Source organism: Castor canadensis, chromosome 2 (assembly GCF_047511655.1).
Source record: "Castor canadensis chromosome 2, mCasCan1.hap1v2, whole genome shotgun sequence".
Classification (NCBI taxonomy): Eukaryota; Metazoa; Chordata; class Mammalia; order Rodentia; family Castoridae; genus Castor; species Castor canadensis.
Window position 1 is genome coordinate 133953951 of NC_133387.1, and position 1110533 is coordinate 135064483.

General features: G+C 39.8%; 23 protein-coding genes, 2 long non-coding RNA genes, 4 other non-coding genes and 4 pseudogenes across 104 annotated transcripts; 17 read left to right on the plus strand and 16 right to left on the minus strand.

Moving 5' to 3' along the window:
* Positions 1-21513: 21513 nt before the first annotated feature.
* Lcmt2 (leucine carboxyl methyltransferase 2) lies at positions 21514-24082 on the minus strand. Its single transcript, XM_020157424.2, has one exon. It carries the CDS (start codon positions 24080-24082, stop codon positions 22022-22024), a length of 2061 nt encoding a protein of 686 aa, XP_020013013.2. The 3' UTR covers positions 21514-22021.
* A 19-nt stretch (positions 24083-24101) lies between these two features.
* On the plus strand, positions 24102-55320 carry Mapda (N6-Methyl-AMP deaminase). 9 transcript variants are annotated; one of them, XM_074065825.1, is made up of 11 exons: positions 24102-24440; positions 25987-26211; positions 26622-26752; positions 27255-27315; positions 30633-30720; positions 42509-42590; positions 45213-45339; positions 46941-47021; positions 48814-48952; positions 50743-50843; positions 51351-55320. In XM_074065825.1, the coding sequence occupies exons 2-11, from the start codon at positions 26095-26097 to the stop codon at positions 51543-51545; spliced, it is 1122 nt and encodes a 373-aa protein (XP_073921926.1). In that variant the 5' UTR covers positions 24102-24440; positions 25987-26094; the 3' UTR covers positions 51546-55320. The 9 variants fall into 9 exon arrangements, with proteins under 9 accessions (XP_073921926.1, XP_073921927.1, XP_073921930.1 ...); XM_074065826.1 differs by having other exon boundaries at positions 26109-26211; XM_074065828.1 differs by lacking the exon at positions 26622-26752 and having other exon boundaries at positions 24153-24440.
* A 2238-nt stretch (positions 55321-57558) lies between these two features.
* Positions 57559-66799, minus strand: Zscan29 (zinc finger and SCAN domain containing 29). 3 transcript variants are annotated; one of them, XM_074065823.1, is made up of 6 exons: positions 66713-66799; positions 65362-65803; positions 64694-64889; positions 62260-62958; positions 60258-60728; positions 57559-58476 (listed from the first exon to the last, which is right to left on the minus strand). In XM_074065823.1, the coding sequence occupies exons 2-6, from the start codon at positions 65677-65679 to the stop codon at positions 57596-57598; spliced, it is 2565 nt and encodes an 854-aa protein (XP_073921924.1). In that variant the 5' UTR covers positions 65680-65803; positions 66713-66799; the 3' UTR covers positions 57559-57595. The 3 variants fall into 3 exon arrangements, with proteins under 3 accessions (XP_073921924.1, XP_073921923.1, XP_073921925.1); XM_074065822.1 differs by lacking the exon at positions 66713-66799 and adding an exon at positions 66149-66263; XM_074065824.1 differs by lacking the exon at positions 66713-66799 and having other exon boundaries at positions 65530-66263.
* A 76-nt stretch (positions 66800-66875) lies between these two features.
* Positions 66876-112326, plus strand: Tubgcp4 (tubulin gamma complex component 4). 7 transcript variants are annotated; one of them, XR_012445437.1, is made up of 20 exons: positions 66879-67123; positions 71308-71436; positions 73220-73342; positions 73728-73781; positions 74225-74281; positions 76659-76738; positions 81172-81373; positions 90865-91030; positions 91243-91367; positions 98658-98708; positions 99083-99188; positions 100779-100886; positions 101457-101598; positions 102828-103005; positions 104577-104711; positions 106194-106310; positions 106882-107021; positions 107618-107780; positions 108198-108264; positions 110715-112326. XR_012445437.1 is itself a non-coding variant. In XM_020178902.2 (18 exons), the coding sequence occupies exons 1-18, from the start codon at positions 67046-67048 to the stop codon at positions 107628-107630; spliced, it is 2004 nt and encodes a 667-aa protein (XP_020034491.1). In that variant the 5' UTR covers positions 66879-67045; the 3' UTR covers positions 107631-107920. The 7 variants fall into 7 exon arrangements, 4 of the variants coding, with proteins under 4 accessions (XP_020034493.1, XP_020034495.1, XP_020034491.1 ...); XR_012445438.1 differs by lacking the exon at positions 108198-108264; XR_012445436.1 differs by lacking the exon at positions 110715-112326 and having other exon boundaries at positions 108198-109415.
* On the minus strand, positions 109267-209734 carry Tp53bp1 (tumor protein p53 binding protein 1). 10 transcript variants are annotated; one of them, XM_074065795.1, is made up of 29 exons: positions 209662-209722; positions 209349-209415; positions 190644-190828; positions 190235-190328; positions 189914-189995; positions 183722-183849; positions 182444-182614; positions 181996-182122; positions 180415-180581; positions 179031-179157; positions 177830-177924; positions 174732-174940; positions 167130-168456; positions 154633-154752; positions 153663-153866; positions 150616-150673; positions 147859-147951; positions 133415-133892; positions 130755-130907; positions 122444-122715; positions 121629-121778; positions 120910-121340; positions 118079-118270; positions 117483-117701; positions 115539-115754; positions 111635-111729; positions 110741-110940; positions 109910-110055; positions 109267-109609 (listed from the first exon to the last, which is right to left on the minus strand). In XM_074065795.1, exons 3-29 carry the CDS (start codon positions 190818-190820, stop codon positions 109422-109424), a joined length of 5919 nt encoding a protein of 1972 aa, XP_073921896.1. In that variant the 5' UTR covers positions 190821-190828; positions 209349-209415; positions 209662-209722; the 3' UTR covers positions 109267-109421. The 10 variants fall into 10 exon arrangements, with proteins under 10 accessions (XP_073921896.1, XP_073921895.1, XP_073921894.1 ...); XM_074065794.1 differs by having other exon boundaries at positions 209349-209734; XM_074065793.1 differs by lacking the exons at positions 209349-209415; positions 209662-209722 and adding an exon at positions 191404-191531 and having other exon boundaries at positions 182444-182602.
* Positions 209735-209931: 197 nt separating this feature from the next.
* Positions 209932-230524, plus strand: Map1a (microtubule associated protein 1A). Its single transcript, XM_020156207.2, has 7 exons — positions 209932-210206; positions 211208-211309; positions 219469-219551; positions 219788-219928; positions 220136-228386; positions 228531-228751; positions 228948-230524. Exons 1-7 carry the CDS (start codon positions 209969-209971, stop codon positions 229101-229103), a joined length of 9192 nt encoding a protein of 3063 aa, XP_020011796.2. The 5' UTR covers positions 209932-209968; the 3' UTR covers positions 229104-230524.
* A 952-nt stretch (positions 230525-231476) lies between these two features.
* Positions 231477-269427, minus strand: Ppip5k1 (diphosphoinositol pentakisphosphate kinase 1). Of its 21 annotated transcripts, XM_074065821.1 has the most exons (34): positions 269376-269427; positions 264730-264824; positions 264281-264458; positions 263626-263821; positions 263095-263185; positions 262785-262870; positions 262331-262485; positions 262091-262192; positions 261713-261874; positions 261486-261607; positions 260034-260135; positions 259689-259775; positions 259473-259548; positions 259232-259341; positions 259063-259145; positions 258765-258896; positions 258485-258606; positions 257943-258125; positions 255725-255866; positions 255312-255535; positions 254858-254985; positions 254532-254646; positions 254254-254361; positions 253523-253639; positions 252952-253113; positions 251001-251150; positions 250287-250377; positions 246727-246852; positions 245975-246037; positions 242095-242277; positions 240485-240622; positions 236098-236211; positions 234798-234846; positions 233317-233445 (listed from the first exon to the last, which is right to left on the minus strand). In XM_074065821.1, exons 3-34 carry the CDS (start codon positions 264428-264430, stop codon positions 233442-233444), a joined length of 3873 nt encoding a protein of 1290 aa, XP_073921922.1. In that variant the 5' UTR covers positions 264431-264458; positions 264730-264824; positions 269376-269427; the 3' UTR covers positions 233317-233441. The 21 variants fall into 21 exon arrangements, with proteins under 21 accessions (XP_073921912.1, XP_073921903.1, XP_073921910.1 ...); XM_074065811.1 differs by lacking the exon at positions 234798-234846 and having other exon boundaries at positions 231477-233445; positions 254882-254985; XM_074065802.1 differs by lacking the exon at positions 234798-234846 and having other exon boundaries at positions 231477-233445.
* Positions 269428-272033: 2606 nt separating this feature from the next.
* Positions 272034-277983, plus strand: LOC109681439 (creatine kinase U-type, mitochondrial). Of its 4 annotated transcripts, none has more exons than XM_020156216.2 (10): positions 272034-272155; positions 273002-273328; positions 273943-274141; positions 274344-274439; positions 274801-275022; positions 275151-275236; positions 275353-275476; positions 277069-277203; positions 277395-277520; positions 277736-277983. In XM_020156216.2, the coding sequence occupies exons 2-10, from the start codon at positions 273180-273182 to the stop codon at positions 277850-277852; spliced, it is 1254 nt and encodes a 417-aa protein (XP_020011805.1). In that variant the 5' UTR covers positions 272034-272155; positions 273002-273179; the 3' UTR covers positions 277853-277983. The 4 variants fall into 4 exon arrangements, with proteins under 4 accessions (XP_020011805.1, XP_073921938.1, XP_073921936.1 ...); XM_074065837.1 differs by having other exon boundaries at positions 272060-272155; positions 273006-273328; XM_074065835.1 differs by having other exon boundaries at positions 272071-272234.
* Positions 277984-278080: 97 nt separating this feature from the next.
* On the minus strand, positions 278081-297513 carry Strc (stereocilin). The gene is made up of 29 exons (XM_074065834.1): positions 294732-297513; positions 293533-294318; positions 293422-293446; positions 291408-292659; positions 290534-290596; positions 290326-290466; positions 289990-290156; positions 289617-289803; positions 289376-289491; positions 288956-289088; positions 288334-288519; positions 288034-288072; positions 287702-287869; positions 287446-287511; positions 286840-286965; positions 285923-285981; positions 284799-284922; positions 284571-284683; positions 282714-282849; positions 282093-282289; positions 281816-281906; positions 281456-281612; positions 280788-280957; positions 280065-280220; positions 279533-279675; positions 279222-279370; positions 278779-278876; positions 278540-278687; positions 278081-278339 (listed from the first exon to the last, which is right to left on the minus strand). The coding sequence occupies exons 1-29, from the start codon at positions 294781-294783 to the stop codon at positions 278251-278253; spliced, it is 5337 nt and encodes a 1778-aa protein (XP_073921935.1). The 5' UTR covers positions 294784-297513; the 3' UTR covers positions 278081-278250.
* A 5267-nt stretch (positions 297514-302780) lies between these two features.
* Positions 302781-310656, minus strand: LOC141420793 (cytochrome c-like; annotated as a pseudogene).
* Positions 310657-310803: 147 nt separating this feature from the next.
* Catsper2 (cation channel sperm associated 2) lies at positions 310804-325197 on the minus strand. Its single transcript, XM_020156220.2, has 13 exons — positions 325000-325197; positions 324034-324180; positions 323178-323351; positions 322934-323002; positions 320505-320677; positions 319871-320026; positions 319486-319610; positions 317186-317364; positions 316876-316975; positions 316488-316544; positions 313333-313538; positions 311995-312162; positions 310804-310961 (listed from the first exon to the last, which is right to left on the minus strand). Exons 2-13 carry the CDS (start codon positions 324176-324178, stop codon positions 310930-310932), a joined length of 1584 nt encoding a protein of 527 aa, XP_020011809.1. The 5' UTR covers positions 324179-324180; positions 325000-325197; the 3' UTR covers positions 310804-310929.
* Positions 325198-325335: 138 nt separating this feature from the next.
* Positions 325336-347553, plus strand: Pdia3 (protein disulfide isomerase family A member 3). Its single transcript, XM_020156221.2, has 13 exons — positions 325336-325650; positions 332769-332847; positions 334537-334654; positions 337509-337616; positions 339387-339516; positions 342545-342661; positions 342955-343080; positions 343693-343875; positions 344713-344821; positions 345555-345683; positions 346437-346516; positions 347012-347069; positions 347282-347553. Exons 1-13 carry the CDS (start codon positions 325487-325489, stop codon positions 347393-347395), a joined length of 1515 nt encoding a protein of 504 aa, XP_020011810.1. The 5' UTR covers positions 325336-325486; the 3' UTR covers positions 347396-347553.
* An 802-nt stretch (positions 347554-348355) lies between these two features.
* Ell3 (elongation factor for RNA polymerase II 3) lies at positions 348356-351834 on the minus strand. The gene is made up of 11 exons (XM_020156204.2): positions 351632-351834; positions 351367-351402; positions 350912-351015; positions 350604-350787; positions 350440-350519; positions 350243-350318; positions 349923-350106; positions 349799-349841; positions 349522-349693; positions 349270-349314; positions 348356-349077 (listed from the first exon to the last, which is right to left on the minus strand). Exons 1-11 carry the CDS (start codon positions 351761-351763, stop codon positions 348967-348969), a joined length of 1167 nt encoding a protein of 388 aa, XP_020011793.1. The 5' UTR covers positions 351764-351834; the 3' UTR covers positions 348356-348966.
* A 14955-nt stretch (positions 351835-366789) lies between these two features.
* Positions 366790-368548, plus strand: Serf2 (small EDRK-rich factor 2). Of its 2 annotated transcripts, none has more exons than XM_020156224.2 (3): positions 366790-366923; positions 367487-367595; positions 368189-368548. In XM_020156224.2, the coding sequence occupies exons 1-3, from the start codon at positions 366917-366919 to the stop codon at positions 368472-368474; spliced, it is 402 nt and encodes a 133-aa protein (XP_020011813.1). In that variant the 5' UTR covers positions 366790-366916; the 3' UTR covers positions 368475-368548. The 2 variants fall into 2 exon arrangements, with proteins under 2 accessions (XP_020011813.1, XP_020011812.1); XM_020156223.2 differs by having other exon boundaries at positions 366791-366923; positions 368212-368408.
* A 248-nt stretch (positions 368549-368796) lies between these two features.
* Serinc4 (serine incorporator 4) lies at positions 368797-374644 on the minus strand. Its single transcript, XM_074065850.1, is given in 12 exon segments — positions 368797-369559; positions 369562-369680; positions 369864-370017; positions 370164-370212; positions 370624-370696; positions 371536-371747; positions 372157-372250; positions 372489-372562; positions 373224-373263; positions 373266-373407; positions 373560-373736; positions 374175-374644. Coding segments are annotated over 12 exon segments (1314 nt in total). The 5' UTR covers positions 374277-374644; the 3' UTR covers positions 368797-369481.
* An 86-nt stretch (positions 374645-374730) lies between these two features.
* On the plus strand, positions 374731-376292 carry Hypk (huntingtin interacting protein K). 2 transcript variants are annotated; one of them, XM_020156222.2, is made up of 4 exons: positions 374731-375032; positions 375316-375371; positions 375925-375976; positions 376126-376292. In XM_020156222.2, exons 1-4 carry the CDS (start codon positions 374871-374873, stop codon positions 376219-376221), a joined length of 366 nt encoding a protein of 121 aa, XP_020011811.1. In that variant the 5' UTR covers positions 374731-374870; the 3' UTR covers positions 376222-376292. The 2 variants fall into 2 exon arrangements, with proteins under 2 accessions (XP_020011811.1, XP_073921950.1); XM_074065849.1 differs by lacking the exons at positions 375316-375371; positions 376126-376292 and having other exon boundaries at positions 374810-375032; positions 375925-375984.
* Positions 376293-377476: 1184 nt separating this feature from the next.
* On the minus strand, positions 377477-390574 carry Mfap1 (microfibril associated protein 1). The gene is made up of 9 exons (XM_020156205.2): positions 390361-390574; positions 386026-386245; positions 383677-383806; positions 383140-383327; positions 382527-382635; positions 382264-382424; positions 380257-380416; positions 378995-379084; positions 377477-378901 (listed from the first exon to the last, which is right to left on the minus strand). The coding sequence occupies exons 1-9, from the start codon at positions 390437-390439 to the stop codon at positions 378719-378721; spliced, it is 1320 nt and encodes a 439-aa protein (XP_020011794.1). The 5' UTR covers positions 390440-390574; the 3' UTR covers positions 377477-378718.
* Positions 390575-390611: 37 nt separating this feature from the next.
* Positions 390612-432180, plus strand: Wdr76 (WD repeat domain 76). Of its 8 annotated transcripts, XM_074065839.1 has the most exons (15): positions 390644-390676; positions 391353-391475; positions 392035-392772; positions 393292-393678; positions 396220-396312; positions 397581-397636; positions 401508-401634; positions 404921-405022; positions 405116-405159; positions 406119-406272; positions 410299-410457; positions 413452-413669; positions 414890-415042; positions 416310-416363; positions 430145-432180. In XM_074065839.1, exons 3-15 carry the CDS (start codon positions 392671-392673, stop codon positions 430395-430397), a joined length of 1902 nt encoding a protein of 633 aa, XP_073921940.1. In that variant the 5' UTR covers positions 390644-390676; positions 391353-391475; positions 392035-392670; the 3' UTR covers positions 430398-432180. The 8 variants fall into 8 exon arrangements, with proteins under 8 accessions (XP_073921944.1, XP_073921941.1, XP_073921940.1 ...); XM_074065840.1 differs by lacking the exon at positions 391353-391475 and having other exon boundaries at positions 390629-390676; XM_074065841.1 differs by lacking the exon at positions 391353-391475 and having other exon boundaries at positions 390645-390676; positions 392200-392772.
* Positions 394483-394589, plus strand: LOC141420982 (U6 spliceosomal RNA). The gene has a single exon (XR_012445690.1). It is a non-coding gene; the product is annotated as a U6 spliceosomal RNA (small nuclear RNA).
* Positions 432181-433530: 1350 nt separating the features above from the next.
* Positions 433531-747923, minus strand: Frmd5 (FERM domain containing 5). Of its 3 annotated transcripts, none has more exons than XM_074065848.1 (15): positions 747642-747923; positions 481800-481904; positions 476519-476561; positions 476204-476282; positions 466213-466310; positions 463764-463887; positions 460270-460357; positions 451202-451290; positions 448230-448293; positions 447630-447721; positions 444798-444872; positions 444199-444267; positions 443157-443263; positions 436750-437093; positions 433531-435876 (listed from the first exon to the last, which is right to left on the minus strand). In XM_074065848.1, the coding sequence occupies exons 1-15, from the start codon at positions 747741-747743 to the stop codon at positions 435811-435813; spliced, it is 1545 nt and encodes a 514-aa protein (XP_073921949.1). In that variant the 5' UTR covers positions 747744-747923; the 3' UTR covers positions 433531-435810. The 3 variants fall into 3 exon arrangements, with proteins under 3 accessions (XP_073921949.1, XP_073921948.1, XP_073921947.1); XM_074065847.1 differs by lacking the exon at positions 433531-435876 and adding an exon at positions 435932-436570; XM_074065846.1 differs by lacking the exon at positions 433531-435876 and having other exon boundaries at positions 435932-437093; positions 747642-747921.
* On the plus strand, positions 500445-516791 carry LOC141417476 (uncharacterized). The gene is made up of 3 exons (XR_012442051.1): positions 500445-500606; positions 511597-511661; positions 516500-516791. It is a non-coding gene; the product is annotated as an uncharacterized lncRNA (long non-coding RNA).
* On the minus strand, positions 663621-665927 carry LOC109680891 (protein phosphatase inhibitor 2 pseudogene; annotated as a pseudogene).
* On the plus strand, positions 730627-730779 carry LOC141421084 (small nucleolar RNA SNORA57). The gene has a single exon (XR_012445769.1). It is a non-coding gene; the product is annotated as a small nucleolar RNA SNORA57 (small nucleolar RNA).
* A 6375-nt stretch (positions 747924-754298) lies between the features above and the next one.
* LOC109674836 (ribonuclease kappa pseudogene) lies at positions 754299-754590 on the plus strand (annotated as a pseudogene).
* Positions 754591-813570: 58980 nt separating this feature from the next.
* On the plus strand, positions 813571-881258 carry Golm2 (golgi membrane protein 2). Of its 2 annotated transcripts, XM_074065856.1 has the most exons (10): positions 813572-814200; positions 834602-834656; positions 838150-838252; positions 840211-840301; positions 845346-845496; positions 846140-846220; positions 852154-852252; positions 853650-853820; positions 872504-872671; positions 879076-881258. In XM_074065856.1, exons 1-10 carry the CDS (start codon positions 813874-813876, stop codon positions 879144-879146), a joined length of 1317 nt encoding a protein of 438 aa, XP_073921957.1. In that variant the 5' UTR covers positions 813572-813873; the 3' UTR covers positions 879147-881258. The 2 variants fall into 2 exon arrangements, with proteins under 2 accessions (XP_073921958.1, XP_073921957.1); XM_074065857.1 differs by lacking the exon at positions 872504-872671 and having other exon boundaries at positions 813571-814200.
* LOC141420794 (uncharacterized) lies at positions 818670-892530 on the minus strand. The gene is made up of 4 exons (XR_012445439.1): positions 892393-892530; positions 851109-851189; positions 823503-823605; positions 818670-821863 (listed from the first exon to the last, which is right to left on the minus strand). It is a non-coding gene; the product is annotated as an uncharacterized lncRNA (long non-coding RNA).
* On the plus strand, positions 872147-872249 carry LOC141421060 (U6 spliceosomal RNA). The gene has a single exon (XR_012445753.1). It is a non-coding gene; the product is annotated as a U6 spliceosomal RNA (small nuclear RNA).
* A 111-nt stretch (positions 892531-892641) lies between the features above and the next one.
* Positions 892642-974050, plus strand: Ctdspl2 (CTD small phosphatase like 2). Of its 5 annotated transcripts, none has more exons than XM_074065852.1 (13): positions 892642-892800; positions 919094-919303; positions 928855-928993; positions 931454-931600; positions 942017-942232; positions 945575-945653; positions 946356-946467; positions 950363-950491; positions 962193-962255; positions 962359-962438; positions 965541-965667; positions 966481-966576; positions 969207-974050. In XM_074065852.1, exons 2-13 carry the CDS (start codon positions 919118-919120, stop codon positions 969270-969272), a joined length of 1440 nt encoding a protein of 479 aa, XP_073921953.1. In that variant the 5' UTR covers positions 892642-892800; positions 919094-919117; the 3' UTR covers positions 969273-974050. The 5 variants fall into 5 exon arrangements, with proteins under 5 accessions (XP_073921953.1, XP_073921956.1, XP_073921952.1 ...); XM_074065851.1 differs by having other exon boundaries at positions 892643-892800; positions 931451-931600; XM_074065854.1 differs by having other exon boundaries at positions 892643-892800; positions 950405-950491.
* LOC109702972 (stress-induced-phosphoprotein 1-like) lies at positions 908328-909740 on the minus strand (annotated as a pseudogene).
* An 8166-nt stretch (positions 974051-982216) lies between the features above and the next one.
* Eif3j (eukaryotic translation initiation factor 3 subunit J) lies at positions 982217-1003721 on the plus strand. Its single transcript, XM_020163747.2, has 8 exons — positions 982217-982374; positions 982455-982558; positions 992046-992100; positions 992559-992650; positions 998367-998481; positions 1000796-1000957; positions 1002219-1002292; positions 1002640-1003721. Exons 1-8 carry the CDS (start codon positions 982329-982331, stop codon positions 1002769-1002771), a joined length of 780 nt encoding a protein of 259 aa, XP_020019336.1. The 5' UTR covers positions 982217-982328; the 3' UTR covers positions 1002772-1003721.
* A 564-nt stretch (positions 1003722-1004285) lies between these two features.
* Spg11 (SPG11 vesicle trafficking associated, spatacsin) lies at positions 1004286-1080223 on the minus strand. Of its 12 annotated transcripts, none has more exons than XM_074065858.1 (40): positions 1079910-1080223; positions 1078362-1078546; positions 1076332-1076556; positions 1073765-1073966; positions 1067029-1067166; positions 1066062-1066510; positions 1064357-1064502; positions 1054596-1054728; positions 1051087-1051242; positions 1050533-1050708; positions 1048191-1048367; positions 1047312-1047383; positions 1046641-1046768; positions 1046152-1046327; positions 1045294-1045507; positions 1042389-1042592; positions 1040951-1041057; positions 1038404-1038549; positions 1037341-1037502; positions 1036098-1036164; positions 1034824-1034989; positions 1032401-1032606; positions 1031757-1031865; positions 1030367-1030526; positions 1029576-1029848; positions 1028812-1029012; positions 1027646-1027753; positions 1023205-1023367; positions 1021117-1021331; positions 1019960-1020710; positions 1013001-1013140; positions 1011968-1012214; positions 1011527-1011664; positions 1010233-1010366; positions 1009461-1009568; positions 1007781-1007949; positions 1007289-1007377; positions 1006947-1007102; positions 1006017-1006168; positions 1004286-1004836 (listed from the first exon to the last, which is right to left on the minus strand). In XM_074065858.1, the coding sequence occupies exons 1-40, from the start codon at positions 1080164-1080166 to the stop codon at positions 1004656-1004658; spliced, it is 7386 nt and encodes a 2461-aa protein (XP_073921959.1). In that variant the 5' UTR covers positions 1080167-1080223; the 3' UTR covers positions 1004286-1004655. The 12 variants fall into 12 exon arrangements, 9 of the variants coding, with proteins under 9 accessions (XP_073921959.1, XP_020019333.2, XP_073921960.1 ...); XM_020163744.2 differs by having other exon boundaries at positions 1012016-1012214; positions 1079910-1080222; XM_074065859.1 differs by lacking the exon at positions 1027646-1027753.
* LOC141420955 (small nucleolar RNA U3) lies at positions 1069265-1069472 on the plus strand. Its single transcript, XR_012445669.1, has one exon. It is a non-coding gene; the product is annotated as a small nucleolar RNA U3 (small nucleolar RNA).
* Positions 1080224-1081180: 957 nt separating the features above from the next.
* Patl2 (PAT1 homolog 2) lies at positions 1081181-1095945 on the minus strand. The gene is given in 17 exon segments (XM_074058853.1): positions 1081181-1081760; positions 1082148-1082297; positions 1082721-1082818; positions 1084181-1084321; positions 1084707-1084866; positions 1085003-1085136; positions 1085234-1085287; positions 1085489-1085586; positions 1085668-1085788; positions 1092224-1092365; positions 1092580-1092648; positions 1093123-1093265; positions 1094025-1094067; positions 1094069-1094094; positions 1094639-1094817; positions 1095374-1095464; positions 1095907-1095945. Coding segments are annotated over 17 exon segments (1707 nt in total). The 3' UTR covers positions 1081181-1081741.
* Positions 1095946-1110533: the final 14588 nt, after the last annotated feature.

Below are 1110533 nucleotides of genomic sequence, written 5' to 3' on the forward strand. Positions count from 1 at the left end.
TATGCTTTAGGTTAAAAATGAAGCTGACAAAGTTTCTGATGATAATAGAAATATGATGTTAACTGACAGGAAAGTGGATACAAAAACAGTACAGTGCAGCTTATCTCCATGGTATAAAAAATGTTATTTGCACAAATAGACCTGTTTTTAAAAGATGGAAGAAAATGTAAGAAACCACAAATGTCTAAGAGCAGAAAGATTACGAATGAGCTTGATTTCCTTTTCTACTATTTCACTGAATAAAAATACCCCACAGTGAAAGATGGTTTAATTGGGAGGAAAAAACAGTTTTTAAGAGAAAGTGAGAAGAGGAGTAGGAAGACCATGGCAGGGCATCCAGACTTGTGTGTGTGTGTGTGTGTGTGTGTGTGTGTGTTGACGGTGTACAGGGAGGTAGAAGTGTCCCTTCACTTGGTGCCCCTGACTGAGGAACTTAGTTTGGTCAAAGAAGAAGGGATGCAGAAAAAACACAAGCTACACACAGGTTCACTGATCATTGTCAAAGGTATGTAAGAGGTACATAATCAGTGATTCATTCAAAATTTCTACATCCATCGCAACCTAAGCTTTCTGTCATCCCTGTGCCCCACAACATGTACTTTTTTTTTTTGAGACAAGGTCTCCCTATGAAGTTCAGGCTGGCCTGGAACTGGTTGTGTAGCCCAGAATGACCTTGAACTTGAGGTCCTCCTGCCTACTGCTTCTGCCTCCCAAATGCTGAGATTATAGGGGTGCCATCCTCTGCTTTTTGTAACCTGTGGGGTGTATTGGGGAAATGCCTTTCTCTCTCTTCCCCTTAGATACAGTAAACTCACTCATTAATAAATGCTTACTGCGTACTCCACAGGCATTATTTTATCAAAGTTTCTCTACTTTGGTTCAGAAAAATAACTGCTTACTGGTGCCAGGAACATATTTTTTTGTTTTTTTGGGTTCCATTGAGATGGGGAGTCATTTTGAAACCAGGCTCACATTGTACTCACCATCCTCCTGCCTCCAGCCTCCCAACGGCTGGGATTACAAGTACCACCAGGCCCAGCCTGGAGACTATCTCATCATAGAAATACATGCTCCTTTGCAGAAGGCAGAAATTTTATGAATTTTTTTTGGAATAAAAGTCCTAATTCCACATTAAATATATTTTGAATACAGATTTTAAAAAAAATTTCTTATTATTTTGCTTATGCACAGGTAGGGTTTTTCCCAATCACTGCAATTATACTGTACCTTGAAGACAAGATTTTTTTTAAGGAGAATTTCCATATAAGACAATTTACCATTGTCTTTGGAAATAAAACTATAACAATATATTGACTTTTGCTTTGGCAAAACAAGCTTTCACATTCCAAATATTGTTTGTTTATTTTAACCCTTTGTTTTTTATTTGGGGAATTAGATGCTGTGGTTAGAATGTCCTCATCAAAACTCATGTTGAAATTTAATCACCATTAAGGTATTAAGAGGTGATTAGGTGATGAGTGGAATGGATTAATCCATTAATGGATTAATGGATTAATGGATTGTCTCTCCATGTGTCTGTTATAAAAGGAAACTTGGCTCTGTCTTTTTATGCATCTCTCTCACCATTTGAGGCTCTCACCACCATAGGGCTCTGCAGAGTACCCACCAGCAAGAAGGTCCTCACCAGATGCAGTCCCTCAACTCTGGACTGCCCACCTTCTAGAACCAAGAACTGAACAAACTTTTATTCTGTATAAATTTCTCAGTCTCTAGTATTAGTTAAAGCAGCAGAAATGGACCAGGACAGATGGGAAGAGCAATTTCTCAATGTCAAAATAAAAGCAAACACAACATTATTATCTGGGTTAGTTGGAGAAATGCCATTCGGTCAACCTTATGGGCCCCATTATAAAACTGAGTGTCCCAAGTTCTGTATACAGGTGGCCCTCCATAGCCACAGCTTCTGTGTCCTCAGATTCAGCCAAATGCAGGTAGAAAGTGTAGTTGGGCCTATGATGGTTGCATCTTTACTGAACATGTGCAGACACTTTTTTCTTATAGTTATTTCTTAAACAATACAGGAAAACATTTATATAGCATGCATTCTGTATTAGGTACTATAAGTAGCATAGAGATAATTTAAAGTAACTGGCTGATTTTGGTAGAGAGGGTGTCCTGGAACCAATCCCTCTCAGTTACCAAGGGACAACTGTTGTTTTATTCCCTCTTTCCTTCATTTTATAGGTCTTAGATGACTATGATGTTGAAAACACCATAGCAGAAGACTTAAGGCACACAAAATGAGAGCTGGTCTTTAACCCCAGGGAGCTCAGAATCTATTGGTGGAGACAAAATGCACACAGATACTCTCTTATGAAGGAAACTACCTTATAAAATAATGGGAGTTGGGGGACATCCCAGGAGGAGCTCGGTGATGTACCAGTGAGGATGGATAAAGAGGATTTTAGAAAAGAGAGATGTAGTGAGAAAGGCATTCCAGGCTGAAGGTGCAGTGTGAGAGAGGACAGGGGAATTGAGAGCAGCAGGGACTGCTTCTGACCCAAGAACAGAAATTGCCATAGCAACCAAACTCATTTCATAAAGCAATTATTTTCAACAGGGGGACAAAGGAGTCAGAGGTTTGAGAGTTACAGATTTGCAAAGTCAAAGATGTCTTTCCTGCACTGCTTTAAATATTAGCTTTATAGCTGTAGGGGATCAATTTTATTATTTAGTTTTTACTTATTTATTTATTTTGTTATTTTGGCAGTATTGGTGGGGGAGGTTGAACGCAGTGCCTTGCTTCTACACTTGAGCCACACCCCCAGTCCTGTTTGCCTTAAAAAAATAAGATTAGGTCTTGTGGTTTTTGTCTGGGCTAGCCTCAGATCAAGGTCCTACTGTCTCTACCTCCTGAGCATCTGGGATTATAGATGTGCTCTACTATGCTCAGCCCTGGATGATGGGTTTTAAAACCTAAACATTCCTTATCATATAGAGCTTTTGATTACTCCTATCTTTTTTTTCACTAAAAGCCTCTTCTAGTGGCTTCTTACACATTATTATAAGTGCCACTTGGCATTCTAGCTAATCAGCTGTATCAGGCAACTAATTTTTAAATTAAGTTATGATCAGTTGATTAAAGTATCTTCAATATCACCATGGCAGTACAATTGTTCTTTAACTGATCATATGTATAGTCATATAAATTTTTCCCTATATGACACATGCCCAGTACAATGAAATCTTAAAAATGGCTTCCAGAACAAAAAAGAGTTATATAGAATCATCACTGTGTTGACAATGGGCTGAGAGCTGTGATGTTAATTAATCCATTAGATATGTTCCAAAAGAAGACAGCATGCTCTGTCTTGTACAGACATACTGAAATCTTCCCATTTCCACACCCTTATATGTGTCTACATGTTTCTCTATTGAAGATCCTGCAGTCACCTCAAATTCAACAAGTTCACAATCAAACTCATTAACTCCACCCACCAACCCCACCCTTGTAAATACTACAAAAATTCATTAGTTGTTTAGAACCTACTATTTGAAGGTCATGTGGCCAAAGGGACAGAGTGTAAGGTTTTTTTTGTTGTTGTTGTTCTGGCCTCTCTAAACTGTAGTACTTAATTGACCATGAGCAAATTAATCTCACTGAGCCTCACTTTTCTCCCATATAACACGGGGCTAACAGCAATGCCTAGTTTATGAGGTTGCTTTCAGAGTAAAATAGATAATGTTTTTGGAAGCCATAAAATGCTCTGTAATGGTAATATTTATGATCCTTCAGAATGGGAGACTCATGTAGAGTGAGAGAATTCATGTCATGCTTTACTATTGAGTTGCCCAAGGAGACATTCCTAACCATGGAGAATTTGCCATAACTCAGAGTCCAGCCTCATTCTCACTTATTCTTGTCAGTGTTCCCCACTTGATTATTCTCAGGGAACAAAAGACATCATCTTTGACTGAACTGATAAGGTCATATCACTACTTACATCTTACCAATGGTTTGCTTTACCTCAGAGCCCAAAATCTTATTATATCCACAGATTCTGGCAACATATTTTACACTGACCACATCTCCAACCGCATCATACTCAATCCTCCCTCTTGCTAGCTTGCTGGTTTTTTGCTACCAATTTCCAGATTGAAGTTTTTCCCCAAGCCATTCCCTTCCCTAGCCACTCTTTCTACATCCTCTCCAGATCTCAGCTGAAATGTTCCTCTCTGACAGAAACTTTCCCTGGAGAACTGAGGTCCCCTCCCCAGAACTCCTAGAGAATCTTCAGGTTGCTTACTTTTGTCCATGGATCAGTCCTTCTCTCTCAGGACAGCTGGTACCTGTTTGTAGAATGAAAACTCTGCCACATCTTCAAGGAAGACTTGATAGGGTATGTATCTTGACCAAGTCCACAAACTTAGGAGGTTTACAGAGGGTTTCAGTTATATAGCCAGGAGTGGAGGGCAGGAGGAGTTAATCAGATATGCCACACCTACTGCCTGGAATCAGCCCCTGCACCCCTACTGTGGAGCCTTAGATTTCCATCCAGAAAAACCTCTTCTTGGTGAGCAGACATACCCTTTTTATCCTTGCCTGCTGTGGTGATTAATGGGATATGTGGAATGAGTGAGGAAGAGGAGTGTTAGCATAGGCAGGTATTTAGACATGAGTAGGAAGCAGGAAATGTCCTAGGCCTTTCAAGGAGGAAGATTCATAAAACCCATAATGGCCCACACCTGTACCAACAATTAGCATATGGCCTGCCCATGAACCAGTGATGAGGATAATGGCCCAATATTTTTATGAAGCCCATTCCCCCTATCCAGGTTAAACAGAGAATGGCAAAATGGGTCAAATGGGAAATGCAAAGAAGATCAAATGTGTGGGAGTATGACATCCCATACCTGGCAACATTTACACTGTCACAAAAACATTTGGGGAGGACTAAGAGTGAAGGGACATGAGTTCAAGACATTCAGTAACCTCACTGGAAAAAACCCTATTGTATAAAAGCCCAACTCTGATAGCTTCCATGCCGTTGGCCTTTTCCAGCTGCCCACCTCCTCACTTGAGGTGTTGGTCCCCATTTAGGCAGTTGCCTCTTATTCAACTCATGCCTGGAGGTATGCTTATGTTTTGCTCATAAATCACTCTTCACTTTCTACTCTTCATGGTTCTTTTTCCCGCATTGTCCTTTTGCTGTACCTGGGGCAGTGTCTTAACCTTAGATGCTATACCTAAGAACTGAGACCAATCACCAGTAACATTTTGGTGCTGTGATTCACATTGCTAAGAGGTAAGTCCTGTTTTTGCCTCCTCTGGTGATCAATTCCTTTCTGATCTCTTGCCTTTCCACTTTCTTTTAAGTCATGTCTCCCTCCCTGCCTCTCCTCTGTGACACCACCAGTACCTTCCTAGCTTTCTGGATTAGTGATGGGTTGCCAACCTTGATGAGACCTTGTCACCATTCCTGCTCTACCTGTTGATTCTTTGCATGGTTCATGGATATGACTGCTTTTCCACCTAGAATTGGGACCCCATTCAATCAGATTTCTCACTATTTATCTGTCTCCTTAGTTATCTCCTCCAAGGTCACAAGGTGGAAACTAAGGGAATCTATAGGGAATTATACATTTTAGTTCTACCTGTATGGAATGATAATCAGAGGACACATAAAGGTTGCCTCTAGAAAGTGAGGAGACCAAAGCCAAGTCTCCTGGACCTCCAAGAATGAATACTTCAAGCTTGTATGGCTGGTTATGTGCTCTCTTTCTCTGTCTTCCAGAAATGGGACTCTAGTCTTCCATACCTCAGGATTCACCCCTGGGCTGTATTCTACACCATCGGAAAGAATTTGTCCCCCAAGTCCACTGCTGACCTCAATACACCCTAGGAATGGGACGTTCTGGCCTACCAATGGGTCCCTAGATGAGAATACCATCCTACAATCAGACCTATTCTGTAGAAGATGGGAAAATGATCAGAGGTCCCATATGTCCAAACATTCATAGCTTTATGCATGAATCCAGGGATAGATCATAAAACCCAAAACAAAGTTTCTGCTCTGACCATTCTCTCAGATCTGATCCCTTCACTACTTCCTAATATAGAAATCCCTCACTTCTAAAGGAGGCAAACCAGTTTCTTCATCAGAGAGATAGACCTCCTGCCTCAGTTCTTCCTCTAATTAAACATAAGCTCATGTCTGTACCTGGAAGAGGGACTGAAATACTTACGCTGGCTCTTCCTGTGGCGGGCTCACACCTCGTAATCTCTTTCTTCCACCCTTTACCACTACTCATCTCTTTGGCATATTGGGGTGAGTAGTTGGATCTGACATGTTGGAAGCCCCGGAGTTGGACCTCTGACCCAGAACTCCAGTGATTTTGTGCTTTATCAAGATAATTCCTTGTATTTTCTGCTGATTTTGTCAGACTTTTGACTATTTAGAAAACTGAGTGTCAACAAAATCAAGGTTCATTTAAATATCTGTTTATGTCAAAGTCTTTTAAATGACCACTTTATAACTATAGTTTAACAAACTACTTTAGGTGACTGTAGTATACATCTGCACTAAAAATATGTAGAGCCTGTGTGTCTGAACTTTATCTAGATGTTATACAAAAGTATGTAGAGTTTGTGGGTTTAATAATGCAAAGTAACCAGCAAGTTCTCTTTTATACAATAAGCATTGCATTTGGACCTTAGCTTATAAAAATTGTCAAGATACTTTTGGCATTCAGGTGAAAAAAAGTCCTAACATTTGGATAGTCCTGTCATTTAAAACCTGGCCTACACTTATTTGACTGTATATATGAAATGCACTTGTACATCAGGAAATAAAGAAGTCACTGGTACTGTCTCTTAACCTTGTGAGAGCTCTAAGACTTTGATTTTTGTCAGTGCTTTATACCTATTATCCTACAAAGTCTCAGACAATCCAATATGATAGCTGCTTCATTTCATTAACAACTGTGGTCCTGCTGATCGAACAACAAACAGAGAGACAATTTTTCTCAGCAGCCATCTCTGCCCAAACCTAATCAATTTGCCCCTGGCCTGGCCAAAACTGTGGACCCTGAGTATCCCATCACCCTGTGTCATCAGGAAGCAGCCATATGATCTCACCATCCAAAGTCCTGATTCAGGGTCCCAGCTCTCAGGTAAGATGGGGGTGATGTTAGTGAAGGCAGTTGTTAGAGATGAGCAGGAATGAGGAAGTGTCTTGGGTTACTTCTTTTCGAAAAAGCACAATCACAAAACTCACAGTGGCCCACACCTGGATCAACTACTAAGCTGATGGCCCTATATCCTTATGGGAGCCCACTCCCCATATCAGTGTTAAAGTGGGAAGGGCAAAGAAGATCAAATGTCCAGAAGTATGACTTTCCACACCCAGGCAACCTTTACATAGTCACTAAACCATTTGGGGAGGGCCACATGGGAAGGGTCCTGATTTCGTTAAGTTTAGTAAACCCCTATTGGATAAAACCCCAAGCTGTGACAGCTTTCATGTGATTGGCCCTTAGCCAACTGCCCGCCTCACCCCTTGAGGGGTACTGTCTCCATATAGACAGTTGACTCGTATTCAACTGCTTGCCTCACATCTCAAGGTGTACTTACATTTTGCTAATTAATCACTCTTTACTTTCTACTCTTCATGGTTCTTTTTTCTTTTCGTCCTTCTTTCCTTCCTTCCTTCCTTCCTTTCTTTTTTGGCAGTACTGTGTTTTAAACTCATTCTTTCAGGGAGAGAGGGTGGGGAGCAGGGGAGAGAAATGACCCAAACAATGTATGCACATGTGAATAAATGAGTAAAAAAAATAATAACAAAATAAAATAAGTAAACTCATACTTTCTAGGCAGGCGGGCATTCAATGACTTGAGTCACACCTTCAGCCCCTCTTTATGATTCATTTGCTGTGTAATCCCTTTGCTGCACCTGGTGTAACATCCTAATCTTAGACTGTATCCAAGAACCAAGGGACATTGGACACGCCCTGACCACCAATAATAGAGATGTCATGCTTTTTTTTGAAATAAGAAATGCTGGATGAGGACCAAGTTTGAGGAGCTAGAGAGTCAGATCACAGGTCAAGTTAAGTGTATGTGCTTGAGTTTGAGACACCCATGAGACACATAGCAGGTTGGTTAGGCTGATGAAAAGATGATCCTGGAGCTTAGAGGAAGGGTCAGGGTTAGAGACACAAATAGATGGTCACTGGTGTTGAGGGTTTGGCTGAGGGCACCAGGGAAACAGTGACCGAGGGAGAAGAGAAGAGCCTAGGACATGTCCTTTGGGAATTCCAGTATTTAAGGTTGGGTAGAAGAGGCTGGAGGCAATGAAGGCTGAACAGCAGTCAGAGAGGTGAAAGAAAGACCAGGGATGATTGTTCCAAGAAGCTGAAGAAAGAATACTTCAGGAAGTAGCATGTGTTTGTTGGTATGAAAAGCTGCCAAGCAATGGAGTAATGAAAAGTCTGAGAAGCATCCATCATTTTGAGGTCTAGAGACTATTGGTAACTTAGTGAGAGAGATTTTGATGGTGTGGTAGCAGAATAGGAAAGGATCTTGTAGTGAGGACTTCTTTCTTTCTTCTCCAAATGTCTGAGGAGGTATGAATCCCTCACTTTACAGGAAAACACACACACACACACACACACACACACACACACACACAGGCACGGTTCTCACACCAGGGTAATTCCTTCAAAGAGAGGATGAAGGCTGAAATGAGGTATAGCCTTATTGTTGAATCTAAATCCCATTCCCTCACCTGGGGCCTCTTCAGTGGGTAGGTCCTGGACTATTTTAAAATTCTAATATAGAAAAACAAGTTGGCATGATCCCAATGGAGCTTTCTTGCCAAAATTCTGAAGAATTACATTTGTGAAAACATGAGAAATGTATCCTATGAGAATGTTGTAGCAGATACTGTTATAACTTGCTCTGTTTCTTTTGGTTTTTTTTCCCAAAGAAATAGAAAAATATTCTTATCTATATGGTACCAGGAGAAATTCAGACATGTAAGGAAGAATTCACCAACAGTATTCGCAAATAACAAGTCTCTTAAGAAGTTTGTTTGAGGGAAAGATAGTACCTAGAAAAGTCAAAGAAAGAAGTTTTCACTAATGTTCAAGAATTGTACATGATTATATGTGATAGGAAAGAACAAGTAAGAAGAGACTGATTTAAAATACAGGAAAGAGAAGATATAATCCAGTGTCATCACACTCAAATGTCCAAGGGACCAGGTAGGTAACTACATGAGTCTGGCTGGAGGAGTGGCTCAAGTGGTAGAGCACCTGCCTAGCAAGTGTGAGGCCCTGAATTCAAACCCCAGTACCACCAAAAAAAAATACATAACTACAGGAGTCTGGCAATAGGATGTAAAGAACAGAGTGACATGGACTGCTCCTTCTAAATGTTAGCCCAAAGCACAGGGAATTCTGGGAGTGATGCAACTGTTCTTGATTGTGATGATCGTATACACACAAAAGGCAGTGTTTATCAAAACTTGTAGAAATGTACCAGGCACCAGTGGTTCCACCTATAATCCTAACTGCTCAGGAGGCAGAGATCAGGAGGATTGAGGCTTAAGGCCAGCCCAAACCCCAGTACCACCAAAAAAAAAAAAAAGCCTTCTGGAATTGTACACTATTTTTAGTGAATTTTACCTGTATGCAAATTATTGCTTAATTTAAGTAAATTAAAAATTAGAAAATTTACATGGGTCAAATCTGTAACCCTAGCTATTTAGGAGGCTAAGATTGGGAGGATCATGGTTTGAGGCCAGCCCAGGCAAATAGTTCTTAAGAACCCCACCTCTAAAATAACCACAGCAAAACAGACTGGAGGTGTAGCTGAAACAGTAGAGTGCCTGCTGCATGAGCACCTGCAAGCATGAAACCAAATTCAATCCCCAGTTCCACAGTCCTCCCCCACCCCCACACCAAAAAAAAATTATGGAGGTAAGACTATGTAGGGCCTGATGTATAATCACATCAAGGATCAAAGCGTCTTTTTGCTTCAGCATCTTTGCTTGTGGCTTCGATCTTCAAGGTCACCTAATGATAGCCACAGGAACTGCATCAGAAGGCAGAAATGGGGCTGCTGAGTCAACAAAAAATTGGCCACTGAGCCAGTTCTCTGTTCTCTCTTTCCTGCAGCAACCCTCAACATTCTTCCTCACTTGCTGGAACTTTGTCAGGCCTGCATAGAACGGCAGCTGGGAAATAGTTTTTTGTCCTAGAGAACAATGTGTCCAGCTAGACATGTGTGTCCTATTATTAATGACTGCTGGTCATCACTACCACAGGGAGCTCCTGGTCATCTGCTTCCCCCACCTCAGTCGGGCTCATCTTGAGTATAACCATGGAGAGATCTGGGAGGTGATTTCACAGAGGCTGGTGTTTTATCAGATGAGATATGAAAGTACCAAAGGGCAAGAGTCTTAGAACTGTCTTGAGAGTGACTAAAATTAAGGACCATGGATTTTAAACTGGATTTGGGAGAAAAGGGAGGGCAGGAGGAAGCTGATGGATGGAGAGAAAGTAGAGACCTTAATTACCTGGACATCCTGAAATTGGATGGGCAAGCTTCAACATGAAATTGTGGTGAAGAGGGAGAAGGTAGGCTGTGGACAAGTACTTGCTGAGAGAGAGAGCGAGAGCGAGAGAGAGAGAGAGAGAGAGAGAGAGAGAGAGAGAGAAGAAAACCTTAATCATTGGAGCCAGGATTTGGTAAGTAAATGCCCACCACGACCTCTCTCAGGGTGGACAATTCTTTTTTTTTTTTTACTGAATTCTAGAGTTTATTAAAACTTTATATGAGAAATGACTTGGTAAATGAGGCCTTACTCTTTAATGTGTTATAAAAGGTAACTAGCTGGAGTTTCTCCTACTGGATACTAGTTTTTTTTAATTTTTATTTTATTCATATGTGCATACAATGTTTGGGTCATTTCTCCCCACTTCCCCCACTCCCTCCCTTACCCCCTCCCACTCCCTCCCTTACCCTATAACCCCTCGCTACCAGGCAGAAACTATTTTGCCCTTATCTCTAATTTTGTTGAAGAGAGAGTATAAGCAATAATAGGAAGGAACAAGGGTTTTTGCTGGTTGAGATAAGGATAGCTATACAGGGAGTTGACTCACATTGCTTTCCTTCTAAGTTAATTCTTCTCAAATTAACCTTTTCTCTAGTTCCTGGTTCCCTTCTCCTATTGGCCTCAGTTGCTTTAAAGTATCTACATTAGTTTCTCTGCTTTGAGGTCAACAAATGCTATCCAGTTTTTTGGGTGTCTTACCTATCCTCATACCTTCCTTGTGTGCTCTCACTTTATCATGTGATCAAAGTCCAATCCCCTTGTTGTGTTTGCCCTTGATCTAATGTCCACATATGAGGGAGAACATAGGATTTTTGGTCTTTTGGGCCAGGCTAACCTCACTCAGAATGATGTTCTCCAATTCCATCCATTTACAGGGTAGACAATTCTGAGGTACATTCTCCCTGGCTCCTCAAGGGTCTTAGCAGGGCTGAGCTTCATGTGCCCTTAGCAATGACCAACTTGATAACATAGTTTTTAATTGTACTATCACCGAACATAAAATTTATCATCTTACTAATTTTACAATGTATTTACCGTGGTATCTAGTATATTTCCAATATTGTGTCACCATGACCACTATCAACTTCCAAAACAGTTATCATCTCAAAAAGAAACCCCATAATCTACCAAGCCACACCCCATCTCCACCCCTCCACAACCACAGGACATCACTAATGTTTTCTGTGTTTATGAATTTGCCTATTGTGGATATTATATATAAATGGAATCATACAATATATGCATTTTGTGTCTGTATTCTTTCTCTTAGCGTTATGTTTTTGAGGTTCATTCAAGTTGTAGTATGTACCAATCTTTATTCCTTTTCATGACTGAATGATAGTCCATCGTATATGATACACTATATTTTGTTTCTCTGTTCATCAGTTGATGGACATTTGGGTTATCTCTACCTCTTGGCTATTGTGAATAGTGCTGCTATGAATGAGGGCACATTGTCATATTAGCTTCTCCTCCTGCCCTGTCAGCACAGGAGATGGAATGGCGTGGGGATAATCCAAAAGCAGTGAGGCCACTGCGATAGTCCAGGTGGAGAGAGGCCTTTTGACATCTGGAAAAGGCAGAGGATAGAAAAGCCTAGGTCTGAGTGACAAGCAGAGTTAGAACCAATGGGATTTGGTGACAGTATAAGAAAGACAGGAGCCTGATAGGGAAGGAAAATAAGAATGATACTAGAATTTTAACTTCAAGATACTGTTTTAAATTATTACCATTTTTTTAAAAAACTCAGCGCCTGACACTTGTTAGGCAGGTGCTCAACTAACCAAGCCATGCTCTAGCCTTTTTTACATTAATTTGTTTTTCAAATAGTTTTGCACTTTTGCCTGGGCCAGCCTTGGCCATCAATCCTCCTATCTCCACCTCCCCAGCAGCTGGGATTACAGGTGTGAATCATCGCACCAGGTCAATTGTTGCCATTTTTTAAAACTTAAACATTTGATAAAATTTTAATAATTTGATGGCTTGTATATTAATGACAACTAAAGCCCACATACTTCCTATGAAGACAGTTGTTTTCAAGTTTCCAGAAGCAGAGCTCCCTTGAAGTTTGCAGGGTCTCTGGGCAAATATTTTTTGCAAGGACTCTGTCTAAGTAAAAATTTAAGTCACCCTAAGTTGACATGTCACCCCTATTCTGATAACTCAGTCTTGCAAGGAGAAGTATGTTGGCCAGTTACAGTTATCTGTTCACCAGGCTGCTCTTCTGGAACTTGGTCCTTGTCACCATGCACAAAGATGATCCCATAAATGTGAGTCTAGCATCTCTTTGGGGCTTCTGATCAACCCACATGTATTGGAAGGAGGAATGTTGAGAGTCAGAGTGCCCAAAAGAGAGAAAATTGAAATGAGCGCCTATGTGGGACCACTCCCAGGGTCAGATAGCACTGCCAGCCTTCCTGGAGAGGGGTTTAGAAAACTTGGGGGAAAGTTTCTCCAATGTGCTGGGCCCTCTGAGGTGCAGGAATTCACTTTCCCAGGCCCCTTGGTTAGTAATTCCTAGATGATCTGTGATAAATGTGAACTTCAGAAAGCAGAGTAAGAGATGGAAGCCAGCATTTGTTTTGAGTGCCCAAAGTACCATGCAAGATACTTGCTTCACTTGACCCTCATGAGCACCTTGGGAAGTAGGTAATATTTTCACACCTATTTTACAGATGTGAAAAGTGTATCCCAGAGAGATTATGTGACTTCCCTCTGGTCACCCAGTGGTGGATCCAGACTCTAAAGTGTATTATCTTTCTCTTTTGGGCAGGATTGGGGTTTGAACTCAGGGTCTCATGCTTAGTAGGCAGGTTCTCAATCACTTGAACCATGCCCCCCAGCCCTGTGTTCTCTTCCAATACTTCCGTCACTGCCAAGAAGGGTCGTGCCTTGTCCACTCCTGATTACAGGGCATGAATTACTTCACCATAAGAAGTATGGCAATATAGCCTTTTCTCTGATTGTTGGACACCCTCTAACTGAACAAGTCCATTACACACAGAGTTTCTGTGACTAGGTTTTGGCCATGGTCCCAACACACTCTGATTTCTAGACAGACAGAGGTAGTGAGCACCCTTCCTTGATTCACTTCCCAGTGCTCCAAGGCTCCTAAGTCCTTGTCACAAGACTAAGATGCTACCTGGACCTGACGATTCCCTGCCTGTTTGGGGAAGTTTCAGCTCACATGTGGAATGAAACTGAAGCAAACTCCCTGAACAACTTTTAAGCCAGAAGAAAAGCAATTGGGCTAGGTGACTGAAAGTTTATTTAGAACCTGACAAGAAATCAGGTTAAGATCATCCTGCGTCAGTTTTCAGAGTTGTTAATGAGTATTCTGGCTTGGATTCTTGTTGGTCAGGACAAACTTTGGGCAAAAATCATTAAGGTGAGGTGTGGCTGTTCTCTTACCTTGACTGATGAAAGCCTGCACCTAGGCAAGGGGCCAGGCTAGCATTTAAAGATGGCTACATGGTTAAGTTATCATTTCAATACTTTAACTAGAATTCCTGAGTAAGAAATAGCTTCATCTCTTGAGACGTGTTGGTTTGGGGTCAGGAAGGAGTTGCTTGATCTGTGTTTAAGTCTCCATCTTTTCCCATGTTGCTTCATTTATGACCCATAAATAATTACAAACGAAGCTCCCACAAAGGCAGAAAATCAGGATTCCATGAGAGGAAGAGGAATGGGAAGCCCCATTTCCTTGTAAACAGAGCATCCTGACAGAGAACATCTGAACAGTATTTAAGAGTGAGACAAGGTGTCAAGGATATTCTTTGGTTTCAGCAGCACTTCATAGCTGAGGTGGTAGCCAGGTGCTGTGTTAAGGATCATTAAGCAAGTTTCCAAGATTCCAACAGCTATTTCTATTCAATTTCAGGCCAGAGATTTACTTCATCTCCATGCAAATGAGACTTCCTGTGGTCTTGAGAAGCGTTAAAGAAGGGTCTAATTATTGGGCAGACATCATTGCTTCTGTGAGGGTGGTCATTCCAGGATCTGAAAGTCAGTGCCCATTCTTAACCTGTGACCCATTGCAAATAGAGTTACAGATCGGAGATGGGAACTTAGAGAAGTCTCGTTTCTAGGTCATTTGGTAGAACAGCACCAAAATTTCTGGATGAGAGAATAATTTTCAGATTAACTCGCTTCCTAGCACCAATCCCAAAACCTCATCATATCCCAGTTCCAGTTAGGCTCTTTTTTAGACAGAGTCTCACTATGTAGCCCAAGCTGGCCTCTAACTCATGATTCTCCTGCCTCTCCTTCCTGAGTACTGGAATTATGGGTGTACACCACCATGCCTGGCCTAATTAGTTTTTAAGTTAAGATGTAGGCTGAGCATCTGTGGTTATTGCCTGCAGTACACCAATCCCAGGAAATACCACCCATTTCTACCATAGCTTCATGCTTGGGTGGTTGCTCTGCACGAAAGGATGATAGTTCTTCTTAAGGCCTTGTGTTCAATTACTGTAAAAGAAACCAGTGCCTTGATTGTTTAATTTCAGCGTGGCATAAAAATGTGGGACTATAAAAGACTAGAAGCAATAAAGGGTTATGTAAGGTTTAGTTCTCAAAGTCAACAGAAATTGGTGTCAGGTTGCTGGGCTAACAGTGTGGGAAGGGAGTTTGGCATTTCGGAGGCAGAGTCAACGCTGCCTGTATGGCCAGTCTGACCGGCAGCGTGTTCTCCGGAGTATTTCTCTCAAACACCAGCTTGACTCTTCCAGTCTAGAAAATATGGTGGTGTTTGTTCTTACCAGGAAAATTAGTGTAAAGTCTTTGGACTCGGTCCACACCTCAGTGCTACCTTGACATTGGATTACGACAGGACTCTTCAATCCTGAGTCTGAATCCTGTCCCTACAATTTGCCTATGTCAATTAACTGTCATTCTGAGTTGCAGTTTCCTCATCTTCAAAAGGGGACATGATATTAGTACTTCTTTTCAGGGTGGTGAGCATGACAAGAGATCTTTCACATGAGCAATTGGCCCAGTTCTAGGCCTGGAGTCAGCTCTCAGTAAATAGAAATGATTATGACTATTTATACATCTGCCTTTTTCTTTGCTTTTCCTTCCTTATTTTTGCTGAAGGAGCCCATGGCTAGGACTACAGAGGCTGGCCACTGACAATGTACTTCATTGCACATTGTCCCATTCCATTTGGAATTTCATCTCCTGTCCAGTCCTAAGGTGGTTATCTGTGGTGATCACCTCAGCAAAAGACTCAGGATTTTTGATAATGAAGAAGGGAGGATTGGTCTGAGAGATAAGGAAGGTAAAGCTGCTTTTTGAGTAACGACAAGCCTGAGAGCAACATTTGGAAATGGCTGAGCCTCACAAAGGATTCAAGTCACCACAAAAGTTTCCTGCTAAATGTGGAACAATGGTTATAACTTACATTCTGCTTTATATTTGTAAATTCACTTGTCATCTAATATAAATGTCTCCAATGTCATGGCGAGAAAACAAGTTACTTTTTCTTATTTGTCATAGTATAAATGCAATAAAGAAGATTCAAATTAATGAAAATAATGCATTTCTTTAAATTTGCAAATTGGCTTTACTCTCTCCTATGCATTAACTGAAGTTTTGAATATATAGATTGGAGTCTAAAAAGCTCACTTAAGTTAAATCCCATCCTGGTACTTGGGAAGTTGTTTGTACATGATATAGACATATTCAAAATATTCCAAATTAAATTAATTTTCTTTTTTTGTTTTGTTTTTTGAGACAGGGTCTCACTATGTAGCCCAGCTTGGCTTCTAACTCTCAATCCTTCTGCCTTATTCTCCTGAGTGCTGGGATTACAGGCATGTACTACTATACCCAGCTAACTAGATTTCCTATAAGTTAATTTTCTCTTAAACTGCATTGCCTTTTAAGCTATCCATTCCTTTCAACAGCATTACCATGTTCTAATATCCAAAGCTAGGGATCTTAATATGATCAAAATTCTTCCTTCTGTGGTTAGGAGCTATCTTGTCCTGTACATGGCCAAGCAGAGGGATTATGATCCTGGATTCTACCCTCAGACATTTTGGGTTTGATGTGTTGTTCTACCACTTAGAGCCATGTGGCCGTGAGTCTATTGCTTCACCTCCCTAGTGCTTCTTTTTCTGTAAAATAGGGAGAATACCAGACTTAAAATAACAGACTAAAAATAACAGTTGCTGTGATAATCAAATGAGATAATTTATCACAATGCTGGCACAGTCTGCTACTTATTTTATTACTACAGTTAGTCTAGGAGGTGCTCCTCTCTCTGTTTTTGCTGCAACTGCTTGCTGTTAATTTTATCCTGCTTTCAGACTATCCTCATCCTATCAGATGGGTCTTCTTTAAAAATCATAGGAGTCTCCAGCTCAGAATCTATAATGGGTCCCTGACACCAATGGTTTCCAATCCACTTCTTTGGGCAGCTTCCCAGGCTCTTGAGAATTCTCCCTACCAAGTGCTTGTTCAGGTGTTGCATAGTGACTGATGGCACAGGTTCCCGGGCTCTACCATCTGCTAACTGCATAACCTTAGGAAACTGTGTACCTTTGATTATTTAAAAATTTAAACTCTCTATCAAGGCTGTTTTTCTACTCAAGACATTTCTTGCTCCCTGCCTTCTTCCTAAGATGCCAACATTTTCTGAAGTAATATGTCTAAATATGAATCAGACAGCGCTTGGGTCTCTAATGGAAAACCTAAAAATGTGAACAAAAACTACCATTCTGCTAGGTGCCTAGCAAGTATGAAGACCTGATTTCAAACAACAGTGCTGCAAAACAAAGAAACAAACAACAAACAAAAAGAGAATGAAAGAATTGGAATGTTATGGAATATTCTAAAAGTCATTCTCATTTATTTACTAACATTACTCTGCCAATTAGGTGGCAAATGACTTTTCACATAAAAATTAGGGCAAGGTCTTTCCTCTTCCTCTATGAAACTTACTTTGAGAGTTACACACCAAGTCATGCCCAGTGAAGCATCACAGAATCCTAGGAATATCCTGTACATGTGTGCTCACAAACACATTCAATTGCATATTCCTGCTCCTTTAGATTAGCCTTTTAGCCAAGTTAACGGATTTCTAAAAACTATGGGGGTAACCATAGATAAGTATTGTGCTCTTAATCTGGGAGAAAGTTTGGGTCTATTCCATAAAATAGGAGTGACACCAGGAAGTCTGCCACCTTTATCCGGGTCAAGGCAGTTGAATTTAGAGGAATTTTGAACTGTAAGTCTTTAGAATTTTGATAGTTACCACTCCCAAACCCCCATACAAGTAATAGGAAGCATTGATATCTGTTTGTGCATGGTAACACTATGCTATGCTATGCTATACTTTCATCCAAGTGTTTATTGAACGTCTGCTCCATTGGAAGTAGAGAAACAAACTGAACAATTTCTTCCCTCAGTCAAGAAATCGTCTCTTCCCAGCCAAGTGCTTTACACTAATGCCTATGATGGGTAAGTAAGCAATCTTGAAACTAAACTGTGGAATGGCAGAACTCTTTTGTTTCCTATGTAAATTTTTCTTTTTTTTGCTTTGTCCTATGTAATTATTGACATCCGAGAAATCTCAGCCTACTCAAAAGCTGAGTATAAATTTTATAGTTGCTGATCTACATATTCCCTTTCTCTTTTTTAAATGTTGAGTTCAAATATGATTAACCAGGATTCATGACCTAACTTGCTAATTTCATACTATTTTTTTTGATGGAACTGGGGTTTAAACTCAGGAGTCTCACACTATTTTATGTTCCCTTTATCATTATTACACCCAAAGGTTTAGTATAGGAAGTGTGGTTCAGGTGGTAGAGCACTTGCCTTGCAAGCACAAGGCCCTGTATTCAAAGCCCAGTCCCACCAAAAACAAAAGGTTTAGTATAGTCCTTTTTTTTTTTTTTTTTTGGTGGGACTGGGCTTTGAACTAAGGGCCTTATGCTTGCTAAGTAGGCAGCCCTTTTTTGTGTTGGTTATTTTCTAAATAGAGTCTTAAGAACTGTTTTCCCAGGCTGGCTTCGAACCATGATCCTCCTGATCTCTGCCTCCTGACAAGCTAGGATTACAGGCATGAGCCACAGCAACTGGCTTTAGTGTAGTCTTTTTTTTTTTTTTTTGCGGTACTGGGTTTTGAACTCAGGGCCTTCACCTTGAGCCACTCTATGAGCCCTTTTTTTGTGAAGGTTTTTTTTTGAGATAGGGTCTTGTGAACTATTTGCCCAGGCTGCTTCAAACCATGATCCTCCTGATCTCTGCCTATTGAATAGCTAGGGTTACAGGCATGAGCCACCAGCACCCCACATTTAGCGTAGTCTTAATGACAAAGTAGATGCTATTGGATAGCCTCCATGATTAAGAACCCATTCTAGTAACAAGTTTTTCTTTCTTTCTTTCTTTCTTTTTTTTTTTTTTTTGGCGGCACTGGGGTTTGAACTCAGGGCCTCATGCTTGCTAGGTAATGTTATCATTTGAGCCACCCTGACAACCCACAAGTTCTTCTCTTATTCACCAAGCCCCCCAGAGAACAGAGGTTTCTCTCATACAAGGGGACAGTGGTGGCTACAGTTGGGGATGCTACATGGGAATAGTCCAAGAGTAGGCACGGGTTGCTCAAGGATCACAAAATGTATATGGAATGACCCAGGGCTTCAAGGGTTGGGTTCAAAGAAGAAAAAAACATTCAGGAAACATCTGATACATGTTATCTCCCTAAGACCACTAAGAAGGATTAAAACTGCAAAAAGATGGAAGATGGATGTTCAATTGTAAAATTGAGAAGGCACACAAAGAAATAACAGCACTGGCTTTTTTGTTTGTCTGTTTGTTTGAGGGCCTCACTGTGTTGTTACTGCTGGTCTCAAGCTTGTAATTTTCCTTCCTCAGCCCCCCAAATGCTGGTTTAAACTTGTTTTATCTTTTTTTTGGGGGGGTGCAACACTAGGGTTTGAAATCAGGGTCTCACGCTTGCTAGGCAGGTGCTGTACCACCTGAGTCACTCTAATATGTTTGAAATTCGGAGCAGAGATTCAAAATAAAAAATTCTTTTCCTTCCTTAACTAGTTATTCTGGTCTATAAAGTAGGAAGGACAATCACTAAAATAACTCTCATAATTATCCCAGAGCCTGATACTAGAATTCAAAAACAAAAACATTCAAAGGTGAAATTATTCACCTTCAATTCTCAATGTGGTCCACATCTTCAACTGCTGCAGTTTACTGTTAATGAAACTGTGATCCAGCACCACTATATAACCAGTACATACCGAGTGCTGCTCCAAAGACACAGGATAAATTTTGCTGACAAAACTATGTGTTCTAAGAAGCAGAGCTTGAGAGATTAGTAATTTCTTAACTAAGCATGTTGCAAAAATAGGGTTAGATGTGAAAAGCATTCTTAATCTGATAATCACTTATAGAAAATGTTGGTGATTTCTGTAGGGAAAACAAGCCCAGTTACTCATAATGTGCCATCCTGGACAGTACTCAAGAGAACAGGCATACTGCACTACTAATTTGGGTCTGACACATATCCAATGACATTTGGGAAGTCATTCTCTTGATGACTTCCCCCGACTTGTTCCCCCAAAGTAATGAAATTATAATGGTAAATGGAACAATCTAAACAGAAGCATAAAGTTAGTTTGTAACCTGGGCTTGGAGTCAGACTAAATTAGAATTCTGGTACTTTCCAAACTCAGTACCTCCAAAGCCACTACCTTTTGTAATATGAGTTTCACAAGGTCTACACAGCTTAGATACAAATTAAAGGCTCAGATTTTAAGGATGAGTCTCTAACATGTCTCATTGATCTCACAAAGCTCACCAGGAAACAGATTGTCCAATCACTTAAAGGAGATAACTGAGGATAATTTAATGGATGTACCAATCATAAAGGAGTGAGCAGGGTTAAAGAAAACCAAGTCAAGATGACAAAGTACTTCAGCAGAGGCCACTGGATCTTTCTGTAATGATGGAAATGTTCTATCTCTACACTAATACAGCAGCCATTAACCTTATTTGGCTATTGAGCACTTAAAATGTGGTTAGTGCAACTAAGCCTCTAAATTCACTTAGTATCTTCTTCACTCCCTCCTTCCCTTTCATTTGCACGCACTATGCCACTGAGCTACATTCTTATTCCCAATTTTAACTAAATAGCCACATTGCTAATAGTTTCTATAAAGAGAAGTGCAGCTATGTTTAACAAAGACCATCACAACCCCTAGCCCTGAAAAGGTTAAGGAACAATTACTGAAACCTGGAGTAACGCAGTGTTACAGCTCTACCTTATAGAACAGGGCTACGCGACTGGAGCTTGTAGCCTTAGAGCGTGCAGCGGCTGTCAACCTGCAGATTATCAGGGGAATAGCTGGGAATACCTTCACTCTTCTTGCCCCCATTTCCTTCTTATAGTGCCTCTGAGTAGTGGCACTACTAGAAACTAGAGGCCAAGAGAGCTGACTGGTGCAGTCCACAAAAATAAGCTGCTTGGGGCACAGAATATAGTGATGGCTGGATAGTGAAGGGTAGATTTGGAACAAAACACTTTACCATGTACAAAATAAACTGAAGCATCAAATGTTTGGTTTATTGGCATTTCTAAATATAAACAAATATAAAATTAGAAAAAGTGATCAAAAACATGGTCTTTAATAGTTGTACAAATATTTCTTAATGTTGGATTTCAGTTCTGTGTGTGCTTAAGAGCACAATGCTTTAATTACATTGCATCAGAGTTTCAGGTTTCATACACAAAGAATTAGGTCAATACCACGTTCCTTCAACTATATTCAGCCCTGTATTCTTTTTTTTCTAAGAAACTTTTTTTATTGTTTTATTATTCATATGTGCATACAAGGCTTGTGTCATTTCTCCCCCCTGCCCCCACCCCCTCCCTTACCACCCACTCCGCCCCCTCCCTTTTCCCCCCCCACCCCCTCAATACCTGTCAGCCTTGTATTCTTACCAAGGATCTGTGTGAAACCTTTTCTAAGGTATAATCTCAAGTCACAGGCCCAGGTTTGGGAAATTTTTGACTTGATTTAGGCTAAAGGCCATTGTAACTCCATAAATGGATTAATCTTGGATTTAGAAATTGGTGGAAGTTCAATAAACTAGACACGAATGCAAATTGCCTACTCTAGGACTGTATGGACAGTCTTCTAGGTATACTTTATTTTTGTACTGTGTCTCTGATTGTTGGTAAATATTTTAATAACCTTTTCTGTGCTCTTGACAGTACTGGGGCTTGAATTCATGGCCTTGTGCTAGCTAGGCAGATGCTCTACCACTTAAGCCGTCCTCCCAACCTTTTTTTAGTGCAAAGGCAAAAAAAAGAGGGATGGGGGAGGCGTGACAATATTTATAGCTAGATTCAAGTTCTATTTGTGGAAACCTTTATTGTCTACTTTAGTGTGTCCTGAAAGTATCCAGTCCAGTCTTTACTGCCCTGCACTTGAGGAAGAAAGGTCTAATGTCACTGTATGAGGATTGAAATAAGTGCCAAAGGAAAAGCAGTTCCCACCACCTCCAAGGAGCAATAGCTGCTGCTCTTCAGGAAGGAGGATGCTGGTATGGTTGTGTAACATTAATGGCCATGGCACACACGTTGTGTCAATCTGATACTCAGAACTCCATCCTGTAGTTAAATTGATAACAGTCACTCCAGGAACTGAGGAGGAATGAATCCAGACCCCTCCAACCAGGAGAAGCTTTCCATTGAGTACGTGAGCTGTGTGGGAGTACCTTGGAGTAATGGGAGGCTGGACATCTATTGGTTCCCAGAGGAATCCACAAGACATTGGTCTCAGAAAGAACACAGAGTTCAATGGCTCCTCAGAAGCCCCAAGACCTCCAGCAATAAGGGCTCCCCCTTGCCAAGTGCAAGCACTGTGGGAATGTCGAGCTTCAGGTGCTTCCCCTTCCACCGGGATATTGACCCAAGCCATTGTCCCTACGTGTAGGAAATGCAGGTCACTTAGAACAGGTTCCACCACACCTCGACCCCCATACACAAACAAGTATTTCTGATTCTGATAGTATACTTCTGTTGTTGAATGCCGCCAACACGACAGAATGGAATCGTCTTTGAAGCCAATCTTTGTTACAGTCACATTCAGGTCCTCAGGGCAATTACCCTCCCTTTTATATAAATGAAGTTGGAGAGCCCCCGAAGCTGGACTTACTGGGGATAGTCTCCCTCCCAGAACCAGAACCTGAGTATCTGAGAGTCTTGTCATGGTGTGATAAAGGCGTCCATCCCACTGAGTTCCGGTACCCCCGCTGCATATTTGGCTGCCTTTCCATTTCAAGCCACAGTATCTGGAGAGCAAATGAAACTTGCTCACCCGGCAGTGCCGACCTTCCTGCTCTCCAAATCCTCCTGCACTGAGAATAATGCCTGGGCTCAAGAGGACAGAGGCGTGGCCATATCGCTTAAGGTTTGAGCCCTGACTGTCACCAGGCACTACTCTGGCAAGGAAGACCCCTGCCGGTGAAGCAGGATCTACCCGAGAAAATGAATCCGAGGGTGGAAACACCAGAGTCTGGGTTAGGGTGTCTCCCCTAGACGCTGCCAGAATAAAATAGTGGGCACACTTCAGGTGCCACTCCTCAAACTCATCAAAGGGTTCGAGATTTTCCATCCGCCGGCGTTCTTCTGCGGGGAGAAAACAGCGATAGAACTCATTCATGTCTAGGGCACTGCAGGCCGTCCAGCCAGCTTCAAGGAAGCGGTGCCGCTGGGCCTCCACGTCGGGAAAGAGGTCCAGGCCATGCAGGGGAGAATTCAGCTGCTGAAAATGTTGCAGCATGACCTGCCCAAACGCGTCTCGCGGCTTCATTTGCTCGTAGATCGCGAAAAGGGCATTAGGAAAACGCTGGGCTGCCCAGGCAATGAGGGCCGCGGCACTACTGGGCTCCAGGTAGGTGAGCACCGCCTCGGCCAGGAGCAGGGTAGGTGAGGCGGCGTCCAGGCCCGCGACGTCCAGGGCCTCGTCCAAGCGCTGGAGGTGCCGCAGGTCCAAGCCCAGGATGCAGTAGTCCGAGCTCTCAAAGCACAGCGCTGACCCGGGGCCGCCGATCCGGAAGCGCCCTGTTAACGCGCACAGCTCCGGTGTCTCTCCAATCCGCTCGGCTTTGTGCCGCGCCACATCTGGGAAATCCACTTCCCACACGGCAGCCCTGGCCAAAAGACCAGCAGTTTTGAGACGAAAATACAGCGAATCCGACCCGGCACCGAGAGACAGAATCTGGGCGCTAGGCGCGTCGGAGGTCGTGGCCGTGCGCATCAGGAAGGCGTGCACGCAGTACCGCACGGCGCACGCGCGGACGTAGTAGCCCCGGTGAATGAGCGGTACACGGCGTGCAGTCCCCCGAACCAGCAGCCCGGCAAAGGCGTCCTGCACATACCCGCGCGCGGCCAGGGAGCTCTTGCTGAGGGCGCTGCTGTCATTGGTGCTCTGTACTGCTCCTGCCCGACGTTCGCGGTTTCGCGGGCCCATGGTCGCCAGAGACTCGGGAGCTACGCCTGTCTCGGTCGTGAGCCACTCCGCCGTTCCATAGTACAGCTCACATAGCCCTCAGTACGGAAGACTCACTCCTCCAGGACATCAGCTTCCGCACACGAGTGTACGTCACTTCCGGGCTGAGTGCACACAGCCAATCAGGATCGAGGGGGGTGTTGCTAGTGCGAAAATTCAACAGCGAGTGACCTTTCTTTGATTCCCGGATTACGTTTTCTCAAGAAGGCAACCCCTTACCTCTCTGACAACGGATGCTTCCGAACACACTTCTCTGCAACTCTTTTGGTATAAGGGGGAAAACTTGCCTAAGTCCTCATATTTGAGAAATTACTAAGAGGTGAGTTCTGGGGACTGACGACCTGACTTCCTTGGATGGCGAAGGAAGGGTTTGGTAGGGGCAAAGAAGGTCAGCATCCCCGACCTTTAATGGGCAAGAAGAGGACGTGCCTTGGATACTAACTAATAATAGTTGCTAATTTATTTAAATGATGTCATCGTGGCAAAAGAGAACTCATTCAAATCTGAAAACAAATCAGGCCAGATGGAAAGGAAGAAATAGACTTTCACAGATAATTTACAGATAGTTACAATAATTTTCCCCCCACGGATACATACTGTGTATTCCTTGTATTCTCAGACCTGTGCTAGGTCGACAATAACTAAACCAGTCACCTTCTGTTTCTCAACTGTAGAATGATATTCCCCTCCACTTCCAAAATTAGGTCCTTGAAAAGTCTTAATGGAAGACAGGTGATTATTCCCTATGTCATGTTATGAGTTTTTTTAAAAAGAAAGAATCCTAGCTTGGAGATGTAAGTAGCCATAAAGTTTCTAAATTGGGTATGTAAGAATCATCAGTTCTTTCTAATTTGAGTGTGTCTGAGATGGAGAAATGATTAGTATCTTTCAATTCCAGGGATATTTAGCAAATTAAGAATTTATGAATTTGGTATCTGGCTGAAATAGAGAAGGAAGCCAGCATGACTTTATGGTTAACTCATAGTAGTGCATAATGGTAAAGAGCAGGCATTTTTGGAGTCCAGCCGATTTGGATACCAGAGCCAAGAAAAAGCATGGATCAAGATGAAGATTTGATTACTGACCAATGTCATTTAGCTTTGGTATTTCAAGAATTCATTAATGGTCTTAGATTAATGATCAATTTCTATGGCACAATGAAGGCTGAATCCATGGGAGATAAGTAAATGGAGGTACCTAGTCTAAATTATACTTTCAAAGGGCTTAGCTTTGAAGGAAAAGAGAGACAGTGCAGTAGCTAAAGGAGAATATGAGATAAGAGTCTTGTTTTCAGGTAGAAGCAAATCCATGCTGCACATGCATGTTGTTACGCTAAGGGAAATCAGCCAGTGGAGACAGAAAAGTTAAAGAGACAAAAATGAGAAGATAACTCACTGGATGGAGTGACAGCTTGGAATATACATGAATAAATGGGATCATGGGTATTTGACTAATTCAGGTTTTAATACACTTCTTTCTAGCTTGAAGCCTTTTCCTATTTATTGTCCCTTATTGTTTACTAATCATTCCCCCACCTCAGACATACTTAAGTTAACTTTGGAGGGGTTTTTGCCTTTTAAAGAATAAGTTAGTTGGGCTCCAGTGGCTCATGCCTATAATCCTAGATCCTCGGGAGGTGGGATCATGATTGGAAGCCAGCTCAAGCAAATGGTTCGCAAGACCCTTGCTGTAAAATACCCAACACATAAAAAGGCTGGCAGAATGGCTCAAGTTGTAGAGTGCCTGCCTAGTAAGCGTGAGGTCCTAAGTTCAATCCCCAGTACTGCAAATAAATAAGTAAATTACCAGTCTTTCTTCTTTACTTATATATTAGCATCTGAAAATACTCACATTTGTTAAAATAGGTGAACTTGAGCCCAGAGTGACATTAGAGACAATTTTATCAGAATGTGTGGAAGTAAAGAAATCTGAAGAAAATCCAGGACCTCACTTTACTGACTGAAATACATTGTATGTTTAAACCAAGAATAAGAGTGGAAAAAGATCATTATTTCCCTGCTAAAATCATAATGGAGGCAGAAGAACAGCAACCTTGGAAAACAGACTTTTACTTGGAATTACCAAAAGTGGTAAGAATTCTTGAGTTGTTGCTAATTGTAATGACTTAGATTGTTTCTATACAAAAATGTAAGTTTATGGGTGTAATTGTAAATGTTTGAAATTATACCGCTAAATCTGCTAGGCAATTTTTTTTTTTTGTGGCACTGGGGTTTGAACTCAGGGCCTTCACCTTGAGCCACTCCTCCAACCCATTTTTGTGAAGAGTTTTTTCGAGATAGGGTCTTGCAAACTATTTGCCAGGGTGGCTTGGAACTGTGATCCTCCTGATCTCTGCCTCCTGAATAGCTAGGATTACAGGTGTGAGCCACCAGCACCCGGCTTCTATTAGGCCATTTGCCTAGTACAAATATCCAGGTATGATGTCATGAATCTAGTGGATTCTTGATAACTTTTCACTGATTGAATTCTCTTGTTTTAGGAACTTCATGCCCACTTGAATGGGTCTATTAGTTCTAATACCATGAAGAAATTAATAGCCAAGAAGCCGCATCTTAAAATCCAAGATCACATGACTATGATTGACAAGGGAAAGAAAAGAACTTTAGAAGAGTGAGTTTGGGGAGGTTTCTATCAGTATTTTGAGACTGTAATAATTGAATGTAATAAGAATTCAGATTTTCAGAGTTAAAACAAATAGAGTAGGCAGCTGGCATGGAGAATACAGCATTTTTTCCAACTGTTCAGGCTGTTGACAGTATTTTTTTAATGATTTATGTTGTCTGGTGAGGTTTATTTAAATCAAGGTGTTCTTTAGAATTGAAAATTCAGGCATATTGATTTTTCCAGGTGTTGATTCTGGCAGCAAGGGAAAGGTTAAAGAATGGGAATTATGATTTCACACTTAAAAATAGAAGTTACTTTTTATTTTTAGTCATTTGATTATTTTTCCAGATCAGTGTAATTTTTGAAAAACTTATTCTGTAGTTCTTTGTATATCTAAATATATACCTACTACTAGCCTAAAATGTATTAATACAGCCTTAGGCATTGTCTCTTGAGTGACAAGTTTTTGATGACTAGAGTACATTAAAACTTTTAATTCATGTTGCAGATGTTTCCAGATGTTTCACATTATTCATCAGCTTACTACTAGCCCTGAAGATATTCTAATGGTGAGATATGAAGGAATTTTTAAATGATTTAAAAATTATGAATAATTTATGATCTTCTTTTGTTGTATATCATCAAAAGGCTGATGAAAATGTTTTCTTTTTTAGTGACAACTCTTCAAAAGCAGTGTAAGATATTTTCTGAACAGCTAATATAAAAAAGATTGTTCTTTGTAAAAGATATGAAGGAAGAAGCAAAAACCCTATCCATCTTCTATTGGATAGGGCACAATATGGAGGGGAATATCAGGTCCTGTTTCCCATATGTAACATATCGTATGAAATGTTTGATCTCAGATGGGATGTCCCTGATGAGGCTTTATCTGTATCACATAGAAGGCTTAACTGCTTAGGTGGACATTGTAGAGAATGAAGTTGATGGAGTGCTTAGAGACTGAGTAATTGACCCCTAGGGAAATTGTGCCTTCCCCAGGGGGGATGAAGGACTAGAGGACAACACTATGTTCTCTTATCTGAAATTCCAAGATATTAGAGTCTGACATGGAAGACTGGCTTGTGTAATGTTGATCTCAGAAAGATAACATTTACAAATGCCCTCTTTGTAAATGAAGGGAAGAAAAATCTTGTCCGTATTTTTAACTATTAGTTAAGAAGTGGCGTTGGGGTTGTAGTTCAGTGGAAGAGTCCTGGCATAGCATGCGTGAGGCCCTGGGTTCTATCCCTGACGCCGCACAAAGAAAAGCAAAGTAAGAAGTATAATCTGTGTTTCTGGAGAACTAACTTTTTGAGTAGTCAAGAGAAATTTTTCCTTTTTGGCCAGGACTTATTTTTATGATAAGTAGTAAGAACATCAATTAGCCTTTAGAGGAGAGTTAACTCTCATAATCTAATTTAGCAAAAGTTGACTGAGTGGCCACAGTGTTTCAGGCACTGTCCCAAAGGCTTGGAAATACAGAGATAGATACAGTCTTTTGTTCCAGAGTGATTTATAATTAGGTTGGAGAGACAGACCCATCGGCAGATAAAGTCAGTGTAATAGCTCAAGTGATAGAGCACCTGCCTAGCAAGTGTGAGGCCCTGAGTTCAAACCCCAGCATCGCCAAAAAAAAAAAAAAAGTCAGTGTAATGTGGTAATCTCTGTGTGGGAGACATGCCTACGCATTTATAAGCATTCAAAAGGACACTCTGTAATCAGCCACTTAACAAATACCTCTGAACCACTGCTAGGAATGTCCACCACAGGGGCTCAGGACTCACTTGGTTGATGAGTGTTACAGGATAAAAATGTTAAAATCTTAAATGTCAATCACTAACAATAATACCATGCTCACTGCTTCATTAGTTTTGAAATGAAGGTTTGTGAAAGCTCTTAAACGAGGTGAGAAACAGAGATTCTGTGCATTGGCTTAGAGGTACGGGGATGACCTTCTGTAGGTATTTAGATAATGACATCTAATGTGGCTGAAATAGTAAGATTTGCTGTTACGTGTGCCAGACGCTATACTTAGCAATACATTCTGAAGTATTTTTTGTTCCCTTTTTGTGGATGAAAAACAGACTTAAAAGAGGTAAAGTATGAGCTGAGAGTATAGCTCCTCAGGAACCCCCCCCCAAAAAAAAGAGTCTAAATGTAATTTGTTTAGGGTCATACACAGAGAGTAGCAGAACTGACTGTCTCTGTGTGGTACAGAGCCCATACAGTTTTCCTTTCGGGAACTTAACTGATTGTGATGTACTCTTTTCTGGAGAAGAAATGGAATAGATATTTCCAGTCTAGAGCATAGGACAAGAAAGTTCAAAGAGTAGTTTTCATGTACCTACTACATGGAACAGAAAGGGCTAAATCTAGCAGACAGATACATACCCTAGGGAAGGGTTCATGAATGTGGACTAGGGTTAATGCCATAGGTCCTATTGTGACCTACATAAATCTTCCTCTCTTTGCTCTTGTCCCACACTTGCCAGCAACATTGATCATTTGGTTTCATATGTACTGAATCACACAGAAAGAGAGGGGCTGGTACTTCAAACCATCACTCCTATGAACTGCTGGCTCTCAAGATGTTTTTGTGTTATTCTTAAGTGAGCTGGGTATGTTCCCAGAGTGACTTGGTCCCCCTGGGTCTATTCAGATCTGGGGCAGTGATAAGTTTCAACTTGTAAAGATGAGGCCCACATATTGGTGGTGGCAGTGGCAGCAAGATGAGTTCCTGGGAGTAGCAGCCACAAGGCCAAGTGCCAGCAGGGATGGCATAGAGGTCTCATGGCCATGCTCAGTGGAGAAGACAGTGGTGGCATCTTGGTCTAGGAGTGTCACATGCTTTTGAATGCTGTAATGCTGTTTTGGGCAGTGAACTCTTTATGTCTGGTTTCTAGCCCTCCTAATGAATCTGAGCTACACTTTCCATTGATTTACATTGTAAAAAAATTCCTGCTTGGCTTTCATGGGATAAAAAACAAGAGGCCCAGACCTTAGATTACTATGAATTCACCAAGGTAGTGCCACTCTGTTAGGCTCTGTGTACACAACCAGCCAACCCTCATTCCCTTGTCAGGATACTACATGTGCATGCTTTTGTGCATGTAGTCAAAGAAGATTAAGATTAGGATACCCTGAAGGCTTAACTAGGGCAGTCTGTTGCAGTGTTCTTTACCTGGTCTTTTTTTAATCTAGATTTGATATTTCTTAGAATTGATAGTGGAAAAGGAAAGCATACCTTTAGCAGTTTTTGGGTTGTTGAGATTTGTACCATGTTAGACATAGTTATACTCTTATTTGTATTCTTATTTGTCACCTACTTTTTTTTTAATCTAAGAGGACTTTCCCTAAACACTTCTTGTGAAAATTTAACTCTTCAAGAATTTGTTGAAAAATACTAATTCCTAAATAACTGGGAGAACCATAGCCATGACTTTAGATATTGCTGATACACTATTTAATCATTACATTAGCAATAGCCAATCATTTTAGCTATTTATTTCTGTTTGTACATTTCCTAGCACTATTCACATATAAATGGCTCCAATTGATTTTGCCTTGTTTCTGTGTTTATTAATCTGCTATTCTGAACACTAGAAAATAGTAAAATGGTTAAAATGGGGAAAAGAAGAAAAGATGTGTCTGATGGATTTTAGTGTGGGGATATGGGGGGCGATGGGAGCTGTTTAAAAATGTTGGAGCTCTCTCATGCTCTCCATTAGAGAGATGGACAAAGTCTGTGATCTCTTCCATGTGGAATACTTTCAGCATTCCTTGAAAATCAAATTTAATAAGCCAAATGAAACTGTAGCACTTGGCACTTTCATTGGGACCCTTACTCTAACATTATCAATATTGTGTACATTGCCTTTATTATCAGGTCACAAAAGATGTCATTAAAGAATTTGCAGATGATGGTGTCAAGTACCTGGAACTGAGGAGCACCCCCAGAGGAGAAAACGCTACTGGTAGAATTGAATTACTTGTCGCACATGGACCAAAACTCTTCCCATGTGCTTTGATCATACCCAAAAATTCATGTTCCATTTGTGTTCAGTTCCCCTAGTCAACAGAAAAATTCTATGATATACATTAATGATGTACATTATTACTCTTTTTTTTTTTTGGTGGTTCTGGGTATTCAAGCCCAGGGCCTTGCACATGTTAGGCAAGCTCTGTACTATGCCCAATGATGTACAGTATTAATGAGTAAGTTACTTTTAAGTAAAAAGTAGAAAGTCCAATCAGGCGTTATCTGTTTAAGTGGGGGAGGGAGAGCTGGGCATCGTGGTGCATGTCTGTGATCCCGACTGAGGCTGAGGCAGGAGGATCATGAGTTCAAGAGCAACCTGAGCTACATAGTAAGACCCTGTCTAAAAAAAAAAAAAAACCAAAAAACAAAACAAAATGAAAAGAGAGGAGGCAGGGAGGCGTGCACACATTTCTTTTGTTCTTCCTTGTTTAGTTTTTTCCACTTTGAGAAAAGGACACTTGCTCATTATATTTGCATTGTTTCAAGCAGAGGCTAGTTCTTGCTCCTTGCACTTGAGAGACAATGTCACTAAGTGGATACAGAATCACATTTTATGGCAGTCATTGAAAGGTCAGTTATTCAGTTACTCCTCAGGCACTGGTAGTATTAGGCTCAGAGCAAGCCCTCTCTGGACAGAGATGAGCAGATCCGGATATAGTCTGAGGAATTTCTGAGGAACCTCCTTCCATTAGAAGAGTATCAGAGGACATAGTATCATTGGGTATCTCTTAACCTGAAAAGATCTAGGTCATTCTGCACCCTGATGTGTAGCTTAGTAATCATCGGGGTAAAATTAAAGTGTGGAAATGGGACAAAGAGATTCTTTCCTCACATTTTAAAGCTATAGACTCAATTCCGAGTTATGCTGGTCAGGGTAGTGAAAATGAAGGAGAAAAAACCTGCCAGTTAGGAGAACTTACTTACTCAAATGAAGATTCACAAGTTGGATAATTGCTTTTGTTTTTTATTAGCATATATTAATTGTACAAGGGGTTTCATTGTGATATTTTCATACAACAATGTAATTTGATCAAATTCACCCTCTCTGATACTCTATTATTCCCCCTCCCCCTTTTTAAATAATCTTAATGGTTTCATTATTCTATTTTCTTTTTTTATTTTTATTTTTATTTTATTCATATGTGCATACAATGTTTGGGTCATTTCTCCCCCCTTCCCCCACCCCATCCTTACCACCCCTCTTCCCTCCCTTACCACCCTTACCTCTTGCTACCAGGCAGAAACTATTTTGCCCTTATCTCTAATTTTGTTGTAGAGAGAGTATAAGCAATAATAGGAAGGAAAAGGGTTTTTGCTGGTTGAGATAAGGATAGCTATACAGGGAGTTGACTTACATTGATTTCCTGTGCGTGTGTGTTACCTTCTAGGTTAATTCTTTTTGATCTAACCTTTTCTCTAGTTCCTGGTCCCCTTCTATTGGCCTCAGTTGCTTTAAACTATCTACTTTAGTTTCTCTGCGTTGAGGGCAACAAATGCTATCTAGTATTTTGGGTGTCTTACCTATCGACATATCTTCCTTGTGTGTTCTTGCTTTATCATGTGATCAAAGTCTAATCCCCTTGTTCTGTTTGCCCTTGATCTAATGTCTGCAAATGAGGGAAAACATATGATTTTTGGTCTTTTGGGTCAGGCTAACCTCACTCAGAATGATGTTCTCCAGTTCCATCCATTTACCTGCGAATGATAATATTTCATTCTTCTTCATAGCTGCATAAAATTCCATTGTGTATGGATACCACATTTCTTAATCCATTCGTCAGTAGTGGGGCATCTTGGCTGTTTCCATAACTTGGCTATTGTGAATAGTGCTGCAATAAACATGGGTGTGCAGGTGCCTCTGGAGTAACCTGTGTCACAGTCTTTTGGGTATATCCCCAAGATGGTATTGATGGATCCTATGGTAGATCAATGTTTAGATTTTTAAGAAGCCTCCAAATTTTTTTCCAACGTGGTTGTACTAGTTTATATTCCCACCAGCAGGGTAAGAGGGTTCTTTTTTCCCCCGCATCTTCACCAACACCTGTTGTTAGTGGTGTTGCTAATGATGGCTATCTAACAGGGGTGAGGTGGAATCTTAGTGTGGTTTTAATTTGCATTTCCTTTATTGCTAGGGATGGTGAGCATTTTTTCATGTGTTTTGGCCATTTGAATTTCTTCTTTTGAGAAAGTTCTGTTTAGTTCACTTGCCCATTTCTTTATTGGTTCATTAATGTAAGGAGAATTTAGTTTTTTGAGTTCCCTATATATTCTGGTTATCAGTCCTTTGTCTGATGTGTAGCTGGCAAATATTTTCTCCCACTCTGTGGGTGGTCTCTTCAGTTTAGAGACCATTTCTTTTGTTGAGCAGAAGCTTTTTAGTTTTATGAAGTCCCATTTATCTATGCTGTCTCTTAGTTGCTGAGCTGCTGGGGTTCCATTGAGAAAGTTCTTGCCTATACCTATTAATTCCAAAGTACTTCCTACTCTTTCCTGTACCAGCTTTAGAGTTTGGGGTCTGATATTAAGATCCTTGATCCATTTGGAGTTAATATTGGTATTGGGGGATATATATGGATCTAGTTTCAGTTTTTTGCAGACCGCTAACCAGTTTCCCAGCAGTTTTTGTTGAAGAGGCTGTCTTTTCTCCATCGTATGTTTTTAGTTCCTTTGTCAAAGATAAGTTGGTTATAGTTGTGTGGCTTTATATCTGGGTCCTGTATTCTGTTCCACTGATCTTCATGTCTGTTTTTGTGCCAGTACCATGCTGTTTTTATCATTACTGCTTTGTAATACAGTTTGAAGTCAGGTATTGTGATACCTCCAGCATTGTTCTTTTGGCTGAGTATTGCCTTGGCAGTTCGTGGCCTCTTGTGTTTCTATATAAATTTAATGGTAGATTTTTCAGTCTCTTTGATGAATGTCGTTGGGATTTTGATGGGAATTTCATTAAACATGTAGATTACTTTTGGGAGTATAGACATTTTTACTATGTGGATTGTACCAATCCATGAGCATGGGAGATCTCTCCACTTTCTAAAGTCTTCCTCAGTCTCTTTCTTCAGAAGTTTATAGTTTTCCATGTAGAGGTCGTTCACATCCTTTGTTAAGTTTACACCTAGGTATTTGATTTTTTTTGAGGCTATTGTAAATGGAATTGTTTTATATATTCTTTCTCAGTTTGTTCATTATTAGTGTATAGAAATGCTAATGACTTTTCTGTGTTGATTTTATATCCTGCTACCTTGCTATAGCTATTGATGGTGTCTAGGAGCTTTTGAGTAGAGTTTTTTGGGTCTTCAAGGTACAGGATCATATCATCTGCAAATAGGGATATTTTGACAGTTTCTTTACCTATGTATTCCTTTTATTCCTTCTTCTTGCCTAATTGCTCTGGCTAGGAATTTCAGTACTATATTGAATAGGAGTGGAGATAGTGGACATCCTTGTCTAGTTCCTGATTTTAGAGGGAATGGTTTCAGTTTCTCTCCATTAAGTATAATGCTGGCTGTAGGTATGTCATATATAGCTTTTCTAATGTTGAGGTACTTTCCTTCTATTCCTAGTTTTCTTAGAGCTTTTATCATGAAATGGTGTTGGATCTTATCACAGGCTTTTTCTGCATCTATGGAGACCACCCCTGCGTTCCTGGGATGAAGCCTACTTGGTTGTGGTGAATGATCTTTTTGATGGGTTGTTGAATTCGGTTTGCCATTATTTTATTGAGGATTTTTGCATCAATGTTCATTAAGGAGATTGGCCTATAGCTCTCCTTTTTGCTGGCTTCATAGAATGTATTAGGCAGTTTTCCTTCCCTTTCTATTTCGTGGAACAGTTTAAGGAGGGTTGGTATCAGTTCTTCTTTAAAGGTCTGATAGAATTCAGCAGAGAATCCATCAGGTCCTGGACTTTTCTTTTTGGGGAGACTCTTGATTGCTGTTTCAATTTCATTTTGTGTTATAGTTCTATTCAGGTGATTAATGTCCTCATGGTTCAGTTTTGGATGATCATATGTACCTAGAAATCTGTCCATTTCTTTAAGATTTTCAAATTTATTTGAATATAGGTTCTCAAAGTAGTCTCTGATGATTTCCTGGACTTTCATGGTGTTTGTTGCTATCTCCCCTTTTGCATTCCTGATTTTACTAATTTGGGTTTTTTCTCTTCTCATTTTAGTCATGTTTGCCAGGGGTCTATCAATCTTGTTTATTTTTTTAAAGAACCAGCTTTTTGTTTCATTAATTCTTTGCATTTTTTTTTTTGGTTTCTATTTCATTGATTTCAGCTCTTATTTTTATTATTTCTCTCCTATTTGTTTTGGGATTGGCTTGTTCTTGTTTTTCTAGGAATTTGAGATGTATCATTAGGTCATTGATTTGAGATCTTTCAGTCTTTTAAATATATGCACTATGGCTATAAACTTTCCTCTCAGGACTGCTTTTTGCTGTGTCCCATAGGTTCCAGTAGGTTGTGTTTTCATTTTCATTGACTTCCAGGAACTTTTTAATTTCCTCTTTTATTTCATCAATGACCCATTGTTCATTAAGCAATGAGTTATTGAGTTTCCAGCTCTTTGCATGTTTTTTGTCTTTATTTTTGTTGTTGAGTTCTAGTTTTATTGCATTGTGATCAGATAGAATGCATGGTATAATTTCTATTTTCTTATATTTGCTGAGGCTCGCTTTGTGCCCTAGGATATGATCTATTTTGGAGAAGGTTCTGTGGGCCGCTGAGAAGAAGAATGTATGTTGTGTAGAAGTTGTATGAAATGTTCTGTAGATAACAACTAGGTCCATTTGATCTATGGTATATTTTAGATCTAGGATTTCTTTATTGATTTTTTGTTTGGATGACCTATCTATTGATGATAATGGGGTGTTAAAGTCTCCCATGACCACTGTGTTGGAGTTAATATATACTTTTAGGTCCTTCACAGTATGTTGATGAAATTGTGTGCATTGACATTGGGTGCATATAGGTTGATAATTATTTCCTTTTGGTCTATTTCCCCTTTTATTGGTATGGAATGTCCTCCTTTATCTCGTTTGATCAATGAATATTTGAAGTCTACTTTGTCAGAGATAAGTATTGCTATTCCTGCCTGTTTTTGGGGGCCATTGTCTTGGTAAATCTTCTTCCAGCCTTTCGTCCTAAGCCTATGCTTATTTCTGTCAGTGAGATCGGTCTCCTGTAAGCAACAAATTGTTGGATCTTCTTTTTTAATCCAGTTCATCAAACGGTGCCTTTTGATGGGTGAATTAAGTCCGTTAAGATTAAGTGTTAGTACTGATAGGTATGTGGTGATTCCTGTCATTTAGTTGTCTTAGTTGTTTGAAGGTTTGATTGTGTGTACCTAAGTTGAGGTTACTCTCTACTTTCTTGCTTTTTCTTTTCCTGTAGTTTAGTACTACCTGCCCTTCCATGGTTATGTTGGGTTTCACTTTCTGTGTGCAGAATCCCTTGAAGAATCTTTTATAGTGGTGGCTTTGTGGTCACATATCATTTTAGTTTCTGCTTATCATGGAAAACTTTTATTGCTCCATCTGTTTTGAATGATAGAGTATCCTAGGGTTGAAGTTATTTTCATTCAGTGTCTGGAAGCCTCACCCCAAGCTCTTCTTGCTTTTAATGTTTCTGTTGAGAAGTCTGCTGTGATTTTGATGGGTTTACCTTTGAATGTTATTTGTTTTTTCTGTCTTACAGCCTTCAATATTCTTTCTCGAGTCTCTGTACTTGTTGTTTTAATGATAATATGCCATGGGGTAGTTCTATTTTGGTCTGGTCTGTTTTGTGTTCTGGAGGCCTATTGCATCTGTATGGAAATAGATTTCTCTAGATTTGGGAAATTTTGTTATTATTTTGTTGAATATATTATGCATTCCCTTTGCTTGCACCTCTTGTCCTCCTTCAATGCCCATGATTCTCAGGTTTGGTGTTTTGATGGAGTCAATGAGTTCTTACATTTTCTTTCACAGGTCTTGAGTTGTTTAACTAATAGTTCTTTGGTTTTTCCTTTAATTACCATTTCATCATCAAATTCTGAGATTCTGTCTTTTGTTTATTCTATTCTGCTGGATTGGCCTTCTTGGTTTCTCCGTTTAACGTGGAGTGGGGATGCTATGCATGGCCTTGGGTGTGGAGGAGTCAAAGTTTTGCCTCTTCTCGGTGATTTTTCCTGTAAGGTGTATCTCCAGTGTCTCTCCAAGATTTTACTTTAGGAAGCACACTTTCTGCTTCCTCCCTCTAGCCACCTTCTTGGAATTCCTTTCAGAGGGTTTTAAAGGGCTATTCTCCAGTCCTTCAAAATAAGATGTCCCTCCCACCAGCTCACAGGACCTTCACAGCCAGGACTGAAGACTCACTTTGGTGTTTATACAGTGCTTCTATAGTTTCTTTTATTTGTTCTTATGCTTTCTCAAATTCTCATTTTTTGTTGTCTTGGAATTTCTTGAGTGTCTCCTGTACATTTTGGTTGACCATATCCAGTATCATCTCTATGAAATTCTCATTGATTACTTGCAGGATTTCTTCTTTCAGGTTGGTCTTGTGGGCTTCATTGGTTTCTTTGGCATAGTTTATCTTCGCATTGTTGGAGTCTGGATCTGGGTATCTGTTTTCTTCATTTCCCTCTGGTTCCTGTACTAATTTATTGCTGGGGTGACTGGTTTCCCTCTTATTTCCATCATCCCATCATTGCCCTTGCTATTGTTAGTCTGTGTACTGTGTGCAATTACGTATTTTCTAGCTTGTAATAATAACAATGGTGATATATTGAATCGAAGGGTGAGAGGACATGGAAAGCAAAGAAGGTAAAGAAAAAGGGAAAAACAAACAAACAAGTAAAAACAAAACAAAACAAACAATAAACGGAGAGATAGTGTACTAATCAACAGTAAGCTAAACAGGCATTAGAGAGACAGAGGATTAAACAAAAATCCCCAAATTCAAATGCAATAAAGTTTCAGTCTTAATAATTTTGGTGTTAGTCCCTCAGCCTCCAATCCTGGAGATGGTGTCTCAGAAGTAGTTCTGTTGTTGTCTCATCAAAGGGGAAAAAAAGCAAAAAACCAAAACAAACAAAAAAAAACAAAACAAGAAAATATCCCAAGTTCAAATTCAATACAGTTTCAGTAAGTCTTTCAGCATTCATTTGTAGTTCAGTTGTTGTCTCATCAAAGGAATAGAAAAAGAAAAAAGAAAAAAAAAAAGGGTCTGGAGACAGTTCTGTGATAAGCTATCTGAGGCTGCAGCTCAACTGCCCGCTGCTGTCAGCCTGCTGTTGCTGGAGGCGTTATTTATGCAGATCTCAGGAGTGAGCTTAACACTCACCTGGCTCCCGGCAGGCTTTGTTTATTTAGAATTCTCCTGGGTGCCCCCGCCAATGTTACAAGTTTTCCCCTCTCCAAGCACATTGGGGGAGGTGAACTGCACTGGCTTTCTCCAGCGGACTTGTTTATTTACAGTTCACATGGGAAGTGTCCCTTCCCACCTCTCCAGTAGAGTTTTCCTCACACAGCCACTTTTACAAGCTTTCCTGCTCCAAGGTTGCTGGGTGGGGGCCGCTGCTCCTGCCTTCTCTGGCCAGCTTGTTTATTTGCAGTTCCGTGAGGGATTGCCCCTCCCCCCTTCAGTGCTCAGGGCACCCCGCCCTCTTTGCTGTGTGTCTTTTGTTGTTTTTGTTTATTCAGTTTGTTTTCTTTCTCTTTTTTCCCCTGGGTGGGGGTCAGTCTGTCTAGGGGGCTATGCTGATCTGGCCCAGGGTTGTTCGTGGGAGTACCGCGTACCACTTAGCTCACCTGGTGGTCTGCGTCTCTCCAGCGGGTAGGAGCTGGCGTCTGGCGTCGTGGGAGCCTTCCTGGTTTCTCCATTTAACGTGGAGTGGGGATGCTACACGTGGGCTGGGGGTGTGGAGGAGTTGGAGTTTTGCCTCTTCTCAGTGGTTTTTCCTGTAAGATGTCTCTCCAGTGTCTCTCAATGATTTTACTTTAGGAACACACTTTTTTATTATTATTATTCATATGTGCATTCAAGGCTTGGGTCATTTCTCCCCCCTGACCCCACCCCCTCCCTTACCACCCACTCCACCCCCTTCCTCTCTCCCCCACCCCCTCAATACCCAGCAGAAACTATTTTGCCCTTATTTCTAATTTTGTTGTAGAGAGAGTATAGGCCATAATAGGAAGGGACAAGGGTTTTTGCTAGTTGAGATAAGGATAGCTATACAGGAGTTGACTCATATTAATTTCCTGTGCGTGTGTGTTGCCTTCTAGGTTAATTCTTTTTGATCTCACTTTTTCTCTAGTTCCTGGTCTCCTTTTCCTATTGGCCTCAGTTGCTTTTAAGGTATCTGCTTTAGTTTCTCTGCATTAAGGGCAACAAATACTAGCTAATTTTTTAGGTGTCTTACCTATCCTCACCCCTCCCTTGTGTGCTCTCAGTTTTATCATGTGCTCAAAGTCCAGTCCCCTTGTTGTGTTTGCCCTTGATCTAATGTCCACATATGAGGGAGAACATACGATTTTTGGTCTTTTGGGCCAGGCTAACCTCACTCAGAATGATGTTCTCCAATTCCATCCATTTACCAGCAAATGATAACATTTCGTTCTTCTTCATGGCTGCATAAAATTCCATTGTGTATAGATACCACATTTTCTTAATCCATTCGTCAGTGCTGGGGCATCTTGGCTGTTTCCATAACTTGGCTATTGTGAATAGTGCTGCAATAAACATGGGTGTGCAGGTGCCTCTGGAGTAACTTGTGTCACAGTCTTTTGGGTATATCCCCAAGAGTGGTATTGCTGGATCAAATGGTAGATCGATGTCTAGCTTTTTAAGTAGCCTCCAAATTTTTTTCCAGAGTGGTTGTACTAGTTTACACTACCAACAGTGTAAGAGGGTTCCTTTTTCCCCACATCCTTGCCAACGATGGCTATTCTAATGGGGGTGAGGTGGAATCTTAGTGTGGTTTTAATTTGCATTTCCTTTATTGCTAGAGATGGTGAGCATTTTTTCATGTGTTTTTTGGCCATTTGAATTTCTTCTTTTGAGAAAGTTCTGCTTAGTTCACTTGCCCATTTCTGTATTGGTTCATTAGTTTTGGGAGAATTTAGTTTTTTGAGTTCCCTATATATTCTGGTTATCAGTCCTTTGTCTGATGTATAGGTGGCAAATATTTTCTCCCACTCTGTGGGTGTTCTCTTCAGTTTAGAGACCATTTCTTTTGATGAACAGAAGCTTTTTAGCTTTATGAGGTCCCATTTATCTATGCTATCTCTTAGTTGCTGAGGAGCACACTTTCTGCTTCCTCCCTCTAGTTGCCATCTTGGAATCTCCTCGTTATTCTGTTTTCTCATATGCTTATGAAGAACTTTGATCATGTTCACCCCCCTTTCATCCTCTCCTTTCACCCTTCTTCCTCTCATTAGTTCCCCCACCCCCACAAGCAGTACTCCTATTTTACACTTGTGCCACTAATTTTTTTTTAGGTCTTCATTCTGCATATGATAGAGAACATGTGGTATTTGTCTTTCTCAGTCTGGCTTATTTCACTTAACATAATTTCCAATTCCATTCATTTCCTGCAAAAGACATTATATCATTCTTTATGTACTACTTCAGTATATATAAATATATGCATGTATATATGGTATTATAACATATATATAATATCTATTTATTTACCTAGCTATCTACCTGCCACATTTTCTTTATCCATTCATCAGTTGATGGACCCACAGGCTGATTCTTTAGTTTGACTGTTGTGAGTAGTGATGCTATAAACGTGGGTGTGCCAATAGCTGTATTGTATGCAAACTTAACATTCCTTCAGATGCATCCCAGAAATTGTATAGCAGGGTTATGTGATAGTATGATAGTTGTATTTTTAGCTTTTTGAGGAATCATCCTACTGATTTCCATAGTGGCTGCACTAATTCACCTTCCCTGCAACAATGTATAAGGGTTCCCCAATCCCATCTCTGCATCCTTGCCCACATTTGTTGTTGTATTCTCTTCTTTCTCTCTTTTCTTTCTTTCACACTGGGGATTGAACTCAGGACCCCTTGTTTTTTTTCTTTTTTTTGATTTTATTATTCATATGTGCATACAAGGCTTGGGTCATTTCTCCCCCCTGCCCCCACCCCCTCCCTTACCACCCACTCCACCCCCTCCCTCTCCCCCCACCCCCTCAATACCCAGCAGAAACTATTTTGCCCTTATTTCTAATTTTGTTGTAGAGAGAGTATAAGCCATAATAGGAAGGAACAAGGGTTTTTGCTGGTTGAGATAGGATACTATACAGGGAGTTTACTCACATTAATTTCCTGTGCATGTGTGTTGCCTTCTAGGTTAATTCTTTTTGATCTCACCTTTTCTAGAGTTCCTGGTCCCCTTTTCCTATTGGCCTCAGGGGACCCCTTGTTTAGTCGGTAGTCGCTCTACCACTTGAGCCATGCCTTTGGGTTTTTGGGGGGGGGCTAGGATTTGAACTCAGGACTTTGCACTTGCAAAGCAGGCACTGTACTGCTTTAGCCACACCTCCAGTCCATTTTTCTCTGTTTATTTTGGAGATGGGTCTCATGAATTGCTTGCCTGGGCCATAATTGTGATGATCTCAGATTCCTAAGTAGCTAGGATTACAGCCATGAGTCACCAGTGGCAACCTGGTCCCTTTTTTGTTTTCTTGTTTGATGATTTTTTTTTGCGGCACTGGGATTTGAATTCAGGGCCTCATGCTTGCTAGCCAGGCACTCTTACCACTTGAGCTACTCCACCAGACCTCCTTGTTTGTTTTGGTGATTGCCATTCTGACTGGAGTTAGAATCTCAGGGTTCTGATTTTCATTTCCTTTATGGCTAAAGATATATTTATTGGCCATTTGTAAAAAGTTGGCTATTAACCTGAGTATACAGCAGTAGAGAAATGATTAAATAAATATAGGCTAATGGAATACTAGGCAACCATGAAAAGCATTTGCAAAATTTCATGGCGTGTGGAAATACTCAATGCAGTGTTTACTGAACAGGGTCCATGTATAGCTAGCAGCTTCTCATCTATTCAAAATGTATATATGTGTACTTACAAAAACAAAGAGGTAGCTATTTATGGGTGGTGGGATTATAGGTTATTCTTGGTTTTCTGTGTTTTACTAGAGGTTTTCTATCAAAAGCAAATATTTTATCATCAGGGTAAAGGGTATTTTGGAGGCAACTGTTCTAAAGAGCTCTCTTGCAGAGCCCCCAGAAGAGGGCCTGAGCACTCAGACTTGGGAGAACATCTCATGCCCTGGGTAAAACAGCCTGAACAGGACTGAGGGAAAGGAACCCAAGTTAAAAGAAAATCGCCTTAGGAGAAAAAGAGTTATCTTTTTTATTTTTTTTAAAGGGAAGGCTGTAAAAAAGTTTGTTCTTATTTTATTGGAAAGAACATTTAAATTTTTCATAGCCATTTGTGAGAATAATTTTTTATGTGTGGAGTCTAGAAATAATTCACAGATGACGTTTGTCATTTTGGGTTTTTCTTCATTTCACTTTTTTTTTTCAATTTTGTTAAAAGTACAATTATCATTTACTAAAATGTTTCCCTGAGGGATGTTTTCCCTTATCTTTAACCATGCCCCATTGCAGTTACATAAAGTGAAAGTATAATTGTTTATATACAGCTGCTGAAGTTGAGGGGAGAAATAATTGGTCATGTCTTTATGTATGTTTCCTATGTGTTCTTTCCAGGAATGACTAAAAAGACTTATGTGGAATCCATACTTGAAGGTATAAAACAGTCCAAAGAAGAAAATTTAGACATTGATGTTAGGTAAGAAGATTGTACCTTGATAGTTACCATTTTAAAAACTAGAATGTAAAATTTTACTGTTCTGATCACAGGTGTAATAGAGTTTTGTTTTTGGCCATGTTGAGTTTGAACTCAGGGCCTTGCACTTTTTAGATAGGTGTTCTACCCCTTAAACTATGCCCCCAGCCCTAGGTGTAATGAATTTTTAAAATCAACTATTAACTGATTTCTACCTATATTGGAAAAAATAGAATCAATAACCTTGTTGTTTAAGATAAGAATATAAATCTTAATTTATCCACCTGATAATAAAATTCTTAGTATTTTTGCTCAAGTGGAGTATGGACTTCTTATAATGCCACGTGATCCCACAGACCTGGCTGCCTCCCTTGCTTCAACAGCTCATCAAGACCATGCCTCACCTACTGTGCACTGCCTCCTCTCTGTTCCTAAGATAGGCCAAGATTGGCTCACCTCAGCACCTCCTACTTCCTTCCCCTTCTGCAGTCCACCAAATCCTTGCACAGCTGACTTCCTCAGAGGTGCCCTCTTTGACTGCTTTGTCTAACATGTGCCCTGCCTCCAAATCCTCCAATCACCCATCTGGTGCCTTTGTGGCATTTGTTTATAACAAGTTAAAGGAATTTTGTGGGGGGGGGGCGGTGGTACTAGGGTTTGAGCTCTAGAGCCTCATGCTTGCTAAGCAAGTAGTTTATCATTTGAGCCATACCTCTAGCACTTTTGCTTTTAGTTATTTTTCAGATAGGGTCTTGTGCTTTTCCCTGGATTGGCCTTGGACTGTAATCCTTCTACCTATGTCTCCTGCATAGCTAGGATTTCAGGTAGGAACCACTACACCTGGTTTCTTTGTTGAGATGGGGCCTTGCCAACTTTTTGCCCAGGCTGGCCTTGAGCTGCGGTTCTTCCAGTCTGGGTTTACAGGCATGCACCACCACACCCAGAAAGATAAAGAATTACCTTATGTTGTTTGAGTATACATATCCACTCACTAGAGTGTAAGTTCAGAGAGGTAATAGACCTTGTCTTCAGTTCACCACTGCATCTCAAGTACTTTGAACACATAGTACTTTGGCACATAATAAGTGCTCTGCAAGGCCTTAATTGAAGCAAGCAAGGAAGCAGCTGTATCATTTCAGGCTATAAGAATCTAAAAAAATAAGTAGAAGACAAGAATAAAATACAGAAAAGAAGACATACAAATGGTCAGTAAACATAGAAAAATATTTCATCTCATTAATCAGATAGCTATAAAAGGAGATGTTACCATGTCGTTTCAGTAGTTTAAAATTACAAGTGTTGGGGATGAGAGAGATGGTGGGGACAAACCTAACCAATGTACTATGGGAACATATTCAGAAATATCACAGTGAATCCCCTGTACAACTAATGCATGCTAATAAAAATGCTTTGAGGGAAAAGATGACCAGTATTTGTAGGACTGAGGATGTAGCTCAGTGGTAGAGCACTGCCTAGAATGCACAAAGCCCTGGGTTCAATCCCCAGAACCACAGAAAAAAACATACAATAAAACCCAGTGTTTGTGAAGTTACACACTGATGGTGTGAAACATACCGTTTGTAATTAATGAAACCTCTCTAAAGAGTAGTGTATATCAAGATTTTTTAAACTTTTTCTCTCCAACCCAGTAAATTCTTTTCTAGAAATGGATTCTAAGGAAATAGGTTGATTTATGCATATGTCTTTTTATTATAGTAGAATTCATAACAAAAAAATAGAACACAGCAATCAGAGCAATTCTGTTACGGCATGTTCATATGATTTTATATTATTTTCTGACATTAATTGCACAGGAAATTGAGTGCAAAAACCCTACATATTTCTGTTATAGTTGGTCCAAAATTTGAAAATAAATAAACAAATGCTGAAGGAATTCTTTTTTGAATGAATAACCAAAGTAATAAATGCCAAAGAAAAATCACACAATATTAATAGGGGTTCTTTGGGTATTTGAGTTCTGTAGCATTCCAGCTAATAAATGAAGAATGAATTTCTATTTGATATACTTTAGAATTATAACATAATGAATTTTATAATCCTGTAATGAAATAATGAATTTAAACCTCCTGAGAACATACCAACACCTATTTATTCTTGCTGAAAAATTTAATCTAATCTAATTAAGCCTCTAGACTAGATCCAATTATCAATTTATAGAAAACACAAGAGCCAAGAGAACATGTAAACACAGAGGTACAATCAACAGAATCCTGACTGTGGGAAGCTTTGTAGGACAATCAACCTAATTCAACAAATAAGTTGCAAGAAAAGAGGGGTGGGATGGGGTACGAGGAGTGAGTGGCTATAAACTTTTGAAGGGACTTAAGAGATACATTATGTGTTGGAGATGTGGACCATATTTGGACCCTGAATCAAACTGTAAAAAACAAATACATAAACAACAGAATGTGAGATAGTTGGAAATTTGGATACTGGCTAGATATTTGATGCTATTTAGAAATTCATGTCTCATTCTGTCTGACAGAGTAAAATGTCATGTTGTGTAGACTCAGACTGTACCTTTGCTTGTAAACTATATTACATATAGCCTGCCATTCCCTCTCTAGCCATACTCAGAGTTGTCTTTCATCTCATTGTTACCAGGTATTTGATGGCAATTGATAGAAGAGGTGGCCCTTCAGCAGCCAAGGAGACTGTTAAACTTGCTGAAGAGTTCTTCCTTTCTACTAAGGATACAGTACTTGGCCTTGACCTCAGTGGAGACCCTACTGTGAGTTACTTCTTTTAAATATATTTCATTTCTTAAAGTTAGAACCAGTCAGTGGGTTAAGGGTTAGCTTGGAGCATCCTGCATCCCACAGAGGATTCAGCAGACACTGCGTAGATGAAGCCCTGGATGAGCAGAACGTATAGAGTAACTTTCTCAAGGGTTCTGTGAAAGAATTAAATACCCTAAGGGGAAGAAAAAAGATTGTCTTGAGCGTCTGATCATTTTCTCCATTCCTTTAACGATAATGCACAACTAGTAACAGTCTGTATACACGGAGAGACGTCAATTGATTACATACAGTGAGTACATGTCTTAGGTTACTAGGGGTTTCATAGAACCCCTAGGTTTGAAATCAGCCTGAGCTGCTTGGTTTTTTGTTTGTTTGTTTGTTTTATTTTGTTTTCTTTTTTGCAGTACTGAAGTTTGTGCCCAGGGCCTTGTGAGGCAAGTGCTCTACTACTTGACTCACCCTCCTCACAGCCCTTTTATTTATTTATTTTTTTTGTGGGACTTGGGTTTCTGCTCAGGACTTCACACTTGCAGAGCAGGCACTCTACTGCTTGAGCCACACCTCCAGTCCATTTTGCTTTGGTTGTTTTGAAGAAAGGATCTTGTGGACTATTTGTCTGATCTAGCCTTGAATCGTGATCCTCCTGATCTCAGCTTCCTAAGTAGCTAGGATTGCAGGCATGAGCCAGCAGCACCCAGCTGCTTATTTTTTAAATAGGCTGTCACATTTACCTGAACCAGTCTGCACCTTGATCCTCCCATTTATGCCTCCTGAATAGCTGGGATAGCAAGCACGCACTATCACATGCAACTTATTGATTGTGATGAAGCCTCTTTAACATTTTGCTGAGGCTGGCCTCGAACTGCCATCCTCCCAGTCTCCTCTTCCCAAGTAGCTGGGATTAATAAACGTGAGGCATCATGCCTGGCCTTGACCTGAATTTCTGGAGTAAAAGATTCAAGCATTAGTCTTGACATTGGGGCCAGACAATTCTTTGTTGTGGGGCTGCCCTGTGCACTGTAGGAGATTTAGCAGCATTCTTGGCCTCTACTCAATAGATGCCAGCAGCACCCTCCCAGGGCAACAACCAAAATTGTCTCCAGACAGTGCCATATGTCCCCAGAGTAGGGTGGTGGGGAGGGGTGGTGGTAGTGAATCATTGCTGATTGAAAATCGCTGAATGAGTGTCCTGTGGAGTTTCTTCTGGTGGCTTTGTCTAACCTGGACTATTCTGCTCTTGTTTTGATCCAACCATTCAATATTTTTAAGTAATCACAAAGGGCTCCTGAATCAAGTGAGTTTTCTTTAGCACTAGTTATTTAGGTGTCCCTCCATACCTAGCTTAGTTGATGACCTCAGGCTCACTGATACTAGACCTAACATTCTCACAGGCAGGGACTATGCTTTTGTCAGCTTTGTGTTCCCCAAAGTGTCCAGCACACTGTAGGTGCTCTATAAGCAAAATGTGCCAGTGAATCAGTCAGACATTATTTTCTGCCATTGTGTTATTCCTTTGTTTATTGAAGCAGAATACAATTCCTCAGATTGCCCAGAATTTTCATACGTCTTCATTTTAACTTTTATCTTCAAGATGGGACAAGCGAAAGATTTCTTGGAACCTCTTTTGGAAGCTAAAAAGTCAGGTCTGAAGTTGGCATTGCATCTTTCAGAGGTAAATAGTATTGCCTTAGGCTGGAGAGGGCAGATTACAATAGAAAATTATAGAGTGAATAATTAGAAATAAACTTGGCCTGGAAAACATTTTTAAAAATGGAAAGTAGAAATATTCTTAAATGTAAATTAAAATGATAAGCATGACTAAAGCAAGTTACTGTTTTTAACTTTCTGTGGTTTCTGGAAGTGGTTATTGATTCACTCCCACTGCGTCATTGAAAATAACTTCATGACATCTTGCTAGAAAAATTGCATGGATTTCCATCAGCTTTGTCATTGGCAAGCTGACTGTGATAAAGGCACCAGCTCATCCCACCTGTCTTTGTAGCAGAAGGGACCTAAAGGTATCCTATGTGCTGACAGTAAGGGAAGTTAGCCCATCATCTTCATAGGAAGCATAGAAAGTGCTCCTCATTGGCCCCCAGCCCTCTGGCAGCATGAGACCGTGATAGACAGCGTACATATAATGTCTGGAAGCAGTCGTTTTCTTATGTGTACTGGGGACACTACTGCACTTTTCTCTACATTCAGATGGATTTACTTTCTTAGTACTTTTAGCTGCTCATCTCTTAAGTATAGGAAATAATACGTACTGTACTTACTTCATAGGGTTATTGTATTAAATGGGGCAATATATAAAGGTTGAGTCATTTTATAACTTTGAGGAAAAATTAAAACCTTTTTCCAGTACTTGTGTCTTCATGTCTGCTGCAGAAGGGCAGTAATCTAATGGCAGAACTTAAAATCTAGAATCCATGTTTCCACACTTTGACCAAAAAGACCTTTCACTCACAGGATTCTCTCTCCAGCTGACCTAGATGGTACAATAGAAGCCATGAGTGAGCACATTGTAAAAGGAGGTGTTGCTGTGACCAGTGGTCTCTTGCCTCTGTCCAGCATCAGAACCTGCTATATACCTTAGTTTCTATTGCTTTTCTTGTTTGATCCATTGAATAGAAAACATTTGATTTCAAAATATTTTGATCATTTACCCTTCTGACTGTCTAGCAGATAAAAAGTGCAGCTGGACATTTTCAAGGTGATGGTGGTATGTCTGTAGCTAGCCTAGTTAAAATAAAACATGAGCACACTATGTAAGAAGTACCTGGGTCCTAGAGTCAGAAGGAGATGGTTCTTCCAGCCTGCTAGCTCCCTGACTTTGGGTAATTTTTTTCAAAATACTTTATATTTTTAACTTGCAAGTATTATGTACCTCAAGTGTAGGGAAGTATAATACAGAAAGGAAAAAATAATTTAAAATGGAAAGTCCCCTTCTGATTTCAGTTCTGCTTCCTGTGTTTTCATTTTTCCAGACCTTTTTCTAAAGTATATGAATATTTTAGAACACACATACACATAAAGTTATGGGGGTTTGTTTCTTGAAAATTAATTTTACAGATCTTTAATTTCTTCATGTTAATACTTTTTTAAGGTTGTTGTGAAACCTTAAAGAATTGATGTTAAAAGACACAAAGTAGGCTTTAATAAGATTTTATTATTATTGAAATGAATCTAGAAGAATATTGGGGAATGCATGAGAAGTTAAAAGGTGGAAGGGGTGGGGTTTAGCTCAGCGGTAAAGCTTGTGCTTAGCATGTGTGAGGCTCTTGAGTTTAATCCCAGCAACCCTCTCCTGCCCCTTAAAAAAAGATGAAGAAGGTTGGACAAGTTTAGCTTTTGAAAAATGTTTGCATTTACTATTCAAAGGCACAGAGTACCTGCTGTAGAAAAAAATACTTTAAAGAAAAATCACTAAGAGGTTATTGATCCCCTGTCTCTCTTTTCTGAAGATTCCAAATCAGAAAAAAGAGACACAGATGCTCCTGGATCTGCTTCCTGACAGAATTGGGCATGGAACATTTCTCAATTCTTCTGAGGGAGAATCCCTGGATCTGGTGGATTTTGTGAGGCATCACCGGATACCACTGGGTAAGGCTTAGGGTTTTAGGTCTCCCAGACAACCCTCTGGCTCTTCTTCCCCAGTGCCCAGGTTGTAAACCTTATGTGGAAAAGTACTGTTCTAAAATTACAAATATCATTTAGAAATTAAAAGATGCATGGTGTTTGTGTTTTCTGAACCTTGCTTAGGCAATGAAAGTTTTAGCTCCCATTAGAATATAGGTTCCATGAGACTACGGTGTCTGTCTGTCTTGTTCACTGCTACAGTCCCCATACTTAAAACTCAGTAAGCCTTTTGGAAGGAATAAGGGTCATCTAGAATTTTGAAAATGACTTTATTGATATTAACATGTTATAAAAATCTATAACATTTAAAAATTAAGAATTGTAGACAAGTGTCAGAGTCTTGTAATCCCACGTGCTGAGGAGGCTGAGGCAGGAGGATCTTGGGATCAAGGCCAGCCTGGACTACAGGCAAGACCCTATCTCAAAAAAAATTATGGAAAATTCAAAATAATATTTTTACATATCCACTGACCATTACACACTTATTGTGAATGTGTTTATGGAGGGTCTGCTTTGTTGTGTTCATTGTTATGACTGCTGGGAAGAGAGCAATAAAAAAGTAGACATTTCTGTCTCCAGGAATTCATATTCTAACTGTAGGAAGACTAAACAAATAAGGAAGAAAATACCATTGGTAAGGTCTATGAAGAAAATTAAACAGGCAGGGTGATGTAATGATCAAATAACCACTTTCCTTTAGTGATTAGGGAAGGTATTTGTTTTGTTTTGGGGGGCGTTGGTGCTGAGGATTAAATCCTGGACCTTGTGCATGGAAGACAAGCACTATACCACTGAGCTACGCCCCCCAGCTTGGAAAGAACCTTCTAAAGAGAAAAAGAAGTCATTAGCTATAAACTATAAACCATTTTACTGAGTTTGAACCCATTTTGCTGAATTTGAAAGTTTACTAATTTATAAAAACATTTGTGTGGGTTTATATTTCAACTATTTAGAATTTTAAAAAATTCGTAATAACTGAGGTTTTATACCAAGATTTTTAAACATCCACAATAGTAGAGAGAATGGGAACCTCTTGCATAGTGATCTTACTTGATGTTGTGTCCCAACTCTGCTCCCAGCAGAGTGAGGAAGCATCACTTAGACTGACTGACCTTGCGTGAGGCCATCTTACCAAGTGAGCAAATGCTATCACTCAAGTCAGTGAAGTATTTTCCTCTAACTGAGGAGCCAAGTACAGTGTTTCAAGGAAGGAATTTGTTAGTAGGAACAGTTGTTCTTCAAATGGACTTATCTAGAAGCAGCAGGCAGTGAATGGATGGTAGTTGGATAAAGGTGTTAGGGGTTTTCTTAGAAGCCATGAGAGAAGCTAGGTCTTTATGGTGCTGAAGCTCTCAAGCAGTGCTAGTTTTCTTATCTTTGTTTTGGCCCTCCTTGTAAGACCAGTAGGAATCACTGTAGCCCTTTGAAAACTCTTCTCCTCTATCATAACAATCCCCTGCCTTGTTCATCACGAGTCTTGTAACATTATTCTTTCCTCTCTGTTTTGGTAAAAGAAAGGGAAGCACGTGGCTGTGAGGAGAGGACTAATTCTTTGCCTGGCACAGTTGCTGCCATAGTTATAGCACATACTTCCTGTACAGCTATATTAATTGAGCTACAAATTTGTACATCGCACATAAAGAAAGATCACTTTTATAAAACAATGAAACTACAACAAATCAGTATAGTTTGGAAAGATTTCTCATGAGTCTACTTGGTGAACACTGAATGACTTCGTATTTTCTTTCATATAGAACTCTGTTTGACCTCAAACATCAAAAGTCAGACAGTTCCATCTTATGACCAGCATCACTTTGGATTCTGGTACAGCATTGCCCATCCTTCTGTGATCTGTGTAAGATTTTTGTTCCTTTTTAGCTGCTGCATTGAATTGGGTCTGACATTTTACTACCTAGCTTTGGGTGTTGGGGTTAGTGCCCTAGAAGATGGGTTAGAGAGGACTGGGACATGAGAGAGCAGCAAAGGGCCAGGGTGACTGTGGTTCATTTCTATGGGAAGAGGTCCTGGACAATATTGGAGGGAACCTAAAAGGAAAAAAAAAATTTTACTAATGCCCAGCACCCATCCCATGGGATTCTGTTTTATTCCATCTGGGATGAGTTCTGGGCATGGAGATATCTTAAAAGCTCTGTAGTGGTTTTAATATATAGGCAGGGATGAAACGCCCTGGTATATGCTTTTTTAAGTATAAACAAGTCTCTTTAGTTATAGATATGCATAGATGCATTTATAGGCCCCAGTTTAGACTCTTGAAAGAAGCAAGGTAAATAGAGAAATAGATTGTAAATTTTAAAAAAGTTTATCCATGTTCATTTTGAGATGTTCTTTTTTATCTTGGCAGACTGATGATAAGGGTGTTTTTGCGACCTACCTTTCTCAAGAGTATCAGCTGGCAGCCGAGACATTTAATTTGACTCAGTCTCAGGTGTGGGATTTGTCTTACGAATCCATTGACTACATCTTTGCTTCTGACAGCACCAGAGCTGAACTGAGGAAGAAGTGGAATCACCTGAAGCCCAACGTGTTGCACTTTTAAGCTTTGGTAAAGTGAAATTCTTGAGTATATGTTGCAGCAGATCTGAGTAAACTGTCTACACTTCCTTGTACAGCAGCCAAGTATGTGGGCTCTGTCACCAGCACTTTACACATGGCAGGTGCTCCGTAAATACAGCATATACTCAATAGTAGGCTCTGAGCTCTTTTGTGACTTACCTCCATCTGCTTACTGGAAAGAACTAGAGTGTTGTTGCTAACTGAATTCCCCATTCTACCAGTGGTTTTATTTTTCATTTTTTGTTTTTATTTGGTCTTTTTTTTTTTTAACTTAGGCGTGATCATAAAATTTTCTTATCAGGAAAAGTGTTGGAAATACTGGTCTAAGGTAAAGAAAAAGGGAAAAACAGATTGTTGTCAAGACCTTTGAGCCTTCTAGCTTTTGTTGTTTAATCTGACTCCCTTCACTTGCTTTAACTTTGACTATTATTTCCCAATACCATTGATGACAGGTCACATTGCACACTGTGGATTTGTGTGAATGCTCAGTAGTCAGGGTTAATTTACTTTGGATGACCCTAATGACTGATTAAAGCTATCTGCTGGAATCTGTCTCAGCCCTTCTCATGATGGCCTTTGTCAATACTTGAAAGGGATTGAAGTCATTGCTCCAATTTAGGAATAAAAAGAGATGGAACTGAAGTTTGAACTCAGGGCTTCATGCTTGCAAAGCAGACGTTCTACCTCTTGCCTCACACCTCCAGTCCATTTTGGTCAGGTTATTTTGTAGATGGGAGTCTCGAAAACTGTTTGCCAGGGGTGGCCTTGATCTCGATCCTCCCAATCTCAGCCACCCAAGTAGCTAGGACTAGCTGGAGTTCCATTTTTAAAACAGCTTCTATTACTTCACTTTTTTTCTTTGTAGAAGCTTCCAGGATTTCTACCCCAGTACTCACTTATTCCTCATTCCAAAAGATTCTTCTAGTAGTGGCAAAATTGTGGTTACTAGAGTTCTTTGCATCTCCTATAACTCCACCCCTGTAAGGTAGACCACCAGCACAGGTTTATATAAACTCACACACATACCATGGCTACTTTAGCTGAAGACAAGGGACAAAGTAAAATATGTTTTGAATGGTAAGGGAAAAAAAAAAAGAACTTATTAGATACCAAGGTGTGCTTGGATCACTTTGCTCCTCAGAATGTCTATTTTTTGCATTATTTGTATTACAGGAAAAAAGTCTGATGACATCCCTAATTTCAGTTCCTAAGGGTTTCTAATAAGTTTTGTATCTGTCTGTCTTTTAAGGGACAGGGTAGAGGGAAGCTCTTAGTTTTTTGAAATTCTTAAATGTTTATAACTTTATGTAACCTTATATTATTCTCCATGCCCATCCACTCATAGTAAAAACAATTATGTTTTATTAATAAAACATGGATGTTTTACAGCCTAAAATGTTATAAAACAAAATTTAATGACATAAAAGTATATGTAATATATTCAGTGAAAAAATGTGATTATAAACAATTATAGTCCAATTTTTAATATGCATACAAAAACAAGTGGGGTGAATAATTTTAATTTATTAATTACCTTTATTGTGAAGTAGTTTTCACAGTAGAAATGACATGTGAGGCTGTAATTCCAGGAAGCGGAAGCAGAAGGATCTCAAATTGTGAGCTACATAGCAAGACTGTCTAAAAAAACAATTTTTGAGATGTAGCCCAGTGATAAAGCACTTGCCTTGCATGTGCGAGGCCCTAGGTTCAATCCCTAGCATGGCAAAAAAATAAAATAAAAAAAGGCTGATACAAAGGCTAGGATAAGAGACTTCCATGGTGGCACAACTCTAATCTCAGCACACTACTCAGGAGCCTGAGGCAGAAGGATCTTGAGTTATAGGCCAGCCTGGGCTGCATAGTGAGACCCTGTCTCTAAAGACCTAAATTAAACAAAAAAGACCACTAAGCTCGCCGGAACTTGAGTCTCAAGTTGCTTCCTTATCTGTTCGAAATTCTCAAATGCCAACTTTAGGTAACCAGAAATTTGTTTTAGACTAAAAACTTTCAGGTACTTGGTGGCCCATAGTCTAATGAGTTATTAGAATATAGACTTCACTGTATAGTATGAGGTGAATGTATCTTAGCTTCTGAACTGTGTTTAGGGCATATATAAAAAATATTTATCATTTGAATTCTGCTAATGTAATTTGAGGATTGCACTCTTTGTAGACGACTTTAAAATTGCTTCCTTATCTACTGAGTTATACAAATTGAACTGAATCCCCCTTGATTCCATAAATAAATATGCAGTATTTATTTAAAATTATATTCCATATACATTCCTGGGCTCAAGTGATCCTCTTGCCTCAGTCTCCTGAGTAACTGGAACTACAGGGACACAGGACTATGCCTGGCTCCGTTTATTTTGATCATAGTGGAGCTGTGCTGGCCAGACCCTTTTGGGCTCTGAGATTCTAGAGGCTTCTGTTTCTATCCTTTATTTAATCTGACTTCCAGTTCCAAAGATTTATTTCTGAAAGAGCCACATGGTGATGTGCTAGGAAAGGAGGAATTTGAGCTTCTACCATCTATTATAAAATAAATTATAATAAATTATATGCACCATATATATTAAACACATTACTTTAAGCACCATGGTTTCATAGAATATCCTTTATGCCATGAGTTAGCTATTTGAGTGTACCAGAGTAAAGTTTTCATTTTAAATTGAATAATGAGGAGATGACTGAGCCATCTTTACACTGTACCTCATCTTCCCTTCCCTACCTGGTCACTATGAAGCAGTGATACAAAGTTGACAAGACTCAGCTTCAATACTTGGATTACAATGAAAGAGAAATGACTGCAATACAGACAATAAGCAAATAAAAGGAAGAATGATAGTATGGGGAAAATATTAAATAGTAATAGCACTAAGGAAACAAGTGACAAGGATATATGACTGTGTGTGGCATCTACTACCTTGTGTATTTTGGGCTTCCTTTTCTGCACATGACCCTTCTTTCCACAAAGGCTTTATGGACATTAAAAGGTTAATGGAGATGAGGACAGTGGCTCACCCATAATCCCAGCTATGTGGGAGACAGAGATTGGGAGATCAGTTTGAGGCCAGCCCCAGTAAAAAGTTAGCAAGACCCCCCAGATCAACCAAAAGCCAGGTGTGGTAGCATGCACCTGTCATCCCAGCTATATGGGAGACCGAAGGTACAAGGATTGTTGTTCAGGTGTTCTAGGCAAAAACTTGAGCCCTATCTGAAAAGTAATTAAAGCAAAAAGGGATGGAGGTGTGGTTAAAGTGCTTGCCTGTCAAGCAGGAGGCCAAGTTCAAACCCTAGTACTGCCAAAAGGTCTAGTAGTGCCTAGACCTTCTTGCTCCCCCAATAGTGGTTTTGGTTTCTCTTTCTTAATATGTCTGAAGACTGTTCTTTTTTGCTTCTTTCCATGAGAGTGGCAGGTGGGGCATCATTTAGTGGTTTGGGAGATAATTTTGTGATGAACTAGGTCTTCACCTGGTAAGAGTTTGCTCTTGCCTTATTCCTTTTGAACATCCTTATCTGGAAGTTGGAGGGTTGATCCTGGATATTTTAAAATAAGAATTTATTTCCATGCCCAGTTACCATATGTCCCAATGGATTGTGGATATGGATTCAGATAATAAGGATTTTCATTCACACTTCTCTTTTACTATGTTGTAATTTGTTCCTCTGCCTAGAACATAAAGATTCAGACAGGCATACTTCCAGTAACTTCAACAGGAAGCCAAAAAAAGCAGGTAGAGAGTTCTTTTCCTAACATCAATTTGATCATCATATGATCAAGTTAATAACATGTAGTATTTTACATATATTTTAAACACCGAAACACTAGGCACTTTATGGACATAATTTTTATTAACATGGTATCCCTGAGAGGCAAATTAGGTATAAACATTGTTCTGATTTACAGAAAGGGAAACAGAGGCAGATTGACTTACACACAAGACATATGGAACCAGAATTTACATCTATTGCTACTCTGATCAGTGCTTTTTTCACAAAATTATACATTGTTATACGAAAGATAATCTCATTTTTGACATATATCAGTCTTCTCAAATCATTTCAGATCCTGAGGCATTGCTTTTAAACTGGTGTTTCCTATATTTTACTGTCTGCTTACACAACATAACTCAGATACCATCTTCCCTGAATTGCTAATAAATGTCAGTTCTTTGTGCTAGGATTCCTGAACACTAGAACCCTAATTAATATCTATCTGAGTCAGCTGTGAATTATAGAATATTTTTCCCTATTACTTTCCCAGACCTCATTCCAGCCACAGGGTTGTAATTAAATAAGAATGTGAAAGTTATTTATCCCAGGTCTTCCACATCTGGCCATGTTTGTCTTCTGTTTTGCCCACTGAAGTATGTTCAACAGATAATAGTTTCTTAATGTTTGTCTCCCAAAGGGGCTTGTCCCCTAAAACTTCTCATTTTCTCCCATTGCTAGCCAGTTGTTTCCTCGTAAAATAGCACAGTAGCTGGTTTACTGCTGACAAGTGGCCGCATTGTGGTCTGTTCTGGCACTCCATTTCAGCTAAGGTGATTATCTGCGTACCGCCCAGCCCATATTGCCAGTGTTTTTGATGCTTCAGTCCTTATCTGACTTTCCTTACTCTCTATCCTTTGCCCTTTGCTTCCCCATTTTCCCATTTCTCATCCACCTAGTGGTCAATTTTATGAGTTTTAGAAAGCTAATCCACCCTGTTTACCCAGTTACCTTCCCTCCCTTGAACAAGTCCTGCTTCCTGGAGAAAATACCTCCCGATTTTTCTTACAGCACTCGCTAATGCATTGGACCTTAACATTTATGCACAGCATTACTACCTAGCTTTCTAAGTTTCTCTAAAACGATTGCAGCTGTACACTTGCACTTATTTGTCCACATATTATCTCTTTATGTTTATAAAAATAAGAACAGGGTCTGTTTAACTTGTGCTATACCGGGCTTGTCATACTACTATGAATATATGAGCATTTAATTCAATACTATGTGATTGTAAAGATCAGTAATTATACTTGTGTGTAAAGAGCTGCTTTTAGATAAAAAAATAATAAAAAGAGCTGCTTTCAGTTATATACAGCTGAATGTGTGTGTGTTGGCAGCTCCACTGACCAAACATATTCCCATCTTCCCTGCCATTAGGGAAAAAGTGGTCTGTTTTCCCCATACAGGGAACATGGCAGTGGTTCCGCTCATTGCAGATTGGTATCGAGCACCCATAGGGTACATAATACTATTCTAGATATTTGGAGTATGGAGGATTCCAAATTGGCAGGTTTATCTTCTTTCCCTGTTACATCCACCTGGCTTGCACTTTGAGTTTCTAGTCCACAAGGGACAAATGAAATTCAGATGATGGGAAAGAAAGAAAATCAAACTAGATCCTGTAAATGCAGTATTCTATTTCAATTCTTCTAGGACTTGGAGGAAACTAAGAGATCCAGTGTTTCTACAAGGTTTATGTTGTTTCCCTGTATAGAACACCTGGTTCTTGATAAGATGATTCATAGGGCAGAACTAAGGTGATCATTAAACTTTTTTAAGACTATCCCTGACAAACACATCATTCTGAGGAAAGGCTTAAGTGGTCACTCTTTCCAGTATTTCCATTATTGTATAAAGAAAAGCTAGACCCACTTAGTGAGCACAGTCACACAATTTCTCCCTGAAATGCTGCTGATGGGTTTTTCCAGTTGAAATGGAGCTAAATGACAGGATGAGAAAAGGATGCATATCAAATTCATAGGATCTATGAATGTCCTTTGTCCATCTATCATGTCCTCTCTGTTAAGGAAACAACATAGGCACTAATAGGAAAAAGATGCTATCCATCAGTTCAGATACAGGCAAGGAGAGGGACTGAAATCTCATTTGTAAAATGACTACAAATTGACACTAGATACAGGAGAAACATAAGGAGCAAACAATGGCATAAATCCTAAGGAGTGCTTCCTAAACCAGATTAGGACAGGGATCTCACTACTGGAAGACCTTCCAAACAATACATTTATTGAGGCTCTTTCCTTTACAGATTCTCAGGGGCTTGCTTAGGTGCTGACTGTGACAGAAGCTTTTCTCGTGTATGGATTTCTCGGTGTTTATTAAGGGCAGAGCTTTTAGTGAAGCACTTGCCACAGTCATGACATCCATAAGGTTTCTCTCCTGTATGTGTTCTGTGATGTATACGTAAGTCTGAACTCTTACTGAAACTCTTTCCACAATCAGAACACACATGGGGCCTCTCTCCTGTGTGAATCCGCCGATGTGCACTGAAATGAGAACTGTTATTGAAGCTTTTTCCACACTCTTCACATTGATAGGGCTTTTCTCCTGTGTGGGTTCTCTGGTGAATTATAAGGCTTGAGCTCTGATTGAAGCGTTTTCCACACTCACCGCACTGATAAGGTTTCTCTCCTGTGTGGATTCTCCGATGGGTGATGAAATTTGAACTGTCACGGAAACTTTTCCCACAGTCAAGACACTTATAAGGCTTCTCTCCAGTGTGGATTCTCCGGTGTCTAATGAGGCGTGCACTCCGATTGAAGCTTTTCCCACAGTCGGCACATTTATATGGATTTTCTACTTGGTGGGATATCTGATGCATGAGATGGGATTTGGAGCCAAAGCTTTTGCCACATCTGAGATATTTATATGATCTCTCTCCCAAGCATGGTCTCTGATGACTTAGGACTTTACCTAAACTCTTCTCTGGGAATGTCAGTTTTCCTCTTTTTCCCCCTGGAGTTTTTTCCCACTGTCTTTCTGATTCACTTTCACTACCTTTACCTTGATGACGATGACGGGGAATTTTCCTTTCAGACCTTGCAAGTAATGTCCTGTGCAGTTGTACTTCCTCAGAAATATCTCGTTTTGGATTCTCTTTATTGTTAAATCCAGCCTCAAAACCTGATATAAGAATAGAATTTTAAAAGTTAACCATTTCCTTAATTGTACATGCCAGGACAACGCAAAACCTGGGAGAAACTAAAGTTATCACATTAGATGGTTGAGGATGAAGAACTATAAAGTGCAACATTTTTAAGTCATAGAACCATTCTATTAAAAAATTAGGAAGCTCTTGACTCCCAAATTACTATTACATTGAAATTATTAAAATTCCAATATTTTACTTCCCTACCTAGTAATGTATCACACTTCTCATCTACATAAGCTGGATAATCTATTCTTTTAATTCTTCCTGAATATCTAGCATCTTCAGAAAATACTCTCTGTACAGTAAGGAAAACTCACCAGATTTTAGATAAAATGATCACCACACTTTTATAGGAAGATACTTTCTATGAGTGCTATTGCTCCACCTCAGGCCTGCCTGGTTATTCTTGTTCAGGTTCTTTGCCAATGCTAAAGGGGTTAGAAGGAAATGCCCAGGAACACTCTTTAGGAATCTTGTATATTCAGAAAGTTTTCATGAGTCCCCTTCCCCTCAAATTCCAATGTATGTTGGAAATAAAACAGAGTAGAAAAATACTTAGCATCTTTCAAAGAACAAAAGGCCTTTTAAAAGAAAAACTTTGCTAGAAGTGTCTCTCTAAAACATTTTCTTTGCTCATGGAAAAGATAATCATTAAATGTTCCTAAGGCATGTACTCTAATGCCTTTCTGCTAAGGCAACTTTTTAACACTCTAAGAACCAAATACCAGGCTTCTTTGGGCCTCGTCTATGAGAAGTCACACTCATTCAAATGTTTCATTTTAATTTAGATCCCAGAGTCTCTGCATGAAACCTAAGTGTAAAAGAATGCTGAGTGCCAGCCTATGTACGTACCCCCTAAAGCAGTATCTCCATCCAGAAACCTACTCTTATGACATGTTCCATGAAATAGAGAAGATTTACTAAATTAACTGAAGTCTCAGAACTTTCAATATGGTAAATGTGTATTGTGAGACTCCAAGAGGGCTATTTAGTATTTCTCAAAACTAGTTTTTGTTTTTTGTTTTTTTTTTATGGGACTGGGGTTTGAACTGAGGGCTTCACACCTGCAAAACAGGTGCTTTTGAACCTCCCCTCCAATCCATTTTGCTTTGGTTATTTTGGAACTGGGAGTCTCTCAAACCATTTGCCCAGGCTGGCCTTGAACTGTAGTCCTCCCAAACTTAAGTCTCCCAAGTAGCTAGATTGCAGGTGTGATCCACCAGCAGCCCATTAAACCTAGTCATTTTTCAGTAGAATACATTGTCTCATGGAATTGGTGTTCCATGGAACCTCCTTAAAGAATGCTGGTTTAAAAGAATGGAAGTGAAGACTATTATTTATTGAGTACCTACTGTGTTCCCAGGCACTGTGGTAAGTACTTCACACAGCACCTCATTTACATCAACATAGTTTTGTTTTTGCCATGCTAGGAATTGAACCCAGGGTTCAAACTTTACAAAGTTTGCAACTAAGGGCTGCGGGTGTGGCTCCAGTGGTAGAGCACTTGCTTAGCAAGCACAAGGCCTTGAGTTCATCTCTCTCAGAACAATGCTGTAGTGTGATGAAGCAAGTCAACAATAATTTATATCCTTTCACTGAGCTGCTTTGATAGACAGGAAACATGGGGAAGATATAAGGTAGACAAGAAGAATCCATGAAAGTAGAGGGGCCAGTTCCCAACCTGATGGTTTTTCTACTAAATCCTTTACCCTCTCTTTTGCTATTTATACCATAAGAAGTGAAAGAATCTTACCACTGGGGCTCTGGAATAAGACTGGAGCACGGGTTATAACAGATCCTGGGGGTATCTCAGTATCTTCTTCATCATCATCAGAATCTCCCTCTGAGGACTCTTCTGTATCCTCAGCTTGTTTCTCAACTTCAGCCTCACTGGCTTCCTGAGTAGAGCAAGAAGCTGCCTCCTCTTCCAGGCCATCACTGGATGGGGCAGCAACCCGAGCACTTACCAAGGCATCCATCTCTTCAAAAAAGGGGCAGGTCTCTGGTGCTTGGCCATTCTTGACTTTGCGATAGCTGTTCTGTAGGCTTTTAAATTTGGTTCGACACTGCTCTGGAGTCCTTAGAAAGCCATATTTCCATAACCTCTTAGCTACTGCTCCATATAACTGGCTGTTACGGTGACAGTTCCGGAGGGCTTCGTAAAATTGAGTCTCACTAAGAATTGCAAGGTAAGTCTTGGTCTCTTCATAGCCCCAGTGAACACCTGCCACCAGAAAAGAAATTTCAGCACCACTCAATCCTGAGCTTTACAGCTGCAATTCCTCAGTTCTGTCCCCTCCTCAAGAAAAATCACTCAGGCTGAGGGTATATACAGCTCAGTGGTAGAGTTTATGCTTAGTACGCATATGGCCATAGGTTCCATTCAAGAGTGAAAAGAAAGAAAAAAAGAGGGCTGGAGGGAGAGAGGGAAGGAAAGGAAGGAAAAAGATCAACTAAATTTAGGCTCCTAGATTAAAAAGTAAAAATACTTTGTCTTTCCAAAATCTATGTAATCTCACTATAGAATGTTTTGCTCTTCTGTATCCTTTAGCAATTTCACAGAGAACTTTATAAATTCTATTTAGCCATAAAAAAAAAAACCTTTCCACCTGATCACTGAAATAATTATGGATACTGAGACAAGCACATAAGATGCTTCCTTTTAGTAGTTTTTCTGGAATTCTGATCAATGGTCAGGAAAAGAAGACTCACAATTAATTGCTGCTAGCCACAATGTGTCACTCTTAACTTCTTCGATCATTTTCCACTGGCCCTATTTCCTTATGAATTCAGTTTCACACAGAATGGCTTAAAACCTCCAAAGAACTGCTTCTTTTAAACAATCACACTACTGCCAAATCCCTATCATGCCTTTTCTCATTTGCTATGACCTCAATTAAGCAAGCTCAACAACAGTTGAAGGCCTGAAGAGTACAAGATGAGGACCTCATAGTCATGCACCTTATTCATGGTGTGAAAGACTGGCAGGAGCCAGAATGAGGAAAAAAGCAAGAGCAAACTATCTTCTGGCCTGAACACATGCTAGTATTGCAGGTCCCCCACTTGGGCAGTACTTTCAGGATATAATCAGGATGATTATATTCTCTGCTCCCCGAAGGTACCCAAGGTAGAGGGAAGGAGACTCAAATAGTCTTCCCAGCAGAGAACCAGCTGAACAGTAATTTTCTTCTATTGTCTTCCACTTACTGTGAATAAAAGAGAACTAAAGAATCAGAAGGCAGAAAAAAATGAAAAGAATGAAGATGATAAAAATGATAGTGTTCAGTCCATAAGCAACATTTATGATTTACCTATATTCATGTTGCTGATGAAAAAGGAAAAGGAATGGAGGAAAAAAAAGTACCACAATTATTTTTTAGCCTGCAATCTTGTAATAAAAAATATTTTAAATAAAAAAATAAATGATACTACTTTTGAAGACACTCTTGAATTTTCTGGACTTATTTCTTTCAAAAATCTAAATCTAGGTCTGGGGATGTAGTTCAATGGTAGAGCACTTTCCTAGCAGGTGTAAGGTCCTATGTTCCAATCCATAGCACTGCAAAATAAAAAGAAAATTCTATTCCTTACTATATTATCACTGATTTTCCCACAAAAGAAAGTGGAATACATAGGAATTGAGAAATACCTTTGTTTCCCATTTAAGTGGGCAGGTGACAGTAAGCTGCCTGGCTCCACATCCAGTGTCACTGTTCCCTAACTCTGATCCCAAAACTCCAAGAGAAGCTTCTTACCACTTGGGCTTCGGAACAAGACAGGTGCAGTTGAGTTGTTAGGGTCCTGAGTGCTGACCTCCAGGTCCATTTCGTCACCTTCAGACTCCTCAGCCACAGCCTCTTCTGTTCCCTCATGCTGCCAGACTCCTTGCCCTGGCTCCTCAGTTTCAGCATCACTTCCTACCAAGCCAGAATGAGAGGCTGCCTCTTTCAGGCCATTAATGGGCAGGGCAATGACCTGGGCACTCATCAGGGCTTCCATCTCTTCAAGGAAGGGGCAGGTCTCGGGTGGATGACCACTCTTGACTTTCCGATAGCTTTTCTGAAGACCTTTGAATTTGGTTCGACACTGTTCCAAGGTGCGGAGGAAACCGTACTCCCGGAGCCTCTCAGCCACAGCCCCATACACTTGGCTGTTTCGATGACAGTTTCGGAGCGCCTCATAAAACTCAGTCTGGCTGAGAATTGCAAGGAGAGTTCTGGTCTCTTCATAGCCCCAGTGCACTCCTGCCACCTTCTCATCCTCAAAACCCCAGTGATCCTGTTCCAGCCAGCTTCTTTGCTCTCTCTTGGGTGGTAACAGATCAGCATGAGCTCGTCTGCTTCCTGGGTGGCTGCCTCCTGGGACTTCCTTCTCCTTGGAGCCCAGAAGATCTGGGATCCATGTCTCTCCTTGCTCCAACCTGGAGACCACACCGGATTTAGGAAATGGAAATCCTGCTTGCAGGGAAGCAAACAAAGGGAACATGTTTGGACTGATTAATTTAAAAAGATCTCTAAATTCAGTCCTGCCTTTTTTTCTTCAAAAGATTATAAAGGAAGGATCTAGGGAAAGCATTCAGAAAGTTCAGTGGGTTGAAGAACAGGGAAAATGTAGGAAATCTCAAAAGATGAGAAATATTTTATTTTCCAGAGCATAGTTCAGAGCAGATAATTCTATTCCATGTTGCTGCCTACCCCTCCCAGGTCCTAGACTGCTAGAATAGTCACCTCCTGTTTCCTATTGCTCTTTTTATGGGGCAAAAGAATTAAACTCAATTCTCTAGGAATTTAAGGAAGGGGAGAGGAAACTGTCTTCAGCTTGACTTTCCCTCACACTCAGTCAGACATCATTCTGCAGGTATTTGCCTCAGTACATCCTTCCTGTCCATTCCTACGACCACCATCCAAGTCCAGACCCCTAATCCTCTCATACCCACATAATTATATCAATCACTGTGCAACTGAATTTCAAGCTTCTGTTTCCCTGGCTCACACACTATGCTGTTGAACCTTAACCTTAGTGTTTAGCATGCACTGTCCATTTCTGTTAAGACATTTCTCCAGAACACAGTGTACTTTTATTCACCACTCTGTGCCTTTCCTTTAACTTCCTTTCTCCTATCCAAAATCAACCCATCCCTGGAGAAGCTTTACTTGCCAGTACTCTCAGGAGGCCTTCCATACAGCCTTCCCTCAATCTACATACTGCCAGTCCTCTATAGTATGCACACAGCTAACCAAAGCATTACTTTTCATTGTTTTGATATAGTCAGTTCAGTTCAGCACATACTTAATAGTTTGCTGTTGTGCTCTCAATCATATTGTAAGTTCTTTTCTTATTGCAGAAAACCCTGTAAAGTGTTGAGTACACAGTGGTGTTCAAAAATGGATTAATTCTACAAGTCTGTGTGTGAGGTCCAGTGTTTTCTTCTAGATGATGAAACAGAGACCATTATCAAACTTGTATGATAAGATCAGAATTCAAAACAACCTCAACAAGTTTTAATTGATATAATCAGAGAAAAAAAAAAACACAAAATGGAGTTCAATAGAGTACGAAGAAGAAAAATAAGTTCTACAGAATCAAATACAAGAATAAGAATAAGAATAAGCTATAAGAGCCCTGGTAGTTACCAGGTGAGCAAAATTCATATCATCATAAGTTTGGCTATACTGAAAGATGATGCAACGTTTCTAAGAAAAATGCTGACTCAATCTCTACCTTACAGACCCTCACTGGAATGATACATATAATTCAGTACTTCACAATTAACATATATGGAAAACTTAAAAGTTCCAGAGGAGAGGATAACAAAAACTTAGGTCTAAAGAATGTAGATTATGGGGTAAAGCATAATGAAATAAATATGTTTAATCTGGAAAAAGAAAACAACCAAAAGGATAGAAAAGAATTTTATCTAGAAAACAGTGACTTACTATCATTACCAAGGAGAAATAAAATAGTTCCAATACTAATAAAAACAAGGCAGCCATTCTCTAGCAGACTTACCAAAAGAGAAAATACCAGAGGGCTAAACTACAGGTCTTCAGGACATCCCAGAACCCACACAGTCTATAAGTTTCACTTACTCCTAAAATCCCTTTCCCACTCCCTATTCCCAACCCTATTCCCAGCCCTTCTCCCAACTCAGAATGGCACTCTATCTTCCCATATGAATCTATTCCTCACCGCTCCTTTGAAAAGGTCTGAGCTTCTCCTTTGGCTCCTGTGGTCCCAGGTCTGGGCTTCTTGCCCTCTCTTTCTTGGATACACCCCTGGGTTGAGGTTCCACTGACTCTTGCTGAACACTTAATAACTCTGGTGATGATTTCAGGGGTGTCATCTTCTCCGAGCGCACTTCCTGCCCCTTCACAGAGACTGGGACCTAGAAACAACCCCCATTAATTGTCACTGCAAGGTCATAATGAGGGGCATTTCCAGAGAAGATTATTTAATAGCCCAAAAGAGATCATCCTTCTGGGGTGGTTCTAGCAAACAAGAGTCTTATTCCACAATCATTAGCTTAGAGCAGCTGGAACTCCAGAAGGAAAATATCAAAATACTAAACCAACTACAGGCTGAAAAAACATTGTCCCTTTCTTCCTTATTAAGAAACTGAGAAGCCTAGAAAACTCATTGTGATGAGTCAAGATAAAGATACACTGGGTAGCATTTCCAGACAAGTGCTATCCAAAAAGCTATCTATACTCCAGACAGACAGTACACAGCATCACCAGACCAGAAAGAAGTACGTGGGAGACTGCCCCTCTTTAGGCCTGTCTATACCTTAAATTGGCCCCCTATCCTTGCTTGCCCCTTTCCAATTGCACACTGGTGAATTCCCCCTCCCTTCTCACCGAATGTCCAGGTCTTCCAGGCTCTCTTTCTAAATCTTCCACCAGAGTTACTGCCTCCTCTCCGTTTTCTGGACACTGCTCCTGTACCCAATTTTGGATCTCCCCAGGTAAGACAGTCAGGAATTGCTCTAGCACCAACAATTCTACAATCTGCTCCTTGGTGCGCACCTCGGGCCTTAGCCACCGACAGCAAAGTTCCCAGAGTTGAGTGAAAGCCTCCCGGGGCCCAGCCACCTCCTGGTAATGGAATCTCCTGAAGCGCTGTCGGAAGGTTTCAGAGTTAGAGCCATTCCCTCTCAGAGTGGGTCTAGCCATCATTCACAGCAGAAAGCAGCTTCTCTCTACTCAAGGATCTGGGTTCCAGGCTTACACCTATCTTCCCATGTCCTTGGGAGTATCCCCTGCAGGTGAGTCTCTCGCTCTGTGTAAGAGGAGTTTCTTCCTAGAGCAGAGAGAGATGGCACTATCAGAGATTCGAATATATTCATATGTTTACAGTCTTGCCAGAGCTGGCCTGGCTTCCCATATGCTCCAGGCGGCCATCTGAGGTAGACCATCTTCAGGGCAGCAAGCCAACAATGAGAAAGAATGACCTTTCAAAAGCGGCATTTCTGGGCGACTTCTAGGGCAGTCCCAGGGAAGCTGCAGAGAATGCAAAGTACGATCTCCTGGTCTCCCACCTCCCCCAAATCTGATCCCACTTAACTCCCGCGCTCAGTGTCGCACAGTAAGTTCGAGCCATATGGGACACCTGGAGCTCAGGAGGGTCTAAAGACAAGTCACCAACCTAATGAAGGCAACACAAAGCCTCTATCCAGCGGGTCGCAGCCGATCTCCCCCGAACCTCCGCGGCCCCTTTCCCGAGGCCTGCTGCGTCCGCCCCGCCCCCTTGGACTCTGAACTATCAATTCCCACCAGGACAAAAATCAAGTGCTGAATTTCGGGCCTTTGTTTTCCCCTCAGACGAAGTGACCGCTCAGCAAGGGTTTGGGAGCTGGTGACGCGAAAGCTCGCGCATCGGGAGGAGTTGGTTGGGTTCCTGGAGCGATGGCCGGTGGGTTTGGGGACAGTCAAGGTGAGTTGTGGACATGGGAGTCCGAGGGACAGTGGCAGTGGGTCTCCTGAGAACCAGCGCGGACTGGCCAGGGACTCCGAGGGCTGCAGGGTTCCGGCCTCTTTGTCTTCGCTCCCTCCGGCCGGGTCACTTGCGGAGATGCAGTGCAGTCCGTCCACGGGGGTCTGTGATCCAGCCAGGGCGCCCCGAGGGTACCTCTTGCCAGCCCCTGGGCTCGCCCCTCCACTCGAGTGGTCCCGCGACCCACTGGCTTCCCTAACCCGGAGCCAGCCTCACCCGCTCGGGTCCAGCCCAGCCGCGGCTCTCAGGCCGCCCAGCTCAGCTCCCAAAGCGGAAGTCCGAGCGGGCGCCCGGGCACCGAGGGCGCATGCGCGAGGACGGCTTCGGGGCCTTCCCTCCGCTACGCCGGGACCGGAGTTAGCTGGAGGCCAGAGGAGCTCGGCTCACTTCCGGGACGCGCCCGACCCAGTGCGCGCTCCCCGTCGTCTCCTCCCAAGCGCCGGGCTCGGTGGGTTCTGGACGAACCGTGCAGCCCGGGAGTCCTCTCCCTCGCCGCCTGGAGGGACGCTGGAGGAGGGGGTCACATAGGATCTCCACACCGCCGTGGGAATGATTCACGAACTGCTGTTGGCTCTGAGCGGGTACCCGGGGTCCATTTTCACCTGGAACAAGCGGAGTGGTCTGCAGGTACGGTCCGGCTCTGAGCGCCGGAACGCGGGAGCGGGGCAGCCGCACCTGAGCGCGCGAGCCGGTGCACCTGAGGGCCCGAGGCCTCGAGGGCCCAAATCCAAGGGAGAAGGGGCGCAAGGTCGAGGTGCTGCTGGGGAGCTGGGTGTAAAAGTGAGGGAGGCGCTCTCCCCTGTATCGTCACGCTTGCGTTCTGTTTCAAACTGAGCTTTGAAGGCCGGTCCAGACAGCGCTCAACTCACCGTCAGCACTAAGCAAATTTTGTTAAAAGGCTTTGAGCGTGCGATGTCTGCCTCATTTCCTTTCCTAGGAAAGTTCTGCACCAAGTGAAGAACTTGGAGGGAGGCCTTCATCTAACCAGAAATGAATGTGTGATGAGGCAGGCCTGTATCAAACTGTCCGTGTGCGTTCTCAGTGAGTCCTTACAACCACCTGTATCATTTGCCAGATTAATCTAGGCTCAGAAAGTTAACTTCTGGGGTCTGCTGGCTGGCAATTAGTAGAGTTTAGTCTTGATTCCCAGTCTGTGTGTATCTAATTCTGCTTCCAGTCATGTTACCTAATGCTCCGAATAACTTATAGCTTAGGTGTTGTTAGCCCAGTTTACAAGTGAGCAAAACTGAAGCTCAGAAAACTTTATGCTGGCGGAAGTGGCAAGATAGAAATTTTGGCCAGGCGTCGTTGGCTCACATCTGTAATCCCAGCTACTTGAGGGGCTTGAAAGGGGAATGGTTTACAAGACCCCCATCTCCAAAATAACCGGAGCAAAACGGACTGGAGGTGTGGCTCAAGCAGCTGAGTGCCTGTTTTGCAAGTGCAAAGCCCTGAGTTCAAAACCCAGTCCCACCAAAAAAAAAAAAAAAGGAAAAAGAAATAAAGAAATCTAGGTCTATCTATCTGATTGTGTCTGTTTCTAGGAGAACTGGCAGTATAGGCTGTCAAAGAGCAGAGCAGACAAATTACATTGTTAGTCTCTAAAACCTATAAGTCAGATTCCTCTTGTTCTCTGAATGTGAATTTGGGGTTTGAGTTTTGTGAATTGTTACTTTTTGTGTGTTAATCTTTGAAGACTGAATTGCTGTTTCACTTTTCTCCTGTAGAACTTAGTACATTGACAGTCATATAGGAAGTGTTTGTGGGCTTTTGATTGTTTGAAGTAGAATAGCTGGGGAGGCTGAGGAGAGAGCCACGAGGAATTCATCTTCCCTTTTCCTTTGTGATTAAAAAAAAAAAAAAGTGTCCAGCAGACATTTTTCACCTTTTCATTCCTGAGACCTCAGCTTTAAAGTCACTTCCTCTGGAAAATTTTCTCTGACCGACCACATCTTTAGCTTAAGTATTCTCCCCCAATGCTGTTATTCTCTATCACAGCAATTTACTTATTCCCTTTCTAAAACTTATTTCAATTTATAGTTAGTGATGTTACCTGTCTATGGTTGCTCTCCCACATAGATTGCCCATGGAGGCAAAGACCATAGTGTCTTCATTCACCAACCCAAAACACTTAGCACAGTCACTGCCACATAGAAGGTATTCAGTTTATTCATGGAAGAAGACAAAAGCATCAAATATTGTACTTTTCATGGGGCTGTGTTTTCATTTGTCATGAATGCCCAATGTTTATAAAAATTATTTTTTATTGTAACACTGAATACATGTCCACATGAAGCTAGGTATGAACTCAGCATACTGCTCTTAAACAACTATAAAACCAAGTATTTGCAGTGCTAGGGGTATAGCTCAATGGTAGAGCACTTGCCTAGCGTGTGCAAGTTCTGGGATTTGATCCCCCAGCATTGGAAAAACAATTCTACGAATTAAATATAAGCAAAACTATCAGATCAATAAATTCAAATTAATACTACTCTAATGCAAGGTTTCTCTACCTTGGTTTTATTGGTATTTTGTGCTGAATAATTCTTTGTTGTGGGTGCTGTCTAGTGCATGGTAAGGCGTTAAGCAGTATTATGGTCTCTACCCAGATCCCAATAACATTCCTCCAACTGTGGAAACCTAAATGTCTGCAGACATTGTCAAGTGTCCCCTGGGGTATAAAATTGTCCCAACTGAGAAACACAGGTCTAATGCAATATAATGTTTTGCTCAAACTAAGTTTGCAACATTGAGCTTAATAGAATGAGGTAGCTACAGATCTGGCTCTGTATTTTCTGTTTTGACTTCAGTAACTTTAATGTACAGAATGCCTGTTTATGTAAGTGTTGTATAAAATGGTATCAGCTTCAAGGTATTGTTTGCTGTTTCAGGATAGTTAGACAAACTTTTCTAAAACTCTGTCAATAAGGAATAGTCAAATGCCAGTTTTAAGGGGTATCATTGATCACTGGTAGAGTTGTCTTGTTAATAAAAAGTTGCACATAGATTGGGTGCTGGTAGCTCACACCTATAGTCCTAGATACTCAGGAGGCAGAGATCAGGAGTATTATAGGATTTTGTTCATTTGTCATTTTATTGCAGTGACTGGGTTATTGTAGATGTTCATTAGAAGTTGCTTGATTCTCCATTTGTATCTGCCATACCAATATCTAGTAAGCACATGAAAAGATTTCGAACATCACTAATCATTAGAGAAATACAAACAAAACAGTGAAATACCACATCTATTTAGATGGCTACTATGAAAAATAACAGAAAATAACAAGTATGGGTGAGGTTGTAGAGAAATTAATATCCTCGTATACTGCTAGTGGAAATGTAAAATGGTACAGTGACTATGGAAAACGGAATAGAAATTACTCAAAAAATTAAACTTAGAATTACTATTATGCTCTAGCATTTCCACTTCTGGGTGTATTCCCAAAAGAAGTGAAAGCAAAGACTTAACATATTTTTGCGCCTGTGTTCATAGAGCATCATTCGCAGTAGCTAAAAGGTAAAAGCAATTCACATGTCCATCAAGGGATGACTGGATAGATAAAATGGAAAGAAAGGAAGTTCTGACAGATACTACAACATAGATGAACCTTGAGGACATTATGCTAAGTGAGGGAAGCCAGATACAAAAGAACAAATACTGTATGACTGCACTTAACGTGAGGTATCTTGAGGAGTCAAACTTACAAACACAGAAAGTACAGTGATTGTTGCCAGGGGCTAGGGGTATGTTTAGTGGGTACAAGGTTTCAGTTTGAGAAAATGAAAAGTTCTGGATGTGGATGGTGGTGATGGTTGTACAACAGTGTAAATGCACCTAATGCCATTGGACTGTATGCTTAAAACTGGTTACCAAGGGCTGAGGCTGTAGCTCAGTGGTAGAGCGCTTGCCTAACATGCACAAGGCCTTTGGTTCAATCCCCAGCACTACAAAAAAAAAAAAAAAAAAAGGTTAAAATGGTAGTTTTTTTATGTTGTGTATTTTTTTTTTAAGTTGAACAAATACATTCTTCCACTACTTTTTTCAACTTGCACTGTGAAACTTTACATAGCAGATTAGGCTATCATTTGGCCTTTACTTAAATTAAAAATACAAATGCAAGCTGGGTGTGGTAGCACACACCTATAAATCCCAGCACTCAGGAAGCTGTGGCAGGAGGACCATTAGTTCCAGGCCTGCCTGGACTACATAGCAAGACCCTGTCTTGAACCAACCAAACAACCCCCAAAATTTCATGAATAATTTGTAAGTCCTGAGATTATGTCTGAGAAACCCTTGAAGTCTATAAGCTCTAGTTTGAACAATATTGCTAAAGAGACTTTGTTGTGACCAAATCAAAAGTCTCATGTCTTTATAGGGTATTCCCCAAAGATTGCATAAGAAACAGATAATAGTGGCTGCCTATGGGACATTGACTTTTTTTCCTCCTGAGGTGCTGGGGATTGAACTCAGGGCCTCACACTTGCAATGCAAGTACTCTCCTTGAGTCACACCGTGAGTCTGGTTGACTTATTTTTTAATGTATAGCATCTTGTATTGTTTGACTTCTTCACCACATATTTCCTATTTTAAGAAGCAAGTAATTAAGTCAGGATGGGGAACACTACCATCATAGGAGTTTGGAAATACCTGGTTACCAGAACTTAACTAACATTAAGTGGGCAACTTAAGTAAAGAAGAGAAAAATAGTAAGAAAGGAGAAGACAGCATGAAGCATTTGAAGCACCCCAAAGAATGTGGGGCAGTGCCTAGCAGGCATCAGTTGTTTTTGCTATTGTCACTCTTCTTGCAGGTGTCCCAGGACTTCCCATTTCTCCACCCCAGTGAGACTTGCGTCCTGAATCGACTCTGCCGGCTTGGCACCGACTACATGCGCTTCACTGAGTTCATTGAACAGTACACAGGCCACGTGCAGCAACAGGTGGGTCCTGGTCTCAGGGTGTGTGCCTCGAGAGCACTGCCAGGCTTTCGGTGAATTCAGTGGTGATTCATGTGTGACAAGTTAGGAATTTCCGGAAATATTCTGAATTTATGAATCACTGGAAGTTCTCAAGTGAAGGCAAGATCTCAATTGTTTTCTTGTATATAATGCTTTAAAAAGCCTGTCCTCTATTCATATGTGTGTGGTTTTTATCTTGTATAGTATGGGAGTTCCTACTTTTCCAAATTCTAAAGATAACTGTAATACCTTTTTTTGGGAAAAGTATAATACATATTTTCTCTTTCATTTTGTGATAAATGAAGACATCCAGTTTTCTAGAATGACACAAGATCAAAACAAAATTGGCGGGCCATAAGCAAGGCTGCTCTGTTTCACTGTATGTCCATGCTGTTCTTAGTGTAGCTGTGAACATTTGTCTTTGGGAACTACTAGTATCCTTTGCAGCATCCTCGGATACACTGCACTTTCTAACCCCTGAGCCCAACCTTCCTACCAATTTGTTGCTGAGTTCTGCTATGCTAACTACCACCACCAGAACCCGAATCACTCAAATCAGTACATAGTCAGAGAGGCTGATCATCTATCATACCCTCTAGACAATTGTTGACTGCAATCCCCCATATAAAACTATATAAGAAGCTCCTGCAAAAAAACAAGCCAGCTGGGCATGGCACTTCATCCCTGTCATCCCAGCTATGTGGAAGACAAAAATAGGATCACAACCCAGGCCAGCCAGGCAAAACCACAGACCTTATTTGAAAAATAACTAAAAGCAAAAAGGATTAGAGGCATGGCTTAAGTAGTACAGTACCTGCCTAGCAATCATGAGACCCTGAGTTCAAACTCCAGTACCACAAAAAAAGCCATATTTGTATATAACCAACCTCATGACAAGGGTCTTACAACCCCACATGTTGCTATCAGACTCGTGTTCTTGATGAATTGCCAAGCCAGGCAAGAGAAAGAGCATTAAGAGAAGGATTAAGGTCATTTTATTTATTTAGTGAATATTTATTTACCCTCTATTCAAAGAACTGTGCTGAGATACAAAGATGAGTAAATTCTGGTCCTTGTCTTTATGAAGCTCTGGTCTAGTGAAAAGTACCTCTAAATAAAAGTACAATTCAAACACTAAATAGAAATGAAAGCAACAATGTGGAACTAATAATTCCCTAGGGAGACTTTGAAAGCGATTTGCAGACAAGAAGTGCTTAAGCTGGGTCTTGCAAGAAGAGTGCTTGTCAGAAAGATGAGGTATGCAGCTGTGAGTGGAGCACAAGACCAAATTCACAGGAGCAAGAGATAGAAGCAAGGTACATCTGGTAGACTGTGAGTAGTCTACAAATGATATTAGTTGGAAGGAGTAAAAACAATTTTGGAGAAATAGGTGAAAGTCAAAATGCAGAAGTTTTTGTATGCCATGTAGAAGAATTTGGATATTATTCTGGGACATAAAAAAAAACACCAAAGGGTTTTAAGCTGGGAATGGTAAGGTCAGAATTGAGTTATAGAAAGATCTCCATTGACATTAGAGAGTACAACCTAGTTGTTTGTAACATCTGGGGCTGCTTGGAAAATTAAAGTATTACCAGACTTTAAAATATCATCACTCAGAAGTCTTTATCTTCAACAGGGGTTTCTTCTCATTGAAACACTGCTTTGATATGGAATTATGTAAGCAAAGACAACATTAGTAATAAGGGATAATGTCTTCCTTGGGTTTCAGGTCCTGAGAAGTTGACTTCTCTTTGTTTCATTTCAGGATCACCATCCATCTCAGCAGGGACAAGGTGGGTTACATGGAATCTACCTGAGGGCCTTCTGCACAGGGTTGGATTCAGTTTTGCAGCCTTATCGTCAAGCACTGCTTGATTTGGAACAAGAGGTGAGAAAGAGAAGATACAGGAAACAATATCTGTGGGACAGCAGATTAAAGCTTGTTCTTGAATATGACGTGGCCTTTGAGGAGTGTCGTTAGTTAATAATAAGCTATTTTCTGCAAGACTGGAGGGGTACAGTGTTCTGTGATTGCCCAAGCCATGATCCAAGTGGCTTACAGATCATGGCAGAGGTTCCTGAATGAGTTTGTAAGAGCTCTTGGCTTTGGTTTCTTTATCAACTAAAAATCATAATAATTTTCTATAAATTATCATTTCTGTTGAACCTAAGACTAACAACAGATTAGTCTTAATCAGATTTTCTAGTTTTCATAGCTCAAATTGATTCAGGTTCTTTGATGTGGAGCTCTAATCACAGTGTTTTTATTGCAGTTCCTGGCTGACCCTCATCTCTCTATATCACATGTCAATTACTCTTTAGATCAGGTAAGCTGCCCAAATAACAAAATGCCTTGCAATCTGTTCCTGTGGTTGAAATAATTTAATTTATGGCACTATTTTAAGAACATTTTTCCTTAAGGTGTTAGAGCCCAACATTTTGTTTTGTTCATTTTATGTTTTGCTGGACAGGAACTGCTTAAAGAGTTCTGAATTTAGTTTAAATTTAGTTAATTTAGTCTTATATGAATGCTCTGTTGATATCAATATTGACAATTATGCCAGCTTCAGAAGTAGAAACTGCTTCTGTCTGACATTTTCTTCCTGTTTGCAGCTAATCCTGACATCACATTGATTTAGGATATAAGATCTTGACTGTTCTGTAGTGTTGCCGTGTTATTTTAAGTTGGACTATTCAGAAACAAAAACAATTCCTAAGGTGTTTTTTGGCCCCTGCATTTGATTACATACTCTTAATCTCTTCATTGCAGTTCCAGCTCCTTTTTCCCTCTGTGATGGTTGTAGTAGAGCAAATTAAGAGTCAAAAGGTAAGCACTTCCCATTTTCCTTTTGCTCTGTTAAGCACCAATGAAATATTAATAATTAATGTTGTCTTACAGTCTTTTTAGAAGACTCTGGTTTTCCTTACTTTTTACTTGTTAATTTATTCATTCAACAATATCTGCTTGCAAAGTAAGCCAAGTTCAGAAAGCCAAATATTGCATGTTTTCACTCATATGCAGAATAATGATAATAATAATGATGGTGTGTAGTATAAAAGAGGGAATGTGGGGGAGGGAATCAGTTGGAGGAAGGAAGGGAAAAGGAGAGGATGCTGGGGGTAAAGAGGACCAAAGTGTATTATATATATATATATGTATATGTATATATATGTATATATATGAAGAATATGTATATATATGAAGAATATATATATATATATATATATATATATATGTGAAGATAGCATAATGAAACCCACCCAAATACTATTTGAAAAATGGGAAGAGGGAGGATGGTAATGGGAATATAATAGAGGGGGTGAACTTGTTCCAAGTACACTGTACACATCTATGGAATTTTCAGTGAAAACCCCTCGTACTATTAATGATTCCTAACTTAAAAAAACACAATATCCACTTGCTTATCATATTAAGTGTCAGGAATGCAAAAATAAAATGTCATCTTGTCTATAAGCACCTTGTGGTTCGGAAAGCAAAAGAAATGTTAATAGATGCGCCCAAGAAAGATCAAAATGCTGTGGATGTTTGGAGGTGACAGCAATTTGCAATAAGGGCTTAGAACTGTTGGGTAAAGATTTTGAGGAGAAGTAGAAAGTTAGTCCTTAGAAAGAAAGAAGGTGGTAGGTTTATGGTTAAGGTGCTGGCAGTTTTGTGAGAATTAGTAACTCACTACGTGAAACCACAGAAGCTTATTTTGTTAAATATTCCTGTTGTTGTCATCACAGATTGACATCATATGCATTGAAAAGTTAGTGTCATGAGATGATCTTTTCTGGGCAGAGTTAATAATGCTGAAGAATAAATGCTTTAAGGTTCACATTAGAAGAAGAATCTGCTTTCCTGGTAAATCAATCCATATTGGACCAAATGGATTAAACATGCTCAGCTTGGGCTGTGGCATAACTCGAGTGGTAGAGCTCCTGCCTAACAAGCACAAAACCCTGAGTTTAAACCCTAAAACTCAGCTCAACCCTACATATCTAAAAATGTTCACCTTGATGAATATAGCTAGTTGATTAATTAATTTACCACATTGCTACTTTATTTTTTCCTGTGTGAGTACAGACATTTAAGTGCTACATTCATGCTATGCCCAACCAAAAAACCAGTCAAGAGGTGCTTTGCAGAACTGATTGCCCTGTTACATTACAACATCCAGCTTTTATCATGCACTCGGCCTATACCAGGCACTGTGCTAAGTGCTTTACATGCATGTTCAATTCTCTAATAGATTAAATAGGCTAAGGAATGTGCTCAGGGTCACACAGGTGCAAGTAAATGGTAGAACTGGGTTATAAACAGTCTATCTGACCCCAAAGACTATGCTCTTAACCACTAAGCAATCTCTCAAAACACAGGGAGGAGACTTAATGGTGAGAGCACAGGGTTCCACACCTAGCTACACATCTCAGTTGACTTTCAGCTTTCATTTGTATAGGAAGGAGAGTGGGAAGTGAATAGAGGGATTGCAGATGGGTGAATCTTCTTTCCTGCTAGGATGGTGGTAGAGAAACTAGTGTGCTAATGCTCTACAGAGTTAAAAACGAGGTGATCAAGAGCATGGGCTGAGGGTGAGAAAGGAACTGATGGCAAACAGGCACGAGGTGTGTTATTTTTGGACTGATGGGATGTTGTAAAACTGAATTGTGGTTGTTGCACAGTGCTCTAAATTTACTAATAAAAGATGTTAAATAATATATGTAAGATGGATGAATTTAAGATACATAAATTATACTTCAAAGTAATTAATTAAAAAGAAGCCTGAAGGACATGGAGGCAGTGAAGTTGGGGGAAAGCATATACCTCATAAGTAGTCTGAATTGTCCCTTTACCTGCAATAAAGACTTTTCCTTGCATTTGGAATTCCAGCTCTACATTACTGGTTTCTTCAGTGCATCTGTTCTCATAATTTATTGTGCATTAGATTACCTGGAGAGCTTGTTAAAACACAGATTGTGGGCCCTATCTGAGAATTTGTGTTTTTGCCCAGTCCATAGGTAATGCTGATGATGCTGGCAGGAGAGGGGATTGCCTTTGGGAAGCACTATACAGATTTCTTATCATACAATATGTCCCCAATATATATCTCCTGAATTGTGCCCTTTCTGTTGACTATAGAATGAGTTTATGTTGTATGAATTGTTAAAATGTAATTCAGTTTGACAAGGCTATATTTCCACAGATTCATGGTTGTCAAATCCTGGAAACAGTCTACAAACACAGCTGTGGGGGTTTGCCTCCAGTTCGAAGTGCATTAGAAAAGTAAGTTATGGCTTACTTAGGGATTGGGGATAGAATGGGGGGTGGGTCAAGTGACTTCTCACATGTTTTCTTTTCAGGTCCTCTGAGGTATCCCTCAGAGGAAAGTTATGACCAGGATAGAAAGCCTCATGAGCAGAGAAGCCCAGGAAATCCCTGTGATGGCTCAAGGCATTGCAAAGAGAGGGTTATGAAGTAAAGTATCAAAGCCAGGATTTTGCTACCAAGACAAACTCAAGGCGATCCTTTTTAAGTTTGGATTTCATTATCCTTGTAGGATTCCCATTACATGGCCAGATATTGCTTGCCATGTTTAAACGTGTATTTGAGTAGCCCATGTTTTTACATCATGATCCTTAAAAATATTTATCCCATAATGTTTTATCAGCAAATTAGGAAATTACTAGGTATAAAAGAAAAATAAAGATGTAAGTCACTTAAATGACTATTCAGTCTACATGTTCAGTGCAATCCTCATCAAAATTCCAGTGACATTCATTACAGAGATTGAAAATTCAACCTTAAAGTTCATTTGGAAGCACAAAAGACCGTGAATAGACAAGACAATACTGAGCCAAAAGAGCAACACTGGAGGTATCACAATACCCAGCTTCAAACTATACTACAGAGACATAGCAATAAAAACAGCATAGTACTGGCACAAAAGCAGGTATGGAGACTAGTAGAACAGAATAGAAGACCCAGATATGAATCCATGAGGCTATGCCCACTTGATTTTTGACAAAGGTGCCAAAAACATACAATGGAGAAAAGACAGCCTCTTCAACAAATGTTGCTGGGAAAACTGGATATCTACATGCATGTCTTTCACCCTGTACAAGTATCAAAGTGAATTAAGGGTCTTACTATAAGAACTGAAACTTCTTCTGTTGTGCAAAAACTTCTGCACAACAGAAAAAACAGTGGTCACCAAATTAAAGAGGCTGTTCACAGAATGGGAGAAAATCTTTGCCAGCTATACATCTGACAAGAGATGAATAACCAGAATATACAGAGAGCTAAAAAAACTGAACTTCCAAAAAATCAATGACCCAATGAAGAAAAGGACAAATGAACTGAACAGAGCTTTTTCAAAGGAAGAAGTCCAAATGGCTGAAAAACACATGAAATGTTCACTATCCCGAAAAACACATGAAATGCTCAATATCCCTAAAGAAAATGCAAATCAAAACTACATTAAGATTCCACCTCACTCCTCACACAAGCAACAACAAATGTTAGCAAGGATGTGGGAAAAAAGGAACACTGTTGGTGGGAATGTAAATGATACAACCACTATGGAAAACAGTATGGAGGCTCCTCAAAAAACTAAAAATAGAACTGCCATATGATCCAGCAATCCAATCCTAGGGATATCTGAAGGAACGTAAGTCAGGTCATAGTAAAGGGACCTGCATGCCCTTGTTTATTGCAGCACTATTCACAATAGCTAAACTATGGAAACAGCCAAGATGCCCCACTACTGATGAATGGATTAAGAAAATGTGGTATTCAGATACAGTGGAATTTTATTTAGCCATAAGGAAGAATGAAATTTTGTTATTTGCAGGTAAATGGATGGAACCGCAGAACATCATCGTAAGTGAAGTTAGCCAGGTTCAGAAGGCCAAAGGTCACGTTTTCTCTCATATGTGTAATATGGACCTAATACAAATACAGCAGTTTTGAAAAACAGGTCATGCTAAGGGGAGATCACATATGAGAGAGGGAGGGTTAAAAGAAGGAAGTTAAAAAGGTAAATATGAGGGGGGATAGAGGGGTTAGGGGAGCGGGTAGGGAGAAATTACTCAAACAATGTATGCACGTGTGAATAAATGAATATATGTGTGTGTATGTATGTATATATATATATATATATATTTACATCAAAAATTTTTAAACAGGTGAATATGGTTGATGTACTTCCTATACAAGAATGAATATAGAATTTTTAAACCTGTTGAAATCACCATTAGAAGGGGACTAGGATAGAAAGGAAAAAAATAGAAATGAACTAATTCAAGTAAAAATACATACATACATTCACTAATTCAAGTTAAAATACATACATACATGGAAATGTCACAAGGAAACTCCCTGTACAGCTATCTTAAGCAAACAAAAATGTCATTTTTTTCAGTTACAAAATCAGAGAACAGAAGGGCAGAACAGGTCCTATCTGGAGGGTTGGTAGCAGTGGCGGTGGGGCGGGGGGGGTGTGTGGCAAAAGGGTTAAGAAGGGTGACTGTGGTGCAAATACTGTGTACACATGTATGTAAATGGAAAAGTGAAACCTGTTAAAAGTATTCCAGGAATGGGGGTGGGGGGATAAAGGAATGATGGAGGGGGTGAATTCAAGTATGATATATTGATATATTGTTAAGAACTTTTGTAAGTATCGCAATGTATCCCCAACACAACATAAATAAAAGTGTATACATATATATATATGGATATAGTCACTTGATAGACTATAAAGCCATTAAATTATAAATACCATGTGTCAAAATATCTTTTATAATCCTTATTAAAAAACGGCATAAAATTATACTTGTCTTATGATTATAAGTATATAAAAATATATGTGTTAGGGATGTAGCTCAGTGGTAGAGCATTTGATATGTACAAGGCCCTGGGTTTGATGCCAAGTACCATCAAAAAAAACAGTACAGTGTGATCAAAGGCTGTCTGTTTGATTTTCCCATTTCTCTCTTTGTTGTTGTTAAAAGGAATATGGGATGAATTGCAAAATTATGGTAGCTAGTCTCTGAGGCCCTTTGAAACTCTTAATCTTCACTGTTACCACTGCACAAATAAACTGTCAGAACAATAGGAAAATTTCCAGAACATGCTGTAGGAACTTATTCCTCCAGTGTACTTTTATGAGTAGAATATAAAATCTTACATAGATAGTATGATACATCCATATTTTTATTTTTTGCTGTGTGAGGGATCAAACCTAGGGCCTTGCATGTTATGTACATACTTATTACATATTTTCAGGAACCAAATTTTATAGAGCACAGACTCAGGTAGCCATATATATAAACGACTTCCCATTTGTTTTTTTTTGAGATGAAATACTCCATTCAGTTAGTATACTATAAGTAGTAGTCTCAAACGCTTGTGTATTTTGGGGCGGGGCAATACTGGGGTTTGAACTCAGGGCCTTGAGCTCACAAGACAGGTGCTTTACCTCTTGAACCATGTCTCCAATCCCTCAACTTTTTATCTTGAAATATTTCAAACCTACAAAAAAGTTGAAAAAATAGTACAATAAAAGACTTGTATATCCTTTAGTTAAGATTTTGCTACATTTATCTTTTTCTTTCTCCTTCCGTACATATGTGTGAAATATACACAGATGTGCGCCAAAATTTTGTTAAGTCATAACAACACTTAGCCCCTAAATACTTTAGCTTGTATCTTAGAAAAAAGGCATTTGCCCATGTAACTTCAATACTGTTTTATATTCAAGAAAGGTAACATTAATTCAATAATACGATATTTAGAATATATCCAGATTTCCTTAATTTCTCCCCAAAAGTCCAGTACAGCTGTTCTTTTTTTCTAATTCTGTCCAATCAATTTGCATTTGATTGCCATGGTTTTTTTTTAGTCTCCTTTAATTTAGAACCCTTGCCTTTTGGTGTTGCTTTTGGTAATAATGAGCCCTTACCAGTTGTCTGTAGAATGTCCCTCAATCTAAAGTTATCTGATTCATCCCCTGTGATTAGATTCAAGATAAACATTTTTGACAAGAATACTAACATGGGTGATATTATTTCCCATTCCATGATATCAGCAGGCACAGAAAGTAAGGTCATCCCATTGCTGCTATTGTGATTTGATCACTTGGTTTTGTTGTTAGATGTCAGATCACTCCACTGTAGAGGTATTACTTCCTCTTTCTAATTAATATGCTATCTGATGGACTGTCCTTGAGAACATCTCAATATCCTTTTCCCCAACAACCTTTCTGCATTTTATTTTCATTGCTGCATTTTGTTAGATAATACATTGTCATGTCTACCTGACACATACTGAACCTTCTTTCCTATGTGATCCCAACAAAAAGAAAATAAATTCAGGACTGTTAGCACTCTATTAAGTCCATTTAATTTTAACAGGACTCATCAGTTTTGAAACTTACTTTATACCAATAAAGGAAAGAAAATGTTTCTCCTTTTAAAAAACACTATCTGAATATTTACTGAACAATTCAAACTTAAGTCTGCAAGAATGGAATGGAAACTTAATCACCAAGTTATTCACAAACATTTAAGTCAAAATCATACACTTACTTTTCCTGTGACTCACCAAATTCTCAGTCCTCTCTTTATCCTGTAGCAGTTTAAAAAATGAACTCTGTGGCAATGGCAGGGTTTGATATTTTCTGGTGGACGTCTAAGGCTCTTGCTTTCTTCTCTCCTTAGAATCCTAGCTGTATGTCATGGGGTCATGTATAAACAGCTCTCAGCCTGGATGCTCCATGGACTTCTTTTGGACCAGTATGAAGAGTTCTTCATCAAACAGGGTCCATCTTCTGGTAATACCAGTGCCCAGCCAGAAGAGGACGAGGAGGATCTGGGCATTGGGGGACTGACAGGAAAACAATTGAGAGAGCTCCAGGACTTGGTAAGATTGCAGCAAGAAGTCCAGCACAGCCAGACACCAGTGGCTCATGCCTGTCATCCTAGCTACTTGGGAGACTGAGATTGGGAGGATCGTGGTTGAGGGCCAGCCTGGGAAAATAGTTCATGGACCCCATCTCTAAAGTTACCAGAGCAAAATAGACTGGAGGTGTGGCTCAAGTGGTAGAACACCTGCTTTGCAAGCACAGAATCCTGAGTTCAAACCTCAGTTCCACAAAAAAAAAAAAAAGTAAATCCAGAGTAGTCCTATCATGAGTCAAGAAAATCTATAGCTAACTCATCTTTTGCTGATACTTGGCTACCTTCAATAAATTCTTTTTTTTCTTTTTTTTATTATATTCATATGTGCATACAATGTTTGGGTCATTTCGCCCCCCTTCCCCTGCCTCCTCCCTTACCTCCCTTACCTTCCCAACTCCTCACTACCAGGCAGAAACTATTTTGCCCTTATCTCTAGTTTTGTTGAAGAGAGAGTATAAGCAATAATAGGAAGGAACAAGGGTTTTTGCTAGTTGAGATAAGGATAGCTATACAGGGAGTTGACTCGCATTGCTTTCCTGTACATGTGTGTTACCTTCTAAGTTAATTCTTCTCGAACTAACCTTTTCTCTAGTTCCTGGTCCCCTTCTATTGGCCTCAGTTGCTTTAAACTATCACTTTAGTTTCTCTGCGTTGAGGGCAACAAATGCTATCTACTTTTTTAGGTGTTTTACCTATCCTGATACCTCCCTTGTATGCTCTTGCTTTATCATGTGATCAAAGTCCAGTCCCCTTGTTGTGTTTGCCCTTGATCTAATGTCTGCATATGAGGGAGAACGTACGATTTTTGTCTTTTGGGCCAGGCTAACCTCACTCAGAATGATGTTCTCCAGTTCCATCCATTTACCTGCGAATGATAATATTTCATTCTTCTTTATGGCTGCATAAAATTCCATTGTGTATAGATACCACATTTCTTAATCCATTCGTCAGTAATGGGGCATCTTGGCTGTTTCCATAACTTGGCTATTGTGAATAGTGCCGCAATAAACATGGATGTGCAGGTGCCTCTGGAGTAACCAGTGTCACATTCTTTTGGGTATATCCCCAAGAGTGGTATTGCTGGATCCTATGGTAGATCAATCTTTAGATTTTTAAGAAGCCTCCAAATTTTTTTCCAGAGTGGTTGTACTAGTATACATTCCCAACAGCAGTGTAAGAGGGTTCATTTTCACCCCCCACATCCTCGCCAACATCTGTCGTTAGTGGTGCTAATGATGGCTATTCTAACGGGTGAGGTGGAAACTTAGTATGGTTTTAATTTGCATTTCCTTTATTGCTAGGGATGGTGAGCATTTTTTCATGTGTTTTGGCCATTTGAATTTCTTCTTTTGAGAAAGTTCTGTTTAGTTCACTTGCCCATTTCTTTATTGGTTCGTTCATGTAGAGAGAATTTAGTTTTTTGAGTTCCCTGTATATTCTGGTTATCAGTCCTTTGTCTGATGAGTAGCTGGCAAATATTTTCTCCCACTCTGTGGGTGTTCTCTTCAGTTTAGAGACCATTTCTTTTGTTGAGCAGAAGCTTTTTAGTTTTATGAGGTCCCATTTATCTATGCTATCTCTTAGTTGCTCAGTTTCTAGGGTTCCATTGAAAAAGTCCTTGCCTATACCTATTAATTCCAAGGCATTTCCTACTCTTTCCTGTACCAGCTTTAGAGATTGGGGTCTGATATTAAGATCCTTGATCCATTTTGAGTTAATATTGGTATCGGGTGATCTAGTTTCAGTTTTTTGCAGACTGCTAACCAGTTTTCCCTGCAGTTTTTGTTGAAGAGGCTGTCTTTTCTCCATCGTGTATTTTTAGCACCTTTGTTAAAGATAAGTTGGTTATAGTCATGTGGCTTCATTCTAGGTCCTCTATTCTGTTCCACTGGTCTTCATGTCTGTTTTTGTACCAGTACCATGCTGTTTTTATTGCTATTGCTTTGTAATATAGTTTGAAGTCAGATATTGTGATACCTCCAGCATTGTTCTTTTTTGACTGAGTATTGCCTTGGCTATTCGTGGCCTCTTGTGTTTCCATATAAATTTAATGGTAGATTTTTCAATCTCTTTGATGGATGTCATTGGGATTTTGATGGGAATTGCATTAAACATGTAGATTACTTTTGGGAGTATAGACATTTTCACTATGTGGATTGTACCAATCCATGAGCATGGGAGATCTCTCCACTTTCTATAGTCTTCCTCAATCTCTTTCTTCAGAGGTTTATAGTTTTCCTTATAGAGGTTGTTCACATCCTTTGTTAAGTTTACACTAGGTATTTGATTTTTTTTGAAGCTATTATAAATGGAATTGTTTTCATATATTCTTTCTCAGTTTGTTCATTATTAGTGTATAGAAATGCTAATGATTTTTTTGTGTTGATTTTATATCCTGCTACCTTGTTATAGCTATTGATGGTGTCTAGGAGCTTCTGAGTAGAGTTTTTTTGGGTCTTTAAGGTATAGGATCATGTCATCTGCAAATAGGGATATTTTGACAGTTTCTTTACCTATTTGTATTCCTTTTATTCCTTCTTCTTGCCTAATTGCTCTGGCTAGGAATTCCAGTACTATGTTGAATAGGTGTGGAGATAGTGGGCATCCTTGTCTGGTTCCTGATTTTAGAGGGAATGGTTTCAGTTTCTCTCCGTTAAGTATAATGCTGGCTGTAGGCTTGTCATATATAGCTTTTCTAATGTTGAGGTACTTTGCTTCTATTCCTAGTTTTCTTAGAGCTTTTATCATGAAATGGTGTTGGATCTTATCAAAGGCTTTTTCTGCATCTATTGAGAAGATCAAGTGGTTTTTGTCTTTGCTTCTGTTAATGTGGTTTATTACGTTTATTGATTTGCATATGTTGAACCACCCCTGCATTCCTGGGATGAAGTCTACTTGGTTGTGGTGAATGATCTTTTTGATGTGTTGTTGAATTCGGTTTGCCATTATTTTATTGAGGATTTTTGCATCAGTGTTCATTAAGGACATTGGCCTATAGTTCTCCTTTTCGGAGGTGTCTTTGCCTGGGGGATAAGTGTAATACTGGCTTCATAGTATGTGTTAGGCAGTTTTCCTTCCCTGACTATTTTGTAAGGAGGGTTGGTATCAGTTCTTCTTAAAGGTCTGATAGAATTCAGCAAAGAATCTTATCAGGTCCTGGACTTTTCTTTTTAGGGAGCCTCTTGATTGCTGCTTCAATTTCATTTTGTGTTATAGATCTATTCAGGTGATTAATGTCCTCTTGGTTCAGTTTTGGATGATCATAAGTATCTAGAAATCTGTCCATTTAGTTAAGATTTTCAAATTTATTTGAATATAGGTTCTCAAAGTAGTCCCTGGACTTCCATGGTGTTTGTTGTTATCTCCCCTTTTGCATTTCTGATTTTACTAATTTGGGTTTTTTCTCTCCTCATTTTAGTCTGGTTTGCTAGGGGCTCTTTCGATATTGTTTATTTTTTTAAAGAACCAACTTTTTGTTTCATTAATTCTTATATGGAATTTTGGGTTTCTATTTCATTGATTTCAGCTCTTATTTTTATTATTTCTCTCCTTCTATTTGTTTTGGGATTTGCTTGTTCTTGTTTTTCTAGGAATTTGAGATGTAGCATTAGATCATTAATTTGAGATCTTTCAGTCTTTGTAATATATGCACTCATGGCTATAAACTTTCCTCTCAGGACTGCCTTTGCTGTGTCCCATAGGTTCCAGTAGGTTGTGTTTTCATTTTCAGTGACTTCCAGGAACTTTTTAATTTCCTCTTTTATTTCCTCAATGACCTGTTGTTCATTAAGTAATGAGTTATTCAGTTTCCAGCTGTTTGCATGTTTTTTGTCTTTATTTTTGTTGTTGAGTTCTAGGTTTATTGTATTGTGATTAGAGAGAATGCATGGTATAATTTCTATTTTTTTATATTTGCTGAGGCTCTCTTTGTGACCTAGGATATGATCTATTTTGGATAAGGTTCCATGGGCTGCTGAGAAGAATGTATGTTGTGTAGAAGTTGCATGAAATGTTCTGTAGATAACAACTAGGTCCATTTGATCTATGGTATATTTTAGATCTAGGATTTCTTTATTGATTTTTTTGTTTGGATGACCTATCTATTGATGATAATTGGGTGTTAAAGTCTCCCATGACCACTGTGTTGGAGTTAATATATGCTTTTAGGTCCTTCAGGGTATGTTTGATGGAATTGTGTGCATTGACATTGGGTACATATAGGTTGATAATTGTTATTTCCTTTTGGTCTATTTCCCCTTTTATTGGTATGGAATGTCCTTCTTTATCTCATTTGATCAATGTAGGTTTGAAGTCTACTTTGTCAGAGATAAGTATTGCTACTCCTGCCTGTTTTCGGGGGCCATTGGCTTGGTAAATCTTCTTCCAGCCTTTCGTCCTAAGCCTATGCTTATTTCTGTCGGTGAGATTGGTCTCCTGTAAACAACAAATTGTTGGATCTTCCTTTTTAATCCATTATGTCAATGGTGCCTTTTGATGGGTGAATTAAGTCCGTTAAGATTAATTGTTAGTACTGATAGGTATGTGGTGATTCCTGTCATTTAGTTGTCTTAGTTGTTTGAAGGTTTGATTGTGTGTACCTAAATCAGTGTTACTCTCTACTTTCTTGCTTTTTCTTTTCCTGTCATTTGGAACTGCCTGCCCTTTCATGGTTATGTTCGGTTTTACTTTCTGTGTGCAGAATCCCTTGAAGAATCTTTTGTGGTGGTGGCTTTGTGGTCACATATCGTTTTAGTTTCTGCTTATCATGGAAGACTTTTATTGCTCCATCTATTTTGAATGATAGTTTTGCTCGTAGAGTATCCTAGGGTTGAAGTTATTTTCATTCAGTGCCCGGAAGACCTCACCCCAAGCTCTTCTTGCTTTTAATGTTTCTGTTGAGAAGTCTGCTGTGATTTTGATGGGTTTACCTTTGTATGTTATTTGTTTATTCTCTCTTACAGCCTTCAATATTCTTTCTCGAATCTCTGTACTTACTGTTTTTATGATAACATGCCATGGAGTAGTTCTATTTTGATCCAGTCTGTTTGGGGTTCTGGAGGCTTCGTGTATCTGTATGGGCATAGATTTCTCTAGGTTTGGGAAGTTTTCTGTAATCGGTGAATATATTACACATGTCTTTTGCTTGCACCTCTTCTTCTTCAATGTCCGTGATTATCAGGTTTGGCCTTTTGATGGAGTCAGTGAGTTCTTGCATTTTCTTTTCACAGGTCTTGAGTTTTAAGTAATAGTTCTTCAGTTTTCTTTAATTATCATTTCATCTTCGAGTTCTGAGATTCTATCTTCTGTTTGTTCTATTCTCCTGGGTTGGCCTTCCATTTTGTTTTGCCAATTCTGTTTCGATCTTTTTTCTGAGGTTTTCCATATCCTGAGTCCCTTCCTCTTTAATATGTCTATTTTCTTCCTGAGTTCATTTATCTCTTTATTAATCATGTTCTTTGTTTCACTTTGGTGTTTATACAGTGCTTCTGTGGTTTCTTTTATTTCTTCTTGTGCTTTCTCAAATTCTCTATTTTTGTTGTCTTGGAATTTCTTGAGTGTCTCCTGTACATTTTGGTTGACCATATCCAGTATCATCTCTATAAAATTCTCATTGATTACTTGCCATATATCTTCTTTCAGGTTGTTCTTGTGGGCTTCATTGGGTTCTTTGGCATAGTTTATCTTCGTTTTGTTGGAGTCAGGATCTGGGTATCTGTTTTCTTCATTTCCCTCTGGTTCCTGTACTAATTTATTGCTGGGGGGAAACTGGTTTCCCTCTTTTTTCCATCTTCCCATAATTGCCCTTGCTATTGTTACTGTCCCTGTACTGTGTGCAATTAAGTATATTCTAGCTTGTAATAATAACAAGGTGATATCTAGAATGGAAGGGTGAAAGGAGAGGGAAAGCAAAGAAGGTAAAGAAAAAGGGAAATACAAAAAAACTAGTAAAAAACAAAACAGTGTCAAAGAAATAAACAGGGAGAGGTAGTGTATAATCAGCAGTAAGCTAAACAGGCATTAGAGAGAGAGAGGATTTAAAAAAAAAATCCCCAAGTTCAATTGCAGTAAAGTTTCTGTCCTAATAATTTTGGTGTTTGTCCCTCAGCATCCATTTCTGGAGATGGTGTCTCAGAAGTTCTGTTGTTGTCTCATCAAAGGGGAAAAAAAGCAAAAAACCAAAACAAACAAAAAAAAACAAAACACAACAAAATATCCCAAGTTCAAATGCAATACAGTTTCAGTAAGTCAGCATGAGGTTGTAGTTCAGTCGTTGTCTTATCAAAGGAAGAGAAAAGGAAAAAAAGGAAAAAAAAAAAAGAGTCTGCAGACAGTTCTGTGAATGGCTACCTGAGGCTGTGGCTCAACTGCCCGCTGCTGTCAGCCTGCTGTTGCTGGAGGCGTTATTTATGCAGATGTCAGGAGTGAGCTTAGCACTCACCTGCCCCCCGCCCCCCGCCCGCAGGCTTTGTTTATTTAGAATTCTCCTGGGTGCCACCGCCAATGTTACAAGTTTTCCCCTCTCCAAGCACATTGGGGGAGGTGAACTGCACTGGCTTTCTCCGGTGGACTTGTTTATTTACAGTTCACATGGGAAGTGTCCCTTCCCACCTCTCCAGTAGAGTTTTCCTCACACAGCCACTTTTACAAGCTTTCCTGCTCCAAGGTTGCTGGGTGGGGGCAGCTGCTCCTGCTTTCTCTGGCCAGCTTGTTTATTTGCAGTTCCGTGAGGGATTGCCCCTCCCCCCTTCAGTGCTCAGGGCACCCCGCCCTCTTTGCTATGTGTCTTTTGTTGTTGTTTATTCAGTTTGTTTTCTTTCTCTTTTTTTCCCTGGGTGGGGGTCAGTCTGTCTAGGGGGCTATGTTGATCTGGCCCAGGGTTGTTTGTGGGAGTACCGCTTACCACTTAGCTCACCTGGTGGTCTGCGTCTCTCCAGCGGGTAGGAGCTGGCGTCTGGCGTCGTGGGAGCCTTCCTGGTTTCTCCATTTAACGTGGAGTGGGGATGCTACACATGGGCTGGGGGTGTGGAGGAGTTGGAGTTTTGCCTCTTCTCAGTGTTTTTCCTGTAAGATGTATCTCCAGTGTCTCTCAATGATTTTACTTTAGGAAGCACGCTTTCTGCTTCCTCCCTCTAGTTACCATTTTCAATAAAATTCTTAAGATGTAAACATTGACCTTTTTCTTTCTTTTTTTTTTTTTTTTTGGTGTTACTGGCATTTGAACCCAGGGCTTCACACTTGCTAGGCAGGCAGGCACTCTACCATTTGAGCCATATGTCCAGCCTTAGATGTAAACATTGGGCTTTCTCTTAACTAGTGTGAAACTACAAAATAGAAAATATGATTGTGAAAATCCTTTTGTTTCCCCTTTTCACATTACATGGATTTGCAAGGTTAATAGTAAGTCTTGGCTTTACAAATATTAGCTACCTTATAGTTTCAAATTTGATTTGAAGTTTTGTCTTTTTTTTGGTGCTGGGTAGGGGTACATTGTGGCATTTTCAAAAGTTCTTAAAATATAATACTTGAATGTGGTTTGGAGTTTTGAATAGACTCCTTAAAATCCTGTATTGTCCATCTATCCATCCAGTTACTCATTTATCCTGTTATATTTCATTGAATGCCTGTTACGTGTTAGGTACTGGTCTAGGTGTCACAGCTACATGGACAAAAATATCTTAAGAAATTTTTTGGTGCTACTGGGGTTTGAACTCAGGGCCTCACACTTGTTAGGCCAGTGCTCTACCACTGGCTCTTTTTGTTTATGTGTATGTTGGGTATTTTTGAGATAGGGTTTTATCTTTTTTTAAAAAAACCTGGACTAGCCTCAAACTGTGATCCTCCTGATCTCTGCTACATGAGTAGCTATGATTACAGGCATAAATCACCCATGCCTGGCTGTCGTAAAGAAACCTATAGTGGATGATAGAGAAAAGTAGACAGTTATATTACAATATAACAAATGTTCTGAAAAAGAACATTCTTGGAACATTTCTTAGAGGAGGGTCTTGGAGTAACTATAGAGTGGACGTTTCAGTGAATTGTAGGTCTGTATTGCAAAGAGTTTGGAAAGAGAGGTCAAGACATGTTCAAGCATAGGGAATATTGTATATAAAGGAAGAGAATAATGAAGGATGTAGCTCATTTGGGGATCACTAGTAATTCAATTGATATGGTCAAGTAAAATTGAAGTACAAGGTGTGAGGTGTCAGAGCGGGAGAGGGCAGGAGGCAGTTGATGAAGCTGTTGATTTAAGCAGAAGAAATATCATAAAGGCCCTTGTAAACAATAGGAATTTGAACTTGAACCTGAAAAGAGCTGGTAGCCATTGAGGAGTTTTAGACCACAGAGTCACATGATCAGACTTTATAAAGATCACTCTGGATGCTGTATGGAGAATCACTTATTAAAAATCAGGATTAGAGCTGGTAGAAAGCTCAGGTAGGAAAGAGCCTGCCTAGCAAGCATGAGGCCCATAGTTCAAACCCCAGTACCACCAAAAAAAAACAAAACAAAAAAATCAAGATTAGAGGTAAGTAGACCAGTTAAAAGAGTATTGAGGGAACTTAGGTGAGAAATAATAGTGCCAAGGGTGGAAGCAATGAATATGAAGAAGGGAATTTGAGAGAGGTTTAGGAGATGGAATCAACAGCTATCGTGACTGGTTGGCTATGTGTCAAAGGAAAGTTTCTGCCTTCAGTAGCTAGGCAAGTAGTGATGAAAGAGAATGTATATTGCTGGTGTTGGGGCTCAAAGCCAGGTCTCGTGCATTCCAGACAAGTGCTGTACTACTGAGCTTTATCCCCAGTCCTAGATGGGTCTAATTTGGGGCATGTTGAGTTTGAGGAACCTGTGGATGTCCAGTAGGTTGAGCCTGGGCCTCATGAAAGCAATGTAGCATGCTTTGAGTCTGAATATGGAGTCATTAGTTATAGCTCAGTTAACCTAGGGTCCATGGATGGGCAGGAGGTTCTCTGAAATGTTCTGTTTGTTCATTTGTCTGAAAGGTCTAAACTTTTATAATTGCAAAGAGGCTTGTGACCTAAAAGTATTTTAAATGTCTATCATGATGCCTGGCGGAGCCACAGAGGATGATCGGATTGTCTCAGAAGAGTGTAGAGCAAGAGAAAAAGAGGGTCTGGGATAGGGCCTGAGGAACAGAACAGCAAATGTATAAGACCTGAAAAAATGCCAGCTAAGTCTTTCCCTGTACAAGTAAGGAAGCGGATCAACAACCCAAGCTTTTACACAGTAGCAAAGGCAAAGTGAGTACTAAAATCCTAATGGTAAAAATGTCACCATTACGCTACTGCTTGGAAATGAAATGCTGGTGATTTAAGAATTGTGCAACCTCAGATTTACCATATTTGCAGTGCTTGTAGAAAAGAGTTGGGAAGGTTACTGGATGTTTTCTCGTCCTTTTGGTCATCTCAGTCTGGTTATTTCCTTGACTAGCGCCTGATAGAGGAAGAGAACATGCTGGCACCATCTCTGAAGCAGTTTTCCCTACGGGTAGAAATTTTGCCATCGTACATTCCAGTGAGAGTTGCTGAAAAAATCCTCTTTGTTGGAGAATCTGTTCAGATGTTTGAGAATCAAAATGTGAACCTCACTAGAAAAGGTAGGAATCTCCTTGCCCAGTATGCCGCATCTGGGCAAGTCTCTTTCATATTTGGTGGCCCAAAGCAGGCCTGGTCAGAATAACTGGAGCAGCAGTTGACTGCAAGAGCTGCACAGTCTGACAGGTTTGCCTGAGAAGCTGCTGCCCTCTCCAGAGCCCTTACCTGGCCTGGCTGTCTCCTCCTCTTTTGACAGTACCTTCCTATTATGCAGGGTCCATTTTGAAGAACCAGGAGGACACTTTTGCTGCAGAGCTCCATCGGCTCAAGCAGCAGCCACTCTTCAGCTTGGTGGATTTTGAGCAGGTGGTGGATGGTATTCGTAGTACTGTGGCTGAGGTTTGTATTCTTCTTACATTGTTTAAGGAAAAAAGTGGACTAGGACTTGACTTTGGTTTTTTCTTTTTTTGGTGGGACTGGGGTTTGAACTGAGGGTTTCACCCTTGTACAGCTCTACCACTTGAGCCACACCTCTAGTCCATTTTGAAGTGGTTATTTTGGAGATGAGATCTCAAGAACTGTTTGCCTGTATTGGTCTTGAAGATCCTCATGATCTCAGCCTCCCAAGTAGCTAGGATTACTGGTGTGAGTCACTGACGCCCAGTGACTTGTCTTTTTTTTTTTTTTAAACATGGCTAGAGCTTAGCTTTGAGAGATTTGTTTTGAGAGAATTGAAGGGCAATATAGAAAATATCTATATTGTTTTCTCTGTTTTTAAAATAGAGGCAGAACTAACTTTGCCATTCCACATCTGATGGATACTTTTTTGTTAATTAATTAGTTTAGTTGAATAAAGGGGAGGCCTTGGTTTCATTTATAACAGTCAGCAGTTTGGGTTTGTTAATGTAGTTGGCAAACAACTCCAAGAAAACAACTGATTTTGACTTCATTTAATGCATGATATATTTGTCTGGCTCTATAACATACTTTCACTGTGTACATGATAATTTTAGGGGGAAAGCAAAGTATTAGCCAACCTGCCTGGAGTTACACAGTAAATGACAAAAGTGAGCTCAAAAACCAGGTCTTGTGACTCCCCCAGTTCAGTCTCCTTAAGTTTGAATGTGCTTCAGCCACCAACTTAAATTGTGGCCATTTTTCAAATGGCAGTAATTTCATTTGACTCACAGTTGGTGTTTCTTGCAAATATGTGTCATACTAATCCCTTTTGGGATTAATCTCTTCCTTTTAATTTTAATTTTAAAAAGTATACATACTAAACCAAGCACGGTTGCACAAGCCTACAGTCTTAGCACTCAGGAGGCTGTTGCAGGAGGATCATGAGTTTGAGGCTAGCCTGGGCTACATAGCAAGACCCTGTCAAAAAAAAATATGTACACACATACATACATACTATAGGCACCTACTTCTAAAGTTTGAAAACAGGCAAAACTTACCTGGTGCTAGGTGTCAGGATAGTCTTGTCCCTTGAGTCTGCGCAAGGCTTCCAGGTGCTATTTCTTCTTGGGCTAGGTTATGCATGTGTGTTCAATTGTGAAAATTCTTCAACGTGATTCATGTGCTTTTCTGTGTGTATTTTAGTACTTTAACAAAAAGTTTTTAAAATTCTTAGATACTTAAAGAGTTTTTATTTTATTTAATTTATTAATTTATTTTGCAGTACTAGGCTTGAATTTAGAGCTTACATCTCGAGCCATTCCACCAGCCCTTTTTTTTTTGTGATGGATTTTTTTCGAGATAGGGTCTTGTGAACCATTTACCCGGGCTGGCTTTGAACCACAATCCTCCTAATCTCTACCTCCTAAGTAGCTAGGATTACAGGTGTAAGCCACTAGCTCCCAGCTATTTTTTTTTTTTCTTTTTGGGGGCAGGAGTGGGATTTGAACTTTGGGCCTTGCACTTGTTAGGCAAGTGCTCTGCCATTTGAGCCTACCTCCAGCCCAAGAGTTTTTATTTTAATTATATCTTTAATTGATTAATGTTTATATAGAGAAATGTATAGGAGAATAATTTTTGTTGGCTTAGTTTACACTGCAGCTTGTTCTAATAGTTCGAGTCTATAGATTCTTCTATGTAGATGATACTACCTGAAAATAATGAAAGTTACAAAATACTTCCCATTTTTAAACTATAGTGGAGGTAAAATTGGACCCCTTTGACTTGTTGACCCTTAAAGATAATGCATTTCCTTTTTTCTGATGTTTACTGTAGGCTTCCGGAACATAAGTTTATCAAATTAAAGTAATTCTATTTCTATTTTAGTAAATGTTTTATTAAAAATAAGGTTGAATTTTACCACTTCCCTTTCTGTATCAATGAAGGTGAAGTTTCTTGTTCTGGGTCCATTTCTACTTTAGTCTACTTGCCTAAAATTCCTAGTTAGATTTTTTTTGAGGGGCAGATCAGGGTTTGAACTCAGGGCTTCACACTTGCAAACAGGTACTCTACCACTTGAGCCACACCTCCAGTCCATTTTTGCTCGGGTTATATTGGAGGTGGAGGTCTCATGAGCTATTTGCCCAGGCTGGCCTTGAACCACTATCCTCCCAATCTCAGCCTCCCAAGAAGCTAGGATTATAGGTGTGAGCCACCAGCGCCTGACTCTTCTAGGTTTTTCAAATGTTCACTGCATTTTTGTTATCTACAGTCATCCTAATATGCCGTAGCATACTAGAATTTCTTGCTCCTCTCTGTTACTTAGTACCCATGCATCAACCTTTCTCCATCCCTCCCCCTCCACACATTATCCCTGGCCTCTGGTAACTGCCATTGTATTGTCAACTGATAAGAGGCCAACCTTTTTAGATTCCACACATGAGTGAAATCATTCATTACTTGTCTTTTTGTGCCTGGCTTTTTCACTTAACATAATGATCTCCAGTTCCATCCATGTTGCTGCAATGACAGGATTTCATTCTTTTTATGTCTGAATATTATTTCATTTTGTGTGCCACATTTTCTGTATCCATTCATCAGATGATACACAATTAGGTTGTTTCTATCTCTTGGCTGTTGTAAAGAGTGCTAAATGAACATGGGAGTGCAGATGTCTCTTCAACATACTGATTTCATTTCTTTTGGATTTATACCCAGTAGTAGGATTGCTGGACCATATTGTGGTTTTATTTTTAATTTTTTGAGAGGCTTCCATAGTTGCTGTACTAATTCACTTTCCCTCCAATAGTGTGCAAGGGTTTCCTTTCCTCCACCCTTATCAGTACTTGTTATCTTTGGTCTTTTTGATAATACCCATTCTTAGTGAGGTGATATGATATCTCATTTTGCTTTTGATTTCCCTGATGTTGAGTAATGTTAAGCATTTTTAAATGTACCTCTTGGCTCTTGGGTTTTGTTTTTTGATTTGTTTGTTTTGAGAAATATCTATTCATGTCTGCTGCCCCCCCCTTCTTTTTTTTTTTTTGGCTATTGAGTTTTTAGAATTCTCTATGTATCCTGGATATCAACCCCGTGTCAAGTGTACAGCTTGCAAACATTCTGTAGGTTGTCTCTGTACCATGTTGACTGATTGCTTCCTTTGTCGTGCAGAAGCTTCTTAGTTTGATGCAATCCCTCTCGTCTGCTTTTGTTTCTTAAGCTTTGGGAATCTTGTCCCAAAAGAATCTTTGCCCATTTTACTGTCCTGAAGCATTTAAGTTTTTAATCCATTTTGGGTTGATTTTTTGTAGCTGGTGAGAGATAGGGATCTCTAGCTTTATTCTTCTGCATGTGAACATCCAGTTTTACTAGCACCATTTATTGAGAAGACCATTGCTTCTCTAGTGTGTATTCTTTTTATCTTTGTTGAACTAGTTTGCTATACATGCATGGGTTTACTTCCTGGCTCTATCTCATCCCATTGGTCTGTGTATCTATATCTGTTTTTCTGCCAATACCATGCTGTTTTGATTACTGTAATTCTGTAGTCAGTCAGTATAATGCCTACTGTCTGCTTTGTTCTTCTCTGCTCAAACTGTCTTAGCCATTTATGATTTTTTTATTTTTGAGACAAGGTCTTACTATGTAGCCTAGGCTGGCATTGAACTATTGATTTTCTTGCCTCAGCCTCCTGAGTGCTGTGATTACGGACATGCATCACCATGCCTGGCCTTATTCAGGAATTTTAATGGTTCCATATGAATTTTAGAGTCACTATTTCTAGTTCTATGAAGAATATCATTGCTATATTGGTAGGAATTGCATTGATTCTGTAGGTCACTTTGGTCAATTTTAACAATATTGATTCTTCCAAATCACAAACATGGGATGTCTTTTTAGTTTTTTGTGTACTCTTCAATTTCCTTCATCAGTGTTTATTTTCATTGTAGAAAATTTTCACTTCTTTGGTTAAATTTATTCATAGATATTTTATTTTGGAGAGCTGTTGTAAATGGGATCACTTTATTAATTCCTACTTCAGATAATTCACTGATGACATACAACAGTGATGCTGACTTTTGTATATTGATTTTATACCCTGCAATTTGCTAAAATCAATATTCGAATGTTTTATTAGTTGCTTTTTTTGGGATTTTGTGTATAAGATACCATCCGCAAAGTGACAGTGTGACTTCTTTTCCAAATTGGGTGTCCTTTCTTTCTCTTGCCTGATGACTTTGGCTAGGCCTCCAGCACAGTGCTGAATAAAAGTGGTGAAAATAGGCATCCTTGTCTTGTTCCAGATCATAGAGCTAAAGCTTTCAGTTTTTCCCTACTTCGTATAAATGGTGTTTATCATGTTAAGGTACCTTCCTTCTGTACCTGATTTTTTTTAATGTTTGTTATCATGAAGGGATGTTGGGTTTTATCACATGAGGTGACCTGTGGCTTTTGTCACATTTATTGATTTGCATATATTGAACCATCCTTACATCCCTCAGATGAATCCTTCTTGATCATAGTATATAATCTTTTAATGTGTTATTGTGATTTAGTTTGGTAGTTATTTGTGGAGGATTTTTGCATCTATGTTCATCAGAGATAATGACCTTTGGGGTATGGCTCAAGTAGCACTTGCCTAGCATGCACAAGGCCCTGGGTTCAATCCCCAGTACTGCAAAAAACAAGTAATAAATAGAATAGATTTAATTTTTTTTTAAAAGAAGAATATTGGCCTATAGTTTTCTTTTTTTGTTGTATGCTTATCTGGTTTTCATATTAGAGTAATGCTGGCCTTGTAAAACGTGTTTGGAAGAATTCCTTCCTCTTCTGTTTTTTTTTTTTTTTTTTGGAATAATTTAAGGAGATTTGGTACTGAGTTCTTTAAATGTTTGTTAGAATTCAGCAGTGAAACCAGGGCTTTTTCTTTGATGGAGGGAATTTTTTTACTGATTCAATCTCATTACTTGTTATGCTCTATTCAGGTTTTCTGTTCCTTCATGATTCAGTCTTGTTTAGATGTACATGTCTAGGAGTTTGTCCATTTCTTTTAGGCTGTCAAATTTGTTGGCCTATAGATGTTCCTGATAATCTCTAATGATCTTTTGTATTTCTGTAGCATCAGTTGTAATGCTTTCTTGTTCTTTAAGTTACTCTTTTTCCACATGGGAAGCCTGACTTCTAGGTGCTTTCTAAGGGCTCTGTCTATCTTCCATATATGCATTGCTCTGACCGTATTCCACAAGTTTTTGGCACATGGTATTTTCACTGTCATTCTGTTCTAAATAATTTCTTTGGGGGCTGGGGCTTGTTACTTACAAAACAGGTGCTCTACCACTCGAGCCATACCTCCAGTCCGTTTTGCTGTGGTTGTTTTTTTAGAGGTGGGGTCTTGCAGACTATTTGCCTGGGCTGGTCTCGAACTATGATCCTTCTGATCTCAACCTCTGAATTAGCTAGGATCACAGGCGTGAGCCACTGGCACCAGCATGTTCCAAGTATTCTTTTTTTTTTCCTTTTATTCATATGTGCATACAATGTTTGGGTCATTTCTCCCCCCTTCCAAGTATTCTTAATGTTCTTTCTGATTTTCTTTGTAACAAAGGAATTTTTTTTTATTTTGTTACAGTATAGTTAGAGAACAGTGTATTTGAGACTGGTTTAGTAAGTTTCCTTCATAGACTAAAGCAGAATCTGGGTTTTTGTTTTTAAGTGTTCTGCATGTGCCCAGAGAATGCATATTATATGTCAGATGTGAAGTTCTAAATCCTCATTTAAAGCTGTGTGTTTAAGTATAAAATATGCATATTCATACTGCCATTATCCTTACTTTTATGCATATTTATCAGGAGTACTTTAAAATGTTGGCCGCTGTCATGGGTCAGATTTCCCAGGAAACACATTCCATGACTAAGGTTTAGGTGAAGGAAGTGAGGGCAGCAGAACTGAACAAAGGGAGGTCACTGTGACACAGCTGCAGCAGGAACTGCAGAGCTTCACAGCTGGCAGAGCTGTGATGCTAGGATGGCCCTTCACAGGTGTCCCAAATTGAAGCTGGGGGTCAGGCCCTGTACCCCTGCATCTGCTAGTTACTGGATGTAGACTGCCTTAGGGAGACACCAGAGCCTTGGGTAAGGGAAGTTCCCTGTAGCCGAGGACAGTTTCTAGACTGCCAACAACAGGCCAAACTCCCAGCCACAGGTTAAGGAGGGTGCCTTAGTCTTGGAGTGATCTGAATAGCATCCTGTAGCGTCCACGCAGCCTGTTTAAAACTAGTACTTCCCATAGGCAGTGTTGTATCTTTTACCCTTCATGTGTCTAATTATTTTGACCTGTAGCTTTATAATCCCTTGGAGGTGTCGGCTGTCTTGTCTAGTACTGTGTATTAGAGAAGGGCCACAGGCCAGTTCCTAATTTGTGTTAGTTCCAAGGAGTTAGAGAGCAGGGACTGAGCTATAGGGTGGAAAATTCCACCACCTTGAACTGTTATCAGTCACTCCACTGGGCAAATCCTGTAGACGGGACTTTACCTTCATGCCAGTTATGAACTTAATTCCTTCATATTAATTTTCAGCCTTGCTGAATTCTCTTAATAGTTTTAATGTTCTCACTGTCAGTTTTCTTGGACTTTCCTTACAGATAGTCATAGCATACATTGTTTTTTCTAGTTATACACACATACACACACTTTTACTTTACCTTATGGCACTGGCACAGTCTTTAGAATGTACTTTACAAAAGGCACAGTGCGGAATTACTTTAAGGGTGTGCCTCACCATTAACTAGGTGGTGACTTTTAGTATATATCCTTTACCAGAATAAAGAAGTTTCCTTCTCTTCCTTTCTTGTTTAAAATTATGAACAAATGTAGAATTTTATCAAATACTTTTTCTGCATTTGTTGAGGTAATCATATAGTTTTTTCCTTTAAGCTTTAATAAAGCGAATTACATTAATGCTTTTAGATTTTACTTTTTTATTGAGATAAAACTCACATAAGTAAACATTTTAGCCATTTTAAAATGGTGTATACAATTCAGTGGTTTTTAGTATATACATAGGCTTGTGCAACTGTTATTACTAATTTCAGAACATTTCTATCTCATGTGGGTTTTTTCTGTTTTGTTTTTACCATTAAACTATCTGTTCATTGCTGGATTTACTGAAATTAGTCACATATACACACACACACACACACTTTTTTTTTTAACATTGCTGAATTTGTACATAACTATTCTTTGCAGGGATTTCACTATAATGAACTTTTGTCCTTTTATTGTTGTTCTTTTCATAGCACCTCTGGAAGCTGATGGTAGAAGAGTCAGATTTACTGGGTCAGCTGAAGGTAATAACTTAGGTATCTTTTAGTTCTTAAAATGATGTTGGTGGGCAGTGACTTCCAGGCAGGGGTGCCTGTACCGAAGACTTCATAGTGAACTCATTTGTTCTTAACAAGTGAGAAAACTACTTTATGCTACAATCTACTGTAATACAAAGATTTGACTTGACTTCCTTCTGGTGTAATATAATTATGTTGCTGTTCAATAAATGGCACTAACCACAAAGGAGTGCTCCTGTTAAGAGGAATGGCTAATTATGCCTCTTCAAAATGCCAAATGCCTTTAGACAAGACTGGGAATTATATGTGTAATTTCCTCAGAATAGTGAGGATCTTCTGGCCCTACTTTACCGAATTATAAATTGGAATTCTTTCCTCAGATCATTAAAGACTTTTACCTTCTGGGACGAGGAGAACTATTTCAGGCCTTCATTGACACAGCTCAACACATGTTAAAAACACCACCCACTGCAGTAACCGAGCATGGTAATTCCCTTGTGGTCCTGAGAATGACTGACTTACTGAAGTTGCAGGGTATTTCTTGGCTGCTGCTGATGCTTTCAGGCCTACTCCATATTTGAGCTACCTGGTGAGTTAAGAGCTGTGTTTCCAAAGATGGAAGGGCTCTCAGGTAAGCTTCATGCAAAGGTCACTGGGAGCAGCATCTTAGTGCCGTGACCCTTCCTGGTGCATACCTTCCAGCTAGGGGTCATCTCATGAGATTATATCATATCTATCTCATATTGTACTTATTGAGACCTGCAATGTGTAGTATTGTATGAGAACATTTTAGGTTCTCAATTATGGAAACCTGCTCTGGGCTAATCTAGTTAGAGAAGGGGAACCTATTTGTTATTATATCTGAAACCTCAAACAACTGAAGCGAGAGACTTGGATAATATCAGGATTCTCTCTTTGCCACATCTTCGTTGCATCTCCTGTGTGCTCTTTTGGTGACCTTGCAGGTCTCTCAGAAGCAGGTCTCCCAGTGACCTCTACTGAAGGAAGCAGACCAGGTCTATCTGGTAGCAAGTTAAAGAAATTCCAGATAAAAGGTTTTGATTGGCCATCCCGGATCACATGTCTATCACTGTAGTAGTCAAAGAGGTCAACCATTAGGATATTCCTAGTTCAGCAAAGTGTCCACCCCTTGATCAGTTAATGGCTATTTCCATTCAGAATACATGAAGAGAGGTGGGTAAGACACCGGGCACCAGTGGCTCACACCTGTAGTCCTAGCTGCTTGGGAGGCAAATCAGGAGGATTGCAGTTTGAAGCCAGCCTAAATAGTTTGGGAGACCCTATCTCAAAAATATCCAACACAAAACAGGACTGGTATAGTTGTTCAAGTGGTAGAGCACCTGCTTAGTAAGCATGAGGCCTTTAAGTTCAAACCCTAGTACTGAAAGAAAAAAAAAAAAGAGAGGTAAGGATCAGAGCCAAGAAAAAAAAAAACAAAAAACAGCAGTTATTGTTTTTCTAGCCTAATAAGACAATAGGTATCCACTGTAGTTAAATAGTACTTTTTTGGTTGCAGATATCAGAAAACCCAGTTCCAACTCACTTAAATAAAGACAATGAAAAGGAAAAATTATTATTCTCATAACAAAAGCTCATAGGTGTGATGACTTTAAAGTTTGATTCATTAATGCCTGTAGTATTTGATCCCTTTTCATTTTTCACCTTTGCTTTTCTTCTCAGTCAGGATTTGAATGGTAGGAAGATAACTTCTAACCAAGTTTACATCTTACTAAGTCTTTGTTTATTTAAAATAAAAAAGAGCTGCACTCACTAAATACAGCCTCTGGATTGGCCTAGTTCAAGTCACGTTCATATCCCTAAACAAAATAGTGTAACAAGGTAGACTATTACAGCCCATTTGATCATGCCTGGGTCACCTGCCTAACTCAAGAATCAGGTATTGTCACCCCACTGGAACGGCATCAACTGTACTAGGCAGGGATGATTCTTTCAGGGGCTGGGAAAGAGGAATGAATGCTGGTCAGGCAAAAGCAACAGAGGTACACTGCTCTCTGCTGTTAGCTTCCATTTTAGCCTTTATGTTCTTTCCTGCAGATGTAAATGTGGCCTTTCAACAGTCAGCACACAAGGTGTTACTGGATGATGACAACCTTCTTCCTCTGTTGCACTTGACAATTGAGTATCATGGAAAGGAGCACAAAGGTTTGCCTTTCTTTCCTGTCTCCCTGCTTCTCCTGGTTATCCTTTTTCCCTTTCTGCTTCTATCACCGTCCATGGGAACCATATAATTTTGAACTTTAGAAATCCAGTGCTATAATTTTGGGGGGGGGAGGGGAAGAGGGGTATGGGGACTTGAACTCAGGGTTTCATACCTGTGAGGCATACACTACCACTTGAGCCATACCTCCAGCCCACATTACTCTAATTTTATATGAGAGAAAAGAGAAGTCCAGAGAAGTTAAATGAGATGCACAGGCCAGGTCATGTTGGTTTTGTTTTTGTTTTGGGTTGGGTTTTTTGTTTGTTCTTCCCTTTTCATGCTGCTGGCATCATCTCTGCTTATTTAATTCTAGTCTCCAGATTTTAAGGCTGAAAAAAGAGTCACTGTGGGAATTTCTTACAAAAATGTCCTTGCTCTTTGCCTTTTGTATCCATCTTATGCTCTGCCATTTCCACCTCCCCTGTGCTCTCATTTCATGAGTGGTACTCACCTTGTTCACTCTCTGGTTCTAGTTAACCTTTTTTTTTTTTCATTTCTTTTCTTGGTTGTAGTAGATGCTACTCAGGCAAGAGAAGGACCTTCTCGGGAAACTTCCCCCCGGGAAGCCCCCGCATCTGGCTGGGCAGCTCTAGGTCTTTCCTACAAAGTACAGTGGCCACTACACATTCTCTTCACCCCAGCTGTCCTAGAAAAGTGAGTATTTCTAAGTTTCTGACAGGTAAATATCACCCACCCAACTAGTTTTTTGTTGTTGTTGTTTGAGACAGGGTCTTACTATGTAGTTCAGGCTGGCCTCAGACTTGCTATGTAGCCCAGGCTGGCCTTGAACTCAAGATCCTCCCGAGTGCTGGTATTACAGATGTGTACCACCACACCTGGGTAATTTTCAGTTAAACAGTTCTACATACCAGAGGTTGCAAAATCACATGCCTTCAAGGGGCTAGACGGGTCACATTTACTAATAAGTGAGACTGTAGGCATAAGCCAATAGGAAGTGCTGGGATGAATGGGAGGGTATACAGCCATTTAAAACAATCACAGTTTTTATTAATCTTCCAAATAATAAGCCATTTGTAGGGTGGCCTTTGGGGACAGAATCAGAATCACCATAACCCTTGGTTCATAACATACTATTGATCACTGCAGGACCCTCCTGCCTGCCTTCCTACATGCACATCGTAAAGCTGCTTCTAAGCACAAACACTGGAACACTAATGATAATGTCCCAGCCCTGCCTGCCCGCTTGTCTCTCTCAACTCAAGGTGACAAATACCATAAACCCAGTTTTTTTTCCCCCTGTGGTTTTATAGTATCTACATATATTCCTCAAAAGGTTTTTTGTTTTTTCCTCAAGAACTATTAAAAAACCATGTGAGGGGGAAAAGAGCATGACGGGGAGTGAATTCGATAGAAGTATATTACATGTGTATGAAAATAGCAACATGAAGCCTACTAAAAGCTGTTAAAAAGAGGAAGGGGGGATTAAAAAAGAATAATATAGACAGGTTGAATTTGATCAAAGTACACTGTATGCATGAATATAAATATCACAATAAAACCTCTTTGTATAATTAATTTATGCTAATTTTTATTAAAGCTATTTAAAAGGATGTATGTGGGTTGGGGGCATGACCAAAGTGATACAGCACCTGCCCAGCAAGCATAAGGTGCTGATTTCAAATCCCAGTACTGGGGCCAAGAGTCATTTTGTTGTGTTGTACAGCTTAATTTCACTTTAGCTTCTATCTGATATTTTATTGTAAATGTAAGCTACACTGTATTTCTCCACATCTCTAACCACTCTTCTTTTCTGTATCCCATTTGTTGGGGGAGAGGTGGGTGACATAGAATTCTAGTGTCTGTCATGTGGACGGTATGAGGATAAAGTCTGTGTCTTCAGCAACCTGATATTCCCGTCCTAGGTACAATGTTGTTTTTAAGTACTTATTAAGTGTGCGTCGGGTCCAAGCTGAACTGCAGCACTGCTGGGCCCTCCAAATGCAGCGCAAGCATCTCAAGTCCAACCAGACGGACGCAGTCAAGTGGCGCCTAAGGAATCACATGGCGTTCTTGGTCGATAACCTTCAGTACTATCTCCAGGTGTGTTCTGAGGAATGAGTAGAAGGGCTTTGAAAAGAACTTTAGGTTGACAAGGATTATTGAAGAGGGTCTATAATTCAGAATTTGGTAAAATGCTAAGGTTTTGAGAATATTCAATGGATTTACCTCATTTCCTTTTTGCCTTTTTGCTGGTACTGGGGATTTATTTCATTTTTTTGTTTTGTTTTTGTTTAGTGGGACTGGAGTTTGAACTCAGGACATCGAGTTTGCAAACAAAGCAGGTGCTGTACCACTTAAGACACACTTTCAGTCAACTTTTCTCCAATTATTTTTGGAGATCAGGTCTTGCAAACTACTTTCCCAGGCTGGCCTCGAACTGCGATCCTCCCAATCTCAGATTCCCAAGTGGCTATAGGTATAGGGATGAGCCACAGGCACCTACCTGGTGGTACTGGAGTTTTGAACTCAGGGCTTAATGCTTGCTAGGTGGGGGCTCTACCACTTGAGCCGCACTTCCAGCCCAGCTAGGCATGTTTCTTGAGAGAATTTTAGGGGAAAGTGGGAATACATGGATAAATGGGAATTGGGATGTTTACAGCCAACGCATTATTTGTTGTTGATTTGCCCTTAGTGTTTGCTACAACTTCTGGAATCCTCTAGGACTAGGCCAAGTCAGTCAGTGGTGGGAATGTAGAATAAGTGGGTTAGGCTAGGACAGAGCAGATGGTCTGCCAAGACATGTGAGGCAGTAAAGAATTATGCAAATAGGCAAGGCACAGTAGCTTATACCTATAAACCCAGCTACTTAGGAGGCAGAGATCAGGAGGTTTGAGGTTTGAGGCTCCTGGGCAAATAAAAAAGTTAGCAAGATTCCCTCCTCCCCTCCTCACCCTGTCTAAACCAATAAGCTGTGAGTGGTGACGTATGCCTGTCATCCCAGCTACAGAGAAGGCATACATGGGAGGATTGTGATCCAGGACAGCCTGGACAAAAATACGAGATCTGAGAACTAAACTGAAGCTAAAAGGACTGAGGAAGTGGCTCCAGAGGTAGAGTACTTGAGCACAAGGCCCCAAGTTCAAATGCAGGTACAGCAAAAAACAAAAAGAATTATACAAATAGGGGCTGAACAGTGGCTCACCTACTTGAGAAACAGGAGGATCACGTTTTGAGGCCCAGGCAAAAGTTAGCAAGACCCCTTCTCAAAATCAACCCGGGCATTGTGGTACACACTTTTAACCCCAGCTACTCAGGAGGTGGTGGTAGGTGGATCCTGGTCTGGGGCCAGCTGGGGCAAAGTCAGCAGGAAGCCCTATCTGAAAAACAAAACCACAAAAAGGATTGGATAGAGGCTCAAATGGCAGAGTTATGAAGGCCCTGAGTTCAGTCCCCAGTATCACACCCCTCTCCCCCCAAAAAGTACACAAATAACTTTCTACCAGGCCGGGCAATATAAGGTGTCTTTGGTCAGCCTGAAAGTGGCTTGGCTAAAAGGAAGATGAGAAGGGGCAAAAATTGCTATTTCATCCTGTCAAATATCTGACAAGATGAAAGAGTGCTCAGAGTAAGAACAGTGCAAAAAAAAATTCTTTGTGTAACTGTCTTATCAGGTAGATGTGCTAGAGTCTCAGTTCTCTCAGCTGCTTCATCAGATCAACTCTACCCGAGACTTTGAAAGCATCCGACTGGCTCATGACCACTTTCTGAGCAATTTGCTAGCTCAGTCCTTTATTTTGCTGAAACCTGTAAGTAGAGCTGGTTGGTTTCCTTTAGACTGTTCCTTTCTAGTACTGACTGTTCCCTTAGACAGTTCAGCATTTGTTAAAACTCCATTTTTAAATATTTTGACAACTTATTTATAAAGCAAAACAAAAAGGGAATGTTAAACGGGGGCTGTCTTTGAGTTTCTGAAATATATAGGGTGTGATGAACAGATAAAAGAATGGTGTATTTAACCCTCAGAAGGAAGGATTTAAAGACATTCAAAAGTAGTTCTGCCACTACAGAAAAAGCAATGAGAAGCCCAGAGTTTACTTGCATGAACATCTGTTGGGTCAGGATTGACTAGTCATTTGAAAGTTGTTTTCACAGACTATAGTGTCTGTAAGTACACTTATACATATACAGCTCCTTTGTGGCAGTTATTCTCAACTTTGGCTGTATACTGAATTCATCTGGGGCCTTTTAAAAACCTAAGACCCAGGGCTAGAGGTGTTGCTCAAGTGCTAGAGCACCTGCCTCACAAGCACAAAGTCCTGGATCCAAGCCCTGATACCTCCAGAAAAAAATCTAGGACCTAGAGAGCACCAGTATTTTCTAAAGTTCACAAACTGGTTCCTGTTCCAGGATTAAAAGCAGGAAGACTGATATGACCCCTTGTAGTTCCTAATGTAATGGTTACATGTCATCTCTGATGAGAACAAGTTTTACTGCTCAGTGTGCTATACCTCGTGCTAGGGCTTTTTGTTCTGGTATTTAGGACTGTGACTTTTGCTCTACCAAGGAAGAGTTATATTGATGCCATTCCAAAGGGTTCTGTGAATTGAAAACAACCAAACACCACTGATAGGTAAACACTGTCCTTGTATGGCATGGGTGCTTTCTTGGGGGAAAGCAGAATATCAGAGCAGGTCATCATAATTAAATCTTTATTGAGTGCTTACTGTACGCAAGGCACTGGGGATACAAAGAGGTATAAATCATGGCTCTGCCCTTAAGGAGCTCACAATCTAGTTGGAGGAACAAGACATAAATGCACACAAAGGTCAGTGACAACACAGGTGGCCTGAACAATTGCCAGTGAACAGTACAGATACTATCACAAAGAGGAGCGGCAGTTCACTAAAAGCTACAGTGGGGAAGGAGCACTTCACTGGGAATGGGGCTCAAACTGGTATAAAAGAGAAGAGTATCCTAACAACACTGAAGCTCAGAGGCAGACACACTCTGGGCAGGGAAGGGGGTTCTAAGAAATGATTACTAGTGGACTGTGACAAGAGTGAAGGTTTTGTGCACAGGGGACTAAGAAGAACACAGCTATGTCAGGAGGAGAGGTATGTTCTGCACATGTTGCATTAGAGAGCTAACCAGCCTTGCACATGAAAGTCAGACATGTCTATCCTGAGGTCAGAGATAGGAGCTCAGCTGTTAAGACTGTTTTCCCAAATCTTTCATTTCACAGACGTATCTTCTGTCTTTTCCTAATGCTAAATCTGTTTACTGGGTAGGTGTTTCACTGCCTGAATGAAATCCTAGATCTCTGTCACAGTTTTTGTTTGCTGGTCAGTCAGAATCTGGGCCCACTGGATGAACGTGGAGCGGCCCAGCTGAGCATTCTTGTAAAGGTGAGTCTGCCTGGCCATTGGAAATATGTTGCTCTGTCCAAAAAGATACGAGGCAGTTTTGTCCAAGGACAATTCATGATCTTTCCTCCTAATCAATAAAGCATTTTCCCAATACATACACACACACAAATAACAAGACACAAAGATTAAAACGTCATATCACTTGATTTTTAAGATGATTACGTCACCTCACAGTGTTAAAAAAATAGCTAAGTCTAAATAGTTCATTCAGCCCACCAAGTATGCATTGGTTTTGTGCTCACTTTCTCACATCCCAACTGACTTCCCTGAACTAGTCCCCTATCTTGAATAATAATTACCTTCCTGAAACAAAAGTAAGACCTCCCCAACCCTAGAACATGACAGATATATTAATTTGAAGCCAGATGCTAAATTACTATGAATGAGAAAGTACTTTCACAGGAAGTCGTAATGTTGTGGACTTGGTACTGAGAATCATTTTAGGAACTAACAGAGATGAGAATGTGGGAAGGCTTTTCCAAGGAACTCCAGCACTGGCATAGAGAGCTGGTAAGTTTATGGGATGGTAACTGAGTCCTTCTCTCTGCAGGGCTTTAGCCGCCAGTCTTCACTCCTGTTCAAGATTCTCTCCAGTGTTCGGAATCATCAGATCAACTCAGATTTGGCTCAACTACTGTTACGACTAGATTATAACAAATACTATACCCAGGCTGGTGGAACTCTGGGCAGGTAGGAGCAACACTTGAGAAACTTAGTAGACTTACTGGGGGAAGGAGGCTTTTTAATGAGTTTTAGAATTAGCCATCTGTTCAAAATGATCTCATTTTATAAACAACATTCAGAGATAGAGGGGTGTATCGAAACATGTTCATTTTAGTGATTATTTTCCAGTAAAAAATCATTATCCCAGTAAAATAATCTACAACCTGACAGTGAGAGGGGTTTTAAGTCCTTTCGTAGGTTATGTATTGCTGTGCTGGGAAGTGGCTGGCTTCCACTTCCAGTCTGATATGAACTTGCTGTGCAGCCAGAGGCTCTATGCTTTGCTGGCCCCCAGTTTCTGTTCCTTCTAACTCTGAACTGTTTTTAATCTAATAGATTTCAATGGTAATTGGCTTCTCCAAGGTCTTTGACATTCCCATTTAGAAAAGCACTGAATTGCCCTCCTTTCTCTAAGATGTCCTCAAACAGATTTTTTTCTAAGTGATTTTAGGAAGAGTATTAATATTGCATTATCCAGATCACAGGGTGCCTTACTTCATGTTTCTTTGAAGACAATCTTGGGAAAGCATGGTATTTAATGAGGCTCTTTTTTTCTTTTGTAGTTTCGGGATGTGAAAATTTCATAAACTGAAATATGTCAATCCCACCATGTTCCCAAGTCTGTAACAGAAGATTCAAAAGACACATCCCATTCTCTAGTCACTCACCAAATGTCTGCAGCCTGGTGAGGGGGGTTCTACCTTTTCTCCTAGAAGCAATCCAGAGGTATAAATCTTTCTCATCATTCCCCTGAGGAAGGTCACTGCCCACCTTAGGGGAAGTCTTAATTTGTTCACCAAGAGAATCTGTAGGGTCAACTGTTCCTTTGCTGACCATGCAAGGGCTCTGAGCCTTTACACTGAGAATATCTGTTGGTTATGTTCATTTATTCAACTGATTTATTGAGCATTTACTATGTACCTAGGTACTGCTCAAGGTGTGGGAGATATAGCAGTAAATGAAGATCAAAAAGTTAACTATCTTTTGGTTCAATTCACATGTAAAAAAAGAATTATGTTTACAAATAAGTTAGCTGTTAGATATTACCACCAAGTAAGAAAGACACAGGTGAGATAGGCCAGAATCTTTCCTATTCCTGTACCAAGTAATTTTTACCTATGCAGATTATCTTTCCTCCTTCAGAAAGTTATGATTGAGAGCCTCCTACCCTTAAGGATCTTCAAAATTGTGAATCTGAAGAATTTTGCCAGTAAGTTCCAATTCTTTCAGACTGGTAAAAGGACAATTCTAGCTAATGACAATACAAAGTATTTTCCCCAAAGAGGTGTTTAATATTGAAAATTATAGTCCCAATTATCCCAGCTTAAATCATAGGAACTGAGATTCTCCTCATATGGTCTAACCATCACTGACAATCATCAATGTTCACATCAATGTGAACAAAATATTCATTGAAGTCTTTCCTCCACATTGGAAAAGCATACAGTCTTCTGGCCATAGATTGTGGTCACTGAATCTGACCATCTCCACATTTTCTACCACACACTATGACATCCTTAGTCCCTCCAATTGTCAGCTAAAGATGACCCTTTGCTGCCTCTAGAGCAGGGGTTGGGAAATTATAGCCTGGCTGCATGATTTTGCAAATACAGATTTACTGAAAGGCAGCCACAATCACTCATTACCTATTTGCCCATGGTTGCTTTTAGCCACAAAGCCTGAAATATTTAGTGTTTGGCTCTTTATAGGGAGTGAGTGGATGTTTATTAACAGGGATGATGTCGGGAGGAAGGAACAGCTTCCAGCAGTTGTGACAGCAATACAATAATAATATTGGACTTCTGACTTGGACTATCAGTATCATCTTATAGAAAGTAAGCCTATCAAGCTATGGTCACTGTCTATTCATAGCAACTGGTTCCCTTTCAGCTCTGAAAGTGGGGGAGTACCCACAGGTCAACTGTTAGTAAGTTCAGCTCTAAAGACCCTCCCCACTTTTTTTATTAATTATTATTATTTAATGGTCCAAAAAACTTAGAGCTGTTCCTGAGTTTTTGGAAGTATATCACTTTTAGACAGCCTGAGCTAGACTTCTGACAATGATGCCACAGATAAAGTTCACTCCTAAATTTTTATTTTTGTTGGCTAACTCCTAAAATGAACAAGCTGGTTCAAGCCTCAGAGATGGTATCATGTTTGTTACTTGTTTTGAGATTAAGCTCAAAGAAATGGATGAAGAAATCCCAGTTACTACAACCAAAGAGATTCAATGTTTATTTTATCATAAAAGTCCAGCAAATAAAACTATGTACAAGATCCATGCAATTACACACAAGACACATTTAAAACCTGGTTAAAACACAGTCTCACAATAGCAGGGAATAAAACCAGTATGATCAAGTATCTTTAGTGAGAAACATAATCGTGTTTATATTTTGGATGCTGCTTGAATCCAATTCGCTCCCCAACAATGAGGCACTGGATCACCCACTCTTGTGACACGACAGGCAGCTGCAATGCTTCAGCACACTTCAGCACCGAGGCTGGGCAGGAGGGGTCCGTCACCACCACATCAAATACCCCTAAAGCAATGTCTGCAAGGAGTAGGGGAAAGTGAACGAGGAAAGGACACTCAGTTTAGCCCTCCATTAAAAAGACAAATGTGCCTTCTAACCAACCCCCTCTGCCCAAACCAGTCTGTTATGAAAAACACACTGCTACTAATCACAACCAAAAGGGAGTTATAATCACCATATGCTGACCTTACAGAAATGCAGCCCAGTGATTCACTTAAGCTGACTGTATTCCTATTTAGACTGGACCATATGGCCTAACAGCTGTGGATCTCAGGACATCCCTGGAAGAATAACAAAAGTAAATACACTTTCCGGTACCTTTGTTGTGGGCACTTGAATGGTGCTGCTTCACAGAGGCTGCCCCCCCAGTCATGAGGATCTCAGACCAGAGCTCCAGGAAGTTCTGTTGTTGATCTGACACCAACAGTACCTTCAGATTCTGGAAAGGGTTTTCACGGGGTTGCCTATGAAGAAGTCAGACACAACCTTTTAGAAATGGCAAGGACCTTAGCATGAAGGATCCAACAGCCCTTCTTACCTCCTGTGCGTGTATCTGAATGCCCTGTTAGGAAAACCCCCTCTCCCTCTTGTGAATGATGTACATTCTCTGAGATCCTGGTCTCTGGATCCCGTATTTGTCCAGGGGCTACAAATAAGCCAAATTATGACCGTGAGTTTTGGGTTTTTTGGCAGTACTGTGGTTTGAACTCAGGGCAGGGCATCACACTTGTTAGGAAGGTGCTCTACCAGCTCTTGAGCCACTCTGCCAACCCTGTTTTGGGTATTTTTGAGTAGGGTCTTGCAGACTATTAGCCCTGGCTGGCTTCAAACTGTGATCCTCCAGATCTCTGCTTCCTGAGTGGCTAGGATTACAGGTGTGAGCCACCAGTGACCAACTTTTTAAAAAAAAAAAAAAAAAAAAACTTTGTTTCCTGACTTTACAGGCAGGGAACCTACAGAAAAATCCTCCCATTTTCAAAAGGTTCCCAGCCAACTGAACTGCTGAAATCATTTTTAACCACTCAAATTCTATGATTTATGCTGCAACAGTCTGATTTCTAGAAACATTTATTCTATCAGCTAGATTCTCCTTCTAAAATCTTGCTGTCTTCTATCTATGTAGCTCTACATGGGCTCTCAAATACGCACCAATCCAGAATCCTTTGCTCCTCAAGGCTGTATCCAGCTGGCAACAGATAATTACGGTAGTTCTGGAGCTGGTTGGCATGGCAACTGTCATGGACCCAGACATGAGACACACAAGGAATCCCACTGGCAAGGCACAAGAAGTACTTCCGGGTTCGACAATGCTGATCCGCAATTAGAAGACACTGGTAGGCAGTGTTACACTGGAAGAAAAGTGACAGCCAACAGGTCTAGTGACACCTATGGAAAGCTCCTAAACAGCAGCCCCAATGAGCACTGGAGAGCAGATCTGATGCTTCCAAATACTCTCCAAAATAGGATTTTGTCTTTGCACCTAAAAGCTGCTTTTCTCACTGAAAGTCCAAACTGCTTCCCAAGATGTTCTCTGGGCCTAACCTGCAACTTTTTGAGGGTCCAAATGCTCAAGGGACATCCAGACCCATGTACTTCAGCCTTTTAGGTCAAGAATCAGCAACACTAATGGATTTCAACTAAATGTAAATTTCAAGCAACTACAGCCTACATTCTAACTTTTCTTTCTTGTATATAATTTTTTTGGGGGGTGGACTGGGGTTTGAATTCAGGGATTCACACAGATGTTCAACCACTTACTTATGCCATGCCTCCAGTCCATTTTGCGCTGATTATTTTGGAGATGGGATATCACAAGCTGTTTCCTGAGCTGGCCTTGAACTACTATCCTCCATTGCTAGGAATATAGGTGTGAGCCACTGGCACCCAGCAGGTAACTCTTGTTTTACACAGCATTTTGACAGTGTCCCAGTTTCTGAAGCCTCTGGCTACTCTGTCTAACCTCCCAGAACCCTCTCAGGCCTCTTCTCAGTACAGAAAAGGGGCTGTTACCTCTCTATGTGGCTACACAAAGAAAATCCTCACCTGGGCTTCATTGAAGTCTTCAAGGATATACCCAGCTCCTGCTCGAAGCTGGGATTCTGTGTACTGCTTGTTGAAAGGAGGAATTTCTAAAAATTCTATATAAAAAACAAGATAGCCAAGATAATTACTGAGCTGGTTGAGTTCCTATTTGCTACCTTATGCCTCCTTACTGCCACCTTTTCCCCAGCTATCTCCATGGCATTGAGTTCCCAAAGACACAGGGGCTTCCCCATGGGTCTCAAAGATCTGACTTTCGGCCTAGAAAATAATGCCAAAAGAAGGGGGACAAGAGCCAGGTGTGGTAGTTCATACTTGTAGTCCCAGCTACTCTGGATGCTGAGGCAGGAGGATCACTTGAACTCATAAGTTTGAGACTAGCCTGGGCAACATAGCAAGACCCAAGTTTAAAGAAAAAAAAAAAAAAAGGGCATGAAGAACGGGGAAGATGAGGAATGGAGGTCCTAGACCAAGTTTTCTGCACTAAGACTGACTTAAGGGACTACTCACAGGAATAGACAACCTTTTCCCAGTAACATATTCCAATTTGAATAACCCTTATCAGGAAATTATCCTTATTTCTACCCTACATATTTCCTGCTGCAAACTAAACCCACTTCCTCTAGGTCTGGCTTCTGTGGAGATGAATAGCTGGTGATCACTTTTTTATAATAAAGCCTTCAAATTCCCCTTGACCAGCATTTTTTTTTACCCCTTATAATTAAAACTTTGATAAATCAGAATGTGCAAAATATGGTTTTAAATTTTTAACTGGTAAGTGAAGATTAATCAGAAAATCCTGTTTCAACCTTTTCATGGAAAACTATCTACCTTTGATGATCTTGAAGTACCTCAGGACACTGAACATCAATGACTGCTCTACAGTCTTGAGGGTGAAGTAGAAGATATGAGAGATGAGGCTGAAGCTGTAATGACCCTAGGCAATTAGAAATTGCTTCTTTTGACCAAATAGCTAATTTGAGCTTGTTTTCTTGTCATCTGCTTCTCTCATATATAAATAACACATTTAAAAAAAAAAAAAAGAAAGAAAAGCAAGACATTAGAGATTAATTACCAGTTCTGAGAAATTAAATTCTAATTGAAATTTTATCACAAATTAAAAAACCCAACCCAGTGCATAAAGTTCAATGTCATGACCACTCCCCTGTCCCCTTATCCCTGGTGGTAAAACCTGAAAGAACCAACCCCTTGCAGAGCTGCCCTCTGGTGGCCACTCTGCTGGCTACAACTGTTCAGGTGGTGTTCCTACCTGGGTCTCTGAATCTCTGCTTAGGTGTGACTGGACACACGGGTCACTTTATTATTTTCTTGATTCAACATTCTCTACATTCTTCCCAAAAAGAAAACCCAATCTAAAAACTAAATGGTTAAGAAATCTGAAATACAGCTTTGTCACAGCATTCAATGTATCCTGGAACAATCTTCAGCACCAAAGACTCTGGAGTCAGTGCTGACCCCTGATGGTCCTTTACTCTTCAAGACTTGTAGTTTATTATGTAATCCAGGACCATATCCAGTTCTAACCTACTTAACAATCCCTTACATTGGCTTAATCAAATATTACCCTGTTTATTAGGCAGGCGATTTCTCTAATCATTCTCAATTTAGTTTGGATTCAGTTTTGTTTGTATTTGAGGTATGAGTGCCCTACCTAACGAGTAGGCAAAGTGAACATCAAGTACCATGAAGGTACTAAAATAAACCCGCTCCAGTCAATCTCTATGTCTGATGAGTCCCTGACAGTGTTTTACCTAGGTGCCATATTCCTAACTCAATAGTGTCTCCTAAGATGGGCTTAGATATTTTCCTATCTAAATATCTATTTAGATAATAGGCAATATATTGCCTATTATAAAGTGGCATCTGCACAGTCCCATTTACCTGTACACTTGTCATAGTTTCTTACAACTGCAGGATTGCAGGGATTTGTTTTGTTTTTGGCATAGTGTGGGGTTTTGAACTCAGGGCCTTGCATTTGCCAGGCAGGTATTCAGCCACATCCCCTTTTTGCTTTTGTTATTCTTTTGAACAGACTCTTGTTTTTATGCGTGGGCCAGTCTGGATCACAATCTTTCAATTTACATTTCTGGCATGATAGGCACATACCACTGCACTAGCTTTTTATTGGGGTAACTACTTTTTGTCCAGGTTGGCTTTGAACCACAATCTTCCCAATATCCACCTTCTGAAGAATGATCTGGACTATTTTATTATAGATATCTTTCATGTTTCTTGCAACTGAGAAATCCTTTAGATTTATTGTAGACCAAAAATATCAAGGATTCTGGTGTTGGGGAAGCAGTGTCCAAGAATGAATAGTCAAAATAACCACGTTTTTAATCAGAAACCTAAAACTCTGTTTTTAAACTGTCCACTGTAATCCCAGCTACAAGGGAGGAGGAGACGGAAAGCACAGTTTGACACTAGCCTGGGCAAAAAAGTTAGTGTGACCCATCTCAAAAAACAAGCTGGGCACAATTGTGCATACCTGCTGTAATCCCAGCTATGTGGGAGGCAGTCATAGTCCAAGGCTGGCCCTGGGCAAAAGCAAGAGACCCTATGGGAAAAATAAGCTAAAACAAAAATGGCTGGAGTATGTCTCAAGTGGTTAACGTTCAAACTCCAATGTCACCTCTGCCCCAAACTGAGTGTATTAGGTCCCACATTGGCGCACAGATATTTAAGGAACTGAAAGCTGCATCATATAAAGGCACCTTTCTTGACTAGGTTGTACCAAGCAACAAATAAAACACCTGCAGAGTCCTGGCTTAGGGAGGGCTACAAGTTTGTCAGCAATGTCACTTCAATGCCACTACATGGAATCCTCAAGGAACTCCCTAAAGATTTACAATAAAAGAAAAATTTTCGACCAGGAACTTCTCACGTACCTTATTTATCTCCCACTGTATATGTCAATTCTGTTTAATAACCTAGGCTTTGCATATGCTTAACATTTAGAAATTCCACACATAAAACACCTGGCTCCCGTAGCCCAACTGCCCTAAACCTAAGCAGTTCTACTCACAGCCTCTCTTTATGCGCCTTCCAAACAGCAATGCCCTGATCACTCTTCTCGTGTACTTGTACATATATCCATGTGGCTACAATTAGTGAGTAGTTCGGGCTAATTAGGAAAGAGTCACCCACATACCTGAAATGCTAACCATCAGAGATCTACAATGGTACTACTTTATGATATCACGTTCCCTAATATTGATCCCCTCTTGCAAGACTCAATATTAGTAGGCCTCTTAACAGAAAACATCATTCCATCTAGTCCTTTAGCCTTGTCAGACACTTTTGGATACTACTGTCATTCATTTATAGTAGTACATGTACTTGTATCTGTTCGTTCTTATGTCACATACTTTTCAGACCACTGAAATAAATTTTTCCTCTCCTAACCAGCCTTTACTCAACACAAAATAACAAACAATACAGAAATGTAACACACAGACTTATTATACGGTTAATGAGAGAGGGACTAGGGCTCTGAGCACCCCACATCCCAGTCTTACATTCAGATCTCAAGAAAATGAAACTCACGCTTCATGTGGGTTTCTTCTAGCAGTTGCCCTAAAACCACTAATCAGAAGCCTATCTGACTTGGATGGTTGCACAAAAGTAAAAGGGCCCATTGGGTTCTTCACATGGAAAAATCTATCTCCTATCTGCCTACCTACATTGTTTAGAGGAACTACTCACTGAGAGGAACTTTGTGAAAACAATCTCTACACCAAGAAGAAAGGAACAAATTAATTTTCACTTCTTTGACCAAGATTCCAGTTGCCAATTGCCTGGCCCTCTGCCCTTCCTCAGCAAAGGAATCACCAGCTCATAAAATTAGTGGAAGACAGTGTACATGTCAGAGCCCCTAGGGCCTTACCCTCCTCTTCCTCACTGCTTCCTGTAGGACCATCTTGTAGTTTGGAGCGGCTGGCCAACTTGTCACTGGTTGTGGCCATGGTGAGGAGAAAAGCATAGCCCAGAAACAAGGTCTTGTTGAGGGGCAAAGGCCCTCTCTGCTCTTCCAGGGCAGAAGGTTCTCCTGTGTTGTCTCCACTCTCACAGGGGCTCACGAACTCCCCTGCCCCCACTGCACCTGGGAAGGGTAGGGCATAGTTACTAGAACAATACAGACCATTACCTGAGCAAAGGCCCCAACAAGAAGCATAATCTAATGAGTAGGCTGATTCTCATAGAAAAATGAACTTTTCTATGACCCAAAGACCATTACTATGGCAAACCAATCTACCACTTGAGCCATTCTGCCACCTGGCCAACCATTCTAAATGGCCAACAACCTAGGACCAAGTTTATAATGAAGGTAAATTTGCAAATTTTAATTTGAATCATTATAGTGTATATTACATTATTAAAAAATCAATTACCATTGTATTTATATAGCCAGACCAAATACATCTCAGGTCATATGAAGTTAAGAGGTGGTTCTAATACAAACAAAAGAGCTGGTAAGAGTGAAAGTTTTAGAAGTCTTTTACTTTCACTGCCCCATGCTGATTTCCCCAAGATACATGATATATTTTGAAGCAGCTTTTAAAATGAAAACACACACTTTTTTTGTTACCAAGAACTGTGCCTAGAAAATTCTCCCACTTCATTTCTGACCCTCACTAGAATAGTGAAGAGAATGCATGGTAAGAAACCGTTTTTACAAGTAGTTGAAGCAACATCAAAACACCCTGTCCCAGTGTCCAACACCTAATAGGTAAGGGAACCAGCCAATCCAGGATGCCCAGAACACCCATGCTAGAAGTGCCCCAATAAGTCCTCAAAAAAGAAAACAAATACCTGACATGAAGAAGCTGAATAGGTTCTTAGGAGGCTAAGATGACAGACAGGTCATGCATGCCTCCCTAAAATAAAATAAGCAGCAAGAGAAGCGTCTCAGAGGTAATATGACATGTGTACAATGCTGGATCACAAGACTGCCTGAGTTTGAATCCTGGCTCACTTTGTCACTTTGGCAAAGTTTGCCAACTTTTCTGCTTTCTGGGCCTTTGATTCTTCAAACATCTATAAAATGAATTCTAGCACCTGTACTTCAAGGTGCTTTGAGGTATATATGAGTTAATATGCCTCACACAGTAAATATTCAATAAAGGTTAACTATTACTATTATTGTTTTTAAATACCCTGAAACACAGCAGCAGTGTTTGCTGGATAAGCAGATGACAACTCAAACACACAGGAAACAAAAGGAGTTCTGGTGAAAGGACTATAGCAACTAATGGAATTTCTTCAGTGTGCTACCCTGAGTCCTACTGGGGCAGAGACTGAGGACTTTGCCTCTATCTCCAGAACCCACAGCAGCTAGAGTTGGTCATGGTAGAGACTCCATGACAAACAGATGAATTAAACTCTCTCAACACTGAATATAACTGAGTGGAAAGAGGGTGGGAAGAGGAGGGACAAAGAAGTGGAAAAGCAGGCTGAAGAACAACCTCAGAGAAAGTTTGAGAGAGTTTTCAGGAGGCAGACGGTCACGCAGGCAAAGGAAGAGATCTAGGACAAATTTCATCTATCTTGATTCTGCTTAAACTTCCATTCTTCTCCTTTCCCTCCTAAAACCCATATAGGACTCAATGAATGTTTGAGATCAAGTCTGGGCCTCCTATCTACCCCACTAGACTCTGCTGAAAAGATAAGGGGACAGGGGAAACAGTAACCTATTTCTGAGTACCACATGGGACCCCAACTGCATAGCCAGGACAGTGGGGCCACTGCCACATATTAGGCTCCATATTCCCAGCAGCTGACCTTGCACTCTGCCATGGTCTGAGAGCCCAAGGCAAAAGGAAGCACTCACCAGGCTTCACGATGGCAGACTTGCGGCCTCGCTTGGCAGGGGACCGTTCCTCTTCAGAAGTGAGAAGTTTTCTTTTGCCTGAGGGAACTCCCACAGAGGCACGAGGACTTTCTGTAATCTTGCGGGTAGGGGTTGTACTACTGCTGCTGCTGGAGGCAGTGGGAGTGGCTGGGGAGCTGATGTTACTGCGTCGTTTCCGCTTACCCTCCACCAAATTGTCTGTATAGAACGAGTCAAAGGTTAGTCAAATCCCCATTGTCTGAGGGCCTGAACTCCAAAAGGCTGGGCAGAAGTGATTTAGGTACCATAGGGCCTTTTCCCACTTCCCACAAGTACAGGAAGCCTCTGATTAAGGCCATATTTTCTGCCCCAGTCACTGACATGACTGGGATGTATTGGGTCTCCTATAGAACTGGGGAGGCCAGAAAAACCCTAAGGATACACTATTTGGTACTGAGAAGGAAATAGGACAGTAGCTCTAGAAAATGACAACTCATCACCATCTGATAAATCACATGCAGAAATAACGAGTTAGGGAAACATTACTGATTGCTCTAGGGGCCCAGGGCCAGTTGTTTGGGAAGCAAAGATCTTACCTAAACTAATATCTGCTGCCTTTGTGAGGGGCGTAACTGCCTCATATGGACCAAGTCCATATTGCTCTCTCAGTCTGTTTCCTTGCTCCAAGGACAAAATGACAGCCATTCGCTTGTACCACTTCCTTTGGCCTTCTTTTTCAATGCTGTAGTACAGCTCCCCAGACTCCTTCCTATGTCCTTTCACCACTCCTGGGGAATGAAAACATGGAAGACATACTTGTTGCAGGCTCCTCATTACCCTCTTGAAAGGATTCTACAAAGCAGGCTTGAGGCAGGGAATGCAGACTCAACAATGGGTTGACTAAATTAGAATTTAAGAGAAGCTTGTCAATCTCAAATGGGCAGTACCACTTAGGATATATGTAGCCACTGCTCTAGGATTAGGACAAGGAACATTTCTTGACAGAAAGTAGCCGTTAGTTATAAAAATCTTCCAATGCCAGCCTTATGGATTGTTCACTAACAAATGGTTCCCTTGAAGGGAAATGACATGTGGTTCCTTAACAATCCTACAATAACTTACTAAACCTTTCAACTGTGGTTTCTTTGGAGGCTGAATGATAAGTCTTAAGTTATAGGTGAAAAATATCATTCTAAGAGAGCATATGTATGTTTGTCTGTTGTAATCAAAATTAGACTAGAAATATAAAACAAAGAAAAGAAACCCTGCTGCTTCTGCCTAATCTTCTCTCCCTATTACCTGCTTTACTGCTTTTGCCATTAAGCACCTGACCCAGAACTGAAGATAAGGCCTTCAGAGTAACACAACATAGGACATAAAAGAAAATTGGAGTAGAATTCAGGAGACCTGAGCCTAGGCCTAGTTTTGCTGTGTGATCCTGGGCATTACCCATTTCCAATCCTGTGAAAGAAGACACTCCTTCCTCTCTTCAACCAACAAACAATTTATAGCGTACACACACCACATATATGACATCACTACTGATATCTTGTCATTCCTATAATTAGAAAGGTCCGTTTTATTCCCTCCCATTATACTGTTTGAATGAAGGATAAAGAAATCTAGGTACCCCACCACAGAAAAGAACGGAGGAGAATGTAGGCCTTGGTTCTCTATCCATGCCACAGAATCACTCTCTTCACTTTTCTTACTCATCTCCTAGCTTAAATCTTATCACCAAACTAAATCACAAAGACCACCTCAAATGAACGAACACGGACAAAACCAAAAATACACTTAACAGTAATGAAGAGCTGCCAGAACTAGAAGCAGCCTATTGTTGATAATAGTAGACAGCCTCAATAAATGGAACACAGAATTCCCACCCCATGGATGCCATGATTTACTCTGGATATCAAACTATCTTTGTTTTAAAAGAGCCAAATATGGGCCTCCAAGAGTGGCTTTCCACTTGAAAGAAAAACTGATGCATTTAACATACACAAACTATGAGTCACAGGTTATAAACAGACCTCAATCCATGTACTGCTCCTAACTGATGCCACACTTGGCCAATGGTATTACCAGAAATAGAAAGTGAAGTGGCCCACTTAATACTGAAATATAGGGGCAAACAGCAACTACTCAGGGAATCACAAATACAAAAGCACCTGGAAGACTACAACAGACAGGCATGTTTGTTCATTATATATTATATAGCAACCATGTTCAACAAAATCTCCAGAAAGGAAGTTTTTACATGATGAAGTCAACACAAATAGGTATCATCTATTAAGTTCACAGAAAGGAACAATATAGTCAAAGAATGAAACAGAAAAAAACATTTTTTGGCAGTATTAGAGTTTGAACTCACTTATTCCCAGCACTTTCTGCTTTGGTTATTTTTCAGATAGGATCTTGTACTTTTGTTCAGGGCCATCCTTGAACCATGATCCTCCTACATCTACCTCCCAAAAAAAGCTGGGATTACTGCACCCTGCCTAAAAGGAATCATTCTTTAAAGCAAAAAGTAGTAGTGTGCAGGCATGCAAACACAGCAATAAAAATTTCTTCCTAAGCTAAGCTGTCTCAATGTATCTGCCACACTCACCTGCTGAGTTCCTATCAAAGCAGGAAGTAAGTTTAAAAGTCAGTGGTGAAAGAGCAAAGAATATGAAAAGGGAAAAACACTAATGTTGAAAGTGGAGAAATCTGGCAAATACCACCTTAACCAGTGATAAAGACTATCATCACCAGTGATGTCATGTGGATGTCACATACCTCCCTCAGTCCCATATGATATACTAGGAAGAGTACTTCACCTCAGTGGCATTCTCTGAAAAAACCCACAACTCCAGTCTAATGAGAAACATTAGACAAACCCAAATTGAGAAATATTCTATAAAATACCTGACCAGTATTCCTCAAAACTGTCAAGGTCATGAAAAACAAAAGACAGAAACTGCCACAAACCAGAGGAGACCAAAGGAAACATGATGACTAAATGTAATGTGGTATCCTTGATTGGATCCTGGAACAGAAAAAGGACATTATAGAAAGACTGGTAAAGTAAAAAAATTAAATTGAATTGAGTTAACAGTAAGGAACTAAGATTGGTTTCTTAGTTCTGAGAAAAAGGCATCATGCCAATTAAAGATACTAATGATAGGTGAGGAATACACGGGAACTCTGTGCTAGCAGCATTCTGTACTTTCAAATTTTTTGTAAACCTGAATTTATTCCAAAATAAATTTATTCAAAAATACAAAAGCAACAAATAAAAAAGCCAATGGAAGAGTAACCAGTGTTAGAGGAATGGGATCTCTGAGTTGAGAGATCCAGGGAAGCAAAAAGGCTTGAGGGGAATGTGAGTGTCAATGGCCCCAGGGCACAGTAAACCTCTCCTGGTTTCTGCTTCTTTTATTACCTGCACTGAAATACTCATCTTCCGAGAGGGCTGTCACTTCAGTATCCAGTGGGATGGGGTCACACAAGAGAATGTCTTTGCCCAACACATCACACTCGTACCCATCATCAAACAGCAATTTATACTTCCCAGCTCCAACATCTCGTGTGATTTTCCCAGAGTAAAAGTAGCCATTGGATGACCACTTGGCCACAACACGGAGCCCTACAAAGCTGTTCCCTGGAGAAGAGGCATCTAAGCCATCTGAAGAGGCAGCAGCAGCCTGAAAAGGAATCTCTGGAGAGTCGCTACGCCGCAAAGCACTGGCACCCATGTCTGTGCGTCTAGTGGAGTCTGGCAAGCGGGGCACAATTCGGGTGAAGGATTTATCATCGGGCGACATGCTGGGTGAAATGTCCTCTATGCCCAACGGGCCAGACACAACTGTTTCTCTAAAGAAAGATAAAAAGTAGAAGGCAGTAAGAATTAAGAAGAGTACATTACCAATTTCCGCACTTCTTTGTCCATGGGTCTCTTCAACCCCCTCTTTATTAACCCCATCACAAGTATGAGCTTCGTTTCTCACTGGCCTTACTCTGATTCCTTCCTGCACCCAGTCAACGCAGACCCCTCTTCTCCCTCCTGATACCTCACACACTCTCCATTCTCCTCCATTCTCTCTTCTCCCCTTATTTTCTGAACAAGTCATAGACTATGTGTCTCTCACAATAGCCAGGTACCTGGTTCCAGTGGTCCGAGAAGGTGGGCGGCCCCTTCGCCCACGCCCACGAGGCGTGACTGGAGTCTTCCCTCCCTGTCTGATGCCAAGGCCTCCATCACCATCCTCCTCACACACTGGTGCCCCTGTCTGACTGACCCCTTTTCTAGGACTAGAGAATGAAGATAGGTTAGTCTGGTAACAGCTTCTGATGGCTCCTTCTTTCAGGGTTGCCCCACAGACCCCCACAACATGCCAAGCCACATGTGCTAGGCCTCCAGGGCAGCATGAAGTTGGTTCACACATCCACCTCCAAATTCTCAGCCAGGGAACAAAGGGTTATGGAGTAACAAGTAAAGGACATCTTCCTGTATGAAAGTCTGTTCCCTCATGACACGGCTTCCTATTGTTGCCCTTAAAAATAGCACACCCATTTCTGCTCTGCCTTCTCCTCTGCTTCAGGCTCTGGATACCTGCAGAGAATAATGATAAACTAGGAGACACGTCAACTTGGGGACACTGCCCCAAATTCCCAGTACTTCCAACCAAAATATGTATGGGCTGCAGAACATAGGGGGTGTGGGAGCATATGCTCAACAATCCCAAAGTCCCCATTTTCCTACTTTTTTTAGGGGGCTTCTTTGCCAACAAAGCCTATCTCCTACAGGGCTCCTCCCACATTAGCCTCAAATAGGAGGAACAAATGGGGAGGAAGGAGAGTTCATTTATCTTAGATCAAGGGTGGGGAATTTCCAATTACTCCCCTTGTCTTGGGATATTAAACTGTCAGCAACCCTTCCCCTGCTGTGGCTCTGTCTCTGGAGCCCCTGTCTGCACCTCAGTTTTCCTGGGCCTCCTCGGGAGCTGGGCAAGGCAAAATCTGCGGGTTCTGTCCCGCTGGTTTTCCCCTTGAGTGGTCCGGCTCCTCTCCCTGAGCTGCCACTGCTGTGCATGGCCGAAAGGCTTGTCCCGCTTGACGTGCGATGTAAGCTAGACGCCTTAGAGGAGAAAGAGCTGATATCCCCCAGGTCACCTGAGGAACCCCCAGTCTGTGAAGGGGAAACTTCAGTTTCACACTCCTGACATTCCACAATTGGCTCTTCAGTCTCCTGCAGGGAAGAAATGAATTCAGAAGCAAAAAGAAGCCACAATAACATAAAGCTAATATGATAGTTGGAAAATCCTTGATAAAGCAAAAAAAATTCAATTCAGAAATAATGGAAATGTTCTGAGCAGTGGTTATATAAAATTGTCAAAGTCATTTAACTGAACAGTTAAGTGCTATTCATCCTACTGGGAATATATGCCATTAAAAATAAGACAAGAGAATTAAATTATTTTTACTTTTTACTTCTTGTGTGTATGTAGGGAATTTCTAGGGAAATATGGACTTTATGGAATAAATTTTAAGAACTAAAACATTTTATTTTAAATTTAAAAAGATGGGATTAAGAAGAAAAAAACCTCTATTCTGAATTAAACTGAATTACCTTTTTATTGGACAAATTCATAACCTTTCGCTACCAACTAGGATTCTAATCCAGAATACAAAGGTAATTTCCCTGTCTGAGCAAAGACAGGTTGGAGGAGAAAATGAGTGGCTAGGAGCATCTCTAGGCACTTTGTTAACAGCAGGCAGCACTATACCTCTTTTGTTTTTTTGGTGGTACTGGGATTTGAACTAAAGGCTTCGTGCTTTCTAGCCAGGTGCGCTACCATTTGACCTACTCTGCCAGCTCATCATTACATGTTTTTAATACTAGTTGTTTTATATTAGCTTTCAGTAAGTGATAAAGGAAGTAGAAAATTATAGAAATAGGCAAAAATAAAGTAAAAATATTACTGTTTAGAAAAATTAAGACCATGAAGGTTATAATCAAAGAATATGAGCTTTCAGTAGATGTGGACCACAAAAATGTCAAACTGGTTACATCTCACAGGCTCACTGACGGATCAGTAGTGGCTGCCTGGAGTTCAGTTTTAAGAAGGCTCTGAGATTAAACCCCAGGCTTACTAGGGAAAGTTCTAGCACCAACCAGCAATGTCCTTCCTCTATAGGCACAAGATAAGATAAATTATAGCATGCACGCAACACTTCTATATTCCTACTCTAGAATGTTGTGCTCATAGTCAGGGAGGATTTGGAGAAAGAAAAGACAGACTCTTCCTCAATGAGCTTACAATCTCTCCAGCAAGACGGTGTGCAATGCGTACACATTTAGACAACACTGTAAGAGGACTAAATGATTATTTATTTCACCCTTCTTCAAAATTTCTCCTTTAAAATCCATAGAATCACATTCTCTTCCTTTCATCCTACCTCTTTAGCTACTTTGCCTCCTCCTACTTATGCTTCCTTTTGGGTTTCTCTTTTTTTTGCCTGTCCCTTTAAAATTAGTATTTTTGCTGTGTATGGTGATGCATACCTATAATCCCAGCTACTTGAGAAGTAGAGACAGGAAAATCATGATTCTAAGCCAGCCCAAGCAAAAGTTAGTGAGACCCTATATTAAAAGCAAGCCAGAGACAGGTGCCATGGCTCACACCTATAATGCTAGCTATTCAGGAAGCTGAGACTGGGAGGACTGCAATTTGAAGCAGCTCAAACAAAAAGTTCATAAGACCCCATCTCAACCAATAAAAGCTGGGCATGGCGGTGTGCACCTGTGATCTCAGCTACACAGTAATCATAAATAAGAACGTCATACTCCAGGAAGGCCAGGGCATAAATGCAAAACCTGATTTGAATAAAATAACTAAAGCAAAAAGTGCCAGGAGTTATGACTCAAGTGGCAGATTACCTGCCTAGCAAGCACAATGACCTGGAGTTCAAACTTCAGTAAAAGTAAAAAAACAAAAACAAAAAACCAGGCACCATGGCACACACCTATAATCAGTTACTCTGGAGGTGGAGGTAAAAGGACTGTGGTCTCAGGCTGGACCAGGTGAAAGCATGAGACCCTAACTGAAAGATAAACTAAAAGCAAAAGAGCTGGGGGCATGGCTCAACTGGTAAATCATCTGCCTTGCAAGCATGAGGTCCTGAGTTCAATCCCCAGTTCTGAGGCAGGCCAGCAACAAAAAATAACCCACCATGGGATATTTTTACTGCTCCCCCAGCACCACCCTGAGCCTTCTCTAGGGCAATAAATTCCCTTTAAGTTGTAAATACCCTGGCAGCTATAAATATCTTTGCAAGACAGTGTCAAAGGGGCACCTCTGAGTTGAGGCTTGCCTGGTAAAAGAAAGGTCTACCCCCAATTTGACCTCTCAGACCAAGTCCTCTATTTAAGACCTTATGAATATTGGTTGCATCTCATATGTACAATTAAGGATGTGAAAATTAGCATAAGCACATGTGCAGAATAACCTGTTATGTGATAAGGCTGGGTTAATTAAACCTGCCAGTCACCCTAGCCCCTCCCTAGGAACTGCCCAGATTTTTCCTGTCTCATAACTTATAAATTGGTCTTCAAACAAAAAGATCAATGCTTTCATGCCACTAGGCAGAAGCCCACTGCTTTCTCTTGCCATGCTTCCTCTTACTTTTTCTTTCCTTGTCTTTAAATAAAGTTTTGCAAAGACTGTTTTGTGTCTCTGTCCAGTTCACATTTCAGGTGGCACAAGAACCTGGGATCTTCTGGATTAGTGTCTTCTTAGACCACTCAGTCCAGTAACAGTACCACCAAAAAGAAATAAATTGCTGTTTCCCAGAACTCTGTTCTCATTTCTTTTCTCATTCTCACATGCCTTTCCTGGCCAGGCTTACCACATTCATCCCTGCCTATCCATTAACAATACAATGATAACTCCGCTCCAAACCCACAGACAGAAAGGCCTACCAAACTCTTCCCCATGGATGAAATTCAATACAACCAAAACACAACCTAGAATCCTGTCCCTATCTTCTTGCCTTCAATAAATTCTGGGTATCTGTAGTGTAAGCAGCTCGCTCTAGCAAACACTGATTTCTTTCAACAAAACCTTCATTTGTGTGTTTTGGGAACATTATAGACCATTTCTATTTCCCTGCCTCCTGCCTACCAAGCCACTAATCTACACTGTACTCTCCCCTTCCCTTGTTACCTACTCATATCCTTCCAATGACTCAACTAAGACCTACCTCCTTGTTTACAGCCTCCCTGCTTTCCCCATCCCTGCTTCTAGCATCATTCTCAGTAGCTTATATCCATTAGATGACCTGCCCAATAACTTCATTTCCTAATCTAATCACCACCATTAAACTTCTTCCTCTACTTGGCCTCAGCCATGTACTTCCAGGGCCAATACTGCACCACCTCCAAAATCTGAATCACAAACCTGTCATTCTCCATGTCCTATCACCCAGCTTGGTACTTGTGGCTGGATCCATGTTAGCACAATCTGCCAAGATCACTTGACTAAAGCAGATGTTATGAACTCTGAACTAAAGTTAATTTCCTCTCCTAGATATGGCAAATGTGTAGGGGACTCCAGGATATGTCTCAGCTGGAAAGCAGCAGGCAACCTGTCTTTGTATAACAGGGGCTTAAAAGTTGCTTTTGTAGCTGAGTGCCAGTGGCTCACACCTGTAAGGCTATTTGGGAAGTTGAAATCAGGAGGAACAATCAAGAGGATTGTAGGTTTGAGGTCACCAACCCAGGCAAATAGTTCCCGGGCCTCCATCTCCCCAATAACCAAACCAAAACAGATTGGACAATTGGTTCTATCAGTAAAATGCCTATTTTGTGAGTTTGAAGCCCTCAGTTCAAACCCCAGTCCCCCCACCAAAAAGCTGCTTTTGCTAAAGAGCACGGACTCTTTACTTGGGCCCACAAATTAACTAAAGGCAAGAAACATGATTATAACCCATCTTTTTTCCATAGAAATGAAAGGAATAAATTGACAGTGAGGAAAATAGCCAGAACTATAACAAAACAACTTTTGCTATACCCAGCTTGCACGCTGGCCAATTAACTCTATATGTTAATCAAAGTGACACATTTTCCCCTCTTTGTCTACATGCTGGGCAGTCCAAGGATAAAAACCTTTACTCTTCAGGCTGGGTGCCGGTGGCTGACGACTGTAATCCTAGCTACTCAGGAGGATCGAGAATCAAAGCCAGCTTGGGCAAATAGTTCCTTGAGACCCTAACTCAGCCTTTCACAAAAATAGGACTGGTGGAGTGGCTCAAGGTGAAGGCCTTGAGTTCAAGCCCCAGTGCAGCAAAAAAAAAAAAAAAAAAAAAAAAAAATCTTTACTCTTCAATTAAACCAGGCAATTTTCTACCCTTTTATCTCTCTCTGACCACCAGAGAAGTAAACCTATCAGTCAAGACATACAGCTTTAGAGATATGGTGCTGGACTTGGAGAACTGAGCCCAGCAGCCGTTCCGGGACACGTACTCAAACTGGGCCTCTAATCTCCCCTTTAAAAGGTGGATATTTTCTCCCAGAAGTGGGACAACAGAGCTTTGAGAGGTTGATTCTCCCAGTCCTCTTTATGGGATGAATAATAAACCATATGTCCTTTCCAAAAAACCCTGCTCTTGTTATTTGTGAACTGGCATTGAAGCTAGGGGACTGGCTTTCTGGTAACATTTGCAACTGTCCAGTTGTCAAGGCTGCTGCTGTTAGGCTGTCAGCCTGTTAAGTTTTTTTTTGTTTTTGTTTTTGTTTTTTTGGTGGTAGTCGGTGGGAGAGGTCGAACTCAGAACTTAGCACTTAATAGACAGGGGCTCTACCACTTGAGCCATACTGCAAGCCCTTTTTGTTTTGGTTATTTTTAAGATAGGGTCTCGTTTTACATCGGGGCCAGCCTAGACTATGGCCCTCCTACAATGTGCTTTTCTGCCTGGCTAGGATGGCAGCTGCATGCCACTACACCCAGGACCTGGCTGAGAAGGGGTCTGGTGAATGTTTTGCCCTGGCTGGCCTGAAACCATGATCCTCCCAATCTCTACCTCCAAGTAGCTGGGATTACAGGTGTCAGTCACTGTGGACCAGGGTCTTTTTAATGTGTTTACCTGTGTGTCTTCCCTACAGACCTCATTAAGACAGATTTTAATCATCTTGTCTGGATATACAGTAGACCCTTGGTATCCACAAGGGTATGGTTCCTGGGAGATCGCCATTGAGGAAAAACTGAAGGCTCAGAATGCATAGAGTAACCTCTGCTAGACATACCACCTTTCAAAAAATCTAAATTTTCACTTTATCACTTCAATTAAGCACATTAAATGCCCTTATGCATAATGTACTTCACCTTGCTTTTGGGGCATCTTTGTTTTTTGGGAGGCAGATTTTTAGAAAATTAAGGGCAATCACACAATGATTTCAACACAACTGACAATGCAGGACTGACAGTTTCTCTGCAAGAATTGAGCTGTGTAATGCTCAAATGGTAATTAAAAATATTTGTATTTAAAATATCTTTTGATTATTTATTCTTTTGTTTTTAACTATGCTTGGTCAAGACAGCATGTAGTAAATCCATGAATAAAGCAGGCTTACTATATAGTCCCGAAATCTAGCACAGTGCACGTCACAATGAGGCCCTCGATAAATACTCACTGAACCATCTCTGTCTCAGTACATGATACCACCACTGTTCAGCTGCATAGGCCGAGGGGAAGAATCATCTTAGGTCCCTCCCTCTGTTGAATCCTCACATTCACCATGTTCTATTCAGTTCACTTGTAAGTATTTTTTCATGTATTTCTCTCTGTGCAACCCCTACTGCCACTGTAGTATTTGACACTCACCTCTTGCCTGAACTACTCCTCTACTCTCAACCCACAGCAATCTACTGTCACACTGAAAATCTGACATTTCCAACATACAAATCTCAGCATGTCACTCCTTTCCCCATCACTTAAAAGATAATTCGTTTGGGAGGGGGCGGGGGAAAGGGAGGAGAAATGACCCAAACATTGTACGCACAAATGAATAAAAGAAATTAAAAAAAGATAAGTTGTTCACCTCTTTTCTATGGTATGCAAAGCCCTTTATGCTCTAAGCCATTACCAACCTCAGCAGCACCTTGTCTCATCATTCCTTCACCTACACATTCTTGTCATTGAATTCAAAATAATAAGCATGTCATTGTGTACACATTTCATTCTGTGTGCAATACTCTTTGGCCCCACCCCTCAGTGTTATCCACTACACTTTTCTGAGCACTGCATCTTCTGTGAGGCCCTTCAGCCTCCTTCAGATGGGCTTATAGGCGCCAAGCCTTCTCTCTAGCACATCCCTTCCCCCCTTTACTACAGAAATCTGTAAATTCTGGACTTGCTGAATGTCAAATATAAACACCTAGAGAACATGGATACTATCTCTTTACTCTCATAATCCCAGTGCATGCCATAGTGGAAGGAACATGGTGAAACATACAGAAATGGCTGGCAAATAGAGAAGTAAAATCTCTAAAAGATGAAAAGAGGAACAAAGGTGACAAGAAATGAGGGAAGAGAAAGTTCTTCACTGTTACATTTCTTCTTCTTCCCGGAACATGAACAGCTTCAGAGCTAGATCTAGCTTTAGAGCTTATCAAGTTCGCTGGTCTCAACCTGTCCACCTTCACACCCCACTCACCTTTGTGTGTGCTGCCCACAAGCAGACTGGTCCCGTATCCTCTTAATGTTCTGCTCTGTGCCACTGCTCACCATGCCCCTTCCCTCATTTCTTCGGTCTAAAACGTTTCATGTATAACTCAAATGGTTTTTCCTCATTCAAAAGCACACTTTAGAAAGCACCATATAAATATTAAATGTGATACGCAAATACTTCACATAGTATACCTAGCACAGAATGCAATGTGGACTACAGAGTTACAAAATTTTTTCATGAGTGCAAATTCTTTCCAAAATTATAACATATAAAAATTCTACAAAAAAAAGGGGGTTTAAAACATTAAAAAATGAAAATGAACAAGTACTTCTGGGATTTGGTATAGAATAAACAAAAGAATTTCTCAAACTAATGTCAAATGTTACATAAAATGAAAGCCATGAAGGCCCATTATTGAATAACAAAAATAATATGCTCTACTTGATAAAACTATTTACCAGGGTTTAATTCTCCCTGGAGCACAACTTCCTACATGGCTAATAAGAATTAAAGAAAACTATCCGGATGAGTACTGGTGGCTCATGCCCATAATCCTGGGAGGATGAGATAAGGAAGATCACAGTTTGAAGCCAGCCCAAGCAAACAGCTCTCAAGACTCCATTCCAAAATAACAAGAGCAAAATGGACTAAAGGTGTGGCTCAAACAGCAGACTGCTTCCTGAGTTCAAACCCTAATCCCACAAAAAAGAAAAACCTGTCTAGGTGAAGATGAAAAAGGAAACAAACACAACAGTTGTGCCTCATCAATAAAATGGTTCCTAAATCTTAACATGCGTACCAACAAAGATCCCAGATCTTTAATTCTAAAAAATCTGTCTAATCTCAGGTAATATTACATCTAAAAGTCAGCATATGATGCCACCCATTAAAAATAGTCAACAGCCAGGTGCTGATGGCTCACACCTATAATCCTAGCTACTAGAAGGTAGATATCAGGAAGATTGTGGTTTGAAGCCAGCCCAGGTAAATAGTTGTTCAAGTCCCTATCACAAAAAAATCAACACCAAAAAAAGGGCTGGTGCAGTGGCTCAAAGCATAGTCCCTGAGTTCAAACCTTAGTAATGCAAAAAAACAAAAAAGAACAGTCAACAAATGCCAATGATATGCTGACACTGGAAATTAGTTCATAATGAAAACTAAAAATGCATCTTTCGCCAACAGGCCCATGACCACAAATTGAAGGAGACCAAGAAAGAACAAATGAGTAGACATGCAAACATGAAAAACAATGAGAAGCATCTGAACAGGGAGCTCAAAACTTCATTTGAGTTTCCAGGAATTTAATCTTTATATATGAGAGATTTATCAATCTGTTTTTTACAGAAAAGATGGGACTGACCAAAGATCAAACAACAAGCTCATGACTGGAGAAAACAGAATACAGGACCTCTCTTCTAACCTAGTTCTTACATCTTTTTGAATTAAAAAGAAAAAAAAAAACCCAAAGTGTTAGTAGCTAGTGGCACAGCAAAGGGGCTATGGAGCCAAGGTGACTTTTTTCTATAGAAAGAAATTTGCACATAGACCCAAGGTATTACCTCAGTTACTTTTCTTTCTACTTCTGTTCCATTCACATAGTACACATCTGTGATGACACGGGTGACCAGTGTGCGTACTTCACGGATTGTTCTCATGTGACGATGCAAGACATGGCCATGTGGAGGCTGAGGCATATCGAACTCTTCTTCTCCCTGACAAGACACAGAACATAAGTGCAGGTGTCGCTAAGAACTGTCAGAATCACAAATCAAGCTCTTCATGATGAGCACTGTTCAGAGGATTCATGATGATATTTTCTAGGTGCTTTGTTTTCTATTCATCTACAGATTAAATCATCTATAAGTAAGACTGAGGAAGGGTCACTTACATAGCCAGAGGTTAGGAGGAGTCTGTGCCAGACCTAGAATGACCTAAAGTAAAGCCATAATATCCAGCACTTATATCTAGGGACATTTAGGTGAATATTTGATAGCTAAAGTACATTATTTTTATTTTGCAATCTTTCTAGTTTTGATGATGACTTACAAATTAGTTCATAAGCTTACAATTTTAACAGCTCTTTAAATAAAAGCAGGCATGCTTTAATCCTTTACATAAATCCACAATGACACATTTGTTAATCTCAGTGTTTTCCCCATATTAGTAAGTGAAAATGAGTTTATTTATATAAGGACCACCACCTATCTATATACCACTTTTAAGTGTACAGTTCTATGACAATGAAGTACAGTCATGTTGTTGTGAGTATACCACCATGTATCTCCAGAACTTTTGATCTTTTTCTCAACTAAAACTCTGTACTCATCCACGATCTATATTTTTCTAGAACTATTCCTAGCAGAAGCAACTAGCTGGTAAGGATGTTATTTCACTCTGTGTGGCACTGTAGTAGCACAGTATCAGTAAGTAGTTATGGCAACAGCAATAGTACTTATAATTATAACAACAAGAAGAATCAATAGGTAGCAGCAGCCACCAACTTCTTCACAGCATTTAGTATATGCAGACCCAGGGCCAAGCACTACGTAGGCCTTATCTCTCAGTCTCCAAAGTATCTTGATGAAGTAGGATTTCAAAGCCTGGGCCTTAACCACTGGTATTCACTGCCTCCTATCATCATAATGAGATATAAGCAGAGATTATTTTCTCTTTTTACAGAGGAGAATATGAAGAGGTAAAGGAAAATAAAATCTATTGACTCCCATACGATTGCTAAATATAACTCTTTCTATAAAGGTAGAGAAAGCAAAATTTTATGTGGCAGAATACAGACACTTTAAAGATGAAAATAAACAGAAGCAAGGTAGGATCTAATATGCTATGGCCTCTACATCCAAAAGGATTTTGAATCTTAGCTCTTAGCCCTCAGAAGTTGTTACTATAAAAGACAAATATAAACAGAACTGTGGAGTTCCTAGAGAGACAAAGATAAACAACAAAAGACTAAACCAATCATAATTTAAAAACAGAAGAGTGACAGGGAAAAGAATAACATTTTTTTTTCCATTTTCCTTTTGGCACTACTGGGGTTTGAACTCAGCACTTGCTAGGCAGGTGCTCTACCACTTCAGCCATGCTCCTAGCCCAAGAATAACAATTCTGAAGACAGATATACTGAGTTCAAATTCCAGTTTCACCACTACTGATGGCAAAATCTTGGGCAAGTTACTTAATCTCTCTTCAGCTTGGTTTCTTTACCTATGAAATGCGAATAATAATACCAACCTCATGGGTTGGGTCTTGAGCAGAATGATGACTTATCATAGGTGTTCAATAAATAGGAACTATCTTTTAGAAAACAAACAGTTTGGACCGTCAGAACGAGAGGCACATCACTGAAGATTTCCTAGGCAGATCCCAAGTGAAGATGATCTATTAGAGCAACTGAAAGGCAATTTAACCAACTATTAGTAACTTCTGAAATTTCCCTGCCACAGATCCCAATGCTACCCAATGACATCCTGTCAATGTCTACTTACTTGTTAACACATTTTCATTCTGGTTTTTAGACAGGGTCTTGCTATGTGGCCAAGGCTAGCCTTGAATGCACAATCCTCCAGCCTTAGCCTCCCCAGCACTGGTATTAAAGGCATATGCTTCCACACCTGGCTTAACATATACGTATCTACCAACACTTCTGATCCTACTCAATTTTTACTAGTACCCACATTCCCTACTATACCCTAGAACCTCTTCTTCCTCTAGCCTCATTTCTAGCCCTGTAATCTCTAGTCACAGTCCCTAGTCACCTGAGGTCTTTTCCCCATCTCTGTCTATTACTGTCACTGTTCTTTCTGATTCCAGTACAGAGACACACTGTCCATCATGCTTTTCCTTACACCTTCATTTCCTGCTATCTGAATTCCTAGAAACCATGATGAAAAAGACTTAGGGAAAAGGTTAGAAAGGAGGATGAGAAATGATGGCAGATGGAAAAAAACTGAATGTCAAAGAACAAGAGGTACTACCTAACAAACCCTAACACTATTCTATTTTTCCTGTATTTTTGCTGAAAGACCATCCATTTTAGAGCTAACAATAATTTCCACTACCTTATCTCTATCCTGGATAAGTTGCTTTTGTATTTTAACCACTATTTCATAAAAAAACTACTAAGAGTTGTCATTACAAGTTCCACAACTTTAAGAATCCAGAGAGCCAAAAACAGGGCCTCTGAAGCACCCCAGCATATTCTCACCTGGCTATGGAGTGACTCTGTTTCATCACCAGGAGCACTGACTGGTTTCTCACCATTTCCTCTCTCAGTCTGTACTGTGGCATCTTGTTTTCCAGAGTTCTGCTCCACTGTACTGGTCCCCTGCTCACACACATTCTTTACAGTCTGAGTTGCTGCCGAAACAGTTTCTGGGGTACAAAGGGAATGCTCCATGGTCTGAATTCCTACATTTTGGGTGGGTCTTTCAATTAAGGCCTTGCTAGATTTTTCTCGATTGGCATTCCATCCTTTCTGGCCTTGTTGCATTTCTGTCTCCATTGCTTCTCGTTGAGGGATAGATGGCCCTGGTGTGGTCCTCTGCTGGGAAACAGAAGCAGTAGGATCCTTGATTGGACCCATGGGCCTCACAGGCTGTTCACTCTCCCTTAGCCTTTGGTCACTATCTAGTTTTTCTTTCTCTTCTTCTTCTTGAGGACTTGGAAAGTGGAGCAAGTTCCCCCTGAAAATGAATCAAAGAAACTATGTGTTATGGTTTGAATATGGTGTGGCCCTTTGAAACTCATGTTAAAATTTAAACTCAGAGCCCAGCATGGTGCAGTACGCCTATCATTCTGCCAAAGCAAGAGACTCATGAGTTCAAGACCAGCCTGAACTACATGACAGATCCTGTATTTAAAAAAAAAAAAAAGGGGGGGGGGCGGGAACTGAAGGAGAGGCTCAAGTGGTAGAGTGCTTGCTTTGCAAGAGTGAAGCCCTGAGTTCAAAATAAATAACTAAATAGAATGTAATGAGATATTAAGAGGGTAAAAGCTAAATCCAACTATAGTATTTATGAGGTGGGGTTTTGGAGAGGTAATTAAGATCAAATAACATGGTTCCAGGCTAGCCCAGGCAGGGAGTACCTATGATCCCATAGGTAAGAGGATCATGGTCTGAGGCTGGCCTGGGGCAAAACTAACTGAAGCAAAAAAAAAAAAACAGGCTGAAGGGCATGGGCTTCTACTTTGCAAGCACGAAGCCCTGAGTTCAACTCTAGTATGGGACAAGAGGGGGTGGGAGATGGGGTAGATCACATCAGTTGGGCACCTATGAGTGAATACTTGCGGCTTTGTAAGAAGAGAAAGATTAGAACTAACATACACACTCCTTCTCTCACCCATGTGATGCCCTGTACTGCCTCAGAATTCTGACATTAAGAAAGCCACTGACAGATGTAGCCCCTCAGAAACATGAGTTAAAGTCTCTTTATAAATAACTTAACTAGTCTGTAATTCTGTTATTAGCAACAGAAAATAGATTAAGTGGACTAAGATCCCAAGTTGAAACAGAGGAAAAGGAGAGAAGAAGAGAGGGAGAGAGAGGGAGGAAGGGAGGGAAAGGAGACAGGGAGGAAGGGAGGAAGAGAAGGAAAGAGGTAGGGGAAGAGGGAGGGGAAGACGGAAAGGGAGGGAGGCAGGCAGACAATTTTAGGAGTAGAAGAGTGGTGAGATTAAGGCAGCCAAGCATACCACTTTGTGAGGCCTCTTGTCATAATTTCACTACTGTGAAAAAATAATGGTAGCAGCACCATTCCACAATGATGATAAAAAATAGTCATAAAATGTCTCCCCATCACTAACTATAAACTCTAAAACCTGACACAGGAAAATGAAGTAAGCATAAGAGATAAAACCATTACTGGGGGCTGGCAAACCAGCACAAGTGGTACAGCATTAAGTGGTGGAGCACCTGCCTAGCAAGCGCAAGGCCCTGAGGTCAAACCCCAGTACCAACAAAAAAAAAAAACAAAAACATCATTACATCATTAGATCATCTCATTTGGCTTTATGAACTGACTTTTTTTTTTTTTTACTTAAAACATTTTTAATGATAACACAAAATTCAAAAGCCACAGAAAAATACCACTAATAAAAGAACAAACTGAAAACAATTCATGCAACAAGTATGTCAAAGCAATAGTTTCTTTGACGTATATAACAGCTCTTGAAAATAAGAGATGACTAGGAGGATGGGGAGAGGTTTGTCAAAGAGCATGATGTTACCCTTAACTGACTTTCAGCATTACAGATGTTGTCTATCCCCTCCAACTAATTATTTTAAGAAAAGAAATCCAATCTTCAAAGGAGAAAGGCACAGATCAGATCCTGGTTTAGCTAATTCCATAGGAAGATCTACAGCTATCATTTCAGAATAACTTGGTTCCCTGAAGACGATTCTCAAGATACAGCTCAGTTCTTTTCACTAATTTTTCCATTTGGGTATCTCTGATTTGCTTATTTATCCCACAAGCATTGGCTGAATGTCTCCATAAACCAAATACCATGATTTCTAAGGTGACTAGGGGTTTTATATTTCCTTAACAATTCTCTAAACTAAAAAGGCCCAGGCTGCCAGACACTGGTGGCCATGCTTGTAATCCTAGCTACTTGGGAGGCTGAAATTAAAAGGATCTGAAATCCAGGGCAGCCTGGACAAATAGTTCCTGAGACCCCATCTCCAAAACTGAGGAGAGCAAAATGGACTAGAGATGTGGGTCAAGTGGTAGAGCACAGAAGCCCCAAGTTCAAACTGTACTTCCACCAAAAAAAAAAAAAGGCCCAGGCTAACTCTAAGTTAACAAGTTACACAATAACATCTTATTCACCTGCATATTTATAACACCTAATACACAGCTTAATATAAAATATGTGCTTAATACTTTGAACAAAAGAATAAATATTCTCTCAATGGACTGCAAAATCTACTCACACAGTAAATAAGCAAAAACTAATGCACTTTTAGGCCATATGTAAATAACTAGAATAAAGATGAAAGAAATCCGTTCAGAACTGACCATGTTAGCACATCTAGAATGTGTTTCAGGTTGGAGTGTTACTTTTTTACAAGGCATAAACTGAGATACACCCTGAAAATAACATCAAGGAGGCTAAGGGGCCTAGAAACCATATCACATGTTCCTTTAAGCACTTGGCCAGGGAAAGAGAGCTTGCTTGGGCTGCCTCCTATTTGGGAGGAGCTCTCATTGGTAACAGCCGATCTTGCCTTGCTAGACAAAGGAACCATGAAGAGCCCTTTACAGTTTGTGCGGCTCTGAATCATAAGTGAGAAAGAAGAAAGGAGTCCAGTTTCTGTGTTGTTTGGCTCAGTTTACTAGGATAGCAGATGAATTTGGAATAGAGTTCTAGTTACAAGGACCACTTGGTTCTTATAATTTTGTGTCCTCTCTCTCCAGAATAGGACGTACGGCTGAATGAGAATCTTCCTCCAATGAGAGGAGAGAACACCATCACCAGGAGGCACGTGAGTAGCTCCTGCCCCTTGACAAAGCTTATGATGAACATGTATGCAACAGTGCTGAGCACGGCAGATATGCAATCAGTATTAGCTGCACAAGACAGAACAATTATTAGAGAAACTCAATTCACCTTCTATATGAACTGAGTACTCACGTTTGAACTTTACAACATCTAATGTATCAATGGCTAAGCAATAATGAAGGTGAGTGAAAGCCAAAAGGGGCAGGACTCAATTAATGATTTTCAGAATTCATTTGTCCTTGTTTCTCACCCTTACACAAGCTTACACATTTTACCTCATGCTACTGAATGTATGTTTGAGCCCACTCAAAACTCATGAATTAAATCCTAACTCCCAAGGTGATGGTATTAAGATACAGGGCCTTTGGGAGGCTATTAGGTCATGAGGGTTGCCTTCATGAAAAGGGTTCATACCCTTATAAGAGAGACCTCAGAAAGCTCCCTCACAGGAAGCAGGCCCTCTACCAATACCAAATCTGCCAGCATTTTGATCTAACATTTTCCAGACATCATAAATGTAAGAAATAATTCCCTGTTGTTCATAAGCCACCCAGTCTATGGCAGTTTGTTAGAACAGCCCAAACAGACTAAGATACCTCAGAAATTGTTATTCAGGGCAGAACCTCCAAATGGAAATCTGAATAGAATTTCACTTCTGTTTTATGTTGAACTTTGTCTTTTGTTTTTTTGCCTTCCAAAGAGTTAATCAGATCTCCCCACCTTCAAAGACCAAAGGTAACTCATAATAACTAAACAATATTCAGTACATTCCTATCAAACATTAGAATTTTCGTATTTATCATTCTCATGCTAGCATTGGTCGAATGACTATTAAAATTACAGTCACTGGTTTTGGTTGACCGGACTGTGAGATTAAGATTAAATACAGAATAGTATGGAGCCCCTCCCTCCCAAAAAAGCCTTAATTGCAACATATACTATCAAAAATGTTGCCTTACTCCTACAAAGTTCATAAATCTTTGCACATAAAGCATTGAGAAAAATATACCATAAAAATGTACATTAATGTCTTAAGAAACAATTTTTAAAAAAGGAATCCCTAGTGTCAGAAACGAATTTTAGAAGCAGAGAAATCCAATAAATTATAAGAAATGCCAGGGCTGGTGTTATACCTCAGTGAGAGAGCACTTGCCTACTAGCACATGTGAGGTCCTGGATTTGATCTTCAGCATCCAAAAAAAAAAAACAAGCACCTCACTTCTTCATTAGTTTCAGCTACTCAACTCTAGTCACAATCAGATTTACCACCAGGCACCAGTGACTCATGCCTATAATCCTAGCTTCTCAAGAGACAGAGATCAGGAGGATCACAATTCGAAGCCAGCCTGGGCAAATAGTAGAGATCCTGTCTCAAAAATACCTACCACAAAAAGGGCAGGTGAAGTGGCTCAAGATGCAGCCCCAGTGTCCCAAAAAAAAAAAAAAAAAAAAATTACCAACTAATGCAATAAAAAGAAATTTTAGCAGAAAAGGAAAAGATAAAATTTAATCCAAAGTGGAAAGAGGAAGAATAAATCAAGCTTCTAGCCATTTAATTCTGAGTTTAGGTCTATTTATGGAGCAACTGGAATCAGGTCCAACTCATTCCCCATGACCTATTTTACCAACCTCAGTATCACCAACATGTTGGCTTTTCTATTTTAAGATACTCTAATAAAAAAGGCCACAATGTTACCAATAAATTTAATAATAGCTGAGCCCTTTGTAACAGCACTTTTAAAATCACAGAAGTGTTACTTCACCTAACTAGCTTTTTTTTTTTTTTTTTTTCAGTACTGGGACTTGAACTCAGGGTCTACACCTTGAGAAACTCCACCAGACCCTTTTTGTGATGGACTTTTTTGAGATAGGGTCTTGTGAATAACTTGCCTAGCCTCACTTTGAACCACAACCACAATTCCCCTGAGTAGCTAGGATTACAGGTGTAAGCCACCTATGTCTGGCTTTTGTGATATAAGAGATCCTAATTTCCTTAGAATCTAGGCCATTGGATTTCCAAGAATACCAAAAAGCTCCCACTTAATAATCAGAATGCCCAGATAAAAGCACTTTGAAAGATATTTCTTCTAAATATTTCTGTCAAAAAAGGACATAAAAAGTAAAATATGCTACTAATACCACTATTAGGGATATACTTCTTTACAAAACAGTATTATACTGTCTAATTACAATATCACTGAATTCTAAAGATGAAATATACTGCTTCATAATGAAAATACAAGCTTATTTTCAGTGCCATTCCTGTACTAAATTTAAGAATCAGGACTGAAGGCATGGCTCAACTTTTAGAGCACTTGCCTAGCAAGCTTTAAGCCCTGAGGTCAAGGAAGGGAAGGGAGGGGGAAATAAAGAGAGGGAAAGAGAGAAGGGAGGGAGTGCAGAAGGCAGGCAGTGTTCTGCATCTGTAATTCCAGCACTCCCAAAACTGAGATGGGAGGATCAAGAGTCTGTTGTTGTATTCCTCCCTCCCACCCTCCCACTTTGATTTGCCTTAAAGGTTTGAGTGTTTGAGACCAGCCTGAGCTACATAGCAAGACCCTGTCTCAAAAAAATAAGAATCATATATTACAAACAATTTATTCTAATAACTCAATTTCTCCCCTGCTTTCAGGCTATTCTAAGATATTATAAAGAAGTTATGTAAAAATCAATTCCATCAAGTATGAAAAACTTTAAATTTGGAATGTAAAGCAAATCTTATTTTTGCCCTATGAAAGTAAGTGCAAATAAAAGTCTGTTAAAAGCAAACATTATTTGTAAAACAAAATCTTAGAAAAATAAATCACAGAAATATGAAATATGTTAAATTTGTGAAAATGGAATCATTTCAAATTGACAGAACGAGAAGGTAAAGACAAAAACCAGAACCTATAAAAAATTTCGTATCATTTGCAGGTAAATGGATGGAACTGGAGAACATCATCCTGAGCAAGGTTAGCCAAGGCCCAGAAGACCAAAAATCGTATGTTCTCCCTCATGTGTGGACATTAGATCAAGGGCAAACACAACAAGGGGATTGGACTTTGATCACATGATGAGGCGAGAGCACACAAGGGAAGTATGAGGATAGGCAAGAAATCCATAAAAAACAAGACAGCATCTGATGTCCTCAATGCAAAGGAACTAATGCAGAAACTTTAAAGCAACAGAGGCCAACAGGAGAAGGGGACCAGGAACTAGAGAAAAGGTTAGTTCAAGACGAATTAAGAATTCCAAGATAGCGGATAGAGGTAGGAAGCAGAAATCGAGCCTCCTATGGTGAAATCTTGGAGAGACACTGGAGACACACTTTGCAGGCATAATCACTGAGAAGAGGCATAACTTTGACTCCTCCACATCTCCAGCCGGCGCAAAGAATCTCCACTTCACGTTAAACGGAGAACCGAGGAGGCCCCCGGGGCCGCCAGTGGCCGGCGCCCATTCGGCTTGGGAAGACGCGGACCAGGTGAGCTTTGCGGTACCACGGTAGCCCCACAGACAAGCCTGGGCCAGAGCAGCATAGCCCCCTGGACAGACTGACCTCCACCCGGGGAAAAAAGAGAAACTGAGTAATAAGCAATAAGAACAGTTAAGACACGCTGGAAAGAGGGTGGGGCGCCCTGAGCGCTGAAGATTGGGGGAAGGGAATCCTTCCCGTGACTGTAAATAAACGAGCCGGGTGGGCCGGAGAGGCTCTGGAGGGAGCGGGGTGCGAGCCCAGCAACCAGGAGCGGGAAGCTTGTGAGAGTGGCTGAGGGAGGGAAAACTCCACAGGAGAGGAGGGAAGACCCACTTCCCACGTGAACTGTAAATAAACACGCAGGCCTGACAACGCCGGTGCAGTGTCACCTTTCCCAGTGCTTTGAAAGGGAAAAGCTTGTAGTAGAGGCTCCCACACAGGAGAACTCTTAACAAACAAAGCCTGTGGGACCAGGTGAGTGCTAGCTCACCCCAGAGATCTGCATAAATAACACCGCCAGCTATAGCAGGCTGAGAGCAGCAGGCAGGCAAGCCACAGTTGCAGATACCACTCTCAGAACTGCCTCCAGACGCTTTTTTTTCTTTTTCTCCCTACCTTTGATGAGAGAACAACCGAATTACACCTGGAAGCCGAAAAACTTACTGAAACTGTATTGCATTTGAACTGGGGACACTTGGTGGGGCTTTTTTTTTTTTTTCTTCTGTGTGTGTGTGAGTGTAGTTTTGTTCTACTTTATGCATCCCCTTTGATGAGACAACTACAGAACAACATCTGAGGCACCAACTCCAGGACTGGAGATTGAGACAGACATCCAAATTATTAAGACTGAAATTGCATTGTATATAAACTTGGAAGTTTTTTGGTTTTTTTTTTTTTAATTTTCTATTTTCCATTTTATTTTAATTTATTTTTATAAATAGATATTACTTTCATATACTTATTTTTTATTTTTTTTATCTTTGATTTTCAATCCTCTCTCTGTCTCTCTAATGTCTGTTCAGCTTACTGTCGATTAGTACACTAACACTCCCTGTTTATACCTTTGAAACTCTCTTGTCTGATACCTTGTTCTGCTTTCTCCCTCTTGTCTGTATATTTGTTTTCCCCTTTTCTTTAACTTCTTGCTTTCCATCTCAGCTCACTCTTCCATTCTCAATATTACCATTGTTATTATTACAAGCTAGAAAATACTTAATTACACACAGTACAAGGACAGTAACAACACCAAAGACAATGACAGGAAGACAGAAAAAACAAGGAAACCAGTTTCCCCACAGCAAAAAATTAGTACAGGAACCAGAGGGGAATGAAGAGAACAGAAACTCAGATCCAGACTCCAACAAAATGAAGATAAACTATGCCAAAGGACCCAATGAAGCCCACAAGAATAATTTAAAAGAAGATATACTACAAGTACTCAATGAGAATTTTATAGAGATGATACTGGATAGGGTCAACCAAAATGTACAGGAGACACTCAAGAAATTCCAAGACAATAAAAATAGAGAATTTGAAAAAGCAAAAGAAGAAATAAAGGAAACCATAGAAGCACTGTATAAACACCAAAGTGAAAGAGAGAACACAATGAATAAATGGATAAATGAACTCAGGACAAAAATAAACAACAATAAAGAAGAAAACAGCCAGGATATGGAAAACCTCAGAAAAAAGAACGAAACAGAACTGCAAAACAAAACGGAAGGCCAATCCAGCAGAATAGAACAAACAGAAGACAGAATCTCAGAACTTGAAGATGAAATGGTAATTAAAGGAAAAACTGAAGAACTATTAATTAAACAACTCAAGACCTGTGAAAAGAAAATGCAAGAACTCACTGACTCCATCAAAAGACCAAACTCGAGAATCATGGGCATCGAAGAAGGAGAAGAGTTGCAAGCGACGGGAATGCGTAATATATTCAACAAAATAATAACGGAAAATTTCCCAAATCTAGAGAAAGATATTCCCATACAAATGCAAGAGGCCTCCAGGACACCAAACAGACCAGATCAAAATAGAACTACTCCACGACATATCATCATTAAAACAACAAGTTCAGAAACTAAGGAAAGAATATTGAAGGCTGTAAGAGAGAAAAAACAAGTAACATACAAAGGTAAACCCATCAAAATCACAGCAGACTTCTCAACAGAAACATTAAAAGCAAGAAGAGCGTGGGGTGAGATCTTCCGGGCACTGAATGAAAATAACTTCAACCCCAGGATACTCTACCCAGCAAAGCTATCATTCAAAATAGATGGAGCAATAAAAGTCTTCCATGATAAGCAGAAACTAAAACAATATGTGACCACAAAGCCACCATTACAAAAGATTCTGCAAGGGATCCTGCACACAGAAAGTGACACCCAACTTAACCATGAAAAGGCAGGCAGCACCAAACCACAGGATAAGAAAAAGCAAGACAGTAGAGAGTAACATCAAGTTAGGTACACACAATCAAACCTTCAAACAACTAAGATAACTAAATGGCAGGAATCACCACATACCTATCAGTACTAACACTTAATGTTAATGGACTTAATTCACCCATCAAAAGACGCCGTTTGACAAAATGGATTAAAAAAGAAGATCCAACAATTTGTTGCTTACAGGAGACTCATCTCACCAATAGAAATAAGCATATGCTTAGGATGAAAGGCTGGAAGAAGATTTACCAAGCCAATGGCCCCCGAAAACAAGCAGGAGTAGCAATACTTATCTCTGACAAAGTAGACTTCAAACCTACATTGATCAAACGAGATAAAGAAGGACATTCCATACTAATAAAAGGGGAAATAGACCAAAAGGAAATAATAATCATCAATCTGTATGCACCCAATGTCAACGCACCCAATTTCATCAAACATACCCTGAAAGACCTAAAAGCATATATAAACGCCAACACAGTGGTTGTGGGAGACTTTAACACTCCATTAGCATCAATAGATAGGTCATCCAAACAAAAACTCAATAAAGAAGTCCAAGATCTAAAATATGCAATAGATCAAGTGGACCTAGTAGATGTCTACAGAACATTTCATCCAACCTCTACACAATATACATTCTTCTCAGCAGCCCATGGAACCTTCTCCAAAATAGATCATATCTTAGGGCACAAAGCAAGCCTCAGCAAATATAAGAAAATAGAAATAATACCATGCATACTATCTGACCACAATGCAGTAAAAGTAGAGCTCAACAACAAAAGTAAAGACAAAAAAACATGCAAACAGCTGGAAACTAAATAACTCATTACATAATGAAGAATGGATCATCGATGCAATAAAAGAGGAAATTAAAAAGTTCCTAGAAGTCAATGAAAATGAAAACACAACCTACCGGAACCTATGGGACACAGCTAAGGCAGTCTTGAGAAGAAAGTTTATAGCCATGAGTGCATATATTAAAAAGATTGAAAGATCCCAAATCAATGACCTAATGATACATCTCAAACTCCTAGAAAAACAAGAACAAGCAAATCCCAAAACAAATAGAAGGAGAGAAATAATAAAAATAAGAGCTGAAATCAACGAAATAGAAACCAAAAAAACCATACAAAGAATTAGTGAAACAAAAAGTTGGTTCTTTGAAAAAATAAACAAGATCGATAGACCCCTGGCAACCCTGACTAAAATGAGGAGAGAAAAAACCCAAATTAGTAGAATTAGGAATGCAAAAGGGGAGATAACAACAAACACCATGGAAGTCCAGGAAATCATCAGAGACTACTTCCAGAACCTATATTCAAATAAATTTGAAAATCTAAAAGAAATGGACAGATTTCTAGATACATATGATCATCCAAAACTGAACCAAGAGGAAATTAATCACCTGAATAGACCTATAACACAAAATGAAATTGAAGCAGCAATCAAGAGTCTCCCCAAAAAGAAAAGTCCAGGACCTGATGGATTCTCTGCTTTAAAGAAGAACTGATACCAACCCTCCTTAAACTGTTCCATGAAATAGAAAGGGAAGGAAAACTGCCAAACACATTTTATGAAGCCAGTATTACACTTATCCCAAAACCAGGCAAAGACACCTCCAAAAAGGAAAACTATAGGCCAATCTCCTTAATGAACATTGATGCAAAAATCCTCAACAAAATAATGGCAAATCGAATTCAGCAACACATCAGAAAGATTATTCACCACGACCAGGTAGGCTTCATCCCAGGGATGCAGGGGTGGTTCAACATACGAAAATCAATAAACGTAATAAACCACATTAACAGAAGCAAAGACAAAAACCACTTGATCATCTCAATAGATGCAGAAAAAGCCTTTGATAAGATCCAACATCATTTCATGATAAAAGCTCTAAGAAAACTAGGAATAGAAGGAAAGTTCCTCAACATTATAAAAGCTATATATGACAAACCTACAGCCAGCATTATACTTAATGGAGAAAAATTAAAACCATTCCCTCTAAAATCAGGAACCAGACAAGGATGCCCACTATCTCCACTCCTATTCAACATAGTACTGGAATTCCTGGCCAGAGCAATTAGGCAAGAAGAAGGAATAAAAGGAATACAAATAGGTAAAGAAACTGTCAAAATATCCCTATTTGCAGACGACATGATCCTATACCTTAAAGACCCAAAAAACTCTACTCAGAAGCTTCTAGACATCATCAATAGCTATAGCAAGGTAGCAGGATATAAAATCAACATAGAAAAATCATTAGCATTTCTATACACTAACAATGAGCAAACGGAAAAAGAATGTATGAAAACAATTCCATTTACGATAGCCTCAAACAAAATCAAATACCTAGGTGTAAACCTAACAAAAGATGTGAAAGACCTCTATAAGGAAAACTATACACTTCTGAAGAAAGAGATTGAGGAAGACTATAGAAAGTGGAGAGATCTCCCATGCTCATGGATTGGTAGAATCAACATAGTAAAAATGTCGATACTCCCAAAAGTAATCTACATGTTTAATGCAATTCCCATCAAAATTCCAACGACATTCATTAAAGAGATTGAAAAATCTACTGTTAAATTTATATGGAAACACAAGAGGCCACGAATAGCCAAGGCAATACTCAGTCAAAAGAACAATGCAGGAGGTATCACAATGCCTGACTTCAAACTATATTATAAAGCAGTAACAATAAAAACAGCATGGTACTGGCACAAAAACAGACATGAAGACCAGTGGAACAGAATAGAGGATCCAGATATGAAGCCACACAACTATGAGCAAACTTATCTTTGACAAAGGAGCTAAAAATATACAGTGGAGAAATAGCAGCCTCTTCAACAAAAACTGCTGGGAAAACTGGTTAGCAGTCTGCAAAAAACTGAAACTAGATCCATGTATATCACCCTATACCAAGATTAACTCAAAATGGATCAAGGATCTTAATATCAGACCCCAAACTCTTAAGTTGATACAAGAAAGAGTAGGAAATACTCTGGAGTTAGTAGGTATAGGTAAGAACTTTCTCAATGAAACCCCAGCAGCACAGCAACTAAGAGATAGCATAGATAAATGGGACCTCATAAAACTAAAAAGCTTCTGTTCATCAAAAGAAATGGTCTCTAAACTGAAGAGAACACCCACAGAGTGGGAGAAAATATTTGCCAATTATACATCAGACAAAGGACTGATAACCAGAATATACAGGGAACTTAAAAAACTAAATTCTCCCAAAACTAATGAACCAATAAAGAAATGGGCATGTGAACTAAACAGAACTTTCTCAAAAGAAGAAATTCAAATGGCCAGAAAACACATGAAAAAATGCTCACCATCTCTAGCAATAAAGGAAATGCAAATTAAAACCACACTAAGATTCCACCTCACCCCTGTTAGAATAGCCATCATCAGCAACACCACCACCAACAGGTGTTGGCGAGGATGCGGGGAAAAAGGAACCCTCTTACACTGTTGGTGGGAATGTAGACTAGTACAACCACTCTGGAAAAAAATTTGGAGGCTACTTAAAAAGCTGGACATCGATCTACCATTTGATCCAGCAATACCACTCTTGGGGATATACCCAAAAGACTGTTACTCCAGAGGCACCTGCACATCCATGTTTATTGCGGCACTATTCACAATAGCCAAGTTATGGAAACAGCCAAGATGCCCCACCACTGACAAATGGATTAAGAAAATGTGGTATCTATACACAATGGAATTTTATGCAGCCATGAAGAAGAACGAAATGTTATCATTCGCTGGTAAATGGATGGAATTGGAGAACATCATTCTGAGTGAGGTTAGCCTGGCCCAAAAGACCAAAAATCATATGTTCTCCCTCATATGTGGACATTAGATCAAGGGCAAACACAACAAGGGGATTGGACTATGAGCACATGATAAAAGAGAGAGCACACAAGGGAGGGGTGAGGATAGGTAAGACACCTAAAAAACTAGCTAGCATTTGTTGCCCTTAACGCAGAGAAACTAAAGCAGATACCTTAAAGCAACTGAGGCCAATAGGAAAAGGGGACCAGGAACTAGAGAAAAGGTTAGATCAAAAAGAATTAACCTAGAAGGTAACACCCACGCACAGGAAATCAATGTGAGTCAATGCCCTGTATAGCTATCCTTATCTCAACCAGCAAAACCCCTTGTTCCTTCCTATTATTGCTTATACTCTCTCTACAACAAAATTAGAGATAAGGGCAAAATAGTTTCTGCTGGGTATTGAGGGGGGGGAGCGGGAGGGGGTGAAGTGGGTGGTAAGGGAGGGGGTGGGGGCAGGGGGGAGAAATGAACCAATCCTTGTATGCACATATGAATAATAAAAGAAAAATGAAAAAAAAAAAAAAAGACGAATTAATTTAGAATGTAACACATATGTACAGGAAAGCAATGCGAGTAAACTCCCTGTATAGCTATCCTTATCTCAACTAGCAAAAACCCTTGGTCCTTCCTATTATTGCTTATACTCTCTCTTCAACAAAATTAGAGATAAGGGCAAAATAGTTTCTGCCTGGTAGCAAGGGGGTAAGGAGGGAGAGGGAGGGGGAGGGGGAAAAGGGGAAGGGGTGGGGAGAAGAAGGGAGAAATGACCCAAACATTGTATGCACATATGAATAAAAGAAATAATGAAGGAAAGTGATCACCATATTCTCAAACGACGACTTCGAACAAGAACAGCCAAATAAATCACTTCTGGAGAATGTTTTACTGTAAATTTTATATTCATTGTCATTGTACCTTGCATCTTTTTAAAGATAATCGTATATACTGTAATGCATTACATCCCTCTGTATAGAGAGTTTTATACATGGTATAATTTTAATCCAATAAATAAATCAACAGTCAATTGTATACTTAAAAAAAATATTTTTTTCATAAAATACCTTATGACATCTCATTTATTAATCCATCTGCAATATGTAATAGTCCCTCAGGTTAAAAGTTAAACTCACTAGCCACCTTCTAAGCATATCAGTCTCATAAAAATTAAATTCAACGGCCAGGCATGGTGGCACACACCTGTAGTTCCAACTACTCATGAGGCTGAGGCAGAATTATTGCTTAAGCCCAGAAGCTTGAGGCCAGACTGGGGAACACAGCAAAATCCCATCTCAAAAAAACAAAAAGCCCAAGTTCACAAAACAGTAGCCATACACACTAGGTTTTAGTATCAACCATTTAATCAATCAATGTAGCCCAGTGTACTGTGAAAATGATGCTTACCTAATGGGTGCAGCAGGAAGATCCTCACCTCGAGCCTCATCCTCTTGCTGGGCTTCACAGATGCAGCTAAACACAGGCATGGTCTTCTGGGGACTAAGATAATACATTAAAGCAATATGTCACGTTAAAAGCAAAAGCACCTCTGGAATTTATCTTTTTAGGCAAAGAGGAAATCCTTTCTCCTCATCCCAAACTCCAAACCACCTTACACCAAAATGCAAGTTCTTCATCATATATGTTTCAAATTAATACAATAAAAAACTTTCAAGGAAGAATCACTGGAAAAAAGGTAGACAGAGAACTATATTAAATACTGTAAGAATGTAATCAGCAGAATATAGAACACAATCAGCAGAATGCAGAAAACAATATTCAACAGATAATTTGCAAGAGGGGACAAAAAAGACTTAATAGACACATCAATCAATGCAATGTGGAGTCTTAATTCTTTCTTATAAGCTAAAAAAATTATAGTTAAGAGAAATACGAATCCTGAATATTTCATGACATTAAGGAATCAGTATCTACCTACCCACCTATCTATTGATCTATGTATTTATTTATTTAGAGGTGCTGGGGATTGAGCCCAGGGCTTTGCACATGCTAGTGCTTTATCACTGAGCTATACTTCCCCAGCCCAAAATGGAACCTAGGCTAGTCTCGAGCTCATGACCTTCCTGCCTCAACCTCTTCACCTTACTGTTTACTGGTGTGAGCGACAACTGACCAATTTTCAAAAGTAAGATAATGTAATTTGGTTATCTTTTAAAATAAGAATCCTTAACTTTTAAAGATAGCATTGAAATATTTACACATGATATAATCCTGGAACTATCTTCAAAATAATCCAGTGGGAATAAACTGGCAGAGTGGCTCAAGCAGCAGAGCACCTACCTAGCAAGCATGAGGTACTGAGTTCAAACCCCAGTACCACCAAAATAAATAAACAGCCAGTGCAGAAAGCAGTGCTGTTAAGTTTTTATAAATGAACGAAGACTAACCATTTAAAACATGGTGATTGGGGTGAGCACATGCCTAGCAAGCTGGAGGCCCCTGAGTTCAAACTCTATGACTAACAACAAAAAAATGGTGGTCCATTATACTATCCTGTGCTTTTATATATACTTGAATCCTTCCACAGTAAAATGAGAAAGAAGGTGACTCCAAGCAATCTGAACAGCCTATTTATAGACAACAATTGCTAAATGCAAAAGAAGCAATGATCATTTACAATACCCTAACAAATCTTACTTTAAATGCTTTCTTATGCTGCATCCAATGGTAAAATGAATAGTCAAAATTTTTAAAAGATAGATTTTTTTTTTTCATTTATTCATATGTGCATACAATGTTTGGGCCACTTCTCCCCCAGGTCCCCACCTTCTCCCCCAACCCCCTTGCTTCCAGGCAGAAACTGTTCTGCCCTCATAAAAGATTCTTATATTCAAAATTTGCTCCACAACAATACCAGTGAATTTAATTTCACCTCACTCTATCAACTACCACCCCAATCCTCTGCAAGTTTTTTCCTCTCTACATTCTACCCTATGGGTTCTGGAAGCTTTGGCTGCATATTCTGTTCCCTCTTAATGTGCACAAAAAAGACAAATGCCAAGTTGTGCTGGGCACACAATTCTGCTAAAGCAAAAATCTTCAGACACAAACTCTATCTTCTTTAATGTGTAAGACTAAATATCATTAAAGGGTCTTCTACTGAGTAAGGACCCTTAGGTACTTATCTTTCAAATTAAATATACAAGAGCCTGGAGAGCAGTTTATCTAAGACATAGTTAAGAACAGATCAAAGGATTTTGAGAGGGGTCAAAAACACAAATGAGGGTCAAATTTAATCCATGGACATATGTTAACTTTAATTTTTTAAAATAGATTTGACCACAGTAAGTTTGCATTCTCAATGGCTGGTTTGTTCTTTTATTTTTTGCTGCTGTATGTTTGGGTTTTTTTTTTTTTTTTTTTTTTCTGGTAGCGCTGGGGTTTGAACTCAAGGCTTCTCTTGCTAGGCAGGAGCTCTACCACTTGAGCCATGACCCATGTAAGTCTGCCTTCTCAAATGACAGCCACTGGCTATAGCTGGCCACCCTTTTAAATGGGACACACATTCAGTAGGTCATTACACTACACTCCAGCAGTCATACACCTAGTCTACTTTATTTATTTACAGTACCTGCTTAAACTCTGATTTACAAATCCTCACCTATACTTCACTAACTGCTACTAGTGTTTTCATGCTGGATGACTCATGCTAGAAACAAATGAAACAATTTTACTCTCACAGCCACCAGATGGCAAAGCTTCACCACCAATACCTAAGTATGGGGTCATATCTTACTGAAAGCTTTACAGCATTCATGACAAAGCAAAAATCACAGCTCAACATAGTAGTTAATTTGGTAAGCAAGTGAGAAAATGGCCTGAGGCTGTGGCTGAGTGTGGGACTGCAGAAGAAACTGTGCAGCATCACTGTTCTTCATTTCCTTACCAATTGCAACAATTACCTTACACCAGTAAGAGAAAAAGAAAAAATGGGCACTCACATGAACACAGAGGAAAGACCTCTACATACCTTAATTTAAGTATAGAAAAAGCTTAGTTGGACTAAAAAGCATTAATAAGAAAGCCTATGATCAATTCAATACATTGCTAAATCCTTTTAGCTGGATTTCATTTTAAGTTTTTTCCACCCATGACCAGGAGCTCTTTATTAAACTCCTCTAAATAGCAACCAGCTCTGGTTACCTGGCAACAGCCTCAGCAACAGCAGTAGATCCATTTTTTCTTTCTCCAGTTGCAGGCTCTGAACAAAAACAAATTCGAGGAGAGAGAAGAGAAACAGAATTCTGTTACTATCACATCTTAAAAACCTTTACCCTGCTCTACTAGTGTTTTCAACAAATAACAAAAAGAAATACATATTAGCAAAACTAATAAGTGAAAATAAAAATGTTTCTTATAATTTAACAGTGTATGTTTTTCTCACTTTGTCCAATTAATTTTCTTTCAATCTTCCTATAGAAAACTAATCTTTTTGGCCAGAAATACAGTATGATGAATTACTAAACAGTAACATTTTTAAATGAAAATTAAACCACCCAAATCACAATTCATCTCTCCCAATGCAAGAAAAAATTAAATTATGTAAAAAAAAATTAAATTAAAAATCATAAAAATTTTAAAACAACTCTCTTAATTAAATACATAGGAAAATACTTTAGGTTGATGTACTAACTTGCAGTACAATTTTAGGAATACTCACAAATAGAAGCAAGTTCTTCCCAAAGCACTTTAAGATGGATATTTGAAATACAAGACACATTTCCAAGAAATAACCAGCAGTAACGATTTAAGGATAGTACTGAAAAGAATACCGTATTTTCATAGCAATGTCACTAAAAATGTCAAGGGATTAAAATTTGTTCATTTATAATTTATTCCAGTCTTAGAAAAAAATAACCTTTGAATGTTTTTTAAACATTTGTAAAATATTCATGACTCAACATCATCTAAACAGTTCATCAGGCAGGAGGCTGAAGTTCAGTGGTTAAAGCCCCAGTTTGGAAAGAGAAACCTGGTTCCCTCCTAGGCTCCTGAATTTAGCATAAGCCCAGCCTAGGGGTAAACCACTCAGTCATTCCAAATCTGTTTCCTCATGTATAAGAGAAAAAACAAGACAACCCTCAAAGGTCTGTTGTGAGGATGAAATGACATGAGTAAAACTATGGCTACAGTGCCTGACAGTGCATCTTGAGTATTAGGAAAGGCGGTACTATTTATGATGTGGTCATTCACAACATTTAGCTCTATCTAGGTCTTCTCAACTCTCATTTCAGAGCTAATGGTAAAGTTGGATCCAAGCCACCACACATACTCAATCTGTACTCAATCTCTGGTTTGTTTTTTTTGGAGACAGACTCTCACTATACATGGCAGGTTGGCCTGGAACTTGAGATCCTCTTACTTCAGCCTCCCAAGTGCGGGGATTACAAGCTTGCCTCATCATACCAACAATATTCTTTCTCTTTATTCCAGAGAAGATAATGATGGAATCAATCATATAATACTTTTGCTCCTATTGAGATTCTATAATTAAAACTGATAAATCTATTTCTCAGTAGAAACACAATAGCATAGCAGTTTTGGAACCATACTGCCTGGATTTGAACCTGGGCTACTCCAGCTATTTGATTCTGGGAAAGATGCTCAGCCTTCCTTGTGCCTCAGTTTCCTTATCTGCAAAATGAGGATAACAAGAGGATCCACATCACAGGTTTGTCATGAGATTTAATAAATGTATATGTGAATTGCCTAGTGTATAGGGAGAGCTCAAAATGGTTAGCTAAAATTACTTTCTTTGATCTCAGAGAACAGAAGACCCTCCTCCTCTGTGTGATCCACAGAAGTCCACCTACTCTGTGTGATCTTTGAACACTTCCCCTCTCCCAACACCTTCAGCACCTTGATTCTGCAACTATTTCTCCTATCCCCTCATCTTTAACCTGACCCTCTCTCTTTTGGGTCCTTCTTTTCAGTCAATAAACTTGTTCAGGCCTCTCCCAGCCTAAAAATGACAATCTTTGTGTTTCCCTTTAACTTGCCCTATTTTCTCTTCCTTCCTCACATAAACTATCTAAAGAATCCATTTCCTGCCTCCTCTTCTCTTCCCCATTACTTCTTAATTACTTTTAGTTTAGTTCCCACTCCAACCACTACACTGAAATGGCTATTGCTAAAGTCACAAAATGGATCCTAAATGTCAAATCCAACAAACATTTTCAGATGTGTCAGATCAGACTTCAGACCCTAAGTAATGACACAGTTATTTTCTTGTAATCCTCCCCAAACGCTTCTGTAGCTTCATACTTCTTTCCCTGTTCCTACTCTTTGAATGTTTGTTTATAATCTCTTTTATAGACTTCTTCCTCTCCAATCATCGTAATATTTAGAAACTACCTACTGGAAAAATTATAAGCTTTAGAATTAGAGCTGACTCAAATTTCAGCTCTACATTTTAATCAACTATTGTAACCTTGAGCATGTAGTTTAAAAAGCACTGTTTTCTCATTAATAAAATGGAAATACAGAAGCCTATTTTGGAGCACTATTATGAAAATGAGATCATACAGTATACGTAAAAAGTCAATTATTATTTTTTTCATCCCCTTCCATGTTCAGCTGGCCCCACAGCTTTGTCTATTCAATTCACCTCTCAAATTCATCCTTTCATCTCCATTCCCATTTCCAATAACCCCACTTCTTGACTTTGTTAGGAGAACAGCGTGCACAAAAGCACAGAGTTAACACAGCTGATCCTTTTAAAAAAGCAAATCTGATCATGTAACTTCCCTGCTTAAAATTCTTCAGCTTCTCAGACTGTCGAAAAAGCCCTCTCATAATCTGATTCCTACTTTAAGGTCACTTCCTTGCATCTTCTCTGTATTCCAGCCACACCAAACAATTTGCGATTCATGTGGAAAAGAGTTAACATAAATATAAATCTATAACGTAAGTCCATAATCCTAACTTTTCTACTTTCTTCTAAACTCTTTCTAAATATGAAAAGCAATTACTTAATGTGACACAGGTTTAATACAGAGGTACAAGCATCAGAGAATACCTTCGGTAACATAACAGGAATTAGATGAAAGATGGAAATCTACAAAAGTTGAGACTTTACAAATACACTTATAATTGCAAAAGTATCAGTCATTATAAGCAGAAGATAATTAATACTTCCCAGATGATCTGGAACTACTAGTTACTCAATACTTACATAAAATAAAACTTACTTTCCAGACTAAACTGCAAAGACTCTTCACTCGCCTCTGTCTCAGGACTGACCAGTTTCATTCTTAGACAGAGTTTACCATCCATTTCTGGGACAGTCCCAGAATCCTCTTTTTCACTCCCAAGTATGGGATCATTGGTCTCCACCATGCTTTCAGACATGACATCACTGGTTGCAATGGTGCTTTCTGGATAGTTGCTAATACCTAAAATAAGGGAGGCAGAGAGGAAGAAAGAAAGAACACTAAAATATACAAACAAAAAAAACAGCAATTCAAAGTCATCAATTTGCCTGTTTGGCTCCACCATTCTGCAGTATTGAAGGGGGTTCCTAGGATAGATCCTGTCACAAGTATCAACAACTACGAACTAGTATTGACACCTGGTCTTAAGAGGAGCAACAGGATTCAGTTCCACTTCTGCATCTGGACAAAGGATGCTGCATGAGCCCTCAGCCAACCCACATCTGCCAGCATCAGGCATAGGTAGCAGGAGACTCCAGACGGCATGATTGTTACCTCCCAGCACTGACTAGAGAAAACAAATAGGTTAATGTAGAAGTCTGCTGGCTGCTTCAGGAAGGAGGATCTAAGTTTTCTTGCCCTGTCAAGCAGCAAACTGATTGATTAGCCAGGGTACTGAATAAATACTACTTCTACCATACTCTCATCGCTTCCTTATAAAACACTTCTATATCACTGGCATAGCACTCACATTCTATTACTTGCAAGTAACATAATAAAATCTTTATACTTTTCCTCTTCCTTCCCTCCACCCTTTCTTTCCTTCCTCTCATCACCTTTGGTCTCCTGGAAATAAAATCATAGAATCAAACACCATAGCCCTATTATTCCAAAATAAAAACCAACCACATTAGTCAGGTCCAACTTCTCAGATCTAAAACTACTGCTTCCATAAAGAATGGTATCTCAGAAAGTCTACCTTAAATGTCAGTTTTTTTAATTCACTCACCAATAGGAGTACTATGTCTCTTGGGCTCCAATTTTAGGTGCCCAATAAGAGGTGGTGTTGCGCCAGTCAATGGTGGGATAATATCACCTTCTTTAGGCAAAGTGAAATGAAATGGGGTTTCTGAAACAAACAAACAAACGAAAACAAAATGATAAACAAAAAGCAAACCAACAGAAGTATAAAATGAGCAAAAATGTGGAAAACTGCAAAAAAGTATTTCAATTATTCTTTGCTCCAAAATTTTCATCAGGCCTCAAAACAATTCCCTATTACTGTCTCAGCTCTCTTTATACACATCATCACAATAGAACTGACAAAAAGTGGATGTGACCAGAGAATAGGCAAATAAAACCCAAAGTTTGGAGGGCCTGAGAAACACGGGGTCAACCCTGAGCTCCAAGACAGTACATCTGCGGATACTCAGCAATACAAATGTGGATACTTTCAAGTTGAGACAGTATAATAATTTGGTGCAATGCTAACTGCCTTTGACGTCTACAGGATTCTCCAAACGAAGGTCTGATATTAAGACTTATAAATTTACAGTCTACTCAAAGAGGTGACAGTGGATCTTACAAGTCAAAGGACTTCAAAAAACTCAGTACTTCTAACATAGAAATTCTAAGGATTTCAGGGTCAGCAGTACTGATAAGCACTCTAGTTGTCAAAGTAATAATGTTCATATCTCAGTCTCTGTACAATGGTAAATGCCACATATGCAAGCATCCCCAGTGTACACATATATTTAGTGGCTACTAAATTACTACAAACATAAAAACATTTGTAAGACACAAAACTACCTTTAAGCAACATACCAGTTCCAGTTTCTCGATAGTAAGAATTTGCTGGTTTCCTAACTATTTATCTTTTTTGGGGTGAGCTGGCACCAGTGGCTCATGCCTGTAATCCTAGCTACTTGGGAGGCTGAGATAGGGAGAACCATGGTTCAAAGTCAGCCCAGGCAAATAGTTCTCGACACCTCATCTCCAAAAATAACCAGAGCAAAATGGACTGGAGGTGTAGCTCAAGTGGTAGAGTGCCTGCTTTGCAAGCTTGAAGCCCTGAGTTCAAACCCAGTCCGGTCTAAACAGATAGATTGATAAATAAATAAAATGACAAATGTTTGGGAGAAAATACGAATTCTGCCAGACTTCTTTCTTAAACCTAATACATGAAAACTTGTTATTCCTTTCCTGGAATAACAAGTTTCGAAATAACTATAATCTTGCATACCTAGTCACTACTACTTTGAAATAATTTGCCTCTTTCAGCTTTTTCAACTCTACTTCTATCCTTTCTTATTCTTTAATACCAATCACTTTGATAGTTCTTTTTTTCAATACTGCACACAACAACAACAAAAAACCTCTTATATCTTCAAGAATAAATGAATTTTAGGGCCAGGAAGTTAGGCAAAAAGTTAAGACCACATTTCAATAAATAAGCCAATCATGGTGATATACACTTGTAATCCCAGCTATGTCAGAGACATAGGTAAGAGGTTTGCAGTAAAGAGATAGACCTGGGTAAAAACACAAGACCCTATATGAAAAAAATGACTAAAGCAAAAAAGGGCTGGGGTGTTGCAGGGAGGGCATGGCTCAAGTAGTACAGTGAGTGCCTGCTTTGCAAGTACAAAGCTCTGAGTTCAAACTCCAGTGCCACAGGAGAAAAAAGAACTGCCAAAAATAAAATAATAATAAATTAATTTTGTAACTTGAAAGGATGGAAAGAGAAATAAAGGATGAAAATGTGTATGCTCAGCTAAAAGAGCTCTAAAAAGCAAGAAAGGAATCTTAACAGTGCATCATAATTGGCAAAGACTTCCAACCATAGTTACAGAAAGAAAAAGGTCAGGAACAAGTATGTAAGGATTCATTCTGGCTGGCTCCTTATAAAGCAAGTCCTGTAGGCTAACAAAGAACTTAAAAGAGATGTAGTAACTACAAAAACACAAAGCACTTCACTAAACCTCATGCAGAGGGCTAGAGTCGTAGAGTTCCTGCCTGGCAAATGCAGAGGCCCTGAGTTCAAACCCCAATACCACAAAAAAATTTAAAAAAAAAAAGCTTCAGACCAAAGACATATTTTGTAGAACTTTCATTCCTAGAACAATTAAGAATGAAAGACCTCTGCACTGTTCTCTTGAAAGGAACCATCTCTCAAAACTGATGACCAAGACTTCTGAAAGTCTGTATGAAATGTGTAAGAACATCCTCTTCTATGACATGCCATAACATACAAATATAGTATGTAAGCAGTAATTACAGAAATTATTTTCTTTCCATAGTACTAGGTAAGACTTATTAAAAGTAATTTAGGAGCCAGGCTCCAGTGGCTCACACCTGTAATCCAGCCTACTCAGGAGACAGAGATCAGGAGGATCACAGTTCAAAGCCAGCCCAGGTAAACAGTTCAGGAGACCCTATCTCAAAAATACCAACACAAAACAGTACCAGTGGAATGGCTCAAGTGGTAGAACACCTGCAAACCAAATGTGAGGCCCTAAGTTCAAACCCCAGCGCCACCAAAAAAAAAAAAAAAAAAAAAAAAGGAATTCAGGACCATTTCTAACTGCATCATGATAACCTAATAGAAAATTGAGACTTTTACAAGCACTGGGGAGAGGGCTGGTAGAATCTTCATCCAGTTTTCACTGTCTCGTTACAAGATTATTACAACAACCTATCAATCATTTTCTCTGTCTAAAGTATCCTTCTCTCCCAATCCCCAACTCTCTCTACACACTGCAACTATAACAACCTTCCTATAAAACATGCTTTGAAACATGACTACTAGTCAAAAAAACTCCAAGGTTTCACTAGAAGATAAATTTCAAATTCATTAGTCAGCATTCAATTAACTATCAGGAGCCTACATTTCCAGACTTCCTTTAATTATTTGTGTTCACAGAGCCTCTATTCAATGTCCTCCGAAGGCTTTCCCATTTATCTGCTTTTGTTCACTCATCTAAAAGTCATCATTAATCTAGTGTAATTATCACCAAATCCTGCAAAATACATCTACTGGCATATTTCATCCTTTTAAATTTATTGGAATTTTCCACATAGTCAGTACCATCTCTAAATTATCAAGTCCCTTCTTGCTTTTCCAGATTATGGTGTGCTGTACATCAGCATACCAACCACTGAAGATATGAACAAACAAAAGGAAACTAAATACTAATTGTCAAACCACCTGTTTATCCTTACTAATAAGGACTTCACAGAATTCATTAGTCCAAAGACATATTTAAATCTCTTTTTTTTTTATTCATTTATTCACATGTGCATACATTGTTTGGGTCATTTCTCTATCCTGCCCCTGTCCCTGACCCTCTCCCCACCCAATTTAAAACTCTTAATGTCAAGGTCTCTCCTAACTTTGTTATGACTTCAAACCCATATTTTCTTCATTTATTCTTACAAGAGTTGGTCATTTCTTGTAACTGATGAAAAGTCATCTAATCAAAAATTTCTTGGAGGGGGGAATAAAGAAGAGCACTGGAAGGGGTGAATTCAGGTATGATATATGTGATACATTATAAGAAGTTTTGTAAATGGCACTATATACTCCCACCCAGCACAACAATAAAAGTAAATAAATAAAATAAAATTTTCTATATTGTCTGAACAGTCATACCTAAGAATCTTTTACATTAACAGTCAGTTAAGATGACATTCTATCAAATAGAAATTATACCATGCATACATACTATTGATCACAATGTAATAAAACTAGAATTCAACAACAAAAGTAAAGACAAAAAACATGCAAACAGCTGGACCTGACTAACTCATTACTTAATGAACAATGGGTCATTGATGAAATAAAAGAGGAAATTAAAAAGTTCCTGGAAGTCAATGAAAACTGAAAACACAACCTACCGGAACCTATGGGACACAGCAAAGGCAGTCCTGAGAGGAAAGTTTATAGCCATGAGTGCATATATTAAAAAGACTGAAAGATCCCAAATCAATGACCTAATGATACATCTTAAACTCCTAGAAAAACAAGAACAAGCAAATCCCAAAACAAATACGAGGAGAGAAATAAAAAAATAAGAGCTGAAATCAACGAAATAGAAACCAAAAAAACCATGCAAAGAATTAGTGAAACAAAAAGTTGTTTCTCTGAAAAAATAAACAAGATCGACAGACCCCTGGCAAACCTGACTAAAATGAGGAGAGAAAAAACCAAAATTAGTAGAATCAGGAATGCAAAAGGGGAGATAACAAAAAACACCATGGAAGTCCAGGAAATCATCAGAGACTACTTCGAGAACCTATATTCAAATAAATTTGAAAATCTTAAAGAAATGGACAGATTTCTAGATACATATGATCATCCAAAACTGAACCAAGAGGACATTAATCACCTGAATAGATCTATAACACAAAATGAAATTGAAGCAGCAATCAAGAATCTCCCCAAAAAGAAAAGTCCAGGACCTGATGGATTCTCTGCTGAATTCTATCAGACCTTTAAAGAACTGGTAACAACCCTCCTTAAACTGTTCCACGAAATACAAAGGGAAGGAAAACTGAATAACACATTTTATGAAGCCAGTATTACACTTATCCCAAAACAGGGCAAAGACACCTTCAAAAAGGAGAACTATAGGCCAATCTCCTTAATGAACATTGATACAAAAATCCTGAACAAAATAATGGCAAACAGAATTCAACAACACATCAAAAAGATTATTCACCATGACCAAGTAGGCTTCATCCCAGGAATGCAGGGTGGTTCAACATACGAAAATCAATAAACGTAATAAACCACATTAACAGAAGCAAAGACAAAAACCACTTGATCATCTCCATAGATGCAGAAAAAGCCTGTGATAAGATCCAACACCATTTCAGGATAAAACTCTAAGAAAACTAGGAATAGAAGGAAAGTACGTCAACATTATAAAAGCTATATATGACAAACCTACAGCCAGCATTATACTTAACGGAGAAAAACTGAAACCATTCCCTCTAAAATCAGGAACGAGACAAGGTTGCCCACTATCTCCACACCTATTCAACAAAGTACTAGAATTCCTAGCCAGAGCAATAAGGCAAAAAGAAGGAATACAAGGAATACAAATAGGTAAAAAAAACTGTCAAAATATCCCTCTTTGCAGATGACATGATCCTATACCTTAAAGACCCAAAAAACTCTACTCAGAAGCTCCAAGACACGATCAATAGCTACAGCAAGGTAGCAGGATATAAAGTCAACACAGAAAAATCATTAGCATTTCTATACACTAATAATGAACAAACTGAAAAAGAATATATGAAAACAATTCAATTTATAATAGCCTCAAAAAAAATCAAATACCTAGGTGTAAACCTAACAAAAGATGTGAACGACCTCTACAAGGAAAACTATAAACTTCTGAAGAAAGAGACTAAGGAAAACTATAGAAAGTGGAGACATCTCCCATGCTCGTGGATTGGTAGAATCAACATAGTAAAAATGTCTATACTCCCAAAAGTAATCTACATGTTTAATGCAATTCCCATCAAAATTCCAATGACATTCATTAAAGAGATTGAAAAATCTGTTAAATTTATATGGAAACACAAGAGGCCACGAATAGCCAAGGCAATACTCAGTCAAAAGAACAATGCAGGAGGTATCACAATACCTGACTTCAAACTGTATTACAAAGCAGTAACAATAAAAACAGCATGGTACTGGCACAAAAACAGACATGAAGACCAGTGGAACAGAACAGAGGACCCAGATATGAAGCCACACAAGTATAACCAACTTGTCTTTGACAAAGGAGCTAAAAATATATGATGGAGAAAGAGCAGCCTCTTCAACAAAAACTGCTGGGAAAACTGGTTAGCAGTCTGCAAAAAACTGAAACTTGATCCATGTATATCACCCTATATCAAGATTAACTCAAAATGGATCACGGATATTAATATCAGACCCCAAACTCTAAAGTTCATACAGGAAAGAGTAGGAAATATTCTGGAATTAGAAGGTATAGGTAAGAACTTTCTCAACGAAACCCCAGCAGCACAGCAACTAAGAGATAGCATAGATAAATGGGACCTCATAAAACTAAAAAGCTTCTGTTCATCAAAAGTTATGGTCTCTAAACTGAAGAGAACACCCACAGAGTGGGAGAAAATATTTGCCAGCTACACATCAGACAAAGGACTGATAACCAGAATATATAAGGAACTGAAAAAACTAAATTCTCCCAAAACTAATGAACCAATAAAGAAATGGGCAAGTGAACTAAACAGAACTTTCTCAAAAGAAGAAATTCAAATGGCCAAAAACCACATGAAAAAATGCTCACCATCTCTAGCAATAAAGGAAATGTAAATTAAAACCACGCTAAAATTCCACCTCACCCCTGTTAGAATAGCCATCATTAGCAACACCACCAACAACAGGTGTTGGCGAGGATGCGGGGGAAAAAGGAACCCTCTCACACTGTTGGTGGGAATGTAGACTAGTACAACCACTCTGGAAAAAAATTTGGAGGCTACTTAAAAAGCTAAACATTGATCTACCATTTGATCCAGCAATACCACTCTTGGGGATATACCCAAAAGACTGTGACACAGGTTACTCCAGAGGCACCTGCACACCCATGTTTATTGCAGCACTATTCACAATAGCCAAGTTATGGAAACAGCCAAGATGCCCCACTACTGATGAATGGATCAAGAAAATGTGGTATCTATACGCAATGGAATTATATGCAGCCATGAAGAAGAACGAAGTGTTATCATTCGCTGGTAAATGGATGGAATTGGAGAACATCATTCTGAGTGAGGTTAGCCTGGCCCAAAAGACCAAAAATTGTATGTTCTCCCTCATATGCGGACATTAGATCAAGGGCAAACACAACAAGGGGATTGGAGTTTGGGCACAAGATAAAAGCGAGAGCACACAAGGGAGGTGTGAGGATAGGTAAGAAACCTAAAACATTAGCTAGCATTTGTTGCCCTCAACGCAGAGAAACTAAAGCAGATACCTTAAAAGCAACTGAGGCCAATAGGAGACGGGGACCAGGAACTAGAGAAAAGGTTAGATCAAGAAGAATTAACCTAGAAGGTAATACACATGCACAGGAAATCAATGTGAGTCAATGCCCTGTATAGCTATCCTTATCTCAACCAGCAAAAACCCTTGTTCCTTCCTATTATTGCTTGTACTCTCTCTTCAACAAAATTAGAGGGATTCCAAGATGGCGGCTAGAGGTAGGAAGCAGAAATCAAGCCTCCTATAGTGAAATCTTGGAGAGACGCTGGAGACACACTTTGCAGGCCTAATCACTGAGAAAAGGCATAACTTTGACCCCTCCACATCTTCAGCCGGCGCAGAGAATCTCCACTTCACATTAAAGGGAGAATTGAGGAGGGCCCCCGGGGCCACCGGTGGCCGGCATGTAGATGGCTTGGGAAGACGCGGACCAGGTGAGCTTCACGGTACCGCGGTAGCCCCACAGACAAGCCTGAGCCAGAGCAGCATAGCCCTCTAGACAGACTGACCTCCACCCAGGGAAAAAAAGAGAAACTGAGTAACAAGCAATAAGAACAATTAAGACACGCTAGAAAGAGGGTGAGGCGTCCTGAGCGCCAAAGATTGGGGGAAGGGAATCCTTCCCGGGACAGTAAATAAACAAGCCGGGCGGGCGGAGAGCCTCTGGCAGGAGCAGGGCGCGCACCTAGCAACCAGGAGTGGGGAAGCTTGTGAGAGTGGCAGAGGGAGGAAAACTCCACAGGAGAGGAGGGAAGACCCACTTCCCACGTGAACTGTAAATAAACATGGCGGCCAGCAGGAGCAGCATCACCGCCCAGTAAGCAGGAGCAGGAAAGCTGCTGAAAGTGGCAGTGGGAGGAAGACTTCAGAGGAGAGGGGGGAAGACCCACCTCCCACATGAACTGTAAATAAACACGCAGGCCTGACAACGCAGGTGCAGTGTCACCTTTCCCAGTGCTTTGAAAGGGGAAAGCTTGTAGTAGAGGCTCCCACACAGGAGAACTCTTAACAAACAAAGCCTGTGGGACCAGGTGAGTGCTAGCTCACCCCAGAGATCTGCATAAATAACACCGCCAGCTATAGCAGGCTGAGAGCAGCAGGCAGGCAAGCCACAGCTGCAGATACCATTGTCAGAACTGTCTCCAGACTCTTTTTTTTTCTTTTTCTCCCTACCTTTGATGCACCTGCAAGCCGAAAAACTTACTGAAACTGTATTGCATTTGAACTTGGGACACTTTGGGTGTGTGTGTGTGTGTGTGTGTGTGTGTGTGTGTGTGTGTGTGTGTGTGTGTGTGTGTAGTTTTGTTCTACTTTATGCATCCTCTTTGATGAGAAAACTACGTGTGTGTGTGTGTGTGTGTGTGTGTGTGTGTGTGTGTGTAGTTTTGTTCTACTTTATGCATCCTCTTTGATGAGAAAACTACAGAACAACATCTGAGGCACCATCTCCAGGACTGGAGACTGAGATGGACATGCAAATTATTAAGACTGCAACTGCATTGCATATAAACTTGGAAGTTTTTTGGTTTTTTTTTTTTTTTTTAATTTTCTATTTTCCATTTTATTTTAATTCATTTTTATATATAGATATTTCTTTCATTTACTTATTTTTTCTTTTTTTTATCTTTGATTTTCAATCCTCTCTCATGTCTGTTCAGCTTACTGTCAATTAGTACACTAACGCTCCCTGTTTATACCTTTGAAACTTTCTTATCTGAAACCTTGTTCTGCTTTCTCCCTCTTGTCTGTATATTTGTTTTCCCCTTTTCTTTAACTTCTTGCTTTCCATCTCAGCTTACCATTCCATTCTAAATATTACCATTGTTATTATTACAAGCTAGAAAATACTTAATTGCACACAGTACAAGGACAGTAACAACACCAAAGACAATGACGGGAAGACAGAAAAAACAGGGAAACCAGTTTCCCCACAGCAAAAAATTAGTACAGGAACCAGAGGGGAATGAAGAGAACAGAAACTCAGATCCAGACTCCAACAAAATGAAGATAAACTATGCCAAAGGACCCAATGAAGCCCACAAGAATAATTTAAAAGAAAACATACTACAAGTACTCAATAAGAATTTTATAGAGATGATACTGGATAAGGTCAACCAAAATGTACAGGAGACACTCAAGAAATTCCAAGACAACAAAAATAGAGAATTTGAAAAAGCAAAAGAAGAAATAAAGGAAACCATAGAAGCACTGTATAAACACCAAAGTGAAAGAGAGAACACAATGAATAAACGGATAAATGAACTCAGGACAAAAATAGACAACATTAAAGAAGAAAACTGCCAGGATATAGAAAACCTCAGAAAAAAGAATGAAACAGAACTGCAAAACAAAACGGAAGGCCAATCCAGCAGAATAGAACAAACAGAAGACAGAATCTCAGAACTTGAAGATGAAATGGTAATTAAAGGAAAAACAGAAGAACTATTAATTAAACAACTCAAGACCTGTGAAAAGAAAATGCAAGAACTCACTGACTCCATCAAAAGACCAAACTTGAGAATCATGGGCATCGAAGAAGGAGAGGAGGTGCAAGCGACGGGAATGAGTAATCTATTCAACAAAATAGTAACGGAAAATTTCCCAAATCTAGATAAAGATATTCCCATACAGATGCAAGAGGCCTCCAGGACACCAAACAGACCAGACCAAAACAGAACTACTGACAACATATCATCATTAAAAGAACAAGTTCAGAAACTAAGGAAAGAATATTGAAGGCTGTAAGAGAGAAAAAACAAGTAACATACAAAGGTAAACCCATCAAAATCACAGCAGACTTCTCAACAGAAACATTAAAAGCAAGAAGAGCGTGGGGTGAGATCTTCCAGGCACTGAATGAAAATAACTTCAACTCCAGGATACTCTACCCAGCAAAGCTAACATTCAAAATAGATGGAGAAATAAAAGTCTTCCATGATAAGCAGAAACTAAAACAATATGTGACCACAAAGCCACCATTACAAAAGATTCTGTAAACTGAAGAGAACACCCACAGAGTGGGAGAAAATATTTGCCAACTATACATCTGACAAAGGACTGATAACCAGAATATACAGGGAACTTAAAAAACTAAATTCTCCTAAAACTAATGAACCAATAAAGAAATGGGCAAGTGAACTAAACAGAATTTTGTCAAAAGAAGAAATTCAAATGGCCAAAGAACACATGAAAAAATGCTCACCATCTCTAGCAATAAAGGAAATGCAAATTAAAACCACACTAAGATTCCACCTCACCCCTGTTAGAATAGCCATCATCAGCAACACCACCAACAACAGGTGTTGGCGAGGATGCGGGGGAAAAAGGAACCCTCTTACACTGTTGGTGGGAATGTAGACTAGTACAACCACTCTGGAAAAAAATTTGGAGGCTACTTAAAAAGCTAGACATCGATCTACCATTTGATCCAGCAATACCACTCTTGGGGATATACCCAAAAGAATGTGACACAGGTTACTCCAGAGGCACCTGCACACCCATGTTTATTGCGGCACTATTCACAATAGCCAAGTTATGGAAACAGCCAAGACACCTCACCACTGACGAATGGATTAAGAAAATGTGGTATCTATACACAATGGAATTTTATGCAGCCATGAAGAAGAACGAAATGTTATCATTCGCTGGTAAATGGATGGAATTGGAGAACATCATTCTGAGTGAGGTTAGCTTGGCCCAAAAGACCAAAAATCGTATGTTCTCCCTCATATGTGGACATTAGATCAAGGGCAAACACAACAATGGGATTGGACTTTGAGCACAAGATAAAAGCGAGAGCACACAAGGGAGGGGTGAGGATAGGTAAGACACCTAAAAAATTAGCTAGCATTTGTTGCCCTTAACGCAGAGAAACTAAAGCAGACACCTTAAAAGCAACTGAGGCCAATAGGAAAAGGGGAACAGGTACTAGAGAAAAGGTTAGATCAAAAAGAATTAACCTAAAAGGTAACACCCACGCACAGGAAATCAATGTGAGTTAATGCCCTGTATAGCTATCCTTATCTCAACCAGCAAAAACCCTTGTTCCTTCCTGTTATTGCTTATACTCTCTCTACAACAAAATTAGAAATAAGGGCAAAATAGTTTCTGCTGGGTATTGAGGGGGTGGGGGGAAGAGGGAGGGAGCGGAGTGGGTGGTAAGGGAGGGGGTGGTGTCAGAGGGGAGAAATGAACCAAGCCTTGTATGCACATATGAATAATAAAAGAAAAAGAAAAAAAAATTAGAGATAAGGGCAAAATAGTTTCTGCCGGGTATCAGGTATCAAGGGGGTGGGGGGGAGAGGGAGGGGGCGGGGTGGGTGGTAAGGGAGGGGATGGGGGCAGGGGGAAGAAATCACCCAAGCCTTGTATGCACATATGCATAATAAAATAATAATAAAAAATAGTAATAATAATAATAAAATAGCTGACTCCACCAATTAATGGAATAAACAAAAATTTATGAATAATAATATGAACATAACTAGCATCTCAGTGTTTTAGAAACTTCTTTTGTATGCAATTGTTAGAATAACTCAAAAGTACTCCTGCCTGGTGTGGTGGTACACACCTGTAATCACAGCATGTGGGAGGTGGGGGCAGAGGAGTGCAAGTTCGAAGGCAGCCTGAGCTACACAGTAAGATGATGTCTTTTGGCAGCACTGGCGTTTGAACTCAGGGCTTCATGCTTGCTAGGCATGTGCTCTACCACATGAGCTACTCCGCCAGCCCAAGATGATGTCTTAAAAAACATCATGTCTATAGCTATTCAGAAGACAGAGATGAGGAGGAGCATAGTATGAGGCCAGCCTGTGCAAGTAGTTGGTAAGACCCCATCTCAACCAATAAGGTGCACATAGTAATGTGTGCCTGACATCCTAGCTATGCCAGAATTGTAAATAGGATCACAGTCCAGGCCACCGTGGATATAAATGGTGAGACCCTACTCAAAAACTAACCAATGCAAAAAGGGATGGAAGTGTGGCTCAGGTGGTAGAATGCCTGCAAGTGTGAAGACCTGAGTTCAAACCCCAGTATCACCCCAAAACAATTCTTAAAAAGAGATCCTTGTACTTCAAAGAAACTGCAGCAGTAAATAAATATGTTGGGGCTTACCTAAAATGCATGAGGCCCTGGATTCAATTCCCAGAACCACACACACATACACATGTGTACACTTTTTGTAAGTGTGTATCTGTGTGTGTGGAGAGAATGAAAGCACATACCAAGGTAAGACCAACATAAGATGAAATTTCTAAATACTCATATTGACTACTCCTGAGTTATACAGTTGATCTCTGATTCCACAAATAATTTTATCTATAAAAGAAAAATAAAACCCAAAATCTTAAATTTCCCAAATATCACTGGCTGTTCATAAATATACTCTCAAGTTAATATTGAGTACAGACACAAGCATGTAGCTGTCTCTATCTTCCATAGCAAATGACAATCTGGCTACATACTCAGAATAGTGGGCAGTCACTCACCACTAGAGCTTTCACAGAAGCTTTGTGAGACACGGGCAGGGACCTTCTCCAGCTGCTGGGCTGCTACACCTGAGTCCAGCTGTGTGGCATTGGCCACTTTTAAGTCTTCTGTTAATGAGTTCTCTGCTTTCTCCTGCAGCTGGGGCTGCTGCATCTCCTGGTCAGGTATGGGAGGTTCCTCTGCTCTCGCTTCAGGCAAGGGACGCTGTGGAGCATTTTCCTCTATGGATTCCGTTTCCACTGTCACCGATTTCAGATTTCCCTCATAATCTATATTCTTTTCTTCCTGGGGATCTAGTCTATTCTCAGCACATGGTTCTATTTCTGGAGCAACATCCTCCCACGACTGGGAATCTGAGCCTTTCTCCACTCCTTCCAAAGGTTCACAAGAAACATCACCTCTAGGAGATGGCACCTTCACATCTACAATGACAACACTTGAATCCTCTGAAGTAGCTTCTTCCCAAGCTTCTGGATCCTTGTGTTCTAATTCTTGGTCAAGTACTGGAAGCTTCTGGGGAGAAGTGATACTGATTACACTGGTTTCAACTTCCATAGCCTCTGGGCATTCTTGTTTGGGGATGTCCTTTCGAAGACACAGCCCCTGGGATTGAGTTTCAGTCAAAGAAAGATGCAATGGAACACTCTCCAAACTTTCTTCTTTTGACTCCTCTCCATGACTTTCACAAGGAGTCTCAGGGATTTCTTCTATCTCAGACCCTGAAGACCCCTCCTCTGGATGGTGTTCTTTAATTTCCATAGCTTCCTCCTGATCTAAGACACTAGAAAGAGCCTCAGATCGAGTAGCTGGAGAAGGAACTGCCTGACTCCCTGAATCACAAGTGAGATCAATACAGACATCATCTGCTACAGTTTCTTCTCTGCCTTTGCAACCAGTGGCTAAAATACTAATGTCATCTCTACTTTCTGTGTCATCTCCTTTTGTTTTGTCATCATTCTGACTCAGTTCTACTTGGCCATGTTGTGCTGGATTCATTAAGACACCATCATTTTCAGCAGGAACAAGCTGAGAATTGAGAACTGGAGACAAGGGTTCAGTATCCTCAATCTGAGTGTTTTCTCCATCTTCATCCATCCTATGAGAACTCAAGCTCTCCATCTTTGGGGACTGACTATACTCACTTGTAGAAAGCATCAACTTGCAAGAATCCCCTGTCAAAGAGAGCCCAAGATCCCCAGAGGAATTCTTTGGTTCAATCTCTGCAGTTTTAGAACACTCAACAGTGAAGGATGAGCTATGCAAATCTTCACCTTTCTTCCCATCGTTTGGTCGTTCTTCCAAACTTGGTGATGGAATGAAAATATCCTAAGGAAGAGTAAAACAAATCATCATTTGTCCATATCATGTTTCTTTTATGTTTATCCCTCAGATACATCTAAAATTTCTAAATCAATTATTCAAGAATTAAAGAACTCTAGGACTATCATTCTCAGAAATACAACGTTCATAATCATCAGTCTTTCATCTACACAAGTCACTCTGTCTTGTGCATTTCTTAGGAAATCTGACACAGAATAGGCATAATTCAAACAAAAGCCTAAAAGCACTAACAATCTTACAATGACAGAAACACATTTAAATTTAAGTACATCACCAAACTGCTAAAACCATATCATGTGTATGATGGGCCCTTGATTACACAGGAATATTTTGGAAGTATGCCATAGAGCCCACTTCAGATCTCACAAAGTGGGGCTATGTATTCATTTTGCTTCCAACTATCCCACAATATGCTAGCATTCACAAAGCAGATGTTAAAATTCAAAGTTACAAAAGTACTGGGCAATAGAGAAGTTATTAGGCAAAGAAGTATTAGGCAAAACACAAATAAATATATCCCAGAAAAATGTCTAACGTTAAAATAACAAAACCAAATACTGACAAAAATGTGAACTACAATTCTCATACACTGCTCGTAGGAGAGCAAAAAGAAACCGATCCTTAAGAAAACAGTACAGCAGTATCTTCTAACGTTAAACATGCATCACCAATAAAACTCAGAAATTCTGTTGTAGCCATTTACCTAAGAAAAATAAAAACACATGTCCACATAAAGATGTGTATGTAAATGTACAGTGTCAGTCATGATAGTCCCAAATGGAAAAAGTCCCAAATGGAGAATGGATAAACTGCGGATATACATGTAAAAATGAAGTAAATATTAATATATGCAACATGAATATGAGAAATGTTAAGTGAGAGCTCAAACACAAAAGACTATACATACTCCATGACTTCAATCATATGAAATTCTAGAATAAAACAAAAGCATAATGACAGAAAGCAGATGTATAGTTGCCTAGGACAGGAAAGGGGAGTATTGGTGGTGGAGTGAAATCAACCTCAACATAGTAATATCAACCACAAAGAATTTCAGGGAACACTTTAGGATAAAGGAACCATTCCATAATGATGGGATGGTTATACTACGTAAAATTTCAGTCAGTTGGAGTGGAAATGAGGGAGTTAACCACTATTTTTGGTGGTACAGAAGACCTGGTATCTGCAGTCTGTGGTTCCAAGGGACCATCATTGAGGAAAACCACAAATGCTCAGGATGTACAGTTCAGTGTGCACTGTGGATGCCTGGCTCATTTCTCCTATAATGCCACCCAACTTCCACTAAAGATCTACTGCCTTTCAAGAAAGCTCAGATTTTCACTTTAGCACTTAAATATGTTAACTCTTGCTTTCTGGGCACCATTTGCTTTTTGGGAGGCCTTATTTTCACAAAATGAAGGGCAAGGAAATACCCAGCAGCTCACATGATTTAAACACAAATGACAATAACGCAGGACTGACTGAAAGCTCCTCCACATCCTCTGAGCTATGTAATGCATGTGCCAGGAATTCAAAATTTTTGTTTTTGAAATTTTTTATTTCTTTTAAATTTTTTCTTTGACTGCACTTGGTCAAAACCACTTGCAGTAAGTCCAAGAATAAGGCAGGCTTACTGTAAATGGGATCTGAACTCAGGGAGAAAAAGGCAATCCAATTAACAAGTGTATTAGGAAAGAAAGAAATTCACACAACTGCCTCTATCCCAATATTCTCTTCATTATCTATCTTCTTATAAATATTTATATTTTACAACATCAAAATTAGGTTAATTTGAACTCCAGTAACCAAGGTACAGAATAAATAACAGATGTGCAAGGGTTATCCATTAAGAGTAACATGTAGCCAGATACAGTGGCTCACATCTGTAATCCCAGCTACTGAGGAGGTGGCGATCAGAAAGATAAAGGTATGAGGCCAGACCAGGCAAAAAGTTAGTGAGACCCCCATCTCAACAAATAAGCCAGGAGTAGTGGCACATATCCTAAATTCCAACTATGAGGGAGGCCAGCAATCCAAAACTAGCCCAGGCAAAAAAATCCAAGACCCTAAGTACTACCAAAAAAAGAAAAGATTAACAGTAGGAATTTGATATATAATGAAAGACAGCAAGGAGCTTTCAATAAAAATAGTAGTCTCAATATACACATCTATTTCAACTACTTCTAAAACTCTGCTATGCAACGGTAAAGGGATTATTTTTTTCTAAAAAGTATAAATTCTGACGAAAAAGAAAGGCAAAAAAAAATTCTAGAAGAGTGGTAATATAGTTGGCAGACTAGTAAAAGCTGAATTCATAAGCCAGCATTTGAGAACCAACCAGAGTTATGCCACCAAACCACCCCTATAACCTACCCCTCAAAAAATTATTTAGGACTTGACAGTAGCACCAAGTAATTCTGAAAGTAATGGAGAGGGTGGTGCTAAAAACAGGAGGGGTGGTTGGAAATCTATTAAGAAGCAATTCAACTTCCACATCCTCTGTCCCTGCCCCTTCTATGCAGTGTCCCTGGACTGGTGGACAAGAGGCACAATTATCAGGAATTACTAACAGAGAACAGGGGAATTAAAGAAAAACCTACCTACTGAATGGAACCTCCACCTGCTCGTAACACCCCACCACATGCCCTCTTCCATCAGCGGACTTCTAATGGAACACCTAGGCCTGCACCCAGCAGACAGGAGATTACACACTTTCCTGGGGAATCTGACCAGCCGAAGATGATCAAGACACTACAGTGAATCCCAGAAACAACGAGCCCAACCACCACCTCACAACTAACATCTTTCTGGCATTTCTCTCTTAAGAATCAGCAAACAGACATAAATTTTTACATATTTACTACTAATCATTAATAAGCATTACCAGACATCTGAGGCAAGCTTCTAATTCAAGTGAGAGCAAAACAAAACCAAGCTGGGTAGCTCAGCAGTAGAGTATGTGTAAGGCCTTGGGCTTAATCCCTAGCACCAAACCAAAACTTGCTTAAAGAGCCTGGCATGGCGGCACACATATACACAGCATTAGGAAAAAATACAAAGCAGGAAGATCACAAGTTCAAGGCCAGCCTGGGCTACATCATTATTAATATCTTTAGAGAGATAATGTAGTATAGCCATTAAAAAGGACAAAGTGCTATTTAAAAAATACCGAGAAAAAAAAAAAAACTTTAGAAATTAAAAGCACAAGGAAACAAAGTAGTAACTCACAGAAAGGTTAACATAGATTGCTTAACCCTGCAATTGTACCCACAGACTACGAGTATATTTAAGAGAATAAAAACCAGAAGAGGCTAACCTACAGAGACAAAAAGTAGATTAGTGGCCTCACAGGGCTTCGGGTGGAAACACGAAAGTGCTAATGAGCATGGTTGGTTTGGTTTGGTTTTGGGGGGATGAAAATGTTCTAAAACTGGATTGTGGTGATGAATGTCTAACTGTGATTATACTACAAGCCATTGTACTGTACTCATTAAATGAGCAAATTCTATGATACATTAGTTATATATCAATAAAGCTATTTAAAAAAAAAAAAGAAAGAAAATCACCCAGATGTTCTGGGAATCACCCAGAAAGCTGAATAGAGTAGAGAGAGAGAAATCAGGACACAAAGTTAAGTAAATTAAAGTTACTTTAGGAGTTTCAACATCCAAACAATAGATATTCCATTTTAAAATAATAAAACAAAAGGGAAGAAAATAAAATAAACTTCCCTGAACTGAAGGATCTGAGTTTCTAGACTGAGAGAGTCTAGGAATTGTCCAAAACAGTCAATGAAAATAGATCCATGCCAAAGGTCTGGAAATGTCAGAACACTCAGGACAAAGAGAAGACCCTATATCTTTAGGATTCCAGTTTTTAAAAAAGCCACGTATTAAAGGTCAAGATCAGATCAGCCCACACTTCTCAACAGCAACACTATAAGCTCCAAGACTACAAAGCAGTGCCTTCGAAAATCTTAAGGGGAAATATTACCAATCCAGAATTCCATATACCTACAAACTGTAAATCAAAGAGGAGACTGAACTGCGATCCTCCTGATCTCTGCCTCCTGAATAGCTAGGGTTACAGGCGTGAGCCACCAGAGCCCAGCTATAAAACCAAACTCTTAACTTAAAAAGCTGTATTATAAAGGTCCCCTTCAGAGATTTTTTAGGAATCTAGAAAAATAAGACTGCACTGGGCTGAAACATGTCAAAATGAGTCCAAGGAAATTTGACTAGCATCATCCTAGGTTCTGGGAATCTCTAAACTATGTTTAAGATCACTTATTTGTCTCAAATTTTCATTGCTGGTTTAAAAGCTTCATTGCTGAAGGTATTTGGTAAATGTTGCATGTGGAACAGTTTCTTCAAACAGTGCCTTGTTCTTAAAGTTCTTGTTTCTTTGTGGCCAGACATCAAATCTGCCCCAAGTAAGAATACCTTTGCAATAGCATTCATTCCATAAAAGTCCTGTTTGGTTGCTGATAAATATCTGCAAGCATTGTCTTTAAAATCAGATACATTTTCTGGAAAATCCTTCTCAATGCTTTGTGTCAGTACTTACAGCTTATCTTGAAATGCTAGTAACTTGTATATTATGTTTATGTACCGCTATAACACAAAAATAAAAGCTAAATTGGCCATGGTGGTACACACCTATAATCCCAGCACTCAGAAAGTTGAGGCAGAAATATTGACCAAGATCAAGGTCAGTTTGGGCTACACAGTGAGACTCTGTTTCAAAAAGGTAAAGACAGAGGACTGGGAGCGAGGCTCAAGTGCCAGTGTGCCTGACTAGCAAGCACAAGCCCCTGAGTTCAAACCCCAGTACCACAAAAGAAAGAGGAATTTTTTTAAATGAAAGATGTTGGCTTTGTTAGTTTACCATGTAGAATTGTGCTGTCCAGCAGGAAGCGCTAGTCACATGTAGCTGTTCAACACTTGAAACAAGTTGATTCAAACTGAGAAGTGCTATTAACTGTAAAATACTGGGTTTTAAAGAAGTAGTTTGGAAGAAAGACTTTTTTATATTGCGTATAAGCTAAAAGAAGCATTTGGGGTGTATTAAGTTAAATACAAATATTAAGTTTAAAAAAAGAAAAAGAAAAAAAAGACACATGGAGGTTGAGCACCCACCACTTGAAGGCACTGCATGTATATATGTATTAATTTGCAGAACCTTCACAACTAACCTCTGAGATAAGATGATCCGTATCTCCATTTGGTTGCTGAAGCTCAGTTCCAATTGGCCACAAAGGAAGTAACGGCAGAACCAAGGGTTCTGACTTGAGAGACCTTGTGCTCAACCACCCCACCAAATTGCTTCTAATAATTTACATGAAACAGAATTCTTCTACAAAGTAAACAAGTTTTAAAACTCCAGAAAGTAAATTTCTTTCTTCCTACTCTCCCCTCCTTGCTAAATTTATGACATATTTCATTACTATTCATTTTTAAATTTTATTTTTAAAACTTGTAACTTGCAACACCACCTGCAAACTAAAAAGCATAGAAGAAATTCTCCCAGTAATACTACAATAATTGACCAAATGTAAGATCTTACTGGAAAGGACATTATTAAATTGTACATAGTCATTTCAATGAAATTAAGGACCTTCAACTCACTATGAAACCTGCATTTCATTTCTTTAAATATTTCAATATACAATAATACAAATTAGATGCTAGTTTCCCCATGCTTTTTGAAGAACATACGTATTAAAAAACTAAAAATCTACTTTGGGAGCAGGAAATATTTCTCCTTTTTCCCCCCATTTCTCCCTACCTTTATCCTGTTATACTAAATTTCTTTCCTAATAAACTTTTCTTTCCTAATAAACTTTGCTGTCATTTTCACTACAAAAAAATAAAGTGCAAACTTAGTCCCACAAAAAAAAAAAAAAAAAACTAAACATCCCAGCAACTTGAGAGGCTGAAGAAGGAAGATCAAGAATTTAAGGTCAGCCAGGATAACTTTTGTGAGACCTTATCTCAGTAAAATTTAAAAGGAGCTGGGGATATAGCTCAGTGGCAAAGTACTTGCCTACTATGTGCAAGACCTTGGGTTCAAGCCCTAATACTGCAAAAAAATAAATAAAAGCACCCTGATGCTCTCTGTTACAGGAATGATTAATTACTTATGGTATAGCCACTTGGAAATTGTACACAACTTGTGGAAGGATAATATGAAGTCAAACACTAGCACCACACACACACACAAATAAATTATATGGAAAAAACTCTTTCTACAACACTCACATGAGAAAACTCAGGCTGGGATGGGATAGAAAGCAACCCAGGAGTGAAGACTGGTGTGCTCTGAGACACTGGTGTTGAGGCTTGTGGTGATATGGTGGGCCCAGCTGGGAGAGGTGGGTTTTCTATTTCTACTGTTTCATTACTTTGAAGCTTCTGTTGAAAAGGCTCACCTCCTGCTTCAGATAATACTGACATATCCATTGGTTCATCTGGTTTAAAATAGGAAAAACAAATTAAGAAATAGTCACCCATCAATATTACTAATGTTCTAAGAATTACATCACAGAAATTTCTGTTCCTAAAAAAAAAAAATAGTGACTTTTCAAAAAAGTGACAAATAATAGATGGATCCCAGCAAAATTTCCTTCCCCTGGGGAGGTGGAGGGATGCTCCTATTTTTAGACACAGATTAAATTGGGTTTCATGTGGGGAGTCTCACCCACCCATAAGGTATGCTAATTTGGCTCCTCTAAGACTTTACATAACTCACTTTTCACACTTTACGTAGCAATGCCCAGAATGATGCCCTCTAGTTTAACCACCACCGATTCTGCCCCAGAGCTTGAAAGGCAAAGGACTTGTTCACTCTTTTAAGTAAATATCTATATATTCATAAATTCATTGTATTCACATTAAAAACTTCTAAGTGCAGAAAAATGGATACAAGTACAAATACAGAGGTAGGAAGGAAAAAGTACCAATGCTAATTAGCTCTAGATACGTACACAAAACATCACTTTCTCATAGTATCCTACCCACCTATAGGTTCCCAGGCCCTTCTTCAGAGTCAGCCTATCTAGCTATTTGATTCATCATCCTTTGCACCTCTCTTACAGCTTTGACTCCAACCATGCTTCCTCCAGACCACTCATAAACTACTTACACCATTTGCTCTCCCCTAGTCTACATTGATGCTACCAGCTACTCACACTCCCAACCTCAAAACCTACTTAGCTTGGGCTCAACCTCACATACCAGTCCAATGCTAGCTTGGGATCTGGTGCTACAGGTCTTTAACACACTACCATGGCAGCACTAAGCATGTTCATCTCACCTTTTGACCTTTCATGCCACGACAAAGCACATTAAGAAACTATTTTAGGTATTACATATAAAAATACTTTAAATAAATAACCTAAGATAGATAGTAAAATAAATATAAAAAGCATAAGCCCAGCTCCAGTGGCTCACGCCTACAATCCTAGCTACTCAGGAGGCAGCGATCAGGAGGATCATGCTTCAAAGCCAGCCGGGGCAAACAGTTCCATAAGACCCTATCTTGGAAAAACCCTTCACAAAAATGCTGAAAAAGAAAAAAACTTCCAACACAAAACAGAGCTGGTGCAGTGGCTCAAGGTATAGGCCCTAAGTTCAACCCCCCAGTACCACAAAAAAAAAAAAAAGCATATATAATCTCACAAATGCTGATGCACATATTAAGCGAATTCATTAACCTAAAAGACAACTGACACTGGGAAATACAATATGTTATATGAAAACAAGAAAACTGAATCATATACATAATATGATACCAACTGCATAAAAATACTTTAAGAATTTATTAAGCTGAACTGGAGGTGTGGCTCAAGTGGCAGAGTGCCTGCTTTGCAACCACAAAGTCCTGAGTTCAAACCCCAGTCCCACCAAAAATAAATAAAAGAATTTATTAAGCTGGGTGCCAGTGGTTCATGCCTGTAACACTAGTTACTTGGGTAGCTAAGACCAGGAGGATCACAGTTCAAGGTCAGCCCAGGCAAACAGTTTAAGAGACCTCATCTCCAAAATAACCACAGCAAAATGGACTGGAGGTGTGACTCAAGTAGAATAGCTACTGCTTTACAAATGTGAAGCCCTGAGTTCAAACCACTGTCACACACATGCACAAAAAAATGTCATAGATAAATTAGAATTAAAAAACAGTTCAGGGTCTTTCTGTATTTACAGTACTCAAGAGCAGAGACAGTAGGAAATCATTGGAGGCATATACATGCCAGATAACAGCAAAAGTTCTTGAGGCAACTGCTTGAAATCAAATCCTGCCTCTATATCTTACTAGTTGTGAAACCTCTTTGTGCCTCTATTTTCTCACCTGTAAGATGAGGATAAAATAATACCAACTCCATAGTATTACAGTGAGCATTCAATGAGAAAAAACAGAAAAGTACCTAGAACCAAAGAAAAGCACATAGAACAACGTCTGACATATACTAAATGCTCAATAAATATAAGCTATTGTAGTGTTATTGGTATGTGAAAGAATAAAAAGAGGAACAAGTATGGTGGTACATGCTGGAATCCCAGCACTTAGAAGGCTGAAACAGGAGGATCTTGAGTTTGAGGCCGGGCTGGATTTATAGCAAGACCTTCTCTCACAAAAAAATAAATAAATAAATGAAAAGAAAAAAATCATGAAATTTACTGGAAAAGCTTTGTAGAAATAGTAGGAATTTAGAAATATGTTAATTGATTGGATAGAAGACTGGGGCACAGCAAATGAGGCTTAAAGAAATAAGATACATTTAAGTAAAAAGGAAAGCTTTCTTGTGAATAAAAATATAAAAATCACTAAGTCCTCAAAGAAGAAAGTAAATAAAGTGTTTATTACCTATTTGGAGCTACTCTAAACTAACTGTGGCCAACACTATTTTAATAACAGCAAAATCTATAAAAAGCCCAAGACACACTTGCTGATTCCCTCTCACCAGAAACATGTTACTAGAAACTGCTAGAACTACAGTTCTTCCCCATACTAACTCACTTGAGTTTTACCTTAAAAACAAAAAAAGTTCTCCTTAAGGATTTTTGGGAAAATTATGTCAACAATACAAAAATCTCAGAATCCATGCTTGAAAAGCAAAGAACAAAGGAGAGCACTTTACACTAGGCCATATCCCTGAAGGTTATCGACATGAGTCCTCATCAATAATATAAGGGAGAGTGTTACAAAGTACAAAGAAACAGTGCTAGAGGTGTGGCTCAAGTGGTAGAACACCTGCTTAGCAAATGCAAAGCCCAGTACCACCAAGAAAATAAAGTACAAAGAAACAGTACATTTTACAAGGCAGAAAAACACAGCTCAACAGATCAACAGAGCTCACCTTTTCTCCCATCTTCTTCTGTGGGACTGCTAGGAACGATAAAAGGGGTAGACCGGAAAACATCAGGGGAAGGAGCAACAAGATCTGACGAATTCCTTTATATAAAGAGAGAATCACAGGTATTTTTACCATAGCATGGTTTCCATATTTGTTTTCACTTTTTAATATCAAAAATAGCTAACTCACTCAGATAAAAACTTAGTAGCATTTCTCCAAATAGTAATCTGAGACTGAGTAACTATTTCTCACACCAGACATTTCTAAAACAAGAATTTAAAGGAAAAAAAAAAAAAAGTAAGGGCAGTCAGGCACTCATGACTTATTCCAAGCTAATTGGAAAGCTAAGATCTGGAGGATCGAGGTTCAAAGCCAACCCTAGCAAACAGTTTGTGAGACACCCCCCATCTCGACCAATCGTTGGACACAGTGGTACAAGTCTGTCATCCCAAGACACATGGGAAGCTGAGATCAGGAGGATTGCAGTTGCAGACCAGCCCCAGCAAAAAAGTTTCTGAGACCACATCTCAGTGGAAGAAAACTGGGCGTGGTGGCACACACCCAAAATAGAACGATCTCAGTCCAAACTAGCTTGGGCAAAAACCGAGACCCTATCTCCAAAATAACCAGAGCAAAAAGGGCTGGCTGGAGCATGGCTCAAGAAGTAAAGCACCTACCTCGAAAGCATGAAGTCCTGAATGACTAGACAAAAGGACATCATGACTGAAAAGTGCTAAAAAAAACCGAGTTCATTCTCAAATTTAGGTTATAAAAAAATTTACCTCATTTTTGCATTATAGGAAGACTATGCATATTTTAGTTTAAAACAAAAACAGCAAATCTCTTTAACCCTAATACAAAGATAAAGAAACCCAGCTACTGTCAACTCTAACAGTCTATTCTCCAACCTATTCTGTTAAGTGGCAGGAAACACTAGAACATGGAGGAGCACAGGGCTTGTTTTTGACGTAGAACTTTTCTAAATAACTGGGCATTTTCTTTACTAGTGAAAACCCTGGGCTTCCAAATGGGAAAATACATCTACCTGTCCACAACAGTTCCCCTAAGGTCACCCCCAAAACTTTAAGGCTTAGATTCTACATTTTGCTTTTAAAAAGAATTCTGGTCTAGCAAACAACTTTAGCTCTTTCAATTACAGCATGAGTTTGCTACTTTGGCACAAGCTTATTTCAGTTTTACTTACGTGGAAAGACTCTCCTGAACAAGGGACCTCTGACCAGACAGCTGGAGGAGGTGGAGGGTGGTAGCAGGTGTGGAAGCCACAGAACACCCACCTTCTTCCCTTGAAGGAGTAGAACAACCATCAGAAGCTGTTGGAGAAAAAAAAAATCCAATTACATTTACTTCTCAGATTGACATTACTGACTTGTACAAACACACACACTCATACAGCAAAAACAGTAATATCAGTATTTCCAGCCATGTTTCAAGAGGGCAGAAATTGTTTGTGAACATTAGCCACCCCCTAAATTATGGGATTCTTTAATAAAAAAATGATGGAAAGAGTTCCTTAGTCCTTTGTGTCATAATCTAAGCTTAGAAAGGTAAAGCCAGAATCTTTATATGTCTGCTTGACTGCTCTTCTTCTTGTGATGCTTCTATTATAAAACAGCAAGGGAGTCTTTATTCCAAGGTCTACCTAAGGTAAAGTAAAGCTCATGACACAATGCAGACAGAAGTCAAAACAATGCACATGACACCTAATAATACAAAATGCACCAATTTCATAATTGGTGAATTATTAGAACTGGGGCCTCCTTGAAGGAGACAGAAAATACTAATGTACTGATAAAAAAAAAAAAAAAAAAAAAAGAGCAGCCATCACTGACTTATAATATTATCATATATCTTGTTGGTCCCTTCTCAGCAACAGGCAGAATATAATCCACATTAATCCTAAGTGTAAAGAGTTTCTTATATACAATCTTATAGCTCTACTGAGGAAACAAGGCTTCTTGGTGACCTTTTGCATGTCTTACACAGTGATCTGTATCATAGAATAGTACAAGAATACACCCGTCTTCCTCTTTACCATCAACACATTGTATTTCAAGAAAGCTTTTGGGCTCTCTTCAGATTGTACAATGAGAGGTTTGGAGGTCTAAAAAAAGTGTGGAACAAGTATCATTCTAGTCTTCTAAGTTTTAAGTCCTTTCTGCTAGTCCTTAACTTCCTTTCTGTGGCAGGTAAACTAATAAACAGATGAGTAAATACAATGTTACCCAGATGAATAGGAAAAACTTTAAAATTATCATATTTAAGATTTTAATACTTAGTAAACACATGGTGGCAGAAGAAATGGCTACTTTGTCCATAATAACAAATTTATCTTATTAGCTATTATTCTTAAATAGCTGTATTTCCAAATAAGGGAAAACTAAAGGTTAAATAGCAATCATCCACTAAAAGCCCTCTCACCACTTAGCTGGAAACAAATTCTCCTTCTCTATCACAACAAATCTGAACACTTGTAAAGTGCTTTCCAACTTAAATGGGAGTCTCAGAACTAAAATAATAATTTAGATCTTTGAAGAAGAAGAGCTGTAACAACTAATCATTCCTTGTACCTGTTTTATTGCTCTGGTCAAATAAGTCTTCCTGAGTTGACAAAACCTCAGGCTCTGAGGACTTCTGAATCTGCAGTCCACCTTCCAGAAGCTCTTGCGCACACATCTGTTCTTTTGTTTCCACAGGAACAAGAGACACTTTGGGACTGGAAGGCATGTCTTCTGACCTAGGAAGTTCATATCACCAGGAGAAAAGGTTCCTAAGTTCAAATGCTTTCAACTTTTAACTTTTCCTATTTTGTATGGTTTTCTTTCATAATTTCAAAAATTAGAGCAACTCTAACCTAACTGTCTACTGAAAGTAAAGTAAGTTATCCTACAAAGTCCTTAGCCCATTTCAAAGCCGACCTCAGTATCTCACACAGCAATCCCTCTCTTCAATTCTGCTTACTACTGTGCTGTATTCATTCTAAGATTTCTGATAAGTGATTTGGGGATTTTTGTTATGTAAATTGTTCTCTACACTTTTATAAAGTATTCTGAACCAGACCACAACAATGCCATTAAGAGACATCCAAATGGTGATCTTCCATGGAAAGTGCTTAGATATGAATTAGCCTCTGCACTAGTGCCACTCACATATTACCTACTGCTCATCTTTTCTAAGACTCCCTCACAAATACTACTCACATATGTTAAGACCCTTCCCTTTTGGGCCCTTCCCAGAGACTTTCACCTATTCTACCACTCCACAGAGTAAATAGGATATCAAAATTAACTGGAAGGAGAACTTCCTGAAGAAAAGGTTAAAAGGCTAGCCACTGTTAAGAAAGGTGTCATACAGTAGAAAAACAACCTCTCATGACATTCACTTTTATGCAGGACCTCACAACCGACTTTCTACTGAAAAAAAAAAAAAAAAAAGAAAGCAAGAAAGCAAGGGTGAATGTTTATTCATCCCTCCCCAAACTGCAAGCTTCCCAGTTTTTCTCAGCCATATCCAAAGTTCAGCTGCTGACCAGAGGCAACGAGTTTTGGATATGATAATAACCACAGATACAGATATGTATTTCCCGATTCTCAAGTTAAGAGCCTAAAATACTTGGGAAAATCCCCACATCTTCTATACCATAAACTACCAGATGAAGGGTGCCTAAGGATCCAAAGCAATCTGGGTGCCCAAGTACAGAAACAATAGAGTTTTCAAATATAGTATTCATGTGGCTCTTCATAACACCAGAGAGGCTAAGGAGACCTCCTGCAGGGACACAGTGCCTCTGTAGGCAAGTATTACAGATTAAGGAGTCATGCTTATAGTTACAGCAATAAATCACCACTATACTAGGCCAAAATTAAGATGGGGACACAATGACACTGGGCTTTGGGGTTCTGGAACTCTCCCAGACCCAGGACACTGAAGAACATGTTGTGCCATTTGAAGTGGACAAAGAGCATCTGCAGATGTGGTAATTTAAATAATCACTATTTGTAAATAATCAGTATATCTACTGAACCAGAAATATGTCAAATACAAAGAAGAAAAAAAAATTTCTAAAAATGTTTCCACCTGGAAAATGAAATTAGTATAACTCCATTAAAAAAAAAAAAAAAAAAAAACACCTTTTAGAAAGAACCTGTTACCTTGCAGGTGGTAGCTCTTGTTCTTCTACCACATGCACACTTTTACTGGGCTGTGCTGTCATGGGGATGTTTTTGCTGGGCTGTTCTGCCATGGGGATATCTTCACTGGACAGTTCTTCATCCTTAACTGTTTGAAGTTTCAGAAAAAGACAGAAGAAAAAAGACAAGAAGGAAATACTTAACTTCTCAAAGTACTAGAAATTTAAAAATATATACAGATATAATTCCAACAAGGAATGTATCCAATAACTGATTTACAAAAAACCTCAATCTGCAAGTCATCAATTGACAAGTATACACCAGCCAACTCTGAAAACTGACTGTATATACTTAGATTATACTATTAACTTGGATAATTACAAAAGTTATTGAGGAAAAAAAGACTAGCACTAGCATGGGAGAAAAACATTAATAAGCAACTCCAAATGGGAGAAAACATGTTTCATACCAGTATCTGCATCCATATCAGACAGCCTAGTGTCACCAGAGTTGCTGGTAACTGGCTGCAGATGCTCTTTGTCCACTTCAAATGGCACAGGATGTTCTTCAATATCCTGGCTCTGGGAGAGTTCCAGAACCCCAAAGCCCAACTGTGATGAGGCAGGATCTAAGAACAAAACTACAAGAAATTAGGTAATCATCCCACGATGTTATCAATGTGTAAGCTACTGCCCCTTACCAAAAGAGGATCAGGTTAAGTTTTTATAGCAAAGCCCTGCCCCATGAAATTTTTCCAATATAAGTCAAATATAAGGGGCTGGGGATATAGCTCAGTGGGAGAGCACTTGCCTAACACGCATGAGACCCTGAGCTCAATCCCCAGCACCACAAAAAAAGGAAAACCAAAATCCAGAGTAAATGCATTAAAATGAAGGGGAAAAATGCATAATGAAGCAAAAACTTGCACAATATAAAGATTTACTTACATCTTTATGGAAAGATATCTACATTTGGAGATACACTATAAAATCACACCCAAACAATCCACCCTGCACCCAAAATAGTTGAAATACAAACGAATACAAAATGAAAAAGTCAGATTAGAGGCATGGCTCAAGCAGTACGACACTTGTTTTGTAGGCACTGAAGCCCTGAGTTCAAACCCCAGTCCCACCAAAAAAAAAGGAAAAAGAGCCAATTGCAAAAAGAAGGAGAGGGCTAGTGAATAAGCTTCAATGTTCCCAAAGGCCACATGTTGAAACATAGTCACCAGCCTGCAGTGTTATTGCAAGGTAGTGAAACCTTTAAGAAGGGCTTACTGGAGCAAGTTAGATCACTGGGGCATGCCCTTGAAGGGGACACTGGAACTCTGGTCCATCCCCTCTTTTCTTTGCTTCCCAGCCACCATGAGGTAAGCAGCTTTGCTCCACCATATGCTCCCACCGTAACATTCTGCTTTATCAAGGCCCAAAGCAACAGGTCAAGTGACCATGAACAGAAATTTGTAAGCCAAATTAAACTTTTCTTCTTCTCAGTTGATTTTCTTAGGTATTTGGTCATAGCAATGGAAAGCTGAATAACACAGAAAATTAAATCTAACTAACAGAAATACAAATTTCCAAACACTAAATTAGGTACAATACCTTAAACTACTAACAAATTTCTTCATGATTCTCAATTTAATCATGAAAAATCTACAACATGATAAAGAGAAATTCAGGCACTTGCATGCTCACAGTAAAGGAATGTAAAAGAATCTACTATTCTGAAAAAGGCACAAGGCTACCTTCTGCATTGAGGGAGGGTACAGCATCGTCTGGACCTTCTTCCACCTCCTCTTTCTCCTTTTCTTCCAACTCTTCCTCCTTCTCATCCCCCACAGCAGGAGCAGATTCCACTGACTTTCCCAAGACACTACACAGAGGAAGGACACAATCATGTGCTATTCCAAGTAGGTAGGAACTCTGCTCAGAGCATCCGGAATTTTCTGTGGCTCCCCACACATACCAATTACCTCTTAGCCAAGTGTGAAAATGTAAACAAACCTCACCCCTCTAGAGCTATCTACAGAAAGTAACTAAAAGATTAACAACTCAAAATAATGTACCGAATTATTAACAGAAAAACCGAAGAAACAAAAATATACTTCAATTCTATCATATTATGAGCAGGGATACAAAAATCTTGCATTCAGAAGAATTATGGACAAGTGACAAGAAAAGATGTGCAAAGGAGCTCAAAAAACACATCTATTAAAATGGACGAAGTTCTGGACTGGTGGAGTGGCTCAAGCAGAAAGAGTGCCTGCCTAACAAGCATGAGGCACTAAGTTCAAACCCTAGTACTGCAAAAATAAATAAATAAAATGGATGAAGTTCACAAAAGTATTTTAGTAAAAAAAATCTTAGAACTAAAGTGTACAAATAAAACTCAGGTTACGAGTTCTATGTATTTAAAGAATCTTAACACTATAGTCAAAATACATAATACTAAAAAGACAAAAAAACTAATCAGAAGAGATACTGAACAAGTATAACAAGCCAGGGGCCAATGCGTTGCCTATAATCCTAGCTACTCAAGAGGTAGAGATCAGGAGAACTGTGGTTCGAAGCCAGCCCAGGCAAATAGTTTGAGAGTCCCTATCTAAAAAATAGCCAGCGCAAAAGAAGGCTAGGAGTGGCTCAAGTGGTAGAGTGCCAACCTAGCAAGCATGAGGATCTGAGTTCAAACTCCAGAACCACTACCAAAAAAGTAAAAATAGAAAACCAAATATAACAAAAGATTAGTCTACATAAAATATAAAGAATTTATACAAAAGCTGGGCACAGTGGCACATGCCTGAATCTCAGCACTTGAGATGCTGAGACTAAAGGATTTCAAGTTCAAAGCTAGCTAAGGACACAGCAAGACCCTGACTCAAAAAAATAAAAAGAATTCATACAAAGAATCCCAACATATAAATGGATGGCAGTCAACTCAAAAGAAATACAAGTATCTTTAAACATGTTAAAAAAAAAAAAAACACACAGAAACCACTTGTTGCCAATCAAATTAGGGGAAAAAAAAAAACCTTTTAATACTGTGCTACTATTCAGTGCTACCCAAACTAAGGTGAGATAAACATCATACACTGCTAATATATAATGAGAGTATAGCCAGGTGTGGAGGCTCATACCTGTAATCCCAGCCACCCGAAAGGCAAAGATCAGGAGGATCAGGGCTTGAGCCTAGCCCATACATAAAGTTCCTGAGACCCCCCTTCTCAACACATAAGCCGGGCATAGTGGTACACACCTGTAATCCCAGCTACATGGGAGGTCATAAACAGGCAGGAGGATTGTGGTCTGAAACTGACCTCAAGTAAAAATGCAAGACCCTACCTGAAAAATAACTAAAGCAGAAAAGGGCTGGGGCATGGCTCAAGTGGTAGAGCACCTGCCAAGCAAGAACCAGGCTCTAAATTCAAAAACCTCAGCACAGCCAAATATATAAATAAAGACATAAATAAATAAAGTGATCCTTTCTAGAGAACCATTTAGACATATGTATCAAGAGCTTTAAAAAGTTCATACTAGTAATTCCAATAATTCTACTTATAAGAAACAATTTGAAATGAGAAAAGATCCTTACACAAACAAATTTCTCAAAGTTTACTGTTATTAATAAATAACCTGAGCCAGGTGTGGTGATGCATGCCTTTAACCTCAGAACTTAGGAAGCTGAGGCAGAAGGATCACAAGCTTGAAGCAAGTTTGGGCTATACAGTGAGAGTGAGTGAGTGAGTGAGGAATGAAGGCATGAGTAAATAAGTAGGAAAGAAGGGAGGGAGGGAGAAAAGGACGCAAGGGGGAAGAAGGGAGGGAGGAAAGAAGGAAGGAACCTATAAGTTCAGAATTAAGAAAATAATTTCATCACCTATAAAATGTTAAGCTGCCATTAAAATGTTTGAAACAATCAAATATAATATGTAAACCTAGATTGAATCATAGATTCAAAAAATAACAATGTAAAAAATATCCTTGACACCACAGGGAAAATCTAAATATGACCTATATTACTAGATATTATGGAACTATTTTCTTAGTTCTATAATCATATAGAATAATGTACCTCCACTTAGAGAATGAATGCTAAGTATTTTAGGGGACTTATTTCTTCTGAAGGCTTAAACTTCTAAAATAAAAAAGTGACATGGATAAAATGTTCATATTGTTCAGCAAAAAAAAAAAAAAAATCAGCAAATATACAAGCTTATAATTTTCAAATAATGTCAACTATGTAAATCAAATACACAGAAATAAAAACAAAACATACCAAAATGTTTACAGCAAACAGCCTCTGAGTAGTAGGATTATGAATGACTTTTGCTTCCTTGAAACTTTCTGCACATGTACTATTTCATAGAAAGAGCATTAAGCATTACATCAATAAACATAAAAGAGGAGAAAACACAAGTTTGCAAAGGTGAGGATCACAACCCAAGGAAGAGAAAAAGGACTAAGTAAAAAATTTGGGGCTGGTAGAGTGGCTCAAGTGGCAGAGGGCCTGCCTAACAAGTGTGAGGCCCTGAGTTCAATCCCCAGTACAAAAAAGAAATATAAAATAAACTCTCAAAACACACCAGTCAAAAAAAAAAAAAATCCAATTAGAAAAATGTCTCAAGTGGCAGAGCACCTGCCCAGCCAGCACCAAGCCCTGAGTTCAATCTGCATTACCACAAAAAATCTATTTGGCTGGGGGGCATAGCTCAAACAGTAAAGCACTTGCTTAGCATGCATGAAATGCTGGGTTCAATCCCCAGTACTAGAGGGAAAAAAAGGGAACTGGGCAAAAGACACAGCAATGGACAATGTCCCTGAAGAGGATGACAGACAGCAAATAAGCACTGTCAACATCATTTGCCTTTAGAGAACTGCAAACTCAACCACAATAAGATATTACTATACAATGATCAGAATGACTAAAATTAAACACAGTGAAGGGGTTGGGAACAGCCCAGTGATAGAGCAATGATTAGCCCAGCACAGACCGTGGGTTCAATCCTCACACCACACATGGGGAAAAAAAAACAAAAAAACCTGAAACAACCACAAGCTGGTGAGGATGGAGAAAACAGATCACTCATACACTGCTGGTGAACTGTAAAATGATGCTCTAGAAAACTACCATACAACCCAGCAATTGAAAACCTGAGCATTTATTCCAAAGAAATGAAGACTTATATTCACCCAAAAACTTGTACACAAATATTTATAGCAGTTTTATTCGCAATAGTAAAACTGGAAGCAATCCAGTTCAATGCGTGAATGACTTAAACTGTGGTGCATCCATCCACGGGAACACTACTTAGAAATAGGAAGGAATGCACTATTGATACATGCAAACACTGGCATGGAGCTTCTAGGAGTTAAGCAGATAGGAAAAAAGTCAATTCCAAAAAGGTTACGTACTTATATAACATCTTGAAATAAAATTTTACAAAAGGAGAATGGATTAATGGTTGCCAGGGATTCGTGTGCAGAAGAGGGAGGGAGGCGTAGCTATGGAGGGCATCGTTAGACATCTTTGTACCACTGATACTGTTCCGTATCTTGACAAACACACTCTGCTGATAAAACTATGTAAAACACAATACAGACACTCACAAACAAATACAAAAGAAAATGAGAATGAATTATGTGGTTTTATCAGTGTTGACATCCTGGTTGTGATAGGGTAACAGTTTCGCAAAATGTTACAGTTTTACAAAATGTTACCACTGGAGGAACCCAGCAAAAGATACATAGACCTCTCTGTTTTTCTTTCTATAGCATGTCAATCTACAATTATGTCAATTTTTTATAAAGATTTGATGGAAAAATGAATATATTTATTTTTCTTCTGTATTTTAGGACATTTACTGTTTAGGATCAGCTTATATCAACAGGATACTAGGTAAGGCAGGAAGATTTCCTTGGAATTTTTTTTTCGAAATCTCCGCAAATGAATGAAGATTATATACATATGTTCTGAAGAACTTTCACTCTTTTGGAGTCATCCCCAAACTCTCTCCAGCTTCATGGACTTTGCACATGCACTCTGTCTGGAAAGCACCTCCTCTCATATTGCATGTTTCTCTTCAGCCCTCCAACTACGCCTAGCAAATTCAGATTATTTAGACTGCACCTAAAAAAAGATGTTGCTTTATTTCCCGTATTGGGTCATTTACATTTTTTTCTCTTTGCAAAAATGACAATTATAACTGAGTAGCTACTGATGTAATGACTAGGTTAACATCTGTCTCCCCTATCAAATTGTAAGCTCCATGATAACAAAGCCTCTTTAAGGTACACGCCACAGTGCACACACATTTATTGAATTCAACCATTCAATCTGTTTTTAGAGAAAAAGAAACACATGATACAAAAAGGGAAGTGTCATGGAACTTCTCAAACAGTATTGTTTCATTCACAATGGGGTGTGCATACTCCTCTCCCCTTCCCACCTTTCAAACTAGGGTGCTGAGCTAAGACTAGCACATTTTTTAAAGTACTGTAAGCTGAAATGCCTAGAAAGCAAACCAAAATACCAAAGAGTAAAGCAGCTGGATATGGGAACAAAAGCACAAGCACTATGACAAATGGTAAAAGAACACCTGGTCTCAGTGTCCAGCTACAATAGTGAGTTGTAGAGACTATGACAAACCATACCACTTCCATGCCTCATCCAAATGGAAGCTGGATGCTACTCGCAACTCCAGCCAACTGTTGCCAATAGGGCCAGAAGAAGAAATCAAGTTTTATGAGAAAGTTCCCCATTTTTGAAGTATTTCAATTAATTCAAGTACATCTTACAACGTGTGAGCCAAATAAAACCCATCTACTGGCCAAAACGAGCCCACAAGTTTGCAGACTGTCCTAAAGCATTCATTTTCACTTGATGTGGGAGAAATTTATTTGCAAACAAACATAAAGCAGAAAAAAAAGCACTTATTTTCAAGATAAAGCAAGTCTTCAACTATCTCAAGCTCACATTCTCCTCTCTTTCTCTCTCTCCTTTCTACCCCAACAAGACTCCTACAGTTGTCTATCTCTTTGACCTTAGACTGAGAAGCACTGAATAGTAAGAAAGAGGAAGCATTAGTGTAGAAGCATTAGGGCTGAAAATCCAGCTCTTGTCACCATCAATGTGTTCTACAGAAAGTTCACTTCTTTGCCCATCAATTCCCTCTCCACATAATGGAAGTAATATAATATCTTCATTGCACAGCTATCCTTGAATAGAATTAAATAATGTATGTCCAACATCCATAAAGATCCTAACACAGAGGCTAAACTTAAGAAAAAAAAAAGGACACTGTCATGATATTCATAAAACATGGTAAAAATTGAATAGTGTTTATACTGTATGAACTAAGCATTCTAGATCTAAAACTGGTGAGGTATTTTGGTTGGTAGGCAGAAAGCATCCTAACAGTTTTAACAACACACCTAAGTATCTTTTGATTTTTTTTTTTTCCTAAGAAGCCATATTTTTGCTAAGAATGAGGATATATATATTTATTTATGCCAGTGCTGGGGATTGAACCCAGGGCCTTTCCCAAGTTAGTCAAGTGCTCTACCACTGAGCTACATTCCCAGCCCTTGTTTTTTAAAGACAGGGTCTACTTATGTAGTTCAGACTGGCCTACAACTCTTGATTCTTCTGCCTCAGTGGGGATTACAGGCATGCTGCACCACACCTAACTAGGAATGCATATTTTGTTTCACATGCATGAGACAGATTACAATTTGAATACTGTAGTTACAAAAAATTATTATCTTCACAAAACAGATTCCAGCTCTCAGTCTTAACACAATATTAACTATACAACCTTCAGTCCCATTCCTTAATTTACAAAAGATAAATTCCTTTATCCTTGGGCTAAGGCAACAGGTACAGATAAAAGACTTGATCCATCAATATTAATTTAAATAAATTCCTTCAAACATTAATGTACCTGCTTGTCCTGTTTGGCTGAGGTAACTGCTCAATGACCTGACTGATGGAACCACATGTATCCAAATGAGAATCCACAGGGTCTGAAAAATAATTGATATTACCACCAAACTTTAATACAAATTCAAGAATACGGACGGACATCACCAATCTAATCTGCCCCATCAGAACATGGTGTTTTTGAATGCTTCTGAATGTGCATCAGATACTGTAAGTAGACCTCCTTACATACACTCACCACAACCATACGATGTTTAAATTCTCCGGATTCCAATAGCATCTAAGAAAATGTAAAGGGGACTGATAGCTTAAAACGCCTCACCTGCAGCCTTGTTTTCTTTCAAATGTTCATTGAACCCCCTATTACTGTCTCCTTGTTCTTCTGCAGCTGTTTGTTCTGGATTGGACACAACATCCTAAAAAACAGACATACATAATGGCCCCCACAATGCACTAAATAATCCACAATAAGACACACTTTTTGTGAACACGATCATTTCGTTTTTCTAATCAACTTTACTGAAAGATAGTGATCTAAATACATAGGTTTGCGGGTTGGCTTGGATCAGAAAAATAACAACAAAAAAAAAACCTCTGGGACTGGGGTGTACACTCAGTGGTAAAGCACTTGGGGCAGGAGGACCCTGGGTTCAATCCCAGGCACCAAAAACCAAAGGGAAAACAAAAAAAAATGCGCTCAATCATTTTCAAACAAACAAGGTATCACTCACCAACACAGGGTTCTCTTTGTGCATCTGCAGATTAGGAAGGTGTCGAGATAGCATACTGAAGTGAGAACCAGAATCATCTTCAAGAACCTGGCTTTCAGGCTGAGAATCTTCAATTATCAGGCAAGGAGTGTCTTGCTGAGAGAAATCTGAATCCAACTGACTTCCAGTAGGGTCCATCTGCTCTCCTGGAATGGAATAACAAAAGATCAGTTCTGGGTAACCTACAAGCCTTCCTCATACGATCTGAGCCTCAATAATGGGGCGGAAGTACAAGAGCCATGAAGAGTAGAGCCCAGTCCTGGGCTCCTCTGATGAAGACGTATCGGTAACAGCTGCAAGCACTTTCCTATCAAACCTTGCAAGTCCCCGTTTCCTTGTTACTTACAATAAGCCTTCCTCTTCTTTTTCATCGCCTTCCCGTAGACACCCTTTCCCCTCCTTCCTAACCTCTTCTCTCCCCGCCCCTTTTTCCACCACCCGCCCCCCACGTTTCCTCATGTCCTTCTGGCGCCTCGACCGTCCCCCGAAACACTGCTTTGTAATCTCGGTTCGCGGGAACCCTTACAGCCCTTCACGCTTCCTCAGGACCACCCAGCCTTCGCAGCTGCGGCTTCCCCACCCCCTCCACAGGCCCCTCCAACCCCTTCCCCGTCACCGCCGCCATGCTTGCCACCCCGCCCCCTCTGGTCAGCCATCCCTTCAGACCCGACGCCCGAGCTCTCAGAGCCGGCTGCGGGACGCATTTGCCTCCAGGCAGTACCAGGCATCCTGGCGAGCGGTCCCTCGCGCTCGAGCTAGAGGTCTTTGCACGCTCCCGAGACCCCTCCAGCTCGATCCCCAGGTCGCCGCTGTCGCCACCGCCGCCACCGGCCGCGAACTCCCCCTTTTCCCGTCGCGTCACGCACTATCGGATCGCCCATTCGCTGCTGCTGCCCGCCACTCAAGAAATCCTGTGTGTGATAGGTAGCTGAAGCGGAGTGCCCCGCCCCAGCGTAAGAAAAAGGAACACGGCGGCGCGTTACCATGGTAGCATGGACGTTGCAGGCCCTCCCCCTTGTACAGCCTGGAGAATGACAGTATCCTTGAACCGAAGGGACCTTTAGAGGGCATGAAATATATTCCCCTGCCTCCAGGACGACTGTATTTGCTACTACTCAGGCATCTGAAAACGTCTACCTGCTTGATAGCGTTCATGCACCTGATGCCCCTTGCCTCACTGTTTTTCCTGGAAAAGGAGAGTTTCCCGGCTTTCTAATAAAAGGGCAAAGAGGAGGACTCAGGATAGCTAGTACTCCAGAGCTGGTGAAACAGAACAGAGAGAACTCATTGGGGTTTGCCAGTGTCAATCAGGATCCCTTTTGTGGGCCTCAACATTCTCACCTATGTAGGACTGCCAATTTTGTTTGTTGTTGGGGGTTTTGGTTTTGCTTTTTTCATTGTCTGATGACCCCAGGAAGGCATATTTCTTCACTTTACCCTTTCCAGCCTGGAAGGAAAGCATTTCAAGCTTCACATTTGTGTATCGTTGCCCTTTCTTTTATGGAATTGTAGCCTACGGAAACGACAGCCCAGACATGTTTTGCACCTCCCATTGAAAGAATTGAGCATTGTGATTCTCAAACTTGTGGTAAAGAGAACAACTATCCTCCTTCTAACTCCATGGCCGATGACCACAGAGATCCAGTCCTGAGATTCAATTATCCCAATTATGGTCCCAGGGTCTTATAAAGGGTGTGGCAGCTGTGACAGCTATTAATGAAAGAGGCCCTGTGAGGCATATGTGTTTTGTTGTTGTTTTAATTTAAATGGCGGTTGGATCTGGGATAGAATTCTAGCCAGAGCAGCTGTCTGTTGGGAAAGCACCTAGCAGTGTGTCAAGTATATACATTGTAGGTACTCAATAGGAGGTAGTTTTCTCTCTCTACCCCAGGCTCAGAATCATTAAAACACAAATCAACCATGTGTCTCTATTTCTGTAAATGCCCATTTTATCACTTGAAAGAAGCTAAGCTGAAGTGGAGCTTCCTACCAATCTGTCTTCTCCCTGATACAATAAATTATAGTGATCATATTTTCTAAACCAAAAATCAAAGCATGTTGTCTTGAGCATATGTTACTTATGGGAACAAAAGGACTGACTCTGAAATGAAATTGGCCTGAAAATCTAGAATGTACTATTGTTATAATTAAAATATAATTAGAGTCCCTAGAATGTTTTATTGGTGAGGCAAAAATGAAATGAACCACACAGAAACACATCTTACTTCTTAATCCTAAAATCATTTGTAATGGACTCCTTATCTTTCTCCAGATGCTACAAAAGACCAGGGACCAAATGTAATCCGAAAAGAACCAGGTCCAGTCAATTAACCATATGACGGGGACAAAATGAGTTCAACTGCTCAATTTGAGAGTCCACAAACAACCAGATCTTGCCACAGGCAAACTGTGACCTCGGTTCCCATAAAAATCCCCCCAAAAGTCACCATCTTTTTGCTTTGCTCCTTCAACTTGATATTACATCTCTCCCCCACCACCAACTGAGACATAAACAGGTCTTCCTGATTGACGAACAAGCGTAGTTATTTGTAAAAACTCATAAAACTAAAATGGGTAAATTAAACTTCAATAAATGTATAACCTCAAAATGTATAAACTTCAAAGAATAGATAAATAAATGAGCCTGAGTCATTCCCATTACTAAATACCTCTAGAGGTTTTTTGTTTTGTTTTGTTTTGTTTCAGTACTGGAACTTGAACTCAGGGCCTACACCTTGAGCCACTCCACCAGCCCTTTTTTGTGATGGGTTTTTTCAAGATAGGGTCGGTCCAACTATTTGCCTGGGTTGGCTCTGAACCGTGATCCTCCTGATCTCTACCTCCTGAGTAGCTAGGATTACAGACAAGAGCCACTAGTGCCTGCAAAGAGGTTTAAAAAAAAAAAAAAAAAAACTGTGAGAAAAACTGTGAATTCCTTGTTAGGCATTTAAATTAATCATCAAAAAAGATGAGAAAATACAGGCAGAATGGTTACCCACTGAGGCTGTGACTGATTGCAGCTAGGTAATGAAAAGGGCCTTTATTGACTCTTAAACTGCAAAGACCATCAGCACATCCTACCTATTTACAGGTGTATGTTTATCTAAGCTACCTCACACAGAGAGAAATCTAATCTACTTCTGAAGTCCTCCCAGAAAAGAAAATTTATCAGACCCTATGTTAACAGGCTTTAAAGGTTAACACATCCCATTGGCAGAAATTTTTCTTCTAATCATCTCACCTAAATCCTTTCTTCTATAGCTTAAAGCCATTTCCTTTAGTATTGTCTTTAGCCGGCATCCCTAAAATCAGAATAGATTAAAAATTTTTTAAAACATTTAAGCTGGGAAGGTGGCTCACACCTGTAATCCTAGCTACTCGGGGCAGAGATCAGGAGACTCGTGATTAGAAACCAGCCCAGGGGAAATAGTTCGAGAGACCCTATCTCAAAAAAACCCATCACAGTAAAGGGCTGGTGGAGTGGCTCAAAGTGTAGGCCCTGAGTTCAAACACTATGACGGCAAAAAAAAATTTTTAAACCTGAGTGGATTCTAACCATGTTGGGATCATCTCATTTGGTCCAGTAATTCCACAACAAATTTCAACCAATCAAACAACAAATGTAAATGCACCACGACTTAGTGTATTAGTCTTTTTCTAATGTTCCCTCACAAACTTCTCTAAGCAAAAGAATCCCAGCCAGTTTAACCTTCCCTCATAGGTACCATTCTGCATCTTTGCTTTCTGATTTTCCCCTGGAAACCCATAGATTTGGGGCTCAGTGGCAGAGAGTTCTATCGAGAATCTGATAAGTACTGAATATAATGATAGGAATACAATTATATATCCCTTTTAAGCTGCAAGAGTGAAGTATTACAAGCTGACTTGTAATTAATCTATAATTGATTATGACCCCTGGGCTGCCTTCTGTCACTCTTGGACTAGACAGTCGTGGCCAGTCACATACCAGTGTACTGTGTTTTTACTATGTGGCAGTTACTGTGCTGTTTTACATTACATTTTACTATTTCACCTGACAGCCTTATAACTCTATGAGAGTTACAGATAGCAAACCACGACTTAGAGAGATGAAAAAAACTGTATAAACAACTGTGAGATAGTAAGAGAGTCAGAATTTGAACCCACTCTCTATAACTGCAGAAGTTTTATATATATCCACGATTGAAGAGCAGTAGCAAATTACAAAACAGTTGATGAAAAGCTTTTCTTTCGCTCTAGAATGTATTTTTATTCAAATATTGAATATAGTGTTCCTAATATTCTAGAAACTGACAATTAACTGGAAGTAAGAAAACAGAGGAGAATCTGAAAAGTTGTCAATTCCAAGTCCTTACGAATGCGTTAAGTCAACAAAGAGGTGATGATGTAATTAAGATGTAAAAGCAAACTTGCTTAAAGAAGTTTAATAACCCTAGAAGGTAACACCCACGCACAGGAAATCAATGTGAGTCAATGCCCTGTATAGCTATCCTTATCTCAACCAGCAAAACCCCTTGTTCCTTCCTATTATTGCTTATACTCTCTCTACAACAAAATTAGAAATAAGGGCAAAATAGTTTCTGCTAGGTATTGAGGGGGGGAGAGGGAGGGGGCAGAGTGGGTGGTAAGGGAGGGGGTGGGGGCAGGGGGAGAAATGACCCAAGCCTTGTATGCACATATGAATAATAAAAGAAAATAAAAAAAGTTTAATAACTACTAATATAGTTCATGAGAACCCATCTCCAAAAATGACCAGAACAGCACGGGCTAGAGGTGTGGCTCAAGCAGTGGAGCACCTTTGAGTTCAGACCCAGTCCCACAAAAGAAATAAAATCAAACATAAAGGGCTGAAGGCCAGTTAGCAGCACTATGCCGGGCAGCACACTGTCACCCCTCCGTTTTCTGGCCAGTGAGCTGCAGATCCTCTTATCAGCCTGGACCTCGCTTAGACACACAGTACCAAGCACAATTTGCCTTTTCAATTATTTAGACCTAAACCAGACCTGGTCGTACATGCCTGTAAGCAAAGCACTCAAGAAGCAGAGGCAGGAGGATCACAAATTTGAGGCCAGCCTGGGCTACATAGCAAGATGCTGTCTCAAAAAAAATAAATAAATAAAAATAAATAAATAAGTTTTAAAGACTGGGAGCATGGCTTAAGTGGCAGAATGCTTATCTAGCAAGTGTGAAGCTCTGAGTTCAAACTCCAGTTCTTCCAAAAAAGAAGAAAAAGAGTTTAAAATCAAATATTTAAATCAAAGAGCTCAGCCCTACCAGGAGCCACTTACCTGGAAACAGAAAGGTAGAAACAGAAATTTGTGAGAGGGGGGAACAAAAAATAGAATCCTTGCCTATCTAAATATTGATGGAGGCTGCCATACCCACTTTTTGGTTTCTTTTCTCTTCATATCCTCACATCCTAAGAGCCTCTCCCCTCCACTCTACTTCCCGATCAAGCTCTCAGGCTTTCTTCTTTCCTTCCCCTTCCAAATTTCACTTTCTCCATACTGATTAGTACCTGCTTGGCAAGCATAAAGCCTTGAGTTCAAACTCAGTCCCATCAAAAAAAAAAGAAATAATTACCCTGTAACTCAAAGAGTTCCTGGCTTTCTCTTCTATTTCAGCTTCTTTCTAATCCCTGACTTCCTAGAAGCCAGGACTACAGAAGAACCAAGAGTGGTACCAGCATGCTACAACACTGATGAACCTTGGAAACACCATGCTAAATGAAATAAGCCAGACACAAAAGGACAAATACTGTTTGATTCCACTCATGAGGTGCATTGAGTAGAAACACAAAGCAGAATGGTGGTTACCAGGGACCGGTAGAGGGAGGAAATGGAAATTACTGCTTAACGAATTTTTTTTTTTTTGGAGGTACTGGGGTTTGAACTCAGGGACTCATACTTGTGAGTCAGGCACTCTCTCACTTGAGCTACTCCCCGGTCTGGAAATTACTGCTTAAGATGTGAAAAGCTTCAATTGGAGCCAGGCACAAGTGGCTCACACCTGTAATCATAGCTACTCAGGAGACAGAAATCAGGAGGATCGAGCTTCAAACCCAGACCCAGGCAAATAGTTCAAGAGATCCTATCTCAAAAAAACTGGGGTTTTTCAGAAAAAAGAGTGGGAAAGTTGCTGAAGGTATAGGCCCTGAGTTCAAACCCCAGTAACACTAAATAAATAAATAAATAAATAAATAAAACTTCAATTAGGGAAGATGAAAAAGTTCTAGAGATGGATGGTGGTGAAGGCTGTACCAATGTGAACATATTTAATGCTAATGAACTGTACACTTTAAAATGGTTATATTGATTACTGGGTGCAATGGCTCATGCCTGTAATCCTAGCTACTCAGGAGGCAGAAATCAAGAGGATCAAGATTTAAGACCAACCTGGGCAAAAAGGTTGTAAGACCCCATCTCAACCAATAAAAACTGGATGTGGTGGTATATGCCTGTCATCCAGGCTATGCAGGAAGTATAAATAGGAGAATCTCTGTCCAGGCTGGTGTAGGCAAAACCACAAGACCCTACCCCAAAAATAGCTAAAAGCAAAAAGGGCTGAGAATGTGACTCAAGTGATAGAGTGCCTGCCTAACATGTACAAGGCCCTGAGTTCAAACCCCAGTACTACCAAAAAAAAAAAAATGGTTATAATGAAGGACCAGGGATAAAGCTTAGTAGTAGTTCATTTGCCTAGCATGTGTGAGGCCCTGGGCTCAATCCCTATGACCACAAAAAAAGGAGAATTTTATTGTTATGTGGATTTTACTACGATAAGAAAAGTTTTTCAGTAAGAAAAAACTAGCCAAACATGGTGGTGTATGCCTGTAATCCCAACTACTCAAAAGGCTGAGGTAGGAGGATAAAAAATTCAAAGCTAATCTAGTCAATTTAGTGAAATGCTGTCTCAAAATAAAATAAAATACCACTGGAGATGTAGCTCAGTGGAAGAGTTCCGGCCAGGCATACACAGGCCCTGGATTCAATACCCGGTACTAAATCAAAACCAAAAAACCAAAAACAAACCAACAAACAAAAAGATGTAGTAGCATAGGGCCTGTAATCCCAGCAGCTGGAGGCTGAGGCAGGAGGACTGAGTCTGGGCTGCATAGCAACACCCTGTCTCCAAAAACAAAAACAAAACAAAAGAGTATTTACAAGATCTCAAAGTCTTTCCCTAAAACTTTATTGAATTACGAAAAAGGGAAAAGTGGTAAATTTGCAGGAAAGGAACCTGGTATTCACCAACTCAACCAAGTGGTCCCAACTAGTATCGGCAATAAGGGGACAAATGTTGTCATGCATCACTTGGATGTGTGCACTGAGGAAAAACATCACTTTTAGTTGTATTCCTGCCCAAAATGGATAATCTGAATCTGAATACAAGGAACTATCAGATAAATCCAAATTGATGAGTGCTCTACAAATTAATAGTCCATAGTCCCCCACGTCCCAATTTTTTTGTTTTTTGGTGGGACTAGGTCTCAACTCAGGGTTTCACACTTGCAAAGCAGGTGCTCTACCACTTGAGCCATATCTCCAGTCTATTTGGCTCTTGTTATTTTTAGAGATGGAGTCTCACAAACTATTTCTTCATGCTGGCCTTGAATCATGATCCTCCTGATCTCAGCCTCCCAAGTAGTTAGGATTACAGGCACGAGCCACCAGAGAGACTGAACGTTAGGAGACAGAAAATGGTCAGGCAGAACAGGGACAGGGGGAACTTGATGGAAACTTACCAAGGCCACAAAGATGAGATAAACAGGTATGGGGAGTCTTGAAACCATTGCCCAGGCCTTGAAACTACTGAGACATATGAATGGTTGTGAGCCATGCCCTGAGAGGATGCCCAGCCCATGTGCCAGATCTCAGGGGCATTGGGAAGGAATAGAGGGACATACATAGTGTCCCCATGAACACACTGACATAATCCCATTAAAAAAAAAAATAGCACAGAGACACGACCAGCTTCCCTTCAACCAGGAAAACAACTAGACAAAGAGCCCGGGAGGCTGTTTTTCTAAGACCCCCTCCCATGTATATGGGAGCTTTTTACTCCTTTTCCTCTCTGCTTAAATAAAACTGCCCTTTTGCTCACCCTGTTGCTTGAGACTTTCATTCTTCAATCACATGAGACAAAGTTCCCAGCAAGTACTGCAGCACACCTGAGAGCAGACCACCGAACACCAGCACTCAACTACAGCCCATACTCTTGAGAGAGAAGAAGAGGGAGAAAGACGTGACCAAGATCAAGAATGGCAAAGAAAGCTGGATGCAGTGGCACATGTCTGTAAGTCCCAAGTCCCAGCTACTCAGGAGGCTGAGACAGGAGGATTGCATCAGTCCAGTAGGCTGAGAACAGCCTGGGTAATGTGGTAAGACCCCCATCTCAAAAAAAAAATAATATGAACAAGGAAAGACTGAGGAACTGTTTCAGACTTCAGAAACCTATGAAGACAAGACCATTAAATGCAAATATAATTCAGAATTGATCTCTGGACAGGAACTTGTTTTTCCTTCTTCTATAAATGACTCTATTGGAAGCAGTAGTGATGTTCAAATAAAGTCTGTAGATTACATAACAGTATTGAATCAATGTTACTTCCTTGATCTTGATATACTGTGGTTATATAAAAAGAGGGGAAAAAAAGAGACTGGTACCAAATTATCTAAGATTAGAGCTGGGCAGGCTTAGTACTTAGCAAAACTACAAGAAAAGTTAACCACACCCAACACAAAAATAAGATAAGGACAAGAGAAAGAATATTCTTAGAGCCTTTGGGAACTGCCAGGATGGTAGGTGAGACAAGTTTATATTGCAGATTAAAAACAAAAGCAAAAAAACAGCTACTCCTACGTTTGTTGTATATCATGAATATTCCAAAGTGTATGGATGGAAGAGAGAGAAGTTTTAAGTTAGAGGCGTTCCTGCATTTGTACAGATTTAGCTCTAATATTTTTAGAGCTATAAAATATTCTGGTTTCTTACAGTCTTATTTAATCTGAAATATTTTTATTCAATACAGTTTTTAATTTACATTCAGGGGGAAAAATCCAGCTATTCCTAACTCTTAAGTCCCAAAGAGGAAAAAGAAGTTTTAAAGTTTGGGGGCTGAGAAACCTAAAATATGAATCATAATGCCACCTTTAAATTTGGGGGGTTTAGTAGTCATTGATAACCATTCCCTAAATTTTTTCACTAGGGTCGTCAAAATGGTGATATTCTAATTTTAGCATGCTATCTTCATTCAATAAAGAATTTTCGCCTTATCAAGTACTTGAAAAGTACCTAAGGAAAGGTATGATGAATACTTGATTCTTTCCCTTTATTTACTAGTTCTCAAAATAGTGAGTTGGTTTAGTAGCATACTCCAAAGATAACCAATGACACTTTTTAGTTTGATCATGAACTCATAGATTTTAACATATCTGGTGTGTTTCAATTCAAACATGTTACTGGTATTTGTTGCTGCTCATTATTATTAGTTATTTCAGTTTCTCCTTTTGAAATACATGTTGTGCCATCTTTAGGCTAGAGGGCATCCCTTCAAGTTACTCCAGAGACGTTTTGACATGATTCCACTAGTCTTTGATAGCTGCCTTGCTTTCTGGAATAACAAGATAGATATTTAACATGGATATTTCCTGTCCAGAAATGGAATCAGATGTTTCTCTTAAGTCTTGGTTCATTTTGGTCAAAGACTCCAGGCTGGATGGTTAGTATGCTCACCGACTGCTACTAGACTGGTTACAGTTTGGCTTTTTCCAATTAAATTTTAGCATTTCAGGGATATTGCCCCATATCTTTGACTTTGTATTTGTAGCCCATTCCCCCATGATCAACATCTTGAAAACATAAATTTTTGCTTTATTTTACTATATATATATATATATGATAGTTAATGGGTTAAAAAAATGATGCTATAACTGAGATAGTCAATAAAAGTACTTTTACATTTCTTTGCAGTTAATTTTCTTCCCTTAGGGTATATCTAATTAAAAATGTATAGTTTCTCCCGGGTATTGAGGGGGTGGGGGGAGAGGGAGGGGGCGGAGTGGGTGGTAAGGGAGGGGGTGGGGGCAGGGGGGAGAAAAGACCCAAGCCTTGTGTGCACATATGAATAATAAAACAATTTAAAAAATGTATAGCTCAAGAACTGGGCGTGATGGCTCATACCCTAAGACACAACTCAGGAGGTAGAGGCAGGATAGCCAGTTTGAGGATAGCCAAGGCTATGTAGTAAGACCCCATCTCAAAACTAACTAACAACTAAATAAATAAAAAAAATTTAAAAGCAGAATTAAGAGGTTGGGAGTATAGCTTGGTAGTAGTGCTTGTCTACTGTATATGAGGCTCTGGGTTTAATCCCCAGCACCCCCAAAAAAGTACAGATAAATTACTGTATTTTATTTATTATTATTTTTATTTTGCAATGCTATAAAGTTATTTGAAAGAATAATTTGACCAATTTAATGCACAGGCTAATTTCTTTCCTCATTTTTTTATTTTTAGTGACTGCTTTATTTTGATCTTTTTAATGTAAAATTTAAATACAGTGAAATGTATAGCTCTTAATTGTGTCATTTCATGAGTTTTAACAAATGTATACATCAATGAAGCTTACATTTTCATCACTCCAGGTTTTCATGGTTCTTTTTCATAAATTCCCATCCCTTATTATAATTTCTATCACCATTAATTATTTTTACCTATTCTACAATTTTATATAAATGGAATTATAGTGGACAGTTTTGTTTTGTTTCTCAATGTAATTAATATTGCATGTTGTAGCCTGCAACAGTAATCCATCCTTTTTTATTGCTCAGTAGCATTCTATGGTATTCATGTACCACAATCCGTTTTATCAGTTCTCTTGTTGCTGGATATTGGGCTTGCTTTGGGCTATTATAAATAAAGCAGCTATGAATGTTCATGAACAATTCTTTTTGTGATCACAGGTTTTCATTTCTCTTGGGTAGATAACTAGGAGTGAAACTGCTGGGTCATAGCATGTGTGCTTCTTTCACTTTATAAGAAAGTGCCAGATTTCTAAAATGGTTGCATAATTTTATACTTACACTAACAACATATGAGAGTTTCAGGTGCTCCACATTCCTACTAACATTTGGTATTGTCAGTGTGAAATGATATCTCATTATGTTTTTTAGTCAACTTTATATATCATTTATGTACAATAAAATGTGTTCACTTTAAATGCAGAGTTTGGTGGGGTGTGCACATGTATGTGTAGCTGCCACCCAACAAATACAGAACATTTTCAATACCCCCAAAATGTTCCTTGTGCCCCTTTGCAATCAATTCTCAGCCCCAGGCAGGCACTTATTTGCTGTCACTGTAGATTAGTTTTGCCCATTCTAAAATTCTATATAAACTTATTCATGCAGTGTGTACTTGTGGCAACCATAAGCATTCACCACTGATATCTGCTATTGGGGGGATAACTGAGTGTTGGCCCCATCTGCCACCCCTCTGGATCTACCACCACATTTTCACAAAGACACACTTCTCACAGCCAATGCCCAATCATAGCCAGGTCACAAAGGCAGAACCATTTCTGGGAGATACCTTCAATACTGTCGTTGGCCTCAGGATTCTACATCAGCCTAGTCAAATCTTTCCTGGAACTCTACTATAGGACAAGATTCTACTTTCCAATTCTTCCTTCCCTCTCTACTTCTATAGACATCAGACCTGTATCTTTGTTCGAATGCTCTCCCTGCCTTCTCTTGATTCCTTCCTTTGCTGGTTTAAAACACACCCATAATTCTTCGGCATACCCTTCAAAATGTAGAGCCAAATTCCCTCTCCTCTTGAGAACAAACTGGGTGTAGTGACTTGCTTCTAATAAATAGAATAAGGCAGAAGTGGTGGTATGTAACTTCCAACACACTATGTCATAAAAAGGCATCGTGGCTCCCTTCCTGCTCTTCCTTGGATCATTTGCTCTGGAAAAAGCCAGCTGCCATGTCATGAGAATACTCAAGTAGCCCTAGGGAGAGATATACACAGTAAGAAGCTGAGACTTTCTGCCAACAACCATGTGAATGAGCCATCTCGAAAGCAGGTCCTCTACTCTCAGTCAAACTTTCAGATTACTACAACCCCAGCTGACCTCTTGACAGCAACCTCGTGAGAAAGCCTAAGCCAAAACCAACCAAGTTGCTCCTGGATTTCAGGTACTCAAAAACTATGTGAGATTATATTTACTATTTAATGCTGCTAAGTTTGGGGGTAATTTGCTTCAAAGCAATAAATAAATAATCCACTCCCCCAACAAATTTCTTGCTCATGTCTTAGCATTTTTGCAGGAGACCCACCTAATACAATACTCTTATGCCTGATTTCTTTTGTTCAATGTAATGTTTCTTATTTTCACCTATGTTGTTATGTGTATTTTTAGTTTTCTTTCTTTCTTTTTTTTTTTTTTTGCAGTATGGAGGTTTGAACTCAGGGCCTACATCTTGAGTCACTCCATCAGCCCTTTCTTGTGTTGGATTTTTTCAACATAGGGTCTCAAGGACTACTTTCCTGGGCTGGCCTCGAACCGCCATCCTCCTGATCTCTGCCGCCTGAGTAGCTAGGATTATAGGCATGAGCCTCCGGCAGCTGGCACTTCTTTCTTTTTCTTTCCAAGACAGGATCTCTCTGTGTAGTCCAGGCTATCTTGTACTAGTGATAGTCCTGTCTCAGCCTCCCAAGGGCTGGGATAACAAGTACATGCCACCAGGTGGCTTCTTAATTTGTTTCCTTTTATCACTATAGCAGTCCACATATGGTGTCAAAAATAGCTTACCTGTTCTCCTATTAAAAGATGTTTGGGCCAGGTGCCAGTGGCCTATAATTCTAATTACTCAGGAGGCAGAGATCAGGAAGATCGTGGTTCGAAGCCAGCCTGGGCAAATAGTTCATGAAACCCGACCTCGAAAAAACCCTTCACAAAAAAGGGATGGTGGAGTGGCTCAAGGTGTAGGCTCTGAGTTCAAACCCCAGTACCACAAAAAAATAAGAGATGTTTGGATTGTTTCCATTTTAGTTGTTTGTGAATAAAATTGCTATGAACATCCATCACAAGCCGTTTTATGGACATATATTTTTAATTTCTCTTGAGTAAATGCCTAGGAGAGGAAATGCTGGGTCACAGAATAGATGTTTGTTTAACTTTATAAGAAACTTCCATGCACTGAACATGGTGTTGCATGCTTATAATCCCAGCACTCAGGAGGCAGAGGAAGGAGGATAGAGAATGAGTTCAAGGACAGTTTGAGCTACATAATTAAGACCCTGTCTCAAAAAAAAGGGTGGGGGGGGCTAGGGATATAGCTCAGTGGTAGAGAACTTGTCTAGTATGTAAAAGGCCTTGGGTTCAATCCTCAGCATTGAAAAAAAAAGCCTCTTCTAAGTTAGCTATGAATTTTCCATTACCATTAGCAGTACGTGAGGGTCCTAATGGTGCCACATCCTTGCCACGTTTGGTCTCACTGGTTTTTTACTATTGCATTTTGTGGATGTTAGTGGCAATGCCCTATGGTTTTAATTTGTATGTCCCTAGGATTTTAAGCATTTTTTCCAAGTACTTATTGGTTAGTTGTTTAGTTGTGTATCTTTTCTTGTAAAGATCTATTAAATTGTCTACTTTATGCTTTGGTTGTCTTTGTATTGATTTGCAGGAGACTTTAAAATATATATTCTGGAAAAAAGTTCTGGTCAGATTGATCATTTTTATTTAATTTTGGTTATATGTACTTAAAATATTTATATAATTCCCAAGTCATGTTTACAAAATAAGGTAAATTTTATAAAAAGTCTACATCCCATCCCTGACCATTTCACAATCTGCTTCTTCTCTCCGCTTATAGGTAACTTTTTCTTCTTTGTACATTTTTGGTTTCTCTTTGGAGTCATTATTTACTCTCTTTCTATCTCACTTATTTGAGCAGGCAGGAGCTCAGGTTGGTTCCACCTTTAAAATACTATGTATTTAAGAGCTGGGGGTGTGGCTCAAGTGGTAGAGCCTAGCAAGCACAAGGCCCTGAGTTCAAACTGCAGTACTGCCAAAGATTAAAAAAAAAAAAAATACTGTGTCTAGAATCCCAGATTCTCATCATCTCCATTGACATCATTCTAGTCTGAGCTACCTCACTGCTCACCTAGAGAATTCCAAGTTCACATGCTGGCTTTCCACTTTAATCCTTACAGCCTCTAAGGTCTATTCTCAACATAGAAGCAAAGGGTCCCTGTAAAAATCTAAGTTGAGTCATATTACTCTTCTGTTCAAAAGCACATATGTGTGCCCCATTTCACTCAGAGTAAAAGCCAAAGTCCCAGCAAGGCCTACGAGAACCTATGTGACCTGGCCCCATTTACCGCTCTGATCTTACCGCCTTTTCCCTCCCCCCTGTGCGCGGGTCACACTGTGTCTTAGCTATTTCTTGAATGGGCAGCATATTGCTACCTTGGGAACTTTGGACTGGCTGTTTTTTCTGCATACCAACTCTTCCACCAAATACTCATTGGCTAATGCCCTCACTTCTCTCAAGGTCTCTTCTCAATAAGACCTACCCTGACCACCCCGCTCAAAACCACAACCTTTTCCATTCCCTTCACCACTCCTTCCCATCACCATACCCTCGCCAGCATTGCCAATCATGCTTAGCCCATTTTTTTGCCACAGCACTAATCACTTTCTCACACACTTTATCATTTACTTATTAATACTCATTTTTCAAGTTAAGTTCTATAAGAACAAGGGTATTTATGTGCTCCATTTCCTGCATACAGAAATTTCATAATATTATTGAATTAATTAATTTCAGGCACTGTACAAAGTAAATTTAAGAAATAGTCCTACTTCTTTCTCAACCCCCCCCCTTGTAAATTGGTGTGCTGTTTTTATAATTTTATAGATAAAGAAACTAAATCACAGAGAAGGTAAGCAACTTGCCCAAGTTCATGTAGTCAACAAGTACAGAAAGTCAGGTTCACAGAGCAGCTATGTTTAAGTCATACTCCTTAAAACCTTTGTAGAATGAGATGAAGTCTTATTCTATGAATAAGGTAAGTCATAAAGGTAAAGATAACTAAATAAATCCTTAGAAGAGAATTAAGGAGAACAAAGCACCAAGGAAAAAGGGACAGGCTGAACAGAAAGTACAAGAATGACCCAGGAAAAGGCAAGTGGCTCAGATTGGCTGAATTGAAAGGGTTAATACAGGATATTTGTAGGGAGTAAAGTAGGAAAGGGAATTAGGGCATGTTATGAAGGATCTTCAAGAATGAACTGATAAGAAAGAACAGAAAAAGTATTTTTTTCTTTTGTTATATTGCAAAGGGAATGATTTTTTTTTTTAAACCTAAGCACTCCATGAAAGAAAATAAATCTATTCGATAAATTCTCTGGGGGAAAAATGCAAAATTTGACTCACACATAGCCATGACCTTAAACTAAGTTATGCCATGCACTTAGTTTTGAGTTCTTTTTACCACCATCATCTTAAGGAAAATCCTTAAGGCAGCAGCAGTATATACCAATAGCAGGCTCTTAGGAGACAGAGGCAAGAGGATCTCAACTTAAGGCAAAGTTAGTGACCCTCTCTTAAAGTCAAAATAAAGTCATTCCAGTGGCTCATGCATGTAATCCTAGCTACTTGGAAGGCTGCGATGGGGAGGATTGTGTTTTGAGGCCACTCCGGGCAAATGGACAGGAGGTGTGGCTCAAGTGGTAGAGCCCCTGCTTTGCAAGTGTACAGCTCTGAGTTCAAATTCCAGTCCACCAAAAAATAAAATAAAATGAAAACAAAAGGGCTAGGGGCATAGCTCAAGTGGCAGAGTACTTGGGGATAGCTTTGCTCAGATTAAGGAAAGGATGGAGCCAGGTGTGGTGGTACATGTCTGTAATCCCAGCACTCTGGAGGCAGAGACAGGTGGATCATGAGTTCTAGGGCAGTCTGAGACCCTGTTTCAAAACCAAGGGCTAGGGATGTAACTCAGTGGTAGAGTGGTTGCCTAACATGTACAAGGCCTTGGTTTCAATCAGCAGCACTGCAAAATAATAGTAATAATAACAGTAATAATAGAAAGGATGGTGTCATAGGTCATAGCCAAATACCCCCCATCTAACAGGAAAATGGAAAGGATAAGGGAAATTGGCACCTATAAATACTTCTTCACATTTGAGAATCACTTTCTTTAATAGAAGAATGTGGGAAAGGTGGAAAAGGGGGGAAGTTCTACATTGTCCTTTATAATGTTTTTTAGAAGGAAGGTAAATCCAGTGTTTTTGTTCTGCCCATTTACTTAATGTGAACAAACAATAATTAGGAAAATTATCCAACAAATATTTATTACAGGTCTCCTCAGTGGGCCAGACCTAGTAATAAAGGCAGAGCTCATTCCCCTCAATCCTTTTAGAGATTATTTTATTTAGTGCCTTTTCATGGGATATTTTACTCCAGGCCTTTGCAGATAAACCAGCTGCTCATGATAAAAGGTGACCCTATGACTGCTGGTGTGCATTATGATCACAGGATTTCTCCCAAAGCCTAGGATAAGCCTCTGACACAGCAATCCTGTAATCCAACACGTTTCTCTCCGTGTAAAGAATGCTTTATAGGCAGAATACAGTATAGGGAGGGAATCTGAGCTGCATACAGCTTCCTTTGGATATTTTGATTGATAACACCATGCAATCCAGCAGAGCAGGGTGGAGCTCAGACCAATGAGCTCTCCAATGAACTCAGACCCCCAGAAAAACTAACAACATTCATCAGACCAGAAGTTAGAAGGCAGCCAACATCTTTTCTTTATGAATTACCAGAGCCTGTTTCATCTCCTGGAAACCTTAAGCATTGAAAGAATTATAATCCTCTCTTTTCCCACAAACACACATGATTCAAGATAAGTGAAATTAATTTCAATAAAGCTCTGGTATTCTCATGAGGATAACTTCAGAACTTTATTTTAAATACCAAATATGAAATTATTTTCAGAAAAAAATTTAGAGATGTCCCTCCCATAGGTAAAGCTTTGTGCTCGCTTGATTTACCTATCGAATAATTCATCACTATACATTGTAAACTCATAGAGGCCTGAGGTTGAGAATTCCCTAATTTAGACAAAGTTATAGTACCTACCACTTGAGATTTATTCTGTTACCTTGTGCTCACTCCGGTGCACACCCAAGGAGAGAGCCTATACTAATGCCTTCCTCCTACACCTCTTCTGACCTCTTCTAACCTCTTTCAGTGGTGGACAAAATCTAACTATATAGCCCAGGTTGGCCTTAAACTCCTACCTCAGCCTCCTGAGTGCTGGGATTGCAGGCATGCACAACCACGCATGGGTTTAAAAATATTCTGACAATATAATGATAATAATGGAGTCATAACCAGAAGATGATAATTAGGAGATACCTGTAGCCGGTATTTCTGTGGCATCATCTGCCTCTGGCACAGGGCCTACTGAGTACTTATCCAGCATACATATGTGATTTTAGTATCATCATAGTCTGATTTGCAGCTGTAATTAATAAAACCTAATTCTAGCAGGCCCTATCATCTGATTAGTGTGTGGTCCTTCCCTCTACCATTTTTGTTAGACTTGATAAGGCAGAGCCTGTGGTTAACTGCTACTGACCCTTATGCTAGTTAAAAGCTTCATCTCTACAGTTGCTATGGAAACCGTCCCCTTCCCACAACCCATTCTGACCCCTCTGCCTTTACTTGGCACTCTTCTGATTGTAGGAAAACGACTACACATCCCTCGGTGCTGTTTCCCAGATTCAGATCTGTAAATGGTGGGGAGAGGGTAATGGAACATGGTCTTATAGATCACCGTAGGGTGAGGTAACCCCACCATCTGATGTTCTACCAGTACTTTTGTTTTCCTTTCTCTGCTACAAAAAGGATTTTCAGGGCCACATCCAAATCCGTTACAGAATGGACTGCTCCGCTACACACGTGTTCCGTGATGGGGACCAGGACTGCTGTGAGATACTTGAACATGCAGACCAGACACTGCCCAATCAGAATGTGGTTCACTAGCAACCCTGCTGCGTCAGGCCCTGTGTTCCTTTCTAGCCAGTACTAACCCCAAAGTGCAAGGTAAATGGGAAAAAAAGCAAGTGCAGCTGGAGACCTAGGGTGAAAGACAGGCTTTCTATCAGTATACACAAGTACATGCATGCACACAATGATTTGGTAGCCTGTGTAAGTGCGTTGAAGTGCAGAGCAGGTGGTAGAGACACACGGAGGAATGTAGGGAAATAGACACAGCACTATTTTAGGAGGTGATGGTGCTGGGAATCAAACTCAGGGCCTTGTGTATGCTAGGAAAGAACTCTACCACATCCCCAGCCGCTATATATACAGTGCCAGGCCTCCTCAGTTCTTTCCCATCCCCTGGTTCTTTGATTCTGGAGCTGTCATCTTTTCTTTGGTTCAAACATTGCCCTTTCTATCTCAAGAATTCCCTGGGCTCGGTAATTACACAGCCTCCTAAGGTTACCCATTTCACTCTATCACTGCACTTGTAGTGGGAAGGTTTTTCCTTGGTTTTACTCAAACCCCCTTGCTGCAGTCTGAGCTCACTGCACTCAGCAGTGATGGAGACTAGCCAACTACTATCTTTAGCATAACAACTCACCAGGGACTCAGGGCCGGAAGGTCATTCTGTCCCCTCCAATACTGCGCAGCCTTTCTGTGCACAGAGCCTGGGGCAAGGACAGGGAAACCGAGGATGGAGATCAGGATCGTGGCAGGCAGCGACAAAGGGAGAAAAAAAAAAAAAAAGAAAGAAAAAAAGAGCGCCAGACAATGATAATACAGACGCACAGACACAGATGGAGACAATGATACAAACTCCGAAAGAGTGAGCGACAAGATGGCTCCCCTCAGTTCGGGCGAGGCTGCGGAATTGCCAGACAGTATTTATCGGGGACACATCCTAAAACTAGCACCTTTTTCTGGCGTCAAAGCAATCGACTGGACCCTGCGCTGGGTCCTTCAAAACCCCTACCCCTGCTCTAGTCGGAGCGGGAGCTCCTTCTGGAAAACTGCAGGAGGGTGGGTGGGGGAGGCCACCAACCGCAGGCGGGGCGAGACCGCAGAGCCACAGCGTCCCCGCCCCAGCCCCGCCCCTGCGGCGCCTATGCTCCACCCCCTGGCAGGTAACAGCCAATGAGCGGCCCCCGCCGCCGGCTTTAAGAATCGCGCACACTCTCCCTGCTGCGGACGCTGCCGGTCTAGCACTCCTCTGGAGTTTCCATGGAGACCGAAGCCGGGCCTGCGCGGCCTCGCGACGTTGCCATGGAGACAACTCCGGGGCTGGGGCTCGGAAGCTCCGGCGCATCTCTAGCTCAGAACCCAGCGGAGCCGCTGTGCGAGACCAGAGCCGCCGGGGCGGCGGCACGCTGGGACCTACGGAAACACTCTTTGCTTATCGTAATCGGCGATATCTGCACAGAGAGCCAGCTGAGGGCCGTTCGGGCCCACCTTGAACAAGGTGAGCCGCTGTCCTGGCTGTCTCCCGAGCACCTCCATCCCATGCTTCTCCGCCATCTGCATTCATCTCCAATTCGCACGTTTGCATCCTCTACCCCCGTGGGCACTCTCTGAGACCTGCGCTCCTTTTACCTGCATCTTCCATGCCATTTGTCCGCCTCCTTCCCGAGCTCATGACATCTTTCTTGCTTGCTCATCCTTCCCGCACATTGCGTGGTGTTCCGCAATCTCCCTGAGGAAGGGGACCTCTATGCAACCCCAGGGGCCCCTCTGGTCACACCCCTCTCCCGCAGTGTCTCAGCCAGATATCCTGAAAGTCCTCACCATTCCCTGGGAGGCCATGTCCCTACCTTACACTTTCTTCTTTAGCGTCCCTGAACCCGCACAGGGTGCTTTCTGAACGCTGCGTACAAATACCAAGTCTCTGAATGCCGGCAGCCAACGTGAGAGAGTGACCTCCGAGGCTACCAGCTCCTCAGCTCACCTCCCTTCCCTGTGCCTGTGGCGCAGTGCTGCGGAGCCACCTGCGGGTGGAAGCCAGCCGCGGAGGGGTGGAGGCAAGGAGGGGGACAGAGAACAGGAATCTAGAATCTTACCTATCTGTAGGTAAGAAGGCCACAGTATCTGGGAGTAGGCTCTTAGGTGTCACTTCTACCACAACTAAGCAACCTTAAAAAAAATTGCTACCTAAAAAATTGCTTAAAAAAATTGCTAAACTTGGTCATTGGTCATTAATGACCAAGTTTAGTCTAATCTCAGCCCTTCTCCTTGTAGCTCCAGCAAGGGGGAAAAAAAACAAAACAACAACAACAAAAACCTGTGGTTAGGAGATAAACACAAGTACTGGCCATCCCTCTGAGAGACATCAGTGAAGCTCACTCATCATGGCAACTACCCCTATCCCCTTCCTCTCCCTCTCCCTTCTATGAGCTTGAAAGGGCTTTCTGTAGTCCTAACCTCTTACTTTATCTAGAACCCTCTTTCTTTCTTTTTCTTTCACAGGAATTCTCTCCTGGAACATTGACTTGTCATCCTTTGACCTGAACCAACAGTTGAGACTCTTCATTACCCGGCACCTAGCTCACTTCTCCTCAGAGGTCAAAGGTCAGGACTAGTGTCATTTGTCTTAATCTTTTAGGTGAGAGCTGGTTACAGAAGAGTAGAGGTCCAGCCTCACTGACAGAACTGGCTTTGTGGGATATTTGGGTGGGAGAGAAGGGAGGGACTCCTGATGGGCGAGTGGCAGGGCTCCATAGCTATCTCCACAGACTGAGTACATTTTGCAGTTTCATGGTATGAGGCTGGAGGGAGCCTGGAGCCTGGAAAGTATAATTTCTTCAAGAAGAGGTTGTTCATGGACAGTAGTTAACTTGCACTAAGAAAACAAGGTACTCCTCTTCAGTGGTCAATCACCTCCCATGCAAATATCTACTCTTCATTTGTGTTCTCCTTTCTGCATACCCCCAGCCTCCCTGCTTTCCTTTACAGAGATCCTAAAATGCCCTCACTCATCTTCCCAGGCCCTTGCTTCACACAGTCTGCCTTCCAGGATTCAGGGTTTCTGTTCCCTTCTTTGACTTAGTCAACAGTTCTCCAGAGCAGAGGACAATCCTAGTTCCAAAGACTGATGAGCACCATCAAATCCAAGGTGGAAGGAGGGTCACCTGAATTTACTGCTACAAGGGCTAGTTACTCTCTGAGGTTTGGCTTTTAGATCAAAGTTTACAGAATGTAGTTTCCAATTCTTCTGAGTGGAAGAAATGGGTTAGAAATTTGAGATGTGATTTTATGAACTATCATCTATGACTGATGTCTGTGGGAAGAGCTAGAATATCCTACATCTCATGATAAAAGTTCCAGGCATCTAGTCTGTTCTGTTATTTATTGGTAATTGTTCATACACCAATTCATGGAGTTTTTTGGTTTCCCAAGTGCTGGGATTACCGTAATCTGGCTTCCATGAAGCTTTATGGAATATAAAATTCATGCATCTTAATAGCCATTGCCACCAAATAACTGAATTCATATGCAAATAATTCTCAATTATCCAGTATGGTAAATAATCACCTCTCCTCTTCCTACTCCTCCTATCTGCCAGGTCTTTGGTCATTTCCTGATCACTGATTGCTCTAGTTGCTGCTAGAGGTTGGAGCAAACAAGATTAATATGACTAACATACCATTATCTTAGGTATATGTGCCACAATTTAAAGATTGTGAGGCTGGTACTTTCTTGATGTGAGACTGATTTCCTATAACACCAACCACTCACTTTTTTGATATTGCTTTCTGCGTAGAATTGCTCATCTCATGGCTTCCTCCATTATCCCTGATGACTGAAAATCAAAAATTTTACCACCTAGTACTCCTAGCAGCTTTAGTGCAAAACTGAAGAAAGGGATGGCAGAAGATAAAATTAATGACAGAACTGAAGTTTAGGGATTATCTACTGATATAAATAATTCATACTGAATTTTCTAACCTTGCCCTTTTGGCCACAGAGACTTGAGAGTAGACTGTTTCTCAAATGATGTAAGGAATGAACAGAACTTAAGCCAACTTCTAAGCCATTCTTCAAACTCATATGAAGGAGATGCTTGGGAAGAGGCTTATGGGTAGTAGCATAGTAATCCTCAAAAGCACTGATATAGAAATATCTACTAGACCTTGTCAGAGTTTTGCTATGATGTCCTCAAGGGGCTCAGGGCCATACATCCCACATCAGGGCTTACTTTAGCACACTGAATTTTTTTAAGTTTGAACATCTTCTTGGTTGCCTGTCTATGTCCCTGGAGAATAGAGGAGAATTTCCTGGAAAAAAAAACACACACACACACACACAGCTCAAGACAGCCACAGCCCCACCCCTGCTGACTCCTCTTTCAGCTGTCCCCACAAACAACAGTCAGCCCAGAGCAGCTGCAGACACTGGCCCTCCCTTCAGCCTCCTGTGAGTGAAGGCAAAAGGAACCAAGTGACTGGGATGGGCTCAAGGAGATATGCTAGTTAGTGCCTTAGCACTTGACTTGACCCTTTCTGTCTACCCCACAGGCTGGACCATCATTCCCATTACCTGTCTTCCAACACTGGGTAAAAATGATGAGAAAAGGAACAAAAATGTATCCTACAATAACAGGAAGAGTGCAATTATTCCTAGGCCCGCCTCCCTCCACATTCACCCACTCACACACAGAAAAGAAGGGACCCTTTAATAGTCAGTGGCCCAGCTCCTTCTAGTGGTCAAGTTGGTAAAAAGTTTTCAAAGGTGGCTTTGTGCCAGGCAGTTTCCAGCAAGGACTTGGAACCTTTCTTTATGATTCCTGCAAAAAGTAAAATTAAATTAAAAATTTAAAAACTCTGGAGCTTCTGAGCATTTTAACACAATCCTAGAAGATACAACTAGGACAGTGGAAGACTGAGCCTCCAGCCTGGGGGTTTAGCTCAATAGTAGAGCACCTGCCCTGGGTTTACCTTGGCTCTGGCTCTGCAAAAAAAAAGGAAGGAAGAAAGAAGGAAGGAAGGGAGAGAGGGAAGGAGAGAAAGAGAGAAAGAAAGGAAGAAAGGAAGGAAGGAAAGAAAGAGAGAGAGAGAGGAAGGAAGGAAAGAAAAAAGGAAGAAAGAAAGAAAGAAAGAACCTGAGCCAGCCAGGTGGCTGGTGGCTCACACCTGTAAACTTAGCTACTCAGGAGGCAGAGATTAGGAAGATCACAGTTCAAAGCCAGCCTGGGCAAATAGTTCACCCCATCTGAAAAATGGGGTGGCTCAAGTGGTAGAGCGCCTGCCTGGCAAGCATGAGGTCCTGAGTTCAACCCCTGGTACTGCCAGAAAAATAAGAAAAAGGAAAAAAGAAATTGAGTTTCAATAAAGTTCTGATAATACTATTGAGCACCTATAGAGAAGAGAGAATTGATATTCTAAGACTCTAAGAAACACAGGCTGAGGAACCCGTCTCTATTACCATTGATGTTCCTAGAAGGAATTTGTCTGTACTTCTCTCAAAATGAAATGAAAGCTGTCTTCAATTAGGGGTCTATATTGCTGTCTGAAGTGGGAAAGTGGGTCCATGAGTAGAACTTCAAGTGTCAGCTTGCAGGCATGTCCAGTTCTAGTTTTTACCTGGAAACTCCAGGGTTGGTCTGGTCTAAAATTCTGGTTTAGGATTTCCATGATCACCTAGGTGGCCTTTCAGAAATCTTACACAAAAGGGAGAAATTTCCAGTGGTATTTGTACCTTGCAGGTTTAAGATTCTAGGAATAAAGAGACACATCTTTTATGCAAGTCAGTCCTAATAGCATTATTGGAGGATGGTAATAACATTATACACACCTTATAATTCAGGAAGAAAGCTCTGAGAGAGGCTAAGTGGCTTGTTTAGTGACATGATTGGTGGAGTCAGATCTCGAGTCCCATGTCTAAGCTCAAACCTCTCTCTCTTCCATTTCATTGCAACTAGGGACTCAGCAAGTTGAGGGTCGGTTGGGTTGTCTTGAGTGGCTATTCAGAGGGTGAGTGCTGAAGAAAAACTCTACTGTGAGTTGAAACTGTGGCCCTTGGGATGTGGCAGCTGAGAGTAAGGGTGGGCTCTGCATTTGACTAGGAAATGTTATTTTTGTTCCCAAGCCAAGTCTACTCAAATTTCCCTCCTAATACTCCAGAGAGCCCTAGAAAGCAGAGAACAGATTGAAGACTTAAGGTGGGAGAAAATAAGAACTATGGAGTTGCAAAAGGAAGATATTTCACTTTTCTGATGCTCTGAACTCAGCCTGGCTTGTATTGTGTATCTGCACAGATGGCCTCTTCTTTCTAAATGGGGCTGTTGCCATGTTGCTGTTTTGCATCCCCGGATCTAAGCAAGAGTTCCTCCCCCTCTACCCTCCCCTGCCCCCCCAAGAGTACTGGTGACTCAGCTTCTCTTCTCCTTTGGCTGCAGTTAAGGGGGGATGGAGGGATGCTGAGAGCAGAGACTATTTTGACTTCTCTGACCTTCAAAAGGCTGCTCTTGGCAGCCTGGGACAAGGGTGGGGCTGGTGCTGGGGTATGAGTGGGTGAAAGTCACTGTGCCATGGTTTTAGGAGCTGGCCAGGATTGGGGAGGGTTAATGGGAAGAGGACAGGGTGTGAGAGCTAGAGCATCACCCATTGGAAGTGAGTGCTAGAGCTCCAGATCTTTCTGTTGAGTCCTGGAACATTTCACAAAATCTGAGGCAGAGGGACTAAGGGACACAAGGTCAACATCAGAAACATCAAGATAATGTAAGACTGACAGGCATGGAAAGGTACAGAGACAAGGAGAGAACAGGGACCCAACCCCTGCAAAGTTATCATAAGACTTTTTTTTTTTTAACCCAAAGAGTACTTTACATTACATTTAATAATTGGCCTATAGTTAGAAAATCTTGCCTGAGCCTGGGTCCTTGGGATGCTCTGTGATTCTTGTTAACTTCTTCACTGAAAAGCAGAAACCTCCCTTGCCCTTCAGTGGGCCTCTCATCCCAATGACTCAAGATTCCCAAGGATCAGTGCCTGTGTGGTTGCTCTGCAGTGTTGCAATGGCACAGACCTAAATGCAGTTCCCAGGGTCCCTGTGCCCCACCCTAGTGTGCTGGGGGCTGTGTCCACTCCAGAATTTCAAACTACCCTCCAACCCTAAAACATGACTTATTTCTGCCCTCCCCTGTTTTCTATAGTTGTGGTTCAGAAAAGGGAACGGCTTAGTGTATCCCCCATCCCCCCACCTCTGCCCCCTACTTTCAAGCCCCCAGTCCTTTTGTCTCCTGTTCCTGGAAGCACTGAAGGTCAGTCCCTAGGTCCATCTGAGGGGAGAGGTAGCAGATGGTTTCTAAGAGGAGGGGGAGGGCCCTTTCGGCTCATATGTCCTGTATGAGGACATATGTACCCTGGCGTGGGACTTTGGACTTTTGGTTGATGCTAAAAGAGAATTTCCTAACTAAGCAGGGTTTGGAGAGAAGCAGGGTTTGTGCGCCATAGGCGATCACCCTGGCGCTTTGAGCTGCTAGACAACCTCTCAGTACCCCCAGGGTCCAGCAGAAGCACTAGAGTATTGACGTTGCGAAGGCCAAGAAACAGTTAAGCCTCCAGTGCCTCGTCAAGGACCAGCCCCTCTTCCCCGCCCTGGCGCCGCCCTCCCTATCAAGCGCCCCCCCTCCCCCCCACTCCCACCCCAAGTGCGGCAGACTCTTCCCTGTAGCTGCCGGCTGAGGCCGTAGCCGCCGCCTCCATGAGGGCTCCCTCCCACACCCCCGGGTAAGAGCTGAACTGAAGGGATTGGCATGGCGGCGGGGTGGGGGTTCTGCGATTGAAGGTGGGATGGGGGTAACAGGAAAGGAGCGGATACCTGGTGCATCTGAACTAGGCCAGCACAGTGGGCAGGGTGGGGAGATGGAGAGAGAAGATGACCATTACTGGCTGGGGTCGGCCTGGACCCAGAACCTAGTAGAACCTACAGGGGCTGTGACAGTCCATCTCTCCAGCTGGGCGGGGGTGGGAGACAACAGCCCAGCGGCGGCGGCAGCAGCAGAGGGTGGTGCCACTGGCTCTCTGCCTTGGCAAGCCCCGGGCGCTGGAGGAGTTTGGGGACTGTGTTTTTGGTGAAAGGCAGGAGAATGTGAGAGAAGAGGGGATGTTATGGGAATGTATTTACTGGGACGGTCCCTGGGATGTCAGCTGCTGGATTGCTCAGCTGCTCCTATGCTGGGGATGAGTGGGGAAGCGAGTTTTTGCCAAGTAAGGGAAGGTGGGGAACATTACGGAAAGGAAGGGAGGAAAGGGTCATTAAGACGTGGCACGCGCCTCCTTACAGACTAACTGGTTTGTAATGGGCTCTCCCACCCCATTCCCTGTGGCCAGCTTGGGACTGGGGCTCAAAGGCCCCCTTTGTGGCCCCGCTGAGGCCACTCTGGAGATTGAGCACTCTCTCCCCAGCAGCTGCCTTGCATTCCCCATCCGGCCAACCCCACAGGTTCCCGGTCTCAATCCCACCCCCACCTCATTTCTGCTTTTCTTCCCAAGATGGGGGCTGTTGAACAGAGGAGCCAGTTTTTTTCTCCTTCTCAGAGTCCCCCCCCATCCCTACCCGCCCCCCCTCCCCATGCAGAGGCAGCCAAGAAAATGACTTGTCATGCTGGGGTGGGGGGCGGGGGCGGAGCTGGAGGCTGAGCTCAGCGCGCACACTCACACACACACACACTGCGGCAAACTGCAGCTGCCCGAGCGCCCCCCCCTCCCCTTCTGCCTCACTGCAGAGACACCTGCCCTCCTGCCTGCTCAGCCTTCACTCCCGCAGCCTTCCCTGCACCCCAGCACTGGCCAAGGGAGCTGCCCCTGCCTGGCAAAACAGTCTTCTCCAGAGGAAAAGGAGAAACAAGTCATTCCCATCATTGAGAGAGCTGGGGAGCAGAAGAGAAAAACAAGGCTTTCCTCCAGGCCTGAAAAAGAGGGGTGCAAGGTATAAACCACGTAGTTGCAAGTCAGAACTGCTCTTCAGCAATAGAGTGAGGGGTAGGGTCTTATGTCAGGACAGGAACTGGGATCAGAGGAGTCTTGTGGTTATAAACCAAGGACTGTGGAACTGCATGAGGGTGGGGGGGGAATGATAGACGGAAAGCAAATGAGTTTGTGCAGTAGATATTTATCTTTATACTCTGTCTAGCTCAAAAGTGTGACCTTGTGTGCGTCAGGGGAACCCTTGCCTTTCTAAATCTGAACTAATTAAGACTGGCAGTTTGCTGGACCTTGATATCCCTACCTGCCCAAGCCCTGGCCCTGCCTGCCTCTGCGATGGCCCCCATCCTCTGAACTACCCTCAAAGTTTTCCCCAATTTCCAAGTTCATAGACAAGAACCCTTTAATTCCTCATGGGTCCAGCAAACCCTGTGTAGGATTTGGTTTTCTGACACCATCCATAGTTAATTTTCCCCCAGCTGCATCTGCAGCCCTGCTATGCCAGATCTGCCTAGTCCTGGTACCATGGTTCTTCCTCTTAGCAAGAGCCACAGGCTCCTCTGGTCCCAGCCCCAGAAAGAAAAGAGAATAGGATCACAGAAGAGGGTCTAGGGAACAAATTATGAATCCTCCCATCAGTATCCTCCAGACGGCCCACTCCCCAGGCCTTCCCGCCCCGCCTTCTGTTGGATTCTCTGCTTGTATGGTTAACTCCGCTGTGGCTGCAGTTGGGGGATGGGTATGGGCAGGATCCTGGAAGGCATCACACTTCAGCATCTCTTTCTGAGCTGTCACTTTCTGTGCTGTATTGCTTGGTGTTTTGTGTGGCTCTGAATAAGAGTACTCTATAGAGGATTTGAGGATATCGTCTTCTTTCTCCATGATCTGAGGAATACCTCAATCTTGCTTTTCTGATTTATGGGTTTCTTATTTGTGAACCAACCTCTCACTTACCATCTCCATGATAGATGTCCCACAGGCGAGGAAAAATTGTTCACAAGGGATGGGTTGTGGGGTAGTAAGCCAGGCCCATCTGTAGTCTGGGGACATGAATGTGAGGTAGGAGAGGGAGCTTTGAAACCTTTGGGGGTGGGAGGAATATGAATGTAGGCATGTGTGAAGTGCAGGCTTGGCCACTGAGGAGCCAGAAAGCAGAAATTGGAAGTTAGAGTCCTATATCCACTCTGAATTGTAAAAGTCCAAGAACTGAGACAGCACAGGTCTCCGAGTCTTCTGGAACAGGAAATTCTGGCCTTGGATGGGAGTTGGAAAGGAGGACAGGCAGTCTGTAGACACAACACAGAAGCTCCCATCTCCTTATTTCTAGACACTCTGCTGGCACAAAACCCCAAGGCAAAGGCAAGCTAGCAAGGAGGAAGCTCAGTAAGGATCATCATCCCAGGAGTCCTCTCTACAGCTGAGTCACTCCTGCACCCCGCCCCCCAATCCCCAGGCAGCACCAGGAGCTTAGTGCTCCAGAGGGACAAAAGCTTCTTGTCAACTGGGCAGTCTGAGGCTGGAGTTCCAGGCAGATGGGTGGGAACATGGACAGCAGGGGTGTGGCAGATGAAGGGAGGAAGCAGACAACCAGTGTGGGAGAGGGGAGATGGAAACCCTTAAAGGGAATAGCTGCAGGAACCCATACCTAGACTTTACTTAGCAGTATCTAATGTGGCAGGGTCTAAGGATAACCAGACTTCTCTTTCCACTAAGCCCCAGAAAGTTCTGAGCATGAATCTTTTCCTCTCCTGCCATGCACAATGTCTACTCTCCTCAATACAAATTTCTTCATCTCTCCCTCAGGCCAGAGGACCCTCTGCCACCAGAGTGAGATCCTAGAGACCATCATCCTGGTAAACCCCAGTGTAGACAGCATCAGCTCTGAGGTAAGGCCAAGGCCTTGCCAAGAAGCCTGCTCCAAGTGCTGTAACCCACCCTTGCCAGTGCTACTAATTTAAGGCTAAAAATTCCCCTCCATCTAAGATGATTTATAATCCCAGTTCCTTTCTGGAGATGTTGTGGGAGATACCAGTGGGGAGCAATGACCTTGTATTTCTGAGGTGGGGTAAATTTTCCCCTGGGGTTTCCTATCTCTGTGACTACTTCCCTTCCTCCATTTCAGGTTCATCATCTCCTTAGCAGCCCATCAGCTCACAAACTACTGATCTTAAGTGGACAAAATATAGAGCCTGGGGGAGACCTCATCTTACAGAGTGGTACCTACTCCTACCAAAACTTTGCCCAGGTCCTTCACAACCCAGAGGTAAGCTCAAAGCCTGAGTGTCTGGAAAGAAGGGGCAGGACTTGAACCGTGGGGAGGAACCCAAGGAAGGGAAAGTCTCATGCTGCTTAGCCATCAGAAGGTATGAGTCCTCTCACCTCAGAGAGAGGTGAAGATTAGGGGACTGAATCTGAGTCAGGCTAAGACAATCCCAGTGACCTGATCAGCTTCTATCTCCCCTTCCTTTAGATTGCCCAATTACTCAGCAATAGAGACCCTGGGATCCAGGCATTCCTCACTGTGTCCTGCTTAGGAGAGGGTGACTGGAGCCACCTGGGACTGTCCAGTTCCCAAGAGACCCTGCACCTTCGACTAAACCCTGAGCCCATGCTACCCACCATGGATGGTGTGGCTGAGTTCTCCGAGTACGTCTCTGAGACTGTGGATGTGCCATCGCCCTTTGATCTGCTCGAACCCCCCACCTCAGGGGGCTTCCTCAAGCTCTCTAAGCCTTGCTGCTACATCTTCCCGGGTGGCCGTGGGGACTCTGCCCTCTTTGCTGTCAATGGTTTCAACATCCTAGTGGATGGTGGTTCTGATCGTAAGTCCTGCTTCTGGAAGCTGGTACGACACCTAGATCGCATTGACTCAGTGCTGCTCACGCACATTGGGGCAGACAATCTGCCAGGCATCAATGGACTCCTGCAGCGCAAAGTGGCTGAGCTAGAGGAGGAACAGTCCCAGGGTTCCAGCAGCTACAGCGACTGGGTGAAGAACCTCATCTCCCCAGAGCTTGGAGTTGTCTTCTTCAATGTGCCCGACAAGCTGAGGCTGCCTGATGCCTCCCGGAAGGCCAAGCGCAGCATTGAAGAGGCCTGTCTCACTCTTCAGCACCTAAACCGTCTGGGCATTCAGGCTGAGCCTCTGTACCGTGTGGTCAGCAACACTATTGAGCCACTGACCCTATTCCACAAAATGGGTGTGGGCCGGCTGGACATGTATGTCCTCAACCCTGTCAAGGACAGCAAGGAGATGCAGTTCCTCATGCAGAAGTGGGCAGGCAATAGTAAAGCCAAGACAGGCATTGTGCTGGCCAATGGGAAGGAGGCTGAGATCTCGGTGCCCTACCTGACCTCTATCACTGCCCTGGTGGTCTGGCTACCCGCCAACCCTACTGAGAAGATAGTGCGTGTGCTTTTTCCAGGAAATGCTCCTCAGAACAAGATCTTGGAAGGCTTGGAAAAGCTTAGGCACCTGGACTTCCTACGCTACCCCGTAGCCACACAGAAGGACCTGGCTGCTGGGGCTATGCCTGCTAATCTGAAACCCAGCAAAATCAAACAACGAGCCGACAGTAAGGAGAGCCTCAAAGCTGCTCCCAAGACAGCAGTGAGCAAGCTGGCCAAACGAGAGGAAGTGGTAGAAGAGGGAGCCAAGGAGGCCCGCTCAGAGTTGGCCAAGGAGTTAGCCAAGACAGAGAAGAAAGCAAAAGAGCCATCTGAGAAGCCCCCAGAGAAGCCTGCCAAGCCTGAGAGAGGGAGGACAGAGTCGAGTGAGGCATTAAAGGCAGAGAAGCGAAAGCTAATCAAGGACAAGGTAGGGAAGAAGCACCTTAAAGAAAAGATATCAAAGCTGGAAGAGAAAAAAGATAAAGAGAAAAAAGAGATTAAGAAGGAGAGGAAGGAGCTCAAGAAGGATGAAGGAAGGAAGGAGGAGAAGAAGGATGCCAAGAAGGAGGAGAAGAGAAAAGATACCAAACCTGAGATCAAGAAAATTTCCAAACCAGACCTGAAGCCCTTTACACCTGAGGTACGTAAGACCCTCTACAAAGCCAAGACCCCTGGAAGAATCAAGATGGACAAGAGTCGAGCTTCCCGTGGGGAGAAGGAACTGTCTTCTGAGCCCCGGACACCCCCAGCCCACAAGGGTGTTGCACCACTTCCAACTGTCAGCGGGCACAGGGAACTGGCCCTATCCTCACCAGAGGACCTCACACAGGACTTTGAGGAGATGAAGCGTGAGGAGAGGGGTTTGTTGGCTGAACAAAGTGACATAGGACTAGGAGAGAAACCACTCCCTATAGATACTACCACAGAGGTACTCCCAAGTACAGCTTTCCAGGAAACACAACCCTGTGTCACAGGACTACAGCCAGAAGAGCATGTGATAAAAGAGAAAGAGGTTGTTCCAGACATCCCTGTGGAACAGGGCAGCAAAGACAAAGGCCCAGACTCTGGGGCTGAAACAGAGGAAGAGAAAGACACCTGGGAGGAAAAGAAGCAGAAGGAAGCAGAGAAGCTTCCAGATAGAGCTGAAGCCAGAGAGGAAAGTGAACTGGATGTAAAAGAGGACGTGATAGAAAAGGCTGAGGTAGAAGAAATGGAGGAGGTTCACCCTTCAGATGAGGAGGAAGAGGAAGAGACAAAGGCTGAGAGTTTTTACCAAAAACATATGCAGGAAGCCTTGAAGGTAATCCCAAAGGGCAGGGAGGTTCTCGGGGGCCAGGAACTGGGACTTCAGGGCAAGGCCCCTGAGAAGGAGACTTCGTCATTCCTAAGCAGCCTGGCCACACCTGCAGGAGCCACCGAGCATGTCTCTTACATCCAGGATGAGACAATCCCTGGTTACTCAGAGACTGAGCAGACCATCTCTGATGAGGAGATCCATGATGAGCCAGAGGAACGCCCAGCTCCACCCAGATTCCCTACAAGTATGTATGACCTCTCTGGGCCTGAAGGTCCCAGCCCCTTTGAAGCCGGCCAGCCTGCAGAGACTGCCATCCCTGTCACCTCGAGCAAAGGTTATGGAGCACCTGAGACTGAACTCACCTATCCCCCCAACATGGTTGCTGCCCCTTTGGCTGAAGAGGAACATGTGTCCTCAGCCACTTCAATCACTGAGTGTGACAAGCTTTCATCCTTTGCCACATCAGTGGCTGAAGACCAATCTGTGGCTTCACTCACAGCTCCCCAGACAGAAGAGACAGGCAAGAGCTCTTTGTTGCTCGACACAGTTACAAGCATCCCCTCCTCCCGCACTGAAGCCACTCAGGGCTTAGACTATGTGCCATCAGCTGGTACCATCTCACCCACTTCTTCACTGGAAGAAGACAAGGGCTTCAAATCACCACCCTGTGAGGACTTCTCTGTGACAGGGGAGTCAGAGAAGCGAGGAGAGGTCGTGGGGAGAGGCTCGGCTGGGGAGAGAGCTGTGGAAGAGGAAGAAGAAGCGAGGGCAAGTGTAGAGATATCTGAGAAACTTCTCACTCAATATGGAACCCCAATGTTTGATACCCCTGGGCATGCTCTACATCCAGGGGAACCAACCCTTGGAGAAGTGGAGGAGCGGTGCCTCAGCCCAGATGACAGCACAGTGAAGATGGCTTCTCCTCCGCCATCTGGCCCACCCAGTGCCACCCACACACCCTTTCATCAGTCCCCAGTGGAAGAAAAGTCTGAGCCCCAAGACTTTCAAGAAGAAGAGTCCTGGAGAGACACTAAGCATACACCAGGTGTGAACAAGGAAGGTGCTGCAAAGCAGACAGTCAAGCCAGGGCCTGAAGAGGGTACACTAGAGAAGGAGGAGATGGTGATACCTCCCAGGAGCCCTAAGACCCAGGAAGCACCTGTCAGCATTGTTGGGGGACAAACAGGCTGCACCATTCAACTGTTGCCAGAACAGGACAAAGCAATAGTCTTTGAAACCATGGAGGCAGGAATTGGGCTTCCAGGCCCAATTCTGGAGGCAGAAGCCCTTCCCAGAGAATTGAGGACATCACTTCAAGAACCTGGTGAACCTCAAAAAGAAGTGCTCCAGTTCCCTGACCAAAGCCTGTCTCCTGAAGATGCAGAGTCCCTTTCTGTCCTCAGCGTGGTCTCCCCAGATACTGCCAAACAAGAGGCCACTCCCAGGTCTCCCTGTGGTCTGACAGAACAGCACCTACATAAAGATCTTTGGCCAGAGGCATCTCCAGAAGACACGCAGTCACTCTCTCTCTCAGAAGAAAGTCCCAGCAAGGAGACCTCTCTGGACATCTCTTCAAAGCAGCTCTCTCCAGAAAGCCTCAGCACCCTCCAGTTTGGGGAGCTAAGCCTAGCAAAAGAAGAAAAGGGGCCTCTAATGCAGGCTGAGGACATCTCTCACCACCTAGCTCCTATGTCTATTCCAGAGCCCCATGCTGCCACAGTGTATCCTACCACAGATGGCATCACAGGATACTCTGCACAGACTGATATCATAGAGAGCCCTGACGAAAAATTACCTGCCAGCTCTTTCTCTCACACTACATTGTCAGGAGATGGGAAGCAATCACCTGGGGTAATCACAAGCCCTGGTGAACACATTTTGACATCTGACAGCTCCCTCACCAAGAGTCCTGAGTCTTTGCCAAGCCCTATCATGGAGGACATTGCCATGGAGTGGGAAGGTAAAGTTGAAGGGTGGAAAGAGAGAGCTCCGGAGCAGAAGGACAAGGAACCTGAGCCAAAAGATGAAGACCTACAGCAGGACAAAACTTTGCAGCAGAAAGATATTGTTGTAGAACAGAAGGATACTGCCATACACCAGAAAAATGAGGCCTTAGAAGAAAAGAATAAGACTATGGAACAGCAGGATAAGGCTTTAGAACAAAAAGGCAGAGACTTAAACCAAAAAGAAGCAGCTCTAGAACAGAAGGATAAGTGCCTAGAACCTGAAGACAAAGACTTAGAACAAAAAGACAAGACCCTGGAACAGAAGGACAAGATCCCAGAAGAGAAAGACAAGGCTTTAGAACAAAAGGACACAACCCTACAACAGGACCAGGCCCTAGAACCAAAAGACAAAGAACAAAATCATAGAGATTTAGAACAAAAAGACAAGGTCTTAGAACAGAAGGATAAGATCCTGGAAGAGAAAGATAAAACCTTAGAACAAAAAGTACAAGACTTTGAACATAAAGACAAGGCTTTAGAGGACAAGGTCCCTGAACTTAAAGGTAAAGGCCTTGAACAGACAGACAGAACCCCTGAACAGAAAGACAAGGCCCAGGAACAGAAGGATGAGGCCTTAGAAAAGAAAGATCAGGACTTTGAACAAAAGTATTGGGCCTTAGAGAAGAAGGATGAAGCCTTAGAACAAGACAATAAGGCTGTTGAACAGAAAGATAAGGTTCTAGAAGAAAAGGACAAATTGCAGGGGCAGGAGAACTTTGTGCAGGAGGATAAAACCATGAAACCAAAGGAGACAATCCTAGAGAAAAAGTCTCCAGAAAAGGTCAAGGCTGTGAAACAGAAGGAAGAAGCTGTTCTGGAGAAGACCAAAGCTCTGGGGCTAGAAGACAGCCCAGTACAGGAGGACAAGGCCCAAGAGGAGGAAGAAGAGAAGTACTGGAAGGAGCAGGATATGGTCCAGGAGTGGCAAGAAACATCTCCAACCAGAGGGGAGCCCATTGGAGAACAGAAAGAGCCTGTCCCAGCACGGGAGGGCACCTCTTCTGAGCAGGAGGTCAGATATTGGCAGGGCAGAGAAGATGTGGCCCTGGAACAAGACACATACTGGGGGGAGCTGAGCTGTGAGAGGAAGGTCTGGTTCCCTCATGAGCCAGATGGCCAGGGTGCCCACTCACGGTACACTGAGGAACGAGAAAGCACGTTCCTTGATGAGGGGCCAGATGAGCAAGAAGTGCCCCCACTGCAGCACACACCCCAGAGTCCCTGGGCCTCAGATTTCAAGGATTTCCAGGAGCCCCCACCACAGAAGGGGCTGGAGGTAGAGCGCTGGCTTGCTGAGTCACCAGTTGGTCTGCCATCAGAGGAAGAAGACAAGCTGACCCGCTCTCCCTTTGAGATCATCTCCCCTCCAACCTCCCCACCTGAGATGGTTGAACAGAGGGTTCCTTTGGCCCCAGGACAAGAAAGCCCTATTCCAGAGACTAAGCCCATGCCACCCACGAGGAAGGAACCCACCACTCCCTCATGGCTGGCTGACATCCCACCATGGGTGCCTAAGGACAGGCCCCTGCCCCCTGCACCCCTTTCCCCAGCTCCGGCTCCCCCCACACCTGCCCCAGAACCACATACTCCTGCACCCTTCTCCTGGGGCGTAGCTGAATATGACAGTGTGGTGGCTGCAGTGCAGGAGAGAGCAGCTGAGTTGGAAGGTGGACCATACTCCCCCCTGGGGAAGGACTACCGCAAGGTTGAAGGGGAAAGGGAAGAAGGTGGGTCTGAGGCTGGAACTGGGGCTCTGGACAGCAGCCCCCACATCCCAAAGGTCCCAGAGGCCAGTGAGAGCCCTGCCACCAAGGACACCGAGCAGACTGAACTAGAACAGAGAGAGCCCACACCCTATCCAGATGAGAGAAGCTTCCAGTACGCAGACATCTATGAGCAGATGATGCTTACTGGGCTTGGCCCTGCATGCCCCACTAGGGAGCCCCCACTGGGAACAGCTGGGGACTGGCCCCCATGCCTCTCAACCAAGGAGGAGGCTGCTGGCCGAAACACATCTGCAGAGAAGGAGCTTTCCTCTCCTGTCTCACCCAAGAACCTCCAATCTGACACCCCAACCTTTAGCTATGCAGCCCTGGCAGGACCCACTGTACCTCCAAGGCAAGAGCTTGAGCCAGACCCAAGTGTGGAGCCCAGCCTCACCCCACCTGCAGTTCCCCCCAGGGTTCCTATTCCCCAGAGCAAAGGTCCAAGCCCCCCTCTTAATGGTAACCTCCTAAGCTGTAGCCCAGATAGGAGGACCCCATCCCCCAAAGAATCAGGTCAGGGTCACTGGGATGACAGCACTAGTGACTCAGAGCTGGAGAAGGGTGCTCGGGAACAGCCAGAGAAAGAGACTCAGTCCCCAAGTCCCCCTCTCCCCATCTCTGCGGGTCCCCCCACATTGTGGCCTGAAACTGAGGCACGTACCAGTCCTTCTTCAGACTCACACCTGGGTCCTGCCCGACCCAGCCTGGACTTCCCTGCTTCAGCCTTTGGCTTCTCCTCATTGCAGCCTGCTCCCCCACAGCTGCCCTCTCCAGCTGAACCTCGCTCAGCACCCTGTGGCTCCCTTGCCTTCTCTGGGGACCGAGCTCTGGCCTTGGCTCCAGGACCCCCAACCAGACCCCGGCATGATGAGTACCTGGAAGTGAGTAAGGCCCCCAGCCTGGACTCCTCACTGCCTCAGCTCCCATCACCCAGCTCTCCTGGGGCCCCTCTCCTCTCCAGTCTGCCACGACCTGCATCACCAGCCCTGTCCGAAGGGTCCTCCTCTGAGGCTACCACACCCGTGATTTCAAGTGTGGCTGAATGCTTCCCTCCAGATCTGGAGGCTGCAGAAAGGGGCCCTGGAGAGCTGGATCCAGGAATGGAACCATCTGCCCATAGTCTCTGGGACCTCACTCCTCTGAGCCCAGCAGCTTCAGCTTCACTGGCCTTGGCCCCAACTTTGGCTCCAAGCCTGCCTGGAGACATGGATGATGGCACCCTGCCCTGCCGCCTGGAGTGCTCAGGAGAAGCCACCATGGAGCCAAGCCCCTTCCAGGGCCCCTCTGGGGATTGTGCAGCCAATGGCCCAACTGAAGTCGGCTCTAATCTCCCAGGCCCTGCCACAACCAAGACCGGGAAAGAAGAGGCTGAGGCCTGTCCTGCTTGGGAACGAGGGGCCTGGCCTGAAGGAGCTGAGAGGAGCTCCCGGCCTGACACACTGCTCTCCCCTGAGCAGCCACTGTGTCCTGGAGGGCAATCTGGTGGTCCACCCTGCAGTTTGTCTCCTGAAGTTGAGCCTGGACCTCAGGGATGTGCTGCTGCTGAGCCCCGGCCCCACTGTGGAGAGCTCTCCCCATCCTTCCTGAACCCACCTCTGCTCCCATCCACAGATGACAGTGACCTTTCAACTGAAGAAGCTCGGCTGGTAGGAAGAGGGGGGCGGCGCCGGGCAGGGGCACCAGGGGCCACAGGGGGCCCTTGCCCTGTGGCTGATGAGACACCCCCTACATCAGCCAGTGACTCAGGCTCCTCACAGTCAGATTCTGATGTCCCCCCAGAAACTGAGGAGTGTCCATCCATCACAGCTGAGGCAGCCCTTGACTCAGATGAAGATGGTGACTTCTTGCCTGTGGACAAAGCTGGGGGTGTCAGTGGAACTCACCATCCCAGACCTGGTCATGACCCACCTCCCATCCCCCAGCCAGACCCCCGCCCATCCCCTCCTCGCCCTGATGTATGCATGGCTGATCCTGAGGGGCTCAGCTCAGAGTCTGGTAGGGTAGAGAGGCTACGAGAAAAGGAGAAGGTACAGGGGCGAGTAGGGCGCAGGACCCCAGGCCGGACCAAGCCAGCATCCCCTGCACGGCGTCTGGATCTTCGGGGAAAACGTTCACCCACCCCTGGTAAAGGGCCTGTAGATCGAGCATCCCGGGCCCCACCCCGACCACGCAGCACTCCAACCCAGGTCACCACAGCAGAGGAAAAGGATGGACACAGCCCTATGTCCAAAGGCCTAGTCAATGGACTCAAGGCAGGAGCAAGTAAGTGTATCATGAAAAGTGGAAAGATCGTGGGTTGGGGCTGGGTGTGGACTGGTCAAAGGCTCTAGCAGTGGAGAGAGGGGGGAATGGTTGCCAAAAGTGTTCTGCTTTTCCTCTACATTGTGTCCTGGCTTGTCTCTACAGTGACCTTGAGTTCCAAAAGTGGCTCTGGCTCCCCTGTATATGTAGATCTCGCCTATATCCCGAATCATTGCAGTGGCAAGACTGCTGACCTTGACTTCTTCCGCCGAGTGCGTGCATCCTACTATGTGGTCAGTGGGAATGACCCTGCCAATGGCGAGCCAAGCCGGGCTGTGCTGGATGCCCTGCTGGAAGGCAAGGCCCAGTGGGGGGAGAATCTTCAGGTGAGTAGCAAGAGATGCAAAGGAAGTATTCTGATCAAGGCTCTCTCAGATACAACAGTGGAACACAGCCCTTATTCATAAAGACAGGGCCTTTCTATGGGCAGCAGAACTACTTCTGAGACCATAAGGTACCCCTTCCCCCTCACTTACCTTTCCTTCATGTTCTCACATCTGGCATGTCTTGTCTCCCCCCTAGGTGACTCTGATCCCCACTCATGACACAGAGGTGACTCGTGAGTGGTATCAGCAGACTCATGAGCAGCAGCAGCAACTGAACGTCCTGGTCCTGGCTAGCAGCAGCACTGTGGTCATGCAGGATGAGTCCTTCCCCGCCTGCAAGATTGAGTTCTGAAAGAACCAACCTCCCTTCCCCAAGGATCTGGTCCCCCAGCTCCTGTAGAGAATGGCTACTGTTGAGTCCTTTGGGGTTGAGGGAAATGAAGCTGGGGGTGGGTGGGTGACCATGTCGTCTTCTGGGGATTTGGGCTGGGCTAAACGGGAGGCCTTATCCCTCCCTCATCCATTCCCGAGGGGTTAAAAGCCAAAGGTAACAAGGATAGGATAGGAGGAGGGTAAAAATCTCAGATAGGTCATCCAATGTCTGAGAACCCTGGAGTGATGCCCTCTCCTAGCACTGCCAAATACCGGTAATGGATGAGGAATGAGGATGGGTTTCAGAAAGCAACCTCTTTCCTCATGGAAAAAGATCATATCCCCCAGCCCAGAGACCTCTTTATCTATTTATTTAGCATCCCAGGAAAGATTTCCAATAATTTATGTGACCTTGGGGTAGGATACTGTCAGGGAAGTGCCCAGAGCTGCACCCTTTCCTCCATCTCCCATCAGCTTAGCCACCAGGGTCTGGGTTCTAGCAAGGGCCTGGGGGTACACCGCTGCTACACTGTCCTATTGCTTCCCTCAGTATCTGAATGTCTCAATCCAAAACTTGAAACTCTTTAAAAGAGAATAACAGATTGATAAGCAGAGAAAGGAGCTTATCTCCCAGCCCCTGCTTCATACCATTCAACATCCTAGAGCAGTGCCCAGACCAGGCCAACTGGGCAGCACAAAAGGACAAGGAGAGCCCCAGCCCCAATCCCAGAATTCTTCAAGCTCCCTGACTCTTTGGAGCTTTCACCCACCCTATTCCAGTTATCCTGATCCCTTCCCATCCCCTGCTTGGCTTCTCTGCATGTGGTCATCTGCTGTGGCCTGGTGTGTAATGGGTTATAAAAATAACTCACTGCTTGACATCCCAACATTTGACACCTCAGCCATGTGTGACTCCCCCAACATTCCCCTCTGCCATCCTGCAGCTGAAATGGGAACACTGGCTGCCTCTCCAAACCCAAACTCTTGGACGGAGGATCTGGGAGGTGGAGGCCAGGCCAGAGGACTTGGGGAAAATGAGAGGGAGGAAGGGAAAAGGGAGACAAAGCGGAGCTTTAGCTTAACTCCTACAGAATGAAGTGAAAACAGGCTCAAAATACCATCCCAGGAGAGACCCTCATCCCAAGTAAGCCAGTGAGTAGCCCTACCAGACGACTGCTGGACTGGAAAACCCAGACGCTGATAGTCACTTGATATCACCGGGGCTTGCCTTCTCTGCCAAGCGACTGGGAAACCAAAAAAATGAGCCCACCTTGTGTTCTTCCTAGCTCCCACCCTACCCATGATGCTGTGCTCTGCTCCTCCCCCACACTTCCCTGCTATCGTTCCCAGCTGCTGTAACAGAGCCGCCTCCAAGTCTAACAATAAATCAAGTTCATTGCAGATGGTGTAGTCCTGCTTAGGCTTTTTTGGATTCTACATGTTACTTAGTTGCTGGGCCCTGGTTTCCACCTCTTTGCTTTAACAGCATTGTTATTTATCTTGGCAGACTCCTTTGATTACTGGACCCATGGGAGCCAGAGAACACAGTTAGGGTGGGTAAAGGGAAAAATAGATATAAAAGTCAGCATCATTTCTGAAAATGGGTGAGAATGTCAGTATGGAAGCCTAGAGTGGGAATGTTCATTTGATTTGGGGGAGGGAAGAGCAGGGCATTCCTGGGAAGGAGATCTGCATTCTATGAGGTCAAGAGCTAAGGACCAATAACCACTCTGCATAGGGAACACTGAAGAGGTAAGGAGTTGACAAGACCTAACAGACTCAAAGATGACTGATGTTTGAAATACCCCATCATTATGACTATTTCCCCAGAGAAGTAAACGCTGGAGTCTACCTTTTGCATTTACTGTCCCCATGGAGTAAACATTTATATGTTCTCCCCCCTCCAGTAAAACCCTTTATAGTCCTAGTATGCCAGGCGTGGCCAAGTTATGAATGTGCATATATGGAGTGGAGGATATTCCAGTAATCCTAGTGTTGTGGGCTCACCCAATGTAAGGATGTCAACAGGGCAGAGAAAGGGCATAGCCTCTTTATATCAACTCTTCCTAACATGCACTAGAAGGCATCAGAATGAAAAATTAAGAGGGTGATTCCAAGGATTTGGTGAGAAGTATGCACCTTCTGCTGTTTCACAGAGCTCAAATCTCTTTCACTCCTGCTACCCAACCCTCTGCTCAGTAAAGGGGCCTTTTAGGATGCTGATCGCTATATGTTTACAGCCCATTCCTGTTCAAGTATAGTGACTTTTGACTTATTCAATTACAGACATGATTGACTCACAGTCATATTTGTTTCTTAAATTCACAAGAATTTAACATCACCACCACCATCATTCTCATTATTTCATATTTATTGAGCACTCATAATGTTCCGGCCCCTGATTCCAATGATTGACTGCATCACCCTCCTATCCACTCCCACTCCCATCCCCAGATCTTTGGGAAAAGCTTCATAAATCACATCTGGCCCTAAAGACACATGATCTAGAACAAACTTATTGGGGACCCTGGAGTGTTTGGTCTTTGGCCAGCCTGTCCCTGGCAAAGTACAGAAATTATATACATATATATAATATATATATACACATATCATATATATTATATATATATATATATAAAATCTTTGCTCATGTCTGTACAGTATTGATCCCTGCTAATTGCTTAAAATAGAACCTGATTCTCTCTACTACAGCATCTCCTAAGTCAAACGGCCCCACAACAAAAGGAGGCCTGGTTTCACAGATTGCCCAAAAATCTCCCAGAGCATTTTAAGTAGTTACTCTGAAGCCGCAGAGATTCTAATACCTATTCTTCCTAGAGTGTCTGCCCAGAGGAACAGAACTGGGGCAGAAGGAGCACTTGGAGATGATATGGAAATACCCATAAGCCCAGTCTAAAGATTAGTGATCATGGCAGATTTTTTTTTGGAGAAGGGAACTCTTACTTTCCAGACATTTCAGATGGTCATTTTGGGCCCATCTGAAGATTGCTAGTAAAAATAAGAGTTCTCCTGAATGCACACATGGTCTAAGGATAACTTGAAAGGCTGTGAATATTTCCCCAGAAAAATAAAGACCCTGCAACCCTCCATTTTACATATGCTGTCCCCCTAGTTGTGTCGTCAGCAGTTAAGTGGCATATCCTTAACAATCAAGGATTTCTGTGATTGGAGTAGGTTAGGTAATGATAGACTGACCCTCCCCAATGAAACCCTATTCAAGTTTAATGACTGAGTGAGGAGCCAATGACTGCTTTGAAAGTGAAACTGGCTTTTCTCCAAACACAGCTCTGGCACACGTATGCTTCATGACAAAGAGACTGCTTCCTGTGACACCTCTGGTGTGAGCCAACGCCTCACTCTGGCCAGTGAGTTAGCCAACAGAAAAGGTTGCTGGCTCAAATGGCTGTTACAGTAATGACACCAGTAATGAGAAAATGATTAATTAGATGTTGCTGGTGGAAGGGGTGAGTGCTGGTTATGGGCTTGAGACACTTTGAGGATTGGATCACTAGACGTATACTAGGTCTGGGGAACATCCTCTCTAGGCAGCTGATCAGTTTCTTCAGAGACCACCCAAAACTGCTGATTAACCTCCTCAGGGACCTCCTGGGCCTGAAGATCAATCTTTCCAGGGAGCTGCTTTTGGGATGGTTTATCAACTTCAGGGATGTCTTGAGACAACAGATTGGTTACAGAAACCTCCTGGGCCAGCCTGCCAACTTCCACAGAGAACTCCTGACATCGCTGGCTGATCTCTTCAGGAATCTCTTGGGTGGGCCTGTCAACTTCCACAAGGCCCCCACACCCTACAGGAAACCTATGGACCAGCCTGCCAACTTCCACAGGGACTCCTTGGCATGGTTGGCTGGCCTCTTCAAGATTCTCCTGGCAAAGCTGGAAAACGTCCTCAGAGACTTCCTGGCATAGTTGGCTGGCCTGGCTTGACTGACATGTATGATTAATAGCATCATGATTCTTCAGCAATGGCTGGCTGATGTGAGGGACCTCCTGGCATGACTGGCTGACCTCCTCAGTAACGTTCTGACTTTCTGGCTGGCTCGTTTCCACAGGTGGCTCCTGAGGGGACTGGTTTGGTTCAAAATGCTCTTGCTGTCCTTCTATGGGAAGCTCTTGTATTCTATCCCCAGGGGTCTCCTGGAGCAGTCCAAGGCATTTACTTTCTTCAGTCACATGTGCATTTAGGGAGGGTTGATCAATGAAGCCAAAATGAGAGTTGCCATCTACTGCAGTAGGAGAGGAAGGACCAGCACTAGACACAGTGCTAGAAGGGCCACTGCTATCTGTAAAGCAAAGTCACAAGACCAAGTAAGACTAGCTGGAAAAATAGGCTCTATTTATACATACAGTTCAAATGCTAGAACAAATGGCCTATGCTACTCATGTTTTGGGGAAAGAGGGTCTGAATTCTTCTTAAGTTTGTTTGGCAGAGACTCAGTTTGCCTACTCAGGAACTGTCACCTTGGCTTAATATATACTATAGAAATAACTCTAAGGTTCATCTAAGATTCAGGAGAGATGAGGCCTACTTCATCTGGTTCTTTTCACAAATATACTCCCATCCCAACTCCAAAATCCCATAGCTCCTCATTCCTACTTTGGATGCATATGAACATGTTAGCCCAGTCATTCATAATTAAAGTTTCATATCAAATTCCAATTTTTTAAAAAATACAAATTTCCAGTTTCCATTTCCAGAGATCCTAATTCTATAGGTCTAGTGTAAAGGTATGGGTGGGACAAGGCGGGGGGTAGGATAAGGACAACGTCATTTTGTTGAAACACTACTAATTGAATCTCATGTAAACTTTTTGTTAAGAATCACTTCAATCATGTATTTCTCATTTATATTCCAGAGATAAGTACTAGGTAAGAGAATGTAGAAAAATAAATCAGAACACTAGGAAACAAAATGGTTTACCCAAAGAGGGAAGATTGCCATGGAATCTCCAAATGGCAGAAGTTCTTAATTAGACTTTTTTTTTTGGGGGGGGGGTGTCACTGTCATCTTGGAAGGCTCTAGTGAAAGACATGAATCATCTTCCAGGAAAAAATGTACATATGCAAACATTCACATTAATCTTTACATACGATTTCTGGAGCTCATAGACTATAACCTGAAGGCCATCCATGGACTCAAGGTTAAGACCCTCTAGGTGTTAGGACATAGAGTGTTACTAGAGTACACATGCTATATACATAGAAAACACAAAAACTAATTCCTAGACCCTGTTGAAACACTCCCAACTGAATCTGATCGAAACCTTTTGTTGAGATTAATGAAGACCTTAGAGTTTTCAATTATACTATAGGATGATGATAGCCCCGAGCTCTATTTCTTCACTGATCTCTAGTAAGGAACTAAGCCACTTTCCTTTTTGTAAGTGTACATGTTTATTAATGGTATTTCAACTATTTATTAAAGCACTGTGGTATCAATAAGGATAGATTCTGGAAATAGGAGACACCTGAAGAGAACATGGGAAAGTTGGCATGTCAGCCATTGCATTTAAGATCTGTTAGTTATCTCTCTCTCCCTTCTATAAAGGAACAGAGCAGACATGCTTCAAGCAGAAAAAAAGAGGAACATGGTTTGGAGCCAATGAGGTTTTAAAACATGGAGCCTATTTCTTACATAAATAAACAGCCCACAAAGAAGATGTTTACTAATGAAGGTCTGATACCTGAGGAAAAAGAAGGAGAAAGAAAAATTGTTAGTTGAACTTTCTCCAAGTACAGAAATGGCCTAGTGGTCTCATTTAGGCAAATCAAAGAGGTCAGATAGAAACAGAAGTGGGAGAAGGAGATTTCATAAACAATGCAAGAGAGATACAAAAGGGGCAAGGGCAAAGTGAATGCAGGATAGTCTAAAATTCAGAGGATGAATTCTTGGTGTCAGAGAGAAAAGTTTCTTCTCATATAGAGTGCCAGAAGAAGGCAAAATTGTACAACTGTTAACCCCAGTGCTGAAATATGAATCTTTGTTTTGGCCTGTCCCAGTAAAATAATGAAAGACAAGTTTTATCATCTCCATCATTCTCTACAGGTAGGATCGTAAGAAAAGGATTTTTCCCTCACTAGTGCTTCAGCCTATATCCCCACCTCCCATTACCATTGGTAGTTCCCCCTCCCTGCAGTCACTCTAAGAACTCCTTGTAGCTCCACTGTTCACATTGTTACCAAGAATATTTGGTGTTGCCAGGCACCAGTGGCTCATGCCTGAAATCCTAGCTACTCGGGAGGCAGAGATGAGGAGGATCACAGTTTGAAGCCAGCCCAGGCAAATAGTTTGCAAAACCCTATCTCAAAAATACCCAACACAAAAGAGGGCTGACAGAGTGGGGGAAAAAAGAAAAGAAAAAAGAATAATTGGTGCTAATCTAGAGATAATAAAGATGATTGTGGAAAAAGCAGCACCTGAATTTGAGCTAACACTTGAGAACAAACAGCTTGAGAGACGGGACATGTAGAAATGAGTAGCAGAACTGAGCTTCATGCTCCCAGCTTTTCTGTATATCTGACCTCCTAGTCATCTTTACTAGAGAAAGCTTTAGAGAGACCAGAAGAGGATCCAAGAACAGTCTCCATTTCTTTTCTCCTGAAAGAGCCCTGTGTGTCATTGTCTTTGAGGAGTCTCTCCAATGAGGCTGGAGGACAGAGGTGAAGAGAAACTTTCCTTTCACCTTGGAAACAGCAGATGAAACTGTGGTATCTCTGTCTGGTTCTCTGTCTCCCTCTTTCTCAATAGGGTTTTGCTGTGTAGGCTAGGGTGATCCTCCTGCTTCTGCCTTCTCCTGGAATTACAGCCATGAGCCACCACACCTGGTCGTTCCTGGTTTTTAATTCTCATGTTCCCCTCATGCAGAGTTCCCTGATCCATGAATTTCTCCATCCCTCTTGCTTTTTGTCTAGGGAGTTATAAAAGGTTTACTTACACCAAGGGGGCTTTTCAGAGCGCTGCTGGAGTTGCAGGGGAGGTGAATGAAGAGCACGGGGTGGGGAAAACGGGCTATCTGAGGCCTGGTTGCTGTGCATAGAGTCAAAGAGGGCTATGTAGGTATGAGAGGGGAGACAAAGAAGAACAAAAGGCACTTGAAGAAGAATGCAAGAGTCACAGGTTCTCAATATAAGTTAAGGTCAACTTACCTTTCCTTAGGCTGTCCTAGGGACCCTTCACCCAAATTGTTTTCAGTTTTTTAAACTTCGTATTATATACTTTTTCAAATATATATTTTAAGTAGTTGAAAGATTAGCATAATCAAAATCACATACTCATCTCCTAGATTTACACATTAACATTTTACCATTTTTGCTTCATCTATATATCCATGCTGAAGTTCTTTAAAATAAATGACAAACATTATAAAACATTTCACCTCTGAATCCTTCAATATGCATCTCTAAAATATTTGTTCCTATATAGCCACTTTCCATTGATAAACTAAGCAAAATTAAAAATAATTCCCTAATACCATTTCAATATCCAGTCCATAGTCGAAGACACTCATTTAGGTCTGGCAGCATGGTTCAAGTGCTATAGTGACTGCCTAGCAAGCTCAAGAACCTGAGTTCAAATCCCAGTAATGCAAAACAAATTTCCCCATTTATTTCCAAAATGCCTTTTTTTTTCCTGTGCTAGTGAATCACTCCAGCATTCCTGAAAAAAATTTCACTTGGTGTATAATTTTTTTAATGAACTGTTGGATTTGCTTTGCTAGCATTTTGTTGAGGATTTTTGTCTCTATGTTCATAAGGGGTTTGGGCCTGTAGTTTTTTTTTCCTATGGTATCTTTGACTGGGTTGTGATATCGGGGGTAATGCTGACTTCGTAGAATGAGTTAGGGCTTTTCACTTGAACTTTGAGCCCTTTTCACTATGGTTATTCTGGAAATAGGGTCTCACTTTTTTGCCCAGCCTGGCATAGACTGTGATCCTCCTATTTTAAGATTCCTGCCAGTGCTGTGATTACAGGTGTATACTACCATGCTCAGCTTTTTTCCACTGAGATAAGGTTTCCCAAACTTTTTTAGTGGGGCTGAGATCTCCTGATCTCAGTCTCCTGTGTACCTTGGGATGACAGGTGCCAGACACTGTGCCCAGCTATTGGTTGAGATGGGGTCTCACAAACTATTTGTCCAGGCTGCCTTGAACCATGATCCTACCAATCTCAGCCTCCCAAGTAGCAAGGATTACAGGCATGAATCATCAGTGTTTGGCCTCTTCTATTTTTGGGGAGGACTAGGGTTTAAACTCAGGGCTTCATACTTACAAAGAGGGTACTCTATTGCTTGAGCCACACCTCCAGTCCATTTTGCTCTGGTTATTTTGGAGATGGGGTCTTGAGAACTATTTTCCTGGGCTGGTCTTGAACTGAGATCCTCCTGATCTTAGCTTCCCAGGTAGCTAGGATTATGGTGTGAATCATGGTGCCCGGCTTCTATTTTTTTTTTTTTAAAGCATGAGAAGGACTGGGGTTCATTCTTTAAGTGTCTGGGAAAATACACCAGTGAAGCTTGAACTTTTCTTTGGTAGGAGGTTTTGGTTTGTTTGTTTTTGTTTTTGTTTTGAGTATATGTAGCATAGGCTTGCCTCAAACTCATAATCCTCTGCCTCAGCCTCCAAGTACTGGAATTACAGATGTGGGTCCCCACATCTGGCACTTTCTGCCTTTTTATTGAAGGGCTTAATCTATTAATATTTAAAGCAATTTACATTATCCTGTCATTTTGCTATTTGTTTTCAATATACCTATTTTGCTCCTCCTTTACTCCTTTCCTCCATTACTGCCATCTTTTGTGTTTTATTTTTTATAGTACACTGTTTTGATTCCTTCTTAATTATTTTTCTATATATATTTTAAGGTATTTTCTTAGTGGGAAACATGGATAACAATTATCCTAAATTTATGACAATCTAGTTTTTAAAATGGCAATTTAGCTTCAATAACATACAAAATCTTTGCTGCTGTAAAGCTCAGTCTTTACTGATATTGTTATTGTCATAATTCATATCTTTCTATATTGTGTGCCAATTAATATAGACATAATGATTGTTTTATACATTTGTGTGTTAAATCAGATATGAAGTAAAAAAGAGGAGCTACAAATTAAAAAATACAATCATGCTAGTTTTTATATTTGCCATTGTGGTTTTGTTGGGGTTTTTTTTGTTTTGTTTTGTTTTTGCAGTGCTGGTGATTGAACAGGACCTTACACATGCAAGACAAGCATTCTTTCACTGAGCTACAACCCCAGCCCACCAATGTAGTCACTTTGGCAGAGTTCCTTATTATTATTATTTTTAGTCTGACTCCAAGTAACTATCTAGTGTCCTTTTACTTCAGCCTAAAAGACTCCTTTTAGCATTTCTTGAAGGGTTAATCTTCTAGTGACAAACTCTTTTAACTTTTGTTTTTCTGGGAATGTTTCTCCTTCATTTTTGGGCAGTTTTGAAATTATAGAATTCTTGGTTGACAGGTTTTTATGTTCATTTGTTTGTTTCTTTGGATTTTTTTTTGCAGTGTTGGAGACTGAACTTAGCATCTTGAAACTGCAAAGCATGTGCTCTATCACTGACTATATCCTCAACCCCAACAGTTTTTTCTTTTAGCACTATAAATGTGTCATCCCTCTACCTTCTAGCCACCATGATTTCTGATAGAAATTGGCCATTAATGTTTTTAAAGATCCTTTGTATGTGACAAGTTGCTTCTCTGTTACTGTTTTCAAAATCCTCTCTGCCTTTATTTTTTTCAACACAGAGGCTTAACTCAGGGCTCACACTTGCTAGGCAGGTCCTCTATCACTTGAGTCATGGGACCAGCCCTCTGTCTTTGAATCTTAACAATTTGAATATAATGTGTCAATATGCATCTCTTTGCATATATCCTTCTTGGAGCTGGTTGAGCTAATTGGAAATATAAATTCTTGTCTTTATTAAATTTGACATTACTTCTTCAAATGTATTTTCTGCCTCTTCCTCTCTAATTTTCCTTTGAGAATAAGGTCTGCTCTGCCCTGTCTGGAAACAGGGACTACAGTCTCATACTGAGAACGTGGGCTGCTATCTTTAAAACCATCACCAAACCAAGAAAGAGGGTAGGAAAGGGCAATAAAGGTGCTACAAAGCTTTTTTCTTTGTGTGTGTGTGGGTGTGTGTGTTTGTGTGTGTGTTGTTGTTGCTGGGGATCAAACTCAGGCCTCACATATGCTAGAAAAATGCTCTACCACTGAACTACATCTCCAGCCCAGGTTGCCTCTTTTTTTGGGGAACTGGGGTTTGCACTCAGGACCTTGAACTTGCTAGACAAACACTCTGCCACGTGAGCCATGCCTCCAGCTCCTGTCTCTTTCTTGACTCAGCATTTTCCTTCTTGCTATAAACCTCTGTTTTCCAGCATTGTAACAAAGTTCATTCTGATAGTTTTTGCTTTATTTTTTTTAAGTGTTTCTGTGGAAAAAACACTCTTGGAGCTAATTACCACTAATTTTTACACTTAGATATCTGGTCCATATGGAGTTTATCCTGTTATATAGTGTGAAATAAGGATTCAGTTTTAATTTTTGTCAAATGGTTATTTAGATAGCCCTACTTTACTTATTTAAAAAATTAGCTTTCACCAAGTATTTTGAAGGGCTAACTTCATCTGTTTCTAGATTTTCTACTTTGTTCCCCCTTGGTCTATTTATTCATGTACCAAAGCTACACTGTTTTTATTGTAGACATGCTATACTTTTTCAGTACTGAGGTTTGAACTCAAGGCCTCATGCTTGCTAGGCAGGTGCTCTACCTGCCACTCCACCAGCTATGGAGAATTTCAGCATGTGGTAAGGCTAGTATTCTCTCATGGCTCTTCTTTTCAGGGTTTTCTTTGTTATTTTTGCCTATTTATTTTTCAATGAGAACTTCAGAATTGACTTGTATTTTTATTGGAGTACTATTAATTACATTGGGAAGGAGTAATATTCCTATGTTGTTTGGCCTATGTGACTGTACTTTTATTTATTTATTTTTAACAGTACTGGGGCTTGAACTCAGGGCCTTCACCTTGAGCCACTTCACCAGCCCTTTTTTGTGAAGGGTTTTTCGAGATAAGGTCTACAGAACTATTTACTTGGCTTTGAACCACAATCTTCCTGATCTCTGCCTCCTGAGTAGTTAGGATTATAGGTGTGAGCCACCGATGCCCAGCTGATTTGTACATTTTTCAAGTCTAGTTTTATGTCTTTGTGGAGTGCTTATCTTTTTAAATTTATTACTGTCTCATGTCCTAGGAATCATGGGCATGAAAGCAGGAGTACAAAATAAGATCATTCTCCATACCTGCTGATGCCTGAGCATGGGCATCAGTGTGGCGTTGACAGACTCTACTCAAGAACTCACTCACTTGATGTAAGGAAAGGGCATTATGCAGTGTTTCCAGGGGGTAGATGGTGGGCACCATGGAGCACCCTTCAAACCCTGTTGGAAAAGAGATAAGCAAAGTCAATGTTATTCCTGCCAGATATACCCCAATTGGCCAAGGAAGCATGGAGTGTCCCTGAGAGCCATCAGGAAAGTCCGTGGCTTTTGGAGTATAGGGTATCCAAGATTTCTAGGAGAGGGAACTCTTCAGAGCCCCTGGGGAAGTCTTTATCTCACGTCCAGATTTCCTAAAATGTCTACCTGTTAAAGTATCCAGGTGAATCAAATCACCTCTCATCCTATCTATGGAGAACCTGTAATGTCCTATGGAAAAACCAACAGAACCCCAGTAGGGTAAGCACTAACATTGCTCTTATATTTTCTGGGGAAATAAAACAAGGGTCCAGAGGTAAGGGATGAAACTGTAGATCTAATATGAGGCAAGGAAGTCATGGAGCTGGGGAGAAACAGATTTCAGGTATCATGAACAACAACAACAACAACAAAAGATTAAGGAGGAGAGTGTAGAATCTTAGGAGGGGTTCATGCTAATTTGGAATGTGGGTAGGAAGGCTAGAATACTTGAATGCAAACTGAAGGGCATGCAGTACACATGAAGCTCAGCTGAGGAAAACCACATGCATGAACCGGGTAGGGGATGGAAGTTCTTTCTTGGTCATTTCCATCACATAAGTAAGCTTTTCCCTTCTACTCTACCAGAAGGCTCCAGACTTGTGAGAATCTCTGTACTCCATCAGGAAAATGAGGCAAACTTCATAAGGAAAAGAAGAAATACTAATTCTCGGCTGTAGACCCAATAATTCCAATGTAAGTCTACCAGTCTTGGTAGAGCCAATGGCAAAACTAAATATGCAACCTTATTCCATGGACTATGATGGGGAAAATGTTCCCACTGGAGAATCAAGAAACATGCATCCTAACCACTTTCTCTATACCCAATCTTTATGGGGCCTCCCCTATATCTCCTTAAAGAAACTAAGTGTAGACAGGATAGCAGTATTTCCATGAGTCTTAGCCTCCTGTTCACCAAGGACTAAAACCTATAATTCAAAATTATTATACCTGATCATTTTCTAAACTCTGGGCTTGGTTTGCCTCAAGAATTTAATTGAGGTTTCTGTGCCTCAGTTTCCCCCATAATCTAGTGTCAGGAGGGCAGAGGAGTCTCTAACTCCTTGGAGTGGTTAGAAAAATGTTTGGATTTGAAGATGGTGGTTGTAGAGGATTAGAGAGATAAGAGCAGATTCCAGGGCAAGAGATTATGACTACACTGAATAGAGGTGGGGAATGGGTAACAGAGAGCAGTGAGAAAGGGGAATAGGAAGGGGATGAGCAGCCAATGCTACAGCTACTAAGCAGCCTGGCCCCAATCCCAACCAAGCAACTAAACACAACCTTAGAGCAGATAGGAGAAAGGACTAGATGGGCTATCCTGCCAGAAGTGCAATAAGCAAAGCAATCAGTTCCAGCCAGGGCAGTGGCAGCAGCCAGCCTGTGGCAGGGGGTACCGTAGAGGCACTCGGGGTCATCCTGGCCTGAGCGCAGCCAGTTCCGGAAGAGGCGCAGGTGGTAGGAGCACTGGTGCAGGTGATGCGCCAGCGTGGCATCCAAGGAGACTGGCCGGCCCCTTGGGCAGTCAGAGGAAAAACTGCGCAGCAACCGGACCACAGGGTGCTGGTCATCCAGCAGCTCTGGAGGGGGTGGGTGGGGGCCACAGTAGGAAGCACAAAGATAAAGAGAAGAGGAAGAGACAATGAGGGGGGCACTAACTGGCAAAAGCTTTATTGGGAGGTGGGGGCCACTCAGATCCAAGGTGAGCTAAGAAAGAAGCAGAGATGGTCAGAGCCACTGGGCATCCCTTACAGGGAAGAAGAGTCTGGCATCACACAGTGAGACTCAAAAAGGGAATAATAAGACCTCATCAAACAACAAGACCCTCCCTTTCCTTCTTGAGCATAATTCAGGGCTTGCAGAAAGAAAGCAGTCACCTCATTCTGGATAGGGGTGACGGGTTGTTTATGGGGCTGGGAGACTTGGCTGGGCTCCAATGTCCCTGATCATTCTTGAACAAATTAATTAAGGCCCACTTCTCAAGCAAATGAATTTGTGAGGTCAAGATAGATATGAAAAGATTCAAGTCACTCAGAGAAGAGGGTCAAGGCCAATAGTTGGTATCAAGATAAGTCTAAAGCTAAAAAGGCTCCTAAAGGCTCATGGCTAGGCCTCTGAGGCACTTTCTAAGATGGCCATAGAAAGAGCTGGTGCCAGCTTCCTGGCAGAGAAGACTGACAGGAAACCAGGTATAGGACTTCTTTGAAACAGTGCATGTTAAAAATGGAATTTGTTTTTGAAAATGCCAATATTGGCTAATCATCCTCTACTTTACTCTTGTTTAAATAAACTTTTTTTTAATGCATAAATCTCAGGACATGGGGAGACACTGTATCCATTAGAGGCTAAAATTAGCTTATTTATATTTTGTTTCCACTGTTGATGAGTCTAACTGCATTTTTTCAGCTGGCAAGTGGAAGCGCTTTGATTCTGAATCCCTCATTGTTTTTGCTGCTTGGCAAATTTCATGTATGCATGAGATTCAGCTTCAAAAGGTTGGAGACAGTGAAAGATACATGGTTGTGCATGGGGGGACCCAGGGGTATAAGAGGAACAACAGAAAGGTCTTGTGGGAAGATCTGGGGTCTTAAGACCTGATATGAGGATGGATAAGAACATGAGTACAGGATCTTGGTATAGAGAAGGTAGAATTGAGGCAGCTGAGGATGATTGCTCAGAACTCCCAGACCAGAACTGGTTCCATAGTGTGAGCCCATGAAAATATGGTCTTCAGAGACCTTAGTTTGGATGTCATGAGAGAACTTCAGCTCTACCTAGGCTAGTTTGGTAAGCACTGACTACCAGTGGTCACATAGTTGTATGGGCCTGAGAAGGTAACAACAATCCATTGGGCACACTCTGATATTCTGGATGAGGCTGAGCCACTCTCTTTTCCACAGTATTAATTTACTTTGGTGAGTTCAGCATACAGATTAGTAATGGGCCACACTCATGTGCTGGATACAAACACAGGATGTGACATAAGCTTATTCAGAACAGAGGCAGGGATGGAGTGGGGATTACTCTTCCATCAAAGAATGGAGACAGAATTGCCTCCTTTCCAAAGCCAGGTACGTTTTTTTCAGCTGCTGTTTCAAAGCCAGACATCATGCAAGGAGATGGTGGTAATGGGACAGTAGGTTGGCACACTGCTATGAATAGTCTACCACAAGCAATTGTAGACAGAGTATCCAATCTGTAGTCACTGAATCAGTCAAGCAATACCTTGGCCATGGGGTAGAGCTCTCATATTGTCTTAAGGGCCAAATTAAATCGAGATAATTTTCTTCAGCAGAGACACAATAATTCCAAATTTCTCCTGTCACAAGTAGATTCCAGATCCTGGTTTCACAAGTACACTAGTCTCCCAGCTCAAGCATAGGAAAAACAAAGCAGGCCAGGAGACCCCTGAGGATGTATGCAAGGTGTGGGTAGAGATCTCAAATTTGTTCTCCTGCATTATACCTGAATTTTCCAGGTCTTTCTTCCTCTCCTCCTTATGGTAAAATTAACTCTTGTTTTCTTCAGCTGGTGAGTCTGCCAACCAGGGCTTCAGGGAACTGGAGATATATAGGTTTGAGGATATTTTTCTGAACCTGGGTCTTTTCTTATGGCACCTAAGAAACTAGGAGATATGTAATTTAGCTCTATATGATGGACCCTAAGTCCAGGTCCCCAAATTGGGGTTGGTGTATCAGGTTCTACTGCATGCATATGAAGGCCAGAAAAACTTGAAGTTAAATGAGTAGGTTCTGTGTTGCTCTGAATGGGAACTTCTGTCACAGGCACAAATGAAAGCCTGGGGGTGGGGATAAACTAAATAAATACAGGCTAGTCAATCTAAGGAGAGATTTCAGCACTGTCTAATAGAGACATCTGAACTGACTAGGCTAAAATGTAGCACCTGGAGATCAGCAAGGGGAGGTTTTTCTGGCCAGGAAGTCACACTAATTTTACCTTCCTCAGAGTCTTAGGACAGATGAAAACTGTATCTAGCAAAACTGAATTTACCTTCAGAACAAGACAGAAGGCAAAGCAAAAATTAAGGATAAAATTCTCAAAAGGGAGTGAGTCTTGGGTTCTCCTGTCATCCCTTACAGGGCAGCCCTACAAAGAGACTGGAACCATACAGTTTCTGATTTACATAAATCTCTAAACTCACTACTTAGTGTGGGCAGACCCAGTTCTTAAATATTCTTGAAATAGTACTCATTCCTAAGCAACCCCATGCTGGAAGAGTGGCTTAAGCCCTACAGTGCCTGCCTAGCAAGCATTAGGCCCTGAGTTCAAACCCCAATGCCACCAAAAAAAATAAATAATAATAATAACCTAAGCAACCTCATGATCCCCTGTAGACATCTCAACTCTTTACTTCGAGCTTCTCTGAGACAGCTTTGCTGTTGGTAGACTAAGGTCATATTGAAATATACTTAAAGAATCAAGGTACAGTAGCTGGTGGTCTAGCTCAGCAGTAGAGTATGTAGTTAACATATGAGGCCTGGGTTCAATCCCCAGCAAACCCCCAAAACAAGAGAAGAAAACTTGAGATGTATTCCTGTCTCCTTTCCCTATCACCTCCTACTCCATTCTTTTCTCTTTTATCCCAAAGCAATCTGGGCTTTTGTTTTCTAGGCCCAGAGACTAGGTTAGTAATAACATAAAGCAGATGTCAGGAGCACAAGAGCCACACAAGGTACACAAAATGGCAGGAGATAGGCATATGGAGATGGGAAATTATATAATCAAAACAATGCCCTTATAAATAGATTTGGTAGCTGGGAACTGCAGCATTGTTCCAAAAGATGAATAAACTATCATCTACCCCATTAAAAGAGTTGGGGAAAAATAGGTAGATAAAATTATATAAGCTGAGGGAGGAAGAAGAGAAGAATGGGCCCAATCTAGGCAATACTACTCTCTTTCTAAGAAGGGGGACCATAATCGTGTCCATACACAGTCTGGTAGTCATGTGATAGGAAAGGTAGAGTTAAAATTGATGTTTTGGTGGTGATGATGACAAAATGACATAATGGTGATGATAATGATTATGGAAGTCAAACCCTGAGTTGCAGCATAGATAGGTCAGCCAGGCTGCAGCCAAGGCTAAGGTTTTCTCAAGGGAAATGTCTAAGGAGGGATACTTAGTGAGTGGTTCATTTAGAGACAACAAGGTGTCAACACAGCGGAAGGAGAGGCAAAGTCAGTATCAGAACTCAGAGGTTAAGTGTCTGGAGGTGACATGGTGAAGTAATGATGTTGAGTCAGAAGCAAACGTACCGTTAGTCGGATGCTTTGCAAACGACACAGAAAATCGTTTTACGGCCGGGACAAACAAGAGCTCTGGGGAGAAAAGACATCATGGGGATTATACCCACCCCTGTGCCCACCCTCTGCTTTGGAATTTGCCCACAGTGTATGCTATTCTTTAATTAGTTATATGACCTGGTCCCATCCTCACCCCTTAGATACCTGATCACTACATTTCAACCTTTTCCTTTGATATAATCGCTTAGTATTCTATGTCATCTCTACCACAATCGGTCCCACAAACAATCCTAATTTCACCACCACATTCTTTTTAAGATAATTTAAAAATAAAATCTGTGTAGAAACTTCCTCTCTTCCCCCAGTTTCTTTCCATGTGATTGTTTCTACCTTAGCTGAGCAACTTCCCCTTCCCTGATTTCCTGGATTTTAAGTAAGGCTCCACTGCATTCATCCTAACCATTGATCATCCTCTTGGTCCTCACCCCTGTAGGCCAGAATCCAGGAAAGAGTATAAAATTGATGCAGCAAGGCTGTATGTGGGAGATTATGAAGGGATAAGCATAAATAAGTAGTATTTGTATGGTGAGACGGAATGCAAATGGAGGGGTGAAAGGGAGCCTAGTTTCTTCTCCCACCTATTGATGATGAAAAATTGTCATAAGGCCATTACCAGTGCCATCTTAAGCATGAATAGTTCTGGAGTTGTGTCCTTGCTAAGAAGCAAGTGAAAAAATTGTTGCCCCCCAAAACCACCCACATACCATCTCGGTGCTTCAGACTGGCAGGTGGTAGCTTTTTGCCATGGCTGCGGGCGTAGTCCTGAAGATTCGGTGCACTGGAGGAGCCACCCAGCACTGTGGTGCTGAACAGCCCTGTGCACTGTGAGCCTGCAAGGCCGGGAGTGTATTAGTAGCCACGCAAAGCTGCACACAGAAGTACACACAACTTCACAGGACAACATAAAGACACACACAGCCATTCAGCACCACCATCATGTGCCAGTCCATATAACCACAAACAGCATTCACTACACTCCATAGCCACACTGGGCAAGCAAAGTCAAGATTCTCCTGAAGATCTACATGGCAGAGATGAGAGGTCACTACAAAAACAGTGTTAGTCATATTAGGGGATTCAAAGCTATTAGAAGAGATAGACTGTGCTTTCCAGGTGGCTCTCAGAAATGCTAAAGGAATAGGTAAATTCCTCTAGATTTAATTCAGTACCCTTTATCCTAGATATAGGATTTGAGAAACCCAGAAATCTAGCCCCCTATAGGTTTGAAAGAAAAAAGCTTTGAGTGAAACTAGAGTTTGGGTTTTACTCAGTTGGCACCCTTCTAATTCCTTCTAAGTTCTTCATCCAACATGCCCTTCCTTTAGGACTTTTTACCTTTCCCAAGAATGAAAGTATGAGACTTGTATTTTTTAAACTGGAAGGGATTGACTCATTGATCATTCAGTTCAACTTTCTCATTTTAGAGATAAAGAAACAGATCCACAGGGGTCTCCTTTGCTCAATGTCACACAGTATGTTAGGAGCGAAGGACTAGAATTCAGGTCTCTTTACTCTGCGATCAACTGTATTCAGTTAGAGAAGAAATAATTTTTTTCATAGAGGAAACAGCATAGTTTCTGAAGTCAAGATGGACACAAATTGGAAGACATGTGAAAAGTCATCTGATTATATGCAGAATGTGCCTATTATATACTGAGCATCTTACTAAGAAGGAAATTGGAAACAATAACAAAAGACATGTTTTTTTTTTCTGCTCTCAAAAATTTATTGTCTTGTAAACCTTATAATCAAAACCAGATGCCCACACACATAAGTTCAGAGAAACCAAAGAGAATTCTATTGGGGGCCAGTCAAAGGAGCAAACAAAACTTGAAGATTCTCTGAAGAGAATGAATCAAGCCAGTAACTGTTTCCAATATTTGATCCAGAATAGGGTTAGAACTTCTTGGTCCCTTCCACTATACCCCACATGGACAGAGTGGTCAGGAAGGGATAAGAATGACACCCAAATTCATGGGATTTGTCCCACCAATTCCAAATCTATCCTAGCCATGACCCTGGGTTTGGCTGGGAACTTAACAATCATAGGGTAGATGGATAGAGTGGAAAAGAGGCCAGTTTCTCTTGAGCCCATAAAGAAGAGACCATGGTTTCAAGGATCTCAGGATTTCAGGGTCTTCAGAGAAATCAGAAAGCTCAGGTAGCAAATTATTTCAGGACTTCTCTATGCAGCAACTTCATCTACCTTTCAAGTTCAAACTGGGTCTAGGATGGGGTTCCAGGGAGTAATAAGCATTGCTAAATATGTCTGCTCTTTCTCAGAGAAGCCAAAACTAGCTGGCTCTATCCCAGACCACCCCAAGCTCTGTCCTACATTTGTTTCCTCTACTGAATAATTTTCTGATACAGTCATGCCAACCCTGCTCTGCCTACTCCTTGGATCATCTCAGAGGGTGGTCTCTACCTTACCACCACCATCTGTCAACCAGTTCTGCATCCCTACCTCTGCTTTATTCTTTTTGTTTGTTTTTTCAGATGTTATCTTACTAAGTTGGCCAGGCTTACCTCAAATTCCTCAGCCCAAGCAATCCTCCTGTTTCAGGCTCCCAAGTAGTATTTTTTAATGCAGATACATATATATTATATGTACATAATACATACGTATAACACTGGAGTTTGAACTCAGGACCTTGCTCTTGCTAGGCAGGCACTCTACCAATTCAGCCACACTCCCAGCCCTTTATTTTTTGCAGCATTGACTTTTTTTTTATGGAAATGCTGGGGCTTGAACTCAGGGTCTCACACTTGCTAAACAGGAGCTCTTTACTTATTTTTTGAATAGGGACTTGCATTTACGCCTGAGCCGGCCTACATATGCGATATTCCTACCTATGCTTCTTCTGTAGCTAGGATGGATGACAGGTGGATGCCACCACACTTGGATTTTTTTTGTTGAGGTTGGCCTGGAACTGTGATCCTCCTGATCTCTATCTCCCAAGTACGGAGGATTACAGGTGTGAGCCCCAGCTCCAGGTGTTTGAATTCAGGGCCTCACGCCTGCTAGGCAGGTACTTTACCATGTGAGCCACTCTGCCAGTGGGCTTGTAGCTTCTCCTTATTCTTGACATGACTCCCAACTAACTGGGCCAGACAAATCTACCCACTGTTCCAGCCTATCTGGAACCTATTCTTTACTGGGATTTCTAGGGAATAAATGGGAAGTCATTTATTTTGTCATTTATTTCTCATGCCCCCAAACCACCTAACTTATTTTAGGATCTAGAAGGCAACCTACTCTCATAGACTGGAAAGTTACCAAAACATTTCTCCCCCTGCTCTGGTCAAATGCTAATCATTTTGGACCCAAGAAATTAGGTGCCAAGAACAGAGGTAATAGAAAAATGGGAGATGAGAGGACCTAAATAGGGAGAATAATAATAAGACAAAGTTAAAAACAAAACAAAACAAAAAAAAAAAGGAGCCAGGGGAACAAGTTCCGACCCCTCACACTCAACTCTGTCCTCCAGTTCTAGCTACTGGCTTACATGGCACTGTATTTAGAGATAGCCCATCCCAAAGATCACCTCTCCCTCACAAAGAATACAATACCCTCTGGGGCTTGGTTCTTCCTGCAGTCTATGTTCTTAGAAAAGGTTGAATGATGTTTTCTACCCCTTTCCAGGGATCAAAAAATCAAGAGAAATTCCCTCAAAGTCCTGAGAGAGGCCTCTGCCACTACATCAGTCTCAGATTTGTCCCTCAATCTTCCAGAAGGAAAGGAAAAAAGTTACAGGATTAGAACAGGATGGAGGAGAGGGCATAGAGGTAGGAGGAGCCAGAGCAGGCATGTGAAAAACACAGGTTTCAGAGGAAGACATGGCACAAGTTCTCCATATGAGGAATATGACAATTATGGGGGTGGTCACAAGTACCTCTATTTATAGCTCTGTCACTGATAACTCTGAAGGTTCAGAGTCTCCATGGCCCCTTAAGGTCTGGGCTAGACTGGAGGGACAGATAAGGAATGAGAGGGAAAACCAGGAAAATGCCCTTGGGCCAGGGAAGTGGGGGTTGGTGGAGAAAAACAAAAGATATACACCTTTCTGAGATGAAAACAATCATCTGAGATCCAAGTTCACACCTAACTATGGCTTCTCCCACTTCATCCTCCCTATCCCCACCTGACAATTCCACTGACTGAATGGTCCCCAACTCCCAAGACAAAGATTCCCCGCAATAAAACTCTGAATAACAGATAGACACCCCTTTCCAACAACAGATGAAAGATGCTGGCAAACCATACCTAGGCCACTCTGCTGCATCTCTGTTGGTGGCCGTGAAGATGAAAACAGTCGGTAGCCACCAGGCCTGGAGGATGAAGTCTCAGAAAGCACCTGCAGGAAAAGGACTCTGTATTACCATTTTGCCGCCTCAACCCAGAAGTTTAAAACCCAGGTCCTGAATTCTTGCCCCTACAAAGCCAAGCAGTGTGAGAAAGTTTAGAAAAACCACAGGATTTTTATGGGGGAAGATGAATGAAGAGGGAAGAGAGTGTCCTTTAGAGGGAACTGTCCAGAGAACCCGTCTATGCTAGAAGACTCTTCTATTTCTAAGATCCCTGTCCTTGCAGCCCTCCCACCCCACATCAGAGAAATCCTTATTCAATTATTCCTAGTTCTCAGCATAGAAGGGGTTCTCTAATCTTATCTGTCCCTCCTTAGGACTCCGAAAGCCAATCACAATGACTCAGCCACAAATAAATCCAGTCACCTTTTCTTCTTTCCATGGGACAGCTGTGACTATTATGACCACACTAGATTTCTTATCTAAACCAAGAAGCCCTCCCCTCCAACTATTTCACTCCTGAACATGTGAAAATGATTTTGTCAAATACCCATGAGGGCCAATCACACAACCCCCAACATATGTACATCCCACCCAGATAATGTTCTGTATCACTAGATCCCAAAAAGTAAAGATGGAAGGCAGAAAAGTAAGGAGAGGCAGGGAGGGACACCTGTGTGCAGGACGCCAGGTGAGTGGTGGACACAGCCCGGGGCTGTAGGCTGATGGCTGGGGAAGGCCGGGGGAGGTCTCCTGACCTCCGGCGGCGCCGTCCCCTCAAGGGGATCAGGTCCAGGTTCCCCGTGCACTGCATGTTCATGACCTGCAATCAGACCGGGTGGAAAGCCGGTCAAGGCTCCTTTAACCCCCCAGGCTCCCAAAGCCCCAGTGCCCATAGGGCAGAGCTAGTTAGAGGGCTGGGAAGGGTGACCAGCTAGGGTACAGGTGCTATAAAGGTCACAGGTTTTGTAATCTAAAACAGTTCAAAAACATGAGATGACAAGAGGAGGAGAAGGATGGTGGGAAGGATGTCATTGAAAGGATAAGACAGCCCAATGCCTATAGATCAAGGAGAGGACATATTAATATTATAAGGCTGTGTGACCAAGGAGCAGAGAGAAGATTATCTTACAAGGCTAAGGAGCATATTCTGGGCAGCCATCATACTGGATGAGCCAGGGCCTAAGCAACACCAGTCACTGAAAGGAAAGAATGTGATTACAACAGGAAGCTTCCTAAAAGAAGTCAACCTCCTCAAGTCTGAGGAGATGCAGAGAGCTCTCCTATGCCTTTCTACCCTGTGCTTAAACCAGAAGAAAAGGGATTTCAGTGCAATAGTGCCAAGAAGACCACAGACCACATGAGTGCGGAAGACGCTTAGATGTGGAGCTGTTTACTGATGGAAGGTTATGTGTCATTCTGTCCATTTGATCTATTTTACATGAGTCTGTGGGGGATATAGAATACTATGGATACTAAGTTACACCTAGACCTCAAAGAGAAAATCATGCATATCCCAACTGAAGAAACTCTGAATATTCATAATGTCAAATGTATCTTAAAATAATTAGGAAGTTAACAGATAAGTCCAGAAAAGAGGCTGCAACTTGTTTCTCCACTTTCTCAAAAATTTTATCTGCAAACTTCTGCCTGAACTAGTTGCAGATTCTTCTGAGCTTTCTCTAAAATAGAAAAACCAATCCATGTAAGATAGAGACCTATCACAGAGCTAGATGAACAGATTCATGGGATTAGAGCAGTATGCAAATTCCAAAGTCAGAGTCTCTATGAAGGGGATAAATCGTGGCATCAAAAAGAATGTCATTGGGCCAAAGAAGGAAACACTGTTTCCTGGAAAGAGACTAAAACAAAAACCCAGGACAGTTAGCTAGATGCAATGGGAGAGTAATAACAGTTCCTTTCCCTAGGTTAGAGACAAGAACCAGAGCTAGAGACAATTAAGCTCTAGGAATAGCAGAACACAGGCCAAGGCAGATAAACCTCATTAGGAGAAAAAGAACAGATAGACCTCCATACTGATCCCCTTTCTGAAACAACAGTATAGATAACCCTAAAGGGATTAAGTGCCAGGTATTTATTTGTTCATGTCTGAGCTTACCCAAGGAAACAAAGAGATGGAGAGAGCCTCCTGGCCTTTAATATCAATTATATTATTGCTATAGTTACTGTTTAATGAGGGTCTATAAGACGATTATTACTCATATTTTACAAATGAAAAAGAAAAAGTCAGAGAAGTTACCCAGGCAAGGTCACACAGCTCCTAAGAATCAGACTGAGACGTTAGCCCAGAGTTCATGCTTTTTATACTATATTTCCTTCTAAAGAACTGCCTTTTAAAATTCATCCAGAGGTCTCCTCTATCTTTTTTCTTAAAACCCTCATCTCTCAGACACCCCTGACCAGCAACTATTTAATATCAGAACTAGCAACCAAGCTAAAGAAATTCTACTGGGGGGACCAGTTGTGAAAGAGAGATTAAGTAAAACATGTCAATCAAGGGAGGGGGACGGAGTTTCAGGTCCCAAGGGGATTCAGAGAATACATGAATATTGGCCTATGAGTGCTTCCACTCCTTCACTTTCTTCCCAGGCCCCTCCCATTACCTCCATGGAGCCTGCTTTTCGGTTACGAATGAGCGGTGATCTCCTCGGGAGGCCAGGGCCCTCAGAAGGCTGGGGTGAAGTCTGCAATGCCCGGTCTGGCTCATCTGATGCTTTTCCTGGGCACAGGTTCTCCATGCTGCCTTGGTCTGTTTTGATCTCATTCTGTAAAATAATAGGGAGATAGGAGAGGCATTAATGGCTTCCAGCCTTCTAATCCAACTCCTCAACCTTTTATCACTCTATACTGGTATGTCTTTATTTTTTTTTTATGTTGTAGTGGGGGTACATTGTGCCATTTACAAAAGTTCTTATAATATATCATAGTTGAATTCACCCTCTCCATTATTTTTCTTTATCTCTCCTCCCCCATCCTGGAATAGTTTCAATAGGTCTTTTATAGATATAGATATAGATATAGATATAGATATAGATATAGATATAGATATAGATATAGATAGATAGATAGATAGATAGATAGATAGATCATATTACCACTCTATACTGTTTAACCCAGTTTCCCACCACTTGGTTCCTAAGTCCTTCAGTCCCAAATCCCAGCCCTCTGACTCACCTCAGAAGAGGCTGGACGGAATCCACAGCCTGCTGGGGCACTGCCTTCTTCCTCAACGCCTTTCACTCCAGGGCTGAAGTGCAGCTCCACATGGAAACGTTCCTCTGATAAGGGGTCCTATGAGGCATCACCAAATGAAGGGAAAGTTGGGAGAAGCTGAATGTGGTGGTAGAAGACCAGGCAAGGGCAACAGAGAGGAACTCAAGAGGATACATCCTCCCAGGGCTAAGGTTTCAGGTTGTTGCTACAGACTGAGGATGATCTGTTACAGCTCCTCTGCTATGAGAGCCTCATTCCTTTACCTCCCACCACTTATGACTCACCACCACTCTACTTGACTTTTAAACTTCCAGTTCCAAATCCTTCCTATCCCATCAACAATTCACCTTTGCTATGGCACATACAGCAACACATTAAAGATGTCTTTGTAGAGTCAGATGCAGAAGGTATATGTATAACAGTGTGTGAGGGGAAAAGGCTCATAAAATCATCCAAAATTCTACACCCTTCCTAATGCCAGAGCTGTTTTCTAGGTTATTTCTCTGGCTCAACAGCATTCCAGAACATACTTTCTGTTCTAGAAAGAACCTCCTGGATGCCATGCTGGGTCAAGATGCCACATCTAGCTGGATGCTACAAATTCTAAGGATAAAAAGGGTTTTTTGGTTTTTTTTTTTAATGGAAGTAGAAAGAAGGGGCCCTCTCTTCATCCCACTTTCTTTGCTTCTCACCTGGGTATTGTCCTCATAAAGCATGATAACAATCTGAGTCATGTAGTTGAGCTCAGAGATGGCACTAAGATAAGCCAAAGCTCGCTGCCATTGTGCATCCTGGGTCTCCTATCAAACACAAAAAGAGGTAAGCCAGTGCCCAAGGATGAGGAGTTAGGGAATGGGCAGGGAAATAGGAGAAAAGAGAAAGCTTGCAGAAAAAAAGAAGCATGAGGAAGAGAGTAAAGGAATGCTGGGGAAATATATTCATAGCCTCAGGGAAGAAGGAGCATCCTTACATCAAGAAGTCCCCCATAACGGAAGACACTGAGTAGGGAGTGGACATGACTCTCACTGGTAAAATACAGACGTGTTCGAACATGGCGGCCTGGGGAAAGCACTCCTCGGGAGTACCTGAGATAACAGTCAAATGATGAATATTGTCAGGTAATCTTTGTAACCCTTCTGCAAACTCCTCCTCCCACCTCAGAGATTTCTCCTCTCCTCTTCTCTCCATTCCAGAATCCCTTCTATTCTTGGTTCCCCAAGCTATCCCAGCCTTGATTTCCCCAGGGCTCCCAAATGTCCCTCCCTCCATCCAGCACCCCTCCCAGCCCTCCCTCACAGGGGATGCAGCTTGTTGACAGACTCATCCTCGTGAGTTCTCTGCAGGTCAAGTAGTATCTTCCGCAACAGTGGAAGACAGAAGCCCACAGCAATTTCCAGTTTCTCCTCCCGACTGATCCCGTACTCCTAAAGGGCCGTAGGCCAGGAATAAGTATCTCAATGAATCTTCTTTTCCTCTAGCTTCATACTCCCAACCCTAAAATCATGTCTGTCTTCACCTAAGGTGTAGGGCTTTTCCCCTACCACTATATTCTCCATCTCTAGGTATCACCTCAATTAGCCTCTGGTACTCGCTCAGAGCCAGAGTGGACCCTGAGAATTAAAGCAATTCAACTAATTCCTTCTCTAAATTTCCTTCCCCCAGTTCTCAAATCACCCCTCCTTTCCACCCTTCTTCTTTTTCTTTCCACAATCTGCTTATCTCCAAGCTAGAGCCCTTATATGAGACATACCTGGGGAATGACCACATCTGCCAATGCCTTAGAGAGACGGAGCAACTCTGCTGTGCCCTGAAGTCCCAGACTGCCATTGTGCTGTACATCATACTTGACACAGTCATAGATATCAGGGATCTTACTGATATCATAGCGCCCACTCTTCTGTCGAAAGTCACGCTCCAGTTTGCTCCAACGCTGCAGCATTAACTCTAGTGTCTCACTATGGTATAGTTGTAGATCTGGAAGGAAGGTGGACAGTCAGATAGAGCCAAAGATTTGACCTCCAACAACAGACCCTGACAACTATGGAGTAGAACCAGAGGGATGAGGATGCCTTGTCTCAGACATTTAGGAAAGGACCCAGGAGTGCCTGAGAAATGCGTGCATACCTGAGACCTCAAAAAGAAAACAGTAGAATTCATACCCACCTATAGACTTGGGGTCCTGCATCCGTTCCTGGATCTGGTGGGTGAGGTTTTCAATCAGGGAAAATACCTGATCACAGACCTTTACAGGATTCTGAATGATAGTCATAGAGTTGAGCAGGGAAGTGCTTCTGGTGGGAGCTAGCTGTGAGGAATAGAGAGAAGAAAAGCAAGATAGGCTAAGTGCTAACTGCCCAGATTCCTGTGAGTGTATTACAAAAAGACTTCTTGTAATACAGATCTGTTTTTTTTTTTGCTCACTTCAATGACTATTCTTAGGCCACTGGGCATACTGTAGTTCTAGGGCCTTTAGATGAGAGAACTGCTCTAGCATATAATCATTTAAAAGGGGCTGATCTTAAAAGTATTGGAATTCAGGAAAAAGAAAACATTCAGGACTCTAAAATACACATGGGAAATGCTCAAGAATAAAGATTAAACCAAAATCCCTCTAAATCTCTGCCAGATATTTTGATGAGTAGATATTACAGATAACATTATCCTGCTTACTGAAGTGCTACTTTAGAACAACTTGAAGGGTTCTCAAGCTTTTAGGACAGTCACAGTCAATGAGGAATGAGGAAGGAGAAAGATTGCAAGTGGAATGCACAATTCTACATAAGGTCTCAAAGGAAGCCTTACTACCAAAGGAATCAAGAGAAAAAGGAAACGTTGCCCATAGATTTTCTGGAGTTGACACTGAACAATGGATTGGAAAATAAGGGAGAAAAATTCTGCCCCTTATCAAATCCTGCTCCGAGGAGAACACAAGTACAGGGAATGTGCTCAGCTACTTAAGTCATTTAAGAACCTATCAGAAATAGTTACACAACAATGTAAATATACATAATGCCACTGTATTGGCTTAAGTGAGCTAGGTGTGGTGGGCCACACCTCTAATCCCAGCACTTGGGAGATGGGAGGCAGGAGGATCATGAGTTCCAGGCCAACCTGAGCTACATGAGGGAGACCCTGTCAAAAAACAAGAACAACAAAATGATTTAAGTGGTATTACAATTTAAAAATATACATTTTTTTGAAAGAACCCATCAAAATGAGGGGTGAGCTAGTGAAAAACCACTGCCTGAATACCCAGGGAAAAGGATGACCGCATTAGTTAATGGCACCCACTGTGACTGATACTGACAGGTGGTGTATTGCAGGGTTAACAGACAAGAATCTGGATGTAAGCTTCATTGGGTTTCTACTAGTTGCATAACTTTGGAAAAGTTGCTTAAATTCTTTGGAGCCTAGGTTTCCTCATCTGTAAAAAAGGAAAATAGTAGTATACTCCTAACAGTACTTGTGGTAGATTAAAGGTAGCCATTAATTCTTTGTCCCATACCCTTCCCTTGAATCTGGACTCGCCCTATGACTGCTTAACCAATAAATAATAACAATCTTATATTGTGCTAATTTTGGGTTTCAGCTTTAAGAGAGCTGGGAAGCTTCTGCTTTGTGGGAGCCTTAAGTTACCACCTAATAAGTCCAGGTAGCAAGCTAGAAAAAAATCACATGAAGAAAACCAAGGGAGACGATAGGCCCCGAGAGCACAGAAAGAACCTGAAGAAGTAGAGAGCCAGGCATCCCAAAATCCCATTTGAAACTCCAAATAGTTTTAGCCCCAGTCAATATCTGACAGCAATTTTAGGACTGACCCCAAGTAAGAACAGTTGATCCCAGAAGTAAGAGAGATAATGAAACAGTTGTTGTTTTAAATTACTAAGTTTGGGGGTAGTTTTACATAGCAACAGATAACTGAAACCTTCTGTTCTCAATTCTTGGGATTTTGGAATTGAGAATTTTTGGACTTTTGAAGTTAAAATGGAACATATGCCATATGGCATTCAATACCTCCAGCAGAGCCTAGGGCATAAACACACTAATATTTCTGCAGCAAAATGTATGATTATTATACTGAGTGGGATAAATAAGGCTTCTAAATAGGCCTGTGACAGTTCATGCCAGGTTTGGCTGCCAAATGAGCCTTGATGACAAACTTATAAAAAATCCTTTTAATTTTGAAATGGTGGATAAGAGAATTATGGACATGGACTTAACTCAAAGGGCTGCTGTAAAGATGAAGTGAGATAATATGTAGAAGCCACCTAAAACAGTGCCTGGCATACAATAAGTACTATTATATTGATCACTATTATTTAGAATTTTAGGAATTTGAGATCCTCGATTATTTGGGGCATAGAGATAAGAAGAGCCTGACCTGATCATAGTCCTCAGGGCCAAAGGACGCATCCTGCTGCAAAATGTGGTGTAGCCGAGCCTTCACCCGATGTTGGCAGCTGCTCAAGGAATCACTGTCACTGTCCAGGAGCCCATTCATGTTGGCACTCTTCACCATTTGTACTAAAATGGGTGTCAGTTCCCCTTCTAAAGCCAGGAGGCCCTGGAAGAGAAGCACAAGGTTTATTAGTTTCTTTTCCTGGCCAGTCATCTTAGGCCTTGGTGGTCCCAGAGATGGAATAAGAGCTGGCTTGAAGAGTTGGGGCACAGGTCAAGGGGCCTATTCTCAACAACTATTCTAAGCCCCCCCGCCTTTTTTTTTTAAGCTGGTGTTTGAACTCAGGGCTTTGCTCTTGATAGGCAGGCACTCTACTGTTTGAGCCATGCCTCTAGCCCTCAGCTCCTCAATAATGTAGAATGGGGTCAGACATAAGTAAACTGTGAGTTGGCTTGCCAACTAATTCTCTAAACTCAGTTTCTCTACCTAATGGAAGATAACTGTGGAAGAACTATAGGATGCACCTTGGCAAAGGCAGCAGCAGTCATCTGGACACGACCCTCATCAGAGGCATAGATCTTGAGGTCATGGCGGAAAGTGCTATGGAGACGAAGCAGCCCACAACCAGGGAAGCCAGCATAGTCACCTGGGTAAAGGGGAGGACCAAGAATAGAGTTACATGGAAGAAAGAATATTAATTTCTCTTCCAACTTCACCACTACCTCTGTCTATTCATTTCTTCCACTTTAGTCTCTAATCACCTGATCCCAGCCCTTCTAGGTATTCATCTCCCCAAACACTCACCCTGGCCTCCAGGATACATGCAGCGAAAAGCTCGCCCCAGCTCCTCAGCCTGAACACGGCCAGCAGGCGTCAGTTCTCCACCCCACTTTAGCACCAGCAAAAGAGATGGTGTCAGGGCCTCACTCTGTGGATCTGAGGGAAGAAGGAGCAATAAGTAGGCCTAGATCTAAGAAAATGGTATAAACATCTAAATGGCAGGTCTTCTAAGGAGACCATAAAAGTAACTTCAGATACAGGCAATGTGCAGGCTGAAGAATAAGAGATCTGAATGATAACGGAAAGGGAGATTAGATCTTACCTTGCCCCTCATTAGAAGCTTTCACCCCATGTGGGTAGTAAGTTAACTGCACCTTCCGGTTGATACCTGAGAAGTGACCATACCTGCAGGATAAAGCCACAGCTTACTTTCTGCCCTAGTACCCCAGTTGTCATTGTTATTAGCTCCCTTTTTCTACCCCCTTTCTCACATTTCCAACACGGACTTCAGCTGCTCTAGTTTCCCAGTCTTCTCCTCGATCTCACCACTTGGTTCTTTCTCCAGTTCAGCCAACAGCAGCCTTGTGATGTCCAGCACCTCCTAGAGGAAATAATAGGGTATTCCTGTAGGAGGCCAAGTCCTAGCCAGTTTCCCTTCCATCCTATCTCTCATCAATACAATACCTTCTCTCTTTTTCCTAGCAGTAGTACTGGACCCATTCACCACCTTACCTGGAGCTGCTCAGGTCGCTTGAGTTTTAATTTCCCTGTCTTATATCCACCATGTTTTTCAAATAGAGTAAAAAACCTGAAGAAAGAAAAACGAGTGAGACAATCAAAGCTTCTGGGAGTCTACCCAGGGATACTAAAAAAAAGTTTCTGGGACCTGTTCTCCAACCACCCTCTTTCATGAAGAACTATTTGTCTAAATTAGGATATTCTTCCTACCTTGGGTGTGTCACCTCCATCTTCATCTTTTGCTTGGGAGTACGATCCCCATGACGGATAATTGCAATGACACAACGAAGTTCCATCCTAAGATCAGGAATGTTCTCAGAGCCTTTCTCCCATGCCAAACCTAGTCCCGCCTCCCATCATCACATCCTACTCAACATGTAGAAGAACAGAGGAACAGGGATCTGAGATTGGGGACATAGGTGGAGTTAAGGGGACTGCCTAGAAGAGGTCCAGGCTCTACAAGTTAGATAGTATTGGGTCAAGAAGCAACAACTGTCTGGCTTAAGGAATCCCATGTCTTATATAGGTTACTCCAGAGTTTTTACTTTTGCTTACATAGTGCCAGATGTGGTAGGGACAATGGGAATGTCCTCAGCCTCTGTGGGGATGGACCATGGGATCTGGAACTGTGGAGCAAGCTCCCGCATAATGGTATTTCTAGAAGGAGAAACATGAAAAGCCACACAAAAATGAAAAAGAAACATGCTGCAGAAGAAAACATTAATATAAAATTTGAAAACACACAAACAAATATCCCCACATACGTGATGGAAACATTAGTAAACACACAGGGATGATAAACACCAAATTAAGAATTGTAGTTCTCTCTGGATGGATGAGAGGTGACAAGTATAAACAGGGAGGAGTATATAGGGGCTTTAACTATATAATTTTTTTTGGCAGTACTGGGTTTGAATTCAGGATCTCACACTTCCTAGGGAGGTGCTCTACCACTTGAGCCACTCCCTCAGCCCTCAACTATATTCTTTTTTTTTTTTTTTTAAGTTTTGACAAGTACATATAGTGTGTATTTGAAGCCAAACCATCAAGATATGGAACATTACCATCATTACCCCAAATTCCTTCATCTCCATCCCCACCATTCTAGTCTGTTCAGGCTGCTGTAACAAAATACCGTAGACTGGGTGGCATATAAATAAAAGAAATTTATCTGTCACAGTCCAAGGCTGGAAGTCCAAGATCAAAGTGCTAGGAGATTTGGTATCCCTGAAGAACCAGTGCTTCCTGGGTCACAGATAGTACCTTCTTCTGTGTCCTCACATGGTGGAAAGGGGGTAGACATTTCTTTGGGGCCTCTTTTATATGGGTTTTAATCTCATGTATCTTTTATGAGGACTCTGCCAAAGGACTCCCACCTGTTACTACTATTGCATGGTGATTATGTTTCAAAATATGAATTTGGGGGATTGTAGCATACCCAGTCAACTATATTCTTAATAGTACTTACTATGTATGAGACCTCAAACACATGATCCTGTCTTAACTTCCTGAGTGCTAAGATTATAGGCATGAAACACCATGCCCAGCTATTTTTTTGTTGTTGTTTAAAACAGGGTTTTGCTATGTAGCCTAGGCTAGCCTCCAATGCCACCACATGTGTCACTGCACCCAGCCTTGACAGTGTATCTAAGCTAGGCGGCACTTGGTCAGCACTTTCATAGTCATGAATGCTCACCATATTTATCATTTTTGAGTGGTTTAAACATTAAATGATGACATTTTTAAAGTCAATTGCAAACAGAATTGTAGTGTGATCACATTTAGTATAATAAATTTAGTTTATTTATACATGGCAGAAAAAGACACTCTGTTATGTCTACAACTAGTCACAGTAATCACCTCTGAGGAATGCAGTGTTGGGAAAGCAATAGAGATCAGAAACCCTTTTTCTTTTGTTCCTTTTAATTAATTTTTATAATCTTCAAAATAAAGAAAAGCTTTCTAATCTTCTTCTCCAAGCCCATTCTACCCTACCCTATCTCTTACCCTAGAATCTTGGCACAATCGTCGTAATATTTCATTGAATTCTTGACAAAACTGAAGCCATTGACATCACACACAAAGGAGTGACCATTGGCACGAAGAAGGTCAAATCCACAAACTGTTTGCTGTGGGGAAAAAGACAAGATGAAAACAAAAGAGCCACTCTTTGTTCCTAGACCCTGCTCCCACCTTTCTCACTCATTGCACAACCCTTATGGGCTTTTCCCTACCTTAAAAGCTACGCAGACCTTCCTGGCCACTAGCTTTTCCATGGCAGTCAGCATGACTGGATATCGAACCTCTTTCCCCTCACTGTCTCGTTCAACCTTCCCATCCAAAGCTGGAGATTTTCTAGCTTCAGCATGGGCATAATCTGGCCCCACTGTATACACCTGCAGGTACATAGCATCACTGAGTATGCCCACAGTTCACCCTGTATGTGAGAAGACAATATGAGCACTAGGTCTATAGACTAGTTTCAGAGTAAAAAAAAAAAAAACTAAACCACCAAATAAACGCCAAGCATTAAGAATAAGGAGACTGACATTCCAAGTATCCTATTCCTGCCCATACATTTATAGTCTTAAATCCCTATAATCCACCATAACCTTGACATCTGTGCCATCTGTCGGCATAAACTCTTCATAGATGTATGACCCTGTCTTTCGGACGCTGCTCTCAGGAGAGTAAACACTGCTTCGGCTGCCAATCTTCAGGAGAAAAAGGAAGAAAAAAGAAATGTTGCCTCAAGCCTCCAGCTGCCCCAAATCTTCCAGCAGACTTCCCAAAAATTTCACCTTTGTCCTTCTACCTCTTTGACTCCCCAGATGATCAAATGTCTCCCATACCTTACGGAAGAGGCGCTGACTTCCTCCTCCAGCTGAGCTGGGATAGTAAATGTAAACATTGTGGTCCTCTGCACTCACTGGCTTCTCCACAAAGGGCTTGGGAAACACAGCTCCATTGACCTCTACCTGGTCTTCACCTTCTATAAGGTTGCACTCTAAAAGGTAGATGTGTGATCATTCCTAGGGCCTAAGGTTGTAGAATACTTACAACTCCCATTTTCCCAGGGTTTCCCTATAACTTTCAAATTTTTATGACCATCTCTTAATAATAGATAAGGTAATATTTATATGTAGCATATAGATATAATAATATCTATATAACCGGTCAAAGTTCTATCTAAAGACCATGGCTCTAGCCCTACATAGATATGTGGTATAAAGGAGATGTTTAGAGGATAGACACAGGCTTATATCATAGAAAGCAAGGCAGGACTAGGCAAGGTCAGGTACTCACCCTCAGGCCGGGCAGGGTCACGGTTGAGCACAGCATATCGAGGCAGATCAATGCCCTCCTCCTGCAGGATCCGGTATACCTCCCTCCTGTCACCCCCAAATAAATTAGCTGGGAGAGGTGGAGGGTGACAAAGGTGAGAGGCTAGGGATTTCATTTGCACAGGGATGGGCAGACACCAGGGCACAGAACTCAACTGGGTGTGGTATAAAAAATTAAGCATGTTGGTTTAACTCTGCCCCTCCCAAAGTGGGTTCCGTAAATGGGCATAATCTCAGGGTCACCCACCCCACTGGCCCACAGGAAGCTATACCTATCTTGGATGTAATACTGCATGGTCAGATCATTGATAAGAAAGGGGTTTCGAAGCTTGGAGTAAGCAACAGCTTTGTCCAGAGGAAAGCCTAGGATGGAAAAAGGAAACAGAGAGACCAACGAAAGAAAGTGAAAGAGACAGGGTGAGAAAATAGCAAAAAGAGATAGACGGACATATTAAAAGCTAATGGCTGCCACTGAGCTCCTCTACCCATCCAACCCATCACTTATTCTTTGCCCAGTTTCTCAAGTCTAGGGTATTCATCAGGAAAAAATGTTAATCATATTTAGGGTCCTTCCAGAAATCCAATTATATCGAAGATCCTCAGAACTATCTTGAAGATAGACTATAAGCTTTAAACTACACCAAACAACTCCTCTAAGATGTAGGGAAAGCAAACCCCTCTTCATTGTTCTCTAGTATACTGGGAGAAACTGGTGGCTTCTTTACTAATAAGACAGTAAGAACCTCATCCCCAATCTAACAGTCTCACTATCATTCTTCCTATTTTTCTTTCTAGACCCCAACCTTTGGAGTGGAAAGAGATGAGGCAGTGGCAAGATGGCCAGTTTTCCACAGGTTCATTTAGGATCACATCTTCTCCCAGGATGATAACAGTCAGGTAGTCAAATCGGCAGAGTCGCTCTAGGATTTGGGTCATTGGCTTGGACTTAGATTTCTTGGTCATGGCACAGATGCCAACAATGATTTGAGGTTCTGGAGGCTGCAGAGAAGAAGTGCTATCAGGAACTACAGAACTTCACACTTATATCAGCCCATCATGGTAATAAACTGTCCCATCTTTTTAAGACACAGTTTCTTATTAAGACTTTGGACCTATGGAGTAAGGGGTGCCTCCTAACTTTGGTCTATGCTGGGGCATGTCTAGGGATTCCTACTGCAGACAACAGGAGTCTTTCTACTGTAGGAAATGTGTGCTCAAGCAGAAGAATCAGAGAACCAATTACCATGACACAATAGGAGGATGGCATAAGAGAAGGGGTTTACAAAGGGGCAATCAACCAATCTCGACTGCCTCTCCCCTAACAAGGATAAGGCCTGTTTAAAACAGGAAATCTATGCATTTGGAGAGAACAGAGAGGTGTCACCATCCAGTGGAATCTCAACTCTTTTTGACAGGACCACCAATGCCAACTTACATCATCATTTCCCCTAGTCTTACCACTTCATCCTCCTCATCCTCAAGGAGCTCGTTGTCACTCTCTTCTGTCCTCATGCCTATTCCATGGGAGCCCAGCCCCTCATCTCCAGCTCCAAGGAAGAAGTGGGCTGTGGTGCTCTCGTCCTCCTCACTGGCCGTCAATGACCACATCCCCGCTGAAACACCCACTCATCCCGCTCTGCAGAGGGGAGTACCCGATCAGCTCAGAATCCAAGTCCCCTGGCAGTGAGTGGAGATAGGGTAGAGGGAACTAGAAAATAAGAAGGAGCTACAGGGGTACAAAGGAGAAACAGGGAACAAAGCTTTGAGAAGGATCAACAAAAAAGGAAATGATGGCCATGATGTGAAATGACTAGAGAGCCATAAAAGAACAGCAAAGACTCCCTTTTCACCTGATGACCCCACCCCAACCAAGAAATTGGTAAAAAAGGATCAGGGATAAGCCTTACAGTGCAGGCATGTCCCTGACTGCCAGCAGGAAACAATGTTAACTTCAGGCAGCAAATGGGAGAGGCAGTTCTTCAAGAAAGGCTATTGTTGATTCCTATCAGAAGAGAAAGTTAGAGTGACATTTCAAACTTTGGATTCATTCCACAATGTTCCTAGCCTTCTCAACCTCCCCACAGTATTGCTGAACTCAAGGATTTCATTCAAGAGCAGAGGAAGGAGCTGGGCACCAGTGGTTCACACCTGTAATCCTAGCTACTTGGAAGGCTGACAGCAAGAGGATGTTGTTCAAGGCCAGTCCGGGCAAACAGTTCCTGAGACTCCCATGTCCAAAATAACCAGAACAAAACAGACTGAAGGTGTGGCTCAAGCAGTAGAGTACCTGCCTTACAAGTGCAAAGCTCTGGATTCAACTCCAGTCCCACCAAAAACAACAACAAAAAGAACAGAGGAATGAGACAATTTAGCTGCCTTTACCCTTAAACTCAATCCTCATTCCTCATTCTTACTAAGTATTAACTCAAGAAATATTTATTGAGGTTACCTTCTATTCTAAGCATATGTCAGAACATTTTTTTTTAAAAATCCCCTAAGATATTCCCTCTCTTTTTCACCCACTCCTTTTTTTTTTTTTTTTTTCAGTAATGGGATTTGAATGCAATTGCTAGGCAGGCGTTCTACCACTTGAGCCACACCTCCAGCCCTCACCCACTCCATCTTAAAAGACAGACACACAGAAAAATCCAATCAAGGAAAGAAACCTAGTGCTGGTTGGGAGGTTGAGAATGCAAGCATCTACACAGCAGTCTTCATTCCATTCTCAAACTGAAATCTCATGTTCTACCTGCTGTTCTGTGGCACTACAAAGCTAGTGTTAGTCTGGGGTAAAGTCCTTCCAAACAGGAGCCACAGTTGAAAAAAGTCCTTCCTAAAGCTGTATCAGTAAGAAGATCTTAAGATTTTGAGTCAGAACAAGCTGGCAGCTCCACTTCTGCATGCAAACATCTAGAGCAGCATTCTTACCCAGTTGTGATTTTGCTGCACCGGGGACATTTGGCAGGAGACATTTTTGGTTATTAGAACTGGAAAGGTGCTATTTGTATCTAGTAAGCAGAGGGCAAGAATGCTGTTAAACATTCTAAAATGTACATGATATGCCCCCAATAACAATGAGTTATTCAGTCCAAAATATCAGCAGTGCCAAGGTGAAGAAACTCTGCAATAGAGAAAGTTTCCTACATGAGAAGACAAGTGCAAGGATGTTCTTAACCTTCTTAAACTGTTGCTAATGAAAACAACTAAAAACAATTCAAAGGCCTTAAGTGGAAGAACTGATAAATACAATGTAGTATATAGAAATAACAGATTAATAGCATTTTTTTTTACAGTACTGGGGTTTGAACTCAGGGTTTTGTACTTGCTAGGCAGGTGCTGTACCACTTGAGCCATTCTGCCAATTGACTAACAGCAATTTCAAAAATGAAAAAGAGTTATATGTAGCTGGGAGTGGTGGTATATGTCTGTAATCCCAGCACTCAGGAGGCTGAGGCAAGAGGATCACAAGTTTCAGGTCAGCCTGGGGCTACAGAATGCATAATGAGACTCTGTCTCCACAAAAAAAAGGAAAGAAAAAGAGTTCTATGTAACAAATGGACAGTTCTCAATCGCAAACTCACAGATATACACGCAGTACAATTTTATTTGTATAAATAAACAGTACCACATCTTTATGACTGCATATATAATTAGCAGAAGTATAAAAACATGAACTGAAAAGAAAGACATCAAATTTGTGATAGTGTTTAGCCTTGAGGAGAAAGGGGAATGGAACTGAGAGAAAGATTCAAATGATACCTCATAGCCGGGCGCCAGGCGGTGGGGGGGGGGGCTCAAGCCTGTAAGCTACTCAAGCCTCTAGTTATTCAAGAGGCAGAGATCAGGAGGATCATGGTTCAAAGCCAGCCCCAGGCAAACAGTTCGTGAGACCCTATCTTGAAAAAGTGCATCACAAAAAGGGGCTGGTGGAGTGGCTCAAGTTGTAAGAGTGAGGCTCTGAGTTCAAACCCCAGTGCCACCAAAAAAAAAAAAAAAAAGAATTTCAGATACTTCACCACCTTATCTATTTACCTATAATGTTTGCTTTAAGGTTTAAAAAGATCTGAAGCAAATACACAAACATTAACATTTGTTAATAAGGAATTGCAGGAATATGACCATCTGTTTTTATTTTCCAAAAATAAAATTAAGTCACACATCAGAAAATTTCCAAGGTCTCCATTCAATTCTCAGGAAACACTGACCACTGACTGACAACTCTAACAAAAGTCACAGACACTTAAGTAAATGAGGTAATTTACTCTTACAGACTTTTTAAAGTCTTCAATAATTACTTTCACTTTAAACTTGTCCAGTATACCTGGGGTTATGACTTTGATTTGAAAGTTATAGATGACCTTCACATTGACCTCAACCTTTCCAGTCCTCATCATCTGCTACCTCTATTGCTCAACCACCACAAGGCACAACATTCTTCTTATTCTTAGCATTTCCAGTTGTGCACTGCAGGTCTCATGATACACTGACCTTCCTAATCAATAGGTTATTTGTTTGAACTCCTCTTTAGTGACCTGACACAATTTCCATGACTTATGGTATTCCCAAAGCTCCTGTGTACTTTAAACAATTAAAATTTTGTTGCATTTTTTACCCTTCCAATGAAGCAGGGGCTTTATAAGATTTCTAATCCTTTGCCTTTTCTTCCACTGAGTTTTTACTTTTTTTTAACTGAATGTAGAGATAGGTTCTTGCGATTCTATTACAACTCTGTAATGGGGTATGTTAGGTAACACAATGGAGAAGAAGAGTCTGTTCACAAATATAGGCTGAAGAGAGATGAAAGGTCCAAATTCATAGTTAACAAAACAAAAATAGAAGCCTGACAGAAATAGCTATGAAATAAGCCAGGATTTATTTAACTGTACCTCTGTGAGAAGCTAGGACTTAATGTGGTGTTCCCCAAACCACTTTCCTGTTTTCTATGCTCTTTTCCCTGCATCCTCTCCCCTAAACTTGGTTGTGTAAGAAAAGAAAACTTCAGTCTCTACATTGGGTTAAAGGACAGTCTTACTATGGCCTGAATCAGTATGAAAAGAAGGAAGGAGGAAAAAAAGAAAGGAAAGAAGGAAGGATGGAGGTAGGTAGGTAAGGTAAGCAGGAAGGTAGGGGAAGGCAGGAAATCTTGGGAAATCAGATGTGGAGAAGAGTAGAAGGGAGGTAAACTGTGTAACTTCTTTATCCTTTAGAATTTAGAGCTGCTTCATCACCCTCTAATACCCTACATCATCTTGCACTTGATGATGGGTTCCTTCAGTGGTAATAGAATACTTCCAACATAGAAAAACTCCTCAGACCACCAGTGCTATGTCCTTTCCACCTTCAAAGGTGGACCCCTCACTTCCTTCTTAATGCAATTTTTTTTTTTTTTTTGCGGTACTGGGGTTTGAACTCAGGGCCTCACGCTTGCAAGGCAGGCATTCTACCACTTGAGTCACTCCACCAGCCCACCTTAATGCAATTTTTAATACTTCATACATATTCTTTATTCTGATAGAATCTACTGCTGCCTGTTCGCAGTATTAACTCACTCACACTGCCTTCTTTCCCCAACTTGCTTTAATGACTCTTCACTGACTGTCCTAACACTGACTGCTCCCCACACTGACTGCTGCCCCTCCCCCCATCACTGGTCAACTAATCCAATTAATCCAGTTAATCCTACCACTCGCTGATTCCCCGGTATTAAACAGTCCTTCAAACCCTCACATGAGTCGTTGCACTTTGTATCACTTGTGTGTGAGTGTGTGTGCGCGTGTGTGTGTGACAGGATCTCTCCATGTAGCACAGGCTGGCCTTGAACTCCAGATCCTCCTGTCTTGGTAACATCTTCATAGTGTACCCTCAATGACCCCCTACACACTAGGACTGGCTGAGATCCATTCTTTGCTCACACTGCCCCTCTATGGAGGTTCACCTCGTCCCCACAACCCATTCCTCAAGAAGACCCTCTCGCCTGTACACTCCATTCCTTCCCCTCCGCGCGCAGACCCCCTCCATCCTAACTCTCCTCTGTCCATGCAGTCCTTCGCTGCTCGCGCCCATCCCCTCGGCTCTCGGTCCCCTGTGCGCTCCACTCCTTCTGCACCAACGCAGCGCCCCCTCCACCCAGACTCTTTCCTGTCCATCCCAGTCCTGCGCTGCTCGCGCAGACACTCTCCACCCGGACCCTGTCTCCTGTCCACCCCACTCCTTCCATCCTCCCGCAGGACCCCCTCTTCCTCACGCCGAACCTTACACACCCATCTCTTCTCCCGCTGACCCCCTCCTCTGTCCTCTCGGTCCACAGCTCCCGGGTCACGAATACCGCCCTCGCATCCAGACTTCACTAGCCTTTGCCCGCCCCCGCCATCCCCGCCTCACTCTCCCTACGCTGACATTGAGGCCTCTCCGCTGGGCCTCCTCCCGAGCCTGCCCCCACCGGTCAACTAACCATGGCCCTCAGTGCAGACCGAGCCCACTCTGCCCAGCCCACCCTCTCCGATACCGCCCCCAGCCCCCAGCCACTCCCCCACCGCCCCTGGCCCGCACTCACCCGCCTCCCTCCGCGCGCGCAGCCGAACCTGCCGGCAGCGACACCTGACAGCAAACCAATCAAAACGCTACTTCTTTGCAGTTCCACCAATCAGCGGAGGGCGCGCACCGGCAACAGAGTCAGGCTGCGTTGGCCGGCGCTCCTGCACGGGAGAAGGTGGCTCCCTAGTGGCCCTGGCGGGGAATGCAACCCGATGTTCCGCCTCTGATTTCTTACTGCGTCGCCACAGATCTAATGCTTGGTCTAGACTGAGACGTTTCAATGAGATCAATGGTAAGAAAAGAGCGAGAGCCAGAGGAAGAGACACAGTTTGTGCCATTGCACCTCCTCGAATGCAAAACCAAATCTTTTATAAGACATACGGGGGTGTGATATACGTTGATATTCAATAAACATAGACTGAAAAATGTAAGATATAAAAAGGAGTGATAGGGACACTGGAGAGAAAAACAGTAACAAAGAGTAGCAGATGAAAAAGTTAAGCGGAAGAACAGAGAGATTTATTTGTGAAGGATACAAGAAAATTGTTGGAAGTCCAGACAAGTCTCTACCCTCCCGACTTGGAACTGTAAATCTGGGTTTGAATCCTGCCCTTACCTTCCATAGCTATGCAGCATTGAGCAAGTCACTTGATTTTCCTGCGCCTCTATTTTTCTTAGCTTTAAGAGTGGGATTAAAATATAATTTATTAAGGTACAATATTAGCTTTTTCTCGCTGTTACAAAATACCTGAGAAAAACAACTTAATGGAGGAAAGATTTATTTTGGCTCATGGTTGCAGAGGTTTTAGTTCTGGTCCCTTTGCTCCATCACTTAGGGCCTGAGATAAGGCAGAACATTTTGGTAGCAGGATTGTCATAGAGCAAAGCAGCTCATTTCATGGTGGACATGAAGCAGAGGGATAGGAAGGGTCAAGGGACAAGATTTTTCTGTCCAGACCATGCCCCTAAGACCTGCATCCTCCAACTAGGTCCCATCTCCTACTTTCATCATCTTTCAATAATGTCATCATATCATCCACCCTGGGACAAATCCATTGATTAGGTCAGAGCCCTTAAGGATCCAATCATTTCCCAAAAACCTATGAACTGGCAACCAAGCCCCCAATATATAAGCCTGTGGAGGACATTCTGATTACATGAAAGCATTTTGTATATGTTTGAATTGTTATTATTATCTTTGCACCTTCACTTGGGTCTCCCTGGTCAGGATAGTTTCATGGTCTCTGTTTCTTCTCTATAACCTTAGCCATCTTGCTACTTTTTCAGTCAAGTGCCTCATGGTACCCCCAAAAGAAGGTCTCCTGAATGGAGAGAGATGATTCTAAGAACAGGTTCTAAGTACAACAGATGCTTCCCCAACTCAGGCTCAGACTCATACCTCCTCCACCACTCTAATCCTTCAAACAAGTTCTTACAAAAATTTTCAGGTATTTAACTTCTCCTATCATTCCCCTGAAAATGTGGACTCTATTCCTAGTCATACAATAAAATTATCCAATTCAATTAATTAAATGATACATATAAATTTTCTTTGTAATTGTAAAGTGCTTTTAAATATTACACACTGTTGACAATAATTACTATTAAATAAACCAAACACCATGTGTATTTTCTTCCCATATGCAGTATGATAATTTTTTATGTGTATTAATACATTATATGCCTGTCAGAGGCTCACAAAGAACAAGAAAAGTACACAAATATATTTGTTTTCTCAGTGCAGCTATTATTCAAATTTGGACAACCACTCTCCAAACTTGAGTGATTTCTCCACTTCTCTGGCAGTCTTCTTCTAGAATTCTCTCTTCCCACCCCCTACCTCCTTAATACCCCCTCAGTCAAATAACAACCCTACTGCTCTGAAAGGTTATCTCCCTCTTTTATCTGGGTAAATACACACCATTTCAGGTAATTATATTCACTTACTCATAGCTGCTCCTTAGCCTAGGTAATGAGAACCCATAGCACAGGTAACATTTTTTGTCTCTCCAAAAGTGACCACATTCCAACTGCAGAATTCTACCTACTCTTCTCCTACAATTAGTAGGAGAAGGAGTTAAGTGATAGACCCATAAGAGAGGTAGATAGCTTCAAAGAATATCCACAAATGTGAAAAGTGGGGAAAAGCACATAAAGGAGGCTTGAAGGGAAGAAAGAGAAGGAGAGTATAGGTATGGTATAGGTATGGAGGCATTAGTGGGGCTGGTAAAGGTACAGGAAAGTTGTCTTTCCAAAATACTCCCTAATATTTCCAAGTAGTCATTGTCTTGTGGGTACATGGGATAGCCAAGGGAAGGGACTAATGCCAATACGTGGTGTACTCCACCTTAACTGACCCTCCATATTGAAGTTCCACATTCCTAGTTCAACTCAGCATTCATTCGTCTTCCCTGCCAGGACAAAAATCAAGTTACACTCAAGTCACACTTGGAACTGTTGAAACAGCCCTCTCAAGTCTGAATGTGAGCTTTCTAAACAGAGAAAGAAGGAGAGGGGACCAGGAGAAAGGCAGAGATTTCCTGATGACCTTATGCCCTTGGACACCACTCGCTTTACACTGTGGATTACACAGCATTAAGGAGCCAAGAGAGGAAACATGTGGTGCCTGGAGACCTGTGCCTGCCTGTTCCATTCCACACCCAGTCATCTCACCACACCCTTCTCTCTTTATATTCCGCCCCAGTCCAGGAACTTTGAGCCACAGAGAGGGAGAGAAGGAAGAGGAAACACAGTTCCCTGCCCAACCCCAGCCACACATACACCTAGGGCAACCAACAGGTAGGCAAGCTTGTGGAGATTGCTCAGAGAGAATCCTGGGAACAACGAACAGGTTTGAGCCTGGAAAAGACGAAGAAAAGTAAGAGATCAAAGGCGAAGTAGGGGATGGGGAGGAGGGTGGAGGGAAAAAATAGGGAATCATGGGAAGTGTAGGCAGGAAATAGGGCTGCAGACTTAGGGGAAGGGGTAGTGGTGGGAGACAAAGCATAGATGGGATGAGTTAATAGTTCTCTAATTCTTCTCAGGGAATTCTTTTATCAACTTTGTTAGCAGAGCATAGGTATAGTAGGGAGGCGTCTCGGTCCTCTTCCTGGTTCTTAGGTAAAGGTGACCTTGAGTGAGCGGTGTCTTTTCCAGTGTTTGCCTCTAACCCTGTGCTTTCTCGGTGTCTTCCTCTGGTATCCGTTTTTATTCCGCGGTTTTCCCCGCGGTTGCTTCCCGGGGGAAGATGGAGAGGTTGCTAGGGGGTAGACAGAAATCAGAGAACAGATTGGACAAAATCACCCTTTCATACCCACAAAGTAGACGGATCGGGTTTCGGTTAAAACAGAGGGGCTTGGGGTGGGTAGGGTGTTCTGGTTTCTCTAATCCCCGTGGTGCTGTCCTCTACTTGGTGCTGAAATCTGGGCAGCCGCATCCCAGGTGGGTCTTCATCCCCCTCTCTCTAGAGTGCGAGTCTAGGGTCTCCTAATTACCTGGCTGGTGCTGCCCACCCCGCCTCCGCACACCTAGCTCGGTGGCAGGCGGGAGGGCGGAGCCCGAGCGAGCCCCACCCCTGGAGACTGCGGCTCGCCTCCTCTCCCCCGCCCGCCCGCCCGCCGCTAGCTCACTGCGCCTCTCCTGCAGCCAGGTTGGCACTGGCTCCCACTCCGGATTCAGCCTCCACCCCGACCCCCATTTTGACATCAGCCTCGGGCTCAACTCCGGCCCCCAGTCTGCCCGATTGCATCCTCCCTCCCTCCCTCTCCGGCCTGACTTGCGCCAGAACCTGCTCCTCCGGGATCCAGTAGCCGCCCCCCAAACCATGGCTGGTCCCTTCTCTCGTCTGCTGTCCGCCCGCCCTGGGCTCAGGCTCCTAGCTTTGGCCGGAGCTGGGTCTCTAGCCGCTGGGATTCTTCTTCGCCCGGAACCCGTACGAGCCGTCAGTGAACGAAGAAGGATGTACCCCCCGAGGTATCAGTGCCTGAGACGCACGGGAGGGGGAGTGCGTGATGGGAACGAAGGTGGGGGGTTAAGAGTAGGAACTGGGCAACAGATAAGGGCTATAATTATGAAGGCCCTGGAGCTGGGAGGCTGTACGGTTTGGAGACCCCGGCGGTGTGGGAGTGGGGCCAAATCCACAATGCAAGAATATTTCTGAGGACCTGTCACCTGGAGTCCCCGCCCCCAAACCAGTTCTGACCCTACGAATTCCAGTTGCTTCCACTGCGCAAATCCCTAATTAAGACCAGAAACTATCCTTTTTGTTCTTCACCTCATTTTCCTACTCATTTTCTGAATTATCTTCCTTAGTATTTGCCCCTCCCCCATCTCTAATATTATGTTCATGGGCGGAAAGAACTATGCAAGTCAGGAAGAGAATTGAGCCAACAGTGACAGGCAGCTGATATTGGGAAAGAATAGACCCTGAAAGTCCCTAAAGAGATTATCAAGGCTTAGTCTACCTCTAATTCCCCCTCCTCTAAGGAGCAAAGCCAGACATGGCTAACTGGACAGCTTCCAGCTGACAGCAGTAGGCCTAGTCTCCTGTGCCCTCCCTCCATGATTACTGGGTACCCCCTCCCCAGCGCTGAGTACCCAGACCTCCGAAAGCACAACAACTGCATGGCCAGTCACCTGACCCCAGCAGTCTATGCACGGCTCTGCGACAAGACCACACCCACTGGTTGGACGCTAGATCAGTGCATCCAGACTGGCGTGGACAACCCTGGCCACCCCTTCATCAAGACTGTGGGCATGGTGGCTGGAGATGAGGAGACCTATGAGGTAGGGGGGACCCCCAAGAGTCTCCCTGGTAACCCAAGTCATCTTCCCAGTAATCCCTCCCCCTAAACATCCCTCACTTTCCCTCAAAAGACTATGAACTGTCCACACACAAGTTTTCTGACCCAGTGAAATTAATCCACAATTGAAGTCTAGGGAGGGACTTCCTCTCTGTAACCATCTCTCCCACTTACCTCTCCTTCAGATATTTGCTGAACTGTTTGACCCTGTGATTAAAGAGAGACACAATGGATATGATCCCCGGACAATGAAGCACACCACTGATCTCGATGCCAGTAAGGTGGGCCAAATAATCCACTTCTGATTTGCGTTGCCTTATGTACAATATTCTTTATCTCCAATCCCTTCACCTTGTTTATTTCCTGAGTCATGGTTATTATACTGCTGAGCTTTCAATCTTGATGTGAAAAAAAGAATCATAGTTTAAGGGAACAGTAGATATTGCAAAGACAGGGTGAATAGGAATGAGCATGCGCCAAGGTGGGAAGTTTGGGGAAGGATCCACAATGCCCCTCAATGGGCCTCTCCTTCCAATGTATGCAGTAGGAGCCCTCCGATCCCTGAGATCTCTCCTCCCCAAGGACCCTTATTTTCGTCCCACTGTGTTTCTGTGACTTATATTGATTTTCCTCATCCCTCAGATCCGTTCTGGCTACTTTGATGAGAGGTATGTATTGTCCTCAAGAGTCAGAACTGGCCGAAGTATCCGGGGACTCAGTCTGCCTCCAGCCTGCACACGGGCAGAGCGACGAGAAGTGGAACGTGTTGTGGTGGATGCACTGAGTGGCCTGAAGGGTGACCTGGCTGGACGCTACTATAGGCTCAGTGAGATGACAGAGGCTGAGCAGCAGCAGCTTATTGATGTGAGGGGCCTTGAGAGGGAGCTGGGGTGAGGGGTCGATAGAAAAAAAGAGTCAGAGGGGAGGCTGGGCAGGATGAGATAGGCTCGAGGCCTAGTGGCTACAGTGAGAATTCCCTTTACTCTCCTCAGGATCATTTTCTATTTGATAAACCTGTGTCCCCATTGCTGACTGCAGCAGGAATGGCTCGAGACTGGCCAGATGCTCGTGGAATCTGGTATGAGGCTGCTCCTTACCTCGTTTGTCCCCCATGCCCACAAAAATGCTTTTTTTCCCCCTCCATTTCCCCCAGTTCTTGTCTTTCCTCTTGATCTCTTTACCTCTTATCCCCAGGCACAACAATGAGAAGAGCTTCTTAATCTGGGTGAATGAGGAAGATCACACACGGGTCATCTCTATGGAGAAGGGTGGCAACATGAAGAGAGTGTTTGAAAGATTCTGCCGGGGCCTCAAAGAGGTTGGAGAAGGGTGTATAGGTGGGAGGAAAACCAAAGAGCAGCATAAGCAGATTGACTGTATCATTTATCAACCAACCCAGGGTGTTTCTGATAGTAAAAGGGTCACCATTAGTCATTCTAAGACAGTAGGTATAAATGGAGACTGTCCTTGGAAAACCAGGACATATGGTAACCCTAAAAATAAAAAGAGAGAAAAAATATCAGTAACCTGAGGAAGTAAATAAAGCAGTTGCCAGATAATGCAAAGCAGGAATAACTGAGATGGGAAATCAGATGGGCATGTGATGTGGGATGGTGGAATGTACAGATAAGGAAAACACTTCAGCCAGGATAGATGTTGGAGGTGAAATATTGGTGTGTTTGTTTTAGCTATAGTAACCTCCCCAGTTCTGAGCCAATATAGACTTTGACTGTGGATTTTGTCATTCTTGCTCAAGTATCATAGCTAGGCTTTAAGCTGAGAGTGGGAGAGAGACTGGGGAAGGTGGAGGATGGAATGGCTCAAGTTCTAGAATGTGTTCCTCTAGATGAGGGGGTGAATCCACAATCCTATATGGATGCGGTCTCCATATTCAATTCCACATTAGAAACTTCCATAAACCCAATTATTATAGAATGTTCTCATATATATAGTTTTATTTTGAACTCGCAAAGATAGAAAGCTTCCCTTTTAGATTTTAGCTGGAAAGTTTACAGTATTTTTGGCAAGAAGTGGATAACATTCTGACTATGAGTGGGTAAGGAAGTACTCTTTAAATTATATGACTTTATTTCCTCATCTGTAAAATTGAGATAAGATTGCCTACATTTTAGGCTGTTGTGGGGATAAAAGGAAATAATGCAGAACTCCACAAAAAGAGTTCAATAAGTGTTAGCTGTGTTATTATTCTTGATGGAAGGGGTTGCCCACATTCAGCATGTAAGAATTCCCCATGCCATAAGTCTATCTCAACTATAAACAGGGTCCTCTTTACTTATGTTTGATAGTAGTTTTTGTGTCCATTGCTCTGGTAGATCCCATCTCTTCATGATTAGCTTGATCCTATCATGATTAGAATGGTTAAATGAAACACTCTTCCCGTGCCCCCTCTTGCTCTCACACACACATACCTATGAATCTTACTTTTCTGCTCTTTCACATTTCTTTCTGCTTTCCTACATGTGTAGCCTCCTATGGATAACAGAAGGCTCTTTTGCCGCTTCCTGTTGCAAATTTCTGAGAAATGAGAAAGCACCTTCTGCTCATTAGCAAAGTCAAGATAATCCAGAAATCATTGAATAATCAATACTTTCTCAGTTTATTTCCCTAGATCATCCTTAATGCATCATTCCCTCAAGTTTCTTTCCTTCTACAAACAGTATATTTTTCCACTATCTCGTCATTATGCACATAAGTGCATCATAATTTTGTAACACCAAAGTTAACTTGCATGCATGATGATAACAAACCAATTTTTAAAAAAAAGAGCAACGTCATTCATTCACACCCAAGGTTCTGATTCTAGAACTATCTCTAGAGCTTCTGTCAGTGTAGCTAAGGGCGAGTCCACATGTCCCTGGTTGTTCGCTAACAGAATGTTTGTGCATGCAGGTAGAGCGGCTGATCCAGGAGCGTGGCTGGGAGTTCATGTGGAATGAGCGTTTGGGATACATTTTGACCTGTCCATCTAACCTGGGCACTGGACTTCGGGCAGGAGTCCACATCAAACTGCCCCTGCTAAGCAAAGTAAAGGAGTTGTGGGGTTAGAGAGGGCTGTGCATGAGGAGGGAGGGGTGGTTATGGATAGGGAGGGAGAGAGCACTTTGAAAGGAACAAGGCACAGAGTGACTAAAGGGTGAGGGGAAAAATCTCTGAACACAAAGGAAGAGTCTCTGCCTCTTTTGACTTTGACCCCCTGATCCCTACTCCCCCCTCAGGATAGCCGCTTCCCAAAGATCCTGGAGAACCTAAGACTCCAAAAGCGTGGTACTGGAGGAGTGGACACTGCTGCCACAGGCAGTGTCTTTGACATCTCTAATTTGGATCGACTGGGCAAGTCAGAGGTGAGATCCTAAGGGACTGGGATAAGGAGAGGTACAGGTCTATGGGGACTGAGGTGTGGCAGTGAGTGAGGCTCAGAAACATAACAGAATCTGAGATGAAATTCAGGTTGAGTGGGGAGTCAGTTGGCGCGATTTCAGAGCAGGAAAATCAGTCAGTGCTAAAGAAAGAAACCCAAGATGGTGGGGAGCAGAGATCAAGGATTAGTGTTCTTCAGGTGGAATTGGTGCAACTGGTCATCGATGGAGTAAACTATTTGATTGACTGTGAACGGCGTCTGGAGAGAGGACAGGACATTCGCATCCCTGCACCTCTTGTCCACAACAAACATTAGCTCCCCATTCCTGGCAGATGACTCAAGAGCCCCAGGACTTCTGCCCATTTAATGGTGGCCCATTCTATTTGCCCTAGACCTGTCCCCCACCCCCAGCCTCCATCCTAGTAAAGACTCCCTGCTATGTTCCAGTCGTCTGTGTTATTTATATTGATGGGGTGAGGAGGGAGCAGCCTCCAGAAAATGAGGTGAAGCAGTGGGGTTATTTATGATGGAAAAAGTCTCCAGATATGGCATGCTAAGAACACTGAATCTCAGGTGGGTGGAAAGCATTAGCATTTTACCCATAATCCTCATCAGCTTCCTGAGGATAATTAGGATACACTTCCATTTGCATTTTATTCATTATGACGTTATTATTTCTCTCCCAACAATCTCCCTCAGCTGAAAAGACAGGATCATAGCAGCTGGTTAACAAAGCTGATGAGTAATGCCAGGGCCCAGGGGGATTCTGACCAGTCCTGGAGGCCCCACGCTGAGCTTCGACCTGTAAACAGACAAAGAATGGAGGAATATCACAGTTCTGCTCCCTGGGAGCCATTGGGACTTAGAAATTAACTCTCTGCCTACAGACCCTTCTACTCCAGGGGTCTCCCTGGGCAGGAGTTAAGGGCCAGACAGCACCAAGTTCAGGCTTTAGATTCTGGGTAAGGAAACAGAGTATCACCTGTGCAGTTAGGAACTCACCCTGCTGTTCTGGGCTCTCTTTTCCCTCATACTGGGCCCATGCAACTGCTCGTCGCTGCTCAGGACTCAGAAGGGCCATTTGCTCAGGAGTGACAGCCACAGCCTGAACACTGGTGAGACTAGATAGCTGGGTAGGATTGAAGACCACCTGGAGGTAAAGACAGGAATCAGTGTGTCCATGTAGTCATGGGTCTTGGCTCACCTATGGTAACCCCAGATCCCAGTCTATCAAAACTTACGGCAAATTTAGGAGCAGGGATGGCAGAAATGGCAAGAGGGGTCAGGCCCTGGATCTGTCCCTGCAGTAGTGCTGAAAGAGCCAGGTCTGGGATGCCAGCTGTTGAAGGAAGCAGGATGCACCTAAATGTAATAGACTAACTTTTTTCCTATTCTTCAAATCTATAGGTCTGGGAATGTAGCTCAGTGGTAGAATGCTTGCCTAGTATGTACAAGGCTCTCCATTTGCTCTGTAGCATTGAAAGAAAACAAACCTATGAACTTCTCCTTCAACTCCTCCCAAAGTACCCTACCATAGACCTCCCTCAAAGTGTCTTCAGTCCCTTACCTAAACATATTCTCAGAGTCCACCTTAGGAAGTCCAGAGCAGTCCTCCACCCAGTCCACCCATGGTATGGAAAACAAACCCCAACAGCTAACAACAGCAATGGATCAGCCTTCCCACCTGCTATTGTGCCGATTTCAGTGAAGATCTCAGGCCCCCAGTTACTGACTGGGCCAAAGCCACCGGGCAGCACAAGGAGGTGGGCCAGAACCTCCAACTGTTCCTCGGAGCATGGAAGATGCAGGTTACCCAGGAAGAGAGCTGCTTGGCTGTGGAGGGGTGGGAAGGGAGACAAGTTCAGCTTCAGTGATAGAGGCTGTGGTCATGAGACAGGGAAAGGATAGCTTCATATGAGCTCCCTCCATGGGACGACCCCTTCATGAGCCCACCTTCACCTTAGCACTACCACCCACAACCTCTTCACAGGTGACCTAAACTCCCAACTGTTGATATGTTGTAGCTCCTCTGGCCGCAGTCCACAGAGTGTGTAACCCAGTGCTGTCAGGTGAATGAAGTCCAGGTGGCTCACATGCTGACCACTCTGCCGTAGAAAACTGGAGACCACAACCCGGAGCTGGGGTGCAAGTTGGGTGCATAGGATAAGGAGAGGAATCATGGGGAAATACTGAATGGGGAAATGGTTAGGGGACTGGTAGGTGCTGCTGGATAATAATATTCTTTTATTATTAAGATCAGAAGATTCAATGGCCGTGAAGAAGGTCAAGGACATCCCCTTCAAACAAACAAAAGGATAGAAAAAAAAGAGGCTTCAGAGAAAAGAGGCAAGAGAGAAGACTGTCCAGGGCCTCAGAGTGAATAAATCACTGATTTCCCAAGGTTACTAGTATGGAGCATTAAGAAAAGATAGAAAGAACAACCAGGGAGGATCACAGGAAAAATTTTCTTGAGTTTTGGTTAACCTATAGGATTGGGTCTGTGGGATGCATGTTTGGGGAGTGTTACCTGGACAGAACTCCAGCCATCTATCTGTCCCAGGGTGCTCAGCACTCCCCAATCCACCAGGATCAGTTCCTGTAGCTCCCTCTCTCCTAGACCTATTAAGAGCCGCCCCAGCTGTAGGATCTGCTCAGGACGGAATTCTCGGGGAGGGCCCCACAACTAGGAGAAAGAAAAGAACAGGAATGGAAAAAACACTGACAGAGTTAGAATACTGGATCTTAGTCTTGTCTCTGACCTTAGCAGTGGAACTCTGGGAAGATTACTTGTTTTTTCTTTAGTTTCCTCCACAGTAAAATGAGAGAGTTCTTCTAACTTAGGGGTTATTGAAAGACCCTAGAGTCTCAGTAGAAGAGAAAAGCAAACTACTCCATGAGTTTTAAACTTTTATGTGCACCAGACTCACTGAGGTTCCTGTTAAAATGGAGATGCTCAGAACCAAACCCTAGAGATTCTTAGTCAGTCCACATGGCACCCCAGCAATAGAATTTGAAAAACCTGCTCCCCAGATGATTTTAATACACACTAAAATCTGTCCTCCACTGAATTAGCTCCCTTTCCTCAAAATTGATTTCCTCCGATGTCCTACTTGTGATCCAAAACCTCTAATTCTATCTCCTGTTTTCCTCCCTCTCCCCAACTCTCCATTCCCTTGAGTCCCTCATCACACCCAACCAACCTTCCCATGTTTTTTCCCTCCTTTTACCTATTGTCTTCTCCATCCCTAACCTGCTTTGCCTTGCCCATGGCTGCTCGTAATTCCTCAGGCCCAAGTCCTGGATCTCCTGCAAATAGTGCCAGGCAATCCTCAAAGTCTGATAGTTCCATTTCTGCAATCTGCATTGCAGACCAAGCTGCTGGAAAGGTCCCCCGTATGTCTGCACAATTCGGTATTAGCTCTGAAGGGGAAAGGCAGGGCCGGAGGGTCAATGTAGCATTAAAATATGCCTAGAGATATCTGTAGATGGAATGATCTTTTCAACCTTTAGAGGATGGGGTAGTGTGGGCAGTGTGGATCAAAAGATGATTGTAGGGTAAATTTATAGGACTCAGAGGATGACGATTTGCAAATCTGCTCAAAGGGCACAGTACACATGAGATCCTTGACTTCTTTTTTTTTTTTTTTTTTTGGTAGAACTGAGATTTTAACTCAGGGCTTCATCTTGCAAAACAGATGCCCTACCACTTAAGCACCAGTCCATTTTGCTCTAGTTACTTTAGAGATGTATTTTGCCCAGGTTGGCCTTAAACCATGAATCTCCCAATTTCAGCCTCCCAACTAGCTAGGATTACAGGTGTGAGCCACCATGCCCAGCTGAGCCCAGACTTCTGACTGCATTGTTTGATACCCTCTCCTGTACTTCCTGCTGGACATATGAGTATTTGGGTAGCTTCACCTGGAAGATCCTCTGCAGCTGGCTGCACAATCCCAGCTACCAGAGCTGCTTTCTTGGGTGTGAGCTGTGGTCCCCCACACAGCTGTCCAACTCTGCTCTGCTCCCAGCTCTGCTGCTTTTCTAGAAGCCGCTCCAGGGTCTCTGGGCCCAAAGCCTCCTGCATGAGAAAGTAGAGGGAGGGTGGGGAGACCTGGACAAAGTCAGCGCCTGCTGCAGCTATAATAACAAAGTCCTGTCTCTGTTTAGCTGAATTCCCCAGACCCAGGCTGCACTTCTTTTGCCCTCCTTGGCCTGAGATACCCATAACCAGCTCACCAGTCTCCCTGTGCATTTACTCCCTCCCTTGTTCCTTCACCTCACCCTGGGGATCAAGGAAATAGCCTCCATAGACAGAGTGAATACTAGGCGTCCAACTTGCTCTACTTCATCCTGGCTCCACAACTCTGGTTTCCTGTGGGACAGGAAGGAGATCATGGGCTGGGGAGCTGAGGGAACTGGGTGAAAAAAGAGGACATGCTACAATTGGACACTCAGGGCTCCAAGGAACCTTTAAGCATATGGAATGGGCTGCCACTGACAATGGTGGTTAAGGGACTGGGAATAGGATTTATAATCTGAAGTTCCCAAAGGTCCATACCCAAGAACAGGCTCCTGCAACAGCAGCCGTCCCAGCTCTGTGGCAAATGTCTCTCCTAAGCAGAAGCCCTGTAGCTGATTGAGATGGGACAGCAGGATCGATAGGGGGATCCGTTGTGTGCTCTCTATCCCCAGGAATCCGACCAAGGGGCCCAATTTCACCAGCACTTCCTCTGAGATTGGGGTCTCCTTTGGAGCCTGGGAGAAAGGCATCAGGCCTTGGACAATGCACCTGACTCCAAGTATCAGACTCTTTGATCAAGATACCTAAGCCCTTTGACCTTCCCTCCCCTCCTGTTCCTTACTTAGCACCCTACAATAGTCAATGCCTTTGTACACTTTCTTAAACAATGAATGAGCTCAGACAGGACAAAGGAGAAAGATGAGAAGAGGAATCCAATGAATTTCTTGGACTTCAAGGGGGAATGGATAAAAACATGAAGCAAGCTATCAAGAATCAAGAGGCAGACCTAAAGGCTCAGACCTTATAGGGCCTTATAGAAAGGAACCTATTTGGCAGCATGAAGATGGGGGTTGGGCCTGGAAGAGATCAGAGAGCACTACTTGAGGGACAAACATTGTCAAGGGTAGCAGATCTGAGTATGGTAGGGAGGACTCTTACCAGGTTTTGTAGTGCCTTCTCTGCTAGGGCAACCTGGTGGAGTGGGGTCAGTGCCAGCAGCTGCTCTGGAGCACCTTGTACCAGCTCCACCACCAACATAATAGATTCAGTGGACAATCTGTCCATCATCTGGATCCTATAATTGCAATTTGACAATAGGGGCACTCAGTTGGAACTGACCACAGAACCTTGCATCCTCCAGATATAACACCAGAACAAACCCTGTGACCTGGACAGGAACTGGTATCGCTGAACCAATTCCTACCATTTACTCAAAGGGAGAAAACAAAGAGAGTGACCTCTTTGTAGTCTTCATGAAAAAACAAACAATCCTACTGATCTAATGGACTCAAAAACTCCAGATATTAAACACCACTAACTTTTTTCATAACTCTCTTGTGCAAATGAGAAACTTGGGTTTTCTAATTCATATCCAAGATCTTTCACTCATCCAGGACCTTGGTTCTAAAATATTTGAGAACCAACATATCTAAATGGATTTGAATGGCATTTTAAAAACAAAAACATGCCAGGCACCAATTGCTCACACCTGTAACCCCAGCTACTTGGGAGGCTGAGATTAGGAGGATTGTGGTTTGAGGCCAACCAGGGAAAATAGTTCATGAGACCCCATCTCCAACATAACCAGAGCAAAACAGACTAGAGGTTTAGCTCAAGTGTTACAGTGCCTGCTTTGCAAGTGCAAAGCCCTATGTTCAAACCCCAGTCCCACCAAAAAACAAAAATATCCTGTACTTTATACAGGATTGCAAATTATGGGACTGGGCCAAGTTGTATAGGAGACAATCTATGGAAAGGCTTATGAAAACAACTGCTTTTATCATCCTCATATCCCCAGGAACTGAAACCCAGCCTTTTCTGATTTGCAATTCAAATGGCAAGGGGCTGGATAGGTAAAAATGGGAAAAGAAGCACAAGTGTGAGATACTCATAAGCTAAAATCTCTGGGATGGAGGAAACTAAGGTTCACCTAGTCTTTTCTCCCCATAGAGCAGTCGATCTGCTCTATGACATTTCTTCCATGGGGCCATCCAGCTTAAGCTTGAATACTGCCAATGATCAGGAACTCACTTCCTTAATTTCCCTTAAATTGTGCAAAAATCTGATTTTAGCTCATTAATTTTAATCTTGTCCCATGGAATCATTCATAAATATTCCCATATACTTTCCACTTGATAGTCCCTAAGGTATTTGAAGGCATTTTTCACATTTTTCATATATTTTCTCTTTATCCACTCCTCTGAACAACTGAGAACACAGTACCCTTAACAGACTACAATCCTCTAGAGCAAAACTGGACCATTGTCTCCCTCAGTTAAAATACTCTATCTGTATTAATGTGGCCTAGATTATATTAAGATTATATGACTTCAGGGTACTGGTGGCTCACACTTGTAATCCTAGCTACTCAGAAGGCAGAGATCAAAAGGGTCACTGTTCAAGGCCAGCCTGGGCAAATAATTCATGAGACCCTATCTCAAAAATACCCGAAAGAAAAAAGGACTGGTGGAGTGGCTTAAGTGACAGAATGCCTGACTAGCAAGCATGAGGCCCTGAGTTCAAACCCCAGGAATGCTGAAAAAAAAAAAAAAAAAGATTACATGACAAGCCACAACACAGTCGCCAACCTCAGCTTCAGCTGTCCTATGCTGGGGCTATGCTCTGGGAGCTGGTGAATAAATGGCACAACCTTGAATATAATCCTCTGATTTGGTCTATAAATATCAGGAAACTACCAGACAGAGAATTGCCTCTTCTGGGGTATTTCTTAAGGGAAGACCTTCTACTCCAAGTTGAGCTTTCTGATGAGCTAGTATCTCCAACTGATGTACTTACGGTAATTCCAGGAGTAGCTTGGTGTCAAGACTACTCAGTTCTGGCTCCAAAGTGGTCAACTCTGGCTCCGGCATTGTCATTCTACGCTGTAGTTCTGCCCAGATACAGGTTCTCTGCACAACAGGACAGAGAAGCAGGGTCAGGACAGAGCTGAGTGTGGGGATTGTAGTTATGTACCTATGGTCCCAGCCTCCCTGCTCCCACTAACACCCAAGTACCCCCTCTCACCAGGCTCCCTCGAACCCCAGTGGGCAGTTGATACAGCATGTGTACCACATCAAGGAAGTCTACCATTGAGTTGATCTGTTGCAGAAACTCACAGGACATGCCCCCTGCCAGGTTGCCCAGAGCCCTGTGGGGGTGTGAGTGGGTAGATGCTTTTTAACACATGCCACACCTGTCTGCTCCATGATATCAATACCAACTCTTTCAACACAAGGACACATGTTCATTTATGGTCATCTATAGCTTGAGAAATGTTTGTACATAGTTATACTCGTTGGCTTCCCATAACATCGTCACTATTTATTAAAGAAGAAAATTAAGAATTATAGAGGTCAAGTGACATTCCCAACATTAATCTACTAGAAATAAACTAAGACTACATCTGTGTCTTCAGATTCTGAAGGTCCTGGTTCTTTTACTGTGGGTGTAGATAAGGTGATACGTACTTATTTCTTCAGTGGCTCTGAAGTTTCCTTGAATAAATTAAGAACAGCAGAGCTGGTGGAGTGGCTCAAGTGGTAAAGCACCTGCCTAACAAGCATGAGGCCCTGAGTTCAAACCCACCAAAAAAGAAGAATAAGAAGAAAAGAAGAAGAATAAGAAGAATACTGAATTTACATTGAATCAGGCACTGGGTTTAATATCATATATGTCTTATCTCATTTAATCTTCACAGTAATTACCTATAAAGTAAGTACTATTTTAATTCTCATTCTATAGAGAAAACTAAAGCTTATCGAGATTCAATGACTTGCCCAAGAGCATAAGTGACAGGACTGGGATTTGAACCTCTTCTGAGTCCCTTAGCTCTAGTTAGGATAGATGTGGCATTGTGGAAGGGCAGGAAAGCAAGGAGAGAGGGAGCCAGCAGAATGTTGATGAGGGTAGAGCTGCACATTGTCCATCTGTGTATCTTCTGCTGCACATCACACAGTGCCTGGCATATGACCACTCAAAAGATGTTAGTTGGGAGCTGAGTCTGTAGCTTAGTGATAGAGCATTTGCCTAGAATTTGTGAGGCCCTGGGTTCAATCTCCAGCAAAATAATAATAATAATAATAATAATAATAATTACAACAACAGTAATGCTAGTTGAATAAACTGACTGCCCAATGCAAGTTACTCACTGCAGATTCCTGAGGGTAAGGTTGGTGGGCACCTGCATCTTCTTCCAGAGAAACTGTGCCTATAAGAGAAAGAACAATGTTGGGCACTGGTGGCTCACACTTGTAATCCTAGCTACTCAGGAGGCAGAGATCAGGAGGATCAAGGTTCAAAGCCAGCCTGGGCAAATAGCTCCTGAGACCCTATCTCAAAAAAACCCATCACAAAAAAGGGCTTGTGGAGTGGCTCAAAGTGTAGACCCTGAGTTCAAACCCCAGTACCACAAAAAAGAAAAAAAGAAAGAAAGAAGAGGTATTTTCCAGCAGATATTACCCCAAGGACCTAAAATACCTTGAACTCAGTCCTGCCTCTCCACTCTATGGGTCCCTCCAGTCCCCACTCCCAAAATGTCTACTTCTGAAAAATTCCAAGATGGCAGCTAGAGGGAGGAAGCAGAAAGCGTGCCTCCTAAAGTAAAATCTTGGAGAGACGCTGGAGATACACCTTACAGGAAAAACCACCGAAAAGCGGCAAAACTTTGACTTCTCCACACCTCCAGCCTGCGCAGAGCATCTCCACTTCACGTTAAAGCGAGAAACCAGGAGGGCTCCCGCGCTGCCGCCAGACGCTAGTGCCCAGACGGCTTGGGAAGACGCCGATCACAAGGTGAGCTAAGCGGTACACGGTACTCCCACAGATAACCCTGGGCCAGCTCAGCATAGCCCCCTGGAGAGACCGACCCCCAAAATGTCTACTTCTTACAACTCACACACACACACACACACACACACACACAGAGAGAGAGAGAGAGAGAGAGAGAGAGAGAGAGAGAGAGAGAGAGAGAATTAAGTGATCCCAGCGATAAGGCACCAAATATGGCAAGGGCTAAAAAAATTGGAAGAGATTGACAGAGGGTTCCTGAGGGAAGAAAGAGAATTACCTGCTGTTCAGACCAGGGCAGCTCCCGATAACGCCTTCGGTTTGCCAGAAGAGCCACAGCGTCCAGTTGTAGCAGCTTTAATGGGAGCAGGGGAAGCAGGCAGTCTGGCCAAGTGGTGGGGATGGGCTGCTGGCAGTGATGGGTGTAGCAGTGGAGTGATAGGTGAGAGGGTCTGCACTCAGCCCTCAGAGAAGGGGAGCCATGGGGGTAGAAAGGGATCAAAGCTAGGACAGGATGGAGTGACATTCACCAAGGCAGCAATGAACACCTAGGTGCCCTCATATTGTAGGCTGCTATGGTCATGTTCCTGCTAGCTAAGCACCAGATGAACTGAAATCCCCTAGCTTCTCTGAGTCTTGGTGTTTTCATATGAAAAGAGGGTGTCTGGCCAGGAAGATTTCTCAGGCCCTTCTGGCTTTGACTTTGTAGGACAGTGTGGGTCATGCTGTCTTGCATCTGGAACTGAGACAAGCTGCTAATATCTAAGTGGGCACAGAGCTAACTGAACATTCAGGGTCACTTCAGAGGGAGTGTGTGAGGTAGTATCAGCCAGATGAAACTTCCCAGAACATGGAGAGGAGCTCAGTTGGGAGATCTCACACATACCTGACCAGGGATACACACAGCTGCACCAGCACCTGTCGGACCCATATTTTTAACACCGTTTTTCACCTGCATGAGAATTGGCAGTGTGTGTTTTCGTATTTGTGTGTGTGTGTGTGTGTGTGTGAGTTTGGGTGTGTGTAAGGGAATGGGGAGGTAGACAGGGGCCTTCCCTAGCCACAAGGAAGAGGCTTTTCAAGTTTTTTCCCAACCAGCACCCATTCTCATTCTCATCCCATTCTCCCCGCTTATCTCATACCCGAAAGGTCTGCAGCAGTGCTGCAGTCTGGCAGGCTGAGAGACGCGACAGTTCAGGAGCCAGGCAGGAACAGGCCCCAACCAGAACTCGCCTAGGGATGGCCTGGAGGGTCTGGAGGTTAAGACCTGGCAGCAGAGGGTGCAAGAAGCAGAGTTCCTCCAGGGACAACTGAGGAACAAGAGAGACAAAGGCCTGAAGAAGAGGATGATGAGGAAGACAACAATCCAGTACAACAGGTATGAGGGGAGCCCAGAGGGCAAATGCAAGAGCCAGGAAAAAGGTAGACAGACATAGACCTCCAGGGGGGATGATGAGAAGTTGTTGCTACTCACATCTTGCCTAGGGAGGAGCCGTCCAAGCAGCAGGACAGCCTGGGATAGGATGGGACAGTAACAACAGCTCTCAGGCCTCAGCAGCTAAGCCCCAAACAAGTCTCTAGGACTACCCCTACCAAAACTTCCAGCTCCCTTTCAGCTACTCCCAGTCTGAGTGCCAGTCCTTCTTGAGCTGAGGAAGGAAAATGAGGAAGACCTCATTTTCACCTCTAGTGCTCACCCAGGGAAAGGAAGGGCTGATGTTATCTCTACATGTGATTCTCTTGACTAGGGCTCCCAGGAGTAAGACAGGTTTACCTGGGCAGGTGTGACACTGGTCCCCTGTAGAGCAGGAAGCATGGCTCTAAGCTGGGGCTCTGACAGCTCCTGCAGGAAGCGGAGGCCCAACTGAGAGAAAAGAGGGGCCCAGACCCGCAACTCCCGAGGGCTTAGCGCATCTCCTCCTCCAGACGAGCGCAATACCCCCAGAAGTTCATATGCCACCTGGAACCAAACAAGGTTTAAGATTGAAGAGAAAAGGGCTGCTGGAGTGGTTCAAGTGGTACAGCACCTGCCTAGCAAGCATGAGGTCCTGGGTTCAAACCCCAGTACTGGGGGGAAAAAAAAAGATTTGAAAGAAAAGACATTCTCCAAATCCACATCTGGATTCCCCAGGGCCTGGGCTACTGGGCTAGGACTTGGAACCAGGGATGGACCAGAGCAAATTAGGTTCAACATCAGAAAGCTTGTGCCTGGGGTGCCCTAGACCAGGTAGAATAGGGCTAGGAAGAGGTGGTAACAGGTAAGAATGAACATGGAGTATGAAATGGAAATGGCAGAAGTGGGGTAGGGAGTTGGCACCACTGTGATTGAGCTTGGTTGTTAACAATGAGCAAGTCATCCACACAGTCCCAGGGGACACCTGTGTAAAGGGGCTTACCCGTCCTTCCGGTCTGAGGGTCCCGTTGGCTGCACATTCCAGCAGTCCACGTTCTACTGGCCCCATTGGATCACTCAAAGGCACCAGACTCTGCAGTTCCTCAGGACTCAGGAAACAGGCAAGGGACCCAAGCCTGAGGGGGGCAGGCATGAAGCTGGCCTTCTTGTGGTCACTGAGGCCAGCACGAAGGCAGGGACTACATGAGTATATGGAATACTCTGACCTTCTGACCCCTAAACTAGGAAATGTCAGCACCATATATAGGCCTCTCTCCTGGAGCTCTACATTGCCCTACTTGGCCTGTCCCTGTCTCCTCTCTGGCCCCTTCCTGCCTAGGACACCTGTCTACCATATTATCTTTATCTGTCCCTATCTACCTCTCCCACTCTGACCATGGTCATCCATCTCTCAATCACTGACCTGCGCACTTGCTCCTTGCCATCCTCGACAGTCTGGTTCACCAGGCTTCGCAACACATGTCGGGCATGCCCTGGACCAAGACCTGCTCCTGGCCAGCTATCTTCCAGGGCCTGGATCTGAAATGGGGAGGGTCAACTCCAGTTGGGATCGCTGTGGGACACGGGCCCACTAGGAGACATGTCACTGACTCCTATCCCACCTAGCTGAAGATGGGCCAGTCAAGTAAAGATAATTATCATACCTGATGAGGGCTGAGCTGTAGAAAGTTCTCCAGAGGGAGGTGAGGGAGCAGGGGTAGCACTGCCCACAGAAGTTCCTGGGGCCAGGCAGGAACTTCTCCAAACAGCTCAGGAGCCAACAGTCGCTTTGCCAAGGCCTCCTTCTGCTCAGGCCTCATTCCTGAGCTGTGGTCCCTGATGGCAGCCAGGCTGGGGAGAGTAATGGGTCTTAACCCTTTGCCTTCTTCCAAAATGCTATCCCTTAACCCTCTATAGCTCTGTTATCATGGACCGGAAGGAGACTCTTCCTGGTTTAACACAGAGCTCTGGAAGGGGATGTCCTAGTTGTATGGGGTTGGTTGCCCTACCACTGACAGTTGCTGGAGTAGTGCTTACACACTCTCATTGGCCAACAGGGATGGTGGGAAGCGCATCAGATCAGAGACTGCTAAGAAGGGGATGAGTGGCGACAGGTCAATGAAGAGCTGGGAGGTAAGACGTGGGTACCGCTGGAGCAGCAGGGCTGTCAGGCGACCCATGGCCTGCTCCTCCGATGGTGGTACCTATGGGGGCAAGGAATGGATGCTGACTCTGAAGATGCTCAGAATCCTTGCCATCTCCTCTTTGGAATCCCCCCTCCCACTAAGGCAAGCCCTCTGAACCCTAAGTTCCAGGTCCCCTTGATCCCAAGGTTCCCCCTCCATTCTTGCTCCTTTCTCCCTCTATGCCCACCTGCAGTTGGGCCCAGGAACGATGCATGAGTGTCAGGAAGCCCTGTGCAGCCTCCATCTCTGCAGAAAGCACGACCTGCTGGAGATTTTCTGGGGGCATGTGCAGGTATGCCTGAGAACAGAAGGTCATGGTGGCCATGACCTGACCAAGAAGGAAACTCAGGCTGTGCCTGTCACACAGCCCACCCATGTGCTCTTCCACCTGTTACCTGCACTAGAATCTTCAGAGCCCAAACACTCTTCTCCCTCTGGAGCAGATCCCATAGTATAGGCTGGTGGGAAGAAAGACAAGATGCCAAGAGAGGTTTCTTTCAACTCAATTTGTAGGGATGTTTGTCCTTCATCTGAAGCTAGTATGCATGTCTCTTCAAACAGTAAGCCCCTTTAGGTCTGGGGCTATGTCTCTAACTCCTCTTGTATCCTCTCCTGTCCATAGATGGTTCAACAAATACTTGTAGAACTGATCTTGCTCATAACAAACACTTGATGAGTCAATTATGAAAAGTAACATATTTTAAGCTCCTTCACTCTTCAAAGAAACTAGATCCCAGAAAGAAAAAGCTGAAATTAAATTACTTGCCTAAGGTCACAATAATTTATGGCATAGTTGAACCTAAGAAAATCTTTTGATTCATAGTTCCCCTGAATCTTTCTCATTTCTGCCTTACTTTCCTGTATTCTGCCAGCCCCCCATTCTCACTTACTGAAGAGAGAAATCAAACCCTCTAACTTGATTCCTTTCCTTTCTGGAGCAGAAGAAAAGGAGAAGAGTCCAAAGAGTGTAAAAGAACAGTAAGAGAGTATTTATTGCATGTTTATGTATCACGCCTAACCCCACATACATATTATCTCATGCAATTTTTACAACCAGCCTAAAGTATTTGTACTGTTATTATCCCAAGTTTATAGATGTTGCTGTACAAGGTTGGGCACAGAAGTTGGGCACAGAACTAAGATGTGAACCAGTCTGTCAGACTAAGTAGCTGTATGCTTAAATCACCATAAGAACCATACTACTGCTTCTTTGTATTGGAGGAATTCCCCTGGAGGCCCTTTCTGGTTTGGCACAGGCAAATCACTCACACTGAAGCAGGACAGCAGCTCCATCTTGCTTATACCAGAGCCAAGGTTGATAGTGGGTTCAAAGCTTGATGGCGTTGACTGTTCCTGCTCCAGGTACTCCCCAACTGTCCGCAACACACTGCGTCGGCCCTCTGGGCGGAAGGCATCCCAGAAGGAGCAGTTGTCTGAGAGACTGGAGAGCAGCAGGGCCTGACCCAGCATCCCCTGGGTCTCAGCCCCTCCAGCTCCTGGACCCATAAGGAAGGTCAGCAAGCGCAGGAGATAGTGTAGGCGTGTGGGGTGGGCAAGAGCTGGTACAGAGGACTGACAGCGTGGCAACTGGGATAGCATGGCAAGCAGGAAGGGGCCAGGGGCCAGGCAAAGTGGGGATGGTCCCAGAGGTGGCAGAGAAGGTAGAAGGGGGCCCAGCAGCCCTTCTAGAAAGCAAGTGTCATTGCCCCCACGACTTATCCGGCACTGGCCTGCTAGCCAAGCCCAGAAGGGCACCAGGGCCTCATACATGGTGTCATTGGCACAGACCATCAGTAAAAAGCTGCCCCCATCTGGACAGCGTTCCCCACAGGGTCCAATGTGGCAGGGTGGGAAGGCAGTGGAATCCGGGGTAGGGCCCTGGCACACATGCTGAACCCAAGCCTGGTTTCTGGGGGGTACAGCCTGCAGACTCGCTTCCACACACATCCGCTCAGCCCAAAGAGTCTCATTCTCCAAGAAGCACCCCCAGAAGATCTCTGGGGTGAGGGGCACAGGGACAAGGCCTTCAGGACAGCTAGTAGGGGGTGGGAGCAGACCAGCACAGAGCCTCTTTACCAGGCGGCGGTTGGGGCCGGACAGAGCTGAAAAGGAGAGGTTGCTACAGATTGCATCCAGAAACTGCTCAGGAAACTGGTCATGGCAGGCTTGTAGCCAGCTTTGGGCACCCGGTGCCCATGAGACTGCATACCACACAGCTGTCTGGCAGATGGCACCGGTGCTTGGAGGGGGCTGTGGGGTCACAGGCCTGGCATGCTGGCAGAGCAAGTGGATGGAAAAGTTGGAAATGCTGTAGGGCGGAGCTGGGCCTGAGTGATTCTCACAGAGGGCCTCCAAAGAGATGGCTCGTCGTTGGCGAGGAATGATGTGGGCTAAGGGCTGGGAAGCCCTAGGCAGAGGCACACCCGAGCTTAGGCAGTGCAGGAGGGCAGGAGGTGGGGGTGGTGATCCAGACAGAAAGCCCAGCGCCTGGACATCCCAGGAAAGGTTGTGCCGGATACCCCTGGGTGCAGAGGGAAGAGCAGGCAGGATCTAGTCAGTTCACATTTCCTCCAGCTAAAGTTTTTGACCCTGGCCCAGAGCCCTACAGTGGGCATGACAAGTACAAGCTTTTCCAAAAATGAGATCCCTGAGAGTATAGGGGTTATTGTTTTAAATTTTGGGGTGGGGGAAAAGAAGAGAGATCTGTGCTGCCAAGGCACAAAATCACCTAGGACAGCTTCAGTGGGAGTCCCTTCTATCCATGTGCCTCCCCCCACCCCTTTTCACTTCTCTTCATCTGGGTTTAGATAGCTTAAACACAACCCTTGGCTGGCTTCGTATCAGGAAATCTGCCCAGAAACTGAATATGTGTTCTGGCGTTGTTGTACTGAATTAGAAAGGGAGTGGAGGAGTCCAGTCTTGTTCTCTTGTAACACCCCATATTTATTAGCTAACATTCATTAAGCACTATGTGCCAGGCACTCTTCTAAGCGGTTTACACATTCAGTATAAAATCATTTGATTCTTTGCAACAACTCTGCATTGGCTAATATTACCATCCTTGTTATACAAATGGGGACATGGAGGCACAGAAAGAGTATATGATGTGTCCAAGGTCACATGGCAAGGCAGAGGGGGAGCAGGGACACCAACCCAGTCACACTCCAAAATCAGTAATCCACTCTCCTCCCATCAGTTTTCAGCTCTGGAGGCTGATGCCTTCAGCTCTCTACCTCCAGATTTCCCAGGCCCAGCCCCTCAGGACTGGTCTCTTGTTACTTACCATAGCAGCAGCTGTTGAAGGTTACCTAGGAGAGAAAGAGCAAGGAAGAGAATTACTCCAATCCCACCTTCTTTCCCCACCACATCCCAGTCCCATCCTGGCCGCACTCACCTCCCTGGCACTGTCCATTGTCATCAGGCTCTGGCTGGCCCAGAATGGAAAAGACCTCATCCTGCAGGGAGTGAGTGACACGGAGCAACCCCTCCTGGAAGGCAGCATAGAGGGGGGGCCCCACTGTGCGTAGCAGACCTCCCCAAAGAGCTTCCTCAGAGCTAAGCTCCCCTATTGGGGTAAGCAAGCCCAACAGACCCTGCAAAAAATGAGGGGCTGGCTCCCTCCCATTGAGACCTGTAGCATTGGTGGGGTCCATACTGGGCTGCACCTGCAGCAGGGCCTGCCAGCGTGTGCCCTCTAACAACAGCAGCAAAGAAGGCAACCAGTCAGCAGCCAGGACACAGTCAGAGGGCCCATCACGGGTACATGGGGGCCGTGTAGGGGTAGGGGGTCCCCCTGGAACTAAGGCTCCCAGCAGCACCTCTACAAGTCCACCCAGCACACCAGCCTGGTGCATCAAGAAGTCCCGGGGAGTTTGCTCCTGTCCCAGCAGTGCCAGCACATCCCCCAGCAGCCCTAGCATTGGCTCCCAGTCCGGGCTGCCTCTCAGTGTCACTAGGAAATCATGGAGCCGGAGGGCCGGGGGCTGAAGAGGTGGGGGCTCTCCCACTGGCCCCTCCCCCATTCTCCCAAGTTCAAAGGAAGAAGAAATGTTGGCCAGGAATGCCGAGAACCGTGAGTGGCTAAGGGAACTCTGGGGAGATTTGTCCAGAGTGAAGAGCAATGACTTCAGGAGGGAAAGACCAGGATCCAGGGACTGAGGCCCAGTAGGGATCAAAGTCACTGTAAGGAGAGAAATCAGAGGTCATTAAAGGGAAGAAATCTAGAACCCAAAGTAGTCTTGCCTCTGAGCACAATTCTCTCCCTGGATCTGAAGGTGAAGTGAGGGGATAGTGAGTGGAGCCCCTTTCATTGTCCTACAGGAAGTCTTGGTCTGCTTTCTTAACCCTCATTGTCACTGGTAGCACCAGTCTGTCCCTCTTCTTTGCCCCTTTCACTTTTATGTAACTGGTTAAGCTCCATATTATATCTACTTTTTGAGGCAGGGTCTCACTATGTAGCCCAGGCTAGTCTTGAACTCCTGATCCTCCTGCATGCTAGAATTACAGATGTGTACCAACACATCCAGCTAACTTCCACATTCTTAAGTCTCTATAGCAATCCTCTCTTTCATCTCCAGCCCTGATCACTCTCACCTTCACAGGACAGCAGAAGCAGGAGCAGCAGAGGCCAGCGGCTCAGAGCCATATTTCCAGGTGTGCACTGGTTCTAGAGGTGAATTTGGTTATTCTCACCTAGTGTAAGATAGCCAGGTGAGGGCAGGGCACTGCAGGAGCCTAAGGCTCCACTAACACTGTAGTGTGGTCTTTCAGGAAACAGTATCTGTAACCTGACAGCAGGTTTGTCACCTGAGCCACTGAATACCTGATCTGTTGGCTCTGGAGAAGGATGTGCTTCTTCAGTGAGAGTGACCAATGATAGAGGATCCCAGGGGGCCCTTGGAGGAACCCAAGGAGACAGTGTGAGTTAGGAGCCAGGGATGCAAAAAATAGGCAGACATGAAGATGGAGAACTAGAAACTAGAGTTGTAATCTGGGGATCTGAAGAAAAATGTGAAGAAAACATACAAGGAGCCTTGCATGTGATATCCAACACCACAAGAAAGAGAGGGCAAGCAAGCAAGAGTTAGTGACAGACTGAGAGAGAGAGAGAGAGAAGACAAAGGAGTCTAATGAAAACAGAGGTCTGGTCCAAGAATAGAACATTCAGGAAGAGGAGAGCTGCTTTAGATATACTCCCTAGAACCCCAAACTTTAATAAGAGTCAGGCAGGATCCAACCTTTCAACTTACAGATAAGGAAACAGGCCCAGAGAGACATGACTTGCTCATTAGGCCACTCAAATATTTGGGGTTTCCCTTTAGCTCTCTCTCTGTGGTCTAGATGAAAACCCTATAGAAAATTCTGAGCTGGCCAGATGTGGTGGCACATGCCTGTAATTCCAGATACTCAGGAGGCAGAGGTAGGAGGATCACCGTTCAAGGCCAACCCAGGCAAAGTTAGTATGAGCCCCTTATCTGAAAAACAAACTGAAAGTGAAAGGACTAGAAAGTGGCTCAAGTCTGGCAAGTGTGAGGCCTTGGGTTCAATACCCAGTACTATAAAAAAGAAAGAAAAAAAACTTTGCTGATGCTGTGTAGCCCAGGCTGGCCTCAAACTCAAAATCCTCCTGCCTCTTCCTCCTAAGTGCTGTAATTACAAGTGCACCACACCAAACCAAGCCCTTTTTTGCATTATCAAACTGTCTCTCTTCCCCTATTCTAGGAAAGTAGGCAAAACACAGGCATTTGAATTTGCTCACATTTCCTTCTAACAGAAAACAAGTCTGATGAACTGTCAATTGATGAAAATTGCCTATTTCTCTTTTAAGTGTTTGTCTTCTCTTGTGAAGAGTGTTTTTAACCAGGCATGGTGATGAAGACCTGTAATCCCAGTATTTGAGATACTGAGGCAGGAGGATCTCAAGTTCAAGGCCATCCTGGGCTACACAGCAAGACCTTGCCTCAAAACAAACAAACAAACAAACAAATAGAGTTTTAGATATTGTTTCAATACTCAGTTCATTGAGGACATGTCTATAAAGCCCAATCTTAAATCAAAATTTAAAATATTTCAAGTCTGATGGTATAATAATAATCTATGACATTTAGAGCCCTCACTATTATATATATGATTGATCTCTTAGCCATATTACTATTAGCTATTTGGTTAAAAATTTTTTTAAAAACTATTTTTTTTCTGAAAACAAGTTTTATTTAAATAAGGGTTTAAATACATTATATAACATTAAAACTGGAAGGGAAAAGAAAACCAAAAACCAGTTTGTTACTTCACGTGGCCTTGGGCAGCTGTTGCTAATAAGCTGAAAGCTCTACAGCTAGCTACATGACTGACAGCATCAGTCTGGTATTTTTCCCTTGTCAGAAGTTTAACTGTATTAGGCTGGCCTCACATTGTTGTTTGGATATCCCTTAGCTAGGATATGTCTGGCCAAAAAGATGACTTAGTGGTGAACAAGATGTCCTACCACTTCACTGGAGGGAAGATGGTCTGGTCAGATTAGAGACACCAGGGACTCTACTACTTAAGACTCCCTCTAGTGGCACAGCTGCTGTTGCTGCCTTACCCCATCCTCTCTTGATCACTGTAGGTTATTCAAATGGTGACATTCTCTTAGGGCAGGGGGCTTTGCAGAGGGAAGATTGAAGAACTGAGATTTGAACTCAGGGTCTTGCACTTGCTAGGCAGGCGCTCTGCCACTTGAACCACACCTCCAGTCCTCAATTTCATTATTAATGCACTACTGCCCTAGAAGGTTCACTTAGAATTACAAAATTTTAGAGATGGAAGAGACATAAAGAATCCTCTGGCAAAAACTTCTCATTTCCTAGACAAGGAAACTGAGGCCCAAAGAAATGGAATGACTTGGCTTGGACACCAAGGAAGTTGGGAGTAGTACTGGTAGTTTCCAAAGCCAGTCAAGTTGGGATGAGGGCTAGCAGAGTGGCTCAAGTGGTAAGAACACCTGCCTTCTATTCACAATAGCCAAGTTATGGAAACAGCCAAGATGCCCCAGCACTGACGAATGGATTAAGAAAATGTGGTATCTATACACAATGGAATTTTATGCAGCCATGAAGAAGAACGAAATGTTATCATTCGCTGGTAAATGGATGGAATTGGAGAACATCATTCTGAGTGAGGTTAGCCTGGCTCAAAAAACCAAAAATCCTATGTTCTCCCTCATATGTGGACATTAGATCAAGGGCAAACACAACAAGGGGACTGGACTATGAGCACATGATAAAAGCGAGAGCACACAAGGGAGGGGTGAGGATAGGTAAGACACCTAAAAAACTAGCTAGCATTTGTTGCCCTTAACGCAGAGAAACTAAAGCAGATACCTTAAAGCAACTGAGGCCAATAGGAAAAGGGGAACAGGTACTAGAGAAAAGGTTAGATCAAAAAGAATTAACCTAGAAGGTAACACACACGCACAGGAAATCAATGTGAGTCAATGCCCTGTATAGTTATCCTTATCTCAACCAGCAAAAACCCTTGTTCCTTCCTATTTTTGCTTATACTCTCTCTACAACAAAATTAGAAGTAAGGGCAAAATAGTTTCTCTTGGGTATTGGGGGGGGAGAGGGAGGGGGCGGAGTGGGTGGTAAGGGAGGGGGTGGGGGCGGGGGGGGGAGAAATGAACCAAGCCTTGTATGCACATATGAATAATAAAAGAAAAATGAAAAAAAAAAAAGAACACCTGCCTTCCATGCATGAAGCATGAGTTCAAACCCCAGTGCTACAAAAAAAAAAAAAAAAAAAAGTTGGAACCAGTAAAGTGATCTATTGCATCATTTTGCCAGTATTGTCTCTTCTCCCATCAAGGGTACCACATCTAGTCTGAAAAGCAAGAGGAGAATCAGAGGAAGAAGATGGCCTGTGTTGCCATAGTCTTCTTAGCTTCTGGTCCCAATCTATCCTGCAATTTACCTGAATTTCTGCCCTGGGTTCTGTAACAATCCTCTTATAATAAATTCTTTTTTGTGTGTGCTTCATAGAGTAGCAAAAAATGAAACAGGCTAGATTCAAATCCTGGTGCCAATGTTTACTAGCTGTGTGTCCTGGGGCAGTTTCTACACCTCTCTGTGTCACAGTGTTCTGTTCCATAAAAAAGGAAAAATTACCAGCACAGAGTTCTTGTGAGAGTTGAAGCTAGAGGTATGACTCAGTGCTTGCCTAGCACATGTGAGACCCAGGGTTCAATCCCCAGCACCAGAAAGGAAAAAAAAAAGTACTTAGTGAAATGTCTGGCATTTGTTTGACAAATATTAAGCACCTAACCCATGCTAGGCACTGTAAACATTCACTGAATGTTACTACTACTGTTGATAGAGAGTCACTCAAGATGAATTCTTTTATTTATTTATTTTTTTTTTGGGTGGTGGTACTAGAGTTTGAACTCAGGGCCTCATGCTTGCTAGGCAGTTGCTACACCATCTCAGTTACTCCACTAGCCTGAATTCTTTTATTTGAAATGGAAAGAGTCCTAATTAATACTGAAATCATTGCCTAGAAGTAGTTGTCTCGGAGGAAGACCTTCAGAACAAATATAGTTGCCCCTGCATATGCTAGGAGTCCTAAGAATACCAAAATCTGAAGATGCTTAAGTCCCTCATACAAAATGGAATATATAACCTACATACATCCTCCTTTCATCTCTAGAGTATTTATAATACCCATTGCAATGTAAATGCTATGAAAATAATTCTCACATTGGGGAACAATGACAAGAAAAAAGTCTGTATGTGTTCAGTACGGATGCAATATAAAAAATATATATATATTTTCAACCCCTGGTTGATTGAATCTGCAGATGTGGAACCCGTGGATACAGAGGGCTAACTGTGTGGAACATGTTGAGTCAAGCAGCGATGGGAAGGAACAATGAGATCTCCCCCAACACAGAATGAGAAATTCCGTGACAGTGCACATGATGCTGAAGTAAGCAGTTGGTTAAGTAATCCCTTTGCTGCTAAGTATTCAGACTATGTGCTACTTGAGGACTGAGGGTTCATTGGAAACATACCAGGCTATTTAAGTGTGTTGGTTACTACTGCTTATGGTTTGCTCCAAGAGTAAGACAAGTCCCAACCCACAAATGATCAAAGGAAAGAGAAATACAGAACCAGCAAACTGCAATTACAGGGCTCCAAAACAAAAAAATTAATCATGTCTCCAGATAAAGTGAAGTGAATGAGACTGGTGAGGTGATTGAAATACTGTGATCTGGTGATAGCATAGAAATACCTGGGAAAACCAAAGATGCTGAGAACTCTGAAACACTCTCACTCCCCAAAAGCTCCCATGGGGTGCCCTCTGCCTGACAAAAAGAAATGCCTCTCTTCATAAAGTACAATTATTTTTCTCACATTTGGTTTGCCTTTTGTAACTGTGATACTTATTAGTTATACAAGGATTCTCCACTTTTTTTTTTGCAGATAGGTGAGCTCAGGTGATTTAGTTCAAGCTAATGGATTGTGACTGGCCAGCAAATTTAAGAGCTAATAAAATTGCCCTCTAATAATGTCTTCCCTGTTGAGGCCCCCTAGACATGTTGTGATGACAGTGTCACAATACCAAAGTAGGCTGAAACTCCAATTATCTCACATTGATCCTCATTATTTGCAAGTTCTGTCATGGTGCATTTGTCTAGTCACTGAATTTCTTTGCACCCCCAAAATCAATACTTGCAGTGCTTTGAGGTCCTTTGCAGACATGTACAGAATGGTAAAAAGTTTGAGCCATCTGATACTTACATTCCCAGCTGAAGTGCAACAAGGTAATGCTCTGCCTCTTTGTTTCAGTTCTTGTAAATTAGTCTCTTTGCAGTATGTTTTGTACCACATTTTTTTACATTTTTGTGGGGTTTTTTATGGTGATTTCACTGTTTGAAATGGACCTTGAATTTAGTGCTGAAGTGCTACGTGGTGTTCCTAAGTACAAGAGGGCTGTGATGTGCCTTACACAAAAAATATGTCCCATAAGCTTTACTCAGGCATGAGTTATATGGCTGATGGCTGAGTCTGATGTCAATAAATCAACATTTTCTAAGTAGTAGTCTTTAATTCAACTATGTACTAGTATTTTTGCTTTGCTTAAGACAGAATATTAAGCAAAGAAGTGTAAAGTAATGTTGGGGCTATATATGTACACTTAAGTGCTTATATGTGTCTATCTGTTTAAAGATACTAGCTTAAGATAACCCAAACTTACTTTTATTAGTAATAGAATGCATAGAAAAGGAAATGCATTCTTCTTTTTTAGTGTTTTTGTTATTTTGTTTTGCTTTAAAAAATTTTTTTATTATTGTTGTACTGGGGGTACATTGTGACATTTACCAAAGTTCTTACAATATATCATAGTTGAATTCATTCTCCTTTATACCCCCTCATTCATGGAATAGTTTTAACAGGTCTCATCTTTCCATTTTCATACATGAATACATAATATTTCCACCATATTCATCCTCTTACACCCTTTCCTTGTATTCTTTCCCCTCCCACTGGTGCCAATCCTCAGACAGGACCTGCTTTACCTTCAACAACATTTATTAAATAAGGTGTCTTTAACAGAAACACACAAAAAAAACAAGGTTATATGTGATCATTTGATGAAAATGTAACTAGAGGCTCCTAAGAACCCAATCCTAACCTAACCCCAGGAGTTAGGCTCAGTAGTCACTAATTCTGTTGATTGCAGAGGCTTTAGAAAAATATAACCACCACAAATAACAAAAATTGACTCTGGCTGTCTTGAACAGCCACACTACCTTGAACTGAAATTTTCCTGAATGAAACATAAGCCTTTCTTGTGCTAAACCCCCAAAATTGAGGGGGTTAGTTTGTTCTTACAGCATAGCCTTTGACTTTTTTATCTATAAAACAGGTAATGTTGCTTATTCATCCAGTTTTGTTCATTATCTTGTACTGTAAAGTGCCAGTCACTGATACAGAGCTGGTAAATGTTACCACTGCCACCATTAGACTGGCTCAAGGCAAATTCTTCTCTTTTTTTCCTTTTGTGTTGCTGGGAATTGAATCCAGGGTCTCACACAGTAAATTTAGTGTCCTACCAATAAATTATATCCCAGTCCCAAGATGAATTCTTTCAACTAAAAGACTCAATACAAAAGCTGAAACCAAAACACAAACAAACAAACAAAAAGATGTCTTAAGAAAAAAACCTGCAGAATTAAGCAGGAAGGGGGATCACTAAAAACTCCTCCAACCCAGAAAAATTGTTTGGCACTCTTCATTGGGATTAAAGAACAGCTTTGAAAGACTGGTAATGAGTTCAGTATCGGGGACATATTACAAATTAAGTGCCTGAGGAAAGAGACGGAGATGTCTCATAGGCAGCTGAAAATTTCTTTTGGATGTGTTTTTGGTTTTTTTGAGGCAGACTCTCACTGTAAATCCAGGCTGGCCTCAAACTCTCCAGCTCTCTGCCTTAGTCTCCTAGTGCCGGAATTACAGGGCTGTGCCAGCTTTTGTGTTGTTTTTTGATGGTACTGGGATTGAACTGAGGGCCTCACTTTTGCTAGGCAGGTACTCTGCCACTGAGCCACTCTGCCAGCCCTCCTCTGGAGTATTTTAAGAGAGGCCTGGACTGAAAATAGAATTGGACTCACATCACATGGTAGGTGAAACAATAAAAGTAGATGAAACTAGTTAGAGTTTGTAGAGCAAAGCAAAAATGATGAAAACCGCACATTTAAAGAGTATGGGTAGCAATAGAAGTGGGAGAAAAGCCATCCAATGGAAAACCTGAAAAAGGGTCATGCAGCCAAAGTAGGGGAAAATTTCCATGAAGGTAGATGGTCAAAACAATTTGTGGTGGTTTTGAACTTTCTCTATTTAGCTACACTGGAATTAGTTTCCAGAATTACTTTCCCTGTGTGTGGATCTATGTTGACCAACAGAGAAATCAGGGTGAGATTCGGAAGGACAAAGTGAAGCAGTGAAGGCTCCTGGTTAGAAGTGGTGAGAGAAAAGATGGATATGGTGGTGCACACCTATAATCCCAGCACTCAGGAGGCTGAGGCAGGAGGCTCTCACAGTTGAGGCCAGACAGTAAAACCCTATCTCAAAAAAGCAAACTTGTTAAACAAACAAGAAGTGGTGAGGGACAGACACAAAGGATGTCCTTGTCCTTGATGAAGAGAGGAAGGAAAACAGGAAAGAGTCAGTCAGATAAAGTAACCTTATTTGGCTTCCAGCAGGGTTTTTTTTGGGGAAAAATATGCTATTTAGAGGAATCCATACAGTCTTCAATGCACAAATGTGTGTCACCTTATACTAGACTATATAATAAGCTTTAGAGCAGAGACCAGGCCCTGATACACCACAAGTGCCTAAAACTTTTCCTGATACAGAGTATTAAATGAAGAATTTATTACATAAACAAATTGACCCTACTCCACTTATTTCTGGTCCACATTATAGAGGCTACGAAGTGTAACATGGTTTTGAGTTTACTTCTTTCGCTCAGTAGACTTAAAAGTGGTCACTGCAGAGAAAAGACCTTTTCTTTTTTCTTTTTTTTTTGTTGGAGATAGGACAATTCTGTGTGTGTGTGTGTGTGTGTGTGTGTGTAGTTACTGGGGTTTTAACTAAGGGCCTTGTGCTTGCTAGGAAGGCGCCCTACTGCCCTGGAGATGGAACAATTCTTTATAAAGGAATTCTAGTTAATAATTGTAGAAGAAATGAGAAAAATAGAACACCACTTACTAGTCTAATTATTGCAAACAAGACCCACCCATGAAAGCTAAAATAAGTGGGCAAATGTTTAAGCAGAAACAAAATACTTACATAACCTCAAAGCATCTCCTCCTAAATATTTATGAAGTATAAAGGGAAAAATAGTTAGCTTTACAGTGGAGAAACCAAGCAGACATCACCCAAGGGGTCAAGGATAACATCACCAGTAATAAACATCACTAACACATATCCTCTCTATGATGTCCGGAGAAGGTCAGTGATAATTCTTCTAAAACCTCATAACCTCAGTATAATCATGGAGATCATGAAAATATCAGATGAACACAAACTGAGGGATATTTTACAAAATACCAGACCACAGCCTTTCAAAACCATCATGAAAAACAAGGAAAGACTAAGGCAACCAAGGAGAAATGACAACTAAGTATTATATGCTGGACTGGATCCTGGAACAGAAAAAGGACATTTGAATATAAACTGGTGAAGTCCTAACAAAGTCTAGTTTTGTTAATAGTGTTTTACCAGCATCAATTTCTTGGTTTTGATACCTATATCACGGTTATTAAGACACCAACACTGGGGAGAGCTGGATGACATGCACATGGGAACTATCTTGGCAACTCCTCTGTCAGTCCAAAATTATTTCCAAATAAAAAGTCAAAAATACTTATTCCACTCCAAGTTACCCAAACAGGAAAAATACAAATGTAACCATTGTGAAGATCTTTGTCTCTCAGATGCATACCTTGCAAAAGTGGTAAAAATAAAAAAGGCCTGCATTCACACACTGGATAGTTTTTCTGTCCTTGAAACTGAATGCCACGCCAGTGTATTAGTGTACATTTATAATCTCAGCACGGAGTGGCTAAGGCAAGAAGACCACAAGTTTGAGGTCAGTTTGGGCTATATAGCAAGAGCCTATCTCAAAACAAAACAAAACAAACAAACAAAAGAAAACAAGCAAAAATAACACCTGAACATCATAGGGCTAGGGTTCTAGCTCAACTGTATACTTGCCTGGCACACAGAGGCCCTAGGTTCAGTCCCCAGCATTGCAAAAACAAGAAGAAAACAAACACAAAAACCCATGAACATCATGGCTGGTACACAAAAGGAATTAAAACTTTTGTTATAGGAAAAACAGCCAGGCACCAGTGCCTCATGCCTGTAATCTTAGGTACTCGGGAGGCAGAACAGAGATCAGGAGGATCGTGGTTCAAAGCCAGCCTTGGTAAATAGTTTTCCAGACCCTATCTTGAAAATACCCAACATAGAACAGGGCTGGTAGAGTGGCTTAAGTGGTAGAGTGTCTGCCTAGCAAGTGTGAGGCCCTGAGTTCAAACTCCAGTGCTGCTGAAAAAAAAAGAAAACTGAATTTCCTTTTGGACTGTTAGGGTCTGGCTGATGAGGAATGAGGCCTAGGAATTATCATAGGTTTTAAAACTTTAGAAGGCCAGTAAATAACATAAATACTTTTAAACTTTTATTTTAAATCTAAGAACACAGAAATAATATAAAGACCAATTACAATAAAGAAAAATTAATATTCATAACCAATAATACAAGTCAAAGCAAAAAAATTAAAAGTTAAACTTATGATAACAGTAAGTAGAAGGGGTGGGGCAAAAAAAGAGTAAGTAGAAGCTGGCTATTACTGTAAAATGTCTTTCCTTCTTGCATACTTATATACTTTATACTACAATAAACAAATATTTTTTCTACTGCCAAGTGGGAACACATTGTTTATGTCCTATTATGCCATGTGATAATAATTAGAGCTCAAATTATGTTCCAAAAGAAAATCTTAAAGCCATGTGAAAAATGTAACCTTTAGTTAAATTCAAACAATATCTAAGTCCTAACTTAGGGCTTCGTGATGTAGCTCAATGACAGAACAATTGCATAGCATGTGTGAGGCCCTGAATTTGATCACCAGCACCACAAAAAAAAAAGTAACTTTACTACCAACAAGTTCCAGAGGAGCATTCAGAGGGCTTCAGAGCACTGACATACAGCTTGGATACCTTCCTTAGGAACACTGGTAAAAGCTACAGCTTCAGCAGGGGTGCTTGAACAGGGACCAGATAGATAAGAAGCTACAGGAACACTGCCAGTGGGGCTTGCTCCTTATACCTTACAGTATTTGTAGAAGATTTGTATTTAGTCAGACAAACATTTTTTTTTGTTTTTCATCAGCTATTATTACATGACTCTGGGCTGCTAGAAAGATGATTAAAAAAAAAAAGAACAAGTGAGGGCTGGCAATATAGCTCAGTGGTAGAGCAACAGACAAACAAATACGGGAGGAAAGAAAAATCCCCCTTGTGTAAATTTTTTCTCCCTTCCCCTTGCCCCATTAAGTTTTAATATTATTTTGATGATCTGAAGAGGAACTAATGTATCCCAAGTGCCTGGAACACTGTTTGTAAACATAAGAGCTCAACAAATATTTGTTGAATAAACTTTATTATGGTAGTATAAAAAAAAGATAATTTCCACTGAGAAAGTTGTAAGAAAATGTCCCATTAAAACTTATAAAGTAGTGCTTTTGAATCCTTTTTCTTTTTTTTTTTTTCAATGTTGGAGATTGAACTCAGGGCTTTCCCCATCTTAGGCAAGCCCTCTTTCACTGAGTCACACCCCCAGCCCAGTGCTTTTCAATCTTTCATGTGCATATGTATCACCTGACCCAACAGGTGGCACATCCTGTGAGAGGGGACCTAAGACTTTATATAAGATGAAGCAATTCTCCTGGTCCTCCAACTATACTTTGAGTAAAGCTGCCTACTCACAGAGAAACTACTTTGTGGATAGCATAGGTGAAATTATTAAATGATGCTTTCCTACTGTTTTATTATGCTTATTATATTCTGATTGCCAGGTTCAATAGATGCTTCAGTTGAGGTCTTACTGAACCATTCCTCTCTTGAAATTGTCTTAGCTTTAAAGACATTGTTGTAAAATGGTTATTCTTCTGTCTCTTTAGCTATTCCCCCTCAGGCTTCTTTGCTGTCTGTGCTATTAAATATCCCTATTTCCCAAGTTTCTGTCTCCAGTCCTCTTTTCTTCTATTAGAACTAAATGGAGCCAGGTGTGGTGGTACATGCCTATAATCCAAGCACTCCTACTGAGACAGGAGGATCAGGAAGGAGTTCAAGGCCAGCTTGAACTACAATCATATGACCCTGTCTCAAAAAAAATATTTTAAGTTTTTTCTAAATATACATGCAATATTTCTTATGATGGGGGGATTTTTTTCATGTGAGTTTTGTTTTTAATTATCTTAAAACATTTTATGGTCACATAACTTATTCCTCTACTTCAATACTTCTATCCAATGAATTCGCAGAGGGCACCAGTACCAATCACATATGCAATAGTACCAGTTTTTTGTGCTTCTGAATAGCTGGTTAAAAAATAATCCTGAGCTATAACTTAATCTGCTTAATGAATTCAAAAGTAAAGTCTAACTTGCTATTGTACCTATCACACTCATTTTTAAAAGCACCTTAACTTAAAGATCAATTATGAAATGTGTTAAATATTTATTTGATCTTATATGTATAACCACACTATAATGCTTTCAGTAAGTAAAAGGCAGCATTTTAAATACAGGAAATTTTACTTAAATTGGTTAGTAGTCAAGACCGAAAATATAAACATTGTTTCCTTATCTTCAACATTGCCTTTGACTGGCAAATGATCACAAACTGAAACAATTGAGTCTTGCTTGGTTCTGAGACAGTGAAGGGAATTTCCCAGTATTTTAAACATATTCTTGCTAGGCGCCGGTGGCTCATGCCTGCAACCCTAGCTACTCAGGAGGCCAAGATCAGGAGGATAATGGTTCGATGCTAGCCTGGGCAAACAGTGCCGTGAGACCCTATTTCAAAAAACCCTTCACAAAATAGGGCTGGTGGAGTGGTTCAAGGTGAAGGCCCTGAGTTCAAGCCCCTGTACTGCAAAAAAAAACAAAACAACAGAAACACAAACACACGTGCGCGCGCACACACACACACACACACACACACACACAAAACCCCCATATTCACATAACCAGTTATATAAATCTAAATATAAAACCAGTCCTCACTAGGTTTTGAGATGGCATTCCCCAGCTTTGTGAAAAGTTGAACATTACTAATTAAGTCCAATCTTTAGAAATTAAGTCCATATCTTTAGAAAGGGAAAACAGTAACAACATTTGCTTAACTGGAATTATTTTTTTAAAAAAAGACCACATTCACTTAACTACAAGCCAATTTTACTTAAATCAGGACTGTTCAACAAAAATATTCTGTTAGCCATTCATGATCTGAATTGTGGTGTTATGAGATCAATTAAATTATCTTATACATAAAAAAGCCATGAGACATTTCTGTTTTGTAATAAATTAGGCAGTAGCTATTGCTTTTGAGATAAGCTATCAAGTGTGCCCTTTCTTCCTTCTTAATGCCAGTGAAGATCATTTTTGTTCCAGGGATGTACTTTTTGGGATTCTCCAAATACTCCATCAGGGTATCCTCTCCCCAGGAGATGCTTTTGTTCTTGTTGGCATCTGTGTAAGAGAATCCAGAGACCTGAGCTGTCTTGTGCCCAAATAGACCATGGAGATTTGACCCATCTTGTGCTCACCTCCCTTTTCCCCTATATGGCACTAGGCACACTTCTGAACAAAAATCTTCTTGCCTTTCTCAACATCACCCATTTTTAATTTGCTCTTTTATCACTATCACAATGAAGGAACTGTTCAGAAATCAGACACACTGCTCTCTTAATGGGGGGATTTTTATATATTTTTTTATTTTTTTAGAATTGCAGGTATATCTTTTTTTCATTTTTATTAGAATATATTCATTGGACAGGGGAGATTCATTGTGACAATTCCAAATAGCCTTACATTGCACACTGGTTAGATTGCCCCCTCCAGGTCCCCCACCTCAAATCCCCTCCCCAACCACTTAAAGCAATTACAAGAGGTTTCATCATTCTATTTCATATATGTATGTGAAGCCCATCAACCATATTCCTTTACCCTCATCTCCCCCATTTAATGGGGGGATTTTTAATATGTTATATATTGATTTTTATTTTAAAAACAGACTAAAGGTCTGGAGGTATGGCTCAAGTGGTAGAGTGCCTGCATGGCAAGCACAAAGCCCTAAGTTCAAACCCCGGCACTGAAAAATAACAGTGACAACAACAAATATACTAAAATGCTTTTCCTTCAAATGTAATGTTGTTTCATTTTAGATAATCTTTACATACTCCATTTTGAGCTACAATTTATATAACATAAAATTCACCATTTTAAAGTATACAATTCAGTGTTTTTAAATATATTCATTACGCTGTGCAACTATCATCACTACCTAATTCCAGAATGTTTCCATCACCCCAAAAAGAAACCCCACTACCTATTAGCAGTCAGTCCCAATTCCTCCCTCACCATGCTCCAGGGCCAATCACTGATCTACTTTCTGTTTCCATGGATTTGTCTATTTTAGACATTCAATTCATTTTCATTTTTCCTACCTTGGCTTTTCTGTGAGACACACTCTTAGGCACTGACTACCATAAAGGACTTTATAGTTGTCTCCTTACCATTCATTCATCCATTCCCCAGTGGACAGTAAACCTTAAGATTAGGTGTGATTGACTCGTCCTTCAGTTCCAGAGAAAGTCTTAGTGATCTCATCCACCTCACCTCTATGACTGGTTCAGGAGTAAGCATATGACCTAACTTCTTGGTGTAACTAAAGGGTGCTCAGGATGTGTTTGTATGTAGTTTGACTTATATGCAGTTTATTTTCTTCCTTTCTTTTATTTTGTCATTTTTACATTTACTTACATGTGTATATACTGTTTGGGCCACCTCCCCCCCCACCGACTTATATACAGTTAATGCCCAAATTTTAAGTGGACGTCTTGTTGGATTCCTACATCTATATATACATGTGTCACCACCACACATATCAAATTATAGAATATTATAGTACTCCAGATTCCTCAAAGTTCAGAAGCTTTGTTCAATGACTGAGAAAGTCACTATTTCTCTTTCTCCAGATGTGAATAAATAGGTACATAGAGGCCTATGAGCTTCAGTAAGGTCAGCCTAAAGATAACAGGAACACACAGAGTAGAGCAGAGACAAAAGGATTGCAGAGAAACAAACAACAACTCTGAAAAGTATATTTTTATATATTAAAGAGCCAATAGGTGGTGGCGCACACCCATAATCCCAGTTCTTGAGAGACAATGACAGGAGTTCGAGGCCAGCCTGGACTACAATGGCTTAGACTACAACAGGGAGTTCTAGGCCAGCCTCTTTTGCATAGCAAGACCCTCAAAAAACAAACAAACAAACAAACAAGCAAAAAAGAGCCAATAGAGTAAGTTATTTTATTGTTTGAATAGTTTTAATTTTTCTCAACTCGAAATTTTTTTCTTTTTGCAGTACTGGGGTTTGAACTCAGGGATTTGCAATTACTAGACACATGCTGTACCACTTGAGCCACTCCATCAGCCATCAACTTGAAGTTTTTAACCTGGCTTAAAATCTTAACTCTGCCTCCTACTTGGCATGCACCCTTGGGAAAGTTACTTCTTAAGTCTCAATTTTCTGATCCCTAGGTTGGATGTCGGTGGCTCATTCCTGTAATCCCAGCTACTCAGAAGGCAAACATCAGGAAACAGTTTGCAAGATCCTATCTCAAAAATACCCAACACAGGGCTGAGATGTAGCTCGGTGGTACAGTGCTTGCCTAGCATGCGCCGAAGCCCTGGGTTCGATCCCAGCACCAAAAAAGAAAAGACAAAAAAAAAAATACCCAACACAAAAAAGCGTTAGCAGAGTGTTTCAAGTCATAGAGTGCCTACCTAGCAAGCACAATGCCCTGAGTTCAAACCTACTGCCAAAAAAAAAAATTTTTTTTTCTGATCTCTAAAAAGTGGGAGAACAGTATCTTCCATACATGGTCAGTTTATGGAATATATATATATACATAATCCATATGTAGGCAGCATAAATGTATAGCATGTATACATACATACTACATAAAAATATTTTTGCATATATGAAGCACTCAATAAACGATGATAGAATTTTTAATAAGCACTAAAGATCTAAGTTCCCCTCTAGGTAGTAAGTCAAAAATCAATCATCAGGAGATAATCACCTTTTCAGTGATGTTCTAAAAGTGTTCCTGCTAGGAACACCTAGGGTTGTAGCTAGGAACCTAGGGTTGTAGCTTGCCTACCATGCTATAGAACCAGGATTCAATCCCCAGTACCACAAACAAAAAAGGTGTTTCTACTTTGATGAGAAGTCCTAACACTAAAAAAACAAACAAACAAACAAACAAACAAACCGTGAAAAACTTACTGATTTTTTTGCTTTCCTGAACAATAACAAAGAAGTAGAATAAAAAAGAGACTCTCTTTTGGCTCAGATATGTATAAATGATGCCTGAATTGAATTGATCGTAGGATTGAAATAAAGCCAATTGAGATCAGTTTTTTAAAAAAGTTAATGGTACACAAGAGAAGCAATGTTAATAGAGTATGCAATGAAGACAGTACTTCTCAATTAGATACATTAACGTGTCAGAATCTCCTTACAGAGAGGTTTTACAGGCTGCATCAGAAGGGGAGAAAGTGAAATTAGAACTCTTATTAGGAAGTAAAGGTTTCAAGAAGGATCGGGGCTAAAATTATAAAGTCAAAAAGAGTCAGACTTGGACTGGGGCATGCTCAAGTAATAGCACACTTGCTTCACAAGTGCAAGGTCCTTAGTTCAAACCCCTGTACACCAGAGTCAGATTCAGGAGCTGTGGAAAACCAAGGAGCTCAGGCTTCACTGGCATCTGAACTTTTTTGCCTGACCACCCTTTTGGTATCCTCTATGTCTCAGACACATAGTTAACTTACTTACCAGCAGTATTTATTAGCAATATTTATTAGACAGTTACATTTTAAATTCTCTATTTCCAAATATTGCCTTCATTATCTTTTGCTGGGCCCAAAGATATTGAAACCATTCATTGTGGGCTTTACTTGTCTTCAAAGTTCATTAGTGCCTGCACTATAAAGAAATAGAGTATGAGGCCAGAGAGCTAGGCATATTTGGGATATACAAATATTACTTTTCTGGGTTCTAGGTTCCCACACAAATTTTGACTAATCTTTACTTAAATGAAGTCATGAGTCTGTTTCCTCTTTGCCATAAGCAAGTAATCAAGAGTAAAGAGAAACCATCTTTGACTTTCTCCTCCCTTCTACCCTGTTCTCTCCAGAGAACAAGTGGGAAGGCAGGACTAAGAATGACTGGAAAGAGCAGGATTAACTTCAGGCAACATTTTGATGTAAGCAAAGCCTGTCTTTGACATCCTGTTCTAAATTCCATGTTCCAATGTTATAAATTCTCCCTCCTATTGACCTCTTGTGCCCAACATACACACACACATACACACGCAGAAAAGTCCTCTTCCCTAATTTAATTCTTATTTTCATATTGGGTTCATTTTAATGAGATATGAGGAAGAAAACTCAGACATTAACCTATATTAAAATGTTGACGGGGGTGGGGGGAATTGCCTCTAAATCACAGTTTTTTTTTTACTTTTAGAGGGAAATTTTATTAATTTGAATTAATCTCCAAGTGGTAAAACTCTACTATATAAATCATATTGAGCATGGCTCAAGTGGTAGAGTGCCTGTGTAGCAAACATGAAGCTCTGAGTTCAAACCCCAGTGCCGCCAAAAACAAAACAAATAGCAGGGAATGGTCTGCCCAAATCAACAGCCCACTTTGTCCTAATTCCAAACAATAAGAATTGGAGAGTAACCTCTAGGGAAACAAGATCTCAGACCTCATAGAATTTGGGCGTCCCCTACTGGAGAAGCAGAGTTTCTAAGTTCTCTCTAAGTTAGAGGAAATTGGGACACATGCCCAGAATGTGACATACCAAACAGAATTTGCTTTTTTTTTTAGGTGGAAAGCAGAATTTGAGAGGCTGAAGTGCAAGAATAGTGAGCATCCTCTTCTTTCTCCCCAGTTACATGTGTTATTCCCATGTACTTGACTTCTTGTCCTCATGACTGCCCTACATACATACCTGCAAAGTCTTGCAACTTCTTGCGCTCCTCTAGGTTATACTGAAGCTGTTCAAGCAACTCAAAATATCGGAAGAGTGAATCTCTGGGCCAAACAACTTGGTCATCCTGATCCATATCCATTAGCCCATGCAGATTTTCGTGCACAAGAGTCTCCCAGTCCACCTGATCTGTAGGGAGGAATGCTTCTTAAAAACACATCTAGGGGCTGGTGGAGTGGCTCAAGTGGTAGAGCACCTGTCTAGCAAACGTGAAGCCCTGAACCCTGGTACCACAAAAAAATGTCTAGATTTGTGCAAGTTCAAAAAGTGTTATGGAAATTAGAAATAAGGGCAAAATAGTTTCTGCTGGGTATTGAGGGGGTGGGGGGGACAGGGAGGGGGTGGAGTGGGTGGTAAGGGAGGGGGTGGGGGCAGGGGGGAGAAATGACCCAAGCGTTGTATGCACATATGAATAAAAAAAAAAAAAGAGCACACACACACACACACACACAAAAAAGTGTTGTGGATTAAAAAAGGCAGAGGAAAGGGGACGCATGGAGAGAAATGCTCCGTCACCAAAAGAACATGTTTTATAGAGAGCAAAGAGAGAAATGACCACACTTATCAAAAGTGAAGCAGAAGTACAGGGAGATAAGCCAAGCTCAAAAAGACAAATATCACATGTTCTTGCTCATTTGCGGAGCGTAGACATAGAATGATGATGGTGATGGGACATGGATGCAAAAGGGGGACTGCATGCGGGGGTCAAGGGAAGAGGGGAGGAAGGGTACTGAGGGATGAAGAGGATCAGAGCCTGCTGGGTGTGCGTGTGTTTGAAAAGGGGAGGGAGAGGAAAGAATGAGAATATAGTGATACAATGAAGGCGTGAACTTGTCCATGTGCATGTATGGAACTGTCGCATTAAATCCCTTCATATTATTAACATATGCTAATTTTAAAATAAAGTAAAGTTTAAAAAGAAAGGACAGGTGAGAGTGAAGCTACCAATATACAACATAAGCATATTCAGAAATGTCACAATGAATCCCCCCCTTGTACAACAAATGTATGTTAATAACAATGCTTTGAGAAAAAAAAACACAAAAAAAGTAATGAAGAATAGAAAATCAGACTGGTATAGAAAATTGGAAACAGATTTAGTGGATAAAGGATGTCTTGTGCATGCCTGTAATCCCAGCACTTGAGAGAGTAAGACAAGAGGAGCTCAAGTTTAAGGCCAGCCTGGGCAACATTGTAAGATCCTGCTTCAAAAGAGCCACCAAAACAAACAAATAAAAAAAAGATTGAGATGTCTTATAGAGGAGTCTAAATTCAAAGGAAAGAAACCCTTCTGCTCACCATTATCAATCACTTCAGGTTTTGAAGAGGAGGGACTGAAGGAAGATGCAGAGGAGCTAGAGGGGGAAGATGGGGACTTTTTTGCTTTTGATGGGGATTCTTTTGTTTTTGATGAAGATTCTCCCACTTCCTCTTCAGCAGCAGTTTTAGACTCTTGTTCAGAAAGTTCTGATAAGTCCTCTGATACCTTTTGTTCACTACCTTTTCTGTATGTGAAAGGAGAAATTTTATTGCTTTAAATACATTTATAAACCTGGTGCTGGTGGCTCACGGTTATAATCCTAGCTACTCAGGAAGCAGAGATCAGGAGAACCACAGTTCAAAGCCAGCCTGGGCAAACAGTTTGGGAGACCCTATCTCAAAAACACCCATCACAAAAAAGGGCTGGTGGAGTGGCTCAAGGTGTAGGCCCTGAGTTCAAGCCCCAGTATTGCAAAAAAGAATACATTTATGAGCTATGACTAGTTCATTTTTTATGTTAGTCCTGGCTCTGGCAATCCCCTAAAGCTTGGATTAAATGCTATGACGGACATACTATTCTTAGCCTCTAAGGTCAGGCACTCCCTATCTCAGTCATCCCCAATGTATCATTCTTTCTTTTCTTCTAGACAAGGTTTCCCTATGTAGCCCAGGCTGGCCTCTAATCTATGATCTTCCTGCCTCAGCATTCAGAATGTAGGGATTACACACATGTACCACCATTCCTGGCTCTAGCATGTCATTCTTAATGTTTTTCTTCCTTCCCACATCCAGTCCATCAAGAAATCCTGTTGGCTCTACCTTCAAATGTATCTTTTCTTGGGGCTGGCACAGTGGCTCAAGTGGTAGAGCACCTGCCTAGGAAGCATTGGGCTGAGTTCAACCCCCAGTAACATAAACATTATATATATATTTATTTATTTATTTATTTATTTATTCATACACACACACACAATCTTTTCTTAGTAACTCAGTGGCATGACCCTGGTTTGAGCCAACATCATCTCTTGCTTAGATAGCAGCACTGCCTCCTAACTAATCTCTCTGCTCCGTCCCTTGTTCTTCAATAGTCTGTCATCAACACAGTAGCCAGAGTAAGCCTTTTAAATGTCATTTCATGTCATTCCCCTCTGCTTCCCATTCCCTTGAGTAAAAGCCTGAATCCCAAAAATGACCTCCTATAGCCCTATAGACTTGGGCCCCCACACATTCTCTCTCTGAACTCATCTCCTGTCACTCTTCCCCCTGCTTATTCTGCTGTAGTCACAATAGCCTCCTGACTGTTTCTCAAACATATTAGGGCTAGAGGCATGGTTCAAGTGGTGGAGTGCTTCATAACAAGTAAAAGGCTCTGAGTTCAAATCCAAGTACTGTCAAACACATTAGGCATGCTTCCAGTTTAGAGTGTCTCTGACACTCTTCCTGTAGATATCCACATGGAAATCTCATCAACTCCTTCAAGTCTTTGCTCACATATTACATTTTTAATGAGGACAACCCAAATGCCCTGTTTAAAATTATAACCTATTGCCAGGCTCATGCCTGTAATTCCAACACTCAGAAGGCAGAAGCAGGAGGATCACAAGTTCAAAGCCAGCCAGTCATCTACATGGGACTATAGAGAGATCGACCCTGCCTCAAAAACAAAAACAAAGACAAAAAAAAGTCTATAACCCATATGAAATTCCCACGTTTTACTCCTGATCCTGCTAAACCTAGTCTAATTTTAATTTTTTATGTTTACCATATCTTTTTTTTTATTGTTTTATTATTCGTATGTGCATACAAGGCTTGGGTCATTTCTCCCCCTGCCCCCACCCCCTCCCTTACCATCCACTCTGCCCCCTCCCTCTCCCCTCCACCCCCTCAATACCCAGCAGAAACTATTTTGCCCTTATCTCTAATTTTGTTGAAGAGAGAGTATAAGCAAGTGTTCTTGCTGGTTGAAATAAGGATAGCTATACAGGGAGTATCTTGATATATTATGTACATGTTCATTGCTTAATGTCTCTTAAACTTGACTATTATGTAAGCTCCATGAGAGCAGAGAGTATTGGGGTTTTTTGTTCACAAATATATTCAAGCACCTATTAAGTATTCAATAATTATGGTTCTTTTTCCATTCTCCTATTTATTGCTAAACATTTAGGCATTTTGTTGAAATATGTGCATTAGTTTCTTGTGGCTGCCACAGCTAATTACTACAAATTTGGTGGTTTAAAGCAACAGAATCAGGGGATTAGAGAGGGGGTGGGGAAAGAGGGGAGAAATGACCCAAACATTGTATGCACATATGAATAAAATAAATAAATAAATGAATAAAATAAAACAACAGAAATAGGACTGGCAGAGTGGCTCAAATAGTAGAGCACTTGCCTAGCAAGCATGAAGTCCTGAGTCCTGAGTACAAACTCCAGGATAGCCAAAAAAAAAAAAAAAAAAAACAACCCAGAAATAGGGCTGGAGATGTGAAAGCATTTGCTTAGTATGTGCAAGTTCCTGAGTTCAATTTCCAGTATGGAAAACAAAAACAAACAATCAAAATCTACTCTCTCACAGTTATGGAGGTCAGAAGTCTGAAATCAAAGGGGTTGGCAGGGCCTTACTACCTCTAGAGGCTTTAGTAGAGAAGGTTCCTTGACTCTTGCACCTCTGGTAGCTGCCTGGCATTCTTCAAGTACCTTGGCTTGTGGCTGCATCATTCTAATATCTATCTCCATCTCTGTATCACCTTCTATACCAGGTATGGTGTAGACTACCATAATTCTAGCATTCAGGAAGGAGGCTGAGGCAGGAGGCTGAGTTCAAGGTCACCCTAGGTTACATGGTGAAACACTTTCTCAAAAAAAAACCAGTACTTCTATTCTCTGTGCTGTTACTTCTCCTCAGTCTATTTAAAGGATCTTTGTCATTCTTATTTCATTACTGAATTTAGGGCCTCCCTGGATAAGCCAGGATGATCTCAAGATCTTTAACTTAATGATATCTGCAAAGACCCTTTTCCCAACTAAGGTCACATTCACAGGTTCTAGAGAGTTAGAACATGGACATACAATTTGTGAGCCACCACTGAACCAATTACAATGAACAGATTATCTCTCAAAGTCAGTCTTTGAAGATTTCTACCCTTTCCTCCTTCATGGGTTTCCATCCTAGTTCACATGCGCCCTACTAACCTGTCATCCATTTTGCTATGGCTTGATCTCGCTGCTCCAGGGGACAGGTTTTTTCTCCTGCAAAACAAAAACAAACAAAAACTGAAAGGAACAATGAAAATAGTGAAGAAAACTATCCTTAAATAGAAGTGTAATAAAGAAAAAGAAAAGAATTCAGATCAGTAAGTGATCAGTAAGTGAAGAAAAAGTGAATGGAAAAACAAATGGAAGTGAAGGAGTGTAAAAGAGTAGAACCCCACATCAGATGAAGAATTGGGTAACATACTAGAGTAGAAGAATTCTTAACCTTGGGAAAAAGTGAAGTCACAAAGCCAAGAGTAGAAATAGGGACTATAAGGTCAGAAAACCCTTGAGAAATAATGTTGGGTTTGAATAAAGAGAAGCAGACCTCTGGATAATTTGCCTCTTGAATATGTCAGCTTTGTACTGAACCTCCAGATGTGTCATCTCCTCAGTCAGCTCATTCCTGATATTCTGGAAGTTAGTAACTGCCCCAAAGGGCCATTAGGAGTTGGGAGATGGTGGTGACTAGACCTGGGGAGAGGGCTTGGGTAGGGAAAAACCCAGTGAAATATCTGTCCCAGAACCCAAGCCTTCTGCTACTCTGGGTTCTCTACCAACAACCCACCAATTGCAGCTGTCAGACAAATTTCTTCCCAACCATCCCTCCTGCCAAGTTGCACCTCCTCTGTGCTTACCCATCATAGCTACTATGATATTTCTAAATATAATGGAGCCAAGCAACAGCCAAAGGATGATATAGATGCTACTGACGATACGGCTGGCTTCAGGCACCTTCCAGATATCCTGAAGCACTGCATACCAATGATCCAAGGTGAAGAGAATAAACACAGTCACTAAGGAATTCAGCAAGTCCCTAAAGAAAAGTGTGAACAGATACAAGCAGAGATGGAAATCTCTTAGAAACTGTATCATTTTTAAAGCAACATAAGAGCATTTCTTTGTAGGTGCTCTAACTTAGGTTTCTTTTTTTACCATATTTGATTTTTTTTAACCTAATCATTCTTCAGGTGGAAGTTGTTTTAAAGTTTTCTTTTATCATGAATAACCTATGAACTTAACACTATTCCATTAGTCCTGGGGCATAGTAAGTACTCCACAAACACATATTGACTGAATTTTTAAAAGATGAAAACCTCACCAGCTAGATATTTTTTCTAAGTTCATTCTCTACTGCTTTATGGACTTTGTGTAATAGAAGGTCATTCACAAATTTAGCAAACATCATTCCTATCTAACTTGCTGAAATGAACTGAAGGGCAAACAAATAGATGGATATGTGGCATAAACATATGTGATCCCCAATAATCAATGATAATGAATACATATAAACAATATAAAATTAATACAACTAATTATAAATTAATTATTTTGAGGCTGAGGGGGTGTAGCCCCATGGTAGGGCACTTGCCTAGCATGCATAAGGCCCTAGGTTTGGTCCTCAGCACAAAAAATATTTAGATGCCTTCAGAGTCCTCTTGTCCATAAAATAATCTAAATTGTTCTCCTTTCCTTCTTAGTCCACCAGATACTTTTTTTTATTGAAAACATCAGGGAGGCCAGCCTGTGCTACATAGGAGACCCTGTCTCAAAAAAAAAAAAAGAAAGAAAAACAGAAAAAGGAAAAAGGCCAAGTATGGTGGCTCATGCCTGCAATCCCAGCTACTCAAAAGACAGAGATTGGGAGTATTACAATTTAAGGCTAGCCCAGAGAAAAAGTTATCAAGACCCCCATCTCAACCAATATCTGAGCATGTGGCACACACTTATTACCTCAGCTACACAAGAAGCATAAATAGGAGGATTACAGTCTGGTCTAACCTGAGGAAAAGTGCGAGACCCTGTGCCCAAAATAAGCAAAGCAAAAAGTGATGGGAATGTGGCAAGGCACTTGCCAAGAAAGTATGAGGCCCTGAGTTCAACCAACAGTACCATACACAAAAAAAAAAAAAAAGAAAAGAAAAAATGTCAGAACATGAACAGGATGAATGCTAGGACTTTCTTAATGCAATACTTATATAAAACCACCTGTTAAGAGCCTAAGAGGAGTCTTTACTGCTATTTCCCTCATGGAGAGGAGGAAATGTTTTCCCTCCCCCCATTTTCCCTACTCTCATCCTGTTATACTAAATTCCTTTTCCAATAAACCTTGCTATCATTTTTACCATTAAAAGAAAAAGTCTAAGAAAGCTGGATGAAGTGGTTCATACCTGTAATCTCAGCACTAAAGAGGTTTAGGCAGCAGGACCTTAAGTTCAAGGCTAACCAGGCTATATGGCAAGACACTGTCTCAAAATACAGGAAGAAAAAAAAAAGTGTCTAAGAAAGACCTGAGAGGTACTAAGAAGACTGGATTCCAGCTGGGTGTGATAGTGCACCTCTGTAATCCCAACACTTGCTTAGAAGGCTGAGACAGGAGGACGGTGAGTTCAAGGCCAACCTTGGGTACCTAGCAAGACCCTGTCTCAACAAAACAAAACAATAAATTCAAGTTTACTTTCTTCTAGGAAGGAATGTTTTCTAGACCAAGTTCTTATCAGGGTCAAATCAGTGACCATGTTTGAGAGTTATACTAACACTGATCATAAATACTGTGTTAAATACTGTGCTAACTGCTTAAATGCTTTACCTTATTTATCCCCACACTTTTCTATGGTAACACTGCTATTCTTCCCATTTTTTTAAACAGGTAACTGAGTCATAGAAACCAGAGCTTAACTATTGAAGCATACTATATTTAAAAATGGTTGATGAGAAATTGTTTGAATTTGTAAAACCCAGAATAAATGCAGAACTAGCTGTTTCTACCCTCAAAATCAGAGTTAACACTATTCCTTTGCTTTCTTTTCCCCTCTCCTTTTTGTGTTCTAGTCCAGTGTTTTACAATGAGCCATACTTTTTGTATTATTGTACTTCCCAGTAAAGTATCTAAGCCAAATTCTCTCCCCTCACCCAGGCTTCCCCCAGCCCTGCCTACGAGAAGAACATGTTGTACTCCAAGTCCTCACGAGTTGAGCGGCTGTATTCTTCAAAGAAGTAGACGCCAGTCACAGCAAAAATGTAGAAGAAGATGAGCACCAACATCAAGAGGAAGGTCATGCTCTGGAGATCATGACAAGTCAGAGGTGGTGATCTCCATTAATAGCCCAGTCAAACCCACCTGGCTATCCCCCACCAAACCCTGACTTCTACTGGGAGCCAGGTATCTCTAAACCACAGCAGTTTATTCCCAATGCTTTCTCACCCAATTACATTTCATGGGACCTTTCATGGCCTTCTCTGACCCTCCCAGACTTGTTTCATGTTAAATGTTACATACCTATCACTTTGCCCCTTTACTTAGGCTGCAACAGTCAAATTACCTTAAGAGCCCTGACTAGGGCCAAAATAATCACTCGAATTTGACGGAATCGTGCAAAGAGTTGGAGAGATCTCAGCACCCGGCAGATCCTAAGCAGCTGGAGCCATACAGACTGGCCTGAGACCCCTAGCAATGTCATAACTTCAGGAAGTAAGGACTGTAGGAAAAAACACTGATTATGAGTACTTATACCCAAAAGCACATTTGCCCCTTCATCCCATCTTCTCCACAGTTCCCTGGGCACTATCCCCTGATAGCCTTCTCTGGAGATTGTTCCCTATTCAGCCTTTTTATACTAAATTACTCAAAACTCTGTACTTCAACTTGTTTAGATATAAAAAGGCGATAAAACTAGTGTTGTGGAGCACAAATGAGATAAGACATGTAAAATAACTTTAAATAGTGCTGGCACTTAGGAAGTACTGAGTAACTGGAAGATGTTATTGCTGGGACTGGTATGGTTATAGCCTACCTTACTCCTAATACCAACAATTCCTGAGATTACTGACTTTTAGTTTTAGGGGGAAAAATTTTTTTTAAATTAAGTCAATTTCTGTGTTTCTTTCTATTGGCTTGCTATTTACCTAGGCACATTGCTCATCCCACTAACTAATCCTTAGGATATCTATTCTTACCAACATGGTAATAACAAAGTCAAAGACATTCCATGCATTCCTCCAGAAGAGGACAAAGCTGGACAGCCACATAAGAAGGATCTCCAAGATGAACATAAACAAAATGAACCAAGCTGACACCTCCAAAGTCAGCTTCAATGGCCACAGTTTGATATTTGCAGATTCCAGCAATTCTGTGAGGACAGAGCAAAGAAGGAATAAAAAATTAAGGAAGTGGGAAGCTAAATGAAGGAGAATGATCACTTATAAGCCAGTTGTGCCCACTACTATTCCATTTTTCTTTGAGTTTCTCTTCTTAACACTGTTGTGTCAACCTGAAAAATATAGGGAAAGACAGAACTAATCATGAAAAACAGCCCCTACTCATCTCCTGTTGATTCTGGTATGTCTAACAGATGCAAGTCACTATTCATTCTGGGGTCACACAGCCACCAGGTGACTTCCTTCTTCACCATCCCCCACTCCCACCTGCTGTACTGTTAAATTAGTCCCAAAGTTCACAAGAAAGCAATGGGTCTTGAGGACAGAATGAAAATGTAGGGTTATTATATGTTAGGTACTTTATAAGAGAGGTGGAAACAAGAAACCAGATTCATTCATATTAAGTTATAATATGAAATCACTTGGTCCTTTGTTACCTTTCTTTCCCCTTCTCTGCTGACAAAAATTGATACTGTTCTGAAAAGGAAATTGAATTCTATACCCTCTCTCTAGAACCCTACTATCATTTGTTATTTGTTATTTCTTAACTCATTGCCTTTATCTTTCAACCCTCTTCATCACTTTTATACATTAATGTATGACATGTCCTAGAAAAAAATTGAGATCAAAATAGACCTAAAAGCTAAATAAGAAATAGTGCATAGCATTGGTGCTATGACTTTACACTTGTCCTGATCATGGACTGGATCAGGACAAAAAGAATATACTTGTACATTCAACTCCCTAGGATTCCTAAATTGGCCACTCCTTAAAATCAATGGGGTCACATACAGTTTTAGGCTATGCACTTTTTCTGCAAGTTTTTCTTCTATATAAAATATTTCTCAATGGGTGCTGGTGGCTCATGGCTGTAATCCTAGCTACTCAGGTGGCAGAGATCAGGAGGATCATGGTTCAAAGCCAACGCTGAGCAAATAGACCGTATCTCAAAAATACCCAACACAAAAAAGGCTGGAAGAGTAGCTCAAGCAGTAGAGTGGCTGCCTAGCAAGCATGAGGCCCTGAGTTCAAACTCCAGCGCCACCAAAAAAAATTCTAATATGCACAATTTTCACTTTGAACATCTCTGAAACTATTCAAAGATGCATCTTACAATGATGTGTTCCAGGACTAATTTCATTTCTTAATGGTAAACAGTGCATTTCACATTGATGACATCACAAAGTTAAATTTCAATCTTTTCTTATGTGTGTGTGTGGTTCTGGGGATCAAACCCAGGGCCTCTCACCTGATAGGCAAGCATTCTATCACTGAGCCACATCCCCATCCTCATATGATCGTTAATATAACAGTAAACATTAAAATTTGATATTTAATAATATGCAAGTCTAAGACACTGTTACTTCAATTGCTTTTTTACATCACATACAAACAGTGAAATGACCAGGCACTCAAGAGGCTGGGGAAGGAGGATCATGAGTTTGAGGCCAGCCTGAGTTAATAGCAAGAACCTGTCTCAAAAATGAACAAAAATGACAAAAAATTAAGTGGGAAATTTCCCCAAAATAGTGAAAAGTGAAACAAGTATTTGTACTGTTTTCATCATTCTGAGCAGTTTGACTTTTATTTTGAGACAAGGTCTTGTTATGTAGCCCAGGTTGGTTTGAATTCTCAATCCTCATGCCTCAGCCTCATGATTGCTAGGATTACAGGTATTTGCCACTACCCCAAGCCTGAGAAGTTTGTTTTAGATGACAAATGAGCTCACTGATTATCTAGATGTCCCTCAGTTTTAATACATTTCATATTATTTATGATGGTTTTACAGTCATTTACTCTAAGTAAGTTTTTGACTCACCTATCATAATCATCCCTTAACTTTACATACTTGGTGAGCTTTCTTATTCATGCTAAATAATTTTTCTAAATATAATTGTTTAATGTAAATGTTAGCTCTTTCACTGACAGGCACCAATATCTTTAATAGAAAAGGTTTAAATATTAGGCTAAATTGACTAGGTATAACTGATCTTCTCATCTCTCCTTTCTTGTTACATTGGTACATATTACACCTTACCTCTAAATGTATAGACTACCTGTATCTCCTATGCAGTACTCCCAGAGCCCTCCAAATGTGTCTACAACTTAACACAAACCCTACACCAGAGGGTGTAGGGTTTTCCCATCATAATTCAAATGATATTAAAAAATGCAAAATGATCAGTATTTCCAACCCACTTCCTCTTTCATTTGACGTCAGTTCTTACCTATTTCAACCATCAGGACAACTGTATTCAAAAAGATGAGGAAGATGATGAAATATGAGAAGCAAGCAGCTATTTTCTCTTAAGGAAACATACAGAGTAGAGTTCTTTCTGATTTATGCAGCTGAGATAATGACAAGAACATAAACTGTGACAATTTGAAGACAATGAAGTTAGGAAGGAAAACAGAAGTCAGTAAGCAGATGATGAACAGCCACGGATAAAACTGAGTGACACGAAAGGATACATTCAAGAACCCATCCAGCCCACAAGGACAGAGGAGGCCTCTGACTGCAACGCACTTGAAGCCTGCTCAACATTCGCTGTGCATGTGAGATCCGCCCTACACGTCGGGGCTTTATGGAGAAGCGTACTAGCTGGTGTTGATCTCCCAACATAACTTTCTTCTGACGGGAAGGATCTATAACAAAAATGAAAAGTCTCAGCTACTCAGATAGAGGGACCACAGTTCCAGGGCATCCTGGGCAAAGTTAGCTCTAGACTCAATCTGAAAAATAAACTAAAAGCCAAAGGACTGGGGGCATGGTTCAAGTGGTAGAGTGCTTGCTAGCAAGGCCCTGAGTTCAATCCCCAGTTCCTCCAAAAAAAGCGTTGGGGGTGGGGGGGAGAGTGAACAAATAAAACGTTCTTTGGGGACTACCAAAAGCAGGTAGAGTTGGGGGGCAGGGATACTGGTGAGATAATGGGCCCCCTGGTACAAAGGCTTGCCTTGCACCGGCTCTTTCTCACAGCAACTAAGAATACTGTTAGTTTGGAGTGAGAATTAATGTATCATTTACAACCAACACTGACCATGCCCATGAATAAAAATTTTAAGACTCTGGTGGAAACTTTTTCAACTCAGATAAAGCCTGTAGCTATCCTGGGTCTAAAAAAGAAGTGACATGGGTTCTATCTCCTCAATTCAAAGAGTTTTATTTATTAAGCTCTGGATTTATCAAGTTTGTGTAGCCTCCCAACCCAGCAACTGAACCAACCTTACTGAATTTTCCACCCTTAAATTTGTCTCTCTGCTTCCTACTCTTTGGAGGTAGTAGATGTAGTTAAGTGTAACTAGTGTAGTTAAGAAACAAGCTGCTGACCAAGTATGTCCCGGAGAGTGTGCCGCGGCACTGCTTGGCTCAAGCCTTGCAAATGCTCGATGAGAGAGAAAGTATCAATGAGACGGGAACGAATGGCATCCGCTCTGGGCAGTACCATGTGACTTTGTTCTGCAGAAGTAGCCATGTCTGTTAAGAAAATAATAAAAAAAAAAAAAAAATCAAGGGTCATTTCATTCTTAGAACTGCACCAGGATTAGAAGGACTTTTTTGCCTCACTCTTCCCCTATCCTCTTTGCCTTTAAAAGACATCAAGAAGCCCGTATCTAGGATCTATGAGCAGTTGAGCATAAACACAATGAAACTTCAAGGCTTGTGTGTGTGTGTGTGTGTGTGTGTTTTAAACAAAAGATGACAGTAGTTATAAGAGAGTTATTGCTCAGCCGATCGAGTGAGCAGGCACTTTCTGACAGCATTTTTAATTAAAAACTCATTTTAAAAAAATTCAGTAACTGGGCACCGGTGGATCACGCCTGCAATCCTAGCTACACAAGAGGCACAGGTCAGGAGAATCGTGGTTGAAGCCTGCCTGGGCAAATAGTTCTGCAAGACCCTATCTCGAAAGAAAAAAACCAAACAAACCCATCACAAAAAAGGGCTGGCGAAATGACTCAAGTGATAGAGCACTTGACGAGCAAGCATGAGGCCCTGAGTTCAAAATCGTACCGCCAAAAAAAAGATATCAGTAAAGAAGCAACAGCCACCAGGGTAGGAGCCCCAAAGCTGGACAAAGAAGAATCCTGGCCCCATCCCAGACTGAGGGAATCAGGCAATGAGCTGGGGCGGTGATGGGGCGTAGGTGGCTACCCCCGAAAAAAAAAATTACTAAAAAGACATTGGACAAAATACAACAACCAGCCTGCCATTTTGAAAATGAGTCTGTCCCAAGTGCGTCCACTCCAACGCTCCCTCAGGGACCTTCTCTTCCATTCCGCTTCTGGGCCTCACCTCGGCCCGAACTCTCTTCCGCCACTCAGTCCTGACTTCAGTCCTCTGTCTCCAGTTCCGGAGCTCTCTGATCTCCACTCCTCCCTACTCAGGACAAACTCCCGGCCTAGCTGTACCCCACTTCCCACCGCCCCTCGAGCTCCGGCTACCCTGGGCCCAGCACCCCCACAGCTGCCTCCCACCCGGGCCCGGCCCAGCAGCGCCCTGCGCCCTGCTCGCCTCCTCGGCCCCGCCCCCGCGCGCCCACCATTCGGCTGTTACCAGATGGTCCCGCCCACCCTACGTAGGCGCGGCGCAGCCAATCAGCGGCTGCCACACTGCGGCCCAAGCCGGGCCCAGGGGGTTGGGACCTCCGGTTGCAGGTCCGCCTGGGCCAGACGCGCGAGTGCAGGTAGCGGGTGCGTGGTCGCCGGCCCGACCTCTGCAGACCCCTCCCCACCCCCGCCGAGTCCCGACCCTCCGGCCGTTCCCCCCTCACCTAGCCACCATGCGCCTCCACCGCCTAGTGTTCCCGGTCGTTACGCTGCTTCTCGCCGCGGTCCGCCTCGCCGCTGCCTCCGACGTGCTGGAACTCACGGACGACAACTTCGAGAGTCGCATCTCCGACACGGGCTCTGCGGGCCTCATGCTTGTCGAGTTCTTCGCCCCTTGGTGAGGCCACCCTGCCAGGGTGGGGAAGGGGGGGAGACCGGGCCGGGGGCCGGGCGCGAGAACGGTTGGGCCTACGCTGCGCCGGCGCCCTACACTATTCCGGTGGGCCCCGGCTAGTTTTCCCATCCCTGGGGAGCTGGAGGTGCAGATTCCGGAGCCTGGAAGCGGAGAAGTCAGTGCTGACCGCCTGGGGGCGAGACCCTGGAAGGAAACCTAAAGGCTCTTCTCTTGCAGGGTCACATCCTTAGCTCCGCGCTCCTGCGGCACTTCCTATTTGCAGAGGGTTTAACCATCCCCTCCCCCCTTGGTGTGTCTCTTCAGTCTCTAGGTGAGTCGGTAGAAGCGCAGATGAGGCATCCCAAAGCCTCATGGCGGAAGCGAATGTGTCACCAAGTGTGGAGGTCCTGGATTGCCAGGACCCTTCCTTTCTTCTTGCCCCCACCCCCACCCCACAGCCATTGGTTTCTAGCCAAGGTCACTCAGTGGCTACAGAATAGTCATAAAGTGCTTTCCTGAGGCAGGCCGTTGTTTTTCTCGTGGCCATGGTGTACACTGTCTACATTAAGCTACAGAGGCCTCTACACCAAAAGCAAAGGGTAGGTGAAAGAGAATAATTCCATCAAAATCTGGATGTCAGATTTACTTAGGGTTTCTGGAAAATGACCAATAAAAGACTCCCCATGAGAAAGTGACCAGTGTTGGAGAAATACTCCACTTCAGGTTAACTTAACCCAACCAAAGTGTAAGTTTCTGAGGGCGGAACTAACCCAGACTATCTGTATTCAAAAGTACCAGAAGAATAGAGCTAGTCTGTAAGTTTTACCTGCTTCTAACTCAGGTCTTCTCTCCTCAAGCTCATCTGACTTGTTGAGGGTCACACCCAACAGTCCTATGGTCAGGACCACTTGAATCACAAGGATGTGCTAGAGGCAGCAAATTATTTTCAGCTACTGTTCAGATTTTGTGTCCAGGGCATTCCTGTGAACAACTGGCAGTACTGCTTACACATTATAGATGGTCTTTATATAATCATGCTGGTAACTTTGAGAGAGCGCCATTGAGTGGTGCTTTTTTGACTAAAGGGGTCTTACAATTTAAAGTAGGAATTGCTGGAAAAATGTGAGCTGTTAGGCTTATTAGTTTGAAGCAGAATTTTTAAAAAATTTCAATTAAGGTTTAGGGATGTGATTCAATGGTAAAGGGCTTGCACAAGGAGCTGGGTTTGATTCCCCCAGTACTGCCAAAAAAAAAAAAATCAAAGGCACTTTAATACTTTTTTGTGTGTTTTCTTGTTTAGTCTCTCTATTTTGAGAAAGAGCTCCTTATATAGTCCAGGCTGACCTCATACCACCAGGCTTGCACCACCATGTCCAGCTGTTTTTTTCTACTTTAAATTGTTACATGCCTTTCCTTTAGTACTACATATCCCATCATGCATTAAGCTGTCCCAGCAATTGGGGTGGATTTCTGCTGTGGTGTCTGCTTTTAATTGGTTTAGAAGATAAGGTCATCCTCCACAATGCCAGCAAGAAAGATCAGTTTTCTGAATGAGCAATTTGAAGTTAAGGAAGTTTCCTGTTAGTGATATCATCTGTGTTAGCTGGAAATGTTTTCTGACTGCTGTGTTCCTATGCACAGATTAGGACAGTTCCTATGCTGTTAGGACAGTTAGAGACTTTTTTTTTTTTTTTTTTTTGATAGTACTGGGGTTTGAATTCAGGGCCTCAGGCTTGCTAGGCTGGCACTCTGCCAGTCCTAAAGATTCCTTATTAAGAGTAGAATCAACTTATATTGTGCAAATTCTTTTTCTCATTTTAGATTTTTTTCATTTTCATTTATATAAATGAAAGTGAAAGATTTCTTTGCAGGTGACTTTGTAGACTACTTTGCTCATTATGAAGTAAATCATATATTTGTAAGGATAGTATCTTGATTTCTCTAGGGGAAATAAATAGCAGTATTTCATTGTAATGATTTCTGAAAATTTATTAATCAGTGTTAACTTTAAGTCCTCTTTGTTTTGTAGAAAGGTCTCCCTATATATAGTCCAGCATTGGCCTCAAACTTGAGATCCTAAGGCTTGCACCACCATGTCCAGTTGGTCTTTTCTACTTTAAATTGTTGGGTGTGCATGTCCAGTGCTAGCCTCTAGAACAGTGGTAATGAACAGTATTTGATATGTGATGTTTCTAGAGTATTGCAAAACACTACGTGAAGCCAGGCACTTGGAAGGCTGATAGAGGCAGGCAGATCATGAGTTGAAGGCTAGCCTGGGCTACATAGTGAGTCCCTGTCTCAAATTGAGGAGAAGTTATAGCTCAAGTGGTAGAGTGCTTGCTTGGCAAGCACAGGCCCTAAGTTCAAACCCCAGTACTGCCAAAGAGAAAAGAGACTAGATTTGGTTGGATGTGGTGACTCACACCTGTATAGAATCCCAGTGACTCAGATGAAGATAAGGAGGATTGCAGTTTGAGGCCAGCCCAGGCAAAAAGTTAGCAAGGCCCCATCTCAACAAACTGGGTGTGGTAGCAGACATTCCTGTAATACCAGCTTAAAAAAATCTGGATTTTTTTTATGAATATTTATTTTTGTATGTGTTCTTATTTCTTTACTTGGTTCCCTCTCCCTCCTGCTCCCAGTGGATCTTTTCAACATTGAGATTTAGCTTACAGATTACTTTTTCCTTCCCTTCCCCGAACAACTAACTGGCTAATCCTTCTATCAGACTCGTCTTCCTATAGGGAAAGGACCATCTCACTTTTTCTATGAGGGGCTAAAATAATAACATCTGGCAAAAGGCAGGGGTGAAATAACGATTGTTGGAATTATTATCAATTGCTAGGTGCCATTCCTGAGGGTAAATGGATTCTTTGTGTTTAATACTGTCTAGGAGTGGGTGAAAGTAGTAGTGGTTTTTTGTTTGTTTTTTGTGGGACTGGGATTTGAACTCAGGGACAGGCATGCACCATTGGTGCCTGGCATAGTGGTTGATCTTGATGGTTTTCTGTAAATAGCCATGATTTCCCTTAAAATCCACCTAAATTCCTGGTTGGGTGAAGACAGCAGCGTCTTCCAGCTTCATTGGAATTCCCAATGCTTAGGGCAGTGGCTTTCAGTTTCATTTAACGCTTTATGAATATTTTTTCCACTAGTGAGAAAATTTTCTTTTTTTCTAGCAGTACTGCAGTTGGAACTCTGGAGTTCATACTTGCTAGGCAGGAGCAGTGAAACTATTAACTCATAAGTCTGTCGTCTTAGCTTTCACAAATAGTACAAAAGAGGCAGAGCTGGTGGCTCATGCCTGTAATCCTTGCTACTCAGGAGGCAGAAATCTGGAGGATCTGGTTCGAAGTCAGGCCCCCCCAACAAATAGTTCATGAGATCCTATCTTTAAAAGAAACCTATCACAAAAAAGGGCTGTCAGAGTGGCTCAAGTGGTAGAGTGCCTGCCTAGCAAGCCTGAGGCCCTGAGTTCAAACTCCAGTGCCGCCAAAAAAAAAAAAATACAAATAACAAAAAGGAAAAAAAACAATGAGCAAGAAATGATAGTGCATCCCTGTAAGTCCAGCACTTGGAAGGCCGAGGCAGAAGACAAGTTCAAGTCAGCCTCGGCTTACATAGTAAGATTCTGTGCAAAAAAAGCCAGCAGAAATATCTCTTCTGTTTATTTTCCTTTCTGCTACTCTGGTCCAGGTTTTCATTATCTGCCGTGTTAAATACATTATCTTCAGGGTGGCTGTATTCTTGCCTCTGCTTTTTTCTTTCCTGCCAGTCCTATAAATTACTGACTAATTAAAGTAGTTGTAATACATTCGTACATGTTTATCCACCAGTCTCCCTCCAAAAAAAAATGTCTTTATAGTTCTCTGAAGGCATCATTCTCACTAGTACTCTTGTACCTTTGCTCTCATATTCCCTTCATCTGAAATACCCTGCCCTCTCCTCTCTGAAGCCTTAAATCCTTAAGGACCAGACCCAATTCTTATACCCTTTAATATGAATTATTCTAGGGAGGATTGCAGTTTGAGGCCAGCCAGCTCAAAAAAGTTAGTGAGAAGCTGTCCCAACTTACAAGTCATGCATATTGGTTCATGACTGGTTTTTTTTTTTTGTGGTACTGGGGTTTGAACTTGGGGCCTCAGTGCTTGCTAGGCAGGCACTTTACCACTTGAGCCACTCCAAACTCATGATCCTCCTGCCTCATCCTCTTTGTCTCGTTGATTACTGGAGTGTGCCACCACGACCAGCGGTTCACATCTGTAATTGCAGCTAGATGGTTGGCATAGTAGAAAGACTGAAGTCCAATGCCAGCCCAGACAAAAAGTGTAAGATCGTATCAGAAAAATAATTAAGCACAAAAAAGGTTCTGGGCATGGCTCAAGTGGCACAGCATGCTTAAGTCCCTGGGTTCAAACCCCAGTACCACCAAAAACATGAGTGTGTGTGAATTCTTCAGAAACCTTTGAACAAACTAGATGCCAGTAGCTCACAGCTGTAATCCTAGCTACTTGGGAGGCTGAGATCAGGAAGATCACGGTTTGAGACCAGTCCAGGCATATAGTTCACAAGATCCCATCTCCAAAATAGACTGGAAGTGTGGCTCAAGTGGTAGAGTGCCTGCAAGCACAAAGCCCTGAGATCAAACCCCAGTCCCACAAAAAAAATCAAAAAAACCTTTGAACAGTTATTATGTTCACCAAAAACTGGTGAACTTGTCAACTTGTTTGATGATTTTATGTAGTAAATCAATTGGAATTTGTCTTTTGTTTATGACTCAAATATACTAATTTTTTACTTTCCTTGCAATATTAAAGGAATACAGAGGATATGATAACATTTTGAATGTATCTAAGATGTCACTGATTGTGAGAGGTTTAACTGTGAAAGAAATGCTACCATTCGTGCAAAACACATCTCAATTTTTTAAGATGAGTCTATGAAGTACAATGTAAGGAATATCATTTATTCACCACTTTGTCTAAAAAAAAATCAGTACAGTTAACCCTCTATGTACCTCTTCCCTAGCTATACTCCCTCATCCTGAATTTAGTGTTTATCATTTGATCCTTTTATACTTTTACTAAATATGTATGTGACTCTGCAACATGTAGTATTAGTCTTTTTTCTTTTTTTCTTTTCTACCACTGTTCCTTCACTAAACTCTGACGATTTTTGAATAGTACTCCTGAAGACTTTAGAGACTGTAAAAGTTCTTACAGTCCTTTGTCTTAAATAATCTTTAGGAACAAAATATTTCCAATTACTTATCCATCCATTACTTAATAGAATAAATTGACACTGTTGACTGTGAAATATGTCAGCTCATGTTTCTTCCCTGTTCTTTCCTTCTGTTTTCTTTCTATTTTTGCTGTCTGTAGGGAGGTTTTAGGACTCCTCAGTCTTCTCAAAGTGATCCCTTTGCAACCCACTGGCTTTTGAAGAGATGATGTACAGCTGGGGCTAGCTGAGCACTGACAAAGAATATATTACCCAGTTGCATGTATGTTGCACCTGTGGGACTGTTAGGACCTTCTGGGCAGAGGAGCAGGTGCTTCTGTTCCCTCTGGGAATAGTATTCTAATTTATGTTTTTATCAGTTCTCATGGCCCGGTCAATTATGCAACTTGTAAAAATTAGGCTTGCCATCCTTTTTTTTTTTTTTTTTTTTTTTTTTGTATTACTGTGGTTTGAACTCAGGGCCTCATGCTTGCTAGGCAGGTGCTGTTACCACTTGAGCCACTCCACTAGCCCTTTTTTATGATGAGTTTTTGTTTTTGAGATAGAGTCTCTGGAACTATTTGCCTGGGGCTTGCTTCAAACTGAGATCCTCCTGATCTAGTCCTCCTGAGTAGCTAGGATAACAAACATGAGTCACCGGCCCCCAGCCACACTTGCCATCTTAACTATGACACTAATGCTGTGTTGAAACTCAACTGAGATTTAAAAAAAAAAAAAAGGCCTCAAATATACTGCTAGGATGCTTTTATAAATCAGTGCCTTCTGTACTTTATTCCACAGCTTGCTCAGACTAAGTTTTTGGTCATAGAGAGTCATGATGAAGGAATGGAGAAAATGCACTGATGTCGATTCTTAGGATTGTTAACTACACTTGAAACTTTACAAGGATTTTTCTTTTGCAGAAGCTAGGGATTGGACCCATAGCCTTGAACGTGTTAGCCAAGCATTATTCCAACTCCTCAGTCATTATGTATTTAAGAACCATAGTCTTAGGGCTAGCAAAGTGGCCCAAACAGTAGAGCACCTGCCTGGCAAGTGTGAAGCCCTGAGTTCAAACCACAGTGTCACCAAAAAAGAAAAAAAAAAGAACCACAGTCCTGGTTTCCTAAGGGAAAAATATATCTTCTTTTAGGGAATGCTACCAGAAATGGAATTATTGCTATTTTGCTTTTCATTTTTGCTTCTTAATTGGTTAGAGGGCTTGAGCTCCTTCCCTCATTAATGTGAAGTATATTTCTGACTACAACTTATAGGGCTAGTTTGTACTCTTCCCCCACTCACCCCTTGCCATACTCTGGGTTGAAATCAGGGTCTTGCCCTTACTAGTCAGGTGTTGTACCCCCTGAGCCACTGCCAGCCCATGATTATCTTTTAATTGAGAAAATAGATGGCGCCCTTGGCTAAGCCGGTGCTATAGGATGAATCTGAAGTTGAGATCAGACCTTTATCTTCTGAGAGCTCTGGTTTACATTACCAATAATGATGTTGTTCAGGTGATGTTTTTGCTTTTGGAAGAATCTCCCTAGTTCAAAAGCAGTATTATAAATCAGGTGTGGTGGTATGTGCCTGCAATTCCAGTTACTCAGGAGGCTGAAGGATTGCATGTTCAAGGCGAGCCTGAGCAACTTAGACCATGTCTCAAAACAAAATATAAAAAGGCTGAGAGCTGGACTTGGTGGTGGACATCTGTAATCCCAGCACTGAGGAGGCTGCCACAGGAGAATCTCAAGTTCAAGGCCAGTCTGGGCTACATAGTAGGACCCTGTCTCAAAAGAAAAAAAAACAAAAACAGTAATATAGTTTGAAATTCTTCCTAGAAAGACAACATTAACAAATTTATAGGTTTAACCTAAGAATTTGCCTTTTTTATGTTTATATAGGTGTGGACACTGCAAGAGGCTTGCCCCCGAGTATGAAGCTGCGGCTACCAGATTAAAAGGAATAGTCCCATTAGCAAAGGTGAGTATAGCTGGATTCAACATTAAAGACTAAGAAGTATTTTAAGTAGTAGTATATAAAGTTTTTTTAGGTGCTAAGAATACTAGTTTCTGGACAAATTTATACATAACTCTTATATTAATTTCTAACTTTAAAAGATTAAAAGTAGAGAGACCAAGAAAATTATTGCCTTAAGAAAGAAACTATATGGGACTGGTGGGGTGGCTCAAGTGGTTGAGCACCTGCCTAGCAAGCATGCGGCCATGAGTACCATCCCCTCCCCCCCAAAAAAAAAAAAAAGAAAGTATATGGTAATTAAGAAAACTGTTGTAAAGGTCAGTGGGAAATGATCATTATGTAAATAAATTCCCTTAAATTCCATATGGGGGGAAGGGGGAAGGGTGGGGTAGAGGGACAGGGTGGAGAAATGACCCAAACAATGTATGCATATGTGAACAAATGAACAAAAAAATAAAATAAAATAAAATTCCATATGATATTAAGTGGTAAAAACAGGAAAATGACATGAGGCTATTGATGAATATGTAAGCAACTAGTCAGCTGTAAACCTGACACTTGTTTTTACAATTAATGATTCAGCAGACCTGATAGTGCATGCCTGTAATCCCAGCACTCAGAAAACTGAGGTAGAAGGATCGCATGTTCAAGGCCAGCTGGGATGCATAGTGAGACCCTGTCTGGTGAAAGAAAATAATAAAGAAGGGGTGGCGGGCGTTTTACCATTGTTCTATAGTAGTTCCAGTCCGAAGCCCACATCTCTGCCAGCCTCAATTAGTAGTTCACAGGTACATATAAGGCTGCTTTTGGAAACTACTTTTAATCTTGATCTCAAGCAGCTTAGAAAAGTTTAATCACATTGTAATTCTTGCTTCATGTGACTATAGACATGAACCTGTTTGACTTTAGACACATTGATTTTCTGGGCCTCAGTTTAAGGATCAAACCTCAGAATCTTGTAAAGATTAAAAAGGGATAATATATGCAAAGTGCCTATGGCACTGCGTGGTTCAGAGTAAGTAGCTAAGAGATGAAATTGTTTCCTTGCGCTTGATAGGTTTCACGAGGTCTGTTATGCTGTGATTTAGCCCAGATTCAGACTAGCCCAGGGAGCCTGTATGTTATTGATACCTTTGCTAATTGCTCCAAGAGATTCGCAAAATGAAATTATACTCTATTACATATCCCTTTGATGATAGTCTTTATCACTGTTAGGAGTGGGGGTGGGAATTCAGCTCCATGGTAAGGTACTTTCTTAGCGTGTGGGAAGCACTGGGTTTGACCCCCAGCAAGCAGGGCGGGATGGGGGAGGGTGAGAGAAAACCACTATTAGTAATTGAAGTGGTTTATTCTTCACATGTTCTGAAGCAGAAAAAAGGAGGAGACCATTGTTTAGATAATAGAGACAACAGCAGAATTTAAACACTAATCTTAGCATTTTGTATGAAGTCTAGGAATCTAAACTTTAAAATCTCTGAGGCAGTTCTGATGTAGTTAGAAACGTACTTGCCCCGAGTTCAATACCCAGTACCACCAAAAAAAAGCTTAAAAAAAATCTAATATTCTGTGGTATATATACCACAAATTTCTTGATCTTCTTATGATTTGACTACTCCTAATATTTTAAGTATATAGGAAAAACCTGTAGCATGGATTTGGACAACAAAGTAACTTACATGTTTTGATCTTTAGGTTGATTGCACTGCCAACACAAATACATGTAATAAGTACGGAGTCAGTGGGTATCCAACCCTGAAGATATTTAGAGATGGTGAAGAAGCAGGTGCTTATGATGGGCCTAGGACTGCTGGTAAGGATCTTGGATTACATTCTGGGAACTGAATTTCTTTCCCTTTTTTTTGTTTTTTTTTATAGGATTTGAACCCAGGGTCTCAAGCTTGCTAGGCAGGTGCACAACATACCTCTAGCCCTTTTTGCTTGTAGCTATTTCTCAGATAGGTTCAGGTAGGCCTGGGTTGCAATCTATCTCTTTATGCCTTTCTCATACTTGAGATGACAGATGCATATCACTTTGCCTGGCTTATTTGTTGAAGTGGGGTCTTGCTAGTTTTCTGCCTGGGCTGGCCTCGAATGTGATCTTCCCAGTCTCCATTTCCTAAGTAACTGGGATAACAGGCATGAACCACCACTGCCAGCCTGTCAGTCCATTGTTTTTAATAGTAGAAACATGAAAAATTGTTTTTCTATAGAAAATGCTTTTCATTTTAAAAAATTTCTCTACTAAGAGGTCAGTTCAATAGGTAACAAAAAACTTCTCTAAATGAACAGGTTAGAAAGTAGTATAGATAATACTTGAACTTGAGATACAATTGTTTTTTTAATTCCTGCTCTGTGCCAGATATTCTAGATATACTAGATATTTGGTATTGATAAATAAAACAAACAAGATTCCTACCTTTTTGGCACTTACATTCCAGGTAATGAGGGGAAGAAGACAATAGTTATAAAAAATAGATACATGAGGACTGGAAGTATGGCTTAAACTATGGAGCACCTGCCTAGCAAGTACGAAGCCCTGAGTTCAAATCAAACAGATTTAAAAAAAGGATATAAATAACTATCTCACACCCATAAAGATAGCATAAATATATATATAGGTTTTTTTTCTAGTTAATGTGTTGGGTTTTACCTCTGTGGTGGATTGATTGCTTAGCATGTATTCATAATGGCCAAAGGTAGAAATAATTCAAGTGGCTGTCTGCAGGTGGGTAGATAAACAAAATGTGATACATACATGCAATGGAATGTTTTTCAGTTTTAAAAAGAAAGGAAATCCTGACATCTGCTATGATTTGGATGAACCTTCAAGACATTAGGCTGAGTAGGGGGCAAAAAAAACAGTCACAGTCACAGTAGACAAATACTGTATGATTTCAGTTATATAAGTTACGTAGATTAGTCAGATTCAGAGACAGAAAGCACTGGGGTCAGTTGCCAGCTGCTGGAAAAGAGGAGTAAAGGAGAGTTGTCTAATGGGTAGTGTTTCAGTTTGCAGAATAGACATGATTTGTACAAAAGTGTGAATGCACTTAATGTCCCAGAACTGTACACTTAAAAAATGGTTAAGATGAAACAAAACTGTGCCTGGATAAGATAAATTTCCTTAGTGATAAGAATATTAAAGGAAAAAAATAAAACCAGATGATGTGATAGTAGTTGGGACTGACAGAACCATATAATCAGAGTGATGAGGGAAGAAACCTTTGAGCTGAAAACTAATAGGAAGGAGCCAGCAATAGAAATCTTGGCCAGAGCTTTTTAGACAGAGGAAAAGCAGGTGCAAAAAGGCTGTAATATGTAACAGATTGGTGTTTTGAAGGGACAGGAAGGCCATGTGGACAGAATTATCCCAAGGATAAGGGGTGAAATTTGAGAGCCAATCAAGGGACTATATCCTCTAGAGCTCCCAAATGATGAGGGGACAATACTTACATATGATATGACACTTTTGTTTTGCATTTATCAAATAATTGGGCATATTTTACCTTTTACAATGGATTGGAAAGAGGTTGAGTTTTGGGGGTTTAGGAAAAAATAGGGAGTCTTATTCATGTACAAAGCACTGTAAAGATAACCCCTACCTAACTCTGATGCCATCTCAAGACTGTTGGACCTCAGTCCTATTGCCCTGGCTGTATTCATAGCTTGAAATGATCTTTCCTTATATTTGCATTGCTTACTCCTTTAAGTTGTTCAGGTCATGGTTTGAATTTTTCCTCAGAGACTAGACCTAAGGTAGCCACCCAGTTATTTTCTTATGTCATCATCCTTTTAATTTTCTGCATAGCAGTGATTGCTAGTTGATTGGTTACATAATCAGTTTATTTGGAAATTTATAATACAGGTGTTTATTGAACTTTTTATGTGGTAGGCACTATAGTAAAACAAAAGTACCTATCCATTTGGAATGGTAGTAAAGAGAGAAGAAGAGAGAGGAAATAACAGGTAAATCTCTTTGGAGAGCGGTTCAACAATTATAAATACGTGTATTCTTTGACCCAGTGAATTCACTTCTAAAAGTTTACCCTTCAGTATACTTTTGTGTGTAAACTGACATTAATACAAGGTTGTTTATCACAGAATAATTTGAAATAGCAAGAACTAGAAACAAATGTTCAGCAGTTGTGGGTTAAATAAATTATAGTATATTCATACTATACTGAAACACTGTGCAGCTATGCTAAAAAGTTGAGGTAACTCTTAATGCATGGATATAAATTACCTCTAAACTGTTAAGCAACAAAAACAAAGGACAACATGTATATGATGTTGTTTTGAAGATTAAAAAAAGAAAAAGAATAAATACATCATTGCCTATTTATTTACAAAATGTAAATAAATATATTATTATTTACAAAATAATACTTACATTATTATTTACAAAATGAGTATACAAGAAACTGAAATCTTTTTAGGGGGATGTTAGTGGGGTTTGAATTCACAGCCTACTGCTCTACCACTTGAGCCATGCCCCCAGCCCACAAAACTAAAATCTTATCCTATAGGAAAGGAACTGGAAGAGTAGGGACAAAGGTGGGAAGAAAACTTCATCATTAACACTTTTGTACCTTTTGAACTTTGAATCATATGAATAATTACCTTCTCAAAAGTGTTGAATTGTGTTGCTGTAACTTTTGTCTAAGATGGAATTGTCAGCCACCTGAAGAAGCAGGCAGGACCAGCTTCAGTTCCTCTGAGGACCGAGGAGGAATTTAAGAAGTTCATTAGTGATAAAGATGCCTCTGTGGTGGGTAAGTAGTGAATGTTTAATTTTGTCACAAAATCATCACCTTGGCTTAGAAAATCTTCATGTCTAGGAACCCTCCAGGCAGTTTGAAGACAACTGACAGCATTACTATAACATGGGAAAGAATGGAACTTTGAGTGGGCTTCTGTAAAGGTTTGATTTCAGTTAAAAGATTCTTTTTTTTTTTTTTTTTTTTGTGGTACTGGGGTTTGAGCTCAGGGCCTGGTGCTTACTAACCAGACACTGTACCATTTGAGCCAGGCCTCACCCATCTTACTTTTTAAACTCTGAGATTTGACTGTTAGTATGGTAGTTACAGCTGAAAATAAGGTTTTTAAGGCAAGAGGATAAAAGTAAATAATACATTGCTATGACTGCTGTTTTCACAATAATAAAATTTAAAATTTAAGCTCAGATTCCTAGGATTTGTCTTATAATTTTGTAGCCATCTTTACTTTTTGGGATTAGTCTGGTTCCTGTTGCTATAGCAAAATACCTGAGGCTGGATAGTTTATAAAGAGGTTTATTTAGCTCACAGTTTGGGAGTTCAAAAGCATGACATTAACGTCTGCTCAGCTCTGGTGAGGGTACTCCTTAGCTGCATATAAATTGTGTTTGTCCTTTTTTTGTGTGTGATTGTTGGGAGGGAACATGACTGTGGTTTGAACTCAAGGCTTTGAGCTAACAAAGCAGTCACAGTACCACACCTCCAATCCATTTGCTCTGGTTATTTTGGAGATGGGTATCATGAACTATTTGCCTAGGCTGGCCTCCAACCACAATCCTCCCTATCTCAGCCTCCCAGGTAGCTAAGATTAGAGGCATGAGCCACCTACACCCAGCTTGCTTTTCATTTAAATTTGACTAAAGGGGGAGAAATGGCCCAAACAATGTATGCACATATGAATAACCGAGAAAAGTAAATAAATAAATAAATTTGACTAAAGCTACTTCACCTGGATTGTGCTAATTCTATATAGTTTGCAAGGAGTTAACGTAAGCAGGCACTTATTAAATGTTTGTGTTTTGGTCACTTTTCCTGGTTTTGTTTGTTTGTTTGTTTTGTGTTTTGCTTTTAAGATAGGATTTTGTTATGTAATCCATGCTGACCTGAAACTCAGAATACTCCTGCCTCTACTGGGATTGTAGGCATGAGTCACCATACCCAGCATTTTCGGTCACTTTTCTAGACTTTAAATTCTAAAGACAGGCATAGAAAAAATAGGGTAAAGTGATTTATAGTTTATTTTGACATACTATCTTCATCCTTCCAAGACCTGTAATTGTTCCTAAAACTCTATAAAGAAGTTACGCAGTTTGCTCAATTGTGGAAAAAAAAGAATGAAGACTCGAACCCTAATAAATGCTCTCTCTTGGCTCTCTAAGAAATGTTTCTTTACAAGATGGTGGAGGTCTTATCAAAGTCATACTATATCATGTCAAATATCCAAAGTTGGGTGGGAACATGGCTTAAATAGCCAAGCTCAAACCCCTGTGCTACAAGCAAAAAAAAGAAAAAATTATGAAAAAGAATTCAAGCTGGTGGAGTGGCTCAGGTGGTATAGTGCCTGCCTAGCAAGTGTGAAGCCCTGAGTTCAAACCCCAGTACCGCCAATAAAGAAAAAAAGTCAAACAAAACCAAAGTAGTTGTAGCAAAGCAGACCCCATCCTTTTATCTGTGGTAATAACTTTGCTTATTCATAATAGAATTTTAAGTTTTTCATATCTCTCAGCACTTACTCCTTATTCCTTGTGTTTGACATTTTCTATATAGGTTTTTTCAGGGATTTATTCAGTGAAGCACACTCTGAGTTCCTGAAAGCAGCCAGCAACTTGAGGGATAACTACCGATTTGCACACACCAATGTTGAGTCTCTGGTGAAGGAGTATGATGATAATGGAGAGTAAGTGACTGAATTTAATGCCCTTCTAAATCTCTATTACTGTGCAAACTGCTGGCAATAGTGTTTGCAATAGTGTGAGTACTTGTACCTATCAAGCTAGGTTCTGGAAACTATTGTTGCCTGTGAAGGGCATCTATTAGGGGAGACAGTGTATAAGCAAATATATCCAAAAATTTAAGTGCAGGTGAATGTTAAATGTGTTGTGATAGAAATGTATACAGAAAGGGCTGGAGGCAGGAGTACTTTCTAGCAAGCATGAAGCCCTGAGTTCAAACTCCAATACCACAGGAAAAAAAAAGGGGGGGATGCAGAGTGTTGGTGAGCAAAGGAGGGTTTGGTTTTATTTTGTCTTTTTCTTTTAGGTGGGGAGTTGCAAGTTTAGGCCAGCCTGGGTTTTATGGTGAGACCCTGTCACGAAAACCAAAAATAAGATGAGTTTTTCTAGGAAGATTATAACAGTTCTATTAAATATAGTTCTAAGTCGAGCAAGAATATAAAACAGCCCTGACATTGGAACCTATAGCACTGCTAGGGTATTGTTTGTGAACAGAGTCATAATGAGAAGCATGGTTGGAAAGGCAAGCGGAGACCAAATTGTAGATGTTAAGTGCTGTGCAAAAGAATGTAGATACTATCTTTTAGACAGTTGAGAGCCATTGAAAGACTTGTTCTGAGGAATAATGTGGTTAATTTTGCATTTCAGTACAGAAGTTACTGACACCCATGTAGTAGTAGTTTGAAAGAGGAGTAGGGCAAAACAGGAGGGTGACATCTGAGAAACTAAACTAAGTACTAGTGGCAAAAGAGAAGAAGAAATACAAATAAAAATGTAACAACAGGCTTCCATCACTTACTGTATGTGGAAAGGGGAAAATCTACAGTAAGTGTAACTTTCTAACAACTTTAATGATTGGACCCATAGTCATAAGTTGGGAAACAAAGAGAAACAAATTTAGAGAAATGATGATAAGATCTATTTTGAACACAATGAATTTGTTTTTTGGGGGATAGGGTCTTATTATGTATCTCTGGCTGACCTCAAACTTTCAGTCTTCTTACCTTGGCCTCCCACATGCTGGGATTACGTGCATCTGCCACTACATGTGGCTTGACATGATGAGTTTGAGAAATTTGTGAGTTGTCAAGATAGTGAAGAATCAGTTGATAAGTTGGATAAATGAGACTAGAATTTGGTTGCAGATTCACACAGAGTTCTGGGGATCAAACTGAGGCCTTGTGCATACTAGGCAAGTGCTCTGCTACTGAACTACACCCTCAATCCTCAGGAAGAGTTTTTGACTAGAGATAAAAATTTGTAGTGAGCCACAGGGGTACACACTTACAAACCCAGCTCTTGAGAGGCTGAGGCAAGAGAATCATAAGTTTGAGGGCAGTCTGGGCTACATAGTAAGACACTGTCTCCAAAAAAAATAGGCCTTATTATGCATACAGTTTTGATAACCCTTAGGCTATTATCAGATGACAATAAATTGTGTTTTTACTTCAAAAATTAAAAAAGGTCAATCACATGTAATGTAAAATCACTAAAGATGGATAAAGAAAGGTATGTCAAGGACTAGTATTTTTTTATATTTAACAAAATATGTAGTGTTTACTATATGCCATTTACTGTTGTTACTTATTTAACCCTATGAGACAATTATTGTCCTTTTTTGGGGGGGTGTGGTACTTGGGTTTGAACTCAGGGCCTCACACTTGGTAGACACACTCTACCACTTGAGCCACTCCACCAGCCTTTTTTTGTGTTTTTTGTTTGTTTGTTTGTTTGTTTTTGTTTTTAATTTCTTTCTGTGGCAGTTCATGCTTATGAGGAAGGCACTTACCACTTTGGCTATGCCTCCAGCTTTGTTGGGTATTTTCAAAATAGGGTCTTGCGAACTATTTGCCCCAGCTGGCTTCAAACCACGATTCTCCAGAGTAGCTAGGATTACAGGCGTGAGCCACTGGCACCTGAGATATTAGTAATTAGGGATGTTTTCTTGGAAAGCTGGTACTAGATATGAACCTGTGACTCAACCAAGCCTAAGGTACAGCTTTAGCTGATGAACAACATGAAATGAAAGGAATTTGCTTTCTCATGTGTCTCAATGGATTGAAGAAAACTTGGCTGCTTATGTGAGAGGCAAAGTCGTACCAGCCAGCAAGAGAGAAAAATTTCTAAACTTGGTTTTTTGTAATGGAGAAGTCTAAAAGGAATTTTATATGGACTTAAGCTAAATTTTGTCTGTAATTATATACCTATTAACATTTTATAACGGGAAGGACTCTTAAATGTATTCCATCTGATGAAGTGCTTTTCTTCTGGGTGACAAACAATTTTCAAAAGCAAGGGACCTTTCTTTAGAGCAAGCTCTGCTGTATGTTGTACATACTGGGTTTTGTTTGTTGCGGTTCTTCAAGATGTGGAAGGTAATTATCCACTCTCTTTTGAGATATGGTTTCACTATGTAGCCTAGACTGGCCTTAAACTCTCAATCCTCCTGCCTCAGCCTCCCTAGGGCTGGGATTACACACGTGTACACAACTGGCTTTTAACTCTCCTGAGCTAATAAAAAAACCATGAAGTCCAGAAGAATTAAATTGACACCTGGTCCAGGGTCTTTGAAATTAGTGGTGGGGCTAAGATTAGAATCATGGTCTTTTCACTTTCCCATTCAAGATTTATTAAACCCTATACCCAGTTACTATACTCAAGACCAGCTTGGTTTTGATGAAGTTATGTTACCAAGTCTGTGTTCCTAGAAGAATACTTTTGTGCTTAGTGATACAAAATGTAGTCTGAGGGTTGTTTTTTTGTTTTGCTTTGTTTTTGTTTTGGCTTTTTGTTTGTTTGTTTGTTTTTAAAGACAGGGTCTCACTATGTAATCCAGGCTGGCCTTGAACTATTTCCACCTCCAGTGCTAGGGTTATAGGCATATATCACCACACCTGGCTGTTTTTGAGATTTAAATGAAAAATGGGATACAATTTCTCTTTTATCTGCTAAGACTTTTTTTTTTTTTTTAAGGGGTATCACCTTATTTCGCCCTTCACATCTTGCTAACAAGTTTGAGGACAAAACTGTGGCATATACTGAACAGAAAATGACTAGTGGCAAGATTAAAAAGTTTATCCAGGAAACCATGTGAGTATCTCTTAAAAACCTTGTCTGGAATTTCTTTGCTTCATTTTAATTTATTTACCTCATTCATTAAGCAGAGCCATGTTTTGTAGGGGATTATAATAAAAGTAGTTTATTGTTAAAGCAATAATGTGTGGGTCCTACAACTCTTACCATGGTCTTATAAGGTATAGTGTTCAGTATTTGTCCTAAATGTTGAAAATATCTTCCCTTTATAAATGCTGTCAGTTATATTGTGAAAATTGCACAAATATAACTATAACTTCCAAAGTTGACAATGGGTTATTTCATTTCAGTTTTGGTATCTGTCCTCACATGACAGAAGACAATAAAGATTTGATACAGGGCAAGGACTTACTTATGGCTTACTATGATGTGGACTATGAAAAGAATGCTAAAGGTTCTAACTACTGGAGAAACAGGTAATAAGAATCATGTTTTCCCTTTGGAAACAAATTTACCCAGTGCAATAACAGTTCCTTCTAATTATCTTGTTACCATGTATAATGTAAGAATAGAGAAGAGTAGGAACATTCTCCAAAAACTGAATTTGAAGCTGTAAGGACATACAACAAACTATTTCCAAAATCTACTGGGCATGTTTTCCATAGATGTTCCTTTGCATTGTGATGCAATGACTCCAAGCCTTAAAGTAAAAGGTGCAAATTTGATGTAAAATGAACTTAAAAAAAACTTGTCCGCTTGCCTATTGAGATTCTTAGTTCAGTTTATTCTTCTACTCTTTTTTTCAAATCAGTCATGCCTGCAGTAGATTTTATAGTTATGTAATACAGCAAGATTCGATGGGAATGAATCCTTTGATTAGGGACTACCAATTTGGCAGTGAAGTTCAGTAAGATACTGAAGTATTCCATAATCCTGTGTCAGTGCCTGGGAGCACTCGTTCAGACTAATTCCAGAGAGGTGCATTGACTGTAGAACTTACTCTTTGCTTTCTAGCCTCCTAGTTTTTTTATTTCAAAAATGCTTTACTCACCTTGATAAAATATTAGCACAAATATCTCTTCTCACAGAGTGATGATGGTGGCAAAGAAATTCCTGGATGCTGGACACAAACTCAGCTTTGCTATAGCTAGCTACAAAACTTTTAGTCATGAACTGTCCGATTTTGGCTTGGAAAGCACTACTGGAGAGATTCCTGTGGTTGCCATCAGAACTGCTAAAGGAGAGAAGTTTGTCATGCAAGAAGAATTCTCGTGAGTTGCTACTTAACTTGGGGATTTCACTCTGTGAAAAAATTATTAAAGCATTTTGCACTTCTAAGAATTTATGAAGAACAATGTTGGAGTAAGAAGATAGGTCTTTTCAAGAGCTGTGACTTTTTCTCAGCTTAACTGTAGGTATTTTAAGGATCATGATCCTTAACAATTTTGTGCAAGCTAACAAGAGGAGAGCAGCTTGGAATTGTTACATGATTCTTCTCCATTAAAAGTAGCAAAGAGGTCGTTCTCACTCCAGAAACAACCTGCTTTCAGTCTATTGAAAGTATTTTCCCTTCCTGTTGAACTTGATCACTTCTACTATTTAAAAAAAATGTAGTAAAGTGGTTTGGACAGCCTCCTTGAGATTGATGAATTTCAAATCAGCCCCCTCCCATCTCTTCTTGGAATTCTTTTTTTCTTGGAATACCATATGTAAACATAGGGAATTGGGAGTATCTTAAGACCCCAGACACCATTTTTACCTTCACCTTCTGAGACTTTCCAAGATTAAAGAAGACAAATCTTCTTTATAGCCAATCAGTAAAACAAGATACGGTAAATAGGAATTTTTTCAGAGCAACAAGACCTGGTTCATTTGTAAAAATGAATCTCTAAAGGACCATTGTTCTTCCTTCTGAACTTTCTAATCTATTTTAGAAATAAAAAGAGGTGGTTTGTTCCTTGCTCAGTTCTGCCTGTTGAACGATAAGAGGCCTCCCCTTTTTGTTAGCTGTGAAATTGAAACTAAAATATGTACAAACTTCAGAGAAATAGCTTGTAATCTCAGTGGTGAGATTTATTAACAACTTGATCCTGTCCTTCCAATTGCAGGCGTGATGGCAAGGCCCTGGAGAGGTTCCTGCAGGACTATTTCGATGGCAACCTGAAGAGATACCTGAAGTCTGAGCCTATCCCAGAGAGCAATGATGGTCCTGTGAAGGTGCGCTGCTCGTGCCTTACCAAGCCTGGCAGCATTGCCTCCTCCTGTGTTTATTCCAGAAATGCTGGGTCTAAACAAAAGCCTCGTTGGCCATGTTTTGTTTTTTTTTTTTTCAGCCCTCACCTCGCTGGCTCATAAATGTTGGCAGAGTTCATAATGCTCAGTAAGGACAAGAGTATTAAAACCATCTTAGAATTTTTGTGTGTGCGCGGGGGGAGGGTTTGAACTCTGTGCTTCGCACTTGGAAAGCAGAACCTCCAACACTTGAGCCACACTTCCAATTCATTTTGTTCTGGTTATTTTGGAGATGGGCAGTCTCATAAACTGTTTGCCCGGACTGGCCTCAAACCGTGATCCTCCTTCCCTCTCTCAGCCTCCCAGGTGGCTAGATTGTAGGTATGAACCATTGGCATCCAGCTTAATAGAAGATTCTTACAAGATTTACATCTAGATTACTCCTTGGGATAGAGCAAGCTAGCCATTAAGACTAGCTCTGGCATTATTTTTAAGGAATTGTTAGGTGGCATTTCTATTTCCTGTGACTTCCCTGACATAGTTTGATAGATGGTAGATATGAAAGCTAGTTAGCTAGTTAATGGGGAATAGTAACATCTTTAATTTAGTCTGTAAATTTGAATTGAGTTTCCATGACTTATTTTCAGTCATAATACATCAGGTTTAAGATCCATAAACAAATAGAGCTTGTGGATTTTTGCTTCATCTCACCTTCCAGGTAGTGGTAGCAGAGAATTTTGATGAAATAGTGAATAATGAAGATAAAGATGTGCTGATTGAATTTTATGCCCCTTGGTGTGGTCATTGTAAGAATCTGGAGCCCAAATATAAAGAACTGGGAGAGAAGGTAAGTTTTAACCCTATTCTGAAGATAAAATTTGAGCTGAAAGTTTATGTACACATTCAGTATTAATTTCTTGCCCTAATTAGTTTACTTCCTTAGTGCTGATAGAAACTATCATTTCCTTACTTTCTCTTGAATGTCCCCTACTCTCTGTAGCCTATGCACTGCCTCAGATAGCCAAGTTTCCACTCATTAGATTATGGGTAAAAAATGTCTAGGAGCTTCTGAATTTGAGAAATGGCTTATATGAATCCACACATGCCTGTATCTTAAAACAAGTGGCTTAGCCCTTATAATGTCTTACTCGGGTCAGGTAAATTTGAAGGTGGCTCTATGAAGTCTTGTTTTGTTTGGAGACAAGATCTTTGTTTGTTTGCAGTACTGGGCTTTGAACTTGGGCTTCACACTTGGTAGGCAGACACTCTACCTTTTGAGCCACTTCACCAACCCTAGAGATGGGGTCTTGATATGTAGCCCAAGTGACCCTGAAACTTGGCTGTCCTCCTCTCTCAATCTCCTGAGTGCTGGGATTAGAGGCATATGCCACCATACCTGGCTTCATGTATAGTCTTAATATGTAGGAACCAAAAGAGAAAGAGAAAGCTGGGAAGTTAGGTACTATCTGTAAGCATCAGCACTCTTCCCATCTGAACATCTTAGCCAAGTAAAGACTGAGATTGCTTTAAGTTCACTAAGTGTACCTGAGTTACTCCTAATTTGAATTTAAAAAAAAAGATCTAACCTTTTTATTAATAGCTCAGGAAAGATCCAAATATTGTCATAGCCAAAATGGATGCCACAGCCAATGATGTGCCTTCTCCATATGAAGTCAGAGGGTAAGTAGATTTAGAAGATTGGTTTCTTTGTTTATTTAGAGGTGCAGTTTCACTGTGTTGGCCCAGCTGGCCTCAAATTCTGGGGCTCAGGTTTAACTTCCTGTCCTTAGCCTCCCACGTAACTGAGACTCCAAGAACATGTTACCATGCCTAATTAACAAAAGTATCTAGACAATTGATAGGAAAAAATAAGCTTGTAAACTACCAGGAAACCATTTCTTTCCTAGACATGTTTTTAGGGTTCTTCATACTCAAGTTGAGAATAGAATCACTGATGCCTTTTTGACTTCAGTTCTGCAGTAGGACGCCCACCTGAAATTTTGTGAACTCTCGTAATTCTGAGTTTTGTTAGAATGTATTCTTTACTCTTGGAGAATAGTGTCTGGTCAGATTGGAAATCATAAGAGAAGAAATTCCCAGAAAGTTATCAGGGGAATACATGTCGAGTTACTCTGGAACCTAAAATTAATAAACTCTTCTTTTTTCTTTCCCTAGTTTTCCTACTATCTATTTCTCTCCAGCTAACAAGAAGCTAAGTCCAAAGAAATATGAAGTAAGTACATTGTCCCATTTTCCCAAAATCACAGATAGATAACCCAGTTCTTTAATTTGTCTGTAACTAGAAACTCTTTCAACTGTGACGGTCAATAATGTGGTTGCTAATGTGCTTTCACAAACTCAGAAGTCTTCCTAGTGGAAAAGCATCCAGAGTTCTTTAAAAAGCTAAATTTTCAGAACAGTCTTTCTGTTTGTTTTTTTTTTTAGGGTGGCCGTGAATTAAATGATTTCATTAGCTATCTACAACGAGAAGCTACAAACCCCCCTATAATTCAAGAAGAAAAACCCAAGAAAAAGAAGAAAGCACAAGAGGATCTCTAAAGCTGCAGCCAAACATACCACTTTGTAAAAGGACTCTTCTACCAGAGATGAGAAAACATTGGGGAGAACTGGGAACCATGTAGGATTATTTTACCTCTCGGGGCTGAGAGGACAGAATGGATATAATTTGAATCCTGTTAAATTTTCTCTAAACTGTTTCTTAGCTGCACTGTTTATGGAACCACCAGGACCAGTTTATGTTTGTGGTTTGGGGGAAAATTATTTGTGTTGGGGAGAATGTTGTGGGGTGGGGGGAAGTGAGTTTGGGGGTTATTTTCTAATTTCTTTTGTACATTTGGAACAGTGACAATAAATAAGCCCCCTTTAAAAACTTCCTTTTTCCATGGAATGGAAAATCAAAGATTCTCTAGACTATTACCGTCCAGTAGAGCTGTCTGCAGGGATGGGAACATTCTATAAATGTTCTGTAATCTACACCGTTTGATAGCTACAGAGCATTTGAAATGGGACTGTGAGCTACCTTTTTAATTTTCATTAATTTAAAAAGCCACATAGGCACCAGTGGCTCGTGCTTGTAAAACTAGCTATTCATGAGGCTCAGAGATCAGGAGGATTGAGGTTCGAAGCCAGCCCCTATCTTGAAAAAACTCATCACAAAAAAAGGTGCTGGTGGAGTGGCTGGCTGCCTTGCCTTGCAAGCTTGAGGCCCTGAGTTCAAACCTTGGCCAAAAAAAAAAGCCACATAGTGGCTACTGGGCTACTGTTCTGGTCCCTACAATGTATAGACTTGAGATGTACACCTATATACTTCTAAATATTTTTTAAATTTCTCACCTTTTTGTCCTTACATGTTTATTTGCCATACTCCTTGCCTAGTGATTAAAACAGGTGAAAGGCCCAGTCCACTCAGTGGTAGAGTGCTTGCCTAGCATGTGTGAAGACTTGGGTTCAATACCCACTGGGGGAAGGGGGTCTAAACCATAATCTTGGAGATTCTAATTCATAATACCTGGGCTGGGGAGAGGGATCTAATATTTTAGAGAGCCACAGAAATAGTTCACATGGACAGCCAGAGATGAGAACAACTATCTTGGAAGATTTAAGAAAAAACTTGCACAAAAGACATAACAGTCAGGTTTAATTTTTTAGCCATGTTTATAAAAAGACTCCACTTTCAGTACATACTTTCCCATCATCTCTAAGTGTGTTACAAGTTCTTTAATTCTGTTACCAAAAGTTACCATTTTTTTCTTTGAGAGTCTCCTATGCTAAATTCACTTAAGTTTGCCTAATATCTTCAGGCTATCTTGCCCTGGAAATTATGTAATTTCTCAGGACTTGAAAATTACTTTGTGGAACTAAAGTTAAAGAATATTAAGCTTCTGCTACTTTTCCTAGTCTCCTGGGCACAGCTGAGGAGTCTTTTGTACTATGCCCATACCCTAAGAAATTAAAATATGGCAACAATGAAAATACCTTAACCTAGAGCAGCTCTCTACTTGCCACCATGGACTCAAGTGATCACATATGAATGAAAAGCAGATGGTTGCATTCTATAGCTGCTGTGTTCATATCTCACTGGGCAGAAGGTCCGAGCCCCTTTGATAGCTTCAGCTGCCCCTGTTCTTTTCCTCAAATTCCAGAATGAGACCTTTAATGTGGGACAATTTCTGATGCAGGTACTCACAGCGACGCTTTTCTTCCTTGTAACCTGGGTACCGCTACAGAGAAAAAAGAGTATCCATGTCAAAGAGTACACTCTGATTTATTCCCCCCGCCCCGCCCCTCTTTTTTTTGTGGTACTGGAGTTTGCATTCTGGGCTTCATGCTTGCTAGGCAGGTGCTCTACTGCTTCAGCCACACCTTCAACTCAATTTCTACATTCTTACTTCCATTCTCAGAACTTGTCTTACCTTTCTGAACTTTTTATACTCCTGGACTACCTTATCTTCCAGTACCTGGAACAGAAAATACTAGTTCAACATTGAAAAATAAGGGAGAGAGTAACTTCTGTTCTCATTCTACCAAATGTTACAAAGTAACTTTTCTGCCAAAACAGGTTTGCTTGTCATATCCTTAGTCACTGAACAAACACAGGCTTCTGGGTAGTTAGCAGGAGGTAATGGCCAGTAAGGCTAGAAGAGCATCCTGGATCCAGCCCTTACCTTGTGTTCCGGAGTTCCTCGCTGAACTCTCTTGATCTCTGCTCCCAGCTCTATGAACCTTTGGCTTGCAGCCCCAACACGGGCATGGAGCATGCGGTATTCAGCATAATCTGCCTCAAAGTCCTGCTCATAGGCCTGTTGCTGCTCTGCACTGTGGATGGACCTGTATTGCCTGCCAGGGGAGTTGGCACCTTCAATTTTTTTGTTCCTAAAAGCTCTCGGCTCCCAGGGAGCTTATATAAAAGACCTGATGAAATTGGAAATGCAGGGAACTCACAGAATGTAATCTGGTATCTCTTCAGGGCTTGGGGATTCAGAGTCTAGAAAGGAAGCAAGAAAACAAAGTGATTATCCACCTTTTTTTCCACTGTAGTATTTTTACCTTCCTCTCATTAACTCACCTGCTTGAACTGAAGGACTATGCTCCAGTCTGGGGTCGGTGTCTTCATCTTTATCTTCTTGCTCCCAATCTTCTCCCTGTTGTGAGCCCTGCCCTGATAGCTCTTGTAGAGGACTTGGAGCTAGAGTCTGAGCTCTGAGCCTCTTCTCTTCTAGTTCTTTAGTGGCTCTAGGTGCTGCACGTTTCTGTTGAGGAAAACATCTGTGTGGCATAAACAGCAAACCAAAGAGGTTCCTATTTTGTTTGCTCAAAAACTCCTGCCATATAATCACCTCCCAATTTTTAAATTTTAGCCTAATAGTTCCCTTTGAAAATCCTTACCTTGTCCAGACGTTTCTGGCCAGCAGGGGAATGCAGTGCCTGATCAGGCTTTCTGTTTGGAAGATGGGTCTGGTTTCTAGGATGTTTGAAGAAGGAATGGGAGACATAAAGACCAGGACCTAGATCTTTTATTACAGCATTTAAGGGTGGAGATTAAACCAGTGCTTCCCACATTACTCCCACCCTGTCCCAAGTACCTCACTTCCCACTGTGCTATGTGCTCACTCGAGGATCCTGGGAGTGATTCTCCATGGTTGCTTGCCAGTAGGTCTGACACCTGGCAGGGAAAGTGGCAGGCACTTGCTCCCTTGACTTCAGGCTTTGCCCCACCTTATCAACTCCTTGCAGTTCCTAGCCTCACCTCTTCTAGTGCCATTTCTGGCTGTGACTCTGCATCTCCTGCCTGCTGCCAACTTTCAGAATCTCTGGCATCATCAGTCAGGTGTTCCTGAACTGACAGTGGGGTTGGGATAGAGTCCATGGCTGCCCAAATAGTCAAGCGCTCCCTGAGTGAACCCAGGCATTGGAGGCGGTTAGGTCCAGATCTGGAAAGAAATGGTGGAGGGTGGGGTAAAAAAACCGAGGGTGGAGAGTTTTTAAGCACCTCTTCACATTCCCCTTTCCCGCCTTCCCCAAGTCCTTTCTTACCTGCTGCGTGTTCCCCCTTACCTGCCTAAGCGCTGGTACACAAGATCCAAGCCACCACCAGTGCCACACTGGGACACTATGAAGGAGAAGAGGCAGGACCAGCCAGGACCTGGGATCCTCAGATACTGGAGTGGAAGGAGCAGGTAAGCCTCATGAAGTCCGCCCCTCCCCCTCCTGCCCAGGCCACTCCCCAAGCCAGCCTAAGACGGAAGATGGATTCTCCTGGGGCTCATTAGCACACCAGGTGCAGCTGGGCCTGAGTTCCCCCAAGAGACCAGGAGGGCACAGTCCCCTCAACCATAGCCTCCTGGGACCACAACCCCAGTAGCTCCCTCTCATCCCAATTGAGGTTCAGTTCTCGAAACTTTCTCAGACTCGGACCACTCGAAACCTCCGGCCCTGATCACACCTTCCTGGAGCCCACGCTTGTGCTCCCTCACCTCCCCCTGACTCCCACAGCCTGGACCCGCACTTACCCCTCGCTGGCCTTGGAAAGCAATCGCTGGCCGTACCTGCGGGGAGAGCCCAGACGCGTTCTGAGCGCAGATGAAGCAGTGTCCCCAGGATCGACTGTCCGGGAGGGGACCGGGGACACCTGCCTCGAGGGCTTCACTTGGAGAGGTGGGAGGGAGAGCAGAAGCCGCTCCCCCTCCCCAGGTCCCTTCTCTAGGGTCGCTGGCTGAGGCCCGAGGTCCCGACGCTAGGGGCTAGCTAAGGAAGAAGGGGTCGGGGCCAGCGCACCTGTTGCCGCTGACAGTCCTGCAGCGCCCGCAGCGCTGCTTCGTTGAGCCGGAGCAGTAAGAAGCTGGTCCGGGCAGCCGGGACGAAGCAGAGCCGGAGCTTCCCACTCAGAGGTTCCTGGGGTCCCTCCATGGTTGCCAAGTCGAGCGCGAGCAGATCGAGGGCCACCACCGCCACCTCCTCTGTGCAGGGCTAGGCTGGCACGTCCGTACCCCAGGTCTCCCCCGCCCTCCGCTGGGACCCCGCCCCCCGCCCCCGCCCCCGCTCCCGCTCCCTCCTCCAGTCAGCACCACCCAGAGGTTTCCCAGCTGCGTGGGCGGGGCTTTGCTCTAGTGGGTTGTCCACAGGGAACCTCGAGGTTTCTTCTTAGATTGTTATGGGCAGCACTGGGCTTATTTGGAAGGGCTACCCCGTTCTGGGGAGAAAGTCTGCGGCCAGCATCTGACTTAGCCCTGGCTCAGTTTCCCCAGTTGCAATGAATTCGGAGTTGCTGTCTCCAAGTGAAAGCTGAACCTGCAAGCCCGCCAGGGTTGCAGACTCTGAGGGACGGAGGAGGGAGCCTGGTTGGTAGGCGGGCTCATTCATTTGTGCTTCTGAGGCCATGAGACCCAGGGACCCGAGGAGCGAGAGGATGGCAGATCCTAAGGGAGATCCGATGCAGCGCTTTTTCTTCTCCCGCCCACGGTGGTGCAGTGGATCCGCGCTAGGCTTCTGACCAGGGCTGAAGAAGCTGCATCGAAAGCCTGGCGGGTGCAGTGGCAGCAGAGAACGCTGGCTCTAGCTACAGGGAGCGTCCCCTATCGGTGGGTGGGGATGTGGGGTGTGGGCAACAGCAACAGTTACATGGCAGAAGAGAGCCAGAACTCAGTCCCAGGTGTCACCTCCTGGCTTAAATGTTTATACGTGAAAGTAGCAGAAAAAAAGCAGCTGGCTTACTTCTTCAGGAGATGCCTTGAAGTTGCTAGGCAACCCGGAATGCAGATCCTGGTGCAGTGAGACCTCAGGACCAATCGCAGGCTGGCCGTTGGTGTCTTCACTTTCTTTATTCTGTTGTTTTCCAAGATCTCTGATTTCCTTTTTCCTATCCAGGATCTCTCTGTTAAATCCGTGGACCTGCATAATCTGTAAAGACCTTAATGCCCTCCACCCCAAATCAAGTCACCTATACATTAGTCAAAACTAATAAAAAAAAGTACATTCAAAATATGTATTGGAGCCAGGTGCTGGTGGTTCACTCCTGTAATTCTTGCTACTTAGGAGACAGAGATCAGGAGAATCAAGGTTCTAAGCCAGCCCAGAAAAATAGTTCGTGAGATCCAATCTCTAACCCCAACACTTTGGGGGGCTGAAGCAGGAGGATCTTATCAGAACAGACTAGGCTCTACACAGTGAAAACCCGTTTCAAAACAACAACAAAAAGCATGCATTGTATGTAAATCTTAGCTCTCAGTAAAGCTGACTTTTAAAGTCCTTGCAAGTGCAAGGACCTGAGTTTGAACCTTAGTACTGCCAAAAGACAAAATAAAGTCTCTACAATAGATTGCCCACCCCAATTACAAAAATGTTTTCTTGGGTAGGGAGTAGTAGAGTATCTACCTCACAAGTGCAAGGCTCTGAGTTCAAACCCCAGTACCACCAAAAGTAAATAAATAAACAAACACTTACCTGACTTATCTGACTTTTAGACCTTTCTGTTTCTCTGGGGCACAATTTGCTAATTTGATAAACAATTGTGGTAATGAGTAAAATCAGTCTCCCAGGCTTTCTTTTTTTCTCAGATGACATCTGACTTTTTGTAGGATTTACCTATATTTAAACTCAAAGGAGAGACTAGAATGGTGAAAATTTCTTTTTCTTTTTCAGCACTTGGGTTTGAACTCAGGGCCTCAGGCTTGCTAGGCAGGCACTCCTATGCTTGAGACACTCCACCAGCCTGAAAATTTCTGAAGAAGCTAGGGATGGTGGTATGTACTGGGAGGATGGCTTGAGTCCAGGAGATCAAGACAAGCCTGGGAAACAAACTGAGTAAAAAATAAATCCATAAATAATTCAGGAGAGGGCTGGTGGAGTGGCTCTAGTAGTAGATCACCCGCCTAGCAAGCGTGAGGCCATGAGTTCAAGCCCCAGTACCAAAACATCAAAAAATATTACCAAAGTATAAGGTGTAAAAATAAGAAACTTCAAATTTAACAATATAGGCAGGCTAAAAACAAAAGGACTCCAGTACTACAATAACAAAACCAACCAAACAACAACAAAATAATTGAACCATATAGCCCACATATTACTAGACTAAAGAAGAAAATTATATAATTCTATCAACTGATGCAAAGAAGTTTGTATTTTAAAAGATAAAATTAAAAATAAATAATTCAGGAGAGGAAGAAGGGGACACTGCTGTAAGAGCAGGCAACTGAAGACATTTGGAGAAAGGAGGTAGGGTCCTAATATTTATTGGGTATCCATTGGGTGTCAGGATTTTTTTTCATAGTATGTAGGTTTGAACTCAGGGCCTTTGTCTATGTTTTTTTATGTGTGGGATACTGGCTTTGCCTATTTTTTTTGCAGTACAGGGACTTGAACTCAGGACCTACACCTTGAGTCACTCCACTAGCCCTTTTTTATGATGATTTTTTTCAAGATAGAGTCTCTTGAACTATTTGCCTGGGATGGCTTCGAACTTCGATCCTCCTGATGTCTGCCTCCTGAGTAGCTAGGATTACAGACATGAGCCACCAGTTCCCGGTCCTATTATTTAATCCCTACAATACTGTAACCTTTTAGAGTAGATATTACCCCATACATTTCATTCATTCATTTAACAGATATTTATTGAGCACTTACTCTACCAGACAATATACTAGACACTTGGGATACATCAATGAACATAATATGCTTTTAAATAGGGTCTCATTATCATCTTTCTCCTCAGAGGCCTCCCCAGTGCTAAGATTATAGGTGTGAACCGCCATGTCCATTTTATAACAGATTCTTGCTTTGGGAAAGCTTGCATTCTAGAGGGGAAGGAAACACTAGAAATACACATGAGAAATAAACATAAGAAAATTATAGTGTATGTTCTAAAGTGATAAGTGCCACAGTGGGGAAAAGGAAAAAATGTACAAGATAAAGAGGGCTTGGGAGTGGAGGAGGAAAGGAATGCCTATGTATTAAATAAAGTAGTCAGAGGAAGCCATCTGGAAAAGATGAAATTTGAACACTGCCCTAAAGGAGGTGAGGGGATTGGCTAAGGTGTACTGCTGGAGGAAATGTTTTCCAGACACTGGGAACAGGCAGTACAAAGTTTGTAAGTCAGAAAGTGTGCCTGGAGTATTTGAAGAAAAATTGAGACCAGTTTAACGGGAGAAAAGTAAGGAAAGACAACAGTTGTAAGAGATTAAAGTCAGGACAAAAAAGAGAAGGGTGGACCAGATCAGCCACAGCCCTAGCTTTTGATTTGAGTGAAATGGAGTCATTAAAGGGTTTTGAGCAGAGTATAACATGAAGTCATTTCTATTTTAAAACAGGTCACTCTGCTCGCATTGTTGAAGATAGACTGTAAGGGGACAAGGATAAAAGCAGCATGACCTATTAAGAGACTATTTTGATAATCTAAACTAGAGGTGATGGCATCTTGGACCAGATGGGAAGAGGGTGTTGGGTTCTGGATATACTGGTAGAGCCAATAGGGTTTTCTAGGTAGGTGCTTTACCACTTGAGTCATGACCCCAGCCCCAATAGGGTTTTCTGCTGAGTTGAATGTAGTGTGTGAGAGAGAAATGACTATAGAATCTTTGGCCAAAACAACTAAAAACATAAAATAGTCGCCAACTGAAGTAGGGAAGACTTTGAGTAGAGCAATATTGGTTGTGAACACGTTGAGTTGTATATTAGAGTCCACAAGGAGATGTGGAGCAGGTAGTTGTATATATAGGTTTAGACATAATGAAAGCTATCTGAGCCAAAGATGTAAAATTGGTAGTATTAAACATATGGACAGAATTTAGCCAGGTGCTGGTGACTCAGGTCACAGGGAAGACAAGCAAAGTCAATAGAGAGGGGTGACCAATGGGAAAGGAGAAAGGCAGAAGAGTATGACGAGTATGATGTACTAAAAGTCAAGTGAAGAAATGTTTCAAAACCAAAGGCGTTGGGTTTGTGTGTGTGTTGTGGGGGTACTGGGGTTTGAACTCAGGGTTTCCTACTTGCTCTACTACTTGAGCTATGTCTCCAGCCCTGTGCCAAATGTTGTCTATAGTTAAACCTTAAAAAAAAAAAAGTGAGAACAGTTTCATCCCTGTATGTGGTTCACACCTGTAATCCCAGCACTAAAGAGGTTGAGATAGAAGGATCATGGGAGGCTAAGACACAAGTTCAAGGCTACTCTGGCAACTTAATGAGAGCTTGTCTCAAAAAAAAAAAAAAAGGCTGGGCTATAGCTCAGTGGTAGAACACTTGCCTAGAATGCTTGAAGACCTGGGTTCAATCCCTGGTACTGCTGCCTCCCCGCAAAATGACCTTTACAATGAAAAATGTTCGCCAGGTGCTGGTGGCTCAAGCCTGTAATCCTGGCTACTCAGGAGGCAGAGATCAGGAGGAACAGGGTTCGAAGCCAGCCCAGGCAAATAGTTCGTGAGACCCTGTCTTGAAAACATCCATCACAAAAAAAAGGACTTATGGAGTGGGTGAAGGTGTAGGCCCTGAGTTCAAGCCCCAGTACTGCAAAAAAAAAAAAAAAAAAAAAAGGGGGGGAAATCATCCCAATAAAACAATGACATAGGCAATAAACCACTGGCACTGTAGTACTCATGGTGTTCTTGCTAGTAGAAATAATAGGTATTTCCACTTCACAATATAATTGTTGGAAATATATCTAAATATAGTTTGTATTCATCACCACTTTGTAATTACAAATGCTTGTAGACCTTCTGCTAGATGCTTTTATTTAATGCATTGATAAAATGCACTGATAAGGGCTGGAGGTATGACTCAAGTAATGCTTAAACACAAGGCCCTAAGTTTAAACCTTAGTAGTACCAAAAAAGAAAGTACTATAGACGGCTTTATATTTTCATAACTGTATTTGAATATAATTGTTTTTCTTCATGAGCTCATGTATTTTTACAATTTTAAAAAATATTTAATAGTGCCAAAATACACACATAATATAAAATTTACCATCTTAACCATTTTAAAGTACACTATTCAAAAATGTTAAATACATTCATATCCTTGGACAGCCAAACTCCAAAAAACTCTTTTCATCTTGCAAAACTGAAACTCTATACCGATTAAACAACTCCCTTTGCCCCTCTTCCCAGTCTCCATCAGCCATCCTTCTGCTTTCTGTTTCTATGAATTTGACTATTTGACTATTCTAGATACTTCATATAGTACATTGGGGTGTGTGTGTGTGTGTGTGTGTGTGTGTGTGTGTGTGTGTGTGTTGTGGGTGGAACCCAAGGCCTTCGTGCCTGCTAGGTAAGCACTTAGCTACACCCCCAGCCTTTCTCTTTTTTTTTTTTCATTTTTCTTTTATTATTCTATGTGCATACAAGGCTTGGTTCATTTCTCCCCCCTGCCCCCACCCCCTCCCTTACCACCCACTCCACCTCCTCCCGCTCCCCCCCCCAATACCCAGCAGAAACTATTTTGCCCTTATCTCTAATTTTGTTGTAGAGAGAGTATAAGCAATAATAGGAAGGAACAAGGGGTTTTGCTGGTTGAGATAAGGATAGCTATACAGGGCATTGACTCACATTGATTTCCTGTGCATGGGTGTTACCTTCTAGGTTAATTCTTTTTGATCTAACCTTTTCTCTAGTACCTGTTCCCCTTTTCCTATTGGCCTCAGTTGCTTTAAGGTATCTGCTTTAGTTTCTCTGCATTAAGGGCAACAAATGCTAGCTAGTTTTTTAGGTGTCTTACCTATCCTCACCCCTCCCTTGTGTGCTCTCGCTTTTATCATGTGCTCAAAGTCCAATCCCCTTGTTGTGTTTGCCCTTGATCTAATGTCCACATATGAGGGAGAACATACAATTTTTGGTCTTTTGGGCCAGGCTAACCTCACTCAGAATGATGTTCTCCAATTCCATCCATTTACCAGTGAATGATAACATTTTGTTCTTCTTCATGGCTGCATAGAATTCCATTGTGTATAGATACCACATTTTCTTAATCCATTCGTCTGTCACCCCCAGCCTTTCTCAAATCTCACAGTCATACATAACTGGGACTGGCTTATTTCATTTAGCATAAGGTCCTTAGGGGTCAGAATATCCTTACTTTTTCTTTCTTTTTTGTTGCCAAAACCTGGAAATAGCCTTTCTTTCTAAAATAAGTAATACTTCATTGTATTATATGCCACATTTTGTTTAGCCATTCATTTCCAGGGCAGATAAATAGGCTTTTTAGAGGAAAGATGGCTGGCAGGACTATGCAGCCACTGAGTCTTAGTAAGCAGGGAGAGGGCAGGAAGGATTGAGAAGCAGAGAAGAGAATGAGAATTGGAAAGGGATTGGAGACTGTCAGGGAAACTTGCCCTATCCCCTATATATCTCAAAAGGAGAGGAAAGGAAAAGAGAGGGGAGATGATAGAATTTATGATGCAGATATAATTTAGCCAAACCAAGGGAGAAGTAGAACTATCAGGGAGAGGATGAGGTTCTGAGAACCAACTGACAGAGGTAGGTCAGTTGTTTGGTAGGTTGGTAGGTAGGTAGGTAGGTAAGACCAGGAGGAGGTGCTCAATGAAGGTGTTACCAGATTTGGGTCACCAGGTCTAGGGACCAGAATTTTTTGGTTTGGTTGGAGAAATAATTCAAGGATGGACACAGAGGGGCTGGCAGAGTGGCTCAAGTGGTAGAGCACCTGCCTAAGTGAGAGGCCCTGAGTTCAAGCCCCAGTGCCCTCCCCTCCATCATTTTTATTCTTTAGATTTATGCCTCCAGGGCTGGGGATCCAGCATGTATAAGGCACTGGTTTCCATCTCTAGCATGGCAAAAGAAAACAAAATTATGCCTGCAAAACCTTCCATTCTCTGGGTCCAATCTGAAATGGTTGCTCTCTCTGGCTGCTACAAAGCTGCCACCCTGGGATCTCCCTTCACCAGCAGCTAGGGGACTTTTTCACTCATCTCCTGTGTTGGATACCCTTCTTCATGAATCACACAATTTTTTTCCTTGAGTTACTCTCTCATTCTGGCACAAAGTTTCAAAGGACTTTTTACCTACTGTGTACCCCTTTCTTTGAAGCTATTGTATAATTTTGCTGTCTTTAGTCTCTTCTCACACTTAATAGCTTGGCTGGGTGAAAAGTCTAGGTATTTATTTATTTATGTGCTGGGTATCTAACTCAGAGTCTTAAGCATGCTAGACAAGCACTCTGCCATTGAACTACATACACACACACCCCAGCTCTGATTCTTCACCCTGTGTATGTGATCTGTTTTGTCTCTTAAAATCTTTGATTCCAGTGTTCTTCAATCAGATCAGGTGGGAACCATTACTTTTGCCTCCCCTCTCAATCTTTTTCCTAATCTTTTAAGGGCCCATCCTTTTCACATAGTATTTTAAATTCTAAAGAAAGGCCTCTGTAAGTCTCCTTAGCTTATATGAAGCTTCTATTTGTTTAGTATTTCCATTTGTTTAGTATCTTTTTGCTCACTTTTGGAATCTTCCATTTTTTCTTCCAATTTTAATATTGCTTGTTTTTCTCTCAACTACCATATTTTTAATTTCCAAAGGTTCCTTATTGTCTGAATGTTCCTTATTTATAGCCCCCTGCATTTATTCAATAACCTCTTCGCCTCTAGGAACATTATTGATAGTTTCCATCCCATTTTCTTCTGTTCCTGGAATTGTTTCTGTATCCTCTGAAATCTTACTTTCTGTTTTGTTTTGGTCTTTTTTTTTTTTTTTTTGGCAGTACTAGGGTTTGAATTCAGGCCCTTGCTCTTGTTAGGGAGGAGCTCTACCACTTGAACCATGCCCTCTCTTCTTTTCTGTGTTGCCCAAGGGATCCTCCTGTCTCAGTTGGTAGCTGAAACTGCAAGCATATGACACAGCACCTGGCTTTTGTTTTATTTTGTTGTTGTTTTTCTGTTTTTGCTATATAGCAAGAACTTGCTATATAGCCCAAGTAGCCTTGAACTCAGTCTGTAATCCAAGCTGGACTCCACATCAAGATCCTCCTACCTCAGTGTTCTGAATGCTTGTTTTGGTTTATTTTTGTGTTAAGAGTGTTCTCCAGTGCTTTGTGGTCCTTGGCCATACACTTATCTCTACTAGCAAAGACCAAAAAGCTGGCTGGAAGCTCGGTGTGCATGGGAAAGGCTGGTTATGCTTTAAAATAATCTGACTTAATGGGATGGCTCAAGAAGTAGAACACCTGCCTAGCAAGCGTGAGGCCCTTTTGCACATATTTTAAAAAATAATAGCTGGGCACTAGTGGCTCATGCCTGTAATCCTAGCTACTCAGGAGGCAGAGATCAGGATTGTGGTTCAAAGCCAGCCCAGGCAAATAGTTCCGAAAGACCCTATCTCAAAAAACCCATCACAAAAATAGGGCTGGTGGAGTGGCTCAAGGTGAAGGCCCTGAGTTCAAGCCCCAGTACCACAAAATAAATAAATAAATAAATAAATAAATAAAAATAAACAATAAAAAAAAAATCTGACTGTGCTGGGTGCTGGTAGCTCACACCTGTAATCCTTGTGGAAAGCTGAGATCGAGAGGATCAAGGTTCAAGGCTGACCCAAGCAAATAGTTCAGAAGACCCCAACTCCAAAATAATCAGAGCAAAATGGTCTGCAGGTGTGGCTCAAGCAGTGGTGTGCCTGCTTTGCAAGTGGGAAGCCCTGAGTTCAAATCCCAGACCCACCAAAAAAAAAAAAGATAATCTGACTATATTATTTATTTCATTTCATGATGTGATCACTTAAATTCAACCTAATTCTGAGCTTTTTCCCCCCTTGGCCTTGATATAGATGGGTCCTATTGTCTATGTGTCTGTGTTTGATTAAAATGTATCTGACTGAAGTAACAAAAACATGACTCAAAGAAGCTTAAACAAAATAATAATGATGATGATGATGATGATGATGATGATGGTTCCCATAGCAGGAATTTCAGAGTAGAATGAGTGTTACAGTAGATGTATCTAGTGACTTAACAGCATCATCAAAGACCAACATTCTGTCTGAGAGTGTGGCTCCATGATAGAGTGGTATGCCTAACAAGTGTGAAGCCATGAGTTCAAGCCCCAGTACTAAAAAAAAGAAAAAGGAGAAGATTCTTTCTGCCACTCATCTTGCTTCAACCTAAAGCAGCTAGCTCCCTTCAAGGCTGCAGAAGAGAGTTGCTAGGACCAGTAGGGACTAGGTGCTTTCTGTTCAAATCAAAGGTAGAGAGCAAGTTTTGTCTTTTCCCTTTGTTCTGATCAGGCCAGTGTTTAGTCACATTGCTTTATTCCTGAATCAAGGATTGTCACCAGATGAATACTGTTAGTCAGGCATTGGTGGCCTGTAATCCTAGCTACTAAGGAGGCAGAGATCAGGAAGATCTCAGTTCTAAACCAGCCCAGGAAAATAGTTCTCAAGACTCTAAAAAGTTCTTGAGACCCTATCTCAAAAAAACCCATCACAAAAAAAAGGCTGGTGGAGTGGCTCAAGGTATAGGCCCTGAGTTCAAACCCCAGCACTGGAAAAGAAAAATACCACAAAATAATTGGTGTAGAGCCCACACCTGTAATCCCATCAGAAAGATCTCAAATCACTGTCTGTAAAACAAAAAAATAAAAAACAAAACAAAAGATTTCAGCCTGAGTCCCTAAACCAATCTATACTAAAAGGGATCATTCTCCTGTGATTGACTTACCACGTAAAACCACCCTTGGAGTAGGGGAAGAATTTCCTAAGATTGCACTGGTGTTCCATGATAAGAATGCTAGGGATTCAGCTGCATTGCTGGTGCCCTCATCGACTTTCTCTACAACTGGGTCTGGTTCTCAGTTTAAAGGTCACCCTCACAAGTGCTTCTCTCCTATTATGTTTCATCCTTGTAGCTTTGTTTCTTTTAATACTTAACTCACATTGTAATTATAACTCAAATTGTAACTATTTGTTTAGTTTTATGTTTCGATGGTGCTTTGGTTTGAACTCAGGGCTTCACACTTGCTAAACAGACAGTCTATTGCTTGAGCCAGTCCTCCAGCCCCTTATTTACTTGTTTAGCTGTGTATGTCATATTGTCAGTCTCCTCCACTTGAGCGTGAACTTCATGGTCTCAGTAACCGTGTCTGTTTTGTTTACCACTGGACACTTAGTGCTTAGAATAGTGTCTGGCAAATAATGGGCGTACACTTAATATTTGATGGAGAAACAAATGAACCCAATGTTGAATAGTATCTTCTCTATTGGTCCCTCACTCAACTTCTCACTGAATCCCCCAAATACATATATTTTTTCTCTTTTTTGTTCTTTGAGATAGGGTCTTGCTGTGTAGTCCAGTTTAGCCTGGAATGCACTATGTAACTTAGGCTGGCCTTAAAGTTATGATCCTCCTGCCTCTGCCTCCTCAGTGCTGGAATGTCTCATTTCACATGCCCGACTCGCAAAGTGTATTTTGGAACTGTACATTTTTACCATTTCTGCTGCTAACATCCCAGTTCAAGTGGCTATTTGGTCTTGCCTGATGCAATGGACATCTTTTGTTTTATTTGCTTAGTATATCCTCCTTTTTGGGAATAAACTCCGTTTCTTTGATAAATGTATTCCTGTCCCATACTAATCATGACATTCTGCTCTCGTTGAGTCTTGTTCCATATCTACCTCCCCACCACAAAGGGTTTGCACCTGGCACATCAGAGCCCTTTCTTGGGATTCTAACAACTGAACCTAAGAGAAAAGACTTGAACACTTTCTGTTGAACCAACTGTGAGAGTGAGGTCAGGTACTCTGGGTGGCCATCTCCTATCATGTCAAGGAATCTGAGTGGGTCTGAGAAAATAGAGATATAGAAGCATCACCCCCCCACCCCGCCATACACACACACTGGTTTCATTTTCCATAGCTTGTTCTCCAGTTTAGTTATGTAAGAACAAATTCCTGTTTAGTCCAAATGGGTCTGAACTTTTAGTTAGCCATTTCCAAATGAGGTCTAGTATCCCAGATACCTGCAATAACCTCCTGGTTGGTTTCCCTCCTCATTCATCTGCTTTAATCCATTCTGTACCTGCAGAGTGATCTTGTCAACTTACATCCTGCTGATGAATAGCACAGGCTGGGTTACATTGTCACCCCCACACCTTATTAGCTCAGTTTCCTTGGGAAAGTTATTTATGATACTTCAAAAGGTCATTGTGAGCCGAGTGCTGGTGGCTCACACTTGTAATCCTAGTTACTTGGGAGGCTGAGATTAGGAGGATTGCAGTGTGAGGCCAGCCTGGGGGTGGGGAACAGTTCTTGAGACCGCATCTCCAAAACAACCAAAGCAAAATGGACTGGAGGTGTAACTCAAGATGTAGATCACCTGCTTTGCAAATGTGAAGCCCTGAGTCCAAATCGCAGTTCTACAACAACAACAAAACCCAGTCATTGTGAGGCTCAAATAAGAGAAGTATACTAGGGTTGGGGCTTGGCTCAAGTGGTAGAGTTGCCTGCATTGCTATGAAAAGCCCTGAGTTCAAACTCTAGTACCACAAAAGAGGGAGGAGAAGAAGTACACTAAATATACCTAAAAAGCACCCCATTTAGACCTGGTGTGGTGGTGCAAAACCATATTTCAAACCAAGAAATAAGAAAACAAAGCACTTATTTGATGCGAGCTAAAAGTTGCATTAGCAGTAGTAACTGGGATCTTATCACTGCCTTGCCTAACTCCCTGACCCAGTTTCACACTATACTGATCACTAGCATTACAGACTTGCTTATTACCTATTCACTAACATTGTGGCTCTAGATGGGATGGCCTGAGGGAGCAGGTCCTCAGGTCCTCACACATGGTCCCTCTCCCCTGGGCCTGGCTAATTCCTCATCTTTTTTGCTTGGCTCAAATATCAGTTCACCTCTCTAATCAAAACTAAATTCTAAGTCCAGGTATGGTGATGGATATCTGTAATCCCAGCACTCAGGAGGCTGAGGCAGGAGAATTGCCAAGTTTGAGGCCAGTCTGGACTACATAATGAGTTGCAGGCCAGTCTGTGCTATATAGCAAGATGCTGTTGAAAAAAAGAAAGAAAGAAAGAAAGAAAGAGGGAGGGAAGGAGGGAGGGAGGAAGGAAGAAAGAAAGTCAGTCCACTGAGTCTACAGGTATACTTCCTTCATAAAACCATCAGTACCATTCAGTTATTTCACACCAGGACGAGTAAAATTGTTCAGTCTTCATTCAAATTACATGAACATCTGTTTTGATGGATCAGTAGGCACCACTGTGAAATATTTTGAATATCACCGTTGCATAGAATCTGTTTTTTTTTTAAATAATCGCAATCAATTGACATGTATATGTATATACACATAAGTATATTAAACAGAAAGGGAGAGAGAAAAAGAGAGAGGGAGGAGACAGTGTGAAAAAGTGAGCTCTGAGAGAGGCTTTTCTTCACTATACTATATGTTCCATATGTGCAGAGATATATGTTTTATTCATCATTGAATACCCAGCACCTAATAGTTGGCACACAGTTGGTACACAATGAGTATTTGTTGAAAGAATGAGTGAATCTCAAAGGGCACACCCTGGAAAAATTAGACTGGAGATGCAGCTATGAGGCTGGGTTCTGATAGGATTGAAAATTGTTTCGGCACCTTGGGTAGGGTGGGGTGCATTGAAAAGAGGAGAGTGTTTATAGGGCTGTTCCTCTCTTTTGCCCACCTGAACTGCTGGAGGTGACAAGGTAGCAAGGGACAAAAAAAACTTGTTTCCTCCTCCCACACTGTTTCACTCATCTCTCTGGCTGGCTTAGTTTTCCTCATGGGGCTGATTCTGTGGTCTGTCTATATGCAAGTGTACCCAATGTAGCCTGGCACCATGGGAAGCTGGAGTTAGGAAGACAGGTAACCTGAATTCTTTAGTTATAGTGATGCTTGAAGGTCTAGTCTTCTGGTCTAGTTTCCTCTTCCCATTTCATATTTGGGGTCCCTAAACCCCTCTGCTTTAGAGCCTTGGGCCCCTCATTATCTGTAGTTTATTCCCTTTCAACTCTGTGCTGAGCTTATGTATTTATTTACTGAGGCAGGGTCTCATTATGTAGCCCAGGCTGGCTTGGAGCTCCTTATGTAGTCCAGGTTAGCCTTGAATTTGAGATCACTGGTGTGCACCATCATGCCTGGCTATATTAAATTTAATCAATACATAAAAACATAAAAACATTTGTATTTATGGGGTACCACGTGACATTTTGATACATGTGTACAGGGTGTGTATCTATCTCTTCAAACATTTATCATTTAATTTTTATTGGCAAATATTAGTTGTACAGGGGAATTTAATTGTGATGTTTATTTACATATGTGCTTATAATGTATCTTAATTAGACTCACCCCCTCCATCATTCTCCCTCATCCCCACTCTCTCCCTGCCCCTTCTTTGAACAATTTCAACAGATTCTTTTTTTTTTTTTGTGATACTGGATCAAACATAGGACCTCATGCATGCGAGATGCAAGGCAAACACTAAACCACCATGCTACATCCCCAGCCTTTTTTTTGGCAGCACTGAGTTTTGAACTCAGGGCCTCACACTTGCTAGGCAGATGCTCTTACTGCTTGAGCCACTCTGCCAGCCATTCTTTTGTGATGAGTTTTTTTTGAGACAGGGTCTCTTGAACTATTTGCCTGGGGCTGGCTTTGAACTAAGATCCTCCTGATCTCTGTCTCCTGAGTAGTTAGGATAACAGATATGAGCCACTGGTGCCTGGTTTGCTTTCTTTTTAAGAGATGAAGCATTCAAAGTTCTTCTAGATTTTGAAATCTTCAGTACATCATTGTTAGCTACAGTCACCCTATGGTGCAGCAGCAATCAGAATTTACTGCTAACTGCAACTTAGCAATCATATTTCTCTTTTTATTAAAGACAGGGCTCAAAAGGAAGAGTGTTTGCCTAGCAAGCTCCAGACCCTGAGTTCAAACCCCATTACCTAAAAAAAAAAAAAAAAAAAAAAAAAGTCCCAGCCTCAAGTTGATTCTGCTGTGGACACTAGTTGGAAAGAATCAAGTTAAAATTCACAACCACTCCCCTTTTCTATATTGCCTAAGCATTTCTCCTAGTCGGATGGGGAGCCTTGTAGAAGATAAAAGGAACTGAGAATGAGAAACTTTTTTAGCTTCTGGTCCTGTTCAACTTTCACAAAGGAGGTATGGCAGATGAGACAGCACAGTGGGGAAACTTCCAGAGGAAGGACATAACATATGGACATAACATATGCATTCCCTAATCTGAGCCCCTGCTCTAACTCTATATAATCTGTGATTCTGGGGTCCTCCAAAACACCCCAACTACTGCATCCTTACAAAGTTTCTGCGGGAAATCCTATAGCAGTGTAGCTCAGTGCTACAGGTACAGCATGTGCATGTAGGAGTTCAATCCCTAGTACCTGGAGAAAAATAAAAAAACTTTCCGTGGGGAAATAAGCAAGATCACTTTTAAGACCCACGCCTTAGAAGGGGACAATGTGGTTGGAAGGGTGTTACTTACGTGGCCTTTGTAGATGCTTTTACATGAACTGTGAACACAAGTGACCAAATAAATGGCCGGGGGATGGGGATGTTCTAAGCAACAGGGCCAAATTTAGTTATAGAGTACTGGTAACAGAGAACCGGATGAACCACCTAGGCCCTGCAAAACCCTGCCTTTCGTTTCCCACCCCCTCTCCCCCGCGTTCCTTTAGGGAAAGTTTGTCAGTACCCCACACTCTCCCTGCATGAGGTCACTTTGCCCCGTCACGTGCTCAAGCCCGCGGGAGCGCCACATCGCCAGCCGCACCCCTCTACCCCCACCACCCACGTGACACGGCCCAGTTTCTCCAAGCCCCGCCCAACGCCTCGCCCGGGAAGCCCCGCCCCACGCCGCGCGCTCCGCCTGAGCCCCTCCGCCCCTCATCCGCCCGGGCTAGCGCGTGGCCCTGGGATCCACGTGTTTCTCCTTGTCCAATCAGAGTTAGCGCTAGGGCGTGGAGGGGCGGGGAGGAAGGGGACGACTAGGTTGCGTTGCATGAAGGGGGCGGGACCTGCAACGTCGGCCAGAACGAGGGGACGCAACGGAGGCAGGCCGGAGCCGCTGCTGTCGCCATGACCCGTGAGCACTGAGATCCTTTCTTTCTGCCCTTTTCTTTACATTCACCATAAACACGACCGCCGAACTGCCGGCTTTGACCTCGTAGCTTCCCCAGCGAGGCCTTTCTCTCGGAGCGCTCTTTAGCTGTCCTTAGGCACAGAGCCCGGAAATGGAGCCCTTTGCCCACAGCCACTTCCTGAGACCCCTCTGTTAGGCATAGGGCCTCATCGACCTTCCGCTGTGTGGGAAGCCTTCAGTCCCAGTGGGAGGTCCGGCGCCTCCTACTCCTGAATCTAGCCCATCCCCCAAAGAGACCCAAACGGTCCACACACATCGCACCACCTGTCTGGGCCCCCACGCCTCCCCGAAACTTGAAACACGCTTCCAGCTGCCTCCTGGGTCGGACTCCTTCCTTCCACCCCGCAGTCTGACCTGGCCCGTGGCAAGCCTCCTCTCCTCCCCCCTCCCCCCGTTCCCTGCCAGCAGCCAGGCCCGGGGATTGCAGTGTCCGGGGAGGGGGAGAAGGGTCGCCGCTGTGTGTCCCGAGCGGTCCCGGCTTCTCACTTCTTACCCTCTTTTCTTAGGCGGTAACCAGCGTGAGCTCGCCCGCCAGAAGAATATGAAAAAGCAGAGCGACTCGGTTAAGGGAAAGCGCCGAGATGATGGGCTTTCTGCTGCAGCCCGCAAGCAGAGGTAGCCCCAGGGAGGGGAGGGGACAGGGGAGACCTGGGTTAGCCAAGGGTTGTACTAGGAAAGAGCGCTACTCAGGGCCTGAATCTGGACTAATCGCGAGGGGAAGAGTGTAGTGCTTCCTCTAGGATTTTATTTCCTCCCCACTTTCCAAATTGTTAGGTCACAACCTTACAGGAAGAGACTGGGGCCGGTCCCTGCCCTTAGTCTGATTTCTGAATGCCCCTGTGTGTGACCTTAAGGGCAAGGGCAGGGAGCGTCACTTACCAAGTACAGTTAAGGTTATGACTGCCCAGTACTTTGGCCCTCCGTGCTGTTAGCTTCTCCTCCCTTTTCCCAACTTCTGACTGGTGTAGCTGGGTGTGGTACTCTGCACAGAATAGAGAGCCTTGGGCCTGTGTGGCCAGACTTCTGACCCTTGGGCAACAGCCAGATGGAGACTGATTACCTTTTGAGCCTCAGCTCTATTCCTCTTGTTCTCCTAGGGTGGGAATACAGCAGCCACATGCTGAACTTTGTCCCAACCACTTCCATCTTATCCTTTGTGCCCTTCATCCCCCTGCATCTTGTCCCTTTTGCCCTCTGGTACCTCCCAGTGCCCCATCATCTCTACCCCCAGGGACTCGGAGATCATGCAGCAGAAGCAGAAAAAGGCAAACGAGAAGAAGGAGGAACCCAAGTAGCTTTGTGGCTTCGTGTCCAACCCTCTTGCCCTTCGCCTGTGTGCCTGGAGCCAGTCCCACCATGCTCGCGTTTCCTCCTGTAGTGCTCACAGGTCCCAGCACCGATGGCATTCCCTTTGCCCTGAGTCTGCAGCGGGTCCCTTTTGTGCTTCCTTCCCCTCAGGTAGCCTCTCTCCCCCTGGGCCACTCCTGGGGGTGAAGTGGTTACCCCTTCCCAGTGTTTTTTATTCCTGTGGGGCACACCCCAAAGTATTAAAAGTAGCTTTGTAATTCCTTGAGCGCCTGGTTTGACTGGGGATTGGGGGGGGGATGGGGATGGAGGAGTGACTGCCCTTTTCCACCAAAAGGGGAAAGCTCTTTAGACTCTTAAGAAAGAGATTGTGGATCTGTAGACTTAATAAGTGAAACATCACAGAAGAATCCTTTATTTTACTATTAGAGCCAGAAAAGCAATCCAATTATGTGGTAGAGGAGTCCTTTAAGAAACATAGACTTCTTTTCTGTGATTTTTGTCCTCCACCCAGACCTTGAACACCATCCTGAGGATGGAGTTGAGGACCTAAGAGGGAATGTTCCAAAACCTAAGTTTATGCCTCTCTTCCTCCTCATTCTTCCTCAGTTTGTCTGTCTGCTTGAAAGTTAGCCAAAAAATCCTGCTCACCAACTTCAGTTGTCAGCTGCTCTTAAGTGTTCCTATTTCTCTTTTGTCATTCCTTGTGGAATGAGGGTGGTTTTTGTCTTCCCACTTCCTTTGACCCTCAACATCAGGATTAAAACCTGGGGTAGCCTTTGAACTCTTTTCTTCCTTTGCCCTGGTTTGTTCTGTGGTTCTGGGCTTCTTATATCCCTGTGCCCAGGACCAAACTGCTCATTTTCTTTTTTTATCTCCAAAGGCAGACCCAAGTCTTGAGACCCTGTTGTCTTTCCCTACCCCCACCTCCAGCTCAGGAGCCAGGAAGGGACTGGTGCCACACTGTCTGCTCGGATCAAGCAGTGGTACCTGAGCTGATTTTGAGTTAGGCTCTTGAGCTGGGATGAAGACATAACGGTATCTCCAGTGAGTCAGAAGCTGCCCATGGCATTAGGGTGTGTTTGACCACTTCTTCCAGTTATGTCCTTTAGGTGCTGAACTCCCCATAGCCAAGACTAGGGGCACAAACTTAAGGAAGCCCTGTTTGTTAAATAACCTAGACTGGAGGCTGTTTTTTACTTTGCAGTACTGATACGATGGCAGTCTTGATTAAGGCTAAGAAGGGGCTGGGGATTCTGGGTGGGAGACCAACAAATTGGTGCCAGTAGCAGCCCCAGATAGAGGAGTACACAGGCCCAGCATGAGGCAACCTTGACCCAGAAGGTAGCCCAGCTACCATTGGTGAAGGTTTTCTCCAGTTCTGCTTCCTCATAGCTGTGGAACCAAAGACTGGTTAGAGAATATGCAGGGCATTAGTTTTTAGGCTGTCCTACCTCACCACAATCATAGAAGACCCATGTGTGTTTCCTAAGAACCCTATGAAATGGCCTTGAATGTTCTTTCTCTTAAAATAATTAGGTTTTCAGGGGGACTGTATCAGGTCTACCTCCATCCTACCTGAACCAGTTGGTAAGAGTAACCATGATGTAGAGTGAAGGAAGGAAGAAGATAAAGTGGAAGGCAGAGTAGCTGTAGGAAAGATGCTGGGCTTGCCCTGGAGGAGCTGGAGGGGGCTCTTGGTCAGCTGGCCTGGCTATCCCACCCCCTTGCCCTGGAGAGAGGAAAGGGCTGCTGGGAAGCAATGCTGCTGAGACACCTCTTCCTTTTCTCCCGCAGCTACTTTCATGAAGGCTCTAGAGGGCTCTTTGGTACTTTACAGAATTCTACCATTTCTTACATTGTTCACTTGACACTGACCATTCTCTGGCTCCACTGTTTTGGGGCAGCAGAAACATAGTGAGGGCTTCTGAAAAACAGGGCAGCATGTTGTGGAATGGCTTCAAAAGAATGTAAGAAAAATTCCCCTTTGAAAAGATTGGTCTAGTATAAGAAGTGGAGGCATACTTGTATTAAATTTTTGCTCCAACATATAACTGGCTATGCAAACTTTGGTAAGATGTTTAATCTTTTGTGCCTCAATTTCTCCATTTGTAAAATGGGGCAAATACCTACCTCACAGGGTTGTTGTGAGGATTAAATTAAATGAGATTATGTATGTAAAGTATCTAGCACAGTGCCTAGCACATTGTGGGTACTCAATAAAAGGTAATAGCAGCTAGAATCTGAGCATTCTGGGTAGAGGTTGGTAGGGTGTGTGTGTCTGTCTGTTTGTCGGAGGGTGGGGAGGTGTTGGGGATATTGAGCTCTTGATACTCACCTGGAACTCATAGCTGTATACTTTGATGATCCACAGGGGCCCAAATACTTCAGCCAGATAGGAAGCCTCATTACTGAGAAAGAAAATCAAGTCCAGTCAACTGGGAGAGATTGGGGGTATTTATTGCCAACTAGTCCATATTGATAACCTTGAGGAAGGTGCTTGTAAGCGCCTTCTAAACAAAGATTTAAAATGTGTACATTTTAAATTCACAAATCATTCTCCGCTTTCCCTGTCATCTCATACAGATCATCTGACAAAGTGCTATTCTTAGAAATTGTCCCTGTTCGTAGGGAGCTTTTCTCCTAGTCTTGCTGTAAAGTTTAAATAAACTAGAGTGGTAGACATTCATCTGATTATCCCTTCCTCTCCTGGGCATCCTCTTCTCACACCTCTCCCCTTGACACCTTTACTTACCAAGCAAAAAGCACACAAACATACATGATGGCAGCACTTAGCACTGCTAGTGAGGTATTTGGGGTTCCATTTTAATCAGACCAGGCAGACACTGTGTGTGATTCTGTCCTTGAAGGATTACTGGGGAGAGGCAATAGAAGACAAAGGTGTTAAGAACAAAGCTGAGTGTTTGGCGGAGGCAGAAAAGGTCTTGGCGCTGGGAGTCCAGGTCTTGTCCCTTACCTCTCTCTGGAGGAGGGCTGGACAGTGTGGAGAAGGTCAGATACATGATATAGCAGCTGATGATAGAGGCTTGTAGAAGGCCAGAGTGGGTTGCTCTGGGGAGACAGCTGTCACTGTTTTAGTCTACAGGGTGGTAATCTCCACACCTATCCCCCCACCTGTGCTGTCTCCCCATTCCTTGGGAAGCAGATTGTTTTTATCAGATAATTGGGATTGAGAAGGCTAATTTGCTATAATGCTAAGCGGCCCCCCAAATGTAGGGCATATACCCACTGAGGCAGATGCAAGATGCGATGGAGAGGAAGGACAGGAGGCCACAGAAGTAAAGGTGCAGGCTAAGCAACATCTTGTTGAGAAGGCAGCCAGCAGGGCGTGTGTAGTGGTGAAACAAGAGCACAGCTCCCACACCTGTCAAGCTGTAGAATCCTAAGGTAGCCAGCAACACAGCTATGAACCAGCTGCAGTCTTGGGCTGCACCTGTTTGCCTAAGGAGGAGGGCAGGTGGGCAGTGGCTTGGAGCTCCACTATCAACTATCCCCATTCTTCTAGAAGACTGGTGTGATTATTTCACTGGCCCACAAAGTCATTATGAGCTTCTTATTTTTTTTTTCTTTTTTGGCAGTAACTGGGGGGTTAACTCATGCTCTAGTCCCATTACTAAGGTTTTTTTTTTTTTTTTAGTGGTACTGGAGTTTGAACTCGGAGCTTCGCTTGCAAGGCAGGTGCTCTACTACTTGAGCCACTCCCTTAGCCATTCCTGAGCTTTTTGATACTATTCAGTGAGAGACTATGGGACTGGTGACTTGCCATGGCTTTTGCCCAGTCTTTGTGCATCTAGTAATGCCAGTCAGCTTCCCCATGAAGGGCCTTTAGGAAGGGTTATGTGCCTCTTACCAGTTCTTGTTCCAGGAGTGGGCAAAGGCTGTGATGAGCACCAACTGTAGTAGGATGAATGTGAAGCCTCCGCAGATGCCAATGTAATGCCAGGCTGCAAGATGGGCACCAGTGGGAAAATGTAACTGGTCATATATATATCACTCTGCTTTTCCCCCTCCCCCCTTTCTTTTTGAGATAGGTTCTTGCTGTGTAGCCCAGGCTGACCTCCAACTAGTGGTTCTCCTGCCTCAGTCTCCCCAGTGCTGGGATTACATTTGTGTGCCACCATGCCTGGCTTCCTATGTTAGAAAGCCTTTTAGCCTACCCCTGCTTATGGTGTGAGAGAGTACCTGGGAAAAGATGCTCATCAGAGATGCAGAAGGCAATAGCACAGAGACCTAACAGGAACAGCAGCTTGAAGAGCCTAGAAGCTGGTTAGAGGGGCAATAGAAAAGCAGACTCAGCTGGGCATACCTATAATCCTATCTACTTGGGAGGCTGAGATCTGGAGGATCATGGTTTGAGGTCAGCATGGGTGAACAGTTTGAGAGACCCCCCCCCCCCAATCTCTAAAATAACCAGAGCAAAATGGACTGGAGATGGGGCTCAAGTAGTAGAGTGCCTGCTGTTCAAACGTGAAGCCCTCAGTTCAAACCCCAGTCCCACCCAAAATAAACAAAACCAGCTCAAGGAAAAAAGCAAAGGAATTAAGTGTACCTGTGGGGGAAGGAAGAAAATAACAAAAATATGGAAAGAGGCCAAAGAAGAGACAACTAAGTATAGAAAAGGAGGAACCAGTCCTAAGTGGGAGTCTGGGAACAGGTCCATTGCATTTAACTCAAAAATATTTAATAACATCCAGGCAGGAGTCAGCATATAATGACACCACTGTTATCTCCATGTTAGAGAATAGAAGTTCAAAGAGGTCAAGTGTCTGGCTCATGGCCACACAGCAAGAATTGCGGAAGCAGGGACTTAAACCTGTCTTCTGTCTTTTCACAGTGCTGTTACTTCATTCCGGAACTTCCTTTACTCAGTTTGTGTCTACTTTGCTCTTCTGTCTCCTCCCCACCCCAAAAGTACACACAAACCTGTTATGCAGCTGTGCCCGCAGGCTGGTGGGGAGTGGAGGTGAACCAGCAGCACAGCCTGCAGCAGGTGGAATGTGGAAGTTCCTGCACATATTCTGTACACAGCTCCAGAGCCACTGAGCACTGGACAGTTACAGTGGCCAAACAGGTGGGCACACAGTGCTGAGGGCATCTGGATCTGGAGGGAGTGTGTGTATATGAGAAATGGTAGGACAAGTGGATTGGTGCCTGTTCTCACTGACATACCCCCCTCCTTTACCCTTACCTCCAGTCTGAATTTCTTGTCTATCCTTCTCCTCCCACCTTACAACCTGGCCCCCTCCCACTTACACTATGTGCCCTGCCCCAGACCCTTTCCACCACTGTCCTTGATAGCAGGAGGCAGCAGACTGCTGAGGCCACCATATGGAGGAGGGTGTAGAGCAGGCGGGTACAAGTAGACTCTGTGAGAGAGGGCCACCTAGAGTGGCAGCAGCTAGTAGGAGGAGCAGCCCCACAGCAGGAGATCTGGGGATAGAGCAGGTATGAGATAGCAAGGTGGAGATTTGCAGAAGAAAGGCATATGTTAATGCATGTGTGAGGTTAACCCATGAAGTTGAATTCCAGAATTTTCCCTTTTCTTCCTTTAACTCAGGAATTCTCAGGTTCTGAGCTATTTGAGATTGCCTTCCATTGATTACTAGCAGGGTTTTTATCACAAGAGTTGAGTGCAGGCTTGAGCTATTTATCTTTCCCTAGATCTGAACATTTGACTGAGAACATGGGAGGAGAGGCTTACTCATTACTGAGACAAAGAACCAGAGGGACAATAGAGAAGAAAAGAGGGCCTATCTATTGGCTTCTGCAGGTTTTCCTTCCCAGCTTCAGCCATCCTGTGCTTCCAGTTTTTCAGATAATCCTTGTTTCAAGGAGCTTTCAAACCTATCTGCCCAAGCACCCTCTCACCTGATAGAAGGGAGTTTTCACTATGACATTGCTGACTCCACTGCTCTGCTGTGCTAGGCCCATCGAGGTACCAGTGCCTGTGATGGTCTTTGTACCCACCATCTTTGTCTCATGGATGAGGCCTGTGTCCACCAGATGAAAAGTAGATGAGAAAGTAGTCACTTCTGACTTCAGCCCAGTGGACTGCCGCGTTGCTGGGACTGATCGATCGCTCAGTCTAAGGCAGAATGGGGACAGGAAATGTACACCAATCTCCAGGAAGTGGTAAATTCAAATGCTCTTATAAAGAAAGCTCTCCTGGAGCCCTCACATATGGACCCAGTCAGGTGGTTTTCCCTAGATTAGGGAGCAGTTTGCATATCTGGCCTCCTAGGGATTAGCATTCTTAATTGGTTTAGGATTAGACATCATCCATCCCGGTTGGAGAGGCTTGCTTGATGGGTGTGCGGGTGTGGGGTTTGTTCCTAGGTGAAGAAGAGAGAAGGCTGTGCCTTGGGTTGGTCTGGAGTGGTGACAGCTTAGGTCTTGGAGAAGACCTTGCAGAAAACTATAAACCCAAAAGGAAGTGGGAGGAGAACCACCTTCCTCCTTGAAGCTTCTAGAACCGGGGCATAAAGGTGTGGTCCAGTGTCGGCCCGCCCCCCTCCCTGGGCGGAAGTTGAATGCTACCGGAAGTCGCGGTGCGGTGAGTTGGCTATGGCGACCGAGGGGGACGTGGAGTTGGAGTTGGAGACCGAGACCAGTGGCCCGGAGCGGCCTCCTGAGAAGCCACGGAAACATGACAGTGGTGCCGCGGACCTGGAGCGGGTCACCGACTACGCGGAGGAGAAGGAGATCCAGAGCTCCAACCTGGAGACGGTGAGGTTGACCGGGAGCGTCCGAGCGCGCTGGAGCGCAGTGGGGCCCTGAGGTCGATGGCGGGAGGAGCAGCCGGGGAGAACGGGGCGAATCGGCGCCCCACACCCAACCCCGCCGCTTCCTTAAAGGAGCTGCATGGAGGGCGGGCTTAAGCCGGCCTCAGGTGCGCAGAATGAACGGCTCCTGGCAACCCTCGCGAGTGCATACATGAGCTGCTTGTTACCGGCCTCTTTGGGAATTGGGGGTAATGGAGCTCCGGTAACCAGATCTGTGTTTCCCGTAGGCTATGTCCGTCATTGGAGATAGACGGTCCCGGGAGCAGAAAGCCAAACAGGAGCGGTAAGTCGTCAGCACGCAGCCAGCCTTATCTGCTCTTTCCCTATCCCCAGAAAAAATAAAAACCATCATTAACTCTTCATTACCGCCCTTGAACTTTGTTTGTATTGGCTGTACTGGGAGGTTTCATTGTGACATTTACCTATGTTCTTACAATGTATCTTAATTAGATTCACCCTCCTCCATCATTCTTCCTTATCCCCCCTCCCCCGCCCACCTTGTTCTTCAACTCTTTGAATTCTAGGGTTTACAACTTTGTCGTTAGTGGAAGCCTCCAGGGGAAAGTATAGTAATGTTGGAAACATTTTGTATTTCCACTTGAGTGTTTATCCAGATTCACTTACTTGGGGGTGGGAAGGGTTAAGGGAATGGAATGTAATAGAGGGAAGGGTTGAAGTTGTTCAGAGTACACTATATACATCTATGGCATTGTGAAACCCCCTTGTACTATTAATGTATGCTAATTAGTAAAGATTCGCTTATTTTCGAGGCATAGTTGGTAGTTTATGGTAGGTAGAGGGAGAGAATGAGGGCTAATGTACATAAATATTTGCAGGGAGAAGGAACTGGCAAAGGTCACAATCAAGAAGGAAGATCTGGAGTTGATAGTGAGTAGTAATGCCTAACTAGTGTATGGGCAGGGGAGGTTGTTTTGCCTAATTTGGGTTGTTTTCTGAAACAAGTGGAGCCAGTAGGTAGTTTGGTGGTACATTAAAGTCTGGAAGGAAGCCTATATAAAATGATCCTTTTCTTGCAGATGACAGAGATGGAGATCTCTCGAGCAGCAGCAGAAAGGAGCTTGCGGGAACACATGGGCAATGTGGTAGAAGCTCTTATTGCCCTAACCAACTGATAGGTGCTTTCTCAGACATTTTTTGGATTAACTTATTGCAATAAAGTTTTTTGTTTGTTTGTTTGTTTTAATTATCTTGAATCAAGTGCACTATATATTGTTTTGTTGGAGTATTCCTGAATTTGTGATCCTCCTTCCCACAAATCTTAAGGTAGAAAAGTACCTTATGTTCAGATAGATTGTAGGTGCAGGCTAGTCTCATTCATCAGTATTCAAAGTACATTTGGAGTCTGCAAAGTTACTGTATCCAAGGGCATGTGTCTCCAGGATAGCTTATGCAGTTCATCTCTTTTAAGACAGGGTCTCACTACATAGCCCAGGTAGGCCTCAAACTGGCAATTCTCCTGCCTCTATCTAGGGAGTGCTGGGATTACAGATTTGTATCACTAGGATTGACTCTCTAGGATAGTTTATGATAGCTGAAAGGCTAGCTCCTACTTAAGAGCCTTTATGTAGATGATGGTTACCAATCCACTGGAGTTAGAATTTAGGTACTTGAGATGGGAATGTAAGAATAATAGATGTCAAGGGTTTTTTTTTTTTTCTTTTTCCTTCCCTTTTGTGAGTCTATGTAGCCTAGTACTTAAACCCCAAAGTACTGAGACCACAGGCGCACACACCATGCTGGCTTTTAGATGTGTGGTTCCCCCCCAATTCTGTGGATTGAATCCAGGGCCTCCCACATGTAGGGCAATTGCTCTAGTACTTGAAACATACCCCCAGCCAAAGGTTATTTTTTAAACTTAACTGGTGGGCAGGGAGGCCTCACATACATCTATAAAAGATTTAATCATAACATTTACATTCTATATTTCATTTCCTATCCTAGAGAAAAAGACAGTAATTTTACTTTAAAAGTCCATCAGCTTTGATGAAGTTCTACTTGCTTAGCTTGTTTCTTTAACTAATTATAAAACGACAGTACCCTATAGACTGTTGTAAGAAGTGACGAGATAACGAATACGAAAGTTTGGCTAATACCTGCCTCAGCGTGGACATTCAAATGGTATTGTGCTCTCCCTAAAGAATTTTAAGGCCTGCCAGGCATGCCTGTAATCCTAGCTACTCAGGAGGCAGAGATCAGGAGGATTGTGGTTCAAAGCCAGCCCGGGCACAATAGTTCACAAGACCCTATCTTGAAAAAACGTGGAGTGGCTCAAAGTATAGGCACTGAGTTCAACCCCCAGTACCTCAAAAAAAAAGCTTTAATCTCTGGCTCTGGGGTAATTTTTAGATTGCACCCCACACATAATAGTGAATGACACTATGTTCATCTTTATTACCTCATAGTAATTGTTTACACTTATAATTTTATTCTACAACATTAAATGGTTTAATTAAATGGTCTAAGTGATTCTTTTAGGGGCATTTTAAGGATGTGAAAAACCTTGGTGTTTTATTTTTTTTTGAGACTAGGTTTCATTTGGTGCCCAGGCTGGCCTGTCTCACCCTCCTGAGTGCTGGGATTACAAGCATGCACTACCACATCTGGTGGATTTTTTTTTTTTTTAATGCAATTGAGAAAAGTCTTCCTGCTGGTAAAATTTCATTTCTTTTAACCTGTAGAACTCTTGGTACTCTGCCATGTGCATGGTGCTTATACAGTAAGTATTAAGTGGAAAGAAAACTGAATTTAACTCTAGTATTGACAGTGTGGATTGCTACTCAGAGGGCATTGATCTCTCCCCTCCCCATGATATATGAGATACTAGTAGGTTAGCAGGTGCTTATCAGTAAGATGCCCCATTTTATGAGTCAACATTTGTTCCATGTATAACTATAGTTTAGAGCAAGGACAACCAAACAGATTTGTACTTGCTTATGGAATAAATGTGGGTGCTACATAACATCTGTCTAGTATGTGAGTTTGTTTCTGAGATCAGAGGGCATGATCAAACAACTTGCTTGATAACTCCTTGTTATATTTTAGTTAGTAGTTAGTCCTTGTCAGCTTACACATTTTCCCCCCAAAATATGATAAAAATATTCCTAGTGTGACTTATTTCTTGAAACACACACAAATGGATCAAAAAGCATGTTCACTTAGAAAGGTTGACTGTACCCAAAAATGCAAAACAGGCTTCAAAGAGCTTAGATTTCTTGGTGCATATATAGATTTCTAACCCTAAGGTAGAAGTAATGCATTGTTCATTTACGCGCCCATATTTCTGACCCAAGCTAAGAGGCCAGAAAAAGAAATTCAACAGTCCCAAGTAAATATGGGAAGCTATGTTAGAGAAACCTAAGATTTCTCAGAAACAGTTTTAAGTGGGAAACCTCTAATCCTACCTGGACAGTGCTTTTCTGTGGGTTTCTCAGCACAAGTCCAAACCTCACAAAGCACCTTCAAAGACTGGGTCGCCCAATAACACAAGTATGGCAGTAAGTCCAGGAGGAGGCTGGATACAGGAACCATGTAAATAACAGTGAAAGGAAATCAAGGACCCGATGCTGAGACTTCCACTCGTGTCCAGCAGTTGGAATAAGTAGTTGAACACTAGGTGGTTTTCCGCTTCTTTGCAGATGGTCGCTCAAATACATCTCGTACCCCAGCTGCCTTTTGTTTAAAGAACTTTGTGTTCTGGGCACTCTCTTGACCCCAGGCTGAATCAAAGGAGGTGGTGTCTTGATCCACAAGATGGGTGTACTTGGTACGACCAGAACGTCCAAAGTTCTTGACCTGAAGGAAGGATGTACATGAGTTATATTATCAAATGTACCATGCAACTCAGCTTGCAATAGTGTTTTCCTATGTTATCTAAGGTCACCATACCTGCATGACTTTAGGAAGAATAGTTTTGTTGAAATGATCCTCAAGGGTAGGTGCACTGAAATCTCTCTTGTATACTTCTTCATCCTCATCCTGCAGAAAAATAATCCTATCAGTCTTGTGGTTTTATTTGATATAGATCCAAACCACAAATTTATTTATTTTGGTAGTATTGGGGTAAGGAACTCAGGTAGGATAGTTAAGTTTTTTGTGGGATCTACTTTTTAGGGCCTAAAAATTCCTCTTTTAATCCCAAACGTCATTCCTATTTTACTTCTTGTCCAGATGAGTCAATATTTGAGTATGTGCAACAAAAGACTGACTTTGACATAAATTTTCCTCATGTATCTCAGCCAGCAACACACTGCTTCTGTAAGAATCTTCATTATTATTATAATATTTTCTGGTGGGGGACTGGGTTTTGAAGTCATTGCTTGAGCCATATCTTCAGTCTAATTTTGCTGTTATTTTGGAGATGGGGGTCTTGCAAACTGGCTGGTCTTGAACTGTGAACCAACCTCCTTATCTCAGCCTTCCATCTACTGAAGTTTTAAAATTTTACCAAAATCTGCATTGAAGGGAAGAATTCAGCAGTAATAGGAATATTTAGGGTTTGATATTTTGATAGATAGCACTTAGAAAAATTAGTCTTTTTTTTTTTGGGTGGTGGTGGTACTAGGCTTTGAATTCAGGGCCTCATGCTTGCTAGGCAGGTGCTCTCTTCAGCCACTTTACCAGCCCTTGACTTTGATCTTTATAGGAAGAACCAAGACAAGGGCATTCTGCATAGCATGAATACTTACCTTTTTTTTTTTGTTATTTTGTTAATTAGATTTAGTCATTTTCTTTCAGCTCAAAATGAAATGTCACCCAAATATGAATTATTGTAAAGCTATTTTCAGAGCTTGTTTTTCAATAACCAAACTTCTCGCCTGGCTATGAAATGTTATCTAAGTAGTTTTGGGACCTAATTTGTTGAGTATCTATATAGCTCACTATTTTATTTCCTTAATTCTATTATATCATTTCTGAGAGCTGAGTCTAAAACAGAACTGTTGTTGCTGCTCTTCCTGCTTCTACAATCATCTTCCTCGCTAATACTTTTTACTGCATTTATGTTCTGAGGCAAAAAGCAAATGAGAAGGTTGACTGCTGGCAAGTGGAAATAACATTTTATGTCAGTTTCTTCTCATTCCAGTGGAAAAAAGAACTCAAAGCTTCTGAGTTATTCCTACTGCCCAATTTTCTGACTCCCTTTTACTTACCATAAAGAAAGCACCGCGGTGATAATACTTCTGTAAAAACTTGTATTTGCCCTTAACAGCTTTGTTGGTGATGACTTTGCCATTTGCCCGAAGCTCAGCTCGCCTCTCTTCCTCAGTCAGGTTTCGCATGCGTTCAATTTCTGCTTTCTCCTTTTCAAGTCTGTCCAGAGAGCAAAACTATTAGTATTTTTCAAGCTTTAGAAAGATCTAGTTTTCTGAAAATAAGTCACATCTCCTTTTAGTTATTATTCACCTTTTTAACATACTATTATTGCTTGATTTTGCAACATTACTAATTTCTCTTCCCTACAATGCCTTCTTAGCTTTTAAAAAAACTCAGAATATAATCCTAGCTACTTAGGGGGCAGAGATCAGAAGTATGCAGTTGGAAGCCAGTCTGGGGAAATAGTTCAAAAGACCCTATCTTGAAAAAACCCTTTACAAAAAAGGGTTGGTGGAGTGGCTGAAGGTGTAGGCCTTGAGTTCAAGCCTCAGTACTACAAAAAACAAAAAAACCCAACCAGTCTAACCCAACTGAAGGCAAAGTGAAGCACTGAGGCATTCTAGTTGAGAGTCAGCACCAATTACCAGACATGAAGAAAGCTCTTTTGAACTTTCTAGTTTAGTCAGTTCTCCAGCTGAGGCATTATGTGAAACTACTAGAGCAAATGTTCAGTAAACCTCCAAAATGTCCTTTGAGTTTTTTGGGGGTTTTTTGGTATTGGGGTTTGAATTTAGGGCTTTGTGTTTGCTAGGCAGGTACTCTACCACTGTAGCCACTCTGCCAGCCTGTCCACCTGCAGAATTGAGAGAAACAAAGACCTGCTGTTGCAGCCAAACTCTGGTGGCTCAAGCCTGTAATTCTAGCTATTTGGGAAGTTGAGATTGGGAGGATAGCAGTTTAAGGCCAGCCAGGCAAATAGTTCTCGACACTTCATCTCCAAAATACCCGGAGCAAAATGGACTGCAGGTGTGGCTCGAGCAGCTCAAAGAAGACTCATAGCCTGCTTTGGAAGCACAGAGCCCCAAGTTTGAACTCCAATCCCATGAAAAAACAAAAACAAAACCAAAAAACCTGTTGCTTCATCAGGCACATGGCTCAAGCCTGTGATGTGATCTTAGCTTTTTGGGAGGTGGAGATCAGAAGCTTCACAGGTCAAGGCCAGCCTTGGCAAGAAGTTTGCGAGACTGCATCTTAACCAATCAGTTAAAGCTGGGCGTGGTGGCATGTGCCTGTCATCCAAGCCACAGGGAAGTGTAACTTAAGAGGATCATGGTCCAGGCTGACCCAGTCATAATGTGAAACTCTATTTCAAAAACAACCAAAGCAAAAAGAGCTAGGTGTATTGCTCAAGTGGTAGAGTGCCTGCCTAGCAAGTGCAAGGTTCTGTGATTAAACCCCAGTACCACCAAAAAAAAAAAAAAAAAAAAAAAAAGATTAAAAACTGTCTCAAGTAGGGGGTGAGGGGGAGAGGGAAGGGGCAGGGTGGGTGGTAGGGGAGGGGGTGGGGGCAAGGGGGAGAAATGACCCAAGCATTGTATGCACATATGAATAATAAAACAATAAAAATAAAAAAAAAAAACTGTCTCAAGTCACTTGATTTTTGGTTAGGTTTTTATATGAAAGGAGATAATTACTAACAGTGAGTAACATTTGTGTCTTTTTCTAACTTTTTTTTCTTTTGGTAGTCCTGGGAGTTGAACTCAGAGCCTTATGTATGCTAGGCAGGCAGGCTCTCTACTACTTGAGCCACTCTGTCAGCCTAGATTTGGTGTCCAATAGGAAACTAAAGCAAGCATTAGCTGGCGCTCTATCAATGAGAAATAACTGACAAAGTGTGTTTCTCTTTCCTGATTACATCACAGTAAAGCTCACATTCCAACATGGGAAACTCACTCAACTGCAAGAAGCAAGAGTGGAATGCAGAATATGATGGGCCTGAAAGTTCCCCTATTAGAAACCTGTTCCACTAGGAGTATTAACTCTAGACCGATCCTGTTACTCACGCTTCTCGGTCTTCTCTGTCTCTCTTGATTCTTTTTAGCTCTCGTACTTTCCATGCCTCATACTCCTCTTCATCATTTTCATCGTCAGTATTGAGTGCATCCAGTGCAGCCAGGGACCGCTTGTTTTCCTCCAACTCTTTCTTGGTCTCCTCTTCTACAATCTGGATAAAGAGAACAATTAAGTTTTTGGACTTCCTGCGTCTCCTCTGACAAACCTAATTACATTAATCTTTGCACCTGACTCTCACAACCACTCCTAGTACCTTGAGCGTGTACTTGCGCCTCTCCTCAGCCATCCGTTTTGCTTCCTGCTCCAATTCCTTCTGTTTCAATGCTTCAGCCTCACGTTCTTGAACTGTCACTCGGTCTTTCCTGCATCACAGAGGTCCTGTTAATTGCCCAAAGTCCTTAGAGTGGAGTTCTTTGTCTCCCTAGATCTAGTCCCACCTAAACCAGACAAAGCCAGGCAATCTTTGGCTCTATTATTTGAAATAGTCAAAACCAGGAGTCATCTCAGGTCTTCAGAGCACAGTTTCATTTATCTTTGAGAACTGCCTAAATAGCACGGGACCTCCTAGACTGTGAGTAGTAGGATCTCCAGCCATGAGGAAAGAAATAGGAATTTCTTCTTCAAGTTTAATTTTGTGCTTAAAATATACAACTATAGGCAGATATATTCTCTTTAACTGGAAAGGGAGATGTGAAAATAAACTCAGGCTTTCTGCTATTACCAAGGTACCTCTAAGCATGTATGTTGCAGGGCTAGGGCATTGGGCAAAAGATTTTACCTTAATGCTTAAATTTCAGAAGAACATGGAATAGAAAAGATGCTTTTATTGTTATACCTGAAAAGTACATTGCTTATGAGATACGTACTTTCGAATGAAGACTGGCTTAAGGCGAGGCTCCATCTCATCTTCACTGTCTGTGTATTCTTCATACTCAGACTCTGATTCTGACTCCTCCCCCGAACGTCCTTCATCTTCCACCTCCATTACTTCCATTTCTTCATTTTTTCTCTCTTGTGCTCGCTGACGCATCATGCCACGGCGCCGCTCTATTTCCTATCAAGGCATACACCTAAGCCAGTTATTCACATAATCAGTGTTCTAAAATGGCATTGTTTTTGGTGCTGGGGACTGAACCCAGGGCTTTGCACATGCTGAGCAAAAGCTCTACTATGAGCTACAACCCCAACCTCTAGCATAGCTTTTATTTTTCCCTCATGAAGCTCAGCAGATTCTGTCATGAGTAAGTGCAATTTAGCATTATGTCATTTTTAACCTTATCGCCCAACAAACAGGAAATAAAATCAGAGTTCTACCAAAAGCAATAATCTTGTGCAACAAATAAGCACTGGGCCCCAATTTTTCTTGTCCCTAGGAAAAATACTCCCATATTCCTTTATCATACCTCATCATCAATTTCTTCTTCCTCTTCCTCACTGCTATCTTCTCGTTCCATGCGCCAAGCATCTCCTTCTACTTCTGAGTCACTTTCTCCTACCACTTCAGGTTCCACTATTTTCCGATGTCGAGCCAATCTGAAAAACAGGATCTCCATTTGTAACACCAATGTCACAAAAATGAAGGAGCATCAACTACATTTCCTTAGCCAAGAGCACTCTGACAGTTGCCTTCACTAATAATGAAGTCTTGAGATGAAGAAACTGAGGTGCAGATTAAAAAGACTACTCCAGAATGTCAAAGCAAATAGCCAAATTGAGCCTAAAACATTAAGCATCCATTCAGGCATCACCATGGGGCACTCCAGCAAACTCACAGGGAACTTAGAGACAATAATACCTCAAGGTAGTTCACAATTTCAACATCAGATATTATTACATTTCTTTCAATGGCATGGCAGCTTTGTAAAACTGGGTTTTGGTGGTGGTTGTAATAAATCACAATTAAGCATGAAGGTCAATATAGAAAGGCAATGAAAGTGTAACAGTTCTGACTTCAGGTTTGAGAAGTCAGTGTCCAACAGGCTTACAAGTCCTACTAGTAAGTAACTGTAGTTAAGAAGAATGAAATAAAAATATTTTTTTCTTTGTGTGTGTATGTTTTTTAAGTGGCTAAGTTGTTAGGATATAAATACGCTATTTGTGGCTGGGGTGTGGCTCAAGTAGGAGCACACTTATCTAGCAAGCGGAAGGCCCTGAGTTCAAACCTCAGTACTGCCAACACCCAAAACAACAAAAAATAACTTATGTTATTTGGATCTATTTAATAAAACAAAATAAGTGCAACTGTTTTGGCTTTGGAGGTCTGTTACAAGATTCCTGAGACATATGAGGACAAAAAGAGGTTCAGGACCTCTTGCCTGCTCTATAAGGTAATGCCTTAATTAATATACAACATTCAAACTCCCAAACTGAGGGCTCTCTTTTCAACATGAGACCATGTTTCATGTCTTTTCTCCTACTTCATTAGTGTCATCTCCCCTCATTCATTGGTCTTTAGAGTAAGTAGATGGGTAAAATCAGTTCCTCAATTTTTTTTTTTTTGGTGGTACTGGGGTTCAAACTCAGGGCCTTATACTTGTTAGGCAGGCACTCTACCACTTGAACCCTAAGTTTCACAAATCTTATAAGATATCTCTGTGCTAAAAAGACTCCCTTCAACAAACCAACAAATGGTCTGGGTTTTTTTTGTTTTTGTTTTTGTAGTGGTCGGGATTGAATCCATGGCTTCACATATGGTAGTCAAGTGCTTTACCACTGAGCTGCATCCCTAGCCACCTTGGTCTCTGGTCTCTGTTTGTTCTCTCTCTCTCTGTCTCTGTCTCTGCTGTCTCTCTCCTCTCTCTCCCTCCTTCCCTCCTTTCTTTCCTTTTTGTTTTGGTCTCTGTTTTCTATTATCCTAATGAGTTAATTGGGTGTTTACACCAGAAGTAACCTGCTGTTTTCTGAAGCTGCCATTTATTTGGTCAGGTTACCTTCCTAGTCCTTTTCTGCCTTAGTTTCCTCATTTGTAAGCTAAGGATAGGAGTACCTATCTTACAAGGTTATTGTGTGGATTAAGAATTAGTAGCTAGGGTAGAGCACCTGCCTAACAAGCATGAGGCCCTGAGTTTAAACCCCAGTGCCTCAAAACAAAACGAAAAACAGTTTTGGGCTGGCAGGGTGGCACAAGGCTCTGAGTTCAAACCCCAATGCCATTAAAAAAAAAAAAAAAAAAAAGACAAAGAATTAGTAGCTTGGTTTTTTTCTATTTTTTCCCTTTTTTTTTTTTTGGTGCTGGGGACCGAACTCAGGGCCTTACACTTGTCAGGCAAGTGCTCTTCCACTGAGCTAAATCCCCAACCCCAAGAATTAGTAGCTTGGAACTGGTAGCTCATGCCTAGCTACTCAGGAGGCAGCGATCAGGAGGACAGAGGTTCCAAGCCAGCCCAGGCAAATAGTTCAAGATCCTATTTTGAAAATAACACAAAAAAGGGCTGGCAGAGTGGCTCAAGTGGTAGAATGCCTGCCTAGCAAGGTGACACCCTGAGTTCAAACCCCAGTACCATCAAGAGAAAAAAAAAATTAGTAAATGTGGATTATAAGTGTGACTCAAGTAGTAGAGCACCTGTTTCCTGTTTTGTAAGCACAATGCCCTGAGTTCAAACCTTGGCCCCACCAAAAAAAAAAAAAAAAAAAAAAAAGAATTAGTAAATGTAATCTACTTGGAACAGTGTCATTCCAGTATGAGCTATTGTTGTTCTTGTTAATTAAACAGTAGAAGTTCAGGCCCAGAAGAACTGAACCCTAGTCATTACCTCTCTTCCACATCTTCACTAATACGGTTCTGTAAACGCCGCAGACGTGGATCACTAGATGAATCCTCCTCCTGTTCCTCAGGCTCTGCTTCTTGTTCTTTGGCTTTCTTAATGAATTGAAATTCTTCATCTTCCTCATCTGAGGACTCCATAGGGGCATAGTCTGGCCTCTTTCCAGAGACATATCGTTTTACCTTCACTTTCTCCATGGAAATCTCACCTGGGTAAGGAAACAAAGATAACTTGTAATGTTTCAGTACCCTCTTCCCAGTAACCTCCAATTCTTGGCCTTTGCAGGTACAGCTCTGTATTCCTGGTAGGCAAGAGCATAAGTGGGAGAAGAGAGCCATTATTCAACCACTGACTCATGTAATAGTACTTTCCTACAAAGGCCAAATCATGGAAAGGCATTCTTGTGAATGCTAACACTAAGATAAGGAGGCTTAGCTTGGGTACGATGAAGTGGAGGAAGGTGGGCAGTGAAGCAGCAGAAAAAAGTCCCCTCTCCCTTCATGTTGTTCCACTTCAGCTATACCTTAAACAAATTATTTTTAACTGTGCCCAGCACATAACAAGGATGAGTCAAGTGGGAAGACTGAAATACTGCTCAAGCATTCTTTACAGATCTTTTTCTTTCTTTTTTTTTTTTTTTTATGAACTGGGGTTTGAACTTAGGATTTCACATGTGCAAAGCAAGTGCCCTACTTCTTGAGTCACACCTTCAGTCTCTCAAGCATTCTTTTAGATTCCTCTTGAATTTGTATTGCAGCCTTTACAACATATACCCATATAACTCAATATTCTAATCTTACCTATTTCAACTTTCTTTTCCTTTAGCTTCTGTGCTATCAAACCTTCTATTTTATAAATACAAACAATTCCAGTGCAGAGAGAGATAATAGTCATCATGATCTAGTAGGATTAAGTCCAAAACTTCAAGAATGGCTTAACCTTAGAAAATTAATGGGGGAGCCAGGTGCAGGTAGCTTATGCGTGTAATCTAGCTATTTTGGAGGCTGAGATTGGGAGGATCACAATTTGAAGTCAACCCAGGCAAATAGTTCGAGAGATCCCATTTCCAAAAACCAGAGCAAAATGGACTAGAGGTGTGGATCCAGCAGTAAAAAAAAAAAGAAAGAAAAGAAAATTAATGAGGGAGAGGGGAAAGCAGCGTATTTTCTTTAAGTCACATAATCTTAGCAATAGATACAACAAACATTATATAGCCTGAATATTCCATAGCTAAAATACTTGAAAACCAGATTTTAGTTTTTTGGATTTTGGAATATTTGCATAGGTATTATTAGCTGAGCATCCCTAATCTGAAAATCCCAAGTGTGAAATATTCCAAAATCTGAAAGTCTTTAAGCATTCATTGTTCCAGTGCGCAAAAAGTTTGGATCACGTGTTTTGCATTTTTGGATTAGGGATGCTCAAACTGTACTAAATGGTGAAAATTGGAAAGTACCCCCTTTTAACAATAGTGACTAGGCAAAGAGACTCCTCACTGTTGGTGTTGCTCTTGTATTAGGCTGGGGCAGAGCAGAGGACAGTGCTTTGTTCATTCTAGGGTCCTTTGTTTGCCTGGGCTGGTGGCCAAAGCTGTTTTATTCCTAGGGCACGTTAAAAAAAAGAAATGAATAACAGTAGAAGTGGGATGTGGTGGTCTGGGCCTGTAGCCCGTTACTCCAGAGGCCGAGGCATGAAGACTGCCTGAGCATAGGAATTTAGGTCCAACCTGGCCAACATAGCAAGACCCCTATTTCTTAAACAAACAGACAAACGATAGGCATTTGTATGCTATTCCTATTACATCTTATAGTCTGCATTCTATTATGATTCTAATTTGGGCATAAGAAATGAAAATTGAGGACTAGGAGTGTGGCTCAAGTGGTAGAGCATCTGCCTAGCACACATGAGGCCATGAGTTCAAACCCCAGTAACAAAAAAAAAAAAAAGGACTGAAACTGCCATAATTTGCAGACTAAATGAGCATCTATGTAGGAAACACAAGATAACTAACAGACAAGTTAAAGGAGTTCAAAAAGAAATGCAGGGTAGCCGGATACTGGTGTCTCATACCTATAATCCTAGCTACTTGGGAGGCAGAGATCAGGAGGATCCTGGTTGGATGAAGGTGATGGCACCTGCCTGTATCCAGCACTCAGGAAGCAGAGGTAGTAGGATGGTGAGTTGGAAGCCAGCCTAAGCTACATATCAAGCTGCTGTCTCAGGAAAAAAAATTACATTCCCTTCTGAATTGTAAGCTCCTCAATTTACCTTCCACTTGGTAGAATTGTGTATTCAATCCTATTTAGTATATGTGACACTCAGAAGATGGAAAATCTCTATAATCTGACTATTTATGATCTCAGGATGGGGAGAAGATTTTCTTAAACAATATACCAAAAAAGCAAAAACTATAAAAGGATGAAGTTCATCAATCTGATAACACTAAAACCAAAAACATATAACAGAGACTATGGAAGACTCCATAATTGAAGGTAAAAGACAAGCCAAAAATGGGGGAAAAGATATTATAGTTTTGAAATATATAATAACACAGCAAAGTGGGTAATTGACAGAAAGTTAATTCATAGAAAAAAAGGTAGGGAGCTGATGAAATAAAGATATCCATTATCACGAGTAATCAGTAGAATGCAAATTGAAATAATAAGATACTACTTCACACCAGTTAGATTGGGCAAAAATTTGAAAAAAATGTGGATGAATATCCTGGAAATAAAAACTCATGCTGTTACAACTGACTTTGGAGAGCAATTAGCAAAAAGGTAGTAAAGTTGATGATGAATTTAGTAGTCTTCCTTAAATTCTTACACAAGTGCAACAATTAAGAATTAACATTTAAGAATGACAACTGAGCCAGGCACTGGTGGCTCATACCTGTAATCCTAGCTGCTCAGGAGGCTGAGATCAAGACCACTGAGGTTCGAGGCCATCTTGGGCAAACAGTTCAAGAGCCCTCATCTCTAAAATAACCAAAATGGACTGAGGTATGGCACCTGCTTTGCAAGCATGAAAATCTGAGTTCAAACCCCAGTTTCACACACATGCAAAAAAAGACAATCGTAGTACTTCCGAAATAGAGTAAAAATACAGCAACAAGGATGCTGATCATTGTGGTAGTTACCCAATGGAATTCATAAGCAGTTACATGAGTTAGATAATAAAAATGAACTAGACGATATGTATCCAAAGGGTAATTCTCAAAAACCTCATCGAGTTACAAAAGAAAAAAAAAAGGGGATCTCGGGAAGTAGCTCAGTAGTAGTACGGTGGCCTGGGATGCTTGGCACGAAGGAGGCAGGGGTTCAATCCTCTACACCACAAAATAAATACATAAAGAAAGAAGGCAAGTTGTACAATGGCAGACAGTACACTTAGAACAAGAAAGGATTGGTATTTTTTTTTTTTGTTTTGTCCAACATCCTTAGTGAAAAAAAACTCTTTGGTCTGATTTCCTAAACCGGTATGGTGTTCCTCCATCGGCATTCACTGAACTCTTACCTGTCCTTAAAGGATCGAACTACATGCCACTTCTGCAAGAAGCTTTCCTTAATTACCCTAATCTGAGATGGTCTATCCCTTCTTGTGCTTGGCATGTGCCTCTTTTTGCATTTTTTAAAGACAGTCCTTCTTTCTTTATTCCCCTAAATATCTTATACTTGCATAATAGGCAGTACTGGGGTTTGAACTCAGGGCCTAGAGTTTGCTAGGCAGGCGCTCTACCACTTGAGCCACACTTCCAGTCCATTGCAACTCTTATCATTAGAATATGTACTCCTCAAGGTTAGGGGCATTGTCTTACACAACTTTATATTTAATTTAATAAGCAGCCATTGCGCTGGTTGAAAAGGAGAAAAAAGCTGGAAGACGACATGGTTCCTGCCTCAAGGAGTTATGAGCTTATGATCTAGTAGAGGGAGACAGACACATAGCTACAATAACCGGCAAAGGTTACAAAAGCAGCCTAAACAGTCTGCTATGGATAACAGGAGAAGCTGTATTCCGCACAGCGCCCTGCAAACAGGCTTTCACTATGTATATCAGACCAGGCGATTTGTGAGGCTAAGAGAAGAGGGGTGCTTGCTGTACATGAGAGCAGACAGGTCCCAGAAACAAGATCAAATGCAAGTGGGTCCCGCCTCCACTTTCAGGCAACGCGACCGGGTGCAAACTTAGGGTGGGGAGGTGGGAGAAACTAGAGGCGGATCTCAAGGGTCGCTGGGGTTGGAGTGCCGGCCTTGGGGAGGTTTGAAGGATGTCGAAGCTGAAAGAGGTAAGATACTATTGGGAGAGGGGAAGGCACAGTACCTTTTTCATTGCGAACCGGGACGGCTCCAGCCGTTGACTGGATGGGTGGTTGCTTCATGAGTGCGCTTGGGACCGACATGTTGGTGGCAGCGGTAGTGATTCCCGAAACTTGATTAATTCCAAACAGTAGACACTGACAACGACGAGCAAAAAAACTCCTTCCTACCTAAGACCGCCCCACAGTCCTGTGCGACTGATAGAAACGACTTACGGCAAGGCTAGATGAACCGGAAATCCGGGACTAGAGGATTGTGGGATATAGGAGGCCCTCTGAGCGCCGGACGCTGAGCCGCTCCAGTTGCTCTTGCACATGCTCGTAGGTGGCCCTCCCGTTCTCAATCAGGGTTTGGAAGGCTTTTTCTGGCGGGAGTTTGTTTCCTTCGTAATTTGCTAAAACAGAGGAAGGTTCGAATTAAAAGTTTCACTTGTCTTGATTTGAAGCTGACAAGAACGGGATAGTGATAAGAAACTGAGGAGCTAAGGGAGGGGCTCCTTGTCTACCTTGTTGAAACCTCAGAAAAATTAGAGTTTAATGGAATAAAAGTCTTGCTACTGGCTTATATGATTAGCCCTGTTTGAGGGCAGGGATAAAGCCTGGAATCCCACCACCTTACTTTCAGCTTTCAAGTTCTGGAAACTGTTAAAACCCATTCCTGGCTGCACGGTGTTAGTATTTTATTTCGCAATTATTTAGTACATGTGTTTGCCGTGCTCAGGGACCTGAAAGGAGTGTGACTATTGTTAAAAGCCTGTGTCCTCAGGAGGCTTGAATTTTATTTAGAAAGTCTTCTAGGAATTCTAGAATGAGTCTTCTAGAACTTCAAAAATAATTTTTACAGGAGCATCTTCCAACTTACAGCTGGGTTGTGGGAAAAAAAAAGGCCAACTGTACGTCAGCATTTCACCATAGAGAGGCCTTTAGAACTTCTGTGGTGGGGGAAGAGAAGGGATACTATGAAAAATTTGGTTTAATCAGTGATTTTTGAATCAAGGAGTCGTGAAAATTCTGTGGGTACCAGGTTACAGAGGGCTACCGATCTGATTGACTTCCAAATTATTTAACCTGTGTTCTAAAATTGGTCCTGGATGGGAGAAGTGAAATTGGTAAATTTCAGGTAAGGATCAGTGAGCAGTTTGGGTCTAGAAAGAGCATTAAAAGTAAGAGTACACAGAAATTTTCTTTTCAATTTTGAAAAGTGGGTCTCGCTATGTTGCCCAGGCTCGTTTCCAGTTCCTGGGTTTAAGGGATCTTCCTGCCCTCAGTCTTGTTGAGAGCTGGGGCTGTGCGTAGTTGTGTTGCCATCTGCTTGACTTAAAATTTTATATTATGAACTTAACAGCTACTAAAATTTGTGTCGTCAGACTGGGGATACAGCTCAATAGTAGGGCACTTGCCTAGCATATGCAAGGCCCTGGGTCCAGTCTTCAGCACGGGGCAGGGGATGGAGGAGCGGGGAAGAATGTCCAAAGAATAAATTTTTTTTTTCTTTTTTTGTCCAAAGAATAAATCTTGTGGGAGGATACTTGTTTTGGTTCATGGCAACCCGGAGAATAGGAGAAAGGGTTTAATATGGGTGTGACTATACAAAATACAACGCACTAAAATCTTTTTATTTGTGATATTTGATTCACTTTACCCCAGGCTTTTGGCTCTTTTGTTTTGTTTTGTTAAAGGGTCTGGAAACCCTGGTCGACTTCTCAGTTCGGGATTTCGGGGATGAGCCACCCACGCCCAGCTATCCTTAGCGTCCTTAGTTAACTGGTGGTCAAGTGAGAGTTAACCAGCATTATCCGCGCTTGAACAAAACAAAACAAAATCCCAAATGCTTCCCTTCTTAGGAAGAAGATAATACGGTAACAGCGGGGTATACTTGTGGTGGCCGAGGGCTTGATTTCCCGTGCCCTACATTCCATATGGCGTCTACGTGTGTCTGAACCTTTGCCAGGCTCACCTTGCAAGGCGGTGGTTTTTCCTTAGCGGAGCGAGATCCCAGAACCACTAGCATCAAAATCCCCACCAGATATTAATTCGGATCCCACCACTCAGGAGGCAGGAGAATCTTGGGTTCGAGGCCAACCTGGGCTACACAGCTAGGCCTTGTCTTTAAAAAAAAAAAAAAAAGCCTCTGCCTCGCAAGTGCAAGGCCCTGAATTCAACCCCCAGTACGCCACCCCCCCCCAAAAAAAAAATTCTAGGGCTCCAAGAAGCCCGGGTTGGGGCGCCCCCGCTGGCTCCGGCTCCGGCTGCGGCCACCCCTAGCCCCGCCCCCGTCCTTGACCACATCCCGCCCCGCGCGGACTCCCGCCACAATGTTGGCGGGAAGACGCCAGCTACTAAGTAGCGGGGAGATGTCCCGGTCCCGCGCGCAGGTGGAGGACACGGCGGGCTCCAGACAGCGTCCGCAGGAGCAGGTGAGGGCTCAGCAGCGATCCTGCCCTCGTTTATGGAAAGTTTGGCCCTCAACTTTGAGGAAGGCTCTTATTGACATTAGAAATAATGGGTAGGATCAGACCTGGGTTCCTCCTCCCCATCCCCACCTCCACCCCCATCTCTACCCCCACCCCTACCCCTTTCCCTTGCCGTCTGCATTTACTTTTGCAGCAATTGTCAGCTTTAAACAATTTTAGCTAGTTGGAAGCTGACATTTGAAGTAGTCACCCAGTCACAGATGCTAGTCATTATTAATGATTGGTCTGGCAAACGCATGAACAAAAAACGTGCCAAGTAGAATCAGTAATTCCATTCCGTTTAATGAAGTATGCGTCAGGGTTTTGGAGGGGGAAAAAGTTTCCTTACAGGCCATCAATTTCAATTATGTTGTCATTATGCAACAGGAATTCAATTTGTTGGCACAAATCTGTTGAGTTCCCTGTAAGGAAGGGTATAGGACCTGAGATTCTAATACTCTATTCCTTTATTGATCTTAATAGGTGAATGAATATAAAGAAAATGAAAACATTGCTTATGCATCTCCTGGACCAGTACAGACTACAGTTTTAGGAAAGATAGCTAAGGTTTATCTTACTCCCTTTTCACTCAGCAATTACAAACTACACCAACTTAAGTGCTACAAATCCCGATTAGAAAAGAGTTCTAACAATGCAGTGGTGTGTAAGAAGACTGAACTCAAGAAGAAAACTTGCAGAAAGATTTTAATTCCACAGAAGAAAGCTACATCTTCCAAGGCAGAATCCATGCTGCAAAAATCTTTGGATCTCCCTACTGAAAGTACCAAGCTGGGACAGAAGAGCAGTTCAGATGAGGTGGCTCTCAGTGTTGATATGGAAAGCAGTGATGAAGATACCACAGCTGGCCTGGTAGGAGTTTATTTAGTAGTTTGTTCTAATTTTCCTATCACTTTGAAATTTGAAGCTCTCAAACTCAGGTTGTGAAAGGTCTCTACTGCAATCAGATTCTTTTATCATCTAATGTAAATTAATTGAAACTTTTTGAAGGTGTTTAGCAGATATATTCCTTGGATTAATTTTGCTCTTGGTTTTGATTTGTTAAGGAAAGGGTTGACTTAATCTTCACTTTGCTTCCCTTTTTCCTTTTGGTTTGTTACATGTGTTTTTGGGTTTATTTATACTGTATGGTGTCTTGCTTACCTTTACATATTTATTTTCAGTTTTCCAGAAGTCATCATCTTGAGGGACATAGGGTATTTGATCCTTGCTGTCAGGGTAGGATAACCATCATTAAATTGATTGCGTTAATATGCTGAACAATCTTTAAATACAAAAGGAGGCAAATAATGGAGTAGAGAAGATACTTTATTCTATTTAATGGTTTGAATTGATTGAAGGAATGAGATACCTAGTTAGTTTGGCTTCTACTGCCTACTGGACTGTTGTGCTTCATTCAAAGTGACAACTTTTATACAGGACAATGTAAAATTGTTCTAGATGTCAAAAGGTTGATGGATTTAGGGGAACAGAAAATGAAGCCAGGGAAAGGAAGATAATTGACAAGTTGTTATAAAACAGGAATTTGATTTATGCTTTATAGTCCCAAAGAATCAGGACCTGTGATGGGACTGCATAGGGTAAGTCATAAGTGCATTTAACCAGGGGATGGGAACCTAGCTTATAGGCATAGCCAGTTCTAAGAAACATCGTTCTGTACTTGCTTTGGCAGCACATATACTAAAATTAGAACAATACAGAGAAGATTAGCATGGTCCCTGCTCAAGAATGACATGAAAATTTGTGAAGTGTTCCATGTTTTTTAAAAAAAGAGAAACCTTGTTCCTTTAAGCAAATCACCTCCCTAATGAGAGGATTGGTGAAGATTGGTCATTCTCAAAATTTAGCCTTTATCAGAATTACCTGGAGAGCTTGTTAAAACTCCATTGCAGGACAGTTTTGGAGTTGAGTGGGACATACAGTTTACATGTCTAACACAGTTTCCTACAGATACTGATGCTACTGGTCCTGGATTGTCCTTTGAGAAGATACAACATTTTTTAGCTCATGGTTCTGGAGTTAGAGATGTCTGAGAGCATGTCACCAGCATCTGCTTGGTATTTATTGAAGGCCTTGGTGCATCGTAACATGGCAGAGACAGAGCGAGCTTACTAGAGAGAGCTCAAGTTTATAACCAAGTACCTCCTTTGATAACCCATTACTCTGGCATTCTATAAATGGATTGATCCTTTCATGAGTTCAGAGCTCTCATGATCCAGTCACTTCCCAAAGGTCCCACCTTCATATGCCATTAACGTGAATTTGGGGACTAAATGGCATTTTTTTTGAGGTTGGGAGATGGGACTGGAGTTTGAACTCAGGGCTTTACATTTGCAAAGCAGGTGCTCTACCACTTGAGCCACACCTCTGGGACTAAGTTTCTAACACTTGTAATTTGGGAGGCACATTCAAACCATGGCATACCTTCTCATATCTCTGAGGATTTTTTTTTTTAATTTCTTTTATTCATATGTGCATACAATGTTTGGGTTATTTCTCCCCCACCCATTCCCTCTCCTCCCCACTTGTCCCTACCAGACAGAAACTATTTTGCCCTTATCTCTAATTTTGTTGAAGAGAGAATATAAGCAATAATAGGAAGGACCAAGGGTTTTTGCTAGTTGAGATAAGGATAGCTACACAGGGAGTTTACTCATTTTGCTTTCCTGTTCATATATGTTAACATTCTAAATTAATTCTTCTGGAACTAACCTTTTCTCTAGTTCCTGGTCCCCTTCTCCTATTGGCCTCTGTTGCTTTAAAGTTTCTGCATTAGTTCCTTTGCATTGAGGACATCAGATGCTACATTTTTTTTTGGGTTTCTTGCCTATCCTCCTATCTCCCTTGTGTGCTGTGGCCTCTCTGAGGATTTTTTTAAAAATTAGTTTTAGTGTTAGTGGTTTGTTTTAGGAGAAAGTAGTGACAAATGCATTTACTTATTTATTTTTGACAAATGCATTTATTGATTCTACTGTTGGATGGAAATTTTTTCTTTCATCGAGATAATGGGCTCCTGGAGTGGCTCAAGTGGTAAAGCACCTGCCTAGCAAGTATGAGGTCCTGAGTTCAAATCCCAATACCACCAGAAAAAAAAAAATTTTGGCCACGAGGAAATGATTTGCTATAAAGTTATATATACTACTTGACTCCTGATGTCAGTTCACTTCTTATTTAATTGGGAAACCATATAATTATCTTGTAATTATCCTAAAGTTAGTTTCTCAATATCCAATGCAGTAAAGATTTGTGCTATTTGGTCAGATAGCATGAAATGAATAGAGGGGATACAATTTGAAGGAAAGTATATATGCAGAAAATTAAACACCTAGTTTTGTGAAGTGCTTTTGCTGTATATATGTAAAGTAACAAAATCTTTTTGGTGTAATTTCATAGGATGATTTTTCAGGATTGTCACCATATGAGAGGAAGAGATTGAAGAACATATCAGAAAATGCGAACTTTTTTGCTTCTCTCCAGCTCTCTGAGGTTTGTGTGGAGTTTTTAAATTAAAGCCAAGATGCTATTCCTCTTGCCATTAAGTGAAATACATACAGTATCAATGAGTACTTCAGTGAAATACTTATAGTATCACTTTTTATAGGATCAAATGAGGGAAGGCCTTGAATTTTGGACCCTTCTGCTTAGCCTCCTGAATGTTAGAATTATAGGTGTGTACCGGTATACTTAGCTTTACTTGATTCTAAGGCATATGTTTTTACATTTTAATAATTTTGAAGTTGGCATCGTCAAACCTGTTTTTGGTGGTACATAAAGTAATGGCATCTTATGATTGGTTGTCTTGGATTCAAAGGACAGTTTATGTTCCAAATGACTGTTTTAACTAAAGATAAAGCAGTAGTGGGGAGGGGTGGGTTGAAGGATGTGTGGTGTAGGAATGCAGGCACAAGTTCTGTTTATTTTTAACTCTTAAATAGATGGGAATATGCTTTACACAGGGAGCTTTAAGTATAAAAAGCTAGATGTATGCTAATGTTTTATAATTATTATAACACCGGTAATTTACATCGGTGTCTTCACGCTTCGTGTAGAATTTCTATGTGTGGGAATAGTTGTTTAGGAGGGTGTTATTTTTTCTACCCCCCACTAAAGCTATCAAAACCTTGGCTTTACCAAAACATTCATTTCTGAATACCAGATGCCCAAATATTTAGTGTCTATTTTTATCCTGGGGAAGGGCAAGTAAATTGAAAGATAAATTGTTAAATCACTAACAACTGAAAATCCGTCAGAAATTTACAAAATTTCTAATTATGATTTTAGTTAACCGAAAAGATAAGTTGAGTATAAAAATGTAACTCATAACTTTACTGAAAACGGCAAAGTCAATTCGCCAGTAGTAGAAATTGAATCTTGTAATTTGTAATTGCATTTATTTATTTATTTATTGTGGTTCTTTGAGTCCAACTGAAGGCTATGTTCTGAGGCAAGTGTTCTATTGTGAGCTACACTGCCTATGGTAATAATGTATTTGATTAAATACATTTATCATGTAAACTCATTAGCAACTTGGTTCAAGGTACAAGAATGTTAGTATATTAGACAGTATTATATTTTTGCCTTTATTATTGATAGTATGTTTGTCTCATGTCTACTGCCAAGAACAGTTATCCTAGCTTAAGGATCTTCATTTCCTGAATAATCTTGTGTATAGTAGCAGATACTTAATATTTTTAAAAGGTAAGTAGTTATAAAGTAGTATTTTTATGTGTATATATGTTCTGTGTGCTTTTCAGTCAGCTGCAAGGCTCCGGGAAATGATAAAGAAGAGAAAGCCTCCTGAATCCAAGAGGTAAAAGACTGGTTTTCATTGGCTTGACCATGATATTTTTCTGAGTTGTTTTATAGTTTGAGAAAGTGGTTTGGTATAGTAAACTTTAATAACAGATCAGAAATTCTGTAATTTAATCGTGTGTGTGTGTGTGTGTGTGTGTGTGTGTGTGTGTAAAGCAAGAGAATTTATTGAGATAGAAAAGTAGCAAAGAGTAGAGCTGCCAGAGTTAGGAGGGTCCCAAGTAAGGGAGCTCTCTTTTCTTTCTGTTTTTTTAATGGTGCTGGGGTTTGAACGCAGAGCCTTGCGCTTAGCTTGAGCCACACTCCCTTTTTGCTTTGGTTATTTTTGAGTTTTTGCCAGGGCTGTCTTGGACTGCTATCCTCCTCCTTAGGCTTCCTGTATAATTCATGTGCCACCCCATCTAGATTTTTTGTTATTTAATTTTTTTTGTTTTTATGGTACTGTGGTTTGAACTCAGGGCCTACACCTTGAGCCATTCCACCAGCCCTGTTTTTGTGATAGTTTTTTTTCGAGATAGGGTCTCTTGAACTATTTTCCCAGGCTGGCTTGGAACCGAAATCTTTCTGATCTCTGCCTTCTGAGTAGCTAGGATTGCAAGCAGGAGCCACCAATGCCCAGCTTGGGTTCAAGATTTGATTCAGTTATTTACAGCTATCAACCTTGGACAATTAATATGATTTTTTCCCCCTCATCTGTAAGGCTGACATGTTAACCCAGAGAGATTTAAAAAATTTTTTTAAATTTGTATAAGAAATTTGTTTAAAAAATGTATAAAGTGTACATACAAAAGAGCATATTTGTTTAATTGAAAACTTTATATCAATATAAATCCCATCCACATGACTGGCACCAGCTTGCTCATTTTTTAGTGTTTTTTTTTTTTTTTTTTTTTTTTTGGGTGATACTGAGGTTTGAACTCAGGGCCTCATGCTCCTAGGCAGGTGCTCTACCACTTGAGCCACTTTGCCAGCCCCTTTTTGTGTTGGATATTTTTGAGATCAGGTCTCAAACTATTTTTCCCTGGCTAGCTTTGAACCACAATCCTCATCTCTGCCTTTTGAGTAGCTGGGATTACATGTGGGAGCCACTGCCACTTAGCTCATTTTTTATCTTTATTTTAAAATTTACCCGTGTTGGTGTGTACAGCTTTTTCATTCATATTTTTCTGCTTTAGGATATTCTGTATGAATATATTATGGTTTCTTATTATGAAGAAAGCTTCTCTAACTCCCTTCCTCGCTCTTCTCTCCATCCCTCCATGGTGCTAGGGATGGAACTAGGGGCCTCATTCATGCTAGGCAAGTAGGTTACCATAGAGTTACATTACCAGCCCTTGCTCTGAACAATCTTATGTCTTGAGGATTTTCAAGGAGTGGGGTTCTGAGCTGGGTGCTGGTGGCTTACACCTATAATCCTAACTACTCAGGAGGCAGAGATCAGGAGGATCGTGGTTCAAAACTAGCCCGGGCAAATAGTTTGTGAGACCCTATCTTGAAAAAAATAAAAACATCACAAAAAAGGGTTGGTGGAGTGGCTCAAGGTACAGGCTATGAGTTCAAGCCCCAGTACCACAAAAAAAAAAAAAAAAAAAGGAGTGGTGTTCTCTGGGAATACATTTCTAGGAGGACTATATGAGAGTTTAAATTATTCTATCTGCTCAGGCTTTTTCTTTTTCTTTCAGTGCTGGGTATTGACCCAGCACTTCACACTTGCTAGGGAAGTGTTTTACCAATTAAGCCATGCGCTCATGCTCTCAGCCCTTTTGTTGTTTTACATGTTTGGTTTTTTTTTTTTTTGGTGGGGCTGGGGTTTGAGCTCAGGGCTTCACACTTGCAAAGCAGGTGCTCTACCACTTAAGCCACACCTCCGTTCATTTTGCTATGGTTACTTTGGAGATGAGGGTCTCATGAGCTATTCGCTTGGGCTAGTCATGAACCTTGATCCTCCTGATCCTAGCCTCCCAAGTAGGTAGCATTACAAGTATGAGTCACCAGTGCCTGGTTTATATTTTGTTTTGAGATAAGATCTCCATAACTTTGTTAGGTCTGGCCTTAAACTGGCACTGGAGATCCTCCTGTTTCCAACAGCTGAGTAGCTGGGATTATAGGTATGCCTACCATGCCTGACTACTTTAAACAAATAGTAGTTACTACTAATTCCTGTAAATTTAACTATAGCTGAGATTTTTTTTTTTTCTTGCAGTACTGGGGCTTGAACTCAGGGCCTCCACCTTGAGCCACTCCACCAGGGTTTTTTCAAGATAGGGTCTCAAGGAACTATTTGACCAAGCTGGCTTTGAATTGCGATCCTCCTGATCGGTGCCTCCTGAGTAGCTATAGGCATGAGCTACCAGTGCCTGGCTATAGCTGAGATTTTTATTTGTGAATTTTTCTTCTTTTTTTTCAATGGTAGAGATCAGACTTTCTCTGTATTACTGAGCTACATACACCCCCATATATGTGAATTTTTGGGAGTAATTTGAAAATTTTCTCTTTCCCCAACTTTTTATTTATTTATTTATTTATTTGTGGTATTAGGGTTTGAACTCAAGGCTTTGTGCTTGCTAGGCAGGTGCTCTACTGCTAGAGCCATACTTCCAGCCCTCACAACAATTTTTAATGAGTTTTTTTTTTTTTTTTTGAGACAGGATTTTGCTATGTAGCTAAGGCTGGCTTTTTAAAATGAAAAAATAGGGCTGGGGGCATAGTTCAAGTGACAAAGTGCCTGTCTAGCAAGCACAAGGCCCCAAGTTCAAGCCCCAGTGCCACCGGAAAAAAAAAAAACCTAAAATGAAAAAATAATCGAAAAGAAAAAAATTAAAGGAAAAATAAAACAAATAGAACAAAAAAAAAGTAAAATGAAAAAAATTGAGTCCCCAGGGAGTTGCTGAGTAATACAGCTTTTGCCTAGCATGTTTAAGGTCTTAGGTTCAATCACCAACACTAACGGAAAAAAAGAAAAAGTGCACAAAAACGTAGGAAATGTGTATTGATTTAAAAAGTAAACTAAATTGACAGCTGTAATCCTAGCTTCTTGGGAGACTAAGATCAGAAGAATCAAGGCCAGCCCAGGCAAATAGAGTCTAGAAAGGCTATCTCAAAAATACCCAACAGAAAAAATGGCTGGTGGAGTAGCTCAAGTTGTTAGCATGCCTGCCTAGTAAACATGAGGCTCTGAGTTCAAACCCCAGTACTATCCAAAGGAAAAACAAAAGAAAACAAGAATAACTACAGCAAAATGAGCTAGTAGTATTGCTCAAGCTGTAGAGTGCCTGTTTTCCAGGTACAAACCCTAGTCCCACCAAAAAAAAAAAAAAAAGAAAAGTAAGTATATGGAAAGGAATAAAATGAAACATTTTATGGCTTCTTCCCATCTTTCCTTCAGAGGATACCACTGTTAATAGTTTGATGAGGTCACCTCTAAAGAGAATGTCAGCATAAAATGTATGTGTGGATATAACCTTTTTGTAAACATGTTAGGCCTTGTTTTTACCTCTTACAACCTAGAGTTTATCTTATCTTAGAGTTTATCTTACACAAGATACATTTTTCCTTTTCCTTTTTTTGTTCTGGGCATCGAAGCCAGGGCCTGTGCATGCTGGCACACACTCTAGCATTGAGCTGCCTGTCATTCTGTTTGGCATATGTACCACAGTTGATGTCATGTCTCTTCCCTCCCTCCTCATGCTGAACATTTTGGTTTAGGGTTTTTCCAGAGTTTTTATCTAAATCAATGCAGCCATGTATATACATCTGTGCTATCGATGTGTGACTATATCTGTGGTTCTCATTTCTAGAAGTTATCTCCTTAATCTTAGTAAATATGTTTTGTTATGAATATAACACAAGTGTTTCCCCCACTCCTTTAGAAAGAAACCAAAGAAGAAAGAAAATGAGATTGGATGTAGGAGGTCAATGCGCTTGCTAAAAGTAGATCCTTTGGGAGTTGTGTCACCAACAACTCCAGCACAGCCGATGCTAGTGGAAGATGAAAATGTAAGAAAAAATGTTAATATTGAAAGTTTAAAGTATTTGAAATTAGGCTACAGATTCTTTAAATTATGTTTTATTTATATTTTTTGTATTTATTTTTGGCAGTACTGAGGTTTGAATGCAAGACTTTGCACTTGCAAGTGTTCTACCACTTGAGCCATGTTTCTAGCAGTATTTCAGTAATTTAGTACTTAAATGTATGGTTAATGAGTAAGATTTCGATGTTGTAAAGAACAAGTTAGATTCTGTATTTCTGCAGGACTCACCTGTTATGAGTAAATTTAACCTTTTTAGCTTCAATCTCACCATTTAAAAAAATGGCAAAGGGGACTGGTGGAGTGGCTCAGTGGTAGAGAGCCTGCTTAATGAGCGTGAGGCCCTACGTTCAAACCCCAGTACCTCAAAAAAAAAAAAGATAAAAACAGCAATAGCAACAGAAACATTAAAGCATTGTTGTGAGGATAAAAACAAAATCCGTAAAGTTCCTTACGTTGTATATACTAATGACTTAATAAGTAAAAAATAGTTGTGAGTAATAAGCAATAAGTGATAAAAGTGAGGCTCCCTTGCCGTAATTTAGTACTGTCATTGAGTAGGAAGTTTTATATATCAAATTTATTCTCTAAGGTAATATTTTTTTATTCAATAGTACCTACTGTGTTTAGTACTTTATCTTGGTTTCTTCAAGACAGGGTCTCACTATGTAGCTCAAGCTGGCCTGGAATTTACTATGTATCCGAGGCTGGCTTTGAAACAAAATCCTCCTGCTTTAGCCTCTAGAATGCTAGGATTATAGGTGTGTACCACTATGCCTAGCTTTTAATACCTTATATCTAAGTACTTAATTGGAAGATGGCACTAACTAGGCTAGTGCTTAGGGAGCTAATTGCCAATCAAGGTTCTATGGGAAACAGCGTTGATTTTTTTTTTTTTTTTTTGGCGTACTGGGGTTGACCTCCATGGTAGGCAGGCACACTACCCCTTGATCCATTTTGCCAACCCGTTTTTGTGTTGGATATTTTCAAGATAGGGTCTTGAAAATTGTTTACCTGGGTTGACTGCAAACCTTGATTCTTCTGATCTCTGACTCTCGAGTAGCTAGGATTACAGGTGTGATCCACCAGCACCTGGTTCAATTTTTTAATTTTTTTTTTTTTTTTTTTGAGATAGGGTCTCATTATCTAGTCAGGCTGGCCTTGAACCCATGGTCCTCCTGCTTCAGCCTCCCAAGAGCTGGGACTACAGTGTACACTACTATGCCTGGCTTTTCCAAAGGTTTTAAAGCCTCAATATTTCTAAAACAAGTTTTGTGAAAGAGTTACCTCATTTTATAATCAACATAGTTATTGTATGTATTTATGGGGTACAGTGTGGCATTTTAATACATGTATATAGTGTGTAATCATCAGATTAGGATAATTGGCATATCACTTCAGGCATACATCATTTCTTTGTGTTGGTAACATTAAAAATCTTCTCTGGGTGGGCATGTGGCTCAGTGGTAGATTGATTGTCTAGCATGCAGGAGGCCCTAGATTCAATCCTGGCCCTGCAAAAAAACCAAACTTTTCTACTTGCAGTCTGTGCTACATGGGAGGCTGATGTGGGAGGGTCATTTGAGTTCAGGACCAGCCTGGGCAACATATGAGATCTTCACTTCAAAAAAAGCAAAACAAACAAGCAAACAAATTAACCAATACTGGGTGCTGGTGGCTCACACCTGTAATCTCAGCCACTTGGGAGGACTGAAGTTCAAGGCCAGCCCTGGCAAACAGTTCCCAAGACCCCATCTCCAAAATAGCCAGAGCAAGATGAAGTGGAGGCTAGAGATGTGACTCAAGCAGTAGAGTTCCTGCTTAACAAGCTTGAAGTTCCAAGTTCTAACCTCAGTTCCACCAAAAACAAACAAACAAAAACCATCGTTCATAGTCTCTCCTCTATGAACGATTTCAAAATATTCTAGTAATTGTTATCGGCTATAGTTATCCTTCTGTGCTGTAGAACATTAGAAATTACTCTTCTGATCCACGTGCCCCTCTGCACCGTTAACCATCCTCTGGCCCTCCCTTCCTTTTCCACACCCTTCTTATCTGAGAGCAGCTTTACATTTCACTTGTAAAAACGTACCTGTCTGTGCCTGTTTTTTTCACTTAATATTATATCTCCAGTTTCATTTATGTTGCTGCAAATCACAGGCTCTGTCACTTTTTATGGTTGAATAGTATTCCACTATGTATATATGACCCCATTTTCTTTCTTTTTTTGTGTTTTTGAAACTAGTTCACACTGGCCTTGAATTCTTTCTCTCTCTCTCTCTCTCTCTCTCTCTTTTTTTTTTGGCAGTACTGGGGCTTGAACTCAGGGCCTCATGCTTGTTAGGCAGGCACTCTGCCACTTGAGCCACTCCGCCAACCTGTTTTGTGTTGGGTTTTTTTGAGATAGGGTCTCATGAACTATTTGTTCAGGCTGGTTTCGAACCATGATCCTCCTGATCTCTACCTCTCAAGTGGCTATGATTAGAGGCATGAGCCATTGGTATCCGGCTGGCCTTGAATTCCCAGTCCTCCTGTCTCAGCCTCCTGAGTGTTGGGATTATAGGTATGCACTAACATGTCTGGTTTATATACCACATTTTTTTTTTCCTTATAACTTTCTCTCTGTTCTTTTACAAAATTTTATTAGTGTATAATAATTGTCCAGAGGAGATGCATTGTGACATTTACACATGCGTTTACAATGTATCTTAATTAGATTCACCCTGTCCATCATTCTCCCTAATCCTCCTTCCACTCCTATACCACATTTTCTTTATTCATTCATTGATGGACATTTAGATTTATTTCATATCTTACTATTGTAAATAATGATATCTCTTCAACGTACTGATTCCATTTCCTTTATCAGGTAGTGGGATTGTTGGATTATACAGTAGTTCTATTTTTTTGGTATAACTGGGGTTTGAACTCAGGTCTTTGCACTTGCAAAGCAGGTGCTCAAGGTAGTTCTATTTCTTTCTTCCTTCCTCCCTCCCTCTCCGCCCCCCTCTCTTTTTGGCAGTACTGAGGTTTGAACTCAGGGCCTCACCACCTGAGCCACTCCACCAGCTAATTCTTTTTCTTATGTTGGAGGGACTGCCATACTGTTTTCCATAATGGCTGTACCAGTTCACATTTTCAGCAGCTGTGTGTACCTCTTTCAGTTGCTAACTGGGTGCTCTACCACTTCAACCATGCCTGCAGCCAGTTTATATTCTAAGACAATAACAATGAACTTTTTATTTTTGATCCAGCCTTTGTTACCTCCTGGGCCTTTGGAAATGATTCCTGAAAATCAAGATGACAACAATGAACCCTGTAAAGGATTTCTGCAGACATGGGCAGAAGTGAGCAAGGTATCACTTGGGATGGCTTACCACCTTTAGAATCATCTGTTAAGGAAATTTCCATATATATTAACTTAGTGCTGTGATGTTTCAATGTTGCAGACAAGTACTAAGAAAACTGAGAAGGGGTTATCTAACATTAAAAGGTAAGTTAAAATTCCTTGCCTTTGTTTTATATTTATTGAGATGTTTAAGTTATAAAAGCTATATGCTATTACAGAAAAATTTGAAAGTGGAATAAAAATATTATCTGTAATATTTTCATCCTAGTGAGTGTGCTTTTGTATATTTCCTTTCAGGTGTTGTCATGCAATACCACGAGGCTATAAGTTTTATGAGAGCAGGGTTTTATCTCAATAACCAGAACAGTTATTGAGATAACTGGCACATAGTATGTATTCAGTTTTGAATAAATGGATGAATTCACAATTTTGCATTATGCATTTTTCATTTGTGGCTTTATATTTTACTAGAGTATTCCAGTCTTTAAAATTATTGAATAATTGCATAATACTCCACTGAGTTTGTGGAATTTGCTTGATCTCTTCCCACCCATTTGGTATTTAGTGTTATTTTCTGTTTAGTTGTGTGTGTTGAATATGTCTGTGATAGTGGATTCTTTTTTTAAGATGGACTTCCAGAAGTGGGGCTAATTAGTCAAATATGGCTAATATTTTATGGCTTTTAGTACACACTATTGAATTTTTTCTCCAAAATCTTTTCATTCCTTCCAGAAAACTTACATGAACTCTATCACTTACGTTTGTGTGTGTATGCTTTTTAATATTTTTCTATTTTTGCCTTTGTGCTGGGGATTGAACTCGGGGCCTCATGCATGATAGGCAGTGTTCTACCAGTGAGCACATCCTCAGCATGAGTGTATATGTTTAACTGTAGTCTTCCAGTTTTTGATATCATCATTAAATTATCAAAGGTAATTTTATAATTGGAAAATAGTACCTCATTGTTTAACATGATTTCCTTTGTTACCAGGCGGTTGAATATTTCCCATTTATTTAATCATGGTTTTTCTTTTTTAAATCATTTTTTACTTATTTTGATGATTGAGATTGTTACTTTTCAAATTTAACTTTTATTTTTGTAGCTATAAAGCCAATTTAAATAGTATGGTCATCAGTGAAGATACTGTTCATAAAGTTACCAGAGGGTCCATCTTCTCTGTGGCTCTGCACCCATCAGAAATGAGAACTTTAGTAGCAGCTGGGGCCAAGTCTGGACAGATTGGGCTTTGGGATTTGGTAAGTTACTTTTTGAAGATACTAAGTTTGCCTTATGTAAATAGACTTAAAGAGAATAGCTTACAGACATTTATTATAAATAAATGTCTTGAGGTTTGTAGTTTTATGCTTTATGATTCCAAATTTTAAAATTCTGGAGGAATTTCAATTTGATTTATAGAACTTTAACATTTTTAGCTTGAATATCATTAGCCATCTGGGTATAAATTCACTGCCAGGAGACTTTAAATGTATATGTGAGAAATTCACATGGAATTATGTTTAAAATATGCTCTGCTATGTCCTCTTCCCAAATTCATAACCCCCAAGGAGGTATGGGTCCTCTGGGAGATGGTTAGGTCATGAATGGCATTGCTGCCCTTATAAAGGAAGCTGAAGAGCTCCTTCCACTATGTGAGGGGACAGCTGGAAGACACCTATATACACCAGTAAGCAGGCCCTCACTAGATGCTAAATTGGCCAGAACTTTGATCTTGTGCCACCAGAACTGAGAAATAATTGTTTTGCTCTTGATAAGCCACCCAATTTATGGTATTTGGTTATAGCAGTCCTACCTGTCCAAATGAGCTAAGACAGTCTCCCAGCTGGATCGAAATATCTTCCCAGAAAAGAAGATATTTTGGGATCTGCTTAGGATGTTCTTAGTTATCTTTTGATGAGTCAGAAACAGATAATGAATTCCATTCATTTTGTATACAGTTCTGCAGTAAGTGCTCTCACTAGTTACCAAGTTGGAAAAAAATCAAGTAATTGCTGTGGGAATTTACACTCTTTTTAAAAATAATTTTTAATTAATTAATTTTTTTGTGGTGCTGAGGCTGGATCCCAGGACTTTGTATGTGCTAGGCGAACACTGTACCACTGAGCTACATCTCTAGCAAGGAATTTATTTTCTAGTTGGGGAAGTAGAACAAAGACATGAAAAATGCTATAAAGACAGTTATCAGAAATGAAGAAACAAAGGTGACTTAAATCTGGTTGAGGTTAATAAACAAGTTTTGCAAGTGGGAAGAGGGAGATCAAAATCAAATTCCCTCTTATTTTGGGAGCATAGATTACCCCCTATTTTGGTACGATGTGAGTGGGGCTATAAGGTTAGCAAAGAAAACAGAAACAGAAGTGGGAAGAGGATCAGAATAGTGTAAGGATTTAGAAGCCAAAAGATGAGTTTCAAGGATGGGAGGTTGACAGGACTGGTGCAGAGAAATTAAAAAGAGAGGGGCCTGGAGGTGTGGCTCAAGCTGTAGAGCGCCAGCGTAACAAAGGCAAAGTCCTGAGTTCAAACCTCAGAACTGGAAAAAAAAAAAAAACCCAAAACAAAACACAAAAGGCCATTGATTTTGAGAATAGTGTACTATTGGTGAGTCGTGAAGAGCTTCAACTGTGAGGTAAAGAAGAAACACAGACTTTAGGAGATTAAAAATGTGTAGGGTGGTGGAGGAAGTGGGAGCAACAGATAAAGGCTGGGTTGATCTGAATAGAGGTGAAGACATACAGAAAAGTCCCTTTTATCCTGCTTTCTAGTATTTTTTTTTCCCTTTTTTGGGGGACTGGGATTTGAACTCAGGGTTTACTCCAGTCTTACTTATCCTTCTTGATGACTCTAGAGTCTCTATTACTCTATTTGTGGTACAGTATCTCTATCAACATAATTTTCCAGGACATTTTTAGCTACTTATTAACAGATTCAGCAAGTCTAAAATCAATATCATTTTGCCTGTCTTCTGCTTACCCCCAACTCTCCTGGCTTCATAAAAAAATTAACTTTATTGAGGCATAATTTACATATCATAAAATCCACCTAGTTTAAATGTATAATTCAATGACTTTTAATAAATTTACGGAGTTGCATAATGATCACAATCCAGTTTTAGAACATTTTCATCTTGCTATGTAGCCCTGCCTCAAACTCCTGAATGGTGGGATTACAGGTGTGTACCACAATGCCGCTCTAGAAAAGTCCTTCAATGCTTTTACCCCTTTCTTTTCATCCTTATTGCTACCATTATGGACCAGGGCCATATTACTCTGTGGGGGATTACCATCATAGTCTTAACTGGGGTTTGCACTTCCAGTTTTCTTGTTCCAGTTTAGATAGAGCACAGATACTCGTCTCCAGCCTCAAAGTAGACCTAAGTCATTTAGAGTTAAATTATTAGAAGCACTCTTACTTTTTTCAGATTAAAATGGGGATTGGAATTTACTTACATAAATAGTTTAGTAAAAAAAATTCAATTACAATAATAAGAAAGAAGCATAATTTAATAGTGTGTACTTTGAAAACTAGCCACCAAGGGGAGAAACAAATTCTATAGTAGAGCTGGAGGTAGACAACATGGGTTAGCTTTTGCCCTTCCTTATCCCCAGAATCCATATGTCAAATTCACTAGCAGAGAGTTTCCTCCTATATTCTCAAAACTGTAGAAAGGCATGCTGAGTGGGTACTCAGGTCTTCTTCTTTGGGGTAAGGGATGAGGAAATGGGGAAAGAGGGCATGAGGAGAAGGTGAAGTTGGGAAAGTGAAAAATAGGATTAACACTCCATAAAAGGAAGTTTTCTTGGACAGTGGAAGTAGCATAACACTCTCACCCCCACAAATAGTATGAATTCTGGCATAAAATACTGAATAAAATCTCAGAATCTAGGAATTCTAACAAATAGTGTTACTTCAGCTGAAGGCAACTCCTCACCCTCTTTTTTTTGTGTGTGGGGGGTGGTACTGGTAGTTGAACTCAATGCCTCAGGTTTGCTAGTTTGGTGCTTTACTACTTGAGCCACTTCACCAGCCCTCACCCCCTTCTTGCTGCCATCTTTCCTCTTGCCTATAAAAATGTGTGTTCTTACATTGTAGCTCTGAGGAGGAAATGAACCAGTATTAGATATGGGGAGAAAACCAGATGTTATATTGGACAACTAGAATGGACAGAGCAATTTAAGCATGAAAATGAAAAGAAATTACATGGTAGGTAGACAAACACTACAGTAAAACAACAAAGAACTAGACTGCAAAGCCCAGACCTAGAGGAAAACGGAACTTCGAGGAATTTCTTCACAGTGGCTTCAGATGGTGGAACTGCACAGTTTATACGTGAACTACTAGTCCCTTGAGATTATTTACATTTTAATTAAAATCGAAAGTCCACTTCTTCAATTACAGCAGGCATATTGCAATGGCTTAATAGCCACATATGGTTACTGGGAGACATATTAGAGCTTGCATATAGTTACCATATTGGTCACCTCAGAAAGTTCTTTTGGGCAGAGTGCTGTGGAGCAAATTAGGATGGACATTAATTTGGCAAAATAAAGCTCAAAGATGAGATGATAAAATAGCAATGAGCCAGGCATGTTTGTCCATATGGGAGGTAGAGACAGAAGGATGGAGTTTGAGGCCAGACTGGGCCATGTAGTGGGACCCTGTCTCAAAATAACAACCAAAAACCAGAAAAATCACCCAAGGGTTGGAGATAATGGCTCAGTGGTAGATTACTTTCCTAGCATGCACAAAACCTTGGGTTTGATCCCCAGCACCACAAAACGAGCAAGTGAATGAGATGAAAAAGGAGATAGAAAAACTAAGGAAACTGATTGAATATTAATGAAACTAATAAATTAGCCAAGGGTAAGAAATAGAATATTTACTACCTGTAATCCTAGCTATTCAGGAGGACCACATTTTGAAGCCAGCCGGGCAGACAGGCTGGCCTCAAGTCCCTGGGTGCAAGCCGTCCTGTGCTTCAGCCTCTGAGCCTTGGGACGTAAGCAGCGACTTTTCCCTTGCTTATGAAGAAACTAGGTTGTTAGCTGCAAAAAGCTGGATACAGAAAATGAATGTGGTATTGTTGAGCTGAAAATTAGAAAAAAAAATTTAATGTCGGTATAAAGTTCTTAGTTCTGACTGAGTGGGAGAGTGGGTAGGGTTAAAGACTGAATATAAACCAGATGTAAATACTTCAATGACATAACATAGTAAATGTTACTACTTTTCACTAGTTTTCATCTTCTTCCACCCCAACCCCCTTTCAGACCCAACAATGTAGAGAAGATGGGGCATATGTGTTCTATCCTCATAGCCAGCCAGTCAGCTGTCTTTCCTTCTCACCCGCCAATCCAGCACACCTCCTGTCACTGAGCTACGATGGCACTGTGCGATGTGGGGATTTTTCCAGTGCCGTTTTTGAAGAGGTAATGTTGATGTGTTTACATGCTGACATCTGGATTCTCTGTGAAATGCCGTGTGATTATTATATCAGATTGAGAGAAGTGGCATAGCCTAGGGACTGAGTTCAAGTCTCAGACTATCTTTTACTAGTTGTGTGACCTTGAAAATTACTTAACCAGTTCGCACTTCAATTTTCTTAGTTGTGAAATGGGAGAGTCATCGTATCTTCCTTACAGGTTGTATAAGGATTCCATGAGTTAATGCAGGTAAATTCATTTATTTATGTACCTTTTGTTCTTTTGAGCCTTGGTTTTACTAAGTAGGTCAGGTTGGCCTTGACCTGGTGATCCATCTTTCTCTGCCTTCTGCCAGAGGTGCCTGGGACTATAGGCCTGTGCCATCATACCCAGTTACTTTTATTATTTATTTATTTGCAAAAGGCTTTTAAATAAAATAACTTGTCTTTCTAGGCTTAAGCCTTGTATGTACTCATTTGGGGAAGAAATACTTTAATATTACACTTCTGTTCATCATTCCTGGTCTTTGCAGGCATAAAATTTGGGGGATGAACTTTACATATGAAACTATAAAATTTGATTTTCCATAGTCTTTTTAAAAAGTTTTTGGCAGTACTGTGGCTTGAACTTGGGGCCTTGCACTTGGTAGGCAGGTGCTCTACCATTTGAGCCACACCCTCAGCTTTCCATAGTCTTTTAGTTATGATCTGACTTTTTTTTTTTCTGTTCTGTTTGGTACTGGGGATTGAACCTATGGCCACTTGCTAGGCAAGTGTTCTACCACTGAATCCCCACGCTCGGATTTCACATGTCTTTTTTATGTGTGTGAGATAGGGGTTTGAACTCAGAGTTTTGTGCTTATAAAGCAGATGCTCTACCACTTGAGCCACACCTCAAGTCCACATGTCTTATAAGCAGTATAAATATGTGATGATGAAGAGATTAGCTCAGCTGCTTTGATTGGGTGAAGTTAGAATTGACAAAGGCTGTCATGTAATTGTACTCTGGCAAGAAGCAGACCACCAATGGGTTTCACTCAAACACCATAGACCAAGTTTATTTGTAATTACCTTCTGAGGATAAGGCCATGCCATGGGCTAGTTTAACCTGTGTTAGTCAGATTACGTTTTAAGTCCATTTGAGAATAGTTGAGGGCTGGTGGTATAGTTCAGTGGTGGAGTGTCCTGGGTGCAATCTCAGTACTGCAAATAGTAACAACAACAAAAACCAAAAACCCTTGAAGGATTCGGGACCACATACTCATGACAGCTCTTCCTCCCTGAGACACTCTGCTGAGATCGTCACACACTACTTGAGATTTTCTAATCCATTTGATTTCTGTCAGGCCTGAAGAATCTTTCTGGGTCTCATTGCTTATGTTTTGGCCTACTACTTAAATACCTACTGTGTAGTAGTATCATTGAGATGAACTTTCAGATTTCCTCATAAGAGACAGGAATATAGCCTTGCTATATACCCAAGGCTAGCCTTGAATTGCAAATATACTACTTTCTCTACCTCCTAAGTGCTGGGATTACAGTTGTGCACCACCACGCCTGGCTGAAATTTTTAAAAAAATAAGTGTGTATTTTAATCTTTGACAATTTAGAATGGTTTAGCTATAGGTTTTCCTCCTCTACCGTATTTTAAATAGGGCTCTGAAGATTTTTAGAGGTCTTCAGGATAAGAGCATTTTGTGTGTGATACAGTGAAGAGAGTATTGTGCTCATCACCGCAGCTGCTTTGTAAATACCATTTGATCATCTAGTTTTATATAAGCCAGTGTCAAGATTAACTCCCTATATAGCGGATTCATAACTACTTTTAAAGGGACTTTTAAGTAATTTTCCTGAGAATTATAGTATATAACTACTGCTGTTTCACTCTTCACTGAATTCCTAAATGTTTTTTCTTTAACTGGGAATTCGGGATGCTTTTTCTCTTTGCTGGGTTTTTTTTTTTTTTTTTTTTTTTTTTGTGATAGGACCTTGCTGTGTAGCCCAGGCTGGCTTTAGATTCTATCCTCCTGCCTCTGTCTCCTGAGTGCTGGGATTACAGGAATGTACCACAAGATTCAGCTTGCTGTCCTTATAGCATGTGAAATTGACATGGCTTTATTAATTGTTAGAATTTGAATTTGTTTATTCTTTTACCAAGAATAGATGAACATTTAGCCATATATCTCAGACTCGGTTGGCAAAGTTACTTTGTATGTTAAGATATAATTTCAGAGCCAGGTGCTGATGGCTTACACCTATAATCCTAGCTACTTGGGAGTTTGAGATTGGGAGGATCGCAGTTTGAGGCCAGTTTGGACAAATAGTTCGAGAGACCCCCATTTCCAAAATAACCAGAGCAAAATGAACTGGAGGCGTGGCTTGTGCAATAGAATGCTTGCTTTGTAAGCCTGAAGCCCTGAGTTTAAATCCTGTCCCCACCAAAAAAAGAAATAATTTCAGAGCCAAGATATAGCTCAAGTGGTAGAGTGCTTTCCTAGAAGTATAAGGCCCTGAGTTAAAAAACCAGCACTGTCGACAAAAAAAAAAAAGAAACCCGTAATTTGAATTGCATCGAATTTAGACTCAGTTCCTTTCCTGGTAAGTCTCACAGGGTAGATCTGGAACCGAGGATCACTGGGTTTTAGAGATCAGGGTGAGGCCCTGATGTGAGTAAGTAGGCCTCATAGCTGCACACTACCTTTGTTTCCATTCTTCCCTGCTCTTCTTACGTGGATGGTAGAGGATAAATGGGGTTATTTGGATAAAGCATTCTATAACTTTTTTTTTTTTTTTGAGATAGAGTCTTGCTATTATATAGCCCAAACTGGCCTAAAACTCAGGTCTGAAACTCTTTATCTTCTTGCCTCAGTCTCTAAAGTGCTGGATTACAGGCATGTACCACCATGCCTCTAGCATTTTATAACTCTTTTACCAAGAATTTATGCATCGGTTTTCTTTAAAAGAATGTTTTTTATAAGTTTCTTGTTACTTATATCCTCAGGTGTATAGAAATGAAAGAAGTAGCCTTTCCTCCTTTGACTTCTTGACGGAAGATGCTTCCACTTTACTAATAGGACACTGGGATGGACACATGTCACTGGTAGACAGACGGACACCTGGAGCCTCTCATGAAAAACTTACTAATTCTTCTTTGGGAAAAATAAGAACTGTTCATGTCCACCCAGTGCACAAGCAGTATTTCATCACTGCAGGATTGAGGTCTGTTCTTCAGAAAATTTTATGATTTAGTCCTTTTCATGTCACAAATACATGGTTTAGTTTGGTTGTTAAAGACATCCGACTTTTGTGATACACAAAAGCCAAATAATTTTCCTTTGCACACTGATGGAAGTGGTTTCTCAGTGTGTTTTTTTTTCTTTTTTTCTGATGGCATGGGGCCTCATGGTTGGTAAGCAAGTTCTCTACTGCTTTAGCCACTCTGATGGTATGAATGATTTTTTTTTTTTAATGAAAAATTCTTCCAGAGTTAATAAATAGTGAAACTATGGAAAGACATATATATTTGTGTTTTCCTTGACATTGTATACATTTAATTCTAGTTTTATGAGAAGAAAATTTTTTTTTTTCATTTTTCTTTTATTATTCATATGTGCATACAAGGCTTGGTTCATTTCTCCCCCCCTGCCCCCACCCCCTCCCTTACCACCCACTCTGCCCCCTCCCTCTCCCCCCCCTCAATACCCAGCAGAAACTATTTTGCCCTTATCTCTAATTTTGTTGTAGAGAGAGTATAAGCAAAAATAGGAAGGAACAAGGGTTTTTGCTGGTTGAGATAAGGATAGCTATACAGGGCATTGACTCACATTGATTTCCTGTGTGTGGGTGTTACCTTCTAGGTTAATTCTTTTTGATCTAACCTTTTCTCTAGTACCTGTTCCCCTTTTCCTATTGGCCTCAGTTGCTTATAAGGTATCTGCTTTAGTTTCTCTGCGTTAAGGGCAACAAATGCTAGCTAGTTTTTTAGGTGTCTTACCTATCCTTACCCCTTCCTTGTGTGCTCTCGCTTTTATCATGTGCTCATAGTCCAGTCCCCTTGTTGTGTTTGCCCTTGATCTAATGTCCACATATGAGGGAGAACATACGATTTTTGGTGAGAAGAAAATTTTTAATTGCAATAAAGAGAAGAAAGTTAGATGTGACCTGTAACTTGTCCTGTGCTACCTCTTGGAGACATTGGAAAACCAACCACACACTTGTCTCTGTATACCTGCTGATTACATGTATCCTGTTGTGGGTTTGGAATTTTTTTAGTGTTTCATTTTTTTACTTATGCCAGTGTTTGTTAGAAGGTTCTGTCTTAAATGTTCTTCAACATAGCGAGTGTTTGAGTGTCTAACTTAGGTTCAGCCCTGTTTTATAGACTTGCTACATGGGCAGTGGCAACATGGATACTTACTCTTTTACTCTTTCTGTTACAGGGACATTCATATTTATGATGTCAGGAGCCTGAATTCTAGGAGAAGTCAACCTTTGATTTCTTTGACTGAACATACAAAGAGCATTGCTTCTGCCTATTTTTCACCTGTTACTGGTAACAGAGTGGTGACTACATGTGCTGACTGTAAACTGAGGTAAACTGAGAAGGCAGAAATATGGGGGGTTTGTTTGGTTTTTGTGGTGGTACTGGGGTTTGAACTCTGGGCCTCACACTTGCTAGGCTCTACCACTTGAGCCATTTTGTCTACCCTGTTTTGTGTGGGGTATTTTTGAGACAGAGTCTTGTGAACTATTTGCCCAGGGCTGGCTTCAGACCTTCTGAGCAGCTAGGATTACAGGTGTGAGCCACCAATGCCCAACCAGCAATATGTTTTTTAAGGAATCTAAATTGAGAGTGGGAGGCTATACAGCTGCTTTCAAAGACTCTGCAAAATAAAGATCTTTTGCCATGTCATGCAGTGGAGGCTGCTGGGCTCCTCTCCTTGTGTACTGGCCAGCCTGAGTCTCCTTAGCACCTGGAGTCTCACAGGGAAATTGATACATGCATGCACTGACAGATAATTTGTACATCTTCAGACCACATCCCTTATATATATTCCATGTTACTGTGAATCTAAATCACTTTATTTTTTGCAGTCCTGGGGCTTGAACTTGGGATCTTGGGCTTGTTAGGCAAATACTCCACCACTTGAACCCCTCAGCACTCACTCCCACCCCCTTTTTTGGCTTCAATTATCTTTTGATAGGGTCATGTGTTTTTGCCTGGAGCCAGCCTCTGACCTCACTCATCCTGCCTGTGTTTTCCATATAGCTGTTACTATAGACATATACCACTGTGCCTGGATTATTTGAGTTGGGGTTTGCTAACTTTTTACTCAGATTATCCCTGAACTATGATCTTCCAATCTCCACCTTCTGAGTAGCAGGGATTATAAATGTGAGCTACTGTGCTTGGCCTTGGAGTAATAGTTTTTAAATAAAATAATACACACTAAGCTATAAGGAATGAATTCTATAATGTTACTTATAACTTTGGTTAAATACATCAGCTGTGGTTAAAGTCTGATTGTGCAAAATTTTTTGGTGGTACTGAGTTTTGAACATAGGGCCCCACACTTGCTAGAAAGGCTCTCTACCACCTGAGCCACTCTGCCAGCCTTTTTTTGTTTTGGGTTTTTTCAGGATAGGGTCTTGTGAACTATTTTCCTGGGCTGGCTTTGAATTGCAATCCTCCTGATGCTGCCTCTTGACTTGCTAGGACTATAGGTGTCGGCTTACCATGCGTATTTTAAAGAACAATTATCTTTTATACAATGAGCCAGTGAATATCTGAAGTGCACTGTTATTTCAGAAAAATATCAAGAAACAAGACCGTGTTTATTTCTGGTTTTTATTTTGCAGAGTCTTTGACAGTAGCTGTATATCCTCCCAGGTTCCTCTCCTCACCACCATCAGGTAGGGTTCCACATGCTAAATAATGGCGACTGAATTGTTGTGAGTAATAGCAGTATTTGGAAGGCATATGTTAGACATCTGATTATCAAAGAGATGTAGTAGCCTGATTTTTGTATTACACTGTGTAAGTGTCTAGTTTTCTTGTTACTGTCCAGAAGAGCTCTTGCTTTGAGGTTTCCTGTGTCTATAACGAGGTTCCATCTCTCTTAGTCAGTAGCTGCACTCTGCAGGTGGGGCCTAGTTTTAGTTAAGGTTAATGACTTTATTCTGACCTGAGTTACCATGTTACCTTATTAAAGAAGACTGTACCTGCTTGCTGATGAGCCTTCTGAAGCTCGGATTGTCTGTGCCTGTTTATTCTGGGCTTAGGTGGCATTGCCACCTTCCTACTTGATTGTTGATTACTCTCTTGTATCTTCTATGTTGGGTGCGTGTGTTTTACACTAAACTTTACTCCATGCCTTCTCCCTAGATAGATCTCTTTGTCACTATTTATGAAATTGGGGAGGGTGTGTGATTGTTCCTTCGTGAGTTTTATTTAGAGGCTATATTTAAGTATATTTCCTTTTTCAGAAGTTTTTCCCATTTTATTTTGTTTTTCAAACTTTATGATCTAGTTTATCAATTTCTTTTATTTTGGCGTACTGAAGTTTGAACTCAGGGCTTTGCAATTGCTAGGCAGGTGCTCTATGACTTGAGCCAACCGTCCAGCCCTCAATTTCTTTTTTTATATCCACAAATTATTTACTTAACTGACAAATAAAAATTGTATATATTTATTGTGTACAATGTGTTTTGAAGTATGTGTACATTGTGAAATGACTAAATTGAACTACTTAATGTGGATTATCTCACCTACTTTCCATTTTTTTTTTTTACTGGTAAGTACACTTAAAATATACTCTTAGTGACTTTAGAGGATACAATACATTGTTATTAACTATATGAATCATGTGTACAATAGATCTCTTGAATTTATTCTTACTATAACTGAAATTTTGTATCTGACCAACATGTCCAACCCCTCTTCTCACCGCTTCTGGTAACCATTCTGAGTTCAACTTTAAATTTTACATGTGAAATCATGTGATATTTGTCTTTGTGTGCCTGGCTTATTTCATTTATCATAATGTCCAGGTAAATTCATGTTGTTGCAAATGACGGTTTCTTTTGTAAGGCTGAATAGTATTCTAGTGTGTGTGTGAGAAATGGTTATTGAGAATAATGGTGTAGCATGCATGGGAACGCAGATACTGATTTCATTATCTCTGTATACATATCCAGTATTGAGATTGCTGGATCATATGGCAGTTCTATTTTTAATATTTTGAGGCATCTCCATACTGTATAGTGCCTGTAACAGTTTACATTCCCACCATCACGCAGAGACTCCCTTTTCTGTACTTCTCTGTATCCTCTCCAACATGTATGTTCTCTTTTTTTTTTTTTAGTGTTGGGGATCATACTCAAGGCCTTGCTCATGCTAGGCAAGTGCTCTAACACTTGGCCGTATGTTTTATCTTTTTTTTTTTGGTGGTACTGAGAATTGAACCCAGGGCCTCATGCTTGTTAAGCAAGCATCTACTGGTGAGCTATACCTCCAAGCCCTGTTTTGTCTTTCAGGTATGAGGTGGTATTTCATTGTGGCTTTTAGTTGTATTTCTCTGATAATTGGTGATTCTGAGCTTTTTTCTTTTTTTTTTTTTTTTTTTTGGTGGTACTGGGCCTCACATTTGCTTGGCAGGAACTCTGCCACTTGAACCCCTCCACCAGGCCCTGAGCCTTTTTTCTTTTTGAGACAGGGTCTCACTAAGTAGCCGAGGCTGGCCTCAAGCTCTTGATCCTTCTGCCTCAGCCCCCTGAATATTGGGATTATGGTCATGTACCACCACGCCCAGCAGGGATGAGCACTTTTTTGGGAGGGTGGGTAACTGAAATGAATTCAGGGTCTTAGGCTTGCTAGGCAGGTGTTCTACTACTGTTTGAGCCACACCTCCCAGTCCATGCATTTTTAAATATATCTGTTGGATACTCACGTCTTCAAGAAGTTTTGTTCAAAGCCAGGCACCACTGGCTCACAACTGTAATCCCAGCTACTTGGGACCTCATCTCAACCAACAGCTGGGTGCACTGGCATGTTTCTGTCATCCTAAGCTACATGGAAGCTGAGATCTGGGGAAATGCAGAATCCCAGGATCAGCTGGGGGGTTGGGGGAGGGATTTTGCACTCTCACAGACTTTCAGTGGAAAAGGGCTGGGCGAGGTGGTGCATGCCTTTCATCCCAGCTACAAAATGGGAGGATCGTGGTCCAGGCCAGCCTGGGCAAAATGTGAGACCCTGTCTCCTAAATAACCAGAGCAGAAAGGGCTGGAGGTGTGGCTCAAGCAGTAGACCACCTATTTAGCAAGTGTGAAGCCCCGAGTTCAAACTCTAGTACCACAAAAAAAAAAAAATGTTCAGATCCTTTGCCCATTTTCTTCTTTTTTTCCTTCCCTTGCCTATTTTCTAATTGGATTATTTGTTTTGTTACTACTAAGTTCAGTTCCTTATATATTTTAGATATTAATTCCTCATATATGGCTTGGAAATATTTTTTCCCATTCTGTAACTTGTCTTATGATTTCCTTGACTGTGCAGAAACTTTTTGGTTTGATGTAATCCTATTTGTCTTTTTTTTTTTTTAGCTCTTGATGCCTGTGCTTTGGGCTTATATCCAAAATGGTATTGTCCAGGCCAGTGTTATGGAGCTTTCCTCTTGCTTTCTTCTAGGAGGTTTACAGGTCATATATTACATTCAAGTCTTAATCCATTTTGAAATTTTGTTTGTTTTTGTGTTTTTTCCTTTTTGATGGTACTGGGGTTTGAATTCAAACCTCCTGCTTGCTAGGCTGGTGCTCTACCACTTGAATCTTCCCCCCACCTAGGCCCTTGAAATTATTTTTGGACATCATGTGAAATAATTCTTCATTATTTCATTCTTCTGTCTGGCTGTGGATATTCCTGCTTTTCCAGAATCACTGACTCAAGAGCCTGTCCTTTCCCTGTTGTGTGTTCTTGGCACTTTCTTAGCAAATCAGTTACCTGTAAACATATGGATTTATCTTGGGGCTCTGTATTCTGACCCATTTGTGTGTTTTATGCCATGCTGTTCATTGCTGTAGCTTTGCATAGTATGTTTTGAAGTCAGGTAGTGTGATGCCTCTGGCTTTGACTTTTGGCTGCTCAGGATTTTTTGTGGTCCCATTAGCAGTTTTTGTTTTTTTAATTTCTGTGAAAAATGTCTTTGGATTTAGTTTTTTTTTTTGAGACAGTGTCTTGCCATGTAGTCCAGGCTGGCCTTGAATTGACAATCCTCCTGCCTCAGCCTACCAAAGTGCTGGGATCATAGGCGTGTGCCATCAAGCCAAACCCGGATTTTTGGTGTGTGTGTGTGTGTGTGTGTGTGTGTGTGTGTGTGTGTGTGTGTGTGTGTGTGTATACAAATATGTAAGTATGCATGTGTGTTCTAGCTATCTATCATCATGTGTTTATCTAGCATCTCAAAGAGGGACAGTTTAATTATTTCTTCTCCAATTTGGTTGTCTTTTCTTCCTTGCTAATTGCCTTGGCTATGTTATCTAGTACTGTGTTGAGTAGAAGTGGCAAGAGTGATATCTTTGCCCTATTCCTGGTCTCAGAGGAAATGCTTTTGACTTTTCACTGTTGTGTGATTTTAGTTGTGAGTTTGTCAAACATGGCCTTTGTTGTGTTGAGGCACATTTCTTCTGTTTGTTGAGAATTTTTGTCATGAAATTTCACTGTTGAATTTTGTCAAAATTTTTTCCACATCTATTGATAATCATACGGGTTTTGTCCATTCTGTTAATGTGATGTGTCATATTTATGAATTTTTGTATTTTGAGACAGGGTGTCACTCTGTAGCGCAGGTTAAACTCAAACTCATCCTTCTTGCCTCACCCTCTAGAACATTTCCATTTTAGAAAACTGAAACCCATTATGCACTAAGTTCTCTTTCCTCCCCTCCAACCCAGCCTTGGCAACCACCTTTCTACTATTCATTTTTATGTAGCTTGCCTTTCATTTTATAGATTGTTTCTTTTGATGTGTTCTTCAGTTTGTTTTAATCCCGTTTGTCTATTTTTGCTTTTGGTGTCATGTCCCAGAATTCATTGCCAAATCTAATGTCCTAAGGATTTTCCTCAGTTTTCTTACAGGATTTTTTTTTTAATTGTTGTACTGGGTGGGGCACATTGTGGCATTTACAAAGGTTCTTACAATGTATTTGTCATAGTTGAATTCACCCCCTCCACCATTCTCCTTTATCCCCTCTCTCCCAAATCTGGAATAGTTTTAACAGGTCTCATTTTTCCATTTATATACATGTATACACAGTATTTGCACTATATTCACTTTTCTATACCCTTTCCCCACCTCCTTCCCGCTCCCACTGGTTGCAACCCCCCAGCAGGACCTGTTCTGCTCTCATGTTCTAGGGTTTTGTATTAAAAAAAAAAAAGAAAACATTTTTATTTGTTTAAGATAGCTACACATAGTTTCCTTGTGAAATTTCCATGAATATATGTATTATAACCTGAATTGGTTCATCGCCTCTATTTTCCTTCTTTTTACCTTAGTACCCTTCTTATGATTTCAACAAGTTTAAAAATTCTATATTCTTTTCTTTTTCTTTTTTAATTGTAGCTGCACTGGGGTTTGAACTCAAGGCCTCCCACTTGGTAGGCAGGTGTTCTTACTGCTTGAGCCACTCTGTGAGCCTTACGTTTATTCTTACATAGAGAGTACATCAACGGTATTCACCTTCTTAACTTGCTTTTACCAGTCACTTTCTCTCACTGACCTCCCGTTAGTGTGACCTGTTTTTCATAACATTGTTGTATTTATATTAGATCTGTGTTCTACAGAGACCTCATAGAGAAAGCATGCAGCTGTCTTACAGGATTTTATAATTTCAGTTACACTTAGGTTTTTAATCCATTTAGAGTTAATTTTTGCATGTGGTGGTAGGTAAGGGTCCCCCTTCATTCATTTGCAGGTGGATATCCCTTTTGCCCATCATTTTGTGGTCATGGCACCGTTGTCAAAGATCATTTAGACATATATGTGAGCGTTTGCTTCTGAGGTACCTTCTGTTCCACTGGTTTGTATGTATGTCTCTACTAATACCACACTGTCTTGACTGTTGCCTTATGTTTTTTTATACAACTTTTTATTTTATTTATTTATTTTTTGTTTTATTATTCATATGTGCATACAAGGCTTGGGTCATTTCTCCCCCTGCCCCCACCCCCTCCTTACCACCCACACCACCCCCTCACTCTTCCCCCCACCCCCTCAATACCCAACAGAAACTGTTTTTCCTTATTTCTAATTTTGTTGTAGAGAGAGTATAAGCAATAATAGGAAGGAACAAGGGTTTTTGCTGGTTGAGATAAGGGTAGCTATACAGGGAGTTGACTCACATTAATTTCCTGTGTGTGTGTGTTACCTTCTAGGTTAATTCTTTTTGATCTAACCTTTTCTCTAGTTCCTGGTCCCCTTCTACTATTGGCCTCAGTTGCTTTTAAGGTATCTGCTTTAGTTTCTCTGCGTTAAGGGCAACAAATGCTAGCTAATTTTTTAGGTGTCTTACCTATCTTCACCCCTCCCTTGTGTGCTCTCGCTTTTATCATGTGCTCAAAGTCCAATCCCCTTGTTGTGTTTGCCCTTGATCTAATGTCCATATGAGAGAGAACATACGATTTTTGGTCTTTTGGGCCAGGCTAACCTCACTCAGAATGATGTTCTCCAATTCCATCCATTTACCAGCGAATGATAACATTTCGTTCTTCTTCATGGCTGCATAAAATTCCATTGTGTATAGATACCACATTTTCTTAATCCATTCGTCAGTGGTGGGGCATCTTGGCTGTTTCCATAACTTGGCTATTGTGAATAGTGCTGCAATAAACATGGGTGTGCGGGTGCCTCTGGAGTAACCTGTGTCACAGTCTTTTGGGTATATCCCCAAGAGTGGTATTGCTGGATCATATGGTAGATCAATGTTTAGATTTTTAAGTAGCCTCCAGATTTTTTTCCAGAGTGGTTGTACTAGTTTACATTCCCACCAACAGTGTAAGAGGGTTCCTTTTTCCCCACATCCTCGCCAACACCTGTTGTTCGTGGTGTTGCTAATGATGGCTATTCTAACAGGGGTGAGGTGGAATCTTAGTGTGGTTTTAATTTGCATTTCCTTTATTGCTAGAGATGGTGAGCCTTTTTTCATGGCCATTTGAATTTCTTCTTTTGAGAAAGTTCTGTTTAGTTCACTTGCCGATTTCTTTATTGGTTCATTAGTTTTGGGAGAATTTAGTTTTTTAAGTTCCCTGTATATTCTGGTTATCAGTCCTTTGATGTGTAGCTGGCAAATATTTTCTCTCACTCTGTGGGTGTTCTCTTCAGTTTAGAGACCATTTCTTTTGATGAACAGAAGCTTTTTAGTTTTATGAGGTCCCATTTATCTGTGCTATCTCTTAGTTGCTGTGCTGCTGGGGTTTCGTTGAGAAAGTTCTTACCTATACCTACTAACTCCAGAGTAGTTCCTACTCTTTCCTGTATCAACTTTAGAGTTTGTGGTCTGATATGAAGATCCTTGATCCATTTTGAGTTAATATTGGTATAGGGTGATATACATGGATCTAGTTTCAGTTTTTTGCAGACTGCTAACCAGTTTTCCCAGCAGTTTTTGTTGAAGAGGCTGCTATTTCTCCATCGTATATTTTTAACTCCTTTGTCAAAGACAAGTTGGTTATAGTTGTGTGGCTTCATATCTGGGTCCTCTATTCTGTTCCACTGGTCTTCATGTCTGTTTTTGTGCCAGTGCCATGCTGTTTTTATCATTATTGCTTTGTAATATAGTTTGAAGTCAGGTATTGTGATACCTCCAGCATTGCTCTTTTGACTGAGTATTGCCTTGGCTATTCGTGGCCTCTTGTGTTTCCATGTAAATTTCATGGTAGATTTTTCAATCTCTTTAATGAATGTCATTGGAATTTTGATGGGAATTGCATTAAACATGTAGATTACTTTTGGGAGTATCGACATTTTTACTATGTTGATTCTACCAATCCATGAGCATGGGGGATCTCTCCACTTTCTATAGTCTTCCTCAATCTCTTTCTTCAGAAGTGTATAGTTTTCCTTGTAGAGGTCTTTCACATCTTTTGTTAGGTTTACACCTAGGTATTTGATTTTTTTTTGAGGCTATTGTAAATGGAATTGTTTTCATACATTCTTTTTCCGTTTGCTCATTGTTAGTGTATAGACATGCTAATGATTTTTCTACATTGATTTTATATCCTGCTACCTTCCTGTAGCTATTGATGATGTCTAGAAGTTTCTGAGTGGAGTTTTTTGGGTCTTTAAGGTATAGGATCATGTCGTCTGCAAATAGGGATATTTTGACAGTTTCTTTACCTATTTGTATTCCTTTTATTCCTTCTTCTTGCCTAATTGCTCTGGCTAGGAATTCCAGTACTATGTTGAATAGGAGTGGAGATAGTGGGCATCCTTGTCTGGTTCCTGATTTTAGAGGGAATGGTTTCAGTTTTTCTCCGTTAAGTATAATGCTGGCTGTAGGTTTGTCATATATAGCTTTTATAATGTTGTGGTACTTTCCTTCTGTTCCTAGTTTTCTTAGAGCTTTTATCATGAAATGGTGTTGGAGCTTATCAAAGGCTTTTTCTGCATATATTGAGATGATCAAGTGGTTTTTGTCTTTGCTTCTGTTAATGTGGTTTATTACGTTTATTGATTTTCATGTGTTGAACCACCCCTGCATTCCTGGGATGAAGGCTACTTGGTCGTGGTGAATAATCTTCTTGATGTGTTGTTGAATTCAGTTTGCCATTATTTTGTTGAGGATTTTTGCATCAATGTTTATTAAGGAGATTGGCCTATAGTTTTCCTTTTTGAAGGTGTCTCTGCCCTGTTTTGGGATAAGTGTAATACTGGCTTCATAAAATGTGTTAGGCAGTTTTCCTTCCCTTTCTATTTTGTGGAACAGTTTAAAGAGGGTTGGTATCAGTTCTTCTTTAAGGGCCTGATAGAATTCAGTAGAGAATCCATCGGGTCCTGGACTTTTCTTTTTGGAGAGACTCTTGATTGCTGCTTCAATTTCATTTTGTGTTATAGATCTATTCAGGTGATTAATGTCCTCTTGGTTCAGTTTTGGATGATCATATGTACCTAGAAATTGTCCATTTCTTTAAGATTTTCAAATTTATTTGAATATAGGTTCTGGAAGTAGTCTCTGATAATTTCCTGGACTTCCATGGTGTTTGTTGTTATCTCCCCTTTTGCACTCCTGATTCTACTATTATAGGTTTTTTTCTCTCCTCATTTTAGTCAGGTTTGCCAGGGGTCTATTGATCTTGTTTATTTTTTCAAAGAACCAACTTTTTGTTTCATTAATTCTTTGTTTTTTTTGGTTTCTATTTCATTGATTTCAGCTCTTATTTTTATTATTTCTTTGTATTGGGATTTGCTAGTTCTTGTTTTTTTAGGAGTTTGAGATGTATCATTAGGTCATTGATTTGGGATCTTTCAGTCTTTTTAATACATGCACTCATGGCTATAAACTTTCCTCTCAGGACTGCCTTTGCTGTGTCCTATAGGTTCCGGTAGGTTGTGTTTTCATTTTCTTTGACTTCCAGGTACTTTTTAATTTCTTCTTTTATTTCACCAATGATCCATTGTTCATTAAGTAATGAGTTATTTAGTTTCCAGCTGTTTGCATGTTTTTTGTCTTTACTTTTGTTGTTGAGTTCTACTTTTACTGCATTGTGATCAGATAGTATGCACGGTATAATTTCTATTTTCTTTTATTTGCTGAGGCTTGCTTTGTGCCCTAGGATATGATCTGTTTTGGAGAAGGTTCCATGGGCTGCTGAGAAAAATGTATATTATGTAGAAGTTGGATGAAATGTTCTGTAGACATCAAGTAGGTCCATTTGATGTATTGTATATTTTAGATCTTGGATTTGTTTATTGATTTTTTGTTTGGATGACCCATCTATTGATGATAATGGGGTGTTAAAAGTCTCCCACAACCACTGTGTTGGCGTTTATATATGCTTTTAGGTCTTTCAGGGTATGTTTGATAGAATTGAGTGTGTGGACATTGGGTGCATACAGGTTAATGATTATTATTTCCTTTTGGTCTATTTCCCCTTTTATTAGTATGGAATGTCCTTCTTTATCTCGTTTGATCAATGTAGGTTTGAAGTCTACTTTGTCAGAGATAAATATTGCTACTCCTGCCTGTTTTCGGGGGCCATTGGCTCAGTAAATCTTCTTCCAGCCATTCATCCTAAGCCTATGCTTATTTCTGTCGGTGAGATTGGTCTCCTGTAAGCAAGAAATTGTTGGATCTTCCTTTTTAATCCATTTCATCAAGTGGTGCCTTTTGATGGGTGAATTAAGTCCATTAACATTAAGTGTTAGTACTGATAGGTATGTGGTGAATCCTGTCATTTAGTTGTCTTAGTTGTTTGATGGTTTGATTGTGTGTACCTAAGTTGAGGTTACTCTCTACTTTCTTGCTTTTTCTTTTCCTGTAGTTTGGTGCTGCCTGTCTGTTCATGGTTAAGTTGAGTTTCACTTTCTGTGTGCAGAATCCCTTGAAGAATCTTTTGTAATGGTGACTTTGTGGTCACATATTGTTTTAGTTTCTGCTTATCATGGAAGACTTTTATTGCTCCATCTATTTTGAATGATAGTTTTGCTGGGTAAAGTATCCTGGGGTTGAAGTTATTTTCATTCAGTGCCCGGAAGATCTCACCCCACGCTCTTCTTGCTTTTAATGTTTCTGTTGAGAAGTCTGCTGTGATTTTGATGGGTTTACCTTTGTATGTTATTTGTTTTTTCTCTCTTAGAGCCTTCAACATTCTTTCCCTAGTTTTGAACTTGTTGTTTTAATGATGATATGTCATGGGGTAGTTCTATTTTGATCTGGTCTGTTTGGTGTTCTGGAGGCCTCTTGCATCTGTATGGGAATATCTTTCTCTAGATTTGGGAAATTTTCTGTTATTATTTTGTTGAATATATTACGCATTCCTTTCGCTTGCACCTCTTCTCCTTGTTCGATGCCCATGATTCTCAAGTTTGGTCTTCTGATGGAGTCGGTGAGTTCTTTCATTTTCTTTTCGCAGGTCTTGAGTTGTTTAATTAATAGTTCTTTGGTTTTTCCTTTAATTACCATTTCATCTTCGAGTTCTGAGATTCTGTCTTCTGTTTTTTCTATTCTGTGGATTGGCCTTTTGTTTTATTTTTCAATTCTGTTTTCTGAGGTTTTCCATATCCTGGTGGTTTCCTCTTTAATGTTGTCTATTTTTGTCCTGAGTTCATTTTTCTGTTTATTCATTGTGTTCTCTGTTTCCCTTTGGTGTTTATACAGTGCTTCTATGGTTTCCTTTATTTCTTCTTTTGCTTTTTCAAATTCTTTATTTTTGTTGTCTTGGAATTTCTTGAGTGTCTCCTGTACATTTTGGTTGACCCTATCCAGTATCATCTCTATAAAATTCTCATTGAGTACCTGTAGTATGTCTTCTTTTAAATTATTCTTGTGGGCTTCATTGGGTTCTTTGGCATAGTTTATCTTCATTTTGTTGGAGTCTGGATCTGAGTATCTGTTTTCTTCATTCCCCTCTAGTTCCTGTACTAACTTTTTGCTGTGGGGAAACTGGTTTCCCTGTTTTTTCTGTCTTCCCTTCATTGTCCTTGGTGTTATTACTGTCCCTCTACTGTGTGCAATTAAGTATTTTCTAGCTTGTAATAATAACAATGGTAATATTTAGAATGGAAGGGTGAGAGGAGATGGAAAGCAAGAAGTTAAAGAAAAGGGAAAAACAAATAGACAAGTAGGAAAAGACAAAACGGAATCAAACAAAAAAGTTTCAAAGGTATAAACAGAGCGTTAGTGTACTAATCGACAGGAAGCTGAACAGGCATTAGAGAGATGGAGAGAGGATTGAAAATAAAAAATAAAAAGAATAAAGATAAGAATAAAAATAAAAAATAAGTAAATGAAAGAAATATATATATAAAAATAAAATAAAACAAAATGAAAAATTGGAAAAAAACAAAAACCTCCAAGTTCAAATGTAATGAAGTTCCAGTCTTAATAATTTTGGTGTCTGTCTCAGTTTTCAGTCCTGGAGATGGTGCCTCAGATATTTTTCTCTAGTTGTTTCATCAAAGGGGACGCATAAAGTAGAACAAAACTGCACACACACACACACACAAAAACCCCACAAAGTGTCCCAAGTTCAAATGCAATAACAGTAAGTTTTTCAGCATGCAGGTGTAGTTTGGTTGTTGTCACATCAAAGGTAGGGAGAAAAAAAAAAAGTGTCTGGAGACAGTTCTGTGAATGGCTATCGAGGCTGTGGCTCACCTGCCCACTGCTGTCAGCCTGCTGTTGCTGAAGGCTTTATTTATGCAGATCTCAGGGGTGAGCTTAGCACTCACCTGGCCCTGCGGGCTTTGTTTACTCAGAGTTCTCCTGTGCGCAAACCGCTGCTACAAGCTTTCCCCTTTCCAAGCACACTGGGGGAGGTGACACTGCGCGGGCTTTCTCAGGCTGGCGTGTTTATTTACAGGTCATGTGGGATGTGGGTCTTCCCCCCTCTCCTGTGGAGTTTTCCTCCTACTGCCACTTTTACAAGTTTTTCCACTCCTGATTACTGGGCAGTGCTACTGCTCCTGCCGGCCGCTGTGTTTGTTTACAGCTCAGTGGGAACTGAGTCTTCCCCACTCTCCTGAGGAGTTTTCCTTCCTCCGCCACTCTCACTAGCTTTCCTGCTCCTGGTTGCTGGGCGTGCGCCCCACTCCTGCCAGCCCGGCTTGTTTATTTACGGTTCCAGGAAGGATTCCCTTCCCCCAATCTTCGGTGCTCAGTGCGCCCCACCCTCTTTCCCACGTGCCTTTATTGTTCTTATTGCTTATTACTCAGTTTCTCTTTTTTTCCCCCGGGGTGGAGGTTGGTCTGTCCAGGGGGTATGCTGCTCTGGCCCAGGGTTGTCTGTGGTAGTACCGCGGTACTGCTAAGCTCACCTTGTCCATGTCTTCCTAAGCCATCTGGGCATGGGTGACTGGCGGCCCGGTGGCCCTCCTGGTTTCTCTGTTTAACATGAAGTGGAGATGCTCTGCGCCAGCTGGATGTGTGGAGCGGTCAAAGTTTTGCCTCTTCTGGGTGGTTTTGCCTGCAAGGTGTGTCTCCAGCGTCTCTCCAAGATTTCAGTATAGGAGGCATACTTTCTGCTTCCTCCCTCAAGCCACCATCTTGGAATCTTATGCAACTTTTTAAAATTGACAAGTAGGAGCACAGTATGATGTTTTTGTATATTTGTATGTTGTGTATTATTTATCAGTTCAGGATACTTAGGTTATCCTTCATCCTAAACATTTACCATTTCTTTGTGGTGAGCAAGTTCAAAATCCTCTCCTGGGTATTTGGAGTAATATGATACAGCATTGTTAATGATACTTGCCCTCTGGGTAATAAGATACCAGCATGTATTCCTCTTGTCTGCCAGTATTTTATTTATTTTTTTTGTGTGTTACTGGAGTTCGAACTCAGGGCCTCACACTTGCTAGGCAGGGGTTCTACCACGTGAGCCCACTGTGCCAGCCCTTTTTTGTGTTGGATATTTTCTTTCTTTTTCTTTATCGGTAGCACCGAGGGTTGAACTCGGGGCCTTGTGCTTGCTATCACTTGCGCCGCTCTGCCAGCCAAATATGCCTACTTTTTAGTCAGTTGTTTTGTTGTTCTTTGAGTTGCATATTCTTTGTTGGATAAATAGAATGTAAATATCTTCTCCCATTCTGTGAGTTTTTTATTTTGTGGTGCTGGAGTTTGAACTCAGGGCCTCATACTTGCTAGGCTGGTGCTCTACCATTGGAGCCACTTGGCCAGCCAGATTGTCTAGGTTTTTTGAGGCAGTGTCTTGCTATGTAGCTTTGACTGGCCTTGAACTGCTGTGTAGCCAAGGTTGTCCTCAAACTGTGCTTCTCTTTATTTTTTTTCTTCTTTTTTTTTCCTAACTTTTGGTTTAGTTCTTTGAGTTACAGAGTTAGGTTGTTGATCTGAGATCTTTTTTAGTATAAGCATTTATCACTGTAAACTTTTCTGTTAATATTGCTTTTACTGTAGCCCATAAGTTTTGGTGTGTTGTGTTCTCATTTTCATTGGTCTCCAAATGTTTTCTAATTTCCCTTGTGATTTTTTTTCTTTGAGCCCTAAATACATTTTTGAGTTTAAATTTGTATGATAAATAAAATGGTTTCGGTTTGGCTATTAGGGGAATATAAATAGGGGAAATAGGAGATCTTGTTAAAGCAAGAAATAACATGGATTATATAGTTCTCATTTTTAGGACTTTCTCTAGAGTGATTATAGAAAGGGGTGGGGGGGTTCTCACAAAAAAATCTTTCTTGTCCATTGAGCTAGGAACAGTGAGCAAAAACATACCAATTCAATAGACAGTGCTCATCTTTTGAGCACAACCCACTAGTACCTTCAGTACTGAAGGTTCAAAGATGAGGAAGATGTTATTTCTAGCCTAAGTTTCAGTCTTTAGGAGGAGGAGTTGAGGTTGGTGGTAACTTAGTAACTTGAGAAGACACTTTTTCATTGAGAGAAAATTAACATTTAGGAGCATGCCTCTACCTTTTGTCCAGTGCTACCTTGAATTGTTTTTTGGTTTTTTTTCCCCCCCACTAGGTACAACACTATTACTGGGCGATGGCTGACCAGGTTCCGAGCCGTGTGGGATCCCAAACAAGAAGACTGTTTCATAGTTGGCAGCATGGCTCATCCGCGGCGGGTAGAGGTCTTCCACGAGACAGGGAAGAGTGTGCATTCTTTTCTTGGAGACTGCCTTGTCTCTGTATGTTCCATTAATGCCATGCACCCGACGCGGTATATCCTGGCTGGAGGTAATTCCAGTGGGAGGTTACACGTTTTCATGAAATAAAGCTGCTGAGTTTTGGGGTAGGTACAACTGTTGATCACATTGGTCTCTAAGGAAGCAAGTGGTAGTGTGTTTACTTGGTAATGTTACATTTAGCAAGTATAAGATTGCTTCATTAATAAGAACTATGAGCAGAGTGTACTTACAGTGAGGGAGAAGACTGGGAGGCTGTTTCTACATGATGGGGAGGGAATTTGAGCAGAAGTTGAGGTGGTTTTAGTACTTTTAATCAGGTAGTATGTTGAGAAATTCTCCCATCCAAGTACTAACCAGGCCCGACCCTGCTTAGCTTCTGAGATCAGAAGAGATTGGGTGCATTCAGGGTGGTGTGGCCGTAGACTGAGAATTTCTAACATGACAGATTGCAAAGCTTTGATCAGTATTAACTTTTTGGGATATGATACTTTTTTGCTTCTATAGTGATATTTAGACTTGTGGTTTACTTTATATTTTGGAGTGAATATTTCTACACTCAAACACTGGAAGGGGTCTTGAAAGGTCAGCTAACTCAGTGATTTTGAAACTTTGTGTGTTGGGAATTGAACTCAGGGCCTGTCACATGCTAGGCAGCAAGCACTCTACCACTGAGCTATGCCTTCAGCCACAAAGCTTGGTGGGTTTCTTCATTTTATTTTTTCAGACATAGTCTCATTATGTAGTCTTAGCTGGCCTCAAACTCAATGATCCTCTGCCTTCCACCTCCCCTGCTGGGAATACAGGCATATACCACCTGCCCAGCTGAAACTTAAGTTTGTGTGTGTGTGTGTGTGTGTGGTACTTGGGTCTGAACTTAGGGCCTCATGCTTGTTAGGCAGGTGCTCTGCCACTTGGGCACTACACCAAGTCTTTTTTTTGGGTTGGGTGTTTTTCAAGATAGGATGTTGAGAGCTGTTTTCCCAGGCTGACTTTGAACCTCGGTCCTTCTGATCTCTGCTTCCCAAGTAGCTAGGATAGGCATAAGCCACTGGAGCCTGGCAAAACTTAAGTTTTTTTAAGTGAGAAACTTCTTTTGTTCTCTGCCCATCAGTTAAGTGTTACATGAACTCCCATGATAATCACTGAGCTGCTTTGTTTACTTGGCAGGGCACAGGTCTGTGTGGCTCTATGTGAGGAAGGGTCTTTCCCTTTCTCTGGATGGTTCCTGAGATAAAGCCAAAAAATTCCAGAGCTCCAAAGCAAATAGGACACCAGGCATCCAAGGGTTTGGATCTGTTCTCTGATTCCTTTGTTCTAGTGCAAGATTGCCCTCAGACTCGTGTTTTCCAGACTAGGGTTTATAGATCTTCACATGGAATATGTTTAGTGACCAGGATTAGTGTTCAAAAAATGAAAAAGAATTAATAATAGAAAACAGAGTATTGTTTTGTAAAACTTAGTTTCATATGCATATATGTATATATATGTTTATGTATATTCTGATGTAAAATTTTATTAGAAGTAAAACTACTGCCCTAAAACACTCTAGACACCCTTATTTGTTCCTTATTCTTACACTCTCCAGAGGAGATTCGGGAGCCTGTAAAGTGAATACTTTCATTCCTACTTGTATTTTGGGAAAATGTTAACAAAATACTCATCACTTTTGATTCTTCTTTAATGAACTGTTTTCTTTTCCCAAGTTACAGAAATTATAATGTGTCTGTTGGAAGGGGAGTTGGTAAATCAGTGACTGATGCTACTGTGTGACATCTTATTCTCAAAGAGCTTGGGCAATATGTTTGAATTATAGAAAATAGTATCTTCTCATAATTGTATATCACAGAAATAAAGTGGTTATTTTCCTTAAGGAACATTTTTTTCTAAGTAATTTTTTTCTCTAGTTAAGTGTTTTGAGGCTATTAATTGGTGACGGATGTTTAATCAGGAAATGGGAGCCCTCTGTTTTCTAGGTGATATGATAGAGGAATTGATATGAAAGATGAAAATGTTAATTTGTGAAACAGAAAGTAAAGCTAAGTGAGGTTGAGTTATAGTTAAACTGTTCAGGAAACAGGCTTTAAGCTTACTTTCCCTTTTCTGCACCAGTTAATTCCTCAGGTTTTAGAGTGGTTAGTTCTGTGGGAGTTGTTTTAATACCAAAACTAGTCTCAGTGAAATCAGTACCATCATACAAGCTTTGAACACTTGGCAGTAATTACCTGGCCATTGTCATAAACACTAGCGAACTGTAGTGCATCTCACTCTTGCGTTTTCTTTTGCCATTGCAGCTTCAGAAACTGCTATAAATACCCAGTTTCACTTAATTGTTACATCTTCTGAAGGCAATGCAGGAAGGAAGGAAAACGACTAAGGGACTTATTTCTTGGTGATAAGCTTTCTAACTAATTGTGTAAATGTAGAAAACTCTTAACAGAAACCTGTCTCCTTTAGGACATTCTTAAGCTGTAATTGTAGTGAAAAGCACTTCTGGAAACTGGCGTACAGCTTTGTGGCTTCAACTTCTGTGATTTATCTGTGTGTCACGCGCTCTCTCTTTGGGATAAACCTTTACTGCGCTGCACATAGCTCTAAATTCTGCTGTCCTATTTTCTTCCAGTCACCCAGCCTTTTGTTATTGTGACTTCCTGATTTCCATTTTGGGTAGACAAAGACTTGGTCAGACTAGAAGTAAACATAAATGATTAGGCATTAGCAGAATTAGGCATTAGAATTCCTTTCTATAAAGGAAGTTCTCCAGGAAAGCAGGGAGCTTTTGGGTTACAGACACAAAGATTTAAGTCATTCATTCAGCAAAATTCTATGTAATCTTGGGAAAACCACTTAACCTTCTTGATTTTTCTCATCAGAAAAATGTGCTGTAATTCACCTTTTAAATCATCCCACATGGGACAGCCAAAGTGGTGCATGTCTGTAATCCCAGTCCTGGGGAGGTGGAGGATTGTGAGTTTGAGACCAACCTGAAACCAGCCTAAGGACTGAGATACTGTCTCAAAAAAAAAAAAAAAAAAAAAAAGCCCAAAATGAACTCACATTAATAGCTTCTCAGTTTCTAATAGTATGTATTTTGGGTGGACAATAGTGAAGATATTGTATATGATCCCAGCAGTTAGCTGATACCCTTTTACCTGTGAGTTGATAAGTTTTGACAAAATGAAATAGGCTGCAAGGTAAAAAAGAAAGAACCCACTCTCCCATGGTATTTAAATATTTATTTAAATTTAAAAATAGTCTTCCTGGCACCAATGATTTTATGCTAACTACATACTGCATATGTAGAAAAAAGTACATTGCTTTGAAGGAAAAAATGTAAATGAGTTTTTGGCACATGAAAGGTTAACAACTACATATTTTTAAATGAAACTAAGAAATTCACATTTGCAGGTAGTTTACCCTCTACTGCGTGAAGATGCAGTACACTGCTCTTCAGAGGGAGTTACTTCCTCTGAGAGATGACACTATGCAAATCATTGCTTTTTTCTACAGTGAGACAAAGCTAATTTTGAAAGGAAATGAAAGACATAGTAGAACACAGTAAAACCACATTAAAAACTCGAACAATTCTTAATGATGGGGAGATACCGAAAAAAGACTAGTCACCCACAAGCAAATTGAAGGACATTTTCTACCCATATTATTTTCTGGGATAAGCTCTGGAAAAAAACCCAAATAACCCGAAAGTTTCTGTTCAGCTGTTGGAAATGGTATGAATACTGATCTGTTAGAAATCTAGATACGAGTAACACACTAGGCAATGGAATACTGCCTCTCTCTAGTGTGGATATGAAAGGTCAGAGATGAGGCTATCACTCACTGCATAGAGACACCGTATTCTACAGACTGAGGTAGGAGCACTATACTAGAAGGTAATCTGCTATGTTGCATAAAACAGTAGAAATCCAGGTTAACACCAGCCCCCTGTCTCCTAACAGCCTTTTCATCTCTAGGTATACTTTTTTACCTTAGTCCTGTGCTATATAAAGCCTTTGTTAAATAGATGACAAGTGGCAGTGGCTAGTTGGTTTGAAGTGATCCCTAGTTTTTGCTAGGATCTCCCTCAGTTTGTCTTGTCACTTATGTTTTTGATTCTGCCCAAATTTTTGCTGGTATGGAATCACCATATAGGCTCATTTCCATTCTTAGATTCACCACATTTTAACATCCCAGTACTTCATCTTGCTCTCCTTGGCATCAGACATGTCTGCTGGTTGGCTGTTCGAGCACCCTGTAACCAAGCAACCTCAGTGCCTCCATAGGGAAATAAATGGTCCTTCATACATGACAGGAATTAAAGCTGACCCTCTTCCACTAACATATTGGTTGTATTGTCTAGATCAGGGTTGGTATATTATGGCCGTGTGCTAAATTCAACTGTTTTTATAAAGTTTTATTGGACTATAGCCATGCTCTTTCACATACATATTATTGATAGCTGTTTTTGTGTGAGGATGGCACATTTGAGTAGTCATGGCACAGCATGGTCCGCAAAACCAAAATTAGTAAATATTTACTATCTGGTACCTTTCAGAAGAAATTTGCTGACTGCTGGTCTAGATGAAAAGGATGTCTTTAAAATTATACAAATCCCCTCTATTCCCCAACCCTACTTTTTCTACTGCTGTTGAATTCTGGACATGGTTCTACCACCTCAGCGGACAAAACAGGAGAGATCAAACCTACAAGGGACTCAATCTGTTCTGTATTTGGGGCGGTCCACCATCACAGGTTTCAGCAGCTGCTCCAATCTTGTGTGGTCCCAGGAGTATTTCTCCACTGACTGTCTTTAAATCATCCTCGGCCCCTGTTGACTTAGAAATCTCTCCCTGAGATGAAAACGAGTTCCATTTTAAGAGGTACGGAGCTCGGGCCTAGGGACTCACCCTTCATGTACCTGTGCTGTGTGTGACCTTCTAGGCTTTGAACAAGGATGGTAAGTGCTTTTCTAGAACTGACTTCCTGATGCAGAGGATGACCCTAGGGGGCAGCATTTCTACATCTAGGTGTTGCGTATCTGCCACATTCACCTTTCTTTTGTAGGCATCTCTTAGAAAGAAATCCTATTTAAAGAGATTCTTTGCCTGGTCCCTTCCAAGGCTGTTTGTTGATCTGATGCTTTTCTCAGGATCAGTTTCTTTCTTGCATCATTTAGTTTCATCAGGTTCTATTTTTTTAATCCATAAAGTAAAAACAAAATATGAGTAGATAGGAAAATAACATTTTGCTGTTAAAATATAAATTGAAATAGTCTTTTTTTTTTGTGGGGGAGGGACCCACTGTGTACAAAATAAGCACTGCTCTCAGGAAACTGAGCTCTGGCGTCTGCTAACTGCACTGTCTGACATTTCTGTAAGTTCTCTCTCTGGCACCACTGAATTAATTTAACACTGCAGGAACACTATAAAAGTCTTGAGGTTCTTCAGAAAAATATCATGGAAGTCTTAGTTCATTGTACAAAACTCAGGGTGATGCCTACTAGGCTCTAGTCTAAGGGGACAGACTTACCCCACCCCTGCTGCTGCTGTAGCCATGTCCCTTCAGATGCCCACTCTGCTCAGATTTGAAAAAAACAAAAGGAAAAGAAAATCCAGCTCAGACAATCATAAGAAGCAACTTTCCATTTAATCATTCTACATGGATATTTACTTTTTTTAAAAAAGTTCTGCCTTGCAAGAAAACCTAAACAGTCTCCGTTGTCCAAGACACCTGGCCTGCCCTGCCAAGGTTGCCGTGATGAGTCTCTTGGAACCCAGTGGCACCAGTAGGAAATCTGTGAGTACAGAGGACAACAGCTCTCTAGACTTCAACTAGCATCCCATTTGCTAGGTGACACTACTGTGATAATCAGTAATAATAAAATAAATCATTTTTTTATTTGGATACTTCCAAAATAATGTACATCTACGAAAAATCAAAACCAAAAATTATACTGCAAATTGAAGGATGAGAAACAGTTGCTGAGCCTTTCTTGAAAGAACCTCTGAAAAAAATGAGTTTTCCCAGTTTAACAGGGTGTAGGCCTATCCCTTTCTTCTTCTGGGAGACAACCCTCCTAGGCTGCAGTGGACTTTGAGTCATGAGAGGACTTGGTGTGTGTGCTGATGGTTCCGCGATGGGTCCCATTGCTGGGAATGGGTAGCCGGGCTCCTTGGTCCACCTGGCTAGTTATTGGGAGGAGTCATGCCTCTCAGCTGTCAATGAGCAGGCTCACCACTGAGCGGATTTTGCAGGCAAACCATCGCCTGAGGGGACAAAAGTATTGATAGTGGAATTGTTCAAACTCGGGGGTCTGGCGGATATCGCGGAAAAAGGCAATGTCAAGGTCAGACTCGGTAAGGATGATCAGGAGGAGGAGCAAAACAAAGAGGAGTCCCATGGTCACAAGGAGCAAACGGAGGACACTGAAAACAAACTTATTCACCTGTTCCTCCTCTGGCCCGCCGTGCCCCTGACACAGGGCCCTCAGCTCTCCTCCCAGGGCCTCCACCTCTGCAGCAGTTGGGGTGCTAGCCTCTGACTCCTTCTCTTCCTCAATGCTGCAGGTGGCTCCATTGATCTGTCTGGAAAGCAGCATCAGCTCCAGGCTGTGCTCAGCCACAGGGGTGGGCAGCACACTGTCTGCAGGGCTGTAGGCCTCGTCCGCTATCACAGCTACTCGGTCATTGCTGTCTGCCCGGCTGCTTCTCATGTGTGGCAGGAAGGTGTCCCCATGGGCAGAGGAACGCACTGGGGTGGAATGGGCACTGTCCCTTAAGGACTCAAGGCCTGGAAAGGCAAAACAAAATACATGACTAGGCTTTCTGGGTCCCAACACATACTTCATACTTTGTACCCATCGCTGTGTGACCAGCAGCAGTGGCCACTACGTGCCATTTTGGAAGGTTTTGTTTTTACTTATGGTTTTGCCTTAATTTGTTAAAGACTGTTTTTCCCACCTTTATAGTCCCAACTTGAAAGAGGATCTGAATCACAGATTCCCTGATACAGAACTGGTGCCACAATTCATGGAGCTGAAGTCTGTCTCCTAGGCAGAGGACCCTGAGAAGCAGGAATGGGGAGGGGAGATGTGTTTTGCCTAACTGAGCTTTATCAAGTATAGAGGTCCTTATAACTTAGCATGCACCATATTGAGCCAATCCTTTGGACTTTTACAGTTGCTGTCATCCTCTCAGCTTTCCCCAAGTGCTTCCTGATGGTGAAGCGGAGCAGTCCCTAGCCAGCTCCCTCCTAAGAGGAGCTAGGTCTAGACTAGCCTGATAGTTCCTGTTTTTATTTATTTATTTATTTATTTATTTATTTATTTATTTATTTATTTATTTATTTAGGATAGAACTCAGGGCTTTGTGCTTACAAAGCAGGTGTTCTACTGTTTGAGCCACACCTCTGGTTATTTTGGAGATGGGTTCTCAAGAACTACTTGTGCAGGCTGGCCTTGAAATGCAATCCTCCTGATGTGTCAGTCTCCCCCCACCTCCAGGTAGCTAGTATTGCAGGTGTGAGCTACTGGCTCCTGTGTCTCTAGACCATCCAGCACAAAGCAGTCTGAGATCTTGTAGGCGTGTGGTAGGGGATTCTCTTGTTAGGAGAAAGGGTTTTTTTGACCCCTAAAACTACTCATCTCTTTTTTGTCTCTGAAACTTTTCTCTTTCCAGGGCTTAAGGTCTGGCAGAGAAAACCAGGAGCTGGTTATGTTCCTAGCAAAACAGCAGCCCCCTAGGCTAGAGCCTGTGGGCTCATAGTCCTAAAGTATAGTGCATCACAGAGTTCCCAAGGAAGCAGCTTCTTGTTGCAGGTGGAGCATCTATGTTTTCCACTCCTGGCCACCCTGGAGTGGCTCCCCAGCCTATGACAAGAAAAGCCTTCTGTTTATTTCAATAGACCTTCATGGTCCTAGACTGCCCCAGGTTCTCAGTTTAGCAAAGATATGACCTCACTAGGCCTGATTAGGGAGCTGTCTAGTTTTGAGCTAGCTCCAGAAGCTCAAAGGCCTCTTAAAAATGTGATAGTAACCTTTCAGCAGTGGTTTCTCATCTTTCCTGGCTCCCTGTGCCTTAGCCTTGTGCATCCTGGTGGAGCTCATCTTAGCATAGGCACAGTTAAGGATTCTCCAAAGAAAGAGCCTGGAATCTGGGTTTTCAATGAGTAGTGGTGGGGAGAAGTGATGGCAGGACACTTGCTTTCTATTTTCACTTCCCTTTCTCTTATCAGTGCTGTATTGGCCGTGGCGCTCAACTTCTGCTTTCAGAAGCTCCTCATAGTCCTATGCTAAAATCTTAAATTTGTAGAATTTTTTTTTTTTTTGGTGGCACTGAAATTTGAACTCAGAGTCTCATGCTTGCTAGGCAGGTGCTTTTACCACCTGAGCCACTCCTCCAGCCCTGTATAATGTTTTAAGCTTTTAAAAACACTTGATTTTATCTTTCAACAACTTCATAAAGTAGGAAGGGTCAGAAGTTACTGAACTTGCCTGAAATCATGTGGTTGATTAATGGCAAAGCCAAGGCTGGAACCCAAGCCTCTTTCTATTTCATCGTGTTACTGGTCATATAGTTGGATTGCAGGGAATGAATCAGCCGGAGTGGATTAAGTCTACAGCCTGAGCCTGCCTTAGATGTAGTTCTCAACCACCCAAGAAACTTGTGCAATAATGTGAAATTAGAGCCCTTCTCCCTCATTCCAGAACTCTTGATGCTTTCACCACTCTCCTGTTACCCAACCTTTCTCCTTGATGCTCCCATTGCACATGGGGTAGGAGAAATTTGTACCTGATCAGTGATAAAACAAATGTTAGGGTGCTAATAGCTTCAGTCATCTCCTAAGCCCTCCTTTGCCCCCGTTTCTCTGCAACCTTCACAAAGGTGCCTGTCCTTTCACAAGGACATCTCTTGACTGCCAGATCTTCCAAAGTATGACCAGCATTGCTGTCAGCAGCCACTTCAGTGCAAATTTAGCTTGGTCTACAATTAAGCCCTAAGCTGGCTGGGGAAGGAGACAGGCAGACCCTGCAACATCAGAGAACAGCAAGTGAGAGTCACCAGAAGCTACGTTACATTGAGGTGTTAGTGTTCTTTGGTGAACAAGATAATGGATAGATGTGTGTTTTGCCTGACCACTACAGTTGCTCAGTAAATGCCAGTCTTCAGCTGAACTGTAAGCTTATCATTCCAAATCAGGTTAGTTCTGAACAAGAAATTTAGTCTACAATGCTACAGAAACCACACTCTCCCTGCCCTTCATCAAACCTGTTAGTTGAGGGTAGAAGGTTGGGTGCCGTGGGAAGGATCTGGGTTAAGTGGCATAGCAAAACAAAGGAGGTCTCTTTTACCTTGGATGTACTCCAGCTGCTGCCCCTGCCCAGAGGAGGCTCCCAGTGAGCCAGGGTGCACAGCCATCAGGACCCTACCCTGCAGCCTGGGCCCCATCCTCAGGATGCGCATGCTTAAGGGCCGGTGGCAGTGATTAGTTAGCCGGAGCTGCACGCGGACCCTGGTGTGAATCTTAATCAGACTCTTCACCATACTTCTTCAGTAGAAACGACTCAGGCAGGGGAAGGTATGAGAGGAAAAGGGCACAAGGCTTTTCACTGACCCCATGCCATGGCAGCCCCTAACAGTGCTTCCTGTGCTACAGAGAGAACTCTGGTGCTCTAAGCCTCACATCAGGCTGAGAGGCTGCCGTTATCAGGGGACTGGATTCAGTTACACTTAGAGCCATAAAAAGTAATGCTTCCCCAGCCTGTAGCGCTTTCCTGAGGCCCATATAAGGGCTCAACCTCTCCAAGGGTGAGGTATCAATCCCAGAGAGCACAGTGGTAGTGTGCTTGCTTAGCATGTACAAGGTCTTGGATTCAATCCCCAGCACTCCTCCCCTCCTCAAAAAAAGTGTCCCAGAAAATCTAGGATGTAAGCTCACAAATACAGGCTTTATCTGGACCACCTGTATTATGGCATATAGTCAACACTAGCTTTGGGCTGAGTAGCACTCTGGGGCTGGAAATTGAATGTGTCCTGCCTTCTGCTGCTGAGGGGTGCTCTATAGGGCATAGCACATAAAGGAAATTGACATACCTGAGCCTCTTGGGGTCGGCCTGTATTAGTTCTGTGTTATTTTAGCAACCTAGACAGCAGGTAGTAGGGCTAAACAACTCACTCTGTACTTTTAAGAGTCCCCCTTCATTGGGATTATATGGCTTTATTCAAACTGTAATGTTATGGTAATATAATTTTTTCCCCATTGGTTGTATAGATAGCAAATAAAGCTTCTCTGGAAAAATCAGATGGTTTCTGTGATAATTTTTGTGCCATATGGAAAGTCTTTGATGGCGCATGAACCAATTTCGCATATCCAAGAGCAAGGACCTTGGAGTTATGGTTGGTGCCTGTCTTCTAAGGCCCTCATCGCATCCTCCAATTAGGGTCAGCTGTGTTGGTTAGCACTTTTAAAGATAAAACCCTCTGTTGCCTCATGGAAACTATCTTATCACAGGCTTGATAGCCCTGCACTGATAAAGCTATTTAACTCCTAAAATCTTACATTTTTTTCCCCATCCAAACAAGATGTTCTTCTTCCTACTGTCACCGGGTCATTTCTGCCTTAGGGATGCCTGCTTACTTTTCCTGAGCCAATGGGTCCTGCTGAGGGCTGTGTCTGGGGACATAGGCTGAGATTGTTTGCTGGCAGCCTTGGGCCTGGGGTATGAAGAACCTGTTTGTTTGGGGAGCAGCACATGAGAGGCTGGTGAGCCATGGTCTGCCAAGTGGGAAATTCTGTGAGGCTAAGATTTGGAGGAAGTACTCTGGCCCTGGGGAGTCTGTATTCCTCAGCAGTCCCTCACCCAGCATTTTGCAAGCAAAGGTGAACAGTTTAGGGAAAGGACCTGCTGCAATGGGAGAGGACAGGTTCTGGGGTAGAGCTGGGTGGGCAACTGAGGCAGCCCCACAGCTTGTCTTTTGGGGGAACATGACGATTTTTCTGCTAACTCCACATGACTGCTGCTCCATGGGGAGTTGTATCCCCATGCAGTCAGCCTTAGCCTTCCCTTTTCTGGGAATTCTCTCCATTTTATACTCTATATTCATACTGGCTTCCTTAAGGTTTGCCTTTTCCTTAGAAGACTGTTGTCCCAACCTTTTTTTTTTTTTTTTTTTGGCTGTATGGGTTTGAACTCATGGCATACACCTTGAGACACTCCACCAGCCCTTTCTTGTGATGTTTATTTTTCAAGATATGGCTGGCTTCAGACTGCAGTCCTCCTGATCTCTGCCTCCTGAGTAGCTAGGATTTACAGACGTTGTGGCTTCAACTTTCTGTAGAAGCCTTGGGAGTAACCTGCTGGCTTTAGCCACAGGGAGGTTGGGGGAAAAAAGAGTCACAGAGAGGAGAGAAGAAATACCACTTCCCTGAGATGTACACCCCCAAAGAAAGGGACAGCGAGAGCCCCGCTCACCTCTCCAGCTCAGTCTAAAATGGGAGGAGACTACTGACGATAGTCTGTACTCAATAACTCCACACTGTGCACAGCAATTAGCCTTGGTAGTTCGCAAGTCCTTCTCACATCCACACTACATTCCACAGAGGAAGCTCAGAGGTGAAGCAACTTACCCAGAAATTGCATGGCAGAGCTGCTATTCGAACTCCATCCTTGACTTCCTGCCCAAGACTTTTGGCACTATGCTTGCTGCCTACCTAGCAAGTGATTTAAAATGTTCTTTAAAATACTTCACATATATTAGCTTCCTTGCTGCACACAGGCAAGGAAGATTTCCTTGTTTTACCAATGAAACAACTAAGATACTCACATAATGAACTAAATTGATGGTAGTTGGCTAGCCAGGTTTGTGGTGGTTGTCTAGCCAGCTCTTAGACTGCAGTTACATATCATACACAAGTGATAGACACTCAGGTGACACTCATAGTAACGTATGCTAAATATAAACTGTAGATCCTACCAGAAGAACAGCAGAGTGACATCTTTCCTCACCTGAGCAGGTCTTCATTAACAAGCAGCATTCCCCCAAGAGGGCAAAGGGCCTTCCCTCCCCAGCTTCCACTCCATTAACCTCATAATATTTGAAGCAATCCTGCTGTTTTCTGCTGTTTGAGATCTTCTGAGGTCATACAAAAACACCATCTTTGAGAATGAAAGCAGTCAACCTTACACCCATATCCATATCCAGTTGGATCAACAATAGCCAGACAGCAGTATTCCAAGAGCAGCTGTAACAGTGCCTATTACTCAGAGAACAGAGAGGTGATAGGCCCTAGCCCCTGCAGTGTCTAGCTCGGTGAAGGCACATACTGTTCTCTTCCCACCTCCACCTCCCTCAAGGTGAGGGAAGGATGGAGAGATGGGGCATTCTGGACTCCTGAGATGGTGGTAAGGAATTCAGAGAACAATATCATCCATTTCTACATCTGCAGGATAGGTGGTAGTAGCTCCTCAAAAACAAGAACCAAGAGTTTTCATGTTTTGGTTAACTGCTTCAGCTGATGGCTGTGGAGACTGGTCAAAGCTAGAAAGTGAATGGAAGACCTTGATATTAAGTCATTTGAGAACTTCCTGGGACCTGGCACAGCTCATATACACAGGTCTTCTATCGGACTAGGCCAGTCCCCTCAGACCTGCACCCCATCCTGAACTGCAGCACAGCAGGCATGGGTGGCAGATGGTACTCCCCATCCTCTGCATAGAACCTTAAACCTGCTCCTGGTCCTCTGTCCTTCAAGAAACTTGCTGCTGTCTCTAATGCAACTTAGCTTCTTTTCAGGGTTCCTGAGGAAGAACCTGGGCAAGTCACAACATGGAGGAACCCAGCAGCTCAGGCTCACCTTCCATGATGGAGATATGAACAGCTCTTCTGCGGGTCCTGGGGACGCTGCTCAGTCGCGGGCCATGGGTTATGGAGGGACAACTCCGGCTGGGAACCATCCCTGCTCTGAAGTTAAAGAAGGAGAATGTGGTTCAGTCAGTGCACAGACAAATGTGATAGGGGCTTCTAGAACTGTTTGGCTGTATTAGATTTTCTTGTTTTGTTTGCTTGTTTTTAGTCTTTAGTACCTTTTGCCTTTGGCTTCTGGATCCCAGTCAGACTCTGCTTCAAACTCGTCTACTTCCTCATATCCTAGGCCCACCGTAACTTTCCTTTAGTGCATCAACAGTGTCACTGGTCTCAGGGGACAAGGCTTCCAGATGAGCAGTACTTCTGAAAATGTGCCTGAAGACTGGCATGGGCAGCCTCCCCTGACTTACAACAGAGGCTGCTGAGTGGGGCTCTGTTGAGAGGCAGGCAGGCAGTAATGCTGTCCTTTCCAGAGTCAAAGGGTAGTTAGCAGATCCTAGTGTTCTTGGCCAGTCCTTTCTTTATGACTCTTACTGGGTTCTACAAGATGGGCTCCTGGAAATGCATGATTTATGGATGTACATGGAGTATGGCTCCTGAAACTATTTCAGACCCAGTATGGCAGGGATCTGAGGTTTTCCCTTGCTTCCTGTAAAGGGCTAATTCCAGAAGCAAAGAAGTATTGCTGCTTTGTCACATCCTTCATGGTTTATGATCAACTTAGTTGGGAAACAAGAGAATTACTGAGTGAGGCAGCACCTAGGTCTGATTGCTATCTACAAATAGTCTGTCTTCCCTTCCTTGTTTCTGTCATGGGTTAAAGACTTCCCCCATGCCTCCAGCTGACACAGGTTTCTTCACCCTTCTGCCCTACTCTCCTGTCCCTTTTGGTAGCCACTGTGACCAGAAGTGTCACAGAACTCAAACTGCTAGAATTTGAATCTCTTTTGAGATTCTCTTTTTGAGAATGACTTTTGAGATTCTGCAATCTTAGCTGGAACTGGTTTTGGGTGAAGCCCCTGGCAGCCTACCTGTGTATTTCCGGTGGTTCCCGTTTGATCTTGGCACTTGATTCCATTACTTCTTTTGCAACTCGGCCACTATAAGTAGTATAATAAAAATGAGCAGCAAGAAGTGAGACAGTTTTTCAGGAGTAGGCTCTAAACTCCATGATCTCAGATGGCTTTGGCTGAATCAGGAAATGGTCTCTGACCTACCCCTTCCCTAATGCTTTGGTAACTGAGAAAGGCTTGCTTGCTGGGGTAGAGTTTAAAATACTGTGACAGCCTATCTTAAAGAGCTCTCTCCATTTCTGGAGTCTTTGGGATCTTCCATTCCTACTTAGGAATGATTCCTCCTTGTCCAGCATGTTCCAATAAACCATCAGAAACAAAGGCAAATAGTGAGATGTGAAAATAACCACTGTTACATTTTGTATTTTGGATGCTGTTGTAAGGGAAGGAAAGAGACAGTAAAAGGGTTAGAAGACAGGAGACATAGATAGAAACCCCAGGTTTTTCTGAGAGTTCATCAGTTTCTTTGATTTCAAGAATAAGGCCCACCGAATGATTGCGCTCCAGGGAAGGGTCTGAAAATAGAACCATAATTGTTACTTACTGTCACTATTTACCTGTATCGGAACCGGCTCCCTTTAAAGAATAAATTGCTGCTGGACACTGTGCGGACTTGGCTTGACTTCTCCAGCCTGCAGCAAGGCAAAGTCCAGTATAACAGATGGCCTGAACCTACTCCACACAGCTAAGGCACATTCCCAGCTCTAAAGGCTACTTGAGGAAATGATTCAAGAAAAACCTTCATAGCTCATGTTTATGACTCGCTGTGCTCATGGTTGATTATCCTCCTGTCTCAGTACCCAGGACAGACATGTGGAAACCCATTATAGAAAGAAGGCTCCCCAACAAGGTTCATAGGATTGACCAGAGGGACCAAAAGAACAAATGTCAGGGATGATGGTCTGGGGAAATAACAGAACATCATCCATCCAGTCCCTGCCTGGCCATTTACAAGCAGTGTGACTTCCTCTTAGCTTCGTTCTTATCTATAAATTAGCTGACCTCAGAAGTCCTGTCTAGTCCTAGTATTTGATCCTTTGTGCCCGTGTCTGCGTAGCTATGGGTAGGGACTGCCCTTTCTACCATACGCTGGAGAGTCCTACATAATAGCAGAGACTGAGAAGTCCTGCAATAAAGAACTAGCTTAATTTCCATCATTTGTTTGACTTTGGAGGCATCTTTCCTTCCTCAGAATACCTATTTAGCATCACTTTAGGAGATTCTGGATGACCATGAGCTCTGTAAGACACTACCACCTTCAACACCAATACCCCCCATCCCTGCCATGTGACTGCTAATTCCATTAGCTCTCACACAGTTAGAAATGGAAGCTTGGGCAGAGCCACCCAGAGGGGTCTCCTAAGACCTGACTCACCTGCACAGCATGTCCAGGTACCTATAATGCTAATCTAGCTAGGAACCCATCTGGGTTTAAAATCTTTGCATAAGTGTACAGTGAGTATGTAGGGAGCTGTCCCCCCAAATCCACAAATAGATCCTAGCATATACCATTCCCTCTGTCTCAGGGCTCCATGAGGCCTCAGCTTACTTGCCTTCCTGCCTGCCCATGTTCTTGAGTCTGACCCAGCTTCCTTCAAGGCATTAGACCATAGGCCAAAGGCAGAACTGGGGATCTGTGAGGGATGTTGAGAACAAGGCTAAAGTGGCTGCTACCAGAGATTTGGTGTAATTGGGGATCTGACCCAGGCTAGAAGCTTTCCATACTTAATTAGGACATTAAAGAGGCAATGGAAAACTGAAAAATGACCTTGGTTTCCAGTGTGGATGCTGGCAGAGCTGGGTACTAGTGGAAAGACTCAGATAATGAATTTGGTTACAGGTTTGGAAGCAAAAATCTGTTCCCGTGACACAGATGGAAAAACAAAGACCTTAAGAAAATGTGCTGGAGGCACGAAAGGACAAGAGACAGAGAACGCTTCCAAATGTGCTATCTTCAGGACAGTGATGGCTTGGTGTGGAGCCAGCTTCTCTCTGCTACGGCCTCTCTCTGTTGGGGAGACGGAGGGAATCCCATCCTTCCTGGGCTGCTCTTCAGCTCCATAAGCAGTTGTCTGCAGCTCAAGCTGCTTCTGGTTCTGGTTTATGTAACCTGCCAAACCAGGGCTCTCTCCTCACAGGCAAAGGGAAGGTGGTAGCAAAAGAAAGATGTTTTCTTTACTCTCTGAACAGGTAGGGATGGAGCAGGAGGGAAATTTGACCATACTAATGTCTCTTGTGAATGTCATCTTGTGAAGAAAGAAGTCCACTCAGATTAGAAGTCTTTTTGCCCCAGATCATCCCTGATTCTATAGTGAGAATCAAACAATTCAGAAAGTCTCCCCAAGAAACAGCCTCTGGGGCTGTGGCCCTGGTAACTGGGAGAAGACCCGTTCTGCTGGCCAGGATGGCCAGGATCCCACCATGGCTAGCAGGTAGCAGAATCTGCTTACTGGGGAGGAGGTACTCAGTCAGCTCAGAGCAAGTCTGATTTCTCCAGGATCCTTTAGGACAGTAAAGAAGTAGAGAAGACCTAGCTTGTTAGGGGCATTGGTGATAGCAAGGCTCACCCTGGGTGGAATAAATCACACCGACTTGCCTTGTCCTGATTAAGAAGCATCTTACTAAATTGTTATGTTTTATTCTTAAAACAAGACCAAGTTTTTTTCTGAAACATTTTACTTGGCATCACCCCAGATTCTCCAATGGCTATTTCTTTGCTCCCTAATGCTTTTACAACTTCCTTAATCAAAGAAAATGGCCTGCCAGACTTCACAGAATTCTTTAGTAAACAAAGTTTACTTGGCTTCAGTAGCAGCCAAGCCCTTGCCCTTCTCCAGCTGCCCTACCTAAGGCTCCTGGGCACTTGGCCTATCATTGGTAGCACCTATGGCAGAGACACACCAGGAGGGATTGACATTAACTCTAGTTCAGCACACCAGGAGGGAGACCCAGAGTCTTTCCAAGACTTAGGACTAGGCTTAGGTGCTGTTCTGGGTTGTACCTGGTTTTTTACAGAACTGTTGTCTTCTAGGACTCCAAATGGCTCCACAGGGACAGCTTCATTCAAACTGGACACATGTTAGATTTTTCTGACCCAGTCTTTACCCACAAAAGACCAGTCTTGCTCTGCCATTGGGAATTGTTCAAAGACATCTCAAAGCAGGCTCTTTGAGCAACTTAGCAAGGACACAGCCCCAGACCTTAGTTCTGTACTGCCTGGGGGCACGAAAACCCAGAAAGAGGTCTGAGTTTTACTTGGAAGCCAGCTTTGTCACATCTTCATGTCTCCTTTCTCAAAAGAGTTTCTCAAGGGTTGCCTATCTTTCCCCTAAAAAGCAGCCTTTGTGATTTCGCTTGATAGGTGGACCCCATCACATGTGTCCACTTACTTGTAGAAAGCTTGGTTCTCGATTCCACATTTCCAGAGGTGCTTGCAGGCTTCTGGAGTTGGAGCAAAATATGTGAGAATAATTTTCTTTTCCTGCAAAAATTTCCACATTAGAAACAGCTGAGTGAGTGAAGAAGCCCAGGACACTGAATTGCTGAAGGCCCTCGACAGCTGGCTATCTGGAAGGGAAGGTTAAAGGACCCACTAGGGTGGAACTTAGTTCAATACATTGCCTCACATCTGGCAAGTCCAATCAGAGTGAGTCTTAGCTAGTACAAGTTGAACCAGGAGAGCCCTTGGTGAGAAGTAGCACTTGGACCTGGAATTTCCATATGGAATAAAAGGAATCTCACTTTGACTACATTTCCTGGAGGTAGGAGGGATCTCTTGTGTGAAACCTCTGGGTGTCATCAACATCCCTGAGGAAGTCCTGTGCTCAGGGCCTTCCTACCCTTTCATACCTTACCACCAAGTCTTGACCTTGGTCTTAGTTGAGCATGCAGGTGTCTTTGCTCTACTTGGAGCCATGAGACTTGGCTCTAGCCATCAAGAATAACTGCAGTGTCCCAGCCCTCCCTGAAGAGAGGAAGACAGTACTTACCTCTTTCTGACTTACATATAGATAGAAAGTCTTTCCTTCAAATTTCAGCTTGGTCACTTCATTCCTAGAAGCACAAAGAAAGCACTTGTCACCTTGCTGTAGGCTGCCTGTTCACAACTAAGTCTTGTAGATGCACAGCCCACCCCAACTGGAAGGGGTTCCAGGCACAGACACAGTTTTAGCCAAAATCAGAACTGAAACAAGACAGCAGTGCAGAGGCCTTGGAGAACAGTTGTTGGAACAGTTCAATCCACAGTTTTCTGGTCAATCACACAATAATAATAGGGTGATAGGAGGATTTCGGGCTCATCAACAGTGGCTGAAAAGGGGAAACATTTGCATGGAAAGTGAGTCTAGGTGGAGTGCCCAGGGTCATTTCAGGATACGGTTTATAATAGAGGTGCATTATCTGTATGGGTCTGTCAAATGTAAGATGCCACAGGGAGATGATAAGGCCGAAGTTCAAGATACAGCAAATAATGAAATACAATGCAACCGGGTTCCGAGGGAGTTGAGTCTCTCAGGTGACTGTGCCACTGGGTGGAAAATGCAGTTCACTGCAGACAAATGTCAAGCAATCTCAGGAGAGGGCAGGGCAACATACCAGAGAGAAAGCAGATTACACGGAACAGTCATGCAGCGTACTGACCAGGAAAGGGGCTTAGGGGTTATTGTAGAAAAATCCTTGAAGCCACCAGCCCAGTGAATGGCTGCAGTAAGAGAGGCAAACAGGATACTGGGGTATGTCACCCGCAGGACAGACACAAATCAGAAGAAGTGATATGGTTACTGTACATGGCAGGGCCTGGATCTCACCTCCACATACCGCTCTCAGCCTTGTCACATTTATAAAGACAAATTACCAGAGCCTTGCCTGAAGTGGATGTCCCTGAGAGCCAGAGAACTAGGCCTCAGCATCAGTTACTCCTCACTTCCCTCTGTCTGCCTAGCACGGCTGCCCCAGGAGCCTCAAGGCCCTCTCCCCCCACTGGAGCTCTTGTTTTGTGCCCAAGATCTTCAAGGAAGTTCTTATATTTCTTCCTCTTTTCTGGGGATATCTCCTCAATATCCTAGTAAGTAGTAGAAAGGTAGTAGGAAGCATGCACCCAATTTCCTGCTGGAAAAAAATTCAGGGGACAGAGGAAAGTTACCTGACCTCTGTGGTCCTGGAAATCATGGCTGGGTCAGGATAACAGCTCACACCTCTGATTACCAGCTCTGAGGTAGCCATATGCTATTCTCTCTCAGTCCCTCTGTTAATCAACCAATTATCAATCTCTCCTACTCACACAGAATATAATAAATATCCAGTGCTTAATATACAGTCAAGCACAGACTATTTATGCTCCAATAAGCAAGATAGAAAAGGAAGGGAGTTTTCTTTTGAAAGTGAAGTTTACATGTTATAAAATTGAGACAGGAGAGCAGACTTTCTGAAGTGGTACATGAAACAAAAGTGGGAGAAGAAGGGGAGCATGGTAGCTGCTGGAAAGGTAAGTGTAATTGAGGGACTGTACGTGACTGTTACAGGTTGTGTCCTACTTGTTTCTAGCTAATCATGCTCTCCAACAGGGACTTTGTGAGACAATTCCCTTGGTCAGAATGTGGTCCTCTAAGGAACATCAAGTCGCCCCGATACATCCAGGCAGCAAATGGTCCACAGTGGGAGATTCATAGCCTGCTCACTGTCTTTGTTTGAAAAGTATTTTGTTGGACAGGAGACCCCAAACCCTCACCAGAAAGCATGTGAAGTGGGCTAATGTGAGGAAGCCTAGCGAATAGGCATGTCAGGTAGACCCGTGACACCAGGCTTCACTGTGAATGGGACCCAGCTCTGCATGTCTGAGGAGCAGTTTCTCTAGCACCCTGGTCAATCATATTGCCATTCTTCACAAGGACAATATCGGTTAGGAAGGTGTTTGGTGTTTGTCCATCAGCTCAGTGGTGGGGCTAAAGAGAGTAGAAGAGGAGAGTTGACTGAAGTAGCCCCAGAAGAAAGCTCATGAGAAAGCAACCCTGGACTCAGACTCCCTCATTTGCTCTGCTGGAGAAGGTAAAGGGACTAACAGCCGTCTTCCCCCTTCTGGGCTCTACTGGACCAAGAGAAGCCATTTCCCCAAGCCCATCAAGGGAGGTGGCCAGCTTAGACATGGCAGGATGCGGCCTAAGAAGGAACAGAAATCACAGGGTCTTAGAATATGCAGTGTCCTGGTGAGACTGACAGATGTCTACATGGGCCAGCTAGTAAAAGGGTCTCGAGGATATCCATATGGGAGTTTGCCCAGCCATGCAGCAGAACAGACACCAAACAAACCAAAGTTGGGCCAGGCGAGGAAGCTGTTTGTAGTAGCTGCAGCTGAGGCAGTGGTTCTTACACACTAGATGTGACAGTGGAGAGGGGTGGGAAGGACACTTACCCCTTCCCTCCTTGGCTAAGGACACTTTACCCTGAAGAGGGAGAGCAGGGAGGCATCTGAGCTCTTGTAGATCCATGCACAGTTGGGGTTGGTCTGAGGAGGGTGTTGGGAGCATAATGGTGATTTACGTCTGCTCCAGGGGTCTCTGTGTGTGAGCCCCTCTCTTGTTAACAGTGGATAAAGGCATTGGGCCATCTGCTGAGATGCTCCCACAGTCTCAATAGGGTTCACTTTGGCTCTCAGCAGGTGACAGCCCTAAGGATTCAATTCTCTTGGGAACTTTGCCTCCCTAATACTGGCTCTAGCCCCAGGTCTTCCCAGAAATCAAACTCCCATGCCCTTTCTGTCTCTAGGGAGGCTGTTGGCAATCACGGACCCCCGTTTGGAAGAATAAGATCCCTAGGAATAGACACTACCTCGATCAGTTACCATCCTCAACGCAAGGCTTTGGAGAGGGCTCAGAACCCTAACTGCCCACCACAGACAAAGGACATGAGAACTCCAGCCCCTCCCCAGTTAATGAGGTAAAAAGATGATGAAGATGAAAATACTCACCATTTAATGAAGTGGACCCTCTTGTTTCCTTGAAGAACGACAAACCCAAAAGGAGTGAAGGCCAGAAATGCAGCATTTCCTGATACATCCTGCAGTAGAGAAAGATTTGTCACTGGGTCACAGACAAGAGAGGACAAAGGGTAGGAAACACTGTTGTTCATAGGGGAGGCAGGGTTTCCACTTTGCAGTAGGTCACAGAGGGAAGAGCAGGGCATCTGGAATCATAAGACTTCAGTTTGAGTTCCAGGCTTGCCATTTGCCAGCTGAGTGACAACAGGCAAGTTACTTGCTGAGCCTCAGTGCCTGTATCTATAAGTTGTAAAGTATAATGACACCAGCCTTAGAAAGCTGTTTTAGGGGTGGATGTGATGGTGTACATCTCTGATACCTCCATTGGAAGGTGGAGGTCAGGAGGACTGCAGTTTGAGGGCAGCATGGGCATAAAGTTAGAACTCATCTCAATCAACAACCTGGGTGCACAGATGCATGCCTGTGGTCCCAGCTGCATAGGAGGCATAGATAGGAGCATCACAATCTGAGACTGGCACCAGACAAGAATATGAGACCCTATCCAAAAAACAACTGAAGTGAAAAAGGGCTGAGAGTGCGGCTCAGGTGGTAGAATGCCTGCTTAGCGAGTACAAAGTTCTGAGTTCAAAACCCCAGTACCGACAAATAAAAGTAGGTTGTTATGACCACTCAAAGAGAATGGCAAAATCTTGTTCAGTGCTTGGTAGGATTGTAAAATGGTGCAGTATGGAAGTTTTTCAAGTGGTTAAACACAAAAGTAGCACATGGTCCAACAATTCCACTCCTAGGTACTTGTCCAAGAAAACTGAAAACGTGTCCACACAGAAACTAGTACATGAACAGCACTATCATAGCAGTCAAACAGTGGAGCCAGTGCAATCCATTTTGTAATGGAAAATGCCCATCAGGTGGTAAGTGAACAAACAAGTGGTGTTTGATGGCTTAACAGATTATTGTTCAGCAGTAAAAAGGAATGAAGTGCTCATGCTACAATGTGGATGAAACTTCACACAACAATGCCTAGTGGGCATTATAAAAGACCATATGTGGAATGATTCCATTTGTATGTAACACCCAGCATAGGCAAATCCATGGAGATACAAGCATTACTCAATTCCAGGGGTTGGAGGGAAAGGGAAGGAGGGCAGTGACGGCTAATGGTTATGGGGTTCCTTTTCAGGGGGGTCATGGAACTATGCTAACCTTAGATAGTAATGATGGTGGCCTAAGTCTGTGTGTGAATATACTGAAAACCATGGAATTGCACATGTAAAAGCTGTTGCCAGGGAGAGAGAGATAGTTATTATCATGATGATCCTATGACACTTGGCTCCTTCAGGAAAGTTTAGCTGAGGAAAAGGTAAAAACAACCTCAGGGTTGTTACCAGCCCTGAGGCACCTGAACCAACAGAGAGGGTCTCCTGGTCACCAGTCATCCTTTTGTAAGCAGCAGGCTTGGCTCTCTGACCAAGTGGGGAGAAGGTGCAGCAGAAGGCAGAGGTGACAGTTGGCCCCTCAGAGGGGCTTCCTGTGTGATGGGGTCAGGTGAGGACCTGCTGTCAGGCCGCATGAACAATGATGGAGGTGGCCAGAGAACTATGCCATGAGGTCGGCCAAATGCACCTACAGGAGTTTTGTGGGCCACATCTCAGGTGGCGTCCAGATGCCTGGCGTGAGGCATGTGAGTGGGAGCCAGACCAGCCTGAAGGTGGCTCTGTGGGTCTCTTGCCTTCAGGGTTTGCTGCCCTGGCTCAGATTTTCAGCCTGGAGCCTCATGAGCCTCGTTGCAAGGAAAGCTGCAGATTTGCCTCTTGGAGCCGGGTTTGCAAGTGTGAGCTTCTGGGCCCAGGGACAGAGCTGGAACATGTTTTATAAACATTTCTGATTAACATTGCTGTTGTCCTTTTCTCAGAGTCTGGAGATCTGCACACTTGGCTGCAAGCGTAGTGTCACTTAATGCATGGGCACAGCAAAGGGCTTTTAAAAATAACTGGAATGGAGACATTGAAGCCACAGGGCTGGGTTTCCTCCTACCTGTCACCAATGCCTAGTGGTGGTTATTAATATCTGAGCATCAGGCACTGCACACAAACACTGTTCCTGCCAGGAAGCAGCAGGGCTAACCTGGCTGACTTGGCAGAGATATGGGTCAGGGCAGGGAGAATGCCTGGGAGAGGAGGCAGGCAAGGGAAGGTGGGCACCAGGAAACTTTGTGCTCGCTGTGCAGGCTGGATCCAAGGAAGTCCTAGAACTTCAGGCTTAGAAAGACAAGAGGCCTGAGGATAGAGACCTATTCACACTGGCATAGAACAGGGCTGCAGGAAGTGTTTATTAGATAAAGGTGTAAGATGATTTAGAGGGTTAGGGCATGTGGCTGCAGCATGGGAAGTATGCGTGCACAAAATTGAGGAGACAACAAAAGTGGGCAGAGGTGGGGAGGGTGTCTTACAATGCTTTCTGAGTCAGGAAAGTCCTGAAAAAGAACAGCTAGAAGGATTGAGAATGGTGCTTGTGGCACAATAATAAGAGGGGAAGGAGGCAGGGCCTCCCTTTGCTTGTTCACTCTGCAGGGATGGAGCAGGACACCTGAGCCAGGACCAAAGTGCAATAGGCTCTGGGTCAGATCTGTCATCTAGCTCTGCCACTCACTGTGTGACAGTAGCCAGGTCCATTAATTTCTCCGTGTTTCAGTTATGGTTGGTATTTCTCATCTCATAAGTTTGCTTAGTGGGCATATAATGATACCAATGGCTGTGTTAATATTCTCACACCTGCTGAGTTTGTTGAACTTAGTACAAAAACCCTTACATTTAATTTTTGTTTTCCCCTTGATGTTGACAGATTTAAGATATCCTAGTTAGGTAACAGGGGAGTGGGAAGAAGTCCCCTTGTTAGGGGGGCCACGGAGCAGGAAGATTTGGGTGATCTGCAGTGAGTGGAAGTGACACTACTGGTGATCTAGGAGTTGTTCAGTGACTGGCATTCCTCTGGCCACAGCAAAGGGAAGAGTTTCTTTCATGAGGTGGGTGGTACCTTCCAGGTGACCTCAGGTGACTTCTGAGAGAAAGTAGGGTTGGAATTGTAGGAACAGCCTCTCCTGCCCAAACTAGCTCATCTGGAACAGGGAGTGAATGGGTCCTAAGCACTCCTGATAATCCATGCATCCAATCAGTAATGATGGCACCTTGAACCACCCCTACCTGGTCTCTCATACAAAGAGCATGTGGGTGCAGATGAAGGTTACAGCAAGACCCCAGCATCCGCTGGGCCAGAAGGCAACTAGAATGCTGACTACTTGTCTCTGGCATGTGAGGCTCAGCCACCAGTGAGGGGTGGGACTTGGAACCACAGCAAGAACTCTCACATCCATACTGGCATGTGAGCAGAGGCCACACGGACACCTTCTCTGGAATGTTCAGTTTCTTCTAATAGGTCATTCTCACTGTGAGCCTGCCTTTGGGGTTTGTGTGCAAAGTAACAAGTTGTGTAACAAAAAAGAGCAGGGAATAAGGAGAAGTGTCAGATTTTCCACCTTACCAAGCAGGATCCTACCCTTCCTCCTGGTCTCCTTCCCATCCCCATGAAATCAATCCATGGGACTGAGTTGATTAGTGGATCTGGGAGGTGGAATAAAAACTTGGGTCTTGACAGCTTTGCAGTGGATATTGCCAGCCCCACCCTATATCTGATAGCAGTCATAAGAATCTACTTCACTTTTATAGTTGTGAAGTAAGACTTTGAGACTTTTATCCTTGTGGGAAGATGCCAGAGACAAGTAGCCAACATTCTGGCTGCCTTCTCTCTTGGACACCCATTGCCAGGCATCTTGCTGATACCTTCATCTGCATCTGTTGCATACGAAGCCCTCTGGAGAATTGCTGTCTTTGGATCAGAGACGGACTGGCATTGTTTGAGGTGCTGTTATTACCAAGAGCTTCAGTTTTGGTTTAGAAACCTAGCTGTGCTTCTGATTTGCTCTGTGACATACTTCTTCAGATCTTAATTACTTCATTTGTAAAATGAGGACAATAACATTTACCTTGTGAAATACTGCCATTTGATTTTAAGAAGACAGCTCAAATGTCTTACTACTAGGATAGGGTCAATGGTGTTCTTGGAGATAAATTTACATTCATGTTTTTGTTTTTGTTTTTTTTTTTTGGTGGTGCTGGGGTTTGAACTCAGGGCCTTATGCTTCCTAGGCAGGTACTCCACCACTTGAGCCACTGTCAGCCTACATTCATGGTTCTTCATTCAATGTTCAGGTGGAACCTACCACCGTACTTGACTTGCATCAACTCAGCGCTATCTCAGATGGATTATGACTTTGCCTAGATAAGGGTTTCTGGAAATCAAAGCACTGGCCACCTCTGCCCAGTCCTCACAGGTTCCACCTCTAGATAGGACAAAGTAGGCCTTTCTCCTGCCACACAAGAAGATCTCTTGGTGTGAGGCGTCAGGACCATATTACTCTTGCTTATTAGGCTTCCAGGCTCATCCTGTGTCCTATCTGGAGAATGGCTAAGCTAATATACTCTTGGTGAGAAAAGCCTCTACTTTTTTTTTTTTTTCTTTTTTTGGCAGTACTGGGAATTGAACCCAGGGTCTTGTGCTTGGTAGGCAAGTGCTCTACCTCTTGAGCTACACCCCCAGCCCTTTCATGTACTTATTTTCTTTTGTATTATGTTTCTGATATAAAGTCTTACTAACTGTGCCTGAGCAGGCGTTGAACACCTGGTCTATCTTTGCTTTCTGAGTAGCTGGGATTATAGAAGTACGCCACCATGCCAGGCCTATTCTTAAAAAAAATGCAAAGATGATTACGCATGCTCTTCTAGACACTTGTAACTCAATTCTGAAAGAGCTCAAGATTGGGAATCTTAAGTCAGTCATGAAAATCAGTTTCAAAGTACTTCAAGTTGGCCACCAGGAACCAGGTTGGAAACAAAGAGGAGGAGGCAACACCCTGTAAGAGGCTTGCATCACTGTGTGCCAGTCCGAAGTGGAGTTCTTGGTGGAAAATTGTCATCTGAATGGCTTTGGTCAAGTTCTTCATTTCAGCAGTGAGTACATCACCCTCCCCAAAGCACAGCCACGAGGGCTCACTGAGGGTGGGACAGGCGTCACTGATCCTTTCTGCCCCGATTCTCTGAAGTCAGGAGCAACCTGTCTAGGTGGAAGAAGAGGGTCTGATATAGAGAAGAGGCTCCAGAGCTGGATGAAGGAAGTAAAGATCATATTTTAAAGGTAGAAGAACAAACAGTACAATTTTATTTTTGTGATCTAATCCAGATCCTGCTGAAATCAAACTTCTCCTGGTCTATACAGAGCAGACATAAACTGGTAAACTCACATTATTATTATTTTGAGATGTCTCATTATGTAGCCCAGGCTGACCTTGAACTTGTGATCCTCCTGCCTCAGCCTCCAGAGTAGCTGGTATTATAGGCATCAACACCATGCCCGGCTTTCCACTAATTTTTATGTGATGATTCCACAAATCTTATAGCTCTGTGTGTTCTCTGTATCAGAACTGGCAGTGAGTCATGCTTGACTCCTACGTAAATGTCATCACTCTAGGAAGACCATGGACAGTAACTGAAAAAGGACCACATTGGGATGAGACGACTCTGGGTTTAAGTCTCGGTACCATCTTTACCAGTAACTTTGGGCATGTTAGTAAGTCCCTCAGAGGTGGCTTCTTATCCACCTTGTATTCTTTATTATCCGCACCTTCAAAGGCTCATGTTTTTAATCTGAAAGAGAATATGTTCTTGGTGATGTTGAAATAATGCATGCAAGAGCCTGGCACCTGCAGGCTCTCCATAAGTAGCACCTTCAGATTCCTAGCAAAAAGGCTGAGTGCAGGCTAGGTATCCGCGACGGGGCTAACTACTCCATGAACTCAACAGGGCAGTCCCATCAGTCAGCCAGTCAGCCCCAGCACAAGGCTGCAGGAGACCCCCGGGCAACCAGCCTGAGGGCCAGCTCAAGTAGAAGAAGACAGTTGCTCCTGAGGTTGGAGGGGTGTCAGGGCCAGGGAGCAGATGCAGTAACAGGCCTCACTCTCCTCTCCAGCAGTTGAAGACGGGCTACTGGGGGCTCCTGCCAGGAGTTGGGGGCAGATGGTAAAGGCAGAGAGGTCAGGACAGTCTTGAGCAAGTTTGGAATTTGGGTATTAGTACTCTGACTGCCTGGTCAGGGTTTGTAGAAGCTCTTTCTCCTGGTCCCAGGATCAGACAAGGACACTCTGGGCAGAAACGAAACCATTAGTGTGCATAGGGTGAATAGCAGCTTCTCAATCGGTCCAGGAGAAAAGAACCCAGCTGAGGCTCTCATTTAATTATCAAAACGATTCCTCTTCCTCCGTCCTCCCTAGGGCTGTGTGCCCCAGATTCCCTGGGCCCAGTAATTGCCTCTCTGTTAATAGAAATCATCAGTATTTATTACACTGGGTGTGCCAGCTTATTTCGGTTCTCCTTGTAGCAACATTAAGGGGAATGCTTGGTAACGCATCACTAAAGTGACTCTTCTTATTAAGAGTAAAGGCTGCCAACTGCCCTTTGCCTGGGAGGGCTGAGGAAGCATGGCCAGAGTCTAATGATAGGAACTGAGGGGTTCTGTCTGGAATCTGCTGCAGGAGTCCCAGGTGAGCAAGAGGGACAGGGCTCAGGAACACAGGACCAGAAGCCCATTGAGATGACTGCTCCCCAAAGAAAGTCTCCAGGGGCTCCTGTTCCATATAGGCTACTTAACAATGGAAAGTGACTTGAGTTCAAATTCTTGCTCTGCTACTCAGGGTCTTGTGAACTTTGGCCTTCCAGAGCATCACTAAAACAGGGAGAATAACAGGCTAGCTGAGGATTCAACAGGAACAAAGGCAAAAGGATTCCCCTGGGCCCGCCTGGAAGGCATTCCACATGCTCTCCCCTATCCTTCCTTTTTTAGCCCTCCCTCCTTTCCAGGAGCAGATGCTGTGGTGGAGACAATGATACATGGGACTGGGCCACACACAGGGTATGAATGTGTTGTTTCTCCATGCAGCCTCTTCCGCCTCTCTGTGCCCAAGATGGACAAACTCATCAAAGTCAAGGCTGAGTCAGGAGCCCACAGTTCTGAGGTGGATGTGAATTTGGGCTGACACCAGGCTGGCTGCCACTTATAAGCGACTTCCAGGCCCCCGTGGGCAACACTGGAGAATCCTACCCACCTCTAGTCAGTTGTCATGTTTCAAGGGGCACTGCCTGTCCACGTCTATGTCAGACCTGCCCTGGTCTTATGTGTGACTTCAAGGGGACCGGGCAGGTTTGGGCTCAAATGCAGAAGTGATCCAGCACAACCATATCTACCTTTAGGTAGCTATGTCTTAAGATCCTGGAATGGCTCAGCAGTTCAGCGAGCACAATTATTGGACATCTACCATGTGCTTAACTGCAGATGAGGAGTGTGAGGCTCAGAAGCCTCCAAAGGCCATGGTAAGTAGGAGACCAGGACTGGAGCCTAGGGCCAGCTGTCCCCAAACTCTTTACTCCTATGGGGATCCCCTCCCAAAGTATCTGAACAATCGATGGGTACTACTTCTGTTACACAGGGGATGTTGTTTGGGCAGCTTTGCTAATCTGTAAGTATCCATAATATCAGTCCTTTAGCATAAACAGCATGGGTAAGTTTTCTGTCAGTGCTGCCCCAGGAGCATAGGGGTTACCTGGCTGTGGGCTGTACCAGTGGGCAGAGAACCAAAGAGTAGGGAAGATGATCAGGGTTATGAATGCCACATGTTCTCAAGATTGACAGAAAATCCTAGGCAAGAACAAATCATCACCTCACCAAGGAGCTAAGGGAAATGCTGCTTTGTTCCTGTGTCTCTTAGTGACCTTATCTGGAGACAGGGTCATTGCAGAGGTAATAAAGTTAAACTGAGCCATTAGGGTGGGCTCTTCTCCAGTGTAACTGGTGTCCATCTACGAGGGGAAACTTTGGACACAGACATGAACAGAAGGAAGGCACTATGAAAATACTGGTAGAAGATAGTCACCTGCAAGTCAAGGAGAGGGGCCTGGACCAGATCCTCCCCTCAAAGCCCTCAGAAGGAAACAACCCTGCCAGCAGCTTGAGATCATACTTCTAACCTCCAGAGCAGAGACAATAAATTTGCGCTGTGTATGCTGTCCAGCCTGATAATTTGCTATTTTAGCCCTCCAAACTTACAGCATCCCCTCACCTATCAGGAAGAAAAGGTTGATGTCACACAGCTCCCAGTTGATCCTGTCCCCTTTAGATCAGCTGGAGAGCTGGTTTTGCTGGTGGTACTGCAACCTCTCCAGTAATGGAAAGGGAGGAAATGAGGAGAAACTAAGGCAAAGATCAGGTGGCAAAGCCAAAGGGAAGTGAGTGGTAGTGGAGGGATGTGCCCACAAGAGATGGAAGAGGCCGTCGGTCTTGGCTGTCCTCAGCAGTGCGTGGGCTGTCCGCTCATCTCCCAAGTGCCTGACATGCGTGAGTAATTACAGATGTTCCCCTCCCCACAGGGCCAGCTTCCCTGGCTGGCTCTCGCCTCACCCTCACAGGCGCACAATGGAATTAAATGTGACCCACTGTGGTTGTACATGGTGACTTGTGCTACTGCAGTCAATAAAACTCACTCTTGAAAGGAAGCTAGATTTATAGGTCAGGGAAGGGTGGGCTACTGCTGGGTGCCCTTTAATCATTCCTGCCCAGCAATAGCCCACATTCCACGTGGGGGCCTCCACATTCTTCTTCTGTTCCCATCAAATTACCTACTGCTGCCAAAGTCGGGCCCTGGTGTTAGATTTGTTATGTAGATTGAGTTTGCATCCTCTGACGTTAATGTGGCAATGCAAAATTATGCAGCATGGACTCCAGAGTTTTTGACGTGAGGCATTTTCTCTGGCATCTGTCACTGCAAGAGCCACTCATGTACTCACAGAAGGGAGCTTGCGGGCACAGCACACAGCCCCTTCCTCCTGTGGCCCTCTTGAGGAGGCATGGTCAGTGTGGCCTCCCCCGGGGAGTCTTACCTTACATGGATGAGGGTCTACTCCGTATGTCTCCAGCGTCTGCGCTTTCCGTAAGAAGTTCAGCTCTGATGTTGCTGGTGTCTGGCCACTGCGATAAAGGACAGGAGGCGGATTCAGGGCTTCTTGTTCCCTCAGGTCCCTCGAGGTTAAGTCTCTGTTAAGAAGTACTCACAGGGCCTGGCACAGTGGCTTACCCTGTAATCCCAGATACTCCAGAGGCAGAGAGAGAACTGCCATTCAAGGCCAGCCCCGGTAAAAAGTTACCGAGACCCCATCTCAACCAGTAAAAAGCTAGGCATGGTGGTATGTTCCTGTCATCCCAGCTACAGAGGAGGTACAGGTAGGAGGGTTATAGTCCAAGGGTAGCCCCAGGCTTTTGCCTTGAGACCCTATCTGAAAAGATAACTAAAGGAAGAAGGGCTGGAGATACAACTAAAGTGATAGAGCACCTGCCTAACAAGTATGATACCCCAGTTCAAACCCCAGAATTACTCCCCCAAAGTACTCAGATGGGCCACATGCCTCAATTTTTCCAAAGAATGTGCTCTCTGCTTAGTTCTAGAACCAACTTCAGAGACTCAACTCTAGGATCAAAACTAAAATGTCTTCTGAGTGAGGCAGGCTACATAATGAATCAACCACCTGAGCTGAGTGTAAACAACAGTGAATGGTGGGGACAGTGGCAAACTGGGGAATCTCCCTTTATCTAATAAGCATAGGTGATTCTCAGCTCTGAGATTATGGACACGAGCCCAACATTGTTAGATGTTGTATTTTTAAACAGATGTCAGAGATACCGATTTTGTGGTATTTCACAATTTTAAACACTGTGAGGACAAAAAAAAAATCTGTAGCTTGGTCACAGGCCATAGATTTCTTGTCTGTGATTTGATTTAGACTGAATACAAAGAAGGGGCTAGTATATCTTGCTGGGTGTCACCCAACCCTGTTCCTTTACCAAAAGGGAACACGGGGATGGATGCAGGATGAAGAGAAGCAGTGGAAGACAACAGTGTCATGCTCCCATACTCCCCAGTTCTGTCTGTCCACAGTGTGACACTCTGAGAAAAGAAACAAGCTGAAAAAGGAAAGTCAGCCCTGGCTCCAGCCATCTGAAGAGGACTTAGCATCATGGAGGTCTGTGGATAAGCCCACCTCAGCACTGGTCCTGGGCTCTCCTGGGTGCAGAGTCTGGGAAAAGCAGATTCAGTCCTACACATCAGTGCTTGACTTGGGCAGGAGGGCAGTTTGTGAAGTCAGTAACTCTGATGACTGGTAGGTAGGACCACAAGTCGCTAATTTCTAAATTTATTACTTGCCTCAAGTGATATGGCAGGGTAGGAAGACAAGCCCACTCAAGTGAGAAGCAGGCTAGACTCCCTTAAGCGTCCCTCTGAAGAGGCCTCTGTCACTCAGCACTCTTACAGGCCACCTTCTGTGCTACTTGCTGGGAAATGGAGCAAGAAAGACAGCCCACAGCCTGGGCCCAAAGAAACTCAGGTTAGAGCCATAGAAAAGAAACAGACACGTTTTCACACTATGAAGGTGAGGCTGCACCTGAGTCTGTAGGTTATCAGTGAGAGGCAGCCTTCTACATCCACCAGTGAATGGGAGATGCAGGGAAGGTGTTAGGAAAATGCCTGTGTATCAGGCAAAAGGCTCAGTACAGAGGTGGCTACAGCACTATCCGGCCCTCTTGGGAGCTTCCTCATGTCCTGTCTGGAAGTTCACTTCTGTGTCAACCTGAATCTCCAGGGCCCTCAAAACAGGTATCATTTCTTGTGGGGGGTGTGGGGGGATGGATCTTCTACCATGTGCTAGGTTTCTAGAAGACTGTTCCCACTACTCTAACATTTCCTAAACCTCTCTGGGCAGCACATCCTTGATCTCTGAATGAACCATGAGACACCCCCTCCACCCACAGGTCTGTGTGTATTCTGATCTTCACCACAAGGGGTCACTATTTCCCTAACAGTGGCCTGAGGAACCATGGGGCCCAGCACCTGGAAAGACTGCCCCTGCACAGGGAGAGGGGTAGAATCACCACTCAGGACCGGCACAGAGTCTGTTTTCAAAGGCTAAGGAGGCTTTGAGTTATATTTATTGATAAAACTTCTGAGTGAAGATAAAGGTTTTTTTTGGAGGGAAAGGCTAGGATCTACTTTAAAGTTTAGTATTACCATTTGAATCCCTCCCCCAGCATGGTCCTTCCTCCGAAGAGTAAACACACAAACTTTTTATTTTGGGTGGTACTGGGGTTTGGATTCAGGGCCTCACGCTTGGTAGGCAAGCTCTCTACACTTGAGACCCTCTGCCAGCTACACAAACTTTTTTTTTTCCACACAAACATTTTTGAAGACCACCACATTTCGCCATTTTATAATACTTTCCTTGTGGTTCATCGGTGTGGGGATCTGCGCTACAGTGTGGCACATGAAGTGGAGACTAAAAGGGCTACTTTTGCTTTCTGAAGTCAGTTTTTATAGAAAAACCTATTTATATGTGTGAAAGACTGCTTTAATGCTATTTTATGGTTTTCCACTTGTTCCGGCAAACTAAGAGAAGCTGAGGTAGACAGAGGTCCACGCTTGAGGCCACTTCTCTGCGTCCCTCCCTATGTGCAGGGTCAGGAACTCTGGGATGGGTGTGCTGAAGACACTGGCCCCAAACCAGAGCACACCACTGCAGCTGAGGTGGGGCTGGTCTGGCAGTAGTTCATCGTTTTTTTTTTTTTTGTGGGACTGGGGTTTGAATTCAGGACTTTGCATTTGCAAAGCAGGCACTGAGCCTGAGTCACACCTCCAGTCCATTTTGCTGGTTATTTTGGAGATGGGGGTCTCTTGAACTATTTACCTGGGTTGGCCTCAAACCACAATCCTCCGGATCTCAGCCTCTCAAGTAGGTAGGATTACAGGTGTGAGCCATTGGCGCCCAGCTAGCAGTTTGCCTTTTGAGTAGAAGCCACTTGTCACCATCACAGTCAGATCAGAAGTCCATCCCCACTCAACCCCCCACCTCCCCCACTCCATGATGCTGGTGATCCAACCCAGTCCCTTGCATATGCACTCTGTCACTGAATTACACTCACAGCCTCTATCTTTTTTCTTCTCTGCTTCTTCTGTTTTTCCTTTTCTTTTCCCTAGCTCATTCTTCTTCATTTACATATATATTTTTTTACTCATTTATTCACATGTGCATACATTGTTTGGGCCATTCCCCCAACACCCCTCCTTGCTTCCAGGTCTTCATTTATCTAAGTGAAGCCAATCCCTTTTGGATTTTGCAACAACATAACTCCTCTCTTGCCTTTAAGCCTCAGCCTAAATTACTCTGCTTGGAGAATGAGCCCACAAGATCTGGGATTGTGTTGTCCCAGAGTCTCTGAATATGGTCTATCCCAGGGTTAGGAAGGCTGGGGAGTATCACTCTGTGCCAGCAAACGGTTGAGGAGAGAAGAAGGTACAGCAAAGAGCTGTGTGCTCAGAGTCACATACCTGAGTTCTGTCTTGTGAATCTCAGCAATTTTCCTTTCCAGCTTCTCTGAATGTTTAGGAAAAAATTGGAACTTGGAGCTGTAGCCTTCAGGGTGTTTCCCAGGGTCATAATCCCCAATCTCCGCTTTAACAGAAAGGTAGAAGAAAGCAATTGTGGAGACAGGTAAATCACCAATGGCAAGGTAGTAAGAGATTAACACATGGCACAGCAGCCGAAGCATGCATCAGATTTACCCAGAGCAGGGTTCGAGTACAGGCAGGCCTTTCTCTCCTTAGGTGTGCACACCTCCACTCTACCAAGAGAGACACAGGGCTGACCCTGTGTTCTGAGGTCAGCACAAGTAAATTTGCAATAAAAGAGCAGAAGTCTATACTATATTTCTCAGCTATTTAGCCAAGAGGGTCTGGAAGCAATACTGTGTGTGGCAGAAGACTAAGTTTGATCACTAAGACAGAATCCCTGGGTCTGAGCCAGGTCAGATGTCTAAATCTCATTTTAAGGATTTTAGCAGGGACAAGGCAAGTTACTGAATAAGCCACGATCAGAACTTAACCCCTAGTCCAAATCAAACTAAATGAATAAACTTAAATATTCATTGAGGGCTGACCGGGCTCCAGGTCAGCTCAGGGAGGCCTGGAGATGGGGAAGGCTAGCTATGACAAGAGTCACTGAGTCCAGAAGCACCAAATTCTAAGGCTGATTTCTCAGTGCCCTGCCAGGGGTGGGAATTTCTGCTCTGGCCATGCCCAGAGAAGTTCATCTCTACCACTGCTGAGATTTCAGATCAGTGAACTCTGGGAGGACTGTGGACCCACCATGCTTTCCACAGTAGACTCCCAGGTCAAGAGCCAGCTTTCTCCATGTGACATGCAGGCTATGACAAGAGGAAGGAGCCTGTAGCTGCTTTGTGGTTGTCTTCTTTCCTTCCTTAGGAGAGCCACAACCACTTTAGATAAGGAAGGAGTAAACATTAGGAGGAAAATGTACCCTCCTTACACAGCTGAATATTGTACTGGAGCTTGTGCTTTTCTACTACAAATTATGGTGCCTTCCAGATTACATGGGGCTGGATGTGGTGGTACATACCTGTGGTTTCAGCTGCTAGGGAGACAGGAGGATCATTTGAACCTAGGAGTTCAAGATCAGTCTGGGCAACACAGTGAGACCCCCATCTCATTAAAGCAAACCAACCCAAAACAAAAACAACAAAACATCCCCAAACCAAATTACTTGAGAATTTCTATTGTTCAACATGAGACTAAAAGTTTCCCCTAATGTGTGGAGTGACCGTGCACCCTGGAGCAATTTTTAAAAATTTTATTTAGAAAGCACCAAGTGGAAAACAGCAATGTTGGACATCAAATCCTTTTTAAATGGGAAAAAAAGAATTCAATGTGATCATAGGGTAGAACTGAAGGAAAGACTAGAGTTTGAAATTGTTTTCCCTTTAAAAAGGGAAGGGGTATCTTTAAGGAGCCTTAAAATGTAAGCACCTGCTAGACTTCCATTTAGATGATTTTTTGTTGTTGTTGTTGTTCTTGTGTTGGGTACATTGTGGCATTTACAAAAGCTCTTACAATATAACAAAAATATCATACTTAATTCACCCCCTCCACCATTCTCCTCTACCTCCCCTCCTCCATTTAACTGATTTTTAAAACAGTAGTCTCAGAAGTTAAAACGGCAAGGGGCTCTTAGATTCTTAACACAGTTGTGATATTTCTCCTGATGCAAGTACTTCCCTTTGTTTTCACCAAGTTAGTTCTGGGAGTTCACAGATTTCAAATCAAAAGTTCAGATTCTTTGCTGGAAACCTTACCGTTTTAGTGCTATGGTCCAAAGTGATCCAGTGCTAATGATAGTTTCAGGCCTAAGGACTAAGAGAAATCTAGGAAGTGGCACTTGAGTGTTCTCAGCATTTCATGAGAGGAGAAAGGGTTTTGAAGAGTGCATATCTTTCCCTCTGTTTTCAGGTAGAAAATTGTCAGTCCAGGCATGAACTCTGTGAGGCTTAACTCTTACTTAGTAGCACATTGGGAAATGAGCTTGTGTCTTGGAAACACTTTCAACATTGAGCAACTTGAGCCGGAAGGTCTCTAAAATAGATACCAGAATTCCACCATGCTTTACGTCTTTGAGATTTGTGAGAGGATAGGAAAAAGTGATTTTGATTACTCCCCAGAGTCTCAGAAAAATTAACAAGGGCACAGGGCAAATCCCCAAACAATCAAAATCACCTTGAGGGGCTGGTAATACAACTTTAAGCACAGGTTAGAATGGCATTTCCTGGGCTTTCTGACTCTAGAGAATCTTAGCAGAATCCTCTAACTTGGACTCCACTTCAAGTTAGATACTGTCTAGATCCAAGGGGTAGTCATCTGTGGTAACTGAAATAATACAATCAGTATTTAGCATGAAAAGCAAATTTATCCTGTCAAAAGTCATTACCTTGAAGGATATAAGCTGCTAACAAGGCAGCATCAGATGTTTTACAGAGGAGGCGGCCATGGTAGAGATCCCTTTTGATCTGCAGGAAGACTAAATACCTGTAGAGAAAACAGAATGAACCAGAAAGGATTTCTTTGATTGCTTTAAATACATAAATATATAATATAAGCCTATCAAAATCTTTGTCAGGATACTTTTACTACATTAAAAAAAAATCTCATACCATAGAACAAATGTTATTTCCCATTTCTCTGGAGACTCTTTTAAGTACTTTACTCTGAACTGGTTTGAGGTTCAATTCAAAACAACCTGTCAGTTTCCTTCTGTAGCTCAACACAGAAATGGCACTTCCTGTTAAAAGCGCCACCTCTCCCCGCCCCCCACACCCCCAGTACTGGGATTTGGAAGAAGGCAGCCCCAGTGCTGAAAAAGAAAACTTCCATCAGAGAAGGGCACAGTGGGTCTCTTGCCTTGGCAAAGAAATGAGCCAAGAAAGAGGTAAGCCTGAGCTTGTCAGGAGTATCTGTCCATATGTGGATTACTGGCAGAGGTCAACAGACCACTCCAAATCTGAATATAGTATGAAAAGAGGCACTCATGAGGGAAACTCAAAAATTAAGCAGAAACCTGTGGCCAGCATCTCTTCAAACACAGAAAGCCCATTTCAGGTAGAGTCAGGATATCAAGAGCAAGAGCTGATGGCAGCTGACAGGTACTGAGCACTTGCTGTCTGCCAGGCCAGGTGTTACACATTTTACATTTAATATCTCATTTATTTCTTATACAACATTTTGAGACAGGGACTATTAATACCCCCATTTTTCCAGATAAAACTGAGGTTTTGGTAATTTTCCTACAGATACACATACATCTAAGTGGCCAAGCCCACATTCAAATTTAGGACTGTTGGACTTGACTTTCCATTTTGAAATGTCTTTATAAGGAGTGGGATCTTTGGTGGTTATAATCTCACAGGTCTCTTAAGAAAAGCAGAACTGTAGGATTATGAGGCACATCAATCCTTTGAGTGGGGTCACCTCCCACAGTGGGTCCTTGACTAGGAAGCATCTATGGTAGATTAAAAATATGTTCAAACATCCTCTGATACTCTTTGTTTTATGCAGTAGAGTTTAATTCTCTCTATTTGAGTATGGGTTGGACTTAGAGACTTGGTTCTAACAATAGAACAAAAGTGAGAGTGTCTAGCCCCTGAGACCAGGACACAGAGTCACTATACCGTCTTCTTCATTCTTTCTTCCTCTTAGACCACTCTGGCTGATGTTGCTTAAGCTGCCCTATAAAAAGGCCCATGTGGTGAGCAGTACAGACTTTCTGCCAATACCCATGTGGTGTACCATGTTGGAAGTGAATCCTCCAGCTCCAGTTAAGCCCTCAGACAACTGTTATCCCAGCCAACCTAGTGACTGATCCTGAGCCAGAACCACCCAGTCAAGCTGCTCCTGAATTTTTGACCCCCACAAACTGTGAGATGATAAATGCTTGTTACTTTAAGCTAACCATTGTGTTACTTTGTTAGATAATCATAGATAACCACACAATACCTAGGGAAGTAGTGGAAATGTAAAATTCTCTTAAATTCTGCCAGTCTGAACCAAAAGAAATTGGGCCCTTCTTCTGGTTTCAGACTGAAGAATAAAACAGAGGATTCCATGTCCACTTGATCATGTAAAAATACCCCAAAAGAAAGAGGACCTCTGGCAGGGCAAATTGTAAGAGGGTTTAGCAAGCAGGTGGCTCTGAGAGCCAATCTAACCTCCTCCTCTCCTCAGACTTTGCTACTCAAATGTAGCCCACAATCAGGGCTCAGCATCACTTGAGATCTTACTGGAGATGGACAATATTAGATCCATTCTACAAGTGCACCTTTTAACAGTCTCCCCAGGTGACCTGTATATAAATTAAAGTTTATGCTGGGAACATGGCTCAAGTGCTAAAGTGCTTGACTAGCAAGCTGAGGCCTTGAGTTCAAACCCCAGTACCACTCCCCAAAATTAAAAAATAAAGTTTGTCCTGGGCTGGGGCTGTAGTTCAGTGATAGAGCACCTGCTTAGCAAGGGTGAGTCTGTGATCAATACCCAGCACTGAAAAAAAAGACAACACTGTCCTAAATATTTGAAAGCACCCTCAAATGATATCAAGACTGACTGCCATGGGGGCTGGAGGTGTGGCTCCAGCAGTACAGTGACTGCTTTGCAAGCATGAAGTCCTGAGTTCAAACCCCAGTCCCACAAAAAAAAAAAAAAAAAAAAAGACTGCCTTTCGCTAAAAATATACGATGCAGAAAAGACAGCCTCTTCAACAAAAACTGCTGGGAAAACTGGTTAGCAGTCTGCAAAAAACTGAAACTAGATCCACATATATCACCCTATACTAATATTAACTCAAAATGGATCAAGGATCTTAATATCAGACCACAAACTCCAAAGTTGGTACAAGAAAGAGTAGGAAATACTCTGGAATTGATAGGTATAGGTAAGAACTTTCTCAGTGGAACCCCAGCAGCTCAGCAACTAAGAGATAACACAGATAAATGGGACTTCATAAAACTAAAAAGCTTCTGCTCAACAAAAGAAATGGTCTCTAAACTGAAAAGACCACCCACAGAGTGGGAGAAAATATTTGCAAGCTACTCATCAGACAAAGGACTGATAACCAGAATATATAGGGAACTTAAAAAACTAAATTCTCCCAAAATTAATGAACCAATAAAGAAATGGGCAAGTGAACTAAACAGAAATTTCTCAAAAGAAGAAATTCAAATGGCCAAAAAACACATGAAAAAATGCTCACCATCTCTAGCAGTAAAGGAAATGCAAATTAAAACCACATTAAGATTCCACCTCACCCCCATTAGAATAGCCATCATCAGCAACACCACCACCAACAGGTGTTGGCAAGGATTGGGGGCGGAGAAGGAACCCTCTTACACTGTTGGTGGGAATATAAACTAGAACAACCACTCTGGAAAAAAAATTGGAAGCTACTTAAAAATCTAATCATTGATCTACCATATGACCCAGCAATACCACTCTTGGGGATATACCCAAAAGACTGTGACACAGGTTACTCCAGAGGCACCTGCACACCCATGTTTATTGCAGCACTATTTACAATAGCCAAGTTATGGACACAGCCAAGAGGCCCCACCACTGACGAATGGATTAAGAAAATGTGGTATCTATACACAATGGAATTTTATGCAGCCATGAAGAAGAACGAAATGTTATCATTTGCTGGTAAATGGATGGAATTGGAGAACATCATTCTGAGTGAGGTTAGCCTGGCCCCAAAGACCAAAAATCGTATGTTCTCTCTTATATGCGGACATTAGATCAAGGGCAAACACAACAAGGGGATTGGACTTTGAGCACATGATAAAAGCGAGAGCACACAAGGGAGGGGTGAGGATAGGTAAGACACCTAAAAAACTAGATAACATTTGTTGCCCTCAATGCAGAGAAACTAAAGCAGATACTTTAAAGCAACTGAGGCCAATAGGAGAAGGGGACCAGGAACTAGAGAAAAGGTTAGATCAAGAAGAATTAACTTAGAAGGTAACACACATGCACAGGAAATCAATTCGAGTCAACTCCCTGTGTAGCTATCCTTATCTCAACCAGCAAAAACCCTTGGTCCTTCCTATTATTGCTTATACTTTCTCTTCAACAAAATTAGAGATAAGGGCAAAATAGTTTTTTTTCTGCCGGGTAGCAAGGGGTGGGGGGGGTCAGGGAGGGAGCGGTGTGGGGGGGTGGTAAGGGAGGGAGTAAGGCTAAGGGGGGAGAAATGATCCAAACATTGGTTGCAGATATGAATAAAATAAAAATTAAAAAAAAACTCATTAGCAAACACACACACATACAAAAAAAGGATTGACTACCTTTCTCAAAGCAGAGGGAAGGTAAGTATTTCAGCCTGGCAGTTAACTTGAGTCCTCCCCGCTCTTTCCACCAAACTCACCCTGCCCCAATGTTTGCCAAGAAAAACCAAGGGAAAAAAGATGTCACAGAGGGAAAGATTAAGATGGATCTACCAAATCCAGCTTGCCTTCACTCTGCATCCCACAGTGAAATGCCACACGGTGTGTGGGAGAGACCGAGCAAGCACTTCTCTGCCTCTCACTGTTCCAACTCCCACCTTCCACCAGCTTTGGCAGGATGTGGTTACAAACCCTTTGCCCTTTACTCACTGCTCACTCCCTGGGCCTGGATTCATGCACCACTCCTCCCATGTTACTCTGCTTGTCTGTGTCCAAAATTCAGGAACAGAACATATTAGACTAAAGGAGCATTGCAAAGAATAACACAAATCTGGCAGTGATTCTCTGTCTCCTTCTCTGGCAGATAGGGACACATCCCCTAGGGAGCATGTCAGAACTCTGTGGTTTGAAAAAGTCCCTCTGGAGCGTCTGAACACTGCCTCCCCCACCATACACATGAGGAGACATGTTCCCTTCACACTAAGGACCACTGCTTTACAAGGCATTGTATGCCTGGGTACATGGTAGGTGCCTCCAGTGAGTTGGAATGGACACAAGTTCTCCACTGCTGGAAGGGGGTGGGGGATTCCTTTGGTCTTCTGGTATAGGGCAGCTGCTGGGAGCTCAAGGGTAAGGCCACAGGGCATTCTTTAGTAATGTCATAGGCAAATGGAGGGGAGGATGAGGGAAGGAGGTACAAGTCCACATCTTAAAAAAACAAACCACAGTCTTTGGAGGACAGGAAGTAATGAGCTCATGAAAGGATCCTCTGACAGCTTCCAAGGAGAGATCTGTATGAGGCTCCCCTCACTTTTCTGCCTCAGTGGCTTCCATCAGGTTTTGTGTTTTGTTCATTGAGTAGATAACCAATGGTGCTATTGGTCATGCATCTATCTCACATGACTCACAGCAGTCTTAGACCTATTTCCAAGAGACCCTGGCATATCCTCCTTACCACATGGGCCTAAGGAAGACTATGTTGTTGCCTGAGGCTCTCTGGCCAGGGCCACCGTGTGTTGCCAGGTGAGGAATCAGCCTGCTGGGGCCACCCAGCCCTGCCAGCTGCTGCTGAATCTCAGAATAGGAGTTATGGAGCAGAATTCCCTCGTTTTGTAGCTGAGGAGACAGAAGTCTGGAGATGTGGAGTGACTTGCCTGAGATCACACCACAATAAGAATTCAGTCCTCCATGGGCCGGGTAAGGTTGCTCGCATCTGTAATTTTAGCTACTTGGCTGAGATCTGGAGGATCACAGTTCCAGGCCAGTTTAGGCAAAGAAAGTTTGTGAGACCCGGTCTTAATGGAAAAAAGCTGGGTGTGGTAGTGAACACCTATTATTCCAGTGACAGCAGGAGGTGTAAAATAGTGGAATCACAGTCCAGGCTGGCCTGTGGCAAATAGTGAGATTCCAGAAAGGGCTGAAGGTGTGGCTCAAGAGGTAGAGAGAGTGCCTGCCTCGCAAGTGTGAAGCCAAGTTCAATCCCCAGTACCAAATTAGCTTTGGTTAGTTGTCAGGATAGAGAGATAGGTCCTGAACAAGTCAGAACTCCTGTTATCAGAGAGAAATTCTTACAGCTCCAAAGAAGAAATCCGATTTAAGACAACAAGCTTGTTCCTCAAGAAAAAAATTAACTTTCTTTCTGGCCTCAAAGGGGCCTTATGTCATCTCCCACTTTTTTTTTTTTTCTCTCAGAAGTAGGGATTAAAGTTAGGGCCTCGAGCTTACTAGGCAAACATGTTATCATTTGGATCACGTCTTTAGCCATTTTTGCTTTAGTTATTTTTCAGATAGGGCCTTGTTTTCATGCCCAAGTCAGCCTGGACTGTGATCCTATTTATACTTCCTGCATAGCTGGGATAACAGGTGCATGTCACAGCACCCAGTCATTGGTTGAGATGGGTTGTTGTGAACTTTTTTGTGGACTGGCCTGGAATCACCATCCTCCTGACCTCTGCCTCTTGAGTAGCTAGGATTATTGGCATGAACCACCATGCTCAGACTCCATTTTTGTTTTAATGTTAGGATTGTCCTAAATTGATAGGAGTATGCAACAGGATAGAATGAGTGACAGCCTGAAAGACAGCCAAGGAAAACCTGAGCTTGGCTGTAGCATATACACCTCCTTGAGGTATCTGATAGATGAGGAAACCAAGAGCTTGGCAATACTGCTGCTTGCCCTTTTGCAGTTGAAGAACAACCCTGGATTTGAACGCAGGTCCTTCTGATTTCTTAGTCCAGGGTTTGGCAAACTATGGCCCACTGCCATACTTTCCAATGAAATAAAAATTTACTGAGATACAGCCTTACTCATTCACTTATGTATTGTCTATGGCTGCTTTCACAATACAAAGACAGCTGAGTAGCTGCAACAGAGACCATATGGCCCCAAAGCCTGTAATACTTCCTATCTAGTCCTTTACAGAAAGAGTTTGCCAACCAGTATTCAGCTGAACTAGGCTCAAATGTGTTCACTGAATCAGGAATAAATGACCTAATGACTCCATGCATTAATGTACATATTCATTCATTCTATTAATTTCTCTTGAGCATCTGCTATGTGTTGTTTCCTGGTAAGTTGGGCTCTGCTTGCACTCAGATACTTTCTAGCACCTGATCTTTCCAAAGAGTTCATAAACCTGCAGTTCCTGTTAAAAGCTAAATCTGGTGCCTGATCCCCCATTTTCTCAGCCTTGTCTCCAGCTTAGACAAGAAAATCTATTTACTACTTTTAAAAATGACAAAGGAAATTAATCAGGATTTGGAGCCTAAATTTATCCTCTGGGAAGAATCCAAGAGATAAACTGAAGCACAATTCTATACTCCTTGCTTCACCCCCTTTTCTCAGTCTGGCTTTATAGGAATGGCAGAGATAGTAGTGAAATTTAGGACCAATATTGCCAGGAAAAAACACACTGACAGCTAAATTAGTTTGGCAGCAAGGTGGGATGAAAGAGCTCTAAGCCAGAAATGAATTATGGGTATTGAGTGAGGCTGGGGCAGGTACCCACTTTCTTAAGATCTGCAGGGATGTGAATGAGGAAGAGGTAGCTAATTCCATGGCCTTACGGCATGCCCCAGGACGGGGAGGCACAAAAACTACAAATCAGGCCCAGGCATCGGTGTTTCGTATTACTAATAATGCTGGAAAATTGCACCCTTGGGAAAGAAGGACAGTGAGGTGAAGAGTGAAGGGAAATTGTCTAAGATGGTTAGCATGAACACGTGCAGATGGAAGAGGAGCTCATATCCTTGCCAGTGTCCTTGACATTTGCTGAATTGGCAAGAAGCATTAGTCATGCATGGTTCCAATGCTGCATGTACATGAACCATGTAATCAATCTAGCAGTGAGCATGAATACACTGATCCTTTACTCAGTGTAAGGCTTACTAGGAGTGTATCAAGAAGTCTAAGACCCTAGTATAGTGGTTAATACTCCCAACAATTCTAAGAAGTAGACATTACTATCCCCATTTTATAAGTGAGGTGTCCAAAGGTCAGAGGTCAAATATCTTATGTTCAAGTCCTACAGACAAGCAACAACATAAATTTGACCTGAGCTCCCAGGTCTACGCTGCTTCCTGAGTACGAGGCTGTGTCCAGTAATATGACATTGTGACATGAGATTTAGAAAATTGTATTAAGAGCTGCTAAAGGCTAAGGTAATCATTGGGAAGCCCTGTGTCTGTGGGTGGCTTGCTGACTCATGTGAGACCAATTCCTGTTTTGTTTTCTTTTTAATTTCTTTTTATTTTTGTGGCACTGGGATTTGAACTCAGGGCCTCACACTTGCTAGGTAGACACTCTACCACTTGAGCTATTCGGCCAGCCCAGAGACCAATCCCTTTGTATCTCACTGCTGGTCCAATGAAGTGGAGACCAGGAAATCCTGAAGGCTGGTGTTAGGAGGAAAAGGTGCTAGGCTTTCAACAAAAAAGTATTAAGTTTGCTCTGACATGTGGGTAGGGATGCAGATTTCTGGGACTGCCCTGGCACTTTTAGCAGAGAAGGGCCCAGAGCTAAGGCAAACACTCTGGAGGGACAGAGTAGACGCACGAGTGGGGCAGGCTAGTGTTTTGACAAAATTCTTCTCTGTTTAAGTTGTTAAACACAGAGGTTCTGTCCCCATTTCCTACTAGAAACTATAGGATTGTTCAGTCATGGTTGGGTATGGTTTTCAGAAGCAAAGCAGGAGCTACTTCTTTACTTAGCATAGATTAATTGTACAAAGGGGTTTCATTGTGATATTTCCTATACATGTATATAATGTACTTTGATCAAATTCACCCCTTCTATTACTTTCTTATCCCTGTCCCCCTTTTAAAACAATTTTAATGGGTTTCATTTTCTATTCTCATATGTGCATATGAAGTACTTCAATCATGTTCACCTCTTCATCACCCTCTCATTTCACCTTTCCCTCTCTGATTCCCACCAACAAACAGACCCCTTTACACTTGTGTCATTCTTTTTTTTTTTTTTGTAAAGCTCTAGATTCTGCATATGAAAAAAACATGTGATATTTGTCCTTGTTAGTCTGGCTTATTTCACTTAACATGATGATTTCTAGTTCCATTCATTTTCCTGCAAACATTAATTCTACTTTCCTTTATGGCTGAATAATACCCCATGGTGAATCTATATCACATTTTTTAAATCCATTCCTCAGCTGATGGATCCTTATGCTGATTCCATAGTTTGGCTACTGTAAATAGTGTTGCTGTAAATATGGGTGAGAGAGCTGCAGTTTGTATGCCCAGTAAGGAGCATGAGGCAGACCTTGCTAACCTTAGGGCTGCCTGCCTGTGTGTCTACAGGAAGAGGCTTTCCTGATCCTGACTACATCAGAAGACTACCCACAACCCACACTGGGGCCCACATGAAGAAGCTACTGTCCCTCCCCATTCCACTCCCAGGCTTTCTCTGTACTACTTATTCTCATTACATGCCTCCTTCCCATTTCCTCATTTCCCATCTAAGATAATCTTTTGCTCCTTTCACCTTATGTAAAGCCAGGCAAGCTCTTCAGAATAGAAATTAAAACAATCCCATATTCTTCCTGCCTTCCTCCACTCTTTTGAGATTTTTCTAAGCAGTTCAGGATCCTGAAGTAGACCTCAAGGCCTTATAGGATATGCAGCCAATAGGCAAGGATAGCCCCATTCCCATAGTTGCCATTTCCAAGGTTGGAGGATGGGGATTAGAGCTGGTTGTGCTGTCACTTCCTCAGTGCTAGGCATCACCTGGCACCACCCCTTCACCTATGGCCTCACCCATTACAAGACAACATCAAGGTTTTGCTCATGTCAAAATAAGGGATCCCAGTTACAGAGAACCTGTGAATCTCTAAGGAGACTTAGCGTGGATTTGGCTCAGATGTACAAAGCCCTGGGAAGCTCACGTGTCCTCTTCATTGATTTGCCTAGAGGATGATTGTGGCCACAGAATTTCTTTTGTACTCTCCAGTGGCCCTGGATGAGATGGGATTCATAACACAGGGCTGCCTGCTTGCCATAGAATCCCATCTCCCCTGTAAAGCGTTCATCTCAAATCTTATCCAACAACAGACTGGAGTTTACCTATTTGGATTTAGAAACTTCAGTATTTCCCAGCCTGTCTTTCTGTGTCACACTTTGGCATTTCCCAAGTACATGCATTAGACCACTGGAGTCTATTTTCAATTCCTGAAATAAGCAGCAACACAGACCTCTCCAAAAACATTCACAGGAGCCACATCATAGGTAAGAGAAAGACTGCTTTTGATTAATTAGCTATTCCAGATCCCCTGCAGAGTGAGCAGTTAGAGATGAAAGGCTCAGGCTGCTCCCATTTCCACTGAGCGGTGAGCAAAGCAAGCATGTGGATATGAGACGCATAAGTAGGTCCTATCTGAGAAGTGAGCTTTCCAAATCAGAGGGACTAAGAGGTCACGAGTCCCTTTCCTGTCCTCTCCAACAGGCATTAGTGGTTGTGGGGCATATGTTCAGCCTTACCTGGTTATTTCTTCTTTCAGGGCAGCAGGGTCTGCTGGGTAAAATTTCACACGGAAGCACATGGTGAATGGAGGCTGGGCTGCAGAAAAAAGAGGTACTTATCAGGGGAGACCTTCTCCCAGAAGATGACTGGGCTTGCCTCCCCCTGACAGGCAGAGGCCTCTGAACTGCAGGCAGAAAAATCCTCTTGTGGATAGGGCCAACTTATACCAAGAACAGTGGAAAAATTAGAAATGTACAACACTTGCTTCCTTTGGGAGTTTCACCCCACCCTCCCCAGGGTGAGGCTTTGGTCTTTTCATGGAGAATACTCACATCTCAGCTGCTTCACCACAGACTTTGTAAACTCCAACCAATGCTGAAACAGAGAATGCAGGACATGAACCCCTAATGAGGAGTGTCAAGTCTAACTTGTTTTATACAACTTCAGTAACTACACAGATTGTAGCCTAAGATAAAAACAGACCCAAAGCTTGGGAATTATGAGTTTGGACAGTGAAGAGTGATGTGATATGATATTCTGAAATATGCTCCCCATGGACCAGCTGTGAAGGGGGAATAGCTCCAGCTTCAGATATCATGTCTGGGCTTCCCTGGAAATGCCACTTTCTTTTTTTGTTTTCTTTTATTCAGATGTGCATACAATGTTTGGGTTATTTCTCCCCCCTTCTCCCCGCCCCCTCCCTTACCTACCCTGCCCCCTCCCTCTCCCAGGGAGAGTTTCTACCAGGCAGAAACTATTTTGCCCTTATCTCTAATTTTGTTGAAGAGAGAGTATAAGCAATAACAGGAAGGAACAAGGGTTTTTGCTAGTTGAGATAAGGATAGCTATACAGGGAATTTACTTGCATTGGAAATGCCACTTTCTAAAGCAGGGTGCCACTGTTTCTGGCATGCCAGCAGGCATGAATGGCTACACTTATGTGTGCTGGAGACAGAGGCCCATCTGGCTTGAGTAGGGAGATGCTGTGCTTGATGTGTGTTGTGTGTTGTATTGTGCACCAACTTTTTTTTGGCAAAGGAGTGGGATAGAGGACTGGCCTCTAGAAAGTATTGACAAAAGGAAATTTTGTATGTGAGAGAAGGCAGGGATGGCTGGTATATGGTTCCCATTTTGAGTAACACAGACTGCCAATCCTTGTGCTAGAGAACACATACTCGGGATTCCTTGGCATACTCAGGATGTTTAAAGTCTTAGTTTCATAACCAATGTGTAACCAATGTGTAGGACAGTATCCTGTTCCCCTTGGATTTTTTTTTTTTTTTACAGAGGTAGGACGTAGTAACTATAGGTTTTCCTTCACTGTACTTATTATTTTTTGCAGTACTGGGGTTTGAATTCAGGGTCTCATGTTTGCTAAGCAAGCATGCTATCTCTTGAGTCACACCCCCAGCCCTTAGTTATGTTTGGGGCAAGGAAGAAATGAGACCATTCTGTATTGCTTCTCAGATCTCCATGGTCATGTATAGCATTCATTATTGATGTCTGTTGCTTTTATACTAAGCAGGTACCTTGCAAATTTTCAGAGTTATGCTGCTATGATTTGGGGCTTGATTCGCTGGAAGTAGCTTAAAGCTACTAATTATAAGCTCCACGAGGACAGGAAACTGTCCTTTCATTAGTCACAGAATCACCAGTGCCTAGCATATGCACAACATGTCACTGTTGAATTGACAAAGGGACTGGGTTCACACTTTCCTCTTTCCCAGCTACCTCCATTTACAGCAAAGTCTTGGCAGAGTACTCCCCTGGCAGGAAAGCAGCCAAGCCTATGTAGACAGCTTCCTGGCCTCTCTTGATTCCCAGTTCTCACCTTCTGGGCTGGGCCGTGGGTCATGCAGTTAATGGACCCACTAAGAGCCAGTTCTTCCGTCAGCTCCACATGGATAATCCGGGCTGACATTCTGCTCTCTTGCTTCCTCTGATCTGAGTTCCCACGAGGCTGGCAACTCATTATAGCCACTCAATGTGGTTAAGAGGTCCTTCTCACATTACATGGCCCACCGCAGCTCTGCTTCACGGGGAAGCAAAGGCAAGAGATGAAATTGTACAGAAACAACTGGGGTTCTTGGGTTATTCCCATGCAGTTGGAGGAGGCTGGTCTGTTCAAAGTACACTGGAATTGTGTACAGGTAGAACACAGAAAGTGTCAGAGACAGAACGCCCCTGGACATTAGGCTGATAGATTAAAAGAAGTAAACAAAGGGAGACAGAAGTGAAAAGGAATGACTGTGAGATGTATTATCAGCAGAGGGCAGATGGAGCTGAATGAATAAAGGCTCCTCCCATTGGCTATGGCAGGAGGGAAGGCGTTAGTTTGTGCTGTGGTAAAAATTTAAGAAAAGACTGAGGCTGGAAGAGGTTGGGAAGGGGTGGAGAAGGAAGTGGAAAGCTGTCACAGCTTGACTAAGGGATTTCAGGGGTCCAATAGAGAAATGCTGAGAGAGTCCCAAGAATATAGTGATGGTAAGAGTTCTTGCTGCCTGGACAAATCCGGATCCCAGGATTGCCAACAAACTGAAAACCTGGCCCTGGAGACCAAGGACCAGGAGAGGAAAAGATGATTCAGAAAGCAGGGTTTCCTCCTGTGTGTGGGTGAAAGGGCCAAAGTGGCACAATCTCCAGGATTCTGGGGGGCTTGGAAGGATACAAAGAAGAATGGGGAGAAGGCAGAGGCCCTGGGTCTGAGTCAGGAGCCAGGTGAGGGGGAGAGAGGCAGATCGTCCAGGCAAGACTAGGGGAGTCCCAGGCACAAAGGGACTCTGCAGAGTAAGGAGAGGTGTGGGGTGGATGTAAGCACTCAATTCAGAGTACCTCAGAGTCCGGGGGAGGAGGTTTACTTTATACCCTGAGGGAGTGAGGAGCTCATCCCTTCCATCAACTCCATGAATCAGTGAATCTTGCACAATTCTTCCTCACAAGTCTGTTTCTCTCCAACACTCTCTCAGGCCTTGGCATTTCATAGCCCTCCCCTGGAGTGCAGAATCACACTGCTCTCAGAGGCTACCAGGTGTGACACCAGCATGGCATCTTAGAAACCACACAGGCTCTGGAGCTAGACAGCTCTGAGCTCGAGATTGCCTTTCCATCTTAGTGTGGTTGGACAAGTTACTTAGCCCATCTTAGACTTTATCTACTCACCTGGAGAATGGATTCATTTATGGAAACTCATCATTGGTTTTAAGGATTACATGAAATAACAAGACAAGCTCTTGGCTGGCATAAGTTAGTGTTCAGTATTCATCAGCTGAGAGCCTGGCATGTGTTCACTGCAGAGCCTGATGATAGTAGGTCCTCCCTAAAGGTTTATTTATCCTCTTTCCCACTGCCTTCTCTCTAGCTCCTTCTCATTTTAATCTTTATCACTCCACATATGCTCTATTCTCAAGCACATTCTGACCTAATTGAAAAATAATCAATAGGACTCATTTTGCCCTTTTTTCTTTTTCTTTTTTTTTTTTTTGATAGTTTCTTTGTTATGCCTTTGCCCTTTTTTCTTAATACACTTCTAGGAGATAAAGATATCCTGGAGTAACTGGACTTCTTTTTCTTTTTGTGGTACTGAGGTTTGAACTCAGGGCCTTGTGCTTGCTAGACAAGTGCTCTACAGTTGAGCCACACCACCAGTCCTTTTTGCTCTGGTTATTTTGGAGATAGGGTCTTGCTTTTTTACCCTGGCCAGCCTGTATTGAGATCCTCCTATTTTACGTTTCCCACCACAGCTGGGATAACGGGCACACACTAACATACCCAGCTGTTTTCTGTTGAGGTGGAGTCTCAAAAACTTTTTTTTTTTTTTTGGCCTGGGCTGGCCTTGAACTACAGTCCTCCAGATCTCAGCCTCCCTAGTAGCTAGGCTTATTACAGGCGTAAGCCACTGGGGCCTGACTTTGGCCTTCCTTTTTAAGGAGAGAAAGCTCAGGTCAAACAAACATAATCCATTTGTGAAAAATAGTTTTCTAGTCAGTGGGCACCCACAATAGGGGAGGACATATAGTTTCTTTTGCACTTTTTGTGGCCTTGTGCTGAGGTCTAGAGCTAAGAAGTGGAGCCTTTGGAGAGTATGGGGCAGTTCTTGACACTGCTTCCCAAACACTGATGCCACTTAAATTTCTGCAGGGCTGGAAGAAGCAAAAGATGTTCATGAAGACTAGGAAAAGGGCATGGTCTTCAGATTCCTTTCTAAAGCTCCTGTGTTTAGTACACAACCCTCGATGTAACCTGGAAGACAAAGCGGCTCAGAGCATCAAAGAACAAATAGCACTTGAGTCTGGCATGATAAGGGCAAATCCATTCAGCATCTGTGACCCTGGGCAGTGCTGGGATGAGTGACAGCATGGCCCCATGTTTGGAACTGTGAATGAAATCTGGCTCCACGAAAGTAGGGTCTTGTGGGATGATGTTTTTGGAGGGACACAGATGAACATGGGTCGTGAGCAGGGGCAGAGAAGCCTGCATGATTCTGCATATTTTCCTACTAGTGGGGATGCCAAAGAGCTCATCCTCACAGACAGCAAAGAGAGGATGAACAGAAGCTACAGAAACTGCAGGTTTCTGCAAGCTGGGTAGATGGAAGTGAGAAATAAGGCACTACAAACCATTAACTCACTCACTCCTTCAGCAAATGCTTATTGAGCATCAGCTATATTCTAGGCCCTGTGTTGGTCCTGTGGAAGGTAGTGACAGATGAGAGAAACTTCATGCCCTTATGGAACTAATTCTTTCACCTGGAACACAGTTAATCACAGCAGTATGTAAGAAGTGCTATGATGGGGATTGTAGAGAGCACATGGGGCTCAGAGGAAGACTTCTAACACAGAGTAGGGAAGACTTCCTGAGGAAGTAAGTCTATGGTAAAATCTTAAGTGTGAAAGGAAGTGGCCAGAAGAAAAATGTGAAGTGTGAAGTGAGGGAAAGGAAACACACGTTCCAAACAGGGGAACTGTATAGGTAAAGGCTTTGAAAAGAAACAAGTTTTGAAACAGTGTTGTCTGGCTAGACCATATAGCAGGGAGAAGACAAGTCAGGGGAGGTGAGCTAGGGATGAAGCAAAGGCCTAAGAATAATGGACTTGTTCCTGTATGTATCTGGAATATCATAGTCCTTGTCAGTGCCTGGTGTCCAGAGATGTTGTATATAACAGAACAAGAAATGTAAGACCTGTAGGTGATTAAGACCTATGCAGTTTGGCTCTCTGTCCTGCCTAGACTAGGTTGGCATGGTACCTCAGTGAGGTCCTGCCTAATCAGAACAAGATGTGCTCAAATATGGTTCAGTCCATTTACTAGAAAGGGGACAGGAGAGCTCACCCTGTGCTCTGGGCTCAAGACCACAACATCAGCCCATCTACTATACATCCAGCTAGGCACTTTTGGGCAAATCACTTCAGTTCTCTGGCTGCCATTTTGTCATCTGTAGAATGCCAGGCTTATCCAGGTGAGCTCTACCTCAGATGCCATCCAAATCTAATACTATGAATTTGAAGTGATGACATCTAACTGCAGGGTCTGGCTGATCTCTGAGGCTGAACAAGTTCAAGGCTTCAGGTTTATTGATTAACCTTGTGCTTCCCTTGTGCTTTGAATTTTTACTTACCCGCTGTTTATCTGGGTCCACAAAGCGTATCCCAAAATAGTCTTTCTCAAGTAGGTTCAGGTGGTGGCAAAGAAGGTCAAACAGGTACTGGCCTTTGGCATCTCTCTGCAAAGTAAGCAAACTCCATTGAGAAATGAATGGTCTTCAGGGTGACTTTGCTTCTATGATCATTAGAATTGTTAATAACTGCTGCATGTGGACACAAAGGAGGTACATGTCCCTGACTGTGTCTTCCATAGTGCAATGCATTAGGTTTTCTCTGGAATTCTGAGGTGTTTAGCACCTGGAGGAAGCCCAACAAACCTTCCCACCAAAGATGTTAGTGAATTAATTCAGTCAGCTAAACCCAATCACTAATGCACAAGCCTTTCCTAAACTAGTGGGAAGGGGGAAGATTGGTATGTAATGTACTATGGCAAGCCCAGCAGGCTCTGCCTCTAAAGCATACATCTTGAACTCGTCCACTTTTCCTCATCCCCATTACCAAATCCACAGGTCAAGTCACCACCAACTCATAACTGGACCACTGCCAGAGCCTCTAATGGATTATTTGCTTCTACCTTTGCCCTCCTCAGTCCTCCATACAGCAACAATAGTGATCACAATTTAGACATAATGTCTTTCTTGCTGAATAATACAGGCACGCTATAAGCGATTCAAATGTATAAAAAAATATACTGTGAAGAGTCAGTCTCTTTCTTTCCTAGCCTCCTTGTGTCCCAACTCTTCTACCTAGAAGCAATCCATTACCAGCTTCCTGTGCACCCTTTATGTGATAGTCTATACATATGCAAAACCTATACACATGGACGTACCCTCTTTAAAATACATTTGTAATTCTTTTTTTTTTTCTTTTGCTGTGCTGGGGATTGAACCCAGGGCTTCAAGCCTGCTAGGCAAGTATTCTACCCCTTAGCTACACACTCAGATCCCATTTATAATACACTTTCATCATCTATTTTGTTTCTTGGTTTGGATTTTTTCCTTCTACTTAGGATATCTTTTGTTTATTTACTTATTTATTGTGCTTGTTTATTTTATTTATTTATTTATTTATTAATGGTACTGGGGTTTGAACTGAGGGCCTCACACTTGCTAGGCAGGCGCTCTAGCACTTGAGTCACTCCATTAGCCCCAACTTAGGATATCTTGCAAATCCTTCTATAGCAATGCATACAGATATGCCTCAGAGTTTTTAATTGCTGCAAATCACTATAATTAACCTAAAGTTATTTATCCAGTTCCACAGTAATGGAGTTTGTTTCCTAATCTTTCACAAGCAGTCTGGCAGAGATCTTTAAGTACACTACTCACTTCTGTTTAACAAGGTCAGCTTCTTTCCACTGCTCTCAGAATAAAGTCTGAGCTCTGGGCATGGCTGGTAATGCCTACGTAGTGTGGCTCCTGAATTCTCTCTGAACTTGTCCGGACTCACTCTCCTCACTTCACTCTGGAGAGTCTTTAGGTTCTTGAACTTGCCAGGGCTTTTCTGCCTCTGAGATTTACACTTGCTCTGCCTGGAACACTCTTCCATCAGCTCCTCTCGGTCCTCCTAAACTAGAGGTCTTGGCTCCAATGCAGAAAGGTCTTCCCCTACAGAATGGTCCTTCTCTGTAACTTTCCATTTCATCATTCTGTTTATGTCCTTCATAGCACTTATAGCAAACTGTAATTATCCTGTCGACTTAGTTACTTTGCATCTGCTCTGTTTTGAGAATGCAATTGTCATGAGGGCAGGAACCTTCCCCCAGAACTTAGAACAAGGCTTGGTATTGAGGAGCCAAGCTATAGCTACTTGTTGAATAAATTATTGAATGGTAGAAGGTAGAAGTTTAGCTAAAAGATTTTACAAAATGTTAAGACACTAGGTTGTATATAATCTGTAACTTCTGTTTCAGAGTTCTACCTGAGTATCCAGGATGAGCTGGGAGGAGAATGGCTTGCAGGGAACTTTCAAAACATCTGGAGGCCTGCAAGGCATCCATCTCTGGGCCTAGCCACAGGTGTCTCTGCAGCTCAGCTAACTATCCTTTTACATCCAATTTGAGGTTGTCTTACAAGATTCAAACATCTTGCCATTGCCAAGGCCCAAAGCCATGGGTAATCACAGAAAGGCTTGGCTCCACTCCAACAATGGGCATATTTTTAAGATCTTCATGAAAGGTTTACACCTCACCTCTTCTTCTGCGGTCTCACTCTATACTATAGAAGGAGAAGTAGGGAAGGATAGTAAATTTCTCAGCAAATACCTTAAGTTGTTTATCCTAAAAATGCCAAAGGATAAGTGGTGGACAGCTCCACCAAACGAGTGGGCAATGTGTGGGTACCTCTGCTCCTCTCACAACATACCCCCAAAGCAGTGGCCCCATCCACAACTTTCTCATGACTAAGAATGTGAGAGAAGCTTAAATTCCTGTATAAAGCTATCTAGGAATAGAGGGAATATATTCAACATGTTCCCATGGAACACGTTTGAACACTATCATTTCTGTCAGAGTAACTGGAATGGAATAGTATGACACAGTTGCGTAATGTGGTCATTTTTCTTTACAAGTTTTACTTGCATCGAGCTGGCTGCTATGGGTGTTTTTTTTGCTTTGTTTTGTTTTTTGTTGGGACTAGGGTTTGAACTCAGGGCTTGGCACTTGCAAAGAAGGTGCTCTGCCACTTAAGCCACACCTCCAGTCCATTTTGCTCTGGTTATTTTGGAGATGGGGTCTCATGAACTAGTTGCCCAGGTTGGCCTTGAACTGAGATCCTCCCAAATAGTTAGGCACCAGTGCCTGACATTAACTAGCATGAGTTTTAATGACTGAAAAAGCTTGCTTCCAAACATACAGGAACCTTAGTAGCAGGAACCTGGAATAGAGACGGCCATGGAGGAAACATGTTTCTGTTATGGACATCACAGACTTCTAATAAGAATCCTGCCTTCCACAAAGCAAACCCACCCCCACCAAAAGAATAAATAAATAACATAAACCAACAACTCATTCTCATGGGCTATAAGCTCACAAGTACTTGTAAGGCTCTTAGCTAGTAAGAACACCAACTTCAGAGTTCTCCCAATTCTCAGGGAGAAAAGGGAGGCATGGCTTTTCTCTTGCAGGAGATAGGAAACAAGAACAGATCCTGTTACACATCACTATAGCTGTAAGAAAGGATCTCTCTCTGCTTATTTCTCAGCATCTGGTGAGTTCCACGAAGCCAGCGTTCTCTCAGGTTCCCATTTAGATACAGAGCGTTGAGCTAAAAGGCTCTTGGCTAGACTCACGTAAAGAATCACCTTTCTTTCCTGCATCTCAGAGGACAGGGCTGGTGTGAGAAGGATGGAGAGAGAGTAGGAATAGAGCTCCTTCTGGCTACAGAAATCTGGAAGTTTAAATTCCCAGCAGAAACACAGAAGCAGAAGCAACACAGAGCAAAGTGGAGGTAACTTTCAGAGGTTGCCACATGCCCCTCCCTTGGAGTGCTGGGGAGACAAAGATTTTAGGATTTCTACACCTTCATGGCCTGGTAAGTCCCCTTGCACTTCCAGATGCCAGCTACGTTCTTGGATACCCTCCATGTATGTGGTCTCCTAGCCTTAAATCCAGGGATTTCTGGATAGTCTATGTGACCCGTCTTCTCTTTTGGTGGGAAGGCCAAGCCCACTGTTTTCCACCTTCTCTTCCTTTTGTCTGCAGTCACCCTGGCACTGCGGCTGCTGTATGTGTTGCGTGCTGAATGTTGTGCCACTGATTATCCTGGAGAACAGGCACTGTGCTGACAGGTGATTACGGTTTAGTCACCAAGTCAGAGCTCCACGCCTGAGCATGTTTATCTTCAGGACAAGTGAGCTGAGGCAGAGCACCCAAGTCCTTCCCTCTAGCTAGATTGTGGAGGCTATTCTCTTTCCAAAGACATTATTAGGTCAAAGTAACTTACTAAGGATTCATTTAAAAATAAATTTCCATTTTATGAACCACAATGGTACCTACACATATTTGAAAATAACAGTGCACCCATTTATTCTGTGTGGTGCACCGAATCATTCATGAACCTCTCAGAATCATTCTGAAGCTGAGACTGGGAGAATTCTTATTCTTGCTTCTCTTTGGCATGTCTGGTTCTGGTTATCTGTGTTTTCCCTTTTCTTTTTCTTTTGGTGATACTGGGGGTTAAACTCAGGACCTTGCACTTGCTAGACGTGCTCTACCATTTGAACCACATCTTCAGTCCTTTTTGTCGTTTTTTAAAGATAGGGTCTCACTTTATGCCTAGGTTGGTCTGGACTATGATCCTCCAATTATGCTTCCCATGTAGTTGGGATAACAGGTGTGTGCCACCAGCTACTGGTTGAGATGGGGATGGGGAGGTGTCTCATGAACATTTTTGCCCAGGCTGGCCTCGAACCATGTTCCTTCTCATCTCTGCTCCCAAGAAGATAGGGTTATAGGTTTGAGTTACTGTATCAGGCAATATTTTGCTTATTCTTTAGTGAAGGGACTGAGGCAGCAAGCAGAAAGCAAGCCTGGGCCAGTGATCTAAACCATTCGAGGTTAATTGCATTTTCTGCTCATAATGAACCCCCTTGGGCAGCCGAGCAGCTTTACTTTAACCCCTTATGGGTGATGTCAGACCCTGGCATGGTGCATCCTGATGAAGGTACTAGCATGTGGAAAGCCCCCATTCCTTAGGCTTCAATCCAAACAATCTGTGATACAGGTTTCAGATGCAAACTAAGTTGAGGCTTCAAGAGGATGAGTGATCACAACTTTCTTCATCTTGGGCCACATGCTTTTAGGGGAACTGGCCATGGTGGGCTCTTAGAGAAGGCAGAGATAAGATGAAGAGATTACAAACAATGGGTCCCTGTGTCCCCAAAGTACAAGAGTCCAGGGGTGGAACTAGACCATGCCAAGACTAGGGGCCTGGAGGGGAGAGCAAGAGCCTGATAAGTTGTCCTCAGAGGCCTGACAAGGAAGGGACAGACACCAGGGATGGGACAGCTTTTCAGTTTCCATTCCAGTTTAAGTTTTTATTTAAGTTTCTTGGAGGCCGAAGGCTTCCTCACTTTCCAGGTCAGTGTCCTCTGAGGACACAAGTGTGGCTGGTGTTCAGGAGCAGATGCTGTGTGAAAGCTCTTTAATGTCACAGAGGAACAAACACATTAGCTCATATTCTCAGGGCTGTGGCATGAGTGAGCAGAACAGAAAAGCGTGAATCAATTACTGGGTGCAGTTCCTGCTCCTATGGCCCAAGACTGTACCCAGCCCAGCTTTCTGAGGCAGAAGGAGGTTGAGGGCACACAGGCTGAGAGCAAGACCCTAGATTTTCCAAACTCAGCACCTTCTACAAGGAAGTACATTTTCTTTGAGGGGATGGAACCCCTGCCAGCTCCTGGCCCAGGAGCCCACTTCTCTTGCTTACCTGTAAACCAACAAAATCTGTCCAGGAACTGCTGAGGCTGCAGCTTAGAAGAGCAGCCAGCTCACTCTGGGAGAAACTCGGGAGGCTTGTTCCAGGGAAAAATACAGCAATGTCCACCTGCAAGCAAACTGTCTTATGTAGTAGGTGGCCACAAATGTGGCAGGGCTATAGCTCAGCCCTATCTGGGTGTCCTCTGTTACTTCTCTCAGAACTCAGCAATCAGGCTGGGAAAGACGGGGCCCAAGCAGGCTCTGTCTTGGTATCTAGACAATAGTGCCAGGAAGCTGCCATGGGACCAGGTGACCATGTGGCTCCTGGGGGAGTGGCCAAGCTTAGAATGGAAGGAAATCAGAGTTCAGAGAGAGAGGGAGAGAGAGAGAGAGAGAGAGAGAGAGAGAGAGAGAGAGAGAGGATCTGAATCCTTTAGTCATAGTGCTCCCAAATCCTTAATAAGTACAGCAACTTCTTTGCCCTAAGAACCCCATTCCACATGCAAAGTAAAAGAATCAGGGTGATTTTAACCATGCCACGTTGATATCTGTAGGCTCAGATGCCAGGTGTGGTGCCACTGGGAGCCCTGTTGGCAGTCTGCACTTGGGTCAGAGAACTGGCTTAGACCACCCCAACATGGTGTGGTGTGCAGATGATGTGCACATGGGTTGGGAAATCACATTCAATTTGGAACACGGAGGTCAATGTGTGTAAGTAAATGTCTTGGGAGGGAGGATTAAGTGTTCTGTTAGCACAGATGGCCCAGAACAGACTCAGTGAGGGCAATTAAGACCCTCTGAGCAGAACCTCAAGCTTGTTGCTGTACAGCTTGTAAGAGCAGGGCTAGAAGAGGGCCAGTCTCATTGACATATCTTAGTGATGCTTCTAGAGCCATGGCATCTCATTCCCATATGGATTTCTTGTATCTAGTAGAATTTCCAGAAAGATTAAAAAAAACCAACCAAATAAACAAATAAAATCCTAGAGCAAGCAATTTGCCCATCCTTCCCATGGTAAGGCCACTTTTACAAGTAAGACAACTTACTTGTTAGAGACCCACTGCTGCATCTTGCTATGAATTGGAGAAATTTTACTTGTGTTTTTCCAGTCAGTGTGAATATCTCAGTGGACTAGTCACATCAGAGCTGCAGAATTACTAGAAACACAATCAGGCTTGTTTGAAAACAAAACAAACTCATTACTTCATGTGAAGTGCATATTCCCTTTCTTTCTCACACACACAGCTATGCTTCTCATACAATCTAATTATCTATCTACCTATCTACCTATCTACTTTGAAACAGTTTCTTCCTATGTGGCCCAGCTTATATAAGAATTCAGGCAATTTATAAAGAAAGTCTGGAATTTTAGGGCAAGTGAACGTCCCCTTGTTTTCAACCTATAGACAATTTGACAACTCATTTTATTGTTTTTTTGTTTTTTTTCTGCAAAGAGAAAATGCATATGTTATTTGGCAAATCTGGGATTTCCTGGGAATGTAGGGTGAGGCCTGGGTAGCCAGGGTCAGGAGGCATCTCCACCTATAGGTGAATAAGTCGAATAGCTATTTTATTTTTATTTATTTATTTTGGCAGTACTAGGGTTTGAACTCAGGGCCTTGTACTTGCTAGGCAAAGAGGTCAGTATTTCTGAATTCCTGGGCAATATCCTTTTCAATTGTCTTCTCAGGCCACTGGGAATTTTTCCTAACTTCCTTTGCATCCTTTGACTTCTTTGCTTAGTATGAATGGACTTGAACACTACAAGACCTCAGGAACAGAAGCCTGTTTTTCTCTGGACAAGAACACTTGGGTGGATCCTGGCCACATGTTCACCTCAGTGTCCCTACTCTTAAGGAAACAACCACCATTTTGGAAATCTGTGCTATGTGGTTCACAAAGCACAGTGCACTTTCTCTATAGTCCAAGTTAATTTCTCCCAGACTAGGTCAGAAGAATAGAAAATATCAAATATGTACATTTAGCCCATATTTCCTTAGATACCTGGCAGTTGCTACTCATGCCACAGAGCTGCTGCTTTTTCCTTCTTTTTTTTTTTTTTTTTTAAGACAGGTTCTGTAGCCCAGGCTTGTCTTGAACTCATGATTCTCCTGACTCAGCCTCCCCAGTGCTGGGATTATGGGTGTGTGCCACCATATCCAGCTTCACAGAGACAAAGGAAGAGTTTCTACAACTTGTTCCTGACATGCTTTTTGGGAAGGAAAAGTTGAGAAAGGTAGAAGATGAGACATGACACCATTCCAATTGACACTAGACTTTTTAATGTCTTGACTTTGATTAGAGTAAAAAGAAAAAAGTACTTGGTAATACTGTATTTCAATGAATAAACTCAGAGCTTTAATCTCCTAAAAACTGTAACAGATTCTCTCTGGAGTTAAAGCTACAGGGGCTAACTGTAGTATCAGACTCATCTCCCCCGGCATCCCCAGGTGAATGCACAACAGGATATCTCAGCAGGTAAATGGGAAAGGAATGGGCAAGTAGAGTCCTTGGCTTTTGGATCAGGGTCCTAAGTTCCCCAAAGTACACTCAGTCATACATAGCTGCTGACATTCTATTCTATGGCCAGGCAGATCATTCTCACTGCTTCTGAGAATGGCTAGGGCCTCCCAGGAAAGTCTCTTGTCATAGCAGACAGAACTCAGAGTTAGGCTTTAGGGCCTCTTAGTGGTGCTACTGGTAGTACAAAGTCACCTTTAGGAATGCCTCCCTTCCCAGAACTAAGTGGAAACAACCCCACTGGGTTAACAATACTGAGAGGCCCAGGGGAAAGTGAAACAGCTGGGGCTAGGAACCAAACAGATGGGTGGAGAGATGGTTTACTGTACGAATACTGAGGCCTGGGACAGCAACAGGACAACCCCCAAATCTCCCAAGTGGCTGTTCCAGTGAAGGAGCCAAGGAGGGGAGGTAACACAGAAGGCAGATAGCTAGCTCACGCAGTATGTAGTTTCCTTAATAAACAGTTATGCCATGCCATGATCAGAACCAGTGGTTCTCAAACTTGAGCCTGTACTGGAATCCTCACGAGGACTTGTTAAACCTGACTGCTGGGCCTATACCCAGTTTCAGGTTCAGTGGATCTGGACCTGGTTGGGGCCTGAGAATCTGCATTTCTAACAAGTTCCCAGATGTCACCACAGTTCCTAGTCTGGGGACCACTGGACCAGATTAACCAACCCTTCTCCAAAACTTGTTGGTTAGGAGAGGCAGATATCCCAGCTCTATCGGCACAATGCTTGCTTTCATTCATCTCCTGTGTTTTTGTATACCAAGAGTATCAACTTCAGAGCTTGTGAGTTAAATACTACAGAGACACTGCTCCTTCCTGCCAGGTCTTCAAATTCTGCCTTTCATGATATTGGACAGCTGCCAAATTCTGGCTACAAGGTTCAAGTCCCCAATTACCATTTTCCTTTAATGGCTAACTAGCTCAAAAACTCAGTGCACTTTTGCCATGAACCAGATCTTCTGAAAGCAAAGCTGGCAGCTATCATCAAACCCAATTCAGAAGAAGGGCTCCCTTCTCACCTTAGTTCTGTAAATGGCAGGGAGCCTATTCCACACATTTCCTCTCCTGGAGAGGTTGGAGGTTGGAGTGTCCTCAGTCCTCTGCCTGCTACTGCCTCCTGCTTGCATCGGGCTCCTTAAGACTTCTCACACTGCTGTCTTAAGTGTCATGACCAGTCCTTGCCTCTCCCCCCCGCCACTTTTTTTTTTTTTTAATACTGGAGTTAAAACTCAGGGCCTCACACTTGCTAGGCAGGTGCACCACTTGAGTCATGCCCCCAGCTAGCTTCTCCTCTTCCTGGGAAAGGATCTGGCTGCCCGTCCATGGAGAGTTTGGGGGCAGATATGAGTTACATGCCTGAGAATGTAGGTCCATGCCAGGGAGACAAGTCCTCTATGCTCATCATTGGGCACAGAGTTTGGGACAGGAAAGAAGTGAAATAAGGAAAAGTGGTACCTTGGTTAAGTTATTTTCCCTCTCTCTACTTCAATTTCCCACCTCCTAAATGATCTCTTATTCCCTTACATGCTTAAAATCTCTGATTCTGTTATTAGTTGACTACAGTAACCACATTCCAGGTTCATCTTCTCCTAAACAAGGATTAAAAGAAGTAGTTGTTTTTCTTTTTTTTTTTTTTTTAAGAGTAATCAGGTAGCTTTAACAAGATAGATGTTTGAGACATTTATTGCTAGCTTAATTAATTAAAAAGAACTCAGGGCCACTGCTCAAAGTAAATGGAAAGAGTAAACAGAATTCATTCAATTCTAGAAACTGCCTTGAGCAGGCCTGAGACAGTAAGCATCATAGTGAAACTATTATCCTCCAATGAGTGTGGTCATTTTACTTTGCACTGTGAGTGATAGAAATCCTATTAGAGCATCCAGTGCAGGCCTTCAGCCTCATGTAGTGAGGATGCAGGATCTTCTTGGAGTGGGTTCAGAGGCTAATGCTACTCTCTGTCCCCTAAGGCCACTACTTTCTAGACTCTACCTACATAGCATTAAGTGTCTCTGAACTTCCATATGGAAGGGCCTTTGGGGTAAAACCCTGGCTAGGCTGAGGGTAGGTAACAGTTTTATTTGTATGGCCCTGTATTTAAGATTGCAAACTCTTCACTTGTTCAGATATAGAAGAGATAAGGACCAACAGAGATGAAAGGGGGTTGATAAAGCGCCTTTTCCCACCTCATCCTGACTTAAGCAGAGGCAGAGGCAGAGCCTCTGAACCTAGGCTAGGGCAGAAGTTGAATGGGCTTTAAGATGAGTGCCCTCATTGATTTCCTGTGCGTGTGTGTTACCTTCTAGGTTAATTCTTTTTGATCTCACCTTTTCTCTAGTTCCTGGTCCCCTTCTCCTATTGGCCTCAGTTGCTTTTAAGGTATCTGCTTTAGTTTCTCTGCATTGAGGGCAACAAATCCTAGCTAATTTTTTTAGGTGTCTTACCTATCCTCATATCTCCCTTGGGTGCACTCACTTTTATCTTGTGATCAAAGTCCAATCGCCTTGTTGTGTTTGCCCTTGATCTAATGTCCACACATGAGGGAGAACATACGATTTTTGGTTTTTTGGGCCAGGCTAACCTCAGTCAGAATGATGTTCTCCAATTCCATCCATTTACCAGCGAATGATAACATTTCGTTCTTCTTCATGGCTGCATAAAATTCCATTGTGTATAGATACCACATTTTCTTGATCCATTTGTCAGTAGTGGGGCATGTGAGTCAATTCCCTGTATAGTTATCCTTATCTCAACTAGCAAAAACCCTTGTTCCTTCCTATTATTGCGTATACTCTCTCTTCAACAAAATTAGAGATAAGGGCAAAATAGTTTCTGCTGGGTATCGAGGGGGTGGGGGGGAGAGGGAGGGGGTGGAGTGGGTGGTAAGGGAGGGGGTAGGGGCAGGGAGGAGAAATGACCCAAGCATTGTATGCACATATGAATAATAAATAAATAAAAATTAAAAAAAAATAAAAGATGAGTGCCCTTGGGTTCCTAAACTTATGAGGTTCCTGAAGGTTCTCCCAGATGTGATACTTCAGTGGCTGAGTTCAACAGGTATCTTCTGGTCTTTAAGTAATCTTTGGGCCTGGAAATGTATCTCTTAATATTCACTGGAGGAGAGGTGGGGATGACATTGGATAGAACCATGGTCTAGGCTTTGTCGTGTGATGGAGAAAGCAAACAGAGAAGCCAGACTTCTGGAAGTGTGTGACTGCTTCTCCTTGGGAAGTAGGGTGAGTGGAGGAGAGGTATGAACCTTGACCTAGCATGGCCCCCAAGGCTATTGGCACATCTCTGTCACCTCTGTGCCACTGCACAGCAAAGCAACAAACACTGAGACCCAGGGTCTGCTAAAGCCTGCACAGCTGGTTGAGATATCGCCACTGGAAAAAATCTTGCGTATCTGCTGCCAAATGAGCCATTTCAAGACCATAAAATGGCTAAAAATCATTGTAAAAAATACTTAACTATACTGAAGGCCTCCCCTGGGCAAGGCACTATCTGAGCAGCCTTGAGATGACAGAGATATGGAGTTTAGAGATATTTGAAAAAGTGACTTGGGAAAAGTCATCTCTTTGATCTCAGGACATTCACTATCAGTACTACATAACTGTCCTCCCGTGTTAATGTCAACTTTCCTCCTTGAGACATGAAGTGTGGTATTCAGTGTATGCATTCATGGTTCACAGCCCAGTGCCTCGTTCATAATTCTCATGAAGTATTTGTTCATTAATTACTAAATGAATAGAACCAGGCTAATTGACAGTAGCTAATCTTACCCAATGAGCTCCTTCCTCCTGGGTCTTCAACTTCTATTACCCAGAGAGAACAGTGCAGCAAAGAACAGAGAAGGTTCAGGTTGCTCAATCTGGTCTTGGAGATGGTATCCTTGTCCAAATCAAAGTCTAACTTTCAGGATTGGTCTCATGGGATAACCTTTGTCTAATTTGCTGATCCGAACTCCATAAGCTGTACTTGTGAGGGGGAGGTAAGAGGAGGGGAAGGGAAGAGGTTGAGTGAGTCATAGCCTAAACTCCACTGAGTTCCCAAAAAGGTGTCTGCAGTGCAGCCCAGCTCCAAAGTGTTTATGCAATCAATGCATAGTCACAGGAAAGAAAAACACGCTCTGCTTTCAGGAAGGCCTTTAACTAGGCCCTTGCCATTGGGAAGGAATTAAAAGCTCAATACTGGAAAAGACTAATCATTACATTTACTTAATTGCATTGATGTGAACCTCATAGCCAAGTTCTTTTTAGGAAGTTGATGCTGAAAACACTTCTATGTTCCTGAGCTCATGTGGAATATGATTTAGGATGTTTTAACTTCTGGAAATGGTCAAGTTCCACATGTCTTTAGGGATTTCTGCTTTCCCTTATAGTTTTTCTCATGCTTTCTAATATATATCTGTAACACCTCAAGATGCCACAGCATCTCTGGGCTTTAGCATCTCAGATCAATGAGTAATTAACACAAGATTGGATACCTGTGCTACTATTTGTTACATTTCAGGTTCCTTTGGAAGTACTCTGGGATAGAGTTTTGCATGCAGGTTGTTTATTAACAAGTACTCCTGGGATCAATATCCTTGGAAGGGAGGGGAAGAAAACTGGACCAAGAAGGAGAAGTTGAACTGCCATGTAGGCCCACCATTGGCTTAGATGAACCACTGGAAGCTCTGGAGCTGAAATGGCTATTCAGAGTTATTTGGGTTAAGCCAAGACAGGCCTTACACACACTGGCTTTGAGCAATAACTGAGTGTAAGCCATTCGTTCAGTCTCCTCAGTGAACTCCAGACATCCCTACACTCCAAATGAGAATTCCTTTAAGGCCCTATTACTTTTACCTGTTCTTTCTTTCCAGGGAGACTGGAGAGAGAAGGAATGATGGGATGATTCCCTCACTTTTGCATTAACCAGAAAAAAAGAGAACTTTATTTTTGGATTGGGGAGAATCTCTCTCAAATTACAGTGGCATGGTAGTTGTCATGACAGAGGTAATGCATGAGGTACAGGAGAAGTATGGCAGGAGTGAGACAACCAGAAAGACCTCACAAAGGAAGTGATTTAAGCTGAACCTTAAAGGATGTACAGGAGCCTGCTGTGGATGAGCAGCAGAAGGAACCATAGGCACAGAGCAGGACAGGTCCTAAGAACTTCAACTAACTGCCCTGTTATAAGGAGATCTGTTGTAGGAGAGGGAGTCAAGGGCCAGATGTTGAAGGACCATGAATGCTATGGGGACTTTATTCTGCAGGTGATGGTAAGGGGTAGAAACATTTTAAGTAGTAAAGATACTTCTGTAGATTTCCTATTGGTGGAGAAGACTGGCAGAGTAGAAGTTGTGACAGTTGAGAAGTTATTATAACAATGAAAGTAAGCTATGGGCAAGAAGATAATGGTGATGAGGATAAAGAATATTTAGATGGCAGAATAAACAGTATGTCAGTTACCAGTTGAGGAGTGAAGGAAAATTAGGAATGGAGAATAATTTCCACAATTTTATTTTAGCAAGGAGGCTGGGAGAAGAAGGGTGAAAAGCTATCTTCAAATTGAACATTATCATGATGACTTTGGTGAGTGGGCCATTAATTCTTTTCAGGCTCTGACTACTGAATTAAGGAAATAATTAAGATTTCTTAGATCAGTCATTGCATTGACTTATTTTTTTAGAGCACACTGTTCTGGCAAATCCTATCTTAAAAAAATGTTTCCTAGAATAATTTCTTTCTTGCAGGTACCAATATTGAAATCAATTATCAAAGAACAGAAACCACGTTTGTGTAAACAGAAGCTTGTACACAAAGTCAAGTTTTAGATATTCTCTGAACTTGTAGCATTCTGGGCATTGGCTCTTGATGTGTTGCAATTATTGGCTAAGTTGTTATGGAGGATGGAGGGGGTTGGGTAGAGCAGGCATTGTCTTATTCCTGGTACACTCAATACTTGAGACACAGTGGGCACTCATGAATAAAAGTTGGAAAAATAAAAGTAATAAATTAGGTCTAACAAATTCAATTCTAAGTGCTCTTTTCAACAAATAACCAGAAGAACTGAAACTAATTCTTTTTTTTTTTAATTTTTATTTTATTCATATGTGCATACAATGTTTGGGTCATTTCTCCCTCCTTCCCTGCCCCCCCCTTCCTTACCCCCCTCCTTACCCCTGCTACCCAGCAGAAACTATTCTGCCCTTATCTCTAATTTTGTTGTAGAGAGAGTATAAGCAATAATAGGAAGGACCAAGGGTTTTTGCTAGTTGAGGTAAGGATAGCTACACAGGGAGTTGACTCACATTGATTTCCTGTGCATGTGTGTTACCTTCTAGGTTAATTCTTCTTGATCTAACCTTTTCTTTAGTTCCTGGTCCCCTTCTCCTATTGGTCTCAGTTATTTAAAGTATCTGCTTTAGTTTCTCTGCGTTGAGGACAACAAATGCTATCTAGTTTTTTGGGTGTCTTACCTATCCTCACCCCTCCCTTGTGTGCTCTTGCTTTTATCATGTGCTCAAAGTCCAGTCCCCTTGTTATGTTTGTCCTTGATCTAATGTCCGCATATGAGGGAGAACATACGATTCTGAAACTAATTCTATACCAGAAAACAAAGCTATTCCTGTTGACTCAGCCAAGTCTCAAAAATAATTTGAAGTTTTGTGTATTAGCGATCATTTTCACACAAAGTGAGTCAACTGCAGATATGAAATACAATTCATCTGAAGAGTCAGACCATCAGCAGGAACTTTTCTTACCTCTAAGATTATTACTTAAGAAATATATTAAAAGGTCGGGCATGGTGGTGAATACCTATAATCCCAGCACTGGAGAGGCAGAGACAGAGGAAGGACAATTATGAGTTCAAAGCCAGACTGGGCTATACAACGAGACCCCATCTCAGCAAAAACACTAGAATAAATAGGGAGGTAGAAGGGAAGGAGGGAGGAAAGGAGGAAAGAAGGAAGGGAGGGAGGAAGGAAGGGAGGGAGGGAGGAAGAAAGGAAGGGAGGGAGAGAGGGAGGAAGAAAGAAAGGGAGGTAGGGAGGGAAGAAAAGCAATATATTAAGAGAATTATTGGTGCTCATTTTTATTGTTAAATTACTATGACAGCTGTAAGATGTTTTCACTTTAAAGTTGAATCCCAAAAGATTATTTTGCATTTTCTCTAAGTAAGGGATATTGCCAAAAAAAGCTAAGCTTGCTGTATAGGCATAGAGATGGAAGGAGAGGATGTTTCAATCTTTGGTTATTTTGCATTGAATTAAGTATTTTAAGTTAATCATCTCTGCTCTGCTGTTAGGGGATGTGTTAATTTGTTTTTCACAAACCATGACTGCTAGGAATTCCCAATTTAAGAATGTGGAATTTCAACTAATATCTGAAATGATAGTCTCAAAGACAAGAATTCTTCAGACATCTGCCCCTTCCTCTTCTAGGGCATCTCGTACAAGGGCTCCTGCTGAGATGAGGACACTTCCAAACACAGTGATGCTGAAACTCATTATGATTTTCAATAACTTGCTTTTCAGAGTCTTTGGGGCTCTGACAATCTAAATTTAGTTTTGCTTAATGGAATGGCTTTGCTTTAGAAAACATTTTGTTGCAGGCTTTATAACTCTCTCCTTCCCCAAAATGAACTTAACCTTACTCATTTGGAAAAATGGGAGGGAGGTAGACATGGGGAGTGGACCAGGATTACTTAGTGATGTCTTCATTTAGGTGTTTATAATGAAGTAGAATATTTGCTACTTTCAATAACATATATAAAAGTCAAAATATAAATGAGTCATGAGTAATTAGGTATAAATAATAGCATACTATGATAACATAAATAACTTTTATAAATAACAGTCCTCCATAAAAGTGAGTTACTTTATTACTAAGGATTAAGTAGACCCAAAACTTGGATATTTTGCAACACTTTTTTGGCAGTACTGGAGTTTGAACTCAGAGCGGTAGTCACTCTATCACCTTAGACACTCTGCCAGCCCTGTTTTGTGTTGGTCTTTTTTGAGATAGGGTCTCAGCAACTATGTGCCCAAGCTGGCTTTGAACCACAATCTCTCCTGATCTCTGCCTCCTGAGTAGCTAAGATTACAGAAATGAGACACTGGTGCCTAGCTTGTGTTGAGTATTTTCGAGATAGGATCTTGTGAACTATTTGCCAGGGCTGGCTTTGAACCATGATCCTCCTGATCTCTGCTCATTGAGTAGCTAGGATTACAGGTGTCAGTCTCCAAGCATACTTGTTGACTTTTCGTAATTCCTATGGTATGAACTAGAGAGGTCCTTTGGGCGTTGAATGTGGCCTTGTGTTATTTATTGGTTTCACACATGTATGTGTTAACCTCCCGGTGACATTCAAATTCCTCAGCATAATGGTAGGATCAAGAAAGCATTCGAAAACTGGACTTGAGTCTCTAGTGGTAGAACACACGCTTTGCAAGTGTGAAGCCCCAAGTTCAAACCCCAGTCCCACCAAATAAAAACAAACAAATAAAAATAAAGGCATTCAATGATCTACCCCTGAAATGACACCCTTCAAGATTAGAGCTCTGTAAGGCTCTTGCTTCACAAAGACAAAGTTCCAAGTACTTATAAAAATAATATTTTTTCAAACTAAGTATTCAAGAAACAAAGAAGTAATTTCCATCATATTTATAATGAGATGCTACATGGAAAAAGTATAAACATTATTCACAAGTCCCAGTTCTTGTAGGCTTAGCTGGGTGTCTGTCTTAAGTATATGTAGTTAAAGGATCATCCAGAATTTGAGGTACCTCTGTCTGCCTCTCCCCCCGATAGGATTTTCCTCCTCACTTTCTAGCTGCTGTGGTTGTCCCAAACTTTGCTCTCTGTGCGTTTGAGAGAAACTGTGGATTTCTGTGAGTTTTAACTGCCTTATGTGATACCAGACAGGACATGCCCTTAAGCTGACATCCATAAACAACTGGGAAGCTCACCTACTACCATTCCTTTTTCCAGTACATTTCCTGTACTCCAGTTTCTGCCCACTTTAATGATGCTTCAATGGTGTTAGGTGGTTGCTTTTTATATTTTACCTAGTATTTATATGTGGATAGTTGGTTCAATAGGAAATACGTGGTTATTACAGAAAGCAGAAACTGGCTTGGTTAAAAATTAAATCCTATGCAAACTGATCACATGGTTAAAAAAAATTAAATCCTAGCTACTCGGGTGATGGAGATCAGGAGAATCTCGATCAGCCTGTGCAAAAAGTTCTGGAGACCCCACCTCAACCAATGGCTGGGCACAGTGGTGTGTGCCTCTCATCCCAGCTATGCAGGGAGGCACAAATAGGAGGACAGATGCCCAGGCCAGTCCAGGCATAAAGTGGGGTCCAGTCTCAAAAATAACTATCATATCTGGGCACTGGTGGCTCACCAGTAATTCTAGCTCCTCGAGAGACAGAAATCAGGAGGATCGAAGTTCAAAGACAGCCCCAGGCAAATAGTTTGAGAGACCCTATTTTGAAAATACCTAGCACAAAAAAGGGCTGATGGAGTGGCTGAAGTGGTAGAGCACCTGCCTAGCAAGTGTGAAGTCCTAAGTTCAAACCCCAGTACTGCTAAAACCAAAACAAAACCAAAAATCTATCACAAAAAGGGCTTGGAGGTATGACTCAAGTGATAGAGTGCCTCCAAGTTTGAGGAAAGATGTCATTGTAAAAACAAAAATTTTTCCCCAAATACAAAATGCAAAAAAGATTATTAAGCAAAGCCAAAGTCCTACCAGTTGTAAGCAGATTTAAATTACTAAGAAAGTCTCAACTTAGTTTTTTAAAAACCTGACATTACCTTTGCCTGTTACATTAGCTTATCATTATGAATAAAGTGGCCATTGGGTGTCTGAGCCTTTCCATGTCTGCCACGTTCCCTTCTCTGCTGACAACTGTGAGGATGCTTATTAAAAAAAGGAACAATAAGGAAAGAAGCAAGATGCAGACACACGATCAGAGGCCTTGAACTCTGACTCTGACTGCATTGAAGGGTAATGTAACCTTTGTGATGACTGCCTAGGGACACGGACAAGAGGATACACTGATGACAGAGAGCAAAAGGTCCCCTAGTTCCTTCATAAAATCTTCCCCAAAGTTGTACTTCCTCTGACTACCACCCCAATCTCTCTTACTCTCAGGTTTCTCTCTTCCAGTTCTATCTCACCCTTGCTTTCTTCTCTTTTTAATTAAAAAATTTTTTGGCAGTGTTGGGGTTTGAACTCAGTGCTAGACAAGTGTGCTACCACTTAAGCCTCAAGCCCTTTTTGCTTTAGTTTTGTTTTTAGATAGTTTCATGCTTTTGCCCTGGCTGATCACAGACTATGATCCTCCTACCTCCACCTCTCAGGTAGCTGGGATTACAGATGTGAACCATCACTCCCAGCTTGTGTGTTGCAATGAAGGTCTTGCTAACTTTTTTGCCTGGGCTGGCTTCAAACTGTGATCCTCCTATCTCCACCTACCAAGAACCTGGCTTTCTTGAACTGCCCTACCCAGCCTTCGTCTCTCTTTTCAGAGGCAAAGCTCCTGACTGTTCCAAATCTGCCTCTATTCATCTCTCTGCTCATCATGACAAAGGCAGCCTACTGGAGCAGTACCACCACGGGATTCTTCTTCCTCACAGCGTGCTGGGGTGTTCGTTGAGTGTGTAGTATGATTGTAAATTTGATTCGTAGTTTTCTCCTGTCATAGTTACATACTCATACACATGTGGAAATAACACAGGGAGGGAAGGGATGTGTTTATTTACACACGTAATTTCTAACCCTCTCTGTTTTCCAGATGAGAGAATTCAGGACCACACTACTCTTCCTTCTCTTTTCCCTCAACACACAGTCTCTGCAACATCTCCAGCATGTCAATGTAAGTTCCTTTAGAAAATATGAAAAACGGGTCTGGAGTCTTAGGGAGAGGGAGTTGGGAAGGTTTGGGGCAGAGGTGGTTGAGGGAGGAGGGTTAAAGGAAGAGTCCTGCTGGATGTCAGTGACTCATGTCTGCAATCCTAGCTACTTGGGAGGATTACAATTTGAGGTGAACTCAAGTGAGACCCCATCTCAACCAATGGCTGGTTGCAGTGGTGGCTGTCTGTCATCCCAAGCTGCACAGGAAGCTGACATTGAGAGGATCACAGCTCCAGGCCAGCAAAACCCCATTTCAACAACAACAAAATGCTGGCTATGGAGGCATATAGCTGTCATCCCAGCTATGGTAGAAAGCATACATAATATACAAGGATCACGGTCCAGGCTAGCCTGTATAAAAAGCGAGACCTCCATCTCCAAAATAACCAGAGCAAAAATGTCTGGAGGTGTAGCTCATGTGGTGGAGCACCTGCCTTCTAAGCATGAATCTCTGAGTTCAAACCCCAGTATTGCCCCTGCCTCCAAAAAAAGAAGAGTCCTGCTGGATGGGGCAGATGGGCTGTAGGGATGGAAGGGGGTTTCAGACTTCAATCTTGTTCTTTTTTATTCCCTTTCCCCTTTCTCATCCTCTTTATTCCTCAAACACTCCAGCTCATTTTTAAAGATAGATGACTTGATTAATTTATTTACTAAAGTTAATTAAAGCAGATACTTTGGAAGTCTCTTAGGCAACTTCAGTCTTTAAAACACTGGGTAACAAGATTTCAATACTAAACTACTTCTCTCAGTTTGCTCATATGCTAAATAAGTACAAGTTGTATAATTTCTGAACATTTTGTCAATTTGAGCTGATCTGCTCTGAAAGAAAAGGCAACTTTTCTTTCCTACATCTGTAGAAATGACTACTTTAAAAGTTACCAATTTAATGAATACTGGTACTTAGGTAACTTCTATTTCATTTCACAACAGGCTTTCATATCTAAGTTTCCTACCACAAATGTCTTAAATGACTCAGTCTTAGCCAGCATTATACAGTGCTGGCTGCTGTATGTTTATGTTGGGTCTGAGTGCATGTGTGAAAAATATTAGTTAGGAAATAGACTTTTTGGTAGATTACATAAAGCCATGCATAGATTACAAAAATTTCCATTTATACTGTGTTTCAAACTCCATATATTTAGAAGCTATCATCTCAATTTCATGCTGGTAACTTTAGGCAAAAATTGGCAGTTAAAATTGCCTTACTATATGTTTTAGGTGTTGTTTCAGAAGAAGCAATTTACAAAAGAAAATCCATTTGAAGTTCTAAGTTTGATTTTAAAAGTGATTGTATGATTCCTGGTTTCAGGAGGTTTCAAGGAATGAGAAGGCATGAAAAAGAGAGGGATAAAAAAAAGAAAAAAGAGGATGGAGAAGGAAGCAGGAGAACAAGTTATTTACATCACTAACTCAGGCAGTGACAATCAGAAGAGCAAAAGAGGGAGGAACACCACCCAGGGAAAGAGCACAACTACACGTTGGGTCAGACAGAGCACTGAGTCCTGGGAAAGCTTCAGTTTTCATAAATTCAATTTTGCTTATTATTAAGGTGGAGACAACTGAGACATGAAAATTAACAGATAACTGTGGCACTACTACATTTCAAACTCCTCTAGTACTTAAAACTTTTTACCCTTGATGTTAGCTAAGCTAACAAGTAGCCTAGCTACTTGGGAGGTAGAGATCAGAAGGATCATGATTCAAGGATAGTCCTGGCAAAAAGTTTGCAAGGTTCCCTCCCCACCCCACTCCCATCCTAACCAATGGCTGGGTGCAGTGGCACACATCTGTCATGCAAGCTACAAGGGATAGAACAAATAGGAGGGTTGTTTTCCAGGTTGGCCCAGGCATAAGATAAGACACTATCTCAAAAATAACCAAATCAAAAAGGACTGGGGATATGGCTCTAGTGGTAAAGCGCCTGCCTAGCAAGGCCCTGAGTTCAAACCCCAGTACTGCCTCCCCCTAAAAATAAATAAAATAGTTATTGGGTTCTCCTACAGGTGGAGATTCCAAGTAAGAAGGATAGGGAGGGGAGGATAAAGTAAGCTTATGTTAGCCGAGTGCTAACTATGAGTCCAGCAGGACATTAAATAAAGTAAATGTATCCTTTTTTCTTCTCTTTTTGAGACAGGATCTGTCTATATATCCAGGCTTATTTTGAACTTGTGATGCTCCTGCCTTAGCCTCCTGAGCTGGGATTGCAGGCATGCAGCACCATGCCTGGCTTGTTGGTTGACATGGACTCTCACTAACTTTTGTGTGGGCTGGCTTCAAGCCTAGATCCTCTTATCTCCACCTTCAGCTCAGCTAGAATTATAGACATGTGCCACCACTTCCAGTTGTGGATGTATCCTTGATCACTACAATAACCTTATCAGATAATACTATCATCACAGCCCATTTTACAGATTGGAAAACCCAAGCGCAAAGCGGGTGACTTTCTTGGTAAATGACTGAGCTGGCAATTGAACAGAAGCAGTATAGACCTCGAATATACTGTCACAAGGCATGTTCCAAAATAATCAAGCTGATAGGCTAAAGGGGATTGAAAGGTTGAAAGGGCACTTCCTCTCAGAGCTGGTGGCTTCCTGGGAAATCTATTAGGATGAGCAGGAGTCTAGAGTCATTGTCCCTGTCACTCACCATTACTTTTAAGTCATAGAAAAAGAAAACCCACCTGAAGCCATTCTTTCTTCTAAATTCAAATATGAATAAGTTAAAAGAATTGAAAATCTGTTTGGATTTTTGACATATTTACTCTATTACATTAAAATTTCTGCTAAATGTCAAGTAATTTGGTGGTTGAATCATGTAACAATTATGAACCTAACTTCTACAGCAGTTTCCATAAAGAGGGTGTAAATTTTTTAAAGTATGTATAAATACATACACACCAATACTCTCCCTATATATAAGATATCTCTAAGCCAAGTTCTCATTTTTTTTTTCAGGCTCTATTTATATATAACCAGTTCTAAGATTTCTCAGAAAAGGACAGGCCTGTACTGTCCCCTAACTGAAATCTCTGACAGAGAGAGAGAGAGAGAGAGAGAGAGAGAATACCCATTATTCAGGCATGACCCACTTAAAAGGTTCAGATTCTATGATGAGTCACACACAGATCTTCTAAGGACCCTGTGGGTCGAAAATGACCAAAATGTTCAGAGTCAGGCCACCTTAGTCGCTCTTTCACATTTATGTAACTCAAAATACAGAATTTGGGGGGCTGTTCAGGAAACGCCTCTCCTGTTTCACAGCCAAAAAAGCAGCAGCAAGTACAATACAGTGCTCCACTGGCCCGAGGCAAAGCCCACAGAGAAAGAACTCAACATTGCTCACAGATGGGCCCTGTAGGCACCCAACTTGGCTGCTTTGGTATCTGTATGGATGCCTGAGTGAGGCCTTGTGTAGCCCCCTACAAGGCTCTCTAATATCCTCTCAGTAGTAACTGCCAAGTTCCTTCCTCCCCCTCACTGCCTTGTCTGCATGCACTGTCTATGGGATGGGATGGACTTTCCCTCCCTTTTCTGTATCAGTTTTCAGGCTCCCCTGACTTTCCACCTAGACATGTAATTGTTCAGGAGCACGTTCTGTTTCCTACTAGACTGCAAGCTCCCTTCAGGTAGAACCTATATCTAATCCACCCTTCTGGAATGCATAAAGCCTTGCTGGGTAGATGCATCAGTGGGAACTGAGCAATTGGACAGGCCCTCTCTGAGCCTCAGACATTCCCTCCAACACTAGAGTTGTCAGATCATTCTGCACACCCTGATGTTATTTTTTTTGTAAGTCTGGCTTGTGTACTCACCAGTGTCCCTAAGGTGAAGCAGTCTGATTAGGCAATGACTGTTTAAACACACATTAATCATGCATTAGGAGTCCTAAATTGAATAGCACAATACTCAGGAAAATATGCTGGACACAAGGCATCCATTACAGACAGAAGTGATCTCTCACGTCCTGCTGTGTACAGTTTTGGAGAGTAAGTGCACTTCAGAGAGTTCTGCTTACTTAAAAAAAAAAAAAAAGGATGAAAGAGGAAAAGAGGGCATTTGCACACTGCCCAGATTCCATGGCTTGGGAGGAGCACTTGTCAGGTGGCCAGGGGTTTTGGAACTTGTATTGGTCATCATGATAGATACTTGCTGAGCACGGGTATGCCTCAGTTTCTCCAAATGCTTCCATCTTCCATCTTGGTGTGCGGGAATGCTAAGGGGTTGTCCTACACTGAATCTAGGCAGGCTCTGGATACAAATGGTATTGGGCCCACTGATCAGGGGTCTTAGCTCTCCCAGAGGTAGGGCAGTCTTTGAAGAAACCCACTCAAATCTCTGGTGTAGAGGCCATGTGTGTTAGGCATGCTTTAGGAATGGGGAGGTTGGAGAGGTGAAGGATGGAGAATAAGGTAACCAAACAGAGACATGTGCCTCCTTCAATGAAATCCTATACCCATTGGTATTCTTCTCAAGAAAAAGGGGATTAGACCTAGTCCAGGGAGGTGATTGGTTCAAATTTTAAACATGCACGCCCACATATGCATGCATGTTTAAACACACATGCTGAAATCACACTAGGGTGAAAGTTGATGCCAGATCCTTGGGCATGTGATTCTGTACCTCCTGGCTATCTCAGGTACACGTGCACATATACATGCGCACACACACAGCCATCCCTTTGGGCAAAATCATATTAAGAGAGGTAATTAGCTGAGCTTCTCTGAATCTCAGTTTCAACTGGGCTCCTAAATGACAGACAGAGGTCAAGTGCTCCTATGAGACAGATCCAACATGCGCTCAGCTGGGGACCTGGCATCCTGAGATGATGAAGAGAACTTCAACCATATGGCACGACTGGGGCATCCTCACTAGTGATAGCAATCTCCAGATTCTCAGACAGTTTACTGCAGCTGCCTGGCTCAGCGGCTTCAATAACCAGACAAAGAAGCTGGGTGTCTACAGATGAATGCTTTCCCCACCATCACTTTGGTACTTTGACTCTTATCTGTCATGGTGAGTGATACTCAGACTTTTTATAGTCTTCAATATGATGTACTTCTTATAAACAATGGTTGATCAATCTTGGTTTCTTTCCTTTAAACATGGCATAATGCCAGATAAAATGCAGGCGGTTAACAGGAAGACCTACAGAGGAAAACACTTTAAAAGCACGTAGCATTATGAAAACATACAAGAATACATAAGAAAAAAAGCGTAGAAGGAAATGAAACCAAATGATAATATCAGTGTACTAAAGTTAGGTCAAGAGGGTTTTTCTCTTAGTTTGTAAATGTCGTGATTTAATTTTAATTTTTTTTTTTAGGACTGGTGGAGTGGCTCAAGTGGTAAAGCGCTTGCATAGAAGGCATGAGGCCCTGAGTTCAAACCCCGGTCCCACCAAAAAAAAAAAAAAGTAAACATAATTTTTATTTTTTGACATACTGGGGTTTAAACTCAAGGCTTTGCACTTGCATGACAGGTATTCTATTATTTCAGCCACATTTCCAGTCCTTTTTGCCCTGTTACTTTGTGATTCTGTACCTCCTGGTTTCACTTTTTACCTAGGCTGGCCTGGACCAAGCTCCTCCTATTTTACACTTCCCACCATCATTGGAAATGATAGGCACATGGCACAATACCCAGCTTTTTTTCATTGAGATGGAGTCTCACAGACTTCTTTGCCCAGGCTGGCCTAGAAATACAATCCTCTTGATCTCAATCTTCCCCATAACTTGAGATGACAGGTACATGCACGCACCTAGCTTCTGGTTGGAATGGATTCTTACAAACATTTTGTCTAGGCTGGCCTCAAACTGCAATCCTCCTCATTTCAGCCTCCCAAGTAGGAAGGACTACAGGCATAAGTCACTGGCAACAGCCATTTTTCATAATGAAAATATTGTTTAAATAAAATAACTCATGATAATCTTAAACTTCAAATATTAAACAGTTTGTGCTCCAGATAATTAAAAATAGATTATTGAATTCTCCACACAGCATATGAGACAATGTGTGAAAGCATCTCATAAACAGTAAAGAGGTATAAGTGTATTAGATATCGCTGCCCCTCAATGCTTTTGAATATTAGGTTGCTGGATCAGTATACTATTTGGAATGGCTCTTGTCTGTTGTCAGCGATACTCAGTATGGTTGAAGGGAAAACTCATATGCCATCAACCAAAACAACATGGACACGCCCATCAACTCCTTCTTTAAAACAGAAGAACAATAATCCATGACAACTTCTACTCTGGCCAAATCCCTCCCCATCTGGGGTGGAGGACTATGCACATTCTTCTGAGCCTGAGTCTGTATGTGCCTCTGTGTGTTTCAGAGATGCCATGTGGCCATCCTGCCACAGAACGTCCCATCAAAGCTGGCAAAGTGGTTCTCCCACGAGAGGTCAAAATCAAACAATAATCTGCTTAGCACAGCAAGCAACTTCCTTACCAGGTGGGAAAATCTGGAGATGCACCGTACTTTTTTTTTTTAAATCATGCCCCACATAAGCAAATGCTATACTAAATATATATTCTACATACACAGTATCAGGAAGCCAGAGCAGCACCAGCATTTGTGCTCAGACCAATGTTCTATTGTATGGATTATAGTCAACTGGAATAAAATGAATATTCTCTCCCACAAGTCGATTGCTCCTTATACAGTTTTAATGAGATTCCACCCAGTGTCACAGTGGTACTTATATAATTACTCTCTATAACTCTGCCAGCAAGGAGAGAATGAAATCTCCTTATCAGGGTATTGCAAACCAATATCACCTCAGCAGACTGTCTCCCTCATCCATTGTTGTATTATGGGTAGTCTGGGAGCCCTGCCATCATGCAGAGGGTACACTTGGGTGACTGAGGCTCCAGCACTTGAAGACTGGCTTCTGGGGATGCATGCTGTACCTTGAGATTTCCCAAGAAAATGTTACATGAAAAGGCAGGGAGCCTGCAGCTTCTGAGCTGGGTCCTCTTCAGCTGGGGCAGCCTAAGGGACATGTATGGCTGGTGTGCAGTCATGCGGCCAGTTCGCATGCAGCCTCAGTCAGGGGCTGCTGAAGGCAGCTTGGCTGGAGCACTATGACAGTTCATCCAGGCAGGAGAGTGAGGAAGAGAAGAGGGGCATGGAAGCAAAAATAGATGGTTTGGTTCCTTGAGGAAAACTATAGGTCATCAGAAAGCAGAATAAAGAAAAAAGAAGCACAGCCAAGAGAGAGGTTAAAGAAGTCATCTCGACAAGTCATCTAAATTAGGAAGATGCCCATGCTCTTGTGCTGGGGAACCAGTTCCATCGAGGCTTTGTACAGAGGCTCTCTAAAAATGACTTTCTTCTCCTTTGGCAATTTTGCTTTAGACTGTGAAAGGAAAAAACCCAGAGCTGTCCTTAGGGGCTCTTGGGAGACCACAGTCCAGGGACTTCCCCATCAGGCCTGTTCAATGAAGGGAACCTGCTAAGGTAGAGTGTGGAGGCAGGGCTCACATCACAAGGCCTTGCTGGCTGCTTTCCGAGCTTCCCTCTGGTGGTATACCATCTGGTCCAGTTTGGATATAGTTGAGTGAGCCTCCCCACCCTCTGCCCCAGTCTCTCTTATATGTGTTCTCCTTCCACAACTCACTTCTCCTTTCTACTTCTTCTTTTTTGGTGGCAACGGGGTTTGAACTCAGGGCCTTGTGTTTGCTAGGCAGGCACTCTACAGCTTGTGTCACTTCACCAGACCTCCATTTCTACTTTTCTGCCATAAACACGACAGCAAGAGGTTCTCACCAGGAGATAAGAAAATGCTACCACCACTGTCTTGGACTCCAGAATCATGAGCTAAAATAAGCCTTGTTTCTTTAGAAATCACTAATCTTAGATATTCTGTTATAGCAACAGAAAATGGACTAAGATGCAATCTCTCAAATGTGGCCCAATCCTGGTGGTACCCAATCCTGGTGGTAGTGGCGTGCAGGGGGAGGGCAGAATCAGGGAGCAAGTCAGTCCTATTTTGCAACTAAAAGATCAACAAAGAGAAGAAGGTGTGGTCAGACAGCAACAGGAAACCACAAATGGAGAATACCTACTTGTATATTTTACAGTCAATACTATTTCATATGGTCAACTTCCATATACAACTTTGCTCACTAAGCCTTGTAGCTCCTTCTTTGCTATGTACTGCACCTACTCCTCACAAACCTTTCCCTCACAAAGGGTAACCTCACACCTTAGCTATCATTTGCACTCCTTATGTAAACAGAAAGAACACTTAGCAAGTTTCCACATTGTACCTTACATTTGTTACCTCCATGGTTGGTGGTACTATTTGCACCTAAGGCATGTTGATAGTAAGACTGCAGTACTAACAATACTTACCACATTTGAACCCTTCAAAGGGTATTCTCAGCCAGACTCTGAGGTGATTTTATAGCCTCAGACACAAAATTCACAGATCCCAGTAGGGCAGGTACTCTTCCTATTTTAGAAATGGAGAAAAAATAACTCACAGATGTTAAATGACTTGCCTAAAGTTAATGGCACAGTTGAAACCAGTTCCCAGGTTTCTTGATACTTGCCCAAGGACTCATTCCGTGAGAGAGTTCTGTGCTGCCTGAGGGGAATGAACATTCCAGAGGAAATGTGGAGAAACAGCCACTGAGCCCAGATTCACTGAGGTTTCATCAGGAAGAGAGTTATTGTGTACTTGCCATCCCTCTCTGCTGACATGCTGTACTGGGGACTGGCATAGAACCACAGACTGTGATCCAGGGTGTACCTCTGGGCAGACAGCTCTACCTGTACTCTTACCCTAAGACAGAGGCCTGCTGGAGTGCGGAGGCCTAAAGCAGATGGCAAGCTCATCACTGCACTCCATACTGTCCCCAGCCCACTGAGGTGCCATGAGACAGTGACCCGAAGTTATACGCTTGTCTCTATGCACTTCCTTATCCCTAACATAGGGACTGAGTGAGAGGACAAAGTGAGTAGGGGTGGGGACAACGTCAGATGAGTAATATTACAGAGTAGGCATAAGAGTGACTCAGCAGAGGTAAATGGGGTTGCTCTTTACTCTCTCTACACCATCCCAAATGTGTAGGTGATGACGTGTGTGGGGGAAGGGGGTTGACTCATCCTGGCTTGCCATATCTGAACAACTACTATGACATTTTGCTTGGTGTTTCTGCAGCAACTCTCTCTATACAGTTTGGCACTTGCCACATCTACCTTCTCTTGACTTGAAGACATAGCCTTGTCTAATGAGGGTGGAGCACTCCATGACCTTAATAAGACTGGTCCCACCATCCTGCAAGGCCTAACATGAAACCAACATTTTTCATGAAGTCTTTCATTTGTTCCTTTTTTTTTTTTTAGTGATACTGGAGTTTGAACTCAGGGCCTCATGCTTGCGAGGCAGGTGCTCTACAACTTGAGCCACTCCACCAGCCCTTGCTTTTGTATTTGGATATTTTCAAGATAGGTTCTCACAAACTATTTGCCCAGATTGGCTTTGAACTGTGATCTTCCTGATCTCTGCCTCCTAAGCAGCTAGGATTACAGGTATGAGTCACTGGCACTGGCTTTGTCCCATTTTTTTCAGACAGGATTTTGCTTTTCTGATTGCTTACAATCAGCTATTTCCTTCAAGTGTTCAAAGCATTCATCTCCAAATTTATATCTTTTCTTTTTAAACAGATACTTGTGCACTTGGCTCATTACCTTACAGCCTTTTAGAATATGTCCCTTAGGGACAAGGACAGTCTCATTTATCATTTACCCACCCAAGCCCTGGTGATAATGCCCGGACCATAGTCAGAGTTCCATAAATGCTGGTTAAACAGACGTGAGTTATCTTCCTCCTGCTTGTTATATCAGGCCTCTCACCATCCTCCCTGGTGTCTCCCAATGAGTGTTCATCTCTATGCAGAGGCAAAACTTTCATCTCCCAGGGGTATGGTGCAAGGAAAATTGGACAAGGAGGGAGGCTGGAATGTCAGATTGCTGAGGTTTTGCCTCATTTTAAAACTCTACAATTCTAAAATATTGACTAAATGAAAATAAGGGGTTAGTAAGATTGGAAGGAGAGTAATAAATATTGAAATAATGAATAAATGAAAAGGCAGTTGGGTGTATTGTAGTCTCAGGGAAAATGCCAAATATTCAGGGGAGGTTTTTCTGGGGATGACGTTATTTAAGATGCCCTATGAATAACAGGAAGAATGTTTCCTAGATAAAATGGCATATGTGTAGGACAATAGGGTTAGGGTTAGGAAATGTCCAGATTGAATATAGCAAGTAAATCTGACATGGAGAGTACAGTAAGGGCAATGAGAGTCTGAAACAAGTGACAATCTGAACAGATAGTGAGCTCAAAGACACTGTGTATGTATAGGTGGACGTATACAATGTATACACATTTAGTAAGATTAGTATGGACTCTTTTTTTTTTTTTTTTTTTTTTTTGGTGATATTGGGGCCTTGCGCTTGCTAGGCAGATGCTCTACCACTTGAGCCACATCTCCAGTCCTTTTTGGTTTGGCTATTTTTCAACTAGGGTCTCATTCTATGTGTGGGCCCACCTGGACCACAATCCTCCTATTTATGCTTCCCTGCATAGGTGGGAACATTTTGCTTAGGTTGGCCTGGAACAGCAATTCTCCCCATTTCCATGTCCTGAGTAGCTAGGATTAGAGGCATGAGCCACTACACCCAGAGGTGGACTCTTGGCTGCCATGCTTACTAGCTGTGTACCAGACAGGTTATCTAACCTATGTAAGTTTCAGTTTCATCATATGTATCATGAACATACATGATATAAAGTGCTTAGTACAGTGTCTTGCACTCTTGCAGCTATTTATTGAATATCTCAATGTGTTAGATAATAAGCTAAATATTTCACACAGTAAGTAATCAGAAAATGAAAGCTAGTATAATTATTATCATCTAAAGGGATTATGCCTTTTGTTCCTACAGCCTCCACAGCAAATCAGACCCCTTTTGACACTGGACCTTAGAAGAAATTGCATATTACTATACATGTGAGTACATTTATTTGCCTTTGGTATATGCATTTTGCTAAAGCAAAACCAAACACAAATTGTCCTCAGGTTTAGGTGCACTGTAGATGCAAATTAAATAACAAGAATGTTCTCAAAGCCTCAACTCTTTAACATTGTCTTTCCTTCGTGCAGAGGGGCGTAATAAAGACAGCAAACACAGATCCCTCCCCACCCATGGAAAGTCACCACATTGTACCCAAAGAGACATGCTGAATGAGACATGCATGGGTTACGTGTCCCCTCTCCAGGGATAGTCTTCTGTGGATGTAAAACAGGTTTTGGCAGCTGCTCAGTATCATTAGAACAAGGGCAAATCAACTGCTCTCTCAGGCTTAAAATAAAGTTATCATCTCAAACCAAAAATACTTGGCATTTGACCAAGAAAAGAAAGCCAAGAGGTCAGTAATCATGAGGGATTTCTTGTCAATCTTGAGAGGTTTCCACAGGGAATACCTGAAAGTCTGACTTGTAAGTATGCATGGTATTATGGAGAAACTGATGAAAGGTACCTGCTTTGTGAAAAGGACATTTGTGTGTGTATAATCAAAACATCAAAACTTAATGAAACTTGTTTTTATTAAGCAAACAACTTCTTAATATATTTTATAAGTGATCAGTTTCTGGGGAAAATATATTATCCTCCAATAAAGGGACAATTATTCTTTTATATGTTGTATGTCTTCCAGTAGATTGTCTCTACTTTGATTATCAAGAATCAACTTCAGAGGTCAGTTTCTTGAGAGCATGATCTTTGGTGGTCCAATATAACCAAAGTGTTTTCAGTATTTCAGACAGAACTGATGATCTATTTGGGGGTCGGGTATTGGTGGAAAGTTGCCCATGGGTAAGTCAAAGATGCAATGCTAAGTAACCAGTACATGCAAACAAGGACCATTAGAAAACCATCATGGCTGAACACATCAAGTCCTGGATGAGAAGGGCAGACTCACACTCACTATTGCTCTAATTTGAATGATTTCTTCACACTTAGAATAGATCCATTTCCAAACTAATGCTTGGCTTTCTCTAATCCTGTTTATTTTTAATTGACACAATAATCCCTAGGCCAGATAGGTATTATCTCTCATAAATTTATTAACCTTTACAAAGGAAATTATTTTGGGGCAATTACTTCAAATGTCAAGTAACTCAAGGGAATTAATCTTGGAATATATGTTTCTATTTTTAATGCTTCAATCCAGACATATTCCCCCCCATTAAGTCCCTTTAAGTATCAAAAGTACTAAATCAGCTGTCATACAAACAGCTCAGCAGAAGCAAAATCAGAATTTTTTCTTCACATTTACTTCCTTTAAATGCAGCTATTTTCTAGTAACATTAAAAAAATACACATGATGTGAGATGACATATTTTTTCTCCAACATCTTAGTTACTTAAAAACATCTGTTTGACTAAGAAAAATAAATTGAATGGAGAATCTCAAAAAACTATTCAGTCTGATCCTGCTGCTGGGTCACATGTCAACTAAAACATCCAGAAACTGTCATTTTTGCTTATGTTAATGTTCCTTAACCTTCACTTTGCAAAACTCCAAGGCATTAAACAAAATCAATTTTCAATCATTTTTGTTGTTTAAAAGATGCTACATAGCTCTTTCTTCATGTATGTGTATCTTCCAAAAGAGCTAGAAATTATGAATCTGTGAATTTCAGAAGCAAGGAGGGGTAACTAATGTCTATTAAGAGCTGACCATTGTTTATACAACTTCACTTTTAGGCTTTTTCTCTTTTGTCTCTGCAACATTGATTGCACTGTACTCCTATTTCTTCCAATTCTATCTCCTATAAAAATGAAGAATGGCTGTCATCTGCCCTTCATTTATTCTTTTATTTATAATCTCTGGAGGCAGTTAGACAGCCTCCCTGAAGGCAGTAAATAACTCCCATCAACTCCTTAAAAAGCTGATTCATATAATGTTTGGTAATTTGCAAAGTATGTATTCACAAAACACGCTCAGAAAGTTAGCAATTACTGTTAATTCTTTTTACACATGTGAAAACTGAGTGAGGTCATATGTCATCTATTAAAATATCTGTGATCATTTCTAGTAAGGGGCCAGAAAAACCTAAGCAGGTGCTCAAGCCCAGGTTCTCTATTCAAATCCTCAATTCTCTCCACTGCCTCTCTGAAGGCAAGTCAGTCACTTGTGTTAGTTTTATCTCTTAGTACTTTAAAGTTATGCAGCCCCATGGAGTAAGACTCCATGATCTGCAATGAAAACATTATTACTTTGATTTTGAATGTGGTACTCTTGACAAACAGCCTTTTAAAATAGCCCTTTGTTGTCTAGGTTTGTAGCTCAGTGGCAGAGCACATGCTTAGCATGCATAAGGCCCTGGGTTCAATACCCAGCACAACAAATGACAAAAACAGCCACTTTTTTTTTAATCAATTACTAATTCAACTACTGTCTAGTTTGATTCCTGATTTTTTCCCCCTGTATTTCCTTGTAGAAGCAAGCAAGTCATCATATCTTTGCTTATTTAATTTACTTTTCCACCCAGACAGACACATGGTGCTTATTTCATTTCACCTCATTCTCACATAAGTCTATAACATCTAGATTGTTATTAACCTATTGTACAGGTGAAGAAACTGAGACTCAGTAATGTTAAGTATGTGTCACCTACTATACCATTTATGATTATTTCCAGAGTGTATCTAAGAGAATTTCAAATTTGTCTTTCACATTTCCCTTGGTCCAATGTGAATTCCTTTTGAATTTTTATTAGCATATATTAATTGTATAAAGGGTCTCTTTCTTAAGTAAATTAAAGAACTCTGAACACCATGCTAAAGAATGACTCACTTGTGCATAGACTATAAGAAAAATTGCTCTTGTACTAGATTCGTGACTAACATAGTAAATGTCACAAAGGTGCTGAGTAATGTCCTGTGGGCTTGCTTATGCCTTTGAGTACCATGCATTTATTAGTGTACCATTGATGGACCTAAGTTTAAAGCTAAGGAAAAAGAATCTAGGAAGGAAGAAAAGCTACCAACACCAACAGAAAAGCTGAAAGAAAGGAGAAAGAAGGGGAAGATATTTCTGTAGCCTCTGAGGCTACAGCTTTCTTAAAAGGAATATTTGGGTTGGTGGAGTGGCTCAAGTGGTAGAGCACCTGCCTAGTAAGTGTGAGGCCCTGAGTTCAAACCCCAGTGCCTCAAAAAAAGAAGAAGAAAAGGAGTGTAGATTGCCTTATATTCCACAGTGGAGTTCTTACTGGCACAGCCACTGTTGGAGCTCCCCTTCTCTCCTGTGTGGTGGTCTCTGTCACTATAGTTACCAGGGTAACAGACTCCACAGAGACAGAAACATTCTAGTATTCAACTTTATGCCTCTGCTGGCCATTTGTGTCAGACCAGCTCACACCTGGCACACCATCAACACAGTTACCTCTTCTATCCATGCTCCAGCTTTAAAAAAAAGAGGCTTCCCAGCCTCCATACAAGCCGAACCCTGCCCTGCCCCATCTACCACAGACCTCTGTGCTTTCTCACAAATTCCAACAACCTCTAGTGACTAATTATGTAAGAAGTCTTTCTCATTGGGCCTCATCGCTCACTGCCTCAATTCCTCTAAACAGAGCCATCTGTTAACCAAGGACTCAACATCAAAACATTCTTTGATGAGTCACAATTAATGACAAGTACAATGTGAGTACTGCCAGAATGATAAATTTAACACTGCTCAAATATTCATCATGGACTAAATAAAGAGCCTTTTAGGTTTCAAAAATGAAATATTTTCAGGTTTAAAAAACTTCTTGGCTTTAAAAATAAACCAAATACAGTCCTGGTAGTTCCAAAGAAATCAAATGGAATTGAGGCAGTGTTGGCAAAGCTGACATTATGTGCCTGGAAGTAATCACAATTGATTTTAATAGCTGATAGAGAAAACTTGGCAAGTACAGTAGTGAATACCATGAATTGGGGGATGAGACACAAGAGCTCTGACTCTAGCTGGGACATCTGACTTTGCATCTTTAGGCCAGATAATTAAGAGTCCCTTTCAGACCTAAACACCCATCATTCTGAGTATATGATTTAAATCCATAGATATTGGTCCTTTTGGATTCCAAGAGGACCCACTGACAATAACATTTTCTGTGTTGAGATTCCTGGCATGTCTGAGATTTTTTTTCTGGACTCTCTTGCTTATCAAAAGACTAACAAATACAGTGAGTAAATTTAGTCACTATTTAGACCCCTTAGTGAGTCTAGTTAGCAAAGCTGATTGCATGATAGGACTGAAAAACCAACTTATCTACATTTATACTCACTAAATATCTTCAGTAAAATGATTCTTTAAAAAAAAATCCAGATCATATAATGGAAAACAAGAGATCTCCTTAGGTCTGTTTTGCAATTAATAAAAGATACATAAGAACAGCTTGGCAATAATGAGAAGTGGAAAAGCAAATGTGACTTAGACCATTGAGTCCCTTTTATGACTTCAGGCTGACTGGCAAAAGCAGACAAAGTGAATTCTAATCTCATTTCTGAAAAAAACCTCACCTGTAGAGAACTGTGGTTTTAAAAATATTTGTAAATGCAAATTTTGTTATAGTCATAGATTGAGATGACTATTTACTAATTATAGGTCAACTTTAAGAAGATGATTCACAGGGCATGCACTTAAGAAATGGTGACTTTCACAGTAGGTCAGATTTGTAATCAGAAGTCCTTACATTCAGTAATCTAATAATCTTGTCATTCCATTTTCTCTGTTCATTAATTTGATAAAACTTTTGTGTATATCACTTCTTTTTCTTTCTCCTAATTTTTCTTTTCAGTGTTGGGGATTGAACTCAGACTCACACATGCTGGGGTAAGCATTCTACCACTGAGTTATATCTCCAGCTGTATCATGGCTATTATTTCTGAACAATGCTTTTCTTTTTTAAGTATAAAAATCAAGATAGCATTAAATATTGCAATAAATGCCCATAATGATAGAATCCTGACATTAAAAGGTTTTTCAATTTTTGCCTCTTTTAACAAGCTGATCTTTCCCTCATTCCCTCTCTTCCTTGATTTTTAAAATAGGGTACTCCTATATAGCCCATGCTGGCCTTGAATTTTTGATCCTCCTTTGTCCAAAGAGCTGACACTACAAGTATGTACCACTATACCCAGCTGATACTTTTTTTTTTGGACTGGGGTTTGAACTCAGGGCTTCGAATGCCTGCTTTGTAAGCACTCTACCACTTGAGTCATACCTCCAGTCCAGTTTGGTTTGATTATTTTGGAGATGGGGTCTCTCTTGTGAAGTATTTGCCCTGGCTGGCCTCAAACCTCAGTCCTCTTGATCTCAGACTCCTAAGTAGCTAGGATTACAGACGTGAACCACCAGCAACCAGTGTTATTTTATTTTATTTTTTTAATGTGTAACCAAACATCCAGAAGCCTGCACTCAAAGGAGTGAAGATATTACCTAAAGGCCAACACCAGATGATGATAATTCTCTTTCAATCTTGCATTCTTCAAGTTTTATGTCTTCAAGTATTGACAAATTTGTGTTTTACAACTGAAGTTCTTCTGTATAATTGCTTTGGATCCTGTCTAGAAGGGGGAACCTTGGGTCACTAAATAAATGAAAGTATGATGATTTATAATCCATGATTCAGAAGTGACTCAAGTGGTAAGAGCGCCTGCCTAGCAAGCCTGACACCCTGCGTTCAAGCACCAGTGCTGAAAAACAAAACAAAACAAAAAAAAAACCCCAAAACAACACCCACCACCAATGACAAAAACAATAGAAAACTCGACCTGGAAACTCAATATGACCATATTCAGAAGACTGCAGGAGAACCAAGCACAATCAGGATTGCTGTGGAATAAAGAGCAAAGAAAGGTCTGACTGAGCTATTGTTGGATTGAGGGGGAGCTCCAAAGAAGTACTAAGGGAACTCATGGAGTATAGAAAGGGATCAACGGCCTGGAGATCCAGAACTTTTTGAATGTATAACTTAGTTTCCAGCAATATTTAGCACATAACCATTTGGGGCTAAGAGTACAAAGTGCAGAGGCAGGGCTTGGAGAAATGGGTAGAGACTTTTTCCTAACTCTGTTTTTCTTTATCCCAGGAGTTAGACAAAACCATGATCATTCATGGTTTTGATGATCTTTCAAACATGTGATGTGCACTAAGATAATAATATCTGCCTTTATTGATGACATGCCAGACACTATTCATTTATTGTGCCTAACCGTGCAAAGCAAGTGTTAGCACTATATTTCTATTTTATGAATGAGGAATCTAAGGTATAAAGAGGTTGAATAAATTGCCAGGATTTCTCATAGCTAAAGTGTCTAGGTTGGGATGTGATTCCTGGTAACATTGTAACACAAAGACTAAATTTAATTTCCCACTTATGTCACTTTATATAGCACTATGTAAAAAATTTTTAAGAAGGTCGCATTTCAGATCCAAAGAAGTACAAATGAAGGTGGTATTAATGTGCTAAGTATGGCTATTAGAGGCTGGGGCACTCAGTGGCAGAGCACTTGTCTAGCCCTGCATTTGGTGCACAGCACTGAAAAAAAAAAAAAAAGCATGGAACTATAAAATTCCAACTCAGTTTAGGTAATATTTTCTCATAAATGTTACTGGAAGTTCCCATTGTGCACAAAGCTCTGAGCCTTGAGGCAAAAAGATATAAAAATCACAATTCTTGCCTTTTAAGAGTTTATTAAGGTGGGTACCAGTGGCTCACGTCTATAATCCCAGCTACATGGGAGGCTGAGATTGGGAGGATAGAGGTTCAAGGTCACCTGGGGAAAAAAGTTCGTAAGGTTCTATCTCAACCAACGTAGGCACAGTGGCGCATGCTTGTCATCCCAGCAATGGCAAGAAGCATAAACATGGTGACCGTGGTCAAGGCTGGCCTTGGCAAAAAGTAAGATGCTATCTCCAAAATAACTGGAACAAAAAGGGCTGGATGTGTGGCCCCAAGTTCAAACTCTAGTACCACACACAAAAAAATGCATTACCTAATTGGACAGAAAGGAAACAAGTAACAACAGAGATAATTAACTTTAATATAGCAATAAAAGTAATATCACAAAAAGAGTACATGATTAATTGCTAAATCAGTCTTATTTAAGGCTGAGGAAGCGGGGAGGGGGGGCATTAACTGGCCTGGAAAGGTTTAGGAAGACACCTTCAAAGAGGAGGGATTCAGTCAGGCTGATTCTTTAGCACTGATAACATCTTAATGGAAAGACAGGGGGCTCTGCATTCCAAGGGGAAGAATGCAGAACAAAACCATGCACAAGAAAGCCTGTTGCTTGGAGTAGGTGTCGAGTGGATGGAAAGGTGTTAGAGAAACAAGTGGAGACTTTGAGGGGTAGGCTAGGTAAATTGTGTTTCATGCCCAGGGCAGTAGGGAGCCAAGGGTGCTTTTGAGAAGAGAGTCCCAGGATCCAAGCAGAGTTCTAGGAAGATTTCTCTGGCTTAATGGTAGAACACTTGCCTAGGACATGCAAAGTCCTGGTTCCACTCCCAGCATTAACTCCCAAAAAGAGATTTCCCAGTAGTAGGTGGCAAACAGTTTGCAAAGGGGCAGAGAGAAGGCATGAAGAACTGTTGCGAGCTGACTATAAAAGCAGCTCACATATCCAATGGAAGAGAAGGAAAGAGGAGGAAGATACTTCAATTTTATTCTGATACTGCAGATTTAAAAAGATATGGATTTGCCAGGCATGGTAGCACATACCTATAATACCAGTTACTCCAAAGATGGAGGTAGAAAGATCATGGTTAGAGACCAGCCCAGGCAAAGTTAACTCAAGACTCTATCTGAAAAACAAACTACAAAAACGAAAAAAGGTCTGGGGCATGGCTCAAGTGGTAGAGTGAGGCCCTAAATTCAATCCCGATTACCATGGAGGGGGAGGAGGAAAGTAGAAAGAAAGATATGGACTTGCTTCTGCTTGGAACTAGTTTTACTAAGTGTAAATTTGGGAAAAATAGAGCACAAAGACCTTCAGATAGGTTTACAGTTTAATCAAAAAATATTTAACTTATGGTTTTGTGTCATTTTACAGGTTATATAGTACTTACAGAAATATTCATTCATCTACCTTCATAACAGCCATAAGGTAGATGAAGATGAATTTGATCTTGTTTCTACTTTTCAGATGTTGACACTGAAGTTTAAAGACCTGTAGTAACTAACAAGATCATGTTGGTATTGCACGTTAGTACTAAGACCTGCAGATAACAGGCTCTGTACATTTTCTGTACATCTACTCTTTATTACACTAATCTCAGAAAATGAAGGTTTTCTTTTCTGTTTGTGGAGGGGAATTTTCTCTTTGCTTTTTTTTTCCACCAAAAATTTCAAACATATGCACAAGTGAAGAGAATAGTATAAGAAACTCCCAGGTGCCTATCACCCAGCTTCAAAAATCATAACTCACAACCAATCTTGTCTTATCTGTATCCTACCTACCTACCTACCTACCCTCAAGCATTTGAAGCAACCTCCCCAAACCATAAAGATTTTTAAAGTTTAAGGTCTAGGTGATAGTTTTAAGGACTCAAAATTGGTTATATTCCTTACAAATGGTTATTTCTATCTTTAGCTTTAATTGAAAAACTGAAGAGATCATGTCCTATCCTGGAGAGCATACCTTTTTGTACCGAGATGAGAGAAAGTCAGAAGCAAAACTAACTGACTCCCTTTGTTGCAAGAATTTTTTGGGAATTTTATTTTTTCAGTGACCTCTAGCACCTGAAAAACGAAATCTTATTTCTTTTATTCTCCTGACTCCTGTATGTTTTCTTTCTTTCCAAGCTGGAAGTTTGATAGTCGTTTATTGTACATGAGGCACATGTAGCTTTCCTAAACATGGTAATAAAATGTCTTGTATCTATCTGCCTTATTCTTCTGTGTATGAAAGTATGTGGGCTGTGCAGGGTGGCATTAGTGGCTCTTGGTGCTTTGAAGGAAAGATATATTCTTGTGTTTAATAAACTTTTCCTTCATTGCAAAAAGACTTTGTAAAGAACACCATCATTTCACAATCACTTATTCTTTGTGCTTAGGGGAAAAATGCAGAATTTTAAAGATAATAACTGGAAGACACTGAAACAAATCTTTGTTTTCACCCAAATCCTTTAAATTGTATTTTTGGTGGCATTACTGGGGCTTGAACTCAGGACCTCATGCTTGCTAGACAGGTGTTCTAACACTGAAGCCATGTCCCAGCCCGCCTATAAATTGTCTTTTTATTTTGAATTTATGTCTGTTTCATGAACATTATGCTTCATAGCAGAAGACAGAACTGTGTGAGGACTGATTGTATCTAGAGGCCTTAATATATATTTAAAAGAAAGATATAGTTTGATCCCCAAAACTGGTTTAGAGGGCCTTGATTCTTTAACCACTGAGAATTTTATAGCCATGCAGATCCATTCATTCATCTGATCATTCATCCAACAAATATTTATTCAATACCTACTATGCTCTGTGTGTGGGTCTAGGGATACAATGATGAACAAGACAGAGATGGTCCCTCCTCTGAGAGTGGAATTTCAACATGTAAATGTTGTAATCTTTTGATTCTTGAAATTATCAATATACTAAAAAACACTGGAACATCTTCTTAAAAAGAACTCATTTCAAACATTTCAGCCAACTTAGCCCTGAGGGTTGCCTGTTGCTATAAACAAAATCTAGAAGACTTCCCAGACAAAACATACACTGGTAAGGCTTATACTAGTTAACTGGAGAGTTCCTGCTTAAGAAGAGATGAATGATGCTATCCCTCTGTTCTAAGATTTTTAGGAGGCAACAGCAATAATGGTTACAAATATACCTTTTTTTTGACATGGGGCCTCACTATGTTTCCCAGGCTGGCCTCAAACTCCTGGTTTCAAGCAATCCTCCTGCTTCAGCCTCATTCATAGCTGCAGCAATAGGCATGTACCACCATGCCTAGCTACAAATACAATTTTATTGGAGCTTTACAATTCTATTTCTTCTGCTTTTAATATAAGCATCCTCTTCTTTCAGCCTGAGTTTCATTATAAAACCTGCCAACTGGCTTTAATTATTGCCAGTTTTTCTGCCCTTTTCCAAGAGGGGGGTCCTTTTTCAGTGGGAGCCTGCAGGAACTTGTGGCAAAATTCTGTACTTGGCAGTGTCTTAGCAAGTGGAATATATCCTTTAGCTGGTGAGCTGTCTGGATAATACATAGTGTGTGGATTCAAAGCAGATTGCTACATACACAGAAAGTCACAGGAGTGTCCTGGCTGAGGCACAGACAGTGCCTGACAAAATGCTAATCACAAAAGGAGGGTGGAGGAAGGGGGAGGGGTGGATTCTGTGCTTAATTTCCCACAATTATTATAGTGTAATGTGACTGATAAACTAGATTATCTAGTTCTAAAATTAAAACTAGAATGAGGTAGAGATTTCTTTTAAGATAAATCTCTATTCCCAGAAACATCAGAAGACAACCCTTGTTGCTGGCCTGACACGTGGCCTAGCTACTGCCAGCACTTGTGAGGATTTGCTCTTGCTCACTGCCCTGTGATTCTGCTCTTTGTCTTTGAAATGTTCCTCTCCCAGTGTTCTTTGGACTAGAGACAGAAGCACTGCATCAAATGCTTGTTTGTAGCTTGGCCTTCTCCTGCTTCCACAGAAATGATATCTAGGCTAACTTGCCCTCTTGGATATGACATTTTACCCCATCTATTTTTGAAGCTCATTTCTAGGAACATTTTTTCAGGGAATGCGGTGTCTTTTTCCCTAAAAAGAATTTAACTGCACTCAGTTTGTTGGGGCAGCATATTACAGTAGTATGATAAATGGGAATAGACTGGAGAAAACTCCATTGGTGGGGTAAGCTGATGTCAGATGAAACCCAGGTCGTTTAAATTTTAATTTCTTTGTGTTACTAGGACACTGCTATTACTTCAACCATCAACTTAGACAAACCAGGGATAACTCACTGGACTCTCTGAACCTATTAACTCAGCATTGTAGACAAATTTGGTTTATTTGAAGTTAAAAAAGAAAACATTTTTATTCTTATGTTACAAGTAGAGATATAACAGGAAATGAAACTTTAAAAATGTGTTTATTTGGGCTGGCAGAGTAGCTCAAGTGGTATAGCACATGCCTAGCAAGTGCAAGTCCTTGAATTCAACCCCCAGTACCACACACACAAAGTATTTCAAGGTGAAAAATAGCTATTTAAAAAAATGCTGTTTATAAACATAATAAATATCACTCATATCATCCTTCAGAGAGTAGATCTCCCTTACTATTGTCTTTTCTTCAAGAACATTTCTATGCAAAAGGGTTGAGATATTATATGCACAATTTTTATACTGCTTTTCAAACCTCACATTTAAGGATTTTTGGTGGGAAACACTGTAATGGTGTTTTATCTGCACAGAAAGATATGGTATTTATTGAATGTGCCTCAGAGGTAGCAGCACTCCTCTTTGTCAGTAAAGAGCTCGCCAAGCAGAGAGGACTACCAGGCCCCATCTCCCTCGGCCTTCCCCTCTCACAGCACATCATAGAACATTCAGGGGTGGGGGTGGGGCAGAGTTAAAGAGCCTTTCAAATGCATCAGTACACTAAAAAGTGCATATAAGCTATTCTGCTTTGGGTAAAATGGAATCTGCCATTTACATTTTGTGTTGTAATTAAATACAGCTGTGACCACAGACGGTAAGAGTTTTCAGTGTTAGCAGTTATGAATCTGATCCCTCACCTAATAAGGACGTCTTCTGCATCTCTTACACACGGGGCATCTTTGTCTGGGTAACCAATAATAGAATATATGGTGTAGCTGTTGCAGCATTAGTTGGATTTCAGCCCTAGTTGCCCCATAGGCCAGGTGGCCTTGTGTAATAACTAACCTATACACCTGTAAGTCCTACCTTAGGACTGTGGCTTTCCAGCCTCCCGAGTGATATAGAGCTCATGACCTCACACAGGTAGTCCATTCCACCTCTGAACAGCTTGTGTGGCAAATACTTTTTGATAACAAGAAGAAATGTGTTCTAGGTAACCTAGTAGATGATTTCTACCCATGCTTCCACATGATTGCCTGTCAGATATTTGATACTATCCTACCCCTTGTCTTACAAGTCTTCTCTTCCTAGGCTGAAAACCTAATTCTTTTTTTTTTTTTCATTTTTCTTTTATTATTCATATGTGCATACAAGGCTTGGTTCATTTCTCCCCCCCTGCCCCCACCCCCTCTCTTACCACCCACTCCGTCCCCTCCCTCTCCCCCCGCCTCAATACCCAGCAGAAACTATTTTGCCCTTATTTCTAATTTTGATGTAGAGAGAGTATAAGCAATAATAGGAAGGAACAAGGGTTTTTGCTGGTTGAGATAAGGATAGCTGTACAGGGCATTGACTCACATTGATTTCCTGTGTGTGGGTGTTACCTTCTAGGTTAATTCTTTTTGATCTAACCTTTTCTCTAGTACCTGTTCCCCTTTTCCTATTGGCCTCAGTTGCTTTAAGGTATCTGCTTTAGTTTCTCTGCATTAAGGGCAACAAATGCTAGCTAGTTTTTTAGGTGTCTTACCTATCCTCACCCCTCCCTTGTGTGCTCTCGCTTTTATCATGTGCTCATAGTCCAATCCCCTTGTTGTGTTTGCCCTTGATCTAATGTCCACATATGAGGGAGAACATACGATTTTTGGTTTTTTGAGCCAGGCTAACCTCACTCAGAATGATGTTCTCCAATTCCATCCATTTACCAGCGAATGATAACATTTCGTTCTTCTTCATGGCTGCATAAAATTCCATTGTGTATAGATACCACATTTTCTTAATCCATTCGTCAGTGCTTGAAAACCTAATTCTTACAAGTGGATTTTCACATGACTTATTTCTAGATTTTGGTCAACATCTCACATTATTCTCTTGTTTGCTAATGTTATTTAACATAGACAATCACACTTGCTTGACACTCCTATATCCTACTGTATCCTACTGTATCACAGCTTTGTGATATGGTAAAGCTATCAAATCCTGATCTGCATGCTTTGTTTCCCTAATACAATGTAACCCATATGTATTTGGTTTCAGATACAATGTTGGCTATATTCAATTTGTGAATATCTAGAACCCCATTTCAAAAATTCTCTACTAAGCCTGTGCAATTTAACTGCTGGAACTAAATGCAAGACTTACTAGGCCTGACAAATTTCTTTGTGTTGATTTTGGCCCACTGTTTCAGCATATTAGAATTCTGTTGAAACATATCAAATTAACTTTTTTTGAGGTCACTCTAGAGCTAAGCGAAGGAAATATCACAGCTATGGCAATCACAGCTATTTGACTTCAAGCAAGGTACTTCACCAAGATGGAGAATCGTTATTTAGGAGAGTTTGATTAGAGCCATTTGAACAATGATTTCTGAAGGGTGTTGCTTAATAGATGAATACAGTCGAAAGGGGAGATGTATGTCCTGACCTTGCTTTGTTCATTAGTTCTTTCACTTAGATAACTACAAAAAGGACCAGATGGATCTCAAAATTATGGTCAGGAGCCATATTTCCTAGGGGACCTAGAACACAACTAGGCACGTAACCAGTTTGTGATAATTCTTGTTAACATTCTGAACCATGGAGGAGACAGGCCAACAATAAGCAGTAGCACAAAGGAAACAAGATTATCCTCCAATTACTGATGCTCTCTGACGTATTTATCTCTATAGTCTCAGAATTCTCAACCTTACTTTTGGATTTAGCCTTTTTCTTTCTTTCTCTAAGTTAATCACCCAGAGATCCATTTGTTTATTTGTTTTTCATTTGCTTATCAGATATTTCATCATTTATTCATCACGTTTTTTTTTTCTTCTTGTGGTGCTGGGGATGATACTCAAGGCCTTGTGCATGCCAGCTAAGCACATTGAATTACATCCCCAGCTGCTTTTGGTTTTTGAGACAGGGTATCACTACATAGCTCAGGCTGGCTAAGAACTCACTATGTAACCCAGGTTGGCCTTCAACTTATGATCCTCCTACCTTTGTCTCCAGAGTGCTGGGATTACAGGTGTGTACAACCATGCTCTGCTTATCTGATATTTCTTCAGAACCTATTATGTGCCATATATGCTAAGAACTAGTCAGAAATGTGAGCAAGATAAGTCAGCTGTACTGGGAGGAGACAAGAGGCACTTTCAATGCCATGCAATAAGTGCAACAGTAGAGGAATGTGGTAGGATGCTATGAAAGCACATAAGACAGCCCATTAGTTAAAGTGGGAGGCAAGAAAGAAAGCTTTTCCATTGGAAATAAAATCTAAGGAGAGTCCTTAAGTGTGTATGGGAATTGGCCAAATGAAAAGGATCATGAAAAGCATTCTAGGAAGGAATGGGATTACAGAAATCTCTGGCTGCCAACTTCTGTTGGTCTTTTTCTTTGTGGTCTCTTATCCAGCTACCTAGAAACCATACACTGTAAGTACATATTTAATTTTCTATCTCTACTCTTCCTGGCTGTTTCTAAAAGTAATAGGTCACTTAGCATGGACCCATTCTTACCTCTACCTTCCCTCATTTTTTCTCTTTGAGAAAGCACTGTGGCTTCAGTAAGCATTTCATGACATGCCATGTCATCTTGATAGTCCTGGTCCCTGACCCAGAGCTTGGTATGTAGTAGTTATGTAAAGTATTGAGAAGCAAAATTTCACTTTTCACAAATTCTAATATGCATAAAAAATATACTGTAAGACACTACCAGATCCATGTAATTCTGACTTAGAAATCATAGAAAGCCTATGTGGTAGCCAACAGAAATCAAAGACTTACTTTTTAATCAAAATCAATCAGTAACTTTTCTTGAGAATTTCTTACAGCAGCTCCTTTCCATCACTCCAAGTGGGTTTGTACAGCAATAAGTAAGGCTCCGGGTCTTCAGATTACCACCCCAGGAGTTGCTGAGCAATTTGCCCAGGTGCCTACTGGCTCAAAGGCTACCCAAACTCTGCCCAGTGATGTGGAATTGACTATCCTTCGAATGTGCTCAGCTGGAAGAGAAACGCAGAATGTCCAGAGCAGCGAACCATGAGGAATGAGAGCAGATTAGATGAGCAGAGAGATAAACTAGGCATAGCCCAAGGGACACTGACAAGTGAGGTGACCTCATGCTCTGCTCTCAAATCAGAGTTCTCAAAATTCATCTAAGCTAGAACATGTCAGGGCACACCAGGAAGATCAGAACTTTGTACTGGCAGAAAGTAGGAAAGCACAAAATTAATAAGAAATGTTAAGAGGTATTTGCTTCAATATTTAAATTGCTGCTTCTGGATTGAAGCCCTAAAAAAAAAAAGAAAGAAAGAAATATCTCAACTATCAATAAAATTAAACAAACAAGGCCAGGTGTGGTGACTCAAAGCCTGTAATTCTAGCCGTGGGGAGTCAGAGATCAGGAGGATCATGGTTTAAGGACAGCCTAGAGAAAAAAGTTCTTGAAACCCCCATTTCAATCAACAAAAAAGGCTGGTCATGGTGGCACTGACCTGTCATTCCAGCTACTTGGGAAACATAAGTAAGAGGATAGTGGTCCAGACTGGCACAAGCATAAAGTGAGACCCTATCTCAAAAATAACCAAAAGGATAAAGGGCTGGAGATACGGCTTAACTGGAAGAGAGCCTGCCTAGCAAGCACAAGACCTTAAGTTGAAACCCCAGTACCACCAAAAAAAATAATACAGAAGTTGGGCAATGTTGTGAAAAGTAAGACTTCAGAAACAAAACCAGTCTCCAAATGGAGAATGGAATATTTAGGGTAAGAGAAGTAGGACATAATAGATTACAGTTGAATTCCACATCCACTGCTCTGCTCAGAATCCCAGATGCTCCATTTGAATCCCTCCAGTTGCCACTTTGAAATTCTAGTCTATAAATTTAATTGGTTATAAGTATAATTTCCCAAGATACTTGTTTATTCTTTCATTGTAGTATCATATTGCTTTTAATAAGGTTCTGAGCCCTACAAAGTATGCTTCCAAAAGAAAAAAAAATCAAAGCTGACTCTACACTTAATTCTTAAGAGCATCTCTAAGTCAATAAAATCCACTTCTGCTTAAGTATAAACAGGACCTGAACTATCTCAACTCTTATGGAGGACCTTTCCTTCTACTCTTGCAGAAGTCCTTCAGAAAATGGACAGTGCTGGTTGCTGTGAGAGAGATCAACACTGCTATTAGAAAAACAAACTGCCACTCTTTAGGAAGAACTGGGATATGAGGAAATAACTTAGTATTTCTAACATGATATCCCCATAAGTCTTCAAACTAACACTTTCCTATTTACCCCCTAATGTCTTTTGGACCTTAAATGTTGGGGTTAGGGAAGGCTTCCTCTAATCTGAAGGAAGCATAGGTGATACCTAAGAGAAAGGGGAGTAGACAGAGGGAAGAACCTTCAATCAAAAAGAACACATTTGCAAAGGCCTTGAATCAGAGGAGAGAGTAGCATATGTGAGAAGCTGCAAGGTGATGATGAGAGTGGTAGAGCCCACAGAAGGGTAGATTTAGAACATGGGGAAGAAGATAGGATTGATGGTGCTGAGCCTTGGAGACAGTGTCAAGGATCTGAGATGTAATTTTAAGTGCAACACGAAGCCACAGAAGAGTTCTTAAGGAAAGGAGTAACAGGATTAGGTCATGAGTGAGTAGGAGAGAACAAGAGTGTAGAGAGGAGTCCAGTTAGCAGAGATGAGAAGTGGATGGATTTCACAGCTCTTTAGGAAGTGAAATGGAAAGGACCTGGTTATGGAGGGACCTGAGCAGGTGGTAAAGAACAAGGATTCAGATGAGCTGGCTTCTGGCTTGTCCACTGGATAGAAGAAGTTCCATTGACTGACACAGTACTCACACTAGTTTTGCCTCAGAACACTTCGGTAGAGGAGAGAGAGAGAAAACTATACATTTTCACACTTTTCAGGAATAGAATCAGCAACTGTTTATACAACAAGCTTTAATGAGTATCCGTCTTCTACACTAACAATGAGGTTGGGGGAGATCTTACAATCATTTTGATTATGGAGAAGAAAGAAAATATCTAACAGTAGTAGAAAATGATAAGGCTGTCACAGAACTTAAGAAATACCATGTAATCCACCTCATTAAAGAACATCTGGATCTCAAGAGTTTAAAGTATGAAGAAAAGGTTTTGCTTACAGCAAAAGTAAATGCTGTCAGGTAGAATGAAGCCAGGATCCCAAAGTTTTCAGTCTTTTTTTTTTTGTGCTGTTCTCTTTGGAAAAAAGAAACAGAAGTACTGGGAAGAGGGTGGGTTTTTTATTTGTTTTCTTGCTTGCTTTGTTTTGTTTAAGACAAGAAGGGAGGAAGGAAAGAAAGAGGGAAAAGGAAGGAAGGAAAGATGGAAGGAAAGAAGGAGGGACAGGGAGGGAAGGAAGGGAGAGAAGGAAAGAAGGAAGAAAAGAAAGAAGAAAAAAGGAGAAAACAAAGGTAGGAAGGAAGGAAAGAGGGAGGAAGAGAGGAAGGAAGGCAAGAAGGAAGAAAGGAGTAAGGAAGGAAAGAAGAGAAGAGAGAAGGAAAGAAGGAATGAAGGAAGGAAAGAAGGAAGGAAGGAAGGAAAGAAAGAAGGAAGGAAGGAAAAGAACCTGGTTTTTTACATAAGGAGCCTGCTAGGATCCCTACATTCTGTTTATAGTATCAATTTTTATCTTTCACTAAGGGAGAAGTAACACTTCATCAATCTGATAAGAAAGTTTTAAAGAACATTTTGAGTCTTTATAAAATCGTATCTTACAAATTTTGTAAAGGAAAAAGAACAGAAAATGAAAAGAAAATTTCCTTTAAAAAGACTTCTGCTTTGGTTTCCAAGAATAGAAGGTAAATTTTTTTGTTTATCAAGGTACAGAACTTAATACTTAAAATATTTATTGATGCTAATGTGACCATTCACTGAAAAGACTAAGTATTCACTTGCCATCTAAATTCTCCCTTTTCTTCACATCTTTTTTAGGATGGCCTTTTGCTTTTAATTGTTCTGAGATTTGTTTTGTCCACACATGAGCAAAACATGTGCTTTGTTGACATTTTTGTCGCAGCCTTTAATATAAACTTCAACTTAAATCAGCAATGAAGCTTTTCTTGTTTTCTAAGCAGGTCCTATGAAAGTTTTGAAAATAGTTTGTTACCATAAAGGTATTTCTATTTTCAACTTGAATCTCAGATAGAATTTTCTTGATCTCTTAAGAGAAATTGCTAAAAACTTCAATCATGTAAAAGAATGGGGTTGGGGGGGGTTGTTAGGTTTTCATCACTGTAACAAATACCTGAGATAATCAACTTATAAAGAGAAAATATTTATTTTATTTTGGCTCATAGTTCTGGAAGTTTTAGTCCATGATTAATTTACCCCGTGCTTCTGAGCCTCTACTGAGGGTGAACTTCACAGGAGGAGTACATGATGGAGCAAAACTGGCCAAAGAGCAAGATGGGACCGAGACCCAGGGTCCCATAATCCTCTTTGGGGATGTACTCCCCAATGACACAAACCTCCTATTAGGTCCCACCACCTTCTAATACCACCATTCTGGGCAACATATGGACCTTTGGGGGACACTTAAGATCCAAACTATAACATAGAGCCTGCCACTATAATAGCTTCAGAGCATCAGCCTGTGGTAATGACTAAGTTGGTGAGGTAAGAATAAATCAGAGATCAGAACACCCCAGGGACATGGAGATGATACTACTAGATTGATTCTTCCCAGAACCAAGCAATGACAATGGTGGTCTGTATAATCGCACTTGGAGGATTGGGTGTACTTTCAGAGGATGAACTATGTTTATCCATCAGTTAGGAAAAAAGGCAAAAACTATTTAAATGGGGAAATAAGCACTGCCAAAGAGCACTCAAGGGGCTCAGATCTGTGATTTGCCTGCTAACTCAGACCCCAAAACATTTGCATTTGAGGTAAATGCCCCTGTAGAGGTCAATTAGATAATGGAGAATGCCCTTCCTCATGGTCTACGCATGAGCCCTCTTCAACATTTTAAGCCTACTTACTTTGAAGTTCCTTTCAGGTTGCTCTGTTATCTGTAGGTTCTAGGTTTTTTTATATGGGGATGGGTTTTGGCCTTTTTTATTGTTGCTAATATGAGCTTCTTTTCAGTGGGTGCTGCTTCTGTAAGACCTCCTGGTACCTCAAGTTAAAAAGTTAACATAATGGCTGCCAGGATGTTTTAAAACCAACCCTTGGACTGGTAGTTACACTAATGTCCTTGGCTTGGGGCTCCTAAACTTTACCAGCCTTGGAACTGTGGGCTCCACCCCCTATTGTGGTTCAGGTTGAGATTTTGATTTGGGATTTTTCAAGGATGGCTCTTTTTTTCAATCATTTCCCATTTAGGCTGCCTAATTCTGTCTTATGATTCCTAGACAGTGAACAGACTATTACCAGAGACTAGACAGCCTCTTTCTACCCCTGGCTTTCGGCAAGGAGCTCAGGTCATCTCTAACTCCAGCCAACGAGGACACACTCCAATTCCCATCTCCTTTTTAGTAGAAAAGTATTGATCTTGTTTCCCCAGCTATAAGCATGCAGTCCTATCTTCCCCAGAAGTCTGTCAAGCCAGCAAAATTACAATTGCCAGATCACAAGAATTATGTATTTCATTTTAGAAATCTGAAAATGTTTTTATGTACAATATGATACAGTCAAAACTATCTTGGCCCAGGAGTCAGGAAACCTGGGCTCTAATCTAAGCCTAGTCCCAAACTAGTTTTTTGACCACTTTGGTATCATTGGAGGGAATGAAAATTTTGGAATTGAAACAGAAGAGTAATAAGGTCTTTCTCAGACCTGAAATTCCCTGATACCATGAATTACTTTTTTTTCCCTCTTTTCTTGGGTGCTGGGGATCAAACCCAGGGTCTTGCACGATAGGTATGCATTCTACCACTGAGCTACGTTCTTAGTGCTGACTTTTCTTGAGACAGGATCTTGCTATATAGCCCAGGCTGACTTCAAACTCATCATCTCTTCCCAAGTGCTGGGATTACAGATGCTTGTCACCTTGCCTGGCTGAAATACTATCTTTTGTCTATGGGCTAGTAGGAGAACAGGGACAGGGGCTGCACACACTTGAAAGAAGGTAAGGGCAATTTATAAGGAAGTTCCTTGATCCCAGTTTCCCTTGATTTTGCAGCTCTTCTGTCTTTAAAATGGTTACAGGACACATTATTAGCATTTCAAACACTTGTGCCTATGACAGGTGAGCTCAGGAAGATTAGGAAGTAGCAAAATTCTGGTTTTTGTTTCTTTCAAGCCAGGCTCAGTATGTAAATATTAACTGTTAGTAAATATTTGTCAACATTTCCCATTTATTTTTCATGAATCCACAAAACATATCAAAGGGGCTGATGCTCTGGTCCTTGGTGCTTCTCTCAGAATCACAGACAGACTCATTCTACTCTGTCAGCAAACCTGAAGGCCAGAGTCTTTAGTTGTGAGACTATCTCATGGAAATAGAAAAAGCTTTACAGAACAGCACATCCCTTCTCCCCTCCCTTGTCTTCTACCAGGCAGTGTGTATAGTTACACAAAACCTTCAGAAACAAGTAGTTGTGTGCCCAAGTCAAACAGATATCTAAGCACATAAACAGACAGCAGCTTGGGCACCAGTGGGCTGGTGCTGGGCAGGCAGAGGGCAAGCATTGAAGCAGGAGTGCATTGAGGAACCTGGATCTGCTCTGGGTCCCAAAGTTCCTACTACCACAAAACTTGCCACAGCTGTTTTCCTATTCACTACAGAGAACCTTACATGAGCTCCTCTCCTCAGACATTATTCTGCAGATAACACTCAATAGCTTGAAAAAGTCAACATGGAGAGCTTGAAGAAAATAATGGTCAATTACTTTGACTATGTCCCATATGATAGAAACTAGGTAGTAAGAGTATAGGATTGGGAGTTTGGAAACATGGGTTCTATTTGATTCCATGCTTGTAACTATGAGGCCACAGCCAAGTTGCCAGGTATGTCTGGGCTTTAGTTTTCTTTATGTTTGACAGATGATCTCTAATGCACTTTCCAGTTCTAAAATTCTATATCCTATAATAAAGAATATGAAGATCTAGGAAAACAGCTTGTAGCACAGACCAAACCTAGCTACAATATAGGGAACATTCATATATATACAGATTCTGATGCTCCAGCCTAGGACTCTAAGGAGCGTGGGGAATTGTGAAACTCTTCAGAAGATCCAGAATATGAATCAGAACTGGGAACCACTGACCTTAGGTGAGCACAACTGGCTGGATCACAGGGTCAAAAGGATAAGGTTGAGCTGGATGTGCAGGTGGTTCTATGGGGATAATTAGTATTCACATGAATGAATAAAAAAAAGTCTGCTTAATTTATAATTATAATAAACTAGGGAGGGGAATCAGTATTGTAAATAACCTTGAAGATTGAAGGAACGGCCAGAAACCAGTAATAGGAAGCTCAAAGAGAAAAATCCAAATGTACTATGCTTAGAGAAGAAAGAAAAACCTCACTAAGATGAGGTTGGTATAAGACCACACCCATGTCAGAAAAAGGCCTGGAGTCAGAAAATTAGCACTAGACTCTAGGGAGATGGAGGAGTTGATTGAGGCCATCCTTCCGGCACCTTGCTTGGCTCTAAAGTGCAAGAATTCCAATAGGGTTGAAATTTCAGTTGCCGTGGTATATTAACTGTGAGTAATTGAGCAAACATAACTGCTAGCTCTTCAGTTCACAAATCACAGAGTAAAGAACAGATGTGTATCATGATCAATGACAAGTCTTGTCACTTCTTTCACAGTGTGTCAGAGATTGGTCACTGTGCGTTTGTTATTCAGTTCATTTGCAAACAACTAAGTGTGCAGTGGAGCGGTTGCCTCCTTCTCTCCCAGTGATAAATCCCCAAAATGAATAAGTGAAAAAGGAAAATGACCAATAAAGATGAAAATTCAGCAAAGAAACAAAAGTGATAAACAAATAGATACATGTGGGAGTTTTGGCAGTACTGCCAATCAAGAAACTCTAGAACCTGTCTGCAGTGGCACTCATCTACTGTTCCAGCTACTGAGGAGGATGAGATCGGAAGATCACTTGAGACTGGGAATTCAGGAACAGCCAGAGAAACATAGTGAGAATCTTCTCTTTAAAAAAAAAAAAAAGACTCTAGATATGCACCAGAAAAACGTAGAAGTAAACTAATCAGTGTGAATGAGGAAAGTGATTGTGATAAAAAAAAATATGAAGATATCCCAGAGGAAGTTATGCTAGCAAGGAATTCACATCAAAGAAACTCTTGAGGATCTTTATGACACTGAAAGCACAAAGGATAAGATGTTGGAAGCTGATCCAAACTTACAAAGGACTGTGACAATTCATGAAGGCATAGAAAATATGTTTGCTCAGTGTCATAAACTATATGACAACAAAACAGTAAGCAATGTTCATACTGTTCAGGATAAGTTTTTTTTTAATAAAGAAATAAAACGGCAATTCTCAATATTTATAATGTTTTAATTGGTTTTCTAATAATAGCTTTGCTATGCATTTTCATTTCTCTGTACATTTACAACCAACAGAAATAGAATTTTAAGGGTTTCTTATACATTTGTATACCATAATATCCCCACTAATCATTAAAAATCACATAATGGAGTCTCAGCTTATAGTGTCTTTTTAAATCATTTCACTACTGTACAAAGCAAAAAAACTAGTATTCAGGAAACATAGGGAAAACGTTTCTTATTACATAAAAGAATCACTGGATATTTCTACAGCATTGGATCCATTTGAAGCTTTAAAACTGAAGACTAACATGGAGAACTTGAAGATGATGAAGATGGTAATAACAAGTAAGAGGCTAAAAATCCTGACCATCAGAAAAAAAATTCAGACAAACAGTTTTTAGTGACTGGAAAAATGGTTGAAGTAGTAATTTAACTGTGGTCAATCTTCAAATGACTTTTTTACATATGGGATACTGACTAGTCATAATACATTTTTTACTAAAAATGGAACCGGTAAAAATTAATTTTACTGTACCATGATAGATCTGGATTAATTTAAGAATGAATTTACAGTGGAAGAGGAATCAAATATCAGATCAGTTTCCAACAAGAGCTGTGTAATCTTCCTTCTGGAAGCCCAAAACTATCAAATTAGTTCTTATCTTCCTGGAATGGTTTTTTTTGAAAATAGGCAAAGGAAGATGGACTGTATGACCCGTCAAGTTCTCTGCCAGAGTTAAGATACTATGATTTTTTAACATTGTGGAACTTTATTTTACCCTAAGCTGCCAATTATTTTGGAGCACTGCACTTAAATTGTCCTTAGCTTTGTACATCGAGCTCCCTTTCTACCAGATCCTCTTCAGTTAAAGGGCATTAGATTATGAAGTGGGACTCTGATGAGAAAGCAAAGCTGTAGAGTGATCCAGCCTATTTCCAACAAGGATCTGTGTGGGGACTGCAGTGGCTTTGACATGCAGTTCCCACAGCATCAGTGCATCCATCCAAATGAGGTCCAAGTGCCTGGGACAAGGTCAGACCAGCACTTCTCCAGAGTACGCACTTGGGTTTGAAACATGGACAACCATGATAAAAACAACAGTGCCAGGCTTATTAATACCCTCTTAGGACAAGACATTAACAAGGAGGACAAAGACAGAACTTTTGAATTCCCTCCAGTACTGGTAATTCTTGAACTACAAACCAGACAATTCTTGTCACAAAACAAATCTGCATCTCTTCTTCATTAAGAATCATTGGGCCTACCAGAAGAGAGCTACTTGATATTTTTAAACAGGACAATGACTTGTTATCTCACTTCCAGATACGTATTAGTTCTTCTAAACTTGAAACTCACTCCAATATCCTTCAGAAATGACTCAAGAATGAAATCTATAACACAGTGTGGTTTTCTTGCATTGCATCCTTCCCAAACCTTGACTGCCCATAGTTCTCAAAATGAAACTGTTCCTTGGGGGTATTTTAAAATGCTACTGATACACATTGACTTTCAGTTATAAATTTGGTTTTAAAATAAAATAGAGTACAGATATTCTCCATTAATGAGTCTCAAAGCAGAACTGCAATTTGTTCTTAGAGCAAACGTTCAGTTGGAGATTTTCTGTTTTGTTTTTGTTTTATTTCAATCTTACTTGGAGTTTCAGACGTCAAAACTGCCCCTACACAGACAGATGCAGAGCTGCATACCTGTAATCCCAGTGCTTGGAAGGCTGAGGCAGGAGAATAATGAGTTTGAGGCCAGCCTGAGTTAGTTACATAGTAATATCCTATCCCCCCAAAAACCCATAAACAACCCTCCCCAAATGGGGGGAAGGAGGGAGGGAGGGAGGGAGACAGGGAGGAAGAGAGAGAGAGAGAGACAGGGAGGGAGGGAGAGAATAACTATGAATAAGAATTGCCCCTACAGTAGTAATACTAATTTTGGGTGGATATCATTTAATATGTCTAATTATCCAGTTAAGGAAAAGGTTACGAATTCTTAAAAGCAAGAGAAAAACTAGGGCTGGGAGTGTAGTTTAGTGGTAGAGCACTTGCTTAGCATGTATAAGGCTCTGGGTTTGATCCCTGGCATTAATAAATACATGTCAACAAACACTTTAGGAATTAAAAGACTTACCTTGACTTCCTTCCTACCACTTGTACAACTTCTGATAGAGGCATCTTTACTTATAAAAACTGAATGACTCTAATTAACCAAATCATTCTTTCACAAGCCCAAAGAAGATTCTACTAGGAGGATGGTAAAACATTATTATTGTCTAAAATAAGTATTATAAACTGAAATAAAATTAACTTTAGAAAACAGATAACTATTATACTCTGGCCTCCCTTTAGGTCAAACTGTTGTTGTTTTTTGTTTTTCTTTTTGGCGGTACTGGGAGTTGAACTTAGGGCCTCACGCTTGCTAGGCAGACATGCTACCACTTGAGCAGCTCTACCAGCCCTGAACTTAATTTTTTGAATCGAGATAAGAGAATGTAACAGTTTTCAGAAATAGGAAAACTTCTTTGGGAGTGATCAGTGCACAAAAGTCGCTCTAAGTTTGATCGTGTTTGCCAATAGCATTTTCTGTGTTAATGGAAGTATTCTATATCTGTACCATCTAATACAAAAACTATTGACCACTTGTGGCTCATTTGAAATGTGGCTAATGCAACTGAGGAACACAAGTTTTAGTCTTATTTAATTATAATTTAATTTAAATATGTACATGTGGTTAGTGGCTAGTAGACAGTACAGATTTAGACCTAGGTTCTTAAACCTAAGTATACAATGGAACACCCAAGGAAGTCTAAAAAATAACTGCCTTATATTCCTGGGATAAAACCCAGGATTGATTGTAGTGAGTGGTCCTTTTCATGTGCTAGTGAGATTGGTTTGCTCATATTTTGTCAAGGCTTTTGAGTCCAATTTCATTAGGGATATTGGCCTATAGTTTTCTTTTCTTATAGCATTCTTGTATGGCTTTGGTATCAAGGTGATGCTGGCCTTCAAAAAGGAGTTTGAAGTATTTCCCCTTTTTCAACTTTTGGGAATAGTTTGAGAGGATTAGTCTTCATTTTTTGAATGTTTTGTAGAATTCAGCAGTGACGACATCAGGTACTGGTGGGAGAATTTTTATTACCCATATAATCTCCTTACTTATTGGTCTGTTTATATTAAAATTCCAACATATATGTCTATGTCTGTCTGTCTGTCATCTGTCTCAATCTCTCACCCTCCCTCCCTTGCTCCCTTCAAGACCTTCTTTGATTTTTAATTGTTTCATCACAGTGTCATGGTGCATTCTTGTTTGGATTGAATCTGACTGAAGACATTTGACCTTCCTGGACCTAGATGTTTATACCTTTCTCTAGATTTTGAAATTTTTTTTTCTGTTATTTCTTTAAATATGCTTTTGAGCCCTATACCTTTCTCTTCTCCTTCTTTAAAACCTGTAACTCAAATACTGCTTTATGAATGCTGCCCCATAAATCCTGTATGTTTTCTTTATTGCTTTTCATTCTTTTTTGTTCTCTGATGGTATATTTTTTAAGTAACCTGTCTTTGACTTCACAAATTCTTTCTTCTGTTTGATCAGTTCTGCAGCTGGTACTCTCTATTGTGTTATTCATTTTGTTCACTGTATTAGCTCCAAAATTTTATCTGAAAAAAACTCTAATTTCAAACTCTCTGTTAAATTTCTCTTTTTGGTCATTTATTCTTTTCTCGATTTTTCTTGCTGTTGTTGAATTGCTCCTCTTATTTTCTTGAGGTCAACTGAGCTTCTTTCAAGTCATTACTCTGAATTATTTGTTAGGAAATCTCCATGTCTTTAGGGTTGGTACTAGTGCTATATTTTGTTCCTTTGGTCCTATCATTTTTCTCTTGTTGTTCTTGATCCTTGTGGCCATGCCTTAGTGTCTGCTCATTTGAAAAAGAAGGAACCTAATGAAATCAGAATTGGTGAAGATCTTCAGCCTCAATCTATAGAGGCCAGGTGGATGCTGGGATGGCCTGGAGCCTGAATCTATGGGGGAAGCCTGGGTTCTGGGTCCACAGGGGCTAGCCTGACTAGGTTTACAGGGGTGGCCCTTGAAACTTAGTTCATGGGGAGACCACCACTTTTTTTTTTTTAATAAAAGCTCCCCAGATGATTTTTTTATCGTGTACTCAGAGTCTGAAAAACACTATTTTTGAATTTTACTACTGAAAGTGTTCCACATGTTAAAAGTGTAGAATCTTAGGCTCTACACTGAACCTAATGAAATCAGAACTCACTTTTTAACAAGATCTCCAGATGATTTATTTACACATTAAAGTTTGTTCGTGAATGTTACCAACTTTGACTGCACATTAGAATCATATGGGGACCTTTTAGAAAAATGTTCCATGAACTAGTATTTCTATAAAGCTTCCCAATGATTCCAGTGTGGGGCCCACATGAAAACCACTGAACTGGAATGTATATATTATAACTGTTCAGGTATACTTTGGATGTGACAAGTAGGAAAAAGAAGGTTGAATTCCAACTTTCAAGGGGACGTAGGGTACTCATTCTTACCAGAAAACTGCTGCTGGTGCCTGAAAGGAAAATGACTCTTATCACCAGTGATAAATGAGGGTTACTCTCAAGTCTTAACTGGTTCTCACCAGACCCTAACTGCTATGCTTTACAGCATCTTGGCTCTTACTTTCTAAAACAAGCCTTCCTTTTTGTCCTGTTCTTTTACCACTCTTCTCCCTAACGTGTAAAGATTCTTAATGTCTCAAGAAATCATATTCCTAGTTCTAGAGAAGAAGAGATCAAGCTCAAAAGAAACTCTCAGTCTGTAGTAAAGTTGCAAAGGCTATGTTCCTACCAATACATTCTCTAGTGGTTCATCACACACCCTCCTGGTGCCTGCTGGCAATGACCTGGGAAGCTAGAATTGTTGATATGACTAGTCTTTTTCCATATAGGAAACTGTCCCTTTGCCTATTGTCTCTTTTCCCCTGAGCTTTCTTGCTGTAGTTTTGATGCCAAAGTGAGTGAGTTTTTTTCCCTGAACTTGATTTCTTTTGGTAAGTCTTTATGCTGTTGGAATCTAACAGTGACAGTATCCCTCCCATAATCTGGAAGATGTTTACCAAAGATGACAAGAAAACATCCTTTATCTATTTACAGAAAAACTAGAATGGTCACAAACAGCACATGAAACAGTGAACAGTATACATGTTCCTTGAAGAGCATGACATTGGGACCTGACCTCTACTACCTCTAACTCTTACATTTTTTTCTCCTGTCTTTTGTGTCAACTATTTTCTACATGACACTGGAGAGATTTTGTTCTCCAGGGTTCATCTCTGATGAACAGATGTATTCCTGCAACTGGTTCAGTATAGAACTCAGGTATTGTCCACATCAATTCAACAGGGTGAAAAAAAAAAAAAAGGATCACAGCTGCTTACTGATACTGTGTGATCTTGAGCTACATTTCTTTCTCTTTTAAAAAAATTCTAGCTGCCGTGGTGGCACACACCCAAATTCCAACACTCAGGAGGCTGAGGCAAGAGGATGGCAAATTTGAGGCCAGTCTAGACTACACAGTGAGACCCTTTCTCCAAAAACAATTCTGTCAAGATTAAATGAGAGCCAGGCACGGGTGTAAACATCTGTAATCACAGCTTCTTGGGAGGCAGAGATCAGGAGAACAGTGGTTTGAGGTCAGCCTGAGCAAAAACTTAATGAGATTCCATCTCAACAAATAAGTCAGGTATGGCAGTTCACTTCTGTAATCCCAGATTTGCAAGAGGTATAGGTAGGAAGATCACCGTCTGAGGCCGGCCCTGGGCAAAAACATGAGACCCTATCTGAAAAACAAGCAAAAAGAAAAGGGGTGGAGACATGGCTTAAGTGATAAAGTACCTATCTAGGAAACCCAAGGCCCTAAGTTCAAACTACAGTGTTACCACACTAAAATTAAATGAAATAATGGTTATACAAATGCAAAAGTATGCTACAAAATATAGATATGCTAGATATTAGTTCATAGATGACAGAGATGTTACCTGGAAGATAGGTAAGAAATAATTTCCAGGGCACAGTGAAGGTATCGAACAGATGCAGAACAAGAATCAACAGAACAAGTGTTCTAGTTTCCCTTTCACAGAACCTTTGACATTATTTTCAAACAAGCAGACTGGTCAGAGATGATACATATGTACATTCCATGGGAAAGGGGATCTGTCACTCTGTCATGGCCATAGGCTCTAGCTCACTCACAGTAAGTGCAAACGCCCAAGCCCCATGGCCTTTCACAATGGCAGACAGACACTAAGGTGTGAGTGCTAAACAGAAAACAAGGAGTGCTCTTTTCCATCTAATAACAGCTAGCCAGAGGTTTCTATCTCTGGCAGCCCAGCTGCTTTCCACAAGGAAACTGATTAGATGAACTTGTGAGATGAGAGCTGTGAATGGAAAACTTTGCTTTCCAAAGTTCTGCCCTGCCGTGAGACAGACAGGCCTATTCCTGTCCAGCTGCTATCCGCCATGCAAGATGACTTCACTTTCTAGAACATACTCTCTGTGAGCAGCCAGCTAGCAATCAGGGACCAAAACTTCTGGAAAAAGAAAATGAACTAGAGTCATCAAATGCTAGAGGCAGGAAGCAAACAGACGGTAATGCCATTCTTCAGTAGTTAATAAGATTCCTTCATTTCTCACAATTTGCTTTTATATAAATCCCAAGTTCTTCATCCCCAATTCTTGGACAAATGATGAAGAGTGAAATGAAGAACACTATAAAGGGAGATATGAATGAAGTATTTAATGTTAAGATTATTGTATCATTCCAGGGCTCAATCATTGTTTCTATGCTACCTAAGCTCATGTTCTTGGTGATGTTAGCATTAAGTTCCATTTTTATGGAGACCCTGAATCTGGTATCTTCAGTCTGAAACTGCGTGTTCTGTTGCCTGTTTGACATCTGCATTTAGGTATCTGATAGATCTCTTGAAGTCTACACATGCAAGATTGAACTCTGTTTATCAATTTTTTCTTTTGGGTCTTTATTTATTTTTTTGGTACTGGGGTTCAAACTCAGGACTTCATGCTTGCTAAGCAGGCACTCTACCACTTGAGCCACTCTATCAGCCATTTTTTTTTTTGTTTTGAAATGATTTCAGAATTACAAAAAAAGTTTTAAGAATGGTACAAAGAACTCTTGTATTCCCTTCACCTACATTCTCTAATTGTTACCATTTCCTCACATTTTCTTAACAATTCTCTCTCCATGTTTATAATTACATTTTATGGCCAGTGTCCAGATGGCTTGGAAAGACGCGGACCACAAGGTGAGCTAAGCGGTACGCAGTACTCTCACAGGCAAACCTGGGCAAGATCAGCATAGCCCCCTGGACAGACTGACCCCCACCCAAGGAAAAAAAGAGAAACTGAATAATAAGCAATAACAACAAAAAAAAAGACATGTAGCAAAGAGGGTGGGGCGCCCTGAGTGCCAAAGGTGGGGGAGGGGAATCCCTCACAGAACTGTAAAATAGACAAGCCAGGCAGGAGTGGCGGCACACGCCCAGCAATCAGGAATGGGAAAGCTTGTAAAAGTGGCGGTGGGAGGAAAACTCCACAGGAGAGAGGGGAAGACCCACTTCCCACGTGAGCTGTAAATAAACAAGCTGGCCTGAGAAAGCGGGTGCAGTGACACCTCCCTTAGTGTGCTTGGAAAGGGGAAAGCTTGTAGCAGTGGCTCGCACACAGGAGAACTCTGAGTAAACAAAGCCTGCAGGGCCAGATGAGTGTTAAGCTCACTCCTGAGATCAGTATAAATAAAGCCACCAGCAACAGCAGGCTGAATGAAAGCAGCGGGCAGGTGAGCTGCAGCCTCAGATAGCCATTCAGAGAACTGTCTCCAGGCTCGTTTTGTTTTTTCTCTCTCCCTACCTTTGATGAAACAACAACTGAACTACACTGGCATGCTGAAAAACTTACTGAAACTGTATTGCATTTGAACTTGGGACACTTTGTGGGTTTTTTTTCTGTTTTGTTTTATTTTGGTTTTTCCAGTTTTTTTCTCCTTTGATGAGACAACCACAGAACTTCTTCTGAGGCACCATCTCCAGGACTGGAGGCTGAGGGACAAACACCAAAATTATTAACACTGAAAGTTTATTGCATTTGAACTTGGAGATTTTTAAAAAATATTTATTTATTTACTTTTAAAATCTTCTATTTTCAATCCTCTCTCTGTCTCTCTAATGCCTGTTCAGTTTATGGTTGCTTACTACACTATCTCTCCCCGTTTATATCTTTGAAACTTTTTTGGTTTGTTTCTTTGTTTTGTTTTTTTCTACTTATTTGTTTTCCCCTTTTCCTTTAACTTCTTTGCTTTCCATCTCCTCTCACCCTTCCATTCTAAATATCACCAGTGCTATTATTACAAGCTAGAAAATACTTAATTACTGTGGTACAGGGACAAAAACAACACCAAGGGCATTGACGGGAAGACAGAAAAAACAGGGAAACCAGTTTCCCCCACAGCAAAAAATAGTACAGGAACCAGAGGGAAATGAAGAAAACAGATACTCAGATCCAGACTCCCAAAAAAGAAAGATAAACTATGCCAAAGAACCCAATGAAGTCCACAAGAATAATCTAAGGTATTCAATGAGAATTTTATAGAGACGATATTTGATATGGTCAACCAAAATGTACAGGAGACACTCAAGAAATTCCGAGACAACAAAAATAGAGAATTTGAAAAAGCAAAAGAAGAAATAAAGGAAACCATAGAAGCACTGAATAAACATCAAAGTGAAACAAAGAACATGATTAATAAAGAGATAAATGAACTCAGGACAAAAACAGACAACATTAAAGAGGAAATGACCCAGGATGTGGAAAACCTCAGAAAAAAGAACGCAAGAGAATTGCAAAACAAAATGGAAGGCCAACCCAGGAGAACAGAACAAACAGAAGACAGAATCTCAGAACTCGAAGATAACATGGTAATTAACGGAAAAACCGAAGAATTATTAGTTAAACAACTCAAGACCTGTGAAAAGAAAATGCAAGAACTCACTGATTCCATCAAAAGATCAAACCTGAGAATCATGGGCATCAAAGAAGGAGAAGAGGTGCAAGCAAAGGGAATGCGTAATATATTCAACAAAATAATAACAGAAAATTTCCTGAATTTAGAGAAAGCTATTCCCATACAGATGCAAGTGGCCTCCAGAACACCAAACAGACCAGATCAAAATAGAACTACCCCATGGCATATCATCATTAAAACAACAAATTCAGAAACTGGGGAAAGAATATTGAAGGCTGTAAGAGAGAAAAAACAAATAATATACAAAGGTTAACCCATCAAAATCACAGCAGACTTCTCAACAGAAACATTAAAAGCAAGAAGAGCTTGGGGAGAGATATTCTAGCATTGAATGAAAATAACTTCAACCCCAGGATACTCTACCCAGCAAAACTATCATTCAAAGTAGATGGAGCAATAAAAGTCTTCCATGATAAGCAGAAACTAAAACAATATGTGACCACAACGCCACCACTACAAAAGATTCTTCAAGGGATTCTGCACACAGAAAGTGAAACCCAATATAACCATGAAAGGGCAGACAGCACCAAACTACAGGAAAAGAAAAAGCAAAAAAGTAGAGAGTAACCTCAACTTAGGTACACACAATCAAACCTTCAAACAACTAAGACAACTAAATGACAGGAATCACCACATACCTATCAGTGCTAACACTTAATGTTAACGGACTAAATTCACCCATCAAAAAGCACCGCTTGACGAAATGGATTAAAAAGGAAGATCCAACAATTTGTTGCTTACAGGAGACCCATCTCACTGACAGAAATAAACATAGGCTTAGGATGAAAGGCTGGAAGAAGATTTACCAAGCCAATGGCCCCCGAAAACAGGCAGGAGTAGCAATACTTACCTCTGACAAATTAGACTTCAAACCTACATTGATCAAATGAGATAAAGAAGGACATTCCATACTAATAAAAGGGGAAATAGAACAAAAGGAAATAATAATCATTAACCTGTATGCACCCAAGGTCAACGCACCCAATTCCATCAAACATACCCTGAAAGACCTAAAAGCATGTATTAACTCCAACACAGTGGTTGTGGGAGACTTTAACACCCCATTATCATAAACATATAGGTCATCCAAACAAAAAATCAATAAACAAATCCAAGATCTAAAATATACAATACATCAAATGGACCTACTTGATGTCTACAGAACATTTCATCCAACTTCTACATAATATGCATTCTTCTCAGCAGCCCACGGAACCTTCTCCAAAATAGATCATATCCTAGGACACAAAGCAAGCCTCAGCAAATATAAGAAAATAGAAATTATACCATGCATACTATCTGATCACAATGCAATAAAACTAGAACTCAACAAAATTAAAGACAAAAAAACATGGAAACAGCTGGAAACTGAATAACTCATTACTTAATGAACAATGGGTCATTGATGAAATAAAAGAGGAAATTAAAAAGTTCCTGGAAGTCAATGAAAATGAAAACACAACCTGCCGGAACCTATGGGACACAGAAAAGGCAGTCCTGACAGGAAAGTTTATAGCCATGAGTGCATATATTAAAAAGACTGAAAGATCCCAAATCAATGACCTAATGATACATCTCAAACTCCTAGAAAAACAAGAACAAGCAAATCCCAAAACAAATAGAAGGAGAGAAATAATAAAAATAAGAGCTGAAATCAATGAAATAGATACAAAAAAAAAACCATACAAAGAATTAATGAAACAAAAAGTTGGTTCTTTGAAAAAATAAACAAGATCGATAGACCCCTGGCAAACCTGACTAAAATGAGGTTAGAAAAAACCCAAATTAGTAGAATCAGGAATGCAAAAGGGGAGATAACAACAAACACCATCGAAGTCCAGGAAATCATCAGAGATTACTTTGAGAATCTATATTTAAATAAATTTGAAAATCTAAAAGAAATGGACAGATTTCTAGATACAAATGATCATCCAAAACTGAACTAAGAAGATATTAATCACCTGAATAGAACTATAACACAAAATGAAATTGAAGCAGCAATTAAGAGTCTCCCCAAAAAGAAAAGTCCAGGACCTGATGGATTCTCTGCTGAATTCTATCAGACCTTTAGAGAAGAACTGATACCAACCCTCCTTAAACTGTTCCACGAAATAGAAAGGGAAGGAAAACTGCCTAACATTTTATGAATCCAGTATTACACTTATCCCCAAACCAGGCAAAGATACCTCCAAAAAGGAAAACTATAGGCCAATCTCCTGAATGAACACTGATGCAAAAATCCTCAACAAAATAATGGAAAACCAAATTCAATAACACATCAAAAAGAGTATTCACCACGACCAAGTAGGCTTCATCCCAGGGATGCAGGGGTGGTTCAACACATGAAAATCAATAAACGTAATAAACCACATTAACAGAAGCAAAGACAAAAACCACTTGATCATCTCAATAGATGCAGAAAAAGCCTTTGATAAGATCCAACACCATTTCATGATAAAAGCTCTAAGAAAACTAGGAATAGAAGGAAAGTACCTGAACATTATAAAAGCTATATATGACAAACCTACAGCCAGCATTATACTTAATGGAGAAAAACTGAAACCATTCCCTCTAAAATCAGGAACCAGACAAGGATGCCCACTATCTCCACTCCTATTCAACATAGTACTGGAATTCCTAGCCAGAGCAATTAGGCAAGAAGAAGGAATAAAAGGAATACAAATAGGTAAAGAAACTGTCAAAATATCCCTATTTGTAGATGACATGATCCTATATCTTAAAGACCCAAAAAAACTCTACTCAGAAGCTCCTAGACACCATCAATAGCTATAGCAAGGTAGCAGGATATAAAATCAACATAGAAAAATCATTAGCATTTCTATACACTAACAATGAGCAAACTGAAAAAGAATATATGAAAACAATTCCATTTATACTAGCCAAAAAAAAAATCAAATACCTAGGTGTAAACCTAACAAAGCATGTGAACGACCTCTACAAGGAAAACTATAAACTTCTGAAGAAAGAGATTGAGGAAGACTATAGAAAGTGGAGAGATCTCCCATGCTCATGGATTGGTAGAATCAACATAGTAAAAATGTCTATACTCCCAAAAGTTATCTATATGTTTAATGCGATTCCCATCAAAATTCCAATGACATTCATTAAAGAGATTGAAAAATCTACCGTGAAATTTATATGGAAATACAAGTGGCCAAGAATAGCCAAGGCAATACTCAGCCAAAAGAACTATGCTGGAGGTATCACAATACCCGACTTCAAACTACATTACAAAGCAATAATGATAAAAACAGCATGGTACTGGCACAAAAACAGACATGAAGACCAGTGGAACAGAATAGAGGACCCAGATATGAAGCCACACAACTGTAACCAACTTGTCTTTGACAAAGGAGCTAAAAATATACGATGGAGAAATATCAGCCTCTTCAACAAAAACTGCTGGGAAAACTGGTTAGCAGTCTGCAAAAAACTGAAACTAGATCCATGTATATCACCCTATACCAATATTAACTCAAAATGGATCAAGGATCTTAATATCAGACCACAAACTCTAAAGTTGACACAGGAAAGAGTAGGAAATATGCTGGAATTAATAGGTATAGGTAAGAACTTTCTCAATGGAACCCCAGCAGCACAGCAACTAAGAGATAGCATAGATAAATGGGACTTCATAAAACTAAAAAGCTTCTGCTCAACAAAAGCAATGGTCTCTAAACTGAAGAGGAAAATATTTTTCCTCATTCCATGGGATGTCTTTTCATTTTATTGATTATTCTCTCTGCCTTTTAATTTGATGTTGCTCCATTTGTTTATCTTTGCTTTTATTGCATGTGCTATTGGTGTCTTATCTAAAAACCAGTGCCAAGACCAATGTCAAAGCAGAGCTCCCCCTGTTTTCCTTCGCTTATGGCTTCAGGTCTTAAAACATTCAGTTTATTTTTGTGTATGGCATAAGATAAAAAATCCAACTGCATTCTCTCATGTTCATACACATTTTTCCCAACATCATATATTAAAGAGACTGTCTGTTAACCCTCTATGTACTACTAATGTTTTTGTCAAATATTAGCCATACTTACATGGATTTATTTCTGGGCTTTCTATTCAATTCCATTGTTTTTTTATGCATATTTTTAGGTTGGTACCATATCGTTTTGATTACTATAGCTTTGTAATACAATTTGAAGTTAGGAAGTATGATGTCTTCGGCTTTGTTCTTCTTTCTCAAGATTATTTCTGTTATTCAGGGTCATCTCTGGCTCCATGTAAATTTTAGGATTATGTTTTTTTATTTCTGTGAAAAATGTCAATGGAATTTTCATAGGTATGCATTGAATCTGCCTCTCTTGGCATTGACCTGTGCTGCCTTGGGGAGGAGTGACAGGGTAAAGTGAAACCACCCTTCACCTCTATTTTCTATTTTTAGACTTTTTGATCCAGTAGTGGGTTGGAACTTCCATGCTGGACTCCCACAAATGTACTCTCATCCATGAACAGTTGTCTAAATCAGTGCTTCTGCAGGAGATTGACAGCAGAAAGCTCCTATTCTACCATCTTGCTGATGTTACTCACCTAAAGAAAACCCTTGAGTTTGTTTCATGTTTCCTCATGAGTAGATCAAAACTGAACTTTTGGCACAAAAGCGATCTTCTCTATGCACCAAATAAGAAGGGACATGAGTTAGTTTATCCCATTACCATATTTTCTTGGGTCACTTGGATAAGGTACTAGTGACAGATTTCTCCAATATAAAATTGTTATTTTGCTTTGATTCCTTTTAATGTTTTTGTTTTCTTTTATTTTGAAACAAACTATGTAGCTCAGGCTGGTCTTAAACTCAAAGTCTTCCTGTCTCCGCCTCCCAGTGTTGGGATAACATGGTAGTAAGTATTTTGAGACTATGTAAATATCCTATTCCTCCTCAAGTTTTCACCTTTTAGTTTGGCACCCACTGAGAATGTGTGCATAAATAATGATTACACTGATGTTTGTTAAAGAGTTATTTTTCTAACTTTATCAGTCCTTACTTATCATCTGCCAGATTATTATAAGGAAGAGTTTTTTTCCTCTTCTACTATTTCGTTTATTCACTTATTATATCAATAGATTCATTGAATCTCATTTTATTATGTGAGCTATAATCTATTATCATCATTTATTTTGATGCTAAAATAGTCCTAGGTTTGACTTCATTTCCCTAGTATCTACAAGGCCAGACATTTTTTACATAGGGTACACCAGTGACTTTCATATACAAAATTTTGTATAAATGTATTTTCAGTGGTGGGAGTGGAAGATAATATTTCCATCAGATTCTCAAAGTCTCTTAATTAAAAAGAATTAAGAAATACCATATTAAGCTATTTAGTAGAGCTCCTCTATTAACAGTAAGTTTCATGAGGGTAGGAACCATGTCCTTCCCACTGTCAAATCTGTATCTGGCAAGTACTAGCTAAAAAAATGTTTGTGGAACAAATAAAAATGAGGGAGTGAGTAAAGGATTAATGAATGAAAGAATGACTAATGTATTGCCTCCACTGACACTATCTTCTATTCAGTTTTCTAAAGGATGGGTCACAGTGAAAAGTGTGATAGGAAATTATTCGGGGGGCGGGGGGGGGGCGAATAATAATTTCTCACTGCAGTTATCACACTTGGTGAGGTAACCCTTGTAGGAGTGGAAAAGATTTTTTTTTTGGTGGTCCTGGGGTTTGAACTCAGGACTTTGTGCTTGCAAAGTAAGAACTGTACCACTTGAGCTACATCTCCAATCCACTTTGCTCTGGTTATTTTGAAGATGGGGGGGTCTTACAAACTATTTTTCCAGGCTGGCCTCCAACTGTGAACCTCCCAATCTCAGCCTCCCAAGTAGCTAGAATTATAGGCATGAGCCACCAGTGCCCAGCTGGAAAAGAAATTTACAGATAGGAAAGACATCTGACTTTCTATACATTTTAAAGGTTAAAATCTACCTTTAAGTCTGCACTGGGATGGGGTCATGGCCCAAGTGGTATAGTGCCTGCCTAGGAACCAGGAGGCTCTGAGCTCAAACAGCAGTACAACAAAACAAACAAATAAGAAGATTGCTTGAGCCCGGCTTGGGCAAGACAGACCCTGGCTCAAAAACAAAACAAAACAAAAGAAAAACCCACCTTTATGGAGGTTTTTTCTTTTCTTTTTTTAAAGGTATGGTTCTCTTGGGGACTTTGAGGTTTTTGTGTATTTCTGAATACAAATAGGAGAATCCCAGGCTACAGGCCACTAAGTGCCTGCTCTAGGTCTAGGTTTAAGGGGAAAATGTAGTGTTGCCTTTAGGTTTCCTTCACAATTGTCCAACTCAATTCACCAGGATAGGAAATGAGAAAGAAATTCAAATGAGAATACTGGCCAGGGATGAACAGTTAGATGTATGCTATATCTTTCTAGAACCTGAGTATATTACACAGAACCCAGAAGATTCTCTTCCCTGACAGCTTTTGAAACTTTTATCATCAGGGTGGCCATAATGAATCCTTTCTATTTATAAGGGAACTATCCACTAAGACTGATCAGGTGATGGTTGATGACAGATTCCATCTCTGAAATGGCTGCATCTCTTTTGCTGAGGGAACATTCTGCCATGGATGACTTGGCTATGAATTACCAAAAATACTCAAGAGGGCAGTAAGTTGCCATCTGTCCCCACTCAGCAAAAGACCCAAGTCATTACCAAACACAGTGAGTTGCCCAGAAACAGTGACTAGAAGATCTCCAAGGCCATGGTGACAATTGACCTCAGAGATAAGGCCTAAATGTAAAAATAAGTAAAGAAAAAAACCCACAAAACCTCTTCCTTAAATCAGACCCAAAAAACCATATTCCCAGTAAAAGAACAGAGTAACTGAGGTACAGAAATAAGCAGAAAGGAAGCCAAACAAACAAACACATCAGGGAAGTCTCCCATCTACCATTTATGCTGGGCAAAAGAGCACTAGTTGTGGACAAGAGTTGTTAAATTCTTGCCCATTACTCAGTGTTAAAAAACAAACAGCAACAGCAACAAAAAAAACCCCCAAATTTCAGTTTCCACTGTGCACAGCACTGGGAACTAAGGTGAATAAGGTAAAAGTCTGTGATTACTAGCATTACAGATAAAACATACATACTAATCACTATAATGTAGGTGGAAAGAGATGAAGATACACATGTGTTTAGAAGAGACAGAGCATTTGTGGGGTCTGTTCATTGTGGTTGGTGGACCAAGGAAGGAAGGAAAGAAGGTTGGGTCCTTGAATGGCAAGCACAGAAGCCTTCTTTTTCTTTTATTTTCCCTCCCCACTTCCATCTTAAATATTTTAAGTAGAGAGCTGAAGATAAGAACTGTTCTCTGGGGAGGTTAATCAATTGGCAATAAAAACCATGGCAATGGGAACTGAAACACAAAGCCAACAGGTCTAGGCAACAATTGTCTGTTCTGTGGAATTAGTAAGAAGAATGAATCAAAGGTCACTTGGAGCATGCTGATGTCATTTGAGAATAGGTTTCCCAAGAGAGAAAGAAGAGGAGGTTTGACAGAAGCTATGATGTGTAGTCTGGACACACTGAAAAGCTAGTGAACCTATCTGACAGGCTGCTAGAAGCATGGGACAGAACCCTGGGGAGATGTCTAAATTGTCAAAGCTACAGATGTGAGAGTATTCTGCATACAAAATGAGAGTGAGACAAGAGAAAGGATGAGCTCACCAAGGAAGAGAGTAAAGATAAAGAAAGGAGGAACAAGGGCAGAACCTTAGGGAATGCTTGCCTTTAAGACAAGAAAAAGCACTACACACCAACAAAGAAGGGTAGTCACAGCAATAATCTGAAAAATCAACAGACTGTGACAAAAATGAAAGAAGCATAAGAGGAAACAGGAGGTCACAATAGGAAGTGCTATGCAGAGGTCAAACAGGAGGGGACTTAAGGAAATGGCAATGGAACCTTGCATAGTTTCACTAGAACTCTGGTAGAAGCGTAAGTCAGAGGTTTCATGTGCAAAGGGCTAAAGAGAGGACAAATGGGTTATTCAATTCATATTTGTGGGCATCTCTCTGTCATTACTGCTTGCATCATTTTTCCATGTGTCCACTCTCACTGTTGTGTGCAAGTTTATTAAGATTCTTTGTTTTAAGAATTTAAGCGATAGCGACAAATATTAATGCATGTAATGAGTAAGTTATCCTAAAAACTCCAGGCTCGTAAAGAGGTTACTGATTGTCCAGATTTTGTTCCTCAGGTAAAGCTATACTGACACAAGTGAAATGTAGTGATTTTCATGGGCTATGAAGTGGGATAGAGCCATCTGCCCAGTGGCATTACTAACAGTGATTTCTATGAGTGTCAACTACAAAAAGGGCATTATAATGGTTCACAGTTCATACAGTTGTGAGGACTAAATAGGATAATGTACTTGGTGTCTGGTATATAGTAAGGGTTCAAGAAATTGTATTATTTTTAATTATGTCACTAGGATATTATTGTCATAGGGTAATTACTTCAAAAAATATTTATTATTGATAAGAAACAATAGGGAACCAAAAAAAAGCACTTGAAAAAGCTTATAGCTTCATGGAAATTTAAAGTCTCATTAGCAGAGTCAAGACAGACAGAGGAAATAATGAAAGAATCCCTGGCAAGTGCTAGATGGTGTGGTAAGGTCTACAAATAAAACAGAAAACCAGAGACTAGTCACTAGAGACTGAAAGCAAATGTGATTAAGATATTTTTTGATAGGACACAGATAAGAAGGGAAGGAGGAAGAGAAAGTATTCCAGAAGTGAGAATGTGAATACAGAAATGCTTGTGAGGGTATTAGGGTCACTTATGAAACCAGCTTACTAAAAGTGGAGGGTTAGTGATAGGGAATAGCTAGCTGGCTATTGGTTTGGCAAATCATGCCAGAATCTAAGGAAGTAAAAAGTAGGGTCTCCTGGTAAGAACTACCTGAGAAGATCAGAGAGACTCAAGTCTTCATGAAGAATCAGAAAGGGGCCCAAGGACCGGGGCAGAAAGACTAGGAGGGAAGACTAGCTTTATGTGATGGAGTCAGACAGACCAACTGAAGTCTGATGCTCATGCAGGGTCCAAGAAGACTAAATAACTTATTAAATGCCTGCCAGGATTGAAAGCAGAATATCCATAGATTCATTTCAGACTGGACTTGCTCCTAACAAGCCACTGGGTTGGCTGGCTGGATATATACACAAATATATATGTATGCATACATATCATGGTACTGGGGTTTGAAATCAGGGCTTGGGGTTTGAAATCAGGGCTTTGGGCTTGTTAGGCAAACGCTCTACCACTTGAGCCATTCCCCCAGCCCTTTTTGCTTTAGTTTGTTCTGCAGAGATTTTTCCTAGATTAGCCTCGAACTGTCATCCTCCCATCTCTGTCTCTCATGTAACTGGGATTATAAGCATGTACCACCACTCCCGCCCTGTGCCTGAATCTTAAGCCGTTAGACGAAACATCATGGTGGGCTGGAGCAGAAACAAAGTAGGCAGAGGGCAGTGATCTATCACGAAGGTATATATGCACCAGTGAGTAAATGAAGCTTTCAGAGTCTCTGGTTTTGCAGAGACTCTAAACCTTCTGAAACACTCTGCAGATAGCATCATTGTTTTGACACCTCTAGGCTTTGCAAAACTACACATCTAATTACATTTAGTGAGAAACCTTCTTAGAACTCAAGTAAGCGTATTTAGTCATTTCAAATCTGTAGCAGAACATGACATTAAATGATAAAGTTTCCCTACCAAATTAAATAAGACTAACCATTCTATCCCAGATGAAAGAAAAACATATTTTAATATGTCTCTTTCAAAACCAGTGACCAACTTCCCAAACATCGTCACTGAACAGGTATGACACTGAGAAATGTTGGGGCTGGATTATAGGATATGCCCTACTAATGTTATTTGCCAATCTCAATTAATAAGATACACATTTGCAGGGTATATATGTATAATCTAGGTTTAGCATAATAATCTTCTGGATTTACCTAAAATGCTATTGCTTATTATATCTCTTAAAATTTCGTTCTCATGATGAACAGCACAAGTCAACATTTAAACATTAATATTTTGCTTGTCCAACTTTTAAACTTTCTTTAAATACCAGAACTCAAGAATATCATTACTAAGGGCTGGAGATGTAGCTCACTTACAGTGCTGTCCTACCATGTCCCCAGCACCGAAAAATAAAAACAAGCAAGAATGTAATTACGATCAATACCTAAGGAATGAAAAAGATATACTCCCCAAATTTACCAGAAACTTAGGTACTTGGAAATCCACAAATACTTTCTTACAGATTTCTGAGGTTTGGCCAGGGACTTAACCTATGGCAGTGATTTGTATCCATAGTGCCTGGTATAATACCTTGCTCCTTAAAAGTTTGCTGAACAAATGATTTAATGAATCAAGAAATAAATAAAATAAAGGTCTATGCTGTTATTTTTTGTTTGTTTTCTTTCTGTCTATGCTGTTCTGAAGGTAAACAAGTAGTAATAAAACAAAAAACTACCTACCATCTATAAAAATGGTTTATTTTGGAAAATGTCTTTTGAGTTCAAGCTTTATTGCCAGAAACACTCTCTTACAGTTCATGCTCTAACTTTAGTGAATGAATGGGAATTTCTCTCACAGCTATGAAAGAAATCTCAAGGTATCAGCTATCATTGACACTTTCCTACTTCCACTGGGGAGACCTTGTAGAGAGTCAGAGGGGTGAAAGGAAAGGGATGAGAAAGAGGAGTAATGCAAGAGGCTGGGGACAGTTTCAGTAGAAACTATCCTTAGGGTTGCTCCAGCCAATCCTGCCATCACACATAGTGCAGCAAGGGGAGGGTACAAATTGTAGTGGGAAGGGGTCAAGGTAGCAGCTAGGATAGTTGAAAAAGCAAGGTCAACACTGCAGAAAGGGGTCTCCTGGGAAAACTTATCTAAGGCTGCCCTTTACTCAAATGAAAAGCATCAGAGCCGAGTGCAAGGTCCCTGCAGCCACACTTTCTGAGTTCAAGTCCCAGTTCCCACTTATTAACTACGTAATATCAGACCGGGTACTTAATCTCTCTAAATTCTACTCAAATGAGGATAATAAGAATACCTACCTGAAGAAATGTTAACAGGATTAAAAAATTTAACAGTGTCTGGATATTTAAGTGTCAAACAAACACAACAGGCATATATAAGTTGATTACATACTATGCATATGATGACTGAAAACATGCTTAACCTTGAAGAGACAAGCACATTGGCTTCAGGGCTGGGTATGGTGGCTCACTTCTGTAATCATAGCTACTGGGGGACAGAGGTTTGAGGTCAACCTGGGTAAAAAGTTAGTGAACCACTTTTCAACAAATAAGCCAGGCATGCACCTGCCATCTCAGGAAGGCAGGAAGATTAAGTAGGAGAATCATGGTCCAGGGAAAAAATGTGAGACCCTACCTGAAAAATAACTAACACAAAAAGGGATAGGGGTGTGGCTCATGTGCTAGAGCACCTGCCTAGCAAGTGTGAGGCCTTTAGTTCAAACTGCTCCCCACCCCTCAAAAACAACCCTACAGTGTTTAACTTTGGAAACCATGTTTTCCTAGGGACTAGAAGAAAGAGGAAAAGAAAATAGGACTTGTTTGCTAAATTTCAATAAACAGCACAGTGTTAATCTTTAATCATACTGTGACCACTGTTTTACCTCAAAAGAAAAAGAAAAAAATAAGCCTAATATTTGTGCTAAACTACCACCTAGGAGTAGGAATTTTTAAATGGTACTACGAAAAACAAGCAAGTCTTACTGAAAATATTTTAAGAAGTATTCGCTTCTGATAATAAGGAAGAATAAAAAATATATCTTTTTGACAGTAGTGCCCTAAGAAAAACTTCAAAATGGGTTCCATTAAAGTGTACATCTCATTTCACTAAGTGAAATAAGGTCATCCGTTTTAATTTCAGAAATGTCTTTGCCCAGACAAATGATAAATGTTATTTGCACCCTTGGTACATAAATTGCAACGATTTTTTTAGACACAAACTTCAGGGTTGAGCTGCCAAGACTACATGCTTCCTTTCATGGTTTGCCAGCACAAATTGCGACTAGGAGGAAATGTTTGTTAAATGAAAAAGTTTATATCATATTGAAGGACTGTGCACTTAGGGACAGTTTGCCTTTTTCCAGGAGTCATGGATCAGAGAAGCTGTTATTTCCTCCTTTCCTGCAGGATTATTCTTTCAAGTAAATGAAAAGCTGATTAATACGTGCATTACCCCTGTTTCACTAGAGCATAGAGTAAGATTCAGAATACAATATTCAGATCTAGGGAGTGATGTGAAGGTCCCTGTTTACAGAGTCTCATAGAAAAGACTAACAACTTGGTATCCCACCAGTTCATAGGACCCAAAGAAGCACTGTTCTCTTTTGCTTCAGAACCAAGCAGATTTTCATCTATGCTAATGGGCCTCCTGGTTCTCATCCTCTACAGAGCAATCTAATTAAACAGCAACATCTGCAAACAGAGACGTGACAAATGTGTTAGAATGGGTCAGAAAGTGGAAAAACAATAAAATCCACTGAAGGTACCAGAATGTTTAGACCATAGAACTAAGCAATCCAGTAGGAATTTGTTGGACTAGTGATGTGTTTTCCAAGGAACCATCAGAGTCCTTATAATGTAGTTAACATTTCTACATGCAAATAGTGTATTTCTTCATTATACCCTGAAATAGGTCATGAAGACATGACATGGCATTGTGGGAACTGCACAGGCTAGCGTATGAAGACTAGGGTTATATAAAATAGCTCCTCTATTTTATAAACTGGATAAAAAGGTATAATAACAACAATACTTATATTTCATAGAATTTTGTAGAAGACAAAATGAGTCCAATACCACAAATATTCTTATAAAGTATTATGGCCTTCCAGATCCTACTTAAAAATTATTATTATTATCATGAGTACTATTATTTTAAAGAAACAGGGTCTCACTCTGTTGCTCAAGCTGTCTCAAACTCCTGCCTCAAGTGATCCTCCTGCCTCAGCCTCCCAAGTAGCTGGGACTACAGGGGCATGCCATGACACCCAGCTGCATATTCTATTTTCTATTATTATGATTACATTTCAGTGTTGATTTAGTATGTTAATCAGTATGCATCTTAAACAGGGTATACTTGTGAATCAACTACATTAATCGGGGTAAGTCACTGATCTAATAGCATGAAGTCCAAAAGAAGTTAAACATGTTTTTCAAACTCTGTTGAGTCTACAAGGCCAACTGTCCAGGAAAGGCTAAATGTTCCTCCACTTTTATGCATAAGGAAAGAACAGTAAGAAAGTGGAACCCTATACATCTATATCAGCACTCAAATTGCTATTTTAGGCAGCAGGAGTATTTAAGTTCATGTTACCTACTTTGAAATACTTGCTCAAAGTGCAAGCTGCCATCAAAGTATTTGATATGGTTTAGATCAAGGAATTAGACTTTGTGGCTTAAGGAAAATAAAAGGCACCTTTGACAAAAGTTAATATAAATGGGATCTGTAAATATAAAATATCATTTTTTGTCTCAAAGGAATAGTTAAGCAATAAACATGACTGTGTCCCAGGTCTCAGTAGGATTTAGGTACTAAAAAGGAGGGTAAGTAACTCCTTTAATAAAGCACAACAATGGGATTGGACTTTGAGCACATGATAAAAGCGAGAGCACACAAGGGAGGGGTGAGGATAGGTAAGACACCTAAAAAACTAGATAGCATTTGTTGCCCTTAACACAGAGAAACTAAAGCAGATACCTTAAAGCAACTGAGGCCAATAGGAAAAGGGGAACAGGAACTAGAGAAAAGGTTAGATCAAAAAGAATTAACCTAGAAGGTAACACACACACACAGGAAATCAATGTGAGTCAATGCCCTGTATAGCTATCCTTATCTCAACCAGCAAAAACCCTTGTTCCTTCCTATTATAGCTTATACTCTCTCTACAACAAAATTAGAAATAAGGGCAAAATAGTTTCTGCTGGGTATTGAGGGGGTGGGGGGGGAGAGGGAGGGGGCGGAGTGGGTGGTAAGGGAGGGGGTGGGGGCAGGGGGGAGAAATGACCCAAGCCTTGTATGCACATATGAATAATAAAAGAAAAAAAATGAAAAAAAAATAAAGCATGTAGCTACTGTGATTGGCTGTCTGCATAAAGTGATGAGGAACACTTTGATTAAGTTTTGGCATGTATGTAATTAACCTGAAACAGGAAATCTGGCTGGCAGAGTGGCTCAAGTGGTAAGAGCACCTGCTTAGCAAGCATGAAGCCCTGACTTCAAATCCCAGTGCTGCAAAAAAAAAAAAAAAACAGGAAATCTGATAGGGGCCCTTGCACTTGGAGGATCAAAAAGAAAAAAAATACCACTTTGGGGTGTGCGTTCAAAATGTCCTGTCACAAATTTCTCAAACTGCTTGTTTAACACAAAATCCACAGGCATGTTACTTGGCTGCAACCCTAAGAATTCTAGTCTGACTCAAGGTGTGAGACAAAAAGCTCAGGGTGGGAGAAGACCCAGGCTTCCATAGCCTTAATCCTTCCCTTTTTCTGTCCTTTCTTTCTTTTCCTTTTTTTTCTTTTTTGGTGGTACTAGGTTTTGAACACAGGGCTTTGCACTTGCTAGGCAGGTGCTCTACAACTTGAGTCACACCTTCAGTCATTTTTGCCCTTTTTTCTTTGGAGGTAAGGTCTCACTTTTGCCCAGGCCAGTCTGGACTGCAATCCTATTTTTGTACTTCCCACCATAGCTGGGATGACAGGCATGTACCACCATGCCCAACTCTTTTTCCATTGAGATGGGGGTCTCACAAACATTTTTGCCTGGGTTAGCTTAGAACAGCAATTCTCTTGATCTCAGCCTCTAGCATAGCTGGGATGACAGGTACACCACCTATTGATATGGGGGGGAAGAGTCTCATGAACTTTTTGCCTAGGCTGGCCTTGAGCTGTGATCCTCCTGATCTCACAGCCTCTCAAGTAGCTAGAATTACAGGTATGTACCCCAGGTGCCCAGCTTCCATTCTTCTTTCTTATGTGGTGCAATGGAGCCTGGTGCCCTATAAAGTCCAAGTTAGCATTCTGTCTTTATCCACACTTGGGTCTTATTGACAGCCACCACTCTGGACTAGCGTTGATATTCTTAGTAACACAGCTAGTACACAAAATGATCATCTACTAAGAGCTTGCTGATGATGATTAAACACCATTTCTTTTTTAGAAATAATCTCTCCCTCATTTTTAAAAAATATTTAGATTTAAAAACTATAGAGTTGGCTGGGGTATACCTCTAGTACTTGGCCCTAGGTTCAATCCCCAGTACTGCCAAAACCAAACAAAAAAAGCTATAGAGTGAATTTTAAAGTGTCTTATAAAGTAAGCTGTGCTAAATTTTTTCTCTACACATTCCTATTAGATCGGTCCAATCCCACCAACAGGATAAGAATGAAAGTGTAGGGAGAATTTGCAAATAGGAAAGTCTTTAAGAATATAAATTTATAGTGTTTGAATTTCACTTTTTACTAATATTAATATGGACTTGAGAACTCAAATAATTAACTGATTGTAAGTTATAGAGCTTTTGTGTCTATCAAGACACAAAGGTAATATAGCACTTAGTAGATTTTTAAGAGTCAGCACAATATCAAGAAAGATGTCCCTTACCTTCCTGGGTCTCCTTTTCCTCATTACTAGTGCCTTGCAAGGTTGTTGGGGTGGGATGGGAAGACAGGGAGTATCTGTGGCATCTAGTAACAAGCAAGCACACAGTACATTGTGACTGCTATTATCACTGTATACATAAATGTTTTGTGATTTTTTTTGTGGTACTGGGGTTTGAACTCAGGGCCTCACACTTGCTAGGCAGGTGCTTTACAATTGAGCCACTCTGCCAGTAAATGTTTTAATTCAATAAACATTTATTAGCTGGGCGAGGTGGTACATGTCTGTAACCCCAGCATTCTGGAAGCTGAGGGATGAGGATCACAAGTTGGAGGCCAGCCTGGGCTACTTGGTGAGACATGGTTTCAAAAAAAAAAATTGTTACTATATACAAGACATGTTTGGAATCCAGGTTTTCTTTGTTTCATTTTTTTGTTTTACACTATTAAATATTTCGATCAGGAGAAAGTGCGTAAAATAAATAACAGATGTCTGGCAGATCATTTGTTTTATTTTGTATGATCTTCAACTGCATGAAAATTCCACAGTGTATCTACCCCCCACATAACACTGGCACTGAAAATGTCTCTTGGGAGAATTTCTCTAAGATACAAATCAAGAAATGGAATTGCCACATCATACCATATGATATCATTACCAGAGCACTCTCCAGAGTGGTACCCTTTCCTTTTGTACTCGGTAGTACAGGAACATTCTTATTTGCTCACACTAGATGTCAGGCATTTTAATTTTGCTATCACTATGGGTATGAAATTATATCTTACCACTTTAACTTGTATTTCCCTCATTGCTAAAGAAGTCATCATCTCATACAGTTTTGACTATTACAGTTTTTACCCTTTGGTAAACATCCTATTTATATCTTTTGCTTATTTTTTTAAGCTGGGTAATTATTTTTTAGTATTGATTTATGGGATTAAAAACATATTCTAGCTCTCAATTCTTTGCCAGTTACATTACTATGAATATCATCTCAAAATCTATTATTTATGGTGAACATTGATTTTTCTCATCTGTAAAATGGAAATGAAAATACCACATCATATATAATATACCTGAATGCTCCTGGTTAAGTGTCAGGCACAGATTAGACATGCAACAAATGTGAGTCCCTCAATTCATCATCAACCCATATTCTTAAGAAATTAATAACTGAGTAATGGGAATGGTTAAAAGTATGGGTTCAGGTTTGGTTTGAATTCCAACTTTATCATATTTAGCTGCATGACCTTGTCCCATCTAGCTTAAGCTCTTTTAGCCTCAATTCCTTCATCTGTAGAATTGGGAAATACTATTTTACTCACAGTGATAATGTAAGGAATAAAGTGTTTAGTCCAGTGGCTGATAAGTAGCTGTTGCACCACCATCATCATTATTAGGGGATATATATATATATATATATCTCCAATGTGAAGTATCCATACTACCTATTTGTCCATCTTGTAGTCAAAGTAGAGGGACAACTAAATAAGACACAATCAGATGAGATCATCTCACTCCAATCAGAAAGGCTACTTCCCCCAAAATAACAAATGTTGAAGATGAGAAGAGGAATGCATACATTGTTGGTGGGGATATAAATTAAAATAGCTATTATGGAGCACAGTATGGCGGTTTCTCAAAAATAACTAAAATTAAATCTATGGTATGATCCAGTTATTCTACTTTTGGGTTTATATCCAAAGAAATGAAACCTTATCAAAGAGATACCTGTACTTCGACAGTATTCACAATAGTCAACATATCGAATCAACCTAGGTATCCATCAGCAGACAAATGGATAAAGAAAATGTGGTATATAGATGCAATAGAATAATATTTAGCCATAAAAAAGAAGGAAATCCTGTTTTGTGTGGCAAAATGGATAGATCTGGAAGCTATTATGTTAAATAAAATCAACTAGACACAAAGGTAAATACTGCATGTTCTCACTCATATGTGGAAGCTAAAAAAGTTGATCTCAAAGAAGACAGTAGGCTGGGTAGATAGCTCAGTGATAGAAAGCTTGCCTAGCATTTACAAGTCCCTGGGTTCAATACCCAACAACACAAAAAAAGGAGGAGCGGGGAAGGAAGAGAGTAGAACAGTGATTACTAGATGCTAGGGAGAGAGAGGTAATAAAAGGAGATTGGATGGTAGATGCCAAACTATAGTTAGATAGGAGAAGTAAATTCTGGTATGCTGTAGCACAGTAGTGTAACTATGGTTTACAGCAAACTATTATGTATTTTATGAAGAATTTGAAGTCTCCAAACACAAGGAAATAAGGAGATGTAAATGCTAATTATTGTGATTTGATAATTACACATTGTATGCATGTACTGATTTATCATTCTGTACCCCATAAATATGTACAATTATTATGCCAATTAAAAGTAAAAATAAATAAAATTTAAAAATCACAGACAAAATAAGCATTAAAAAGACCCAGAATCAGAAGCATTAGTTGTTTTGGGTTATCAGCATATTCTATGCACTAAAAGATAACTCATGATGTAACTAGTATGCTAAGTGTAAATACAGACTACTGTTAGCTCTGAAATACAATCTGGTATAGAGGGATCAATGCAAGGATTACCTGGAGTTAGAATATGGGATATTGCACATGACTGGTGGAGACAAAGCAAACAGATGTAGATACCCAATGAGAGAACAAGTAGAGGTTTACTTCTCTGGAGTACTAGGCATGGTGAGTGCCTTTTTGGGAATGACTTTTTTTTTCTTTGGTGGTACTGGAAGTTGAACTCAGAGCCTTGCACTTGCTATGTAGGCACTCTATCACTTGAACCATGCCGCCAGTCCTTTCTTCTTTTTACTTTTGAGATAGGGCCTTGCTTTATGCCAGGGCCTACCTGGATTATGATCCTCCTATGTGTACTTCCCACATAGCTAGATTGACACGTGTGCTCACAGTGCCCAGTTTTTTATTGGTTGAGATGGGGTCTTGTAAATTTTTGCCCTGGTTGACCTCTATCTGCTATCCTCCCAATCTCCATCTCTGGAGGAGTAGGATTTACAGGCTTGAGCCACTGTGAAGGCAATGACTTTCTTTGTAAATAGGATTGGTTTGGAAATCTGACCCAGAAAGAGGATCATTACCTTTGCATGTATGAGCCCTGGCAATCATGGCCAGCCTATTTTAAGCCTCTTTCTTTAAAAAAAAAAAAAAACAGATTTCATTCAGTATGTTTTGTCTTAAACAAAAAGTGTTCCATTTATTTTCCACCTCTGTCATTTCTATGATTTAAAAATCACATTTGACTGTACTATAATATAGTGGGATATAGTACTGAAGGTCTCGTATTCTATCTAGATTTTTTTCTCTTTCTATATTATAATACATGACTGATGACTTTTAAAATGACTGGGCTTACATTATTTTTTTCTTAACAACTAATAATTTATTTACTCATGACACGACTGACTTACAAATCTGCTATCAGATCCAGCTATGAGCCTTGTTCATCCTGACAAAGTATCTGAAGTTGGAACTGTTATTTTTTCTTGGCAAACCCCAGGTTTGAACATGGTGAAATGCTTTTTCTCAAACAGAAAATGGGCAGTTTTGCATACAAAGCCAGAAATGAACCATATCAGCTGGGAAATTCTAACCACTCAAACCCACAGGAATCCTAAGCATTTTTAAAGCAAAAAGCTACGATAATTTTATTTTTTCAAAAATTTATTCTGCTCATGGTGATTGCCATACATGTACAGATGTGGCTGAAATGATCATTGTGGGACCAACAGTTCTTTCCTCATTGTCTACTGGTTCCTTTGTGTACTTAATGCAGGTGTACTTACTGCTAAGTAAGTCTTACATGCTTGCAAATTCCCTAAAATATAATGGAATTAAAAACAGCAAGAAGAATCTGTGCTCTTTGTTAGAATCTGAGCTATCATTTGCATTCATATAAGAACAGAAAAGGATTCATGGGTTGGCCACAAACAGTAAGTAGATCATGACCCTGAGATCACAACTCCGAATTTATCTGCCATTGAATGAGGTTAGTGCCTGCTTTCTCTTGTTTCCATAACAATGTCACAATCTTAAAATGATACTTTCTACCTTTAATAACCACTTTCTAATTTTCACCAGGATGCACAGCACATACCACATTCACATCATAATCACAGTTTCTTTTAGAGCAAAAATCAAATATATGCACGTGCACACACACTAAACAAAACCAAAAGCCAGAGATTAAAATATTTTCCATATGAAAGTTCTTGTTATAGAACATGGCAATATTTCGAAAATAACTAAAATGCTTTATTCTTTTGCTGTCTTTCTGCTGCATACCCTATTTGGCCCAAGGCATCCATCTGGTGGGGAAGATATTACAATTTATTAGGAAGAAATGCAAAGAGGAAGAAGGAAATGGTATTTGGTTTTTCGATATACAAAACCTTAAGGAATATACTAGTTACCTTTTAGTAGCAAATAATCTCAAATCTCAACAAAATTTTATTTCTCCCAGTGTAGTTGGGCTGCAGGTCAGTGGCAGCTACATTGTTACTTCACATGTCTTCTCATTCTGTGGCCATGCTGAAGAAGCAGCCCTTATTTTGAGCAAGCCACTCTCATGGCAGAAGAAATAGAGCAAGAGGGCTGGTAGAAGCCTGTGCTGATGCTAACAACTTCTGCTCGGATATGGCCTATATTGTTACTTGTTCACATGTCAGTGGTCAAAGAAAGTCACATATGTAAGTGCAAAACATAATGGGATGAGGGTGTGTCCTCTTCTTACAGGAGGTTCTGCAAGTCACATAGCAATGGAAAGGAAGGATGAAGTGCAGATAACAAGATAATCTATGATATACAGAAGGTGCCATCCTAAGAGAGAATTTTAAAAATCTTTTATTCTCCCTCTTGTTATATCAACTAATAAACATACACAAAAGGGAGTAAAGAAAAGAGATTCCATCCAACTATGACAGTAGCACTAGGGCTATGAGAACAGAAAGTAAGAGTAGGAAAAAGTCCAGTCCTTCCAAACTCCTGGAAGTGACAGAAGTACAGCTGGGGGACCAGATTTCCTCATCCTGGAGAGAAGTGTTAAAAACATGAGGATGAAATCACAGGCTGAGTACCTGCTCTATCATGACTGGGACTCCAGAAAAGGTCAGCTTTCAGGGGCCTCCATCACAACATAGGGCAAAGACATAGTGACTCAGCATTGTAGCAGGGATGGTGGATAAGAGTGAGGTTTAGGTTTCCTGAGTTCTCATAGTTCCCATGAGGCATGAACACTGAGAGACAACAAAGAGGCAAACTGGACAGCATATGCAGCAAAGACTCAGGGGTGTGCAACCAGTAGTAGTCAGTGGGAGCCCCAGTCAACCAGGGAGCTACTGGGCTCTAAGCCAGCAGCATATAGCTACAGATTGTGGCCATAAATGTCAGCACAATAAGCAGCAAGGGTGGATGAGAGGCACTGCCCCCAAGACCAGGAGACACTGAGGCCCATCAATTATGACACTATCTGAAGGGGCTGTTTGAATTATTAGATCAATTTAAACTTGAAACCAGATGGGATATTTAGGTTATCTATCTCTCCTGATGATCAGGGGTAGGAGGTCAGAATGAAGGCTATTAAGATACTGACAAAATAGAGGAGCTCCATTTTCTCTGAGGAAGACTCAAAGAAATAGACTGAACTACTCTATTTTATTTACCACTATAATGGTATTGGATATAAGTAGGTATCCAATTACTATTCACTGAATGAAGAAATGAATGAGAGACCACAGTGATAGGAAATTGATTAACTGGCAAAGCTATGACAGAAGTAACAGGCAGAGTGAGTTAAAGAGATAATATCAGCTTCTTTTTGGCACCAACCCAATATAGCCCCTACTTCACTTCTAAATTAAGCATGCAATCTTTATGAAATGGCTTCTGCCACCATATTTAATTTACAACTGGTTTTCTGTTTCAAAGTCCTTCAGACAATACTTCTGTATCCCTTTACCTCAGGAAAATCACATCAATAGCTGTTCAGAGTTTCAACCCTGTAGTCACAAGAGGAAAGCAGAGTGTTATGGAACAAAAACAAGTGATGTCTGAATGAATACACTAGCTACAACAGTTAGTGGCCACTTTATCTTCACTTGCCCCAGGACAACTTGTGTTGATGCTGTTGAACCTGTAATCATCACAGTGGACAGGATTAGTAAGCAGAACACCACGGAGAACAGACAAAATATGATCACTAAAATACAAAGTTTGGGCTGGGAGTATGGCTCAGTGGTAGAATAGTTGCCTAGCATGTGCAAAACCCTGGGTTTGATCCCCAACCACCACCATAGAAAAAATTTTAAAAATTACTAAAATAATAAAATAAAATACAAGGTTACACAGGATCGAGGTAAAGACATATGCTGACCGAGTCACTGCACCATCTACAAAATAACTATGCCTCTCAGCTCTGTAGTAGTACATCAGGATCACCTGCAACACTTTAAAACAGAACAGAACTCGGAGATTCTGATTCAGCGGGTCTAGGGAGGGATCCTGAGCAATGCTAATTTGTGAAAACCCACAGGTGATGTCACCACAGAGCCAGAGCCAGAGCCAGAGCATCCTGGGAAAGAACACTCAAGAACATAATCCATAAGTGTTGAGTGAATGAGTGAATGAAAAGGCTAAGCTGGATTACAGATTCTTCAGGAGCATGGACTATATTTTATTCATTTTTGTACTCTACTCTTCAATGTTTCTTATAATGAATGAATAAGTGAATGAATGGATCATGAATACTCTGCCTTTATCCTGATGCTCCAAGAACACCTGAACATGGGAAACAAAACATTGATAGGTGATGTGTGTTTTAAATCTGTACTTTCATAATTACTGGCCTAATTTTAGGCATACTGGATGAGAATAAATATGAGTGATCATTATAACCCCATTCTGAAAAAAATGAAATTAATTTTTGTTAAAATAGAGTCAGGGAAAGGGTGGAGGCCAAGGAAATTGGTACTATAGTAAAATTTACATAATAAAATCCCATATCCAGAGTCAGGGTATGAAGAACAAAAACACAAAGTCACCCTATTTACAAATACTGATTCCACCCCTGTTTCTGACTCTTGATGGCAGGTAGTATGAGGTTCCATCCCTAGCACCTTTACCTCAGAGCTATATTCCCAACCTGTTTATTTTTATATTTGCTTTTTTTTTTGGAGACAGGGTCTCACTATGTAGCCCAGACTGGTCTTGAACTGAGATTCTCTTGCCAAAGCCTCCCAAATGCTGCATTTACAGGCCATGCCTGATTATTTACTTCTTAAGCAGTCTTAAAGGGACAACCAAAAAATCCCCAGTGTTACTGATAAGATTTATAATTCAGCATCTCTTTATGGGAATGCAGAATCTGTTAATGTCTCCAAAGTCCTGGATGAGTGAGACTAACAGATTGGTTCAATAAAATTTGTAGCTTCTGTAACCTTATTCTCAAGGTTTGTGAAAACAAAACTACAAACTGGGGAAAAGCAAGCATGTTCCACTTCCTAAGTCTTCCCAGTTAAATGCTATAATCAAAGGCAACTCTAGCTGGGTGCTGGTTGCTCACACCTGTAATCCCAGCTCCTCAGGAGGCAGAGATCAGTATTGTGGTTACAAGCCAGCCTGGGCAAATAGTTCATGACACCCTATCTTGAAAAAACCCATCACAAAAAAGGGCTGGTGGAGTGGCTCAAGGTGTAGACCCTGAGTTCAAGCCCCAGTACCACAAAAAAAAAAAAAAAGAAAAAAAAAAAAAAGCAACTCTACCTCCTAGCAGAGCTCAGTGATAGCATGGGTGCCACTCAAAAGAGGAGGTGGAGGAGAAGGAAAAGGAAAGGTTGGCATGTTTTGACTCCGTGCAGAATCCAAGGGAGACTGCGGTTTTCTGGCACACTGGTACTTGAGGTTACTTGGAAGAGAGGAAGAGAGTGGGGGATGACAGACACTGAACAAAAGAGTGCAAACCCTGAGACAGGTGGGAGAGAGAATAATGGCCTGGAACTAAATAGGGAGAAGAAATCTATTCTCTATTAAAACAGTAAAAGGTCACTAAAGCAAGTTTTCTAATGAGACTAGTATAAAAAATGAAGAAAGGGGAAGCCCTGAAGTGATGCAGGAGGGTACTTAGTCTTACTGACTCTCCTAATCAGAAGTTCTGGGAGAATGATTAGACGCCCACATGTTCAACAACCCTAGTAAGGAGTGCCGGGGCTCCTGCCTGCCTGAGTGGATGGGTGCTAGTTAGCCACCTGCCTCAGCTGACAAGGGCAATTATACTAGGCATTGTAAATGAAGGTTGTTTTGAGTTCCTTAAAAAGTGTTAAGAACATGTTCTGTCCAGGGCCCTCTACCATAAGAATACTTCCACAGCTGGGTATTACAGCTATGCCATCCATTTCTTTATGAAACTATACCAGCAAAAATAAAGTTTATCTTAAGACTTTTCAGGCTACTCCAACAAAATACCATAAAATGGGTGGCTTATAAAGAACAGGAAATTTCTTTCTCACAGTTCTGGAGGCTGGGAAGTGCAGAGATCAAGATGCCAGGAGGTTCAGTGTTTGGTGAGGACACTCTACCTGGTTCACAGATGGTGCCTTCTTACTGTGTGCTCAGATAGCAGGAAGGGAGAATTCTGGTCTTCTTAGCCCCTTGGAAAGCCATTAATCCCAAGCATGTCAGCTCTACTCTCAAGACCTAATCACTTCACATAGGCCCCATCTCTTAACACCATCACACAGAGGATTAGGTTTCTGTTTAAGAATTTTAGGGAGACATAAACATTCAGTCCATAGCAAGGTTAATGCTCTTTAGTCCTATATCATGTACACCAGTAATTGGTGGGGTGATTCCCCAATCACCTTCAGCTGTTTTAAGATAACCTGAATGCAGGGTTGGAGGCTTGGCTTAATTAGTAGAGCACCTGACTAACAAGCACGAAGCCCCAAATTCAAACCTCAGTACTGTAACGTCACCTGAATGTTAACAGTATTAGACAAACTAAGGCCTTGGGGATTTTCTTTTTCTCTCAATTACTTTATTCCAGCTCTATAGTTATATAACCAGATGTAAATCTTTGCTGACCATCTCCCTTGGAAACTATTTCAATATTTAGGCAGGCCAGATATTAGAACATTAAGCCTTTTCAAACTGATGGTAAAAGATAAATCCTTAAGTTAGGCATGGTGGAACACAGCTGTGATCCTGCCACTTGGGTGGCTGGAGGATCATGAGATTCAGACCAGCCTGAGCTACATTCTGAGACTCTGCCCCTCCTGCCCCAAAAAAGATGATATTCTCTTTCAAGAGGAGTCTCAATAAACATCACAAATGGCAGCATTTATATAAGCTTCCCTTTCTTGATACGGCATGAAGGAGCTCTACGCTTAATATTTTCATGCATTATAGTTTTCATTGTGTACATGCAATTAAAACTTCTATTTATCCCACTATTTATACTTGCTTTGTAAGACTTTTTCCCTTAGAGAACATACCAAACAATTTTGATATTTCAACTATGATTTTATTTCTGAGTTAATTTCCAAAAAGAAAAGAGAGAAAAGGCAGTAGAAATCACAGGAATTATGTCAAACTCATTGAGTTCAAATTCTGGCTCTGACACTAACTAGATGACTTTAGGCAAATTACTTGAACTCTCAAAGCCTAGCTTCTTCTATAAAATGGGTGAAAGAGTTTGTCTCTAAGGATATAAGAAAATTAAATAAAATCATTTATGTTTGAAACCTTGTGCAGAGTCTGATACCTATTAAAGTGCTCAACAAATAATGATTAAGATTCATTCTTACCTATTTGACCTACAGTATACTTTCCCAGTGAGGCACTTATATAAGAAAACACATCAGGCCACAGACATGGCATATCTAATATCAGTTTAGAGATTTTTCAGGAGTTGGCAGGCCACGTGGGATTCTGGAATTTATCCAGGCTTGAATTGACATTGCTACTATTATTTCCTTGACACAAAAAAATATGTCAATTTTGATAATCAAAAAAGTCAATGGAAATAGGCACTTCAGGCATTTGTCTAATTGAGTCTTGTCTACCTGAACAGTACAGTGATATAATCTGCCATAATAGGATCTTAAAAGGTCATTGATCATGCGGAGATGACTACCATTTATTCAATTCTCTGTTTTCAGATGGTAATTTTTTTTCAGGCTTTCTGGTTAGAATTATTGACTACTTAGTTACATGGTTTGCTACCATAACCAAGTAACGCCAGTGTGTTTTCCTTGACAGCTCACTTGGCCTACACTCCAGCTCATAGACTTCTAAAGGCTGGGAAACTGAATTACATTACCTTCATTTGCCACCTGTTTCTGCATCACTAAAGGATGAGAGAGACAGAGACAGACAGAGACAGAGACAGAGAGACAGAGAGAGAGAGAGAGAGAGAAAACAATGATGCCTTTCCTAATCTTTTGGGGTTGATTGGCTTATGTGTCCATCTCTCTTAGGAAAATATTCCCTCCTTGTTTGAAGCAGAGAGACATAGGGCTTGCCTAGTTCTTGCTCCCAACCTCTGTGTTGGATCTTCAACACTTTAGCTAATTTCAGACTCAGCTCTTTTTCCAGGCTTTGGAACAGCCTAAAACTTGGGAGCTGAGGGAAAAGAGAGGAATTAAGAAGCCATAGTCAAATACTGACAGTCTCTCTATCTGGCTCAGTCTAGCCCTAATTAAACAACTGGGTGTTTATATTAGTAATCTGCCTTTTCTCTTCCCAGATTAGAGAACTGTCTTTCCCTTGTACATTCATTCCTCTCTTTTGGTGAGCTCAGTCCCTGAAGCTGACTCCCTGAAACACGAGTGTCACTTGCTTCTAGAGTCCCCACTTCCATTGATCATTGTGATTCCTGTCAGAATTCTGCTCCTGTCCATTTCCCTATTTGGTGAAACCTTGTTATTTATCTAGAATTGTTGGTGCAGGCTCATGCAGCAGCTTCCACGCCTCAGTGCAAGTCCGAAGGAGCCTGCAACCATGCTGGTCCTTTTAGGGCTGGTAAATACAAAAGGCTGTATTGACTGTTTTCATTTTTGTGTTTTGGCAGTACTGGGGTTTGAACTCAGGGCCTCACACTTACAAGACAGGTGCACTACCACTTGAGACACAACCCTAACTTTTTTTTTTTTTTTTTGCTTTAGCTACCTTTTAGATAGAGACCATGTTTTCACTTGGGGCTGGACATAGACAGTGATCCTCCTACCATGGCCTCCTGTGTAGCTGGGATGACAGGCATACACTACTATACCTGACTTATTGGTTGAGATGGGGGTCTTACAGACTTTTTGCACAGGCTAGCCTAAAACTGTGATCCTCGTGATATCCATCTCTCAGGTAGCTAAAATTATAGGTATGAACCACCATGCCCAGCTGGGACTCTTAAGGCATCTATAATCACTAATGAATTGAATCAATCTTGGAACAAGTTGATACCACCCAGGACTGGTTTAAAATCCATCTCTGAGATAAGGGCAAAATAGTTTCTGCCAGGTATTGAGCGGGGGTGGGGGTGGTGGAGTGGGTGGTAAAGGGGGGGAAGGGGGAGAGATGACCCAAGCGTTGTATGTACATATAAATAAAAATAAAAAAAAAAAAATAAATAAAATCCAGCTCTGAACATTTACACATCTGGGGCATTGTCCTCAGTGTTACTCCAGTGATAAAAAGCAGCAACTCCCCACATTTTGCATGTGCAGAACTGGCTGTGAGCCAAGAACACAGTAAACTAGCTGACTGCTAATTTGGCATTTGCTAGAATGTCTTTTGCCAAATTCTTCTGGCATTTGTTTTGAAGGCATCAAAATGTATTTTACATCCCCAAGATATTTGATTTTCTTGTCTAAAAAATGTCTGTTGATTATGATATGTCTGTGCATGTTGTCAGGGTACTACAGAAGTAGCAAAAATTGGAGACACTTTCTGGATTTGTCAGTGAGGTGTAATTATGTGACTGCTTGTCTTTTGACACTTGACTATATTTTTCTTTGCACAACTGCCAACTGAACAGTATTCATTGTTTTAAAAAAATCTATAATGTCCAGATAGGGATGGTGGCACACATCTGTCATCCCAGGACTTGGAAAGAAAGGTAGGAGAATCTTGAGTTTGAAGTCAGCCTGGGCTATATAATGAGACCTTGCCTCAAAAAAAAAAAAAAAAAAAAAAAAAAAAACCAAGCTAAAAATCTATAATGTCTTGTAGTTTTTGTTGTATATATCAGTAGCCATGAGCAGTCCTGTGCTATTCTGAGGTATCGTATGAAGATGATGTCAGCCAAATACTTTTTATTTATCAGCTAAGAGATTGGCTAAAGCCAACTAAATAAAATGACTCAAAAATGTTATACATATGGACCTGACAGTTCTCCCCCCACCAGCCCCCATCCCAGCAAGCCCTTTGTAAAGGCGCCGTTCAGATGGACTCAGTGAGAAATGTCTGCTGACCTAACAGAGGCCTCTGGCCAGAGAAATTGCATCACATGTCACAAAAATGAAAGGAACAACTCCTAATGCAGTATTGCCTCTAACACGTAGTCAGAGAGCACTTGTCAACAGAATTAGAGCACCACCAAAAACGCCTCCTTCAAACTCTGGTTTGTTTCAGACTTCAACCCCTGAGCTAGTCAGAGGAATATGGGTCATTTCTCCTAATTCCTCCCAAGTGCTGAATTTCTTTCTTTTTGCCTCCTCCAGAGATAAACACAATTTTCAGTCCCTCTCTTCTCCATCTCTCACACAGCTTCTCAACATCCTCCTATCTTCAAATTTAAAGAGTAAAAACAGCTTCCCTCGACTCCCCCCATATCCTGGGCCCCTTCTAATTATGATCTCTGTGCTAGTTAAGATGGTATAGAACAGTGGTTATAGTATGGGCCCTGGCAGCTGGACTGTCTGGTCTCAAGTTCTCACACTGCTACCCAGGAGGCTGTGTGACTATACTATTACTGAACCTTTGTATACCATTAAATTTCTCCATCAGAAAAACTGAAATGATAATTGTACTTAATCATAGTATTAAGAGGGTTACATTAAGTCAAGTACCTAGAACAAAAGTCAAACTTGGTTTTTTAGATATTCTTGTTTCCAACAGTTCATAGACTCTCTTAGGTTTTTCTAATAGAAAATAATAAATCATGTCATCTGAAAGTAATGACATTTTTGTTTTTCTTCTAATCTTTATATTTGCTTTGTTTTGTGCATGGGCTTCCAGTACAACAGGAGCAGTGCCTTATCTTCTTCCTGACTCTTCTTTTCACTCTTCTGTTTCCATTAGGCAACCCCCCACATCCTACTGTGTCACTGAAAATGACAAAAACCACTACAGACTTTTTTTTTCAGTACTGGGGTTTCAATTCAGGGCTACACACTCGCTAGGCAGGCGCTCTACCACTTGAGCCCCGCGCTCTACCACTTGAGCCCCACCTCCAGCCCAACTACTGACACTCTTATTAAATCCAACCCAGCACTTTCTGATCATCATTTTGCCCGAGTGTTGGGCAGTGCTATAGTTTAGATCGGGAATGTCCTCCAAAGGCCCATGTGTTAAAGGTTACAGCCCTGAGGTTGATGTTACGGGGAGGTGGTGGAAATTTCAAAAGGTAGGGCTTTGTGGGAGGTCTTTATGTCACACTTGAAGGAGATTGTGGGATGTCCCACTCCCTTGTCTGTGTTACTTCCTGCTCTAGGGTGAGCAGTTCTGCTCTGCCACATGCCCCCATCAGTGCTGCCTCATTACAGGCCCAAAGCTGCAGGGTCAAACAATCATGGACTGGAACCTCTAAAACCACCTTTACAAGTAGATGATCTCAGGTATTTGTTACACTGATGGAAAACTGACCAACACAGGCAGCAATGGATATTAACTATGACAACTTTTTTTTCTTTAAAGTCTCACCTGTTTTGCTTTCCCAATACCACATATTTTATGTTCATCTTCTACCTTTCTTAATATTTTATCTCAGACTCCTTTGAGAACTACACTTCTTCCACCTGCCCCAAAATATAATTGTAACACAAAACTCAACTCAGATGTGGAAAGAAAAATAAAATTCCTTCATGTTGCTGAGAACTAATCTGACTTTTGTTCCCAAGCCTACATCCACTAGCTGAAGCGGGGAAAAGCTAAATGTCTAATCCAGGTGAAGTGTCGTCTTAATAATTCACAAAATCCTGTAAGCAGAGTTCAGTCTCTTCCAGATTACTCAGTCAGGTGTGTCCAGGAAGGCACAAGGTGATTACAAGTGCCATGACTAAATAATTAGTTAATTCCATTATTTGTCCCAGATATTTTTCAATTTAACATTTTTTGAAATGGTGTTTACAGCAAGGACTTTTTCCTGCCATGCTGTCTTTTCTAACAAAAGAGAAATGGCTAAGTTATGACAGTCACTTCTTCCTCCTGTCTGTCTGGTATTCCTAACTATGCTTAAGTGATTTGTACCAAATGGCTGATCAACCCTCATCAACCACAGTTAAATTAGTTGAAAATAGGAAAAAAAAAAAAAAAAAGGGCCAGGCGCAGTGACTCATACCTATAATCCTAGCTACTTCCGAGGTAGACATAGGGAGGATCACGGTTTGTGGCCAGGCTGGGCAAAAAGTTTACAAGACCTCACCTAAATGAATAAAAACCTGGATGTGCTTGCATGTACCTCTCATCCTAGCAACATGGGAAAGCATAAATATAGGGGTTGTGGTCCAGGCTGATATGGCATAAAAGTGAGACCCTATTTGAAAAATAATGGAAAAAAAAAAAGGGCTGGGGGTATGGCTCAAGTGGTAGAGTGCTTTCCTAGCAAATACTGAGTTCAATCCCTAGTACCACCACCACAACTACTGACAACAACAACAAAAAGCCAAAAAAGGAGAGAAAATGGAATACAGTTTACTATGCCTGCGTACCTCCTGATAAAAGCATGTACATATACCCTTTAAGCTCAACACAGAAGACCAGATATCAAGAAACATCAGTTACAATAAAATTAGCAATAATGACTATTCTTTAGCAGACGTAATGTAGAAGGAGGAGAAATAAAATGGGGAGGAGTGGTCGAAAGGGTATTCATAGGAAAGGGCAGAAGAAGAGTGGAAGAAGAATGTAATATTTGTCACCACTCTCTTTGATATGTAGATACACTATTATATGCTGAATAGAACAACAGCTGGCTTTAGCATCAGGTCAAAGAACTACTCACTAGTGGGAAACAGCATCATTCCTTCAGTTCAAGATCAAGGCTTGAGTAAGGTCTGTGGCCATTTGTCACTCTGTCACAGAGAGTTCAATGGAGGTATTGTGTTTTGCAATAGTGTAGTCTGTTTGTTGCTGAAATGTTACACTCTGCTGTCCTCCAGAGCTCAACTTTGCAGTCACTTCTTTATTTATTTTGAAAACACCCAACACCTAGGCATAATGACTGGTGGAGTAGGCACTCAATAAATAATTCTTGAATGAATGAATGAGTTCTACTTTCTTTGAAGAAGGAAAGGTGGTGTCTTATTCTTCTTTTATCAAAGAAAGATTTTGGCATCTTTAAGTTAGCTCTGAATAAAGAACAAGTAGGAGAGAAGCCATAAGAAAATAAAGGGGGGGGGAATAATGAATACTTACAAATGTGCTAATACATCATATTATGAATAGAAGTAGACAAATCACACATTCTGCAAGAAGTAATTTTGAAAACATGACGATGAGTGCACTATGAGCTTTACTGCTAAAAGGACATTTCCATATAGTACATTATTTTTCATTTATGTTGTTAACATGAAAACGAACACCCACAGAGTGGGAGAAAATATTTGTCAGCTACACATCAAAGGACTGATAGCCAGAATATATAGGGAACTTAAAAATCTAAATTCTCCCAAAATTAATGAACCAATACAGAAATGGGCAAGTGAACTAAACAGAACTTTCTCAAAAGAAGAAATTCAAATGGCCAAAAAACACATGAAAAAATGCTCACCATCTCTAGCAATAAAGGAAATGCAAATTAAAACCACACTAAGATTCCACCTCACCCCTGTTAGAATAGCCATCATCAGCAACACCACCACCAACAGGTGTTGGCGAGGATGCGGGGAAAAAGGAACCCTCTTACACTGTTGGTGGGAATGTAAACTAGTACAATCATTCTGGAAAAAAATTTGGAGGCTACTTAAAAAGCTAAACATTGATCTACCATAGGATCCAGCAATACCACTCCTGGGGATATACCCAAAAGACTGTGACACAGGTTACTCCAGAGGCACCTGCACACCCATGTTTATTGCAGCACTATTCACAATAGCCAAGATATGGAAACAGCCAAGCTGCCCCATCACTGATGAATGGATTAAGAAAATGTGGTATTTATACACAATGGAATTTTATGCAGCCATGAAGAAGAATGAAATGTTATCATTCACTGGTAAATGGATGGAATTGGAGAACATTATTCTGAGTGAGGTGAGCCTGGCACAAAAGACCAAAAATCGTATGTTCTCCCTCATATGCAGACATTAGATCAAGGGCAAACACAACAAGGGGATTGGACTATGAGCACATGATAAAAGCGAGAGCACACAAGGGAGGGGTAAGGATAGGTAAGACACCTAAAAAACTAGATAGCATTTGTTGCCCTCAACACAGAGAAACTAAAGCAGATACTTTAAAGCAACTGAGGCCAATAGGAGAAGGGGACCAGGAACTAGAGAAAAGGTTAGATCAAGAAGAATTAACTTAGAAGGTAACACACATGCACAGGAAATCAATGTGAGTCAACTCCCTGTATAGCTATCCTTATCTCAACTAGCAAAAACCCTTGTTCCTTCATATTATTGTTTATATTCTCTCTTCAACAAAATTAGAGATAAGGGCAAAATAGTTTCTGCTGGGTAAAGAGGGGGTTGGGGGGGAGAAGGAGAGGGTGGGGGGGGTTGAGGGAGGGGGTGAGGGAAATAGGGAGAAATGACCCAAACATTGTATGTACATACAAATAAAAAAAGATTAATTCAACATCTAATTACCAAAGTCAATTAAAGGCAAACGGAATACTAAAATAGTCTACAAACAAAAATAATGGCTCAAGAGGCTAATCTGAATTTAAGTTCCCAATTTTCCTTCATAGCAGCAGTTTTTGGGTATACACTACCTTTCTCTGACATACTGTGTTGGCTCTTGAACTGGTGTAATTATTTTTCCAAGAATAGAAATAGGTACTATAGTTTTTCTAAGTAGGTCTAAACTTTTCACAATTTTTATATTTATAAATTCTTGGAAACAACATAATACATAAATTTTATACATTTGTAAGCTGTCTGAAGGTTAGCCAAGTTCAATTTTCCTTAATTCTAAAATACCAAGAACTAGAGCATCCACATAGCCTGGAAGAGTGTCCTATAATGTTTCCAGACTCTTACCAGCTGAAACAATTCTTAGAAGATATTTCTTCATATTCTGCTATAGATGTCTACTATGCCACTACCATTTTTACCGTAAGGACATTTTCCTAGAAAACAACCCAACTGTTATACAACAATAAAACTGTTTTAACTTCCCTTGACCAATTACTAGACCATCCCAGCACCACAAACATCTATACAAAAAGAACACCACCACCAGATAGTTAGCCTGTTTTTCATTACTATAACAAATACCTACAATAATCAAATAACAGAGAAAAGGTTTATTTTGGCTCACCACTTCAGAGGTTCCAGTTCATGACCTATTGGCCCTATTGCTTTGGGGTCCACTGTCAGGCAGCACATCATGTATGGTGTAGCAAAGTTGTATACCTCATGCCCAAAAAATGAGAAAGAAGAGACCAGGATCCCACAATCCCCTTCAAGGGCATGCCCCCAGTGACCTGAAGACTTCCCATTAGGCCCCACCTCTTAAAGTTTCCACCACAGCAAAGACCAAGCCTTTAATCCATGGCCTCTGGGAAATTCCAGAACCAAACTATAGCAATGTCCCTAGGCATATGAAAAAGTTTTAAATGTTATGTGTTGGCACAGTGACCCTTTCCCTATCATAAAGATCAGAGTATTTATTGTACAACCATCTATGACAATTATTTTGTACAAAATAGTTTGAGATACACTTCAGATACCATAAACTGACCATTTAAATGTACAATTTGGTGATTTTTAGTATATTCATAGGGTTGTTCAACATCACAACATAATTTTACAACATTTTTCTTCCTCCTAAAAAGAAGCCAATATCCATTAGCAGCGAATTTCCATTCCTTCTAAGTTCTCTTTCCCCCTACCCCACAGCCTTTAGTAAACGCTAACCTACTTTTTTATCTCTATGGATTTTTCTTTTTTTGGGTGGGACTAGGATTTGAATTCAAGACTTTGAGCTTGCAAAGGCACTTTACTGCTTGAGTCACACTTTCATATCCTGGACATTTTGTATGAATGGAATTACACAACATGTGGTCCTTTGGCTCATTCACGTACCATATGTTTTCAACGTTCATCCAAGCCATAGTATACATATACTTTATTGCCAAATAATATTCTATCATACGGATGTGCCACAGTGTTTACCCATCTCTCAGTCGCTAAACATTTGAGTTTTTCTACTTAAGCTACCCTAAGTAATCTTGCTATGGACATTTTAAGGTATAAGTTTTATATGGGCAGTCTCATGTCTTTTGGGTATCTACCTAGAAGTGTCACTGCTAGGTAACATGCTCACTATATTTAACTTTTTGAGGTGCTGTCAAACTGTTTTCCAATGGCTCTGTAATGTTTCATATTCCTACTGTTAGGGTACCTTTGAGGCTTGCAGCCCACTCAACCGGCCATGACTAACATGACCCAAGCCGCCACTTACTGGAACTAAGGGAAGTGGGATGGTTTCTGGGAACAGGGACTGTTTCTGGTTAATCTTGCTAGAACGGTATGTGAGTCAATGAGTTAAGACACCTGGTGCTTATCAAGTTCCTGATAAATAATCTTCAAGTAATCTTGCCCCACCACCAGGATGTGGGTGATATCAGAAATATGTGACCCCAGGGGCCATAAAAATTGCTGTGTGACCATGACTAATGTCTAAAAAAATATAAAGGCAGCCTGAACTTTGCATTCGGGGTCCTCGTTGAAACCTGCTGCGTAGGGCGGATACCCGGACCCCAGCTAGCTGGAAATATAAACCTCGCTTTGTGGCTTACATTATCGTGAGTGTCTTTTGTTCCTCTGAGGGGTGGTCAACCTCGGACCCCAACATCTGGAGGTCCCACCGAAATCTCAGCCCATCCCTGAGAGGAACAAATGGCCTCCAATACTGAGGTTTAGTTGAAAAAGACTGCAGAAGGAGGATTGGTCACCTCCATTTGGAGGGACTTAAAGTCCCCGTCTGAATTTGGTTGGGAATTCTCATTGAGTGGAAGGAAGGGGTTACAGCCCTGGAGGCTCCACTATTGGAAGTGATGGGAGACATCCCCGACAGTCAGGAGCTGCACCGACATCCTCAGTGGACGCTGTTTGGGCGGTCTTTGGGTAAGGATCCTGAGTCTGGTGTGAATGGAATTATGCCTGTGAGAGTAGTCTGGTTGACCGGCCGGTACTTGTGTATGTTGGAGAGTCCTGTGCGAATTTGTTTGTCTGCTGGAATTGTCTCTCTTGTTCTTTGCTGTCTCCTCTGTCCATCTCTCCTGATCATCATGGGACAGGCTCAGGTAACTCCTAAGACCCTTCTTCTGAGTTGTTTTTCAGAAATCCGCGCTAAGGGACACAATTATGGTGTGAAAATTAAGAAAGGTAAGTTTGACACCCTTTGCTCAGCGGAATGGCCAACCTTTAATGTAGGGTGGCCTCCTCAAGGTACCTTCTCCTTGGACACGATTAAGAAGGTCCGAGATGTCATTAATAGACCTGGTCTTCATGGCCACCCTGATCAATATCCCTACGTTAATTCCCCTAAGAAGCCTATTCTGCAGGAAGATCCAACTCTCCATCCATCCTTGATAGACTTAGATTGTGAAGTAAATCCCCCGCCATGTGCCACTGCTGCGCTACTCCAGCCAGAGGCAGCTGGCTCCCCTGAGCCTCCCCACTCGTCAGCCTCCCCATCTGCACCCCCTGCCCTGGTCTCCGGACCAGTGAGGGGACTCAGGCCCCATAGGCAGTGAGAAGAAGCCCCAGAGAAGGAGCCCTCCTTCACTTCCACTGGGCCTCCCATGCTCCCGGTGCGGGCCCTGGGTGGTGCTGGTCCCGATGGGGGAAACACCTATCAGTATTGGCATTTTTCGAGTAGTGACCTGTACAACTGGAAAGCCTAGAATCCTCCTTTTTCTGAGGACCCTAGAGGACTGACTGATCTGTTCGAGTCCATTTTGCATACTCACAGTCCCACATGGGATGACTGTCAGCAGCTCCTTAAGACTCTACCCACCACTGAGGAACGGGAGCCAGAAAGAATGTCCCTGGCGACAATGGGCGACCGACCACCCTGCCGAACCCGATTGATGATCGTTTTCCTTTAATGATCCCGACTGGGACTATGGGAATGCAGAAGGTAGGGAGCATCTCCGGGTCTACCACCAGACTCTTATGGCAGGCCTCCAGGCGGCAGCCCGCCGCCCTACCAATTTGGCTAAGGTAAAGGCAATAATGCAGGGGGAAAATGAAAACCTGGCGAAGTTCCTTGAGAGTCTTTACGATGCATACAGACAGTATACGCCCGTAGACCCACTAGCGGAGGTGAATCAGTCAGCTGTGATAATGTCCTTCATAAATCAGGCTGCCCCAGATATTAGGAAGAAACTATATAAACAGGAAGGGCTTGGGGAAATGACTACCCGGGATCTGATGAAAGTAGCCGAAAGGGTTTTTAACACCCGAGAAACCCCAGAAGAACGAGAGGATAGAATCAGGAGGGAGAATCAGGAACTACAAGAAAGGATTTGGAAGGAGGACAGGGAACACCAGAGTAAGGAAAACAAGAAACAGCAAAAGGAGATGGCTAAGATATTGCTAGCAGGAGTCCAGGGTCTGGCCGGACCGAGTTCTGGCTGGACCAGCCCCACACATCCCCAAAGAGATCGACCCAGGCTAGACCAGGGACAATGTGCCTATTGTAAGGAATATGGACACTGGAAGAAGGAATGTCCCAAACTCCAGGGTCACCCGGGACCTAATACCAGGCCCAATAATGACACCCAGGTCCTGTTAGCTGGAATGGACAGTGACTAGAGGGCATGGGTCTCGGACCCCCTCCGCAACTCTTGGGTAACCATATATGTGGAGGGGAAGCCCGTGAGATGCATGGTGGACACAGGGGCCCAATATTCAGTCCTTAATAAACCTACTGAGCCACTGTCCCAGAAAATTAGCATTGGGTAGGGAGCCACTGGATCCAAGGGATATCAATGGACTAGCAAACGTCAGGTGGATTTGGGCCGACATCAGGTGACCCATTCCTTTCTGGTCATTCCTGAGTGCCCTGCCCCCCTTCTGGGACGCAATCTGCTAACTAAGTGAGGGCTCACATTCAGTTTGAACCGGACGGTATCAAAGTGACAGATGGACAAGGACAGCCCCTCCAAGTCTTGACCATGTCTCTCGAGGATGAACATCACTTGTTCTCCTTGCGGGACCCTCCCCTGAAACCTATTGAGTGGTCCCCTGAAATGGCTTATTGGATTCAAACCTACCCCCAGGCTTGGGCAGAAACAGCAGGTGTGGGGCTGGTGGAACATCAAGCACCGGTAATAGTAGAGATCAAGGCTTCAGCTCAGCCCATCCGAGTCCGTCAGTATCCCATGTCTTCCGAGGCACGGAGGGGGAATGCCCCTCACATTAACCGTCTCCTGGAGGATGGAATATTACGGCCCTGCTGTTCTGCTTGGAACACTCCACTTCTCCCCGTTAAGAAACCTGGGGGAAAAGACTATAGGCCAGTCCAAGATTTAAGGGAAGTAAACAAGAGGGTCAAGGACATCCACCCCACAGTCCCCAACCCCTATACCTTGCTGAGCCATTTGCCCCCCTCCCATGTTTGGTATACCACTTTGGACTTGAAAGATGCTTTTTTTAGCATAGCTCTGGCACCCAATAGTCAACACATTTTTGCCTTTGAATGGCATGATGAAAATATGGGAACTCCTGGAGAGCTAACATGGAATAGACTTCCACAAGGTTTCAAAAACTCCCCTACTCTGTTCAATGAGGCTCTTAATCATCTGGACTCATATCGCCGGAGCCACAGTTCCGTCACACTTTTGCAGTATGTAGATGACTTGCTTATGGCAGCTGCATCTGAAGCAGAGTGCTGGCAAGCCAGTGGAGACCTCCTCCAGGAGCTGGAAAATTGGGCTATTGGGCCAGTGCAAAGAAGGCTCAAATTTGTAGACAAACAGTCACCTACCTGGGGTATGAACTAAAAGAGGGAACCAGATGGTTAACGAATGCTATGAAAGAAACTATTCTCAGACTCCCCGTCCCCACCTCGGCTCAAGAAGTCCACGAGTTCCTGGGGACGGCAGGCTACTGTGGGCTGTGGATACTGGGGTATGCTGAACTGGCAAAACCCTTATACGAGGCAACTAAGGACAAGGCCCCTTGGGCCTGGGAGCCAGATCAACAAAAAGGCCTTTGAGGAGCTCAAGACTGCCCTCCTGAGAGCCCCAGCCCTGGCGCTGCCAGACCCTCTAAAGCCCTTCACCCTCTCTGTAGACGAAAGGAGGGGGATAGCGAAAGGGGTACTAATGCAGCACCTAGGGCCCTGGAAGCGGCCAGTTGCTTATCTATCCAAAAGGTTAGACCCAGTTGCAGCAGGCTGGCCCCCATGCCTGCAGATCATAGCAGCAGTTGCCCTAATGGTAAAGGATGCAGATAAGCTCACTTTGGGGCAACATCTGAAGGTGGTAATCCCCCATGCAGTAGAGGGGGTTCTAAAGCACCCTCCAGGTAGATGGTTGACCAACGTCCGACTGACTCATTACCAAGGGCTCTTGCTGGATGCTCCCCGAATCCTCTTCTCCGAACCCGTTTCTCTGAATCTGGCCACCTTGCTGCCAAATCCGGACCTGGAAGCCCCTCTACATGACTGTCAGGAGATTATAGCTGAAATCACCCAAGTGCACCCCGATCTCCAGGACTCAGCCCTACCCAACAGTGAGCTGGTATGGTATACAGATGGGAGTAGCTTCGTCTCGGATGGGGTGCGTAAGGCGGGCACAGCGGTGGTGGACCAAGGTGGGAACATAATTTGGAGTGCCCCGCTGCCCCCGGGGACCTCAGCCCAGAAGGCCGAACTGATCGCGCTAGCAGAGGCACTTGAGTGGGCTGAGGGAAAACGAGTGACTGTTTATACCGATAGCCATTACGCTTTCGGCACCGTCCATGTACATGGCGCCATCTACCGGGAAAAGGGGTTTCATTACAGCGGAAGGAAAGGAGCTGCGTAACCTCCCAGAGATCCAGAGACTACTGACTGCGGTGCAGAAGCCCCAAGCTGTTGCGGTAGTACAGGTTCCTGGTCACCAATCTGCCCAGACTCTGGAAGCTACAGGGAACTGGCGTGTGAACAAAGCGGCCCAAAATGCTGCTTTGGCCTCCACGATCCTAGCGCTGACCTTACCCGTGCCCGAGCTTCCACGCTTGCCACCACAACCCTGGAAGACAAACAGTGGATCCAAGATCACCAATGCCCAGAGCCCAATCAGCAAGGCTGGTATCGTGATATCGAAGAGTGGCTGATCCTTCCTGAAAAGTTAGAACTGTTTCTCCTCTCCAATTTACATCGAGCCAACCATTTAGGCAAGAAGAAACTACTCGCCCTCCTTGAGTCAGCCCACCTCCGGTTCCCGCATCAAACAGCCCAGATTCAAAAGATTGTGGACCAATGTGCTGGGTGCCAGGCTATGAAACCCAGCAAAAAGGGACTCCTACATACAGGTACACGGGTACAGGGGAGGGCGCCGGGACTGAGCTGGGAAGTGGATTTTACTGAAGTGAAGCCAGGAAGGTATGGGTATAAGTATTTGTTGGTTCTGATAGACACCTTCTCAGGCTGGGTGGAAGCCTGTCCTACAAAACGAGAGACTGCCCAAGTCTGGGAAATCATACCCAGATATGGCATCCCCGAAACTCTAGGCTCTGATAACGGTCCGGCTTTCATCAGTAACGTCCTACAAGGGCTGGTCCGGGCAGTGGGGACTAATTGGAAACTGCACTGTGAATATAACCCCCAGAGCTCAGGGCAGGTAGAAAGAATGAATCGGACCCTGAAGGGGACCTTATCTAAATTAGCCATCGAGACTGGCGGAGACTGGGTGGCCCTCCTACCCTATGCCATCTTCTGGGTTCGAAATTCACCATATGTACATGGATTGACACCTTTTGAAATTCTATACGGGGCTCCGCCCCCCATTGTTGTCCGAACCCTACCGGACCAAGACCCCAGTACGGCCCCAAAGTACTTGGCCAGCTTAAAAGACCTACAGGAGGTCCAACGTGAAATCTGGCCCATAGTGCACGCCTTGTATGAGGCAAAGGACACACTGAGCCCGGAACATGGCATCATCCCAGGGGATTGGGTGTGGGTAAAGAGGCACAGAGCCTGCACTCTGGAAGAAAGATGGAAAGGCCCTTACCTGGTCATTCTGGTTACCCCCACTGCTCTTAAGGTTGACGGCGTTGGGCCTTGGGTCCATCACTCCCACAATCAGCAGGAACAGAAAGAGGCTAGAGAGTGGACCGCACGGCGGCACCCAGATAACTCATTGAAGCTGAAGCTTTTGAGACCCTGAGAACATGCAGAGTCTTCAAGAGCAGCCACGGATGGGTTGGCTGGTCGATCTGATCTTGCTCAATGCCCAGAGCAGGAGCCTCGCAGAAAACAACCCTCATCAGCCCTACAAGCAAACCTGGATACTCACCGATGGGGAGACTCATACCACCCTTAACAAGACTACTCGCACTGCCCCCATAGGAACTTGGTGGCCGGAGCTTCAATTCTGCTTTAGAGACATCAATCCTGCCTACAAGTCTACTGCCCTGGAGTCAGCCCGACGTTATGGTTTTTATGTTTGCCCCGGCCACAAAAAGAACAAGGACTGTGGGGGGATACAATACTCCTTGTGTAAGTCATGGGCATGTGTCACATCCAACGATGGTGAATGGAAGTGGGGGATATCAAAACCGGACCTAGTCAAATTTGCCTTTGTAAATGGGGTACACTGGGGGCACAGAATTCCGTCACCCACCCATGAATGCCAGCCCACAGATACAGATAGAATCAAAGTCACCTTCACTGACAGTGGCAAAGTGGACACCCCTGGGTGGATACAAGGCAAGGTGTGGGGACTTGTGTTTTATAAATATGGTGGACATTCTGGCTCGACCGTAGTAATCAGATTAAAAGTTGAGCCCATGGGGCCACCGTCCATAACAGTAGGCCCCAACAAAGTACTCAAGCCACCCTATGCAGAGCCACCTCTCTGACCTCGCACAACCCCAGTCCCTACCCGGCCTCACACAAAGGCTAGTATTAAAACTCCAGGACCATTAGGCACTGGCCTTCCCTTGGTGAAGCCCAGTCTCATGACCGGGTCCACAGACCCCCTCTGGAATTTGGTAAATGCTGCATTCCTAACATTGAACCACACCAACCCTAATATGACTACCTCCTGCTGGCTGTGCTATGATGTGAGGCCCCCATTCTATGAGGCAATAGGGCTAAATGTCACCTACGATATCTCGACTAGTGAAAACCCCACTCAATGTTCCTGGGGAGACTATAAGAGAGGTCTGACCATACAACAAGTGAGCAGCCAAGGAACCTGCTTAGGGAAGGAGCTGGCGGAAAAACAGGACCTATGTGCTACTATAGATAACAACCCCGCCTGGGGCGATGGTATTAAGTGGGTAATTCCAAAAGGCAATGGATGGTGGGTATGCTCACAGTCCAGGCTCACCCCTTGCCTATCAACTAATGTGTTTAACGGCTCTAAAGAATTCTATGTCCTAGTGACTGTGCTGCCCTGCATCATCTATCATTCTGAGGAGAGCCTATATTCATACTGGAGTACAGGAACAGGTGAGAGAAAGAAGAGAGAGCCTATTTCTGCATTAACCATTGCTACCCTACTTAGCCTAGGAGTGGCTGGGGCAGGAACTGGCACAGCCTCCCTGGCTACTCAACATAAAGGGATGTCCTCACTGCGTGCGGCCATAGACGAGGATATAGAGAGGATAGAAGCCTACATTAGTCACCTAGAAAAATCCCTTACCTTTCTATCTGAGGTAGTGCTTCAAAACCGACGGGGCCTAGACTTATTGTTCTTTCAGCAGGGGGGGAATATGTGCTGCCTTAGGGGAGGAATGTTGTTTTTATGCTGACCATTCAGGGGTAGTTAGGGATTCTATGGCTAAAGTGAGGGAAGGACTGGCAAAAAGGAAATGGGAAAGGGAAGCCCAAGAAAATTGGTTCGAAGCTTGGTTCAATAGGTCCCCCTGGTTCACTACCTTGGTCTCTACCCTGGTGGGCCCTCTGGTCATACTACTGCTTATCTTAACCTTTGGTCCTTGTATTCTGAATAAGCTAGTGACCTTCGTGAAAGATTGAATTAGTACAGTCCAACTCATGGTCCTGAGACAGCAATACGAAAAGTTACCTAGCCCTGAGGATGTTTACGCTCGTCACCTAGATGAGCATGATTCCTCATTATAAACAACTAAAGGGAGGAATGTTAGGGTACCTTCGAGGCTTGCAGCCCACTCAACCGGCCATGACTAACATGACCCAAGCCGCCACTTACTGGAATAAAGGGAGGTGGGACGGTTTCTGGGAACAGGGACTGTTTCTGGTTAATCTTGCTAGAACGGTATGTGAGTCAATGAGTTAAGACACCTGGTGTTTATCAAGTTCCTGATAAATAATCTTCAAGTAATCTTGCCCCACCGCCAGGATGTGGATGATATCAGAAATATGTGACCCCAGGGGCCATAAAAATTGCTGTGTGAAGCAAATAAGAGATAGCATAGATAAATGGGACCTCATAAAACTAAAAAGCTTCTGTTCATCAAAAGAAATGGTCTCTAAACTGAAGAGAAAACCCACAGAGTGGGAGAAAATATTTGCCAGCTACATATCAGACAAAGGACTGATAACCAGAATATACAGGGAACTTAAAAAACTAAATTCTCCCAAAACTAATGAACCAATACAGAAATGGGCAAGTGAACTAAACAGAACTTTCTCAAAAGAAGAAATTCAAATGGCCAGAAAACACATGAAAAAATGCTCACCATCTCTAGCAATAAAGGAAATGCAAATTAAAACCACACTAAGATTCCACCTCACCCCTGTTAGAATAGCCATCATCAGCAACACCACCAACAACAGGTGTTGGCGAGGATGCGGGGGAAAAAGGAACCCTCTTACACTGTTGGTGGGAATGTAGACTAGTACAACCACTCTGGAAAAACATTTGGAGGCTACTTAAAAAGCTGGACATCGATCTACCATTTGATCCAGCAATACCACTCTTGGGGATATACCCAAAAGACTGTTACTCCAGAGGCACCTGCACACCCATGTTTATTGCAGCACTATTCACAATAGCCAAGTTATGGAAACAGCCAAGATGCCCCACCACTGACGAATGGATTAAGAAAATGTGGTATCTATACACAATGGAATTTTATGCAGCCATGAAGAAGAACGAAATGTTATCATTCGCTGGTAAATGGATGGAACTGGAGAACATCATTCTGAGTGAGGTTAGCCTGGCCCAAAAGACCAAAAATCGTATGTTCTCCCTCATATGTGGACATTAGATCAAGGGCAAACACAACAAGGGGATTGGACTATGAGCACATGATAAAAGCGAGAGCACACAAGGAAGGGGTGAGGATAGGTAAGACACCTAAAAAACTAGCTAGCATTTGTTGCCCTTAACGCAGAGAAACTAAAGCAGATATCTTAAAGCAACTGAGGCCAATAGGAAAAAGGGAACAGGTACTAGAGAAAAGGTTAGATCAAAAAGAATTAACCTAGAAGGTAACACCCATGCACAGGAAATCAATGTGAGTCAATGCCCTGTATAGCTATCCTTATCTCAACCAGCAAAAACCCTTGTTCCTTCCTATTATTGCTTATACTCTCTCTACAACAAAATTAGAAATAAGGGCAAAATTGTTTCTGCTGGGTATTGGGGGGGGGAGAGAGAGGAGGGGAGTGGGTGGTAAGGGAGGGGGTGGGGGCTGGGGGGAGAAATGAACCAAGCCTTGTATGACATATGAATAATGAAAGAAAAATGAAAAAAAATTTTCAATGCATATAAATTAAAAAAAAAAAATTGCTGTGTGACGATGACTAATGTCTAAAAAAATATAAAAGCAGCCTGAACTTTGCATTCGGGGACCTCGTTGAAACCCGCTGCGTCAGGCGGATACCCGGACCCCAGCTAGCTGGAAATATAAACCTCGCTTTGTGGCTTACATTATTGTCAGTGTCTTTTGTTCCTCTGAGGAGTGGTCAACCTTGGACCCCAACACTACAATGAACTTGTTTTTTGTTTGTTTTTGGTTTGGTGGTAGTGGGGTTGAACTCAGCTTTGTACTTGCTAGGCAGGTGCTCTACAAGTTGAACCAAGTCCCAACACTCATTTCATATTCCTTTGAGCAGTATTTAGGGTTCCACATCCTTATAAAGTTTGTATTACCTATCTTAGTATAGTTGTCTTACAGAGTATGAGGTTGTACATATTTCACTGGTTTTTATTTGATATAATTTCTCTTACAACCAGTGATGTTGAGTATCTTTTTATGCGTTCATTGGTCATCCTTGTATCTTTTATCTTATATGGAGGAATGTCTATTCAAATCCTTTGCCCATTTTTTAAAAAGAACATAGTAAAGAGTAATATTTATTAGGATAGCAGAATTATATACCTCAAGGGGTACCAGGCAGGCATTTCAGGTAAAAAGTGACCATGTAGAAGCTGTGGAGGGCTTGGGGTTTTATATAATAGGATGGGGTTTACAAGGGACATGAAACTGAGAGCCCTCCCCTTGTGACCAGTCTCAAATGGTCAAGCCACTGCTCAGAGGCTGCCTGGGTGTGGGAAGGGAAAAGCCTGTGCATACAATCCTCTTTGCCCTTCCCATGTTAACTTTGATATAGAGAGTGGGCTCCTCAGGAATATAGGGCCATTTTTTTAGTTGGCCCAGGGTATGGGCCATTTGAGGGTTTTAGAATGGAGTCTCATAGCCTAGGGCATTTTCCCATTCCTGCTCATGCCTGCCTATATGTCTTTGATTAACATTCCATTCTAAAGACCCTGAATTCTTTCAGGGTTATGGATGGCAAGATCACTCTGGCTGATTTCTGCTGACAGGGGTGGTGGGAGGTACTAGGGGTTCAGAATCTAGTTTTGTTGGGACACAGGAAAGCTGATTTGGCTCATTAAGAGAGGACTGCTGGATCATATGGCAGTTCTATTTTTAGTTTTTTGAGAAGGCTTCATACTGTTTTCCATAGTGGCTGTACTAATTTACATTTCCACCAGCAGTGTATAAAGGTTCCTTTTCCCCCATGACCTCGCCAACATTTGTGTTCTTGATGGTAGCCATTCTAACAGGAGTGAGGTGGAATCTTAACATGGTTTTGATTTGCGTCCCTTTATGGCTGGGGATGTTGAGCACTTATTTCATGTTTTTCTTTTTCTTTTTTTTTTTTTTTAGCCATTTGGACTTCCATTTTTGAAAAGGTTCTGCTCAGTTCATTTGCTCATTTCTTCATTGGATCATTGAGTTTTGGGGAGTGTAGTTTTTTGAGCTCCCTGTATATTCTGGTTATTAATCCCTTGTTAGATGGATACCTGGCAAAGATTTTGTCCCATTTTGTGGGCAACCTCTTTGGTGACCATTACTTTTGTTATGCAGAAGCTTTTTAATTTCATGTAGTCCCATTTGTCAATCCTTTTTCTTAGTTGCTGAGCCATTTGAGTTCTATTTAAGAAGTCATTACCTATGCCTATTAATTCCAGTGTATTCCCTGCTCTAGCCTCAAAGTTTCAGGTCTTATATTAAGGTCCTTAATCCACTTAGAGTTGATACTTGTACAGAGTGACAAACACAAAACTAGTTTCAGTTTTCTGCATACAGATATCCAATCTTCCCAAATTTTGTTGAAGCCATATTTGTTGTTATCATATGATCTAGCAATTACATTCCTAGGGAATACCCGAAGAAATGTAGGTCAGGTTACAATAAAGACACCTACATACCCATGTTTATAGCAGCATTACTGACACTAGCTAAGCTATGGAAACAGCCAAAATGTCCCATGACTGATAAGTGGATTAAGAAAATGTGGTGTTTATATACAGTGGAATCTTATTTAGCTGCAAAGAAAATGAAATTTTGTCATCTTCAGGTACTGAAGGTACATCTTCAGAACTGGAGAACATCATCTTAACTGAAGTTAGCCAGACTCAAAAGGCCAAAAGCCGCATATTTTCTTTAATATGTGGAATACAGACCCGATACAAATACAGCAATATTATGAAAACATGTCATGCTAAGGGGAGGTCACATATGAGAGAGGAAGGGTAAAAAAAGGAAGTTAAGAAGGTGAATATGGTTGATGTATTCTCTATACAAGAATGAATATAGAATTTTTAAACTTATTGAAATCACCCCATAAGAAGGGGAGTAAGAGAGAAAATTGAAAAATAGAGTAGATGAACCAATTTGGGTTATAATACACATACACATGGAAATGTCACAAGGATACTCCCTGTATAACTATCATAAACAAACAAAATTTTCTTTTCTTTCACAAAATCAGAGAACAGGAGAGCAGAACAGGTCCTGTCTGGGGATGGGGGATAGTACCAGTGGGAGGGGGGATGATGTGGGGAAAGGGTGTAGGATGGTAAAAAGAGTGCAAATACTGTGTACATATGTATGTAAATGGAAAAATGAAACCTGTTGAAACTATTCCAGAAATGGGGAATGGGGAGATAAAGGAGAATGATGGAGGGGGTGAATTCAAGTGTGACATATTCAAGTAAGATGTATTTTATATAATGTAAGAATCTGTAAATGTCACAATGTGCCCCCAGTGCAATTAAAAAAAAAGTAAAATAAATGAAATTAAATAAACAATAGAGACAGGACTGGTAAGATTATATGGCCTTTCAATAGTTGGACCAGCAGGACTACCGTTGTCAGGAAACAAAGCAGGCAGATTGTTTAAAAAGCTGCTCAGACACTGGTGGAGCTGCTCAATAGTAGAGTACCTGCCTAGCAAGCATGAAGCCCTGAGATCAAACCAAGTACTGAAAAAAAAAAAAAAAAAGAAGGTATTGTTAAGAGCTGTACTTCCTTTAGCAGATCCCAGTCATGGCGCCAAAATGTTACTGGTGATTGGGTTGTTCTAAATGTTCCTCAGTTCTTGGGGACATCTAGGATTAGGATTCTGTTCTAGGTGCAGTGAAAGACCATGAAGAGTAATAACTTATTAAAGAGTAATTTATTGGGAAAGCAAATTACTCAAGGGGTGAAATGGGCAGTTCAGGTAAAGATTGACTGTTGCACATTTTTTAAAAATTGGGCTGTGTTTCTATTAGTGAGTTGTAAAAATATTGATCTATTCTGGATAGATTTGCAAATATTGTTTCCAATTTATGTGGGCTATCTTTTCACTTTCTTTTTCATTGTTTTTGTTTCAGGGAAGGTTGTTTGTTTTTATTTTTGAGATTGGGTCTCTCTGTGTAGCCCAGGCTGGCCTTAAATGTGCCATCCTTCTGCTTCAGCCTCCCGAAGAATTCAGATTACAGGCCTGGACCACTAAACCCAGCTTCACTTTTTTCATGGTATCATTTGCAACCCAAAGAATTTTATTCTGATGAAGCCCAATTTATCTATTTTTTTCTTTTATCATTTGTGATTTTGGTCTCATTTCTAGACTAGTTTTTAATACGATAGTACCTGAAAAAAATCCACTGTTATAATACTTGGTATTTCTTGGGCATAAGGCATTACACATTAATGCTAACTGCCTGTTAGGGTATGAATATAGTTTGTGTCTCCTGAGGGTCCCTAGGGTGGCAATGTCAGAAGAAAACTTGAAGAGGTGGGGCCTAAAGTCCTTAGGTCATTAGGGCATGTCCTTGGAAGGGATTGTAGGACCCCATTCTCTTTCTGACCCCCTATTTGGCAATGTAAGCTCTTATATGTCTATTCGCACTCCCATCCACTGCTCTCACTAGAAGCCAAATCAATGGGGCCACTCGATGTTGGACTTTGAACCTCCAAAACTGTGAACAAATAAGCGCCTTCATTGTAAGTAGCCTCTGTCAAGTATTTCATTACAGTGATGAAAAGCTGACTAATACACATGAAGATTAAGAACTGGATCATTATAAAAACAGATTAAAATATTGCAACTGATAGAGAAACCTTCTTAAAATGGCCGGGATGTGTTATCAGTCATTTCTCAGTGATCCATAGAAATGAGGGGGACAACCCATACAAATAAAATCCACAGATATATGCATCTTTATTGTAAATACAGTTTTATTCTTCCTACTTATACTCCTCACCAGAATTGCTAAGCAGCAGCTGATACATTTAATTGAGTTTACTTCTCCCTGAACCTATACCATGATTTGATGGAGATTTCCACAAACCCAAAAGCAGTCCCCAAAAGAAAAACATAAGTAAAGAACAAGTAGCCCCAGTAAACCTCAAACTGAAAAGTGAGTTCCTAAAAAAAGAGAGTACCACAAGTCAATAAAGGACTGACTTTGTTCCTCCATTCCATATTCCAGCCATTGGATAGCCATGGTAAATGCCCTTGTAAATAAAATATTTATAAGTAATGTATTTGTTGAGCTATAGAAATGGAAAGTGACATGATCAAAGTGATTAATTTACCATCTGAGGAAAAGAGAAAGACACCTGTGTATTCAGCACTGTTAAAGAAATAATAGTAGAATGTTTCACCTCCTCCCATCTCTGCATTTACAAATCCTTCAGTTATTCAATAAATGTTACTTAAAATCTACTGTGTGCAAGAAATACATAAATTAATAATACCTAACTCCTGACTTAAGAGGAATCTGTAATTAAGACCAGGTCAACGTACTACCAGTTGAGCATTCCTAACAAAAATCTGCAATCTAAAATCTGCGATCATTTGAGGGCTCCCAACCAGTAAAGTCTATACAAATATTCCAAAAAACTATGAAATCTGAGACACTTCTGATGCCAAACATTTCAGCTAAGGGATACTCCAACTGTATTTCCTCCATAAAAACCTCCCAGAGTCCTCTCGCTGTAAGTAATCTCTTGTACTACTCATTCATTCATTCATATCAGATAGCCCTTCATCAACAGGTTATTTATTATTATTATTATTATTATTGTTATTATTATGAGACAGGGTCTTGCTATGTAACCCAAGCTGGTCTTCAACTCACAATCCTTCTGCTTCAGCCTCCGAAGTGCCACCACACCTGGCTTATCAACATCTATGTGAGAAAGCTAAAGCCCTCTACTTTACGGTAAAGTCGTTTATAAACACATCTTACCTCCAGCACTACATCAGAGATCCTTTTGGGCAGCTCTGTGTACAAGTGACTTTCCTGACCCCTGTGTCACTGTGTATATGAACACATAACAAAATTTAGCTCAGTGAACAAGGTTTTTTTAAATATCAAATTTAGGAGTATGAGAAAATTAATATAAATCATATCTTTCACAAAATCAGATCTATGAATTGTTAATACAGAAGCTTATTATCTTAGTCTGGAATACCAGCTATTCTAGTTTCCTTATAAATGGTTCTTTAGCAATGTGCAAAAAAAAAAAAGGGGGGGGTTGGATACAATATTAGACTTTCATTTTAAGTAAAAGAAACTCAAAACTCCAGAAACAAAATGTTGGAGAAGTTACTTGAGGGGTATCTGATGACTAAAGAGTATTTTTTTTCAGGATAGGGTTTGAATTCAGGGCTTCATGCTTGTTAGGCAGGCAGGTGCTTTACTACTTGAGCCATGCTCCAGCCCTCTTTCTTTCCCCCCTCCTTGAATTTAGAAATACTTTCCCTAAATCTACCACAAATGGACAGGAGATAAGCTTACAAAGCAAACAGCTAGAAGCTAAATTGATTGTTTTTTCTTGGTTCTGAAATTCCAGGGTCCTGTCTAACTTTTTCCATCGTTTATCTCCTAATTAGTTTATGTATTTGGCCACTTTTATGAAAATACTTAATTTATAAAATTTTATGACCATTTTAAAGATATAGAAAAGCTGTGAAGTAGTTCCTATGTATCTGACATCCAAATCTATTAACATCTTACTTTAATTGTCACACCTGTGACAACTGAGAACCATTCTGATGTCTTATTTTAAGATAGCATTCATACTTTACTCACATTTCCTTAGTTTTAACCTGACTTTCTGTTCTAGGATCTCACCCTAGATCCCATACTACATTTTGTGGTCATGTCTCCTTAGGTTCCTCTTGGCAGTACTGTTCTTTAGCTTTTCTTTGTTTTATATGATCTTGACAGTTTTGAGGTAAGGAGTACTGGTTAGGTATTTTGTAGAATGCCTCTCAGCTGGAATTTTTCTGATGTTTTCTTCCTGAGTGAACAGGGGTTATAAGCTTGGGGGAAGAAGATTGTAAAGGTATAGTACCATAGTCATCACATCACATCAAGGGTACATTTTATGAACATTATTTGTCACTTTAATGTTAATCTTTATCACCTGGTAAGGTAATATTTGTCAGGATGTTCCACTGTAAAGTTACCCTTTCCCCCCGCTTTTATACACAGTACAAAGTCAATATAAGCAATCCACAGTTAAAGAGTGAGGAGTTATGCTTTGCTTTTTGGAGGGAAAAGTAGTTAAGTCGTTTGGAATTATTCTACATTGGGAGGCTCCTTCAATTGGCATCTGTGTTCTTCTGACATATACTACCATTGGGTTACTTTTGAACACTTATTTCTGTCATTATTAGATGCATTAGACTCATTATTTCATATTTCTTTCTCCAGTCCCACAACCAGCAATTTCTCTAAGGAGCCTTTGTTTCTTTTATTCTTTTATTGGAGAATCTAAGAGTTGAGGGCTAGGTGTTAATTGTTACTACTTGGATGCTATTGCTTCTATAGCCACTTTTTTTTTTTGTGGGACTGAGGTTTGAATTCAGGACTTTGTACTTACAAAGCAAGTACTCTACCACTTGAGCCATACCTCCAGTTCATTTTGCTTTGTTATTTTGGAAATGGGGTCTTGCAAACTATTTGCCCAGGTTGGACTTGAACCACAATTCTCCCGATTTCAGCCCACCAAGAATCTAGGATTACAGGTGTGAGCCACCAACACCCGGCTTGCAGCCACTACTTTTTACACAACAGTTCTCTTCATTTCTGGAATTAAAATACTGCACATTGACTAGGACAATATTAGAGTCCAGCAAGCCATTTTATTCTGATCTTTGGGAAAGCCATGCTCAAATTTATCAGCTTCAGTCTCAAAAAAAGATACTGTCACTGTTTCTTATACAGAAAGAACAATTATACTTCACTCAGTACTTATCTAGTGGTACACTTCTCTGTTCTTATGGCATAGCATAATAACCAGAAAGGGTTTTAGAAAATATCAAATTCATTTGTTCATTTATTCATAAATATATATTGAGAGTTTATTCTGTGCTAGGCACTATTATAGGTTATGGGGATATAACAATGCATTAACAGACACAATCGCTGTTACCATGGAGCTTATGGTCTGGTAAGATATATATATATGTAAAAATTTCAAAATGTCACAAACAATTACAACAATGCAACTGTCCTAGGAAGAGGTAGGTTATATTACGAGAGATTATTGTAAGGAGATTAGATCTTTTGTGGGCTAAGGTTCAGGGAATGTTTCCCCGAGGAAATTAAAATTAGGTAGAGTAGAAAGTAACTAAGAGGCAGTGGGAAAACAATTCCAAACAAAGGGAAAGAGTGTGCAAAGCTCTGTGGAGGAAGGGAATATGGCTCATTAAAAATCTTAGAGCTAAGGGGAGCCTGGCAAAACATGAGCAGGAAGGGAGACAGACTAGACCACACATATCCTTGCCAGTCACAGTAAAGACGTGGTCTTATTTTAAGATTAATAGGATGCTCCTGAAGAAAAATTCATTAGGTTTTAAGCAGGGTGTGGGTGGATGGTGACACCTGAAATTATTGTTTTCAAAGTTCATTCCAGTTGCTGTGCAGAGGATAGAGTAAGTGGGCAAGAAGTCCCAATACAGCGTAGCCAGTACTTGTACCAGAGCAGTACCAAGAGATGATGCTTGCGAGTTTGGACAGGCGTGATGGCAGTGGAGACAAAAAGAAGAAGACAGATCTGACACTTATGTAAGAAGCCAAACTGAGAAGAGCCTGTAATATATTGGTTATGGACCAAAGACTGGCTTAAGGGCAAGAACTAGGTTTCTGATTTTGCACAAAAGATGGATAGTGGAGGATGATGTCATTCACTAATTAAGAGAACACTGGAAGAGATCAGGCTTGATAGGGAAGGCAATGAGCTCAGTTTTGGTTTTCTTGAACTTGATATATTTTTCAGATATTAACATGGAGAAGTCAAAAAAATCATTGGCTATAAACATCGATAGCTTGGGGTGAGACATAAATTTTGCATAGCTAGTGGCTTTATGCATGATAACTGGAGCCATGAGTACAAATAAGACAGTTTAGGAACAAATACAGAATGAGAAAAAGAACACTGGGCAAGTCAAGTTACCCACAAATAAAATTCATAATAATTCCTATTTCATAGAATAATAGTCAGGAAAAAATGTCATCACATGTGTGAAAGCACAGGGCAAACTGTAAGCACTAAATCTATTGGCTGTTATCACTAAAATGTGCATTTTATATATAAAAAAAGCTTCTATGAAAGATGCCCATGGTTGTGTTCTCATATTTAACTACTTAACATGACACAGTACATACATGATTATGTACCACTCATAAAACACAAAAACTCTGGGTAGTCATAGTAAAGGACTAAAAGCTACTGATATAAAAAGCAGTATTACATGAATAACAATACTAATGTTATCTCATTTTCACAATTGTAAGCCCACAGGTGGAAAATGAGACATTGAGGGAAGAAAGTCTCAGGGTGTGAAAGCAACTCTTGTCCCATTTTCTATCCTATTACTATCGCTGACGTGTCTACTCCTGAAGACAAGCTTAAAAATCCAAAACAGTACAGCTTTTGGAAAATCTGCAAGATTTTACCAGGACTTCGAATGTGCATAAATTAATTAAATGACAAACTAACACCTTTATTATAGAAACTGATTTTTGAATGAATGAGAAAACATCTAATACATTGTGGCCATCTACTAAAGGCTATTTTCAGAAAGGCTGCCTTCAAAGAATACAATTAGCACATATACAGATATGTGTATGTATAATTAAATTTGCATACATATTTGCAAACTTTTTAAGTAAAATTATGGTATGTTCATTTTCACAAAGATAAAAGGTACTCAAGGATCTTCTCTGAAAGAGTCAAGCTCCTTTCTAAGATCACAGATTGTGTACTGGCTCAAAGGCACTGAAATACTGTTTTAGATTAGGGAGTCTGAAATTCAGCCCTGCTCCTCTTACAAGCCTCTATTCACAAGGCGGGCTTAGATAACTGGGGTGAGATTTTTTTTTTGTTGAAAGATGGTACAGACTTAATGCCTTTGTCATCCTACAGATAGCAGCACTGTCAAGGAGTCAAACAGAAGAGCAATTATTTGTATACCAGAAAAACACTGGCGTATTTTACAACTTGTGGGTCTAGATTATGACACAAGCAACCATTAAAATGTTTTTATCAAACTATTAACATGATCCTGAGCTGCTATTACATTCTGATTTTCTTATTGACGCCCTGTCAATGTAAAGTTATGCAGTCTCAGCTTCAATATGCAGTGCATTCTGAAACATTAAAGATAAATCAATTAATTTTAATTCCATCAAATATTGGTGTGGAAAAGCCACCAAATAGTAAAAACAGTTCTTCAGGAAAAGATGTAAGAAACATTCTCAAAGTAGATGTGGTAATCTGTGGTACAAAGTAGATGTGGCACAGCCACTTAGAACCTGAAGATCTCAGTTCACATCTTGGCTCTGATCCTAACTATTATGTGAGCTTAAGTCACTTAGCTTATTTTAGCCTCTATACAGGAAGTGGATTGAACTAAATTATTTCTAAGTCCTCCTCTAGCTCTGACATTCTCTAATTCTACAAATGTAGCTATTGACAAATCTCCTTTTCTTTGTGCAATTCTCTTTACTTTCTAGGCCATAGTTATTTAACCATTGTTTTGCCTCCTTATCTGAGTATTTCTTAACATTTGTCCCCACACTGAACTAACCTTCTCCTTTATTCACTAATTATCATATGATACTCTCTCATCTTTAAGCCTTTCAAAAAAAATGACTTTAAATGTTTCATTAGCAGTTATTCACTGCAAACCTTAAAGCCTTAATTACCTCTTTATCCACGATCCAAATTCTACAGACAACATGGCCTAGATCAAACACTCCATCTAGGCTTAGACAGTCAACAGCACTTATAATTCAAGGCAGTAGGCAAATTCACAAAAAGGTAAAGACATTCAGGAGAATTAATATAAAATCAAACCAGGAGAGAATAAATCTGAAGTAAGATATAAATGAGAGAAACATAAATGTAGAGATAGTAAACTAAGAAGTCAGGAACAATCTCAATACAGACAAGTTGGTTCATGTTGAAATAAGAACTGACAGCTGATGGATTTTCTGCTGAATTCTATCAGACCTTTAAAGAAGAACTGATACCAATCCTCCTTAAACTGTTCCATGAAATAGAAAGGGAAGGAAAACTGCCAAACACATTTTATGAAGCCAGTATTACACTTATCCTAAAACTAGGCAAACACACCTCCAAAAAGGAAAACTATAGGCCAATCTCCTTAATGAACATTGATGCAAAAATCCTCAACAAAATAATGACAAACCAAATTCAACAACACATCAAAAAGATTATTCACCACGACCAGTAGGCTTCATCCCAGGGATGCAGGGGTGGTTCAACACACGAAAATCAATAAATGTAATAAACCACATTAACAGAAGCAAAGACAAAAACCACTTAATCATCTCAATAGATGCAGAAAAAGCCTGTGATAAGATCCAACACCATTTCATGATAAAAGCTCTAAGAAAACTAGGACTAGAAGGAAAGTACCTCAACATTATAAAAGCTATATATGACAAACCTACAGCCAGCATTATACTTAAGGGAGAAAAACTGAAGCCATTCCCACTAAAATCAGGAACCAGACAAGGATGCCCACTATCTCCACTCCTATTCAACATAGTACTGGAATTCCTAGCCAGAGCAAATAGGCAAGAAGAAGGAATAAAAGGAATACAAATAGGTAAAGAAACTGTCAAAATATCCCTATTTGCAGATGACATGATCCTATACCTTAAAGACCCAAAAAAACTCTACTCAGAAGCTTCTACACATCATCAATAGCTACAGCAAGGTAGCAGGATATAAAATCAACATAGAAAAATCATTAGCATTTCTATACACTAACAATGAGCAAACTGAAAAAGAATGTATGAAAACAATTCCATTTACAATAGCCTCAAAAAAAAAATCAAATACCTGGGAGTAAACCTAACAAAAGATGTGAATGACCTCTACAAGGAAAACTATAAACTTCTGAAGAATTGAGGAAGACTATAGAAAGTGGAGAGATCTCCCATGCTCATGGATTGGTAGAAATCAACATAGTAAAAAATGTCTATGCTCCCAAAAGTAATCTACGTGTTTAATGTGATTCCCATCAAAATTCCAATGCCATTCATTAAAGAGATTAAAAAATCTACCATGAAATTTATATGGAAACACAAGAGGCCACGAATAGCCAAAGCAATACTCAGTCAAAAGAACAATGCAGGAGGTATCACAATACCTGACTTCAAACTATATTACAAAGCAATAACGATAAAAACAGCATGGTACTGGCATAAAAACAGACATGAAGACCAGAGGAACAGAATAGAGGACCCAGATATGAAGCCACACAACTATAACCAACTTGTCTTTGACAAAGGAGTTAAAAATATACAATGGAGAAATATCAGCCTCTTCAACAAAAACTGCTGGGAAAACTGGTTAGCAGTCTGCAAAAAACTGAAACTAGATCCATGTGTATCACCCTATACCAATATTAACTCAAAATGGATCAAGGATCTTAATATCAGACCACAAACTCTAAAGTTGATACAAGAAAGAGTAGGAACTACTCTGGAGTTAGTAGGTATAGGTAAGAACTTTCTCAACGAAACCCCAGCAGCACAGCAACTAAGAGATAGCATAGATAAATGGGACCTCATAAAACTAAAAAGCTTTTGTTCATCAAAAGAAATGGCCTCTAAACTGAAGAGAACACCCACAGAGTGGGAGAAAATATTTGCCAGCTACACATCAGACAAAGGACTGATAACCAGAATGTATAGGGAACTTAAAAAACTAAATTCTCCCAAAACTAATGAACCAATAAAGAAATGGGCAAGAGAACTAAACAGAACTTTCTCAAAAGAAGAAATTCAAATGGCCAAAAAACACATGAAAAAATGCTCACCATCTCTAGTGATGAAGGAAATGCAAATTAAAACCACACTAAGATTACACCTCACCCCTGTTAGAATAGCTATCACTAGCAACACCACCACCAACAGGTGTTGGCAAGGATGTGGGGAAAAAGGAACCCTCTTACACTGTTGGTGGGAATGTAAACTAGTACAACCACTCTGGAAAAAAATTTGGAGGCTACTTAAAAAGCTAAACATCGATCTACCATTTGATCCAACAATACCACTCTTGCAGATATACCCAAAAGACTGTGACACAGGTTACTCCAGAGGCACCTGCACCCATGTTTATTGTGGCACTATTCATAATAGCCAAGTTATGGAAACAGCCAAGATGCCCCACTACTGACGAATGGATTAAGAAAATGTGGTATCTATACACAATGGAATTTTATGCAGCCATGAAAAAGAACGAAATGTTATCATTTGCTGGTAAATGCATGCAATTGGAGAACATCATTCTGAGTGAGGTTAGCCTGGCCCAAAAGACCAAAAATCGTATGTTCTTCCTCATATGCAGACATTAGATCAAGGGCAAACACAACAAGGGGATTGAACTTTGAGCACATGATAAAAGCGAGAGCACACAAGGGAGGGATGAGGATAGATAAGACACCTAAAAAATTAGCTAGCATTTGTTGCCCTTAACGCAGAGAAACTAAAGCAGATACCTTAAAAGCAAGTGAGGCCAATAGGAAAAGGGGACCAGGAACAAGAGAAAAGGTTAGATCAAAAAGAATTAACCTAGAAGGTAACACATACGCACAGGAAATTAATGTGAGTCAACTCCCTGTTTGGCTATCTGTATCTCAATCAGCAAAAATACTTGATCCTTCCTATTATTGCTTATACTCTCTCTACAACAAAATTAGAGATAAGGGCAAAATAGTTTCTGCCGTGTATCAAGGGGGTGGGGGGGAGAGGGAGGGGGGCAGAGTGGGGGGAGAGGGAGGGGGTGGGGGCGGGGGGAGAAATGACCCAAGCCTTGTATGCACATATGAATAATAAAACAATTAAAAAAAAAAAGAAAGAAGAACTGACAGGAAGTTTCTCCATGTGGGGCAACCTACATAGAAACCCAAGTACTGAGCAATTACAATTCTGAAACTCCTTTCCAGATTTTTGCTGAGAGAAGAGAGATGGCTTGTTAGTTTTCTAACAATTACAGATTTCTCAATACAAAATACTCAAAACAATCTTAACCGTACCAACATGGAAAAATATTTTGTGGAATAAAAAGGATGTGACTTCCAAGCTAAGAAAAAAAAAACCTTCAAATATACTAGCTAGAGGTCCCATCATATTTACAAATGATGACTTCGGAAGCCCAGGCTAGGAAGGACATTATCTTGATAAGTGTGTCAGACATGTGTTATTCACCTCCTCAGTTACCCTCCACATCGTGTCTTATTACCCATGAGGTCAAGGAGGGTCATTGTAGGAGGAATGGAAGATCTTTCCCACTAATTACAAATTAGCCACATACTCTGAGTTTCTGTATTCTACCAGTGCATGGAATCTGTCTTTCCAAGTGGCAAGACAAGATGACCCAACTCAGAACTGTGACTTAACTCTCCATAGATGACTGACCTTTGCTCATGATAAAGAACAGGCAGAAAGATGCCAGGCAAATACATTCCCTCTCCCTCCTTGCTCCTAGGGACTGTTCTATCTATCCTGACTGGAAAGATCACACACGATCAAGTACATGCACCTGCTCAGCAGCTGCTGTATTTTTAGGGCTCATCTTTGCATAGTTCCCAGCATGGTAATCCAACCACCTTCCCTTGCTTCTCATCACCTATTCTCACCTCTTTTCTTTCATTGTTCTGGAATTGTATCTCCAAATAAAGCTTCATTTAGTCTTTGCCTCAGGATTTCTTCTCTACAAAACCCAGGTGACTATGGGAACTACAACAACAAAGACCACAAAGAAGTAAAGAATCGTGGATTACTAGGTGAGGAATACTGGTTCTAATACTGCTATAACTGTCTCTGCTATTAATTATCTATTTGACATCAAACAACTAACATTCTGAGATTTGTAAAATGGTGTTAAGAATTAGAGGAAGAGGCTCAGTGACTGCTGGGTTCCTACAAGCTCTGATGATTAATGATCACTACAAATAAAACAAAGATGAGTCAGTTTGAAAACCATGGAGTCCTACTAGATCCCAATTCATTTGACCAAAGCAATGGTTTGGATCAGCATTCTGAAATTTAATTATCATTCAATCTTGGGCAATATTCTCTTGACTCTGAAACAGGGCCATTTTGTTACTATCAGAAGCCAATGTGATTTGATATGTAATAGTATCTTTTACAACATAACCAAATATCACAAATCCAATAAAACCAGATTATAGAAGGACTTACAAGAGTTATAAGATGACATCTGTTCTGAGAAGTTATGAATACAAGAGTATTTTTTAAAAAATCAGTAGTATTGAGTAAGGAAAGTCAGTAACAGGTAGTATGCTTTCACTTATATAAAATGTCTAGCATGGGAAAATCTGTAGAGACAAAAAGTGGATTGGTGGCTTGCCTAGGACTAGAAATTGTGAGAGTGACTACTAAAAAGCATAGGGTTTCTTTTTTGGGAGAGGAAAATGGCCTAAAATTAGATTGTAGTGAGGGTCGCATAACTCTGTGAATACACTAAAAACCATAGACTTGTATATTTATGATCTGTGAATTATCTTTTTTTCTTTTTTTGGTGGTACTGGGGTTTGAACTTAGGGCCTCATAGTTTCTAGGCAGGAACTCTATCACTTGAGCCTCTCTGCCAGCCCTTTTAGTTGGGTATTTTTGAGAGAGGATTTCATGCACTGTTTGCCTGGGCTGACTTAGAAACTCAATCTTCCTCATCTCAGCCTCTAGAGAACCTAAGATTACAGGCATGAGCCACTGACACCCAACGTGAATGAGCCACTGACACCCAACGTGAATTATATCTTAATAAAGCTATTTTTAAAAAAAATAATGGACCTGTTTCATTGCAGGGAGTGAACTGTTTTGGAGACAAAAGTGTATAAAGTAACAAATGGGCATTTCTCTCTAAAGACAGAGTACAGTAACCCTGGTAGATTTATTACATGTGGTTTTGACCAAGTGCAGTAAAAATAAAGAGTCAAAACCAGAAATTTTAAATTCCCACACACATTTCACAGCTCAATAGATGTGGAGGAGCTCTTAGTCAGTCCCACTTTATCATAAGTTGTTTAAATTGTTGTATGATCTTCTCAGTGTTTCCCTACCCTTCATTTTGTGAAAATATGCCTCCTTCCAAAAAACAAATGGTGCCCCAAAAGCAAAGTAAAAGTTAATGTGCTTAATTTAAGTGACAGAGTGAGAATCTGAGTGGCATTGCGGAGAAAATAAATCAAGCATCCACAGTACAGTGCTGAACTCTATGCATCCTGAGAATCACCATTTTTCCTCAATGGCGGTCTCCCTGAAACCATATACCAGTGAATATCAAGAGTCTATTGTATTATAAAGGTATCTTTTAATTTTATTTCTAAATAAGTGAGGTTTGTAGATGATATTTCCATACATGTACATAATGTAATGTATTTTGATTATATTCATCACCTCTATTATTTTTATTTCCCAGATCCCCTCTTTTAAAATTTTTTTTGCAATTTTAATGTTTCATTTTTCTGTTTTCACAAATGCATATAATGTACTTCAATCATATTCACCCCCAATATCTTTTAAATTATTTATTTTGAAAAGACTCTGGAGGGAAGAAGTGCACAGTAACTTTACCTGGTTTCTGCTTGACACTAAATTTTCCCATGCAGCAAGAAGTCAGACTTTTGGTGGGCAAACAACAGAGGAAACTTGGAAACATGTGCCACTGGCAAGAATTTTAATGTGAGCAGGTTCAAGAAGAAATATTTGGTAGGAGGGACCCTCGACTACTAACATCAGTCACAAACTATCAAAGGAACCTGGGAGAGACAGTGGATTATTCCATTCAACAGAACATTTGGAGGCAATTATTTGTACACAAAATACTGTCTTAAGAATTCTAGTAAAAAGGGGAATATAAAAATGACCCCAAAAATTTCTACTCCCTCTGCTACTTCAAAATACATCTAGTCTAGTAAAAGAAAGAGAGAACATACCTATGGCAATGTCTTGAAGTAAATGCTATGAGTCTGAATACACAATAGAATGATTAGGGAAAGCTTCATAGAAGAGCTGGGGTAGGAGAAAAACAAGTAAAATGATAAAATATCCTTTCTACATTGTGTTATGATCATTCCTGCATACAGAGCTCCGACCTCGTAGACAGACCCCACAGAGAACTATAAAACTCTTGAGTTCCCACACTCAAACCCAATAAAGAAATCCCACAGAGAATCATAAACAGCTCCATTAAAAAGCACCTGGATCTTAAAGGAAAACATATGTAAAAATGTCACTAACAAATAGTGTCACTCACATCATCAAATGTGCTCCTGTAGAGTGACAGTGAATATTTATGTGCCTTCTAGTTTGGCCCTCTCACTGTTTGAAGTCACACAGCATAAGGACAAGAACCCTCAGATAGCACTCTGAGTATAGCCAAAGTAAGTGATTGAGCCAAATGGTCAGTACAAAGCAACCCAATATAGATCAGAATCTTAAGAATGGAGCTCCTCTGGGGGACCTGTTTGGGAGATCACCTCATGATTATGGTGCTAGAATTTTCTCTGGACCTCTCAAACATTTGGGAATATTAATTCCAAATGCTGCTGTATCCTGGAAGACTAATCAAATGATGGAGACCATTTAAGGCAGACAATAAACATAAAAACTAACTTATCTACCCTTATTTAAAATAAGAAATATTCTTGTAGGGTCATGACACTTCATGACAGGCAGAATAAAACTTCATTTATTTAGTAATAGTCTCTTGGCAAAACTCTGACTTTGAATTCAGAAACATCCATTTCTTTAAGTATTTAAGGTTCAGATTTAGCCCTAGAACACCTGGCTACACAAAGCCAGAACTGCTAAAGAGCTGCAGGCTAATCAGATGGCTGTTGGTAGGAAAAGCCTTCCACTGATTTGCTGACAACGTCTATAAGCACAAAGGATAAGAGAAAGGAGAAAGAGAAGACATGAAGGTAAATGGAGAGAGCTGTCAGGGAGTAGCAGAGACTGGATGCAGCAGCAGAGATTAGAAATGATAACAGGGTGTCTGTAGCAGACACTGGCACAGAAGAAAGCCAGTTACAAAAGAAGAAGAAAAAGAAACTCACTCTACAGTCTGCTAAGAAAAAGTTAACAGCTTATAAGCAGCCCTTGAAGGCAGCAGAAAGGGAGACATGAGATGCCTTAAAGACATCTCTTTAGTGTCCACAGTGGAGAATAACCAGAAGTCTGCCAGGTCAGTAGCTCAAGGGCCCAGGGGAGGAGGGACTTTAACAGTGCAGAACTCTATAATGACAAACTAAATCAGTCAGTTTCATGCCCAGCACCATATTTTTATAACACAAAATACTGACTGACATTCCTAAACATGACCTTGAATAAAAAAAAGACCAAACTAATATTAACATTTTCTGATTTAAAAAAGTGCATCTTAGAAATGTTTTCTTTTAAAACTTAAAGTCAAAAGATCTGGGGACATAAACCATCAAATTCTTAACTGTACTGGTATATATATATATATATATATATATATATATATATATATATATATATATATATATATATATATATATATAATTATTTTTTTCAGATTCCAAATGGTTTATTTCTTGGTGACCTAGGACAACAGAAATTTCATTGCATAATGGAACTAGAAGGCAACTGAAGGACAGAAATGATAATTCTGTGAGGACAACCTCATAAGAGACAAGGTCAAAAGCCATTTAATTATGTAAAAAAATAAAAAAATAAGCTGGGTGTAGTGGCTCAAGCCTGTAATTCTGTCTACTCTGGAGATAGAAATTGGGAGGAATGTATCCCGATTTATGGCTAGATCGGGAGGTCTAGCCATAAATGCAAGACCCTATCTCAAAAATAACCAAAACAAAAAGGGATGGAAGTGTGGCTCAAGTGGGAGAACACCTGCTTATAAAGTGTGAAGCCTTGAATTAAAACCCCACTATCGCCAAAAAAGTAGATCCCTGGCACATTAACTTTTTCAACTCTGAATTAAGAAGACTTGGATAAAAGGGCCTAAGCTCTGGGAGAGGAACTGAGGCAGACTCCTGTGAACATTACATCTCTTAAGAAATACAAGCTCCACTAAGATTCCACCTCACCCCTGTTAGAATAGCCATCATTAGCAACACCACCAACAGGTGTTGGCGAGGATGTGGGGAAAAAGGAACCCTCTTACACTGTTGGTGGGAATGTAAACTAGTACAACCACTCTGGAAAAGAATTTGGAGGCTACTTAAAAAGCTAAACATCGATCTACCATTTGATCCAGCAATACCACTCTTGGGGATATACCCAAAAGACTGTGACACAGGTTACTCCAGAGGCACCTGCACACCCATGTTTATTGCAGCACTATTCACAATAGCCAAGTTATGGAAACAGCCAAGATGCCCCACTACTGAAGAATGGATTAAGAAAATGTGGTATCTATACACAATGGAATTTTATGCAGCCATGAAGAAGAACAAAATGTTATCATTCGCAGGTAAATGGATGGATCTGGAGAACATCATTCTGAATGAGGTTAGCCTGGCCCAAAAGACCAAAAGTCGTATGTTCTCCCTCATATGTGGACATTAGATCAAGGGCAAACACAACAATGGGATTGGACTTTGAGCACATGATAAAAGCAAGAGCACACAAGGGAGGGGTGAGGATAGGTAAGACACCTAAAAAACTAGATAGCATTTGTTGCCCTCAACGCAGAGAAACTAAAGCAGATACCTTAAAAGCAACTGAGGCCAATAGGAAAAGGGGACCAGGAACAAGAGAAAAGGTGAGATCAAAAAGAATTAACCTAGAAGGTAACACACATGCACAGGAAATCAATGCGAGTCAACTCCCTGTATAGCTATCCTTATCTCAACTAGCAAAAACCCTTGTTCCTTCCTATTATTGCTTATACTCTCTCTTCAACAAAATTAGAGATAAGGGCAAAATAGTTTCTGCCGGGTAGCGAGGGGTAAGTGGGGGGGTAAGGGAGGGGGCGGGGGAGAAGGAGGGAGAAATGACCCAAGCCTTGTATGCACATATGAATAAAATAAAAATTTAAAAAAAAGAAATACTAGCTCAGTGAACAGGAAGGAACTGCTTCATGTTTCTTTCTATATCCCTCACAGTACTTAGAAGTAATGTGTAGTGTACAATATAAACTTTCATTCTTTCCTGCCATCTAACAACAAACTCTTTCATTGTGTACCAGCTGCTGCTTTTGATTTGCTATGAGTACAGCAGTTTCCTCCTACATTTTTCAGTTCTTGACAAAGATAGATCAATGGGGAAATCCTACTTTACAGATGTGATTTTATCAGTATGTTTGTTTTCTCCCAATTCCCACAGTTCAGACATGCCTGTTTCTCTTGATAGTTACTTAACTCTGACTCCCTCACAGTCAAAATCTAAGTGTAGGTTTATGGGCCATGTTCAAGGCATTTGGAAGGGATTGTGGTTTCAGTATGGGTTTATGGGAATTGTAATGCCCATAATGCTCCCAGAGGTACAGTCCTTAAAAATGCTGTGGCTCCAGCCTTCACCAAGATGAAAAGCAGTAAAGGATGGCAGATGGCTCCTCACTATTAGTCTGACCCTTTGACCAGACTATTATTATTAAGGTTGTACTTTGAATTGTTTAGGGCTTCTGCTGGATCATAAATATGTGAACATTCATCTCAGCCTGTCACACTAGTACTGTCTACACCTGCCGTCAGGGAATGCCACAAAGCTTCATATCCTAACCAGAGTATTTACTTTTCAAAAAGTATTTTTATTGATTGCATTAAATAAACTGCGATGGATGTAGCAGGTTCTTTGCTTTGAACTTCTTTCCCATATGTTGTTAGACCTCAAGATGACCAGCTATCACTCCCCCCATACCTCCTCATATAAGCATTAATGCTTCCCTTTCAAAGACAGCATGCAAACTGCTTGCTAATAAAACCAAGTGTGCAGGAACACAGGTGTCTAGGGACAGTTTATTCTTCCCTAACCATGTCTTTTCCATGCCATGTCTTGTGAGATGCACAAAGCTGCCAGGCTACTAGGTAATGGGGCCAGTGGGAAGTATGGGAGACTACGGGTTAGAGATATATATATATATATATATATATATTCAGAAAAACACAGTTTGAGCAATCCTGCTGGAAAACATTAAGACAGTAATCTGTAGGCTATTACTACAATGATTTTTATCATCTATCTTACTGGCATAAATATTTTATTTTCTTGTATGGAGATGCTTTTTCATTTTGCAACAAACCCTTATGCAATGAACTAAAAATATACATACTTATTGAAAATTCCCAAATTCCTTTCTCAAGTTAATTATAAACATGGAGACTACATAAAGTATTTGTTGACCTCTTCCATCCACCATAGAAACCAGAGAGCTATCTCTGTCTATATTAAAACTAGAAGATATAATCTTTCTGAAGAAGTATTAGCATCTGCTTCAAAAGTTATTAGCTACATGCATAGAGGGAGTCAAATAAATAAATGAATGGTGGGTGGTGGGAGCCCTGTCTTTCACTGTTAAGAGAGGAAGCAAGGGAGGAGGGCCAGAATGAAACTATTTCATAAATGAGGTGAGACAAGAGGCTCACATATACACACATACAATTATGTGCATTGAAATTAGATACCTATCTCACATTATACCCAAGAATACTCACAAAACAGACCAGAGACCTAAACTAGAGACATATTTTAAAAGACTGACAAAATCACTTGTATCAAAATTATACCTTTTATACAACTAAGTATATAATAAAGTAAAAAAGATAAGCAACAGACTGAGGAAACATTTGCAATGTATGTGACAATGATTAATATACAGACTTTGTGACAAACTACCACAAATCAGCCAGACAATGAAGTTATTGGTGGAAGATGAAATTCATGTGGCCAATAAACATGCAAAGTTAATCAACCTCAGTAACTAGGAGTAACTAGGAAATTGAAAATTATGCTGGCAACCATTTAAAAAGCTGGTCAGTTGCAAGTGTACAATCATTTTAAAGAGTAAATTGGCAATATGTAGTGAAGTTGAAAAAAGCACATCTATGACCCAGCAATTTCAATTCTAAGTATGGAAATACATAGAGTGACATTGCTAATTAGAAACGTAGGGCTGGAGGTGTGGCTCAAGCAGGAGAGCACCTTCCTAGCAAGTGGGAAGCCCTGAGTTCAAACCCCACTACCACCCTGCTCACACAGCAAAGACAAAGAAACGTAAACAATATATGTAATTTAAAATATTTCAGGAGCCAAATTAAAGAAAGAAATCAGTTAAAATTAATTTTAATAAATATATTTTTAACATTTTCACATTCAAAGTAATATCATTTTTCATGTAATTAATCATCAACATTTAATATTATAAAATGTTTGAGATTTTTATACTCCTTCAAAAGTCTGATGTGTATTTTACACTGAGAGCACACTTCAATTGAGACTGGTCTCATTACAAGTGCCTAATAGCAACTTGTGGTTCTAGTCACGTGGGTAAGGTAGTGAACAGCACAGCTCTGGAGCCTTGCTACTCAAAAGCATCAGCCTTGCCTGGAAATTTGTTGGAAATGCAGAATCTCAGGCCTAACTTACAGAACTTTGATACCTACATCATAAGATCATCAGTGATTCATATAAACATTATAGTTTGTGAGACAATGCACTAAAGCATCCTACATGTGTCACAAATATGCTTAAATAATGACTCCTTCAGCTAGCATGCAATGGTAGATGGACTGCTAGCCAGATAAGCCACCATACACCTCTCATTTACTAGAATGTCATGCAAAATCCTTTCCTAAAACAAATAAAAAACTGGGGAAGCCCTGCTCTAGAAAACCTCTTACAGACATATACAGTAAGACATGTGTAGGAATGTACACTGAAGAGCAGACACTAAGAGAAAAAATATGAAGATAACCCAAATATCCAGCAATGGGAGATGAGATTAACTGATACTTTCATGCTGTGGAATATAATGTTTGAGTGGAATCTAAAGATATAAACATAGTAGATATTGAAACAATGTTTTTATTTATTTTTAAGTGTAAAGGGGGAGAGTTTGAGATTTGAAAAGTATAAAGTAGGAGAGTAGAGCCCCCAGAGTTGGGGGATCCCAAGACAGGGGACCCCAACAATGTTTGTTTTTAAAACATTTATATAAATATATGTGTGTGTATATATATACACACATATATATACATATATATACACACATACACATATATACATATATATATGCACATATATTGCTGATGGATTTTTAACTTTGTAATATATGCATAAAGACATGGAATGGATACAAGCCACATTGATTATAGCTGTTGTCTTCAGGGAACACGTAACAGAATTCACACTCCATCATTTTTATTAAAGAATTTTCTAGGGCCGAGCATGTAGCTCACTTGACTAGCATATGTAAGACTAGGGGTTTAATCCCCCTGTCACAAAAGAAGAAACAAGTTTTCTAAAGCAAATATTTCTTCATTTTGAGTAATCGGAGCCTAGGAATGTGTTTTAGTGTTTTTGTATGTTTTTATATTTGGAGAGTAATTTTTCACAAATAATAAGCCCAACTCAACAAAAATAGCAATAAATACATATAAAATTTCAAATAAATCAGAAATATGTGGAATAAAAAGAACTTCTTTACTCCTTTCTTCAATATCACTCTTTTTCACAGAGTTAACCATAGTTGAAAACTTGGTGTATATCATTCCAAACATTTCCCTATACATCCACAGATATATAAGGCCTATAAGTTAACAGGTCTTAAGAGATAAAACACTGAACATATTTCTGGAAATTGCTCTTTTTACTTGACATCTTTCCTTAACTCATTCTTTTTAATAGCTATATAGTATTCCATTGTACAGCTGTATCAAAAAGTATTCAAAACTAACACTGGAAAACAGGATATCATTCTTATTTGAAAATATGCAAAGGTTTCTTAGAAAGTTGTTAATTTTATATTTATTTCCTCATCCAAGAAATGTGATGGTATTTCTATGTAAGGAAAAGCTTAAAGAATAAGGGGTTGCCTCTACCTCTCTTTTAGAGGGGCATAAAGCTTGGAAGAAATAAAAGAGAAAAGCTCCTCCAGAAGTAGAATCAGAAAGTACTCCATAATCTTCTACTGCTTCCATTTCAAATCTCACAAGAAAAAAATAGTTTGGTCTCCAAATAACAAGTCCCAGAATTTAAAGATCATTGAATAATGAAAATTATGTAATGTCTCATACACAGGGATGCTCTGAAAATTATTTTTGAATTCCACACCATTATTGCTAACGGACACCAGCTATGGGCTTAGGTATCTTGGAAACATTACACAGTGAAAGCATAGACAGGGTGTCATTGTACATATGCCATGTGCACAACTTGGTTCTAATTAGCATCGCTGAGAATACACGTTTATTGAAGATGATGGCAGCCCTGGTGTCAGACTGCCTGGGTTCCAGTAGTGGTTCAGCCACCTATGTACTGTGTGACCTTGAGCAAAATATTAAGTCTCTATTTCTCCTTTTGAAATAGCTCAAGAAGCTGCTATGAGAATTGAAAGACATAATAAACATACAGTATTTAGGACAGTGTCTACCCCTCAGTAAGCACTCAAGAACTGTTAGGGACTACCACTATTAGTATTATTACTGAATAGCTGTTATACTAAAGGGGTCCTGGTAGGACTGGCATTTACAAATTATATATATCCATTTGCCAGCTTTCAAGAGATTACAATTTAAAAATCTATTCAGATGGCCCAAAATGAAGATAATATAATGAAGAGTATGACTTTCCTACTCTTACCTAAAAACTAATAAAAGAAAATTACATCTCAGTCTTCTGACCCAAACAGGTAACTAATCAATTTATCTTATTTGACTGTTAAGCATATAATGGAGCTGTGAATACAATCTAGTACACAGGCTTTTAAAGTTTTTTAATAGAAGGATTCAAGATTGAGTTTATCCTTAAGTATACACAGCATTTGGTGACAATATTGATTTTCTGACCCACCCATCCATTAAGAGCAGCTTAAAAAGCCAGCTAAGAGCCCGCTACTTCCTACCAACTGCAGCCAATAGTATGTAAGCTGTCAACTAACCCACATTTTGTAGGAAATATTTTTAAACTTTGCAGGTCAACTTATGAAGCTGTGCTTCATAATTTACAGAGTTCCTACAACTTACCACTTTCTTTCTCCATAAGTGGAGGTGAACAGGACATCCTTCACAGTAACTCTGGGCCTGCACTCAGAAGAGATGATCCAGTTTGTCACAGAAGGTGACTTTACATCATTTTACTCAACCAGTCACACTTTTTTTTAGCCCTTGGAGTTTTGAGAATCAAGGGTAAATTGGCTCTTCACTGATTAGTTTTCAAAGGCAAAAACAGAGATCCTGAAAATCGAGGTTTTTGAACTGCATGTGATGTCACTCACTATAAAGTAAGGTAAAAATTACCTCTTTTGCTTCCACTACCTGCCTATGTTTTCTGCCTTATCCTTCCCAGATTTTTCTTCAAGGATATGCATGCCTAGGTTCTAATTTTTAACTCAACCTGATCAATTCAGAAAATACTTTATTCAAGAAATAAATTAAAGAAAGAGCTAACAAGTCCTGGGCCAATTTCTGGAGAAGGTCCAGAGATGGATAAGCCACTAATCTCTGCCTTCAGAGATCTTATCATCTATTTTAAATAGCTATAATATGAGACAGAACAATACAGGCCACACAAAATAATAATGACCAGACACAGGTTTATAATGTAATTGATATTTAAAAGATTGGAGAGTGCCCTCTGGTGGAAGGGGGAGGAGATGCTCAAAAGAGATGAAGGTACTTGTTTTAGAATTTCTGCAATGAAGACTGGCATTCTGCAGCACACTGCTCTGTGTGTGCTGGAGGGTGGGGCTCACGTAAGAGCTTTCCAGCTCTTTCCTTGTTGGAAGAACATGTTATAAAGGGCTTGGAATACTAGGCTGGAGAGTCCTATAAATAACCACATATTAAATGAGTCATCAGAAGTTTTTGGACAGGAGAGTTAGATGACAGTAACTTCACTGACAAAAGAGAGTAAAGTGGTAATCTGTGGCCTTGGAGTAAAGGGAAGGCATAAAAGAGCTTGGGAGGGTAAAGAAAAAATAAAATTGGGCAAAACCTCCCCCCCCCCCATTCTTTAAAGGGGCAACGAAGACCTCAGATTACATGAAAGCACAAAATAGAAAAGGAGCGATTACTGATGTTAAGGGAGATAAGGCCAATCACTGAATGAAAGCCCATGAAGAAGGGATGCAACAGATCAGGAAGAAGAATTCATCTTAAAAGGAAAAGTACATTTTTTTGTATTTTTTTTCTTTCCCCTCCCCATTCCCCTTCTCCTTCCCCCTCCCCCCTTCCCTTCCTCCTCTTCTCTGGTAGTGCTGCTGTGATTTGAACTTGCAACTGCAGGCACTCTACCATGTGAGTCATACTCCCAGCCCTTTTTTGCTTAAGTTATTTTTCAAATACAGTCTCATAAATTTTGTCTTCAACTGTCCTCCAGATCTTTCCCTCCTAAGCAACTGGGTTAACAGGTATGAACCACTGCATCAACCTGGTTTTTATTGTGTTTGAGACAGGGTCTTGCTTTGTAGCCCATACTGGCAAGAACTTCCTGCCCCCACGTCCTGAGTGCTGTGACTACAGGCACGTGCCACCACAGCCAGCTCAAAATTTCTGTATTTCAGATGAGATGGGGTGTGTTCAGGGTGGTATGGCCACAGACAAATTTCTGCATTTCAAAAAGAAGATTATGACAAGAGAGCAAGTAAAAAATACCTAGAAAGTTATGAAGTTGAGACAAAGGAATGCAATTTATGGCAAAGAATCTCAACTTTCTCAGAAAGTAGGGGGCAAATTCATCTTTGTAGAATAAGGGAACCAGGGAGAGACTGTGAATGAGAAGTTCCTAGAAAAATTTTAAAATATTTGTGCTTCAAGGAACACCATCTTAGTCTGTTCAGGCTGCTATAACAAAATACCATGGGTTGATTAATTTATAAACAGCATAAATGTATTGCAGGAAGTTCTGATGGCTGAAAAGTCCAAGATCAAGGCACTAGCAGATTCAAGATCTAGTGAGGGCTCATTCCTCATGGATGGTACTTGTTGCTTCATCCTCACTTCTACCCAGTTCCCTTGAGACTCTTTTATAAAGGCACTAATCCCATTCACAAGAGTAGAGTCCTCATGATCTAATCCCATCCTAAAGGCTCAACTTTTGATATGATAGCATCAGGAACTGAGTTTCTAATATATAAACTTTAGGACAATACCAACATTCAGACCATAGCAGACGCCACCAAAAAAGTGAAGTACAACCCACATAATGGAAGAAAATATTTGCAAATCCTATACCTGATAAAGATCTAACATCTAAAATATATAAAGTACTTATAAATCCATAATGAAAAGATAAATTAACTCAATTGAAACATGCAAAGGTCACATGCTTTTTCTCATATGTGGACTATAGACCTCATACAAATATAAGCAATATTATGAAAAATAGGTCACACTAATGGGCAGTCACATACGAGAGAGGAAGGGTAAAAGAAGGAAGTTAAGAAAATGAATATGATTGATGTACTTCCTATATAAGAATGAACATAGAATTTTTAAACCTGTTGAAATCATCATAAGAGGATTCAGGTAGAAAGAAGAAAAATAGAGGAGATGAACCAATTCAGGTTATAATACATATATTCACAGAAATGTCACAAGGAAACTCCCTGTACAGATATCTTAAATAAAAATGTCTTCCCCACCTCCCCAACAAAATCAGACAGTAGGAGGGCAGACCAGGTCCTGACTGGGGAGGATTGAAACCAGTGTGTGTGTGGCGGGGGGAGGTTGGGGTGAGGATGTGGGGAAAGGTGTAGGAGGGTGAATACAATGCTAATACTGTGTACACGTGTAACACTGTGTAAAATTTACATGGAAACACAAGAGGCCACGAATAGCCAAGGCAATACTCAGTCAAAAGAACAATGCAGGAGGTATCACAATACCTGACTTCAAACTATATTACAAAGCAATAGCAATAAAAACAGCACGGTACTGGCACAAAAACAGACATGAAGACCAGTGGAACAGAATAGAGGACCCAGATATGAAGCCACACAACTATAACCAACTTGTCTTTGACAAAGGAGTTAAAAATATACAATGGAGAAATATCAGCCTCTTCAACAAAAACTGCTGGGAAAACTGGTTAGCAGTCTGCAAAAAACTGAAACTAGATCCATGTATATCACCCTATACCAAGATTAACTCAAAATGGATCATGGATCTCAATATCAGACCACAAACTCTAAAGTTGATACAGGAAAGAGTAGGAACTACTCTGGAGTTAGTAGGTATAGGTAAGAACTTTCTCAATGAAACCCCAGCAGCACAGCAACTAAGTGATAGCATAGATAAATGGGACCTCATAAAACTAAAAAGCTTCTGTTCATCAAAAGAAATGGTCTCTAAACTGAAGAGAACACCCACAGAGTGGGAGAAAATATTTGCCAGCTACACATCAGACAAAGGACTGATAACCAGAATGTATAGGGAACTTAAAAAACTAAATTCTCCCAAAACTAATGAACAAATAAAGAAATGGGCAAGAGAACTAAACAGAACTTTCTCAAAAGAAGAAATTCAAATGGCCAAAAAACACATGAAAAAATGCTCACCATCTCTAGCAATAAAGGAAATGCAAATTAAAACCACACTAAGATTCCACCTCACCCCTGTTAGAATAGCCATCATTAGCAACACCACCACCAACAGGTGTTGGCAAGGATGTGGGGAAAAAGGAACCCTCTTATACTGTTGGTGGGAATGTAAACTAGTACAACCACTCTGGAAAAAAATTTGGAGGCTACTTAAAAAGCTAAACATTGATCTACCATTTGATCCAGCAATACCACTCTTGGGGATATACCTAAAAGACTGTGACACAGGTTACTCCACAGGCACCTGCACACCCATGTTTATTGCAGCACTATTCACAATAGCCAAGTTATGGAAACAGCCAAGATGCCCCACTACTGAAGAATGGATCAAGAAAATGTGGTATCTATACACAATGGAATTTTATGCAGCCATGAAGAAGAACAAAATGTTATCATTCACTGGTAAATGGATGAACATCATTCTGAGTGAGGTTAGCCTGGCCCAAAAGACCAAAAATCGTATGTTCTCCCTCATATGCAGACATTAGATCAAGGGCAAACACAACAAGGGGATTGGACTTTGAGCACATGATAAAAGCGAGAGCACACAAGGGAGGGGTGAGGATAGGTAAGACACCTAAAAAATTAGCTAGCATTTGTTGCCCTTAACGCAGAGAAACTAAAGCAGATACCTTAAAAGCAACTGAGGTCAATAGGAAAAGGGGACCAGGAACTAGAGAAAAGGTTAGATCAAAAAGAATTAACCTAGAAGGTAACACACACACACAGGAAATTAATGTGAGTCAACTCCCTGTATAGCTATCCTTATCTCAACCAGCAAAACCCCTTGTTCCTTCCTATTATTGCTTATACTCTCTCTTCAACAAAATTAGAGATAAGGGCAAAATAGTTTCTGCCAGGTATTGAGGGGTTGGGGGGGAGAGGGAGGGGTGGAGTGGGTGGTAAGGGAGGGGGTGGGGACAGGGGGGAGAAATGACCCAAGCCTTGTATGCATATATGAATAATAAAAGAATAAAAAAAAAGAAGTTAGGAGATTAAGGTGATGGTATATGGCAGATGGACCTCATATACCTATATGAAACAGAACTAAGAAACCTCTTGCATTTGCTTTAAATGGGGTGGGGAGGTGGCTGAGGGGGAGAGACAATGGGGAAAATGTAAATGATGTACAATATAAGTCTAATCAGAATTGTCAGTATGAATCTCCCTCCATAATGAATATTTCCTAATAAAAAATTTATTTAAAAAAACAAAACAAAACAATACAGTGATTCCTGGCAGCAAATCAAACAAAACCAGAGTAATTTGGGGAAAGGTAACTCGTGGCCATGGAAACAGTGCCATGGTTCGGGCCAAATTTTGAAGCAACCTTCCTGCTAAGGCCATAGAACAGAAGATCCATGTGATGCTGTACCCCTCAAGGATATAAACTAATGAAAATAAAGTGAATTTGTGCTCTTGTGTTTTCTAAGTGGCCTTAAAAAAAATTGACAACACCAAATGCTGACAAGGAGGCAAAGAATCTGGGTTACCCAGACATTGCTGGTGGGAATGTAAAATGGCATAGCCACTCTGGGAACTCATTTGGTGGTTTATAACCTAGCAGTTGCACTCCTGGACATTTATCCTAAAGAGATGAAAATATAGTTCACAAAAAACTTTTACATGGTTGACCACAATTTTATTCATAGTAGCTGAAAAGGTGAAACAGTTCAGATGTACTTTAACAGGTTAAACAAGCTGTATTATATCATGGAATCTTGCTTTACAACAAAAGGAAACATATTATGGGTATACTTGATGACCTAGATGAATCTGAAAATTTTTCTGAGGGGAAAAAATCTCAAAGGATTGTATATGGTACTATTCATCTATATGACATTCTTCAAACAGTAATATTATGAAGGTGGATGGGTAACAGACCAGACGATGCCAGGTGTCAGGAATGAGAGGGTGGGAGAGAGGAAGGTATCAGTGCAAAACCAACAGGAGGGATCCTTGTGATGGAAATGTTTGCTATCTTGACTGTACCAAAGTCAACATCTTGGTTGTGATGATATTCTAGCTTTATAAGATGTTACCATAGTGGAAACTGGGTATAAGGTAACTAGGATCTCTGTATGATTTATGACTGCTTGTGAATCTACAATTATCTCAAAATAAAAAGTATTATTTATACAAAAGAAAAGCTCAGATTGAGTAGAAGGAAATCTAAATCAAAATCTGGTATGTGGTTTTCATATCTGTAACACTAGGATTATAAAACTACTAATGTGAATTTTAAAAATATATGTAGAGTGAGGAGATTCTGGGATACACAGTCTCTTAAAATGGTAATTTAATATAATTTCTACCAATATTAAATGGTTTAGGATCTGTAAATGGCCAATCATTTCCAGAGGATTTAGTTCCAAGGACTGAGAAAACATAAATGTCTTGAAAGGCACTTTCATGACACCTGAAACCCATGGAAAACCAGCTCTCCTAATGCAAGCATGGTCCTCTCGCTGAGAGACTTCTGTTCAAAATGCTATCAATCATGAAAGGTAGATGTAACTAGCATCACTCAGGTCAAAGAATTGCAGGTAAGGGCCAGCTATAGCAAAGTTAGCAAAATTAGCTCCAGAGCTAGAATGCTGGATTTGAATCCTACCTCAGCTTCCTTATGTATTAAGAGAATCAAAGAGACCACACACAAGTACTCAATAAATGTTAGCTATTACAGGTGGAACATCACTTATCTGAAATCATTGGGATCAAAGTGCTGAGATTTCAGAGTTTTTCAAATATTGGAGTATTTGCATAGACTTTACCAGTTAGTTGAGCATCCTTAATCCAAAACTTTCAAATTATCCAAATATCTGAAACTTTTGAACATCATGTCAGCACTCAAAAAGTTTCAGAGTTCAGAGCACTTCAGATCTCAGGTTTTTAGATTAGTGTTGCTCATCCTGTATTCGTAATTAAAAGGAGCTATTCTATTTAACTCATGTAGCTCAACCTTATCTGCATGGAAGGAGTCACCTCAGTGGCATTCCCAACACCCTACCTAACCTTCACTTGAACATATCTAATGACAGGAGGCTCACTACTTTTCAAGGCAATTAATTCCAATATTGGGAATTAATTTTCCAGCTCTAGAAGCTAGAAAGGCATTCTATTTTCATCTCAACACTTCTTTAGGGGCTAGGGATGTAGCTCAGTGGTACAGTACTTGCCTAGCATACATTAGACCCAGGGTTCAGTCTCCAGCACAGGAAAACAAAAAGCCAAACATTTTCTTTAATTTTTGAACATTAATCTTGGCTTTGCCTTTTCAAGCTTTGAAAAATGTCTGGCCCCTCTTCCACAAAGCATGTCACTTATTTGGCACCTGCTATCTTATCATCTGGCATATTTGGAACCTAGCCTTTAGTCTGCTTCTTTCGCATCAAGTAATCCAGAATACATTTCTCTGAGACTGTGTCTTCATTTAAAAGTTAGGGTTTCAGATCAAATCATCTCTATGGGGTTTTCTCTCCAAGGTAAGAACTATGGTCTTGCTTATGTTTTTGCCTAGTTGTTTATACTCATCCTCCCAGGGCAGTTTTTAGTCCCTTCATTTCCTTGCTGCCTCCTTCTAAGTAAGTCCTAGTTGGTTAACACCCTTCTTAAAATCTGATTTCCAAACAGAACACAAAAGGAAAGTTCTGGCACATACTATAAAACTATCTCTTCCCTATTTAATGTAAATATTTGAGATCAACATTTTAACACCTTGCTTTATGATGAACTTAGAGTAAACTAAAATCTCTGAGTCTTTTCTCTTAAAATACTATCTTTTTCATCTTATATATCCAGGGTGGACTTTGAGAACCCAACTTTAGGATTCTATATTTATTTATGCTTAATGTCATCTTTTAGCTCTGTTCCATCATCTCAGCCTATAAAACTACATTTGATTCTTGCTAAAATTCATTGCGTTAGTCAAGGTATCTTCATCGTATTCTTAACAACCAGAAAAACATTTTAAAAAGCCTTTTATACTAGACATACAAGGTGCTTATATACAGAAAATGTTTCCTTATTAATAAAACTGTTTTGTTTTTGTTTTTGTTTTTTTTTTTTTTTGCTTTAAGGTTTTAACTTTTCTAATTGTACAGATGAAAACATGTTTTGGGCCTATGGACCTCATCAGTTCTTTTGAAGATTCTAAAATCTAACAGTTTTTCTAAGTGTGACATATAACAGTCAAAACAAGAACAGGGCATGGCTCTTACTATGCTGGGACTGCCTGACGCAAAAGAAACCACTCCACATCACCTGGCAACTATTTGCACCTTTGTGCTACTTAGCTAACAGTGACTGAATGAATCTCCCTTGTTAATTAAGAGATTTTGAAACACAGCTAGACTACCTTGCCCTTTCAAGGTGAAAAAAATTAAAGATCACTATGGAAATATGCTGTTAGAGACAATTATTTTTAAAAATCTCTGGGTGATTTTGCTTTTGTTGGACACCAAAATTTACCCTGCTGGAATCCTGAATTTCCCATTAGTGTCCACATGAGGACTGTGCTCAGGTTAGAAGTTCATTCCACAAACTGGATTATGATTCTAGATGGTAGATATTGTCCTTTTCATATATAGAATTGGCTCAAATTTTTTGCTAGCAAAAAAATGTATATTTTATTAACTATACATCACCAGGCATGGTGGTTCATGCCTGTAATTTAGCTATTTAGGTGGACATCAGAAGAATTGTGGTTTGAGGCCAGCCTGGGCAAAAAGTTAGCAAAGCTCCCTATCAACAAACAAGTTGGGCGCAGTGATGCACACCTGTAACTCCAGATACACAAGAGGCACAGGTAGGAGGACTGTCATCTGAGGCCTGCCCCAGGCTAAAATGTGAGTGCCTGTTGGAAAAATAAGTAAAGTCAAAACAGGGCTGGTGCATGCTCAAGTGGTAGAGCACTTGCTTAACAAGCATGAGTCTGAATTCAAACCTCAGTAATGCATCCATCTCTCTCTCTCTCTTTCCTTCTTATCCTTGACCTTGCCCTCACTACATAGATTCATCCCTGGTTTATTTATTTATTTTTTTTTTCTACAGGCCTCACTAAGGCTGATCACTTATTCCACAATGTTAACTGTTTGAGAGCAGTCAGGTCTCAATTATGGCCTGTACCTTCTCAAGCCATTCCCTCTTCTGCAACATCCTTTTTAGACAAAAACAGGTCCTCCATGACACCTATACATGTGAAAAATTTTAAATCTGGTAGAATTTTGTAGTCTACAACAATAAAGCATCAGTAGGAACAGCAATCTAGGTCATGGGAAATATGTAATATTATATAGAATTAGATGTGAAATAAAGTATTTATTAAAATGCAATCCTAGCTATAAAACCTATTTTAATTAGCCATAATTTAAGCACTATCTACTCTTAAAAAGGAGCTAGGAACCTAAGCCCTCATTCTAGAACATCCTTCCCAAACCCCAGCCTAAACAGATATCTTCACTGGACTCTAGACTGGGGAAATGGGAATCAATTTGTTTAGCTTTTGTAAGGATCCTAGCTGATCCTTAATCATTAGTCTGTCTGTTTGTAAAATCAATGGTTTAGACAATATTCATCTTTAGTCTGAGTGCTCAGACTCATACGAGCCACTCAAAAAATAGTAATAGGGCCTAGAAGATATTTCTATTTCAAACAGTTTATCTGCTGTACAACCTAAATAATGTAAGATTTTTTTTTCTGAGCTGGAACTATGGTACTAATTAAAGTTTCCCCATATTGATCAGAAGTCTCAGTTGGCTTTGGTCAATAAAATTAGTAAACAATGAATTATTACTTACTCCATGAAGAATCATAAATCTTTCAAAACATGGAGGTCTTGGAAAACAAATACTTAGAAGTTCTTTGGCAGGAGGAAAAAATGGAAATCAAATCATAGAGATAAATCATTGAATTATTCATATCATTATACATGTAAATGAATATTGTGTACTTATCTGTGTAAGATTCTCTAAGATCTTAGGGTTACAAGGATACCATTGGGAAGTCATGGCTGTCCACAGTCTAAGCAAGGGGGTGATCTATTAGGTACCATATTGCATTTGGTATGTCTCTTTAGTTGTCTGACTGCTGTCATAATGATGTCAGCTTTTGTGTCAACATGAGCATTTTCTGAGTCTATATTTCAGTGGTCTCATACTTACATACAAGCCCTAAGGAAACAGTATTGGGGCTCCTCTGAGCTGCAGGCTGAAGCCAAGGCTGGAAGCATAGGGTGAGGAGCAGCTATCACAGAGCCTGGTTCTACACAGGCCAGCTCTTACAAAGAGTAACTCCTGAGGAGGGAAGGGATTCTTTGGATTAAAATATAAAATAGTCGAGGTTTACTTCTTTCTTCTATGAAATAGATCCCTAAAAAACTCAAACAGGCCCTGGAGGGTTTCTAGACATTGCTAGTTTGATACAAAGCCATCATAAGTAGATCCATCTTCTCTCTGACTTGGAAACCAATCATTTAAAAGGATTAGATGGGAAATGAGGTTTTAGCCAAGTAGACCTCAGCTACAAATTCTAAAGTGGTGCCAATTTTAATGGAAAATAAACAAACTTTGCCAACAAGATGCTGTTCAACCCTTGAATGGTCGTAGTTCATTATAGACATTAAAAGGGGATATAAATTTCCTAAGCTATTGCCATCATTAAAAAAAATTGTTTCCTCTCTTAAGTGAATCTTGTCCCCACCTTTTCCACACTTGTAACTTAAAAAAAATACTCTATTGCAAATATCGGATGATGAGGTAAATGTAGAACACTATTCTCTTATTGAAGACAGTACTTTCCTTTTACTTAGGCAAAAGGATATCAAAGCATATCAAAGAAAACAAATGTGAATGTATCCATGGAAGCATTCAGAGTTGCCTGCATGCATTTCCTCTATTTGACCCATTTCTTCCACAGGAGTTTCATATAGGAAGGAATGGTTTCCAACCAAAAAACTATCCGAATTCAATTATTCACTCCCCTGATGTGACCTCAGGAGCTTGTGAAAGCACAGGTCCTGACAGGCAGCGGGAAACACTCAGATAAAGAAACAGTGCTATGAACAAATACAGAGGTTTCATGGTCTCTGGGTCTAAATGATCTCTCTTACTATAGTTTTCAGTCTGAAATGTTCAGAAATGGGTATGTGAAAGTGGCCCACATATGTCACTACAAATCTCAATTCAGCTATCACATGTACTCTCTGATTCATCTGGTTAGCAGGTATTAGCTCTTGGACACTGAAGAAGTAAAATGCTACCATGTCTGAAATCACAATATTCTTGCCCTGATACTCCCTCCAGAACCATTTCTTTTGCTCACTCTCCCTGAACAATTTTCCTAGGAAGATCTTTAAGGCAAGGATGATAAACTGTGGCATATCCATGTCATTGGGAATTAACTGTCATCACCTACCATGGCTTAATGGCCATGTAAATCCAGGAAACTACCTTTCACCTAGAACAGAAAATAGTTGTTTTTCCACTCCTTCTCATGAACTATGGTGTTACTATTCTGTGATAGGAAATATTGCTAGAGTAGTCTAATGTTTAATTTTGGGGGAAAAAATCCTTACAAAGAGATGCACATTTTAAAAAAATATTCTTAATGACACGGGAGGGAATGCTTGATTGCATTAAAGGTCAAATACATGGATTGAAATTTTAAGAGGTTACAGAAAGAAACCACAAGAGACCATTTTTTATTTGTTTACTTGTTTTTTTTTTTTTTTTTTTTGCAGTACTGGGAATGAACCCAGGGCCTTGCACATGCTAGGCAAGTGCTTTACCACTGAGGTAACCCCCAGCCCTAAGAGACCATTCTTGATGTATCACATTGGAGAAGGACAACTCTGTACTGACATGTTGGCAGTATGTGCAATAACTTTGCAATACCAATAACTTCTGACTCAGTAATTCCATTTATGAGTGTTTATTTAAGAAACAGTCAAAAAAAACAGCTGGGAGCCTATAATCCTAGCTACTCAGGAGGCAGAGGTCAGGAGGATCATGATTCAAAGTCAGCCAGGGGAAATAGTTTAAGAGACCCTATCTCAAAAATACTCAACACAAAACAGGGATGGCAGAATGGCTCAAGTGGTGGAGCACTTGCCTTGCAACCATTAGGCACTGAGTTCAAACCCCAGTACCACACAAAAAAGACAAAGTATTCATAACAGAAAAAAAGTCTTCCTATTCTTTATAAAAAATGAAATCTAATAGACCCACAATACAGATTTGGTTAAATAAATTGTGGTATGCCCATGAAAGAATGCTATGCAACTAATTTTTAAATGGACACTGTCTACCACATCTAAAATCATTTGACAAATCTTCACCAAGCAGTTACTACGTGCAAGAAAGCACTTGTAGTAATAATTGCTATATTTAATGAGTACAGTGTGCCAGTTGAACAAACAAGCACTAGTTAGCAATTATCTCATTCAGTCCTCACCGTACTCTTGTAAGGCTAGGTACTTAGATTTTAAATTGCAGTACTGGCAGAACTGTATCCTTACACTCATAGCCACTAAAAGACACCACATTTCTCTAACTTATTTCCTGGAATCAAGTTTTCCACGAACTTCTATCACATCCAGGAGGCGCATTGGTAAAGAGAAAAATACCAAATAAGGAGCTTGGAATTAACTCTTTGCTAAAAGAACAAAGAATCCTTTATGACTTTATGACTTTACTTACAGCTGCAATTTTGGTAGTGTAGTATTTCTATAAGCCCATGACAAGATAGATGCTACCTAAATCCATCAAGTAATTCAGAGGAGTTATTCAGGAATCTCTAGAGTTTAAAGTCTATATGCACATAGTTCTGATGCTAAATAAATGGTACCTGGTGACAATGATTAAAAAGCAAACTTTAGAGACAAAACATCAGTATGCTTGGGTTTTGCTAAAATAGCATGTTGGTCTTAGGCACTAAGCATACCCCTAAGGTTTCTGATTTTTGGGAAGGAACACATTTTCACATGGATGAGACATTCTCAGATATATATATATATATATATATATATATATATATATATATACACACACACACATCCATACATTTATAAGTATACACACACACATATATATATGACTATCACACATTTTTTAAAATTTCCTTTATTCATATGTGCATACAATGATTGGGTCATTATTCGCCCTTTCCCCCCACTCACTCCCTCATGCTTCCAAGCAGATACTGTTTTGCCCTTATCTCTAATTTTGTTGAAAAGAGAGTATAAACATTAATAAAGAGGACCAGGGTTTTTTGCTAGTTGAGGTAAGGATAGCTATATAGGAAGATTCCTGGTTTTGCTTCCATGTACATATGTATCACACATATTTTAAAGAAGATTTTATGTGTTTAAAAGATCTACATATTGATCTTTCAGATGTTTTATAAGATCTTGTTTAAAAATATATTCATGTGAAGTATGAATAATAAACAATAATAATTGGTTGAGATAGGTCTTGTGAACTATTTTCCCAAGCTGACCTCAAACCACAATCATCCCAATCTCAGTCTCCTAAGTAGGTAGGACTACAGGCATGTGCCACTAGCACCTGGCTTACCAAAAAAATTCTGAAAAAAAACAAAACAAAAAGTGGAGTCTCACACTTTCTGATTCAAAACTTAACTACAATGCTACAGTAATCAAAACGGCGTGGTACTAGCATAAAGGCATATAGCCCAATGGGACAGAAAAGAGAGCTTAGAAATAAACCTTCACATATACGGTCACATGATTTTCAACAAGAGCGCCAAGACTATTTAATGATTAAAGGACAACCTTATCAACAAATAGTGCTAGAATATCCACATGCAAAAGAATGAACTTGGACTCTTACAATACACTGTATTCAAAAATTAAGTAAAAATGGATTAAAGACCTAAGAGCTAAAACTAAAACTTTTAGAAGGAAACATGCAGGGGGTGGGGGGAGCTTCATGGCATTGGACTTGGCAATGATCTCTTGGATATAACACTTTAGTACTTTTAAGCACAGACAACAAAAGCAAAAACAGATAAACCAGACTTCATCAAAATTAACTTTTATACATCAAAAGTCACTATCAATAGAATGAAAAGCAGGCAACCCATGGAGTGGGAGAAAGTATTTGCAAATCATATATCTGATAGACAATTAACATCCAGAATATATAAAGATCTCCTACAACTCAGTAACAATAATCAATCCAGTTTAAAAATGGGCTAATGACTTGAATAGACATTCCTCCAAAGAAGATAAATTGATTACCAGTAAGCACATGAAAAGATATTTAACACCAGTAATCATTAGGAAATGCAAATCAAAACTACAAAAAAGATACCACACTTCATACCCATTTTGGTGACTATTAAAAATCCCAGAATATAACAAATGGTGGCAAGGATGTGGAAAAGTTGAAACTCTTTTGGATTGCTAATTGTAGTGTAAAATGGTACAGTCACAGTAGAAAGTATGACAGTTTCTCAAAAAAAAATTAAACAAAGAATTAATATAGGATAAGCAATTCTACTTCTGGGTATATACCCAAAAGACTTAAAAGTAGAGACTTGAATACATATTTATATAGCCATGTTCATAGCATTATTGTTCCTAATAGCCAAATGGTAAAATCACAGAGACAGAAAATAGAATGGAAAGTTATTATTTAATGGGTACAAAGTTTTAGTTTTTGAAAGATGAAAAAGTTCTGGGAATATTTTGTGTTAATACAACAATGTGGCAGTACTTAATGCCATGAGACTATATACCTAAAATGATTAAAATACTAAATCTAATTATGTATATATGTGTATATGTATAACAAAATTTTTTAAAAGCATGTTGCAGAGGTTACAAACAAAAGGATAGCAAAATACAAGTTTGTCACCATTATGTAGAAAATTTTGTCTGAATTTCTAAACTTGATTTTAAATGAAGAATTCACATATGTACTCTTTTATGTTCCAAAATTTTACAGTAGTACATTTTAAAGAATTTGTCCTTTCATAATGGTCTTATGTGTATATATGCATATGTAATAAGTATCATTTTCATGTATTCCTAAAACTTCCAAATTCTACATTTGCTGGTCAATAAATACATGAAGAAATGTTCAACATCCTTAGTCATAAAGGAAATATAAGTCAAAACAACAATGAGATTCCATCTCACTCCAGTCAGGATGGCTAGCATCAAGAAAACAAAAAACAAATGTGGGTCAGGATGCAGTGAGAAGGGGAGGATGAACCATTATACACTGTTGGTGGGAATGTAAGTGAGCACAGTTACTGTAGAAATCAGTATGGAGGTTTCTCAAAACACTAAAAAAACAGCTACTAATGATCCTCCTATACCACTCTTACACATACACCTAAAGGAATGAAAGTCAACATACGACATCCATGTTTATTGCAGAATTATTCACAATAGCCAAGCAATGGAATCATCCCAGGTGCCCAACAACTGATGAATGGATAAAGAAAATGTGGTATATATAAACACAATGGAGTATTATTCAGCCACAAAGGAGAACAAAATTACATTGCTTGCAGGAAAATGGATGAACTGGAGATTATCATGTTAAGTGAAATAAGCCAGACTCAGAAAGGAAAATGTCCCTCAGATGCAAAATCTTGATCTAAAAGGGGTGGAAAAAAAAGTCAAGAATGTAAAAGGGGGATTATTTGCAGGGAAACTAGCAAGAAGGGGAAAAAAGAGGGTGATGGGGGTGTGTGAACATGATCAAACTACAGATGTATGAAATGTCATAATGAAACTCATTCAAAATAAATTCTGTATTTGCTTTGAGGAAGCACTCCAGAGAGAGAGAGAGAGAGAGAGAGAGAGAGAGAGAGAACACACGAGACAAAGCATATGCCTAGAGGCAGGTATTTAGGAGTCTGACATCCACAATAATTATTTTGTGTATTAGTCTCATTCTCCACAATAGATCACACCACAATACTTTAGTCACTTGTGTTTCCATATGGCATTTGCACAATACCTTTAAAAAAAAAAAGGGACAAGTTCCATAAATACCTTTTAAACTGAACTGAATCTGAGCCCTAGACAGAGAACATTCAAGTTTTTCTCCACCTGGTCTACCTAGATCTGAAATTTACAGACTTCTTCTAAATCCTAATCATTTTGGTCCATTTGCTAATGGAAGGTCAGGTTTGTAGCTGAACTGTGCTGCCTATATTTCAGTCTCCATTTTACTGCATGAACATCATCCAACAAATAGTGCAAGACAGATCTCTCTCTCTCTCTCTCCATTCAGTGTTAGACTCTCCTTATAAACCTATACCCTGAGAATGTTAGCATAGAGTTTCACAACCAAAAATAAGGCACGAGGTCAAGCAGTGCTCCCTATGCAGGGAGAATATCCCCTCCCTTCCTTCTGGGAACACTTCAACTAACCTTATTTTACTTTGGCTGCTTTGCCTCATTTCTAAAATATTTCATTATACTCTATAGCCCTTCCCTCGATGCCCTAATTAAGTTTACATAATTTCCTACTGATTAGTTTTGAACAGCTTGCTTTGGGTTTTTTTCTTTTAACTTTCTCTTTTCTGACCGCTTAAAAATCCTCACTACAAACTTGGGAAAGTCTGTATGTTACCAAAAAGTTCAGTATTGTATACACAAAAAAGCAAATCAATACTATGATTCTTGAAGCTATCTGGGATTGTCTCTTCCAGGAAACAAAGACATAGAATTCAGCAAGATGCCAGTAATAATAAACACCAAGAAAGTACTAGCTATATTCTTTCAAATAATAATGACCTACAATCTATTCCTTTACCTATAATACATTTCATATTTATTGAGATCCTGTGAGATTATTTACTCTATGCTTAGGAATTCATAGGATTCATAAAAAGAATTATTAACATGCATTTAAAAATTTTTGTTCAAGCTGATTTAAATCCCCTGCAAATAAAGCTCTAAACTAACATTTTGTCTGAGTTTGGAGGCCATAAATAAATAGCTTATAAGGCAATTAAAAAATCCATTAATTTTGACCATCTTTGTGGCTGATGTGAATTGCCACACAACCAATGAAAGTTTCTAATAATGGAAATACAGAAAATTAACAGGTCAGCTGTGCCACAATCTGGTCCATCTGCTACATATAGATAGCCTCTGAGGACAATGAGGGAGGAAAGTGAACCCAAAATGTCAACACCAATATCCAAAGGCCTTTTATGATCCAACAAATGGCAATAGGCTTTGAAATTATTCTAAAACCTGTTTCATTCATGAATTTTTTAATTGTCCTGGTATTTTGGGAAAAGTACAATTTATTTTCAAAACTGGCTATTTTTCAGACTGTTCAAAGTTTCACACAAGTTTTTTCTTGCTTATGTGTGATGGTTCATCTTGATGGATAGAGAAGCATCCAGGGGATTAATAAAGCACACCTCTGGGCATTGTGTGAGGGTGATTCCAGAGAGGATTCACTCAGAGAGGAAGACTCACTCTGAATGTGGAGCCTATGTGCCATAAGCAAGGCACATGGATGGGAGAAAAGGGAGAAATAAGAGAGGCAGAGCAGGCATTCTCCCTGCCTCCTGGCCTCCATAATATGAGCTGCTCTGTTCCCCCCATCCCTCCTTGCCATGACAGACTAAAGCCTCAGAAACTGAGACAAAATAAATAAATCCTCCTGTTAGGTTGTCTTTCTGAGGTATTTTGTCAGAGAGACACAATGTCTAACTAACACATCATGTTAATGTTATGAAACAAAGTCAAAGACTCCCTTCCTCCTCTAGCTCACACCAGAATAGACCGGAAAAACAAGGTTAAGATTGCAACAAATCTCTTTAGAATACACTCTCCTCACTATGTAAGAATAAGTCTGCAAGGCCAAAACCAAAATATTCTCAGGTGACATTTCTGGTGCTCAAGTACCCTCATCCCATATACTGAGGTCAGCCAGGATTCTGGCTATGTGACAATCCTCTCTGGAGGGACCAAGTGCTTTATCACTGACGATTTTGTCTGTAATTGACAGGTAATTATGTGCTGCTTTGTAGAAATCTCATTCCATTGTTCTTTTATTTCTGTTGAAGACTGCCTTATTTCATATGCTAAGAAACACTGAAACAGGTTTTGTTTTTTTTTAATTGTTTCCACATATAATCTGGAGGGTTTTTTTTTAAATCCAGACATACATAATCACATCCCAAAAGCACAGCTGAAGGTCATATTATGCAGTGATGAGATGTCAAGCAAAGGAATACATACATTTCAATTTGCAAGCTCACAAATAAGTGTTGGTACTTAGAGGGAAAAAATTCATACGCCTGGGAATGAAAGATAAGATATGGAACACTGGCTAATTGGATAATTCACAAGGATAGCTTCTCTTTGGAACAAGTATAAGTCCCATTATGATAAGCACTCTGCAGGTATACTGAAGGAAGGAGAGATAAAGTTTAGTAATTAAGTTACTGTTTTCCCAAGTGAGTCTTGACTTCAATAATGGTGCCAAAGGAGTATGATGCAATTATGAAACTGAATTTCACAGGATTTGTGGTTGGAGACATTCTGTAAATGACTCGAGAGCTCATAATTCATGACAGACTTCTCAAAGACTTTCTGATTGTATGCTTTAGATGACATAATGAAATGTTCTTCTTTTACCTTTGGGGCTTAGTGGACATATATAAATATCAGAGGATATTTCATGTGGGTGGTAATAAAACAGTGAAAACAGAACTGGAAATACCCCAAATCTCCCACTCTCTTCAGGATGCTCTGGGGGAAGATTAAGACATGCAATCTCTCAGAGAAGAGTAGTGGCAAATCCAGATGCTCCCACATGCCAAATACATCCATTTTAAGCAAGGAAATGTATTTCAAATCTTCTCTTAAAATATTCAAAACAGTGGCTCACACCTGTAATCCTAATACTCAGAAGGTGGAGATCTGGAGGACTGCAGTTTGAAGCCAGCCTAGGCAAAAAGTTAAAACCCAATCTCATGCCATTAAGGCAGGCATGGTGGTACACACCTGTCATGCCAGTTATGAGGGAAGCAGAAATAGGAAGAGTGTGGTTCAGGTCAGCTGAGCAAAAACATGAGACCCTATTTGAAAAATAACTAAAGCAAAAAGACTTGGAGGCATGACTCAAGTGGTACAGCACCTGCCTATCAAGCATGAGACCCTGAGTACAAACCCCAGTACCACCAAAAAAATTAGATTTTATTTTCTCATGCCAGCCTTGGATGGTTACTAATTACTGTGATGTTTTAATGCTATGTGCCTAAACTTGGGATACAGAATTGCTGTCCATCACATTACATACAATCTGACCATCTTAGTGGTGCTGCTCAGGTTTCTAACTGCTATGTTCATAACCAAGCTTCCAGTGACCCCAGGAGTACTTTCCCCCCTGCTTTTATTTCATTGCTCTAGAATGTTTCATTGTTTTTACTATTGATGTCAGAAGTTTTGAATGCTTTGCTGTTTAATGCATTTGTTATTCACATTGAACATTCAAGACACTCAGATGAAGGTGGACCTAGAATAAAACAAGATCTGTGGGATCAAACTATAAACTAATGCAACATTCAAAAACAATGACAAAGGCAAACAAAGAAAAAACATAAAGACAGAGTACAGCTTAAAAAACCATACTGTGTCAAATCAATGGCTCATTCAGTTCAGTATTTTTCCAGACAATGGAATCAGGGTAAGTTTTATGGTAAAACTCATCATTCACACTCTTTGATCTTGTCCTCAAAAGGTTAGAAGACATCCTAATCCTACTTAGCTTTCAATAATAATACAGTGAGGATAAAGTCAGAACCTAGTCTTAGGCTTGTCATTCTTTCATTCAGTAAGTTATTTTTATTTTCCCTTAGTTGTTAATAAGAGTAATTCCTTCATTTGTCTTAAAACAATGTGGATTCTAGTCCTGATGCTGCCTCTAATTGGCTATTCTATCTTTAGGCAAAATGAATAGCCTATGTTGCTGAATGCCCCCATTTGTATAATGTGTGGTACAGACAAAATGATCAATGTGGTTCTTCACTTCTCTCAAATTTTATGATTTAACCACCAGATTTTAAGAAGAAACCAACACAAATCTTTACATAACACATATCCACTGGTTTGCAGGTTGCAGTTAACTTCCTCTACCCTTGTTTTGTCTAGACTTCACAGAATCGGTTTCTCGTGGCACAAAGAGATCTCAGAAATTGTCCAATACAATCCACAGGATGCCTTAATCACCATTACCAAATGCCCCAAACAGTTCTTGTTTGGATACTGCTATTGATGGAGAGTTTTATGAACTCTCCAGACAGCCCACTTCATTTTCAACTGATAACAACCATCAGAAAATTTTCTGATATGAATTCAGGTACAAATCTATCTCCTCTCTATCGCCTCACAATTTTTACTTTTCCTTCTGGGGCAACACAGCACAGAGCTGGACATTTTTCCACATGGTCCACGTGATAGATCTTCTACTACTAATACTGGAAGAAGTCATCACGAATCCTGTAAGTTTTCTTACTTCTCCAGGGTAACTATCCTTTTAGCCTTCTTTCCATTGAATTATGCACTCTAAATGGGTGAGTTGTATGGTATGTGCTGTATTTCAAATTTGTTTTTAAAAATAACTATAGAAATGTAAGACAGTTAAAGAATTATGTCTCAAGTAAAAAACTGACAACTTTAAGAATACTTCTCTGAGTTATAAATTGCAGAGTCCATCATTCCCGCTGGGAACTATATCTATAATTCTGTTACAATATCATGACTATCATCACAAACTGGGCAGCAGCATGTATAAACCACATCCATCCAGGGGCTGGGATGGCAAGATGCTTATGATCTGAGCACAAAGGGATATACCCATGGAAATCTAATACAGCCATTGGGAAATGTCCCCATATGTATCAATTTTACTTGGCAACTGGCATTTATATAGATTCTTATTTAATAACTGCAGCAATTAGTTTACTGTGAATTTTAAAAGGTGAACAAGTATTCCAAATAAACATCATGGCTTGGAGAATGTTCATTAAACAGGTATTATATAAGCTACTATGTTCCAGAGCCTAGGAATATAAAGATGAGTTAAACCCAGTACTAGTCCTAGAGGAGTCTTGTATGAGAGGTAAAGGGGAAAAGACAGGAGATAAGACCAGAAATATAAAAGACAACTTCTCATTTATGGCAATAGGGTGGACCAGAAAACTTAAGAAGCCTCCTCAACACAACTAGATTGAACTTCTGAATAAAATATAGCACACATCCATTTAAACACATAGCTCAGTGTTCCTCTCGATAAGGACTCACACGTCAGGAGAAGTCAAAGAAAGGGTTTCAAATCAAGCTAAGGAGTTCGGCCTTTATTCCATAGGAACACAGAGCTACAGAACAATAGAAAACAGGAAGGCAACATGATCAAATTTGCATTCTAGGAACATTATTCCGGCATACTAATGTATTTGAACACTGGTATAATGTATTTGAGATAACTAAAGATGAAGAAGACAACAAGTTAGAAGTGTGTAAGTAACAGCTGACAGGGCTGGGTAGGTAGCTTAGTGGTACAGCAAGTGCTTTGAATGTGCAAAGCCCTGGGTTTGCTACCAGCACAAAATAAAAATAGAAATAAACGTCACACTGTGTCAACACAAAGCTAAGAGTTTTACATGTATTACTCCCTTCATTATTATAGCAACACTATGTAGTCATTATCACCTATTATGTCAGTAATGAAACTGACAAAGGTTAAACCAACTGCCCAAGTCATGCAGTTGGCAACTGGTAAGATATACTGAGAGTCTGATGGTTTATGTGAAATTGAGAAAAGGGATCATACTAAGGAGATACTTAGAAGGTTGAACTGACAAAGCCTACTGACCAATTAGCTCCAGAAATGGCAGAAAGACAGGTGTTTAATTATAACACAAGGAATAATATTTGAACGTGTTATGCAATAGCTGTGACATGATAAAAGTAATACTGGAGTTTCCTCAATAAGCAAAATGCAGATTTACCATATGACACTGTAAAAGAACTAAAACAGGTGTTCAAACAAATACTTGTACCTCAATGTTCACTGAAGGATGGGGGAGGGGACAGAGGATGGGGGAAGGGGGCAGGGGGGAGAAATGACCCAAATAATGTATGCACATGTGAGTAAATGAATAATTAAAAAAAATCAAATTGAGAAAGTAGGAGTCATAAAAAGCCTAACAATATGACAGCATATGACAAAAACAATGAAGAGTAATGCAATCAACATGTGCTTTGAATTTAGAGGAAAAAGTAATCAAGGCAGGCTCCTTTGAAATATATGAAGCAAAATATTATATGACAACTTAATGCAGTAGTTAGAAGTGTAGGTTGTGGAGCCACATTGAACTTTTGATTCTAACACTTATCACCTGCCTGATCCTGTGTAAGTTACTTCTCAACTTCCTCATCCGAAAAATGAGAGTAATAGAATACACACTGAATGTGTTATGAAGATTGAGTAAATATATATTGAAGCCAAGCATGGTGATACATGCTTGTAATCCCAGCACTTGAGAGGCTGGGCAGGAGGACCACAAGTCTGAGGCCAACCTGGGCTAATGAGCAAGTCTGTGGCCAGCCTGGGCTACATACCAAGACCCCCTATCAATTAATCAGTCAATCAGATACATGTTTATTTAAAATGCTTATAATAGTGCCTGGAACATAGAATAAGCTCAATAAATATAAGCTATCATCATCATCGAACAAAAAGTAAATTATATTTAGGAAAAAATCAACAAGGGGATTCGACTTTGATCACATGATAAAGCGAGAGCACACAAGAGAGGTATGAGGATAGGTAAGACACCTAAAAAGCTAGATAGCATTTGTTGCCCTCAATGCAGAGAAACTAAAGCAGATACTTTAAAGCAACTGAGGCCAATAGAAGGGGACCAGGAACTAGAGAAAAGGTTAGATCAAAAAGAATTAACCTAGAAGGTAACATACATGCACAGGAAATCAATTCAAGTCAACTCCCTGTATAGCTATCCTTATCTCAACTAGCAAAAACCCTTGTTCCTTCCTATTATTACTTATACTCTCTCTTCAACAAAATTAGAGATAAGGGCAAAATAGTTTCTGGCGGGTAGCGAGGGGGTGGGGGGAAGAGGGAGGGGTGGAGGGGTAAGGGAGAGGGTGGGGGAAGGGGGAAGAAATGACCCAAACATTGTATGCACATATGAATAAAACAAATCAGTGTTCTGAGCCAGCATTTTCAAACTTTCTGGGGTATGCATATAAAATCAAAATTAAAAGCCCAATATTTACACTAAGTTGAGACACAGTGACATTAAGTGAAGTGATTCCTGTGTTGGGTCACACTGTCTGAGAATCCTGTCCTGGACTTCACCTAGCATTCACTCAAGCATTTGTTCATTATGCAACATCTATTACGTGCTAGTTTTTATGCTAGGCTGGGGGGCAGAGCTGGAGAGGAAACAGCCCAAGAAACTGATATGCTAGTTAATGAGATGGGTCAAACCGCAAATTTTAAGCAAATTTATTGAGATATAATTCACAAACTATACCAACTCTCCCTCTTAACACACACAAGTTGGGTATCCCTTGTCTGAAATGCTTAGGACTAGTATTGTTACAGGTTTTAGAGTTTTTCACATTTGGGAATAGTTACATAGATTGACTATCAGTTGGGCAGCCCTACTCAAAAAGTTTCCAATTCCAGAGTTTTTCAGTTTTCAGATTTTCAGATTAGGGACAATCAACATGTATAATTCAATGGTTTTTAGTGTACTCACAGCTATGTGACCATCACTACAATCAATTTTAGACCATTTTTATCACTTCCAAAAGAAACCCTGAACCCATTAGAAGTCACTCCCTGCTTTCTCTTTAACCATTTTTCCCAATAGCTCTTAGCATCCCTAATCTACATTCCTTCTGTCTCTATAGTTATACTGATTCCGGACATTTCATATAAATGAAATCATAAGCAGAAACAATCTAACAATTAACCATTATAATATTCTTTTGCTTAAGTACTTTTTGTCTGGATATCAGGACTTAAAGTAAGTTTGCTTGGTTGTTTTTTGTTACTTGGTCCAATCATCTCCTCCTTTCTCCCCTCCCCCCCGCCCCGCCCCTTCATAGTATTAGTTTGAACTCAGGGCCTCAGGTTTGCTAGGCAGGTGCTCTACCACTTGAACCATGGTCCGGTCCTCTTTTTTCAGATAGGGTCTAGCATCTTTGTTTGGAGCCAGGGACCATTTTCCTCCTGATCAGTACCTCCCATGTAGCTGGGATTACAGGCGTACTGTACCACGTTTAGCTTTCATTAAGTTTTGATTCCACTTGTACTCCTCTGACGCTAGAGTGTTACCTCTTTTCTCTTCTCTTTTCTTCTTTTCCCCAGAACCTTATGTATCCAGACAGGTACTTAGGACTAGAGTCAAGAAGAGTGAAAACTGCACCAGCAGTTATTCATTCACTCTATACCATGTGCCAGGGACTGTAAGTATTTTACATGCAAGATCTCCTTTAAGTGTCTCAGGAACTCTGAGAAACAAATACTACTACTGTCTTCAATTTAAGAAGGGGGAAACTGAAATTTAGAAATGTCAACTCTGTTCAGTCTATACCTTATGCCCTTAACTTTTTTGTTTGTGGTTTTTGTTTTTGATTGATTCTTTCTCAGACAAGGTCTCCCTATGTAGCTCAGGACAGCCTTAGGCTCTAGATTCTTCTGTTTCTAATCTCCCCAGTGCTGCGATTACAAGTGTGTTTTGTTTTATATTTTGAGACGTGGTCTATCTATGTAGCCCAGGGTGGCCTAGAGTTCACAATACTCCTGCCTTAGTGTATGCCACCACACCTGGGAGTCCTTCACTTTTAAGCTCTGCCACACTTAGTTGTGGTTTTTCTCCTGAGCCACTCAAAATGGCTTTTCCCAAGTAACTCCTTCATGTATAAAACAAATCCTTGACATTTTTCATCTCTTTATCTTATATTGCTGATAAACTTTCATGAGTCCTATGTTTTATAGATTCATACTAAAAACCCTGTTAAGTTTAAAAAAAAAAGTTGGCTATCTGATATAATAGAATTTATCAGAACAGGAAAAGCGGTGACTCTGGGTCCCACAATTGGTCAGCCTCCCTTCTCGCATCCTATATCATGTACTACAGTACTGTGCTTTATAACCTCAGACACACTTTTAGATACTTCTCTGTGCATCTGCTCATATGCAAGATGAGAAAGAAGCCCTACAGAAAGCCATTACAATGGTTGTAAGTATAGTAGTGCATTCAGCCAGGTAAGTCAAAACATTAGAAGTGCATATTTTAAAGGTGAAACAATGAGAAAATGGCTAGTTAGGTCCAACGGTCTAACAAGATTTTTTATTTCATGCCTCTCTCCCTATATTTTAAAGAAAGCACAGCAAAGCACTCCAACACATTATCTCTCAGAAGAGTGCACTGTAGGCACACACACTGGCATGCTCACCACCATCCCTCACTGCGACTTGAATGACATCTGTGACTTGGAACTCCTACTCCAGGCTCCATCTTAAACTCAGCTCTTTTGGAGTTGAGGCCAGGGGCCAGACAGGTAACACCCAGGAATTTGAAAATGTGTGGTGGGTACTATTATAGATCCCACTACGAGCTGTCAGGCTATTACCAACTCAATCTCTGGATCCTCAGAGTGCTCATCTGTTGAGGTGATATAAATAAAACACTGTGAGTGCTGCTCTCTTTAAACACCTGATATATATATGATGGTTATGTGTGCACGTGCATGCACGTGTGTGTGTGGGGGGGGGAGGTGTATTTTGGTGGGACTGGAGTTTGAACTCAGGGTTTCAGACTTTGCAAAGCACACACTGTATCACTTAAGCCAAACCTCCAGTCCATTTTGCTCTAGTTCATTTGGAGTTAGGGAATTGAGAGAACTATTTGCCCAGGCAGGACTTGAACTGTACCCCTCCATATCTCAGTCTCCCAAGTAGCTAGGATTGTAGACATGAGCCATTGGTGCCGAGCCAGATTTTATATTTTGTTTTATAACATATTTCACCATTGTGCTGGTTAATCTTGAAGGTAAACTTGACTGGATAAGAAATGAGTAGGAGATTAGTAAAACACACTTTTAGGTGTATCTATGAGGGCATTTCCAGAGATAACTGGGCCACAAGAGCTCTGACCTAATGAGTGGTTTAATCCATCAACAGATTCAAATCTTCTTTTTTAATTTTTATTTTATTCATATGTGCATACAATGTTTGGGTCATTTCTCCCTCCTTCCCCCACCCCCTCCCTTATGCTCCCCGCACCCGCTCCCTCCCTTACCCCCTCCTTACCCCTCGCTACCCGGCAGAAACTATTTTGCCCTTGTCTCTAACTTTGTTGAAGAGAAAGTATAAGCAATAGGAAGGAACAAGGGTTTTTGCTAGTTGAGATAAGGATAGCTATACAGGGAGTTGACTTGCATTGATTTCCTGTGCATGTGTGTTACCTTCTAGGTTAATTCTTTTTGATCTAACTTTTTCTCTAGTTCCTGGTCCCCTTTTCCTATTGGCCTCAGTTGCTTTAAAGTATCTGTTTTAGTTTCTCTGCATTGAGAGCAACAAATGCTATCTAGTTTTTTGGGTGTCTTACCTATCCTTATACTTCCCTTGTGTGCTCTCACTTTATCATGTGATCAAAGTCTAATCCCCTTGTTGTGTTTGCCCTTGATCTAATGTCCACATATGAGGGAGAACATATGATTTTTGGTCTTTTGGGCCAGGCTAACCTCACTCAGAATGATGTTCTCCAATTCTATCCATTACCTGCGAATGATAACAGTTCGTTCTTCTTCATGGCTGCATAAAATTCCATTGTGTATGAATACCACATTTTCTTAATGCATTCATCAGTAGTGGGGCATCTTGGTTGTTTCCATAACTTGGCTATTGTGAATAGTGCTGCAATAAACATGGGTGTGCAGGTGCCTCTGGAGTAACCTGTGTCACAGTCTTTTAGGTATATCCCCAAGAGTGGTATTGCTGGATCATATGGTAGATCAATGTTTAGCTTTTTAAGTAGCCTCCAAATTTTTTTGCAGGGTGGTTGTACTAGTTTACATTCCCACCAGCAGTATAAGAGGGTTCCTTTTTCCCCGCATCCTCGCCAACACCTGTTGGTGGTGGTGTTGCTAATGGTGGCTATTCTAACAGGGGTGAGGTGGAATCTTAGTGTGGTTTTAATTTGCATTTCCTTTTTGCTAGAGATGGTGAGCATTTTTTCATGTGTTTTTTGGCCATTTGAATTTCTTCTTTTGAGAAAGTTCTGTTTAGTTCACTTGCCCATTTCTTTATTGGTTCATTAATTTTGGGAGAATTTAGTTTTTTAAGTTCCCTATATATTCTGGTTATCAGTCCTTTGATGTGTAGCTGGCAAATATTTTCTCCCTCTCTGTGGGTATTCTCTTCAGTTTAGAGACCATTTCTTTTGTTGAGCAGAAGCTTTTTAGTTTTATGAAGTCCCATTTATCTATGCTATCTCTTAGTTGCTGTGCTGCTGGGGTTCCATTGAGAAAGTTCTTACCTATACCTACTAATTCCAGAGTATTTCCTACTCTTTCCTGTATCAACTTTAGAGTTTGTGGTCTGATATTAAGATCCTTGATCCATTTTGAGTTAATATTGGTATAGGGTGATATACATGGATCTAGTTTCAGTTTTTTGCAGACTGCTAACCAGTTTTTCCAGCAGTTTTTGTTGAAGAGACTTTCTTTTCTCCATCGTGTATTTTTAGCACTTTTGTCAAAGACAAGTTGGATATAGTTGTGTGGCTTCATATCTGGGTCCTCTATTCTGTTCCACTGGTCTTCATGTCCGTTTTTGTGCCAGTACCATGTTTTTATTGTTATTGCTTTGTAATATAGTTTGAAGTCGGGTATCGCGATATCTCCAGTGTTGTTCTTTTGACTGAGTATTGCCTTGGCTATTCGTGGCCTCTTGTGTTTAATGGATTCAAATCTGAACAGACTACTGGGAGGTGGTAGAAGGTGGGACCTGGCTGGAGGAAGTAGATCACTGGGGGTGTGTCCATGGGGTTATATCTTGCCCTGGCCCCTTCCTATTATAACTCCACTCTGCTTCCTGTCTACCGTGATGTAAGCCGCTTCAGTGTGCTTTCCTGCCATGATGGACTGACCCTCTCAAACCATGAGCTCAAATAAATCTTTCCTCCCCTCAAGTGGTTTTGCTCAGGCATCTGGTCACAATGATGAGCAAAAGTAACCAAAACAAGCATATACAATATTTGAACCACAATAGCCATCTCAAGAAACTTGTCAAAGATAAAATGTTGTAGAAGTTTTCTCTGAATCAAAGAGATGAATAATCATGATTTTCTTCTGAAGATGTGCATATTTAAATTTTATTATATTAATTTTTTAAATGTGCTATATTTTAATCTATCTTCCATGTTTTGAATTTTTAAAAGATCTTTATGAATCTTTATCATGATCATTGAATTCTTTACATTGCTAAAGATTGCAAATACAAAATCTGAGAATGCCTCATAAAACCAGCTTGGGGACCTTGCACAAAGAGCACTGTAACTATGGAAACACTTGGCAATGAAGTTACAACGTAAATCAAAGAACCTGCTCCGTTATTCAAGTACCAGGCATTTGAGATCAATTTATAGCAAATGTAAGCTATTAATAATTGTGTTCTATTTAATTTGTCAAACATGATTTTCTCTCTCAATGAGATTTTTAGGAAACCCTTAAGTGTTTTTCCTCAGGAGAAGAAAATGATAAATTAACTCTACTTAAATGGTATGTTATACCTGCCAGGTGCTTTTTAATCCTTTTAATGCTTTCATGAAATCAGGGTTATTTGGCACTTGGTATATGTTCACAATATTATTTACTCCATACATACAGATACATGCATATATATCAATATATGTATGCACATATCCATATATACAAATATCCATACGTACATATGGATATATAGGATCTGTTTCTTCAATTAGGACTATAAATTCCTCAGGAAGAGATAACATAAGTAACTTGTAGGTTTTCTTGTCACCAGTGCCTAACAGAGTGGCCACAATACAAGTCCTTAATAAAATCTTTTCTGAGTAGTTTGGATCCTCTTTTTCTAAACACAACAGACTTTGGAAGAGGGTAAGTCACAGCACATGAATGTGAACAAGATTCTGTGATGAGGGAAAATGGGAGAGTCTTACAGTGCCAAGTTCCACAAGGAGGTATACAACCAACACCTTTATAAGCATGTTTCATCAAATATATATTTTTTCCACAAACTTATTTTTCTCTGAGAAAGAAAACTCTCAACCATACCAGTGCTGTTATCTTAATTTCCTTCTTTGGGAAGTTGCTCTTATTTCATTAATGGACAGTTTTTCTTTTGTTTCTCTTTACAACTCTATGCTAGCTGATCCAGTACCTACCCTCTGCTTACTTCTTCTCAGTCAAGAGAGGAAGGGAAAAATACAAAGTGCCACTGTATGGATTTTAAGGTATAGTTGACGCCTGACATTCTACCTGGAACATAAATAGAGCCTCTTGAAATATATAATTTTTTTAAAATCACTTCTGATTAACTTAGGTTTAATGTTCACAAATTTTAATTTGAAAGGCAGGAAGAAAAAACTGTTTCATATTTTTCTGTCATAAGACAGTAATTCATAGGTTTTGTTGGGTCCTCATCTCTTCCCTCTAGTGTTGAGCTGGTCCTCCACATTCTACTTCCTCCACTCTCCATCACTTCTGTTGTAGCTCATAGGTCTTCATTAATTTTCACCAAAACTACTATCTTACCTCTAAATTGGTCTCACAGCTCCCAGTTTTCTCCTACAACTCATTCTATCTGATGCTGCTGGATTGACATTGTTAACATACAGTTGTGATCATTCACAGTCAGGAATATTTATTAAGCACACATTGTTTATGCCAGACCCGGTGGTAGACTGAGATTGAGAAGAAAAGAAAAAATAGACACACAGGATTTTTACCTGATGGAGGTAAAATGATATAATTACTCTGTCGAAAATCCATCAATGATTGGCTAAAGGAATTAAGGGTAATTTTCTCAATCTGGCCATTAGAAGATATGAGCTAAGCGATCCTTCCTAAATTTACCTCCTATTGTGCCCTTGCTTGCTAGTCTAGTGAAGTGGGGTTTACACAGCTGGAATTTTGCTGTATTCATTCTCCTACTTATTTTGAGTTCTGTACCTGGAGTCCTACCCACCCCCACCTCAACCTCCATGAATTCAATTTGTATTTTAAGGCCTGTATCAGGTGTCATATTCTTCATAAAGTCTTTACTGACCCCACAGGCCTAATGTTATCTTTCCCTGTACTGACTTTCTGGAACTTTCATTTTACTTTCCATTATAGTAACTGATTGTTCTATCTCCTGTCTTGCTCCCTTTTTATTATCTACAGGAATATCGCAGAAAGTTGTATAAATGAGGTAGGCAGTACATGACCTAGGGATCATTTTCAGGCTCATACACATCTTTTAAACTATTTTTCCCTCCTTCAGACCAAAAAAATTTCCTTGATAACAGAGGTAGAGGAGAAAGACATGAAGAAGCAAAGTAAGGAAGCCTGACTATGAGCTCTTCCTCTGAAGAATCATTCGATCCCAAACTCATATAGGGGTTAGGCAGGCAATGAAGTATAGGAATGATTAAATCTAATAGTTTAAACAAAAGCACAGAAGAAAGCCAACACTTTGTTGCTAAAACAATGCTGTAACCATGTTGTTAATATCTTTACCACTTGAGTCATGCCTTCACCCCTTTTTGGCTTTAGTTATTTTTCAGATGGGATCTCACGTTTTTGCCTAGATTTCCCAGCCTATAGCTGGACTATAGCGTATGTCACCAAGCCTGGCTTATTGAGATGATGTCTCCCTAATTTTTGCTGCACTAGAATTGCAATCCTCCTGATTTCTGCCTCTTGAGTAGCTAGGATTACAGGTGTGTACCATCACACCCAGCTATTCATGTTAATATCTTAATTGAGCAATACAACACAACCCCACTGGAAAAAAATCACAAAAAATCTTCAACAGTATGTATCATAGTAGCTGCATTTTGGGGTGAGTTGATCACATTCCAAGAATCCTCCATCAACAACTGCACATCCATATTCCATTCACATTTCTATATACACATGGGCTCTAGCAGCCTTGTGCTTTCTACGAGTCCAGCATGTACTCAGGCCAGGTCAGTCAGATTTCCTGTGCTATGAGTTTGGAGTTGGAACTGGAGACCAGTCAAGGGGGTGTTTTTACGAGTTAGTCAGGTACTGCAGGTCAAGTAGACTGTGGAATGAGAAATCCAGTCTGCATACAGCTAAAGAAGCAGATGTATAAACTAAAGCTGAAGGCAAGGAGCACAAGCACCCTCTTGGCTTATACTGGCTTCCCACTTGCTCCCAAGTTCCAGTCTCTCTGAGGGCCACCTACTTATTCATGGGTCTGGCAACCTTTACATTCTTATAATAAACCCTATAATAAACTGCTAAGGTTAGCTCAAGTACCTTGGAGACAGTTTAACCAGCTATTCCTAATTTAGACAAAACCATTTCACTGAGCCACAAAATTCCCACTTCCCAGTGGGTTGGAAGTCTTCTAATATTTACCAAGCTCCTACAATGCACAAGTTACATACCACCAGTGCAGAAAAATCTAACAGTTTTATTTTCCACTTAATCTAACAACATCTTTTGTTCATAAAGCAAATTATTTTATGCCACATGTATTTAAAAGCTTTATGCCTATAATGCAAATCCACAACCTATGCTTCCTGTTTCAGTTTGTAGGCTGTATTTACTTTGAGCTGCTAATAAATGTATGTCAATATTTCAAGGGACACTTTGGAAGATGAAGGGGCAATGACTTCAGAGAATGTATTCATCTTTTTCCATCAGACCAAGTTCATTAGTTCACGATACAAATTTTCAATGCACTGATGAGTATTTCTAGGAAAATTCATTAAGGGGCACACTGAAATGGCCTCTTTAGAAAGCATCAGTGGAATTATTCTATTCAGAAATATAACATTACAATGATCCAATGATTCACTGTGTATTACTCATTAGACTTGTAAGGAGTCAGCCAATAGAGTCCCACCCAACAGAATAAAGTCTAACACCAGAACATTTCCCCAAATTACCCAACCATGAGACTCACCTGGAGCACTTGTAAACATACAGATTCCCAAGAGACTACCTCAGACCTATGAATCAGAAACTTTAAGAAACAGACCTAGGACTCTGTGTGTATACCAAGCATCACCAGGAGATTCACAGTTTCTATTTAGCATGAATTTAAGAATGACCTTCAGTTTCATACCCTGTCAGATATTGATGGAGAAGGCTTTGGTTCATTGTACCTTTTCTTCTCTCTGATTTGCATTTTCTGGCTTTCATTAAATTTTCTGATTCGTCTTCAAATATGTCACTACAGTGAGGCTCTGTCCAGAGTTCAGCTACCTTGTTTCCTCCCAGAGTCTTCAAGTGGAAAACCAGTAATAAAGTAATAAAGGAACTAAGTCTGTGATTTCATCCCATTCTTGTCTAGCCTTTCCAACTGCATGCTAAACTCAAAGGCATCTCTAATTAGGTAATGCCTAGCCTTGATGGCCCACCTCAATCCAAACAGACTACAGGAAGGCTGACCTACACATCATCCAGAAGTATGAGAGTAAACTACATCCATCATACTAACTCAGGGTTATTGATCTGATCACTAATGCAACACTTTTGTTGTTTAAACACTTCAAAACAATGGAAGTCATATAAGATCATCCATTTGAGCACTTGAAGCAAATTCTCCAGAGAATTTGAAAACCCATCTGAAAGACAGATCCAATAGTATGTACCTTTGAAATAAATTTTGTATAAAGGAATTTGCAAGAGGCAGTCCTTGGCAAGCCATTTCATAAACCACATATGTACTCTTAAGGTCAATGTTCAAGTGTATCCCAGCTGTCACACAGTCTCATAGTCCCTGAGAAACACCAGAAGCAAGCAAAGAAACATGACAAGTGGGATAATGTGAGTGACCCTCACTTAGCTCATGCTAACAGTACCCCATCTAACAAAGTGTGGTGCCTGCATTGGAAAGTACAAAAAGTATGACAGTGATTCAAAAGAAAGAAGTAGAGAATGAATGTCAAGAAGGGTTTATTCATAGATTTTCTGATGACGTTAATCAGATGATGAGATGATACAAAATTTTAATACTACCATTTAAGTTTATGGGACATGCAGGATACATGTGTTTCCCCCGACAAAAGCTAGTGAAAGAACAAAGTCCAATAAAACCAGTTTGTTTTCTGAAATGAACTGATATATTTGATGGTTAAACCTACTTTACCAGGCTTGATGAATGAAAATAAATGGAAAGGGAGGAAAGAGTAACTGCCCTCACAATGTGCAATTGCACATTGCAATTGCAATCCTAGTTAAAAACAAAATACAAAATGCCTTCAGCAAGGCCTCACTTTCTCTATACAATTGTGTTCTGGAAGATTTGGGCATAAGCAGTCTGGGCATAAGACTTACCTACATAAGACATAACCCCTCTAGAATGACATGGGTATGAAAGTACCCAGGTCAAGTAGACAAGAGGGGGAATACCCATGAGTCTCACACTCATACTAAACTTGGAAGTAGTAGAAGGTGCTACCAAAACACATGACAGGGGGGCTCTCTAAAGAAAGCAATATAATCCAGAGGGAGGCTGTGCCTTCATCATATACAGAAATAATATGTAATGATGTATATATACAGATATACACATCAGAACCATCTTATCTATGTCCTAGAAATTCAGACTAGTAACTTATCTAATGTGTGCAAACTCCTGCTGTGGACAGAAGGACTGCTACTGTGTGCCCAGATGGGTACATGTACAAATTACATTTATCCAATTTCAAAGAGACCATGCCAAAATATTCCTTCAAAATAAATGATTTCACTTGTTCTTGTTTTCCCCCAACACCAGCCTGACAAACTGTTTTATACATGCATTTGACTTTTTAAAAAACTGTGTGCAATCATGGCAAACTCAGTGAATCCTTGTGCTCCAAGAGCTACAGAAAGGCCTTGGATGACATATGTACCACATCCTAATGTAAAATGTCATTTTCTTAAATTACAGGAGAAGGGACCTGGAGCAGCAGAGACCTGCCCTGACCCTGTTATGTGCATTGGCAGGGGCCAGATTCCTCAAGCAGCCAGAAAAGAAAATGCCATACTCCCTCAAAGTTCAGAGTGACAAAAAAAAACAAACAAAATAAAAAGTCCGAGCTTCAGTGCTTATGAAACTCTCCGGTCACTGAACTCTTCTTTTTGATCTACATGAAAAGAGATAAGCAGAAAAGCATTAGTAGGTAGCTTCGTCCAAAGCTCTGGAGATCCTCCTTTACCCAGAGTTGGGCAACCATGAACCCTCACCACAAATGTAGAGTTTCCTCACTAATAGTCATTTCACACTGTCAATACCTACCAGCAACCCTGTCATAACTGTGATGTAAAGAAGACTCTGTATTTCACTGTCTACATTCATTTAATTATTTTAAACACCATGTATTAGAAAATTAGATTTGTCATTGGTTGAGGTATTGCACACCTGTAGTCCCAGCTACTCCAGAGGCAGGGGGCAAGGGAATTGCTTGAGCCCAGGAGTTTGAAAACAGCCTGGGAAACATAACAAGATCCCATCTTAAAAAAGAATTAAATACATGTAATTCACATCATTAAACAAAGTCGCCTTTTTCCAACATCCACACACTTTTTCTAAACTCAACTATTTACTACTTCCTATAACAACACTTATTTTGCCAATGAGGAGAAGTGAACTACTTTCCAACTCCTACAAGTGTTCATCAGGACAGTAGTCAACTATCAAAAACATGGTAACGTTAACCGTCTTTCATGTTCCCAGAAGACAGACAATACTATCAGAAACTGTTGACACTGTTATATGGTTTCTGCCTAAAAGCCAATCACTCCCACACACAAACACCTCCCTTGCACCAATATGTAGTTTTAGTAAGTTCCAGTAAATTCACAGCCATTTTAATGATCAAAAGAAGTTGGGAGGGCTGGGAATATAGAATGATTGTAGAGTGCTTACCTGGTATAGGCAAGGCTCTGGCTTTGATTCCCAGTACTGGGCGGTGGGGGAGGAAAGGTTGGGAAATTAATGTCCTTACAACCAGTAAAATACACAGCCACAATTCCCTATGCCAAGGATGCTCAAAATTTACGTGCATACAAATCACCTTAGGGTCTCATTAAGATACAGATTCTGATTCAGTAGTTCTGGGCTATGACTGGAAATGATGGAAGCCTAATGAGCTCCCAGGTGATACTGTTGCTGCTAATCCATGGACCCTGTTTTCAGTAGCCAAGGCCACCTTATCATGACCTCTTGGGAGTCCAAAGTAATCTCTTTCTCACGCAAGAGTTTTCATCACATAATAATAAAAACACAGGCAATGTTAAAAGAAAACATACACAAATATGGGGGGGTTAGTATTTATTTCTGGAGGATGACAAGAAAAAGCTAATTTGGGATTCTTGGTCCCAGTTTTGAGTCACATCATCATTCCCTTCTCCTTTCCTCAAAACTGTCTTGTCATCCTGAATCCCATAAGAGAGATGGAGATTGTTTGTTACCCAGGCTCACCAGTATCCAAGATACAAAAGCATTATCTTTTACCATTTACTTGAAACTACCGTAGAGAAGCCAGCCCCAGGGTGGTTTCAGGATTGCTATGGAGGTTGCTGGAATAAGAGATACATCTAAACAACCCTGAATTTCCAGGGACCCACAACATCTAAGAAAGATAATCTTGTCTAAGTTTAATCAAACTCTTCTGATTAAGCAATTTTGTTGGCTTTTTCTCTTCCTGATTTAATTTTGAGCAGTTAACTAACACCCTGAAAAAGACCCTTAACTCTGAGTGCAGCCACAGAGGAACACATGAGAGCATATTTAAACATGTTTCATGTTAAAGATGGAACACAGAAGGAAAAGCTTAAACTGTATTCACTAGAGCGGAAATCCAGTCATCCTGACTGTATCTGATAGCTCCTCAATCACAATTTTGCATCCCAAACACCCACAGTCACCTAGCAGCAAATGGAATACATGGTACTACAAATAATTAGGGTCTATCAAACCACTCACAGATGCATTAAGGTCACCAATAAAGAGGTACATATACACACTCTATGAATACAAAACACTTCCACCTAGGACAACATTTAAACAAAACAAAACATAGCCAGGTGCCTGTGGCTCATGTCTAGCTCATGTAATCCTAGCTACTTGGGAGGCTGAGATGGGAAGGATTGTAATTCGAGGCCAGCCTGGGCAGACAGTTCATGAGACCCCATCTCAATGGATAAAAACTTGGTATGGTGGTGCACACCTGTTATCCCAACTAGGGAGAAGCATAAATAGGAGAATTGTGGTCCAGGCCAGCCTGAGCAAAAAGTGAGACCCATGCTGGGTGTCAGCGGCTCATGCCTGTAATCCTAGCTACTCAGGAAGCAGAGATTAGGAGGATAGCAGTTTGAAGCCAGCCTGGACAAACAGATAAGGTCTTCTGTCTCAAAAATTACCCACCACAAAAAAAAAAAAAAAAGGCTGGCAAAGTGGCTCAAGTGGTAGAGTGTCTGCCAACTAAGTTCAAAACCCTGCACTTAAACCCCAGTACCTCCAAAAAGAAAAACAAACAAAAAGCTTTTGACAAGTTGTTGTTCTTAACTAAAAACTACTTCTACATTATTAACTGTACTGATCTCACTCTGGACCCAAACTTTTCATTGTTGTTTTTGGTTCTGGGCCTTGTGCATGCAGAAGCATGTGTTCTACCACCAAGCTACACCTCCAGACCACCAAGCTCTCTTATAACAACAGAAACCAACAACCGTCAATGAGATACATGTGAGCCTGTGAGGAGGTAGCAGCTCATCTTCCAAGGCAAATGTGAACCACTGACAGCTTGACTTCTGAGCATAAGATTCTTTTTCTCCACTTCCCAAAGAAGCTGCTATATGCAAAGAATCCTGGTTTCCAAATTCTTTTTACTTGTTAACTAAAGGACCTAGACAAGAGAACTAGCTCCTATAGCTAGAAATAAACTAGCCCTTCCAGCCTTGCAATGTCAAGCTAGAGAACCCAGCCTTGTGGCCCAGCTGCTAGACCTAAGACTCTAAGAGGATTTCCCCCAGAGAAGGGAGCACAAAGAAAGCCTGTGGATAGCAGGCAGCCTATGAAATAAACCAAGTCAAGTACAAGTATTAGGGGATACATTTTTCCCCCAATGTAGGCAAAATGGAGCATCTTGAACAATGTAAAACAACACTAATACCACAATCTCATTAACCTACTTGCTCTCTATTTCTTGTTGCTAATTCCTTTGAGTGCTTCTGGATTTTAGGTCTCTTACAGATGAAATGAAACTCCAGTGAAGGTAGAAATAGACTGATAGTGACCACTGATATGCCTGCTCCTTTTTGGTTGTTACTATAAAAGATGGAAATAAACATATTTATTCCCAGAGTGTAGAGGAACAAACATAAGGTGAAGGGTTCTGTTGTTATTTCAGAAACAGTTATTTCAAGTCCTAGGCAGCTTACATTATATTTTACAAATTACTATTAGTTCTTTCTTATTCTCTAGGGATATAGCCTATGCCACAACCAACTGCATCAGAACCCTAGGGTGTTTTTTACTTTTTAAATGCAGATCCTGGGCCTACTTCCAGAGAGTCCAAACCACTTATGTGAAGAGGGACCAGGAATTCTACTTCAAACAATTACACTTAGTGATGCTGTGTTCTCTCAAGTCTGGAAATTCTGGCTTAAGGGACTTTAGGACTGAAAATATTTGCACTGCTGACTTGTTGGAAGCCTCATAATTGATTTTCACGATGACTGCCACAGCTCACTCAAAGGAAAGCGCAGTATACTTGGCACCATTATCCATTCTTTGCAGACACCTTCAACCTTTTGGACACATTCTCCTCCTTGGACCACAGGCCTAAATACACAAAATGCAGTTGGCCATGAACTGGAATGGGCAGCCTTGAAACAATACTCCAATTAGCCAGGCACTGGTAGCTCATACTTGTAATCCTAACTACTCAGGAGGCAGAAATCAGGAGGATCACGGTTTGAAGCCAGCCTGGGCAAACAGTTCATGAGATCCTATACTGAAAAAATCCATCACACATACACACACGAAGGGGCTGGTGGAGTGGCTCAAAGTGTAAGCCCTCAGTTCAAACCCCAGTACCATAGGAAAAAAAAAAAAAAAAAGAAAACTCCAATTAGAGGATGAGAAGAAATGTAGTTCATTGCAAGAAGAAAAATGGATCAGTTGAAAGATAAGAAGCCTATATGCTGCAGTGTGAGAAACTATAGTCAAACCCAATGTAATAGCAGAGTTCAAGTCAAAGAAAAAGAGTTGTCAAGAGTATCATCACAAAATCAAATTAGAATGACTACAGGTTTGGCAAAAAGGAGACCCTCAATCAATTACCAGAATTATCAGAATATATTTCTGATGATCAAATCTGGCAAATAATAGAAATGAAATTGAAAGGAAGTGAAAGGGTCATGGAGAAATCAGGATAAAGCAATGATTTTGTAAACAGATTACTCTTAAATAAGAAAAAAAGGAAAGAAAGAAATTGACCTAACTTGGAATTAAACGTATTATGTGTTTGGTTGTTGGTAGATAGGAGTTTTTTCACAAGTTCCCAAACAGACTTCCATTTTGTCCTGCAGAAAAAAAAGAGTAAAAATTCAAAAGGTTTCCCACCCCACAGACTATCTACTCTGCTAACCAATAGAGGGTGGGAGTTGCATTGAATCTCTCACTAACTCCCTTGGGGATCACTTAGAAAAGCAACAGAATGAAGAATATGGCTGTGCTCCCAGCTGTCCAGTATGCATGCCCGAGTGAGTGAACAAGTCAGAAGAAAAGTTTAATCACAACTTTTGCTCTGAGGCTTGGAGACATAACAGGAACAAAGGGAAATAGATAAAGGTAGGTGACACCTGTGAAACAAAATGCCTTGCAGACACTTATAACCTGGGGTACTAGGAAAGGGGAAGAAAGGAATTCCAGTGGTCAATGTTGGGAGAATTCCCTTCTGTTGTCCACAGCTAAAATAAGAAGACACACATGGTCAATCTGGAAGAATAAGCTCTTTGTGCCTGATACATTGCATCACTGTCCTCACACCATTTGCCCTATGTTAAGAATAGTCTTGGAACACAGCCAGCACAGGTGCCCACCTGACTCATGATTATCACAGCACTGGTCTCCAAGACCTTGTAAGGTCAATATAGAAGGAGTTTTGCCAGAGTCCAGAGATTCTCCATAAAGGGAAAAACATTCTGCCCAGAAGTGAGGGGGGGGGGAGGAGGGAGCGCAAATAAATGTATACAGATGTAAAATAAAAATAAAGGGAGAAACAAGAACTTAGTATCAATAAAATGGCATCAGATACAAAGAATTTTTATCTTCCAAGGGGGAAAAAAATCATTCCATTCAAATTTTGAAGAAGTGTCACCGAATACTTTTGATTTGACATATACTGAGCAATGCAGTCTTGGGCCTTTTTAGCTTCTGTCACAACATGAATTTCAAACTTTTCAGTATTCAACTCATTACTGCAACTGTGAAGATATAGATCAAACAGCTTCATTGATATATAACTCATGCATCATATAATTCATCCATGTAAAAAGCACAATTCAATAGTTTTTAGTATATATATTTATATACATATACATACATATATATCTATGTATAAAGATTGTGCAACCACAATTTCAGAACCTTTTCATTAACCTCAAAAGAAGCCCCCTACTCATATCCAAACATTTCGTACAAATGTTACTAGTTTCTTTCATTTAACATGTTTTAAAGCTCATCCTTTGCAATAAATCTGTTTCTTCTTTTTGCTGAAAAATATTCCACCTTATGGGTATTCTACATGTTATTCATCCATTTCTCAATTGGCGCATATTTGTGTTGTTTCCACTTTCTTTTACGATGCTGATAAAACTTTCAAATTGGTACCATACATAGTAGTGAAGAGACCTATCACTCAAATTACCCCAAAAGAATGACAGCAAAATTCTTTTATTGTTTTATTATTCATATGTGCATACAACGCACTTGGGTCATTTTTCCCCCCGGCCCCCACCACCTCTCTTACCACCCTCTCCGCCCCCTCCCTCTCCCACCCAACCCCTCAATACCCGGCAGAAACTATTTTGCCCTTATCTCTAATTTTGTTGTAGAGAGAGTATAAGCAATAATAGGAAGGAACAAGGGTTTTTGCTGGTTGAGATAAGGATAGCTATACAGGGAGTTGACTCACATTAATTTCCTGTGCGTGTGTGTTACCTTCTAGGTTAATTCTTTTTGATCTCACCTTTTCTCTAGTTCCTGGTCCCCTTTTCCTATTGGCCTCAGTTGCTTTAAGGTATCTGCTTTAGTTTTTCTGCGTTAAGGGCAACAAATGCTAGTTTTTTAGGTGTCTTACCTATCCTCACCCCTCCCTTGTGTGCTCTCGCTTTTATCATGTGCTCAAAGTCCAATCCCCTTGTTGTGTTTGCCCTTGATCTAATGTCCACATATGAGGGAGAACATACGATTTTTGGTCTTTTGGGCCAGGCTAACGTCACTCAGAATGATGTTCTCCAATTCCATCCATTTACCAGCGAATGATAACATTTCGTTCTTCTTCATGGCTGCATAAAATTGCACTGTGTATAGATACCATATTTTCTTAATCCATTCGTCAGTAGTGGGGCATCTTGGCTGTTTCCATAACTTGGCTATTGTGAATAGTGCTGCAATAAACATGGGTGTGCAGGTGCCTCTGGAGTAACCTGTGTCACAGTCTTTTGGGTATATGCCCAAGAGTGGTATTGCTAGGTCATATGGTAGATCAATGTTTAGCTTTTTAAGTAGCCTCCAAATTTTTTTCCAGAGTGGTTGTACTAGTTTACATTCCCACCAGCAGTGTAAGAGGGTTCCTTTTTCCCCCTGCATCCTCGCCAACACCTGTTGGTGGTGGTGTTGCTAATGATGGCTATTCTAACAGGGGTGAGGTGGAATCTTAGTGTGGTTTTAATTTGCATTTCCTTTATTGCTAGAGATGGTGAGCATTTTTTCATGTGTTTTTTGGCCATTTGAATTTCTTCTTTTGAGAAAGTTCTGTTTAGTTCACTTGCCCATTTCTTTACTGGTTCATTAGTTTTGGGAGAATTTAGTTTTTTAAGTTCCCTATACATTCTGGTTATCAGTCCTTTGTCTGATGTGTAGCTGGCAAATATTTTCTCCCACTCTGTGGGTGTTCTCTTCAGTTTAGAGACCATTTCTTTTGATGAACAGAAGCTTTTTACTTTTATGAGGTCCCATTTATCTATGCTATCTCTTAGTTGCTGTGCTGCTGGGGTTTCATTGAGAAAGTTCTTATCTATACCTACTAACTCCAGAGTATTTCCTACTCTTTCCTGTATCAACTTTAGAGTTTGTGGTCTGATATTGAGATCCATGATCCATTTTGAGTTAGTATTGGTATAGGGTGATATACATGGATCTAGTTTCAGTTTTTTGCAGACTGCTAACCAGTTTTCCCAGCAGTTTTTGTTAAAGAGGCTGCTTTTTCTCCATCGTATATTTTTAGCTCCTTTGTCAAAGATAAGTTGCTTATAGTTGTGTGGCTTCATATCTGGGTCCTCTATTCTGTTCCACTGGTCTTCATGTCTGTTTTTGTGCCAGTACCATGCTGTTTTTATTGTTATTGCTTTGGAATATAGTTTGAAGTCAGGTATTGTGATACCTCCAGCATTGTTCTTTTGACTGAGTATTGCCTTGGCTATTCACGTCCTCTTGTGTTTCCATATAAATTTAACAGTAGATTTTTCAACCTCTTTAATGAATGTCATTGGATATTTGATGGGAATTGCATTAAACATGTAGATTACTTTTGGGAGTATAGACGTTTTTACTATGTTGATTCTACCAATCCATGAGCATGGGAGATCTCTCCACTTTCTATAGCCTTCCTCAATCTCTTTCTTCAGAAGTTTATAGTTTTCCTTGTAGAGGTCATTCACATCTTTTGTTAGGTTTACACCCAGGTATTTGATTTTTTTTTAGGCTATTGTAAATGAAATTGTTTTCATACATTCTTTTTCAGTTTGCTCATTATTAGTGTACAGAAATGCTAATGATTTTTCTACGTTGATTTTATATCCTGCTACCTTCCTGTAGCTATTGATGTCTAGAAGCTTCTGAGTAGCGTTTCTTAGGTCTTTAAGGTATAGGATCATGTCGTCTGCAAATAGGGATATTTTGACAGTGTCTTTACCTATTTGTATTGCTTTTATTCCTTCTTCTTGCCTAATTGCTCTGGCTAGGAATTCCAGTACTATGTTGAATAGGAATGGAGGAAAGCAAAATTTCTTAAAAGCAAACATGCTATTTTTAAGAAACGCCTGACTTAAATGGCTGCCAAAAAAGTTGTAGATTTGATAACAAGTTTTGTCATTTTTTATTGAGTTCAGGATTTAAAGGCTTAGGATTCGTCTTTCTACTATTTATTTGTTGCCTCTCATTCTTCCTTTCCTGTTTATACTGCTTTTAGCTCTAGCAATTTTCAAGTTATCCCTTCCAAAAAATGAAAATACTTTTTACATTCATTAACTTTAACAAGAAAACCCATCATCATTATTGTCCATTACAACTAAATGGATGGTGAATGTTTACAATTCTTTCTATTAAGCTTGCTACTATGGTTTTAATACTATGGCTACATTCTCTTTTATGGGAAAATTAAGCTAAATGTTTTTCTAAGAGGGCACAAGTTTCCAAAACTATATAAAAATTTTATTTTTCTACCTATTTTTTAAGGTACCATACAGCTTATCAGGAGCATAAGAGAAAGAGGTATTTATGAGCATACATTAAAAGACATTAATCACTTTATTATAAAGCAAAAACATGAATTGATATGTTAACACAAAGCAGAGAACGCATGGGAAGGTTCTCTGCAGAAAGAGAAAGGTTTCTCTGCAGAAAGACAAAGCCAAGTCACGATGGGGAACAAGGTTATGTTGTACAAGTTCACTGCAGTAATCTCTAAATTTCTACATAAAACCAAGTAGAGGGCTTTGACCTAATTTACACATGTGCTTCATCACCTGCATTTGAAACTCTCAAAGGGTTATTTTCACAGAAGTCTATTAAGAGCCTATTTGCTAACTGTCCATCAATAAATGTTAATAAAAGAGATTTATTGTTAGAATATAAATCAGTGACTTGTATTACCTGCGTTGCATGTATGAAAGCTTTATGTGTCTCATTATAGGCCCTCTTAAAACTGTTTTTTTTTTTCTTTTTTAAAGCATAGCTTCATTGAGATATACCTCATACCAGAAATTGTGCCCCTTCGAAATGGACAATTTATCAGTTTTTAGCTCCTATTCAGAGCTACTTTTCATTTTTGAGAAGTTTTGTGACTAGCTTCACTTCCCATACCTTTCTCCTATTTTTCCTGTTCCTTTGAGCAGAGGTGCCATAGCATGCCAGTACCGATTTCTGGAGTGACTCTATTTAGACTTGGATACCATTTCAACCTAATCTGTTTGGGCCTCCATTTTTCATAAGTAAAATGAACATGTATGCAAAGTGTTGATACATATAAAATGTTTAGAAATGTCTCTGATAATCCATAATTAATATTTTAATAAAATTCTTCATGTGTAGAAAGAAGCAATAGAACTGCCTATGTGATATCATTTCTCATCTTTCTTGTGTGAATTGTTCCATTAAACAACCTTAGTCCACCCCACTCCCATTTGGTTCCATTTCCATTCCTCATGTGTTCATCTACACACATTCTCTCCCTCTTTTGGAACTCTATTCTCTCTTGCTTTGTAGTCACTAGCCACAAAATGCAGCTAAAATGTTATGTGATTAGAAAAAAGTGACAGCTCTGATGAAGCATGATTGGAATTCAACTGATAAATTTTTCAACATTCTATTAGATTATAAAAATGTTAATGAGATTTTAAAAATAGGAATGCTGAACTTATTTTTAGTACTGAAAATACATTTAAAATTTATGTCCTTAAAATATGCTGCATGAAGGCCAGGACTGGAAGGTAATATGGATTTGGCTATTGTGCTAAATTTGGTAGAATTATAGATGATTTAAATTAGTCCTTTGACCTCACCCCTGTTAGAATAGCCATCATCAGCAACACCACCAACAACAGGTGTTGGCAAGGATGCGGGGAAAAAGGAACCCTCTTATACTGCTGGTGGGAATGTAAACTAGTACAACCACTCTGGAAAAAAATTTGGAGGCTACTTAAAAAGCTAGACATCGATCTACCATTTGATCCAGCAATACCACTCTTGGGGATATACCCAAAAGACTGTGACACAGGTTACTCCAGAGGCACCTGCACACCCATGTTTATTGCAGCACTACTCACAATAGCCAAGTTATGGAAACAGCCAAGATGCCCCACTACTGACGAATGGATTAAGAAAATGTGGTATCTATACACAGTGCAATTTTATGCAGCCATGAAGAAGAACGAAATGTTATCATTCGCTGGTAAATGGATGGAATTGGAGAACATCATTCTGAGTGACGTTAGCCTGGCCCAAAAGACCAAAAATCATATGTCCTCCCTCATATGTGGACATTAGATCAAGGACAAACACAACAAGGGGATTGGACTTTGAGCACATGATAAAAGCGAGAGCACACAAGGAAGGGGTGAGGATAGATAAGACACCTAAAAAACTAGCTAGCATTTGTTGCCCTTAACACAGAGAAACTAAAGCAGATACCTTAAAAGCAACTGAGGCCAATAGGAAAAGGGGACCAGGAGCTAAAGAAAAGGTTAGATCAAAAAGAATTAACCTAGAAGGTAACACACATGCACAAGAAATCAATGTGAGTCAATACCCTGTATAGCTATCCTTATCTCAACCAGCAAAAACCCTTGTTCCTTCCTATTATTGCTTATACTCTCTCTACAACAAAATTAGAAATAAGGGCAAAATAGTTTCTGCTGGGTATCGAGGGGGTGGGGGGGAAAGGGAGGTTGTGGAGTGGGTGGTAAGGGAGGGGGTGGGGGCAGGGGGGAGAAATGACCCAAGCCTTGTATGCACATATGAATAATAAAATTAAAAAAAAGAAAAAAAAATTAGTCCTTTGATTTTGTAATGACATCCTTTCTACAGGAACAAAAGCTATGAAAATATAACAAGTAACTCTCATGTTAATGTGCTTTGGTCTTTCTATAAACTTTTCAGGGATATCCAATTGGTTTGGATTTTATTAAGTAGTCATGTGTGCTTGAAGTCAAAAAGTCAAGGTCTAGATCAGAAGTAACCAAATAATAGTTGTAGGCCAAATTCAGCCAGCAGATTGTTTTTATATAGTCCTCAAGTTAAATTTTTTAATACATATTTTAAAGGGTCTAAAAACAAAACAAAAGAATAACAGTCAAAATAAATTGCACACAGCCTGTAAAGCCAAAAATATTTACTCTGCTGCCATCTATAAAAAGTTTGTGGCTTACACCTATAATTCTAGCTACTTAGGAGGCAGAGGTCAGGAGAATCACAGTTCAAAGCCAGACTGGGCAAATAGTTCACGAGACCCTATCTCAGAAAAAACCCATCACAAAAAAGGGCTGGTGGAATGGCTAAATGTGTAGGCCTTGAGTTCAAGCCCCAGTATTGCAAAAAATTTTGCTGATACTAGATAGAAAGCATTCAGCTTAGTGCCCAATCCATAACACATACATGATAAATGACACTGTTATCAACAGTACCATAAATACAATAGTACTATGTTATTAGTAGTACTTACATACTATAATTACTATTTTCATTTTTCTGTGCTTTATTTTTCTTAATGATTATGCTCCTTGAATAATTTTAATTCTGAAATTTGCCTTACTACATTAACTATGAAGTTTAAGTTACACTGTTTGCTCTTTGCAGTCTTTTCATCCTCCTTATTATCAAAATATTTTCATTTTTCCTTTTTACTATGCTAAAATATACAACAAAATTTTTTTTCACCCAGTCTGGCCTCAAACTCACAATCCTACTGCTTCAGTCTCCCAAGTGGTGGGATTATAGACATCCCTGCCTTTTTCCCATTGTTTCTGAAAGACACTTTCACTGGTTATACAATTCTGGATTGACAGTTTGTTTGTTTTTTTTCCTGTCAGCACTTTAAAGATGTCGCTCATTATCTTCTGGCTTGCAAGGTTTCTATTGAGAATGCTCATGTAATTCACATCTTTGTTCCTCTGTGTGCCTTTCTATCATTGGCTACCTTTGAGATTCTCATTTTATCTTTGGTTTTTAGAAATCTGAATATGACATCTCTAGGTTGGAATATGGGCAGGGACTAATATTTTGGCATTTATCTTTCTTGAGTTTCCTGACCCTCTTGGATTCATTACTTACATCTTTTATCTCATTATTTTTATTATGATTATTAGCACATATTAATTATAAAAACAGGTTTCACAGTGATGCTTCCACACATGTAAATATCATGTTTTGATCATGTGTACCCTCCCTTCTATCATCTCTTGTCTTGCTCTTCCTTTTGTTTCTTTCCCTCATAAACCTTTTTTTTTTTTTAAGTTTCCACATGAGAGAAAGCATGTGATACTTGTCTTTCTGTGTCTGACTTACTTTGCTTAACATGATGATCTCCTGGTTCTTTCCATTTTCCTGAAAATTCTTCTTTATGGGATAAATACTTTCATTACATTGTTTTAAAAACTCTTGGACATTATCTCTTTCAACATTTCCTCTGTTCCATTATCTGACTTTTTCTTCTCAGATTCCAATTACACGTACAGTAATAAATTAGACCTTTTGATATTGTCTCAGCACACTTAGTTCTGTTTTCAGGGTTTCTACACAGACTCTTTGTTCTCTTGTATTTTAGTTTGGGTAATTTCTGTTGACTATCTTCATGTCCACTAATTCTTTCCTCAAGTATGGCACATCTACTCATGAGCCAATAAAAGGCATTCTTCATCACTGTGCCTGTGTTTTACATGTTTACCATTTTCATTTGATTCTCTCTTACAGTTGCCATCTCTTAGCTAAAAATTCCTATTTATTCTCCATCTTTTCACTAGTATTTTTAACATACTAATCATAGCTAATTTAAATTCCCTGAGTGTTCCAATACATGGGTCTGTGGATCCTTTTGTCTCTTAACAGGCTGTTTTTTATTGCCTAGACATCACATAGAAGAATGCCAAAGACCTATGCCCTGGATGGTTTCAGGTTCCAACCACATTGGGACCTCTTTTCCCAATCACAGTCTGTTTCTACTTATGTGTTTCAACAGGGTTTACTGTTAGAGCAAGGTACAGGTGGAACTTTGTCTTTCCCACAGCAGCAGCTATTCTCCTCTGCAGATGCAGAAATGAGGGATGATTTCTCTGATCATCCACCCTGTCCCCCATCTTTCCTATGTAGAGGTCCTGGGATAAAACAGAGGTGGGTGCAAACTTCCTTTGGGTTTGAATCTTCTGCTCACATCTTAGCCCACATAAAACAATTTGTTAAAAACTTTAGCTGAATTCTTATTTGTTGGTTCCATATCATTCCTGTAATCTGACACGAGTGATCCAGGCCTGTTTTTCCTTGGAAGCACCTATATGTTTCCTAGATTTTCATCTAGTTGATTGCTTTGAAACCTCAATTCTCAGATAGGTATAAGAGGAGTTATAATTCTGTGTATCATCTGACTTTTTCTGATTTATGGAATGAAAGCAACATTCCCTCCAGGTTTCTACAGCCTAGGCATCAATTAGTACAAACCTGACTATTTTTGAATAGTCTGGGTATGAATACCTCTTAAAATTTTCCTGTGCTCTTCTAATCTGTCTTAGAGGTTTTGTACCCAATGTCATCCTGCAGAAAGAACAAATTTGGACTATGGAGTACACCTCCATATTTATGCACTATGATATACCAAGTTATTTTTAATTGCTTCCACTGTTACTTGGGGAAGGCAAGTTCTTTAAGGCAACATTTACCCAGGACTTCATGTATTTTACAAATGCAATGCAGACAGTACTCGATTTATTGCTATTCAACAAAGTAAATGGCTCATACAACTCTCTGGCAACTACTTCCCATGACTGCATTTTATAGAGCAAAAGCACAAACCACCTCTTCTTTCCTATTATAATCCATCTCTAGCCTCTGTATTTTTTTTTAATTTTTTTATTTTTTATTTTTAGCCTCTGTATTTTTCATCGTACCTCATATTTCTAGCCCTGAGACTTTCAAAGCTTAGCATTCTCTGATCCCTTTAATGAATCCATGCTCTAGCACTTTCTGGCCATGTGATCTTTTTCAGATTACTGAACCTCTCTCAACTTCAGTTTCTTCATTTGCAAAGTAAAGACAATAATGAGAGAAATTAAATGAGAAAATGTATTATCTTTGCTTTGAAAAGTACTTGGCTATTATTGTCCTCTTCTGTCACTAACAGCTGATTAAATATTGTATTTATAGCAAATTGTACAAAGACTTAGGTATCTCTTTCCTACTCAAGCATATAACCTTTATTACAATGTTACTTCTAACAGAAAAACAAGTTAAACTTAAAAATCATTTCCACTTAGCATGTCTTTCCCAGAATGCAACCAGCCACCATTTTGAGGTCCTCCCGTGTACTACGAAAAATCTATTGTTATTTTAACTCTCATGTATGCACATATATAGAGAGCACATAAATGTGTGTCTGTGTGTATTCTGTGTATATGTGTATGGTGATTGCCCCTGAACATCTGGCGTTCCATCTACAACAGAGACAGAACCAGACATAATGCTTATCTTGTTTTTCCTTGGACAAACTCCATTCCCCACTCATATATTTCACTGACTCTAAAAGAACTAAGCAAATGATCTGATGGTTTGGGTAATTAAAAAACTTCCTGCCAGCATGCATTTTCAGCAATTGCCAAAGGTATTCCAGAGTGATAAATTGCTTCTACAAAAGCTTAGTCAATTTATTTCTCTTGATCTTCAAGTTTCATCCTGTCTATAAGCATAGTCCCTAGGAATATTTTGGTACAGCCTCTAGCAATATCTTCGGGATGCTGACATAGTATGCATCCCTTTGTAAAAAATAATTCCTGGTATAAAAAAGACTTATAAAAAGATGATTCCTCAATCAAAAAACAAAGAATTTTTAGGGCTGGTGATGTGGCTCAAGTAACAGAGCACCTGTAGAAAGTATGATGTCCTAAGTTCAAACCCTAGTAGAAGGAGGAGGCGGGGGAGAAAGAAGAGGAAGAGGAAAAATTTTAAAGCCATAGGACACATCTTACATATAAAGACATGTCTGTTTGTCTTAGTAGCATTTGGAAATGCATTTGCTGACTGTACAGGAGTTTTTTTCCTTAAAATTATATATATATAATAATATATATATAATATATATAATAATATATATATAATATATATTTCCATATATATATGGAAAAGTTCCACAGGCTAGAAGACAGTCTCATATTCAAACAAAAAAAAAAAAACAGAAAAGTTTCAGGACAGTAGTAATTCGTATTAGCATTAACTAAAGCATGTACTCCACAAAACTAGTATTCATTTTAGACATCATGGAGAACTTTCCAACCCTCCATTTGTTTCAACTACAGACATGAAAATGATTTTGTGTGATAGAGATTAGTAGAGTTCTAATTATGATTTATGTATACTCTGAACATCTACTAGTTCAGCTAAAATGCACCAATACCTTTGAAAGATTCCAAATACATACCACTCATAAAGGCTTATCATTTCTTTTAGCACCTTTGAATCTCAACATCACCAGGCATAGAGGAGCTAGGCTTCAACTATCAACTCTGAAACATTTAGAACTGTTCTTAATCATCTGTCCAGAACCCTCTGAAGTAAAACAATAAACACCTTGATTCTATTATCTACAAAAGAAATGGAGGCAATTTCTGATATGCTCTCCATTCTCAGTCATTTGAGGGATGGTAAGGAGCTAAGGAACATATCCACCAACCAATATTTTAAAATTCAACAAGAGGGAACCCATATTCCAGAAAAATTATTTGTTGAATACTTCTCTCTTTTTACACAAAAGTGCCAGAAGTTCCTAGAGACATAAGTATATTTTGCTTTTATATTTTAAAATTGTGCTATAATGCTTATAAATATACAGGAATCATAACGAACTTATAATAATAATAAAAGTTTTATACAAAAACCTTCCTGTTACGTTTTCAGAAATCATATTATGAGATTAAAAACCTGGAGGATCTATAAGAACTTGTTATATTAAGCATTTTGTTCACTATTTTTTAAATTCATCATTCAATCTTTCCAATATTTTGAAAAAATACTAAGAAAAACATTTAGTAAGAAGGGAATCCCCTTTCTTCTACCCCTCACTGATTCTTCTTTAAAATGAAAATGCTTCATTTGTAAGTTAACCTCGCAATAGATATCTTTGTGTTTAGCCAAATGAGAAGAACCCTTATAGGAATAATTCTAAGAGAAATCTCTTTCAATTTTGCCCTCCATTGTGCAGCTGCCCCAGACAGGACCAGAGGGTGTACAATTTGCAGGACTGTCATTCACAAACAGGCTATAACTACATCCTAGAGGAACCCTTTTCAAAAGTTCTGTGCCACTAACACCTAATTAGGTGACCCTGTTTTCCCAGCAGGAGCGCAAAAGAAACTTCAAAGGGAATCAACTAAGCGTTAGGGTCATGGTCCCTTCTAATATCTGATCACTGAGGACACCCACTGCTTCTACCCACTTCTTGGACTCCAGGCTACTGCTTCTCTTAGAAATGTGGACTCAGTTTAATTCCCAACCCCACTGAAGACTAGACTTTGACTTTGAACAAGTCACTTACACACTCTTATCATTTTAAAGATAAGTTTCTTCATTTTAAAAAATGGGGATAATACTCTCTCAGATGACTGACACAAGGACAATATATGTAAACTTCATTTGAGGAATTTTAAATGCCAGAGTAATCAACATTATGAGCAAAGTACACACAGAATATGAAAGACAAAACTAAGCACGAATCTAGAAAGGACATATGTATAAGGGATGAAATTACTATTCGTCAAAGTCATTCACCATGAAAAGGCCATTTGGATTCTTCTATACCAATCCCTTCTATCCAATAAGGGATGAGTTATTTTGGCAAAAATGGCTTATTTAAGATAAAGCTGTAATCTAATGATACTGAAATTTGGTTTTTTGTTTTTAGTAGTACTGGGACTTGAACTCTGGGCCTCAAGCTTGCTAGGTGGGTGCTCTACCACTTGAGCCGCTCCCCCAGTTCCATTTTACTTATTTTTTGGATCGGGTCTAGTGTTTTTACCCAAGGATAGCCTGTCACCTGATTCACCTACTTATGCCTCCCAATTAGCTGGGATCACAGGTGCATGCCACTACATCCAGCTGATTGTTGAGATGTGGTCTCTCTAATGTTTTTGCCTTGGCTGACCTTGAACTGTGATCCTCCCAATCTCCACCTCCTAAGTAGCTGGAATTACAGGCATATATCACCAAACCCAGCTAAAATTTTTTTAATAGCAAAGAATATTCCCACTTTTAACTTATTTCAACATACTGGTATTTCTATAAACTCGAAGTGAAGGTAAGCTGTTCAGTATCAGCCATTTCTCTCATATATATATATATATATATATATATATATATATATATATATTTACAAATGTATTACAAAAATTATTTTTAAAGTTTGTTCATATAATAGATTCTTTTGGTACTGACAAAAATAGGTTACAAATAAATGACTAAACCAAGATACATAGGAACTGCACTTTGTTTCAGGGAAAAAAATCCAAATCCAAACAAATCTGATTGCATTAGAATAAAGTACATTTGTCATAGTATACATTGTCATATTCCCTTAAATCAAAAACTTTTAAAACCCTTAAAAAAATTTCAGTTTTCATTCTATCTGTACTTTCAGGAAGAGTATCATTGGTTACATACAATTCTCTCAACATGCAAAAAAGTCTCAGTTAATTGTTTTCTAAGGTCTAATTAAGTCATCAGTTAATAATAGCAATTTAATTATCAAGCTGTAAATCAGAAGAGAGGTGCAGAAAATGAGCAGCTGAATTGTATTTACTCCCTTCAGTACTGCTACTCAGTCTATCTTCTTCATGGAGGACCAGGAGGCTTTGATGGTCAAAATGAGAACTTCATTATTGCAGCAAATGACAGAATATATGAGAGAAAGAGGAGTTCCTAATATCGAGACAATCTTTACCATTTCTTAATACAATCCTTATAATTCTATGTGCATGTGTAAAAAGGAGTTGGGGGAAAAAAGACATATATAAAAGGGAATTGAATGCTGAGAGAGCTGTATTAGAATTACATTAATTAAAAACTGATCTGAAGGCCAGGCTTGGTGGTGGATGGAATGCCAGCTACTGGGGAGGCACACGGAGAGGACTGCAGTTGGAGGCCAGCCAGAGCATGAGACTCAATTGGAAAAATAAAGAAAAAAGGGCTATAGGAGTGGTTTAAACGGCAGAGCATCTGCCTAGCAAGCAAGGCCCTGAGTTCAAAACCCAGTACTGAAAAGAAAGAAAAAAAAAAAACAACACCCAAATCTGAAGTCTGGTCAGTGTACAAAAATAAGCAATTAGAGCAGACATTAGTGAAAGTTTAACCTGATAATTTGTGAAAAAAACAGTTTCGATGAGATAAATTCCAATCCGTTCCTTGTTAATACAAAAAAGTTCAACAGGAATTTTAAAGTTCATAGGACAGAAAAATGTAACAGTAATTTTTATAATCCTTCTGATAGACAAATGGAGTTAAAGACAAGTGTTAAAATACCTTTCCGCCTCCATATTGGTTCACCTATATATCCCATCATTCCAATTGACTTTTGATTTAAAAAAATGAAAAACCCAACAAACTTTTTATAAGAGCTACCACATCTAGAAGTGAGGAAAACAAAATTAGTTCCCATACTCTCCAAAACTCATTGCTTAACCTCTACAGCATAAAAAGCTCTATAACACCTTATACAAATTAACCATTGTGTTGTTAGAACTGTAAAGCAGTATCGGACAAACGTTACACTGAATTCTTGGAGAAGTACAAGGCGTAAGAATACATGCAATTCATTCGGCACTCCCCAGTGTAATCAGTCTAAGGTTACCGTTTAATTCTTGGCAATATATAATAACTGGTGTGCATTTGGGTACTCAAGTCATGAACTGTGGAGAGCAAGAAGCAATGTATTACAGCAACAGAGTTTGTATTGGACAACCAGCTGCGATGCTGAGCCAAGTTCTTGTAGGAACTTTACGATTTGTCTTGTTGTTGGTCACTGACCATAGATTCCTGCTTAGACTGGTCAATAGTCATGCTTTGCCCGTCTGCAGTCGCTAGCGTGTCCTCCTCATCCTCCTCCTCAAGCATGTCTTTGGAAAGCAGCTGCCTGGCTAACTTCATGTTCAGCCCCTCGTCGTAGTGCAGCTTCCTCTTCATCTCGAATTGTCGCTTCTTCTCCCGCTCCTCGGGGGAGAGGTCGCTGTCCTCGTCCCCACTGCTCTCCTGCTCCTGCAGGCGGTACTTGGGTTCGGAGCCCTCGAGGGCCGCCAGCTTCTTGGCCAGGACATCGGGGGCCACGGCCTCGGCGACCGTCTCAGTGTCACTATAGGCCGCGTCGTCGTCGCCTGCCCGGCGCTGGTAAGGCGTGCGGGGCTCGTCTATCTTCATCAAGCCGTAGTCTTTGTCGACCGGGTGATGGGTTGCTATGATGTTCATTTCATCCCAGCGCTGGGATTTTTTACTCTGCTCCTCCTCATTTCGGCAGGTCTGTTCGGCCGAGGCCACCACTGAGGAAGTCGTCGAGGACTTGTTCTTCAGGATCCCCTTGATGGGCCTCTGTGAGGCCGTGGAGGCCGCCATAGCCGGTGGCTCCCCCGGCTCAGCTGGGGGACACCAGGATCGGACACTACAGAGACCCACAGTGCCCGCCCGGGGCTGACGCAGTCACCTGTCACCTGTTGTCGCAGAAACCACCAACTGCGTTGCAGTCACGACACAAGGACTGCCACACAGTGGCCAAGGTCAAGGCCCCCCCAGAGGGAGGTTGGCCTCATGCCCTCCCCACCCCCCCCCAAGGCTAAATGTGCTAAAAGAAGGTGACAGGAGAACTAGATCTCTGCGGAGGAGTTAGAAAGAATCCCGAAACATTTCCCAGCAGTGCCCAAGGGAAGAGAAGACTGACTCACAGGCAGGAAGATTTTGAGAGACAGATGTTCTGTATTACAAAGCTAAATGAACACGTCAGTCCTCACTTAAGTACCATGACATCTCCTTTCAGAATACTTGGCTTCCTCTATTCCGACTCTGTTCACTAAACCATCTTTTTTTTTTTTCTTAATCTTGTAGTACTGGAATTTGAACTCCAGGCCTCAGGCTTGCTAGCCAGGCACTCTACCACTTGAGCCCTGCCCCCCATCCAAGCCACCTTTTGAATACTAATTAGATCAGCAAAAATAAAAACTAGACCTCAGCTGATGTGATCCCCACAGGGACACTGTGAAACCCTGTAGGTGGAAAGCAAGATTTCTTCTGATAGACTCCTCTAACTTGGACATTAACTAGTTTTGTTAAGAAGGTATTTTACATATTTATCAAAAGCCATGTAACTGTTCTCATTTTTTTTTTGACTCTATACTTCTACATTATAACACCACTGTGAGAAAATATGTTTATAGAGTTGAAAGTCACAGAATTCTATGTGTTTTGTTTTTTTAAAGAAAGAAAACATAATTCTAACACTCTTCTTCCATGAGTATTTCACAGTAACTTAAAATAATGGTTATAAAGACGGCAAAGTAAGGGTCACAAACAAGTGCCTATAGGATCAGGAAAGAAACCATAAAAAGAAAAAGCAGGCTCAAGAGACAACATGGAATGATGAAGGCTGTGGTGAATTACTAGCCTAACAAGGACAGCTGCCACTCAGCTATGGTCATTTATTGCCATAGAAGAAAGTGGACCCAATACTGTTAAATCTTCTGATTTTTCAAGAGAAGCTAGAAATCAGGATTTCTTTGAGCAACAGCTTGACATTCAAACACTGGCAATTAAATTCAGTTTTTAAAAAACTGTAAGCTCATTTTATGAGGGCCAAACAAAAATATGCCTACAGCCTGAATTTGGCCTGGAGTTCACTGATTTGAACTTTGCTGTGCAATTTTCAAAAATGCTTATGGTGTTAAAGAAAATACTGGATTGTAAGTCAAATTGTACAAATGCAATATACTCTCCTCATACACAGAGATCTAACAAAACTACCCACAAATAACATGTAAAATAAGCCAATAATAAGCTCTTTTATCAACATAACTTTCATCTCTGTGAACAGTTGTCATCTATACTATTCACACGTTTATGTCAGATTGTATTTTATTCTTTTAAACCTGGGATTGACTTGCAAAATCAACTTAACATATTCTCCATTTCAACATACTTGCATGGGTATGTGTTTCTTCCTAGTAAAGAAAATTATAAATAATGTTCCTATCTTTAATGACATTTTCAGTCAATCATACATAGAAGGGTGATATACAAAACTATAGATACATATTTGTAAAATAGCAAAACCTAACAGTGTATTGAGATGATAGTCTTTATGCTTATACCTAAGCCCCTTCCCATACCAAATCCAAAGAAATGACAGAAAATATTTTAAAACATTAAAATTTTCAATGAAAGCAAGAAAGAACACTAAGCAGATCACAAATTTTGAGGGTTTCTCATATTGAAGCAGATTGAATCAGATCAGAGGAAACTCTAGTTCTAAAACACTTATAAGAAAAATACTTCTGTGAAGGGTAGGTGCAGTGATTTTGTTGTGGTTTGGTTTGGTTTTTTGAGACAAGGGTCTTGGCTCAGACTGGCGGTGAACTCATGATTTTCTTGCCTCAGCCTCCCAAGTGTTGGCTTACAGACATATGTTACCATATGAACACTAGATACAAATATGCCAGATGGACACATACTTTCATTAACTGGCTAAAGGGTTCAAGGAGGAATGAGCTGTTTGCAACTGATTAGGGTTGGGGGACAGGGAGAAGGATCAGTGCTCTCCTTTCTGCCTCTTCCTCACATTACTGATCTTTTGGTCTATATTCTTTCTCCATTGGGCCCAGAAAATAGAATTCTTGGTTCCTCTCAAAGCAACCTAACAGTAACTATAACAAAATTTATCAAAGGGTGACTGCACTCATCCTGGGGAAAGGAGGAGACAGCTAAATATACTTTGTCTTTACCTGCTCAACTTGCATTCGCTTCACTGCTCTCTACAGAAAGCTTTCTTTAGACTGCCCACTTTCACAGAACTCACTGTGGTTCAGAATCAAGAGTAAGTAGAGAGGGTAGGACTGCAGGGCTTAAAGGAAAGAAGGATGGATTCCTGACTGCCCTATAGGTTTCTGGACTCACCTTTGTAGAGAATCTGAGTAATGGCCATGAAATAGAGAAGCCAGAAAGTCTAAATGTCCATGTAACAAAGAGTTGGAGGAGGGAGATGAGAGGTAAACTTATCAAGTTGGGATACCAAAAAGGTTTTTGGTGAGGGAGGGTTTCTGAGCAATTCTAAGGGAAAACAATCAGAGAGAAGAATGAAGAAAGGGATTATGAGAAGCATTGCTATGGCTTACAACCCAGATTTTGTGTAACATTCTTTAAGTGAAGCAAGTCAAGGCTGATTTAAATTCCTTCTGGATACTGGACTGTGCTGCTTTATATGCAACTCTACAGACCTGGTTTACCAGGGCCTGAGCATTCATGAAGGTTAGGAACTTGGGGGGAACCAGTGCAGGTGGAAGGAAAAGTGGTTTTGGGTATCATCAGGGAGAGCCTGATGTGGTGGTTCATCCCTGTAATCCTAGCACATGGGAGGCTAAGGCAGAAAAATTGTGAATTTGAGGCCCCTTGGGCTGCACACAGATTGTGAAGCTCTGTTTCAAAAAGAAAAAAATACATAATTGGGGGTTCTATTAGCTGTGTGAACTACTTCTTTCATCCAAAATACTTATGACCCAAATTAAAATTAAAAGGAATTTCTAAATTTAATCACTAATAAATCTTCCCTTTCTCTAAAATACACACACAGTTTTTAAAAGTTTGCTTTGAGAAATCAGAAATATGAATAAAACCATCTCAGTTCATGTGGATTACAGGTTTTTTTGTAATTCTGCCACTGACTTTAGAGGGAAAAACATCTCAAAGATGAAGAAGCTTGCTAGGGGCAGTGGCTGAAGAGAAGCTGTATATTCTAGTAGTTCTCTACTTCTGATTTAGAATGCAACTACAAAGAAGAAACCAAAATAGCAATTATGAAAACTTCTATACTTACATATCTTTAGCAACCCCCAGGTAACTCCACAGACATAACAAGGCCTGCCCTGAGCCCAATTTCAGAACAGATCAAGTTATAGAGAATACAAGGTCTTTCCCTTTTGGTCATGTTTGAATTACACAAGGCCAAAGACATATTTAAGGAAATGTTCAGCCTTCACTAGTAAATGGAAACTATATTTAAGTCAGAGGGGAACTTTTCTGCTGTCCCTAAAAATCTAAAGCATGCTTGTGGTCTCTTCCTCTGACTACTGTAAGCCAACTTTGCTTAGTATTCTGTATTATTTTATCACAGTTTCTCCGTTTACCACTTCTGCAGTATTTCTGTCTATATTCAGTCATTTTCTCCTAATATTAACTTTTCCATGAATCTGCCCATTTTCAACCCTGTTTTATGCTACTAAATATTCTTCCCTCAATTTAACAAAGAGTATTTACTTCTCTCATTTAAATGCCTATTCCAACTCAAGCCTCAAGCAGGAAATCTTCATCAACTATACACTCGCACACCCAGATTCATCCAGACTCTCCCAGTGGGATTCATAAGATATTAACTAAGAGCTTTGTATAGAGTATGTGCTTAAGAATATTTTTTAAGTTATAGTCACTTATTATATAGTGCCAATTTTCCTCCAAAATGGCTCACCAATCTTCCCAAAATCCAAGAAAAGGAAACTAAACAGTATTTTTCTTAGCTGTCCACCAGAAATAATTTCATAGTATCAAGGAGCTCAAGTTCTTCATGAAATCAATAACTTTTTTAAAAATAGAAGGCCACTGACTTCAAGACTTAATGTGAGTCTGCAATTACAGCACTCAGGAGACTGAGGCAGGAGGATCTTGAGTTAAGGCTAGCCTTGAATTACTGGGGTACATGGCCACACATTGTCTCAAAAGAAAAAAAAAATACTTAGACACTATCCACTTAACCTATCTGACTCTAGGCTACTTTTTTCTTTCTGCTGGTCTTCCTTTTTTCTTTTTTGTAACAATATTGAAAAATGCAATCTGCTCCAAAGTTTAAATTTGATTTTTGGTAATCTAATGCTCAAAATTCCCCAAGCTTAAAGTTTCTCTGTCCTTTTAGAATGCAATATCCTTGAGACAGATTAATACTTCAAACTCTCATTTCTCATTTTCATGAATACAGTTCAGCTCCTTTCATGAGAGCAGGTTTTGATAATGGATGACAGAGAGGACAGTTTATACATTAGCAATGGTGCCATCTTATAGGAAAGACTTGAGAGCAAGAGCTTATAAAAAAAAAAGTTAGATTCATGGAGACTGACTTATTCTACTTCATATTGTATTTAAAAAAAAAATAAGGGCTGGCAATGTAGCTCAGTGATACAGTGTGTGCTTAATATCTGTAAGGTCTTGGGTTCAATCCCCAGCACCAATAAACAAACAAGTAAAAAGAGTAAGACATTGTTTGAAGACAAAAGTACCTAATCTGGTCCTGGGTTCTGCCAGAATACAAAGCTCAATGAGCACAGGAATGCTTGTCTATATTATTCACCACTATCTCACTATCTTCAGCATCTAAAAACAGTACTAACATGCAAGAAGCAATAAGAAATATTTATTGAGTGAATAAGTGAGCTATTCAGAGCAAGTGACCAAGTAAAGAGAGTATATTTAAAGGGAACAGAATTATGAAGGCATAGTTTTATCACAGCGTATCCCAAAGACACACAGATAGTCCCATGTGGTTAGAGCACAGAATACCTACTGGGAAATATCAGAACACAATTTTGTACAGATACAGAGGGGTCATTCATAAAGGATAATTGTTAGAGGATGAGGCTGTATTATCACAATAATGGAACCATCAAAGGATTCCAACAAGAAAAATGGTATGAGCACACTGTTAGAAAGATCTCTCTGAAATCACTGTCAGAAGAATAGAAAAGGGCTATCTGCAGGCAGGGAGATTAGGTGAGAGGCCAATATAGTTCAGGCAAAAATAATGAGGGCCTGAAGTAAGAAAATAGGAGAGGAGATGGAGAAGAAGGGCCAGATTTAAGAGATATTGAAGACAGAACTGATAGGAAATGATAACAGACTGATGTAAATGAGGAGACAAGAAGACTTATAGGGTAGGTACTACATTTGAACAACAATAGTATTCCTCAAAACAGAGATTACAGGGGAGCAGCAGTTTTTACAGATGACTTGTGATTATCTAAATTTGAATAGGCTGAGTTTCAGTTGTCCGGACCAAATACATAGAGAGATGTAGCAGGAAGTTGGGTATACATGTGTGCTTAGGAACAAAGCCTGAATTCAATCAACTTTAGAGAGCTGGAACTCATCAGTGTTTAAGTGATAGTGGAAATTGACCACAGGTTAAGATCCTCCAGAAATAAGACAATAAAGAAAGAAAAAAGAAGTTGAAGTATAGTCTTCTGTGAATGCCCAACATGAAGGAAGGGAAAAACGTACAAAGAATTTAGAGACCTACGAAAAGAATGAAGAGGAAAAGTAATTACTGAGATTGATTTAGAGTAAATCTATTAAAAAGGAAGTGGTTAACAGTGTTAAATGTTGCAAACTGGTCAATTAGAATAGGGGCTGATGAAGCATCCTTGATGACACTAGTGGGAATCTGAGGGGAGGAAGAAAAAGCTATACTTCAGTGGATGTGAAGGCAATAAATGCTAAAGGAATGAAAACAGCCACAGTACATGGTATCTTTCAAGAAGGTTGCTATGGAAGAACATAGGGAGAAAAAAATAAAAGTTTTTACAAAGTGTGAAAAGTCACTAAACACATATTGCCACACTACTGCAGAAATGTTGACCTGATTTCAGTCTTAAAGTTGAAATGATCACTGGTCTAAATGCACTATGATTAAGACCAGGATGGGGCTGCAGGTGTGGCTCACCTAGCTGAGCAGCTACTTTGCAAGTACCAAGCCCTGAGTTCAAACCCCAGCCCCGACTCCAAAAAAAAAAAAACCAAAAAAGCAGGATCCCCAGTAGGTAAACAAAGCCTGATTATCAAAACTCTGAGGCTTTTTCAATTTTTTTCTTATTTCCCTCCTTTCTCCTCTTCTCCCCGACCCTTTCTCAGTAAGTTGCTGGCTCTTTCATGGGTATCTGCAGGTTTGAGGGAGAAAAAATTTAAGTACTCCTTGTATGACACTTGAAATGGTCTACTCAACATCACAAAACAAATTCATGCAAATTGCATTCCTAAATTATAGTAACAATAAGTAGAGGATGTAGTGAAAAATTAAAATTTCACTAACAAAAAAAAATACTTATACATTTTTTGGCAGTACGAGGGGTTTGAACTCAAGGCCTCGTGCTTGCTAAACAGACACTCTACCACTTGAGCCAAATCCCCAGCCTATAGACATTATTTTAACCAAATGTAAGATATAATTTAATTAAAGACACAAATTATTAATGGCAAAGGAAGACATAAATAAATAAAATGCCATTATTCAAGCTGGTAAAACTAAGCATTACAAAAATAATAAAACTTCTAAATTAAAAATAAATTAATTCAATACCAATGTAAATCCTTTCCTACTTTCAGTGGTGACCAGCTTGATAAAATACATATAAAAAATAAGACAGAAAGAATCATTTTATGATTAATCAAAATGACATGGCTTAAGGAGAAGCAACCTCAAGGAATATGATAGACATGTTATTTGGGATTGTTTATTTAATATATAACAAGCTAGAAACCAAGACCAACTCAGTGCTGGAGAAAGCAATGACCACTTGGGAATTGCTGGGATTATTAAATATTAATACAGAAAATTTATATCCATATCTTGCCTCATATTGATGTTTAATTCTGTTTTTCATTAAAAAAACAGAAGACTAATGTATGTGATGATTAAGAAACTATCTCAGAGAAGATAGGTTTAAAAAAAATCTAGTTACTTGAATTAATAAAGAAATATAAAAAGGAATACAACACATTGAAGAAAACTGATAAAAAGTTTGCTGTCCAAAGATGTAAATGAAAGAAGTATCTAATTATATAAGGAAACAACTAAAAGTCACTCATATCTGGCCAAGGAAGAAAAAGGATAAATTTGAAAAAGCAAATACAAAATAGGGAACAAAAATTTGAGAAAATATATATAAATTAATGAAATACTAGTTAAAATTGCTTAACAAGACATAAATTTTAAAATCTGATGTTGACTAGGCTATAATTCCACTGAGTGACATTGTTAATATGTAAAGTTACCTGAAAAACAATCAGGAATATGTAACCAAAACTATAAAATTGTTCCCATCGTTTGATCCAATAATTCCATCTGGCAATGTAAGGAATGCAAAGAAATAGTTGGTATCCTAAAAAAGAAAGAAGGAAGGGAGGAAACAGAGGGAAAGGTGAAGGAAGGAGGAAGAAAAATAATCTATATAAAGATGTTCTTAGATGTGCTATTTAAAACAGTGAAAAACTAGAAAGCATCCAAGTACCCCTCAAAAGGAGAATGATCCTGAAAACTAGAAGAGGTCAACATGATACACTTCAACACAATAAAAACATATCCAGTGTCAAAGAAAAACAATGAATTTGAAAGATGTTAATAAAGTTTTGTTTTTGTTATATTCCTTTTTTCTGTAAAGTTGCTTTAGCTCATGAAAAGGGTGTTTTCCCAGTTTGTCAGTGAGAAAGTTCCATCAGTCAAAACCAAAAGCTTACTCAAACTAAGAAAAGTAATATGGTCTGTCATTCTACCACACAAGGAACAGGAAATGGATCTGACATGACCAGTTTTCACTGAGTAATTTTTATTATTGCCCTAGTACCTTGTACTCTTACATGTAATACCAAACTAGATGTAAGATAATTTGTTCCAGTTTCTTCTAAATGCTGAGGTTCATCTGACTTTTAAATTCCTTTACTTTACCTTAAGGCCTTTGGAATTGAGGATAAAGCTTTAGCTATAATGTCTGAGATCTTAAAATTCTTAGCCATTAGAAGGGAGATCTGATGAGTACTAACTACTTTTGACTTGACAGTCAGATGAAATAAAAGTTCTTTTCTTCTAAAAAGAAAAGCGGACTATGAAGATGATAAAATCACACTCTTTCACATCAATTTTTATAAATTCCACCATCATTTTAATGACCTGTTTTGTGGCATATTTTTATGTGTCCATGATCACAGAGTAAAACACCTCTACCAATCTTGCATTGGCAGTTCTCCTGCCATTGTCATTTAGAATTCACTCTGCTTGGGGATGTCACTGACTTCAGGGACGCCCAGGACATTTTTTCCTGAGTATATCTAAAGGCAACAGCTTTTTAAAATGTAAGTAGCCTCTTATTCCAGAGGCACCTGCACACCCATGTTTATTGCGGCACTATTCACAATAGCCAAGTTATAGAAACAGCCAAGATGCCCCAGCACTGACGAATGGATTAAGAAAATGTGGTATCTATACACAATGGAATTCTATGCAGCCATGAAGAAGAATGAAATGTTATCATTAGCTGGTAAATGGATGGAATTGGAGAACATCATTCTGAGTGAGGTTAGCCTGGCCCAAAAGACCAAAAATCGTATGTTCTCCCTCATATGTGGACATTAGATCAAGGGCAAACACAACAAGGGGATTGGACTATGAGCACATGATAAAAGCGAGAGCACACAAGGGAGGGGTGAGGATAGGTAAGACACCTAAAAAACTAGCTAGCATTTGTTGCCCTTAATGCAGAGAAACTAAAGCAGATACCTTAAAGCAACTGAGGCCAATAGGAAAAGGGGAACAGGTACTAGAGAAAAGGTTAGATCAAAAAGAATTAACCTAGAAGGTAACATCCACGCACAGGAAATCAATGTGAGTCAATGCCCTGTATAGCTATCCTTATCTCAACCAGCAAAAACCCTTGTTCCTTCCTATTATTGCTTATACTCTCTCTACAACAAAATTAGAGATAAGGGCAAAATAGTTTCTGCTGGGTATTGGGGGGGAGGGGGGGAGGGGTGGTAAGGGAGGGGGTGGGGGCGGGGGGAGAAATGAACCAAGCCTTGCATGCACATATGAATAATAAAAGAAAAATGAAAAAAAAAAGAAAAAAAAGAAAATGTGGTATCTATACACAATGGAATTTTATGCAGCCATGAAGAAGAACGAAATGTTATCATTTGTGGTAAATGGATAGAATTGGAGAACATCATTCTGAGTGAGGTTAGCCTGGCCCAAAAGACCAAAAATCATATGTTCTCCCTCATATGCGGACATTAGATCAAGGGCAAACACAACAAGGGGATTGGACTTTGAGCACAAGATAAAAGCGAGAGCACACAAGGGAGGGGTGAGGATAGGTAAGACACCTAAAAAATTAGCTAGCATTTGTTGCCCTCAACACAGAGAAACTAAAGCAGATACCTTAAAAGCAACTGAGGCCAACAGGAGAAGGGGACCAGGAACTACAGAAAAGGTTAGATCAAAAAGAATTAACCTAGAAGATAACACACATGCACAGAAAATTAATGTGTGTCAACTCCCTGTATAGCTATCCTTATCTCAACTAGCAAAACCCTTGTTCCTTCCTATTATTGCTTATACTCTCTCTTCAACAAAATTAGACATAAGGGCAAAATAGTTTCTGCCGGGTATCAAGGGGGTGGGGGGGGAGATGGAGGGTGTGGAGTGGGTGGTAAGGGAGGGTGTGGGGGCAGGGGGGAGAAATGACCCAAGCCTTGTATGCACATATGAATAATAAAAAAAATAAAAAATAAATTTAAAAAATCTAAGTAGCCTCATCACTAAGTCCCATAAATTACCTTTCACTTGGAGAAATTTCCACACAGTTGTAATCAGATGGTATCAAAAACCAGTATAAGTCAGGTCAGTTACTTCAATGATTTTCCTGAACAAATGTATTTTAAGTACACCAAAGTCTCATTAAAATTTCACCTCTCTGAACCTCCTCCCAAGTGACAGCCAGTACAAGGATCATTTCCTCCTTTAATCTATGCTACCACATTAAAATGACACAATCCAGCTTGGTGAGTTTGGGGAAGAAAAAAAAAGGATTAAAAAAATATAGCTCCAACTGACAGCTTTGAAATCTGGGCTGAGAACCTAAGAAAACAGCAGTGCCCTAGGGAGAACTATGAGTGCTACTTTCCACCAATTTCGATTTAACCTCCTTCGCCACAGTAATTACTTTAGATAGAACTTCATTAAAAAAGTAAAATTAATAAATGAATGCAATAAATCTTCAGAATAATCCAAGTTTGTATGTTATTTCTGTTAAAGTATGCTGACACTTAATGCACAGCTCTTCAAACAATGGTATGGTTAAACGAGGGTCACAAAGCTCCTAACAAAATGTGAGCATCTAAATAGAAACACTTGGTTTCTCTTCCCTCCACACTAATGTGATCTTACCATAAAAGTTTTGCAGAAACACCACATCATTCTACTGACCAGGGACCAACTTAACTTCAATCTGAGTTTCACACTCCGATAAACTAATATACGTTCCTCACCCTATCATTGGACACTACAGTACTCATCAACACAAATCCTTTTTAAAGTACTTATTTGACCTTAATGAGTATTCATTCTGTGGTCATTTGGTTTAAATAGGCACGATCCTATACATAGCATAGAACAAAACATGTTTTATAGAGTCATTAAAAAGCTTCTGTATTATGGTCAGAAGAGAGATACATACACTTAGATCTCAATCAGGAGTTTTCAGTGTTCATTTCAGAAACCAAAAACCACAAACTATCACCACCTTCCTTTTGTATAACCACTGAACACTCTCAATTTCATTGTTGTTGACTCTCCTTTCCCTTAATACTCATTAATAAAAATAATCTACCAGTTATCAATGTCATTCTAAAAGAATAAGATTTGAGTAGTATGAAGGAGGCAGTTGAAAGAATATGGCTTTTCTACCCTCCCTGGTTTTTTTTTCTTACACTTCCATTTTTAATTATTTAATTTATTTAGCAGTTGTACCCAGGTAGATAGAGGATTAGATAAAATTTCATCTCTACTGTACAGATAGAATCATAACAATGACTTTTCAGTGATTCTTTATAGAGAATAAAGGGTAATCAAGAAAGGCAATTATTTTTATGTCATTATTTAGCACTCAAAAGTTTAAAAATTAAGTTTCAAAAAGAAGTATCACTAAGGAAGAAACAGGGTTATGAAGTTAAGATACACACCAGGAATAAATCACTAGGATTTAAACATCGGCATTCACCACTGGGTAGGTTAAGGCATTCCTAGATATGTGCTTACTTAAGCAAACTTGTATCTTTATCCAACAAGAACTCAAAAGAGTTGTGCAACTAATGATATGACTGTCTCCTGGATCTCTTCTACCATCCCCAACATCATTCTTCGTTTTCACTGAATATGACAGGAATCAACTGGAGTAAATTAAACCTGAATTTTTAAATTTATTTTATTTTTTTTAAGCAAATACAACTCTATTTATTCACCTTGGAAAAAAGATAAATACACCTGTACAGAAAAGCACCCCTTTTATCATTTCTTTCCCACCCTTTCTGGGGAAGAAGCTGAGTGTTCTTTCATGGCTGACACATTGTTTTTAATGCTATCAAATATGTCATTAACACTTCTAAAAATTGGTATTCTCCACCTAAAACTCTCTGGATTTAAACTTGAATTTTTTAGATGTGGACAAGGGCAGAGGCAGAGGAGGTGCTAAAAACAAGGAAAAGGACAGCACACACAGAATATAGCATATATTCTGCGAGTCTTTGAGCTCACTAGGACCAAATGCACACATAAAGAGTTACTCTGGGGGCTAAAGGTGTGGCTCATGTGGTAGAGCACCTACCTAGCAAGTGTCAGTCTCTGAGTTCAAACCCCTCCACTAACAGAGAGAGAGAGAGAGAGAGAGAGAAAGAGAGATAGACACACTAACCAAGCAGCAGCTAGGAGTATAACCTTAATCCAAATGACTCTCAGTACAAAGTGGACCTGGGTTCAATCCCCTTTTTTTTTTTAATAAAAAAAAAAAGAAAAAATAGAATGTTGCCTCTAAAATCAAAACCCAATTTTTATATACTTAGTAAACATTTCATAAACCTGAAGCCTGACTACTTTGATTTACTGTAAGTAAGATCCTACAAGTATAAGAAGTATTGTCCCAAAAATGTAATAAACAAAGGAATCACAGATATTATCCCTAGGGCTATGGAACTATAGCAACAACCTTGCTCTGTTTCTGAAGTATCCATTGAGGAATGACAGCAATTCCTCTGACTGTGTCTTTACCCTGTCCTCCTTACCTCAAAGGCATTTTTTAATTTAAAATAAACAAAAAGTAAAAGAAATCCATGGAGATTCCCTGAAGTCCCCAGATAATATTATAACTCAATTTCTGCTTCAATATCCCATTAACTCCAAACAGGGAAAGACACCTTAAAGTTATTTCCAAGAGCATCAGCGGTACCACAGGATAAACTTTTAGAGTTAAGCTCTAATAGTATGCTAACCGACACCATTAAAATAGACCTAACTAAAGCCTAAAACAGAAAGAAAAGCCTTTCCTCTTCAATTTTCACAGCCACTGTGATTCTTCTAGCAGAAAGGTCATTCCACAGGCTTTGACTTGCAAAGTCCCCAGGTCATAACAAAGACCCTTCCTCAGGCTAACTTCTGGCAAGGATCAAATGAGCTATGAACTCTAATTCCCCAGAGAACACCGGCTTGCTAAGTCAACCAAGGATCCTTAGTCAGTGTTAGCTAAAATATCCCTTAGTCATTGCCCTCACCCACACAAATCCCTCCCTTCTGAAAGATGGTGGAATGACTTGCACCTCACCTCGTGATTATTAAGATTCCTCCTTCTTGAAGTGAATGTACTATCTCCAGGAGGACTGCACCAGTACCAGGACACCCACTCCCCACCAAACCCATAATGTTTCAGATGGCTGCTACCATCCGTTGCCATTACATCTATGTCCCTGTGTAAGATGAAGCTCATGAGAAACTGGCATCCCCTCCAAAACCCTGCAAACAGTAAGATTTGTCCTGTGGACAAAGACAGCTATGGTTTACCTTTATAGCCTTCTTCCCCACACTGGCAATGCAGGATAGATCCCTCCTCCAGGACCCTGGCTACACTTCCTCCAAACTTTTTTTCTAAAGATCATACTTCAGACCCACTACTCCAGGGTAGTTACAAATGAAGCACCTGAGTTGTATACCACACAAAGAGAAACCTATTATTGAGTGACTTAAGATGAAGAAAAAGAAAGATAACTCTAGTGCAGTCCAGGCAAAGTAAAACTTGGTCCAAGTTCTAGAAAATAACTCTAGAGCAAATATTTTCATAATGTTACTCTCCATTGGAACTGTGAGACTGTATAGGAATTTGTAAGCTTAGCACTTCAGAAGGTACGTATTTCTTCTAAATTTTAGCAGCCACCAAAGCCAGAGCATGGCATCTCAATTACAGTTATATGGACCTACCAGGGATGTTGAAAAAGGTAAAGACATAGTATTACTTGTGTAACTTTTCATTAATTAAAACTTCTACACAGGATACTGTAGAGATTTACTTACAGCCCTGACTTAGGCAACAGAAACCACCTTGCCATAAACTAGTTGGTGTTAACAATGCAAAAGGAATTGGTATTTCCATGCTGATAACTTCACAGTAATATTACTACCACAAAATAGAGTTTCATTGACACATATGACCATAGTAATCAAGTCAGGATTTAGCCTTCTAGTTATCCACACTTCACCTCAGAGGCCTAACCAAAAAGCTATCTAGTCTAATGTTTCTAACCCCTCAGTCACCATTATAAAGTCTCTAACCTTACTGTGCTACTAAGATGGTGCTAACCATGTTCCCTCAAATGAGTATCCAAAGTAATTTTTTCAACATTTCTCCAAAGACGATAAACAAATATCCAATAAATGCATGAAAAGATGCTTAATATTACTAATCATTATAGAAATGCAAATCAAAACTACAATGAAATGCCATCTCATATCCATTAAGATGGCTAGTATCAAACAACCAGAAAATAACAAGTGTTGACAAGGATGTGAGAAAATTGGAACCCTTATGCTGTGTTAGTAGGAATATAAAATGGTACAGCTTCTACGGAAAACAGCATGGCAACTACTCAAAAGATTTAAAGTAGAAATACCTTATAATCTAACAATTCCACTTCTAGAGATTTACCAAAAAATTGAACACAAGGTCTCAAAGCATGATCTGTACATCCACATTCATAGCAGCATTATTCACAATGACCAATATGGGAAATCAACCCATTATTCAGCAATGGATGAATGGATAAGTAAAATATAGCATACAAACACAATGGAAGATAATCCTTGCTAAAAATGGAAGAAAGCTGGGTGTGGTCATACACACTGTAGTGATGTACATCTGTAATCCCAGCATTCGGGAAGCTGAGGCAGAAGGATCTCAAGTTCAAGACCAGCCTGGGTTACACAGTGAGAACCTGCCTCAAAAAAAAAGAGTGAGAGAAAGAAATTCTGACATATACTACAAAATGGATGAACTTAAATAACACTTTGCTCAGTGAAATAAACCAGTCATTAAAAGACAAATACTATGAGATACTTAGAGTAGACCAATTCAGAGAGCTACAAGCAGAATGGTAATTGCCAGGACTGGAAGGAGGGTGAGATGTGGAATTATAATTTAATAGGTATAGAGTTTCAGTTTTACAAGATGACAAGTGTTACAGAGATGGGTGGGGGAGCGGTTACACAGCATTATGAATGTCTTTAATACCTCTGAACTGTACACTTAAAACTGGCTAAGATGGAGAATGGGAATGTAGCTAAGTGGCAGAGTGCCTACTTAGCATGTGTAAGGTCCTGGGCTCAATCCTCAGTACCATCCCTACCAAAAAAATGGTTCGGATGATAAGTTTTATGTTGTGCATATTTTAGCACAATAAACATTAGGGAAAAAAGGTAATTCTTAACTATTTCTGTGAGGAACTTATAAAACTACTTAATAAAAAAAGGATATCAACAAAGAAAAACAAAGTAAGACCAGACCTGCTAAACAAGACTCTGTGTGTGTGTGTGTGTGTGTGTGTGTGTGTGTGTGTGTGTGTGTGTTGCTGGGAATTGAATACAGGGTCCATGCATGCTAGACACTCTACCACTGAGCTACACCCCAGATCAAGTAAGACTTTATTTTGACTTAAAGAAAGAATAGGCTGCCCAGCACAGTGACTCATGCCTATAATTCAGGCAACTTGAGAGGCAAATATGGGGAGGATCATGGTTTAAAGCCAATCCTGGTGAAAAATTCACGAGACCCCATCTCAACCAAAAGCCAGATGTGGTGGAATGTGTCTGTCATCCTTGTTATAATGGGCAACATAAACAAGAGGATCATGGTCCAGGTCAGCCCTGGCAAAAAGTGAGACAGCATCTCAAAAATAAGCAAACCATAAAGTGCTAGAGGCATTGCTCAAGCGGAAGAGCAACTGCCTAGCAAGTGCCAGTTGCTGAGGTTCGACTCCCCAGTACTGCTAAATAAATAAACAAATACACACACACATACACACACACACACAATAAACAATAAATAAATAAGAAAATGATTTTTTAAATTTGGAAAAAAAGAAGCCTATGTAAAATGTGAGAATTTAAAAAAATTATTCCTGGTCACATCAGATATACATATTAAAGTTTAAGAAAACAGACACAAAAATCAGATACAAACCAATATGCAGAGATTGGGGGCTCATGTGTCCCAGAAGTCTGAAAAAAATCAAATATTTAGATACATGATCACTTAAATGAGGAATAAAGGGGAAATCTCTAAAAGAGCCAGTACAGGCATCAAAAACGTCTTAAAATACCCAAACTTTAAAAGCATGTGTTCAAAAGATAGAAGAAAATCACATGGACAATGTGAAATACACAAAAGACTATCTAATACTTATAAGAAGTATCTGGAAGGTGACAGCTCATGAAAAATATGGAGAGCAATAGTAAGGCTTCTTCTTAGACAAACAGAAAGTGAAAAGAGTAAGGGAGTGATAACGGTTTTGAAGATAAAACTCGGTGAGAGGCTAGGGAGGCACGCATTAAGTAGAGTCACTGGCGAGGTCCTTCTGGGCAGAGGTTAAATGAAATGAAGCTGCATGAAGCAAAGGGCCTGCAAGCTGAGGCTATGTGCAAATACAAAGGCCTTGCAGTGGCAGGGATGCCTAAGTGAGAAACAGCAAGGTGGCTACTATGGCTGGAATTGGAGGGAGTAAGGAAAAGAGCAACAGGAAATAAGGTAGAAAAGATGACCTGGAGCAAGAACCAGGAGGTCTTCCTGCATGAGACAGAAACCTTCAGAGTGTTACAGCAAAGCAGACATATGATCTGACTCACAGTTTCAATGGCTCAGTGGCTCCTGCAGAAACAATGCAACTGAGAGCTAAGCATAGATAGATGCAGGCTGACTAGCTAGTACATGATTGCTAGTTCAGGACAGGCATGATGGGACCTAAAGGAATCTGAGTCCCCAATCTCACTGAAGAAATATAAAGGTGTGTTGTTCACATGACCACTCAATAATATTTTTACAACTTACCAAAAAAAAAGAGTGGTGACAGAAACCTAATGATGGATGCTTTCCCAAATGGAGCAAAAGAAAGGCAGATTCCAGAAACTAGCCTATTATGAACAAAACAAGGTTCTATGTCCTCTAAGAAAGCATCAATTTTTTTCATATTTCCTTCCAATTCTTATTCCTACATACACCTGACTTTTCAGATGTAATTATAGTATAGGCACATTTCTACTGCATGTTTTCAATTTCATTAGAAGTGTTATTCTGTGTTGTGACTTTGGCATACTTTTTTAAATAACTGCAAATAAAAGGGAACAATGAGACAAGTTTGTAGATGAGATGTAAATTTTTCAGGGTATTTCTGCTTATTTCCTGAACAACAGTCACAAAATTATTTAAAATATAAATCTGTTTAGGAGACCACAAGTCATGCCAGGAAAACTTCTTATCAGGTATAAATAATGTTTTCATAAAATAGAACATGAGAAATCCCAGAACCCTCTCACAAAGGTGGCTAGAATGAATATTTATCTTTATTCTATAAATTCTAGAGAACAGCTTTGTTTCTTAGGCATATAAGTAGAAAACTAGCTATGATCAAACATAAAATAAAAAGAAGAGAGAAAGAGTAAGATTTATTGTAGGTAGCTGGTATTTCCTACTTTTAATCGTACTAATTCATCCTCATCTTCAAAGAGCACAACCCTTTATTATCTTGCAAGTGGTAACAAAATGTGCTACATTTCCTTAGGCCGACCAGTTTGCTGTGTAATCTTACATACACACTGTCTTCTTTCTCCTTCCAGGGCAACAAATGTTATATTTCAGTTTTATAATGTTATGGTTCAGACAACTATGCAAATCAATAGTGATTTTACATGTCAAGGACAGAAAAGGAATCACTTGAAGTTGAAAAATAATATAAGGGACAGAGAATTCTGGGAAAGATGGCTGAATATGCTATGACTTTGAGATCATACAACATATATATACTCTTACACCATTCATATACATTGATAGACAAAAAAATTAAAAGAAAAAATTTAAAAAGTGAAATAATAAGCTGGGCACTGGTGGTTCACGCCTGTCATTCCAGATGTTTGGGAGGCTGAGATTGGGAGGATTGTGGTTCCAGGTCAGCCTGGACAAAAAAGTTAGTGAGACCCCATCTCTACCAAAGGCTGGGCACAGTGGCATGAACCTGTAATCCCAACTTATTCTGGAGGCCGAGGGCAGGAGGATCTCAGTCCCAAGTCAGCCCAGGCAAAAAAGTTTCTGAGATCCCATCTCAACAGGAGAAAAAGCTGGATGTGATGGCATGTGTCTGTCACCCCAGCAACAGCAAGTATAAAACAGGAAGATCATGGTCCAGGTTGGCCTGGGCAAAAAGCTGAAGCTGTAGCTCAAGTGTAGAGCACCTGCCTAGCAAGAGTGAAGCCCTGAATTCAAAACCCCAGTACAATTAAAAAAAAAAACTGAAATAATAGCTGCTATGTGAGTCAGGGTTTAGTTGCAGGTATAAAAAGCCTTTAGTAGTTGAAAAAAATAAGACAACATTTACGTGCTAATTTAGCTGCTAACAAAATAATTGGAAGGGCTGGAGAAGCAGGTTTTATTCTAGATCTTAAGAATGAATCTTGGAATCTACATACAGCTAACTTGCCAAGGGAACTGTCACCGCTGCCATCACCAGAAAGCCTCAGAAGCAGGGCACTTCTATGAGCCAACTATACCTGTCTAGTCACAATCCAGGAGTCCAGTTATTGCTGGATCTAAACTTCAGTTAGAGATCAGGAAGTGGCTGCCAGAAGTGTTGGCTTTGGGCAACACAGCCCAGGACTGCAACTTGGGGACCAGACACAGCAGCAAACTCTAGACCCTGGAGCTATACCAGCAAAATGGCTGCCTTGTGTCCTACCACCATTTCTCCAAGTCAGTTCTCAAGTCAAGTCTCACAGAAGTAAATGTGGTCAGTAGGATAGGAACCACAGCAGGCACTCTAGGCATAAGGAAGCTTCTATGGTTGATTTTACTTTCCAGTCCACCTAGTACAGGAAGGAACACTGGGAGGAGGCTGAAACAGATACAGAATTAGCCCTGCTACTATCCCACATATACCATCGCCACAGTCATAGCCAAGAAAAATGGCAATGTGTTATATAAACTCGATATATAAATGAACAGAAACAAAAAGCTTTGAGTGAGGCCTAATGTTCCTATCTGGAAGCAAACAGAGGCCAGGAGTTCACCTTCTGTAGCTTAATAAGAATTAAAAGTGCCTTACTTGCTAGGAATGGTGGTGCACACCTGTAATCTCAGTATTTAGGAGGTAGGAGGATCACAAGTTCAAGTCCAGCCTGGACTACAAAGCAAGACCAAGCATTAAAAAAAAACCACCCCCCCCCAAAAAAAAAATTGCCTCACTTAAGGCAAAGAATTAAGGCCAGGCTCACTGCTTAAAACCAAGAAGTGGGAAGAACAGAAATGAGGCTGAACAAATGCATTACATAAAGCTGTACACTAAAAGAGGCAGAAGGAACCAGGACCAAAGCCAGCTACTTGTTAGCTTGATGGCTGTATGTGTATTGTCACTATCATCATGATGCTTAGGAATCCTGGCCAGGCAGAAGCAACCTCAAAACTGCTAAGCAGGGAAGGATAAGATGAGACTGCTACAATTCTTATTCAAGTTAAATCCTCAACCCAAAATTCCAAAATACACGAAGAGAATTTACACCACAATTACCCACAAAGTTTATTGGGAGATAAATTCACTCAAGACAAAATGAAAACAAGAGAACAATCAAAAGATGACCTTAAAAAATGTTGGAGACTGGAGGCATGGTTCAGGTGGTAGCATGCCTGTCTGGCAAACCTTAGTAATACCAAAAAAAAAAAAAAAAAAAAGCTGAGACATCTCAAAGAGATAAAGGGAAAAAATAGTCATAAAGCAGAAATTCAAAGTACAATTCAGAACTAATCAAGATAAACACAAATAAATCCACACACAGACACTAATGAAAACAAAGAATATCAAGGTAGTATAAGGAAATATTAAAATACAGTGAGTATCTTAATAATTTCTTACGTCTGCAGCAGATGTTTTACCAGCAATAATGCAGATTCCTTGGTGTCTATGTTCAAAATGTTAGGAGAAAAGACTATCAAGCTAGAATTCCATGCCCAGTTAAGGTATCATAAAGAATAAAAGGCAAAATAAAAACATTTTAAGACCCACAATGAGTTCTCAACTCTCAGTAAAGAATTAATATACCATAGGATGTACTTCAGAAAGAAGAGCCCAAAGAATGAAATAAATTATGCTAGTGATCATACCAATTAGCAAACTATATTAAAATGTAGGCAATTATAATTATAAATAAAATATTTTGATGAAAACAAAAATGGAAACAGATGAATCTTGAAAACATTATGCTACATGAAGGAAACCATAATAAGTGAAGATCACATATTGTATAATTGTATTTACACAAAAAGTTCAGAGTAGATAATTTAGAGAAGCAAATTATATTAGTGTAGGCAATTATAACACAATAATTACTTATCTATCTAAACATAAAAAGGTACACTTTAAAAACATGACATAAGGTAATTAAAAAAAAAATAACAAGTCTGTATAGGACACTTACCATAACTGGAGCTTGCAGAATTGGAAGTTGCTCTGGGTGAGTCAGTGAGTGGTGAATGTAAGGCCTAGGACATTACTGCACATGACTATAGGCTACACTCTATAAACTTATGTTTTAATAACTATAGTGTAGCCTATTTTTCTCCAAAAGCAAATCAACCTTAGTTTACTGTAACTTTATAAACTTTTTAAACTTACCTTAAAGCAAACACATTTTACAGTGGTACAAAAACACTTTCCTTCTTTATATTTTCATTTTATAAGTTTTTTCTAATTTTTTTAACTTTTTAAACTTTTTAAAACTAAGACACAAACAAACATCAGTGTCAAGATCACTGATAGCACTGCCTTCCATCTCCAATTCTGGCCCCATTGGAAGGTCTTCTGGGCGATAATACATATGGAGCTATCATGGGGTATGATAACAATACTTTCCTCTGAACTACTGTGAAGGACCTGCCAAGGGTCTTCTTGAGGAAATCTCACTCTTTAGTAATAGGTCATTGTTACTTTGGTTTGTTTCTTTTTTCATCATAGAGTTGCTTGTACACAGATAATGCACAATGAACATTACTGTATATGAAAACCTTCTGGTGTTGGTGTCTGCATGCTCAAAGTTTGGAGAAGCTTGTTGAGGTCTGCAGAGGTGTCTGCTAAGCCGTTCACTGTGAATTTTCTTGGAGGTTCTTTTTATTCTCTTACAATCTCCTTTTCTCTTGCCCCTCCATTAGCGATGCATTCCTTTTCCAGTCCTAACCACTCCTCTTCAGTCAGTCTCAGGAACCACTCCCAGGAGCTTCTCAATACCATCTCAGACTATTTGCTTGGTTGATTTTTGCAACCTCCTCATTGCTGACAAATTCTTTGAAGTTATCGATGAACCTCTTGAGTATCCATCTCTTCCAGATGTCACTTATATACCCTTTGGTGACATCACTCCAAGCTCAAACAAGGCTCTTGATGCAGTCTGTTAGTATTGCATTAGTGCCTTCTCAGAGTCTTCCTCAGTTGCAGTAACAGCCCGGGCAAAGCACCTCCTCAGGTAGCTGCCTTAAAAGCTGCTATAACTCCTTGAACCTTGACTGTATCAAAGAATTAAAGAGATAGTGCTTGAGGGCGGAACACCACTTTGATATTGGGATGAAGATCACCAATAATAGAAGATGCATGGAAGCATGATCAACAACTAGCAAAATCTGTAAAGGTATGTTATTCTCCGAACAATAATTCTCTATTTTGCTGGCATAGCAATTCAGAAAGGCATCTTAGAAGAGGAGCTGGGTCATGTATGATTGTTAGATCCTCCTGCTGAACACTAGTAATATGCCTTATTGATACGCTTGAAGGCCCTGGATTCTTACTGTGCCAGTCACAGTTTAACTGGTAGCCTGCAATACTGCCCCTAAGCAAGACTGTTTTACTTTCCTTACAACTGTGAAACCTGGCATTGACTTGGACTCCTTATGGACAAAAGTCCTTTCAGACATTCATATGCAAAAAAGGGAGTAAGTTTTCATCCATAATGAAGATTTGCTCTAGCAAGTAATTTTTCTCCACTATCAGCCTGTGTAGTTTCCAAAAATTCTTAGCTGCCTTTGCATTAGCCATCACAGACTCATCACTCATTTTCACATTATGTAATAATGATTCTCAAACTATTTAACTCAACCAGAACTAGCCATAAATACAACATTGTGGTCATGCCCAACCTTTTCTTTCAAGGTCACAAGCTGTTTGCTCTTGCCATGATCCTCACAGTGCTGGAAGGAATATACTTCAGTGTCTAGTTTGCAATTTGAGTCATTACATGTTTCTTCATATCTGATACATGCCCTTCTTGAATTTTTGTTGGTCTCAATGCCTTCAGTGAAGTTGATCCTCTAACAGCTTTCAGCACTTTAGTCTTGTTCCTCAAGACCATAGCTATGGGAGAATGAGACATGCCTGACTAGCAAGCAGTAACTATCACGATTTTCCACTGTCCTAGTCCTTAATCACTTTTAATTTCCTTTCCTGGTCAATCACTCAACATGGCTTTTTAATGGCAACATTAGCAGTGGATTTTATATATTTAAGGGCCATGATGAACAAAACAACATGAAACTAAACCAAGAATAAAAGAAAATGATACAATCAAGATACAATGTAAACACAATATGTATGAGGCTGCAACAGTGTAACATGCCATACTGTGCCACAGTTAACTTGTTTTATAAGCAGGAGTACACTCTAAAACAATGATAAATATAGTGCAGCAAAAATATAAATTAATCACAGTCATTTATTATCAAGTATTGTGTGCTATACATAACTGCTTTTTGCTATACTTTTATACAACTGACAGTGCAGTAGGTTTGTTTACACCAGCATCACTAAAAATATGTGAGAAATGTGTTGCACTATGACTTTGTGACAGCTCCATATCACTAGGCAATAGGAATTTTTCAACTCCATTATAATCTTATGAGACCCCTATTATATATGTGATCCAAAAATTTTATGACACAACAATGTATGCTTATATACATGTATATATGTGTATACATGAGTATGTGCATGTATAATATATAGCTAGACATGAATCACTTTACTAAGTAAATAATATGCATTGGTTTGAAGCACATTTAAAACATTTGTAGAAAAAATCACTATATATTTATAAAAATAATTACTACACATACTACACATTAGAGGTAGTGTCAACTAATTTCTAAGAACAAATATACAATATTCTTTATGCATGTTGCAAATAACTAGAAATCAAAATAAAATAACTATATGTTTAGAAAACAAAAAATATACTAAAAGCTTATAGGGAAGAAATCAAAATATTATAAAATACTAGAACTGAAGAATGAAAGTACTGTCTATCAAACCTCATAGGGGCTGGGATGTAGCTCGGTGGTACAGTGCCTGCCTAGCATGTGTGAGGCCCTGGGTTCAATCCAGCACCAAAAAAAAAAAAAAAAAAAACTTCATAAATACACATCTAAAAGGGCAAAGAAGGATAGTCAAGAATAGAATAAAAATGTTCATTATTGCATCTTTTAGTCAATACTGTTTTGGAAGTCCCACACAGTACACTAAATCAAAAAATAATGTGCAGAAATAGGATTTAAAAGGAAATATCAAAACTGTCATTACCTGCATGTTATCATCACTCATTTAAAAAAAACCCAAGAGAGAGATGGGCATGGTGGTACACACTTGTAATCCCAGCACTCAGGTACAGGCAGGAGTTCAAGGCCACCCTGGCCAATTTAGCTCAAAATGTTAAAAAAAAAAAAAAAAAGGCAGGGGATACAGCTCAGTGGTCCTGGGTATAATCTCTGGTACCACCAAGGTCGGGGAGGGAGCCTTAGAAAATGCAATTTTAAAATGAAACCAATCACAACTACAATAAACACTACATGGTAACTAGGGGGGAAAAAAACCATCCAACGAAGTAAGTCTAAGTCCTTGCAAAATACAAAATTATATTTGAAGATTAAAAAAAACTAAATAAATGGGGAAATACATTATATTCATAATAGAAACACCTAATGGGATACACATATCCTTTTCAAATTACTCCATAAAAAATTCCAGTAAACACCCTGCAGTGAATTTTTATGGACCATGATAAGCTCATTCTAAAGTTCACATAGAATAAGGAACCATTAATGACCAAGACAGTTTTCAATAAAATGGCAGAATAATTTAAACAATGTGATTCTGGCACAGGGATAGACAAACAGATCAATGGAACAGAATAGAGAACCCAGAGACAATTGAGCACATATAAAGAAATTTGATATTAGACAGTGGGATTACAAATTGAGGGGAGAAATTAACTAGTTAATAAAAGGAGCTGGTATAACTGGCCATACACAAGGCAAATTAGATCCTTACCCTGTTAAGAAAATAAAATTGGTGGAAGGAAAAAAAACCTACATGTGAAAAGCAAAGTAGAACTTTCCAAAAGAATTGTAACATTGTAGTTGCTTTGACTTTCTTGAAACAATTTCTAGGCTCTCAACAATTCTACTTGTTCTCAAGAGCACCCTGTTCTCAGAACTGAATTCTCCTTGTAATTTGGAAGCTGCAGAGTACAGTGGTAGCATCACTTTCCAACTCTTGATTAGACTTCTGGTAACAGCCTACCTGAGATCATACTAGCTTTATTTGTTCACTACAAAATCAGAATGATGAACACTGCACTTGCTGTCTGCCAAAGAGCTAAATCATTGTCATGCCTGATATACTTAAGAAAGCCTCTCACATTCTGAGCTATTTGCATAGGGGTTTTTGTCTCCTCCATGTGCAAAGTCTTACTCTTACACCTACTTAATGCTATCATTAAGTCATACCTATTGTCCTTGTCTGTAATGACCTTTTCCATTATCTCCTTAAATCATCAAATGTAGTCATTACCCTTCTACACTATGTCATTCACAAAATCAATAAGCAAGCCTTCTACAAAAGGCTTCACTGAAGAATTGATAAAAATGCTGATCAAGGAGCTCTAAATAGAGAACTCTAGAGGCCTAACAGAAAGCTTCCTCTGTTGATTCATTAATACTAATCTACTTAATTACATCAGCAATTAGTCTATATTTTTCAACCTGGTCAAATTTTCAATGTGGCCAAATATTCTGCTAAGTTTTGGCTTGGTTTACTTTGCTTACTGCCTTCTAGGATTTACCAATCTGCTTACACTTGCAAAGAAGTGAGATGAGTCTGACGTCACTTAGTTTTAGTGAACCAAAGAGAACATCGAAGAACTTGGGCTTCTTTTCTTAAACTCTCACAAACCACTTACTAATAATTTTATACTTACAAAAAATTATCACAATTCACGGAAGAGACCAAATTATTGGGACTCTACACATTTATAATCTAATTACTATGGTTTGTGCGGGGGACATGTAATTTTGAAAAATGTTTCTTCACAAAGTGTAGGCCAAAAATTTTAAGATCTATCATCTCTAAAAACAAGTGGTAACACTAAGAAATGGAACCTTTTGAGATGGAGGAAAAGTCTTAAGAGGGAGTAAATGTACAAAGATAACTGAGTTCACAAAAATTACTCTGACGGTTTAAGTTGCAAGAAGGTGGCCTATGATACAACTGGGCAAATTTTGTACCTCTTTATAAACAGAGGTAAACAATGTCCAAATCCAGATGGAGTTCTATAATTCAGTTTCCAAGATGACATGGGATACTCTTCCTGGCCATTAAAAATGTTCCATGCACAGTTTACCCCAAACACTAAAACTGGAGAGTAGAAAATATCCTGCTTCCTTGTTTCAACTTCCTGTTGAATTCACACAAGGGTACCTATGAGAGTTATTTCTATCTATTATTCTCAATGTTCCACAAATATAAATTGTTCACTCTGGGACTAAGAAATTAGCTTTCTATAAAGATGCTATCTAATACAGAGATGGACATACAGCCCAAAATTTCCACTGACCACAAATAACCATATAAGAGAATAAATATTTTGCTACTTAATGCACTTTTCCAAGAGCTCCATTATTAAGCAAGATACTATAATAATTTAATTGCAAAAGCCAATTCAGAACACAAAAGGATGCTACATTTCCCAACAAACTACTCTAGAGGGATCAGAACACATGACTAGATAGTAGACGATATTATCTTGATTGTAAATCAGGTTTTTTTTTGGAGGGGTGGGATTAGATGGTATTTGGAGATTAAATCTAGGACTTTGAACATGCTGGGCAAGTGCACTAACACTGAGCTCCATCTCCAGCCCAAGCATTTCTTTCTTGATTATAAGTGAGAAATGGGAACATAGGATACTTAAAAGTTAAAACCTGTAGCCAGCTACTATGCATGCCTATGGAAGTCTAATAGGCATGCATAGTAGTCTAATACTGTAAGCATTCAATATTATAAAAATTTTTGTCTGCTCCTCTGTAGCTACTCCTTTCCATCAGGAGCTAAGCAAAGATGTTTGAATCATATAGATGTTATACTTATCATTCAATACCATCTTCTAAGATTCATGAGTAGAATCTGAGAGTTGAAAGATAATTTGATAACCTACAAGCCTCCTAATGCAAAGCCTCCAACTTCACAGGGGGAAAAACAGGCCCAAAGACTTCAGTAACCCAAATTCCTTAGTGGCAAGGCAAGAGCTAGAACCCAGGTCATGAGTCTCTATTGGCACAAATATATTTTCTGCTTGCCAGCATCCCAAGTGAGACTCATTATTTTCAATTCTGTTTTAGACTCACTGGCCATCATCAGACACTGATATTTTACAAAGCTTTACAATTCTAGGAAGGTTTAGGCACAGTGGATTGCTATAGTTGGAGTATTTTGAAACCGTCCTTCCATAATTCTGCCTCTTAAACATGAGCAAACAAAGGTTAAGAGGTTTGCACAAACTCCCAATGTGAAAAACAAAGTCAGAATTAAGGACTGTCTGTAATTTTCACACTTCATTACCAGGTCTCCTTCTCTTTTCTTCTTCCTCACCCCTACCCCATATACCTTCCACTTACAAACGAGAGCTTTGTAAGTTAAGGACAGCTACAGGGTAGATACTACATTTGATACATTTCATCTGTGTAGTTAAAAACTCCTTTGGAAAAAGAACTTGTACATATGTAAGGCCTGTTCAGAGTCTACCAACCTGTGAATGACTGATCGTGCCTTTCTCTTATTCACTGGTAACTAAGCATGGATGGTAGGCAGGGCCCAGGAGACAGAAACTCCTGCAATGTTTAGTGGGCAGAAGAGACAAGTCTCCACCCAGACTTCACCTACTCCGTGTGATGCAAGACTTTAGACTATACAGTGTCTTAGGCTCAAAGAAGGGCTTTGTGGTTCAGGGACCCCAAAGAATCCTAGACTATAAGAACTTCTTTTTGAAAGGGCACCCTGAGCTAAGTGGTTGCCATATACCAGTTTGAAAACCTCATCAGTGTTTATAGAGTGTTGTATCTATTTCACGTATGTCTTATCTTAATCAGCTGACATTTGAACACTTGAATAACTAATACGTATGTCTTCACATTAATTTTCTCCAAACAAAATCCTTCTAGATGAAATCCATACAATATTCAAACTTCCAAAACTGTAAGAAGACCAAGAAAACTTTCCCTTTCTGTGCCAGGCTGTAAGGAAAGCTGGTTCTTGGTGCAGTGTTGGTATGCAGGGCAGAAGAGGAAAGTGTCATTGTTGAAACCTGGCCAGAAACCCACTAACACAGAGTTATTGTTGATTTTGTCCTGATAAAAGTGTTCTAAAGACCAAAAACTCTTATTCTTTTCAGTTTACTAAAAAATAAAAAATTCTGAAGTAGAATTCCAGAAGGACTACATAAATTGCGAAAGTCTCTTTCTCTGTTTTTGCTTTTTCACTACTGATTCTCTTGACAGACCTACCTATAAAGGCCTCCTGCAAACATTTGACCTGAGGTCCTAATGCTCCAGGCCATTAGGAAGCTGGCAGATGGCAAAGTAGCACAGAACTGAATGCACTAGCTACTCGCAGAAGGCCAAAACTGGAATAGAAAGTAATCACCACCAACTTAGTGTGCCCATTGACACTTAATTCCATAAAATCAGCACTGCTTTCAAAATCATTGCTTTAAATAATGTCTTACTTTTCACAATTATATTTGCTTGCTTCAACAACTGTTCATAAATGTAGTGTTCTCATACAATTGTATGGGATTAATTGCTGGTGTCAGCAAGAGAATTTGGGGGAAAGGAGTTTCGGTTCTTAGAATCAGGTCTGACAAGAAAAAAGTAAATGGAAACAGATGAAACATACATTTCAAAACAGAATTTGAAATGAAAATTCATTTAAATGAAAAACTCATTTGAACAGAACTCCAACTCTAAGAAATTCAACCATAGAGAGAGCTGTTCAGAGTCTGGGATGTTTTAGCCTATTACTCACATTCTGATTGCACACTAGCAGTCCAATTATGCTTAATAAGCAGCAGAGATACATGGTTTCCAAGGATAATTCTACCAAACTGAATGAGAAAGTTCAAGATTTAAAACATGTAATTTAGTGAGCACATTTGGCCACTGATAAAATATAATAGGTCCCTTGCCTTTCATTTTAATCATCTTTATTAGAAAAAAAAAACACTCCATATTAAAGGAGTTTTCCATATGGAAATGGCAACCTAAAATTGAATGTTCTATTACTATGCAGAAAATTAATGCATTATGGGTTTGTATAGTGAGAAAGGAACTGAACTTTCAATTTAAGTTGAAAGCATTTTGTCTTTCACATGACTTAGAAAACAGGTGTTAAGAACAAGCCAGGGTGGGATTGTGGGAAGATGGCAGGGTAGAAAGCACTAGGAATCCATCTCCTTACCTTGTCAATAACTCACTAGCAAAATCTGTTTGATGTAACTATTTTGGAGCTCTGGATCTACTGAAGGCTTGCAACTTCTAGGGAAAGGCTTGGAAGGTAAAGTGTAGGTAATTGTAATTGATTTCACTGCCTAGCATAGTAATAGCTACCTATTCCCCTCCTGTCAGTCCCAGGGCACCTGCTCCTGGAACAGTTTGCAGGGTAGACATCCCCATATATTGTGGATCTGTGCTCTGTTCCCTGATTGATTTGTCTAATGACAGAGGTAGAGAACAACAGGCAGGCAGACAAAAAGGCTGGCAGCCATTATTGTATATTGTACCTCCTCCCCTCAACCCCATGGCTGCAAGCCCCTTCTTCTGCAGCTAAAGTAACTTCCAGGGGGTTTAAAAAGCCAGCACCCTATTGTTTTCCCTCTCTTCATTTTTTCCCCCGTTTTTAAAAGGTAGACACTAAAGACTAAAACATTAAAAAACCAACTGCTTATAGAAGACTAATTACAAAGTGATCACGCATGCCAATGGAAAACTTCAGGCCTAAAAAAGACCTGAGAGGACTGAGAAGTTTACAACTCAGGTCAATCCTTGGCACTTTAACAGAAAAGAAGGAAAAAATGAATGTAGAAAAAGTATTCCACAAGAATCAACATTCATGATAAAAACACTCAACAAACTAGAAATGGAAGCTACCGCAACATAATAAAAGACATACGGAAAAAAAAATCACAACAAATGCACAGTCACTGGTGAAAAACTGAAAGCTTTTCCTCTATAATTAGGAACAAGCAAGGATACCTGCTTTCACAACTTCTAGTCAACATAGTACTGGAAGTTCTTGAAAGAGCAAAGAGGCAAGCAAAAGAAATAAAAGATATCCAAACTGGAAAGAAAAAAGTGAAATTATTTCTTTTCATAGATGATATGATCTTACATATAGAAAATCTCAGATTCCACACCAAAATAAATAAATAAATAAATAAAACCCTGTTAGGATTAATAAATGAATTCAGCAAAGTAGCAGGAAATAAAATCAACGTGCAAAATCACTTGGATTTCTATATACTTGCAAATAATAATATGTAAAGGTAGTTACAAAAATAATTCTATATGCCATTTCATCAAAAAGAATAAAACAATTAGGAATTAAGTTAACTAAGGAAGTTAAAAACAACTTGTATGGTCAGGGGGTTGAAGGAGAACATGGTAGGCATGACCTAACCAATTACAATGTAAGGTTATTCAGAATTGTCACAATGAATACCCCCTGTACAAGGAATATATGATAATAAAAGTGTAAAAAACACCCAACTCATATAATGAATACTATAAAACAGTGCTGAAATAAAGTGAACATAAATAAATGGAAATATATCCCACATTCATGAATTGGAATACTTCAGTATTGCTAAAATGTCAACATTACCAAAATGATCTATAGAATCAATGTAACTCCTATCAAAATCACAATAACATTTTTTTTGAAGGAACAGAAATACCCATCCTAAAATTTTTATGAAATCTAAAGACACTGTGTAAGAAAGCAATCTTAAGCAAGAACAACAAAGCTGGGAACTCATTCTTCCTTATTCAAAACTTACTACAAGCTACTATAATCAAAACAAGTAGTACTGTCACAAAAGACATACAGACCAATGGAATAGAGAACCTAGAAATCATCCCTCATATACATGGCCAAATAATTTTTGACAGGGGTGCCAAAACCACTCATTCAATGGAGAAAGAAGTTTCTTCAACATACGGTGCTAGGAAAATTGGCTATCCATATGTGAAAGAATGAAATTGAAACTTTACCAAAAGCAAAAATAAACAAAAGACTTAAAGTGATTCAAAGACTTAAACGTAATAACAAAAACTGTAAAATTTTTAGAAGAAAGCATAAGCAAAAGCTTAATGGCGTTGGATTTGGCAATAATTTCTTGGCTCTGACAAGAGAATTAAAAACAGACAAGTTAGACTTCATGGAATTTAACTTGCACATCAAAAGACAGTATCAGCTGAGTATGTGGCACATACCTATAATACCAGAACATGAGGCTGATGCAGGATGATCCTGAGTTCAAGGCCAGCCTGGCTACACGGTGAGACTCTATCTTTAAAATATATACATATAATATTTATTATATATTACATTTATTATATAAAGAGTAAAAAGGCAACCTACAGAATGGGAGGAAATTTTGTAAATCAAGTATCTAACAGGGATTAGTATCCAGAATATATTAGAAAACTCCTAAAACTCCACACAAAAAAATCTCAATTCAAAAATGGTCAGAGAACTGGAATAGACATTTCTCCAAAGATTATGTGCAAATAACTAATAAGCACATGAAAAGATGGTCAAACATCACTGATCATTAAAGCAATGCAAATCAAAACCACAACAAAATACCAATTCATACCCCTTGCAATAGTTACTATGAAGAAAAGGGAGGGCTAGAGGCATGGTTGAAGTGGTAGATCACCTGTCTAGCAAGCACAAGGCCTTGAGTTCAAATCCCCACTTCCACCAAAAATATTTTTAAAAAAAGAAAAGGGAAAGTGACTATTGGTGAGGATGTTGAGAAATTGAAACCCTGTGCATTGTTGATAGAGATGTAACTGGCACAGGCACTATGTAAAACACAGAGGCAATTTCTCAAAGACTTAAAAATAGAATTACAATATGATCACCAATATAGGGTTTCAAAGAGATAATAATACACTCATGTTCATATAGCAGCATTTATTCACAATAGTTAAAACACGGGATGAATGAAATGATAAGCAAAATGTGGGATATACTACAATGGAAGATTGTTGAGCTTAAAAAGGAAGAAAATTCTAACACATAACATGGATAAATATAATAAAATTGAAAAATATAAAAAAATTCAACCAATGTAGTACAAGTGTTTACTTTTCCCTAATCACCAAGTTAATTTCTTTATCTGCTCCTTTTCTCCTCTTTTTTTTTCTTTATCTGCTTATACTTTGGTTACTTAGGGAACCAAAGTTTTTTCTTTGAGATTAATTTGGTTTTTTATCCTACTCAATGGTATAAAACCATTATTTATGATTTATAATCAGTACATATTTATAAAATACTTCTAGTGAAAACTGTTTGATATACACTGCTAATTAAGTTTTAATGAACTATTTTTGTTGCAAAAAAGGCAATACTTTATGGACAAAAACCTTTATTGCACTCACTATATAATACCTTTTACATCTGGATGGTCACAAAAGCCCTCATTGTATGATTCTATTTATAGGAAACATTCAGAAAAGGCAAATTTATAGACACAAAAAGTGTCTGTAGGAGAAGAGTTATATGATGACAGCTAAAGGGTGCAAGGTTTCATTTTGGTATAATGAAAATGTTCTAAAATTGATTGTGATGATAGATACACAACTCTGTGCATATACTAAAAGCCATTGAGCTGGCAGAGTGGCTCGAGTGGCTCAAGTGGTAGGGTGCCTACCTAACAAGTGTGAGGCCCTGAGTTCAAACCCCAGTACCACAAAAAAAAAATATTTTAAATAAGTGAATTGTGTAGTATCTGCATTATTTCCCAAGGAACATATTTTAATAAGAAAAACAGGTACTTCACTAAAAGCTAAAGCAAAAGCCCACTAATAAAAATATGAAGCCAGGTTTGTTGGCTCATGCCAATACGCCCTACTACTCAGGAGATGGAGATCAGGAGGATCATGATTTGAAGTTAGGCCAAGTAAACAGTACCTCATCTCAACCAATAAAAAGCTGGGCACAGTGGTGTGCACCTGTCATCCCAGATACATGGAAAGCCTAACTAGGAGGATCACAGTTCACCCCTGACTGACCATAAAAGCAAGACCCTATTCAAAAAATAACAAGTGAGCTGGAGGTGTGTCTCAACTGGTAAAGCACCTGCCTAGCAAGTGTGATGTCCTGAGTTTAAGCCCCAGTACTGCAAAAAAAAAAAAAAAAGAACAGAACAAAAGCTGAATATAAGCATACTGTATGTCCTAACAACTCCATTCCTAGATTTGTGTGTACATATATATATTATGTACCACATATGTACATTAAACATGTCTATTGTCCACACCAGCATTTTTTGTCTAAGTCCTAAACCGAAAATATCTAAAAGTCAATTAAAAAGTGGATTTCAAATTATGACATTTTTACATAACGGAATATCACACAGTAATTAAAACAAACTATTGCTATGCACAACATAAGTTGGACCAATATTATGTTGAGATAAAAATACAAAAAAAAATCCAAAATAAGCAAAAGGATGTTAGTAATTAGGATAGTGATTACCTTTGGCCAGAAGAAAAAGGGTGATGATAGGTGGAGGGCCAAGGCATGACAGAGGTTTCTGGGGTGCTGTGATATTTTATTTCTTGACCTGGGTGTTGATTATGTATATTGGTTTTGTAATAACTCACCTAGTTATGTACTTATTTGAATTTTTCTTTGAATATAGTACACTTTAAAGTTCATATCTAACATATGAGAGAGAAACGTAATTTAAAAAAGGAATGGTACACAGTATCACAGAATCTGGCCATGGCAGGACTGCTGACTGCTTTACCATTCACCCAGAATAGTCGTTAAATAACAGTCACCCCGAACACTTATTACCACTCAATAGATGCCATTCTGTGTTATGAATCTTGTCGTTTTATTTCAACACTCTGATATTTTGTTTGTTATATATTATATATTTATACTACCCTTAGTTGTTTTCCATAGACCTGACTAGTTCATAATCTATCTATGACCTAAGCAAGCAAAAGGCTGGAACACTTCAGTATAAAAATAATAATCACAGCACTGATTTCAAAAGCATTGTTAAGCAAACTAACATTAAATAACAATTTATAATTTTCAGAACTGTCTACTTCAAGAATAGTAGCACTAACTATATAGCTCATGTATTTCTTTTCAATGTTTCAGTGGGACCCTATCTCAAAGAATAAGCCAGGCAATGATAGGTCACATCTATAATCACAGATGCACAGGAGGTATAGGCAGAAGGATCTTAGTTCAAGGCCATCCCCAGACAAAAAGTGTAAGACCTATCTGAAAAATAACTGAGGCAAAAAGGACTGGGCATGGCTAAAGTGGTAGACCATTTGCCAAGCAAGCATGAGGCCCTGAGTTCAAACTCCATACCTCTAATAATGATGATGATAATATTTCATGGTAAGTAAGTTTGGGAAACCCTAACCTAGAATTATCTGCCAATTTCAAAATATCTCAAAGCCTACACCACCTTCTGTCTCAAAAGTTTCAAATTTTTAATTTGCAAATTTAATCTTGCCCAAACATAATTTTTGTGTGACCATTGGCTAGGTACAGTAAAGAATGCAATGAAATATGCGGGAAGTTTCCAGAGGAAAAATGGGGGAAAGAGCTGGTGGTTGTGATAAAGAGTATAATGTCCAAAGGTAGAACCACTGAGGAAAAAAATCAAAAAGCCTTAAGGAGACTGAAAACCAACGGTTGTCTTAACGGACATAAACAGGTCAATTGTGAAACAATAAAAAATTGCAAATAGAGGTCATCAAAGATTGTGCCTTAAAAAGTAAAGTTCAGAATTTTGTAGTAGCTTTTAGCAATCTAAACTTCTAGTAAAGCATGTAAGCTCAATGTTTGAGGTGCCTGCATTTGACTTTTATGTGTGCCTAGGAACATCCAGCAATCTATGAGTCTAAGGAATGCCTATTAGACCCAGGTAGGCTGTTGCTGCCTCTGGAAGTATGAAAATGGGATTTGGTATGCATCGTGACTTATCCCCACTCTATGTTTGGCACTGTGATAAACATCTTTTAAGTTGCCTCTTCTGATGAGTAGCGGTACTTTTGTCTCTGACAGGGCAAGCTGGGAAACTGGAGGTCAGGGACAGGACAGAGATCAATTTTTCACTCATACCCTTTTGTTCTGTTATTAAAAAATAGGTCAAACTTGCCAAATAAAAAAATCACTATGATTACAATTTCCACATTACATTAAACACATACAATAATATTTACATATATTAGTTATTCTTATGACAGCTGAAATCCAGACCTCCTCAGAAATGTTTAGTTCCTAGATAAAGCCTCCTTTCTTCTTCATACACCCTAGTTCTCAGCCCCTTAAAAAGCAAAGTTCATGTCTTCCCCACTGGCCAAATATTCAAAAACAATCAATCAGCATCAATGTGCAAGGTGCTCTATACCTGTGGTCTATGTATGAGCTGCTCTCACGGCAGGAGCTGAGCCATCAAAATTACTCCTTTTACAGTAACTGTGGGCCACGTGATTATATGAAACACTTAGTAAACGACTAAGTTATTAGCACCACTGTAGTACCATGTTGCAACAGTACTCACAAGCTTTCTTAAACAACATTTTCCTTAAACAATGTAATTTTAGACCAATAACAAACTCGTATGTGCTTTGTTCAGAAAACATGAAATGCCCTTTAACTAAATGCTTTTGATAAGTCTGGTAGAAAAACAACCCATGTTGAACAATTTTTTTTGAGTTATTGGTTACATTTTAAATGATATATTTTGGGGAGCAAAATGACATTGGGTTACATCAATGTACAATGTGGGCCCAAGTTACCAGGGGATGAACTAAGTTAAAATCTTAGAGCTAAGTTTTTTTTTTTTTAAATAACAGCTTTATTGAAATATAATTCACACAACATACAAGTCACCAATTTAAAGTGTACAAGTCAAAGACATTCCGGAGGTTCACAGAGTTGTACAACAATAACAAAATCACTATTAGAACCTGAATTTCATCACTTGAAAAAGAAAGCTATTAGCAATCACACCCCAGTTCCTTCCAAAAAGGTGGGTATTTTTAAATGACAGGTGTTTTAAATCTAAATAACAGTGATGACTTAAAAAGTTCTAAGCAGTTCAATCACATTATGAAGCTATTTGTTCAATGTATAGAAACAAAAATTTTAAGTGTATTGTGATAAGACCAACTATCACTAAGGCATTTATATTGAAAATTGTAAATCCAGAATACCAATAGCTCTGTAATATGCAAATGTACAACCCAATTTCAGTTTACAATATTCTTTCTTTTCTTCATTAGACTCCAAATAGGAAAGAGTATAAATCAGATGTTGAATTCAGAAGTTCAGAAAGAAAAAAGAAAATCCGGGAATTCCAGTCAGATCTGCATGACTCATATTGTGTCAGTTGCAAATTTCTGGTTTCAAACCTTTAACAAAAGAACCTCAAGGACCCTTCAAGTTATGTTCAAGTCATATGCCTGATTAGATGGCTGAATCACTTTCCTGGACTCATTTTTCCCCTCAATTCAAACCTCTTCTCTTGCTGCCACAGTGTGTTTGTTCAGTGTGAATGGAGTGATGAAGAGTGACCTTTCCCGCAGAGCAGTAGGCTGAACTGGATTTTAAACAGTATGCTTAGGATTTTACTACATTTGACTTAAGGAAAAATAAGTAACACAAAAGTTCATGGATGACAGATCCACATACCTAATTAATTTTTATTCTAGAAATTTTAGGGCCTCTGTCCCATCCTTTTGACAAATTCAGCATCTTGCCCCAAATGAGGAATGAAATGTTGAACTACTAGAGTGCCAAATAAAGGGCTTGAAACAGACTTAGTAGTAGTTCTGTCTTTTAATAATTGTTGTGTATTGGAAAGAATGGGGGAAGAGAAGGGGAAGAGAGGGAGGTTGTTGTGTATTGGAAAGAATGGGGGAAGAGAAGGGGAAGAGAGGGAGGGAGGGAAGGAAGAAGGAAGGAAGGAAGGAAAAGAGAGAAGAAAGGAGAGGGAGGAAGGAAGAGTGGGAGAAGGGGAGGAGAAGAAAGGAGAGAGTGTGAGAGACAGGAAGAAAGGAAGAAAGAGGGAGGGGGAGAGAAAATGAGAACTGCTGTGCCCTTAAGCCCTGCCTAGTACCTTGATGCATTCCAATATGTTTTCACTGATGTTCTATCCAATAGCACCAAAATAATAAGACTTCCATTTCCTTCTTTATTTTGTACTTCATAACCTGACAAAGCAATCTTGGAAACTGGCTGTTCTGGATATTTAAACCACATATATTTTCAGCATTTCATAAAAATTTTACTCTCCCTAATCCTTGTCCCTTCCCCCAGTTACTGTACACTACTGACTCAACCTATCACGCACTAAAATTATGAACACAGGGGATTATGTGCAACTGCCTGAGAAATTACATACTCAAAACAGCCTGCAAAAACAAATTTCCATGAATATCTAATGGAAAGAGGAAAGAGCCTGTATTTATGAAACTTCTTTAGACCTGCTACCTGATTTTCGTTCAACGCTAGCATGTGAGCAAGTGCTAATTTGCATAGCTGATAGGAAGCTGAGTCCAATCATTTATTCACAGCAGGCACAGTGCAAGAAGCTAAGGATGCAGAGACAAAAGACACAGCCAGATTCTTCATTAAAAAACCTGGAGGTCTAAAGGAAGAGAGAGCCACAAACACCTACACTCATGGTGTCTTAGAAAAGTATCATGATAGAAGTATGCCAAGAGTGACATGCGTGGACAAAAGGGAAAAAGAGGCACCTCGCTGAAGTCTGAAAAAATGAGGAACAGCTTCTCAGTCGAGGAGTATTAAACCAAGTCTGGAGAAATGGGCAGGAGTGAATGATTTGGGCAGTCTACACAGAGAAAGCAGCATGTATAAGATGCAGAGGTTCTGTTTGGAATGGTAAAAATAGAGGGTGGTAACAGTTACACAATACTGTGATTGTGTTTAATGCCTCTAAATTACACACTTAAAACTGTTAAGCCCCATGTCATGTATACTTTTACACAACACACAGAGAAAGATGTCTGTGAGGGCAGAAACATCACAGAAGATATCTGTGGCAGGAGAAAGAACTGAAAATGTATCAAGGCTTGACGATATAGGGCTTTGTATTCCATGTGAAGGGAGTGTGGAAGCTAAACCACAGGGAAGATAGACTGGAAGACACGGGAATGATTAGGAGTATTCTGAGAGACAGTGGAAACAAAAAAATGAACAGATATCCAAGGTAACAAGAAAGAAGAAGGAAGCGGACTTGGAGCCCAAGTATGAAGGACAGAAGAAGCCTAAGATGCCTCTCAGGTTTTGTGCTTAAGAGACCAGACAGATGAGATCACCACTCACCCAGAGAATGGAATTACTAGAATCATCAGGATGGACTGGAACAAGATGACTTCTGCTTAACCTTTGAGGATAGAGGATGAAGACCAGCAGTAAGAAGAACCATTTGTTTTCTTGAGTGGGTCTGTGGACCTTGTGTTGCTTCAGGGCTCAGGAAACAGAAAGTAGACCAGGTCTGAAGAAGACATTTTTCCTACCTTTGAACAGAATGTAGCACCCATCTATCACTCTGAAAATTAAGGGCTTTGGTAAACTGGATGCAGCTTCTCCAGCAAGCACCAGAGGTTCCCTGCAGTGCTTTCAGTGATGAGCAACAGCTGACACTTAATGATGGCCACTTTGACATCCAGATCACATAGAAATAGCTTGGAAGCTTTACAGGCTGGAAGAGAATCTGAAAGATTCTGGGGTGGCATGCATTTTTATCACGTGGAAAATGAAAATAGGACCTGTTTTATTCTCCCAGGTACTAAAGCCTATAGCTGACCAGTTAATAAACATTACCAAAAGTGAAACTGTGCCACTCATACTGTTTGTAGACTTCTCTTGTACACTGAACAGCATCTTTCTGAGTCATAACATTCTTCTACAACTTCACATTTAAAGCTCAATAGTACCTGATTATATACCATAACGTATTCAATCAATTACCTATTGCTGGCCATTGAGGTTTGAATGGAGTTTTTCAAGGTAGTTTTAAGCATTAAGTCAATCACTACTAAAGAATCACATTTTTATAACATCTAGGGATAGCTAAGTATTTTATTCAGATTCCTTGTTATAAAACACCCTTTAAATTTGTGGTTAAAAATAACAACTTTGTAACCCTATATAGATATAGCTAAAAGAATAGCTACTGCTAGCTAAAAGAATCACATCCCTGATTTTGTAAGCAGAAAATAAGTCACTTATTTGTTAGGGACACATTAATTTTTTCAAGCCAAGCATACCATCCAGTAGATAGAAGAGGCAGGTAATTCACTAAATGGCACTCTGGTGGCTCAAAAGATTAAATACATTTCCTGTACGTGAACCATGTGCTGTCTGTCAGCAGGATCAAGTGTATTGTTTTATATCCCATGGATGCTTACTGGTCCCTCCTTGAATTAGCAATAAATGTAAGCAAAAAAGTCTTTGCCTGTGATCATGTTGTTCCTTCTACCTGCTAATGTCCCTCAGCTCCCCAGTTTCTGTGCCCAGTCAGTTCCTTCTTATCATTCAAGAAGGTCCAGTTGTTACTTCCTCCAGAAAGGCTCCCTCACCCCCACAGTCATTCTAGGCCAAGTATTCCCAGTGTGTCCTGCCCTTCTTTGAGTATAACACAATTTTTAGAAATGATAATTTGACATTCACCCACCAAATCACACACTTCTCTCGCTGTGATACCCCAGGTCCCAGGACTTTGCTGTATTAAATGATTGCTGAAAAGGAATACTCTGATACGAAGAGTGCTGCAAAGTTTCATCTACCTATCAATACTCTCCTGTAATATTTTTTGATGACGGCAATCAAGTGGCATGTACAATGATGAAGGTTACATACAGTTTTCTAATTAAAAAGTCTAATAATTTGACACATATTCAGTGTGTAACCCTTGATATGAAGCATGACAGTTAAACAAGTAACTGATTTGTATATATTACTATCATTGGTAACACCCAGGAACTCAAGGCAATGACATATGGTGACCAACTTCTCCCTCCATCAAAGATGGTGTCAACCTCATCTACCTCAGTCTGCATCTAAATGTCTCAAGTTCCAAAACAGCCCCTTACTCCACCATAACTTCCCCCTTCTATGTACTCTCCACTAACATTATTTCACCAGAAATGGGGTTCAGCTGAGAGACTTCTTTCCCTATTTTCTCACTGAACCATATGTCACCTTTATGAGCCTTATGTTCTGCCATTCCCTCCTGGGATTTTTAGGTACAGACACTTCCTTAAAGGATTATGAGAACCTCAAACTTCCCTCATTTCCTTCTCTCTTAATGCCTATAAATATAAAAAGTAGGTGCAATAGGATGAGTGCTATGAATTACAAAAACCATTCAGTTTAAGAAATAAACATCCCTTCGCCTCCTGGCACCAAAAAAAAAACAAAAGAAGTAAGCAACACAGGTTTTCTGATGTCACAAAACAAGCGAATAAACTGGGCGCAGTATTCCTGCCTGTAATCCTAGCTGCTTAGGAGGATGGTAGTTTGCTGGGGACCCCATCTTAATCAATAAAAGATGAGTATGGTAGTAGAACGCCTGTTATCCCAGCTATGAGGGAAGCATAAATAGGAGAATCACAGTCCAAGCTGACCTGGGTATAAATGTAAGACCCTATTCAAAAAAACAACAAAAGGGAAAAGGACTAGAGGTATGGCTCAAGTGGTAAAGCACCTGCCTAGCAAGCATGCAGCCCTGATTTCAAATTCTGGTACATCCAGAAAAAAAAACTAATAATTAATCATACTGAGGGGACACTTTTGAGGGAAAGTGAAAAAAGGAAGACATAAAGGTGCACGTTCCGCTGAGTTGTGGAACTTCCAGCTATAAGAGGACAGGAGATCCAACAAAAAGGGGAAGCAAACTAACTTCAATTTTATACTGAGAGTCACCAAGCGTCTCCTCTCTCTTTTCTCTCTGAAAGCCAACTTCTCCCTCCTGCAGTAGAAGAAATGCTTGCAAAGAGATCATTTAATTCCTATTGCTCTTAACTGTGGCATGCTCATTTACTTCTCAAACATTACTATGAATTATATGTACACTTCTCATCTTGCAAATGGAGATAATACTACCTGCTCATAGAGCAAGAGAGGCAGACGATGGCCTAGGAGATGCACTTAAAATACAAGTTCTAAATTCTTTCCTCCACATCATGATGGAGGTATTTCAGGTTAAAACTAAACAATGAGACACAAATGTGCATAACAAAAGTACCAATAATAGCCAAATTCGAAAACAATCCAGAGCCCATGAGAGATGAGTGAATAAACAAAATGTAGCACAACCATACAATGACAATAAAAAGGAACAGATTCAGGAGGCTGGGGTAGAAGGCTCACTAGTTTCCAGCGAGCCAGTGTCTCTGTGTAGAGAGACTGTCTCCAGAGAGCAAGCAAATAAATAAATAGGAAAGGAGCACAACAATGTGAATGCAGTTAATACCTCAACTATACACCCAAAAATTGTTAACTACAAAATCTTATGTCATGTTTTTTCACATTTAAATAAAAAAAGAATCTAGAGGCATGGCTCAAGCAGCAGAGCACCACCCTAGCAAGCACAAAGCCCTGAGTTCAAACCACAGTACTGGGAGTGGAGGGGGGGAAAGGATGAAGTACTGATAAATGCTACATGGGTGAACTTTTTGGAAATATTGTGCTCATGAAAGAAGCCAGAAATTAAAAAAACACATATTATATGCTTTCATTTATATGAAATGTCCAAATTCATAGAAAGAGATGAGTGAAGTAAGGGAGAAAGGGAGTGACTGCTAATTGGGTAGAGAGCTACTATTTGAGGTGAGGAAAATATTCTAAAAATGTAATGGCAAGAGTTGTACAACTCTGAATATCCCAACAATGAAATATATACATATATAAATTTTTTTTCTTTTGGGCAGTTCTAGTTTTGAACTTGAGGCCTCCTGCTCACTAGGCAGGTGCTCTATCACTTGAGTAACACCCCCAGTAGTTCTGCTTTAGATTTTAGTTTTCAGATAGGGTCTGGTGTTTTTACCCAGGATTGGCCTCAGACCACAATCCTCCTATTTTCACTTCCCCCCAGTATACACCACCATGCCCAACCCTGAACTATACCCTTTGAATGGGTGAATTGTATGATAGGTAAATTAGACCTCAATAAAACTATTATTTTTAAAAAGATAAGAGCTGGTAAACAAAGTGCCACTGATATATCTGGAATCTTTTTATAAAAAAATTAGAAAATGAGGCTCAAGGTAAGGCCTCAGAAATCACAAAATTTCTTTTCTTTTTGACAGAGTGTTGTTCTGTAGCCCAGGCTGACCCCAAACTCATAGTTCTCCTGCCTCAGCCTCCTGGGATTGTAGGCAGGTGCCACCACATCTGAAAACTATTTATATATGAAAAACATCAATAAAGTACAAAGCACAAATCTGACTACTATCATGAAACTAATGAATACATCACTTAGGAAGAAGCAAAATAGCCAAATTTTTTTAATGGTTATTAAATTACACCTCTCTTTGATTTAAAAGGAGCAGTAATGTGTAAATGTTAACAGTGAAGACACGGAAGCCGGGCATGGTGGCTCATATCCATAATCCCAGCTACTTGGGAGGCAGAGATGAGGAGAATCATAGAGGACAACCCAGGCAAAAAATTCATGCAAGTATGTGAAACAAATATGCTAGACGTGGTGGTGCACACCTGCGATCCCAGCTGAGCAGAAGCTGTAGGTAGGAGGATCATGCAGCAAAAAAAGGGCTGAGGGTATGACTCAGTGTTACAGCACCTGCTGAGCAAGTGCAAGGTCCTGAGTTCAAACACCAATACCACCAAAAACCACTGAAAATAGTCTGATGCAGGATCTGTCCTCAGACCCATCATCACTAGCTCTGTGATTCTGATAGAGTGACTTGACTTAACTGAGATTCAGCTTTCAACCCAACACTTTCACTCCTGTCAGTAAACTATGATTTTGTTTTCAACTTTTTCCTCAGCTTTTGTTAGAAATTTCTTCACAATTATCCAATAAATATATTTAGTATGTTAACTTCTCACTTTTCCTAGCATCTTCACTTTTTTTTTGTATTTATTTTTCTTTTTTAGCTAATTTTTTTTCAGTATTGGATCAAACCCAGGGCCTCTGCATGTAGGAAAGCCCTCTAGCACTGAACCTCAACCCCAGCCCAAAGTTTAATTTACTTTTAACTGACAGATAAGAACACAGAAATTATTTATGGGGTACATGTGATATTTTGATTAATATAAACAGTATAAAATGCTTAAATCAGGTTAAACAAATCTATCTCCTCAAACATCTATCATTTCGTGATGGTGAGAATATGGGAAATCCTTATTTTACATGTACCAGCCTATCATCATTGTCTACAGCCATCCTACTGTGCAGCAGCACACAGAACTACTTAATACCCACTGATCAACCTCTCCATCTCTAACTCCTCTTTTCTGCCTTTCTTTGCCTTTATATTTACATTATTTTGCCTAACACTCATGTTCTTCTCTCTGCTACATTTCTTTTATCACCATTTGTCAGTTCTGGATTTCTGTTATTTCCTCTAAAGTCATGCTTTTTCCTGCCTCAGGCTACCATTCTACTCTTTGTATTAAGATTCCTATGTCCCTCCCCAATTCCACATCTTCAGAGCTTCTATCATACTATCTTCTCCCAGGACTTTGGGAAATGATAAGCGTGCTCATAGCTCTTCCTGACTGTGCTCAGTGTGTCTTCTCCCCAGAGGACTATGAGCTCCTCCAGGGAGGAACTAGCTTGCCTCCTTCTCTGATGTGCCCCAATGCACACAGTACCTGGCACAAAATAGTTAAGCACGCAATAAATACTTTCTGAATAAATGATGACTGTGCTCATCATGTACAGCTTTAGCTCTAACAGATTCACACTGTTTCTTTTGATCACTTTCCAACAAATTTCCCTACCACTTATATCAATTTGATCACTGCTATGGAGTCCTGTTAATTATTCATCTCCTCATATGACTATCAAAAGCTGAGCTGCTGAGAATCTGGCTTCAGTGCATGTAGATATTCTACCATTTGATAGTCAGACACTAACTAAATCTGTATGATGCAGAAACGCCCACACATTCTATCTTCATCAGATCTGAGAGAGAAGAAAGTGAACATCTAGAGAATAACTTCTGCAAGTTCTCAGGCAAGGAAAAACGCCACTGTCTGTCTCCCTCTCTTCACTCTGCTGTGCTAAGATTTTTAACAAGGCCACTTCTCTGGCTGCCTGTGGAGATGTGCTGCTGATTAGAGGCCTTGAGCGTCGCCTAGTCAAGTGCCTCCACTTCATTCCATAGGAGCCAAATTAAATGTTGATAGGCATCACTGTCCAGTTTTAACAGCACATTCTCTGTCTCTGGCTTTCATTTAGCAAGATGAAGTTTTTTGAACCTGAGTTCCATTTCAGGCAGCAATATAAACAGAACAGAGGCAAACTAACAAGAATCTTCCATCCTGTTCCCCACCAATCTTCTAGCTTCTCACTGAACTCTCTGCCTTCCCTTTTACTTCTGCAGCCTCAGTCCCTTCAGGACAAGTCTATTCCCACCATGTTTTCATCAGTTTCCCTGAGCAAACTTACTTACTAGTGCATGTGGTCATTTCAGCAGATGCTGATAAGGTAAGCCCAGGATTCTTCTCATTTGACCTTTTGATGTGACAGTCCACTGATGCACTTCCCAGTGATAACCTAGCCCGAAAGTCCTCCCACTTGACTATGGTATAATAATGATTTATTTTTTAACTTTAGGCACATTATAAGAAAATATACCATTTTCAACTTTTATTAACTTGACAACATTTATTATTTGATATTTCAAAAGTCACATTACTGCTTTGGGTTTGGGTTTTTTTTTTTTTTTTGGGGGGGGGTGGCAGGTTCAAATTTAAAATCAGCCTAAAGATGAAAGTTCACATAAAAGCTGGACTGTGACATACTCATTAATAGCACCACACAATAACAGAAATTAACGGAATGCTAGCCTACTCACTAGCAAGGCTACAGAAAGTTAAGTTTTAAAACTTTGTTGGCATTTTGATAGACACACAGATATAATGGGCTTTTTCTCTACCCAGCATGTGAACTGCCTTCTACACTCTGAGTCTTAATGGGAGATACTACAGAAATTGAAAATGACAGATACACACTTTTCTGGTCTCCCTTGCAATTAGGACAGTCTCTGACTTGTTTTATCCTGGACTCTGACTCTAAAGCTGTGACTAAAGAAGCAGGGATCAAGGAGAATGTATTCTGCAGGCAGCTAAGGCTGCTGGAGTCCCAACAGGGAGTGTTCAGGGTCAGAAGTGACAGCAATGAGACATTAGTGCCTGACTTTCAGTGCCATGGTGACAGTGGGCAGCTGCAGCACCCAGAATCCAGAGGCAGAAGCAACAGGGTCTCCTCTGGACTGGCTCAATGGTGCTATTCTGGATTCTGGGTACTCGCTAGCCCACCTGGTTATCCACTGTCCAAGCCTGTTTCTACACCCTTCCTATAAATTTTCTGAGCCACCCAATGTCCTTTCAATAAAGTTCCATTCCATTAAAAATCAGCCAAATGACTTTGGTTTCTACTGCATGCAACTAAGAACTCAGCATACCATGACTTTTTGGAGGGTCAGATTTAATACGGAAAACTTTACAAAAAAGTAAAATTTACCCATTTTAAGTACAGTTATCTCTTGGCATCTGTGGAAGCCCGGTTCTAGGATACCAAAACCTGTGGGTGCTCAAGTCCCTTATATAAAATGGTGTGGTGTTTGCATATAACCTGTGTCCACCTGCCCTTGCACTTTAAATCATCTCTGCATCATATATAATGCCAATGCATAATAAACACTATGTAAGTAGTTCTTATACTGTGTTGTTTAGGGGGTGACCAAAAAAGTCTGTACATGTTCAGCACAGATGCAATTTTCTTTTTAAATAGTTATGGTTTGTAATTGGTTGAATCCATGAATGCAGAACCCATGGATATGGAGAGCTGACTACAGATGTTACAGTCATATAACCACAAGCACAATCAAGGTATACATTACTCCCATCATCTAAAAAGGTTTTCTTGTATCCTTCTGCAGTCAATTCTTTGTCACCAATGCTAGTCCCTGCCAATCACTAATGTGATTTCTGTCCCAATATCTAGTCTTCCAGAATATATATAACAAATATACAGTGTGTAACCTTTTGTGTCAGACTTCTTTCTCTTGATAATAATATACTTGAGACTCAGTCATGTTGTTGCATATATCAGTTTGCTCCTTTTCAGTGTTGAGGAGTATTCCATTTTATGGATTTATCACAATGTTTTTCCATTCACCAGTTGATAGATACTTGGGTTGCCTCCTACAATAAGGTTTTAAAACAAATTTATCAAAATAGTTATACTCTATCTTCTGGGAACTTATATATTAAAAATCTTAGAAAGCCATAGAGGAAATATTTCCCCTAGCATAAAACATTTTATTCTATTTTTAAAAGCAGTGGGGTTTTTTTTAGAGGGGTTGGGTTTTTTTTAGAGGGGGTTGGGTTTTTTTGGAGGTACTGGTGTTTGAACTCAGGGCCCTATGCTTCCTAGACTTGCTAGGCAGGCTCTCTACTACTTGAACCACTCCACCAGCCTTGTTTTGTGTTGAGTTTTTTCAAGATGGGATCTCGTAAACTATTTGCCCAGGTTGACTTCGAACTGCAATCTTCCTGACCTCTGCCTCCTGAGTAGCTAGGATTACAGGCATGAACACCAACTACCTGGGTGCAATCTGAGCATCAGGCTAATAACCTTGTGCCTGTACTTACAAAAATAAGCATTCCTGCCAGTTCTGAGCTCTGCTCTCCTGCAAAGCTTTGTGAGTTTTTAAATATGCACACTTGTTTACTATTTTATAGTCACTTTTCAAGTAAATTTCTCAAGTATGTAGATTCGACTCAAAGGCATTGATCTTAAAAATTATATGTAATTAAGTTAAAATCCACAGGCAATCAAGATACTTTTTCTGTGTGTAGTACTGGGGTTTGAACTCAGGACCTACACTTTGAGTCATTCCGCCAGCCCTTTTTTTGTGATGAGTTTTTTCGAGATAGGGTCTTGCAAACTATTTGTCTGGGCTGGCTTCAAACTGTGATCCTCCTGATCTCTGCCTCCCTGGTAGCTAGGATTACAGGTGTGAGCCACTGGTGCCCAGCTAGGTACATTCTTATACCCACAAGAAATTAAGCCATTTCAGTCTACATACTGCTAGTATTAGCGAAAAATACAATTCTGGACAAAATGTGAAGGTACTACCTAAGATGTATAAACTGGGGGAAGGCACATGTATAGCATACTATAAACCTCAGAAATAAAATTATGAATTTGGTCCTATCACATTTATTGATGGAGACAGGAGTATTTCCTATTATGTAAATATGTAAAATATGATGTATTTGGAAAGATCCACTGTATTTTACCAAAGGCATCCTTGAACTTTAACAAAATACTCTTAAAGAATTGAAACCCACCCTCCAACTATAAGCTTTTTTTTTTTTTGGTGGTGGTGGTACTGAGATTTGAACTCAGGGCCTTTGCACTTGATAGCAGGTGTAGACTGAGAGGAAGAAGGTGAGGAATTCACATGAGAAGAGAATAGCAAGGACCCACAGTAATAGCAACATTGGTCATAGAATGCTTCAGTTGGGTGGGAATAAAATTCAACCTTTCAGCAACCTGGGATATCCAACTCCAGAGTAACCCTGGAGATAAATGAAGATACCTTCTAGAACTGTCATATCTAAGCAGAAACGAATGTGTGAGATCTTATTTGTACCTATAGTTACAAACACACAGCTGAGCTTTCCTGTCTTCAAATCTTAAGATTTCACCCCAGTAACACCTGCCCAAAAAAAAGAAATGGGATACTGACTTCATTCTGAAATTCAAGTCCGTAATTAAGTGATGAATGAATTGAAGATAAAAGGTAAATTAGGGTACTCACCAATTTAAAAACAGAAAATCTGAACGCTACCAAATAGCTAAAGGATCCTGACAAAGGTAAGATGGTTTTGCTAAAGAAAGTGAAAGTTTATTAATTTAATTTTGGATTCAGTGATTAATTTCATAAAAAAGAGCCTTATTACATTTCCCTAAAAAAAGAGGAAGTATCTACTAAAGGATATTTGAAGAAATAAATTCTAAGAATGTTCTCGACCTAGAGTTCTCAGGACATTTAGGAATAAAAACATCACTACAATCCCAATTACTCAGGAGGCAGAGAACGGGAGGATTGCAGTTCAAGACCAATACAGTCAAAAAAGTTAGTAAGACCCCATTTCAACCAAATAAGCCAGGTATGTGAGAGTCATAAGGAGGAGGATAACAGAACAGTCTGGCCTGAGCAAAAGCCCAAGACCCTATTTGAAAAATATCTAATGCAAAAAAGGGCTAGAGGCATAACTCTAGTAGTAGAGTGCCTAGCAAGCATGAGGCCCTGTATTCAAACCCCAGTACCACCGAAAAAGAAAAAAAAAGCCCACTAACAGCCAAAGGGAATGATAAGGAAAATCCATGAAGTATTTTCAATATCTCACAGAGTCCAATGGAAATTCTACATTGACTCTTAAGACTTCTTAAGACTTAAGACTTCTTTGTATTTGATATTTCATAATGATCAGAACTTCTGGTTGAAATTTATATATTTCCTTAATTCAAATGGCAAAATTAATTACTAAACATAGTTAAGTGGCAAAAAAAATCTTTTAAAAGCAAACTATGGGAGGAAAAATAATAATGGAGTTGTGTTTTTCCTAGAAGAGTACAATTTCAAAATAAAATGTCCTAAAAGGGTACAACTTCAAAATAAAAATGACCATTACTAAATTAGAGGGGAGAGGGCTGAGGGTGTAGCTCAGTGGTAGAGGGCTTGCTTAATTAAGGTGTATGAGGCAGCCCTTGTTCAACCATCAGCACAATACACATTCACACACACATACTTAACAAAAACTGGAGGAGAGAAAAAGCCTTCTTTTTAATGTTTTTAAATCCCTTCTGAACATCTAAGGAGAAGACCTCAGAATCAAGGAACACAAAAAGGTCTAAATCATATCTGATACAATATAAAGGAAACTAATGGAGTTAACATTATTTTTTGAGACCTCCTAGAAAAAGACAGCAAGTTATAAGAAATAAGAGTAAAATTCTGCATGACCCCAACATCTAAGGATAATCACCATTGAAATTTTCATATACTACCGCCTATACTTGGCTGAATAATTGCCCCCAAAGGCATCAGGTATAATCTCTCGAACCTATAAATGTTTTCTTATATTGAAAAGGTTTGTCTGCACTGCTGTGGTTTAAGTTAAGGATCTTTAAATGGAGACATTATCCTGAATTATACAAGTGGACACCTAGCATGATCACAAATATCCTGTAATCCTAGCTACTCAGGAGACAGAGATGGACAGGATCAAGGCTCAAAGCCAGCCAGGACAAAAAGTTCATAAGAGCCCATCTCCACTAATGGATGGACACAACGATGCCCAGGGATGGTGCCTCTCATTCCAGCTACACAGGAAATACAAATAAGGAGAATCGAAGTTCAGGTCTGCCTGTGCATAAAGCAAGACCAAACAACCAGAGCAAAAAGGGGTTGGGGGCATGGCTCAAGTGGCATAGCACCTGTCTCACAAGTACAAAGTTGTGAGCTCAAACTGCAGTAATCCGCCCCCCACCTCCGCAAAAAAAAAAAGAGGCAGGGAAAAAATAACACAGGGAAGAAAATAAAGTGTGATTGAAATGAGAGAAGAGCAACTAAAGAACACTGGCTAGCCAGGAAATGCTAGGAGTCATGAACAGCTAGAAAGGAAGAGACAAGGTACTGATGGAGCACAGTCCAGTGGGCTCATCTTGGACTTCAGCCTCCAGAACTCTGAGAGAATAAAAGTTTGTTTAAGACACCAAATCTGTGATAATTTGGTGCAGCAGTCGTAAGCAATTAATAGACTTTCAATATCAAGAATTATTTTACATAGTTCAGATAATACACATTTAAATTTGTATAAAAATATTTTTTGAATTAGGTCTTTGTACACATGTTGACATATTATTCTATCATCTAACATACTATGATTTACTTAACCATTCTGGTTTATAGACGTTTAAATTTTACATCATTATAATTAATGTTCTACTGATATCATCATGTAAAAACCATTGTCTTGTTATTTTTAATCATTTCCTTGCGGTTTACGAAGTTTTAGGAGTGAACTTGCCGATCTTTTCAGAATGACTGTACCAATTTAAACTTGCACTCAGTATATTCTACCATAATCAAAATATTTTTTAGTTCTTGTATATATAAACAATAAAATTTGCATCTCTTTAACTTACACTTTTTTAACTGAAGCTACAGCAAATGTTTTTCACATGTTTATCAGCTAGTTGTAATTACTAATTATATTAATTACCCACTTTGTGACATTTTCCCCACTGAACTATTGCATCCTTTTTCAGTGCTTACATGAGAGGTTATTATTATTAAGGATACAGCTGTATTGGCTGTAAACTTTTCTCCTAAATTTACTTATTTTCCAGCTTTTTTGGGGTGGTGGTGGGTGGTTCTGGATATCAAACCCAAGTGCGCTACCACTGAAATACATATCCAGCCCTGCTTTTTGTTTTTCATGTTTTTAACATGAAATTTTTTATTTTTATGTGTTATGTCTTTTGGTCTTTTCCTTATTTCTTCCATTGTCTCTACTATTAAAGTTCTTCCTACACAAAGATTAACAAATACTTCAATTTTCTTCTAGTGTTGCCTAATGCTGATTGTTTATAAATTATTTATCCAAAATGAGAAGTCAGATCTACTGAGTTTGTCTTTTACCTAAGCTCAATCAGTATTTCCAAAAGTCAATGAATTATTCCAACTAGAGCAAATAATACATGCAATGTTTTTCAGCATCCTTCAATTCAACTTACTCCTTAATTAGTAAATTCTTTCTAAGGAATTCTCTTTATCAAATAGACTTTTCAATATAAAAATACCACTGGATGGAAGAGCCAACAGGTATTATCTCCAAGTAATTTGTATTGGCTGGCTAGAGCACTGGATGAAGACTACTCAGCAAAGAGCACCTGTGTGATAGCCATGGCACTATATGCACTCTGCCTCAGAGACCTGATCCTGGAGCATGGGACTTAATTCTTCACCCTGTATACTTGGCCTCATGCCTTTTGAGTAAGTGAATGGCATCCAGTCCAGGACCTCCTTTCTGAGGGATCCTAAGCACTTAATAAGGTGTTTCATTATTATGATTTAGCTTCAAATTTGTTATAGAGCTACTGAAAGTACATATTGAGCAAAGCAGAGCACTGCTTCTTGTTATTCACCACTCTAAAATAGCCTGGTGCTAATTATCAATTAGCGGTGCAATCTTCAAAACAGATAAAGTAACTATAAATTCTACTAGTGATCAAAATAGGTATGTAATCCTTCACTGAAAAGGAGGAATGGGCTGTGGGCACATACCCACCAAAAAAAAAAAAAGTGGGAATAATTTATTCAACTGGTAACTATTAGAATAACTTGCAAAGAGTAACTTTCTTGAATGACTTGCATTGAGAAAGCATACCTCTTGTAGCAAGAGAATGAAAACATTGAACACACCAAGCCATGGCAATGTAACTATTTAAATATGAGCCTGAATGATTTCCCAACTAAGAAAGAATTTTATAATACAATTAATACTTACTCTTTTTTATGGCAGTACTAGGGTTTGAACTCGAGCTCTGTACTTGTCAAGCAGGCACTGTACTACTTCAGTCACACCTCCAGCCAATTTTTTTTAAATCTCCAATACTTCAGCATCAGACTAGACTATGCTGAACATTCTTCTGAATTAGAGTTCTTTCACAAATAGAAGATCACCTACTTGACTAAGCTCTCACAAGGATTGGTAGAGAATCATGCATACAGACTTGCTCGCTGCCAAACTGAAACTTTTTTTTTATATTCTTATCTTTAATTCATGATGTTTGGTGACAAATACAACTGCAATTGTAACAGTAGTGACAAAAACAGTTACTTGCTATAAAAAAATGTTCAACAGCTTCACTTTCAAAAAGTGAACATAAACTGTATCTTGTGATGGTTTCTTTTTGAGATAGGGTCTCACAAGCTTGCCTGGACTGGCTTCAAGCCTCAGTCCTCCTGATCTCTGCCTTCTGAGTAGCTAAGATTACAGGAATGAGCCACTGGTGCCCAGCTAAACTGCATCTTTATTGCCCAATCAGAGGCCAGGAATCAGTTTAATCAATCTTGGAGTTAAAACTGTAGGTGCAATTTTATCGGGGTTTGGGGTAACTAAAAAAATTGATGCAAACCAATTTACCTCATTTCCAAAAATCCAAGTTTTACATTTACTCCGGCCCTACAGGCCTTTCCTCCTCCAATTCCCTCCCAGGTGCAGATCTCATGCATTGGGCTCCTCTCTGCCAAGCCGACTAAGTAAGTACTATTCCATCCTAACGTTCATCTGCTGCTACAGGCCTCCTCTGCTTCAAAAGCTTCTTCCCTCTCCATTGTTCCTTGATCAATATCATTTCAGGATCTCCTAGGCTACTCCTCCCCATTGCTTACAACTTCAAATTGTGCTATTTGTTCTCTCTGGTGCTTACAGGCAAGCCCTGGTCACAGAGAATTCACATGAAAACTGCACAGGCCCTAAAAGAACTAACTGCCTTTAGTTTCATTCTGTGGAAGCTGGTAGATCAAAAACTTCTGCACTTCATTAAACACTTACTTCTGGCTTTTGTGTTACACTGGGTTTTCACTCACCTCTCCCATTTAGGTTTGACTTCCCAAAAAAGCTTTAATCACCTTTTGGCCTCACCTTGCATGTAACCCTTGAGGGCATGCTATGCCCTTTGTCTTCCATCAAGAAAACATAAAACAAGTATCCTAAATTCCTCCAGACTTTACATGGAGGTCATTGTTAACCAGACAATCTCTTTAGAATTGGAATCCCAAAAAGTGCTTTGAAAAGAAAAGATACTTTGTGTGTCTGTGTGTGTGTAAGTATGTGATGGAGACAAAATTGCCACATGAAAAGGGCAAAGTAGAGAGAAGTGAAGTTCCTAAAAAATAAAGTAGTAATAGTAATAATAGAGTTGAGAGGAGAGAAAAGAGCTAGGTGTGATGGTTCATGCCTGTAATCCTAACTACTCAGGAGACAGAGGTTGTTAGGATCATGGTTCAAGACCAGCAAGGCAAAAAGTTAGTGAGATCTCATCTCTATCAATAAGCCAGGCATGGAGGTACACAGCAATGATCCCAGCTATGCAGCAGGTCATAGGTAGGAGGATAAAGGGATGAGCTCCAGCTCAGGCAAAACTGCCAGACCCTACCTGAAAAAGCAAAAAGGACTGGAGCATGGCTTAAGTAGTAGAGGACCTGCCTAGCAAGCATCAGTTCAAACCCCAGAATTCTCCTACCCTTTCCCGCTCCAACTCCCCTCCTTCCCACCGCCACACAGAAAAAAGGGAGCAAAAAGGGCCAGCAGAGAGCTTCTGAGAACAGTTATCCTAGAAATATTCAAACTCACATCTCTTTACAGTAGATGTGAGTAGAGATGACACCACCCCCGGAACCTGCTGGGTCAGGTTTCACAGGAGTTTACTGAATGGTGGCAGATTTCTGGGGGGCCTTGCTTTAGTACCACTCACCAGAATATGTGAGCTTCAATATGACACTATGACAAAAAAAGTTTTTAGCTACAAATGTGGTGGCTATTTTTACATAAGTTCTGAGAATCTCAAATTTTGAGAATCTCAAATTCAGTTAGACTATCTGAATATAGTTTTTTAAATATGGTAACTAGAGCTATTTCCATATTTAGACAGAGTACTACTAAAATTCTTTTCCATGTTATGGAATAATACTGTCATTATTAAAACATATTCAGATGTAGAAAATTATTATGTCAATTTAAATTTTTACATTTTTAAAACAAAACAAATTCAAAGTAGAATATAATATTCAGCCTTGGCATATTGTATACTGAGCTATATGTCCTTTTGCTGTTCCTGGAGAGGAGATATTATCAAGTAGAGTAATTATCCTTTTTGATTTGTTTTTGGGGGGTGGGTACTGGAGATTGAACCCATGGCCTGGAACATGGTTGACAAACATTCTACCACTGAGCTGTATTCCCAGCCCTTTTGTTAAAAATTTTTTAACCCAGGCACTGGTGGCTCATGCTTGAAATCCTAGCTACTTGGGAGGCTGAGATTGGGAGGATTATGGTTCCTCAGGCAACCAGCAAGGAGTTCCCTAGATTCCATCTCAACCAACAGTTGCGCACAGTGGTGTGTACCTGCCATCCCAACTACACGGCAGCCTGAGGTTGGGAGAATGGAGATTCCAGGTCAGCCAGGCAAAAAAAATTTGCAAGACCCCATCTCAATTGAAAAAAGCTGGGTATGGTGGCATGCAGCTGTCATCCCAGTAACATTGGGAAATTTAAAATAGTAGGATCATGGTCCAGGTCATCCTGGGTGAAAAACTGAGATCCTATGCCCAAAATAATCAGAGCAAAAAGAGCTGGAGGCATGGCTCAAGAGTAGAGCACCTGCCTAGCCAGTGAGAAACTCTAAGTTCAAACCCTGGTATATATATATATATATATATATATATATTTTTTTTTTTTTTTACTTTTAGACTCTTGCTAAGTTGATCAGGCTGACCTCAAACTCATGACCACCTCCTGCCTCACCTCCTAAGTAGCTGGGATTACAGACATGCACCATCATGCCTGGCCCTTCTGATTCTTAAACATTACTTTTTAAGGTACACACACACACAAACACACACACATGCATATTAAAACCTAAAATAGTCACAGCTTGGTAACAATACATGCCTATAAGCAGACACTTTAAAAGCCCACAAAGATCCTAGGGTGTTAAGCACAGGAATCTTTCTGTTTTTTTTTTTTTTTTTGGCGGGGGGGGCCAGTACTGGGGTTTGAATCATACCCCATGTCTGTAATATCATGAACCACTATGCCCAATTTGTTCTTTAAGCTAGGGTCTCACTAGCTTTTAACCAGACTAGCCTAAAATAGTGATCCTCCTACCTCTGACTCCCATGTAGCTGGGAATACAGGCATTAACTATGCCCAGTCCTTTTCTTTTATGATGCTTTTTTTTTTTTTATTTTTATTAGCGTATAATGGTTGTGCAGTGAGTTTCACTGTGACATTTTCATAATGCTTGCAACATAACTTGGTTAGGTTCAACCATCATTCTCCCTCCACCCTAATCAAAATGATATTAGTAGGTTTCAATGTTCTATCTTCATACCGTAATATAAAGTACACTGAGCATATTCATCCTTCTCTACCTCACCATTCACCTTCCCCTCCATGTCAGACCCTCCTGCAACAGGATCTGCTTTAAATTCCTGCCATTCACTGTTTATGTGTAAGGTCATTATTCAAAGAGGTTTTGCCATGGCATTTCTCCTGTGAATATATTGTGCTTTAATCACTATAGCCCCCTTCTATTACTCTTCCTTACCCTTTCCCCTACCCCATATCATTCCGACTGTTTTCAGTGCATTTTGATGAAACTTCTTCCTTCCCAGGAGCGATATATTTTAATAGTATCACTCTGTCATTCTCTTTTCTTCTCCCTCCTCCCCCTAGTCTCTTCAAATAGTCCCACTATTGGAAACAGTGCCATATATATATATGAAATGATCATACTTGTATCTGTGTGTCCATTTATCTTTTGGATCTATCGTCCACATATGAGGGAAAACAAGCAATCTTTGTCTTACTGAACCTAGCTGACTTCAGTTAAGATGATGTTCTCCAGATCCATGCATTTATCAGCAAACAACAAAATTTCATTCTTTATGGCTGAATAATATTCCGTTATACATATATACACATACATAAACACACACCTCCTTAATCCATTCATCAATTGTAGGGGTTTTTCCATAGCTGTTTCCATAGCTTAACTATTGTGAATACTGCTGCAATAAACATGGGCATGCAAGTGTCTTTCTTGTATCCTGATATACATTCATTTGTATATATGCCCAAGAGAGTATCACTGGATCAAATGGTAGCTCTGCCTTCAGTTTTTTAGGGAACCTCCATACTGCTTTCCACAGTGGTTGTACTAATTTACATTCCTACCAATAGTGTATAAGGGTTCCTTTACCCATGAATCCTTGCCAACATTTTGTGTGTGTGTGTGTTCTTGATGACAGCCATTATAATTGGAGTGAGGTAAAATCTCAATGCTGTTTTGATTTGCATTTCCTTTATGGCCAGGGATGGTGAGCATTTCTTCATGTGCTGATTGGCCATTTGAAAAAATTTCAGCTCAATTCATTTCTTCATTGGGCCATTGACTCTTTAGGAGTTTAGTTTCTTAAGCTCTCTGTATATTCTGGTCATTAATCCCTTGTCAGATTTATAGTTGGCAAAGGTTTTCTCCCACTCTGTAGGCTGTCTCTTCAGTCTAGTGACTGTTTTCTTTGCTGTGCAGAAGCTTTTTAGTTTCATGCAGTCCCATTTGTCAATCCTTTTAATTGCTGAGCTATTGGGGTTCTATTTAGGAAGTTATTGCATATGTCTGTATGTTCCAGTGTATTCCCTACTCTTTCCTGTAGTAGTTTCACAGTTTCAGATCTTATGTTAAGATTCTTAATCTCCTTTGAATTTATACTAGTACAGGGTAAAAGACAGATCTAGTTTCAGTTTCTACAAGTGGATATCCAATTTTCCCAGCAACATTTGTTGAAGAGGCTTGTCTTTTCTTCATATGTTTTAGGTGCCTTTATCAAACATCAGATAAGTATAGCTGCGTGGATTTGTGTGTAAGATCTTCTGTTCTGTTCCATTGGTCTTCATGTCTGTTTTTGTGCCAATACCATGCAGTTTATATTGCTATGGTTCTAAAGTATAGTTTGAAGACAACTATTGTGATACCTCTAGTAATGCTCTGTTTTGATCAATATTGCCTTGGCCATTCAAGGTCTTTTGTGCTTCCATATCAACTTTAGGATTGATTTTTCTATTTCTGTGAGGAATGTCATTGGAATTTTGATGGGGATTGCATTCAACACATAGATTGCTTTTGGTAGTATAGCCATTTTAATGATTTTGATTCTGCCCATCCATGAGCATAGTAGACCTTTTCATTTTCTGATGTCTTCTTCAGTTTTTTTCTTTAGGAGTTTATAGTTTTTATTGTAGAAGTCTTTCAATTCCTTTGTGAAATTATTTTAGGTACTTTATTTTTTTTTTGAGGCTATTATAAATGGAACTGTTTTCCTAAATTCTTTCTCAGTCTATTCATTGTTGGTATATAGAAAAGCTACTGACTTTTTATATTTTGATTTTGTATCCTGGTACTTTGCTGAAGGTGTTTATGATGCATAGGAGATTGTTGGTGGAGTTTTTAGGGTCTTAAAAATAAGATCTTATCAGCTGCAAATAAGAATAATTTGACTACTTCCTTCCCTATTTGAGCTCCCTTTACTACTTCTTCCTGTTTTATTGCTCTGGCTAGGAATTCGAAAACTATGTTGAGTAAGAGTGGGTAAAGTGGACTCATTTCTGACTTTAGAGGAAATGGTTTCAGTTTTCCCCCATTTAGTATAATGTTGGCTATTGGTTTGTCATATATAATTTGTTGAGGAACATTCCTTCTATTCCTAGTTTCATCAGAGCTTTTATCATGAAGGGGTGATGAATTTTGTCAAAGGCTTTTTCTGCATCTATTGAGATGATCATGTGGGTTTTGTCCTTGCTTCTGTTTATATACCGTATTATGGTTGTTGATTTGTGAACGATGAACTTCCCCTGCATCCCTGGGATGAAGCCAACTTGATCATGGTGTATGATCTTTTTGCCGTGTTGTTGCATTTGGTTTGCCAATATCGTATTGAGGATTTTTGCGTCTATGTTCATTAATGAGATTGACGGCCTTGCTCCTCATAAAGTGTATTTTAATGCACATTTTTTGTGTAACAGTATTTAAATATAAAATATACTAAGCCACTAGAATGGTGGCAGTTTTAAAGTTGATCTAATGTGTATATTACTAAAAAATGGGAAAGCCAAATTACAATTGCCAACATAATTAAGTCTAGGTGGTATTTCAGGGAAGTCATTGATCAAAGTGTTCACACCACCCAACTCACTGGTTACAAATCTCTTTGGTCTACTAGGTATTCAAAACTACAAGCTTTTGATCATAATTTCAGAATTTTTGTTTTGTCTTCAGAATACTATGAAACATACAATACTGCACACAGAAATTCTGCCCCCATAGTATCTTCAGAAAGCAGATTTTTATAAGCCAAGATGCTATGTTTTTAGATATGGACAATTATATGGCAAACTTTGAATTTCAGTGAGTAACAAATGGTGTAGATGCTTTCATCTGCCCCATTATAGACTCTGCCTTCCCACACTCAGTGAGACTGTGGGGAACAAAATGACCCTGGCAGGTCAAGATTGCAGAGAACTCCTTATGTAATTAGATCTGGCTTTTAACATAATATCATCTACCAGTTTTATTTACACAGTCTGTTTTTTAAAACTGAAAGTACAACATATCTCAATAGTAATTCTAAATAAATTACGAGCACATCGGTACTTTTACTTACTTTGTTTTAATTTAGAATTAAATTCAGTGACTTTTTGAAAACCAGTCTCAATAAAACAGGACATGTTATAATGTTTAAATATTGCTTCCAATGGTAAATTCAGATATAACAACAAAGCATAAGCAAATCATCTAAGAACAAAATGGAATTATAGTCGTTCATCTCAATACTACTTAAAATATACAGTTTTGGGACTAGGAGTGCAGTTCAGTGGTATAGCACTTGCTGGGCATACATAAGGCCCTGGGTTCTATCACTATCACTGCAAAAAAATAGTAATAAAAATACATTTTTTAAAAAAGAAAATATACAATTTTCTTTTTAAAATGAATGAATAAAAGTTAGTTAGTAAGACAGTGTCTACTCTAAGTAACTTTGAAAACCCTCAGGTAAGAAACTATCCCTCTCTTAACTAGGAGGAAAAAGAAATAACACTAAAAGTGACAACTTTATCAGCTTTAGATATCAGAAAAGGAAGCGACTTCCATTTCACCAACAGAGGATAAAAAATAGTTTCCAGTGTCTACAGTTACCGAGTGCTGGCAGAGGGATTTAACTCCATCCACAACAGAAGAGTCAGATCAACAAATGAAATCTCTTCTTGTCAGTATTGGAAGAGTTTAAATATATGACTCGGCCTTTCATATTCACAAAGTATGTTGTGATAAGGTATCATGAACTTTATTACAGACCAACAAATGGGTTTGGCCAAGGCAAAAGCATATTAGGTTTCTAACACTTCTAAAGGAAGCAGAAAGCACAGAGAGGAGACAGTAGTAAAAGAAACCTAACCACCATGAAAAAGTGAAATTCAATGCCAAAGAAGAAAACCTGCATACCATTTAAAGGTTCAATACTTCAGCCAGGCTTGTTAAGCTAAATGTCTGTACAAAAAAAAACCCAGTTCATCTTTTCCATAGGAGAAAATTCAGCTAGTCATCTCTTCTTTAGGACAGAAATGAGAAAAAGTCATTTATGTAAGAAAAGGGGTGGGGGGGTACTAAAGACAGAGCAAAGTTTCCCCAAATAAATACAGACATAGTACTAAAGCCAAAACTATGTAAGTAAATTACAGCCAAATATGAGGAAAGAAATCCATTTTATAAAACACTATATATCACAATTACAAAGACTTTATTAAGAATAAAACTACATGTTGGGCACTGTGGCTCAGGGCTGTCATCCTAGCTACCTGGGAGGCTGAGATCAGAAGGATCATGGTTCCAGGCCAGCCTAGGCCAAAAAAAGTTCAAGAGATTCCAACTCAACCACTAGCAGGGCATCATAGTGCATGCTTGTCATCCCAGCTATGCAGAGAAACACAGATAGAAGGATTGAAGTCCAGGCTGACCCAGGCATAAAACAAGACCCTATCTCAAAATTAACACACAAAAATAGGGCTGGTGGCATGGCTCAAATAGTAGAGCACCTGCCCAGCAAGTGCAAGGCCCTGAGTTCAACCCCCAGTACCTCAGAAAAAAATAAATAAAACTACAGCTGAAAAACATTTTAAAATTTGCAAAATACTTTCATACCCATTTTCCCTTTTTTTTTCTCATCCTCATACAATGCTAGGAAGTAGACTAGGCAGATATTATCATCATCTAACTTTTTGGGAAAAACACACCAAAAAAGTTACCAAAGTTAAATGACTCATTCAAGTTCACATAGTTATTATGAAGCAAAGCCAAGACTTGCCTTCAAGTTTTCTGAATACAAATATGATGCTCCTTTCACTATCCCATTATTAAATAAAACTCCTAATAAAATCCACCAAAGGCATTCTAAAAAAAATCTGCTCAACCTAACCATGCACAGCTTACTCATCAGTCCTACAGCCAGTCTCAGAACTGTCAATACAAAACTGCTTCCATACTGATAATTTTTAGAAAACCCTCAATAAAGGAAGGATTTCAGATCTGAATCTGTCTTATAAAAAAAAACTTATTCTAACCATTAAAATCGCATCTAATGAATTCAATTTTACCCTTTCAACATTGATGAGCCACTGCCAGTGTTTGTCTGTTTCCCCATGGCAAATCCCTGCTTCCTCCCACACCTATTTCCATAATATGTTGTCATTTATAACCTATGATCACTGTGTCACATTTCCTACATTACTAAGAAACCAAGTACAGTCATTGTAGGTTTTGTACTAGAAATTGGTTTCCTAAAGATGAGATAACCAAACTGGGCACAATGACTCAAGCCAGTAATCCTAGCTACTCGACAAGCAGAGATTGGGAGGACAGAGGTTCAAGATCAGCCTGGGTAAAAAGTTTTAAAGACTCCATCTCAACCAGTGGCAAGATGTGATGATACGTGCCTGTTATCCCAGTTACAGAAGAAGCATAAATAGGAGGATCGTGGTTCAGACCCTATCTCAAAAATAACCAGAGCAAAAAGTGCTGGGCGGACGGCTTATGTGGTAGAGTGACTGACTAGCATATGTGAGGTCCTGAATTCAACCCCAAGTATTGCCAAAAAAAGGAAAAAAAAATAAGTAAGAGATAACTCTCATTTTTCAGTACAACTAACTCATGAAAGATGACTTGGCTTCCAAGTAAAACTAGTAAACTAGTTTTAACTATCAAAGAATTTTTTAATATTTGTGATTTTAATTGATCTTAATCAGTAGACTTTTTGTTGTAATTCTCTCTTGATTTAATAAAAAGTAGAATTTGAGAATTACTACAAAATAGTACACAATAGAATAAGTAGCACTGTTTGCATGAGCCTTTTCTAGACTAATTAGACCTTGAGTTAGGCAATCCTCCTTCTCCCTCCTTCCCCTCCCCTTCCCGCTCCCCCTCCCCCTCTCCCTCTCTTTGTTTTGCTAAGGATCAAACCAGGCAAGCATTCCACCACTGAATCACATCCCTATTCCCTAAAATTCATATGAAAATGCAATGGACCAAGAATAGCAAGAACAATCTTGAAAAAGAATAAAGTTGGTACTTGGGGATATACCCAAAAGACTGTGACACAGGTTACTCCAGAAGCACCTGCACACCCATGTTTATTGCAGCACTGTTCACAATAGCCAAGTTATGGTAACAGCCAAGATGCCCCACCACTGACGAATGGATCAAGAAAATGTGGTATCTATACACAATGGAATTCTATGCAGCAATGAAGAAGAACGAAGTGTTATCATTTGCTGGTAAATGGATGGAATTGGAGAACATCATTCTGAGTGAGGTTAGCCTGGCCCAAAAGACCAAAAATCGTATGTTCTCCCTCATATGTGGACATTAGATCAAGGGCAAACACAACAATGGGATTGGACTTTGAGCACAAGATAAAAGCGAGAGCACACAAGGGAGGGGTGAGGATAGGTAAGACACCTAAAAAATTAGCTAGCATTTGTTGCCCTCAACGCAGAGAAACTAAAGCAGATACCTTAAAAGCTACTGAGGCCAATAGGAGAAGGGGACCAGGAACTACAGAAAAGGTTAGATCAAAAAGAATTAACCTAGATGGTAACACACACGCACAGGATATTAACGTGAGTCAACTCCCTGTATAGCTATCTTTATCTCAACTAGCAAAAACCCTTATTCCTTCCTATTATTGCTTATACTCTCTCTTCAACAAAATTAGAGATAAGGGCAAAATAGTTTCTGCTGGGTATCGAGGGGGTGGGGGGAGAGGGAGGGGGCAGAGTGGGTGGTAAGGGAGGGGGTGGGGCAGGGGGGAGAAATGACCCAAGCATTGTATGCACATATGAATAATAAAACAATAAAAATTAAAATAAATAAATAAATATCATTTTAAAAAAAAAGAATAAAGTTGGTAGAGTCACACTTTCTGATTTCAAAACTCACTGCAAAGGAAAATTAAGACAGTGTGGTACTGAAATAAAGGCAGACAGATCAATGGAACAAAATTAAATAGTCCAGAAATAAACCCATACATTTATGATCAATTGACGTACAAAATTAACCAAGACAATTCAGTGAGGAAAGAATAGCTTTTTTAATGAATGGTACAAAATGTAAAATCATAGCTTTGGGCCCCTATCTAACACACAAAACTTAACTCAAAGTAGATCACAGACCTCAATGTAAGAGTCAATGTTGGCAAACTTTTAGAAAAAACAAAGATGTAAATCTTCTTGACACTGGATTAGGCAATGATTTCTCAAATATGACACCAAAACCAAAAGTAATAAAAAAGAAGGGTAAGAGCTGAGAGTGGTAGTGTACACTTGTAATTCTAGCACTCAGGAGGATTGGAATTTCCACGTAGCCCAGGCTACAAAGCCAGACCATATCTCAAAAACAAACACAAAAATATAAAAATAGGAAAATTAATAAGCTGGACTTCAACAAAATTAAATTAAAACTTTTTTTTTTTTTGGTGGAACTGAGGCTTCGCATTTGCAATGCAACACAACGCAGGCACTCACAAACCAGGGGCTCTACCAGTTGAGCCACACTTCCAGTCCATTTTGCTCTGATTATTTTGGATATGGACGTCTCATGAACTATTGCCCAGGCTGGCCTTGAACCATGATCCTACAGATCTCTGCCTCTTAAGTAGCTAGGATTACAGGTGTGAGCCACCAGTGCCCAGTTCTTACTGGTTTTTTGAGACAGTGTCTCCCTACATCGCCCAGGTTGGCTTGAACTCATGATCCCCTTGCCTTTACCTGCCTAGTGCTGGGATTACAGACGTGTACCACCATGCCCAGCAAATAAAACTCTGCTTCAAAAAGTGCAATCCAGAAAATGAAAAAAATCCACAGAATAGGAAAAAATTTTAAATCATTTATTTGATAACGGTATTACATCTGAACATATATTAACCCAATTAAAACTGGGCAAATTTTCCTGAAAATTAGATACAAATGGCTAATCAGTACATGAAAGGATGCTAAAGCTCTTTAGCCATTAGGGAAACACAAATCAAAGCCATGATGAGATACTGCTTCATACATTAGAATGGCTCTAATCAAAAAGACAATAGTTAGGATTTCCCAGGAGATATTAGAATCTTTATAAAGGTGCAGTAAACAACTGTTTCATGTTCCTCAAAATGCTAAATATAGGCCAGGCATTGTAGTACATGCCTGTAACCCCAGCACTCATGAAACTGATGCAGGTTGATCACAAGTTGAGACCAGCAAGGGCTACAAGTGATACTCTGTTGTAACTGTAAATAAATAAAAAGTTAAACATAGAGTTACCATATGGCCCAGTAATTCCACTCCTAGATGTGTAACCCAAGAGAAATAAGAACATATTTTCACACAAAAACTTCTACATAAATGTTCGTAGCATTATCTGTAACAGTTTAAAAAAAAAGTGGAAACATTCCAAATGTCCATCAACTAATGATAGATAAACAAAATGTGGTATATCCATACAATAGAAAATCATTTTGGCTGTGGGTGTGGCTCAAGTGGTAGAGCAACTGCCTAGCAAAGGTGAAGTCCTGAGTTCCAACCCCAGTACTGCCAAAGGAAAAAAAAGAAGTCAAGTGTCAGTAATTCACACCTGTAATCACAGCTACTTCAGAGGATCCCAGCCAGCCTAGGCAGAAAAGTTTATGAGACACCCGCCCCCCCCCCAATCTCACTAGAAAAAAAAAAAAAAGGGCTTGGTCATGCACCCCTATCATCCCAGCAACAGTAAGAAACTTAAAATAGGAGGATGATGGTCCAGGCTGGCCTGGGCAAGAAGCAAGACCTGATCTCCAAAATAAGCAGAAAAAAAAAAGGTGGGGGGGCGGTGCGGCTTAAAATGTGGCTCAAGCAGTACAGCACCTGCCTCACAAGAATAAAGCCCTAAATTCAACCCTCACTTCTGCAAAAAAAAAAAAGGATAAAAGTACTAATACATACAACTACATGAATGAACCTCAGAAATACTATGTTTGCACAAGGTCTAAGACTCAATCTCCAAGCACAGGAGGCAGGGAATTCAGGGAAGATGAGCAAGAAATTCAGAGTAACTGCTAATGGGTCTAATTAAACAGATTAACCTTATGGACTATAAATAATGTCTCAAAAAAACATCATGCTAAATGCAAGAAGCTAGCCTCAAAAGATTACATACTGCATGTTACATTTATGACACTGTGGAAAAGGCAAAACTGTAAGGACGGAAATGAGACTGAAGGTTGCCAGAAGTTGGAGAAGGAAGAAAGAACTGACCATAAAGGAATACAGGGACTTTTGAGGGATGGCGAGCTGTTAGGTATAAGTACTGCGCGGGCACCCACGCGGGAGGCCGGGCCAGGGTCTGGGCCTGGCCTGGGAGCCCTCCTTTTCTTGGCGGGGACTGAGTGTGTGTGTGGTCCCACTTCCCTTTATGTAAGGAGCCAGAAGGAAAGGGCTCTGTCCTTCTCGGTGTCGTATCTTCGGTGCCAGAGGCTTCCCGTTCTCCGGTTCTATCCTGAAACGCGGAGACACCGGTGGAAGAAAAAAAAGGAAAAGAAAAAGAAAAAGGAATACACGGAAATTTTGCACAATATTCTATATGTGGAAGCTACACAATTTGTTTACATTTGTCAAAAATCAGAAAACTGTGCACCTAAAAAAGAGCAAATTTCATTCTATGTAAATTGTACCAAAAATAAAAAACAAAAAACCCTGAAAGTCATTTTTTTTTTTTTCCAGACAGGGTCTTACTGTGTTGCCCCAGCTGGTCTCAACCTCCTGGGCACAAGCAAGCCTCCTGCCTCAGCCTCCTAAGTAACTGGGAACACATCCACCCAAATTTGACTTTTAAAAAAGGCAAATTTACATTGTGAAGATGAAAAAAAAAAAAACCCATAATATTTGGAAACATGAGAGCAAAAGAATAATGAAAACCTTAAAAGTATACTAGAATTCACTCTGAGCGCCATAACATGTGTGGAATGTCTCCTGTGAATGCCACCAAGATTATATCATAATGACTGACAGAATGATAATCTAGTCATACACATGAGGACCTTGGCAGAAATCACTCCCTTTGGAATTTAGAATCAAAGTTTAAAAAAAAAAAAAATGGCCTCCCTATAAAAGTAAAAGTCAACACAAAAGTATACTTATCTGGCCAAGTCTATTAATTTAAGGGGGAAATTGCACTTAGAATTAAATACTGAGAAACACTCAAGCCTAATCAAAGTAAGCAGAGTGTATGTCTAGATGTTTTTAAAGAAGGAAAAAAGAAAAATTAACCTGCCTTTAAAAAGTATTAGGATAGGTACAATAATCTTCATAAAACTGGGGGAGAAAGGGAATGTGGACTATAGAGAAGACTGTCAGTGTTTATTAAGAACTATTCAAGGGAGAAAGAAAAACAGTTTCATAGATATGTAGTTACTAGAACTCTGCCATGGAACACAAAACATTTCTAAGACTTTTACACAACCTAGAATACTATCCCTCAAAACTATTTGATTTCCTTTATTTTCCAAAACTTTCTAATTTGGTTTTCCAAAGTTTATGATCCTAAAAGCACGGCCTACAATGGCAGAAACTAGTATTCACTACCCAACTACAATTAACAGATTCTGGATTACTTTAAAAAAAAGAAAGAAAAGCACTTATGATTTTGGTTATGATGAATCAATCTCCCAGAACCTGAACTGTGCTTAACAAGCACATAAAACTACACTTTGTATTCTGCCAAACTGTGGAGCAGATCACAGAGAAAAGTAGTCACCAAGCTTGCTCTTTGACATCTCTTTCTTTAAAAAGAATAACTGCATTTATAAAGAATACTTCACTGAGGGACTACAGGAGAGAAATACTTATTGAGTCATGGACAAATTTCTTGTGAACTACAAAATGTCTGTGCTAAAAGGGGCAGAGAGACCTTTACTTTGAGCCTTCTTTTGGCAGCACTGAGGTTTGAACTCAGGGCCTCAGACTTGCTAGGCGGGCATTCTACCACTTGAACCACTCCACCAGCTCACTTTGAACCTTCTCATTTTGCAGATGAGATATTACATTGCATCTTGGAGGTTAAGTTACCTGCTCAGAATCTTCAAAGTTAAGCAGGCATTCAACACAAGTCTCTTGACTCCCTCAAGTCAGTGTTTTTCCCATTAAACTACAGTGCCTGCTTCGTCATAAAGCAGTAAGAGCAACTATGAAATCACACAGATCTGAGTTCAAAACCCAGCTTCCTCTCTACTTCTGGGATAGGAAATCATTGACTGTATTCCTCTGTAATGTGGAACAATGATGTTTTCTATCTAATAGATATCATTAAATGAAAGAATGCCTATGAAGTGTTTTTCAGAGAGCCCAGAACAAACTCAGAATGTGATATAAGTTTTGGATCAAGTAACAATTAAAATTTAAATCTATGTGATAAGGACATGACATCAAATAACCCTAAGAAACAACAGTACTTTGTTATGATATACATATTTTGAAAGTATTCATCTTAGTTATAATTATGTCAGAGAAATAGAGGAAAAATAAGGATAAAAAAGAATGCTAATGTATCTTTTTAAAATTCTTAATGTATCTTTTCATTAGATTATAATTGTTTTATTTTCAAGTTTTGTATGTCAAAGCTTACCTACTTATAAATAATTCAAGATAATTTTTAAAGTAACTGGATGCTAATAACATGAGATAACTTTCTTTTTTTAATGAAGTCTCTCTTTTCTTTTTCTAATTTTTTTGGCAGCACTGGGATTTGAGCTCAGGGCCTCACTCTTGCAAATGAGCCACTCCACCAGCCACAAGACAACTTTCTATAATCATTCTAACCACAAATCTCAACGTAATAGTAAACACATTCAACCAGGAAAACTAGCCAGTCTTAAAATGGTATTGCCAGATGTGGTGGTGCATGCCTGTAATTATAGCACTGGGAAGGCTGAGTAAGAAGGATCCAGAGTTTGAGGCCAGCCTACGCTACACAGCAAGATCCTGTCTCAAAAAACCAAGGGCTGGGAATGTAACTCAGCGGTAGGGTACTTGCCTAGCATGCAGAAGGCCCCAAGTTCAATGCCCAGCACTGCAAAAGTAAAATGAATACATGCGGCTTTTGACCTTCTGAACCTGGCTAACTTCACTTAAGATGATGTTCTCCAGTTCCAGCCATTTACCTGCAAATGACAAAATTTCATTCTTTGTGGCTAAATAAAATTTTTTGTATATAAATGTCACATTTTCTCACTTCATCCATAGTGGGACATCTTGACTGTTTCCACAACTTAGCTATTATGAATAATGTGATAATAAACATAGGTGTGCAGGTACTTATATGGTAACCTGACTTACATTCCTTTGGGTGTATTCCTAAGAGTGAAATTGCTGAATCATATGGCAGATCTATTTTTAGTGTTTTGAGGAGCCTCCATACTGTCTTCCATAGTGGTTGTACTAGCTTACATTCCCACAAGCAGTGTATGAGGGTTCCTTTTTCCCCATATCCTCACCAACATTTGTTGTTGTTTGTGTTCTTGATGGCAGCAATTCTGACAGGAGTGAGGTGGAATCTTAATGTGGTTTTGATTTGCATTTCCTTGATGGCCAGGGATGTTGAGTATTTCTTCATGTGTTTTTTTTTTCTCTTTTTTTTTTTTTTTGGCCATTTGGACATCTTCCTTTGAAAAAGCTCTATTCAGGTCACTTGCCCATTTCTTCATTGGGTCATTGATTTTTGGGGAGTTCAGTTTTTTGAGCTCCCTGTATATTCTGGTTATTAATCCTTTGTCAGATGCATAGCTGGCAAAGATTTTCTCCCATTCTGTGAGCAGCCTCTTCAATTTAGTGATCATTTCTTTTGTTGTGCAGAAGCTTTTTAATTTCATGTAGTCCCATTTGTCAACACTTTCTCTTAGTTGCTGAGCCATCTGGATTCTATTTAAGAAGTCATTCCCTATGCCTATTAATTCCAGTGTATTCCCTGTTCTTTCCTGCACTAGCTTCAAAGTTTCAGGTCTTGTATTAAGGTCCTTAATCCACTTTGATACTTGTACAGGTTGAAAGACATGGATCTAGTTTCAGTTTCCAACATGTAGATATTCAGTTTTCCCAGCAACATTTGTTGAAGAGGCTGTCTTTTCCCCATTGTATGTTTTTGGTGACTTTGTCAAAAATCAGGTGGGCGTAGCTGCGTGGATTCATATCTGGGTCTTCTATTCTATTCCACTGGTCTTCCTATCTGTTTTTGTGCCAGTATCATGCTGTTTTTATTGCTATGGCTCTGTAGTATAGTTTGAAGTCAGGTATTGTGATACCTCTAGCCTTAAGCATTAAGAATGTGAATATGATTGATGTACTCTCTATACAAGAATGAAAATAGAATTTTTAGGCCTGTTGAAATCCTCATATGAAGGAGACTAAGGTAGAAAGAAGAAAAATAGAGGAGATAAACCAACTTCAGGTTATAATACATATGTACATGGAAATGTTACAAGGAAATTCCCTGTGTAATCATCTTAAACAAACAAAAATGTCTTTTTTCTTTTCTTTTCTTTTCTTTTTTTTTTTTTTTTACAAAATCAGAGAACAGAAGGGCTGAACAGGTCTTATCAAGTGGGGGATGATACTAGTGGAAGGGAGGGGGAAATGGGGAAAGTGTGTTGGAGGACGAATATAGTGCAAATACTGTGTACACATGTACATAAATGGAAAAATGATACTTATTGAAACTATTCCAGATTTGGGGGAAGAAGGGAAAAAGTAGAATGATGGAGGGGGTGAATTCAACTATGACATATTTAACATATTGTAAGAACTTTTGTAAATGCCATAATGTACCCCCACCCAGCACAATAGGAAAAAAAAGAAAATGAAAATGAATACAGTATTATACAGTAATTATACACACACAAAGTTACAGGAGTAATATAGAGATGCCCTACATTCTCCATACCCAGCTTCCTCCATGTTAACATCTTAGATAACCATTGCATATCATCAAACCAGGAAATTGACATTGGCACTAGTTGAGACAATCTGCGTAACATAAAATTCACCATTCTAAAGTACACAATTCAATGGTTTTCATATTCCCAGAGTTGTGGAACCCATACCACTATTGACCATAGCAAAATTCCTAAGATTGGCATATCCAATGTCTTCATTTTTAAAATCTATTTAGCTTAAGCAAAAGGTAACTTTACACTTGCATTACTAATAATCACCTTTCTCACAACTATCACTTTTGTTCATGTCTATAATCAACATACATTAAGATCCTAGGTAATAGCTTAGATACTAATTCTACAAAGATATAATACTGGTACTTTAGACAGTACACAATCTAATGAGAGGCAGACATGTGCATCAATATTTACATTTCAAAGTGGTAAATGCTACGTTAAGGTCCCCCAATGCACTTCCCAGCAACTTTGGGAGAAAGTCTACCCTTGCATAAGGAGGTGATGGAAGCCTAATGATCCATGCAGTGAGAGAGGATGCAGATAGAGGATGAGAAGAGGCAATGCTAGAAAGAATAGTAGCATAAAGATCATGGAAGCCCTTCTATGCCATGCTAAAGGCTACAGTGACCAAGTAAGCAATGGGAAAACCATGAAGAATTTTATAAACAGAAAATGATCAGAGTGCATTTGGAAAGCAGTGAAAGATGAGAATGGGCCCACTGTTCCACAGGACAGTGAAACCTAGACCACTTAATTCCTACATCTAGCAGACACAAATGGGGATCCAAGGGAATGCAGAGTATTCAGTGCTAAATATTTACTGTCTGGCCCAGGAGAGGGCCCTATACCCAACTCCAGGGCACTCTGGCAGAGTCTTGCTCAGTGAGATATTTACCATGGTTCATTGATTATTGAATATTTTAAATATCACCCACACATGAAAGCCAAGTCCAAGGGCTCCTTTAAACCATTAAGCATTTACCATCACACACAGATGTAGTAACAAAACATAGTTCTTCAATATTCTTTCATCATCCCCAACCTGGTTTTTCCATGTTCTCCCTCCAGACTCTCACAGGTATTTCAGCTTAGGTCTCATTGTGCTCCAGCCTCATTTTCTCTGGGTTTGATCTTTTGTTTCTCCTTTTAGCCAATTAGTCTAATTCTCCCTCCAGTTTCACTAAATTCAGCTGTCCAGAGTAAAGACTTCCTTGGCCATGGGCAATGGGAATGAAGATGAACTCATTCCCAAAGTACCAGACCTAAAGTAGACAGAGTCTCATTGAAGATAGTAAGCCACTCAGAAATAATTGAAAAAAAAAGTTAATAGAAAACTCGAACCATAATACTCAATCCAACTAAAACCAAAAGTTTTCAGGAATCTTTAGGTTTGAATCCCAAGATCCTACTTTATACAAGACAAGAGTTCCATTCCTATTGCCTCAAGTTCCAGCTAAGTAAAATACACAACACTCTTATGTTGAATAATGAACTCAAATGACATATCACATTATGCCTTGTGCGTATTTACCTACACTGTGATTACATCTTTTTTTTTTTTTAACATCACCCAAAAACAGAGGTGTGACCACCACACAAAGAATCTGACCACAAGCAAAGGTTTATCTAAGCAGTGATGGCAATTAGAATTGGTGATCAGAGGACTGAGGATACAAGAGAGGGTGTGATAGTGCTTAACATGAGCTCAATCCCCAGCACACACAAAAAGTAAGAAATGATAACAGATTGTACTAAATGGGTGGCCAAAAATACACATTAGCATAAAGCAAGAGAGATAAGAGATGGAAAAAAAACCCATCATGTCAGGAAAGATGGTAGAAAATTCAGGAAGTGAAGAGACAGTTTTTCTACTTCTTTTGACATTTTCTTTCAACCAGAAAGTAAAAGTATCATGTGAGATATATTATTAGTAAAAAATAGTCGATAATATTTCATATGGCATATTGAAAGATCTAATTTACAGCAAGATAGTATATCATTTTATCTGTTCTTAAAAATAAGACTAGTGTACTCAATATTAAAAATTATATATTCTTTACCATAAAACTATTAGCAAACAATTCTTAGATGTGCTTACCATGACTATTCATTTAAATACACTTGTTTAAATTACCCCAGATATAATAAAAAGTAATTTTCTCTCTCAATAGCCAAATTTCTTGATGGAATAACTTATGCGTAGCTTCCCAAAGAGCTCATGGGGTATTCTGTTGCATAGGTAAGTGTGTACTGTGAAACTGCAGGCTCACTATGCCAGAAAACATGCCAGCCATCTTTGCCAGCCCATGGAGTCCTTCTGACCCACAAACCTCCAATTCCATAATAACTTTAGTGGTTTGAATTTTTCTAGAGGCAAAAATATGAATGAGAACTGGCTGGGTGGGTGCTTTTTCCAGCCTAAATTATTCCTAGAAGAGATCCTTCAGTGAATTGACTAATTTTGATTTCTTGTGTTCTAATCAATGTTCTTATCTACTTGGCTCATGTCTAACAAAATAAAGAGTCTTAGTAGCACCTGCTTAGAAAATTTGAAAACCTCTGAGAATCCTGGAGCCAATTCTTCCAGGTAGGTATTGTCAAAAATTAGAATGAGGCTCAAACTAGAGGCTCTTAAGTTAAATCAAGGTGTAGTAGAAAAAGGCTCTCTACACCAGCCTGGAGGCAAAAGATAATTTGCCTGACTATGAAGTTCCAGACTATGAAACATTAGGTTCCTAATGTTTTGGCTTATTCCTACTATAAATTCAATAAAAGTAGCCAGACATTTGAGTGTGGCCTGGAGCATGATGTTTTCAAGTCTTGGGCCTGTGGGCCTTTGCTAAAATTTTTGGCTCCCACACCACCACTTTACAACAAGACCCCTTAATCTCGCCAACAAAGGAGTGTTCCTATTGTCAGTTATCCCCTATTCATCAGTCTTTAGACTATCCCTTCTTTTTCTCTTTTTCTAGAGCAAAATAACCTATTAGCATTGGCATTCTGCCTAACATTGATTGCTCAAATACCGAACAGTGCTTTCTGGGAGGTTCCCATTCCCAAAGCTCTAGCCTGGCATTGTGTTGAGTGCTAAAACTGCACCCTGTGTAGAGCTTGGAACTTTGTTTCTGGCAGGCAGGGGTTCACTGGAGAATCCAGGGATGCACTTCCCAGTCCTTTGGAGAAACTATTTTTGGTAAACACTTAGGTTTATGGAGAGAGATGCTCTAATGTGCCTTTTAAGACTTCATGGGTCACATTTCTTAATTATTAATGCACAACTGGGGTGGCACTGTATCCGTCAAAGGATTTTCAAACATTGGCTAAAAGTTGGAATTTGAAAACCCTCTTTTTTTTGTCAGATCCTTAAACAGATGCCAAAGAGAAGAGATCTCTTAGAAATAAAACTCATAGGTAGTTGCTGCAACCACAAAATTAAGACAGAAATCTGAATCCACCTTTTCTTTATATGGTGCCATTGCTTTATAAAGAATCTTAATTTTTGTTGTACAATTTCAGAGTTAGACTTAATTCACCACCAGCTTTATGCATTTATTTTTAGGTTGGACTGATTCCTCTCAGTATGTCAAGTTATGATTGAAATTTTGCTGACAGTAATTCTCCTTCAGCAAGTATATTTCTGTTGTTTGACTCAACTATTACCATACTAAGTCAGATAAACATATTAAATAAGATAGCTTATCTATCTAGAAAAAATCTACCGTTCACTCAGCCTGAAATGCCCTCTACTCATCCCTATATTCCATTTTCTGCTTTTGGTAACATTTCATACCCTGGTTCAAATCTCATTTCCATTGAGAAAACTTACTAATTTGGAATACCTCCCTATATCCAAGCTCCTTCCCACTTGTGCACTGCCACAAAAAATCACCTTAGCCCCAGTTCCATGAAAGTTACAATTTACTATATGTGTTTGCAATCTCTAAGTTGTAAGTTCTTTTATAACAAGTGTATTTACTCTTCTTTCCCCAATACTTTAAATTGTGTAGAAAATTTGTTTGAAAAACAAAATATAGCCAGGTGCTGGGGGCTCATGTTTGTGACCCTAGCTACTCAGGAGGCAGAAATAGGAAGGCTCGTGGTTCAAAACCCTAGCAAACAGTTCACAAGACTCTATCTCCAAAACACCTATCACAAAAAGGGGTGGTGGAGTGACTCAAGGTAAAGGCCCTGAGTTCAAGCCCAGTACTACAAAATATGTGTGTGTGTGTGTGTGTGTGTGTGTGTATACACAAAAAAACCAAAATATTGGTTTTAGACAGGAGAGGCAAAAAAAAAAAAACACTTTAAATAGCATCAAATTGACATAATGACACATTATAAACATTGCACAATCTTTAGAATCCTGCCCACTTAAAGATAGGTATGTTTATCTTTAAGCAACCTAGCTTTCATCTTGCAAGGATAGAGACTCTGCTAAGACCATTCAAGAAATAAATCAAAAATTGGAAAGGTGAGAGGTGTTCTTTGCTTCTCCACCTTCCTCACTTCCTACAGCCAATCAAGACGACTTGTCAATTTTACCTACTAAATGTCTCTGTAACAAGGTACTGATTCTCAAACCTGGACAAGCCTAAGAATTACCTGGAAAGCTTGATAAAAAGACTACTGAGCTCTATCACCAGTTTCTGATTCACTAGGTCTGGGGTGGGACTAATAATTTTTATTTTGATTACCTACCCAAGTGATACTAGTGCTACTATCTAGAAACCACATTTTGAAAACCACTTTTTTTTATTATTCATATGTGCATACAATGCTTGGGTCATTTCTCCCCCCTGCCCCCACCCCCTCCCTTACCACCCACTCCGCCCCCTCTCTCTCCTCCCCACCCACTCGATACGTGGCAGAAACTATTTTGCCCTTATTTCTAATTTTGTTGAAGAGAGAGTATAAGCAATAATAGGAAGGAACAAGGGTTTTTGCTGGTTGAGATAAGGATAGCTATACAGGGAGTTGACTCACGTTAATATCCTGTGCGTGTGTGTTACCATCTAGGTTAATTCTTTTTGATCTAACCTTTTCTCTAGTTCCTAGTCCCCTTCTCCTATTGGCCTCAGTTGCTTTTAAGGTATCTGCTTTAGTTTCTCTGCATTGAGGGCAACAAATGCTAGCTAATTTTTTAGGTGTCTTACCTATCCTCACACCTCCCTTGTGTGCTCTCGCTTTTATCATGTGATCAAAGTTCAATCCCCTTGTTGTGTTTGCCCTTGATCTAATGTCCACATATGAGGGAGGACATATGATTTTTTGTCTTTTGGGCCAGGCTAACCTCACTCAGAATAATGTTCTCCAATTCCATCCATTTACCAGCGAATGATAACATTTCATTCTTCTTCATGGCTGCATAGAATTCCATTGTGTATAGATACCACATTTTCTTGATCCATTCGTCAGTAGTGGGGCATCTTGGCTGTTTCCATAACTTGGCTATTGTGAATAGTGCTGCAATAAACATGGGTGTGCAGATGCCTCTGGAGTAACCTGTGTCACAGTCTTTTGGGTATATCCCCAAGAGCGGTATTGCTGTATCAAAGGGTAGATCAATGTTTAGCTTTTTAAGTAGCCTCCAAATTTTTTGAAAACCACTTTTTAAACCCATTCCTTACTCTATATTCCATGCTTTTGACAGGATTCAAAATTTCTACTAAAGAAAAAAAGCCCTCGGGTTGTGACAGAGGAAGATGTTTTGAATGATGCCTAAGAATAACTAAATTTGTTCCTGATCTTGAACAGTTTCCCTTGGTGGGCAGTGGTTTTCTGAGGCTTAGAAATGATGGTTAGCAATCAGAAATTAGTCTTAAAACATTTCTGGAGTAGTCCACGGTGCCTCTAAATATGAACCAGCAGATGAGGTCATGGTCATGCAAGGAGTCAGAAGTAGAGAAGGGGATAAAAGCCATAATCACTGTGAAAGGGGTATTTTCTGTAGACAAGTGAATGGAGCTATTGTACACAAACTTGATGGTTGCCAAGCATGTGGTCCAATTATTTTGCCTGTATGAGCATGGCACGGAAAGATCTCTTTAGAGAACTTGATTCCCACAAATTTGTTTAGTCTGATGGCAGTAGGCAAAAGCCTAGAAAAATTGAACCTAAGTGTCTCTACAAGTTCCTATCTTCCAAATCTAGAATATGATATAAGGAAGTTGGAAAGATCATGAAGGATATAACACCAGTCATAGAAATAATAAGCAACTGCAACCAGTAAGTGACCAATACAATCCTCTAACTTGGTCAAAACACTGACATCAATAATGAGGATCACATGGTGGCCTTGAGAGGCAAGAGGTCCATGACTTAAGTCCAGAGCTTAAGTCCCTCAGAAAAAATGCTGGAGTTTGGGATACGTACTCTTAGACTCTCTGCCCTCCCCAGTCTGCCTTTACTCTCCCTATTTCAAGTGTTTGTAGAGGTTCAAAAAGTTATACTGGTCTAGAGTTTTACAGGAATAGTAGACCTGCTTAAACATTAGAATGGACATATCACCAGGTATTTTGTTCTTTTAGGGGAAATACCATTCACTCTGCAACATGGGAATAAAGACCATTTAGTATCCTTCAAATTTCTCAGCTGCATAGGAAAACCATTCAGGTGGTTGACTTGCTCAAGGATCAAGGCCAAAAAACAAGAGGAGCAATGACTGCCATCTGGCCTCCAGAGAAGCAATACCACCCCTCCTGGGACATCACACAGGTGAGGAAGAGAAGCTGGAAGGTTGCTGCCCATCCTCCATGATATTCACATTAGTTGAATAAGCCCTAGCTAGTCACACCTGAGTGAAGAGTGACCCACTGGAAGCTGTTCCATGAAACAGGTCTGAAGATTAGATGGCTTGTTATAGATGAGGCTTGTAAAAGATGAAATCAGCTTAAAATAGATATAACTAGGAACAGGATGGGTATCATGGTTCACTTCCTGTTGGGGCAAGAGGTTAGAAAGAGGCTGTTAAGAAGGTCTGCATCCCATTTTATGTGCTATAGACTTACAGGAAAGGAATGAACACAGATTTCTGGGGCTACTGTGATCCCTATGTTCAAAATCCTAATTCTGGCAGACCTCTAAACCTCCATGAAGCACTGCAATACACAGTGTTCATTTGATCTCAGTCCTCTGAACCTGCAGAGATGGGAAAGAAACCTGAAAGGATTGAAATCCTAAAAGACAAACCAAAAAGTCATAGGAACTTACATACTGGGGCTCCATTAATTCAACAAAGGATAATTGCATAAAGTTATCAGAGACTTCAAAGCTCCATAAACACCACATTTATATACTTGTATTTCTCACCAGGGAGAGGGGTTACAAAACAAAATGGTTTGGAATGCGATGGGTTGAAAATACAGACTAATACAACTGTTAGAAAACGTTTATTTTCGGGCATAAGGAATTTTAAAGTTTAGAGTTCAACACAGCAATCATGTAGCACAAAGAAATCGGAATATTTATTGAACTGTGTAAGGAGAATTCTTAGGGTTCATGAGTTATAGCTTTCTCTCCTTTTTAAATTCTAAGATATAATCTAACATAAAAATAAATTTTTTTATCATTTTAAGAATTTCAGTATAGTAATTATTACATTATTAGTAAATCTCTTCTAAAATTAATGCCTTGCTTCTGGGATTTTTTTGCATTACACATTTTCATACCTATCAAAAACCACTATAAATGTGTAAGAAAACATCTTTTTAAAGCTGATATTAATAGCACAACTGTGACATATATGTTATATTACCTAGTTGGGTAATATAAACAGGAGTCAGACCACATGCTCTTTTATTATACAGTATGTTGAATTGCTTCATCCAGCATATTCATTCCAAGCATTTAGTAGAATGTAAATTCATACAAATACCCATGAGCAAAATCTGCTGCTTGTGGATCTCTCTTAGATGCCACTGACACTTAAATAGGAAAAAGAATGAGAGCACAATTATGCATCTAGATTTTACCTTCTGTACTCAAAAGACAGATTTGCAGAAGTTTCATGTAATAAATATTTAATATAGAAAATAAGAACCAATACAAGTGCTTTTAGGATTCTAATTTTGAAGTTAATTTTGAAGTTATGTTTCAAGAGTTAGAATGTAACTGACTTGCTATTGTATCAGAGATCCTGAAACAGCATAATTACCTGTTAAAAATTTTAAGTCAATATTCATGAAAATACAATCGCTTTGTGTTTTTCTCTATGAATAAAATTTTCCTAATTTTCTCACAGCATCCATTTTGCATTAATGAAGCTAAGGATTCCACTTACCAAATATGAAGCAGAAAATCTTAGAAAAGATAAATCAATGCCACCCCTCTTTAAAGACAAAGACTCTGTGGGCTAGAAGGAAGGTAAACATGAACTCTCAAATTTTAAGGAAAGGTTCTAATAAGGAGTCAAGGTATTCCAGCCTGGGATTTTACAGTTTCATTGAACTAATTAGAAATCATTTTAAGAGGGCTTATGGCTTAAACTGACTTATTTTCCTAACTAAGAGTAAAACATTTTCCAATTCTACTTTTGACTTGAATAAAAAAGGCACAATAACATATTAGTCTGTTTAAACACTCATTATTTGTAATATTTACAAATCTTTTTACTATGAAATAAGTATTAATATTTAAATTTTATAGATGAGGAAATTAAGGTAGAGAAGAAGCAACTTGGGGAGCCTGAATGGAAAGAGGAGGCAAAAGACAAGATTAAAGGACAAAAGGCCCATGGTTTAAATATAGTAGGGCTGCCTACTAACATTAAGAAAGTTCCTTTGACTTTTGGACCTGTCTTCATCTGTGAGAAGATCTGCATCCCATTTTATGTGATATATACCACCGGCCTCTCAAGTGGTTCCTGTAAGGCATAAGCAAACCACCTAACAGAATGCTTAGTGCATAGTCAGCCATTCTGAAACAGGGCTCTCCTGCCAGTTCACAATTCCATTTTCCTCACCTGGTAGAGTGGATATATAATCAATCCATAACTACTGTAGGAAAACGAGTTAACACTGCATGCAGAACTCCTGCTCAGCTCAGGGTTCAACTCATTTGTTCTCTCCCTCCTTCACTTTAGGTCTCAAAATGACTAAGTGGTTGAACCATGATCAAATCCAAACATTGTTTTCTCTATAAACACACAAAAACTTGATTTATGTCAGTAACTTAAAAATTTGTTTAACTTAGGTGCCTCATCAGTTATTTTAATGTGACCCAGTAAAATCGAATTCATTTCTAGGGTAATTTTACCTTTCAGTAATCACAAAAAAGCTATTAATATTCTCACTTGAAAATGCAAATTTCTTCAATGTTTATTTTACCTGAAAGATAGTTAAAAATATATTCCTTAGGATATTACATGCTTAGGCATTTAAATAAGCGACTCCATTCAGTTTGACTTGAAGGATATTAGATACACCTTTCATTTTTCACATTTTCTCACAAATAAAATAACAAAGTCAGGTAGTAAATGTGACAAATAAATACAGGTATGAATAAGTAAGACAGATGAGTGAAAAATATGGACCAGATCTGTATTTATGAGGCAATGACCTTCAAAACTGGCAGGGAGTTGTTAACAATGTTCTTTACAGGGAAGCAATTACACTATAACCTTCCCATGTGTATTTTCACTTCTCCTGGTCTACAAATACATTTGCGTATCAGAAAGAATGAAAGAGTAGTCTAGTAGCTGTGGCAACCTTCTTTGTGAAGATAAGTCATTTTTTAATTACCTTAATAATCACATACTAAATGCTAGATCAGTATTACTGCTGCATTATGAAAGGCTAAACCAATACCTTGACTGAATTGCCTATAACTGAAATTTACCAAATGAGACTATCATGGCTGTAACCAAGTGATACATTTCTAGTTTTGTAATACCCTAAATGGTCTCTGATTATCTCAAAAGTCATTTAAAAAAATCTTTCTAAAATAGACACCTTATTTAAACATAAATATGATACACAACAATTCCAGGAAAAGGAGTTCAAATTATGACTAAAAAATTAAAAATATACAGTACAATACTTAAAATGCTGGGAATATTGCTTAAGCTAATAAGAAACTCACCTATCCTTTCTATAGTAATTCTGTACCCAGTGTTTGACAAATGAGCACATGTGCACATATACATGCACACTATAGAAATGTACTGGAGGAAAAGTTGCTATGAAAAGCTCTAATGTTCAAAAAAGCTACACGTAAAAAAAAGTAATTTCATGTAAGGCATTCTTTTATAACCTTTCCTCACATGGGTGAAAACCAAAGAAATTCAAATACTGGTGTCAAAGAATGACATAACATATACTCTAGAATTCCTGTGCTTTTAGATTCCAATCTAAGAAACACAATGCCCACGCACTAACACATCTAGACTGTGGATATTTACTATAGTGTGGCCATTTACACCATACATGATTTTTTATAATATTAAATTCTAATAATACAAAATAAGAGCAGCAGGAAAATAAACACAACCATGGTAGAATACAGCAAGCATAAGTCGAGTAAGTCCTACTTAAAAGCATTCTTTTTCTCAAGGACAAAAAACTACCCACAATTATAACACCAATCAACCAACCTCACAGCTTCCACTAACCGGAAAAAAATAACTCCTTGCCTTATTGAGATACCTTAAATCCACGAGGTTATCAATCACTTCTAGTGGAGGGGTGAGGTGTTTCATTTGTACTCTATACCTTGGCAAAAGTTAATGGCCTGCTCCAGAAATTTTATTTCACCATATACCACAAAAGTATTCTTAAGAGTCATGAAAGTCTGAATTTCAAAATGCCCTTGATAGGTTATTTTTTGTAAATGCTTTAAATTTTAAAACAAAGGATAAAGACTTTAAAAGCTCTTAGCAATGTACTGAAATGGCAAAGATGTCAATTCCAGGTTTTCTCCTCCACCACCAAAACATTGTACATGGCACAATAACACAATAGAAACAAAAAGTGACATGTCACTCATTCAGTAAGGGAACAATACATAACATCTCTCTATCATATTCAACTACAAAAATCCTTTCACTTGATGGTCAGTCTCTTTTTTGACTGTTTAATCTGTATTTGAGTGACTTTAAAAAGATATCGTGTGCTCTTTCTATACCCTCATGGATCTTTGGCAGAAGTCAGCACTTAAGCCCAGAGCTGGGTTGGGGGGGCGGGGGGCGGGTGCGGTGTGAGGAAAGGGAAAGTGGAGAGAACGCTGAACTGAGCACAAAGTCAGCAGAGAGCAGCTGCTCTCATACACTACCCAGTGGCTTTCTCATACACCGCTATTTTATGATATTGAACACTGTCAGCAAAAAATAAAATAAATGAATGGGGGTACGGGGCTCCCCCAGGGTAGGACCCGGGCCAGCAGTTTTTGTCTGTCACATCTGAGCTGAGAAGCTTCTTCCGGTTTCTTACAGCAAAGGCAAGGGATCAGGTGAGACCCCTCCGGGGATAACTCAATTTGCTTCTTCACAAAGAGCAGTTTCTGGCAGCAAGCAGGCTCCTCAGGCTGATGAACTAACACCCGAGCTTTGTCAATCTTTTCAATCTCTTACTTTGTAAAGGAGAGAGGGCTGAGCCTGCATTCCCGGGAAAGACTACTACTCCTGACGTACCACACAGCAGTAGTGAAGAAACACAGGCAAGGGGTTGTAAAAGCCCTTTCAAAAAGATCTGCTTCTGAAGGAACTGCTGTGCAGCATTATCGTATTGTTAGCGTTTGTTTTTTTTGTTTTTTTTTAAGTCACCGATTCTTTCTGGCCACTGCCAACCCCCAAATCGCTGGGACTTGTTGCTAAACCTCTACCTCGCAACCCCTTGCCCCCCAGAAATGGCCAGCACATTGAGAAATGGGGATCAAAGGGCGGGAAAGGGGGCTGAATCTTTAAAGCTCAGAGGGCTGGGTTCCCTTCAATAGGCCACTCAGCATTGGCTGCGCGTTCAGTTCTACCTTCCGAGAGCTCTGACTCAAAAATGCTAGGAGAGAAATTATGACATAAACCTTTATCCTTGCAACCAGAAAGATAGTACAAGCCGGCCTTGCCGAGCCGGAGACCCAAAGCCTGCACCCCCGACGGGATGAAAAGTAGGAGCCTTCCCGCCCTGCCCGCCTCCCTCCCCACGCCCGCGGAAGGTGCTCCCGACCCCGGCGGACTCGAGAAGCCAGGACGCAGCGTCCTCGCCGTAGGAGAGGACAGAGGAGGAGTTGGGGTCCGGACGCCAGGACTCGCTCCGCCGCGGCACTCAGCCCCGGGTACCCGGCCCCGCGCAGAGGCTCCGGCTAAGGCGCCCTGCACCCGTGCGGTCCGCCGCAGTCGGGGATGGACAAAGCGCGGGACTGGGGCGACCCCCAGGAGGCGGATGTCGGCCGACTTGGCCGACTGGAGGTAAGGGGGGGGGGTCCCGCCGGCAGGGCGGCGCGGCGCTGACCTGGATGGTGCAGGTGTACTCGCTGTCGTCCAGCAGCCGCACTGTGCAGCTGTATTCGCGCTCCAGGCTCCTGCTGCTGCCGCTCATCAACCTGCTCAGCATCTTCCCGCCCGCTCGCCCCCGAGAGCGACGCGGCGGCGCTGCGGACGGTGGACCCGGCGCCCCTCAGCCCGGCAGCTCCGCGCGGGTCCCGGGCACCTGCACCATCACCCTGCCTCTGTTGCCGCCGCTGCCTCCTGCTGGCCTCACTCCTCCTCTCCTCCTCCTCCTCCCGAGCCGCCACCAACCACCTCCCCCCAGCCCAGAACAAGCGCCGAGCTCTCCTCCGCGCCCCACTGCCCTAGCCCAGCTCGTGGGGCGGGGCCTCAGCTGGAGAGGGCCAATGGGGGTCACGCGGCGGAACTGAATGGCAGATAGAACAGCCAATCAAGATAGGGAACTTGGAAGATGAGCGGGCTGAGAAAGCAATCACCGCAAAATAGTCGTATGGAACCAAGTCGGACCAGCCCTCTAGCGTCCCAAAGCCGCGGCTTCTCCCTTTCCTGAGGTGCCTATGGATGCTGTTTGCCCTTCACCAGGGCCAGGTGTGGACACCCAATTAGATGGATGTCAGCTGCCAGCAATCAGTGGCGAAGTCCCGCATCCTGCGACGCGACGGTCCCCGCCCTCTTGGCCAGGGCGAGGAGGCGGCACCTGCAGAATACTGACGCCTCCCGCTCCAGACCTGGCGGCTACCCCCACCTGTGCTGCACCCCAAGTCTGCCCGAAAAGCCCCAGTGTCCCGCTCCCCTTTATTTGTGGGAACATCTGCTTAGCAGGAGCAACTTCAGTAAAATCTGGTGGAACCACAGAGGTTCTTAAGCACCCGGGTTTAAACCCTAGAAAACCCTACACTCTAGCACCCTTTGCCTCCTTCCTTTTATTTCCAGGAGACAAAAGGAGGCTGAGTTGTGCTCCTTCGGCTGGTCAGAAACAGAGGAAGCGATGGTTCCTTTCCTTGAACCTTTTCAACTAAAATTATTACCTCTTCAAACTTCCTCAACAACACAGCACAGTATGTCAGGAGGTATATACATCACAAAGAAAAAAAATGCCTCCTTTCCTTTGTGACCCCCACATGTACAGACTTCAAGTTCTTTACAAAAACTTCACTGAGACACAGTTCCCCTCAAAGATTTTGATGGAAGGAAATGTTAGAAATTAATCAAATTGAGATAGGGAGATAGCACTCAATAGTAGAGTGCTTGCCTAGCTTGCAGAAGACCCTGGGTTCCACCCCAGTACAAAAAAAAAAAAAAAGTCAATGAAAACCATTAATAATGTATAATAAATAAATTCATTTAAAATAATGAAATGTACATAACTTCCTATTACCTTTGTTTATACTGTTCTTGTTATATAGCATAACACATGATATTAAAAGTCTGCATTAGGCTAGAAAAAATCTTTTTTTTTCCAGTGCTGGAAACCAAACCCAGGACCTTGCACATGCTAGGCAAGTACTGTGGTAAATCTACCGTTGAGCAACATCACAACCCTTGCTTTTTTGAGACAGGGTCTCCATATGTAACACTGGCTGCCTTGAACTCACTAGCCCAGGCTGGTCTCAAACTCCCAATCTTCTTGCCTCAGCTCCTGAGTGCTGGGATTACTGGTGTGCCCCACCATGCCACTCCTGACCTTTAAAGTATGCTTCTTAACTAGGGTCTCTGAATTTCTCTCTCTTTCTCTCTCTCCCTCCCTCCCTCTTCAGTTATCACCTTAGCAACCTGGATTGCTCTTATTGCTTGCATCCTCCCTTGTGGCATTTAATATCCATAGAAAGAAATTCTTCTTTTCAATGCAATCCTTAAAGAGTAAGTTATAAGACCAGAACCAATGAATCAAGTGTTCTAAGCATAAAACAGACATGAGCTTTAATTTTAGCTCTAGGAAATAACTTGGTGCCTGTAACATATCTATAATAGATGTTCTATAAAGATTGAACTGAAGTAAATGGAATTAGTAGATATTCTACATCATCTACATCCCAAGGGAAGATTTGTGATGAAACTAGGAACTTCAGGAAGGTCTTGGAGACAAGTAAAATCATTAATATGCCATAGTGATATTCTGTTATTTCAACTTTTTGTATAACTGGAAGAAAATAATGAAAGATTTCAGACCAGAAGAACTTTTGTTGAAGGCAAAAATTGCTATTTATTGGAACAAATCTACAAATGGAAGAAAAATGTCCAAGAAGCTAGAAAAAGCCTGTTAGTGTAATGGTAGGGAAGTGTCTTTTAACAGGTTATGCAAATAAGCAGCTGTTAGAATAAAAAAGCAAAGCACCATAAATCAAAAAAAGCTCTAAGGAACTGAATGCCATCTTAAAGAATGACCATAGATGCAATCAAGAGGGATGAGATTGTAGCTACTATGCCAATATGTTAAGTTTATCCCTGTTTAGTCTAAGAAAATCATGTCTACTTAGAAGCTCACCTCATGTTTGTACATAAGAGGGAGAGTGAAAACTCTCCCTCTTTCTGATAAAGAACATTTTGTGGGAAAAAAAGAGGATGGAAAAAAATGAAAGAAATGCAAGAAAGTAGCTGTATGCCTCAAAAACAAGGTTCATATGCAGCAGTCTAAGGGAAACTAGAAAGAAAGGGCTCTTGTAAAGCCAAGGGGAAGAATCCTTAGTTTGTTTTTTCTCAAGTCTATTAAGCAAGATGCCCAGGAATGGAAAGGATTTGTTCAATAAAAGGCCTCAAGTGTCTTTGATAACCAGAATGTCTTAGCTTTCATTTGTCTTTGAGTATAAAGGAGGCTGCATTTAAAATAAAACAACAAATTATAAAAGCTCTGAACTCCCACCTTCTAAATTATCAGGATGTCAGTCCCTCCTCTACTGTGATGGAATCCCCAGGAGAGGTACTGTCTCCCACTTATGCCTGAAATACCTGAACTCCTGCCTCCGCTTCGGATATCCCATACCCTGTTGATCTCTCTCTCCACCCAGTGTAACTTTCATCACTGCATTAGGTTAGATTTTGACAAGAACTGCTGCCCTTTCTTTACCATAACACCCCAAATACATGTCATTCCCATCAAAGTCTCCTGATAGCACAGCTTAGACAAGGCTATACCATCTGGGGCTAGGGATGTGGCAGTAGGAGAGTGCTTGCCTAGCATTTGTGAGGCCCTGGGTTCAATCCTCATCACTGAAGGGAAAAAAAAAAGACAAGGCTGTAACTTCTGACAATACTTAGAAGGAATGATACGGCTACTCTCAAAGCTTTCATGGGTTAGAAACAGATCTGCCCTTCTGTCAAGCTTTCAGACTGGTCCATGTGCCTAATAACAGCTTCCCCTCTCCAACAAAAATTCCCCTGACAATATACTGGCCATACTGACCCAACAACTCTCCTCACCTAGGTTAGAGTACACTTTCAAAGTCTCCTTTTTCAGCCCCAGGTGCTACCTCTTCCTAAGGTGATTGGCAATGGAAATATCAACTCTTAGAAGAAACCCCATCCTCCATGCACAGGGGTGTGACATTGACCTCAGAACCAATGAGATTATCACAGTTTATAATAATAGTCTAACATCAGCACATTTATTACAAAGATTGAGTTATTCCATCTTTATGCATAAACCCAGGAAGAGCCTCATCAAAGACAGACCAGTCCCAATGCATAATTATTTTTCCAGTAAGCAGTAAAGACCATGTCTATCTTTGCTTTCTTGTATTCTTTAGATCTCAGCTTCTGTTCTTCTAAGAGCAAGGGCTCAAATAAGAACATTAACATCTCTACAGAAACAATATATTGACACATATATGCTCCCAAGCTACACATTCTTCTGTTCTCTTCTGCATCAATGTCTGCAGTAGGAGCAGGGCTTCCTCTCTGCACAGAGATTTACCCATCTAAATGGGGTGCTGTTCTCAGTCTAAAGCATCTACATTCAGGTTAATGGCTATTTCACATTTTCTAAGAGTGGTGGATGTATACTTGCATGAGTAGGTAGACAATTCATATAGTTTTTCCAAAGTAGTCTTCCATTTTATCAAGACAGAAAACCCTAATCTAACTAAGATATATTGTAGGCACTTTCATAAATGTAGTGCACTAATAATATATTAATAAAATTTTAAAAATTAAAAATAAAATCTCTTACAGTTTAAGAGACAGCTTTTCTACCTTCTCCCAATGCTTAGGATCTTTACATTTCAGCCCCTTATATTCAGAAGTGGTTTTTATAACAAAATATAAGCAATACATGTGCTTTTATTCCAAATTATATTTACAGAGCATTTAATATGATAACTTTCTAGAATACATAAGACATAGCCTAAATATGAGAAAAGGAAGTATGCAAACAAAGACATTCACAATCTAGGAGAGAATGTTAGGTGTATGCACAATTAGCTAAAATATATTTGTTGATTTTTCATAAATATACAATGAGCTGTAATACATGAGCAAAGTACAACAGCAGCAAAACAAATGATATAATTATGGAAGCTTGGGAGAGACAGTGAAGTCTTGCACAAAAGGCATTCGAGATGGACTTTGAGGAATGAAGCATCATGGTGGGACTATCTTTTTTTTTTTTCACATTTTTGGGCAGTACTGGTGTTTCAACTGAGGGCCTTGAGCTTTTTAGGCAGGCACACTACCTCTTCAAAGGGCCTTGAGCTTTTTAGGCAGGCATACTACCTCTTCAACACCACCACCACCCCTTCATGATGGGAGTATCTCAATGGGTGAAGAAAGCAAGAGAAGGGAAGGATATGGGAGGAGTGATATCTGTTATTTATTTGTCTGTCTGTTTTGAGAGGGCATTTCATTATGTTGTCCAGGCTGGCCTTTAACTCCTGGGCTTAAGTGCTTCTCCTGCCTCAGCTCTTGAATAGCCAGGATTATAGGTATACACCACTGCACTTAGCACGAGTGACATTTTAGAGTAAACAGAATGAGCAAAAACATAGAAGCACAAATGTGTATACTGTGTTTCAGAAATTGTAAGCACTCTTGATGGATAGTGTGGGTGTGCTGGCCAGCAAGAAATGGATTGAGGCTAGGTCACTTAGGACCTTTGGTGATATGCTTAGGAATCTGGAATATGTTGCAGAGTCAGGAGGCAGTCATTGCAGGATTTTAAGCAGAGAAGTAACAGATCTGTTTGGAAATAATCATTTTGATGGCAATGTAAAGGATTAAGAGTATGAAGAAATTATTTACTGGGGGAAAATGGACTCTGAAAACAATGGAATGTCTTTAATGAGGCCTCAGAAGTATTTGTAATAGGTTTCTCAAATTTGGATGAAAGACTTTGTTATATTCTCTAATGATGGTGCATTTTCCTTTTATTTCTAGCTAGTCTTCAGCCATTATTCTAGCAACAAAGTGTATATGAAACACAACAAATTCATTCATTTATATAAAAAAAATTTACATGCCTATATATAATCCTAGCAACTGTGGAGGCAGAGATCTGGAGAATGGTGGACTGAGGTTGGGAGGGGGGAAAAGTTCCCAAGACCCCATCTCAGCCAATAAACCATGCATGATGGTATACACCTGTCATTCCAGCTACATAGGGAGCACAAATAGAAGGACTGCAGTCCAGGCTGGCTGGGGCATAAACTACAGACCCTAGCACAAAAATCATTAAAGCAAAAAGGGCTCAAGTAGTAGTGAAAGCTAGAAGCCCTGAGTTCAACCCTCAGTACCTGCTGGGGGTGGGGTGGGGAAAGAGCTATATATTTAACCAGGGGTTAATATCCAGAACATACAAGAACCCAAAGAATACAACAAGAAAACAAAAACAAATAATACAACTGAAAAATGGGCACAGGGGCTAAGAGGCAAAGTTCTAGTACTATCAAAAAGACAAAAATAGCTAGTGCTGGTGAAGATGTGATGAAAAGGGAACACTTGCGTACTGTTGGTGGAAAAGTAAATTAGTATAGCCATTATAGAAAACACTACAGAGCTTTATTGAAAAATTAAAACTAGACCTACCATATGATACTGCAATTCCACAACTGAGTGTAAGTATGTTTAAGATACATCTGCACTCCTTTATTCATCATACCATTATTCACAATAATCAAGAAATGGGAACAAATGATGAGTGAATAAAGCAGATGCAGTATATGGGCTGGCAGAGTGGCTCAAGTGGTAGAGTGCCTAGCACTCTTGCTGCCTAGCAAGCATGAGACCCTCAGTTAAAACCCCAGTACCACCTAAAGAAAAGAAAATACAATACACAGTCTGAATAGACACTATTCAGCCATAAAAAAGAATGAAATTCTGTTATTTGCAGTAACATGTATAGAACTGGAGACTATCATGTTAAGTGAAACAGTTACAGAAAGACAAGCACTACCTGATCTCACTTATGTGTAATATAAGAAAGATGATCTTAGAAGTTCAGAATAGAATGGTGGTTACCAGAGGCTGAGAAAGTAAGAAGTTCTGGTGTGTGACTGCACAGTAGGGTGACTATAGACAACAATAATGTACGTTATACTTCAAAAAGCTAAAAGAAAGGAGTTTGAGTGTTTTCACCATCAAGAAATAACTCCTGGCTCTCAAGCCTCCAGGGCTGCCTCTCACAGCCTCCACCTTGCAGCTCTCCCTCGGGTGGTCCCCGACTCCTTTCTTCATGGTGTCGCTCCTGTGCTGTGTGCCCAAGCTGACCACCTGCGGCATCGTCCTCAGCGCCTGGGGAGTGCCCATGTTAATAATGCTAGGAATATTTTTCAACGTCCATTCTGCGGTGTTAATTGAGACGTTCCCTTCATGGAGAAAGATTTTGAAAACGGGCCTCAGAACATATACAACCTTTATGAGCAAGTCAGCTACAACGGCTTCGTCGCCGCGGGCCTTTACCTCCTCCTGGGAGGCTTCTCTGTCAAGTTCGGCTCAATAAGCGCAAGGAATACATGGTGCACTAGTGCACAGGTTGCATTTGCCCTCTCCAGCCCCGTCCTCTATTTAAAGTCTCCCTGACCAGCACCCGGGCTACCCCACCCATTCTGGCGTCGTCTGCTGGATTTCCCCGGCCAGAGACTGAATCCCTGGTTCTCCAGTCTTTACCCCATAAGTATGAACAATTTCATGATTTAATGCATAAGTTAGAATTAATTCAACTTATATTTTAACAAGAACAGCTAATGGTCACATTCCCTAAGTTCTTTCTTCTCTGCCCTTGCCTTTATATTTGAATACTGGCTCACACTTTCTGCATTTTCGTTCTCTCAGAATATTGTAGCCTTGGCCTCTTTGCTTTCTTCATGATATTTGCTAAGGAGAAGTGTAAGATGAATCTAACTTTTTCCCCTACAGGTGGCATTTTTTTTCTTCTAGGATGCCAAAAGATCTATACATTTAGCCCTGAATAACTTACTCAAACTATATCTCTATATTGATTGTTCTAAATCGATTGTCCCTGGTGTAGGATATGAAGTTTTCTGTATAGTAATTTATAATTTTTTTAATTTGTATGTCATCTTCCTCTAGAACACTAATTAGCCCTATATTGGATTATATTTGACCATATCTTACTTCTTTGCAATTCTAACATCTCTGTGTCTTCTCCCTCTTCATTCACTGTGTCATTTCAAGTTTCATGTCTTTCCTCCATGTCATTAGCCTGGTTTCAGCCAAGTCTAATTTGTTCCTTACTATTCAAATATATTCATATGATCAGTAACAATATTATTTTGGTTCTCAATCATCCTATTATTTTAATGCCCCATCTTGAATCTCTTGTTTTATTGAATTTTGTTTCTTACTGATTTCATAGCACCAAGTATGCATAAGAAATATGCTTCTCTTCTCTTGGTTGTAATATAAACAATCTTTCCTTGACCAAGAATTCAAGTCCCAACTAGTCCTTAACTTTTAGACTTCTATGTCTACCTTTGCAGTACCAAGTTTTAGCAAGAATTCTGTCGTCAGTTTAGCCAGAGTCCTCTACCTTCAATATCTGATCACCCTCAATATCTAACCAAAGACTTCATTCCCTGCCATCTTCTGGGCGATATCTGATCACCCTGACTTGACATCAGCAAGAATTCTGTAAGATCAGTGTGATGTCTAACTTTTTTTGTTTTTTTGAGACAGGATATAGCTATGTATCCCAGGCTGTATGTAGCCCAGCCTTGTCTCAAACTCATCTTCTTGCCTTAGCCTCCCAAGTACTGGGATTACAGATCTTCACCACCATACCAGCATAATAGCTTATTTTATCGACCAACTTGATTGGGCTAAGGGATGTACCATACTTGGTTAACATTACTGCATATGTCTGTGAGGGTGTTTTCAGAAGAGATTAGCATTTGAACTGTTAGCCTGAGCAAATAAGATAACTTTCACCAGTGTGGGCAGGCATCACCCAATACATTAATGGTCTGATAGAACTAAAAGGTAGAGATAGAGTGAATTCATTCTCTCTTTTTGAGCTAGAACATCCATGTTCTCCTGCCCTTGGACATCAGAGCTCCTCGTTCTCAGGCCTTGAAATCCAGAACTTGTAACAGTGAACTGTCCCAGTTCTCAGGCCTTCAGGCTTGGGTGGGAATTGACATCATTCACTCCCTGGTTCTCAGTTTCTGATTCTAACTAAATCATTCCACTGGCTTTCTGGTTCTTCAGCTAGTACACAACAGGATATGGGACTTCTTGGCTTCCATGCTTGCATAAGCCAATTCCTGTAGTAAATCAATCTCTCTCTCTCTCTCTCTCTCTCTCTCTCTCTCTCTCTCTCTCTGTATGTCTGTGTGCATATGTGTGTGTGTGTGTGTGTGTGTGTGTGTGTGTGTACACAAACACCTCCCCATAGCTGGTTATCTACACCCCCAGAATTCTTCTTCAAAAATTACTGAAAGTATTAAGGAGAATTCTCAGAATGTTGTCAATCCCTATCCCGACTTTTTTTCTCTCATTCTGCTTCTAAAGAATGAGGGTGAGGATCCACACTCACTGCACCAGGATATTATTTATTTCATTGATGATTTTTTAAATATCATTTTATTTATGTATAGGTTTTCCCCTTTTGTTGCAACCACTGCTAAATTTTGGGTTTTGTCAATGCAGTTTAATTGTTCATTTCATTAGATGTTGGTGAATGCAAATCTATGATTCTGCCTTATTCATAAGTCACTCAGCTAAGCTCAATTAAGTATGAAGTACTGTAGTTGCTCATCAAAAATGTTTCATAAAGGGTTCAAATAGAAAAGAAGGGAAGAATAAACATTCCACTGTGCATATACTGATTATTCAGTAAATGTCTGCAAAATTAATTTGAAAGTTTCCCTGGACATAGTTCAGTTAATTAAAATTGTAAATCATTATTATATCTCATCATTTCAATTTTTCCATTATAGTAATAAGGAAGCACTCACTAATGCCAAAGACTAGGCTGAGTATTTTACATATATTATCTCACAGACTCCCTCACAATATTGTGATAAGGTTGGGTTTTGCTTTCATTCCCCCCCACTTTTTTTATGGTACCAGGGCCTCACATATACTAGGCAAGTATTCTGTCATTAATCTATACCCTAAGCCAATCACTCCATGTTATAGATGAGGAACTTTCAGCATAGTGAGACTAAACAACTTGTTGAAAGAATGCAACCATCAAGAAGTAAAACCTGGGACTGGAGGTGTGGTTCAAACAATAGAGTGCCTGCTTTGTAAGCATGAAGCCCTGAGTTCAAACCCCAGTTCCACCAAAAAAAAAAAGAGGTAAAACATGGACTCATATCTAACTCTTTGGTGCCAAAGACTGTTTTTAGCAATTACATTATACAGTCTTCTTTTCCAGGAATTTAGTAGAAAGAACATTGAACTAGGAGTCAGAAGACCTGAATTCAAGCCCTGCCTCCAACATTATATACAATGCAATCTTGGCAAGTCATTAAAACTCTGTTTCTCACTTGCACAATGGTGGTAATAATGGCTTCCCTGATTGTTCTGACAGTCATAAGACTTACAAATGGCAGGTTAAAGGTTGGGGGCATTAGCTCAGTGGTAGAGCACTTGCAAGGCTCTGAGTTTGATCCGCCCAGTTTTGGGAAGGAAGACACATTGAACATATACACTTGCCTCTGCTCTTATGCTGAATTCACTAAAACAATAGTAAAGTGATTTTTAGAAAGCACCAATGTGAATGGAAAGGAACCATAGCAAAAACATACTGGGGCTTAGCATGATGGTACTCGTATGTAATCTCAGCATGTGGGAGGATAAGGCAGGAGGATGGTGGGCCTAAGGCCAGCCTGGGCTACATGGCAAGACCCTGTCTCAAAACACACACACAAAAACATATTAGAGTTCCCCAAACATATGGATAAATAATAATTGATTGAACAAACCCAAGAAAATTGAATCCAAACCCAGAAAAGGGGAGAGCTAAAAACCAACGTGGTTTGCATTCTAGAACAACAACCTATTTAGAAATTGATGTACAAGTACTCAATGAGAATTTTATAGAGATGATACTGGATAGGGTCAACCAAAATGTACAGGAGACACTCAAGAAATTCCAAGACAATAAAAATAGAGAATTTGAAAAAGCAAAAGAAGAAATAAAGGAAACCATAGAAGCACTGTATAAACACCAAAGTGAAAGAGAGAACACAATGAATAAATGGATAAATGAACTCAGGACAAAAATAGACAACAATAAAGAAGAAAACAGCCAGGATATGGAAAACCTCAGAAAAAAGAACGAAACAGAACTGCAAAACAAAACGGAAGGCCAATCCAGCAGAATAGAACAAACAGAAGACAGAATCTCAGAACTTGAAGATGAAATGGTAATTAAAGGAAAAACTGAAGAACTACTAATTAAACAACTCAAGACCTGTGAAAAGAAAATGCAAGAACTCACTGACTCCATCAAAAGACCAAACTTGAGAATCATGGGCATCGAAGAAGGAGAAGAGGTGCAAGCGAAGGGAATGCGTAATATATTCAACAAAATAATAACGGAAAATTTCCCAAATCTAGAGAAAGATATTCCCATACAAATGCAAGAGGCCTCCAGGACACCAAACAGACCAGATCAAAATAGAACTACTCCACGACATATCATCATCAAAACAACAAGTTCAGAAACTAAGGAAAGAATATTGAAGGCTGCAAGAGAGAAAAAACAAGTAACATACAAAGGTAAACCCATCAAAATCACAGCAGACTTCTCAACAGAAACATTAAAAGCAAGAAGAGCGTGGGGTGAGATCTTCCGGGCACTGAATGAAAATAACTTCAACCCCAGGATACTCTACCCAGCAAAGCTATCATTCAAAATAGATGGAGCAATAAAAGTCTTCCATGATAAGCAGAAACTAAAACAATATGTGACCACAAAGCCACCATTACAAAAGATTCTGCAAGGGATCCTGCACACAGAAAGTGACACCCAACTTAACCATGAAAAGGCAGGCAGCACCAAACCACAGGATAAGAAAAAGCAAGACAGTAGAGAGTAACATCAAGTTAGGTACACACAATCAAACCTTCAAACAACTAAGATAACTAAATGGCAGGAATCACCACATACCTATCAGTACTAACACTTAATGTTAATGGACTTAATTCACCCATCAAAAGACACCGTTTGACAAAATGGATTAAAAAAGAAGATCCAACAATTTGTTGCTTACAGGAGACTCATCTCACCGACAGAAATAAGCATATGCTTAGGATGAAAGGCTGGAAGAAGATTTACCAAGCCAATGGCCCCCGAAAACAAGCAGGAGTAGCAATACTTATCTCTGACAAAGTAGACTTCAAACCTACATTGATCAAACGAGATAAAGAAGGACATTCCATACTAATAAAAGGGGAAATAGACCAAAAGGAAATAATAATCATCAATCTGTACGCACCCAATGTCAACGCACCCAATTTCATCAAACATACCCTGAAAGACCTAAAAGCATATATAAACGCCAACACAGTGGTTGTGGGAGACTTTAACACTCCATTATCATCAATAGATAGGTCATCCAAACAAAAACTCAATAAAGAAATCCAAGATCTAAAATATGCAATAGATCAAGTGGACCTAGTAGATGTCTACAGAACATTTCATCCAACCTCTACACAATATACATTCTTCTCAGCAGCCCATGGAACCTTCTCCAAAATAGATCATATCCTAGGGCACAAAGCAAGCCTCAGCAAATATAAGAAAATAGAAATAATACCATGCATACTATCTGACCACAATGCAGTAAAAGTAGAACTCAACAACAAAAGTAAAGACAAAAAACATGCAAACAGCTGGAAACTAAATAACTCATTACTTAATGAAGAATGGATCATCGATGCAATAAAAGAGGAAATTAAAAAGTTCCTAGAAGTCAATGAAAATGAAAACACAACCTACCAGAACCTATGGGACACAGCTAAGGCAGTCTTGAGAGGAAAGTTTATAGCCATGAGTGCATATATTAAAAAGATTGAAAGATCCCAAATCAATGACCTAATGATACATCTCAAACTCCTAGAAAAACAAGAACAAGCAAATCCCAAAACAAATAGAAGGAGAGAAATAATAAAAATAAGAGCTGAAATCAACGAAATAGAAACCAAAAAAACCATACAAAGAATTAATGAAACAAAAAGTTGGTTCTTTGAAAAAATAAACAAGATCGATAGACCTCTGGCAAACCTGACTAAAATGAGGAGAGAAAAAACCCAAATTAGTAGAATCAGGAATGCAAAAGGGGAGATAACAACAAAAACCATGGAAGTCCAGGAAATCATCAGAGACTACTTTGAGAACCTATATTCAAATAAATTTGAAAATCTAAAAGAAATGGACAGATTTCTAGATACATATGATCATCCAAAACTGAACCAAGAGGAAATTAATCACCTGAATAGACCTATAACACAAAATGAAATTGAAGCAGCAATCAAGAGTCTCCCCAAAAAGAAAAGTCCAGGACCTGATGGATTCTCTGCTGAATTCTATCAGACCTTTAAAGAACTGATACCAACCCTCCTTAAACTGTTCCATGAAATAGAAAGGGAAGGAAAACTGCCAAACACATTTTATGAAGCCACTATTACACTTATCCCAAAACCAGGCAAAGACACCTCCAAAAAGGAGAACTATAGGCCAATCTCCTTAATGAACATTGATGCAAAAATCCTCAACAAAATAATGGCAAATCGAATTCAGCAACACATCAAAAAGATTATTCACCACGACCAGGTAGGCTTCATCCCAGGGATGCAGGGGTGGTTCAACATACGAAAATCAATAAACGTAATAAACCACATTAACAGAAGCAAAGACAAAAACCACTTGATCATCTCAATAGATGCAGAAAAAGCCTTTGATAAGATCCAACATCATTTCATGATAAAAGCTCTAAGAAAACTAGGAATAGAAGGAAAGTTCCTCAACATTATAAAAGCTATATATGACAAACCTACAGCCAGCATAATACTTAACGGAGAAAAATTAAAACCATTCCCTCTAAAATCAGGAACCAGACAAGGATGCCCACTATCTCCACTCCTATTCAACATAGTACTGGAATTCCTAGCCAGAGCAATTAGGCAAGAAGAAGGAATAAAAGGAATACAAATAGGTAAAGAAACTGTCAAAATATCCCTATTTGCAGACGACATGATCCTATACCTTAAAGACCCAAAAAACTCTACTCAGAAGCTTCTAGACATCATCAATAGCTATAGCAAGGTAGCAGGATATAAAATCAACATAGAAAAATCATTAGCATTTCTATACACTAACAATGAGCAAACGGAAAAAGAATGTATGAAAACAATTCCATTTACAATAGCCTCAAAAAAAATCAAATACCTAGGTGTAAACCTAACAAAAGATGTGAAAGACCTCTACAAGGAAAACTATACACTTCTGAAGAAAGAGATTGAGGAAGACTATAGAAAGTGGAGAGATCTCCCATGCTCATGGATTGGTAGAATCAACATAGTAAAAATGTCTATACTCCCAAAAGTAATCTACATGTTTAATGCAATTCCCATCAAAATTCCAATGACATTCATCAAAGAGATTGAAAAATCTACTGTGAAATTTATATGGAAACACAAGAGGCCACGAATAGCCAAGGCAATACTCAGTCAAAAGAACAATGCAGGAGGTATCACAATACCTGACTTCAAACTATATTACAAAGCAATAATAATAAAAACAGCATGGTACTGGCACAAAAACAGACATGAAGACCAGTGGAACAGAATAGAGGATCCAGATATGAAGCCACACAACTATGAGCAACTTATCTTTGACAAAGGAGCTAAAAATATACGATGGAGAAATAGCAGCCTCTTCAACAAAAACTGCTGGGAAAACTGGTTAGCAGTCTGCAAAAAACTGAAACTAGATCCATGTATATCACCCTATACCAAGATTAACTCAAAATGGATCAAGGATCTTAATATCAGACCCCAAACTCTTAAGTTGATACAAGAAAGAGTAGGAAATACTCTGGAGTTAGTAGGTATAGGTAAGAACTTTCTCAATGAAACCCCAGCAGCACAGCAACTAAGAGATAGCATAGATAAATGGGACCTCATAAAACTAAAAAGCTTCTGTTCATCAAAAGAAATGGTCTCTAAACTGAAGAGAACACCCACAGAGTGGGAGAAAATATTTGCCAACTATACATCAGACAAAGGACTGATAACCAGAATATACAGGGAACTTAAAAAACTAAATTCTCCCAAAACTAATGAACCAATAAAGAAATGGGCAGGTGAACTAAACAGAACTTTCTCAAAAGAAGAAATTCAAATGGCCAGAAAACACATGAAAAAATGCTCACCATCTCTAGCAATAAAGGAAATGCAAATTAAAACCACACTAAGATTCCACCTCACCCCTGTTAGAATAGCCATCATCAGCAACACCACCAACAACAGGTGTTGGCGAGGATGCGGGGAAAAAGGAACCCTCTTACACTGTTGGTGGGAATGTAGACTAGTACAACCACTCTGGAAAAAAATTTGGAGGCTACTTAAAAAGCTGGACATCGATCTACCATTTGATCCAGCAATACCACTCTTGGGGATATACCCAAAAGACTGTTACTCCAGAGGCACCTGCACATCCATGTTTATTGCGGCACTATTCACAATAGCCAAGTTATGGAAACAGCCAAGATGCCCCACCACTGACGAATGGATTAAGAAAATGTGGTATCTATACACAATGGAATTTTATGCAGCCATGAAGAAGAACGAAATGTTATCATTTGCTGGTAAATGGATGGAATTGGAGAACATCATTCTGAGTGAGGTTAGCCTGGCTCAAAAGACCAAAAATCGTATGTTCTCCCTCATATGTGGACATTAGATCAAGGGCAAACACAACAAGGGGATTGGACTATGAGCACATGATAAAAGCGAGAGCACACAAGGGAGGGGTGAGGATAGGTAAGACACCTAAAAAACTAGCTAGCATTTGTTGCCCTTAATGCAGAGAAACTAAAGCAGATACCTTAAAGCAACTGAGGCCAATAGGAAAAGGGGACCAGGAACTAGAGAAAAGGTTAGATTAAAAAGAATTAACCTAGAAGGTAACACCCACGCACAGGAAATCAATGTGAGTCAATGCCCTGTATAGCTATCCTTATCTCAACCAGCAAAACCCCTTGTTCCTTCCTATTATTGCTTATACTCTCTCTACAACAAAATTAGAGATAAGGGCAAAATAGTTTCTGCTGGGTATTGAGGGGGGGAGTGGGAGGGGGTGGAGTGGGTGGTAAGGGAGGGGGTGGGGGCAGGGGGGAGAAATAAACCAAGCCTTGTATGCACATATGAATAATAAAAGAAAAATGAAAAAAAAAAAAAAAAAAAAAGAAATTGATGTACCTGCTACATTTTGAAATGCAGACAGAATAGAAAGTACATTTGAGAAGCAAATTGGATATCTTGTTTCTCCACCCTCTCAGAAGGTGGAGGGGTAATTCTCTGGAAAGAGTAAAACAGGATTTCTGAACTCAGGTCACCAAAAATTTAAGAAATATCACTAAGGATTTTGAATGCTCCCTACACAAAAAAATGATAAATGTCTATACTCTCCCAATATGTATAGTAAAACTTATGTATCAATTAAAAGTAAAAATTATATTTTTAAAAAGAGAAATATCTCTGACACAAAATATAAAGACTAAAACAAAAAGGAGCTAGACAACTTGGAGGGCAAAAAAACTAAGCAGGAATAAGAAAGTTTTCAGAAAGCAAAACTTGGGGCTGGGTTCATGGCAGAATCCTTACTTGGCATGTGCAAGGCCGTGAGCTTCAGCCCCAGAGTTAAAGAAAAAGAAAGAAAAGCAATTTATTAGTAACTGCCCTATTAGAAACAAAACAGGAGAAATGAAAAACAAAACAGAATAGAGATGGGGGAAATAAAGGGCAGGAAATTATCAAAGGCATGATTTAAGAAAATTTTCTGTAATGAAGGACATGAATTTCCAAATTTAGAGAGTCTGCCAAGTGTCCAGCACAACAGCAGAAATGAATCCACAGCATGACACACCACTGTAAAATTTCAGAACACTGAAAACACAAAGGAAATGTTTTTCCAGGAAAAAAAAAGTAACAGGGAGCACAGGAGAGGAAAAGAGAATGATAGAGTGAATAATATCTAAATACGTTGCATCTGTGAATGAAGATGGTGTAACAAAACGCTTTGAGAGCTATTGAAAAATGGGAGGAAAGGGAAAAAGAGAGTGACAGAGGGGGTTAATCTGATTAAAGTAAATATGTTAATGCATGAAATACCATGGTGAAACCCCTTTGAACAATGAATATACACTAAAAAAAAAAAAAAAAGGACAGCAAAGTAAAACAGATCTTGTTCAGAGGTAGGTACTAGTGGGAGGGGGCAGAGTGAACAGAGAGGGCGAAGGAGTGGGAATACGGTCATTGTACTAAATGTACTTGTATGAAAAATAGAAAAAAGTTACAAATAAGCACTAGTGTTACATTGAACTTAACAGCAAAACTGGAATCAAGTAGCTAGTAAAGCCAGGTGCCAGTGGCCTATGCCTATAATCCTACCTACTTGGGAAGGTGAGATTGGGAAAATTGTGGTTCGAGGCCAGCCTGGGTTAATAGTTTTCTTAGATCCCCTACCTCCAAAATAACCACAGCAACATGGAGTATGGCTCATGTGGTATTATGCCTGATTTGCAAGTGTGAAGCTCTGAGTTCAAATCTCAATCCCACAAAAGAAAGAAAAAAAGACAAAAATGAAGCTAGCAGAGATGTCTATAATCCCACCTACTTGGGAGGTGGAGATCAGGAGGATGGCAGTTCAAGGTCAGCCCATCATAAAGGTAGTGAGACCCCAATCTCAAATCTCAACCAATAAAAGCTGGGTGTTGTGGATCATGCCTGTCATCCCAGCTACATGGGAAGGATAAACAGAAGAGTCCAAGTCCAGGCGAGCAGGCAGGAGGGGGAAGGGGAGGAGCAAAACCCTATTTGAAAAATAACTGAAGTAAAAAGAGATGACTGTGTGGCTCAGGTAGTAGAACACCTGCCTAGCAAGTGCAAGGCCCTGAGTTAAAAAAATAAATAAAAATAAAAAGGTAGAGCAGCATCTACATATGTTAAGGAAAATTATTTCCAATCTAGAATTCTATACCCAAATCCACTGCAATTGAGTAAAAATACATTTTTAGATATGCAAGATCTCAGTAAACTTAACTCTTCTGCTCTCTTCCTCAGGAAAGTACTGAGGGATGGGCTCTCCATAAAATGTCAGAGCAATCCAAAAAATAGGAATACATGGTAGATTGTATTATGGCTCCAAATACCCACTGTCTCTTTCTGTTGGGACTAGAATTTACTTCCTATCCCACTAACATGAAGCTTGGTCATTGATTTGCTTTGAACAATAAAATGAAAATGTTGAGCCAGTGTGGTGGTACATACCTATAATCCCAGCTACTCCAGAGGGAGAGGCAGGACAATCATGAGTTTGAGCCCAGTCTGGGCAAAGTTAGCAAGGCCCTATCTCAAAAATATAATTAAAAAAACAATAGCACTGGGGCAGGTGTGTAGCTCAAGTGGTAAAGTACTTGCCTGGAGGGCTTCAGGGCCCTGAAATCAACACCCACTATTGCCAAAAAAAAAAAAAGATGATGATGATGGTGTATTGTTCCTTTTTCTTCTTTCTTTCTTTTCAATTCTCTTTTTTAAGACCTTCTGTAGCACACCACTGTGACCTCTTCTTTTCTGTGTGGCCCAGAAGAGCTCTCCTGTGTCCTGGGAAGATGACATGAGCTGAGCAGCAGTCAACCCACAGAGGATGGCTAATGCAAGTGGGAAATAAATATTCTTAGTTGTAAGCCACTGGTATTTTGGAGTCAATACTGAAAAAATAAGTATCAAAAGCTGACTAAGATACAAAGGATCCTAGAAATGGGACAGAAAGAAATCATGTAAATCCTCAGAATAATGAAGCTTGATAACAGAATGACAGCTGTGCAAATAGCGAAGAATCAAGGTCAGAATAGAGAAAAGCAGGTGGCTCTGAGGTGTTTCTAAGAAGATGAAATTGACAGGCTACCTAATATCTCAGACTATATTGAGAAGAAATACACTTTGGTGGGGGATTAGGTCATGAGTTACTGATAACTAACTATATTAAAACAAAGTAAGTGCAAATTAAAAAGAAAGTTTCATCAACTCCAAAAAAATGAAAAAGGTATATAAGAAAGGAAAATTAATCACAGTATGTAAATATTTATTTAGTCATAATAATATACATACTATTGATTTAATAAATATTATAACTGTATTGGGAGAATGGATTTAAAAATTGCATATGTGCATGACTGAAGTAGGCTGGGGCTTGGTATAGTTGATAGAAATAATATGTCTTTCATAAATAATAGCTAATTTTTTTAAAAAATCAAGAAGTAGGTATATAAGCATGTTATGTTGAGACAACTGCCAAAACAAATAGCTAAAACAGCTGAAAGTTGTTGCAGGAAGCAGGGACCTGAGAGTTAGAATTAGGACCTAGAGAATCTTTGTAATAGACCCTTAGAGCTACAGACACGTGTCACTTAATGATGGGGATACATTCTGAGAAATGTATCATTAGGAGATTTTTGCCTATCTGTGAATACCATAGGGAGTACTTACACAAATCTAAGTAGTATAGCATACTACACACCTGGGCTATATATTATCCCCTATTGCTCCTAGGCTACAAACCTGTCCAGCCTAATAGTGTACAGAATACTCTAGGCAATACTGTAACAAAATGACAAGTATTTGTGTATGTAAACATATTTAGAGATAAAAAAGTTTCAGTAAAGATACACTATAAAAGATTTCTTAAATGGCACATCTGTATAGGGAGGGTACTTAACATGACTGGACCTTACAGGACTGGAAGTGGCTCTGGGTGACTCACTGAGTGATGAATGTGAAGCCCTGGGACATCACTGCACATGACTGTAGACTATAAATTCTGTGCACTTAGGCTACACTAAATTTAAAAAACAAATATTTTCCTTCTTTGGTAATCAACTAATTTTAGTTTGCTGTAACTTTTTTACTTAATGAACTTTTTAAAAACCTTTTTACTCTTTAATAATACTTAGCTTAAAATAGAAGCACATTCATTGCCAGGCTTAGTGTGACACACCTGTAATCCCAACTACTAGGAAACGGAGGTAGGAAGATCTTGGCCCAAGGTCAGCCTGGATAAAAGTATGAGACCCTATCTGAATAAACAAAAAAAAAACAGGACTAGGGTGTGTGGCTCAAGTGTTAGAGTGCTTGTAAGGCACTGAGTTCAGTCCCAAATATGAAAGAAAGAGAGAGGGAGGAAGGAAGGAAGAAAGGAAGGAAGGGAAGGAGGAAGAAAGAAGGAAATGGTTTGGGCTAGACATGGTGACAAGTGCTTGTAGTTGCAGCTACTTAGGTGTCTGAGGTAGAAGGATCACCCAAACCCAAGGGTTCAGGCCAGCCCAGGCAACATAGCAAGACCTGTCTCAAGAGAAAAAAAAAACAAAAACTTTCTTTCTTTACATCCTTATTTTGTAAACTTTTTCAACTTAAAATTTTTTTGCTTTGTAAACTTTGTTGTTAAAAACTAAATACAAAAAACAAAGAGAGAGAGAGAGAGAAAAAAAAAACTAAATACATGGGCTGGGGGTGTGGCTCAAGTGGTAGAACGTTTGTCTGCCTAGCAAATGTGAGACCCTGAGTTCAAACCCCACCCCATCAAAAACAAAACAAAACAAAACAAAAAAAAGGACATCAAACACCAGTACCGCCAAAAAACCAAAAACAAAACTAAGATACAAATGCAGGTATTATCCTAAGCATTCACAGGATCAGCATCATCACTATCTCTATCTTCCACCTCCACATCTTATTCCCTAGAAGGTCTTCAAGGACAGTTACATGTTGCTGTCATCTTCTATGACAGCAATGACTTCTTCTGGAACCCTCCTGAAGGGCCTTCCAGAGGCTGGAAGTAGGAGTATAGTCTAAAATAACAATTAAAAAGAATCCTATAGCAGATACAGAAGCCAGTTACAGTTGTTTATATTATCATAATCAAGTATTACACATGTAATCATATATGCTGTATTTTTTGTGTGTGCTCTAATTTACATGACTGGCAGCACAGGTTTTACACAGCAGCATCACAGCAAACACAGGAGTAATGCTGTTGCACTACAACAGTTACAATGACACTAAGTGATAGAAAACTTTCACCTCCATTATAATCTTTTGAGACCTCTGCCATAAATCCAGTCCATCTGAAATGTCTTTATGTGGTGTGAGACTGTATTTAACTCCTAAACTATATGCACTTTTAAACTTTTTGTTTCAGCAGTACTGGAGGTTGAACTCAGAGTCTTGTACTTGCTAGGAAAGCACCCTACCACTTGAACCACGCCTCCAGTCCTTTTTTACTTCAGTTAGTTTTCAAATGGTCTTATGCTTTTTGTCCCAGGGCTGGCCTGGACCATAATCCTCCTATCTATACCTCCTACATAGCTGGGATTACTATCAAACACCACCATGCCCAGCTTTGTTGAGATGGGGATCTCCCTAAATTTTGCCCAGAGTGGCCTTGTATCATGATACTCCCAATCTCTGCCTTCTGAGTACTGGAGTCACTGCATCAGCCATTTTTAAGCTTTGATAAAAAATAAAAAATAAAAAATAAACTTAATGCTTGCCTAGCATGCATGAGACTTTGAGTTCAATCCCCAATACCACTAAATAAATAGTAAACAAACAAACAAAACAAACATAATATTGCAGCCCAAGGGCAGCTTGAGACTGAAAAGATACAGAAAGAACAGCATACTGAATCAATGGAGGACATGTATACACATGAAAAAGGGAGAGGAGGAGAAGGAGGAGGAAGAGGGAGGAGAAGAAGAAGAAAGGTCTTTGTAAACTATAAAGCACTAGGAACAATTTAGAAGTAGCATGGAAACAGAACATACTGGACCCCAAATTCAGACAGTCCAGTTTGTACTTTTGCTCTGCAATGTACTAGCATTGTGACCTTGGAACTATTGCTTAGCTTAGGTTTTTTTTATTTGTAAACCGAGATAATAATAGTTTTTCTCATAGAGTTGTTGTGAGAATGAGCTGAGATAAGCTCTTGCACAAAGAAAACATCAGGAAAGTTCTAGCTAATATTAATTTTGTTCCCTCACCTTCTCTGTAAATTAGTAGATGACTAAAAGGCAGTCAGTTCAGTCAGCAGAAGGGAAAACCTAAAGCAAAAATCTGAGATACAAACTGGAGAACCAATAGGGTATCAAACCCATGGCCTTGTGAAAGTGCTCTACCATTCAGCTACATCCCCAGCCCCAACCTCTGAATAATCACGAACTCACTGTGCATTTCTGCTGTTTCAGTAGCCATAATTGGCAACCCAACTGCCTTCAAGTGACAACTGATTCTTCTTTTCTTTGTCCCTTTGACCAGCATGCAACTCTCAAGATCATTTTCTTCTACAACTAGTACAATTCTGATTCCAAACAGCATATTTTTGTAATCTAGTCATTTGACTTTTCAAATTAAAATTTTGTGTTATGTTAAACAAACCCAGTTCTTCCTGGCATTCTAGGAAGCAAGGTTTTTAAGGATATGGGTTTGGAGGGGAAAACATTCAGTACCTTAAAGAGCTTATTGCCAAAAAGGGGGAGAGTAGAATCCTAGAAGTTCTGAATGGAATGTAGTTCTAAAAATGTAGTTCTACCTGTTCATCAGAGATGTTGCCAGCACTGACATGAAGAATTAAGGAACACCATTCATTCATTGAGAGAATGAACACTGTGACTCAGTGTTCTTAAGACAAAAGAAACCATCCAAAGAACCAGCTCTCTCCCTTGTGGACATCCTGCTGTTCTTTTCTACCTCCCCTCTCAGCCTTTTCTGTTCTTCTTACCCACAGAGCTGGGCTTTTTGCACCTGCAGGTTCTACCCAACTCATCTCTAGGACCATCATGAGTCTTTATCCCAATCCCAAGTGGGAATTTCCATTGCTGCTATGGTTCAGTTCTCACGCAGCAGTTCTGGAAGAGTGATGAGTTCAGCGTTCTGAGATTCAGCCCCTAAACTCTGGTATCTGAGTTCCTCTCTGGTTTCCTTAACTGGTTCACTTGACATGCCATTGAAGGCACCTCTGACAAGGAGCCCGATATGCTTATTAGGCCCCATTCTAGAGGGTGCAAATATCCCTGATTCATCTGGACCTTTGAGTATTCCGTCTCCTGGATTACCCAGCACAGTGCTGTCTGTCCACCTTTAAAAATTCTCTAACTCCAAGTTAGGTAGGCATCCTTCTTGTCAAAAGTTTCCCTAGGCTATACTCCCCTCCCTATTGCTCTGATGTGTATCAGTGAAGCCAGACTTCTTCCTAGGACCTACTGCTGGGTTCATGATGTACCTGTCTTGACCCAATGTACCTTGTTCATCTATAGTTCATCAGGACATGCTGGTACTGTCCTAAGACAAGTTAGTCATTCAACCAAGCTACTGGACAGAATGTAATTTTCATAAAGATGTAGGGGGGTCTGAACTTTGAGATCAAAGCCACTTGTACACACAAAGCCATTATACACATACACACACATAGCACATATACACGCCATACTATAAACCTGTAATAAGGCAGACATATGTCTATTTCCTTGTTTTTGAGGCACTGGTTGGATTTGAAAAGATATTACACGAAAGGAATAATTAGTTCCATTGGCTGAAATTTCCAGGAAACATAAGATTTTATATTTAGGAGTATAATAATGACTAGTGAATATCACTATATGCTAGGCATTATTTTAAATTTTTCATATAAACTAATTTATTTAATCCTCAATAACTAGCCAATGAAATACTACTGTTATTATCCCCATTTCACAAATGAGAAAAGTAAAGCCCAGAGAGGTTGAGTTATTTACCAAAGGTCAGCCTCCCAGAAGAACTGGGCTTTTGCCAGGTGTGGTGGCCTATAATCTCAGTTATTAGGAAGAGTGTGAGTTTGAGGTCAGCCTGGATAGTGAGTCCCTATCTCAAAAAATAAAATAAAATAAAATCTAAGCAAACCAAGAGGATCACTATGCAATATTGCTTCTGATCTTTACTTCCATCTATCTCTTCCCACCCCTGCTCTCACCCCCACCCCCACCATACTCCACCATACTGGGGTTGAATTCAGGGGCTTGTACTTGTTAGGCAGGCATTCTACCAGTTGAGTCAAACTTCCAGCCCTATTAAGACAGGGTCTTACTTTATGCCCAGGCCAATCTAGACCAAGATCCTTCTATTTGTGCTTCCCCACTTAGCTGGGATGACTGGCCTCATGGCCTCCAACTATATTCCTACAGTTTGATGTCTACCTCTGAAGTAACTAGGATAACTGGTGGACTTGAGCTATCCCACCAGGTCTTTTAGCTTTTTCTTTAAACTGGATTTTGCAGTCTTTTTTTTTTTTTTTTCAGTTTTTTCTTTTTATTCATATGTGCATACAAGGCTTGGTTCATTTCTTCCCCCTGCCCCCACCCCCTCCCTTACCACCCACTCCGCCCCCTCCATCTCCCCCTCCCAAAACCCAGCAGAAACTATTTTGCCCTTATTTCTAATTTTGTTGTAGAGAGAGTATAAGCAATAATAGGAAGGAACAAGGGTTTTTGCTGGTTGAGATAAGGATAGCTATACAGGGCATTGACTCACATTGATTTCCTGTGTGTGGGTGTTACCTTCTAGGTTAATTCTTTTTGATCTAACCTTTTCTCTAGTACCTGTTCCCCTTTTCCTGTTGGCCTCAGTTGCTTTTAAGGTATCTGCTTTAGTTTCTCTTTTGCAGTCCTTAAAATAAAGTCCAAACTGATTATTTTCAGTGAGTCAAGAAATTCCTAGTGCATTTGGCTGCATCTTCATAATGCATTTGATAATGTAAACAGGAAAGCAGCCAATTACCAGTAAAGAATGTTTTTTATTTATTAAACAATACTATAAAATTCTGATGAAAAAGCCCTATTGTAATTCAAACTTGAGGTTTTTTTGTTGTTGATGATGATGTTCAGAAACTGGTCCAGATGTTTCTCCAGCTGCCTGGTAATTCCAGAGGAATAAAATCAGTGAATCAGTTCAAATTCTAAATTATGGAAAGGACAATGCATTTCTTTTTGTTTTCCTAAGACACCTACATTTAAATTACAATACAAAAGCAACCAGGCACTGTGTGAACAAATTTACATAATTGGTGTCAGGGGTCTAAAGCCAGAAGCAAAGGGGGCTTTAAATTGATGGATCTGATAAAGCTGATTATTCTATCTATCTTAGCATTTTTTCAAACCTTTTTATAATGGGGTATTCAATTGCTGTGCATATGTCCTGAGTCTACCTATAATAATAGGGCTTATCATAAAGAAAAAAAATTTGACTGTAACTTTTCATGTGTTTAGATCTATGCTTTTTCTGTTTAGAACAAGTATGATAAAACATGTGCCTATTACTGTAAAGATTTCATGCCATTCAGCATTTCTTTGTGACCCATTTGTTCACAAAGCCTGCCACATCTGTTGTACTAAACAGCCAGTTCATCTACCGGAAGGCTAATCTAGATAATTCAAGCAGAATTTTCAGAAGCCAGGCACCTGCAGCAAATATGGCTTATGTCCTTCATAGACAGATTTTAGCCTTTCTACATGGAGAATACTGTCTTAATCAGGGATAATTGCCTGCAAAAACAGAATCCCATTCAAACCAGTTTAAGAACAAGGAGATAACGCTTATTGAAAAGACACAGGTGTATCTTGAGAAACCAAACCTGGCAGGACAGCCAAGTGCCTCAAGGGACTCGACAAGGAATTTAAGTCAGGGCTGAAAATATTATTTTCATCTATTCTAGGCTCCATTTTGGCAGGACTGGGGTTTGAACTCAGTGCCTCACACTTGCTGGGCTGGCACTCTGATCACTTAAGCCACTCTGCCAACTCTCTTTTCTTTGAAGATGGACTTTCTCAGCTTTGGCATCTCCTTGGTAGAAAATGTCAGTTCTGTCTCCACTCTTCATTGGCTCTACTACATAATACAAACTTGCCAAGGACTCTGCATACCAATTCCAAAGTACCAGGAGAGAGCATATAATTAACTTAGCTTAGGTCAGGTGTCTACCTAGTCAATCAGGTAGGACATTCCTAGCCAATCAACATGGCTTGTAGAGCAGCATCATAAGACACTGAGTTGCTTTCCCTACTTTAGCAACTGTGCGAGTAGGCAATCTCAGGATTCACAGCACATTGTTGCCAATCTTTGAAATTAGAGATGATAATGCATTGATTAGTTTAATTAAGCCAGTCCACAATATATACATATTTCAAAACAGCATGTTGTACATGATGAATATAAATATAAAATTTTATTTGTCAATTAAAAATTTAAGAAGAAATTAGAGATAATAGACTACAGATGAGTTCACATTTAAGCCCTCTTGGCTCCACATTTTGTCCAACTCTGTATCTCAAATCCACTCTTGTCTCTACTAGTAATATTAAATATTTGAATTAAAAATAATTTCAGCATCTGTCAAAATCATCAAGGTGTTGTTGACAAGCTAGTTGTGAGCGTTTATCACCTTTTACAACTGACTCCGACTCTCTCATGGAGAATTTCCTGAAAACTTTATTTTTATTGCTTTAAGAAATTTCACAAATAGCTCCACTCTTGTCTTCAAGCCAGGTGTTCAATGACCAAAAATATCAAGAAAGCCATCTATACCTTTCAGTTAGAACCTCCAAGCAGATGAGACTAATGTAAATGCTAATTTACTGTGAAGATGTACAAAAGGAAATTTCAAAGTGATATCCTTGTTAATTAACATATAATAGTTTTGGCTTACTGCCTGAAAATGGAGTCACTTCATTAAAATACGGCCATTTCATTGCCCCTTCCAAATGACATTTCAGGAAAGTGGTGGTCCATCTAATGATCAACTTTAGCCATAAGAATCTGACTGTAATTTACTCCAGACCAAGGCTCCATTCCATGTGAAGGGGAGAGTGCCTTTTAAATTATTTATTTATTTATTTGCAGGGCTGAGAGCTGAACTCAGGGCCTTGTGTTTGCTGGGCAGGTGCTCTATCCCCTGTGCCACTCTGCCAGCCCAAAAGTGCCTTCCTGATGGTTCTTAATATAACTTTTAGTTTAATTTTCTAATTTTTACAATCTGTGTTTTTACATAGATTGGCATCTACAGTTTCCCTAGATATAGAAGATAAAGAGCTCATGCTGAGTAGCTTTTTAAACTCACTCAATAAAAACTTAGAATTTCAGGAATAGAAGATAGAGATGATTTCCAAATTGCATCTGTGTAGAAAATGCTGACTACGGGTCCTAGGCCAGGAATAACCACAGCCATTTTTTTCCTTCTTATGTTTTCCAAATGAGTCATAAAGGACCTTCTGCATTCAAACTGAATGTCAGGAAATGGGAGCAATAGAATATAGAAAATGGGCATTTCTATCTCTTCTTGATGAATCCAGCTTTTTCTGACCTGGTGCCAGGCCTGAATATCCTGTCTAAAACAGGCGTGCGTTTACTCCATGGTAGCTACTTTCAGCACTCTATGCTGTTCCTCTGCTCTTTGTGGTACCTCTCTTGTGTATGTACATGTTGCAGCAAGGGAGGGAGCTTTGTCTTTGGGAATGTTGGGTCAGTGGCTTTTAGCCCTGTCTGCAAATTTGTATTACCTAGGAACTTTCTTTAAAACAAAACAAACAACAACAACACAAAAAACTCACCAACATGTAGACTGCACCAATTAAATTAGAATCTCTGAGAACTATACTTGTATATCAGTGTTTGTTTTGTTGCAATAGCCAGGGAGGTCTTGAACTTATGATCCTCCTGCCTCAGCCTTCCAAGTGCAGGGATTACAGAAATGTACCACCACACCCAGGAGATATCAGTGTTTTTTAAAAACTTCTCCAGATTTAACTGAGCCACCAGAATTGAGTCCCCCTTCCACTCCAATTTATACTTAATGAAGATAACTTGATCATTAAACATCAGTGTTTCTGAATCTGTATTTCATTCTTTTTTTTTCAGTACTGGAATTTGAACTCAGAGTTTTGTGCTTGCTGGGCAGGTGCTCTACCACTTGAGCCATGCTTCCAGCCCTTTTTGCTCTGGTTATTTTGGAGATAGGATCTCACTTTTTTACCCAGGCCAGCCTGGACCACAATCCTCCTATTTTATAGTTCCTGCTATAGCTGGGATGACTGGTGCAAGCCACCACTCCCACCTATTGGTTGAGACAGGATCTCGAGAACTATTTCCCCAGTCTGGCCTTGACCAGTGATCCTCCTGATCTCAGTATCTCAAGTTGCTAGGATTACAGGTGTGAGCAACCAGCACCACTCTTTATCTCTTAAGGAGCCCATTCAGACCTTTTTTTCTAGTCACCCCCCAATCCCCACAAAAATTTACTATACAGATATGTTGTATATCTATCTTCTGTATATACATTGTTTTATACATTAAAAACAACATAGCTTCTTTTCCCTTCAAGAACCAATTTTTGTCCCCATAGGGTTGATATTGCTCCCATTGAGAATGTATATTGTAGGGCTATGCTGCAGTGACAACCCAAAATCCCAGTGACTTAAAACAAGAGAAGTCTGCATTTCACTTACACATTGGAGATCAGCAAAGCTGTTGTGCTTCATCATCTTCACTCCAGCGCCTATACTGCCAGAGCAGCTTTCAGGCAAAGAAAAAGGGAAACACAGAATAGGCTGCTCTTGGACTAGAGGTGTGGCTCAAGCAGTACAGCACCTGCCTGTGACAGTCTGCTTTGTAAGGGCAAAGCCCTGAGTTCAAACACCAACAGTAACACACACATACATACAACTCAGTATTCAAATCAGACACTAAAATAGACAAAGGGCAAAAAGAAGTCAGGAGCCTATCCCAGGTAGTTCAAGTTTATAATCCTAGCTATTGGTAGTCAGAGGTTAGGATTATGGTTTGAGGCCAGCCTGGCAAAAAGTTTGTGAGAGCCCATCTCAACCAATGACTGGGTGTAGTGGTGTCATCTCAGCTCTGCAGGAAGCATAAATAGGAGGATCATAGTCCAGGTGGGCCCAGGCCTAAATGTGAGACCCTATCTCAAAAATAACACCAAATTTGGGCTGGGGTTGTAGATCAAGTGGTAGTAAGTGCAGAGCCCTGAGTTCAGATTCCAGTACTGCAAAAAAAAAAAAAAAGATTTGAAAGAAATAAGAATAGAATAGTTTAAAAGAAATAAGAAGAGTAAAAATTTTAGTTTAAATTGAATCATGACTCAAAGTGTTTAATAAGATGCTTCCCTTGATTCTTGCAACTAGGCACAGCAACTCCCATTGGCTACCAAAAGACTGAACAACAAAGTTGGCCTAAGTACTTGGAAATTTTAGAAAGCTTGTGGTTGGGTTCATTGTCCTGTGTCCTATGCTCAGTTTTGAAGAATAAACCCTTTACTCTGAAGGGCCCCAAACAGTAAATCACATCTCAGTGGATCCATGGTTATTAGAACTCTGTCTTGGAAATTCCATAATGTTTTTCCCACATACTCTTTCTCTGTGGTTTGTCTGAGTTCACCCTGGTGGCAGAATTTACTAATAATCAGACACTTTTCTCTCACAGTCCATTCCTTGCCCCTGCCCTATCCGTGCTGCAACAATTGCAAGACTTTGAAGAGATTAAAAAGGGTTTTCCCTTCTGTAGGATTCCATCGCTTACTACTTTCTTCAGTTATGCCCCTTCCTAAGTCATGGAGAAGCTTATTGTAGAATATCACACAAAAGGGTCATTCTTTCAGAAACCTAATGATGTCACCAGTGACAAACTTTTTATTCTAACAGACATGTGGTCACACAGAAAGTTAAACATCATTCTTCTCAAAAAACAGGAACATCTGTGCTCTTTATTGCCTGTTCCTACTGGAAATTTGTAAGATTTGGGAAACCCAAACATGACCTCCCCAAGTCTTTTAGGGGAAGGGCGCTGTCAGAAGACCCAGGCCTTAGAATATAGTGGTAAAGCACATGCTTAGCATGCATGAGTTCAATCCCCAGCACAGGAAAAAAAAAAATCCAGGCTTTTTTCTAGTAGCCCAGAAACTTCTCACTCTCTTGACTGGGTTCAGTTTGTTGTGAAGGAAAGATTTTCTGTGTGACAGAATTGGGTACACAGTTTTACAAACTGGACCTTAGCTCTTCTAGTACCTTCACTGAGACAGGAAGTGGATAAGTTTCCAGGCAGCCTACTGCCCTCAGCTTCTATTCTTTCAGTCCTTGACCTGTTTCCCAATGTTTCCCTACATAGTTACAGCTCTATCTGGTGCTGTTCTTTGTTTGTTTTTTGTTTTTTGTTTTTTCTCATAAATCAGAAATCTGGCTTTGACCAGTATTTCAGTACCAGGGACTGACTGTGTCACTAGAAAGACAACTTGAATTTTCATAGGAGTGTCTGGCCTTGGGGAAAGATTGCTGAAGAATAAGCAATACTGCCGCCTTGTGGAAGACAATATTTCTTTTCTTTGTGGCAGAAAAGGCTAAGGACAAAAAAAAAAAAAAAATGGAATCTCTCAAAGTACGAATTGCAATGGAGCCAGAGATTTGCTTTTCAATTTTTTTTTGGCAATACTGGGGTTTGAATTCAGGGCCTCATACTTGCTAGGCAGATGCTACTTGAGCCATGCCTCTAGCCCTTGGTTTTCATTTTGTAATTTTTGTATTATTTGAATTTTTCTGTCATTTACATGAGCAAATCTGATTTTAAAATAAGCTTAGTCCATTAAGAAATAAATTTCAAAAAGTTAAAAATATTTAAAATATCCTATTATTTAAGTTATTTAATGTTTGTTCTGCCTTTACCTCTACATAGCTATGTAACTTTGATCATTTAAATTTGCTTCCTTATTAGTAAATGTGGGATCTAATGACATTTAAATGATAATTATTGCTATATTATCTTTCCATTTAATTTTTCCCAACCAGATATGGTAATTACTGTATAAGTAATTCCCATAACAGAAAAATGGGAAGACTTTTAGTAATGAAAGTTAAACCAAGAAGGGTCATTCTAACTCCATCATTCTCAAACATAGCCTCATATTAGAATCCATCTGAGCTTTAAAAATTCTAATTCCTGGGTCTGGCTCCAGATCAATTACATTCAAATCTCTAGGGTAAAGTGGGAGGTGTGTCCCAACAATAGGCATCTTTTATAAGCTGCTAAAATGATTCCAGTGTGTGACTAAGATGAAGAACCACTGCTAGTTAAATTGTTGTCTGGCCTCTAAACAAGCATCTTACAGAGTTTTAAAGTTCTACTACTAAAATAATTGTCAACTGGGTTAATGACTGTCCTTCTTTCAAATGTAAAAGTACCAATAATGATTCAATTAACCATGCAGATTTGATTCAAAGTAGCTTAGTAAGGGCACTTATATCTCAACTTTTATTGTAGCTAAGGCAGCCTCATGAAGAAGTTAGAAAGAAAACTCATTTTGAAGCATACCACAGAATACTTTGGGAGAAGTTAGGTCAAACTAGGCTGTAGAAAGGGAAACAATGAGCAACCAGAAACCATAATTTGGACACCAGGAATGTGAATATGGAAGAAGACCAGAACAGAAAGAGTGAATGAACCATAGACTAATTGCAACTACTTCAAAATTTATCTAAAAATTTCCTTTCATCCAATCCATAATGTAATCACTCCTAATATCTAGTCTACCAGGATGAGTAGGAAAGGAGACGACATATACAGAACATCAGAGTGTGATTTCTATTATTTCACTGATTAAATTTTACTATACTTATTTTTTATATAACATTATTTTATTTAATCCCTACAAGTTCATGAACTATGTATTATTTTCTCCATTTTACAAATAAGAAAAGTTTTTTGGTTTGAAGGCAATAGTATCGACCTTTTTCTGGATTTGTCACAATGCAAAGAAACTTAATCAAAAGGTAATTTTGATTTGAAAGATGTGTGTATGTGTGTGTTTGTGTATGTGTATATCTCCCAGCTGCCTTGAATGATTGTGCCTCAGATAACTGACTGCTGTCCTAGGATATCTGGTTATCTATTTGTCTTTTAAAATATTTTTAATATTACTTTCTAATATATTTCAGTTATATTAATTTCAAGGAGAAAATACAATAAAAAAAGATATAATCTCCTTTGTTTTTTAATTAAACTTATGCATACCCACAAACATGTCTCTTTTTGAAGGCTACCTTAACATTTTAAAAAACTATGAAGCAATGCTTAAGGGGGCTGGCAGAGTGGCTCAAGTGTTAAAGCGCCTGCCTAGCAAGTGTGAGGCCAAAAAAAAAAAAAAAAATCACCATACTTAAAACCATACTTAAAAAACCATACTTAAAACCATACTTAAAAAACTATGAAGCATAAAAAATAGTCTGACACAAGATGACCAAATATGACACCAGGACTGACTTTCTAGCCTCATAAAAAAAAAGTATAAGCTGTTGTTTTCATGCAGTAAGCTAAGAGAGAGATTTTATTTGCATACTTTGAAGAATTAGAAACCAAAACAGAAGCCAGCTAATGAGAAAAAATGAGCTTCCTTCCTAGAAGCTAAAAGGAATGTCATTTCCACCAAAACTTAACAAGTGACCTTTATAGGAAAGTTTTCTATAAAATGAGGTTAGCAGTACTTTTAATTACAGCATTTTCTTCCAGACTTCTCTTTGGTGGGGAACGGTTTGCTCTGGGCTAAGTGAAACCTGGATTCACATAACTGAGGAGAACACCAGCAGGAGAATGTCTGAAGCTTTCTTGATATTTGTGGTGTCTTGAAGTTTACACATGATAAGCCAATTAATTTACTTCAATTCAAAGAACATGTACTAACCATACTGGAAACAAACACTATACTCAACTTTGTATGAGATGCAAAGATCTCAGTCTCTAAGTCACCACTGTCTCTTGTCTGAATAATTATAACAAACAAAACCATCCTTACAAAATAATTAAAACTGGTTTGCCCATATCTGCTCTTCTTGTTGCAGTCAATGTGCATATTAACATAATTCTGACCTCCTCATTCCCCTTATGAAAACTTCCCCTAAGGAAATCAGAAACTTGGACTGGAGATGTGACTTAAGTGGGAGAGCACCTGCCTTGTAAGCATGAAGCCCTGAGTTCAAATTCCAGTCCCATGGTGGGGGGAGAATAAGAAACTCCAAGAACTGCAGGATTCAGACTTGACTGCTTCTGCAGGCTCACATGATGCCATACACACCTCATTCACTGAATCTCCAAAGTCTGATTTTTTTCACTATTTAGAAATTTCACGGCTGGAGATGTGGCTCAAGTGGTAAGTACCTACCTGCCTAGCCAGCATGAAGCCTTGAGTTCAAACCTCCATACTGTTAAAAAAAATTCATAAAACAAAATTTTAACAAATTTAAGAGTCTAACTTTTTAAAATGTGGTCCTGGTGATTGATCCTAGTGCCTCATGCATGTGCTCTGAGCTTTTATTGATGATCTGCAAATCAGGCAGCATAGATGGCACTTTGATGAGGTGGGCTTTTTAGGCAGAAAAGATTAAAGAAGTAGAAACAGAAAAAAACCAGATTGGTCAGTTCAAGATTGCTTTATGGGGTTGAAGCAGAGGAACTTCCTTATGTTAGCTCTGGTTGACTAGGTTCCTTCTGATGGGTTGCTGTGAATATTTGGTGTTTTGGAAAGTTGGCCCATTTTAAAAGTTCAGTTTGATTACCTAGTACAAGAGCTCAATCCAAAATAATAGTCTCCCATAAATTTCATTTAATAAAACACATCATTTTTCAAATCTTAGGTTTATGGATACTGTTTCATTCTCTTTCAGCTTCCCTCTTACTCTTCCCTACCTACTTCCTCCTACTCTCCTTTAAAATGCAATTTAAATGTAACTTTGTCTAGAAACCCTTCTGTAATTTCCCTGACTAAATAATATCTCCTTCTTTTATGTTCCTATTAAAATTGCCTTTATCCAGAATTATATTCAATGCCTTTGCAATGATTTGTTAATGTCTAACTTTCCTAATTGACTAGAAGCTTCATGAGCATATTTAAGATAATAGCTAGCCCCACTCATTATTGAATGAATAAAATTAATTAAAAATCAGGTTACTACCCTCAAAAGCCCATAGTCTAATGGGGCAAAAATGCACACAAATCACTCTCAACTTTTAATACAAGATGAGCCAGTTGTAGTAGGGACATAATATAAAATGAAAGTAAGAGGAAAATAAGAGAGACGTTAACTTTTAATAAGGACATGCAAAATAGCACTCTTTGATCCGGGCCATGCGGGATGGAAGGACTCCCATGGGAATAGCTGACGAGAAAGGAGGAACAGGAGGAAATAACATAAGCAAAAGTATGGAGACAAAAGACTGCAGGTAGTTTTGCACAAAGGAAAATATTCAACGTGGTTCAGTTATAAAACATATGGAAGTGAACAGTGCAAGAAAAAGCTGAAAAGGTTGACTGACATTACCAAACTGAATATCCAAGAAGTTTGTGTATTATTCTGCAGGCAGTAGGATCAGATCTGGCTTTAGAAAGAACATTCTGGAATGTATAGAATTAAGTAAAAGAGAAGGACAGAAGAGGTAGATAAGGATCATTTAGGATCTATGTACAGATAACGGTTTCTCTGCCCTTTAAATATGTCTGTAAACTTTTAAAACATGCCACTTCCAGAGGAGTGTGGATTATCCTATGGACACTACAGGCATAGTATCCAGAGGAAGAAAGTTTCCATCCAGCTAAGCTTATTCTGAGAGGTTCAGGTTTCAAAGTTATAGTGGTTTTCTTGAAGAAATAGTATCTTCAATAGCAGTGCTGGTTGTTTCACTCAAAGAACAAAATACCTGGGCTGGAGGTGTGACTCTAGTGACAGAGCACCTGCCTAGCAAGTAGAAGGCCCTGAGTTCAAACCCCAGTGCACACACCACACACACATACAGAGAGTTACAAAACATTGTGGAATTCTGGTAATTCCTACAAGGATGAATATTTGTTCCATTCATAACAAAGATATGCTTTACCATCTTCTGTACTTTCCTGTAGGCAGAATAAGCTTTTGTTTCAATTCTAAATCATAATGCAATCGTGATTAAAGTGGGAATTAAAAGTTAATAGCTATCTTTAAAGCAACACTTATAACTTAAAGCAGCAGCAATATGAACAATGTGACCGATGTTATGCACACGTGGGCAGTGACATCTATGAAAGTCTGCTGTTTGGCTGAGTACAGTTTTGTGGCATTGTACCCTGATTTCAGAGACACACTCTGATTTAAGAGATGTTAAAATGTGGGGAAATGGAAGAGAGTCACAGAGTCAATATGGCCTGCCTCCCCAACTAGGTATGAGTCCTTGAAATTTGGAACCATCTACCATCCAGGTAGGCTGTTCTCTATAAATAATATAAATAAGAAAGTATATTGGCTCATGAACTAGAAGGCCAAAGTGATGTGGGGTGATTCATTTTTGGTAACTCAGTGGAAAAATTCTGTGATCAAGAACTTAAATTTTGATCTAGCAATCTCACTTCTGAGTATTTACACAAAAGATTTGAAATCTTCAAAGAGTTGCCTGTACTCTGATGCTCATTGTAGCGCTGTTGACAATAGCCAAATTATGATCAAACTAAGTGGCCATCAACTGATGAATGAAGAAAGAAAATGTACTATATATTTTCAATCTCCAGAACCAAAAAGACGATGAAGAAGAGGAAGGAAAGAAAAAAATTTATATGTCTCTTCTTAAGTCAATTACATGACAATGGAAGCAGTTGTTATGATTGGTTTAGATGAATCAAGTCTCAGGGCTGGGGTCTCAAGTATGGAATACTTGTCAAGAAAGTTCAGTGGCCTGAGTTCAAACCCCAGTACTGCCCAGAAAGAGAGAAAGAAGGGAATGAAGGAAAGAAGGAACGAAGGAATGAATGAAGGAATGAAAGAAGGAAGGAAGATAGAAAGGAAGGAAGAAAGAAAGGAAGGAAGGAAGGACAGAAGGAGGGAGGGACAGCAGGAGGGAGAGACAGAAGGAGGGAAGGAGGGAGAAAAGAAAAAAAGAAAAGGTTCCATGTTGTACCCATTCGATGATTAGTGCTATAGTACTAGTAGAGTGCAACCCCACACCCAACTTCTAGATTAATTAAGTCTCCAGAGCTATGGAGCTGAATCCATTTTATCTGAGTCACATGATGTGTTCATAGACTGATGAACTCCTTGTTAAAATTGGTGTTCTATTATAAGGAAGAATGGAGTAGTAATTTCTATTTATTTCAGAACTATCTCTTTATTACTTCTTTTGCATCTCTACTAGTACCTGACACACTAAATAACTATTTCTTTAAGGCCAAAGATTGTGCCTAATTTATCTTTTCTATTTTCTTTAATTTCTTACTCATAATTGGTGCTTAACAAATATCTGGTATTATTTTAATAGGAGGCATTATTGTTTATAATATCACTATATTTCATGACAAAAGAACTTTGAAGTACCTGAAGTTTCTTTTTCTTTTTTCAACGTTCTAAGTATCAATAGAAAGAAAAAGATTTTGCTTGAAAAATATAGCCCAGTTACATTCTTGGGATAAATTCTTGATATCCCCAAGAATTTCATGGGTATAGCACCTTATCCATGAGAGTAAAGTTGGAAAGTATATAATAGATAAAGAGGGAACGAATATTGTTAAAAAGAAATAGGAGCCAGGCATGGTGTGGCTCACCTGTAATCCCAGTTACTCCAAGACGAAGGTAGGATTGAAAGATGAGGTCAGCCAAGACAAAAGTTAGACTCTATCTGAAAGAACAAACTAAAAACAAAAGGATTGTGAGCATAGCCTAGCACTTGTTAGGCAAACGCTCTAGTCCCTGAATTCAGTCCCCAGTAACACAAAACAACAAACAAGAAAAAGAAACAGGATGTATTAACCAAAGTTGTTTACCAAAAACTTTAGAAAAGATGTAGGAAAAAGAAGCAGCAGCCCTACATCTGTATCAAGAGATTTCTTTTGTGGAACTCTGTCCCAAGGAATACAAAACAGTCGAGATTCTAGATTCTTATTTTCTTGTTATTCTAATTATATTCCAATATGAATCATTCCTCCTTCTAAATTATTCTGTTTTCCTGTCATTTGACCCCCAAACTTGGAAAACTAAAGATAAACAAGTAAATTATTTTTGAAAATCATTACCTTGTACCTTTGCTGACATCTTTCCCTTCAGCTTATTATAGATTTACAAGTCAAGATTTTTGTTTTAAGGCTGAATATCTATAATGTTTCAGCTCTAAACAGGTAAATATTCTCCATGAATTCTGTTTGCATGAATAAATAGTTACCAAAAAGGGTATTGAAAGCCCTTCTTTTATTACCCCTGAGCCTGTGTAGTATGGGATCCTAGAATAAAGAAAATTAATAATACTGTATTTTACAGACTTGAAAATACAAGTGTACGGAAGTCTTTGACAGCATGAGGATCCCTCCTTTTTTAGGATTCCCTCTAAGGCTTATTTTAGGTGATTTGGTCCCATTTTCTCCTAATCTAATGCATCTCAAAGAAGGATGCATATACCAGTAAGGTGTTGGAAATAATTTTAGGTGATATGCAGGTATGATGTTAATTAACCTGAACAAGAACATTGTTTTACTTTTAATTTTCTCTCTCGCTCTTCTTGAAACAGGGTCTCACTATGTAACTAAGACTAGACTCAAACTTGGAATCCTCCTGCCTTAGCCTTCCAAGTGCTGGGATTACAGGTGTGTACCACTACATCTAGCTTCAGTTCTTTTTTACTAACACTGATTATGAGAAGAACAAAGTTGCACTTTAATGCTAATATATTGTATTACCTCTTTAACATCTGTAATCTTTTTTGGCTGTACTGAGGTTTGAACTTAGGGCTTCACACTTATTAGGCAGATAGGTGCTCTACTACTTGAGTCCCTCAGTCCTGTACTTTATAACAAAAAGTGACTCAAGCTTTGGGGCTCAGAATCCACAAATATCTTTTTAGAATTTGATGAAAAAAATTTTGAAAACAATTTTTATTTTTTTGTTGTATTTATTCTTATAGTTACATTCTGTTTTTGGTAACAGAAACTGATTATTTATTTATGGGGGTGATATAGAGACATTTTGCCTTTTTGCATTAAGTAAAAATATTTAACTTGAAGGGAAAAATATTTAGAAAAAACCATGAAGATGAGATAAGAATTTTTGATTCATGTCTATGTTTACACATAGCAAGGGGTGGTAGAAGAAAATGTGGAAGATACCAAAAGTTTCTTCTGCTCCCCAACACATACATGAACCTATGTCCCTAGGGTAGAAATTAACAAAAAAGTGTAGAACACCTTTTTTATTATGTCAAACCACAGAACTTTAGATTTCTAACAAAAATTAGAGGGAAATCAGGCACCAGTGGTTCATGCCTGTAATCCTAGTTACTCCGGAGGCAGAGATCAGGAGGATCACATTTCGAAGCCAGCTCTAGCAAAAAAAGGGCTGGTGGAGTGGCTCAAGGTAAAGGCCCTGAATACAACCTGCAGTACCACAAAAAATAATCTAAAAAAATTAAAAGGAAAACACAGTCTCTGTCCCTTTCCCATAGCACACTGCCTTTTATAGTATTCCACAAACACCACCAGCTAGCCTTGCAGTTGGATTCCTCTATGTTTTCAGGTCGTGGCATGTCTGGAATGGGCAGGTTTGGTGTTATCCATGATGTTCTTGTTGGGAGAATACAGATGAACATTTAAATGTTACTTTTTAAGCTGGCATTCAAGAGCAAATAGAAACTTTGGTGTTTGATTTTTGTAATTTTTCATTCCTTTTTATCAAATTGTTTTTAGATGTCAAAGTCAGATAAAAAAGATAAATCTGGGAAAGAGCTTTTATCAGTGGAGAACCTTTGTTTTTATTAAAATAAATGATATGATAACATTTTACCTCCTAGTCAATATAAAACAGACAGCATAGCATGATATTCAATGAAATTATCTATAAACATTATCTTGACTTAGAATTTCCCAAAACATCAACTTCATCAGATCAGCTTCCAGACTATCAGTCATTTCTGAGCTTCTACTATGTCCTCAGCTTACTTAGCTACTGTGCAAATTTCATGGGCCATTCTCTTACTTGACTTGTAATGCAACCAGAGAGAGACTATGCTAATAGTCATATGAAATAATTGGACATAAAAACTGAAGTAAACACATTAAATAGAATGGTAAAAGTTTTATATGTGAAGGGAGTTACATAAAGTTATAAAGGAAGATAGCAAAAGGTTATAACCATCTAAGAAATTTTCATGATGGGATTCTATATTTCTCTTTAACAGATGGGTGAAATCTGAAGTGAAATAAAGAAGACAGGGACATGGTGATACACGTTTCTAATGCCAGCTACTTGAGAGGCTGAAGCAAGAGGATCAAGAATTCGATGCCAGCCTGAGCCACATAGCAAGACCCTGTCTCCAAAAAAAAAAAAGCAAGGATGGTGGAGTGGCTTGAGCAGTACAGTGCCTGCCTAGCAAGTATGAGGCCCTGAGTTCAAACCCCACTGCAGCAAAGAAAAAAAAAAAAGGCAAGAAGTGGAGATATAGCTCAATGGTAGAAGGCTTGCGTATTATGTGGAAGGCCCTGGGTCCAATTCCAGGGCCTTTATGTGGAAGGCACCACAAAAAAAGTTCATAATTTGAGACCCACAGAAGCCTCTCTTTTAATAAGTCAAATGGCCATGATGGATTAGTAGATGAAGAAAGAGGAGCCCACCCAGGGTTCTTCAGCTCCCTTTCAGGGTAAACATGTTCTCTACGACTCAAGCTAGTCCCTCATTCTATATTGTTGCAAGCTATGCTTATTACTAGATATTGCTTTAAGTAGGCAATTTAATTCTTCAGAGCTTTTCCTTGCTGGTTATCTCTTCATGTTCTCCAAGATTCAATTCAAATGTCACCTCCTTTTTGAAGTCTTTTTTGACTGCAGTCAGAGTAACAGCCTTTGCTCTGTGCCCACACAGAACCCTATTCCTACCCTTATCATAATACATGCTGCACTCTCCTAAGACCACTAACAATCTTTATTATTCTGACAGAAACCACACAGTCTTGTGGGAAGAGTAGGACTTTTGTTGCTGGCTTCCCAATGCCAAATATAATGCCTGACAGAGAGTAGGCACCTGTGAATGTAAAGAAGTAAAGGAGTTAATGAGGGAAAGTACAAATAAAATTATTTTATTTATCCATTCAGTCCATCTGTCATTCTATGAAACAAGATCAGTAACTGGACTCCTAGTAGCACTTGACATTAAAGTAGCATAGCATATCAAGTTTGTCACCCATAGGTTTTCTTCTGAGTCTCTAGAACTGAAAATAGTTTTTAAATCTTGTAGCCCCTTTTTAGCATAAGACTACGAAACAGAAGTGGATGTGGAAATAAACATCCTTTTTCAAAGATAAGGAAACAAAGGCAAAAAGCAGTGGAGTAATTTTAAGAAGCTATTTTCTTATACTCAGGCTCTCAGGGTCTATCAGGAATTTAACAGTTTGCTCAGTTGTGCTGATTTTCTAGGTGACTGACTTGGGGTTCTTCCTATACCCTCCATCAGCCTCTTACAGATACATACATCATAAGTAGCTCCCAACCCCTAACTCAGTACTGTTCCTTGGGAGACTATACCAAATACATATTTGCTTGTAAAAACTTCATCCAAATCCTATTACAGATCTTCCTGTGAGCCAGGACTCTTCTTAAATGGGCCCATATTCATTTTGCAGATTAGACTCTGAACCACCAAAGAGTAAGGGGCCTGTTCTGCAGGAGTTTGTCACAAAAGAGCAGAAGGTTGGTAAATCATGATATCCAAACAATTTGGGTAGCTTGTGTTTATTTATTTTAGTTAATCCATATGAGATGAGCTAAAAGAATTGTTTGCCTGGTGTCTTTCCCCAAAATCTTTTATTTTTGGCAGTACTGGAACTTGAAGTCTTGCTAGTCAGAATCTACCATTTAAGTCACATTCCAGTCTTTTTAGTCCCCTAAATCATGAGTAGATGATGCTCCATAAAATTCCAGCTCTGTCCATGGACAAACCCAACAGAAAGTAAGCTGCTGATTTGTAAGTTTTAAGGCAGTTGGCATCTAGCTCCACTTAGTGCTGAAATGTCATAGCGCAGTTTGGTTGCTGTTCCACAGGCATAAAAATTAAGGAAGAGGGGATCAACAGACTACTTTTCTGATTAAGACAGATACTGTGGCAATTATATTCAACCTGAGAAGCTGAAGTTCAAATCTTACAGTGTATACTAAGAATAAAAACTAGGACGAGAAATATGAGACTAGAGCTACAGTAAAGAGAGAAGAGAAGCTCTGGTCTCTGTGAACTAAACAGTTTGGTTCCTGGTCTGTGTAATTTGTTTTCCAGATAGTGATGCAGATTCTTTTCAAATCAAATGTCTTAATGCCACTGCAAGACTGCATGGGGGAGGGGAGAGAGTTTACAGGGAAAATAGAATCATAAATTGGAGGTTTTAGCTAGTATTATGTATTATCCCAAATTTTGAGGTTACGACATACAAAAAATTGACAATAAATTAACTGAATTGGTTTAGATTGGTAAACCATAGAAGGGGACATGTGTGCCTCTAATCAACTTTTTTGAGATAGCATTTCACTATGTAGCCCAGGCTGGCCTAAAACTTGCAATCTTCCTGCCTCAGCCTCCTCAGTGCTGGGATTATGCACATACTACCATTCCCAGCTAATATTTTTACAGGATTTAAAGAAATATATACATTGTGTAATGTTTAATTCATGTTAAACCTACCTTTCTCAGACATTTATCATTTCTTGACAGTGAAAACATTCAAATCCTTTATTCTATCACTTTATCTGCACAGTACATTATTGTTATCTGTAGTCACACTACAGTGCACTCACACAGCAGAACTCCTATCTACCTGTAACTTACTATCCAGTGGTCAGCCTTTCCCATCTTTTCATCCTCTCTACTCTCCCCAGCATCTGGTAACCACCATTCTGTTCTTAACTTGTATGAGATCAACTTTTTTGTATTAATTTTTTACAAAAAATTAATCAATTTTTTTGTATTTCTATATAAATGAGATCATATGGTGCTTGTCTTTCTGTGCCTACATATTTCACTTGACATAGTATTTCCCAGCTCCATCCACATTGCTGCAAATGACAGGATTTCATTCTTTCTATGCCTGAATATTATTCCACTGTGTGTAAGTACCAAGTTTTCTTTATCCATTGCATCAGTTGGAAGACACCTTATTTCCATTTCTTGGCTACTGGGAATAATGCTGCAATGAACATGGGGGTGCAGATATCTCTTCAACATACTTGTTTCATTTCATTTGGAGATAAACCCCATAATGAAACTGCTAGATCATATGTTAGTTCTAGTTTTATTTATTTTTAAGTTTTTGATTTTTTGCAGTGCTAGGGATTGAACCCAGGGCCTCACACATGCTAGGCAAGTGCTGTATAACTGGGTTACTCCCCAGCCCACTAGTTCTATTTTTAAGTTTTTGAACCTCCATAGTGTTTTCCATAATGGTTGTACTAGTTTACATTCCCACCGACAACGTGCGAGTATTCTTTTTTCTCTATATCCTCACTAGCACTTGTATCTTTTGTCTTTGATAATAGCCATTCTTCAGCATTAAAAAGGATTAATGATGTGTCATGTTAAACTTCTTTCAAACATTGAGTTATAAAACACATATTTGGTCTTCACTGCCATTCTCTTTCTATTGAGAACTGGATCAAGTCAAATGCTAAAGTTTGAAATGGATGATAAGATACTGGATTAAAAAATTTCAAAGAGAGCAAAAGAGAGTGAGAGTGAGAGTGAGAGAGAGCAGAGAGAAAGAAGAAAGAAAAACCAAACCCTTTCTCTATTATCTTGGTTTCAGTTCACTGTCCTTTCCTGCCTCCTACATGCAAAATTTTTCTGTAACGTTATGTTTTTACTTAAACTTTAGATTCCCTTCAATCTGAGAAAGTCATTCTAAAACAACTTCTCTCTTTAGTTTAGGTTCCTGAAATGATAGTGTAGATCTCATTCTTTTCAATGGCAGGTACTAGGTGCTAAGTCTCTCACTTCCAGGTAGTACCTGATCATGTATTCTTTTTCTTTAGTGAGTATTCCACTAATCTCACTGATGAGCAAGGAAAATAACTCCTCTGAGCAAACCAGCAGACTCCAGAACTTGAGCTGTTGCCACATGATAGTTTTGTTGATTTAGGAAACATATTGCATGGTTTTGGTGGAAAAAAATTATTTGATACTGTCATCTTTTTATTTTAATAGAAACAAAGCTTTCATTTTATGCGAGAAAGACAAAGAGGTCATGCTTATTACCAATATAATGCATGGGCTTTCTGGATGAATAGAGTTATAGAAATGAGATTGCATCTGGATAAATACATTAATCTGGTTTCAGGCTCAATTTTTTGGCTAGTAGAATTTCAATTGTTCATTGTTCTTCGTTGAATAGGCTTCTCTATGCAATCAAAACAGCATTTTCTTAACAATCATCACCAAATAAAAAGACAGGATACCGTCTTCTTATGCCATAATGCAGAGATAACTCTGTTCCAATGACATACAGCTTTATCATTAACAAGGTCTCTTTTCAGCTTATGATGCCTAACTTATCTAATCTTTATGACTTCATGAGGTAGATATTATTACTATTTTCACCATTTTCACAGGAATAAACTGAATTTAGAGAGGTCTGATAACTTGCTCAAGACCATTAAAAAAAGAAAGGAAGGGCTGGGATGTAGCTCAGTGGTACAGCGCTTGCCTAGCATGTGTGAGGCCCTGGGTTCGATCCCAGCACCAAAAAAGAAAAGACAAAAAAAAAGAAAGGAAGAGGTGGGGGCATGGCTCAAAAGGTATAGAGCACCTGCTTAGCGAAGGAGGCCCTGAGTTGAAACGCCAGTACTTCAAAAAAAGAAAAGAAAGGAGCACACAAACAAGCTCCATCCACCTGGGTCTCTCCCTCCTTCCATTCTTGGTGTATTTGTCATGCCTTGACCTTTCAGTATAATTTGGAACAATCACAATATTTCCATGATAAAAATAAGGAAAGAAAAAAGTTAAAATGTCAACTAAAGAAGAAAAAAAAACTCACTTAACTAGCTGCCTCCTAGATGACAGTGTTAATGTCACAGTGCAGGAAAGTCAGGAAATGCTAAAAAAAAAGTGGGGGGGGGGGAAGAAAAGGTATAAAAGCATGTCAAAAGAACTCAAAGACCAGATGCTAGCCTGAAAGAGATCCCAATGGGCAAAACTAAAAGAATTTGATCCACAAAATATATAAGAATCGTATTATATTATACTCCAAGGGATATGATAAATATTCACAAGTCCACTCTGATATAAATAATTAAGTAAATAAATGGATGGGAGAGAAGAGACAACTGTTGCTTACAGAAGAAAAAAATGATGCCTAGCAAGCTTGAGGTCCTGAGTTCAAATCCCATGCTACCAAAAAAAAAATCCAGCTAAATAAAATGAAAATAATGACAAAAAAAGAAAAAAATGAGGAAAATAAAATCAGTTAGAATATTACAGTAATAATTGCCACAGGCAAGATGAATCAAACATGAAAATGAGTGGGTGTAGTGAAATCCAAATAAATAATAGAGTACAGTTAACAGTAATATATCAATGTTGATTTCATGACAAAAGTACATTTATGACATAAACAATGTGGAAAAATGGGTGAGGGCATAGGGAATCCCACATAATATCTTTGCACCTTTCTGTAAATCTAAAACTATTCTAAAATTGAAAGTTTATTTAAAACAATAGCCAGGCTCAGTGGTTTAAGCCTGCAATCTTAGCTACTTTTGAGGTGGAGATTTGGAAGATCATGATTCCAGGCCATCCAGGACAAAAGTTCACAATGCCCCATCTCAACCAATGGCTGGTCTGAGTGGCACACCCCAGTCATTCCAGCTACCTGGGGCAAGTACAAATAGGAGGATCACAGGCTGGGCCAGCCCAGGCAAAAACGAGAACCTATCTAAAACATTACCAGCACAAAATGGGCTGGAAGAAAGGCTTAAATGATAGAGTGCCTTCCTAGCAATGCTAGTGTGAGGCCGAGTTCAACCCCCCAGTACCACTTTAAAAAAAAAAAAGTAGGTGAAGGTTTAGGGAGAAGCAACAAGGGCTAGAGTGAAGTTCAGTGGTACAGCACTTGTCTAGCATGCTTGAGGCCTTGAGTACAATATTTACCAACAAAAGAAAAAAAATGATATTTGCATTGTCTCAAAATATCTTCCACAGGCTGGGGCATGGTTTAAGTGGTAGGGCGCTTGCCTAGCAAGTGTGAGCCCTGAGTTCAAGTTCCAGAGATAGATAGATAGATAGATAGATAGATAGATAGATAGAGATCCTCCACAAAACATTTGTTGACTACAAAGAGAAAAACATTATAACCTTACAGTGGAGAAACCTGGCAGATATCACCTTAACCAAATGATCAAGATTGACGATCACTAGAAATGAGACATGTTAATATCAAATCCTCTGATAGGATGCACTGAGGAGGGCATACTGTCTCTGATATTTTTATCCAAAAATCTGTAACATCTATTTAATAATGAGAAAAAAATCAGATAAACCCACACTGAGGAACATTCTATCAGATTCCTGATCACTACAATTGAAAAGTGTCAAGGTCATGAAAGACAAGGAAAATCAAGGAACTGTCAGAGATTGGAGGAGATGCAACAGACATGAAGACTGAATGCAGAGTGGGATCCTAGATCAGATCCTGCAACAGAAAAGTACTAGTGAAAATTGATGATGTTCAAATTAAGTCTGTATTTTAGTGATAAGGTTATACTATTAATTTACTAGTTTTGATGAATATACTATGTTTCGGTAAGACATCAACATTGGGGGAATCAAGGGAGAGTATATTGGAGCTGGGAGTGATGGCACATAGCTATAATCCCAGCTACATAGGAGGCATAGGTAAAAGGATTGCCATCTGAGGCAAGCCCTGGGCAAAAAACGTGAGACCCTATCTGAAAAATTACAAAGGAAAAAAAAAGATGGTTTTGTGGTTCAAATGGTAGAATATCTAGCAAGTACAGAGGCCATGAGTTCAAAGTCAGTACTGCCAAAAAAAAAAAAAAAGTATATAGGAACTCCAAATTATCTTTGCAACTCTCCATAAGTCTAAAATTAGAGATTTCAAAACTTAAAAAAAAGAATTTAAAAATTAAAATTGCATGTACATGATACAAAAATAATTAGATTTCTTTTGCTTCCTATATGGCTGAACTGTACCTTCTGGAAAGTCCTAGTAGGTTTTAATATTCTAGGTAGTGTCACTTAACAAACATGATCCCATGTACAAAACTGTCACTTCAGAAAGACAAATGCCATTAAACCACAAGTTTCTGGAAAACAGAATCTATATCTTATTCAGCTCTGTGCAACTGGTGCATGGCACATAAGTACTTAACAACTGTTGAACTGAACCATGCTATATGGATCTCTATTATATGCACACATATTTACACACATTTACATACATATATGTGCATCTATGGGGGGAGCAAAAGACTACAATCATAAAGACATAAGTGTTCCTAAAATTGAAGAGCCAAATACAGAACTGAAACATCTCATGAATTAAATGAGCATGTGGTATAAGTTCAGATGCTATAAACCCTTCCATCTTTTCTTCTGTGAAGAGCTTTCGGACATTTAACAGAGCACATTTGCCTTCAACACCTGATGATAGGATTACAGTAACAGCAGTGGCTGACAAACTGTTCACTTTTCTCCCGTGAGACACCTTCCACAAAGTGTTCAATTAGACTTCCCCATGTATCCATAAAAGAGCATCTCTGTGGTGGTTTGTGAGAACTGACAGCAGCTATGGAATCACTAAAAAGGGAAATCATGTGGCAGGAAATAGCAGACTGCTTTTCTGCACACCCACTTTGTCTCTAACCCAGCATGAATAAGGGAATAGGGAGAGATAAGAATACAAGAGAGAAGATTTTGCCCAAATTTGCAGAGCGATGGATAGGAAAGCACAAATGAGAAACAAATCAGATGGGAGCTGTTTTTAACCTTTCTTTTTCTATATCTTTTCTTTCTGTTGTGTGTCTGAATATGTATTTGTATGAGAGAGAGAAGGAGATACTGAGGGAGAGAGGCTAGAATTCATTTCTGAATGTGTGTAGAGGCCATATGCAGTCACAGTTACACACAGACACAGAGATGCAGACAGAATTGGAGACAAAACTGCCTGCCTGCCAACTTTTCTAAATAAATACATTCACAGATTTCATAGCATTAATGAGCTGCAAAATAATCACATGCTGAAGCTGGATGCAGCTGTCTATATTAAGTTTGAAGATATTTTAAGTGAATATTAAACAAACAATATAAATTAGAGGGATCAAGTTTTCAAAGATGCTTAAATTAGACAGCAGTTAGCATGAAAAGAATAGAAGCACATGGTTTGAATGTCAGATGTTATATCCATGGATATTTTTTATAATCTTATAGTTATGTATTATATAGGTACACATGTATGTATTATATATGTGTGTGCATGTATTTTATTTTTGTAGTGCTAGGGATTGAACCCAGGATCTCATACATCCTAGGCAAGTGTTCTATTACTGAGTTACATCACCAGCCCCACAATACATATATGTGCTTTGCAAATTAAAAAAAACAAGTTCCAAAGCTGGCTATAGTGGTAAACACCTGTAATCCTAGAATTCAGGAGGCTAAGACAGGAGGATTACAAGTTTGAGGCCAGTCTAGACTACCTACATAGCAAGACCATGTCTCAACAACTCCCCTTCCCCACATATATATGTTCCAGAGGTAAAAAGATAATAAGGAAAATAGATAATAAGGATAATATGAATAAAACTTACTTTTTTCTTTTTGATTCTGGGGGTTAGACCTAGAACCTCATCCATACTAGGCAAGTGCTCCACCACTGAGTTATACCTGCAGTTCAGGAGGGCTTTAAAAAATTTTAAACTGGATCATAGGCAAGTATAAATGTGTAAAGATAAAAAGATAAGGCACAAGTTGCAGTTATAATAAGTGTATAATGATGCTCTGAACTGACTGACACATTGTCTGCTGTGTTGTCATGCCTTGACACATTTCTGTACTGGATTAAGAAATATTTATCATGATGCCAACATGCCTAGGTAGGGATCACTGAACAATCACAGCCACAGTTTGACTTTTTATTGCATTGAGCATTGTTAAAACAAAACTTATTCCTACATGATTTATAACTAATATTAAAGGAGGAAAAAGAGAAGAATGATGAGGTGAAATTGAAAGTATACATCATAATTTATAAAACATTCATAAAGAGTATGTCCATGAACATAATTTTTACAGGTACCTTTAACTTCTGCCAGGTTAGATAATATGAATTTCTGAAAGTCAGGTGTTTATCATGTAAAACTTCTAGCATCTTAGACCTGCCTTTCCTCCCAGTCAACTGAGAAAGGAATAGGAAAACATGTTGGACAAGCCAAGAAAACATAGGTGTATGGAGGGGGTTAGGGAGGGGGTGGGGAAGGGGGGAGAAATGACCCAAACATTGTATGCACATATGAATAAAATAAAAATTTTAAAAATAAATAAATAAAGGAGCAAGAAAAAAAAGAAAACATAGGTGTAGGCACTACAATTATTGAGTTCCATTCCTATGCTGAACTCATTTACAAAAGTTTATTCTTCATAAAAGAGATATTTTAATCTCCACTTTAGAACTGATGACCTGGAATTTAGGGAAGATAATCAACTTGTGTTTACTGATTCTCTCAATTGTAAGAAAATGGTCTTATACTTGGAATAACAAAGTTATTTTTCAATAATAATATTGAAAATTATTTTTCAATAATTTTACCAATGAAGATTTTTTGGCCTAATAATATGAGATGATAGATTAAAATTGCTAAAAATAAGCCCAAACCCTTCACAGGGCCTACATTAATGGACACTGGCACCATGGTTTTGTTTTGTTTTTTCAAGACATGTCCTTTCAAAGTGCTATTGCCATTAAGTTCTAATAAACATGGTCCCATAGAAACTTAGCTTCTGAAAGTCAGCCCTAGGAGAAAAAGTGAAAGTGTCACATGACATACTAATTCTGAAAGTAATACAGAAAATGCAAAGTAACAATAGCCTTGATCTTATTGAAGAAAAACTGGAAGGGAGAACTTGTTCTCCTGCATATTAAGATATAGCATAAAGGTGTATGAACTAAGACAGTTACTGGTATTAAGGAAGGATACACAAATGAAATGGAATAGAGAGCTCATGCATTGAGCTCTCTATTAAAAAGGTGGTACTGCAAAACAGTGGAGAAAGAACAGTTTTTTCAATGAATGAGGGCTAGGGATGTAGTTTAGTGGTAGAGTGTTCAAATAGCAAGTATAAGAAAATAAAAGAAAGAAAGAAAAAAACATGATGCTAGGCTATTTTAACAAGAATATTAGGGGGCAACGGGTGAGTGGGGGATTTTATGCCTATAATCCTAGATACTCAGGAGGCAGAGATCAGGAGGATCACTGCTCAAAGTTAACCCAAGCAAATGGTGTGTGAAACCATATCTAGAAAATATCCAACACAAAAAAGGGCTGGTGGAGTGGCTCAAATGGTAGAGTACCTGCCTTGTAAGCATGAGGCCCTGAGTTCAAATTTGAGTACTGCCAGAAAAAAAAAAAAAACCCTTTACTCACACCATACATCAAAAAGTAGTCCAAAGCTTTTTGGTGGTAGATCTAAATTTGAAAGGCAATAAAAATTTTTAGAAAGTTTCTAAAGGATAATATAGAATATCTTCATGATCTTAGTGTAGGGAAAGACTTATAAAACAGGACACATTGGCTGGAAGCCTGGCTCAAGTGGTTGAGCACTTGCCTAGCATGCTCAAGACCTGCCCTGAGTCCAAACCCCAATACTTTTAAAAAATAAAAAAATAAAACAGGACACATATATTAAAAAGTTGATAAATTTTACTCTATTATAATTAAAAATTCTGTCCTTTGAAAAAACACACCATATTAAGACAATGAAAAGGCAAGCCACAAAAGAAGAAATTTACAGCATATATACTATATTACTGAAAAAGGGCGTATATCCAGGATGTATCAGAAACTACTAGAAATCAGTAAGAAAAAGATGAATAACTCAATTGAAAAGTAAGCAAGAAACTTGAATAGACATTTCTCAAAACAGAATATCCAGAAACCCATCCTCATTAGTAATCAGGAAGATGCAAATTAAAACCACAATTGGATAATATTATATATCGACCAGAACAGCTAAAATTAAGCAGACTGACAGTAACTTTCGGCAAGGATGTGAAGCCCTTGGGAGGTCATATGATGGTAGAACAACCACAGCGTGGCTTTCTCTATTAAAGTTGAAAATACACATACCTGAAGATTTGGCAATTCTACCTTCAGGTACCCAATAGAAATGCATGCACACAAGCTGGATATGGTGGCTAATGCTTGTAACCCCAGAACTCACAAGACAGAGGCAGGAGAAACATGAGTTCCAGGCCAGCCTGGACTATAAAGGGAGACTGTCTCAAAACACCAACGGTAGTGAATGTAGCTCAGTGGAAGACCTGGGTTAGAGCCCCAGCACCAAACTAAAAAAAAGTGTTCACATATACATCAAGAGATGTGTACACAAGCTGGGCGCCAGTGGCTCGCTCCTATAATCCTGGCTACTCAAGAGGCAGAGATCAGGAAGACTGTTATTCAATGCCAGCCCATGCAAATAGTTCACAAGACCCTATCTTGAGAAAACCCATCACAAAAAAGGGCTGGTGGAGTGTCTCAAGGTGTAAGCCCTAAGTTCAAACCCCAATACCATACACACACACAAAAAAGAGAGATGTGTAACACAAAAGTTTATGGAAAGTATTATGTGCAATCTCTCTAAACTGGAAACAAATATAACATCAACAGTGTAATGAGTAAATATGTAAAGTGGTATGTTCTTACAATGGAATGACATACAACAATGATAATGAACAGACTGTATCTACATACAACATTATGGATATGTTTCACAAGCATAATGTTGAATAAAAGAAGCTAGATACAAAAGAATACATGATGTGTTACTTCATTTGCAGAAATTAAAAAAAAAAAGGCAAGACCAATCTGTAGTGTTAGAGTGTGTGCTTAGAAAAGTTAACAATTATCTTTGGAAGAACGAAGGGGGCAGTGACAAAGAGAGTTGCAGGTAACGGTCTTTTTCTTGAGCTAAGTGATAGTTACAAGCATGCTTGCTTTTTAACTATCCATTTTGAGCTGTTCATTTTCATATCGTTCAGTTTTCTGATTGGGAATTATATTTCACAGCAAAAAAAAAAAAAAGCTAGATACAGTGATTCACACTTGCAGTCCTAGCTATCGGGGAAATGGAAATCAGGATGGAGGTTCAAGGCCAGCCCTAGCAAAAAGTTTTCAAGATCCCATCTCAATCAACAAAAGCTGTGTATGGTGGCCCATACCTGTTGTCCATGCAATGTGGCAGGTATATATTGGAAGATCATGGTCCAGGCTGGCCTGGGCATAAACACAAGATCTTATCTCAAAAATAACCAAAGCAGAAAGGCCTGGGAGTGTAGCTCAAGTGTTAGAGCACCTGCCTAGCAAGTGCAAGGCTTTGAGTTCAAACTCCCGCACCAAAAAAACCCAAACCCAAACCAAAACAAAAACAAAAATCTTTTTATCTCTATTAAATTTCACTGAGAAAGAAAGAAATATTCAATGATTATTTGTTCAGCTTAGTGCTCATTTTCTGAAGCTAAGAAAAAATGGGATACAAAGATAAAGGCCATGCTTCCTACCCTCATGAAACTTGCCAGCTTATTGGAATGAGGCATATATAAGGTTCTACAAGATAAATTTAATAAGTAGAAATTCAGATACAGCTCAGCATTTTACACTAGTTGGATTCCTCAAAAACATCACATTGTCCAAAATTTCCATTTACAAGTGATAGTCTCAAAGTGAAGAATTGAGGTGTAACAAAGAAAAAGAATGAAGTTTTTTTTCAGTAATTTCAGCAATAAAGTTGTTTTTGTTGTTGTGGCCTAAATATAACAGATTAATTGATCAAAACAGACAAAAAATAAACCTGAGCCCTTCTCATGGCTCTTCAACTTCACACTGTGGAGCTTTCACGTTACTATTACCATCTCTGGCCTTGAAGTTTTCCACACAATTTTGTTCAAGACAGATAATTTGCTGGGCACTGGTGGCTCACACCTGTAATCCTGACTACTCAGGAGGCAGAGATCAGGAGGATCCCAGTTTGAAGCCAGCTCAGGCAAATAGTTTGTGTGACCCTATCTCGAAAAAAAGCATCACAAAAAAGGGCTAGTGGAGTGGCTCAAGGTGTAGGCCCTGAGTTTAAGTCCCAGTACCTCGAAAAATAAATAAATAAAAACAGACAGATAATTCTAACGATATGAAATAAGTAACTCTAATGATATTGGATGTTCTGTTAAAGAATTTATTACCCTTCACTTTTACATGAGTCCTGGCCTTTATTTTCCTAGTTCTGCACAATATTGTCACTAAACCAGCACTTCTTACACATATTGCTATAACTTTTATTACTGTTTTAATTATAGATATCATACAGAAGTGAAATATGATGCAAAACAAATCCTAAGCCATTTTGCAAACACCAAGCATGAGCAACATGCCAGTTGGGCTGCTAGCCACTCATTCAGCCTTTCTATTGCGACAATTTCATATCATGGTCAAGTTATAGAAACAATAGTCAGAGGACTGGGGGCATGACTCAAGTGGTAGAGTACTTGTGTAACAATCGTGAGGCCCTGAGTTCAAAAATCCAATACTGCACACACACACACAAACTCCACATAATTGTAGCTACTCTAGGCTCAGTGGGTCATATTCTCTACATATTTGATTGTAACTAGCTTGTGATATAAAAACCTACTGTAGGTAAAATGCCTAGATATATAAATTGCTATGGAAACATAGAAAAAGAAATACTTAATTCCTTTTTGGAGTTGCAAGGGGAATTGAAGTTCAGGGAAGGTTTCACATTTGATGTGGGTTTTGAGTAAGGAGAAGAATATCTGTAAGTATAAAAGAAAAGGAAGAGAACTCCAGGTGAAGACACTGCATGAGCAAAGACAGGAAACATTTCTATGGAAGTTCAGAGAGCAGAAATTAAACTGTCATGGTTGAAAAAGGGCTTTTTGAAAGCCAATTTTTAATACTGTTTAAAACAGTGCAACAAAACAGGGCTGGCAGAATGACTCAAGAGGAAGAGTGCCTGTCTAGCAAGCATGAGGCCTTAAGTACCACCAAGAAGAAAAAAGGTAAAATAGTGCAACTGCAGATAGATAGATAGATAGACAGACAGACAGACATAGACACACTTTTTATTGTGTAGAACTAATTTATCTTATTTCCTGAGAATAGGTGCTGTTGTTCCTCCATCACCTCTCAATGACATATTTATTTAGATGATCTCACTTCCATTAATCTATATTCATTTCCTTCCCATCAGCCATTTTTCCTTTATAGTAATAACTATAATTCATAAAAGGCATTGTCAGTTGCTGAGAAGAATGGCTATCCATGTGCAGATGTTAGTGTAGTTTGGCAGTATGAACACTGAACTCTAAGCAGAATATCTGGGTGCTGGTCTTGGTGAGTCCTTTAAGGACCTCCGTGAACCTAAGCAAATTACTCAACCTGTGCTTTTTTATTTGTTTGCTCCTTCTTTTTTGTTATTGCAGTACTAAGACTTGAACTCAGGGCCTTGAACTTGCTAGGCAGGCACTGTACCAATTGAGCCATACCTACAGTCCTTGTGCTTTTTAGTTAGTTTTTCAGATAACATCTCATGCCAACTTTCCCCAGGCTGGCCTGGGACTATGATTCTCCTACTACCACCTGCAAGTAGTTGGGACCACAAGTCTTTGTGGCCTGTGCCAACCTGCAGGCCACCTGTTTGACCTCAACTTTTTTTAATCTGTAAAGTAAGATGATTTCCAAGACCTTTTCTACTATAATGTTCATTTCAGATGGTTGACAGTGAGCTAATTAGCAGCTTAATGTCCTATCTGGTTAGAAGATTTGCCTCACATCCTTGGAAGAAAACAGAAATTAAAATATTTATACAGTAAGAAAGAGGGCTCTCAGGTAGAGTTCCCTAGGCAACAATGAAGCAAGGGGAAGTACCTCAAACTAGGTATGGCCATGATAATCTGCATCAAAGTTTAGTTACATTAGAATCAGAAATCCATGTACTCAAGCAATGCTGTGCTTTCTAAAAAAAAAAAAACTGTAGTAAAGTATACATAACATGAGGCTTACCATTTTAACCATTTTAAGCATATAATTCAGTGGCATTTGTGCATTCACAATAGTGGGCAACCATACCACTAGAATACTAGGGGTATTTATAGTCCCTAAATACTATGCTTTTGTTTTTGCTTCCCCTGCTTAGTTTCCTTAGAAATATTATTTTAAACAAATTTTCTCCTAAGTTGAGTGAAAAAGGATTTTTTTTCATACTTGCATTAACCTGAGGATATTTTTCCCCTCAGGGATACTTGGCAATGTTTGGAGACTATTAATGTCTAGTGAGCATATGCTAGGAAACCTGAACACCCTGATTTGCACAGGACAGTCTCCCCCACACACCCCAAAAGAAACATCTAGCCCAAAATGTCATTAGTGCTGCTTTTAAGAATCCTTGCTCTTTCAGAATCAGTCTGGGATTCAATGCTTCTCACTTTCGGCAATGGGTAGACATGGTAGCAGGAAGACTGGGAAAGTTCTGAAACCCAAGGAAATACAGCAAGACTTGGGTAGATTGATAATAGAAACCAAATAAGGATGAGCTGAGACCATCAACCCCTTTTCTCCTGGGAGCTTCTCCCCCACAGTACTGCTTTCTAATTCTGTCCTAGTGGTCATTTTAATACTCTTCCTATAGTAGAAGGCTTATCAGTGGTATAAGCATACTGGTAAAAAGAGAGGTCCAAGGGGCATGGTGGCTTATGCATGTAATTCCAGCTGCACAGGAGACATAGGTAGGAAGATCATGGTCTAAGCATGAGACCTAACCTGAAAAACAGCTAAAAACAAAAAGGGCTAGAGGCATGGTTCAAGCGTTAGAACTCTAGACAGGTTCAAACCCCAGCATTACACACACACACATACACACACACACACACACACACACACACACACACACACACACACACACACAAGCAAAAAGCCCAAACTGAGAAAAGTACTGTTTTACTACTTTACTACTTCTTCCTTTGAGATGTATTCTTTCTAACTGGGAATCTCCCCTCTAAATTTGTCTTCTGTTTTAGTTCAATTGCTCCTATCTCACCTCCAACTTACAGGAAAAGCTAGAAATGTGTTTTACTCTGACTGTGACTTCTTTGAGATCTTTTTCCAAGAGGAAATGGTATTAACTTGGTTAGGCCCAGGTGAGCTCCCTACCAGAAAACCTGGGGTATAGCCCAGTGGTACAGCATTTGTACAAGGTCCTGGGTTTGATCCTCAGCACTAGAAAAAAACCATTTATTTGCATTCTAGTGTTTTTATGAATGGAAAAGGGAAGAATTACAAAACTTGTGCTAGGAACTACAGATAATTCTAGAGGAGTGTCCCACCCATGTATCAAAAGAGACTGAGAACTATTAGTTTATCAGAAGCTTTTTAGCAATATCTTAAATGAAACATAATTAGAAGGGTAAATCTGCTACTGTAGAGAATATGCATTGCAATTAACTTTCAATACTTTTATATGGCCTGTTTGGGGAATTAATATCACTGTTCTCTCTTTGAAATGATACAATTTAAAAGAATCCAACCTGTGGAGTTTGAAGCTTTACTTTGGTCACCAGGTACACTGGTGATTCAGTTTGTCTACATTTCTATGTTTGATTGATCTGTTAGATCAATTTTTAAATTTCAGGACTTTGACAACTTATTTAAAGACCGTAGAGGTGTGGCTGAAGTGGTAAAGCATCTGCTTTGCAAGTGGGAATCCCTGAGTTCAAATCCCAGCCCCACAAAAAAAAAAAAAAGAGAGAAAAAGAAAAAACTTAATGAGCATAGATCATTTGGGTAAAAATTAAATGAATTCTCCTAAGTCTTAAATGAGGGAAAATGGTCAGAGTGCTAGGTTTCACATTTGACAGTGAAGTTTCAAAGTAACTGCTACTAGATGTTTATAACTTCTGACTTAAAGAGAAATAATATGCTTATGGAATAAAATTGGGAACTGAGGTAACTGAAGCAGTATCTCCCAAGCTATGCTTTGTGAGACTTCAATACCAAGAAAGTCAGCAAATATTCAGGAAAATTTTTTTTAAGTTTTTAAAGGGGAGGAGGATTTCAAAAACTAGGACCCAAGTTAATAAGTTCACTGAGTGAAAATGCCAGAGCTCCAATAGGCAGACATCAATTAAGAATGGTTCTTTAACATAGTTTCATTACTTTAAACTCAAGATAATATTAAGTAATTACTGGATATTACGTGCACCAGTTTATCAGCCATCTGCTCTAAGAATTTTGTCAAGGTTCCAAGATCTGGAGATTAACCTTGCTCTTTTCCATTAGACATGACCTGGAGAAGAGGTGACCTGCCACCTTCTCTTTTAATAAAGAAGATTGATAGCAAAGATATCTAATTACAACTCTTTCCTTATTTGTTGTATGAAAAAGTGGACATCTTCTGTACTAGAAATATTATAAAGTGGTAAGTGTGCAAATATTTTTACAGCATTGTAGCCATCTGATATGATCTTTCCTTTTCTTTGATGTAATTTATATCCACTATTTTGTGGGAAAACAACTTAAGCCTTAACTAACACAACAGTTTCCAGTGACAGCTTATATGTCCAAGTGACAGTTTATGATGTCCTCATATTCACAGGCATGTGGCTATCAACTCAGTCCTCTATTCAACATGTATGTAGTTAATGGGTGTCCTTGTACATGAATGTTCATAGCAGCATTATTCAAAATAGTTAAAAAAGTGGAAACAAACTAAATGCTCATCTACTAAAGACATAAACAAATTATGGCGTATCCATCCATACCTTGAAATATTACTCAGTAATAAAAGAAATGAAGTACTGATATATGCTACAAACTGATGAAGCTTAAACACAGTATGCTGAGTGAAGAAAGCCAGTTACAAAGTACCATGTGTTTTATGATAACTATTTATATAAAATGTCCAGAATAAGTAAATCTATGGAGACCAAAAATCAAGCCTAGACCTAGAAAAAGAGAGAATGAGGATTGACTGCTGATGGGTTTCTTTTTGGAATAATGAAAGTGATATGGAAATATACATTTAAATGTTAATCTATGGTATGCAATGCATGCCTCAATAAAACTTTAAAAAATAATAGCGTTCTATATTTTTTGATGGTACTGGGGTTTGAGTTCTGGGCCTCATGCTTGCTAGGCAGGCGCTCTACCACTTGAGTCACTCCACCAGTCCTAGATTTATATACATATTTTTTTTTGAAATATTTATTTACTTATTTATTTATTTTTGGAGTACTAGGCTTGACTTAGGGCCTTCACCTTGAGCCACTCCACCAGCCCTATTTTTGCAAAGAGTTTTTCGAGATAGGGGCTCACAAACTATTTGCCCAGGCTGGCTTTGAACCATGATCCTCCTGATCTGTGCTTCCTGAGTAGCTAGGATTACAGGTGTGCACCCCTGGCATCTGGCCCTAGATTTCTATATTAAAGAAGTTTTTAGAGCCTTTCATACCTTTTGTACATCAAGAGGAAAGTAGAGAATGAAGTCTTTTCCAAGATGATTTGCTAATAGACCCAATCATCCCTGCAGCACCTTCCCCCACCCCCAAAGTCCTCTCCTCCTGCATGCTGGGAAACATATGCCCTCAGAACCACCATCTTTTTTATGAATATCCCACAGAAATGGCATTTTTATGTATTCACTTAGAAAAAACTCATTGCAGTGTTGAGGATGGAACCCACTGCCTGTACACCAGGCAAGCACTCTGCTACTGAGCTATACCTCAGTCCTATAAACAATATTTAAAGCAGTCCTGAGCAAGAAGAAGAGGCTGTTAATCCTTACACGGTGTTTTGGGGAAACATTTTAATGTAAATGAAATAGATCAAGTCTTGCTACATTAGTGAAATTTATAGATAAATAATACTATAGCTAAAACCTATATTTTAATAAGCAAGTATTTCAAGTTACTAGATTCTTAGACTTGATTTATCTTACCTAAAAATTACCCTTGAGTGGAAGAGGAAAAGGAGGAAAGGCAGTGAAGGGGAGTCTCTTGCTCCAAGCTTGCGCAGGAGAGTTGCCCATCAGTCTTGCTGGGATGGGTCCTTCTCCAGGAACAAAAGGCATGTTTGGCTGTAAGAAACATCAAGCACATGAATCTTTTCAGCCCTATCTCCTATTCTACTGCTAGACCAAGGGAATTGCCTGTGACTTGTTATGAAGCTAGATGACTAACCACCAGGAATTGTGTTTGCTTTTCCTGTGGAATTCATCTTTCTGAAGCATGAGCCAACACCTTAGAGGTGAAAAACAGTCTAAAGAGATGACTATTCCTTCAAAACAACTTCTCCAAGAAGCAAGAGGAAGAGGAAGAAGAGAAAGAGAAGAAGGAGAATTGAGAAAGGCGCAGAGGGAAGGATCACACTTTGTGAGCTCATTATCAAAAGAAGTCTTAGAGACTGGGGGTGTGGCTCAATGGTAGAGCACCTTCTTAGCATTCATGAGACTCTGGGTTTGATCCCAACACTGGGAAAAAAAAAAGAAAAAAAGGGATAATTTTAGTACTCTTTTTCCTTTATATATCTCTCACGCCATAGCAGGAAGTGAAAGGCATGAAAGTTTATTTCACTGTGATGGATAAAACTAGATGAGTAAATGTTAGCTGTATGACATAAGACTCATGACAACTACACCCCCACACAGCTCTTGCATAGAATTTAGACAGTAGAAAGACTTAGGGTTGTCAGATGAAGATCTTCAAGGATGTAGAGAAGTAACGTGTAGTTTTTCTCAACTAGAAAAATTTCTGCATCTATAAAAATGACTGTAAATTCACTGACAAAGAAACTTCTGAACAGTTTTCTAACTTCTTAATAATTCTTTAAGTTTTTGTTTTCCCTTTCTGATTATCTGATTTCTTTTTTTATCTGAGTATTCGATACTTTTTTTTGAGACACAGTCTTGCTGTATAGCCCAGGCTGGCCTTGAACTCATGATCCTCCTTGCATCCACCTCTCCAGTGCTCAGATTAAGGTGTGTGCCACATGCCTGGCTTTTCATTACTTTCATAAGCATTGGAAACTATGGAATCATTTCCTGTCTTAAAAAAAACAGGAAAAATTCATACTTTTAGGGTTTTCCTATGTGGTAGAAAGATCAGGGATGAATTAATTATCAATAAATCATTCTCACTTATCAAACATAATGTATGTCAGCCACAGTGCTAAATGATGGAAAGATAAACAGGATGAGTCCTTGTCTTTGGAAATCTCATAGACTATAACAAGGTGATAAATACATACACTAATAGATGTAACACTGGTCTAAAAAGTATTAGATCAGACATGTAAATTAGGTGTAGTAAAGTCACAAACTATTCAGAAAGAGACATTCAAATAGAATCTTTTTTTTTTCATTTTTCTTTTATTATTCATATGTGCATACAAGGCTTGGTTCATTTCTCCCCCCTGCCCCCACCCCCTCCCTTACCACCCACTCCGCCCCCTCCCTCCCCCCCAATACCCAGCAGAAACTATTTTGCCTCAAATAGAATCTTAAAGGGAATACATTCTAGAGAAGAGAAAGTATACCAAGGCATGGAGGCATGAAACAGCACTGTATTTATAGAGTATAATCTAGTCACACATTATTTGATTCATTACTTGGCAGTGGAAATTAATAGAATTTCTTTAAAATGTCAGTAATTTTAATATAGATTTAAAATAATGCTAATAATCCCTAGATGACAAAAGAAAGAACATTGTGAAAAAAAAGAAATGTGTACACCAACATAATGTTATTTGGATCAATAGTTCAAAGTTACATCATCCTGCAACAAAATGTGGTCTTTTGTAATCACTGGCTTCTACTCTGTCTTGAGATGCTTTGTGCTGCTTCTCTAGGGTACTAACAAATCAAAACATCGCACCTGAACAGGAGCAGGGAAGTGGGCTCAATCCATCATCATGTTTCCTTGATGTGTATCAGGGGTTGTGCTGCTGAAAACAACAGATTTAGTGAAAAACTATGTAGGTGAACAAATAGCTTTCAGCTTCTGCTTCAATAGCTCAAACAATGGATAAATGATGATCTGCTTAAAGGGCACTATATGACACATGAGTAGCTCTGCTCAGAACTGTGTCTTCTACCTGAACGTCAGTGTAGGATTTATTGTGATGCCATGTTAACATCTGCAGTAACTGTGCTACCAGGGTGTGAAGAAAAAAAAAAAAGCAAATAAGATTGGGGAAATTACAGGGCAATCATTTGAAACCTGCCCCCCCGCAAAAAGTCCCACTGCATGAAATGGGGCCATATTTAATTGGGTCACTCTACAGAGAAATGACTGGTAGAGAAAGCCACCATGAGAAGATTAGATGAACTATAGTACAGAGAACAAAAAATAGGGCAGAAATCTTGGGTTTTTTGCCAAGTCCAGAAAAAATACAAGGCATGACTGTCTTTTCATTGGTTGCCAATAATCTAAGTCTAGTCTTTAAAATTGCAGAGGAAATAGAAGCAAAATGTTAAGGAATAAAAACCATTATGTTTTGAAAAGATAGAGAAGTAGTGACTAATCCATAAAAATACTGAATCCCTACTAGTTGCTACAATATCATTAGCTTCTGTGTTACCTGCTAAAAGAGAAAGTAAAAGTGACAACATTCATACTTTCTGGAGTTTACAGCTAACTGGAGAATCAAGACATACCAATATGAGAGAGTTGAGGAACAACATAAGTCAGTACTGTACTCTATGGTTATTGCCAAAATGATGCAATTTGTAGATAATAAATGCAATGCTCAAAAAAGAAAGATAGAAGCTGAGCTAGAATTTGGAGGAAGGTCTCAGATTGTTCTTACTTTTTTTCTTTTTTGGTGGGACTGGGGTTTGAACTCAGGGCTTCGTGCTTCCAAAGCAGACTCTCTACTGCTTGAGTCACACTTCCAGTCCATTTTCACTCTGGTCATTTTGGATATGGGCCTCATGAACTTTGCCTGGGCTGGCCTTCAACCCTGATCCTCCCCATCTCAGCCCCACGAGTAGCTAGGATTACAGGCCTGAGCCACCAGGGCCTACCTTTATGTTGGTTCTTGAAGAAAACTTGTATTCTGACCCTATGTCTGCCTTTGACTGGTAGAATAAAATAATTCTGAGCAAGTCGCATTACTTCTCCACATCTTTATCTTCATTTATCCAATGAAAGATTTAGACTAGATAACCTCTAAATTCCTTTCCTGTCCTAAAATTCCATAGTTCAAGGATATAAGAAATAAATAAGAATGAAATAGTTAAGTATTTTAAAAATATTTTAGGGCTGTTGATGTTGCTCAATGGTCCAGTAGTTGCCTTACATGTGCGAAGCCCTGGGTTCCATTCCCAGCAAGGCAAAAAAAAAAAAAAAAAAAAAAAAAAAATCAAAGACCCTGGAAAGCAGTCCTTGAAGAAAGGGAAGAAGGCCTAGTAGTGAAGAGTCAAAAAATTGTTTATGCTGGTGGAATGGCTCAAGAGGTACAAGTGCCTGCCAAGCAAGGGTGAACCCCTGAGTTCAAACCCCAGTGCCACCAAAAAAAAAAAATATCATTTAAAAAGAGGGGAGAGACAAAGTGTAATAGAAAGGGTGAATTTAATCAAAGTACATTATGTATGGAAATATCACAATGAAACTCCTTTGTACAATTAATGTATGCTAAGAAAAAAAAGAAAAAAATCTGGCCCTGCAGAAAAACATCGAGGAAAAGCCTAGTAGGAGGCAGATATGTCAGAGAAAAACTGCTGTGATAGAAGTTGAAAAGCCATCCTGTATAGGCTCCTCTTAGGAAGAGCAGGCAGGGAGAGGTAACAAAAACTGAGGACAGAATCTGAATGGTTACCAGGCTGGGCATTGGTAAAGGAGGAAGAGACTGGAAGCTTTAAAAAGAGCTTTCTTCTTCTGTTGTATCCCCCACCATTTTCTTTCATCTGCAATACTATCTGGCACATAATAGGCACTCTATGGATATTTTATTCATTAATTAACTTGTTAATTATATTTTACATTATAATTGCAGTTCTGTGGATATGTGAGAAATCTGTATCACTGTTATTAAGAATGAATAAATTCATAGCCAAGTGTAGTGGGACATGCTGCAATTCTAGCACTCAGGAGGCTGAGGTAGAGAGATCTCAAGTTCAAGGCCAGCCTGGGCTACATAGACAGACCCTGTTTAAAAAAAATGAGTAATTCATGACTAAATGGTAGTGAAAGACGGAAGTTGAGAAGGCATTCTAATATGAAGAAACAGTCAAAAAGGTGTCAGAGCCGTGTGCCAGTGGCTCATGCCTGTAATCCTAGCTACTCAGGAGGCAGAGATCAGGAAGATCGCCATTCAAAGCCAGCTGGAGCAAATAGTCTGATAAACCTTTCACAAAAATAGGGCTGGTGGAGTGGCTCAAGGTGAAGGCCCTGAGTTTAGGCCCTAGTACTGCAAAAAAAAAAAAAAAAAAAAAAGTCAGAGTCATAATACAGCCTAGGAAACAGAATATCCTTAGAGTTAGGACATAAGGAATAAGAAGAAAAAAATGGGTTGTGATGTTTGGTAAAGTCTGGGTTACAGTCATGTACATTTCTGTAATTCCAGCATTTGGGAGTTTGAGGCAGGAGGATCAAGAGTTCAAGGCCAGCCTGGACTACATAGCAAGACTGTTTTTAAAAAAGACTAGTAATCTCAGGCTTATAAGGCCACACTAAGTTTTTATTATTAAATTTTTATTATATACCAATCTATTAACCCTAACAACTTTTTTAGTGTCAAAACCATACAGATACCTACATATTACTAATTACATTTTTAGTATCAGTTCATTAAGATATATATAATGAAAAATTTATGAATTCACTAGTAATTTCAAATAAATCTTATTTTATTCATCACAAATCTCATGCTTTTTACAGAAGTGAGATTTTGTAGATATTTTTTCAGTAGTAGACATACTGAGAACCACTGCTCCAATAATAACAGCAGTAGTGAGTGCCTATGCTAAGCACTGTACACATAACTCATTGAATTCACGTGACCATGTAAGACAGGCTTTGTTATTATCCCATTTGTGAAAGAGGAATTTTTTTTTACCCCTTTACTAAGAGACTCTAATTTTCATCTGGGGATATCATTTCCCACTTATAAGACTCGTTGATCTCTGGGGTGATGTGTGACTAAGTTCAGGTCACTGAGAAGTGAGTGGAAATGTATACTTGGAAAAATATTCTTAAAATTTGGGGAGAAGAGGGTGTTTTCTTCCTGCTTCCTAGATCGAGAATGCCATGGCTAAGAGCTGGACCTGTGGTTCAAGTGGTAGAGTGCCTGCCTAGTAAGTGTGAGTCCCCGAGTTCAAGCCCTAGGAGAGAGAGAGTTTCCATATATCTCACCTCCAATTTTTCATTATTAACATCCTGTATTACTATGATACATTTGTGACAATGAGCCAATAAGAAAAAATTGTTAACTAAGTATATATTTTATTCAAACTTCTTTAGTTTTTATCCATTGTCCTTGTTCTGTTCTATGATCCCAAATTGCATTTAGTCATATGTCTTCTTAGGTTCCTTTGGGTAGTGGCAGCTTTTCAGGTTTTCCTTGTTTTTGATGACTTTGACAAGTTTTTGTTCTGTGGTGCTGGCACTCAAACTCAGGGCTTTACACATATTAGGTACTGAGCTATGCCCTCAGCTCACCTTCACAGTTTTGAGGAGTATTGATCAGGTACTTCATGGAATGTCCCTCTACTTGGATTTGTGTGATGTTTTTTCTCATGATCACACTAGGGTTATAAGTTTTTGAGAGGAAAACCATGGAGTGTTACCATCATCACATCATATCAAGAATAGATACTGAAATGATATATCACTGTTAATGTTAACCTTGATCACCTGACTTAAAGAATTGATTTATACCTTAATTCATTTAATGCCTAATCCAGAACTACCTATGGAAAAGCACTTATATACTGCCTTAGTGATTTCTTGATTAGATTCAAGAGTAGGCAGAGTAGGTTGTGAGGTAATTACAAAATAGGAAAAAAAAATGGAAAGAGGATTGGCTTTCAAGCTGTAATACCGGCACTTACTAGATTATAACTTTGATCAAGTTACATGTGCACCTATAAAATAGAATAACAGTACCAACAGATATTGAGAAAATGTTTGTGCATGTGTTTTGTACTATGTTACAGTTTTAGATCTATCAAAATCCTACACAAAAACATTTTTGGAAAGAGTAAAATTTTAAGCTGTTAGCATCACTATTAAGTGATTAATTAATCTATTAAGATTAATTTTCAACTACTGGCTGAACAGAACAAGGCTAATATGAGTAGAAGAAAGCAGAGGTGGGAGTGATAATAGTATCTAATTTTGGCTTTGATTCCTTTTGCCAAAGGCTGCTTGATATCTGAGAGTTGGAGATTTCTCAGATCTTATGAGGCCAGACAGAGCAAAGAGCTCAACAATTTCTTTCTTTCTTTTTTTTTTTTTTTGAGACAGGGTCTTGCTATGTAGCCTAGGCTGGCCTTAAACTCACAACCATTCTGCCTCGGTCTTCCAAGGGCTGGGATTACAGATGTGCACCATCACACCTGGCTAAGAACTCAACGTTGATGTGAACTAAGTATTAATTTTGTTGTTATTTGTTTTCCTGTACAGTATCTTTGGAGATAAACCATTCCTCTTTGAAAGTGCAATACTTTTTCCAAACTGTATGGCAAGTAACTTTATTTTTGAAAATGCACAGAAAAGGGCAGGGGATGTAGCTCAGTGTTAGAGCACTTGCTTATTATGTCTTGGGTTCAACCTCTAGCACCAAAAAGAAAAGAAAAAAAACAAGGATACAGAGAATAATTATTCAAAGATGAAATGTCTTCCTCAAAATCGATTTGAATGAAAAACTGAAGTTCTTGAGGTTTTATGCTGATGAAAGTTGACCCTGCGGTCTGAAAAATACAGCAAAATCCATTCTCTTCTTTAACAGGTGAGTTAGTGGCTTTTAAATTTTTTTATGCATATACAAAAGAAATATGCAGAGAACAGGTGAGGCCTTCTCTGCATTATTAAAATTAACGCAGCACGTATAGTAACAGCTAGCCTGCTATAAAGCAAAGCGCAATGGTGTTAAGTGTCCAGTCGTCTGGATTCTATTTCAAACAAGATATAGGACTTGGAGGTTTTTGAACATCTTTGAGTCTTGGATTTCTCCATCTGTAAAACTGTTAAGAGGGTAAGAGATTAGGTGTGCAAAAGCAACGTGTAAGAGAGCTATTATTTCTAACCTAGAATGTGTGCGCTGTCAGTATCTGTGCATTAGTTAACATTCATTGAGGGCAGCTTCTGGACTTTCTATGTGGAAGCAAAAGCAGCAATGCGTTTAAAAAATTGGTGCTCACCACATTCCGAAATTCTTTCGGTTCATGAAAGTAGTAACCTTGGAAAACCAGGCTGGCATCACCTAAAGTTTAGGATGTGATTTTTAACGTCATGTCTGGGGCAACGCTATTTTATGGCCTTATTCTGTTTTCTTTTCACCTTAGTAGCGCAAACGAGAAAATTTCCTACCGAAGCTTTGCAGTCAGCTCTTTCTGGCGGCACCTCACCTGCTTCCCCTACTTAGGGTCGCAGTCCCAGAAGTCCTCAAAGACAAAAACCTTGCGAGGGCCACTGTAGGGCAGGAACTCCCTAGACCTTGGATCAAAGGAACCACCAGGTAGCAGCAGAAAGGAGTGCCAAGCCACCCAGGTAAGCAACAGAGCCCAGATGTCCAAATTTACCACCACACAACCCTCACCAGAGATAAACCTCGCGAGATAACACGGCAAGGTGGCGACAGGAAGCCCACTATCTCGCGAGAAGAGGAGGGGGTGTCGGCGGAAACGGGCAAAAGGCCCCCTAGGCTACCGGCCCCGGCCAGTGGGCGGGGCCAGAGTAAATCCGCCCCCTTCCGGCTCCTTTCCCCACCCTCAACCCTGAGGTGTCAGGCCAGGGGGTGCGGTGGATGTGTTCTCCTGGTTTCTGGCCGCTGGTGCTGGGTAGGGTTCCGAGCCTCCGGCACGCGCTTTGAGTCGCATTTGAGGAGGGGGGGCGGGGAGGAACCTGCGGCTTGCGGCCCCGCCCCCTTCTCCAGCTTGCCGGTGAGTGGCAGAACCCGCCTCCTCCTCCCGCCGGCCCTGGGGCAGCGTCCCCGGGGTAACTCAGTAGTCCAGGCCTGAGCTTCTGCCCGCAGGTGTCGGCGCCAAGACTCCATGGTGGGTTTTGGGGCCAACCGGCGGGCTGGCCGCCTGCCCTCCCTCGTGCTGGTGGTGCTGCTAGTGGTAATTATCGTCCTTGCCTTCAACTACTGGAGCATCTCCTCCCGCCACGTCCTGCTCCAGGAGGAGGTGGCCGAGCTGCAGGGGCAGGTCCAGCGCACCGAGGTGGCCCGCGGTCGTCTGGAGAAGCGCAATTCAGACCTCTTGCTCTTGGTGGACACGCACAAGAAACAGATTGACCAGAAGGAGGCCGACTACGGCCGCCTTAGTAGCCGGCTGCAGGCCAGGGAAGGCCTGGGGAAGAGATGCGAGGATGACAAGGTAAGGTCGAGCCCTTTCCCCTGCACCCCCATGGTTTTTCTTTAAGTTCCGGGATGGCTGCTTTATCCTTTCCAGGATCTTAGTCCTGAAAGCGTCCCTTACCCCTAAGGATCCTGTTTCTGCAGACTTTTCCCAGCTTATCAGTGTTACACCCTCTCTAGTCCCTGCCAGAGGCTGGCTGTAAGTTCTGGTTCTCTGGAGTGGCCTGTGTGTGGATGCCGCCTTTTCTCCACGTTCAGCTGCTGAGCTGGCAGTGGTAGTCATCTGGTCTATGTGGCGCCTAGATCTGGAGGCTGCCGAGTTTCCTGTGGGTATTGTTGTCTCATCCTTATTCTGTGTATACCGATCAGTATTAATTTTTTTACTTAAAAATGGGACCTCTTCTAACTTCTCTTTTTTGGAATGACAACACATATTTTTTAAGCAGTACGTCTTTTTAAATCTCTAAGGCTGATGTACTAAATAAATAAAGAATCAGATATTTCTGCCTTTTTGTGATCCAAGTGTTATGATAGATGGGCCCTGGAGCCATTTCTTGTGACTTGGTCATAGTTAATCCAAAATTATCTACTTAATTTGAATTGTTAATGAAATTAACCAAAATGGTAGAATATAAGTTCTAAGGAACAGAATCTTGTGTCTGTGTTCTTGTTCTTGAAAGAAAAGAAAATGAAATTGTGTATGCTTAAGTAGCTACACTACTTAAGTAGGTTGATGTTTTATGTAGATAGAAAGGTACAAAGTTTTAAATTTAAAAAATTTAAAACTGGACAGTGACCATACTTGTTACTAAATAGTATTTGTTTTCATTATTATACTAGTAGCTATATTAATAGTTTATGACTTATGCAACTTCTGTTGGTACTGAAAATTGTGAAAATTTCTAGGTGAGATAGTAGTGGCCTTCTTCTCCAAATTCTTCCATAATCTTCATTTTTGTTCTTGGTGTAAGTTCTTTTTGTAAATCTAAATTCCTATTGTAATTCTAATTATAATTTTGCATTTCCAAGTCATTTATAGTAAATCATTACAAATACAATCTCCATGAACTCCCAACTTACCTATTGTTATCAGTTTCTACCTTGTTTAGCATTTCTTTAAGATTGAGGGTCTCAGGTAAGTTCTTCTCTCCATCCCCTTTTCTCTTAACCATAGCATAGATGTTCTCTGAGAGGAGTAAGAGATCAGCAAATTTACCCGTATATTGCACACTAACTCTAAAGACTGAAAAACTCTTGGATGGAGTAAGTAGAAATCCATAAAATTTTGGAGTATTAAAGTCTTCAGTCTGGGTGCAGTGGTGCATGCTTGTAATCGCAGCGCTTGGGGAGCTGAGGCAGGAGGATCATGAATTCCAGTCCAGCCTGGGCACTCGGGATTGAACTCAGGGTGTTCATGCTTGCTAGGCAGGCACTCTTACCACTTAAGCCACTCCACCAGCCTTTTTTTGTGTTGGGTATTTTTGAGATAGGGTCTCTTGAACTTGTTGCCCTGGGCTGGTTTCGAACTGTGATGTTCCTGATCACTGCTTCTGGAGTAGCTAGGATTACAGGAATGAGTCACTGGCTTCTGATTTAGACTTAGAATTGTTAAACATTACTACCCAAAGGACAGCTAAGTCCTTTCTAGTATATAGTCTGAATTCCATTTCTTCTATCCATTGAACAGTATCAGTCTCAGTATGTTTTCATGTGGTTTTTTTTTTTTTTTTTTTTTTTTTTTCATTACTGGGGCATGAACTCAGGGCCTATACCTTGAGACACTCCACCAGCCCTTTTTTTGTGAAGGATTTTTTTTTTGAGATAGGGTCTCAAAGTATTTTCCCAGGGTGCTTTCAAACCAGATTCCTCCTGATTTCTGCCTCCTGAGTAGCTAGGATTACAGGTATGAGCCACTGGTGTCTGATTTCCTCTATATATTCCCATCTAACAACTAATTTCTTCTTTTACTTTCACTGCTAAACTCAAATTATTGGTGGTCTGTTAACTTAATTGGTAGCTCCATCTACCTGCCTCTTTTTTGTCACCATCCTAATCTTTTAAAATTCTCTCAGACATCTTTTTTTCCTCCCCGTTTCTGAAGGTCATAAGTAGCAGTTCCAGTCAAATTCAAAGAAACATTTTTATTCTCGATTATTTATTTGTTTTTGGTTTTTTCGTAGTGCTGGGGATTGAACCCAGTGCCTCAAGCATGCTAGGCAAGTGCATGCTTCAGTTATATCCCTAGCCCTTATTTATTTGAGACAGGGTCTCACTGTGCTGGTCTCCAACTCTTGATCCTAATGCCTCTACCTTCTGAGTTGAGATTGTGAGTGCATCCCCACACCCAGCTTCTGAATCTATTTAGTCTCTAGATTGGTCCTGTTGATTGTCTCTAGCCTCTTCAGGCTCTTCCTACTTTCTTCACTGTAGTTGCTGAATTTTTTTTCCCTTCTACCCACTCTATTTTTGGGCATTTGCGTTCTCTTTAGAGCAGTATTTCCTAAAGTGATAAACAGAAGTCTGTTCTTTGAATTGTTCTGGAGGAAAAGGAAAACCTTCTTGGAGGGAAATGTTGAGTAGTGATCTACTTCTTGGAGTTTATAATGCCTCTGGCACATTAACAGCGCTGAGAAATCCATTAATGAAGAACCATTAGTAAAGAAGTCTGTTTTGGGGAGGGGGAGGGCAGAAGGAGGGAGGAGGTGCCCCAAACAATGTATACACATGTAAGTAAATGTAAAAATGATAAAATAAGAGAAAGAAAAAAAAAAATAGGGGTGGTAGAGTGGCTCAAGGTGAAGGCCCCAAGTTCAAGTCCCAGTACTGAAAAAAAAGTCTATTTTATTTGTTTGGTCCAATTCCTGTCAGTTTATTTGATCAGGTTTCTTCTTGGCCTACCTGTTACCAGGGTATATAAGAATGTAGCAAACCACACTGGTTTGGGAAATGTCACTCTAAGTATCTTTAATTTAAATGCTTGGCTAATATTCTATTGCTGCTGGATCATAAATCTGTATCTCACTTGTATGCCAATTTTATAGTTTGACCTACCTATAACATCTTTTTGATGTGCCTATGAATATTCTTGGGGTTAATGAGGAAGCTCTGAGTTGCTTAATAGAAAGGGTAGTCTTGGTTGCTATCTTCTTTTATTTATTTATTTTTTTTAGTAAACTTTTATTTTAGAACAGTTTTAGATCTAGAAAATTATTGTGAAGATTGTAAGGGAGCTTATGTATATTCCAGAGCCAGTTCCCCCCATTATTAATGTTTTAAACTAAGATGGAGCATTTGTCATAATTAGTGAATCAGTATTGATGTATTACTATTAACTAATGACCATTCTTTTCAGATTGACCATTCTTTTCAGATTTCTTCATGTTTTTTTCTGTTCTAGGATCCCATCCAGGGTGCCACATTATATTTAGTCATTATGGCTCCTTAAGCTCCTTTTAATTGTGCCAGCTTTTTAGATTTTCCTTGTTTTTGATGACCTTGACCGTTTTGAGGATTACTAGTCTGGTGTATTGTAGAATGTACCACATTTGGGATTTGTCTGGCTCTTTTCTCAGAATCAGGCTGGGGTTATGGTTTTTGGAACAGAGACCGCAGTGGTAAAGTACCGATCATATCAAGGGCATACCTTTTTTTTTTTTTTTTGGTGTGATTGGGGTTTTAACTCAGGGCTTCACACTTGCAAAGCAGGTGCTCTACTGCTTGAGCCACACCTCTAGCCCACAAGCATGTATCTTTTAAAATGACTTAGACTATTGATATTAACCTTGATCCCCTGGCTTTAGGTAGAGTAATTGTAGAATTACTCTTTCTTTCTCCCTTCCTAAAAGGTTTGCTTTAGAAGAAAGTCATTGTATACAGCTATACTTAATGAGTGGGTAGTATGTCTATATAAACTTTTTGAAGTTCTCCACAGGAAATTTGTCTTTTCTCCTTCTCTTAGTAATTTCTTCAGTTACTTATTTCTATCCATATGTACTCACAGATATTTATTTTCTACTTTGAACTGTAGTCCAGTGCTACTTTTTGTTGCTTAAATTGTTCCAGCTTTGGGCATTGGGGACCTCCTGCAGTTGACTTCTACCTCTCTTTCTTATTTTTATGTGCCAGTAATTACTGGAAGATTTCATATAGCCCATACCCAGTTTTATTGTGACATACCCTTCCTTATTTTTTGGCACTATAACATGTTCCAGGCTCATCTTGAATATTTCCTGCTTCAGATGTGGGTGCTAATGCATGCCTGTTGCTACTGTCAGGCTATCTTTGGAAATCTAGGAATTTCTGCTCTACAGGAATCAGAAAGGTAACTTTTGCTTCTTCCAATGTATTATGCTATCTGCCATTTCCAATGTGTTACCTAGGCCATTAAACACAGAATAAGGGACCTTGAAATTTGTCCAGGAAAGTGAGAAACAAGCCCCATTTCTCTGGATTCCTCCAAATTTTCCATATTTTTTGCCTTACCTATAAAGGATTTCAGTTTGGAGGAAAACATTAGTTTGCTACATTACCATAACAAAAATACTGCAGACTAGGTGGTTAAACAAAGAACTTTATTTTCTCAAGTTGTGAAAGGTGGAAGTCCAAGATCAAGGTACTGGCAGCATTTCTTCTGAGGCCTTTCTCCTTGACTTGCAGATAGCTGCCTTTCTGCTTTATGGTGCTCCCTCTGCCTGTGCATCAGTGTTGTCTTATACTCTTCGTAGATACCAGCCATGTTGGATGAGGGCCCATTATTTAACTTAATCACCTTTTTAAAGTCCTTATTTTGACTGAATATGTGGCTCAGTGGTAGAGCACTTGCATGAGGCCCTGAGTTCAATCCTCAGCACCTCAAAAAGGAAAGAAAGGGAGGGAAGAAGGGAGGAAGGAAGGAAGGAAGGTCTTGTCTCTATATATAGTTTCATTGTAAGATCCTGGGGGTTGGGAACCTCAATGTATAAATTTGTGATTTTGTGGTCACATGCAATTTAGTTTACATCTTAGGGAAAATCTAACACACACACAGCACTTTTTCTTTCCTCTTTCTACCAAAAGACCTGTCCTTCCATTTACTGTTCTGTCATAGGGCATTTCCATTCCTTTAACTTGGAGTCTTGCTACATGTAGCTTATACACTAAAGCTGTGTGGTCCAAGTGGCTCAAATCAAGCTCTTGACTAACAAAAGCAGCTGTTGAATAGAGTGTAGAAAAAGTTTTTCTCAAAGTTGTCCTATTATAAACATACATATATGAGAGTTCAGTTTTGAGGTTTGAAGCTGAACAATAAATGACCTCTTTTCCATTTAACTTTCTCTATAACTTTAGTTGAATAGGGAAAAAGTCATGAGCCAGAAGGAATGAAAAAGTTTATTTCATTTGTTTCCCAAAAAATGTCTTCTCTTTTTGGTGGAACTGGGGTTTCAATTCAGGGCTTCATGCTTGCAAAACAGATGCTCTACTGGTCGAGCCACACCTCTAGTCCATTTTGCTTTGGTTAGTTTGGAGATGAGGGCTCACAAACTATTTGCCTGGGCTGGCCTTGAACCTTGATCCTCCCAATTTCAGATTTCTAAGTAGCTAGGATTACAGGTGTGAGCCACCATCGACCTGAAGTATCTTTATTTTGTGTGTGTGTGTGTGTACACAACACTCATACCAAATATGTACCCATAAAAATTCTTGAAAACAAATGTTAATTGTCAGTTCAAATTCTGATTCCATATTTAGTATATTTATAATCTTGGGCAAATTACTTCTCTGTGCCTCTGTTTCCTCATCTGTAAATTAAAAACAATAATAACCTTTCTCACTATTGTAAAGTTTAAATAAGTAAATCTATTAAAATTCTTACTACTGTGCCTATGACATAGTAAGAAAAAAAGTCAGTAAGTATTGTGTTACCTATTATTATTCTGTAGTTACTTCCTTATTTCTGCCCTGCCTTCTCTCCAGGATGGGACCCTGACTGTGTTCCTGCCCAAGATCCGGTTTTAGTTCCAGCCTACCTACATCACCCTTTTGCTCCTGAATTTCTGACTTTTTTTTTAACTTCCATTTCCTTATCAATTTTCAGTTAGGCTGAGTTGGCTCCTACTGGAGTTGTTTTAGCTGACTCCCTGGAACCTGTTTGTCCTCTTTAATTTGAGGGTCAGCCTTCTATAGTTCTTCTAATATGCTACTATTCATGCCTTTCCCTCTGCCTCATCACCCATAATCTGGCCAAATTCTAGCTGTAATTTAATTGCTACTTCATATTACTTAGAAATGATACAGAGTTGATACCCTCTTCCCAAATTCCCTTTCCTACCTTCTTGGTTCCTATAGATGATGTTTATGTAACCATTATTAAAACTGAGATTAGAAATTTGGGTCCTGGTGAGGGATTGCCTGTTCTCTATTTTAGTCAGTTCAGCAAACCTGATTTTCCTCAAACCTTATTTTCAAGTGGCTATATCCCTACTCTATAAGTCAGAATTCTGCTGTTTAGTCTTTGAGGTCTTCCATGGAGTGACTCTTACTTCCTTTGTCTTCTACTATCTCCTGACCCAAACTATTCCAGATAGGTTGTTTTGCTTACTTTTGTCTCTGTCTGCCTTTCTGTGTTGTTAATTCCTGTTTTTGTGCCTTTGTTCCTGATGTTTGACTTTTAACCTCTGTTTCTTTTTTTGTGTATCTATTTTACCAATTTTTTAATCACCTTCTGATCATGTATATATACCATGAAGCCACTGGGGCTTCTGACCCAGAACATGCTTTTCCTTCTTTATACACAATTTGTTCTTATTGCTTGAGCCACACTAGTTTTTTATTTTTTATTTTTTTTACTAATAGTTTTTTTCTTTCTTTTTTTTTTTCCCCCCATGGAGGGAAATTAATAGTTTCTTATGTGTTAACCTTGTCTTCTCAACAGAATTTTAAGTTCCTTGAGGAAGAACTATGCTTTAAATTTTTTCCTGTACATCTCTGATAGTTCTTAATGCTGATACGAACATTTGTTGGGGGGAAGGGGAAATAAAGGAGAATGATGGAGGGAGTGAATTTAAATGTGATATATTTGATATATTGTAAGAATATTTGCAAATGCCACAGTGTACCCCCACCCAGCACAACAATTTAAAAAATGTATTTGGGGTAGAGGGATTGATTTGTGTACTTCCCCACACCAAATTATGTTGAAGTCTTAATCGGTGGCATGTGTGAATATTTCTTTGGAAATAGGCCTTTGTAGATTGAATCAAGTTGATCTGAGGTCCCACCTTAATCCAGTATAAGTGGTGTCCTTATAAAAAGAGAAAACAGAATTAGAAGAACCCATGTGAAGACACATGGAGACTCATTGAGAAGATAGCCATGGAAGATGGAGGGAGGCAGAGATTAGAATTATATTGCCACAAGCCAAGGAATGGCATATTCTGGGGCTACCAGAATATGGAGAATCCTTTCTGAAAGGATCTAGTGGGAGTGAGGCTCTGGCAATACCTTGAGTTTTGATTTTTTTTTCTCTTTTTTTTATGAGTGTATATTAATTGTACGAAGATGTTTCATTATGGTATTTCCCTACATGCATATAATGTACTTTGATCAAATTTACCCCCTTGATTTTGGATTTCTAGCCACCAGAACTGTGAGATAACTTTTTTTTTTTAATGCCATCCAGTTTGCGGTTCTTGGTTACAGCATTCCTAGAAAATAAACACACATAGTGAATACTCCAAAGGTATTTGATATGTTAGTTACATAACTTCTACAATATCATTATTCTATGTGGGTAATATAGTCTAATAGAAAGAGTAAGAGCTTTTGGAGTCAAGCAGATCTGAGTTTACAATTTTGTCCTTACCTCTCTTATATCTGTTTCTTCACCCATAAAATGAGGAGGATTGATGAAATAAAATAGATATAGGATTCCCCACCACAGAATTTGATATTTAATATTGTTAGTTCCTTTCTTTCCTTGGTGCATTGGTATAGGAAACGTGACAAAATTTGGTTTTGTATTTTCTTAAAATCCAAATATATTATTTCAGTTGACAAAAATTGCTAAAATGAACTTAAAATGTGTTCCCACCTTTTTGTCTCCCTATTTCTCTGTTTTCTCTTGTTCCAATAATAGGAGACTAAGGAGTCTCAGGAGGTACCATGGAAATCATAAAACAAGATGCTTCTTGAAAAATAATGGCTAATTAGACAGAAGGGGGATACAACATAAATATTTATGTAAACCTTAGGATATGCTGTCATCTCTAGTTGCTTTGGATACCTACGAAGTATGTTTGCAGTATGTACTTCTACTATTTGTCTGTTTCAGTTTCACTGTTTTTGGTTCATTCTCATCAGTCTTATCTCTAGATTGCAATCTCTCAACAGACACTGATTATGTCTAGCTGATGTGCAATTTATCATCTAATAAATGCTGTTTTATGATGAAAAAATGATGGTTAGGACTTAATTAATGCAGAGAAAAGGTAAAAAAAGGACATTCACGGAGATTCCTTCTACCCACTCCATAGAGGAAAAGAAACAATTCTTCCCCCTCCGCCAAAAAATTTATTTGGTAAAAGGATAAGCCACAGAATATTATTATAGCATATTAATTACCAAAATAGCCAGGCCTATGCATTTAATCCTAGCGAGTCAGGAAGAAGAGATCCGGAGGATTGCAGTTCGAAGCCAGCAGGGCAAATAGTTTGTGAGACCCTATCTCCAAGACATCAGGGCAAATAGTTGGCGAGACCCTATCTCCAAGACACCATCACACACAAAAAAAATGGGGGCTGTTGGAGTGACTCAAGGTGTAGGCCTTGAGTGCAAGCCCCACTACCACAAAAAAAAAAAAAAAAAGAATTTTGTGGTAAGAAATCATAAATATTTGTACAGAATTGAATCCGAAAAGAAAAAAAGACAATAAACAAGAATTCTTAATGCCCATGGGAGAATGTCCAACATCTTGGTGGTCCTGGAAATAAATATTAAAACCACAGGAGGGCACAGGTTGGCAGATGAGTAAATGTAAAGTCCTGAGTGTGGGTGAGGTCACTGAGCAGTGCGAATGTGCAATAGAGTGAGTAAAGAGCCTGTGGACAGCCTCAGCTGAAGGGAGCCCACAGGAATGCCACTCCTAATCTTAGAAACCTACAGAGATGCCCCAGTGAGACCTAAATGATGGGGTGAGGACATTTATAGCAGTGTCTGCACAGTCAAGATAACAAATGGCCCAGTCCAACAGACTGAGGAGGGGTGCATTCATGAGTGCCTCTGGCTCTGCAGGATCTGCAGGACATAGCAGGCACAGACCCTTATAGATTTAGAAGCATCCTGTACCTGATAACTCCTTGTCCGCCACCTCCATCTTGGCATCCAGATGTCACAGCAGAGACCAAAGTTTCCTCAAAGGTGTCTTGGGGTGAGAAGAGCTCTGTGAAATCTGGGAATTAACACGTCTAGTGAAAAGTCTGGGGTGGAGGGGCGCTAAGGGGGGAGGGGGAAGGCAGTGGCTGAGGTTGGGGCAACCAGGATGCCCTTCTGTGCACTGTACTCAGGACCTCACCAAGCCTGACCAGGCTGGAGAAGGTGGGTTCCACTGCTAAAAGGTACCCGAGGGGCCCTGGCACAGGTGGGCACAAGTGCTGGAATTGTTGCACAGTATTAGTCTCTCCTAATTCGTTCTTGTGCACCAAGAGCAATTCTAGACTGGTGGTGTGGCCCAAGTGGTAGAGCAGCTGCTTGCAAGAGCAGTACTGTCAACAACAACAAAGTATTGCTGTGTGGCATGGGACATCTGCCCCCTGAAGTGATAAAGAAGTACTTTTTGTCTTTGCTTTTTTTTCTATATCCCAGCCCTGGAAGTAGTTTTTGAACTATGACTTCATTAAAGAAATACTCCATGTAATTTTTGGATAAAGTCTTAAGATTCTGCCATTTTAGCTTCTTCCTCAAAAGTTTTCTTCGATTGAAAGTCCAGGTTTACCTCTAGGGACAAACAGGGTGTGTATGCAGTAATTTCAGTTTCTCATAGTTCTTCAAGTCTGTCTTTCTTATTCCTAACTAACTTTATCTAACTTTCCTTAGAAATATACCTCAGAGCTTGCTCGGTTGCCTTCCATATCTGATTGTTGATATCTGCCAAACTTGGTCCTTTTCTTAAGGATAATGTCCAGCTTATCTGCAGGAAGCTTTTTCTGTTTAATGTAAAATGATTTGCTTTCTCTTCACAATTTCAACTCTGTATTTAATTTAACTTTAACTTGGAGCAACATTTTTTCTCATTTGAAGGCCTAATCAAATAACATTTTCACTCTTTTATGTTTGTTTTTGGGTTCTGATTTTGAGACAGGATCTGACTATGTAGCCCAGGCTGGCCTCAAATTCACCATCCTCCTGCCTAGGACTCCAAAGAGCTAGGTTCAAGTCATTTTCACTCTTTTTGTGAATGTGTTTGTGTGTATTACTGGGGTTTGAACTCTGGGCTGCAAGTGCTCTACCACTTGAACCATACCTTTACCCTTTTTGCTTTTAGTTTGTTTTTCAGACAAGGTCTTGCACTTTTGCCTGGGCCAACCTTTCAGACAGCGGCCTTCCTGTTTCCACTTCCCAAGTAGCTGGGAGTACAGTCATGTATCACCATGCTGGCCCTTATCGTTACTCCTTTTTTTTGGTGGCACTGGGGTTTGAACTGAGGGTGTTGTGCTTGCTAGGCAGGTGCTCCACCACTTGAGCCATTCCATCAGCCCCTCATCATCACTCTTATACTTGACTCTCTCAAGCATTTTGTATAGTTGACTTCTTCTGTTTCTCCTTCTTGAAACTTTTCTTCTACAGTATAAATAATACCCATTTATTTTGGATATCCTAGGCTTTCCCACTCAATGTTGATATACCTTGTGCTTTCATCTGTAACCCCATTTTCATTTCTTTATTCATCAGATATGTTTAAATTTCTACTTGAGGTCAGTTTCTGTGCTACATTTTATGAATACAGACAGGTTATACATGATTATGAAACTTACACTTGAGCAGGAGATAGGAGAGGAAGACTAACCTAGTTTACAAGTTTGGGGAAGACAGAGTTTTAGTTTTAGTTGAGTCCCAAAAAAGACTAGGTTTTAATGAGGTAAAGAATGAATGAGAAGCTGTAAGAGATGAGAACAGGGTACCAAATGAAGGGTGTTACATATTTCAAAGCACAGAATAGGGGAAGGCTGTTCAAGGCCAGACCTGGGCAAAAAGCGAGACCCTATCTGAAAAGTAATCTGAAAGCAAAAAGAGCTGAAAGTGTGACTCAAGTGGTAGAGCACTTGCAAATACAAGGCCATTAGGTCAAACTCCAATACCACAAAAATAAATAAATAAAATAGGTTATCTTATTATTGAGTTGAATTGAATCTTAGCAATATTGAATAATACATGAACATAATGTATCTCCAGGTCTTAGGTCTTTAATTTCTTGCAGTAACATTTTATGGTTTTTAGTATTCAGGACTTGCATATCTAAGTATCTGAGTACTTCATGTATTTATGCTGTCTGTTTTCTACTCATTTCAGGAATATAGAAAACTTGCTTTTTGCATATTGATTGATTTTTATATGAGAACTCATTAGTTCTAATGAAGCTAGTTCTAATAGAGCTCATCTAGTTCTTATAGAAAAGTTGCTAATAATCATAAAAAAATAAAAGCAATAGCTTTTTTTTTTTTTAAGATTCCATAGAATTCTTTGGCTACATGATCATGTCATCTACAAATAAAAACATCTACCCTCCCCACTTTCCAATCTGGATGTTTTTATTTTATTTTTTCTTTCCTTATTATCCTGGCTAGGATCCTCTAGTACAGTGTTAAATAGAATAATGAGATTGGATATCCTTGCTTTCTGCATTTGACAAAATTTAATACTCATTCATGATAGAAACTCAGCAAAACAAGAATAGAAAGGCAATCTCCTGAAAACAGGATGGGGGGCATGGCTCAAATGGTAGAGCTCTTGCTTAGCCAGTGCAAGGCCCTGAATTCAAACCCCAGTACTGCCAAAAAAAAGCTTAACCATCACAATTTATCTCGGGTATTTTGTTACAGTAACAGAAAGCTGAGTAGCACAGTTATTACTAATGGTATTCCATTTTGATCCAGAAACATACTATAGGTGAGTAATTGCTACACCTGGCTGTTTATCAGAATTTCCTGAGCTTTTAAAAATAAAGGTTCCCATGCTATCCCCAGACTACTGAAACAACGATGAGGGGGTGGGAAAGGAAGAATATGTGGTTGGTGTTTTTGTTTTTTTTTTTCCAAAGCTCCCCAGGATTTGGCAGTTATGTTAAAGAAGATAGAATTGTTTCTATAAATCATCTGAGTGTGAGATATAGTGGTTTTTTTTTTAAGTTTCTGGTGTGGAGAGATAGAAGACAAATAATAACATCTTGTAAAAAGCCAAGTGTATATAACCTTTGAAATAAATGGTCATTGTTGTGCCAGTTGCCCAAGAACAGGGCACAATGAAAGTCAAGCAGACACAGCTAAGCCATTTTCAAGGTCCCCAGATGAAAAAAGAACCAGAGCAACTGAGCTGGTAACAGCTGCCAAAATGAATCCAGAGAAGCCACATGAGATGGAGAAAGCATTAAAGAACTTCAGAAAGAGCTGGTAGAAAAATAAAGATGACATTTTAGGTATTGGAGGATAAAAGATTAGAGGAAAATGAATAAAGTACCTGAAGATGAATAAGAAGTGCTGTAAGAAAATATTAGGAGAAGATAATTTTTTTTGAGAAAAAGAGATAAAGACCATATACCTCAGAAGAGGTCTCAGGAAGGATAGTAAACAAATTTTAAGACATTAACACGGAAAAGGCCAATGAGAACAAGGATAATTGGTCTATTATAGATGAACTGCACATCCCAGAGAAACAAGTATTACAGAAGTGGAGAAATAAGGCCCAAGGCAATGGAAGTAATAACAAGCAGAAATAAGTGAAAGTGTTCTAAAGAAGACTTGAAGCCTAATTAAAATTATATGAATATGGCCAGTATTGATGGCTCACATCCATAATTCTAGCTACTCAGGAGGCAGAGAGCAGGAGGTTTGAAGCCAGCCCTGGCAATTCGCATGACCCTTTCTTGAAACTACCCAACACAAAAGAGGGCTGGTAGGGTGGCTCAAGTGGTAGAGCCCCTGCCTAGCAAGCATGAGACCCTGAATTCAAATCCCAGTACTGCCAAAAAAAAATAAAATTTTATGACTATAGATAAAATATAACTTAAGGTAGGTGAGAGAATATAGTACAAAGAGAAAGAGTAGGGAAATAGTGGGTTAGGTTAGGGAGTTACTCAATATTTGTGGGTCCTGGACACACAGGGGTGAATGAGAGACACAATTTCTGTTTTTAAAGAAATCTGTTTTCTGACAACCATGAGGGTAGAAAAGAAACAAAGTAACATTCTTACTGGAAATAAGACCATAGGTGATTTTAAAATATGTTTTGCTTTTGAAAGAACTGCTTATGAGGCTCTTCTAGTAGACTCAGGAACCAGGCAAAGGTGTTTTGAGCATTGCGGGAGTTTCTGTTTTCTTTTGTTCTGTTTTTTTTTTTTTTTTTTGGTGGGACTCAGGGCTTCATGCTTGCAAAGCAGTGTTCTCTACCACTTGAGCTATATCTCCAGTCCATTTTGTTCTGGTTATTTTAGAGATGGAGTCTCATAATTATTTGCCAGGGCTGGCCTTGAACCACTATCCTTCTGATCTCAGCCTCCCAAGTGGTAGGATTGCAAGTGTGAGCAAGTTTTGTTTTCCTTTTTGGTCAGTGTCTCACTGTGTTGCCCAGGCTGGCCTCAAATTCCTGGGCTGTAGGCACAAGCCAGTGCACTCAACCTACCACAGATTTTTGAAGGATCATTGAATTTTGGATTGGAGTCTGACCATAGATGTAAATTAGGCAAAGGCTGGGCTGTGTTTGTGAAGTATCTGTATGTCTATCTAGCCATCCCTGTGCCTGTCTCTCATCTGCAAAAACAATTTGAAAGAGAAAATAAATGTTTGGTATCTTTATTGCATATTGTATAAGGATATCTTGCATGTTCTTAGTAAGCAAGAAGCCTGAAAGTAGGGCTGGGAATGTAGCTCAGTGAGAGAGCACTTGTCTAAGCATACACAAGGCCTCAGGTTCAATCCCCAGAACTGAAAAAAAAAACCAAAACCCTGAAAGTAACTTAAAAAATGACCAGTGAACCCAGGTAATGAAAATACTTTTTTTTTAAAAACGAGAAATAATACCTTTTATAGTATACATGCTATTAACATGCCTAGAATATATTTAGCAAAAAAAACAAAAGTATTCCTATAGCATTGCCAATTGAACAGAATGTATGTGGCAAAGTGAAGATAATTTCTTTTTCAATCAGGTAGTAAGAACTCAAATTAATTTCTCAACAGCTGGGAAGTTTTGACAGAGTTATTTAGAAGATAAGCAGATTATTATTGGGACACAAGAAAATTAAAACTAACAGGAAGAATAATTGGAAGTTAGGCTTCCTTTTGAAGGTGATAGAATGGTAGAGGAATTAAAAGATGCAAAGACCCTCAGAGGAAAGGTAAAGCCAAAGGAGTTAAAGAGCAAAAGAGACCTATCTATATGCAGAAATGATTAATAAAAAATATGAAAGGAAAAAAGTTGAATTGGAAAAAATACTAAAAATCAAAAAACAAATGGGAGAAGTCTTATAAACGGACTCAAGATAGTAGAAAACATAAGATTAAAACCAAAATTAAGCCAAGCACCGGTGGCTCACTCCTGTAATGCTAGCTGATCAAGAGGAAGCTAGCCCAAGCAAGTAGTTCTCAAGACCCTATCTCAAAAAAAACCCTTCACAAAAAAAGGGCTGGTGGAGTGGCTCAAGGTGTAGGCCCTGAGTTCAAGCCCCAGTACTACAAATAAATAAATATGCAAAAATTAAATTATTGTTTCATAATTCTTAGATTTTGCAAGATGATTATAAGACAGTGTTGTGATAGGTGAAAACACATTCAGATTTCTTTTAAAAGGCAGTACTGAAGCCAAGAGTGGGACTCACATCCCTCAAAAGTTCTGAGACCCCATCTCAACCAATGAAAAGCCCGGGTGGTAGTGAGCACCTGTCATCCCAGCTAAGGGACATGTAAATAGCAGGATCATGGTCTAGGTTGGCTCTGGCATAAATGCCAGTCTAGTAAACTTAAAACCTTGAGTTCAAACCCCAGTACCACTGGAAAAAAAAAAAAAAGGCCATGCTGAATGTTTGAGGAGTAGTAGGGTTTCACCTCAGGGTCTTATGCCTAAGAGGCTCTACCACTTGAGCCATACTTCCAGCCCTCTTTTTTGCATTAGTTATTTTTGGGATAGAGTGTCATGTTTTTTTGCCTGGGCTGGCCTTGGACCTTCATCCTTCTAATTGTGGTCTTCTGCATAATTGGGACCACAGAACATGCCACTAAGCCTAATTTATTTGTTGAGATTAGTGTCTTGCTAACTTTTTGCCGGGGCTGACCTCAAACCATGATCCTTCTGATCTCTGCTTCCTGAATAACTGCAATTACAGGTGTGAAACACCATCCTTGGCTTGAAGATTTCCTTATCAACATGAATTAGGAGGTAGATAAGAATTTGGGGGGTTAGGGGGGATAACTCAAGAGTAGAGTACTTGCCTAGCATGCACGAGGTCCTGAGTTCAATTCCCAACATCTGGAGTGAGATGTTTACGTGGAGAGAAGAGGGATCAGGTGGCTGTAATATTGTAGTGTTGAAAAAATGAGCAAATAATTTAGTGGTAGACACCTAGGTTCTGTAAATTAGCAAAATGATAAAATTGCTAAAGAGGGAAAAGACGGGTTTCATGGGCTGGCAGCTGGACTCCATAAGATCCTAAGAAAATCCTTGATGCCTATGTTCGAAGGCGTGTGGAAGATGAAATGACTAGCACAATGAAACTGGTATTAATAGCAAGTGAGAGAAACTGGTACCTGGTGCCCACTGCTAATACTGAATACTGAATATAAAATCTTTTTGAGAATCCTCCTGGGAAGATCAACAGGAATAATAGAGAATGTGAGATGCCAAAGAACAGTATGGCATAAAGCTAACTGAAAAATCACTGCACATGGAAAAGAATGAGATGGGAAGTACATTTATTATGCTTGGATTAAGGAAAGGCTATTATTAGGATAAACTGATTTTTCTCATTAATAATAAATATATTGCTCTAGAACAGCTTTTGAAATGGAAGGACCTTATATATAAGCCATTTGGATCAGCATTTCCATTCTCAATAAAGAAGATTGAAGGGAAAATGAAAGTGATAACAGAATAAAGCAGTACTGCCTATATAATCCTTTACTATTTTATTAGTCTGAATATTGAATTTTTCCTCCTCCCTTAATTTTTCTTTTTGTTTTTGAGACACAATCTCCTGACTGGCCTAGAACTTACAAGTTTGCCTCAGCCTCTGGAGTGCTAGGATTATAGATATGTATCATCACACCTGGCTTATTTTTTTTAAGTGTAAAAGACTTAAAGGACATAAAGGGAAACTGAGATCACTCATAGCCTCTTATTCAAGAGGTTTAAAATAAGACTCAGGTTTAAAATAAAGAGTACAGAAAAACTGGGATAGCATCAAAAATGGATTGAAAAATCATGTAATGCATACTTTTTGAAAGCAAGTATATGGTTATGTTCTTTGGACAGGCAATACATACAAAAAAGAAATTGGATCATGAAAATAAAGAAACTAGGAAAGAGTGTAGACATAGGTTAATTAGAAGTTATTAGACATCAGTTCTTAGTGATCAACTAATCAACTAGGTGTCATTTTTTTTCCCTCACTGATCCCATTCCCATGTTTTTGTTTTTTTTGTTGCTGTTGGGTGTTTCTTGTTTTTTGTTTTTGCAGTACTAGTGTTTGAACTCAGAGCCTCATGCTTCCTAGGCAGGTGCTGTACCACTTGAGCCACTCTGCCAGCCCTTTTTATGTAGGGTATTCTTAGGATAGGATCTCACTTTTATTGTCCAGGTTTGCCTAGAACCACTATCCTGATCTCTGCCTCCTGAGTAGCTAGGATTATAGGCACCTGGCTCCCCGGGCTTTGATTACCATTCTTACACTAATAACTCTGAAATCATTCCTCAGACCCATATATATCATCTGTCTATGGAAGATTTCTTCTTGGGAATGTTGCAGATCCCTCAAATTGAACAGGTCCAGATCTGAAAAAATAATTTCCATTCTTCACTTCCCCACTCTGAGTCTGTTTCTCTTCCTGTGTTTCCTTGCTACGGATAATTGTATTATTACTCATCTTGTCCCCCTCTTTAGAAATATAAACATACTCCTTCTTTCACTCCTGTATCTAACCAATCAGTGAGCTATTCATTCTTACCTTTAATATCTTTCACATATATTTACCTCTCTCTTCTTAGTCAATTAGTTTAGACCAGGAGTTGACAAACTTTTTCTATAAAAAGCCAGATAGTAGCTGGGTGCTGGTGGCTCACACCTATAATCCTAGCTACTCAGGAGGCAGAGATCAGGAGGATGGCGGTTCAAAGCTACCCTGGGCAAATAGTTCCACAAGACCCTATCTAGAAAAAAACCCTTACAAAAAAGGGCTGGTGGAGTGGCTGAAGATACAGGCCCTGAGTTCAAGCTCCAGTACTGCAAAAAAAAAAAAAAGAGCAAGATAGTAAGTATTTTAGGTTTTGTAGGCTACATGAATTCTGTCACTGCCACTATAACTGAAAGCAGCCATAAACAATGTGTAAATGAAACTGTGTGGCTGGTTTATTTAAAGACACCAAAATTTGAATTTCATATAATTCAGATACCACAAAATCTTTTTCTTCCCCCCAAACATTTAAAAAATTTAACAACCACCTTAGCTTCTCATCCCTATAAAATAGGCTCACAGGCCATAGTTTCCACACCCCTGCCTTAGACCAATATTCTCTCATCTGTAATGTGACCATAATGTTTGACACGGTCTCCCTCCCTCTAGTCTTGCCCTCTATAGTATACTTCACAGATACATTGATTTCAGAATTGCAAATTTGGTATCATGACCTTGCTTAAAAGTCCTTTACAGGTTTACCATATTCTATAAATTGTATCCACATTGTTTGACAAAGATTTCATTTCTATTCATATTTCTTCCTATTCCCCCTTAATTCTCTGTTTTAGCTACTTGAAACTGCTTGCAGTTCCCAGAATGTTCAGTGTTTTCCATTTCTAAATTTTGACACATGCCTTTAATGCTTTTCCTCCTCACTTCTCCCTACTTTGCCCTGGGCAAACACTACTCTTTCTAAAGGAGTCACTTGAGCCCTTGTCATCATCTCCAGAAGCCATCCCTTCTCCCCCAAAGCTGTATTTAGCAGAAGCAGCTAAGTTCTCCCATCATGTCATAGCCTCCAATGATACAATGGCAATCACCTATTTACTTGACTGCGTCTTTTAAATAATGAGCTCCTTGAGTACCTGGTGTTTATCCATTGTTCTGTCTCCAGAATCTTGTGTGGTGCTCATAGTCCCATAGTACACTCAGCATTTTTATGTGTATTTTTTGCATTTAAAAAATTGAGATGCAATTCATATAAAGTGTGTAATTTAGTGATCTTTAATATATTCACAGTGTGACACTGTTGAATTCCAGAATGCTTTTACTGCCCCCCACCCCAAAAGAAAGTCTGTGCCCATTAACAAGTCACCAGGGCTATAGCTTAGTGGTAAGCATGTACTTAGCATGCAGAAGACCCTGGATTTAATCCCCAGCATCACCATTAAAAAAAAAAGAAAAGTCACTCCTCATTCCCTCCTCCCCCACCAGGCCTTGAGAAACATTAATCTGTTTTCTTTCTTTATGGATTTGCCTATTCTGTACATTTCATATAAATGAAATGAGACAATATTTGTCTTTTTGTGACTGACTTTTTCCATTAGCATATATATTTTCAAAGCACAACCGTGTCACATCATGTAGTAGTACTTTATTGCTTTTTGCGACTGCCTATCAGCATTACATTGTAAACTTCCTTTTTCAAACCCCTCAAGATTCTAAAGGGAAAGAAAATGGGACTCCTAGACTCCTATTTCTTCTTCAACTGGAGCACTTTATGCTGCTGTCTGGTATTTGTTTATGGATAAACTTTTGTCTTAAGTTTGATAGTCACTGACTCTCAAATTGAAGAATAGACTTTACCTGGTTGTAAAGGTCCTCCATGGTCTTTTTTTCCCATATCTTTCTTTCCTACCACCTTTTCCCCTATATCATGTGTGTCAGTCAAATTGTACTTTGGTAGAATTTGTCTTGTATACTCCATACTTTCTTGTCTCTGTACATTTTCTTATGTTTTGTCTTCTAGGTGAAATGCCCTTTTACACGTACTTCAAGTTTTACCTAGCTTCAGTACTGAATTCAGAGAGAAGCTTTCATTAATCTCTGAATTCCTATAGTAATTATACCACTTTAGGTACTACCTTGTCTATTGATTCCTTGAGACTACTCTTCAAGTTTTATTAATTGTTCTATATTATTCTGTCCTGTACCGTGGCCCTGGAGAGTGGGAGAAAGGGGATATGTGTGGCTGTAAAAGAGTGTGCGGAGATGTTTGCGATGATGGAATAGTTCTGTATCTTGATTGTAATTGTTGTTACACAAATTTATACATACGATAAAATAGCATAGGACTGTACATACACATTGTGCCAGTTTCTTGGTTTTGATGTAGTATTATAGTTATGTAAGATGTACCCACTGAAAGAAATTGTGTGAAGGTACTATCTTTCCTGTGAAATTTCCTTTGAATCTATAGCTATTTCAAAAACTGAAAGTTGTTAAAATGTTCTTTTAAAAAATTGAGTTGGCATTTATCATGACCATTAGACCACTGATATTGGTGCTTCTGATTAGTATGAGTCTGAATGTGCCTTCAGCATAAAGTCAACTTGAGGTAGACAAGAGAACCCATTTGTGGTGATATTTTAGTTACATTTTATAATTAGAAGAAGCTTGTTTAAAGCAAGAACTAAGACACAAGAGGTTCTTTGTGTATGGCTTATCAAAGGTCTTATTTTAATTTTTAGATTAAATGGTAAGTCTTAATTTCAGTTATGTTTTGGCACACTTTGAACTTGTTAATGTTCTTGTAGACTGACTCCTAAAGGGTAGTAACCACAGTTCTGTATCCTGAGTAGGATTCTACACATAGAGGTACTGTGTCATGTTACGGGAGCTTGATAAGCATTACTTTGGACTTGACATTTACTGTTTCAGATGATTCTTTCCTTAACAGAGCTTTTGTTTGCATTTATGATTAAATTCAAAGTAAATATAAGCAAAAACCAGTAAATATGAATAGAACTACATAATCTTTAGTAAAATGAAAACTCAATTTCTTTTCAGGTTAAACTACAGAACAACATATCCTATCAGATGGCAGACATACATCATTTAAAAGGTAACAAAATTATGGAGTAAAGGTAAAAGCAAGTACATATCTAAAATCTTTAAGAATTAGGAAATAGTAAGACAGCTAAATGAAATAGAATTTTCTGAGTAAAGCTCCTCTGATGTCAAAACATTTATCCGTTTGCCTTAAGATAGAATTAGAAAATTTAACCAGATGCAGTGACTCACACCTCTCATCCCAGCTACTCAGGAGGAGGAGATTAGGAGGATCACAGTTCAAGGCCAGCCTGGGCAAAAGTTAGCAACCTTATCTCAACCGATAACCCAGGTGTAGTGATATATGCCTGTGCTTTTAGCTACAAGGAAGTCATGGGTGATAGGATCTCTGTTCAAGACTGGCCTAGGCAAAAATGCAAGAATCTACCTGGAAAATAATTAAAGCAAAAAAAAAAAAAACAAAAGGGCTGGAGGCATGGCTCATTGGTACAGCAAGTGTGAGGCCCTGAGCCTTTGAGTTCAAACCCCAGTATCTCCCCCCAAAAAAGAATAAGATTTCATATGTAATAAATGCACTTTAAAACTTGAAGCCTACATTTTAATCTTGTGCATAGAAAGTATTCAGGCAATTAAATGTTCTTAAATTCCTCAAAGAAAATTGAACTGTCGCTTCTGAGGCCATGAAATTTACAGAGAAAAGGTGAGGAGTGTTCCTTCTGCATTGTGTCTAATCTGCTAAAATAACTCATTCAGGTCTAGGAATGCTTTGGTCAGGTCCTCCAAACTTAATGTTTTAGATACCCCAGAAATAGAAAGAAACCTGGAAGAGAGGTAAATATATAATAAATAAATTTTAAATACTGAATTAAAAATACACACATATACAGATCAAGTGATAGGAGGTTTTATGAAGTTTTTTTAGGGTTTTTTTAAGGTATGAAGTTTTTGGCGGGGGAAGGGTAAAGAGAACAACTCTGCTTATGTTCTTCATACTACCCACTGATCTTTCAGAGTTTGGGAGTCTGAGGATCAATTCTTCTTCCTCACACCCTTTGGTTAAACAGAACTATATATATATATATATATTTTTTTTTTTTTTTGTCATTAAAGGATGATTTTTTATTATTAATTTTTCACATGTGCATACATTGTTTCTCCACCCTGCCCCCCTCCAGAACTATATATTTTAAAACCTTGTGTGTACTGTTTCTGAGTTTACATTTGTGGGTAATACATGCTATTCAATTTCTTAAACATCCCTTTATTCTGTTATCATTCTAAACTTGTTTAGATAGAACTAGATGATCTGTTTTTATCATTCTTGAAGTAGCCAACCTCAGCTGGCTTTGTAATGTAGTAACCTAGCAAAACCATTGGGCAGAGTTACTTGTATGTTGTAACTCCAAAATAAAAATGGTTAATTTTTTGCTATCTATGATTTAGAACTACTTTGACTATCAGAAATGCTTTCTGGTAGTTGCATTTGTGCCTATGATCTACTCTTCTTTTTTTTTTTTTCTGTTGTCAGTTTTTGTTGGGTTTTTTATTTTCTTTTTTTGATGGTACTGGGGTTTGAACTCAGGGCCTCACACTTGCTCTACCACTTGAGCCACTCCCATTCTGCCATCCTGGTTTTTTTTTTCTGTGCTAGCAGTTAAACCCAGGACCACTTTAATGCTAGGCAAGTTCTCTACCACTGACCTACAATCCCTAGCCCTATCCCCCCTACATCATGGTCATTTATGGCTACCTGACCACAGAGTAATCATATTTGTTTGAGGTGGGGGGGAAGATCAACCATGTATTGGAGAAATAATATAATAAAAGGAAAGATTTTATATGTGCCTTGAATATGTAAAGCATTCTGTGCAAATCATTGAGTTTTCATATTTGATTATTTACTATATAATAGATATTATGAATCTTGTTAGAGCTTTTACTTATATATATATATAAACAAATGTTCCTGTGACCTAAATTTTTATTGCCACAGCTATTATTTTACAATAAAGTTTAGAAAGTATAGAAAAAAAATATGCCCAGGATCACTGCTAGCATTTTGATATATCTTTATTATACTGTTTTTCTAATATGGATAAAATTAAATGAATTAAATGTTTACATCTGCCTTTGCTTCCCCTCCTCCTCTCCCCCATTCCCCTGCCCCGATGCTTGGGAATTTAGGGCCTCAACAGCCCTATATCTGCTTTTGTTCATCTGTTTTGTTTTTTAAGACAGGATCTCTCAGATTTTTTAAGACAGGCAACCCAGGCTGGCCTGTAACTCATAATCCTCCTGCCTCAGCTTCCCAAGTGATGAGATTAAAGGCTCAGTTTGATACCTACTTTTAAAAATAGAAATCACAGCTGGGCGTGGTTGTCCTTGCCTGTAATCCCAGCCTACTCAGGAGGAAGAGATCGAGAGGATCGCAGTTGAGACCAACCCAAGTATAAAGTTAGCAAGAACTCCATCTCAAACAATATGCCAGGTGTAATGGCACACATCTGTGATCCCAACTACATGAGGCCATAGCTGGTAGGATCTCCATCTGAGTACTACCCAAGGAAAAAAACAATACCTTATCTGAAAAATAAAGCAAAAAAGGTCCGGGGACATGGCTGAAGTGGTAGTGTGCCTGCCTAGCAAACACGGTACCCTAAGTTCAAACTCCAGTACTGCCAAAAAAATTTGAGGGGATGGAAATTGTATATTTAGATAGACAGATAGATAGATAGATATTCCAAGCATTTTTTCAAGTATCTTTAGAGTACTTGAAAAGCCTTCTGTGAAAAATAGATGTTATATACTTAAGAGTATTGGTGCATTACAGTTACATATTATATTTTAATTTTAATACCCGTTGTTTATACAATATAAATCTCTGAGGCAGGAGGATTTTGTGTTTGATGCCAGTCTGGTCTACCTAGCAAGACCCTGTCTTAAAAAAAAAAAAAAAAAAGAGCTAGGCACAGGTGGCTCACGCCTGAAATCCTAGGTGCTCTGGAGGCCAAGATCAGGAGGATCTCAGTTTGAAGCTAGCCCCAGGCAAATACTTTGCGGAAACCCTATCTTGAAAAAAAAAAAATCCAGCACTAAAAAGGGCTGGGAGTGACTCAAGTGATAGAGCACCTGCCTAGTAAGCATGAGGCCCTGAGTTCAAACCCCAATATCACAAAAAAAAAAAAAAAAGAAAGAAAGAAAGGAAAAGAAACATTGAATTCTGTAACCACAGTGAGCATATCTAAAAAGTTTGAATTTTTCTACTTGTATAAAGCAGATAAGTTTAGAGAGAGGTGGGGTTTTTTGATATTGTCTCCACAGCTTAGTGTTTTTTCAGGTTGATGTGAAAGCAATTGAGGCAATTTAAAAGAAATCTTACCATGGATATGTTGTAAAAGATAGTTAAGTGTGTTATTAATTACATAATTTAACTTTCTGAGAATCTGAGTAAAGAATTGAGAAGTGTGTGTAATTAAAAGAACATCCTATGGTATCTCAATAAGACAATGAGTAAACTTGATTCCTTTGGTTCTTTGTGTGGATAGAGCAACTTGCTGAGCTTCGTCAGGAATTTCTTCGACAAGAAGACCAGCTTCAGGACTACAGGAAGAACAATACTTACCTTGTGAAGAGGTTAGAATATGAAAGGTAAGATGCTCCATGTAACAAATGTCTATGAATCTGAAATATTTGTCCAATTTTTGGGCTTAATTCAGTTCGTCCTTTTTGGCTTCTATTTTTCTTTTGCTTAGGTCTTTTTAAATTCACTTCATTTTATCTTTGAGTGGCTCAGTGAAGTATCTTGATATGTTAAACACCATAAAAATATCTTTTATAGAACATGTTGACTTTGCCTATGTTGTAGCATTCATTGTGAGAAAAAATTTTACAAGCTGTTAGTCTGTCAGATTAGATGTGGCAACGACTGAAAGAAGAGTCTATGATTCTTTTTGAGGGACATTCTAGAAAATGAAGGGACATGACCTCAGCTGAGGGATTGAGTGCTGCCTGCTTCTTTTCTGCACTTCATTGTCCTTGCTCATACTTGTATATGCAGTGAAGAGATTGGGGAACATCTTAGGGGCCTTTCTAGCAACTGTTCTTTAAAAAACTTTATTGTACCTTTAATCAATTTTAGAGTAAAAGGTATTTTTTTAGATCTATATACCTAAAGTAAGAAAGATGCACTATATTTTAAAAGTTTATCCATTTCAGACTACTGTAGATTATCAGTATGCATCTATTTACATACTTGTATTTTTAACCTACAAGTATACAGTACTTTTTCATATACCTCTAGGATTAGAGACCTAATATATTGAGAGATAATCTATTGTTCCAGCATACTAATGTACCAGAACTTGTTTAGCTTCTCTCAGTTGTGGAGCCACTGTAGTTTTCTTTTTCTTAATAAGACTAATACAGTAGGCTGGGGGTATGGATCAAGTGGTATAGCACCTGCCTAACAAGCACAAGGCCCTGAGTTCAAACCCCAGTACCACAAAAAAAAGTCTCACAGCTTTAGAATTGTTTATGCAAAAAAATTTTCCCGTTACTTGGAGAAATTTAAAAAAAAATTTTTGGTGGTTCTGGGGTTTGAACTCAAGGCCTCACATTTGCTAGGCAGGCACTCAACCACTTGAGCCACTGCATCAGTCAAAATTTTTTTTGTGGCACACTGGGGTTTGAACTCAGGACTTTGTGCTTGCAAGGCAGGCGCTCTTACCACTTGAGCCACTCTGCCAGCCCATTACTATTTCACCTAGTGTTTATTCTCAAATGTATAATTCCTGAGAAAGAATGTTCTACCAGTTTTGTTGTTATTGTAGCATAGATAAAGATTGCTTTCTGAAATGATTGTGCTAATTTATGATGTACGTTTCCCCATAGCTCTATTAACATTGGTTGTAATTCTAATTTTTCTAATATAGAAATAAGGTACTACATTGTATGTAAATAGATATTTAATTTCCATTTATAATGATAAAAGTTAACATTTTTCTGTGTATTCATTGTTTTGTGTGAATGATCTATTTATATCCTTTGACTGCCTATTCAGCAGAAAATCACTGTATTTAACTGTTTTGCTTTTTTTTTTTTTCATTTGCTCTTGATGGTACACTTGATCATCTTCTTTAGTTTTTTCCATTCCTGTTATTCTATGATTTGGACTTTTCTTATAGTGTTTAAAATACTGTTGAACAAATAAATAGCTGTCATTCCTTATCAACTCTCCTAATTTTAGCTTTTATCATCTATTACTATAAGTTGGTCTCACAGTTTTTTCTTGTATTTTATTTTCCTCTCCTGTGATTAAAATTGGCCTTGACATTTGTTTTTTTATAGTGCAGTTTGGAAAACAATAGAATAAGAATTGTTTTCATCTTTCTAGTTTCTGTTTTTCAATTAGCTTTTATCAGTATTCCTTATCCCCCATTAAAGTTGAAATATTTAAAAATTCTGACTGAGTTGTCTTACGTTATTTTCTGCTACTCTCCTCTACTCACTGAATGTTTTATTGTTTTAAATGTGTGTGTCAACTTCTAGATAGCTTTGAGAATTCAATGCAACATAATATAATCTAAAAGAATGACTTTGTAATTTAGCTTTCAGTGTGGACAGCAGATCAAGGAATTAAGAGCACAGCATGAAGAAAATATTAAAAAGTTAGCAGACCAATTTTTGCAGGAACAAAAGGTAAGTTTTTAAAATATACCTAAACCAAAATATGTTTTTGTTATGTCAAGTAACGTAGAAATTAAAAAGTTGTACTTTTGCTTATAAAACAGTATATTTTTAGTATTCTGTCCTGCCTACTTAAAAAAATAATGGACATTGATTTTATTGCTGAGTAAATTGGATAATTGCAAAAAATATAACTTTAACTCTTTTTTTGTTTGTGGTATTGGTGATAGAACAAGGACTCTACCACTTTAGTCACATTCCCCAGCTCTTTAATTCATAAAACTAATTTTGAGCTAAAATATCCTTTATGTAACTTATTATTATTTTTTTTTTTTGCAGTACTGGGACTTGAACTCAGGGCCTACACCTTGAGCCACTCCACCAGCCCTTTTTTGTAAAGGGTTTTTTCAAGATAGGGTGTTGGGAACTATTTGCCTGGGTTGGCTTTGAACCACGATCTTCCTGATCTCTGCATCCTGAGTAGTTTGGGTGAGCCACCACTGCCCAGCTCTTTTGTGACTTTTTAAAAATAATTTTTGTCTGACACAGTGGTACATACCTGCAGTCCCAGCTACATGGGATGCTGAGGCAAGAGTATCGCATGAGCCCAGGAGTTTGAGGGTGTTTTGGGAACATAGCAAGACCCTATTTATAATAACAATAATAATAATAATAATAATATTTTAGGTGGGTTTTTTTTTTTTTTTTTTTCTTTTTCTTTTTCCTGTGGTACTGGGGTTTGAACTCAGGCTTTCACCTTGAGCTATTCCACCAGCTCTTTTTGGTGATGGGTTTTTTATTTGTGTGTGCACTTTTTTTTTTCTTTTTTTTTTTTTTTTGATGTGGGATCTGGCTATGTAGCCCAGGCTGGATTAAACTGGAGATCCTTCCAACTCAACCTCCATTTCTTATCTTACGCATTTGAGAAACTTTTCCTTACATTATCAGTCACTGTTATTCTAATACCCTATCTTAAAGCACAGACATGAAACACTAGCCACTACAGTAAGGCAACATTATTTACAGATTTTTTACATGCAGTTTTCACCGAGCATGGTAAAAAAAATTTTTTAAAGTTCAAAACCAAAAATTTTCAATTTCTCTGTGCACATCATGAAGCTCAATTAATGTAGAGGAGCTCTGTCAGTCCCACATTGTTGTCGTTTGTGTTTAAATCATCATGTGATCTGCTGAGTGTTTGCCTGCTCTTAATTTTGTGAAAATATGTCTCCCCAAAAAGAAAATGGTGCTCATAAAGCAAGGTAAAAGTTAATGTGCTTAATTTAAGTGATAAAGTGAAAATGTTAGATTTGTTATTTTCAGTGGAAGTTGAGTGGTGTTATGGGAAAAATGAATTATAAGCATCTGAAGTACAGAATTGAATTGCATTCTGAACATTCTTCCACCTCAGTCTCCTTAGAACCATATGCCCACTATTACCACTTTTGACTCATACTTTTTTTTTGGAGATGATAGGGATTGAACCCAGAGCCTTGCATGTGCTAATGAGCACATGCTGTACCACTAAGCCACATCCCAGCCTTGATTCATACTTTTTGAGGTGGCAGATTCTTTTATATATCCATATTTAGTTAAAGTATCATAAAGATTATTTTAGAAATAGAGGGAATTTTTCTGAAGACCACTAACTATCAGGGATATAAATCTTTTTTGAATGCTCTGTAATTTCACTGACGGCATGGATTATATATAAGTCTTATGATAAAATGAAGAACAATTCAGTAGTGAAAAGTTAATTGTTTTGCTGTTTGCTAGCATTTCAACTAAAGCACTAGAAGTTAAAGACATAAGGTTTTTGTTCTTAGATTCGCTACAGTTTTGCAGCAGGGTATTGAAGGTGACCTTTTTCTTTTCTTTTTTTTTTCAATCTACAAATTGGAATTGCTGCTACCTCTCGTAGTTTACTTTGAAAAGATATGAAAATAGATTGGTGGAGGAAGGCAAGCCCAAGTGAGCAAACAGTAGAGGCATTGAGGGTAGCCAGAAGGTAGTACTGAGACACTGGAAGGTTAGAAGAGCATGGTAGAACACAAAAGAAAGGGGAAGAGAAATTTTCTGTGCTATTGTGTCATTATAAGCCTGATATACATATAATAATAGGGTAAATTTTATATTATTAATTAATGAATGCCTCTTCAATTCTTCCTTGCCCTTGACCTACCCTAATTGGAACAATGCAGAGCAGGGATGGAGTTCCCCTGGGAACCACTTCTTTTTAGGGTGGAACACTTTATACCTTCACACCTGATTCTGCTCCCTTCCCTTCATGCCCTGTTGTTCAGCTACTGTAACAATTTGGTTCTGTGAAATTTGAGTATGTTTTTATAGGGACAAATCCAGATTAACTATAGGAATCAAGACATAATTATATTCAATGGTTTATTTATTGATTGATTTGTTAGTTAATTTACCAAGCATGTGTTTATCTTAGAAATTACTCTGGGGAAGGGAGTCACAGGCCAAATCTAGCCTGCTGTGTGCTGAAAAAACTCAAGAGAATAATGTTTTATCACATGGGAATATTATAAGAAATTTATATTTTAGTGTCTATAAATAAAAACTGTTTGCAGCTTTTGTAATGTAAGGACAAAAAGACTGTTATAGACAGGAGGAGACTAAGGAGACTTGTGGGCTAAAGTGCAGTGTAGTGTCCTGAATTAATCTTAGAATAGAAAAAGGACCTACTGGAAAAGCTGAGGAAATCTAAATAAAGTCTGAAGTTTAGTTAATAATAATGTACTAATATTATTTTCTTAGTTTTGCAAATTACCATGGTAAAGTAAGGAAATTAGAGAAATAGGTTAAGGAGTAGTTCTTTTCCTATAAATCTAAAATTATTTCAGAATAAAAGGCTTATTTCAAAAACAATTAGAAGGACTGAAGGTGTGGATCAAGTACTAGAGTGCCTGCCTAGCAAGCACAAGGTTCTGAATTCAAACCCCAGTACCATCAAAAAAATAAAAATAAAAAGGGGGGTCCTCTAACCAAATCACAAATCCATTTAGAAAGCTGTCTTATTAAGAATTATTTAAATTAATCCATCACGTAAAGGTAATGTCAGTAATAACATTAAAAGGACAAAATCTTTATGAACTTTTTTCAGTGAAAAAGTGTTTTTGAACAGTAGTTTCTTGACTTTTAATTTTTTTCTTAAATTTTATCAGTATGGACTGGGAGAGTGGCTCACGTGGTAGAATGCCTGCTTAGCAAGTGTGAGGCCCTGAATTCAAACCCCAGTATTGCCAAAATTTTTTTTGTTTGTGTATATTAATTGTACAAAGTGAGAGGTTTCACTGTGATAGTTCTGAACATACATATAATGTACTTTTATCATATTCACCCACTATATGACTCTTAACCCTCCTCTCTAAACCCTCTCTTTTTTTCCTTTTGAGACAGTCTTGCTGTGTAGCCCAGGCTGACCTTGAACTCATGATCCTGCTTTAGCATCCCTGAGTGCTAGGATTATAAGCTTCCACCACCATCACTCCCAGCAACTTTTAATTTTTAGTATTGTTTTATCCACCTAAGCAAAAGTGAAGTCTTATAGAAATAGTCTTAGGATATAGCATTGTAGTGAAAATATAGATGTAGGATGGCTGCTTAGGTACCTCAGGGATTATCTCACCCTTGACTTTCATATTGACATTTTCAAAAATTTGAGTTTAATCAGTCACTAGTGACTAAGCTCGTGGAATTGGTTGTAGTTTATTGAGCTACCAGAAAATGTGAAGTTTTGGAGTCAGACAGTGTTTGAGTCCCTTCTCTATAATTCTCTAGCTTTGTGACCTAGAACAAGCGCCTAACTTTTTTAAAGCCTTAGTTTTATTTTTCTCCAAACTATTTATTTATCTCTATTACAAAGGTATCTACCCTCTGGTAGACATGAAAGTCCTGCCTTGTTTCAAGAGGGGGCCCTTCTCATTTATTTGTTTTTATTTATTTATTTTGAGGTAGAATCTCACTATGTAGCTCACACTGGCCTTGAAGTCTCTCCTCCTGCCTCAACCTCCCGAGTGTTAGTATTAAAGGCATGTACCACTATGCCTGGCCTCCTTTCTCCTTCAATATGACACATTAACAAGATTTGACTCTTGTCTTTTTTTAGACTGCATATAGATTTTTAGTATTGTTTTTATAGAATTAATAATTACATTACATAAGGCTTTAGCATATACAATGCATTTATATATACATTAAATGTTAACTATAGGGAACTACCTGTGTGGCAACCCATGCATATATACTTTACTCCTTGCCTTTCTTAATTTCTCTCTGAAACAACTCAAAATTAGTTCACCAATAGAATTGAGTTAGGCCTAAATGTATACCTAAAGACTTGTTTCAAGAACATGCTATGGTTAGGAGCAGGTTGTAGTGACCAACTTCCTTCTGTTCTGCCACTCTGATTAATTCAAGTATTTGTGTACATAGAACTTATCCTGCCCATAGAACCCAGGACAATACCCTACTGTAGTCACCATAGCAACCCACACTGCTCAGAAGGTTGTCTTACAGAATTACTCCCTTGGCATAGCCAAAGAGAATTCCTTCTGCTTAACATTCTAGGCCATTTACTATAATTAGAGATTTTTTTAAATGTTAGTTTTTTAAATTTCGTATCAGCTAATAAAACTGAACAGAAGCTGGGCACTGTTGGCCCATGCCTGTAATTCTAGCTACTTGGTTAGGGGCTGAGATTGGGAGGATCACCGTTCAAGGCCCAAGCAAATGGTTTGCAAGACCCCACTTCCAAAATAATCAGAGAAAAATGGACCGGAGTTGTAGCTCAAGTGGTAAAGTGCCTGCTTTGTGAGCCACCTGCTTTGCAAGTGCAAAGCCCTAAGTTTACACCAGTCTGATAGAAATGAATAAATAATAATAATGAATAAATGTCTCTCATTTCCAAGTGTTGTAGAGTTTGAACCCATATTATAGGTAAATTGTTTCAGAATATTTAATTTATGGCTGTATCAATGGCATAACAATTTGAACTAAAAAAGTATTTGCTGTTATCAAATCTTTTATCCAACAGCCAGAGGCCCACAAAAGTCAATCAAATGATGGAAAAGAATTGGGTATAAATGATCATATAGTACCTAAAAATAACCCAAAAGAAGCTGAGAATGCTGCAGATAAAAATGAAGAGCCCTCAAGCAATCATATTCCAAACCCTCATGGGAAAGGTATTAGTATTATTTTGTTTCTTGTTAATAGAATATTGAATTTTCTTCCGTAGGATTTTTTTTTTTTTTTGAGGTGCTTCTGGGGATCAAAACCACGGCCTTGCATGTGCTAGGCAAGTGCTCTAGCACCGAGCCACATCCCTAGCTTTTTCTTCTCATTTTGAAGAGAATATTTTCAATCATAAAGAAAATTATTGACTGGTAGAATGGCTCAAGTTGTAGAGCACCTTCCTATCAAGAGTGAGCCTGAGTTCAAACACCAGTGCTGTAAAAGAAAGAAAATTGTTTGGTTTTAGTTCAGATATTGTTAGTTGTCTGTGTTGTTTTAAAATGTGACTGCTGGGAGGAGGGAGATGGTATAAATAGGGTATACACATGTAAATGTAAAAGCGATAAAATAAAAGGAGAAAAGAAAAGAATAAAAAAGCCATAAGCCATAAGTTCATTAAAAAAAAGTCATAAAATATGTGATTCCTTCGACAGAAAAAAAAGTTATTTTAGCCTTTCAGCTATGTTCAAAGCAATATGTAAAAGTTTTCAATGACGCCTATTGCTTTAGAAACTGATCATTACTTTCCTTCAAAACATTTTCATTTTTTCCAAAGAAAAAATATGGAATTGTATCTTTTTGTTATTTGAGCAGAACAAATCAAACGAGTTGGTGATGCAGGGATGCCTGGAATAGAAGAGAATGACCCAGCAAAGGTTGATGATCTTCCCGCTGGTAAGTAACAGTTATTAGAAAATTCAATTGCAATGATTATATTATTTTTCATGTGGACCTGTTCTCTTGTTGTTGTTGTTTGGCAGTACTGGGGTTTGAACTTATGCTTGTTTGGCAGGCGCTCTGCCACTTTAGCTACATCTCTAGCCCTTGTTTAGTTTTTTTTTTTTAAATAGTCTCACAGTGTAGTCCAGGCCAACCTTGATCTCACTAAGTAGCGCAGGCTATCTTCTAACATAAAATCCTCTTGCCTGAACTTTCTGAGTGCTGGGTTCCCATTCCTTTTTTGGTTAAGACTTGGAAAAACCACAGCTTTTTGGATGATTGGTATTTATCATTTGTTAACTCACCAATATCTGTGTGGTTAATTTTTTTTTGGATATAATTTCTATGAAATTTTTGCAAACTATATAAAATGCTTGTTTTGCCTTGATAAGAGTCAGCCATATTTGAACCTTTTTCTTAATAATTCATGACAATTGTGCTATGTTAAAGTCATTCATGTTTACTGAAACTGGCCCAGATTCTTTTCTTTTAAACCCAGTATTTCCAGATTGCTGTGCTGTTGGTGTACTTTAATGTGGCATAGTGATAACCTTACAGGAGTTATTTAGGTGTTAGGATTTGGCTTGCCTTTATAGTGAATTACCCCACACTTGTGAATCGTTTATTCACTATTTTTTATTTTCTTATTTTATAATGACTTTTATTCAATGTATATCTTTCTTCATTAATGTGTGTAGTTCTTATTCATTACACTTGAAGTCCTAATCTTACTCAGTTCTTTTTTTCTCCATGACTCTTTGTTTTTCTTGCCATATCTGTTTTCCTTGGGTGTTACAGATAACTCTCTCTGCCAACTTCAGTTTGTCATGTCTTTGCTGCTGCTTGGTTGTTTTTATTCCTTCTCAGTTTCAGTGATTACTTTTGTGATTATGGCAATTGTACATGTCTGAAATTGCTGATTGTCTGAGATCCAAATCAATGAAGTATTAGTCATTTCACTAGTATAGTCCTCCTGTGTTCTCAAATTCTTTCACGTCTATATTCTCCTAAAGTAAAGGTAAGGACAAAAATAATAATATGAATTTGAAAATGCAGAATTAGAATGAACAAGATTTTATTGTAAGACCATGAAGTAATCAGTATTTGTTAAAATGTCATCTTTGGCATCTATGACCTTGTTAGAAATGCAGATTCCTAGACCTCACTTCAGATTTAATGAATTAGAAATTTTGGAGCCAGAGCTTAGTAACTTGTAGGAGCAATTTGTGGGACTACCTCTGAGAGACCCACCTTACTCATAACCAAACAGTCCCTGTTGATCCTTTATCCTGGACCTATGGCATTCTGTACTAGTTCTGTTCTCAGTTGTGGCTGAGTATAACATGTATAATAAATCATCTCTTCTGTTGTCTTAGCTGAAGAATTGGAAAAAAAAAAGACTATATAAAGCAAAAATAGTAATAATGAAAATGCTATTTATGAAATCTGTTTTTCAAAAACCATATATAGAAGTAAAACATATGACAGAGTACAAAGGATGAGGCAAGACAAACAGAAATTTTATCTTTGTTTCATTTTGAGATAGGACCTCGCTATATAACCCAGGTTGTGCTTGAACTCACTATCCTCCTGCCTTAGTTTCCGAAGTGCTGGGATTATAGGCATGTACCACCACATCTGGGTCCTAATCTGTGTTTTAACAAACTCTCTTGAGTGTTTCTGGTCTGTGTTAAAGTTTAAGGACCACTGACTTAAAGATTAATCTAAAGAAGTTAATGTTGAGCAGGGCATTGAGGTAGGAGGATTGTAGGTTCAAGGCCAGACTGGACTATATAACAAAATCCTGTCTCAAAAAAAGAAAAAACGGGCACCAGGAGTCCCTCTAGCTCAAAACCCAGTACTGCTAAAAGAGAGCGAGACAGAGAGAAGAAAAGAAAGAAAAAGAAAAGAATACTGAGTTTGCAACATTTACCCTATTCCTCAACTCACTGAGTTTTAGGTTTATTCATTTCTTATTGCCCTTATACGAAGTTTTGCCAGGGATAAATTGCAGGTTTCTAGTATGTAGAAATACTCTATTCAGATAATAAACAAAGATTGGGTACCTGCTTGCTTGCATGAATTTATTTTTCACATGATCTGTCTATATATTGTTTATGGGCTGGGGGTGTAGCTCAGTGGAGAATGCTAGCATGTATATGAGGCCCCAGGTTCAATCCCTAGCAAAAACAAAAGAAAACATATTGTTTACATATTTCTTCATAGTTTTCAAGTTAAAATTTTATGATTACTATGCTAAGTATAATCACTCTCTTTTTTTGGGAGGGGTACTAAGATTTGAACTCAGGGCTTCATGCTTGTTAGGCAGGCACTTGGTATGATATCTCAATTTACTTTCCATTGGTCATAATTTATTACTAACCACTAAGAAATCCAGAGTTAGGGTAAAATGAAATGGAAATAAAAGAAGTCTTAGAGATTTTATCCTGCCAATTTTTGGTTATATTACTGTTAATGAACAGTGGTTTTCAAAAGTCTGTCATACATGAACCACTTCAACAGGACAAAAACCTTATCTTTACCTTTTTTGTTTCATAAGTTAAAAAAAGATGGGCTGGGTTCCTGTGGCTCACACCTATAATCTTAGCTACTTGGGAGGCAGAGATCAGGAGGGTCACATTTCAAAGCCAGCCCAGGCAAATAGTTTGTGAGACCCTATCTCAAAAAAAAAAAAAAAAAAAAAAAACCCCAATACAAAACAGGGCTGGTGGAGTGGCTCAAGTGGTAGAGTACCTGCCTACCAAGTATGAGGTTCAAAACCTGGGACTTCCCCCACGAAAAAAAATACATGGGAAGATCAGGGGAGATAAAGGAGAATGATGGAGGGGGGTGAATTCAACTACTGTATATTGTAAGAACATTTTATAAATGTCACAATGTGCCCTAGTATAACAATAATATAATAAAAAAAGAAATTACAAAAACAAGATGGGCTGAAGGCATGGTTCAAGCAGTAGAGCAACTGCCTAGCAAGTGCAAAACCCTGAGTTCAAACCCAGTACTACCAAAAAATTAAAAAAAGAATGCATAGTTTTTTTATTAGAATTAATAGAAATCAATAATGCTACTTTTGATGAGATGCCAACAAATTCATAACTGATTTTTATAATATGAACTTGTCCATATTAATTCACACAGGAGTTATAGCACTATAGTTTGGAACTGGGAAAACCAGCAAAATAAACATTTTGGGTAAATTTAGCATTAATGCCAAAATATCAGTATATCCAGATGCTGTCTATATTGTTGTGATATATTAGAGGTCTTCCTCTGAATTATTTTTTGTGTGTCTTCTAGTGTACCTGAGAGTTTTTAGAGGCTTCAAATACTTGATTAATATCATTAAAAGAAAAAAAATGTGACTACTGTTGGCTAGAGGACAGGCTTAGGGATCTAGCTGTCTCAGACCCTGTTTACTCTCTTATTTTTTTTTTGTTTAGACTTTTCAAATCTGTTTTTATTTATTTGCTTGTTTATTTATTTGGTGGTACTGGAGTTTGTACTCAGGCCCTTATGCTTGTAGGCTTGCTAGGCAGGTGCTCTACTATTTTGAGCTACTTCCCCAGCCCTCCTGTTCACTCTCTGATAGCTGAAGACTTCAATAATTTAGCACAGTGGTAACCTATAAACAATACCTAGTACAGTGGCTCTGAGGCTATGTATAAGGACATAAACTTAAAAGTAAAATCCTTATAGGCTTGTCTTCAGCTTCACTGAAGACAGTGAATATTCACTGAAGACAGTGAATATTGTCTATATTCACTATATAATATAGTGTCTATATAGACACTATAATATATAGTGTCTATATAGACACTATATTATATAGTGTCTATATTCACAATATAAATATATTTATATTGGTATAATATTAGTTTATTCTTCTACTAGTAAGTAATATATGGCAACTTTTTTTTTTTTGGCAGTACCAGTGTTTGAACTCTGGGCTTTATACTTGCTAGGCAGGCATTCTACCATTTGAGCCACATGCCCAGCCCTAGGTAGCCCAGGCCAGCCTGGAACTCATGATCCTCCTGCATTAGCCTCCCAAGTTCTGGAATTATAGGCATGTACCAGCACACCCAGCAATATTTCTTTAATTATTGTATTTTTATAGTTATTAATCACTTGAGGAAAAAGAAATAAAAATAGGGTTTTGAACCGGTAAATAAACATCCAAAGAGAATCAAATGGTTAGGGTTCAGGAGGTTTGTAAGTATAATTGGTGCCTATTGCTCTTACTTTTTAAGGTACATTCCTGAGTATTGTGTTTTAGTGGTTTTCTAGGGATTACAGTATGCATCCTTTACTTATCGTGGTCTGTTTAAAAATATTCTATCACTTTATGCACAATCTTACATCTTCACAAAGTTAAAATTCTATTTGCCTTGCCTCATCCTTTGTACTCTGTCATATGTTTTACTTCTATATATGGCTTTTTAAAAACAAACCCAGCATTTTCATTATTATTTTTGCTTTATATAATCTTTTTTTTTCCAATTCTTCAGCTAAGACAACAAAAGAGATGATTTATTATACATGTTATACTCAGCCACAACTGAGAACAGAACTAGTACAGAATGCCATAGGTCCAGGATAAAGGACCAACAGGGACTGTTTGGTAATGAATAAGGTGGGTCTCTCAGCGGGGTCTTGGTGATTGGATGGTAATGGAAGATCTAGATCCATTGAGAGACAAATTCTAGACAGTAGCTTGTAGTCCAACAGCTTGTACCAGTGTTCCCAGCCTCCAGCATTCCTTATTTCTACTCCTGTGGCCTCCACAGATATACAAGCTAATTTACTTGGACCTCTGCCTTACCTTTCTTTTGTGCATCAGCCTTCATATTTACTTCTTCCTCCAGTTGGCTCTCATGGTACAGTGGTTTCTAAGATGATGGCACTAAGAGGTAGATAGATATTTTAAAAAATAAGAAAAGAACTATGATCTCTTACACTTGCCACATATTTACTCCTTTTTTTTTCTCTTGGCAATACTGTGGCTGGAACTCATGACAGGTGCACTACCACTCAAGCCACTCTGCCATTTTTGATGCTCATCATTCCTTTTTGTGGATTCAAATTTATATTTTGATTATCATTTCCCTCAGCGTGAAGAACATCCATTAGCATCTCTTGAAGTAGCAGTCTGCTAGCAACAAGTTTTTTCAACTTCTGTTTATCTGAAAACATCTTTATTTTATTTCGTCCTCTTTTTTAATCTCTTGAGAGAGGGTGTCTCTAAATATTTCTCAGGCTATTCTTGAACTCCTGGTGTCAAGTTTCCTGGGTAGCTGGAATTACAGGTACTTGCCACCATGCCCAGATATTGCACTCTTTTATTTTGGTTCAGGGAATTGAATCAGAGTCTCCTGCGTGCTAGGCACATGCCCTACCACTGAGCTATATCTCCAGCCCCTCAATTTCATTTTTCAAGGATATTTTTGCTAGATAAATCTTGAGTTGATATGTTTTCTTTCTATTTATGATGCAGTTTCACTGTCTTGTCAGTCATGTTATATTTTTTTATGTTCCCTTTTATTTGTGTTTATTTTTTTCTCTGCTTTTAAGAGTTCCTGTTATGTGCCAGGCACTGTTCTAGGTGTTGGGGTTATGGTAGTTAACAAGACAGAGTTCATATGGTCATAGAACTTATACTCTGGTAAAATGTATTGATCACGAAAATCTATAACATAGTACATTATATTAATTAGTAATCATAAATGAGTTAGTTAGTATACCAATTCTAAGGATTACAAAATTAGAACAAGCCTTGTAGAATTAGTGCAATAAAAATGGAATCATGTATTTGGTTTTTCGTAAGCATGATATCAGTGGGAATAATGTGGATCTATTTTTTCTTATAGCTTTAAAGAAACCCCCTGTTTTAGTTTCTCCACATGAAAGTCACCAAGCAATCTCCTATCTTCCAACCAGACAACCTCTCTCCCCAAATATGGCTTCAGGTATGATATCTTATTCCTATCATTCCATCTGAAAACCAGTTTACTGTAGCTTATGTATTGTTATAAATAAAACTTGTCATTTAGCAGCATAGTGAAGTAGCATTCACTTTTCAAACTAATATTATATATTAAATGATGTACAAAAACTTCAGAAAAAATAATCATCTAAAGTTCAACTTGGAATGCAGTGGTGAATATAGCTGCCTTCCTAAAATTCACTTTGTTTAATGATTATTATAATAGTCTTGCTCCTCAGAGCACAAGAATTATTTGTTGTACCACTCTAAACTACATTTCTTTCCATCTCTGCCATGCTATATAGATTTGCCTTCTTCAAAATTTGTTCATAGTTATCTTACAGAGGTCTTCTATAAATTGTTATACCCATGTATATTAAACAATCCCTTATTTGTATTTATAAATGTATTTGTTTTCTACTGAACACCTATTTATTTCTCTTATAGTGAGAATCAGTATGATTGAAAGAAGCTGCTTTAGGGGGATAATGGAAAGAAAAGATGTAGGTATCAGTGGCATAGGAGGTTTCTGATTCCAAAATTAATAGTAATGAAGATCTAGTGGGTGTGGGTGTGGCTCAGCGGAAGAGGGCTTGCCTCTGAGGCGCCCTGGGTTTGATCCCCAGTACTGGAAATGAAAATCTTTAAAGGATCTCAAGCAGACTTTGACAAGGAAAGGGAGAAGGAATGAGAAACAGGTTATATCAAGGAGATACTGCTATAAGAATCAATAGCTAACAGTTGGGACTTTTTGGATGGATGAAGAATGACTTAGATATTAGAAATTTTAAATGCCTTAATGGATTTTAGAGATTTCTGACAGTAATGTGGAGTTTGGTGGGAGGAAAAAAACAGATGTCATTGAAATATGAATCTTTGGGTTTCTACTGTATATCTGTTTGGTAAATAGGTTTATAGTCAGTGATGAAGATACTGGGAATGATTAATAAACTTTCCATAGCTAAAATCACATTGATTATAAGATTTGATAAAAAGAAATTAGAGAAAACCTTAAGAAAAAAGACACAGAGGAGCCGGGCACTGGTGACTTACATCGGCAATCCTAGCTACTCAGGAGGCAGAGACCAGGGGATTGAGGTTTGAAGACATTCCCAGGCAAATAGTTTGGGAGACCCTATTTTATAAAAAACCTGTCATAAAAAAAGGGTTGGAGGAGTAGCTTAAGCAGTAGAGTGCCTGCCTAGCAAGTGTGAGGCCCTAAATTCAAACTCAAGTGCCACCAAAAAAACATAACAAAACAAAACAAAAACCTAGCTACGTGACTACTTAGTTCCAGACTGCTGTTTTATAGCTTTTCTAAAGCAGGTTTTATGAAATTCAAGAACTACTTTCTTTTAATTTGATGTTTTTATGCCGTAGATTCACATGTAAACCACAATGGAAACCCTGATACTTCAAAACAGAACCCTTCCAATCCTCTTCAGCATTTAATTCCAGGCTCAAATGTGGAGACTGAATCGAGAATTCAAGCAGACATACAAAAGCAGGCCACCAAGGACAGAGTCAGTGATTTCCACAAATTGAAGCAAAGTAAGAATCAATTGATGAACATTATGCTAAAAAGATTTCTTTAAAAATATGTTTGTTTACAAGGCTAAATTAAGGTCTTCATTACTATACTCTTAACTAAAATGTGTAATGAACTTTAATGTAAAGAGAAAGTAGGATAGTGTTAACATTTAAAAGAAAACCAGTTTAGATGGATAGAGACTATTTTAAAGAAACCATGAGAAACTTCTTGTGTTCTCCTCCAGTGTTAAATAATAAATTTCAGGTAAGTTGGTATTTTTTAAAAAATGTAATTAGTTCTGATAAACTTAAACTTTTTTGGAGAAATTTCAAAAGACACACTTTGTTAAACTAATGAATGGAAACTGATTAGAAGGGAGAGAAGATGAACAATTTTGAAAAATGGAGCATTTTGGGGGAAGTACACACCTGGGGAGAGTGCCATAGTGGGAAGCTCAATATCACCTCCTCCTCCATTCCTTCCAGTTACATTTTGCTTCATTTAGGTGTTAGAAGAGAAGTGAAACAGAGTAAACAAATTTGTCATACTGCATAATGAATTATTGCTGCTTATTTCAGAGCTATTGATTTTCATAAACAGTCAATCCCTGTTGATCTGTGCTAACTCTCTAGTTTGTGAATTCCCAAAAAGATTAAAAAAAATTCTGATACCAGAGAATTTGCAGTGGGAGAATGTCCCTTAGGTCAGTTCTCTTAGACTGTGCTTCTTCTTACTATGGTTTCTTCTCACCTTCAACTCTGAAGAGACATAATATCTAAAAACTCCAGTTTGTTTTTATTTGGTTTTTATGATGGCTTTTATGGCAACAACTGTCCAGAGCCATGTGTAGATAGAGGTTGCTTATAGGTTGAGAACTGGGCAAAGTTAGTATTTGTGAATTTGTTCAAGGTATTTTTGTTTTTTAAACAGTTATTCACACTTGTACATATGTATGAACACATGGTTTGCATACATTTAATTGACTTTCCCTAAAGCATATTTTTATATCTTCATTAAAATATTACATGAAAAAATGTTTATTTGTAAGATATGGCTAACATTTTAAAAATGTAGTGAAAAAAGAAGATTCTTAAAATCCTGTTAGAAAATTGGCCTGAAAACTTTTATCTCAACAAGAGGTTTATAAGAGCATAGCAAAATATCTTAATTTGGTCGCTTAATATTTTCTGCTAAATTTGTATTCTATGAAATTTTTTTATTGTTTTACTTTTGTTGTTTTTGGTATCAATTTTTGGGTAAAGAATTTGTTTGGAAATAATTGCTGTGGAATTATTACTCTCTACAATTTAGTTTTTAAATAACCTTTTGAATTTTAAACTCTTAGTCCACATTCTTCTCTGTATATATATATATAGAATTGAAATCAATGCATGTACTGTTTCTTAATTTATTTTAATTGACACCTTTTCTTATAATACCTTTTTTTTAATATTGTGCTGGGTGGGGGTACACTGTGGCATTTACAAAAGTTCTTACAATGTATCAAATACATCATACTTGAATTTACCCCCTCCACCTTTTTGTCTTGTTTTGAGACAGATTATCACTGTGTAGTCCAGGCTGGCCTTGAACTCATAATCCTGAGTGCTGGAATTATAGGCATGTAATACTATACCTAGCTCTCTTACACACTTACCTTTTTATTTAACAAACAGTTACCTACTTGGCACTTTAAATATATACATGTGTGTGTGCACTTGTGCATACACCCACACACATGTGTATACATTCCATTGTACGTAAACCTTAATGGCTCACTTCTGCTCTTATTATTTAGGTTACTTCTTATTATTTAGGTTACTTCTAATTTTACTTGTCATGACTATGACTATCTTTTTTTTTCCAATTATTTCTTCCTCCTCCTACTTTGGGTGTTCCTTTAAAAAAGTATAATTCTAAGAATGAAATTACTGTATCAAAGTACTTGACTAGTTTTGTAGCTCCTCCCCCTCCCCTTCCTGTTCTTTGGATTTGTTTGAAACAGGATTCCCCTGTATATTCCAGGCCAGCCTTGAATTTGAGATCCTTCTGTCTCAGCCTCCTCAGTGCTGAGATTACAGGTATGAGCCACCACACCTAGCTCAGATTCTTCTTTAGAACAGTTTTATAGTGTCACTGAAGACATTTTAAGTTTATCTGTTTCTCTGTGACCTGGCCACGTTGATTTTAATTTCTTTTATTATTTAGAATGTAATGATTTTTTGAAGGTATTTTAGTAAGAACGTACTTTCTGATGGCCTTTTATTATTGTTTATTTATTTTTGTCTTCTGTTGGTTGTTTTGAGAAAGGGTCTCACTATGTTGTGTAGACTGGCCTCAAACTTTTGGGCTCAGGTGATCCTCCTGCCTCAGCCTGCCAAGAAGATGGGATTATGAACCACCACACAGCTGGCCTGTTTTGTTTTATGAGAGAAATTTCATTATAATCATTTCCTGGTATATAATCTGTACATCGGTTTTAACCACTTAGCCTTAGACTTTGTAGATTGGTCCTATATAAATTACTTTTATAAGACTTCTCTCATCTACTTGCCTTTCCACACATGAGGAGTTATTATATTTTGTCATGTAAAATTTTTTAATTAAAATTTTTGTCGTGGTAATACAGTTCACCAAAGTGTACATTTCAGTTGCATTTAATGCATTTACAATGTTGTGTAAGCGTCATCGCTATCTAGTTCCAGAACATTTATCACCCCAAAAGAAACCATTCCATTTAGTCTTTCCCTGTTCTCTCCTACTACATCCCCTGAAACTACTAACCTACTTCCTGTGTGCAAAGGTTAACCTTTTCTGGCTGTTTCATATAAGTGGAATCATAAAGTATGTGGCCTTTAGTGTCCTACTTCTTTTACTTAGCATAATATTTTCAAGGGTCAGTCTTGGTGTAGCATGTGTCAGTACTTTATTCCTTTTTATGGCTGGATAATACTCAGTTGTATGCTTATATTTTGTCTATCCATTCATCTGTTGATGGACATTTGGATTGTTTCTACTTTTTTGGCTGTTATGAATAAGTGCTGCTGTGAAGATTCATGTCCAAGTTTGTATTGGACACCTGTTTTCATTTCTTTTGGGTATGTACCTAGATGTGGAATTGCTGAGTCATATGGTGATTCTATGTTTAGCTTTTTGAGGGGCTGCCAAGCTGTTTTCCACACAGCTGCACCATTTTATATTCCCACCAGCAGTCTGAGAGTCCCAATTTCTCCACATCCTAACCAACACTCTTTCCTCCTCTTTCTCTCCCTTTCTTTCCTTTCCTTCTGCTTTATCCCCCTTTTCCTTTTCTGTTGCCATCTTAGTGGACGTGAAGTGGTATCTTGTTGTGTCTTTTGTTTGTTTTGCAGTGGTGAGGGTGGAACCCTGGGCCTTGCTCATGCTAGGCAAGTGCTCTACAACTGAGCCCTATCATCACCAGCCCTCACTGTGTTTTTTTGTCTTGTTTGCTTGTTTTGCAGTGATGGGGATGGCCAGGCTGGCCTCTAACCGAGATTCTCTCAATCTCAGCCTCCCAAGTAGCTAGGATTTACAGGCATGAGCCACTGGCATCCAGCTTTGTTGGCCATTTGTATATTCTCTTTGCAGAAATGTTTATTCAAGTCTTTAAAAATGGATTTTGAGTTGTAAAAGTTCTTTATATACTCATATATAAGTACATATTTACATATTGCAAGACCCTCATTAGATATGTGATTTGCAGATATTTTTGTCCATTCAATTGGTTATCTTTTTCCTTTTTTTTTGGTGGTACTAGGGCCAGAACTCAGGGCCTCACACTTGTTAGGCAGGTGCTCTATCACTTGAGCCACTCTGCTAGACCAGTTTTCTGTTGGATATTTTCAAGATAGGGTCTCCTGAACTATTTGCCTGGCCTCAGACTGCTTTCTTCCTGATCTCTGCCTCCCGAGTAGCTAGGATTTCAGGCGTGAGCCACCAGTGCTCAGCTCTTTTTACTCTCTGAATACTGGCTTTTAAACACAAAAGTTTTTAATTTTGATGAAGTTCAATTTGTCTGTTTTTCCTTTGGCTATTCATGCTTTTGGTATGTCTTAAAAAATTCTTTGACAAAAATCACAGGCATGAAGATTTCCCTGTGTTTTTATCTAAGAACTTTAAGGGTTCTTACATTTAGGTTTTTGATCCATTTTAATTTTTGTATATGAGGTAAGAGTCTGACTTCCTATGTGCATATCCATCTGTGCCAGCCCCACTGGTTAAGAAGACCCTTCTTGGATGTGGAATGTAGCTCAGTGGTAGAGTGCTTGCCTAGTATGTGTAGGGCCTTGGTTTTGATCCCTACCACCAGCAAATTTAAAAAAGAAAAAAAAAGGACTCTTCTTTTCCCATTGAATGATCTTGACATCCTTGTCAAAAATCCATTGGCTACAAATGCATAGTTTATTTCTGGATTATTAATAATATTTCATTGATCTGCCTGTAGTTCCTTATGTCAGTATCAGACTGTTTTGATTACTGTAACTTGGTAGTAAGTTTTGAAATTGTGAAGTGAATCATTTGACTATATTCTTACTCAGAAAGTTACTTTAGGTATTCATGATCTCTTATAAATCCATGCAATTTGTAGGATCTTTCTGTTTCTACTGTAGAGGTAAATAGTTGGGATTTTAATAGGAATTACGACTGCATTGGGGTGTACTGCCATCTTAACAATATTAAGTCATCCAATCTGAAAGTATGGCATGCCTTTCCATTTATTTAGTTCATCTTTCATTTCTTTCAATGTTTTGTACTTTTCAGTATACAAATCTTGTGTTGCTTTGATTAAATTTATTCCTAAATATTTTATTTTTTTGATGTTACTATAATTTTTCATAATTTTCTTTTCAGATTGTTCATTGCTAATGCTTAGAAATAGGGCTGACTTTTAGGTATTGATTTTTTTATCTTCCAGCTTTGCTGAATTTGATACAAAGGTTTGTATTTGTATGTATTCAAACATATCTAGCTTGACTTGTATGACAGTTTCCAATTCTTTTTTTTCTTTCTTCCATTTCTTTTCTTTTGGCAATGCTAGAGTTTGAACTCAAGGCCTCACACTCCCAATCCTTTTTGTTTTACTTATTTTTTCAGATAGGGTTTTCTACTCTCTGCCCTCAACAGTTTGAATTGGGATCGTCCTAATCTCTGCCTCCTAAGTAGCTGGGATTATAGGTGTGAGCCATGGAGCCTGGACCTTCTCTGTTTCTTTTATAAGAAAATTGTCTATCTACTCCATCTAGGCAAAATAAATTATTCAACTTTCTTTGACACTTTTTTCCTAATTAATTATTTGTCCTTTCTGGAGTTTATACTGGCCCAAATTAATTTTTGAATATACTGATTTTCATTTGTTTCAAGGTTCTTATTAAATTTTATTTTCTCTTTGGGGATATTTCCTATGGTTTATTGTATACACATTAAATTATTACACTATTTTTAACCTACCTCCAGAATGTACCTTTCTACCTATTCTTGTCTTTATTCTGAGCATTTTTTGTACTAGAGTTGTATGACTCAAGTGATAGAGCACCTGCTTTGCAAGTGTGAAACCCTGAGTTCAAACCTTAGTCCCACAAAAAAATAAAACAAAAAAACCCCCTATTCTTTCTCTTGTCATTCAAGCAAATTTTACTTTCAGTTTATTGAATTCTTTTTTTCTTTGCAGTGCTAGGGATTGAACTTAGGCCTTGTGCAGGCTAGGCAAGTGCCCTGTCACTGACCTGTATCCCTAGCCCCAGTTTATTAAGTTTCAGAAGTTTTCATTTATACCGAAGTAAATCTATTTACTATTAATTGACTTACTATTAACTAAGTCTATTTTCTATAATCTAAATGCTGTTTACTAGCTTTAGTCTTTGCATCGAAGACTCCATCTATTCATGCTTTATTTGGTTCATTGAAGTCCTATAGTTTCCTCTGAATAAATATCTGATCTTTTAATTTCAGTTAATAGTCATGTACTGCTTTTTCTCATTTGGAAATGTCTTTTCATTGTGTTTTCAAGTTGTGTATACTATTATATAGATTATACTTAAGGTATTTTTCATTTGTAGTAATTGTTCATGCATCCAATAAATTCTTTAAAACAAGGATTTATAAAGATGTACATCTTGTCAATTGTAGAAACAACTTTATATTATTATTTTCACAATACTTAACTCAAATTACTCTAATTTCTGGTATTGTTTAAATTTTAGTGCTTTTCCATTAGGTAAAAAATTGGCTCTTGGGAGCTGGCGGAATGGCTCAAGTGGTAGAGTGTCTGCCAAACAAGCGTGAGGCCCTGAGTTCAAGCCCCAGTACTGCAAAAAAAAAACCCAATTAATTAATTAAACTGGTTCTTGGAACTAAGTTATGTTCCCCTTTCTTTAAAAGGTGTTTATACCAAATTAATTTATGATTTTAAATAAGACATGTTTGATTTTGTTAAATGTCCTCTTAGACTCAATGGATCTGTGATTTTTTTTTACTGTCATTCCTTTTTATATACAGTAGTTTATCATTGGTATTTTTGTGTTTATTCAGCTTTGCTTTCCAGAGGGTAAACACTATTTAGTAATCATTAAAATTTATTTTAACATACAGTTTTTAACTTATAATTTTCTTCCTTTTGGCCATGTAACTATCTTTTTTGATGTTATCCTTATTACAAACAGAATTCTTTGAAATAAACTTTTAAGATACACAGAACCCTAGGAGATGGTATAATGTGCTGATGCAACTCAAAGAATAAATTGCTGGACCACAGCATCGTATCACATTGTTAAAAATTCAGACCCTGGGTGGGTGTGTTCTATCACACATGCTTAGAAAGTGCTAGGCCCTGAGTTCAAACCCCAGTATCCAAAAAAAAAGAAAAAAGAAAAAAACGATCCTTATATGTACATTAAAGTTTGAGCTAGATCCAGAGAGATTAGTTGGCTTGAGATAACTAGTGGAACAACCAGAATTATTATCTGGGTCCTCTGCTTTCTAGGTGGGCCCTCCATCACTTGAGCTACTCCACCAGCCCTTCCGTTCATTGCTTTTTATTCAGCTGTATCACACCCACCGCTCAATATTTTGAAGTTTCTGGTCATTCTTTAATAGTTCCTTGTTCTATTTCTAGCAAATTCCTGGTCATATTTTAAAACACTGTTCTCCTGTTCCCTACTTGATGAAGCTCTTCCTCATATGAATACTATCTTAACTGAGTCACTCACTCTTCTCATACTACTTCAATTCATGGAACATACTTTCTTTTCTTTTATTAGCATATAGTTAACAACTATTATATGTACAACACAGGGAGATACACTGTGACATTTACATATGTGCTTGCCATTTATCTTAATTAGATTGATCCCCTCCATCTATCTCCTTCATATCCCCCTCCTCCCATTCTTAAAACAATTTCAACAGGTTCATTGTTCTATTTCATACATATATACAAAATACATCTGCCATATTGGCCCTCCTTCACCCTTTCCTTATGTCTGCCCCACTCCCACTGGTACACCCCCAACAGGACCTGTTTTACCTTCCTGTCCTTCATTTAAAAAAAGATGTAAGCTGGATGCCAGTGGCTCACACCTATAATCCTAGCTATTCAGGAGGCAGAGGTCAGGAGACTCATGGTTCGAATCCCGCCCTGGGCAAATAGTTTTTGAGCCTCTATCTTGAAAAAGCCCATCACAAAAAAGGGCTGGGTGGAGTGCCTCAAGCTAAGAGCACCTGCCTGGCAAGCATGAGGCCCTGAGTTCAAGCCCTCCTATCAACAAAAACAATAACAACAAAAAATTTTTTGTTAGTATGTGATAGTTATACAGGGAGTTTCATTGGGACATTTCCATATATATGTGTATATATGGAACCAAAATTGGTTCATCCCCTCCATTATTCTCCCTCCGACCCCCTTTCTCTTCTTAAGCTGACTTCAACATGTTTCAGTGTTCCATATTCATATAGGTACAGAAAATACATCAGCCACTAGAGCCCTCCCATTGACATGACTTGTTTTACATTCCTGTCCTTCATTGTTTAGATATCTGTTCATTTTTTGGTGGGGATTTTGACTTGGTATTTTGCCTGTAAATAGATTGTGCTTAAGTCAGTCTAATCCCCTCGACTGCTTTTCCTCACCCTTTTCCCCTACCCTGTATTGTTCAACAGTGTTCAGTATGTGTTGTTGTGTCTTGTTCCTGCACAGATGTGATGTATTTTGTTATTATTCACTCTTATTCTTTTCTTCTTTTGCTCCTCCCTTAGTCTCCTCTTAGAATCCCACTTTTGGAAACATGTTCTGTATATGGAACATGCTTAAAGTATATACATACCACATTGTTCTGTAATTGGCTGTTTATATATCTTCTCCATTCAAGCGGTAATTCCATGAGGCAAGAACTGTAGCATATATATGGCAAGCATTTATTAAATTTGTTAAAGTTATTTTATCAGTTTTGGAATTTTCTATTTTTATAGGTAGTTCTAGGATCAAATTGTTTACTTCACCATTAACTATATTAGTGTATAATTATGAGAACTTTTTCATTTTAGATTTTAGATTTCTTTTTCCTTTTCTTTTTTTTTGAGGTTCTGGGATTTGAACTGAAGGCCTTGCACTTGCTAGGCAGGCACTACCACTTGAGCCACTCCGCCAGCCCTTTTTTGGGTTGAGTATTTTTGAGATAGGACCTCTCAAACTGTTTACCTGTGCTGGCCTCAAACCGTGCTCCTAATGATCTCTGCCTCCCAAGTAGCTAGAATTTCAGGTGTAAGCCACCAGCATCCAGCCATAGGTTCCTTTATTCTACAATTCTTAGTCCTGGGACTTTTTATATTCTCTATTTAAAAAAAGTAATTGTAGTTTATCCGTTGTTTGCAATTTGTTTTCTTCAAAAAACCCAGTTACTAATTTTGCTACTTTTAAATTTCTGATTTTTTTTTGCTGCTTGTGAGTTGTCACTTTATTCCCTTTTTAAGTTTTTGTATAGATACTTAACTCTTCATATTTTTCCTTCTTACTAATATACTTATCTAAATAAAATTTTATTGCCTGCTAGGTATGCAAAACATTTAAAGTCCCAGTTTTTTTTTTCTCTGTCATTTGGTAGTGTATCTCATTTATATATATTTGCATATTAAATATATATATATGTGTATATATATATGTGTGTGTGTATGTAGGAGAAAGAATATTTGGAATAAAAAATGAGGAATGAGCCTGCTTATTCACTAGGGATGTAAAGGTTTGTAGGAATAGTCAGGCATTTGCTGAATTTGAATATGTGATCTTTTGTTAGGCTATATCTGTGTATTCTCAAAATTTTGTTAAATAACCAAAATGATCTTTTGCCGGGTGTCAGTGGCTCACACTTGTAATCCTAGCTACTCAGGAGGCAGAGATCAGGAGGATCGTGGTTGGAAGCCAGCCTAGGGAAATAGTTTGTAAGACCCTATCTTGAAAAAACCATCACAAAAAGGGCTGGTGGAGTGGCTCAAGGTGTAGGCCCTGAGTTCAAACCCTAGTACTGCCAAAAAAAAAAAAAAGTAATCTTTTGTAGAGGTAGAAAGTTGATAAACCAAAGCCATATCAAACCAAAATGAATTTTTGCATCCACATAATGATTTTTTGTTTTTATTGTGGAATAGTTGCCAATATTTAAAAATAAAAAAATTTCACATAAACTTCTTAATATCTGAATTCTCCTTAAACCAGAATATTCAACACAATCACTGTAAGTAATTATGACTGTTCCTTTAAAATGAGACTTGCCCTGTCTGATTTCTTATAAACTCTTTCTGACCCATGTTGCTTCTCTGATGCCTGTAAGCATTGGAGTGATCACTTTATAGAGAAGAAGTCTTCTGATTGATTGAGGGCAGTGACTTAGTTCTTTGGAATCAATGGCAGTATAGAAAGGTAGGATGTTAGAATAAACTCAAAAGGACTGTATTAACTGTGAAATTAAGTAGCAACTAAGTAGCATCAGAACAAGGGTTAGAGTGTGGCTCAAATGGTAGAGCACCTGCATAGCAAGTGTAAAGACCTGACTTCAAACCTCAGTATTCCATTAAATGAAGGTGTGAGAGAGAGAGAGAGAGAGAGAGAGAGAGGGAGGGAGGGAGGGAGACATGGAGGGAAGGAGAAAGAAAAGGAGAAAGGATCAGAATGAGAGGTATAAATGAAATGATTATGGTCTTGAGAGAAAATGTACTACACTGAAAATGTCAGAGCAAGGCAATGGTCATAACTGAGGCCTTAATGAATGGAAAATATGAAGTGAGCATAGAAAGAAAGTATGGCTGTACAAAGGAATTGCTTCCTGGAGATAGAACAAATGTGGCCTCATTCCATATCTTCATTGAAATTTCCTTCATCTGTAGACCAAAGTTATATAGCAAGAGACCAACAAATGCAAATGATAGAAGTTATACAATGATCACTGCAATATTTATTTTTGTTTATTTATTTAGCAGAACTGAGTATTGAAACCAGGCCCTCGCACATGCTAGGCAAGTCCTCTTCAATTGAGCTACATCCCCAGCAGCAATTATTTAAATTTAGAATTTTTTGTATTATAGTCTAATATATATTTAGATTGAAATATTTATAAAGATGTTCATATTTTTGTAAGTTTAATTTTGTATTACCACATCAGACAAAAATGGCAGGAATATTTTTAGCATGTTTTAACATATTTGAGAGATATATTTGGGTTGTAGAATTGATTAATTGTAGACTATATGCTGTATGGTGACATAAAATATAATTTAGGGGATACTTTGAATGAAAATACATAATAGTTGTGTACCCCTGTCACCCTCAGCATCTTGATATTGAGGCAGGAGGATCAAGAGTTCAAGGCCAGCATGGGCTACATATCATGACCCTATCTCAAAAATTAAAACAAACAAAAAAAACCATAGTCAGACATGTTCCAAAATAGTGGAAACTGAGAATCCACAAGAGGCCTGTTTTACCGCCATATATGGATTGTGCTTCCCAAGTGTGTGTGTTTGTATTCGTGTGTGTGTGTGTGTGTGTGTGTGTACTTTGAATTATATACTTTGAATACATGCTTTGAATTGAGAAAACAGTTCTCTTTAAATGTCAGCCCCATGCTCAAAACCAAACAATAGGTAGTGATTGCTGATCAAGCTCCACCTTATACAGGCTTTTCTGTACAGCAGTAGGGATTCATTTAAATTAACAATGGTTCATGATTCTGCTGAACAACATTGGAAAGAGAGGCTAGTGTATCATGAAATATGTGATTTTCCTTTATGTAAAGATTTTTTAAATTATTTTTCTTTTTAAACTAGCATATATTGTACAAAATAACGGTTCTATTTTGACATTTTCATACATGAATGTAATATACTTTGATCACATTTTCTTTAAAGTATTTCAGCCTCTGGCCCTAGCTTACATAGTTCAACTTTGACATGTACACTCTACTCACACATAATGATAGACAAATTATAAGAATTGGGGGTGTAATTCATTCCTAGATCCTTTCTCTAGTATGTGCAGGGCTCTGTGCTTGTTCCCCATCACTGAAAAAGGAGGTGGGGAGTAAAAACTAGCAAAATATCAGTAGGCTTACAAACATGGTAAACAGCTGGGTATGGTGGTACTCACCTGTAATCCCAGCACTTGGGAGGCTAAAACTAAGAGGATTGCAAGTTTGAGGCCAGCCTGGACTTCACAATGAACTCCAGCCTAGCTGAGCTACATAATGGCACCCATAGTGAAAAAGAAAAGAAGAAAAGGTACATTTATCTGGAAATAGGAAGTTACAGATATAGCCTGTGATCTAATCTAGATAATACCACTATTGGCTACATACTGAATCTATGCTATCCTCCATAGCACCATAGAAAAGAAACTCTGAAATGTGATTATAAAATCCAATCCAGGATTCAGGAACTGAGTGAAAGCACCTTGAAAATTATTAGATCATATGAGGAAATGTGAAGAAGGAAAAAGGAGAAAAAAAGTACACACTTCCCATACAATGAAATTTACCAGACCAAATTGGGCTCAGGGGTACATGCCTATAGTCCCAGCCACTCAGGAGCCAAGGCAGGAGGTTCACTTTGAGCCATGAGTTTGAGACCAGCCTGGGTGAGAACCTGTCTAAAAATAAAGTATAAGCTGGGTATGGTGGCACACATCTGTGATCTCAGCACTGGGGAGGAATAGACAGGAAGATAGTGAATTGAGGCCAGCCTGAGCTCCTTTGTGAGACCTGTCTCAGAGAGAAAGATCTGGTCTTGGTTCTGGTTCTGCAGGGTCCTGCTGGCACCAGGGGTTGGGAAGCAATTTCTTTCCTAGCTTGAGATGGTTATCTGTTGACTCTTTTTCCTGGAACTTGAGATAAGCTGGGAAGGAGAAATAACCTAAACAGAACATGCTAGAAGGTAAAAGTGGAGTCAACTAAGATGAGGGCTGTGCAAAGGATACCTTGTTACAATACCAGCTAAGGAGAAGGATGAGGACAAAATGAAAATTAATTCTGTCACACAAAGTTTACCTCTTACAGACCTTCAATGGAAGAAGAGTAGAGTTCATTCTTTAGTAGAAAGAAAATTGAAATGTACCCCCACCCAGCATAATTAAAAAAACAATTGAAGAGGGATGATAGCAGCTACCAAAAATGGGAATTCAAGGCTGGAAGTGGTAGACACATTTGAAATTCCAGCTACTCCAGAGGCAGAGACAGGAGGACTGCTGTTCTAGTCTAGCCTGAGCAAAAAGTTAGTATGACCCCATCTCAATATGCAAGCCAAGCTGGTGGTTCACTTCTGTAATCCCTGCTGCATGGGAAGATTAGAGTCGAGGCCAGGTCCTAGACAAAAAACCATGAGACCCTATCGGAAAAAAACAACTAAATCAAAAAGGGGTTGGGGGCATGGCTTAAGTAGTAAAGCTCCTGCCTAACAAGTACAAGGCCCTGAGTTCAAACAGCAGTACCACCAAGATAAAATTTTAAAAGGGAGCTAAATTGGTCAAAGCTAATAGTAAATTTTACTAGCTAACACATACAAACTTTTTGTGTGTTAAGACAAAAGCTGTAACAAATAGTAATAAAAGAAAGACATTGTGCTTATTGAAATCGGCCTGTCACAAAGGATGAATACTGTATGATTCAGCTTACTTGAGATGCCTAGACTAGTCACATTTATAGAGATAGAAAGTTGAATGGTTGATGCCAGAATCCAAATGTGGGCAGAGGGAGTTATTATTTAATGAATAAGAATACCAGTTGGGAAGATGAAAACTTTGTGGACATGGCAGTGGTGTGATGGTTACACAATAATATCAGTGTTCTTAATGGCGCTGAACTGTGCAGTTAAAAGTGGTTAACATAGTATTCTAAATAAAAATACTCCTCAGTAGAAACTTAAGAGAAAGCTGATGCAAGCAAATGACAAAACAGAAAAATCACTATCTAAAAAGAGCTAGAGGACTAGTGGAATGGCTCAAGTGGTAGAGTGCCTGCCTAGCAAGTGTGAGGCCTGGAGTTCAAACCCCAGTACTGCAAAAAAAAAAAAAAAAAAAAAAAAAAAGAGGTAGGAAGGCTTGCCATGGTCCCAGGCCTGTAATCCCAGCACTTAAGAGGCTGAGGCAGGAGGAAAACAAATTTGTGGTCAATCTGGGTTACATAACAAGACTGTCTCAAAAGAAACAAAAAATAAACTAAAAACAGGAAATAGGAAGATAAAAAGGCTGACACAATTTCAGGGAGAACTGCTAATAAGTTTCAAGGGATTTATATTATGAAAAGGTTTTTTGGGGAGAGGGGTAGGACTGGTGTTTGAACTCAGGTTTTGAGCTTGTAAATCTGGTGCTGTACCACTTGAGCCACATCTCCAGTCCATTTTGCTCTGGTTATTTTGGAGACGGCGTCTCGCAAACTTTTTGCCCAGGCTGGCCTCGAACTGAGATCTTCCCAAAACTCAGCCTCCCAAGTAGCTAGTATTACAGGTGTGAGCCACTCACGCCCTACTCAACCAGAATTTTGAAAGAGATATATTTAAACCATAGCAGTATTAAGTGCAAAAATTGTTTCATGAAAACTTGAGGTGGGGGGAGAGGGAGGGAGTGGTGTAGGTGGTAAGGGAGGGGGTGGGGGCAGGAGGGAGAAATGACCCAAGCCTTGTATGCACATATGTGTAGTTGATTTTTTTTTTTTAAGTAAACAGTGAAGTTTGTTAGGAAAGGAACGAGGGGAGAAAGTGAGAAGTGTTTCCTTTTCCCCATGCAGGAAATGGGAGCAGACTCCTGCAGTCTGGTCTGAGCTGTTCCACGGCACCCCATATGAAGTTCAAGGGCTGAGGGCTAGCTCAGGTGTAGAGCGCCTGTCTAGCAAGCCCCGGGCCCTCACTTCAACCCCCGAACATACATATGAAGGTCAGCTGTACCATTTCAACTGAACTGAAGTGTATCTAATATTTTGAATGATGTGGAGTGTATGAATTTAGTATACATGGTCTAAGAATTAAAGGGAAGGCAGGTGCTGGTGGCTCATGCCTGTAAGCCTAGCTACTCAGGAGGCACAGATCAGGAGGATCTCGGTTCAAAGCCAGCTTGGGCAAATAGTTCGAGAGACCCTATCTCAAAAAACCCATCCCAGACAAGGGCTGGTAGAATGGGTTGAGGTGTAGGCCCTGAGTTCAAACCCTGGTACCGAAGGAAAAAAAAAAAGAATTAAATGGCAGAAGATCACTTCATACATGCCATATGTATTTATCATGTATTTAGTAGACTTTTTCGCCTAGTTGGCTCAGAAGTGAAATTTAACTATTGAAAACCATTTCTTGTGATAAATTTTTCAAACAATACTGCTCAAAGCATCATGCTAGAGTGCATGATACTTCTCTATGTTCTCATGTTTAAATTGTTGGAATGACACCATCTTGTGATAGACTAAGTTAATCATTTTCAGCCAACCACCAGGGTGAATATGATATTCACGTGTACAAATGAATTTTGCCACAATATAAGGAAATTCGGGGTTCCAAACTAAAATACAATTATTATATTACTTTATTTGGGCACAGCTTTAACAAGGTGGTTACTGAGGAACAAAACTGAATTAAATATGATGAAACAGGTGAAATGCTTCAAAGATGAAATGTAGTGCTTAATTCCTGTCAAAACACACCACAGATTTATGCCATCATGGGATAACTTTGTCCTCAATACTTTTTTCCCTTCTTAAGTATAATCATATCCAAGATCACTCCTTTGACTTAGCCATTTTTTATAAATGTTTATTTCCTAAGAGCAGTTACCTTCTCATAGTTTAACCTATCTTTTTGAAATGTATGAGTCTTAAATCTACATTTCTAGCCCTCAGTTTTCACCTATGATCTAGGTCATTATTTCTGTTGTCCATAAAATATTTTCATGTGGATACCTGACTGTAGTCCAGCTCAGTGTATTAAAATGTTTATTTATCCATACCAGCCCAATGATTCCATTTTGAGCACCACCATTTTTTAGTTTCCACTCTAGGATTATAGAATCACCCTTTGACAATATCCACTCCACTTATGCCATATATATAGTTTGTCATTTTCAAATGTATTTGATTTAGCTTTTTTCTTTTGAGGGGAGGGTGCATACTGGGAATTGAACTCAGGGACTCCTGCTTGCTATGCAAGCGCTCTGTCACTTGATCCACTCCCCAGTCCTTTTGCTTATAGTTTGTTTCTTAGATAGGTTGTCTGTCTTTTCCCTGGGAAGCTTCGGACTTTGATCATCCTGCCTCTGCCTTCTGAGTAGCTGGGATTACAGAAATGTACCCCCAGGTCCAGCTTTAATTTAGCTATTTCTAACATTCTTTCTACCCTTGTAGTCTAAGACCTCTTGAGTAGATTTTGGAGATACTATAAGGTATAAGGCAGACTGGATTCCTTTTCTCAGAGCTATTAAAAGAAATTGTGGTAACTTTATCGCCTCTTACATAAAGTCAAATGTTCAGATGACACTTTCTAGATCATTGTGCTATATAGCACACATAGCATCACTCTGTTTATGTGTCTGTCTTCCTCATTACACTAAGTTATAGGTGATGGAGATTTTTCTGTTGAAGTGCTTAACATAATACTTGTCACATACATCAGTGAATCTTTCTTGGATGGATGAATGGAAGAAAGAACTTTGTAGATACTTTCATATACTTTGTGTTTGATTCAAACCATGACCTTGTAAAGTGAATTTAGGAGGTAATTTAAAATCTCTTAACTTTACAGATCTTCCCCAATTATCACTAATTGTCTTGTACAAAACTCCTACTTTATAATGTAATTAAAGTGAAATTAAGAAACGAAAGAAAAAAAAGAAAACCAAAAAAAGTGAAATTAATTTCTTCACTGTCTCCTGAATATTTCATCTTTGTTCTTACCTGTTTGAATAATGCTTCTTTTCTTTTCTCATAGTCTAATATATTTGCCTCATTTTTTGTGCTGCTAAGCCACGTGCATGCTTAAGTACACACTGTGCCACTGAGCTACACTCCAGCTCGAGTTTGTCAACTTTTTGAAACTTTCCCTTCTTACTCTAACCCACACTGAGATGTTTGTTGCCTGACAACTGTGTAATTTAAAGATCTGCTAAACTGATCATCAATATGTATTTTTATCTATACTGTCAAACTTCATTGCATAATGAAAGTTTGTCAGATCTCCCCAATGGACTAGCAACTTTGTGTGGCTGGCTCTGGTTTTTTTTTTTTTTTTCTTTCATTATCTATGAGAGTGTTGGAAACTCAGTTTGGGGGACTAGCTCTTTCTCTTAACATGGCAATTCTATATATGTAATAGTATAGGTAACTATTTAACAAAGTTAAATAGTTGCGTGGTCATCTATTAATGATTTTTAAAATTTATCTCTCACTGTAATTATAGTATTAAAATTTTATGACTGAATTAAGAGATTCTAAACCAGAGCCAGTGGCTCACGCTTGTAATTCTAGGTACTTGGGAGGCAGAGATCAGGAGGATCACGGTTTGAAGCCAGCCTGGGCAAATAGTTCATGAAAGTCTATCTCAAAAATGCCCAACCCAAAAAAGGAATGGTGGAGTGGCTCAAGTGGTAGAGTGCCTGCTAGCAAGCTTGAGACCCTAAATTCAAACCACAATACCATCAAAAGATAAAAAAGAAACTTTAAAACTGAAAGGCCATTTCTTTAATTAATTTGCTATGCCTGGTGATATTAACATGTGACCTATATTTTATGGTAACATCTCTTACAGTTTCTTAGTATTCTTCTATATTTCATAACTGATTTTAAAAAGTGAAAAAAATTTTATTGAATAAAATAGTGCACTTTGAAAATCTCACTAGTAACTACCAAATTTAAGTGTATGTTTTAAAACTAGTTTCAGCTGGGCCGGTGGCTCACGCCTGTAATCCTAGCTGCTCGGGAGAATGAGATTTTGAAGATTGAGGTTCAAGCCCAGCTCAGGCAGATAGCTCATGAAACTCCATCTCAAAAGTAACAGAGCAAAATGGTCTGGAGGTGCGGCTCAAGCAGCAGAGCACTTGCTTTGCAAGCACTAAAACTCTTGAGTTCAAACCCTAGACCCAACCAAAAAAAAAAAGAATAAAAATGCTTGTTTTATATTACTCTCACTAGGAGATGAGGTTTTCTCACAAATAAAACCTGCCTATTCTTCTCTTGTTCTTGTTTCTGATTTTTACTCTAGCTTACATACCTCCCTGGAAGTCCATGGTTTAGTAAATCAGAAGTGTTAAAGAAATGTGTCATATTCTTTAGCTGTGTTTATTTGTCTTAGTAGAAAAAGAAATTAGCCTGCATAATACTCACTTATTTTTTTTAAAGTTTTCAGAATTATTCATGGATAATGATATTTCATAAACAGGTGACTACTAATTTCCAATATGTATTATAATCTAGTATTAAAATATTCTCCTGAAGTGTTTTAAGTTTGACTAATACTTGTATTAGGAAAATGGTCCTGAAAATAATACCCTTTTCTTTAAGAAAACATTCAGGGCAGGGCTGGTGGAGTGGTTCTAGTGGTAGAGCTCCTGCCAAGCAAGCATAAAGTCCTGAGTTCAAACCCCAGTACTAGAAAGGGGAGGGAGGGAGCGAGGAAGGAAAGAAACATTCAGATCACCAGCTGTGGTATCACGTGCCTATAATCCTAGCACTTGGGAGGCTGAAGCAAGTTCTAGGCTAGGCTGAGTTACAATGGTAAGACCTTGTCTTTAAAAAGAAAAGTGTGGCTCAAATGGTAGAGTGCTTGCTTTACAAGTGGGAAGCCCTGTGTTTAATCTCCAGTCCCACTCCCCACACCCCAAAAAAAAGTAAACCTTGAATATAAAAATTGGAAAGATATTATAGACAAGATTAACAAGGCCTCTGTGCAAAGATAACATGCAAATTCGTGAAGTGTTCCATGTTAAAAAAGAGAAAGAAAACATTTAAATCTTAGGTAGCAAGTAGTAAACACAAAAGAGAAATTCTTGAATAAAATTTATTTTCAGAGTCTTCACTCTTGTGTAACATTCAAGAACTGTTTTTTTGGTTTTTTTGTTTTTTTAAAAATAACCAGTATCCTGCAAGTTGCCAGGTTTCACTTATCTACTTTCTCATCTGCCTTCAGTATAGGTCCCTTTTCTTCTCTTTCCTCTTGAATTAATACTCTACCTACTTCACAGGCCGGTTCTTTGATGAGAATGAGTCCCCTGTTGATCCGCAACATGGCTCTAAACTGGCGGATTATAATGGGGATGATGGTAACGTAGGTGAGTATGAGGCAGACAAGCAGGCCGAGCTGGCTTACAATGAGGAAGAAGATGGTGATGGTGGAGAGGAAGACGTCCAAGGTGAGCGTGGGCCTGGCCTCCATGCTGTGACCGTGAAACCCACCTCTGAGTTTTTTGGTTGAATTTGTGTAGAATTTCCCCTTATTAGTAGCAAAATAATCTTAACATTAATTCAGTGAGGTTCTATGCGGTTTTTCAGTTTTGTTTTGAAAATTATTCCATGATAGTTGAAGCTGTAGATCCATCAATTTTACTTTTTTCCATTTTTAGATTTTCTTATATTATTGATGTAGTCACAATTTGAAGCCTAGAATCCTCAGAAATTTTAAATTGTTTAAAATGACTAGACTTTGTATAAGGCAAATGCTTCCAGATAATATTTTTTTTTTCCAATTTCTCTTCTGAAAACATTTCATTATTCTAAGTACAAATATTACCCAGCCAACCTTTTTGTTATAAGAAAAGTCACATAGGGAATGCTCTCCTACATACTGAAGATAAAATGATTCCACCACTGACATACATAACATAGGAAGGCTATTTCTGACATTTTTTTCTGAGGAGCTTAAAATTTATATTTAATAGTTTTGAAGATTTATCTTTTATATTTAGTACACAGATTCAACATCTTTTTCTTGTTAACTGTGTTACTTCTGAGCTTTTAACTTAGTGGAAGTTCAGAATCTATCTGTGTGCATGCAGCCCAACCCATGCATGCATGTCAGAGTACATTGCTGTGTTGCAAGGTTTTAGGCTTGTTTTCTGCCTGCTTGTATTATTTAGTAGTATTTGTGGAGTTTTAAAATCTTTTGTACAAAAGTTGATTATGACATGGGGTGTTGAAGTATGAGATTTTTATAATATAATGCATGAGTTTTTTTCATTGTAATCTGTTTTGATTTCTTAGCTCTTTCACAGTAATTAAACTTTTATTTAGGTTCATGACAGAGTTGTTTTTAAAAATTCCAAAGAAGATATAATTGTTCTAGAATACTGTATAGTTGGTGTAAAAAGGGAAACAAAAGGCTTACTTCAACCGAGGCATCATTTTTATAGTAAATCCTAGTTTTTGGAAAATTATAATTATTAGAGATAGAAATTAATAACTGCTAGGATATGTTAGTGAGAATTTCTTAAACACCTTTTGGTATTTTCACTCACTTTTTCATATCTTTGCTTTTCATTGCTTTTGTGAGCTGTTTGAATTATATTTATTTGCAATTATATGTAACACTTTAAGGCTTTTTTATGCATGTATATCATATTACTAATTAGGTTGTATGCTCTTAGAAGCAAGAATTTTCATTTATTTTCCCTTCTATTTTCTTTGTATCTTTTTCTGTCCTCATACCCATCCTTCCATAGTACTTTGCACTCAGGGCTCTCAATAAATGTCATTAACTGGTCATTTTATGCATTTTCTCATCAAACTTTTATGTTTATAACTTTGAGTAGAGCAATAACTCTTTAGCTTCTTATCTTACAAACTGTGCTTGGTTTGTACTTTGAATAATCTCTACTGTTTTTTTTTTTTTCCTTAAGTACTTCTCTTACATCCCATTAGATAACTTTGAGATTTTTATTAGAGTAGTTATTTTCAACAATTATTAGAGTGGTTAATTTCAACAATTGATGATTGTTTTTTTTTTTTCTTTTAGCTGTGTTAAAGTTAATGGGTTTTGTTATAGGATTTTAGTTTCAGGTTTTTATGGGTTTTGTTCACAGTAGGTATATTTATTTTCAGTGCCTCTCCTCCCTTTCTTGTGCCCTCCTTCCTCTCACTCCCATTTCTCATTGCCATGAGAAACATTTCATGCTTCTCCTTTCACAAGACAATTACCTCATAGTTTTTAAGGAATGTAAAGAAATGGCTTAAGATGATATCTTCAATGAAGTAGGGAGGTGTTGTTATTTTTTATTTTTATTTTTTTTTGAGTAATTGGAAGTGAATCTCACTTGAGCTGAGAATGCCATTTAATATTTCTTATCCCAGCTGGGCGCCGGTGGCTCACTAGATACTCGGGGCAGAGATCAGGAGGATTTTGGTTCAAAGCCAGCCCAGGCAAATAGTTCACAAGATCCTGTTTTGAAAAAAATCGATCGCAAAAAAGGGCTGGTGAAGTGGCTCAAGACGTAGGCCCTGAGTTCAAAACCCAGTCCTACAAAGAAGAAAAAAATTTCTTATCCCATTCTGGGGTTTGTTATATAATAGTAACAGGAGGATAGGATTGCTAAAAAGAATGCAAGATCAGCATTATGGGCCAGAACCTGACTGAAGTGGTAGAGTATTTGTCTAACAAGCATGAAATACTGAGTTCAAGCCCCAGTACTGCCAAAACAATAAAAATAAACATCAGCTGTAGCAACGAAAGAGAGATAAATTTGGATAAACTGAATATTCTAAATAGGGATACTTAAAAGACCTAAAATAATTTTAATATATCTTTTATTTTCATGTTCAAAATGAAGAGAGGTAAAATTATGATTGGTAATTTATTAACATTAGATTCCAAATATTAATAAATCAGAGTATATAGAATTTAAAAGTATTTCTTCAGTGTATCAATATATTTAACAATGGTTGGGTTCCCAGAATAGTTCTACTAGCAAAAGCACTCAGTAATATACAGCAGTAAAAACCATTGGGCTGAGAGTTGAGAGACAAGTTTTGTATTGCTTTTCAAGTTACTTAAATTCTCTGTGCTACATTTCTTCATCTGTATGTGAGAGTGTTGAACTCTCAGGAAATCCTTTTCTATTCCCAAATCCAGGACAGAGTTGAAACTTTACTGCCATCATTGAAACTTTGTAACCAAAGATCAGAAATTGAAGCATGGCCAGGTGTGGTGGCCTATTATAATTCCAGCACTGGGATTATGAGTTCAAGACCATCCTGGGCTATCTAGTGAGTTCCTGGCTAGCCTGGGCTACCTACAGAGAGACCCTGCCTGAAAATTTTTTTTTTAACTTTGGAACATGCACTTGAGAAGTACTATTGAGGTTCTCCAAAGAGGAGATCTGCTCTGCCCTCTCTGGTCATGGAAGAAGGTTTTTCTCAAGGTGGAAGGTTCCTAGGATTAGACATTCCAGCTGCAGCTAAGCTTCTGGCTTTAGCTAAGTATACTCTGACTTTGTTCTCCAAAATTCTGGATTGTGAAGTGGAGGTTTTGACAGTATCTTTGCTGATACATAGCTAACGGAGTCCTGCCTCACCTTTAATACATGTACATATGTACTGATCATGGGGTCAACACTACCTGCAGTGTTTTCTTGTAGAATTAAGTGAGGCCTATTTTTCCTGTGCAGATAACCATGGTTTATTTTTATTTCTAATTCTGGAAATATACTAAAAGAAATATGACTATTCATGTTAGAATAAAAATTTTGAAAAGCATAACCCTGGAATCACTATACTGTTGATGGATAATATATCTTCTAGTTCATTCTCCATTGTTATAAGAAAGTAGAGATTTATAAATTCCATTTACTCTTTAATACCATAGATGTATTCAATTTGGTTTTTGTTTTTTTGTTGATTTTTTTGTGGTACAGGGGTTTGAACTCAGAACCTACACCATGAGTCATTCTGCCAGCCCTTTTATTATGATGGGCTTTTTCAAGATAATAGTCTCTCGAAACTCTACCCAGGCTGGCTTCGAATCTCTAGCCTCCTGATCTCTGCCTCCCAAGTAGCTAGAATTACAAGCGTGAGCCACTGGCACCTGGCTATCAATTTGTTTAACAAAATATGAGTGTACAAATATTACTAAGTATATCTATAGAAGAATGTTTAGCGTAGTGTTTCAGTGCCAGTATTCTGGAGTTAAACTGCCTGTATTTAAATCATAGCTCCTTTACTCACTTCCTCTGTGAGCTTGTGAATTCCCTGACCTCTATGCCTTAATTTCCTCAGCTCAATAAACTTAACTTACCCAATTCAGTAGTTGTATGAGGATTAAACTATTTAATAACTCTTCAGCACTTAAAACAATCTTTTATACTATTAGCACACTATTAGTGTGTTGAGTAAAGTGTTTTTTTAAAGTAAAAGCAAATCTAGAATTTTTTCTCTGGGTTGCCTCCTTTAAAGGATAATTGTACTTTGGCCTACAGATTAGCTTCTACTTTTTTTGTGGTACCTCATTGACTTACTACCCTAAATTCTTGTTTGTAGGGCTTTCTTTAAGAGGAAGTTCTTTCTTGAACTCAGGGAATTTAGGAATTATTTTATAAATCTTGAATGTCTTTATATTTCCTTTAGTAGCCATTTACTTTGATTAGCTATTTACAGATTTTACTGCTTTCTAAAATCTTTTCACTTGAGTACCAGTGGCTCACCCTTGTAATCCTAGCTACTAGGAAGACAGAAAGTATGAGGACCACAGTTGAGGCCAGCCTGGGCAAATAGTTCACAAGGTCCTATCTCGAAAATACCCAACAGAAAAAAGGACTGGTGGATTGGCTCAAGTGGTACAATACCTGCCTGACAAGTGTGAAGCCCTGAGTTCAAACTCCAGGGCCACAAAAAAACTCAGTTCATAATACTTCACCCATTCACACAGAGGTTGTTGATAGAAACTTGAGTTCTGGGTAGAATAACTACAGGGAAAATGGACTCTAGCTAATATAAATGATTGTTCCCTGAAGTATTCCAAAAATCCTATGAATTCTGAAAAACAGTAATATCAACATTTTGCTAAATAGGGGCAGGAGGCATAGCTCGGTGGTATGTGCTTGCTTAGCATGTGTGAGACCCTGGTTTCAATCAATCCCCAGCACATACATACAAAAAATTGGCAAAGAGCATAGATTAATATTTAAAAACCCTCTTTAAATCTATAGAGGACGTTGCAAGTAAAGATTGCATACATATACATTATTTTATTTTGAGGTAGGAAAAGCAGCTGTTGTCCCTATTCCACTGAGAAAATAAGGTCCAAAGAACTTTAGAAACTAGACTATGTTGATTAAGTGTCCAGGAGCAGATTTCACTTTCTTTATTCCTAGACATTTGCTCTTATCTCATTTTCTCTTTACATTTATTCATTTAAGAATCCAAGAGTAACAACATTTTTTTCCTTCAATAACTTGTGTTAAAGTTCTAGAAATTTTTCATTGTTCCATAGTGATTGTTTTTATTTAATTACTAATGTCTTTGCAGATGTGTTTATAACCATAAACTGAGGTCTTATATCTTAGATTCTAAGGAAAGCTTTCTGGAATGGTGCCTGTGATTATTTTCTCTTTTAAAACCAAAGATAATTTTTTGAAGTACAGAATTTTTTAATAAGGAGTTTATTAATGTGTTTATAAAATACAAATGTGAATATAGATGTAAGATCAGTCTTTACAGATATTATAATAGATTTCTGGTTATCATACCTAGCAGAATATACTACTAAAGATACTTGATCAGTTTTAAGAATATGGTGCACAGTATGTTGCCTGCAGTTGTAAATGAGAATTTCTGTATGTTTACCAGGAAAGTCATTAGAAGAAAAAAAGAAAGTTATTTGGTTTGGCACTTTTGAAAGAATAAAAGTTTAGAGTAAGAAAACCTATCAAACCTAAAAGAAGAATATCATTAAAAAGCCTCTAAAGGGAACCTCTCCAGCTCTAGTTAAAATACTTTTCAACTATTGTAACATAATTTTAATTCTTTTCAGCAGTTGTATTTGAAAACCTGCAGCAAAAATTAGAAAAGGATTGTGATTGGCAGATAAACTGACAATAATGCAAAATGACAGGTGATAGAAAAGGAGGCAGGAAAACCTGTTAATAGCCAAAAAGTCAAACTCCAAAGCACTTTTGGATTCATTACATACAGCTACTCAGATAGGCTTTGAGGAGCATATTGTCAACAGCATTATGTAATAATTGTTTTTCTTTTTGGTAAAGAAAAAAAAAGTGTTGGTTAGTGTACTCCAATTAGGAAGTCAGGGGTAAACAGTTCTCAGAGAAGCAAGGAAGTGCACTAATGTGTTAAATGTTGGGATTAGTAGTGGCTTTTACTTTGTAATTTTTACATTGCCAGTATGGATTACGTTTGTAATTAGGAAAGATACTGTTTTTAAAAGGCATGAAAATATGCACAGAAATCGTTCTAACCAAGCTATAATTTTAAAGAACTATACCTTCATCTATATATAAATAATATATGTATAAAAAAAATGACTCCTTAATGCTATGGATTCCTAAAGTTTTGCTAGCTATCTGTTTAGCTCTATGCTTGTCTACTTACCTACATGTCATCAAAAGATTTGTTAAAATTAAATAATCTTAATTTTAATCAAAATGTTCCTAGACGTTTCATTCTTTAGCAACATAACGAAGAAATAAAGCCTTGTTTTCAATAGGTAAGAAATGTGAAGAGAAAATTACCTTAAGGCTGAAGAAATTTAAAACAGATTTCTACAGTGATTTTTAAAATAGTATTTTTGATACATAGTTTTTTTTACTTTCAGATGATGAAGAACGAGAGCTTCAGATGGATCCTGCAGACTATGGAAAGCAACGTTTCAATGATGTCCTTTAAGTCCTAAAGGAAAACTTCAGAAAACCTAAAGTGCTGTAAAATGGAATCATTTCTACTTTGTCACTTTTGACTTTTGTTGTAAAGACAAGTTGTATCAGTTGTAAAGATACATTGAGATAGATTTAAGGAAAAACTTTAACGAAGGAATGTACTCGTGTACATATATGAACTTTTTCATATTGTATTATTAAAGCAGAGAGTTTTTTGGTTATGACACAGTTGAGCCAAAAACAGTTAATCTTTGCATTTAAAGCAAACTAATGTATATTTCACATTTTATCAAGCCTAATTTTTCCACAAATAGACAAGCAGGAGAAAATAGTTGTATAGGTTGTATGTTGCACATCGCATAACCACAAGTGAGAACATTTACTCAGCTGAAAAATTTTTATACACTAATATATTCTTGTCATCCCAACAGGTGTTCTGTTCTATCTACCCCTCATTTAATGCTCTTCAAGGAGTCATGCCTAGAATAGTAATACAAAAGAGGGGACACTGAATACCAAACACTGGGGAACATGTGTACAAAATCACCTCCCTACTACTTTTATTTTAATGAGTGCTGATATTGTTTGGGCAGATTAACTTTCAGCTGAGGCCTGATGAAAGTTGAGATAACTTTCAAAGACATAATATTTATAAGTTACTCCTTAGTTCTTGAAATTGTGGAATGCATGATTGACAACATATTTTCAATTTTTATTTTTTCAAGTAATACCAGTACTGTTTTAACTACAGTCAGCACTGGTTAAATTTTTTTTTTTATTTTCAGAGTTCAAGATGGTGAAGATTATCATTATGCTACATCCTGAGCCTACTTTGAAATGAATCTGCAATCAGTATTTCAAAATTTTTTCTTGTAGTTGTAGTGTATTATTTGACTAGACTTTTTCAGAACTACTAAATAAGAAATTTTAACTGGTTCTTATTAATGCACAGATAAATAGAAGTACAGTGAGGTCTACAGCTGTTTTATTAAAATAGCTTCAAAGTTTGTAATAAAAATGGGTCTTTGTAAGTACTTAATATGTTAGTTAAGAACCCATCAACCTCATCTTTGTCAGACTCACAAAATTATTTTCAATGCATTTTTGTCATTTTTGACATCATTCAGTAGAATATGTAAACAAGCTAATGCTTGTTTTCTGATTTAAAATACTTCACAATCTTATTTCAGTCGCTAAAAACAAAAGGTTTTGAAGTTAAGAGGAAATTTAAGGTTGTTAACCCTGTTTTTCAGAAGGAATACTAGAAATTGCACATAAACATGAAATTTTGGGCTGGGGTATATACAGGTCAGTGGTAGAGCATTTCCCTAGGATGTGTGAGGCCCCGGTTCAGTCCCCAACACTGAAAAATCAGTGAATAAATAAACAAACAGGAATTCCCCCCTTCACTAAGGTCTAGTCAAAATTCAAATTAATATAAGAAATAGGTTGTTGACTTGTTGAGGTATAGAGATTCTTAGACTTCAGTTCAGAATTATTTAATGACCAGAAAATTATGCAGGTATTTACTAGAATTGTTTTCTACCATATCAAAGTAAACAATTCATGCTTTTGTTATCAGTAGGGTCAGGCCTACAATGAATAGGTTTGATGGTTCACAGAATTTTTTAAGTGGAGTTAAAGGGAAGTGATATACATCCCTTGGGCATTAACATGGAGAGAGAAATCTGAAAATACTCCTAGTGATACTACATATTAAATACTGTAAAATCTTTTCAAATGAAAACCATGAAATTATCTGCCTTAGTTCCTATGTCATAAAAATAGACACTTGGTTATATGGTAGCTATGTCTTACACAGTGAAAATTTTCTTCAATTAGCAGCCTAGACATTTTATAAACAGAAATCTTGAACCAATTGATAATATTTCTGACTATATTAACATTTTAGTGCTATAAAATACTATGTGACTCTTAAAATTCTGACATCCTACACTCTATTAGACATGCAGTTTTTATAACATTTTACTTCTGCCTTAAAGTTTAGGTTTTTAAAATGTATTTTTGCCCTGAATTAAGTTTTAATTTGATGGGAACTCTGTTTTTGAAATCATCACTTACTGGGTTCTAATAAATTAAAAATTAAACTTGTTTCACTGTTTTCTTGATTCTGATACTTATGTCACAAATAGTTACATTTAAATGGTAAGATTTGAGTAATTTTAGCACTCATTTTAAGTTAAGCTAAACCAGGAGAGCAGAAAGTTTTTACAGGAGGGTTAGCTTGCTCAACAAATATTTAGTATCTTTTGTGTGCCCAGCACTGTGATAAATAGTAAGGTAAGTGAATAAGACAGACAAATTCAAGTGGGGGCTATCAGATAACACACAATCAAATGAACTAGATAATTTTAAATGGTGACAATGAACTATTAAAAATAAAGAGCTGGGGCCATGACTCAAGTGGTAGAGTTCCTGCCTATCACCCTTGAGGCCCTGAGTTGATTCCCCAGTACTGCCAAAATAATTATAAATGAATGAATGAATGTTCCAAGGTAGCTCTAAATCCATCTAGCCCAGTCCAGTTGCTTTTTAAACTCTCTTCCCTAAGAATTTCAAATGAAAATTTAACCAACTAACCAAGAAAAGGAGGGAAATTTAATGGTCCTTGCAAGATAATTTCATAAAGAGTAGGAGTCCCCTGGACTTGAAGACAGCTTACCAAGATTTTGTTTCACCCCTTCCCATTTTTCCTTTTCGCTAATTGTAATCGTCATTGCTCAGACCAGTTTCCTCTTCAAAACTCTTAACTGTGGCTTCTAGAAGATCATATTTTCTTATTTGCTACTTCCCTTAGTTTCACTTCAAAAAAATCTGAGGGAAGGGAGAATTCTACTTCTGGCATAATGGAGTAACTTGATTGGGCCCTCTAAGGTTAGCAGCAACTGTAAGAATGGAAAAGATGTATCAGCCAACTATTTTTAGGCAGCACAAGGCTATATAGTCTTTGAGAGAAGGGAAATAGGCAGTGAGCCCAACAATCACCCAGCTTCCTGTGGTATAAAAAGGCTGGAGTCAGAGTGGAGAACAGTGGTTCTGCTGAGCTGAAAAGTCAGAGATCAAAGTGGGGAACAGCTCAAACACTTAGAATCTATGGGGTGTGGCACCAGAGATAAGAAAACTATTCAGAGATGCAGCCTCAAGCCTTGGCGCCGGTGGCTCATGCCTGTAATCCTACCTACTCAGGAGGCACAGATCAGGAGGATCAAGGTTCGAAGCTAGCTTTGGGCAAATAGTTCTTGAGATGGTATCTCAAAGAAACCCATCACAAAAAAGACTGGTGGAGTGGCTCAAGTGGTAAGCCCTGAGGTCAAGCGTGAGGCCCTGAGTTCAAACCCCAGTGCCGCCCCCAAAAAAGGGACGCAACCTCAGAAAATCCATGGCTGAGGGCTAGGCTGGCTATGTTCAGATCAAGACCACCTGATGTGTGGTAGATAGAACCATTGGTAGGTAGAGCCCTTGCCTAGCATGTGTAAGACATGCCTAGCATGAGCAAGGCTGTACATTGATCCCTGGCATCATGGAAGGAGGAAGGGAGGAAAAAGGAGGAAGAGGAAAGGAAGGCTGGTCCATAGTGTAGACCTTCCCTTACCTAACAAAGCATAACATCAAGCCTCTAAACAAAATTGGTTAGGGAAAACAAAGTATGGAGATTGAATCATGCCAAGTTAGGACTTGCAAAACACCTTGATCTTTTTCAAGTACTAATGGTAAAAAGAAAAAAGTGTAATACCAACAACATCTGCCAAAATAAGAACTGGTACTTTTTGGGGGGTTGGGGAGTGGGGAGAACGTGGCACAAACAATGTATACACATGTAAGTAAATGTAAAAATGATAAAATGAAAGGAGAAAAAAAGTAAAAACATGACCTGGGATTTGGTACTTTTGAGAGAAGCCAACAGAGTCTAGAGTCTCTAGAACATATTCACACTATCCAGTGTTCAATAAAAAAATGACTAGACATAAAAAAAATGGTGGCCTAGCATGGTCATCCTTACCTGTAATCCTGGCTACTCAGGAGACTGAGGCCAAAGAATTATCAGTTCAAAGCTGGCCTGTATAACATAGCAAGACCAATTTCAAGACAAAACTAAAAAATTTAAAAATTGATGGCTTTTGTTATTTGTTAGAGAGTTTGTTGTTAATGCATTATTAGTAAATAGTTTTAAGGAGTTAAATGAAGTTAAGGTTGCAGCTCAGTGACGGAGCACTTGCCTAGCATGTGCAAGGCCCTGAGCTTGATCCCCAGCACTGCAAAAATTCCTTAAAAATAAAAGAATTAAGATATGTTGTTAATGAGAGAAGAGATCAAGGAATTTCATCAGGGACGTGGAAAATCTAGAACTGCAAAGTATAATAACTGAAATGAAAAATTCTTTGGATGGGTTTAACGGAAGATTGGAGATGACAGAAGAATGAACTTGAAGACATACAAATGAAGTTATATAAGTATTTGAAATTACAGGATAGAAATATTGAGAGGTCTAGAAAAGTAGACTTAGGATTCATCACATTCTGGTCAAGCAGGAAATTCAGGGAAAGTACCCAAACCAGGTCATGGGGAGGGAGCATGTGGCCGCCTTGCAGATAGTCTAGTGGGGAACAGGTGTGTAGTCCCACCCAGAGCCACCCAAAAATGCTGTTTGAAGTAACGTTTTCATCTGGATCCAAACTGGGGCATGTGCACAAGGGCCCTTAATTACAGCCTAATAAATATGGACTATCTCATTATAATGGAGAATTCACATGCAAAGTCAATAAATCTGTCAGTCTCCAAAAGCCACTCCTAAGTACTCTCCATATCTCCTCCCCTTACCCTCTGTAATGTACAAATACCCCATCAAACTAAGGCACCAGTGCTCTTAAGCTACAGGTGCTGCTCTTAAGACACTCACTAGACCCCGCTCCTCCTTTTTTGAGGAATGTAGTTTCCTACTTTTATCTCAATGAAACTTTACAGCTGCTGTGCAATCTGTGTGTCTCCACTCAATTCTTTGTTCAGGATGTCAAGGACCTGAGATCTTCCCAACCAGGGTCTTCTGAGACTGACTATCCACCGGTGACACTGGGAGTGTACTTCACTAGTGGAGTGCATGCTATGTATGTGTGATTTCAATCCCCAGTAATTAGTTAAAAATAAATTAATTGGATGGCTCTTAAAGTGTTGTCCATCCTACCCTTTAACACAAGATTCCACCATGGCAAAACAATGACTGTTCTTTCACCTTCTTATTGATATGTGTAGAAAACTATTCAGAGCACAGCTGTAATTCTGGCACTTAGGAGGGTAAGGCAGAAAGATCTCAAGTTCTAGGCCAGCCCGGAACACACAGTGAGCCCCTGCCTCAAAACCAACCAACAAACAAACTTTTCAGAATGCTGAAGACACAGCAGTAAAAAAGTTCCTGCTTCATACAAAATACATGCAAGTAGAATGGTTACTATTTAGTAAAGGAAGGGAAACTGGAAAGGAAGAGGAGGGACAAGATAGGGTAATGGGGATGAATATTATCAAAGTATGTTATATGCATTTATGAAAATGTCACAATGAAACTAGTATTTTGCACACATACAGGCCAACTAAAAAAATTCCTGTTTCATGAATTTATATGCCAGAAGGAGGGACAGATACGACTATACATTTATTTATTATATGGCAGGTAGTGGTAAATATTCTAGAAAATAGAATGAATAAAGGAATATTGGAGGGATGCTAATTTAGATAGGATGCTCAGAAAAGCATTTCTGAAGAGGGGATATGAAAACATGCAAGCATATCCTGCACAGCACTATTCAGTAGAAATATAGTGCAGCACTTACGTAGTTTAAATTTTCTAATAATTTTTCTTTTTTTTTTTTTTTTTTTTTAGTGGGACTGGGGTTTAAACTCAGGGCTTTGCACTTGCAAAGCAGGTGCTCTACCACTTCAGCCACATGTCCAGTCCATTTTACTCTGGAAATTTTTTTTGGTGGGGGTGGGGTCAGGCAAAGTATTTGCCCAAGCTGGCTTCAAACCATGATCCTCCTGACCTTAGCCTCAGTAGCTAAGACTTTAGACTTCAGCCACTAGCACCTGACTTTCTTGTAGCACTTTTTAAAAAGGTGAGCTGGGTATAGTAGTACAGGCCTGTAATCCCAGCATGGGGAGTCAAAGGCAGGAGGATTGCAAGTTTGAGGCCAGCTTGGGTTACAATGAGACATTGTCTCAAAAATAATAAATAAAAAAGGTTACATTTTGATGTTTTATTCAACCAACATATTCCAATGCTACCATTTTAACATGTATTGAGATACATGTATTCTTTTCTTTTGTACTTAACCTGAAATTTATATTTTACATTTACATTTGCCCAATAAATTGTCATTCAAAATATTTATAAATATTTAGAGTTCATACAATTTATTGTTAAGTAGATTGACATACTTATGCTCCAAGTATATTAAAAAATTTTTCAATAATTGAATCAAGTATTAATTTTTTCAATAGACTTTACTTCTTAGGTCAGTTTAAGGTTCAAGTCAAAATTGGGAAGAAAATAGTATACCCACATGTGCACTTCCTACACACACACACACACACACACACACACACACACACACACACACACACACAGAGCCTTCCCACCATCAACATTTTACACCAGTGTAGAACGTTTGTTACAATCAATGAACCAACATTGACATGTAATTATTAACCAAAGTCCACAGCTCACATTGGGATTTATTCATTGTGTTGTACATTCATTCCATGGGTTGGACAAATGTATCATTATAGTATCATGCAGAATAGTTCACTGCCATAAAAATACCTTGTGCTCCATCTATTCCTCCTTCCTTGTCTCTAGACCCCTGGCAATCACTGATGTTTTGCCTTTTTCCAGAGTAACATATAGTTGTAATCATAAAAGATGTAGCCTTTTTAATAAATTGGCTTATTTCACTTAGTAATAGTACATTTAACATTCTTGCCATGTTTTGTTCTTTTTTGGCAGCACTGGGGTTTGAACTAAGGATTTCACGCTTGCTAGCAGGCACTCTACTGCTTGAGCCACTCCCCATTTCTTTTCATAGTTTGATAACTCTTTTTAGTTAAATAATGTTCCATTGTTTGCAAGTATCACAGTTTATCATTCCACTATTGGAGTAAAGCTGCTATAAATATTCATGTGCAGGTTTCTGTGTGGACATAAATTTTCAACTCATTTGGGTAATTACCAAGGAACAACTTTTTATTGTAGTAAAATACACATAACAAAATTTATCATTGTACATTTACTGACACAACATACAATTATGTAAAGCATACAATTTAGAAGTATTTAAATACCTCACAATGTTGTACAGTCATTGCCACTATCTAGTTTCAGAACTTTTATACCCCAAATGGGAACTCTGTACCTATTATGCAGTTGCTCTCATATTAATTTTTTTCTAAGTAAGATTTTTATTGTTCAAGGTCACACAATTGGAGACCAGGGTAATTGTTAAATTTAATTAAAATGATATAAAATTAAAACTTCAGTTCCTCACTCACATGAGCCATATTTCAAGAGCTCGGTAGCCATATATGGTAGTGGTTATTGGATACTGCAGATCTAATGAACTAGAGGTGAGGATTCACGAATGCAGGTTGTTTTTGTTTTTTTTTCCAATGCTCAGCATTGGAACCCAGGGCCTTGCCAGTGTTAGGCAAGTGCTCTATCACTGAACCACATCCATAGCCCCAAGGGAGCTCTTTTTTCAAAGAACAGTTGCTAGGAGGCCAGGTGATGGTGGCTCACATCTACAATCCTAGCTACTCAGGAGGAAGAGATCAGGAGGATGATCGAGGTGCTAAGCCAGCCTGGGCAAACAGTTCTAAAAGACCCTATCTGGGGGCAGGGGATGCAGAGAAGTGGCTCAAGTGGTAAGAGCACCTACCTAGCAATTATGAAGCCCTGAGTTCAAACCCCAGTATCACCAAAAAAACCAAAAACAGTTGGTCAGTATGACTAGAATACAAAGAGCAAAGGTAGGGAATGTGGTTGGTTAGGTAGCATAGACTCAGATACGAAGACCATTACATGTCACAGTGATGACTTCACTTTTTATTTTGTGGTGCTGGGAATTGAAAGCCAGGGCCTCAAGTATGCTAGGCAAGTGTTCTACCACTGAGCTTAGCACCAAACCCTAGATTTTAAGAATGATAGAAAAAATTTTAAATGTTAAATGACCACTGGCTGCTGTGTTGAAAAGGTTGAAAGGGTTCAAGAGTGAAGTAGGAAGATCTTAAAGGCTGTTAATAGAATTTCAGGTGAGAAATGATCGCTACTGAACTAGGTAGGTTGCTGAGGTGATAAGAAGTGTTTGGATTCAGTATGTACAATTGTCCCTCAGTATCTGTAGGGAATTGGTTCTAATCACCACCCCCAGGGATACCAAAATCCATGAATGCTCAAAAGTTTCTTATATAAAATGGCATACTATTTGTATATAAACTATGTGCTTCCTCCTACACTTGATTTTTTAATTTTTTAAAAATTAAAAAAATGGTTTTTGTGGTGCTAGGGATCAAACCCAGTGTCTTATACATACTGGGCAAGTGCTCTATCACTCAGCCTCTAAAATTTTTTTTGAGATGGGAATCTTACTATATTTAGCAAACTGGTCTTGAACTTGTGAGCTTAGGTGAACCTCCTACCTCAGCCTCCTGAGTATCTGGGACTGGACTATAGGTATGTACCACTATACCTGGCTCTCCTGAATACTTTATTATTTTTATTGGTAAGATAATTAGAGCAAATTAATTGTACAAAGGGGTTTCATTGTGATATTTCTGTATGCACATGTAATTTACTTTGATCAAATTCATCCCTTTATTACTCTTTCTTAACCTCTCTCACTTCCCCCCATACTTTATTACTTTATTTTTTTGTTGGCACTGGGGTTTGAACTCAGGGCCTTACACTTGCTAGGCAGCCACTCTTACAGCTTCAGCCATTCTACCAATGCCTTCACCCCATACTTATAATACTTGATACACTGTAAATGCTATATAAATAGCATTATATTGTTATATTGTACTGTGTAAGAGAACAACAACAGGGCTGGGATGTGATTAAGTGATAAAGCACTTGCCTACAATGAGACAGACCCAAGGTTCAATCCCCTGTACCACAAAATGAATAAATTCACTTTTAGGGCTGGGGAGTGGCTCAAGCAGTAGAGTGCCTGCCTTGCAAGCACAAGGCCCTGAGTTCAAACCCCAGAACTGCAGAGAGAGAGAGAACAGTTACAAAAAAAGAAACTGCTACAAGTTCAGTGCAGACATAATCTTTTTTGAATAGTTGGTTGAATCCATTGGATGTGGAACATGTTGATATGAAAGGTCAGCTAGATTGGACATGGGATATGAGAAAGAAAAACTGCATTTATTATGGTTTAGTTTTGACTAATCAAGTTTCAAATGGTCATTGTCATCAAGTAGTTACTATACCGGGGCAAAAAATGACAGTTCTATGTCTCAACATTCAATATAAATATTACTGCCTTAATGAACTGCAATAAGCAAGAAAAATATACATCATAGAGGTAGAACTAGTTAAATTATCAATTGTGAAGAATATATCCCTTATGTTTCAAGTGAAAGGCAAACAATATTCCTTACACTAGCTGAGTATCTCTTATCCGAAATGCTTGGGACCTAAAGTGGTTTGAATTTCAGATTGTTTTTTGGGAATATTTGTCAGTGAGATGTCTTGGAGGTGGGACCCAAGTGTAAATATAAAATCCTTTTATGGTTCATATAAACCTGAAGTTTACTGCACCTATGTTTTGACTGTGACCTATCACATGAAGTTAGGTGTATAATTTGCATGTGGTCCTGAACAAGTTTTGGAATTTGGAGTAATTCATTTTGGACTAGGGATGCACACCTTAGAATAAAGGACCTACTGAAAAGACTGCTAATGATCTGAAATCCTTCTATTACTTTTGTGAATACTCTATTTCATTGTTTTCACATAGCAATAGTTTTAAATAGCTTATAAAGCTGCATGCTACCAGGTCTGTCACTACCTTTTTCCTTGAGGCCACTGCTTTGCCCCTAAATATACTTCATACTTTTTTTGGCAGTGCTGGGGATCCAATCCAGGGTACATGGTAGGCGAGCACTCTACCACGAGGCTACATTCCTAACCTACTTTGTACTTTAAAAAACTATATGTTTATTTATTTTTGAGAAGGGGTCTGGCCTTCAGCTCTCCAGCCTCCTCCCTCAGTCTTCCCAAGTAGCTGGCATTACAGATGTGTCGCACTGTGCCCAACGAAGGTTTTCTATTTTTAAATTTCTAGTCTAAAATCTTAGATAGGGTTGTCACTGAAGCTTACTGACATTAACAACTACCATTTAAGGAGCAAGGAAAGCACCTTGTTAAGTGCTTTCATAAATAATATCACTTGCATGTCACAACTCACTTCCATATTGCAGGGAAAAAAGGGTAACTAAAGTGAAAAACGGAAATAACAGTTAGTCTTTGGGGGAAAATGGTGTTAAAACATTAAGTAAACAAATTGCGAAATCATTTAGGCTTATCACCAGCAACCCATCTAAACTTAACAAACTTAACAATGGTAAAATTGCTAGAGGAAGTGGTGTGATGGCAGAATGGGGCCCCAACTGTATTTCTTTTTTCTTTTTCTCCCTCCCTCCTTCCATCCCTCTCTTCCTCCTCTTTCCCTTCTTTCTTTTTTTGTAGTAATAGGTTTTAACTCAGGGCCTCAACCTGAATGAGGTTTGAGCCCCAACTGTATTTTTCTTTCCTTCCTCCTTTCTTCCCTCCGTTCCTTCCTTTCTTCTTTTGAAGTAATAGGGTTTGAACTCAGGGGTTTACCCTTGTAAGGCAGGTGCTCTACCCCTTGAGCCAAGCTTCCAGCACCCCCAACTGTTTTTCTTACTATGGTGATTGTCTTTGGATAAGGCATGTTTTTTTCTTCCTTTTTAAAATTTAAGTGTTTTCAACTGAAAGGGTCAGAGTCAAATATCACCTATTCCAACTACCTTACAGGTTGTTGGAAGAGAATAAAATGCATATAGAGTGGTTTGTAAAACAACATATTTGACTTAAGTTTTAGGAGCATGAAGATTTGAAATAACTACTTTGAACTTTTTTCAGAAACATTTCTAATTTTTATTTAATTGAAAAACAACTTTAGTAACCATGGGAGTAACTTTAGTTTACATCCTATTGATACACATTGGATAACCATTAATTTTTTTTTTGTTTTGCACTCAGGGCCTTCTGCTTGCTATGCAAATTTTCTACCACTTGAGCCACACCTCCAGCTCCTGGATAACCATTAATTATCTGTTGAGTTTCAATTAGCCTTTCAGGAACCTATTGCTATGGTGGACTTTTTTTATTTTTTATTATTTTTTTATTATTTTATTATTCATATGTGCATACAAGGCTTGGGTCATTTATCCCTCCTGCCCCCGCCCCCACCCCCGCCCTTACCACCCACTCTGCCCCCTCCCTCTCCCCCCCACCCCCTCAATACCCAGCAGAAACTATTTTGCCCTTATTTCTAATTTTGTTGTAGAGAGAGTATAAGCAATAATAGGAAGGAACAAGGGTTTTGAATGGTGGGTTAAGTATGGTGGACTCTTACTATTTCTATTTTTCCTTCCCCCTCCCCCTCCTTCTTCTTCTATTTGAGATTATGTAACTTGCTCGTAGCCCAGGCTGGCCTCAAACTCTCAATGCTCTGGGCCCAGCCTCCCAAGTCCTGGAATTTCAGGCCTGGGCCACCAGCTTGTCTTCAAAACATTTTTGTACTGGCAAGAGTTAGGGAACAAATGAACTATGAGCTGTGACCTCTGACAGGATCTGTAGTGTATGAGGTTTTCAGAAGACAACCCGCCTGCTCCATTTTGAATTAAGACCAGTCATATTCCCAAGGGCATGTTATCTACACTTCTATGCTTACCTCTCAAGGTCGTCAGAAGCTACTATGTCCGCCCCACCCCCTTGTGGCTCAAGACAATCTCTTCTTTGGACTTTTCCATCTGTTTCCTTTATGTAGACACTCTTACAATACCAATTCCTTTTTTGGGGTGAGGAGAGGGGGCGGTACTGGCGTTTGAACTTAGGGCCTCATGCGCCCTAGGCAGGCGCTCTACCACTTGAGCCACTCCGCCAGCCCTTTATTATGTTGGGTATTTTCGAGACAAGATCTCATAAACTATTTGCTGGGGGCTGGTTTCCAGTTGCGATCCTCCTGATCTCTACCTCCTTCGTAGCTAGCACTACAGGAGACCCACCGGCGCACCGTATGGCAACATCAACTCTTTTATGCCTCTCAGATGTTTTATGAAAACCTTCCCAGACCCCCTCCCTGACAGCCTCACGTGTTCCCTCTACACATTCCATCCCAATCTGACAAGTCACTTTATCACAGTACATTCAGATTCTGTTTGTATTCTCCAACAGACTGTTAGCTCTGGGAAAACAGTCTGCTTTTGCCTTTTCCACTATTGTATCCCTGTTACCTACTTGTTCCCCCCTCCAAAATAAATACTTCTCCATCGTATAGTAAGAGTGTTGTGGAGTTTTAGTTCAACAACACTACACTCCCAACCACCAGACTTGGCTTTTTGACATTGCACCATGACTGGGATGCTCCAGATGGATACATTCTCCCCTTGTGGGAGCTGACAATTCTTTGACCCAGGTTTGTAGGTGGGAGCCGGTTGTCTGAAAGAGTTCTCAGCCTGCACAATCATCACCGAATCGCGTGAAATCGAAGGTCATGAATCTGTATGACGAGCGACTGCCATATCCTTTAGGCAGTGAGGTGGAAAGAGAACTTTCCGAGGCCACCACTCTCCCGGAAAAGAGAAAAGATCCACCTTATCCCATGGTCCGCAAGCTCTCAACACTAACTACCTCCTCCAGCGCGCCAAACCCTTAGCCCCGCCCCGCCCCCTCGGCCCCGCCCACCCACCGCGCGCACAGTTCTTAAACCCTAGCCGCCGGGATGCTCAGCGCGCTCTTAAGCCCCGCCTGCGGGGCGAGGGCGTGCTCCCCCTCCCAGCTCGGCCCTAAGCAGTTCCGTTAGCAGCGGGAGGAAAAACCGTCCTTCGCGTCCCCGCCTCTCCACTCCTAACGCTTTCCTCCCTACTCCCCCTGCGACCACTACACAGCCGGCTACGGAGGCTCCTAAAGTACAAATGTCCCCCAGGCCCTGACATACCCTGATAGTTTTTGTCCTTTCTTACTCCATTCGGTTCTGACGCCCTGTGTTCATTTTTTGCCAGGATTTTGGACTCGAGAGTTTCTTCGGGGCCCTTCACGGAAGTCAAAGTTGTTTTTCTTCCCTCCCCCCCGCTCCGCCCCCGCTGTGTCCACCCGCATTCCTTCCCTCCCACCTCGCGGAATTGTGGCGGGAGGGGGAGGAAGAAGCCAGTGCGCCTGCGCGGAAAGGCCGCTTTCCATCCGGGTCCCTGTCCGTGCGGTGCAGCAGGTCGGTAGGCGGGAAATGGCGACTGGCTGAAGGAGCTGGTTCTGTTGCTGTTGCGGGCTAAGCGGGAAAGACACCACACATTGCGCGGTCGGGACTATCGCCGGAACCTGAGGACACTTCTCTGTCGTCATAGTTAAGGTAATCTCCTTCGTCTAGACGTTGCCGCTGCTCCCAGTCTCAGTCCTTCTCTTCCAGGGCCGTCTGCCGGATCTCCTCCCCTTCTCAGCCCGGTCCTTCAGCGGTTCCAGCGCGTTGGTAGGCATGCAGTCTGGGCTCCTGGCGCGTCCGCTGTGCCGGCCGCTCTCGCTGGACTTTCCCTTGGGAACGGAAGGGGAGCTCACTTCCCGCCAGCTTCAGCTTGTAGGCTGCGGCCTGTGTTGTGATTTGGGGTTAGATTTCACTTTGCTACCCACCCCCACCCCGATCTCACGTTCCCAGTCCCCAGCCCCGTGGTCCCTCTGGTTAATAGACTTAGAAGATTTGCCTTTTTCTAACCTCTGCATGTCTGATGTTTTCGAGGTTTCATTCTTTCCGAGGGGGTGATTTTAGTGGGAGGGGGGGCGTTGCTCTATCTTTATTCTTATAAACATTTTTTGAGAATCTGGGAAAGGTGATTTCACTAACTTCTGTTGATCTTCCGTACTGTTAAAATGTTAAGTTGACATTGTTACTTTTTTCAAATTAACAGTGGTAATGAAGAGCGGCCCATGTGGGAGGAGGGTTCTGGTTCCTGTAGTGGTCGGTGAAGGGTGAATCTTACTGTCGTTAATAAGTCTCTGCTTTTCGTGGGTATGTCTGTGTGAGTGTTTATTTTTGCATTCTTGACCAGAATTATGTGACTAATAATTGCATAAGTAAGTCGTGTTTGTTTATTTTTCGCCCTAGTGGTAGAGGGATGTGTGAATGATGTTAAGCACTTTGAGAGTACCTCGGGGAAGCCTACAGAGATACTGCTTGTAAACTTGCCTAAGATCCTGAAATGAAGTGTACTTAGTAGATGTACCTCCAAGGCAGGGATTTATCTTTCTAATGCTAGTAGGACAGTACCAAGATTACTGCTCTACGTGGGCATTCAAATTAGTGATTTGAAACGATAGATTTATCTGCATACTTTTCAGATAATATTCCGACTCACCATACTTTGCTAAGTGTTACATTTTTGTTTGTGGTTCCGCTGTTATCCGTATAAAAGCAGGGAAATGGCAAGTAAAAGCAAGTTGTACCCATCCTTTCCTCCTCCTCCCATCTCCCCCAACCCCACGGAAAGAGGCCCTTAATTTTCAGAATTTGTTTTTGATCGTGTTGAATTTGGGGTATTTATAGCCCCCCCAGTAATGAAATTAAGATGAAAAAATGGTTCATATTACATGTCAGTTGATATTTATAACTCAAAAGCTTTCAGCTCTGTAGGTCTAGTTTAGAGAACTTCACTATTGTTAGCATGATATTAGGACTAAATTTCAGTAATTAAGCAGGAACACACATTATTATAGTCTTCATTTGGTAGACTTTACCCAAGGTCATAAAGAAAGTCAAGGCAAAATGTAGCTCTTATGTGAAGTAGTCTTTTAGGATTAAGTTGAAATAACTTCTAGGACCAGTGGTAGTGGAGGTGCAGGCTGGTTGGATACTTAAGACAATTTATTAAAAAGGGGGCCATATATGTAACTTAAAGGGATGTAAGGACTGAGGTTGTGGCTTAACTGGCTAGCAAGCATGAGGCCTTGGGTTCAAACCCAGGTACTGCCAAAAAAACCAAATGGGATCTACATTAAGTTACTGGTAGATTTTGCTTGTATTTTAATGATGTTTTGGGAGGTAATTTTTGGTAAAACTTGGTTTATAGGTAGTGGAATAAGTATTGTAAACTATGTCTTCAGAATTCTTCCAGATTATTAGTACTACATTTGTTCAGTACCTACACTCCCATTTGTTTAGATTCTCTTTTCAGCATGGATTGAAAGGATGTAAAAGCTGTCAAGTGGTGGGGTTCTTAACCTTTGTGGACTTGTAGCTACATAGAGATAACGGGATTGCCCAGGAATACCAAATAGAATAGGTATGTTTTATACCTTTATAGTGTCTCTTGGGCTTTTCATTTTGAGCTAGTAATGTTAAGACTTAGCTGGGCGCTGGTGACTCATGCCTGTAATTCTAGCTACTCAGGAGGCAGAGATCAGGAGGATCGAAGTTCGAAGCCAGCCCGGGACAAACAGTTCCTGAGACCCTGTCTCGAAAATTCCCAACACAAAAAAGAGCTGGCAGAGTGAATCAAGGGATAGAGTGCCTGCCCTCAACTTCAGTTAACATCTCCCCCCCCCAAAAAAAAAAAAAAGAGAGAAATTAAGATTTGGGGAAGTTTTATATTTTCAAGTTAATTTAGCTGATTCCAAGTTTGTGAATTTTGTTAAATGACTTCTTTACCAAATCTTCAAGTTAGCTACAACAGAGTCCATCTAATTCTGGTTAAAGAAAATTGGAACTGTTGTTTGGAAAGGAATGTACTAACTAGACTCTGGACTTGTAACTGTAGAACTGCTAAATGAGTAAATGGTATTGAGTTGTCTTAGTCATAGGATGCTATTTTTTGGATTAATGAGCTGAAGAATAAAGTGGTTTGCCAGAATGTGGAAAAAGCAATATTTATAATATTTGTAAATTGTCAAGTTGTTATGAAAACATAAAGTACAAAGTCACAAATGTCAGGTGTACAGAGAGGATCTCAGGTATGGTGTGTTCTTAGGTAATTTTTCTGAGGAGATCAAAAAAGTCATAGGAGGTCATTTGCTCCGAGGATGAGTATATTTATTTATTTGTTTTTGAGACAGGGTTTTTCATTCACATTTGTTAGGCAGGTGCTTTACCACTTGAACCACTCTGCCAGCCCTGTTTTATGTTGGGTATTTTTAAGATAGGGCTTCAGGAACTATTTGCTTGGTGCAGGCTTCATACTGCCTCCATAGTAGCTAGGATTATAAGTGTGAGCCACTGGTGCCAGCCCAATTACAACTTTAGTTTTCTCTCTCTGTCTCTGTCTCTGTCTTACCCCTTTCCTCCTCTTCCCTCCCTATTCCTCCTCTTCTTTTCTTTTGGTAGTACTGGGGTTTGAATTCAGGGCCTGACACTTGCTAGGCAGGAGCTTTACCACATGAGCCACTCCCCTAGCCTAAGTTTCCACTTTCTTGACATGTGCCCTGAGGCATAAATCACACATAAATTTGCTAGTGATTGTATGACTGTGTTAATTTTTTAATTTAAGCTATTAAATTGTAATTAGACCTATGTTATAAATAGGCAGGCTAGGTGGTTGAGATGTGGGATAACTTAAGAATTGCCAGTGCCCGACCATATTTGTATCTCTCCACTGTCTTATGGAATATTTTATTTATTTATTTATTTATTTTGCAGTTCTAGGGCTTGAACTCAGGGCCTTCACCTTGAGCCACTCTACCAGCCTCCCCTCTTTTTTTTTTTTTGTCAAGGGTTTTTTTGAGGTAGGGTCTCGTGGAACTATTTGCCTGGCTTCAAACCACTATCCTCCTGATTTCTGCCTCCTGAGTAGCTAGGATTACAGGCATGGCATGGCTCTTAGGGAATACTTTTACAAAAACAAATTTTCAGGAAAAACAAAACTATATTGTTTTTTATTCATAAGCACGGATTAGCTTGTCATATAAACTCGATACCACACACAGGGGAGTGTTGAGAGGCAGTGGAACACATGCACTGGCTGTCACTAGGAGAGGTGTGGAAGGAATATAGGAGTGTTGTCCATAGAAGGCCAGTATGATGGTGGTAAAATGATAGTGAGAAGCTTGGACCTTTGGGGAATCTGGCAAAAAGAAAGGGAGAGACTTAAGTGTGGCCCCAAGATGAATCATAAGACCTTTTGACAAGTATAATTTTAACAAAAGGTCACAATAGGCCATTTGACTATATTAGGACCCCATGTTTTAATGGTATTCTTAGGCTCCTGTATTAGACAAATGTTAGACAAATGTTCTACCACTGAGCTACATCCCCAGCTCTTAGGCTCCTGTATTAGAAAGACTGAAGAAAAGGTGTATGTCTAGATTAAACATGAATCATCAACAATGCTTTGACAAGCAGTTAGGCTTTCATAGTAGCTGTAATAATTTTTAGGACAAGAAAGTTTATTTACTGCTTTGGTTAAAGATACATGAAACAATGTACTTGTAAAAGGCCCTTGAATACTTCACAAACAATTGGGATTAAAATTTATTAATAGCAGTTTGCATAGTTTATGAGGCATATTGTCTTCCTTTGGATGAAAATTTAAATAGTGATAAATTGGGAAATAAAAGTGCAGAGAAGTGGCTAAAACATAAAAGGAAGGTTAAGACCTTATTAGCAGCACAACCTGATATTTTAAGATTCTCATGTTGGATAGTGAAAGTAATCTTCAGTTAGTAATTTAAAAGTATGTTTTATTTCTGAGAGCTGGTGGCTTCTAGCTACTCAAGGAGGCATAGATCAGGAAGATTGATGTTCGAAACCAGCCAGGGCAAATAGTTGGAGAAACCCTATTTTGAAAACACTCAACACAAAAAAGGCTGACAGAAAAGGACTGATGGAGTGGCTCAAGTGGTTGACTGCTTGCCTAGCAAACATGAGGCCCTAAGTTCAAGCCCCAGTACTGCAAAAAAAAAAAAAAAAAAAAATATATATATATATATTTGTTAAAAGAGGAACATATTATTTGTTAAATATACAGGACACATAAATATTTCAGTTGAGAGGAAATTATGATTATTTGCTTTAGTAATAATTGATTTTCTCATATTTCCCAAATATGTCTGAGTATCTTTAGTTGAAAATGATTAACCTCTTACTAACCTTACAACTTTGATAATGTTTTGTTAAATTATGATAATCATATGATCCTTTAATTTTCTAATATGCATGTAAAATTATTTTTAAAGTATTCACAATCATATTTCTAGCAATTATACATCTCCCCCATTGGAAATATGCTTTTTAATTTTTTTAAAGTAATAGCAAATAAGAGGATAATTCTGTTAGAGAACTATGATTATACCAAATCTTTGACTAGTAATTAAAATAAAAATTCACTGTTTATAAAGCGTAAAAAGTGATGTAGCTGAGTGGTTGAGTGCTTGTCTGGCATATACGAGACTGTGAGCTTGATCCCAAACAAGGGGATTGGGAATAACCCTTGTCTTCTTCTATTTCCATGGTTATCTCAATCTTCAAGATTGTTTTTCTAGCCCAGTTGCAATGGCACAGGCCTGTAATATAGGATGACTGAGAGTCTGTCTCAAAAAAAAAAAAAAATTAGTTTTCTTGGTAGGTAATAGGTAGTGATAAGAATAGTGGGAAATTATTTAAGATATTCGGTGTAAAATTATTTTTGGCAAAGGTTACGATGTTCTACTTTATGATTTTAAAGACTTTTAGTTAATAACTTTCCTTGTCGATTTCAGTTTTCTTTTAGCCTGAGAGTAAATTTAATTTAAAATTGATTTGTTAATGAGAGGGTATAAATAAATAGTTTCATGTCTCCCCTTGGCCAGTTTTGGTGAAAATTATTTAAATAAAAAGCATTTTTTTTGGGGGGGTAGTATGGGGCTTGAACTCAGGGCCTATACCTTGAGCCACTATACCAGGGCCTACTAGGGCCCCCCTCCCCTTTCTTTTTTTTTTGTGAATTTTTTTTTTTTTTTTGAGATATGGTCTTGAGAACTATATTTGTTTGAGGTGGCTTCGAACTGTGATCCTCCTGATCTCTGCCTCCTGAGTAGCTAGGATTACAGGCCTTGGCAAAAAGCACTTTTAGGAGAATTCTGCCAAAATTAAGTTCACTTTTAAAAATCTTTAGAGTTTCTTCTTTTTTCCTTCTTTTTGGCAGGACTGGAGTTTGGACTCAGGGTTTCATGTTTATACAGCAGATGCTCTCCTGCTTGAGTCACACCTCCAGTCTAAAAGTTTCTTTTTTTGATGCATCCAATAAGTACATTGAAACTTGTATGTTGGGGTGGGGGAGAGGGAGGGGGCGGAGTGGGTGGTAAGGGAGGGGGTGGGGGCAGGGGGGGAGAAATGAACCAAGCCTTGTATGCACATATGAATAATAAAAGAAAAATGAAAAAAAAAAAAAGAAACTTGTATGTTAAGTTAGCCCTATAAATTAAAAAAAAATGTAAATTAGAAAATTCTGTAGGAAGGATGGTAGTATAGTGAGAAATGATAGCATAGATGGGTTAAATTTCCTATAAGCTTATTGAGAAAAAGAATGAACTGTGGTGCTCAGTTCTTAAGAATTTATGGTTTATATTCTTGCAAAAGTAACCTTTTTTTTCCCCCCCGGAGATGGGGGGGGGGTCTCACTCACTATGTTGCCCACAGTGGCCTTGAACTGGGCTCAAGTGATCCTCTTGCCCCAACCTCTTTAAGAAACAGGGACTACGGGTGTGAATTTGCCCAGCTAACACTATTTTAAAGTTTTATTGGTATGAATTTTCTTACATATGATAGAATTCTTATTTACAAGGTGGCTTGCCTGGGCAAAAAGTGCGAGACTATCTGAAAAAATATCTGAAGCTGAGGGCATGGCTCAAATTGTAGCACCCTGAGTTCAAACCCTGCTATCACTGCAATCTCTCTTTCTCTCTCTCTCTCTCTCTCTCTCTCTCTCTCTCTCTCTCATAGCAAGTATTTCTAATGATTAGACTGAGTAATGTCATCTTTTAAAAAAATCAATTTATATTTTCAGAGAATTTTTTAAGTCACTAGTAATATAATAACCCACATATTGTTTCTCTAGAGAAAGTTGGTCATAGTTTTAGAATCCCTTTTTGTTTATTGAAAAAACTTTGGAAGATAAACCTCAGCAGTTGTTTTTTTTGTAGCCTGGGCTGGCTTCAAACTCAGGATTCTCATGCCTCAGTCTTCCCAGTGCTGGGATTATAGACATTTGCCAAGAGCAGCTCTTTTATTCTTGGTAGAGTCCCCATATTTTGCCAAATTTTTTTTTAGTGGGGGGACACTGGGATTTGAACTCAGGGCTTTATGCTTGCTAGGCAGGCAGGCAGTCAGTCACTCTACTGCTTGAGCCATGCCTCCAGCCCTTCCCAGATGTTTTTGATTATATGTTTATTTGATAGTTTCTGTGGAATCCTATACTGTTTGCTAATACATTAAGCAGAAAAACCATGTATCAGAAAATAATGATCAATTTAACAAAACCAAGAAAAACCTGGGTCCAAAAAGACTACTTTATCATATGTTTTCTTGTGAAGAGGAAGAAAAGAATGTCCCACTCTTGGATTTGATACCTTATGTAATGTAATTTGCTTATTCCTTTTGAAATAGTTGACTTTGATTTTTATGAAGTGACTGAGAAATCCCTTCTCTGAAGTCCTTCATGACTTAGGGAAGATAGTGGAGAGTATAAGTGGACAACTTAAATACCTAAGTTACTGATTTCAAAATATTTAGGCTACAAATATAGATTAAGTGGAAATAGATGCTACCACTTTCAAAAATATCACTTGTATCAACTAACACAGTGAATTTTTACTTTTTCTTTGATGGATGTATTAATATAAATTTATCATAACAATTTTAAGGTGGAGTACAAATTAATGGGCCCACAGAATTTTAGAGCTAGTAGAGACAAAATTTTTTATTTAGTTAAAAGTAAGTTTTTTTGTCCAATCTTTGATCTTTTTATTGGTCATATAGTCTTTTAACATATGTGTTTTATTAGTGATAAACTATTTTGAAGACTTTTTGACAGTACTGGGGTTTGAACTCAGGACCTCATGCTAGGGAGGCACTCTGCCACTTGAACTGCTCCCCCAGCCCCTGAAGACTTTCTTTGGTGGTTTGGTGTTTAAACTGAAGACCTTATGCTTGCCAGGCAGGCATTCTACCACTTGAGCCACTCTGCCAGCCCTGTTTTGTGTTGGAAATTTTCAGGATAGGGTCTTGGAAACTGTTTGCCTGGGCTGGTTTCAAACCATGATCCTTCTGATCTCTGCCTCCTGAGTAGCTAGGATTACAGGTGTGAGCCACCAGCACTTGGCTCCCTGAAGACTTTTGAACATGTAGTAAATGTTTATTTTAATTTATGTACTACAGGATGAGTTGTATATGACAGAAGAATAAAGTCAGGTCAGATTAATAATTCATCTCCCACTTTGACAGCTTTGTATTTATTTAATTTTTAGGTAAACCTTGCATGTAAAATGTATATGTAAAAAATTTATATGTAAAATTTATCTTTTTTTTTTTTTTTTTTTGTGGGACTGGGATTTGACCTCAGGGCTTCTGTGCTGAAAAAGCAGGTAGTCTACCACTTGTGCCATACCTCCAGTCTGTAAAAATAACGTGAAATGCACAGATCTGATGTTCAGTAACTTCTCCTTAAAGAAAGGGAATTGCTAGAATGATTATATGACTTAATGTGTGTCACACAACTAACCAGTGATAGGTTTGAAATGGAATGTGAGTTCCTACCTCCTAGTCTGTAGGTCCCTTTTAAAACTCCTATAGGAGCCTAGTCCAGAACCTTGCATACATGTGTTAATCTCTCTTACCTCTCTCTCTCTCTCTCTCTGAACCCATGGCCTCTTATATACTAAGGAAAGTACTTTTACCACCAACTGACCTACACTTCTAGCTCCATGTGTTATTCTTTTTTTAGTGTATTAGGTTTTTTTTTTTTTGGTGGCACTGCGGTTTGAACTCAGGGCTTCACACTTGTAATGCAGGTGTTCTGTCACTTGAGCCACATCTCCAGTTCATTTTGCACTGGTTGTTTGTGGAGATGGGGGTCTCGAAAACTGCCTGGGCTGACCTCAAACCTCTGTCCTTCTGATCTCAGCCTCACAAGTAGCTAGGATTACAGGCGTGAGCCACTGGCACCTGGCTGTGTATCATGTTTGTATAGACAACTATGACAAACCTTGATTTTGTTGCCTTTGAAGTTTGAGTTGTGATCTTTTTACAGTTTGTTATCTACTCTTATTTTCCTCTCAATGTGTGATACATAAGTATACTACTACTCCCCTTCATTCAGCAAACATACTTGTTTGAATGAGAGCACATTAGTTAGTCCTGGGTAATTTACTAGCAATCCTTCATATGAAACATGCTGTTTTCTCTTCCTGTTGTTTAGGTAGAAGTTTGTGCACTCAAGACCCCAGATACCAGATTATTGACTGAATTTATGCTTGTATCATTATTGTAATCTTATTAACACAAGACATTTTGCAACCATAATTGCCTCAAAGATTGCTTGATATCAGAAATTTTGTGAAGAGGAAGGAAATCTGAGAAAGGAACATTTTTTGTTTTATTTATAGGTCCCTTTGTGTAAGCAAGAATTGATTACTGTAGTAAAGATTTCTTATGTTTCAGTCACTTTAAGAGAAATGAAAAAATTGTAATTCATTTCAACAAAAATTGAGTTATATAGCCAGGTTATTGGAGTTACAGATCAGATATCTGCTTTTAAGACTCTTAAAGTCCAGTGCAATTAAATACATAGAAACAGATTATTTTAATATGATTTGTGAAGAGCAAGTTTAGGGCTATAGAGGTGGTTATTTATTGGGTATGTGATACTTCGGTTGAGTTTTAAACAATCAGGATAACAATTAGTTGAAAGCATGTTTGAGATTAAGAGAAAAGCAAAAGCAATGCATAGAGCACAGTGTGGGCAGAAAAATTATTATTGCAGTGTAGAGAATGAGGCAGCAAATAGCAATGAAAAAAGACTGGAGAGTAGATATTGTAGGATTATGCCAGAGAGTTTAGTCTTTATTTGGAAGATGATAGGTGGGAAATCTGATGAGAGAAACGGGCAGATTTGTGCATTGCAGAGGTTGGATTTAAAGAGGAAAGGACTATAAAGAATATTTTAGGTGTGAAATCACCAGAACTTGATGATGGACTATATAGGATAAGGAAAGGGGTGATAACTAGGATGTTGATGGCTTCTGAGTATCTGGCTTGGTTGTTTAGATTGGTGATAGCATTACCTGTGATGAAAACTGTAATCGGGAAAATACAGTAGGAAGAACATATTTTGGTGTGGGTTGGGATGGGAAAAGTGAGTTGAATTTGACTTTTCCCAAGTCAAAGCATTGGATGTTAAAGTTTGAAATTTCAGGTAGTAAAGAAACCAGCAGAATTAATGTTAGTTTATAATGAATGTTGTCCGGTCCAACACTTCTCCCCCCTTTAATCCTTTCACCTGGTCTGCAGGTAAGTAAAAAGCAAACTTTATTGCCTCATTTAAAGTTCTGGGCAATTAGCTTTTTATAATCCTAATATGAGATCTGGTTTGAATGTTGAAAAAGAATGTTTTACATCATATATTTTCCCTCCAGTGTCCTTGAGCTCTTATAGGCTTGAAATGTTGCTAGCATTACTGATTGTTTTGTGATTCAGTCTACTTAAATTTTATCGTTTTCCTTCATTAGTAATAGATTTATTTCCTAAACATGCTCATTTCCCAGTCTTTACTTGTTTTTCCTATTATGGATAATAGAAAAGAACTTTAGTAATTGAGCTCTAAAGAACTGAGAGAATATGTTTAAATTCTAACAAGTAGTAGGATTACCAAGATGAGGTTATATATGCCTGTTAAAAGTCTTCCCTTTGGGGCTGGCAGAGTGGCTCAAGTGGTGGAGTGCCTGCTTAGCAAGTGTGAGGCCCTGAGTTCAAACCTCAGTATCACCAAAAAAAAAAAAAAAAAGTCTTCATTTTTGTATTTTAAATTTTGGTAATAAAATTAGGTTGTTGCAGATATTATATAGTCATTCATTAACCTATACTTATCTGTAATACATACAATTAATATGTATTGTCTTTGACTTTGGTGTCATGGTAATGCTGGCTTCATAAAATGAGTTAAAAAATATTATATTCCCTCCTCTTTTCTCTCTTCTCCTTCCCTCCCCTTACCTCCCCTCTCCTCCCCTCCCCTCCCCTCCCCTTTCCTTTTTCCTTTCCCCTTCTCTTCTTTCTTTTTTTGCTGTGCTGGGATGGAACTCAGGGCTTGGCATTATCTGTGTTGGAGCTTTTTTTTATTAGATTCAGGCTTTTTTTTATTTATCTCCCCTTTTTTTTCTTTTAAGGTGCTGGGGATTGAACTCAGGCCTGACACTTACCACTTGAGCTATGCACCAGACCTTTTGTTTTTATTTATTTATATATTTATTTAATTAATTAATTTTTGTGGTTCTGGGGTTTGAACTTGGGGCCTGCCCCTTGAGTCACTCTACCCAGCCCTAGTTTTGTGATGGGGTTTTTTTCTAGATAGGGTCTTAAGAACTATTTCCCCAGGCTGACTTCAAACCATAATCCTCCTGATCTCTTCCTCCAGAGTAGCTAGGATTACAGGTGTGAGGCACAGGCACCTGGTTTTATTTATTTACCTTGCGATAGGATCTTACTAACTTTACTTGGGCTGGCCTTAAAGTTTTTATTATCCTGGGTCCACCTTCCTAGTAGCTGGGATTATTCCTGGCTAGATTCAGTTTTTAAAATAAATATGGAGCTAATCAGGTTGTCTATTATTGTGTGAGCTTTGGTGATTCATATTTTTTTAAGAAATTTGACCATTTAATCTGAATTGGTGAATGTATGGATATAAAGGTGCTTGTAATATTCCATAATGATCCTTTCAAAATCTGTAGGGTCTGTAGTGGATAGTGATATTCAGTTTTTCATTCTTAATATTGGTAACTTGTGTCTTCTTTTTTCTGACTACTGCCAGAAGTTTATCAACTTTATGATTTATTTTTTAAAATTCAACTTTTTGTGGGGGGTGTGGCTCGAGTGGTGGAGTGCCTGCCTGGCCAAACCCTAGTACCTTAGAAAAAAAAGAAAAAAAGAAAAAAAAATCAACTTTGGTTTCATTGACTACTTTTTCTTTTTTTTCCCCCTGTTTTTCTTTTTGAGGTTCTGGAGATGAACCCAGGGCCTCACACATTCTAGGCCAGTACTGTACTACTGAGCTATAATGCCCCTTGCCTCGTTCTTTCCCTTTTTAACTTCATTGATTTCTGATTCTATTGAATGCTTTGTCTCTTGTCATTCTATTGTATGTTCTTCCATTTTTGCATGCCTTTCAGTATTTTACTGAATGCTGGATATTGTGAATAAGACAGCAAAGACTGGGCAAATAGAATTTAGACCTGGGAAATTACATTCCTGGACTTAAGTGCAAGGAGTCAGTCTAGTCAGGAGTTGAGATTCATTTTTGTTGCTGCAAAGGATACCTTACGTTCACTACTGACTTCAAGTTTTCTTTGTTAATTTGTGCTTAGTATGAGAGTTGAATTGTGATGTTTCTCAGTTTTCCTGATTAGCTCTTAGCCTTTTTTTTTTTGGTTGTACTGGTGTTTGAACTCAGGACTTCATGCTTCCTAGGCAGACACTCTACTACTTGAGCCAGTCCACTAGCTCAGCTTTCAGCTTTTGACTTTTCCTTTGTACCTGTGCCTTAGTGGGAGAATTTCTAGGTAGTCATGACTTTCTCACACGTGTAGACTACTGTTGTGTTAGTTAGTGCTTGTTAGCTTGGTGGTAGAAATCAAGAAAATCTCTGCTGTTCTAGTCCGATCTTAATCTTGCACAGGACCTGTATGCCTGGAGGTCCCTCAGCAGTCCTGCTCCTCCAGGCCAAACTACACCTTGGAGATGTTGTTCAGAAGAGTTTCAACCCTAGCCTACCTCAGTGTTAGCTGTCTAATGGCGGTGGTATAAGATCTGGGGCCTAAGATACCTTTTCTGCCCTTTTTCTTAGTGATAGGTTTTTTCTTTGACCCTTTCCTTATCCTTAATGATGGCTTCATGTGTACTCTGGCTCCGGAGGCTACTGGCCTTGTTGCCCCTTCTCCAGTGCCTTAATTTTTTTTATTCTTTGAGGAGAGGATCTACTGAGGGCTTTGTATTTTTCCCATTAAGAGGCTGCTCCTTACTCCAGACCTGCAGCACCGAGGAGGGCTCTCCAGTCTCAGGTTACCATACTTTTAACACCTGGTGGAGGTATGGCAAAGATCTTGCAATAGATTTGAATTCTTGTTATGTCTGTGGCTCTAAGGGGTACTATATGCTCATGTTAGCCCACACTTTACCTTTAGTGGTTTAATAACAACTTTAGATTGATTCTTGGATTTGATATTACTTGTGAAGCCTTGAGTTCAAATTCTGGTACCTCAGAGAGAGATGGATTGAGATTACTTGGTTATTCTGACTTCTCAGGTCTCTGATGGGCTCAAGAAAGATTTAATTTTTTAGTTTATCCAGGTTTTTCCTATTATCAGACTGGTAGCAGTATTTTCATTTTTCTGTAGGCCAGGCAGAACCCAATTAATTTATAACAATAGATCTTTAAGCAGAACTCCAGTTGCTCATAGCAGCTTCCTTTGCTGGGGCTGTAGCTTGTAATTCTGTTATTTCTTTGTTCTCAAGTTGCCTTCTCCTTGATTTAGACCAAATGAAAGGGTTCAAATTGGCTAGATTGACAGTGGAGAAAAGAATTCCCCATCTGGCCCTGGGTTGCCTTTTCCTCTTCCTTAAGCACTGTGGTTCCCTCAAAGTTGAGTTGTGGTCATCTTCTCTATATTTTATTTTTTATTTTGGCAGTACTAAGGATTGAATTCAGGGTCTCCTGCCTACTAGACAAGCACTGTACCACTGAGCTATGCTCCCATCCCATTTAGTTTTATTTTATTTTATTTTATTTTGTTTTGTTTTGTTTTGAGACAGGATCTCACTGAATTGCCTGGGCTGGCCTCTGACTTGCTCAGCCTCCTGAGTAGTAGGATTACAGATGGGAGTCACCACACACCAAACCTGCAGTTTGTCGGTCTTAGTCTTTTTCCAGGCCCCACTTGTCCTTCCATTCTGTTTCCTGTTGTGAAATGTTCAGAGAAACCAGGTTGTAGAGTTTTAAATCCAGGATTGAGATGAAATATTTCAATAATATGTGTATCTCGCAATTTTGCCATTGTTGTCTACAAGTTATTTTGTTCTTTTTTTTAAAGAAGTAAATGTTTAAAAGTTGCGGTCTGAAGGCAAATGTTACTGTTCCCTTTTCCTGTCCTTTTTTTCCTTCCTGTTTCCATTATGTCCTACACCAAGTTTGCAGCAGTTCATTAAAAAATAATAGTAATGATATAGAATATACTTCGTTTACCCATTTCAGAGTTTTCTTTTACTCGTTTGGAAAGCTTTGCTTACACCATCACTAGGGGCTTGGAAAAAGGGATTAGATGAAGATCCATTTGTTTTTGTTTTTGTAGTACTGGAGCTTCAACTCAGGCCCTACACCTTGAGCCATTCCACCAGCCCTTTTTGTGAAGGGTTTTTTCGAGATAGGGTCTTATAAACTATTTGCCCAGGTTGGCTTCAAACTGTGATCCTCCTGATCTCTGCCTCTTGAGTAGCTGGTTTACAGGTGTGAACCACCCGTGTGAGCCACTGGCACGTGGCGTGTGCTTTTTTGCCTTGGACCTCAAACCACAATCCTCCCTCCATTTCTCCCTGGGAGCTGGGACCACAGGCCCTACCCACCACAACAGGTTTGTTTTGAGATGGGATCTCAGTAACTTTTGCCTATGTTGGTCTTGAACGGTGATCCTCCCATCTCCACCTCCTCTGTCTGGGATTACAAGTTTGTGCCAGCATGCTTATCTAGAATTCCGCTCCTTTTTAAGGCTGAATACTGTTTTAATTGTATGTATGTGCTACATTTTGTTTATCTGTGAATCCAGTGATGAATACTTGGGTTGCGTCCACTTTTTGGTCATTGTGGCTAATGTTGCTGTGAGTATGGTTGTATTCTTCCAATCTCTGCTTTCAGTTCTTTTGGGTGTATACCCAGAAATAGAATCAGTGATGATGCTCTGTTTGAGGAATTAGCATATCATTTTCCATAGCAGCTACACTATTTTAAATTCTAACTATGGATGCTCAAGGGTTCCAATTTCTTTCTGTCTTTACTAGCACTTGTTATTTTGTTTTTGTTTTTTTAAATATCCTACAGGATGTAAAGTTGTATCTCATGGTTTTAATTTGCATTTCCCTAATGGTTAATGAAGTTGACTATGTTTTCATGTGTTTATTATCTATTTGTATATTCTGTTTGGAATAATATTTATTTAAGCCCTTTTACTTTTTTTTTAAATTGATGTTTTTTGTTCACAATTGTAGTTCTTTATATATCCTGGATTTTAATTCTTTATGAATGAGTTCCACATATTTTCTCCCATTCCTTAGGCTGCTTTTTCATTGTGTTTTTGGAGTCTTTTGGTAGACAAATGTATTTAATTTTGATGTAGTAAAAAAAAAAAAAAAAACCCACCAAAAAAGATCTTTTTATTTTTTTTCTTTGTTGCCTGTGCTTTCAGTGTCATATCAGAAACCAAAGTGTCCTCAGCATTTTCCTTGTGTTTTCTTCTAAGAGTTTTATGACTTAACTTTAAAAAAAAAAATAACCACACCATCTGATTGCTTTTATTGGAAAAGAGGATGTGATAAAACAATGTGAAGATAGCTAGGACTCCAGGTTGAGAAGAACACCCTATCTTCCCCACCATGTGCCCATTTCCCCAAATAAAAATTTTTTTAAACTACTTATGGGGGAGCAGTGGAGACAGGAAGGAGACCTAGAACCTAAGGGCAACAGCAAAGAGACTACGTATGTGCTGGGAGGACCTGAGGTGGTGGCTGGATGCATCTGTGTCTTCTGTGTAGGCATGTGTAAACATAAAGATAAACTGTTTTTTTTCCCCTTTCCCTCTGCTGCATGCTTCTTGTCGCTGCTCCAGCTCATCTTTCTGCATGAGGACAAAGAGGATCACCGAATTGCAATCAGACTCAACAACCATCAACTTCCAGATCTTTTGTGCTATTACAGGACACTTTTTTTTAAGTGTTTGCTGAGGAGCTGGGGGTCCTTCAGCACCTGCTCTAGGATGAGCTGAATGGGTGGGTCACTCATTATTTGCTGCACCTCAGGGTCAGCCATAACCCATTGCTTCACATCCTTGGGGCTGTCACATAAATTGCACTGTGCCATTGTACAGTGCTGGTAAACTGCTGCCTTATGGCTGGAGTCCAGGTCTGGGACCATCCATGGCTTTTGAGTAGTCCTTTATAAAAGGGTTTGTTGGGCAGCTGCTTTCCATGTGTAGCCCTCGGTGAGGGTTGGCTCCAGATGGATACATTCTTTGCAGTCCTTGAGTCCTTAGTGTAGCAGGTAGCTCAATTGCTATACAGTTTGGCATCTTGTATGTTCTGTTTAATGGCTTCCATATAGGCTTCATGGTCTAGGGATAGTCTTCTTTCAAATGAAAGCACTCATTGCCGTTGTTTTTCTCTAAAACTCAGGTCAAGGTTGATATAAGCCAGCCATTCTTGCTCCTTTTGGATTTTCTCTGCCTGTTGGCACTTTCTGAGCACATCTATGGTTCAGTGCTCTGCCAGAGACTTGTAGAACTAGATGGCATCCTTGTATTTTCTTTTTTTTTCTTTGAAGGAATTGCCAGTTCAAGCATAAGCTTTGGCATTCTGTTGATAGTCTTTTCTGTTCTCCCCCTCACTTCATTGGCCTTCTCACAAAGCTCCTGGCATTTATTGTAGTTGCCCCTTTCAAAGTGTGTGCCATTGCTTAATTGGTAATGTAAGTCATGTGGTGGGGTCCAGTTCCTTGGCTCTGTCATAATGCTTCAGGGCTGTGTCAAAGTCTTTCTTCTTATAGGCAGGATTCCCCAACTCTCTTTCAGTACTTGCTTCTTCTTCTCTGGAAGATCTTCCATTGGCTCTGATTTTGTTTCATTTGTGGGAGAAGGAGGTGTGAGGGTATTACAGCCTTTTCCTCCTCATCTATGTAGTCCAATTGTTCTTCTGCATTTGAATACCGTTTTCCTAGCACTAGAGGGCTATAATTTTAATACGAATGACTGTAGGCCTGATATTGAGATGGAATATAGCTTTTCACATTTTTTGTATGATGGGTTAGCTTCTGGATTATCATTCAGTTATATTATGTGTTAACTGTACCTGTAGCCGCTGCCCATTTGTAACATTTTTCCATAAGAAGTTTAATTTTGAGCTCCTACAGCCAGTATGTAAACAAAAGCTTTTGTAGTAACCTTACTTTAAGCTTCTGCAAAGCCAGGGGTTCTGCAGAAAACCACCCATTCCAAATGACTATTTAGGCAAAAAGCAGAAGTGAAAAACAAACTTCAGAGCTGGTGGAATTGCTCAAGTGGTAGAGTACCTGTCTAGCAAGCATGAGTCCCTGAGCTTAAACCGTGTACTGCCCCCCGAAAACGAAAAGAAAAACAAACTTAAGAAAGTAATAGGAAAGTTGAGTATAATGGCACATGTTTGTAATCGCAGCTATTCAGGAGGTAGATGGAGATTTACAGGATCAAAGTTCTAGGACAGTCTGGGCAAAAAGTTAACAAAACAAGATTCTATTTCAACAAATAAACTGTGTGTGGTGGCTCACACCTGTAGTCCTAGCTACACAGATTGCTCCAGGTTAAACCATGAGACCTGATTAAAAAAGTAACTAAAAGCACAGAATGGCAGAGGGTGTGGATCAAGTTCAGAGCCCTGAGTTCAAAGCCCCAGTACCCACCCAAAAAGGAAAATTGGTAACTAATTAGTTTCTTTTGTAGTAAGTATACTTATTTTCACATTACAGGTTATTTTTATTGAAATTATCTAGGAATTTAAAACACTTCGGCCATCTTCTCCATCTGTTTTCTCTTTTGTAAAATGGAAATATCTTTTTAACTACATGGTTAAAAAGATAAGTGAGATAATAGATAGTATTAGAAAGCATTGAAGCTGAGAGTGGTGGCTCAGGTCTATAATCCCAGCCCTCAAGAAGTTGAGGCAAGAAGATTGAGAGTTCCAGGCCAGCCTGTGCTGCTACTTAGTGAGACCCTATGTCAAAAACAGCAGCAAAAAAGAAAGTGTTTAGGATAGTGCCTTTCAAGTAGCACTTTAAAAACCACAGCTGTATGTTAACATCATTTTAACATTCAGACAGATGTAGTTAAGACAGGTACTTTTTTTTTTTAATTATTATTTTTTTATTTATATGTGTATACAATGTTTGGGTCATTTCTCCCTCAAAATATTCTTTTGTTTTGTTTCTGGCGGCAGTAGGGGTTTGAACTCAGGACCTCATGCTTATAAGGCAGGCAGTCTTATGACTTGAGCCCCTCCATCAGCAGGTACTTTGTTTTTGAGTTTTTTTTTAATTATTGTTTGAAGAGAATAGGTTATAGGTTGGTTTTCTGAATTTAATGCATAGAGAACAACTTTACTAGAAAACCATTATAATACACAGTGCTTTTGATAACACGCGGCTGGATCATGTGTCAGTATTCAGGTAAGCATGGCATTTGACCTTTTATTTTAGGATTTTAGTAGTTTGTAAAAAAACAAAAGTGCCAAGAGATTAAATTTAGCAAGTACTTCTTGAGACGCTACTATTATAAGGTTCTTTGAAAATTCAGGTTAAGAATATTTTTGATTGTAACTTTTTTTTTTTCATTTTTAGTATTTATATTATGATGTAGTGAGCTAACTATGTCTCCTTAAGCATTCAAGCAGATTCTAGGTCACTTTCATTCTTATTTTATTTTTATTGTCGTATTGTTGTACTAGGGGTACATGGTGACATTTACAAAAGCATTTACAACATATTAGTTGAAGTCATCCCTCCATCATTCTCCTTTACTGCCCTTTGAAGTACTGGAAATTGAACCCAGTACCTTGCACATGCTAGACCAGTGCTTTTACCTTGGAGCCATGCCCCTAGCCCTTTGTGGGTGTTTTTTTGTTTGTTTGTTTTTGTGGCATTGGAGTTTGAACTCGGGGCCTCACACTTGCAAAGCAGGCCCTCTTACCCCTTGAGCCACTCTGCCTGCTAGCTCTGTTTTGTTTTCTTTGAGACAGGGTCTTGCCAGGCTAGCCTGGAATTCCTTTCTGTCTCTCTCTCATTCTCTTTCTCTCTCTCTCTCTGTCTCTTTTTTTGTGTGGTACTGGGGTTTGAACTCAGAGTACTATGCAGGTGCTTTTACCCTTGAGCCACTCCGCGAGTCCAAGAATTTTGTGTTTTAGGAAAAAAAGGAGAAAGGATATGCATATAGATTGAACAAAATGCAAACTAGAGATAGTTTATAAATATGATTAGAATATGTTGTTTCATTAGCGATAATTTACAGGCTTAAATGATTTTAGTTTCAATTAAACATTTTAAAAATTAAAAATCTGATGTGTAAGATTAAGTCATATGGGCACTCTTTTTGTACATTGCTGATTGAAAACGCTTTTCCAGAAAGGGTTTGGTTAGTATTTCTAGATACACTGCCAAATGTTAATCAGTGACCTAATAATTCACTTGTGGTTTTTTTTGTTTTGTTTTGTTTTCAGTATTGGGCCTTGAACTCAGGGTTTCATGATTGCTAGGCAGGCACACTACCACTTGAGCCCCTCCACCAGCCCTTTTTTACGTTGGGTATTTTTAAGATAGGGTCTCACAAACTATTTGCCTGGGGCTGGCTTCAAACTTCAGTCCTTTTGATCTCTGTCTCCTAAGTAGCTAGGATTATAGACGTAAGCCACTGGTGCCTGGCTTCTTTCTTTTTTATTTTTATTTTCGTTTATTGAGATTGGATCTCAGGTATATTGTCTAGGCTGACCTTGAACTGATCTCTAGCCATCCTCTTGCCTCAGCCTTCTGAGTGGCAGCTTCCATGACCAACAGGTCTTAAGAGTTAGAAATACAGACTAAAGCTTATATAGTTACTCTATTTGAAGTGATGTTAGTGAATAATTATGAACAATTTAATTTCCCAATAGGTCAGTGAACAAGTAAATTATGAAACAGAACCAGAAAAGGTACTTATCTACCTGAAATAAGAATTTTTCAAATTCTGCAGGGATCTAGAGTGAATTTTTTTGACTGGTAGAGTGACTCAAGTGGTAGAGTGTCTGCCTAGCAAGCATGAGGCCCTGAGTTCAAACTCCAGAACCACCAAAAAGAAAGAGAGAGAGAGAGAAAGAAGAGTGAATTATAGACTAAGTAGTTATGTATAAATCTCATGGGTTGTTTTAAACCCAACACATAATTAATATATATTCACTGCATTTTTCTCAGTTTGGATCATATTTTATTGTTTGTATCATGTTTCATAAATTTTTGTTGAAAGCCAGCTGTTTTAGTTAATATAGTGTAGCTACTCTGGGTTCAGAATTTACCCTACTGCTAAAGGTGGTTGTAGGTTTCCTAGTCATCTATGAAGTCTTTCTCCCTGTGGTGTGTAACCATTGATGTATCTGCTTCATTATTTTTATTTCTTTTAAGAAATCTTGCTTTAATTTTTAATCCTGGCTTACTAGGACATATCCCTATATCCACATAGCCTAGTTACCATTTAATAATTAGATAATGTACCTAATTTTTATTTATTTATTTATTTATTTTGCAGTACTGAGGTTCGAACTTAAGGCTTTGCGCTTGCTGTGCAGCCCTCTGCAGCTTGAACCACGCCTCCAACCCATTTTGCTTTGGTTATTTTGGAGCTAGGGTCTTGCTTTTTGACTAGGCCAGCCTGGACTGAGATCTTCTAGGCTTCCTCCTGCCATTGCTGGGATGATGCACCACCATGACCAGCCTTTTTCTGTTGAGACAGGGTCTTGCAAACTTGTTTGCCCGGGCTGGCCTGACCTTGAGATCACAGTCTTCCAGCTTTTGGTTGAGATTGGGGGAGGGAGGGGTCTCACTAACTTTTTGCTAGGGCTTTCCTTGAACTGTGATCCTCCCAAGCTCACCCTTCTAATTTGCTAGTATTAAGTGCAATAGCCACTGGAGCCTGGCTGTATCGAAATACCTTGCACACAGATTGACACATTTTGACAAATAGATCCATACTACTATGACATTAGAGAGCATTTCATTAGGGAGCAACTTCTGTTTTGATTATTTTCTCCTTTAGATTATTTTTGTCTCTGAAATTTCTTTTTAATGGTGTCATCAAATGTGTAGTCTCCTGTCTGCCATTGCTCAGCATCATGTCTGTGAGATATCTTATGCTGTTGAGTTCCTTTCTGATGTTGATAGTATTCCATTGTATAAAAACACCACAATACTCATCTTTCTGGTGGGCATTTTTGTAGTTCACAGTTTGCAAGTAGAAACAGCTTTATTGTGACTAAGGCTGTAAGGAATATTTTTATAAAAGTGTGTTGTGGACATGTTTATATTTATTTTAGACAAAAAAATTAGAACTACTGAGTCAAAGAATTATACCTGGGTATAATGGAAATGACAGCTTTTGGCTGGGGGTGTAGCTCAGATGGTAAAGGACCTTCTTAACAAGCCCGAGGTCCTAAATTCAGACCCCAGTACTGCCAACTCCGCCCCCCCCCACCACAAATAACTGACCTTTGCCCAAAACTTGTGTTTCTACCAGCAGAGTATGGGAGTTCTCATTGTTCTGCATCCTTTGCAATATTTTTCATTCTAATAGCTGTGAGTTTTTAATCTTTTGTCCATTATTTTTCTGTTGGCTTATTTGTCCTTTCTTTTGTGATTAGAGCTTGTTTATATGTAGATACAAGTCCTTTGGGAAATAATTGTTTTGTGAATATTCTATTAGTTTGTTGCTTGCTTCTGACTTTCCTAGTGGTGTCTTAGGTGAGCATTACAGTTTTAATTTATTTTTGTTTTGATGGACTAGGGTTTGAACTCAGGGTTTCATGTTTGCTGGGCAGGCACTTATACCACTTGAGCCACTCCACCAGCCCTAAATTTTTAATTTTTAATTTTTTAAGTCTAGTTTGTTCAACTTTTTATTTTAATTCTTTGTACAGGGTCATGTCATCTGGAAAGAGGTTTTTTTTTCCTCTCTATAATATGGGTTTTTTTTTTTTTTTTTTTTTTTTTTTTACTTCTTGTGTCTAATTGCCTGCTAGAACCTCCAGTAACATGTTGACAAGAGGTGGTGAGAGGGGACATCTTTGTGTTGTTCCTCAACTTAGGGGAAAGCATTCTATCTTTTACCATACATGATGTGCTCTGGACATTTCAGATTACTTTTATTAGATTGAGACGTTCCCTTCTGTTCCTCATTTGTTGAGTTATTTCTTTATCATGAAAGAATTTGAGCAAATGCCTTTTGTTTATTAATTGAGGTGATCATGTGGATTTCTTTCCCTATTCTATTAATATTGTGTACTGTACTGATTGCTTTTTATATTTTAAACCACTCCTGCATCCTTGGGATAAATCTCACTTAATCATGTTGTATAATTCATTATTCTGCTGGTATTGTGTTGAGAATACTTGCATCTGTATTCATATTCATAAAGGATATTGACATATGGTTTTCTTGTATTTATGTCACTTTGGTATCGTGGTAAGGCTGGTCTCATGGAATGAGTTGGGCAGTGTTTCTCATAAATGTTTTGGAGGTGTTTGACATGGACTGCTGTTAATTCTTTAAACATTAGGTAAAACATACCAATAAAGCCATCTGCTCCCAGCCCTTTTTTTTTGGTGGGAACTTTTGAAATTACTAATTCTGTCTCTTGATATCGCTCTTTCATCTGTTCTGTTTTCAGAATCCAGTTTTGTTGTTTATGTTTTTGAAGAAATTGGTCCATTTTGTTCAGGTTATGTAATTTGTTGGTATATAGTTGTTCATAGAATTCCCTTATCCTTTTATTTCTGTAAGGTTGGTTTTTTGTTTTCATTTGTTTTGAGGAAAGGTCCCCTGTGTAGCCTAGGCTGGCCTCAGTCTTAATGATCCTTCTGCCTCAACCTTTTGAGTGCTGGAATTACAGTTGTATGCCACCATGATCAGTTGTAAGGTTGGTATTTTGTCCCTTTCTTTTTATTCTGAATTTTAGTAAGTTGAGTCTCCCTTTCTCTTGATTCCTCTAGCCAAAATTTCATCAATTTTGTTGACCTTTTCAAGAACCAATTTTGGTTTCGTTGATTTTTCTGCTTTTCTATTAGGTATTTCATTTATTTCCCCTCGTCCTTCTGCTTGCTTTAGTTTTTTCTGTTTTTTAAAATTATTGATGTATATTAAATTGAACATATATAAACAAAAAATAAATTATATCTCTATGTATTACCAACAAATAATTAGAAAGTAATCTCAGCACTTGTGAGGCAGGCAGAGGCAGGAAGACTGAGTTTGAGGTTAGCCTGGTCTACATTGAGACCCTGTCTCAAAAAACAAACAAAAAAAGGAAGCAGAAGGGAAGGAAGAAGATACACTTTTCCATTACTGCAGCTTTTAAAAAAAGATATTTTTTAGTGCTGGTGATTGAACCCATGGCCTTCCACATGGTAAGCATGCCCTCTGGCACACATTTACATCCTCAGCCCCAATATTGCTAATTTTAATTTCTCCCAGTTATATAGATGTCTTGCACAACTTTCATTAGTTTTATTTCTAGACATTTGCTGTGTTATGATGCTGTTTTAAATGGTATACATTAAAATTTTTATTTTAAATTTAAAAAATTTTTATTTTAAATGGTATACATTAAAATTTTCCAGAAGTGCTGTGGCTGGATCATATGGGAGTTCTATTTTTAAATTTTCTTTGTTTTTGGCAGAACTGAGTTTGAACTCAGGGCCTGGTGTCGTGCGTACTAGGCAGATGCTCTAGGTTATTTTTAGATAGGGCCTGCTTTATGCCCAGGCCTGTCTGGGCTACAGTCCTTCTATTTATGCTTCCCTACCTAGCTGGGATGACAGGCAGTGGGTGCCCAGCTCTTGGTTGAGATAGGAGCTTATGAACTTTTTGCTTAGGTTGGCCTCAAACCTTGATCCTCCCAATCCTCTCCTTCAAGTAGCTAGAATTGCAGGCGTGTGCCACCACATCCAGCCCTGAAGAAGCTTTTTACTTTGTGATACAACCCATCTGTCAGCTTTTGCTTTTATTTCCTGAGCTATTGGACTCCTATTCAGGAAGTTCTTGCCTGTGCTTTTATCTTGCGGTGTTTCTCCTCTGTTTCCCTCTAGCAGTTTTAAAATTTCAGATCTTACATGGATATCTTTAATCTGTTTTGAGTTTATTTTTGTACAGGTGAAAGATAGGTATCTAGTTTCAGTTTTCTACCTGTGGAGATCCAGTTTTCCCAGCACCACTTGTTAAAAAGGCTGTCTTTTAGCCATGTGCCAGTGGCTCATGCCTATAATCCTAGCTATTCGGGAGGATTGTGGTTCAAGGCCAGCCCCAGAAAATAGTTTTGTGTGGGTTTTTTTTTTTTTTTGGTCTGCTTGCAGAAAATAGTTCTTGAGACCCTATCTCAAAAAAAGGACTGGCAGAGTGGCTCAAGTGGTAGAGTGCCTGCCTAGCAAGCATGAGGGTTTGAGTTTAAACCACAGTACTGCCAAAAATAAAAAAAAGAGGCTGTCTTTCTTCCACTGTGTGTTTTGGTGCCTGTGTCAAGAATCAAATGGTAGTACCTGCTTGAACTTACTTTGTATCCTCTGGTCTGTGTGCCTGTTTTTGTGCCATTGCCATGTGGTATAGTTTGAAGTCAGTTATTGTGGTACCCCCCCACATTGCTATTTTTGCTCAAGATTGCTTTGGATATTAGGGGTCTTTTGTGCTTCCATATGAATTATAGGTCTCACCATCTTCCAGTGTCTACTAATTTCTTTCTTTAGTGCTTTATGGTTATCATTGTAGAGGCGTTTAATATCTTTGGTTAAGTTTATGCCTAGCATTTTTTGTTTTTGTTTTGTATTTTTGAGACTATTATTACTTTTTATTTATTATTTTTTATTTTTTGAGGTTATTATGAATAGGATTGCTCTTCCTGACTTTTCAGTGAGTTTATTGTACTTTGCTGTAAACGTGTATCAGATCTAAGAATCTTTTAGTGGAATTGTTTGAGTCTTTTTAAGTATCAGATATCATCTGCAAGCAGAGATAGTTTGACTTCTTTTCTGTTTATATCCTTATTATTTCTTTCTCTTACCTTAATGCGCTGGCTTAGAATTCAAGCATTATATGCAGTATGAGTGATAATTGTGGACACCCTTATCTCCTTCCTGACTTTTATTTTTCGTGTTACTGAGATTTGAGCTACAGTCCTCATACTTGCTTGGGAGGCACTCTACCACTGAGCCATTTGTCAGTCCTTTTTTGTGTTGGGTATTTTTGAGATGGAGTCATTTCTGATTTTAGAGGAAATGCTTTTTGTTTTTCCCCATTCAGTATAATATTGGCTATAGGTCTATCATATATAGCCTTTGTTATGGTGAGATGTGAACCTTCTATTCCTAGTTTCTTCAGGGTTTTATCATGAAAGGATGTTGAATTTTGTCAAAAGCTTTTTCTTTATTGAGATGATTGTGATTCTTGACTTGCTTATCAGTTTTTTTTGTTGAACCATCCCTTTGTCATGATTTCTAATTTAATTCCATTGTGGCTGGAGACCACATACTTGCATTATTTCAGTCCTTTGAAATTTTCTGTTTCGTATCATAACACATAGCACCTTGGAGAATGTCACGTGTAAGTTGAGGGGAGAGTACTGTTGTTAGAACTCACTGTATATGTGTTAAGTCTAGAGAGTTGTTGGATCATTTGCCTCCTTTTGATGATTCATTCCTGAAGATGGGATATTGAAGTTTCCAGCTATTACTGTCAGTTTTCTTCTTGTGTCATATATATTTTTACATCTTCAGTTATTTAATACTCTTAAAGATTTTTGTTACTGATTTATAATTTGATTTACAATTATGTTCAGAGAACATCCTTTGCAAGAATTTAGTATTGAAACTTATCAACACTTGTTTTATGGCTCAATACATGGTCTGTCTTGATGAGCATTCCACGTGCAGTTGATAAGTATTTTCTTGGCTGGGGAAGAAAGTAGTAGAGCGCTGCCTGCCTAGCAATCTTGAGGCCCTGAGTTCAAACTCTAGTTGTTCCCCAAAAAGAAAAATTGCGTTCATGAAATTAATTTATTCGTCAAAGTATGTTTTTCCTCCACTACATTGTAAGGTCAGAAAGGCAGAACCCTCCCCTACCTTGTTAGCTATTTCCTTAGTGCTTACTTAGACTGGCACTTCAAATGTGGTTAAATTCTTAGTAGTATTTGTAGAATAAATAAGGTTTAAAATGATAATCTTGGCATGGGTAGAGGTGGCAGTTAAGAATGTAGTATTTCAAAAGTTGGGACAGTTAGCTGGAATAATGTATATAAAGTACAAAGCACAATGCCTTTCGTTTAAAGTGGTAGTTTCTTACTTCAGTCCCCTTAAAGACCTAGGCTTTTTTTTTTCCTTTCAATCAAGAAATTTTATTATATATTTTGGGCACATTTGGGTACACAAGGATGAATTTTTATAACCTTTGTTATTTTTCTCTTATAGTTTTACATGTGGCTTCTATAAAAGATGAGGCTGAGAACACGGAAGACTTCTCAGCAATCAAATCAAATCCAAACACAGCGCACTGCCAGAGCAAAAAGGAAATACTCGGAGGTTGATGATAGCCTACCTTCAGGAGGAGAAAAACCATCAAAGAATGAAACCGGCTTATTGTCTTCAATTAAAAAGTTCATCAAAGGAAGCACACCCAAGGTAATGGTTTTATCTCATACTTACATAAGTAAAGAGACATTTAGGTTGTTTTCCCTGAGCACTTATAGATGAGAAATTGATACCACAGAGTTAATTTTAAGGGGATGTGTACATCTCCATGTTGTTATATTTTTAGGATTAAGAAAAAAAAATAAAAGAATAAAAAAGAAAAAGACATTTTTTTTTAGGATTATTACATGCAAAATATTTAATGGAAATTCAAGGAGAACATTATTTGTTCACTATACTAATTCACTCAGCCTTCTGAGGTTTTTTTAGTATAATATTATGGGAAGTGAAAGAAAGTTTTTATTCTTTTATTTTCATTTTTGCTCATTTCAATGAAAAGTTTCATGTTAATGTTATCCATTATGTAGTTAGAAAGGTGATTTCCTTTATCTACCTGAATTTTAACATTCATATAGTGAAAATACATTATTTCATTAAAGAATACAAAATTATTGAAAGAATGGGCTCTGTATTCGTACTGTGAACCAACTCAAGTGACTTTTGAAGAATCATTTATTTACCCGTCTGAGCCTCAGAAAGATAGTAAAGTGCAACTAATACCAAGCGCTTTGTCTAGTATCAGAATTATTTTCAGATTAGATCATACAACAAAGTGGAAAAGTTTATGAAACTTTTAATGTACTTTATAAATATATAGTGTTATTCATATGTAGATTTTGTTTTTGACTATTACTATGTGTTTCTTGGGACAGTTTTTTTTTTTAATAATAAATTTTCCATTACAATGTAGTTTTTTTACTTTGACAAACAGTAAAATAAATCACTGGAATGACTTATTTGTAGTGGTAGATTTTGTTGTAATAGAATTATAACAAAGCTTAACTGTGTCATTATAAGATTTATATTGTGTTTGTATAGGAAATTTATTTTTGTTTTGGTGGTTTTTGTTTTGTCTAATGTTACAATTTTGTTGGTGGTACTGGTGTTTAAATTCAGGGCCTCCTACTTGCTACTAATATTATAATTTTTTGTTATTTTGTTTCATCAACCTATAAGTATTCTAGTATTATTAGATAACAAAGGCCAGATTTCTTCCAGAAACATGAATTTCCATCTCTTTAAATTCCTAATGAGTTGTCATCAGCCTCTGTTGATGGGCTGCTTATTTATCAGTTCATTCTCTTCAACAGCTGGAATTCTTGTAAAGTGCTTCATATCTGCTCTTTACCTTCTCATAAATAACTTTTTTGCATTCTTTCACTTGAAAACAGATACTGTGTTCCCTTACATGCACAAGTGCAAACTCTCAGTCATTTTCTAAGCTAAATATTTCTAGTGTTTATTATATGCTATTTTATGATATAGATTACCATCTTCCTCACTTTTTCTGTTATTCTTGAGGCTAATAACCAGAAGTTAACATAGGTTTTTCTTGTGTCTTCTGTTTGTATTTACTTCCTATGACCTGCCCTTCTTCCATTAATGTAGCTTTATATTATATTGTATCTTTTTTAAAAACCTTAGGAGATAGCTTGATCTGGGTTGATCAGTAAATTTTTGCTTATGTCAATTAAAATATTCAGGCTTTTTTGCATAGAAATTTTTATTAAGTTTTTTTGTTCTTAAACCATGATCTCTGATACTTCATTGATGTTTATTTAGTGAAAGATGTTAAAGTAGGATTGGGCTGTGGAAAATTGTGCAGACTAATCTTATTCAGTGATTAATATTTTTGAGTAAGGTTATTTTTTTGTTTGTTTTGGTTTGGTGTTACAACTACAAATTTACCTAATTGTACTGTCAGTTCAACTTGGATTTATTTGTCATATGCTATATTATAATTATAATTGAAGTTAGTGTTTAATTGCCTTGCTGATACCAAGGTATAGTAGGCCTTTTTCCCAGTTCCTGTGTTAATAGTAAACAAAAAGGGCTGGGTGCTGTCTAGCAAGTGTGAGGTCCTGGGTTCAAACCCCGTACTGCTTCCCCCTCCGCCCCTCGAAAAAATAATTGTAAACAAAAGGTTAGTTTGTCATATATGTATCTTAATGAGCTTTAATACTGGCCTCTAATCTTTTTTCTTCCTTTCTTTTTTTTTGGCAGAACTGGGGCTTAAACTCAGAGCCTTGTGCTTGCAAAACCGCTCTACCACTTGAGCCACACATTCAGTCCGTTTTGCTCTGGTTATTTTGAAGAGGGGGGGCTTCTTGCCAACTGTTTGCCCTAGTTGGACATAAACTGCAATGCTGTCCATTTTAACCTCCTAAGTAACTAGGATTATAGGCGTGAGCCAGTGGTACCCAGTTATAACCCATCTTCTTGATACTGTCTTCCAAAATTGACTTGAGTGTCTACATGATGCTTATTTACATATGTATCCTAATTCAGTGTTGCTGTCTTTTTCAAAATTTCAGTAAGGATTCATAGCTTATCTATATTGAACACCTGTTAGGTACTTTATATCTCTAGTCTTTAATCCTTGTAAACATCTTTTGATATTTTATAGAGGAAAAAAAACTGAGATTTAGTGAATTTAGGTGATGTACTGTCAGTAGTAACAGTATTGTTAATAATAAATAACTTGTCCAGGATAAAAGTACAATAAGGAACAATACAATAAATGCTAGTAGGTATTGAGTAGTTACTATGTCCTAAGCACTGTTCTAAGTGTAGTAATTTATTTAAGCCTCATAAATGAGGTAGGTACTATCATATGTACCATATTACACATGAGAAAACTAAAGCACAGGAAATTAATAACTTGTGCCATGTTACTTAGGTATAAGTGTCAACACTGGAAACCAGACAGCCTGGCTTCAGAGACTGCACTTTTAATCACTATACATTGCTGCATTTCCAGTAGGTTGATGGTGCTAGGATTTAACCTAAGTCTGTCTGACTTATGATGCCTGTACTATTTCTTCTTTACCATTCTGTCTTATAGTAACTAAATACTATCCTTTATAGCATTACCTATTTTGTGTAATAATAGTAAATCTCTAGTGTGAAAATTATTGGTACAAGTAAATAAGAATTAGTTCTTATATGCTGCCCATCTTCTCATTTGTTTACATTCTATTATGAGATCAAAGCTTGAACTTTTATAGGAAATTTATCACTATCTACTGTCTTTAGTTTTCTTTCCCTTTTCTTTGGGTGGGGGAAGTGGTACTGAGGATTAAACCCAGGTACTTTTGCTGTACCACTCAGCTACATCACCAGCCCTTGTTTTTGTTTTTGGGGGGTGGAGTGGGACTTGGGTTTGTGTTTGCAAAGCAGGTGTTCTACTGTTTGAGCCACACCTCCAGTCCATTTTGCTCTAGTTATTTTGGAAATGGGATCTCACCAACTATTTGCCTGAACTGGCCTCAAACCACAATCCTCCCAATCTCAGCTTCCCAAGTAGCTAGGATTGCAAGTTTGAGCCACCAGTACCAGGCTGATTTGATTACTTTTTTGGTAGTATTGGCGTTTGAACTTGGGGCTTCATGCTTGCTAGGCCTCACTTTTGCTAGGCAGTCGTTGTACCACTGTGAACCACTCCACCAGCCCTTTTTTTGTGTTGGGTATTTTCGAGAAATGATCTCTGGAATTGTTTGCCCAGGCTGTCCTTGAACCATGATCCTTCTGATCTCTTCGTCCTGAGTAGTATAGGATTACAGGCGTTGAGCCACTGGTGTCCAGCTGCTCTAGTTATTTTTGAGATAGAGTCTTGCTTTATGTCCCGGACTGGCCTGGACATGCAGTTCTCCTATTCACACTTTCCATGTAGTGGGGATGACAGACATGTGCCCCCATGCCCAACTTTTATTGGCTGAAATGGGGTCTTGCAAACTTTTTGCTCCAGCTGGCCTCTAGCTGCAATCTTCCTGACCTCTTGTCTCCCAGGTAGCCACGATTATGGTTTTGAGTCACTGCACCTGTTTCCAGCCCGTGGTCTTTTAAGACAAGATTTTTATTATGTAGCTCAGGCTGACGTTGAACTTTTGATCCTTCTACCTCAACCTCCCGAATGCTGGGATGACAGGTATGTGCCCCCATGCCTGGCTCCTTCTGGGTCCAGGTTAGTTAGACAGCTCTCTATGCTGCCACTTTTATTTATTTGATACCTTTTCTTTTGGGCTTGTACAGCTATGTGAGTAGACGTAAGATTTAGACAAGCTTCCTTGCTTTCTTTTTTGAGCTATGGTACTTTCTAAGTTATCTGACATTGCTTTTCATGCCTATTATGAATCCGTCTTTAAGAAACCTGCTTACCTGTGTATCAGACTACTTTATTTGCTCTTCTGATGTTAACTAATGAAATTCTGAAATAGTTTTACTTCAAATTAAATCAGTACTTATTGATCTTTTAACTATGATTTGTAGAAAGAAACATCTTATACTGCATTATACATATGAAATAAAGTTCAGTACTGTGATGTACTCTGGTTTTTCTGTTCTGTCATTTCTTTTAAATGTGATCATAATACTTTAAAATTGCTTTCATGAAACTGATGGATTATGTCCCTTAGTTGGGAAAATAGATGAAAACTTTGTTCTAACTCTTCAACTTCTGTAATAGGAAACATCATAATTTTATTTGGGAGTTATCTTTCTCCCTTCCAATGTCCAATCCCACTTGGACAAAGGTCTCTCCGCATGTGTTGTTTTTAACAACTGGATTAGGGAAGTAATTTGCCATTTATTATGGAATGAAAAAAGTAAATTGAGATTGAATGGTTGAATTTAATGCCAGAAGCAACAATTTAAGATTCATTCATATTCTCCTCCCCCAATCCCCTAAGTCATTCATATAGTTTATATATTTTCTTTCATATATATATATATATATATATAAAGACTGTACCTGGTTTTCACTGTCTTTTGTTGATGGTGGTACTGGTGTTTGAAGTCAGGGCCCTCACACTCATTAGGCAGACGCTCTGCCACTTCAGCCACTCCACCAGCCCTTTTTTGTGTTGTTTTTTTTCGAGATAGAGTAGTGTGAATTATTTGCCTGGCCTGCCTTTGAACCACAGTCCTCCTGATCTTTGCCTCCCAAGTAGCTGGGATTACAGACGTGAGCCACCGAAGCACGGATAACACTCAGTTTTGCTGTCTTTTTTCTTTTTTTTTTTTTTTGCGGTGCTGGAGTTTGAACTCAGGGCCTGTGTCTTGAATCACTTCACCAGCCCTTAGTGATGGGTTTTTTTTGAGATAGGGTTTCTTGGACTATTTGCCCAGAGAGTTCCAAACAGTGATTCTCCTGATCTCTGCCTCCTGAGTAGCTAGGATTACAGGTGTGAGTCCACCAGTGCCCAGCTTACTGTGATTTTATAGTGAGTCTTGAAGTGAGATAGCATAAGTCCTCCAACTTTGTTCTATTTCAAGTTTGTTTGTTTGCTGTGTAATTCGGGCTGGCCTGGAACTCATGATCCTCCTGCCTTAGCTTTCTGAGTGCTGGGATTACAGGCATACACTACCACCACATTGTTTTATTATTTTAGATCCTTTGTACTTTCATATAAATTTTAGAATTAGCTTGTCTATTTCTTCAGAAAAACCCACTGGAACTTAGAACATTTATTTTATTGGATACGTGGGTCCTTTAGTGAGAATGGACATCTCAACAATATTGAGCCTTCCTTGCCAGTTCATGAGGTTGATACACCTTTTTTGAGCCAAGCATGGCGACAAGTGACTGTAGTTCCAAGTACTCAGGAGGCTGTGGCCGGAAGTGATCTGGGCAATAAAGTGAGACTTCTGTCTCAAAAAAAAAATGCTGATGTGGTGATGCTCACCAGTAATCTCAGCACTCATGAGGCAGGCAGAGGCAGGAGGACTATTGAGTTTTAGGTTAGCCTGGTCTACATTGAGACCCTGTCTCAAAAAAAAAAAAAAAAAAGAAAAGAAAAAAAGAAACCGAAGGGAAGGAAGAAGATACACTTTTTCATTACTGCAGCTTTTAAAAAAAGATATCTTTTAGTGCTGGTGATTGAACGCATGGCCTTCCACATGGTAAGCATGCCCTCTGGCACACATTTACACCCTCAGCCCCAATATTGCTAATTTTAATTTCTCCCAGTTATATAGAAGTCTTGCACTCCTTTCATTAGTTTTATTACTAGACATTTGATGTGTTATGATGTGGTTTTAAGATATACACATTAAATTTTTTTATTTCTAATTGTATGTATGTTGGTAATATATAGAAATAGAATTTATTTTTCTATACTGATTTGATACTGTGAAATTGCTTTTTTTTTTTATTCATTTATTCTTTTTATGGTACTGGGGCTTGAACTCAGGGTCTTCACCTTGAGCCACTTCACCAGCCCTATTTTTGTGAAGGGTTTTTTGAGATAGGGCCTCGCAGAACTTCTTGCCCAGGCTGGCATCGAACTATGATCCTCCTGATCTCTGCTTCCTGAGTAGCTAAGATTACAGGCGTGAGCCACTGGCACCTGGCTAAAATTGCTTAAATTTACCTAATAGGCAGAAACATGACTCAGGTGGCAGAGAGCCTGTCTAGCAAGTGCCAGATCTGAGTTTAAACCTCCAGTTCATTTTACTCTCTTTTTATTTGGAGATGGGATCCTCAAGATCTCAGCCTTCCAAGTAGCTAGGTTTACAGGTATGAGCCACCAGCACCCAGCAGGAAACAGGAAACTTTCAGTTCAACTGCTGCATAGGCAAGTGCCTTATCACCTGTGTTTTTTCTTTTTGTGTTGTTTGAGCCGGTGTCTTACTGTGTAGTCTAGGCTGGACTCGATCTCTCAATCTTCCTACCTATTAACTCTTTTTGTTTTTATTTTATTTTATTTTTCTTTATTTTTTGATGCAGGGTCCGTCTCTCTCTCTCTCTCTCTCTCTCTCTCTCTCTCTCTCTCTCCTTCCCTGCCTCCCTCCCTCCCTCCCCCTCTCTCTCTTCCTCTCTCCCTCTCCCTCTGTCCCTCTCTCCCTCTGTCTCCCTCTCTCCCTCTCTCTCCCTCTCTCTCCCTCTCTCCCTCTGTCTCTGTAAATTGCTCTTTAAATTCAATTTGACAATGTCTGTCTTTTATTTGAGTTTTTTTGACTATTTACTTTGCCCTTCCTCCATTCCCCCTCCCTCCCTTCCTTTTGGATGCTACTAGGGTTTGAACTCAGGGTGTGCTTAGGCACGCACTCTACCACTGGAGCCACACACTCAGCCCTTTTTGCTTCAGTTACTTTTTCACTAGGATCTTGCAATTTTGCAGGTCTGGACCCCCATCCTATTTACAGCCTTGTTTACCTGCGTAGCCCAGCTTTTTATTGGTTGAGATGGGATCTTGCCAACTTTTGCCTACGCTGGCTTCAAACTGAGATCTGCTAGTTCTCTGCCTCCTGAGTAGCTGGAACTATGGGTGTAGGTCACCATGTTTGATTCCTTTATTTTTATTTTTTATTCTTTTTTAAATTGTTTGAGACAGGGTCTCACTATGTAGTCCAGGTTGGCTTGAAACTCTCCATCCTCCTGCCTTAGCCTCCCAAGTGCTTTGATAACATGCATGTGTCACCATGCCTGGCTATCTTTAAAAAAAAATAAAAATAAAAAATGACAACCGGCAGTGAGGGCTTCCTCCCCAGAGAGCTACAGAGGTTAGCAGGAGCTCTGTCTTTTCAGTGTGGCAGCTTGCTTTTCTTCTTGTGTCAACCTAATAGAAGCTCCACTGGCTGAAAGCTCCACTTCTCAGATCTGATAAACACTTATTTCTACTTCATTGTTTTACTTCCTTTTATTATGCCCTGAGGTAACATTTCACCTACTCTTCAGCTGCCTGATAGGGGTGTCCCTGTTACCTTTGGAGGTCCTAGTCATTACTTGCATTAGTGCTCTGGTTACAAAGTTACAGAAGCATTAAGTAATCTGTCCCAACATGCTCTTCATAAGCCTCTCTAGACCTATTTTTTCATGAGTCTTGTTATTTTTAGGGTTTTCAGGAATGTATGCAATATATTTTTTTATAGCAGCTATAGTAATAAACTTCAAGGCAAGGCTAGACCTTAATATAGTTTAAGCTTTACTACATTTTTGTTCCTAAAGGATTATTTATAAAAAGAACTGCTATATTTTCTGATAATAGAGATCCAGTGTTTGAGATGATACTTCCTGTTCATCACATTAAAATACAGGGAAATGCTGGGCGTCAGTGGCTCACGCCTGTAATCCGAGGCAAATAGTTATTGAGACTCTACCTTGAAAAAATGCATCACAGAAAAGGAGCTGGTGGCGCGGCTCAAACAGTAAAAGTACCCAGCTCTGAGTTCAAACCCCAGTGCTGCCAAAGAAAAAAATACAAGGAAATAATATGCAGTAAAAATATGAAGAATTTTCTTGTGGATTATTGTGGCATTATATTGTGCTGTAACACTATATTGTTTTGATGGAGCTACCTAAAATTAGATGAATTGCTGAATAAAAGTAAAATTCTGTATTGAATGATATTTGCAGTAATTTTTTTTTTTCATTTTGATCCAAAAAGGAAATTGTAGTTTTTGCCATTTACAATACTAGGGCTTATTTAAAAAATAACAAACCAATAAATAGCCAACCTTTAGAAAATGGGTAATAGTATACTGTTATTAATTACTGTGGGATAAAAGTGCCAAAACCAAAAAAGTGGTGAAGTTACTCCAATTGAGTAAGAATGTTGATATGTGTAAATTAAATATATTATATAGTTTTGAAAATAGAATCCTTATTTCTGTATTTATTTATTTGTGTATTATTTATATATGGTACTGGGGCTTGAACTCAGGGCCTTGTGCTTTGTAGGCAAGAATTCTACCACTTGAGTCATCCCTCACCCCCAAATCATCTAATCCGTATTAAATGATTTCAGTAGTCTCATTAAATCATCAAGTATTGGCAATATTACAGTAATTAAAAGAATGACTCCTGCAGTAGATGACTCTAGAAAATTTTACAAATGAGAAAAATAGATGTCTAAATGGGGAAAAATAAATTAGAGTAATGCTTGGAAGAGTGCATTCTTTTAGTCAATCATACTGTAAGAATAATATAAACTTGTCATATGGACTTACTCCAAATAAGGCAACAAACAGAGGTCTTTTGCTAAAGGGCAGATAAACTTCTCGGTGTTAATTTGAGCATTTAAATAGTAGAGGCTGGCAGTGAGGGCATGACAGTGGCAAGCCTTGTGTTTTGATAATACATGAATGCCAGCAGGTTCAGTGAGGATCCCTTCCTACACTGAGTGCTCAAGAGAATAATCTGTGTTCTTTAGAACAGTTTTTTAAAAAGGAAGTTCGGCTGAAAATTCAGAGCACATTGTACAGTTCAGTATTTTAATAGCATGGACAATTTAGGGGAGTCTTGAGAGAATTTGAATTGTGGGGATGCTGTAATTATTTGTTGATTATAACTGCATTAATGCTTTTTTAGCACTGTTAAATTTTTTTGTTTTTTTAAAAACCGCTCTTTCGTGTTAATTGCATTTTGTTTCTTCAGAATATGAAAACTAGGGGAAAACATTAAATACTGTGTTTCATCATTTAAAAAATATCAGTTCAACAGAATGTGCTCAGTGCATGTTTTTTTCTTCTTATATCTTAAGGAAGAGAGAGAAAATCCTTCGAAACGGAGTAGAATTGAACGTGATATAGATAATAATTTGATCACATCAACACCAAGAGCAGGAGAAAAGCCTAACAAACAGTTATCTCGAGTAAGACGGAAAAGTCAAGTAAATGGAGGTTTGTTCATATTTAGATATTGTGTTTTTTAAAGGTGTAAGCAGAGATCTCTCTGTCATGTTCTTTGTTTTTAAAAATCTACTTTGAGGTCAGATTTGGTGGCATATGCTTTGTAATCCCAGTTCTGTGAGGCTGAGGCAGCAGAATTGTGAGTTTGAGGCCAGTCAGGGCTATATAGTGAGACCCTATCTCAAAAAACAGAGACAAAGGACCAGGCATGGTGGTACATGTTTGTAATTCTAGCAACCCGGGAGGCAGAGATAGGAAGTTCGTAGTTCTAGGGCAGCTTGGGCAGAAGTTAATGGTACCCTATTTCAAAAGCAAGCCAAGTGTGGTGGCACATACTTGAAATCCATTACTTTGGGGACAGATCATGATTAGAAGACTTTATGGGCGAAGCTTGAGACTGTATTGAAAAAGTAAAAGTAAAGGGGGTGGGGATGGCTCAAGTGTTAGAGTGTTTGCTAGAGGCCCTGAGTTCAGTCCCCATTACCACACCCCCTGAACAAGACAGATGTACTTTGAATAATTTTTGCCTTATTTTTAGTAGTCTTATTTCATACTAAATATTAGTAGCATGAAATAAAAAAATTCATTTTCCTAAAAATTTTTTACTTTGAATTTAAATCAGATGAAGAAACAAGATTTACACTGTTTAGTATAAAACATATATGGATGGGGCTTAGGGTATATCTCAGTGGTAGAATATATGTGTAAGGTCCTGGGTTAGATTCCCAACACCCCCTCAAAAAATTGATAGGGGTCAACATTTTTGATCTCTAACAGGCTTATTTCTTAAATTAGTAATAATTGTGATTTAATTTAATTGAAATGTGTCCAAATATTTGTTTCTAGGTCATGCTGTTTGAGCTGAGAGGGTACTTAGGCCAGCAGTTCCCAACTTAGTTCTCACTTAGGACAGCAGTTCTTAACTATGGGTGCTTTAGTTTCCATGGGACATTGTTCTCTATCCAGACACCTTTATAGTTGTCATAATCTCTGGAGGGTTGCATGAAACATTTAGCCAAGAAGAAGACAGGGATGGTATTAAACATCCTATAATGTTCAGTACAGCCTCTCACCACAAAGAATTATGCCAGAATGTCAGTAGTACTAGCTGTTGAAAAATCCTTTTAGTAACTTATTATATATCTGAGAAGCTCCTCACGGTCAGAAAGCAGGAGAAAACATTAAAGACAAGTAGAGAACAAGACATTCAAGAGCCCAGAATACACTTTTAACCATACCTGTCTTAAACAAAACAGTAATAATAGTTTTTCTCCCTCCTCCCCAGTGCAGTATAATGTATCTTTATTGTTGGAAGTGACCAAAGTGGAGAAAAAGGAGACAACACAGAAGACAGCAAGAAAGAAGTTTTAAAAGTTGTAGTAAAGAAGGAGGGCTGGTGGAGTGGCTCAAGTGGTAGAGTGCTTGCCTAGCAAGCATGAGGCCCTGAGTTCAAACCCCAGTACTGATGCAACCCCCCCCCCCAGCCAAAAAAAGGAAGCTACAGCAAAGAAGGAAAAAAAAGTGATAGACAACAAGTGAGGTTGTAGAGGGTTAAATAAGGATGAATCCAAAAAATTGTTTGATTTTATATTTCTTAAATATTTGTGAAAAATTTTATTTACAAGAAACATAGAGGTTGGGTGTATAGCTCAAGGGGTAGAGGGCCTGCCTAGCAAGCACAAGGCCCCAAGTTGAAACCCCAGTACCAAAACCAAACCAAACCATACACCTTAAAAACAACTGGCTGAAATGGTGCCTTAATACCCATTAGTACATCTTTGTTTTGATTTTGGTGGTATTGGGGATTGAACCGCAGACCTATGCATACTAGGTAGGTACATGGCCCCTGGACTATACCGCCAGCCCCCACATAATGTCTTAATTTGTTTTTTGGGGGAGCTTGAGATCTAATATGGGGTCTTTCACATGTTAGGACAAGTGTGTATTATTGAGCCCAAATAAGTAAAAAAAAATTTTTTTTGTTCCCCAGTAGGGGGTTTGAATGTAGGGCCTCACACATGCGAGGCTGGTTTTCTACCACTTGAGACACTGCCAGCCAGATAAGTAAATTTTGACATTGTTAATCTGCTTTACAGCAGTTATGTTGCCTCTAATCATTTAGCTGTTATTTGTTAGAAATAGATGTGTAGGAAGGTTTCATGAAGTACAAAATGTAAACAAAACCCGAATCTTGTTTTTATATTTTTGGCATTAGTAACTTGTTTGCTTCCTTACAAAGAATTTTCTTAATTTTCTGCTGTAACGTGTTGATTAGATGTAAAGCTGCTTTGAAAAAGACTCAGTAAATGTTAGCATTTATAAATCATTGAAACTAAAATAATTTGATTTCTAAGTAATTTATGTCAAGATTTCTTTAGTAAGCACTCCTGAAACTGAAAGTCAATGTTTTTTCTACATCGTGACTTTTTTCTTCTGTTTCTTTCTTAGAAGCTGGTAGTTATGAAATGACAAATCAACATGTAAAACAGAATGGGAAATTAGACGATAATCCTTCCTCTGGCAGTCCACCAAGGACTACATTGTTAGGGACCATATTTTCTCCTGTTTTCAACTTTTTTTCACCAGCAAATAAAAATGGTAAGTATAATTCATTTTTTTTATGGTTAAGTAGTAGCTATAATTTGGGATTGAAAAATTCATGGTTTTTCTAGTTTTATTTATTTATTTTTATGGTACTGGAGATTGAACTCAGGGCCTCATTCATGCAAGGCAAACACTAAACCACTGAGCTATATCCCCAACCATTTTCTAGTTTTTAAAAGATCTTTATTTTATAAGCATATTTTACCTTCATATTTGTCTGCAACTTAAAAAAATACACAGTTCCTTTAAAAGCATTTTTAAATGACTGAAACAATGAAGTTACGTTTAATTCTTTTGTGATAAATTCAGCTTTCATTATCTGAAAAGCTAGATGATAGACTTTGGGCTAAAGAGACAATTTTTATTTTTTTTGGGTTGGGGCGAGTTCTGTAATCCTTCAGGAGTATACAGGATGGATTAGTAGATTCAGCATAGCAAAAATGTCGATACTCCCAAAAGTAATCTACATGTTTAATGCAATTCCCATCAACATCCCAATGACATTCATTAAAGACTTAGAAAACTCTACCGTGAAATTTATATGGAAACACAGGAAGCCACGAATAGCCAAGGCAATACTCAGTCAAAAGAACAATGCAGGAGGTATCACAATACGTGACTTCAAACTATATTACAAAACAATAACAATAAAAACAGCATGGTACTGGCACAAAAACAGACATGAAGACCAGTGGAACAGAATAGTGGACCCAGATAGGAAGCCACACAACTATAACCAACTTATCTTTGACAAAGGAGCTAAAAATATACGATGGAGAAATAGCAGCCTCTTCAACAAAAACTGCTGGGAAAACTGGTTAGCATTCTGCAAAAAACTGAAACTAGATCCATGTATATCACCCTATACCAAGATTAACTCAAAATGGATCAAGGATCTTAATATCAGACCACAAACTCTAAAGTTGATACAGGAAAGAGTAGGAAATACTCTGGAATTCGTAGGTATAGGTAAGAACTTTCTCAATGAAACCCCAGCAGCACAGCAACTAAGAGATAGCATAGATAAATGGGACCTCATAAAACTAAAAAGCTTCTGTTCATCAAAAGAAATGGTCTCTAAACTGAAGAGAACACCCACAGAGTGGGAGAAAATATTTGCCAGCTACACATCAGACAAAGGACCGATAACCAGAATATATAGGGAACTTAAAAAACTAAATTCTCCCAAAACTAATGAACCAATAAAGAAATGGGCAAGTGAACTAAACAGAACTTTCTCAAAAGAAGAAATTCAAATGGCCAAAAAACACATGAAAAAATGCTCACCATCTCTAGCAATAAAGGAAATGCAAATTAAAACCACATTAAGATTCCACCTCACCCCTGTTAGAATAGCCATCATCAGCAACACCACCAAGAACAGGTGTTGGCGAGGATGCGGGGGGGGAAAAGGAACCCTCTTACACTGTTGGTGGTAGTGTAAATTAGTACAACCACTCTGGAAAAAAATTTGGAGGCTCCTTAAAAAGCTAGACATTGATCTACCATTTGATCCAGCAATACCACTCTTGGGGATAATACCCAAAAGACTGTGACACAGGTTACTCCAGAGGCACCTGCACACCCATGTTTATTGTGGCACTATTCACAATAGCCAAGTTATGGAAACAGCCAAGATGCCCCACTACTGACGAATGGATTAAGAAAATGTGGTATCTATACACAATGCCATGAAGAACAAAATGTTATCATTCGCTGGTAAATGGATGGAATTGGAGAACATCATTCTGAGTGAGGTTAGCCTGGCCCAAAAGATCAAAAATCGTATGTTCTCCCTCATATGCGGACATTAGATCAAGGGCAAACACAACAAGGGGGTTGGACTTTGAGCACATGATAAAAGCTTTAGCACACAAGGGAGGGGTGAGGATAGGTAAGACACCTAAAAAAATTAGTTAACATTTGTTGCCCTTAACGCAGAGAAACTAAAGCAGATACCTTAAAAGCAACTGAGGCCAACAGGAAAAGGGGACCAGGAACTAGAGAAAAGGTGAGGTCAAAAAGAATTAACCTGGAAGGTAACACACACGCACAGGAAATTAACGTGAGTCAACTCTCTGTATAGCTATCCTTATCTCAACCAGCAAAAACCCTTGTTCCTTCCTATTATGGCTTATACTCTCTCTACAACAAAATTAGAAATAAGGGCAAAATAGTTTCTGCTGGGTATTGATGGGGTAGGGGGGAGAGGGAGGGGGCGGAGTGGGTGGGAAGGGAGGGGTGGGGGCAGGGGGGAGAAATGACCCAAGCCTTGTATGCACATATGAATGAAAAAAAAAAAAGTATACAGGAGAAAATCAGAAACATCTTCAATGTTCTAGATCATTAAAATGGAATTTTCTGAGCATCTTTAAAGTGAGTTGAAGCCATATGACTATTTTTTTTGTAACAGTTAATTTTTACTGTCATTTGCTTGATCCCGCCTCCCCAGGGAATTTCATTCCAGAAAAATAATTAATTCATCTTATTTGAATGAATTGGGTTGGTTTCACACAATAGTAAAACTACCCTGATCAAGTGAATTGAAGGTTTCATTATGTGTTTGCAAAAAGAATCAGCATTAAATTCTTACTCCTCATTTTTTTTTTTTTTTTTTTTTTTTGGGGAGAGGTTTTTTTTTTTTTTGTCTTTTCTTTTTTGGTGCTGGGATCGAACCCAGGGCCTCAGGCATGCTAGGCAAGCGCTGTACCACCGAGCTACATCCCAGCCCAACTCCTCATTTTTTTTAATGACTTGGCTAGTGTCCTATGTTTTCATATGTGATAATTTCTAGATTAATTTAGGACAAGAGATAATGTCTTTATTTTTGCATCTACCAAGATATTTGGTATATTATTGGGTCCATGGAAGGTTCATTAAAGGCTTGTTGGCTGATTATTTAAATTCTAATCTTTATTTCTGGATAGTAGTATAATTTTAAAAAGGTAGAATGGTATGATATCCTTCACATTTTCTGAGGAAGGAAATACTGCATATTAACAAATTACAGGACTATGAACTTCTACAAGGGAAACAACACAAAACAAAACTGAAAATTTCCTTTAGCTTTATTTAACTCTCCATTTCCTGGACATATATAAGCATGTATTAAAATGATCTAATAGGAACAGAATAGACTTTGATGTTAGATAAACTCCCATCCACAACCCCCACCTCTTATAGACTGCACCCAGGGGCTTGCACCTGATAGGCAAGAGCTCTACCACTTGAACTAAGCCCCTAGCCCCGAAATTAATTTGTTTTAAAATTCTACTTCTGAAGAACTGATACCAACCCTCCTTAAACTGTTCCACGAAATAGAAAGGGAAGGAAAACTACCTAACACAATTTATGAAGCCAATATTACAATTATCCCAAAACCAAGCAAAGACACCTCCAATAAGGAGAACTTTAGGCCAATCTCCTTAATGAACATTGAAGCAAAAATCCTCAAAATAATGGCAAACCAAATTCAACAACACATCAAAAAGATTATTCACCACGACCAAGTAGGCTTCATCCCAGGAATGCAGGGGTGGTTCAACATATGAAAATTAATAAATGTAATACACCACATTAATAGAAGCAAAGACAAAAACCACTTGATCATTTCAATAGATGCAGAAAAAGCCTTTGATAAAATCCAACACCATTTCATGATAAAAGATCTAAGAAAACTAGGAATAGAAGGATAGTACCTCAACATTATAAAAGCTATATATGACAAACCTACAGCCAGCATTATACTTAACGGAGAAAAACTAAAACCATTCCCTCCAAAATCAGGAACTAGACAAGGATGTCCACTATCTCCACTCCTATTCAACATAGTACTGGAATTCCTAGCTAGGGCAGTTAGGCAAGAAGAAGGAATAAAAGGAACACAAATAGGTAAAGAAACTGTCAAAATATCCCTATTTGCAGATGACATGATCCTATACCTCAAAGACCCAAAAACTCTACTCAGAAGCTCCAAGACACCATCAATAGCTACAGCAAGGTAGCAGGATATAAAATCAACATAGAAAAATCATTAGCATTTCTATACACCAATAATGAACAAACTGAAAAAGAATATATGAAAACAATTCCATTTATAATAGCCTCAAAAAAAATCAAATACCTAGGTGTAAACCTAACAAAAGATGTGAACGACCTCTACAAGAAAAACTATACGCCTCTGAAGAAAGAGATTGAGGAAGACTATAGAAAGTGGAGAGATCTCCCATGCTCATGGATTGGTAGAATCAACATAGTAAAAATGTCGATACTCCCAAAAGTAATCTACATGTTTAATGCAATTCCCATCAAAATTCCAATGACATTCATTAAAGAGGTAGAAAACTCTACCGTGAAATTTATATGGAAACACAGGAAGCCACGAATAGCCAAGGCAATACTCAGTCAAAAGAACAATGCAGGAGGTATCACAATACGTGACTTCAAACTATATTACAAAGCAGTAACAATAAAAACAGCATGGTACTGGCACAAAAACAGACATGAAGACCAGTGGAACAGAATAGTGGACCCAGATAGGAAGCCACACAACTATAACCAACTTATCTTTGACAAAGGAGCTAAAAATATACGATGGAGAAATAGCAGCCTCTTCAACAAAAACTGCTGGGAAAACTGGTTAGCAGTCTGCAAAAAACTGAAACTAGATCCATGTATATCACCCTATACCAAGATTAACTCAAAATGGATCAAGGATCTTCATATCAGACCACAAACTCTAAAGTTGATACAGGAAAGAGTAGGAAATACTCTGGAATTCGTAGGTATAGGTAAGAACTTTCTCAATGAAACCCCAGCAGCACAGCAACTAAGAGATAGCATAGATAAATGGGACTTCATAAAACTAAAAAGCTTCTGTTCATCAAAAGAAATGGTCTCTAAACTGAAGAGAACACCCACAGAGTGGGAGAAAATATTTGCCAGCTACACATCAGACAAAGGACCGATAACCAGAATATATAGGGAACTTAAAAAACTAAATTCTCCCAAAACTAATGAACCAATAAAGAAATGGGCAAGTGAACTAAACAGAACTTTCTCAAAAGAAGAAATTCAAATGGCCAAAAAACACATGAAAAAATGCTCACCATCTCTAGCAATAAAGGAAATGCAAATTAAAACCACATTAAGATTCCACCTCACCCCTGTTAGAATAGCCATCATCAGCAACACCACCAAGAACAGGTGTTGGCGAGGATGCGGGGGGGGAAAAGGAACCCTCTTACACTGTTGGTGGGAATGTAAACTAGTACAACCACTCTGGACAAATTTTGGAGGCTACTTAAAAAGCTAGACATTGATCTACCATTTGATCCAGCAATACCACTCTTGGGGATATACCCAAAAGACTGTGACACAGGTTACTCCAGAGGCACCTGCACGCCCATGTTTATTGTGGAACTATTCACAATAGCCAAGTTATGGAAACAGCCAAGATGCCCCACTACTGACGAATGGATCAAGAAAATGTGGTATCTATACACAATGGAATTCTATGCAGCCATGAAGAAGAACGAAGTGTTATCATTCGCTGGTAAATGAATGGAATTGGAGAATATCATTCTGAGTGAGGTTAGCCTGGCCCCAAAGACCAAAAATCGTATGTTCTCCCTCATATGTGGACATTAGATCAAGGGCAAACACAACAATGGGATTAGACTATGAGCACATGATAAAAGCGAGAGCACACAAGGGAGGTGTGAGGATAGGTAAGACACCTAAAAAATTAGCTAGCATTTGTTGCCCACAATTCAGAGAAACTAAAGCAGATACCTTAAAAACAACTGAGGTCAATAGGCAAAGGGGACCAGGAACTAGAGAAAAGGTTAGATCAAAAAGAATTAACCTAGAAGGTAACAGACATGCACAGGAAATTAATGTTAGTCAACTCCCTGTATAGCTATCCTTATCTCAACCAGCAAAAACCCTTGTTCTTTCCTATTATGGCTTATACTCTCTCTTCAAGTAAATTAGAGATAAGGGCAAAATAGTTTCTGTCAGGTATTGAGGGGGTGGGAGGGAGAGGGAGGGGGTGGAGTGGGTGGGAAGGGAGGGGGTGGGGACAGGGGGGAGAAATGACCCAAGCCTTGTATGCACATATGAATAATAAAACAATAAAAAAAAAAAGTAAAGCAGATACCTTAAAAGCAACTGAGGCCAATACGAGAAGGGGACCAGGAACTAGAGAAAAGGTTAGATCAAAAAGTATTAACCTAGAAGGTAACAGACATGCACAGGAAATCAATGCGAGTCAATTCCCTGTATAGCTATTCTTATCTCCACTAGCAAAAACCCTTGTTCCTTCCTATTATTGCTTATACTCTGTCTTCAACAAAATTAGAGATAAGGGCAAAATAGTTTCTGCCAGGTTTCGAGGGGGTGGGGGGAGAGGGAGGGTGTGGAGTGGGTGGGAAGGGAGGGGGTGGAGATAGGGGGGAGAAATGACCCAAGCATTGTATGCACATATCAATAATAAAGCAATAAAAATTTAAAAAAATTTCTACTTCTGAAACACTTTACCCATTACCTTACACTAGTTCTTTAAATTCTTTTGACTCTTAATCTTTGAAATGGGATAATTATACTTTAGTATCAAGGGCAATTTAAAGGTTTCTGTTCACCAAAAAATATTTATTGAACCTCTCTAATGTTCATTATTAATTATTGGTGATTTAAAAATCATCAACAAATGACCCCCTACGCTCAAGGAGCTTTTTACAAGATAGGTATTTAATTGACTATAGTAAATTTGGTAGATGCATTAATAGAGGTATGGGACAGTGGGGTATTGAATTAGCAGAATGTCATATTTTCTGGGTGATTGGGTCAGTAGTTCACAAAAGTTTGGATAGAAAAGTTGGATCTTGAGAGCTGGGGGCATGACTCAAATGGTAGAGTGCCTACCTACGAAGCATGAGAAAAGTTGGATCTTGAAAGGTGGTAAAAGGCATGCTAGATAGAAAGAGCAGTATGTGGAAAGACCCTGCCACAAGAAATAGCGTAATGTATTTGAGAAAATCTTTCTAGTGTGAAACTATTCGTTTGAGAAGGGTTAAGGTTGAAGTCATATAATATAGCTAACAATATGTTTGAACTTTGTCTTCAGTGAGGAATGATTAAAAGGTTTTAAACTGGTGAATAATGTAGCTAGATTTATGTTTGGTAAAGCTCACTTTAGCAGTATTATGTAGGCTAGATTCTAAAGAGGCTTGAGAGAGGGAGAAATTAAGACTTGTAGTAGTTCATATGAGACTTTTTTTTTTTGTGGTACTGGGGCTTGAACTCAGGGCCTACACCTTGAGCCACTCCATCAGCCCTTTTTGGTGAAGGGTTTTTTCCGATATAGGGTCTTTTTGCCCAGGTTGGCTTCAAACTGTGATCCTCCTGATTTTGCCTACTGAGTAGGTAGGATTACAGGTGTGAGCCACCAGCACCTTGCTAGATGAAGCTTTAATCATAGTATCAGAAAGGAGAGGAAAGGTAAGAGAACATAAAATGCACTAGTTTTGAGCACAGAGTAGAGATGAAAGAGGAGCAGTTAAGAAAATGAAAGTTAGAAAATTCAAGGAGAATAAAGTTTTCTGGAGATAATTGAGTTTAATTTGAGCCATGCTGATTTGAGATGGTATGAAACAATCAACTCAAAATGTCTAGTAAGCAATTTGTCATTCCAGCATCAACCTTAGGTTTCAGGATTTAAGCAGTAGACCATGGTATCTTTGCTTGTAGGAGTGATCTGAAACCAGTAGAGCAAATGGTTTATTTGGTTCAGCCAACCAAGACTAGAATTTGGGGGAAAAACATTTTATGGCTGGAAAAATTAAGAGCAGTCAACAAAAGAAGATGGCATGAGGAAGTCAGGAGGGACTTCTTAGACACCAAAGAAAGAGACAATACCCAAATACAGGTCAAACAATTACGAAGATAAGAAAAAGGAATATGAATCTGACATTGCGAAGATCATTGGTTTCTTTTCCAGAACAATTTCAGAGGGATACTTAGATTTGGAAGCCCAGTATCGAGTTAGCAAAAGAGAATGGGGAATTAGAAAGGAGGCAGCAAGTATAGATTATTTTTATGAGAAGCTTGAGTTGTTTAAGAAAAACTGCAGAAGTCACACGCATAGTTTGTATTTGTGAGAGCCAAGCATATTTTTATGCCTGAGAGAAGAGCCTAATAGGAAGAGGTTGAAAATAGAGGAAAGAAAACTAATGGAGAAAGTTTCTAGAAACTATTGATAGAGATCAAAAGAATAGATTATAAGATTTAAATTGAAGCACGATGGAGAAACTTCTTTTCCTGGTGCTGTAGGAAAGAAGCTCTAGAGGTGTGTGCAGATGAAGATGTTTAGGGAAGAAGGAGTTGATATTTGATAGAGAATTTTTTCCTTCAAAGAGAACCTGGTTTATTTACTGAAGTCGTACTAGTGGCAGGATCTTGAAGAGAATAGTGAATGTTTATCATGGGTGCTCTAGAAAGTAGGTGAGACATGAAAGTGCTGAGCAGCATACATGCCTGGTTAACAATGGAGGAGTGTTATTTGAAGTATGACCAGGCTTTATAATTGTATGCTTTCCTTTAGTAGCCTGTGATGCTTGTTGGTTACATTGATTGGAGAGGAATTTCTTGATGGATGTTAGTGGAAGGATAAGGGATAAGAAAGCTGAGGGGACTGGCTTGAGAGTGGGCTAGTGATAAATGAAATCAAAGTGAGGAGGGTAGGGAAGAAGCTGTTAAGGGATGTGCTTGGAATAAAAGAGACTGGTGTTTATCACATATAATAGGAATCTGACTGATAATTGATAAATGTTAAGAGGTTGTGGTAAGGGATTAATATATTAATTTTACATTGTACCTAATATATCTTAGGTTTTAGAGGTGAACAGCTAGTGTTGATTTCGAGCTTATGGCCATTGTAATAACTGCTAAAGAGCAGTGTAAGTGAAGATAGATGGAGCTCAGGAGGGCAAGAACTTTGAGGATTAGTCATTGGATGAGTCATTGACATCACCTGTAATAACAGCAAGTGAAAATACCACATTAAATAGAGTGCTAAACCAGTAGCTATGTGTTGAACTTCTATCATTGAGAGTATCCTGGTAGTATATGGTAGATGACAGCAATGAAGATAAGTAAAGAATTATATAGTCATAATAACATCAGTCTCAAAAAGCAGGCACCTCCCTCCCCCACATACATTAGTGGAAAATCTGTCATCTGGCAGCAGCAATGAAGATAAATGAAATCTGATTCAGTAAATATACTGGGTATGGGGAGAATACATAGCATTGACAGGGAGGGTATCGGGCAAAGAGACGTTTTTAGGAAAGAGGTTAAATTTAAAGTGGCAAGGGAGAAGAAATCCATTCTGTAAGGAAGTTGAAAATACTGGAAGTTGATTTTGTTACTTTTGTTCTTTAAAATGACATTTGAGAGATTCCTAAAGGACACAGAGTTGGGATCATTTCATAGTGGAAGAATTGGATAACTTCAGTTCTTTATTATTGATAAGGAGTTTTGTTGAGAAGTTGTCCTGTCTTTTAATAAAAGTGTTCTCATGGTTAGGGGAACACTTAGCACATTCTTGGATAACTACTTCTAGTTGAAAAACTACAATTTTCCACAATAGCTAGAATGCTTAGAATCCTTATGAACTGTTTGAAGATAATATTCATTATCTCATATTCATTTCATATTATATATAAATGAATATATTATATATTCATATATATAAAATGCCCTTGACATAGTACATACTTAGTAAATGATATTTGCTTTAATGAAAAGTTTTAAATTGTGGTTATTTGACTATAAATGTTTCTAAACTATTTGAGAAGTTAAAAACTGTAAATACTACCCTTTTTTTTTTTTTGTGGTTCTGGGTTTTGAACTCAGGGCTTACACCTTGAGCCACTCCACCAGCCCTTTTTGTGTTAGGAATTTTCGAGATAAGGTTTTTCGAACTATTTGCCTACGCTCGCTTTTGAACTGCGATCCTCCTGCTCTCTGCCTCCTGAGTTGCTAGGATTGCAGATGTGAGCCATCTGTGCCAGCATTTGTTTGTTTGTTTGTTTTTGTTTTGTGATAAGGTTTTTTTTGAGTTAGAGTCTCATGAACGATCTGCCCGGGTTGGCTTTGAACCTTGATCCTCCTGATCTCTGCCTGCTGAGTAGCTAGGATCACAGGCATGAGCCACCAGCACCCGGCGTAAAATATTTACTTCTCATTGTTTAGAATGCCTATAAAACACTCACTAAACAGTGGTATCCTCAGATTTGTTCCTGTTTGAATTCTCAGTCTAAATAAATAAATTGTATAGTGATAATTTTATGTAGGTTTTCTAAACCTTTGAGTTTAAATGATTGATAGAACACTGAATCATGATTTCAGGAACATCAGGATCAGATTCCCCAGGACAGGCTGTGGAAGCTGAAGAGATAGTAAAACAACTTGATATGGAACAGGTGGATGAGATCACTACCAGTACCACGACATCAACTAATGGAGCAGCTTACTCAAATCAAGCAGTTCAAGTGAGGCCCTCGATAAATAATGGTTTAGAAGAAGCAGAAGAAACAGTTAACCGTGATATCCCACCCCTTACAGGTGAAGAAATTTCCTTTTTTAATACACTTTCGTGAATATTTATAAAAATATCAAATTTCATAGTTTTTTCTTAAATGAGCAAATTAAATGCATAAGTCTTTCTTCTTTGAAGTTAGCAAAAATTAAAATTGGAAATAAAACTTTGTCCCAAAGACCCAGTCATTATGTGCACTAGTCTTAGACTCTTGGATGTGAGGTCTCCACCTAGATCAATTTAGTATCATACCTTTAGATTTGTTCCATACATAAATGACACTCCCAGTCCCCAAAGGACTTCTGTTCTGGATCTTAAACTCAAGCTTTGCAGTCAGACTCTGGATTCTTACACCCTAACATAATTGTTGCATTCCTGAGCCAGGTGCCATTGAAATGTGGGAATGTGAGATCAGCTGGATTTACCACCTCTGAGAGCCGTGATAGACACTCATAAAAGGTGTAAAATGAAATTGTGCTCGTTCCTAACGGTGAAATAAAACTAAGCATGGCCATGTTCTCCCTTTGGGGCAGAGATTTTATCTTGGATTTGATTTCTGTTTCTGTGGTGCCAGGTATTTGAGAGAGCCCAGTAAATGTGTATTAGTTAGGAGATACAATTTGGTATAAGGAAGTAGAATAATATACTTCTTTAGATACAAAGAAGAAACTTTAAAAAAAACACTGAAAAACATTTAAAAGAAAAATGAAACTTCTGTATAACACAATCCAGTAATACCAATATGAAGAAGAGAAAAGCAACAGAGGAAATAATTTATTTTAAATTCATCCAGTAAAAGATATTTATAGTTCACATCTGTAATTGTGCCCCAAATTTAAGAATGCTACTGAATATAACAAGCAGATCAACAATATTATGAATGAATGGTTCATCTTGAATGGGTAAACTTGGAAATTGACTTACCTTTGTCCTATTATTTTATGCTGGTTACTTTGCCTCATATTATAAGGCTGGAATAGTAAAGTTATAAAGTCCATGGTTGTAGGCTTCTTGTGTGATTTATGTGCTTTTGTGTAAGTTTTTGTATTTCTTTTTTTCTGTTGACTGTGGAGATGGAGAAGGGATTTCTGCAACCTTAGTTGTTACAGAAAGGGAAAGTAAGACTTGCTGTAGTTTTCTCATTCATCTATTTCCTCATTTGAGCATCTGTTTTTTGGGCACTGTTGATAAAGATGAGTAGGATGTGCTCCTTGACCCTGAAGAGTTCATAATCTAATTAAAGAACCAAGTATACAAAAAAATTTCTGTACAATATAGGAGTGCTATTATAAATAAGTTACCAAAATGACATGGTGACACATTGCAGTTACTAGGGTAAAGTGTAAAGACTGATGGAGATAACAGTTATTGATCTTAAAAGATACATATGAATGACACATGACATATGAGTGTCACTTTTTCTGAACCTTGAGAGTGTAGCCAAAGAGAACAGGAAGGTTAGAAGGCTGGCTCTCTCACTTACTTGGCTCTGTGACTCTGTACAACTTATTTAAGCTCTTACCAATTTGAAACACAGTATTCTTAGCTTTAAAACAGCTAGGTGTAGTAGTGTATCCCTGTAATACCAGGTACTTCTGTGGCTGAGTCAAAAGGATCACTTGAGCCTGAAAATTCAAGACCAGCTTGGGCAACATAATGAAACCCCACTTTAAAAATAAGTAGTTCAAAATAAATAAAGAGCCAGGCTTGGTGTGGTGCACACCTGTGATTCCAGCACTCGGGAGGCTGAGGCAGGAGGACTGAGAGTTATAGGTTAGCCTGGGCTACACTGTGAGACCTGTCTGGAATAAATCATAATAAATAGGGGCTGGAGATGTGGCTTAAGTGATAGAGAACCTGCCTAGCAAGTGTGAGACCCTTAGTTCAAACTCCAGTACTACCAAACCAAACAAAACAAACAGTAATACAGGGTGTTGAATGCTAAATGCATGAAACATGAAAAATACTTAACATATAGGAGCTCAAATACTCTTTTTTCTGGGGTTAACTGGAATTCAAAACAAGAAGCTGGTTGATCTCTCATTATCTCCTTGTCTAATTGTCACGGATGAATAAAAATTCTGTTAGATACCTGATACCATTCATTGAACATTACACATACTAACTTTGTCTGAAAAGGAGTTAATACATGCTAAATATTAAAAAGGGTAGTTTTTATCCTAAAAGATTATTATCCACCAACATTCCATTTCTATAGAAGAATGGATTCAACCTTAAACTTTTGTCTGACACCTTACGTGTTTAGCTTATAAGGGACTTTTGTCTTTCCTTCAATTTATTATAATTACTATCTCAAAACTTTCAGCATAATATTTCTAAAGTTCTATCAATTGACACATTCTTATCCCAAACAGAATGAACTATGTAGCACAGAATGTACAATTGCTTCTTAATTATTAAGTTGCTTGTAAGTTAGAAGTGAACTGATTTTTCTAAAACCATGATGTCTACTTTTTAACAAGACAGATAGATTTGAGATTCCTAGGAGAAGTATACGTAGATTTTTTTCTTAAGTCTTTATGGGGTTTATAGACTTCTTTTTAATCATTTCATGAAAAATAAAAAATTACACATATTCCCAATGCTTGGGAGGCTGAGGCATGAGGATTGTGAGTTTGAGGCCATCTTGAGCTATAATAGTGAGACCTTGTCTCACACAGAAAATGCTGAGCAAGATGGCACAATCCTGAATTACCAGCACTGGTGGGGGGGTAACTGAGGTAGGATGGTTATGAGTTTGAGGCTAGGCTGGGCTGTATGATGTGTCTTGAGTATAATCTGGGCTACATAGCAAGACTGTCTCAATCTCACCCCCTCAATTGTTGTGCCATGTAACATTTCAATACATGTATGCATTGTATAATGTTTAAATCAGGCATCTTCTCAAACATACATCATTTCTTGATGATGAAAGCGTTCAAAACCCTTTCTTTCAACTTTTTGAAATATATTGTACATGTTGTTAAAGTCACCTGCTGTGCAGTAGCAGCACACCAGTTTGGGTTTGGTTTTTTTGGTGGTACTGGGGTTTGAACTCAGGGCCTGGTGTTTGCTAGGTATGCACTTTGCCACTTGAGCTATGTACTGAGCCCAACACCAGGATTTCTTGCTCCTAACTGTAATTTGGTACCCATTGATCAAGCTCTTCCCCCGCCTCCAGCTTCTAGTAACCACCATTCTATTCTCAGCTTCTATGAAACCAACTTTTAGATTGTATAAAAGTGAGATCATTTATCTTTCTGTGCCTGCCTTATTTCATTTAATGTAATGAAACAGTAAAAATGTATACTTGATGGGAAGCATTGAGTAAATGAAAGTAACCTTTTGTATATGATTTTATTAAATAGCACCAGTAACTCCAGAGAGTGGTTATTCATCAGCCCACGCAGAGGCCACATACGAAGAAGACTGGGAAGTATTTGACCCGTGAGTTTTTTTTCTAGTTTTTAAATTTTTTGTCTTTTGGGCTGGCAGGGTGGCTGAAGAGGTAAGAGTGCCTGCCTAGCAAGCATAAGGCCCTGAGTTCAAATCCCATGCTGCCAAAAAAAATTTTTTTTGTCTTTATTTAACAATGTTTCAACTTCATGATGGTTCAAAACAGATGTACGTTCAGTAGAGAATTCCCCCCTTTGATCCCCTCCCCCACCGCGGGAGGACAATCAGAATATACTAGGATATACTTTCATGATGCTATACAGTGAGCTGCAGCTCCCATTCAGCCATGTGATCATGCATTGTCTCAATTATTTTCTCACTCTCCTAAGCATTGGTACTTGATAGGTTAGGTATATTAAATGCATTTTTAATGAAACTTTTTTTTTTTATTAAATGTATTTTCATCTTAGGAAATTTTCAGCTTAAGATGGGTTTTATCACAAGGTCACCCTATGGTTGGTAGTAAGGGAAGAGCATCTATTTTATGAAAAGCATGCAACCTCTAGGTATTGATATTTTACTGAGTTACAGAGGTATTAGTTGGTATATTTTCACTTACATGCTTCATAAATTTGGCTTGTGGGGTTAAATGTGCTTTATTCGATTAAAGATTCTTAAATAGGCTAAATTTAGTAATATGTTTTATATTTATAATAAGTAGAAATGTTGAAACTCTTCAAACTTGATTTATAGGTATTATTTCATCAAACATGTTCCACCACTGACAGAAGAACAACTAAATAGGAAACCTGCTCTTCCACTGAAAACAAGAAGCACACCAGAATTCTCCCTAGTTTTAGACTTGGTAAGTATATTACTTTTTGAGGTAGAAAGAATAAAGAGGTTAAATTATTTTTTAAAATAACAGTCCAAAATGCCAAAAATAAGTGAGTAGCCATCATACTTACTTTAATATTGCTCTGGGTGTTCTGAAATGTCTTTAAAATATAGACTAATGTCAGGGTTTCAAGGTTGGTTGGATCAGTTACCTTTTTTATTAGGATATATTCATTATATTGGGGGGGTGTGGTTCAATTCTGATTAGACTTGTATTGTACATTATTTACATTCCCCCCATCATCTCTCCCCCCCATGGATCAGTTACCTTTGAGAATAAATTAGACTTTAATTTTTATATTTAAATGAGTTTTCTTCCCCATCTGATTCCCTCCCTCCCCCATACTGGGCATTGAACTCATCACCTTACACTTGGTAGGTAGGTGCTCTACTACCTGTGGCATACCCCCTTTTTTGCTTTAGTTACTTTTCAGATATGCTCTTGTACTTTGTACCCTGGTCCAGCCTTGAACCACAATCCTCTTTTTTTGTGTAGCTAGGATTACAAATGAGTACTACCACACCTGGCTTGTTCTTTGGATAAGGTCTTGCTAACTTTTTTGCCTGGGCTGTCATAGAACCATAATTATCTTATTTCTGCCTCCCAAGTATTTGGGATTATAGGCATGAGACACTGTGCCCAGACCTTTTCCTCATATTCAGAGAACCTGTCATTTTTTTCCCGTTCATCCATTCAGCCATCCATCCAGTCATCTATTGTGGTGATGGGAATTAAATTTAGGGCTTACATATGCTAGGGAAATGCTCTTAACAGAGTTATATCCCAGCCTCATGATTCTGTTTATTTGGTGGAACTGGGGTTTGAACTCAGGACTCCACACTAGCAAAGTAGGTGCTCTACCTCTTGACCCACACCTCCAGTCCATTTTTGCTCTAGTAGTTTTGGAGATAAGGTCTCATGAACTGTTTCCCCAGGCTGGCCTTGAACAGTAATCCTCCTGATCTCAGTCTCTACCACCAGTGCCTGAATGATTTTATTTATATAGTTCTCTCTATATATATACACACACACACACACACACATATGTACGTATGTATATGTGTGTGTGTGTGTATATATATAATTTTTTGGTAGTACTGGGATTTGAACTCAGAGCCTCATGCTTGCTAAGCAGGCACTCTACCACTTGAGCCACTCTGAGCCCTGTTCTGTGCTTGTTTTTGTTTTTTGAGATATGGTCTCTGGAACTACTTGCCCAGGTTGACTTTGAACCATGATCCTCCTGATCTCTGCCTCCTTAGTAGCTAGAATTACAGGTGTGTGCCAGCAGCATTTTCCTGATTTGATTTTTTATTTTTAAAAAAAGAAATATATTTTATTAATACTTTTATCTTCATTAAGGATTACTGTGGCTTATGAATGTGCTTTTTGTGGCCCCCGGGGTTTGAATTCAGGGCCTCATACTTATTAGATAGGTGCTCTATAACTTGAGCCATGTCCCCAGTCCTGACCTTTTTTTTTTTAATCTCCTAAGAAATTATAATTTCATTTCCTTAGATTTATGCCTAAATTTAAAATTTCCTGTTTTTTTTTTCTGTCATGATTGTGTTTCACTGAATGACCAAATATAATTTGGGTCTCAGTGAGTTAACTGTAAGACCATATTCCTTCTCCTGTTTTTATTTTTACATATTACCTAATACCAAAAGTAAAATTTCTTATTGCTGACTAGTAAAACCTTCAGTGTGCTCACTGGATGTGATTTAAAAATTCATATTTTGAAGAGCCTGGTGTGGGATATGGTTGTTCATACTTACAGAACCTTCTGGAGAGGCTGAGCCAGGAGATCGGCTTGAGCCCAGGGGTTGAAGTCCAGCCTAGGCAACAGGCAAGACTCCTGTCTGAAAAATAAATCTGTATTTATACATGTTCACATACTTTGGATCCTAGAAGACCTTTGAAAACTGAATACTTCATACCTTTTGGTAACCCAGTTTACCTTATGCTTACAGTTTTGTGATATTAGCAAAAACAGTATTGGATTGTACAAGAAAATGCTTCATTGCTTAATATTTGACACTGGTATCCTATAATTGGAGATGTAAGTTAGTTTTCATAGAAAATTTATCTTGAGAAAAAAGACCCCCTCTACCACCCTGCTTTTGAGTACAGTACTGGAATTTGTACTAGAGGCCGCATGCTTGTCAGGTAGTCTTCCTCTACTTGAGCCATGCCTCCAGCCCTTTTTGCTTTAGTTATTTTTAGATAGGGTCTCATGTTTTTGCCCAGGGCTGGCTTCAGAATGCAGTCTTCCCACCCTTGGCCTCTTGTGTAGTTGGAATCACAGGTGTGTACCACCACACTTGGCTTATTAAGATTAGGGGGTGGGAGCAATAACTTTTTGTCTGCTTGGCCTTGAACTGCAGTCCTCTGGATCTCCATCTCCTTTCAGATTTTTAACTATCATATAATTTAGTTTTGTTTTGGGAGTTTAGCACCATAGCTTTTGCCTAGGCAAAGAAATGTAAAAGAAGGACCCAGAAGTCCTAAGACATTTTTAAGAGGATAAGTAAAAAGAGGAAGAAAAGTTTCAAAACTGACCAGTTCATATTTGATATGCAAGGAAGGAGAAAATGGAATTTTGCTACATTTTGGTGTTAGAGGTTAATGTGGTTAAGTTTGGCCAGATTATTTTGATTTCAGTGTGAAGGATAAATAGAGAAGGAAAGATAATGGGCTAAGCATAAATGATTTTATAGAAGTAGGTAAAAGAATATAGGCTGATTAATTAGTAGTAGAATTTGATTCATTTATAGGAAGAAACACATTTTTTTTAAAAAATGCTAAGTGAATGCCTTGAAATGTGTAGTTTGATACCCAAGTAAAAGAAGATGAAGCCAGGCACTGTGGCACATGCACTCAGGACGTTGAGGCAGGAGGATTGCTAGTTCATAACCAGCTTGGGATGCATAGTACCCTGAGTTACTGTCTGGGAAAAAAAAATTATATATATATATCTGCAAGTGGTTTTAACAGAAAGTTGGCAACAAAACTCAGAGCCCTGGTTCTAAAACTTGAGCATACATCAGAGTTGCCTGAATAGCTTATTAATACAAAGATTGCTGAGCTGCAACCTCGCCTTGTTTGTGAGTCATCTTAAGTGGAGCTGGAGAATTTCACTTGCATTTCTACAATGTTCCCAGATACTGGTGATGTTTATTGGTCCAGGAACTATACTTGAGAACCAGTGACTTTAGAAAATCCTATCCTAAATTGAGATGCCACAACTAGTAATGTATTTTAAATACAAAATTCCACATGATTGGGTTCTGTAATGTTTTTTGGTGATCATGACCACATAAAATTACCATTTGAAGATGGAAGACAGAGGCAGGAGGATCTTGAGTTTGAGGCCAGCCTGAGCTATAGTAAGTCCCTGTCCCCAAAAAAAGCTGGGAACAGTGGCTGAGGGAGGTGGAGAGTGGTAGAATCACAGTTTGAGGCCAACCCAGGCAATAAGTTAGTGAGGCTCATTCTTAGCCAATAAGCTGGGCATGGTGGTGTGTGACTGCCATTCCAGCTATGCAAGAGACATAAATGAGAGGATGGCAGTTCAGGCTGGCATGGTGGGAAAAAGTGACGGTTGGCAGCATGGCTCAAGTGGTAGAGTTCCTGCCTAGCAAGCATGAGGCCCTTAGTTGAAACTCCAGTAACACAAGGCAAAACCAAAACATGTGTGTGTTGGGCTGGCAGAGTGGCTAAATTTGGTAGAGCATCTGCCTAGCAAGTGTGAGGTCTTGAGTTCAGACTCCAGTACTACCAAAATAAAGAAATAAAAATTGTGTGTGTGTGTGTATGTATGTATGAGTCAAAGTTTCATTTAATATCTTGTTTCTTTCAGTATGGTTTTTGTGTTTTTGTTTTGTTTTGTTTTGTTTTTAAGGATGAAACACTAGTGCACTGTAGTCTAAATGAGCTAGAAGATGCAGCACTTACTTTTCCAGTCCTTTTCCAAGATGTCATTTATCAGGTAACTAAGATTTTTTTTTTTAACTTGATTTTTGACCTATTAGTTAACATTGTAAACAACAATAACAACAACAAATCTTTTTTTGTGATGGTCAGTGTGTTTTCCTGTAGCCTTTCTAATGAATTTCATCAATATTTTAGTGGTCTGTTAACACAAAGTAGCATCATGCTAGATAGTTACATAAAGGAACATTAATTTGTTACCAAAAAATACTAACTTTTCTTACCCAGTAATATCTGCTAGTTTCATAATCTATTTGCCAGCAGGTGGAGGCAGGAGCACTGATGCAGATCCCCAAGAGGAGACTGCCAGGTTAACACCTGGTGTTTTTTTTCATAAATCCAATTAATATGAAGAAAACTCATTCCTTGTTGGTCATTTTTATTTCCTATAGTAATATACTCTGTAAGATTATAGTTTGGTGAGCCTACTTTTATATAAACCACAGAATTTCAGGACACTCAAGTAGTCACTGCTTTATGTAAAGAATTTGGGTATAAGCATTTCTCATCTATGTTGATGGACAGGTAATAGTACAAAATATAAATATCATTAAGATTATCTGTGTTGGCCATAGTGTTTACTTTGTCTTTAAGATTTTTCTATCATAAGAGATGCTATTTAAAAAGTGCATAGTGCCTTTTCGTGTTGGTGGTTGTGTTATTTAATTAGCTTTACCTTCATACATACCAGTTGTTGAAAGATTGGAGAAGGCTTAGAAAGGTTGTTGTGTGTTGAGAGGAAGCCACCCCAAGGATTAAAGTCACACAGATCATTTTCCATGTGGATAATGAAACGGTCTTTGTGGTTGTTTAAGTGTTCCTAATAGGCAATTAGAATGTGTCTTAGTTTTCTTGGTAGATTTTAGTTACTTTCTCACAGGAATCATAAAAATTCAAAGTTAAATAGAAGTTTGTGCTTCAGGGTGACTTCACCAAATATTTTATCTAGTAAGAGTCATAGGAGAATTTATTTTCAGTAATTGTCAGTTCTAATTTAATTTAGATAGGTGTTGTCATACCTGAATACTATATTCATCTCTCGTTTTAGTAAGCTGATTTTAATCCTAAATATCATTAGATGATATTTTAGTCTAATATCATTAGATGATCAAAATGTAGATAAAAAGAAAAGATTTTAAGATTTTCCTTATTTTTTTTTTAACTGGTTATTATTTGGTTTAAGGCTAATCTTTTTCTTAATAGGATATTTTCTGCCAGATATATTGCTCTTGTTTAGTGCACTTCAAGGACAGGAGTCTTGTGGCAAATATAAATAGTATGGCAGTAACTTAAGTTTTCTCTTTTTAGTTCAATAAACTTTTATTGTTTTCTTTTTGTTTTGGGGGACTTTTTTGGGAGATTGCATTTGAAGACTGTGGCTTTTAGATCTCTGAATTTGGAATGGAAAGCTACTTGGAAAATGTAGGCAGATAATGATTTTGAGATTACTTCTTAAGTTTTCAGATTTGACATTTCTTAGAGATGGCTCTTTGGTTGCTTATGTAATACTAGTAGGGAAATATGGAAAGTAGATAAATTGGGTTCTTTGACCAATATGGTTTTATGACCATAAAATTGAAATTTTTTCTTATGCTTCCACCATTTCTGCTTTAACTCTTCTTTTAAAATGTTCTTATTTTATGTGGATCTTGATAGTTGTCTTATTTTGAATAAAAGGCTTATAGCAGTACATATGACTATTACTTAACAAAAGGTATATATGTACTGCCTCTACCTTTGTGGAATTCTAAGAATTCTTTCCTTATATATTTTGAGTTACAACTTCTGAAACTGAAAAATAATCTAAAGAACAATGAACAGGAAGTTTGAACCTTAGAAGCTATGGAGATGATTACACTTTTATATTAATTTTCTTCACTACTTCAAGGACAGATTTAGTTCCCCTTTAATTAAGCTTATCAGGATGTCCATAGTTAATATTGGGTACATTCTTTTGGATTTCTGGTTTTGGAATAGCCATTCTATTTTGCTTTTAAAAAATGAAGAAATCTTTGGGTTAGGGTTCCCCCAGTTTTTTCAGACCAGCAAGCTCCCTTTAAACAGGGAATGATGTCTTTTAAACTTTCAGTGGTGTTGTCTCCATCTACTGGCAAAGAAGAAATATACACAAGGGTCTGAGATGATCTAAGAGATTTTGGAGAAACCACATTATTAGGTAAGATGTAACTTCCATATTTAACCACTGTACTGTAATGTGGCCAACTTAAAGGTAGAAGCCTGTAAAATACTGTATATACTCTTTATCTTAAAAATGTTTTATTACTGGGCACTGGTGGCTCACGCCATGCCTCTAATCCTAGCTACACAGGAGGCAGAAATCAGGAGGGTTATGATTCAAAGCCAACCTGGGCAAATAGATTGAGAAATTCTATCTTGAAAAAAACCCAATACAAAATAGGGCTGGTGGAGTGGTTCAAGCGATAGAGCGCCTGACTAGCAAGCCTAGCAAGCATAAGGCCCTGAGTTCAAACCCCAGTACCACCAAAAATAAAAATAAAAATTCTTGCTGGGTGCTAGTGGCTCACGCCTGTAATCCTAGCTACTCAGGAGGCAGAGATCAGGAGGATCGCAGTTCAAAGTCATCCCGGGCAAAAAGTTTGCGCGACCCTATCTCGAAAAATCCTTCACAAAAATAGGGCTGTTGGAGTGGTTCAAGGTAAAGGCCCTGAGTTCAAGCCCCAGTATTACTGCCTCTCCCTGCCCCGGAAAAAAAAATCTTTTTATTGAGATAAAGTTTGCATGACATAACCATGGCATTTATATATACTCTTGAATATGTATGTTACATATCAAATCTGCCCCTCCTGGCTTAGTGCTCAGATAGAATCAACCTCTTAATCAGAATTGGGACCAGGTAAATTGCCCTCTTGGGACTTATTTCACTTTTGTTTTCCTTTTGTGTTGGGTCGTTATGGTTGACCTATATCTAATTTTAATTCTATATATTATTTCTATTTCATTTCAAACAAGTTAAAGTATAAATTGTATTAAATGTCTTGATAATTATCTAGGTTAAGAGTTAGCAAATTTTCCATAAAGGATTAATTGTAAATATTTTAGGGATTTTTTTTTGGGGGGGTACTGGGATTTGAACTCAGGACTTTGTGCTTGCTAGGCAGGTGCTCTGCCACTTGAGCCACACTCCCAGCCCAGAATTTTAGGTTTTGTAGTTCTGTTGCAACTACTTTTTCTGCCATTGCAACATGAAAGTAGCCATAAATTAAAAGGCATGGTTGTGTGTTGGTTACACTTTTTTTTTTTCTTTTTAATAAAAATAAGTGGTGAGCTAGATTTGACTAACAGGCCATAGTTTCCTGGCCCATAGTCTGATAATTATGAGAGTATATACCGTAAGTTTACGTATCCAAATTATAAATGGAAGCAAGTAATCAAATGTTCATCAAAATTCTTTTTTCTACATAGAGAAGACTCAAATTAGATCTACAGTAATTTGGTTGTGGGCTTTCTTAGTTTTTTTTTTTTTTTTTTTTTTTTTCCAGATCAAAGCTTGAGGGAAGTTTGAGATAGCCAGTATTCACATTTAAACATTGCCTGACTTCATGATACATAACTCTTACTTTGATTGGCAAGTAGGAGTAAACTTGATTACTTTAAGTCTTAGAATTTTTGAGCAGGTAGATTATTTAGGGATGGGTTTGTATGTATTTGAATTCCATTTCTTAAGAGGATAAAAAATGTAAATGATCCATGTCAAATTAACAGTTGACATATGTTAGTACTGACGCTATATGGACTAGATAGATTATAGTTTTTGTTATTTGGAGAAAAGTCATTCAAAAGGAAAACTGACTTTAAAGTGAGAATATGGCACTCTTATTTGAATTGGTGTATTTTTTTAAATTGGCTTTTTTTTTTTTTTTTTCTGAAAATTGCTTTATAACAACTTACTGGGAGAGCATTTATTCCTAAAACGATACAAATGTATTTGATATCTGGAAAAAGTCAGTGCATGATCACTCCCAATGCACATGTTTGATCTTTATATATTTAGTTTATATTGACACATTTGTCAGGAAATCCATCTCGTGGTGTTACTCAGTTAAGAGGTCTCCACTGTATTTAGTTTCTGTTCCTGCAGATCCACCAATTCAAGACTCTAGGTCATCTCACTCCCTCTTCCATCCAGAAGATGACTTCTATGCACAAGCAGGACTGAATCAAAAGGCATTTTTCAATTAGCTCTTGAGCTGAACCACCTCCTCAATGACCTTCCTCTGTCTCCATCAAGAACTGGAGTTCAGTTTTTTGAAGATGTAATTGAGCTACTCAGCCCAAACGTGGCTGTTTGAAGACAAAAAGAAGATACCTCATATGTTTCACCACAGTACAGCCAAACGTAACTTTGTTGTCCAACTCCTCATTCTGTAAAGTGTGGCAGGGGCATCTGATTTTTGACTCTGTTCACCAATAAGACTTTAGCCAGTCAGTGGCTTTCTGAAGATCAGTAAAGTCTACAAACTTTGGGTCAGCTGTCCAGAAATCAGATTGTGGTAAGCACTCAAGGAGAGATAGGATCCTGTAGGGAGCTACTTGTAAAGGATGCTTTATTCTATTGGTAGAGGTTGCTTTTTATGGGAAAGACTGGGGGGAAGAAGCGGGGGAAAAAGAACCCTATGGTTAGCAAGGCTGAGTCTCTTCCTATTATTATAGTTTCTTTTCTTAGGAGTCTTACAACTTAGGATAATTTTCATACTATAGAAAAGGGGAATTAGAGGGTCATTGGCTTCTGTCTCTTTATAGTGTTTTCTAGGAAAGTCAGCTTTATTTTTGCTCCAAAAAGAAAAAAAAGTTCACTTAAGAAGAATTTTATAGTAAACACCTGATTAAATTTTCTTGTTCCCTAAATTATGAGATAATACTAAGAGGCATTTTGTTGTTGAGTTTCACTTGGGCCATATCCCCAGCCCTGTTGTTGAGTTTCTTAAAGCATAATTGTGTTGTATAAAAGTAGTATGCATTTTGGTGTCTTATATGTAGCATTTGGGGGTCATGGACCCTTAGTACTAATCATATTTTAGCTGAGAACAGTATTTTGATACTTAATTATAAATGAATATTTAAAATACCACTTTAGAATAATTTTAAAGTAGCCTCCCCTTATTGTTAAATATAGTTAGTCATTGACAATACTTTTTCATCCTTACTACTCTATTATTTTTTAGGTTAGAAAAGATACAAAGGAAACTTACTGTTCTGCACTTCTCAAAAATAAGAAAATGTATTTCATGGGGGAATCTTTTGCCTTAAAAACGTATCTTTCATAATTAGGTATAATTAACTTAAAAAATACTCAGTAGCCAGGCATGATGGCACATGCCTGTTATACCAGACACAGGCAGGAAGGTTGTGAGTTCAAGGCCAGCCTGGACTCAGAGTGAGACCCTGTGTCAAAAAAAAAAAAAAATCTGCATGAAAGTTCTTGCCAATGACTAACATGTTTACTAATAAACTAAAAATGTTTTATAAGTTTAGAAGAGGTGACAGTTGATTAATAAATTAAACTGAGGTTTTATTGCCTTTGAACTTCAGAGTGATTTTGTTTGGTGGTATAGGAACTTGAACTTAGGGCCTGTGCTTGCCAGGCAGTCATTCTACCAGCCACTTGAGCCATGCCTCTAGACATTTTTGCTTTCATTATTTTTCAAATAGTTTTTCATGGTTACGCCCAGGTTGGCCTAGACCTCAGTCCTCCTATTTATGCTTCACACATAGATGGACTACCAGGCACAAGCCACCACACCCACTTTGTTTTGGTTGAGATGGAAATCTTGAAGAAGTTTTGCCCAGCTGGCCTCCAACCCTGGTCCTCCCAATCTCTTCCTCCTGAGTAGCTAAGACTACAGGTGTTAGCAACCCTGCTTAGCTTATTTTATTTAGTTAGTTATTTGAGACAGGGCTTCATGTGTAGCCCAAGATGGCCACAAACTGCAGTCCTCCTGTCTCAGTCTCCTGAGCGTTGGGATTATGGATATGAATTACCACGCCTGGACAAAGTGATTTTAGCAGCATTTTGTTTTATTATTAAAATGGCCACTTTTTTGCTTTTAGAATAAGTAAACTTTATACTACTATATATGCATCAAAAGTTTTAAATGCATGTATAAATTCAATCTCCAGTTCTTACTTGATGAATAGTATGTATCGTTGATAACTTCTAATATATTTCATTGTGCTTCATTTATCCCACCTAGACTCTTAAAAAATCCCTTTTCAAATTGATTTCTAAAAATAAAAAATTGATTTCTATGTAATACATTAAGGTTTTGTGAAAGTTTTGTTGAGGGGTTTTTCTGTTTATTTTGGACTTACTGTTTCTTTAATTTTTTTTTTTTTTCGGGACTGGGGCTTGAATTCAGGGCTTTCCACTTGCAGAGCACCACTCTGTTGCTTGATTCACACCTCCACCCCTATTTTTATTGGTTCTTATGTTTCAGTACTTCACTATTCATCCCCAAATTCATCTAACAACAAATACTGTCCCCAGCATCCATCTAGCTCATATTGGATCGCTGTGAAACAAAAGATGACTAAACTCAATAGATTCTGAAGTTGAGGCCTCCACATGGCCTACCTGAACAAACTTCTTTCTTTGGAGAGGGTTTGGGCTTTGTTTTTATGCTCTGGTATTGATACTGAGAAAATATTAACTAAGTCAGTGAGTAAGCTGTCACTGACGATTACTATTTTCTCTCTTCAAAAAGTGTTGGTTGTAGCTATAGGGCTTTCTCTTTGGAATTGGGGTTGCATGGTTCTACCTCATAGAATCATACTGTATTTTCCTTTTGACTGATTAGCTAACAGTTTTTGGTACTTTAAATGTGTTGGACACTGTTCCAGATGCTTTACATATTTAATTTATTCAGGCTTCACAGTCACATTATGTGGTGTAGGTATGTTATATCTATTTTATAGAGAAGGAAACTAAGGCATGCAGAAGACTTAAAAATTGGCAGAGCCACTAGTATACCTAGTATACTTGCTCACAATTATAACATTTCACTCTTCAAAATCCCCAACATTGGTCACCCCCCTTTCTTTCTTTTTTCTTTTTTTTTTGAGACAGTCTCACTGTTTAGCCCCAGACTGGCTTCAAACTCTGGAGATTCACGCCAGTGCTGGGACTACAGGCACAGCGTACCACCAGCCCTTGCAAGATGTCATACTCTTAGGTAGATGAGTTCTACTGAATTTACCTCTTTCTTCTTCCTTTTCTCCCCTGTTGGTGGTGAAGATCAAACCCTGTGCCCTGTGATGCTAAGCACACACTTACCCCTGATCTCCACGAATTTATCATTTTTAAAACCTATTACTATAAAGTAGCAGTAAGTTCAAAAGATACCATGAAAAAAGTATTAAAGCTTTTGATGTTTCTTTTTCAGTGTTACACTCATATAGTCTGGGCTTAAAAGTCATATAGAAATATTTTCTTAAAATGACTCATGTATAACTTTTTCTTAGCTATTTGCTGACAGGTTGAAACTGTTTGGTTAGAGTTTTTTTGTTTGTTTTATTCTTTGGTCATACTATTATGACAACAGATGACGGTTTGATAAACTAAAAATCAGAAACCATTCAAGTGAATTTGGATTTGAAAAAACTTAACCACACAGTATTTTATAAGTGGTTTTGTTTTTAATTTTACATATTTATTTTTGCAATAGGGTTTTGAATTCAGAGCCTTACTATTGCTGGTCAGGTGCTCTACCCCCCCCCCCCCAATTTTTATTTTAATGACAACTTTTATAAAACTGAGTTCTGTTAACCATTAATGGCCTATTAGTACTATCTATACACATTAGAAAATTTTCATTATCTTACTACCAAGGAAAGTGCAGAAAGTCAGCTATTCATATCAAGTAGTGTTATTGTACTGTAAACATGTTGCTCTTTTCCAAAATCATGTATTTATTGCTTTTCTGTATAAAATTTAAATTCTGGTAAAATCCATACACAACAGATTATGTGAAATCAGCTCCATTATCACTATTTTTCAGATATTCTAATAGGTTTTTTGGGGGAGGGTGGTACCGCGGTTTGGGCCTCTTGCTTGCTTGGCAGGCATTCTACTGCTTGAGCCATTATGCCTGTCTGTTCTAGTACATTTTTATTATAGAAGTTTGGCAGAGGGCTCAGGGACAAAGCTCAAGTGGCAGAGTGTGTGCCTAACAAGTAAGAGGTCCTTGGTTCAATCCCTAGTACTTCAAAAATAAAAAATAAAAAAAAGTTTGGGGGCTAGCAGAGGGGCTCAAGCAGTAGGAGCATATGCTGAGTAAGCATTAGGCCCTGAGTTCAAATCTCAGAGTGCCACCCAAAAAAAAAAAAAGGCTTGGCATAATGTAAATACTCACAAATCCCTATCTTTAGTAGTAGTAAATCTTGTACTTGCATATAGTAATTGTTTATTGTACCATTGAGTATTACTGGCATATTTTTCAAAATAAATTTGGTTTATTGAGAAAAAATTAAACTATTTGTAGCATAGATACAGCAGTAACTGGGTTGAGAAGAATATAGGTATGTTAGACTGAAATGAATCTTTTGGTCTTTGGGAGACTACATAGTTTCTAGTTAGAAGTTTGAAGGAGGATGGTTCTTTGAAACTAGGAAGCAGGTGGCTCAGTACAGGAACCTGAGAGTAAAGTTAGAAGAAAAATGGAGCTGATGGTATTTTGGGGAATAGATTTTGAAGCATTTAGTGGCATAGCTGTGTGTATATGTTTGCATCTCTGTGATCTAATACAATAAGTAATGTTAGTCTCAACAATTAAACTCCTTATATTACATATACCTTTATTTGTTCTTATGGAATAGTATTTCTTGACAAGTATATTTTTCTATCACCACTCCCCTCCCCTCCTTTTGGCGGTACTAGGTTTCATGTTTACCTGTAATATATCCAAGTGACTTACACCCTGCTTAGATTATAACTTTATGTCTACCTCTGCTTCTGAGACTTTTGCCTTGTATTACATGGCAAGAAGCTCAGACCCTATCACTGTTACTTTGTATCTTTTTTTTTTTTTTTTTTCCTGCTAACTACCTCAGTGTCTATGTCTTTTAATCCTCCTGAAACACCATTCTGTTTAAATGGTAAATCTGGCTTAGGATAGAAAACTTTTACAGTCAGCACTTTCACCTTCTGTTCTTCTCATGGTAAAGAAATACTCTAGGAGTTGTTCCTCCATCTTTACACCACCTTCATCCCCAGTAAACAGATTTTGAAAGACTTTGAATTGACTTTGTCAATTATAACGTGTGTTAAAAATAAATGTATTCGAAGGTATGCACGATGAAGTTACAGTTTTGACCTAATCTGGAAGTCACTGAAAATTGTGACTTTTCTTTTTCTGTTCTCCCCTACATCCCCCTGCCTTTTTTTTTTTTTTTTCCTTTGCTAGGAATTCAGTTCAAGGCCTCATGCATGCCATGCAAGCACTCTGCCACTAAGCTGTACTCCCAACCTGAAAATGTCACTTTTGCACAATGTTCTGCTTTTTATGCTTGGAAAATCGAGCTTAGAGATACTCCTCTGTAATGGAAATGTGTGTGTACACAGGAAACAAATCCCAAATTACCAAGGCCTGTTTATCTTAGTTTACTTTAGGAACAAATGATAATCTATCTTGAAAAGACACACAGTTAATAAAAATGATTTTGCCAGCAAAATATATTAAAACCAATCATTATGTGGTTTTCAATCAAAGCTATAAACTATACCAAACTTTTTAGGATGAAATGTTAAAATTGATTTTAAGAGCAAATGCAGTTACATTTTTTATACCTCATCCTAAGTGATAATGATTTTGCCATTTTTATTTGTTAGGAGTAGTAAGTGGCTTGTTTTAGTTTTGATTAGCCAAGAAATTAAGCCAGGTGCTTGTGGCTCATACCTGTAATCCTGTCTACTTGGGAGGCTGGTATTAGGAGGATGGTGGTTCTAGGAGACCCCAGGAAAATCGTTTGCCAGAGCCCATCTCCAAAATAACCAGAGCAAAATGGACTGGAGGCGTGGCTCAAGTGGCACAGTGCCTGCTCTGTAAGCATGAAGCCCTGAGTTCAAATCCCAATCTCCCCAAAAAATAAGATAATATGCCTGATTAATAACATTAGAAATAAATAATCTAGCCTATCATTCAAAATTTGCCTTTACAAGTGGTCAGTTAAGGAAATTCTATAGTACTTGTGTACTCATGTACTTCTTTTGGTCCTATATTGCCTAACTATAGAAAATTCTCTTTAATTTACTTGAGTTTTATCAAGCGACTGCTATATATCTGGCATTGTTTATGGCTTTTGGGCTTTGTAAATTACAAAGATTGGTAAAATGTTGTCCCTGCCTCTCAGAAGCCTTTGCATGCTTTTCTTGTTTTGCCATAAAACATCCCCAGAACTGAGATTTTTGTCATGGGGACATTTTTCTGTGGATGTCAGAATTAAACTCCACTAAGCCTGAATTAGATTTGTAGCCATCACAGGCTTTTTTTTTTTTTTTTAATCAGAATTCACTGAATCTGAATTGAGACATATTTGTTAGTCATAGTATTTGAAGTTAATAGTGACGTTTCAGTGGAATACAAAATTTTCATTTTACAAAATTTTTGTCACAAGCCAGGCATCTATGGCTCACTCCTGTTATCCTAGCTTCTTGGGAGACAGCAATCAGAGGATCAGGGTTTGAAGCCAGACCCTATCTCAAAGATACCCAACACAAAACAGGGCTGGAGATGTGGCTAACCTAACAAATGCCTGCATAACATGCATAAGGCCCTGAGTTCAAACCCCAGTGCTACCCAAAATAAATAAATAAATAAATAAATAATCACAACCTGAATACAATTTAGAGGAGTCAAAACCTTTTGTATATGGTTTTAGTGGTTTCTCTTGGCTTACATTTCTGTGCTTTTTGAATACTGCAGTGTATTACGAGAGCAACATTAAATGTTGGGCAAGAAGCTAGACATGGAAGTAAGAAACTAATATACATATTCAGGCAGTTCTTTAGGTACTATAGTCTTTCCTGATATTGACTAGGTGTTGAGAACTGGTGTGTTCGTTAGATTTGTAATCTCAAGTAGCCCAATAGTTCTAAGTTAAATATAGAAGAACAAGTTTGAGTTTCGAAAAATCGTCATTTAAACCCACCAATTCAGACATCTCATTGAATGTTATTTACTTTAATAGAAACTTAAAGTCAAGGTATATCTTTAGTGATTGTTGAGAAGAAATTCTGAGTAATTAATGAAGAAGGTCATTGAGACAGATCAGCTTAGAGGTGGACACACAGCCTGCCTAATAATTGGATGGATGCTACCTGGCTGGAAGATGGGAGCTGATTGGTGGATCAAAGTCTCAGAGGGAAACCTTCTATTTTTAGTTTAAATATTTATTAAAATTACATTCCAATGAAGTACTGTTACATTGTATGCTTTCATTTAACTATTTAAAGTTAAATGATCACCAGTAATGATTATCCCACTAAAAGACTGTTTTAAATAATTTCTTACATGTGAAATATATTTTGAGTGGTACTTAGAAAAAGTTTGTTATTTTAAAATGTGAACCTTTTAATTATACGTAAAGTTAGAGCACAATACATCTTAAAAATAAGTGGTTCCAATTTTGTTTATTTCCTAAAAACTATCTTTGTATTTCTTCAGGTTTATGTGAGATTAAGACCATTCTTCAGGGAATTCCTGGAACGAATGTCTCAGATGTATGAGGTAAATGTGCTGAAGCTCATTAAATAAGTATTTTCATTTTATTCAATATAGTTCCCATATTTAGATCATGTATAATGATTACTTCTTTTCCCTGAATTTGTAGATCATTCTTTTTACTGCTTCTAAGAAGGTGTATGCAGACAAGTTACTGAACATACTAGACCCTAAAAAGCAACTGGTCAGGTAAATTTAATTAAGAAATAGTGGAAATGTCTGTCACACTGATCTATTATTATGATTCTATTTAATTTCAATGGCTATTTTCAATTGGCTGGTATATAGAGATTTACTGTGTTGAATGGTGAAAATAAGTGAATTTTTAAAGCCCCAGAACCTCTTTAGGAGTTCTTAATTATATAACTCCAGACAGACGTTCTTTAAAGATACAAAGATCAAATCTGTTTATTCACTGTGACATCTATATCCTCATTTCTTTTGGAATGGGGGGGTGGTATGGAATTTTTCACTGTATGCATGTTTTACGTCCTTATGTCTGAGATAATGCATGTTATATAGTACCTTTTTAATCCCATAAAGAAATGTTAATTTTAGCAGAAAAGATCAAATGAAACTTTTGATTTTTTTTCCAAGAGCCAGTTTATCATTCCTGGGCAGAAAATGTTACATGAATCTAAATAGAAAATAAAATCACTCAGGTTTTCCTGATCTGGGCTCAGTTCCTTGCATGTGCCTTGAACCAATAGATGCATTGTATTCCTTAGGAATGCCTTATAGGAGTGCCTTGGGTGATTTTTAAAACATTTTGAAAATTACTTCCAGTGTTTCTTTCAACTGAAATGATACTTCAGTTAAGACTATAGCCATCTTGCTGCATCTTCTAAGATGGAGTAGTCTTCTGAGTTTTTGGCCAGGAGCAGAGAGAGATGATACAAAATATTCATACATGCTTGGCTGGCTATTTTCTTGATACTGTCTTCCATGTTGTCTTAGTGAAAAATCCTAAGCTTTTGTCCTGTTGGTAATACCTTTATTATGGAGTAGTTACAACTATATAGAAAGGTTTTTCCTAATGTCCACATTTTAGAGGTGTTTTCCTTCTGACTAAAATTATGATACTTTTAAACTAAAGGATCAAAATAAGCTACAGAAGTAAAAATAAGAGTAGTATTTTCTGTTCACAAAAAGTATATTATGATTTATACTCATTTTTACCTGACTTTAATAAGGCTTTACAAATGATTTGCTTTGATTACTTTATTCATTCTGAAGATTTCTATTCAGTACCTCCAATATTCTAGGGAACACTAGTAAACAGCACGAGCCCTTCCTGCTCAGAGCTTTCAGTTTATGAAGGAACAAGTCATACGCATGCTGTTACAATGTGTTATATAAATCATTACCCTTTTTAAAATGTAGATTTATAAAATCTACACATTTGGGAGTTTAAATTTGTTTTAAACTTGAAACAACAAAAAAGCTTTTTGGACCAATTAGAGTTAGAGTGCTGTAGGGATTATCTGCTAGTTACAAGGTAGACCAAGAAGTTGTTGATATCTGAATCCCCTGAATTTAAATGCAAACTTGTTTACATGGAGGATCTGCTATTAGAAAACTGGAACACGTTTTTTTCTTAAACTGCAAATACATCCTATTAACCCTTCAGATTCTTGAATAACTGCAGAGTTTTTAGTGTAATTTAAAGTAACTGTAGGATCCACATACATATTCAGTTGCCTTCTTAATAGTTTGCCACTATTGGCAAGAGGACTCCAACAAGTTCACATGCTGAATTTTGCCTCCCCAGTTTCCTCATATCTAAATGTTTATATAAATAAAATTATCTGCCAGGTTCCAGTGGCCCATGCCTATAATCCTAGCTACTCAGGAGGCAGAGATCAGGAAGATCATGGTTTAAAGCCAGCCAGCCCCTGGCAAATAGTTCTCAAGATCCTGTTTTGGAAAAAACTCAACACAAAAAAGGTCTGGTGGAGTGGCTCAAGTGGTAGAGCTCCTGCAGAAGCCTTGAGTTCAAATTCCAGTACCACAAAAAATTAATAGAATATTACCATTTTTATAAAATAGAACTGTCTTTAAACCTTCCAGAGGCAGGTGATCATTTCACTAAATAAAGGTATTCAGTATAATGAAGGGACAAAAAACCATGCATTCTGTCTGTTTGTAAAATTCTTTGCCATTACTATTGCACTTATGCTTTTAAGGTTGTATTTATGTGTTAAGTTATTTAGCTTTTGTCAGGCTCTGACATATTTTGTGGGTAGAAAATACTCCTTTATTGAAAAACACAGACATGAATAGTCCCTTGCTCCTAAAACATTGTTTGATAGGCTTAAGAAACAAGGAAGACAAATCATCAGTTAAGGTATATAGAATATAGTATTTCAGGGTGAAAAAAATGAATATAATGGCTCAATTAGTAATATTTAGATACTAGTATTTTGATTGTAAATGAGGATTGCATAATTACTATAGTATGTAAGTGTTATTGTAAAACCTTTCATAGCTTCTAAAACATTTACAGCAATTTTGTATTTAGTTTCTAAGTTGGTGAAATACCAGGTTACATTTCTAATACTTAAATCTGAATTTACCATTTCATTTATACCCTGTATTCAAAATGATCATATACACACATGTACCCCAAATTAGAAGAAGTTGAGGTATTTGGAAAAGTTGAAATGATGGAATGTTTTGGCCTCACAGCACCTCTTCTCAAAAACTATAAGGAAAACTAAAAAAATTTTAAACACCAATACAAAAACATTCCTTCTTGTATTTTCTATTCTGGCATGTACAGGGATAGGGAGGCTGTGTGGTCTACTGGTTAGAGCAAAGAACTGGGAACCAGGAGGATCCTGGGTTCCAATGCGGGGCTAACCACTGACTTACTGTGTGACCTTGGGCAAGTCACTTGTGCCTCAGTCAACCATCTGGAAAATTGGTTAAAAAGCAGGACCTCGATGACAACCAGATGCTGCATCTGAGCTGAGCTTTCCTGGGTAAATAAATTACAAAAACAACTTAGAATTTTTAATCCTCCCTTGTAATTTAATATGACATTTTGGGATAAACCAAACTTCTTTAAGGCATGGTAATATATGGTTGTAAAGTTTCAATAACTACTAAAAAATTTTATAGTAAAGTTGTAGCCCAAAGCTTAGGCCCAATGTTTGTATTTAAATTTTCTTTGAGAGAGAACATAATAAGGCTTAATCTATAAAGCCCATGGTATATGTATGTTTCAATATTTGTAGTACTTTTTAGAGATTTTCTTTTAAGTTAATTTGTTTTCATTTTTATGTTTAGGCATCGGCTTTTCCGTGAACATTGTGTTTGTGTACAAGGAAACTATATAAAGGACTTAAATATCCTTGGAAGGGATCTTTCAAAAACTATAATAATTGACAACTCACCACAAGCCTTTGCATATCAGGTAGGAAGAATATTGCTGAACAAACTCAGATTGGAAAAAATATAACAAAGACAAATTCTTCCAAACAGAATATGAGAGAAAAATAGAATTTTCACTGGTTGAATTATCCTGTTTAGTGTGTCATTTTTTAGAATTAGAAATGCCAAATTGGTATATTGCTTATGGAAAATTTTTTTTTACTTGAAGTACAACATAAATGAAGAAAATCTGAGTAGTAAATCAGAATGAGGAGGCGCTATAAGATGATAAATCACTTAATAGCATTCTTATCAGTTATTAAATCTGTAACTTACTATAAACATGCTTGAAAATTACAGTGTGCTTACCCATGTTCTAGTCCATTTGATTTAATATTCTGAAATATTTTCTTAGACTATTTTACTTATCTATTTTATTATCATATTATTGTTGTACTGGGGATACACTGTGACATTTACAAAAGTTCTTACAATACATCATAGTTGAATTCACTTCTTCCATCCTCCTTTATTCCCTCTCCTCCAAAGGAACTATTTCCTTAATAAAGGAATGTTTTTAGATACATTAATGGTCCTTCCAAAACTTGTTTTAATGGAACTTTCTTATTTAGCTTTGCATTTATTAAGAAAAAGTGACCCTGAAAAATTATTCTTCAATTTATTCCTTAACCACCTGTGTCTTGCATTATTGAGTTGTTAAAGAAAACTGGTCAACATACCTCTTCAAAGGAACTTTTTAGATCAGTGATTATTTAAATCTGTTCTTTTTAGAACTTTTCCAGATTTGGCAAAATACAAGTAAAAAGAGGATTTAATTACTTATTTATTGTTTTAGCTTTCTAATGGAATCCCTATAGAAAGCTGGTTTATGGATAAAAATGACAATGAACTCCTAAAATTGATTCCATTTCTGGAGAAGCTTGTAGAACTGGTAAGTATACTTGATAATTTTTCCTTTGTGATTTTGTTAGCTCATTTGTTAGCACAACTGTATTGAATAAGTATTTGTATTAGGTACACTTTTTGGGGGGGCAGTACTGAGGTTTGAACTCAGGGTCTTGTGCTTCCTAGGCAGTGCTTTACCTCTTGAGCCATGCCTCCAGTCCTTTTTGCTTTAGCTACTTTTTGAATAGGATCTGTGTTTATGCCCTAGATGGCTTGAACCGCCATCCTTCTGTTTAAGCTTCCCAAGTACTACACCCAGATTTTTATTAAATCAGTTAAGATGGGGTCTCATGAACTTTTTTGCGTGGACTGACCTTGATTTCTGCCTCCCAATTAGCAAGGAGTACAGTATGAGCCATTGTACCTGGCCATGTGTACTGATTTAAGAAACTTGTGAGCTGGGCATGGTGGATTATGCCTGTAATCCCAGTACTTGGGAGACTGAGTTAGGAAGGTTTTTTTGTGGGGGGGAGGGGCAGAGATGGCACTGAGGTTTGATCTTGGGAGCCTCATGCTTGCTAGGCAGGCACTCTACCACTTAAGACACTCTGTCAGCCCTTTTTTACGTTGGTATTTTCAAGACAGGGTCTCTCAAACTATTTGCCCAGGCTGGTTTCAAACCATGATTCTCCTGATCTCTGTCTCCTGAGTAGCTAGTATTACAGGTGTGAGCAGTCTGTACCTGGCTGAGTCAGGAAGATTGAGAGTTTGAGGCCAACTTTTAATTAAATAAAGTTAACTGCGGTGGGAAATTGGGGCAAAGGTTGAAAAAGATTATAAATTTTTTTGTATAAAACTTTTAATATAATTGTGCAGCAATCAGACAGACTTATTTTTATTTTAAAAAAGAAAAGTTTCCTGTGCTGGGCATAGTGGCACTGGCAGGAGGAGTGTGATTTCGAGGCCAGCCTGGGCAAACTTAGTTAGACCCTTTGTCAAAAACAAAGACTAAAAAGGGGGGAGGCTAGGGCATAGCTCTAGTGGTAGTGGCCCTCAGTCCAGTACCCAGTACTATGCTCCCCCAAAATAAAATGTACAATTTACATACTGAAGAGATGAAGTATCTCTATGGTTATTTGCAGTCCTTTGTAATAAAATGCACAAAGATAAAAGTACCAAGTATGCCATTCCAGGGGCCTTAATGGAAGCCTAGGAAATGAGCTTGGCCTTGGTCTGTGAATCCAGAGGTGCAGGACATACTAGGGATTGGGATTCACTTCAGGGAGCCAAAATACGTGGTTTTAATTTTTCTACAGTTCTTTCCCTACTGTTAAAGAGTCACAGAAACCACTGTGGAAGCTTTCCTCCAAACTGTTCAGTGTTCTACAGAGATGGAGGAGCTGGGTTTTGTGTGGTGGGGACTTAGGGTCACCTGGAGAGTGGGCTAGTGGGGATTTGGGGCAGAGGTGTCAAAGTTCCATCATCACCTGTATTTGCCAAGATCCGGGTTAGTGGGAGGTCAGCAGGAGTGGGTGGGTAAAGAAAGCTCCCTAATGACACAATTGGTATTCATGGAAAATTAAGCTATGACCAGTAAATTGGCCCAAAAGACTAGAGAAAGAAAGAAGTGATACACGAGGAAAATGGATAGGGATTGGGAAGACCCAAGAGGCTTGGAGAAGGAGTCCCTGCTTGTCAGAGAATCCTGGGCTGGAGGCAGGGCTGCTCTAAGGCATCATAAATAATGTGTCTCTTTTGGGAAAGGAATGGGGCTTAGAAAGAATGAAGTACAGTCTCACCTGAGGTTCTAAACCCTAGTCTTCCACTATTGGTCTCTGTGAGCATAATAATTTATATTACAATTATAACTATCAGTATTTAAAAGTTTATAGATTGAATAATTTTGTTTCACTGTTTCAGTGGGCTTTCTCTTACAAGTCACTAAGTAGTGTTTACAATAATACCAAAGTGATTCTATTTTGTTTTCATAATTCATATCTAGAGTTAATGCTTATGTCATTGAATCTTTATTCTAGGAATTATTTTTCTACTCCTGGGTCACTCAGTTTTAAGATAAATATAGAAAGTAGAATTTAGTGGCTTAACTCTTCTATATCTATTGGTTTAGCCTATTGTTTGATTGTACAGTATTGAAACCTTAATGAAAATTTTAAAATTTTGAGTTAACTGTGTCTGTCTTGTATCTATACAGTCATCCCTTGATATCCAATAGGGGTTGGTTCCAGGATCCCCTGCTGACCAAAACCTGCAGATGCTCAAGTCCCTTTCACAGTGAGGAGTAGTATTTGCTGTAACCTATACACATCCTCCCGAAGGCTTTAAATTATTTCCAGATTACTTATAATACCTAATACAATGTAAATGCTATGTAAATAGTTTTAGTGCATTGTTTAGGGATTTATGATGAGAGAAAAACGTCTATACGTGCAGTACAGATGCCGTTATTTTCCCCTAAATCCAATAATGGCTTAATTTACAGATGTGGAAACTGTGGATATAGAAGGCTGACTGTATTTGGCAAGCAAAATAGTATTAAGCCAAAAAGTACAGTAGTGGTAAATTTTCCCTGTAAAAGTGAGAATGTTTGTAATGATACAAGAGTCTTATCTTTGAAATTAAGGGTTTTTTTTTTTTTTAATTGTCTTTTTTCCACAGAATGAAGATGTCCGACCTCACATCAGAGACAGATTTCGCTTGCATGATTTGCTGCCCCCAGATTAAATACAAAGACTTGTCCAATCACTGAAGGGGGAGAGAATGCAGGACCCTTTTGGACTAAGACAAAAACATTGCCATTACTGTTGAAATTTTGCATTTTTGTACCCCGTCTTGCTTTTCTTATCTTTGGTGCCCAATAATGATCAAGGGTTACAGAAAGAGACTTTATCTATCTCAGATTGAATACATACAGTAGGTAGGCTAAAACAGAAGAGTCTTTAGAACTAGTGCAACTCCAGTGAAATTTTTTTATGTACAGGACATCTGCAGTTTATAAAGAATTCTGTTTCTGCCACCAGCAGTTTGACCTGTAGTTACACAGGATTTTATGATAATAACAGAGATGAAAATGGACTTTTGTTTTCTCTCTGTTTGGTGCTCTAAGTGGGTTTGTAGCCACTTTTCTGTTACTTTACGATTCTCATTTCAACAGGAATGGCCAGTAAAAGTTGTTTTATTTTTCCTGTTAAGGTTTATAACCTTTTTACATTTTTGACCTGTATTAGATTAGAATTTCATTATGCATTCCTTTTAGTTGAGGCGCTTCGTAGTTTTCTGGAAATAGTCAATTTTTAGTTTTTTTTTTTTTTTTTAATTATTATTATACATTTGAATGGCCGTTTTCCTGCTTTGTCTGCCTGCATATTGTACATTTGTTTAAAAATATTCTCTAGTTTTAGTCCATGTAAGTTTCATTTAGAAAGACATGCATTTATATTTTGTTTCTGTAATATTCTACTGTAGGTGAAATCTTTTCAAAAATCAAGAGACTGGGTAGATAAGAATATATGGATAACTAATATTCAAAAAGATTTAAACCATTGTGATGGCATGTGTTCCCAAATGGTAATATCTTCGGTTTAATGGATAAAGGTATACCTCAGACTTCACTGTGCTCACCAATCTTTGAGGAGAATGAGTTCAGTCACCTGTTGGGCTTGATTTAGTTACTGCTGCCTTTGGTTTTCTCCAGGAACGAAGTATTCAAATAGCACAGTGACTCAGTATTTTTAGTTACTTTGCATGGGCTGGTAGTACCTCTGTTATGCTCCTGGTTACAATCAATTTAAAACTCTGTGTAACAGTCTTGGTACCTAACAGTAGCTATGCATAATCCTGTGGCACAGTACACTCCCAAGCCACCAATGCAGTTAATATGCTCTCATAGTGGTTTTCTATGCTACATGAAAATAGTCTTCAAGCCTTGGTTCTCTAGTGCAGCTACCACAAGAGGTTGATATTTTTATAGTGGCGTGTAATCTCCTTTTCGGGAGCTTTTTATGGAAGGTAGAATTTGTAAAAGTTAGTATGCTTTGCCTCTCAACTGCATTAACATGCCACAGGCTCAGACTGTTTTTGTGTAAAGGATGTCAAAGAACGGCACTTTTTCTAAAGAGAAGTTTGATATTTTGTATGCTTGTTAAGAAAGTACAGTATTGGAAATTAAAGGTGGACAACTGATAATTGAGGAGTATGTCAGTTAATTTTTTATGTATATTACCTGTTTACTTGTACAACTTACTGTACAAATTACATGCAGCTTCATTTTCAAATGAATCCTTAAAATAAGGAAATCTTTTTAGGAAAACATTTAATTTTTGTATTTTTGATTTTAAAGGCATGAGTTATGTCAGTTTTCAGTGTATTAATGAAGATTTTAACTTTTCATCAGGTTGAGTGTTTTCTTACTATATTATCTGTTGTGTATGTAGTTAGCATATTGTGTCACTGAACTGTTTAAAAATCTAGCATGTAGAGCAAGCCTGTTTTGTGGAAAATCCTTATTCATTAAAAAAATAATCATGGCAGATTTTCTGCAAAAAAAAAAAAAAAGCAAAACATTTGCAATTCAGAATACTGATTTTTTTTTTTTAATTTAAAGGAAGGTATTTTGCTTGCAGGAAAAATACTACAGATTCATTTTAATGAGAATCTTTGAAATGTATTTATCTTTAGGGCATCTGGGCATCTTTATGCTGTTTGTCTTATGTCTTTCTTGAAATAAAATGTACATACGTTACCTTTACATATGCTCTTGCTCAAAATTGTGAACCTAGTTACATTTCTCCCTGCTCCCTTGTTATGCTCGAACAGCAAAACCCCAGACTTCTACAAGATCTGAACTTTCAGCATGCATCATAATTGCTGAAAAGTTTTCCTGATTAAGTGAATACAGTTGCAGAGGGCCTTCCCGTAACTTAAGGGAAATGTGAACACCTACAAACTATTGTGCCTGTGGGCACTTTAATATAATAGTAAAAAGACAACTTTTAATCATCTTTTATTAATGGTAAAGTTGTTTTAATCCCCGTGCTAGGAGAGTCCCTTAAGTTGGTTGGTAAATAAAACAAGCATAACAAGCTTCCATAAAGAATAAGCTGAGGGAAATTTTATATGGCCTGAGAAGATTTCTCGAGACCACATTAAGATATTATTTTCTCCATTACTTTATTTGGAAAATTTAAATTAAATTACAAAGAAATGATCACCTTAATGTTTCATCTTCCCATTACCCCCTTTCTTTATCTATTGCTAGATGTTGAACACTTCCATTTAGTTAATTAACTGGAGGTGTGTATTTTTTGAACTGAGATGTGCCCAGCCCATCAGCTCATACAGGAAACATGACTGTAGTAATAATGCAAGAGAGATGGATCCATGATGAGACACAGCAGAAGTGACATTACAGCTCTGAAGTACCTATTAAAATTGTGCTATTTCCAGTGATAAATGTCTGACTTTTATGACATTCTTTTAAATATTTGTATCATTGTTAGAGAAAATGTTTTTTTAGTTGTTTTTTAATTCCATGTAATATATGTAGCCCTAATAAGATTTATCAGTTATTTCTCTTTGAGTCCTAAAAGAGAACTGATGACAATTCGTAATCATAAATTGTTTTATATTAGCTAGTATGTATATTTATTTATCCATTGGCTTTACCTGTTTCCCAAAATTGCTTTGGGATTTGTTGAAAGCATTGTGTAACTTCTATAAACAGCTATTTTCTTGTAACTGTCAGTGAAATGGATGTGTACATTTTTTTTATATACATATATATCTCTGGGGTATTTTTGTTTGTTTTTCTTAGGATTAACATAGAGTGTTTTTTTTTTTTAAAGTTATTTGCCATTGACTTTTTCAACTAGATTTTACTTTCATTCAACCTTCTAAAGAAGTTTGTTTCTCATTGTTTTGTTGTCAACTTGCCTGAAAAAGAGACTTCATCTCAATCAATGAAGAAAGCATTTCATTATATTCCTACAAATCTTTCCAGCGAGCACAGAATTCTTCATAAGGACCACATCTGTGTCAGTCACATAAAATCTGAAATGTAAAGGACACTGAAGCCTTCACTTACTTGTACTAATATGGTGTTATACTACATCATTAGCTAGTTAAGGTTTTCTGACCTGACTTCTCTGTCTTCCTAGGTATTTATTTGTTACCTCTTTTAATCTTGTGTGTCTAGATTAACTTAGTTAATAGTTACCCACCGAATAACTATGCCAAGCAACTAGGAAAGAATGTTTATTTTATTTCCCCTTATAGGGGAAGAGTGGACTGGGAACAAAAATGTATGGGCCAAAAGGCCTTAGGTTATCATTCATTCACTTTCTTATTCCTCTCATGAGCTATATTTGAGTATAGTATTTTTTTCAGTGCTGATGTGTTTGATTATGTCATTACTTTTCATGTCTTCCCTGAGTTGAAAGCCTGCTAAGAATTTGTATAAAATACATTTAAAAATTTCAGAATAAGAACCAAACTCAGTACTTATATTTAAACACTACTTAAATTATTATTGGAATCCAAGTCTCACTAACTAGGATACATTTTTATAAAATGTTTCTTTGTATCTTGAATTGAAATTATTTGCCCAGATGTAAGAGCTCTGGGGATATAACATGTTTTGAGATCTTTTTAAGTAAGGGTTAAGAGAGCAACAAGTTTATAGTAGCTTATGGTTTTGATATTAGGATTTTAAGATACATCAGTGGTTCCCAAATCTGACTGTTCATTAGAATTACTCTGAGGAGCTTTTAAAATACAGATTCCTGAAGCCTGTCCCTTGAAAACTGTCTTATGTCTAGAGTGGGGCCTGAGGCTACTATATTTTTAAAGCTCTCCCGATGATTCTAATGGACAGGTTTGGGAAATCTCTGTTTTAAATAATGTGACAGTGGTTTGAGAGTAGGCAACAAAATAAACATTTATCAGACATCTCTGTGGTTGAATATTTGTTTCTTTCTTTTTTTTTAAATTAACTGGGACCAGATTTCACAGAACTTATTCAAGATACATGGAGGCATAATAAAGAAGATTGAGGCTACTGCTTATTATCAGTTTTGTCTTTCATACTTTTTTGGGAGTTTCCATTTCTAGGACTTGGAATAGTTGATCATACACACAGCTGAAGGACATGTCCCTGAATGAGACCATTATATATATTAACTAAAATATTTCACTATTTTTTTATTTTATAAATCTTTGTAGAAATAAGCAATGAAATACTACTATCATCTTTTGAAGTGGGATTTTTCAAGGCAGTGTCCTTTTGGCGTTAAGGTAAAGGAGAAGTTAATTTCTTTTCTACCTGTTTCCATCCACATGAATCAGTATAAAGTCATGGACATTTAAAAGTCTCAATTTAATTTCTACTTATTTGCTATGCAGTATAGCCATGAACAAGTCATGTAGAGTTAGTTTTCTCATCCTCAAATGCCCTGATCACCCTACCTCACAGGGTTGTTGTGGGGATAAATAAAATTTTTATGGAAGCACTTTTCTTTGATGACATTTTATCAGCCCTCAGAAACAATATAATTTCTAATAATTTATTTGTACAGTGCTGTTTAGTTTACAAGTACACAGTTTTCCCCCATATTACTTTCCCTTCTGATATTGATCTTCAGAACAAACTTGTAAGGACCATAGAAAGCTGTGGATCAGAAAAATTGATAAGGAAACAAGCCTCAGTGCTGTGACCTAAGACCAGTCTGTTCTGAGAAACCTAGACTCAGTTAACATTGTGGCATGCTATACCCCCAAGCCTTGGCATTCTCACGTGATTATGATTGTATGTGAACACAAAGCTTTCCCAAGTTCGTAAGCCAGTTTACACAACAAAATGTTATAAAAATTAGTTTTAAGAAATACAAAATGGTACAAACTAAGTTAATCCAGTTTTTTAACTAGAAGTAGGGCTAGAAGCGTGGCTCAAGTGATAAAAGAGTGCCTGCCCTTAGCAAGCATGAAGCCCCATGTTCAAACCCCAAATACCACTACCAAGAAAAATACACTAGAAGTAAACTCAAACTTCTAAGTGTGGTTTTTTATTTTGCAGATAAGGAAAATGGGTCTAGAACAGCACCTTCCCAAGATCACAGTGCTGCAACTAGACTCTAGGTCTTTTAGTTACCAAAGTAATGGTCTTAGGAAGATAGTCTTGCTTTCTGAAACTATAAGCTGAGGTAAAAGAAGACACTTGAGGAGGCCAACCTGAATAAAGGGTTAGTTTTTGAAAAGTAAACACGGCAAGACATTGTAGTGAAGAGAGATGAGGAATTCATACTTTACATATAAACAAACCAATATAACTAAAGTAGCCTTCTGTTCTCACCACAACCTTTGTACTATAATTTTTCTTTAAATGTCAAAGGAGTTTGATGCATAGAAATAAATTATTGCATTTCAGGTAAACAGCTGACACAGGACCATAGCTGATGAAAATAGCATAAGATTCAAATACTTGAATTCAAGTCCTTAAGAATTTATCCATTTACTAGACAAGGTAACTGTTACCTGAGTCTCAATTTGTTCATTTGTAAAATGGGTGCACTAAGATTTGCCTTTCAGAATTATAAAGAGGAAACACAAAAGTATGTTATAAACTACAAAGCAGTAACTCACCAGAATGGCCATGTTAGTTTTCTGAAGGAAGATAAGCAAGAGGGATGAGAACCGTACATGGATTTGGGAGGTATGTGAAGTCAGGCATAGTGTGTACTAGGATACTAGTGTGTATTGTAACAAGTCAAGTTTAGATAAGTATTAGGTGCATTTAAGCAAATGACACTGGGTAAGTGCTATGAGTAACTATCAAATGTGTGTGGTAAAAATATATTGAATGTTAAGAAAGTAGGTGCTGAGGAAATTGAGTCTAGGGAAGTAGTAGCCTGGTGGCAGGGCATTTGTCTAGCATATAAGAGTCCCTGGGTTCAATCCCCAGCACCACCAAAAGAAAAAGACTGAAGAGTGAATACTGTATCGCTTACATGTGGTAAATAGTTGTGGTCCTTTAGTAATAGTTGAATGAAATGAACTAGAACTTTTAGTGGCTACCATATAAACTTTAATGCTGTATTGGTATTTGACAATATTTGTTGAAGGTAGCTATGACAGGAAAGTTATTTTAAAACTACTACTTGGCTCTGGTTGTAGTTAAGTGGTATATCATTTGCCTGGTATTCTAAGGCTTGGATTCAAAAAGAAAAACAAAATCTTGTCATTTGGCAGGCATTACCTACCAGGCCAGACTGAATGGCAGAAGAAAGTAAAATGACATAGCTCTCAAGCTTACAATCTAGCAGTGGAGATGGACATTAAGCATTGTTGGGAAAAGTCATGAAGGACAACTTGAGAAAACTAGTAATCATTTAAGTCAAGATCCTTAGAATATTCATTAAAGGACAGGCTTGGTTGGGAGGGGAGGTTCAAGCAGAGGAGTGTGTCAGATTTGTGTTTAAAAGATCACTTTGGTTACTATAAAGGGAGTAGTAGAGTGGATGGGTAGGAGGAAGTTCTACAACTCCATGCAAAACTACTTGGAAGAGCATGACTTACCCTTACTAACTGGATTTGGGGCACCCTCTCAAGAATGTGGTTCTTCCCCCCTCCCCCCCCCCCCGGGGCCAGACAGCAATGGGAAGGTACAATTATGTGACATCCTATAGAAGCATGGAAAATGTACGAGTTTAGTGGAAACACATGCTGCCATTTTATGTCCAGATACATTTATTTTGAGGTACAGCAGCACTAGGGTTTGAACTCAGGGCATCACACTTGGCTAGATTTTACTGCTTGAGCCACTCCACCAGTCCTATGTCCATATTTTCATTATCATTATATTTTTGAGACAGGGCCTCAAACTCTGAACCTTCCTGCCTCAACCTCCCAGGTGTTGGCATTACAGCTGTATGCTTTTTCTCAAGACTCTTGGGTAGATCCCTGACCTTTTAAAAAAAAAACAACACATCAATTAGCTGTTACTATGTCAAATCATAGAGATCAAATCCTTTTTTTAAGTGTAATGACAATAATTTTGGATTTTTTTTTTCTTTTTAAAGAGACATCTCCCTATGTGTTGTGCAGGCTGGCCCCAAACTCAAAGCTCAAGCCATCCTCCTGCCTCCCGAGTAGCTGGGATTACAGGCTTTAGCTCCACTGTGCTTAGCAAATTGGGCTCACAATAGGTCACTTTTTTTTTTTCTTTAATGAATGGCAATCTGGCTATATTTGCAATTAAAACCTGCTCTTCAGCCATAACCTATTTCATCTATATGAGATTTTGAGTCTGGTGCTTTACAAAGCCACGAGCAGTTTGGCTTTATTTCTGTCACTTTACTAATGAAACTACTGGAGGACAGAATTTTCTCAGTGCTGGAGTACAAACTCAGCATGCGAGGCAAGTGCTCTAAGCTGCATCCTCCAGCCTGAAGACAAGCCTTAATGTTAATTTGTTCAACAAAAATTGACTTCTGTCAATCTATAAAATGGGAATACAGGCAGGGTACTGATAGCTCATGCCTATAACCCTAGTTACTCAGGATGCAGTGATTGGGAGGATTGCAGTTCAAAGCCAGCCCAGGCAAACTGTTCAAGAGACCCTATCTTGAAAAAGGATTGGCAGAATGGCTCAAGTGGTAGAGTGCCTGCCTAGTAAGTTTAAGGCCCTGAGCTCAAACCCCACTACTACTACAAAAAGGGGGAAGGGGCGGTGAAATATAGTGTGGGTTCTATATCCATGGATTCAATTATGAATTGAAAATATTTTTAAAAAATGTCTTTTCTCTTGTCCTTAGACATTAAACAACATAACTACCAAAATAGCATTTACATTGTCTTGGTTATTCTAAGGAATCCAGAGATGATTTAAAGCATATAGAAGGTTTTGTGTAGGTTATATGTAAATACTATGCCATTTTATACAAGGGACTTGAGGGCTGGGGTGTGACTCAAGTGTTAGAGTGCCTAATAAGCACAGGCCCTGAGTTCAAACTCCAGAACCACCAAAAAAAAGTTGGTTGTTTTTGTCACAATATACCCCCAGTACTACAATAATATAATTAAAAATCATTATTTAAACATTAAAATTTTTTTTTAATTTTACTTATTTTTTGCAGGCTTGAACTCAGGCCTCCACTACCCCTTTTTTGTGATGGGTTGTTTTTGTTTTTTTTTTTGAGATAAGGTCTTGTGAATTACTTGCCCAGACTGGCTTTGAACTTTGACCCTCCTGATCTCTGCCTCCTGGGTAGCTAGGATTATACATATGAACCACCAGCATCCGGCTAAAAAAAGTTGGATTTTTGGCAAGAGGTGAGGCTCAAGTGGTAGAGTACCTGACAAGCAAGTCTGGTAGTACCCCAGTACTACCCCAAAAAGTAAATAAGTAAAATAAGGGGCTTCAGCATCTGCAGATTTCAGTACTCCTGGGGGGTAGGGGGCGAAGAGCGATGTGTTTCCTGGAACCAACCCAACGCTCCATAGATAAGAAGGGATGACTGCATGGTTACTTGCGATTACCAGGCTCCCATGGAGGCTGAAATGAGTAACAGTTTAGTCTTAAGGAGTAAATGAAATCTTTACTACACAGTTCTAGACAGCACAATACTGTGGATGAATTCTCAATGCATCTAAATCTTTTATCAATGCTGTATATATGCATATACAACTCCCTTCAACTCCCAGACTCCTTTTGTTTTTAAAACTCAGGTTTTTTATTTTTTGAACCCCAGTACCAAAAAAAAAAAAAAAATCTAAATCACGATCGGATTGATAAGAGTAGAACCACACTCAGTGCACTGAAAAAAAAAGCCATCACAAAAAAAAGAGCTGGTGGAGTGGCTCAAGGTGTAGGCCCTGAATTCAAACCTCAGTACTATTAAAAAAAAAAATGTAATTCACTGAAAAGGCACGGGTACCTCATGGCATCTTCAGGATGGTGTCATTGGTCACCAGGCTTAAGTTCCAAATTTTGACATTCTGGGAGAATCATTCAAATGGCTAGATGTTTAAAATAACGTCACTCTTACAGATCTGTGGATTGACATGGTTGGCTGGGCTAAACTCTTGTGTTCATCTGTGCTTGAATTCAAACAGTGATTGGGGATGGACTCATCTAACACTTTGCTTAGGATGAATATTTGAGATGGCTTCTTCACTCCATGTGTGGCATCTCAGCAGGAGCAGATGGAATAGTCAGGGGCTGGCTGAGCACTTCTCCCTATACAGCCTCTCTATGTAGTTAACTTTCACTTCTTAATAGCATGGTAGTATGGCTTAAGGTATTAAGATGTTAAGGTATTAAGCCTAGATGTAGGAGTAACTTCTGTACTATTCTACTGTTCAAAAATGAATCACACCTGTGGGTGCAACTCAAGCCATAGAGCACCTGCCTAGTGAGCAAAATGCCCCAAGTTCAAACTCCAGCACACACACCCCACCCCCAAACAAAACAAAAATGAATTACAGAGGTAGTCCAGATTCAAGGGGAGGAGACTACATAAGAGCTTGAATACTATACACTGGAAGGCCAGCATTGGAGATTAGTGACCACAAATTTGATGGTTCCAATGGGCTACATCTATCTCACCTAGGGGCAGGTCCATTTTGTTAGGCCTTGAAGAACATACAGCTTGGAAGGCTTTCTTGGAAAATGATACGGGCCCATACCGAGAAGCTCTAAAGCTAAAAAGTTCATTAGCTTCACAGTTAATCTGGTTCTAATTCCTCTAGATCAGCTTTGGTAAGTCAGCAGACCCAGCTTTAGGAAGTCCATCTAATCTTGTAACTGGCAATTTCCAGAAAAGGAAGAAAACATTGTTAGCTGTCTCCTATACACCAGAAGTGTCCAGCTCAGTCACATCTGATCATCTGAGTAACTAGAACCAGGTCTTCTGACTTCCACACAGTAGATTTTTACTTTTATTCTATATTTTTGTTTTTTTGAGACATGGTCTTGCTCTGTAACCCAGGCTGGCCTCAAACTTATGATACTGCCTCAACCTGCAGTGCTGCAATTATAGACACACACCACCACACCTGACCTGATTTTTTATATGACAGTACTGGAGTTTGAACATAGGGGCCTCTACTTCTTCAGCCACACCCCTGGCCCTTTTTGCCTTATTTTCCCCAGGCCAACCTTAAGACTGTGATCCTACCTGTGCCTCCAGAGTAGCTGAGATTACAAATGTGTAACACCATGCCCGATTTATTTGTTGAATTGGGGTCTTGCTAACTTTTTGCCCAGGCTGACCTGGAACTACCATCCTCCCTATCTCCATCTCACGAATAGCTGGGATTACAGATTTGAGATACTGTGCCCAGCCTGAATTACATTTTTAAGTAAGCAAGGTGCTTAGTGTATAGTAAACTGCTTCTGGAGGAGAAAGAGTGGAAGAAGACGACCTATTATGAAGCTATAGAACAATGTAAGAGATATCTTGGATTAGGGTAGTAATAACAGATGGAGATAAACGGCTCCAAAATTAATACTGGAAACAGATCCACAGAAGCCGATGATTAATGGAATTTAATGGGTAAGAGGGGAGAAGAAATTAAAGCGTATCTGTCAGGTTTTTACTTGAGCAACTTAGATGAGTGTCACCACCACTCAGCCTCCAAAGGTCACTATCTTTACCTTCTCCCTCCTTCTCTTTCCTCCTCCTCCTCCATATTCAGTCACTTATAGGAGTGAGGTTTCTCCAGAGAAAAAGATCAATAGGATGTATATACATAGAAAGATTTATTTTAAGGAACTGGCTTACATAGTTTGGGTGCTGCCAAGTCCCAAATCTGTAGGGAAGGCATGCAGATTGGAGACCCAAAGATCTGATGCTGTGGTTTGGAGGCAGAATTCTTCCTTCCTGAGAGTCTTAATTTGGACTGACTGTATGGACCCATATGCATTATGGAGAGTAACCTATTGTACTCAGTCTAATGTTTAGATATATATTACACCTAACAAATACATTGGCAGCAACTAGATTGGTGTTTGACACAAAACTGGGTAACATGGGTACTGTGGCCTAGCCAAGTTGATAAAGTTAACTATTACAGTCACTAAGTTCTACTGACTCTGACCTTTAAACATTTGTCTGATTGGTTCCTTTCTCTCCATTGCCATTGCCTTAATTTAGGCTTGCATTTTTATCCGTTAATTCATTCTGCTGCAGGTGTACCTCAGTGGTAGGGCCCTTGTGTGGCATGCAGATGTGCTAGTTTTTATCTCTAGCATGTAAAATAAATACTAATTCGTTCATAAAATATTTATGCATTAGGCACTATGCCAAATGTTGAAGATACATCTGAGTTGTGAATATGATAGACTGTTTCCTCAGACATTCCAGCCTTCTGTCTAGCCTGCTTTCAATCCACCTAAATGAATGCCTTATAAATAGATCACTGCCTCTCACACTTTAACTTGGCTGTAGAATACCTCTTGTATAGACCATCTTTACAGAATGTTTATTTGTAGACTGTAAAAATACACAAGAAGTAGGGTACAATGATTGCTACTAAAAAGAACAGTGGCTTATCACTTTATCTACCTTGTTCTAGAGACATATTTTCAAATAAAGAAAAACAAAACAGAAAATCAAAATATCTAAAGCCCATAAAACCCTACAAGGGGAGCCCAGTGGCCCAAGGGGCAAAAAGTTTGGTTCCTCTTCTGCCCTTCACGATGAGTTTACCTGTTTTACTCGGAATGCGCTGCTCAAGTCAGATGGGGGATTACAAGTGTTCTTTCTATGGAAAATGCACATGAGCACATTTCACGTGGTCTCTCAAAACTCCAGTTTCCCCAAAGACTACCTCAGGAAACCTTTCCTGCAACCTCCACCGTCGTTAATGTCGTTAATGTTGCCTTTTTTGTTTTTTTTTTACGCTTAACCTCATAATGCTTCTTTTTGTTACAGTCATCACACTGTCGAAATTTGTTTATACTACTTGGTTGAGGATCAGGCTAGAGCTTTTATGCCTAGCAGAGACGGAGGAGTTCCGAAGCTGTTCAGCTTAAGAATCAATGCGCTGGCCTCGCAGGGCTCACTGGAGAGGAAAAGCCCGGAGGACGGGGTTAGTCTTCCATCTCTTTGCGGCCAACTGATGACAGCGGGCCCCGAGCTGGCTCCGCGCACCTGGATAAAAGGCGGCCAAGGAACGCGGCCCTCGGCCCTTCCCACTCGCTCCTAGCCTCGCGCACGCCCGTTCCGGGGGAGGGCGATGTCCCTCAAGAGGGAAGATGCTGTTGAGGTCAAGCCACCACCCGCGTGGGTGGTGTAGAGAGGATGGGACGCGCTTCCCTGCATTCGCCAGCAACTCTGGGCTGTCACCAGAGGGAGCGCGCGCCTCGGGGCAGGGCGAGATTGGGGTTGGCAGGCGAGGAGCGGCGAGGACATGTGAGGGCCAAGCGCCCGGCAAGTGTCCGCCCTACTAACCTTCCCGCACTTACTTTTCCTTCCGGAGGCCAAGGCTGGGAGAGCCGTCTCCCCGCCCCACGAGCTTCCAGGACTGTTCGCGTCGCGGGACCGATCTGCACGCCCCGCCCCTCCCCGCCCCTCCCCGCGCTCCGCCGGCCGCGGTCCACGCCCCCTTCCCGCCGCGTGCGTCGCGGGCGCCTCCTGCGGGGGCGGGGCCTCGGCTCCGGCGCGCCTCAGTCAGCCACTGTCCCAGCCTGCCCCGCGCGGGCCAACGAGAACAGGCCGAGTGACTCACCTCCGCCGCCCCAACTCCGCTGCGCTCGTTCTCGCACACGCTCGCACCCGGCTCGAGATGGCGGCGGCGGCGGCGGCAGCGGCGGGGGACTCTGACTCTTGGGGTGAGCAGAAGTTCCTGGGACAAGGCCCTGGACGGCCTCAAGCCGAGGCAGGCACTAACGCAGCTCGCTCTCTTCCGTAGACGCGGACACGTTCTCCGTGGAAGACCCGGTGCGGAAGGTGGGGGGCGGCGGCACAGCCGGCGGGGACCGCTGGGAAGGCGAAGACGAGGACGAGGACGTCAAGGTAGATGTGGGCCAGGGCACCGGGCAGCGCGGGAGCGGGCGGGATTGCCTCTCGTGAGCAGGCAGGCAGGCGGGCCGACGGGAGGACTCTGGGCCTGGGGGAGCCGCCCGGGCCTGCGGGCCGTGGGTCCCGGCGCGAGCACAGGGACCACGGCGGTGCCGTCGTCCTCTCGGCTCGCCGGCCATGTGGGCTGGAGATAGTAGCCAGTCCACCCGTTCTCCCTCGCCGAGGGCGATGGCGGCCCGGGCTCCAGCCCTTCTTTGAGGGTCCGTTCTCGGGCCTGGATCCCACCCGCCAACTGGCGGCGAGAGGTGACAGCAGCGATCGGGCCGCGGCCCACGTGCAAGCTGCGCAGTCCGGAACCTGTGAACGGAATGAAACCTGCAGGTTGGAAATTGAGCCCCATGGTTTATCCCATATGGAAAGGCTGGAAACCCACCTGCCTTTTTCTTGCTCACGTCTCCTCCCCAGGGGGTCAGTAATGAAGGTCCATTTATAGTTTGTTTCCGCGGTTAGGTCAGTGAAATAACTTGGCTTAATTTCAGTCTTTCTAAACAAATAGAAGCTGTAAAGTAAAAGAACTTTTAGCCCTCCCCTCCCCCTACCCTGTGGTAAATAGGATGAACTGAGCACTGAGATAACCGCAGAGGGTGGACAGAGAGCTTGGTCGTTCACACAGCACTGTGAAGGATGGAGAGTTAACAATTACTCATTTACACGTGAGGCCTAGGAAAACACTGAAGACGATTTGGTGGTTGTAGATGACCACGAGCCAGTGTTTATTATTTTTATTTCTTATGCCTTGTAAATCTCAACCTATATTCACCATTTGTTTTTTGAAAACTCCTGAGACTCATATGGCTTCCCATGATACTGTCTTTCGCATTGTTTTAAGTAGCTGCAAAACTCTGAAATGCAGATCCTTATTAATAAAAGTATGCAGATCTTGTTATATTTGTGCAAATAATGTTTTGTATGAAATGGAAAATGGTTTTTCTTGGTTTTGATTAACCAAGTGGGTGTTTTGCTTTCCTAACTTATACTCTTCGTTGTAAACCAAGTACCCTGTAAATCCTTTTGCCTAGGTTGAATGAACTTGATAGTACTGTTTGGATTTTTCTGTTCTCTTTCTAGTTTGTGGAGGGAGATGACCAGTTTCTCAGAAGCCTGAGTTTCAGGGGGTGATGTGGACTTTGCACAGGTTGGAGTTCATCAATGAGTTGCATTATTATTGACCAAGAATACCCAGATGCTTTGTTCACCTGCTGTATAAACATGAGAATGGATTGTTTTTCAGCCTTGTTACAAGATGTAGCCACATTGTAGCAGATTTTCACCTTTGAAACTACTTCAGATTTGGTTTTCGCTTTTTCTATGTGGAAGTGGCAGTTAAAACATGTTACGAAAATTAGGAATAAATTAAATGCAAGGAAAAAAAATCAGACAATTGAGGAAAGAAGTCCCAGAAAATTATGTTTGAATAGTATAATCTGGACTGATTATGAAGTATCTTACCTGGAATTATGGGATCAAATGGTGTTGATCCTGGCATATATAATTCTGATCACTTAGAACTAATTTTGGAGATTCACAAGTTGGAAGGGACTGTAAAGACCATCTTGTCCAGCCACTCTTCCAGTGCAAACTGTTTTTGTGTGAAAATAACCAATTTTATGCAATGTTTGAAGTTGATCTTGGAAGTTGGAAGCTGAATATTGCTATATTCCAGGACTGAAATACTGTTTTCCATTGATTTCCACAATATGGAATCCATGGAGTAGTTTGGTTTTTAGGTTTTGGAATCAGACTCACCTGGGTTTATAATGTTGCCATGACATTTTCTAGATATGTGACCATACCCAAGTATTTTTCCTAATGATCATTATAGAACCTACACCAGAGGGTTATTTTACATTTAATTTTCTTTATTTATTTTTGGCACTACTGAGGCTTGAACTCAGAGCTTCACACTTGCTAGGCAGGCACTCTACCACTTTGAGTCACTCCACCAGCCCTGTTTTGAATTTTAAATGACATATGTCCAGTATTAAGCAGGGCTATCTAGCACTGATAGGTATTCAATAAATGTTATTTCTCTGTCATTTCATGTCACTTCATCTTAATCCTTTTGGCTATTGGAAAATATGTTTAGGCTATTAAGATCTAGTATCTGGGGCTTATTTGTACCACATTTTGATTTTCCAAGGTCAGAAGAGTTAAGGACTTTCCATAGTATCTTTTTTATTGTGAGGTTTGTGTTTTGAATGGAAAACCATGATTATCAAGCACACTTTTGTTTGTTCATTGGTTGCCAGTCTAGAATTGAATTTTGTTACATCACCAAATTTCCAAGTTCTAATGTTTTTGTACTTAAATCTTTTTGTGGAAGATGCAGGCAGGGGTTAGTTGTCATTATGAGGAATAATCATAGTCCTTAATTCAGTATGTGAGTTAAAGTCCTTAACTGTAGTGTTGTAGTGAGAGCCTGTAGTTCCACCACTTTGGGGAGGTTGAGATGGGAGAATCACTTGAGTCCAGGAGTTTGAGACCAACCTGGGCAAGACAGCAATATCCCATCTCATAAAATAGTTTAACAAAGTTTTTAAAAGCAAAGTATGTAGAAATAGTATAAATTCTTCACTTTGTCAGTATGTAATATTTAAGCTTTTCAGATAGCAGTTTAACGTTGCTTGTAATATCCTATCAATGAAAGGGAACCTAAGGTCTTTGTTATAATAATTTGCTCCAGTAATTTGCTTTCTTTCAGTAGAATGAGTATTTTGTTCTCTTTGGCTTTTCAAACAGCTGTCTGGCAGTGACAGAGTCAGACTTGGGTGAAACTAGAACTGTTAATATTCATTGAGGAAAAAGCTATCTGTGCTTTTTCACAGTTGAAAAGGTGAGAACTAGGGAGCATGCTTTCTTCTGTCTCCCTAGCTTTATTTTACTTTTATTACTATTCTGATGTCATGCAGAGGCAGTGGAGGAATTGTTCACTTGATATATGTGTTTGGACACTTTCCTCATTGCTGGAATGATGCGTAGAATGTTGATTGAGTAGGGAGTATCTACTGGAAGCAGGGACAACATAGCTTTTACTAGTCTCCCAACATTTCAATACAAGAAGTTAGAAATTAGGCTTATTTGAAGGGTGCATGAACTTTGTTTTAAGGAAACTTCTGGCTGTGTTAACCATCTCAGGCATAGTTTCTATACCTGTAGTATAGAATTTCTTTATAAGAGATACTAAAGAACTGACCCAGTTGAATACCACCTGTCCTGTTCAGCCCGTTCACTCTCTATTAGTATCCTATCCAAATTAATAAATAGTTTAAATATACCAGAGCAAGGACGTTTTTCAAACATTGGAAAAGAGCACTTCTGGAGTACATGATCTATATTTTAATTTTAATTAATTAATTAAATTTTTTTTGAGGTGGGGTCTCAGTATGAGCCCAGGCTGGCCTCAAACTTGGCTCCTCCTGCCTTAGCCTCCAGAGTGTTAGAATTACAGGTGTGTGCCACCACATCTTGTTAAAAAGTCATATCTTGAAGAGAGTGTATGTGTAATTTCTTTAAAAAAATTAAAAATACACAGAAACAAAAACATTTAATAAGTCCATGGCCAAATTTATTTCCCTTATAGTACTTATTTCCTTCCTCCCCAACCAGATCATTTTAAAGAAAAGCCTAGTCATATCATTTCCCTAGCAATTATTCTAGAAGTTTTTATAGACTAGCAAGTTTTGAATTAGGAGGCTTTTTAGTTTTAGTTTTTAGTACTGGGAATTAAACCCAGGGTCTTTGCATGTGCTAGGCAGGCACTCTGCCACTGAATTAACCACTTGTCCAACCCTAGGGAGTGTGTTTTGTATTAAGAAGTATTTACCGATTTGTCATGCTGGACCATTGAAAATAAATAAGCCACTTGTTTAGTGTTCCTTTGTCTTGATCTTGACATTGTTTAGCCAGGAATTTAAAATAGAATTGATTGAAAACCACTCTGAATCTGAGACAGGGAGGCATTGAGATGGAACACAATTGAGTGCTGAGCCAAACTTAATGAATAGAAGTAGAATTTACTAAGGCAGGTACTTTGGCTTGAGAGACCAGCATAGTTCTGATAGAATAGTAGAACATTTGGACTTCTTTTAAAACTTACCTTTTGTGGGAAGCCGGGATCTCATCTTGGAGTTCTGAGGCCACTCAAAGTTAGAACCTGCACATTTTACAGAACACCAGAAAAAGGCTTTTTTTCAGCAAGAGATTATGCTATCTCTAAGTGAAATTATTTAGAAAAAAAAGAATGGGCAGGAGTATTTGTTAGTTCCTAGGCTATTGCTATGGGGCAAAACAGTTTTACAGCTCTTCTGAAGCTACTTCTGTTTGGCAGTCTATAAATATGTCTTGCTTAAGTTGGAAAGCATTTTCAGCCCTAGGTGTGTTCTCCATTGCATGTGACATTCTGTAGTTGCATATTATAAAATGACAAAATCAGTCAATTGCTAGCTGTATTGTTAGAAATAAAAAGAAACTAGCATTTAAAATTTTTCTGTTTTAATACTTAGTCGTGTTCAGTTGGGAATAGGTGTTTGGTTGATTGGTTGGTTGTTTGAGGTGCTGAGATCGAACCCAGGCCTTTGCCCATGTTCAAGCAATCACTCTGCCACTGAGGTATAACCCCAACTGGGTAGTAGCTTAAAAAGCAGCCATCTCTTTCAGAGAAATGGTTCAAATGATGTTGGGTGTATACCTGCAGGGCCAAAAGTATAGATAAGTAAGTAATTCATAAATAACTTCTATTCTAAAAAAGCTAACCATTTCAGGAGAGCAGACTGGATGGTTCTTTTTGAGATGAATTGGATATCATAGTTGGAAGATTTAGGATCTCATGGAACTATTTGCCTGGGCTGGCTTGGAACTGTGATCCTCCTGATCTCTGCCTCTTGAGTAGCTAAGATTACAGGCGTGAGCCACTGCCGTCTGGCAAAAAGGGGTTTTTAATTGGATATTGATAGGTAGTTTCTTGAACCAAATAACCATTTAGGGCTTTTTTTTGGGGGGGGGGCAGTATTAGGGCTTGAACTTGGTCTCATGCTTGCTAGGCATCGCTATTAAGGTTTGAGCCACTCCACTAGCCATTTAGGGCTCTTTTGAAGTGGGTTACACTCTTTTGGTGTTTGTTTTGGGTGTTTCTCTAGGAAACCTTTTTATGTTTTATCTGAAATTTTGGCCAACATTTACAAAGTCCTTGAGTTTATAGAAAAATTGGGCAGATTTTTCTGGAGCATTGTGGCAGACATTTCATACTACATTTACTTTTTGGGCACATGATAATTTCATAACAAAGGGAAAAAAATTTTTAAGGTCCTGGGGAGAGCAACCTAGCCTTCTGTGGTTACAGCTATTTGCAGGTGTGACCTGTCTCTTTTTGCTGACATTATTAGGCTCCCCTTAAGGACTGGGTGCTACTTTAGTAGAACTTTAGAGCAGATTTGTTGCAGCTTAGGATGAGGGTGACACAGACGGGGCTTACCTTTCATAAATGGAGGAGCTGGTATCATTACTCTTCCCAGGAGTTGATAGGAACTACTCCTTTTGCTTCTAAAATCCATTATGTGATGGAATGAATAATTTCTAGGTAGCTTCATTATGTCTGCATTGATGGGAGTATGAGATAAGGTTTATGTTTTGTTGGGGAAACTGGGGGCACTGGCAGAGATGTGACCTGGAGTTGGTGTGAATGAGCTCTGAGGGAGCAGTGGTAGTGCTGGGAAGGGGAACTGAGGAGCACCAAAATTGAACAGAAATCCTTCTCTTTTAGCTTCTCTATACTGAAGGTCTTGTGATAGAGCTGTTTATTTTCAGCCATACTTGTCCCCTCTTAGCCTTTTAGTACCAGAGACTTTCTAAACCAGTTTCTTTAGAATTACAGAAAACCACTATAGGACATTCTCATTTTGAAGGTGGGTAATTAATACCACTGTGGCTTATCTTAGTGTGTACCATAACTTGCTTTTTGATGCGATTCCCTGTGGTCCCAGGAGAACTCCACTAATATAGAAATAATGGATTTTGGTTGGAAAGGACTTAGTTTCCAGGTAGTTATATTTCAGGACCCCAAGAAGAAGTTATGTTTACGTACGGTGACACTTCATTAAGAACAGGTCTCCTCATTGTGTTTTACTGAGATTGCATAATGGCTGTGTCTGGGCTTCAGCTTCTTTATCTGTAAAATGAGGATGATGGCACCTTACTTTCAGGACTGTTGTGAAGATTAACCATGTTACTACATAGAAAGCTCTTTGGACCATACCTGGTGCAAAGTGAGCTCTCAGTTAAGTGCCATTGTTCTTATTATCACTAATATTGGAGGGTTGTAAATATGTACTCCCTGGAGGTAAGCACATGTCCTCTTTGAAGTACTGCCTAAGCAGCATATCACAGATTCCAGTCTTCCAACAAAAATGTCTGGTACTTAACTTTTATTTTTAGTTCTTTTGATTCCTTTTGTATTGCAGTGTTTTGATATAAGCACTTAGGAAAACCAGCGAGGCAATATAAACATTTGATCCTAATTTCTAACTCTAGTATCTTAGTTATTCAAATAATGACTAGTTGATTTGTTTCAATCTGTTAAAACTCCGAACCATGGGTTAAATTGCGAAGAAGATGATTATAAAAATATATTTACTCTTATATAATGCTGTTTCAGAACCCACAGCAGCCTTAATCAAGATACTGGATTTTTAATTTCTTTGGTGGACTTAACAGTCTTTATTAAGAATCATGGCTTAGTTCATTTATATGCCTAGACTGATTTAGATTTATGATGTATCTTGCTATATATTAGAAGCTTGGTGTCATAGTTGTGGCACATTAGTCAGCTTCTGCCTTTTCTAGTAGCGTCAGGGCCTCCTGCTTTGCATCTGCCATCCAGTGGCTCAGCTTCAAACGGTGTGTCATAGTGTGCCTGGCGTTTGCTAAGGCAGCTGAGCTAATCTGCAGGCTACCTACAGATTAAAGCCCGATATAAATATAGGGCTGTCTCTGTCCTTATTAAGCTTGAATCTTCTAAAATTCTATGGATTCTTTAGAAAATTGTGTTCAACACTGCTTTATATTTTTTCTCAGTGATTGAGTTAGACATAGAAAAGACAGAATAGATCTACCTCAGAGTGCCCTACCCAGGTTAGGCAGTGGGAACAATAAATGTTTAATTAGCTTTTGACTCTTCCTTAATACTGGGCTTAAGTATTATGTAGATTTAATTCATTGACCTGGGTTGTATTGAATGGAATAGAGCTTGAAATAAATGACTCATTTGCTTGAGTATGGGATACACTTGGTAAACTGAGAAAATAAAGGTCTTGCCTGGCACAGTGGCTCACAACTGTAATCCTAACTACTTGGGAGGCAGAGATGGGGAGGATTGTTGGTCAAGGCCAGTCCACACAAAAAATCTGTGAGCCCCCATCTCAATCAATAAAAGCTAGGCATGGTAGTGGTGCCTGTCATCCTAGCTACTGCAAGAGGTTTAAATAGGAGGATCATAGTCCATGACAAAAATGCAAGAGCCTGTTCCAAAAATAAAAGCAAAAAGGACTGGCAGTGAGATTCAAGTAGTGGAATGTCTACCTACCAACCACAAGGCCCCTCAGTTTAACTCTCAGTACCACAGTTCTTTCTCTCTCTCTCTCTCTCTCTCTCTCTCTCTCTCTCTCTCTCTCTCTCTCTCTCTCTCTCTCTCTCTCTCTCTCTCTTTCTCTCTCTCCCTCTCACTCTTTCATTTAAAACAACTGCAAAGCTTTATGTGGTACATATCTGTAGTCTCAGCACTTGGTAAGTTGGGGAAGGAGGATGGCTAGTTCCAGGCTAGTCTTGGCTACATAGTGAGATCCTATCTCAAAGACTTTTAAAAAAACCAATCAAGGGACTAGAGGTAGAGGTGTGGCTCAAGTGGTAGAGTGCCTTGTTTGCAAGGCTGAGGCCAGAATTCAAAACCTAATACCACCAAATACCGAAACAAAACAAGGAAAAAATGCTTACCCCTCCCTCCCCCCCCCCCGCCCCGCAACTGCTGCTAGTACTGGGATTTGAACTCAGAGCTTTGCACTTGTTAGGAGGCACTCTACCACTTGAACCACACTACCAACCCATGCAGATCACTTTTTTTATGGAGTCAGGTATGTTGGCATAAAAGTTCATATGGAAAAACAAACATTCAAGAATGGCCAGGAAAACATTAAGAAGCCTAAAAAGTTATAAGGAGCAACTAACCCTAGCAGACATTAAGACATACTGTAAAGCCTCTGTGATTAAAACAGTATGGCACTGATACAGGCAGAAACAGTAAAATGATAGGATTAGAAAGCCCAGAAATAAATCAATTACATGTGAACATTTAATATATGATAAATCTTAGGGCAAAGTGGAACTTTTTCACATATGACGCTGAGACAATTGATTAGCCATTTGGAAAAAATATCGGATATGTGCTTTGCACAGTGCACAAGGAAAAACTTCAGTTGGACCAGGGATCTAAATGAAAAAATAATGAAACCTTATACATTATCCTGCCTTATTCACGGGTTTATTACAAATGGTTTTACCAAGCACAGTCAACAAGCAATGATTAAAAAATCAAAATCTTAAACATGGGTGAAAAAAGTCAAGAGAAATTTCAAAATAAAAATTTTAAACTCCTGTGCATGGATTACACAGCTTGGATGAAGCTGCTGAGAAGCCCTCAGTCCTCTGTTATCAGTTGTGTTTAAATTGTGTAATTTGCTGTTTGCCTGCCCTTAATTTTCTGAAAATATGCCTCCCCAAAAGCAAATGTACCCCAAAAGCAAAGTTGTAAAATTTATAATCCTCCGCCAAATAAGTTTATACAGTGTGCTTAATTTAAGTGATAAAGTAAAACTTTTATATTTTTTCAAAGATAGCATGTTGTGGCAAAAGTGTGGCATTAAGAGAAAAATAAATCAAGCATCTGTGGCATCTTGTTAGTAATCAGAAAGTTTTGGATTGAAACATTGAAGATTTCAGATGTTTGTGGATTAGGGGTGCTCAACTTGTATATCTTAGAAAGTCTAATACAAGTAATAAAAATCAGTTCAGTAAAGTAAAATTAATAGTACAAAAACCAATAGCATTTCCTTACACAAATAACCAGTTAGAGGATATGTTACAGTAGGAAAAAAAAAAAAAAACCCTATTTACAAAAGCAACTTAGGAACTTAAGAAATACATAGGAATAAACCTAAAGAGAAATGTGTAAAAACCTCTTAGAGGGAAACTTTACTTCTAAAAGAAAGGTAACCCTTGGTTAGGGCACTCAGCATTATAAAGATGTCAGTTCATCCTGCATTATTTAATGTAGTACCAAAAAAATTATCAGTAAGCTTGTTTCTATAGAGTTAGGTTGATAATGAAGATTACATGGAAAAGCAATGCAAGAATTAATGGAGGTCCTTTTCTTTAGGATAATTGGGATGATGATGACGACGAAAAAAAAGAGGAAGCAGAAGTAAAACCAGGTGAGCCACTGGTGCTCCTCTATTGTTGATTATATATCTTGGTAGGCAATGACAGAATGCTCAGAAAATTGAAAATGTTAGTGTTCTGAAACCAAGCATCCTTCCATTTTCTCTGTGTTCTCTTTCCTGCATCTCTTCTCTATCCTGTTAGAGCATACTCAGATTACATACCTGCTGTTTTTCCATAAGGAGGAAAGTAGAGGATGTGGCATTATAGTTGAATGATGTCAGTCTAGCTTAAAAGATGGTGGGGAAATATGGGGGAGATGTTTGAATGTGTAGGATCAGATTAGAGAGGAAAAGCAAGAGTCCCAGAACTTTCCCATTCTTATTTTCCAGTATATCACCATATCTGAAAGCTGGGAAAGATTTGGTCTCTTTAAGTATTCAAGTATCTGTCTCATCCATAAACTGCAAAGTATTCAATGTAACTGAATAAAACATTACTTTACTTTCAGAAATAAAAATTTCAGAAAAGAAAAAAATAGCAGAGAAGATAAAAGAGAGAGAACGGCAACAGAAGAAAAGGCAAGAAGAAATTAAAAAGAGAGTAAGTTCTGCTCAATTTCTAAAATACATACGGAATTTTTATATCAGTTGTGGTACAGCGTCTTTAACAGGCTACAAATATTACTAACAATTTTAAAGGTTCTAAAAAGACGGTAAGTGTTGAATCTTAAAACAAATTGATTTGTGGGTTTTACAAAAACAATACCCAGAAGTTTCATTATTAAAATACCTTCTAAGATTTGGCAAACATTCAGGAGCAGGCATGCTTTCTACCACTAAGATTTAGATATATCCCCAGTCCACCTACAGTTATTTCTACTTGTGATTATCTGCAGTAGTCATACAAAATGAAATACAAAAAGTGTCCATTTCTGTGCCATGTATTATTATGTAAACGTTTTATTCTTGATTATTTACACAGGATCAGGATATATTGTGGGGTTGTTTTGTTTTTTTTTTCTTTGGTGCAGTACTGGAGTACTCATGCATGTTAGGCAAACACTCAACCACTGAGCTACATTCCTAGCCCTTATTTATTAACTTATTTGCTTTTTAATAGAAAAAACATTTTTATGATTTAAAAATCAAAATTATTAAAAAGCATTGCTGACCCTATACTTCTGTATCTTTCCCTCTATCTTAAATAAATACTGGTTTCTTATCTTTGCACTATTTGTATCCCCCCCGTTTTTGAGATGGAGTTTAATTACAAGCATATGTTTCACCTTTAAAAGTACTTCAGTATGCCTCTCTGAGAAAAGATTTTTCTCACATGATTACAATAGTACAAACTACTAAATGAGCAGTAAATTTTTAATATAATCTAGTATTCTGTTTATTTTTCTAGTAATCCCAAGATGTCTAATAGGGGTGGTTTATCCAAATGAGGACCATGCATTATATTTGGTTGTTAATGTAGCCTAAGTCTCCTAGAGTGTCTCTTTCTCCCTGCTCCACCTTTTCCCTTCTCATTTCTCCCTCCTTTGCCTCCCTCTCTTTTTTTCCTCCACTGATTTGAAGAAACCAGCCTAGTTGTCTTGTAGAACATTTACGTTCTACGTGTATCTGGTTGCTTCCTCATAATTGCAGTTTCCTCTAACTTGGCAGTTAAGTATAAAATTTTGATTAGATTCAGGTTAGAAATTTTAAACTGGAATACCTTTGAAGTATTGTTGTGTGCTTCATATTGTATCATATCAGAAGTCATATAGTATCTGTCCTATTGTTACTGATGCTAAAATTGATGACTGGGTCATGGTGATGCCAAACTTACCCCTCAGTTATAACATTATGTTTATCCTTTTACAAGTAATTGACTTTCGCATCAATTTCTCGCCCGTTCATTACAATATCTATGATTATTACTACCCAAATACTTTATTAAGGATTGCAGAATGTTGACAGTTCTCATTCTGACTTCTTCTCCCTTTTTAGGTACTACTGAGATTTGAACTCAGGGGCCTCACACTTGCTAGGCCGGCGCTCTAGCACTTGAGCCATCCCTCCCTCCCCCCCCCTTTTTTTTCTTTTTGGTGGTTCTGAGGTTTGAACTCAGGGCCTAATGCTTGCTAGGCAGGTACTCTACCACTTGAACCACCCTGCCAGTCCTTTTTTGTGGTGGGTATTTTTGAGGTAGGGTCTTGAGAACTATTTGCCTGGGCTGGCTTTGAATTTTGATCCTACTAATCTTTGCTTCCTGAGTAGCTAGGATTATAGGTGTAAGCCACCAGCACCTGGCTGTTTGGTTACTTTGAATATGATGTGTATTGGAAAGGCACAGAAAAAGTTTTACTCTTTTCATTATATCAGTTTTCACAGTAAGGAGAGAGGGGGTATACTTCCAAGCGCTGAAAAATGAGAGGTTTTATATTTTTTTTCTGTTTTGAGTAAACAGGCTTTTCTTTTTTTAATTTGCTTTATTTGTCCCTTCAGTTTTCAAGGACAATAATTACAGATTTAGGATTATTATTTGGCAGGGTATTTTTCCCATTACTTTGACTTTTGATAGTCAGAGTAACTATAATGTATATTTTGGTATCATTTTTGGTGGCAGTCTTTGAGCTTCTTGAATTTGGATATTCATTTCCTTCCTCAGATTTGAGAAGTTTTCAACCATTATTTCTTCAATTAAGCTATCTTATTGTCTTTCTCTTCTCCTTTTTTGTTTTGTTTTGTTTGTTTGTTTTTGTTTTGCCTTAATTTGTTAAGGGCAGAGAAAAGAGATTTATTACATGGCCTGGGACATGCTTTGGGAAGAAGCAAAGTAACCACTTTAAGCCCATCTCCAGCCATCTTCCTTAGCAGCTTTTTTTTTTTTTTTTTTAAACTGAGGTTTTAACTCAAGGCCCCACACTTGGTAGGCAGGCGCTGTACCACTTGAGCCACTTCACCAGCCTTTTTTTGTGTTGGTATTTTCAAGATACAGTCTCTCGAACTATTTGCTGGGGCTGGCTTTGAGCCTCAGTCTTCCTGATCTCTGCCTTCCAAGTAGCTAAGATTACAGGTGTAATCCAGTACCCTGCTGACATTTTTTTATAAATTGTTTTACTCAGATACAGTGATTTTTTTTTTTTAATGTTCAAATTTGGCCAATAAGAGATTGTTTAAGCTGGTTTCTGTGTTCATCTTTTTGACAGAATCCCATTAGTCTTTGAAAATTTACTTATTTCTGGTCCAGGCTCACTTGGTAAACTCTTCCTCAGACCTGGAATTAGCCACTTCAAGGTTCTTTTTAGTTGGAAATGGTATTTAGAGACCAACTAAATGCTGTGATTACTCATTAGTACTGAGGTGGCCTTGCCTTTGAAACCCCTTCTGGTGAATGAAGCAAGGAAATAAGTTATGTATGAGTGTAATCATTAGTTCATATCAGTGTTTTCTCTTACACTGAAAGTCCTTGTTTCTAATAATGTTAACATAATGTTTGCTTTTTTCTACAATACCAATGTTGCTACTCATATTATAAACTGCTCAATGAAGTTTAGGATTCCCTTACACTTCTTTTGGACTTATAATATATCCCACTTTAAAAAAAGATAGAATATATTCTATGAAGGATGTATAATTAAGTCTTGATATCATTTGAATATTTTCCCCTTTTTTGGTACTGGGGTTTGAACACAGGACTTCATACACTAGACAGGCGCTCTAATGCTGGAGCTACACCTCCAGCATTCCCTTTGTTAGGTATATACTTTAGAGTAATTTGTCTCAGTTGTTTTTAATTTGAGTTCTTTTTCTTTTGTATTTATATTTAAACCAAAGCTACAAAAATGGCATATTCAGAAGTCTCAAATTGGTAAAAGAATAGATCTTAAATGTTTTTGAGGTGATAAATGCACTAACTAGCTTGATGTAATCATTTCACAATATGTATACATAATATGTCAAACATCATGTGCACTGTAAATATATACAGGTTTTGTTAATTATACCTTAATAAAGCTGGGGAGGGAAGTCTTCTCATTTCTGCTCTATTCTAACTCAGTTTTTTTAGTAGCTATATAATATTCCATTGCCTAGATGCACGATAATTTATTTTACCAGTTCCCTATTGATAGAGAGTTGGATTTTTTTTTTTTTAATCAGTCTTTTTTTTTTTTGGTGGTACACTGGAGTTTGAACTCAGGGCCTTTCGCTTACTAGGCATGTGCTCTATCACTTGAGCCCCTCTGACAGCCCTTTTTTTTAAACATTAGGATATATTCATTGTGTAGGGGGATTCATAGTGACAGTTCCAAATAAGCTTATATTATACATTGGTTACATCACCCCCACATTCTCTCTCCTGAACCCCCTCCCTGCCCCATTAAAGCAGTTGCAAGAGATTTGTTCTGTTTCATATGAAGTCCATCAACTATTTACCCTCACCTTAGTCTTCATTCACCCTCTCCCTTCCCACAAGTACCCCCCCATGCACATATACACTGTACCTGTTTTACAGTCCTGTCTTTCATTATTAATATCTAAGTCTATGTTCAAAGGGGTTTCTCAGTGTATCCCTGCTATGAGTATACTTTACTTTGGTCTGTTTAATCCCTCTGTCAGCCTTTTTTTGTGTTGAGTATTTTTGAGATACGGTCTTATGAACTATTTGTCTGGCTTCAAACCACCATCCTCCTGACCTCCCAAGTGGCTAGGATTACTGGTGCCCTTCATCAGTCCTTTCTTTGATAAATAATACGTCAATGAATAACCATGTATGTATTGTCATTGCCAGTGGTCACATCCACATTTGTAGGATTAAGTCCCAAGCATGGGATTGTGGAGTAAACGGCAAGTCATACATACTTGTAGTCTTACAAATATTGACAAATTGTGTACTTAGTTTATCTTAGGCCAGACATTTAGTTATTTCCAGTTTTGATGCAGAAAATATGTAATGATGTCCAGTTCTACTAAGACAGTCAAATCAAAAAGTTTGCCTTTTTCTTACAGAAAGTATTTGTGAGTTTTTGCTATTGTTTTTTCTTTTTGGTGGGACTGAGTTTGAACTCAGGGCTTCACAATCACAAAGCAGGTGCTCTACTAATTGAGCCATACCTCCAGATCACTTTGCTCTAGTTCTTCTGGAGATGGGATCTCAAGAACAGTTTTCCCAGGCTGGTATAACAGCGATCCTGTCTAACTCAGGCTCCTAAGTAGCCAAGATTACAGGTATGAGTCACTGGCACCTGACCGAGAAAGTGTTTTGAGATTTCCTAACTTCTCATTTCATCTCTATGAGAAATAAATGTGATCTATTTCAGAAGCACATTTCAGAATGGAAACCTTTAAACTGCACAGGCAAACCAGGAACCAGTGGCTCATGCCTGTAATCCTAGCTACTCAGGAAGCAGATTAGGAGGAGCGAGGTTCGAAGCCAGCCCAGACAAATAGTTCTGGAGCCCCTATCTTGAAAAAACCCTTCACAAAAAAAGGGCTGATAGAGTGGCTCAAGGTGTAGGCCCTGTGTTCAAAGCCTAGTACTGGAAAAACAAAAAAACTGCAGTCAGGAATAACCATGAAGAGCACAAATTCTCTTCACTTTTCCCCCCCAGTACATATTATCAAGATTTTTCTCTAAAAGTAAAACAATACACATATTTGTAGAAAATTATATCACAGTATATAGAAAAGACATTAAATTGTTATCTTTTCAAAGGGATTGGATTAGAAAATAAGTGAAAGCTGCTTTCTTGTTATTGTCACATTTGTTATACTTTTATAATTATTCAATATAGTATACAAGAAAAATTTTTTCTTATGCTTTGAAGAAAACATGGTGTTTTAAATGTCTGATGGATGTGGCTGCTCTAGCCATTGTTAAACACTTAGGATAACCCTAAAGTTACTTAAAATTATAAATAATATTTCGTTGGATATTAAATATTTGTGTGCATTTTAGGTTTCTTAAGATTCTATCTAGAAGTGGAATTACTTAAAGCATATGGAAGTGTTTACTTGATATATGCTTCCATGTTGCCCTAGACAGGTTGTTCCAATATAGTCTTAGTAGTAGAGTGCCATTTTTACCTTGCCCACAATCTCAACTCCTTATTTTAAAAAAGGATATGGAAATAACTCCCATCTTCCTCTGTGCCTTCATTTTTTTATCTGTACAATTGGGATAGAGTATCTAAAGTGTTCAGAAGAATGTCTGAAATACAATAATCTCTTTGTAAGTCCTTGCTTATTTATAAGTGCTTATGTAAAAATTCATATTGTAAAGAAATATAATCCAGATTTTTTAAGACTTTTGTACTCTTTCATTTTAGTTAGAAGAGCCTGAAGACCCTAAAGTGCTAACGCCAGAAGAACAATTAGCAGATAAGCTACGGCTAAAAAAATTACAGGAAGAGTCGGACCTTGAATTAGCAAAAGAAACTTTTGGTAAGATGGGGGTGTGAAGCTGGACACAGTGGCTTACGCCTGTAATCCTGCCTGCTCGGGAGACAGAGATTGAGAGGACTGAAATTTGAGACCAGCACTGGCAAAAATGTCCATGAGATCCCATGATCTCATCTCAAATAATAAAAAGCTGGTTACAGTGCCTTGTCATCATGGTCCAGGCTAGCCCAAGCAGAAAAGCAAGACCCTATTTTAAAAAATAATGAAAGCAAAAAGGGCTTGGGGCATGGTTAAAGAGGTAGAGCACGTGCCTGGCAAGTGCAAGTTCCAAAATAGAAATTCCAGTACCACCCACAAAAAAAAAAAAAAAAATTCAGTGTGATTGCAGTGCAAGAGAAAACATGTCTAACTTAGATATTGAGTATATTTATTACTTCATTGGGAAGGTGAAGTGAGACACATACTCAGGTTTTGAAGTACCAAAAGACTATCAAAATAAGTTATTGTACCTAACAGGTGTGAAAGTACAGTTCTGTAATTCCAGTACTTGTGAGCTGGGGCAGGGGAGCCTGAATTTGAGGCCAGCCTGAAACTACATAATGAGACCCTATCTCAGAAAAAGTCTGCTGAATTAAGTCTGCTGTTGCCTAGAAAATATCAGCTCAATAAATTCTGGATGAATCTGAGGTTTGTAACTTTGAAATTCAAACACTGAGCTGCCTGTGGGTCTAGCCTGTCAAATTAAATCTAGATAAAACTTGGACAGTAGGTCCAGGTGGGGCATTCATCTTTGGTTGTGCTTTTGTGTGTGGGTTTGTTTCTGTGATCCTTCTTGGCCCTTAGAGTGCCCAATCTTTTAAGGGCCATCATTCCTGTCTGCCATGTCTTCAGCTGTGATTAGTGGATAAAAGACATGTGCAAGATCCTATAAATAGACATATTCAGAGTGTTCCAGGAGAGTTACATGACACAGAGGCAGAGAAAGAGACATGGCAGAAAAACAAAGCTTCTGTTTCATTTAACCAACTTTGTTATTATTGGGTGTTGAATACTTTTCAGAGTAGAAGACCACATTGAAGCAGTTAAATAACTGAAATGGAAATCTGTAAGCAAGAAGGATCTAGTTATTCTGGCCTTTCCCCTCCTTTTTTTCTAAAGCATATCGAAAAGCTGACTAGTGATTGTTCCCCTTTCTTTAGGGAAATAAGACCCTATCTCCCAGTGGGTCTCTTGTGATCTCAAGAGTGGCTATGGATGTTCATGTATGCTTGACAGGTCCTAAAACTACTCCTAATTATAGAGGCACTTGGCCATTATTCTGTGTCTTCATAGGATGTCAAAGCCGCCCACATTGCAGGTTTACTCAGTGTATACAAAATCTAGTATGGGACATAGAAACACATTAAGTAGTAAAAAACATGCATTCATATATTCATTGTTTGGCTAATAGGGTTTTACTGTTGTATTTCTCATACTAAAATGCTGGATCTGATATTAATAGCTAATTTACTTGACATTGAGCCTACTTGTTTTTTAGCATAGAATTTTTAGACCAGAGTAATTTTTCTGTTGAGATTTAACACATGGTTTAACTCTGCTGAAGTTAGCTGGTTATTTTTATGGTAAACACATTTTGCATTTGTCTCTCTTCCCCACTTTACTCTGGGCTGTTGTTGGACAAATCCTTCAAGAGCATCCCTTTTGTGACATGGACTCCTAATCAGTTGGTGAATCCTATGGGTCCCTTGTTTTTAAATAGGTATAATGCAACATGCAACACATAGGACTTTATGTGTTATATTTAAACAGGTACCAGAATACTAAAATAGCAAATTTGTGGCACAGAATTATGTGTATTTATTTATTTTTGTGATAGGGAATGAATCCAGGGCCTCATACGTGCTGTGCAGGTCCTCTACCACTGAGCTACATCGCCAGCCTGTATGTGATTTTTAATTAATGTATTAAAGTAGATCCAGTGGCAGGTCTAATAAATATTATTTTGAAAGGAATGATGGAACAGTATGGCAATATATCTGCAACAACTAAAACGTGGTAAAGTACCAGTGATCTCTATTGGTAAGTTGGATTTGCTAATACAACTGTGATTTGGCCTAGAATTATAAATTGGTTTTTAAAAATTGAAAGCTCAATTAGAGATTAGGAAAAATCAAGAAATATTATTTTTACTTATTCACATTTACAGACTCTTCTGAACTGTATCCAAGGACTCCAATGAGCCCAAGTTAAGAGTCCCTGCTTTTGAATGAAATAGGTTTATTCAGATGGTAATTGGCTTATAAAGTTTTTTAAAAAATCTTTTGCTAATATTTTCAGTGATTCTTCTGTCCTACAGGTGTTAATAATACAGTTTATGGAATAGATGCTATGAACCCATCTTCAAGAGATGATTTCACAGAGTTTGGGAAGTTACTAAAAGATAAAATTACACAATATGAAAAGTCACTGTATTATGCCAGTTTTTTGGAAGCCTTAGTTCGAGATGTGTGTATTTCATGTAAGTAATTCTATTCTATAGCTGCTGTGAGTAGATTTTAGTATGGACAACATACTCTGGAAGACAGGAGGGGCTTTAAAATTTTTTTCGAATGCTGTTACATAGACTCAGGATTTTCTCTTTAGCATATACCTTGGAAATTTTGTTTTACATACACAGTTTGAGTGTTGGGAGCTTTTGCCAAAGGAGGCAGGCTGCCTTACAGTGGCTTCCCAAAGAGACATCTAGCATTGTGACCAAAGCTGGTGATAAAACATTGGCTTATTTCTTTTATCCAATTATTTCTTGAAAGAAGCTACAGAGTACCTTTTGGGGGCTCCTAGAATTTTAGAGCTGGGGGAAGACTTCAGCTATTTATTTTATAAATAAGAAAGCCTGAGAACAAGCTACAAGGTGTTTAGCAGAGCTGGCATCCATTCTCTGGGACTCTGGCTATGGTGCCACACCCTAAGAAGTCATTCATTTCATGGGAGTGACAGCCATGGCTGGTGCCGCACTAATGTGGAAGGGACTGGTTTTGCTAGTAGTTACTGTTTTTAAGGTTGAGAAAAAGTACTACATAATGAATTATAAATTGGATTTTGAAAAATGCTAAGATGGGAGTTCTAACTTTGGTCACTGATATACCCAGAGGTGGTATTTTATTCTACCTGGGCTATTTGTCCTGATTTTTGGAAATGTTCTTTACCCAGAACTGACTATTTTCTGGTAGCTAAAAGCAATCTTCAGGTTAATACTTTCATTTCTGGGGATGAGAGGATATGTCACCTAAACAGGCCTGTCACATGGTAGCATACTGAGATAATCACTTTTCATTGTAGTTCCTGTGCTAGAAAAAGAGTTTGTCACCTTCCAGTTTAAGAATTGTCATTCCATGTTCATTTAGCTGCTCCTCAATGAGCATGGAGGATGTGCTCCAGAACGGCATGGTTATCCCGTTCTGTCTGATTAGACAGAGAAAGGAAGAAAGTTAGGGAGTACTAGGAGCTATAAAGACAGTTCCTCTAAGGTTGAGCAGTGGTGGGTTGGTGATTACAGGTCATTATGAATTTTTGTTACTGAGTTTACCATTTTACTATAAGTAGTGAATTCTGATCTGGGATCCTAGCTAGACTGGTTCCTTACCACCTTACATTTTAAAAAGTGAACTTCACAGCTGTTTCAGAGTTACTTCTAACACTTGTAGAAGGATTTCTATTTTGTTTTTAACGTAGTTTTCAAAAATTAAAGTTTAGTGATTAGCTTTTTTTTTTTTAATTAGTGGAAATTGATGACCTGAAAAAGATTACCAATTCATTGACTGTGCTCTGCAGTGAAAAACAGAAGCAAGAAAAGGTAAGAGCAAGCTGTGCAGAGAAATGCCTATTGCATTAGGATGGGGTTGTGGGCAGACTATTCTCAATAGCCGCAGGAGGAACCTGTCAAAAACTTCAAAGCAGTTTACCAAAACCATTTAAGTTGGAATCAACCAGGAATGCAGTGTCCACTGCATCATGTGTACTGACGTGCTTGTGTTCCTCTTTTCTGAGTTAATAGAAATCCCTTAAGTTAGGCATTAGCTCTCCCTTTAAGAACGAGATTTTCTGGGACCAGAGGCTTTAGTGTCTCTATGAGGGCTGCTATACCAGATAAAATACCCATAGCAGATAAGGTCTCATGAATTAACTCTCTTTCATCTTTAGCAAAGCAAAGCCAAAAAGAAGAAGAAAGGCGTGGTTCCTGGAGGGGGATTAAAGGCCACCATGAAAGACGATCTGGCAGATTATGGTGGTTATGATGGAGGATATGTACAAGACTATGAAGACTTCATGTGACATTTTATCTTCTCCTGGTGTCTTCTTTCTGTTGCCCACAATCCCTTCAACATGTAGCACAACTTCCTTTCCTTTCAGTTCTGCCAAATGCTACAATCAGAAGTGCAGTATCTTTTGTGCTGGTTATTTAACCCCTTGACACTTAGGTGCTAATGTGCAAATGAGGGAACTTGGATCTTGCTGCCAAGGGGTTAAAATTGGGAACCTCCACTGCTACTAAATCATAGTTTAAAACAAAACAAACTTAATAATGTTGTCATTGTTGCTATCTGATCCCATAGCAGCAGTCACTAAATTGGAAACAAAGGTTGCAACATGACAAAAAATTGTGTAGTATTTACCAGCACCATTCAGTAATACAGCCTTAACCATACCTCCTTGAACTACTTCATAGCTTGTCAAGAAAAGCAGTTTGCAAGCAAGGGCATGTGGTGTGCACCTAGTATTAAAATTGCTTTGTCTTAAAATTGAGCGTGAGGATATTAAATACATTGTGAAGAAGACTGCTTATCTCAGAGTGAAGATACTGTGGCTGAAAAGTACTAGTTTGATACTTAAAATTTTATGACCAAAACCCTCCAACTTTGAAGCTGAAGAAGGTAAACCTCCATTATCACAGTACAAGTTGTGGAATCTCTCCAGTGCATAGACTGTCTATAGTTTTTATTTATCAGACTACTTCTACTGATGGAGTGCTTCAGATGGGGGAGGGAAACTACCTGTTTTTATTTGCCTGATTCAAGTGTCTGAGAAACATCTCTTGTTCTCACAGACTGCAATGAACAACTTTAACAGGGTTTTGGCATTTCCTTTCCTTTCCTTTATAAAACATGCTCAGCAAACTGCACCAGTTAACTACAGTTTGGTAAATTGTTATGTTAACAATTATGACATCTGCAATGTTTTATAAAGCAACTAATTTAATAAAATCACTATTGTGAGGACTTAAATTTTGTGTTACCTCCCAAGAGATATTTTTGGAGAGTACAGAACACAGCTCTTGGGACTAGAGATCTCTGTGTACGTACTAAAGTTTAATCAATGCTTGACATAGTTACAGCTTTAAAATGAGTGATTTGCCAGGTCTGTAGTAGTTACTATAGAGCAACAAAGATGGGCTGCCTTCTATTTATTGGGAAATAATTTTGTTTAGATATTAAGGCCTAGTTAAGTACCTAGAAGAACTGTCTGGAGTAACCAAGTCTACAATTTGGGTACCAATGTATGCATAAATCTGGCAATCTTTAGATCTTCTCCTAAGTGATTTAACCAAGCTTATGAGTAGACTTTTTTGTTCCCCCAATTGTCACAACCAGAACAAAAAATGTTTTTAATTTCTCTTCCATAGGACATAGGAACCTCAAAGCTCTGTAGACTACTAAGTGGAAAACAGGACCATCTAAATGACTTGAGGAATTAATAGAAGGCCGTGACTATACAGCAATAATTACAGTAAATATCGTTTGAAGGCAGACAAGGGCTAAGATTTCCTTAGCATTAATAATGACATACACTGAATTTAAAATCTATTTTATTACAGAAAGATCAGTTTCTAACAATGAAAATGTATCATCTGTTCCTTAACTGTGTAAATATTAAATTTCTTTGAAACTGGAATCTTCAGGCACAGGTATTCTTTCCTAGTGCAGAAGCTTTTGATCTTAATACTAGTGTCCATATGAAATGGTACAGATGAACAATCACTTCAAATAGGAGTTTCTTTGTGAAGTCTCTCCTTCATTACCCATGACCCACAAAGAACGAATGTAATATATTCCTGGGTTTTGTCAACTCAGATAACAATGATCCTCAAAGGCATTCTACTCGGATCATGGACATCTGTCAGAGCTTGGGTCAGTACTAAACAGGCATATTTGTAGTCGTCTAACCTGCAAGCATGTCCTTCAGACAGCAGCCTGTTTGAGGGTCCTTCAGAAGCACATTTACTATATCAAAAAATTTGTGTTCATATGCCAACTTGTAATACAGGTAGATGTCTTCACAATATGAGAGCAGCTTCTTCAGGTTTTCTGTGACCATGTCGGTAGGCTGATGTTGTCTGTATCTAGACAGAAACAAGAAGGTGCAGGTTAGAATACTGTTATCTAGAAAGGATGGTCAGCTCTGACCTTCACCTGTAGAGGAGAGGGTGCTATAGCCTGGGAAATTATCTCACACTAGTATTGGGAACCTGTGATAAATTTTTTTCATCAATAATAAATGTCAGCACTCAGTTTAATGGCAATAAATTTAGTACACCAAAGGCACTTCTGGGTTAGGGCTACCATTTTGGCACCTCAGGCAAGCTGAGTTTCCTCCCATTTTAAGTATAAAAATCGTAAGCAAACTGTCCTCACTGATCTGCATAAATCTTAAAGATTAGATTATTTTGTTGTGTTTTGGTTTTGGTGGTACTGGGTTTGAAACTCAGGATCTTGCACTTGTTAGGCCAGCTCTCTGTCACTTGAGCCATGCCCCCAAGGTCTTTTTGGTTTAGTTTACTTTTCATATAGTGTCTTACACTTTTTGCCTGGGGATAGCCTCAATTCTGCTACCTTTGCCTCCCTTAGAGCTGGGATTAGGGTTGTGCTCCACTATGCCTGGCTTGTTTGTTGAAATGGGGTCTCACTAACTTTTTGACTGGACTGGAATCACTATCTTCCCAATATCCAATTCCTGAGTAACTGGGGTCATAGGCATGCCCTGCCATGCTTTTTTTTTTTTTTAAATTTTTATATAGGGTTTTGCTATGTAGCCTGGGCTGGCCTCAAACTCCCAATAGTCCTGCCTCACCCAGCTGAGTGGTGGGATTATAGGCCCTCTTTTTTTTGTTTTTTTGCACGAGACTAGGGTTTGAACTCAGCTTCACACACTTGCATGCAAGCAGGCACTCTACCACATGAGCCACATCTCCAGTCTTCTGCTCTGGTTATTTTGGAGATGGGGGTGGTCACACAAACTTTGACCAGGCTGGCCTTGAAGCATGATCCTCCTGACCTCATCCTCAAGTAGCTAGGATTACTGGCATAAGCCACCAGTGCCCAGGTAGCCATAAATTTCTTTACCTGTCTTACCTCAAAGCAGAGGCAAGGAGAGATTCCCCTGATATACAGTGTCTCACTGTATTGTCCAGGCTGGTCTCAAACCCCTGACCTCAAGTGTTCTCCCTGCCTCAACTTCCTGAATAACAGGGACTACAGGTATCTGTCACTATGCCTGATTTATAGTCAACTTTTAATACTTACTTTTTTGAAATATCTTCAAATGTGCTGGGTCTTAATAACCTTTGCTGCTTAAATTCCTCCAAGTAATTGAAGTCTCCTTTAAGAATCACTCTTTGGTACAAAATTTCAGCCCAGTCAGGAACAAAGTCATAGGCTTCGGCCACAATAGAAGCCTTAAAAGAATGAAAGTAAAGGAGGAAGCCATTAGAGCCCATGTGATATAAAATTAAAAGCAAACTTATAGAAAATACACTCACAGTGAATTATTCTCAATTATGTTAAAAGGCTCTATGTGTCAGAGTTGGTAAAAGTCTGGTGTTAGTTTGGTATTTGCCCTCTCATAAACCCCAAATAGCCTGTGTTATTCCTCACAATGGATTAGTGAAACTGCTGAGAAAGAATAACTATTGTTTTTCTTCTAACTCAGCTGTAGAAGGAACAGTGAAATGGCTGATTCTCTGATATTAGTCTCTGTTCGCTTAAGGGCTATAACAAATCTCTGCACAGCCCCAACTCCCAGTACTAACCTAGGTTTACCATTCTCTAAATGCTGGATCTAAGATTCTTACAGGACTAGCCGGGATGGTCTCTGAACCTTAACTAAGGAGCCAAGTGTGCCAGCCTCTCTGCTGGCCTAATAGCATGGGGAAAAGGAGACGGTGACATCTCACCATTCTCTAACCTCTGCCCAAACAATATGCTACTGAGAGATACATCAAATGGGGCTTATGTGTGGCTCAGTGGTAGAGTGCTGGCCTCGCATTTGTAAGTAAGTGGGTTCAATTCTCAGCAAAAGAGAAAAAAGTCACCTCTTAGTGGTAATATCAGACAACTAAGAACTGGAGTGCCCTGGTCTGTCCCTAACTCTGAAACCTTAAATAAGACACTCAACCTCTAGGTCACAAGAGTGGGACACCAGAGGGTGCTGCTGGGTAGGGTTTTCTTTTTCACCTGGTAGAACCGAGGTAGGGCCATGATACAGTCCACCAGCTTCTGGTGGCCCAAGTTAATAAGCATTGTGTTCTGGCCAGTGTTCAGGAAGTGAATCTGTAGTGTTATCAACTTGGTGAGCCGGTGACAGTGCAGGGCCTGTCGCACACAGGAGTCCTGATGGATGAGGGTGAAAGGAAAGAAAAAATTTGTTACCATCTCTTCTGTGAACCCCCTTCTGATCCTGCATGGCCCATGTCACCTTACCTCTTCAACTGGAAGAGCCCCAAACCCAAAAGAAAATACTGCCTACTACTGAAGACACCTAGTCCCAAGGCCAATGTGGAATAACAGTGCAGTTACCTTGGCATAACTCTCTGCTGCATCCAGCATTAAAGTCAGGGCCTTTAGCAGCAGTTGCTTCAGCTGGGGCCCATCCTTGAGGCTGTCCTCTGCAGGAAGATAAAGGACACTTGCTGAGTCTTCACTGGCTCCCAAGTCAAGCTAGTCTTGCCCACTCACAGCAGTGGTGGGCCAGAAGAGAACTGGCCATGTTCACAGGGCAAGTGTCTCTCAAAAGCTGCTAGGCTAGAGGTGGTACACACTCAGTGTACCTTCACTCTAGAGTAGGATTTGGTGCCCCATTTATTTCATCTCTCTGAAACACCAAAGGTGGTTTACATGCATCAGCATGCACCATCGTTCCCAGTAGATGATACAAAGAATGCTTAGGCCATTGGTCCCAAGGTGCCAATGCCTTCCATGTACCCCCTCCCACTAAGTCTTGCCTTTGGCCCTAAGAACCTTGCATAGCTAGCAGCACTACTCTAGAGGTGCAGCTGTGACCTTGCTCACCCCAGGGCTGAGACTCGATCAATTTCAGTTGGATGCGGGCAGCTGCCTCGTGGTTTTCCCCTATTTCCCGGCACATGCTGAAGCACAGAGCAATCATGTTGTGCTTTTCACTGTCCCCAGGGCGACAGCGTTTGATGTAGTCTAGCAGGGCTGTCTTCAGGGTACCACTCTGTCCAGGAAAAAAGAAGTACCAAAGTCTCAGCCAGGGACTGCAGGACAGGATTGGCTGAGTCCCTTGGTTCTGCAAGTTCCTTAAAGTATTTGAAGGAAAAGACAAGCAAAATTCAATACAAACATTTATAGTATTTTGAGTATAAGGAAATAAGCTTGTAATTTGCTACTGGAGTGTGAACAGTAAAGCCTTTCAGAGAGAAGACTTAAAAATATGTATGCATATGCTGATCTAACAGTTCCATTTCTAGGAATTTATCCTAAAGAAATAAGCAGAGGAAAGTGAATGTAACAAAGATGTTTCATAGCAATTAATTATAAACCATCTAGAGGTCTAAAATAAGGGCTAAAAATGCCTTGTAGCCATTAAAACTGATGGAGAGGACTATCTTGATTTGATAAATATCATGGTACACTTACTGTTTAGCCAACGAAGGCAAGCTATTTCATATGTTCACAGCACAATATAAATTTTGTTAAACATATAAATATGTATATGCGTTTTTGGGTACATGTGCAAAGAACGTATGCTATATTGTAAGTAGTGGCTGTCTCCAGATGGTGGGTAGACCCTGAGGACTTTTTTCTGTATTATTCTTTTCCAAATGTCTTATATGGGATATGCATTGCTTTTGTAATCAGAAAAAAAAGTTATTAAATAATTCAATGCAGAAACAAAACTGCCTCAAAAACAATTTAAGAAACCCTCTGGTGGATCCTAAAGTTGGACCTGCATCTAGGATTGTCACCAGGACTGGTCTGTCCCAAAACTAGTCAAGCATTAAAGAGACTTTTTTTTTCTGCTTTGTTTCTTAATTTTGCTTGGCTGGCTCCAGGTTCCTAAAAGCCAAAAGCACACTTTTGTTTTTAACTCTTCAGGAGGTGAAATAAGCAGAGACAATGAAATTTGGAAACAGGCTGTATGATGGCTTGTGTCAGCCTGTCTGCTAGGGACAATTAGGCTCAGAGCCTGAGCAAGTCAGGCCTTTGCTTCCAAGCCTCCTCCTTGGTCACCATCATAAACACTCCTTGGCATTTCTGGCCCTGGCTGTGCACTCATTTCCTAACTTGGCTGGTACCATACTTTTCCATGGTCCCCTGCAAATCCTCTCAAAGCCCTCAGAGGCACAGCCTCAGAGCTGAAAAACCACTTTCAGTAGGATTTTGCCTCTGCCAAAACACACACTCAGAGGAAGGTGAGAGGCTGAGGTTGAGGACAAACTTTTTCTTTAGTATTTAGCATTCTTTAGTATTTAACCATTCTGAAATCTAACTTTTTTTGGCAGGAGGGGGGCTGAGGGGAGGGCGGCACTGGGGTTTGACCTCAGGGCCTCACACTTGCTAGGCAGGCACTCTACCACTGAGCCACTCTACCAGCCTTGAAATCTAACCTTAAGCCATTGGTTACAGTGTATGTCCCAGAAAGGTCCCTGATTCCTCCCCTGCACCTGATTGAGCTTATGCCCATCTCAGTACATGTCATCCTGGAGCTCACTACTTTACACCTACCGGATCTAGCTTCTTCCTCATCAACACTTCAAAGTAGTGTTTTTTATGTAGCAAGTCAAATATGTACGTCATCTCGTTATATCTTCCGATGCCAGTGAGGAGACGCACCTGAGGGAAGGGTGCTTGCGTCAGCATCACCGGCAGTTTTAGGAGCCAGACCACTACCCCCCAACAGTTTGGTTACCTTCAGGTGCTAAGCTCCATGGGGAGAGGGGCTCATTGGCCAGGCTGCTGCCTCACTTCCCTCCCATGTACCCAGCAGGAGACTTCTCTGGAGAATTTGAATTTGGAAATGCCAGTGTCTGGGATGCCAGGCTGTTCCCTTTCTCTGTTGTCTGAATGTGAGACTATCAAGCTCTTTTCCGGGCAGGCTCCTCTTCCTTCCTGCCACTACTAATTTCAGTGGGCTATGATTTGCTCAGCTACCAGAAATCTGGGGAAGTATACAAGGCTTGAGTAGTCAATTCACAGATAAGAGGAAGATTTGAATTTTGGGGAGAAATGTAGCTGTCTTGGCGCTCTAGAAAAACTGTCCTGGCAAGAGAGTACAATGGCCCTGGAACATAGTGGGGACCCCTCTTGCTTTCTCCTCTGGAGCAATCACTTGATTATGACAGACATCAAAACTTGGAGTACAGGGCTGGGCTGCCCAGCTGTCAGGCAGGTATAGGAACCCAGAGGGGCAGAAGTCCCTGAGACCACAGTGGCTTTGAGTTGGCCCCCAGCCTATCTGGTGCCTGTCAGTCTGCCTCGAGTTGGAACGGCTACTCACTACCAGTCCATACTCCTCATTGGGGGCCAAGTGGTTGTCGGTGAGCATCCGAGCAGCTTGTAGGACTCTGATGATGCCCTCCACGTGGCACGTCAGGGTGAAGCACTGATGGGCCAGGATCAGGAGCTCTGTGGCTGGGTGGGTAGGACATTTGTAAGATGGAGCTGTGATCTGTGGCCAGCCACTGTTGACTTCTGCCTGACAAAGAGGGTGAAGGGACCTCGTAGAGAAGAGGTCTGTCTGGAGAGAGCTCTCTTACTTCTCTAGAGGCCTCATGAATGTGTTTAACATAGGAAAAGCAGAGGCAATCTAAAGTTCCGACAATAACGCGTGTGTGTGCGTGTGTATGCGTGTGTGTATTTCCGATACTTTGGTTTGAACTCAGGGCCTCGTACTTACTAGGCAAGCATTCTACCACTTAGTCACGCCACCAACCCTAACAATTTTAATCACATGAGAAATACTGTGTAACCACTGAGGTATATTGACTTCATAACATCATAAAAACTGTTAAGAGACAGAATATTCATAAAATAAACTATGAACATTATATACAGTGTAATGCCTTTTTGTGGTGCTGGGGACCCAACCCAAGGCCTTGCACATGCTAGGCAAGTGCTCTTCCACTGAGATACATCCCCACCCATTATAATGCCAGTTTTGAAAAAAAGAAACATAGAAACAGATCAGAGAAACCATACTACTGAATGCCTGTAATGAGCTACACATTGTGGAAAATGAGCAGACTTGGAAGTTATAGACTCACTTCAAATACCAGCTCCGTCACTCAACTATATTTTTTTATTATTACTATTATTTTTTTCTGGTGGTGCTGTGGATCAAACCCAGTGCCTTGCACACATTACGCTTGTCTTGAACTTGCTGTGTAGCCCAGGCTGGGCTTGAATTCATGATCCACCCGTCTCTTCCTCCCAAGTACTGGGATTATAGATATGTATACCATGTTCAGCTCAGCTATAAATTAATCAGTTACTCCAAGCTTCAGTTACCTCTCTTCTAAAATGGGGACAATAATACCCACTTTGCAGGGTAATACAGAGGTGATAAAGGCTATCTTTCTTTGTGTGATTAGATTTTAAGAGTACTCTACCATACCTTCTAAACATTCTTCAATGAACTTACAGCTTCCTACAAAGTACTTATAACCCATACTGTAGGGCTAGGTATCCAGACCAAGAACAAGGACTCAAGTCTAGTTTTGGAGGAAATATCCCAGAAGATCTTTTGGAGAAGTCTAGACACAAAACATGTAAGAAAAAGGCTCAGAACTTACTGCAGGACAGTTCCCCATGGGGAACAGAAGAAATCTTATCCAACAACTTCATGCCTACCAATGTACGGTCTTGACACAGAGCAGTCAGCTGAAGAAATGTCTGGTTTTCCTCTGCTGGGCTGAACATCTGCTTATGTCCTGCACAGAATGATGAGACAGGCACTGGATTTGCAAGAGACTTGGGAGAATGGCAAGAGTGTGGTGCCAGGAGGCCCACTCTGCTCAGGCCTGGGCATCAGCAAAAAATGCTGATTCAGCTTCCTCTGCAGCTTTCCCAATGCTGAGCCCAAAAGCCTTGGCCTACTGGTTATCTTATAGGGAAGAATTTCTTTAGTTCAGAGAGGGGCAGAGCTACTCTAAACATGGTAATAAAACAGTACAAAACAGTCAAACGTACAAACTGCCAATGAGCATACATCCAAATCCTTAAATGTTGGGAACCTGAAAATGGTGTCTGGGAGGTTAGGGGAGGCCTGGAGGGCAGGGCACCTGTTCCCTCTGATGGGGTCAGCAGCTCACGGGTCACCTCTTCAGCCACAAGCTCAGCCACAGTGTCTGGCTTGAGGCCCTGAGTGCTGATGAAGACCTGGGCTTGTTTGCATCGGTCAGGCTGCTGAGAGGCCAAGATTGTCCGCAGCATGGCCTCACCATCTAGGGAAGCAACATCTGTGTAGGAACACCCCAATTCCTGAAAGGAAGATAATTAAAAGCAAAGTAAAAGTCAAAGTTTTCTGAAATGCGATGTGGACAGATTCTAAGCTTAGAATCCTTCACCCTGGGCAAGAACCTTAGAAGAAGCAAGTAGTGTTTTCTAGTCCGCTGTACCATTTCACCAAAGTCAGATCCAAGCAGAAGAAAGGCCTGAGAAAACCTCTTGTTGAACGCTGATGTTTTTCAAACATTATGAAATGTAAGACACTGGAATAGAATGCAAGAGCCCCTTCCTTATTCCCACAGCAACAGCTAAACCCTCAATTTTCAAAGAAGTCTCAGTCTCACAGTCTTCTCTAGGGCAAAGGGCTTTAATGTTCAGCTTTATTTCTCTCATGCACTCCTGCATCCTGTCTCCCGAACCAGCACAGAATCAAAGATTCCTGGCTGCTCTGGCCCCTGTATTTATACTCTTTGCACTCCATATGGAATGCTCCACCAGTCACGAAGTAAAAATGAGATTTAGAAGGGACCCTCACGTTCAAATCATTTATAGATGAAAAGCCAGGGGCCCATGGAAGCAAAATAACTTGCCCTAGCTTTCCGGTTGGCTAAGCTGCAGGCAGGAGTCAAGTTGGCCTTTCAGAACTTGGCCTGCTGTCCTCCCCACTAATCCCTAAAGGTGAATTTATAGAGGCCGACATCCTCGAGAACTCTTTCAGGTCATGATTATCTGAAGGGCTGACACAGCAATGTCCAAAATCTACCTCCAATGTCCCCTCTCCCTTCCTCCCCTGCAGGGCTCCTCAACCGTGGAACATACCTTGGTAAGTTCATACAGGCAGAGGACCTGCCGGCAGTAGTTCTTCCCATTGAGGCATTTGCTTGTCAGAGTTTTCAGATTTGTCACCACTTCATCACTGGGGACCACCATCACAAATGACTGACTATCCAAGCTGGAAGCTGGAAGCAAACACAAGTCTGAGGGGGGGCTCTAGGTTAGCAGTATAAGGTGTCTCCCCATCTCTCTATGACTCCACCTCTCTGTGTGCACTGCACTACACTCCCAAGCTGGGACTATTTCTGACAGGGTCCCTTGTAAAAAACTTTTTTTTTTGGCGGTGGTACTGGAGTTTGGAATTAGGGCCTTGTACTTGCTAGACAGGTTCTCTACCATTGAGCTACATACACCGCCAGCTACCTCTTAAATTTTTTTAATGCCTTTTTCCAGGAAATCCCAGCCAGGGTTGCTTCAAAGACCTCCTACTACAAAAGACTCAAAGCCATCTAAGTGCTCTAGAGAGCAGCACCAAGATGCCTACCTGCCAGACTCCTCCACACATCCTCCCTCCCAGTCTTCCCTGTCAAGTAAGTTAGCAGATCTCGCTATTTCCAAAACATCTCTCCAGTCACTGCCCTAGTTCCAGCCTTCACCATCTTGCATCTAAGGGTCCATTTTCTGTCTCTTGCCAACCTCCCTCCTCCCTCAAGTCAATCTTCTACATACTCATTTCTAAAATGCAAACATACTTTAAAGGTATAGTAAAATTAAAATCCATTCCTTATTATAAAAAAAAAAAAAACACTTGGGCAGTATTTGGACGTATAGCTCAGTGGCAGAGGACTTTCCTAGCATGTGTAAGGTAATGAGTTCAATCCCCAGCACTGCAAAAATCAAACAAGAGCTTAGCCTGAAATATGACACACTCTCTTAATTTGATAAAGGACTTCTATTAGGAAAAAAAAAGTAGGATTCTTATGTAATACTTTTTGATGGCAAAACAAAATAGAAACATTTGAACGTACATCAATAAGCACTGTTAAATCATGGAAGAACTGTACAGTTGCAGAGAATGCTCTGTAGCCATTAGAAAGAAAGAGTCAATGCATATGTTCTGATAAGCAAAGATATAGATCAATATAATTTTTGTAAAAAATAAATACTGTATGTGCACTTGTGCCTGCATGTAGAAAGTAAGGCACACCACGCAAGTGAAAGAGCTGTTCTGGGGGACCTGATGGGGGTGGCACCGAATACACTTTTTACTTTACACACTTGTGAACTGTATTGTTTGTTATACTAAGCATGTTAAACTTCTGCATTTAAAGTAGGAAACATTATAAAAATATGCCTTAAAAACAAATGACATGGGGGTGGGGGCAGGGGGGAGAAATGACCCAAGCATTGTATGCACATATGAATAACAAAACAATAAAAAAACAAAAACAAATGACATGCAACTCAGACTGTCATTCCTATTCATCCTTCCCTGCAGGATTCAAGTCTAAGTCAGTCAGAATAGGCTCACTTCACCTTATCTCTCCCACTGAATTCAACATAAAATCCAGACCCAAGGCATGCAGTGACTACATGAGGACTCTGAAAAGTAAAATGGAGCAGGCAAATTGAAGATACTGAGAATGACCACTTCCTCCTCTTGTAACCTCCAGCCAGGCAGTGCTGCCTGAAACCAAGAACTGAACCCCGAGGGAGAGGGAGGGGAAGGGAGAGGAAAGGAGGGAAGATCACAATCTTCCACATTCTCTAGAATGTTCAAGCAAGCACAAGCAAAGGCATGCCTGGAAGAGAAGCCCTTTAGTGCCAGTTCAAGGGGTAGGAAAGGGAACTCCTGATGCCCCGGCACCCAAGCCAATGCTTAGCAGCGATAGTAGAGCTGCAATGGTAGCTGGAGTGAGTCAAAACTCAGAGATGGGAGTCTTCTAAGCAAAGAAGGTAGAGTAAATACCCTCTTGCCACCTGGCTCTGGAAGTGGACATAAGTCAAGTGTGTGAAGAGTACAGCAACTAAACCTCCAGATTTTGGTCAGAGGACTAAAAAGGGAAACCTTGGGAAATAGAAACTACCCTAGAAGAGGCTCAGGAAAACAAGCCAAAGGAGTTTTTATGAACTACAAGGCTCATTCCTAGGCTGTTCACATATGGATCTACCCTATTATACAAAATCCTCTGAGAACTGAATTAACCCAAGACCATGACACAGGTCTCATGCTGACCACTAGGTAGCATGCAGAAACAGGATGGATCTGGATAGCACTGCTGAGCAGACTGAACTGAGACCGGAACCACAGGTCACAGAACATCAGCCTGTACCTAACCAGATCTGCTCAAAAACATCAATATTCTTTACAAGATGTAAACAAGACCCAGAGTTTCACAGATTATATTTAAATAATAAGCTATATGTCCAGGATGCAACCCAGAAATTTACTCAAGTATACAAAAAAACAGGAAAATCTCAACTCCCCTGAAAAAAAGACAAGAAATGGCTGCCAGCATTAAAATAGCACATGCATTAAAGTTATCTGACAAAAGATGTCAAGGCACCCATTACATCAATGTCACAATAAGCAACAGTATATGCTTGAGACAAACTGAAATGTAGCAAAGAAACACATCAAAAAATAGCTACAAAGAAAATGGCAATTAAAATTATAAAAATAAAGACAATTCACAGAGTGGAAAGGACAGAGGAGAAGTTCTGTGAAATGAAAGATAGATCAACAGAAATTATCCAATCTGAACAACAGAAAAAAAAAAAAAGAAGACTGAAAAAGAAAAGCTGAGCATGGCGTCAGTGGCTCACACCTGTAGTCCTAGCTACTACTAAGAGGTAGAGCTCAGGAGAAGCACAGTTCGAAGCCAGCCCCAGACAAACAGTTTGTAAGAGCCTTTCTCGAAAATACCCAACACAAAATAGGGCTGGAGTAGCTTAAGTGGTAGTTCAAATCCCAGTACCACGCGGTGGGGGTGGGGAAGCCTTGGAGATTTGAGAGAGAAAAAATACTCTAAATTAATAACATTAAAGTTCTAGAAGAAGGAGAAAGGGTATGGTGTTTTAAAAAATTTCCAAATACTTCAGCCAGGTATAGTGGCACGCCTGTAATCCCAGCACTTGAGGGTAAGGCAGTAGGAGTGAAGCCTGAGCTACATAGTGAGTTCAAGACCAGCTGGATTACACAGCAAGACCTGTTTAAATTTAAAAAAAAAAAAAAAATATATATATATATATATGTATGGCTGAACACCTCCCAAGCTTGATGAAATATGTAAACTTACATTTGGAGAAGCTCAGTGAGTCCCAAATAGAATAAACCTAATGAAATACAACCCAAAAAGTCTTTAAAGCAACCAAAGAAATAGGCACTATATAGAAGTGAACAATGACTGAAATGACTACAGATTTTTCATGAAGGCCAAAAATAAAACAAAAGCAATTTTCTATACCCAGCAAAACCATTCTTCAAAAATTCCCAGCTGAAGAAAAAATGATGGAAGAAAAAAAAATGAGGTTCAATCCCCAGTATCGCAAAAACAAAACAAGCAATAAAAACAAGAAGAACTAAGAATCTGTTACTAGTAAAACAGTTCTAAAAGAATTATTGCCGGGCACCAGTGGCTCACACCTGTAATCCTAGCTACTCAGGAGACAGATCAGGAGGATCACGGTTCGAAGCCAACCTAGGAAAATAGTCCGTGAGACCCTATCTTGAAAATACCCATCCCAAAGAAGGGCTGGTGGAGTGGCTTAAGGTATAGGTCCTGAGTTCAAGCTCCAGTACCACAAAAAAAAATTACGGAAGAAGACCTTCAGACAGAAACAAAAAGAAACCAAAAGGAAACTTGAGATATAAGGAATGGGAAAAAAAACAAGAAAAGTTTTAGGCATATGAGTAAATGTAATCTGTCATACTCCTCTAGAGTTTTTAAATATATGTTTTTCTGTAAAGCAAAAAATTAAAGCATTGTTTGAAGGATTTTCAAAGTATGGAGATGTAATATAAGACAATGAGGATGTAAAGGGAGGATATAAAGGATCCTATTTGGTTAGTAAGGTTTCCACAGTTCAGTTGAAGTAGTAAAATATTCTAAGTACACTGAAGAATGTATACTGCAATCCTTAAAGCAATCAATTAAAATATTAAATGATATGTAGTCAAAATCACAATGAATTAAGATGGAACACCAAAAATAGTTCAAATAATCCAAAAGGCAGGGAAGAAAAGGGTTCCTCAAAACCACAAACGACTAAACCTCACCTAAGATACAAAAGATAACCTCAACAGTCCTAAATTATGAAAGGAATTGAATTCATAGTGTAAAATCTAAAAATAGATCTCAAAAAAAATCTCCAGGTTCAGATGGTTTTACTGGTGAATTCTACTAAGCAGTTAAAGAAATAACACAAATTTCACACAATGTTTTCCAAAAAACAAAAGAGGGGATACTTCACAACTCATGAAACCAGCATTACCCTAATAATCAAAAAAAGGGACAAAAACAGTATTAAAAAAAGATTACAAGGACTGATAACCAGAATATATAGGGAACTTAAAAAACTAAATTCTCCCAAAACTAATGAACCAATAAAGAAATGGGCAAATGAACTAAACAGAACTTTCTCAAAAGAAGAAATTCAAATGGCCAAAAAACACATGAAAAAATGCTCACCATCTCTAACAATAAAGGAAATGCAAATTAAAACCACACTAAGATTCCACCTCACCCCTGTTAGAATAGCCATCATCAGCAACACCACCAACAGGTGTTGGTGAGGATGCGGGGGAAAAAGGAACCCTCTTACACTGTTGGTGGGGATGTAGACTAGTACAACCACTCTGGAAAAAAATTTGGAGGCTACTTAAAAAGCTAGACATTGATCTACCATTTGATCCAGCAATACTACTCTTGGGGATATACCCAAAAGAATGTGACACAGGTTACTCCAGAGGCACCTGCACACCCATGTTTATTGCGGCATTATTCACAATAGCCAAGTTATGGAAACAGCCAAGATGCCCCAGCACTGACGAATGGATTAAGAAAATGTGGTATCTATACACAATGGAATTTTATGCAGCCATGAAGAAGAACGAAATGTTACCATTCGCTGGTAAATAGATGGAATTGGAGAACATCATTCTGAGTGAGGTTAGCCTGGCCCAAAAGACCAAAAATCGTATGTTCTTCCTCATATGTGGACATTAGATCAAGGGCAAACACAACAATGGGATTAGACTATGAGCACATGATAAAAGCGAGAGCACACAAGGGAGGGGTGAGGATAGGTAAGACACCTAAAAAATTAGCTAGCATTTGTTGCCCTTAACGCAGAGAAACTAAAGCAGATACCTTAAAAGCAACTGAGGCCAACAGGAAAAGGGGAACAGGTACTAGAGAAAAGGTTAGATCAAAAAGAATTAACCTAGAAGGTAACAACCACGCACAGGAAATCAATGTGAGTCAATGCCCTGTATAGCTATCCTTATTTCAACCAGCAAAAACCCTTGTCCCTTCCTGTTATTGCTTATACTCTCTCTACAACAAAATTAGAAATAAGGGCAAAATAGTTTCTGCTGGGTATTGAGGGGGTGGGGGAGAGAGGAAGGGGGCGGAGTGGGTGGTAAGGGAGGGGGTGGGGGCAGGGGGGAGAAATGAACCAAGCCTTGTATGCACATATGAATAATAAAAGAAAAAGAAAGAAAGAAAAAAAAGATTACAGATCAATATTCCTCATGTCCTCATGAATAAAACAACAAAATCCTCAACTAAATAGCAAATCAATTCCAGCTGGATATCAAAAAGATTAATGCTCTAGAATCAAATGGAGTTTATCCTGGGAATGCAAGGCTGGCTCAATATTCTAAAATCATTAATGTGATCAGATGGATAGATACAGGAAAAAGAGGACAAAATTCCACATTGATTCATGATAAAAATGCTCTTTAAACTAGGAGCAGAAAGGAATGTCCTCAACATGATAAATCATATCTTCAAAATCCCCACAACTAGCTGGGCACAGTGGCTCAAGCTTGTAATCTTAGCTATTTGGAAGGCAGAGATTGGGAAGATTGAGGTTAAAGGCCAGCCTGAGCAAAAAGCTCTTAAGACCCCATCTCAATCAATGGCTAGGCACAGTGGCACGTATGCCTGTCATCCCAGCTATGTGGGGAAGCGCAAATAGGAGGATCACAGTACCGGCTGGCTTAGGCATAAAGTAAGACCCTATCTCAAAAGTATCTAAAATGGGCTGGAGACATGGCTCACATGGTAGAGCACCTGCCTATCAAGTGTGAGGCCTGAGCTCAACCCCCAGCACCACCAAAAAACCCCAGCAACCCCCACAGCTAATATAATATGTAATAGAAAAAACCCTAAAGCTAGTATCATATGTAATAATGAAAGACTGAGTTCTTTCCTCATAAGATCAGGAATAAGGAAAGCATGCTCATTCTCACCCCTCCTATTTAACATAGTACTAAAAGGCCTAGGCAGTGCAATAAAGCAAAAACAAGAAATAAAAGGCATGTATGGGCAGGGGGTAGTAAAACTGTATTTGCAGATGACATTATTGTCCATATAGGAAATCCCTGAGAATCTCTACGAAAACTAAAGGTTAATATAAAAATCTCTCTTGTTCCTTCTTTTCCTCCCTTTAGTTTTTAGTGCTAGGGCTTGAACCCTGGGGTTTTGCATATGCTGGGCAAGTGCTCTGCCACTGAGCTACATCCCCAGCACTCCCCTATCAATGTAAAATTGAAGGCATATTTGCAAAGAATAAATTCAAGCAAACTAGTTATGTCGGATTCCCTCTAACTCTGATACATAAGCAAGTTGAAATCAGTGAGTGGGTTAATTACCAGGAAAAAAGTTGCTGTCCCCTTAACTTAGTGTAATTATTATGCCACACTGAACCTTTCCTTCTTGGAGCAAGTACCAACAGTGCCATTTGGAACTCAGGCTCATGTGACCTCCTTTACTTACTGCTGTGGACTTTCCTTAGAGGAATGCCAGGCTCCTCCTCTTCCTCAGGCAGCTCAGCACCTTGTAGGAGAGCACGGATCTCTGGGTGCAGGTCATCCACACTGGCCTCCCCTGAGGCCAGAGCTCTGCAATGTAACACCAAGGCCACATCTCGGTTATAGAAATGAAAGTACCGGCACACTCTACTTGCTTCATGTACACAGCCATCATCCAGTAGGTGCCCAATCAAAAAGTTTAGTGAATCCTGCTCCTTCCGATCCAATCTATTCTCACATGCCTCTCTGGATGGAAGGCCATTAAGTTCTAAGTATTTTGACGTGTTCAGAACAGCCAATTTGGAGAAGGAAAACTCACTGCCTAAGCTATCAAAGGAAAGTTCACCACTAGTTGAGATCTGTCGAGAAAATCTAGGCTCTGTTTCCTCTGGATTCCCTCTGAGGAGGTTGTGCTGGGTGATGCGGCAGACCCAGATCTGTTTCTCCAGCTCCTCCAGCTTGTCCAAGGGCACTGGGTCCTCCTGTGCAAGCCAGTGTCCTGCCAGGGTAAGCAGCAGATGGCGTTCCTCAATGCTGCTTTGTCCTACTGTATCCTCACAGGCCATAAGGGCCTGGGTGGAGAAAAAGGAAGAAGCTGCTTTGTTTGAAATGACATTTTTCTTAAAATTCTCGTGGCATTTTTTCCAGAAGTCAATTCTTGCTTGTTTCAGGGACCACTGTGCGATGTGTTTTAGTGTCTGCATTTCCTGCATTATCTGTGAAATTCAACAAAGCAAATTTTAGGCTTTCCTCGATAAAGAAGTATTACAAATGTTAATGTTCCCTAAGTACACCATATTTGCTAAAACCAAATCAAACTGGAGAACATGAGATTTGGCTACAGACAACATGGATATTTTATCTGGAAAGTTAAGGTAGCAAAAACAATTTTCAATTTATCTAACTGAATGAGGTTCCAGAGGAAGCCACCTTATATTTAACTCTATTCAAAGGAAAATAGTTGGAGTACATCTTCAAGCAACACACTTTAAAAGCAAACATCCTTCAATAATGAACATCCAAAGGTAAAAGGCCTCATCTCCTATAAATTGTATCTTATTTGGTTCTCTGGTTTATGCTGCTTTAAAAAACTAAGACTTTAACTTAAAAGACTAATGATACCTCTTCAATAACCAGGCTGTCCATAGGTAACTCAGCTAATTCTGCTACTCTCCTGGCCAATGCAAACTGTCCATCTGTCTGCAGTCTTTCCAAAATGGATCTGCATTCATGCTGAAAATTCTCAATGCTGTAGCTGGTAATAATTACATGATTAATGGCTATGGATGTATCCTTCAAAATCTGGCTAAGGACATACAACTTCTTCACATCTGGACCTGTGCCAAATAAAGGAGGATATAAACATTTAAACAAGAAAATACTGCTATGGTATTTTATGAGTAACAAATATTAGGAGGAAATGCATGCTTAACATACTAATTTGAGTAAAGGAAAAACAAAAACATTATCTTTCTAATTTGATTGACAGAAGCCATAAATTGTTCTTTATATACCAAAGATGCCAAAAAATGGCTCTAGAAAATCCTTTGTAGTAAAGTCTGGCTGAACTTGTCTATCCTATTCTAAGAAGTATTAGAGATTAGGATCTGAACTCAATCTAGACATTTGACTTTATATAAAAGGGCAGAGGTTGATGGCCTACAAAGTAGTAAGAATGCAGTAATCTTAGGAAGATTTTAGCCATTCACTTAGGCTAGGCCAACCTCTCTCTGGATTTTGCTCTTGATCAGATTTGTACAATCAGTCATTTGTCCAATGTAGCCATCTTGTGGATCAAGACACAGAAATGTGTAGGACAATTTAAACTGAAGCTGGCTAGCACCACTGTGTTAAGAATGCTCCTTCTGATAGCTACTTACTTACTCAGGGAGGCCCAGCTGAGTTCTTCCTGATGTCCTGGAAATTATACTAGCAACATGCAGATTTCTCAGTTGGGCCAGGTGCATGCCTGTAATCCCAGCTACTTGGGAGGCAGAGGCAGGAGGATCATGACTTCAAGGTTGGCCCAGGAGAAGTTAGACAGACTTTATTTCAAAACCAAAAGTGCAGGGAGCATAGAGTGCTTCCCTAGCATGTGGTAGTTTGCTTAGTATGTACAAAGCCCTGGGTTCAATCTCCAGTGCCAAAAGAAAAAAAAAAAAATTCTCGGCTGGGCATGATTGCGCAGCATGCACCACTGTAATCCCAACATTCAGGAGGATTTTGAGTTTGAGATCAGCCTAAACTACATAGTCAGTTTGAGGCCAGCCTGGGCTACAAAGTAAAGTCCTGTCTCAAAAAAAAAAAAAACCCCATAATTTACATGAATAAAAGTACTACAGTAATGGTTAACAAAGTAGCTAATCCTAGTAATTATTCAAAGATAGATTAACAATAGCAAACAACAGGAAATTCATTCTAAGAAAATGAAAATTATTACAGATCAATGCAGGCAGCTCTCTGTCCATTTGGTCTGCACAGTAAACAACTACATCTTGTATTACTACATTTTAGAAATACCTCTCTTTCCCTCTAGTCATTAGACCGGCAGCCTACAACATTTGGCATGGAACCCCACATTCTGTCAGTGTTCTGTGCAAATTTGAGCTTTCCAACTAAACATTTGTGAGTTTAAATGTGACAGTATAACCTTAGCAGTGAAAATGTCAGAATCTAGTATAAAGGAATAACATTATCAGTCAGCAAAAACTTAATATTATCAAACAACTGGAAAACAGTAGGCAATATTAGTTTGATTTAATCTGCAACAAGCTTAGAGAATGCCAACATCTGAAGGAATCTGCAGAAAAATAAGCACAATTTGTCTCTGAAACATTTTAAATGAATTATGCATTCCTGAAATACGGTTTGTAACACTAAGCAATGATGACATATGAAGACTGCTTTCTGAAGAAAAGGATGGTAGTAATGTGTTAATGTAAAGGCCTGCTGAGGGGAAATGATGCTAGATAACAACTGCTTAGAATGAGAACAATGGTTGTATTATTTATGTCAGGTGCTCTAGTGTATGTTTTTGAACTGTTTTAACCCAAATTTGAAGTTATAAATAACCTCTTTATGCTCAGTAACAGACTATAAATATGTTATCCATCATAGGCATTTCAATATTCTTAATTGCCCTCCTAAAAGATTTTCAAGATTAAGGAAGCTAACTTTTTAAGAGCAACTTCAAGATAAGGATTGTCTTACCATCACAGAAGAGATCCTCTGCTCCACCAAACAGTTCTAAAAGCTTCCCTAGCTCATACTGGGTCTGACACTGCTGTGGCATGAGCTTCAAAAGGAAACACACCTGATCCTTCAGCCATGTGGCAGGTAGAATAGGGAGGACACTGGTAGCTTCTGTGTCAAGCTATAAAAAACAAAAAGGGCTCAGAGAAAGAAAGAATTAAAACCTTCAAATTTGGGAACAGGAACGCTAAGATACCCCTAAAAGTGACTTCTTGCCAGACACCAGTGGCTCACGCCTGTAATCCTAGCTACTTGGGAGGACAGTAGTTCAAGGACAGTCTGGGCAAATACCTTGTGAGATCCCATCTCCAAAAATAATCCTAGCAAAATGGACTGGAGGTGTGGCTCAAGCTGTAGAGCACGTGCTTTATAAGGATGAGCCCTGAGTTCAAACTCCAGTTCCCTCCCCATTCTCCTCCCCAAAAAAGGTGACTTCCTATCACCTAAATAGTAAGGACCAGTGAACAGGCCCACAGGGCAACTTTGCCCTCTCTCCTTGTGGGAAGTCCTGGTGCAGAGGGTTGCGTGTATGAAAGTCTAGAGTCCTAAAGACTAAATGCCAACTCTGAAGTTCATGTGTGTAAGTTTCCCCCAGTTAGTGATCATCAAATTAATACCCTATGAGTTGCTGTGAAATTAACCAAACATGTTTCACTTGGCAGTTTTATTTTAGAATGGGATTGAGGCCTGCCCTTGAGTCCAGGTTTTACACTCATATTATGAAGACCTCTTAGAAAGACTTGCTTACCACTGCTGAGCTGGTTTTATTGAGTACTTTGCTTATAGTTTACATTCTCATTCAAGAATGATTTCAGTTAAGAAGCCTGAATTTATATCATGTCAATCACATTTCAAATATGAATAGGAAGATGTCTCCATGTAGCAGGCTGAATTTCCATAGAAGGTGTGGCAAAGGTATCCAAGACACTGCACCCAAGACTAAGAGGAGTGATGTTTTCCCACAGGATGCTTCTTTTGTCACTTCACTCCTGATTTTTACTTGGCCCCTTGCTTTGTATTCACTTTTTGAAGACTAACATTTGATACTTAAAGTCACTGCAGTTTCATAGTTCACTCCAGACTTCATACAGCATAATCAAAACATAATGGGCCTCTCAGTGGGATAAAAATTTAAATTCCTGGTTTCAAAAACTGAATATCTTATGTAGATAGGCATCAAAAACTTGTAATTTGTTAGCTCTGTGCCCTGTACTGGGATAGGCCCTAGTCTTAACTGAAGACCTCTGCAAACGTCTGCTCATACTGTAAGAAGACACTTCAAAGTAAGTCTAATATGCACAGAGGCTTTCTGGCTGTGATACAGATCTTCAGAAGTACACTATTCCCTCAAGTGGAATGCCCAGTACTGTTAAGATCTTAAGTTAAGGGCTAGGGGTTTGTTCAAGTGGTAGAGTGATTGACCAGCATGTCTAAGGCTAGGTTCAATCCCCAGCATGGCAAAAAAAAAAAAAAAAAAAAGAGAAGATCTTAAATTAAGAAATAATTTATACAGAACATGTATCCAAAAGTCAGACTGGCAGAGGATACCAAGGGAGGAGGCAAAGAAGGAAAAAGTCAGTGAATAATAATGAAGTACATCACATCCATGTAGGAATAAGACAAACGGAAACATGACGAACACTGTTAAACAACACAGAATGGGGAAAAAGGCAAGGAAGTACAGTGGAGGAAGGTTACATCCCTGTAAGCAAAATGCATGCACAGGTATAATACCAAGGCACTGGTATAATAAAACCTCCCAATGAACAATGATCAGACACCTAAGCAAAGAAGGACAAGAATGAAAATCAAGACCATATTAAGGGGAGGTCACTAACAGGAAAGCGAGAAAAGAAGTAAAGAAGGTGAATATACTTAATGTACTTTCCATAAAAGAATAAATACAGAATTTTAAAACCTGCTGAAATCACCATAAGAAGAGGACTAAGACAGAAAGGAGAAAATGGATGAACCAATTTGGAATACAATATAATATGTGGAAATATAATGAAACTCCCTGTATAGCTATCTTAAAAATGACTTTTTTCAAAAATGGAGAACAGGAAGGCAAACAGGTCCTGTCTGGGGGTTGGCACCAGTGTGTATGGGAGATATAAGGAAAGGGTGTAGGAGGTGAGTGTGGTGGAGATACTATGCACTCATGTATAAAAATGGAAAAATGAGACCTGCTGAAACTATTCTAAGAATGGGGGAAGGGGAGATAAAGGAGAATGATGGCAGAGGTAAATTTAACTAACATATATTGTAAGCACTTTTATAGGTGTCACAATGTACCTCCAGTACAACAATATAAAAAAAGGAATAATTTATAAAATCCTATGTCACATTACTGCTATCTTCTTATAGCTACTTGAAATTTCCTTCTCTACTCTCTTTCCTAGTTATATATGGTCCTACCTGTCCATTTCTCATCCTCTTCTCTTAATATTCAATAAGGTTACCTGCTCCCCCGTGTTCAGAATATGGGGGTTTTCCTATGTTGACCAGGCTGGTCCTGAACTTCTGGCTCAAGTGATCCTCCCATTCAGCCTCCTGAGTATTGAACCCAGCTTACTGGCTATCTTAAAGGAAGACCATTTTGCTTCTGGCGCCTCTCCCTCCTTGTAAACTATTTAAGAAGATAGCCATAATCATCAGGCACCAGTGCCTCATGCCTATAATCCTAGATACTCAAGAGACAGAGATCAGGGGGACTGTGGTTTGAAACCAGCCCCTGACAAATAGTTTGTGAGACCTATTTTGAAACTACCCAACACAAAACAGGGCTGGCAGAGTGGCTCAAGTGGTAGAGCACCTACCTAGCAAGTATAAGGCCCTGACTTCAAACCCCAGTACCACGTTTAACCATGACAATGATAGATAACTAGGAGGCAGCTCATTTTTAACTAGTATTCCTGCTTAGACACTGTTACCAAATATTTTCTATAGCTCTCTGACTAGACTTTGATTGTTAGAAGGGCCAAAAGTTATTATGTCTATTCTTTTTCCCTTTCTCTGTTTTTTTTTTTTTTTAGGTTGGGGGTTCTTTCCCACCACCCCATATATATATATATATATATATATATATATACACACACACACACACACACATACCAGGCTGACCTCAAACTCACTCTGTAGTCCAGGCTGGCCTCAAACTTATATCTTCTTCCCTCAGCCTCCTGAGTGCTGAGAGCAACACTGTGCCTGGCTAATGTGTCTACTCTTGATTCTTTATCCTGTTGAGTGTTCTTATTGAAATCAGCTGGGATTGGGGTATTCATCCTTAGTCTTTACTTAATTACTTGTTTATCTAACTCTGTTGCTCGAAGAAAAGGGAGTACCATGAGCATATGATGGGAACTAGAAACTACATGGAAGTAAAGGGCTGAGATGAAGATGGGAAGAGTTGTACTCTTCTCAGCAGGAGGCCAGAGCAGGGGCAGTGAGGAAAAAGATGATACCTAGGAGTGCCCAGGCCACAGAGAATAGCAAGATGAGGAAATTCATATGCCTTTTCTTTTTTTTTTTTTTTTTTTTTTTGCAGAGCTCAGAAATATTTTATTTGTAGAGAATTTAGTTGGAGAAAAGAGAAGAGAAAAACTGAATATTGGAGAATGCAGGGGGACCTGGAAACTGGTGATCCTCCACATGCCTACTTTCTGTGATTCAGGAATCTCAGCCATAGTCAAATAACTGATTCACTCTATTCAAATATATAACCTTTAAACTTTTATTTAAAGTTAACACTAATGTGACTTAGAGCCAAAGCCTGCACTGAAGTTCCCCTGATATATTTATTTGTTAGGTAGAAGGTGCACACTTTGTTTACCAATAGCACTTTTGGGGTGCCCCACGCAGGACTAAAGTATATTCTCTCTCTTCTCTTAAAACCTCATCATTTTTCCATAAAGTTAATAAGCTTAGCATCCTAAACAGGCCTGAACTGAATATTCAAAGAGATAAATCCTGGAACTGACCACATGGCTCAGCATTATTTGGACAGGGACTGCCACAAGTATTGATGAAAACACTGTTGTTTTCTTTCACAGTGACTGAAGCAGTATTGAACACTAGTACTGCTGGGGTTCTTCCTAGATGAGCGTACTACTCCTGTCCTGTTTTAGGCTCTACAGCAGGACAATGATCTCTGATTAATGAATACTTGGCAGTAGCACCAGGATGCAGTAGCATGTTTCATGAAATTTCTGTTCATGGCAACTGGTGAGGTCATTGGGACTCCTTCCATTGCTTCTCCATTTCTGGAATCTCTGGACTTAGTCTGAATCATGCCACATAACCATTAATCTCTTGCTGCTCCATCCCAACTACTAGCAGACAACAGGCAAAGCCAACCAATTTCAGGTCAGTAAGAAAGAGCTCTGTAACTCCAACTTACAGTTTCAAGGCTCTTTTGGAACTCCAGAAGTTTAACTTTGGCATCCTTATAATTCTTGAAGAACATACACAATTTATACATCTCCATCATCAACAGTAATGGGGAATCCTTTGAGAAAGAGTTTGAAATTAGAAAATCTTGAACTTAATATTTTCTCAATGAATAATGCCAAATAAGAGAACATTAAGTGCTATTAATAATAGCATCACAGCAGAATTAAGTCATAGATATTAAAAAGAAGGGAAGATCATATTTCTTTTTCCTTTTGGGAAAAAAGATACTCAGGCCAGGTGCAAGTGCTCAACAAAATCATTGTCTCTATTCCGCACCAGCTGCACACGCTAGGAGACATTCCACTAGGTGGCGACATGGTATTTCTAATATGCACTCCTCGAAAACGGGCTCTAGTGACCCTATCCCCTGCCTATTACCTTCAACTGGAGCTCCTCGGTGGGAGGACAGAGGTTTTGGACTGGAAAGTATGAATCTGAACTACAAGTACACTGCTTACTAAGGTACTTTGTGTCCTTGGGTGGGTTAAGTTCTGTGAGCATTAGTTTATTAATCTGTAAAATGAGGGTAATGCCACTTCATAATATCTTCACACATGATATCTTTGCATAGGAATACTGTGAGAACTTGCTAAAATGATGTATGAAAAACACTTTACTAAGCCAGGCGCCAGTGTCTCACACCTGTATTCCTAGCTACTCAGAAGGCAGAGATCAGGAGGATTGTGGTTCAAAGCCAATCTAGGCAAATAGTTCTCGAGACCAACCCATCACTCACTCACTCACTCACTCACTCACTCACTCACACACACACACACACACACACACACACACACACACAAAAACAGTTGGTGGAGAGGCTTGGGTGTAGGCCCTGTGTTCAAACCCCAGTACCACAAAACAAAAAAACCAAAAAACCCACTATACTAAATAAATGGTATGCCTGGGATGTTTCTCAGTGGTGAAGTGTTTGCCTAACATGTGCAAGGCCCTGGATTCAATATCCAGCACAGAAAAGAAAAAAGAAAAAAAAATGGTAGTTCTATTACTATTATCATCCATTGTTTGCTGGGAAAAAAAAATATCTAGGTATGAGAATAAGAAAACAAAGGATATGCTGAAGTGACCCTCTTAAGCTCAGGAAAGAATCACTACCTTAAGAAAAAGTTGGAAACCTCGGATGAGAGTTTTACTCTTCTGCCTTGATAATAATGTTCTCCAGATGATGGAAAGGTCCTCAAGATCCCATGTATGGTTCTTTATTGAGCCCTGAATGTGTCCCACTGCTTCAGCTGCAACACTATCTTCCACAGAAGTAATGATCCAAACGCAGAGACAAGGGATAACACTGGCATCCTGCCACAGGATAAGAAAATTTCAAAATAAAATAAGCAGTACTGGATTACCTAACAAGTATACAAATGAATATTTTCTTTAAAAAAAAGTCAACTCAGTTAAAATGGCATGAAAAGTTTCCAAACATGACACAATTTATAACAAACCAAGGGACTGTAGTGTGTGGCTGGCCAAAGGGCCAAGAAGACAGAGCGGGAATATTTGTGGAAGAGAACAGGACTGCCCTCCACTGATCTGCTGATTAAGGGACCATGTGGAATATTCCCTCTTCTGCTCAAGAAGATGCTACAGAAGTAGTGGTGGTCTGCCCACCAATGTGTCCTTCTTGACTTTCTTGTGACTGCCAACCAGAAACCAAGGTTCTCATCACTTCAGTTCACTGAACATCAAGCCCAAACAAGTACACAAATGGCTGAGAGCCTAAGCTACAGAAGCATAAAAGGTTTTGGTGACCTTGGAAACATGCTGGAGCACCCACTTCTGATTATCAGCTTTCTCTGTCCCTCAGCACTTTTTTTCTGTTGCTCTCTAGGTCCTTAATTTAGGCTTCTCATAACTCTCACCTGGAGACATGAGGCCAGGACACTGAGGATAGGGGCCTGCCGTTTCACTGCCTCAGCCAGGAGCCAGTGCCAGGAGTCTGGCTCCTCTGAGCACTGGAGCAGAACTGCAAAGACATCAGTCATCTCTTCTTTGTTTTTCTGGAGTTCCTGGGGGAGGTTGTTGTAGACTTGATCACTGTCCTCTCTAGAGGTGAACACTGATGGCAAGTTCTCAAGAGCCAGTGTTAAGTGGTCTTGAAGGACTGGGCTGAAGTACTGGAGAAGGGATTTCACCTAGAAAGTGTATTAGATAATTGAAATAGACACTTCATTTTCCATTTCAGCTGGAGCTGAATATGATATAGAAAAGCACAGGCAAAATTATTCTTTCTCACCCCAAACTCTATTGGAAGTGACCATATAATTTTACAAAGTGACCTGCTGTTTTTTTAAAAGGATCATACTATGCAGCCTAGGTTGGCTCGGGTCAAACTTGTGATCCTTCCACTTTAGCTCTCAAATGCTGGTATTACTGGCATGAGCCACTACATTAAGTGCTATTAATAATAGCATCACAGCAGAATTAAGTCACAGATATTAAAAAGAAGGGAAGATCATATTTCTTTTTCCTTTTGGGAAAAAAAGATACTCAGGCCAGGTGCAAGTGCACTAATGACTATTAGTACTCAATGAACTCAGTAAAAGTAAGTGTCATATAGAACAAAAGCCTAAGTCTACACAACAGAAAGAACACTATCTTCTAAAAAGTATTTCAATTTCCTCTTGAGTAGCTGCCAATAATCAAGGCTTACCTCCTCGGGGTTGTAGTTATGGAGCTGGCTGTGAATAATGAACTGTAGCCAATCATTTGCTTTGGCACATTCTCTAAGGTAAGATGTGCTCAGTGTCATATTGTGGAGCCTGCAGAACTGTACCACTAATGCCCACTGGCTGCTAGATTCACTGGAAAGCCTATATTAGAATTAGGGATGGGGTTGTAGAGAAAAAGATCTTATTAGAATATAACTCTAGTTTGAAACTGGAAACTTAAATAAAACTTAATAAACTTAACCACAGTGTATTCTCTAAAAAGCCTTTCAAACAAGGGCTTGGGGGGAGGGGGTTCAGCAGCAGAACACTTAGGATGTTTGAGGCCCTGAGTTCAATCCCCAATACCACAAAAATAAAAAAATTAAATTAAAAAGTCTTTCAACAAATACCAAATATTTATTAGGCTACTTTGGAAAAAAAAAGATTCTTAAGCTGATAGAGCAGAACCACTTTCCTAGTGTACAACTCATACAGTCCCCAAATCATCAACCAAGTTATCTATTCTACTAGCTATATGTATCATCCTTAGGAGAACTGAAAAAATAGCCACTCAAATTTTCTGATGCTTAATTCTCTTCCGTGATTCACTTTAGAGTACTCGGAGCTCTGGTAGGTGCCTGGGCCCCCTGACATATTCCTGCTGCAAGCAGGATACTACTGAGATGTGTGATATGAGTGTATTCCCAGGGGCATGAAAAGATGGCATGAATGTGCTTTTGTGGATAGAAACTCTGACATACATCCATTATCAGATGATATATGATAGGAAGAAAAGCTAAGGACATTACTTAAAATCATGTTTTGTGAAACCCATCCTACATCTTCTCCAATTATTATTATTATTTTATTTTTTTTTTTGTAGTGCTGAGGTTTCAGCTCATGCTTGCTAAGCAGGCATTCTACCACTCAAGCCAGTCAACCAGCCCTTTTTTTTTGAAAAATTTTGAAACGTCTCTTTTTATGTCTTTCAACACATAGGCATAGTTGTTTTAGCCTGTGTCTTTTGTTTATTTGAACAGAGTCTCTCTGGGTCTGTTTCTGTTATTTCTTTTTTGGCAGTGCTGGGACTTGAACTCAGGACCTCATACTTTCTAGGCTAGCACTCTACTTGCCACTCCACCAGCCCTCTGCAATTATTTCAACATATAACACTTGAAAGGATTCTCTGACCTGCATCTCTAAAGAGGGAATCACTATTGGCAAGATGTAATAAAATAATTCTTCATTTATTTAGTGTCTGCTATTTGCTGCATGAGTAAGATCAGGTCTAGGAGGATTTTGGTGAAAACACCAGAGGTACTGGCAGAAAAACTAGACCAACAGAGGCTGGCATAAGCTTATTAGATAAGACACTGGACTGCACTCACAAACCTCTTTATTTCTTGCTGCTGAATGCTGTTCCATATACCTTCTTCTAAGAGAACAAGCAATTCTTCTATGGTTGCCTTTTCACCATCTGCCAGTTTAGACAATTTTTCAACTATAAGAAACAAACAAAAATTGAGTGGGGCACAATGTACACATCTGTAACCCTGGTTACACAAGAAGCTGAGGCAGGTGAATCACTTGAGCCCAGAAACGTGAGAACAGTCTGAGCAACATAGTGAGACTATGTTTCAAAAAAACAAAACAAAACAAACGACAAGAAAAAAAAATACACACATATGTGGTTAAGAGAAAACATCAAGATTTGGGAATTTTTACTTATTTATTTTTTTTTGGTGGCACTGGGGATTGAACTCAGGGCCTATTGCTTGTTAGGCAGGTACTCTTACCGCTTTGAGCCACAACACCAGCCCAATACCTAGGCATTTTTGTTTGAATAATGTGACCTGGGGTCACTTAAAACCAATTAAAGTACCCAAGAAAGTGAGATAAGAACACACACTCTGCAGGGAAAGGAACAAACAGGAAAGTAATTGTCTCCTCCCCACCCACTCACAATTCGATGCTTTATACCTATTCACCCATTCTCTAAACAAAACAATTCACATAAGGAAAAAAATACTACAAACCTAGAGACTCTTTGATAAAGCTGTACTGAGCATCTTCGTTTCTATACTTGTAGCTCAAAATTATATTTGCCACTTTCATATCAACTCTGAGCTTGAGGCTGTCAAGGCCAAGCAATTCTAAGAAGCAAACACAGGCAGCTCCTACTGAAGGTATGTGGAAGGAAGAGAGTCCTAGGACATAGGCTTCCTTGCCTACTTGCTGGATCCTGAAAAACAAAGAAATCAAAATCCTATCAGCACATAAAAATTATCTCTCTAGGAAAAAGAAAATGGAATTACATCAAGGATATATTGAGGGCCAGATACGAGACTTTTCATATCCACCCCCTTCCCATTTGGCTCACATTTGGGTTCTAGCCATTTAATTGTCTTCTGGCTCTGTAGCTCACAATCCCTAAAGATTAACCTTCTCCTAACAACCTACTCAAGATTATTCCTGCTTCCAACCTCACCCAGAAGAAATGGAGCAGATATCAAAAAGACTGTCAACTGATCTTATCAATTAGGAGAAAGAATACAAACTACCAAGAAAAATCAAGACCACTTAAAGTCTGACATCTTAAAGCACATTTTAAAGGACTCAAAAACACATTTCAGGCTGGGTATCAGAGGCTCATGTCTGTAATCCTAGCTATGTAGGAGGCAGAGATCAGGAGGATTGTGTTCAAAGTCAGCCTGGGGAAATACTCTGCGAGACTGTATCTCAAAAATACCCATCACAAAAAGGGCTGGCAGAGTGGCTCAAGATGAAGGCCCTGAGTTTAAGCCATAGTACTGCAAAAAAAAAAAAAACCCAGAACAAAACAAAACAAAAAAACACATTTCAGGGCTGGGGATATAGCTCAGTGATAAAGCACTTGCCTAGCAGGTACAAGGCTCTGGGTTCAATCCCCAGCTCTGAAAAAAATACATATATATATAAAATAAATAAACATTTCAAATGTGCATTACTTTGTTAATTATAAAATAAGTCAAAAATAAATCTATGTTTATCTGTTGATTATATCAAGTACTCCTCCCAACTGTGTACTTTATAAAAGAAAGTGTTTTTGTTTTGTTTTGTTTTTGATGGTACAGAGGTTTGAATTCATAGCCCTGTGTTTGCTTGGCAGGTGCTCTACCACTTGAGCCATGCTGCCAGCCCTAAAAGAAGTATCTTAAAATACAAAATTCATACCCCATTACAGAATTATTCCTCTGGAGTAACTACTGATACTTGACAAAGCTCCCACATAAAATGTACCTTTTAAGATATATTTTTCCCATTCACAAAAATCACACAAAATGCCAACAACCTGGAACACAATGAAAAGTACAACCAAAAAAACTTCAAATCATCCAAATGTAATCACTGTTAACCGTGGTACAGTAAATTTGCCTTATTCACAGATTTATTACATGCTATTTTAACTATGGTGTTTTAATGCAGTTTTAAGTACATTTAAAAAAAAAAGCTGGGCGCTGGTGGCTCACACCGGTTGTCCTAGCTACTCAGGAGGCAGAGATCTACAGGATCACAGTTCAAAGCCAGCCCAAACAAAATAGTTCAAGAGAACCTATCTCAAAAACACCCAACATAAAATAGGACTAACAGAGTGACTGAAGTGGCAGAGCGCCTGCCTAGCAAGTGTGAAGCCCCGAGTTCAAACCCCAGTACTGCCAAAAAATAAGTTTCAAAAACAAAAATTTTAAATTCCCACACATGCATTACGCAGTTAAGTTGATGCAGAGAAGCTCTCTCAGTCTCGAGTTACCAGTTTTCTTGAAAACTGTATGATCTGCTGTTTCCTTCCCATACTTTTGTGAAAACATGCCTCCCCAAAAGTAAATGGCTCCCCAAAAGCAAAGAAAGTTAATGCACTTTATTTGATAAAGTGATTTGCTGAAAGACAGCATGTCTTTAGCAGAAGTTGGGCATCATGGAAAAATGAGTCGAGTACGAGCAGTGTAACACTGAACATTTGTGGTTTTTCCTCCAAGGTGGTCTCCTTGGAACTATATACTCACGGATACCAAGGGTCTGCTGTGTATATTTCTAGGCATTTCTAAAATGTGTGGGGAAAATACTGATATCCCTTTTTGGTTTTTTTTTTTTAATTGGTGGCTCAGGGCCTACACCTTGAGCCACTCCACCAGCCCTTTTTTTTTTGATGGGTTTTTTCCCGAGATAGGGTCTCTTGAACTATTTGCCCAGGGTGGCTTCAAACCTCGATCCTCCTGATTACTGCCTCCTAAGTAGCTAGGGTTACAGATGAGAGCCACCAGCACCTGGCAGATATCCTTTTGTTAAGAGTACAAATTGGTCATTCTCATTCTCACTCTAGCGATAACCTTCTTTCAGTCAGTCCATTGAAAGTGTATTCCCTTCTTAATAAACTTTATTTTTACTATTAAAAAGTACAAATTATGTTTTAAATACTTACAGCTGCTTGGGAACCTTGCTCTTGGTTAATTCTTGGGCCAGAAAGGTACCAAAGGCAAATGATGGGCGCCCATGATGTAAATAATAAGCAAAATTCAGACGTTCCACTATAGCGTACTTATTCACCAGGTCAGGGCTAGAGAAATGTGGAAGATGACTTGATGTATCTGGGAGAGAAAGTGAAGCAATATTAATCCTCTGTACTTCATCATGATTAATATCAGACTTGCTTCAATGATAAAAGAAAACTATTTGCTATAAACATTTTGTACCGCTATATATTTTGTGTCACTTTGAATCTTCCAAACACAGTAGTTTTACTTCAGTATATGGGGTAGCTTGCATTTTATACAAAAATGTGTACCCTAGAAGTTGCATGAAAGCTTTGTACTCTCCCCCCACATTGAATCTACTTGTAATTTTATTTGCTTCCTTCTCCTTAGATTCTCTTAGGATCGTCCTAGCTACTCAGGAGGCAGAGATCTACAGGATCACAGTTCAAAGCCAGCCCAGACAAAATAGTTCAAGAGACCCTATCTCAAAAACACCCAACATAAAATAGGGTCATTAATGCTTGTCCCACTGGCAGTGAGGCCCTCAGCCAAAGCTGTAATTCAGAAACCACAGCATCATAGAAGAAAAATTCCCTTAACAAAATATCATGGAGCACCTTAGTTGACATGGTCCTCAAGAGATCATGTAGCCTGGTTTACTCATTTTACGAGAAGTACAAATCTGGAGAAGGGAGGTGATTCATCCAAAGCACTCAACAGGTTAGAGACAAATAGCCTTATAGTTACAATTTAATGTCAACACCAATACTCATAACTTTTATGATACTGTATTGCAAAAAGAGAGATTTCTGGAAAGGGAGAAATATAAACAGACAGGTACATATTATATTTCCCACCAAGTACAGCAGTAATAACCTACTACACTGACATTTAACTCACAGTATGTTTTCAAGGGCTGGTGGAGTGGCTCAAGTGGTAGAACAGGCTTCTTAGCAAGCATGAGGCCCTGAGTTCAAACCTAGTACCACCAAAACCCACCTCAGACATACTCAAGCTACCAACACAGCAGAAAGCACAAAATGTGTATCTGTTAAAAAAAAGTTTTCAATTAGTTTCCTGGAAAGTATTTTCCATTGGACTGTGCCTTCATTTTTAAAATAGAAAGCACTGAAAAAATGGATTGGCTTTATATGTGTTTATTAACTTCTACCCCCCATGCTATTAAAATGCTTCTAAAGCAAGAAGTATTGTAATAACTTACCTCCTATTGCTAGTGTGTTGGCAGACTGCCAGCCAAACAATCTACTGGGATCAAAGGGTGATAAGGACTGGAAAAGAGGAAAAGTCAATTAATCAAAAGCTCATTGATTCTAAAATAAATAAACAAAATGATATGATAAGGTTTCAATTTGCTTCCCTCCTCAAATGTAATACAAAATCTGAGGGTGTGACTCAGTAGTAGAGTGCTTTCCCAGTTTGTGTGAATCCCTAGGTTTGATACCCAGCATCAAAATAAGATTAAAATTTCTCTCTCTGAACATCAATTCTTTGAATACAGCTAAAAGTAAAAAAAAGTAACAAATTTCTGTTTTAATAAAAATGCTAACTGCGTTCCTTTCAAAAATTCTCCTTACTTCAAGAGATGTCTGCAAGGCTGGTGGAGTGGCTCAAGTGGTAGAGTGCCTGCCTAGCAAGCATGAGGTCCTGAGTTCAAAGCCCAGTACCACCAAAGCAAAACAGAGATATCTGCAAAGTACGCTTTTGGCAGAAACAGCATCAATTATAATGTAAAACCGCTTTTAGAAATGCTTTTGGCATCAAAAGGCAAGAGGACAAAAAGGATACAAAATATTACCAAGTAAACAAGACCAATAAATTAAGATAAGAGAAGGAAAGGAAAGAGTAAGAAGACTAGATCAGTGGTTGATGGAATTTGACAACCAACATCATCAACAATGACAAATGAAAAATGGTGGACTATGGTCAATAAGAAAAGTATTGGCAGAAGAGAGTAGTGGGGAGCACAAAAAAAGCCAAAATCTACTGAGCTAGACAATGTACTTGGTGACATAATAGGCTTACATTCTGGACCAAGATCCTAATTTCATGGCATTCCAGCAACAAGCAGTTCTCACAGACCAGCACCAGTCTGCAGAACATACTTTTGAGTAGCACCAGCCCATCCTCAGAATTATTTTCATTAAGAGTAAGAGAGATTTCTGTACTTTTATAGAATTACAGAGCACACGAGAATGTTTATGTCAGAGAAAAAAAGGGCCTTTTAACTGAAAAAAGAAGTTGAATAAGAATCTGGGAATCTGTGAATTCCTTTGAAATATAAGCAAATTATTGCCTATGTGCAAATTTTCTGAACATAGGGTCCAAAGCTTAATTTTGCTTTGTGTAAGTGTGAAATGCCTACCACTTAAAAGAGGTAGAGTGTTTTCTGTTTTCCTGCTGAACTCTGACTGATGCATATACAAACTGCTTCCTAAATACTGTACCTGAATGAGGTGGTAGAGTGTAATATCAGGTGGCAGAACACTAGGAGAAGAGTACTGAGGAAAAAGAGCAGTTTTTAGCTTCGGGTAAGGAGTTAAGGCCATCTTCAAGAGTTGAGGATCTACTTTCTTTGAAGAGTTCTCATTTTCTTCATTCTGAACAACCTAAGTAAAAGAGTTAATAGATGTAATGTTCAAATAGTAAATAGTTAAAAAGATTTAAAAACAAGTTACTAGAGAAAATGACTCCTAGTGAAACAGCATTAGTAAAGTAGTAATACTTTAACAGTTCTATATATATCTAAGACAAACTGTGTAGCTTTGGACTAGAAATTTAATATTAGGCCTCAGTTTCTTAATCTGCAAAATTAAGATGAGCTAGATGGGTTGTTTTCAAACTGTATGCTGTTTGACAAAAGGCACTACTACTATAACGTTTAAAGCATTTAAATTTAGTATCCAAAACTATAAGAGTAGATGATTCCTAAGTCCATCCCCCATAGCTCTGACATTATTCTATGATTCTAACTTCTGAAAGGTGTTGAAACACAGAGGAAAAAATAAGTTAACCATACAGGTAAGTATACAACAACAATCTAAAAGAGGTGATATTAAACTATTACCAGGAAGAAACTCCTGAAGATTAGATATTGTGCAGCATTAGTAAGTTCCCTCTAATCATGCACACTGTATCTTCAAAAAGCAAGGATGAGCATACTTCCACTTGGTCCCTCAAAGGGTGTATATAGGAAACTAAAGATGATACTTTATATTTTACCCCTCTAGAGAGAGCCACAAATCTAAACTATACAACTTTCAGAAGCAATCAGACCCTAAAAACAAAACTTGGAGTTACAGAAATCACATTAAAGGGAAAAAAAAGAATCTGTACAATCCATTAGTTCCCTCTCAACTTATGATTTTTTTAAACTCACCTATTTGACGTTCTTTAATACTTTAAAATGGTTATATTTTAGTATCAAGTGAGAGCTAGAAAATCCAGATATATCTGCTGAATTTAAAATGAGAGGTATGTTGCCATAAAATGTTAAAGTGCCATCCATACCTGGCTGACACCCCCAGGAGCATACATGGTTGTAGCAAGGGCCAGGAGGGTGTGCCCTTCCAACAGCATACTGCTTACACTGGCCTGATTGGTGGGAATCAGAATCTGGGCATTTGCAAGGCTAGCCTGGAAGATCAGTTTGGGGTCTGAAAAATAAAAGAGTTTTTTTTTCTCCTTAAAAGGTAAATACTAAATTAAGAAGTACATAATTTTGAGAAAGAAATATTTAACTATACACAGTAATAAAGACCTTCTAAGTTTAAAAGCAATGGAAAGACATAAATGAAGGAAAAAAAATGAAAGATCTGTCTTCATAAAAATAAAGATTTCAAACAAAGAAAACTGATAGGGAGAAAAGTTACAGCAAATGACAATCTAAGAATTAATGCCCTCAGCAAAAAGCTTATGCAAATCAATACCAAAAATACCACAAAAGATAAATTGGCACAATGAATCCCCCCATACAATGAATCTATGCTAATAAAAATGGAAAAAAAAAAAAAACTAACAGGTAAATGGACAAAAGCAATAACTAACTTACAAAGAACAAAATAAGAACTGAAGGTGTGGCTGCAAGGCAGTAGAGTACCTGCCTAGCAAGCTCAAGGTCCTGAGTTCAAATCCCAGTACCACAAAAATAAATAAATAAATATGTATGTATGTATGTATATGTATACATTAATTAGATGCTACATATCCTTTATCAAATCAGTAATAATTTAAAAAAATCACCATCATCATGCACTGGAGTTGGTCAAGGTATGTAAAGACTGAGACTTCTGAATGAAATGGTACAACCTCAATGGACAGTAATCTGGCCTGATGGCAATTACCTTCAAAACATGAATAACAACCTTTGACTCAGTAATTTTGTATCTAGAAACCGATCTGTACTAAGAAATTAATCTGAAACAAGGGCAAAACATTTTATGTTACAATAACATAAAAATTGAAAACAGCTTCATTGTCAAAAAAATGAGTGACAATAAATTAAGGGCCTATCCACAGAATGATTTTTTTTCTGTTTTTAATTATTTTTCTGATAGAGTCGTGCATTTTTGCCCAGGCTGGCCTTGACAGTGATCTGCCCAATCTCCACCTCCCAAGTAACTGGAATTACAGGTGTGAACCATCACACCTGGTCACAATGAAATAATTTTACTTTCTCACTCCATCTATCTATTATCTATCTACCTACCTTTCTCCTTTCTGTCTTTATTTTTGCAGTACTGGGGTGTAAATTTAGGGCCTCTCTGTGATTCCTTAGGCAGGTGCTCTACCACTTGAGCTACACCCCCAGTCTTCAGAATGAAGTATTATGTTGACATTTAAAATGGTCATTGTCTGGTCAGGTGTCATGGTACAGGCCTGTCATCCTGGTACTTGGCAGGCTGAGGCAGGAAAATCCTGAGTTTGAGGCCAGCCTGGGCTACAAAGTGAGACCATGTCTCAAAACAAACAAATAAAATGACCATTGTCTCTAAGAATGTACGAAATTTTCATATTACATAAAAAAGCAGTATAAGAAGATGTTTCTTGTTTTATCCCTAGCAACTCAGCAAATATTTGTCAGATGCATAAAATACAATATAGAATAAGTATGAAAAGAAAGTGCCAAGAAAATAACTAGAATAAAATACATGAAAATATTATCAATGGTTACCTAAGGGTGGTTATTTTCCTATATATCTATGCTACCTATGAAGGTTTTTACACCTTGATAATTGTCTGTGACTTCCTTTCTTAAAAAAACTTTACAATGGAATTTTAGTATTTTATAGTGAATACCCAAAAATAAAAAACAAAAATTCCACATTATGAAAATAATTGCTGGTTTGAAGAGAAACGTGGCATTATATAAAAGTTAAGATTAGCTTTGCCTTTATAGTTGCTTGGCCTGTCCCCTTTCCCGTAATTCTGGGATAGCATTAGCTAGCAAAGCCTTAGAGGTAACAGGATTTTTCTGTCTGAGTAAAACCAGAGCATGGCTCTGTATTAGCAGTTCCCTTACAGAGGGCACAAGAATACCACATTTCTCTTTTCATTCCATTAGGAGCTCCTTACTAAAAGATTCAGGGGTGTAGTTAAGTATGCAAGAGGCCCTGAGCTCAATCTCTATCACTGCGAAATGAATGAATGAATGAATGAATGAATAAATAAATAAATAAATGTAATAAATAAAATGTTCAGAAGAGGCACCTAAAAAACACAAGACTTCCTTATGGCAAAGAGGTGTTACCCTACTAGAAAGCAAAAATTCAGTCCATGATAAACTGGCGGAATGACAGAAATGTGAAAATAGAACATAGGCTGAGGTGAGAGAGGGGGACATAACTACACAAGTTCTCCAAATCTGGCTTTTTTTGGCAGGCAAGAGGCTAAAATTTTTTGGTCTTCTGTTTTATAAGAAAGTGTGAGCCTGCATTACAAGTCAGATATCTGACTACAGTCAAATGATTTATATAAAGAGTTCACAAGTTAAATACCATTCAATAGACCCATTCTTTATCTAAAGAAATTTTTGTGCTTAATACAGTACAACCATACCTGTTAATTTACTGGAAACTTGCCGACACTGAACTAAAAATTCAAACCAAGGGTGAGCTTCAAGTAATTCTTTCTTTTCCAAAAAAGGACAATTTTCAGGACTAAGTCTGTATTTAAAGGAAAAAAAAAAAAAAACCTCAGATTAATATATAGGATAAGACAGTTATAACATGTTTACTTATGGGATAACTAGCAATGGAAAAACAAAATCTTGACACTGAGGAGGCCGATGTAGGAAGATCGCAACTTCAAGGCCAGCCTGAGTTACATAGTGAGAACCTGTCTCAAAAGAAAAAAAAAAATCTTGGAATTACAAAGTAAATATAACACAAAATATTCGCACTCTTACGTTTTACTTTACATTTTCTTTATGATCTGAAAGTAGAGAAAATTTTAGAGACAGATTTAGAGATATGTGTTTAGTACCATACCATGATAAAACTTTATCAACTCTAAAAAATTAACAGATACCTTGTACTTTAAAATATTTTGTATTTTTCTTGCTTTTATTAAAAATACTTTTTAGTATTTTTAAACTTAGAGGGGCTTGGTGTTTTGGTGGTACTGGGGTTTGAAGTCAGGGCTTCATGCTTGCTAGGCAGGCACTCTATCACTTGAGTCGCTCAGCCAGCCCTTTTAGTGTTGGGTGTTTTTGAGATAGGGCCTCGAAAACTATTTGCCTAAAAGTGGCTTTGAACCATAGTCCTCTTGATCTCCACCTGAGTAGCTAGGATTACAGGTGTGAGCCACTGGCACCCAGCTCAAACTCTGGAGGTTTTTAAAAACCTTTACACAACTACACATAGGCTAGAACTGAGGTCCTGGGTTCAATATCCAGACCTGCTAAAAAGAAAAAAAAGAAGCCTCAGTGGTTACCATCAGGAGTAACCATTCCAGAGAGTTTTTATGAAGATGAAATGAGTAAATGCATTAAATGACATTGTGAACATTTATATAGTATATCTGTCTATTTATGCAAGTTTTGAAGTTTATCTAATACTCCTTGCAGTAGCGACAGAACCAACACTGTTTAGCATTCTCCTGGTAATCAAAGTATCAAAGAATTCCAAGTGAACCTTTAAAAGCTTCCTCTAATTTTTTTCGTTTGTTTTAAACTTTTCAAAGCAGGTCTTTCATTTTGTTTATTTGCAGTGCTGGGATTGAACCCATGACCTTATACAAGCTAGGCAAGTGCTTTACTATTGAGAGACAATCCCCAGCCCTATTTTATTCTAATCTCAAAGTATTGAAAAGGTTAACAAGATGTTACAGGATTAATAAACAAAGAACACATATGCATTTAGTTGAAAGAGTCACTCAACTAAAAGAGGTACTGAGTGTTGAGGCGAGAAAAACTGCTTTCAAAAAAATCAGTATTTCTCATGTAAATGCTTCAAGTTTTCAGAAGTAGCATGAAAAGTCAGTTCTCAGTGCTCACTTGTAGTAGTCAAGGTAGACATAAAGAAGATGCTGCAGACCATGCTCCAAACAGTAGAGAATGAGTTGAGAATGGAAATCCCAACCTTCCTTGGACTTGTAGTTTTGAACAGGTAGGGTATCTTGTATTATACCTCCAATACGGCTCAGTCTTAGGAGAAAGAGTTCAAAGTCTTCTAGTTCAGATGCAAGAAAAATCCCATTCCTATGAGGCAGGTTTTAGGGATGACAAGTTAAAAGTTGCTAGGTTCAGAACAGACTAAATCACTTGCACTGTTTAAAATATCAACTACTTAAAATGTAAGTATTTTCAAAGTAAGGCTGTCACTTCTTACTCTATAAATATGATGATTCATATTTTTTGCTAGTTTCCTGTAAACATTTATATACCACTGTAGAACAGAATTAAAGGCAGCAATTGCATTCTCAGGTTATCTCTGATATTTCAAAAACCTAAACTAAGCTCTTTCTGTTTTTCCTCTTTCGTTGAAACTGTAAAACCTACTGTGACAAGTTATTAATTCTAAAGCTGGAATTAACAGCTCTCAGAATTAATGATTCTGAGAGCTGAGACAGTCATCAAAATACCCACAGAATTACTAGGAAGCTAAGACAATTTAAACAGACCAACTATTAAAAGGAGAGGAAATTTACATTTAAATACTACTTTTAAACACATCACCTACATTATACAAATGAGGATGTGCTTGTGCTAGTATCCCTCTCCTCAGATCTAAACTTCACTCCTCATCCTGCTCTGTGATCTTGTACCCTCATCTGTCTGGACTGCAGGATAAGGCAAGGCCCCAGTGCCCTAGGGCTTCTGTTTTGGTTCACCCCAGTGAGAGGGCTCCATCTGTAGATGAGTCAGAAAGAAGATGATGGATGTAGCCTGGCTTCCCCTATTCTGGGACTATTAGTTGGCTGATGCCTTCCATTAAGGGCCACAACTCATGTGAAGCAGTCCTCTTGGTCTCTGTAATTATTTTTCCTCTGTTGTCTGAAGCCTTTTAAAGTACAAAGTCGTACTCCCAAGGTCACAGGGCCTCTTCCAAACTTTTATACCTTCTCATTTGATATTTAGGTTTTAAAATCTGCCTGGAAATGATTTAATGTATAAGGAAGGGGTCCAATTCCCTTTCCCTGCTAAATGCTTATTCAGTTATTCCAGTCCCATTTACCACTCCTTCCCCACTGTTTTGCAGTGCCACCTTTGTTATATATAAAATGATCACACATGTATAGGCCTGTTTTGTGCTCACTCTTCTGTTCAACTAATCTATTTGATTCTTCCATTGTCTTAACTGCTACAGCTTCAAAGTTAGGGCACATTCTTTTTCAGAGTTCTTCTTGACCCTCTGCATTTCCACATAAATATTTTAAATTGACTTGTTACAACTCACACACACACACACACACACAAGCTGGAATTTTTATTAAGACCATGCTGTATCTAAAGAGCACTTTGTGAAGCGCTTGTGACCACAGGCTTGTCTTACTCAAAATCTAAAAAAGAAGGTTATATTTTTTTTATCATTAAGTATAATGTTGGCCAGACTGTTTTTTAAAAACACTAATCTTTCAAGTTAAGGGTCACTGCATCTGTGCAGGGTGGTATGATTTCCCCCCTTTTAATCAGTTTATATAATAGGTTTTGTTAATTTATTAATCTCCTAATTGATGTTAAACCATAGATATATTAGTTTTTTAAACAATCAAATGCTAAGGCAAAATATTTCATAAGTATACAAGTTCTATAATATCTTTAATAAATGTGAAGAGCATGCAGTATAATAGAGATGACAATGAATAGAAAATAAGGGTTAAAGATTTAACTCTCCACATCTTCAAGTTGGGTAGGACAACACAGCATAACTATACCCCAACAAGTAGAAAAAGAAAATAATACATACAAAATGAGCACAAGAAAGTTTAACATATATATTAACATCACTTTTCAGAAGATAGATTAGATTGAGCAATATGAAACCACTATTATCTATACAAATGGTAAGTTCATATAGGTCAATCTAACAGAATTATTTTTAGAAATAAATTCAGTTTAAAATCTTCACTTATCAAGAGCTACTTTCTCCTTATTTTTGTAACTCAACAGTTGTCTACTTCAAGGCCACATACAGCACAAAGGAGCAATGATAATATGGAGAAGAGAAGACGACAATTACAGGATGCCTCATCTCTGGGTACACTCAGCTCTTGCCACTTGCTTCTTATAGCCCCTTTTTGCCTGGATTGGCCTCAAACCTCAATCCTTCTATCTGTAGATGGAATTATAGCTATGAGCCACCATGCCCGGCAAGATAATGCTCTTTAAATTATGTAATAATATGAAATGACAGTACACCGGATTTATGGCATTTCAAAGAAAAAAACTATACGTATTTTGGACACACTGAGGTTTGAACTCAAGGCTTTGTACTTGCTAGGCACGTAACCTACCACTTGAGCCACACCCCCAGTTTTTGCTTTGGTTATTTTTCAGGCAGAGTCTTGTATTTTTGCCTTGGGGCCATCCTCAAACCAAGATCCTCCTACCTATGGCCTCCTACATGGTTGGGATGATAGGCACATGCACCACACCCAGCTTACTGATTGGGATGGGGGTCTTGCTAACTTTTTGCCCAGGGTGGCCTCAAATCTGGATCCTCCTGATCTCTACTTTTCAAGTACCTGTGTGTATAAAAGTAAACATACACACACATATATGTGCATGCATATGTGTGTGTGTGTTTGTGTGTGGAGAGAAATAGAGAAAGCATGCATTAGGATTGAACAGAGGGCCTAGCATATGCACTCTACCACTGAGCCACGCTTCCTTTCCCTCACTGTTATTTTTATTGCTCTTTTATTCTTCTCACTGAAGATTAATTCAACAGTTACAATACCTGGCCAGCTTATCTAAAATTTCATTCCTCATGCAGTTGTTGCAACAAGTATTCTGATCAATAACATCAACTGTCAGAGGGGGCCACTTGTTCTGCTGAAGTGAAACGTAACTTTCCTGCATCTGAAATTCTCCAATCCACAAGGTAATGTTTAACCAATCATGGCGAGCTGTGAGGTATCTCCAGAGGGCTTCTGGAGAATACGACTTGTATTCTACATGAAGAACAAAACACATTTCAAAATAGCAGTGAATTTTGATTACTGACATCTAATTCAATACTGAGTAAGTGTAATAGTCTGAACATAGATAGTCATATAATGTATGAATTATTTTGGTCCAACCAGAAGAAGAGCTAAATGTTTATCTTCACTAGTGGCTAAAATTAACAGGTACTAATAGCTGTGCATTTCACTTAGCTGTTTAACCCTCTTCTCTTTCCTTTCACATAAAAAACTTAGGCTATTATAGTAAACATGGATTTGGTTCTGAATTGCCCTTGTTCACCACTGTTGTTATCCAGTGTCCTAATATGATATGAATCTCCAAATTTACACAAGAAACTCAAAAATGATTTGGAAAAAAGAATGTTACTCTGAAGCTGGGATAAAAACTCGCAATAACCTTGAAATCTCAACTCATTGAACCACGTGACTTTTTTCTTTCACTATCACACTGTAAATCCATTACGAAAATCTTGAGATAAGCAAAGTCCTAATGCAATAACTTGAATTTTAAAGAAACCAAGTATTTTCTCCATAAAAGGAATTCTAAGATGGAGATGCCAAAAGATTCAAATAACAATACCCAACTCAATCTTCATTGAATATGCTCATATTTAGGACTTTCTCATACTTGCCTTCTGGACTTATCCTGGGGAGGAGAATATATTCTTGTGTTGGTTGATCCCACCACTGGGCCCAATTTAAGACAATTCTATGGTCCTGTTTGTTAAATTCATCTTTAAGATCATACTTGAGGAATGAGTCCAAAACAGATTTGTGCTTGAAGAAATCTTGTTCCTTTATCCAGTACCTAAAAACAGTGATGTAGTTTGGTTTTTTTAATTCTGGAGAAAAAAAAATCATTCCTTTTTTTACGCTCAAAGGCTTCTAGTCTTTTGAGGAATATACAATTCTATGATTATACAAATATTGAAGTGACAAGTGACAGGAAATTCTTGATTCCCTTCTTTATGATACAAGTTTTATCTTCCTAGGGAAGGTAGGGTAAGTTCCACATTAGAAACTTGTGCTCAAGTTATTAAAAACTAAATACTAGCTATAATATTCTTCCAATATTATCAAAAGGGGACCAGTGAGAAAGGGCAGAGGATTAAGATGACTACCTGGGAAAGGACTGGATCTGTGTACTTTCTTGAACGTGTCCTGAATACAGCTTCTCAACTTGATGCACAAAGTCTACAATTCTCTTTTCTTTTTCAGAAAAACAGTTCTTTTCTTTTAAGATTTCAACCTTAAATAAAAAGTAATTAAAGCAGTGACCTCACAAAAATCAAGCTCACTTGCAGAACAAAACTCATGAGATTAAATGCCTTTTAAATGTATTCTTAGGCTAGGGGTGTGGCTAAGTTGTAGAGTGTTTGCCTACATGCAGGCGGTCCTGCGGAGAGGGAAAACTAAAGAATCTGCATTTCTGAACTTTTCAGTTAATGTATATTTTCCTTTGACATAAGTATAAAACAATTATTTAAGAAGAAAGGACTGTCATATGCTTACTTATACGATATTAGTTGAATATTAAAATTATTTATTTTGATGTTTCTCTCCCAAAATTTCTACCAAGGCTTTCTAAAAAATGTAAATTACTTCCCGTTTGCCATATTTTAGGGAAAAAGAAAAAAGTGTAAACTATGGCTGGGCATGGTGCCACATGCCTATAATTTCAGCACTCAGGAGGCTGAGGCAAGAGGTATACACTCAAGGCCAGCCTAGGCTACACAGTGAGACCTTGTCTCAAAAATAAACAAACAAACTACACAGTCTCACCTTTACCTACCAAAAAGTCCCGTATATTTTTATCAGTTGTATAGAAGCATATCTTCAGCAACTGGTCTTTCACATCAAAGCCCTATAATAAATACAGAAAACCCAAAAAATTTATATTTTGTAATGAAGCCACTTGAATATAAATATTAGGTACAGAGTACTCTGTTAAAATACCATACTTTCTCTGCTGTTATGAATATTCATTTTTCTATATCTATTATATTTACTGCCTATCCCTAAAGTCCTTAAGCAGTTTTCCAGAGCAAAGGCAGCACACAGAACAATTTAAGGTAATGCTAGGCCACCATAGGACAAGAATACAACTCTGCTAATTCACCTGAAAGCAAAGCTTTATGTAAATAACAACCCTTCCAGGTTCATTCCTCTGCACTTTCAGAAAGTTGCCATGGGCAAGACCCCATGCAGATTTAGGGCCAGATCTCAGCAGCCCTAATTTTATGACTTCTCAAATGCAGCAAAATCATGAAACATGAAGCCTCAAACAAGGGCATGATCCACCAGAAAGTTCAAATGGAGATGTGTAAGGGATCACTTGAACAATACAGAAGGTCTTCCAACAAATAATGAGGCCCTATGCATGCAGTGACATATGTCTTCTATAAAAAACATTGTTTCAGGTGAACATGGTGGTGTACACCTATGATCCCCAGCACTTAGGAGGCAGGGTCTCGCTGGGTATATAAGCAAGACCCTGCTAAGAAAAAAAAAAAAAAGAAGAAGAAAAGAGAAAGAAAAAGAAGGAAAGAAAGAGGGAAGGGGGAAGGGAAAAGGGAAGGGAAGAGGAAAGGAAGGGAAGAGGGAAGGGAAGGAATAAAGAGATCGTCTCCTATAGGAGAGACTTTAAGATCAGAAAAAATACACCACTCACCATATTCTTCAAGAGTTCAGAGGCTTCCTTTATGTTGTTCTTTTTTAAATTGTTGAAGACCAAACCTAGGCCTACCCTAATCAGCTCCTCGAGTCTTTGAGCAGAATGACCATTAATTCTGAAGAAGGTTTGCACCTCTGGTATTTTGTTGTTTAAAATGGCATTGGCAATAACTTCCTAGGACAAGGAAGAAAAATGTCTTTTTAAGTTCCTTTTAATTTTCTTATTATGATGATCAACATTTATTGAGCACTTAACTAAAGGACTGTTATTTAAAATCTAGTACTGGATTTGAGATTGGGCACAAGAGACATAAAGCTGACTAAAACAGACCCTACTCTCTTAGGAGCTCACAATCTAGTGGAAGACACAAAGCACCAATTATAGTACTGTCTGAAAAGGGCTATGCTAAAAGTATCCCAAAAAGCTAGAGAAGAGGCTCCAGAAGAGGTAGTAAGAGGGTTCAAAAAGAGGCAACTAATAAGAAGGGTAACCAAAGGGCTGAGGGTATGGCTCAAGTGGTAGAGCACTTGCCTAGCAAGCACAAAGCCCCGAGTTCAAACCTCAGTACCACCAAAAAATCAAAAAGATGGAGCATCACATATAGAGGCACAAGGAAAAAAACACATCACACCTTCAGGGAACTCCATGTAACAGTGTTAGTGGAGGAAAAGCTGGAGAGAGTAGCAAATGAGACTTGAAAGATAAGCAGAAGCTCTTCCACCAGGGCCCTGTGTGTGTATACATGAATGAATGCTACATTCTATCCTGAAACTTATGTAGAACCACTGGAAGACCTTAAAAGCAAGATATTTCGAATCATAAGATACATATTTTAGGGAAAATATTCAGAAAATGATGTGGAGAATGGACTAAAAGCAATTCAAGATACTGAGGTATTAGTAGTTGCAGCAAAACAAAGACCTAAACTGAAGAACTAACCTCCAGAAAACATACAGAAAGCATTTTTTTTCCCCTAGTACTGGGGTTTTTAACTCAGGGTTTCAAGCTTGCTAGGCAGGTGCTCTATAACTTGAGCCAAGCATTCTTAAACTCAGGCTTTAAAGAGATCTGCAAACATCATTAAGCCATGCCCAAATTGTGTGTCTGTGCACATGCATACATTAACATGCATGTTTTTGGAAACAGGGTCCACAGCTTTCATCCAAGTGAATCCCCAGCTGGGTGCCAATGGCTCATGCCTGTAATCCTAGCTACTCAGGAGGCAGAGTTCAGGAGGATTGCAGTTTGAAACCAGCCTGGGCAAATAGTTCAAGAGACCTTTTTTCCAAAAAAAAACCCTTCACAAAAAAAAGTCTAATGGAATGGCTCAAGGCATAGGCCCTTAGTTGAAACGCCAGTACCATTAAAAAAAAAAAAAAATCAATGAGTCTGAGGAAAGGGAAAAAAAAAAAAGCAGAGGACCACCGTACTGCCATGGAGAACATTAAAGGGAGGAAAACAGGAAGAGCAACCTGTGAAGGAGATGGGAAAAATCAGCCAAAAAAATTATAGTAGGAAGAGTAATTTCTGGGTATAAGAGTGTAAGATACACTCAACTAGTTGCTTCCCTAACCCTCCACTCAAAAACAAGAGTCCTAAGAACCTAGTATCATCTCATCTGCTTATTTTTCCAAACAATGTGGATAAAGGATTCTTGCAGTATATAAGTCATACAGAGAGAAGCACATTTTGGTTGTATTAAATTCTATCATGAAAAGAAAGGCAGACAGATGGACATAGAAAATTTAACTGGCAAAAATGTATTAATTAGACTTTTAGGAAAGACTCAAGCCAAGTACACTTTCAAATAATGATGTCACAAAAGTATCCTAAGATCTAACTACCAGCATCAATCAACTCAATGTACTCAGAAGTCAGGCAGCATGCATGAGCCCGAAGTGCCAGGACCTGGCAGGCATGATGCTGTACCCTATAATCCCAGCACTCAGAAGGAAGAGGCAGGAGGATCCAAGTTAGGGCCCAGCCTGAGCTAAAGAGTAAGACTCTGTCTCAAAAATAAAAATTAAAACAAAGTGCTAGGCCTAATTCACTGAACAAGTTTACTAGGTAGTGCCGCTTCAGATGGGTTTGAGTGTTTGATCCAAGTGGCAGACCTGGCATTAAGACAGAGGTTAACTGTGTTCCAAATTCAACAAGCAGAATCTATAAACATAAATTTGAAGTCATGCTTAAACTTTCCCCTAAACCAATAAACCTAAAATCCCTGACGAAAATTCTGAATCACAAGTGTATAGATTCTAAATTCTATTTCTTCTACACTTTTCTCAGACCCTGTGAATCTGAAGAATAAAAGAAATATGATAATTACTCATATTTACCTTGAAGCTGAGTTTCTCCCATGTATCGTTCTCCTTTACTGTGGGAATATTTTCATTTACATCATATTCATCTACAGTATCTATTAGCTTCCAAGGAAACTTTATCATGAATGTTCGTAGTTCATTAATGTAGCTAGTCAAAATGTTCACTCCTTTCTGTAGATACTCATCTAGCTCTGCAGCAAGCACCAGTGTTGGCACATCCGTGTGCGTGTGCGTGTGTGTGTATACATATAGAGGGAGGGGAGGAAGGAGAGAGAACATACCACATCTTGTTATAAAGGGTCTCAAAAATGTCAAAATTCAAAATCAGTGCTTTCAGACTACAAGTAGCTGTGTGTTAATGTAATCCTTTTCACACTCTTCACAATGATTAGTTCTACTTCTTTATGCCAGCTTTCCTGGTATCAAAATCCATTTCACTCACTCAATTTTACTCAACTTTAGCAAATGGCATGCCACTGGTTTCACGTCTTTTATGTAAGAGCAGCATTTATGTTTCTGTCTTGACACAGGAATGGTACAATTGCCCCCTTCCTTGCTGGTATTCTTACCTTCAGTATGAATAAAAAGCTCCTTTATTTGTTTGTTAAGGAAAGACAGTGTAAGATTAAGCAATTGTTCTGAAAAGTGTTTGCTCTGAGTTTCAGAATCACTTTCTCTAATTGCTGAGCAAAGTAAATCCAATGCTGGTGTCAGTTCTTCCACATCTGACAAATAAGCAAAGAAATTAAAAATGAAAAATACTACACTACTCCCAATAAAAATTAACATACCCAAAAATACTATGTTGCAATATTTTTAAATATAAACAAGGACCAATATCTTATTTTCACTAAGCTCACAAGACTTTTATGAAGGGCTATTACCTGCAAACTTTATTGATCCTAGTCACTAACATTTGCCGGTATTACTATTAAACTATCATTCCGCAGGCCACCTACATCTTAAGTATCGAACTTGGTGTTTTACAAATGCTACCTCATTGTCCCTTTCAACAACCTAAGAGGGAGATGTGGTAATTCCCTTTCCATAGATGAGGAAACTGAGGTTTAGAGAGGGTAAGTAACTTACCCAAGCTCATTTTAAAAGTACCTGCAGAGTAGAAATTTGAATTTAACCTGTGTGATTCCAAAGTTAGTCTCCCCTCAACATGCAAGGAAAGCCAGGAGGGCAAGACCTTGAATCCTTCTGTTTATCTGAACATTGGCTCTAGCTTTACAATTGCACGTACATGTGTAACAGAAATAGACATGTAGCCAGGTGCCAGTGGCTCATGCCTATAATCCTAGCTACTCAGGAGGCAGAAATCAGGATGATCGAGGTTAGAGGCCAGCCCAGGCAAATAGTATGGGAGACCTATCTTAAAAATACCCAACACAAAAAAGAGCTGGTAGAGTGGCTCAAGTGGTGGAGTGCCTGCCTATCAAGAGTACAGCAGAGTTCGAACCTCAGTGCTGCCAAAAAAAAAAGAAAAAGCAAAATAAATAAGCCTAAAAAAAGCTCCCAGCTATAGTTTTACTATAGTCAATCTATTTTGGTCAATTGCTCAAGTTTAATTTCTTCTTTCTCTTTTTGTTCTTTCCCTTTTCCTTCTTATTCCCTCTTGCTGGGGAATTCAAGATTGACATTCTTGCATCCACCTGCTGGACCATCTTGCTCCCAGTGTCGGTCACAGAACAGGAAACTTTTCTCAGCAGAACATACAGCTTCAGAGACTGGAACCAATAAACCCAGGGACAGGCAGACCCTGAAGCCCAAACCTTAGGAAACCCAACATCCCAGGTAAGGCACACATGTCTGTAATCCCAGTTACTGGGGGAGAAAAAGTTGAAGAGGATCATAATTTGAGGCCAGCCAGCCCAGTAAAAATGTTATTGAGATTTAATCTCAACAAAACAAGCCAGGTGTGGTGGCATATGCCAGAAACATGGGAGGCATAGGTAGGAGGATCATAGTTCAAGGTTGGCCAGGGCAAAAAGCAAGACTCTATTTGAAAAATAACCTAAAGCAAAAAGGGCTGGAGGTGTGACTCAAGTGGTACCGCATATGCCTAGCACAAGTCCCAGAGTTCAAATTTCAGTACTGAATAAAAAGAAAAAAAAAAGGCGTCCCCATTGAGGCAGGGACTGTAATTTTTGAGAGTCTAATTTGTTACACTTCCCATTTGCCTGGCACATACATCTTATTCCTTTCCTCTAAAACCCTCCTCTTGTTACTTGTGAATTTAGCATCAAGTTCAGGGACCCAGCTTTTTGTATAAAGTGAGTGAGAATTATGGGAAAATGGGATCCTGCCAGGAAAGTAAATGAAACTTATCCCCATGCTTCTTATTCCAGATCCATCTCTACTCATTAGAAAAGAGCAGTGCAGGTAAGAGTAGAGTGAGGAGAAATCATGGATCACTAAACAGAAAAAGGAGGAAATACTCCACATACTTGATGATGGAGCAGCACAATACTACAAATCTGGCCTTTTCCTAGAAATTCAACCAGGTTTTTAAAAATTGAGCAGCATTAAAAAAAAAAAAAAAAAAAAGCAAGCAATTGAAGAGGAAGGAGAAAAGTTCTACAACTGAAACAAAAGAAGACTGGGCACAGAACTCAGAAGTAGAGTGCTTGCCTAGCAGGCAGAAGGCTCTATGTTTGACCACTAACAGAGTTTAAAAAAAAAAAAAATAGGCAGGGGGATTGAAAATACTTGTTTTTGTCTTTTGAGACAGGGTCTCACTATGTAGCCCAGTTTGGCCTCAAAGTTGCAATACCCCAGACTAGCAATGAACCCATGATCCTCCTACCTCTACCTCCCCAGTTCTGGGATTGCAGGTATGTAGCACAATGTTCAGCTGAGAAAACATTTCTTTAAAAAATGAAATTCATGGAAGTAGGCAAGATGGCAAACTAGAAGCATTCTCAATTTGGACTCCATGAATGAGAACCGTAAGGTAACTCAGGAGAGACAATATTCTCAAATGAGAAAAAGAGGAAGAGCACTAGGGATCATGAAAGAGCTGGCAGAGCAGCATAGAGCATGGAGAAACAGAGCCAACAGAAAAAAACAGAGTTACAAACTCCATCCCCACGTCCCCAGGGGAGTAGGGTGAAGAAAGTCAAAGACAAAACCACAAGGTAAGCCAGACAGTGCTGGAGATAAACTGGTAATTCTAGCTATAAGATAAGCCCGCACCTCCCAAAAGCCTTAAACCCAGTGCAGCAATTTGATGAGACACTGAATGCTCTGGGGTGGAAGGCTAACCCTTGTGGAGAAAGACGTGCTATTGCTCCTATCACCTGAGAGCTATAGGAAGACACCATCTTGAAAGAAGGCCTATGGTTTGAGACTGAGCTTCTGACAGTAGTCAGAAGAGACAATCAGCACCCCGCCCCCCAACACACACACACACCATTAAGGCAGGCGCTGGTTGGTTAGCTACTCAGTTGGGCAGAGATCAGGAGGATCATGGTTTGAAGCCAGCACCGGGCAAGTAGTCCAAACCCTGATATCACCAAAAAAACAGAAATTGAAGACACCAGAAGATGGACGGACCTCTCATGTTCATGGATCAACAGAATTAACTGTGAAAATGATTATACTACCAAAAGCAATCTATAGATTCAACACAATCTCCATAAATATTCCAATGTAATTTTTCAAAGAAATAGAAAAACTGATCCTAAAATTCATGTGGAAGTGCAAAAAACCCAAACGTCCAAAGTAATTCAGAACAAAAAGAGTAATACTGGAGGTATCATAGTACCTGACTTAAAATTATACTACTGCCAGGTGCTAGTGGCTCACGTGTCTAAGCCTAGCTACTCAGGAGGCAGAGATCAGGAGGATCCTGGTTCAAAGCCAGCCAGGGGCAAATAGTTTGAGAGACCCTAACTCAAAAAAATCCATCACAAAAAAAGGGCTGATAGAGTGGCCCAAGTGGTAGAGTATCTGCCTAGCAAGCATGAGGTCTTGAGTTCAAACCCCAGCACCACAAAAATAAATAATAAAAATTATAATAATTTGAAAGTGATTAAAAATGGTAAGAACAAGTGTGTAAGTCTTTACTTACTTTTTAAATATAAATGGGATGGAAAGTGATGAAACTGATCAGGTACAGAAGATTCTGAAGATGGACTAAAAAGATTTTCCTTGCTCTTCAAGAAGAAATCTACTGTGTCCAGTTGACGATTTTCTATCCCAGCCTAAAGTGGAGAGAGGGAAAAGGGGAAAAAAAAAAAAAAATCACAAAAAAATTATAACAGGAAAAATAAAACTAAGGATACAGACTTTTTAACTTTAGGACTTAATGTGCCGAGAGTAATGGAATTACAAGGCTATCTTTACTTTGCATAAGTACTCAGGTTCTAGGATACTGAAATTGACTAGTCTGTGATTTGAGGTGAGTTTCTATAACTGAAGGAAGACCCAATGGTTGTCATAACTAACTCCATTTTATCTCCCTAACCTGTTCTCTCTTTGATTAATGTCTCCTCCCTAGCGTATGTCAAATTACAAGAACAGCTACCCTTGCAGGCAATCGCCCCATGATGGGAATCAAAATTGCCCTCTTTAAGCAGTAACAACTTCCCTGTGCCAGTAAGACCCAGTATCACCAGACCCGAGGTAATGATCATCCAAACCACAGCTTGACCAAGACTGCTTAAGCATCCCCCCAGCCCTTGTTCTTCCCATATATAATCCCAAAACTATTATTAGCACCTTGAAGACAAGGCTTAAGACACTAGTACTCCTGTCCTCCTCAGTGTTGGTCACACTGAAATGACTTCCTCTCCTGCTTCACCATTACTCATCTCTCTAATTGGATTCTTTTGAGTGGGTTGCTGAATCTAATCTATTGGGGTCCCTGGAGTAAAGCTTTCCAGCCTAAGACTCCAGTAACAACCTTTCTGAGTCAGTTTTTGCTTCAGTAGAAACAGAATTATAAAATTCTGATCTAACAACCTATCTATATAACTATCATTTTATAATTCTAAAACCACTCAAAGCTAAGTGCACTATTTTTTATTTAAATTGTTACAGCAGGATAAGTTAAGTGATCCCAGGCTCAATCCTCCAGCACTAAAATACAAAATAAACAAATAAATAAAAAGTTGGGCATGCAGCTCAGTGGTGGAGCACGTGTCTAGCAGGTACAAGGCCCTAAGTATGATCCCCCACGCTGCAAAAAAAAAAAAGACAAAACAACAAAAGATTAAATATGCATAATTAAATGAGAACTCATGTCAGTGGTTACAATGGCACAGTTAAGTAGCTGCAACCGAGACTATGTAGCCTGCAAAGACTAAAGTGTTTTCTGTCTGGTTCTTTACCTCCCCTAGCCTTAATGCATTGTGCATAAGTAAGAATCATGTGGACTTTCTGAGGGAGATAAGGTTATAGGTTCCTATGCCAAGGAACACGTTAGTCAGGAAGCCACATGGCAGCCATAGCTTTTAAAGGTACTGAAAAATGAATGTGAAAATGTGACGTGGCCATTCACTGAATTAGAATTACCAGCCACAAAATGAAGTCCAGGACAAGGTGTGCACTGACCTGATCAGAGGCACAGAGAGAGAATCTCAAACCGAAAGGACTACTTGGGATGCCTTCCAAAACATTGAAAATCACTACAAAAAAATCACTTTGTGGTGAAGGTTCTAAGACATTTGATCCTTTCCAGATGAGATCCACAAGTTGAATCACAGATTTGCACAGCCATTCTGAGATTGTTAAGCAGACTACTTCAGTCAATACTAAATCACAAGTGGAAGCTGAAGTCACCACTCACCACTACAGATGCCTGAGTCAACTACTTTAATAAACTATTAAAAAAAAAAAAAAAGTCAAATGGTGAACTTGTCAAAATGGAGTTCACTATACTATGCCCCCAACACTGATTCACTAGGGGTAGAGAGGGTACCTAAAAATTTGTATTTCTGTAATAGAAGAGGCAGAAACTTACTTTTGCCTTTGCTTCCTAATCCTTTCCCTAACCTTTTAACAACCCATACCCTGAATTCTGAGAAGGTTCTGTAGTGCCTCCTCCTCTCCTCAGCTCATATGAATTAATTTGCAGAAAAGTAATTTTGTCTAGAAAAAAAAAATCGAAAACAAAAATAAAAATCAGATGGTAGGCCTAGGAGGTAGGTCCCAGGTCCAGAATGACATTCAAGAAAAGGTACTATGGAGAAAAAGAAATAGTCCTGGCAAGGTTTTCCTACCCACTGCCTCACTGTAACCCCTTTTGTGTCCCATAAAAGCCCTTTGCACTCCCTGAGCCCTTAAAGACAGCTTTTTATTTTTGTTTACTTATTCATTTTGGTGGCAATGGGTTTGAATTCAGGGCCTCACGCTTGCTAGGCAATCTTACCACTTGAGCCACCTGCCAGCCCTTTTTTGTTTCTTATTTATTTATTTTTGGACAGTTCTGGGTTTTGAATTCAGGGTTTCCCACTTGCTGTACAGATCATCTACTGGTTGAGCCATACCTCCAACCCTAAGATGGAGATTTGAGTCAGAAAAGTATTTTCCTGGGCAGGCCTTGAATATTCTATTTCCTTCCAGTAATTCCTACTTCCCAGGTTTTCAGTAGAGCACAATCTTAGATTCCAGAAACATTTCTAATAAACCCCGAGGTGATGCTGATGCTGTGGGTCTAGTAGCCACATCCTGAGAAATAATGAGCCAAATTTCTGAATCTGAATAGATGAGGGAAGTGGAGGTCATGAACATATGATGACAAAGTCACAAATAAACCTAGAGATTATGCAAGTTGACACCATACAAAAAGGGATGAAGTACAAAAGTTACTGGCAATGGAGACTATAAATCAACTATGCCTTTGAAGAAAAACTGAATTACGTATTGAGGCGAGAGAGAGAGGTTAGGTGACTGGGCAATTAAAAATTTTAAATTATCTATACCACAAATTAAGCCAGGTTCAGGAATTAAAACAGAACCAGGAGGTAAAGCTGAAAATCTAAGAACAACAGTATTCCTCCATCACCCCTCCCTCCTTTTGGATGCTAAGTTGAAAACTTGAAATGAATAGGGAGATAGGAAAATAAAAGGGCACATCCGAAAGGAACACTCTAAATGTTGTACCTATCGTCCCTGTGTTCGGGGTAGTATCAGGCCCACCCTAGCTAGACCCTTGTCTTCTGTGTTTTAGGGTAATAATGGACTCACCCTAAACCCACTGTCTCCACATATGGAAACTTAACTAAATAATTAGGGGTTGCTAGGTGACATGACCACTGTCTAGGTTGAGGTTCAAGATGGAATCCTCAGTTCTGAGGGAAGACTACCATTTTGAGCTTTTCTGCTCCCATTTCCTGCACATCAAGAAGGAGGTGCTCCTCTTTCCCTTTTCTATTGATTCCTACTTTATCCTAAGTAAATTCCTGCTAAACTTTCATTTTGTGAGTTTCCCTTTTGTGAAACCTGGGCCGGCAGAGTAGCTCAAGTGGTAAGGGCACCTACCCAGCAAGCCTGAGGCCCTGAGTTCAAAGTCAAAAAAACAAACAAAAAAACACACCCTGATCCTTTTTGTGAAACTGCTGGAAATGTTTTTCATAGTGAATTTCAAGTTCCTGTGAATGGTAAGGAAAATGGAAGGCTGAGTGGAGGGTTTCTCCTCTCTTCTTTCTTATCAGGGAATCCTCCTCACCCCCTTCCTTTCTCCAGTGGCGGTACGATTACATACAAGAATATTCTTGCCAGGTGCAGTGGCTCATACCTGTAATCCCAATACTCTAGAGGCAGAAATTTCAGGGATCAAGTGTGAGGCCAGCCTGGGCAAAAAAAAAAAAAAAAAAAAAAGATAGCAAGATCCCATCTGAACCAGTAAGCCAGGCTGGTGGTGCACACCTGTGATCCAAGCTATGCAGGAGGCATAACTAGGAGGATCCAGGTCACCTTAGGTAAAAACATGAGATCCTACCTGAAAAATAACTAAAGCATAACAGGGCATAGGCATGGCTCAAAGGGTAGAATGCCTATCTAGCACGAGTAAAGCCCTGAGTTAGAACCCCAGTTCTGCCCCTCCCTCCCTCTGCAAAAAAGGACCAAGAAGTTAATCTGTCACCAGAATTATATGTCAACATTAATTGCAACTGGTAGAAACCAAACAGTAGTGACAACTGTATGCAGAAAAAATGTAAAGGCCAAATTTTGATGTCAACAGTGGTTGTAGGGGCAACATGCTGCTCAATGACCTCCAGAAGTTCAAGGTGCATATGGTAAGGAGTTGGAAGCCTTGCTTCTGTGCCAACAAATCTTACTGTGCTGAGATTGCTCACAATGTTTTCTCCAAAAATCTCAAAGCCATCATGGAAAAACAGTCCAGCTGGCTATCACAGTCAACAATTCCAATGCCAGGCTGTACAGAAAATATATGGCTTGTACTCATTTTACTCCTGCTTACATAGATTCATAAAACTGGGGGGTTTTTTGTTAAAAGGAACTCAAACTTCAGGAAAATAGAAATAAGTCAGTACTTTAACAGAGATTAAAGTAACCGTTTAAAAAAAAAAAATCAAACAAATACTTGAGTTTAAAAGTACACCAGTGGTTCACACCTGTAATCTTAGCTACTCAGGAGCCAGAGATCAAGAGGATTGAGGTTTGAAGCCAGCCCATACAAATAGTTCAAGAGACCTTATCTCTAAAAACCCTTCACAGGGCTGGTGGAATGGCTTAAGATGAAGGCCCTGAGTTCAAGCCCCAGTACTGCAAAAAAAGAAAGAAAGAAAAAAAAAATACACTAATTAAGGCTAGGGATCAGTGGCTCACACATGTAATCCTAACTACTTAGGAGGCTGAGAATGAGATGATCACAGTCAAGAACAGCCTGGGCAAATAGTTTGGAGGCTCCATCTCCAAAATAAGCAGAGAAAAAATGGACTGGAAGTGTGGCTCAGTGGTAGAGTGCCTGCTTTCCAAATGCAGAGCCGTGAGTTCAAACCCCAGTCCTACAAAAAAAAGAAAACTAAATGAAAAATGTAACAGAAGACATCAATAGTAAAATGGATTGAATAGAAGAATCACCAAGCACAAAGACAAGGTATTTGAAAATATACAGTCAAAGGAGAAAGAAAAAAGAATGAGTAAAAAAGAAAGCTTATGGGAACTTTGGGACAGTATTAAAAGAGCAAATATTTGGGATATTGGGTTTCAAGAGGGACTTGAGAAAATCAAAGGGGTTTATTCAAAGGGATAATAAAAGAAAACTTCCCACATCTAGAGAAAAACACAAATATCCATGTATAGGAAGATCAAATGGTCACCAGTCAGATTCAACTCAACCAAGTCTATCCCAAGGCATGGACTAAGTCTCAAAGGATAAACATAGCCGAGTGCTGGTGGCTCAAGCCTGTAATCCTAGCTACTCAGGAGGCAAAGATCAGGAGAATCGAAGTTCAAACAGCCCAGGCAAATAGTTCACAAGACTCTAGCTCAAAAATACCTATCAAAACAAACAAAAAAAAGCTGGTGGGGTAGCTCAAAGATGTAGGCCTTGAATTCAAGCCCCAGCAGCACAAATAAGTAAATAAATAAATAAATAAATTCAAAACGTGGGGAGGAATGGAGTATAAGTACTGAATTTTTTAATTAGTTTTTCTTATTTTTACAATCAATGTTAAGTTGCTACCATTGCAAAATAGCTTGTTAAAACCATTTTTTTTTTGTAACCCTATGATAACCACCAAGGAAACACCTGTAACAAGAGTAAGTAATCAAAACATATTACTAATGGAAACACAAGAGGCCACAAATAGCCAAGGCAATACTCAGTCAAAAGAACAATGCTGGAGGTATCACAATACCTGACTTCAAACTGTATTACAAAGCAATAACAATAAAAACAGCATGGTACTGGCACAAAAACAGACATGAAGACCAGTGGAACAGAACAGAGGACCCAGATATGAAGCCACACAACTATAACCAACTCGTCTTTGACAAAGGCACTAAAAATATACGATGGAGAAAAAGCTTCTTCAACAAAAACTGCTGGGAAAACTGGTTAGCAGTCTGCAAAAAACTGGAACTAGATCCATGTATATCACTCTATACCAACATTAACTCAAAATGGATCAAGGATCTTAATATCCACAAACTCTAAAGTTGATATAGGAAAGAATAGGAAATACTCTGGAGTTAGTAGGTATAGGTAAGAACTTTCTCAATGGAATACCAGCAGCACAGCAACTAAGAGATAGCATAGATAAATGGGACTTCATAAAACTAAAAAGCTTCTGCTCATCAAAAGAAGTGGTCTCTAAACTGAAGAGAACACCCACAGAGTGGGAGAAAATATTTGCCAGCTACACATCAAAGGACTGATAACCAGAATGTATAGGGAACTTAAAAAACTAAATTCTCCCAAAATTAATGAACCAATAAAGAAATGGGCAAGTGAACTAAACAGAACTTTCTCAAAAGAAGAAATTCAAATGGCCAAAAAACACATGAAAAAATGCTCACCATCTCTAACAATAAAGGAAATGCAAATTAAAACCACACTAAGATTCCACCTCACCCCTGTTAGAATAGCCATCAGCAACACCACCACCAACAGGTGTTGTCGAGGATGCAGGGGAAAAAGGAACCCTCTTACACTGCTGGTGGGAATGTAAACTAGTACAACCACTCTGGAAAAAAATTTGGAGGCTACTTAAAAAGCTAGACATCGATCTACCATATGATCCAGCAATATCACTCTTGGAGATATACCCAAAAGACAGTGACACAGGTTACTCCAGAGACACCTGCACACCCATGTTTATTGCGGCACTATTCACAATAGCCAAGTTATGGAAACAGCCAAGATGCCCCACTACTGACAATGGATCAAGAAAATGTGGTATCTATACACAATAGAATTTTATGCAGCCATGAAGAAGAACGCAATGTTATCATTCGCTGGTAAATGCATGGAATTGGAGAACATCACTCTGAATGAGGTTAGCCTGGCCCAAAAGACCAAAAATCCTATGTTCTCCCTCATATGCGGACATTAGATCAAGGGCAAACACAAAAAGGGGATTGGACTTTGAGCACTGATAAAAGCTTTAGCACACAAGGGAGGTGTGAGGATAGGTAAGACACCTAAAAAATTAGCTAGCATTTGTTGCCCTCAATGAAGAGAAACTAAAGCAGATACCTTAAAAGCAACTGAGGCCAATAGGAGAAGGGGATCAGGAAATAGAGAAAAGGTTAGATCAAAAAGAATTAACCTAAAAGGTAACACACATGCACAGGAAATCAATGCGAGTCAACTCTCTGTATAGCTATCCTTATCTCAACTAGCAAAAACCCTTGTTCCTTCCTATTATTGCTTATACTCTCTCTTCAACAAAATTAGAGATAAGGGCAAAATAGTTTCTGCTGGGTCTCGAGGGGATAGGAGGGAGAGGGAGGGGGCAGTGTGGGGGGTAAGGGAGGGGGTGGGGTCAGGGGGGAGAAATGACTCAAGCATTGTATGTACATATGAATAATAAAAAATTAAAAAAAAAAACAAACATACTACTAGAGAAATTTACTTAAGCATAAATGATGACTGTAAGAGAAAGAAAAGAACTACACCAAAACCAGAAAATAACAAGGGCTGGCAGAGTGACTCAAATGGTAAAGTGCCTGCCTACCAAGCACAAGGCTTTGAGTTTACCACCCAGTGCCACGAAAAAGAAAAAGAAATCATGAAGTTCAAACATTTTTTAAATGCAAATGGAAAAACAGTGTACCAAAACCTACAGATGCCCATCCCATAAAAAAACAAACAAAAAACAGAACTAAGGGGTAAGATTTAATAATCAATGCCTATCTTTTAAAAAGTAAGGGGCAAGATCAAGTGGTAAAGTGCCTGCTTAGCAAGCCCCAGGCCTTGGGTTCAATCGCAAGTATCACCAAAAAAAAAAAAAAAAAAAAAAAAAAAAGCAGAAAGATTTCAAAGAAACAATGAGGTGCATCGTTGCACCTCAAGGAACTAGAAAAATAAGAACAAACCAATACTCAAAATTAATAGAAGGGGAAAAAAAAATAAAGATCAGAGCAGAAATAAATGAGTGTGACTCAGTGGTAGAATACTGACTAGCATTCATGAAAACCTGGGTTTGATTCCAGAGATATGAGGATCAAGATTCAAGATTAGCCCAGGCAAAAGTTAGTGAGACCCTATTTCATTAAACAGGCAGCTCTATAATCCCAGCTACATAAGTTGTGGAGGTAGCAGGATCATGATCTGAGGCTGATCCTGGGCAAAAGTGTGAGGAACCCCTCTGAAAAATAAAGTGAAAATGGCTGCCTGGACCCATGAGTAAAGTGGTAGGGTGATTGCCTAGCAAGTAAGAGGCCATAAATTCAATCCCCCATACAAGTAAATAAAAATATATAAATAAAAGACTACAATTTAAAGGGAAAAAGTAATTGTTTAGACATTTCTCCAAAGAAAATATACACATAGTCAATAAGCACATGAAAACATGTTCGATATTAACTGGTTAGGGAAGTGAAAATCAAAACACAATGAGATACCACATCACACCCACTATGAAAGATTTAATCAAAAGGCAAACAAACAAGTGTTGGCAAAAATGTAGAATGGAACCCTCATACTTGCTGGTGAGAGTACAAAATGGTGCAGCTGCTGTGGAAAAGTGGTGGTTTCCTAGAAAAGTTAAATTATCCAGTAATTCTACCACTAACTAGGTGTATATATACCCAACAAATGAAAACATACATCAACGAAAAATCTTGTACACAAAGGCTCCTAATAGGATTATACAAAAAGTAGAAACAACCCAAATGCCATAAAAATGAATGAACTAGTGCTATATGATGAACTTCAAAAACACATTAAAGAAGCCAGTCACAAAAGTCCATTTTTTATAATTCCACGCATATGAAAAGTCCAGAATAGGAAAGCCCACAAAGTCAGCAAGTTGGATAGTGTTTGCGACTTGGGAGCAGGCAGGAAAAATATTGAGGGAACGTGGTTTCTTTTTGGGGTAAGTTCTTGAATTTGACAGTGGTGATGGTTGTACACTCTGAATATTCTAAAAACCACTGAACTGTGTACTTTTGTACTTTAAATGGTGAATGTGGGACTGGCAGAGCGCCTCAGGTACAGCACTTGCCTAGGAAGTACGAGGCCCAGAGTTCAACACCTATTATCACCAAAAAATAAAAAGGTGAATATTACGGTGTATGAATTGCACCTCAATAAAGCTGTCATTAAAAAAAAAAAACTGGCACAGAGCATTATTAACTTTCAGAGTTATGTACTGCAGAAAGTATTCTGATTTTGATTCTAGTTCCTATCTTTGTTAATATGGCTCTGGGTCATTCACTTGAACCATCACATGGCTGTTTCTTCATCTATAAAAGAATAAAAACTACCCAATCCATCTCATGTGGTTGTTTTGGGACAAAATTAGATAATACATATAAAAAGCATGTGTGAAGCATAAAATGCTATTTAAATTCAGATTCTGTCTTGTAAAGCTGGATAGGAAGATAGGAAATGTAAGGCAGGAATAAAAGATCATTACTGCTCAACTCTCCACAGCTTGCTTCCATATTGTTTAGTCTTAGCTTATTGTTTCCTCCATTTCCATAACATGCCTTTCTTAAATAATATTTATTACAATCTCTTATCTTTTAAAGCCAAATATGGTAACCTATGCAGAGTTAAAAAAAAAAACGAAACAGTCAAACCTGAGCAACCAAATGGAAAGACTCTTTTTGCTGCTAGATTAAATGAATTCTCTCAGCTCCTCAGTCAAATCGGAGTATATGGCAGTAGTTCTATAGACTTTTAATTGTTACCTCCAGTGCATGTATGGGAATTGAGCACCTTCCCCAACCATTGAGATGACAGAGAGAGTCCACAGTGCTGGCACTTCCATGGATCATTAGTCTGTTTAAAAACTCTTCTTGAGTTAAACCAAACAAAATCAGAGAGAGTCCACTTTCTATAGGAAAAATAAAAATTAGCTTTAATAAATTACCATGGACTTAGATTTTAGAGCTATGATTTAGGAATTAATTTCTAATTACCCAATACTTGAGCACTATAATTACAAATATATTTATTAGACGTTAAGTATATTATGGCCTTAATTAAGTCACAGTTTTTCTTTTTTTCTCTTCCTTTGGCAGTACTGGGCTTTGAATTCCAGGACTCATGCTTGCTTAGGCAGGCACTCTACTGCTTGAGTCAGACCTCCAGACCTCTAGCTTTCAATGCCTCTGTGTGTATGTGTGTGTGTGTGTGTATGTGTTTCGTGTGACTGAGGTTTGAATTCAGGGCTGCTAGCCACACCTCTAGTCCATTTTGCTCTGATTATTTTGGAGATAGGGAGGGTCTCTTGAATTATTTATCCAGGCTGGCCTCAAAACTTGATCCTCCCAATCTCAGCCTCCCAAGTAGCTAGGATTACAGGTATCAATCATCAGCACGTGCCATTAGTTATTTTTCAAATAGGGTCTTGTTCTGGCCTGGCCTAAAAGCCTCCTATTTATACTTACTGCCTAACAGGCACCTTCCCCCCCCCCCTTTTTTTTTTTTTTTTTTTGCTGGCACTAGGATTTTAACTCAGGGCCTCATGGTTGCTGGGCAGGCACTTTACCGCTTGAGTACAAGTGGTAAAAAGCCAGCACCCAGTTTTATTGGTTGACATGGGGGTCTCACAAACTTTTTGCCTGGGCTGGCCTTGGAACTGTAATCCTCCCAATCTCTCTCTTTTTTTCCAGTACTAGGGTTTGAACTCAGAGCCTCAAGCTTTCTAGGCAGGTACTCTACCAATTAAGCCGCTCCACCAGCTGTCTTTTGTTTTGGTTATTTTTGAGATAGGGTTTCTCACTTTCGTTGCCCAGTCTGGCCTCAAACTGAGATGCTCCTGATCTCTGCCTCCTGAGTAACTAGGACTACAGCTGTGGGCCACAGGCACGTGGCCAGATCTGTCCTCTTAAGTAGCTAGGGTTATAGCTATGAATCACCATACCCAGAGATAGAATCTTTTTTAAAAACCAAATGGTGCCAAGCAAACAAAAATCTACAGCACATAAATGGCCTCTGAGTAGCCAGCTTGCAAACTCTGCTTATACAGACTGAAGTCAAATGAAGAGTCTCTGGGTTAAAAACTCAACCTTCAGGCTGGAGGCATAGCTCAAGTGTTAGTGCTTGCCCAGCAAGCACAAGGCATTGACTTCAAACCCCAGTAATCCAACCTTCATTACTCTTTGTATTGTAACATTTAGCTGACAGAAATAATCTTAAAAATCAAGTATATATATATTTTTAAAAAGGGCTGGCAGAGTGGCTGGCTCAAGCAGTAACAGTACCTGCCCAGCAAGTATGAAGCCCCAAGTTCAAACCCCAGTGCCACTCCCCACCCCCATAAAAAGTAAACATATGAGACAATGTTACCAAGAGTAACATCAAATTTCCTCCTGAATGATTCCCACTTGGAGGTGAGAGTAGCACTTGTAAACACCCAAGCACTGGAAGTAAAATGTAAAATATTCTCACCTGTCAAAACAAGACACAGTTGCTTGTCTCCACTACTGTCTATAGGAATACACTTCTGGTCAAGGTTAAAACACCTCAAGCCCTCCGTCTCCAAATCCCAGAGGACAATGGTGCAACCAGACCTTTTCTCTGTCCAAGTAAACAGTGCAGTAAATCCTGTCACAGACATACATTTAAGCTCTACAGGTTGCTCTTGTTCATTGAGGTTCAGTATCTTCCATGATTTTTCTGAATAACTGGTCGTAGCATGATCTTTCTGTGGAAAAGCACCCTGTACATGCATGATGTCCTGTGGAATGAAAACCCAGCTTAGCACACTGGCACTGTGGTTACCAAATTCAGGAGACTCCAAATGTGAAACATCCTGAAACCATGGAGCACAGCAGGAAAACTCTAGTTTAGAGCTCTTTATTGTTTCATTCAGTGAAGACAGCTGGGCCTTCCAAGACCTACAAGATACAGAAGTTCTTAGACTGGTTACAGTTAAAGGCATTAGTTAAAACACTAAGCCAGGAAGATGCTCTTTTTTTTTTTTTTTTCTTAAACCATTTACAAATATATTTAATAGATTTTGGAAGAGAAAGTTTAAATGCCCAATTACATATGTATAACACTTGGTACACATATGAATAAAAATAAAATGGTACTGAGTAAACACTGGAGTTAAAGGCATTATACATATAACTATACATTTTAGGAATAGAAAAAGTCAATGGTGAAAAAGATAGTAGAGATTTATTTTTAAAAAAAAAAATCATTTAAAAATTGGAATCCTCCCCAAGATTTTCCATTATACCAAAACAACTTCCCTCTGGTTTAGAGGGAAGTGTTTGTTCTGTGGCTCTACAAAAAAGTGCTCTTTAAAAAGTAAGGTCTACCATGTAAAAAGACCTTTAGTGCACAATGTCATCGTGACAAAAAAAAAAAAAAAATGGATAAACTAAATCCTAAAAGGAAGTTTCTATACCTATCAACTTGGAAGGAAGACTTGGTCAGTTTCATGTTGTGGACAGAGTTAGCAGGATCATCTTCATCTATCCCCTTAGGTCCTTGAATAGGAAGGTCTTCTAGTGTTCTTTCACCTAGTAAGTGTCCTGGATGTTGCCTACATTTAAAAATAATAACAGCCATAATTAAAAAAAGATCAAACTCCAAAGTGTCCTACAATTGCTCCTGCTAAAAATTGGTGGGGGAGGGGGTTGGTAACTAAGAAGCAACAGTTTATGTAACACAATCCCTCAATGGAATGCCTTCTTATCTCCCTTGCTTGTAGCACAGTGATAAAGTCAACCTCAAGAATTTGACTATGTAGGGCAGTAAGCTTTATAAAGTAAAAGAGCATTTGTTGTTTGCAATATTATAGATATACTGATCCCTTTACATAAATGCTTACTCTTATTTAAGCCTTTCAGCAATCTTGAAGTAAATATAGTCCCATTTTCTAGATAGGGAAACTAAGGTTCAGAGAAACTTTGAACCAGATTAATTTAAACATGAAGCCTGGGTTGTTAATCATCGTTATACTGCCACCACAAAGTAATATTTAGGCTAGAACAAGGCGAATGCCTAAGAACTAGAAGTTAAAAGGTACATGTGAAGTTTGTATGGGAAAGTGGGCTGTCACATTTGAGAAAAGAGGCTAGTAGTGGCTAAAGTACAGTAAATGAGAAGCAAGGTAGAGTGTGATAAGCCTAGAAAGGTTGGCAAGAGACAGGTCAGAGCCTGTAGACTAGAAAGCATTTTTAACTTTTTTTTAAGGAGAAAAGGAAGCTAAAGAAGGGCTTTAAGTACAAATAAAACATGATCAGATGCAGCAGATAGCTAATGGGAGAAGGAAAAAAAGCATTTAATCCCTCTGAGCACTTGGTTAAATACATACTAATCCTATCATCAATTTGAAGATAATATGTTGGCACATTTGTCAAGGAGATGATAAAAGGAAATTAGAAAATGAGAAGACAAGGTGCATAAAAAAAAGGTAATTCCCCATCAAGAAAAGGTAGATAAGCCCTCAGATGTAATGACTAGCTATACCTCTAATAAGATATACATTTTAACAATTTCACTTTGGCTACTCTATGGAGGATGGATTTGAGGGGTAAGAGGATAAGGCCAATTAGGTAGTTATTAAGGTAGCTCAGGTAAGAGAAGATTAGTGGCATAGATTAGGGTGATGACAGAGGAGTTGAGAAAAGTGGATAGACAAACATTTAGGAATAGAAGGGCTAGGACCTGGTGATTAACCAAAAAGAGTTAATAGATATAAAAAAGAGGAAATAGAGAAAAGACATTGAGAAAGAAGGGATGGGACTTCATAGGAGGAAAAGAACTGAGAAACTGAGGGAATTCTCAATAGATGGATTCAATTTCCTTGATAAACTAACAGGCAAGATCATCCAAGAAAAGCTGAGAGTAAAGACCTGAGTGGGTCTGAGGAAAAATAAAGGTTTAAAAACATTATTGTAAACTGGGCTCACACCTGTAAATCCCAGCCACTGGAGGATGAAATCGAGAGGACCATGTTTCCCGCCTGTAATCTTAGCTACTTGCAAGGCCCATCTCCAAAATAACCATGCAAAATGGACTGGAGATGTGAATCAAGTGGTAGAGCACCTGCTCTGTAAGCATGAGGACCTGAGTTCAACTGAAGTCCTACAAATACAGACACACAAAAATGTTGTAGATGCTAGGAGATCAGGAGGATCATGATTCAAGGCTAGTCTAGGCAAAAAGTTAGCAAAAACCCATTTCAACTAATTGCTTAGCATGGTGGCACTCACCTGTCATCCCAGATAGGATAGTTGTCCAGGCTTGCCCAGGGACACAGTACCTTATCCCCAAAATAACTAAAGCAAAGATGGTTGGGGGCAAGGCTCAACTCGTAGAATACCTGACTAGCAAGCACAAAGCCCAAAGTTCTACCCCTACCCACTACCACAAAAAAAAAGTAATCCTAGCACTAGGCACAAGGATCATGAGTCACGTGCCAGCCTGAACTACAAAATCTGTTAAGTAAACTAATATAAAAATAAGAACAGCTGAAAGAAGAAAAAAATTAAATTAAATTAAAAAGAACAGTAGGGTGCCAGTGGCTTATGCCTATAATCCTAGCTACACAGGAAGTAGAGATCAGAGGATCACAGTTCAAGGGCAGCTCGGGCAAACAGTTCATAAGACCCTATCTCAAAAATACCCAACACACAATGACTACACTTTCAGGGATGATTTCTATAGTTCCTTACTAGAGAAGTTTCTTTGATCACGTAGAATACCAGAAACCATGAGGAGACACAGTGTTCTCTCCTGACATGAAGCCGGTTCTTGGAGTTGCTTTATTGCAACTGCCACTTGCCATTGATGATTATTCTTGCTCTCAGGAGAGTAAGAGGGAAAGAGCACAGTCTAAGTGGGTTTCAAGAAAGGAAGGAAGGAAAGGGAAGAGAAAGGAAGGGAAGGGAGGAGAGGGGAGGGAAGGAAGGAAGAAAATGCCCAACACAGAAAAGGGCTACCAGAGTGGCTCAAGTGGTAGAGCACCTACCTATCAAGCCTGAGGCCCTGAGTTCAAATCCCAGTACTGCACACACACACATACAAGAATTGTTATAAAGAACAGGATCATCTTTCCTTGGCAGTATAAGAAATTTTAAGAGAAAGGAAAAAAATTCTCAAAAAAAGTATGGGCTCATGAAAAAATCATTGTGAAACTTCCAGGCAGGAGCTAGCAGAATGGCTCAAGTAGAACGCCTGCCTAAGAAGCATGAGGCCTGGAGTTCAAACCAAGTACGCAAAATAAATTAAAAAAAAATAAAATCTTTGGTTTGGAGACATGGCTCAAGTGACAGAGACCTTGTCCTGCAAGTATAAAGTCTTGAGTTCAAATCCCAGTACTGCTAAAAAACAAAAGCAAAAAAATCTTCCTGGGAATACTGTAGAACCAAATGAAAACAGTGAAAGTGGCTTACATGGTATCCATTTTCTTCTGTATTTTTCTCTCAAGTACTCATTTGCATGGGTGCAAGTGTCAAGAAGGCAGAATAGTAATTTTTTTTAAAAGGAAAAATAAAGGTTTCATTCAGGGTCAACATTCTTCCAGACTAAGTGCTTTCGTAGGACAGAAACAAGAGCTTAGAGTTCATGCAAAAAATAGGCTAAAATGATGGCTCACAAAATCTATACTGGAAAGGGAGGGAAGTGAAGACACTCGGGGAATAGAGCATGGAAGGTCAATGAATTGGAAATTCCAATGAGGTCAGAGGACAGGTACTTGAGTAAACAACCTAAAAAAATTGGGAAGTTGTGGTCAGAGTGAAACATGTGGGCTAGCAGTCTGAGGGATGAGCAATTTCAAATACGACACAGCCCAGGGTATAACGATGAGAATGGACATCAAAGGCAAATTGGAAGAAAGTCACTAACAATGAACTGAAAGAAAAAACACAGCTACTGAAGAGACTGAGGTGTGAAATCACTTGAACCCATGCGTTTAAGAGACGAGCCTCGGCAACATATTAAGATTCCATCTCAAAAAAAAGGGTGCTACCTGGAAGACAGAGATCAAGAGGATTGCCCTCCGACGCCAGCCTGGGTAAAAAGTTCAAGACACCCCATGGTGTGAACCAATGGTTAGACATGATGGTGTGTGTCTGTCAGCCCAGATACATGGGGAAGCACAAATAGAAGGACTGCAGTCCAGGCCTCCTGGGTATTAAGTGAGACCCCATCTCAAAAATAACGCAGCTGGGCACTAGTGGTTCACATCTGTAATCCTTGCTACTTAGGAGGCTGAAACTAATAGGATTGTGATTCAAGGCCAGTTGGGCAAATACGTCATGAGACCCCCATCTCAATATATAGCTGATGCAGTGGTGTGCACCTGCAATCCCAAGCTATGCAGGAGGTGAAGATCAGAAGGATCAAGGTTCCAGGCTAGCCCAGGCAAGAAAAAAAGTTTGAGAGATCCCACTGGGAAAGGAAAAAAGCTGGGCATGGTGATAAAGGCCTATTACTCCAGCTACACTGGAAGCATAAAATAGGAGAACTACAGTACAGGGCAACCTGGGCAAAAAGCAAGGCCCTCTGTCCAAAATAACTAGAACAAAAACAGCGGGAGTCATGGCTCTAGCAGTAGAGTACCTACCTAGCAAGCACAAAGCCTTGGGTTCTCAAGGAGCTTTTATAAACTATGAGAAAAATGAAAAAATTAGGGCAATAATATGACCATTCTAGCCCAGAGCAGAAGTGACAGTTCAAAGAGGATAAATTATGAAATGAGCATAAAATTATAGTGGAAAAAGTTTTAGTAAGTTAAAGGCTTCAGGACTGGGAGGATAGCACATGCCAATAATTCTAGCACTCAGGAGGCTGAGGTGGAAGGACTTTGTGAGTTTGAGGCCAGTCTGAGCTATATAGCAAGACCCTTTCTCTCTCTTTCTCACACACACACACACACACACACACACAAAATAAGTGACATCATAACACTGCTCTTCTCCTTCCAGTTGAAATCTGTTTTTAGAACTTGTTTTTAGAATAAAGTCCAAAACTAAAAAAAATGGCCATTTGAAACAAATGAGACATAGTGAAGCCAAATTATGCTGGGCTGTTTGACCTGGTTTATCTGTTCTGACAGGTAGTGTCAATGTTGGGGAGGAAAGTTGAGTTGAATAATCTTTGCCTGAAATGGCATTGTATTTTTTTCTGCTTTGGAGAATACTCAGTTCTAATTTGTGAGTATTGATAGAGCAAGCCTTTCTTTCTTCCTCCCCCCACCCCAACAGCCTAGCAATGGACTAGAAGAATCTCAGTGCCTTTTAATGTTTTCTAGTTTTCTTTTTAAAAAGCTCCTGGTTGATTCTAGAAAGTAGAATTTATGTAGCGGTATCTGTCCATTATTTGTACATAAAATAAAAACATTTCTAAAGTAAAAAACAAACAAAAATATACTCTCTGTTCAACAAAATTAGACAAAAGGGCAAAATAGTTTCTGTCGTGTATTGAGGGGGTTGGGGGGAGAGAGAGGGGGTGGAGTGGGTGGTAAGGGAGGGGGTGGGGGCAGGGGGGAGAAATGACCCAAGCCTTGTATGCACATATGAATAATAAAACAATAAAAAAAATAAAAAACAAACAAAAAAACTAAAACAAATAACAGGTATGATATACATACCTATAATCCAAGCACTTAAGAAACTGAGGCAGGAGGATCACAAGTTCCAAGCCAGCCTAGGTTATATAGTGAGTTCCAGAGTTTCACTCTACATAATGGAACTCTGTCTCAAAAAAAAAATAATAGGTTGAGCATGGTGGCTCATTCCTACCAACCTAGCTACTCAGGGCTGGCATAGTGGCTCAAGTAGTAGCATGCCTGCCTAGCAAATGCAAAGCCTTGAGTTCAACCCCCAGTACTGCCAAGACAAAACAGAACAAAATGGAATGGGGGTATGGTTCAAGTGGTTGAGCACTTACCTAGCAAGCATGAGGCCCTGAAATCAAACCCCAGTACCACCATAACAAAACAAAAAACACTAGCTACTTGAAAGGTGGAGATTAGGAGGGTCATGGATTGAGGCCAGTCTAGGCAAAAAGTTCACAAAACCCCATCTCAACCAATACAAAAAAGATGAGCATGGTGGCACATGCCTGTCATCCTAGCTACGAGGGAAGCATAGGAGGATTGCAGTCTAGGCCTGCTTGGGCATAAAAAGGGCGACCCTATAATCCTAGCTAGTTGGGAGGCTAAGACAGGGAGGCCAGCCTGGGCAAACAGTTCTTGAGACCCTCATCTACAAAATAACCAGAGCAAAATGGACTGGAGGTATGGCTCAAGTGGTAGAATGCCTGCTTAACAAGCATGAAGCCCTTTAAACTCCAATCCCACCAAACAAACAAAAAAAGAAAGTGAGACCTTATTTGGAAAATAACTAAAACTAAAGAAAAAGGGCTGGTGGTGTGACTCAAGTTATAGAGCACCCGTCTAGTAACCACAAGGCCCTGAGTTCAAACCCCGGTATTTCCAAAAATAATAATAATAATAAATAAATAAGCATTCTCCATTACTAAAGGATTCTTTTATCTCATTAATATTAAAGTAGAACCACAAGTGCTAATGATTTTGCATGGCCCTAAATATTTTCAGTCATAAATACTGACTAGCCTATTTTTAGGTAATTTACACACACAGTTATTCATTTTAACACATAAACACCCACAGTATAAAACCAGAGTTAACTAGAATACTTAAATCAAAAATGAACACAAATACTCAGTTATTTACTAGTATGTTTAGACAGCCACAAGTTCAGATCCTCAAAGGGAAACACCTTAGGAAATCCCCAGCTGGAAAAAAGGTAGCTGTCAAACTCCTTTAAGAAGAAAATAAATGCAAGACAGCCAAGATCCCAAGCCACAAAAACACAAATTCTAACAGCAAGGCAAATTCCATTTCTCTTCTACTCTAATGTGGGGCAAGAGGTAAGTGGAGGATGTATAAGGGCTTTAAAATTTTTTTTAATCCTGATTGCTTTTTATTTATGACATACCCATATGTAATACTACATAAGTCAAAAATCAAAACTTTGATGTACAATGCAAAAATACAAAGGTGGCCAGTACTCATTTGTATTCATTATTATACAGTAACAACCTCACTACATAGTAGCTATAACGTGATCTAACTGCATAGAAAAAAAAGTGTTTAATCTACATACCTGAAATACAAATTTAAGTTAAGAGCAACTGCAGAGTTGGAGGACTTGACAATCACCACAATACCTAGGTCCTGAGACACCTTCAGTGAAGTAAAGGAAGAGAATTTGTCTGGCTCCTGCTGCTGCTCACTACACATGTCTTCCTGGAGAAGTGCTAAATCCACATGAGCTACATATGTACCATCCACGATGTCAAAAATATCTTTGAGTCAGAGTTAAAGAAAATGTCAGTTTTATAAAAATACCCAACCATTTAAAACACAGGATAGGAGGGAGCTATAGACTTCACTGCTTATAGGTATAACAACATAAGGAACATAACATGGTAGGTATAACAACAGAAGGAAGACTGGAAACAGAAGCCATCTCCATCACAGTAAACAAACGACCAAAGTTGGTAGCACAACAACTGACCAGGTCAGGTGTTGTGGTACACACCTTTAATCTCAGCACCAAGGACACTGAGGCAAGAGAATCACAAATATGAGACCAGCCTGGGCTACAAAGTGAGACCGTCTCCAGAGGGTAGAAAAACAGTACTTACTGGATACCTACTTTGTGCCATACCCTGAAATACTGCCAGTATCTTCCACTAGGGTTCTAAAATAATGCTGTCCAAAAGATTAGGTCAACATACCCAAAACATTCTCATTTCAACATGTAATAAATATTAAAAATTGAGATGTTTGGCATTCTTTTTCTGGTACGTGTTTAAGATCCGGTACTTTACACTTATAGGACATCTCAATTAAGATGCTAAATTTTTATTAGAAATACCTGATCTGCATTTCAGTCTCATAAAATTTCAGTTAAAGTTAGAGCAACTAAACTTGTTCCAAACATACTTAAAACTTCTCCAATAACTGAACCAAGCATCAGCTTTTAAATCTAAAGTAAATAAAATTAAGACCCCCAAGTCATGAAAGCAATTTCAAATGCACAATGCCTACTGGGTTAGATAGCATATTTCTGTAACCTGGCAAAAAATAAATCTAGTACTTTATGACATTTTTCTAAAAATGATACACCTAAAATAGAAAATCCATTCCTTTAATTTAGAAATAAGAGTCTCAAAATCATGTAAGAGGTCATTTTTCAAGTCTTCAAAATAATTTTGCTGGTAAACTATAGCTCTGCTAGAGACAAAGACCCCCTAATGTTTTTCAAAAACAAACAAGTAAATGATGGTTAAGCAAATCCTTCATTAAGAGTGACTCATGCCTATAATACTGGCTACTTGGGAGAAAAGATCGGGAGGATCAAAGTTTAAGGCTAGCCCAGACAAACAGTTGGTGAGACCGCCATCTCCAAAATAACCAGAGCAAAATGGACTAGAGTTCTGGCTCAAGCTGTGGAGCACCTCTTTGGAGGTGTGAAGCCCTGAGTTCACCCAGTTCCATCAAAAAAGATATATAAATAAAAAAAACAGAAAAGAATTGTCGGCATGGTGGTAAACACCAATAATCCCAGTACTGTGCAGGCTGAGGCAAGAGGATCTCAATTTGAAGCCAGCATGGGCTACATAGCAAGACCCTGCCTCTACAGAAAAATAAAAAAGGATAACTGAATCATCATTGGACATAAGAGGTGGATTATAGCCATACATGAAAAGGTATACATATCTTTTTCTTGGCAGGGGGTTATTTGGTTGGTTGATTATTGTTATTGTTATTGTTATGCTGAGGATACATTGTGACATTTACCAAAGGTCTTACGATATATCATAGCTGAATTCACCCCCTTCATCATACTTTCTTATTTCTCTTCCCCCCATTCCTGGAATAGTTTCAACAGGTCTCATTTTTCCATTTTCATACATGAGTACATAATATCTCCACCATATTCACTCCCTCCCCTACACCCTTCCCTTATATCCTCCCCCTCCCACTGGTGCCAACCCCCAGATAGGACCTGTTTTCCATTTTTGAAAAAAGACCTTTTTGTTTGTATAAAATAGCTATACAGGGAGTTTCACAGTATTGCTATCTTAAGCAATCACCTAAGTCCTTCTTGGCACATGGACATAGTAAGTGCTCAAGAAGTATATTTTGAACCAGATGTGGAGGTACACGTTTGTACTCTCAACTACTCAGGAGATGGAGCCAGGAGGATTCTGAGTTTGAGACTAGCCTGGGCAAAGTTAGTGAGACCCATCTCAGAAACAAAATTAAACACAAACACAAACACACACACACACACACACACACACACACGGGGGGGGGGAGGCATAACTCAGGTAATAGAGTACTTGCTCAGCAAGTGTGAGACCCTGAGTTCAATACACACACACACAGTGTATTTTGAACAAATAGGTAATGCACAGCATAAACAATTTTAGAAGAATACACAAATATGAATAAGATTCTAACCATAAAAATACACCTACACATTGGAAAATATAAAATGATATGGTTAAGTATTTATGAAAATTTCTCCCTGAAAAGTCTAACTGTAAAACTAACCAACCTCCTTGCCTCCCATCCCCCAAACTAAAAGTCTAAAAGGCTCATCTTTTTAGGAATTCCCCTCCCTTACACATCAATCAACATCTTTATTGCCAAGGATACAGATCCAGCCTGAACTACTCAAAACAAAAAGAATTCCTCTGCAGAGCTGCATGTCAATAATCATATCCACTGTCTGTGCAGGCAAAGATAGTGTGAAGCAGTTGAGTACTCTTATCTCAGCATCTCTCTCAGGAAATACAATGTGTAGGATAATACATTTGTTGATAAACAATAATGATGTGTTACTGTGAAATGACAGTATTCTCAAAGACAGTAAAGAAGTACCTATGAAACAAAAGAATATTATTTCAATTCTTTGCTCATAATTTTACAATTGGTAAATCTGATCTTATAAACATTAAAAAAAAAAGAAAACAGATAAAGAAACTGCACTGGGATGGAGGCATGGCTCAAGAGGTAGAGCACCTGACTAGCAAGTGTGAAGCCCCAAGTTCAAACCCCAGTACTGCACCCCACAAGTTTCTTCTATGTATGGCCAGAGTCTGACAGCACAGGTTAGGTGTGTCATGTCTGAAATCCAAGCTACTTAGAAGGTGGAAATACAGAGGATCGAGGTTCACGACCAGGCTAGACAAAAACTTATCTGGCTATGGTGGTACACACCTGTCATCCCAGCTATGTGTGAAGCTTAAGTAGGAGGTTCAGGTCAGCCTGGAAAAAAAAAACCGTAAGACCCTACCTGAAAATTAACTGAAAGGGTTGAGGATATGGCTGAAGTGGCAGAGCACTTGCCTAGTAAATTGAGGCCTGAGTTCAGACTCTAGGACTACAAAAAAATTAAAAAGGGAAGATTTCAAAAAGCCAGTTTACCCATGGAACCCCACAAGAACAACTACAGACTTTTTTGGTGCTTTGAGAGTTTCAACTCAGGAGGCCTTGCACTTGCTAGGCAGGCATTCTACCACTTGAGCCATGCTGCCAGTTTGGTTTTATTCAAAAGGAACAAAGAACCTCACAGTCAAGGGTAGAGAGCCTGCTACTGCCATAAGAACTTGAGTGTTTTGATAACTGGTGCCTGCAGCCATCAAGACAGGACATAGTCAACGACTGTTACCAGTCTAGATCAGCAATGTCCAACAGAAATATCTGAGTAATAAATGCATGAAACATACGAGATTCATTATGAACAGTAGCCAAATAAAACAGGAGAAATTAATATGTATTAGTTCATATGCAAAATCACTCAATATGTAATTAATATAAAAATCATGAATGAGACATTTTACTTTCCTAGTACTAAGTCTTCAAAAGCTGGTGTGCATATAACATTTGTTTGTTTTTTTTTGAGACAGGGTCTCGTTATGTAGCACAGGCTGGCCTTTGAACTTGAGCTCTTCCTGCCTCTGCCACCAGAGTGGGATTACAGGCATGTACCACCATACCTAGCTGTATATGACATTTAAAGTGTGTCTTTGAAGCAGGGGGTAGTGGTGCACACCTGTAATTCCAACACTCAGATGGGTAAGGTAGAATATCTCAAGTTCAAGGCCATCTGGAGCTAAAGATCCTACCTTTAAAAACTAAAAGAAAGCCAGTGTAGTAGCACACACTGGTGGTCACAGCTACTCAGAAAGTGGAGGTTGGATTGAGGTTAAAGGTCATAGGTCATCCCTGGCAAAATTAGCTTGAGATCCTATCTGAAAAACAAACTGAATGCAAAATACCAGGTACCACAAAAAAAAAAAAAAAAAGTATTATCTTTTGGCTGGGTATGTAGCCAGAGGCAGAGGGCTTGCCTACCATTCACAAAACCACCATTGCAAAAGTAAAGTTAAAAAAACAAAGAACATAATTGATATTAACCACATTTCAAGTGTTCGATAGTCCCATGTGGTTAATGGCTACCATATTGGACAATGTAGCTCTTTCCTGATTTCACCTAAGAACTTTTAGCAAGATATATAAAAGTATACAGTAAGCTGGATGTATTGGTACATGCCTATAATCTCAGCACTCAGGAGGCAGAGAGGATTGTGAGGTTAAAGCTACCCTGGGCTACATAACCCTGAAAAAGTACGTGGTAAGGTCACAAATTTAAGAACACTGAGAGATCACCTGTAGGTACTTACTAATATGCTGATCTTCAATGAGGTTTTGCAATGTCTTCCCGCTGCAGGTGTATAGTATGGTGGCATCACATTTTCCATCTTTCAAATTAAATTCATATATACACAGTTCATAGTTTTCACTAAGAGCAAGTAGTCTGGGCTTGTCTGTTGGTGTACTGCTCTTATGAGAGTCCTCCCATACAAAGCTGGAAAAAGTTTACATTAATTACATCTTATATCCACAGTCATATTTACCCACAGCAGTCAGGATGGAAGGGCAGGATGAGCAGAGAAGAGTTTCACTCACGTGGTGGCATCAATTCTACACTCCAATTGAAAGTAATGTAAATTGCTTTAGGTCTGCACTCCTCCATTTACCTTTCTCACTTCTTTCCCCTCAGGTCCTCCACACACACAAACACAAGAATAGAAGAGCAGGTGGTTAAAAGAAAAAAAAAAAAAAGTGGGCATGGAGAGAGAAACGTCTCCTTTTATTCCTTCATCTTAAATCCTGACTGATGATACGTTTAAAAAACTGAAATATATTATTCATCAGGTGCCATTTACAATAGAATAAGCTTTTGTTGGGTAAATGATTTCAATTAAGTGTCAGGTGCTATTACAGAACCTGGAGATTAGGAGATGAGAAAGCTCTTGGTTACTCAAGGTCTTAAAGAGATGTTTCCACGATATTTACTGCTGTTAAAAACAGCCCAGTCATATACTCAAGACTAAGCTTCATGATGTGAACTTTAAATCTTGGATCAAGAATTACAGAAGTGAAAATAATGCATTTTTTGCAATTATGTCTCTTGCTGTCTTCCCAAGTCATGGGAGCATCACATGCAAGTAATAAACAGGAGGAGGATGAGCAAGATAGGGAGTTTAGGTAATTTTGGGCTACATTGTGTACCCTGTCTCAAAAACAAAAGCAGTAGCCACGTAACTATTGAATAAATTAGCAAGTGAATGGTCAAACTTGATTCTAAGGGAAAAAACAATTGTTCAGGAAAACGCTGTTTCAGTGACAAAAGAATATTTAGGAGGACTTAAATTATTGACGATCCCCATGTAGGGTTGGTTTGTTTGTTTGTCTGTTTTGGTCGGACTGTGGTTTAAGGAGGGACTCTTATCGCTCCGGCCCTACAGTCCATTTTGGGACGAGGTCTCCCGGAGTATTCACCCGGGCAAACCTGGAACTGCCATTCTCCCGATCTCAGACTCCCAAGTAGCTAGGATTACAGGCGTTGAGCCAGCCTCCCTGGGTAGCATCTTTTACTGATAGAAGAAAATGGGCTTGGTACTTGGCGCTGGGACATTTGATCTGTGTTGCATAAACTGGGTCCCGCCGAGGATTCTCCGAACAGGAGCAGGATAGCGTCTCCGCCCACCCAGAACCAGGAAGCGGGGTGTGGAGATGCCAAGAGACGAGTCCTCAATTCAGGCGTGGAAGAGGTGCCGAGAGCGACCCGGGCGTTCCACAGGCTGTCAGCCCACCACTCGGCAAAGAGAAGCCGACGTAGGGTTTCCACCTCCTTCACGCCCCCTCTCCCCTCGCGCTCCACTTACTGCCTGAAGGGGCCCTCCAAGCGACAGCAGCCCCGGCCCCGGCTGCCCGGCGCCAAGGAAAGCACTTGGAGGCTGCCCGCAGCTGTCAGGCTCCCCAAAGCTTCCTGCCCTCTGTGCAGCTGCGCCCGAGGTCCCAGCCGCCCCGTCGCCTCTGCAGGGACCGGCACCAGTAGCACAGGTAGAACCCGCTCCATGGCCTCAGCATGGAGGGTACGGCTGCTAAAAGCAGCGCTTCCGGCACCTTGCTTGTCAGCCATCTTGGCCTGGCTGTAGCTTCCAGCGCCTGCGCCCGTCGCTCCTGAACGCGGACTGCGTCCTGGGCATGCGCAGTGCCCCACGCTGCTCACGTAGTACCTCGTGACTGCCTCGCGAACTGCCCGGCTGTCTGTGCCCAGTGAGTGGCCTTCCTAGCTTGGGAGTGGGACGGAGGCGGTCCCAAACTTTAGCAAATACGCGCCTGCCCTTTACTTAACTAGTCGGTAATAAATGAAGGCCTCGCTTACAGCCTAAGACAGGTGGTTGCAGCTGTTTCTACTCTGGCATTACCCCTTGCCTGCTTAGTCTAGCTGCTTCCTGCTTCATTGGAACCCAATTCCTGCCTCTCTGCCTTTTTTTTTTTCTCCTGGGGGCGGGGCGGGGAGCGGGGTTTGAGCTCAGGACTTCACACTTGCAAAGCAGGCGCTTGAACCACACCTCCAGTCCATTTTGCTCTGGTTATTTTGGAGACAGGATCTTGTGAAATATTTGCCCAGGTTGGCCTGGAATCACGATGTTCCAGATGTGGGCCTTCCCAAGTGGCTAGTAATAAAAGACATGAACCACCAGCGCCTGCCCTCGCTGCTTTTCTTTTTTTGCTCTTACTGTTTATGTGTTCTGGGGTTGTACCATTTCCTTCGTAGCAAGGACCAAATCTTATAGCTCAGATCCATTATGAAAATGGTACCAGGTAAGTAAGGGGTGGAGACAATAACGCCCCTGTTTCACTTCTTCTTAGTCAGGGAAGTACAATCCGAGACAGAACACTGGAGTGGTTGAGAAGGTATTTGGGAAAGGTCTTCTACTGGCAGTACCTTCTTAACACATTTTTTTCTACAGTCAGAACATTTCAGCGGAAATGTAACCTCTCTTGACAGGCCTTCCTGGACCATTCGGTCTAAAGGCCCCTCAACTCCAGTCATTGTTTTCCCCATAGTATTTATCAATATGATATTTTATGTCAGTACCTGTCCAACCAGTATGTAAACTTCAAAAGGACAGGGCTTCGTGTTGCTCATCCTTGTTATGCTCCTGCCTCAAATACTGCATGGTTGGTTCATAGAAAGCACCCTATTGTTTGTTGATAAATACATAATAACCTCATTTTTCAAAATGAAACCAAACATTTCCTATCCCAAGGAAGATATTTATATACAAATCTTAGCTAGAGCTATTTTATTTATATAAAAAGTGGTGATACTAACCCCAGTACCAAAAGAAAAAAAAATTGGCAATGCTGAAGCAAGTTCCCAGGTTATACTTTTGTTAGTTATAACAAGGCCTTGTCCCTTATAAGGACAGTCTTGAACACATTCAGGATCATCACACATGAGATGGCCTTTATTATAGCTAACTTACAAACAAGTTTCAACATACCATTTTACTACCTCTTTAAACCATGCCTTATTTTTTAGGCACATCATTTCGATTTTAGGAAAGGATATGAAAAGATTTGGGGGCAGGGTCCTTTCAAGGACTAAGAGATGTCTTCAGACTCTCTGGATCCCTGTAGACAGCTCAAATATAGCTTAGTGTCTGATTATTAAACTTCTCACATTAGTATTCCAGAACAAACATCAATAAATCCAGGCAAGCCTACAAAGAAAACAGGTGTTAACTGCAAACAATTCTATTTTACAAGAATTTGTGTGATTTAATAACTGGTTCTTTCTAGCAAATAGTAAATTCTAAGGACAGATGATTTTTATTATATTTACATCCTGAAATAATTGTCCCAAGTATTTAACTTTTCAAGTTAATTTATAATACTATTTGAGAATAATTGACAAACACTTGGGGAAAAAATAAAAGATTTGGCTGAAGAAACAAGCAACAGGACTCTCACTTGGGCTAGACTGGTTACTCACAGTAAATACACTGTCTAAAACTGTTTCTAAAGCACATTATTCTCCATGCTCACAAGTGACAAAAACTAGATTGGGCTTGAAGAAGGGCTATGACCTTGTTTCTGCAGTCACTTACTCCATCCTGGCCTCCAGTTGCTGTACCAATTGTTTATCCACATGGTGACAGAACAGTGGAAGTAGGTTCCTGGGGAAGGCTAGGGGTTCTGCCAGAGAGGCTGCAGGCATTCGGGCTATCTCCCAGGCAATCAGAACTACCAAGTCTGTCCTGGAGGGCAGAAAAAAAAAAAAAAAACGCCTTTATTTATGCAGGAAGCAGACTCAGGGCCCAGGTTCCACCACTACCGTCACTGCCCTCACCTCCAGATAGCAATTAAGAAGTAACATTTGCACATTTGGTATATGCTCTACAGTGCTTAAGCTTACATATCTTCTTCTTCCCTATTAAATTTTAATAACACTAGTACCAGCATCCCTATAGATGAGGAAACAGACTAAAAAGTGAAATAACTTAATGACAAACCCAAACCTAAATCTTTGACTCTAAAGGCTATTCCCTTTATTACTGTTTTACACTGCTTCTACCTCCTCCCTAGTACTTGAATATGTTGTTTAGGAAATACCTCCTGTGGTTCAGCCTATACATCCCATGGGTACTGAAATAGTATTGCCAAGACTTTAATGATCTTACCAAGCTGTGTGATCACTATTAGGTTTCTCCAGGGAAGAATCCAGGGCTAGAAGCTGCTCTCCATGACTCAACAGGGCATACAGCAAAGATATTCCAAACTACAAGTGATATAGTCAAAAGCAAAATGAATTTGCCTTAGACATTTACTGCTTCTCTGCCTCTGCTACTTTCCCAACTTAAAGACAGGTTCACACTTACAGATGGGAGAGCAATACCCAACACAGATGTCAGATTTCACACTGGCTAGCCAAAGAACTGACCTTTCCAAAGGAATCACTACTCTGAAGTTTCCATAAGCCTCCCTGTGAGAGCTGTCTAAATGTACTCCACCCCCAGGAATCAGTCTGTATATCAGGAATGAATTCAGGAATCTGAGGCAGTTACTCTATAGATGACATCACCCTAAGAAACACTACTTTACCAGGCACCAGTGGCTTATGCCTATAATCCTATGTACTTGGGAGGCTGAGATCAGGAGGATCATAGTTTGAGGCCAGCCCGGGCAAATAGGTCAGGAGACCCCATTTCCAAAATAACTAGAATGAAATGGACTAGAGATGTGGCTCAAGTGCTAGAGGGCCTGCTTTGCAGGTATGAAACCCTGAGTTCAAACCCCAGTCTCACACACACACACACACACACACACACACACACACACACACACACACACACACAAAAGCAGTGCTTTAACCAAAGATCTTTAGAGTGGTCATTCAGTGATAGAACAAATGCTTAGCCTGCACAAAGCCCTTGGTTCAATATCCAGCAAAAGAACAAAAAGTTTTTCTACCTTGTATATTTTTTGATACCTAGTACTATTATAGTTATATGATTTGAAAACACATACATGTTATGACTTGATTTCTTACTGAAAGTGATACACAGAAGTTTGGAGACCTCTGTTGTAGAGGCTCATACCAGCAGCAGCATCAGGGAGCTTGTTAGAAAAGCAGACATATATTCTTTTTTGCTCCCTGGCTGCCATGAGGTAAGCAGCTCTGCTCCATCATACCCTTCTACCATGGTACTGCGTGTCACTAGAGGTCCAGAAACAGCAGAGCTAGCCAGCATGAACTAGACCTCCTAAACTGCAAGCCAAAATAAATCTGAGAAGGAAAAGGGGAAAGGGGAGAGGAGAGAGGAAGGGGGAAAGAAAAGCAGATGCCTAAGGTGTCCTCTCCTCACCTCGTTATTGACTCTGGGAGTAGGTCGAAAGGAGTGGTGTCTGTTAACATCTCCAGGTGATCCTGTGCTTAACTAGAATTTGAGAAGCACTGCTAAGGATAAGATTTGTGTAAAGGGCTGGTGGAGTGGCTCAAGTAGTAGAGCGCCTGTCTAAGTGAGCTTGAGGCCTTGAGTTCAAATCCCAAAAAAAATTTTGAATAGAGATGAAAACATTCCCTCACTCCTTTCCACTTAAATAGAAGCCGTCTATGGAGAGAGAAAAAGCCTCCCCTTACCTGGTTCTGAAGTATCACAGCAACTGGTCGTTCTGAGGAGCCAGGCGGTAGTACCAGTAGCCCCTGAAGTCCTTGGAGGAGTTCACGGAATGTCAGCTGACTGATACATTTACCCAGAGGCTTGAATAGCATGTGTAGGGCCTGTAAGATGATCAGTAAGTACCTATTCCAAACTCTACAACTTCACTTCTTCCTACTTTGTCTCTAGTTCCTGATCTGCCTCAGGTACCTTCCTGAGGTACCACACGTAATTCTCCATCCCTAACATGGAGTCCTGTTTTACAATGCCTTCCTTAAAGGAAGTAGATGTGGGACTCTACACTTACTGGGGGCAGGGAATCCTTATCTTCTCACACATGTACAATCATACATCTGTTTTGTTAGCTCATTCCACCTAAAGATGATCCACTCTTCCTATAGTAACTTCCTCACAAGAGGGGCATGTCTGGGGGGTGGGAAAGGGAGGAGAAGCAAGATCCCAATCCATCCAGGAGACCATCCTCTTCGCCACTCAATACCACAATACCTGGTCAGCCATGTCCCTACGGACAAGAAGGGGCAGATGTTGAGTGATAGCCAGAAGAAGGCTAACAGCCCGATCATGGGGCAGGAAGGGGAGCAGCCGGGCCACCAAGGTTTTCCCCTTCCTCACAGAGAGCACTTGCAGGAAGCTATCTGCTGCCTCCCTTCAGGGGAGAGAGGAGAACATTTTTAGAATTTTGTATGAAAAAGTGTCACATGCCAGGAAGCAAGGGCAGCAGCAAGACCAAAGTCTATTGATCTTCCCCTTCCTGGGCTGAGGTGAAACCTTTGCACACTCACTCCAAGTTGTTCTGCTCCTGAGTCTTTAAGGCCTGGAAGAGCTTCTCGACCTGGTTGCTCTTTTGCCCAGAGTAGAAGGGCTGTGGAATCTCATCCTTCTGGTCCTCCTCTATCTCTAGTAACTGAAGGAACATCTGTGAATTTGAGGGTGGAGAAAAGAAGTTAGGTTTTAGCAACATCCCCTCCTCAAATATAAGTCAGGAACTTATCCCCAAGGAACTAATGTCTCACCTTCTCAATCCGGGATAATACTCGAAGCCTCTGACTGCTTGCAGCTCCTGTATCCTGGGAGAAGAGAGTCCATGACCACCAGCTGTACCACCACTGTAGCATCTCAGGTCTCAGACTTGCTAGAAATTGAGCTGGAAAGGCTAGACACAAAGTCTTACTTCTCTTCTTCCTCATTCTTGGGTCAAAATTTGAACTTAAACATGAGTGTGTTCTAGACCTTTCTTCCAAACAGGGGAGAGAAGAGCAGGCACTTACCTGCTCTTGAGTTCCGTGAGATACAGCATCAATAGCTCGGCGAGGGCTAAAACATGTTGATACAGCTACCTGGCCCAGGGAACCCTCAATTCGAACCACTGCATGAAGAGTCAGAAGAAATACATTCCTCTCCCTTTCTACTGTGTCCAGCCCAAGCCAGGAGGGCAGCCTGGTCCTACCTGACTCATAAGCCTCTGCCTTCTGAATGTAAGGTGTCACCAGCTTGAGAGACTCAAACCTGTTCCTTTGTCCAAGTAACTCTTCATCTACCTGCTTCTTCTCCAGCTTCTGATAGTATTCCTGAGAGTCCAGAGAATAGAGTAAGAAAACCTCTATTCATCTTCTGCACTTGGAACTAAAAATTTTTTTGGGGGGGGGAGGCGAGAGGGGGGTACCAGGGTTTGAACTCAGGGCTTTGTGCTTGCAAAGCAGACACTGTAATGCTTGAGCCACACCTCTGGTTCATTTTGCTCTTGTTATTTTAGAGATGGGATGTCTCACAAACTGTTTACCAGGGTTGGCCTTGAACCATAATCCTCCCAATCTCAGCCTCACAAGTAGCTAGGATTATAGGTATGAGTCACCAGCACACAGCTGAATTAAAATTCTCTTAACACACCCTTGCCTGGAAGTGATCTTGGCACCTTAGCCCTCCTAGTAGTTATTCTGAAGTGCCTTAAAACCCCATTGTCTCCTGTTTTGGGATTCTCATGCCAAGTAATTGAGGAACTAGGTAAAACCAAAGGTCTGATGACAAGGCAAAGAGTAGAGTGAAGGAAAAGAAACAAGCACTCCCAGCATCTGCAACCTTCCTATATTTTTCATTCCAAGTAAACACACACTTCACACCTCTTGTCCTCCCCCTCCCCCATTTTAATCATGTGATCTTACCTGTGCTTTCCTAAATCCATTAACTGATGGTATAAAAACCATCAGCACCCATGCTCATGGATTGGTAGAATCAACATAGTAAAAATGTCGATACTTCCAAAAGTAATCTACATATTTAATGCAATTCCCATCAAAATTCCAATGACATTCATCAAAGAGATTGAAAAATCTACTGTTAAATTTATATGGAAACACAGGAAGCCACGAATAGCCAAGGCAATACTCAGTCAAAAGAACAATGCAGGAGGTATCACAATACCTGACTTCAAACTATAATACAAAGCAATAACAATAAAAACAGCATGGTACTGGCACAAAAACAGACATGAAGACCAGTGGAACAGAATAGAGGACCCAGATAGGAAGCCACACAACTATAAGCAACTTATCTTTGACAAAGGAGCTAAAAATATACGGTGGAGAAATAGCAGCCTCTTCAACAAAAACTGCTGGGAAAACTGGTTAGCCGTCTGCAAAAAACTGAAACTAGATCCATGTATATCACCCTATACCAAGATTAACCCAAAATGGATCAAGGATCTTAATATCAGACCCCAAACTCTTAAGTTGATACAAGAAAGAGTAGGAAATACTCTGGAGTTAGTAGGTATAGATAAGAACTTTCTCAATGAAACTCCAGCAGCATAGCAACTAAGAGATAGCATAGATAAATGGGACCTCATAAAGCTAAAAAGCTTCTGTTCATCAAAAGAAATGGTCTCTAAACTGAAGAGAACACCCACAGAGTGGCAGAAAATATTTGCCAGCTACACATCAGACAAAGGACTGATAACCAGAATATATAGGGAACTTAAAAAACTAAATTCTCCCAAAACTAATGAACCAATAAAGAAATGGGCAAGTGAACTAAAGAGAACTTTCTCAAAAGAAGAAATTCAAATGGCCAAAAAACACATGAAAAAATGCTCACCATCTCTAGCAATAAAGGAAATGCAAATTAAAACCACACTAAGATTCCACCTCACCCCTGTTAGAATAGCCATCATTAGCAACACCACCAACAACAGGTGTTGGCGAGGATGCAGGGGAAAAAGGAGCCCTCTTACACTGCTGGTGGGAATGTAAACTAGTACAACCACTCTGGAAAAAAATTTGGAGGCTACTTAAAAAGCTAGACATCGATCTACCATTTGATCCAGCAATACCACTCTTGGGGATATACCCAAAAGACTGTGACACAGGTTACTCCAGAGGCACCTGCACACCCATGTTTATTGCAGCACTATTCACAATAGCCAAGTTATGGAAACAGCCAAGATGCCCCACCACTGACGAATGGATTAAGAAAATGTGGTGAACCTACGGGACACAACTAAGGCAGTCTTGAGAGGAAAGTTTATAGCCATGAGTGCATATATTAAAAAGATTGAAAGATCCCAAATCAATGACCTAATGATACATCTCAAACTCCTAGAAAAACAAGAACAAGCAAATTCCAAAACAAATAGAAGGAGAGAAATAATAAAAATAAGAGCTGAAATCAACGAAATAGAAACCAAAAAAAACCATACAAACAATTAATGAAACAAAAAGTTGGTTCTTTGAAAAAATAAACAAGATCGACAGACCCCTGGCAAACCTGACTAAAATGAGGAGAGAAAAAACCCAAATTAGTAGAATTAGGAATGCAAAAGGGGAGATAACAACAAACACCATGGAAGTCCAGGAAATCATCAGAGACTACTTTGAGAACCTATATTCAAATAAATTTGAAAATCTAAAAGAAATGGACAGATTTCTAGATACATATGATCATCCAAAACTGAACCAAGAGGAAATTAATCACCTGAATAGACCTATAACACAAAATGAAATTGAAGCAGCAATCAAGAGTCTCCCCAAAAAGAAAAGTCCAGGACCTGATGGATTCTCTGCTGAATTCTATCAGACCTTTAAAGAAGAACTGATACCAACCCTCCTTAAACTGTTCCATGAAATAGAAAGGGAAGGAAAGCTGCCAAACACATTTTATGAAGCCACTATTACACTTATCCCAAAACCAGGCAAAGACACCTCCAAAAAGGAGAACTATAGGCCAATCTCCTTAATGAACACTGATGCAAAAATCCTCAACAAAATAATGGCAAATCGAATTCAGCAACACATCAAAAAGATTATTCACCACGACCAGGTAGGCTTCATCCCAGGGATGCAGGGGTGGTTCAACATACGAAAATCAATAAACGTAATAAACCACATTAACAGAAGCAAAGACAAAAACCACTTGATCATCTCAATAGATGCAGAAAAAGCCTTTGATAAGATCCAACATCATTTCATGATAAAAGCTCTAAGAAAACTAGGAATAGAAGGAAAGTTCCTCAACATTATAAAAGCTATATATGACAAACCTACAGCCAGCATTATACTTAATGGAGAAAAATTAAAACCATTCCCTCTAAAATCAGGAACCAGACAAGGATGCCCACTATCTCCACTCCTATTCAACATAGTACTGGAATTCCTAGCCAGAGCAATTAGGCAAGAAGAAGGAATAAAAGGAATACAAATAGGTAAAGAAACTGTCAAAATATCCCTATTTGCAGACGACATGATCCTATACCTTAAAGACCCAAAAAACTCTACTCAGAAGCTTCTAGACATCATCAATAGCTATAGCAAGGTAGCAGGATATAAAATCAACATAGAAAAATCATTAGCATTTCTATACACTAACAATGAGCAAAATGAAAAAGAATGTATGAAAACAATTCCATTTACAATAGCCTCAAAAAAAATCAAATACCTAGGTGTAAACCTAACAAAAGATGTGAAAGACCTCTACAAGGAAAACTATACACTTCTGAAGAAAGAGATTGAGGAAGACTATAGAAAGTGGAGAGCTCTCCCACGCTCATGGATTGGTAGAATCAACATAGTAAAAATGTCGATACTCCCAAAAGTAATCTACATGTTTAATGCAATTCCCATCAAAATTCCAATGACATTCATCAAAGAGATTGAAAAATCTACTGTTAAATTTATATGGAAACACAAGAGGCCACGAATAGCCAAGGCAATACTCAGTCAAAAGAACAATGCAGGAGGTATCACAATACCTGACTTCAAACTATATTACAAAGCAGTAACAATAAAAACAGCATGGTACTGGCACAAAAGCAGACATGAAGACCAGTGGAACAGAATAGAGGACCCAGATAGGAAGCCACACAACTATAAGCAACTTATCTTTGACAAAGGAGCTAAAAATATATGGTGGAGAAATAGCAGCCTCTTCAACAAAAACTGTTGGGAAAACTGGTTAGCAGTCTGCAAAAAACTGAAACTAGATCCATGTATATCACCCTATACCAATATTAACTCAAAATGGATCAAGGATCTTAATATCAGACCCCAAACTCTTAAGTTGATACAAGAAAGAGTAGGAAATACTCTGGAGTTAGTAGGTATAGGTAAGAACTTTCTCAATGAAACTCCAGCAGCAGAGCAACTAAGAGATAGCATAGATAAATGGGACCTCATAAAGCTAAAAAGCTTCTGTTCATCAAAAGAAATGGTCTCTAAACTGAAGAGAACACCCACAGAGTGGGAGAAAATATTTGCCAACTATACATCAGACAAAGGACTGATAACCAGAATATATAGGGAACTTAAAAAACTAAATTCTCCCAAAACTAATGAACCAATAAAGAAATGGGCACGTGAACTAAACAGAACTTTCTCAAAAGAAGAAATTCAAATGGCCAGAAAACACATGAAAAAATGCTCACCATCTCTAGCAATAAAGGAAATGCAAATTAAAACCACGCTAAGATTTCACCTCACCCCTGTTAGAATAGCCATCATCAGCAACACCACCAACAACAGGTGTTGGCGAGGATGCGGGGAAAAAGGAACCCTCTTACACTGCTGGTGGGAATGTAGACTGGTACAACCACTCTGGAAAAAAATTTGGAGGCTACTTAAAAAGCTGGACATCGATCTACCATTTGACCCAGCAATACCACTCTTGGGGATATACCCAAAAGACTTACTCCAGAGGAACCTGCACATCCATGTTTATTGCGGCACTATTCACAATAGCCAAGTTATGGAAACAGCCAAGATGCCCCACCACTGACGAATGGATTAAGAAAATGTGGTATCTATACACAATGGAATTTTATGCAGCCATGAAGAAGAACGAAATATTATCATTCGCTGGTAAATGGATGGAATTGGAGAACATCATTCTGAGTGAGGTTAGCCTGGCCCAAAAGACCAAAAATCCTATGTTCTTCCTCATATGCGGACATTAGATCAAGGGCAAACACAACAATGGGATTAGACTATGAGCACATGATAAAATCGAGAGCACACAAGGGAGGTGTGAGGATAGGTAAGACACCTAAAAAACTAGCTAGAATTTGTTGTCCTTAACGCAGAGAAATTAAAGCAGATACCTTAAAAGCAACTGAGGCCAATAGGAAAAGGGGACCCGGAACTAGAGAAAAGGTGAGATCAAAAAGAATTAACCTAGAAGGTAACACCCACGCACAGGAAATCAATGTGAGTCAATGCCCTGTATAGCTATCCTTATCTCAACCAGCAAAAACCCTTGTTCCTTCCTATTATTGCTTATACTCTCTCTACAACAAAATTAGAAATAAGGGCAAAATAGTTTCTGCTGGGTATTGGGGGGGGAGAGGGAGGGGGCGGAGTGGGTGGTAAGGGAGGGGGTGGGGGCAGGGGGGAGAAATGAACCAAGCCTTGTATGCATATATGAATAATAAAAGAAAAAGAAAAAAAAACCATCAGCAGCTTCAAGTCCAGAACTAGCACTAGGGATGCATTTGTCAGTTAGTCTTTGGACCAGTTTGGACCATTTATAGATGTGCTTATCAGTTCTCACATCTTAAACCAAGTTAAGAAATCCTAAACTATGATAAAGCCACTGACTACAGTTCAAAAAGAAGTTTGAATAAGGCCTTTTTTTTTTGGTCATTGTTCCTAAATGAAAAGACTAGAATACAAAACTATTTTACTTTATGTAATCCTGGCAGAAAGGAGGGTTTTTAAATTCAGTGGAAAGAAAGGAAGAAAGTACAATAAATGGGAAGGAGGTAACCATGTGCATGTTGATAAGGCACTCATGGGTATTAAGAAAAATGAAACAGCCTAGACAATCCCCCCCCCCAAAAAAAAACCATGGAAAAGTACACAGGGATTTTCCCCCCAGTAAAGATGAGATAGGAATCAGGTGAAGAGGAGTAGAATGAGTCAAAATATCTCCCAGAGTTTGGTAAGTTCAATAAATTGAGTCTCACTGTAAGATCCCTGCTTTTTAGACCTAAAAAGTAAAAATATATATATATATATATATATATATATATATATATATATATATATATAAGACTCACAAGTGTTTAGGCCTGCTTTTTAGACCTAAAAAGTAAAATATATATATATATATATATATATATATATATATATAAGACTCACAAGTGTTTAGGCCTGCTTTTTAGACCTAAAAAGTAAAATATATATATATATATATATATATATATATATATATATGACTCACAAGTGTTTAGGCCTGCTTTTTAGACCTAAAAAGTAAAAAAAAAAAAAAATATATATATATATATAAGACTCACAAGTGTTTAGGGAATTGTAAATAATCCCACTGGCTAAAGTATAGGCAAGTAGAAAGACTTTGGGATGTCAACTTTAGAAATACAACTCCTATCTTACAGTGATTATCTCTCCCACCTGGATGAGCATGTCCCCTATGGGCTGATGAGACAATCAGAGAAGGCCTGAGGACTCCTGACTCATTTGGACCCAAAGTCAAAAGCTGGGGCTAGGGCCCCAAGGGCTCACCTGGTAGTAATAATCGTCCAGGCGTGGGGTCTCACTCTGCAGTTGAACCATCTCCACCTTTATTACCCACTCCTTCTCTTTTCTGGTCATGAGGTTAGCATAGGGGTCTGGCTGCCGAGACCAAGGCTTCTTGACTGGGGGACTTCAAGCCAAGAGAAATACCCCCTTAGGCCCACTTACCCCTGCCACAGTGAACATCCTAAGGAGTAGTGAGCAGGCAGTGGGGTGCTCTGGGAAGGATGGGCGAGGGTGCAGTGGTGGGCAACCGTTCGAGAGTCCCAATTGTGCAGGGCTTTGGGGAAGTGTCTGGTCACAAGGGAATGAATACCCGGTAGGCAGACAGGTTCCTCATCTACCTTAGTGTTTGACTCTGCTGCTGCAGGTGTAAGATTCGTTTATGCTGAGGGTGGAGCTGAGTCAGACGACTGGGAGGACTTAAAAGGAAACCTAAGCTGAGTGGAAGGAAGCTCTCTGCTTCCTCAACCCTTCCCTTCATTCAGTCTGGGTAAACTCAGGTGGACATGTAAGGGAGCCTTGTTTTTGTGTCTCCCCACAAGTCAGCCAATGGGAAGCATCACAGTCCTTACCCTCTGCCATGATAAATTTTCCTGCAATTTGGCTGCAGAAAATCTTGGCACAGTGGGAAATCTTTGAGTCTGGTTAATAGTGGTTCTGAGTGCTAGTCCCAATTCTGTCATGCCTAGCTGACCTCAAATGTTTAATCTCTTTGGGGTTCCATTTCCTTGTCTATGAGGGAGAAGGGATTGGACTATGCGTTAGACTTCTGTTATTAAATTTCTGTAGATATTCTGTGGCCCTACTCCCTCCTTGGGCACCACCTCCTGAGACCTCTAGGAGGAACTCAGATTGTCCTGATGCTGCAGTCCCCACACCAGTACCTGAGCCCAGGGGTCCAGGAGGTCAGGGCACTGCAGGAAGGAGATGGGTATGGCATGGGCTGGTAAGGTCCAAAGTGCCGGGCTGGAGAGCTGGCACTAGGAAATGTTGGCTGGAAAGGAATTTGCAACAGATAGTCAAGGGGCTGAGAGAAGATCTAAGAAGTTTAGAGAGGGCCAGTGAGGCTCAGTTCCTTTCCTGCCTTTCTATGCTCACCTGCTTTTCCCCCTCAAGAACTTCACCTAACACTTTGTTGTGTTGGAGGAACCCTCAAGATAGCTATGAGGACACCTGACTGTGGTTCCTGCTCTTGTTTTGACAGTTTGCCACCTGTCAAAACAGGGTCTCTGACAATGTGGAGGACATGTGCTTTTCAATAAATACCTCTTACTCTTCTCTGTAACAGGCTGTAACAGTCTTCTTTCAGGCTCTGTGTCTTTAGCCAATAGGACTGGGCTCAACTGCTTTTCTAATTCAGCAGAAGCCCTCACCAGAACTCCCTGCAGGAGTTCCTGGTCTTTGGATTCCTTCCCCCATCCCCTAGGGCTATGTTCGTATTGTGCAGTTAATTGAGGACAGGTGTCCTTTCCAGTCCTAAGCTTAGTGCTGCTTATGTGCTGAAATATTTCATAAGGTAGGAGCGGATATCTAGTTTGTCCTTTCTCACAAATGGCCAGTTATCCTAATACCACTCATTAAGTCCATCTGACTGGGCATATGCCACCTGTCATTTGCCAAACTCTTCTATGTGATGAGAATCTCTCTCACCTGCCATACCTGTACCTCACTTTGGATGCTTCATCTTCAGAGCAAGGAGAAGGGTAGACTAAACATAATGGAAATAAGGACATTCAATGTGCTCAGGGATGGAATCCTCACAAAATGGGGAATGGAGCAGATTCACCTGCCACAGAAAGTGCAAGGAGGCTGGTGACATCCCCAACACTGACTCTAGGGGAGCTGAGCAGACCTCTCTGGAAAAAAAGAAAACTCGGGCTCAATGGGCCTCCATAGTGTCTTCTACATTCACTTGCATCCATAGACCAGGTCATTTCAACACTCAAGACAATGGCAGCTGGTCCTCCTTCATATTCAAAGTCAGCTAGGCCAGGATCCTTTGCCTGAGAGGAAGCAAGACTATCATTTCAATGGTGGGTTAAAGAAGGGCCTGAATCACCTTATTTCTCCATGGTTATGGGAATCCAAGAGAATACCAGGAATGGACTGCTGAGACATAGGGACTCAGATAAAACTGATTCACCAGTAGCTGGGCCACCACCTATGAGGGATGCACAGCCATACTGGGACCTGGTTTTAAGGTGAGGACAGCAGCAGAAAACTTACATGGGAAAGAGGGAAGTTGAGTGTCCCTATCTCAGGTTCAAGCCTGAAATAAAACATGTTAATTCAGAACCTGCCTTAGAAAGGGGAGGAGACAAGGACAGGGGTGTTTAGTGATAGTCTCTAAGCTTCACACAGTTCAGGACAACTCTCTTCCCTTCCCTCCTGCCATGGTACCTGGGAATTTTGGATAGCACTGAGTACATTTGGATCCCTGAGATCATTTTCTTCTTCTGGACCTGGGGCCAGATCTGGATGCAGATCTTCCTCTTCATCCAGTTGGGAGGCAGGCACCAGCTCTTTATCAGGAGCCACAGGGTCACAGAACTTGCCTGGTCCTTGGCATAAGTGCAGCCCTGTGGAAAAAGATGGGGACTCAGGTGTGAGGAATCTTGCCTAGAGAGGCTGCTTACTCACTTGCACTTCTGTTCATAAACCACTTCAAACAAAACCTCTGTTGTATGGATTCTCAGCTTCTGTGCCCCAGGGGTGCCCCAAACCATCCTCCACTAAAGCAAACAGAACCTGGCAGCTGCCAAACAACTTCACTCACACCACCTTCAATGTCCTCACTGTATACCTCAGGCTTCTTTCTCCACAAACCCAAAGGCTCCTTCTGTTGACTCTAACTGAAAAAGTGCCAGCTGCCCTGGCTCACTGTGATTGAACCCTGTGTGCCAGATACTTCACATGGTTATGTTCTTTGAGCAGTCCTATGAGACTGTCAAGGCTGTTGATTTTACAGTGTGGGTGAGAAAAATAAGACTCAAAAAAATGACCTCAGTAGCTAGCAAGCAGAAGAACCTAGAGTCACTTTCAGTGATTCTAGAAACCCAAACATGTTGCTGCAGACCAGCAAGCCTCCATAGTCCTGGACTTTTTATGTAAATGCATCAGTCCACTTGGTGATACCTTCAAGGCATTTCGTCTTTGCAGGCTGGCGGGCTTCCTTCTTGGCAATGTCCTCTACTGAGAGAGTGTTTTTAACCTCTTGAAGGTAAACCTGGGATGGGAAGAGACCCAGAGACATCCTCCTCTTCAGTCAGCAAGGGTGGCATAACACCCTAAAACAGCCACAGTCTCCTCCCAGCAAAATGGTCAGAGAATTACTGACTCAAGGCCTCAAGAAGTGAGACCCTGGGTTCTCAGACTGCCATAAATCCCCACCCTCCCATTTCACCAGTCCAGCTCTAAGGAGCTGCTCTTCTTCAAAGGGACAGAGATTAGGGATAGGATTAGGAGTTTGAAGAGAAGCACTTTCCCACAAGAATGCTTGTGAGATCTTGCCAATAAACCTTTAAATAGGTTATTTTGATTTGTGGAAAGGAATTGATGATTATTCCTTAACTTAGATTGAGTAAACAGGTTTGGGAGTTTTGTTAAAAAAAAAAAAAAAGCCACTAGCCATGGCCTGTGCACAGTGATGCCTCATGGCTGGGACCCACCGCCTGACGGTTGCTCTCCTTTCCACTTAAGTCAGCCATGGCAGCCTGTGCCAGAGCCTGCTTACTGCTGCAGGCTTTAAAGGCCCCGCTCCTCCTGGGTTCACCTGTTAAAGGGGCAGCATCCCCCAACTACTGGAGCTTAGTAGAGTTCTCATAAAGAAAACTCTTGAATAGGAAAGAGAAATAAGCTGTACTTTCAACCACTCCAAGATATGAATGCAGTGTATTGGGACTGACATTTGGGGGCAGGATCCCTTTTTCTATACCCTTGTAGGAACTTTGTGAGGGCTGCCTTCCATGCATTCCCTAGGTTTTGCTCCAATAACACTGGATAGGAAATCTCTGAGTGGATGTAGAAGGGCTTGCTCAACAACCAAGTTGCTGGAGGTGAAGGGCAGAGCTTGAAGCTCCTTCAAGTCACCTGATGATGCTTGACCTTCATTAGGCTGCATGAGCTTAAATCTACTGCCCAGCTTCTTCTTGATGAGGGGTCCCTATGAATTCAGAAGTCTGATCTTCAAGGTAAGAACATTCTTGCATGAGGTAACACAAACTTCTATTTTCTTGCCTGCTTTAATGGAAAAATTGGTCCAGAAGCTTAGGAGAAAAAACAAACCATCAACAACAAAAACAGCTGTGCCACTGCTGTTTGTAGGCAAAGCTTAAGAGCCAGCTGAGCCTCATCTACCCCTTAGTGATCCTGGGTTCTGTGCCCACATCCTGTGTTCAGCTGAAACCCACATGACTGTAGAATTTTTGAATAAAATAGAAACTAATTAAATTCTCTACATTAGAAATGTAAGTTAGAGCCAGGTGTGCTGGCATATGCCTATAATCCAGCACTTGGGGGCTGAGGTAGGAAGACCTCAAGTTCAAGACTAGAGTGAGCTACAGAGTGAGGCTCTGTTGAGAGAGAAAAAAGAAGGAGGAGGAGGAGAAGGGAAGCAGAAAGAAGAGCAAGAAGAAGAAAAGGGAGGGAAGAAGAAAGATGAGGAAAGCAAGGAAAGTTAGAGCTTTATTTATTTATAGATCAGACTACAATTCTTGGTTTTTTGGGGTTTTTTTAATGTACTGACATCAAACCCAGGGCTAGCCAAGTGCTCTACCACTGAGCTACATCCCTAGTCCTGAGTTGTAATTCTGTTTCTGTATTTGTCACTCCTATAGGAGAATAGAAACATGTCTTTTTCACCTGTTACCCTCAGCACTTACTGCAGTATCTGGAACAGAGTAGGTTCTCAATAAATGTTGATTGTGCTGAATTGAAGTGAAAAATAATGGTGCTTCTCCTCAAAGACATCTTCACCTGTAGTTTCTTGTCTGGGTGAAAGTTGTGAGAATCAAAATGGGGTCATTTGTGTCAAAGTCTAACAAAAATAAAATAAAAGCTGGGAGACTACGAAAGAGGAATTGCAGTGCTACTCCTGAATAAATTCACTATCTTTGGAGAATTTCTGTTTATTATTTAGGTTGACACTTGCCACGTGGGTATGTCCTACTCCAACCCACTTTCCACATTGTTTCCAAGGACATTATTGTGTTTTTTATTTTTGTCTAAGATGGGGTTTTAACAGGCTGGCCTCCAACCTGTGATTTCAAGCATGCTAGGTCTACTTATCTTCAAATAGATGGTTTAGCATAAAACCTGAATGACTAACACCATCACTATGGCCATGAACTTGTTCACAGACCAGTAATTGACTCTATCAAAGTTGCTTCCTTAAGTATTTTGATCATGAGCTTCAAATGCACTAAGTGGAAAATGATGACATTTACTTAATGAGAATTTGATAATGAATTCCCAAATGTTTAATATCCAGCACATCTGTACCTATACTATATTCCTTTCCATTCTTCTTCCTGTTATCCTATATTATTCAGGAGTAATCCAAAGAAAGTAACATTTCAGAAGTGATATTGAAAGTATTGTCAGTGCAAAATACGCAGTCACCAACTTCAGTCTCCACTGTGTACTCCATCTGTTTTTCTGTTTTAAAATGGCGAGCAGGAAGTGTTTCTTCCCCTTTTCTCCCTTTTATCCTGTTACACTAAGTTTCTTTTCTAATAGAATTTACTATAAAAAATTAAAATGGAAGTTTTAGGATTAGGAGTTTAGCTCAAGTGGTAGAATAAGCTTGAGGACTTGGATTCAATCCCCAGTATGTTTTGATCGTTTTACTTTTTGGGGAGGCAAGATGGAAATCAATACCATATCCTGCTCCACCTAAACCTTGGTAGTTAATCTCCAGTAAGGCTACTGGGGATCTGGGTTGATGGAAGTCACTGACCAGGAGCAGTAAGGTGGGTACAAGCCCACTTGTGACCCACCTTGTCAGTCTAGAAGAGGTGAACTCATCCAAGTTGGCAGAGAATTCCCAGGCAGTGATGGCGACTGTCCCAGAACTGGAATTGTGTGCCTAAAAAGGAGAGACATGTGTACTCCTTGGCCTCTTTCCCTTAAGGGCTCTCTTCTTCCTGGTGTTTTATTTTGAAAACTTCAATTCTACAGAAAGGTTGAAAGAATGGTAAAACTAACCTCTGTGTATTTTTAAGCTAGCATATGATTCTAACATCTAACAAATACTCTTTAAATAAATTATTTTTCTACTTTGTCAGGCAGTATCTGCTCCCAGTGACCAGGGACTTTGGCTCAGAGTACCATAAACAGGGAATCTATAGATGAAGGAATACAGATAACAAGAAGACATATGAAAAACAGCTCAACCTAGTTGTCTTTTTTTTTTTTTTAGTTCTCTTTTAAAAATGCAGAACAAAACAAGGAAATAACTAATTTCAAATAATAACCATTTTAGGGAAGAGTCGGGGAGAGGAGACACTTTTATTTTATGGTAGGGGTGTAAACTGGTACAAAGACTGCAAGGCAGTTTCATAATGTGCAGGATGGGTTACAATAAGGGAAAACTGGAAACATTCCTAATGCAGGATTGGGTGAAAAAATATGGTATATTCATATAATAAAATACTATGAGAGTAAGCCAAGTGTACCTGTAACCTCAGCACTCAGGAGGCAGAGGCAGGGGGATCAGGAGTTTGAGGCCAGCCTGGGATTCATAGTGAGACTTTGTCTCAAAAAACCAAAACCAAAACTAAAAAACCAGACCAAACCAAAACAACGCTATGAAAAAACAGTATAGATCTCTTTTGTACTAGAAACAGATATATTGTCCATAATACATGGTTAAATAAAAAAGCAGAAAAATATGCAGAATAATTACACTTTTGTTGACATATGTATCTCCACTTTTTTTTTTTTTTTTTTTGGTGCTGTGGATTGAACCTAAGGCCTCAAGCATGCTAGGCAAGTGCTCTGTCACTGAACTATATTCCAGTCTACATCCACATTTATATCTTTGTATGAACAAAGCCTAGATATATAACTATATCAACATACTAGCAATGGTTATCTTGGTAGGTAGAATAACAGGTGATCTTAATTTTTATCTTTTCATTATGGCCATGACTTTATGACTGGGAAAAAAAAAAAACCCAAAGGTATGTGGAACGCTTCATAAAATAGCAAACAAAAAATACCCAAAGGAGCTAGGGGTGTAACTCAGTGGTAGAATACTTGCCTAACTTGCATGAGGCCCTCGGTTTGATCCCTAGCGTTGAAAAGCAAAACAATAACAAACCAAAGGAAAAACATCAAAGAAAAACAACAACAAAACCCCCAGCTCTGTTGTCACTGAATTACAATCTAAAGGATAAAGTTCACATTTTTTTCTTGGTACCAAAGTCCCCTGCAGGTTCCTCCTTAATGCCTCCAGGTAGACTTAGCTGCTGTCCTGGTGTCATGATGTATTTATAGGTCTATAAACTAGAGCCTATGAGGAGGGGCTTCCCCTGTACCTAGCAGCTAGCAGACATCAAGTAAGGAATTGTTGAATAATTCAGTGGTTGTTGTGAGAACTAAGACCAGATGGATAATTGGGGCTAGATTATGGAAGCATGTAGTCTGGGTTAATAAGAAGGAAGCTAAAGCCTTGGGATACCTTTGTTCTGGCCTAACAGGTACCTCTTGTTGCTTACACTCCCCTTTTAGTGTGCCAATTGCAGTTTGCACAAGAATAGTTTGGCTTGTCTGGTATCTGTACCTAACCCAGTTATGGCATAACCAGCTAGGCCGAGGTCTGTCTTCCTCACACAGTGTCCTGGGCCAACATACCCTCAGATAAGGGTAGTGATGGGGGGTTCCATGGAACCCAGCTCCTGGCCAAGCTAGGCTTCAGCAAAATTCCAACTTCCTTTAGCTACATAGCAGATGACATGCTGCTTCCAACATGACTGTACCCAAAATACTCTGTGAGTTCAGAGACTGGTTAGCCAAAAGGCAAATTAGACTTTGGAAAGGCAAGTATTTATAGTGAGATAGGAGCTGCTTCAAGACATTGTCACAAACTTGGTGGCTTAAAGCAACACAACTTGTCATTTCATATTTCTGTAGACCAGAAGTCCAACACAAATCTCATGGGGCTAAAATCAAGATATTGGCAGTGTATCGTTCCCTTCTGGAATCTCTAGAGGAGCCTGTCCTTGGCTTTTCCAGCTTCTAGAGATTGCACCCATTTCCTTGATTCATGGCCTCTTTCTCCATTTTCATAGCCAGTGCATTTCCCTGACTATTCTGCTGTAACCATATTTCCCTCTGACCACAGTCATGAAAAATTCTCTGCCCTCCCACTCCCCCATACTGGGGATTGAACTCAGGACCTTGCACTTGCTAGGCAAGCCTCTACCACTTGAGCCACACTCCCAGTCCAAGTTCCTTGCTGATGATCCCTGATAACCTCAAAGTCCTTAGACTTAACTACATCTGCAATATCCCTTCCATGAAAGGTAACATTCACAGGTTCCAGCGATGAGGACATGAATATCCTCGTGGGGGGAGGGGGAGAAGGGAGTGTTAGTCTGTTATTCTGTCTACTACCAACATAAGATATGAAGAAAAAATCTAAAAATGTTATTAGAAGTCAGTTACACACATAATTGATACAGATAGAGTGACCCAACTCTCTCTAATGGTATTTGACTAAGAATTAAGCACTATCAAATATTAAGAATGTTAATGACAGGTCTTTGTTGTAAGCACTCATTAATATATACTTTTCCTTTAAATAAGTTAATTGTTGGGGACCTGGCAGGGTTTTACTCTATTTGTTAGATGTAGATTCTTCCCTTGTTCCTGACTCCCTCGGTCAGAGAGCTGTCAGCTGAGCAGTGCCTTTTCTGGCAACCAGATGGACTGCCTTCATGGTAGCTTGGCTGTTTTGGATATTTCATGATCACTCTGAGAACGTTCCAGCAGCTGCAGCGGAACTACAATCACAACTGTTCCTAAAGACATGACTTCTGCTTCAGAAGCTCCAGTTACTGCAGTTCAGAAGGCAGCACTCCAGGCAAGAGAAGCTTTGGTCAACTTTAATTGACCCAGAAGCTATTCTTGCTCAAAATAGGAGAAGGGATCACCTTCTCAAAAACTCAGTAAGAAGCCAATGACTGGTGCAATTCTAGACTTGTGATTGGTCCCCAGAGAGGACCTGTGATTGGTGGAACTGGGAGGTCTTCTGTGATCGGTGCAAATATTTTTTATTTGCATGCCACACCCATTCCTCATACTCCTTCCTGACTATACAGCTAGGATGGTAGTTTTTTTGTTTGTTTGTTTTGCAGTACTGGGGTTTTGAACACAGGGCCTCACACCTGCTAAGCAGGCTCTCTACCACTTGAGCCACTCCACTAGCCCTTTTTTGTGTTGGGTATTTTTTGTGTTAGGTATTTTTGATATAAGGTCTTGTGAACTGTTTGTCTGGGTTGGCTTCAAACGTCGATCCTCCTGATCTCTGCCTCTTGAGTAGCTAGGATTACAGGCGTCAGCACTGGTGCCCAGCTTGTGTTGAGTATTTTTGAGATAGAATCTTGGAACAATTTGCCTAGACTGGCTCCTAGATTTCTGCCTCCAGAGTAGCTGGGATTACAAATGTGAGCCACTGGCATCTGGCTTCAGCTCACTTTTTTGAGTGAGCTAAGAGACACATTTCTGTATTGCTCTTGGTTTTGGGGATTAAACATAGAGTCTCACGCTTGCTAGACAAGTATGATACCTTTGACCTATATCTTTTTAATAGTGCCACACAGAACCAAAGCAAGATAGAAATTATGTTAATTAGAATTCCGCAGTTTTAAATAGGAATATCGATGTAAAACCAAGAACCTACTAAAGGGAGACACCCGTTAAAGGAAGTAGTACCAGTCATTTAGTAACTTGGATAAGTTTTCCCCAGGGATAATGTGGTAATGCACAATTGTTGTCCTGTGGGGTAATCCTGTTGCCCCCATGCAGTTAAGGGGATTAAGCATCAATATTTACTTAATCCAAACCGACAACTGATGCTACCTCTAATCGTTTTTGTGCTTTTAGTGTTGTGTTCTAAATTGTAGTTAAAAATTTAAAATTTCAAGTCTGTAGTTGAGTAGTAGCATGTCTACTTAGAGTACAGAAGGTCCTGGGTTCAGTCCCACAACTGCCAAAGATAAAAGTGAATAAAAATAAAATTCTTCACCTTCCATTCTATATACAATATATATTCATGGACAGATATGCACCAAACCCTAACAATGATTTCTGAGGTAGGAGAGTGATTTAGGAGGACCTTAGAAGTTGTTTGCATTTGTATTGAGCTTATAATTAAAAATAGAAAATACTTAAAAACTGATTGTTACTGAAAGGATGGGGGAGATATTAGAATTTTATACTTCTGTACTGTTCACTTTTTTTTTTTTTACAGCAAGTTTATAGGTTTTTCCCAATAACTATGACTTGGCACTTTCGAGAATGAAGTCACACACAAGCCTGTGAGGCAGGCAGATTCTCAGAGAGCCAGATTCTCCACTCTCTCAACTTTTTCTTCCTGTTTAGTCTATTTCAAATGGGGATAATAGTACTTCCTTTGTGTGGATCTTGTGAATCTGTTTTCTCCAAAGTATGGTGTCTGATTTAGTAGCTGGCAACTAAAAAAAAAAAAACCAACTTCCGTTTTATGTTCTATTTCCTGTGGGCCTGTTTCCTGTTGTGTAACAGCTCTCAAATTTGAGAAGACAACAGCGTGAATGCCTTAGACAGGTGTCCATAAATTAACGACTGGGCTGGTTTGTTTGTTTTTTGTTTTTTTTGTTTTTTTTGCAGTACTGGGGTTTGAACTCGGGGTCTACACATTGAGCCACTCCACCAGCCCTTTTTTCGTGTTGGGTTCAAACCTTGATTCTCCTGAGTAACTAGGATTACAGGCATAAGCCACCAGCACCTGGCATGGTTTGCTTTTTTGCTAGTTTGTTTAACGATACTGGAGTTTGAACTCAAGGCCTGTGCTGAATGGCCAAACACTGTACCACATGCCCCTGACTACTGGGCTGACTTAAATCCAGGTTGGAATCTCCTGCCCAGCTGGGTCTGGCATCTTTTTCCTCTTTGGATGCCTTATAGTACTTACGTTTGCCAAGAAGCCTGTGCTTAACCAACGCTTGCTGGTTTTATAGAATTAACACAAAAGAATGAGGATTTACAGTCCCACAACAGAACTAATCAGGAGGTACTTTGGAGCAGGCAACAATCTTAAAACTCCTTAAATTGTACTATTTAACAATCCTTATATCTGTAGGATTATAGGTGGCTTTAAGTTGTTTCTTTATAGTTTTTAGTTGTTCCAGTTTTCTAGCATGTGATATATTGCTTTTACGGACAGAAAAAAATGTCAAAAAAAAAATACCACACATATTGTTGCTGGTTCCCATTTATCTGCTTCCCTTCATTTTTTTTGTGGTGTCTGAATTTGAACTCAGGACCTCATGTTTGCTAGGAAGGTGCTCTACCACTTAAACCACTTTTCCAGCCATTTTTTTGTGTTGGATGTTTTTGAGACAGGGTCTTATACACTATTTGCCCAGGTTGGCTTCAAACCAAGATCCTCCTGATCTCTGTCTCCTGAGTAGCTAGGATTACAGGTGTAATTCACCTGTACTCGGCTCCCCTCAATTTTCTTATACACTTCTATCCTTGTCCTGGTTTCCAAACCACCAAGTGCCAAAGTGATTTTTTTTTTTTCTCATGGAAATAAAGAGGCTTTGAAATCAGAGAGAGCAGAGTTCCAATCTTAGCTCAGGGCCAACTTGGGCAAGTATTCAGTCTTTTTTTTTTTGGTGGAACTGGGGTTTGAACTCAGGCCTTCACACTTGCTCTACTGCTTGAGCCACACCTCCAATCCATTTTGCTCTGGTTATTTCCGAGATGGGGGGGGGGTCTCCGAAACTATTTGCCCAGACTAGCCTTGAACCTTAATCTTCCCAATCTCAGCCTACCAAGTAGCTAGGATTATAGTTGCGAACCACTAACACCCAGTTCCTATTTCAGTCTTCTTATCTGTAAATGAAAACAACTAGTCTTGTAGTTTGGGTCAGCAGCTTCACACAGTCTGTAAGAATCACGATTCTGATTTAGTATTTCTGGGATGGGCTTGGAACATTTATAAGAGCTCCTAGGTGTTGTTGATGCTAATGATGCTTGAATCACACTTCGAATAACAAGGGGATAAGGACATAAAATTTGAGCCCATTACAAATACCCTGTGATTATTGTACCTCTTGTCCTAGTGGGCCTGTCTCAGAAAACTGCTGACAGAGATCCACTCAGGTAGACCCCAACTAATGTCAGTTTTAACATATTCCTATTATCTCCCCACTTTGATATCTTACTTTTCTTTCTGTTTACTTTGTTCTTTTTTACCTAATAATAACACAAGTGTTTATACTTTCATGGTTTGTATTTTTTAAATTGTAATAATTGATATACAATAAATTCAAGTATACAATGAGTTTATGGATTCATCCCTAAAACCATTATAAAGCTCTAAATAATGAACTCATCCATCACCCCCAACTTTCTTTCTGCTTTTGATGCTCTTCTTGCCCTCAACTTCTCACCTGCTTTCTGTCACTATAGATTAGTCTTTTTTAGAGTTCTAGATAAACCGAATCACATACTGTATACTTTTTTTTTTTCAGTCTGGAGCTTGAACTCAGGACCTTCACCTTGAGCCACTCCACCAACCCTTAAAAAATAGTTTTATGCTTAATGAACATTGATGCAAAAATCCTCAATAAAATAATGGCAAACCGAATTCAACAACACATCAAAAAGATCATTCACCACGACCAAGTAGGCTTCATCCCAGGAATGCAGGGGTGGCTCAACATATGAAAATCAATAAACGTAATAAACCACATTAACAGAAGCAAAGACAAAAACCACTTGATCATCTCAATAGATGCAGAAAAAGCCTTTGATAAGATTCAACACCATTTCATGATAAAACTCTAAGAAAACTAGGAATAGAAGGAGAGTACCTCAACATTATAAAAGCTATATATGACAAACCTACAGCCAGCATTATACTTAACAGAGAAAAACTGAAACCATTCCCTCTAAAATCAGGAACCAGACAAGGATGCCCACTATCTCCACTCCTATTCAACATAGTACTGGAATTCCTAGCCAGGGCAGTTAGGCAAGAAGAAGGAATAAAAGGAATACAAATAGGTAAAGAAACTGTCAAAATATCCCTATTTGCAGATGACATGATCCTATACCTCAAAGACCCAAAAGACTCTACTCAAAAGCTCCTAGACACCATCAATAGCTATAGCAAGGTAGCAGGATATAAAATCAACATACAAAGATCATTACTTTTCTATACACTAATAATGATCAAACTGAGAAAGAATATATGAAAACAATTCCATTTACAATAGCCTCAAAAAAAAATCAAATACCTAGGTATAAACCTAACAAAGGATGTGAACGACCCTACAAGGAAAACTATAAACTTCTGAAGAAAGAGACTGAGGAAGACTATAGAAAATGGAGAGATCTCCCATGCTCATGGATTGGTAGAATCAACATAGTAAAAATGTCGATACTCCCAAAAGTAATCTACATGTTTAATGCATTCCCATCAAAATTCCAATGACATTCATCAAAGAGATTGAAAAATCTACCATTAAATGTATATGGAAACACAAGAGGCCACGAATAGCCGAGGCAATACTCAGTCAAAAGAACAATGCTGGAGGTATCACGATAACAGACTTCAAACTATATTACAAAGCAATAACAATAAAAACAGCATGGTACTGGCACAAAAACAGACATGAAGACCAGTGGAACAGAATAGAGGACCCAGATATGAAGCCACACAACTATAACCAACTTGTCTTTGACAAAGGAGCTAAAAATATACGATGGAGAAAAGAGAGCCTCTTCAACAAAAACTGCTGGGAAAACTGGTTAGCAGTCTGCAAAAAACTGAAACTAGATCCATGTATATCACCCTATACCAATATTAACTCAAAATGGATTAAGGATCTTAATATCAGACCCCAAACTCTAAAGGTGATACAGGAAAGAGTAGGAACTACTCTGGAAATTAGTAGGTATAGGTAAGAACTTTCTCAATTGAACCCCAGCAGCACAGCAACTGAGAGATAGCATAGATAAATGGGACCTCATAAAACTAAAAAGCTTCTATTCATCAAAAGAAATGGTCTCTAAACTAAAGAGACCACCCAGAGAGTGGGAGAAAATATTTGCCAGCTACACATCAGACAAAGGGCTGATAACCAGAATATATAGGGAACTTAAAAAACTAAATTCTCCCAAAATTAATGAACCAATAAAGAAATGGGCAAGTGAACTAAACAGAACTTTCTCAAAAGAAGAAAGTCAAATGGCCAAAAAACACATGAAAAAATGCTCACCATCTCTAGCAATAAAGGAAATGCAAATTAAAACCACACTAAGATTCCACCTCAACCCTGTTAGAATAGCCATCATTAGCAACACCACCACCAACAGGTGTTGTCCAGGATGCGGGGAAAAAGGAACCCTCTTACACTGTTGGTGGGAATGTAAACTAGTACAACCACTCTGGAAAAAAATTTGGAGGCTACTGAAAAAGCTAAACATTGATCTACCATATGATCCAGCAATACCACTCTTGGGGATATACCCAAAAGACTGTGACACAGGTTACTCCAGAGGCACCTGCACACCCATGTTTATTGCAGCACTATTTACAATAGCCAAGTTATGGAAACAGCCAAGATGCCCCACCACTGATGAATGGATCAAGAAAATGTGGTATTTATACACAATGGAATTTTATGCAGCCATGAAGAAGAACACAATGTTATCATTTGCTGGTAAATGAATGGAATTGGAGAACATCATTCTGAGTGAGGTTAGCCTGGCCCAAAAGACCAAAAATCGTATGTTCTCCCTCATTTCGGACATTAGATCAAGGGCAAACACAACAAGGGGATTGGACTTTGATCACATGATAAAGTGAGAGCACACAAGGGAGGTATGAGGATAGGTAAGACACCGAAAAAATTAGCTAGCATTTGTTGCCCTCAACGCTGAGAAACTAAAGCAGATTCTTTAAAGCAACTGAGACCAATAGGAGAAGGGGACCAGAAACTAGAGAAAAGGTTAGTTCGAGAAGAATTAACTTAAAAGGTAACACACATGTACAGGAAAGCAATGCGAGTCAACTCCCTGCATAGCTATCCTTATCTCAACTAGCAAAAACCCTTGTTCCTTCCTATTATTGCTTAGACTCTCTCTTCAACAAAATTAGAGATAAGGGCAAAATAGTTTCTGCTGGGTATTGAGGGGGTCGGGGGGCGGAGAGAGAGGGAGCAGGTAGGGTAAAGGAGGGGGTGGGCACGAGGGAGAAATGACCCAAACATTGTATGCACATATGAATAAAAAAATAGCTTTATTCTCTTTTTTCATCTTCCTATCCAAAACATATCATAAATGAAAATCCACAAAAAATAGAGGAGTTTTCCACATTCAGAAAACTGAAAAATAAACTTTTATCTTTTTTTTTTTTTGAGACAGTGTCTTGCTATGTCACTTTGGTTGGCTTTATTCCTCTCGATTCTTCTGTGTCAGCCTCCTGATGGCTGGTGTCACAGGTGTGTGTTACCACGCCAGGCAGATTTTCACTTTTTTTTTTTTTAGTGGGACTGAGGTTTGAACTCAGGGTTTTATGCTTGCAAAGCAGGCACTCTACCCTTGAGTCACACCTCCAGTCCATTTTGCTTTAATTATTTTAAAGATGGGATCTCACAAACTATTTGCCCAGGCTGGCCTTGAAACTTGATATTCCCAATCTCAGCCTCCCAAATAGCTAGGATTACAGGTGTGAACCACCAGCACCCAACTTATTTTGTTTTTTTCTGAGACAGGGTCTTACTATGTTGCCCAGGCCGGTCTTGAACTCCTGGGCTCAAAGGAGTTTTCTGCATGTGCCACCTTGCCCAGCTTTTTTGCTGTGGTTTATTTTTTGGCAGTGTTGGGGTTTGAACTCATGGCCTCACGCTTGCCCGGTAGGCAACTCTACCACTTGTTCCACTCTGCCAGCCCTGTTAGGGAGAGGGTTCTTTAAAACACATGAACCAAGAGGACATTGTGTTAAGTGAAAAAAGCCAGACATGGAAAGATACGGCATGATAGCACTCATGCAAGTTTTTAAAGTTGATCATGTGTGGGCAAAGTGGTTGTATGTCTGTAATCCCAACAACCCAGAAGGTGGTAGCAGGAGGATCAGCTGCACCCTGTCTTGAACAAACCATTTTTTCAACTCACTGAGAGATAAGAAAAGTTTGGTTTTGTTCTCTAACTTTTCTATAGTGGTTCCTGCTTTTATCTTGGCTCATAGAATCCATTAAGTTTGAAAAACGGTAATCTCTTTCAAAACAAAAAAGTACGTATGTTTTGTCCCTCTTTTTTTAATGGTACTACAGGTTGAACTTGGTAAGCTTCTACCATTTGAGCCATGCCCCTCAATCCTTTTGCTTTTAGTTTTCAGATAGGATCTTGTATTTCTGTGGGCCAACCCCAGGCTGAGAACCACCTGCCTCTGTCTTCCCAAGTAGCTGAGACCACTAGCGTGCACACCATGCCTGCCTTATTTTTGACATAAGAGTCTCACTAACTTGTGCCTGGGTTGACCTGGAACCACATTTCTCCTCACCTCCTGAATAGCTAGGGTGACAGGTGTACGATCATGGCCAGTTAACGTAAAGGTGGAAATATGCCCAGCCCTGATGTTAAAGTTACTGCTTTGGGTTAATTTTGATGTATGAAATTTTCCCACCCAATTAATTAGAAATTAAATGAATCAAATGGTCAAAAAAAAATTTAAGAGACTAAAACAGAATATATCTTAATGAATTTTAAGTTTAGCAATGTTCTGTAATGTAGTAAGGAACTGAAAGCAATAAATAGCTGTGTCTTTTCCTATACTTCTAGAACACTTTGTAGGACAATTCAACACTAACATTTCAAGTCTTTTTCTTTTTTGCTTTTTTTAACTAACATTTCAAGTCTTAAGCATGAGTTTTTAAGGGGAGGGGGCAAAAGTGTCTTAACTCATAACTTTATGCATAACAATTATTTTACATTTCAAAGTTATAGAAAGGGCTGGTAGAAAACTAGTAAAATAACATTAATACTTATATTACTTATTAAACATTATTGAACCCTTATGATCTAGGCACTGTATGAGTCTCTCTGTGCACTATCTTATTTCATAAGGTCCATGGAGAGCATTCTACTTTATCTAGCTTAGACAGGGTCTCCACAATGGAGATTATTAAGTTAAAAACGATGTAATAGAAACCCGGTAGTTGTTTGTTGTGCTCCTTGGGGAAGCCCAACACAACTCTCTTCAACAGAAACTATGGTGATTTCCAAGATCACCCTCCCTCCCTGTGTCCATGATCGGCTTCCTCTTCTCACTGTTCCGCTCAGTAATGCCTGACTTGGCTACCACGTAATGACAGCCATGACACACCCATTTATGGTGTGTCAGAACATGGGGTTGTGGTTTGCTTTTTTCCTTCTCTTCTCTTTTTCTTTTCTTCTCCTCCTCCTCTCTTTCTCTCTCCCTCCCTTACTTTCTCTCTCCCTCTTTTCCATGTGTTTCTCTCTTCCTCCCTCACTCCCTCCTCTTTCTCTCCCTCTTGTCTCCCCCTTCCTTTCTTCTTCTTTCTCTCTCCCTCCTTCCCTTCTCTCTCTTCCCCTCCTTTTGTCTCCCCTTCTCCCTCCCTCCCTCTTTTGCTCACACTAGGTAGCCCAGGATAATCTTGAACTCAAAATCTTGTTGGGCTGGAGGTATGGCTCAAGGGTAGAGCGCTCAAGCCATGAGGCCCTGAGTTCAAACCCCATTCCCACCCAAAAAAAAAAAAAAAGTGTGTGTGTGGGATAATTTACGTCCTAGAGTTTACTCATACATTCACTCATTCATTCAGTTTACCGAGCACCCACTGTACTGGCCAGGCACTGTTCTCGGATGGTAATGGGAAGAGAATGCTGTACCTGAGGGGCCTGGAAGCTCTAGGCTGTTATTGCCTTTAATATCAGTTATCCTGCTCCCTCACGACTCCATCAACAAAGTTTCCTAAATAATAGTGAGGACACTGGGAGGAAGTTCTCTGCACAGCACTTTCCAAAAAGAAACTTTTCCCTGCAGGGGATTCAAGAAGCA

What these genes read in the sequence shown, in the direction of transcription:
- Wdr76 (XM_074065840.1), top strand. Translation starts at nt 392,671, where the DNA reads ATGTTGGCGGGAAGACGCCAGCTACTAAGTAGCGGGGAGATGTCCCGG. An exon ending in AAGATACCACAGCTGGCCTG is followed by an intron (nt 393,679 to 396,219) that starts GTAGGAGTTTAT and finishes GTAATTTCATAG; the next exon opens with GATGATTTTTCAGGATTGTC. An exon ending in AGATTGGGCTTTGGGATTTG is followed by an intron (nt 406,273 to 410,298) that starts GTAAGTTACTTT and finishes ACCCCCTTTCAG; the next exon opens with ACCCAACAATGTAGAGAAGA.
- Mfap1 (XM_020156205.2), bottom strand. Translation starts at nt 390,439, where the DNA reads ATGTCGGTCCCAAGCGCACTCATGAAGCAACCACCCATCCAGTCAACG. An exon ending in AAGAAGAAATTGATGATGAG is followed by an intron (nt 383,328 to 383,676) that starts GTATGATAAAGG and finishes ATGCCTTGATAG; the next exon opens with GAAATAGAGCGGCGCCGTGG. An exon ending in TTCTTCCTAAAGTCATGCAG is followed by an intron (nt 378,902 to 378,994) that starts GTATGGTGACCT and finishes TCCTTCCTTCAG; the next exon opens with GTCAAGAACTTTGGACGTTC.
- Zscan29 (XM_074065823.1), bottom strand. Translation starts at nt 65,679, where the DNA reads ATGATGGCTAGACCCACTCTGAGAGGGAATGGCTCTAACTCTGAAACC. An exon ending in CTGGAAGACCTGGACATTCG is followed by an intron (nt 64,890 to 65,361) that starts GTGAGAAGGGAG and finishes GGTTGTTTCTAG; the next exon opens with GTCCCAGTCTCTGTGAAGGG. An exon ending in CTTGTTCCGAAGCCCAAGTG is followed by an intron (nt 60,729 to 62,259) that starts GTAAGAAGCTTC and finishes TTCTGGTGGCAG; the next exon opens with GTGTTCACTGGGGCTATGAA.
- Hypk (XM_020156222.2), top strand. Translation starts at nt 374,871, where the DNA reads ATGGCGACCGAGGGGGACGTGGAGTTGGAGTTGGAGACCGAGACCAGT. An exon ending in AGAGCTCCAACCTGGAGACG is followed by an intron (nt 375,033 to 375,315) that starts GTGAGGTTGACC and finishes TGTTTCCCGTAG; the next exon opens with GCTATGTCCGTCATTGGAGA. An exon ending in AGGAAGATCTGGAGTTGATA is followed by an intron (nt 375,977 to 376,125) that starts GTGAGTAGTAAT and finishes CTTTTCTTGCAG; the next exon opens with ATGACAGAGATGGAGATCTC.
- Tubgcp4 (XM_020178902.2), top strand. Translation starts at nt 67,046, where the DNA reads ATGATTCACGAACTGCTGTTGGCTCTGAGCGGGTACCCGGGGTCCATT. An exon ending in CACTGCAGTAACCGAGCATG is followed by an intron (nt 99,189 to 100,778) that starts GTAATTCCCTTG and finishes TCTTTCCTGCAG; the next exon opens with ATGTAAATGTGGCCTTTCAA. An exon ending in CCTTTATTTTGCTGAAACCT is followed by an intron (nt 104,712 to 106,193) that starts GTAAGTAGAGCT and finishes TTTACTGGGTAG; the next exon opens with GTGTTTCACTGCCTGAATGA.
- Map1a (XM_020156207.2), top strand. Translation starts at nt 209,969, where the DNA reads ATGGAGACCGAAGCCGGGCCTGCGCGGCCTCGCGACGTTGCCATGGAG. An exon ending in TCGGGCCCACCTTGAACAAG is followed by an intron (nt 210,207 to 211,207) that starts GTGAGCCGCTGT and finishes TTTCTTTCACAG; the next exon opens with GAATTCTCTCCTGGAACATT. An exon ending in CTTCTCCTCAGAGGTCAAAG is followed by an intron (nt 211,310 to 219,468) that starts GTCAGGACTAGT and finishes TCTCTCCCTCAG; the next exon opens with GCCAGAGGACCCTCTGCCAC.
- Frmd5 (XM_074065846.1), bottom strand. Translation starts at nt 747,743, where the DNA reads ATGCTGAGCAGGTTGATGAGCGGCAGCAGCAGGAGCCTGGAGCGCGAA. An exon ending in AGTACACCTGCACCATCCAG is followed by an intron (nt 481,905 to 747,641) that starts GTCAGCGCCGCG and finishes CTTACTTTGCAG; the next exon opens with AGAGATGCCAAAGGCCAGTA. An exon ending in TGTGGTGAAGCAGCTGAGAT is followed by an intron (nt 476,283 to 476,518) that starts GTGAGTATTCTC and finishes TTTTTTCTGCAG; the next exon opens with CCCAGCCTCCATTCACCATG.
- Spg11 (XM_074065858.1), bottom strand. Translation starts at nt 1,080,166, where the DNA reads ATGGCTGACAAGCAAGGTGCCGGAAGCGCTGCTTTTAGCAGCCGTACC. An exon ending in CTTTATCAAAGAGTCTCTAG is followed by an intron (nt 1,031,866 to 1,032,400) that starts GTTTGTAGTATT and finishes TGTTTCTTATAG; the next exon opens with TTGAAAAATTGTCTAAACTG. An exon ending in CTCCCAGACACCATTTTCAG is followed by an intron (nt 1,011,665 to 1,011,967) that starts GTTCCCAACATT and finishes CATTCTGTGCAG; the next exon opens with GACATAAGCAGATGTTCAGC.
- Ppip5k1 (XM_074065802.1), bottom strand. Translation starts at nt 264,430, where the DNA reads ATGTGGTCATTGACGGCCAGTGAGGAGGACGAGAGCACCACAGCCCAC. An exon ending in AGCTTCTAATGAGGGGCAAG is followed by an intron (nt 258,897 to 259,062) that starts GTAAGATCTAAT and finishes TTCTTCCCTCAG; the next exon opens with ATCCACAGAGTGAGGCCCTG. An exon ending in GATGCAGCAGAGTGGCCTAG is followed by an intron (nt 246,853 to 250,286) that starts GTATGGTTTGCC and finishes CCGGCCTTGCAG; the next exon opens with GCTCACAGTGCACAGGGCTG.
- Eif3j (XM_020163747.2), top strand. Translation starts at nt 982,329, where the DNA reads ATGGCGGCGGCGGCGGCGGCAGCGGCGGGGGACTCTGACTCTTGGG. An exon ending in ACGAGGACGAGGACGTCAAG is followed by an intron (nt 982,559 to 992,045) that starts GTAGATGTGGGC and finishes CCTTTTCTTTAG; the next exon opens with GATAATTGGGATGATGATGA. An exon ending in ATTAGCAAAAGAAACTTTTG is followed by an intron (nt 998,482 to 1,000,795) that starts GTAAGATGGGGG and finishes TCTGTCCTACAG; the next exon opens with GTGTTAATAATACAGTTTAT.
- Golm2 (XM_074065856.1), top strand. Translation starts at nt 813,874, where the DNA reads ATGGTGGGTTTTGGGGCCAACCGGCGGGCTGGCCGCCTGCCCTCCCTC. An exon ending in TCCAAACCCTCATGGGAAAG is followed by an intron (nt 845,497 to 846,139) that starts GTATTAGTATTA and finishes TTATTTGAGCAG; the next exon opens with AACAAATCAAACGAGTTGGT. An exon ending in GGTTGATGATCTTCCCGCTG is followed by an intron (nt 846,221 to 852,153) that starts GTAAGTAACAGT and finishes TTTTTCTTATAG; the next exon opens with CTTTAAAGAAACCCCCTGTT.
- Ell3 (XM_020156204.2), bottom strand. Translation starts at nt 351,763, where the DNA reads ATGGAGGGACCCCAGGAACCTCTGAGTGGGAAGCTCCGGCTCTGCTTC. An exon ending in AGGACTGTCAGCGGCAACAG is followed by an intron (nt 351,403 to 351,631) that starts GTGCGCTGGCCC and finishes CTCTCCCCGCAG; the next exon opens with GTACGGCCAGCGATTGCTTT. An exon ending in GAGATACCAGATTACATTCT is followed by an intron (nt 349,694 to 349,798) that starts GTGAGTTCCCTG and finishes CTCCCCTGGCAG; the next exon opens with GCAATACAGGTCCATCCACA.
- Pdia3 (XM_020156221.2), top strand. Translation starts at nt 325,487, where the DNA reads ATGCGCCTCCACCGCCTAGTGTTCCCGGTCGTTACGCTGCTTCTCGCC. An exon ending in GTCGAGTTCTTCGCCCCTTG is followed by an intron (nt 325,651 to 332,768) that starts GTGAGGCCACCC and finishes ATGTTTATATAG; the next exon opens with GTGTGGACACTGCAAGAGGC. An exon ending in TCTAACTACTGGAGAAACAG is followed by an intron (nt 343,081 to 343,692) that starts GTAATAAGAATC and finishes CTCTTCTCACAG; the next exon opens with AGTGATGATGGTGGCAAAGA.
- Catsper2 (XM_020156220.2), bottom strand. Translation starts at nt 324,178, where the DNA reads ATGGCTACTTCTGCAGAACAAAGTCACATGGTACTGCCCAGAGCGGAT. An exon ending in CACTCTCCGGGACATACTTG is followed by an intron (nt 323,352 to 324,033) that starts GTCAGCAGCTTG and finishes TTTTTGTTATAG; the next exon opens with ATCCTTCCCGTCAGAAGAAA. An exon ending in GGCTGGATGGGTTCTTGAAT is followed by an intron (nt 323,003 to 323,177) that starts GTATCCTTTCGT and finishes AAGAGAAAATAG; the next exon opens with CTGCTTGCTTCTCATATTTC.
- Strc (XM_074065834.1), bottom strand. Translation starts at nt 294,783, where the DNA reads ATGGCTCTGAGCCGCTGGCCTCTGCTGCTCCTGCTTCTGCTGTCCTGT. An exon ending in TACAGCTCAGCCCTCATCAG is followed by an intron (nt 289,492 to 289,616) that starts GTATGATAATTA and finishes TCCCCATTTCAG; the next exon opens with ATCCAGGCCCTGGAAGATAG. An exon ending in AGAGAGCCCAGAACAGCAGG is followed by an intron (nt 278,340 to 278,539) that starts GTGAGTTCCTAA and finishes GTCTGTTTACAG; the next exon opens with GTCGAAGCTCAGCGTGGGGC.
- Serf2 (XM_020156224.2), top strand. An exon ending in GCTGCAGCCCGCAAGCAGAG is followed by an intron (nt 367,596 to 368,188) that starts GTAGCCCCAGGG and finishes GGTACCTCCCAG; the next exon opens with TGCCCCATCATCTCTACCCC.
- Tp53bp1 (XM_074065792.1), bottom strand. An exon ending in TGACCAGAGCAATAAAACAG is followed by an intron (nt 179,158 to 180,414) that starts GTACAAGGAATG and finishes TTTCTCCAACAG; the next exon opens with CTTCTGATGGTTGTTCTACT. An exon ending in TCTCGGACCACTGGAACCAG is followed by an intron (nt 121,341 to 121,628) that starts GTACCTGGCTAT and finishes ATCTTTCTTTAG; the next exon opens with AGAAACAGTTGTGTCTGGCC.
- Lcmt2 (XM_020157424.2), bottom strand. Translation starts at nt 24,082, where the DNA reads ATGGGCCCGCGAAACCGCGAACGTCGGGCAGGAGCAGTACAGAGCACC.
- LOC109681439 (XM_020156216.2), top strand. Translation starts at nt 273,180, where the DNA reads ATGGCTGGTCCCTTCTCTCGTCTGCTGTCCGCCCGCCCTGGGCTCAGG. An exon ending in AACTGCCCCTGCTAAGCAAA is followed by an intron (nt 277,204 to 277,394) that starts GTAAAGGAGTTG and finishes CTCCCCCCTCAG; the next exon opens with GATAGCCGCTTCCCAAAGAT. An exon ending in ATCGACTGGGCAAGTCAGAG is followed by an intron (nt 277,521 to 277,735) that starts GTGAGATCCTAA and finishes AGTGTTCTTCAG; the next exon opens with GTGGAATTGGTGCAACTGGT.
- Mapda (XM_074065825.1), top strand. Translation starts at nt 26,095, where the DNA reads ATGTTTAAACCAAGAATAAGAGTGGAAAAAGATCATTATTTCCCTGCT. An exon ending in GCCCTGAAGATATTCTAATG is followed by an intron (nt 27,316 to 30,632) that starts GTGAGATATGAA and finishes CTTTATTATCAG; the next exon opens with GTCACAAAAGATGTCATTAA. An exon ending in ACCTCAGTGGAGACCCTACT is followed by an intron (nt 45,340 to 46,940) that starts GTGAGTTACTTC and finishes TTTATCTTCAAG; the next exon opens with ATGGGACAAGCGAAAGATTT.
- Ctdspl2 (XM_074065851.1), top strand. Translation starts at nt 919,118, where the DNA reads ATGAGGCTGAGAACACGGAAGACTTCTCAGCAATCAAATCAAATCCAA. An exon ending in TCCAAGATGTCATTTATCAG is followed by an intron (nt 950,492 to 962,192) that starts GTAACTAAGATT and finishes GTATTTCTTCAG; the next exon opens with GTTTATGTGAGATTAAGACC. An exon ending in CCTAAAAAGCAACTGGTCAG is followed by an intron (nt 962,439 to 965,540) that starts GTAAATTTAATT and finishes TTTTATGTTTAG; the next exon opens with GCATCGGCTTTTCCGTGAAC.